At 44.4% G+C, this 1,153,433-nt stretch overlaps 1 pseudogene across 1 annotated transcript; it reads right to left on the reverse strand.

Annotated features, from left to right (window-relative positions):
• Nucleotides 1–700,993: 700,993 nt before the first annotated feature.
• Nucleotides 700,994–702,690, reverse strand: LOC144799714 (actin, cytoplasmic 1 pseudogene; annotated as a pseudogene). Its single transcript, XR_013603861.1, has one exon. The product of XR_013603861.1 is annotated as an actin, cytoplasmic 1 pseudogene (transcript).
• Between the last annotated feature and the right edge of the window lie 450,743 nt (nucleotides 702,691–1,153,433).

The following is a 1,153,433-nucleotide window of genomic DNA, read 5'->3' on the forward strand; positions in this document are numbered from 1 at the left end:
CTTGAACAGAGAGATCTGCTGCTTTCTTTCATCTGTATTGCTACTAATTGTCCTTTTTTAAAAAAAAATTCACACTGTTTTTGTGGCTGCGAGAGCATTGCTGTGTTACCCCAGTTGATATGAGAGGGTATGAAAGTGGTGCAATATACCTCTATGCTTGATTATTGTACGACAACATGGAAACTTGTGCATGTAACCCAAGTAGGTTCTGTACTGGCTGGGAATGTGCATTGGCTGTGTGATAAATACACTTAGAAAAAAAAGAAATGGCCTAGTTTGTGTTTGCTATGTGTAGTTGTCTGCAAGCCAAGTGTATTGTTTCTGATGTCTTGCTTTACAAGTGATGTTAGGAACTGATCAAGATATCAGTAGAGACTACTAATGAGAATGGGAGTCTTTGTTTAAATGTTTGATGCATTTGCCCTCCTACATGAATCAATCTGAGCACCGTAACGTCATTTTCAGCCTCCAATTACAAATGTCTTCACACTTAATGTTTGAAATATTTAAATAAAACATTTTGCTTCTTTATTTACATACATTTTATTTATCTGTTAATATTTATTTAGTTTTTGGAGTAGTTGCGGATCCCTTGAGTCGGTGTGGGTCCCCAGACCATAGGTACAGAACCACTTTTATAGATATCTCAAATTACATCATTGATGATGACACTGTGCACGGCGGGGGCATGAGTTATAATTACTTCAGTTAACTATAATTTGGTTTTAGAGCTGCTCATTTATAAATAACTGTTCAGTCCAAGGAACCTGTCATAATGCCATGCAAGCACTTTGCCATATTTTTTCATGCTTGTAGTGCGACTAGGAGGGGTAATAGTATCACCAAGCATTTTGTTAATGTCGTGGAGGGTTGTAGGGAGCATAGCAGCACTCAGCAACATTACAAAATACACAGTAAGTCTCCTAGGACACTCTGAGCTGGAACTGTATTTTCATTAGCTTGATTGCAGTTGCCACTTGTTGGTTCAATGGTTGCACTGAGTCATAGTTACTTTAGGGCACGAGTTAAAGTTACTTGACATATTTGTAACTGGTGAATTTCAGTGGTTTTGTTAATTGAAAACAGAATGTTTTAACTGACGTTTTCACCTAACTATAACGTCCCTTTATTTCATAGTCTATTTTGTAGGAAGCAAATATGTACTATTCTAACTTGATCACAAGTAGCGCTCTGACAATGTTTGCTCGCCTTTCAGCTAGACAGTTATTTTTTTTTAAAGTTTGATTTATTGAGAAGAAAAGAAGGGAAGGGGGGGAAGAGGAGAAGAGTTACAATAAATGGATGGAAGAAATAAACAATATAATAAAAATACACATTTCATAGAAGGTAAGCATTACAAGCATGAAAAAATATGAACACATCGAAAGAGGACTAATCCATTAGATAATACATAGGATAATGAGATATAGGAATTATAATAAGCAAAGAATAAGGTAAAAACAGGAATAAGAAAATCACGGAGGTTTGTGAACTTCAACTGTGTCAGGGTCAGGAGAAGAATGAACTGGGGCAGAGGAAGAGAGGTACGTTACTAAGGGGAGCCAAATCAGATCACGTTTAATAGCTAGGGAGACGGGAGATACATAATTGGTGTCTAAACGATGATTAAAATAGATTGCATTCCACCAAGACTGATATGAAATATTTGTAGCCTGTTTCCAGTTTGAAGTGACAATATGAAAGGCAACAGCAATGAAAAGGTCAAGTAAAGCTTAATGATTAGGAGAATGAGGAAGATGTGGTGAGAGGGAGCCAAGAAATACTAGAGATGGTGAGAAGGGGACCTGAAAATGGAAAATCTTTTGTATTTGCCGCCAAACCAACTGCCAAAACTGATAAGTTGGGGGGCATTCAAACAGCATGTGTTTAAGATCGGCAGAAAGGCAGGGACAGGACCAACATGTAGGGGGAGTGTTTGGTGAAAAGCGGGACATAGCAAGTGGTGTAAATAAAGTTCTGTGATAAATGAAAAACAAAGTTTGGGTGGTGTTAGCAGCTCTAGAGGTCTTATGAAGTTTAGTCCAAAGTTTATCCCAAAGAAGTACAGGCCAATCCTGAGAAAAGTCCAACTCCCACGCAAGTTCAACGCGAGATTTCAATCTGCTACTGATGAGACGGAAAGAATTATATAGAGTGGATGCAGAAGGAGAAGTTTCCAGCAAAAGGGATGTGGATTTGCGATCTATAGGAACATCATTAGAGGGTAGAAGAGAATGAAGATAGGAAATCAAGACTGGAGAAAGGGAATTGTATTGCGAACGGGCAGAGGTAGGTAAAGAGAAAAGAGATTGAAGATCTGTGAAAGGGAGAGGTGTACCCTGAGAATGTAATTGAGAAATCCAACAGATTCCTCGAGAATACCAAGTTTTCCAAAAAATGGTACGGTTACGGATTTTTAGAAGATTGTTATTCCAAATTGGCTGTTCGTGTACGGAGAGGAGTGACGGATAGGATGAAGTTAAGTAAGGAGAGAGAAGATTACGAGAATGTGAAAGAATAGGTGAACGAAAACGGGTTAGAGAAGATGTAAAGGATAAGAATTCACGGAAAGTAAAAGGAGAAATGAAGGAAGATTCCATGCTTAGCCAGACAGGTGGATAATGAGGTAAAATAGACGAAAACCAACGAGTCGATTGCTTCAAGGAGAAAGCGCGATGATACTGTTTGAAATCCGGAAAACGTACTCCAGAGTGAATTTTGTCTTTACGTAAAGAAGCAAGAGCTATTCGAGGACGCTTACCGTTCCAGAGGACCCTGAGTAATAAAGAGTCAATCTTTTTGAAGAAAGAGAGAGGGATATGTAAAGGAAGCATGGAAATAGTATAGAGAAGTAAGGGGGATAGCATCATTTTAATAGAATTGAGTCGACCCCACCAGGACAAAAAGAGCGGATGCCAGCGGGTAATAGCTGTGTCCATCCTCTTGTAAATATAGTCAAAGTTTAATTTGAGAGTATCAGATAGAAGAGGAGCAAACCAAACCCCATGGCATTTGATTTTAGACGGTTGCCATGAAAAACCTGTAGAAGAAAAAAGATGCTTCTGATAGAGATGATTCAAAGGTAAAATTTCACACTTGTCAGCGTTCAAGCGGTATCCAGAAACTGCAGAGAAGGAAGAGACCTGATGAAGAAAAGAAGGAATGGAGATGGCAGGATCGGAACAATAAAAAAGAATATCATCAGCGTAAACCGAAAGTTTGACCTGTTGAGGACCAAAATGGAAGCCAGAGATAGTGTCGTCTAAGCGTATTTTAGTAAGGAAAGGTTCTAAGGCTAAAACGAAAAGCAAAGGTGATAAGGGGCAACCTTGACGAACCCCTCTATACAAAGAAAAATAGTCAGAGGACATCCCATTAACAAAAATAGAAGCCTGAGGATTAGAGTAAAGCAAAGAAACAATGGAAATGAATTTAGGGGGAATACCAATCCAACGTAAAGCCTGAAACATGAAGTCCCACCCTATGCGATCAAAAGCCTTTTCCGCGTCTAGGGAAATAGCAGCAAAGGGAAAAGTTAAGGAAGAGGATTTGCTAAGAATATTAAGAAATACCCGAGAATTATCAGAGGAGAGACGCCCTTTGACAAAGCCGGATTGTTCTGGACCAATTAAATCAGGCAAAAGGGGATCCATACGAAGAGCTAATATTTTTGCTAGAATTTTGTAATCAGTGTTAACTAAAGATATTGGCCTATAATTTTTGCACAAAGAGTGATCCTTATCCTCCTTTGGAATTAGGCAAATTGAGGCTTGTTGAAAAGAACCGCTAGAGGAATCAGCATCAGAGAAAGATTGAAATAAGAGTAAGAGTTTAGGAAGAAGAAGAGAAGCAAAATGACTGTAAAATTCAACGGTAAACCCATCAGGGCCCGGAGATTTACAGTGACGAAGTTTGGATACAGCATGAGAAATTTCAGAAAGTGAAAAGTCTTGTTCCAAAGAGTGAAAGTCAACATGTGAAACCAAGGGAGATGGAAGAGATTGAAAGTAAGAAAGAAGATCATCAGACGATGGAACCTGTTCTGGGGTATAAAGAGAATCGTAGAATTTGGCAAATTCAGAAAGAATATCCTTATCTTTAAATGTGGATTCACCGGATGACGTTTTGATAGATTGAATTTTTGTACGTTCTTTACGGATCTTTAAATAATTGGCTAAAAGTTTCCCCATCTTGTTCTTACCCCCATAATATCTAGAATTACATTTTAGCAAAATGTTAGATGCAGCATCTGTCGTAAATTTGTTAAAAGAAATGTTGGCGTCAATAAGAGCTTTAAGGGAGGTGTCGGATTTAGAAGCATAATAAGCAAGCTCCAGAGCTTTAATGTCAGTCAAAATTTTCTCCGACTTGGCCTCTCGAAGTTTCTTTCGCCGGGTCACAAAATTAATAATAAAACCTCTAGAGGCTGCTTTAAATGAATCCCAAACCATAATAAAAGAGGAGTCAGGGGAGTGGTTTAAAAGAAAAAAATCTATGGCAAAGGAAGTGAATTCTGTACAAAAGGAAGGGTCCAAAAGTAAAGCATCATTAAATCGCCACCTGCCAGAATGAGGGGAGAATGGAAGTAGGTCAAGGTCTACAAAAACTGGGGCATGGTCAGAAAGTAAGATAGAACCAATTTCAGAGCGGATGGCATGTTGGGAAAGGGATTTGCTAAGAAAAAAGTGGTCGATGCGGGATTGGGACTGATGAGGAGGGGAAAAGAAACTGTACTCTCTAACATCTGGATTGCACAGTCTCCAAATATCTACTAAGGCATTATTTTGAAGAGAGTTCACAAACTGTGTGTGCATTCTAGAGGGAACAAAAGGAACTTTTGAGTGACGGTCAAGGAAGGGGTCAACAACCTGGTTGCAATCTCCTCCAAGTAGTATATAATCTCCAGGGAGGGAGGATAATTTGGAAGAGATAGCAGGCCAAAAGGATTTATCAATTCCAGTAGGAGCATACACGTTAAAGAGGGTGAGGGGAATGTTATCAATGAGTAAATTAACAATGAGCCAATGGCCATCAACATCACATTCATAAGTAATCGAGGAGACATTTAACTTTTTGTGTAACAGAAGAACAACACCATTCTTTCGAGAACCTGTAGGAGAACAAAAAACATGACCCACCCAGCAACGTTTAAGTTTCAAAGCTTCTGGTTCAGCAAGGTGAGTCTCTTGAAGAAGAGCAACGTCAGTTTTAAGTCTAGCTAAGTGTGAGAGAACCCTCTGTCTTTTAATGGGATTTGTTAATCCCTTAACATTCCATGTGGTTACACGGAACGAAACAATTCACAAAAACAACTGAGTGCAACATGCACAGTAATGCATAAAAAATACAATGGAGAAAAAATAAGAAAGATGAAAAGGATAAGAAAGAGAAGGAAGAGGAAAACAAAGAGAGAAAAGGAGAAGAAGGAGTAGATGTATGAGGAAGAAGTAGCGCATATGTTATAGAGAAAGTAATGGATATGAGAAAGAAGGAAAGAAAAAAGAAGAAGAGTCGAGGGAAAAGGTAAAGAAGAATGTAGGAATAAGAAAAAGAGAAAGAGGATAGAGACAAAGATGAACATAGAGACAGTACAAGTTCGAAACGAACGACTGAAAGATATACTTACGAAAATGGAAAAACCCAGACAGGAGTGGGGATGGTGGTTGCAGGAGATGACGACGACAACAACCAGAGCGAGTAACCAACCAGAGTTATGTAGGAATCCAGTGGGCACGACAGAAAACATGAGGAAGCATCAAGATGGGTTGACGAGGGAAGTATCTAAAGGAAGGAGGTATACATTACGGAATAATGTATGAAATCACAGTGAAAACACGACTTGACTAGGGATAATAATATATAAAACAGTAGGATAAATTAACAAAACAACCATAATAACAAGAAACGGGAACTAGAATAGAATATAATAAAACAACACCAAGGAAGAAAAGTAGAATCATAACCAGACGAGGTCAGGAGGAAATATCAGACAATGGACGACAAGGCTATTCAGCCAGGTTTGGAGATATCCATGACATCCGGATTCAGCTGACGGAGAAAGGCTTGCAGAGCCGCAGGATCTTCATATGTGGTTGTTTTGTCCTTATACGTAACCTTGAAAAGGCAAGGGTGTAGGAGACCATATCTAGCATTAATAGCTCTTAACTGAGGTCTCAAGTCTAAAAACTTTTTCCTTCGATCTGCTGTGGCCTTGGAGACATCCTGCGAAAGATAGAGACGGTGACCTTCCCACATGATTTGCTTCTTGAGCTTGGTGGCCGAGAGGACCTGCAGGAGATCAGTATACTGCAAGAACAGCATGATAACACCTCTAGGCTTGGTGGCAACCCTGGGGCCAAGACGGTGTGCTAGCTGAATATTAATGGAGGATAAGGCCGGAGCGTCCAGTATTTTCGCAAGGAAAGATTGGAAAAAGGTGGTAGGATTGGACCCTTCTGAAAGTTCCGGAAGGCCGTATAAGCGAAGGTTGTTCCTGCGATTCCTATTTTCCAAATCCTCAGTTTGACACCTGAGGAGAAGAATTTCAGCCTCTATTGAAGGAATGCGGGAGCAAGTAGAATTGAAAGAATCTGAGGATTGTTCCAAAGTCGTGACACGTGAGTCCAAAGATATCCACTTCTCTTGCATAGCCTGCATGTTTTTTGTGGTGGCTTCCATAAAGGGCTTGAAGGCACAGAGTTCTTCCAGAATGAGATCCATGGAAGAAGAAGAAGAGTTACTCCCAGGAGATGGCGGATCCTTCTTCAGACGCTTGGATGAAGTCAGGGAAGGTTGTGCCTTACCTCCAATTTGAGCTTTAGGAATAGCCCCATGGGCTGAATCAGACCTCGAGGGTTTGCCGTCCTCCATTTCTTGGGTAGGAGAATCAGAATCAGATCCAGGTGGTAATTTCGGCAGAGGAGTGAGCTTCAAAGTATGGAGTTTCCCCATAAAAGGCAGTCAAAAACCAAGGAGCAAATGAAAGATAGGAGAACTCCGTAACAGCAACTTTGTGATGAGCAGTAGCAACACTGCGTACGAGAAATAATCCACATAGATAAAATCAGCCAAGAACGCAGAACTGAAGGCAGTTGTTGAAATGAAGAAACCTGACAGAGTGTTTCATTGCATGGAAGAACAGAAGCGCCAATTAGTGAGAAACAACGCTGCAGGAATGTAGCGCATAGCAAAGTTCATGTAAGCAACGACCGTTGAGGTTGAAAGAAGGCACAATAAATCCGAAATAGCTCTCAAATGCGTCACTAGCAGAAGGAGGGCGCCACAGAGAAAGTCAGGAGAATATCACCATGAAGAGGGAATATTTGCGAGGAGTACAACTGAGCATGAGAGGAGAAGGGCACGCATATTGAGCAGCCGTTGTTGAGAAAAGCACTACTGACGCACAAAATGGTGGCTGAAGCGTGAAAATGAGACCTCATACAGCTTGCGCAGAAATTGGTGACTGAAGGTGAAATGTTGAGACCTTAACGTAGCTTGCAGTGAGGCTGAAAGACTTCCTGAGGAGGCATTGGAAGAAATAGCACAATAGAGGTGCAAATGAAAGTGTTGTGAGGCGCTGCTGCAGTAGGTTATGTAGCCTTAATAGTCTAAAAATGCCTCATAGAGTAGTAGAGACGAAGCTTGAGGAAAAGGGCGCTTCCATAAAGCCAGGTGCAAAGTCTAAAGGCTTACCAAGGAGAGTAGTGCTGGTGAAGTTGCCAGATGAGCAGGGGAACGCCTGTAGGGAGAAACGTGCAGAGGAGCCGGCCACCGCTAGAATCCGCGGCCGGCGCATAAAATGGCGGCAGAAGCCGCGAGATGAAACTCCTCAGCAGTTCCTTCGTGGACCCGCAAAAACGGAAACAGTGAGGGCACCGGGCTCTGCTCACGTTCCGATTTGCGGGACGGTGCTCATGGTGAGAAAATTCGCCGGTAAAGTGCCCTTTGTGAGGCGACGGGAACCGGTTGGTGACGGAGCGCTCGGTTTACGCCGCCATCTTGGCCGGCGTCCAAGCCACGCCCCCCTCAGCTAGACAGTTATGACAAAATGTATGTTGTTAAATGCTGGACAATTCAACTATCAGTTGGTTGGTAGTCCCTACTTGAGAAGGTATTGCTAGAGAATAATCTTCAGCCTTCTTTATTACACTGTGCACAAATGATATTCTCATTTTGGTCTTAACTGAAGGACCCTCTTGCAAGGTACTACCTCATTAATTGGGCCGTACAGTTGACCAAAGTTGACTTTTTATTCCCAGACTTTTAGTGCTCTGTAGTTCCTGAAAGGAAATGCTCCACACTTTATTCCGCCCAAAAAGAATAATTAAAAAAATACAATGCTGAAAAAAAGATTAGACCTGTTATGGAGCCTTTTATAAATCTAAATGATAAATCATTTTACAAGTTTATTAAAAGTGCCTTAAAGTAAAAAGGACCGAATAGTTTCACCATATTAACAAGATGAATCTGGTTGATGAAGCACAATACGATGGGCTGATACCACTGAAGCTCCTGACCTTAAATCTCAACATTTCAAAATTGAGTATATAAAGATCACTTATAATATTTATCTATACCCCTACGTACCTAACTGGTTTGGAGTTTACTTGCCCCTGAAGAAATTCTGGAAAGTACTTAGGGCCCGATGTAGGTAATCCCAGATTACCGATTCTTAAATACCGAATCATACCGATTCGGTATTTAAGAACTGGCAATCGGGATGTAGGTAATATTACCGAATTAATTACCGAATCGGTATGTTTCGGTAATTAATGAATCGGTATTTACCGATTCGGTAATTGCCATTGATTCCTATGGGCCTTGAGGCCCATAGGAATCAATGTCAGTTACCGAATCGGTAAATACCGATTCGGTAATTGGGGGAAACATTGAAGGGTGGCAGGGTGTCACTTTGACACCCTGTTGCACTCCTCAATTGTGCATGGCTGCACATGTTGCAGACATACATGCCCTTAGGGCATGTATGTCTGCAACATGGCACTGTTTAAAAAGCAAAAAAAATGCTTTTTAAAGGGTTTTCATAATTTACCACCAACTTCTAGTTGGTGGTAAATTAAGAATTCTTAAACCCCTGTAGCACTGATTACAGTGCTACCTACATGTCAAAATACTGATTCGGTAATTATGCCGAATCGGCAAAATACCGATTCGGTATAATTACCGAATCAGTATTTTAACATGCCCCTACATCCCAAACTCCAAATACCGGTCCGTAACGGACGAAATCGGCCGTTACCGGCCGGTATTTGGTGACCTACATCTGGCCCTTGTTCTTCTAAGTTAAGCAGGAAAAATGTTTTCTGTAAATTAAATGGGTATCTTCGTAGTCCAGACAATTCACCTAGAATAGTGAACCCTCTAACAATATTAAACGATAGAGAAACTGAGGGGCAGATGTATCAAAATACCTATTTGCGATTCTCAAATAGCGATTTTTTGAGAATCGCTATTTGAGAATTGCAAAATGGTATGTATATAAAAAAATCGCATTTTTTTTGCGATTTCTTAAAATTCTTTAATTGCGATTAGCAAATTGCTAATCGCAATGAAGGAATCATTTCCCATTCATTTCTCTGGGCCAGGAGGCCCATAGGAATGAATGTGAAGTTATTCTCAATTTGCGATTCGCAATTTGAGAATCGCAAATTGAGAATAATTTCAAGGGTGCAAGGGTGTCATAAGGACACCCTGATGCACTCCTGAAATTTACATGTGTGTGCATATGGCGCACATACATGCCCTAAGGGCATGTATGTGCGCCACATGGCACCTTCACAAATGGTAAAAAGTGCATTTGTGAAAGAAATCGCAAATTACCACCAATCTCAAGTTGGTGGTAATTTGCGATTTCTTAATTAGGAATCGCACAACTTGGGTGCTTCATACATAGCATTTAAGGAATCGCAATTTGTGATTCCTTAAATGCTGACGCCAAGTTAAGGAATCGCAAATTTTGCGATTCCTTAATTTTGCAATGCAATTTCAATAATGCATCGCATTTTCCGATTTTTTTGTCGCAAACGCTGCTATTTTGCGAATCGCAGCGTTTGCAACAAAAAAATCGTTTGATTCTTCTGCCCCTGAGAGATATTGTTGGTGAGTAAGCAGATTTGTTACCGTCCTAGAGCTTCAGGGGCTTCCTTTTATTCCTGCATCTCCTGTAATCTTCTAGGCTAGTTGTTCAATATGTAGTGGAAATATAAGGGGGAGATCACACAATCGTGTGATGCGCACCACACATCTTTTTAATACTGCTACCTATCTTACCTAGGAAAATTAGTTGAACCTGGCCCTTTCATATAGAGAACACATCAAGCTGGTAAACGGGGGAAAAAGCGCATTCTTTCTTCCATGGAATTCCAGGTTCACCAGGTTGAAAACATCAGCATCCAGGTATAAATGAGCTAGGGGATTTGCATTGTTGGGGCATAATCTATATTCCCAGCAAGATATAGTGCATTTGCAACAAGCCTACACCCAGGGATGAAACTTGTTTTGTCCTTCAAAACTAAACAAAGAACCACCTGTGCCAACCTAGTAACTTTGATTTTCATTTAAAACGTATAATGTGTATTTAGTATAAAACTTTATATTGGTGTTTCCAAAAACAAACCATCAACCACAGTCAGTGGCCAGCAGGGGGCTCTGATTTGCGGTATGTCATAGTATTGTTTCATCCTACAAACAATCCCCAACTTACCCAACCCTGTGCACCCCAGCCATCCATTCCTATGCATAAAAAGCAGCTTAGATCTTACAGCCCCGTATTTCAAGACCTTTAAGCTTAGACAACAGGGTTTGTGTCTCAATAAAATGTTCTACATGTGCCTTCTTTGTGACCCGGATCACCTTCACTATGAAGCATGACTATGTCACGATTCACTCCCTGTGCTCTCATTCCCACTACCAGGGGGCCGAATTGTGGGGCTTTCCAGTATTCTAATATGCTTTCATACACTCCCCTGTATGCATATCCTGACTTTAAGGAATGTGGACATCATTTAGGAATTGAGATCCATTCCTAATCCATGCGGGGTTTTGTGGAAGCCAGTCTGCTCTTGCTGGAAACTCCATTACCTATAATCCCCCACCCCTGCTGGCCAAGGATAGGTGAAGGAATTCAGCTCACCTGTGGCTGACTGCTGCTAGTCTGCTCACACCTGATGCACATGAGTAATCTGAGCTCTTTTAAGTACCAGTTCCTTTCAGCCCAGTGTTGGTCATTGTAGCTGTGTACCGGTGAGACCAATCCTGGTTTCTAGTGCTCCCTGAGCTTTTGATATTCCTTGATTCCTGAGCTATAGTTAATCCTTGCTCCTTGATTCCTAAGTTATAGCTATTCCTTGTGCTTGAATTAGCACTGCCTGCAGTGCTACCTTGTTTCCCGAGTTCCTGAGCTATAGCTATTCCTTGTGCCTGACCTTGGTTCCTGAGTTCCTGAGCTAAAGTTATTCTTTGTTCCTGTTCCTGGGCTTTAGCTATTTCTTGTTCCTGATTTGCACTGCTCTCTTGACTCCTTGTTTCCTGAGCTGTAGCTATTTCTTATTTCCTTGAACCAGTACTGCCTGCAGTGCTACCTTTACTGCTGACGTTTTAGTAATTCTGTCTTCCTGAACTAGCATTGCCTGAAGTGCTACCTTGACTCCTGAAGCTTTAGTAATTCCCTGTTCCTGAACCAGCACTGCATGCAGTGCTACCTTGACTCCTGAGCCTTAGCTCAATTCTTGTTCCTGCCCCAGCACTGCTATCTATGCTACTTTGCTTTCTTGATTCCTGGACCTGCACTATTCTAGTATACCCTTGTAGCCTCCCCGTCTGTATATCCTTTTCCAGTCCCTGCCTTTCTTTCCATTTCCTTGGTTCCAGTTCCTAGTTTGCTGTCTTTCTATTCTGCTGTCTTGCTTCTATTACCTTATATTTTGTTACTTGCTTTCTGCCAAGGGTGCTCTGTGATTTCCTTCCTTTCCTGTTAAGCACTATTCCTTGCTAGCTCCTTGTCCATTGTGCTTGTGTTTAGTTCTACCCCCTTGCTGTTACTGCCTTGCGTGTTCCTGTTTGCTCACCAGGATCCGTGGGCACAGCTGACTACCTAGGTGGTGTTTCTTGTTCACTGTGAGTATTGTCTTTGAGTTGCATTTACAACAACACCATAGGTATAAGCTCCACAGACCCTGCCTTTGCATGCATATTCTATATGTGGGTATTTGTAGTCAGTATCTGCAACAGCAATTGTGGGTGAGAAACTTACTGATCTTCAGTCTTACCGTGTGGAGCTCCTGAATGCTTTACCCCTCATTCCCTTTATTGTTAATGTTGTATTATATATATGTCTTGCACGTCCGTCCAGGGTGTAGTTAGTCTGAATGCTAAATTGCCTTTTGAGTGCCCTTTCTTTCTGAATCTTGTTCACTTGCACAGGCTTCCCCCTTTGTATCCCTTTTTCTCCTCCGACTCCCTGTGTGATCCTGGGCAGCGATGCACTACTCTTTCTGTGCACAGTCCATTTTCTACCCAGTCGCCAGTCCTTGCTCAATTCCCTGACTGTGTTCCCAACATAGTACCGTACAGTCCTTCACAGACTACCAGCTTCATTTAACAATATTCTAGGTAGAGAGACAGAACTCTGAGACATCTAGGTTGCCATATTTCACAGTATTCCTTAGAGAGGATAGGCATAAATAGGGCCCAGTCATTTTACATGTTTTGAAACGTTGTTCTATATGTAGTGTAATTTTCTCCATGTCTAGCGTGGTCCTCATTATATTAAGCCAGACATCATGCGTGTATGGAGACTGTGACTTCCACTTTGCCAGAATTGATTGGAATGCAACTGTGAGTGCCACAGTGAGTTGTTTACCCCTTAAAAATGTATATGATCTCTTCCCCGGGTGCGGCCTGCCCAGCAGAATCACTCCTGAGTTTTGTGGTATAGAAGTCAAAGGCCTCCTCCAGTTCACCCATAATTGTATCCCTATATCTTTTAAGCTGGGAGCTGTGCCGGAGGAGATGAGTCAAGAGTGCTCAAAGAACCACATCTCAGCCAGTTTCTCCTCTATTTTCTCGTGTACCATTCTGCTAATTTCTGTTGTCTCATATATGTCTCATCGGCATCCTGCGTGGACTACGTCCCATATTAAAATTCTTTGATGCTACAACCAGGCAACTTGTGGTCCAGGCAACGGTGATTTCTCGGCTCGACTATGCCAGCTCCCTTTTAGTGGGGCTAAATCAGGCCGAAATCACCCGCCTGCAGCGTGTACAGAATGCAGCGGCTAGAGCTGTTGTGGGCTTACCTAGATTCTGTCCCACATCCAATACTCTGCGTGCCTTGCATTGGCTACCGATTGCGCAGAGGATCCAGTTCAAGGTTCTTTGTGTAGCCTATAAGATTCTTAAGGGCTCCCCTGTCTTGATTCTTTCCAACCTCCTGTCCCGGTATGTTCCGGGCTGTGCCTTAAGATCTTCGGACCTAGAGCTTGCGGTCGTCCCCCGTTTCAAGCGCTGTCGGGCTGGCGGCCGCTCATTTCAAGTACGCGCTGCGGTTCTGTGGAACTCCCTTCCCCTAGAAATCCGTGCCCTCGGGGATTTGCTTTCTTTTCGGCGAGCTGTTAAAACTCTTCTGTTTCCTTAGATCCTTTTGAACACTCTGTCCTGTTGTGTTGTGTCGCTGCCTTGTCGGGCGCCAGGACGCTCCTTTGCTGGAGCATCTGTGCGCGTAATAAATGGTTTTAACATAACATAACATAACATATCAATATTGGAGGAATTTATAAAGTAGTTATAGTGTTTATCAAGCATGGACTTGTGAGATCGGTAGTCTCTGTTTGCCAGGAGCAATATGTCTGTTTTCCGCCATTCTTATTTTTTTGTTTACACACACATATATGTGTTTATTGGCGTTTGGAGCTAATTCATCGACTCTTTTGGTACTTTTATTTGGAGCGCCTGGAGAAGATATAATATCCTTGGGAGACTATTCACCTTAGAAATGGCCACTCTAACCCACAAGGAAAAGAGTTGTGTATTCTATTGCCTCAGATATGTTTTGATTTCTTTGATCAAAGTGGAACAGTTCAAATTGACTTCTTGGGCTACAGATGGGCATAGTTTCACCCCCAAATAGGTAAATAATTGGCAGGATCCCCTCAAGTTCTTGATGTTGATTCAGTAGGGGATGGGGCAATATTCCTTCCGACTTTTCTATGTTAATTTTCAACCCTGCCATTTGTGGAAACACAATGCTAATAGAACTGGTCCTACGGATTGTGTTAGGTTACGAAGCGTCACCATAATGTCCTCTGCAAATATTATTAAATGAATTCCTCCTGCCCAATTAATATTCCTTGTGTGTACCTTTCCTTAGAAGTCCCCTGGTGCCCCGATCACCAGGTGTTTCAAAGGCACAATCAGCGGGCATTTTTTAGGTATTTTTTCTTCTGGGACATTGGTTGTTATCATGCCAGTGGTGATGATCCAGTCAGGGAAAGCACTCCTGCAGCTGTCCACCTGTGGTGCTGAGCCAGTTACACGCCTTCAGAGGGCCTGGCTGGGGATCCTCAACTGTCTCCCGTGCTCCGTAATCCTCAACAACTAACATTGCGCACCATTGGTGCTCTTGATGATATGCTGCTATGCCGTTTTTTGGGTGCTATGAAGCAATCTCAAGCTTTTCCCCAGTCTTATGACACTTGTAACGCTGCGTCTCCCTGTGTTGAGACCCCATTTCAGTTGGGACTCTGTGACTCATGGGTAGCTGAGTTAATTACTTTCAGTTGATTGGATCTACTATAAGTTGCCTTCTCTGAATATGCTACACTAAAGTTGTGATGATGTACAGATGCACTACAAGGTGCTGCAAAAGTATAGTGCCCCAGAGTTTGTTTAGCGGCTTGCCAACATGGAGTCAGTTATGGTCACACCTCGTCCCCCAGGCATTTGCTGTTTCTCCCATTGCCTCAACTCCTGCCTTATTCAGCAATGGCTTTTTCCACTTAGCTTACAGTTTAGGGTATGCACCCTTCCACCTCTCATTCCCCCTGCGCTACTCCCACTTGTAGTGGTTCACCTGGCTCACTGTTGTCTAGGCACACTTAATTCTCCTCCTCTGGTCCGCTTTTCAGGAACGGCCCGCCAAGGACTCCCTTGTTCCCCAGTGAAGTCAAGTGCTGTCTCTGAATCGGTACACTGATTGGCACCCCGTCAGGCCCAGCAGGCCTGGCATCACACCCCTATTGTGCTCTTTAAAATGCATCCAGTGTTGCCAGGTATTATAGCCATCTCTATTTCTATCCATCTGTGGGAGCTCGCTTTCACTTGTCATGCCTTTCCTGCTCAGGGGGAGTTGCTTAGAATAGCTGTAGGGCGGGTTGTGAGCAGACCTCCTTGGTTACATGTCTGCCTCATCAACTAGCTGGCCTATAATTAACCTGTTCCATGCTCATGACAAGGTCAGCTCGTCATGCAGTTTACTGGACCTGTGCTTATGACGAGCTGACCTTGTCATGAACAATGGTAAATATCCATTTGCAGCACAGGAGAAAAATCTCCTGTAGCATTGAAGGTGTTGAGGCTCCCTGTTTCTGTTTTTACTGATTTATACAGATAAATACAGACAAAAAACATTCATTTTCTTGTCTGTATTTATTTTTAAATGTGGATAAAAACGGGAATTGGGTGCTTTTCGAGTAATTCTAAATACTTTCTGCCATAACTGCCAGGACAATAGATGTCTGGATTATTAGATAAGGGGGTTAAAAAAGAAAAGGAATTTTAGTATAGAGACTTTAACAGCAGTAGATTTGCACAAGGTTGATACTGAAATTTGCATATTTTCATATAAGTTCAGTGATTTATCTTCTTCAGGTGTTCACAGCACTGAAACTTGGCAGACATTCAAGCATGACTGCCTATTTATCGGTTAAATGAATGTGGAAATATACTAATTTCAGCTTAATTTTTTCACAAAATATATATGGATAAATACAGATAAAATAAGCAAAAAATAAATATGGATAAATACAGACGGAAATGAAAAAAAAAAGAACTACCATAAAATCGGGAGCCCTACCTATAATCTATATTTAATGTAGTAATAAGGCATTAGGAGGTGCCCCTTGTGTGGCCTTTCCATGGGATTCACATGAAGTGCCATGGATTTGTTAGACTTCATGTTGAAGTAGAAAAATATAAATTAAGATGTATTCCCATTAATGGGAAGATGCATTTGGGATCAAAGTTGAAAGAATTCCCCGTGGAACTTTCCAGTCAGTGGAAGGCCCCATATGCTGAAAGTTTGTTTACTACTGGTAATCCTGCAGCAGGTCATAGAGATCAAGGCCTATCAAGTTATATAACCTGTCTCTTTTAAAGTGCTCAGCCCCACATGGTTGGGAGGGAAGGCTGGTTTTAATACAGAACAAGCAATGGTCTCGCATTACTGATAGTTTGAGTTATTGGCGTTGCAAATAATAATGCAACGCCAATAGGTCATACTTTCAATAATGCGAGACCTATTGCATTGCAAATGCTTGCGAAGTGAGCCAGGAACCAGTATTATGTGTCTCGGTGCAGTACCACAAGCTGCTCCTAGAGGTCCCTAGTGAAAAGGCAACAGCATCGTATGTCTCGTTGCAGTACCACAAGCTGCTCCTAGAGGTCCCTAGTGAGCAAGACACCAGCACTGCATGCTCGGTGCAGTACCGCAAGCTGCTCCTACAGGTCCCTAGTGAGCTAGGCACCAGCAATGCATGGCTAGGTGCAGTACTGCAAGCTGCTCCTAGAGGTCCCTAGTGAGCAAGGCATCAGCACTGCATGTCTAGGTGCAGTACCGCAAGCTGCTCCTAGAGCAAGGCACTAGCACTGCATTTCTTGGTGCAATACTGCAAGTTGCTCCTAGAGGTCCCTAATGAACAAGGCACCAGCACTGTATGTCTAGATGCAGTACCGCAAACTGCTCCTAGAGGTAGCTACTGAGCAAGGCACCAGCACTGCAGACCTCTTTTGCTCACATATGGTACTGCACCCTGCAGAAGATATGGTAAATCCACCCTACCCGTAATGCATTGCATGCAAGACAGTACTATGAGTACATTCAAATAGCTATGTCCATATATACAATTAGTAGCTTTGAAATATGACAAAAGAATTATTACATTAATTTTGGATTTGTTTGTACACTGTGTGGAGCTGATAAAGGGAAATTTATACGGGGGGAAATTTATGGATGGTCTCATATAAATGTGAGATGTTCTAATGAGCGGAGTAACCCCTGCCAGCCAAGCTTAGGACCAAGTGAGTGTCTTACCTGAAGCCTTTTAACCACATCCACGCTGGTGACGGAACCACTCCGTCACCAGCCGCAGACATGCTGTGCTGGTGATGGAGCAGTTCCGTCACGGCCCGGCCGATGCGCCTGCGCTGCAGTGATTTTGCGCCTGCGCGGCGCGTTCTATTGAGTGGGCGGGGCCGTGACGGAACCCCTCCCTCACAAGCACAGCGCGCCCGTGGCTCGTGACGGAGTGGTTCCGTCATGAGCATGGTGGCGCTGCGCGGCCCCTCCTCCTCCCCAGTGCCACGGCCGAATTACCGCCGTGGCCAAGGGGTTAAGAAAAAAGTGTCTTGGGGCTGTAAATAAAACCTAGGTAGTAACAACACATGTAACTGGGTGTCCTCATGGGAGGGTACAAGAAGAGACAAGGCGAAACTAAGGAAGAACTAATAAGCTTATTGACTGATGAAAAGCCACCATTTACAAAAGATAGGGCCAAATCTGAGGATAGTTAGTGCTCCAGGATGAGCTAGGACACTACATTTTGTTAGTGGTTTCCTGAATAGGGTTTTGGTATGATAAACAGAGACCAGTACAGGATGATCTATGAGTACCTAAAGAAATTGTTTAATCCTAGCAGCATTATCACACCCAACTATATTCCGGCCATGTCCAATGTCATCCTTTTCACTGGGATTGATTGTCTGTGAGTTGTCAAATTAGGGCAGGACTGAATTATAGAAATAAAATATATTGCTCTGCCATTTAAAAAAAAATTTATTTCGTTTTTATTTTGAGATGCACATGGCAACACCATACAGCATTAACATCTATCTCATAGATACAATGTACAATTGTGTTTCTCTATTTTCGGCTGTACCGGTGGCAGCGTAATGCCAAAAACATGCAACACAGGTATAATATAAGGAAATTTGCACATCCATATTTTCTTTTTTCCGAATAACAGCAATACACTATCAATAAACACAGAACTGTTGTAAATAAAAAATCAAAAACTGTACAGCAATCAACTAAGCAGCATTCCTGTATATCCCCTGGTGTTAGGGACAGATGTGGTGTGAACAGTTTTTTTCGAGTCTCATCTTCCTCACAATAAATATACAATGTACTAGGTAATGAAATGCAATGTCAGGCCCCCATCCCCTAAACTCTGGTCGCGGAAAGAATAGAGCGAAGGAACTCTGGCGTCTTCGTGATGGAACTTATCATGGCTCCGGTTAAATACTGAAGTAAGCCAACTACTACTCGTGTTGACGTTTAGAAGGATAGAGACATACTTGGGGTGAAGTACACTTTAAGGGTTATAGAATCTAACAAGTGTTGGTAGACAGGGTGCTGACCATACTGGAAATCTGATACAAAAAAGGGGGGGCTGGGCTGTTCCTAGGTTCAAGGTACAGGTCAGTGGGGAGTGGATCTGTATAGGAGGTTAGATGATAACCTGCCTGTGGGTATCCATTTTGTTGGATATAACGGCCTCACACACCCTTGCAGGTGTCATGCTTCATCATCGGCAGTGCTCCTCGTTGGGTGGGTGGTGCAATACCCAATGGGCTACACCTCAAAGAGGGGCTCTTTGGCGGAGATCTTTTATCCAACTGCCCATGGGTGAAGTGTGGGTGAGGGGCCAGAATAGTAGTAGACGGTATGTGAAATATAAATAACGCCGGGGTACCAGAAGGAACTTTTATTCGGGTGGTCCCAAGCGCTAACTAAAAACAACAGTTAGTCTAGGAGGTCTGGAAAGTAATGTTTTCCCCACTCAAGACTATACTAGTAGGTGAGGATTGTGGTCGACATGTTTCTCGCTCAGGGCTTAGTTAGCCGCGATTCATCAGGACCTATAAAAATTGATAGTTGTCTACAGTCTTGCTGATCTATCTAAGTATCAGTGCTTACATATATGGTTAAGAAGAGGTGTACCTGCATATACATTGTTCCATGCCTGGGTTTAGGAAACACAAAGGAGAAGGTAGGAGGTTACAGCTCTCAAGCTGGTACAGTACATTATTCCACTTCTCACATGACCTGGTGCATTCAGTGACATGCTAGTGTGGTGACTACTAGCACGAGGTGAAAGTGAAACATCTCCAAATGGAGCAAAAATGTGTGACATGCTCGCATGTGTAGGCAAGGAAACGTTTCGTGTGACATTAAAAACTAGAAGAGTAGCAGCATTAAAACATAGCAGCATTAGAATTTAGAATTTAAGGAATAGCACTTCCGGTCTACATGGGTCCAATCTGACCCCACTCACCTAGAGGTCAATTGTTAAATGTAACAGCAGTGTCTGGCGGGATGGACATCGGTGAGTCAAGCCTCTGTAGCTAAGGCTAAAATGAAATAGTAATAGGCAGGGAAAGAAAGGGACAACATCCATTTTCAAAACGCACCACATTAAGTATTATTTAGTGACTTGACTAACTGCACTCGGCCTTAGTTGTGCAGGTGTCTGTTATAGATAGTATGGAGCTGTTGCCTCAGTTTGTTGTAAGGGTACTATTATTAAACTAGCCACTGCCGGTCTGGCGGTATATCAGGGCATCGAGTAAACCAGTGAATCAGGTATATGGAAACAGGTCTTAACCGTATTTGCCGTCACCCGACCTTACTCCCACTCGTGTAAGGGGGGCACTTCTATCAATGCCCTCGTTATGTGGCATGCCAAGTGTAACTGCCCCGGCGACCCTCCTCGGTCAGAATCAGAAGTAAGTGTCCTTTTCTCTTTCTTTGGGCGTGCAGCGGGCTGCTCTGGTGGCCGTAAAGACAAACAACCCCAGGGCGCTCAACACCATTACCTTCGCTACCCGGGCGTGCACTTACTTGAAGCTCCCGTGTCCTTCTCGTGTATCCTAACCCTCTCCGCCAGGACCGGATAGAACCGAGGGTCCGGCGGTCGCTGTATTTATTTTAGAAATGGGCGGGACTGGTTTGGAGCGATGTGATCGGCTGGATGCGTGTCATGTGATAAGTGCGGTTAGGGGAGCGGCCATTTTGCAGTGGTGTTGCGGAGCTCTTCTGTCTATAGATTACGCTTTTGGAATCGTGAAAACTCAACCGTCTTGTGTTTGGGTAGAAAAACAGATGTCATTGTCGCGTAGGTTAAAGCAACCGAAAGTTAGAAGTGGGCATGCTATATATAAGACTGGTTGGGTGAAGGCGATTGACCCAGTAACTGCGGGTCATGTGGTCTATTCGGGGGGGCGGCCATCTTGGAACGGTGTGGGGTGACTCAATTGGCTAAAGGTATTGCCTTACGCCGACGACACCCAGCTGATCCTCTCCCTCACCAGAGACCCCGACACCACCAGAACCTGCCTACACGAAGGGATGAAAGACGTCGCCGAGTGGATGAAGGACAGCCGCCTGAAACTGAACTTGGACAAGACGGAAGTCCTCATCCTGGGATCTTTGCCCTCCGCCTGGGACGACTCCTGGTGGCCCCCAGCCCTGGCCACCGCACCCAAGCCAACCGACCACGCACGCAACCTGGGCTTCATCCTGGACCCCTCCCTCTCGATGACCAGACAAGTCAACGCCGTCTCCTCATCGTGCTTCAACACCCTGCGTATGCTTCGCAAGATCTTCCGCTGGATCCCGACCGAGACCAGGAAGACTGTCACCCAGGCACTCGTCACCAGCCGACTGGACTACGGAAACGCCCTCTACGCCGGAACCACAGCCAAGCTACAGAAAAGACTCCAGCGCATCCAGAATGCCTCCGCCCGACTCATCCTGGATGTCCCCCGACGCAGCCACATCTCCAGCCACCTGAGGAACCTGCACTGGCTCCCCATCGACAAGAGGATCACGTTCCGGCTCCTCACCCACGCACACAAGTCTCTCCACGACCTGGGCCCCAAGTACCTCAACGACCGCCTGACCTTCTACACGCCCACCCGCTAGCTACGGTCCACCAGCCTCGCCCTCGCAGCCGTACCACGCATCCGAAGAGCCACCGCCGGAGGAAGATCCTTCTCTTACCTGGCTGCCAAGACTTGGAACTCCCTCCCCATCCACCTTCGGCTGACCCAGGACCATCTCGCCTTCAGGAAACAACTCAAGACCTGGCTGTTCGAGCAGTAGCATACCCCTCCCCCCAAGCGCCTTGAGACCCTCCCGGGTGAGTAGTGCGCTATACAAATGGCATGATTGATTGATTGATTGAGTAAGCTACTGGTCATGTGAACTAGTCCATTCGGAGGGGCGGCCATCTTTGAATGGTGTATGGTATCTCAATGGACTTTTGGTATAGCCTTATAGGGGTAACGCATCTCGTGCATCTCGTGTTGGGAGAAAATATTAACGATTCATAAGTGATGGTGTATGTATGACTACGGGTTTGAAGCATACCCAGTCGACTGGAGCGTGCAGAAAAGGTGACTGTCGATTAAAGGGAACTCCAGGGGATGTCCTCGTTTAACCCTTTCCTGTCTGTGGCCAGGCGATGGATCCATCTTTGCTCCCTGAAGAACAGGTTCTGTTTTGAGAGGCTCGCATTTGCTTCAATTATGAGCCATTTCAAAGAGTCTGCTGTGTGGTTTGTCTCCAAGTAATGCCTGCACATCTTTGTATTATTTTTCATGCATCGGAAGTTACTCCGATGCTCTGAGATTCGTTGTTTGATTGGCCTGGTGGTCATACCCACATATTGGAGCCCACAGGGGTATACTAATAAGTATACACAGTTTGGTGTGTTACAATTTGTGTGTCCCCTTAACTCCCACTTGAAAGAGTCTGTGAGCTGAACAGTTTTGTGTATTGCAGTGAAGGGACATGCGCTGCACGAGCCACAGGGGTAGTGTCCTTTCACTGGTGGTAGTTGCCACAGGGTCGTCTGGCCCGTTGTGTTTTGTTTTTTTGGTCTTGTGTTGATGAGTATGTCCTTCACATTTTTTGACCTCTTGAAGGCAAACCTCGGGGGTTCAAGGGAGAGTTCGCCTGTATTTAGGATTTTCCAGTGGCGCATGATGATCTTTCTCACTGCAGTAGAAGCTGGCGTGAAGGTGGTGACACATGTCATTGGTTCATCGATTTTGGGGGTCCGGTACCTGTGTTCTAGGAGCGCTCCTCTGTGATTATTTTGGTCTCTTTTCTGTGCTCTTGTTATCTCTCTACTTGGGTAACCCCTATCAGCTAGATTCCTTGAAAGAATGCTAGACTGAGTTCTGTACTCAGACAGGCTGCTACAGTTACGTCGCACTCTCAGGAATTGCCCAAAAGTTAGGTTGGCTCGCAATGCTTTTGGATGGTGGCTACTGTAATGGAGTAGGCTATTGCGGTTTGTTGATTTTCTGTACATGCTAGTACTTAATTGACCTTCCGTTAGTTTTATTGTCAAGTCGAAGAAGGACATTCTGCACGCTCCAGTCGACTGGGTATGCTTCAAACCCGTAGTCATACATACACCATCACTTATGAATCGTTAATATTTTCTCCCAACACGAGATGCACGAGATGCGTTACCCCTATAAGGCTATACCAAAAGTCCATTGAGATACCATACACCATTCAAAGATGGCCGCCCCTCCGAATGGACTAGTTCACATGACCAGCAGCTTACTGTAAGGCAATCCCTTTAGCCAATTGAGTCACCCCACACCGTTCCAAGATGGCCACCCCACCGAATAGACCACATGACCCGCAGTTACTGGGTCAATCGCTTTCACCCAACCGGTCTTATATATAACATGCCCACCTCTAACTTTCGGTCGCTTTAACCTACACGACAATGACATGTGTTTTTCTACCCAAACACAAGACGGTTGAGTTTTCACGATTCCAAAAGCGTAATCTATAGACAGAAGAGCTCCGCCACACCACTGCAAAATGGCCGCTCCCCTAACCGCACTTATCACATGACACGCATCCAGCCGATCACATCGCTCCAAACCGGTCCCGCCCATTTCTAAAATAAATACAGCGACCGCCGGACCCTCGGTTCTATCCGGTCCTGGCGGAGAGGGGTAGGATACACGAGAAGGACACGGGAGCTTCAAGTAAGTGCACGTCCGGGTAGCGAAGGTAATGGTGTTGAGCGCCCTGGGGTTGTTTGTCTTCACTGCCACCAGAGCAGCCCGCTGCATGCCCAAAGAAAGAGAAAAGGACACTTACTTCTGATTCTGACCGAGGAGGGCCGCCGGGGCAGTTACACTTGGCATGCCACATAACGAGGGCATTGATAGAAGTGCCCCCCTTACACGAGTGGGAGTAAGGTCGGGTGACGGCAAATACGGTTAAGACCTGTTTCCATATACCTGATTCACTGGCTTACTCGATGCCCTGATATACCGCCAGACCGGCAGTGGCTAGTTTATTAATAGTACCTTTACAACAAACCGAGGCAACAGCTCCATACTATCTATAACAGACACCTGCACAAATAAGGCCGAGTGCAGTTAGTCAAGTCACTAAATAATACTTAATGTGGTGCGTTTTGAAAATGGATGTTGTCCCTTTCTTTCCCTCCCTATTACTATTTCATTTTAGCCTTAGCTACAGAGGCTTGACTCACCGATGTCCATCCCGCCAGACAGTGCTGTTACATTTAACAATTGACCTCTAGGTGAGTGGGGTCAGATTGGACCCATGTAGACCGGAAGTGCTATTCCTTAAATTCTAAATTCTAATGCTGCTATGTTTTAATGCTGCTACTCTTCTAGTTTTTAATGTCACATGAAACGTTTCCTTGCCTACACATGTGAGCATGTCACACATTTTTGCTCCATTTGGAGATGTTTCACTTTCACCTCGTGCTAGTAGTCACCACACTAGCATGTCACTGAATGCACCAGGTCATGTGAGAAGTGGAATAATGTACTGTACCAGCTTGAGAGATGTAACCTCCTACCTTCTCCTTTGTGTTTCCTAAACCCAGGCATGAAACAATGTATATGCAGGTACACCTCTTCTTAACCATATATGTAAGCACTGATACTTAGATAGATCAGCAAGACTGTAGACAACTATCACTTTTTATAGGTCCTGATGAATCGCGGCTAACTAAGCCCTGAGCGAGAAACATGTCGACCACAATCCTCACCTACTAGTATAGTCTTGAGTGTGGAAAACATTACTTTCCAGACCTCCTAGACTAACTGTTGTTTTTAGTTAGCGCTTGGGACCACCCGAATAAAAGTTCCTTCTGGTACCCCGGCGTTATTTTAATTTCACACACCGTCTACTACTATTCTGGCCCCTCACCCACACTTCACCCATGGGCAGTTGGATAAAAGATCTCCGCCAAAGAGCCCCTCTTTGAGGTGTAGCCCGTTGGGTATTGCACCGCCCACCCAACGAGGAGCACTGCCGATGATGAAGCATGACACCTGCAAGGGTGTGTGAGGCCATTATATCCAAAAAAATGGATACCCACAGGCAGGTTATCATCTAACCTCCTATACAGATCCACTCCCCTCTGACCTGTACCTTGAACCTAGGAACAGCCCAGCCCCCCCCCTTGTTTGTATCAGTTACCTGAGGGCCTATGCTGCGGTTTGGACCTTCCACTTGTCTCGAGTGGTAATTTGGCCCTCTGGATCTACATAGATCCCCATTCCTCCCCCCTTTTGTATACATATTGGAAATCTGCCTTGAGGAAGCCCGCAGGGGGCGAAACGCATGTTGGCTGTGAAGCACTTTGTTTTAAAAAGAAATAAAATCTTAAACTTGTCTACACTACGAGACTCCATTGGATTGAGAAGAAGTGTCTGTGGAATTAACTGACGTTGAAAAATAGTGCGGAATGCACAAGGATTATAGTGACTGTAAATTATGTGCACTGGTGTTTTTGTTTCCCATTCCCTATGATATCCCCCTCTCCTGTTACTTTGAACACAGCGAAACTTAAAGTCAAAGTGGCATAGTTAAAAGAGGAAATTCTTTAGCACAGTTCCATTATGAAAACATGTTTTGAAGAAAGTAATAAGGTGGGGAAATTGCTCAGCTGGCAAGTAAGGTGTAGGAAGTTTCTCAAACTCAAGTGGTCAGTCCTAAAACTGGTCCAGTGTGTGAGCAGTCTGCGGTAGAGAAAATCTATTTAAACTTGCACACAAATCTATATCAAGAAAACTTAGGGTCCTCCTTGCTGGGTGCTGAAAAAATTCAGTTAGTTTAGTAGTCAAATTCAAGATTCAGAATCTGATAACCTAATAGTAGAATTATTGGAGACAGAAGTAAGGCAAACATTGTCCTCTCTTTCAGGTGGGAATGTGGCTGGGAGGGTTTTAAGGAGCACAGTCTACTGCTGGTCCACAAAATAGATGTCTGTTCAAATAAATCCTGAAGGATTTTATATGTTATTTATCATTTAAACAAGAGAACCTAGTAGTAATTAAATCTCATAGTGAAGGACAGCCCCATGTTTATTGTACAGATTCCACAGTACTGCACCTGCTGCACCAATAGTTTGTTTTTCCCCATTAAACATGAGCAGATGCTATTTTTGCAATTCAAGTTTGTAAGCTCATTTAAATTACAAAAAAAACTATATTCTATTATCTTAAACATAAAATTCTCATAATTTCAGGGAACAATGGATGTGTTTGTAAATGTTAGAAGTGAAACACTTATGCATTGCTTTTCACTTTTGTATTGAAACTTTCCATATTTGTACAGGGAAAGTTGCACCAAAAACACTGCTTGCCGGACTCGACAGTATTAGCCAGTACACCAAAGCCACTTTTCAGAGGCTGAATCCCTCTTGTTGTCATGTGGTGAATCATATACATTGATTACACTTCAGCTGAAACCTCCTGTCTTCTCCTGACCTCAAAGAACCAAAGAACAGGTTCTAAGGATGGTGTGTTCCAGGTTTTTTGATCTGTTTATTCCCATAGGAGTGCAACTTTAATTTGTGTTGCTTTTACTGCCTGATAATATATACCCCTTATCATGTTATCCATTTGTTGATGTTTTGGGTTTTATATGACCATTGTGAATAAATATTCTTTTGATATTTTGAAAGCGCTGTCTACTTTGGACCGATGATTCTAACAGCATGCTTTACAGCAGCAACTTTATCAAGGCCATACTCGCCTATAGCTGTTTGAACATTTCTTAAGTTGTCACTGATATGTTTTCAATATTGACCATGATTAAGTTTAATGATTGCAGATTCTTTCTGTAATGCTGTTTCCAATTTTAAAGTAGGAGATTTCTTTCTAAGTAGTTTAGGATATTTTTAGATGTCTTGCTTCTAATTGTGTGGTATCTAAGTAAATGTACAGTTAATTGGATTCCTTTAAAATTGCTTCCTCCTGCCTTTTCTCATTTGTTAGTTTTGTTCTGCCCTTTATGGGTCTTTGATACTCTTTCCTTGGCTCAATGTTACATTACCAATGTTTATTTTTTTTTAGTTCAGCCAAATGAGCACAATTGGATATTAATAGTATACATAATTTCGGATAATTCATGTTTTTCTTTCATTTGATAAATCTAAAGTGTGCATAGGAAGATCCTCTCTGCTTTTCTTCTTGAAGAGTCACAGTTTGTTACTGTGCATTTTTCAGTCTAGCCTACAGGCCTCTTCAGCTGTCTGATGTCGAAGACCTATGGTGTCCAATACAATAATGCCTAGAGTAGGGCCTGGGACAGCCCCTTGTTCATGATTAGATAGCTTTATTGCCTATCATAATTATTTGCCTCTTATTTGCTGGCTTCATTCCCTGTTCTTGTGGGGTTTTTTTTACACCCCCGAGTATTTTTCTTTGCCACCCTTTTGATTAATTACGTTGTATACTCCCAAGGCTGACATTGAGGAATCATTTTTTATTTGCCTTTTAAATCTCTTAGAGGGTATAGCTTTCCTCTTTTTTTCGCTTCGTGTTGTCATCACCACCCGCACTTATATGCTGCTTTTTGCACATTTTGTATCAACATTAATTGTGCAAAGGCCTGCCAGCTTCACACATACTGGGGTGCTCACTTCTGTTGCTTTGGGTGGTAGCATACATATATTGCTCTTCCTCATCCGCTCGCTCTCTCTCACATATCTGATGATACCCCTCTCAGCTTGTCCATATCTCCCCCAAACATTCCCTCTTCATTTATTTTAGTGTTCCTTAATTTTCATTTTCTTTTTGTTAAGTAACTAATTTTCCAATGCCCAGAAAATATATACTGCTAAGGGCCACTCACTTCTTTTTCTTTTGCACTTAGGCACAGCTTTTTTGTTAACTTATTCACCATTTTGACCAAATAAACATAATACCAAAAAGCCAAAATCTTCGTTGGTGTATAATGATGTGTATACAGCTGTCATTACATCACCACACATGCATACACACTGGTGGCCATCTTGGAATGCTCTTTATTGCTGAAAACCATTGGCAACATGGTCACCCATGTGTCTTTATGAGCAGTAGTCAAGCTTGGAGCTGGTTTTCTCAAACACAAATCAATCCAAAGCGACTTCCAGTGTGTGCATATGGCTCTGAGTCATGATTAAATGATGGCTAGTCTGAAATAATATGATTTTTTCTTTCTAAGCATTGCGTTGTAAACAAGCATTGGTAAAAACCAATAGCTTGGCACTCACAATATAAAAGGATGTTAACCTTTCCAATGCTTACATATATCGCCCTTCTGGGTTAACCTGCATCTAAGGGCTATTAACATAGGTAACGTAGGGAACTGAAACTCAAAGAGAACAGGAATTGATTGGCAAAACCTATAGGTCTGGCATTAATGTGCCAACGGATGTAAACATCAGCATTTGCAATTTTTTTTTACATTCATTGCATTCACAAATGCTTTTCAGGACAATAAAGCAGCCCTATTGGCTTTGCAACTGTAGGGAAAGACTAGAAAAAGATGATCGCTTTCTCTTTAGAATGTTTATAGGAGATAAAGAATTGAATATGAGAGTGCGATGATTAAGTGTACTCTACAGCAGTAACATTTTCAGGGGTGGGAGTAATTCACGTAATTCCGTGTAGCATAATCACGCAGAACTATTCTAACATTCTGCGGGATTATGCAGAAATACTTGAGAAAAGCAATTCTGCATTTAGCGCTATATTCTTAGTGCAAAAATGCCCTTCTGTGTCTAAAAGTGATGCATTTTGCACTAAGAAATAGCACTAAATGCAGTACAACATGAATAGCGAGTCAAGCAGCTGCTCGTGCTTGCTAAATGTGCGCTTGGGGTCAGATTTCCCCTAATTTACTCCCGGCATATAGCGCTAAATGCAATAGAACATGATTAGCAAGTGTGAGCAGCCTCTCTCATTTGCTAAATGTGCTCTTGCAGTAGGACTTTTCCCCCTCAAATTACTCTTAATTATGCGAGCAGGCATATTTGCTTTATAACAGGTAATTCCGGGTCAAACAGTATCATGGAATTAACAAAATTGCTCTGAAAACACTGGTGTAAATGAAATTCGATCAAGGCCTAAAAGTGAGTCCCTTCTGTATTCCAATAGAAGCACTTCATGAAAGCAGAATTAAACACCAAATAGAAATGGCACAAGGTAAAAAGGCACTTTACTGTGGGTTGTGTCAAAGTCAATTCCTTTATATTTTGCAGACGTGCTAACGATACATTGTGCAGACAGCTGCACTGTCAAGCAAGACACAGGAAGTGAACATAACTGTTTGATCCACAGCCAACAATTAAACCACACCTTCCGTCCTTTATATACTTTTTATTTAGTTCTGGCTTGGCACCACCATTGTCAAAAGTTCTTGTCGAAAAATAGATTTCTTTTTTTTAACAATCTTTATTACACATTTTTATTAACTTTACAATTAACCCACCCCCCCCACCCACCTCCCCCCACGAGATGAGGTAGCAATTTATACAGACATAAGTAGATACACATTACAGTTCAATCATTTTGTGAAAAAAAAGAAATAAATACAAAGAAAAAAAGAATAAAAAAGAAAGGGAGGAGAGAGAAATACATAAGCGAAAAATAAAAATAAAAGAGACCTCATAGATCTAACAAGATATTCCTATATCAAGTATCTCCCATTGTTCTCCCTAATCATTCTCTTCGATCCATTCGAGAAGGGGACCCCATATCTTCATTCCTCTTCTACGAGTCTTATACCCTTTATTCCTATAGATGGCAACTTCAAGGCTACATGTCGCCAGCAGTCTGGCCCTCCACTGTATATATGATGGTGGTATCGGATCAAGCCAAGCTGATGCAACACACAGCCGGAGCACCCCCATCGCGACAAAAATTAACCCTTGTATCTGTTTTGGCCTATCGCTGTTTGACACACCCAGCTTGACTTCTGCTGTTGTAATGTTTACCTCATAGTGAGCTATCTCTGTAAGAAAGCCTGATATTTCGGCGATTAAATTAGTTAGCGAGTCACAGGAGGCAAACATGTGGATAATATCCGCCGCTGGGAGTGCACACTCTGGGCAGGTTGTACCTTTCCCATTTCCCCATTTAGCTATTTTAGATGGAGTATAATACAATGAGAAAAAGGTCTTGTAGTATTGTGCTTGAAGCCTAATGGACATAAGGCATGAGAGTGACATTTCATATGAATATGCCATACTTCGGGTAGAGAGCCCAAGTTTAGTCTGCCATGCCACTATGTGTTTGTTCATGTCATCTGGTAGCAATGCATTCAGAGCCCCATAAATCTCAACGATTTTTAGGGGCATTTCCCTATTTATCTCTCACTTGAAGAAATTTAAAGAAGTCCCTATTAGGAATATTGAATTCTAGTTTTAATTCGTCAAATGATTTAAATCCATTATTCGAAAAAAAACAGCCAAGCTGAGTAATCCCCAGATCCTTCCATTTCTTTATACAGTTATCATGAAATATCTCTGGCAGATCTGAGTTCTGATTCACGGGAGTGTAGTAAGAATAGCGACCTAGTCCTAATAGCTTTTTAACATCTCCCCAGACTTTGCTAACATTATTGATGGTCTTAAATTTGACTTTTTTAAAATACCCGTCATTAACATGTCGCCATAGACATCCAGCGGCCCCTTCTCCCAGAATAAGTTCTTGTGGTGTTAATATATTGCCGCTTCCTGGGTTACCAGTTATAAGACTCAAGCTATACCTTAATACTGCGGCCCAATAATATAACTTGAAGTTGGGGAGAGCCCAACCTCCACTTTCTCTTGTGTTAGTGGGCCACCGCAATGCCCAACGCGGTCGATTATATCCCCAAACAAACCTAGTAAACAATGTATCTATATTTTTAAATACCTGTGGAGAAAATTCTAAACAAATAGCCTGAAAAAAATACAAAAACTTGGGTAAAAACAAGATCTTAACTACGTTAGTTCGACCACCAATAGTTAGGTGTAAATTGTTCAATCTGATCAATTCTTTTTTGGTGCGTTGTATAAGCGGATCTATATTCATACTGATGATAAGCTCTATAGTAGCACAGATGCTAACCCCTAAATATGTGGCCTTTTCAGTTACTCTAGAGTCACTCATCATAATCTTGCTATTCAACACAATCTATGTCTTGCTAGCATTCAATTTGTACCCAGAGGCTTTACCAAAGAGTAGTGCTTCGGCTTCTATCACACTTATAGCATTTATAGGGTCCCCTGTGACAATGGCGATGTCATCAGCATATCCTAGACATTTTGTATCCATATCACGCACTCGGATAGGAGGGATTAATACATTATTTTCCAGCCTCCGAATAAATGTATCTATATAGATAGCAAATAAGAGGGGTGAACAAGGACACCCTTGTCTTGTCCCCCTGGTAATAATAACATTTTCTGACAGAATCCCATTGATCAAGACACTGGCCCTAGGGTTTATATACAACTGTTGAATTGCAGTTATAAACTTCTCACCAATGCCACAATTTGCCATTGCCTCCCACAGGAACTTCCAGGAGACCCTATCAAATGCCTTCTCCGCATCTAGCAAGATGAGCGCCATAGGGTCTCCTGTAGTTCCCGTGTAGTCAAAGAGGGAAATAACTCTTTGTACATGGTCAATAGTAGACCTTCCTGGCACAAACCCATGTTGCCTCTCAGAGACTATTTTATGAATCATAGGTGCCAGCCGTGCTGCTAATAGCTTGGAATAGATTTTGGAATCCCCATTTATCAAGGTAATTGGTCGATGAGATCCCAATTCCTGTGGATTTTTCTTTTTCTTTGGAAAACCTATTATTTTAGCTAATGACCATGACCTTGATGGGTTCCCCCCTTGCCCAATGAATTGGAAAAGTTCTGAAATAATCCCCCTAATTTGTGGCACAAACTTTACATAGAACTCTGTGGGTATTCCATCTAAACCCATCGCCTTACCTTTAGGCATAGAGTTCACTGATAATAAGATTTCTTCCCACTGTATTGGGCTATCTAGTAAATCCCGATCATCTGTATCCAACTGATCTATGATAGTTAGACCCAGATATAACTCGGGTTTGCGGCCCGCATTATCAGTTTCATGATATAAGTTCTGATAGAACTTCTGAAAAGCTGTTCTAATATCTGAAGATTCTACTCTTAGGCCGACTGCAGCATCAATGATTTCTTTTATTAAAGTACTTGATGATTCTTCCCGGGTTCTGCCAGCTAATTGGTGACCTACCTGTTCGCTTAACTCGTACATTTTCTCTTTTTGGGAATTTGCCCTGCCAATCGCCTTTTCAATTAAAATTTCCGAGATGTAATTCTTTGCGATTGCTACCCTACTTACCACTGAATCTATTTCCCTGCCTTCATGTACTGCTTTAATCAAATCCTCCTCAGCGTTACATAAATTATGTTCAAGAGCTGTCATTTTTAACCTCCTTTCCTTATTAAGCTGGAAAGAAAAACGCATAGTTTCGCCCCTAATGCAGGCCTTCAGGGTATCCCACACTACGTCCACTGTTGCAGACCCCATATTTTCGGACAGGAAAACCGGAATCCATGTTATCATATGTTGACAATATCCTTCGTTATGCAAAAGTGCCTTTTCAAACGTCCATGTGTTTAACAAAGGTTTATCTGCGCCACACGTAAGGCTGAGCATTAATGGATTATGATCCGAGAGGATTCTTGGTAATTTTTCTATTTGACACCCTGATTTTAATGCATTAGACATAAACATATAATCCAGCCTTACGTGCCGAGAGTGCGGGTGAGAAAAATAGGTATACCCGGGATCCCCTGGATGTTTCGCTGTCCATCCATCTACTAAACCATGTATCCCACTCATATATTTTAGTGCTTGAAAAACTTTATGTTTCCACCCACGAAATTTAAACTCTGGACCCATAGACCAGTCGCTAGGTAAGTGAATATTTAAATCCCCACACACTATCAATGGAAGGGGCCAATGCACAAGTTCATCAGAAACAGTGATCAGCACGTCTGGATCGTCACTAATATTTCCATAAATGGTGCAAAGTGTTAGTTTATTCTTCCCGTTATTATATCCACACTCCGCTATAACATATCGTCCAGATTTGTCCGCAACTGATCTTGAAAACTGCAACCCTGCCCCTTTTGCTAAGATCGCCACCCCCTTGGTACGTGATCCTTGTGTAGTGGCGGAAATAAGCCGGTATCCGAGTGTTTGAAGTAGATGCTTTTGTGCCCCCTCGATATGTGTTTCTTGCAGACAAATAATATTGGCAGATGAAAGCTTGAGTCCCTCTGCCACTTTCTGCCTTTTCTTTACATCATTGAGGCCACATATATTCATTGAAAGTATTTTTAGTTTAGCCATACCAGTTGTTTATTATTACACAATGAATGTTTTATATATTGCGTTCTTAAGCGGGAACTGCCGCCCAATAATTTCTTTCTTTATGTTTCTCTGTGTGTATCTCAAACCCCCAATAAACACCTTTGGATCTGGTCTCACCCACCCTCCACCCTTCCCCCCCCCCCCTTTACCTCCCCTTGAGGCATCCTGGGTCCAGGAGGATCCAGGTGTGGGCGTCCATTTGGTCAGTACGCCTTCGTGCACTCTCCCCCGCCCCACGTAAGTTTTATAGTTACATAGGGAGAAAATCTATGAAAACGAGAGTTTAACTCTAGTTATTATTAGTCATGTATTATACCATATTTGATTAGTGATTGGTATTGTTCTCCCCATATTTTTCACAAGAAGATTCTTTATATATACCATATTTCATTAGTGATTGGTATTGTTCTCCCCATATTTTTCACAAGAAGATTCTTTATATAGTACATATGGTCCAATCCACATCATATCGAAAGATTTCTTTCTTGAACATTATTGATATTATTTTTTTGCGGTCTCTGAGATTTCTTTGAGGTCATTTTCAGCCTGTATTTCGCTAGTGAAGCTGCGGGTTGATCCCCTAAAAACTATTTTTAGTCGGGCAGGTTTCTGTAGAAATACTTTCGCACCAATCTCCTCGAAGGGAGTAAATAGCTGCCTCAACCTCCATCTCCTCTCGACGGTTGCGTGGGCAAAGTCTGGTCTAACAAAGAATATGGTGCCATTAAATTCTCTCTTACTTGTAGGACGAGCTATGTCATAGATAGTGTCCCGAAGTAAAACATTTCCCAAAAACACCAGCATTGCCCTTGGAAATTTAGATTGGTTCTGTGTTTGCTTAGACTGGGTAAGAGGGAAGCGGTGGGCTCGTTGAACCTCTCTCTCCAGTTCCCAGTTTTGCAGTTCTGGGAGGGCTGTTTTAAGAAGTCTAATTACATACCCCCTTGGGTCATTGCCTTCGATGCCTTCGGGAAGCCCCAGGAAGCGCAGGTTGTTTCGCCTTGATCTATTCTCCTGGTCCTCGACCTTGGTCAACAGGTCCTGTATAATTCCTTCTTGCGTTTTTCCTTGCTTTTGAAGGCAGGTGACATCCTTCTCTAGATGGTCAGTTCGTGTTTCAACTGACACCATCCTTTCTGATATCGCTAGACAAGAGCTTCCCACCTTGTTAACCGCACCTTGCAGCTTCTGGATGGCTATATGATGCTTTTGAGTGTCTATTTTAACATCTTTATGAAGTTTCCTTATGGAGCTTAGTATATCTTTCAGAGAAGGCTCGGTCGCTTCTCCTATTCCATCGTTTTGAGAGATGTCCCCAGTTGAGTCCTCCCCACTTTCTTGAGCCAGTGCTATTTCCTTTAATTTCTTAGGTTTTAGGTTTTTTCGAGTATTGATTCGCTCTGGATTGCTTCCCTGATCAGTGGTGTCTTCATAAATTGATTTGTTTAATTTTTTATTCCTTATTTTTCGTTTCTCAAGTTTTTTCCTAGGTGTAATTCCTTGCCCAGGATCACTCATTTTCCTAATATCCGAACCGCCTGATATTTCTGGGGTTGATACATCTTGGTCTTGGTCTTGGTCTTGGTCTTGGCCTTGGTTAACATCACTTGCCTCACTGGAAGTCGAGATGCCAGTTTCGTAAATATCTGCATCAGATTCATCTGAGTGTGAACTAATTTCCAGGGAGAGTCGCTGGCTAAGCACTTTCCTGCTCCTGAACCCTGCCCTGAGCCCTGCATGAAGATGACCTGCTGGTTCAGTTCGGTTCAATCGAGTTGCTGAGATATACTGAACTAAGACTGAATTGGGGTAAAAACTTTTATGGCACGAACTAAACTGAAAACTTTTTATGGCACAAGGAAGTGGTCTGTAAGATGATTTAAGCCTGGGCATATTTATGGTTTGAAAATCTGACATTTGAGGCACTACGGACACTACAGATAAAGGCAGATACCTGTGGACTCTGTGAGCACTCGTCGACGGCTGCCTTTCGCCCCCCCGCCTCTACTCCTGTCTCTTTTCTCCTCTCTTCACGCACTGGTGCTGCTATCCGTGGATTGCCCGTGGATTGCCCGTGGATTAACTACCTGCGAACGCCCTGGTGCCCTGGTGGAAGGTAAGATGCGACGCGATGGCGATGGCCTCAGAGCTCCGCTGGGGGTAATAACAGGACTGTAACAGTTATATGCGGCATTTCAGATCTAAGGTGCCTGGGCAGCGCTGAGAGATAGTCCGGGTTGTTGGAGTGTACCGCTTACCGTGGTGCTAACTGCTAACTGCGGAGTTTTACCAAAATATTACCCTTGTCCACAGCCGGGTTACAAGCTCTGCTGGGAAGGTTCTGATCTCGTCATCGCTCTGCTGCTAAACACTTGCTCGGTGGTTACAACGTCTGTTTTGAAGGCTTCGGAAAAAAAAAGCTGGGGGGAAAAAAAACGGACCCTAGTCTTAAAGCTACAGCTTACAATGCGAAGAGGGCCTCGGTGGAAACCTCAAAAGAGCTATTTTCGCTGCCTGAACATCTCCTCATGGAAGCGGCTGGTGGGGGTCAAAAACAAAATTTTTCTTTCATGTGCTACGAGTACTACAATTAGGTCTAAGGCGGCCATTAAGTGCATGCAACTTGACAAGCAGCTGGTAAAAAAAAACGAAAACCTGAATGTAGCACTATTAGATTGAATCAGCTCTGTCATTTAAACCGTAAAATACGCGCTTATGACCCATATATCATATTGAGCGCTTTAATTGCATTGAAAGTATGGAAACTGGCAAATGTAATTGAACAGAATGCAAGGCAAAAAGAGACAGAGACAGAGAAAATGAATGGCATGGATCAAAGCTTGGTATTTGACCAACCTATGCCACGATCTGAGAGCGTGGAAGACACAGGAGACCAATGCACTGAAGAAACTGAACTTAGTGAAAAGGTACAAGACGCACCGGAGGTGGATAATGCGCATACATCAAAGTCATTAAAGCCAACTCAGAGACGAGTAGAGACAAGAGGAGCAAAAGCAAAGGAAGTTAAAAATAAAGATCAAGATAAAGACAAAAATAAAGGGAAAGATAAAGAAATAGACAAGGATAAGGAGAAGGAGAGAGGTAACAAAAGGGGCTTAGAAAAGGAGAAAATAAAGACAAAGACAAAGTTAAATGCAAAAACATGAGCAGCTGCGAGCAACAAGGAGACTATGAAAAGTCTAAGAAGGATGAGAAGCGTGATAAAAATGTAGCTAAACCTAACGGCATGGATTTAGAGAAAAAGAAGGAAAAAGTCAAGGAGAGATCTAAGCAGAAAGAGAAGGACTCTGAAGATACCGAAGAGACGGAGCTAATGGTCAAAAAAGCAAAGCGGCTACAAACCATTAAGGATTTGAAAGCAAACGCAAAATTGACGGAGCAATCAACTACCTCGCAGCCTTGTATTTTAAATATCTTTAGCCCTATAATATCCAAAATACAGGGCCAAGTTATGATCCAGTGGGTCAGAACTCAACGACACAGAGTGGTGCAATCGGGGCAAGTTCAAAACTTGTTCCAGGGATTAACGATCATTCAATTCAGAATCCTCCCTTGGACAAACAACTCTCCCTGGAAATTAATTCACACTCAGAGGAAAAATAGATTTAATGAGCACTACTGGGAGAGAGGGGCTTTGGCTGTGCCCAAAAGTTGATTCTTTACAGCACAGGTTTTGAGTTGTCTGAAGTTGTGTGTTTCCACTGGAAATGAGTGCTTGTATTGCACATTAGTTTTTGCTTTGTGTCAAAGTCTATGCTCAGCACAGCAGCACTGGGTTAGTATTTTGAAAAAAGACAACAATGGAAGTAGGCTTGACTTAATTATTGTGAAAAGAGAGGATGGTTTGAGAATGTAGCCTAACAGTTAGGACGGTTGAACTCAGACCTGGGGAACCGGGTTCGAGTCTTGGCAACAACACTCAACATCCTGTGATTCTGGTCAAGTCACTTAATCTCCCTGTGCATAACAAAAATTAATGTGTCTTTATGTAACGCAACTGGTGCTCGTGTAAAGTGCCCTGATACCCGATGCCTTTGAGTCAAGTTCGCGCTATTAAAAACTCCGGGAAAAAAAAACATATGGTGAGCCCAAAAGGCCTACAAGGATGGGTTACCATTAAACTGTGCTAAAGCTTCTAGACTTTTTTTTGTTACAGTGAATCTTGCAAATTACCACTGATACATTTTCTGAAATGTACACAGAATACAGCCTGAGCTTTGGGTTCTGTATCTAGACCCTCTGGCAGCGCAGATTTAGAAAACATATTTCATGATATAAGTTCTGATAGAACTTCTGAAAAGCTGTTCTAATATCTGAAGATTCTACTCTTAGGCCGACTGCAGCATCAATGATTTCTTTTATTAAAGTACTTGATGATTCTTCCCGGGTTCTGCCAGCGAATTGGTGACCTACCTGTTCGCTTAACTCGTACATTTTCTCTTTTTGGGAATTTGCCCTGCCAATCGCCTTTTCAATTAAAATTTCCGAGATGTAATTCTTTGCGATTGCTACCCTACTTACCACTGAATCTATTTCCCTGCCTTCATGTACTGCTTTAATCAAATCCTCCTCAGCGTTACATAAATTATGTTCAAGAGCTGTCATTTTTAACCTCCTTTCCTTATTAAGCTGGAAAGAAAAACACATAGTTTCGCCCCTAATGCAGGCCTTCAGGGTATCCCACACTACGTCCACTGTTGCAGACCCCATATTTTCGGACAGGAAAACCGGAATCCATGTTCTCATATGTTGACAATATCCTTCGTTATGCAAAAGTGCCTTTTCAAACGTCCATGTGTTTAACAAAGGTTTATCTGCGCCACACGTAAGGCTGAGCATTAATGGATTATGATCCGAGAGGATTCTTGGTAATTTTTCTATTTGACACCCTGATTTTAATGCATTAGACATAAACATATAATCCAGCCTTACGTGCCGAGAGTGCGGGTGAGAAAAATAGGTATACCCGGGATCCCCTGGATGTTTCGCTGTCCATACATCTACTAAACCATGTATCCCACTCATATATTTTAGTGCTTGAAAAACTTTATGTTTCCACCCACGAAATTTAAACTCTGGACCCATAGACCAGTCGCTAGGTAAGTGAATATTTAAATCCCCACACACTATCAATGGAAGGGGCCAATGCACAAGTTCATCAGAAACAGTGATCAGCATGTCTGGATCGTCACTAATATTTCCATAAATGGTGCAAAGTGTTAGTTTATTCTTCCCGTTATTATATCCACACTCCGCTATAACATATCGTCCAGATTTGTCCGCAACTGATCTTGAAAACTGCAACCCTGCTCCTTTTGCTAAGATCGCCACCCCCTTGGTACGTGATCCTTGTGTAGTGGCGGAAATAAGCCGGTATCCGAGTGTTTGAAGTAGATGCTTTTGTGCCCCCTCGATATGTGTTTCTTGCAGACAAATAATATTGGCAGATGAAAGCTTGAGTCCCTCTGCCACTTTCTGCCTTTTCTTTACATCATTGAGGCCACATATATTCATTGAAAGTATTTTTAGTTTAGTCATACCAGTTGTTTATTATTACACAATGAATGTTTTATATATTGCGTTCTTAAGCGGGAACTGCCGCCCAATAATTTCTTTCTTTATGTTTCTCTGTGTGTATCTCAAACCCCCAATAAACACCTTTGGATCTGGTCTCACCCACCCTCCACCCTTCCCTCCCCCCCCTTTACCTCCCCTTGAGGCATCCTGGGTCCAGGAGGATCCAGGTGTGGGCGTCCATTTGGTCAGTACGCCTTCGTGCACTCCCCCCCGCCCCACGTAAGTTTTATAGTTACATAGGGAGAAAATCTATGAAAACGAGAGTTTAACTCTAGTTATTAATAGTCATGTATTATACCATATTTGATTAGTGATTGGTATTGTTCTCCCCATATTTTTCACAAGAAGATTCTTTATATATACCATATTTGATTAGTGATTGGTATTGTTCTCCCCATATTTTTCACAAGAAGATTCTTTATATAGTACATATGGTCCAATCCACATTATATCGAAAGATTTCTTTCTTGAACATTATTGATATTATTTTTTTGTGGTCTCTGAGATTTCTTTGAGGTCATTTTCAGCCTGTATTTCGCTAGTGAAGCTGCGGGTTGATCCCCTAAAAACTATTTTTAGTCGGGCAGGTTTCTGTAGAAATACTTTCGCACCAATCTCCTCGAAGGGAGTAAATAGCTGCCTCAACCTCCATCTCCTCTCGACGGTTGCGTGGGCAAAGTCTGGTCTAACAAAGAATATGGTGCCATTAAATTCTCTCTTACTTGTAGGACGAGCTATGTCATAGATAGTGTCCCGAAGTAAAACATTTCCCAAAAACACCAGCATTGCCCTTGGAAATTTAGATTGGTTCTGTGTTTGCTTAGACTGGGTAAGAGGGAAGCGGTGGGCTCGTTGAACCTCTCTCTCCAGTTCCCAGTTTTGCAGTTCTGGGAGGGCTGTTTTAAGAAGTCTAATTACATACCCCCTTGGGTCATTGCCTTCGATGCCTTCGGGAAGCCCCAGGAAGCGCAGGTTGTTTCGCCTTGATCTATTCTCCTGGTCCTCGACCTTGGTCAACAGGTCCTGTATAATTCCTTCTTGCGTTTTTCCTTGCTTTTGAAGGCAGGTGACATCCTTCTCTAGATGGTCAGTTCGTGTTTCAACTGACACCATCCTTTCTGATATCGCTAGACAAGAGCTTCCCACCTTGTTAACCACACCTTGCAGCTTCTGGATGGCTATATGATGCTTTTGAGTGTCTATTTTAACATCTTTATGAAGTTTCCTTATGGAGCTTAGTATATCTTTCAGAGACGGCTCGGTCGCTTCTCCTATTCCATCGTTTTGAGAGATGTCCCCAGTTGAGTCCTCCCCACTTTCTTGAGCCAGTGCTGTTTCCTTTAATTTCTTAGGTTTTAGGTTTTTTCGAGTATTGATTCGCTCTGGATTGCTTCCCTGATCAGTGGTGTCTTCATAAGTTGATTTGTTTAATTTTTTATTCCTTATTTTTCATTTCTCAAGTTTTTTCCTAGGTGTAATTCCTTGCCCAGGATCACTCATTTTCCTAATATCCGAACCGCCTGATATTTCTGGGGTTGATACATCTTGTTCTTGGTCTTGGTCTTGGCCTTGGTTAACATCACTTGCCTCACTGGAAGTCGAGATGCCAGTTTCGTAAATATCTGCATCAGATTCATCTGAGTGTGAACTAATTTCCAGGGAGAGTCGCTGGCTGAGCACTTTCCTGCTCCTGAACCCTGCCCTGAGCCCTGCATGAAGATGACCTGCTGGTTCAGTTCGGTTCAATCGAGTTGCTGAGATATACTGAACTGAGACTGAATTGGGGTAAAAACTTTTATGGCACGAACTAAACTGAAAACTTTTTATGGCACAAGGAAGTGGTCTGTAAGATGATTTAAGCCTGGGCATATTTATGGTTTGAAAATCTGACATTTGAGGCACTATGGACACCACAGATACAGGCAGATACCTGTGGACTCTGTGAGCACTCGTCGACGGCTGCCTTTCGCCCCCCCGCCTCTACTCCTGTCTCTTTTCTCCTCTCTTCACGCACTGGTGCTGCTATCCGTGGATTGCCCGTGGATTGCCCGTGGATTAACTACCTGCGAACGCCCTGGTGCCCTGGTGGAAGGTAAGATGCGACGCGGTGGCGATGGCCTCAGAGCTCCGCTGGGGGTAATAACAGGACTGTAACAGTTATATGCGGCATTTCAGATCTAAGGTGCCTGGGCAGCGCTGAGAGATAGTCCGGGTTGTTGGAGTGTACCGCTTACCGTGGTGCTAACTGCTAACTGCGGAGTTTTACCAAAATATTACCCTTGTCCACAGCCGGGTTACAAGCTCTGCTGGGAAGGTTCTGATCTCGTCATCGCTCTGCTGCTAAACACTTGCTCGGTGGTTACAACGTCTGTTTTGAAGGCTTCGGAAAAAAAAAGCGGGGGGGGAAAAAAACGGACCCTAGTCTTAAAGCTACAGCTTACAATGCGAAGAGGGCCTCGGTGGAAACCTCAAAAGAGCTATTTTCGCTGCCTGAACATCTCCTCATGGAAGCGGCTGGTGGGGGTCAAAAACAAATTTTTTCTTTCATGTGCTACGAGTAATACAATTAGGTCTAAGGCGGCCATTAAGTGCATGCAACTTGACAAGCAGCTGGTAAAAAAAAACGAAAACCTGAATGTAGCACTATTAGATTGAATCAGCTCTGTCATTTAAACCGTAAAATACGCGCTTATGACCTATATATCATATTGAGCGCTTTAATTGCATTGAAAGTATGGAAACTGGCAAATGTAATTGAACAGAATGCAAGGCAAAAAGAGACAGAGACAGAGAAAATGAATGGCATGGATCAAAGCTTGGTATTTGATCAACCTATGCCACGATCTGAGAGCGTGGAAGACACAGGAGACCAATGCACTGAAGAAACTGAACTTAGTGAAAAGGTACAAGACGCACCGGAGGTGGATAATGCGCATACATCAAAGTCATTAAAGCCAACTCAGAGACGAGTAGAGACAAGAGGAGCAAAAGCAAAGGAAGTTAAAAATAAAGATCAAGATAAAGACAAAAATAAAGGGAAAGATAAAGAAATAGACAAGGATAAGGAGAAGGAGAAGGAGAGAGGTAACAAAAGGGGCTTAGAAAAGGAGAAAAATAAAGACAAAGACAAAGTTAAATGCAAAAACATGAGCAGCTGCGAGCAACAAGGAGACTATGAAAAGTCTAAGAAGGATGAGAAGCGTGATAAAAATGTAGCTAAACCTAACGGCATGGATTTAGAGAAAAAGAAGGAAAAAGTCAAGGAGAGATCTAAGCAGAAAGAGAAGGACTCTGAAGATACCGAAGAGACGGAACTAATGGTCAAAAAAGCAAAGCGGCTACAAACCATTAAGGATTTGAAAGCAAACGCAAAATTGACGGAGCACTCAACTACCTCGCAGCCTTGTATTTTAAATATCTTTAGCCCTATATTATCCAAAATGGGGGCGAATACAGGGCCAAGTTATGATCCAGTGGGTCAGGACTCAACGACACAGAGTGGTGCAATCGGGGCAAGTTCAAAACTTGTTCCAGGGATTAACGATCATTCAATTCAGAATCCTCCCTTGGACAAACAACTCTCCCTGGAAATTAATTCACACTCAGAGGAAAAATAGATTTAATGAGCACTACTGGGAGAGAGGGGCTTTGGCTGTGCCCAAAAGTTGATTCTTTACAGCACAGGTTTTGAGTTGTCTGAAGTTGTGTGTTTCCACTGGAAATGAGTGCTTGTATTGCACATTAGTTTTTGCTTTGTGTCAAAGTCTATGCTCAGCACAGCAGCACTGGGTTAGTATTATGAAAAAAGACAACAATGGAAGTAGGCTTGACTTAATTATTGTGAAAAGAGAGGATGGTTTGAGAATGTAGCCTAACAGTTAGGACGGTTGAACTCAGACCTGGGGAACCGGGTTCGAGTCTTGGCAACAACACTCAACATCCTGTGATTCTGGTCAAGTCACTTAATCTCCCTGTGCATAACAAAAATTAATGTGTCTTTATGTAACGCAACTGGTGCTCGTGTAAAGTGCCCTGATACCCGATGCCTTTGAGTCAAGTTCGCGCTATTAAAAACTCAGGGAAAAAAAACATATGGTGAGCCCAAAAGGCCTACAAGGATGGGTTACCATTAAACTGTGCTAAAGCTTCTAGACTTTTTTTTGTTACAGTGAATCTTGCAAATTACCACTGATACATTTTCTGAAATGTACACAGAATACAGCCTGAGCTTTGGGTTCTGTATCTAGACCCTCTGGCAGCGCAGATTTAGAAAACATATTTCATGATATAAGTTCTGATAGAACTTCTGAAAAGCTGTTCTAATATCTGAAGATTCTACTCTTAGGCCGACTGCAGCATCAATGATTTCTTTTATTAAAGTACTTGATGATTCTTCCCGGGTTCTGCCAGCTAATTGGTGACCTACCTGTTCGCTTAACTCGTACATTTTCTCTTTTTGGGAATTTGCCCTGCCAATCGCCTTTTCAATTAAAATTTCCGAGATGTAATTCTTTGCGATTGCTACCCTACTTACCACTGAATCTATTTCCCTGCCTTCATGTACTGCTTTAATCAAATCCTCCTCAGCGTTACATAAATTATGTTCAAGAGCTGTCATTTTTAACCTCCTTTCCTTATTAAGCTGGAAAGAAAAACGCATAGTTTCGCCCCTAATGCAGGCCTTCAGGGTATCCCACACTACGTCCACTGTTGCAGACCCCATATTTTCGGACAGGAAAACCGGAATCCATGTTCTCATATGTTGACAATATCCTTCGTTATGCAAAAGTGCCTTTTCAAACGTCCATGTGTTTAACAAAGGTTTATCTGCGCCACACGTAAGGCTGAGCATTAATGGATTATGATCCGAGAGGATTCTTTGTAATTTTTCTATTTGACACCCTGATTTTAATGCATTAGACATAAACATATAATCCAGCCTTACGTGCCGAGAGTGCGGGTGAGAAAAATAGGTATACCCGGGATCCCCTGGATGTTTCGCTGTCCATACATCTACTAAACCATGTATCCCACTCATATATTTTAGTGCTTGAAAAACTTTATGTTTCTGTGGAAAAGTAAATTTTGCCATGTTCTGTGTCCCTACGCCTCATCCATCATATGTTATGTGTGCATGACCAATATGCATATGTTATTCCCCATGTCCGATTAATGACGCAATTACAGTTGTGTCCACCTCTAGTATGCTAGTTTCCAGTCCTCGTGAATACTACGAATATCAGGCCTATGTAAAGTTACGTTGTCACGTTTCTCAGTGTGCACGTTATTCCATTATAAAGTCCCCGTTTCTAGGCCTCAAAAGGGCCCGGACATCAGATTCAGCTCCTGTCTCCTGAAAGCCTCGCTGAGGAGCGATACAGCCCCCACCTGTATCCTCGACCCTTCACTTACTTCCTGCTTCGCAGTGCCCGGTGCAGCTTGGCTCTGCCTCTGAGTCTGCCAAAAGTATGTTATAGTTCCAGCTATCAGTTCAGTCCTCCTCTTCTGCATTCCTAAGCTACTGAACTGCATCAATAGTTTCCGTCATTGTCTAGCCTTCACGTCTCCACGTTAGAGAAATACTGTATTTAAATGGTCATTTAATATTCTTCATCACGCACTACATGTAGAATAATGCATGGTCCAGTCTTAGAGTCAAGTTAGCTTTTCCCCTCATGACTTCTAGTTTATATCAACATGTTCCCTAAACATCAGATACCAGATAGGGTTTAGGTACATGTCGCTCCGACCCTCCAGACTCTAGTCTCTGCTCCTAGCACAGAGTTCGTAGCCCCCAGCTTCTCCTAGTAACACGTCATTGCCAGTTTACGCGCACCATTAGGTTAGAGGTCCCGGCTCCTTAGGTAGCCCCCTCCAATGTTTCCGCCCATTCATGACATATTCTGTTACGTTTGCATCACATGTCTATGTATACTCCCAGTTACACCTACTTTTACTGTTATCTCTCGCGACTGCTACGCGTCACGCCTTCTGCTCCACCCACTGTTACGCCTACTGCAATGTAATGCTATGTGTTTGCGCTATGTATATAAGTTGATGTATTGTTATTAAAAGTTAGCGCGCTCATCCCAGACCAAGCCCCAGCAGCTGCTGGGTCATCCTATGCAGGTTGTCCTGATCCTGTCCTTATGCTGTAATAAACCTGCAGAAACTCCTACTACCTCGAATCTTGACTCTTATTTTATTGAGCTATCTGTTATTCATTCATTCATTCAAAAATAGATCCGGTATTATTTATTTATATACCACATAATGGCGCCCGAACAGGGACTTGCCCTTTCCCCACGCGTCGGTGAAGCCACGCCGACCCCCTGACCCTCTGCAGTCGTGACGGAACCATACCGTGCACTGGCAGATATTTCTGCTCCAAGTATCCCTCAGGCCCACGGAGGAGACGGAGGAGGCGGTCCAGCATCCGAACGAGACGGTGGAGGAACGCGGCGAGTCCCGACCAGAGCCCAAGCCGAGAGTCCAAGGTCCGAGGTATCCGGAGGCCCACCTGTAACTGAAGTCCGAAGTTCGTCGTCCGTCGTCCAGTCCAGTCCGAGGCCTTCCGTTCCGTGCTGCCCGGTGAGTACCATTGCTGGGGTAGTATCTAGACAGGACCAATCTAAATTGACTCCTGGTCCGTGGGTTGGTGGTGCCCAGACTCACAAACGAAGTGTTCACCTAGGTGGATACGGGTCTTGATGCGTCCCTTTATGGGACCGGTATGTTCCGTACTGTTACAGCAGTGCATCCAGTAACTCTAGTCTGTTCCGTTCTCAAGAAATCCTGTTCTGTTTCTGTTCTCAGTATTTCAGGTAATATTCTGTTCGAACTGTTATTTATAATGTTCTTTATGTATTTTACTGTTGTGGTATGAGTGCGACGTGATTTTGTGTTTTCATTGTGTATTGTATTGTGTCCAGATTACAGTTCAGTCATGCCGCTCTTTTCCAAGTTACGTCAGATAAAAACTAGAAAGGGTCTGTTAGAAGAAGCAGTTCCTGTCCCGCCTAGGGACAGTCCAGGTCATTTTATGTATCAGAAACATGGCATAAGCGCCATATTGTATCTAGATTTATGGGTAGAGTATACCAAACAGTTAGAAGGAAAGTATAGATGGCCCGTATCGGGTACATGGGATGCCGAATGTATCATGCGAGTAGAAGAAGCATTATGGAAAAAGAAAGCCAGACAGTCACAGAAAGATGCCATCGAGTTATGGCGTAAAGAAGCGCATAGAAGAACCGAAAAGGAAGTCAGAAAGTCGGAGTTAAGTAGAGAATCCCAGGAACGAGCCCAAGAAAGAGAATTAATCGAGATAGGTGAACACGTCAAAGCCGAACAGTCAGACAGACAGAGGCATGCCCTCATTAAGGGTATGTATCCTCTTCTTGCCGAAGGTTTGCCAAAAGCGACCCCAGAGGCATCAAGTAATTTCCCGCCACCATTAGTTCCGACCAAGCTACGTCATAAACCGACCGCAGCTGATATTTCTATTTCGTCCTATTTGGACGACACAGTCCCAGAATATGCAAATCCTGTTCGCGCTCCGCCAGTCCCTGTAAATCAGGCACTTCCCGCTCTTCCAGATACCGGAGTACCTGCTACGGTACCCCCGGTCCAGCCAGCATTTCAACTTCCCGCTCCGCCACGAAGAATGTCAGTCGACGATTCTAGTCTAGGGGCCGCAGGAGGAGGTCCTCCTCAAACCCCGCCGCCACACAAGCGTTTAACATTACTCGAATTACATGCTCAAGCGTTACAGCGCACGCCTAAACATCAGTCTGTTACAGAAATCAGGCAAACCCTTAACGAATGTGTCTATGATCCAGTTCCAGGCGAATATAATATGGTTTTATATTCCTTACGTGTAAGGAGAGTGACCGAGTATCTAGTCACCTTGCCGAATATGAAAGAAGATCTAGACAGAATATATCGTTTCATCCGTACAGGGGATGATCCAGAAAGTATTGGCGAGATTATGTCTCAAAGGAAAGCCGAGATCCAGCTCATGATATTAAAGTTCCTGATCAATTGCCTAATAAGAGAACAAGATTACCCGTCTAAAGATCCGGCCGAAATGAGAATCCTGACAAGGTGGAGTGATAATATAGCCGAGGGTAAGCACAAGACCGTCGGTGCTATGGAGAGTATGTACAAGAAAATCCGTAAAGAGATAGTAAAGATACACGAACAGCGTAAAGCAGCACAAGTAAGCGAGAAAGAAAGTATCTCTGATCCTGAAGAGGAAGAGAACGAGAATCCCGCCAGAATAGCGTATGTAGGAAAATCTAGATTTCCAGATCGCCATTTACGCCTAGAACGCAAGTCTATTTTCCATCATCAAGCGCCAGAACAAGGTTCTCTAGAACAAGTATTTCAAGCTACCGATCACATTCTGAAATCACGAGTCGGTTACAGTGAATTAAGTACTATGCATGAACAAGAACTAGCCCGATCAGCAGTCCGATGGATTACTGATTCTACCACTTTTCCAGACGAAATAGTGGCACAAATGTTTCTGAAATTGCCCCCAGCCGAGCAACGACTGGTGGGTATGTATATGATCCAGTACCTCATTACTCTGTATGAGGGTCAACATTCTGATCCAGGTCCGTTGCATGATATCCTGAACGAGTTACTCCAGTATAGATGGAGAGGTCTAGGTACCGATTTAATTAGTGTCATTCTAGAACAGCGCCACAAATATAGAACGTTTCTGAACCCGCATTTTGTTCATGTCTCACCCCCAGAAAGTAAATCATTCTATATAGACAGACAGAATCCGTTACGAGAAGTCCACCCAGTCCAAGGGGCGGGTGGCGTAATGCAACGAGTGTTTGTATACACTCCGATTTCAAAGATGGAACTCCTTGAAATGAAGAAATTAATTCCCTGTCATGACAAAGATCCAGCAGGGTTCCATAGAGAATTAAAAGACATGCTCCGTATGGGAGAATACACTTACCCAGATATCATTAAAATGTTAAAAGTCCTGTTACCCGCAGGGGTGTATGAAAAGTTAAAAGAAAAAGAATGGGAGGTGGGAGAGAAAAAGATCGATTGGACAGCTCTAGAAGCTGAAGACAAGGCACGAGTACCAGGTACCGGTCTTGGAGATAAATGTAGAGAATTACCAGAATTATTGATTCAAGTTTTACCCCGATTATTGACAACGAGAAAAGAAGACTGGGATGCAATCTCAGCCTGTAAACAGAAACAAGATGAAGATATTAGTGATTTTTATTCTAGATTTGAGAAATGTTTCAGTATCAACAGTGGTCTCAAGACAAGTAGTGAGTCATACCCTCACCTTTTTGTTACCAAATTAGTCGAGAATTCAAGTCCACAAATTAAAAATCGAGTTTTGAAAGTCGAAAGCACCTGGCAAGCAAATACCCCGTCCCAGATGCTCCAGATGCTCCAGTATCACCAGAATAGAATCAGAGAAGAACAAGAACACGAAAGAAAACGTATGAAAGACACGAAAATGAAAGTGCTAGTTGCACAATCTGTTCCTCAAGACAGTCAGAAGAGGGGTCCGAATCAAGCCAGTCATCCTGCAGCTCCCGTTAAAGGGAACTGCAATTATTGTAAACAGCCAGGTCATTTTATAAACGAGTGTGCAGTTCTGAAACACAACATAGCTACTGGTAAGACTAAAGAAAGACCACGTCCGCCGAGACAAGAACAAGTTTCACAGATTCCTCAGCCACAGAATGCACAACAGACAGTTCCCGCACCGCAGCCCATTGCTGCAACACAGCACGTTACATCGCAGATGTACCAGTATGCACAGTCTGAGTATCCAGAGTACCAGCAGTATTCATGAAACAGCCTAGAGAGGGAGGTAGGCTTGCCTCTCATCGAGATACCTGTAGATCAAGAAGGTCCCTATGTTCACAGTCAAGTATTAGGGAAAGACAGAAAGTTTTTGATCGATACAGGGGCAAGTAGGACCACAATTAGTCATGCTGAAGTTCCAGGGGCTCCGCTCTCAGGCTCAAGAAATGTTTCCCTTGGATTTTCAGGAAAGCCAATAGTTAATGAGATATCTAAGCCAGTTACTCTAGAAGTAGGTCCATTGTCCCGTACTACTGATCTGTTACTTACTAAGTCATGTCCAGAAAACCTATTAGGTATTAAGACACTGAAAGAGTTGGGTGCAGTCATATGCTGTTCCCCAGAGGGAATACGTCTGTTCCTACGTGACTTTAAGGGTCACTATGTATTACGAGATTTTGATTCCAGATTGTCTAATGTTCCACAGCATTTATGGGCGCAAGGTCCAACTGATGTAGGTTACATGCAAATCACACCCCATCGTGTGACTCTCAAACCAGGTGTAGTGTTACCCCGAATCAGACAGTACAGATTGCCACCTGAGGCTGTAGCAGCCTTATCCAAAATTATTGACGAGCTCATGGCTCAAGGAGTAGTTGTAGAAACTGACTCCAATGTATGCAATTCTCCGATCATTCCAGTCATGAAACGTACTGATCCAAATGCACCTCCAGTATATCGATTAGTGATTGATTTACGAGAGCTTAATAAATGTATTATTCCGCAGTACCCAGTTGTTCCAGACATTTCTTCCCTGTTAACAGCCATTGATTCCGAAGCCATGTTCTTCACTGTCATAGACCTCAAGAATGCATTTTTCAGTGTTCCAATTCATCCAGACAGCCAGTTTCTTTTCGGATTTTGTTTAAATGGAAGGAGCTATATGTTTACACGCGCTCCTCAAGGTTTCACAGAAAGCCCTAGTATTTACAGTCAAGCACTCAAGCGACAACTAGACAATATTCACATGCCAACTGACACTGCCCTGCTCCAGTATGTCGATGATCTCCTGATCACAGCCCGTTCTGAACGTACTTGCGAGCGAGCATCCCTTACAGTTCTGTATTTTCTAGCTGAGATGGGGCACAAGGTGTCACCTTCGAAGCTTCAATTCTGTGTCCAGCAAGTGGTATACTTAGGACACTTGCTGTCCAAGAGGGGTAGGCAGTTGACACCCGACCGTATCCAGTTAATAGCGAGTCTTCCCCAGCCCAGAACCCAGAAGGAGGTACGTGCCTTTATCGGCCTTACTTCTTATTGTAGACAATGGATTCCCCAGTATGCATTTCTAGCCAAGCCACTGATACAGTTAACGACACAGGAGGCAGCCGTATCGACTGTCCTCCCTTGGACATCTGACCATACACTTAGTTTCAACGAGTTAAAGAAAGCCCTATGTCAAGCTCCAGTTCTAGCTACACCGAACTACAGTAAGCCTTTTACACTTTTCGTTACTGAACGCGAAGGTACAGCATTATCTGTTCTCACACAAGATCAAGCAGGACAATACAAGCCCTGTGCTTATTTTTCGAGCACATTAGATCCAGTCGCCCAGGCGTTGCCTGCGTGCCTCAAGTCAGTTGCAGCCACAGCACTAGCTATCAGACAAAGTGATTCCATAGTTTTAGGACACTCCCTGACAGTACAAGTCCCACATTCAGTAGAAGTTCTTTTAAACCGGACACAAACTCAGCACTTGACAATTGCACGTTTAACAGGTTATGAATTGACACTGTTCCAGCCACACATAGAAATTAGACGCTGCAACGTCCTGAATCCTGCTACACTGTTACCATCAGTTAATTCAAAACCAGACCCACATGATTGTGTGGAAGTAGTTAATATTACGACAAAGCCAAGACAAGACCTGACAGACATTCCGTTACCAGATCCTGACCTGACACTTTATGTGGATGGTTCATGTATGAGAACTAGTACAGGAGAACTAGTCGCAGCATATGCAGTAACTACTGACACCGAAGTTATTGAGACACACCGTATTGATACCCTGTCCGCTCAAGCAGCAGAGCTAGTCGCTCTGACACAAGCCTGTATACACGCCAAGAACCTGAAAGTTAATGTTTACACAGATTCACGTTACGCATTCGGAGTTGTACACGACTTCGGAGTGCTCTGGCAGGAGAGAGGTTTCATGACTTCTCATGGAACCAAGATTCAGCATGGTCTCCTTATTCAAGCCCTGTTAGATGCCATACATTTACCGACATCTATTGCTATCATGAAGTGCAAAGCACATACGAAAGTTACAGACATTATTTCTCAAGGTAATGATCTAGCAGATCGCACAGCCAAGCTTACAGCACAGACTCCAGACATTCCAGTTAACATGACACATACTCCAGATCCGATTACATGCATGACAGTTAAGGACCCTACACAAGACGTCATAGATATCCAGTTACATGCTACTCCCGATGAAATCAAGAAATGGTATGAACAAGGAGGGGTCCAGACAGATCAAGGATGGTTAACGAAGGGTAGAGCCACATGGTTTCTCCCCGATTCTATGGTTCAAGTCATTATCAATACCGCACATAGTCCAGCACATTTAGGAGAAAAAGCTATGTTAGACAGTATCCAGAATATTTGGTTCAACAAGCATTTACGAGCTGCAGCCAAGCAGAAAGTCCGTACCTGTATGATATGTTGTCAGTTCAATCCAGGTAAAAGTGTCCCGGTGGAACAAGGTGGTTTCCAGCCCCCTGACCACCCTTTTGAGGTCCTCCAGATGGATTATATTCAGATGGAGCGATGTCGAGGTTTCAAGTATGTCCTTGTAGTTGTATGCGCTTTGTCCAGGTGGACAGAAGCATATCCAGTCCCAGATTACACAGCCGCGACCACTGCCAAGCAGTTGGTTCGTGAATTCTTCCCTAGATATGGACTCCCTAGAGTCGTATATTCTGATAACGGTCAGCCATTCTCATCTGAACTCATGAAGCACGTTTCCCTTTTGTTAGGGTACCAGTGGAAGTTCCATTGTGTACGCCATCCTGAAGCAGCCGGTCTCGTAGAGAGACATAATCAGACTCTGAAAATCCGAATTGCAAAAGTCTGTCAAGAAAAAGGTGTGGACTGGCTAGTAGCTCTGCCAGTCGCTTTGTTTTATATGCGCATGGTTGCACATTCCAGATCAGGTCTGTCCCCGTATGAGGTCGTATTCGGCCGCCCCCCTAACATGTGGGGTACTCCTAGACCCCGAAGTATTACCGATGTTTCATGTAATATGCTGACAGATTACCTAGCTTCCTTGATGTCTGCCCTCAACTCATGTCGTTCACAGGTTGCCGCCGCATTTCCAGACAATACCGAGGTGGCACCGCACGAGATCGTTCCAGGCTCCTTGGTGATGATCAGAAATTTTGACAGATCAAGTCCGCTGGAACCACGTTGGAAGGAGCCACGTCAGGTCCTCTTGACCACCCGTACTGCCGTCAAGTTGGAAGGCAGAAAAGGATGGATCCACCTTTCTCATGTTAAACTTTTTAAAGGATTGAAATCTGTCTCTAAAAACATTTCCAAGGATTCCCAGGATTCGAAGGACTGCCAAAATATTGCTCTTAAGGACTGTCCCGCACAAGACATTATTACAACCCCTCCCTTGTTAGAGAAAACTCCGCAGCAGGAGTATAAGTTAAAGCTCAGGTCTAGTAAAATAAGTCAGTCAGTTTGATTGTATAAGTCCTCCCCTAGGTGAAACGGTTAGACTGTTTCTGACATGTATAAAATAGACCCCCATAGTGAGAGAGTCAGTAATAACTCAATTCAATGTATCGTTTTTCTGAGTTTCGTATTATTCATCAGCATTTTGATTTCCTGTACCAGCTATGCATTCTATCTGTATTTTCCAGTTCCTCATGTAAATATGTCTGCTAATGCTACAGTAGAGCACACGTTTAGTGATCTGCCTCCTCACGAATATTCTTACCGCCTCGCTATGCGCAACAATTCTTTCATCCGTATGTTACATTACTCACACCAGACCAGCAATGCCACTAATTGTTGGGTGTGTGGTCGACTCCCCCCTTTCCAGACACCGAAGGGAGTTCTGCCACTCTTTCCTTATCCATTCTCACACAATGGTTCGTGTGGAGCATGGTCCACGCTAACGCCATCCTCAACAGATATGTCTTTTCTTAACAGTACATGTTTCCCAGACAAGCAAGGTTTCCCCCACAGAACAGGTTTAGATCTAGAAAATGAGGTGTATAATTTAGGTAATTATTCGTCGAATTTTATGGTCCTGAATGTTCAGTCTGATACTACTCCAGACTTACCTGCTATTTCAGTACTACCAGTCAAAGGTGAATTATGTGTCCGTAGTTATGGTTCCATACATGTAGGTCATAGTGAATGTACTACTGTTATCCAGTATAGTGATAGTGGGAAATCTGTTTTCAAAGCTTCACGTCATTCTTATTTTATTTGTGGTCAAACTGCATATGTCCGTCTGCCCCTCGATTGGGAGGGAACCTGTTACATTGCTTTCCTACTGCCACCTGTTTTCCTAGCCCCATCTGATTATCACAGAAACACACATCTAGTACACATTAGACATAGAAGGGAGTCCCCAATTGTCGATTATACTGAAACTACTCTAGAACAGTATACAGATTTCAATAAAGGTTTCTTCTTCTTTGTAGGACCTGTCCAGAATAGTAAACTGATCCGTAGGTTAACAAGAACCCTTGAAGCTGTAGTAAATGAGACTGCCTCTGCTCTAGGTAACTTAACCGAAGAACAATCTGCTATGAGATTTGTCGTTTTGCAAAATCGTCTCGTCCTTGACGTCATACTGGCCGATAGGGGCGGGGCCTGTAGAGTCATCGGATCTAGTTGCTGCATTTTCATTCCAAATAACGCGCCGTCTGTTTATTCAGCTATAACCAGACTCCATAAAATTGCCCATCTGTTACACCAAGATCCAGGCACCTGGACATGGTCCGGTTGGTTCTGGAATATAATTTCCGCATGGGGATGGAAAGTCCTGTCCTTTCTAGGTATTGCAGTAGCGATCATATTTAGCTGCTGCCTCTGTATACAATGTGGCCCTGCGATTTGCAGCATGTGTGCTACCTCTTGTATTCCTAGTCCCAAGCCCCGTTCTAAATCCCGTTCCAAGACAATTCGAGACGAGCAAATGGTACTGTATGAAATGATAGATGGTATCATGAAAATTGATGTTTCCTGATGGAAACGTAGTGACAAGGAGGGAATGTGGAAAAGTAAATTTTGCCATGTTCTGTGTCCCTACGCCTCATCCATCATATGTTATGTGTGCATGACCAATATGCATATGTTATTCCCCATGTCCGATTAATGACGCAATTACAGTTGTGTCCACCTCTAGTATGCTAGTTTCCAGTCCTCGTGAATACTACGAATATCAGGCCTATGTAAAGTTACGTTGTCACGTTTCTCAGTGTGCACGTTATTCCATTATAAAGTCCCCGTTTCTAGGCCTCAAAAGGGCCCGGACATCAGATTCAGCTCCTGTCTCCTGAAAGCCTCGCTGAGGAGCGATACAGCCCCCACCTGTATCCTCGACCCTTCACTTACTTCCTGCTTCGCAGTGCCCGGTGCAGCTTGGCTCTGCCTCTGAGTCTGCCAAAAGTATGTTATAGTTCCAGCTATCAGTTCAGTCCTCCTCTTCTGCATTCCTAAGCTACTGAACTGCATCAATAGTTTCCGTCATTGTCTAGCCTTCACGTCTCCACGTTAGAGAAATACTGTATTTAAATGGTCATTTAATATTCTTCATCACGCACTACATGTAGAATAATGCATGGTCCAGTCTTAGAGTCAAGTTAGCTTTTCCCCTCATGACTTCTAGTTTATATCAACATGTTCCCTAAACATCAGATACCAGATAGGGTTTAGGTACATGTCGCTCCGACCCTCCAGACTCTAGTCTCTGCTCCTAGCACAGAGTTCGTAGCCCCCAGCTTCTCCTAGTAACACGTCATTGCCAGTTTACGCGCACCATTAGGTTAGAGGTCCCGGCTCCTTAGGTAGCCCCCTCCAATGTTTCCGCCCATTCATGACATATTCTGTTACGTTTGCATCACATGTCTATGTATACTCCCAGTTACACCTACTTTTACTGTTATCTCTCGCGACTGCTACGCGTCACGCCTTCTGCTCCACCCACTGTTACGCCTACTGCAATGTAATGCTATGTGTTTGCGCTATGTATATAAGTTGATGTATTGTTATTAAAAGTTAGCGCGCTCATCCCAGACCAAGCCCCAGCAGCTGCTGGGTCATCCTATGCAGGTTGTCCTGATCCTGTCCTTATGCTGTAATAAACCTGCAGAAACTCCTACTACCTCGAATCTTGACTCTTATTTTATTGAGCTATCTGTTATTCATTCATTCATTCAAAAATAGATCCGGTATTATTTATTTATATACCACATTTCCACCCACGAAATTTAAACTCTGGACCCATAGACCAGTCGCTAGGTAAGTGAATATTTAAATCCCCACACACTATCAATGGAAGGGGCCAATGCACAAGTTCATCAGAAACAGTGATCAGCACGTCTGGATCGTCACTAATATTTCCATAAATGGTGCAAAGTGTTAGTTTATTCTTCCCGTTATTATATCCACACTCCGCTATAACATATCGTCCAGATTTGTCGGCAACTGATCTTGAAAACTGCAACCCTGCTCCTTTTGCTAAGATCGCCACCCCCTTGGTACGTGATCCTTGTGTAGTGGCGGAAATAAGCCGGTATCCGAGTGTTTGAAGTAGATGCTTTTGTGCCCCCTCGATATGTGTTTCTTGCAGACAAATAATATTGGCAGATGAAAGCTTGAGTCCCTCTGCCACTTTCTGCCTTTTCTTTACATCATTGAGGCCACATATATTCATTGAAAGTATTTTTAGTTTAGTCATACCAGTTGTTTATTATTACACAATGAATGTTTTATATATTGCGTTCTTAAGCGGAAACTGCCGCCCAATAATTTCTTTCTTTATGTTTCTCTGTGTGTATCTCAAACCCCCAATAAACACCTTTGGATCTGGTCTCATCCACCCTCCACCCTTCCCTCCCCCCCTTTACCTCCCCTTGAGGCATCCTGGGTCCAGGAGGATCCAGGTGTGGGTGTCCATTTGGTCAGTACGCCTTCGTGCACTCCCCCCCGCCCCACGTAAGTTTTATAGTTACATAGGGAGAAAATCTATGAAAACGAGAGTTTAACTCTAGTTATTAATAGTCATGTATTATACCATATTTGATTAGTGATTGGTATTGTTCTCCCCATATTTTTCACAAGAAGATTCTTTATATATACCATATTTGATTAGTGATTGGTATTGTTCTCCCCATATTTTTCACAAGAAGATTCTTTATATAGTACATATGGTCCAATCCACATCATATCGAAAGATTTCTTTCTTGAACATTATTGATATTATTTTTTTGCGGTCTCTGAGATTTCTTTGAGGTCATTTTCAGCCTGTATTTCGCTAGTGAAGCTGCGGGTTGATCCCCTAAAAACTATTTTTAGTCGGGCAGGTTTCTGTAGAAATACTTTCGCACCAATCTCCTCGAAGGGAGTAAATAGCTGCCTCAACCTCCATCTCCTCTCGACGGTTGCGTGGGCAAAGTCTGGTCTAACAAAGAATATGGTGCCATTAAATTCTCTCTTACTTGTAGGACGAGCTATGTCATAGATAGTGTCCCGAAGTAAAACATTTCCCAAAAACACCAGCATTGCCCTTGGAAATTTAGATTGGTTCTGTGTTTGCTTAGACTGGGTAAGAGGGAAGCGGTGGGCTCGTTGAACCTCTCTCTCCAGTTCCCAGTTTTGCAGTTCTGGGAGGGCTGTTTTAAGAAGTCTAATTACATACCCCCTTGGGTCATTGCCTTCGATGCCTTCGGGAAGCCCCAGGAAGCGCAGGTTGTTTCGCCTTGATCTATTCTCCTGGTCCTCGACCTTGGTCAACAGGTCCTGTATAATTCCTTCTTGCGTTTTTCCTTGCTTTTGAAGGCAGGTGACATCCTTCTCTAGATGGTCAGTTCGTGTTTCAACTGACACCATCCTTTCTGATATCGCTAGACAAGAGCTTCCCACCTTGTTAACCGCACCTTGCAGCTTCTGGATGGCTATATGATGCTTTTGAGTGTCTATTTTAACATCTTTATGAAGTTTCCTTATGGAGCTTAGTATATCTTTCAGAGACGGCTCGGTCGCTTCTCCTATTCCATCGTTTTGAGAGATGTCCCCAGTTGAGTCCTCCCCACTTTCTTGAGCCAGTGCTGTTTCCTTTAATTTCTTAGGTTTTAGGTTTTTTCGAGTATTGATTCGCTCTGGATTGCTTCCCTGATCAGTGGTGTCTTCATAAGTTGATTTGTTTAATTTTTTATTCCTTATTTTTCGTTTCTCAAGTTTTTTCCTAGGTGTAATTCCTTGCCCAGGATCACTCATTTTCCTAATATCCGAACCGCCTGATATTTCTGGGGTTGATACATCTTGTTCTTGGTCTTGGTCTTGGCCTTGGTTAACATCACTTGCCTCACTGGAAGTCGAGATGCCAGTTTCGTAAATATCTGCATCAGATTCATCTGAGTGTGAACTAATTTCCAGGGAGAGTCGCTGGCTGAGCACTTTCCTGCTCCTGAACCCTGCCCTGAGCCCTGCATGAAGATGACCTGCTGGTTCAGTTCGGTTCAATCGAGTTGCTGAGATATACTGAACTGAGACTGAATTGGGGTAAAAACTTTTATGGCACGAACTAAACTGAAAACTTTTTATGGCACAAGGAAGTGGTCTGTAAGATGATTTAAGCCTGGGCATATTTATGGTTTGAAAATCTGACATTTGAGGCACTACGGACACTACAGATACAGGCAGATACCTGTGGACTCTGTGAGCACTCGTCGACGGCTGCCTTTCGCCCCCCCGCCTCTACTCCTGTCTCTTTTCTCCTCTCTTCACGCACTGGTGCTGCTATCCGTGGATTGCCCGTGGATTGCCCGTGGATTAACTACCTGCGAACGCCCTGGTGCCCTGGTGGAAGGTAAGATGCGACGCGATGGCGATGGCCTCAGAGCTCCGCTGGGGGTAATAACAGGACTGTAACAGTTATATGCGGCATTTCAGATCTAAGGTGCCTGGGCAGCGCTGAGAGATAGTCCGGGTTGTTGGAGTGTACCGCTTACCGTGGTGCTAACTGCTAACTGCGGAGTTTTACCAAAATATTACCCTTGTCCACAGCCGGGTTACAAGCTCTGCTGGGAAGGTTCTGATCTCGTCATCGCTCTGCTGCTAAACACTTGCTCGGTGGTTACAACGTCTGTTTTGAAGGCTTCGGAAAAAAAAGCGGGGGGGGGAAAAAAACGGACCCTAGTCTTAAAGCTACAGCTTACAATGCGAAGAGGGCCTCGGTGGAAACCTCAAAAGAGCTATTTTCGCTGCCTGAACATCTCCTCATGGAAGCGGCTGGTGGGGGTCAAAAACAAATTTTTTCTTTCATGTGCTACGAGTACTACAATTAGGTCTAAGGCGGCCATTAAGTGCATGCAACTTGACAAGCAGCTGGTAAAAAAAAACGTAAACCTGAATGTAGCACTATTAGATTGAATCAGCTCTGTCATTTAAACCGTAAAATACGCGCTTATGACCCATATATCATATTGAGCGCTTTAATTGCATTGAAAGTATGGAAACTGGCAAATGTAATTGAACAGAATGCAAGGCAAAAAGAGACAGAGACAGAGAAAATGAATGGCATGGATCAAAGCTTGGTATTTGACCAACCTATGCCACGATCTGAGAGCGTGGAAGACACAGGAGACCAATGCACTGAAGAAACTGAACTTAGTGAAAAGGTACAAGACGCACCGGAGGTGGATAATGCGTATACATCAAAGTCATTAAAGCCAACTCAGAGACGAGTAGAGACAAGAGGAGCAAAAGCAAAGGAAGTTAAAAATAAAGATCAAGATAAAGACAAAAATAAAGGGAAAGATAAAGAAATAGACAAGGATAAGGAGAAGGAGAAGGAGAGAGGTAACAAAAGGGGCTTAGAAAAGGAGAAAAATAAAGACAAAGACAAAGTTAAATGCAAAAACATGAGCAGCTGCGAGCAACAAGGAGACTATGAAAAGTCTAAGAAGGATGAGAAGAGTGATAAAAATGTAGCTAAACCTAACGGCATGGATTTAGAGAAAAAGAAGGAAAAAGTCAAGGAGAGATCTAAGCAGAAAGAGAAGGACTCTGAAGATACCGAAGAGACGGAACTAATGGTCAAAAAAGCAAAGCGGCTACAAACCATTAAGGATTTGAAAGCAAACGCAAAATTGACGGGGCAATCAACTACCTCGCAGCCTTGTATTTTAAATATCTTTAGCCCTATAATATCCAAAATGGGGGCGAATACAGGGCCAAGTTATGATCCAGTGGGTCAGGACTCAACGACACAGAGTGGTGCAATCGGGGCAAGTTCAAAACTTGTTCCAGGGATTAACGATCATTCAATTCAGAATCCTCCCTTGGACAAACAACTCTCCCTGGAAATCAATTCACACTCAGAGGAAAAATAGATTTAATGAGCACTACTGGGAGAGAGGGGCTTTGGCTGTGCCCAAAAGTTGATTCTTTACAGCACAGGTTTTGAGTTGTCTGAAGTTGTGTGTTTCCACTGGAAATGAGTGCTTGTATTGCACATTAGTTTTTGCTTTGTGTCAAAGTCTATGCTCAGCACAGCAGCACTGGGTTAGTATTATGAAAAAAGACAACAATGGAAGTAGGCTTGACTTAATTATTGTGAAAAGAGAGGATGGTTTGAGAATGTAGCCTAACAGTTAGGACGGTTGAACTCAGACCTGGGGAACCGGGTTCGAGTCTTGGCAACAACACTCAACATCCTGTGATTCTGGTCAAGTCACTTAATCTCCCTGTGCATAACAAAAATTAATGTGTCTTTATGTAACGCAACTGGTGCTCGTGTAAAGTGCCCTGATACCCGATGCCTTTGAGTCAAGTTCGCGCTATTAAAAAATCCGGGAAAAAAAAACATATGGTGAGCCCAAAAGGCCTACAAGGATGGGTTACCATTAAACTGTGCTAAAGCTTCTAGACTTTTTTTTGTTACAGTGAATCTTGCAAATTACCACTGATACATTTTCTGAAATGTACACAGAATACAGCCTGAGCTTTGGGTTCTGTATCTAGACCCTCTGGCAGCGCAGATTTAGAAAACATATTGACTTGAGACTGAGAACCGGTGGACTGTAACCCACAAACCACCTGCACATTACATGAGGATGCTGCATTCTGGGCAACAGTCAAGCCTGTGAGACTCTCAGAAGTACTTTTTGCTAGTAGGTTCCAAACCTCCTTTCATCGTGAAGAGGCACAATCAAGACCACAAAACAATATACATTTGACTCTTATTAAAATATGAATCCCATTCAAGTGCATTTAATGTATGTAGTGGTGATTATAAAAACAAACACAATAGTGGCAGTAATTACAGCTAATAAACAGATTATTATAAAGAATTTCAACATTATAATTGCATTTTGTTTCCAGCATTTGGTCTCCAAACCCTCCCTTCTTGCTTCGAACAGAACTATTCTAGCACCAAAAGGAGCCTGTATGAGTGAGGGTCTTAGGTGGGCTTGACCTACACCCTCATTCCTTGCTGGAACAATGGAGATATTATTCCGTAGTTTCCCAACAAGCTTAGGAGGCTATCTGATACCTCTGAGGTCCCTGATTGTGGCTTTCAAGAAGGGGCTTTCAGCTCTTATCTGCTGGAGCCCAATGTCTCAGCTTTCAGCTGCCATCTCCATATAGATGTGAAGGTTCCTCTCTTCACACTTGAGTGATAGGTTTTGTTATGCCCTTTTTTAATGGGTTGTTATTTTACCAAGTGTAAGTGTAATTTTGTGAATATTTGACAAACACTGTAGGCTTGATTGCTTCATTGAGAAAACGTATGTCCGAAGACATACTTCTGATCTGTTTTTTTAAAGTTACAACGAAAGTAATAGACCTCACCAACTTTTTTCAAATTAATTTCTTAAAGCACATAGCGGGACACCTTAAGGATGGATTGGTAAAACACTTTATTGAGGGCTGTAGACTGATGTTTTGGTCCATGCAATCTCACAGATGAACTTAGTAAGTAAGAGTTGTGTTGTTGATTACCCTTACAGATAAAGCCTTAAGGAAGACGATTTGCCTAGTGAGAACACTTATTATGCTCTGTATAGTAGGCATGTAGATATAAAATGTTTTAGGCCTGGTTGGTTTGTTTGAGAAAATTGTCTGACATCATGGCACTGATTTGCTTATTCTGAAAAGTTATGACTAAGATGGGAGGCCTGAGTTATTTTGGGGAAAGCATATGTTAAAGCCAATGGACCTTTAAGGACGAATTGTAATTTAACTGAACTAAAGACTGCAGGCATGTGTTTTGTTACATTGAATCTCCGAGGTTACTGTAAAATGCCAGACCATTGGTGTTTGTTACCCCTGTGACAAAGCCTTGGGAAAGATTTGCAGTCTGAAATTCCTTTTTTTATTAAAAACCTCTTTTTATTAGTTATCACATATTGGATGCACATATTTTGCATATCATGTCAGACACATGCATGTGAATATCTGCTTCATGCATACAAAGAAGGAGAGATGTTGTTGAGGTTGTAGTGTCAAAGATAAACAAGAAACCATGGCACACTGGTCCTATCTTCATACTCATTGTGGATGGTGTTCCGACACTTCATAAGCAATTGGTGAGCTAAATAGGTGACTATACACAACCAACTTGGCTGGTACCCCTCTGGACTTAAGCGAGTTCATCTGCCCCAAAGCTCTCAATTCTCACCCTCTTGGTTACTCTCTGTGGGATTCGTGAGAGATTCACCATGGGTGCCTGACTGGTTAATCCAAAAACTATTGCAGCACCTCCTACCATAAATCAGATAAAGGCCTGCTGCGCACTCCTCATGCCTCTTCTCCTATGAGTGCTTCCTCTTCTGCCCTAGCCCAATAATATACCTAGGATTTCCATCTCAGGTATGTAGGCACGTGTTTGGATTTCCATGTTTTAGCAACCAATTTTCTAGCCAGGGGCAAAGGCAAGGTCCTGCAAATGCAAGGTCCTGCAGTTTATTGCAAGATTTCTTGGACTATGGTCTTTGGAAGCCCTCTAGCAAACAATTATCTGATGTCATCTAACTTTCCCTCCCCATGTACCCTCCTAGGTGTGTAACAATCTTCTGCTGGTAGGCCTGTAGGCTAGGGCCATATGCACGATGTTAGCAGATTGGGTAGAAAATCTGGGACAAAGTCTCAGGTCACTACCATATATGTCACCTATTTTCATGGGTATTCGATATGTTTGGTGTAGGAAATTAAACTGGGTATACTTCAATCTAGTGTTGTGGGACACCTTTTGTCTGTAGTTCAGTATCCTTTCCCGGTCCCCGCCTTCCAAAGCCTGATCAAAGTTTTCTTCCCATTCATGTCTCGCCTTCAAGGAGCTGCCCTCATCATTCAATTAAGTGCCCTGTACATCCATGTAATCATATTTCTCCCATTTCCCACCAACAAAAGCAGGTGTAGGACAGTGTGTTGCATGGTTTTCTCCCGTATTCAGGTCCAATAAGATCCATCAAGAACTGGCCAGGGACCAGTCTACAGTCCTGAATCAGATTTTCCAGGTTTAAGGCCACCCCATTCTGGTTCCCTGCCAGTGCTCTTGTAGTACTGGAGTGTTTCTCGCCTCCTGATGTACAGGCCATGCCAACAGCCTCCCGGCTCTGCCCTCCCCTTTGTGCACTCTATTGACATTGCCAGGATAATGGTGACAGCGAAATTTGTAAATAATCTCTGTATATTCAATCGTACTCTCCACAAGCTTCAGCTTGCCGTCTGGGTTGTCTGTCATTTCCAGCTCAAGCTCATGTATAGTCTTTTCTAGCTTAACTAGTTCAGCATCCAATTCCTTACAGATTCCGACTGTCTTGCCCAAAGATTGTCCCATCACTACCACCTTGGTGGCCTCCCATTCAATAAGTGAGAATGAAGCTGTTTGTTTATTAAGCTCACAATAGTCTAATATTGTCTGTAGCGATTTCTGAAAATAAGGGTCAGTCAAAGCACTAAGTTGTAGCCTCCATATGGGCATGGGGGACAGAGTCACCCCACCCAGCAGGTGAGTATAATAGACTTATGATCAGAGATTGTTCTCCCTAAATATTCAGACATAACCAGTGATGGTCCCCAATGACCTAAGCAAGATGAGTTTATGGGCCATAGGCTCAAAGTGGGGGTGGGTACATCTGCCTGTGATGCCTCTGAAAACCAGCAATTAATTGCTGGGGTCATGCCTAGCCCGATGACCCAGCAGGATGAGACCGAGCGCGAATTACCACCATACAGCAGGCACATCCCAGTGCAGGAAGGAATCTCAGTCATATCATGGCCTTGGCTCAGATGGATAGAGCTTTACCTGTCAAGGGTCTTGTCCTGTCAGTTGAGCTGGTAGTCGGAATCAAAGGTCATCCACCTGCCTGGCATAAAGGGGATGGCTGTCCATTGTCCTGGATGACGTTATGGATTTGGAGTGAGAACCTTTGTTCGGAAACCCTTATGCTTTCTTCTTCAGTCGCCTGTGCCTGATACTAGCGGCTGCACACACCGCGCCGGCTCTGCCTGTCTCCAGCTTTGTCTCGTAGACTTATGAGCACTTTTCTGGGCCAGATTGTTTCCCCATGTTTTGCCCTCCTAGGGAACAGATGTTTCGCTTACTGTTTTGTGGGCCCATCCGTACCATCCTTGTGCAGCTCCAACCAGCCCCAGGCTTCATTGGAGTCTGTGAAGATTAGGGATTCACCTTCAATCCTGACTTTGAGTGTCGCCGAGAACATTAAGGTGTATTGTAGGTTGCCCTCCCTGAGCACCCTTTTCACCTCGAGGAAGCAAGCCTTCTTATCTGCAATGCTAGTGTGTAGTCTGGGTAAAATAAGACCAAGCTATTTTCCGTAGTATATGAGCCTTGCTCCTGGCCTTTTGCAGCAGTATATCCCTGTCCTGGTAGTGCAGGAGTTTGGCCATCCTTTTTTGGAAGGCTTCCTGGGGGCGGAGGGGATTTCAGGCAGGCACCCGGTGTACTTGTTCAAGTGCAAAGAACTATCAGACCAGCACGTGCCACCTCAGATCGCACCGATATTTACAGGTGGGTGACAATATCTATGCCTTCCACAACCTCTGTTTGGCCAACTACACAGACATTGTTTCTCCTCTGTCACCCATATGCATCATCTGTTCTTCCTTCCAATTGAGATATGTGGTCAATGAGGATCCTGAGCTGCATCTGCATCACCTTACTTTCGGGCCTGAACTCATGGAGGCTATCTTCATTGGCGTTCACCTTCTCCACCAGTTTATGGTGATCCAATCTTAGTACCCACACCTCCACAGCTACTGTGTCGATTTTGGTCTTAAATGCTTGTCTGGAGGCATTGATGGTGGTCAGTACTTTGTCTAGGTGCAATTGCAGGTAGACCTTTAATATTTCTTGTACCGATGGGGTTAGTTCCCTAGACTTGGATGTGCCGGGCCCCTCTCTCACTGCTGCCTGGGGATCAGTGTCTCTTGGCTGATTTGGTGTCCCCACAATGTGGCTCGGCCATATGGTCGCTATGGCATGGCCAAGGCTCACCAGTCTGTGGCCTTGTGACATTATGCTCCCCTTTTTCTGGTTCCCAAATGGTCTCTGGGATCTATCAAAATGGTGCAGTGAGAATCCTAATGTTATAGCAAAATCCCTATGATCGCTGGTTTAAGGCAGCCTGCACACTCTCTTCCCTCGGCAAAGGTTTATGTTCCCTCCCACCCAGGGGTTCCCCCCAGCTTTTCCAGGCTCCGTTTCATGGGCTCTGTTCTTATTTTGGCAGAGAGGATGAGGGAGGCCCTCTCCCCAAGGCTGCCACTGCTCCCGGTGCTGCCTTTCACTGCCATTGCGGGTGTTCCCAGCAGGACCATCCTCACATTGCTTGCGTTTGGCCCTGAAAGGAAGCCGGGCTCCCATGCAGCAGTGATGTCTGCGAACAGTGCTGCCTCTCGCTCCTGTCCATGCCCACATTCTCTCCAAATGGGGTACTGACTGCACCACTGCGTGTCGCAAGCTCGCTCCGCTCTGGCTGGTTCCTCTTGGCTCTTCCTTCAGCAGTCCAGGCCCTCTGTGATTACCAGGCAGGCATGATCTGCTGCCACTGCCACCGCCACCATGATTGCCACCTTGTTGAAAATCTGCGACCTTTCTGCTCACTGCCTCAGAGCCTGTCCCGCCCCATACAGGACAAACTGAGCCGCTACCCGGAGGTGACCCCCCTTCTGTTGGAAGGTGCACTCAGTAAGTATATCTCGAGGATAATTGGGGGTTCAGGGATGCCTGACGCTGGAGCTCAAGCCCATGCCTATATCCACATGCGTGGTTGACCATGCTTCATCTTTGAAAATCTTTGTTATGCTATTTTAGGAGAAGTTGTATATTGTTTTACCAATTCTAATTTGATACATGTTTCTAATTGTATGATCATATACTTGATGGCTACTTTGTAGGAAACGTATGTTCAATATAGCATGCCTGAACTGATTTATGTGATGAACCAATGATAAAGGATATAGGGCCGATTGGTTCCTTAGGTAAAGTTTTGTCAGATGCAATAGGTGTATTATATGTACAACAAGGACAGTAGGCTTGACTTACTCATTGGTAAAATCTTATAGTAGGCCTTTAAAGGGGGACTGATAATACATTGTGTTAACAGCATGCGTGCGGCCGCTTTTCCCGCGGTATGCGGCATTTTAAAAATTACCGCGTTACATGACGAGCTCAGCTCATCATCAGCACACGGCAGGTAACGCTGATGACGAGCTGAGCTCGTCATCAGCATGGAAGGGGTTAATACCTGTAGCAGGCATTTTGTTACATGGAATCTAACAGATTATTGTAGTAAGAAAGAATTTTGGTGTTGTATACTTCCTTTGACAAACCTTGGGTGTAGAAGATTTGCATCATGAAAGTTCTTACTAGACCCTCTTAAGTGGGCCTTTGCAGGTGTAGTTATGGGTTAGCCTACATCTGTTTTTGGTTCTTGTGCCTTTTGAGCAATAGCATTCTGCCCGATCACATATGCATATATGTCTGAAAATGAGCATGGCTCAGTGTCTGTCTCCTTACTTGGACGCTCGCATGCCACTCATTTCACATGCAATATGCGACATCTTGTGCAGACGCTATTTCTCAACTTGGATGCCATCTTTGAATGCTATTGTCCTTAGTGTATCAATGTTTTACTTTTCAAAAATCCATTGTGCTTAGAACATATTTTGGCGACCTTGGATCATTAAAATAGAGATACACTATACACTTTAGCATTTGAAGATGGCCACCCAGTGCAATGTTTACTGTGTAGCATCCTGAAATGGTATTGTGCATAGTGATTCATTGTTTTCTCCACTCAAAGACGGCCCTCAAAATGTAGCAGCATTGTTGGAACATTGAAACGATAGACTATGTACAATGCCATTGCAAGATCGCTGCCTGTTGCTGTGTTTAATTTTATTTTTGTGTTGCAAAGATATGCCTGCCATGTTTAGTTGCTGCCATGTTTTGTTTCTACTTTCAGTCTTTTCCTTCCCGAAATGTTTACATGGAGATAAAGAAAGTACATGGCTGAGGCTGGCAGGGTCTATGTGGACATGGTGACAAGCCACACTTGATAGGTGAATTGCTGATGAGCCATTGTTTCTCATATCCTGGAAGGATTGGGGAAGAGTCAATCTGACATTTGAACAGTAATAATATTTAGTAGCATCAATTGTGTTTTTAAAGAGATCTACTCTCATTCTGATAATAATGTTATGCCGCACTCCAGTAACAAAATATGCAATTCATTTATTGAGCAGGACAATTGATCCAGCCCCATCCCTTCCAGCAGCACCAGAGTAACAGGTGTTAGTCTGATTTCCCAGTAGGCATGCTGTCTCTGTACCTTATGAGCACATGGCACAACAATAAAAGCATTGTTTGCATAACTCCCAGCTCATAATGCACCTTGCGGTTTATGAGAGTAAACAGTGGACACTAAGGGGGTCATTAGGATGGCGGATTTCCCGCATACTCCGGGCCGGCGGAAGCCACCGCCGGCCCGGAGTATGCGGGAAATCCGCCGAGGAGGCCTGAAAGACCCACCGCCAAATCAGGATGGCTGGTGGGTCTCACAATCCGTCCGCCGCTTTTCCGCCGCGGTCGGAAGGCGACCACGGCGGAAAAGCAATAACATGGCTGGCGGTGTCTATCAGACACCGCCAGCCATATTAGGATGCAGGGTGAGTCATGCTTTTCCGCGGCGGCTTTTCCGCCGTGGAAAAGCATACGGACAGTCACTTTGGGGGCCCGTTGCGGGCCCCCTGGGTGAAGGTTGCGTGGGGGGTGCACATGGGGGGTACCTATGGTACCCCCCTGCCCTTGCGTGCACGAAGCGGCAGGCACCGCGCGGTGCCTGCCGCTTTGTGCATGCAAATGCACACCTTTCGTTTTTTGCATTGCGGCAGATGCTGCTTCAAGCAGCATCCGCCGCAATGTAAAACATACAGGATGTGACCGCCAGGGTGGCGGTCACATCCTAATTGCTATGGAGGGACCGCCGCTGCCCATGCGGACGGTCCCTCCAACTCAGGGGTGGCGGACGGACGCAAGTCCGTCCGCCATCCTAATCGGCCCCTAAGAGCCTTCTACTAGCAACAATGCGGCACATTTACTGTATCTTGACATTGCAAACATTTTATTTCCCCCTATCCAAGTTGCATTCTATCTCTTCGAACCGGAAGTAATGACACCAGATTCTGCTCACACGCAAGTCACCTTCATGAAAAATTGGGCCTCATTCCGAGTTTCCTGGTAAATCCGTATATGGGGACAAACTTTGTTTGCACCTGTGAATGCAGATACAGAGTTGTGTACATTTTCATCTTGGACCCACTGTTAAATGTGACGATTAAAACCACACAGAGAAAGCACTTCAAGTAGTAGCACTAATATTTCCTATATGCACCTTTACCTCCTGATGATTCCGACCACATCCGAATAAGGCAGTAAGTCTCCACCACAAATGCATCCACAGAAAGACACAATAACACCTTCGCAGCAAAATACAGCATTACACCCATGGATGCTCTTTAAGCTCAACTGATTCGACTCAAAAGGAGGCTTACACCCTATATTGTAAGAACCACACACAAGGAACACACTCCAATGACTCCTCCCCACTCATGCAAGAAATAGTTCAAACCTTGTTCAATGACATGAACCTTGATGGCTTCAAACTTCAACTTTCCCTAAATGCTAACTCGCTTGTATTCACCTTGGGCACCAACCTCCCCTCATGGAACACATTGGATAACAAAAAACACCCAGATTACTTTCTAAATGGAGTTGAGCTGTTCTCTACCTGAGATGTCTTATGGCCAAGAGTCATGTGATGATTAATGAGGGTAGACTCAGGACTGATACAGAATGGTTTATTCATCTCCAATAGCCAACAGTGGTGAAATCCAAGCCAGCCAGCGCCCAAATTAAGTATGCAGAACCTACATTACAATTTGGACTGGTAGAGAACATGGGACAGAGAACCCAGCAATGTTCCACTGTTCCCTAACCGTTTGCATGCTGGTGACGGAACCACTCCGTCACCAGCCACGGACGCGCTGTGCTAATGACGGAGTGGTTCCGTCAAGGTCCGGCTGCCGCGCCTGCGCGGCATCAATTCCGCACCTGCGTTGAGCGTTCTATTGAGCGGGCGGGGTCACAAGCACAGCGCGCCCGTGGCTCGTGATGGAGTGGTTCCATCACGAGCATGGCGGCGCCGCGCGGCCCCACCTACCCCCCAGCGCCGCAGCAGAATTACCGCCGCGGCCAAGGGGTTAAAGATGTAGCACATTACAGGTGATTCATTGTTGACAATCCTGAGAACCTATGCGGCTAATGAATCCAAGGTAGAACTTATTTCAGTAACAAAAGCCTGCGGCAAGGTCCCTTCAACACCGCCCCCTCAGTTCTGTGTATGAGTAGACCATGTCCCACTTCAGGGTGGGTGAAAAGTATTTAAGCGAGGGTATTTAAGAAAGCAGCATAGCTCTGTCAGTTATTGTTTCTGTTGTAGAAATCTGTGCTCAGTTTATCAGGTTGCTAGTTCAATCAATTCCCAATAGGACGGGCTCTCCTTTTATATTTTATAGGTTGGCAAAACGAGTTTTATCTCTTTTGGTACTAATGGATATTTTGTAAACTTTGTAAAGTTCCCACATGCCTCAGAGCAGGCACGTATAGCATCTAGATGAAGCTAAAATGATATTATTATTAGTTTATTCTGGTGTTGCTAGAACGTATCGTGTACGAACACTCCGCTTCCAGGGCTTTTCAGAGCTTTCACAGCTTAATATAGATTGTTGAGTTGAGTGTATTAGAAACACATCTTTCATAAACCAGATTTTTGCAAAAACTCCAAAATATTTGGCTTCAAAATGCTGTTTTTTTAAACACGAACACAGCGATCAGAGCTGTCAGCACTAGTCCTTGACTCATATTGAATGGGAAGAGGTCATGATTTGGCTCACAGCTTTTTAATTTCTCTCATCCAGGACTTGGAAAGACTCCTACCAGAACCTGATCCTGACCTATTGGCGTCCATGTGGTGACTTTGAATCCTTTTTTTCTCTTTAAGGATTTCTGAGCCTAGTAGAGTTTTCCATGCCAGGAAGGATGAATGGTTGAAGCAAGTTTTAAATGACTTTCCCCGTGATTGATGGGAAGTCGACATATTCCTGGAATCTGTGGCACTCCTCTTAGAGGTTGCAGAGCTGTAACGCAAAAGATGGAGGCCCCCTGCAGAATGTAACGAAGAGCCCCTGAATCTTCTATATTTTAGAGATATCAACATTCCTTGAAGAGTTGGGGGCCCCTGGAGTGTTGAGGCCCCGTTGAGCCGCAGTGACAGAAGGGCCTGTGATGGGCCCCTTAGAAGTTGCTACCACTCAGCAGCACTAGTGGCGGCACCGCGTCGCTTAACTGCTTTCAAGCAGTGCGAAGTAGAAATATAAAATATCTCTGAGTTATTATCATTTTATGTTTGTGCTGCTTTGCGGGCTGGTGGGCGGGGCTGCTCTGGGAGCAGGGGAGAGGTTGTTTGGTCACTCCTAAGTACACAGTGACAATTTCAACGACCCTCTTGGGCCGCCCAAACCAGTCATGCGCACTTTCTTCATTCTCCACACAGGTTGAATTACAGTCTGCGTGGAGAACATGCCTAAGCCGCCAGTCCCTGGTTGAGAACTGACCCAGGGTGCTCAAAACCAATCACAATGCTGCATTGCAGCGTTGTGATTGGTCAGGGGAGCCTGGGTGCCTACCAATCACAACGCTATATTGCAGCGCTGTGATTGGTCAGTGGGGCCTGGCTGTGTTTCTAGTTCCTTGAGGAGAGAAGGAACAGAGACACCGGACCTGGCGGTAAGGTACGTTAATTTATGGCAAAAAAACTAAAATATATATATTAATATTATGCATACCCTCCCGCCACACCCCTGTGCAAACACCCTCCGCCACACCACCCGTGAGCCGTGCCGGTAGCCACTGGGCATCACAGAGCGTAGTCCAATGCGCACACAAGACCTGTGCAAAATATGTTCTTGCTCACCCAAAGATACACTCAACTACAATAGTATGTAGTCCCAACGGCAAGCTGCGCAGTTCTTAACCTAGCAATTGGGGCACACTACAAAGGGATTCTGGAAAAGGTAAGCTCTGGGTACATTGGAAAGTCATATGGAAGCTTTGCCAGATGATTAAATATCTCCAAGCATCTAGCAATGATCATTCTGCCTTTATCAGTGGTTAACCATATTTGATCCAGTCAACACCGTCTGCAGGTTTTTGTATTTACCTAGTAAAGGGATTTCTGTAGCGTTTAGGGTATATTTTGCACAGCTGTCTTATACATATGCATGCTCTTGGCCCAATGTGAGGGCCTGCATCCAACTGCGTAAATATTCATGAGCAATATTTTGTTGACTTTTTGGTGGATCTTTGGCCAGCTCTGAAAACTGGTTCTCTAAGATGAACATCTGCCGGCCAACCATTGTTCAGTCGGTGCTAGAATGTATGAATTTATTTTGCCAAATTAGGAGCAGTAGCATTTCGAACGAAATGTTATCAGTAAATATCAAAATATAGCTGTACGACTGAAGAGGTGAGACATTATATATCAACCGGGTTATAGATTTTTGATGTAGATGGAGGACGCTGTTGCATGCGTATTTACGGCAGGGACAGATGATCATCTAACTGCATAACTAAATCTCATTACACGCATTAGCATAGGTGCAGTTAAAATATGTGCAGAGTTACTGACTGCTTGTTAGCCATAGGAGATGGGTTGCTTTGGGCAAATTTGCACTCCTAGGGTGAAGGTGTTGTCCAATTGGCGGGTCATAATGAGTTCCAGTGAAGAGGCCAAAGTAGACTCAAGGACATTATCGTGAGGAAAGACGGTGGGGAAAGACAGTGGCACTAAGTGATGATGCTGCAGCCATCTATGCCCTTCTCTGTGCTGATGACCCCTGAGATGCTGCTGCAACATTGGCCAACTTCCAGAATCAGCGCTCGCAGCAGCAGCGGTGCGTCCATTGGGGCGTAGGGGCGGAGCCCCACCAGCCACCATGGACGCATCGCGGCCGCCGACCGTATCTTAAAAATTGCGCAGGGGCCAGGGGGGGTGGCCTGCTGCAGCTTGAGTGACAGTCCACACACTCAGGCTGCAGCAGACCGTAGTGCGCAGTCCCGCTGGGGAACTTACAGTACGCATGCTTGAGAAAGTTTTCAACTTTTTCAAGCATGCGCACTGTAAGTTCCCCAGTGGGACCCTGGGGTGCTTCACAGTGCTGCTGTAGCCCGGGTTTCCTAAGGGCGACAGGGCTGTAAAAAGTTCAATCGGGTCGGGGACAATCGATATTTGCCCGGCGGTATTGCCTCTGTGACCCTCTAGTTATTTAAATCAATGAAGAGGCAGGCGCTGGAGACTGGAAAGCAGGAAACAAGGTTTTTTTATTCTCTCCGGAGGAGAACACAACGAAACGGACAGAAGGTATCGTTCTGAGGTGCTCTAACTGTATTACTGAGGCCTGGCCTCTTATACCCACATTTATGACTTTATTGTAGATTACACATACATGTAAAAGCTTTGATGTACGGAAAAGACATTCTCGGAACTCCCCTTTGGGCCCGTTCCCACACACATTTACAGTTGAAGTCCCCACCCTAGTCACAACAGGTGATGAGCATCGCGCAGCTGGATAATCCGCCGATTCACAGAATGTGGGGAGTTTTGATCGGATCTCATGGGGTGGGGGCTTTGATCAACCCGGGGATTCTTTGATGGGGGAAGCTTTCTATTGTACGGGGAGGGGCAAGGATGGTATCGGCAGAGCTGGGTGTCGGCTTGGGAACGGGGAGGACAAAACGGGCACACGGGGAAAAAGGGGGTTTGCGTCTAAGGGCCGGAGATCATGAAAGGAAAGCAGGGAGGTGTCGCGCTGGGAACAGGATGAGGGCCTGGGGCAGAGCAGCGCCGAAGAGGGGTTTATGACTCAAGGCAGGTGCAAGCAGGGGGTGGTCAGCGTGCAGGCTTAGTGAAGGCAAAGGGCTATGTCAGGGGCCAGCGGCATGCAAAAGGGTTTGTTCTGATCGGGGCATCTTAAAATGGCGGGCGCGCACGACAAAAGTGTGGCATCAGGGGAAGAGGCAAGATGGCGCAGATAATGTTCACCAAAACGCACTAATTTTCCACAGTCCTCCCTTTAACATATTCAAGACATCTTGCTGGTTCATTTTCTATTCTGTTCTACTGTGGTGAGCATGAGAAAGAAAACGGTAGGAACCCTAGATGAAAAAGAGTTGTAAACAATACATTTTGAGGTTTCTAGCTTTTAGGAGGTGCACCTATTTGATAAACTTTGATAAATTTGTTCAGCAGGAAAGTCATAGGAATGAAATACAAAAACGGCGAGCAGCAAGTACATATCATAACGTGAACTGGCAGGTTAATACATATTTCAGATTCGGATTGGAGCAGGATCAATACAATGGCGGCTGGGAGAGAAATGAGGCATAAAAAAACGGTGATTGAGGATGTCAAATGTTCGAAGTTTTATGAGTTCTCATTGTTCTTTGTGGTCTTTCGTTGGCGCTGTTGAGCACCGGCGGTGGAGCTACAAGTCCAGCTCTGTTCTAAGTTCTGCGTTGCAGGGCACGACCCTTTCCTCGCGTTTCTGGTCGGAAAGGTCCTTTTCGCCCTGTGTCCTTTGAGGTGATTGTCAGAAAGTTCCGATGGAAGAAGAGCGTTCAAAACAGTCCATAGGGTAGGTCAGTGGAAAAAGGGGGATGGAGCAAGGCCAAATTGGGAACAAACTAGGGGAACGAGAGACTTCAAATAGGCGGGCGTGTGACGGAATTCAGAGAGCGAGGACTTGTCGACAGGCACTGGACGTCGAGCAGGGGCATCAGGTCGACCCTTTCTTTTCATGCTGTCGAAAACAGTGCCTCGTCCTGCAGCTCTTTTCAGTCGTGGTTTCGCCTTGGCTAATGTCGCAGGTGTTCCTTAGTCTGCAGTCGGGCCTCGTGCTCCCACATCCGGTCCTTCTCTCCTCCAACAGCAGTACCCTTAAACAAGTTTGAAAAGACAGTCTTTAGAAAATTTGCAGATGAAGATAATCAAAAAGTCTATTTCTCTCCCAGCTCCAGGCAAAGAATGAAAATGTCCGTTATATTTAATGTTCACAACTGGCATATGAATGACCGGTGGCGGACCTGTTGGATTTACTATGACTTTCCTTCATAATTATTTATTACAGGCATGACAGTTCATCTGATGGTAACCCACCTTCGGGAGACAAATCTGGCAAAGATATGCCGTTCTCTAGAGTTTTACATTTACAAAAGGGTACAGTGAGTCGTCAACATGGTACTACACAGGTATTTTGCTGAGAGACGAACATGGCTAAACATTTCCTTTCTACCGGTGCATCCTGTTTTTCAACTACTGCGGGGTTCATTTTGATGATTTCTTTACCTTGGTCTAGTCTGTTAACCTTGTAAAACATCATTCTGGGTCCTATGTAACCTTTTACAGCCCGGTTACTTAACTAGGAAGGACAGGGGTTTTATGGGAAACAACCAGGGACATAGACAGGGGAGGTAACGGGGGTGGTCACTTTTCCGGTTTTGGGTATTGCGACAATTCGGGGAGGGGAGGGTCGCGTATTCTGAGGTCCTTGTTTTATACTATAGGAGCCGTTTGACATGTAGTTCCCTTATTTCGGGTCAGATTAGGGAACCTCTGTCGTCTTACCTGTCCTTTCCCTTACGGTCCAACCTGGGTTCATTGACTTCTAGCGGAAAAGGAGAGGTAATGACGCGGCTTCAGGGTGATTGTATTAGAGACAAGTTTCTGTGCAAATACTGACGGTATTTGAAGCCAATTAGGTGGTGTGCTAGGGGTGGCAATCTGCCAATTTCGGGGCTAACCACTCGGAAGAGTGGGAGTGCAGAAATAGAGAGAGAGAGAGAGAGAGAGAGAGAGAGAGAGAGAGAGAGAGAGAGAGAGAGAGAGAGAGAGAGAGAGAGAGTGTAACGGCAGGCTAAATAGTACACGTGCAACAGAGAGGGTGGCAGTGTATTCAAGAAAGGCTATTTAGTGCATTACACAGTAAAGGGTATTCACGAGTCCGCGTTAGAATCTTGTAATCATGCAGTTTGAGCATTAGACAGGGTAGAGGGGACGTGCTTTGAGAAAAGGAAAGAAGGAAAAAAGGAGGTACCATTTTGTCGCATTTTCTCGCATTCTCGGTCCTTTGACCAGTTGGGTCAACGCCTCAGTCACACACACACATTCCCTCACAGTTTCGCATCATACGTGACATGGGTTCATTCGTCCGGTCTGGTTTAAGGGTGATCACTTTCTATCAAGTTGTGCTAATTTTCCGGGTCTGTTCGATACGTGAGTAGTTTGCAGGCGTGCTTAGACACCACCCTGCGGCGCTAGTCCGTTTCGTGTATTTAGACATGGCAAGGTCTCAGATCTTCGCCACACCTTGGCTGTAATCTCTGATGTAACCTGCAGAGGGAGGAAAAAAAGGGGGGGGTGGGGGAGACAGCATTCGCGCGCATTCAAATACATGGATTTCATAAGTCCTTTACTTACCTCTTACTCGTCTTTCCTCCTTGGGGCAGGGTCCCCGGGGATATGGTTTCCGGAGTCGAGGGGGGGGGTAGTGTGTTCATGTAGGGCGTGTGCGGGGAAACATAAAAAGGAAACCAGAGGTGCCTAGTGCGAGGTATCTAGTCAAAGGATATATCTCACTATCGGGATCCTTAAACCTCTTTCAACGCCGTGGCGTTCTAAAGTTCTTCGGTTCTTGGGTCCCTGCTACTTTGGAACGTTGTACTTTATAATATTTACATTATTTCATTTCACCCTCCTTTTACATTCCCTCATTTACACCATTCGTTTTACCCATCCTTGGAAGTCAAGGTCTTCCTCTACGCGAGAGTTCATGAGTCAGTCGCGTACTTTTGAAGGCGGGGTGTCGTGTTGTCGATCCGATCCGTCCTCCAGGGCTGGGCAACCATCTTCTTTTAACCTAAAAGAGAGAGCAGAGTAGGGTGCACAGAAAAGAACTTTCCCACCCATCCCATATTGTTTTAAAATAAAGCATGCAATACCCGTCCATAGTTTCAAAGACTTTATTTTGCAAAATCATTTCAGCATATGGATTATGAGGGTGCGGTCGTATTTGGTCGGTCGTGGCAATGGCTAAAGTGCGTACAGTGGGGGGTGTCGTTTGCAGCAATAAAAACATCGGAAAGTTTTACTCATTCATTTGTAAGAGACTAAAACGTCTATTAATTGGCTGGGGGTTCGGGGGCATATATTTTCATAATTTAGAAGCATAATCATAACAGTTGTAATCAGATTTCCTATATGCATACCGTACGTGTGCGTCGTAAATGGGGTTTACATCAGTTATAAAAATATAATACATTGTACATTCGTAATCAACATTTGTAACGGGGATCTTTTCACACTATTCGTCGAGTGAGTTCTCTTCGTCTTTTCTAGCCAAGTGTACAAAGGATCATATAAAATCTCAGAACATCAAGTTTATATTAGTGCGAAGGAACACCACGAGGTGTTCGTAAGTTCCGATTGATACCAGCGCCATTTTGGGCGGGGCCGGCACAGTCCGGAAGCAGCATCAGGGGGAAATGTTTCCATTACTGGCAGTTTGGACCAGAGTCCTTTTCGGCAGTTCTAGAATTCACGCTAACAGAAGGTGTGGCAATGTCATGTTTGTTTCGTTGGCGATCGAGGCAGCCGTCCCTTACCGGAAACCTGCAAAGGCCGAAGGTTCCGCCGGGGACCTTTGTATGATCTTCAAGGCTGCGGAGATGCTGTCGGAGATGGGGGCTCGTGCTCCATGGGACAAATGTTCGAGTTATACGGCTGGCCAAAGTTACTCTAGTGGCCGGGGCCCGCCTTCCAGCGGATCCAGACGCCATTTTGAGGCCCTACAGGGGCCACTCTCGTCGAGTTTGCAAGAATGGAAGAGACCCTTCGGAGTGAAAGGAAGAGGTCCCTGTATTGTGAGAGCGGGACGTTCAGCTGGGGTGCAGCTGTGATGCCCCCACCTGGGGGGGCGAGGGAGACTCGTTCACATCGTCTCCTTCTCCCGGTGCTCTTCATGCCGCTCCTTTTCATCGCCCCGCATGAAGGCCTCTCCACATCCGGTGTTCCCCAAGTGCCACCATTGTACGTTCGGTGCTGCGCAAATACTGGGGTGCCACCATGGTGTGTCCGGTGCTGTGGAAGTATGGGCACCATCGCCTGACTGGGGGTGTTCGGCGTCGGGCTGGGGGCTGGGAAACCTCCTACCGGTGGAGGTGGGAGAGGCTCGTCCGCGTCGCCTCTCCCTCCCAGCCCAACTTGGACAGATTGTTGTGGAGGTACGTGCAGGACATCCCGCCGTCCAGGACTGCTGCGGCTGTGACGGAAGAGAAAAGGAAGAGGTGCCTCGCTCTCCTCTTGGACATGTGGCGGGACTACCTTAGTCTTTCCAGGCCCGTTGCGGCCGGCCAAGGAGACATGTGGCGGGACTACCTGCAAATGCCCAGGCTGCGGGCTCCTGCCTCTCCTCCGGCTCCCCCATACGTTAAGATTTCCTGACCAAGAGTTGGCGGCGGGGCTCGCCTTATATGGGTTGCCGTTGGTTGGGCGTAGCCGTAACCCTGCCCTACTTTGGAAGGTTCCAGAATGGGGGGGGGGGCGAATGTTCTATTTGACTTTCATTTTCTACAGTTTATCGTTATTATTCCTTGTTTGTTGTGTTAAATTAAAAGTTCAAGTTTATTAATGGTCTACGGATTTTGTTTTACCATTTCTTTCTTTCCAGGTTGCTTTTATGCTAAGTTTCTGCTAACCGAGGTCGAGTAACACGGAAACACGTGTAGAGGGATGACGCAGATTTGTACATTACATACACACGAACTCAGACGGGGGACAGTACAAGTACGACATACAAAGACCCAAGACAAATATAAAAACAGTTATTGGTCATAATTATCTCTTTCCGTCTGTGAATTTTAAACGAGGCTGGGTTCCCGTCTTGACATTGCCCGACCTAGGAGAACTTGAGCATGCCGCTGAGATTTTCCTGGCGAAATCTGTGCCATCGGGCATAATCAAACGTGGTGGTTCTGTCTGGTCTGTCTATGTAAGTCGGGTTCTTCTCTGTCTCGCGCCTTTTCTCGTACTGTCGGTCTGTCGTTCTTGTCGGCCCTTTGCCTTTACTCACGCTCAGTAGAGTCGGGCATTGGGCTTTCCAGTGTCCGACATACCTACAAAAAGCGCATTGGTCTGACCCTAAGTCTGGTCGTCCTTTGCATAGTGTCGGGGGATAAGTTGTGGGTAGCGGTGTCCTGGGGTTGTCCTGTCGGTATATTTCCCTACTTGGTTTATCCTCGTCTTTTCTCTGTCGTTTCGTAGCCTCTCTGCGCCACATACCGAGACTGTCGAGCATAATTGGCGTCGTCTTATTATTTCGAAGGGCTATTTCTAACGTTTCTATTTTATCAAGGTCAAAGGATCCTGCCAGTGGCCACTGTTTGTCTTGGCTATCTTCGGTATACCTGTGCCATAATTTATTATAAGCTATGGTGACTAACCCATAGTTTATGAACATGTCCTTATTAGGGGTGCCTTCTAGTGGAGCTATATGGTCCACCTCTAACACCCGGTCCGGGCTAAACAGGCTATTTATCAGTGGGGAGAAGACAGACATGACGGCTCGTAACGAGGGACTAAAAAGTCAGCACTGCCTATCTTATCACTAGGTGCAAAGACTAGACAGAATATTTCTATTCTACGTTGTTTGCAGGTAGTGAATACCTCATGGATCAAAAAAAATATAAAACCAAACGACCAATAAATAACAATGGGGAGAATGAGTAGGTCCGCAAAGATCTGCGTTACCTACCCTTTTCACTATCTGCAAAAAGGGTGGTCTCTTCCCTGCTTGCAGACAGGGAATCTCCAGGAAACAATAGTTTTGTGAACAACAGTTCAGTTTCAAGCAATTATTGAGTGGGGGAGAAAAAGAACAAGCACGGCTGCTACCCTACCTATCCTCCACTGCTTGCAAAGGGAGAGAGAGCCTGTTGCTTCTCCGTTTGCAGACAGTGAATCTCCAAATAAAAATAAACAAAGCAATACTAGTATTTTGAACAATCAAGCAATCAAAACAAATTTTTTTCGCAACTTGTCGTGGCAACACGACCTTACCCGGACCATGTGGACAGTTTCTTGTCTTCCGAATCCAGCGCCCGATCGTCCTCTTTTTCTCGTATTTCTCACGGCACTCCTGATGGTTCCCAGTCAGGACCGTAGATCACTCGAGAGAGGTCTGTTCGGAACTAGTGAAGTTCGGATGATCGGCTGCCAGACGAGGGTCTATTGGGCAAGAGCTCTCCCGATCGTTGCAGTCGTTCACTCTGTCGTCGGGACCTCTCCCACTGGATCCACGAGTCGCTGATGGGCCCCACGCTTGGGACGCCAATTGTAAAAAGTTCAATCGGGTCGGGGACAATCGATATTTGCCCGGCGGTATTGCCTCTGTGACCCTCTAGTTATTTAAATCAATGAAGAGGCAGGCGCTGGAGACTGGAAAGCAGGAAACAAGGTTTTTTTATTCTCTCCGGAGGAGAACACAACGAAACGGACAGAAGGTATCGTTCTGAGGTGCTCTAACTGTATTACTGAGGCCTGGCCTCTTATACCCACATTTATGACTTTATTGTAGATTACACATACATGTAAAAGCTTTGATGTACGGAAAAGACATTCTCGGAACTCCCCTTTGGGCCCGTTCCCACACACATTTACAGTTGAAGTCCCCACCCTAGTCACAACAGGTGATGAGCATCGCGCAGCTGGATAATCCGCCGATTCACAGAATGTGGGGAGTTTTGATCGGATCTCATGGGGTGGGGGCTTTGATCAACCCGGGGATTCTTTGATGGGGGAAGCTTTCTATTGTACGGGGAGGGGCAAGGATGGTATCGGCAGAGCTGGGTGTCGGCTTGGGAACGGGGAGGACAAAACGGGCACACGGGGAAAAAGGGGGTTTGCGTCTAAGGGCCGGAGATCATGAAAGGAAAGCAGGGAGGTGTCGCGCTGGGAACAGGATGAGGGCCTGGGGCAGAGCAGCGCCGAAGAGGGGTTTATGACTCAAGGCAGGTGCAAGCAGGGGGTGGTCAGCGTGCAGGCTTAGTGAAGGCAAAGGGCTATGTCAGGGGCCAGCGGCATGCAAAAGGGTTTGTTCTGATCGGGGCATCTTAAAATGGCGGGCGCGCACGACAAAAGTGTGGCATCAGGGGAAGAGGCAAGATGGCGCAGATAATGTTCACCAAAACGCACTAATTTTCCACAGGGCGAGCAGCAAATGTGACCCCCTAGCCAATCCTGGCGCTGCTGCAGCGCCAGGATTGGCTGGTCCACCTGCGCAGCATCCCATTGGATGCCGCGCGTGGGGTTGGCCCGGCGGCAGCATTCGTCTCGCAAGCCAAGGAGGACTGGTCGTTGGCGCCGGCGGTGCCCGATTCTGGTTTTCACGAATCCACAGTGAGTGACTTTTTCAATTCATTTTAGCTCTCCACTCCCCCATGACACAGCTTACACACAGGGTTACCGGAGTTGCTTGGTAGATCTGTGCAGACCCCCAGACATCTGACGGGGTCAGACAAGTCTGACAGAGTTACTGTACCTGCTGCACAGAGACCTCTGTGCAAAATGCGGCCAAGTGGTTTCACGTACTCCTCGTGAGCCAGCTTACACGGTTACTGCACACGCTACAGAGACGCTACAAACCGACGGGCTGCAGGCGCCCTCCAAGCACAGCCGATCAGGGGTACAAATCATGTGCAACCGGGAGATTAAAGGCTCCATTCCCCGTGAGGCAGCTTAAGGGGTTACTGTAAACGCTGCTGGGGGGCGTTTGCAACCAGCGGGCAGCAGGCTAAGCACCAAGAAGGCCGCACCGGCAGCATACATACATGTGGATGCAACACGCAGATCGCAAGTTCGAATTCGACTAAAATAAGTTCTTAGACATGTGCGTGCACCCCACAGGCCCCAAGTACGGCGCGCAAACGCACCTGCCAACTTGATGTGTGTGTAACCTGCAGGTCACACCTCACTTAAGATAGCTCAGCGGGTTAACGCGGCTGGTTCAGAGGCACCCCCCGCCCTGAAAGCTCACTGCTGCCCTTGGCCTTTGCCTTGAAAGGATGCAAAGGAATGTATATCCGTTTCCTATCCGATTATTTCAAGCCCGCACAGGACTTAGCCCGAGACCGTAACAGGCACAAAAAGGCGGGTAACAAGAATGTCTCAGGCGGGCAGGAGAGATGGTGGGGTGGGTGAGACGGTGAATGTTACCATGGGTGACAGCGAATACTGCATCGGGGGAAAAAGTGAGTGTGAGATGAAGCATGTCACTACAGGCAATTTGCCAAGCAGCAACTATTGTAGAGTCAGTAGGGTTTACAGGAGGGCATTTTATGCGTTATCCATATGTCGTCCGTTGCCCGCCCTATAAAGGCCAGGGAAGGACACCCAGGAATAGTCCCGCAGTCTTTCCTCATAAATGACAAATCTGAGACCTGTACGAGAGCTCCCCTAGCACGGCTGAGCCCCCTCTCGGTGCAACAGTGCCACCCGACTGAGGGCCCTAGGACAAAGCATGCCACCTGTGGCTGGGTGAGGGCCCAGCGCCCCTAAAGTAAAACGAGTGGGTAATGTGGTAGGGCTGAACGGGACAGCACAAGTCAGCAGCATGTACTAAAGGCCATGGTTATCTGTCGCCCCGAAAGTACGTTTACTCAGTACAGTTAAAGGGGGGTCTCTAGATGTTCTTCACTCTTGCCTCCCCCAAAGAAAGAGTATGTCACTTCCGGTAGGAATGAATATCACAGTGGGTGAGGCGGAACATGTTACAGAATGTGAGATGGCAACTGACAGCGGCTGGGACGCCACTGTCACAGAGTGGGACTGGTGTAGTGAGTGAGACGGTGACTGTCACGGAGTGAGAGTGTGGCTGTCGTAGTGGGTAAGAGTGTGACTGTCATGGAGTGAGAGTGTGACTGTCGTAGTGGGTAAGAGTGTGACTGTCACAGGGAGTGAGAGTGTGACTATCGTAGTGGGGGAGTCGGTGACTGTCGTAGTGGGTCAGATGGCGAGTCTCGCAGCCGGTGAGGCGAAGAGTGTCACGGCTGGTGTCTGTCACAGTGATTGAGATGGCAACAGTCGCCGCTTGTGACCTGGCGACTGTCACAGTGGATGAGGTGCTATTACAGCGAGTGAGATTGAGACTGCCACAGTTGGGATGATGGGAACTGTCGCAGTGGGTGAGGTGGTGGAAGTGACTGAGAGCAAGACAGGACTGTCACAATGGGTGATTCGGTAACTGTCACAGCTGATATGACGGTGACTGTCTATGTCCAGCAGTGATACTGACTTAAAATTAGGTTGAAATCGATTTTATGTGATTCCTAACTCCCGAATATGTACTGAAATCAACACAGATGCTAGGAAAGATAAAAAGTACTTTTCTGGTCTGGCCTGTAGACAGCTTCCTACCTCACCAGCCATTTGTAAAACACATAAAATAAATAAGAAATGCACAGAGGTGCTCTGGGTCAGCTCCCTTCTTCTATTGGTCTGTTCAACTGTCATTCACATTTTGCTTCCGCCCACCACAGCACTCAGCAGGGCATTTTGGGTCAGTCCGCTTCAACCACGGACTGTCTTATGCAGTCATTGGCGGCATTAGTCTGATCACAGGTTTACACCACCCTAAAAAGGTGCACTTTAGTGCCAAGGCTGGTGTGTCAATACTTTACTTTGCCAGTCATTTTTTCTTTGCGTTTTTTTTTTAAACATTCTTGGCGTTCAAACGATATCTTCAAATCCTACTAATTCAAAACCAACAACACATTTACTTTGCATCTGCTAGCTCACCTATCCTTGTGAACTGCATTAAAACTAAAGCCAGTTACATTACCTGTTCTAAGTGTACTCGCCCGCTAAGAAGTTGTGATGTATTTTGTGTAAAAATACAATAAATATTGCACCAGCTTGCAACAGCACGTGCTATTGGCTTTACCAATGCCCGTTTGTTTTATTAGTGGGGAACGCATGCACCTGGGTCTACCACTTTATTGCCCAGAGCCACCTGGGGTCCTTACCAGTCACAAATACAAGGTGGTACGAGACATAAGCGGCCTATTTGTACAGTGCAACATTCACCCTTAGGTGATGGTGATTTCACTACCCAGATGAGGGCACATGCCAACAGGGGAAACACAGTACCGATGCATAAGGTAGATTCTGAAAAGAAAGAATGCTGAGATATCGACCTGCGGGTTTAAAGGCTCAATTATGACGTGTGAGTTACATGTTTATCTTACTGCAGTCATCAGAACATGCTGCACCCTAGCCTTTCAGGTGCCCCCTTCCCACGTTCTCCTAGGCCCCCATTACAGCCACAAGGCTGATTCCATTAGCTAATTCCCTTTTAGGTGAAAAAAACTTCCATTTGCGCCCAAAACAGAGTTCCCAAGCTGGCAATATTTGGTCATGTACAAACTATGTACTCTGCACTATTGCCTGAGCTAACTAGCAGGTCTATAGGTGACCGATACACACTCTCACTTGCAGAGACAGGCACTAATATATCCCGGGATTCTCTGCCTTCTTATTAAGTATATGAGCGTTATTAATACGCGCGTCAATAAGCTAAGGTGACATAGCCGCTGTTTAAAATAACCATGTCTTCAGCTTTTTCTGAAATGAAAGAAATGAGGTACACTTTCTCAGAGACTCAGGAACAGCGGTCCACAATTTGACTTTGACAAGGATGTTTTTAGGTCTTGTGGTACCCAAGACATTTTGATTTTCCTAAAATTGTATACAATATACTTACCTATTGGGGCTTTCAGCCAACCGAATTGGTCTGTTGTTGACCCATGTGCACCCTTGACTTGTGCCTGATTTCAAAGCCATGTACTTCAACATGGCTAATGTCCATCTCGGTGGCCATGTTTAGGTCACCAAATACTTCATAAGTACCTGAGTATGAGAAACAGTGGAGGATGTGGGGCTATTTAATACATGTCCTGGGGCCCAGTTCCACTTTTCAGGTATTGGGTGACCTGGGAACTGAGAGGTTAAATCACAGGAGGGGATGGGAAAGATTGGAAATCATGGGAAGGAAGGCGCATTTATCATGTGGAGGACAAAAGAAAAGTAACTGAGACCTCGAAACAATAAGGGAGTGGAAGGATGAAAAATAATGAAACAGGAAAAAAAAAAGAAAAACAAGCAGTGGCTCTGTGTTGAGTAATGTAGTCTTTTTAAACCATACTGCTCACGGTTCACAGGATATAAGCAATACACCGTGATACTGGTCCCCCCAGGGATCTGTAGTGGTGCTTAAAGTTTCAGTAAAAAACACTCTTGATTTCTGAATAATAAGTATAAAAGTGTTAAGGTAGCCATGTTGTTCTACTTACATTTCATATGCTTTACTTAATCTTGCATCCATATGAGGGTTTGCTTTTTCCAGGAAGGTACTTTTTTTCCAGGCAGCATATCACTCTTGTGCATAATTTAAATTGAGCCGCATCCAGGTATATGTAGCAGGGCACAATTGGGTTGTAGCTGAAGACAGTGTGGGTGTCTCAGTGGGATAGTATGGTGTTCATTGGGGGATGTGGCACTACGCCAGAGCTGCCGAATTTCATTCTGGGGAACCAGGTTCAGCCTTCATGAACAGTCCACCAGACCACCCTCCTGGATTCCTGGAGTGCCTCTGACTTCGTTCTGTTTCTTTACTTTTTGTGACTGTTGGTCCTGCTGGGAAACATTTTCAATTTATGTTGTCTTGTTTACTGGGGTAACTGCAAACACAACAATGATGGACAGAATGTGGATCAATGTCACACATTCACCCCAGTCCAAAGATCTGGGCCCAAATCCATCGTTTTTCCACTCCACACCACCCTGGGTTAGACAATGGCGATATGCAAATCAGCGCTGACCCTGTGCCCATGGGAACAGTCCAGTCCGAACTACAAAAGCCATGTCCTTCCCAGAACGGAAACAAGCATCCGAGGACCGGCCCGGTTTCGAGGTAACACCTCTCTTCAGCCCGGCTAGCTTGATTCCAGTGGTGTGGAGTGCCTGGGACTCACGTCTGAGCATCCCCAGTACACTTAGAGCGGTAACTGCAAACACAACAATGATGGACAGAATGTGGATCAATGTCACACATTCACCCCAGTCCAAAGATCTGGGCCCAAATCCATCGTTTTTCCACTCCACACCACCCTGGGTTAGACAATGGCGATATGCAAATCAGCGCTGACCCTGTGCCCATGGGAACAGTCCAGTCCGAACTACAAAAGCCATGTCCTTCCCAGAACGGAAACAAGCATCCGAGGACCGGCCCGGTTTCGAGGTAACACCTCTCTTCAGCCCGGCTAGCTTGATTCCAGTGGTGTGGAGTGCCTGGGACTCACGTCTGAGCATCCCCAGTACACTTAGAGCGGTAACTGCAAACACAACAATGATGGACAGAATGTGGATCAATGTCACACATTCACCCCAGTCCAAAGATCTGGGCCCAAATCCATCGTTTTTCCACTCCACACCACCCTGGGTTAGACAATGGCGATATGCAAATCAGCGCTGACCCTGTGCCCATGGGAACAGTCCAGTCCAAACTACAAAAGCCATGTCCTTCCCAGAACGGAAACAAGCATCCGAGGACCGGCCCGGTTTCGAGGTAACACCTCTCTTCAGCCCGGCTAGCTTGATTCCAGTGGTGTGGAGTGCCTCGGACTCACGTCTGAGCATCCCCAGTACACTTAGAGCGGTAACTGCAAACACAACAATGATGGACAGAATGTGGATCAATGTCACACATTCACCCCAGTCCAAAGATCTGGGCCCAAATCCATCGTTTTTCCACTCCACACCACCCTGGGTTAGACAATGGCGATATGCAAATCAGCGCTGACCCTGTGCCCATGGGAACAGTCCAATCCGAACTACAAAAGCCATGTCCTTCCCAGAACGGAAACAAGCATCCGAGGACCGGCCCGGTTTCGAGGTAACATGGATTTAGGCCCAGATCCTTGTACTGGGGTGAATGTATGACATTGTTCTACATTCTGTCCATCAACTGTGTTTTTTGCAATTTCACCCCGAGTGGGCTGGGGATGCTCAGACGTGAGTCCCAGGCTCTCCACACCACTGGAGTCAAGCTATCCAGGCTGAAGAAGGCTGATAGCCAGAAACCGGTCCTTGGATGCTTGATTCCGGTCTGGGAAAGACATGGCTTGGTAGTTCGGACTGGACTGTTCCCATGAGGCACAGGGTCAGAGCTGATTTGCATATAGCCAGTGTCTAACCCAGGGTGGTGTGGAGTGCAAAAAAACAATGGATTTAGGCCCAGATCCTTGTACTGGGGTGAATGTATGACATTGTTCTACATTCTGTCCATCAACTGTGTTTTTTGCAATTTCACCCCGAGTGGGCTGGGGATGCTCAGACGTGAGTCCCAGGCTCTCCACACCACTGGAGTCAAGCTATCCAGGCTGAAGAAGGCTGATAGCCAGAAACCGGTCCTTGGATGCTTGATTCCGGTCTGGGAAAGACATGGCTTGGTAGTTCGGACTGGACTGTTCCCATGAGGCACAGGGTCAGAGCTGATTTGCATATAGCCAGTGTCTAACCCAGGGTGGTGTGGAGTGCAAAAAAACGATGGATTTAGGCCCAGATCCTTGTACTGGGGTGAATGTATGACATTGTTCTACATTCTGTCCATCAACTGTGTTTTTTGCAATTTCACCCCGAGTGGGCTGGGGATGCTCAGACGTGAGTCCCAGGCTCTCCCCACCACTGGAGTCAAGCTATCCAGGCTGAAGAAGGCTGATAGCCAGAAACCGGTCCTTGGATGCTTGATTCCGGTCTGGGAAAGACATGGCTTGGTAGTTCGGACTGGACTGTTCCCATGAGGCACAGGGTCAGAGCTGATTTGCATATAGCCAGTGTCTAACCCAGGGTGGTGTGGAGTGCAAAAAAACGATGGATTTAGGCCCAGATCCTTGTACTGGGGTGAATGTATGACATTGTTCTACATTCTGTTCATCAACTGTGTTTTTTGCAATTTCACCCCGAGTGGGCTGGGGATGCTCAGACGTGAGTCCCAGGCTCTCCACACCACTGGAGTCAAGCTATCCAGGCTGAAGAAGGCTGATAGCCAGAAACCGGTCCTTGGATGCTTGATTCCGGTCTGGGAAAGACATGGCTTGGTAGTTCGGACTGGACTGTTCCCATGAGGCACAGGGTCAGAGCTGATTTGCATATAGCCAGTGTCTAACCCAGGGTGGTGTGGAGTGCAAAAAAACGATGGATTTAGGCCCAGATCCTTGTACTGGGGTGAATGTATGACATTGTTCTACATTCTGTCCATCAACTGTGTTTTTTGCAATTTCACCCCGAGTGGGCTGGGGATGCTCAGACGTGAGTCCCAGGCTCTCCACACCACTGGAGTCAAGCTATCCAGGGTGAAGAAGGCTGATAGCCAGAAACCGGTCCTTGGATGCTTGATTCCGGTCTGGGAAAGACATGGCTTGGTAGTTCGGACTGGACTGTTCCCATGAGGCACAGGGTCAGAGCTGATTTGCATATAGCCAGTGTCTAACCCAGGGTGGTGTGGAGTGCAAAAAAACGATGGATTTAGGCCCAGATCCTTGTACTGGGGTGAATGTATGACATTGTTCTACATTCTGTCCATCAACTGTGTTTTTTGCAATTTCACCCCGATTGGGCTGGGGATGCTCAGACGTGAGTCCCAGGCTCTCCACACCACTGGAGTCAAGCTATCCAGGCTGAAGAAGGCTGATAGCCAGAAACCGGTCCTTGGATGCTTGATTCCGGTCTGGGAAAGACATGGCTTGGTAGTTCGGACTGGACTGTTCCCATGAGGCACAGGGTCAGAGCTGATTTGCATATAGCCAGTGTCTAACCCAGGGTGGTGTGGAGTGCAAAAAAACGATGGATTTAGGCCCAGATCCTTGTACTGGGGTGAATGTATGACATTGTTCTACATTCTGTCCATCAACTGTGTTTTTTGCAATTTCACCCCGAGTGGGCTGGGGATGCTCAGACGTGAGTCCCAGGCTCTCCACACCACTGGAGTCAAGCTATCCAGGCTGAAGAAGGCTGATAGCCAGAAACCGGTCCTTGGATGCTTGATTCCGGTCTGGGAAAGACATGGCTTGGTAGTTCGGACTGGACTGTTCCCATGAGGCACAGGGTCAGAGCTGATTTGCATATAGCCAGTGTCTAACCCAGGGTGGTGTGGAGTGCAAAAAAACGATGGATTTAGGCCCAGATCCTTGTACTGGGGTGAATGTATGACATTGTTGTACATTCTGTCCATCAACTGTGTTTTTTGCAATTTCACCCCGAGTGGGCTGGGGATGCTCAGACGTGAGTCCCAGGCTCTCCACACCACTGGAGTCAAGCTATCCAGGCTGAAGAAGGCTGATAGCCAGAAACCGGTCCTTGGATGCTTGATTCCGGTCTGGGAAAGACATGGCTTGGTAGTTCGGACTGGACTGTTCCCATGAGGCACAGGGTCAGAGCTGATTTGCATATAGCCAGTGTCTAACCCAGGGTGGTGTGGAGTGCAAAAAAACGATGGATTTAGGCCCAGATCCTTGTACTGGGGTGAATGTATGACATTGTTCTACATTCTTTCCATCAACTGTGTTTTTTGCAATTTCACCCCGAGTGGGCTGGGGATGCTCAGACGTGAGTCCCAGGCTCTCCACACCACTGGAGTCAAGCTATCCAGGCTGAAGAAGGCTGATAGCCAGAAACCGGTCCTTGGATGCTTGATTCCGGTCTGGGAAAGACATGGCTTGGTAGTTCGGACTGGACTGTTCCCATGAGGCACAGGGTCAGAGCTGATTTGCATATAGCCAGTGTCTAACCCAGGGTGGTGTGGAGTGCAAAAAAACGATGGATTTAGGCCCAGATCCTTGTACTGGGGTGAATGTATGACATTGTTCTACATTCTGTCCATCAACTGTGTTTTTTGCAATTTCACCCCGAGTGGGCTGGGGATGCTCAGACGTGAGTCCCAGGCTCTCCACACCACTGGAGTCAAGCTATCCAGGCTGAAGAAGGCTGATAGCCAGAAACCGGTCCTTGGATGCTTGATTCCGGTCTGGGAAAGACATGGCTTGGTAGTTCGGACTGGACTGTTCCCATGAGGCACAGGGTCAGAGCTGATTTGCATATAGCCAGTGTCTAACCCAGGGTGGTGTGGAGTGCAAAAAAACGATGGATTTAGGCCCAGATCCTTGTACTGGGGTGAATGTATGACATTGTTCTACATTCTGTCCATCAACTGTGTTTTTTGCAATTTCACCCCGAGTGGGCTGGGGATGCTCAGACGTGAGTCCCAGGCTCTCCACACCACTGGAGTCAAGCTATCCAGGCTGAAGAAGGCTGATAGCCAGAAACCGGTCCTTGGATGCTTGATTCCGGTCTGGGAAAGACATGGCTTGGTAGTTCGGACTGGACTGTTCCCATGAGGCACAGGGTCAGAGCTGATTTGCATATAGCCAGTGTCTAACCCAGGGTGGTGTGGAGTGCAAAAAAACGATGGATTTAGGCCCAGATCCTTGTACTGGGGTGAATGTATGACATTGTTCTACATTCTGTCCATCAACTGTGTTTTTTGCAATTTCACCCCGAGTGGGCTGGGGATGCTCAGACGTGAGTCCCAGGCTCTCCACACCACTGGAGTCAAGCTATCCAGGCTGAAGAAGGCTGATAGCCAGAAACCGGTCCTTGGATGCTTGATTCCGGTCTGGGAAAGACATGGCTTGGTAGTTCGGACTGGACTGTTCCCATGAGGCACAGGGTCAGAGCTGATTTGCATATAGCCAGTGTCTAACCCAGGGTGGTGTGGAGTGCAAAAAAACGATGGATTTAGGCCCAGATCCTTGTACTGGGGTGAATGTATGACATTGTTCTACATTCTTTCCATCAACTGTGTTTTTTGCAATTTCACCCCGAGTGGGCTGGGGATGCTCAGACGTGAGTCCCAGGCTCTCCACACCACTGGAGTCAAGCTATCCAGGCTGAAGAAGGCTGATAGCCAGAAACCGGTCCTTGGATGCTTGATTCCGGTCTGGGAAAGACATGGCTTGGTAGTTCGGACTGGACTGTTCCCATGAGGCACAGGGTCAGAGCTGATTTGCATATAGCCAGTGTCTAACCCAGGGTGGTGTGGAGTGCAAAAAAACAATGGATTTAGGCCCAGATCCTTGTACTGGGGTGAATGTATGACATTGTTCTACATTCTGTCCATCAACTGTGTTTTTTGCAATTTCACCCCGAGTGGGCTGGGGATGCTCAGACGTGAGTCCCAGGCTCTCCACACCACTGGAGTCAAGCTATCCAGGCTGAAGAAGGCTGATAGCCAGAAACCGGTCCTTGGATGCTTGATTCCGGTCTGGGAAAGACATGGCTTGGTAGTTCGGACTGGACTGTTCCCATGAGGCACAGGGTCAGAGCTGATTTGCATATAGCCAGTGTCTAACCCAGGGTGGTGTGGAGTGCAAAAAAACGATGGATTTAGGCCCAGATCCTTGTACTGGGGTGAATGTATGACATTGTTCTACATTCTGTCCATCAACTGTGTTTTTTGCAATTTCACCCCGAGTGGGCTGGGGATGCTCAGACGTGAGTCCCAGGCTCTCCACACCACTGGAGTCAAGCTATCCAGGCTGAAGAAGGCTGATAGCCAGAAACCGGTCCTTGGATGCTTGATTCCGGTCTGGGAAAGACATGGCTTGGTAGTTCGGACTGGACTGTTCCCATGAGGCACAGGGTCAGAGCTGATTTGCATATAGCCAGTGTCTAACCCAGGGTGGTGTGGAGTGCAAAAAAACGATGGATTTAGGCCCAGATCCTTGTACTGGGGTGAATGTATGACATTGTTCTACATTCTTTCCATCAACTGTGTTTTTTGCAATTTCACCCCGAGTGGGCTGGGGATGCTCAGACGTGAGTCCCAGGCTCTCCACACCACTGGAGTCAAGCTATCCAGGCTGAAGAAGGCTGATAGCCAGAAACCGGTCCTTGGATGCTTGATTCCGGTCTGGGAAAGACATGGCTTGGTAGTTCGGACTGGACTGTTCCCATGAGGCACAGGGTCAGAGCTGATTTGCATATAGCCAGTGTCTAACCCAGGGTGGTGTGGAGTGCAAAAAAACGAGGGATTTAGGCCCAGATCCTTGTACTGGGGTGAATGTATGACATTGTTCTACATTCTGTCCATCAACTGTGTTTTTTGCAATTTCACCCCGAGTGGGCTGGGGATGCTCAGACGTGAGTCCCAGGCTCTCCACACCACTGGAGTCAAGCTATCCAGGCTGAAGAAGGCTGATAGCCAGAAACCGGTCCTTGGATGCTTGATTCCGGTCTGGGAAAGACATGGCTTGGTAGTTCGGACTGGACTGTTCCCATGAGGCACAGGGTCAGAGCTGATTTGCATATAGCCAGTGTCTAACCCAGGGTGGTGTGGAGTGCAAAAAAACGATGGATTTAGGCCCAGATCCTTGTACTGGGGTGAATGTATGACATTGTTCTACATTCTGTCCATCAACTGTGTTTTTTGCAATTTCACCCCGAGTGGGCTGGGGATGCTCAGACGTGAGTCCCAGGCTCTCCACACCACTGGAGTCAAGCTATCCAGGCTGAAGAAGGCTGATAGCCAGAAACCGGTCCTTGGATGCTTGATTCCGGTCTGGGAAAGACATGGCTTGGTAGTTCGGACTGGACTGTTCCCATGAGGCACAGGGTCAGAGCTGATTTGCATATAGCCAGTGTCTAACCCAGGGTGGTGTGGAGTGCAAAAAAACGATGGATTTAGGCCCAGATCCTTGTACTGGGGTGAATGTATGACATTGTTATACATTCTTTCCATCAACTGTGTTTTTTGCAATTTCACCCCGAGTGGGCTGGGGATGCTCAGACGTGAGTCCCAGGCTCTCCACACCACTGGAGTCAAGCTATCCAGGCTGAAGAAGGCTGATAGCCAGAAACCGGTCCTTGGATGCTTGATTCCGGTCTGGGAAAGACATGGCTTGGTAGTTCGGACTGGACTGTTCCCATGAGGCACAGGGTCAGAGCTGATTTGCATATAGCCAGTGTCTAACCCAGGGTGGTGTGGAGTGCAAAAAAACGATGGATTTAGGCCCAGATCCTTGTACTGGGGTGAATGTATGACATTGTTCTACATTCTGTCCATCAACTGTGTTTTTTGCAATTTCACCCCGAGTGGGCTGGGGATGCTCAGACGTGAGTCCCAGGCTCTCCACACCACTGGAGTCAAGCTATCCAGGCTGAAGAAGGCTGATAGCCAGAAACCGGTCCTTGGATGCTTGATTCCGGTCTGGGAAAGACATGGCTTGGTAGTTCGGACTGGACTGTTCCCATGAGGCACAGGGTCAGAGCTGATTTGCATATAGCCAGTGTCTAACCCAGGGTGGTGTGGAGTGCAAAAAAACGATGGATTTAGGCCCATATCCTTGTACTGGGGTGAATGTATGACATTGTTCTACATTCTGTCCATCAACTGTGTTTTTTGCAATTTCACCCCGAGTGGGCTGGGGATGCTCAGACGTGAGTCCCAGGCTCTCCACACCACTGGAGTCAAGCTATCCAGGCTGAAGAAGGCTGATAGCCAGAAACCGGTCCTTGGATGCTTGATTCCGGTCTGGGAAAGACATGGCTTGGTAGTTCGGACTGGACTGTTCCCATGAGGCACAGGGTCAGAGCTGATTTGCATATAGCCAGTGTCTAACCCAGGGTGGTGTGGAGTGCAAAAAAACGATGGATTTAGGCCCAGATCCTTGTACTGGGGTGAATGTATGACATTGTTCTACATTCTGTCCATCAACTGTGTTTTTTGCAATTTCACCCCGAGTGGGCTGGGGATGCTCAGACGTGAGTCCCAGGCTCTCCACACCACTGGAGTCAAGCTATCCAGGCTGAAGAAGGCTGATAGCCAGAAACCGGTCCTTGGATGCTTGATTTCGATCTGGAAAAGACATGGCTTGGTAGTTCGGACTGGACTGTTCCCATGAGGCACAGGGTCAGAGCTGATTTGCATATAGCCAGTGTCTAACCCAGGGTGGTGTGGAGTGCAAAAAAACGATGGATTTAGGCCCAGATCCTTGTACTGGGGTGAATGTATGACATTGTTCTACATTCTGTCCATCAACTGTGTTTTTTGCAATTTCACCCCGAGTGGGCTGGGGATGCTCAGACGTGAGTCCCAGGCTCTCCACACCACTGGAGTCAAGCTATCCAGGCTGAAGAAGGCTGATAGCCAGAAACCGGTCCTTGGATGCTTGATTCCGGTCTGGGAAAGACATGGCTTGGTAGTTCGGACTGGACTGTTCCCATGAGGCACAGGGTCAGAGCTGATTTGCATATAGCCAGTGTCTAACCCAGGGTGGTGTGGAGTGCAAAAAAACTATGGATTTAGGCCCAGATCCTTGTACTGGGGTGAATGTATGACATTGTTCTACATTCTGTCCATCAACTGTGTTTTTTGCAATTTCACCCCGAGTGGGCTGGGGATGCTCAGACGTGAGTCCCAGGCTCTCCACACCACTGGAGTCAAGCTATCCAGGCTGAAGAAGGCTGATAGCCAGAAACCGGTCCTTGGATGCTTGATTCCGGTCTGGGAAAGACATGGCTTGGTAGTTCGGACTGGACTGTTCCCATGAGGCACAGGGTCAGAGCTGATTTGCATATAGCCAGTGTCTAACCCAGGGTGGTGTGGAGTGCAAAAAAACGATGGATTTAGGCCCAGATCCTTGTACTGGGGTGAATGTATGACATTGTTCTACATTCTGTCCATCAACTGTGTTTTTTGCAATTTCACCCCGAGTGGGCTGGGGATGCTCAGACGTGAGTCCCAGGCTCTCCACACCACTGGAGTCAAGCTATCCAGGCTGAAGAAGGCTGATAGCCAGAAACCGGTCCTTGGATGCTTGATTCCGGTCTGGGAAAGACATGGCTTGGTAGTTCGGACTGGACTGTTCCCATGAGGCACAGGGTCAGAGCTGATTTGCATATAGCCAGTGTCTAACCCAGGGTGGTGTGGAGTGCAAAAAAACGATGGATTTAGGCCCAGATCCTTGTACTGGGGTGAATGTATGACATTGTTCTACATTCTGTCCATCAACTGTGTTTTTTGCAATTTCACCCCGAGTGGGCTGGGGATGCTCAGACGTGAGTCCCAGGCTCTCCACACCACTGGAGTCAAGCTATCCAGGCTGAAGAAGGCTGATAGCCAGAAACCGGTCCTTGGATGCTTGATTCCGGTCTGGGAAAGACATGGCTTGGTAGTTCGGACTGGACTGTTCCCATGAGGCACAGGGTCAGAGCTGATTTGCATATAGCCAGTGTCTAACCCAGGGTGGTGTGGAGTGCAAAAAAACGATGGATTTAGGCCCAGATCCTTGTACTGGGGTGAATGTATGACATTGTTCTACATTCTGTCCATCAACTGTGTTTTTTGCAATTTCACCCCGAGTGGGCTGGGGATGCTCAGACGTGAGTCCCAGGCTCTCCACACCACTGGAGTCAAGCTATCCAGGCTGAAGAAGGCTGATAGCCAGAAACCGGTCCTTGGATGCTTGATTTCGGTCTGGGAAAGACATGGCTTGGTAGTTCGGACTGGACTGTTCCCATGAGGCACAGGGTCAGAGCTGATTTGCATATAGCCAGTGTCTAACCCAGGGTGGTGTGGAGTGCAAAAAAACGATGGATTTAGGCCCAGATCCTTGTACTGGGGTGAATGTATGACATTGTTCTACATTCTGTCCATCAACTGTGTTTTTTGCAATTTCACCCCGAGTGGGCTGTGGATGCTCAGACGTGAGTCCCAGGCTCTCCACACCACTGGAGTCAAGCTATCCAGGCTGAAGAAGGCTGATAGCCAGAAACCGGTCCTTGGATGCTTGATTCCGGTCTGGGAAAGACATGGCTTGGTAGTTCGGACTGGACTGTTCCCATGAGGCACAGGGTCAGAGCTGATTTGCATATAGCCAGTGTCTAACCCAGGGTGGTGTGGAGTGCAAAAAAACGATGGATTTAGGCCCAGATCCTTGTACTGGGGTGAATGTATGACATTGTTCTACATTCTGTCCATCAACTGTGTTTTTTGCAATTTCACCCCGAGTGGGCTGGGGATGCTCAGACGTGAGTCCCAGGCTCTCCACACCACTGGAGTCAAGCTATCCAGGCTGAAGAAGGCTGATAGCCAGAAACCGGTCCTTGGATGCTTGATTCCGGTCTGGGAAAGACATGGCTTGGTAGTTCGGACTGGACTGTTCCCATGAGGCACAGGGTCAGAGCTGATTTGCATATAGCCAGTGTCTAACCCAGGGTGGTGTGGAGTGCAAAAAAACGATGGATTTAGGCCCAGATCCTTGTACTGGGGTGAATGTATGACATTGTTCTACATTCTTTCCATCAACTGTGTTTTTTGCAATTTCACCCCGAGTGGGCTGGGGATGCTCAGACGTGAATCCCAGGCTCTCCACACCACTGGAGTCAAGCTATCCAGGCTGAAGAAGGCTGATAGCCAGAAACCTGTCCTTGGATGCTTGATTCCGGTCTGGGAAAGACATGGCTTGGTAGTTCGGACTGGACTGTTCCCATGAGGCACAGGGTCAGAGCTGATTTGCATATAGCCAGTGTCTAACCCAGGGTGGTGTGGAGTGCAAAAAAACGATGGATTTAGGCCCAGATCCTTGTACTGGGGTGAATGTATGACATTGTTCTACATTCTGTCCATCAACTGTGTTTTTTGCAATTTCACCCCGAGTGGGCTGGGGATGCTCAGACGTGAGTCCCAGGCTCTCCACACCACTGGAGTCAAGCTATCCAGGCTGAAGAAGGCTGATAGCCAGAAACCGGTCCTTGGATGCTTGATTCCGGTCTGGGAAAGACATGGCTTGGTAGTTCGGACTGGACTGTTCCCATGAGGCACAGGGTCAGAGCTGATTTGCATATAGCCAGTGTCTAACCCAGGGTGGTGTGGAGTGCAAAAAAACGATGGATTTAGGCCCAGATCCTTGTACTGGGGTGAATGTATGACATTGTTCTACATTCTGTCCATCAACTGTGTTTTTTGCAATTTCACCCCGAGTGGGCTGGGGATGCTCAGACGTGAGTCCCAGGCTCTCCACACCACTGGAGTCAAGCTATCCAGGCTGAAGAAGGCTGATAGCCAGAAACCGGTCCTTGGATGCTTGATTCCGGTCTGGGAAAGACATGGCTTGGTAGTTCGGACTGGACTGTTCCCATGAGGCACAGGGTCAGAGCTGATTTGCATATAGCCAGTGTCTAACCCAGGGTGGTGTGGAGTGCAAAAAAACGATGGATTTAGGCCCAGATCCTTGTACTGGGGTGAATGTATGACATTGTTCTACATTCTGTCCATCAACTGTGTTTTTTGCAATTTCACCCCGAGTGGGCTGGGGATGCTCAGACGTGAGTCCCAGGCTCTCCACACCACTGGAGTCAAGCTATCCAGGCTGAAGAAGGCTGATAGCCAGAAACCGGTCCTTGGATGCTTAATTCCAGTCTGGGAAAGACATGGCTTGGTAGTTCGGACTGGACTGTTCCCATGAGGCACAGGGTCAGAGCTGATTTGCATATAGCCAGTGTCTAACCCAGGGTGGTGTGGAGTGCAAAAAAACGATGGATTTAGGCCCAGATCCTTGTACTGGGGTGAATGTATGACATTGTTCTACATTCTGTCCATCAACTGTATTTTTTGCAATTTCACCCCGAGTGGGCTGGGGATGCTCAGACGTGAGTCCCAGGCTCTCCACACCACTGGAGTCAAGCTATCCAGGCTGAAGAAGGCTGATAGCCAGAAACCGGTCCTTGGATGCTTGATTCCGGTCTGGGAAAGACATGGCTTGGTAGTTCGGACTGGACTGTTCCCATGAGGCACAGGGTCAGAGCTGATTTGCATATAGCCAGTGTCTAACCCAGGGTGGTGTGGAGTGCAAAAAAACGATGGATTTAGGCCCAGATCCTTGTACTGGGGTGAATGTATGACATTGTTCTACATTCTGTCCATCAACTGTGTTTTTTGCAATTTCACCCCGAGTGGGCTGGGGATGCTCAGACGTGAGTCCCAGGCTCTCCACACCACTGGAGTCAAGCTATCCAGGCTGAAGAAGGCTGATAGCCAGAAACCGGTCCTTGGATGCTTGATTCCGGTCTGGGAAAGACATGGCTTGGTAGTTCGGACTGGACTGTTCCCATGAGGCACAGGGTCAGAGCTGATTTGCATATAGCCAGTGTCTAACCCAGGGTGGTGTGGAGTGCAAAAAAACGATGGATTTAGGCCCAGATCCTTGTACTGGGGTGAATGTATGACATTGTTCTACATTCTGTCCATCAACTGTGTTTTTTGCAATTTCACCCCGAGTGGGCTGGGGATGCTCAGACGTGAGTCCCAGGCTCTCCACACCACTGGAGTCAAGCTATCCAGGCTGAAGAAGGCTGATAGCCAGAAACCGGTCCTTGGATGCTTGATTCCGGTCTGGGAAAGACATGGCTTGGTAGTTCGGACTGGACTGTTCCCATGAGGCACAGGGTCAGAGCTGATTTGCATATAGCCAGTGTCTAACCCAGGGTGGTGTGGAGTGCAAAAAAATGATGGATTTAGGCCCAGATCCTTGTACTGGGGTGAATGTATGACATTGTTCTACATTCTGTCCATCAACTGTGTTTTTTGCAATTTCACCCCGAGTGGGCTGGGGATGCTCAGACGTGAGTCCCAGGCTCTCCACACCACTGGAGTCAAGCTATCCAGGCTGAAGAAGGCTGATAGCCAGAAACCGGTCCTTGGATGCTTGATTCCGGTCTGGGAAAGACATGGCTTGGTAGTTCGGACTGGACTGTTCCCATGAGGCACAGGGTCAGAGCTGATTTGCATATAGCCAGTGTCTAACCCAGGGTGGTGTGGAGTGCAAAAAAACGATGGATATAGGCCCAGATCCTTGTACTGGGGTGAATGTATGACATTGTTCTACATTCTGTCCATCAACTGTGTTTTTTGCAATTTCACCCCGAGTGGGCTGGGGATGCTCAGACGTGAGTCCCAGGCTCTCCACACCACTGGAGTCAAGCTATCCAGGCTGAAGAAGGCTGATAGCCAGAAACCGGTCCTTGGATGCTTGATTCCGGTCTGGGAAAGACATGGCTTGGTAGTTCGGACTGGACTGTTCCCATGAGGCACAGGGTCAGAGCTGATTTGCATATAGCCAGTGTCTAACCCAGGGTGGTGTGGAGTGCAAAAAAACGATGGATTTAGGCCCAGATCCTTGTACTGGGGTGAATGTATGACATTGTTCTACATTCTGTCCATCAACTGTGTTTTTTGCAATTTCACCCCGAGTGGGCTGGGGATGCTCAGACGTGAGTCCCAGGCTCTCCACACCACTGGAGTCAAGCTATCCAGGCTGAAGAAGGCTGATAGCCAGAAACCGGTCCTTGGATGCTTGATTTCGGTCTGGGAAAGACATGGCTTGGTAGTTCGGACTGGACTGTTCCCATGAGGCACAGGGTTAGAGCTGATTTGCATATAGCCAGTGTCTAACCCAGGGTGGGGTGGTGTGGAGTGCAAAAAAACGATGGATTTAGGCCCAGATCCTTGTACTGGGGTGAATGTATGACATTGTTCTACATTCTGTCCATCAACTGTGTTTTTTGCAATTTCACCCCGAGTGGGCTGGGGATGCTCAGACGTGAGTCCCAGGCTCTCCACACCACTGGAGTCAAGCTATCCAGGCTGAAGAAGGCTGATAGCCAGAAACCGGTCCTTGGATGCTTGATTCCGGTCTGGGAAAGACATGGCTTGGTAGTTCGGACTGGACTGTTCCCATGAGGCACAGGGTCAGAGCTGATTTGCATATAGCCAGTGTCTAACCCAGGGTGGTGTGGAGTGCAAAAAAACGATGGATTTAGGCCCAGATCCTTGTACTGGGGTGAATGTATGACATTGTTCTACATTCTGTCCATCAACTGTGTTTTTTGCAATTTCACCCCGAGTGGGCTGGGGATGCTCAGACGTGAGTCCCAGGCTCTCCACACCACTGGAGTCAAGCTATCCAGGCTGAAGAAGGCTGATAGCCAGAAACCGGTCCTTGGATGCTTGATTCCGGTCTGGGAAAGACATGGCTTGGTAGTTCGGACTGGACTGTTCCCATGAGGCACAGGGTCAGAGCTGATTTGCATATAGCCAGTGTCTAACCCAGGGTGGTGTGGAGTGCAAAAAAACGATGGATTTAGGCCCAGATCCTTGTACTGGGGTGAATGTATGACATTGTTCTACATTCTTTCCATCAACTGTGTTTTTTGCAATTTCACCCCGAGTGGGCTGGGGATGCTCAGACGTGAGTCCCAGGCTCTCCACACCACTGGAGTCAAGCTATCCAGGCTGAAGAAGGCTGATAGCCAGAAACCGGTCCTTGGATGCTTGATTCCGGTCTGGGAAAGACATGGCTTGGTAGTTCGGACTGGACTGTTCCCATGAGGCACAGGGTCAGAGCTGATTTGCATATAGCCAGTGTCTAACCCAGGGTGGTGTGGAGTGCAAAAAAACGATGGATTTAGGCCCAGATCCTTGTACTGGGGTGAATGTATGACATTGTTCTACATTCTGTCCATCAACTGTGTTTTTTGCGTCTTGTTTACTGGGAGCATTGCTTTTATTTTCCTTTAGTGTAATAGGCTGGCTGGTGAAGTGCACTTCCCATAGTGTGCAGTCACTTCAATTTGCCTTTAGGTGACTACCTGGCTTGATGGTGGTTTTCTATTTGATTTCATGTAACTCCTTGTCTTGATGAGTGCATTGGTTTTAGTTTGTTTGAGGTAACTGCTTCACATGCTGGTTTCATCACACAGCTGACACCCACCCTGAGAAAGCCAGAGCTGCCCTGATATTGGTATCAACACCAGTGCGCTTAGGTTCCTTACAGTTCCTTCACTTGAAGTGGGTTACCACCTACTCCTTACTTTTTGTATCCTGCTCATACCAAGTCAGATCCAGACCCAGACCAGTCATTTTTCTTTCATTAAACTGTTTGACTTGCTTGGTGCTTTTATGTTGGTGCCTGCATGCTGAGGTGTACTCTTCTTCAGTTTAAATGTATGTGACTGGCCTGTTGACTAGCACCCTGCTTTCAAAGTGAAGGTTCACAGGTTCACACTTGCTTTAGTTTACTTTTGTATGGTTGACTGCATGCACTGTTTTGCTGGATGCATTGCTTTAAGTTACTACTTGATGCATTGCTTTCAGTTTGCTTTCAAGTAATTGCCTCTCATTTTCCTAATGCTTTGTGAAGGCTGTTTCCCAACTGCTGTGAAACTTCTTCTACTCTTAGAGCTGAGATTTTCATGAAAGTCTTATAGTCTGAATTCAGCACCTGAGCGTAAGAGCGTAATAGGACGGAATGAATGAAGCTCTGTGGTTATACTGAATAAGCAGCTACCTATGTTATGCCATCTATTAATGTAATAACTTCACTTTCACAATTGCTTTATTAACCTTCCTGCTTTCTCAAATTTGCTTGAAAATGCACGATTTTTCTTCTTTTTTTTCAAAATTTTCTTGGGGGGGGTAATCCCCCCAAACCCCCCTTTTGGGGTTCGGGCACGGTCGCTGCGCTCGCTCGCTACGGTGCTGTATGCAAATCACTTGGCTCCCCACCACTTTGAAATGTCACCCACCGCCCCTGGCTCGCAGTAGATGGTGCTGCAATGCTGGATAGAGAACTGGCCGTGCGCCTCTGCGGCCTCAGGAGATGGTGCTGCAATGCCTCTTTGAGGGCAGGTAATCTGGAAGCATAGCTGTGAGATTCAGAAGGAAAGCAGTGCACAGGTGGGTCAGTCTGTATATGGAGTGGTGGGCTGGCGATGCTGCTGGCTGGAACTCAGGGCCTCTAAATCGTCGCCAAACTGTAGAATAAGGAGGCAGGGAAAATCATGTATCCGATTTATTCGAGCCCCCAGCACAACCACTAGTAAGTTTAACAATGTAGAAAGCCACTTAAAGGATGCATATTTCAGACACAGAACAGAGAGGAAGAGGTGTAATGGCCAGAGTTGCCAACTTTGGTACTGGGGGACCAGTTTCGAGTGTCAGCGTCGGCTCAGCATCCTGGGATTCTGGGCAAATCACTTAGTCTCCCCATGCCTACCCAAGAAAATGAAGGTGTCCTTGTGTAATGTAACTGGGCTCCTGCAGAGCACTCCAATACCTTCAGGTCGAGTTCACCTATATAAAATTTCAAAAAAGAACAAAAAAAAACCAAAACAGACGAGGGCATGGGAAAGTGAGACAGCGGAGAGGTACAGACAGGGATGGCTAGTGACACGTGTAGTGATCGGCTGGTCACGGCCTAGTATTTCTAGAATATATGTTTCCACCAGCCACTCCTTGAGGGTAGGCTTCCACACTCACCCCACACCCATCCATCACAGATGTCCCCGGCCAGGTGACCCTGCCAGTAAAAGGGGCCTGGTGCACATGACCTGGGCCATTTCCAGAATGTATGCCACTGTGTCTGCGTGATTATTATAACTGAATGCTGTCCTAGGGCCCGACCCTTACACTGGTGATGAGTGGGTCGACCCCATGTGTGCTGCAGGCTGATGTTTGGCAAGGGGGAAGGGAAGCCTCTGTCGAAGGCTCCCCTGCCTACAGGCGACATGAGGTGGGCGAGGAAAGCAATTCCCACCGGCACAAAGCCTTATAACTGCCACTGGCAGTAAACCTGTGCCAGCGCACTGACTAGGAATGAGCCCATGTGGAGAGAGGCGACTGTCCCAGATGCCCGCAGTGAGGCGGACCCCCTACCTGCACCTGTGAGAGGCCGAAAGGAGATGGTGGTTGTGGAGAAGTGAGTCCTATGGCACCTGCAAATTAGGTATGCTGGTGCCTCACGATTAGCGTCCAGTCCGGTACTGCTTTGCAAGTGCGAGGCAGCTGCCCAGCGAGGAGCATGCCACAGCAGAAGAAAAGCAGTTGCAGCAGCCAGGTAACTTCCATGTCTGAGGAGAGACTGCTTGACCTGTGCGGAGTGGCATCTTCAGCTCCATCTAGCAGTAAATTGGTGCACCACGCCCTGTCCGAGGACAATAGGAGGTGGCTGATAGTGACAGTAGGAGAAGCAGGCAGCGAGGCACGCCGCCACTCCCAAAGTGCATCAGCACATGTTTATAGACTTAATGAGAAGGGGACTGACCCAAATGAACACCATACAAGCTGCCAGCCCACCCGTGTGGTTTATTTCTATCATTCCTGGTACTGCCCCAATGGTAGCAGAGCAATAGTGAGACCTTGCAACGGAGGCTACTTGGAACAGCCAGAGCAGGCGCTCAGGTTGGCTGCTGGACAATATTGCAAGGAGGGGAGAGACTGTGAACACCTGCACAGAGAGCCTGTTAAGAGGGCAGCACGACTTTGCTGGGCTGCAGAGTGGAAAGAGAAAGTAGGGACAGACTGTGCTCCCCAGGAGGGGGAGAGGTTCAAAGAGGGCCACACCAGGAAAGCTGCCAAGAATATGGTGACCCATGTAAATGCAGCAAGAGATGGGCAGTGTGCATGAGTGCAGAGGTCTTCCATCGGCAAGGAAAGTCCCCAGTGAAGCCCTAGTGGTGAACACACATTAACACAAGTCGGAAGCATGGGAGCGCAAGGTGCCAGTGGAGCGCGCCCATGAAGAGAAAGAAAGAGCATGAGGTCAGAGAGGCATCAAGGGCTATGTCTGGAGATCGGACAGCATCGGCATGAGCCCGGGAGTGAGAGCCCTGTGAGGAAGAGGACCAATGTCGTCATAGGGTGAGACAGAACCGACGAAGCCTGCCTGAGTGGGGGCAGGAGCGAGCACTACACCGTCGTAGCCTTGAGGCGCAAGGAGTGCATCCTCAAGTGAAGAGGAGACCTGTGAGAGGTCCACGAAGAGGAGAAAAGTGAGAGGTCCACGAAGAGGAGACCTGTGAGAGGTCTACAAAGAGGAGACCTGTGAGAGGTCTACAAAGAGGAGACCTGTGAGAGGTCCACAAAGAGGAGACCTGTGAGAGGTCCACAAAGAGGAGACCTGTGAGAGGTCCACAAAGAGGAGATCTGTGAGAGGTCCACAAAGAGGAGATCTGTGAGAGGTCCACAAAGAGGAGATCTGTGAGAGGTCCACAAAGAGGAGATCTGTGAGAGGTCCACAAAGAGGAGATCTGTGAGAGGTCCATGGAAAGAGTTGGGTCCTACAGAGAGGACAGGACATGACCAGGGAGGTCCCTGTGAAAAGAAGACCAAAGCGAGAGGCCTGGTCAGGGAAAAAAGAAGATTAGGGAGTTAGTTACAGGGTGTAGGATGTGACCACGAAGGCACAAGTGAAGTGCATGTTACATGGAGAAGTCTGCTCTGAAGTAACAGGAGAAAAAGGGAAGAGGAAGGAAAAGTGTAACACAAGGCCACATCACTAGACTGCAAAGAAGAAGAAAAAGAAGAAGAGGAGAATTGTGTGTAGTAGACACCTGGCACATATCAAATTACAGAATAAGAACTGTGAGTGTTATCACAATCAAGTGCATTGCGAAGAACATCTAATGAGCCCTGGACATCTAGAGTGGAGCCATGTGTCTACGAAAAACCCCAAGGTCAATGAGGCATATTTGGGGCTGTGGATGGATGGCTGCCTGTGCACCTATGAACCTGACTTCTGCTGGTGAGAGCACTCTCGACCACTGGACGATCCACCCTTGGGATTGCACGTGATGCTTGGACATGGTCCTGTTGGGAATTCTTCACTGACCCCTTGGCAATGCATATGAGAGGCCTGCACAGACCATGAAGTCCCATGGCAATCCAGGTGCTAGGGCCTCAAGGGATTACCGTGATAAGGGAGTCCAGCCAAGAGAGATGTCTGCAGCCGCTCCACGACAGGAAGCAAAAAAAGTGTGCATGGCGTCTGGGTCACCCCAAAGACTATACTGTAGATGCCTGTGCACCCAAGTCCGGATGGCAGGAGTACACTGACCCTGGAAGCAATTACCTGTGAGACGGACAAAGTGACTTGAAGGTGGGACTGGTGGTGACTCCTCCTTGGCCCTTTGGTGTGGCATGGGAGGGATACTGCGCAGTCGACACAGTCGTGTGGAAGCCCAGTGAAGAGGACCTCAGGGGATTACAGTGAGAGGGTAAACCTGATAAGAGAGGAAAGCCTGAAGTTGCTCCACCATCAGGCAGCTGGAAGCACTGCAACATCTTAGGGAAAATTCTTCAACAGTTACTGCGATGTCATCTGTCGTTCCAGGCTTGCTATCCATGCAGCCAGGGCGCCTTTGAAGACCTATCAGCAGCAGACTTCACTATTGCTCCAAATGCACCCTTCCAGCAAACATTGCAAATAGACTTCCACTCAGTGAGACTGCTTGGGACAGGACCACAGTGCCCAGGTAGACTGTGACAACTTGGATGGGCAAGTGAGAAATCTGGACTTCATCTACACTGCTATTTGGGCCCAGGGTAGTCTGGTTAAAATAACAGAGGCATGCTGTGATGCCTGGTGCTCCCAGCTGCATCTGTCCACTTATCCTGTCCTGCAAGCAACCTGAATAGACTCAGTGGAGTTTTTGTTTGTCATTTTGTTCCCTCCCCCAGGTTGGACTGGTTGTCCCATTTTTAATAAAGTTTGGGAGGGATGTAGTAACGGCTGGTCATGGTCTCTAGTGTTTCTAGAATATGTGTTTCCACCAGCCACTCTTTGAGGGCTGGCTTCCACACTCACCCCACACCCATCCATCACAGGGGTCACCGGTCAGGTGACCCCGTCAATAAAAGGGTCCGGACGCTCGTGCCCAGGGCCAGTTCCAGAATGTATGTCACTATGTTTGCATGATTATTATAACTGCCTGGGATCCTAGTGCCAGACCCTTACCACACAGACAGAAGAAAACAAGAGGATTTGAGTAGGCAAATACAACGATTAACATGATCAATGTAGCAACTACAAAACTTTAAGTATTTTTGAGTTTTTTTTCCGGATGCAAATATTTAAAAAACAAAATGTATTCAAGGAAATAGGTGTAAATGAGGATATAAAGTACAAGACCCAAGCCGTGCAAGATGAGGGATCTTACGGCCATCCAGTGACAAATAGTAAAGAAGGATGTATGACGTTACAACGCATACTTTTACCACGCATACCTTTACAACGCGGTTTTTACCACGCATACCATTACAACGCATAGCGCTTAGAGGTGCTGGATAGTGGTAAGTATAATTTTCTATTCCAACTCCAGTCCCCGTGGACACTAGGGAAGGTGTTGGATAGAAAATTAAACTTATTACTTACCCTAGAGCGCCCCCAGCGCAATGCGTTGTAATGGTATGCGTGGTAATACCTGCGTTGTAATAGTAGTGCGTTGTAAAGATTTCGTTGTAAACGTTGCATACCAGTAAAGAAACATACGAATCAGAAGATATTAAGAATCAAAAGGCACAAGCAGTGACAATGACACATATGCACAAGTCACAGTATCGACTTACCCAAGAGTCCTAGTTCTGGCACGTTCACCCATGGACATACTGGCAGAGAGGGAGTTTGGGAGAACTGTCTCCTCTGAGAAGAGTTCATGGACTCCCTGGACATGTAAATGGTATCAGCTGTTTTATCCAGAGTAGCATCACAAGCATCATCATCAGAAGGCACACTCTGACAGCAATGTGTCTTTTCCCCTGGTGCAGCACCTGCCTGAGAGCCTGTAAGAGCTTAAAAATGAGCTAGCCCTCTAATGTTACTTCACAACTCTGCTTTCTATTGACGGATGTATGTCATGACAACGCGGGCTTTACCCACGCTGCCATTACGACGCATCCATTACAACGCAAGTCGTTACAACGACTTGCGCTGTAGGCGCTGGATTGTGGAATAGTTTCATTTTCTATTCTAACTCCAGCCCACGTAACAGCAGGGAAGGTGTTGGAATAGAAAATTAAACTATTCCTTTCCCAAAAGCGCCCTCCAGCGCAAGTCATTGTAACGACATGCGTTGTGATGGCAGCGTCGTAATGGCAGCGCGGGGTAAAGCCCGCGTTGTCATGGCTGTTTACCCTATTAACTAGTGTGAAATCTTCACTGTTTCTCGGCACTATTGTTTTCCAATGATCCTTAAGTCTTGTTTCGTGCCAGAATGACTGCCTTACTTTCTTGCACGTTGCTCCAATTCTCTGGTACCCTTCCTGTGCTCCTCAGCACACATTCTTGTAAGTCCTTCACCCTTATATGACCGCTAGGAGCTATCTGCAGGACCTCCGGCCATTTAAAAGACAACACTCGAAGACTGGACATCTATGATTCCCAGCGACCAATCACCTTTTTAGGACCCCAGCGCGAGTTACCTCCTGTTTGAGATGTGCATACTGTCCTGTAGTGAAAGCTCTCATATGACATCTGTCCTACCTCCTGAGGGAAGAAGGCTGGGAACACATCTTCTATGAACCAGTATTTTCCTAGAATTCCAAAATATTTGGCTTCAAAATATCATTTTTTTTAAACACGAACATACTGATCAGAGCTGTCAGCACATGTCCTTGACAAACATTGAATGCAAAGAGGTCATGATTTGGCTCTCTGTTTTTATATTTCTTGCATCCAGGCCTTGGAAGGACTCCTACCAAAATCTATTCATGACCTATTGGCGTCCATAGGGAGACTTCAAATCCCTTTTTTCTTCAGTATCTTCGAGCCTTGTTGAGTTTTTCATGCCAGGAAAGATGGGTGGTTGGAGCACGTTTTAAATGACTTTCCTGTGTTTATTGGGAAATCAAAGTATTGCTGGAACTTGTGGCACTCCTCTCAGAAATTGGTGCCACTTGGCAGCTCAGAGACACAAGAAAAGTGGAAAATGTGTTCTTGGTTACCCAGTGACGTAGTCAAAGACAATAGTTTTTAGTCCAGCAGTACTAAACCTTGCAATCATATGTGTACAATTAGGACACATTACAAAAGTGAGCTTTGGAAGAGGCAAGCTATAGGTACATGAAAAAGCAATATGGATGCTTTGCTGGAGGATTAAAGACCTCCAAGCATCTTGTAATGATCATTCTGCCTGGATCAAATGTCAACCACATTTGACCCATCTCCCGTAGGTTTTTGTCCTTCTCCAACACAGGGGCTTCTATGTCACCCAGGGCATATGGCACACAACGTTCTTATAAATGTGCACGCTCTTAGCACACTGAGTTGGCCCTGCATCCAACTGCATAAATTTCCATGAACAAATATTATGTAGGATTTTTGACATATCTCTGGCCAGCACAGTTAAACACATCTGCAGAGGAATAGCTGCCGGCCCACCACTGTTCAGTCAGCACTTCAATTTATTAATTTACTAGCAGCCCGTCCCGACGTTGTCCGGGTAGGCTTTGCGAGGTGAAAGGTACTCACCAGCATTGCGCACCCCGGACACGGGCAGCTCCTTTCTCTCTCTTACCAATCACCCCTTTTTGCCCACTTCCCCTCAAACTACCTGGCCTTCTGTTCTGAGAGCCTCAGCTTCACCTGTCCCGGCCATCCACCTGCGCACCTACCCCCCCAAACCTCCTGAGCCCAGTCACCTCATCTTCACACCATCACTCGAGTACACTCACCTCAGACTTCCCTCATCTCAGCCCACTCCCATGTGTACCCCATCACCTCCTCAGCCTGTTACATTAACCCATGTCACCTCTTAATCTCTACACACTCCCAACCCGTCAGTTACACTTGACACCTCAGTCAGACCCCCCACCTCATCCCACCCATGTCCTTGCTTTCAGTCTCACGTCTTCAACCTACCAAAAGCATACCTTTCCTCACCCTACCAGGAACTCCCTTACCTCTCTTCAGTCCCCTTCACCCCTCCGTTCACTCCGTACCCTCTCACCATCATAGCCCGCGCCATCCTCGGGGGCCTTCTCAGACCCACGGCACCACTGTCGCCGCCGCTCTCTTCACCATGATGGTGGCGGACATTGCACTGAACCGGGTGTCCGTTCCGCGCTCCTCCCCGCGCTCCTGGCCGGACACCGAACGCCGCGTTACTTTTCCACCCCACGGCTCCACTGTCGCCGCCGCTCTCTTCACCATGATGGTGGCGGACATTGCGCTGAACCGGGTGTCGGTTCCGCACTCCTCCCCGCGCTCCTGTCCGGACGCCGTATGCCGCGTTTACGTAACGCCACGCCCATACACCATTGCACCTCTCACAAGCGTTGTATGCGCCCATGACGCCGAACGCCGCGTTCATATCACTGTATGCATACGCCCAAAGACTACTTTTCCCCTAACGTTCTTTCCCCCCTAATGTATATGGTGTGGTGCTGTATAGCCTATGTCCATCTCCTGGACCTCCCCTTTCCAACGCTGTATTGGATGTTGTGATTGGTAGTGTACTTCTGGAGTTTACCCGCCTCAAAGGACACAGTTCTCTCTTTATAATAGTAGTATAGATTTAGCAAAAGGAGGAGCAGTAACTTTATGAACTCAAACGTACAAAAGTAACAGTAAATGTCGACAACTAGCTGTGTGAGTGAAGAGGTGAGATATTGTTACATCAACAAGGTTATAGATTTTTGTTGTTGATGGAGTTAGAGGTTGCATGTTCATTGACGGCAGCGACAGACTATCATCTGACTGCACAACTAAGTCTAGTTTCATGCATTGGCGTATTTACAAAAAGTGCTGAGTGGCGTGAGATAAAAGGCTTGCTCGAGTAGCGGGTAGTAATGACTTCCATAGAAGAGGCCGAAGGAGTCTACAGGACTGGAACCTAGATGCAGCACATGTAGGTTGGAGACTAGTATGTTTTGACTCCTAGATCTTAGGTTTTTGGTTTGTGTAGTAAGTTAGTATATTGGAAGATGTTTGGGGGATATTGCATTGACTGTTTTCTAAATGAGCATCAGAAGTTTGTATAAGGTCCTGTGTTTTGTGGGTAGCCAGACAGTTTGCTTGTGATAGAATGAGGTAGGGCTGTGCGCAGAGAGGTTGAAAAGAGTTCTAGTGATAAAGTTTAACACCTGGTTCAGAGGGAAGAGCGAGTACACAAATACACTTTGGATGTTGCAGTTGCAGGAGTGGTATAAATAATGTCATCGACCTAGAGGAAATGGATAGAGCACTAAAGTTTCGGGTGAAAAGGTTCAAATTCTGGGTGTTGTAGTTGAGAGGGGATAGACTTAGTGTACAGTAATCAAGAATGGATTGAAGGATTCCCACACAAAGCATAGAATACACAAGAGCACAGTAGAGTGAGACACTGTGAGGAAGCATGTGGGCAGAAAGGGATGACTTAATATAGCAAGCAGCAACTACAACAAATCTCCCTTTCCAACATAAGCAAGACGAGGCCTACAATACAAAGTCCCTCAGATGTTTAGGTCTTCTAAGTCATCTCAAACCCTAACTTCTTAGCACAGAGGATCCCTTGAGGTCTTCAACATTGATATTCACTGGACTTTGGGGAAACACGCCATCACTTCGTTCTAGATTACTTGGAGAGTCTCTGTTCAGACCCCCCTTTTCTCAACACCCACCAACAAATTTACACATTGCAAAAACCTATCTTCATTATAACATTCTACCACCCTATTGAGACTCCGGCACCTGTCATCTTCCAGTTTCACAGAAGTCAATGGTTTGTAAATAACTTTTTTGGAGGTTCGAAAATTTCAAACAACCCTGACAAAATCTTACATTTTTATTTCAGCATCTTTAACACCCTTTTGCTTTCATACCATTCCTTCATCTTTCTCTGACTGAACCTAATGTTACAGCTTCTGTTATTGTAAATGTACTATGTATAGGTGTTATTGTAAATGTACTATGTCTAGGTGATACATTTGTATAGTATGAGTCTTCTCCTTGGGATATATAATTTCTTTCCTCTCACGCTTTCCTTGTCTTTTTTCCTTATTTTTCATTGTCTCAAATCTACCTATTTATGAGTAAGTAGGTTATCAAATTTACTTTAATTAAATCTAATCTTGTAGTGCCACATATCCTGTAGACTATGGCCACACTTAAATCCTTTGGTTTCACAGAAGAGGACGTTGCCTCTATGGTAGGATCTACAGTAGATTTTGATTCTAGGAATACTACCAACACTGAACAGAACAAAGACCTGATAAATTTGTCATTTCTTTAGAAAAAAGCTAAAAGAGTGGAGTTTCATGGCAGATTTATATTAGACTATTTAAAAGCCGGAGCGATTCCCCAAGGCCTTCAAATCAAAAACATCCCTGGTCTCTTTATACATCTTAAACATTTTTTGGAGCGATGGTCCCTCATCTCTAACAGATGTTCGAGGGACCACATGATGCTCATTGTGGAAACTGCTAGTGAAGTGTTAGAGCAACTTCTTAAAGAAATTTCTGAACTTGAAGATAAAATTAAATCATCCACTGTAATACCTGATATTAAAAAGAAGCTAGATGACATTGAAGCAGATCTTAACTCATACAGTGATTATCTATTTAAAAGAAAAACGGATAAATTACAAAAAGATCTGCGGTTCTTCAGTAAGGAAAAAGTATACCCATACTTAGCAGATAATTTCTATGCACAACCAGATCCACCTAATCAGGACAATGCATCTGATTACTCCAATCAGGCCCCCAAAAAATATACCACCTTTTCTAATTCCTCAGACTCTGGTAGCAATTCCAGTATGTCGCCATTCCAACCACGAGGTAATAGATTTAGGTCTAATCAAGGATATAGACCTTTTTTAGAAGGGCGTTACCGCAATCGAGGAAATTGGAGACCCAATTATCGACCTCGGTATCGGCCCCAATATCAACACCAACAAGGTCAATCTTACCAACCATCGGCCCAGTATCAACAAGATCAAATATATCAACCTCAAGCACAATTTCAACAACCGTAAGGGCAGTATCAACAACCTTACCAACCTCAGGGACAGTATCAACCCAATTTCCAGGACCATCAACAACTGAACCCAGAACGATACCTGGAAACACGAAATGCCAGGTACTGGCGACAATGAAAACCATCCCTATATTCAATTTAAGTAGCCATGAAGCCAGCAACTCCACCTATTCAGTCTTATCTAAGGGACTCTCTTTTGTTCCCCATTCTGTGTTGAACAAATTTGAATTATTCAACGACATGATGACCTTCTCCTGCAAAATCCAACTTAGAAGTTTCTTTTCCAATAGAGATAATGACAACTCAGAATTTAATAGATCAGGTTTGGCCCCGAAATCTATTTTTACCCCCACCTTGGAACAGGTTGCACCAGAGGTGGGCATTTTTGAAAAAATAGTCCTTAATAAACTTAAGAATGCCACCAAATTTGTACCATCTACTCCCTACAACATATCGTATGATGAACATCAGGCATTAATGGAACTGAAAGACTCTAGGACGGTAACTGTAAAAAGTTGTGATAAAGGTGGCGGGATCGCCATCTTAGACACAAATAAATACATCGAAAAGATAGAGAATATGTTAAGCAACACTAACTACTATATAAAAATCTCTAAAGATCCTACGTCTAAAATTAAAAATAAAATATCAAAACTGACTGCCAAAGCACTTGACAATGGTGATATTTGTGTAAAAGAACATCAATACATGAACATAGATAATCCCAAAAGGGCTAGCATTTATGGAATCCCAAAAGTTCATAAAAACGAATGAGATCCACCATTTCGCCCCATTGTTACAACTATTGGGAGTGTCACTGAGCCAATCTCTAAATATTTGGACGCAATTCTGCGTCCCTATGTGGAAAAGATACCAGGATACATTCAGGACACTCGTCATGTCATCAAAGAACTTGAAGGCACACGGTTCAATGCTCACCGTCAATGGATGGTGACACTGGACGTTGAGAGTCTTTACTCCAACATTCCATGTACAGGCGCCATAGATGCGACCAAGTGGTTTATAGAACTGCATGAAATAGATTGCAACATGAATTTCATCTTAGAATGTCTTAAGATCATTCTATTTGATAACATTTTTGAGTTCCGCGGCAGCCTGTATAGACAAATAAAGGGAGTTAGTATGGGCGCTTCTTGCGCCCCAACGATCGCTAACATCTATGTAGCACATTTTGAAAAGAAGCATATATATATTCAATGAGGTAGCTCAATTTTTTGAGTCAATATTTTACTGGTCAAGATATATTGACGACATTGTATTTATTTGGAATGACGATGAAGATATGTTGCAGGAATTTATGTCTTGGTTAAATGTCTGCGACCCTAACCTAAGGTTCACAGAAAAGAAAAGCAAAACAGAACTAGAATTTCTGACCATAAAACATGACGAAGGCCTACTTGTCATGGATCTTTTTGTGAAACCCAGTGCTCGCAATACTCTCCTCCATTACAGCAGTTTCCATCCTATGATGCAAAAGAACAGCATACCCTTTAGTCAATTTTTAAGACTTAGGAGAAATTGCACACGTTTGATGGACTTTGATGAGAGAGCTGCTGTAATGAAGGAGAAGTTCAAAGAACGAGGTTACCCACATAGGTTAATAAGGGAGTCATATAAAAGAGCCAGGTACTATGATAGGCAACATTTACTCAATAATACTAAACCTAAGAGAGATGCCAGTCTAGTATTTGTTACCAGACACTCTCAACTCAATAACCAAGTTCGTCAGATTTTATATTCTCATTGGCATATACTAAATGTAAATAAAACAACACAGGATTTGATACCCAAGCCCCTTTTTGCCTACCGTAAAAATAAAAATCTCAAACACCTAGTTGTGAGATCACGAATGACGGTGGCTAAAGGGAATCTATATAGAAATCCAATCACCGGGGCCCCAGTGATTGGTAATTTTAAATGTGGGTACTGTAAGATCTGCCCACAAACCATTGAGACAACTGATTTTCTATTTAATGGCGTCAAAATAAAGAACAATTATATGACGAATTGAAAAACTAAAAATATCATTTATTTACTGCTATGCCCCTGTAAAAAGGGTTATGTAGGTGAATCTTCCAGGTCTATGTACACCAGATTAACTGAACACAAATCAGCCATCCGAACAAGAAAAATGCATGCACCAATAGTGGCCCACTGTGTCGAAGCTAATCATAAACCAGAAGATATCCAGTGGATTATTTTGGAAAAAATTGTCCCTAAAGTGGGTTTATGTCCAGATAAGGTTCGACGTAAACGAGAAGTTTTTGGGATTTTTTCCTTAGAGACAGTAAAGTCGGGACTCAATTTAGAGATTCCGTGGGAACAAGCCATGATATAGCCATAAGACACTGACAATGGTAGTTCTCTCCTTATCTGGTATACAGTAAGCAATAATGGTATATAAATCACTGCTGGAACACATTGGACAAATCTGTGTATAAGACCTGTGTATATATGTGTTTTATCACTATATCGACCAACTGGGTAAATTTAGATTCCTCTATTGAGACATACACGTTCGCACCGAAGTTCGAGTCAAGAAAATATGGATAAACATACTACCTATGTGTGTTACCTTTGGTGTAACACTGAGTAATAATTAGGGTTTCCTAATAAATATGAGCCATTTGAGTTCATTAACATTGCTACCATCAAAACTCTGAGTAAATATCAAATTAATCTGATATTACAGCGATAGATCTATTACTTAGGTAACATAATAGCAGACTTAGCAATTGAATTTAGTCTGACAGTGAAGACGGCCATGAGGAATACATTTGTCCGTTTTTAGTGTCTGATCTTTGAAAATCTTATACATAACCGACGTGTTTTCGCATCTAGCGCCTAGCAGAGTCCATCGTTTGTCTTTCTTGAAAGAAGCTCATCATCATGATGTATTTCTTAAGCGCCGTGGGTCGTTACCCCAGCTGTTCTGAGTTTACACACACATGGCCGGTCGGCATTATTATATAAAGGAACACAACACTAACTAACGTTCTTTTTGAAAATTTGCCGTCGGATACGCGCGACGGGCTAGCAGAGAACCCCACAATACTACAAGTCCTTAGAGAATACAGGTACTTTTATAACGAATGTCTCTACCGTCAATAGAGAGTCGTATTGTGCACGTCTAGCCTTTTCTAGTCTTGCTATTTATCGCGCTTTCTCCCCTTGTTTTGTTAGAGACACAGAATATCATTGATCATTTGGAGTAAGGAAGTAGAAAAGGTTTTTTTCAAACCATGGCCGAAATATCATTTTGAACCAGTTGGAACAGAACCCCCAAGTCTTAGTGTGTTCACGTCTACTGAAGGTAATTAGATAATTACAGTCATAATATTTGGACCATGTTTTCGATGTTTGGCCATACATTAATATATCATCATAATGGCTGACTTCATCCTCGTTTGTGTCCTTAGTATTTATAACGCATCCGAGAGAAGTAATAATGAAGGCATGATAGGTTCTCTGCAATTAATGACTGCACCAAAAGTTGAAGTCGCCAAAACAAAGAACCCCACGCAATCGCGTTACCAATAAAAACTAAGGTAACTAAACAATAGCAGCTGCTACAATGAATTTACTCTACCTCTTGGCTTCATATCAGCAATATAACGAGAATTATACATTATATCTGTGTGCCATTTTTTAGTTATTTGACAACACATAACAGTATTATATAAAAGGAAAAAGGTATAAGAGTATGTCTTTAATCTATGACCTTCATGAAAAACGTATTGGTGTTTCTCTAGCAAAATTGTGTAAATTGACATCGATTGTCCGAACTAGCGAGTACAGATGCATGTTGTACTGGAAGTTGCGATTAAATAGGGTAATAAGATAATATATCATCAGCACCACTCGTTTTACTACGTATTATTTTAGGACAGAATGTGGAAAAAATTACACCTCAGCTATACTTTGCCCCATTAGGTTGAGTTCGCAAATCAAACCCTAAAAGGTTTTTTTCTCTACAGAATACAAATAGAGTCCTGTGTACCTCTCTAAAGAGTTAACAGTGAAGGAGCTAATACAGAAGTGAGATCTTGAGACTTATTGATCACATGAGGCATTTTATAAGTAAGTGATAATGCTTAATGATAATCACCCTCTGATTAATTGGCTGTCCATCTTCCAGGATGGACACAAAATGAATTGCTGATACTAAACTTTATACCCTTTTTCTTTTTTCTCTTTTCTTTTCTTTGGTTCTTTATTATCCTTCATCTTTTTGATTTCTGTCTTTTCTAGGGAAATGTCACTCTACCTGATAAACCAATAACTCTTTGTGTATTGAACAATATGCCGATAAACTGAGTTAGCTTGACTCTGGTTGAAAAAATCATGCAGTATAAAGAACTGTCTGTAAGATCAAAAACAGAATGTACCAGCTATGTTGCCTTTGAAATAAAATCAAGAATTATGATGTGCATGATGAATATATTAAGTACATAAGACATTAGATATAAGGAACCACAATAAGTGAGAGTCAATTTCAAGTAACTGGCTATAAAAGCCACTTGATATAGAGATATGAAATATGAATTACAGTCAGAAACGAGGAAAATAATTGCTGCTAGAAATGACCCAGGAGTTGATGTTATTGAAGAATAAAAAGATATCATGTAATCACCCATAGTATAGAAAAGTTAGAAGCTGTTATAGTCCAACAATGTAGAAGCTAGACTGACCCTGTCTGTCATGTACAGTAATAGATATAAAGTGATTGACGTTTTCATATATCTGCATAAAGCAATAACTGCTTCAAAGCATGGTTACCAAATGACTGATTTATTTTTCACTTTTTTACAGATCTTTATGCAAAATTGTTTTGTCTTACGAGTGTTTGTGTTGTATATGTAGGACGGTCACCTGATGAAGGCTACAGGCCGAAACGCGCGTTGTGTGATTTAACAGGATGTATGACGTTACCACGCATCCTTTTACAATGCCTACCTTTACCAAGCAATTTTTACAACGCAGTATCCATTACAACGAAGTACTATTACAACGCATTTTTTTACATCGCATATACCTTTACAACGCATCCCATTACAACGTAAGTATTGGTAAGTATATAATATATTTTTAAAAATGTAATTAATTAAAATTAATATAATTTATTTTATTTTAATTTTAATTTTAATTTATTTTTACCCTGTACCCCTTAATTAAAATTAATAAAATTTATTTTAATTTAAATTTAATTTTAATTTATTTTTACCCTGTACCCCTGTACCGCAAAACCCAAACCTAGCCCTGAAACCTTAAAAATACCCTTTTACCCAAAAACCCAAACCTAGCCCTAAACCCTAAAAATACCCCTTTACCCAAAAACCCAAACCTAGCCCTGAACCCTAAAAATACCCCTTTACCCAAAAACCCAAACCTAGCCCTGAACCCTAAAAATACCCCTTTACCCAAAAACCCAAGCCTAGCCCTGAACCCTAAAAATACCCCTTTACCCAAAAACCCAAACCTAGCCCTGAACCCTAAAAATACCCCTGTACCCAAAAACCCAAACCTAGCCCTGAACCCTAAAAATACCCCTTTACTCAAAAACCCAAACCTAGCCCTGAACCCTAAAAATACCCCTGTACCCAAAAACCCAAACCTAGCCCTGAACCCTAAAAATACCCCTGTACCCAAAAACCCAAACCTAGCCCTGAACCCTAAAAATACCCCTTTACTCAAAACCCAAACCTAGCCCTGAACCCTAAAAATACCCCTGTACCCAAAAACCCAAACCTAGCCCTGAACCCTAAAAATACCCCTTTACCCAAAAACCCAAACCTAGCCCTGAACCCTAAAAATACCCCTTTACTCAAAAACCCAAACCTAGCCCTGAACCCTAAAAATACCCCTGTACCCAAAAACCCCAACCTAGCCCTGAACCCTAAAAATACCCCTTTACCCAAAAACCCAAACCTAGCCCTGAACCCTAAAAATACCCCTTTAGTCAAAAACCCAAACCTAGTCCTGAACCCTAAAAATACCCTTTTACCCAAAAACTCAAACCTAGCCCTGAACCCTAAAAATACCCCTTTACCCAAAAACCCAAACCTAGCCCTGAACCCTAAAAATACCCCTTTACCCAAAAACCCAAACCTAGCCCTGAACCCTAAAAATACCCCTTTACCCAAAAACCCAAACCTAGCCCTTAACCCTTAAAATACCCCTGTACCCAAAAAATGCGTTGTAAAGTACATGCGTTGTAAAAGTATTTGCGTTGTAATAGTATCCGTTGTAAAAGTATGCGTTGTTAAAGTTTTTGCGTTGTAAAAAATGCGTGGTAATGGTATTGCGTTGTAAAAAATGCGTGGTAAAGGTTACATACCGATTTAACAACATATTGCCTACATCTGTAAATACATCGACCAAAATCACGTTTTGTATATGTCTTTTTGTATGTTTTTTGTTTACATAAAATGTGTGTGTCTTAAAATTTTTTTATGAAACACGAAAGAAATACAATTATGGATAAAATAATAATTTTCTAAAAAATATCAAAAATAAATTATATTTCAAACTCATATTGAACCTATCATGTACTTTGTTTGATTGTCATTTGTTATATGAAAGCTATACGTTGACCATTTTAGGGCAGTAGATATCCCATTGTTTGCTAATTATGTCCTTTACTTACCTGTTTGAACCTAATGTTATGACATGTTTTTTCATGATTGTCTTTACTGACCCTTCTGTTTTTGTAGTTGACCAGTCACTTTGCATTGATATAGACAGGGAAAGCAATTTCTTAAAAGTTCAGTGAAAACCCCATTGTGTAATGTTGAGTGCAATGACAAGGCCATCATTTCTATTGGATAAACTCTTTGATCTTCTTCATGTTAGCTATGGCAAATTGCAAACACTCACCGTTCTGTTGTCCCTTATCGCTAATCTATTAAACTTAGGTGCATAAAAGGGGGTACATTTGTGTTTAATATCAGTCTTTGATTACAAAGTCATTAATTCTTAGAGAAACAAAAATTTACACCATTATCTGTGGTCATTAAAACCGGAAAACTCTTTCTAATACAGCATTTTTTAAGAAACTCAAAACCAGGGGCGGCTCCACCGTAAGCGCAGAGGGCCATCGCCCCAATGGTCAGAGTCAGTCACAGAAAAATAAAGCGATATTAAAACAATATCATTTTAATTTTCTGTGATGGGCTCTGTGTGACCGTGCGTGCATCTGGGGCGGGCCGGACAATGACAGGCAGGAGTGATGGGCACAAAGAAGTGTGCATGTAAGTTTGGCTGGCAGTCTTAGGCTGGCCAAACAGTCATCACACTTCTATTTTTGTGTTAACAGCCAGGTTGGAGAAAAGCCCAGGCATACAGGGAGTGTCTAAGCAGCAGACCAGGCCACTCAGGCCAATTCTGGCCCTGCTGTCATAGCATGAGAGCAGCATCTGGATTGGGTGGGGAACCTGTGCCTTCCCAGAAACTACCAAAAGTGAAGCAGCGGGGTGGCCGTCGGAGTAAGGAGCAAGAGGTAATTAATTTTTTTATATATTATTTTTACTCTCAATTACCCATCCTTCCTCCACTTTCATTGTGCGTCAGCTGCCACTGTCTAAAACACTTTTGATGGGAGGGCCCCTAATGAATGTTCACTCTACTAGAATAGTAGTCAACCAAGGTAATAGCAACTGTTTTTCACTACCCAAGCAATTGATAAAGCCCCAGGAAATGAATTCCAAGCTGTTGCCATGGTATTTCAGAAAATGGGATAGGAATCAACAGAGCTTTGTGCATTTTATCACATTTAGCACACTCAACAGACTTAAGAAAACTCGAATCATATCATTCCTGTAAGGCCACACATACAGAGATCTGACTACCCTCTTGGTAGAGCACTTTCTCAAATATCCGTTGAGGGCAGCTTTAACAAATGTAGCCCCGAATCTCTCAGGTGGAACAAATTTGTCTTCCCAACCAGTACTCCGTCGAGTGATAATTCATCTCTAACTTTCCTAAAATCCATTGCTAACGACCCATCACAAGGCCATCTCTGAAGCATGAACTTGAGTTACTCTAACATTAGACTCCATGGGCCTTATTTATGAAGGCCTTGCGCCGGCGGTACGTCACTTTTTCCCATTTTAAAAGTGACGCACCGGCGGCGCAAGGCCTTCATAAATAAGGCCCCATATATTTTACTGAGTCCTCTTTGCTGATCTATTCTCAAATAGCTCACAAGACATCCCTAATCAAGACTAGTACACACTCTTCCAGAACACAATTTTCTTCACAATCGCCGCTGCTTCCCAGCCTGGAAAGGCAATCTGCCAGACCATTTTCCTCACCTACAATATACTTGATGTCAAAGTGAAATTCACACAGTTTGGATGAAATCCTAATCAATATGGGAACATTCTTACCAGTACCATTAATAGACTGCATACAAAGTATAATCATTCTTCATAAAGAAATCCATACCCCACAACAAACTTATGAAATGTTCCACCATCCAAGTACACCCCTGGGTCTTTTCTTTTTGCAGAGTTTTATATAGCGCGAACTAGACCCAAACCGAATCAGCACCAGTTACGTTACATGAGGACACACATTCAGTTAAAAATTGATTAAACGAAATATATAAACCTGTAAATATAATTTGAGAAATTGATTAGCTCCTCTTTCCTAAAAAATGGTTTCTTTTTTGCCCACAGAATTTAAAAAGCGACCAGTACCATCGGGGCAAAAAAAAAAAATAGGGCAGAACCCAACCCATAAGATATCAGTATGGCTTTGTGCTCCATATTATCTACCTGGATAATACGTATCAAGTATTAAAATACGAGGTAAACGTGAGTGGAATAGATTAGGAAAGAAGACAATAACATATGGTAACAAGCATTTGTGTAATCTCCCCATACTGTATTTATATTTTCACTCTAGATATACTGGGACGATAAATTGTATGATGGTATGAACAACCACTCCTGTTAACAGAAGAAACTATACTGGCACCACTGTAAAAAAAAAGGTAAAAAGAGAAATCCAACAGAGACAGGGATGTAGTAAATATTATGAGAAATGAAATGACACAAATTATTTGCTTCTATTATATTAGACAAGCAAAATGCATTTTGGGAATATCACCCCTCCCACAAGACCAACATGGAAGTCTATGCTTTATCAGACATCATTAGTTGTTTTAAGGTTAGTACATAGGAATACAATAAATGATGAAGTATGTATGTGGAGGGTATGAGTGTGAGTAGATAGAAGTATCTAAGTCTTTAGACTAAAATGTAACGCATAGAAAAGAGTTTGTACTTTGAACGGATCAACATATTACATATGTAAATGCAGAGAAGGAAATAATTATTGTCAACAGACTAATAAAATTGTGCCCTTGAAATGTGTATGTCTTTAAAAAATGTAAAAACCTAGAATGATCTTTAATGAAAGTGTCCGTAGGAAACAGTAAAGGCACAAACTGACTATGGGTAGTAAAGCAGCCAACTTCAATGGATGTTTCTCTAGTATGGTGTAAAGTCCTGTGATGTAGAAAACAACCCTGCAATGATCATCTCTAATATAAAGAAACAATGTTTTGAGGTCTGATAGTATGAAGAAAGTCATTTAGCTAAATGTTTTTTAATGTTTAAATATTTTTTGCATATACAGAAATGATCAATTCAATTGAAGGAAGTAACCCCTTAAGAAACTGTCCTGAAGAAGGTGGCACCACATCCAATGGTTTAAACCACTGAAACGCGTCGACGCCCATGCCAAAAAGAATCCAAAAAAAGCCTAGGAACCTGTAGATACACGGGAATTCCTGTATTGAGTGTCCCATATAAAAACATATAGGGCTATTGGATCAAATTAAGGATTATCAAAAGCATTAAATTGATTTAGTGAGAAGGGGTAACTACAGTGGTCTATAATTTTATGTCATGTTTTCTTGTTGAAATGTATATGTAGTATACATTTTTCTTGTTGATATGAAATGAAGTGTTTTTTTGAAAAATCTTTTAACTAGAAACTTTTTTATGTGTCTTTGCTCGGGAATATTTCTGAAATTTTAAGTCATGATAAAGAACGTTTTATACTAATAAAAAAAAATTGTAAGCGCTACATTTTAGTATGAATATATTGGGAATAGAAGTTGACTAAACAAGAGTCCGGGAAGTAAGAATGAGAGAGTGATGTGAGAACTTATATAGCTTGTTTCCAGGGATTTCCCCTTAGGCTTAATTTGTCTTGAGTACCCTGTTCCCTGGAACTAGTGGGGTCATCTCTCTTTCCTCTACACACATTCATTTTAGGCACGGGGAGATTAAGTGATTTGCCCAGAATCACAGGAGGTTTTGGCGACGTTACCGAGACTCGAACCCAGATCCCCAGGTCGTGCGCCCTAGCCGTTAGGCCAACTCCTCTCCCCGGTATGTACTCCTCTCTCTATGGTAAAGTACTCTTCAAGGTAATGGTTAATGCTATTGGCACAATGCACTATTGTTACGGCAACTACTCCTACGCCTCTGCATCAAGATTGCCCCCAAACCTATACCACTGGTGTCAACTGTGAAGAGGCATTCTTCTTCATGAAATGGTGCTAAAGCTTAGGAATTGATTATCCTTTTCTTTATAGCCTAGAAATCTTTGGTTATTTGCATTCCAATTTAGCATTATTTTTCATAAGAGTATAATCTCATGGAGGACATTTGCATAAAAAGTCCAGCTGCAAACATGTATGTGGTAATCTATGAAGTCATACCTCTGTTTCGCAATATTTTGAGCACCTTGTATAAAATTCATTATGCTCTGCAAGAGATTCTGCAAACACAAGGACATCATGCTGAAATGCAGCAATCCCATCTGTGCCCTAAACCAGGGTGTCCAGGACCCCCTTCAACCCAGAGGCAACTGATACCTGACAAAACGGCATGCAGAAATAGCACATCGCACTATCTGGAGTTATAGAGGCTGTTAAATGTTTACAACTATCAGTCATTTGATGATTGTTGATTCTCAATTATAAATTGGAAAAATATTTAATGTTTCACATGGAGCAAAACAAGTCCTAAATTTTGGGAGGGGATTTGTTTGCTTGATTTTCTTGTTTATCAACCTGTAAACAGAACACAGCCTCAAGTCACCTGATGTTTTGTTTCTGTACTCGAGATGCAAGAGTAATCCATTCCTATGATTCTACCAGTTTAATAGCTCCAACTTTGCATATGTCTTTTAGCACATTCAAAAGCAATCTATACCTAACAGAACTGGCATTTTCCTATACTTTGATGTCATGCTCTAACCCCTTTATCTTCACTAAACAATTGCAAAATACGTTCTTGTATTGAGAAAGAATGTGGTCAAAATATTACATAAGATCAAATATAACTCAATAACGTTCCCACAAAAATGAGGTTTTGATATCAGATTGCTGTAATTTTTTTGTTATGCCATCCTTCTTTTAAAAATATGAAAGTATATGGCAAACTCAACCAGTACTCCAATATACACTTTACCAATGAAAATATTGCAGACAGATGACACCCAGGGCTCTTCTAAATTCTGTGACCAAAACCCAGAGCAACTGAGTTCAAACTTGCATTGAGATCAGAAGACTGTGGAACATCAGCTATCCCAAGCATCATGGTAATTTAAGCATCCACATTAGCCTTTGAGATCTTAAAGCACATTGATTCTTCTTGTAGAACTGTTGGAAACATGAGAAAAGTGGTGCTTCTTTGGCATTTGAAGCATTCTTTTACAAAAGACGATAGGGTTTGCTATTAGCAAAAACTCTTTTTTTAAGCCTGCTTTCTTGGTTTTCTGCTGAAACTCTGCTTTTGATGGCAGAAAATGATTGGTCACCAAGTGTATATCTGCCAATTCCATAACTGAGTGTAGCAAGACCTCCACAGGTTTGAACATGTCAACTGTTTCTTAAAGTGTTGGGGTCTTGTCTAATTTGTTGTTTCTGGATCTTTTTTTTGAAACATTGTACTACTATCTGACCCTTAATACCTAGATCCAACGTGTCATCAAACTCACATTGTGACACAAGGGACGACCGTATTACAGTAAGTGCCCAGGGTGGCACAAGAGGCGTTTGTGCCTGCTTTGCGTGACCCTAGGGCACTTTGGTATTACAAAAGGGGGCGCAGATGCCTGTGCATCCCCTTCAGTAATACCGATAGTGCTGATGTACTTAAAGCACCAGCGCTACCTTCAGGGGGTGTTCCCTCATGTGCATAGGGGAGTGCCCTTTGCAAGTGAGGGAATTCCTCTGCCTCTGTGCACGCACAATATTACAGACACGGGCACAGAGGCAAAGAAGCTCTCAGGGGGTACACTCACAGTGCGCCATCTTCTAGGTGGCGCACTGTGAGCGCTCCCCCTGAGAGCTGCCTTTTGAAAGGGGGAAAGAGGGTCCAATGGACCTCCCAGACATCCCCTTGCAGACGGGTGCAGTCCCTGACTTCACCCGCCTGCAAGGGCATCTCTAATCCCCTGAAAAGGTGCAGCTGGGGGCAGCGCATTCACCGTAATAGGCTGTACTTTCATTGTTTGCACCGGCCACACCTTTTAATAGCTCCAGCATAGGAGTCAATTAGTTAATTAAGAAGTTGTATGTGAGTAACATTCTTCATTAAAATGAGCCTTAAATCGATCAGTGACTTTGGTGTATTGATCATAATCTCCCAGAACCCATTGCGATATGTGTGGGACATTTTCTAACACATTACATGATAGGGATGTCTTTCTATCTTTATCAAATCATTTACCATCCATGGCTATTGCATATGTTCAGTATAATTTGAACCATGCCTCCCACATCATGGCTGACTCACCAGGAACAAAGTAATAAGGCAACAAAATTCTCCACCTGTATTTAATCAATCAGTGCTTATACAGTCGCTTAGAATATACATCTCCCTCCCAGGAGAAAGTAGATCAACAGACCAACATGGGATGTAGGTACATGAATACGTTTTAATCAGTATTCATAGATAAACAATTAATAAGTTTCCATACATATGGTAACAAGGAAAACACAATGAAAAATACATAATAAACCCCCACGGAAAGTAGTCATTCACACAGTCATTCCAACTCATACTCATTCAATCACATACGTCCTGATCCTACAGGGATCCATTCATTCAATCGAGGTAAAAATCTAAAAATAACAAAAGGCGAAAACCTATAGATCTAAATAGGATGAAAAGCAAGAAACAAGGAATTCCTACTGGTTACAAAGATATTCCGTCTCAGTGATGAATAACCGTCCAAACAATACAAAAGAAACCAACAAAATATATATCATCACAAAAGTATATATTACAAAAATAGGCTCTGAGGGATTTCTTCCTCCAAGTGATGAGGCAAATGAGACGATAGGAAAACAAGCAGTTCAAATAGGTTTCGCCAAGTTATTATCGTGGTGCTCACCAGGAACATCAGACCTTGATGGTGGATTTCAATGCATTTTAAAGGTAACAGTCTGTAGCAACTGGTGGAGAGAAATACAGGGCCGCAGAGGTTCACCAATAATATGCACAAAGGAAAGTCAAATGGCCAACAGTGCACAAAAGGTGGTATAATGCTGAAAATGCTGGGGCAGATTTATGAAGGCCTTGCGCCGCCGGTGCGTCACTTTTTCCCATGTTAAAAGTGACGCACCAGCGGCGCAAGGCCTTCATAAATCTGCCCCGCTGTTTCTTAGATTGAGTGTCCTCCGGTAGACACAGCTCTCACATATGTACTCGATATGGCAACAATGCGAAAATTAGCCTACTCAATGTAGATAAACTGAAGAAAACCCACCCTAATAAAGTATTGAGGTAGGGCTGAACCACTGTAGATGGTGCAGACCTGGGGCTGAGACTGTGGAGGAAGAGACAGCGGCACCAAGGTATCACGCTGTAGCGCTCCAGCCACCTCTCTGTGTTGACTGCCTCTGAAATTATTCTGCAACAATGTCCATCTCTCAGAACCCAGTGGATGGTGCAGTAATGCTCCTTCCAGAGCAGGCAAGCTAAATCCATAGGTGCGAGATTCAGAAGAAAAGCGGCAGAGAACTGGGTCAGCTGTAACACGGTGTGGTGTGCCAGTGGTGTTGCACTGTTCTAGCATAAGTGAGTGGTGGATGGCACTCACGGACTTCATATTGTCACCAAAATGTAGAATAATCAAGGATGCAGGGACAGTCGTGAAGCTTTTTTATTCAAGCCTCTTGCATGAACCACTAGTAAGTTTAACCCCTTCGCCTAGGGGGTAATTCCCCCGCTGTGCTGGGGGAGGGAGGCGCGCACAGCTCCCCGGCGCTGATGACGAGCTTGGTTTCTCATGCAGCACGGTGGCGCTGTGCTCATGACGAGCTCAGCTCATCATGACCACACCCGTTTTCGTGGAATGTTCAGCACAGCAGGGGAATTATCCCCACGTGTGAGCGCCACGGCGGTCAAGACGAGCTCAGCTCGTCATGAGCACAGCGCAACCGTGGCTCATGACGAGCTGAGCTCGTCATGAGCATGGGAGGGGTTAATATAATGTCTATTTCAGATTTAGAACACACAAGGGCATGAGGGAGTGAGACACAGTGAGGAGGTGCAGAAAAGGAGGGCCAGTGACACTGACATAAAGAACAACAAAACATGAGTAGGCATGTACACATAATAACCTGAACATTGTAGCAACTACAGCAGTTAGTTAAGGAAATAGGTGTGAATAATGCTTGAAGTCTGTGTGAGTTTAGTGCAGATCCCTTCATGCACCCTTTTGGGGTAAGTATTCCTTTTCTAGGGATAATAAATGAGTCTTCCTGAATAAGTATGTAAGCATACATGAGTGTGTGCATGGTATGAATTTATATGAAATACTTCCCAAGTGGAAAGGCACTAGAACAATACTGTTTAGGGATAGTGACGGTCCTGAGGAAAGCCTATATACCCATAGGAGCTAATGATTTGACCATAACATGTAAACCAGACACACTAGGGTTATAGAAATTGCCAAGCATCCATTTGCGTAGAGAATCGTACCCATGTACCTTCTTAGAGTAAACCACAAAAAGGAAAACTTTCAAGGTTATGCCCTAGATCATTTGAATTCACTTTGATGCCTACAATATCTAAGAAATCCCTGATGCTAGGTTGAGCCCATCATGACCCTCCTTCAAAAAGCATCTCTACGGTGTCCTTGTCTCCCTCAAATCACTGCGACTTCCATATTTTCTTTTTCAGCACGGCTGCTGATGGTTTCTATATTCTTGCTTAATTTCTGGAAGCCGTTGTGTCGATTTCTCATGGGGACTTTCCCACCATATTCCAAGTTGTCGGCCAGTGTTGTGTATGTCTTTGCAGATGTTGTGAGTAGTGGTGCTGGAACAATTTTCAGAGTGGGGATGCTCACATTAATGTTACATCACTAAAGCCGTGGCTATTGTGAAAAATCCAACCATCATACCAAAAACAAGTGTAGCAAGTGTACCACGCTGATTCAGCAGGAGAGTGGTAAGGGTGTGGTATGTAGCTGGTGGTGCATTTCGGAACACTGATGTGGTTGAGCACTGTTACTTACAGACAGCACATTTTCTGTTGAAATGGGCACTACATTTGCAAAGACATGCAGGCTTACTAATAAAAATATATAGCAAAAAAAAGATAATGTACGGAAAGTGGGTTTCAGCAAATATTTATCATCTATGCATCACCAAGTAAACTGTATTGATTTGTTTTGAGCCTATTCAAATATTTGTGTGCATCACACTTCAGAATTACAAAAAAAAGTGCTTCGGTTGTCCTCTCCTAATTGCTGATTTATTTTGAAATATGTGCACAATTTATTTACATGTATTTAAACGTTGTGTAATGTAAATCCTACAGCTTTTCGTTTCAAAATCCTAGTTCCCCAGCAAGATTGTCACCTAGCTTACTTTTACAAAACGCTCTAATTTTTTAGTCTGAGAAATAAAAGTAAATATAAATTTCCAAATACGCAGCAATTTGTCCGAAGGCACAGCATGACATTTGACCTTTGTCTTTGAATGCACAGGAAAGGTGACGAGATAAACACAAAATCTAAAGGCATATTTATTGCTCATTCACCTTCTCAAACCCAACCTGGTTACTTTGGGTGGTGCTGCAGCACCCCCAGTACCCTTACTTCCAACACCTCTGGTAATTGTGAGGCAGCATAAATGGTTGTGGTCACAAGGCCGAGTCAGAGCAGCTTCCTGGTGCATCTCACTCCATTGTGCTACCATGTTAACCGGTTCTTAGACTGTGTTTTATGACAGATTAATTCAAAACACCGACTTGACAAACATCTAACAAACAGCTACTCTGCTCCCCATTTATGATGTCTTCTAGCAGGGGCGGCCTTAGGCATGTGCAAGCTGTGCACCTGCACAGTGCCACCAAACCCCAGGGGCCACCACGCCAATATATATCCTTAATATAATAATCCTCTGAGGATCTGGCAGGGATTTGGCGGCCTCCGGCTCTGTTCCACTTCCAAACACCCTGACCCAACCCCTCTTCACTGGCCTCTGCGTTCCTCCTGGTTGGCTTCTTTTTTTCCCTACCCACTGCTCGCCACATCGTGTGTCACAATACCCTCCTTCTCCTAAATTTTATCGTTCTGAGACGAATTCGGAAGGGTAGGAGCATCCGCAGGTACTGGTCATCTAATGCCTTTTCTGGACATTTTATTAAAACACCTTCCTGAGCTCCGGGGGGCTCCGCCCGCCCGGACCCCCTCTTCCGGGGCGCCCTACCTACGCTCCCTGCCCAGGGCCACCATGAGCCTAGAGTTGACCCTGCTTTTAGAGAAACAGCTGCACTGTAGCTTTTGAACTTAATACAAAACTAACAGGCAGGTACCCAGGATAATATTCCCTGTTGAGTTTACCAGAATGTTTTGAAAATCATTTACTTATATTTAAATTACGTTTGATTGGTCGAACCGAGAGAAGGGAGGAAATGTACATCATTCTTAAAGGGCCAATAAACTGACAGTAGTTAATGCACTACTCTGGTTGAATTTCACGAAAACCCTTTACAGTGCTTGCAGCACATTTAAACACCTTTTTGGGGGTCCTTCATTACTTCCCACCAAGTTTCTTTGCATTGTGCATCTTAAGCTCTTTATTCAGAGGTTGTGTTTTGGGGTCTATCGAGTTCCCTTAATATCCAATGTCGAGTTCCCTTAATATCCAAGCATGGCCATTCGCTTCTACCTAGGGTTAGATTGTGTTATTGTCCATTGTTAGAAAGCAGCTTAGGAGATACCTCAAACTTCGCAACAAATTTTAGGACCCCTCTGGCAATGAACATCTGTCTTTAAAATGACCATCTGGAAGTTTCCTCCATTATATTTATTACATCTGAAAGTTTCCTCATAACTATTAAAATAACTATTAGCTATGGCCCCCTTTGAATTTGGACTTAGAGCTCCGATGCAACTTGGACAGCAGAACTGCTGCTCAATAAATTTGCAATTCAGTCCAGGTTGGTGGACAACAATGTAATGGCAAAATAGCATAGTATGGTGCCTTGGCATTTATTTAGAAATGTTACTGAAGATGATATCATGAAAAAGATTTATGACCTTAAGAGCGAAGTAGAATTTTGTCCAAAATCAATATTATATTTCATATCTGTTCATTGCACTATTTTTTTTTTATTACAAATCAGTCTTTCAACTTTTGGCAAACCTGACCAAATAAGTCTACAAAAGCTAATCAACTTTGTTTGTGTGTGTGAAATAAAGAAGAGAAAGAGAGAATAAACAGGTAGCTGTGTAATATAGTTTAGTATTGCATCTAGGCTTTCGGGTGCCATCATATAACACTGGTGACATCATAAACCACAAGGCCGAAGGCACACTGGTTTGTAGATGTCACCAAAAGTCAGAGGACCAAATTAGACATGCTACTTGTGATATATATTGTATAATATTGTACATTTTGATATTATATGTTCATTTTAGGGTAGTTAGCTTGAAAATCTTTGTTCTTCAAATTGCAGTGAAGAAGTGGAAATGATTGGAATTAGAACCTTTAGGTTGTGCTTACCATTCATGAATAAATTGTTGATAAAAAATGCAAACTTTTGCAGCTATTAAATTTATGCAATTCTGTAGCTGCAATGTTTATAGCATAATAATGGATTTACTGCGTTTGCCACTAAATATGCCAACTAATTTGCAGTTTCCACGAAAACAAATTTTTAAGGGATGAAAATGTTGCTGCCAGAGACTATGTTGATCAATATGCCCTTTTTGAGTAGTTTAGATATCCATGCAGCATAATATGGTCGTCTATATTACCTCTGACAGTGGTTAACATCTGTAGAGTGTTTTTGGTGACTATCATCAGGTCAGTAATTCAGATATTTCACATATTTTACAGCTGCTTGTGAAACACGGGGTTTTTAACCACTAAAATGTGTGCAATTAGGATCCCAAACTTGTATTATATATGTCTACTAGCAGCCCGTCCCGACCTGTCCGGGAGCAATCAGGCTTCCCCGACCCCCGCCTCCCCCGACGTTGCCCAGCAGCCCGGCCCCCGGCCGCCCCGTTCCCCGCCTGCCCCGACATTGTCCCCCGGAGGTCTATTCCTTTCTGCCCAGCACCTACTTTCAAATACCTTTCCAGCTTTAGTAAAGCCGACCGCTGGTTTGCGCCCGTTTATTTCCCCTCAGCCTGACCTGCCTCGTTACCATGCTGATGAGAGGAATCGTCTTTATCCTCAAGTGCGCTTACTTCTGCATGTCCAACAGCCTTCACTGGCGAATAGCCTTGCCCACAGCAGCCTGTAACCCACCTTCAGTCTCCTTCCGCTTCCAGTCTAACTCCAGTCCACCTTTGGCCCGCCACCAGCCCTTCAAACATACCTCCAGTCTGCCTCTCCTTTCTAATACATTTTACTCCTCAGTTCGAGATTTACTCCTCAGTTCGAGACTGCAGGGATACTCCCCGTCCACCGCCTGGCCCGACACCCGCCTGCCCCGACATTGTCCCCAGAGCCTTACCTCAGCCGCCGCTCCTCAGTTCACCGGTCCTCACCGCTCTGCTCCTCACCGCCTGTCCGCCGCCGCCGCTCCACCCCCGCGCCATGTCCGCCGCTCCTCCCCGTGCTCCTGACGTGAGCACGCACATCGCGGCCGGCGCTACTTTGGAGGGACTACTTTTTAAAAAAATATAAATATTGTAAATAACGTTTATTTTTTTAATTTATATATCCTATAACCATCTACACACCCTGACGATTTCAACGGTGTATCGGGTGTGTAGATTGGCGCTGTGGTTTCCGAGTTTACCCGCCTCAAAGCCTGAAAGTTCTTACTTTATTATAGTAGTATAGATTATCAGCTGGTAATAGGCTTATAGTTAAGTTTAACATTAAACTGAAAGGAGATTTTGGCTTTGCTTGTAACTTTTGGTACTGTTTGAATCTGAAACCTTTGCAATCAAAGAGAGATTATGGTTGAGCTTCTAAATCTGACAATTACCATTTGGTGGCTTGTGACATTTGAAAGTGGTGGGGCGTAAACGCTGTTGATGAGTGTTACGTCGCAAACAAAGTGAGTAAGCCTGACTATCATAAGGCAGGTTTCTGGAGCCTTTTTTTTTTTAAGAGGGAGAAAATCATTGCTTTATAGTTTTATCAGTAATACTGCTTGATTGTGAAAATGTAGTGGCCATTCAAATGGAAATGTGCTGTCTGTTAATTGGCTGTGCGTTACTGCACCATCCTTTAGTAATATAATTGCGACAGTGTGCCCCAAAATGCATCACCTCCAGCTACATACACACCCTTACCACATTCCTGATAAACAGATGTAGCTCATTTGTGACACTGGTGCTTTGTGCTACCTTTTTATTTTTGTGCTTTGTGCCACCTTTTGATTTTTAGGTCTCGGGCCTAGCGTATACTACGCATGCAGTGTCGCGCAGCGCGAGTCCTTTTCTCAGCGTTTTGAAAATGGACCTAGGAATTCCACGTAGCTCGTGCGTGTTATTTCCTAGGGCCATTTTCATTGGCCTTAGTGTGAGTGTGTTTTTAAAAAAGAACACACAATAGGCCATGGGCTGTCGTGTAGCTCCGCCCATGGCCTATTGGTGTCTGTTACGAGCACCAGAGGCCATATGTTTTGAATTATCGCGGCTTGACAGCCACGATAATTCTAAACATATGCTTGCAGTGGCGCGCCACTTTTTTTTTTGTAGTTAGCGATTGCTTTCGATCGCTTTCATTTCTCCCAGAATCGTTGTGTTTTTTTTACCTCCGTAGTGATTACTGGTTCATAAAAACAGTGAAACGCCTGAGCAGCACGCATAAACTCACAAGTGTAATGTTATTTCTACTGCGCTGGAATTTTTTTTTTTTCGAAGCACTAGACAGTCACGAGCATTAAGTGGTGTAGGGACCTATTATGATTTATTTATTGACACCCACAAATAATCTCTTCAGGGTGGCAGTGTTTATTCTTAATCTGCCTCTAGGTGCTGTAAATACCCGGTTTACCGCGTAAAAGTGCTTAGCTTCCTGGTGCTACCAGTATTCCCGCACGTTTGTAGAGGACATTGTTAAATTAGTGGTAAGGGTCACAAGTGCACAAGGTATGAAGGCGAGCCCGCACATTAATGCACTGTGTGAAATAAAATACTTTTTGAATGCGAGAGAAAACTTTTAAACACAACCCTCCTCGGCGACCATATGCTTACTTGTCAATTACTTAACGCTGTTCTGTACAAACGCGCGTGGAGACGAGCAGCACCCTGAAGAAACGCATCCTTCGTGGATTGCCAAGGATTTACAGCACCTAGAGACAGAGTAGAAATATAGTGCTACAATCAGTTGCCCTTCTCACGGGAACCAGTGTCTCAGCCAGCATCAAGGCTTCCAAGGAGGGACCGAGGTAGTGGTGCCCTCCGATGGCACTGTGTGGTGCCAGGGTGCCGGCGCATTCTCAGCCGGAAGATTCCCGTGACCCTGCTGGCGGCTCGAGTCTGCATTCTTTTCATAGATGCCGTTCCCAGGGCTGGCACAGCCTGCCACAGCAGTGAACTTCACCCAGCAGTCTCCTCGGTTCACTGACCCATTAATCCGCCAGAAGTTCTTTCTGCCGCTGGTTGGTTTTTAAAAGTGCTTAATACGGAGTGTGCATCACGGTCCTTGGCTATGTTCAGTAGCTGTAATGTTATTTAATTCAAAGACCCGTCTTGTCCATTTTGGAAGGATGATAGACTGAGCCAGGTGGGGTTACCTTCATCATTCTCATCTCCTTTTTATAGCGCCTAATTACCATAAAGAGTTGTGAACCTAAGAGCCTCCGATTCTACTGTGATCGTTGTAGCAGGCGCACCAACTTACTTGACACAACCACACACACAACCACACACCACCAGCCGTCAGTGCACGCTTTCGCCAGGCACAAACACCACCAACCGTCAGTACACGCTTTCACCAGGTACAAACACCACCAGCCATCAGTGCACGCTTTCACTGGGCACAAACACCACCAGCCGTCGGTGCAGGCTTCCACCAGGCACACACCACCAGACGTCAGTGCACGCTTTCACCAAACACACACACACCACCAGTGCACACTTTCACCAGGCACACACAACACCAGCCGTCAGTGCACGCTTTCACCAGGCACACACCACCAGCCGTCAGTGCACGCTTTCACCAGGCACACACACCACCACCCTTCTGTGCACGCTTCCACCAGGCACACACACCTCCAGCCGGCAGTGCACGCTTCCACCAGGCACACACACCACCAGCCATCAGTGCACAATTTCTACAGGCACACACACCTCCAGCCATCAGTGCACACATCAATTCAAGAAAATCATTTCCTGAGTGCATTTAGGGACGTTATTCCCTTTTGGAATAACGCAACAGTGTTCAAATTTTACATTCCTCTACTCAGAAGGAAGTACTCAAATAGCACCAACATACTCACAAACAACTATAATAACATTTGTACCTACGTGTGATTGTTCTTCTTGTTTTCAATTCATTAGCACTTTACTTTTTTAACATATTCATCAAAAGCGCAGCATGCCACCATTGCTACAATTCCAATCCAACCCACATAATTCCACTACACAGCACATGCATACACTCCATAAAACATGGCTAAAAGACATTGTCATTTACAATGCCATTAGCTCTAACTCAAATAAATCCGAGACCTATTGCATTTCCAATGCTCGTTTATATCGCTATGATTTCAGTTATGCAACATTGATGGCAGCAGCCCGCCCTGACAATTGTTCCAGAACTACTGCAGCGTTTAATTATGGCACAGTAATCCTCTTTTGTAAGTGTACCTGGAACAATTTAGCTAGACCAGCAAAAACGCCCCAGCATCTAACTCTCCTGGTCAGCACTGGGACCATTGATGGTGCCCCACGTTATGAGATTTATTTGACGTTCTCTTTGGACTGCAAACCATTGATGCACAGAAATGATTGAAATCATCGGAACTGCTGGTAATTAATACTCTGAGCGCATTCCACACTCGTCATTTTTAGATCATCTGTTATAAATTACCTTTGTTCATTGTTTGCCCACATAGGAGAAATGTTTCATTGTTGAGAAACCCCTAAACCTCATCTCTTAAAAACTGTTGTATGTTTTGTTGGAGCCTTCTTACCGTATTTAGAGCCATATGTATCATAGTTCCGTTTTGCGAATTCTAAATAGCGATTTTTAAGGAATCGCTATTTAGAATTCGCAAAACGGTATGTATGTAAAAAATCGCTGTTTTTTAGCGATTCCTTAACATTTCTAATTTGCGATTAGCAAATTGCTAATCGCAAATTTCCCATTCATTTCTATGGGCCAGGAGGCCCATAGGAATGAAGGGGAAATTTGCGATTAGCAATTTGCTAATCGCAAATTAGGAATATTTTCAAGGGTGCAGGGGTGTCTCAAGAACACCCTGCTGCACCCCTGAAAATGACATGTGGGGGCATATGGCGCACATACATGCCCTAAGGGCATGTATGAGCGTCATATGGCAGCTTTGGTTTTTTTAAGAATTGCTTTTTTAAAAGAATTCGCAACTTACCACCAACTAGAAGTTGGTGGTAATTTGCGAATCCTTACGGGCATTTTTTTAATGATTTTTTCTTTGATACATTGCATTTAAGGAATCGCAAAATTTGCGATTCCTTAAATGCAATCGCAAAATAAGGAATAGCAAATTTTGCGATTCCTTATTTTGCAGCAAAAATGTTTTATACATACCATTTAGCAAATTAGCATTCGCAAAGGCCGAAATTCTTTGAATTTCGGCCTTTGCGAATGCTAATTCGCTTGATACATATGGCCCTTAATCACCTACTTTTACCTTTCTAGAAATAGATTTACGTGTGCTAATTCCGTGGGAATAAAAAGTGGAATGTTTGTGAATACTCACAAAATTGCGACTTTTCTGGGTGTTCAACCCTAAATTTAGGACTGTGGACAAACTGACCTCCATGCAGGATGCAAGGATTCGTCTGTCGCAAATTGTGGGTGCAAATTGCACGCAATTCTGATTTAAACACATATGAACCAGTAAAACTGCTACTCAGATACATAATTCCCGATTACGAAGTCGTAATGTAGAATCGGGCGGAAGTTACTCTTCATATACATAGGTCAGAAATTAGCAGGTGCGCATAATATACACCTGCAGTCTGCGCATGCCTTTTAATCAGGGCGATGTGAAATCCCACATCCACAGATTGTAATGAATCCGAATCTTTCATTTGCGGTCGCAAACCTATTTAGTCCAACAAGCGTCCAATTCAGACTGTTACAAGTCAAGATGGAAGTTTTCTGCTATTACCATGACCTTTCACACACAAGTGTAATATTGGCAAATCACACTTTATTGATAGAAACGGTTGCCTACTTTAAAGCGTGATTAGATACACACAGTTATATTATTATTTTTTAATACAAAAGGTCACACTGAACTTTTGCTTCTTTCCCATTATCAGCATACCGACAAAGTCCCGAAATTCTTAACAGATCTAATTTGTGCACCCAGGCATACCACGGATACCTCGCGGCTTCATCAGACCGGCTCCTGTACGTCTAGAAATGATATCAGACATTTTAAAAGGCATTAATATCTGTGGGCTGGCCGAGGTCATAATTGCTCGGCATTCATAGCTAACGAGAGGCAGCTGTGCACAATGAAAACAGCACTACCTTTCTCGCACATTGTCGGGGGCCATTGCAGAGAGTCACTGCTGAGCGGGCTGTAATTTGGGAATTTGAGGTGAGAAACACAACACGAAGTGTGTGTTCGGGCCCCACTGTGAACATTTCACAGGTCAGCAGAGGAGATGGGTTTTCATAAAGTCTGAAACTCAATCTGATGACCTGTAAGAAAGGTGAAGTATGTTCCCTATCCTGGAAAGATACTTTTCACCCTGTGCACAAAGTAGATATTGTAATAGAGATTGTAATAGAGGCGCAGAAATACATGCATTATCAGACTCGACGGCGAGCAATGGGTGACCTCATGAAAAGTCCTGGTGAGCACTCACCACTGCTTAGTACTGCCTCCAGTTAGGAGCATTGGGGTTCTATGAAATATAATTGCTGTTGAAAAAAATCCTTGGGTTCCAGTTGCGTTTTCGGACAAGTTATTAGAGGCCTAATGGTGTAGGTCAGGTTGAGAATATTCTTAACTAAGAGAATCTTGAAGAACACTTTAAACAGGTCAGCTGCAATTTCAACCACAATTTCACTTCATTACTCAACTAAGTAACTCCCTTGACTTTTGATGTTCTTGTCCATGTATTTATTGTTCTTTGAATTCTGATGATATTGTCCTTTACACCCTTTTTTTCCTTTTTGTATGAATATTTTACTGTTATCTGTTTTTGACTTCAAACCCCTGTAAAGCGCTCTGATACCTCTGGGTCTAGCCAGCGCTATATAAACTGTTTAAATAAATAAATAAAAAAACGAGATCCTTCAAGAACTCAGTGTTGGAGGGTCTACACTGTAACCACTAACTCTTGTCTGCACCTTGGGGGGATAGAGGGGGTGGGGGGCGTGCGGCACTATATGACTGATATCTTCATTACCCCTTCCCCTTGATCTCAGAGGTAACACCACCCTGAGCCCCCTCTAGGGCATTAATATTTAAGGGGTCTATCCAGTGTAGAGTGGTGGGCAGTCCAGTGTGTGGATAAGTGCAAAAGGTGGTGAACACAAACAAACATGCAAGTGAGCAAATGGCTCGTGCCAAGGATTACTATTCCCAGAAGCCTCCAGAGTTTCAACACCCCTCGTGAATTTCACAACCTTGCTTCCGAGGTACACGAATCCTCAGTGATAGGGTCTTAACACTATGACCTCTGCCCTCAGTCGGTGTCCATAGTGCTCTATACTGCCTTTCCTGGTGGCTAGGAAAAGGCAGAGTTGGCTTAAAATGGGATCAGATTCACACAACTTTGGAGGGAGCAATATTTTGTCAACACTGCAGGAGTACCGGCAAGGTGTGGAGCTGTGAGACAATATATATCGCTGGGCAAATACATCTAATGCTCTCCACTTACTGGCCTGGCTTCCTGTCCACTGCTGAGACAATACATGCGTTGCAAAATATCTTCTAGACCAAGTTGCTTTGCACTAAAATCTAGCACAGGCTTTATTCAACGAGTAGCTTGTGATCTACTGGTAGCTCTCCAGATACCTGTAAGCAGCTCTCCTATGTGCAGCCCAGTGAACTAAGGGGCAGATTAGGATACCGGTTTTTCCGTATCCTCCGGGCCGGCGGAAGCCTCCGCCGGCCCGGAGGATACGGAAAAACCGCAGGGGACCCACCAAAGACCCACCGCCACATTAGGATGGCTGGTGGGTCCAGGTTTACGTCCGCAGCTTTTCCGCCGCGGTTGGCTTACAACCACGGAGGAAAAGCCCTAATATGGTGGCGGTGTCTCTCAGACACCGCCAGCCATATTAGGATGCCCAAAAAGAAATGCTTTTCCACGGCGGGCTTTCCGCCGTGGAAAAGCATACAGAGCTTCACTGCAGGGGCCCGTTGCGGGCCCCCTGGGTGAAGGGGGGGTGGGGGGTGCACATGGGGAGTACCTATGGTACCCCCCTGCATTTGTATGCAGTAATCGGCAGGCACCGCGCAGTGCCTGCCGCTTTCTGTATACAAATGCAATGTATGCATTTTTAACATTGCGGCGGGTGCAGCTTGAAGCTGCACCCGCCGCAATGTTAAAAATAGAGGATGTGACCGCCAGGGTGGCGGTCACATCCTAATTGGAGAGGAGGGAACCCCGCAGGCCATGCGGAGGTTCCCTCCTCCTCGATGGTCGCGGACGGACTCAAGTCCGTCTGCGATCATAATGAGCCCCTAAGTTAGGACCTTTTGCTTGGTTCAAATCAAATATTTCTACAAAATTCAAAAGCATGGATTGAATCTAAAAAATGTGTGTTTCTCCAAAATTCATAAGCTGATGTTTGGGGAAAATGGTTGAATTTCCAAAATATATTTAGGCTGATATTTGAGTGATAACATTCAAACGATCTTGGGGAGACTATTATTAGTAACTCAGTCCTAGGGGCATTACAGTTACAGCTGTTCTACATTACCCATGTAGAAGCATTCCACATTGACAAAGTAGTTTTTACATTACTGTTGGCAGCCCTGCCTGTTGCTTTGAGGTGATTGCTGCTGATAATATTGCATATGGTAATGACTAATGTAATCTTCTCTGATGCAGTTACTGTTATATCTCTAAGAATATTGTTAGCTCAGGAGGATTTTTAGTAAGTACCTCTTATTACAGAAAAGGCTGAAGACCCCTGATCTAGCACACGCAGGGCACCTGTCAAAACTTTTCACAACAGTTCCCTCAACCATCCACAACTCCATAATAAAGCATTCTATTTCTTCACTTAGCTACACCATGGAAATGTTTCCCTATGTTGCCTGGTCTTTAAAGTAAAAAAGATACACAAATGCTCTGGAATGTAATATCCCATTGTTCCTTCTAATCTCTACTCCACATTTAACACTCTGCAAACCTTACTCGCTTGCTTAGTTCAAGCCGGTATCAGAAGCATTTCCACTGTTTCTTTTAAATCACAATCCAAGTCTGTACATCTCCTAATATCCTGTTCTGCTCTGTTCACGTCATCTTTTTTTTAATTAATTTACTAGCTCCTTTTTATGTATTTCATATGAAATACATTTTCTTCCTCAGATATATCTTTACAGCTTGCCAGAGAATAATAAACCCACTCGAAAGCCCTTTATTAACTTCTATAAATTTTACAATATATTATAGTCTAACTATTGATATTTTTTATTTTTCCCCAACGTGCTATCAGCTTTCATTAATGCAGTACAGAGTCAATATCATGATTTTTTCTTTTTCGGATTAGCTTGTAAACCAGTTTCTTTTAATCATGTTCAGTTAGAGGTCAATTTCCACTGCTAGTGATGTGTTAAATGCCATTGTTTGATCAACGAGGAACAAGTCCCTTCTGGGGCTGCATGTCCGCATTTTAGAACGGGAGGAGCACCTTGTAGATGGCTTCATCCCTTTCCTTATCCATTCCTCTAGTTTCAGTCACACAAGTTTTAATTGCTTCTCTCTTTATGATCACATTGTTTAGTGTTAACAATCCAGAGCCCAAAGTTCTCCACTAACCTAGGCAGCTGGGTGTAGCTCTCATTATCTTTGAGGCAAACCAGGAGGACCCCTGTTTAGTGTTTAGGAGAGGGCTCATTTTCAGCTACTATGTACCTGAGTGACTTTGGGATGTGGGCACATACCTCTTGCATACTGCCCACCATATATGGTGTTCTCTTTACTCTTTTAGATGTAGACAAACCCATCTGCTACACAGTAAAAAGTTCTGATTTGCTTCAGTAAACAAACCAGAAAAAAGTAATATATGGAAGGCTTGAGTTAATCTAATAATTACTCAATGCCGCATTAGAATCCAGCATTTTTTGCTGACTATGCCATTACAGACAGATAAACTATACGCATTTTTGGCCCAGATGATGCTCCAATGGAAATAGGAGAGCCAAACAACTAGCCCAAATCCCTCATCATAGAGCATGCGTTGCCATGTCAGAGCCACATTTTCACTGGTAGAGAGCAGTTTATCACTAGACCTGCCTAATCTAGTAACTTGTTCCCCACGTTCATCATGTATAAAGCTCATGATGCTTTCATTTTGACGTTAGCGTGGGATGTTGTCCATATAAAAATGGTACATAAAGCTTGGCCTCGCCTGCAGCTCAACGCATTGTCTATATAATTTCTCAAGTCACACGTTGAACGTTACTTGCCAGTAGCGTGGTCAGTGTGTCATGGGTCCTAGTGCAAGGAAAGAAGTAGGGCCCCCTAACTGCTGTTTTAATTGTAAAATAAAGCAATAATGAGAACTGAATGGGTCCCTCAGGACTCTGGGCACTGGTGCACTGCACCTGCTGCACCAATGGAAGCTACGCCCCTGTTATTAGCGCAGTGTATCCTACCACAGCACCCATCAGATTTTATGGTACCCTCAAGGTAATTTCTTTTTGAACCAAGCTTCCCTTTGATTGAAAATGATACAAAAAAGTGCAAGCAGGAATATTGGTTCCTTCTGGCCCTGAATGAAGAATGTGGCCTAGCAGGTAGGCACTGAAATATTTCTACTACAGGTAGAGTCAGTCTGATTTGCATATGGTTGGTCCTCCTGATCAGAAAGTGGTAGATATTGAATAAGTTTGAAGAAAACAAAGTTTGATAAATGGAGAAATTAGCATTGGGATTGCAAACATGAAAAGAGGATCTGAGATTAAGGTCCAGAAAAAGAGGCAGATTTTAACGCCCACCGTGCAGGGAACAGTAGAGAGAAATTTGATGCTACTGGGGACCCCGTTTAGTGATAAACGACTAAGCTGGTAACCCCTTAGGGAGGGAGTGCTTAACTTAACCTTCCCAAGGGGTGCTTCTTGAATCTCAAAGTCTGGCTCTACCACGCACAACTCATTAGGGAACCACCTGCAAAGTGCAGTGGCTTTCCTGGGTTGGGGTGATGCTGGGCAGTGGCAGCCTCCCTAAACAGGAGTAGAGAATGAGGTGAGAGGGTACTCACCTCTAGGAATTTAAGAATGTGCGCCAACACCAGGGGGGGTCTAGTCAATGTGAATACATTTCATGCTAAGTGCCTCAAATCTATCTGGATTTTGCAGTAATGTTGATGGTGCCTGACAGCATCCTCAATAGTAAACCTTAACAGCACAGCTAAACGTTTTAAACTTTCCTCTTGCCCCTTTTTCTTAGCCCACAATTCTGTGGACAGAAGCACCATATGCAAATGTATATAACCACAGCAACATGTATCAGCTCTGTAAATATAGGCAAATGACCCTGGTTGTATTAAGCATGGTAATACAAAGCATATAGTCAATAATTTATGTAGCATGTGTAGGGGCACTTGTTGCTATTTCTGTAATATTGGAGAAGATGGGGAAAGTAAAGATGGACTAGTCCTGTGGAAACTGTCCCCCTAGGCCTACATTTCCCTCTCTTGCTCATTTTCCGGCAGGTACTGTTATTAACCGTTACTGACCTGTAGCGGGCAAACCATGTTCACGCCCACCACTAGAGCACATGAGACTGAAGGGGAATCCACATACTGGCCCCCTTATGTCGAGTGCATGGCTCACTCCTAATGGAGGTGTAGCACCTCAGGTGGATAGGACCCTTATCCAGGAAACCTTCCTTCTCTGTAAGTATTATTTACTTCATAAGTAGTTTCTTTGTCATTCTGGAGCCCACTGTCCACTCCAGGGCTGGTATACTTGTTCAGTGGGGTTGATCAGACCAGGAGCACCAAAGACTGTGGAATGTCACAATGAAACCTGGTGAAGGGGAGTCACTTAGATACATCTGGAAACAGGAGGATCTGAGGGCCATTACCTCAGTACCAACACTGGGCAGGAGATCCAGGCAGATGTTCAAACAGAACTGGTCACTATATATTCCTTTAAATGTTCACTCAAAGCACATTACAGCAAATCAGTTCCTGGCAGGCAAGTCTATCCTGTGCACCTTGCACTTTAAGCCACCTTTCTGTGCTCTACAGATGCCTGTCTGAGCTCAGAGAAAATGGACATTTACAGTTTCTGCTTCTCAACCTTTACTCCTGTCAACAACACACTAACAGTCCTTCATAATGTGGCTTGAATAGGACTGGTATTCTAATTTGTGTTCCTATCCATTCTGAACTGTGGACAATCCTATTGGAGTATTTGTTGGAGCATCAGAAGATTCCATTGAGCGAGAACTTTGTACAACTGCAAGGGTAAGGGGTGCAGGAAAGCGCTGAACGAAGATCTGGTCCCCAATGACAGCATGGATTGAAGATAGTTTCAGCTGGAGGGATTGGCTCGCCCCATAAAATGTGAATTTCCTGGCTGTGCCAACTCCCCCAGGGTTTTAGGGCGGTCTAGCGGGCTTTTGTTCGTAGATCTGCCAGCACAAGCTACGGTAAAGCACATCTGCACACTATGTTTGATTGGGTTTGCACTTTTAGGAGCTTGCTGTAATCTTTAGTTAAGGTGCCATAATAAGCTATTTCTTCAGATCAATGTAATGCAGATTGCTCTTCCTAGGTACATGATCGCTATTATCGGAGGATGAGGGTACTAAGTGCTGCAACGTATGGCTTAGTAGGGGGAGCTGGTATCTTTGTTATGGACACTATGATCAAATGGGTTATTTGATAAATTTAGTGTAATTAAATGTGCTCTCAGTATATGAAGTATGAATTGAGGTAGTATTTACAGACTTGGAGGGAGGTGGTGTGAATGCTGGTGATTTATCCCATCTGTTTATTAAATTAGATATTCTGGGCATATATCTGTAGCCCATTGGGGGCTATATTGATAAGTACATTAATGTATCTGATGTGATCCAAATGAATTTCTTTTCTGCTTCGTATCTATGTAATCATGGCATGCTCCTTTTTGATAATAAAAAGTAAGAGGAGATTCCGTTGAGAGGGGCCTTGGAAATGGAGAGCTCTGCCCAGAAAGAGCTCACACACGGCTGGAGACTAGCTATAAGATGTAGGGAGGCCAAGCTGCAGGATCTGGTCAGCTGGACTTAGGTGAAATGCAGTGAGGTATCGAGTCACATACCTGGAAACACCTTTGTGAGTTCAGAAAAAATGATTGGATGTAGTGTACAATGCGTGCCCCATCAACACATCAAAGCTAGCCTGAATGTAAAAAACAAATCTATCACTCCCCATGGACTTGCAGAAGGATGAACGTTTTCAGCACTCCAATATTCCCCAACCAGTAACCGAATCAATTACACTTCTCTATGTATACTTTTCACCCTAAATAATCACATGGACAGCAATGCACTATTGTGAATCTACTCCTTCATGAAAAATCCTAAGCATCTTAGTGCTCCCAAGAGCTCACTGAGAACAAACACACTATATGCTGACAAGTAAAGAAATGGAGACAAAAATGTAATTGAACACAAAAAAGTCTTCATCCATGTGCATGACGGATCAGAAGGCTCTGTTGTTGCCGTATTGCCGTACTGCGTGACCCCGTGACCCCAACGTGTGCACGCTGGGAAGTGCGAGCGAGCGAGCTAGCGAGCGAAGCAGGAATTCAACTGGAATTGGAGCCGAGACACGACGCGAGAAATCGGGACGTGAGGCAACCCCCGTCTTCACCGCAGGGCGGGTCATTAAAATCATCGCCTTTCGTCGAGCATCCCCCCCAAGCAAGCCAAGTACAAACTTCCTGACCCCTGATTGAGCCCTACCTGAGCCTATCTGAGCCTACCTGAGTCTACCGGAGGCAAAGAGGAGCGGAAAGAGAGCCGGCATTGTTGCCAAGTTCAAAAGGGAGTGGTTTCTCTACACCTCCATACCTCCATTAAGCCTCCCAGGAGTTATAGCAAGGTGGGGAAAGAAAGAAAACCCCTGCTTTATGTTATTTAATCTAGGAGAACTTTATAAGGAGAAGCGGAGAAGGGCACGGGGCACGAGTGCAAGTACAAGCGGAAGGCACAACAGAGGTAAGTGGAAAAAATCATTGGCACCATTTGTATACCCCCCGTACCCCTTTTGTGAGGATTCTGTGTTGGGGTAATATTGGGTGGATACTTCACTGCAATAGACTACAATCTGAAGCGCTTGGGTGAAGTGCATAAGTACTTAAATGGCCCCTCGGAAAAACAAAAGCACATTAGGAATAACAAAGAAAGCAAAGGCCAATGGTGAAAATCAACAAACTGCTCAAGAGAGCCCGACGACCCTAGGGGCCATGCAAAAACCTAAACACACCCAAAAGAAAAAAGAGAAAACTTCCAAAGAGTTACACCAAGAAGGAAGTAAGGGAAGTATAGCTTCAAATACACTGAAGGATTTCGTGGGAAAGCACTTTAAAATGGTCTTTTCCCCTGCTAAAGCTCTGGCTACTGAAGAAGAGGAGGAATCATGGAAAGGGGGCTCCTTCTTAATCTTTGACGAATGTTTGGCAGACTCTGTAAACCTGGTCAATCGATCGGTACAGTCTTTGATAGGCCACAAGGGGATAATAATGTCACAGCGACTTTCATCTTCTCCGCGATTGTCACGACAGACGTCGGAAAAAGTAGATAGCCTGGTCTCAAGGCAAATTGAAGAAATAGCCCATAATCCAGTCGGAAGTTTAAATGGAACAGAAAGGCTGGCTCTACTGGGAGTCAATGGGCCGGTGTATATGGACAAAAACTGTGACATTAACGGCGAGACCAGGCGCAAGAGATACATTTAGAATCTTCAGAAACCCCAGCATCTTCTATTTTGGAATTGATGCTAATGGTGCAAAAATCTCGCCAAGGACTGTTAGAAGTAACAATGTTAAACCATGATATTTTGAAAAGTCAGAAAATGTACCTCTCTAAAATTGAGGGAGAACTACATGGTATTAGGGGGCAAATGCCATCAATGTTAAGACCTGTCTCAGATCCTGTGCTCATGGCCCCGATGGGGGGGGGAAGAGGAAGCCGGAATTATTGATCCCCCATTAGCTAGCTATGTTGCAGAAGTTCATTCTGAGGCTCAAGAAGTCTATGTGCCAAGATGTTTTAAACAAAGAAAGAGTGTCATATGGTTTGGCAAGACCACACGAAGGAGCAAAAGGATTGAAAAAACGGCCTCACTTAGGTCGGTTAGGAAAGCCCTCACTCACCACCTGGTGATGACATGCTTCATCATTGGGCTCCACTAAAGAGGCCGAGTGCCTCTTTAGTGTGCTTCGATGCCAGATCAACTGCGGAGCAGGTTTTTTGTGAGTTAAGGCGTGCAGTGAAAATAAACTAAATGGTAGTGAGGAGATTAAAAATGTCTTCAGTGTATGCAAAAATGATTTAATATGTGATCACTTAGGACATATTTATTAAAAATGATGTGTAGGAAAGTAGTCCACAATTAATTGTGTGGTTTTTTCCTAATCGTCAGTCAACATGTTTCTGCCTTTGAAACGGTGTAAAGTTACCAGGCATTCATCAGGACTCTATAAGTGTACTAAACCCTGGCAGTATGGACACGCTAAGGCCCACCCTTACCTAGGGACGTGCAAGTGAAAAAAAAGTGAAAAAAGTGCAAAAAGAAGGAAGAGAAATTGTCTTCCTAGTAACTCCTGGTTTAGGAGGCTTCCTGCATTAGGGTTTCTGTACCTGTAAAAAAAGAGTGACATAGACATACATATAGGACAAGACAGACAGTTAGTGGTTGGTCTTAATCACATTTGTAGATCTATGGTGCTCCAATCGTAGTGGAAAGACAGATGTGGCTCTATAACGGTATGTTTATCACCACCTCTGTCCCTGGGTTAATAAGCACTAATCACTGGGCAGTGCAGGGTGCTATAATGGAAGAAACAATATGGTGGTTGTGGGTTTATTAAAAAGGAAACACATGTTCCTAATAGCGATCAATATGTCTAGATTTGTCAGTCGATCGCTCAGAAATAAGATTAAAATGTCTCACTTTGATGGTGTAACAGGGGTACACCATGGGTCACGGGAGGGGGGTGGTAGCGTAATTGGCACACCCTTTGTAAAGGAGAGAAAACATACAACACGTCAGAAAAACGAAGAAACGGTACTTAGCTTCGTGATATGCCGCCACGATGTTCAGCGGCAACGTCCAGTGGTTTACTTATGCCCTCAACGCTAGGCACCCTCAGTATACCTGCGATACTCTCTGACCGGACCCCGACGATCAAGAACGGGGCCGGCGGAGCAGGATAGCAATTTTTTGTCAGCGAGATGTTGGTTGCATCCGGGGGCGGTACCCGCGTGGATGGGGGGCGGCGCCTTATCATGTGAGCCTATCAGGGCCTGTAACGTGGAATGACTAGGTGGGTCACATGAGCCCGCGTCATAGGGAAAAGCTGGGGAGGTAAACAAGGAGACCGTGTCTCGAGCGTTTCAAGGCTGGGAACTTTATTAGTTCTAAATGTTGGACACACGCAGGGGATATTTCAGGAATGCCCATAATAATGAGGGGTCCAGGTCAGGAGTTGCTGCGGGTCTGGTGAACAACAAGCAGATTACATGGCTTCGTTTAAATGTCATGTATCCAGAACACCGTGCAAGTAGTGCATAGTGTTAGACTGCAGTGTGACCTGAGATGATGAAATATCTAGCAGATTAATCAAGTGACAAGACTATGGTGGGGCAGTGATCACAGTGTACCGTTTCAAGTTGGGGTGGTTTTAAGATATTCTAGTGGCTATTTTTGAGAAATTATTTAAGTACAGTATTCCATGGAATTTCATCATTCAGTCCGAGTAGATGGGTCCCCAGTATATAGACCCACCTTTGCTCTTTTTGAAAAAGACGATTGGTTATATTACTGCCAGTATTCAGCTGCTCAATCACAGTCCACCGCATGTCGTTGGTGGTGTGATTGTTCTCAAGGAAATGTCTGCTCATTTTTGTAGTTGCTTTTTTGCACCTGATGTTAGATCGGTGTTCGCAGATCCTCTGTTTAACTCTCCTACTTGTCATACCCACATAGTGAAGATCGCATGGACAGGTGATTAGGTATATGACATTAGGAGAGTTACAATTGGTATGATCTCTCTGCGTCCAAATTTTCCCTGGTTCAAGTGTAAGGGACTTGGTATGCGTTGTGAGATGGCAAATGCTACAATTTCAGCAAGGGAAATGGCCCGTTATTCTTGGTAGGCCCCATGTATCAGTCACAGATCTTAATGTTGCTGGGGCAATTTCCTTGGGTCGCATATGGACCAGAGCATCTTTCAGGCTGCGTCCCTTCTTAAAGGAAAACAGAGGTTTTTCCCATGTTCTGTTGGTACTTGTTAGTATCTTCTAATTTTTATTGATGGACTTTTTCATAATGTTTGAGAGGGTGCTGTATGTAGTTACACAGGTAAGTGGGATCTCCTTGGGGTGGTCAGTCTTATCCTCAAGGAGTACTTCCCGCGGTTGGTTGCGCGCTCTTTTGTAGCCCTTATTCAGGGTTACCGCTGGGTAGCCTCTTGACTTCAGTTTCTCTGTTAGGTCGACTGATTGCGCCTTGGAATCTTGCACGTTGGTGCAGTTGCGTCTAATTCGTAGGTATTGACCATACGGTAGGTTTTAGTACAGGGTACAGGGTTTAGTACACTTATAGAGTCCTGATGAATGCCTGGTAACTTTACACCGTTTCAAGGGCAGAAACATGTTGACTGACGATTAGGAAAAAACCACACAATTAATTGTGGACTACTTTCCTACACATAATTTTTAATAAATATGTCCTAAGTGATCACATATTAAATCATTTTTGGATACACTGAAGACATTTTTAATCTCCTCACTACCATTTAGTTTATTTTCACTGCACGCCTTAACTCACAAAAAACCTGCTCTGCAGTAGATCTGGCGTCGAAGCACACTAAAGAGGCACTCGGCCTCTTTAGTGGAGCCCAATGATGAAGCATGTCATCACCAGGTGGTGAGTGAGGGCTTTCCTAACCGACATAAGTGAGGCCGTTTTTTCAATCCTTTTTGCTCCTTCGTGTGGTCTTGACAAACCATATGACACTCTTTCTTTGTTTAAAATATACTACCGGGGAATAAGAGTGTTGCTTACCTCTCCCTACCTCTCTCTTTGTTGACATATATGTGTCAAGATGGCCAATGCTGGTAAAAAGAAGAGGTGATTACATGAGCTACGGTTTATCAAAACGAGTGAGACTGGCAGGAAGGGATGCACAAAAAAAGAGTAACATAAGAGTGACGAAAAAGAGAAGAGAGAGGAAGGAGTCAATAGTAGTAGCCAAACAAGATCCCAAGCCTGAACCCGATAAAATAGTGAGGGAACCTAGACTAATTAGAATAAGATCGGAGAAATCGGGTAGGACGCTAGTAAAAAAGGAGAGCTGTAGGAAGAAGCAAAAACATCAGGAAAAGGTGTCAAAAAATATAAGTCACTTGGCCTCCAAGCAAGTGAGCGTAACTGCCCGTATGGCCCCCCTTAAAGATAAGGTGTACCGGGAAAGTAGCCCGAAGGATAGGCCTAGAATCAACTTACAATTACATCGAGGGGGTCCTAGGTTGGAAGAAGAGGTGGATAAAGGAAATAAGTGTCTTTATTTTGAACAAGTGAAAATGGGAAGGGGTGGGAAAAAATTAAAGAAGAGTTCTTAGCTAAATAGATCCCTCCTGCTTAATACATTTGCCCACTGTCCAAATCTAAAAGGAATAGGTACTGAAGATCTGCGACAGGTGGGATTTCAAGTAGCTGGTGATGTAAGGAGCTCACCAAGATATGGCTATACTCTGACCTGGTCACAACTGCAATAATAAACGCAGAGCAGGAGATACGTAAAGAAGGGATTAGACTAGTGCCTAAAGAAGAGCTAGCGCTAGTACATAAGGTTCCTCAGCAGAAATCCTTCTTACGGTACCATGCGGGGCTAGGAAAGAGACAAGTGAAACTACCTGGAAGGGAAGTGGATCAAGGGCGGGAAAACTTCAATATAGTAATAAACAACTCTGACCTGATGGAGGCATGGAAGAATTGGAGTAATAACCAAAGCCCTGCAGGACCCTCACATAGCTATTTGGAGGATTCTAACTTTATTGGGCAACTAAGCGATGTAGAATAGGTAATGGGGCAACTGCAGAGCACAAAAATGGTCTCTTGGAATATAAATGGGCTAGGAACTCACTTAAAAGAAGAAGTTTTGAAGGAACTTGCAAAAAACAATGAAATCATCTGTATACAAGAGACCTGGCTCTGTGGAGTGCCCCCGGTAGTGGAAGGGTTCCAACAAATCCACCGTCCGGCAGTAAAATCTAGCTCTGGCCGCCCTGCAGGTGGCTTGCTGACCATGGTATCAGCAAACTTAGGGTCTAAGGTCTCCCAATTATCTGTGACCTGTAAGTGGCTCTTGGGTTGTAGAATATTAACAACATTTGCTGATAAAAAATATGAAAATATGTAGATCCTAAATGTGTATATGCAATGGAGTTCACAGAAGGAATATGGGGTTGAATTGATACATTTTAAGAATGATATGGACTCACTATGTGATAAGTTTGGGAATGACTTGATTTTGTTATTGGGAGATTTTAACCGCAAATTAAATCCAAAATTGTCAGACCAGTGGTATACAGAAATTTTAGATTCATATGAAGTAAAAAAAGCTGAGTTTTCGGGAAGTAAAATACCGACAGATGTGGCTAAATTGGGTAATTACTTAGCTACAAAAAGTTTCTTTTGCCTAAATGGTAGGGTAGCTCAAGACCGTCCGGCAAAGAAAACCTTTAAATATGGGACCGAAAACTGCCCTATAGATTATGTTTTTATCTTAGCATGGAATTTTGAGCTAGTAAAAGACTTTAGGATTAGCCCCACGGAATGTAGTGACCATAAACTAATAAAATTGGAGTTGGTAATAGCCCAACACTTAGCTTGCGATAAAGCTGTTTTTTAAGAGATGGATTATCCAAAGCGGAAAACCACTCGGCTATCCGACGTATATATCGAAAGGTTAACTAGACTGCAACAAAAGGTGCAGTTAGGTTGCCTGAGTGGTCAAAACCTAGCCTGGTTTGAGGAGAAAATAAAACAAGTAGAAAAAAGTGTAAGTGTAGAACTAAGGTCTGATGTAAGCGCCCCTAAGAATAAAGGAAGGTTGCAGGCGAAGCAAGGAACTTGGTTTAACCAGGATTGCTTAATTAAGAAAAGAGAAGAGCGTAGTTTACGCAAAAAGTATGTCCAAGCGAGGGCTGATAATCTCGTAAAAATAAAGAGAGAATACATCTCTCTAATCCGCAATGCTAAAAGGACCCACAAAGAAACCTGTTGGGGTAAATTATTGGTAGAAATCGAATCTAAGAATATACGTCAGTTCTGGAAGCTAATCCAGTCAGCTACAGAACCTTCGTCTGCCCCAATGATTTGCGTAGTGGAAGAAGGGGCTTGGGTAGACTATATACAGAAATTATACGCCCCGGGGAGTGGAATTGAAAACGAGGTATCAAGGGACTGGAGAGGCTTAGTAGAGGTTTTAATACAAGACTGCTCAGCAGCTAATGTCCTTAGGACAATAAGGACTCTGAACTTAACAAGAGCTGCAGGCCCAGATAATCTACCAGCCCTGATATTAAATTCTAACCAGACCTGGTGGGCGGAATTCTTCTCTAAAATGTTTGCAATAATATTAGAACAAGGGAAGATCCCCTCGAATTGGAAGGGAGCAATAATAAGGCGGTTACATAAGAAAGGAGATCCTTACGCCCCTAAGAACTACAGGCTAATTAACCTATTAGATATAGGAGAAAAGATATTTGCGAAAATAGTACTAAGCAAGCTAAAGACTGGGTGGAACAGCTGTCAATTGTGCCAGTGGAACAGGGTGGTTTTAAAGAAGGCCACTCCACAATGGATCACTGTTTTGCCCTGTGGGCACTGGCCAGGAAATCGATAGAGCAAAATGGTAACTATTCTGCTGCTTTGTCAATTTCCGGGCGGCTTTTGATTCAGTGGACCGTAATAGCCTTTGGGAAGTGCTAGAAAAATATGGAATGCCGGACGGCATACTGAATATTTTAAAAGAGTTACATAGCGCAATTGGGCCCAGGTCATTAGAGATACAAAGGGATCACTAACCCATAAAATATCAGTAAAGAATGGCCTTAGGCAGGGGTGCATTCTGGCACCCTTGCTTTTTTCAATTTTTTTAGCAGATCTTACTGCAGCATTGGAAATTGAAAGAAGCGCGAGCCCGCGCATGAAAGGAAATAAAGTGTCATGCCTTTTATATGCTGATGATCTGTGATCCTTGACCAAACTGAAATGGGCAAAGGAAATTAAACGTGTTTAAAAATTACTGTGAAAAAAAGCTACTAACCGCGAACATGGAAAAAACAAAGATCCTATGTTTCGGGTAGAGGGTAAAACATTTTAATTGGTTGTTAGGTCAGGATAAACTAGATATAATAAGCGAATATAAATACTTAGGCCTCTGGTTCGACAGCGCTTTAAAGTGGAGTACTCATTTGGAGGCACAAACAGCAAAGGCTTTTTCATCGGTCTGTGGATTAAAAAAATGTAATAAATATTATGGCGATATGTCACACAGACCGATTTTAAAGGCATTTGAAGCTATGATCCCCCCGCAAGTCCTTTATGGTGCAGAAGTGCTCTATCTGAGCGGCAAAAGGGAGTGGGATCGTGAAGAAGGAAAGATCCTTAAAATGCTGCTGTCTTTATCAAATTGTACCATGGTTCAAGCAATTAGATTGGAGGTAGGGTTAATAGCATGGAACTTAAAGACTCAAATGTCCTTATTAAGATTCTGGAAACGCCAGGAGTCTGGTGGTGAACAGAAGGTCTCAATATGGTGCAGAAAGGAAATTCAAACAAGCAGCTTATGCTGGGCGCGGGACGTAAGGAAAACCCTCCGGACTGTAGCTGCGCACCTAAAATTGAGCCTATTGACGCCATCCCTGGTTGTAGTCTTTACTAAGAAAATGCTTAGGGACCTAGGGCTCCAATACTCAAGATCGCAAGACCTTGACTACCTGAGGGTTAAAAAATCAGTCAATTGGGTAAGGAGCGAATGGGAAAAGTAGGTTCGGTTCCCATATCTGGATTTTTTGCCCAACAAATGGCTAAGACACGAAATCTTAAAGGTTCGTGTGGGCATAAATCCATGGAAGATAGAAGGAAAAATAAAAGCAGCCTTGATCCATCTAGATGGTATTTGTAAATGTGGCTTAGGCGCAAGAAACGATATTTTACATATATTGCTTGACTGTACATTGGTTTTAGCTGTACGAAAAGTGTTTTTACGCCGAATATTTTTAAAATATAAGTTGAAGCCACGTGCTGACGCTGCTGGTCTTCTTACAGAAATGTCATTTTTAGATATTACAATTGCGCTTGGGAAGTTCTTGAAAGCAACAAGAGAATCTGTAATAGAGGCAACAAAGGAAGGTGGTAGATTTTAACATTTTTGAGAGCATTCCCAATACTGTGATTTTATGGTTTTATATCTTTGTAAATTGTGTTAAAATGAACTGTGCTTTAATTATATTATCACTATGTGGCTCCAAAGTTTTATGCATGGTTTATAGACTATGGTCTAAATAAACATCGTTTTATCATCATCAAGTCTTCATAAAATGCAGGTTCCTCATCTCTTTGGCGAAAGCCACCTTCTGCAACCCACCATCAGGAAAGCATTCAGAAGAAGTAAAGATGTATTCAAGGCAGTCCAAGGTATTGTCCTTCTAGTGTCAAACTGTCCAGCCACTCACTCCATGTACAAGTACAAGACCATTGTTAGAAATGGGGGTCTTTAGTTGGCATAGGCAGGTACCTTTGTCCAAGTAGGGATCCTTCTTCCTAGTCCGCGTAGGGGGATACACTTCTGAAATAACCCCTGCTCACCCCCTTAGTAGCTTGGCATGAGCAGACAGGCTTATCTCAGAGGCAGTGTGTAAAGCAATTGTGAACACATACAGTGAAAACACTACAAATGGACAACACACCAGTTTAGAAAAATAAGTAATCTTTATCTGAACCAAACAAGACCAGACGACAAAAATCCACAATAAAGTAATAAAAATGACTTTCAAAAGGTAGTAATAGTTCAGTTCAAAGCAAATTGCTGGTGCAACACTTTTCACAAAAATGACCTTGGATGCGTCGCACACACAAAAAAACGGCTGCAGGGAAGGTGATGTGTTGGTTCCTTACATTCAGGGAAGGGGATGCATCGGTTCCTTGCTCCGGGGGAGGTGATGCGTTGGCTCCTTAGGGGCGGAACTTGCCAGGGCTCAAGATGGCCGCAAAGTGAGTGAACTCCGCTAAGCCATCTAAACAATCCACCAGGTTTCCTGACATCCGTGAAGCACAACCCACCCGCCCGATGCCCTGAGGAGTGCTAGGAAGGCTCCGACTATTGATGTCCCCTTGGTGTTCCTCGAATGATCTGGAGGGCTTGAGACCGGAGCAGACTCACGGGGGCTGTTGCAGCCCGGCTGTGAAGCCTGACGCATACACGATTTAGAAAGGACGGCCAGCCGCGGCTCTCCATGTGGAGACCTGACCTGATCCTTGTGCTGAAGAGGTGAGCCCACTTTGGCGACTGACCGGGCAGTGAACTGAAACCCGCAGATCCCCTCTGTCGCAAGCATCGGGCGGGAGCATGAGATCCGGGCGGAGACTGGCGGCCTTGCATTTGTTCTGGATGGCTGACTGGAGCGCTGGTGCTGTCTTCCTGAGCCCGCGGTTGTGCGAGGCGGGACCGCCACCCTGCCTGTGATCCATGACTGGCGTGGCTCCTGGATGGTGGCCGGCAGCGCTAACTTCCTGGAAGCTCGCTGATAGCCGCACAGTGAGTCCTACATGCGTTGGGCTGCTGTAAGCTGTATGCTGTGGGAGCTGCCTTCTAGGAGACAACGGGCTGAGGCCTGCTGTGCTGGTGCTATTGGCAGGAACTGCAACACACTGCTTGATTGGGCGAGCCCCCCAGTAGGCCGGTGGGCGAGCGTCCTTGGAGTTGGGCAGAAGGGAAGAGAAATAATTAGAAGTAGATGTTTGGGGATAAGGGAAGAAGCGATCTCAGACACCCAGACTCCAGAGGGGAGGCTGAGACGCACTTCTGCTCTCCATTTGGCCGTGATTGCCCACTGCACCATATGGGAGATTTTTTGCTTGTGCCTCCCCCCTTCTGCATGCCCGCTTTAAAGATTTGTGCCTACCGAGAGAATCCGGCTTGGAGTCTCCCATCTGGGCCTGGTGTTGGCCCTGAGAAGTAGGGGAACATTTTTGCAGCCCACCAGCTCTTGAAGCCAGGCGACGAATCTGCTGGTGGCGACATTCTAGGAGGGGCTTGTCCGATGCTGCGACATGGGCAAAGCCGACAAGACGCAGTCCAGGCTACTGTTCGAGCAGCGAAAGTCAACACAGAGGGAGATTGGTGCTGAACAGATGCCCGAAAAACCAAATAATACATACGCCAGATCCTAACAGCGATGCAGAAAAACCTGTCCACTATAGATGGCAAAATTGACTTGCTAGCCTATCACATGGATCGAATGACTGAGCGAATTGACAAACATGCTGAGCGCCTGGATATGGCGGAAAGAAGGGTGTCAGAAGTCAAAGAGGCCAAGTCAGAGACAGATAATGCCCAGAAACAGATGGCGAGGCTCATAAGCGTACTACAGGATAAGGCAGAGGACTTGGAAGCTAGATCACGGAGAAGTAATATCCGCATCATGGGCCTTCAGGAAACAACTGTGACGGGGAATATGGAGGTATTTGTGGAGAAACTGTTGATATAGCTCCTGGGCCGTGATACTTTCTCTGCTATGTTTGTGGTAGAGCGCGCTCATCGCTCCCTTGGTCCCAGACCTCCGCTTGGTGCTCCAACGCGCCCTATTATAGCTAAACTGCTGAATTACAGGGATAGGGACATGGTGCTGAGGCTGGGCAGAGAGAAACGTGATCTGCAGTATGAAGGCTCCTTGATATCGCTTTTCCCAGAGTTCACCATGAAGGTACAGGAGGCAAGACGGCAGTTTGCTCCTTGGAAATGACGGCTACGAGAATACAATCTGGAGTATGCAATGCTATACCCGGACAGATTGAGGGTCATCATGATTGGAAAATCTAAGATGTTCACAGACCCTAAGACCCTGCAACCGGCCCTCAAGGAGTACACCAAAGCAGGAGGGCGAGGTAAAAACTCGGAGACACTGGATGGAGCGACCAGTGGCGACTTGGACGAACAGGAATAATATGGTGACTACCTGGTACTTTATCATTCCTCCGAAGGTGTCTGCTAAGTGGAGCATAGTCTCTACAGTTCTTTGCTTGGGACATACGTATGATTGTTGTTTGGAATTTAAAGAGATCTACTTATATGCAAGCTGGGGACTGAGGTGGGTGCTGAATATGAAGCTGCAGATTGACCAGGAGCTTAAGCTGATAGCCACTGAAAGTAATAGCCAGCTCTCATGAGTCTAGATAATTGCCAATTGATGGGTGTGCATTTTTGCTTAGATTGCAACATTTTGATGCAACCTCAGAGGGGTGGATTGCAGCGAGAAGGTAACATCCGCCCTTGTGTGTTACCCACTGTATGGCGCTATGCCAGAAATGTTCTTTAATTGGAATTATGATTTTTGTTAGATTAGCTTTCAATATGGGGAAGGGTGGTATATCATCTATGCCCAGTTGGGGATTGCATAGCTTAGATGGCTGGGTGCTTTACATTGTTTCTTTCTTCCTCTTATGTGATCACAATGTATATATGGTACTCTTATGACTTAAGAACGATTTTCCAATGCACGGGAGGGGAATGGGGTAATATGGCGGTTACACGCTGTGTAAACTCAGTCAAAGTAATCAGCTATGATACAAAGGCAGGGCAGTAGGCTACAACTTCTAACATGGAATATCCTAGGCCTAAATGATTTTAGGAAAATGAGAAAAATGTCTGCTTACCTCACTAGATATGAGATTAACATTGCGCTCCTGAGGAAACCCACTTGCCCACAGATAGTAAGATGCTGACAAGCAGACCGTTACATGCCCCCTTTCACGCGGCAGGGTTCACCACGCACGCCAAAGGGGTACTCACTTGGGTAAACCCCAGATCAGGGATAAGGCTGGAAGCAATAGGGACGGACCCTGGGGGCCGATTTGCCATTTCTAGATGCCGTGGGTGGGGACTGGATTTGATTACTGCTAATATCTATGGACTTAATTTTGACAACCCACAATTTTACCATGATTTGCTGGAGCGATTAGAGGGGGATATTGCACTGCCACAAATATGGGGGGAGACCTGAACTGTGTGTTGGATACGGCTTTGGACCGATCCGGTGGCGCAGCTCGACGCCCCTCAGCTGCCGCCAGGACCATGTTGGATGCGGCCGTTCAACTTGACATGTAAGATGTCTGGTGAACGCGCTCTCCTGAAGAGAGAGGTTTCACTCACTATTCTGCTCCGCATGACCTCCATACTAGAATTGACTATTGGTTTGTCTCTATACTCTCAGATTCGCGCTTGTGCGGTCCACCCCTGCTCTTACTCTGACCACTCCCCAATAGACTTGGACATTGAAAGCCCACAGAAGAGACCTGCCCTCACATGGCGGTTCCTACCATATTCGCTGTTAGACAGCGTCTTTAGGTCGGAGATGTCGGTGGCTATAGAAACTTTTATTGAAACAAATATTTGCTCCTTAAGCAAGTTCTCCACGGTGTGGGAGACTTTCAAGGTTTATATACACAGAATAGCCATGTCTAAACACTCTGGAGTCCTTAGCTCTCTTGGAAGGAGGCTGTCCTGTCTAGAGGAACGATTAAGTGAACTCGAACGTGATATCCTGGCTGGGTAAGAGACCAAGTCACAGAAGAATAAAAAAAAATGCTAGAGGAATATCACGACACTGCGGATGACGAAGTTAAACATATGGGGAAATATGCAGTCGTCCGTACATATGGTGAGGGAGAGAAGCCAAGATTAGTCTTGCCAGCTCTATTGAGAGACAGAAAAGGATCGGCGGGCGTGACCAAGCTACTCACTGAGGATGGCGTGCTCCTGAGGGATACAGCCGATATAGGCAATAAGGTCAAGCAGCATTATTCAGAACTGTACCGCTCTAGTGCAGCAGTGGATGAGACAGCGATTCAAGATAACCTAGAACACATCAAGTTGCCGTGGTTGTCCGATGAACACAGAGAATACTTAATGAGACTGCTAGACGCAAACAAAATACTTGTTGCGCTAAATGCAATGCGAGTGGGAAGCGACCCAGGGCAAGATGGCCTGATGGTCTCCTTTTATCAGGAGTGTAAGGAGCTACTTATCCCCCATTCAATTCCACTGTTTGAAGAGATGGGGGAGGAAAGTGGGATGCCCCCCACTAGGAGGGAAGCTTTGATAGGTACAATATTAAAGCCAGGGAAGTCCCCTAGCGAGTTCTCATCTTACAGGCCATTGTCTCTTCCTAATGTTGACACCAAGATATATGCAAATATTTTAGCTAACCGCCTGGCCCCTCTGGTGCTGCTGTTAGTTGGGCCTGAACAGGCAGGGTTCGGGCCAGGGCGTAACTTGACTTATAATCTCCAGACTGTGTTTGGAGCAATACCACATATCCAACCAGAGACTAAGGCTGCTGCAGTCTTTCTAGACGCAGAAAAGGCCTTTGATTCTGTCAAATGGGCCTACATGAGATTAGTGCTATGGTGGCTGGGACTGGGAGCCGTCTTCCTACAGGTGGATGTCCTATACAACTCCCCCACTGCCAGGGTCAGAGTGGGAGACATGGTCACGGCCCCTCTTAAGATCTCAAGAGGTACTCGGCAGGGATACCCATTATCACCTCTACTGTATGCACTGTTGGTGGAACCTCTGGCATGTGCACTCAGGGAGTATCATGGTCACAGGGGGGTACGCTTCCCAGGATGCAACCTCATCATATCAACCTATGCTGATGATAGGCTTTTATATATTAGAGATCAGGAGACCAACTTATCCCCTGTGCTTCGGGACGTAGTCAGATATGGGGAGCTCTCTGCACTTGGGGTTAGTTGGAATAAATCCATTATATTCCCACTCACTCCGGCTGTGGAACCCCTTGGGTTGGAATACCCGTTATTGTGGACTTCCGAGTCAGTACGCTACTTGAGCTTGAAAGTCCTCACAAACTCTGAGGTAGTCTTTAGTGAGAATTATGAGAAAGCGGTCAGTAAATTAGAAGACGATATAGAGCACTAGATCCGCTTACCCTTGTCCGTACTGGGGCGCATTTCCCTCATTAAGATGGTAGTACTGACAAGGTTCTTATTCCTATTTATCAATGTGCCGATGGTACTCCCTGTGCACTTTTTTAAAATTGTCAGGTCGTTATTGGTGAAGCTGGCCTGGTCTGTGAAGTACTCACACGCTAAGTGGGATACACTCACACTACCCTATTGTATAGGGGGGTCTATGAGCCCCGGAACTATCATTAGATTATAGATCTGCCTACAGCTCTCATGCTCATCACTGGGTCCATGGGCAAGCTGGCTTGCCGCATTTGCAGATTGAGAAGATGGTGGCGGCACCTTCCTCTTTCCTGACACTGCTGTTCCAGGCACCCACAAGATGGACTGACCCCGATTGAGTGGTGCCATTGGCTGCCAGTGCGCAAGGAAAAGGAAGTAATGCACGCACTAGCAACAATGAATATCAATAAAACTGGTGACTTGTTCTCAGAAGACAAAGCTAGGGGATGGACTGAGATTGAAGCTGAAGGGCACGATTGCACACCGCTCGCCCGCTTTCACTTCCTCAGAGTAAGGCATGCGCTCCGGGGGCGGGGGGGGGGGGGGTCTTGGGGAAGAGGTATTTGAGCCTCCAAAGGGGACTTCCGTCTCTTTTCTACTGCGTACTAACTCCCCCACTAGGACTGTATCCAACATATACAACATTATAAAGGATTACCACAGGAACCACTACACTAAGGCCAGGCTAGAGTGGCAGAGTGAGATGGGGGTGGCTTTAGATGATGCCACTTGGAGATACTGTTGTGAGGTAACGCAGCGAGTATCTTTGAATGGATGACACCATCTAATCCATTTCAAGTATCTCAATGGAATTTATTATAGGCCTGTGAGGTTACATCGATATGGTCTCTGTGATACTGCAGAATGTTAGCGATGCAGTGCCTTTCCAGCAGAGTTTCTCCACATTGCCTGGTTGTGTCCGGGGATTGCTAATTACTGGAGGCTAATATTCCATAAACTCAGCCAGATTACCGGACTGCCGCTGCTACCGGACCCTCAACTGGCTCTCTTGGGCCATTCAAAGCAGCTACCGAAAGAAGTTTGTTGTTTAATAGATATGGGGTTTATACTGGCAAAGCGTAGAGTTGCGATGCGGTGGGCCCGTGGACCTGTCCCTACTGTCGCTAATTGGTCCAAGGACTGTACTGTCACACACAATCAGAATTGTACAGTGATCTACTTCCACCCCAGAGCCGCCCTAAAAGCTTCTGGGACCTGTATCGAATTCATCTGGCTGGGACGGAGACGAACGAGCTAGGGTATGGGGGCCCGACTTGAAGAGGCTGTTCGAGTTTGGGGCCTGATTTAGGTGATTGAATTGCATAATATCATGTCTATTGAAGCACGTCATAGCTATGCTGCCATGGGGCCTATTGGAAGGCTGATTAAGCATTATTGACAGGATAAATGTATAGATATGGCTACTGTTGATATATGTGCTTCCCCCATGCACCAAATATGTATTTTGCTATCCGTACTAAGATTGTGATCTCTGCTCAACATTTATGTACCATTGTGATCAATTACGTTTATTTCATTTATGTATGTGGTCTTTTTTTTAATATCATTTCTTTGTTTATGTCAAACTTTCAATAAATAAAATATATATTTTTTGTATGCGTTTGCTCATTGCTGCTGCGCAGGGGAGGTGATGCGTCGGTTTCTTACTGTATCACCCAGCGATGCGACAGACCTGGTGGCTTGATGCGATGCGAGGATCTGGGACGATGCGTGAGTTCTTGCAGCCACACAGCAGGGCTTGCATCATTTTTCTAGCTCCCAACAGCCAGAACAAACTCCAGAGACCCTGAACAGCTATGGGCACATCTTGGCAGGTCAGAACTCCCAGCAAGGAACTTCAGGTAAGCTGGGGGTGAAGTCTTTGTGTCCCTGAGACTTCAGAAAAGGAGGCAAGCTCTTCTTCAAGCCCTTGGAGATCTTCCTCAAGCGGGGGACACAGCAAACAGCAAAGTCCTATTCTCTCTCCGTGGCAGAAAGTATCCACTGCAGGCCATCCCCAGACAGCAAACAGCGCTGGGGCAGCATTCTTCCTCAGTTTCTCCAGCTCTCCTTGGCAAAGGTTCCGCTTGATCTCCCATAAGTGACCTGTGAAGTATTTTCTATCCCTGAGACTTCCAACAGGAGGCAAGCTCTACTTCAAGCCCTTGGAGAAAACTCTAACAGTAGGATGATGAAAACACAGTCTAGTTCTTTCCCTGCCCAAGCAGAAGCAACCACTACAGACCAAACCCAACAGCACACAGCACAGGGACAGAACTCTTCCTCCAGCTTTCCTGGTTCTTCTTTCTGGCAGGTTCCTTAGTTCAAGAGTGATCAAAAAGTCTGGGGTCTTGGCCCCTCTTTTTATTCAGTACATCTTTGTTACCTCCTGGCCCAGGGCTCTGAGCCCAGTCCAAACCAGTTCTGGAGGGCACTTTGCAAGTGCACAACAACCTCCATTGTCAGTGTGAGCCCTGGCTCCAAACACTCCACAGGTGGGCAGAACCATCATTGTGGAAGGCAGACACAGCCCTATTCAGGTGCAGGTGCTACTCCTCCCACCACTCCAAATGCAGATCAGGCCTATTCAGTCTAGCACTGACTCATCGAGCCTCTCTGGAGCCACTGCACCTCCCCAGCCCCTCTCACACCAAAGCCAGACAGTCAATACACATCCTGGCAGAGACACACAGGATGGCTAACCAAGAAAAGGGCTACTTTCTAAAAGTGGTATTTCCAAACACAGAAAGTAAAAATCACCCTCACTAAAAGATGCACCTTAATATTCTGAGTTCAGGCATATCAAACTTTATTTTCCTATCTTTTTCCCAGGGGTAGTTATGTTTATAAAATGTTATAAGTAAACTCCCCATTCTATTATATGGGAATAGATAGCCTTTCAATAGTGAAAAACGAAATCAGCAGTATTTCACGATCAGGACATGCCACATACATCAGAGCATGTCCTACCTTTCACATACACAGCACCCTGCCCACAGGGGTACCTTGGGCCTACCTTAGGGATGACTAACGTAATAACAGGGAAGGGTAGGGCCTGGCAAGTGGGTGCACTTGCCAAGTTGACATGGCGGCCCTAGACTGCCACTGGCTCTCCAGGCCTGAGTTACATATACAGGCTGCTTATGTGGGTGGCACAATCAGTACTGCAAGCCCACCATCAGCATTTGATTTACAGGCCCTGGGCACACACAGTGCACTGTACTAGGGACTGACTAGTAAATCAAAATTGCCAATCATGGAAGCACCAATCCATAAACACAATTATTAGGTTGAGCATATGCACTTTAGCACTGATCAGCAGTGGTAAAGTGCCCAGGGTCATAAAACCACCAACAGGTTAGAAACAATATAGGAGGAAGGCAAAAAGTTCTGGGATGACCCTGCAAAAAGGGTCCAGTCTGACAACCATCAATTAATTACTTACAAAGATGAACAAGATCAGAACCCACACTAGCCTGCCTCAACTCGAACCACCCCCCAGCGGACGGAATATGCACTTCGACCTAACCAACAATTTCAACTTCGAGAATGCCATCTTCTATGAAGAATTCCTCATTCATCATAAAACTCCTCTGTGGTGATTATCTCACAACGTCCCTCAACTTGGTTAATGCCTCCCTTTAAGTCCCATTCCATCAAAGGAGGACACTTCTAAATCCTCCAGGATATCAAGGGAGGCACTTAGAGAGTCACAGGGTGTCAGGTAGAGCCCAGTCCATTTCAATTTGCCACTGATCAGATGGACAGTTTCAGGAAAGGCCTCTTTGAGCTTGCTGTATCCAAATAGTTTGAACAGACCTTATGACCCTTGGAGTCCAATTCTTTGTCCTGGGTACAAGAGAGAGAGCAGGTCCGGTCCTCCAGGGCTCTTCTCAGGATGTAGACAGTAGGTTTAGGCCTCTTCTTATTTTCTTCGGCTCCAGGAGTGTTTTGAAGTAGGTGACTGGTGATGCCACATTTATGCCTCACACAAGCTAGTGGGTGGGAATGACCCCTGGACACATTCTAACCAAGTGGGTAAAGTTTCCCAGGGCTAACCCTACCCACTTTGGTCATTTTCAATATGGTGGACATCTTCAGTTACGTAACCCTTGGGATCTGAGAGCGGGTGTGTGTGTGGGAAGTGCACTACGGTAATGCCAGTGTTCTCCCTCATCTGCAGCTTGAGGCAGCTATTGTACCCACATCAATATCAGAGGCAGACGTCTGACAGAACAAAGCTAAGTTTTCAGCAACCAGGCAGGAGATACACACACATTGTTTTGGAATCCCCTTTTCGACCTTTGAAGTGCGTCCTTAGCATTTTATATGAAAAACCCCAGCAGACCCATCAAGCAAGATGTTACATTTAAGCAGAATTTGACACTTTATTGTCAAAAAGGATCATCACAGTTCCACCCTGCATATCCTGTCACGCTCAGATGGGTCATCGCTGTCTATTAAGGCTGGGCTATTGTTTGATCTGGGACCAAGTTCATATCTCATTCTCACCTATCCAAATGCTAATTGCTGGCTAGCAGATGTGGGAAAGAAAAATGCAGATTTAGCTTACAAGGACTTAAGGCAGGGCAAAGTTAACTATTTAAAAGTCCCCTTACTAAATTGGGCTTGTAAATAATAGCTCAAAAAGGCCAACTATGAAACTTGTAGAGGTTTCCTAGCTGGAGATAGCATATGTTAAACTTAATATTACATCCCAGTGCTTTCCTGTGTAACAGCCGTCCCTGCTAAAGATAAAATAACATTTAGGGCTTTTTTACTGTAAGGACCTGTTTAACATATAAACATTTACATGTCTTACTTTTCAATACTGTGCACCCTCCCTTATGGGCAATACGGTCTACCTAGGGGAGACACATTACTATTTAAAAGAAAGGCTTAGGACTGTTTTAAGGCATTTATTTTTTACAAATGCATGGCCAGTCTACATTGGTAGACTAACAGATAGGTTTTACAGTGCTATGACAGTGGATAACACAGTGAGTCCTGCCGCCCACTGGTAACATTGAACTTACTGGCTCTTGGTTCACTTGGGATCATATACTAGTGACTTATAGGCAAATTAAATAAACCAATCAAGCTTATACCAAATGTACCATGTGGAGAGGAGAAGCAGAAGCACTTTACCTCTGGTTAGTAGGGATAAAATGCACAGAATTCCATTGCCAGCAAAAATAGAGTTGAGCAAAAAGTAAAAAACAATCTGTGGTGAATCTGCAGAAAGGGCAAATTTCCAACATTAACCATAAGTGGTTCAGAAGTCAGTCAGTCATAATAGCTTTATTTCGATAAAAAAAGCACATCTTAAAAGCTGCAAAACAGAAGTAAAAACGAAGCTATACTATGTTGAACCTTAAACGAAAAACCCTCGAGACGCCATTTTGTGTTGCCATGCTCTCGGCAACTTGATGAAGGCCCGTCTTCCACGTACCCGTTGAATCTTACACAAACCCTTGTTTCCTTATGTGTTCAAACCAATTCCCAGAAACTGCCTGTGTGCTTCACCACCCCAATGGTGTCAAAAGACTTAGCCACGTCCTGTGCATCGTTAGTGACTCAGCCAGTCACGAACCAACTGCCCCGTGACCACAAAGAGAAAGGGGAAGCATGAAACGATGCCTCATGATCACGTCGGATGAAGCAAGGTAGCACAAGGCCGTGCCACATGATCATGCCGAATGAAGCAAGGTAGCACGAGGCCACGCCACTTGATCACGCTGGTTGGGCAAGATAGCACGAGGCTGAGGACATTGTGTATACAGGGACAGATGTCCCCCGGCACGATCACACCATGCGAGACTGACGGAGAACATGTCAAAAGAGGAACTTAAAAGCAGAACTTGTACTGTATAAATGGGCGAGGCTAGCGCTATAAATATGTGTAATGCTGTGGAGTAAAGCAGCAGTCTCCGTAGAATTGTCTTTGTACCATTCTGGGACCTCTGTCCTTAGCTCGAGCTAATAAATTACTTGCTTCCCTCCACGGCTGGTTGTCCTGGTCTCTTTGGTAATATATGATTGATGCAAGAAGGACCCTTAGATTGAAGGCGTTCCCCTGCGCCACTGGCTTCGACTTCCCTAGTGGGGGGGGGGTCTCCAAAAAGCCAGTTCAACAACTATTAAAAACAGAGTAAATTTTAACAAATATTAGTTATGCCCCGATCATCTGATTAGCAAGATTCATCCAATACCTTATAATAAATAGTAAAAACTACTTTTTCAGTATTACAAATAGAGGAAAGTGCAATTTTGTAGAGGACAAGAAACACATAGCAGCAGAAACACTTAGGGATTAGTATTCAAGGTTCTTGACCTAATATTCCACGCCCATCTCAAGAATTTGGCCAAACCACACGCATAAAGGGCTCGTGCGTCAGATCTTAAAATACGCATCGCCACAAAGTGGCTACGAGTGCCCAAATCTCTGCAGAGGCGTTTGAGCCATCGTTTCCTTGGGGGTTTGTAGGGTGGACAAACGAACAAGACATGCGCAATTGACTCAGAATTAGCCTCACAATTCGGACAAGAAGATGGTGTTTGGTCGGGAGCCTTCCATTGCGCAACAGAGCCCTGTCATAAGGTTTTTGTATGACATCTAGGTATGGTTCATAACGAGTAAAATGCTTGTGTTGCATTAACTACTCTGTCAGCCTACCTATTTTAGGATCAAGAAAACCCTTGTTACTGACCCAGGACCAGTACGCCTTCTCGAGTTCTGCTTTTGGTGGAGCGGTTCTGTTTATCCATGCTTCTTTAAGATCAAGGTCATACAACAGTGTTTTTAGGTCCTTTAACTATTTAATTTTTTGCCACCCATTCATAGACATTATTTCGCTTAACCCCTCTGCATACTTTGATAGTTCTGGTGTCCGCCGCAAGCGGGTCCACAACAAGAGGGGGCGAAGTCTTGCTAAATCTCTAAGTGAGTGGCACCCTAGATCTTGCAATAAGGGCTTAGTAGGTGTCCTCTGGTGGAAGCATCATGAGGTCTTTTAAAAATGTATTTTCTGATCTCACAATTTGGTCTGAGTTGGTAAAACTCCAAAGTTCGGCGCTGTAAAGTGCCGAACTCACTCCTCTAGCCTTGTAGATATCGATAGCGGGGGCAATAGGGCTACTTGTTGAAGAGTGATGCTCTTTAAGTATTGCCCCGCTACCCTTTCATGGTTCAGGAGCATTTTTTGCATGTGAGCACTCCAGAGCATGGAATCGGAGATGCGAATACCCAGATAATCAAACACGGTGACCCTCTCTAATGGAACAGAATTTAATACAGGTGGAGTCCTAAGATTTTTGGGAGGATTCAGCACTAGATACTTTGTTTTCTCAGAGTTGATAACGAGCCCTCTATTAGTGCAAAATAACTGGAAGCTATCCAAAAGACTCTGCAGGCACCTCGGGGTCTTTGAGATGAGGAGGGTATCGTCAGCGAACAGGAGGGTGGGAATTTTTTCGTCCGCCAGGGCTGGAGCGTCAGATGGTATTCGCTGTAAATGTTCAACCACCCCATCCACATACAACGAGAATAGGGTGGGAGCTAAAACACAACCCTGGCGGACGCCCCTGTTCACTGGAATTCTGGCGGTTTTCTGCCCTTGGGAACCCCATCTCACTTGGGCATAATTGCCTTCATGGAGGCGCACCAGTATGTTTAAGATGTACAGAAGTGAAATATTTCACGTTAAGCAGAATGGTGGAGAGCAGGCCTCATGTTGCAAAGTGCACATACAAAAAATAAGAGAATAGTATTCTATAAATTCTGTGCATGAAAATCTAGAGCACATTCTAAGTAAATACTTTGATGTAGTTCAGCCCTAATTCAAACCTGGCCCTAAGTGAACATCTCAAAGACACAAACACGATTTGATCATGTTAATATATGTCAAGGACTGTAGAGTTTACTAACATCATAAAAATAATTAAAGGATTGCATGCATATCAATAACCATCTTCAACCTATACATGGATCGCTTGAGAACTCTACTCTCCAGCAGCAGTGTCAATATCTATTGATACACTAAAAGCACTCAATATCTTGTTCAGTGAAGCCTACCAGGTATACTTGAGTCACTTGAGACTTGCTTTAACCTCATCCGGAAGTGAAACCCAAACTCGTATTTGAAACTCAACTCTAGCAAATCAGAATTTCTCCTTTTGATTAACAACAACATGCAACCCCAGATTTCAAACTATATTTTTTTACCTTAACCTGGACAGCTTCTCTCGCAAGTTGACAGCTAATGCAAAATGACATTGTCCTGTGCTGAACACAGGCTCATCCTGTAAAAGGAAACATAACCAGGAAAATGGGTAGCCTGATATCATCTCTCATTATTGAAGAATGTGAAACCTGTCTTCCCTAAAGATGATTTCAGAATGGCGGTCCAATCCATGTTCCTCTCCAACTTGGCATGACTCATTATCTTGCTCTAAGGCTTCTCAGACATTACAGTGGATCCCGAAAGGCATCCAATGAGCTTCACCAAACTTTTCACACCTGGGTTCACTTCTTATCTGAACCCTGGTAAAACTAGACATGCTCTTTCTTGAAGACCTTATCCTGTTCAAGGCCAGTTGCATCACATACAAGTCTACCATAAAGAGTACGTTTGCATACCAGGCCTAGAAGTTAACTACTTCAAGTGGACAATGACACACTTGAAGCAAGACATCTCTAACTGGAACAAAATTACAAAAAAGAGGCGAATAGTAAACAGGCTTTCACTACACTCTCGGGCCCTGAAACAAAATCTCTGTCCAGTCAAAACTGCCCTGACTAATCCTGCTATTCAGAGAGAACATGAGTCCCACCTCTTCAGACAACACTGCATCACTACATTTTACCACCCATAAATGCTCTTTATCTGTTGGTTTCTAGCCATGATAATGCTTTAGAAATGCCCTTATATGCCAACAGGTATTTCATATGCTTTAAGATACAGATGAAGTTGGTTCTGTGCATTTGTGGCCACTGAAGTTCATATTAGCTCAAAACTTGCTATAAAGTCTACAGCAGTGATTGAGGTGCACCCATCCTATTAGGTGAATATGTACTAGTCTCTGAGGTATTTCGTCAAAGGGCTGAGGTTTCTCACTAATTATTGTAGGTGGTAGAAGGATCTTTTTGTCAGAACACCGCACCCATTTCGTATTCACAGAAGGCACTTACTCATTTTGGTATTCACAGAAGACACTTACTCATTTCGGTATTCACAGAAGTTAGGACTCCTAACTTTAGGACTCCTAAATGCCTTCTGTGAATACCAAAAGTCTTAAAATTAGGATTTTTCTCAATTCAGTAGTAGTAAAGTTAGGACTCCTAACTTTAGGACTCCTAAATGCCTTCTGTGAATACCAAAAGTCTTAAAATTAGGATTTTTGTCAGTTTAGTAGTAGTAAAGTTGAGATAAATCCTAATTTTAAGACTTTCGGTATTCACAGAAGGCATTTAGGAGTCCTAAAGTTAGGAGTCCTAACTTCTGTGAATACCGAAATGTGTCAGTGCTTTCTGTGAATACCAAAATGAGTAAGTGCCTTCTGTGAATACCAAAATGGTAGTAAGTTTAGGATTTTGTCTTAAGTTAGTTCTGTGAATCGGGCCCTAAATAATTTCTGCCTGCCTGATTGCAAGAGTATATGTATAGTTTCTGGATATTTGAATAACTTTATGGATGCCAAAACACTGATTTGATGACTGCCTGCTTAGTGGCTGGGTGATTCCATGAGTGCCTGAATGCTGTCTGACTGAATAAGAAAGTACCTTCATTGCTGTTAAATACTTAACAATTGCACCTTCTGTAAGTATCAAACTACCTGTTTTACTGTATACATTATTTTCTTCTGAGCTATGTGTCAGTGAAATCTAGACATTACATTTGATATATAATTGCATACATGGCCCTCTAGAAACATACATTGCTTTGTTACTGAGCGTGCACATGTATCAGTTAGTTTCTAAAACAGAAAACAACATTCTGAAATTTTTCAAAGCACAAAACCTTTTGCGAATGGCATACATACATCATTTCTTAAAACTTCTGCTTCTAAAACATATATTCAGCATATCTCAAACAAAAGTTACACTCAAAATGAAGCTGGCACTAGAACTCTTGGGGAATTCTGTACTACTTATCCTTCTCAAATTTAAACAAACCATCTTTAAAGAAAAACACTATTCTCACCATGTACATGACATTTTCATCAGCCTTACTACACAAATATCACCATGTAAACACATGTGTAATTTCTGAATAGATGTACACCTTCAAGCCATCTTTCTCAAAATATATACCTCTCTGCATCTTTAAGCAAACTCAAAAGTCCCACCGTATATATAGCTAGGTCCAGGCACAAAAAACATATCTCACCATCTAAGCATATGCAAAGTGGTCATATAGATAAAAAACACATTGACAAACACTTCCCAATGCATACCAAACAAGTGCTACTTCTTTCTAATTCGTATACACACAGATAACATGTTCCCATCTTTTATTTTAGGCGTGATGTGAGGTCAGTGAACCACTGGTCTCATCCTTATGTGCACACTTTAAGTTTTCCTATATTTTCAGGAATTCCAAACTTTTTCATCAATGGTTCTTTTTATTTTTCATTCACTTTTCATTTCATAAGTCAGTAATCATTTGCTACTGTTTACACATTTCCGCTCTTATTTTCAGAGCATAGCAATGTTCCTTGTTACAGATACATCAACATCCAATGCATTTCGGGGCTATTACGTGCCCCTTCATCAGGGATACTATGATAAAAAAGAAGAGAGAAGTACCGTGTAAGTGTAATGAATATCAGCTGGATGTGCAGGTCATGGGATTGAAGTCGGGGTGTGTGGTTATCGGGTCACCCTTGTTAACACCATATTGCCAGTGAAGTGTAAAAAAACGGGAAAAAGAGACCGTCTTACGTGTCTTTGAAAGTGGCGGTTGTGAATCTAAAGAGGAAAAAATGTGTAACACGGGTTAATTTCAAGTTGCGGCGGATAACACGTGCATGCTTACATGCGGTAATCCGTTTTCCGAGATTCTAACGTAAAACTAACCTGTAGTGGAGGTTCAAAGGTTCTGCCTGAGTGCATTCCGTTCTTCGACGCTGGTGCAGTCTAACTGCCGGCGTCGATGGTTATTTAAAGAGTCATGTGGTCTGTGTCTGGTGATCATAAAAAGTGAGGAAAGACTAGGTAGTGGGGTAACGGTGTCGGTGCTGATAGTCAGGCTGTGAGGTATATTATGAATGTAGTACATAGGGCCTGGGGAGATCGCGATGTATGGTGTTAAGCAATTAAATTAGAAATATGGCGACAGTTAAGCAAAACAAAATAAAAATATAAAGCAGCAGTTAAATAGAAAATACTAAGGCGATATTATGCACATATATCAACATGCTGATGTGTGGTTTATATGTCACAGTACATTACCACAGGAGAATTGTACTTGCTCAATCAAGCAATTTTTTAAAGGTAACAGGAAAGCTCTATTCTGTCATTAAGCCCAAATGGCTTCTAGGTGCAAAGTTTGTAGATCCAATTGTTCTCACATTGGAGAAGAAATTTGGTATTGTCCCGTCCCTCAGTTTTTGGTACTATTTCAAGAACGATGAATTTCAGTTGTGAGATATTATGGTTTGCTTCCAGAAAGTGCATGGCTACAGATGATTTTGCTGATTTCAATCGAATGTTTGATTTGTGCTCTATGAGTCTCGTTTTGATTTTTCGTTCGGTTTTACCGATATAGAGTTTCCCACAGGGGCACTTTAGAGCGTAGATCACATTATTTGAGTCGCATGTGGCATTTACCTTAAGCTTTATACTGTGGCCTTTCATGGGGTGGTTGATGACGTTACCTTTGATGATCGAATTGCAGTTGCCACAATTCATGCATGGTTTGGTCCCTGTAAATTTTAGTTTTTTGATAGGTTTGAATCGGATAAGTTCGCCCAGGTTTTGGGCCCTGGAGAAAGCGAATAGAGGGGGTTCTTTGAAAATTTGTCCAAAGTCTGGTTCTAAATTCAGCAGTGACCAGTGTTGGTTTATGATTTGTTTAAATCTTCTGGTGGCTGTAGAAAATTTAGAAACTACCACTGTCCTGGTTTGTTGTTTTTTCTCAGTTGTTGCAAGAAGTTTAGTTCGTTCAATTTTAGCAATTTTGTTTTTGGACTGCTCAATTATGTTTTGGGGGTATCCTCGTTGTGCGAATTTGGTGGCCACTTCCTCAATGCGTTCTTTTGATTTGATAGGGTCTGATGTAATCCTTTTGGCTCGTGCCATTTGGGAATATGGTAAGTGTTGCTTCAGGTTAGGTTCATGGAAACTCGTGTAGTGCAACATGTTATTCCGATCCGTCGGTTTGGTAAAAAGGTCGGTTTCAAATTTGTTTTGGCTCCTGGTAATCTTAACATCCAGAAAATTCACGGTGGTTTCTGAGATTTGCCATGTTAGTTTGGATCCTTTCATCGATCTGGTTGAATTTTTGCAGTTGGTGTTGTAGTTCATTCTCTGATGCTTTCCAGACAATAAAGATATCGTCAATATATCTGGTAAGGAGGAGTAGGTTTTTTGTCCATTCTTCATTAGCAAAAATGTGGGTTTCCTCATATTGCTGCATAAAGATATTAGCGTATACAGGCGCCGCTGAATTGCCCATTGCCATGCCTACAAGTTGTTGGTACCAACAGTCATTGTATTTGTAGTAACTCTGATATAGTACAAACATCATCAGTTCCATCAGGAATATTTGGAAGTCAGCTTCTAAATCTGTTTTAAGAAGCGCTTGCTCGATAGCTTCTAAGGAATGGGGTATAGAAGTATATAGGGCTCGGACATCAGCAGTACATAAAATTAGTTGATCCTGTGGTTCAATCCGAAGGTCATTAAGCTTTGAGATGAAATGTGTAGTATCTCTGGTATATGTCCGCATGGACTGTACCGTTGGTTGTAGGTATTTGTCCAGGAGTTGGCCAATCGGTTCATGTAGACTTCCACATGTGGAGACTATGGGTCTCATGGGGGGGTCTTTTAAATCTTTGTGGATTTTTGGTACCATCCTGAGTGTCGGGCTTTTGGGGTTGGTTGTGATCAGAAAGTTTTTCGTTCTGTCATTAATTGTGCCTGCTTCGTGCGCTCTATCCACAATGTTTTGCAAAGTTTTCATGTACTCTGTTGTTGGATTGTTATCCAGTTTCATATAGGTTGTCGCGTCCAGGATATGTTCCATGGTCTTCCGTTCATACATTTCTTTGTCCATGATGACTAGCGCACCCCCTTTGTCAGCACAAATCAAACATTCGATTGAAATCAGCAAAATCATCTGTAGCCATGCACTTTCTGGAAGCAAACCATAATATCTCACAACTGAAATTCATCGTTCTTGAAATAGTACCAAAAACTGAGGGACGGGACAATACCAAATTTCTTCTCCAATGTGAGAACAATTGGATCTACAAACTTTGCACCCAGAAGCCATTTGGGCTTAATGACAGAATAGAGCTTTCCTGTTACCTTTAAAAAATTGCTTGATTGAGCAAGTACAATTCTCCTGTGGTAATGTACTGTGACATATAAACCACACATCAGCATGTTGATATATGTGCATAATATCGCCTTAGTATTTTCTATTTAACTGCTGCTTTATATTTTTATTTTGTTTTGCTTAACTGTCGCCATATTTCTAATTTAATTGCTTAACACCATACATCGCGATCTCCCCAGGCCCTATGTACTACATTCATAATATACCTCACAGCCTGACTATCAGCACCGACACCGTTACCCCACTACCTAGTCTTTCCTCACTTTTTATGATCACCAGACACAGACCACATGACTCTTTAAATAACCATCGACGCCGGCAGTTAGACTGCACCAGCGTCGAAGAACGGAATGCACTCAGGCAGAACCTTTGAACCTCCACTACAGGTTAGTTTTACGTTAGAATCTCGGAAAACGGATTACCGCATGTAAGCATGCACGTGTTATCCGCCGCAACTTGAAATTAACCCGTGTTACACATTTTTTCCTCTTTAGATTCACAACCGCCACTTTCAAAGACACGTAAGACGGTCTCTTTTTTCCCGTTTTTTTACACTTCACTGGCAATATGGTGTTAACAAGGGTGACCCGATAACCACACACCCCGACTTCAATCCCATGACCTGCACATCCAGCTGATATTCATTACACTTACACGGTACTTCTCTCTTCTTTTTTATCATAGTATCCCTGATGAAGGGGCACGTAATAGCCCCGAAATGCATTGGATGTTGATGTATCTGTAACAAGGAACATTGCTATGCTCTGAAAATAAGAGCGGAAATGTGTAAACAGTAGCAAATGATTACTGACTTATGAAATGAAAAGTGAATGAAAAATAAAAAGAACCATTGATGAAAAAGTTTGGAATTCCTGAAAATATAGGAAAACTTAAAGTGTGCACATAAGGATGAGACCAGTGGTTCACTGACCTCACATCACGCCTATGATTATCTAACGCCGAGGGACACCTGACGTCACTTATGTGGCACCTGCAAATTTGATTAAACCCAGGTACAAACATTGCTGTGCACCCCAGTACATTACCTTCAGATTGTTCCCATCTTTTATTTCTCACTACACTATTCCTTTTTAGGTCTCGGCTAGTAACGCGCTGAAAGCGCGTTCTCGCCACAGAACTATAGTCGGCGTCTCAGCAGTCTGAGAACGCCGAAGTGAGACAAGACCTGGCCGCGCGCAGCGTTTTCCCATAGGATAACGTTGTGCGCACGGCCAGGTCTTGTCTCCAGAGCATTGTATGTGAGACCGGATCGCGTCGCGCGCCTCTCTGGAATGCAGGGGGAGTCTGCAGAGGGGCGCGCGGCACTGTTCACGAGGCGCGCGGCGCTCATAAACACGCTGGCTGCCTCTTCTCTCACCCGCCCTCCCACCTTCAGCCTCTCCCTCTTCAGTTGTTTTCGTAGCTTTGAAAACACGCCCTCATATTGACAAACCATAATGATGTTTCAACTTTTCAGGGTCCACACACAACATACCACGTAGTGTCACGATTCTTCACAGTTCAGAGAGAGACTGCCGCAAATCCGCGAGTTTGACTGACAGTTCTTTTGCTCGCTCCCATGAACAGTAACATCAGAGGAGCTAGTGGCAGACGGTGCATTTTAATACCAGATTGCTACAAATGGTTAAATGTGGTTGATACCGGTAGTGGCAATAGTATGTAAGGCCCCATCGACTTTCACGCGCTCGGCCTAACGTATGACGTCAGTGTGGCTTTAAGATGGACTTGATCAAACATCCGACATGTTAAGGATTGAGGAGAGGTCGCATACAGATAGATATCCTTCATAAACCGTGGACTGACGCTCAGCTCACACGGTGCAGTGAGTCTTCTCCAGGTGGGCCCGCACTCTGAAGCAAACCACAGCCGGTCTCGGTGGCAGAGACCACAGACTCGAGCGCCGCGAGTCACCCCTCCTCTGCCGCACGAACACTTCTTTCTGGCTTGTACACTTGGTATGCAGGAAGCGAGGCGCAGATAAGGTGAATCTCTTCCCTGTGTCAGCGATCCTGCCTTTATTGTCATGACAACGCACTTTCCATCAGTCTGACGGTGAGAAAAGGGGCGGACACCTCCCCCGGAGGTGCGCGGCCCGACCATGGCATTCTTTATCCACGTCCTCAGTCTCCCTCTTCCCACTCTTCTGTCTCTCACCCACCTTCCTATCTTTCCTCACTTCTATATTTCTTTCTGGTCCCTCTCTCTTCCTTTCTGGTTCCTCTCTCTCCCTTTACTCTAGCCCATTTTGCTCGTCCTTATCTCATTTCTCTTTCTCGTGCTACCTTATTTACTTCTCCCATGCTGTCACCTTTTCCTGCTCTACTCCCCGTTCTGTCACTTTATTGTTTTTCTTCCATCTCTTTCCTCTCTTCTTTACTCCTCCCGCCCACCCCAATGCACTGTGGGGCAGATTTACAAGCACCTTGTGCCACTTTTGCAACATTTTTTACATGGGGAAAGTGACGCAAAAGTGGCGCAAGGGGCTTGTAAATCTGCCCCTGTCTTTAAAAAAAATCCTAGGTAACAACTTCGGCTGGTACAGTCCATACTGAGCACCCTGGCCCTCGGTGCATTGCACCAGTGGCAGCTACGCCTCAGGCCACCCTGTGTAAGATGAGGGGATAAAGATGGGCCTTAATAATGAAAAGCTAAACCCACCCCTATGTAACGCTGGGACGCCGAATGTCACTTAGACAGCTGTGGTGACTTGTGGGCAATTAGCATAAGTTTTGAGGGCGTCAGTGAGATGGCATGTGCGGGTGGGGCTGGCGGAGGGCACGAAGGGATGCTGTGGACTCAGGATACGATGAACAGAGGTGGTGAAGGGCCAGAGACTCGACAGAGAGTCGCCAAAGGTGGCCGTGGGATGGAACCTGAACAGGGAGCCAAGTTTGCTGTGCAGTGGTGCAACCCTGATGCGTTTGTGGAGGGAGGGTATGCCTTGCAGTGCACCGGCTGGGGTGGAGGAGTTTATGGCTGAAGGTGAAGCCCTGTGACGCAACTAAACTCATTTTTATGTACATTGATTTGGACTTTTACATTGGCAACGAATATATCGGCCAACACAGTCCAAATATTATCCAGTCCATTATGTTGAAAAGTAAAAAGGCAATGTTATTGTGACAGGTTAGCTAACACGAGACCACCTCTCCTCCCTCTAGACATCATTGTTTAATTCGGTGCAGGCTTTAACAGGCTCCATCTAAACTGACTGTGATGCCACGCTTCGTTTCCAAAATGAACCCTTCTGCTGGAGGTGTGTGAGAGTGTGTTTGTTGTGCCTTGGTTGCTTGTAATTTTTCATTATTGATTTTTAATTTATACCTTTCACCTCATTTCTACACCTGCCTCGTACGGTGCATCAGTGAGACAAACTGAAAGACTAGCGGGTTCACTTATTTATTTTTATCCACCATTTTGTCCTGTTTACCCTCCCTTCATTTTGTCTTCCTCGTTGTTATATCACTCCCTTCGTCAGTCTCCTGAGGAAAACAAGACTCAGCCCTGTCTGTGGGTGTGTGATACCGTAAGAGCAGATATGACTCTCTCTATCCCTCTGTTACTGAGTGTCCTGAACAAGGCAGTAGTCAGTAAATTAAAATACCCCCACTTTGAACCTATTTGCGAAAGATTAAGCTATTGGCATTGTAAATGACAATTGCATTAATTTATATGTTTTAAAAACCAAAACATTAATAAAAATAATGTCATGAGCAATGCCAATAGCTCTAACTTTAACAATGCCGAGACCATTGCATTGTAAATGCTTGTTAATAATGTTAGAGTACTAGAACTCCCAGATTGCAAATGACAGATGTATCTATTCTGTACATGATGTTGAGACATTTAAAACATTCTTAGTTCTTCATTGCAACTTTCCACAAAACTATACTGTTTTTTTCAATAAAATACACAATGTGATAAACAGGCAGTAATTCATTTTTCTCTTACTTCCCAAAACATTCACCACTATCCTCTTAAACACATGCCCTCTAATAGATCCAATCCATCTCATATATTTTTTTCTCATCACTGTGATACTCCTTTTAATCAAACTCCCATGTACATCCTTATATCTAATGTACATTTTTAAAATAATTACAAAGTTATATACATACCACTGAATTCAGTTTGTAGAATATATTATTGTTTTAGATCTTTCTGCATAGTTTGGACACTGTTAAGATTTATAGAAACTAAGCACAAGAATGGCACACCACTCTCAAACAAAGCAAGTCTAAAATGGCAACCTCTTCAACTTTCCACTCTATCATCATGAGAAAGGCAGGAAATGAAATTGTTTCTTTAATTTTAGACTACACTATCTCCTCTTGTGAATGATTACTATCTGTTAACCCTTTCCCTCTCTTTCAAAAAGAGATTCCTATCTATGTGTTCGTAATGTTTTTGCAATCATTGTGGAGTAATAGCAAAAATAAATAGGCGTTTAAACCTATATCTAGCTTCATTATTCTGAAGCATTCCTGTTGGCATGTGTATTTGCAATTCATCTATCATTTTAAACTTAAATTTCTCAAAAACTACATAACTGATTTACACCAAATAAGCAAAAGGCACTTCCTTGAACCAACATCTACCTCCCTGCCAAATTTGGTTGAAGACCATTCATCGGTTTGGGCTGTAGCGGTGGCTAAAGGTTCCAATGTGAATTAACATTACAAACGCAACCAAAGTTTTGCCAATCAATAGTACCCACAGTGACACCATTTTTTTGCAAAATTTCATGCATATTGGTCAAACGACAGCAAAGTTATAGCCAAGTCAAAAAATGCTCTTTCTATGTAAACTAGGTCCTAACTATAACTAAGCACTGGCGACCATAGATACCAAGTGTTGGACTTGGCCTTTGTCCCCCAAAATTTTTCGCTTTTGACCCCCTAATTTGAATGTCTCCCCCATGGGATTAAACCTGTATAGGCCATGAGTGGTGTGAGACCCCTTTTGAAAAATGTAATTACCTGACATAATGTGAGCACTTGTAAAATCCCCCATTTTAAAACTGCACTCCCATTTTGGAAATGTACCTGACTGAAATGTATTGTTTTTAAAATGGATGCCATGGCCATGGGTTTTGCCACTGGACTGACATAGGTCAGCAGTCTAGATTATATTACCCAGCTACCCCTAGTTTTGGAGGGAAAGCCTGGCACCCAGGGTGCTCACCCCCTCCCCTAGAACCAGTTTAGGCTAGATGTGCCAACATTCTAGAAGGTCCTGGCACTGCCTGGGAGGAGGGTATAAAGAGGGTGAAGTGTCACCAGAGAGTCAGTCAGCGCTGGGACAAGGAAGGGAGGGGGACCTGCTGTGAGGTGCTACCGCCACATGGACCTGTGAGCTGGGCCCTGCACCCCTATAAACCCCCCCGCTGCTGTCCCCATGGGCCCCTGACAAGGGAGGACTCTTCATAGGTCCCTGACGCCGTGGGACCTTGGACTACGCCAGCGCTGAGGGAAAAAGGTACCCAGAAGAGGAGGAATGCTGTGGGCTTGAACCCCCCAGGAGGTGAGGAGTGTGCCCCTGGGACTGGCTGTGGAGCTGTTCGCCCCCCTCCGTGAGAAGCGCTATAATTTGGAAGCGCTGGGCTGTGAGGTGCCTATGGTGAAGGGCTGTGGACAGCTGACAGGCGTAAACTGCCGTATCACCCCATAAGCGCTGGATGTCTAAAGACTGTTGCTGCCTGTGGAGCTGCCTGGGGAGGATTGTGCCCCCAAGGGACTGTGCCCTGTGAATGATGTGGCCCCCGAAGTGCTGTTGGCCCTGAGGACTGTGTGGGCAGAGGAGGGAGTAGTGCGCTGTGAATGGCGCCATTCTCCTGAGGAGAATCACGCTGGAGGAGCCTACCCTCGGTTCAGCGCGCTGTCTGCCGCATCATTAATTAATTAAGAAGGGAGCCTACCCCTTGTCGCAGCCGGAGATCACCGTCGCAGCCCGGGTGCTGAGGAGACTGTGAAGGGACTTAATATCCAGAAAGGGAGCCTACCCCTTGTCCGGTCCTCGCGCTGTGTGGCAGCGCCGAAAATCACCGCTGCCGCCCGGCGCCGCCGTGAGGAGACCCCCCTGCTGGGGTGTGCATCGTCGCGACAGCCCCCGATGCCAGGAGGGGGCCGCCGAAGTAGAGTGAGGGCCGCGCTAGGCCTGGAAGCCGTCCAGGCCCGTGTCATGTGACGGGGGCGCCTGGTGGCGTCATTGGCCACGCCCCCGCCACGCCGCGCACGGATTGGCTGCGCGGCCGGGAAGGCCAGAAGGACCCGGGTGAAGAATCGTTGCAGAGCTCCGATCGGGAGTGACCGGAGCAGGAGCCTACCCTGCCGGTCTGCGCCCTGAGTGTGAAGCTGGGAGGATAGGCGGGGCCGGGGCATACTGTCGGTGCCAGCCCCGCCTCCCCAAACAAAGCCGGGAGAGAGGCCGGCGAAGGAGGCCAGCCGGAGCGGGTGCCCACACTGCCGGTGAGTCCCCCGCCCGGCTCGGGAGTAAGGAGAGGCCTGGGCGGAGGCAACGGAAAGGCTACGGGGCCCCCAGTGAGCTGAGAGGAGCCCCGCGACTGAGGGAACCGCATGCCTGTAGGTAGGCGCCAGAAGTCCACGCAAGGGGCCTGAAGGCCCGAAGATAGCAGGTAAAGCCCCGGGGAGGGCGGAGAACCGGCACAGAAACAGGGCCTTCCTGAAGCAAGTAGGGGGACCCAGAACTGCCCCTCCCCTCAGAAGGACTAGAGACTGGCCCCCTTAAGGTACCAGAACTGGGCCGGGTGCCTATTAAGGATTAACCCCGCGCTGGGGGTGCTGGTGATTGTAAATTCCTAAGGAAAGGTGCCTACTTACCTGATGTTTCCTGCCTGTTGGTTGATCCGTGACTATTGAAATGATGTGCAGGTGCTGGTTCCAGGAAATGCTAATTGAGCTCCTTTTTATTGCCTTTCTTGCAGGGGCGGGCTTGGTGGAATGTTTATGGTGAAGCTACCAGGGTCATAGACTTGCACCCCTGTGAAATGTTTTAATAGGGGAAGGTAGGGAGAGGTTGACTACCCCCCTTTGCTCCTGCGGTGGGAGGATTAGTAGACCAAGCTGCATTGTGATGAAATGCCCAGTGTTACGCCTAAGCTAGGGGATCGATGCCCAAGTGCAGTGGGATTCAAGCCTGGTTCAAATGTTATTAATGCCAATGCACTACCTGATGTTTGTGTTGCAGGTTGGGGGCTAAGGAGTCATGTTCCCCAGGTCTTTTCCCTAAGGCTATAGCACCGGGGTTCTGTATGCCCTGTAGAGCTTGCGAAAGTGGCTTAAGAGTCCTATGGTTATGCCCACCTGCTAGTGGATGCTGGTATGCCATGATGTCTTTCCTTACAGGGGTTATGCAGGATGCTGCCTGTTGTAATTACAGCCGCTACCGAGGATGAAGGCCTGAGTTGGCCCTGCCTGACGCATAGTTCCTTAGGTGGAGGGGGGGAAGAAACCTGATGTTTTATTACAGGTGTTCCTGCCTAATGTTAATGCCAGGTGATTCCTATTCTTTTTGCAGGAGTCGCCAATGCCAGCTATTTTGGGTTCTTACCCCTAATGTTTGATTGCATGTTTAATGGGCAAATACACCAAGTGCATTTTTCCCTTATATAGGTGTCACTGATGTTACATGCCAAATGCTAACCCTTTTATATTTCAGCTAGACACTATGGACTATGGACTAAACCCTTTTTGTCCCATGTAAATAATCCCCCACTGAAATACTTGGCTTGGGTGCCAGTTGGCGCCATGTTATGATTACCAGTGTATTTTTCCTTTTTACCTTGCAGGTTGGAGATAATACTAAAATTATTCTTTTCCAACTAAAGGTGGAGTTGCGTCTCTTTTGTAGTGTGCCTGGTGTGTCGTTCGTGGGTACTGCGTGAATGCTTCACATGTCCTCCAAGTTTGGCCTGCCCGCTTGATGCCATGCTACCCCCTTTGAGACTTGGGCAACCCCCATTTCCAACATTTGGTGGCAGAGCGGTGGGATAGGACTTGTGTTTGTGCAGTACCACAGCGGCCACGGGTTACACTGCAAATAGAGCTTTGGAGGTAATCCGAGCCTTGTTGTGGGGATTATTGTTGCTTCCTCCTGAAAGTGTTTGACAATTGTGTCCCCTTGTTCCACTGGGAGGGTGTGTCCCGGGTGTATCTCGCCACGATGGGGTTGATTTACCAGGAAGTGGAACTGATGGAGTACACCGAACAGGAGGTGATAGACTTCCTCCTGGAGAGAGGGATACCCCCAGTAGGGAACATTAGGAGGAATTTGTTTCTCTATGAGGCCCTCAAGAGGGGAGAGGCCTTAGAGGTTAATGGGGACTTGTCTGACTACCCCCCCGAAGTGTTGAAGGGTCAGTGGGTTAGAGACCAGAGTGAGGGCTCCCCATCCAGAACCCAGGGAGGTAGTTGCTCCGATGAGGAGGAGGAAGAGTCTAGCAGGGCAGAGACGCCAGTAGCTGTGGAGGACACCGGAGATAGGGAGTCTCGCACTGGGTCCAGTCCCGGGGGCACTGCCCCATCCCTTTCCCTGTCCCCAGAAGAGTGGGTAGATAGGAGGGAGAAAAGGGAGTATCAGCTGGCGCTGGCAAAGCTCAGGCATGCCGAGGGCTTAGCGCAGCTGAGGGTAGAAGAGCAGCGACTAGAGACTGAAAAAGTCCTAGCGCTGGAGAGGATGGCAGAGGCGGAGAGGGCCTTCGCCAGAGAGAGATCAGCTCAGGTGGGTAGGTTGTCCCCTGAGAGTGGTTTTAGGAGTCTGGATTCACCGAAGAGGGTGGGATCCAGTGGTGGCAGCGAGTGTAGGTCCAGTGCAAGGAGTCCCACTCCCGAAGCCCAAGAGACTGTGCCTGATTCCCCGGAAGAGGAGGACGGGTTAGTGTTTAGGGGCAGGGGAAAGCTGTCCCATCAGTCCTGGGAAGAGTTCGAGGAGGAGTGTTGGACTGTACTGGAGGATTGGGTGGTGAGGAGAGCAGTGGAGGATTGGGAAGGGCTGTGCCATGCCGTTATCCGGGAGCACATGCTGAGGAGTTGTTTCCCAAGACTGCGTCACCATCTGTTGCAGTGCGGGTTCTCAGACCCCAGGGAACTTGCACGGGAGGCAGACCTCTGGGTAAGTGCCAGAGCGTCTGGGAAGGCTGAGGGGAGTGATCCTGAAGGGAGTGAGGCGGGGAGGTGTCCCAAGGTACCCCAGCTGCGGCCACCAGGCCTGGAGTGTTCTTTAAGAGAACCCCAGCTTGGGAGGCTAGGCGGCCCCGATGTGTCATCCCGAGGGAGGGATCCCCTTATGTCAGGAGAACCCGGAGCATCATTAATCAGAGCTCCAGTGGTTCGGGGGACTGACCAGTCACAGGGTTTAGATCCTGGACTGGGGTTTCAGGTTCAGGGGTTGCCTGACCTGGAAGGTGGGGTTCCTGTAAAGCAGATCTCTACCAAATTGACTCCCAGGGGTACCACTTCCAGTGGGAGGGTGCGGAACTCTGGGAGGGGGTGCAGAGGGAGGAAGGTCTCCTCTCTGTCACCGGCTCAGCCACAGGGCATAGATCCCGGGTTGGGTGGCCAGGGACAGGGTTTGCCTGCTCTGGTGGGAGGGACCTCTGTAACCAGAGTCCCCCCGGAAGTGACTCCCAGGGGTACTACTCCAGTTGGGAGGGTGCGGAACTCTGGGAGGGGGTGCAGAGGGAGGAAGGTCTCTTCTCTGTCACCGGCTCAGCCACAGGGCGCAGATCCTGGGTTGGGTGGCCAGGGACAGGGTTTGCCTGCTCTGGTGGGAGGGACCTCTGTAACCAGAGTCCCCCCGGAAGTGACTCCCAGGGGTACTACTCCAGTTAGGAGGGTGCGGGACTCTGGGAGGGGGTGCAGGGAGAGGGAGGACTCGCCCCTGTCACCGGTTCAGCCTGTGGGTTTCGGCTCCAGGTTGGGGAGAGAGTTGTGTGAGGGTGTCCCCCAGCGTAGGAGATGGAGGAACCCTAGGAGGAGAAGTAGGGGGAGGAGAGCCTCGCCCCTAAGGGCTGGTCAGTCTGAGGGTGTAGACCCCAGATGGGTGGACCAGTGGCAGTTTGGAGAGAAGAGAGTGGTCCAAGGGAATTACAAGCCTGAGGCTAGAGCCTCCCACTCTAGGAAGGAGAGACATCCCACTAGGGAACACCAGTGGGGTGGTTATGTTGGTGAAAGGAGGGATGCGAAAAAGAACCATTGGGTTCCCGAGTGGAGGAGAGACTGCAGGTGCTCCTGTAGTTGCAGGCCTGCGTCCACCTTTTTCCGCCCCAAGCAGGGAAGCCCATCAAGGCATTGATATGTCTACCCTGGCTTTTGGCTGGGGGGGAGTCGTGTTGGACTTGGCCTTTGTCCCCCAAAATTTTTCGCTTTTGACCCCCTAATTTGAATGTCTCCCCCATGGGATTAAACCTGTATAGGCCATGAGTGGTGTGAGACCCCTTTTGAAAAATGTAATTACCTGACATAATGTGAGCACTTGTAAAATCCCCCATTTTAAAACTGCACTCCCATTTTGGAAATGTACCTGACTGAAATGTATTGTTTTTAAAATGGATGCCATGGCCATGGGTTTTGCCACTGGACTGACATAGGTCAGCAGTCTAGATTATATTACCCAGCTACCCCTAGTTTTGGAGGGAAAGCCTGGCACCCAGGGTGCTCACCCCCTCCCCTAGAACCAGTTTAGGCTAGATGTGCCAACATTCTAGAAGGTCCTGGCACTGCCTGGGAGGAGGGTATAAAGAGGGTGAAGTGTCACCAGAGAGTCAGTCAGCGCTGGGACAAGGAAGGGAGGGGGACCTGCTGTGAGGTGCTACCGCCACATGGACCTGTGAGCTGGGCCCTGCACCCCTATAAACCCCCCCGCTGCTGTCCCCATGGGCCCCTGACAAGGGAGGACTCTTCATAGGTCCCTGACGCCGTGGGACCTTGGACTACGCCAGCGCTGAGGGAAAAAGGTACCCAGAAGAGGAGGAATGCTGTGGGCTTGAACCCCCCAGGAGGTGAGGAGTGTGCCCCTGGGACTGGCTGTGGAGCTGTTCGCCCCCCTCCGTGAGAAGCGCTATAATTTGGAAGCGCTGGGCTGTGAGGTGCCTATGGTGAAGGGCTGTGGACAGCTGACAGGCGTAAACTGCCGTATCACCCCATAAGCGCTGGATGTCTAAAGACTGTTGCTGCCTGTGGAGCTGCCTGGGGAGGATTGTGCCCCCAAGGGACTGTGCCCTGTGAATGATGTGGCCCCCGAAGTGCTGTTGGCCCTGAGGACTGTGTGGGCAGAGGAGGGAGTAGTGCGCTGTGAATGGCGCCATTCTCCTGAGGAGAATCACGCTGGAGGAGCCTACCCTCGGTTCAGCGCGCTGTCTGCCGCATCATTAATTAATTAAGAAGGGAGCCTACCCCTTGTCGCAGCCGGAGATCACCGTCGCAGCCCGGGTGCTGAGGAGACTGTGAAGGGACTTAATATCCAGAAAGGGAGCCTACCCCTTGTCCGGTCCTCGCGCTGTGTGGCAGCGCCGAAAATCACCGCTGCCGCCCGGCGCCGCCGTGAGGAGACCCCCCTGCTGGGGTGTGCATCGTCGCGGCAGCCCCCGATGCCAGGAGGGGGCCGCCGAAGTAGAGTGAGGGCCGCGCTAGGCCTGGAAGCCGTCCAGGCCCGTGTCATGTGACGGGGGCGCCTGGTGGCGTCATTGGCCACGCCCCCGCCACGCCGCGCACGGATTGGCTGCGCGGCCGGGAAGGCCAGAAGGACCCGGGTGAAGAATCGTTGCAGAGCTCCGATCGGGAGTGACCGGAGCAGGAGCCTACCCTGCCGGTCTGCGCCCTGAGTGTGAAGCTGGGAGGATAGGCGGGGCCGGGGCATACTGTCGGTGCCAGCCCCGCCTCCCCAAACAAAGCCGGGAGAGAGGCCGGCGAAGGAGGCCAGCCGGAGCGGGTGCCCACACTGCCGGTGAGTCCCCCGCCCGGCTCGGGAGTAAGGAGAGGCCTGGGCGGAGGCAACGGAAAGGCTACGGGGCCCCCAGTGAGCTGAGAGGAGCCCCGCGACTGAGGGAACCGCATGCCTGTAGGTAGGCGCCAGAAGTCCACGCAAGGGGCCTGAAGGCCCGAAGATAGCAGGTAAAGCCCCGGGGAGGGCGGAGAACCGGCACAGAAACAGGGCCTTCCTGAAGCAAGTAGGGGGACCCAGAACTGCCCCTCCCCTCAGAAGGACTAGAGACTGGCCCCCTTAAGGTACCAGAACTGGGCCGGGTGCCTATTAAGGATTAACCCCGCGCTGGGGGTGCTGGTGATTGTAAATTCCTAAGGAAAGGTGCCTACTTACCTGATGTTTCCTGCCTGTTGGTTGATCCGTGACTATTGAAATGATGTGCAGGTGCTGGTTCCAGGAAATGCTAATTGAGCTCCTTTTTATTGCCTTTCTTGCAGGGGCGGGCTTGGTGGAATGTTTATGGTGAAGCTACCAGGGTCATAGACTTGCACCCCTGTGAAATGTTTTAATAGGGGAAGGTAGGGAGAGGTTGACTACCCCCCTTTGCTCCTGCGGTGGGAGGATTAGTAGACCAAGCTGCATTGTGATGAAATGCCCAGTGTTACGCCTAAGCTAGGGGATCGATGCCCAAGTGCAGTGGGATTCAAGCCTGGTTCAAATGTTATTAATGCCAATGCACTACCTGATGTTTGTGTTGCAGGTTGGGGGCTAAGGAGTCATGTTCCCCAGGTCTTTTCCCTAAGGCTATAGCACCGGGGTTCTGTATGCCCTGTAGAGCTTGCGAAAGTGGCTTAAGAGTCCTATGGTTATGCCCACCTGCTAGTGGATGCTGGTATGCCATGATGTCTTTCCTTACAGGGGTTATGCAGGATGCTGCCTGTTGTAATTACAGCCGCTACCGAGGATGAAGGCCTGAGTTGGCCCTGCCTGACGCATAGTTCCTTAGGTGGAGGGGGGGAAGAAACCTGATGTTTTATTACAGGTGTTCCTGCCTAATGTTAATGCCAGGTGATTCCTATTCTTTTTGCAGGAGTCGCCAATGCCAGCTATTTTGGGTTCTTACCCCTAATGTTTGATTGCATGTTTAATGGGCAAATACACCAAGTGCATTTTTCCCTTATATAGGTGTCACTGATGTTACATGCCAAATGCTAACCCTTTTATATTTCAGCTAGACACTATGGACTATGGACTAAACCCTTTTTGTCCCATGTAAATAATCCCCCACTGAAATACTTGGCTTGGGTGCCAGTTGGCGCCATGTTATGATTACCAGTGTATTTTTCCTTTTTACCTTGCAGGTTGGAGATAATACTAAAATTATTCTTTTCCAACTAAAGGTGGAGTTGCGTCTCTTTTGTAGTGTGCCTGGTGTGTCGTTCGTGGGTACTGCGTGAATGCTTCACATGTCCTCCAAGTTTGGCCTGCCCGCTTGATGCCATGCTACCCCCTTTGAGACTTGGGCAACCCCCATTTCCAACACCAAGTTTCCCAAAAACAAGGATGTATTCAACAGCAGTAGGACACTCCATGGTTTTTTGTTAGCAACACAGGCATTTGCAGTCAAATTACATTTTCTTGCATGACGCCTTTCGGTAAAGGGAGCAAACCCTGTGGAGGGTATAATTATTGCTCAGGACCCACAAGTCCCAGCATGTACAGAAAATGGACTCACCTGTGAGGCCCCACTAGGGGGCAATATCATTAAAAAGCATGCAGACAATGGTGCCTTAGCAAATTCTTGCAACGTTTCCCGGAGCCTGTGAACAATGACCAGCCGGTCCAAAACATGTTAGGCAAGAAAATTTCATCTGACTACAAATGCCTGTTTTGCCAATAAAGAACCCTGGAGAGTTCTACTGCTGTTGAGTGCATCTTTATTTTTGGGCAACTTGGTAGGAATATATCTATAGATATATATATATCCAACAAAGAGTTTGCCCCAAATGAGGATGTCCGCTACAACATCACCTCCCAAGTGAAGACTGCAACTGCTAATCATTCTGCTTAAAAACATATTGGCTCTACACGTTGCGAAAAGCATCATTGTTCACGAGCTCCTTCATTAAAAACATACAGCAACTGGAGTGTGGGTCACATACACTTTTATTGAACAGTCCTGCCCCAGTGGGCGTGTCTCTCACCAGGTGGGCGTGATACTGCAAATACCAGAATGCCACGAGGCGCACGCCCACTTGGTGTTTTTAAGCGGAACGATTAGCAGTTGCAGTCTTCACTTGGGAGGCGATGTTGTAGCAGACATCCTCATTTGGGGCAAACTCTTTGTTGGATATTAGCTGCAAGGATGACCCTCCGCTCATTCAGCGGACCTGTTGCATCAGGAGCCTCTGATACAACGTCACAACAACTATGCACAATGTGAGTGATTATGAAGGGACTTGTAGTGGACATCCTCATTTGGGGCAAACTCTTTCTTGAATATATATATATATATACACTCTCACTCCCTTCTCCTCTATGGTCTCGAGAAAGCAATTACAGGGGTCTTAGCATTTTCCAAGATCACTTTAATTCGTACGATCCACAGTTAACATGACGCATTTCGGCTTACGGCTTATGACCGACCTGGCTCACATGACACTAGTAATGTGCACAACAAAATATAATAGATGCTCTAACTAGGATCCTGTGTGCACAATGTACTGGGAAACGCTACGCACAAAAAACATGGACATATATGCCATAAATTAGAGAGGGACGTATGACGAACAATGCAGTGTATAAAAATGCAAAAACCTGTTTAAAATGTAAACATATGTCATTTAATATCTATCAATCGTATGAATGAAATATGGTGAAATAGGACATAAATGTATGAACACAATCAAATGTATAAACACAGTCAAAGATGGCGGCCATTAACAAATATGCATAGTCCTCTTTCTATGTAGATTCTAAGGCGTCTATGTAATGCACCAAGTCAATCACGCTCAATGTGTGAACAAGAGAGCCTCGTCTCTCGAAACGTGTTACGACATTGAAATAAAGACCTGCTGATCGTGAATATTCTACCGAGAGCTCGCCATTATTTACAGTTGGTTTATTTCACACAGGCACTCTACTGAAGACATAGGAAGCCACGAGTACCAGGCATGGTGGTGCTGAGGCGCACACACAGAGTTATATCAGCTGGTTAATACCAGGGAGCCCCCTCAGCACAGTAATTTCGCCTGAGAGTTCCTGACAAAATTAGGAGGGGGGCCCCTCCATGCATCTTGCAGGGGGGGCCCAAATTTCGTTACGCCACTGCTAAACACAGGGAATTATTCACTATCAGGAAAACTATTCAGAAACCAAAACAATTGTTTATTCTTTTCATAAGTAATGATTTGCTGAAAATATGTATAGCCCGATAAACAAAAGGTAGGGAATAAGTGTGAAATGTGCTCCCGGAGGAATACCACTATTTTTAGAGCGAGTAGTATTTTTGGATTCACACAGAATCTCTGCCGTTCTCCTGCAAAAACAAGCATTAGGAATGCATTAGGGCTCGGGTTTGTTTTAAGTTAGAGATAATGGCATTGTAAATGGCAATGTGTTTTAGGCACTCTGCACTACCACTCTGCACTCTGCACTACGCACTACCACTCTGCACTACCACTCTGCACTCTGCACTACGCACTACCACTCTGCACTACCACTCTGCACTCTGCACTACGCACTACCACTCTGCACTACCACTCTGCACTACGCACTACCACTCTGCACTACCACTCTGCACTCTGCACTACGCACTACCACTGTGCACTACCACTGTGCACTACCACTCTGCACTACCACTCTGCACTACCACTCTGCACTACCACTCTGCACTACCACTCTGCACTCTGCACTTCGCACTACGCACTACCACTCTGCACTCTGCACTCTGCACTACCACTCTGCACTCTGCACTCTGCACTACCACTCTGCACTCTGCACTCTGCACTACCACTCTGCACTACCACTCTGCACTACCACTCTGCACTACCACTCTGCACTACCACTACGCACTACGCACTACTACTCTGCACTACCACTCTGCACTACGCACTACCACTCTGCACTACCACTCTGCACTATGCACTACCACTCTGCACTACCACTCTGCACTACACACTACCACTCTGCACTACCACTCTGCACTACGCACTACCACTCTGCACTACCACTCTGCACTACGCACTACCACTCTGCACTACCACTCTGCACTACCACTCTGCACTACCACTCTGCACTACCACTCTGCACTACCACTCTGCACTACCACTCTGCACTACCACTCTGCACTCTGCACTACCACTCTGCACTACCACTCTGCACTCTGCACTACCACTCTGCACTACCACTCTGCACTACCACTCTGCACTCTGCACTACCACTCTGCACTACCACTCTGCACTCTGCACTACCACTCTGCACTACGCACTACCACTCTGCACTACCACTCTGCACTACGCACTACCACTCTGCACTACCACTCTGCACTACGCACTACCACTCTGCACTACCACTCTGCACTACGCACTACCACTCTGCACTACCACTCTGCACTCTGCACTACCACTCTGCACTACCACTCTGCACTCTGCACTACCACTCTGCACTACCACTCTGCACTACCACTCTGCACTACCACTCTGCACTACCACTCTGCACTACCACTCTGCACTACTACGCACTACCACTCTGCACTACCACTCTGCACTACGCACTACCACTCTGCACTACCACTCTGCACTCTGCACTACCACTCTGCACTACCACTCTGCACTACCACTCTGCACTCTGCACTCTGCACTACGCACTACCACTCTGCACTCTGCACTCTGCACTACCACTCTGCACTCTGCACTCTGCACTACCACTCTGCACTACCACTCTGCACTACCACTCTGCACTACCACTCTGCACTACCACTCTGCACTACGCACTACCATTCTGCACTACCACTCTGCACTACGCACTACCACTCTGCACTACCACTCTGCACTACGCACTACCACTCTGCACTACCACTCTGCACTACGCACTACCACTCTGCACTACGCACTACCACTCTGCACTACCACTCTGCACTACGCACTACCACTCTGCACTACCACTCTGCACTACCACTCTGCACTACCACTCTGCACTACCACTCTGCACTACCACTCTGCACTACCACTCTGCACTCTGCACTACCACTCTGCACTACCACTCTGCACTCTGCACTACCACTCTGCACTACCACTCTGCACTACGCACTACCACTCTGCACTACCACTCTGCACTACGCACTACCACTCTGCACTACCACTCTGCACTACGCACTACCACTCTGCACTACACACTACCACTCTGCACTACGCACTACCACTCTGCACTACGCACTACCACTCTGCACTACGTACTACCACTCTGCACTATGCACTACCACTCTGCACTACGCACTACCACTCTGCACTACACACTACCACTCTGCACTACGCACTACCACTCTGCACTACGCACTACCACTCTGCACTACGCACTACCACTCTGCACTACGTACTACCACTCTGCACTACGCACTACCACTCTGCACTACGCACTACCACTCTGCACTACGCACTACCACTCTGCACTACGCACTACCACTCTGCACTCCCTCTGCACTACGCACTACCACTCTGCACTACGCACTACCACTCTGCACTCCCACTCTGCACTACGCACTACCACTCTGCACTACGCACTACCACTCTGCACTATGCACTACCACTCTGCACTACGCACTACCACTCTGCACTACGCACTACCACTCTGCACTACGCACTACCACTCTGCCCTACGCACTACCATTTTGCACTATGCACTACCACTCTGCACTCTGCACTACCACTCTGCACTACGCACTACCACTCTGCACTATGCACTACCACTCTGCACTACGCACTACCACTCTGCACTACGCACTACCACTCTGCACTCTGCACTACGCACTACCACTCTGCACGACGCACTACCACTCTGCACTACCACTCTGCACTACGCACTACCACTCTGCACTACGCACTACCACTCTGCACTACGCACTACCACTCTGCACTACGCACTACCACTCTGCACTACGCACTACCACTCTGCACTACCACTCTGCACTCTGCACTACCACTCTGCACTACGCACTACCACTCTGCACTACGCACTACCACTCTGCACTACGCACTACCACTCTGCACTACGCACTAACACTCTGCACTACCACTCTGCACTACCCACTACCACTCTGCACTATGCACTACCACTCTGCACTACGCACTACCACTCTGCACTACGCACTACCACTCTGCACTACCACTCTGCACTACGCACTACCACTCTGCACTACGCACTACCACTCTGCACTACGCACTACCACTCTGCACTACGCACTACCACTCTGCACTACGCACAACCACTCTGCACTACGCACTACCACTCTGCACTATGCTCTACCACTCTGCACTACGCTCTACCACTCTGCACTACGCACTACCACTCTGCACTATGCACTACCACTCTGCACTACGCACTACCACTCTGCACTACGCACTACCACTCTGCACTACGCACTACCACTCTGCACTACGCACTACCACTCTGCACTCTGCACTACGCACTACCAATCTGCACTCTGCACTACGCACTACCACTCTGCACTACGCACTACCACTCTGCACTACGCACTACCACTCTGCACTCTGCACTACCACTCTGCACTCTGTACTACGCACTACCACTCTGCACTACGCACTACCACTCTGCACTACGCACTACCACTCTGCACTCTGCACTATGCACTACCACTCTGCACTACGCACTACCACTCTGCACTCTGCACTACGCACTACCACTCTGCACTACGCACTACCACTCTGCACTACGCACTACCACTCTGCACTCTGCACTTCGCACTACCACTCTGCACTACGCACTACCACTCTGCACTACGCACTACCACTCTGCACTACGCACTACCACTCTGCACTACGCACTACCACTCTGCACTACCACTCTGCACTACGCACTACCACTCTGCACTACCACTCTGCACTACCCACTACCACTCTGCACTACGCACTACCACTCTGCACTACGCACTACCACTCTGCACTACGCACTACCACTCTGCACTACGCACTACCACTCTGCACTACCACTACGCACTACCACTCTGCACTACGCACTACCACTCTGCACTACCACTCTGCACTACGCACTACCACTCTGCACTACCACTCTGCACTACGCACTACCACTCTGCACTCTGCACTATGCACTACAACTCTGCACTACGCACTACCACTCTGCACTACGCACTACCACTCTGCACTACGCACTACCACTCTGCACTACGCACTACCACTCTGCACTATGCACTACCACTCTGCACTACGCACTACCACTCTGCACTACCACTCTGCACTATGCACTACCACTCTGCACTACGCACTACCACTCTGCACTACGCACTACCACACTGCACTACGCACTACCACTCTGCACTACGCACTACCACTCTGCACTACGCACTACCACTCTGCACTACGCACTACCACTCTGCACTACGCACTACCACTCTGCACTCTGCACTACGAACTACCACTCTGCACTACGCACTACCACTCTGCACTCTGCACTACGCACTACCACTCTGCACTACGCACTACCACTCTGCACTCTGCACTACGCACTACCACTCTGCACTATGCACTACCACTCTGCACTACGCACTACCACTCTGCACTACGCACTACCACTCTGCACTACGCACTACCACTCTGCACTACGCACTACCACTCTGCACTACCACTCTGCACTCTGCACTACCACTCTGCACTACGCACTACCACTCTGCACTACGCACTACCACTCTGCACTACCACAATGCACTACGCACTACCACTCTGAACTACGCACTACCACTCTACACTACGCACTACCACTCTGCACTACGCACTACCACTCTGCACTACGCACTACCACTCTGCACTACGCACTACCACTCTGCACTCTGCACTACGCACTACCACTCTGCACTACGCACTACCACTCTGCACTACGCACTACCACTCTGCACTCTGCACTACGAACTACCACTCTGCACTACGCACTACCACTCTGCACTCTGCACTACGCACTACCACTCTGCACTACGCACTACCACTCTGCACTACGCACTACCACTCTGCACTACGCACTACCACTCTGCACTACGCACTACCACTCTGCACTACGCACTACCACTCTGCACTACGAACTACCACTCTGCACTATGCACTACGCACTACCACTCTGCACTACGCACTACCACTCTGCACTACGCACTACCACTCTGCACTACGCACTACCACTCTGCACTACGCACTACGCACTACCACTCTGCACTACGCACTACCACTCTGCACTACGCACTACCACTCTGCACTACGCACTACCACTCTGCACTACGCACTACCACTCTGCACTACGCACTACCACTCTGCACTACCACTACGCACTACCACTCTGCACTACGCACTACCACTCTGCACTACCACTCTGCACTACCACTCTGCACTCTGCACTATACACTACCACTCTGCACTATGCACTACCACTCTGCACTACGCACTACCACTCTGCACTACGCACTACCACTCTGCACTACACACTACCACTCTGCACTACGCACTACCACTCTGCACTACGCACTACCACTCTGCACTACCACTCTGCAATACGCACTACCACTCTGCACTACGCACTACCACTCTGCACTACGCACTACCACTCTGCACTACGCACTACCACTCTGCACTACCACTACGCACTACCACTCTGCACTACGCACTACCACTCTGCACTACCACTCTGCACTACCACTCTGCACTCTGCACTACGCACTACCACTCTGCACTACGCACTACCACTCTGCACTACGCGCTACCACTCTGCACTACGCACTACCACTCTGCACTACGCACTACCACTCTGCACTACGCACTACCACTCTGCACTACCACTCTGCACTGTGCACTACCACTCTGCACTACGCACTACCACTCTGCACTACGCACTACCACTCTGCACTACCACTCTGCACTACGCACTACCACTCTGCACTACGCACTACCACTCTGCACTACCACTCTGCACTACGCACTACCACTCTGCACTCTGCACTACCACTCTGCACTACGCACTACCACTCTGCACTACGCACTACCACTCTGCACTACGCACTACCACTCTGCACTCTGCACTATGCATTACCACTCTGCACTACGCACTACCACTCTGCACTACGCACTACCACTCTGCACTACGCACTACCACTCTGCACTACCACTCTGCACTACGCACTACCACTCTGCACTACGCACTACCACTCTGCACTATGCACTACCACTCTGCACTACGCACTACCACTCTGCACTACGCACTACCACTCTGCACTATGCACTACCACTCTGCACTACACACTACCACTCTGCACTACACACTACCACTCTGCACTACCACTCTGCACTATGCACTACCACTCTGCACTACGCACTACCACTCTGCACTACGCACTACCACTCTGCACTACGCACTACCACTCTGCACTACACACTACCACTCTGCACTACACACTACCACTCTGCACTACCACTCTGCACTATGCACTACCACTCTGCACTACGCACTACCACTCTGCACTACGCACTACCACTCTGCACTACGCACTACCACTCTGCACTACGCACTACCACTCTGCACTACGATCTACCACTCTGCACTACGCACTACCACTCTGCACTACGCACTACCACTCTGCACTATGCACTACCACTCTGCACTACGCACTACCACTCTGCACTCTGCACTACGTACTACCACTCTGCACTCTGCACTACGCACTACCACTCTGCACTACGCACTACCACTCTGCACTCTGCACTACCACTCTGCACTCTGCACTACGCACTACCACTCTGCACTACGCACTACCACTCTGCACTATGCACTACCACTCTGCACTCTGCACTCTGCACTACCACTCTGCACTACGCACTACCACTCTGCACTCTGCACTACGCACTACCACTCTGCACTACGCACTACCACTCTGCACTACGCACTACCACTCTGCACTCTGCACTCCGCACTACCACTCTGCACTACGCACTACCACTCTGCACTACGCACTACCACTCTGCACTACGCACTACCACTCTGCACTATGCACTACCACTCTGCACTACCACTCTGCACTACGCACTACCACTCTGCACTACCACTCTGCACTACGCACTACCACTCTGCACTATGCACTACCACTCTGCACTACGCACTACCACTCTGCACTACGCACTACCACTCTGCTCTACGCACTACCACTCTGCACTACGCACTACCACTCTGCACTACCACTACGCACTACCACTCTGCACTACGCACTACCACTCTGCACTACCACTCTGCACTACGCACTACCACTCTGCACTATGCACTACCACTCTGCACTCTGCACTATGCACTACAACTCTGCACTACACACTACCACTCTGCACTACGCACTACCACTCTGCACTACGCACTACCACTCTGCACTACGCACTACCACTCTGCACTACGCACTACCACTCTGCACTCTGTACTACCACTCTGCACTCTGCACTACTCACTACCACTCTGCACTACGCACTACCACTCTGCACTACGCACTACCACTCTGCACTACGCACTACCACTCTGCACTACGCACTACTACTACGCACTACCACTCTGCACTACGCACTACCACTCTGCACTACGCACTACCACTCTGCACTACGCACTACCACTCTGCACTACCACTACGCACTACCACTCTGCACTACGCACTACCACTCTGCACTACCACTCTGCACTACCACTCTGCACTCTGCACTATGCACTACCACTCTGCACTACGCACTACCACTCTGCACTACGCACTACCACTCTGCACTACGCACTACCACTCTGCACTACGCACTACCACTCTGCACTACGCACTACCACTCTGCACTACCACTCTGCACTACGCACTACCACTCTGCACTACGCACTACCACTCTGCACTACGCACTACCACTCTGCACTACGCACTACCACGCTGCACTATGCACTACCACTCTGCACTACGCACTACCACTCTGCACTACGCACTACCACTCTGCACTACGCACTACCACTCTGCACTACGCACTACCACTCTGCACTACGCACTACCACTCTGCACTACGCACTACCACTCTGCACTACGCACTACCACTCTGCACTACCACTCTGCACTCTGCACTACCACTCTGCACTACGCACTACCACTCTGCACTACGCACTACCACTCTGCACTACCACTCTGCACTACGCACTACCACTCTGCACTACGCACTACCACTCTGCATTACCACTCTGCACTACGCACTACCACTCTGCACTCTGCACTACCACTCTGCACTACGCACTACCACTCTGCACTACGCACTACCACTCTGCACTACGCACTACCACTCTGCACTCTGCACTATGCACTACCACCCTGCACTACGCACTACCACTCTGCACTATGCACTACCACTCTGCACTACCACTCTGCACTACCACTCTGCACTACGCACTACCACTCTGCACTACGCACTACCACTCTGCACTACGCACTACCACTCTGCACTACGCACTACCACTCTGCACTACCACTCTGCACTACGCACTACCACTCTGCACTATGCACTACCACTCTGCACTACACACTACCACTCTGCACTACACACTACCACTCTGCACTACCACTCTGCACTACGCACTACCACTCTGCACTACGCACTTCCACTCTGCACTACGCACTACCACTCTGCACTACGCACTACCACTCTGCACTCTGCACTACCACTCTGCACTACGCACTACCACTCTGCACTACGCACTACCACTCTGCACTACGCACTACCACTCTGCACTACCACTCTGCACTACCACTCTGCACTACGCACTACCACTCTGCACTACGCACTACCACTCTGCACTACCACTCTGCACTACGCACTACCACTCTGCACTACGCACTACCACTCTGCACTACGCACTACCACTCTGCACTCTGCACTATGCACTACCACTCTGCACTACGCACTACCACTCTGCACTACGCACTACCACTCTGCACTACCACTCTGCACTACCACTCTGCACTACGCACTACCACTCTGCACTACGCACTACCACTCTGCACTACGCACTACCACTCTGCACTACGCACTACCACTCTGCACTATGCACTACCACTCTGCACTACACACTACCACTCTGCACTACACACTACCACTCTGCACTACCACTCTGCACTACGCACTACCACTCTGCACTACGCACTACCACTCTGCACTACGCACTACCATTCTGCACTACGCACTACCACTCTGCACTCTGCACTACCACTCTGCACTACGCACTACCACTCTGCACTACGCACTACCACTCTGCACTACGCACTACCACTCTGCACTACCACTCTGCACTACCACTCTGCACTACGCACTACCACTCTGCACTACGCACTACCACTCTGCACTACGCACTACCACTCTGCACTACGCACTACCACTCTGCACTACGCACTACCACTCTGCACTACCACTCTGCACTACGCACTACCACTCTGCACTACGCACTACCACCCTGCACTACGCACTACCACTCTGCACTACGCACTACCACTCTGCACTATGCACTACCACTCTGCACTACTCACTACCACTCTGCACTAAGCACTACCACTCTGCACTACCACTCTGCACTACGCACTACCACTCTGCACTGCGCACTACCACTCTGCACTACGCACTACCACTCTGCACTACCACTCTGCACTACGCACTACCACTCTGCACTACGCACTACCACTCTGCATTACCACTCTGCACTATGCACTACCACTCTGCACTACGCACTACCACTCTGCACTACGCACTACCACTCTGCACTACCACTCTGCACTACCACTCTGCACTACGCACTACCACTCTGCACTACGCACTACCACTCTGCACTCTGCACTACCACTCTGCACTACGCACTACCACTCTGCACTACGCACTACCACTCTGCACTACCACTCTGCACTACGCACTACCACTCTGCACTACGCACTACCACTCTGCACTACGCACTACCACTCTGCACTACGCACTACCACTCTGCACTATGCACTACCACTCTGCACTACTCACTACCACTCTGCACTAAGCACTACCACTCTGCACTACCACTCTGCACTCTGCACTACCACTCTGCACTACGCACTACCACTCTGCACTACGCACTACCACTCTGCACTACCACTCTGCACTACGCACTACCACTCTGCACTACGCACTACCACTCTGCATTACCACTCTGCACTACGCACTACCACTCTGCACTCTGCACTACCACTCTGCACTACGCACTACCACTCTGCACTACGCACTACCACTCTGCACTACGCACTACCACTCTGCACTCTGCACTATGCACTACCACTCTGCACTACGCACTACCACTCTGCACTATGCACTACCACTCTGCACTACCACTCTGCACTACCACTCTGCACTACGCACTACCACTCTGCACTACGCACTACCACTCTGCACTACGCACTACCACTCTGCACTACGCACTACCACTCTGCACTACCACTCTGCACTACGCACTACCACTCTGCACTATGCACTACCACTCTGCACTACACACTACCACTCTGCACTACACACTACCACTCTGCACTACCACTCTGCACTACGCACTACCACTCTGCACTACGCACTTCCACTCTGCACTACGCACTACCACTCTGCACTACGCACTACCACTCTGCACTCTGCACTACCACTCTGCACTACGCACTACCACTCTGCACTACGCACTACCACTCTGCACTACGCACTACCACTCTGCACTACCACTCTGCACTACCACTCTGCACTACGCACTACCACTCTGCACTACGCACTACCACTCTGCACTACCACTCTGCACTACGCACTACCACTCTGCACTACGCACTACCACTCTGCACTACGCACTACCACTTTACACTCTGCACTATGCACTACCACTCTGCACTACGCACTACCACTCTGCACTACCACTCTGCACTACCACTCTGCACTACGCACTACCACTCTGCACTACGCACTACCACTCTGCACTACGCACTACCACTCTGCACTACGCACTACCACTCTGCACTACGCACTACCACTCTGCACTATGCACTACCACTCTGCACTACACACTACCACTCTGCACTACACACTACCACTCTGCACTACCACTCTGCACTACGCACTACCACTCTGCACTACGCACTACCACTCTGCACTACGCACTACCATTCTGCACTACGCACTACCACTCTGCACTCTGCACTACCACTCTGCACTACGCACTACCACTCTGCACTACGCACTACCACTCTGCACTACGCACTACCACTCTGCACTACCACTCTGCACTACCACTCTGCACTACGCACTACCACTCTGCACTACGCACTACCACTCTGCACTACGCACTACCACTCTGCACTACGCACTACCACTCTGCACTACGCACTACCACTCTGCACTACCACTCTGCACTACGCACTACCACTCTGCACTACGCACTACCACTCTGCACTACGCACTACCACTCTGCACTACGCACTACCACTCTGCACTATGCACTACCACTCTGCACTACTCACTACCACTCTGCACTAAGCACTACCACTCTGCACTACCACTCTGCACTACGCACTACCACTCTGCACTGCGCACTACCACTCTGCACTACGCACTACCACTCTGCACTACGCACTACCACTCTGCACTCTGCACTCTGCACTACCACTCTGCACTCTGCACTACCACTCTGCCCTACCACTCTGCACTACGCACTACCACTCTGCACTACGCACTACCACTCTGCACTACGCACTACCACTCTGCACTATGCACTACCACTCTGCACTACGCACTACCACTCTGCACTCTGCACTACGCACTACCACTCTGCACTCTGCACTACCACTCTTCACTACGCACTACCACTCTGCACTACGCACTACCACTCTGCACTACCACTCTGCACTACGCACTACCACTCTGCACTACGCACTACCACTCTGCACTACGCACTACCAAGACGAATCACTAGGCAGATGCCATTAAAAACAACGGAATGTGCCAGCCGGACCCCTTTCTGCATTTTTTCTTTGAACACATAAGAGCTCGGAAGCTCCGCCTCCACTTCGTGGAGGCTTAGGCCCGAGCCCTAAAAATGACTGTGTAGTCTTCCAAGTGTGAACCCATGCCGAATTTCTAGACCAAAATGTGACATTCTTGTACATTTGCACAGATCACTTTTTTTCCACCCACATTGAATGTAGAGAAGTTTCTTTCCAATCTCATCCCAGAAATGCACTTATTACAGCCTTTGACACTGGTAAAGGTAGAACGGTTTCCTCGGAGGGAAGTTATTTGTAAAGTTTACGCGAATAACTTCAAAAATTCCATGTTTGTTGGCGTTTTGCCTCTATTTGCAGGTAGGGCCTCCTGGAAAGGGGCACAAACGTTCTGTTGGCACTAAATGTGCGAATGTGAAAAATCCGGCAAGATATTGAAATTTCTAGATTCAGTAATACAGTTTGGGAGTGGAAAATTCTGCTAAACCAGATTGGGATATTCTCCTCACAATTCGATCTCATTGCACAACTGAGCTAAATGTAAGTGCTCAAATATCTTTGTAAATCAGGCCCAAAGTACACAAATACACATTCAGCAATGAATAATTTGAAGTATCATTTTATACCAAAGGAGCGCCGCGACTCCCAATAGGTAAAGCTCAAGGAAGCTATAAGAAGTGCATAGTGAACCGGCGCAGTGCTCTAGTAAATAAACATGTGCTGTGCAAGTGAACTAAACAACTTAGAGCATAAGGCGATAGCCACATCTGTCTTTGTTTTATATGGGGTCTTAGGCTGCAGAGAAAGGGCGGCCGTGAGTATTTCCCTAGATCAGTCATGGAATGACAGCCCAAGCTGTAAAGTTTGTTAACCTTTCAACCCCAGAGGAAAGGTCTTGTAAAGGGTCATCGCCAGGACATGGTCTTGGACAAAGGAGAAGGACTGCCCTTTGGGGGGGGAGGAAACCGATTCAATAGAAAGGGTTGATTCCAAGGAGGTGATTCAAGTCACTCAAACAATGGTGCACCAACTCACCAGCCTTCATCGGGCCAGGCAATGTGAGGGGTCAAAGGTCACAGGACACTGTATCTAAAAGGCGGTCTCAGAGCTGTGGGAGATGTTTTAATTAGAGTCTGCAGAAAGCAGGGAAGTAAAATCTTAAGAGGGAGCTGTGTGGACCTGCATCGCCTCATAGTTTGGCAAAGAATCCGGTGAGGCAGGTGTACACTGGGCCGACAGGCATTGACTGGCACTGCAATGAGGGTCAAATGATTAACTAAATTCTATAACATTGAAACCTTAGGTTGGTCAATAAGATAATCTATCAATCCATCTGATAACGTTCTGACGCTTTAAATATCATTCTATCTTGCTCAGCTTTCTCTGAACGCCACTACTCTAATTTGTTAATCCCCAGCTCAAATATATGTAGTAATCTTTTATAATCATTTATCTAATATTTTGCCACAGTTGCACTCCGTGATTTCCAATAAAATGCCTCTCAGAACATGCCATGTTGTTCATAGCAGATATTTCTACCAAATGAATCGCGATTTCCCAAATACGCTCTTCTCAAATTAGACCCATGCTTGACAAAAATTGGAGTGTAGTTGTGTTTCTTATTTATTCTGATGTCTAATGTTCTCTATGTTCAATGAAGTAGGTGATGTGCAGTACATCAAGCCTCTCCAATGTACTAATCTTCAAGGCATCTGCATATACCCCTACGCACCACCAAAGTTGATTCTAAATGTATGATTGCGGAACAGCAGATGCATCTTTACCTGTATCACACTACTGGGTGTCTGAAGCATATTGGCACAGAACACATGAATTACCTTTGCATGAATTGTCCCAGATAAATGCTCAAAGTGGTGAAAAACCTCACAGTAGCAATTGAGTGACCCCCACATGTTGGGAGACATCCCATCTCAGCCCACGAGGAAAAAACACTTGTGATTTTTGACTGATTTTCCTTAATCCCACAGATCAATGGCCTAGTTAAAAAAACAAACTTCTGATTGATAATTACTGGTATAAATTGGATATCACTAAGTACTCCCACTCCTCCATGCTGATAATGCTAATAACCTGGTTCACATTGCCAGTCACTGGTGCTCTCACGCTTTCTCTCCAGCTTCATCTCCCACCTTCACTCCTGGACTTCTTGACTTTTGCTTTGTCCTGACCGACACTTTGTTGCTGTTTTCGGACAATTTCTCTGGACTCTAGCCCTCCTCCCACTCCCTCGTCCTTTTACCCTTTTCCCCGTGGAGGATTCTCAAATGGTACCTACCTTTTCTGCCTCCCCTTCTTTCCATACCCTTCCATCCCTCCCACCCTCCCTTTGTGCTGTGACTGCATCCACACTTATGGAACTCTGCTCTTTGACTTATTGTAATAACTCTAATCAATGGTATTTGCTTGAGACCTTGCACCGTATACCATTCCTATGTGACTCTTAGAGTTTTTCCAGTCATATCCCGTCACCGAGTGTATATAGAGATAACTCTAATCACTAGTGTTTGCAGTAGACCTTTGTACTCTCTACCATTCTTATGTGACCATTAGAGTATATCCGGTCTTACCCCTTCCTATGTATATAGAGATAACTCTAATGACTAGTCTCCTATGTGACTTTTAGAGTATATCCATGTGTATCCCTTCCCTATGTATATAGAGATAACTCTAATCACTGGAACATGCAGTAGTCCGATTTGCTCTCTTCCATTCCTATGTGACTTTTAGAGTATATCCAGTCTTACCCCTTCCCTATGTATTTAGAGATAACTCTAATCACTAGTTTATGCAGGAGTCCGCTTTGCTCTCTACCATTCCTTTGTGACTCTTAGAGTATATCCATGTGTATCCCCTCCCTAAGTAGATAGAGATATCACTAGTATATGCCTAGATTTTATCCATTTGTATCTCCTCCTTGTGTGACCTTATCTCTTGTACATTTGCAATTTTTTCTGTTTGTACCTTTTTATAACGCATGTAATCCTAAGTCCGTATGTTTTTAACTGGTTCTTATGTAAGTCAAAAATTTTGCAAATTTGTTCTTCCGATTGTAACCTTCAGTCCTTATGGTTGTAACTGGGTCCTATGTAAAGCGCTCTGACACCTTCGGGTAAAGTTCGCGCTATATAAAATTGCATAAAATTGCATAAATAAATAAATAACAAATCTCTAGCGCAATATTGAAACCTCAAGAGTTAAACACTCGAAGCAAGAATATGGTTCAATCTCAAGCGAATACATTCTGCATAATCCTACAGGAGGCAAACAGATGACCCCCTCCATGAAACCACTGGTTGCTAGTGTAGCAGAGAATCAAATTCAAGATGCTTTAGACTCTCACCAACATACCGAGCAATAAAGCGATTGTACCGAGATCAGGGCCATTGGAATTATGCGACAGGGGAGGACCAAATTAAGTTTCAGGGTTGACTACAATAATTTAGTCATTCAACGATAAATTATGTGGGGAATGCAGCACATTTTGAGATATTACTTTATTATTTTGTCATTGTTACACATGTTAACAGAGTCTGGCAAAGAGTAAAGATGTATTCTAAGTATTAGAAGTTTTGGCACAGAAACAGAGCAATATGCAACAGAAAATTGTCCAGTCAATCTTAGCGAAACGCCTTCCACAGCACAGCAACACGTGTTGCTGAGTTTTCAGTAACATTTGATACGTTTGTGCTAGAAACTATGGGGCAGATTTATGAAGGCCTTGCGCCGCCGGTGCGTCACTTTTTCCCATGTTAAAAATGACGCACCGGCGCAAGGCCTTCAGGCCTTCATAAATCTGCCCCTATTTCTTTTTAGAACCTGCAGGGCATGGTTCAGATGATGAAAGTGGCAAATAAAGCAAATCCATAAATATGTGGAAAATGCAGCAAATGCAAAATTGCATAATTCTTTTGGACCTGACTGTAAAATTCCGCTTGTCTGTGCCTGCCCACGAGCATTAGTTTATGTATTATTTCCCCACATAGCAGACTCTTTCCATGCAGTTCTGCAGAATAGTATCAAGCTTCAACAAGTATATCCGGCAGCAGGGGAGGTGGAGCAGTGTAGGGTTCCTCCATGTGGAAGGATCCTCTGTAGTGTAGACTGGGTTTCCTGAAGCCGGCCCGTGATGTAGAGATTCTGGAAGTATCATGCCATTGCCCCCACACATACCGCAGAGATATAGACCAGCTATTTGTTCGTCCAATTTTCAGAGATGTGCCTCCTATCTCTATTTGTTTTGTTATATTGAATGCCTTTTGAAATTGGGATACAAATGGGTTGAGCTGTGTTAGCATTGGTCTTCAGGTAAACGTAACCATGCCAGCCCACTCACTGACAGAGATTTCTACCAGTGTGTTTTTTCCTCTCAAGGAAGCCACCACTGGAGACCATGAGCCACTGTATACAGGGTCGGACTGACCAGTCGGGCAATCAGGCAGTGCCCGGTGGGCTAGATTGACAAATCTGTTTGTGGGCTGTTTTTTTAGCAATTGGGGGCCTTTTTTATGATTTGGTTTGCTGACCTTTCCTGTTGATTTTCCTGATAGTACCATAAACATTGTCTGTAGTAAACACAAATGCATGTATTCACCCATTCCTAGCATAATAGCCACACAGTGTGTCTTTACAAGCTTAATAAAAATGGCCTATTTTACAAATGTCAACCACTTTTTTAGCTGCTTGGTTTGCTAATCTGAGCGCCACTTTTATATTGGCCCATATTTTTGTCCTAGTCTGACTCTGGCTGTACACTTATTAGGCTGCACTGCCTGGCACTGGTTAAACATCTTACTGGTTTCTAAAGGCCTGCCAAATATGTAATGAGCATGTATGATTTGATCTGAATTTATTACTTACTAGGCACACACCACAAACTCAACTTCCATTAAGCTCCAGAACTTAACAGACATTAAGGAGAACTCATGCTTCTCCCAGCATGGCGGCAGCCACAGATGGAAAGGCAAGGAACGAAGCAGGTTACTGAAATAGATTCGGCTTTAGGGCTTTCCTCAAGGAAGTATACAGTCAACCCTATGGATGTTTTGTGGTAACTTATTCCATAAAGCATGTCCGATATATGAGAAGGGTCACCCCTTCTTTCTTCTCATCTGAGATTTAGGAAGCACCAGAAGTTTGGGACTGATGGAATGCAAGAAGTGTGGATCTTCTTCCTAAGTAGAGTCAGATCAGTCCATGAATATATTCCAAAGTCATTGGATCTTGAAACAGGCCCCTTTCTCCAATGGCCATTAAGGATAATGGGGTGACCCAGTATCCCTAAGAACCTGGGAAATATAGTAGTATGCAAAATACAGTTGGTTCCATGAGGGAGGTTATACTTATGTCACCATGAGAATTATTGGCGAGTGATTAATTCTCATGTTGACATAAGTATAGCCTCCCCCAGGGAACCAACTGTTGTTGCATACTACATTTCTACAAAGGCAGCAAGTCCATCCGGACAATACATGCCTTTTGAAACTTCCCAAAGCATCCAGAATCAGTTGATCAGTGGAATTAAGGACAGCTTGGAGCCTAACTGTGTGGTAGGCTGGGAGCCCTATGCAGAACACATTATCACAGTAAACCCCTCATGTGACTAAGAGGCGTTAACAATTATTGATTAATTCATGTTTAAGGTACATATATGCATGTTACTTGAGCTCTACATTGTCAATAGTTTTGATTCTACAGGATGCTTTGTTCTTCCACCACCCTACAATTCCTGTCTCTTTACATCACTCATGCAGTTTCGTTTTCATCTCTGCTTTCTCACTATTTCCCATTCCTTCTCTTCCTGCTTCTTTCTCCCTTTTCTGCCTTTTCTCTTGTGAAGTCTGATGATAAAAAATAAGCCCCACTCTCCAAACATGAGTCCTGGTACCCACCCCTGACTACCACTTGCACAAATTATACATTTTTGTCCTGTATACTGCGGATTTACCCGGGGACTTTCTAACTGACGTGCTGTCGTTTCTGAATTTTTTGATAGAACTACGAATGATTCACGCTACATCATGCGACTCTGTTTGTAAACAATGCTTTGCTGTTTGTCGAAAAGACTAAAAAATAGCCTTGAGAAAGCCCTGGCTCCACTCGCCAAACAGGGCGAAACACGTGTCGGCTGTTCTGTACTTTGCTGTATGAATCAACTACTTAATGGATAAATGAAAAATGAGCATTAAAGGATGAAATCTTGAGTGAACACTAATAAAAAAGAAATTTGCTCACATCAATCAGTTGGTACTGTAGTATCTAAGGAAGATTTACCCATTGATGGGATTGGAATATAATAATTTGGGAAAGGAGGAATACACGCTTACAACCTTTGTAGTCTTTGTTCTTTAGAGGCTGGAGAGGTCCAGAGCCTTAAGCCAACTTTCCTCCAAGCAAAAACGGATTTGGGATTCACATCCAGTCTAGGGATTCCTAGACCTTTTCGTTCTCTTTCACTCACATTTTTGTCCTGTGCAGTGTTGTGTGTTTGTCATCGTAGTTGGAACATTAGGTTGGTTGTGTGGTATTAGTTTCATAATAAAAAATGACAAAAAAACAAGGAGATTGGAGTTCCAACCAATGTCCATATGGACGAGGTGCAATGTTTCTGGCACTGATTTTGCCACCTCTCAGTCCAGGGGTCTCAAATGCGGTTCCAGGGGTTGCAACGGGCAAGCTAGGGGTCACAACTGCGAACCCTAAATGATGTCCATGGCACTATGCTGTAGTGCGTCGTGGACAATCACATATGGCTAGCAAGGGCCACACAACCATTGTTTTTGCAACCTGATCACCGTAGCATAATGAAATCAGAGAATTATTAACTGGTGCAACCAACCAGCCACTAAGAAATAATAATAATAATAATGGAGCTTGTAATGCGCATAGCTGCTTCGTAACGCAGAGCCCAGTGATGCAGTCCAAGAACCCCTGTGTTACACACTCGCAGAAAGTAACAGATCAATTCTGTCTGAATAATAAAGTTTTAAATCATTTTCTAAAATGGAGTTTGGAAGGGCCCTGTCGGACAGAAATAGAGAGGAAAGTCCACCAATGAAATTGTGTGCTGCCCTGACCGATAAGTGTACATCGCGTATGAATACATTTTTACTTGGCTCTTCTCTCCCTGCTGTTTTTTGTTACTTTTGTTTATGTGCAGGTGCCCCTCCCCCAATAGAGGCAAAGACGCATTTAGTTGCACCATGGGCAGGATCTTGTGATAGGAGTCCGTTGTTTATGTCTACACTGATAGTGTAACCTCACCATACCGCGCCTTAGGTCAGGGGGCATTTAAGACAGTGTACACCAGGATCGGTCCTCTTTCCACTTCACTGCGTCTCACACCGGTTGTCGCGTTGCTCGTCCATTAGTGTTGTTTAGGTGAATCCTTTTGAAAAGTGGTGCAGGGCATGGTGGAGGGAACTGCCATTTGCGTAGCCTTTCCCTTTTTGCTATGCCTATTTTCTGTTGTGTGCATTTCCGTCTTTATCCTAGTGTATTTTCGCAACTCTGAGTGGGCGAGTCTCGCCTCTTGTGGCATGTTTTATGATTTGTTTTGCACGTCTCACCGGGAGCGGCTGTGGCATGTCTCATTGGGCAGGAGGTCTGCGGGCACCTGCCTCTGGGGAATCGGATGCTATCACTCATATCTCGTTGAAGAGCTTTGTGTGGCTTAGTGGTTAAGGTCGTAGACTCTCATTCGTAGGTTAAAAGTTTGAGTCTTGTGGTCTCAATAGTCATTTGCGTTTTCAAGTTCTGGGGCCTCGGCCTGGAGTTTTCTCTTCTAAACATTTAACCCCAGTTCGGGGGCAGTGTGGAGGATGATTTTCACTTGTAGATTCACAGATTTCGATCCCACCTCCCGCTGGTTCCTAATGTCCAGGATTCAGATATGGTTTACTACATGTCACAATATCTGGGGGTTTTCTTCCTGGTTACAAACTGTGGTATAATGTAACTGGTACCTTCAGGTCGAGCTCACGCTGTGAGTTGATGTTAAGGTGCCTGGAATGTTATTGAGGTGCTTGGGCCATGTCCCCAACCTTGCTCTGTTCTGATAAGTCAGTAGTGTGGGATTATGCAAGGTGGTGGCGCATCTTTGAACTTTTATTATTCAGTAGATTGAGAATTGGCAATAGTTGCTTAACCAAAGCATGGACAGGCATTGTCTTTTTTTTCCATGTCTACTACAGTTCGAGATGCGCTGGGAGGTAAACTACCATTACAATGCAGGCATCACAACATAATGCCATTACGTATCTGTTACAACACATATGGTATTACAACGCATGTTATTATGTTATTACAACGCATATGCTATTACCGGCACATGCTATTACAACGAGAATTAGGGTAAGTGCTTTAAGTAAGTGTTTTTGTTAAGGTATATATATATTTTTTTTTTAGATCAGTGTTGATTTTAAGATTCGTTTCTAGTAATTTAAATATATTTGAAATGAATACTTATGAGGATGTAATGCCCTTCTCTGGCACGGGATGCAAGGGAATTTGGGGTTGTGGGTGGGGGAGTGTATTGTAACTTAAGTATTAATTTTAATACCCAGGTATTGAACACTATTGATTTTAATATTTTTTAGAAATTAAAAAATATTTTAAAATTAATACTTAAGAGGATGTAACGCCCACTCTCTGGCAGATGATGCAAGGAAATTATGGGCGTTGGTTTGGAAAGTGTGTTAATACCCAGGAATTCATTTTAATTTATGGGTATTATTCATTATTGATTTTAATATTCATTTTTAGTTATTTTAAAATAATTCAAATTAACGCTTATGAGTGTATAGCGCCCATCCTCTGGCAGGGGATGCAAGGAAAGTAGGGAGTTTGGGTATGGGAGTGTATTAATACGCAGGTATTAATTTTAATACCTTAAATATTAATTACATTTTATAAATAATATTAATTATATAGGTATTCTAATATTTAAAAACAATAGTTGGGATGGTTTACCACTTATAATCTGCCACGGTCCACCACCACCAGCAACAGGCTGCACGAAGAAGCTGGAACAAGATCACAGCCGACCAACTCGCCGCATCCCTAAACCAGCACCCTCCCGCCAGCTCAGCGAACCCCAGCCAAGCCGCCGACAACCTCACGAAATGGATCTGCACCTGCGCGGACGAACTCGCCCCTCTGAGGACCCCGCCCAGCAGACCCGGAAGCAAGAAGGCCCCGTGGTTCACCGACGAACTCATGAGCTCCAAGAAGAACTGCCGTGCCCTCGAGAAAGCCTGGAGAAAAGACCCTACACCGGACAACATGACGACCCTCAAGCTCGCCACCCGAAAGCACCACCAACTGATCGACGCCACCAAGAAAACAGCATTCAAGGACCGGCTGGACAACAACGCACACAACAGCAAGGAACTCTTCAACATCGTGAGAGAGCTCTCCAACCCCAACGCCGGAACCAACGACATCACCCCATCGCAAGACCTCTGCAACTCCCTCGCCTCCTACTTCCACAACAAGATCGCTGACATACACAACAGCTTCAACACACAAACAACGCTCCCCACGACCACACCAACGCCCCCCACCACCACCCTCAACGCCTGGACACCGATCAACCTCGAAGACACCATCAGCACGATGAACTCCATCCACTCCGGATCTCCAACCGACCCCTGCCCTCACCACGTCTTCAACAAGGCCGACGCTGTCATCGCACCCCACCTGCGGGACATCATCAACACCTCCTTCGACACCGCCACCTTCCCTGAGAGCTGGAAGCACGCCGAACTCAGCGCTCTACTAAAGAAACCAACGGCGGACCCCACCGAACTCAAGAACTACCGCCCCATCTCGCTCCTCCCGTTTCCAGCCAAAGTCATCGAGAAGACCGTCAACAAGCAACTGGCAGCCTTCCTCGAGGCGACTGGATCCCTCGACCCATCTCAGTCAGGCTTCCGGGCCAACCACAGCACCGAGACCGCCCTCATCGCTGCCACTGACGACATCCGAACCCTACTGGACAACGGAGAAACAGCGGCCCTCATCCTCCTGGACCTCTCCGCGGCATTCGACACTGTCTGCCACCGCACCCTAGTACAGCGCCTCGGCAACGTCGGAATCAAGGAGAAGGCACTGGAATGGATCATCTCCTTCCTCGCCGGAAGGACACAGAGAGTCCGCCTCCCCCCGTTCAGATCAGAAGCCACGGAAGTCATCTGCGGCGTCCCTCAGGGCTCCTCGCTCAGCCCCACCCTCTTCAATGTCTACATGAGCCCCCTTGCGGCCATCGCACGCCAACACAACAAGAACATCATCTCCTACGCCGATGACACCCAGCTGATCCTCTCCCTGACCAACGACCCCGCCGCCGCCAGGGCCAACCTACACGAAGGGATGAAAGACGTGGCTGAGTGGATGACGACCAGCCGCCTGAAACTGAACACAGACAAGACGGAAGTCCTCATCCTGGGCTCCTCACCCTCCGCCTGGGACGACTCCTGGTGGCCCCCCGCCCTGGGCAACGCACCCAAACCGACAGACCACGCACGCAACCTGGGCTTCATCCTGGACTCCTCCCTCTCCATGACCAGACAAGTCAACGCCGTCTCCTCGTCCTGTTTCAACATCCTGCGCATGCTACGTAAGATCTTCCGGTGGATCCCCACCGAGACCAGGAAGACGGTCACCCAGGCCCTCGTCACCAGCCGTCTGGACTACGGCAACGCCCTCTACGCCGGAACCACCGCCAAGCTCCAGAAGAGACTCCAGCGTATCCAGAACGCCTCGGCGAGACTCATCCTCGACGTCCCCAGACAAAGCCACATCTCCAGACACCTGAGAGACCTGCACTGGCTCCCGATCAACAAAAGAATCACCTTCCGGCTCCTCACCCACGCACACAAAGCCCTACACAACCAAGGCCCGACTTACCTCAACAGCCGCCTCAACTTCTACGCTCCCAAACGCCATCTCCGCTCGACCAGTCACGCCCTCGCCGCCGTCCCCCGCATCCGAAGAGCGACAACAGGAGGAAGGTCCTTCTCCCACCTGGCCGCCAAGACCTGGAACTCCCTCCCGACCGACCTACGCTTGACCCAAGACCACCTCTCCTTCAGGAAGAAGCTCAAGACCTGGCTGTTCGAGCAGTAGCGGACCCCCCCCCCCCTAGCGCCTTGAGACCCTCCGGGTGAGTAGTGCGCGGTATAAATGCCTATGATTGATTGATTGATTGATGGGATGATAGAGAAATATGGATTTTGAGTTGGGGCTGTGTACTATTTTTTAAACCTTACTTATAAATATTTGTAATTATAAAATAAAGTATTAAAACACAAAAAACGAATTAAACATGGATATATGTACACTCATAAAAAATATAGAAATACAGTATATAAGATAATAAAAAATGAAATGTATGCATATATATTTTGTATTAAAATAATTAAATCGGACACATGAAAGTGAATAAAAAAACATTTATTTATTTGATAAAAGATATAACAATAAATTAAAATAAAAAAAGAAATTATACATAGGTTTAAATAAATATAATTTTTTCAAAATGTTAACTTTTCCAAAGTAGTTCATGTACATTGAACTCAAATTTTCACTTTTAGACATGATGTTCCCTTTGTGCGTCTGTTTCTACAGTCGGTGGAGCTTTGCGGTCAAGATAAGAAGCAAGGAAGAGCTACGGTCAAGTAAGACAAATAGTATTTATTGAAGAGAGAATGTGGGTGGCATAGTTTACCATAAGGAGAGAGGAGGGAGGTAGTTAGCTATATGTTAGTATTTAGGTGTATGTTTTAAATGTTTTAACCACCATTTAAATTTTTATGCAGGTAGCGGTTTTAGGGCCCACGTTGAGTTGATTGCTTTTCTAACACTTTTGGTTTAGTAAATATATTCACAGAGAAAGATTAAGATTTCTTTTAAACCAAAGTGTTAAGAAAGCAATATTCGTTATTCTTTTTGGTGCGTCACGTTTTTAAAACATAGTATAGTGTATTCGCAGTGGTTCGACCACGTGGAAGTTTGGAGAACACAGATTGCATTAATGACCAAATTGATGGTTTGTACAATTTGGACACTTTTGTAAAGGATTGTAAATTTATGCAGGATTTTTACTACATGTTAAAGTTTGGATTTTTTTGCTTTTGAACATTTGTTGCCAGATTATGGATGGATTAAAAACGTATGGATGGTGGATTGCAGCAATGGAATTCGTGTTGCGTATTTTGCTAACAATCCTTCATTTGTGGGGATTTTAGCTTATACAGTAGCTTATACAGTATATTTCGCAGCACTGTGTTAGCTGTAAAGCATTGCAATGTCAATCTGTGTCTCTTTAGGTAGTTTTGCATGGGATTTGGATTCCATTGTGGATTATGGTTTGATAATTTAGATATTTGGAGTGGTCCAGACTCTTGATGAACTGTGAAATCTTACAAAAGTCAATGGTTCACATTCATCAAAAAAAGCAATTGCGATTTTTAAAGAATCTCAATTAAAGAATCGCTACTGCATATGCATGTAGGCATCACAAAAAAATAGCGGTTCCTAAATATTCCTTAAATGCGACTCCCAAATTGCGAGTCACAATTAAGCAATTGCTACCCATTCATTGCTTTGGTCCTAGAGGCCCATAGGAATCAATGGAAATTGCATGCGCCATTTGCGAGTACCAAATGCAATTTCAAGGGTGCAAGGATGCCAAAAGGACACCCTGTTGCACCCCTGAAATTGCCTTGTGACCACGTTGCACACACACACATGCCCCAAGGGCATGTGTGTGTGTAACATGTAACTTTAAAAAATGCACTTCAGTGCATTTTTCAAAGTATTCACAAATTACCGTCCAGTTTCATTTGATGGTAATTGGCGACCACTAATAGCGAAATTAAATGAATTTGTTACATGCATTGCATTTAAGGAATCAGAATTTTTGATTCCTTAAATGTAATCGCAGTTTAAGTAATTGCAATTTTTGCGATTATTTACATTGTAATTTTTGCATCTCGGATGATGCATCCCAAATGCAAAGACACCGGTCGTAAAGGGGCAGAGTCTGCGAATCTGCCGTTTGTGACCGATCTTTGCTTTGATGCATCTGGCAAAGAGTGGAAGAGTGAAAGAAAGACGGCAACTGCAGGTAGCAAACACACTTTTTTTCAATTATGAAAAATGTTTTGAAAAATGTCAATTTAAATTTAAAAAATGAATTGCAAAGCAGGTAGGTAACAGGTGTTAGTGTTAGTTAGAAATGTAGCATGTGTGCAATATGGCCTAGGTAGTCTGAAGCCACCATCAATGAAAACTGTTGAATTTGTCCCAATAGTTGCTCGGACATTTCTTTTGTTTTTTTGAAACTCGTGGGTTACAGACTACCAGTTAATGATTGCGCTATTCAATTTTCTTCGAAACTTTGCTCCTTCTTCAAAATTTTCCAAAAAATATCAAAGTTTTGGTGAGATTTTCGATTGATTTGTTGAAGGAGTTGTGCCATCCCTTTATGGCATTATTAGTCTTTGACCCTGCCTCTAAGCAGGTCGTGTAACAGTTCCACCACTTCACAAAAAACCTTGGATTCCTCCTATGACCCGACCTGCTTAGATGGCTGATCCTGTGTCTTCAAAGTAATTTAGTAGCGCCTCCAATTTATCTTTGTTGGTAGTAAAATATTCTGATTCAGGAATTGATGTGTTGTATTCATTCACACAGTCAGTAGGAACAAAGCATAGGGCTGTTAGTTTTTTTTTTAACCCGAATTGCAGTTTACTTACTGAGATGGAATCATCAACTAAGGATGTTTTGGGAATTTTTCTCCAATATGCCTGTGAAAAGTGAAAAAAACTTCTTTCAATTTGGGTATCTGAATACATTTTGGTGATGGTGTTATTCATGGGTAATTCATAAAACGTCCGATCCATCATCCAAATATCACTAGTCTCCAATTTGACATGGTTATGGGGTGTGCTACAGATTAGTATCCTTTTCGAAGGGTTTTTGTTGTCGTGCAAAGAACGATTTCATTAGTAACCATAACAGTTAGTTCAGGAGAAATCTCAATATAAGAGACTGTTTGAGGTGTTATACTTGGGGGGTTACTTGCCTGTTTTTTGCTCTGGATAATTCTGCATACATTTGGAATTGTGGGCATAGAACTTGCTACATGCATAGGAAAGGTTTGGGATACTGCCTTCAAAACTGCACCACTGGGTTCATTGGAGGTGGATGCAAGTTTTTTCATTTGATTTATGTTTTCTCTAACCTCAATCTCCATTGCAGAGGCAGAGTGTTTATGCTCTGTGGTCCTTTCAACAGTGTCCCCCAGTGTAACCGCTCGCCTGTGCAATTGGATGAATAATATTGCACACACCTCCAATGACTCCTGGGCCCAGTTAATCTCTCCTTACAATAAAGGTAGCCACCATGCTTCAGGAGTCGGTTTCCTCATTGGGATTTCACATAATTAGCTGGTCTTGTTTATTGCCATTTTGGAAATGTCTGTAAAAGAAGGGAAAAAAAGAGTTTTTGAGCTCTATGTTTTTAAATGAACATTTAATCTGCAAAGAAAAATGTATTAGTTATACATGTTTGACCAGTGACATTTCAGAAAACATGTTTTCCAATATATTGCTGTTAATATGTTACTTTTTGAATTTGATATTATTTATTGTTTTGAACCTGCAAAAAAAACCTTTTTTATAGTTATTTAGTTCTCAATTGTGTTTTTGAAGAACATGTTCTTTGTTATAGTGTTTGATTTGGATTTTGCGAGCTAGATTTTTCGAATATGGTTTTGAGTTGATTCCTGTTATAAGAAAAGGAGGCATTTCATATAGTTACAGTTGTTTGCCTCATCTTAGTATGGTTCCTTGTTAGTCTTTATGCTGGTATAGAATTTTTTCTTCTGCTGTTTTTGTGGATTTCAGTTTTCTCGCTTCTGGATGATGTTGGGAAGTTCTAAAATAAATATTGCATTTTAAATGAGTGATGTCTGCTTAGCTTTTGGCTTTGTCAAAAGAAATATTTTTGTTAGTTTTTGTTGCAACATTAGGTTTTTCAACTATTTTACCTGTGAAAGGCCTTCTGGTTGTCGAACTACTGCTGGTGATGATGTTTTGCAGTCCAGATGATGGTTTTCTGTTTATGTAAACTGTGCAAAAAAGGATGATGACAATGCGCTATTTTTAATTTTTTACATTTATTAAAGCAAGAACTGACCAACACCTTCCCTGAGGCAAGCAATCAGCGGAGTTAGAATAGTTATGTTGCCCTCCACCACTGACCAGCACCTTCCTTAAGGCTAGCACCCGTCGTAGTTAGAATAGTAATTTTGCCCTCCACCACTGACCAGCATCTTCCCTGAGGCACGACCATAGGGAGTTCAAATAGTAATTTTGCTCTCCTGAACTGACCGCACTTTCTCTGAGGCAAGCACACAGGGGAGTTAGATTAGTCATTTAGCGATACACCACTTATCAGCACCTACCCTGAGGTGAACACCCTGCGGAGATACAATAGTAATTTTGCCCCACCCCACCAGTGACAAGCACCTTCTCTGAGGCAAGCACCCTGTAGAGTTAGAATAGTAATTTTGCCCAACAACAGTAACCATCACCTTCTCCAAGGCAAGCACCAGGTGGAGTTAGAATAGTAATTATACCCCACACCAGTGACCAGCACTTTCCCTGAGGTAAGCCTCCTGCGGAGTTAGAAGAGTAATTTTGCCCCACAGCAGTGACCATCACCTTCCCTGAGGCAAGCATACAGCTGATTTAGAATAGTAATTTTGCCCCCACCACTGACCAGCACCTTCACTGAGGCAAACACCTGGCAGAGCTATAATAGCAATTTTGCCCCCCAGCACATACTCTGATGCAAGCTCCCAGAGGAGTTAGAATAGTAATTTTGGCTCATAGTGCTTACCAGCACATTCCCCAAGAGAACTTGAAATATTAAAACTGGAAATATTATTTTCCTTGATTGTTGTATGTCTATGGTCAAAGTCTGGGGATGTTTTAAAAATAAACATATAGGGCCATATGTAGGTAAATTGCCAATACCGAATCCTTAATACCGATTCATACCGAATCGGTATTAAGAATGAGGTAAACGTGATGTAGGTAAAAAATCGTTAAACATTACCGAATCGTTGCAAATCGGTATTAAATACCGATTGTGAACTGATCGGTAATAAAAATACATACCGAAAGGCTATTACCGAATCGGTGTTACCGAATCCACACCCAAAATCGGAATTACCGAATCGGTAATTCAAAAAATAGCGTTTTGGGGAATCAGCCAATCCTGATACACCCATTTACTTCCCAAACAGGAAGTTGCCACACCCAGCCAGGTGCACAGGGCCTGGAGCACACTGTGAGGCAGGCAGGCAGGCAGGAGAGCTGAGGAGCCAGCAGCAACACAGCCAAGAAAAAAAAAAAAAAAAACACTGAACAAGCATTGCAATGGCAAGCCAGGACAAGGAGAAGGAGGCAGGTGAAAGAAAAAGAAAACTCAAGTTCAGCGACAAGGAGCTTGAGATCCTGATCGAGGATGTCACCCAAGAGTACCACAAGCTGTTTGGAGCCCAGTCCCAACAAGTGCCAGACGCACAGAAGAGGCAAATATGGAGTGGCATTCGGGACAAGATCAATGCCATAGGTGTGACCCTGCGCACCATAGAGGACATCAGAAAGAGGTGATACGACCTCAGAAAAACAGCAAAACAGAGGATGGCAGAGAGACATAGGCTGGCTGGGAAAACTGGAGGAGGAAAAAATCGAGCCCCAGTGCCAACACCACTGGAACAGATGGTAGAGTCCACCATCCAGCGGGAGAGTGTGAGTGGCATAGGAGACGCAGACAGCTCCGCCAGAGCAGCTAGAAAACAAGGTAAGAAGCATGCCCAGCATGCTGCCCTACCCCCTCCCCAACCCCAACCCCCATAGTGGTAAATGTGCTCCCACTCCACACCATGTCTTACTGCTTACCTGCAATGCATTCTGGGTGATGTAGTCAGTGTGAAATCATGATCAGGACTGTCAGGGCAGCTAACACAATAGCATGGTAATAGAATTGGATAGGTCAGGATAACCACTGTGCACTGTTGGCATGTACTTTAATGCAATGGCATTGCAGACAGAGCATTGAGAATATTTACATTTGTGTCATTTCAGGCGAGTCATCTCGCAGTGCAGCTGAGGGCAGCAGAGGCAGGTCAGCCAGGCCAGAGGGGAGTGAACAGGATGAAGACAGCATGCCTGCAGGGAACACCAGCTCTGCGCCATCGCAGCCAGCCAATCCTCCACCACAGCCATCACCACAGCGCCAGGGAGGTCCGCAATCCCCTCTCACTCAGTCACCACTGCGACGTTCACCAACACCACCCCCACCACCACCACCACCACAGTCAGGCAGGAGGCATGCCGTGAACACCCTCCAGCAGATGGAGGCGTCGGAGGAGGAGGGCAGCCAGCGCGCACAAAGTCCTATCGTTGAGAGATCCAACAGGGAGCGGGCTGGTTCTGCATCCGAGGGTGCGAACATCTCATCACGACGCCGCAGGGCAAGGCCAGACAGTCCAGTGGCAGTTGAGCAGGGTGACAGTGTGTTTGCTGGACTGGAAGGCAACATGCTGAAGGTCCAGCGCCTGCAATGGAGGGAGATGAAGTCATTACACAGGGAGGTGGCAAACATTAACAGACATATGCACAAGATGGAGAAGGGTATCAGTGCCATGGGGGAGAATATGTCTGCAGGGATGGAGAGGGTAGCAACCTCGGTGGACAACCTCTGCAGCCAGCTGGAGCAGGACCGTGTTGGCATGCGCCGGGAGAGACAGAGACTCCAGGACTATACCAAGTCGGTGAACCGGCTGGCCACTACGACATCACTGATGTGTCGCCGGTCCATCGCCATGCAGGAGGAGATGGCGCATTGCAGCAGGGATGTGGCCAGGGGGATGGTGTCCATGACCTCAGTGCTAGAGCTCATGCAGAATGCTAAGGCCTCAAATATGGAAGGGGGGGGGACAGTGAGGAGGCTACCAGCCGTGGTAGCATTACACCCTCACCCACCGAGTGCAGGAGGCGTAGTGGACGTAATGTCCCAGCACAGGAACGGTCCGACTCACAAGTCTGTGTCGATGGGGAACATGCACGTGCAGCACGGGGACGCAAGAAGTGAAGGACACTGGCTGTCCACATGCATGTGATGGGTGATGTAACCCATGTCCAATTGGACAATGCTCACAATGCTGGAGGTGTGCCAAATAAACACCTCTACATGTAATTTGAAATGCCTCAGTGTCGTTACTCACTCAGAAATAGTGTGATGTAATCTCTGCCCGTCTATGTCTCCCATCATGTTCAATAGCAGCACCAGCCGCGCTGGGCTCTGGCTGAGGGTTGTCCTCGTCCTCGTCCTCTGACTCAGTTAGTTCCACTGCTGTTCCTTTTTTAGTGGCCAGATTGTGTAGCATTGCACACGTAGCAATGATCTTGCAACATTTGATGGGGCTGTACAGACGCGCACCTCCTGTTTTGTGGAGGCAACGGAATCTGCTTTTGAGCAAACCAAAAGTGCGCTCCACCACGTTGCGTGTGCTCCTATGTGCCACATTGTATCTCCTCTCCCTTCGGGTGGTTGGGTTCAGATATGGTGTGAGGATAAAAGGCCGGAGGGCATATGCGCTGTCACCTATGATGAGAAGTAAGTGGCATTGATTGGTGTGACCAACAGCTTGTGCCAGGGTGTACATCAGGGTGTGTGACATTTACTTACCAAGTATGTATCCGTCGGCAAATTCACCAGCAAGCAGACGTGTATGTATGCCACTGTTCCTGAAGATGTAAGCATCGTGGGTACTCCCGGGGTATTTTGCCACGATGTCTGTTATTATGTGTTTGGCATTGCAGATCACCTGCACATTGATTGAGTGGGTGGATTTGCGGTTCCTGTAAATGTATTCACTTGCTGCAGGTGGGCAGATGGGAATGTGGGTCCCATCGATGCAGCCGATCACGTGGGGGAAGTGGGCAAGTTGATAGAACTCCAGCTTGGTTCTCTGCAGCTCCGCCTGCGTACTGGGGAAGGATATGTAATGTTCCATTCTGTCCATCATGGCGTCTAGGAAGGTGTCGAAGAACCGGGATAGGCAGCTCTGTGATACTCCACCCACTGCTGCTATCACACCCTGGAAACTTCCTGATGCAAGGAGGTGCAGGCAGCAGAGTACCTGGACATGGGTGGGGATTGCGTGGGCCCTTGGCGTCTGATGCTCCAGATAGGGTCTTAGGTCCCGTATTAGCTCCAGGATGGTTTGTGGGTGCAATCTGTATCTCTCGTGTATTTCTGCGTCTGTCAACTGGAACAGAGTGATGCGTACTCTGTACACCTGCTCCTCACGTCTCCAGATCCTCATTCCTGCTGCTCTCAGGCGTAGCCGCCTTGCTATGAGATAGAGGCCTGCCATTGTGTTCACACTGATGCATTTTGGGTCTGTTTATATAGACTCCTCCTGATTACCACATGCTCCTGAAACGTGGTATTTAACGAATCGTTATTACCGATTTTGGCCAAAATCGGTATCACCGGGGTTTGCTACATAGCATATTTGGGGTTATTACCGATTCGTTTATACCGATTCGGTATTCATTGTTTCGGTATTTCCTAGTCGGTAACTTATGGTTTTTACCGATTCGTTATTATCGACTCTATTCGGTATTACCTACATCTCACATGGCTAAATTTTTGTCGGTAACACCGAAAATGACCCTTTTTCGGTGTTACCGATCGGTATTTGGCCACCTACATATGGCCCTTAATGTATTACTTTTTTTTTACTTAAAGTTAAATCAGATTTATTTTAAACATTCATTTACTTTTGACAGATTATGGGAATTGTATTACAGGATCTGTTTTTCAAGTTCTGTGAAAATGTTAAAAATATTTTTAGGTTTGTCAATTAATTGTTTTCTATCTAAATGTGTTTTGTTTTCAACTTACACTTAATTCTGTCAATAGATGGTAGTGTTTAAAATCCAAACTGGCACTTTTTTCCTCTTACTCCAGATGCATGTGGTTACCAGGGAAGTCAGTGTACCACTGAGCACAAAATGGTAGTTGGCTTAATTTTGCTAGGGGTAAACAAAAATTTTAAAGAAAATGTTTCGAAAATTATTTTTCAGCAGAACCTGACAGAATGTATATTTATTATGTTGTGTGGGAAATCTTGATTATACGTTATGTTTCAGAATGGCAACCATTTTGAATAGATGATGGGTTGACTTCTGTAGTGGACATAGTGGAAGGACACCTGTATCTTCTGCTTTGTATGTGGTTGCTGCTTCTGTCAGTGAGTGTGGGGTTTTTGTGTAAGATGTGATATTTATCCCCAAAAAATTCTATATATCTATAAAAAATATGTTTTTTAATTGTGAGATAAAGCAATTTTTCAATTATTAAATATTATTTTCAATAATATTACTTATACTTTAAGATAGGTCATTAATATGCATTGTAATGGAATGCTTTGTATTACTATATGTAGTAATGGTATGCGTTGTAATTGCAGTTTCAATGTATCCCTATGAACATGCATTGTAATGGCTTGCATTGTCAAAACATGCGTTGTAAAGGTAGTCACGTTGTAAAATCTGTATTGTAAAAGTATGCGTTGTAATGGTATGCATTGTAACATCATATATTCGTGCTGGGATGGCACTAGCCAGGTTAATGGGTGATGGGCAGCCCTAAGAGGGAAGGAGGAGCATGAACTTCGACAGCGACACCAGGCTCTTAGAATATCCCGGATGCCTGCCGCAAACTGGAAGGTTGCAAAACTGAACTGTTATCTTCTGCAGCTTACACCCAACAAAGGACATTTCTTGTGTATTCCAAGACAACAATATGCCTCATTCCATCACGGTCTTGCGTTTCTAGGTCTGCCCACCTCGCCTCATCCCATAGAAAACACTATCAAAGTTGATTGTGTTTTCCTCCTCTTGGTCTTCTGACAGGCTCAAGATTTCTCAGTGGCAGAACTAGTAAGAAGCCCAAGTCTCATAGCGAAGTGCATTCAACACAATTGCACTTCTGGGAAGGCCAGTGCTTATGCTGGTGGGCTGCAGTAGATCACATGTGTCTGTGGTTAATAAGCACTCAGCGCACAGGCATCACAACATAGTGCCTCATGGTTAACATGTCCATTGTCCTTTGGGGGCAATAAGGAAATTGGTAGAATTGTGGAGAACTGTATAGAGTGTGCCCACTGTGACTAGTCTGCAGATAATGGGGATCTGTTATAATCTATCAGACCGTTAGAGAAAGGCAATATTTCAAAGAATTTAGGGCGCTATATGCAGTACTGATTGATACCCAGTTTTCCATGGTGGTCCTGATTCCTGACCCCTTGCTGGGTCTGAGGCTATCCGGTGCTGCTGCTTGGGCAGTCGGTCGGATCTGGGGTACTCTGATGGGGCATGCTCTGTCTGCCAAGGAGTTTTTTGTTATTCAACAAGTGGTTTGGCTTGGGTGTGCTGTTTGCTTACTGGTGGCTTTCCCTGTGCGAAGGAAGGCTGGGCATCTTACTGGCTTTTGTCAGGGAGTGTTGGTCCAAAAATGCTCCGGAGCCACCACAGCAGTTGGTGAGACAAAGAGGACTTTGATTGAGCATGCTGTGTTGGCCAATGAATCTTGGTTCTTTTAACAAGTGGATGGCTTTGGTGTGCAGGGTGCCCACTGGTGGTTTTGCCCTGGGCATGGAGAAGCTAAGCAACTTTCGATTTTGTCAGGTGAGAGTTGATGGGGGGAAGGGCGTGATCCCAGTGACCTTCTCGCTCTGTCATGGAGTGGCTGGCAGCAGAAAACCAGGGGATACCCAAGAATTGGACTCTTTCACTGGACTGACCCCTTAGCAGGGAGATGTTTTATGTGGGCACAGGGCAGGCAAGAGTGTGGACTGATCTGCTGGTAGTCCTGGACCCTTCTGCTCTACCCTGCAGTGTCTGGAGTGGAACGTTGCGGAATTCGTCTGTGGACAGGTACCCTGGCAGGGACGGTGTGTTATGTAGTGCCCTGGTGTATGTGTTCCAATGATACCTCTCTGGGATGGAGGGAATGTGGTGATGTTGCTACTGAAGTCTGCCCTAGGTAGAGGGCCTGGGAGATGTACCGGGATTGGGGCCTTCTGGCACAATGTATTCCGTATACTCTTCGGGCCAATGCAATATGAGCCGCTGCTAAATTAAATGTGTTATTTGTTTTTGATATTTCTATGAGTGTTCTTCTTTGTTGCATCTGCATTACTAGGATTTTTTTGACTGCCAAACAAGATCGAAATTTTCACTCTGATGCTGTATAACAAAAGGCTACGCCTTGGTTTGAGCCATCATAATTGCATTTTCCTCCCTGGAGTGGGGGATCATCTGTGGGGGGCAGCGACGTGCATGTTGTGGGCACACTAAACGTGGGCTACTGTGCAATATTTAAAAAGTATGGTTGATCTGCAGTGATAGTGTTTACGTAGTATGCCATCATTCAAAATAGGCAAAGTGAGGTGCTGCTTTGAGGCCAATGTGGATTGGCTAGCTCTGGTATCAGTCTTTCAGAGTCACAGTAGGCAGAGAATTGCAGTTGGTTTATTCACCAAGATGGTGCATCCAGAGTCTTCCGGTATTTCTGAGTCTGACCTTTGCCCGGTGCTAATGTGACGCAACACATGAAAATAGCATTTGTGGAACGCTTATTTACAATCTAAAAAACATAAATTACAATAACATACTTATGGCTCAATGTTTATGGCTCTACTGCGGTTTCAATGGTAAAACCCTTTTCAGGGGTATATATGTTTGACTTTATACCTCTATGAATAGAGAATACTACATGGACAGCAGTTAAATATCAAGATTTATTTCTCTCAAGGGTCTTTTCAGTCCTAAAACAAGAGACCGCCAAGCTCATACAGCTCAAGGAATCAGCCAATTTCAGTGAAGATCTTTTGGCAGACAGCTGCTACAACTCTGAAATTTTGCCAGAGCACATTTTAGGTCTCAGAAATCCCTTCCAATACACATAATGACGTCAGCAAACAGCCATCCACTCCCTTCCTTGGCACGGTCATGGCGTATCGATCACGGCAAATGCTGGTGCAAGATCATGTTGTGATCTTGGCGCTGCCGAAGCAATGAGATCTGGGAAGACAACAGTTGGCCTTGAGCCTTGTTCTGAAATGTCCCAGAAGGCGCTCTGTAAAGTAATCCTTAAACAAGAGATAAACAGCAAGGCTCTTGGCTCGCCCGGCAGCGTGGAGCAGCATTGTGATCCACAAGTCTGAAACCAAGACCCACTTCAAGCTTGTGGGCTACTCTGTGTTGTTGTTGGGGGAGTCTGGGAACAGGATGTGAAAGAAATAGAGAGGAATTTGTTTGTCTTTTTAAAATAATTTTCCTAATCATGCTGGTCCTTTGGAAGGCAAGGTCGAAGGAAGGGGCCTGAAAGTTTCATTGCAAAGAATGATGTAAGCAAGAGGAAACCCACATGTGTCTTAGGTTACACACCTTAATGCCAGTACACAGGTGCTCTTCAGAGATTTAGAGTGTTTGTGTGTCAAGCTCAACAGAATTGCTGGCTCTCGGTATACATTCTCCTTCACTGTCTCATCTTTTTCTCCCCTTTCTTCTCAGAGGAACCACAGAGAAATAAAAAATACTCCTCTGTATTGTAGAACTGTGCCCGTAGCAAACCATGTTCATAGTGCAATTCTTTCAGAGAAGGAATGCTACACCATGTAGAGTCCAACCAAAGTTCAATGAATTCCGCTATAACGCTTACATCACAGGTCTATGCAGTCCGTCAGGAATCAAATGGGTTCCAACATTTCTAACTCACAAGACACTACATTTCTCCCACTGTTAAATAAGAAATTAACCTTATTACAAAATATATAGATAGATATACACAATTAAATCTCTTCAATCAATCTTTTTGGCGCTTTAATTTTTCGCCCTGATATTGTTCTCGGAAACTGGGAATTGTCAACACTAATGTCCAGGATCCGTGTCAGCGGTGTAGAGGTAACATCAGTCACTGATGGTTGAGACCCAGTCTCCCGTTCAGCAGTTAGATCTGATGAACGATTAGTTAAATACCTAAAGTGAGAAGAGTCTTTGGTAATAAACTTCCCAAGACGCTGAGCAGTCACCATGTGTCCCTTGTCATGTGAATACTCAATCTCTTTTCCTAAAGATAATGTTCTTCGTACATCGTCTTTGGTCAGCATTTGTTTTCATCTCTTTTTTGTTCACCAAGTCTTTCTCATCATTTGCTTTCTCACCTCTCTTTCTCTGATTGGTCCATTTAAGCAACTTGGGCCCATATGTAGGTGGCCAAATACCGGTCGGTTACGGCCGATTTCGGCCGTTACCGACCGGTATTTTGATTTTCAGATGTAGGTGGCCAAAATATTACGGATTCTGTATATTTACCGAATCGGTATATTTACAGAATCTGTAAATTACCGATTCGGTAAATGTGCAGAATCGGTAATATGGGATGTAGGTGGCACTGGCCCTTAGGAATTCGTTATTTACCATGAAATATGATGGAATGTACACCTGTGCCATGTATGTGTGTCACATGACATACAAGCCAGAAACAGGGGTGCAACAGGGTGTCAAAGTGACACCCTGTCCCCCTTGTAAAATCGGTAATTTTACCGATTCGGTAATTACCGAATCGGTATTTGCTATTGAATCCTATGGGCTTCAAAGCCCATAGGAATCAATGGCAAATACCGATTCTGTCATTACCGAATCGGTAATTACCGATTCTTACCGATTCGGTAATTCTTACAGAATAATTACCTACATGGCATTTACTGAATTGTAAATACCGAATCGGTAAAATTGGCCCTTGGTGTTCACTGCTCTCCTGACATCCATGTCACAGGATTTTCACCTATGGTCAAGTGGGGTGTCGGATGAAAAACTCTCAATGTAGAATTCAACACCGTTTTCAAATCGAGCTTCTCAATATTAGCATGCTACACTACTTTCTTTATTGTACTCATAAACCGCTCAAAAAGTCAGTTGGCCTGTGGCCACAAAGGTGTGCTCTTCTGATGCTTTATATTAAAATGCTCCAAGAAATGTTTAAATTCTTGACTATTGAAAGCCAGGCCATTGTCAGGCTTCACTATGGCTGGAACACCCCATGTCACACAAAGATGCCATCTAGTCTTTTATTGACTCGTTTTTGTGTAGTAGATGAAAGATTTTTAATTAATGGAAATTATGAAGGCTCATACATAATCACCAGCAGGTGATGTTCATTGTCGAGTGTACTGAAAATGTCAATAGCTATTCTCTCCCATTCACGCTTTAGGAGTTCTGACATGTTCAAGGTGTTGTGAGTAGTTTTTGTAGTAAGGCAGTTGCACTGGACACAGGACTTTAATCCCTTTTCAATCCTGTCATTGAGATAAGGAAACCAGACATGGTCTCTGAAAACTCGTTTTATGGTAGCAATTCCATAATGTCCCTCACAGGCCACTTAATTTTTTTTCTGTCTCAGACTCTCCGGAATCAGAATTTTCAACCACTGTATCATAAATCCTTTCTGAGTTAAAGGCAATTCATCCTTGACATTTTTGTATTTTTGATATTCACAATCACTGGCGAGCTTTCGAGAGTCTTGGTTCCAAAACTGATGTGTCACTATCATGGCTCTTGGCAGTGATTATCTGGGCTAAGGAAATAGTAGCTGGTATGTTTGATTTTATAATAAAATTGATATAGGCACAGGGCCGGACTGGGGACCAAACCTGGCTTTGACAAAGAGCTCGGCTGGCCCCCCTGGGAGCCGCTGAGCTGTTTGCCAGGGCCGGTTTCCGCTGTTTTTGTTACAGGGGCCGATTTTGCAGCCATGCTGCAAAAATGGCCCTGTAACAGAAACGGCCCCCAGGGGCCCAAAATCGGCCCCTACCCTAGTGGTCCACCGGGGAAATGCCAGGTGGCCGCTATTGCCAGTCCGGCCCTGTAAAGGCATCAGCCCTCTCGTAGGGAGTACAGTGACTTTGTATAGGTACTTTGGAAAAGTAGTCAGCAGGGTTCTGATATTTACCTGGATGATGCAAAATGGTGAAATTATACTCTTGTAACTGTAGTCCTCATTGTTCAATGCCAGGAGTCAGGATAGCTTGACGATCCATTACTAGCACAAAAGGCTTTCAGTACAAGAAGACATAGAAATGTTCACAAGCCCATACCACAGCTAAGCTTTCTTTTTCAGGTTGTGAGTAAGCAAGTTCTGTTTGAGACACACTCCTACTTGCATGGGCCACAATATGCCTTTGAGCATTCGACTGTCCGCTGTGCTGTGCAAGAATAGATCCTAACCCAAAACAACCTCTGTATGAAGCTTAGGATTGAAATACAATGGTTACAACAAACAGGGGCGGCCTTACTTCCCAGAACCTGGCGCCAATAAACACTATTCGAGCAAAAATGGTTCAGAGAAAAAACTTTTTGGATCAAACTTTCTTCTTACAGCTCAACACATATAACAATAAATTAGGTACTGCGAAATAAGTGACCCACTATAATTATACGAAAAAACATTCATAATTGAAAAATACTCCAAAAACACAAAACATTTTTACAATATTCAACTGATGCTGAAAAAGTTAAACGAACCATGCATAATAGAAAACAGACGACAGTGTAAACAAAAAACACAAGCAATGGCAGAAAGAAGATAAAAAATAACACAGAAAAGTCAGTCAAATGACAGAACACAACACAATGTATGCTTCCTCTTAATTCACCAAAGGAAGGCATTGGCGCGTTTTGATCGCATGCAGTTCATTAGGTCATCTCCAGGATATAAATATTGGGAGCAACCCTCTGAATCAATAAAAAATTAAATGGAATCTGGTGTCCTTCTGACCTTATATATGAATGTATATATGTTTTGTGTTTCTGGAATATTTTTCAATTATAAATGTTTTTTTGTATAATTATTGTGGGTACCTTTTTTCACAGTTTCTAATTTATTTATACATTTTATGCTGTAAGAAGAACGTTTGTTAAAAAAAATTCCCCTGAACCTTTGTTGCTCGCATATTAGGATTGAAATACGCCATTTTTGTCACATTCCCAATCGCTTGTTTAATTCTTTAAAAGCTTTTCTCACATTCATGTGACCAATGAAATGAAGCATTCTTTTTTTATTAAATCTCTCAACGAAGCACTTGTAGTGGCTTGTCTTATAGTTATTTGGAACAGTAACTGGCCATGCCAAGAAATGAATGTGCCGTAGAAATATCTTATGGGGGTTCAGCACTTCACAGAGCTAGTAATTTAGCAGGATATGGTGTCATTTCCCATCAGAAAAGATATGGCCAAAAACGTTTGTCTTATAGAACTCACACTTGCATTGAATTTCAACCCTGCTTCTAAGCAAACAACATACTTTTGTAAGAGATTTATCATATTCTTTTTGTGTGTTCAGCCAGAGATGACACCAACATGCGTATGCTTTTCTGAGGTAAGCATTGACATGACACAAAGATTTGTATTACTTTCATTTGATACTGATATAGAAGTACTGTTTGACAATGACTTGGATGATGATCTACTTCGTTCAGTGTCGATTTGTTTCAACTGATGTAGTTTGGCCTTGTGGGTGTGAATCAAATGTTGCTTCTGAACCATTCTGGCAGCCCTTTTATCTTCATGCTGTGACCCACTTGGTTCTCCTTCCCACAGCCTTTGCATGTCTGTCCAAGAGTGGTACAATTACCTTTTTGTGGAAATGGCTTACTTTTCGCACTCAGGACGGGTTCATTCTGGGCATCTCCTGCCTCCATGTCAGCAGCTTGTCTATATGCATGCTCTTCATCTCTGGCAGCCACTTACACTTGCTTCAGACTAAGAGTTTTTCTCAGCATTCGTCGTCTTAACGAATCTGACAAGCATTTGTCAGTAGCTCTCAGATGCATAGCTTCTATGTCATTAAATTTATTGAAAAACAATGTCTGATGAGTGTGTCAATTCTCTCCACAAATTAATCAATGACCAACCTTCTGGCATTCTTGGTTGAAGATGTACCATTCATAATCAACATTTGGCAGTGGATTGAACTTGAGATACAACACTCCTTTAGTCTACTGATATGTGACGTCTTCATCAGTTTGCAGCATTTTCTTTCTAACTTCTTTCACACCATCACCCGCAAGATGTTTGAGATACTTGATAATCTTCTTGTTATCAGTTCCTTCAAATGCATCAATGAAATCATCAAATATCTCTATCCAAGCAGCCCATCTATCGCCACTATGTTGCTTTTTGACGGTATCGAACAGTGGTGTTGGTTTCAGGAAAGCAGCAGCATTGTAACCATTTCTTGGAGTGGTTGAAATTGAGGGTGAAGCTCTCTCCGATTACCTCAGCAGTTCATTTTGAATCTGTTTGTGTGAGCCAACTCTAAGGCCTTGGGATGTGCTGGCCTCTGGATCACCATTGACGATTTTTTAAAAGACCTCTATCTGTGCCTTGTTTGGAAAACAGTGTTTCACTGTTCCAAAGACTTTGGAGTCTTTGATGTTGTGCACCTGTGAAACACAACCTCTGTGCTTGGTCAGGGTTGCAGAGCCTGGCACTGATGGTATACTGGCTCTCTTTTCTCAGGTTTCTGTGAGTAAATAACAGTTTTATTCTTTGACTTCTCTTTGTCTGAACTTTTTTTCTTCACCACTTTCAACTTGTAACATTATATTGTAACTTGTGATTATCAATAGATGCTCTAGGAAAATCTGGTTGTAACTGCCTTTAGCATTAATGCTCTGGATTACATATAATTGTATATTGCGTAGCAGCGCAGTACCTTGACTAATGTTCTGACCATCCGGTTCTCAATCGCCTTCTTTACAGCTGCTGGAGTTGCACTTTGACTCCAAATGAATTAAGCGTTGGTTCCGTACTTCGACTGCAACAAACATGTCACACACAAGCAGTCTGCTTGGACCGCGGCAAACTCTCTGGGAGAGCACTGTCGATCTTCAGGATACTTATCACCTAACTCATCGCCAGTTGTAGTGTCCGTCCCAGCCTGGGCACCCGTCAATGACTACTCCAAAAATGGAGCTTAGTTTTACACGTCACGTCTTTATTAATCTGCGTGTAACTGCAAACTCAACATTCTAAACCAGCCTTCAGTGCATTCTGCTCTAACACTTACCTCACAGATCTACGGAATCATTCACATAATCAATCAGGGTTGGTAAAACTCAGCTACTCAGACGTTGAGGGAGGAGGATGGTGGCTTTGTTGAGTGCTTGGTTTATACGAAGAGCCAGGTCTTGGGATCCTTCCTGAACTGGGGCAATGTGGGAGCTGGAGTGGGAGGTCATTCCAGGCTTTGGCTGCAAGGTGGTTGAAGGACTTTCCTCCTGTTCTGGTCTTGTAGATGCGTGGGACGGTGGTCAGAGAGAGATCGGCTGATCGGAGGTGTTTTTGAGCACGTGGAAAGAGGGGTGGCTGTTCAGGTATGTGGGTCCGGTGTTGTGAAGATCCTTTTATGAGTGGTTGAGGAGTTTAAAAGTTATTCTTCTTTTGACTGGTAGCTAGTGGAGGTCGCAGAGGTGCTGGATAATATGACTGCGACAGGGATGTCGAGAGTCAGTCTGGCTTGGCGTTCTGGAAGGTCTGGAGTTTGTGAAGGAGTTTCTTGTTGATCCCGGCGTAGAGAGGATTGCTGTAGTCCAGTCTGCTGACAGTTTTTCTTGATTTGGATGGGATCCATCTGAACACCTTTCGAAGCATGGGGAGGGTATTGAAGCAGGTCAAGGATACGGTGTTTATCTGGCGGTTCATTGTGAGTGATGAGTCTAGTATGATGCTGAGGTTTCGTGCATGGTCAATCGGGTGGGGGGATTTCCATGGGCAGGGGGCCACCAGGAGGTGTCCCATGCGGAGGGGGTGGAGCCAAGGATGAGGACTTCTGTTTGGTGATGTTGGGTTTGTTTGTGTGGGAGAGGATCAGCTGGTTGTCGTCGGCGTAGGAGACCATGTTTAGCCTGTGATTCCTGACAATGGTTGTGAGGGGGGCCATGTAGAAGTTAAAGAGGATGGAGCTGAGGGAGGAGACTGGGCCACTCTACAGTTGATGTCTGTTGGTTCCAAGAGGTAGGGAGGAAGTCTGACCTGCTGAGTCTGCCGGTGAAGAAGGGGCAAATCCTGTTGAGGGCCTTGCCACGGATACCAGCATCATGGAGTCTGGTGGCGAGAATGTGGTGGGAGACGGTGTCGAAGCCAGCTGAGAGGTCCAGGAGGATGAGGGCTACCATTTCGCCCTAATGGAGGAGGGAGGGGATGTCATCTGGGGCGGCGAGTAGGGCGGTATTGGTGCTGTGGTTGCTGCAGAATCTGGGTTGGGAGATGTCCAGGACCTTGATAGCTTCGATGAAGTTTGAAAGCTGGGTGTTGACTGCCTTTTCGATGACCTTAGGTGTAAAAGGGAGCAGGGAGATAGGCCTGAAGTTCTTGAGGTCGATCAGGTCTGCGGAGGGTTTCTTCAGAAAGGGGATGACTTCGGCATGTTTCCAGTCATCGGGGAAGGTGGCGGTCTCTTAGGAGCAGTTGATCGTCCGATGGAGTTCGGGTGCAATGGCGGAGGCGGCTCTGTGGAAGTTGTGGTGTGGGCAGGGGTCTGAGGGTTCCCCAGAGTGGATGCTTTTCATGGTCTGCAAGATATCTTCTGTTGTGAGTGGGGTTCATTTGAGCAGGGTCTGAGTGGGTGGCGTTGCATGGAAGGGGGGCTGGAACAGTGAGGAGGTCTTGGTTGTCAAAGTTGTCGTAGATCATCTTAATCTTAAGGTGGAATCCCTTGTGAGCCAAAAGGATTCCATCATTTTTAACTCACAAGAAACTACACAACTCTATTCCATTATATCTCTAAGGGCATCAATGTATAGTCCAGGCTGCACTTTCAATATAAACTGATTGAATTCAATCCTAGCCTCCTTGGAGCCTGTCTCTACCATTGTATCATAAGTGCTCTGAGCCCCTTCATTTGGTTTAGTCCCAAATATCAAGCAAAACTGCTTTATGTTGTACTTGACATGCTCCTCCACCATTGTATGAAGTAATTTTAATTCTATCAGAGCCAACTTGATTGTGCAGTGAGAGGGGATTGTGGTAAGTCAGTAAGGCACTCTAGAAATCGCCAGCATTAGACATTGTCAGAATGCACTACCTTGAATTTTAGATCTAATGAGAACAATGAATGTTTCTCCGAATCCACAGCCAATCATGTACCATAGCAACATGTTGATTAGTAGCAGACCCAGGAAAGGGTAATGGGAAAAGAGAAAAAACCAAGACACTGGATATCTCCACTCTGCTCTGTCACTGTGCTTGGCACTGCCTTCTGCTCATAGTGGATATTTAAAGACATGATTGTTTTTTGGAGTACTTGATCTCTATACTGAGTCATCTATTGCTTACTACAGTAATGATATACCTTCGGATTATCTCTAGATGCAATCGACTGTTTTAGTGGAACACTGGAATTCCTGGAAGTAGAACATGAACAATTTCTATGTAATCAATATTATTTCAGCCATAAACGTAAAGCCACTCTCTTTACGGATTAAGATAACCACAGTGTGTTTGTGAGTCACCCCTCACTGTTTCGGACTTACATTCAAGGCTGTTTTTTCATGAAACTGTAAAATAGCAAACATTGGTCAGAATGATATAGTTTTCACTGAGAGCAATTAATCACTTTCAGCACCACCACTACCTCAAACAAATTCTTTTTGAATATTTCAACTGTCTTTAAATGAGAAGTGTATCCTTTCCATTTCCTCGCCTAATTGAAGATCCTACAATGTGTAATAAAAACAGTTTATACTCCATTACTGTACTTCAAACTATTACATTTGGTTCCAAACCATGACTCAGCTCCTTTAAATGTTTATCTGTATTCAGCTTCCAAGAACACGTTCAAAACAATCTTCTAGGTTTTCAAACATTCTTGGAACAATGCTTTGTTTTCAGCAGTGAAGTGTCTGTAATGCCTACCCAGGAAGTCCCATACCTAGAACATAGCCTTCTGGTACCTTGCACCAAAAACATGGAATAACCTCCCTCTACACCGAAGGGCCTCTACTCGCTTCTGGAATTCCGTAAGAAGCTGAAGACTTGACTCTTCGATTAAGATCCTGCAGATGACTTTCACACCTAGATCCTCATCGCTTGATTAGTCATGCTTTACAAATCCCTGTAATATAACATAACATAACATATTTGTAAATTCGAAATCGGTGCTGTCATTCCCAAACAATGTGAGAGTTCGGCGGACTCATAGGAAACCTAGTTTGAATTTGGGTTCCAACATCCAATGCATAGTGCATCCTTCAGAGGCATGGAGCTCCTTTCCAAGATCACTGACACCCATTTTTCCCATAATAAACCCAACACTAGTGAGCTCTGAGTACTCCTCTTGCATGTTTGCCAAGAACAGGAAGGTGAGCCCAAGCCCCCGGAACATGGCAAACATTCATAATATAGCTTTGAAAATTAATATTGTTCCATGGTTGTTTACAATGTCACGAAGTTGGAGGTATATTACCATAGCCTTTCCTCCACTGTCTCCTCGTTGTAACCCTATAAGGGAGACAGAGCACACAACCATTAACCTTGTCATACTGACATGCAGGAATAATAGTGTGCTACCAGAGTAGTGGTTAATGTCTACAATAGACCATAAGATGGAAATAGGAGAAGCCTCCTCAACCGCGAACAAGAAAGAAACTTATCTAGACGGGGCAAACAAAATATCTTTAAAAATTGGGGCCAAACACTAAAGTTAAACCATGCCGCAGGCAAAAGATCACTGAGACTTGAACTAAGTGGGGACATGCACTGGGAATCAAAACAAAATAATAATGAATGCAGGCTAAATATCCTAAATTCACATACACTCTAAGGATTCAATTGAAATGATGGCAGGGATGCACAAGGAACCCAAAGAATCTGCAGACAGACAATTAAAGCATCTTAATGTGCAATTTTATACAGGGGAAGAGAGATAGTACTGAACAATGCTTCCCATATTTTCACGAAAAGCAAGAAAAAAATGTAGCATACTAATCTTTAGTGAGGGCCAGGCAGAACTCCTACCCTGCATTCTCAGCGGTAAGGGTTGAGAAGGAGGTCTGCAGGAGCCTCAAGGACGGTTGTTTCATAAGAATATCACCACTCTTTGTTAGCTAAAGGGTGATAGGGTACACTTGGGCAGGTAAAATCAAATGGGGATTATAATGAATGCCAATGCATTAAGGACAAGCATTGAGGGATATATGTGGAGAAAGGGAGTCAAACTTGTGCCCTGGGCACATGCAAATAAACAATATTGAATTCTTGTTCCATGACTATTAGAGGTCCTTTTTCCCAAGTAATATAAGAATGGGCAATTATATAAAACAAAATAATATTTAATTGCTTTCCTGAACCGCGGAACTCTGAACTGCGGAACTCATCCTTATTGTTTCAGTATGTACACATATTCAGTATAAATCTGAAGTATAACATATCAACTTTCTATTGGATGCTGAATGATGTTCTTTCTCCCTGCTTATACATGTTTTGCACAATGGAATCCATTGACCATTTATAGGATAAGATTTTTTATTTGCTAGAGCATATTAACTGGGCTATCCATTGTAGAGAAAAGAAATTTCCATTAACTACAAAGTGGTGACTGCCACTTTTCCATAGGAAGAGTATTTTTATCATTAATAACTTTGACACCTTTTGGCAAATGTCCACAAAACTATCCCAAAAACAAAATGTATCCACCTCTGTCGCGTCGCAAGGATCAGGAACACACAGGAGACGGTAGGGTGGTCAGCTCGGTCTTTATTTGCATATGTACATCGGTATCTGTATGTCGCGCTCGTGGTCCCCTGACCTCTCACCCTGAGGTCCTGCAGGCGAGTGATCCCTGACCCCCGCCCCCTGACCGGATGTGGTGTCCTGTGTCCCTGTCCCCCTGACCCTGAGCCCCAGGGTCCTAGTGCCATCATGTGGGCACGACATCTCCCCCCTTGTTGCAAACAAAGTTTCTTGCCACTTGTCCTCGTGACTCATGATAGTGATCGTAGAGAGAGATAGAGAAGAGAGAGAGAGAGAGAGAGAGAGAGAGATATGTGTGTAGTGATAGTCCCCTCACATCTCTTCGGTCAGTCTCTTGGTCTTTTTACATTCTCGCCTAGGTCGCTGTTCTCCGAAAACGGGTGATGGATCTTCCTGCCAAATCTCTCTGGTCGGTTCCTTCTTTGGCGTGTCTCCTTCTTCTTCCATTTTCACCTCCTGAAAGTGGGAGCTGTTTATTGTGATCTGGTGTTGGCCGGCAGCGGCTGTGATCATGGGCCCGTTCACTTTCACCACCTTCAGCGGATCCTTTGCGAACGCGCTGTCTGACTTCCTCACCTGCCGCTGTTTCACGAGCACCATGTCCCCTTCCTCTAGCTTGTGAGGCGTTGCATGCCTTCTTTGATCGGCGTATTCTTTCATTTTTGCTTTCTGTCACTTGTCTCTGATGGCGACGTCTTTCTGTTCCGCTTTTTCTCCTTCCTTCATCTGCGGCAGTCTTGTTCTGCTCACTCGCCCTAGTACCAGTTCAGCGGGGCACTTCCCCGTGGAACTTTGTGGTGTGTTCCGATATTCCCTAAGTACCTGGCACAGGGCTTGTCCGATCGAAATTTGGGTCAGCTTTGCTCTTTGCACTGCCTTTTTGATGGTCCCCATGAACCGCTCAGCCATCCCATTTGCTTGTGGCCAAAGTGGCGGTATTCGTCTGTGAGGTATGCCTAGGTACGCCATGAACCTTTTGAATTCTTCGCCTGAGAATGGTGGGCCATTGTCTGTTTTCAATGTCTGTGGCGAGCCCCATGCTGCAAAAATGTCATCCAACACTGGTAGCGTAGCGTTTGCCGACGTTGATGACACTGGGTTTACTAGGGGGAATCTTGAGTACTCGTCTATCACAACCAGAAAATAGCTTCCTGTTTCTAGCGGCCCGTAGAAGTCTGCTGCCAGCTCGGTCCACACCGCCTGTGGTAGCGGGGACATTTGCAGGGGTTCTGGTTTTGAGGGTGGCCCTGTTATTTGACATACGTGGCACTTTGTCACCATCTCTTCCACCATGCTGTCAAGTCCCGGGAACCACACTTTTTCCCGCAGCATCTTTTTAGTGGCTACCATGCCCCGGTGTGACTCGTGTGCCAACTCCACTGTTCTTCTTCTTAGCGTTTGGGGCATCACTATTCTCGTGCCTCTCATTATTGTTCCATTTTCACATTCTGACAACTCCTCATTTATTCTTTTAAATGCCAGCAGTTCTTCTTTGTCTATTCCTCATCCTACGCACATGTGGTTATTTATGTGTCTCCATCGTTGCGCCCTGTTGATCCTCATTGCCTCCTGCATGGTGGCGTCCTGTTTCCTTTCTTGATTTAGTTCACTCTCTGTTATTGTCGTCGGTGTACTGAGTTTCAGTGCGAAGTTCAGGTACTCTTCTGCCATTGTGGTCGCTTGTGAGTTTTGTGGCAGGGGGTGCCTAGACACATAGTCTGCTGGGTTTTGCTCTTTTCCTGGCTTGTGAATAATTTTAAAGTTGTAGTCCATGAGCCTGATTCCCCACCTTTCTATTCTTGGCGGTATCTTTGCATTTGGGTTACCATAGATTGTTATCAAAGCCTGATGGTCAGTCACGATCATGAACGATTTTCCGTATACGAACATGTGGTAATGTTCACAGGCCCACACCACTGCCAGACTCTCTTTCTCGGGTTGTGAATATCCTTTCTCAACGTCTGTCAGACTCTTGCTCCCGTACGCAGCGATGTGTCTTGGGGAATCTCTCCCGGGCTGATGTTGTGCTAAAATTGCTCCAAGCCCCACGGGGCTTGCATCCACTGTCAGCTCTGTGCATAACTTCGGGTCGAAGTAGGCCAAATGATCCACTGCTGTCACTGCCCTTCTTATCTCTTCGAACCCTTTGTCACACTCGCTGGTCCACTGAAAATGTTGTCCTTGTTTCGTCAGCTCTCTCAGTGGCGCGCTGACAGTGGTGAAATCATTAATGTAGCGCGCGCAGTAACTTGCTAGCCCCAGAAACGATCTCACTTCTGCCACGTCTGTGGGCTTCTTTGCTTTTTCCAATGTTTCTTCCTTGCTGCGGTCTTGCCGCATTCCTTTTTTGGAAAAGATGTGACCGAAGAACACTAGCTCATTCCGCCCCAGTTCGCATTTTTCTTCATTTAGCGTTAGACCTGCTTCTTCTAGATGTGAGCATACCTCCCTTAAGGCCGTGCCATGTTCCTCGTCCGACTGCCGAACACCAGGATATCGTCACTGTAGTTCAGGCTGTTCTTGACTGGCCTGATGACGTGACGAATTGTCTCCTGAAAGATTTCTGCAGCCGATGAGATCCCGAAACTCAAACGTTTGTACCTAAATAGTCCGAGGTGGGTGGAGAACGTCGTGATGTATCGCGACTGAGGGTCTAGTTCAAGTTGGTGGTACCCTTTGCATAGATCCAGTTTCGAGAATCTTCTCGTGCCTGTGAGACAGCTAATCATGTCGTCTAGATGTGGGCCTGTGTGTCGCTCTCGTTCAATTGCCTTGTTCGGGATCCTCATGTCCACACATATTCTTATCTTTGATTTGTCCTTCTTTGGGACGGCCACGATGGGTGACACCCATGGTGTTGGCCCATCCGCTCATTCTATGATGTCCTGTTTTAGTAGGGCCTCCAGCTCTTCCTCGACTTGTGGCTGTAGGTGTACGGGCACCCTTCTGTGATGTTGCGCAACTGGTCTTATTGTTTCGTCTATGTGCAACGTTATCTGCCATCCTTTCAGCTTTCCTAACCCTTCTATCAGTTTGGGATATTCTTTTAGAATGTTTTTTTTTTCTGACATCTGATACGTCATTTCCATCAGCCCCATCACTTGTGCCGTGACGTTGCTCAACAAACATGGCGCTGGGATGTCTCCTTTGAGCACATGTATCTGCTCCGTTGGCCTTTGATCCTTGTATCATAATTCCTCTTTGAATTTTCCCAGGTTGATCACTGGTCGCTTTGACCCCCATGTGAATACTTTCACTCGGGATGGCTTCAGAGTCGGCTTCACTTTCATCTTCTCATATTCAGAGACGCACATGATATTGCACGTTGCGCCGCTGTCCAACACAAACGTGGTATCGTGTGGCCCCACTTTTATTGTTACGCACTCCGTTTTCTTTATTTTCTTCTTGTCCACCAGGCATATTATTTCGTCGCACTCTTCTTCATCTTCTTCTGAGTCGGTGTTAACCTCTGTCATGAGGTATAGCCGCTCCGTTTTCTCTTCTTCTTCCTCTTCCCCTGATTCTGCGGATGAACTCCTCACTCCTGTCTCGACGTGCCTGATGTGCCTGCGCGTCGGCATCCTTCCTCTACTTGTCCTTCCACGGTCATTCCTGAACTGTGCCCCTTGACATACACTTGCGTAATGGTCTCGTCCATTGCATTTTCGGCACGTCTGGCCAAATGCTGGGCATGGGCCTCGGTGTGGGAACTCGAGTCCGCATCTATAGCACGTTCCTTCTTGCTGCTTCCTCCCTGCCTCGCCGCCTCTGTCTTGTCTCCAGTTTCCTGTTTTGTTGTTGCTCGCCATCCGATTAATTTGTTCTCCACCTCTTCCTTTGCCACGTTCCATTTCTTTCGCGTGTGCTGTTGCTCGCGCTTCTGCCCTCCCTAGTGCGAGGATGTTCTCCAACGCTATCGGTTCTTTCAGTATTCTTGTTCGGAATTCTATGTCCCGACAGCCTGCGATGATTAGTAGCCTTATGGCCTGCTCGTTATCAAACTTGTCAAATTGACAGTGAGTCACTAGTTTCCTCAACTTCGTTGCGAAATCGTCTAGTGAATCCTCAACCTGTTGGAAGGCGATCATGAAACTATACCTCTCAAAATCGATATTTCTTTGCGGATCAAACTTGTCCGTCAGGCACCTTGTTAACTTGTCATAGGTGTCAATGTCCGCAGTTGGCAGTGTCACCAACAGATCCTCGACCTCATCGCCCACATAATTTAGGAACAGTCCTCGTTTCTCGGCCGCTGTGACATCTGTTGCGTCAGCATAGTTTTCAAAACGCCTGAGCCATTTCTCCCATCTTATCCCTGTTTGCGGTTCAGACCGGCTGAATGGCAGTGGTCTTCTGTATTGCGCATTTGGTTTCGGGTCTGCCATTGCTTCTTTTTTGTTCTTTGTGCCTTTATTCTCTTTTCTTTTGTCTCTTTCCTTGTTCTCCTTTTGTCTTCCCCTTGTTTATGCCCTTAATTCTCTTTCATTGGTGCCCCTTTATTTTCTCCTTGTTTTCCTTTGTTATGTTGCCTTTATTTTCTTTATTTCTTTCTTTGTGCCTTTATTCTCTTTTCTTTTGTCTCTTTCCTTGCTTTTGCCTGTGCTTGTTGTGCACTTCTGCCTTCCTGCCTTGAAAATCGGCACTTTCCTGGGCAGATCGATTTTTTCCTGGCCTTAAAATGGCCGCCGAGCCAATCTCACTTCTGATTGGCTTATTTGCCTGGTTTCAAGATGGCCTCCGATAGTCTTGCGGTACTTCGCATCCAATAGAAATGCTGCCTGACTCTAAAATGGCCGCCTAGCCTTTTTCGCTTGCTGATTGGCCCTCTCGCCTGACTCTAAGATGGCCGCCGAGACTCTGGCGAGAGCTCGCTGCAAATCTTTAACTTAAATCGTTAACTTTGCGCTTTCTTGCACAGCGCTTACCGGGGCAGGCAGTCTTTCCTCGCAGCGGCTCGGGTGGGCTCCCACGTCGCTGCGCTCCGTTTTCTGGCCAATTTCTCCTTCTGGGCACGCCGAGATCCTGGTCACCGGTCTCCTGGAGACGATCCTTTCCGCCGAGGTGCACAAGTCCACGCAGGTCGATGTCGCAGCCTTCATCGCCAGTTGTCGCGTCGCAAGGATCAGGAACACACAGGAGACGGTAGGGTGGTCAGCTCGGTCTTTATTTGCATATGTACATCGGTATCTGTATGTCGCGCTAGTGGTCCCCTGACCTCTCACCCTGAGGTCCTGCAGGCGAGTGATCCCTGACCCCCGCCCCCTGACCGGATGTGGTGTCCGGTGTCCCTGTCCCCCTGACCCTGAGCCCCAGGGTCCTAGTGCCATCATGTGGGCACGACAACCTTCTTCCTGGAAAGTTTTTTGAGTGGGCCATCAAGCATGAGCCAAGAAAAAGGGGATCCCAAAATGTTGACTTCCCCCTATTAGTTGCCGTCGGAAATTTTGGGAATGGATACAGAAAAAACTTCTGAAAGGAATCAAATCTGCCATCACTTACTATACCTAATTCTTGAGTCTCATTCTCACAAAAGACTCAATCTTCAGACACAGATAAATACCGCGGCCAGAAATGCCTGCTTTTAAATGCAGCTGCTCTAGGGGATACCTCCTTTAATTTCTGAACAAGATCTTAAGACTTCTGTTGAATCACCTGTGGTGTCAGCGATTGACATTTGTATTACTCTCCTGATCACTCTTCCAAAAGACAATCTGCTCCTCTGAAAGCAGTGCTCCATGCTGGAGCATGCTTCTTCAATGCCACCAAAAGACATGGCAACATTTCTCCAGTACTTCTAAGACTCAGATGGCTTGCAATTGAAGCTAGAGCTTTATACAAAATGTCCGCCATCATTCACAAGACCCTACACATGATGCCAGGCATCTAAGCAAAAGAAATCTGGCACAATCAGATTATCATGTAGTGCTGACTCTTTTTGAACACCCCACACCCCACTTTTTGGAAGGTACTTGCATTGACATAATCCTTTTCAGATAGTGCTACCAGAGTCTGCAACTCTTTTCCTTCATGCCTAAAAGCATTACCTCACTATGTGTACTCAAGACCGAAATGAAGGCCCTACTCTTCTAAATATATTTCAGCTAGGCCTTCCTCTCTTGATCACTCCTCAATCTAGTTTTTCCTGGACAAATTCTACTTGATACTTGTACATCTCGCTAAGGCTCGTTCTTGCATATGAGCCGTTTCTTTTCTCTTGTCTTCTGCCTACTCTATACCGCTTATTATACTACTCCACTATTCCAATGTGTCAGAACTTAGCTGATTACTCTAACATCCTAAGATCTTTATTGAGAGTCTGCAAAATTCACATAATTTGCTTTTATGTAATTATTCTTAATATACTACTCCACTATTCCAATGTGTCAGAACTTAGCTGATTACTCCAACATCCGAAGATCTTTATTGAGAGTGTGAAAAATTCACATAATTTGCTTTTATGTAATTATTCTTGATTGGCATTTGGCTCTATATTTTAGTGAAAAATGCATCCTCCTCTCTATTTTGGTAGCAAGGATGCATTAAATGGCAAAAAACAGTGTGAAAAAACACAAGTGGCATAAACATCAGCTTCTTTCTTTCGCATTGTTCACATGTGCAACATTTTTGCCAGTGAATGCTTATACAATGTGGCCTAGTTTCAAAGATTCTGTGTGACCAGTGCAATTCAAAGTTACCAAAACAACATGAGTTTATTTCAAAAGTTTTTATTTAGAAGGTTTTCCAACCGGCACAATGGAATTTTACCTGGGCGTAAATTCTATCACTCACTTTCTCCCATCCTGGGTATTCACTCTCTACCCAATCCTTTAATAAAGCTACTGAAGAATTATTGCTGTCTAGTGTAATACAGTGAGTCATGTTTTTGTTGCCTACCCTCTACACCACAGCCTACCAGACAGAGCACATGTGTGGTATGCAAAAGACATCTTGGGAAGTTTCAAAAAGGTGACTTGGGAATTCATTCTGCCCATTGCTTGTCATTGGCTTTGTGGTTTGTAACTCATAATTTCTGGCTTTCCATTTACAGGAGTCATTTGCTTTAGGCTGTACAGCTCGAGTTCGTACCTCCCCATGCCAGAACCATGTTTACAGTATTCTTCCACAAACTTGTTTTCTGTAATAAAGAGACCTGTAAATCGTGTTCTTATCTCGTCACATTTGGTGGGCATTCAAAGACTGAGGTCCAATATCAAACCGTGTTTTTCAGGGAGCCTGGTGTTTATTTTGCTTTGGGATGATTATAAAAAGAGAGAGTTTACGGGAAAGATAAAGGCAGCATATTTTCTCCATATAGCCTGCTTGTGCTCTTTTTTTCAAATTTTTATGTAGTCATCGCCAGCTCAAAAGGTATCTCGTTCTTCAGCTGCACAAAACATCTGTCTTTCATTCGTAAGGCATGAAGTTCACTATTGGCATTGTCAGGGTGGGTGGAAGCATGAGCGTTTCTAAAATAATGTTTGAAACTGTTACAAAAAAAGTTTGCACTGATTTAGACTGATGTACTAGTTACTTGCTTTCTTTCACGTTGATTAACTTGTAAATACATGCTTGCTTGTTTTCAATGGGGGGCAGCATGCAAAGTTCAGGATGGTGCTTGCGGACCTCACTGATTTAGTCTGATGTACTAGCACCACTAAAATAACACAGTTCTGCATGTGAATGAAATACATTTTTGGATTTTTTGTAAATAATTTTTCATAGTTAACACATTTTATGGTAAATTCGTCTTCTTTGGTGAGTCCATTTAATTTGTGAAACTGCCTTTTTAGGAACAAAGTATAAAACCGCATTTCAGTCTCAGCTTCCACCTAACATATGGTGATCATGGGCTATTTACATTGTTTATGGCCCATTCTCTGTCAAGCACAGGATAAGATCTTTTCACAGGAAGAGCCAGCCACATTGTAACACAATTTAACAATGCTTGCTTTTCACTTTGGTGTGTACAGCATATGCTTTACTTATGATATCTATATGCAACTAGTTTTGAAGAGTCGGAGAAGTTTAAAGGCACTTTATTTGAAAGCTTTTGTGTTGTTTTACACAATAATTATGTATTTCATCTGCAGCTGTGCCTTTTTCAGAACACACACATTACTGGATATATAAATATATTCCTAATTTGTCCGTGCAAGCACTAGGGCCATGATTTGAATGGTGCAGCAGGTGCAGTAACACAGGGTCCAAAAGCTTTAGGAAACTCAACGACTATTGCTATGTTTTACTACTGAACAAGCAGTCACAAGTGCAATTACCTTGCACACACTTGGGTTATGATTTGAATGGTGCAACAGGTGCAGTGGCACAGGGGCCACAAGGTCTTGGAAACTAACTGAATACCGATTATTGCTATATTTTACTACTATCCCCAACTCCTAGCCAGCTCTGGCCAATATCTTCCCACGTCCTACCAACCATCTGCCGTGCCGTATCAGTGCTCCCTGTGGCGCAGTGCAAGCTCCACCTCCTCCACCACTGCAGTTTGGCTTCTTGACCGCTCCTCTATCCCCTCACAGGCTTCCTCCCTCGTAGGCTTTCTTTTTTGCTCACCTAGGACACTGGAACACCTTAAAAGTGTACAGATCACCTTTTTTCACAGAATGTGCAGCTTTTATAAAAAACACTTAAAAGTTTTATAAAGTATTTCAGCACTTTATAAGAACACCAGCTATATTGCACAAAGACACATGTTTATGGCACTGGGGAGATTACATGATTTGGCTAGGATCACAGGCTATTATGCTAACGCGGAGACTCAAACTCAGTTCCTCAAGTCTGCAGCTCTTTCTATTATTTCACATCTTTATCACAGTCATCTTCAATATGTACAAAAAACTAAGACAATAGATTTTGCATAGATAAAAACTTGGTTTTGCCAATGCTTGTTCTTTATTATTGCATATAGTACGATGTTGAAATACATGCCTTCAGAATGTGCACTGTATGAAAACTTCTCCAACATTTGATTTACTAAAATGTTCACGTAGAAGAGCAACCTAGGCCATCCAAAAAGTGCACATAACTGACTTGCCTCTTAGTTCACTATTGGCATTGTCGGGATGGGTGGAAGCATGATGAAAGCATTACTGTCTCAAAATTCATGTTTGAAAACTATTACTTAACAAAAATGTGCATTGATTTAGCCTGATCTACTACCAGTACTAAGATAAAACAGTACTGCATAATAATTTTCTGAAATTTTTGAACTGACTGTTTCATATTTTACACGTTTGTTTTCTTTCACTTTGATTAACTTGTAAATAAATGCTTGCCCGTTTCGAAAAATGCAAAGAAAGGTCAGGAGTGCACTCGCGGCCCCCAGACTATAGATCTATAGGGACATTACAGTATAGATTATAGCACAGCGCTGGGTTCAATGCAGCATAGCTGCAAGTAAAAAAAAACCCGCTCTAACACAGTTAATGCTGGCTTTGTCATGAAGCTTTTTTTCTTTAATTTCAGCCATATGCAACATAGTCCAAAAAAATTCACATAGGCTTTGCCAATGCTCTTATGCTTAGAAAATGTTATGTAACGTTGTACTTGTATGTAACTTGTCACTACATATGTAATTCCTGTAGTACTTCTTATATGCATGCAACATGCTACATCTTATGTAAGGCGCTCTAATGCCTCTGGCAATGCCTGCGCTACATATATTGGAATAAATAAATACATCATGCAGCAAACAGGCTTTTCAATACAGACTACCACATGGTATATATCAGAGTATTCAATTTATGTTTGTCATTAATATTTCATATAATTTTTAGGAATTACTACCCATAATGCATTCTCAGGGTTCTGGTTGTATAAATAAACCGCTAAACATTTCCTCTTTGATTTGTAATGCCACCAGAACCCCTTAAAGGCATTATAAATTCATAATTCCTGCTATGAACCTGTGACGGATTATTTTCCATGTATGACTGTGCAAAGACCCTCTTCCTCACCCGCATAGACAATATTAATTGCTTATTCAGGATTTTGACACACGCTTCCAGCATTGTTACTACCCTAATATCATTTAATGGTTTAATGTATAATTTTATCACTGAATATTTCGTGCTTTGTAAAGTGCAGCTCCCTTGACAGTATGATGTGTAAGAAAAGAGCATCTGAATTGTGGTACGCACATGTCTAGCAGTAAGCCGGAGTAAAACCACTTATCTTTGGCCCAAACATTCTGTTCTAACCAAGAATGTAACTCCCAAAACAGAAGAGGAGACTATTCCATAGTTCTGCTGCAGTTCTGAATATGTTTGCTTAACTAGTATGCATAAACATCAAGATATGGGAAACAGTTTGCTCCAAAAGTGTCTGATTTATGTGCAACCCTCTTTCCAAACACATGCAAATCTGGGAACTTCAGGGAGGCAAAATCCGGCGGGGCAGTGACTCACTGCTACCCCTCTGTGTGCGAGAAGGGATGGATTCTTCAGATGGGGCAACAATTAGCATTTCAGACATTTATTCCTCATTTCAGTGTGTCTGATTAGCATTTTGGTACATATTTTGGATACCCTATTTCCACCACACGGATGTCCTCATATCATACTCCCAGCTTTAATGAAGCAATACATTGAAACATTACTTCTTTACCAGCTCACGAGTTCCAACATTCAGTAAATCTATTACCTATGTTTCTCTAATGTAGATGACCAGATTTCATTAAAGACTAACCACTTTTCGTGGCTTTCAGTAACTTATACTAGGTGTGACTAACTCATACTCCCTTTGAATTGTGTATATGGACAGTGAATTATTTTTTGATGTTGTGAGTAACTCATCTTCTGCAGTTTTCCCATGTTTATTCCTTGAGTTATACACAGTAGTTTTGAAGTGCCAATTGGCCTTGAACTTCTCTGGTTGATTAATTCATATTCACTAAGGGTCGATCCTACGACATGTGTGTTACTCATGGACTGAGATTTAAGCTGCTCGTACTTTTATAAGTTTAGGCTATTCTTTTGACCTGGGAGAGTCTTGCATTAAGGGTGAGCTTCTTTTATTGCCTTTACCTTCCTCATATTGGTAATGAACAACTGATATTGGAACTGAGTTACTTAGATGGGTGTTCAGTACGGTTTCCTGTGACACAATGTTCATATTAGATGCTAATTGGTGATATTGACTACAAGTTACTAATACTTTCTACAACTTACTATATAGTGTGAGTTACTCATATTGGCTTTGAATTAATCATGTTTCTCAGGATCTACTCACATGAGCAACTAATGTCTAGAGTGTTTAGAGTATACACACCATGTATAAGTGCTGTAATCGGTTAATCGAAGTCTGTGACTTGTCCGTGTTGTCTGTAAAATAACGATTTGCTTGGGTTGCTCGTATAGTCTGTGAGTTATCCATGTTTATTGTGCCTTGTATTGTACTGATTCACTATCTGTTTGGATGGACCTCACAGAGCTTGAATGACTATCATTGTGACAGATACCTGGGAAGATGTTTCTAGGACTGTTCCGATGCAACAGGCAGGATTCGGAAAAGGAGTACCACCTTTGATCTGGCTTCTTCTCTTAATTATCTTATGTACTAGACCCAGAGGGATTGAGGGAGAGGGCAGTCTTTCTACTGCTTTGTGGTGTTTTTTGCAGTGAATCTAGGCCTCTCCTTGGTTGAACCTGAAGTCATTGGGGTAGATCCAGGCTTACAGCACTCCACTGTTCCATTGAATAAGAGAGTTTGGATTCAGTACATCTCTATGGGCCAAAGTTCTCAATAAAATCCAAGTTTTTAAGGCTTTGAAGCAGCAATATGTATTCAATCATTTTCATGGTGGGTGTTTTCTTAGCTGGTCTGCATTTGATGCTTGCTAAAAGCTTTCCTCATAAGGTAGGCTCATCGTCATGGGGGGCATCATTGCATGCTCGCGATACAGTTCTATTAAGGAACACTCAAATAACAATAATACTAGCTTCAAGAAATAAATTACAAACATGAACAATATTGAACTGAAGACAAGTGACAGTGCCAGAGAGCTTGGGAAAATGAAGGTATTGTTTCTGGGCCAGGAAAGATTTAGAGCATCTTTGTTTCTTGTAGGAAAATAATGGATGTGGTAAAGGGATAACAATATATGGGCGTTACATTTACTTGTACGGATAAAAGTTGTTTATGGACGTCCAAGGTCTTTTGAAGTTTAACTTAAAATAGGACGCTATTGTTTGGGTCTGTTTCATTATTGGTACTTTGGAAAAGGGCTGGTGATGTTGACTGAAGGTGCTAATATTTGGGGGTCCTTTACACAGGGCCGTGTTTGTAAATATTGGTGATAGCAACCATCCCTTTGGCCTAACATTTGACGTTATGGATATGGTCAGTGAGCCATTTTCTGGATCAGTTCTTTGACACGCTCTTCAAAAACTATTTGGGACAGTGATGTCTAGTACACTCTACACAGAGGTTGAGAAAATATTATTGAGTTTGTTGCATGTATAATGAAGAGGCGTGTCTCACTGAGGCCGAATAATTCATGACAGTGCTATTGATTGTGAGCATTAATATACTGTATTGGGGAATTGATATACTGCACTCCTGGCCAGGTCGTACAGTAGCACAATTTACATGGGACAGAAGTATGTATATATATATATATATATATATATATATATATATATATATATATATATATATTTTTATATATATATTACCTACTGGCGGTCGCCAGTAGGTAGTTATAGTTAGGATTGATTTCCATAGGGAAATTGCAACATTCTATTTGGAATAACTTTGGCGCCGGTTGAGGAATCAGCCTGAATTTGTCAGCAACTTTCCCTCGCGGCTCTCCGCTCCTTCCCTGAAAGTTTGGGGGGGGATTCGTCAAGCGGGGGCCGAGGTAAAAGGGGGGTCCCAAAACATGTTTTCCCCATGTTAATTTCCATAGGGAGGTCTGTCGCACTTTTAGCTCGAACGGCTGAATGGATTTTCACCAAACTTGGCAAAATTATAGGGACTGGTAGCCCGATGTGCCTTTGCTATGTCTCAAGATATGTGCTCCAGAGGATTTTGAGTAATTTAGGTTCAAAAAAATTTATATATCTGTAAGCGCGCCCCGGTGCGCGTACCGGGGAGCGCTCCGGGCGCGCCACGCGACCTGCGCACGGGAAGCTGGTTGGCTCTCGGGTGTCTGTAAATGTTCGAAACAGTTCGCAGCGGCCGCCATCTTGTGTCTCGGTAGGATCGAGACACAAGAGGTGCCAAAAAACAAAGGGGGAAATGACCAAAAGGGGGCAGGGTACACCCCCCTGACCCCCTAGGTTTGATGTGGGGGATATAAAAGGGTCCCTCGGGTAAAAAAACATATTTTAATTTTTTTTCGATAATCGCGGGGGGAGCGCCCGGTACGCACACCGGGAAGCGTACCGGGGAGCGTACTTTGGTGAAAAATAGTGAAAATAATAGTGTAAAATAATCATTTTGAGTGATTACAGGTAGGGTAGCTCTGAAAAGAGCTTTTGGGTTCTGTGGCTGTTTTAGGTACCTACAAGTACGTCCCACACACACCCACATGCACACAACCCCACACCCCCACACCCACACACTCCCCACACACACCTCACACACGCACACCTCCACCCACACCCAAACACCCCACACCCCCACACCGACACCTTACACATCCACACCCACAACCACACATCCCACACACCCAGACACACACACACACCTCACCCCCCCAACACACACACACGCACACACAGATACCTCACAGACACACCTCACACATCCCACACACCTCCCCCCACACACACACACGCACACCTCACACACACACCTCACACACCCACACTTCCACCTACACCGAAACACCCCACACCCACACACACACTTTACACATCCACATCCCCACCCACACCCACATACCCCACACAGATATACACCTCATCCCCCCGACACACACACACACACATACACACCTCACAGACACACCCCGCACATCCCCCACACACACCTCCCCCACCCCCACACATGGGGAAAACTCAGTGAAACACTAAAATAATAATTTAAAGTGCTTAGAGGTAGGGTATCTCTGAATAGAGTTGTTGTGTTGTGTGGGTGATTTAAGTACCAACATGTAGGTACCAGTGCAGAGTCTTAAATTCAATGTACACCGTTTACTCTGTAGATAATTTGCATGTTGTTATAGAAGTTATTGTGGTATATGGAATCCATACCATAGTCTGTCAGGAAAACATAAAGAACATGGAGGCAGGAGATGAAAAAGAGATGTCAAATACACTTTGGAAATAATATAGTGGGAGAAAGGAAGTATCTATGAGCAAAATTACTATGTAAAACAAAAAAGTTGCACAGTATACTATAAGTTTGACTTTACACTATAATCAATTTGGTAGTAGTTTAAGATTTACATATAAAAATGAATAATGTCTCAAACAATTTTAGAATTATTAAATATACATTTATTTTTGAGATTCATTTTCAAAATTTGAAGGAACGTCTAACATTTGACTGTCCGAAATGTCCTCTTTTTGAGTGAACATAACTTCCAACATTTGACTATCAGAAACGTCCTCATATTGAATTAACAAATCCACAGATTCTACACATTGTAGAAGTTCATGGTCCCGTGATTCATCCATGAATTCCAAGTCATTGGGTTCAATGATTTCCTCATTGTTCATCTCTAGGACAATTTCAAAGGAAACGTTCTGTTCTCCTTCCATTTTTGTGCTGAAATTTGCATTAAAAAAAAATTTGTAGAAATATGGCACTGTTGGGTTTAAGTTCAGACAGGTAGTTTTGATTTTTTAACAGTGAAGTTAACTTTGGGCAATGTATGGTAACAGGCAGGAAGTAGAAATATAAAAAAGTGCCTGTGAAGAAGCGTAAATAAATTCATAATTATAGCAGAGAAGCCTAAGCCAATCCATAAATATAACAGAGGAGCCTATCTCTATCTATAACTATAGCAGAGGGACAGTAAATAATTATCAGAAAACGTTTTTAAAAAATAACTTAAAGTGCCCCTTACAAATTATCAACTTACTTTACAGAGGTGAAGAAGACAAAATGCGAAAATCCTTTCAGGATGTACCTCAGGTAGTTGTAGTCAAAATGGCCGTGTTTCCCTCTCATTTTTCATTTATATTCATGTACATAACCAATCAAATGTCAGGAAAAAAGAAATAGAAAATGAAAGTAACATTTTAATTAGTTGTCAATTCTAACACTTCAGATGTGTTTTTGTGTTATGAATTTACCTCATGGTATTTAGAGAGGTCTACAGGCTAAATGGCTCAATGGAATTCCATCGAATTTGGGAAAATGGTAGGGATTGGTATGTAGTATGAGCTATTCTATATTTGGTGAAAGTGTCTCCAGTGGTTTTTATGTAAATTAACTTTTAACATTTTTTTAGAGCGCTTCCCGGTGCGCGCCCCGGTACGCGTACCAGCAGCGCTACGGGAGTCCTCCATTTTGTGTTTCGGTAGATTTAAGACAGAAAATGGAGGACAAACAACGTTGGTAATGGGTATAAGGGGACATCGTAGGCACTCCTTGACCCTCTAGGTTTTCTGAGGGGGTCTTAGGAGGCCCAAATAGGCAAACAAAAAAATATATATATTTTTCGCGGGGGGAGCGCCCGGTACGCGCAACGGGAAGCGTATTATGGTGAAAAATAGTGAAAAAAGTTAGAAAAAGATAATCATTTGGAGTGATCAGAGATAGGGTAGCCCTGAAAAGGGCTTTTGGGTTCTGTGGCTGATTTAGGTACCTACAAGTAGGTACCAATGCACAGTCTTAAATTCAGGAGGAATATTCTATTCCCCTCATCTGAAAAGTGCACACCATCTTCCCTGTAGATATCTTGCATGTTGTAACACAAGTTATTATTGTATATTGAACCCATTCCATAGTCTCTCATGTAAGCAGAAACAGATTTATTCACATGTTTCCGTGGTTTCTCAAATTGTGGACAAAATTGATTGGACCACTTCTATTTCTGCCTTTGGAATATACCAAGGCAGTTTGAGGAAAAAGTGCCATCAATTGATCAAAGGTGTCCTTTATAAGCATTTCCAGACCTACCCCAGTCAAAGTGCCCAAGTCATTTCCTCCACAGTGCACAATTAAAAGGTCAGGGTGTGGCAAATGCAAAAAGGTTTTCACCAATGGTATCAATTGGTGACATTTCAATCCTCTGTGGCCAATCCATTTAATCTTCACATTTGGTAAGTCAAGGTTGTGGAAATTTCTGGTAGCTGCATACCTTTGAGCCCAGTGGATATAGCTATGTCCAATAATCCAGACAGAATACATGGTGAGAGGAGATTCTGATGCAGTCAGATGAAGTGTGGAAAAGAAATGGCAGTTGGAACAATAGGAGTTTGCAAAAAAAAAAACAGTGGAGTTTCAGTGCTCTTGAATCACAAGCAATGATTGGTAGAATGAGATAGTTGAAAACTGAAAGTTAGGGTGCATGGTTGTGTTCTGTGTAAGAAGTAATTTGAATGGTTAAAAAAAAGTCATTTAAAAAAACCTTGCACCAGAAAAGCTGGTGTATTCGCAGGTCAAACATCCTTGATGAGGTGATTTGCAACATTGTAGAATAAACTTTTAACCCTGGGAGCTCAGTGAGGAGGGAGTTGCTATGGTAACAGGTAGAAAGGGCTGAGGGGGGGGGAAGGGTGTTGGTTTGAAAATACAGAGGGAAGAGATTTGATTGGTTACCATGAGCAATATGTGTGTAGAATTAGAGGTTTTCTGTGCCTTTATGGTTTGCAGTGTCTGGAGAACATACCTTTTGCTCTGCTAAAGAAATATTGGTGTGTGTATCTGACACTGTTGTGAATCTCCTAAAGCATTTGTAAAGGTGAGTTATGATTCATTTAATATACATAGAGACTTGTATACTCTATGGAGAAGATTTGGAAGCAAATTGTGGTTTTTTAATGTTGCTTTGTGTCATGCTTTTTGTTAATGCTTGGTAAAAAGTTTTTACTGCATAGAGGAATTGTATTTTGTAAAATTGTGAAGTTTTAGTAGTGACATGGAATGCTTGTACATAGGACCTGTGCTGTGTTTTTTAAATGTGATGTCTTTCCTGGGGAGCCTAGGTGGTGAGGCTTGTATCTAAGTGTGCAGTGGACTAGGCTTCATGAAGCATATCCCTGTCTGCATTCTTAGACACAGGTGTCAATTTGACTCTTTACAATGATGTTAGCTGTGTTTTAAATCAGTGTAGGAAGCATATTGAGTTTGTTTGCATAGAGGAATTGTATTTTGTAAAATTGTGAAGCTCCATGTGAAAGCGTTTGCCTCAGTCTTATTCCTGTTGTGAGGCAGGTGCAAGATTTTGCCTCAGTCTTATCCTTGCTGTGAGGCAGATGATTGTAAATAGGATCTGTGCTGTGTTTCCTAAATGTGATGTCAAAAACTATTTTGGGGAAAATAAATGGTTTTTACATTTTTTGAGTATAATGTGGCGCAGAGGTTTAAAAAGTGACGCATCTACCTACATGCGTCAATTTTTAAATATGGGGCAAAAAGGTACTTGTTTGGGCTTTCCTGGGGAGCGTAGGTGGTGAGGCTTGTATCTAAGAGTGCAGTGGACTAGGCTTCATGAAGCATATACCTGTCTGCATTCTTAGACGCAGGTGTCAATTTGACTCTTTACAATGATGTTACCTGTGTTTTAAATCAGTGTAGGAAGCATATTGAGTTTGTTTGCATAGAGGAATTGTATTTTGTAAAATTGTGAAGCTGCATGTGAACGCGTTTGCCTCAGTCTTATTCTTGTTGTGAGGCAGGTGCAAGATTTTGCCTCAGTCTTATCTCTGCTGTGAGGCAGATGATTGTAAATAGGATCTGTGCTGTGTTTCCTAAATGTGATGTCAAAAACGATTTTGGGGAAAATAAATGGTTTTTACATTTTTGAGTATAATGTGGCGCAAAGGTTTAAAAAATGACGCATCTACCTACATGCGTCAATTTTTAAATATGGGGCAAAAAGGTACTTGTTTGGGCTTTCCTGGGGAGCGTAGGTGGTGAGGCTTGTGTCTAAGAGTGCAGTGGACTAGGCTTCATGAAGCCTATCTCTGCTGCATTCTTAGACACAGGTGTCAATTTGACTGTTTACAATGATGTTACCTGTGTTTTAACTCAGTGTAGGAAGCATATTGAGTTTGTTTGCATAGAGGAATTGTATTTTGTAAAATTGTGAAGCTCCATGTGAAAGCGTTTGCCTCAGTCTTATTCCTGTTGTGAGACAGGTGCAAGATTTTGCTTCAAAACACCTGTGTCTAAGAATTCAGACAGGGATATGCTTCATCAAGCCTAGTCCACTGCACTCTTAGACACAAGCCTCACCACCTACGCTCCCCAGGAAAGCCCAAACAAGTACCTTTTTGCCCCATATTTAAAAATTGACGCATGTAGGTAGATGCGGCACTTTTTAAACCTCTGCGCCACATTATGCTCAAAAATGTAAAAACCATTTATTTTCCCCAAAATAGTTTTTGACATCACATTTAGGAAACACAGCACAGATCCTATTTACAATCATCTGCCTCACAGCAGGGATAAGACTGAGGCAAAATCTTGCACCTGCCTCACAATAGGAATAAGACTGAGGCAAACGCTTTCACATGGAGCTTCACAATTTTATAAAATACAATTCTATATAACTATATAACTCAATACTTTCTCGGGAAGCATAGGTGGTGAAGCCTGTGTATAAGAGTGCAGTGGACTTAGACATAGGTCTCATCTTCTTTGTACTTGTGGACAGAGCTGTCTTCCACTATACTCTTCAATACAGGCCTCACCTTTTGTGCACCCCTGGAGAATCCTCACCTGATCTGTAACCCTGTATAGATCGTTTGCTTTTTGTCATTGCTTTGTTGTTTGGTAATAGTGGTCTATAATGTGCTACTTTTTTCTTTAACACAGATTGAAATCGTTATTTGAAGAGTAAGCAAAGATGCCCACAAGGGAAAGGACAAGAAAACAACGTAACCGGGAAAAATCAAAAACAGCAACGGAATTACAGCACTCTTCCACAACAAATACTTCAAAAAACAGGAACCAAGCTCCTGGTAAGACAACTAAGTCTTTTTTACGTAACATATGTACATCCCAAAAAAATGATGGACAGCATGTAGAAAAAGAAAATGAGAGAGTAAAATTGAAAAGGAAGGAGAGAACTTCACAGAATCCTACAACTGGAGCAGGAGAGAATAATATGTATAGGAATAGAAGGCAGAATCAGTTTAGAGACATTCGTAGACGAATGTTTCGCAATAGAGTGGTTTTAAATTTGTTAAAAAACATTAAGAAAGGTAAACAGAGAGCTGCTTTTTATAAGAAAAAGAAAAGTGTAGAGAAGATTGTTGATCAGGCTTTTGAAGTTAAGAAAAAATTATTTATTTTAATAATCAATAGAATTAGGACACTTAACAAGACAATTGATGTTTTCAAATCAAACAGTAGATGGAAAAGAGTAATTAATCGGACTAATTTTTGTAAAGCTTTTTCTGGAGAATGGATGCACAGTTCAAGTTGTGAGCCATTTTTTAATGAGGAGAGTTACTTCCAGGAGAATGATTTAGTGCATGCAGTTGACACCAGTGGTCGAGCGTATGAAGTGAAAGACGGTTGTCCGGTTGAAAAAGAGAAACTTGTGCCTAGAGAACTAGAAGAGGTGTTATCTGATGGAGTTTTAGGGAGAGGTACTAAGGGTCCAGTGTACACTTGGAAGTGTAGTAGTATTTGTAGTGTGCGACAGGAATCAATTGATTTGTTTTGTAATTTCTTACGTACATATAGTAAGAAAAGTATAAAGCAGAAAGTGAAGTTGTTGCAAGACTTAGATCCTTGCAGAGTGAGAGGAATCACAGGTTTGCAAGGCCATTCACTGGCTTGTCTTTCTAGAAAAGTCTGTCAGAGTGTTTTTCAGCATTTTAGGATGTTAGCAGTGCATCATACCAAAATGAGGAAATTAGTGAGAATGTTGTATTATGCAAAAAGTCCCGCACTTAAGCTTAAACAATTAAACAGTGCTCTTTTGCATGGAACTGAATTAGATGTGAAGAAGATTTGTGAAGAAATTGAGATTTGTTATTTTCGTGAAAAAGAGGACAGTGTAGAAATTGAGACAGCAATTCAAGGTAATGTGGAAGACAATGTACAGATTTTAAATACAGAAAAGTTTGAGAAGGAAATTACCAGGTTTAAGGTGAAATCAAGTGAAAGGCCGAATTTTACTTGTGTGTGTTGTCGACGGACTCATTATAAGATTCAGACTAGGTTAGTTGATTTATATGCAAAAAGTGAAAAGATGGATAATTATGAGTGGAAAGATTTAGCAACTTATTTGTGGGTGGAGAATTGTTTTGATTTGAGTTCTGATCAGCGTATTTGTAAATATTGTTATGATAACTTAAATCAAAACAGAATGCCTGCTAGAGCTGTTCATAATAATCTGGAGTTGGTAGACATTCCCCGTGAATTGATGGATTTAAATACATATGAGTCTATTTTGATTCAATGTGTCCATCCTTTTCAGGCAATTGTTCGCATGGAGCCTAAGATAGGGAAATTGCCTCCTACAGATTTGCAGAGAGGATTAAAGGGAAGAGTTGTTTATTTGCCCCTAGATTTGAAAAAAAATATTGATACAATTGGTATAGAAAAAGTAGAAGAGGAACCTTTAGTTATTCTAGTTAATGGGGTTCCAACAAAGAGTAAAAAAAATTGGCAAGATTTAGTGGATGTTAGGAAAGTCAAAAAGGCAACGTTGTATTTAGTCAAAAACAATGAGTACTACAGAGATGTATGTGTTGCAGCAGAGGAAAAAGCTGCAGATGAAGACAGTGATTGCTCAGGCGGACAAATTGAAAAAGTTGATGTGTCTAGAAGTGAAGAAATATATGAACATTATACTGTTCATCCTTTGCATTCCAAAGAAGTAATGGGGAATGCAATTGAATTGTTTCAAATGAAAACAGCAAAAGGAAGTCCCATTAGTGTATGGAAAGAAAGTTTGGAAGCTTGTTGTTTTCCACAGCTATTTCCAACAGGTTGAGGTGGACGATATGACGATCGACCACTTCAAATTCCTGCATCTGAATATCGAACTGTAAGATTATATGCTGAAGATGCAAGGTTTCGTCAATGCATTCCGTATTTGTTTCATCTACTGTATGAAAGTGACTTGTCTGGGCTTTCTTAAGCAGTAAACCATATTCTGAAAAGTGGAGCACATCTGCAAAATGTTTCGGCGAGGGACTTTATGGAGAAAGTGAATCTGCAGGATAATATTTTAGAATCTCATCTAATCAATCTCATGGCATGTCAGCGTGGTACAAATGAGTATTGGTACCGTCGCCATGGGGAATTGAAATGTATGCTAAGAAACTTAGGAACTCCTACATGGTTCCTCACTCTTAGCTGTGCCGAGTATGCATGGGAGGACTTACTTCAATTTCTACGAGAGGCCAATGCTAATATACAAAATATAGAATTCAAAACACCTGGAGAACTGTGTTCTTTGGATCCAGTGAATGTATGCAGATATTTCAATCATAGATTTGAAGCTAAGATGTCTTTTATTACCAACAAAAAAAATCCTCCCCTTGGAGAGGTTTTGGATTTCTTTTGGAGAAAGGAGTATCAAGCGAGAGGTGCTCCTCACATACATATGTTATTATGGATTAAAGATGCACCCAAATTTGGAACAGATTCAGATGAGACAGTGATGAGCTTCATTGAAAATTATTCAACATGTGCTGTTCCGAAAACTACCGAAGAAAACAATTTAAGGCAACAAGTTTTACGCTTTCAATCCCATCGTTGTGTAAAAAAAAGTCGTAGAAAATTCAGAAACAAGGACAAGTTCTACACAAAATGTCGTTTCGCTTTTCCACGACCAGTGATTTCTAAAGGAAGAGTAAATAATTTAATGTCTTCTCTGCGACATACTGTGACGAGAAAATCACCCAAAAATACATACAATTTAAAAAGAAACAAAGAGTCCAAGTACATCAATGACTACAACCCAGTGATTTTGTCCATGTGGAATGCTAACATGGATATTCATTTCGTTGCTGACAACTCTATTGCTGTAGCTCGATATGCGACGTCTTACATCACAAAAAAATAAAAGACAGAACTGAAGGAAATGTGGGAGGACATTTCACATGAAAAGAGCCTAAGCAAGAAATTGTACAGTTACAGTCTGAAGATGTTGTCGCATCGAGAAATTGGAGCATATGAATGTTCTGATCGATTGTCGTCAGCAAGTCTCTATGCCAAATCTAGAACCATCATTTGCGTGAGTCTAGGTCTTGCTGCAACACGAAATCGAGTTTTGAAATCTGTACAAGAGATAGAGTATTTGGCAAAGAAAGAACCAGAAAGTACAGATATTTTGAAGACAAACATGTTGGATACATACTATCCAAATAGAAGTCCTCACCTTGAGAACGTTTGTCTCTATGAAGTTCTGCAAAAATATATTTATGAAAGAAACATCAGAGAAGATATCAATAATGGAATATATGGAATCATTGGATGTGAAGGATGTCTAGTGAAACAGAAAAAAGCTCATTTGATTAATCATCGAAAATTGAGTTGTGAAAATCCAGACAAAAGAGAATTTTACTATTTGGCTATTTTGCAACTCTTTAAACCATGGCGAGAAGAAGAGGAACTACTTGGAGATTTTCTCTGTTATGAAGACTCTTTTAATGCTACGAAGGATACAATAGAATATCCTGTTTTTCCAAATTATCTGCAAATGTTGAATGAAGAAATAGAGCAAGAATCAACAATTGCTGCAGAGATTGCGAGAAATAGTTCTCAAGTCAGTCAGAGTTCTGCTTCATTGAGTCAGGATCCACTAGGAGGACCAATTATCCAAAATGAAGCTGCCACTGCCATGGATGAAGTGGAAAGAGCTATGGAGCAAGCTCAAGAGGATGTAATTCATTTAGAAGATTTGGTGAAACAATTAAACCTTGAGCAGAAACTGATATATGACGAAGTCACAGGACAGGTTGAACATGGATTGAGTCATGAGAAGAAAGAGTGCTCATGAACATCATTTAAGCCTGTCCAACTGTACGTGAGTGGAGAAGCGGGAACTGGAAAAAGTTTTCTGATTAAAGCAATTGCATCTTATCTGCAGAAAAGGACTGAATCACCGCTGTCTTGTGTTGTTACCGCTCCAACTGGGCTGGCAGCACATAATATTAAAGGGATTACTTTACATCGTTTACTGATGCTGCCAGTGGAGCATGATAACAAATTGCAATATCACAAGCTATCTGGAGATGCGTGTTCCGAAGTTTCGAGAGTCCTGAAGAAAATGAAACTTCTTATTATTGATGAAGTAAGCATGGTGTCAAATATAATGCTTGCTTTTGTGCATTTGAGAATGCAAGAAATTCTTAGAACAGACTATGATGTTTTATTTGGAGGAAAACATATTATTGTTTTTGGAGATCTTCTGCAGTTGACTCCAGTGAAAGGACAACCTGTGTTCAAAATGCTCACACATGAAGATACCAGGAAGTGCCTAGGAAGCATTGGAAACGTTAATATATGGTTAAACTTCAAATATGCAGAACTGCTTCAAAATATGCGGCAGGCAAAGGATGAAGATTATAAAAATATTTTACAAGATGTAAGAGTAGGAAAAATAAGTCAACAAGGGAAAGAAGCTTTACATGGACGGTTAATTTCTAATTTGTACCCAAATGAAAACATTCTTCCCGAGAATATTTTTAAGAAAATTAACGAGAAGAAATCTGCCATATGTTTGATGCCTACTCTGAAAGAATGTTCCATGTTCAACAACAAAATGCTGAAGTTAGAAAATGAAGAGATAGTGAAACTGGAAGCTATAGATAAAATAGAGCATATGGGAGCAACAATTATTTTGTCAGAAAATTTGAAATCAAAATTAGATTCATTGGAGAAGACTATATCTAAAACTGCTGGTTTTGAAAAGACTCTGAATGTGTGTTTAAATTCTCGTATTATTTTGAGAAGGAATTTAAATGTTGAAAGAGGTCTGGTAAATGGAGCAATGGGTCATGTTGTTGGTTTTGTGAATTACAAAAATAGAGATGGAATTGAAATTTTAAAAATTACATTTGATGGCATTGACGAAATAGAACAAATTTGTCGTTGTTCAGCTAGATTTTTGCTTGTGAAAGACTTATATGTTCGCCGAAAACAGTTTCCTGTTTGTTTGGCATATGCAGTGACAATTCATAAATCTCAAGGTTTAAGTGTAGATAGTGCTTTGGTGAACATTTGAAGTTCTGTGTTTAAAGAGGGTATGGCATATGTGGCATTATCACGAGTGAGAACTTTATCAGGATTGTACTTGATTGAGTGTGATGAAACAAAGATTTGAGCTTATCTAGATTGTGTTAAAGAATACAATAAGTTAAGAAGAGAGTATGCTCCACATTTGCCTCAATATCCTCTGATTGAAAAACGTGTGGTAGGCCGAAAAAGAAGAAATGAGAATAATTGCAGTAAGGTAGTAGCAAAAAGACAAAAAATAGATGAAACTGTAATTGTAAGCAGAAAGAAAAATGATTCTGTTGAAGATGTTGTTGGATTTCAGTTTGAAAACAGTTCTGGTGTCAACTGCTATGCTAATGTAGTAGTTAATGTTGTTTTTTTTCTTCAAAATTTACAAAAACAGATTGTCGAAAATCGGGAACAAACATTGTGCTGTTTATTGAATTCTGTGTTAGAGAAATGTAGTAGTGATAGAGGAAAAATAGAAAGTGTTTCAGAAATTAGGAATCTTGTAGACATACGTTCAGGTCAAAATCAATTGTCACAGATAATTCAGCAGGATGTCAGGAATTTTTAATGTATATGTTTGATGTATTGGAAGATGAAGGAGTAGATATAAAAAATCTTTTTAATCTTTCTTATCAATGGCAACATGACTGTGATAACTGTGCTTCATCAAGTACTACTAGAATAGACAGTGAAAGATTTATATATTTGACTTTACCAGACTGCAAATCAGTGCCTTTTAATAATCTAGTTAAAGCAGCTGATCACAATATGGTGTGTACCCAATGTAAGTCTACAATGCTGTCCACATTATTTCTACAAAATTATGGTCACTATGTCATTTTAATGTTCCAACGATGGAGACCTGATGGAACTAAATTGACAACTTCTATTAAAAATTTCGTGGCTTCTCAGTTATCAATATCAGGAAGAACCTTTGCAACTGTAGCTATTATTTTTCATGATGGTCCTTCTACGACATCAGGGCATTACACATGCTATTTAAAAACTTCTAAAAGTTGGACCCAATGTAACGACACTCATTTGACTTTCAAACAACGTTTGCCTTTTGGCTTTATAAATTCATACCTAGTGTTTTTACAGCCAAAATTTAGGTAAAAGTGCCCTCATCGCAGCCACCGACGACATCCGGACCCTGCTCGACAAGGGGGAAACAGTGGCCCTCTTCCTCCTGGACCTCTCCGCTGCGTTCGACACGGTCTGCCACTGCACCCTAGTCCAGCGCCTCAGCAACATCGGTATCCAAGAGAAGGCACTGGAGTGGATCATCTCGTTCCTCGCCGGAAGAACACAAAGAGTCCGCCTCCCCCCGTTTCGCTCCGAGGCCACCGAAGTCATCTGCGGCGTCCCGCAAGGATCTTCACTCAGCCCCACCCTCTTTAACATCTACATGAAACCTCTCGCAGACCCCGACACCGCCAGAACCTGCCTACACGAAGGGATGAAAGACGTCGCAGAGTGGATGAAGGACAGCCGCCTGAAACTGAACTCGGACAAGACGGAAGTCCTCATCCTTTTTTTAAATATTGCACATTCATTTTTACCTGTGCACGAGTACTGCCACTGTTCACAGACCTCTGCTGGTCCCCCACAGCCGATTCACGGGCTGACACGGGCCGGCATTGAAGGAACACACGCCATCTCTCCAGCTGCCTGGCCCCTCCCTCCCCCTGGTGAGTACTTAAACCACCACTTAACCCCCGCAGCGCTTAATACAGAAGACTCTGTCCTCTTGAGGCGAAAAGCCGGGAGGTGCAGAGCACGTTTGTTTTTTAAAAGTGTGTGTCTGGCTGAAGGTCGATGTAGGACTGAAAGCATTTTTAAATATTGCACATTCATTTTTACCTGTGCACGAGTGACTGCCACTGCCCACAGACCTCTGCTGGTCCCCCACAGCCGATTCACGAGCTGACACGGGCCGGCATTGAAGGAACACACGCCATCTTGGGGGTGGTGGAGGGGAGCGTTCCAGCTGCCTGGCCCCTCCCTCCCTTGTCTACTTCCGCTACAAATGCCTGACCTCCGCCGTAGGCGCAGCGGACGGGCGCAGCGGGCGCGCCGGAAGCGGGCCGAAGGCGCGCCAAAGGCAAGCCCATCTGTGCCCGTCCGTGACCGACCGGGGCCAGGGGCAGGAACCCCTGGGGGTCTTATGTTCCGGAAATACTATAGCTCCCGGGAACTTAGAAACCTGTGTCCTCCCACTGACAATATATGCCGGCATAGTATAAACATTAATCATGGAGACAAAACATGTGCTCATTGCTCTTTCATTCTCAACAGACAACTAGGATCGAGGCACAAGGCTAGAATATTAAATCTTGCCCTGCTCAACTGCCGGTCTCTAGGGAAACACAAGCTAGAATTATACGAGCATCTAACGGATCATCAGGTAGACGCACTATTCCTTACGGAGACGTGGCTACACTCAGCGTCTGCACCAGATATACTGACCGCGCTTCCACCAGGATATGATATCAAAAGAGTTGACAGGAGGAAGGGAAAAGGGGGGGGGTCGCGATTATACATAAGCATGAGCTGACTTGCACTCTAGAAGAGAGGTGCATTGGAAAAAGTGAGATAGGTTTCTTTTCTCTAGCAGTGCCCCATGGATATGGGTTCCAGGGATTTTTAATATATCGCCCACCGGGACCTGCAGCCAGCTTTCCCACGCAACTGATGGACACTCTCACATTCTCTGCTCTCACTCATGAGAGACTCCTCCTCTTAGGGGACTTAAACTACCATTTTGAGGACCCCCTAAACAACGTAGCGCAGGACCTCAGACAGGAATTAGAAGGCATACAGATGCTGCTAAAATCAGATGTGCCCACTCACTGCCAGGGCCATCTCTTGGACCCTATCTACGCCAACTGGAATACTCTGACCGTAGCACCCCCAACGCCTGTTATCTGGTCTGACCATTTTTTAGTCCCATTTCGGGTAGCGGTCCCGGAAAACGGACTTCAGAATGGGAAAACCACTACTAATAAACGCAGGAAATGGGCCAAATTTTGCCCAGAGGAATTTAATAAAATAATAAAATCAGAAGGCCCGATTGAGGTCGAGGAAATTGATTCTGCCTGCGAAATATTAGACCTACGAATCCAAAAAGCGCTAGATCACACAGCCCCATGGACTCGGAACGCGCCGGCAAGGAAATCTAAATCTGCCCCCTGGTTCGATACTGAACTGCGAGAACTAAAAGCCTCATGCAAAAATCTAGAGAGGAAATGGCGTAGGTCATATTCTGAGACAGACAGAGCCGAATATAGGAAAGGCTTAAAAGAATATCATGCCACCATCCGGAAAACGAAGAGAACCTATTACTGCACCAGAATTAAGAACGCAAACAATTCCATGAAGGAAATGTTCCTAGTATACAGGGAATTATCTGACCTTATCCCTCTGACAGCCCCGATAGTCGGATCAGTCAGAGCTTGCAATCAAATAGCAGAGTTTTTCGCTAGCAAAGTGGATAAAATCTATACGGCGTTTCCGGAGGCAGCTAGAGTAGGGGATGGGAGAACGGAAACCCCCCCTACTATACAAAACAACAACTGCCTCTCGGCATTTTTAGTGCCCTCACGGGAATCAATATGCCATATAGCAGGCAGCATTAAATCAGGATCACGTAATGACCCAGCCCCACCAAAAAAACTCCATGGTAGCTTACCCACTCTGGAGCCATACATCACTCAATTACTCACTCTCTCATTTGCATCAGGACAAGTACCTGCTGCCTGGAAGAAAGCAATAGTCCTCCCTTTGAGGAAAAAACCCAACATCAGTCTTGCAAAACTGGACAATTTGCGACCTATTTCCCTTCTCCCCTACTTTGCTAAAATTGCGGAGAAAGCAGTAAATCAACAACTGTCTGCATTCGCAGAGACCAATGGTCTGCTCCACCCCTCTCAGTCGGGTTTCCGTGCTTTCCACTCCACGGAGTCGGCCCTACTGGCCTCAACGGAAACTCTACGGAGCTACGTAGATGAAGGTCAGACAGCGGCACTCATTATGTTGGACCTCAGTGCCGCTTTCGACACTGTGGCGCATCACACACTGCTGCAGTGTCTCAGAAAGGGAGGAGTAAGAGGCAAAGCTTGGGAGTGGTTGGAATCATTCCTTACAGGCCGCAGTTTCCAGGTTGCACAAGGACAGTTTAGGTCCAATGAAATGATACTCAAGCAGGGAGTTCCACAAGGCTCCAGCCTCAGCCCCACCTTATTTAATTTGTATGTGGCCCCGATTGGAGCGATCACAGACAAATTCAGGGTTGAGACAGTGTCATACGCAGACGACACGCAATTGATCGTGTCGCTCACGCAACCAGAAGAACAATGCGCTGATAATTTTAAGAGCTGCATGCGTGAACTGGCCAAATGGATGACGGACAATTGTCTCCGTCTTAACGGAAATAAAACAGAGGTACTGATCATAGGCAAAACCCCATCAGTATGGACCTCAGCGTGGTGGCCAGACGAGCTGGGTGAACTACCCACACCCAGCAATCTAGTGAAAAACCTAGGAGTCTGGCTGGATAAAAATCTATCCTTCGACCACCAGACCAAACAAGTGGCAGGCACGTGCTTTGGCATATTACGGGTCCTTAGAAAAACATTGGACCTTATGCCTACGCCGGTGCGCCTAACCCTAGTCCATGCACTGATAACATCCAGGCTGGACTACGGAAACGTACTATATCTAGGAGCCAATGAAAAGTGCATCACTAGACTGCAGCGCATACAAAATGCGACGGCCCGCCTGATCCTTCAACTGCCCAGAATGGCATCTTCACAAAAGGCTCTAAAAACACTTCACTGGCTCCCTATTAGGGAACAGGTGAGGTTTAAGGCCCTCTGCACAGGACATCGTATCCTAAACGGAAAAGGCCCTAGGTACTTGCTCAACTATCTTAAGCGGTATGAACCCACACGCCAATTGAGATCATGGGGCACGGGACTGGTGCAGGTCCCAAAGGTAAAAAGAGTAAGAATGGGTGGAAAATCCTTTAGAGTCTCGACAGCTAAACTGTGGAACAAGCTGCCAGAGAAGATGCGACTGGAAAAATCTGAGCTGACTTTCCGCAAAGAACTAAAAACAATCCTGTTCCCCAACCCTTAAGGCCTCTTATAGGGCTTCGAGCCGCAACCAGAGTCCCACGACTAAGGAAACAAACAGTAGCTTCTAGCGCGGGGACACACCAGCAGGTGTAACCAAGCGCTTTATAAAATTTATAATAATAATAATAATAATCCTGGGATCTTCGCCCTCTGCCTGGGACGACTCCTGGTGGCCCCCAGCCCTGGGCACCACACCCAAGCCAACCGACCACGCACGCAACCTGGACTTCATCCTGGACCCCTCCCTCTCGATGACCAGACAAGTCAACGCCGTCTCCTCATCGTGCTTCAACACCCTGTGTATGCTTCCCAAGATCTTCCGCTGGATCCCGACCGAGACCAGGAAGACTGTCACCCAGGCACTCGTCACCAGCCGACTGGACTACGGAAACGCCCTCTACGCCGGAACCACAGCCAAGCTACAGAAAAGACTCCAGCGCATCCTGAACGCCTCCGCCCGACTCATCCTGGATGTCCCCCGACGCAGCCACATCTCCAGCCACCTGAGGAACCTGCACTGGCTCCCCGTCGACAAGAGGATCACGTTCCGGCTCCTCACCCACGCACACAAGTCTCTCCACGACCTGGGCCCCAAGTACCTCAACGACCGCCTGACCTTCTACACGCCCACCCGCCAGCTACGGTCCACCAGCCGCGCCCTCGCAGCCGTACCACGCATCCGAAGAGCCACCGCCAGAGGAAGATCCTTCTCTTACCTGGCTGCCAAGACTTGGAACTCCCTCCCCATCCACCTTCGGCTGACCCAGGACCATCTCGCCTTCAGGAAACAACTCAAGATCTGGCTGTTCGAGCAGTAGCATACCCCTCCCCCCAAGCGCCTTGAGACCCTCCCGGGTGAGTAGTGCGCTATACAAATGGCATGATTGATTGATTGATTGATTTTTACTCACTTATAATGTCTTTCTCTCACTCTCTGTAACCCCCGTTCCCTTACTCCACTTCTTTGACAATCCCTCATTTTCATTTCAACTGTGTGTATCCCGTCTCTCCCTTGCATAACTTTTCATTTTTCAGTCTTTCTGCTTTTCTTTTCTTTTCCGTATTTTCCTCCTTTGCTCTTTCAGTAATTCCTGTTTACTCACTCAGCAGTATTATTGCACTCTATCACTATAAATCACCCACTCTCCTTAGCTTATCTTTGTTTGCTCCTTACTTTTGACCTCTTCTCTCTGTTTTTCGTTCACTACTTCTATGTCCTCTGTGCCTCACTCTACTTGTGTTATGTTCACTTGTGTTTATATACCTTCTATCACTTCTTTTACAACAACTTCACTGCTCCTTTCTCATCGTTCTTCATCCCATTTCTTTTACTCTGGTTCCATTACTATCCTTCATTTCCTTTCTTTCAATGTCCTTCTCTTTACTTTCATCACCAAATTATTTTTTCTCAGTACCACTGTTTTAGTCGTCTTCTCCTCTCTTTCCTTCTTTTTCCTCACTTACTCATTTCCTTTTCTCACTCATTGTACTCCACCTCACTCAGTTTTTCTCTTAGTGTTTCTACCTTATAACTTCCTCAGTCCATTTCCTTCAATCGTTGTATATTATCCTGTCTCCCTTCATCCTTTCACTCTATGACTGTTCTTCAATTACTCTCAGTTATCTTCTTTTCCTCATTCTTCTAAATGCATCCTTAATTAGACTGTTTTCTGTCTCAGTCATTATCTTTTTACTTTCTTCTGTTTCCTGATTTAGTTTTGCTAACTCACATTGTTTTAGTATCTTTCTTACCTTCAGTTCGTTTCTCTGTTCTTCTCTCTCTTTTTCTCACTGAATCTATATGCCTTACTCTTTGTAATTTGCTCTCCTTCTATTTCTTTTTCCCTCTTTTTGTCCTTCTACCTTAGTTTATTTCCCTTTCTGTGTTCTTCACTCTAACTTTATTTCTAAATAGAGTGTTATGATTTTTAACCTCTTCATTTGTATCTTTTAATTTAAAATACATATTTTACTAATTATAACTTATTTTTGCTTCTCTCTTTCACAGATACCAACTGTAGTAAAAGAAATTAAAGTTACATTTATTATATGGTAAGTATGACTTAAAAAATGTAGTTTGTTATCACCCTTTGCTTTAAGGTCACTAAGATTTTCGCAATCTACCTCACTCCTGTGTTTTTATTCTGCTTCTCTCACTTATTCTTATTCTCCATGTTTACTCCCCTTTCCCTATTTACCCTCTCATATTCAACTTCTTTTGATCCATATTCTTTACTTCACTTACCCTCTGTTCCCTTCCTTTGCTTCTTCACTCATTCTCTTTTTCTTAATTATTTACCTTACTCCTACACATATACCTCATCCCCCTCCCAACACATACACACACCTGTAACATACACCCCACACACACACCACACACACACACCTCATACACACAATAAATCCTCCCACACACACTCCTCAAACACACACACATTCCATACACACACATACATCGAACACATATACACCCCACACTCATACACTTCTCACACATATTTCACACACCCTCATCTCTACCCACACCAAAACACTCCACACAACCACATCCACAGACACACCTTACACACCCACACTCCGACCTACACCCACTGACTCCCTGTAAGTCACACACACTGCATTACTTATCTTTTTTTGCTGTTTTACTCAAGCCCATTCAGGTACTGTTTCCTTTACTCTCTTTGTCCTCTCTCTTTGTCACTCCCCATGTGTTATCCTAATTCAATATTTCTCCCTCTTTCACCCCTCTTTACTTATACTATGGGTAGCGCACCGGGGAGCGTAACAAGGGGAAAACCAAGAGAAACAGTAAAATAATATTTTAGAGTGCTTTGAGGTAGGGTAGCTGTTGTGTTGTGTGGGTGATTTACTTACTGCACTCCTTCCACTCCTTTTCTCAGTCCCTCTGTTCTCACAGTTCCTCACACCCATTCACTCAGTCCGTCTCTCTTAATGTAATTGTCTCTGTCTCTTCACTCTTTCACTACTTGTTCATTATGCTTTCTCCCTGAAGTTCAAGCACACTACGTTATTTACATTTCTTTGCTGCTTCAATTATTCCCTTTCTGTTACTTCTTCTTTTCTTCTTTCAGTTTTTTCTCTCTGTCAATCCACATGTTTTAACTTTAGTCGATTTTATCCATCTTATTTCATCCCTCTTTAGTTATGCACACTACTTTTTTCTCTCTCTCCCTCACCAGTGTTATTTAAATCTGGTTCCGTTATTACCTTTTATTTGTACATCATTTTTTCTCTTTCCTTTTACTCTTTACAGTCACTCACATTCTTCATGTGCCTCTGCTTTAGTATTCTTCTTCTCTCTTTCTTTGTTTCACAGCCTTATATTTTTTTCATTTTCTCTCTTACACTTTCTTATATCTTTTACACTGTTTTACTATGTATTACACAGTACCTCTGTGTTGCTCCCTCTTGCTGTCTGTCTCTTAACATTACTCTCTCTTTCTCTTTCTCTTATGCTCTCCTTCTCTTGTTTTTTTTTTCTTGTTTTTTTTGATTGCGCTAACGGGGCGCTCACCGGTGCGCGCACCGGGAAGCGAACCCGTGAGAAAAATGAAGTCAAGAGTGCTAAAAATTTTAGTAATTTTTTTAAAATGGGAGGTAGTTTTGAAAATAACTTTTTTTTAATGTTTTTGTTGTTTTATATTTTTTTTATTTTTTTCTGAACATTTTTTTTTTTCGATTTTTTGAACACTTTTATAATTTTTTGGTGTTTTTTGGGGGGAACAACAAAAAAAGGAATTACAAATGGCTCAACAGGAGCAAAAAAAAAAAGATTTATTGCTTCTTCTTTTGGTTACATTGATGGTTTTCCACCGCATTGCTTATTAAGATCACGCTTAGTTCCCCATAGCACAGTGTCTTGCCACAGAAGACACATACAAATTTGAGACTGTCAAAATTTTTTTGAACATTGGGCACCATTTGCCGTCCTTCAGGTGCTGCATGTGATACTTTGGCAGAGGAGGTGCTGGGCTGTGGATTCTTCTGATTTCGCGCCATGGCACGAACCTCTGCTTGAGCAAGATTATTAGGATGCAACCTTTGCATGTGGCGCAACATAGTATAATTGCCGAATGAGTATTTCTTCTTGGAATTGCCCCTGGAAAGAATATCTCAGCAAATAAGGCACTTAACCTTAGGGGCATTCACTTTCTTCTGCCCAGGAGGGTGGGAGAAAAAGTCCCAAATAAAATGCACTTTTATGTGACTCTGTCTTGGCTCTTCAGGCAAAAATTGCCTGGGTTGTTCCTCCTCCTCCTGTTCTTCCTCCTCATCCTCTTCTTGTTCAGGGACAAGGAACTGGGATGGTGGTCCTTCCTTTCTAGGTGGTTGTGGTGGTGGAGGGGGTCCACCAGCTGCAGCTACTAATGATGCCATTGTCAGAATCAGATACAGGTCTTCCTCTCTCAAAGTAGAAAGTCAGAGTGAGGAAAAAGGTGGGGGCTTTCATCATTTGAAAAAAAAGTGTTCTGGACCAATGAAAAGTGTTATTTTCAAGTCACATGATCCAACCTTTCATCATTTGGAAACCAAAACTGATCTGCACCAATGAAAAGTGTTATTTTCAGATCACATGACCCGACGCGCTTACGCTACGCGCCCCGGGGCGTGCCCGTAGTCGCACTCCGGGGCGCGCCCCGGGACGCATCGCGTAAGCGCGTCATGATGTTGCGCGATCGTATGCGATCGCGTGATTCCGGGTGCGCTTACGCAGTGCGATCACGCGACTACGCGAAACGTCATGATGTTGTTTTCGTGCGCGGGAATAGCGCTCTCGGGACGCTCCCCGGTAAGCGCCCCGGGGCGCGCCGTAACATTGCGCTTACCCGTGCGTTCACCGGTACGTGTCTCGGGAGCGCTCCGGGGCGCGTACCAGGGCAAACAATAAAAAAAAAAAATATTTACACTATTTAAAATTTATTATAAAAATTATTACTTTCTTACCTATAGATATTTGCTATTAAAAAACCTATGAAATTCACTGAAAAAACCATAGGTTTCACCCCAGTTATAGTTAGGAATTAGCATTTAAAAAACCTATTAAATTCACTGAAAAAACCATAGGTTTTACACCAGTTATAGTTAGCTGGAAATTTTACTCGCATAAAACCATTGAAATTCCCACGTTATAGTTAGTTGGACTCACTATAACTTGCGCGTGCAATGCACTGCTGATGACGTCACATATTACATCACTCATGACATGGTCAGTGACATCACTCATGACATCACTGATGACACCATCCTTGTGACAGAGTGACAGACCTCCTTTCACTGTAATGTAACCCTTGAAACACATATTCAAAAATAGAAACTAAAATTTTCAAAAAAATGGAGATACCCATACCACTTACAACAACCAATTCAATAATTCCACCATCTATATATACATCCACTCATTCACCAAGAGTTCTATATAGCCACTCATACATATACTCACTCATCATATGTAGTGATACACCTATACATCCTGTTACACACTGACAGGCATCCAAAAGTTACTCACACACATACTCACACATGCAAATAAACTATTGAACATTCATTCATTAGCATATACAGTTATACACACACTACCACTTTACTTCTAAGGAAACTTACACATACTTACTCTCTTAAACAATCACTTATAGAAACACATACTAATTTAAACAGGAACTCTTAGAATCCCTCACTCTCACATATACTCACTTATATACATCAATATTCACATATACTAGATTAAAACATATGTAGTTACTGATAAAGACACTAGTGAGACAGTCATTCACTCACTAACACACACATATACACACTCATCCACCCATACAGTCCTGCACATATGCTGTCTTCAAAACACATACAAAGAGAGAGTCAGTCATTCATGCATCTATTTACAAAGTAACACCCCCACCAAACATATAGACAATCATATTGATATTAAAAAAAAAGTCTAATAACCCATATACCTACACATGTAGCTACTCACCAACCCATGCAGCCACTTATACACAAGGGTGTCGATTCCGATCCAATAAAATGCGCTCCGAATGGTCGTACGGAGAGTTTTTTCCCCGTACGAATCGTATCCGTAGACGTCCCGTACGTACGATGAAGTACGATCCGTACTAGGTGCCGAACTCCGTACGAGTCGTACAGGACTCCGTACGACTCAAATCTCCGTACGAATCTCACTCGGAACCCGCTGTACGCGACATCGCGGCACGTTTTTACGACCCAGCAAGTACGATTCGTGTCGGGTACGCGCCGTACGACCCTTTTCCTACGGGAGCCGAAAACAGTCGTAAACGCAGAGTTCACGCCGAAACAGGTACGGAACCCCCCCCCCGGGTATGGCACGTACCCCCTCATGATCGCAGGGGTATGCGCCGTACCCCTGTGGTCATGCGGGGTACGTGCCGTACACCCAGCGTACATGGGGTACGCACCGTACCCCATGTACAGTGGGTGTACGGCACGTACCCCATGTACGCTGGGTGTACGGCACGTACCCCGCATGACCACAGGGGTACGGCGCGTACCCCTGCGATCATGGGGGGTACGCGCCGTACGGTGTGTAGGTGATCGTGCGCTTTTCCATACGAATCGACGTGTACCGTACGAATCGCGTCCGGGTCGGCCGATCGGGATCGGAATCGTCCGGTCGTACGGCGTCTGTACGAGTCGTACGGGAACGGCTCCGGATACGATTCGTACGGACGGGGGTTTTACCGGATCGGAATCGACCCCAAAGTGTTACATTAATACATATATTTAAATATTTAAACATTACTCACTATTATTTATTTTTCAGAAAGACACACATTCACTGGATGGTGTCATCAGTGATGTCATGTCATGAGTGATGTCACTGACCATGTCATGAGTGATGTAATATGTGACGTCATCAGCAGTGCATTGCACGCGCAAATTATAGTGAGTCCAACTAACTATAACGTGGGAATATATATATATATACAAACATATACGTATATGAATATATATGTATACATATATGTATACATAGTACTGCACTAGAAAATATTATATATATATATATATTTTTGGATATATATATATATATTTATATATATATAAAATTTTTGTTCTTTTGAACTACATACACAAGGAGGCAAATAGATACCGTACTAGCCAACATTTGGACTAGATGAGGAGGATGTTTAGGGTAAAGTGAGAAAGAGGGTTTTAATAAGAGAGAAGTGGATAGATAAGTGGAAACACTTGAGGTGTTTAAAAGGTCATTAGACATGGGGGCTATTCTTGTCTGCAAAAGGCAATTACTCCAGATAATATGGCAAGACAAAGAACATTTGTTTTCTTATCTTGTCTATTCTTGTTTTGTGGGTCCGAGATGGAACTATGAAAGTTTCATCGGCACGACGGAAGCAGTGCTCGAGGTGGCAGCTTGAGATTGTAGCAGACTGGTGAGCATGCTGATGCACCACCCCACTTGGGAAATACTTGTTTTTATATAGTTGCACACTAAACCGGCTCACTCGAGTAATTTAAAAACTTTGCACTACCGGGACCAGAAGGCTACGTGAGTGGCCCCGCCCACTATGACGCCCAGGAGAAAATATAAGTGCAGGAAACACGGTTTGGTGTCTGACATGCTTTTGCCATTGAGGAAGGGAAATTGGCTTTCCCGAAACACGTCTGGCTGGCTGTGATAAGAATAGGTGCACGGACTTTGCTTTTGCCTGCTCGATAGCTGTCATCATTAAAGCATCGATAATCAACGTTGCTGTTGGCTGTTCTTCATTGGGGCTTTCCTGGTGTGATTAATATATATATATGTATGTATGTATATATATATATATTCACTGAAAAAACCATAGGTTATACACCATATATAGTTAGGAATTAGCATTTACAAAACCTTATTTTACTCACACAAAACCATTGAAATTCGCATATATATTTAGTTGCACTAACTATATATCACGCACCCGCAATCCACTGCTGATCATGTCACATATTACATCATTCATGACATTGTCAGTGACATCACTGATGACATCACTGATGACATCTCAAATGACATCACTGATGACATCTCAAATGACATCACTGATGACATCACTGATGACAACATCCAGTGACTGTATGTTTCTGTAAAGTTAAAATATGTCTTACATATTGAAGAATGAGTGGATGTATAAGTGTCTGGATGAAGGATTTAGTAGGTGCATGACTGACTGTATGAGTGAGTGATTAAATGTGTCTCACTGAGTGCATGGGTTAGTGACTAAACTGTCTTAATATGTGCATCATTATATCTGTTGTTCTGTAAACTGCTGCATGTGTTGATCAGTAGCTATATGAGTAACTATATGGGTTATTGATTGGTTGCCCATGTATTTGTATGGGAGACTGAGTGTGTGTGTGGGTGGCTGGGAGGTGTATGACTCTGTGCATAGATGTGTGAGCAGTTGATTCACTAGATGTATGGGTTCAAAAGTGCATGTGGAAACAGCTGTATGGGCGGTTGACTGTGTGCATGAGTGTATTGGTGAGTGAATGGATATCTCAGTGCTACATGTCAAAGTAAGTACATATGTAAAACACAGTACACGTGAGAGTTGACATATATAAATAACTGTGCATAAGAGCCAGTGAATGTGTGAGTGGCTGTATGGATCATTGTCAACTTGTATCCGGGATTGTATAAGAGAGTAAATATGTGTTAGTATATGTTTGAATAAGTAAGGTGTGTATAACTGTATAGTTGAGAAAATGGAGGTGTGATTGATTCTTTGCATGACTGACTAGGTGTGTGTGTAACTTCATGGATGAGTGACAGTCTGTGAGTGTCTGTTTACACTGAGTGTATCTAAGGTTATATTAGAGTCTGAAGAGGTTCATCGTATTATCACATGAATGATGTCATCAGTGATGTGATCAGTAATGTCAAATGAGATGTCATCAGTGATGTCATCAGTGATGTCATTTGAGATGTCATCAGTGATGTCATCAGTGATGTCATTTGAGATGTCATCAGTGATGTCACTGACCATGTCATGAATGATGTAATATGTGACATGATCAGCAGTGGATTGCGGGTGCGCGATATATAGTTAGTGCAACTAACTATATATGCGAATTTCAATGGTTTTGTGTGAGTAAAATAAGGTTTTGTAAATACTAATTCCTAACTATATATGGTATATAACCTATGGTTTATACAGTGAATTTTCAAGGTTTTGTAAATGCTAATTCCTAACTATATATGGTCTATAACCTATGGTTTTTTCAGTGAATTTCAATGGTTTTTTAATAGCAAATATCAAAAGCTTTAAAATGTATTCTTCTTTAAATCGAAAAATATATTTTATATGTTTTTAATACAATTTTTTTATGTATATATTTTTTTTAATTTTTTTGTTTGTTTCGCTACCGGTTCGCGCACCAGGTAGCTTCCCGTTAGCTCAATTTGGTGCCGCGACCCGGTCCGCGAACCGGTAAACGTTCCGTTTGCGCAACTGCCGCGTTAGAAAACAACATCGTGACGCGTCGCGTAAGCGCGACGTATCGCGTTGTCGCGTAATTCGTCTTATGACGCGCCGCGTTAGTGCACCCGGAAGTGCTCCGGAGCGCGAACCAAGGCGCGAAGCGCAGCACCCCGGAAGCGATCCAGGGCGCGGCGCGCAGCGCGTAACGTAAGCGTAACAGGTCATGTGACTTGTTAATAAAACTTTTCATTGGTTCATTTCACTTTTGGTTTCCTAATGATGTAAGGCTAGGTCATGTGACCTAAAAATAACACTTTTCATTGGTTTAGAATTTTTTTTTTTCCCAAATGATGAAACCCCCACCTTTTTTCTCACTCTGACTTTCAACTTTGTGAGAGGAAGACCTATTTTGATTGATAAGAAATGGCTTCATTAGTAGCTGCAGCTGGTGCACCCCCACCACCACCACCACCTCCTAGGAAGGAAGGACCACCTCCTCAGGTCATCCTTAATCAAGAGGAGGAAGAAGAGGAAGAAGAGGAAGAGGAGCAAGGGAGGAGACAGTTTTTGCCTGAAGAGCCAAGGAGGTCCCATGTGAAGGATAGCTATATCTGGCAATTCTATACATTTCCCCGGGGCCAAAAAAAAGTAAATGCCCGCTACGTCACATGTCTGATCTGTGACAAAGCTCTGTCCAGAGGGACTGATAAAAAGTACAGCTTTGGGAATTACACCATGCATCGGCACATGGAGAGGTGGCACCCTATAAATTATAGTGCTGCGCAGGTACGTGACCTGCAGGAAAACCCCCCTCCTGTGGCCAGTACATCAACAGAACAGGCAGTGATGGGACCAGAGGCGAGGGAGACGGTCCCAAACATTCAGATGAACTTCGGGATCGTGAAGCAAGTCTGTATTTTTTGCGGCAAATTAATTTGCTATAGGGAGAGTAGCATAACTCTAATCAACAGAGCTATTGAAAATCATAAATGTCAAAAACGCCCCAGAAAGTAAATTATCTTTTTTTTGTTGCTCCTGTTGAGCACTTTATAATGAATCATTTTCGTTTCCCCCCCAAAAAACAAAAAAAATATAAAACCGTTCAAAAAAATACAAAAAAAGTAAACAAATGTTCAGAAAAATAATTAAAAAAATATATACCAAACAAAAACAATAAAAAAAAGTTCTTTTCAGAACTACCTCCCATTTATAAAAAATTGCTAGAATGTTTAGCACTCTGGCAACCTCTATTTCTTTTGATTTGCTTCCCGGGTCGCGCGCCGGTACGCGAACCGGAAGCGAAACAAATAAAAAAAAATAAAAAAAGGAAGAGTGAGTATAAGGGAAGGAAACAAAGAGTAATGTTAAAAGAAAGACAACTAGAGGGAGTAACACAGAGATACTGTTTAATAGATCTATTTACCAAAGAAAAGATGTAAGGGTATAATTGAGAAAAACAAAATAGATAAGGAAGTGAAAGAAAAAAAGGAGAGTAGAAGAATAATAAACAAGAGTTTCTTAGAGAATGTGAGTGAATGTTCAAATTAAGAAGAAAAACAGTAAAGGATGTGGAATGAGAGGTAGGGATAGAACCGGACTAAAAGAACAACCCTGATGGAAAGTGTTAAGAAAACAGTGAGCGAAAGTAAATAGGAATAAAACAAGATGTATGAGAGTGACTAAGGTTAAAACATGTGGAATAACAGAGAGAAAAAACAGAAAGCAGAAAAGAAGAAGTGACAGAAAAGGAATAATTGAAACAACAAAGAAATGTAAATAACATAGTGTGCTTGAACTACAGGGAGAAAGCATAATGAACAAGTAGTGAAAGAGTGATGAGTCAGAGACAGTGAGAGTAATAGAGACGGAGTGAGTGAACAGGAGTGAGGAACTATGAGAACAGAGGGACTGAGAAAAGGAGTGGAAGGAGTAGAGTAAGTAAGTAATAGAAAAAGGAATGAGGGAAGTAGCAAAGGCAGGAAACTGAGGGTTAAAGAAATGAAGCAGTGGACATATCTCTCATGTCACCCAATCAAAACTCTTCCCTCACTTTTTTCAAATCAACACCCTTCCCCCCTCTGCCCTTTCTGCCTTTTTTCCATAGCAACCACCTCCTGAAAGACCTGTCATGTTTACAAGTTCACACAACAATGTTTCAATTGAACTCTGAACTCTCAGTACACCTGCATATCCAGTGCAATCTTTCATAAAATGATTTTTTCTTGACCATTCAAATTACATCTTTCAAAGAACTCATCCATGCACCCTAACTTTCTGTTTTCGGCAATCGAAATCCACCAATCACTGCTACTGAATCATTAGCACAGAAACTCCACAGTTTTTTTCCTTACAAACTCCTACTGTTTCAACTGCCATTTCATTCCCACACTTCATGTGACTGCAGCAGAACCTCCTCTCACCATGTTTTCTGTCTGGATTGTTGGACATAGTTACATCCACTGGGCTCAAAGGTATGCTGATAACAGAAATTTACACAACCTCAATTTACAAAATGTGGAAATCAACTGGATTGGCCACAGAGGATTAAGATGTCACCAATTGATACCATTGGTGAAAACCTTTTTGCATTTGCCAAAATCTGACCTGTTAATTGTGCACTGTGGAGGAAATGACTTGGGCACTTTGACTGGGGTAGGTCTGGAAATGCTTTTAAAGGACACCTTTGAGCAATTGATGGCACTTTTTCCTCAAACTGCCTTGGTATATTCAAATATATGCCAAAGACAGAAATGGAGGTGGTCCAAACAATTTTGTTCACAAATTGAGAAATCGAGGAAGCATGTAAATAGGTCTGTTTCAGCTTACATGAGAGACCATGGAATGGGCTCCATCTACAACAATAACTTGCATTACTACATGCAAGATATCTACAGAGGAGATGGAGTTCACTTCTCAGATGAAGGGAACAGAATTTTCATCCTGAATTTAAGACTATGTATTGGTACCTACTTATAAGTACCTAGAACTTACACAGAACCCAAAAGCTCTTTTCAGAGCTACCTTAACTATGATTACTCTTTAAAAATTTCAAATGTACCTTTTTTCACAAATTTTCACTTTTGTTCGCTTCCCGGTTCGCTACCCGGTTCGCGTACCGGCAGCTAACCTCGCGAAAAATTCATTTTTTTTCTTTTTCGACATATATGAGCCTCCTCAGCCACCCTCAGAAAACCTAGGGGGTCAGGATACGTCTCCCGTGCCCCCTTATACCCATTTCCCACATTGTTTTTCCTCCATCTTGTGATTAAATTCGACCGAAACACAAGATGGCGGACTCCCGTTACGCTACCGGTTAGCTACCCGGGGGATGCTGCGCAGTTAAGAGGCTTGAGGTAGCGCTGTGAAAGTGTTACAGTGCAGCATGAGTATCACAGACTTTTCCTCACCCACTGTGGATATATTTGTCAGAAATTGAAAGCAGCGCCTCGCAGCTCACTCGAGAAGGACTTCAACAGCACTACAGAGGCCAGCAGGCATTGCGCTTGTTAACTCCCACTGGGGCGGGCCTCATCAAGGATACCAGGTGCTGTATAAATGCGAGGCGCCGCCTAATGACTGGTTGCCCATGATTAAGTGCAGAGGTGCACGAAACGCGTTGGGCGTTTAGACTGTTGGAAGGGTCCTGATTTCATGTTGCAGTCTTTCCTAATAAAGCGGAGAATTACCTACCTCTTGCGTGTGGCTTCCTTAAAGAGGGCAACTTCTATTTTTGGATTTATGACGGCCATGCTCGGTCGTAAGGAAGCTCCGCCACAAGGTTGGTCTCGAGGCGGCGTCTGGGGATGCTGCGCAGTTAAGAGGCTTGAGGTAGCGCTGTGAAAGTGTTACAGTGCAGCATGAGTATCACAGACTTTTCCTCACCCACTGTGGATATATTTGTCAGAAATTGAAAGCAGCGCCTCGCAGCTCACTCGAGAAGGACTTCAACAGCACTACAGAGGCCAGCAGGCATTGCGCTTGTTAACTCCCACTGGGGCGGGCCTCATCAAGGATACCAGGTGCTGTATAAATGCGAGGCGCCGCCTAATGACTGTTTGCCCATGATTAAGTGCAGAGGTGCACGAAACGCGTCGGGCGTTTAGACTGTTGGAAGGGTCCTGATTTCATGTTGCAGTCTTTCCTAATAAAGCGGAGAATTACCTACCTCTTGCGTGTGGCTTCCTTAAAGAGGGCAACTTCTATTTTTGGATATATATATATATATATATATATATATATATATAACATTTTTGTTCTTTTGAACTACATACACAAGGAGGCAAATAGATACCGTACTAGCCAACATTTGGACTAGATGAGGAGGATGTTTAGGGTAAAGTGAGAAAGAGGGGTTTAATAAGAGAGAAGTGGATAGATAAGTGGAAACACTTGAGGAGTTTAAAAGGTCATTAGACATGGGGGCTAATCTTGTCTGCAAAAGGGAATTCCTCCAGATAATATGGCAAGACAAAGAACATTTGTGTTCTTATCTTGTCTATTCTTGTTTTTGAACCCTACATTACCACTGGCTTGCTTCAGAGATAACTTGGGTATCGATGGAGGAAAGGTTTTAGCCAAATAGTCTGGTTTGTTGGTGTGGATGCCCTGGGACATTGATAATGACTTCAGTTGAATATATGTTGCAATGGAGAGCCAGAGAGCTTCCTTTAGAGCAGGGAACATAGCCATATACATGTTGGCGGGTGATAAGACGAGCCATTGCCTTGAATGCAGCCATGACCGTGGTGAGGCTGGAGTCCAGAAGATCAGGCAGCAACTCCTTGCTGCTTCAGTGAGGGCAGAACACGAGAGATTGTGTTGGAGAATGGATGTCCGCTGATTGTAGATACTTTGTACGAGATCAGGTTCATTTTTCGTAAACTCTTTGTAGTGAGGACCTCGTTTGATGCAGAATCCCAGTAACAACCTTCTCAGCTGGATTTAAGGTAACCTGTTGGCTCCAATTACTGCATGTTATGCAGGAAATAACATAGGTGCCAGATGTCAGTTGTGTCTACACTCAGAGGTAGAATTCTTTGTTGTTTTGCATTTTGACATCAGGAAACGTTTTACTTGACTAGTAACACTTTTGCAGGTTCTATGAGCATATTAAATGGGAGTGAACAATAAAACTGCGCGATGCTACATGTGGCAGGGTGGGTGTATTTGAGTTCATATGAAATATTTACTTATCACCCCCGTGGGATGGCTAGATGCGTGCGTTCATTGGCTTAGATCTCATTTTTCACTTCTTTTAATGTCACATAATGACAAAAGTCCTCTATTCCCCGTCCCCTCACTTTGGAGAATCCTCTCACAAATTGGTTTTCTTTGCAACATCTGTTATCTGAAAAAAAAACATTCTAAATTAGTTAAATCCAAAAGAGAACAAATTAATTTCTTGTTGGCAGAGAAAGGCTAACACATAGACAGTTAGTGAAAATTATGAGACGAAGAGGTTTGCTATTTTCTGAATATAAAAGAAGAGATCAGCGCGGGAAGGGATCCAGTTGGTATCAGGGGTTGTGTATCTATTTGAGTGATGTGTTGGAAAGATCAAGATTGGCCAAAAAGGCATGACACCTTAAGGATGGGAGACCCCTCATGAGGTAGAAGGGCCTAAAAGAAATACAGTGAATGTATTTTTTCAGTATTTTAATAAATGAGACTTGTCATCAGTTGCAGATGAACAGCCTGATGCATTTTTTTTTAAGTGTGCGTGTGTTTGTAACCTGTATAACCCTCAAATTTTTGTTTATTTATTTTTGTACCGTTTTACAATTACTTGTGTAAAAAGCAGGAAAAGCCAATGTTGAAATGTATATAATATGATAGTGGATGGAATATTGCTCAGTTCTTCTTTGCCTCACATGACCTGAAGGTGTACCTCTATTGGAAAAAGGCTTCTCTGTGCACCTAAACCTCATATGCATTTTTAATATCTATAGGTTGTTTGCTTTTATCCAGTAAAACCTATCACACCACGCGGATTTCCTTTCCTATTCAGACTAGGTCATACACCTATAACGACATTCATTTATAAACATTTAAAGTTGAAAAGTAAATAGGTTGATGGCATAATAAGGCCTTTGAAAAATCTATCGTCAATCAGGTGGTTTATAAAGCGCGCTACTCACCCAAGAGGGTCTCAAAGCGCAAGGGTTCTTACAGCTTCTAACCACCATATATTGTTAAATATGGTTTAGTGCACGCAGAGAGCCTTTATACTTCTTGACTGGGAATAAACTGAAAATGAGCAATCCTTCTGGTAAGTAATCACTACCTATACAAATTTAGTTTCCATGGGCAGGGGAGATCCATCTAGCAAAATACCTCCACGGCCCTCTACTAAGACCTACTCAAATCCTTATTTGGCATGGATTTACTCCTAAATCATGATTACAGTGCAGTAACACCACACTTTACCCACACATTATTTCTCCAGGTACAACCTAGTTTCATAGGTGCTTTACAAATACTGTACATTCTGCGTTTTGCACCTTAGAATGGGGTAAATCAAGTGTATTACTGTATTATCCCTCATTACAAGGTGCGGTACTGGGTATGGGGGGGGGGGTAAATCTGCTCCCAGCGGCTTCATTACTTCTTGGATGCTGTATTACCACCTCAAATGCAGGCGTAAGCAGAATGAGGCTCCCTGTTCTTAATGCTGAACTGGACTCTCAAACATGCCTATCGATTTTCATTGTTTAAAATATCCAATGTGTTAAAGCAATGCATTTCCTTATCCAACTCTTGTGTAAGAACATGAAATGCACGGCTTCATTTTTTCACACTGAAGAAAGGCTTACACAACGAGTAAATGCACTAGACTCAAACAAATTCTAGAAGAAAAAAGGAACAGTGAGCAAGAAAAGTAAGGTATCTGAAATTGCTTGGAATAAAGAATCCCAAAATATATTCCCTAATAAACCTTAAATTGGCAGTGCTCACAAAACTGATCTATTTCACCAGAGGAATAAAAAAAATACACATTTTTACTATAACAAAAACCAGTGTAAACAATTATTCTTGCCGGAAAAAGTTCTTGAATTACCCACTCTTCGCGACAAGTATAATGTCAATAGAAATTGTGGGATTGGCGGAGGTGGAGTAGCATCGACTTCAAGAAAAGCATCAATCGTGTCATCATTACTATGCAACGTTAAGCACTACAAACTCTAGCACACAAAGAGGTTCTGACCACAGATAAAACATATTGAAGCCTTATCTTTCTTCTCTCCTTGACACAGGACTGCTGGTTAGATGTCCCAAACCAACCATTCCCAGGGAGGTCTATATTCAGACTGCATTACTCCTCTCTGAGACTTTTACATCATGGTTTCTGCATGCTTAGTATGGTTACCATCACCTGTATGCTTCTTTAATTGATCACCATACTGATGAGTCTCACCTCTAAAGCTCTGAGGCTACCAGTAGGGGTTTGTAGCGCTACGCAAAAATCTAAATAAAATAAAACTATACAGAGAAAGATGTATTAGGATTTTACCTTCTAGAACTGTTTAACATTTCAATTGAAGAATGCAGTACAATTGGGTCTCCTTCAAGATCGACCAGTGTCGCTCCAGCCCCTCAATTGTTGATCATCCAGGACTTGCACCTCCTCTTCCTGATGTACGCCAACAACACTCGACTGGTCCTGAAGTTCGGAAACATGGCTACTACATTAAGCGCTACCTACAAACCATTCAGGCCTCGATGCAACAAAACAGGTTAGTCCAATATGGGGCAAGTTGAAAATCTGTTGGAGATCCCCACACCTGCTGTTTGACTCTGGTGAATCTCTTTCCCTCTTAAAGACTGTGAGGAGCTTTGTGACCTGAAGTGTCCTTTGGCACTCAAACCAATAAAATCATCCAGGCCATTTCCTTTCAGGATTTTCAATAACATGGCCACTCTTCTCCCCATGAAATAGAGAGTGTCATTCCTAAGTGTTGACCATCCTGGCACACCTTGGGTGAGCGTTCAACGTTTACTCCTAAATTCCAGGAGGGCTATCAAAAGCTTCAGGCTGCCAAAATTATGTCTGCCAGACTAGTTTTCAAAATAAAGCCAAGAGAGGGCATTCAGCCAGCCTTTGGCTGCCTCCAAAGATAATTAATTATAGCAAATCAGAGCCCTGAAGAATAGAAATATTATTTGTCCTTCTCTGGCTCCAGGCTGAATCCAGTTTTCCACGCTACTGTATCCACATATCGTGATGTTTGAGGCATAAACAGTTATTCATAAGCAATACATAGTTTAAGGGCTAAAATCATATCTTGTTGGCATTTCATTTCGCTTGCATTTATTAAATAACAACAGTTTATGATTTTCACCAAGAGTGAAGCTTTGATAATTTTGTGTTAAGCATATGGAGCTCTGCAAATGAACCTTGGATTTAATGGTCTATAAAAGTTCTTTTATAGAAGCAGAAACTCTTTGAAGTTTTATATGTTCCTGGCAACAGTAAGAATGCAAGTGGGAGAAATTAATTCTTCGAAAACTTGCCTCACCGTGTAGTGAGGAAATTCTTCAAACAGTAAGAACTTCATAGCATTGTAATCTTAATCACCACCATATTTACATATGCAAAGGGCTTGCAAGGTCGTATAATGTTCATTAAAAAAAATACCATCTAAGCCAAGATGAACAGCTCTGCCCATCAGCACCTGGTAGGTCCAAAGCCATAAACTCCATGCAAGCCAGATAGAGGCTATTGAAGCCCATCCAATTTTCAGAAGCAAGCTGAAGGCTCTTCTGTTACCACAATGTTTTTCCATTGTAATAACATGTTTTCTGTATAACCTTTCACACATCTGCTGTTACCAAGTACTGTAAATAACAGGCGCTATTATTATCCAGTTTAATGGTGAGAGAGAGCCTTATTATTTTGAAATTTGTAGGGGTGCATTATAATCACTCGTAATCAGCACCCACCTATCTAGAGGACTTTTCACTAATGTAGTTTAGAATTGTAACGTTTGGGCCGGGGATCAGTGCAATAAGTAATGGAGTGTTAATTAATCAGAGATAAAATAGTGCCTTAACAATAATAGAAGTTTGCATAACGTAGAAAATGTAGTCACAGGTGAAATGTCGCCTTAATTGTAATCTGCCTTAGTAGAAAATACATATGCTTAATAATGAGTGAATTAACCTGGCGGTCACATCCTGGATATTTAACATTGCGGCGGGTGCTGCTTCAAGCAGCACCCGCTGCAATGTTAAAAGTGCATGTGTAACATTTACATGCACAAAGCGGCAGGCACCGCGCGGTGCCTGCCGCTTTGTGCATGTAAATGCTGGGGGGTACCATAGGTACCCCCCATGTGCACCCCCCACCCGCCTATGCCCTGGGGGCCCGCAACGGGCCCCCAAAAGCAAAAGTACACATGCTTTTCCACGGCGGAAAAACCGCCGCGGAAAAGCATTTTTACTAATGCTTCCTAATTTGGCTGGCGGTGTCTGATAGACACTGCCAGCCAAAGGACAGCTTTTCCGCCGCGGTTGTAATCCGACCGCGGCGGAAAAGCAGCGGACAGAATCCAAGACCCACCAGCCATCGTAATGCGGCGGTGGGTCTTTGGTGACTCCGCAGAGGATTTTCCGCCTCCTCCGGGCCGGCGGTGGCTTCCGCCGGCCCGGAGGAGGCGGAAAATCCTCTATCATAATCGGCCCCAAAGTATGGGCTTTGGGGAAGGCAGGATGTAGGTAGATTGTGAACTCAAGGCAGAGTAGGGTGTATGAAGGAGCATCTTAGAACAAGCTTGGTAGTTAGGGACTACTTATGGAAAAGAGAATGTACTTCTTAGGAAGTCCTCACTGCTGACACCTTTATTCTTGCCTGGGTACAATGCTAAGTAGGGATGTCACTTTAGAGTCAGTGTAGGGACAGCCTAACCAAAATTTCTTTCCCTTTTGTAAATGCAGTCTCGGACCCAAGTTGGGATTGTAATTCTTTACTTAATGATCTTTGAATTGATTTTCCTTTTCATCTTGAGTTGTCTGAGACTCCTGCGTAGGATCATGTATGTTTTAGTTCCGGTTTATTTCCTGAATCTTTTGCTGAGATGTTTGTACATCCAATTACTTTTGGCTATGTAATAAATTCTTAAAAATTCCACTTCGTAGCCAGTGGTTCTTCGAGTTTGGGTTAAATTTGGATTGCAATGTTGGTTAATGATATGATAACAAAGATCTTTCCTCTACGCTATTAAGATAGGGAAAAAGGTTCAGTCGACCTGACCTGGGATTCTAGATATTGGTAAGAAAATCTAGATGAGAATCCCAGCTTCTCCAGTGGAATTCAGCTTGCAGAGATCGAAGGGGGGAAATGCTTTGCTGGGATTTAACTTGTGACTTTCACATCAAAGCAAGTGTCAGTGAGGAGCACTTAATTTACTAAAGAACCGAGTGTCGCCCCCTCCTCTTGCTTCCTTTCTTCTTCTCACCGCAGTCTTGAATCCCATGCGCTCTGCAAAATCCATCCCGGTTGCATTCAGCGAACCATACAAACATAATAAATATCAATAACCAATAACACTGGACTAGCCACTAACTTTGGGTTCCAGAGCAGGGATCTCTCCGGCGTAAAGCACTTCAGCACTCCTTCATGGGTAGTAAGTGCTATATAAATATAATACAATACAAAATCCACTGTATCAGCACATACCAACCATAGTCAGGGCTTTAAAGTGGGATGCAAAGGGTAGGAGTTATTTAAGAGGCATTAGCCTATATAATTAAGGGCGTGGCTTAAGCAAACTATAGTGTATCACCTGACTGGTACTTTGGTGCAAGATTTAGTTAAACATGAAATATTCATTAGCCGTTTTGTTCCTGTTTATATCATGGCACTATAGATACTCTGTCGCGACGGAGTATCTATACCGCCAACATAATGGTCTGCCTGCCCGATGTGGGCGGACAGTAGGGTTAATCATGCTGGAGATTACTTTTGGCTATGTAATAAATTCTTAAAAATTCCACTTCGTAGCCAGTGGTTCTTCGAGTTTGGGTTAAATTTGGATTGCAATGTTGGTTAATGATATGATAACAAAGATCTTTCCTCTACGCTATTAAGATAGGGAAAAAGGTTCAGTCGACCTGACCTGGGATTCTAGATATTGGTAAGAAAATCTAGATGAGAATCCCAGCTTCTCCAGTGGAATTCAGCTTGCAGAGATCGAAGGGGGGAAATGCTTTGCTGGGATTTAACTTGTGACTTTCACATCAAAGCAAGTGTCAGTGAGGAGCACTTAATTTACTAAAGAACCGAGTGTCGCCCCCTCCTCTTGCTTCCTTTCTTCTTCTCACCGCAGTCTTGAATCCCATGCGCTCTGCAAAATCCATCCCGGTTGCATTCAGCGAACCATACAAACATAATAAATATCAATAACCAATAACACTGGACTAGCCACTAACTTTGGGTTCCAGAGCAGGGATCTCTCCGGCGTAAAGCACTTCAGCACTCCTTCATGGGTAGTAAGTGCTATATAAATATAATACAATACAAAATCCACTGTATCAGCACATACCAACCATAGTCAGGGCTTTAAAGTGGGATGCAAAGGGTAGGAGTTATTTAAGAGGCATTAGCCTATATAATTAAGGGAGTGGCTTAAGCAAACTATAGTGTATCACCTGACTGGTACTTTGGTGCAAGATTTAGTTAAACATGAAATATTAATTAGCCGCTTTGTTCCTGTTTATATCATGGCACTATAGATACTCTGTCGCGACGGAGTATCTATACCGCCAACATAATGGTCTGCCTGCCCGATGTGGGCGGACAGTAGGGTTAATCATGCTGGAGACTACTCTGTCTCCGCCATGATTAAACCCCTCCGATGGCTCTTTGGAGTAAGAGATGTGAGAGGCACACACGTAATTCCACATAACCTGATTTAGATGGGTGGAATTGGAGGTCAGTTTTAACTGTCAAAACCCTGATAGTAAGAGGCAGTGAAAACTACTGAATGTTCCCGTCAGAGGGGTGAGGGGAGCATTTTCTTTTTTCTTTTCAAAACCAGAATTCCATTTAGGGAGTTTCTTTTTAATAATAAAAAAGAAAACCATTTGGTGCAGGGCTTCGTTGTGTTGGAGTTGTGCACCAAACTGCAAAAGGCATTGCCAGGAACAACCATGATGGCAGTTCTTGCTAGTGCTTTATAAATGACCACCAGCTTGGTGAAGCTTACATCTTTATATTTATCTATTTATAAAGTACAACCGTCACACTACGTGGCAAGAGAGGGGAGACATACAAACCAACTGAAATTAACATTGGTAAAGCCAATGGAACTCCCATTTAAGCCCCATTGGTTTTGCCAGTGCTTTTAGCCTTGCTGCATAGCATTCACAATGCTATGTATCCTGGCTGAAACAGAGGAAAAAAACATGATGCAGACAGCTACCTCATTTTATAGATTCATGTTTCAAGCATGTTCCTCCTACAGAATAACCTGGGCGCATTTTTGTTTTTGTTCAATGTATTGATCAACAAAAAGAAAAAAGTGGTACAGGCAGGAGGGGAAAGCAATTTGGGAGAGAGAATGTGCCATAGAGGGGGCCGAATAACTGTGGGTGGGGTGTGGAAAAAGAGGCAGGCAGAGAAGAAAGGTAAAAGCAGCCTGGGCGCCGGTGAGGGGAGCAAACAGAGAAACATGGAGGGGAGACACAAATGGACAAAAAAAGTGCAACATGTAGCTTAAGCTGGGGGGGGGTAAAAGCACATTGGAGAGGAAACAAAGGGAAGGAGCAGTACACAAGGGCAAAAGTATCATGGAGGGGTTGCAGAGACAATCACATGAGCATAGAAAGAGCAACACAAGCACAGAAAAGGGTGCAAAGTAAACGAGGGACATGGCGGGAAAAGAAATGCACCTTTATGGAGTCCTTGTAAAAAAGAAAAAAAGTTATGCCAGAAAAGTAAGCAGTGGAAGGACACATGTAATGCATCCATGCTCCAGGGTAGGGACAAATGTATGAAAAGTCCATAAAAGCCAATGAATACGAAGCAAGCCAATGAGAGTGAAAATGTAGCCAGCCAATGGAAACCATTGGACTGGCTCTAAGCCTACTCTAAGCTGACAATACCGCTCACATTCAGGTAGCACATATTCTGTCTGATAGGCGAATGCTCAAAAGACACCAAAATTAGCATTAAAGGTGCATTTGCAACCCTGTATAAAAGTGCACAAGGCTGCAGAGTTACAACCAGGGGTGAGCAAAACTATTTAGCAAAACCTCAAATAGGTGAAATCTGCTCATTTTAGGTCTTGGCTAAAGGCAATCAAGCTGTCTGTTGGCTAAATTTGTTCTTTCCAATACATGACATATACGTAGAGTGGTCTTTGGGTCAGCCTCTTGTTCGTGATGGTATAGATTCATTGGCTTTTCTCCCTTATTCTTGTGTTTGTCCCACCCTGAAAACTTTTGTTCTCACTGTTTTCTGATTGGATGAGTTATATTCTTCCACTGCTGACTTGATGGGACTCTTGTTTTAGGTTTTGCCTGCAGAGATCTTTACCTATTGTTGAAAACAAAGGCTGCTATTTACAAGACATTTTGGAGTACATAAAGTAGTACTGCTTTAAAAAGCAATTCACAGATCTCTGGCCGGATCTTCTCCTTTGCCTCTCCTATGCTTTCTGTATGGAGCTCTTCGTCCAGATGCGGGGATCTCTGTACATGTTGGTATAAGTAGTAATAGTAAATGTGGAAGGGACATGGGTGAGTGGTGGGAAAATTGGGAATAATTACTACAAAATGAGTGGGTTCGGGGAAATTAATGGATGGTCATAGGGAAGGACATGCCAAAACAGAAGCACACCCACAAATAAGTAAGGTAATTCCTACTGACAAAATACACAAGTACATTTACTTCTGTAGTACATTTATCAAAACAGAGTTACATGCATTCCATCCCAGTAAGCTGAGCCTCATCAGTGGGCACCAATGAAACTGTAATACACTCCTATAAACATTAATTGTGGCAGGGTATAACATTAAAACATTGGAAAACACATAACATAAATTGAATACAATTTAAATGAAACTTTATTTAAATTCATTTTTATTTTATTAATATAATTTTTGTAAAATAATTGTAAACATGAGCTCTTTAGTATACTTATCATTTTGATAAACTAGATTGTAAATTATATCTTAGTTTTTTTTATTTGTATCACAAATAGAATAAAACATAACTTGCATCCTAGATTGTGACAGATTCAGCACAAATGACACCGTAATGCATGAAGTATTATTATTTAATTAAAAAATAATTCAAATAAAATAATAATGAAAGTTAAAATGTAATAAGATGTTACGTTTTATTGCAGGCGTATTGTTAATGTGGTAGTCCTAGTTGAATAGTAGTTTGAAAAATGATTTAATATTTTTATTTTTAAAATATATAATTGTTAGCTTAAAATAAACTTGTCTTAAAATTCCCTTTTACTTTCTATAGGGAGATATCCGCCCTGGTGGCAGAGATCTCCACAAACAGCTGGAAAGTTAAAAAAACAAACAAAAACTAAAAAGTAGCTCTACTGGGAGTCTCCACACACCCATTTAGGGCGGGGAGACTCGTAAGTGTGAATCAAAGCTGAGATCTCTGCACAAAAATGAATGAAGAGATCTGCAAGTAGCTGCAGAGCTCAATGTGCAGATTTCCCTGCATGTAAACTCACCTTTGTAAGTAGGGCTCTTATTGTCTTTAATACAATAAAATATGTGCATATGGGCAGATTTAGGTCAGTCCTTTGCTTTTGAATGAATAACTTTCTCATGTCTCTCATTTGCATGCTTCTCCATCAGTGGCATTTTTCCCTATTCTTTGTTTTTCCAACCTCTGGAGCATTTCATCTTTACTGTGTTCTGATTGGATGACTTCTGTACTTCCTCTGCTTTTATTCAATAAACTAACTTTTTTTTAATCATCTAACACTCCACAGGAGTGCATGTCTTTGTTTTCACTCACTCTTATATTCTTCTCCTTCCAAACCCTCCGGCTCTGTGTCATTTCCACACCTATAGTCCATTGCTTTCCACAATTTTAATAACAGAAATGTAACCCCCACTTCTCTACTCCTGCTACCCATCAGCATGAATGTGGTGCAGCGCAAACATTGTCCACCCTTTATACATCACAGACCCTTAAGCAACTTAGCACATGATTCATGTATGGTTTAATAAACTATTGTAAGTGTTGCACTTGGCATCATTAAAGAGAGCCTTTTCTATCAGATTAGAGAAATTACCAGCATAAATGTTTTACCGTCATTAAGTGATATCAATAAAGAATCATTTTCATTTAGTAAAACATGTACTCACTATAGAGTTGAAATGTGACTTTCCTAATGTGTGCGTTATTTTACCTACATAACATTTAACAAATTGAAACAGTGATCAGGCCCTTTCTCGTGTATGTAGAAAGTAATCCTACTAGAAATTATTTTGAAGTTATGTAGTGTGTTCATTTATATTCCATATATTTGATATATTTGTTTAATATTACATGTAGTATGAAACCTAATGCATTAGAAACGTATATTTGTTTATATTTAAAAGCGCACATGCATATTAAATGTGCACCTTTGAAGTTAATGTTTAACTTGTCCAAAGTAGCCCTGTATTTCACCATGCTGCACAAAGACAATTTAATTTTTTTCCTAACTCGACCTTTCTTGCAGGTATTCACGTGCATTGCTTGTTTAGAATAGATACCTTACTGTACTAGAGATAGGAGGACCAGGAGCCTGAGAAAAGGACCTCGACGAAGGTACACCGAGAGTCAGAGCGCTAACTGAATGAACTATTGTCAAAACGTTTGCCATCTATGTGTGTCTGGGGCAAAGATGTAATTCCCATGTTCAGTATGGGATAAACTAGCAACGTTGCAGTCTGTAACTTAATGATCTGAGGATGGATCCCTGATGTTGTGATTAAGGGGGTGTCGCCTAATGGACTTTGCACGTTATAATATATAGTTCCCTTGGATTTTTACTCCGACTCTGCTTTGAATTTTTCCTGATTTCTCAACAACCCCATTGCAGATGCTTTGCGGATCCCTTTTCCCAGCAGACACCTACCTTGAGTCATTGCTAGCTGAATGGACTTTGAGAGGATTCATTCTCAATGCTTCCTTTGATTCTTGCTTAACTGTGGCTTATGCTAACACTTATTCCTGACCATAGAAGATTCTTGACTGAGCTTCTGAGATGCTTGCACTTTCCTACTTGAATTCTTTTTGTTCTGACCTGATTTCCTTTATGCAGTTTCCCTGATTTGCTTGAGTTCTTTATCCTTAACCATTCTCTGGACTTTGACATTCTAGATTACTAATGTATAGGGGAGAGAGTCTTAGATTATTCTCTGAGCACCAGATTCTGATGTTGTTGTTTTGCTGTCACAGAATTGCTTGTTTGTTTGATACTAATTTGCCTTAATTTCTTCTGGTGCCTGGGAATCCCAGTTGTTATTCTGTACCTCTACGGCATGGTGTTGAGAGTAGTGTATTTGAATTTTATTATTAACTTGTAATAAATCTTTTGAACCCAAGCTACAGATTCCTGGTCCTCATTGTGTAGCCAAATGGGTTGCACTGTTAATTGAATTTTGATTGAGGTTAAAGCTAACTCCCATCACCTCTCAGGTGGATAAAAAAGGTCCACCGGAGGACCAATGGTAAGCAAGTGGGCCCAGAAAACACTGGATCAAATGTTTTTCCTCTGTCTGCTTCTCCGTTGCTCCCTCAGCCATCCCCATATTCATCATCTTTTTTTAATAAAAAATAAATTTATCATTTTGAAAGGGCTCAATCAGTTACAATGTGCTGCCTTGCTACTCCTTTCTTTTTCATGTGTATGGTTTTAATTTACTGCTCAAGAATTGGCATCAGCCATCTTGAAGCAGTAAATAAAAAAACAAAATAGCCACTATGTCATGACGTGTTAGTACATGTGGGATTTTTGGCCTCAGCCTCAGGTGAATCTAGTGTGTGCACAAAGGCCTGGGCCTGCTCCATGTTGTGAGCCTAGTCCTGGACCTGTACTGGACCTGGATGGGTGCACAAAGCACTCTCTCCGTAGGGAAAGGGGACTGTTTTCTCTGTCACTGGTTCAAACCTGTAGTGCAGGGGTGGCAGCATACCATGTTTTTGGTGATCCTAGTGTGATTAAAACTCTTGATCTGTGCACAGGACTGCTGGCCTGCTCGTCCATTTGTTTAAAGTTTTGCTGCCATAGGTCAATCCAGATCCCTGCACTGATATCTTGAGCGCATGTGCTTATGTATGTGCATGTGTAGTCTGGGTGTGTCACACATTGTGCATATCTGATTGAACCAGAGTGAAGGAGGCTTGTCTGTTCCATTTTGGAAGCTCCTGTGTGGTGGTGAGCCTCAGCAAGGCCTACCAGTGCAAGGGATTCACCCTTCTATGCACAGAGTCCTCAGACCAATAAGAAGAAGTTGACACAGAAACTGGAATAGAAAAGACAGAGTTTATTAAACCTCATGAGGTGGAACTACATTCACACAGCGCCCTTCGGTAATGTATGAAGTGGCACACTGAATGGAAGGAGCTTGGTCATTTTATACCCACACAGGGGCTGAAATGAAGGCGGTACAAGTACAAAATGCTGGTTTTAGGTATATATATGGTCATATAGAAAATGCACAGTCAACAAGTGGGAGGAGCTAACAGCGGCTGTTTTTGGCAAGCACATCCTGACAGTTACATTCAAGTGGCAGCTGCAAAGACAGCTGCAAGCTCAACTGAGTATGTGCGAAGGTGGAAGATGCTAAATATATCTAGTCTCTAGGCAGATTTCAAGAGCAGTTAACAGGAAGGTAGGACAGAGCACATGGCAAGCACATGGTAGCACATGGCAAACAAAATGGCTTACAGAAATACAAAATGGATTCCACAAAACGGACAAGATAGTCTCTAAATACAGGATGTCTTCTGCTAATGCTTAACCTAATTGCTGCCAAATTACAATAGACGTCCCTTTCAGCATTAGCTGAAGACATTCGTTCGTCTGGGGTAATCTAGATATGCATCCTGTACATTGATGCTCATAATCTCAGTGATCTCTTCGTTAAGCATTTGTTGTGCTTTCATTTCTGCAATATTTCTCTTGGCAGGTGTACAAGCAGTGATGCAAATGGAGCAAAGCATAGGACCACATACAAGCACAGCATGTAAATAATATCGCCAACAGTATACATAAAATAGTCAGTAATTTCCAGCCCCAAGTAGCAAATAGTGTCCAGAACCAGGTCGAAAAAGTCTTGTACCAGTCTCTGGGTGAATCTCTGCAGCAATCTTATGCAGTTTTGATATTGCGTCATATACTGAAGGTGAGTGATCTGGTATGAACACGAAAACAGCTGCTACCGATGATGCGACATGCACCACTTCGATCAGCCAAAATCACATCAAGCACCATTCTGTTTTGGAGTGCTACAATCCGTGCAATTTGCAGTTCCTCTGTAATGTTCCCAAGTGCCATTGCTGTCTGATTGGTAACGGCTTCCACAACACGAGTGAATCTCCTTATTTTCCTACCAGGGCGGTAGCTCAACCAGTCTTTTTCGGCAAAGCAGATTCTTTGCTTGGTCTTAGCTGATATCGGGATTCTCCAGCAATCGTGTGGTCCGGGAAGACCTCCGCAGATTCGTCAGGTTGAGATAGTTTGACCTTCCTCCGTCTCCAGAATCTCTCGATGGTCGGTCAACACAGCAGGTTCCACCAAGGCAGGCGACAGACGTTTGCAGTGTGTGCTATGGACCCAGTTCTTCTTGTTCATTACTCAAACTGCTGTCCTTGTTGCTAGGAGCACCGGTGCCGTTCCTCGCCACCTCGGTTCCAAACTGTTCGATCTGTAGAAGACCTTGACCATCACGTGATCGCCAGGACGGAGTTCATGGGCCTCACCTGTAGATCTGCCAGGAAGCGCTTCTCGAACCTGTTGATGAATAGAGATCAAACTGTTGGTTAACTGTGCCAAATAATCATTCATCAGAACACATGGAACATCATGTATCGGGCGTGGCTTAGGAACTCTCCCAATGTTCATTGGTCTCCAAAATACAATTTCATATGGGCTAAGGCCAGATCGTGAATGTGGCACCGATCTTATGGATAACAATGCCAGGGGTAGTGCATCTGGCCACTTCAAAGACGTGGAAGCAAGTATTTTCCCTAATTTCAATTTCAAAGTAGCGTTTACCTCTCCACTAATCCTGCTGATTGCGGGTGGAAAACTGCATGGAATTTCTGTTTGAGCCCTAATCCTTTCAGGACATGCTCAACAACTTGCCTAATAAAATGAGGTCCGTTGTCACTCCATAAAAGCTTACAAACACCATATCTAGGGAAAAACTCCTTTAGAAGCACCTTCGCTGTGGTGAGAGCAGTATTATCCTTTGTAGGGTATGCCTCTATCCATTTACTGAAGGCACATACCACCACTAGGACATATTGGAGATTATTGCAATGTTCAAGTTAGATGTAATCCATCTGCAAATGTTCAAAAGGTGCAGTTGGTGTAGCAAACCCTCCTGTAGGAGTTTGTGTCCCTTTTCCAGGATTATACTGCCAACAGATCAAACAGGACTGTACTACTCTTTTAGCTGTGCTGGCATTTCAGAATGCTCCCAAACTTGCGTAAGCAATTTAGTTATTGCTAGAGCTCCAACCTGTGCCAGCCCATGTGCCATTTGAACCATAGGTTGTAAATAGTGTGCAGGCAATTTCCATTTATCCATGTCTTTGTTGCGCCTACAACCCTCATCGTCCAATATTCCCTCTTTAGACCATTGCTCAAGTTCTTTCACAGACGCAGATCTCTGTATATCCAATACTTCCTCTCTAGCATCATGCCAATGCTCAGCTCGTGATTTCACTACGTACATGGATGTAGTGCTCGCTGCATCGCAGTCTCACGGGCTACGCGGTCAGCAAGGGCATTGCCTTGTCCTATTTTGTCAATGATTTTCTTGTGTGCACTACACTTCATAATAGCAATTCTTTTTGGGTATGTAAGTGCAGTCAAGAGATTATGTACTAATTCTCCATGCATTATCTGCATCCCGAGGTATGTAAGAAAGCCTCTTTCCTTCAAGAGTAGGCCAAAATCATGAACCACTCCAAAAGCATAGCGGCTATCCGTGTAGATGTTCACACACAAGTCAGTGCTAAGTTCACACGCTCGTGTCAAAGCTATTAGTTCAGCTGCTTGCGCCGACTTCTGTGGTATGCGAGCTGTTTCCACTACTGTCTGAAGTGTCGTAATAGCATATGCTGCTGAGGTCGTACCTTCTGGCAACTTCAAACAGGACCCATCAACCCACAGTTCCCCATCTACATCTGGAAGGGGCGTATCTTGCAAATCGATGCAACCCTTTGTCTGTTCCTCAGTAAGCAATATGCTCCTTTGACTGAGACTGAGTCGCAGGATATGGCAACAAAGTGGCTGGGTTCAGTGTCGCGCATCTCTTCAAGTTAATATGAGGTGCTAACAGTGTCAATTCATATCCTGTCAAGCGGGCACTAGTTAAGTGTTGTATCTTGGTCTGATTCAAAAGGGCATCTACTGCATGGGGTACTAGCACCAACAGTTTATGTGACAGAACTATCCCTTCACTCTGACGTATGGACACAGCTGTTGCTGCAACTGAACAAAAGCACCCAGGTAATGCACAAGCAACAGGATCAAGAACTGCAGAAAAATATGCACAGGGACGCTGCTTATCCCGTGTGTCTGTACTAAAACTGACAATGCACACCCATCTTTCTCATGTACATAGAGTGTAAAAGCCTTCATGTAATCTGGAGTGCCTAACACTGGTACAGAACAAAGAGCTTGACGTAACTGATGAAAAGCATTCTGACATTCATCTGTCCATGGAAGGGGCACTGGAGTGTCTTTAGTCAAAAGCGCTAGCAGGAGTTTAACAATTTGTGAGGAACTCAATATCCATTGCCTACAAAACGAAGTCAATCCAATAAATCCACGGACATCTTTCTGAGTAGAAGGTACTGGTGTGTCTAAAATTGCTTGAATGCGATCTGGTGTCAGTGCATGGCCCTCCTTAGACAGAAGGTGACCTAAGTAGGTTACCTTCGGTCTACAATATTGCAATTTCTTTCGTGACACTTTATGATAGTGTGTAGCAAGAAAAGAAAGCAAAGACAAAGTACACTCTTCACATAGTTCAGATGTATCGGCTGCCAACAAGATGTCATCAACATATTGAATGAGAGCCACCCCTTTAGGTAAGACGAAAGAATCAAGTTGTCTTTTCAGTGCTTGGCTATAGATACTAGGACTCTCAGTGTACCCTTCAGGAATTCTACAAAATCTGTATGATCGATTATTTAAAGTGAAACCGAACAAATATCAGCTATCAGGATGAATAGGAATTGAGAAGAAAGCATTCTTCAAATCAATTACAGAAAATGTAGTTGCTGTTAGAGGGACTAGGGTAAGTAATGTCGGTATGTCAGAAACCATGAGGTACTCTGGTACTACAATCTTATTAACTTCTCTCAAGTCAATGATGAATCTGTAAATCTTAGTGTCAGTTTTTTTCCAAAATGGGAAGAATCGGACTATTGCAAACATTGTAAGGTACTTCTTCCACAACCCTCACTTTAATCAAATCATGGACAATGCGAATGAGTGCTTCTTCACCTTCCAGAGAAATGTTATATTGAGGCAAGCGCGGCAATGAAGCGCCCTCCTTCACACTAATATGCACTGGTGGAATAACCATTAGTCCTACATCAGTGTCTGAAGTAGCCCACAAAGCACTAGGGAGTGAAGCTAATGCAGTATCTTCTTTAACCAAACAAGATCTCTTAGTCATGGGGTAGTTGTCATTCAAAATAACACGCACTCCTTCAGGAGAACATCGTATCGTAGCCCTGAAATACTTGAGCATTTCAAGTCCCACAATATTGTCTGGTGTGTTCGGAGAGAGCAAAAATGGACATGGAGCAGTAAACTTATCAACATGGAATGCAAGTGGTTGTGACAATGGGCTAAGGGAAGGTGTTCCATCGAACCCTATCAATGTAATGGTTGAGCCAGACAGGGGAGTTCTTGGAACCAATTGTATAGATAAGGCGCTACGCGTAGCTCGTGTATCAACCAGAAACTGATCAGTAGAACCCAAAACATATGCTGTAACATAGGGAGCCCTCTGATCTACTGGAACTTCAACTGATTCCTTATCCCATCCTAGGCAATCCTATGCATAAGCAGAATCTTGAAAATCAGACAGCACATAGTCGGACATTTGATATTGGTTCCTTCTATCAAAAGTTTTAAACCCATCCTGCCCACATGTATTAGCATCAAACCTAGCGCGATCATTCGTGCTTCCTCTAGGCCCTGAGTATCCTGAACGACTTCTCATTTGTCCCCGACCACGTGGACACTGCTGAGCACGCAGCACTGGTCAATCAGAAATCCAATGTCCAAATTTCTTGCAGTACGCACACTGGTCAACAGACAAATTTAAACGAGTATAGGAAGGAAAGGACAAACCATAAGATCCACGTCCACCTCTATCATTACCTCTAGAAGGCGACCATAAACCTGAGCCAACATAACCTTTGTTTTCAACTCTTTAGTCTTTTTTTCCTCATTACCCTTCTCTTTTAATTCCTGGCGTTCATAATACTGAGCCATAGTCAAAAGAGAAACCGGAGAAGAGGTGGTCCATGAACTCTCACTGGCCTTTAGGTGACTAGCTATTCCTGGCGTAAGGTTTGCGACATATTTATCGACAAACAGATGCCTACCCGTTTCATCTGTCAATGACTGGCCACTAAAATCGTGGATTGCCTCCTCAAAGCGTGTAAAAAAATCTGAAACCGATTCATCTGCCTTTTGCTTACAGGACGCTAATACAGTCAATCTATCTTTTTAGGGGGAATAAGCATCTTTAACTTAACTAATATAGCTGTAGGGAGATCTAAAATCAATTTACACGGTTTCTTTACAGGCTCCCGCACTACATCCATTTGTTTTAACTAAAGTTGCACGATCATCAACTTTACGCACAGTTCTCCACATGTCAGGCGGCAATATCAATCCAAAAAACAAATCAATATCAAGCAAAGTCATGGTACATGAGCTAATAGCACCCTCAACTTCCTCATAAAAAGCTGCTGGATTTTTGCGCGGATCAGGCAATGCATTTGTAAGGGCCATAACATCTGCTCTATTCCAAGGAGTGTAAACCCAATTATAAATAAAATATCCCTTTGCATCTGCAGAAGTCTTATCATCACTTGTACCCATTCCTTTAGGAGGAACATATAAAGGCGCGGCTTCCCGCATGGGTTTCACATTAATTACACCATTCTTATCTGTGTCAGGAGTAGAAGTTCGTGCCATGCTGATCTGGGATGTATGTGCAACTGCGTCTGCTGCCTTTTTCTCCTCTCGCAAACGGGCTGCTTCAACACTCAGTTTAACCAAACGTCTGATCGTGTCAGCCAACTGGGAATCATTTGCTACATCATCGGGCTCCATTTCTACCGAATATTTCCTAAACCGTTCAATAACCTCTGCAGCAAATACCTCAGTAAAATATATCTGCTCCCTTTCCTGCCAACTTTTTATACTATCTAGAAGTTCAGATGCAGAGGTAGTACTACGAACGGCTTTACGCGCAGCAGATCTAATGTCAGACGCACGCCCAGCAGATGACTTCAAACGAGTTCTCGAGCTTTGTCCTGGTCTGTAGGAGTGTCCTCATCCGACTCATAAGGAGCAGAAGGAAGAGTATACGGAGGTGGGCAACGATCTAATAAAAGAGAATCAACTTGAGGTTTATTAAGAATAGGATAAAGAGGTCTACGAACAGCGTATTGGCCATTTACCTGTAAATGACGCTCCATATCTTCCCTCTCTTTAATTTCTTTCATTTCCCTATTTTTCATTTCCAATGTTTTCGCACGAATGCTCTTTCGCTTTTCAATACAGGCTTGCTCATGCTTCATTCGCTCACGCACTTCTTTCTCCCACATTCACACACAGTCAAACATGTCTTGCCTAGCCTTTCACTTAAACATTCGTTGTTCCACATACTGAATCTTTCGTAAATCAAATGAGCCATGCATAGGCCAACACAACTCAGGATCCTTACGAGTGTATTTATTCCATAACGTGCTGTACATTATAGAAGAAATACCATACTTAATAAACATGTCCCTATTAGGCGTCCCCTCCGGGGGGGGTGCGGTTGTGCTTCATCGAGTTTCAAACAGGTACCTCAACAAAAGAAACACATCCTACGAAGTGTGCTGAAAACAGGCATGCTAAAAATAGATCAAAATATGCAGCATTATAATCAAAGTAGCGCTTAAGGTACTCTTCGTACGTTGCGCCGTTCAAACAAATTCAGACAGAGAAAAATCTCATCATTACCTGCCTATATAAATTGCAATTTATATATACATACATACTAATCAAAAGTTGCCAATGCAAATCTAAGCCACAGTAAGTGCTACTAAACTACCTTACCAATCCAAGGCATACAGCAAGTGCCGCAGAACGACTCTTACCAATCAAATGGTGTCCAGGTTCCAACTGCCAAGTTCTCAAATCGACCAATTGGTTACTGCACGGCGAATCAACAGAAGAGATCTCAGTCGAGGACCGGCACCACCTGGATGGTCAGATCAGAAAGATAGGAAAACGCCTTGGGTGCTAAGACTCTGGTCTCCTCAGGCAGCGATCACGTCTAAAGCGTGATTCCAATCCTTCGTCTCAACCAGTCCTTCGGGCATCCGAGTAGCCGATGAGCCCTGCGTTGGAAGCACCAATTTGTGGTGGTAAGCCTCAGCAAGGCCTACCAGTGCAAGGGATTCGCCCTTCTCTGCACAGAGTCCTCAGACCAATAGGAAGAAGTTGGCACAGAAACTGGAATAGAAAAGACAGAGTTTATCCACTCCGGATCTCCAACCGACCCCTGCCCTCACCACGTCTTCAACAAGGCCGACTGCGTCATCGCATCCCACCTACGGGACATCATCAACACCTCCTTCGACACAGCGACCTTCCCGGAGAGCTGGAAACATGCCGAACTCAGCGCTCTACTGAAGAAACCTTCAGCGGACCCCACCGAACTCAAAAACTACCGCCCCATCTCGCTCCTGCCGTTTCCGGCCAAAGTCATCGAGAAGACCGTCAACAAGCAGCTGGCCACCTTCCTCGAGACGAATGGATCCCTCGACCACTCGCAGTCCGGCTTCCGGGCCAACCACAGCACCGAGACCGCCCTCATCGCTGCCACTGATGACATCCGAGCCCTGCTCGACAACGGGGAAACAGCGGCCCTCATCCTCCTGGACCTTTCCGCGGCTTTCGACACTGTCTGCCACCGCACCCTAGAGCAGCGCCTCAGCAACGTCGGAATCCAAGAGAAGGCACTAGATTGGATCATCTCCTTCCTCGCCGGTAGGACTCAGAGAGTTCACCTCCCCCCTTCAGATCAGAAGCCACCGAAGTCATCTGCGGCGTTCCTCAAGGCTCCTCGCTCAGCCCCACCCTCTTCAATGTCTACATGAGCCCCCTTGCGGCCATCGCACGCCAACACAACCTCAACATCATCTCTTACGCCGATGACACCCAGCTGATCCTCTCCCTCACCAACGACCCCGCCACCGCCAGAGCCAGCCTACACGAGGGGATGAAAGACGTAGCCGAGTGGATGAAGAACAGCCGCCTGAAGCTGAACTCAGACAAGACGGAAGTCCTCATCCTGGGATCTTCGCCCTCCGCCTGGGACGACTCCTGGTGGCCCCCCGCCCTGGGCAGCGCACCCAAACCAACAGACCATGCACGCAATCTGGGCTTCATCCGGGACTCCTCCCTCTCCATGACCAGACAAGTCAACGCCGTCTCCTCGTCATGCTTCAACATCCTGCGCATGCTACGTAAGATCTTCCGGTGGATCCCCACCGAGACCAGGAAGACGGTCACCCAGGCCCTCGTCACCAGCCGACTGGACTACGGCAACTCCCTCTACGCCGGAACCACTGCCAGACTCCAGAAGAGACTCCAGCGAATCCAGAACGCCTCAGCAAGACTCATCCTAGACATCCCCCGACACAGCCACATCTCCGGACACCTGAGAGACCTGCACTGGCTCCCGGTCAACAAGAGAATCACGTTCCGACTCCTCACCCACGCACACAAAGCCCTACACAACCAAGGCCCAAGATACCTCAACAGCCGCCTCAACTTCTACACTCCCACACGCCAGCTTCGATCCACCAACCACGCCCTCGCCGCCGTCCCCCGCATCCGAAGAGCCACCACAGGAGGAAGATCCTTCTCCTACCTCGCCGCCAAGACGTGGAACTCCCTCCCGACTCACCTCCGCCTGACCCAAGACCACCTCGCCTTCAGGAAGCAGCTCAAGACCTGGCGGTTCGAACAGTAGCGGACCCCCCCCACCCCAAGCGCCTTGAGACCCTCCGGGTGAGTAGCGCGCTATATAAATGCTGTGATTGATTGATTGATTGATTAAACCTCATGAGGTGGAACTACATTCACACAGCACCCTTCGGTAATGTATGAAGTAGCACACTGAATGGAAGGAGCTTGGTCCTTTTATACCCACACAGGGGCTGAAATGAAAGCAGTACAAGTACAAAATGCTGGTTTTAGGTACATATATGGTCATACAGAAAATGCACAGTCAACAAGTGGGAGGAGCTAACAGTGGCTGTTTATGGCAAGCACATCCTAACAGATACATTCTAGTGGCAGCTGCAAAGAAAGCTGTAATCTCAACTGAGCATGTGCGAAGGTGGAAGATGCTAAATATATCTCGTCTCTAGGCATATTTCAAGAGCAGTTAACAGGAAGGTAGGACAGTGCACATGGCGAGCACATGGTAGCACATGGCAAACAAAATGGCTGACAGAAATACCAAATGGATTCCACAAAACGGACAAGATAGTCTCTAAATACAGGATGTCTTCTGCTAATGCTTAACCTAATTGCTGCCAAATTACAACACCTGGTCTGCTCATCAGCACAATATGGAGGTGAGGATCCTTTCCAAGGCGCCTGAAGTGTATTGTACACATTCCTTAGATTGAAAGTAGGGGACCTAGATAATCAAGTCAGGAAAGATGGGACAAGGTGCTGCAGAGAGCTATTGATTAGTCACCATAATTAATTTGTAAAAATGTAGGTACTAGGGCCCAAGGTATTTTGCAAGAATTAACTGCAGCTGGAACTACCCACAGCTCCCGCCACAGCTGCAGATTGCTAGTGTCAGCATTATCTTTCTAGCCACCACACTCTGTATCACATTTTGAACTTAATCCAGGCCAGCTCTATCAGTGAGGGTGGCATGGATGTGCTACTTTCAACATATTTTTAAAAGTTTATTGATATGTTTAATGTGTGGCTAATGTGCTCTGCTTAAAAATTAGCTTACACTGCACCACTATGTGGTGGACTCTGATTAAGAAGTGTAGGTGTTTAGTAATAGGTGCCAGTGCTGAGCATCAGCAAACGGCAACATAAATTAAGTATTGAATAGTTTCCCTAAATGCTGCCATTTGGTGGATGGGAGGGGTCAAGGGAGGTACTGCAGTTCCTGTTGACAGAGTGTGAAAGGTCCTTTAGTAAGAGGTCAGGTGTGGCAGTGATTGTCAGGGGCAGAATGCTTGCATTCGTGTGTCTGTGTTGTGGGTACTCCGACCTAGAGATGATCCTGGTGTGAGGAGCATCTCTCTAGACAAAAGCAGAGTCTGGAAGACAGTCTGAGATGGATATATGAAAGTGCTGTCTCAAACAGGTTTTGGAAATGAAGCCTGAGAATACATAGACCCCCATATGGTATACCAGTATGACTCAGAACTGTTTAGCCGCCGTTTGTTGTTTCAGTTTCTCTTTGTTAGGGGGTGCTCCTCAGAGTACCCGGAAGAGGCGTATGCAACCAGGGCTGGAGCCTGCCTAGTAGCTAGTCCCTCAGAGATGTTGGGAAAGTCCCTGGAGACAGACCTGAAAGAGGAGCCTGTAGGATCCTGCCTGGAAGAATCTGGAAAGAGTGAGCCAACCTTGCAATCAGAGCATAATATTAGCATAGGCAACAGCAGTTGACCCCAGTGCTGTGGGCCTATCTGACTGACTTCTGGAAGCATGATCCATGCATTCCATGCTCAGAACCAGTCATTTTCATGCTCAGAACGGGTCGCCAGGTGTGCCTGTACTGGCTTATCAGTAGCAGCTATAGCACTTGCCCCAAAGATGCCTGAACAGACTCGTACTATTACAAACCCTATGGAACTTGTCCAAAGTGTGCCCGCGGGGACTATGTTACTAGAATTAAGGTGCTGCCTTTAGGTACTTGTCATTGTGCAGCTCCTGAGATGCTGCCTGGAAGTGTGGCCGATTGAACCAAACTGCAGCTGTTACACAGAATCAACGTGAAGTGACTTAGTTGCTGTCCATGGACCTACAACTGCAAGTGGGCAACATTGCTGCTGTGGCCAAGGAAGGGCTAAGCCACAGAATCAAGGTCGCACCCAGTAAGCAGGAAGGAGCCGCAACTCCTGGGCCCATCCGCTGCCAATGCCCAGTGCGCCACCAAATAAAGACATCTGTAAGCCTGCCTGCAGGCACTGCTGGAAAGCTTATGTCTGCTTGGAAGCATTGGAGCAGCTGCTTGATGCTCCTGCAGCAAGCTGCACCTGTGCTGAAATCTACCCCAGTGTACTTTGGACTAAGATAGGTGGAATGGGGCAGAATGGGCATCCTCGCCAGGAGGCAGTAGCCCTACACCAGAGACTGAGTTTTGTGTAGTGTGGTTTATTGAGTTTTTTTGTGTATTACGGTATTGGCTGGACAATCACATTGCACTGCTGGATGTCTGTTGATTGCTGAGCACATTGTACCTCCCTTCACACTAGCATCCCTGCAAAGCCTGCAAATGTTTGCCACCGCTACCAATGAAGGTATTGTACTTTGTTCAGTTTTGCAGAGCCATAGTAGGACTGACCCTAGGACATCCAAGGCAAACAACCCCAGCCCCATGGCTGTGACCCAGTAGCCCATTAATTCCCCCGATGACTGAATCATTTCTGATGGTTGGGGATCCAGAAAACATATCTCTATGCCAGACCAATAAGCCTTCTATCAATCTCTCAAAGCCAGTGAGATTCATGCAAAAGCAGTTCTAAGAACCTGGCATTAGAGCTTTAGACCAAGTAAGGCCAACGTAACATATGTGAGGCTTCTTTTGCAGTGTTAGCACCATGATTCATAAACAAAGGCTTCGGGAGAAGACTGCAATTAAAGTGCAATACAGGAAAATTGAATAACACATGATCAAGACTTTGTATAACTTCATTACATAAATCACATAGTCTGTCCTCGATATTTAGCGTATTCCAAGTGCCTGTAACAATTTTAAGTGTAAAATATTTATATGGAAAGAAAATAAAAAGCGGCATGCTCCGTGTTCTAAATTCCATGTTTAGTAGGGTGGTGGGTTTACTTCAATACATGAGGATACTATAACATCTAGCTTCTTTTTTCCTTTACAAATCACAATGTCAGAAGTCATTGAACTTCTCCTAACTTAGGGGCCGATTAGGATTGCGTTTTTTCCGCATCCTCCGGGCCGGCGGAAGTGTCCGCCGGCCCGGAGGATGTGGAAAAACCGCTGCGGAGCCTTCAAAGACCCCCGCCAGATTAGGATGACTGGGGGGTCAGGAAGACCGCCCGCCGCTTTTCCGCCGTGGTCGCCTTACGACCGCGGTGGAAAAGCTCTAATATGGCTGGCAGTGTCTAACAGACACCGCCAGCCATATTAGGGTGGGGCAGAACACATGCCTTTCCGCGGCGGCTTCTCCGCCGTGGAAAGGCATACTGTGTTTTCTTTGTGGGCCCGTTGCGGGCCCCCAGGGTGAAGGGGGGTGGGGGGTCCAGGGTGGCGTTCACATCCTAATTGCACTGGAGGGAACGCTGCAGCCCCTGCGGACGTTCCCTCCACCTCGGGGGTCGCGGACGGACGCAGGTCCGTCTGCGATCCTAATCGGCGCCATACTGTGTTAAATGATTTTTACGTTGAGGAAGAGACATTCCTATTAGGTTAACTTTCTCAAATTAAAGTACTGAAGTGCATAGTTAGTTTTTACTGAAAGTATTAGTCTATTCTATTCTATGATTCTTATAGAGCGCATGGCTACCTATAGGACTCCCAGCGCTATTATCCTTCAAAATTATTTGAAAAAACTCCTAAACAAAGTAAACCTCTTAATGTATTTACCTTGCTATTGAGAATTTGTAGAATTGCAGCCAAATCCATTGTAAAAGTACTTGGTTATCCCATTTCAAGGCGAATTTCTGCGATCTGGGCCAGCGTAATTAAATTGCAAATTTTCAAAATATTTTACTCTCCATCCTGTGCATAAAGTTCCACTGCTCTATATTCATAACTTCAGTAGCATATGACAGTGTAGGAGGAATCTCTTCGACCCCTTTCCCATTAAATAGTCATAAGTGCATTTGTGTGAATCAGACTTTACTTGAGCGATGTAGAATAAGATCTTTATCTGATAAATTAGCTGAGAAGAGTTTCCGTAAATAAGGACATGTATTAACAACTTCTATCTCCTCACTTATTAAATGCTATTTATATTTTGTATTCTTTCTACATCTCCTATCCCGAAAGTCTTTAAGATTATGTTAAGCATATAGTACCAAAGCTATGTTTCGGTGCCCTGTAATAGGGACCTCCCCTCCTATGTCATTTAGCGCTTCTGGCAAATAAAAAATATAAAGTATAAATAATAAAGGGGCTAATAGTCACTCTTGTTTTAAAACATTTTTCATTAAAATTTGGGGTATAAACCACAGTCCCATCCAAGCAGAACATGAAGCTAGGTGGAAGAATAAACTGCAATAATAATTTTCAGTACGTTCTCAGGTATATTCATGTCTCTGGGTTTTCACCACAAGGCAAACCTATCCAAGCCGTCAAACACAGCTGAAACATCAATGTAAACCCCATAGACTGGCATACCCAGTGTCAACATATTTCTCTTAAATCATTTGCAATGCTGCAATATTGTTAAGAGTCTAAATATTTGCTTTGAGCTTGGCTTGCTCAATTGGAACAATAGTATCATCTGTCCACCTTTGCAGATGATATAGTATGCTCTTGGCAAATATTTTCTCGATAGTCAAGCAGCGTTATCTGCCTTTAATAACTAGGCTGAAGGGTGGAACTTTTTTTATGTAACAGAAGGATAATACTATCCCTACATGAGATTAGTACTTCTCCGAAGAGGTAGTAAAATCTGGCAATGTTCTGGGCCAAGGGCACTCGCAAACATTTTCCTAGGCACCACAAACTTTGGTCTCTGATGTGACTAGAGGCCGCGTTGTTGCCTGCAGGTGGCGCATTTTTGAGGTTTAGAGTTGGTGGCTGTAAGGTGGGTGTAGAGGAAGTGAAGCAATACATCTAGTGGCTGAATTGCACAATGAGAACCCAGAAAACCTGGAATCAATCCAATTTCCCTACTTTACCAAATTGTGGGCTTTTAGGCCATTGTTTTATTTCACTTTCCTACCTTTTTCTTCATTATCGAATATAAGATGATCCCAAAATACATGACTTCAGAATGTGTGCTGTACAAAACCTTCTCCTGTGTTTAATTTCATAAACTATAATATTGTTCATGTATAATAGGAACCCAGGCCACCCATAAAGTACACATAACATCTGACTTGCCTCTTAGTACACTATTGAAATTGTTGCCAGGGTGGTGGGGTAGAATTAATGTTTCTAAATTCATGTTGCAAACCATCACTTAAAAAAAACATACTTTTCAATGCATTAATATAATTTGATCTACTAAGGTAAAATGGTTCTGCATGTTGATAAAATAAACTTTTTGAATTTTGAAATTACCTTATCATATTTTTGCACTTTTGCACAAGATGTCTGTAAAAATTAAGGTGTTCCTATAGTTAAGCATTGCAGGACAACCTAGATACTTCCTTTCTTTAACTTCAATTATCCTTTAAATAAAAGCTTGCCTGTTTATTTAACATTTTTACTGTTAGAGCTAAGTCGAGTAAACAGCACCCCAGGGCTGCTGTTTACCAGGGGGCAGCATGTAAAAGTCAGGAGGGTCGCATGCAGCCCACAGGCCATACCTTGATTATCACTGTTCTGGGCAAATCACTTAATCTCCTGTGCCCCAAAATTAAAGGGGCCTCGTGTAATGTAACTAACTGGTGCTCGTGTAAAGTGCTCCAATAAGTTTGGGTCAAGTATATATAAAACTGGGGGGGGGAAAGAAATTCAAGTAAAGGTGCCGGGTAGCTTGACCACAGGTCTTCTTCCAGATTTATTATTATAATAGCTAATTGAGCAGATGCCCTAGCAGCTGAGGCTGTTTCTTGATTAATAATACCCTTGATCTTTGTCTTAGTTTGGCTATCCGAGCTAACTATCTCCATGGAGGAGGGATCAGGTGGAAGAAACACTTCATCCAATGAATTAAGTCCATGAAAGACTAGAAATTTATTTTGACCACTCCTTACTTATAATTAAGGCTCCCAGTTTACCGTTTTTACAGATTTTTACAGTTAAATACAGACAGAAAACAATGTGTTTCCCGTCTGTATTTATTTTTAAAAGCAGAAAAAATACCAAAAATTGTGCTTTTTGTGGGTGACTCTACATGCTGTTTTTGTGATTTCCAGGACAACAGCCGAGCAGATAGACAGCATGGGAAGTTAAAAACAGTTAAGATTTCCCTAAATGCAGTTGTGTGTTAACATATATTTGTATTAAAATGCTGACATTTACCTGTAGGTGTAGTGTTTTGCTATATTTGGGTGCTCAATTTGCTGCAATGTGACAGGCAGTAAAGTATGAACACATGTTTATCAGTTAAATACATGTGTAAATATACCATTTTACACAAAAGTAATACCAATAAGATGGCCAAAATATAAATATTGAGAAATACAGACGGAAATGTTACAAAAATAATTACCATAAAACCAGGAGCCCTACTTATAATTAGAACACATTTTAGGTTTTAAGCCACTCCAGATAGTCTTTTCTATAATCCTCCTGAAACTTCTAAAGAATTTATGGGTTACTGCCTCACAAAGTTATCTCCAGACCATATTAGCTTGTTTTTCTTTGGGAAGCTTGCCATCTTGTGCTTCTTCTTTCTAGGAGATTAATTATGTTCTTCCCTTCATTTGAAAAATATAAGTATCAACGTCTTTGTAATTTATTAGTGTATTCAAACTGCACTCACAAGAGTCTTTGGAAGTTCTTCTTTTTACCAGAGGATTTTCATGCAACAAAGGCCCCTTAACCATTTACTTCATAATGCTTGTTCAAATTTATTAAGGGGGGTTAGTCCCTGATCTGTTGTGCTTTTTATGGCATTTTTAGTGCTTCCTTTTAAGTTTTCATCATTGGATGAATTACAGTGCACCCTACCTTTGGATGCACTGCAGTGCACACTCTCACCGTTCATATTCAAGGAGGGGATACTCTCTGCGTTAACGTCAATTCTAAACAAAAAGATTTTATGATCACTTAAAGAATGCTTATATCGAATAGTCAGCCAAAGACAGGATAAACGTGATGATATAATCAATTATTGACCTACCCTTTATGCAACTATGAGTGGCATGTGCTAGAAAATCTTAATCAAGTCTTCAACTTACAATTAAATCTCCATTGTTCCTGCAAAATTCTAATAGGAGCATCCCTCTTTTGTTAGCTGTACATGATGACAATAAAATGGGAAGGGGGACTTTAGAGCTGCTACTCTTTCTCTGTCTATGAACATTCTTATAGCATGATGGGAGACCTTAGCGTCAATGTCTCCCAAAATGAATACGTTGTGTTGGTATTTTCTATTTCGGCAGCTTAATGTACGAAAAAAAACAGAGATTTGATGAGAGAATAACTTTTTAGCCTTAGTGGAATATAAATGTTAACAAGGAGAAAGGCATCTATTTCCGAACTCACGCCACCATTCCAATAAAACATTGTGCTAAATTTCAGGTATGTGAGAAGGTTTCATAAAACCAAGAATATTCGCTAGTCAGCAGTGTAGCCGTACCATACGAATGATGGTTTATTCAAATATTTCAGGGTGTCTATTTGTTGAAACTTAAATGTACAACCAGATAAATACCGGGATAATACTTAAATGTCCTTGTTAAATGGGCTGCATGATGTTGTAAGACCTATCTTGTTTATTTGCCGAGTATCACAGCCAACCAATTCCATTTAGATATGTTATTTTCTCTGTTGGCCGCAAAGGAGAACATATTTTGTCCTAAGAGTGTAAAGGATCGATTGTGTTGGGATTGTTGGGATTGTTGGGATCGTTTCATATTGGAAAGAGGGGTAAAAAAGTTCTTCACTCCAGCATAATGCACTAAAGCGTGCCAGACATGGGAAGTACATGTAACCATGTTGGGGTGTGGTGTTGGGCGCTTTTTAACCATGTTGGGGTGTGGTGTTGGGCGCTTTACATTCCTAGCGGGAAAGGAATTTGGTGAGGTTTTACCAGCCATATCTCGTTCAATGATGTAGGAAGGGAGGGTGAATCCTGGACATAGCCAATAAAAGTAATACTTGTCCTGAGTCACCAGAGAGTAGTAATCTATAGTAGGAATGGCCACACCTCTCTTGGAATAGGATTGTGTCCATGTGGTCCACCAGGCCAGTTTTTTTTAGGCTACTTAAGTCTAGGTTGTGTTCCACAATTTCAAGGTTTTGTTTTTAAATGCTGATCTACAATTCTGAAGGAGGAAGTTCAATGATAACAGTGTGAGTGGTTTTGACGCATTCAATATTTTTATTTTATGCTTGTTGTTGTGGTTTGCTGCCTTTGTTCTGCCATGTTGACATTTAGTTCTTCTGTTCATCATCAAAGTGATGGTGGATTTTTCTTAGAGATCATTGTCTCCTTTCTAAATTGTGGACAGTGGGGGAATACTTTAGTGTCCATTCCCGGGAGGGGTACTTGGAGACCTTAATTCTTTCTTGGTTTTCTGAGCTATAGTCAGTTAGAAGTCCTTCCACATAAATTCAAGAGGCTGTTCTCGTTACACACGGGATCTGATCCTCAAGGCGAGTTTGGAGAATAGATGCATACATGGAGGGTTAAAGAGGCCAGCGAGGGCGACTTTGAGTTGGTTGGAGAAAGATTCTATTAATGCTGTGTAGTTGGTAATTCTAGTCGATAGTGTACAGGGTGTGGAAGGATAGATTGTGTTCTGATGGGGAGGCGCTGTGTGAGAGGAGTGGGGGATAGAAGGGTTGACGTATAGGGAGTTAGCAGCTGTCGAATCGTACTGCATAGGTAACACAGTGGTTGTCATGTATGTGTCTAATGGGTGTGAATAGGTGGTTGCAAACTAGTGGTACTGCTTGAGTGTGGACAGGGGTGAATGAAATGAAGTTTGTGTTATATAGGAAGCAAAGGGGAGGATTATAAAAACCATTGTGGAAATGCCTAAATAATAAAGGATGAGTGGGAGGAGTGGCTTGTGGAGGGGGTTCTCATTGTCATTGAAGAGGGGTTTAATAGGGTGCTCTTATCTAGGGTTTATATGTGGGCGAGGTGTTGTGAGTGCTCGGTAGCTGGGAACGTCAGGTGTTGAGGTGGATGAATGCTGGGGTAGGAGGGATGCTGAGTTGTGTGCGGTGGAATGGTATAAGAGAGGAGGCTTAAAGCCATTGAGTGGTCATGTTGAGGGGTGTTGTGCATGAGTTTCCGAGTTATACTCCAACTGTTCCATGGTGAGCATGCAGCTGGTTTCAGGATGTCGGTAAGCCAAAGGGTGAATGGCTGATGGCTGTACAACTAAATACACTGCATGTCTTTCACCAGACCTATGCCTAAGTGGTTATGAGTCTTGAGAAAGCCATACCTTGACTATGGTAGGTAATGGCTTTCTTTTAGTTGTGAATTTAGGCACAGTCAGAAAACATCGCCTTAGCAACAAAGTTTAACCTGTAACCTTCTCAGTTCATGAAGCCCAAGGAGTTGCTGTATATTCACTAGAATAACCTCTTTTGTCATACCTTTGATGATATCACCTGACTTTTTTTTAAAAGGTGTCGCATGTTTGAGAATAATGAAATTTGTGTTTGAAACTTTGGTCGACACACTTATGATTGAATGTTTGCAGTTCCTTGTAGCTGTTGTATGCTGGCAGACTCCTCACAATGGGCTTCTTCACATCCTTTAATCTGTGGCGAGAGCTCTTGTACTACCTTGATGCCACTGGTTGAAACACATTTGCAGAATGAGGACCAACAGAGCTTCTTACTTGAGAATGGATGCTTCTTGTAGACAGAAGTATTTAAATGTTAGTCAACTCATCTCTGTTTTCTCTAATGATATTTATGCGTTCCCTACTTGGAAGAGGATTTTTCTGGCTTTTCTAATTACGTTTTGCAGTCTACTTTCTTATGAGCCTCTCTTTCCACCTTTAACCAACAGGAGGAATTCATATCTTATCTTAAGGTGAGCGAAGTAGCAGGATCTTCCTGTCTCTTGAACTTCTTGTATTTACCATGATTACTATTCGTAGTTTGCAAAGGTTTTCTGCTTGTGTATTTTTTGCATTAAACTGAGGGGTTTTACATCCTCTAAATGTTGTGGGAAAAAACACATTATCAAAACTCACCCAGTTTCAAAGTTGCTTGGAAATGTATTCAAAGTGAACTAGTGAGACAACTGCACATCCGTTGTCAGTGCTAACTAGAACTCATGTGGAAATACTGCTAATTTGTGTGAAAGACACCGGGGAGCAAGCACAGAAAGTTAAGTAAACTCTGCGAAATTGCAGTAGCCAATAATCGTGAACTACATGACACATAAATTGAATAATAATGAAAACTTTGCATATGACAGCCCCATTCAACAAATCTCATAGCATGATACAGACCTTAAGAATTTGAGGTCTGTTTTGTCAGCAACCATTAATTAGTATTGCACTCAATCATACTTTCCTCCCAGGCTATTCATCTGACTCTCTTGGGAAAACATTTGCGGAAAATCGTTGCCCATGAAATGACACCCCTGAACTATCCCTTTTTAGATCGAAGCCTACCAAAAAGCACAGCTGTCTGGCTTGCTAGAGACATCTTTGGGGCATTAAGAAAGCTTACCTAGGAATGTATTTTTCCTGTTGCTTACCATTGGCTTAGTAATTTGTAGGTCACATATTCTGGCTTTCTATTTGCTGGCTTTATTTGTTTAGGCTGTGCAGCTTGAGTTTGTCCCTCCTGTTGCCTAAACATTGTTTACTGTGTTTTTACACAAACTAGCTTTCTTAAACAGACCGGTTAATTGTGTTCTTGTCAAATTTATTGTGCATTCAAAGACAGGGGTCAAATGTCAAGCTCTCTCTTCTGAGGGAGTTTGGTGTTTACTTTTCTTTCTCTGACTACAAAGTGAGAGAATTTATGTAACAAGTCTGCTGAGTATCCCTGTAAGAGGAGAGAGCATAGGCTTTTTTTTCTAGCACAGAACAAAAACAATTAACTGCTGATGTTTCAGAATATATCAGAATGGTACAAATGAAGCACATTTTTTTGTAATTCTGAAGTGTGGTGGTAATAAATATTTAAATACGATCAAAACACATCAATGGGTGATGACATTTGCACACATTATCATTTATGTGCAGTAAAAAGATATTTTGGTGCAAATGTAATGTTCTTTTCAATTGAAATTGTGTTGTCTGTAACAGCAGTGCACTTCCACACCATGCATACTCCACACTACTCCACTCCACTCTATGCCACTCCATTCTACAACACTCAAGAATGACATTGCGCGCGCTGCAACCCATTCGGCGATGCAGCGCGTTGAATGTAATTTGTCTTATTTATTATGTACTTAACTCGGTTCAGCCGTATGCCGGAGTTTACTACCCCACACCCTGCCCCTCCCCGCCCTGTCCTGCAGCACTACCTCGAGGAGCCGCTACTGCTAACCCACTTCACCCCATTCCATCCCACTCCAATTAACCCTTCCCTACTTCACCCAAACAACCTACTCCAATCTGCCCCATCCAATCCGCCCAACTCAACTCCACTCCAATCCACTCTACTCAAATCTACCCCACCCTAACCCAATCTAGCCCACTCTAATCTACTCCACAGATCCCAATCTACCTCACTCAAATCTACCCCACTCCAAACTACCCCACTTCTATATATCTCCCTCCAATCTACCCCACTCCAACCTACCTCACTTTACTCCAATCTACTCTACCATAATCCGCCCAATCTACCTCACTCCAACCTACCCACTACACTCTATACCACTTCACCCAAATCTACCCTGCCCCACTCCAATCCACTCTTCTCCACTCCTATCTTCCCCACTCCACTCTTCCCCAATCCATTACACTAACTGCACTCCACTCTTTCCCAATCAACCCTACTCTACTCCAATTTACCCCAATATATCCTGCTTCATTCCAGTCTACCCCACTTCACTTAAATCTAACCTTCCATAATACACCCAATCTATCTCACTCCAACGTACCCACTCCACCCAAATCTACCCCACCCCACTCAAATCTACCCCACTCCACTCCAATCTACTCCTCTCCACTCAAATCTACCCCACTCCAATCAACCCCAATCCACTCCAATCTGCCCAAATATATCCCACTCCACCTCGATCTACCCAACACCAATCTTCCTCACTCCAATCTATCAAACTTCACCTCAAACTACTCCACATCACCTCAGTCTACCCAATTCAATACATTGCACTCCCCCGCTCCAATGTTTCCACTCCACCGCACTCTATCCCAATCTACCCTACTCCAATATACCCCACCCCATCCACATCTACCACACAACACACCAATCTACCCCACTCTCCCAATCTGCCCCACTCCAAAATTTCCCAATCTACCCCCACTCCATTCCAATCTACCCTATTATAATCCACCCCATCTACCCCACTTCACTCCACCCCAATCCATTCTTTCCCAATCTTCTGTACTCCAATCTACACCAACTTATCACACTCCACCTCAATTTACCCTGATCTACCCCACTCCTATCTACCCCAATCTACTCCACTCTACCCAAATCTACCCCATTCCATCCCAATCTACCCCACTCCAATCTACCACGCTAATTTAACCAACTCCAACCTACCCAATAGACCTCACTCCACCCCACTCCACTCTACACCAATCTACCCTATTCTACTCTACCCCACTCCAATCGACCCCACCCGCCCCTCTCCATGTCACTAACTTTTAACTGTGATAAACAGCAGCCACATTGGGGTACACAATGGCTAAACCACATTGCCAAAGCCAATTGCTCTTGCATTGGTGAGACCTATTGGCTTTGACAATGCTTGATCTTTTCAGTCCTTTATTTTCTATTTAGGTGGGTATGACTTTCAGACCACAGTGGTCCCAGCCCCTCGTGATATCATTGGTGTGGTCTCTTTTAGGTTTTAATGTACTTTTCTTCTAAGGTTGCTCTGTTGAGTGTTTGACAGCACCAAGAACCAATGCCTCTGTCACATTAAATAAATATGAACATACTTTCTTCCTCTTCTACTTATTTACTATCACTGGCAAAGCATATGATTTTGTATTTATGCACGTCAAACCCTTGAGGGCACCAAGGGCCCAGTACCGCCAACTGGAGCCCATTTCCGCTCAGCCTCAGCCCCAGACAACCAGTTAGCTTGCAGCAGCGGCCAGCAGCGCCTCTACCAGTTCTCGCAGCACACACAGCGATTGATTATGTGTAGCGCTATCGGATATGAAAAATAATTTACCTGATTAAAATCTGACACCAAGATATTCGGATTTTATTGGTTTTTGGAGGATTATTTGAGGGGGTTGTCCACCAAAATCCAGAGGTCCTGGTAAGTACCGCCCCTGTTTCACCTGTTAAATTTCGGGAGGTTTGACCTGACGAAACGCAACGAAGGGTGCACATTTGATTGCGCCTGGTACGTAATTACTTAGGGGCAGATTTACAAGCCCCTTGCCCCACTTTTACGTCACTTTTCCCATGTTAAAAGTGACGCAAAAGTGGCGCAAGAGGCTTGTAAATCTGACCCTAGTAGGTATGCTAAACCTCTCACCGCTCATAACTGCGGTTTCCAGCGGGTCTCGTTTATTGGCCGGCGCCCAGCGTCCATCAGGCCCAGACCCTTGTTCCTCAGCCGGCTCTTCCCATCAGCCAGGGCCCGCCTTCCCCCGGAGCCGCTGGCCGCCTGCGCCGCCTCCGTGTATATCATTAGAGCTGGCCGCCGCGCGGATGAGGATTGTTCTGGCGGATTAACTTTACTGTGAAAATGGGTTTAGCCGTAGCCGAGGGCCAAGGAAAACACAACCCTGGAGTGAGTGAAGGCACAGCCTGTTCCAAGAGAGATACAGGGTCCGGTCAGCTGGTCACACGAGGACAGCGAAGAGAGGAAGTGACCCCGCGGAGAGTCCAGACAGCTGTCAGATGTGTCTGGGCCTGTTCATGCATGCATCTTTTTCTCGTCCTATAGTAATCCTGAGAATAAAGAGTTGTTCCTAAAGCGCTGGCTAATGTAGATCTGCAGTACATGTTAAATACGTGCCATTAACACAATTCGATGTAACGGTGCTCAATTTATCAGCCCCAGAAGGATGAAGGGCTGCATTGGGATTTGGGGCTTGTGACCTGCAGGCTGCTCACAGAAGAGAATAGCAAGTGCTTAACTAACTTGGCTGTGTTTGCTCTTAGTGGGCAAAATCCATCCACACATAGACACGCCAATCAGACCTTCCTGATTGCGTCATGGTCCCCACCTTGCACACAATGGGCGTGTGCAACACCTAGTTGATCTCGCGACATTCTGCCAATGATGACTCGCTCTACCATAACACATTTTTAGACATCAACTTTCTGAAAATGAGAGGGGTCGCATGTCTGATGCTGAGAGACTAGAGAAAGGTAGGGGCGTAGCTTGGCGGGGCGGGTAGGACGGGTGTTTGGAGTGTTACACTCTGTAAAAATGTATTGTGTAGTAAGTAGTTGGGAACAGGTGCTTTCTTTTGGGTATGAAGACGTGTCTTTCGAATTGCACCTGGGATTTTCACATAAACACGCTGACCAAAAGAACACACACACTCACGTCATTGTTTTGAAGGCCCTAAAAACATGTTGATTAGTTGTTTGGGAATGTTGTTTTAAGTGCCCCCAACAACCCGCCCTCCTCTTTGTTTGCACTGCCTTTAAGCCCCCCTCACTTCCTACTTCTCATATAATGTGATTCCAGCCTGACAGTTGGAAAACCTGAAGCTCAAATTCCTCCCCACCACCATCTTAATTACTAAGCTACACCCCTGGGGAAAGGGTTTGCGTGCAAATATAGAAAGTTAAGGAGACTCTTGTTGCCCTGTGTACTTCCTGTAATGTCACCTTCATTTCCTGCTGATCTAACTCCCATTTTAATTTTAGTTCATTTATCTCTTTTATGGCGTGTTTTATCCACACCACTAAACATAAAGAATAACAATGCACAAGTAAAGAAATGACAATATTGGTTTGGCGCAACTTACAAAAGAATGCATTTTACAGCAGTAGGAGAGAGCTACTAAGGACAATAAAGGGCCTGAAAAATAGAATGGATTACATCTGTTTTTATGGCGCTTTCTCAACTGGGTCAAAGTGAGCAATAGCTTCATATGAGGTATAGGAGGGTCACAGGCGTCCAAAGAGAACATGTAACTTGGGGTTGTGCTTGGAGGTTGTAGAGCAGGCTTCTCCAACAAGTAGCTCGTGAGCTATTGGTAGCCCTCCAGTTACCTGCAAGTAGCTCTCCAGTTACCTGTAAGTAGCTCTCCAGTTACCTATAAGTAGCTCTCCTTTGTGCAGCCCGTCCAGCTAAATGAGAAATCTTACTGTTCTATCTGTATCAAAATCGAGAGTATGATTTGGATAAAAAAATTTGCGTCTTTTCAGAACTTTCAGGCTGGTGTTTGTAGAAAAAAACTTGAAATTTCCAAAATGTAGTTAAAGCTGACATTTGAACGATGCATCTTGTGGCATTTGGGAGATCCATTATTAATTATAATATCTTGGTACTAAAGGTAAAGCAGCTTTAGCTGTTTTGTATTTCCACATAGAGGCATTCCAAATTGACAAAGCCTAGTTTCACATTACTACTGGCCACCCTGCCTGATGCACAGAGGTGATCCTGCTGGTAACTTGCATATGGTGGCCACTAATGCAATCTTCACTTGGGAAAATTACAGAGGATAGTATCGAACCCATGGTTTTTATATAAACCATCTTCCCAAAAACTCACTTGTTTCATAATCATTGGACTTTAAATGTATTACAACCCATATCTAACTTGTGGATTCTTTCAACAGAGGAGACCCAATCTAAAAACGTTGGTGAATTGGGGGAAATCCAGTTTAGACAGATTTCCCTTCTTGCCAGAAGAATTCAAACAAACAGAAGTGAACCTTGGAGATTTGACAGTTTGGTATTAATACTGACTTCAGGTAAGATTCCAAAAATAATTAATACCAGGCTTACCTTAATTTCTTGGCCCATTACCTCTGAAATAGTCTTACCGACTTGCCTCCAGATGACCTGGATCTGAGGACACTGCATGAACATGTTCACATCACCTGCGCTCCTCAGGTGGCATTTCACACAGGACTTCTCTCCGCCTCCCAGCTTGGAAAGCCTCTTCGGGGTCCAATAAGCTCTGTGGAGTGTGAACAGATGATTTCCCCTCAATGGTGCAGCCTTGACAACCTTCCACAAAGTGCATATAGATACTTGCCAGTAAGATGTGATGTCGCTGGAAGGCAGTTCTCTTCTCCAGGGCTCCTCCATAGGCATCAGTGGCAGATCTCCTTTAATCAAAATCCAGTACCATTTCTTTGCTTTGGTGACATGGGACTAAAAACCTGCTCTCCAACTCCTCGTTTATAACTCCATTTTTGCCCTGATTCGTATCCCAGCGGGAGAGTTGATACAATTTGAATCTGGATAACCTTGAATCTGGATAATCTGGCGACCCTAGGAACACTTGAGGTGGACAGAGATCTACAGGGCTGCGTGTCCCCTCTGTCGGGACCAGGAGGGTGCCATGGTACTGCTTTAAGACCACTCACTTTATTTCTTTCATGAGGACAAAAAAAATAAAACGAATGCAATCTTCTCTGAAGTAGTTGCTATTACAACACTAATAATACTAGTAGCACATTTTGTGATTTTATACAGCATAGATAGGTTGCAAAGTGCATCAGAGCTTTTACATAAGAGTCCATAAGCGAAACAGCTATGTTTGGTTACCGAGACATCATAATAAAGAATAAAAAAGAGGAATGAGTAAAATAAATGGACCATAAAATTAATTATAACATATAAACAATGTCTGCGATTCTATCCAGAGATAAATCTAGAACCATGGTTGATTCATTATATTTATTTTATTTATTGAGCTTTTAAAGCGCAACAGCTACCCAAAAGGGTTTCCCGGCGCTGAGATAATGCAATGGTTATAAGTGGACACTGCATCTGTATCTAAACAGAGGGTTGTAAACAGAACTCCAAGACCATGCCAAAGTCATTGAGATGGAGCAGCAGTGGGAGATAGGGAGAGGTCGGAGAAGGACATAAGGCGAAGACGCATGGAATTGCCTTCTGGAAAGAAGCTGTGTTAAATATTTTTTAATACGGAGAAAGAAGGATTTATTCTGAGAGCTGTATAAATCTTGGCCCTCAGCCGTGCAAAGGTTGAACCAAAGTTTCATGTTTCTTAAAATCCAGGATTCCAGGAGGAGGTCTTGATGTTTCTAAGGGAAAGGAACCCACCCTATACATTTAGTGTTTGTGCTAAATAAGGGAGAGAGCTTAGAATGAGGGAGCTGTGGTACCTGGCACACAATATGAAGATAGGCCTCGCTTCTAGGTATGCTCTAGTCTACAGGGTCATGCGAGCAGAGGGGTTAAAGCAGTTCCTTCATTATACAAAATTGCCTGCTTCATGGACATCTGCTTTTAGGGGAGCAAGATGGGTGAGATATATCATAACAAAATGTTTGCAACAGTGCGGCTTACCTCTCCTTTCCCCATCGCAGGAAATCCTTCTATAGGATTGTTGGTGGAAGGAGAAGACGTGGTTTCTGTTTTCCGCAGAGTCTCACCGGAAAACACAGTTCGTTGCAGCAGATGTTCCGTCCATGTCCTGTAAAGTCAAACCAAGAATACGTTTGTTGGGTAGCTTTGCACTTCTATACAAATTGCAAAGTGAGTAGAAGCAGGAAGAGAGGTAGGCATTGGTCCATTAGAGAGGCTACGCAATATCGTATTCTTAGAGGAGTGCAGAGAATTATGCTAGGACTGGTGGTGAACCTGGGCCATAGGATGCTCCGATGAAATGAAATTAATTTTGGCCATTTGTAGGATTTTGGAATTCAATACATGAAGAAAGAATTGATGCCAGGTTACTACAGGACCTTGTGATGTCAGGGATGCTCTGCTTGTTTAAGTGTTGAGTTCTGAGATTTCTGAGTAGAAGACACACCTGACTGAAGTTGATCCTGTATGGTTGATTTGATTGCGTGTGTGAGGCAAAGGCTCTCTGCAGCAGTAGAAACTGCAGAGCAAACAGTTGTGTGCTTGCTGATCAGTTTTCTATTTCGGTGAGTTCTGGGAAACTACATTACTTTTAAATTTACACAGCCATCATTAACTAATGAAACAGCAGAGTAGGCTGTTGTGAATGACCTCTGTTGTGGGATCTGGGAACAATAAAAGTATATCACTATAGCCACATTCTTTTCCCTAACTGTGTATCTGTCCAGTCATTATTCTGGCATATCTGCCTGACTTGCAGTGTTGCTGTTTATTTAGAAGCACAGTTCATAAATCTTTGACGTTTTCTGGAAATATGTCCAAGGCATCTGAGAATAACATGTTAGTAAACGTCTGCCTATTCAGAGTTCATTCGTTTTAGAAAATTAGAAGTCAAGTAATCTTAGTAAGAGGGATTTCCCTGGCCAACGAGTCCATAGGCGCCTCATATGTTTCTCCTAGGTTGTCCTGATAGAGGGTTTATCCCAACAGCCTTTACCCTTAATGGACCAGCGGCTGTCCCTCTTTGGACCCTGCAGAGCATTTCCACTGCAAGCCAAGGGATGCTCAGCTGTGTACATGTAAGCACCTGTTTATTGCTCTAACTAACTGACAATCATTATGGCGACATCTATCCAATCCAATGGTTGTTCATCTGGCCGACCTGGTTGAACCCTCTAACACAGTTACTATTTGACTCCTTACATTGATTTGACGACTGCCCGCATTCAGTGCATGGCATGGGGTACACCGCTGTTCACTCCAGGATGGGGCGTATAAGGCATTTAAGCAGGATGCTGGTAACCAGTCCATAAAGTAAGTACCCTGGCCAGACTGGCCATTTATCAAACTGGGCATTTCACCACGGGGCCGGATCTATTGAAGGCCAGGGCTGCTGCTGCTGGACCCTGTTTTATTCTGCAGCTCACTGTCAGTAGTTGCAGTGGGCACAGTTGATGCTGCAGAAGACAGATCAGCAAGAGGAAGAGATAGCTAGCGAGCGAGTGATGGAAGGAGAGAAAGAGGGGAGCATGGCCAGTAGCGTAGCAAGTGTGACATGTGTGCTGGTGTAAGCCCGCAAAATGGTTCACGTGAATGTTGTTGGGGTAGTAAAATAAAGCAATAATCAAGGTTTAATGGGCCTCTGTGCAATGCACCTGCTGCACTGATGGTAACTACACCCCTGAGCAGAGTTGGTTTGGGATCAAAAATCGGCCCGGCCACACCAAAAAGTGGCCCACATTTGTGTATTGCCTTTCCGCAAAACACTGCTTCACAAAGTTTTATGAAAAGAAAGGGGGTGGGGGGCATGTTTTATTAACTTCACTTAGATAAAAAAAAATGCACAGATTAGTTCACACTGCTGAGCAACACATGAATGCAAGTGAGACCACTTCTGCTCAGGCCCCCTGCCCCCGCTCAATCAGCATACATTAATGGGCCGGCCTAGCGAGGGAAAGGGAGTGATGCCTCTTCACTCTTGTCGCCCCAGAATAGTAACTAGAAGAAGATTCACTATGATGACTCCTCCCCATGATGTCATTCAGATAGGTCCCTGTAAGAGAGTAGGGTCTGCTTTCCTATGGTCACCCCATTTGTTTGCTTTTTGCTTCACTGGTTTTCGACTTAATCTGGCTGTGGGCCTGCTAATCAGACCCACAGCCCTGCTGCTCTCTCTCTAAATTTCACACCATGTACTTTAGGTACATCACCAATTGGGATTTGGATCACTCTTATGAGTCCCTGTACAGTGTACTATAGGTACCCAGGGCATAGGTGCACCCAAGGCCTACCAGGGGCTGCAGCATATCCTTTGCCACCCCTGTCTGGCCATCCAAACTGACACAACTGGCTGATCACTCAGCTGGGGCAAGGTCGTGTAATCGCCCCTTGCTTAGATATAGTATACCTATGTCTAACCTTATAATCTGGACACATATACACCTATAAGTCACTCCTATGGCAGGCCTTAACAATCCTGGAGGCAGAGTACTTGGTTTTATGTGAGATGGTGCTCTAGCATGAGCTGAGCCTGTCTTCAGCTTTTGGAACCATGTCCTTATAGCTGTTCCAGGATATTGCCATACCATATACTCTTAAGTGCATTATGTACCTCGAGGTCAGATGCTAACTTTGGTTTGGCTTTATCAAAACATGTCATGTAAGGTGTCATATGCTTTGGAATACTACCCCCTCGCCAGTCCTGGTGACGGGGGTAGCATTCCACCCTTCTAGAGGGAGAAGACATGTTACTTTCCTTACATCCGGTTAAAGTTAACCAGAGCCTCAGCATCACAAAATGGATGCTGCTGCCACAGACACAAGTCTGACCTCCTGCTACTGGGAGTCCTTCCAACGAGGGAGGCTTGGACAATAGGTTTCCTGTCACAGGCAGGTGCTAGCACCACCCCAGACAGGAGATAGTGGATTGGGGCAGGGAGGGCTGAATGAACGAGACACTGCCTGGGGCACACAAGGTGTCCCATGCATAGGCCAGTTCAAACCGGTGCTGGGGCACTCCAGCCCCAGCTCTGGCGCGAAACTGGACAAAGGGAAAGGGGTGTAACCACCCCCTTCCTGGATCCCACCCATAGGAGGGACCTAGCAGGTAATCCAGCCCCTAGATTTGGTATATAGGTAGGAGCTGAGTCCCAAGACTTTAGATAATCCTGACTGAAACTCTGATACAAAACTCTGGACCCTTCGACATCCTACTCAATGTAGAAGACTGAAGAATCTCCCTTGTGGTCAAGGAGTAACCACCCTGTGTAAGCAGGCATCATCAAGCGCTCAACAGTTTGCTTTGTTGTTGCTCCAGCTAGAGCTCGAACAACAGAGCCTGACAAAACCCAGACTTCCAGACATCCAACAGCCCGATCCACAGCCACAGCAAAGCTGAGACCCATGGAGGTGACGAGAGACATGGGACCAGCCATCTTGGAAAGCCAGCAAAGTGCTTTCCGTGCAGCTTCTGAGGCACCCTGGAAGCTGTGCATTGGGAATTAAGAAGCTCCAGCCCTGAGCATCCTTTGTACTGAAGATCACTTCTCCACACTCACCGAGTGCTGTGTGGGGCCCTTTTGCATTTTCCAGCTTGACGCGTCTGTCCGGTCACTTGCCCGTTGGCTAGGGGCCTCTGTAACGACAAACCTTTGATTTTCTAATGCTAGGCTGGTTGCTCCAGATTGGCCCTTGCTCCCCTGAAAAGGAGCAGCCCATCAGACTTTGCTGGTCTGATCCAGAAGCCATCTTTGATTCCTGCATGGGTTGCATTTGCCAAGGCCTGTTGACTTCGATTCAAGAACCGACACCACCGACAGTGAGAGCCTTTCTGGGACAGTTCGTATCCAGCTCCTGATTGCCGTCGACACCTCCTGGTCCAAGTGGCTGCAGAGACAAGCTTCAACACATCACCTGATTGCTCCCCGACATCGCCTGGTTCCTTCCTGGTTCCTTCCTGGTCACTATCTAGTGACCCAAACTCTGTCCCCTCTGCTTTCAGGTACCATACATCTTCGATCCACCCTTGGATCCAACCGGACTCTTCTCTTCTGGTCGCCTGCAGCATCTTTTCTCCAAGGCTCCATAGAACTTCACGACGAAACCCGACACACTTTGATACCTATGCACCCACTACCTGTGGGTGAGGTAACGCGAGTACTGCGGTGCTCCTGTAGAGGTTTACACTCCTAGTGTCCTAATTTCAAGTGGTTAGTTTCTAGTCCAGTCGGAAGACTCCTAAAACCTTAACTTTCTAACTTTTACGCACCCATTGACTTCTATGTGTGCACGCGTGTGCATTTAGACACTGCACCCGCATCCTGTGGGCCTCCTGCTTCCTAACTGCTGGTAGTCCAGTGTAGCCCCAGCGATTCCCAAGGCCCTAGGCCTTACCATTGTTCGTGACGTGGTTCTTATACCACTAATTTAGTATATGGTTTACCGGGCCACCAGGGCCTATCCATATTTGTGCAACTTTTGTATGTTACATTAAGTTCCTTGTTATACGCTTGTGCTTCTGTGCTCATAAAGAGTACAGGGGATTTATTTATAAATAAATACATATATATTTTGAATATATAACCTGTGTGGTGTCCTTTCATTTGGTATTACAGGGTTTGCATATGGTAAAACAGCTGGCTTCACATGCCCTCTTTAGTTTAGCCTAAGACTGCTTTTGTCCATACTACTACTATGATAGCTGGTCTATACGGTTGACTTTACAACCATCACCATAAGGGTTGTTTGGACTGGTGCAAAGTGCTCACTAGAATAGTGAAAATCATATACCAGGCCAACTTCTCACAGTCCCGTTTTATTTTGGCATAGTACATGGAGCAAAACTGGCACAAAGTTTACTAAAGAGCTGATAGCAAATTGTTTAACACTTGAGTTTAATTAGAGGATCACATGGCTGGCCTATATCAAAAGCCTCCTAAAAGTGGGGGACGAAAATATTGCCTTATAGTAAGACGGAGTGAAAAGTTGTTCTAATGGGGAAGAGAGAGTCAAACAGGGACAAACACGAGAGCAAGGATTCCTCTGTACATAGCTATTGCTCAGGCCCCATAAAAGATGGAATTCAAAATGATCTGTGAACTGTGCCAAATATGCAACATAGATTTTATCTTACAAGATTACAGCTAGACACTTGGCACTTTATGCTTGCTTTTCCCACAATGGGGGCGTGGTCTCAGCTGCTTCCCAAATACCCATGTGATCGTAAATCTAATCAATCAACTATGCACTTTATCCTGTTTTGTTAATTTTATAAGGACTTAAGAAAGCAAGTTTTGCTACATTTGTTTGCTACTGGAAAATATATGAATCATCAGGAAGCTTTTAAATAAATTTGTACACTAGCTAATGTGGTTTAGTTATTCTGTTTCCACGTACATTACAATTGCCATTTCCAGAAGTTTGGAAACGCCAGCATTTAAGGCTGAGTTATGACAATAAAGCTGTTGGCCGCTTTACTGATATTATGCGGAACAAAGCCTGAGGACACTCTGCACTTTTTTGCAATTTTGGATATTGTACAGTAGCGGCCGGTGAGCAGTCAGACTGGAGGGGTGGGGAGAAGTTGGCGAAGACGGCTGAAGAAAAGAATAAAATAAGTACAAAAAAAAAAAAAAATAAGAACTTACCTGCTGTATCGCGCCCTCCAAAACGCTGCTCTTCTGTTTCTTCATCCTGCAGCACAGGCACTCAGCCACCCCTGCGGCCAATCCTGATGCTGCTCTCGTGCATGACAGCAATGTAAGGATTGACGATTTGCACTTACAGGAAGACTGGGAGCTTGTGACTGCTATCTGCAACCCAGCAATGCAGCTGGGATTGGAGGGAGCTTCACTGCACATAACGCTTTGGCCGGCCTGCCAAACTGTCATGCGCACTGAATAACAGTGCTAACCAATCTCCCTCCTGCCTTGCCCCATGATAGCCCCGCCCCCAAGCCTCATTCAATGGAAGAAAAATAAAACGATAAAAAAGCATGTTTTATTGTTTTATAATTTTTTTAATTTTGAGACTGCCGTGGGGGGTGACGCTCCTCCGCCATGTCAGAGGAGCTGCCCCTGATATTGTAGGGGGATTATCATACTTACTGTAATGAAGTGAGATGCTCCCTCTTTAGCCATATATGAGACGCATAAGAAATTTGTGAATGCTACCAAGGGGATTTCTAGGAGACTCGGGCACAGATGAATATTGGTCCACTTTTTAAATTCCTTTTTAACTTTGTATTGACTTACTGTGAAATGGAATTGAATTGTATGTCATCATTGTGTTTGACCTTATTTTAATCTTATGATTCTTTTATGGATATCATTTTTATCCGAATAAAGATGTGTGACTATGAATATTACAATACCCTATGGATGCCTGTGAACCCTTGACTTTATCTCCTGTAGGAGGCTTCAAGATAATTTTCCATATATGGCTGTATACAGACAGTCCTTGGGGGACACCTCTCTTGTTTCTCTTGGGGGTATATAGACTATTTCCCCTGACTTTTGCACCCAGCATATTCCATGGGCTACTCTGCTGTCTCCTCTGAGTGAATTCCATAGAGTCTTGGTGAATAATTTGTAACAGTCATTTAATGTAACATGCCTGCGTTCTGTCATTCCTCTTCCTGTCATTGCATCATTAAATGCTGGAACCTAAGAACAACTAGGCCCTTCACTCTGGTCTCTAATGCATGTATCCAAAGTGCTTCCTACCTAGGCCACAATGCAACTCAACACCCATGCACCCAAGCACTCTGCAACAGTGTACTGTGCCCACCCATCCCATAATGCACCTGAGCACCTTTACATGAGTATGAAACACTATGCAAATGCAATCAAAATACAATATTATACAACTGCACAGTTTAAAACGTATTACTAAGGCATCGTTTTGAGTACTTTGTCCATTTCTAAGGATGTATCTGGAATATTGTGTAGCTTTTGATGCTTCCCCTGGAGTACTGATACCACTTGCAGAGGCCACCACTGGCATATTGTGCTCATGTGTGCAGGGCTCATCTGTGGTATTCTATTTATGTTATTTATGTTACACAAAACATAGCAGAAATGCAGCTATCCTCCCAGTAGCTATAAACAAATCAATACCTAACTGATAATGCCTGGTAGATGATGATCTTTTTGAAAATACATGGTGGGTGGAGTGGAACATCATAGATTGGAGAGAAATTGAAAGTTAAACAAAGCTTTTAGCCTAAAAGAAGTGCATAGCTGGGAAAATCCACAAAACGTAAGCATACAAAATGTTAGATTGGAATGTCTGTAAAGTTATTCATAGAGCAGTGTGAACTCAATTATATGTGGAGCACTCAGCAGATGGCTAGATTTAGGAAACGCTTTCTTCATTGGATCTTGACCCTTCTAAGCGCCATGGTGATCCAACAGGAGCAGGGCACCTGATTTCACATAGCTCCTGCCTGTTCCACCTCTTGATGTTGTCTCACCTCTTGATGAGGGGGTTCGGGTCTGCTGAAGAGTGCTGGTCTCTGTGTTTTCCATGCTCGATGAAGATGCTATGGTCGTTTCCTGCCTCTTTGTGGATGGACTTGCAGGTGACCTGAAGCACAGCATTACTGGAGATCCCAGTATTGTGCCTTTTTCTCAATGTCTCACGTGGAACATTGGTACTAGTTTCAGAGACCGCTTGTGGGTATACCTCGACCTTGCATCTAGGTCTTGTTGGTCTTCTATAGAGTGTTGTGATCAGTTCTGGAGCCCCTTCTGGTTTATTGCCAGGTCCTACAGACACATCTTGCATGTTATGCATGTTGTGGCTGAATTTAGGGGTTACATTTGAATAGCTCTGTTCAGTACTGGGGGTGTTCTCTGGAAGGATGTGTCCAGTTCTGAACACACCAGCTGCAGCACTGATACTTATCAACCAGTTTCTAGAGGAATGAATTAATGAAAATGTATTGTTCAGTTAATAAAATCTTACAATTAAAACACCTTTGTACAGTTCTTCTTACATTTCATACATTAAGACCACATAATTAAAAGATACTTTTCACCAATTTATAAAACCAAGAATATATAAAACAATCCTCATTCCAAAGTTTCTCCTTGTAAACTGGCTATGACTGCATGTCAACATGTTTGTGTCATGTGACTATTAAAGCCTGACCGTAACAGCCTCAAACGTTTATCTATTAAAGCAGGGCAGCTACAGATGATATGGCAAATATCTTCTCTCTTATGGTTACTGAGGCGACACCTCCTCTCACTACTCAACATTTTCCATGCGGGGGCGTCTCCAAGAAATTGGCTATTTACAAAATCGTAGACTCATAAGCTTCAGCTTCGCCCTTTGGCTATTTGAGTCTCCTAGATAGCTTTGAGTTTTTAACATACCGTACAAAGCAATAACTGACCTCGCATGTGGTCTCTTTGCCAGTACTGATTTATCCCATAAAGACAACAATTCTTTACTGCACCCATTTATAACTTTGTTAAAAGCCACCTGTGAAAGGGGTAAGGCCCATAGTTGTTCCGCCTTGAACGTGTCTATCGCCAGTTTAAAATATTCATGAGCCTGCTTATGATTATTATCACATATTGCCTCCCAGACCACTGTCATAGGCGACAAATTATTATCCCTTCTAATTTTATGGCAGAATTTTAAATATGTTTCTAAACTATTTAAGTTCTGTCGTTTAAGTCCGAACTCTAGTCGAGAAAGATTAAACAGGCGTCTGTAGGTCACTGTCACTAGCTTATCTATGGTGTTGTCAGCACATCCTCTTAATGTCTCTACTCCATATGCGAGAGTTGGAACATGTTTAACTGACATAATTTGTAATAATGGATTAAGAGAAAGCCCTTTTAAGTTATTCTGGAGTATGGAAAATGCTGCAATTAATGAGTTATTTCTTCTCTGTAGTTCAGCGCACTGATTTTTGCCCATGCCCCTAGCATCTATTATAACTCCCAGATATCTATATTCAGTGACCGATTCTAAAACAGTTTCTAGAGGATGGGGTAGCGGAGCTGTGGTTTCACTTTATGAAAATGTGAAATATGGGGTTTACAAACCCTGTGCAACCTTACGGTGAAAGATCATCCATCCTTCATGTTTATTCTTTTTCGGCAGTCTATCCGCAGCAGTCAACTGTCCTCACATGTTCAAGTACAGTGCTTTGGTTACTGATGGAAAAGCAGCTTTAATTATACCAGCTGCTCATCTTGAATCTCAAATTTCAGAATAATTCTACCCCTAAAGTTGGTACTTTGAATATTTGTGGTTATTCCCTCAGAACCCTAGCAGTCAACATTTCAACATCACCTAAGACAATACAAATAAGCAATTAGGGCTGCAAGTCAAGTATAATATTAAAATCCCTGGCTGAACAGTCGGCATCTGTAAACAAAGTGGAATGAATGTGAGTGGCTGTCATAAGGGGTGTGGGGATGATCACGTGGATGTGTGTGTGGGCGATCTGAAGGTGGATGAATGTGTTTTGAAATGGTTGAAGGGATAGGTTCAAAGATGTGTAAAGAGATTTATGACTTGAAGTATGGGTGTGTATGTCAATGTGCACATGGATAAATGAATAGGTAGGGTGGATGTATGTGGATGAATGTTCTAGATGAATGAGTGTGTAATGGGTAAATGCATCAGGTGGCTGGTGAATTTTTGGGTAGATGGCGGATGAGTAATTGACTGGTGTGTGTGATTCTCAATGAGGATATGCATAGATGTATGGTAGAGTGAGTAGATGGATATTTGGAGTAGATTAATGAATGTGTATGAATGGATGTGTGATTAGCTGATGTAAGATTCAGTAGTTAGATCATTATATGGGTAGGGGAGGATCCACTCTCTGTTTTAAGATATTTTTAAAGAGAAGTTAAAGGAGCATCAGTATTACGGGGAATACTAGAAGTATATCTAAGTGAATCATCAAGATCCACTGCTTGTGACATAACTAGTAATATACCCACGCCTGATACACTCAATATCACCATTTACCTCTCTGTTGTTAAACAGATATAAAAAATAGAAAAGCTTTTGAGGCACCATGTTAAGCAAAGCAAGCCATCCCTTATTGTTGTGCAAAATAAATTATTCGATTGTTTTAATGTTTCCTTTAAAAACATTTTTTCATGATTACAATAGGTTTTTCCCAGAATTAATTTTATAGACAGTAAATCTTATTCCAGATCTAGGACTTTGCACTAATCAACACATATCCTCACAAAACATTTTTACACAATGTTTACACATCTACCTTTGCTCATGAAAAACAACATCCACCAACAGGTGTTTCACAACACAAATACCCATTTTTCAGGACTTAAAAGAAAAAGGAAAATCTGCCTATATAATATATATTAATACATACTCCGAGAAGGCTAACATATGCAGTACAATGTAAATCACAGAATTGCTCAGTGTTCGCTTTAGTTTGAAGTGTTATCATCCTCTATTGAAAAACATTCTAAACTTCAAGATCAACATGTAAATTTCTAATTCAATGACATGTGCAGTAGTCGCAAGCTTACATTGGTGCTTTAGAAGTAGAAACCTAGCTTTATATTTCATTGGCAATTAAGTAGTCTATAAGCTTAATGAAATGTAACATGCTACTTACATGTGACTATATACCAACATAAATAAGAGGTACATTAACACATTTGTCCAGAATTATGAATATTGGGTATTACTCTTCCCATAAATCCTATACTTGCACTTTGAGGGCTATTAATTAGATTTTTTTTGTGTTACTATATGCTTCATTGTAGGGATCATACCATGAAGTCTGCACCCAATTTAAATTACTCTTTTAAAGAAACTTTACTAGTATTTTTAAAAATATTTTCTGAGTGCGGTTTATTTTTCCTCTGATTTCGATAACTGAGGGATAACTATATCTGTGTTGTAAACAGGAATTCTGCTACTGTGCTGTGCAGTGGATTTACACCCAGTTAGAGCATCACCTTCTTTTTTTTTATGTTTGAAAGCTTTATTGAAATAAAAAAGACAATACAAGAAGGTAACATCAGCACAACCAAATGAGAGATGGGAAATTCATGGGAAGGATAGAACACAGGCCGCTGATGTCACAATGAAAAAACAAAGCATTTTACATTTTTTAAGGAGGGGAAGGGAAAAGAAGGGAAGGGAGGGGAATAAAAAACCATGTTAATACAATTGAAGAATAAAATAAAGAAAGCATAATGATTGGTGGCAATAAGGACAGTAAATGCACAAATATCTAGAAGATATGTGGAATAAGAACATTATAAAAACGTGAATAAGAAAAAACTACATTAGTGAAATCTAAAGCATGTAACAACAAGCAGGAGTACAAATGTTCAGGGAGGCTTGAAATTTTCCGAAGAGATTGGGGCATAAGTCTTTTGGGCGGATTGATCTAAATATAGGGTAAGAGGCAACCAATATAATTCAACATTGCGAGAAGGTTTGCAGGGGGACACAAAGGCCACATCCAATCTATGGGAATGACATAGTAGGTTCCACCAACAAGTTAAGGAGAGTTTGGATAAAGACTTCCAATTGGAAGCAATATGTTGGAGTGCAAGGGCTATCATAAGGTCGAAAATACCATGTGAATGTGGGGAAAGATCAAAAGATTCTGAAAGGCTACCCAAGAACACCAAAGAAGCAGAGAGAGGAGTAGATAAGTGAAAAATAAGAGAAATGCGAGACCAAATCTGTGTCCAGAAAACTCGGACTGAAGGACAGAGAAAGAACAGATGAAAGAGATCAGCATTGGGAGCATTACAGGTCCAGCAGTTGGCAGAATGAGAAGAAAGAAAACGAGAAAGAGAAAGGGGAGAAAGATAAAGTCTGTGATAAAAGAAGAATAAGGACTGAGTGAGAGATGCAGTACGGGAAGTCTTCAAAGATTTAGCCCAAAGTTTATCCCAAAGAGGAATTGGCCATGAGCAACCTAAATCTTTTTCCCAAGAGAGTTCTAGTTTTGATTTGGGACGAGCAGGGTCAGGAGTTGAGAAATATCGATAGATAAGAGAAGCCTTAGGAATAGTAGAGAGAATATTAATTAGGGAGGAAAAAGATGGAGGTGATACATCTGATGTGAGAGAGTAGTATCGATCCAGGATGGTTTCCATCAGGAGATAATATTTCTTCGCAAACGAAGTAGGACAGTGAAATTGGGATTGAAATTGGGGAAAGGAACAAGGAGTTGAACCATCAAAGAGATGGTGAACCCAAATAATCCCCTTCGATCTCCATGTAGTCCAGGCAATAGGTCTATTTCGTATTAGAATGAGAGAATTATACCAAATGGGCGACAATAGAAAGGATTCACGAGAAACAGAAACTGCGGATACCAGGGACCGTAAAAGAGAAGACGTGTGTTTAAATAGTGGAGGATTAAGACATGGAGCCTTAGCAGTAAAGTGAATTACATCCTGAAAAGAGTAAGGGAGTAATAAGTCATGCTCCACAGAGAGCCAAAGTGGAGAAAGAGGGGATATGTCCTGTGATAACCAGCGAGAAGCTTGACAGAGAGAAAAGGACTTATGATAAAGTCGGAAATCTGGAAAATTAACCCCCCCATTTGATTTAGAGTTGCGATGAGCTGAAAGAGATATACGTGCCTTCTTCTGCCTCCAGAGAAACTTAGACAAAACTGAATCAATACGGCGGAAATAAAGAACAGGAATATGGACCGGGAGCATGGATAATAAGTAAGTCAAGATCAGGGCAATCATCATCTTAACAGAGTCAAGACGACCCCACCAAGAAAGGTATAGGGGGTTCCAAGAAGAGAGAAGAGAATCAATTCTAGAGAGGACTGCATTCATGTTAAGTCGGACAGAAGATGAGATCGAGTTAGAAAAGAGAACACCAAGATATTTTATTTTCTTATTATTCCAAGCAAATCCAGTGGAAGTAAAGAAATGTGGAAGACAGAATTTAGTTATAGGAAGAATCTCCGTTTTATCTGAATTTATTTTGTATCCTGAAACCAGGGAGAATCTCTCAAACTCATCCAATAAGGAAGGAACAGAGGTAACTGGATCTGAAATGAATAGAAGGATGTCATCCGCATAGGCAGAAAGTTTAAGCTGGTGATCTCCATACGGAAAGCCAGAAATGGAGGAATTATTACGAATAGAGGATATAAAGGGTTCAAGTGCCAAAATACAGAGAAGAGGGGAAAGAGGACAACCCTGCCGGACTCCACGCCGAAGAGTAAAAGGGGAGGTAAGTTGACCATTGACGAGAACTGACGCTTTGGGCATAGAATAAATTAAAGAAATATAGGATATAAATTTAGGGCCAAAGCCATGCCATTTCAGTGAAGCCATCAAAAAGGACCAATCAACACGATCAAAAGCTTTTTCAGCATCAACCGATATAGCTGCAAGTGGAATAGAAAGAGAGGGGGCCTTGCTTAAAACATTGAGAAGAAGTCTGGAATTGTCTGATGTAAGACGACCCTTGACAAAACCACATTGCTCTTTCCCAATGAGATGGGGCATGAGTGGGTCGAGACGAAGAGCTAATAATTTTGCGAAGAGTTTATAATCTACATTAACTAGAGATATTGGCCGATAATTCTTACAGAATTTGGGATCCCGCCCCTCTTTAGGAATGAGGCAAATGGTCTCATCTTGAAATGAGCCTTGAGCCAGACCAGCGGAACAAAAGGACTGAAAGAGAGAGAGAAGTTTGGGTAAAAGAAGATCGGAAAAGTGTAAATAAAATTCAACTGGGAATCCATCAGGTCCTGGAGTCTTGCCCTTGGTTAGAGAAGACAAAGCAGTGGACAATTCAGAAAGGGTAAGGTCGGTATGAATGCTCGAGAAATTAAGTTGGGAAACATCTCGTTTAGGTAATTTCTCAAAATATGTTCGGAGGAGGTCTGGGGTAGGAGGGTTTTCAGGAGAATATAAGGACTCATAAAATGATTGAAATTGCTCCAAAATTTCTTTATCTGTGTGGAGAAGGACATTAGAAGGGGAATAGATGGAGTCTATGAGGGTACCTTCTTTACGCGATTTTAGATAATTAGCGAGTAGTTTGCCCGATTTGTTACGGCCCCCATAGAACCTTGCACTACCCCGAAGAAGAAAAGAAGATGCTGAATCTGTAGTGAGCTTATTAAATGCAATTTTGGCTTGGAGAAGTGCAGGGGACATATGGTTAGGAGAGGAAGTATAAAATTGATGTTCTAATGATTTAATATGTGCAAGAGCAACCTTACGTTTTTGAAGAAACTTTTTCTTTTTTTTTTAAATGAAATCGATAATAAACCCGCGGGCCGTGGCCTTAAAAGAACCCCAAAGAACATGAGGAGGAGTATCAGGAGTCGAGTTAAATTGAAAGAATTCAGCGATGGAAGAGAAAAGGGGGTCAGTAAGAAGAGAAGAATTAAAGCACCAGCGAGAAGATTTAGGAAGAGGAGGAAGAAGATCAAAATCAGTGATAATAGGAGCATGATCAGAGATGACAATAGGTTCAATAGAGGAAGATAAAAGAGTTTGAGATAAAGATGAAGAAAGAAAAATATAGTCTAAATGAGAGAAAGAAGCATGTGGGGGGAGAAAAAAGAAAAATCAACAGTGTCCGGATGGGTGAGCCTCCATGAATGCACGAGATGGACCTGTGTAATAGTGTCAAGAAATTGTTTATGGGGTTTGTGAGGGGAGAAACGAACCGAGGACTTACGATCCAAAAAGGGGTCAATAATTTGATTACAATCTCCGCCTAATAGGAAAGAATCATCTTTATGTTGGATACATTTAGCGGTAATTGAGGGCCAAAAAGAGGAGTCAAAACATGTAGGGCCATACACATTAAACAAAGTATTTGGGATGGCATTAATAAGTAGTTTGGCTAAAATCCAACGACCTTCAGCATCCTTTTCCTCAAGAATTACTTTACATTTGAGACGTTTATGGACCAAAATAGCAACACCATTCTTTTTATGAGATGCCGGAGAAAATAAAACAGTGCCAACCCATAATCTTTTAAGTTTCAAAGATTCAGCATCTGAAAGGTGAGTTTCCTGAATGAGAACAATATCAGGATTATAAGAGGCGAGGTGTGAAAGTACTCTCTGCCGCTTAATAGGATGGTTAAATCCTTTCACATTTCATGAAACAACTCTGAAGATCAAAACATATTAACTGTTCAAACTTGAAACGTGCAAAAACATACTGTACAAGCAATAAGCCAAACAGTAAAGCATTAGGAAATAAACCAACCATGAAAATAGTAGCAGGGAAAATGAGGGAGAAAAGAAGAGAAAAAGGAAAGGAAAGGAGAAAGAGTAAGGGAAAGGAAAGAGGGTCAGCAAAGGAAGGAGAAGAAAGAAAAGAAAAAATGCATAGAAGACAGTACAATTCCGTAAGGATGACTGTAAGAGACATACCTGAAGGGGGAGATACACAAAGGGAGGCGGGGAAGTGGTGATGCGTTACAAGACGGGTAGACTAGGAACAGAAGCATAACCGCACCGAGACCTCACAGATTACAAAGGGTGGAACATGATGATGAAGGGAACAACCGATACATATCTGCACAGGGGAAGAAAGAAAATAATTAATACACCATGGAACCTGTGACAAACATCATATAACGAAAGACAAGATAGAAATATACAAGAAATTAAAAATAAGAAGACCAGTTGAGAACATGTTGCGAGGAGATACAAGAAAAAGAAGAAGACCAAGGGACAACAAGTAACCTTGAGCAGGAACAAAAGAATGAAAACAATTAGAGATCATCACAAAAATACAACAATAACATTTCAGCCACTGCTTGAAGGAGAGTCCTCCATTCCCTCCTCATTCTGCAGAAGGATGAAGTTTCGTAATTCACCAGGGTCTTGAAATGACCATGTCTTATTCCTATGAGTAACTCGGAAGGTACAAGGATGGAACAAGCCATATCGTGCCCCAAGGGAGCGCAAAGAAGGGCGGAGAGCTAAAAACTCCTTACGCCTGGAGGCAGTAGCATTAGAAACATCTTTGTGATGTATTCCTATAGGTACTGTATCGATTCCCCTATTCCTGACCCTGGTCTGGTTAATAATTAACTAGCAGCCATCCAACGGTGCAAAAACCGTTATCTGATTAAGCCACACCACGGCACAGAAGCGCGTTATCTGATTAGGTCATAACGCATGCCATCTAATTAGACAAGCGATATTCCTCCAGCCCCTGATAAGGCATACGGAGTTCTCAAAACAAATCAAACCTACAGCGACCTGGGAAATTCCCATAGCCATTGTTTTGATGTCACAGAGAACTTCAGCAAAAGAATGTGCGAACGAGCCCGTTCATATGACATCCTTATTGACGTATATATGTCCATCCTTACGTCAATCTCGGCACCTTTCAGGTATAAATATTACCGACATTGCCTTAAGCAAACACATGCGGTGGTGACGAGATCGGAGCAGCGAGACGTGCTGAGGAGCCCAGCAGAGAGCGAAGCCCACAGGCACTGCCCCGCCTTCCTGACGCGCTGAGAACGAGACGCTGCCTTTCTCCTGCTGAGAAATCCAGCTCTGGCGCTTCCAAGCAGCCCTCACAGGCAGCTGGAATATCAAGACCTGGGATAAGAGATACCAGCCCTCCATCATTCTAGATCTCAGGTACAGAACTGAATAACCCCTTGCAGAGAATTCTCGAATCAGTCCCTTGGCAAACAAACTTAACTTAAACTGCTACTTATCTACTCCCGCCCACGTATTAGGCTTAGGTCAGGTACACTAGGGTAGGCGTGGTTAGAAGCACCAGTTGAGTATGATTAGTCAAATGTATATATGTATGTATCTATTTTATCCATTTTAAAGTATCATATGGCTTAGAAACCATATCAATGCTTTTACAGTATTATTTTATAATTCTGTCTTTACTGTATTCGCTTTACTTAACTATAAGTATTACAATCATAGCGATTCATTTCTCTTGTATGAGAAAGGAGACTGATCAATAAATAACATCTTTTATTGAACACGCCCGTCTTTTCCTTTTCTCTACAATCTGGTGAAACTAAGAATGCACTGAACTGACTGAGTAAAATAAGTTGTCTTTTGTTTTCACACGACTCTAGAGATACACTCTTGATTAGGGGAGAGCAAAGTTGTCATGTTCTATGGTTGTCAGAAACTAAATCCCTTCTTGTCTATCCAGGGAGGTTAAAATCCTCCTTGCCTATTCGAGAAAGTTTCTAGTGAACTCTGAGCTAGCTGGCAAACACAAAACTTTAAGTCTAATATCGTCGGTAGAAGACCTAGTTAACCTCTGCCCTAGGTCTATACTATTGAAGATATTATTCCAATGCGCAGAGCCTATTGGGATGATAGGAACTACACTACATGGCGCCCAACGTTTGGATAGGCGATAAAACTAACGCAAGACATTAGAGTAACTCAGTTGTGCTTTTTCACACAGAACCCCTTTTTTCCCATAATACTCCAAAGACGTCTGGAGTGGGTGAAAGGTCATATCCGCCAAACCTCGCAGGAGGAGACTCCTATGTATGGTTCTTGGTTTATTCAACGTTGAAGGATACACTGTTCCAAAACATTGTGCATCTAATCTTTGTTTCCATAGAAACCTGATCTGCAAACAAACAGAATAACCTTCCTGTCAGTAAAATGACAGAAAGTGAAGAAGAAAGGGAGACAGTTAGACTAGCAGCTGAACTCCTAGTAGCAGACAATACTCTGCTGGAAAATGACCCAGATGCAATACTCATCCCGGTCAACATAAGGAAATCTATAACCCTAAAACTTATAGAAAATGGACTGACACCAAGAGGTGGTACAGTCATATTCGTAATTGAGGCACACGAATATCGGCAGACAGAGGTATTCTATTCATGGATAAACTTTCCAGCAGCAAACGCTGTAACAAAGGACTTCCACTATTACAAAATAGAGGAACCTCCTAGTGAGTACACTCCTTTCGAGGAAGTGGAAATACCACTCAAATTCCAAGAGCACCTGCTCTTATTTCATGGCGCCCTAAAACATAATAATCACATCACCAGGCTCGGTCCACTAGGTAGACCAGGAGCAACGTGGCCGGTCCTAGCCGGATATACACCACACCCAGATATTGAAGAAATGCCTGCACCAGAGCTTTTAGCACAGCTAAAACAATTAATAAAAATACATAGACAATTAGTCCAATATGTAATGCGGACTTCAACAATCCAACCAGCAATTAAAATTCCACAGCTGACCACTCATCAGGGGAACACAAATAAAATTACACCTCAGAACATACAGTCCTGTCTAGGTAAAGTACCCGCAAAACGGGAACAAATTCCTTTCTGGCTAGCACAAAAAATCACTCAAATAGAGGCGGTGTTTCCAGATACCACCCCTGTTGAAAAACATAGGATTCTGACTATCTGTCTCCCAATGGGAATCGCACCACATGTGGAGGACTGTGACACTTGGGGAACAGTCTTTGCTTCCATTTACACAAAAACACATGGTGTACCATCCATGTCAGTATACCAGATGTGCTAAAACAGATTCAAGATGAATACGGTCCAGAACCCGCTTTAACTCTCGGTATGAAACTACTGAAAGATTTCAAGCAGGTCTCTGCAATATTATTAGCCAACATAAAGGGAGAAACAGCAAATGTGGCGATTCGCCAGAGGTTAAAAGAGACAAATATAGCAGACCAACCATCTGAAATTGCCAGAATCATAGAAAAATCCTATGAAGAACTAGGAAGAGATAGTTTGGGTGGAATACCAGTGAAACCTCAACTAGTTGAAAGTCCTGAAAAAGTATTTATAAAAAATAATTTAAACACTCAGAGCTGGGATGGAAATAAGCAATCCAATCCTAAAGAAAAAAGATTCCAGTCCAGAGGAAGGTCTCCTCGGCGGAGAGAAAGATCTCCTGATCAAGGATGCAAGTCTCCCCAAAGGGAGCCCTCTGTAAAAAAATACAACCTTAGAAATAGGGATAATATAAAAAAAACCTGATAGATATCAAGATATTGATACACGTCCCTCTCAATCTTTTCAGACTTCCTCGCAGAAATCGGAAAGAAGAGGACGATCAGAACACAGGGAAGAGCACGTCAAGTCCAAAGACAAAGAACCTGCTCATCAGAATAAAAAATTACAATTTCCAAAAAAGAAGGTAGCCAGTATTAAAGTAATTAACAATGCCGAGAATACTGAGGACACAGCTGAAAAACAGAGAGTGGGCTCAGACAATGCTAGACAGCGCAGCAGAAGTGAGCATAGCTCGCAAAGTCCTTATGAATCATCTGGAGACAGTGGACACGAATGAATACATTCAGGTGGAAACTGCAGATACCAGAGTTAGCAAACCTCATAAAATATATGAAATAACATTGTGTATAGAGGGGGATAAGACTAGAAAAATAAGGGGTCTATTTTGGGATAATCTCTCCAAGGGCTATGACATCCTTCTAGCTGAACGAGACTGGCCTCCAGAGTTTGTCAGGGAGTGCCCACATGGCGAAGAAATAATTATGCCTGCCTTCTCAAACCATATTCCAATTCATAAAAAATATACACTTGCAAGAAAGTGGGCAGTAGCTCAAGCCCCTGCCTTATATAAAAATCATGTGGGATGGGATGAGGACTCTCCTCCTCACAAAATCCAGTTAAAATCACAACCTACTTCACAGAGGCAGTACCCGATTAAGCAAGAAGCTAAAAAACAGGCAAAAGAGATCCTAGATCAACTTGAATACCAGGGGGTGATTGAAACTTGCACCTCACAAATGAACAACACTTTGTTTCCTGTCTCCAAACCAGACAATTCATATCGTCTTGTTTTGGACTACAGACACCTTAACTCATGTTGCAAAACATTTGCAGTGCAAAACTCGCATAGTGCTGCACTAATGAATAACATAGTGCGCAAAAAATACAAAACCACATTAGACATTTCTAATGGATTCTTTTGTCAAAATATAGCACCAGAGAGCAGATATTTGACGGCGTTCTCAATAAATGGCACGCAAAGAAATTTCTGTCGTTTGCCCCAGGGGTTCAAGAACAGCCCAGGATTATTCTCAGCGAGAGTAACTGAATTACTACAAACATATGATGACGAGGCATTATCTTATGTCGACGACATCTATCTAATAGATGATGACTTGGATACTCACTTGAAGAGAGTGAACACCATAATACTTGGGTTCGCAGCAGAGGGTTACAAATTCAACTTTAAAAAGTCAAGGATTGCCCATCTGACAGTCCTGTTTTTAGGATATGAACTATCAAGTGAAGGCAAAAGCCTGGCTGACAATTTCCTAGAGAAATGTGCAGTAATCCAAGCACCTAGAACACTGAAAAACTTACAATCAATTCTAGGCTTCCTACATTTCGGAAGAACTTACATTATAAATTATGCAGAAAGAATTAAACCTCTCTATGATCTAATAAAACCAGATTTTAAAAGAATCAACTGGACTCAAAAACACACAGAAATTTTGAGATCTTTACAAACAGATATGTTAATTAAACCAAAATTACAAACACGTGACAACACACGCAACCTCTCCATCCCAGGAAGATGTGGATTCACATACCTGACCTCTAATGAGGGAGAGAAGGTACCAATAGCATACAAATCACATTTGTACACAGAAGCTGAAAAAAGGTTCAGCATTAAGGAAAACATTGTTCATGCGGTTCAAACAGCTGTTGCAAAGGAAAATGCCAAGCAGACGGTAGACAGGTTACAGTCAGAACAGCAGAATCAGCTTTTGAGGCATTAACAACACCATGTAATTTACCGACAACTGCACTGAATCCAGAATGGATACAATGGGTAAATTCTGTTGCTACAGACAAAGTAAAATACTATTTTGACCCGGAAATGAAAGGATTAAAATTTCTAAAATATGAGAGAGAATACCCTCTGCCAATCGACATTCTGCCTTTACGACAATACGCCTGTGTAATATATACAGACGGACATGCTCAACCCTCAGTTTGGGGAGAGCTGGCTTACAACGCCACGTGCGAAATTGTAAAGGAAGTGTGGCGCGGAGGCAAATTAAGACCTCTACTTACAAAAACACACTCAGTGGAAAATAATTCAGAACAACAAACTGAAATAATAGCGTTAAAAATGGCGCTAGATAATGCCGATCGCGAATTCCCGACACTCATAATGTGCGATTCGTATTACTGCGTCAAATCATACAATAACGACTTACAGAAATGGACTCAGAACGGTTACAAAGATGACACAGGTGCCACAATAAAGCAGAAAGCGCTTTGGGAACAATTAGTTCTTTTAAAGAAAGAACTACCAAAAACTCACGTGATACATTCACTGAGTCATCAGCGTGATGGCGTTCACGTTGCAGGGAATTCATTGGCTGAGACAGCCACAGCGGAAGCAACAAAATCGGCTTCCGTAGCTACAAAAAAGCGTGCAGTAAAATACATTGACGGTGAAACTGTGCTGGCGGTGAAAACGCCATCAAAAGGCGACTGTTCAGCACTACCGATCAATTATCCACTCAATTATACATACATAATCGATGCAAACTCAGTCCCTTTTGCTCGAATCCCTGGAGTGGGGGATAGAGTAATTCCAAACACGGACAGGAGAGGCTTGTTAGTAGCAGACGCACATATGGGTGAGGGTCTCAGACACCTTAAGCTAAAAGATTCTCTGGAAGAATTACACTCAGTGTACTGGTGGCCAGGCATGAGCCTGCATCATCACATTTTTGTAAAAAACTGCCCAGACTGCAATAGAGATCGCAGTGGTGAGCGAGGAGGACTATTGCCATGGCACTTCGCTCCAGAAAAACAACAACAATAAGAAAGTACCCATCACGAAAAAGCGTTATATTAACATAAAAAGACTAATTTTCACTTATGATGTAGACCCCAGCGCTCGGCTGACGTCTGGACTGTTATACAAGGATTTGCAAGTCTATAATGGCATATACGCTAGAAGCATGCTACGTTTTGAATAATATATTCCCTTTAGCCCTCAGGCTTATAGGGAAGCATGGCCAAATGAGCATTGCATAGCGGGACTCTTCTCACTTCCTTCCTGAGGGATACGGGATGGTGTAAAGAAAAAACCAAGACATAAAGCAATCTATAACGGAAAAGGTATTAGGTTCGGGAGCTGGGTGGGTCAAACATTTAATAAGTGTCCAACGTAGTCTAAATAACCTGCCAAGGAATTCTCTGAAAGGGTTCAGTCCGTACGAACTATTGTTCGGGACTAGAATGATGATCCAAGATCTTGATAGTCAGACTTCAGTGGTTAAAGACAAAAGCTTTGATATCAAAGATCGTTTGGCTATTTTACAGGACTTAAATGAAACAAGAAAAGACCTGAGCAACATAAAGTTGAAACAACAGGCAACAACCACTGAAGAGAAACCACCTGTCCCAGCAAGGCCTGTCTGGATTCCAAAAGTCGGGGATCTAGTCAGAGAGAAGATCGCGGTAAAGAAGGAATTTGGGCCTTCTTACAGAAAAGCAGTTCCTGTCTTGTATGTCAACGGGACAAGGTCAGTAGTACTACCGCCCCTTGCTGGTAAAAAGGAGAACCGAGTTGTATCCATTGACCTGGTTAAACCACAATCATGTGGCCAATAACAAACAGTAGGCCAAGTGGACTCCCAAGAAGTAGCAGAACACCAATGTTTGCTACGAATACAGAGGCTCAAACTGGAAGACTGATCACATTTGGAAAATCTACAGTGAATCAACAAGGACTATGCAACAAAGCAATGGAACTTGAACCTCTTAAAACCCAAATCAAAGCTTTTCATCAAGAAACAACAACCTATGATGATGTGACTGCAGACTTTGCTAATGAAACAAAGCAAAATCCAAAAGCAATTGGAACAATTGACAGAACAGCATCCGGCTACTTCATCAACTTCGATGATTCATCTGAAGACCTGAGTGAAGCAAAGAAACAGCCATCAACAAAAACTTTTAAAGACAAAGCTAAGGAACTTTTTCAACAGCTGAAAGAAACCTATCTGATTTCTCCATGGATTGAATTTTGGGTGGCCTTAGGTGCATTTATCCTCATTCTTTGGCTCATCATGGTACTATGCTTGGGACATTTCATTGAAGGAAAATATGCTAAAATGGACACAGCAAGCCAGAAAATCAACTTGGTCCTTAAACCACACACATCTTCACACATCGAGAAAAGAGAACTTTCTTCAGTGAACTTCACAGCCAATCCTATACCAGGCGGTGTAGCATGGGACAAAACTGATTATGAAATCTATGGTCCGGTTGAAATCCTGAAGTATCCACACCAATTCAAGATCTCATTGAGTGACTTTGTAAAACCGAGCTCATTTGCTGATGATTGGGACTTTGAAAGTATTAATGATATGATGTCTGATCTTGTGATGTCTGCTAAATTTACAGAACATGATTATTTGCAGGGTTCGTCTAATTATGATCAGATGTTCTGCTACAACCACTATGGTAACCATTATCTACATAAATCTGCTCAACCTAGAAATGTTTTAAATTAGAACCAATGGGAACATTGTGCTACTCCTCCAAAAGACAGCTCGAAAACATTTTATGATAAATATTCATACTTTTCAGGGTTTAACACAAGTAATGCAGAAACATTTTATTTCAAATTGTCAAATAAGACAGGTATGAAGACCATGCTTACAAACACAAAATTGATATATTCCGATTCATTCTTTGAACAAATGAATACATTTGGGTTTGATTTCTGGAACAATAATATTGAAGCAAAAACTGTTTGGGGTACAAGAGATTGGCAAGTACAAGGTATAGAATCATTGTTTAGAGCCTGCATGATCCCAGAACAAATTATATTCTTAAATGACACTATTCAACAAACTACCTGTCTTGGCTTAGCCAAAATCAAAGATTTGAACAAACCGTCTATTCCAAAACCAACAGTGAACAGTAATAGCTCTATAGATGATGAGATAGACGTAAACCATATATTAAACCAAAACAGAACACATCCTGAATGGAAAAAATGGTTGATCTGGCCCGCAGATACAAATAACTGTCAAGACAGATTCCTGAACAAAAAACAGGGGTTCACATTGACTAGGCCAGACCCTAGATATTCCCAAAGACAACATCCAGGGATAGTAAGCACCTACAGCGTGGGCAAGCTCTGCCTTCAATGGCTACGAACGTCCACACTGGCTGAAATTAAGCAACACCTAACTTTACTTACAGAAGGTGCTGACTTGTGTGATTTCATATTGGGACCACGCAAACAACGTCAAAAACGTTTCATAGCGGCCTCTATATATGCAGCTTATAACGAAGTTTGGAAAGTAACTCAAATTGAGACAGCAGAAAAAATACGGGAAATTGACCGTATTAATTTGGAAAAATCACTTTCTGTGGTGGACAATGGGTTAATGACTCTGTCCTCCAGAATATATTCTCTGGACAGCATTGTGTCTTCAGCAATTGATATAATATCGCAAGACTTACTGATGTTACAACACGGTCAGTCCCAATTGCGTTCTATTGTACAGCTTGGCTGGACGTTACAGAATCTGCGTTCTGGCTATGTGCCTTGGCGTTTAATCAACACAACGTCATTATTTAATATCTTTAACCTTACTGATAAACAAATCAGTTTGGCGCAGAAGGGTGCTGACTATACAATTCTGAGCATTGAAAAACTTGAGAGATTACCATTAACAATGTCAGAACGACCTGTCATTGAATGGATAATACATGGAATAATAAATATTCCGATAACTACTTTCCAGTTTCAATTCTGCCAAAAATATATACAGGCAGGCCAGTATGAAAGGTTGGGTAAAGGGTACATTAAGTCAATATGGAACTTGCCCTATACACATGAATGTGTCAGTAATAAAGGCCAGAAAGTGTTTCTCAGTGGCAATAATTGTGCAAAATCACTAAGCGGTACACTTCTGTGTCAGGGTATTAGCTTGCATGGAGCCTGTGAAGGGACTTCAAATAACCTTTCATGTTACCAGCTAGGCACACCTGCAACACAAATAGAACCATTCTTTAGGAGACTCTCGAACGGGAGTTACATTCTAATAGTAGATCGCAGATGTTGTAGTTTGCTGCCCGGAAAACCTTATCTCATAACCGTGACTAAGAAGGTCATGTGCTGTGAATGAGTATTGTTCCCGAACGATTCTCCAGACAGGGAGGCAAGGTTATGGCCCGAATGGAAAAAATTGATTCTATTCGAATAGATACTTTAAGCAGAATGAAGACTGTGCTCCTACAGACGCCGACCAGGCTCACGTCATCAAAAGAAACGTATGATCTCCAAGTTGCAAGTACAACAGAAGAGATTCATTCATTATTATCAACTAATTCCCCCATACATTTTGCAGAAATACTGAACGAAATCCTAAATATTTCTGATACCACTGGTGTCTCCAGTGTATTTAAAGCAGTGTTTTCGGGTGCTTTAACTCCATTCAAAGCCATCCTGGGTATTTTTCCAGACTTTGTCCATTCCATTTTTTGCGGACTTCCACTCCTTTTGGGACTAGTAGCGGGTATTCTATTTTTGATCCTGTTATTTCGCTATGGCAAACCATGTCACAGACAAAACACCTGCGACAAGGGAAGAAATGATCCTAGCCATTGGCTACCGGGACCGGGTAACTAAAATCCTTGGACTATCCCGGCTTAGAGACCTGAACATGACTTGGTCTCTTTCATTTAGACCAATGTGGCAAAGTTGTGTTATGCCTGTATTAAGGTGCTTGCTATGCGGCGAAGAATGCGTGTTGGACACCTGTCTGCCACTACTATCGGATGTGCCAATGGACGCAGATACCTTGTTGGGTCCGGTAACGGCTCATGCATTGTGCTGTCCCCAGCGGCTACCAATCCTGATGACGGCATTCGTGGAGACTTCACCACTACGATTGAGGGGTAGTGAAGCACAAGATGAAAGCAGCATCGATCAGGTACGACCTTCAGTCAGCTATGCTGATCAAAACATCAATGGAGGCAATCATGCTCAGGCTCATGAATGCATGGTAACGACTTTTTCCGAATTAGTGGAACTTACGCAAGAAGCTGTTGACAGTTTTTTCAACAGTCTAAATGATATGATGTTTTCACCAGAGCAGCAGGAATAACTTTGAGCAAACTAGCACTTGGAGTTCCCTACATGCTGAATTTGGCCTTCAACTTCTAAAAAAGCGATATGAAAATATTTTTTCTCATCATTTTTTCAGACTGCAAGAGCTTTTTCCCCAATTCCAAAATATTTACGATTTTTTGGGACACTTATCTTCTGCTTAAAGTAGACATTATTCTTAGAGAACTAAATTTCTATTTTAGGTAGTCACAAGACATTCGCTATCCTCTAGCACTATTATACATAACTTTATGATTGTGATGGAATGGTCTCGCACTTTTTTTCTGTATTAAGAGCCATTTCATGTGTATTTTTCGCATTTTTTCATGATAAATTTAAAATATGCGTTATATGTTTAGCATTATTAGACTGCTTGTGCATATAGTACAAGTGATAGTACATGTGATTGTGTTTCGTATATTTCGTAGTTCCAATTTTTCAGGATACATATGAATGTATTTTGGGGTGGTACGGTATACACAAACGCTACTGGTTTCACTATGCCTAGATTTGTAAATATGGACATAGTCTACGTGGAGTGGGTGTGATGTATTCCTATAGGTACTGTATCGATTCCCCTATTCCTGACCCTGGTCTGGTTAATAATTAACTAGCAGCCATCCAACGGTGCAAAAAACGTTATCTGATTAAGCCACACCACGGCACAGAAGCGTGTTATCTGATTAGGTCATAACGCATGCCATCTAATTAGACAAGCGATATTCCTCCAGCCCCTGATAAGGCATACGGAGTTCTCAAAACAAATCAAACCTACAGCGACCTGGGAAATTCCCATAGCCATTGTTTTGATTTCACAGAGAACTTCAGCAAAAGAATGTGCGAACGAGCCCGTTCATATGACATCCTTATTGACGTATATATGCCCATCCTTACGTCAATCTCGGCACCTTTCATGTATAAATATTACCGACATTGCCTTAAGCAAACACATGCGGTGGTGACGAGATCGGAGCAGCGAGACGTGCTGAGGAGCCCAGCAGAGAGCGAGCCCACAGGCGCTGCCCCGCCTTCCTGACGCGCTGAGAACGAGACGCTGCCTTTCTCCTGCTGAGAAATCCAGCTCCGGCGCTTCCAAGCAGCCCTCGCAGGCAGCTGGAATATCAAGACCTGGGATAAGAGATACCAGCCCTCCATCATTCTAGATCTCAGGTAGAGAACTGAATAACCCCTTGCAGAGAATTCTCGAATCAGTCCCTTGGCAAACAAACTTAACTTAAACTGCTACTTATCTACTCCCGCCCACGTATTAGGCTTAGGTCAGGTACACTAGGGTAGGCGTGGTTAGAAGCACCAGTTGAGTATGATTAGTCAAATGTATATATGTATGTATCTATTTTATCCATTTTAAAGTATCATATGGCTTAGAAACCATATCAATGCTTTTACAGTATTATTTTATAATTCTGTCTTTACTGTATTCACTTTACTTAACTATAAGTATTACAATCATAGCGATTCATTTCTCTTGTATGAGAAAGGAGACTGATCAATAAATAACATCTTTTATTGAACACGCCCGTCTTTTCCTTTTCTCTACAATCTGGTGAAACTAAGAATGCACTGAACTGACTGAGTAAAATAAGTTGTCTTTTGTTTTCACACGACTCTAGAGATACACTCTTGATTAGGGGAGAGCAAAGTTGTCATGTTCTATGGTTGTCAGAAACTAAATCCCTTCTTGTCTATCCAGGGAGGTTAAAATCCTCCTTGCCTATTCGAGAAAGTTTCTAGTGAACTCTGAGCTAGCTGGCAAACACAAAACTTTAAGTCTAATATCGTCGGTAGAAGACCTAGTTAACCTCTGCCCTAGGTCTATACTATTGAAGATATTATTCCAATGCGCAGTGCCTATTGGGATGATAGGAACTACACTACATCTTGAGACAGGTAGACTCGTTGACCAAGCCAGGATATTTGTCTCTTGGCCCTTGCCGCCGAAAGAATTGAGAGAAGATCTGTGAACTTCAAAAAGAGGATAATAATACCACGAGGTTTTGTAGATGAAGTAGTTTGTGCTCCCAGTCTATGAGCTCTTTGAATACTGATGGATGTAGAAGGAGGCATATCTAGAAGTTTCGGGAGGAAGGAAGTAAAGAAATTCACTGGATCATCACCCTCAAGATTCTCTGGCAAACCATAAATACGAAGGTTATTTCTTCTGTTGCAATTTTCCAAATCTTCCGTGTGGTGCTGTAGAGAAAGTACAGTCTTTTCCAATGCCGTAATGCGTTGCGTGTTGGATTGAACTTCAGGGATCTGTTGTTCAACTGAGGATAGTCGGGCATCCATGGTCTCCCATTTATCTTTTAAAAGTTGCATATCCTTGCTTGTCTCCTCAATGAACGGACGCATTGCACGAATTTCTTCCAAGATTTGATCAATGGAGGATGAAGAAGAGGAGTTATCTGGTGTGGGAGAATCTTGTTTAGGTCGTTTGCTGGTTGTAGCAGGAGGTGAAGATCTATTGGACGACGAATGTCCCGAAGGGGAGCGTTGAGAAGAAGAAGTCGCCATCATGGGAGCTTGAACAGGTGTAGCTATACCCGTGGAAGAGCTCACAGGAGAAATGACAGAGGGAGTAAAAACAAACTTAGGTGTACATAACCTCACCATAGGAAGTGTGCACTCTAATGCATTGACAAATCACAATGCCCTGAGAAGTAATCAAAAATGCGTAGAAAACAAAAGCTGCAGTAATTAGAGTAAATGTGTCTCAGAATGTCATTCAAGAACAATTAGGCCAATATATTATACTATAAGATGCTCCAGAAACGTATCACACTTAAATAACCTTGACTAGCTCCAGCAAGAAAAAAAAAAAAAAAAAAGGTCAGCGTGTAAAACCTTCAATTGTTGAGAAATAAGAACATGAAGAAAGAAGTGAGGCTAGAACAAAGCGCAGGGCTTCACCAATCATGCGTTATAGAGTGGAATGCATGGGACCTCAGAGTTATATTGACTGTAGACACAGTATAAAGCCTCAATATTCAATGAGCTGTTGTATGCAGTAGCTTCTAAATAGGCTGTGACACTGGTAAAAAGGGGGGGCGGCAGTGCACGCAGATTGAAAAGAGCATGTTGAAGGCACAATACCCCTGGTCACATGGAAAGTGGCAATAGTATTCAGTTGCCCATCAGGAGTCTCTCGCAGGTACCCCCGAACATTTACGGTGTGCCACAGGGACTGTGCATCTCATGAAATCCGGCAGGGCATACATTAAACACAGAGAGCATCAAGGTGCAGCAACCTGAGATATCCAAGTGTGACAGGGATAATTATTCAGCAAGAATCTCCTGAAAAGGTGCACCAGAACAGCTCCAGTGGTCTGAATTAGTTGTGAGGTAGGCAAGCCAGCAGCGCTGAATAAGCAGAGCGCTCATAATGGGCAATAAAAAGGAAAAAACGTGACATAAGGTGCATTAGTTGTGGCACATGAGACTTGGCAGCTTCCAACATTTATTCATTAGGAGTGCATTGCAAGTGGCACCAAGCACTGCCAGTAAAGCAAAAGACTCACAAGCCAGGAAAGCTCGTAGCACTGAAGAAGAAAGAATTACACATGCGCAGGCGGCGCCATGACGCAGCTATCCAGCAGCGTTTCCTCTGAGCAACAGAAGTGTACAGGAAAAATGTCGAAAGTCCAGTTGCTCACCCCAAAGCTCTCCGGTGCAGGACAGGGCACTGTAGGATAAACGTATCCTGTCAGTGCAGTTCCGGGAAGTGGAGGCGGAGGTCCGACAGTGAGAAGCGCCGGCAATGGCGGTTCAGTCAGGCGCGACCTCCACGTCGCATAGTGAGACGCCGGCTGCACTCCAAAAGCCGCAAAACCGCTCCGCTTGTTCCCTTTGAGGTCCGGAGACCAAAACCAGCAAAGAGGCACAGGAACCGTCCCCTTCACATCGGGGAAGTCGTCTTGAAGTACTGAGGTGCGGCGGAGCTCAGCACCTAGCCGGCCATCTTGCGCGGCACCCAAGCCACGCCCCCCAGAGCATCACCTTCTAAATTAATGGAAATACAAAGTGCTGTCTATAGAATGAATTATGTGCAAAACATATCGAAAGAATGAAACTTTTTTTTAAAGCAAATGTTTAAAACGTCTTAAATATTTATTTAAAAAAATATTTTAAAAAATGATAGCTTTTCTTTTTTATGATGCCTCCAAAAAGTATTTCGTTGTTATATTTGAGTATATATTGGATATAGAGATGAATTAGGTTTGTTATTGTATTATTTAAATGAAAGGCACCATTTTAGAGTTTATTGAAGCAATAATGTGGCCATAGGCCTACTCGGTCACTGGGACTGCCGTCACTCCCTGGGACCCAGCGAACCATCGGCCATACACCACCAGGTCACTGAGACTACCTTCAATACCTATGCATTGAGGGTGGAATGACTATCATTGATTTTCCCTGTTCGTGTTTTCCAGGAGAGACATTTTGTTTTCTCTATACAAAAAAAGTTTGAAAAGCAGGCCTTTTAAGCATGGCATCCACTCAGCAGAGCTTCGTTTCTATAAAATGATCTTCCCTGGCAGTTTCTCCCTTCACAGCATGAAGATTTCCATCAGCCAGTCTGGGATGTCCAAATATGGCGGGTGGTCCTTCCCCAAAGGGGCGGGGGTCAGACCTGCCACCCCTCTGGCAGATAAGGGACCCTGTTGTTATCCAAAAAGGTACTCCTTCGAACCTGCTTTTCCTTCGCATTCAGAATATCTAAGTCCCCACTGAAACAGATGGAATCCTTTTTGCGCACATTGTTGGCCTGCCAGTAAACCGAAAACTCACTTCACAGTTTTCTCTCCTGTCATGAATCCGAATTGTTAACTTATTTTTAGCCTTTTATATAATTCAAGAACTATGTTTCACTAATACTTTGTAAATTTATACAAGATTTATATGTCATTTTCCTGCAATATCTTTCGCTTGAAATACTCTACCTCCTTCGATTGCATTTTCCCTTTATCTTTTTTACTTCTGCCATTGAATCATACACCTACATCTTATTTCTTGTTTGATCTCACTAAAATGCAGCTGTTTTACTCCTGCTATGAAAAGCGCTCAGACACCCAGTGGGCCTTGTCCGTGCAATATAAAATCTTACAAATAAAATTCAACTCATCGCATATTTGAGGTAAGGTGGCACAAGGTGACGCAAGGGCAACGGAAACCTTCAGTGAGATTTACTATGCAATGCAGGTGGCTCTGAGTGGCATAGTAAATCTGGAGAAACGCAACGCAGTACAAGCCGCTACATTGCATTACTGTGCCTTGGGAAGACATTCTATGGGTGGAGCATGGGTGTTCCCATTCATCCACCAATGGATTTTGGCGCATTCCTGGATTTCTTCCCAATAGTAATTCTGGGAATGCGTCCAAAGCTGCGCCTACCCACGGAAGGCGCAGTGAGGAGAAGTAACTTTACTTCTCTTTGTTTTCTCCTCTTTCTACATGATCTGCATTCTGAAGCACAGAAAGAGGAAAAAGCCTCCTAGGATTGTATTTTGAGGGACGAGCATATCTTTGTTGAAAAAACAAGACCCGTCTTTTAGCAGGAACATCTGCTAAAACGTGCTTATATTGTAGCATAATTTGGGAAAAATAACACCATCGCACCAATTGCACAATATCAGTCAATTGAAGAAATCATAATTACCCAGGGATACAGTAATATTCTAGCAGTTTCACCTTAAATAAGGTCTGTTTCAGTTGAGCCTAAAAAACTCTGTTTTAATTCTATCTGCCTTTCCCAACCCATAATTATTTTTATGAAGCACTCACTTTCCTCTATAGGTGATTTGTTTATGTATAGTACATACGAATAAAAACACGTAGAGCTGACATTATACACTAGCCCTGACAGAGCTTAGGGATCCTGTTACGAAGGATAACATCTGTTTTCTATGTGTATAAATATTTTTCTTAAATGCAGTCGTTACGAGGATACCGCGCGATCTGAGGGTGGGGCAAATAGTGGCGAAGCTTGACTAGAAAGGGGGGCAACAGCCCTAGAGCCTCTGGATGTTACTTCATCCTGGCCATTGGAGTGACAACCCATCCTTCATCTGATCGCATCTCCCCAGACTCCCTATTCTACACATTGTTATTCAGGTCTTAAGACACGTATCCATGGCAACTGGGCACGTTCTACAGCCTGGACCACACCCAGCAGATTGGTGTGTAAGATTTTCATTAGAGTGTGTCAGAATTTACCATGCCCTGAGCGATCTTCTGGTCCTTGCTGGATGCCGCTGTGCTTCTTTTAGCTGCAGGATGCTATCCAGTGTTTCTTCTTTGGCAGGTTGTTGCCTGTTAATATTGCAATTTTCTAAGTAGTCAGAGTTCAGTCAGCTTGTTTATTCTCAATGCAGGCAATTCATCTCAGACATCTGCGTGGGCTATGAAATTGCATTTACTGTTAAAAGTGCTACCACATGTTGATAACGCAGATAGGTCTGACCTTCTTATGAGTACCCCAGTATTTCGGATGGTAATACGGCACCCTGGATTTCCTCCCCACTCACAGTTCTGCACCTAAGAATAAAGGATAATGCCATATACTTACACTATTTCTCCCTTTGCGAGATGTAAAGCTTGGAAGTAAATATTACCCCACACACATTTTGCCAGGTTTTACTTGGTAAATTTCGTGTGGAGATCCCCACCCGGGGTTAAATCTGTGCAGCAGTTGTAATCCGGATTGAGGTGCAAACTCTCAAAAAGATTGCTATCGCAAGGTTGTTCTGTAGCTGCAAAGTGTATCCAAAGAAGTGGGGAATCAAACATGCAGGTTCTTCCTCAAGGGTTATGTGTTCAAACATTGCTCGTGGACTAGGCTAGTGTGCCCTAGTACTAAAAATTATTATTACACTAGAATATCACACTTCTCTATTGACTCATCTTGAGAGTCTATTTCTTTCCTAGCCTAGAATTTTCCCAGCTCAATGGAAGTATTTCTATTTGCTTTGGAAGGGACTATGGACAGAGTACCTTCTAGGATTCTGACCTCTGACCTTTAGATTAAGACATCCCTGCAAGAGGTGCATTTGACTGCTATCCTATCCAATACCTGGTTTCAGTTCTGCGTTGTGGACATTTTAGTCCATAGATGTTCAACACAGATCCTCTGTGACCAGACGTATGCCAGAGTTCCTGGAGAACACTGTGCACATATGCAAATGTATGCCATATGGATATTTGAAAATTTTTGAATGGATCGACTCTTAGAAACCAAACAGTCCAGACATTGGTTTCTTGATTAGAGCACATTCCTGAGACATGACCATCCTTGAATGGGCTTTTTAATAAAGTTCTTCTGCATTCTGTATCAACGATACTGGCTGCCTATCATGCAGCCGTATGTGCCAAAGCTTGTTGGCATTCGTTTTTAGGTAAACAAAGAAACCCAGAGAGAGAAAGGGTTCAGTGGAACTACTCCTAGTCCCCTTGAAATAGATACTTAAACAATGAAGGAGTCGTTCACCACTACAGAAAACAACCAAAATTACAAATGAAGTGAAAAGAAAAATATATATATCAAAGGACCCTCACTCACCAACCTAGTTGGTGACATGCTTCATCACAAGGTTCCCACCCAACAGCCGAATGCCACCCTGGTGTGATACGACACCTGATTACAGTGGAGTGGGATTTGTGTGAAAAGAGTGAATGTGAGTGAAAACAAATTGGAACAAAATGTCTTTATTGTCCCCTAAATTTTTATAATGGAACAAAAATGCACAAAAACAAACTTTGACCTCCTGGACAACCCATCGTTTCGGGCATAGGCTCACTGTTGGAACCCCTATTACGGTTCTGTGATTTCTTTTTGAAACCACTTGTGCAGAGTACTAGTACATATCTTAAGGACACTAAAAGCTTACTGAATCTTTAAAAAAAAGTCAATGTGGACAACAAGTCCATTCTTGTGTCCTTAGACATGGAAAGCTTGTACACAAGCCTCGCAAAGATGACACTGCGGAAGTGCTCAATAGAGCCCTGGCGGAGGCAGAGTGAGAGTACAGAACACCCAAGTACTTTGTGATTGACTATGCTAAGTTGGCACTAAAAGAAAACTTTTTTGAATACGAAGGTGACCTGTTCCTCCAAACAAATGGGTCTTCGATGGGGTGCACTTTCGCCCCTAGGGTAGCGGGGTTGTATGTTTATCATTTTGAACAGAAATAGATTCTATGTTGGGTGCACAGTATGGATGCCTAATACGCTCACCCACCTCCATAGTTGGGACAGCCAATTGCACGTCTTTGACGGTACGAAGGAAAACACGGTTGGTTTTGCACCAAATACAGTTGTGTAAACGGCAGTTACAGACTCACCTGTATGATTTGTTTTACAGATTTTGACTTTCACAGAATACTAAAAGGAAAACCATAAGTTTGCGGTATTATAGTGTCACAGAGACGGGTGCACCTTAGCATGTGAATACCCCTCGTGCCACCCTTGGTCCTGAAGAAAGCCTGGATAAATAGGCACTTTGAGGCTGAAACATGTAGACCGCGATTCACATCACTGCACACCCTGTTTGGATATCACGGGCCAATTTAACCCCTTACGATGTCCCCCATTGCTTTTAATCGTGCCTTATTCAGTCAGTCAGTCAAATACTTTATTGCGATAACTTAATATCATACAAAGACAATGGCAAATATATGAAACAAACAACACATACATTAAAAACAGTTAAAAAACAATTTAAGAATAGCAAGTTAAAAAGACCAACAATGAATTAAAAAGACCAACATACACAGTATTACATTTTAACATCGGCCTAACTAGTACAAAGTGCAAAGTGCTAAAGTGCAATAGTGCTAAAGTGCAATAAAGACTTAAAAAGTATTAAAAAAAATACTAAGGGGGTCCCCGGAAAAATAGTTAGGACTGGCAACTACTAACCCTGTTACAATGCTTCTAAGAATACAGACCCAAAAGGTCACCAGCCAACGTACTAGCTAGAATGTTAATCTATACTACAAAGGCAAGTAGGCACATTTTTAAGTCTGATATTCCTGCTTCTAATAGCTCTCACCAGGAAACTAGCCACATAAAACATAATCCTGGGAGTTTGTAGCATTTGTAGATAAATAAGAGCAGGTCTAACTAAAATAAATCCTGCTTCCTTGAGTATAGGTACAAGAAACAATTTCCGAGCTTCATTGTAGTGGCTGCAAAACATTATAAAGTGCATGGTACTTTGCTCGGAAAAATGGTCGCAAGAACAGGGTGGTGCCTTTTCTGAGCTACTCCAGACGGGATAAAACCCCAGGCTAAAATGTATCAAATTAAATCGAAAACGAGTTAAAATGAACCTGTGGTAGGGATGGGTCACCACGTTAAGATAACTGTCAGGACCGTTGGGTATAGCCAGCAGTACACTGGCCCTGACACAGGGTTTCTTCAACTCAATTTCTTCCCTCTCCAGAATTAGGAGCTCCTTCATTCCAGCTTTGATGTAAACTATATCTTTTGCCGTTAGAGTATCAATAGCAGTATAAAGTTCAGGCCTCCCCAGCTTCAAAAAAATTTCCTTAATGTACATCAACCACCTAATCCTATGTACATTATCTAAATTCAAACAGTCCCTCATTATGGTGTGATTAAGAGGAATTTCAGTGTTCAGCCACATCCTCAGCCAAGCAACTAAAGGTGCTATTCTAATCAGGTCTGAGATGTAGCCTTCCCCCAATTCCATATGAACTGTATAGGCCGGGGTTGACTGGGGGACACCCAAGACAGATCTAAAAAATTTGTTTTCCATTGTCTGTATGGGTTCCACTCCCCTATATCCCCACAGTGAGCCACCATATGATGCGACTGAAATACATTTAGCCTTGTATATTTTACTGATAGCTGCAAATGGCCTACCCCCCAGTTTTTTAGAAAACCCATGGAGGGCAGCAGATGTCCTGGCCAGCATAGATGCTCTGCTTGTAACATGAGGACCCCAGCTACCTTTGTCATCAAAGGTGAGCCCAAGGTAGGGAAAGGAGGAGACACGTGCGAGCTTTTCCTGCCCACAAAGAAAAGTTTTATGAAAGGGTCTCCTAGAGGCCCTGCCCATGAGCATAACCTGCGATTTTTTTGCATTTATTTTCAGGTCAAGTGAGCCCATAAAAGATTCAAAGGCATCCAGGAGTCGTTGAAGCCCCACCCCAGTGCGCGCAAGAAGAACAGCGTCATCCGCATAAAGGAGAACTGGTATCCCCTGCTCTCCTGCACGTGGAATGTCGCTTGTAACGCCCCTGAGGGCTGGCTCCAGCGCGTTCACATAAAGCGAAAATAGCAGTGGTGCCAAAATACATCCCTGTCTTACTTCCTTTTCGGACGCAAAAACATCTGTACACCTTCCATTCGTAGATACTCTAATTTTAGCAGTAAGGCCAGAGTGTAAGTCAGCTAGTAAATTAACTATGGGTCTATCCAGACCCATGTCGAGTAACTTTGACCAGAGCTTGGATCTATTGACCATATCAAACGCAGAGGAGAGGTCCATGAACCCAAGGTACATGGACCCATCCTTAGCCCTGGTATATTTCTCGATCAAGAGGTGGAGATTAAGACACTGATCCAGGGTACTTCTTTTAGATCTGAACCCATATTGCACATTACTCAAGATGTTGTTCTCGGTGGCCCATTCATTCAATCTCACTAATATGACTCTCCCCAAAATCTTAACCGAAGAATCAATCAGTGAAATTGGTCTGTAACATGCAGGATCCTGCCTATTTCCTTTTTTAAAAACAGGAATGATTATTGATGTTTTCCATGACTTTGGAATATTATCACGGTTTAAGGCATTAAAGACCCTGCAGAGCAATCTTGACCAGAAGTTAGGGAAGCATTTAAAGGCATCAGCGGGGACGCCATCTGGTCCTGGTGCCTTTTTTTTTAAAGTACAATCTATTGCAGATAATACTTCACCGACTTCAAAGTGCAAATGGTTCCCTAATAGAATAGTATTAACTTCCTGTTCCCTGGTATCAGCGTTATTATGAGCTGAATAGATGTCTCTAAAGTGCTTAATCCAACCCTCATCAGGGATGTTAGTCTCTAAAGGGGAGTTATCCTCCCCTGTGAGTAAGGGTTGGTTGACAATCCTCCAGAATTCTCCACTATTTTTTAAAATAGCTGGATCAGTAAGTTGTGTCCAGGCTTCATCTTTAAGCTGTTTTTTCCTTATTACAATGGCCTTTTTATAAAGTGCTCTTCTATTACTGATGAGGTCACGATCTTTTGGAACAGTTTTCAAAGCATTGAGCAATGCAGAGTGCGCTTTTGAACAACTGTGATCAAACCATCTTTTAAGAGGTTTCGGCTTAGGATTACTAGTCACAGAAAGCCTGCCATTTATTTTGTTACAAATACTGCTAAATGCAAAGATCACTTCCCCATCATTAGAGTCACTAGATAAACACACTCCTACCTCCTCCTCAGCCTCTAAAAGAACTTCTTGAATGAAGGGTTCTGGGATTATACTATCCCATTTCAGTTTCCTTCCCTGATCCTTAACTTTAAGCTTTCTTTCTTCATAACAAGGACCATGGTTTCGCCCTAAAAAATCAGACACTACGAGATCCATGGAGACTGGGTTATGATCACTAAAAGTGGAAACCACAGTTCTATACATTAAAACCTTGGATAAAAAACATGCAGAAATAAAAATATAATCAATAACAGAGTCATTGTCTGAGCCCTTAAAAGTAGGGGCTCTAGTCCCCCCCCTCCCCACAGCTGGATTCGTATAGGTTCCATCTTGCGAGGAAATTCTCTAAACAGCCCCCCTGTCTGTTATGTTCAAGATGGACCGGTGCACAATTTGGGGGGGATTCTGAGTCATCGCAAACACACGTAAGTGAACAAGGGTGTATATTAAAATCCCCCCAAAAAATAATTTCAAATGCATTAACATCTTCACTATAGACTGACAAAAAATAATCCAATTTCCCTAGACTATATGTTGTACAGTCGGCAGCATTGGAATTATAAAAATTAATAAACAAAATATTAGGAGATTCCACACGAGACAATTCAACAATAAGACATTGCTCAGATCCTGAGTCACATTTCTTAAGGCTACCTTTAATGTCTAGTTTGAAGAGGCTTAACAGTCCTCCCCTCGCTTTTCCCGCTGTGCTAGCCACAGCGGGGATACAAAAATAACTGTAACCATCAAGAGAGAAACAAGAATTTGTGTCCCAGGTTTCCTGCAGAGCAATGATATCATACCTAGTTATAAAAGCCAACCAAGTTGCATTACCTACTTTGGACTTTATGCCGGCTATATTCCAAGTAAGCATACTGAATACTGGCACGCTATTCTCTATCTGGCTAGAATGTTCTGACAAGAGTCAGTCATTATAATCCAAAAAGGATAAAGGTGCAAATCGATTAGACAATAAGAGGGGTTGAGCAAAAGGATTCTGATGTGCTAGGGGAGCGGATTGATTTACACTATTCCGCTGTTGTTCCCAGCCCCTTCTATAGTTTGAATCAGAATTAATATCCCATCCAAAGGCTGGTGTTTTAGGGTAGGTGACATTCTGCTGCTCACCATAAAAGAACTTCAGCGTTAATGGTACAACAGAGCCCTGCCTGCGTTGGGGTGGGAGTAAATTGATAAGGATGTTAGGCAACACGCCTGAATGTAAGAAGCTTACTGCCACGCAATCCCCCTTAAATTTTTTGGGGCGATTACCTAGCCATGAGACCCTTTTAGCAGTTTTAATCTCTTGAGCCAGCAGTTGACCCCCCCCTGGAGCTAACCTCATATTAGTAGAAAGCCACTGCAAGGCTTTGTTAGACAAAGAGGAAGGGGATTCTTCAGCACCGGCTTCTAAGGGTGGAACATTTGCCAATACTAAAACAACAGGGGAAGCTTCAACTATAAATTGAAGAGGGTCAGTTAACTGAGCGTGTACAGGGGGTATCTCAACCGTTAACAGGCCGTCCCCTCTATTAGTATTAGTATTGGGAGCAATAGGTTTTGGATCAGGAGGCTGAGATGGTGGATTATTTAATGCATCATCTATATTCTCCCCCTCCTGATCATCAACTTCTCTACTATTTTTGTCCAGGTTTGATACCAACATCGTAACATTAACAACTCCCTCTGTTAGTTTATTCAACTGCCCTCCCAACTTTTTGACTTCCGATTGTAATTTATCAATTTTAGAGAGTAATGGTTTGACAATGGATTTGATTTTACTATCTATTAAATCAGCGATTCTAACAAACAAGTCCTCATCATGGCTGACATTAATCTCAACACTTCCCCCTTCAGCTTCCTTTGGGTTTGCCTTTAGGATGTTTACCCTCTTCCTCCTAGCCCCCGATCTTAGTCCCCCCCGTCTCGGCGGGTTTTTGTTTTTCACAGAGGCTGATCGTGAAGTTTGTTCAGTGGTAGAAATATCTTCAACTGTGAGGTCAGCACGATTTTCCTGATCAACATCACTGTCAGAATTATTTCCATGCTCTACGATAAGAACCTCGGGACCAGACAACATATTGTCATTTAGGGGGCCGGATTCCTGTATGATAGGACAATTTGAAGAGGCATCAGAAAAAGTCTGGGGGGACACTAAATCCTCAGGTGAGGGGGATGAAGATGGGGACAAACAGTGTAAGTCAGGTGACAGACTCAGACCCAGCGATTCTCTCCTCTGTAGATTGATTTTTTTCACTGTTTGCACCAAATAGTTTTCCATTGTGTTGGCAGGTGGTGCAGGTGGTGCTGGTCCCTTTTTAGGCATACTGATGGTAAATAACAAGGAGCCAGTACCCCTCAAACCACAAGAGAATATGTATTACAAACAATACAGTCTTACTTGAACAGTAGAATGCCTCGCGAACCTTGCGCAGGGTTTCTGGCCCTGCCCTGCCTCCTCGTGCCGATGAGGGCCGTAGAGGGCCCGCCCTTTGCCCGGGCTTCGCCCCGGGCGTCCCGCTCGCGTCCCGCGACGCGGGGGTTTCCAAGCTTTATGGGCCCGCCTAGCGCTCTCTGGGCGCGAGCCGCGTCACTCAGACGTGCCGCCGCGAGGCCTGCCGGGATTTGTGGTCTCCCGGAGCGGCGGCGCGGAGTCCGATGCCTCTGGACTCTTGGCGGTGGCGGCGGTGTTCCCTGAAGCAAATTCCGCCCTCTGGATACAGTTACAGCCCTCGACTGACTCTCGGCGGTGGCGGCAAGGTAAGTGGTTTCCCCCCGCTCTGCCGAGGTTTCCAAGCTTTATGGGCCCGCCTAGCGCTCTCTGGGCGCGAGCCGCGTCACTCAGACGTGCCGCCGCGAGGCCTGCCGGGATTTGTGGTCTCCCGGAGCGGCGGTGCGGAGTCCGATGCCTCTGGACTCTTGGCGGTGGCGGCGGTGTTCCCTGAAGCAAATTCCGCCCTCTGGATACAGTTACAGCCCTCGACTGACTCTCGGCGGTGGCGGCAAGGTAAGTGGTTTCCCCGCCATTACCTGACCTGTGCCCTAACTCGTCGCGCTCGCATTTTGGCTTGCAGCCATCTTGTTGTTGTTGGGCCGACCCCCAGCCCGGCTCTCCGCCCCGCTCCCCGCCTCCAAGATCATCCTCCCTCGCCCCTCGCCCCTCCCACTATCCATATATGACAGATGCATTTACGCACAGCGTTCACGCGCAGCGGTCGCGCCGAAAGTGCGCCAAAGGTAAGCCCGTCTACGGCCGTTCGCGCCTGGACCGCGCCCAGCGCCAGACCCCCTGGCCCCCGCAACCCGCTCTCCACCCTCATAACATATGACGCCGCCACCCTCTTAGCCCTTAACCCCGGACGCACACCCCCATGTTGTGTAGCTGCCCCAGGACTCACCCATGGACCCTTCGCCTGCCACGCCTGCAAATTTACCAGCATCAAGACCCATACCACTACCACCAAACGCAGCTCCGACTACAACCACCTGAAGTGCATCCTGCTGAACACCCGCTCGGTCCACAGACACGCCACCGAACTCTGGGATCTACTCGACACTACATCACCGGACGTCGCCTTCCTTACTGAAACATGGATGAACGCATCATCAACACCCGACATCGCCATAGCCATACCGGACGCTTACAAGATTATCCGAAAAGACCGCACCAATCAAACAGGAGGAGGCCTCGCCATCGTCCACAGAAACACCATCAAAATCACAACCAGCTCCGACGACAATCTTGCAACCGCCGAACATCTCCACTTCCAGATCCACACCGACCCCAGGACCACACTTAGAGGCACCCTCATCTACAGGCCTCCAGGCACCCTCACTCAATTCTGCGATGACATCACGGACTTCGTCAGCCCACATGCCCTCGCCTCCGAGAACTACATTCTTTTAGGAGACCTCAACTACCACCTCGAAAACAAACACGATAGCAACACCACCACCCTTCTAGACAACCTGACCAACCTCGGACTCAAACAAATTGTTGACACCCCCACCCATGCTGCCGGACACGCACTCGACCCTATCTTCACTTCCAACAAGCATATCACCTTCGATCGCACCACAGCTCTCCATTGGACGGACCACAGCTGTGTTCACTTCAGCTACAAACCACCCTGAACAACAACCGCCCACAACCTATCCCTCGAAGAAACTGGAACAAAATCACCTCTGACCAACTCCTCACATCACTCAACCAAAACACCCCCACCCTCTCTCTGGACCCAAACCAAGTGGCCACCAATCTCAAGCAATGGATCACTCTCAGTGCGGACAAATTAGCACCCCTGAAAAAGCACCAGATCAAATCAGCCAACAAAAAGGCTCCCTGGTTCAACGATGACCTTAAAAAATCCAAGAAGCTATGCCGCACCCTGGAGAAAACATGGAGAAAAAACCCAACCACCGGCAATATGACCACCCTTAAGGCAGCCACCTGCAAACACCACCAACTGATTCGATCCGCCAAAAAATCAGCATTCAAGGATCATCTCGACAACAACTCTCACAACAGCAAGGAACTCTTCAACATCGTCAAAGAATTCACCAACCCCACCGCAGCAGCGAACGACATCACGCCCTCCCAAGACCTCTGCGATGCACTATCCTCCTTCTTCCACAACAAAATAGCCGACATCCACAACAGCTTCGAGAACACCCCCAGCGATCAGCCCTCCCCACTTCCCTCAGATCCTAATCCGCCAACTAACATCCTTAGCAATTGGAACCCAATCACCACTGAAGATACCACCCACCTAATGAACTCAATCCATTCTGGCTCGCCAACCGACCCCTGCCCCCACTACATCTTCAACAAAGCTTACTCCATCATCGCACCCCATCTCCGTGACGTCATCAACTGCTCGTTCAACTCTGCCACCTTTCCAGATAGCTGGAAACACGCCGAACTCAGCGCCCTCCTGAAGAAACCCACAGCAGACCCCTCGGAACTCAAAAACTACCGACCCATATCCCTCCTCCCATTCCCGGCCAAAGTCATTGAGAAAGCCGTCAATAGCCAACTCGCCGCATTCCTTGAATCCAACAACTCCCTCGATCCATCTCAATCTGGGTTTCGAGCCAAACACAGCACCGAAACCGCCCTCATCGCAGCGACTGACGACATCCGAACACTACTTGACAACGGAGAAACTGTGGCCCTAATTCTACTCGACCTCTCCGCCGCTTTCGACACAGTCTGCCACAGCACCCTTATACAACGCCTCAGCAACATCGGCATACAAGGAAAAGCCCTAGACTGGATCATCTCATTCCTCGCTGGAAGAACTCAAAGAGTTCGACTTCCCCCATTCAACTCAGAGGCCACTGAAGTCATCTGTGGCGTACCACAAGGATCTTCACTCAGTCCCACCCTCTTCAACGTTTACATGAGTCCTCTCGCCTCCATCGCGCGTTAACACAACCTCAACATCATCTCTTACGCCGACGACACCCAGTTAATCCTGTCCCTCACCAAAGACCCCAAAACAGCCAAAACCAATCTCCACGAAGGCATGAAAGAAGTAGCCGAATGGATGAAACATAGCCGCCTAAAACTCAACTCAGACAAAACAGAGGTGCTCATCCTAGGTTCTTCCCCCTCTGCCTGGGACGACTCTTGGTGGCCCTCCGCACTGGGCACAGCACCCATTCCCACAGACCATGCACGTAACCTTGGCTTCATCCTAGACTCCTCTCTCTCGATGTCCAGACAAGTCAACGCAGTCTCATCCGCATGCTTCAACGTACTTCGCATTCTCAAAAAGATCTTCCGCTGGATCCCCCTCGAGACAAGAAAGACTGTCACCCACGCACTGGTGACGAATCGACTGGATTATGGAAACACCCTCTACGCCGGAATCACAGCAAAATTACAGAAAAAACTCCAACGCATCCAAAACGCATCAGCGAGACTCATATTAGACGTCCCCCGCCAAGATCACATCTCCGGACACTTAAAAGACCTCCACTGGCTTCCCGTCAACAAAAGAATTACTTTCCGCCTTCTCACCCACGCACACAAAGCCCTCTACAATCTAGGACCCGAATGCCTCAACACCCGACTGTCATTCTACAAACCCACCCGCCAACTAAGATCGGCCAATCAAGCCCTCGCCGCAGTCCCGCGCATCCGAAGATCCACCATGGGTGGCAGATCATTCTCATTCCTTGCTGCCAAGACCTGGAACTCACTCCCCACTCACCTCCGCCTTACTCAAAACCACATCTCCTTCAGAAAAGAACTTAAAATATGGCTATTCGACAAATAATGATCCCCTCCCCAAGCGCCTTGAGACCCTCTGGGTGAGTAGTGCGCTATACAAATGCTTGAACTTGAACTTGAACTTGTCTTTGCTGTTCGGATGCTGCCAGCAGCCCAGTGAGAGCCTGAGTGGCCTTTCTGGAGGCAGACTGGCGTCCATTACCTCCTTTTTATCAACGGGCGGAGGTGTCACTCCATTTCTCTAACTGGGCCGGACCATTAATATATGCATACTGAGCGGGGGCAAGGGGCCTGAGCAGAAGTGGCCTCACTTGTTTTCAGGTGTGTTTCACTAGTGTGAACTAATCTGTGCATTTTTTTTATTTAACCTAAGTGAAGTTAATAAAACATGCCCCCCTTTCTTTTCATAAAGTTTAGCTGAAGCAGTGTTTTGCAGAAAGGCAATAAGCAAATGTGGGCCACTTTTTTTTTTGCGTGCCCGTGCCGATTTTTTATCCCAATCCAACCCTGCCTATGATTCCACCTTTTCACTCCATTACACTTGCACAGACCCATCGTGTATTGCTCTGAGTTGCAGCTGCCTGGCTGTGATATGCATAATTAGACTCGGAATATACAGTGCCCTGTAACCCGGTCCACCCACAGCCAATATTCTGGTATTTCGTGGCACCATTCTTATTGTGCGGGGCAGCAGTCGGCTGCCTTTGTACACGTCACCTAGCGCCATCTTTATTTCACTTGTTTACCCTTTCAGTTGTTAGATTGAGTGAGTGTGAAATGGTGAGCGCTGCCTCCTGAAGGGTCCCCTGGCAGTGCTGCGGTTTCCCTTGTAGGGAGAGGCACGCTGTAGATGCTTTACGTGTAGCACATAAACAGGATGACGTATGGAAGAATACGAGTGCCACTCTTATGGGCAACCTTTTTTTGTTGTTGCAGATTTCTATAGCGCGAACTCAACCCGAATTTACTGGGCATAAAGCGCAGAGATACTCCTGGCGGAGTGATTCTAGCGCTATACAAACTTATAAATAAATAAAATAAATAAAAAGGTATTGCAGCGCTTTACATGAGCACCAGTTGTTTGTTCCTGTTGTGCCCCTCTGTCTGGGTTGTGGAGCTGGTGACAATGATTACAGAGGAAATGTATTGCATGCTTTAAAGTTTCACATTCAAACAATCAAAGCTATGTATTTTCAAAGTAGAAGTCACCACCTCTATTTTCCAAATGGAAAAGCTTACCTTTCAAAATATAAATGCATTGCATTTCATTCTGTTTGAATCGTTTTTTCTGACAGTCACTTTTATTTTGTTGTGTCACCTTAGCTGTGCTGGGCCAGACAAGGTCAAGATCTGGGCCCTGGAGTGGCCATGCAGTCAAGGAATAAAATACAGCAGGAGCAATCTCTCTTCTGTGAGTTTACATGATTAAATAAATCTACTGCAGCAAAAAAACAGGAGAAGGAAGGCAGAACCCTTAATTTAGGAGTCAGGTAAATACCACCAATTAAGGTAAAATGCAGAGACTGTGCTGAGGGCAAATGAGTGAAGCGTGAGTGCAGGGGTGCCAGGGACTCGTCTGCATCTGCAATCTCAGAGGTCCTATGTTCAGGATTGAGGCATCTGGGCTTCATTTGCTGTTCACTTGATATATAACTTATAAATAGGGCTCCCGGATTTATGGTATTTATTTTTTTGCCATTTCCGTCTGTATTTATCCATATGTGTTTTGTTTTTTTGGGGAAAAAGTAAGCTGAAATTAGTATATTTCACATTTATTTAACCAGTAAATATGCACTAATGCTTGATTGTCTGCCAGATTTCAGTGCTGTGAACACCCACAGAAGCGAAATCAGTGCACTTATATGCAAATATGCAAATTTCAGTATCAACCTTGTGCATATCCACTGCTGTTATAGCCTCTTTACTAAAATTCCTTTCTTTTTTATCCCTTTTTCCTGCAATCCACACATCTATTGGCCTGGCAGTCATGACAGACAGTATTTACAATTACCCAAAAAGCAACCCAATTTCCGTTTTTATCCACATTTAAAAATAAATACAGACAAGCAAATGTATGTTTTCTGTCTGTATTTATCTGTAAAAAATCAGTAAAAACGGAAAACAGAGAGCCTTACTTATAAATACACCAGAAGTAAATGCATATAGCCAGCTGGCTTCAGTTTAAAGTCTACCTTGTGGCTTATTGTGTGAGGTGAGCAGTAACTGTAGGAAGGCACCCTACACTGATTACTGCCTCTAATATCTCTCTAATACATTAATGTTCATTGGAAGCCTGGGCCTCATGGTATGCCTGTAAACTACTGGATCTTTTAATGCCTCTCCTGGTAATCTGACTCTTCCTCAGTGCCGGCCGAAAGAAAGGGGGATGTGGGAAGGATAGCAGCTCATTGAATAAAGCACTAGCTGCTGAGCTGTGCAAAACAAATGTGTCCCAAACTCGAATCTCAACAGGGCCTACTTGACCTCTCACATGGATTATTATTTGGGGTGCATGACTACCCACCACAAGGAATGATCGCAACCCTGGTCAGAGTGAACCCTCAAAGTCACTAAATTAACCTGAGCGCAACCCCCTATTAGCTATAATACAGAGCAGACGGTCTTAGCTTATGGCAAAGTGTAAAGTCTTTATGCAGTACCAAAACAGTAATAAAGCGAAAACGCAAAAAGATACAAAACTGAATTACACAAATAGAGTACATTTTAATAAACAAAATGATGCCACAAATGTAATAAATAGCACCAAAAAGCACAAAGCCCCAATGTTAGTCAATGGTTGCCGTAGATTGTGTCCAAGGCACAATTTGAGGATGGCCGTGATGGAGCGTGGGTCAGATACATCAACCAGGTTCATCCTGGTCAAATATTTTACCTTCTGATACAGTCCTTCTGGTGCTAGTCCACTACAGGAGTACACTTCTAATTCCCTCCAGGGCCTTAGACACTTATTGGGCTCAGGTAGAGACAAACAGCAAGGATTAGTTCAGGTCCAGTTGCCACTGGCCAGCTGAGTACTTCCAAGAAAAGTCCTCTTGTAGTTTGTTGTATCATTGTAGCTTGAAACAGTAGTCAGCCTTTTGATCCTTGGAGTCCACTTCTTGGTCCTGGGTACAAGAGGGAGCAGCTCCAGTCCTTGAGGGCTCCTCTCAAGTTACAGGCAGCAGGTTTAGCCCTCTAGTCCTCTTCTGATCTTCAACATGCCCAAGAGGTGTTCTCCAGTGGGTGCCTGAGGGTGACATATTTATGCCTGGTATTAGCTAGTGGGTGGGAATGACTCCTGGCACGCCCCTAACCAATGGGATAAAAGTTCCCAGTGCCAACACTACCCACTTTGGGCATTTTCAAGATAATGAAAGTCTTCGGCCTCCCTGAGCTTGGGCTCGGACACCTGGAGGGGTGTGTTGCAAGTGTAGTAATGTAATCCTGGTATCCTCCCAATCTAGCACTAAATTCCAGTCTAAGACAACAACTATACCAACAATAAATTTAGATGCAGAAGTCTGGTAGGATAAAAAGAGTCCTTCAGCCACCAGACAGTGGATCCACAAGAATTGTCTTGGCATCCAGTTCTTTTCCCTTTTATGTATGCCCAAAGGGTTATATGTAAACCCAGCAGACCTGTCAAGCAGGAAATTACACTTACACAGCATTTGATACTGTAATATCAAAAAGGATGCTCACATCCCTTATACCCCATATTCTGCAGTGCTCCGAGAAGTCATCTCTGCCCAGTCAGGTAAGCTTAGAGTTTGCTCCTGAGAGGTATTTCACAGCTATTCAAACTTAATTCCTATGTGGAAGAGGATAGAGAGCAAAATACAAATTTACCACCAGGCACTTTGATTAGGGAAAATGTAACTTTCGAAAAGTTACTTTCCCTTAATATTAATTAAAAATCCAACTAGATCATTGAATTGTATTTTTAATATATATTAAAAAATAGTTGTTTAACTATTTTTCTAGCTGGCCCCTTTACCAAGGTATAGTATGATTTGTTTTAAGTGTACTGTGACATTCTAACATTCTATATGGAATACGTAGGCATATTACAGTGAAAATAGCTTTTGGATGGTAGTCACTGTAAGGACATGTTAACTTTAAATGACTACATGTCCTACATTAAATATCATGCACCCTAGCTTCTGGGCTACAAGGCTTCCTTGGGGGTGAGCTATTTAAAAGGAAGTTTTTTACCTGTTAAAAAAGTTTTATTGGGGGCGTGGCCAAGATGGCAGAGTGAGCGGACGTGTCTCGCCACAGCTCCTGCCAACGGCCCGAATTTTGCACCGGTTCCGGCGCCTTTCCCGACCGAAGTCGGTGTCCAGGGCTGCCGGAACCGTCCTCGCACCAGAGCGGACCCTGCTGGGGGTGTTGGCGGCGCCGCGAACGGAGGCGGCAGATCGTTACGGCCTAGGGACGCCCATCCCCCCTCTGGCCTGGAAGCGAGGCCGGCTGAACCTGCGGACGCAGCCGAGCGGAGCAGCCCTGGCGCGGCGCCTCTGCGGGGCCTGGGACCCGCGGCCCCAGCGGAGGGCGCCGTGAGCCCAACGGAGGACGAGACCCGGTAGGCCGGCCGGCGAGCACCACACGGGGGCCCCGTGAGGCGCGGAGGACAGCGGAGGACGTCAGCGAAAGGACGGGAGGTGAGAGCGGGCCCTGGGCACGGCAGGCGGCGCTTGACTGACTTTGGGCGGCAGTGAGGAACTTCTGGTAGCGAGCCTCTCGGCGGGCGCACCAGCCCGAGGCCTGCAGTGCCCTGCGTGCCCGCCTCCCTTTCATTGCCTGCGCCCGCGCTGAGGCCCCGGCGGGGGGGTGTCCCCTACCTCCCTCAGCAGAGACTGTAGCCGCTGGAGTTGACCGGGCCCTCCTCCCTCCCTGCGTGAGTGGCGGCATACGCGGAGAGACAGCGCCGGGGGGCCTGCTGAGGCACACCAGGGATCCACGTCTGGGGCTGTGGTCCCCCGCCCAGGTCCCGAGGAACTGACCGCGGCCGGCGTGGTCTCACTGAGTCTGACCGCGCCGCGTGGTTTCCCGCCCGAGCGGCCTGTGGTCCTATCTGACGGCACACCCTCCCAGGAATCAGCGGCCTACAGACCTCTGGTGTGCGGTGGCGGTGGTCCTCACCCCTCGCGGGCTTTCATCACTTCCTGAGGCCCCTGATTCTCGAAGCTTGGACACCGCGACAGGCGCACTACAGCTGATTGGACAGGGGGTGTGAGGGACGTGCCGCCATATTTGCCCAGAATCCGCGGAGGGCTCCCATTGAGAGAGAGGCCTGGTGGGGCCCCTCACACATTGGCGAACGCACTGCGACGTGGGGCCGGTAGTCCGCAAGGTGGTCGCGGGGGCGGGGGCGCTCGGACCGCCGGGACAGAGGGCTGTCCACGAGCAGGCCGCCCCGAGGCAAGACAGTGAAAGAAATGTTTGCCAAGACGCAATCCCCTCTACAGAAGGACAACATGGCCCCTGCGCCGAGAAAAGCGGACCGTGCCTCGGAGGAGGGCGCGGAACCCATAACGAAGGCCTTCTTGGAGTTCCTCTTTGCCTCCCTGCGTGATGATATCCAGACTTTCAAGACTGAGTTCACCAGTGAGCTCCGCGAAGTGCGGCGCAAAATGGACGGCATAGGCGAACGGGTGGCGGACCTGGAGGCCAAGGGCGATGAACGAGAGACGGAACTCTCAGCTCAACAACAGGAGATTGTTAGGAATAGGGTTCCAGTCCTCTCTCTTTGACCATGGTCGACCATCACATGATTTGCCTGGATGGGAATATAAGCAAGTCCTACCTTCCTTTCTTCGCTTGAAATTGCGAATGTGTGGGTTCCTGGTTCCAGTGATTTGGTTTCCTTGCAGTTTTCTCACAGGCTTGTGAGTGCTTCTATTCTCCTGGTCCTATCCCGTTTTTTGTTCCTGTCAGAATACTTTTGTGTTGTTTTTTGCCCTTCCCCTTCCCTGCTGGTCGCTTTTTATAGTTCAGCCTTAGTTCAGTTAGGCATCCCTTCCTTGGTTCCCGTTTTTTCCAGTGCCCGTTTTTTGTGCTGTTGGGGGGTCTTGGGGCTCCAATTCCCCCGCCTTGTAGGACTTAGTGGTCGCTCCACTTGGAGCAAGTTTAGAGCATAGAAAACGCGATAGGAAAACAAGTGTTTTCTTCGTTTTCTTCCGCGTTTTGTGCATCCGCTCCACATCGTTTTGGAAGCGGTAATGACGTTTTGGGTCATTCCGCGATGGAGCCTCTAGCCGAGTCGGCTTTCTTTTGCTTTGTGACGAGCCGAAGTCCTGTTTTATAAACTGATGCAATAGGGTTTTTTTTGTGCCCTACAAAGGCTTTTTCCCCCTTTATCCGCATTAAGACACCTTTATTCTTTAGAACACTGTGTTTTTTGTGTTCGTCCTGGTCTAGCTTCCAAGAGGTGTTATCTTGGATTTTGACTATTGCTTTCCCTACTGCCCAATTCGTCTCCACGAAGCCAAGCCTGCATACCTGCCTGGTAAGAGTAAACATTGTGTGGTGGGACATGGTCATTGAGACAGAAAAGGAAGGAGGGGCATTGGATTGAGTGGTTATTTATATTGTGTGTTTGTCCTTTAGGTGCAGAAGCGTGGAGGCTGGAGTAGTGATTCTATCGACAATTTTGGGTGGAAATAGACTTGGTGTCTTGGGATATTCCACCCCCTTTCCTGGGTCACCTGCATACTCATAGTTTGTTCTATTGTGAGTGGTAGTTGGGCTGGGGAAGAGGACTGGACCATACTCCGTTCCTGCAGTGTATGGGCTGAGTGGACAGAACTCAACAGAATTTCAAGCCCACGTTTTTATTACACTGCCCGGACGGGTATGGAGGACGAATCAGGGGAGGGGTCAGTAGGTGGGGCTACTAGCCTTCCGACTATGCAGGATGTAATGGGCGCATTGACGGCCTTACAAGCCCAGGTTCAGGACCTGTGACAGGAGAATGCAGGTCTCAAACAGGAATTAGGGGCGGTGAGGGCCAGAGAACAGTCACAACAGAGGGGACTGGGACCGGTATTACAACCTGCGACATTTCATTATGGAGGTAGTGGGTCAGGACAGAGTTCTAGTGTGGGTGGGGTCCCTCTAGCGGTAACGGTTAACACACCTCTTACTGTACCCTTGGCTCCCCCGGAGAGGTTTACAGGGGATAGTGAAAAGTTTAGCACGTTCATGAATCAGTGCCAATTACACTTTATGTGTAAGCCGGGTGCCTTTCCTGATGACTCGGCCAAAGTAGCTTTTACCATATCTTATTTGGCTGGTACCGCTGCCCAGTGGTCTATTCCCTTAGTCGATAGTGATGATCGAGTACTGTACAACTATTCGGCTTTCAAAGAATTGATGAGGGGACTGTTCGCTAAACATGCATTTATGCAGGCTAGTGATGCGGAACTTTTGAAGCTACGGCAGGGCAGGCAGGATCTGTTGGCTTATGTTTCTACGTTTAACAGATTGGTGTCCGAGACTAATTGGCCCATGGACAAGAGAACTTCCCTGTTCTATCAGGGCCTTTCTGAGGAACTTAAGGATGTGGTATCTCAGGTGGTGGATCCCCCTGATGATTGTGCGGCATTCATTGACCTGGTGGTTAAGTTGAACCATCGGCTGTCAGAGAGACGAGGGGAACGCAATCGGTTTCAGGTATCTCGGGGCAGCTATGTTAAATCTGAAGTCAAACCCCTTGGGGAACACAAGAGTGTGCCTGAACCTATGGAAATTGGTGGGGTGAGAGGGCCTTTAACCATGGAAGAAAAGAAGCGGAGGAGGGATTTGAATCTTTGTTTGTACTGTGGACAAGGAGGCCATTATGCAAGGGAATGCCCTGTGAAGCCTTCCGGAGTTGGGTATGGCAAGAAGGTGGCATGTACCCAGGGGAATGGTCGCCAGGTTGAGACAGAGGACTTGAAGGGAAAGTATGAAGTAATGGGGGTTCTGGATCAGGTGCCAAGGCATTTCATTATAACCGCTCATCTCTTGCTCTCTGTAAGTAACCGAGTGCCTGTGGCTGTTCTTTTGGACTCAGGTGCTACAGGTAACTTTATTGATATTACTCTGGCCGACAAATTGTTGATTCCTTGTCGAGAGAAAGAACAGCCAGAGCCGGTAAGGGCTATTGATGGGACAGAATTAACATCGGGTTATATTACTCGCCAGACTGAACCCCTAGGATTGTTGTGTGATAATGGACATTGTGAGACTGTGACCTTTGATCTGACAGACGCTCCTTCTTTTGGCTTGGTGTTGGGGGTACCTTGGTTACAGGAACACAATCCTAAGATCGATTGGGTTCAACGCTTGGTGACCTTGGACTCCCCTCATTGTCTTAAACACTGTTACAATGAGGCTAGTACTCAGAGACCCTCTTTATCATGTGCTGTGACCGAGACGTGTTCTGTTCCTTCGCAGTATTCTGCCTTTAAGGGAGTTTTCGATAAAGGTCAAGCTCAGGGTCTTCCTCCGCACCGGTCTTTCGACTGCAAGATAGACCTGGTGCGGGTGTTCCTTTGCCGTGCAGTCGTGTATATGCACTATCAGAACCTGAGGAGCAGCACCTCAAGGAATATATAGAGGAGATGTTGAGGATGGGTTACATTCGTCCCTCTTGTTCGCCGGTGTCTTCAGCGATCTTCTTTATACCGAAGAAGGAGGGGTCATTGAAGGCATGTGTGGACTATAGGGCCTTGAATAAAGCCACAGTGAAGAACAGGTATCCTCTTCCACTCATCCCCGTGCTGTTGGACCAGCTTCGCAAAGCCACGGTATTTACCAAATTGGATTTGCGGGTCGCTTACTATCTTATACGTGTCCGCCCCGGGGATGAGTGGAAGACGGCTTTTAAGACCAAGCACGGCTTGTTCGAGTACTGTGTGATGCCGTTTGGCTTATGTAATGCGCCTGCGACATTTCAATTCTTCATCAATGAGGTTCTCAGGGAGCATTTGGATAGGACTGTCATCGTCTATCTAGATGATATTCTCATCTTTTCTGAGACTGGCGCAGAACATCAAGACCACGTGACGCAAGTGCTACAGAAATTACAAGAACATCATCTGTATGCTAAGCTAGAAAAGTGTCAGTTCAGCACCTCTACGGTGGAGTTGTTGGGATTTATTATCTCTGCAACAGGTATTCAGATGGACCCTAAGAAGATACAGGCTATTGTCACCTGGCCGATACCTTCTACAGTTAAGCACATTCAAGTGCTCTTAGGATTCGCCAATTTTTATAGGCGATTTATTTCCCATTTCTCTGATATCGTAGCTCCTATGACACGCCTGTTGAGGAAAGGGGTTCCCTTTGTTTGGTCATCTGAGGTACAGGACGCCTTTCAATTGTTACTTGGGATATTTACATCAGCGCCAGTATTGGTGCATCCTGATCCTGCCCTGCCGTTCTTCGTGGAAACGGATGCCTCGTCGTGTGCAGTGGGTGGGGTGTTATCGCAAAGGGATGAGGGGACTGGCCATATGCATCCCATCGCCTTTTCTTTTTCTCCAAAACCTTGTTGCCAGCAGAACGCAACTATACTGTGGCAGAGAGGGAGTTATTGGCAGTGAAGTTGTCCTTTGAGGAATGGCATCATTATCTATGGGGTGCACGCCATACCATTACGATCTACACTGATCATAAGAACCTGGAGTTCTTTCGGTCTGCTCGTGCCTTGACACCACGCCAAATGCGGTGGGTCCTATTTTTTAACTAATATGATTTTGTTATAACATATAGGCCCGCGGCGCAGCAGATCAAGTCTGATGCTCTTTCCCGGATTCATGTGGATCTTAATGAAGTAAGTCCTATGCTAGAGGAGACGCCTATGGTTGATGGTGCAAGGATCATTGGAGTTACGACAGCTGATGACTTCCCCTCTCTACTGAAAGAGCGCTTGAGAGAGATGGATTTGTCGCCGTGGTTGACATTGCCTCAGGTTGTGACTCAGGGTGGGTTGTTGTACCACGAGAGCCGGTTGTTTGTTCCTCCTGTGTTGAGAGAGATGGTGTTGCAGTGGTGTCATTCTTCTGCTTTGGTGGGCCATCCTGGGATGCAGAAAACAAGGGAGTTGTGTTTGCGATGGTTTTGGTGGGAGTCCTTGGCAAATGATGTTCAGGGTTATGTAGCAGCTTGCCCTGTTTGTGCAATTAGTAAGCCCACTCACAGTAAGCCCTCTGGTCTTTTACAACCTTTAGAGGTCCCCCCGGTTCCTTGGCATACCATCAGCATGGATTTTGTGGCAGACCTTCCTTCCGTGTCTGGATTTACCGCCATTCTAGTGGTGGTGGATTCATTCACGAAGATGGCGCATTTTATCCCTTTAAGCAAGATCCCTACTGCCAAGAAAATGGCTTTGGTATTTATGACTTCCGTAGTGAGAATACATGGGTTGCCCTCGGTGATCATATCTGATAGGGGGGCTCAGTTTGTGTCCCATTTCTGGACAGAGCTGTGTTCAGTGTTGAAAATGGAAATAAGGCTGTCTTCAGCATATCATCCACAGTCTGATGGGCAGACTGAACGTGCCAACCAGACTATGGAGCAGTACTTGAGGTGTTTGGTGTCATCTTTGTCTTGCGATTGGGTAACGGTTCTTCCTATTGCAGAATTTGCGTATATCAACAGTCTGCATTCTGCTTTGGGTATGTCTCCGTTCTACTGTTCCTTGGGGTACCACCCTAGGGCGTTGGTGATTCAACCCACCATCAGCCATTGATGATGTGTGTAGGAGGCTGAGTGATATCTGGGGCTTGGCAAGGAAACAGCTGCTGGACGCTAAGGTGGCTATGAAGACTCAGGCCGATAAACATAGGGCCCCAGCCCCGGCATACAAGGAGGGTGACCTAGTTTGGTTGGCATCCCGTAACTTGAGACTACAGGGTTCCCGTGAATTGCAACCCCGGTTTGTGAGCCCTTTCCCTATCGTTCAGGTGGTCAATCCGGTGGCTATGAAGCTCAAGCTGCCAGATGACTATAGGGTACATCCTGTTTTTCATACATCTTTATTGAAACCCTATGTGCCTTCTGCCCTGGTGTTGCCACCCCCGCCTCCTCTGGTAGTCGATGGGCAGGAGGAGTTTGAGGTCCAGGCTATCCTTGATTCTAGACGTAGGAGGGGCCACCTCTTCTATCTGGTGGACTGGAAAGGCTACCCCCCTGAGGATAGAACATGGGAGCCGGCCGGTGGGGTGCATGCGCCTCGTTTGGTTCGGTTGTTCCATAGGCAACATCCCGGGAAACCCCGCCCGGTGGGGAGGGTTGTTGGGGGGGGTACTGTTAGGAATAGGGTTCCAGTCCTCTCTCTTTGACCATGGTCGACCATCACATGATTTGCCTGGATGGGAATATAAGCAAGTCCTACCTTCCTTTCTTCGCTTGAAATTGCGAATGTGTGGGTTACTGGTTCCAGTGATTTGGTTTCCTTGCAGTTTTCTCACAGGCTTGTGAGTGCTTCTATTCTCCTGGTCCTATCCCGTTTTTTGTTCCTGTCAGAATACTTTTGTGTTGTTTTTTGCCCTTCCCCTTCCCTGCTGGTCGCTTTTTATAGTTCAGCCTTAGTTCAGTTAGGCATCCCTTCCTTGGTTTCCCGTTTTTTCCAGTGCCCGTTTTTTGTGCTGTTGGGGGGTCTTGGGGCTCCAATTCCCCCGCCTTGTAGGACTTAGTGGTCGCTCCACTTGGAGCAAGTTTAGAGCATAGAAAACGCGATAGGAAAACGAGTGTTTTCTTCGTTTTCTTCCGCGTTTTGTGCATCCGCTCCACATCGTTTTGGAAGCGGTAATGACGTTTTGGGTCATTCCACGATGGAGCCTCTAGCCGAGTCGGCTTTGTTTTGCTTTGTGACGAGCCGAAGTCCTTTTTTATAAACTGATGCAATAGGGGTTTTTTTGTGCCCTACAAAGGCTTTTTCCCCCTTAATCCCGCATTAAGACACCTTTATTCTTTAGAACACTGTGTTTTTTGTGTTCGTCCTGGTCTAGCTTCCAAGAGGTGTTATCTTGGATTTTGACTATTGCTTTCCCTACTGCCCAATTCGTCTCCATGAAGCCAAGCCTGCATACCTGCCTGGTAAGAATAAACATTGTGTGGTGGGACATGGTCATTGAGACAGAAAAGGAAGGAGTGGCATTGGATTGAGTGGTTATTTATATTGTGTGTTTGTCCTTTAGGTGCAGAAGCGTGGAGGCTGGAGTAGTGATTCTATCGACAATTTTGGGTGGAAATAGACTTGGTGTCTTGGGATATTCCACCCCCTTTTCTGGGTCACCTGCATACTCATAGTTTGTTCTATTGTGAGTGGCAGTTGGGCTGGGGAAGAGGACTGGACCATACTCCGTTCCTGCAGTGTATGGGCTGAGTGGACAGAACTCAACAGAGATCATCCGCCTACACGATCAGCAGGTGGACTTGCAACTCCACCTGGAAGACCTGGAGAATCGCTCCAGGCGACACAACATCCGCATTCGCAATGTTGCCACGTCTGATGCCACTCAGGATGTGTTTCGCTATGCCAGGGAGCTCTTCAACCATGTGCTGGGGAGACCGTTGGACTCGCCCCTGCAGCTTGACAGGGCCAACAGGACGGATCCGCCCCGCGCGGCTACGGCCCCACCGCCCGACATCCTGGTGTGCGTTCAAGACTACCGGACCAAGGAGGACATACTACAGAGGGCGCACCAGAATCACCCGATAATGTTTCAGGGCACCTCGCCGCAGCTGTTTCAAGACCTGGCGGCACTCACGCTACACAAGCGCCGGCTCTTCAAGCCGGTCACCTCCTTCCTGCAGCAGAAGGGCATCCCGTACAGCTGGGGCCACCCCTTCTGCCTTGTCTTCAGAATGGCTCCGATCGGTCACTGAAGCCTGCTCTTTGCTTGGTATAGTGGCGCCGAAGGAGGAGGCGGAGGCCCAGGGGTCGGCGCCTGAGACCGAGGGACAGAGGCCACACTGGAGCCAACAGCGGCGGCGGAGGCGAGTCAAGAAGCCACAGGTGACGGAGATCGCGGCCGGGCAACGCGCCGCGGTGGACGCAGTGGCCGCAGACGGCGGCGCCGGCCCCACAGGATGATCGATTCATGACATTGCTTGGTTTGAACGTCCGCTCTGGCCTTTGGGCCGTTGGCGGGAGGATGACTCCCGAACCGACCAGTAAGACTACCTTACTTTACCTCCTATTCTCCTTTTCGTCCTTGGATGAGAGACAATGATACTTTCTGGGACACACATTGCCAGTTTGCAGTTGGGGGGGAGGGGGGTGGGGAGTTGGGTTGGGGGAGAGTTCAGGGGGGTTGAGTGGTGGGGGGGGTTCGTGGCCCATGGTCAGCGGGCGGTGTGCTGGGTTGGCTCCCCTGTGGGAGGAAGGGCGGCAACGCCGGGGGGTGGGTGAGTCTGCCAGTCGGGGCGCTGGGCAATGCACTAATGGCTGTCTGTCAGTCTCTCTCTTCTTGGATGGCGCTGGATGACATTGTTGTTCTCACTCTGAATGTGAGAGGCTTGAACAATCCGGTGAAACGCAAGGCAGTGCTCCTGTTCTTAGAACACTCCAGGGCAGACATCTGCCTATTGCAAGAGACGCACCTCCTAGCTAGGGATTGCCACCGCCTTCACTCTCCCAGGTTCCCGCAGCAATTCTTCTCCTCCTGTACAGAGAAAGGAGCCGGGGTGGCTATCCTGGTAGCACGCATATTCAAGGGCAAAGTACTGGGTAAGATGGCGGAAGTTAAGGGGCGGTTACTGGTTTACAGGTTCACACTGGGAGACCTACACTACACGATTGGCTCGATATACGGGCCGAACGAGGGTCAAGAGAAGTTCCTACACTCCGCACTTACGGAAGCGACTGCAACACTAGATCGTCACATTTTGCTGGGGGGGGGACTTGAATTTGGTTCTAGATAATTCGCTCGACCGCTCCTGCCTGCGTGTTAGTCAGGTGGGTGCTTTGTCAGCGTCAGGATTGGCTCGCTTGAAAGACCTAGGGCTTGTGGATGTTTGGCGCGAGCTTCACCCGGGTGAAACAGAATACACACACTTCTCAGCAGCGCGTAAAACATATGCACGCTTAGATTACCTGCTTGTCTCCACAGCGGCGCGCCCTCTTGTCACCAATGCAGAAATCGGCACGGCGTCCCTATCCGATCACGCCCCAGTAACGGTCACCCTAGCAGGGCCACGGGAACCGCGCTTAGGTAGAGTATGGCGGCTCCGAGACTCACTGCTCTACAAGAAGGATGCGGTTGCCAGCATTGAGAGAGCCATAAAAGATTACCTGTCCCATAACAGCAACGGAGACACCGCACTGGCTACTCAGTGGGCTGCGCTCAAGGCCATACTGAGGGGTGAATTTATATCGATTTCCGCCGCGGAAAACGCGGAACGCCAGGCCAAGAGGAACGAGCTCGCCAAAAAGACCAGGGAACTGGAGCACATTCACAGAAGGACAGGGGCCCAGAGGATTTGGCGTCAACTAAGAGCTGCCCGTCAACAGCTGGCAGCGCTGGACATTGACAGGGCGGAGTATGCAGCTTTACGGCTGAAACATGCCTACTACACTGGGGGGGACAGATGCGGGCGTCTTTTGGCGCATAAACTACGAACAGTTGCTCAAAAAAGGGAAGTTAAGGAATTGAAACGAAGCGACGGTACTAGCGTCACCGGTGATCGAGCAATAGCGGAGGCCTTTAGCGCCTTCTATGCTACTCTCTACGGAGCAGACCCGCCTGATCCAACGGCGGAATCGGCCTTTCTCGACGGAATCCCACTACCAGCCCTAACCCAGGAGCAAATGGATAATCTGGAGAGAGACATCCGCCCGGAGGAAGTCGTCTCGGCGATTTCTCGGCTCAAACTCGGGAAGGCGCCGGGGCCAGACGGCTTCCCGGCGTGCTTCTACAAAACCTTTTGTGTTCAGCTTGCGCCACTCCTGGCCAGACTCTTTACATCGTTTGCGGACGACGGAACGATTTCCCGGGAACTGCTTGAGGCCTCCATTGCGGTTATACCCAAGCCGGGCAAAGACCATACCGACTGCGGGGCATACAGGCCTATCTCCCTATTAAATGTTGACCTTAAGCTCTATACGGGGATCCTCGCCTCCAGACTGGGCCCCTACATGGGAGGTCTTATTCAACCGGACCAGTCGGGCTTCATCCCGGAGCGCCAGACCTCTGACAATACCAAACGGGCCCTCCACCTCATTGAGAAGGCAGCCCGCACACAGGGCGAATACATGATGCTGGCCATCGATGCAGAGAAGGCCTTTGATAGGGTTCACTGGCCCTATCTGGAGAAGGTCCTGCAGAAGGCAGGTATGGGACCCAAATTCCGGACCAGGGTACTGAACTGCTATAAATTTCCCTCGGCCTCGGTCAGGGTTAATGGCTTGTCCTCCCCACGTTTCCAGATTGAGAGGGTCACTAGGCAGGGGTGCCCGCTATCCCCTCTCCTGTTTGCCCTCTACATGGAATCGCTGGCACAGCTCATCCGAAATGACCCGGAAGTCAAAGGAATCAAATTTGGAGCGGACGTCCACGTCATCAGTCTCTACGCGGACGATGTCTTACTGTCGCTCGCCGACCCCCAGAGCTCTCTTCCCGCCTGCATGGCCGATCTTGACAGGTTTGGCAGTGTGTCGGGCTTTAAGGTCAACTTGACGAAATCGGTGGCCCTTGACCTATCCCTGGCTGTGGACACGCGCGCCAAGTTGCAGACCCAATTTCCTCTGCAGTGGGCTATGGAGACGGTTCCCTACCTGGGAATCAAACTGGCGGCCTCCCTTCAGACCACGGTGGACGTTAACTATGCCCACCTCCGGCAGAAAGTTCGACAGGAGTTAGGACAATGGAAACACTATCCGCTGTCCTGGTTAGGCAGGGTGGCGGCGATCAAGATGACGGTCCTACCCCAGATTCTCTACATTTTTCGCACTATACCTCTCGCCCCTCCCAAAGGATGGATTAAAGTGATGCAGTCGGAACTTTCTCGATTTGTCTGGAATGGGAGGAAGCCGCGTCTGAAAGCCCAGATCGCGATGCTCACGCCGGAACAGGGGGGGATCGGGATTCCGAATCTAGCCGCCTACTTCCAAGCGGCACAACTGCGCTTCATGGCGGAATGGGTCCAATGGGAGTCCGGGAAGCACTGGTTATTCCAGGACCAAGCGGTGGCAGGGCGCACTCTGCAAGAGATCCCATTTATACGCAAGATACACAGGCCCCGTAACCTGTATGCGTCCCACATTACTCGAGTCCCGCTTGAGATCTGGGATCCAGTTGGACTGGAGCTCGGTCTTACCACCACCATTTCACCTCTCACCCCCATCCTATATAACCCCGACGTCCAGCCGGGGCTAGATGGGAAGGCCTTCGAACGATGGAAAGCTGCCGGTTGTCGCTCCCTTTGCCACGTGTATGGTTCTGAAGGGATAATCCCCTTTCCACGATTACGCCAGGACTTCGGCCTTCCGGAGACCGAACGACTCCACTATTTCCAAATCAGGCACTGGGCCCTTAACAAGACAGTGAGAGCGGACGCGGATAGGCGACTAACGGATTTTGAGTATTGGTTGATCACCCGCAAATCGGACAAGCAGCTAATCTCGGACCTATACAAAATGCTCACACACAAACACGAGTACACCTATAGCGCGAGTAGGGCTCACTGGGAGAGGGAGATGGGGAGGTCCTTCACACATAAGGAGTGGGAAGGTGTGTATTACAGAGCACGGCACTCGGCGTATCATATGGGGCTCACTGACACTCTAACGAAGGTGGTGACCTACTGGTACTACACACCTGAACGACTATACGAAATGGACAGTAGCAAGGACCCCCTATGCTGGCGGGGCTGCGGACAACTAGGCACTCTCACACACACACTATGGGAATGTAGCCTTTTGCAGGATTACTGGGGTCGAGTTCTGGCGACGTGGATAAACACTTTGACACCGAAATCCCACGCTTCCCTTCCTACGTCATCCTGGGGCTCCCGAATGCGCTGACCTATCCATTACGATCACGAAGGGGCCGCTTGATAGCTATAGCTCTAGGTTCGGCGCTACAAAACATCGTAGCACACTGGCGCATGACCCACATACCTACGTATCAGGGATGGCTCCATCGCCTATGGATGGTCCTGGGTATGGAAAGGCTTTCTCTGTACAAGGCGGGGGAAGGGGCAAAGTATGCGGAGCTTTGGCAACCGTTTCTAGCCCTCTTGTCCTCGGAGTTCATAGAAGTCACCTGTCCGAGGTATCTCCGTTTGTTGAGGTTGACAGAGCCTGGCCCGGAGGGAGGGAACAGCGAACCCGGCCCCAAATCGGGGAAGTGACGCTGTATGACCAGCTAACATGAGACTGTGGACCATGGGGAGGGGGGATATGGGTGGGTAGGGGGGTTGGGTTTGTTGGGGTTGGGGTGTTGGGGCGGGGTGGTGTTGGGCATGGGGTGGGGCAGGCTGCTCCAGGCGAGGGTGGGTGGGGATGAAAGTTTCAGAGGGTGCTGGCGGCCTGCACATCCGAGCAATGGGGGCGAGCCATATTCTACATCAGCGAGGGTAGGGACGGACTGGCAGGAGGTATTGAGGCTGCCCTGAATAACATCGCAATGTTTGAACCGTGGCCGGCCCATGATGGGTTGTAGGCGGCTTGCTGTGTATAATCACTATTTTCTATATACTGCATATTCCTGACCCCTCTGCCGTAATCGAGCCCCAGCTCCGGTTGACTTGTATGACAAGAGCCCTTGATTGTTGATGCCTGTACTGTGTTAACTTACTCAATAAACATATTTAATACTAAAAAGGTTTTATTGTGACAGGTCACAGTGCATGTTTGTTCTGTTACAGTCAGACTACATTGGTAGGCCTGAAGCTATGTTTGCTCTCCCATTGTAATGAATGGAACAATAGGTGCTGCAGTTCACTTGCAGCATTTAACTTCCAGACCCTTGAGTATATTTTGTGACATATAGTCAAACAGGCTTCAATGAGTACCTTGGGAACTATTGGTAGCTCTCTAGGTACCTATAAGTAGCTATCCTTTTTGAAGCCCTTCCTACCAAATTAGAAATGTATTATTATGCCAGAATAAAGCTGGTAAATTATTAGCTAATTGTTTAAAGGTCAAACAAAATAAGCTTAATATTGAATCTATTGTTGGTCGCGACACTCAATTGAAATTTAAAGATGGAGATATTTTGGATGAATTTCTTCATTTTTATAAATTACTCTATACGTCTGAAACTTCATCCTCTGACCATGATATATCTCAATTTTTATCTCATATATAGAATACCCCACCCATTACTTCGGATCTCTCGCTTTTAGAAACTGATTTATCACGGAAGGAACTTCTAGATGCCTTGAAAACGCTCAAGAAGGACAAAACTCGTGGTCCAGATGGGTTCACAGTAGAGTTTTTCACTCACTTTTCACATCTACTTATCCCTAAATGATGTACCCTTCTTTCCACCTTTTTGCAGTCGGGTCAATCTTCTGGCTCCTTTGCTGACGCTCTCATCTGTCTTATACCGAAGGAGGGTAAAGATCCGCAACATTGTAAAAATTATCGCTCTATCTCTTTAGTCAATATTGATGATAAAATATTCTCAAAAGCTTTACCTTTACAGTTAGAATCTCATTTGCCTGATTTTTTAGGCGCAGAACAATCCGGTTTTGTTGAAGGTCACCTCATCACGGACAATACCCGTTTATTTTTTTATATTCTGTCTAAGGCCTCACACCTCTCTCATTCTTTGGCAGCCATAGCGTTGGACGCTGAAAAAGCATTCGACAGAGTTGAATGGCCTTATCTTTTTCGTGTCCTTCAATGGTTTTGTTTTGGCCCAAAGATTATTACTTTAATATATCTTCTATATTCCAGTCCTAGGGCAGCAGTATCAACAAATGGCGACGTCTCTTCTTACTTTCATCTACACAGAGGTGTTAGGCAAGGATGCCCACTTTCTCCTTTTCTTTTTAACCTTGTCTTGGAACCTTTTTTATCACAAATCAGTCAAAATGCTGATATCCATGGTTTCACTTTTAAGGACACCACTGTGAAGATGGCAGCATATGCTGATGACGTTCTCTTATTTTTATACCGTCCTCAGACTTCTCTTCCTGCTTTTTTAGCAGTAGTTCAATACTTTGCATCTGTCTCTCGTTATAAGTTAAATATGGATAAATGTGAGATTCTACCTCTTACCAAATATACTCTCAGTGCTGATTTTGTCTCTTCAGGTTTTACTTGGAGCCCTCAATACATTAAGTACTTAGGTTTACACTTGTCCCTGACCATTTCAGAGACAATCTCCCGTTGTATGGAAAATTGCATCCAAAAGTTATCATCTTTAACGATGAAGTGGCACCCTCTTTATTTATCGTGGTGGGGTCGCTTGGATATCATTAAAATGATGCTCTCACCCATAGTCTTGTATACAATTTCTAATATCCCATTATGCATTCCCTCCAAATATTTCAAGAAACTTACTTACATTCTATCCTCCTTTTTATGGAGCACCAAAAAAATCACGTATGTCTATTTAAAAACTGATTCGTTTCAAATCAGAGGGTGGGGTGAATTTTCCTGACCTTCCTGTTTACGACAAATCATTTCTTTTGCACCAAGCATCAAAATAGCTCTCTGATTCCTCTACATATCTCCCTAATTGGGCTATACTTCAAAAATCCTTCCTTTCACCTTTCTCATTTCAGGAATACCTCTCCTTTGCACGTATACCGCAATCCATTTTTACCCCTATACTCAAATATACTTCCAAGATAATACCGCCTGCCATTTTGACCTTATTTCTTACCTCATCCATCTGGCATAATACAAATACTTTGATCAAAAACCTTTTTTCTGAAATTCTTGGAGACAGCGTGGCATAATGTGGGCTCATCAACTTTATGACCGAGACCATATTATGTCTTTTGAGAGGGCTAGCTCTTTGTTCAATTTACCTTCTTCCTTTAAGTCCAAATATTCTCTTTTATCGGAAGCTATTCAAAATACTCACTCACAATTTATGTCGCTTCAGCCAACTGATTCACATGAACTTATGCATGCAGATAAGCTTAGAACTCTTGTTCTTAATGCTTCCAAGGCATCCTCTATTTACATGTTCTTACATACTCCATTTTGTCCAAGAGATAAAACTAAGACAGAATTGGCGTGGGAAACCGATTTGGAAGTTTCTTGGCCGACAGACTTTTGGGGCGAAATTTGGCTTAAAATTTGTAAATCCTCTAGGGCGGCTAATACCACACAAACACTCTTTTTTATTTATAACAGACTCTTACTTTCTCTATTTATACTTCATACAAGACATTCTCATATCCCGGATCTCTGTTGGTCTTGTTCGTCTCCACATGCTGGCTTATTTCACATGCTCTTTACATGTAATTTGGTCCAGAATTTTTGGAAAAAAGTATGGGTTCAAATAAACTCCATCTTTAACTCTTCTCATCCTTTTAACCCTGAACATATCTTTTTAGGTAGTTTGGCCCCCATTTGGGATAATTACGAGTCCAATGTTAAGATCATAGACTTAATGCTGGCGGTGGCCTTTCAGCAAATCATCAAGAACTGGAAGGACTTTACCAAGCTATCTTTTCAGGAACGGTGGTATGCGGTTTGTTATAATAACAGGCTAGAAACACCTTTTAGGTTTCCATTACACATGGCACCAAAGCGTTTAGATCTATGGTCACCTGTTACACTTTTCATTGACACAAGTGCAAAACGCTCTTCATGTCCGACTCCTTCACAACAGGAAGTTGCTAAACCCCCAAGACATTTTCCTGTTTAATATTGTACATTCACTTCATTTTCAATTTTGTTTTCTCTTTTGTACCTACATATTTCTTACATGATGCAAATTTGCTTGTATATTGATATTTGTTTCTTCATATATGATGTATTCTAGTATCCCTAACTTGAACCGTACTTGTTTAATGGTTATATAATTGATATGATGTATGTAACTTTTCTATTATACATTATCCTTATTCTATTTGTATGGCTGACATATTTATCTTAATAAACTTTCTTCTGAACTTAAAAAAGAAATGTATTATTATATGTATACCAAAATATTGAGATTGTGATTTGGATATAAAAATGTATGTCTTTTCATAACTTATAAACTGATGATTAAAGAAAAATGGCTGACTTTTCAAAGATAGTTAAAGCTGACATTTGAATGATAAAGCATTATGCAAATGCCTATGTGACGATGTATCCGGACAAAGTACCATGCATGTTGTTTTATTTTGTAAATTATACAATAAAGAGAGGAAAAGATGTTTAACACCTTTATTAAAGAAGGGCGGATGGAGACAATGCCGCCCCGCCTTTATTTATTTACAGATGCTTGAAAATTACTACTGCATAGGGTCAATGGTGGGATTCGTAAAGAATGCTGTGAGGACTAGAAAAGCAGTGAACTATTGAATCATGGAACACCTGCTCAGAGCTATAAGACAATTGGAAGAATGAAATTATTTTGATTTTAAGTCTGACTTGTTAAATATGATTGTTGCTTATAGCTTTCTACGTATAGAATGCAAATGTATTATCGGATTATGTGTATGCTTTTATGATTTTAAATAACTCTAAAATCGAATAAAGCTTATTTTGATTTGTTTTTGAATGATAAATCATGTAGCATTCAGGAGACCTATTACTAATATTATTACTTTGGTACCAGAGGGCATTACATCTATGGCTTTTTTGTATTGCCCACATAGAGGCATTCCAAAAGGATACACCCTTTTTAGGTCTTGCCTGATAAAGCCCATGTGCTATCGCTTACTTCAACTTTTTTTACAAAAAAAAACCTGAAAAGGGCTCAGTCCACCTTTTACTTACCATTGGTTGGCTTTATCGTCGCTCTCGTTCCTCGCTGCTCATTATTCAGTTGATGCCAGTTTCGCTTTCTCTCTTTGTATGTTTGTCCCTTTGATGGACCATGGACCAAATACTAAATGTCGTTATTAGTGTCCTTCCACCACTCATGCTCGGACTTAGGTACTTTTTAAGAGTTGCTTCCCCATTGTCATTGCTTCCTTGTCTTTGATGCTTATTTTTATTACATTTACAACCCTCCAATGTTTTTTTCTCGCTGTTGTGCTTCTTCCTCTAACATACTGTGTTGCAGCCTCTCTTTTGAGCGGCTCCACTGCACCCATGTTGCACATTCCCACGCCAAACCCCTGCTTCATTGTTTTCATGTTTTCTCCCACTTTACATGGTGCAAACGTGTCCTGAAGGTATTGGAGAGCTTTTCTGTGAGCACAGATGACACCACACAAGGTCTCACTCATTTATTTATTTTTTGACATAGGGAGATTAATTGATTTGACCAGAATCACAGGATGTTGAGTCAACACTGATATCCATACCTCGTTCCTCAGTTTCAAAGTCGGCAGCTCTGGCTGTAACACCACAGCCCTCCTATTGTTTACAGACGGTCTATGCCCAACCACAGCATGTGTAATTAGACTCATGGAAGACCTCAGCAATTAAAAGGAAGCACCCTGGCAGCAAACAATAACAAAATGTGGTAAACGGTTTAAAGAGTATTTTGTGAATTACAAGTGTGAGGCAAATGGGCAACTATTAAAGGAATGAACAACACCCACAAATAGGGTATACAGCATCTTCATGTTGATGACAATAAACAGAAGTTATTTGTATTTGCAACTAATACGTAGGCAGCTCTTGGCAAACTATATGGTGGAAAATGTGCTTCAATCAGAATATCCCTTTCTAGGTCTCGCCTGGAATAAGCATCCGAAGGATGCGTCCAGGCTGGAGACTTATAGCTGCCCGTCTCGGGGGAATGAGGGACAAGAGGGTGCCACGCGCTTCTCTTGTGCTGGATTTGACTGTGTGCACGCGCACCCACACTCACGCATGCGCACATACACAGCCACACGCATACACAGCCACACGCATACACAGGCATACACAGGCACACACACCCCCCCCCGTCGCCGCCGCACCTACACACACACTAGCGCACCTACACGCACACACAGAGACCCCCCCACACACACACACCAGCGCACCTACACACACGCACGCACACATACATACATACATACAAAGACCTGTCTCCCCCCTGCCGCCGCCGCCATCGCACACATACACACACACACACACACAAGCGCACCCCCCTCCCCCCTAGAACTAAGCCCCACTTACCGCCATTCGGGACTTCTGTAGACGGGGCTCTCCCGCGGGCATGGGAGCCCCGCTCAAAGGAACTGGCTCAAACGCGCATGCGCAGTGACCAGACGCTCTAGCAAAAGCAGCTCTGCGCCTCCTCGCACCTGGCCCATACAAAACTTGTTAAGAGTTGCTTCTCAGTCTATAACACTGACCATCTTAGTCCGCCATCTTACTTGGTTCCAACTCCTTCTCCTACCTGGCAGCAGAGACTTCGTGAGTCAGGCCAGTCTATGACTGAAGGCTGCACTTTTGCTCCCTGCCGAAAAGCGCCTCAGAGCCTCGTCATATATACTAAGCGCTATAAAACTGCCATTACAATGCTATAACACTCATTTATATCTATAGCTAGTTTCTTAGGGAACGCTTTTCCATGTGAGACGAGAATTCTTTCAAAATGTTTCTTTCAGAAAAATATTGACACTCCATTGATTCCAGATCGTGCGTTGATATCGGTCTATTGTGTAGAGCATGCGTGTCGCCTTCTGTCCCCTTTGCAGCACTTTGCCTAATTTCAGCATCTTCGTCTGCTTGGTTGGCAAACCCTTTACATTTCAAAGGTCGGATGTTATTCATGAGCAATACATTAATAGTTCTGAGGGAGCGCCCAGGTTGGCTCCAGTTGTATTTACTCTTATTGCATTAAAAATTGAATAAAGATGTGATTCTTTGTTAGCAATGACAGCAGAACCGTTCCCAGTAATGTCACATTAGAGGCCCGAGGGACTAAATCGGTGTGGTGTGAAATGTTGACTGGCGGTATTGTTACTGATGCACATGATCGACGATAAGTTAAGTGAAGAAGGCTTAATGTCTTACTAATGCATTCAGCTATTGAAGCATTAGCATTTGCATTTAATTCTCTAGTCATTTCCACTGGCGTAGCTAGAACCTTTGCCGCCCCGCGACGGCCGCAAGTAAAAGCCGTGGGGAGGTGGGGGGAGAGGATCTCTGCGTGTAAAGGCAGGGGGTGGGGGTGCAAAACTCGTGCCGCCTGGAGCAAACCGTAGCCCCATCCTCTCCCCCCGAGGCCACTGGTCATTTCCATGCAAAAACAATCCATAATCTTGGGTTTTCGTTCTTCGGTTTGTCAACAAGGCTCGTGCTCAGCATTAGAAAGGCTTTTTTTTAAAAATTTTTGCCACCCGTGGATTCTCATTATTGACATGTTTATGCATAGGCTGTTTTATTATTTTTTCCTGTCCATTGAATTCCTTATATAAACAATGAATGCTAAAAAATCAACCTCCAGTGCAAGGTGCGCGCTTCTGACTCAACAAATTGACAGTTAATGGTCAGAACCAAATGTCATGTCGGTAAAATAGCTCCGTGGAGAACTACATTCGTGATGGAGCTCTGTGGGTTACCCAAAGGTCACAGATCCATCAGTCGCACTCAACCTTTAGTCCTGCTGGTCAACAAAATGAGTCCTATTGAGCTAAGTAATTACTAATCACCTCTAATGATTTTGTGTCAGCACCTTGGTACCAGACACATAGGCGATTGTGCCATACATCTGTAGTACTTAATATGCCAATTATTATTATTATTGGTTTATAAATAGAGTTTTTGCTGATGGAGCTCAGTAGTTCACTTCTGCTGGTGCGGAGATCCTTGTATAGTTTGCACCTTCCAGGTTGAGTTCCCACTGCATCTGTGTTGCTTACCAGTATGGGCTCTGTTAGTCCTTGTAACAGTGCTTAATTTGAGCTGGTGGTTTCCAGTGCTCGGCACCGGCACTTAATTGCTGGAACCTGCACGTAAATACAACACATATTGCATTAGAAATGCTATAGGTGTCGCATTTGCGAAAGTTATAACTATTAGCATTGTAAATGACATAGCTATTAATGTAGCTATTTTCAAAAACAAAACATAAATAAAAAATTTGTCATTTACAATACCAATAGCTCAAACTTTCCTAATGCAAGACCTATTGCATTGTAAATGCTTGTTAATATTAGGATCACACACAATTCCATAGAGGATTTCATAATGAAACGGTTGGCACTGGTAAAATTAGGAACTGAAATGTTCATGCCTTTCCAAAATGTAAAATTGTTATGCGTCTTGCACCGGGATGACTAACACAGTGGCAACTGTTTTTAAATACTCACAAAAATAAGCACTGGCAAAGCCAATAGTTCTTATCAATATGTTTTAGCCATGTTGTACTGCAACACAGCTGCTGTGCAGCATGGATGAAAAGAAATAAAAAAGGCTCTATGATGCAGTCAATGCTGGCCATGTCATAGCGTTTTAAAAAACATTCAACCATATTTCGCAGCAGCTGTACAACATGACTAAAACAAAATTGACAAAACCAATAGATCTCCCATAAGCAAGACCTGTTGACATTGCGAATGCTTCTTTACATTACTGCTGGCAACTGTGCCTGATGATTTTCATTGAACCTAAGTAGCTCCTATTAAAGAAAAGGGTGGCGACCGATGTACTAGGGACTTATACGCAAGTTAAAAATACCAGATAGGCAAGTTAAAAATACCAGTTATGAATATGTAAATTCAGACATTTTTAAAGGGGAAGCACAGACACCTTACCACTGGTTAGCAGGATTAAAGTGCCCAGAGGTCTAAAACCAGAAAAAGGCAAAAGAATTCCCAAGTGACCATCCAGAAAAGGCGGATTTCCTACACACATTATTTTGTGGGTACTCCAGAGGGCTTTATTATATTTAAATGTGTATAGAGAAATATATTTTTCACAGTAATCTGAGTTAACAAATCGGCAGTAGTAAGTACCAGATATAAAAACACATTATTAAGAGGAGTGCGAATCATATGAGGAGAGAAAAAAGGATGATAAAGAGACGAAAAGAAGAGCAAGATGAGGTGGGAAACTTAGTAAAAATGGAAAACAGAAGGGTCTGATACCAGCAAGGACAATGAAGAGACAAATGAGGGTGGCTGATAGCAATGAGTAGAAGGAAGATGGTGATGAGGCAAGAGGTGTATAATAGGCGGGGCTATTGGAAGAAGGAAGAGTAAACAAGCACTGGAAATGCAATCGGTCTCGCATTCCCTTGAGTTAGAGCTCTTGAGATTGTAAAGTGCAATGTTTTTACCTCTTTGGATAACGAGAGGGGTTCTGATTTAAATACACTAGGCTCAATGCTAAACAGTTCCCAAGCAAGCCTCTGCAAAACAACATGTTATGAAATAACTTACATAAGGTAATGTAATGTGAATGCAGAGTCTGCACACTGTCCAGATGAAAAGAGGGGCTCCTGCACCCATTTGTGAGCTGTGCTGAATTAAGTTTGCTGGCGCTGAAAGTAATAGGACCGGCTGCACTGCCGGCGCGCTGGTGCTATTACCAACATTTTAAATACACTTTGAAAAAAAGAGAGATACCGCGCTGAGGTATAACTTACTCTGTGACTGAGTCTTCTTGAGAAGCGGCAATTGTACGACCTGGCCCACACCTCGCTGCAATGACTCCCTCCAGCAGCAAGCACCGGCCCGGCATGAGTGGATTGTGTGGCTCAGCAGCAGCTACACATGCGAGCTGAAGAAGATAAATACTCACGTAGGCCAACGGCTCCCTCACTAACTTTGTCAAATAAACAACTATGGCGTCTCTCCCCTGTGCCAGCAGCGAGGTAGCTGTCTTCGATTGTGACGTCACCTGGGTACGCCCACAACATTAAAGAGATTGACGATAGATTAAACTAATAAAGTAGCGGTGTAAGTGTGCGCTGTTGCAAAATCATTAATATCAGTGAAGTTATTTCCTTGTTATTGACTTTGCGTGCTGGATGTGAAGCATGTGTGGCACTGAGGAGGGGAAACATATGATGAAGAAAAGTAGTCCCCGCACAAAGACATAAACACGTAAAGCGTAAGGAAGTTGTACTTAGTCGGTGCTGCATGGAGAATCCGCAAATGAGAAGGAAGGACAAAGGTGGCAGATTGTCCATTGGAAAGCAAGTTTTATTAAGGGACACCAACCCAGACAAATAAAAAGCACAGGCAAGGAATGGGTGGAGTTCAACTCCGAAACCATACACAAGAGGTTGCTATGCTACAGCGCAAGCGCTGTACGCTCGACCTAAAAAGGGAAGAAAGATTTACCTCTCACAAAATATTTGCCATTGTATAATTTGTAAACATTAGAATGAGGTGAAATGTGGGCAACTTTTGGTTGACAAGATCAATGTGACATTTTTCAAGTGCAGGAATGAAGAATGGGTAGAAGAGTGTGATTGTACATTTTCCCTAATCATGTCTCTTTACCGGTAGCTGTCAAGTTCCCAATCAGTGCTGCATGCCCATTCCCTGTCATTGGCTCAATCGCTGTCACATTCTCAGTACTTTCCACCTGCCTGATCCCTAGAATCAATCAATCAGTAGATTTATAGAGCGCTATTTGTCACCCGTGAGGGTATCCAGGCACTGACAGGGTCTAGTTGATTAGCTGAATAGCCAGGTCTGCAGGGACTTTCTGAACTTTGAAAGAGATGGGAAGGTCCCCAGGTGAAAGGGTAGCTTGTTCCTTGTCTTCACTGCTAGGGAGGAGAAGGAATGACCTTCGCATCTGCTACGTCGGATGCAGGGGGTGATGGTTAGAGAAAGGGATGCAGAGTGGAGGTGTCTGGTGGGCCGATGGAAGTTGAAGTGGTGGTTTAAGTTGGCGAGTCCGCAGTTGTGTAGGGCCTTGTATGCATAGGTCAAGAGCTTGAACTGCCATCTTTTCTGAACAGGGAGCCAGTGGAGTTCCATGAGGTAGGAGGCGATTTGGGTATGTCTAGGGAGATCCTGGACAAGTCTGGCTGCTGCGCTCTGTATTGTCGTAGTCGTGGGAGGAGGTCAGCTGCAATACCTGCGTATAGAATATTGCAGTAGTCCACTTGGCTGAAGATGAGGGCCTGGGTGATGGTGTGCCTTGAGCTTTGGAGTAGCCTTTTGAATATCTCATGAAGCTTGTGGAGGATGAAAATCAAGAGCAGGAGAGGGAGTTCACCTGAGTTGTCATGGTCAGCTTGTTGTCCAGAATGATACCTAGGTACCTAGCGATGTCTGACATGCAAGTGTGGAAGCTGGTCTTGGTCGTGGTGGTGTCTTCGGATAGGGACAGGATGAGTTGTATTTCATCAGTATAAGATATGATCGTTGATGTAATTGTGGTCTTCAAGATGGAATTTGAAGTTGCTGAGTAAAATGTACTTATTTGAGACTACGGTGAAGGGGGCATGAAGTCGGCGATGTGGTTGCAGAAGGCTGTACATGGTCCTGGAGGCCAGTAGACGAGGGTTCACCTGATGGTGATTTTGCTGTCTGTTTGGAGTTGGAAGCTGTTCCATGGCTGGGTTGATGTCGTAATTTGTGGTGGTGCATTGGATAGATTCCAGTCCTTTCTTTGATCCCGGGCCTGTCACACTTTAAAACGCTGTTATCATTCAGTGCATATCATACTTAATTCCTGCCACACTAACACTGACACAATCCCAAACAAAGTCTCAATCTCAGTCCAAATGCTTCACATCATAATTTAAGGATTGAAGTACACTTGTATAGTTGTGAGTGGGTATGCACCTCAGTGCTAGATTACCAGCGCTGTAGCAGTTCAAACTTAATGTATATTGTCTGTGCTATGTGCGGGTGTCATTACCATTGATCAAGGGAGTGCTGCAGATTTTGAATAAGGGGCATTGGTATACTTCTCTGTGGGTGAGCCTAACAGTGTTATAATACCACCATTGCAGCAGTTCAGGATTGTGGTGCATTGGCTTTGAGGATGTGTGCTCCTCAATGCTAGAATACCAGGGTTGCAACAGTTCAGGACAGAAGTGCATTGCAGAGATATATTTCCACCGCAATACTGGAGAAACAGGAGTTACTGCCAGGATGCAGTGCACTTGTACCATGGAGATATTATAGTGAATGCAAATTTAAGTAGTAGAGAAGTGATGAAATAACTGGTGCCCTCTCCCCCCTCCCTGTTCAAGTGAGGCCCAGGTAGAAATTTCAGAAAATACAGTATGTGCTGTAATGGAGAAATCCCAACTTTAGGCTGAGACTCCTTTTGACGTTGAACTATACAGCAAACCTGGGTATGAAAGTATTGTCTGATCCAGCTCACTGGCTTAGACGAGGACTGCCATGAATTTCTGTGATCTGGATGCCCAAATAGATTGTAAAAGCATTTCCCTCTCAGCGACAGGTCTGTTTGTACTGTAGACCCAAATCCATAAAGAGATTGTTTATGTTTTGAAGCAACCTCCTCAGGCTCCAGAAGACCAGGGCTATCCACATCTTAATCTGACAGTGTAGGCATATATTATTACTGTAATTTGTACACCTCAAGGCTGTTTGTACTAAGAGACAGTAGTAGCATATGTTGGAGACACCCCAAGTTCTATAAATTAACCTCAGGGTAGGCATACATTATTAATGTACCATTGAAGCTACAAAGGTTTCAATGAGACCAGGGATCTCTATACTATAGGAACAAGTATCTGTGAGAGTCCCTCAAGTTCAGGAGACCGATTCACTCTGCATTATAACCCCAATGTGAGTAGCTAGTGTGGTATATTATGTCCACTTATGTAAGTGGGCACCTTGTACCAGTCCAGACAACCCTTATGGTGATTTAAGAGGTCTTAGACAACCGTAGAAAGCTCTCCAAGTGGTAGTTGTGGAGAGAAGACTTCAGGCTTAGTCCAGAAGGAGTGTAAAGCAGCTTGTTTTTTATCAGAATGCAATCTTATATGTATAGATTAAGTGAAAAAAAAACACACAAGGTATTTATAAAAATATGTAATTATTATATAATACTCTCTAACACATACAAATATCTCCTATCCGGAGATATGCACAATGAGCACAATACTTTGCAAAGAAATCAAGTAAATAGCACAGAATACACAGTGGACCCCAGAGGGGGACCAAACCATATACTAAGAAAGTGGTATAACCACTACTCGAGTCAGGATGATGTCGAGAGGATGTAGAAGTGCTGGGGACCCAAGGAATCACCCGAGGTGAGTGACTAGGAACCCCACGGAGAGCATTTGCAGTGTGGGAACACGACCACGTGCTCCGTTCTAATCAACGTGTAAGTCACAGTTGGAGTTTTAAAGATTAAGGACCCTTCCCAGTGGACCCTGAGGAAACCCCGTGGAAGAAAGAAGGTTGGAGTGCCACCCCCACCTGTGGATACCATAGTACTCACATTACCTACACCAGGGAAGCCGGGTGCATACCTGTCAAGTGGTGTCAGAAATAGCTGCCGATGTCAATGGAGCACATCAGGAAAGTGCCGCTGATAAAGAAGGAGAAAGTGTACGGTAGAATCCAAAGGTGGATTCTAGTTGAGAGGTACCTGCAAGCAGAGGAGACAGAGTCACGCGGGCATATTATCAAGGGGGTTTATCTCTGCTTTTTTGGCTTTAAAAGCCAAGAAAGCGGTGATAAAATGATCTACCTATTACCTAGCTGTCGCTAACACCAGTTAGTGACAGCTAGTAGGAGATAGCGACGATCTTGGGCCCCACTTTGCATGTCAGTGATATTTATCACTAATGACATGCAAAGTGGGCGTGCCAAGATGTTAGCGACTGGAAACAGTCGCTAACATCGCTATCTCCTATTACCAACTTTTGGAGATATTCGCGCTAAGCGTGAATATCTCCAAAAGCTAACACCTGCCCTGAGCAGTTCTTAGCCATGTCATCCAATCGGAGGTGGATAACATGGCTAAGAGCATTAGCTCGGTAATGCATGAATATCGCGGACTTTTCAGCGATATTCATGCATTGCGGCCGTTTTTTATCGCATTTGCGATAAACCTTGGTAATACCAAGGTTTATCTGCGATAATTTCTGGCGATGCTTAGCGTTAAAAAATTTGTTGCTAAGCATTGTTAGCGATAAATATCGCTTAACATTGGTAATATGCCCCTATGTCACCCAGGAGTGACCAGGAGATCTGGAAAACGAATGCCCATCAATGTCGAGAGTTGCAGGAGAGTTGGTGATGGCGAGTGCTGAGGGGTCAGTGTCCGGTAGGAGCACCAACAAGCCTTGGCAAGTGCAACCAATGCAGAAGAAGAAGATGCAATGTCAGGACCAGCAAGGTACATGGAACTTACCACAAGCAGGGGAGTCAGGGCAGGTCCCGATAAACCAGGGGAGCCCAAAAGAAACAAATGTGACCCTCAACAGGCCGGAGGCACTGGAGTCGCAAGAGGACCTCGAGTAGCTCACCAAAAGATGTAGGCCACGGTGCCAACGATGCGATGTGATGAGGACTTTGGTCATTGAAGGTGCTTGAGATTAGGGCTACTTGGAGCGCCCGAAGATCTTGGTGGAAGGAAGCCAACAAGCCTTTGCAACTGCAAGTTGGCGAGGTGCACAGGGTTTCAGTTATTGCAACCCCACGAGGGATACTGGCCTCATACTTGGTGAGAGGGCATGGCAGGCCTCGAGAGATAGGGAGAACCACCACCCGTGTTGTAGAACCTTTCGGACTCCTGAGGAGCTCAGGATCAGCAGACCGGTCAGCTTAGTTGTGGAGCCTGCGAATTCAGGGAAGTGACTCCTTCACTTCAAGGGAGATTCCTTCTGGTGTCTTTGATGCCCACAGGCCTTGGAAGGCTCCTGTATGGTGCAGAGGCAGAGAAGGGAGCCGAAGTTGAGCTCAAACAAATTCCAGCGTGCCCAGACTGTAGAAGAAGAAGTGGTGTCTGATCTGAATCTTGTCCCACGACAAATCTAGGGACTCACCCACAGGTAAGCCCTTAAGTACCCTAAAGAAAGGGTTGGGAAGATTCAGGGGACCCTTCCAAGGGAGGGTATGTACGGGGGGGGAGGTTACTCCCATGTCCTTTGTCCAGTTTCGCACCAGAGTGGGAGCCAACGGCTCCCAGAGCAAGTTTGAACTGGACTATGCAAGGCGGCACCAAATGTGCCCCTCATGCAGGCTGACTGGTGCTGGCAAGCGCACCCACCCAGTCCCAATGCATTAATTCCTGTATGCGAGGTGGCCACACCTCTCTAGGACGGGATTCCTATTGTTCTGCCTTCTCCTGCTCAAGCTTGGCTCAGCAGCAGTAAGGCAGAATCGTGTCTCTGGACAGCAGTAACCATTTTGTGCTGTCCGGGTCTAGAAGGCTTGCACCGGGAACACTGAGTGCCTAATGGAAAGCTCTCCCAGTGCTTGTAATCATACTTCCGACACCCTTTACGGTGTTTGGGTATGATTCCAACATGTTTGATACCAAACATGATAGGATTTGTTGCAGCCAGTTTCGAGATGGTCATCGCATAATTATGCGGTGCCCCTCTATATGGTATATGGCTGCTTCACTTACAACGTGGAGAATGGACTCCGTAGGCTGTAGGGGTGTACTACTCATGCAGGGGCACCCTCACACTTAGAAGCACGCACCCTGCCTTCCGGATTGCAAAGGCCTGCTATAGGGGTGACTTATAGGTTTTAAGTGCAGTGATCCTTAGATATAGGAAACCTATATCTTTAGTAAGTGGTGCTAGCACAGCGTTTACACCGGCTGCAATGGCAGGCCTGCAGTTCCATTTTGCGTGGTCTCCCATGAGTGGCATAATGCATGCCACAGCCCATGGGAGACCTCTGTGGTACCTATGACCTGGGTACCTTAGTACCATATACTAGGGACTGGTAAGGCTACCCAAGTATTCAATATGGAATGTACCTAAGTAATCAATATTTCAATTTAATGGAGAAACCTGAGAGACTAGGGTCCTAGTTATCAGTATCCCAGTTAGACTAGTCAAAAGAGCTTAGCACCAGGCAAAAAGTGGGGGTAACCATGCAGAAGGATCCTACCTTCCTACACTCAACGACAGAGGAAGATCATCACTGTATGTATGAGTCTCCCTCAGTTCAGGCATCACGTGTCTGTTAATATGACTAACTCCCACTGCACATTGACATGTATGCAGAAGGCTTCCTAGTGTTCTGGATACCTGGGGTGATTGGAGCAACAACAGTGGGCTCAAAGGTGACCCTGTCTTTCCATATTTCTTTCATTGGATCTGTGCATTGATTACGAAATGCTGGTGCCCGTTGATGTCTATTAGGCATAGCCATGACTAGCAGCAAAAAACCCTGACCTACCCTTTCGTATCCTTGGCACGCCCTTTGCTATTTCTGGTCTCCTGGGCACAAAGACAGTGAGAGTTACCAAAAGCAAACTGGGCTAATCAAGCCCATCACTAACTTTAAGTTCTGGATACTGAGCCAGTAATGTAATACAGTCTGTTATACTGTTGTAGCACTATATAGGTGGTAGCACTATACTTTTGATGACCACATTCACCTTGTTTGTTACTCTGCACACATTAGCTCATGCCCCCTGCTAAGCTCAAAGCACGTCTTTGCAAGTGTGCACCATAACTCATTCGCCTTGCCAAATTCAAAGCACATCTTTGCCAAAGGTGTCCTTAAAAATACAATTTTAAAAAAGTATTTCTGCCAGCAGTTATGGGTACGAGCTCTGTATTGCATACCATGCAAATGTAATTGTTTTTTAGGTTTTGTGCTTGCTTGACCATAACTAACCTTTAACTGAGTTTTTCCAGTTAATTTCTGCTTTTTAATGATATGACATTTTGCTATTGTTGGACTTGACTCTCTCTGAATTGTCAGCCCCAGACATTTTGTCTACATCCCTCTTGTTTTCCAAACTCATTGTGCACTTTACCACTGCTAACTAATACTAAAGTTCTTGTGCTCTCTCCCTAAAACATGGTAATTTTGGCTTATACCCAATTGGCACATTTAATTTACTTATAAGTTCATAGCAAGGTGGAGCTGCATGTACCCACAACCTGTGAATTAAATGCTACTACTGAACCTTCAGCTGTTATTATGCTACCCACTTAAGAAGCCTATTTAAAAATGTCTCAGGCCTGGCATTTGCAGCCAGTGTGCAGTTTTAAACTGCCAATTTGACTTAGCAAAATAAACCCTCTTGCCAGGCGTAAACCTTCCTTTTTAATAGATATGTCAATCCCACGGTAAGCCCTAAACTGCCCATAGGGTGGATTGTTTTTAAAAAGGTGGACATTTACCTTTAAGTTTTACATGTCCTGGTAATGAAAAATTCTTGAAACTTGTTTTTCAGTACTGTGAGGCATACTTCTCCCTTAGGATAACATTGGGTTACCTTATCACATTTAATAAGTAATAGCTTTGCTACATGTAAAAATTGTCATGTTCGTTCTATAAAAAATTATATAATTTAAAATCCTCTTTACTGATACAGGCGCCTATTAGGATGGCGGACGGACGCCACCCCTGAGATGGAGGGACCGTCCGCAGGGGCAGCGGTCCCTCCGGTGGAATTAGGATGTGATCGCCACCCTGGCGGTCACATCCCGTATATGTAACATTGCGGTGGGTGCTGCTTTAAGCAGCACCCGCCGCAAGGTTAAATATGCATGCTGTGCATTTGCATGCACAAAGCGGCAGGCACCGCGCGGTGCCTTCCACATTGTACATGCATATGCAGGGGGGTACCATAGGTACCCCCCATGTGCACCCCCTACCCCCCAACACCCTGGGGGCCCGCAAGGGCCCTCCAGAAGCTATTGTCCACATGCTTTTCCACGGCGGTAATCCGCCACGGAAAAGCATGTTTACAAACCCATCGTAATTTGGCTGGCGGTGTCTTGAAGACACCGTCACCAAATTGTGTCCAACACCCCGCGGATCAGCGGCGGACGGACAGATCATAATCTGGCGGTGGGTGTTTTGAAGGTCCGCAGCGGTGATTCTGCATCCTCCGGGCCGGCGGTGGCTTCCACCGGCCCTGAGGATGCGGAATCACCGCAATCATAACCGACCCCAAAGTTGGATTTTATCTCACATTTCTGAAAATGCAACTTTTAAAAAGTTGTCATTTTCTTTTGCTAACCATTCGAGGCCTACAGCCTGTATTCTGTGTCACATTTTTGGTGTAGTTGGCCTTTGTGTATTCCTCCCCGACAGTATTTTGTGAATGGGCAACAGTTCTCAAAATACATAGAAGAAACATTAGACCACATGCTCCGCAATGCAACATGCAATTCTTCACATACCAATCAGTAGTGATTGTTAGTGTGTTCGTTAGACACTAACGGATGTCAGGCACATTTTCTTAGTACCACCAAAGGGTTTAGGATCAATAGCCTGGCCCGTGCTATGTGCAGACACAACACTCTGGAGTGGTAACAACATACAGCATTGGGAAGTTGTACCTTGATTGACTTAAACATACCACGATGTCTCAAGTGAAACAACACTTGTCCCTTCTTTCTGATGATATGGGACTACATGACTTTTTACTGGGTCCTTGAAAACCATGTCAAAATCACTTTCTGTATGCTATATACAATGAAGTGTGGAAGGTTTCACATCAGGAAGCTACTGAGAGGCTGCTTGAAATTGACAGGGTAAATTTAGAAAGGGCTCTGGCAGTAGCTGACAATGGTATGACTGCTTTGCCCACTAGGATATACTCTCTGGGTAACATTGTGTCATCTGCAATCGACTTCATTCAGAGTGGCATATCTGCTTTACAACATTGGAAGTCACAGTTTAGATCTAACATGTTGCTAAGTTGGACTCTACAGACACTTTGTGCTTTTTGAGTTTAATGAAAACACCTTAATGCCACTAGCTTGTTTTTACCTTACAACCTTACAAAACAACAAACAATCATGGCCAAGGAGGACTTAACATAAACTATGTTACACATAGAGAAGTTAGAAAAATTACCATTCGCCATTGTAAAAATACCTTCAGCAGATTGGATTATCCATGGCTTTATTTTTCTGGAAATTTCAACTTTTCACTTCCAGTACTGCTTACAGCATCTTCAAGTGGGCTGATATAAATCACCAGAAGAGGGGGATAAACACAAGTCATGGATATTACGTTTCAAATACTGCTGTAGGAGTAAGACTGAGGTTTTCCTTAGCGGTACTGACTGCGAGAGTACCCTGGGACATCCCTAAGTTTGCAGGTAAGTTGCATTTAATGGCGCATGTGATATGTCTAAGGCAAACTTGTTGTGTTATCTGAAGGATTCTCCAGCTACTGTGATCCATTCGGCTTTTCGATTACTCTTTAATGGAAGCTATCTGATGTTGAATGATCAGGGCTGCTGTGGTATGAAACTGAAAATTGCCTATCTGGTGACGGTTTCTGCAGTCGTGACCTGTTGCACGCAAGTTCTGCTTCCACTTGCCCGTACAATCAGGAATGCAATGCTTTGGCCTTTGATGAAGTTTTTGAATATGCACTTTGATGCTTCAAACCTACTGAAAGCCTGATTGTTCCAGAAGGACGTGGCCTTAACATCTGAAAGGGAGACATTTGATCTTCAAGTTGCAAGGTCATCTTCTGAGATACAGTCGCTACTCCGCACTAATTTTCCACGTATTTCAGGAAGCTATTATGCCGCATTTTTAACATGTCTTTAAAACAATTGGCTTCGGGTTAGTTTGCACCTTCCAGATGGTCTTCGTAGTTATTCCACCATTCAAACACTCCGTGGCTGGAATCATCTTTGGAGGCTTACCGCGTGTCCCGTTCCTAGTTGTTGGGACTGTGTTTTTTTTTTCTGTTTCGCAATTGATGTCCCATCACAAGGCCATATGGGAATGGCACTACAGCACGTGCCTCTGTGTTGTGAACAAATTATATGCACCCTTGCTTCAGGAACTGAATGACCACTGGTTCTCGCCCCTTTCGGCATGACTGGCTAAACTGCTTGCAGCCCGTACTCCGCTGTCTGCTGTGCACTTTCGAGTGTGCCCTGGACAAGTGCCTGGGAATGCAAGTGGTTCAATCTACAAACATGAAACTTCTGGTGGGTCCCTTAAAGGCCCACCTGTACCATTGTCCTTCATGCTTGTCATTGCTTCTGAATGCATACTATGAGCCTTCCTGAGATGCCTCAGCCCCTGATGATCTGGATCCTGGCGTGTCCTCTGCGTATTCAGTACTGGCTGTTTCTCTCTTGGCGGATGCTGAGGGGGATGGACTGGGACATGTTTGCTCTATGGATCTGCTATGTTGGGAGCCTCTGGGAACATCACCTGCAGTTGCTGGGAATGACAATGTTTCATCTACTACTCGGAACACAGAAACAATCTGGCAGGTTTGAGTTGTAGGACTTTGTAATTCAGCCATTTTTTTATAATTCTAAATTGATTTTAAATTGTACCAGTTTTATTCGATTTTTATATTGATTTAAAAAATAATTTGGCATTCTCAATGCTTTAATTCTCAAAAGGGTGCAGTGCCTTTTAAGATTTTAGTTTTCTATACCACCATATATTTTTTGCATTGTTTTTAGGAAGCTTTTTAGTCACCTCACGTTCAAGAAGTGGGTGTCATGTGGTCACATTTTAGGCGTGAATAGGAACACTACCATTTTACATGCTCACGTTTTTAAGTTGCCTTCTTTTCTTAAACACAATGGCATTTGACACACATTTGCTTGTGTGCCTGTGCAGGATAATATTCTCTGAACTGCCTTTTCTTACATTTCCACTTTGTAGGCACAATATCAAATACCTTGAACATTCTGTACGAGGGCTAAGTTCACTATGCGTAATGTTGTTTTTTGTTATTATTCACTTGGTGACAGAACTATCACAATAGATTGAACAATAGCAGCCGGACTGTGACTTCGGCATGGGAACATGGATGTTGTTTATTATATAAACAACATCACTCCCTTGTTTAGTTGGAGGAGCGTTTCACTGGCACTTATTGGTTGCCCCAATCAATCAATCAGGGTTCTTATAGAGCGCAACTACTCACTGCTGAGTGGGGTGTGGATCTGTGGTTCAGTCGAAGAGCTAGTTCTTGAGGTACTTACTGAATTGCGGCAGCGATGGTGATTGCCTGAGGTGCATAGTTTCAGTTCCAGGTCTTTGCAGCGAGGTAGGAGAAGGATCTTACTCCAGCAGTGGTCTTACAGACCTGTGGGATGGTGGCCTGGGCAAGTTGGGCAGAGCGGAGATGTCTGGTGTGAATGTAGAAGGAGAAGCAGTGGTTGAGGTACGCAGGTCCTTTGTTGTGGAGGGCTTTTTAGGTGTACGTGAGGAGGTTGAAGGTAACTCTTTTGTTGATAGGTAGCCAGTGAAGGTCTCTCAGGTGGCCGGTGATGTGGCTGCATCATGAGATCTTCTTGATGAGTTTGGCAGAGGTGTTCTGGATGTTCTACAATTTCTTTAGGAGTTTCTGGGGGTTCTGGCATAAAGTGCGTTGCCGTAGTCAAGTCTGCGGCTGACGAGCAATGGGGGGCCATTTTCCTAGACTCATGGGGATCCATTTGAAGATCCTACAAGGTTGGAGGACGAAACGGCATTGATTTGGCAGTTCATTGAGAGCCAGGAGTCCAGGATGATGCAGAGGTTTTGTGCAAGGTCCCTGGAAGTTTGGGAGGGGGGTTTCGAGCACTGCGGGCCTCCCGGAATCATCTCAGGCAGAGGGGGTGGAGCACAGGATGAGGACTTCAGTCTTGTTTGAGTTAAGCTTGAGGCAGCTGTCATTCATTCAGGTGGTGACTGCCTTCATCCTGTTGTAGAAGTTGCTCTTGGCAGCTGTGGGCTTGTCATTGAGGCAGAGAATCAGCTGGGTGTCATCGGCATAGGAGACAATTTTGAGTCTATGGCTTCTGACGATGACTGCAAGCAGAGCCATGTAGATGTTGAAGAGGGAGGGGCTCTGGGAGGATCCCTGGGGAACTACGCAGCTGATCTCTGTGGGTTCTGCGTTGAACGGGGAAGTCTGGCTCTCTATGTTCTGTCGGGGATAAAGGAGCAGATCCATTCTAGTGCTTTGTCGGGGATGCCGGTGTCATGGAGTCTTGCACAGAGAGTGTGGTGGGAGACAGTGTTGAAGGCGACTGAGAGGTCCAGGAGGATGATGCAGCAGTTATGCCTCAGTCAAGGAGGGTATAGATGTCGTCTGCCAGAATTCCAGCCCAGCTGATTCATGCTTATCTCTTGTGAGAGATGCTGCCCAGGTCTCCACCAAGGGGGAAACCTGATGACACTTTCCCACAAGTAACGGGGAGTTAGATCACCCTGCAGGGAGTCTGGCAGATTTACCCAAACTAGGCACACTAGATAGGTAGCACTAAGTAGGAGTACAATATATTATAGTACTTGTATGCAAGCATATATTCTCTGTAACAGCAAAATGGTTGAACTGCTTATCTCCTTCACCATTCTCGTAATGCTAATCATGTTATTCTGTTTCCTTCTATTGATTATTGCAGTGCACATATTTTACTCAAGACTCACAATACTTCAATAAATAATAACAACGCATGTTGTGTATTACTTGTGTATCTCTTTGGGTATGCATAAATTACCAAACAAAAAGGTTCTAGATCTGTTACCATGATTTCCTTGGTGAGTCAGGGTAGTCATGTTCTGAGGTTGCATATTCCATTTGTTACCTTGCGGGCTATCAAGACTAAGGCCAACATATCCTGATAGTGTGGGTGGAGTCAGTCTTGCACAGTTCTGATGTTTATGTTGTCCAACAAACTAACAGTTTTTACTGAGAAAGTATAAGCCGTATGACATTTGGGAATTTTACTTACTAAAAAAAAGAGTAAACCATAAAGGCTGTGGTAGGAGGAGGATGCAATTTTGCAAGCTTGGGTTCGGTCATACAGGTCAGAGGTAAGCCAAGACTTATCCCTTTTCTGGATTCATGTAGATGGATCAACATTGAATCACGGGAGATGCTATTAAAAGCAGCAGAAAGATCAAGTAATATTTAAGCTGCTCTGCCTCTTTCATTGAGTGACCACCATATTTCTTCCAAAACTGCGAACAAGGCTGCGTCTATGCTATGCAGTGGCCTGAAGCCCAAATGAACATTGTCCAATATTAAATATGACCCAGAAGTGCTTTAACAACCTTACTAACATGCTTACCTAATGGGTACATAGATTAAATAAAATAGGTTAATAATTTATGTGAATAGTAGGATCTGCTGTGGCTGTTTTGTAGAGCACAAAAGGCAAGTAGAGAAACTTTGAAAAAGAAGATTAATACCAGACTGATCCTGGCAATTGCCATATGAAAGAAGTAGGCTGGACAGACATCCAGGGAAGATCCAGATTCGACAGCTAATGTCAGTATTTTTGTAGTTTCTGATGTAAGAAGGTCAAAGTTGCTGCATAGTAGCAGTGTCGGATTTTGTTGTTATGCACTGTGCTGAAGAGGTTCAATTGAGGGTGTGTCTGTGGCAGTTGCTGAGGCAGTGAAACACATCATGGCACTTTATCCAATTAAAAATTCTAAAAGTGACTGACATTGTCTACTGGGAGAGAGGTGCAGCTGAGATGAAGAACTGAATCCACTATTTAAATACCTCCTTAGAAGTATTTGGTGATAAGGAAATGTGTTTGTCTAGACATGCCACTTTGGCCATGTTTATGATGCTCTTGCATAGATGAATGCATGTTTTTTTTTTATCCGGGACTGTACTCATATCTCTATCCTTGTTTTTTAAATTCCCATCTGGCTTGTGCCAGTTCAGGAAAAAGCCACATTGCTGAGGGATGGGTACAGCGCAAAGCCATTTACTTGATTGGGGGAGTTAATACAGTGATTGTGTAGGCAAAGTATCTATACCTGAATTTAAAGTGCAGATGTCTGTTCTCTCAAAACCAGAGGATAATGTGTCTAATGCTTGGCAAAAAGCTTTTTGTGACACCTTTTACCATGATCTATTCGGCACTGTATTGTGCACCACTGTCTTGAAGTCTTGGGCACTATGTTCCACTCATATGGATGATTCGATGGTCCATCAAAATTATGTGAGTATATGAATCAATTTGATGGTGGATAAGGACGAACACACTAGATCTAGTGTATGGCTTTGTCATCTGCGCATGCTCCAAGATCATGGGTATCCAGGGGATCTAGATCAGTAGCAAATATATTGAATTCACCCAGAATGAAGCGATCTCTCCAGCATCATCAGGGGGATAAAGGAATTGAAAAAAGAACCGGCAAAACCTGGGGTTTGTACCGGGAGGACGATATGATAACATTCTGGTAAACATTCAAGAAGGAGAAAGTGTAAATCTACACCAAAGATGTTTTGGAGACATAAGTGTCTAAAGAAAAGGAAAGTGAAGAAAGAAAGAAATTATTTAAAGGCCTCCTCCTTGTTTAACATTTTGGTCTATTCAGAGAATTTTATACATTTCAGGGATGACAAACATGAGGTCTGGACCAGAATCATCATGTAGCCAAGTCGCTGTGAGAATGAAGATGTTGAACCTCTTGCTAACAACAAAAACATATGTTTCAAATTTATTTGGCCAGGGATTAGGCAATGTGCAGCATGTGTGTGTAATGGTGTCCCTAGTCCATCTGACTCATCTCAAACTTTCTGACTACTATGAACTCCAAAACAACCTTCTCAATCTTTCACCCCTCCTGTTTAGCCATGCCATCCACATATAAAGCACACACGACCACTCCTTACAAAACAAATCACTGCTTCCCTTTTCAAATCCACTCCTATCTTGCTTTTCCTACCCCATACCCCACTAAACACACAATAAATCAAGAGCACAATGCTAACACAACTAAAGGATAAGAACAAACAATAACAAATGTGCTAACCTACTATCAATCTTTGGTTCCAGAGTAGCATGCTACTCACAGGAAAATCACTTCAATGCGTCGTCAGAAGGCATAAGTGCTCTATAAATATATTTGCAATTATTTACGTTTGTCTTTGCTACTGCCGAAGGGAGGGTTTTGTATTCATTTCTCAAACATTTCCTTCTCGTTCTATTCAGCCATATCTGCATCTTTCTTGCTCCCTTCTCCCCTGTTTCTATATCCTTCTCCATCTCATCTCCCTTTTGTTCAAGTCTCGCCTTTTCTTTTTCACTGTGCCACCTACTCTTGTCTTTAATTTTCTCGCCCCACTTCTCTTGTCTCTTTTATTCTCACCCTACAGCATTACTGTTCCATTTGCATGCAAAGTATTTTGGGCTGCTCTGGTGTAAGATTTGCAGCAATCATAATGATGATGATGATACCCATGACACTCTCTCGGCCCCTCCCCATCCCTCGGGTTTGCCCCACCTTAGTAAACAAGTGTTCCTCTGTACCTCTCTTTGACATGGAAGTAGGGGGGGATAGCATGTTTCTGTCTGGGCCTTTAATCCTTTGTAGGGTGTTTAATGGGTGCTTTATGGTTGGCTTTTGAGTGCAACGCCCTCCCCGCCCTCTATTCCAAAGAATGGGCTTGCTGTTGGGGTCTCAGAAATATTTAGTATGAGTCAACGTTGGAGGAGAGGAAGCAGGAAGTATAGAGGGGACGTAGAAATGGTTTACCTGCTAGGGTAGATGTAAGGAGGTGCTAGCAGAGGTGGCTCCTCCATTATAGCAGAGGAGAGTTGCCCCACTAAAATACCCCTAAAGGCTAGATATAAAATGGTAATAAAGTTAATTCATTACCATTTTATTTCTCATCACTCTGTCCCGAACAAACTATCAGGACTGGGTTGGCCTGCTGAGTGGTAGCAGGAAAAAGTGGTGAGCAGAGGGCTATGTGTGCACTGATTAAAGTGTGCATGCCCCTTTGGCCAGCCATCTTGCAATGGCCACCCAGACATGCACACATTAAATCTCTCAACACAGCTGTCTTCAGACAGCTGAGTTGGGAGCAAGTGCAGGCCTCCAGTGCCCTTGGGAGCGCCAACAGAGGGTGCTCCGTCCAATACTGGTGCTTCTCTCATGCTGGGTAGCAGGTGAGAGAAGTGTTCTTAACAGCATAGGAGAAGTGCCAGGATTGGTCAAGGTAGTTGGCTGGGGCCCTGACATCACAGAGAAGAAGAGGACTGGAGCGCGGAGGATGGCTGATGCATGGTAAATAACTTTATATTTGATTCATTTATTTAATGTAATATCCCCGCCTCCTCACTCTCAGTAGTTGCCAGCTGCCACTGGGTGCCGGGAACTGTGGGAGAAATGAGAAGTGCGAATAAAAGTGTGGGGGTTGAGAGTCTATGAGGGTCCCTATCCCACCAACCTTAGGTGTCCTCATTTTACCTTAACTAGTGGTAATTAAAACACTTCTCCTGATGTATTCAGTCCTGTGCAAGGCTGGGTACACAGCAGACTGGGAAAAGTTAAAGCATCTTTGAACAGTTGAACGCCCTCTCTACAGTGTGAACCCCTATAACAGAGTAAGCATGTGCACAGCATGAGCCGCCTGTAATGTATATGGCCAGGTACAGCAGGCGCCCGCTGCAAATTATCAGCTGCTGTACAGTAGGAGGCCTTGCACAGCGAGAAAGGCAAGTAAAGTGTGAAATACCCATACAGTGAGCCCCCCTTGCACAGTTTGAGCAAAAATTGAGTTTGATTCCCTATTGTATGAAACCCACGCAGAGTATTAACTCACTGACAGTGTGATCTATTTTACAGTATGACCTGTAATATAAGTATCTGTACTACGCTGCCCAGTACAGCCCCCTAGTCTGCTAGTCTGATAGTCCCTCTTCTGTATATGCTCCTGTACAGTATGCCGCGTGTAAGGTGTACGACCCCCGTACAGTATGTCTTGTGTTATTTTATTCATTATTTCCAGAGAGCTCTCACACTGAATGGCTGTCATATAACTAAGGCTTTGAAAAGAACTCTTTCTTTGACGCACAGCCACTGGATGTGTGTAGGGTGATGTGGTCTCCTTGATGAGTAGCTGCTGCTGTGTATTTTACCAGTTGTAATCACCAGATGAGTTTATCTGGGAGACCCAGGTAACTGGAATTGCTGTAGCCAAGGCACACGTGTACTAACGCCATTGTGGCTGCAGTATGGTGTACAGTGTCAATATAAGGCAGGGGCTTCTTCAGTGCACCCCTTGAACACCATCCACAGCACACAACTCCCACTGCATGGTAAGGGTTTTCTGCACAGGGATCAGGTGCCCAGTAGTCTCACCCAGCTCCCCTTACCACAAGCTAGGGGGTGAGGTACCCTCTTCCACCGCTCCATGCCAGGTTGCCAACAGAGATGCTATTATCTAGGCATTCCAGGTGGCTGGTTGCCCACAGATTGCCGAGTTCCTCAGCCTGGATGGCTCTCCAATGGGACGCAGACAGACTGCACCAGACCTGGGACACTTGTTTATTGAGCACCTGGACTACCTGTGGGGCCAGCCGTTCACTCCCCCAGAAAAAACTGCTGGGGGTGCCCACCGGCAACTACCATCACAAATTAAGTGCTGTGGCTGTGTATACCTGTATATCAGTGTGCATTTGGTGTTTTATGGTTATTAATGTATGTATATTTTTTGGTGTGCAAGGCATGTTCCTGTGGTTTTGTGTTGGTGCTTTTTGCTTCATCTTTTACTATCTGGCTGCGCTTGATGCATTGACCTGTAATAAAGTGTGCGAGAGTACCAGAAAATGTACAGTTCCCCACTAGAGAACAGTGCCGCACCACTGCCAATTTTACAAATCGGTAAAAAGAGTTGCTTCCTAAAAAGTTCGCACAGAAACAGACCCTATTGCGCAACTCTTTTTACCGATATGTGAAATTGGCAGCAGTGCGGCGCTGTTCAAGCTATATGTTGAACCGACTGAAAGCTGAAAGGAATCATTAAAGAAAACATCGCCAGCATGGCGAAAATCATCAAACCAAAGTACAACGAGGGTTCCATTTAACCAACAGCAAGCATTCTTATACCCTTTGTAAAAACACCGCCCGTCCGACACATATTGTGCCATCCACATTTTAACCTGCCTCTTCTTGCCTGCAACGTGCAAATGTTTTTCTCTATTCAATCAGATAAACTAGTCCACACCCTGAAGAAAATCCCACTAACCAACTTAGGAATCAAAACCCGTCCACATTACCACAACACAGGGACTTTCGCTTTTATTTAAGTTTCCCCCAGTAGAAATGTTATTTGAATTGTCTTACTACTGAGCCTAATATTTCTCTTTCCCCATGGGTAGCAGCTCCTTGAATTTGTTACACAATGTGGATGCTAAAGGTTGTCCTATTAGCTGCTCCGTTTGTGAATTAAGATTGGTGTTATAATGTTTAGATAAATGTATCATGCTTCATGTATTGTTTGTTACATTATATTGTTTCATCACAAAGTTTGTATGTTTTTGTTTCATTTGTTGCCTTAATATGTATAATTTGTTCTTGATTGAAACGTATCCACACTTACTTGACCCATGATTAAATGTGGAGTAAAGTGCACAGAACGAAGTAGAAAATAAATGCTTATAGTCCACATTAATTGAATTCATGGCTTTTAGTCTGTAAATTGGTTTGGCAGCATTTGAATGTGATGGCTAGGACAAAACCCCTCTTTTTCTTAGGTAACCTATAATGGGCATTCTTACCACACACATAATAAATTCCAGGAAAAAACAGGATCTGTACCACCCTTCAAACCCCAACCTCCTGTAATTAGAAAGGTATGATCACATTCACTAGAACCAATTAAATACCTATTATATTCAGTCTTCTGTCTTAGTAAGAAAAGCTTCCCTCTATGATGCCAATCCAGGGTCATTGCAGCTTATGTCTCACCTTTTTTGTACTCTCCTTCTCTATGAGCCCAAGGAGGAATAGGACTCTTTTCCTCGGCATCTTTCCTCGGAAAGTTTTCTTTTCTATCTTCTACAACATTAATGAATTAAATTTCTTCACTCCGTATCCTACAGGTTAGGTTATTTCTATGGGCATATACAGTATCTATTGTCTTAGTAGTATGTAAAAATTCTCTGATATACTCTGCATTCTTTGCGCTACTCACTACATTCATATTCGTTTGAATATGAAGTTCTGAAAATACTAAATCTAGATTAGAATAATAATACTGAATCTGACCCTTTTCAAGAACAAAGTTGTTAGTACCCTACGCGAAATTCCATATTTTAAGGGAAGGTGGTGATAAGTCACCCCTTCTGACACAGAAGACTGTAATTGCATGCACACAAAACAATCTATAGCATCCATAGTGTTTACATACTTATAAAGAAGTTTAGTAAAGACATTTAACGAAAAATCATTAATAGAATTATCTTGATGTGAGTAATTGCCAGTTAATCTCCTAATGTTAGTGTGTGGGTCTTTTTTAAGAGTTTCTCCCACATTTGCCTTTATATTCACTAAATCATTAGTAGTATTACTCTTAATAGGAAACATAAAGTAAGGTACAACAACTATTAATATTTACCAAGCAATCATTATTAGTAAAACACATAGACAACAAACGTTAATACACTTACGCCTAGTTGATCCCTGATTCTGATTACCAGTATCCTGAATCCTAGCCATTTTGAGCTAGAAACATTTTTAAAAACTAAAAAAGTAGACTTGACAGAAATATGTGTATCCAAGCACTTTCAGGCCTTATTTTTTCTCAGCTTTTTTTCTCTCTGAAACCTTCCAAGACCTTCTTCAATCCATTCTTTTTTTCTTTTTTTTTCTTTGAGTCTCCTCAGCACAGTTTTATTTCAATTTCAGTTTCTTTTCTGTATTTTCAGAACATATTTTCAATCTTCTGCACCCAAATTTAACACAGTTCACTTAGAGTGGGTCATAGCAATTTCTGTGATTTGGCTCTATTTCTTCTCCACTTTTGTCTTTTCTATCATCTGTTTCAGTAACCAAGTATGTCCTTCAGGTGCTGTGTATTTCTTGCTTGGTACTCTTTCTCTTTTTGTTCTTTGAACTGTATCTTCTTCTGAATCACTTTGTTCAGATATTTCGATTATTGTATTTGGAACACTCTCATTCAAAGTGTATTTCAGTCTTTTCATTCCTCTTGGCCATAGATCTCCTTTTCTTCTTTTCTTCTTTTGAATGTATTTAGTTTTGTTTGGTTCAGAACTTGTCTCAATATTTCTTTTAAATGATTCCTTTTCCCCTTCACTTTTTAATTCTATAATCAATTTCTTCACTGTATCGAAATTGGCAGTCTCACGAGACCCAGTAGCTGATTCCCACTTCATTTGATTTTCAGTCTGTTCAGGTTCCTTCTGTTCTTTTTCTTTTCTCTTTTGTTGATTACCTTCAACTGACTCTTTACTTTCAGGTGGACTTGGGACTCTTTGTTTATGACTACCATGTATCCAGTTTGGCAAGCCACCACACTTTACTGCTGTCATTGTCACTAGTATCACTTGATATGGCCCATGCCATCGAGGTTCCAAACACGACTTTCTCACGTGCTTCTTGACAAGAACGCACTCTCCAGGATTCAAGTCATGTGCCTGTTCTTGCTGTGTTGTGGTTGCAACTTCTCCAACCTGATGAGACACAGAACAAACCACATCAGCCAATCCTTTGCAATAATTGACTACCAAATCATCAGTTATATTCATTAGTCAATTCGCTGGAACTACCGGCTGTCTCATTGCTCTGCCAATTATAATCTCATGCAGAGACAATCCAGTCTTTCTATCAGGAATATTTCTCAGACTCGTCAGAACTAATGGTAATGCATCTGCCCATTTCAGTACAGTGGAAGCCCACACCTTTGCAAGTCTTGATTTAATTGTTCCATTCACCTGCTCAACCATGCCTGATACCTCTGGTCGATAGGCACAATTAAATTTCCGTTCAATTTGTAATGCTGAACAAATCATCCAAATTATTTTATTATTGAAATGTGTTCCTCTATCAGATTCTAAAGAACCTGGAAATCCAAATCTTGGGATGATCTCTCTAAGAAGCAATTTAGCAACTGTTAAACTATCATTGAGTCTTGTTGGGTAGGCTTCCAACCACCGGGAAAACAAACAGACAATCGCCATAACATATTTTTGTCCATTACATCGTGGTAGTTCTATGAAATCAGCTTGTAATCAGCTAAAAGGATCTGCTGCTTTTCCAATTCGTCCCTAACAAACAACTGTCATCCTCAATGCATTTTGCTGCTGACATGTCACATACCTCTGGCAAAGACATTCTGCAATGACCCTGAACTTAGGGTTGCACCAGGATTCCGTAAAATATCCTAATCATATCATCTCTATCAATGTAGGTAAGACCATGATAAAACCTCGCCATTTGGGACAACTGACTATCTGGCATTAATGGTCTTCCGCCAGGATAGATCCACACCTCATCTTCTTCCCTATGTGAAGAACCTGCCTTGATCCAAATTGCTTTTTCTTCTGCACTTTATTCCTCTTCTAGCTGTCTAATTTCTTTCCACGTTTCAACAGATGAGAACATCAGATTGGGTTCTTTTTCATCAGATTACTGTATCTTTTTATTTATTGAAACCAAATTTAGAGCGCAAAAATACACCTTTGTCATCAGCATCCTTATTTCCAACCATGATATAATCACTGCCAGATCTGTGTGCTGAACATTTTACAAACCCAATTGCTTTGGGGAATTTTAGTGCCAACAGTACTTTTAATATTCTCTGTTTCGAATTGGTGAAGCTGATGAAGTCAAGGAACCACGTTGAGACCACAATTGCCCAAAGACATGGACAACCCCGAAGCCATACTGGCTATCAGTAAATATGGTTACTCTCCAGTTCTCTCCAAAATAGCATGCTTTCGCCAGCTCCGGAATTTAGGCAGATTTAATTCCTTTCAAGCATGAGGCTTCAATTACATTAGCCACTCTACACACTGCATAGGAAGCTCTCAAGGTACCTATTTCATCTTAAGCATGATCCATCCACAAAATATCACAGAATCTGATTGAGATAATGGAGTATCTTTTATATCCGGCTTGGCTTTGTACACAATTCAGTCACATCCAGACAATCATGATCTACTTCATCCACTACCATTTCACAATCTGGATTTGCAACAAAGTAGCTGGATTTAGATTAATACATCTTCTCACTGTTACATTCTCAGGTCCCAGTATCACTCGTTCATATCTTGTCAACAGCCTACTCGTAAGATGCTGTGTTCGAGTTTGTGTCAATAAAATCTCAACAGAATGCGGTACATACACCCTCAATAGATGTCCCATCACAATTGCTTCACTCAGTTGCAAACTCCCACATGTAGGAGCAACTGCTTTCAAAACACCCTGGTAAAGCTGCAGCAATACAATCAAGTGTTGCTGAAAAATATGCCACAGGATGACGTACTGTTCCATGCATTTGCATTAGAACTGAAAGTGCACAACCGTCTCTTTCGTAACAGAATAATGCAAAACCCTTGTTGAAAGCTGCCATTCCTAATGCTGGTGCATGTGAAGGCTGTTTCACAACTCAACAAATGCCTTTGTGCATTCTTCATTCACTAGAATCGGATCTGACACATCTTTGTGAGTCAGTTTCTGTAATGGCTTGGCTATCAATGAAAATCTATTGATCCACTGTCTGCAGTATCCAACCATACCCGAAAACATTCAAATTTCTTTCTGCGTCTTGGGAGGTTTAATTTGCAAGATCACATTTATTCGATCTTGTGACACTTTCCTGACTCCTTTTTCAATTTTGTGCCCCAAATAAAGAACTTGGCTATCCGGATGCAATGGTATTGAGAAAAAAGCTTGACACAAATCGATCACTGTGAACTATTCTGCGTCGCATGGAATTTGATAAAAAATTACTGCTGGGTTTGGCACTATTGGACAACAAGCTAGTACTATCTTATTCATTTTCCTCAAATCCTGGACAATCCTATGATTCCCACTCGATTTCTTAATTCCCAGAATAGGTAAATCACAAGGATTGCTTAGTATTTCTTTTAAAATACCTTGTTCGATCATCATTTCAATTACAGGCTTTACTCTTGCAATTATTTCAGGATTTATTTTGTAAGGTGGTGTTTTTGGAAATTCCGCACATTGTTCAACTGAAATTTTAAAAGGATCAACTCCCTTCATCAATCCAATGTCTTTCCCTTTAAAATCCCATACATCAATTAACACAGTTTCTCTCAATTCAACAGGCAAATCCTTTGCTATAAATAGAGGATACAAATCATTCACCTCTGTCCCTTGCCTTGCCATTTTTAAAAGAACATCCTCGTCCGTTGTATGGAATGCTATCCCATCTGGTGTACAGTAAATAGTACAATTCATCTTGCATAACAAGTCTCTACCGAAAAGGTTAACAGGAATTGTATCACACACTGCAAAATGATGCAAATCTCTGAAATCTCCAGTTTGCGCTTTCATTGGTTTTGTTATTGGAGTTTAGATCAATTGATTTGAAATGCCTACAATTTGGACATTATCTCCCGAGAGGGGTAGGTTAGGAATTTCCACTGTTCTTACAGTGGAACGGGTAGCACTAGTGTCTATAAGGAATGTAATCATATTACCTTCTACTTCTCCATCCACAAAAGGACCACACTGATCTACCTCTAGGGATGCACCATGCACACACTCCTCCTCCCCCTCAGGCACCGTCATAGAGATGTATCTGAATCACTCCCTTGGGACTGTAACCAATATTGTGAATCCACTTGTACATTTTGTTTTGCTGATTCATCCGTATGAAAACCCACATTCGCACAGTATCTCTGTACTTGACCACTCATATTCTGATTTGGCATATGAGTCTGAGGTATTTGAGGTTGAGATATTTGTAAACCTTGTCCTCTTCCATCTGGTATTATATTCTGATTTTGCATTTGATTTAACTGATTCTGATTGATATCATTTACACCTGTACCTCTACCTGTATTTGTAAAGAAACTCCTACACTCGCGTTTCCAATGTCCAAATTTACTGCAAGCATGACACGGATATTTCTTCTTCATATCCTCTTTATTATTTCTACCTCTTGCACCACCTCCTTTTGTACCAGTAGTATTCTGAGTATCTTGAACGACCTGATCTTTGCCCTGTAAACCTGATTGAGAAAAATCTACAAATCCACTTTTCTGTGGTGCTTTTATCTGAGCCCACATTAATTTCTCTTTCAACTCTCGTTTCAATATCTTCCCTGCAATATTTTGCATAACATAATATCTTGTCAACAGACTTACTTTGCAAACAGATTAAATGCTGTTGAATCATCATGCTAATCTCTGGTCTCAACCCAAACACAAACCCATATACAAAATGACTCATGTCTTTGTCAGTGATATTCTCAATGCCACTATACTGTTTAAACACTTGAAGAAGCCTTTCACAGTAAGCATGCACTGTTTCTTTTGTTTCTTGTGTAGTTCTGTCTATTTTAACCCAATGTGTCTCTTTTGGCGAAATATTCCCCTTCAAATAGGTAATGACCTGATTAAATTTTTTCATCACTTCATCAGATGGTGCTCCAGTTTTTGCATCTCTTGGATATTCTTCTTTTGGCCAACCTACTGCATTTTCACACTCAATCCATAAATCTGCTGGAACCACAATATCAAACAAACCATCTCAGTCTTTCCACAACTCCTTTATAACTTTCACAAATCTCTCTACTTGTTTGTACCACTCTATTGTTTTTTTCTCTCAATCTGGGAAATTCATTTGTAAAAGACAATGGGCCATATGTATCAAGCCTTTTGTGAATCGCAAAGGCCGAAATTCACAGAATTTCGGCCTTTGCGAATCGAAAACGGCCTTTTTGCATGTTTTGGGATGTATGAAATATTCCCAAAAAAAGGAATTGCAAAGTTGTGCGATTCCTTATTTTGCCATAGCATTTAGGGAATCGCAATTTTGCGATTCCTTAAATGCTATGTATGTAGCATTTTTGGCTAGCGAATTTTGGTTTGGAATTCGCAAATTACCACCAACTTGTAGTTGACGGTAACTTGCGAATTCTTCAAAAAATGCACAATTTGGCATTTTTGAAAGTGGCATGTGATGCACACACATGCCCATAGGTCATGTATGTGCGCCATATGCACGCACATGTACATTTCAGGGGTGCAGCAGAGTGTCTTTGAGACACCGCTGCACCCTTGAAATAATTCTCAAATTGTGATTAGCAAATTGCGAATTCGCAATTAGAGAATTATTTCGCAATCATTCCTATGGGCCTCCTGGCCCATAGGAATGCATTGGAAATTATTCCTTAATTGTGAATTTGCAAAATGCGAATTCGCAAATAAGGAAGATTAAGGAATCGCTAAAAAATAGCGATTTTCTTCATACATACCATTTTGCGATTCCTAAATAGCTATTCCTTAAAAATCGCTATTTAGGAATTGCAAAATAGTTTGTTGATACATATGGCCCAATATATCTTATCTTGACCACTGGACATGAACATATGCACCTCCTGGTACCTCTCTCATGGGATATATCATTTCAGTTACTTATGTACCTGTTTCTCTCACTGGAAACATTAGTAGAGCTCCTGTATTTTACAGCTGTTTCTTCCTTCTTTTTAGCCCATCTTCCTTTTTAATGATCTAACTCACTCCATCATCTCAATGTGTTAATCAACTCCTTAATCTGCAATCGTTTCCATGAAGCATGATTCAAACTCTAAAGATCTTTGTCATTGAAATCTAATCTGCATGTTTTCTGTAAAGCCTTTGACTTTTCTATATCCACTCCATACGGCTGTGCTACTTCAGCAAATTTCTCATGAAGATTTCTTGCTCTCATTGTGATATTTTTGCACAAGAATAACAACTCTTCTACCCAGGGCCGGACTGGGAGCCAAAACCGGCCCTGGCAAAGTGCTCGGCCGGCCCGCCATTCCCCCAGGGGGGGTTTGTGGGTGCCACTGAGCTCTTTGCCTGGGCCGGTTTTCGGCCGATTTTGTTACAAGGCCGATGCTGCATAAACAGCCCTGTAATAAAAACGGCCCCAGGTGCTCAAAACCGGCGCCCACCCGTGCGGCCAACCGGGGGATTGCCCGGTGCCTGCTACGGCCAGTCTGGCCCTGCTTCTACCTGATACCTACTCAATCTCTCTGGACAGATTGTACTAAATATCATTTCTTCCTAATCCGTTTTTAATCTACCTACATCCATTCTCACCTTGTTAGATGTCATCCCTCTAATCCACTCATCCAATTCCCATTCTTCTGGTGAAGGCCCTAAAGACCCGTCTGATGTAGATGTCCCTTCATATTCTGTAATAAGCTCCTTGGATCAATCTGTACACCACGTTTTGGAGTTTCTACTGATATTTCAGAAATAACAATCAATGGTTCTGATTCACTTTCCCCATTACTAGTTCTGTCATTTGCTACGGGAAATAAAGTCTTCTCTAGAACTGCAGGAACTGTTAAAGCATGCACCTGTGAAACACTGTTTATTATTAGATAACAGAATTATAGGACCAATAATCACAGGAACTGACGAAGCATCTGCTTTCAAACTCGACTGATTTATTCTTAGTCAAATCTCCTTTCGCCTGACTTACTACGCTTGTATTATTCCTTTGGGAATCTTCTATCTGAATCAATGGTCTCTCTTGTTCTTCCTGATACGGTGGAGGTCTATGCATTAATAAGTCATCCAACAACTCATCATCTACCTCATTTGGATCTGGTTCTGTTTCTGGAATCTTTTTCTTCTTTTCTTTACATTTTCCCCCTCCACTAGTACAACTGGATACTTTCCTTCACCCATTGCCACTACATCTCTCCTCCATTTTTTCATCTGTGTACTTCATTTTGCCTCTGAATATCTACTCACAGTTTTTCTGTATCTATTCCCAGTTCTATCCTTATCTCTTTTGTATGCCTCGTGTTCCCACTCTTCAAGCACTTCATACTGCATTGGTCTCGGACGTGGTTTCAGCTCATTCATCTGATATCTCAAATTTCCTAAAATCCTAGTGTTAAAAGTCCATGCTCTGGAAATGCCATAGTACCATCTCTCTGTATACTTCACCCAATTTTCCAACCATGTACATGTATGATAACCCCTTTCTAATGACATAAATGAAGCAGATGTACCCTCAGGATCTACAGGAATTCCCTTTTTTTTGGGTATAGATTAATCTTTTCTAAACAAGGGTTTCAGCAATTTTAATAACTTCATTTTTGTTTTGATCGATCGTTAAAACTCTATGCAAGAAATTCCTTCCGTATTTCTAACAAATCCAATTGGTTCTCGCTGTCCAATACCAGCACGATTCCCATAAATAACAGCATATTTCTCTTCATGACAATTCACACTAGTTAAGCAATAGCAGCGCGGTTCTCTGTGACGGCACACACTAGCTATCCAATTGACCGAACTTTTACAAAATTTTTTGGCAACTATTTACAAATTTCTTTTTAGATAAACCAGATTAGAACACATAGACTTCCAGCTTGTCTGTCCACTAAAAGAAAATAGATGTAAACTCTCCAAGAATTCTTTCTTTACTAGTAAGATCTCCGACCAGCGTGATTCTACTCTCATTCGAGTGAAGACTTTTGGGACTTCTCCAGATGCGCTTTGTAAAGATACCCAAATAAGTCTCTACTATACTAACTCCAAAGTTCCCTGTGCGATACTGACAATATGACTATTGCTCAATACTTGCATCAACAGCAGACAACGCAATTCTACTTAGTGTATGCCACGCTAAGACAAGCCCATGGGCTTATCCCGGGATCTTAGGCCAACTTCGGACCTGCTAACAAATTCCTTTAAATTCAAACCGGTACGACCACCACATGTAACAAAGAGTACGAAAGATTAATGACAAACAATAATTCTCATCTTAATCAATTGCCAATATAACCAATCTACACTAACCATCCTAATCCTGCTACCAAAAACTGCTATAGCGTGGCACAGCAGAGATTGTGTTTTGGCTAACTGAGGCAGAGTGTGTAATATTCACACCACGTGCTGAACAGTCTAAAAATCTCTATTTTATAAGACTGAATTCTGGACTATATTTATAACAGGTCATGCGACAGATCAGAGAGTTGACAGCAATTTGGTAAAAGATATCCCCCTCATGAGGACCTAGAATGAAGGGAATATTCTACAAACCACACTATATACAACTATATACTCATGACTAAGGTGTGTCTGCACTGAAACGCGTCGAGTATTTTTCTTGCCTGTAAGACCATGGAATAAATCTCCGTTTGCTGCACAGACTTCTGGTGTGTCCATTGCTGTCGTGTTTTTGCAAGGTTTAACACGATTGTGTTGGGATATATATATATATATATATATATATATATACCTTTATTTAGAAATCATCAATAACGGCAGACTTAGTCTTTTCCATTACTTTGCTTTTTGGTCAAACAAAGGTACAGTATCGAATCAGAATCATCACACAAAAGAACACAAATTCAGCAATTCACAATAACATCTCATTTAAGGAGCATGAGTTGAGTCGATAGAGTAAAGACAAAATTGCATTATAACAAGATCAAATGCAATGCAGGATTTCTTATGCACCTAAGAAAACTATAGCACGGCATGCTAAAAGCTGGAAAAGCTAACCCTCCGGCCGGAAGGAAAAGCTGGGGCAATCCTTACAAGGGTATGAGGAGCAAAGTTAAAGACTCAGTTTCAGACCGCATCAGCCAAAGAAGCTCAAAGAAACAGCTCACACGAACGCATCGTACAGAAGTCTCCCTCAAGACGTCTATTCTTCACAAGGAATCTAACACTAATAGTTATACCCAAAAAGTTAAAAGTCCATCAAGTCTCTATTCTTATTGGTCTAGAAGCATAGGGTGTTAAGTCACACCAATTCCGTCGCTCTTGTCTCTCAAAAGATCTTTGTTCAGATTCATGCTGTCATCATCCTTCAGCAAAGGAAACCAAAATCTTCTCCTTCTTCGACTCGTGCACAGAAGAACAAGAGTTGTAACATTTTACTAGCTCAGTTATCCACAAAACTAAACATTTCCTTGGACAATAGGACGTTCCACTGATACTCCGAACACGTAGCAGCCATCGACAAGAAAGAACACAATATTCATCTGTGAAGAATAAAACACATTTTTCTGCATTTCTACCTTTTAAAGCAAAATTAACCCTAATGTTAGCTGTGAGACCTTCTTTGTTAAGCGTGCAGTTTCTTCTAGGCGAAATAAACAGATTAAGTTATTTACTCAAAATAAAAGCTCCATTTCATTTTTCATTCTCAATCTTCCTTTAGTCTAATATGAGCGCAATCATTTTATACTATCATTCTATATCATTAATATTGCTTAATTAAACGATAAAACACATTTTCATTTCACATTTGCTCATGAAAATAACATTTTTCTCCTTCTTTTTTGTCTTTCGTGCAGGAATCGTTTATGGCCTACTTAAATCCATTGTCATTTTCCTGCACCTTTCATATTTTCTTTTCCAAAATTAAAGGTTAATCATACTTTCTTGGTTAATTTTCAAAATCTCTGTTAATGATTTTCACACAATGGGGGGTTTAATCTGAGCAGGTTTTATTGACGGAATACCCTGCTCCATCAATAGCATCTTGCATCCCCTTGTGAAACCCACCTGACTGTCTTCATATGGGCAGCTGTTCCTTTCTTCTTTGCTCCTCTATTTATAATTGAAGTGCCTCCCAGCTGTGGGCCACATGGGGGCCGCTCTATATTAGGATTGATCATCAACGTATCAACTTGTTATATAACTACACATAACAACTCAAAGTCATCTAGCCTCCCCAAAGACCACTCCATATCAAAACCCCAGCTGGAGTCCGTACATTCATAAATACATCCTGGTTTCTGAATTCATGTGTTGCACACATGGACAGCGGATGTTATCAACCAAATAGTTTACCTACAATCTGTTAGCCACATCAGAAATATACCAAGGTTGAGTAGCAAGAATCTTAACAAGATGGAAGGACACAACCAAATCCCTCAACACCTGCCCCACACTCTATTCTTATTTATGAAATAGACGAAGACACACCTCTTTAAAGAAAGCTACAGCACGAGGGAGACGTGGGTCACTTCCGGTATCTGGACCCAGCTACCCTTCAAACAACCAGTTGACTCTGTCTTTGACCCTAAGCAGCTGGGAAATGCCACATACCTCTTCACATTCAAGGAATTGCTCGAAGGTCATTTACTGTAGAAATGCCCATTTGGTGGTGGAATGTGCAATTTCTAGTCCCATCACAGGTTATTGAGAAATCTATGACCTGTCCATAAATAGCTCACTTCCATGTCATACAATGAAACGCCCACAAGAATTCAGACACTGGCCTCGACACGTTTCTACCTGAAAGCATTAGTTATGGGGCTTCATCACGAAAAGGGAGGGGTAGAGAGGTTTGGAGCATGTATTCTTTGCGGCGACACTAGACTATATATATGCATGTAAGCTGACTATAGTTTGTAATTTTGAGATAACATGCCTAATGGCATAAACATAGTGATGTTTGGAGCAGTGTGAAAAATGGGTCTGCACATTTTAATGCTCCCTACTACAGCATGGCCGTGAGTTAGCCCACTTAAGCCATTAGCTAACTACAGGAGGAGTAGCAGCATTCTGCTCTTTCAAAAGGAGCGCATCTGCACACAGTCACTCCCTCCAGTGCCAGGGACTTCTAAGGAAATGTGCACTTTCTCAGACCACAAAATATTTTTGCTTTTAGCCAATTTCTTTTTATATTGATGAGAGCCCGGCAGCTTACCCGACAGCAGTTTTTTCAACACAGATGACAAAAATAAACAAGCGTTGGCAAAGCCAAAAGACTGACTATGAATGCCAGAAATAATGACTTTGCGAATGCTTGTTTGACTTGCTTTTCTAGATGCAGCTTGGCTCTGGGCACTGAGGACAGGCTACATCCACTGGGAAGGAGGACGTCCATGGCTCTCACTGGGCTGGCCAGTTGCCTGAAAGTGCACTGCCTCCGCCAGTTTGTTTCAAGGTTGGGTGAGCAGCCCATTCAGCTCTGAAAGCAGCCCTCAACCTGTCAAACTAACAGGAAATTCCCCTATTTCCCAGTAGACCAGACCAGCCATGCCAGGGCTCTGGGCTGTGCTCCTAACCAGGAGGTTCATTTCTGCATTTACATGCGGTGGGAAAATACAGTTGTTTTTCCTAAAGCAGTCTGCATTCTCCAGCCACAAGGCTCCTCTCTACTATTTAAGGTTTATAAAGTCTTACAGCTACACACACACACAAGCACTAGTTATTGCCCTAAAGTATGTAAGGTCCTTTATTAGGCTTGTTGCCTACCACCCAGCATCTTTGCCAAATGCCGCTATATTTCCACTGAGTGGTGCCCCACATCTACACCGTCTGCAATTCTATAGAGCAGGAGGTACAAGAAGATCACAGAAAGTGAGGAGGCACCAATATCACACCTGGCTTGACCTTCCATGCTGCATGTACTGCCTCCGCAGTGTTGCTGCTGTTCTCTTGGTATGCACTGCTCCCTACACTGGCTAGGTCATGCACGTCAGCCAGAAGGTTGGATGAAGTTTTAAATGTCACCCTCGAAGCTTTGTGGGTTCTGTAGGGGACGGTGATCCTTAGCCACCTCAGGGCCAACAGACACTCGAGGGAGGTTGGTGGAATGGCTTTAGACTATCTGTCACCTCGCCAATTATCTCCAAACTGGGGGGAATGTAGTTGACACGTTTCAGCAGCAACCAGATGCTTCCTATTATGAGAGTTACAGGTCTTTTCAGATCCGTGCTGACAGGGATTGTGATCTGTGCTGCTGATAGAGCCACTGTCAGCACAGTGCTGACTGCTCTCACATTGAGAGAAGAATGTGTAGCTTTGGGCAGGGTGAGGAGTAGGTCTGAGCAGAGGGTGGTGTGGCAGGATGGCAAGACACCAGGGCCCATATTATAGAAAGTGCCCTGGGGGCACAACGGGTATGTGCACTGGCTTTGTGCACTTCCGGTGCACTTTGGAATTACAGAAGGGACCACAGACACTTGTGCGGTCCTTCTGTATTACAGATAGCTCTGGCACACATGTAGCGCCAGCTCTATTTCAAGAGGACGTTCTCTCATTTGCATGGGGGTGTGGCCCCATGCAAATGGAATGCCGCATGCAAATGAGAGAATAACTTTGCCTCCACACTCGTGCTGTAATATGGATGCGGGCACAGAGCCAAAATGCCTCTAGGAGGCGCATTGAAAGTGTGCCACAAAAAGGTGGCACATTGAAAGTGCTCCTCCTAAAAGCAGCCCTCTGTAGAGAAGAAAGGGGGACCTATGGACCCCACCCAGACATCCCCTTGAAGGCAGGTCCAGTCACTTACTAGACCCACCTGCAAGGGGATATTTCTCCCCTTATAAAAGTAAAGTGCGGGTGGGTTGCCGCTTGCACAGTGAAACACAGATCAGCTTAGACGCAGTCGCTCCTTGTTTCCCTTGAATGCGCTGCCCCTATGGCAGCACCAGTTTGCGGATGCCCCTATGGCAGCACCAGTTTGCGGCTGCCCCGGGGGTAGCGGATTTACTGTAATAAGGTGCACTGTCCCTGTTTTTGCAAAATGCACCATAGCACAAACTGGGAAAGTGTACTATATATGTAATACAGCAATAGGTAATGTTATATTTGGGAAGGGGTGATGTACTGCTGAATGGATGGGGAGGGTGGCAGGATGCTGGGTAGTTTCTGAACTTTGGACAGTGAGAGTGGGGCTGATAATGGAGAAGATTTTAACAGTATCTCCAAGAGAAGTTACTACCAGCTGCTCCAGTGCGCTAACTATGTTATTTTGAATTTTTGTATTTGGAACGGAGGAAGACCAGGGGAAGGTGGGTGTGAGTCACAGGACACCAGGTATATTTAATTTTGAAAATACAGTACACACTGAAGATGCATAGATAGGTAAGACCATGTGGTGCATGACTCTCACATGATACCTATCCTCCTGCACTGCTCAATTGATGCAGAGAACTGGAGGGGGGGCATACACAACATAAAAATTGTAGATGGCTCTTTGTCAATAAGGTTGAATTTTCTACTTCGGGTTAACACCATGCACAACTTGAGATTTGCTTTATCTGATGTCACTTTAAACTGCTTCTTGGAAAACCTCTCAGTTCTTGACTGCTACTCACTTTTAATTCTGTATTTCTTTGCTACTTGCTTGATGTTAAACAGAAAATTCATTAAAACAGAGCACATAAGAAAGGGACGTCAAGAAGATATCGCAATCACCAACGTCACTCCCTATGTTGGGTACTCTGTTACAACAATGAAATGGAATAGGCAGAAGAACATAATAACATTCCTAAACTTTTGTTATAGGGCCAGAATATTAAGACAACATTGCAATCCCACTGAGGATACAGTAAGGCTCACATAAGGTACTGCATAAATTACTTTTTTCCTTCAAGGTACAGATAGAACTTCACATTGGCTGTGAAAGGTCACTGGCAGACTATATTTCTTTAGCAAATATTCTCCTGCTAGTATTTATTTATTTGTTTCCACTTTTTTATAGTGTAAAACTGATCCACCAGGGAGGCGGACCACTTTACTTAGCAGCGTGAGGTTGAGGTTCCAGGAGATACATTGTAATTGTACAATAAAGAGCAGTATAAAGGTACATAACTGTATGCAGTGCAGGGATGAGAGCTCATATATATGATGAAGTTGGTATCCATGTAGGTGTCCTATAGTTTTAAACATTGCCTATAGCCCGGAGCATAGATGAAATACAGTGGTGAAAGACCTTTTTTAGGTCGAGCGTAGCGAAGGGACCTCATGTATACTTTAGTATACTGAATATGTGGACAGAGTCAGACGCGCGCATTTTCTATCTCGGATTTGACCTCGTGAGCGCGCATGTGTGCGAGCGCGACTCTGCCATGCGCTTTGGAAAACGAAACCTAAGAGCCGCGCGACGTGAGCTGTCTACGGTAGAAGCTCACGCACGCGGCTCTTAGGTTTCGTTTTGACTTGTTTGTTTCCATGTTGCTCATTATGCCGTTCTGTAATGGTTGTATCCGGGCAAAATGCTTGTTTAAAATAAAACACTTTTTCTATTTTAATTTAACATGTTGGCTATAGGAGTGTAGGCATGGCTCCTCATGACGACTGTAATCTCACAATGCCTTACTTGATGACCACAATTTTGCAAGATTGCATACGAGAACAGCCTCAAGCTCAAACCTATTACAACAGCTCTGTATCTAGTTATTGTTTCTTTTGCACTTTGAGCTTGTTTTAGATTAATTGATAAATTAACAGTATCCCTCGTTCTAAAACAGCTCAGCACTGCTCTCTTCCTGTTGTACCCTAAGTCTTCGGTTGTTTCGGTCAAGCAAAAATGTCTGTGTCTCAGCACTCTGAAATGACCCGAAAATCTTTCCTACCTTCTATTGTTATGTACAAGGAAAAATAGGTTGATCGTTCAGTGTACTGGGCTAGCGGTGAGGTTGACTTGCTCCATGCCTAACGCTCACTGGACACACACTGGTTTTGGTTGGAAACCCTGGCAGTAGAATGATTGATGAGCCCGCGATACATGCTTCCAATCTCGTTGGGATTGATTACCTGTGAAGGAGGGGTGGCTGTGGAGGGAAGATGTCGAAACTGCTGATGCCTACTGGCAGGAGACCATAAGCATCTTGTTTCCCCAGTCCTCCTCCTCCACCTGTTTAAAGTGTGAGTAGCCACGGTTTGCAGATCCACCTCTTAATAGCTTGCTTCGCTGCTCTGGGTTTTGTGTGAGTGGCTGTATTTCCGGAAGTCGGAACTAAGAGTTACATTGCTCACTGTGGAAACACGAGTCGATGTTAACTTTTTTGGTATCGTGTTTTATGTCTTATTGTGATGATAAATACCGAGAGTCGATATACCGTGTAACTTGTAAATGGGGTGAGTTTTCAAGTGTAGTAGTATCTTGAATCATACTGGTATGCCGCAGTGCCAGGTAAACATTCCATTGTCTAGTTTTGCAATTTAATATCAGTTTTATTCAGTTCTTCAGTGTGTATGCTTTATGACATGGTGTGTGCCAGTCACTATGCTTAGTCTCCATATGTTTATAGTCTGGTTATGTGGGCTTTCCCCATGGAACAATGGCTGAGGACATGCCATCTCCTCAAGGTGTGTGTAGTCTATGGGAGTGGGTGTAGACATTTTAAGTGGGTGAGCTTGTCAACAGGGGCTGGAAAATTCTTCTAGTGCCCCGAGGCATTATCACAACCCCAGAATGTAAAGACAATGCATTGCCTTGAGCTACCAATTCTAGGGTACCATGGTTCACGTTTTCTTAGGTGGGAACCCGTTGCCATGTCATATTGCTAATATATTTACATTTCAATAAAGGTCTTTTGAACATGATTGTAAATTCATGTTTATTTCTGCCACCTCTGTATGGTGACATTGAACAAGGTTACAGGCACAGTCAGCAATTGCCAGACAGGGCTGTCTTTGTATCGGTTGTCAGCAGAGAATGGCGCGGTAATGGCTAGTTTACATAAGAGCTCTGTTACATAATAGCTCTGTTCTGCCGTAATGCGAGCTTGTTATATATCATTTTAGACTATTCTCATAAGTGTGACCCGCTGTTCTGTCTTCACACTTTCATCCGATGAGCGTGTTATTTTAATGAAGTGTGTTTTTAGGTCTCGCGCCTAGCGCGATACACTGCGCAGCAAGAGTCAATCACACCTAACCACACACACAAACACACACACACAACTACGCACAAACCCACGCACAAACCCACACACAAACCCACGCACAAACCCACGCACAAACCCACGCACAAACCCACACACAAAACTACACACAACCACATCCACACAAAACCACACACATCCAACCACACACACCTACACAACCACACACACCCAACCACACACACCCAACCACACACACCCAACCACACACACCCAACGACACACACCCAACCACACACACCCAACCACACACACCCAGCCCCACACACACAACCACACACACACAACCACACACACACCCAGCCACAACCACACCCCCACAACCACACTCCCACAACCACACCCCCACACAACCACACACCCCCACACAACCACACACCCCCACAACCACACCCCCCCACAACCACCCCCCCCACAACCACACACACACACACAACCACACACACAACCACACACACACACAACCACACACGCAACCAAACACACACACAACCACACACAACCACACACCACACACACACCACACACACAACCACACACACAATCACACACACAACCACACACACAATCACACACACCACACACACAACCATACACACGACACACACAACCATACACACACCACCACACACACCACCACACACACCACCACCACCACAACCACACAGCATCAGTGCACCATTTCTACAGGCACACACACCACCAGCCATCAGTGCACACATCAATTGTTAACGCATCCACAATTAACTATTGTAGCAATCTCAGTATGGCGCACTTTACTTTTTAACATATTCATTTAAAGGGCAGCATGCCACCATTGCTACAAAAATAAATACACATTTTTTGGGCCTACAATTTATAGACTTTTGTTGCAATTTGTGTTGCAATATTTAGCAATGCCAATAGCTCAAACTTAATTAATGCGAGACCTATTGCATTGTAAATGTGGACAGAGTCAGACGCGCGCATTTTCCGTCTCGGATCTCAGATTTGACCTCGTGATCGCGCATGTGCGAGAGCGCGACTCTGACATGCGCTTTGGAAAACGAAACCTAAGAGCCGCGCGACGTGAGCTGTCTACGGTAGAAGCTCACGCGCGTGGCTCTTAGGTTTCGTTTTGACTTGTTTGTTTCCCTGCAGTCTCGATCTGCCGCTGAAGTTTCACCCGGCTGCACTCGGTGCACACTCCTCTCCCTTGCGGTCCCAAGTTCACCGGACGCAGCCTCGAGGAGACCGTCTCTTCTTCGCACTGGCTACGGCAGCCTCACCTTGGGCTGCCTGCTTCCCAGCTGCTGTATTTTTTTTCTACGGGGAGAGAGCTCCCAGTTCACTCCTTCACATCCCTCTGTGGACCGCGGCCCGCTGCAGATGCCGACCCAGGGACTCTGATGTCGGCCCCTCCCTGCTCAGTCGGATCGATTCACTCACCGCATCGTCCTCTCAGATCGACGCCGTTGTCCCTGAAAATGCTTCTTTCAGGTGGGTGTCCGGATTGCTGTTTACTTTTTGTAATGGCCGCTTGTTTGGTGATGGTGTGTAGTGAGAGCTTGAAAGTGCCAGTCTGTGTACCGCATAAAACAATGCATGGAGTTATTCTTTATTTATTTTTTGCAAATTATTCATCTCCGGTGGTGTTTTTTGCAATTTATGACTAGATGTTAAAAGCTGTTTGGTTACCATAGCAGTTAATAAGCTTTCAGCTTTAAGACGGCATTCCTTAAACTAGGGTTCGGTTCAGGTAGCCTGAGCACACGGATAAGGTTCCGCCACTGACTTTGGCATGACCTGTGTTGAAAAATGACAAGGACAACACCAAATTCAGGGGCTCTCTGTCGTCGAGAATGTTTGATTTGCGGTATTTTTGTCCTCTCGCGGTTTGTAAATACAAAACATATTGCATTACAAATGCTATAGGTATCACATTTGCGAAAGTTATAACTATTGGCATTGTAAATGACAAAGCTATTAATTTAGCTATTTAAAAAAAAAACATAAATAAAAACTTTGCCATTTACAATACCAATAGCTCAAACTTTCCTAATGCGAGACCTATTGCATTGCAAATGCTTGTTGCTAGTGTAACCAGTCTAGAATCCGTCTCAGTTTGGTAGAGATAAAGATAGAGTCCTGTAGTCAACTTTATCTCCCTTGGAACTCCCTTTGACATCTCCGGCCTTGATCATTATATTTGTTTTTTTTGTTTTTCAGTTTTATATAGTGCAAACTCGACCCGAAGGTATTGGAGCGTTTTACATGTACACCTGTTACGTTACACAAAGACACATTCATTTTTTGGTAGGCACGGAGAGATTAAGTGATTTGCCCAGAATCACAGGATGTTCAGCCAACGCCAAGACTCAAACCTTGTTCCCCTGCTCCAAAGTCGGCAGCTCTGGCCGTTACGCCACATCACCTGAAAGCTGTCACACTTCAGCCATATTTTGAAGCGATGGTTGTGAAGTAGTTCATCGAGATCATTTGTAAAGTTGTCATAGGTAGAGGTTTGTCCTAATAGCCAAAGGTATGGATTTCAATATTTCAGAGGTGAGCATTGCTGAGCTTTTTGGTAGTCCAGTGATGACCATACTAAGTCTGAATTGGTTGAACTCGGATGTGTGGGGGAAACGTCCTTTACAATGAAGGCTTAAAAATGAAAAGCCTTTACATCGAAGTCTGAATCTCGACTGAGGCATTACAACGCTGGTTTTTACAATGAATAAAGCATTACAATGAAAATCTTTACAACGCGAAAGAATTGGCCATTAAGACAGGTAGCATATCACCAATTAAAAAGTATTATGACACGCAACTCGTTATTGTGACGTTAGTCAAGTCGCACATGCATAAAAATGTGATTGATGGATGTTCGCTGCATTTAGAGTGTGATTAACAAAAATGCACTGGTAAATGCAACCATCTTTGAGTGTTGTTGATAGTGTACAGTAGGGTTCAGAGCTGGGGATGGGGCAGTTTTAGGGCTGAGGATGTGTGTCCCAGCTTTACAACCAAAAAGAAATGGCTGCAAAGAAAGGCAGAGGTGCCAAGAGCAGAATTGAGGCAAAGCTGCTTAACCCCTTGGGCGCTCATGACGAGCTCAGCTCGTCATGAGGCACAGTGGCGCTGTGCTCATGACGAGCTGAGCTTGTCATAACGGACGTGGAACGCCCTCGCAGGGATAATTCCCCTGCTGTGCTGGGCGTTCCATTAAACGGACATGGTCATGACGAGTTCAGCTCGTCATGAGCACAGCGCCACCGTGTTGCATGATGAGTCAAGCTCGTCACAAGCACTGCGGCGCCGCGCGTGGCCCCCCTCCCCTGGCGTTGCGGGGGAATTAGCCCTGCGGCGAAGGGGTTAAGATGTGGAGGTGTACTGGGGTTGTGCCTGGTGCAAGTCTTAGGCAGGGCTTTAAGTGGGATGAAAAAACTGGGGGGGGGTGTCTCTCAAAGGGGCGTGGCCAATGTAATTAAGGGCGTGTCTTAAAACACATAAGTTAAAAATCTGTGCTTAGCATAGTGTGCCGCCCGACTTGTATTTTGCTGTTTCTGTCATTGCATCCAGATATATGATACAGCAAGTAACATCATACCTACAGCAAGTCAGGACTATTGGCTTTGTCTATGGTTGTTAGTTGCATAAGATAAATAAGCAGCAACTATGGCTTGTATATAATATTGAAAAAGCTTCCACTTAAAGCCCTGGTGACACAATGACAATGTTGCTGCTCCTGAGTTTCAAAAAGAGAAGTGGCAATTTGCAGTGTGCGCTATTCAATAGGGTCCCCTCACTCGCAACAGCGCTCCATGTCTTGTGATTTAAAAAGCAGACACATGGGAGACGTAAGAAGCAAGGATTTCCTTTCCCCTACAATGTTAACCTGGCATGACGTCATGAGAAGTGAGCAGTGTGAGCACCCGAACTGCACTGCAGTCCGGAAAAAACAGACCGCCCGTGCCATGGCACAAAACAGAGCCCGATAGAGACCCCTTTCGAGGTCCCCTTTAAAAAACTGCCGGTGCTCAGACCCAGTGAGACCCGGTCCATTTAAAGCCCTGGTCTTAGTGCTCAGAGCTGGGGAAGTGGCAGATTTAGCACTAAGGGTGTGCTTTCCATAAAGTATTGAAGTTTCCCTCACAGAGAGAAAAGGCACACTGCAGCGCATAGCTTAAAACTTTCCACAAGCAGCAAAATGCTGTTAGGGCATTGCCGTTGTAACACAGGCGTTCTAAAAGCCTCCATAGTAAGGGCTTTCGATATTCTGTCACAGTTACATTTGTGGGGCAGTGGAGCAAATGATATAAGCGTATATGGTATGTCTATAGCGGGAACCTAGCCAAAACGCAGTGGAGAACTGTATATGGTCAAAGATGAGCACCAAGTCGGTGAGTAGTGGGAGAGGAAGATAGGTTGTGGATGGTTGATGCATTGGGCTGTACTGTTCTTTAAAGAGGTGAGTCTTCAACACATTCCTAACTTAGAGCAGCGTTGGGGGCGGGGTTATGGTCTTCATGGATTATGCGGATGGTTTCGCTAAAGATCCTGGTGCGTAGATGGAAAAGGCCTTCTGTCTTGTTTGTTTCTTTTATACATTTCTTTAGCTGTACTGTGATAGTGTGCCAAGAACCACCAGGGATGGTGAGGTGTGTCTGCAAGATAAGCGGGGTGCTGATTCTGACTTCTTTGTAAAAGATGCGCCTCATTTTGAAGATGTTGCGGATCGGCAAGGGGAGCCAATGGAGTACCATCAGGATGATGACAATGTATCTCTGCCAGACCTGTGTATTGGCATTAAACCATTGAGAGTCAGGTGTGTGAGGCTGGCTGCTTGTAATGAATTGCTTTGAATGGTATGCTTGCCCATTTCTCAGCAGGTGCAAGTGTGCAGTAGGTTCCTGTTGGATCAGTGCTTTTGGAATTCATGGTTACCAGGTAAATACAAATGGTCTGCTTTTATGCATGTTCAAAGTTCTGTCTAAATGTTTCTGTTGTGTGATAGTGTGTGGTGCCTTTTTGTGGACAGTGCTGTTGTTTTGAAAGAAGGCATAGATGTTATATTTTTCCATATCATTCCATCGAGTTTCAAATTCATTTGCTATTAGCTCTTTTATTCTTCCATTTTCAATGGGATAAACAAAGCTGCAAAGAGGCAGGGAGAAAGAAAACTCAGAAATGGATGGAATATGGAAACCGAGACCTCTACGAGGGATTAGCAAGATCTACTTCATGTCAAGACTTATAAATGAAATTGCGCCATTTGCTAACATAGCCTAATTAGATGTTAGAAGGTGCAGCGACAGAAGCAGGTTTACTTAAAGACAGATGACACGAATGGTGAAAAAAACAAGCTTCACCAGTTAATTTGCATGTGTAAGATAAGGCTAAGTAGTGCCCCTAAAAGAATATTGCATCGAAGCATTGTTTAAATCACTTGACAATCATCTTCATTACTCTGAGTCCTAGTCCTCCTCTGGAGAGGTTGGGAACATAGGAAAAAAACTGGGACAAGGAAGAAGGACGACTTGGTAATGACATTGCAAAGCTGTTCTCGCTATTAAGAGTGCTGGAAAGTAAGATAAACAATTTGCCCAGGCTTCTGGAACATCAAAGAGAGAGGCACGCTTGAATTATTATAGTGGAAAACATTGTTGATTGCCAACGTGAGAATTGGCATCTGCTAGACAGGATTTGGATGCAATACCTACATTTCTTAACGCCCCAGTGTATAAATAGATTAAGAATATTAAGTTAGGGCCTTTTCAGTTCAATATAACACAAACACATTCCAGAACAGTCAGAATGGAATTTCTTTTTTGTAGTATGGACAAATGACACTTAAGACAGTGTGTACTATACTATTCTTCATTTGATCATGTTCTATGTTGTTCCTATATATCTGGTGGACCTTATCTACAGCCATGCAGTTCCTGAGCTACACCACCGTGGAGTGCCCTTGCTCCTCCACACACTTCCTGCTCAGTCCCCAATGCTAGGAAGTAGTTTCCAATGTCCTCGCTGTAGATCTAGGAGAGATTCTGTGCTGCAGGATCCAATGTCCTCCTTATAACTTGAATTCTCCCGCCTTGGTAGAGACAGGCAACCTATGTTCCACATGACACTCAGGTCATCGGCAAGAAATAAGTGCTGCAAATCAGTATTGTCGGACATTGCTGTAGTGCACACAGCTCATAGAGGCAGAACATTCACTGGAACTGTTGCAAGCACTCCTTTATCTAACTATCGACAATCTTAGAAGGTGCATGTGGAGTGGGAAATGCATGGCTTAATGCATAAATGATGAAAAGACACCTCTGCCAGTTTATTGGCATGTGTAAGCCTCAGAAAGCTTGCTCCTGTGCCCCATGTGTTACAGCAAGGTTGCCAGATGACTCTGTCATTGGGAATTCAGTAACCCAGACAGTTTCCTTTCCATAAGCTTGTAACTTAGCTCCTAAGTTCAATTAGTTCAGTTGTAGGGAACCAGCATAATAAGTCCCAGGGCCCGTATTATTGAAAGGGCACACTGTCCCTGTTTGCGTCAGTGCCTACCTCAAAGGAGGTGTGCCAGGCACACACAAGGATAATGGCTCTATTATAAATAGTGTGCTACCCTCAGGGCTGGTGCAAGTTCTTGCAGCCCTCAGGGCAGGGGATTAGTGATTAGTGGACCAGCTGTTTAAAGCAGCCAGCCCGTCTTCCTCTGTGCGGATGCATCCACCAGCATTCAAAAAGGTGACAGAGATCGCCCTTTTGGGTGGGTGCAGTGAGTGACTGCACCTGCCAGCAGGGAGAGGCCTGGGCGGGGGAGTCCATGGGGCCCCATTTCACCCCTCCAGAGTGCTGCCCTCAAGGGGCACATTGACTGTGCATCACCTCTCTGTGGTTCAGTCAGTTCACCCAGTGCTGGACTGTGAACTGAAACCGCCCTGGAAAACTACTCGGCCGGCCCCAAGGGGGGTGTGGCCGAGCTGTGTGCTAGGGCCGGTTTCGGCCGATTTTGTGTCAGAGGGCCGATATTGTCAGCCCCAGGTAACAAAAGCGTCCCCCCAAGGGTCCAAAACCAGCCCCCACCCTGGCTGGCCACTGGAGAATCGCCCGTTGCCCACTATGGCCAGTCTGGCCCTGAGTTCACCTCATGACGACTTCTTTACCTCTATGTCCCTGCCCATAATGTGCCATGGGTGAAGAGGCAAAAGTAATGCCCTCATTTGCATAGCGCCGTACCCCATGCTAATGAGGGAATGCCTTTTTAGAATAGCACCAGCACTATATGTGCACTGGTGCTAATTGCATAATAGAAGTGGGTTCCATAAACGTTTGCAGCCATTTCTGTAATACTACAGTGCCCAGGGAGTGGAAAACCGGCACATAGGCCTTACTGCGGCCCCAGATTCTTAAGTGAAATCCAAGGACTCGAATTTTTCGCACATAACATTGATGGAGTCAATTACAACTCAATGAACTTTATTTCGGTTCATGGAACCATAAAAGCGCATTATGTAAAACATATACATTGTCCGTCAGCAAAACAGCCCAATGTGGGACAAGTCGAATAAAATAGAAGTTAAATACATCCAATAAAACAGTACATAAGTACAAGATAAAAAAAATAATAAAATGCAATGACCATCTACTCATTAAAATGTGTGTAGCAGCAATTGCATTCCCCTTAAGGGCTCATGTGCAGTTTTTGAGCCACTCCAGCCATCACGTCCCAAAGAGTCACATGATGTGCACATAACTAGGTCAAGCGCAAGAGAAGTCCATATGCATTTAAAATGGCACTCCTCCTTTTTTCCTGGTTATCAGATTGCATAGAGAAATTGGCTAATTCTGAAGACCACACCCTGAGTTGAGTCAGATCTCATGATACGATAGGCACTCGGTATTGTCTCACCCCCCATAGGATGCATAATGGTTTGATCAACTTCCGTCTAGACCTGTCGTTCTTTGGACAGAAGAATAGCACATGTTCAACTTCCTCACTAGCATATTTACAGAATTCACAAGCCATTGATGTGGGGTGGCGAGACTTTCATCCATTAATGAATTTATTGACTAGGAAGGTGCCAAGCCTAAATTATATATATAGTGTGCAGGCAATGGGTGATTGGATCTGATCAAGATACTCTTCTTTAGCTGGCGAGGTTTTACAGGTTAAGAATGCTTCAATCAAACCCCCAGATTTAGCTTTGTGAAGATGTTCATTAACTTTGTTTTATCCCAAAACACAGCTTTGACTCTACCTTTGGTGCCAGCCCCAATAGTGGAAGAGTTACTCCAGCACCCACCTAGGCCTAGATCGTTGAGATGGCATTTAACAAACTTGAACCAAGTGAGCAAGTGTACTTTGCTGTGGCTCAGGATTTCCTTCAACAGGAGCCTATAAGGGTGGAGCTCTGGGGTAGACCGCAATCTCACCCAGTACAGGAGGGTTTTTTAACATTACTAAGTCTCCCACCCTTTTTAGTCCCATATCAAAATATAGCAGTAGCGCTAGCGTACTCTGGGCAAATCTAAATAGAGTTCTCAGAAAGTTGTTTTCTTTAGCAACCAGGCCCTTTTCATTGGAAATTCTCCAGACTTCTGTGCCATAAAGCGCAGAAGCCTGCACTTTTGCCCAGGCAATCTCTAAGGCTGGGGAGGCAGATTTGTGGGTGGTTGTTCTATACCTCTTAACAATGGCTGAGGCAGAGTGTAAAAGCACCATTTTGCTTTTCTTTGTTTGCGATATCCATATCCTTGTCAATTCTAATCCCCAGGTTGTTGAATATACCCACCAACTGGAGGGGTTCCCCTTTTATTTAGAAATTTCCTCTGCATGATTTATGCAGGTTAAATATCATGATTTTAGTTTTGGTGGTATTCACCTCTAACCACCAAATATCACAGAACTCAGAGAATTTGTCAAGAATGTTTTGGAGCCCAGATAGAGATCTGAAGAGCAGGGGAGTATTGTCTGTGAAAATAAGTGGTGGGAAACAGTGACCAGCTAATTTAGGGAACTCATGAACACACCCAAAAATACAACCACGCCGTTTATATACAGTGAGAATAGAGTTGGCGGGAGCACTCATTCTTGCCGCATCCCTTGTTGAACCGATAAATGATCGGTTAAGTTGCCACCCAGCCCCCATATGACTTGCGCAGTAGTGTCATGAAATCTGATAAGGTGTCTATCAAAGTGTGATCCCACAGTGTTAAAGGTGGACCAAAGGTGCGGGCGTGGGACCAAATCAAAGGCTCTCTCAGGGCCACAAAGGCCAGGTATAAATGATCCCTGGAGAGCCTGAGATATTTTGACACAATGAGGTCGAAGCGAAAAATGTAATCAAATGTGCTCACACTAGGGTGGAACCCTGCTTGCAAAGGTGTCAAAATGGCGACCTCATCAATCCAATGATGTAATCTAGCCAAAATCTGATGGCAGAAAATCTTTTCCAAATTGTCAGTGAGGCTAATGTGCTGATAATTATTTGGGGTGCCTCTATCTCCCATTTTGTAGATCAGGACAATCTCAGCCTTTTTCCAGGATTTTGGCACTTGTCCTGCTGCCAATATATCATTTGAGAGTGCATTAATGTAGGGCTCCCAGACCAGTTGTTCAGTGATACCGGTCACCAGGGATTTTGTCAGGGCTCAGGGCCTTACGAGTGGTCATTACCTGGATGTCTCAAAGTGTTTCTTGGAATGCAAAATGAAGCAGAGTAGTTTTGTACCAAGCGGGGGACTTTGAGGGTGCAAGTTTTTTTTTTTACAGTTTTGGGCCTTGGTGTAGTGAAGCTTTAGGGCAGCAAACAGCACAGAGTGGTAGCCTGCTAGAAGGAAAGCCTCCCCAGGACGATCAGTAAGCAGCTGGAGGATTGTATTAAAATTATCATGGACACCAGCTAAGATGCCCATATCATAACCCAGCTTTGACCACTTAATCGATTTCCTGAGGCCGTTCAGGCTTAATGATAGTTTCCGATTTTTCGCCCGGAACTACATAGTACTGCAAGAGAGGGCTGCTCAACATAAGCCTCAGGACTTTGTGGTCACTGTCCGTCCACGTCAGGATTCAAAATCAGCTGCCAGATGCCATAAATTGAGGTCCAAAAAACATAATCAAATCTACTCTGGGTGGGACCTTGACCAAATGTGTAAACACCGTTGGTGTCAGACCGGAATCTCCCATTGCATACGTGGAGGCTACAATTCAAAGTCAGAGAAAGGAGTTGAGAGGTTACAACTGGCCAAGAGGGTAGCGATAGGGAGTGCCTTGAGCCTCCTCTTCCAGAGACTAGGCCATCCGGTAGCCTTAAGGAAGTATTAAATTCACCCGCAACTTTGGGAGGGGAACTAACTGCTCTTGTGGCAAGACGTTGGGCAAGTAGAAGGAAAATCAGAGAATCCTTGCTATGTGATACTGATCAATTATATGGATTGTATAGATCCATAGTGCAGCCTTTCTCCCCTCTCAGTAATAGTCCCAAGATATCATTGCTATGAATATCCAGCTTATTTATAGTTAAATCAAGTGAGTTTTCAACCCATATGATGAGGCCACCAGAGGGCGACCACCTTTAGATGGAATGGCTTAAATGCTGTAGTTGTAATACCCTAGTTTCCAGGGCTCATGGTTCCTGTAGAATAACTACGTGTGTAAGTTTATAAACGATCCCCAGTCTGGGTCCATCATTTTACCCTTTAGGCCTGCAATATTCCATGACAACAGTAAGAAAGAGTGTACAGGCTCCTTTGGGGCAACGCCAGGCTGTGCTGGAAGAGAGTCAATGGGAAGTGGATGAGAAGAGAAATTGGTGCACATGTCATGAAGGTCAATAGAAGTAGCTGGAATAGAATCAATGAGGTGTGGATGCGGGGGTGCAATGGTGCACAGGTCGTGAGGGTCAATAGCAATGTGAGTGGGAACAGAAAAGAATGAGTTGAACTCGGGTAACTTTGTAGTTGTCATTTGTTGGGCGCCTGCTCCACCCTTCCCATTGTTACTACACCCATGTATTTCCCGGGGTATCTCAACTTGAGGTGGCACTAGGTGGGGGTTCTTGACCCTCCAGCATCAATCTATGCTTTCGAGATTGGAAAGTGGCTGGAACCTATTACTCATTGGGACAGTGATTTTACCCCATTCCCCTGCCCTATTATGATTGTGTCCTCCAGGTAATGCTTTTGTGTGAGGTGGGATGTGATGTTTACTAGAAATAAAACAATGGGACAGTGCCTATACCTGTACTTGTTCCAACGCCCCCTTGTGAAGAGTGGTACCACAATTGATTAATTGTTCAGGAAGAGGTGGATTTCTGCAATTCACTATGAAACAATCACCACATATATTTTTTGGCAATTCATCCGCCCAGCAGACCCTTCTGATGAATAAAATGTTTCTAAACTCATTGGTCTTTAAGTCAGTGTTGCGAGATAACCAGTGACAAACTTTATTCTTCAGCTGGCCTATGAATTCCTTTTGGTTTAGGCTAAAGTGTGGGACCTTAGGCAATACGACCACATAAAGGCAACAGGCAGGTGGAAGGTCGAGATTGTCATGGTTAGGGCGAAGTTGTGGCTTCGATGGAACTTTGATTGGTTCAGCTGGTGCAGATTTGTGGCCCTCCGTAGTGGCCTCGCACAGGTGCCCCCTTGGCGTACCAGCAAGCCCCCCAATGTTGATCATAGAAGAGTGGGAGGGGTGGGGTTATTGCAAAATCCAGAAGGGCAAGAGGTGGATCGGTCAGCTTGTTGTTGACCTTGGGCTATAGCCTTAATAATAGCAGGGTGCACATTAGATGGAAGGGCGACCGCCCCAGCTGAGTCGGTGTGCTAGGGACCTGTGTTCGGTCATGCGGTCATATCATTTTAAACACTGGGTCACTGCCACTTCCCATTTGCTTAACCTATCCAGAATAGGGCATTGACTGACGGTCATTATTTCTTGAAATTTACCTAAAAGGAGAACCAAATTAATGTTAGGAACAGGGTCTGTACTTCCAAAAGCTAAAGGAATAGCAGGGTTGGGCAATGATGACTGGGTAAGGAGATTGACTGAGGCACTGTACTTTTTAGTGTTGGTGGCTACCCTAGATGGTCTAGAAGCCTTGAGCTGGCCTGATTGGCTCTCCTTGTTTTGTTTGTCAGGGGCCCTCCCTCGCTGATAGAATGTAATTCAGTTGTAGGTGCTACAATAGCAGAGGAAGTGGAGGTTTGCAGATTAGGAGCAACAACTCAATCATGGGGCTTAATGGTATAGGGGGGACCTCCATTTCACTCATCCCTCTGGGTGTTCCCTGAAACTTGAAAGGGTACTCACCCATTCCCCCCATCTCCAGGGATAGACACCATTCTACTAGAACAATGTCTTTATCACTGACCCCCACAGCAAATGCCAAAAAATAATAAAGAGTAGTGCCCCGTATTTTTTGAAGGCGACTTCTTTATCATCTTGGGTCTTAGGTTTACCATTTCCCATGTAGTGCCCACTTGGCGCTAAGTGATAAATACTCACCATTTTTAGATGAAAAAAACAGAGGGCAAGGGGGTGGCCCTGACCCACCTCTTTCTGTCGCTGACGGGTGCATAACGCGCCCACCTTTGCGGGGCACAAAGTGCGCTTTTGTAGAGCGTTAACAGGCTTCAAAGCAGCAGATGAGGCTTGTTGCAGGGCTCCTCCTTGCCCCTGTGAACACCGGTAACTGTAGTCCCTGGTGATCTGCAAGCTCTTCTCTCCATCGATGGAGTCATTTGGTAACCTTAGATTTAGATATTGGTTTTAGGCACTCCAAAGGAACAAATGTGAATTACTTAGAAAGGTAAGTGATCAGTTTCAGGTTCAAGTTCATGAGCAATGAAGAGTGAAAATCCACGAGTGGAGCAGAACATTAAAAGTTGGGTTAGGACTTTAGGGCTGCATGTCCTGGAGGTATGCTAGAAACATAATTTCTTTTTGTTGCAAAAAACAGGGGTTGTGCGGACCCATTTATGGGTTTCCACAATCTAGGCTTTAAATGGGGCAATGCACTTTTTTTCCTGAAAATTCAAACGGTGCGTTAGATTAATAATGGGCAAATGCTTTCACAGTACATCAGTTGGGAAAGTATTTCTCCTCAGGTACAGTATCCTTCGAGGTCGCATGCCAACGAAGTCTGACAAAATAATACCAAGTATAAATATTTCTTTGCAATCACCCTCACCACCAACTGATTACCTTAGCACACTAAAATTAAAGGCACACAGCATCATGTCACAATTAACTCATCCCCCTTTCACCACCATCCTCATGCGGTACTTCTCAGCATTACTTGACCAATTGCCTATTTTGGTACACTGTGTTGTGAATGTAGTCATCATGTGGGGAAGCCAGTTCTTGACTAATCTGAAGCTGAAATAGTTGTCAATGGATCTTATGTTTCTGGGTAGCGAGTTCTATAATTTGGCTGCTTGAACAGAGAAAGATGTTCCGCACATGTTTTTGTTTCTTGCATGAAGGAATTTGGCGGTGGTGGGCCATGTTTGAGCATAGGTTCCTTTGTTGCATGTATTTGTTGATTTTCTTCCTGATCAAGAGTAGGGATGGGCGGTAAACTCCGCTCCACTGGCTGAGTTCGCAGAGTTTTGTCCACTCCACCTGGAGTGTGGAGTTCTGTAAAAATTCCACTAACAGCCACATGGCAGGGTTTTTTTCTTGTGTGCAACTCACCAATGTTAAGTGGATGAGCATGAGCATGAAGAATTGAGCACTAGTATGAGTCTTGACATGATTTCCCAACATGTGCGGTCGTGGCAGGTCACTACTGTTTGAGTTGAGAATGCTGCCGCTCGACTAGAAAATCTACTTGAGCGACAGAAAGAATCTGCGCCCTCTGGCACAGAACGTTGTGCAGTTCATGCTGATTTTACCACGCAGAACAAGCTCCCAGTGCTAAAAGTCAGTGCAAGCAGCACAACATACCAAAATTCAACCACTTGCGGTTATGTAACTCTGCGAAATTCCACGGAGTAAAACTCTGCGAGTTTTGCCCACTTCTAATTAACAGTGACCTTTGCCATGTATTGCTTTGTGTGTGTTATAAAGCAGCTTCAAGGTGAAAAAGTGAATCTTACGGAATCCAGTGTAGTCCCTCAAGGGAGATGAGTGCTGGTGGCTTTACATGTAGGAGTAATCTGGTGGAAGCAATTTGAATTCTCTGTAATCTTCTCATAGTTGATAAAGGGTGATCAGTGATATAGACCATTACAAATTTTGATGAGACAAGAGAGAGATGGTTCCCTTGTTGGGAATCCTAGGTGGAGGAAGATGTGTTGAAGGGGTTTCATTGTGAGAAAACTTAATTTCGCTATGTTATTCACTTGAGCATTAATTTCCAGGTTGGCATCCATAATAATTCTGTGGTTGCTTACTTTCTTAAATATTTTTGGTGGCGGTCCTAGATCGTCTGGCCAGGCACAAAGAGAGTCATACGTTTTCCAGTCACCAAAGGTGAGTATTACAGTTCTGGATGCATTCAGTTTGAGGTGGCTCAATGTCATCTATTGATCAATGGCCTGGAGGAAACAGAAGATTTTTGATGTTCCAATGTTCTTTGGGCTTTCCAATTTCAGAAGTATCTGCTTATCACCTGCGTAGCTATAGCAAGTGAAGTCAAAACAATTGATCAGATTTGTAATGATTTCATTTAGATGTTAAAAAGCATGAGTGAGATGATTGAACCTTGAGTGTCTCCACCTTTAATACTGTATGGTTCAGAAAATAATGGAGGAATATGAATATTTGTTGTATTGTGTGGATACAGTGTGATCCAAGTGGGAGCTGTGCCCTCTATTCCAGCTTCCTTGAGTCTTTCAAATAGTGTGTCATGATCAACAATGTCAAAGGCTGCTGAAGAGTCAAAGAGAAGAAGGGCAGCAATGCCATCCTTGTCTACTGTGTTTTTTAATTTATCACAGATTGAGATTAGGACGAATTCCATGCTTCTTCCTGGATAGAATCCAGTTTGGAAGTCAGAAAGTATGGAATTGCCTTCAAGGAATTGGGACATCTGGGCAAAAGCTGCTTTTTCTATAGGTTTGCCCACAAATGGTCCATTTGCTATTGTTCTGTAATTGTTAAATGTCCAGGTTACATTTTCTTTTAAATAAAAGGCATATGTTTGCCTTTTAAAGTCTTCTTGGAAAACATCTGTTGTTAAGGAGTTGTTGAGTGTTCGGACTGGGATAGCAGCTGATGTTGATAGTAGAATGTTTTTGAAGAATTGTGCGCAGTTGTTAACTGCCATGTTGACTGAGTAGTACACCCACTTCCCAGGCCCTAACCTTCCCTTTTCTTACATGTCAGTCACCCCTAAGGTAGGCCCAAGGTACCCCTGTGGGCAGGGTGCAGTGTATGTGAAAGGTAGGATATGTACTGGTGTGTGTGACATGTCCTAATAGTGAAATACAGCCAATTTTGTTTTTCACTATTGAAAGGGTATCTTGCCCCATAGGACAGAACTGGGAATTCTTTGTAACATTTGACAAGCATATCTTCTCATCGGGATAAGATGGAAAAATAAAGTTTAGGCTCTCTGAACTCAGAATTCAATAACACATATTTTTACTAAAGATGGTTTTTAAATTGTGTTTGAAAATGCCACTTTTATAAAGTAGGCATTTTCTTGTTTAACCATTCTGTGTGCCTCTGCCTGTTTGTGTATTGACTGTCTGGTTTTGGAGTGACAGGGGCTGGGGAGGTGCATTCTCTCAGACAGCCACCGGGGGGAGTTGATGTGTGTCCTGCCTTTCCTGAATGAGTCAGCACTAGATTGAATAGGCCTGATCTACATTTGGAGCGGTGGGAGGAGTAGCAACTGTACCTGAATAGGGCTGCGCCTGCCTTCCACAATGCTTGCTCCACCCCCTGTGGAGTGTCTGGAGCCAAGGCTCACACTGACAATGAATGTTGTTGTGCACTTGCATTTTGGGGTATAAGTATTAGACCTAAAACCCCAGAACTTTAGACTACTTCAGGAATCAAGAGAAACCTTTGCTGAGGAGAAGAGCTGGAGAAACTGAGGAGAAGTACTGCCCTTGCTGTGTGTCTGGGGTTGGCCTGCAGTTGTTGTTTCTGCCAAAGAAAGGAGAAGGACTTTGCTGTGTGCTGTGTTCCTTGATTGAGGAAAGTCTCCAAGGGCTTGAGTAGAGCTTGCCTCCTGTTTTGAAGTCTCAGGAGCACAAAGACTTCGCCCCCAGCTGTTCTGAACTTCCTTGCTGGGAGTTCTGACCTGCCAGGTGGGCCTGTGACTGTGTGGGCCCTCTGGAGGTTGGTTCTGCTGCTGGGAGCTGGAAAGCAACGCAACACCAAAGAAATCAACACATCGCCCTTCTTGCGACAGTTTTTCTGACGCAACGCTGGGGTGTGAGAAGAATCTCCCCACTCCGCCGCGCCACTGCGGAAACCAACGCAGCGCCTGTCACTGCCGCAAGAATCTACCCATCAAGGGATCGCGGTTGAAAAAGGTTGAAGCTGTGCCACTCGCCGCCAAAGTATCGCTCGGTGACGCATCCAGGATTTCCAAGCATCGTCCCTGTACGAAAAGTTTGCCCCAACGCATCACGCGCAGATCGGAGTGTTCTCAGAATTGACACATCGCTTCCCCCTACAGACCGGACCCCACGCAACGATCCCCTGTGTACAGCGGAACAGTCGCATCGCATCCACAAGGTCTCAGGAACCAACGCATCTCTTTGCTTTTCAACGCTTCCCATCGCTGCAGCTGTTTGGCTTGGTGAATTATGTCACAACGACAGGTACTTTGCAAGAAATCACACATCCAAAGTTTTCTATGGACTCAGTTGCAAAAACCTTTTGAAAGTCATTTTTCTTAATGCTTGTATGTTGGATTTTTGTTGTTTTGGTCTTGTTAAGTTTAGATAAAGATACTTTATTTTCTAAACCGGTGTGGTGTCCATTTGTGGTGTTATCACTGTGTTACTGTGAGTGTTGGTACACATACTTTACACATTGTCCTTGGGATAAGCCTGTCTGCTCGTGCCAAGCTACCAAGGGGGTGAGCAGAGGTTATCTAAAGTGTGTATCCCCCTTACCCTGACTAGAAGCAAGGGTCCCTATTTGGACAATGGTACCTACCTCTGCCAACTAGAGACCCCCATTTCTAACAATCATCGAGTTCTTCCCTATCCCCTGACGATCAGGTGTGCTATGACCTTTTTCCTTGCAAGGCAGAACTTTTAAGGAAAAAGAGTGTAGGATCTATATGAAGTGATGGTTAAAATTTTCGGCTAAAGATGGTTAAAATTTCCTAGGGGGTGCCCTTTCCAGTGTTTGTTTATCCCAGGGTTGTCTGGCAAGATTAAAAACTGGGGAAGACAGGCTAAACGAAGGTACTACCACCACTTATCCCTAAATATGATCTACTCATTTTTGCCACGAACCCCAAATACAGTGGCTTTCATAGGGAACTGTGAGTCCATATTAATACCCTTTGGTAAGGGGTGGCTAATTATGTAGTGATCATTCATACCATGTCACACTCACACACACATGGTACAATACCGCAATACAGTTCACAGAAGTGGATTCACCTAGGATTAATAAAACAGTTGAGCAGTGGACTATGGGTATAATCCATAAACAATTATGGTGCAAATCCATAATTTAGCGTTATATTTTACCTCAAAATGTGTTCTCCCTTTAATTGTTCATTATTACTGTGCGCTCGCTGCAAATGTTGACCTTAATAGGTGAATAAATATATGTGTAGCTTAATGGCATAATTTTGGGAATTTCAACCAACATGAATTTCCCAAAATTACTCTGGCATAATTTAGTTTTCGCCTGTCCCTTATCTTTAACCGAAATAAGGTGCTTGCTACCCGGATCCGAATATAAAGGCGTGCAAAGGATCATTAATTTAGTGTAAATCAACCGCAGCATGTCTTCTTTGCACTGTACACCAGGAGTGCCGCCATTCTTAAGTATTTTGGCCTGTGAGCTTCACATATCCACTCTGGGAGTAAGGGCACCTGGGGAGAGGAAATGGGATTTAATAAATGACCATAGAACCAGGAGACCCAGATTCTCATGACAGCTTGTCTAATTCACACATTGTGTGTTCTTGACCCAAGCGGGTTGGGCACAAACCACACCAAAAAATGAGACTCTCTGAATACTTGTATTTATACCTATGTCTAACGGGATGTGCAGCTGTCAGCCAATTAACAAAACCCTGAGCCATACACGAGATCTCCACGTGCAAAAATACACCCATGACGCCTTTCAGAATCAAGTTCAAGGTCTGTCAGTTTCATCTCTGTCCTAAACATGCACTCTCACAAAGAGACGACCCATGATGATTAGACCCATCATAAAAACATATGTTTACATTTTCAAACTTCACCTCTTTGAAACCGCTCTGCTCGGGAGGAATGCTCTTTGTAGCTGTTGCATTTGCTGCCCCTCCCACACTGTGGAACATGTGCTTGACAGGGCGGTTTGTGGTTTCACACACATCACGGTGACCTCTGCTGCACAAACACTCTCTGGGACGATTTCCACATCTAGGCCGCTTTTGATCAGCTGAGTATCAGTTTATTTTATCGTATACGTTATGTAACGCAGGCATTGATTTTATGGCCGAGCCAAATAAATCCCTTTCTAGCTTTGTAAACAGAGAGAACCGTGGGCGGGAGGGCTGGCTCGTCCAGACGAGTGGGACACATTTATTTATATGCGGCTCTGCCTCCTCCTGAGGCTTGCAGAAAGTTTTACTACAAACTTAAAATTTACACTCAAGGCGCGGACAGAGCATTCATTTCTAAATCGAGAATAAACAGAGAATAGTCTTTCCTAAAAACATGGAGGGCGATTCACCAGATTGCCATTGGTATAGGCAGTGATGTGGGCACACTTTGACCCAAAATGACGTCACCGTTTTTTCATCTTGATGGACCTTGTCCCTCAATGTTCACATTTGCTGTTAAGGGATCAGATGATGTGGAATCTATAGTAAATAAAGAGTTTATTTATGTCTTTCATTTACAGGGCCACTGGAATTATGTGATTGTGCAGCCGCTGAGTTTTTCGCGTAAGTATAGATTTGCTGCATTTGCCACATAGTCCAAAACATTCTGATTAATCTTCAGAGTTTAACAAAAAAAATGTTTCTAGCTTTATTGGTTCAAAAGTGACACGTGCTGCTGCAGAGTGGAAGACGCTTTGCAAAGGTTGACTGGTCAACTATTGGTTGCTTAATGCTAAATTGTTAAACTGGTACTAATGAGGCACATCCAACGCTCAAACAGAGTAAACAAGTGTAAAAATGTCAAAGTAATGAAATAATACTATCACGAAATGTGCTGCCTTACGCCACATAATTTGAATTTTCATGCAGCATAATTTACTCAACCCTGTGACATAATTTGGCCCTCCTCTGCTGCATATTCCGGTGGCCCTGGTTGTTTATTAAGGTATTTATATAGTGCTGACCTGACCACATGGGCTTTATTTACTACCTTTATGGACCGTGAGGCGAACAGTAGTAAGGGCATTACAAGCTGCTGCATCAAAACGTATGTCCCTCTGAAAATATTTCTGAACTGCTGCTCGGTTGGTCAACATCCAGAATATTTGTTTATTTTATTAAATACCAAACAAGGAAGATCTGTTTTTCATCAATAAGCAACTTCCGAAGTCCTCTGTTTGTCAATGTTTCCCAGTTATGCTGGTAGAAATAGGTAGTTCATACTGTACAGATATAAAACTCAGGGCATAATGTTTTGCAATGTATTTGTTGAAGGATTAAAAGCCTTGTCCGCAATCTTGGGTTTCACAATTGAATTAAATAGTGTTTTAGGAATCCCGGATCAGTTTAAGAGCCTGGTGGATATCTTAGATGTTTGCCCTACTTTTGGAACGAAAGTTGTTCTAATGATTTTGTTGAAAACACAATACATTTGTGCTGATGGGTGCAGAGCAGAGATAAAGGCATAGGCTTGGGTCGAGTCCAGAAATGCTCCCACTCTTAGTTTTTTATTGAGCAATGAAGGCTTGAGACAGAATATTGCAGTGAGGAAAAGACAAGACACCAGAAGACCTTTTCTTGCTTGGCCACTAAAATCAGCAATTGTGTTTTCAACCAGATCAGGCAAGCCCCGTCACTTACTTTTCTATTACACGTGGTTGGTAGCTGCTAGTATCCTGCCTAGATTCCCCACCCCTTATTCCTCTTCTTTGCGTTGCCTGTTCTTTACCTCTAACTTTTTACAGTGCACTATTGCTATAGTGGTAGGTTGGAATATATAAATTCCCAACCATACATACAAATGCCTAGTTTCCAGTTTGTCACCTGAGATGGCCTAAAAATTGACAGATTGAGCTTGGGTTGGAGATGCTGAGGCATGGCCTCTTCCCGAAATCTAGAGGGGTAGTGGCAGAAGAGCATGATCAGCCTGAAAGAAGCAGCGGCACCCCAGGGAACCATGTTAGACCTGTGAAATAGGATTGTGTCTGCTCAAGGCACAACTCGGGTCCTAGAGCTGCTGGTCCGGGGAAGATGCACAGGATTCGCAGAGGTAGGTATGGACGCTGAGCAGAGGCAGTGGCTCAACCGAGTTAACTGGCTGTGAGCAGTTCGTGATCAGGCAGGGAAGAGCAAGTCTGGGGACCTTCATAGTGTGGGGAGGCATGGGGGACCCATTTGGTGCTCAATGAAATGTGTGAAAGAGCTTGGGACCTCTCAGGTGGGCTAAAGGGAATTTGGGCATGCTGGTACCTCAATCTTGTCCCCTGATAACCTGCAGGCACCATTGGCGGTGTATGCTTATACTGTTCCCACCACCACTTTTTTCATCTAACCTTGAGGGCCAGCCATATAATTTATCCCCTTGAGAGAGCGCAAATCAAGAAAAATATAGAAGTGCACCATATTTACAAGCACGTTGTGTTAGTTTAGTAAACATTTTATAAGAGTGTCGAATTTATAGAGTGAAAATATATAATAGTGTTTAATTAAAATAGAATACTTATATCAAGTGTGAAAAGCTAATGTAGATGTTTGTAGAGATGTTAGAATGATGTTGAAATCCCATGTTATGTGGCAGTGGTAGGGGAAAATGTAATGCTGCTAAACGTAGAAATGTGTAGGCCACATGGCAGTTCACATAGAGTACAAGATGCTGTTACACTCTTACACGATGGTGGATTTCAATGTTATTGTAATGCAAAGTATTATTGATCCTAGAACTGAAATATGTTTTATAAACGTTTCATATAATCATAGTGTGTAATAAGTTAGAATGCTGTTTAGAAGAATTAAATGTTTTACAGAGTGCACAGGCCCGTTCATGTAATTCTAGATAGGCCTGAATAGACAAAGTCATTTCGTTTGATCTGTATGTGCTCGTTAGAGAAAGGTCGTGTTAAGCACAAACTGTGGAGCCTGTTCGAATGGTTTACGACTTAAAGATATGGTGGAGGACGGAATTTGGGGCCCACAGTACAAGTGTCTGTTTGCAGGTGCGAGGAGGTTTTAATCAAGAGAGTGATGAATAGACTTTTGTTCAAGAGAGCCAGGCACAGGCCTGGAGGAGTCTTCAGGAATTTCCTGGGGGTACCGTCTTGCCGGAGAGGAGCCTGGGAAGCAAGGTCAACGCTAACGATGGGCCCAGAGGAGTACCAGCATGGAACATACCAGAACCAACACCACGTGAGGGGCGTCTCTAAGGGGTGTCTCCAAAGGGCGTTTCTATTGTAAATGTGATTTTGTATTAGGGACAGCACCCCTGGGTGGAGTTAAGGCAGATGATCTGAGGAACCTAAGAGAGCGGATGGGTAGGCAGATAGGGAACTGCGAGACATCGTTTTGAAACAAAGACTAAGGGAAGTGTGTGATCTTCTTTGGAAGTCACCACTGCTGACACCTTTTTAGGTTAAGATCTTGCTAAGTAGGGATGTCACTTAGTCTAGTGTAGGGACAGTCTAATCTGATTTCTTTCCTTTCTGTAAATGACTCATAAGCTACAGCTTGTGTCTATTCTTGCAACTTTGATGATTTTTGAATTGGTTTTGGTAATATTCTTTTGCCGACTAAGAGCATTTAGAAAATTCATGTTTGTATTGATACCCGTATATCTTTTGAACCTTATATTGAGATGTTTGTATCTCCAGTTAAGTTTGGCTTTGTAATAAACTTTTAAACTTTTAAGCTTCAGTGGTTCTTTAGAGTAAAGTAAGTCATTAACTGATTGACCTAGTAGTGGATTGCCTTTTACTCTATGACAGGTGTAGCATCGTCCCACCTGACCCTTGCTTGGTACAGGACAGGCAAGCAGGAAGAGGAAGGGACGTCACAGGAAGTTTGTAGTTTGTAAGCCAGTGTGAGGCTGGCAGGGAATAAAGAAGGAAGCAGATAGCCTACCTCTGTGTCGGTGTGTATTATTTCCAAGAGCGCTGCGACAATGGCGACGAGGGTGGGATGTCTATAAAGCCCACAAGCAGCACATCGCTCAGCCACCCAACGTGGCCGACCACCGAACCCTGCAGCGGAAACCAAAATCCGCCAAAGCCACGAAGCACCAAACTGCTGTCAGAGTGAAGCGCTCACCGCCGCTGCCCAGGAGAGAGAAGCGCGAAGAAGCCAGAGCGCGTGTGCCAGAACGGCACCCCAAGCACCCCAACTGCTGCCTAAGGAGAGAGAGGCGTGTGTGTCAGAGCGCGCTCACCGCATGCTCCCAGAAGTGAGCAGTCGGGCTTGCGCGGCACCGGAGAGCAGTGCCTGATCCCAAGCGCGAGCGAGGAGTGAGGAGCCAGAGCCGGATACGGCGCGTGGAGCGAGGGTGAGTCCAAGCCCTGCCGCTTCCCTCACGCGCACCGTCTACAGAGACACGAGGCATACTGTCCCGCGCGGCGGCCATTTTGGGATCAGGCGCCCGCCTACAAGCAAAGTCACGCACCCTCCATGGCGGCCATCTTAAAGTCAGGCGCCACTCGATTTTGGGGACATTATCAAAAATAAACAGCAGCCAAGACACATAGAAGCTCAAGGAGCTGCAAATAATAAATAAAATACTGCGTGAAGCCAGCAATACGTAAACAAAGCCTGGACAACGCTTCACAAAGCCAGTCAGAGCAAATCATTTGCAGATGTCCAATCAGGGCCCTGATAGCTCCTCAGGCACTGCTAGCACAGCTCCAAATACATCAGGCACGGCAAGTTCAGGAAGCCCAGCTCCCAGTACAGGAGGCCCAGCTCCTCCAACCAACGTGCCCACAATGGCAAATAACCCCATCGGAGCCTCATTCATGCGTCAACCACAGCCACTACCACTGACGCCGGGCAACAGTATGGGCCCATCGTGGAAAACTTGGAGTGAAGATTTTGAAGACTATATGGTCGGCTCCCTAGTGCAAGACAATAAGCAAAAACTTGTGGCTCTGAGAAACCTGATTGGTCCAGACATTGCACAAATCATCAAAGAACTGCCCAACGCAGCAACGGCTACCTATGACGAAACCAAAGCTGCCCTCGACAGACGTTTTCTCCACAAACGCAACATAGACTATGAGCGCCACACGTTCAACCTTGCCACGCAGGAGAAAGATGAATGCATGAGCGACTTCATCATGCGCATAAGAAGACTTGCACGATATTGCGACTTCGACAACTTCAAAACGGAAGATGCTCTGAGACTCCGCATCATTGACGGCTGCTTATCTGAAACCTTGCGCCGGAGACTCCTAAAAAAAACGTATACACTGGAAGAAATTGAAGAACTGACAAGAATTAATGATCAAGCGGAGGACAACGCGAAGCGGATGGGGACACAGAAATCATCTGATCACAAGGACCACGCTCTGCGTATTCAGGCACACAGGTCCTCCAAGAGTACCAAGTCCACATCTAAATCTCACAGGTCCCAACCCTCACGTCGAAGCTCGCGACACACGAGGTCTGTAAAAGCCGCACCCACCTGCTACAGATGCGGACAGGACTACCCGCACTCAGGACAATGCCCAGCAATCGGGCAACGATGTCACCGTTGTGGAAGAGACAACCATTTTGAGATTGCATGTCAAGCCAAACAACCAAGTCACAGATCATCGACCAAAGGACATGAGCCATGTCATCACGCCCGAGCCATAAACGAGAGGGGAAGAAGGTCTTCTAGCTCATCAAACTCCAGCACTCAGTCAGCATACTCACACCAATCAAGAGGTCGCTCCGGCAGTGGTCACCGCACCAGGCGTCAAGTGACAGAATCCTATCGGTCACGCAGAGACACCTCCAGTGAATCGCCATCGCGCACCCCCACATCACAAGACAGTGATGAATACATATGTATGGTAACAGCCCCAGACCGTGATGAGTACATATGCATGGTTGCAGACCCGGACCGACTGAAGCGATATCCAAAACTCGACATCCTGATAGGAGACCATCCAGCCAAATTTGTCCTGGACTCTGGAGCCTCTCTGAACTATATCTGTGCTTTAGAACATCAAAATATGAAACACAAACCCAAATTGGAACCGGCAGCCGTCCGCATATTTACGTGGATGTCACGCAAGCCACTACCTTGTCTAGGCCGCTTCCGCACCACTCTCACGTTCAAGGACCGGACAATTGATGCCTACATCCATGTAGTGGAAGGACCAGATCTGGCAGACTGTCTACTCAGTTTACCTACGGCGGAAAGACTCAAACTCGTAGAGCTCCTCTACATGACGGAGGACACTCCTGACATTGTGGCGAAATTCCCCAACTTATTCAAAGGACTCGGGAAGCTTAACCACTTCAAAGTAAAACTCCACATCAATGAAAATGTGACACCCATTGCTCAACATCATAGGAAGGTGCCATTTCATCTACAAAAAGCCGTCGATGACGAACTCCAAGATCTCCTTCGAACAGACATCATAGAACGCACGACGGGACCCACCCCATGGGTATCGCCAGTCGTGGTGGTCCCTAAAAAGGGGCAAGACAACAAAGTCAGGCTATGTGTCGACATGCGCGTGCCCAACACCGCCATCGAGCGAGAACGCCATCCTGGGCCGCATATCAGTGACATGATTACCAAACTCAATGGCGCCACAGTATTCTCCAAACTCGACCTAAACAAAGGTTACCACCAGCTGGAGCTCCACGACAAGTCGAGATATATCACGACCTTTACCACGCATCAAGGCTTATTCCGCTACAAACGCCTGAACTTTGGCATTTCCTCGGCCGCCGAGATTTTCCAGGAGGCCATCAGGCGAGTCATTCAAGGCATCCCAAATGCCTTCAACTACAGTGACGATCTGCTGGTATTTGGGAAAGACCAAACAGAACATGACACGGCCCTGGACAGAGTCTGTCATGCACTGATGACTGCAAACCTAACACTTAATGCCAGCAAGTGTGAATTCCACAAAGACACTTTAAAATTTTATGGACACATCTTCTCGAAGGAGGGCATGAGACCAGACCCCGAAAAAGTAGCGGCCCTGGCTGATACTCAGAAGCCCCGAGATGTCACTGACCTACGCTCCTTCCTTGGCATGGCAAGCTATTGCGCACGCTACATCCGCGACTACGCCACGATCAGCTACCCGCTGCGGGAACTTACTCGTCAAGGTCAGCCATTCGAATGGACGGATGCGTGCCAGCACGCATTCTCTGTGATCAAACATGCTGTGGGGTCAGCCATCAACTTGGCGTATTTCGACACGAAAAAGAAGACTGAAATCACGGTGGACGCCAGTCCGGTGGGCCTGGGTGCCATTCTAGCCCAATACCGCGAAGACTCAGACCAGCGGCACATCATCGCCTACGCAAGCCGCAGTCTCACGGATACCGAAAAAGCGTACTCCCAGCCGGAGAAAGAAAGCCTAGCTGTGGTGTGGGCGTGCGAACACTTCCACCTTTTTGTCTACGGCAAGCATTTTACGATCATCACGGACCATCAGGCACTCATTACAATTTTTGGAAACCCCAATGCAAAAATGCCACCACGCATTGAGCGGTGGGGCCTGCGCCTCCAAGACTACGTCTTCTCCATCGTCCACAAACCTGGGAAAGCTGAGAACCCAGCTGATTTCATGTCGAGGCATCCGCTGGCGGGTGCCCGTTCTGCACTTTCTGTGGCTGACGAATATCTCCACTTTGTTGTCGACGCAGCATGTCCTCCCACTGTTCCTGTTGAGGCCATCCAGGAGGCATCTGCACTTGACCCTCTCGTCCAGGCCGTAATGACCCGCATTCGCACAAACTCATGGAGAGACATGAAACAGTCCTCCTCTGACTCAGCTCAACTTCGACAAGATCTGGCCGCATTCCAACGGGTACGTGAGGAACTCTCCATCAGTGACAACGGTCTCCTTTTAAGAGGGGGGAGAATTGTAATTCCACTTAAACTACGCCAAGGGGTCATCAACCTGGCACATGAAGGACACAGAGGCATCAATGCAACCAAGAAAGCTCTGAGAGAACGAGTCTGGTTCCCCACCCTTGACTACATGGTAGAGACAACCCTGAAAGACTGTATCACATGCCAAGTGGTCAGCCGGGAAGAACCGCCAGCACCGTTACAAATGTCAGAGCTGCCGGAAGGAGTATGGCAACAAATTGCGGTCGACTTCTTTGGCCCACTACAATCAGGACAGTACATCATTGTTGCCATGGATGAATACTCCCGATTCCCATTCGCACAACTGATATCATCTACTCGAGCAACGACAGTGATCCCAGTGCTTGATGAGATATTTGCAGCCTGGGGCATCCCACTGCGAGTAAAGACAGACAACGGACCTCCCTTCAACGGCCATGAGTTCACAAACTTTGCAACCCATCTTAATTTCAAACACCAGAAAATCACTCCGCTGTGGCCACAGGCAAATGGCATGGTGGAGCGATTTATGGGGACACTAAAGAGGGCAATCCAGCAAGCAGAACTAACTCACCGAGACATCCAACAGACATTGAACGAAGTACTAAGAGCGTATCGAAACACGCCGCACAACACCACTGACCAGTGCCCAGCCACTGTAATGCTAGGAAGAACACCTCGGACAAGACTGCCCATGCTGAATGAAACTCCTCAACAACGAAATGTCATGGTTGATCACAACACCCTCGTGGAAATAGATCACAACAAAAAGCACAGAATGAAGACATATGCTGATCAACGCAGACACGCCAAAGACTCTGACATACAAGAAGGAGACTGGGTGATAGTGCGAGGTGATCGGCGAGCCAAGGCAGACAGTCGATATCTCGACACTCCCATGCAAGTCACTAAGAGGAAAGGAACCATGATCACAGCCAAAGCTGACCACAAGCAAATAACGAGAAACATCTCACACTTTAGAAAATGCAACCGGCGCAGCCGACATGAGACAGTGTCAAATCAACCCTCAAGTGACTCCTCCAATCAGAGTGATAACAGTGACCAAAGCCACCACAGTCCCATGCGAATGGTGGAAATCACAAACCGACGTGACAACAGCGAAAAGTCCCACCTAGTTTCTGCTGTTTAAGCAGTGACTCGATGTGTGAGTCAGGAGACCTTATGTCTCGAAGTACCCAGTAATTACCACGGGAATTTGCAATCTATACCAAAGGCAATATATAACATTAATAGTACACACATATATGCATTTCGTGAGGGGAGTTCTATGTGACGCACATAAGACCAGATATACGTTTCTTTTAAAAGGTTGTACAGTTTTTTATTTAATAAAAAAAAATTTTGGACCATAACACGATACACAATTATACACAATCAATAAAATACATTTTAAAATTTCATGATTAACTCATAGAAAAACCAAAAACAAAGTCGACGCGGCGTTTCGGTGCTTGTAAGTAGATACGACACCTTCTTCAGGACGGTTAATCTTATTAGCAAGCTAAAATTGTTCCAATCAGAGATCCCTGCATTTGACTTCAAGGTGGATGCTCGTAAGGCTTCCAATATATACGGATAAAATATGGCACCTGTTGTTAAAAATCAGGGCTTAACATGAAGCTGTATCGGGGTTGGCCACCGTTTCCTTTTTCTCATCGGTTGACAAATTACCCAGTTGGCATACCTCAGTTGTCACCGTTTTTTAGACATGGGGACTTCTATCATCAGAGGCTCTGCATTCAGTAATATCCCTTTTACTTGGTCGTCGTTGAGTTTCTTTTAAAAGCAGTAATCTTCTGCAAGAGTACCGGCCTCCCTGCCTCCTCCGTGATACAGCTTCCGGGTCCCGGGTGTACTATTAATGTTATATATTGCCTTTGGTATAGATTGCAAATTCCCGTGGTAATTACTGGGTACTTCGAGACATAAGGTCTCCTGACTCACACATCGAGTCACTGCTTAAACAGCAGAAACTAGGTGGGACTTTTCGCTGTTGTCACTTTGTAAAACCCCGTCCTAGATAGGATTGAGGGGGAACTCCCTGTTTTGTTTTTGGAAATCACAAACCACCACAGTCCAGCACCAAGACACAGAGAACGGCCGCAACGTCTAATAAGAAAACCTCGACGTCTGGTCGAAGAGATATAGAGGAAGTGAGACTTTGCAAAACAGGGGAGATGTAGCATCGTCCCGCCTGACCCTTGCTTGGTACAGGACAGGCAAGCAGGAAGAGGAAGGGACGTCACAGGAAGTTTGTAGTTTGTAAGCCAGTGTGAGGCTGGCAGGGAATGAAGAAGGAAGCAGATAGCCTACCTCTGTGTCGGTGTGTATTATTTCCAAGAGCACTGCGACAACAGGTACCAACGGTTCAGTCGACCGGAGTTGGGATCTAGATCTATAACAATAGATCAGAAATCCCGCGTTAACAGTTGGTAGCAGAGGATGGTTACCTTCTTGAGGAAGGTGATCTAGACTAGGTTAAGTTTACCCCAAGGTCCCTAGAGATCGAGAGGTGGCCCGCCGAAGAGGGTGCTGACGGTGCGAGAGAAAAGCAGCAGAATCGGACGAGAGTGAGTATAACAAGGGTCATGCGTGGACAGATTGCGGTGTTTTGTGTTGTATTTGTGTTGTAATGTCATGCGGAGTTGAATGCCTGTAGTGTGAATGAGCAGGGTTGTGAGCGCGCGCAACCTGGTAGACTGGTAAACTGGTAACCTGGGAAACGGGGAACCGGTGAACTGGTGAAAATCTTAAGTTCGGGGAAGAGCTTAAGTGGTTCGGGTGTATCGAACATCCAGAGAAGTTGTCGACCAGAGAAAAGGGGGTCATGAGGTACCATTGATCACCCGCAGGACCGAGATAGGGGGGATGCAAGAGTGAGTGTGTGGGTAACGGATGCAGGTCGAAAGTTACCGTGTGCAAGTAACCTATCAGAGAAGGCGATTGTCTGGACTAACGGAAAGACATTTCGTCAGTTGAGGTGACAATTACAGTTAGACTGTGGGCGTACAGTCAAGGAAAGTGATCGCTTGGTCGGAAGTAATCATTTTTCAGAGTATGAATGGGACGCATGCATGACCGGGAGACGAGCGGAGAAAGGAGGGGAACTGCTGCGAAAGGGGGACGAGTGATGCCAGTGAGAGCCGCGCTGAGATAGGTCGGTTGGTGTGAAGCCGCGCTGTGATAGGGCGGTTGGTGTGACGTCAGCAAAGAGCCGCGCAGAGATAGGCCAGTTAGCGAGAACCGCGCTGAGATTGGTGGATTGTCATCAGGAAGTAAACAAACGCGGAGAAAATAGAAATGTTGTAGATTTTGAACATGAAGTGTTTTAAATGTTTGAGAGGGATTTTTAAGAGAAAAAGAAGAGAATCTTATACCGGGGAAGAGGCACCGCCGGAGGGTACACCAGCTCACTATATGGCAACGAATGTTGGGTTGCATACTATACTGTGGCTTGGGACTTGGAGTAAGATTACAGAGGGGAATGAGGAACTGACTTTTCCAAAATACGGAACGTTTAGATTAGAAGTGTTACATCAGTTGAAAGCAGTTATGTCCTCATTGAGACCTTTGCCTAGACCAACACAGTTTGAGGCGCTTAATGCATGGATTAGGGCGGCGCACGACAGGAGTCAGAACAGACGCCAGGAAAGGGTACAGCGATCAGTGAGGGCAGTGCAAGATGCCAAATCGGATGCAGAAGCCAAGAAGTGGAGAGTACAGGTGATTGAGGTGGATAAGTTGTACCCCATGAGAGAGGTTACGGGTGGAAAGAGACCCATGGAAGAGGATGATGAGAGCGAGTCGGAGGACGGCCTCATAAATAGGTTGTTGATAGATAGACCACCTCCGGACAATAGGGAGACAGAAGGTACGGGGCTCCCAAAAGAAGGTAGGGTTGACATAGAAGAGAACAGGCCACTCCCTATAGCGGATTGGGTACCTACCAAAGGTGAGGACACACCTCAACATAGTCCTGTACAGAGAGTAGTCGGAAGGTTTGTGGTGCAGAAGACGCCAGCAACGGAAAGGGTTGAGTCTCATAGATTGCCAGAGGCTCTTCAAGTACCTGTTACCATAGGTCCTATATGGTCGATTTATAGCCCAGAAAAAGCGAGAGAGGAAAAACAGGTACAGCTAGACAGGGAAAGAGTTGAGATAGAAGGAAGGAATAACACGACCAATGCCTGGAGGCAATTGCCAGGACCAATAACGTGGAGCACCCCATTGGATTCAGCAGTGGGCCCCGTAACAGAGCAAGGGGGTCAGAGAGGACCGATGGATCGGAGGGGACCACGGCCGAAATCCTACAAAGAGTTGAGGGCTGACTTGAGAGAATGGGATGCGTCGACAGAAGCACAGAGCAACAGGTTAAGAGCAGAAATAGAATGGGGAAGTCGAGGCAATGGAACATTATCTCATTGCGGGGCTAGCGAAGGCAGTCAGGAGTGGGATGGTAAAAGTCAGGAGAGTAGAGGAGTTATACGTCATACAGACAGAGGAAATGAGCAGGAGCAAAGAGGCAGAAGTACGGAGTGTGGGGAGACATCTCGTTTTATTCAAAATGAGGGAGACCAAAGGGCCCAGGAGTACAGAGATAGGTTTAGGTGCACTCACCATGCACCCAGTGATAATGTACAGCACTGGAGTCGTGGGAGCATAGGGAACAGTGAAGGATCTTGCCATGTGCCGACTGATCAGAGACCACCGGCAAATGGTGAAGAGATGGGGAATAACAGGAGGTCTTACCATGCACCTGGAGAAACCAGGCAAAATGAGAAATATGTGATCATGGGAAACAGAGGAGTGTTTCACCATACACCCAGAGAGGATGGAACTGCATGGGACCTGGAGAGATGGGAGCAAGGGAGGACTCCCCATAACTCGCCTGAGCCTAGACGTAGGACTCAGAGCTGTGATGGGAGGGATGTAAATAGACTCTCTAGAGATGGCATATTGAAAGCTGTAATAAAAGCCAAAAGACTCGACGTGTCCAGTTTAAAATCTGACCTGGACGAGATAATAGATGGTACAGTGCCGATAGAAAGGATTGACATGTACGAACAAGATGAGCTGTTGTTTACAGCAAAGGACATCACTCGAAAAGCCAGAGCAACTCATGAGAAACTGTCTGAACTGGCAGACAAGTATATGGTAGATTTGTCCAGAACCAAGGCATTACAGGGTAACCACAGGTTGCATTATTCAGATCAGGACCTAGATGAGAGGAGGACAACTGGATTAAAAACACACATAAGGGAACTGATCACAGGAATAAGAGCATGGAGAGATCTGGACAAATGGGAAGAGAGGTGGTCGAAGAAGGGCACTGTTAGGCGGAGTGCGAATGTGATGTCTCCGGAGGGAAGATTAATGCAGATGGAGGCATTCTCTTTGCGAGAAATAGCGAATGGGAATTATGTACACGTACCCTGGAGTAGGGGAGATTTGGCTGCCTTTACCAACTAATTTCCGAAGTTAAGGGAGAACCCTGTAGAGTGGTACAAGCAAGTAGAGAGGTTTGTGAAGATCTCAAAAGTATTGTGGATTGATTTGAACACCTTGTTTGACATTGTGGTCCCAGGAGACTTGTGGATAGCATGCAAGGTTAGTATCGATTGGCCAACTGTAGAACCAGAAAGGGATCCTCGTACAAATGGACCGTCAGAAAGTGTAATGTTAAAATATGAAAGGGTGATTACATGGTTGAAGGATAAAGTGCCACCACAAGACATAGACTGGGTAAAAATAGACCGAACAAGACAGGAACCAAAGGAGACAGTCCATGAGTATTATGAGCGATTGCTGAAAGCATTCAAACAATACAGTGGACTAGATGTAATGGACCCCAAGGATATAGGACAGTTTGTATCAAAGTTTGTTTTGGGGTTGAGACCTGATATTTGTCTGATGATTCAGCAGCATTTAATTTGTTGGCAAAACAAACCATTGGATGAGATTCTGAGATACGCAAGATACTGCAGTGATGAGATAGAGTCCAAAGCAAAGAAATTAAAGGAGAAATTGATGATGGTGCTGTTGCAGTCAGCTGGAAAGGGAGGACAGCAGCAACAGGGAACAGGGACAATGGGACGGAAATCAAACAATCAGAATAAGGACAACGAGGAAAATCCGAGACCTAGAATAGACTTTGCTACATTGAAGAAAACGACAAAGTGTCATCAGTGTCACCAGGTGGGACATTGGAGACGCGAGTGTCCCTATAACCCTGAAAATGGAGAAATAGAAGTAGAGGAGGAAGTTCAGGAAGTTCCAGTTCAAAGGGTGACAGTGTCAAGAAGTAATGTGGCCAAAGGGGGGACTTCGGCTCCACGAGCTCAGTTCCCTCAGCCACCAAAGATTACGACAGGAGGAAAGGTCTATAGACAGATGCCTTTGTTCACAGGTAAAGAAGAGTGTTACTACGTTGATCCATTGACGGGACGACGTGTAAGTAGAGAGGAAGACCTTACCCTCGGGGCAGTTCTAGAAGTGGATCAAAGAGGACCGTTCATTGAGGCAGAAGTGGCAGGGTGTCCTACAACATTCTTGGCGGATACTGGAGCTACTCGATCCACTCTGAGATCGGCAGTGGTTCCAGATCTACCAATGTCGGGGGAAACGATTCAGGTGGTAGGAGTTGCAAATAAAAGAATGAATAGCCCTTTGACGGAACCAGTATCAGTGAAAATAGGAAACTACACGGATGAACATCAGTTTGTGGTATGTGATTCTAGTCCTGTGTGTCTGTTAGGAAGGGACTTATTGTGCAAACTGAACTGCACAATATACTGCACACCTCAGGGAGTAGAGGTACAGACTACAGATGATGACGCTACCTTCAAAGTTGTAAATTCAAGAACATGCATAGAACTGTATCCTACCCTGACAGTGGAGGGGCTCCCAGGGGATTTACGAGAGGCGGTGTCATCAGAGGTATGGGACTTCACTGGAGAAGAGATAGGACTGATCAAAGGAGTAGAACCAGTGAAGATTATGGTTAAATCAAATGCTGAATATCCAAGAACGCCCCAGTATAAACTGACCCCGGAGACGATTGCAGGAATAAAACCCGTAATCGACTCTATGATTCAACAGGGAATACTGAAGGAAATCGTGGGAAGTCCATGCAACTCCCCGATTATGGGTTTGCAGAAACCTAGTGGGAAATTTAGAATAGTGCAAGATCTTCGAAAAATTAACAACATAGTTGTTTCATGTTGTCCAGTGATACCGAATCCATCAGTGATATTGTTTCAGATACCATTCCAAGCTGAGTGGTTCACAGTGATAGATCTTTGTCAGGCTTTCTTTTCAATCCCATTGGATGAAGAGAGCCAGTACCTTTTCGCTTTTAAAATGGAAAATCGCGTTTTAACATGGTGTCATACCCCCCAAGGGTTTACAGATAGCCCATCAATTTTCAACCAGCTGTTGAAGAAAAATCTTGAAAGTCTGGTACTGCCCCAGAACTCGGTTCTGGTCCAGTACACAGACGACCTACTTGTTGCGTCAGAAACAGAAGAGGCTTGTAAGACAGATACCATTGCCTTGCTGAACCATTTAGCTGAAAATGGGCATAAGGTATCTCCGAACAAATTGCAGTACTGTCTGACAGAAGTACAGTACTTGGGTCACAGGATAGAAAAAGGAAAGCGCAAAGTGTCACCAGATAGGATAGAGGCGATAATGAAGATGAATGCGCCTACGACACAGAGAGAAGTCAGGATGTTCCTAGGAATGGTTGGTTATTGCCGACAGTGGATAGCTAACTTTTCACTGAAAGCAAAACCTTTACAAAAACTGACGCACAAGGAGGTGAGTGATCCGGTACCATGGGACAAGGATTGTTTGATGGCGTTCCTACAGCTGAGAGAAGACTTGTGCCGTGCTCCGGCTTTGGGAATGCCAGATTATGAGAAACCATTTTCACTTTTCTGTTGCGAAAGGGAAGTTTGTGCTTTGTCAGTTTTAGTGCAAATTCATGGAAATGCCCGTAGACCAGTTGCATACTTTTCGGCTACCTTAGATCCAGTAGCCGCAGCGTTACCCGGATGTCTCAAATCCGTTGCTGCAACAGGTGTCAGCATTGAGCAGTGTGAAAATATTGTAATGGGACACCAGTTAGTGGTGTATGTACCGCATTCTGTAGAATTGTTGATGACCAGGACCAAGACACAGCACATGACCAACAGTAGGCTCACGCGCTACGAGCAAGTTATACTTGCTGCGGAGAACGTGACCCTTAAGAGGTGCTCTGTTTTGAATCCTGCTACATTGATGCCACTTCCTAACGATATTGAAGGCGAGGAATGTGAAGATCACGACTGCCTTGATGTGACTGAACTATGCATGAAACCAAGACCAGATATCGTGGATGAGCCGTTGATCGACCCTGATGAAATTTTCTTTGTTGATGGCTCATGTTTAAGAGACGATACTGGTCGGTTGAGAGCAGCTTATGCTGTTTGCACCATTACTGGAGTTGTGGAAGCCGCTTGCCTGGAAGGAGTACACTCCGCACAGGTGGCAGAAATCATTGCATTGACACGTGCCTGTATAGCAGGAAACAAAATTAGAGTCACCATCTATACGGATAGCCAATATGGTTTCAGTGTAGTTCATGATTTTGGGCAGTTGTGGTCTCAGAGAGGTTACATGACCTCCTCTGGTTCGCCTATTCGAAATGGAGAATTTGTGCGACTGTTGTTAGAAGCATTACAAGGTCCAGCTGCAATTGCAATCGTCAAATGTGTAGCCCACACCAAAAATACAGATTTTGTGTCACAAGGTAATAGATATGCAGATGAAGTTGCCCGCTATTGCGCGGAGCAAGGATACTCTTTCACGGAGGTGGAAGTAGGTGGGGCTCAGGAAAAGACCGAATTAAATATGATGTTAGAAACAGTAGATACTTGGGAGGACTTAAAAAACATGCAAGAGAACGCACCTGATTCCGAGAAAAAGGCATGGGAAACAGCAGGATGTGTGAAAAGTGAAATGGATTTCTGGGTTTCAGCAGATGGAAGAGCAGTGTTACCTGAGGAATTAGTGAGTCCAATGGCACGACAGATACATGGTCCAGTACACTTAGGAAGGGATGCCATGCTGAGGGTATTCAGGTAGACTTGGTATTGCCCTAAGTTTAGGATTGCAGCAGAAGCAGTGTGTAGGAGATGCGTTACTTGTCAGCAACTGAACGTAGGGAAAAGAACACCGGTTACAATGAGTCACATAGGGAGGTCTGGGGGGCCTTTCAACAGAATGCAATTAGATTTCATTGAGATGCCAAAAAGCAACCACCTCAGGTATGTTCTGGTGGTTGTATGCATATTTTCCAGATGGGTCGAAGCATACCCTACACGCAGGTGCGATACACTCACAGTAGCAAAGTTGTTGCTTAGAGAGTTGATCCCGCGCTACGGGGTGCCAAACTCCCTGGAATCAGATCGAGGAACTCATTTCAACAGTGAAGTTGTGAAAATGCTTTGCTCTGCATTGAATATTGATCAGAAGTTGCACTGTAGCTATCGACCAGAGGCCTCAGGTATCGTGGAGCAGATCAATGGCACTTTGAAGTCCCGAATAGCCAAAGTATGTTCATCGACGTCCTTAAGTTGGCCTGATGCTCTGCCCTTGGTACTCATGAGTATGCGTAGCACACCAGACAGGAGGACAGGTCTCTCTCCACACGAAGTCTTAATGGGGAGGGCAATGAGACTTCCGTCTGTACCCACTACAGCTTTGTTGAATATTACGGATGACCTAATCCTGGATTACTGCAAGGGGCTGTCTGACGCCATCCATTCTGTGTCTCTTCAGGTGCAGGCTGCTGAAGTTCCATCTTCAAGAGATCTATGTCACGACTTGTGTCCAGGTGACTGGATCCTGCTGAAGAAGCATGTCCGGAAGAACTGCTTAGACGTGCGTTGGAAGGGGCCCTACCAAGTGATCCTGACGACGAATACCGCTGTGAAGTGTGGAGGGCTGCCAAACTGGATTCACGCTTCCCATACTCAAAGAGTTCCAGCACCCCTAGAAGAAACAGCTCCTCTCACAGATTAAAATTCAGCAGTGGAGGGAGAACCACTAGAGGGGACCAGTCAAGCTGTGGGGGTGTCGGAAGAAGTTGGGAGTGCTACAGAACAAGAAGAAGAAGGACAGGACGGCAGTGAAACTGAAGTTGCCACAGAAGGAGAAAGTTGCTGTGAATACTGCTCAGACCCAGATCAAGCCCAGAGTGATCAAGAACCGAGTGTGCGGACAAGATATAGGAGAGAGAGGCGTGGAGAAGCTAGTTGGCCAAGTGAAAGAAGAAAGAGGCCAAGCTTGAAGAATTTGGACGAAAGTACACAAGGACAGGAACAGGAAGGTCCGAGAAGATCGAGGAGGGTGCGAGTGCCTTGCAGAAGATACGCTACTCCTGAGTGGACCTACCTCGCTGCAGATGTCCAGTGTACAGGGAACTGGGAGGGTGAGGGAAGTGACCCTGATTAGCACTGATCCCATCATAACAGTGGAGATAGTGTTGTTGATACCGGGAGTGGAGGTCGAAGGGTTGCTCACACTCAATATCCCCTATCCTCCTTATCCGAGTGGAATAAGAGACTTGGTTTTAAACAGAATAGATTTCCCGACTTGTTGTCCAAGGAGGTCAATACTTGGGGAGGTCCTTCTTTGTTTGGAAATATTAGAAGCTGTGATTAGAGTCGCTGGAACACGTATAATTTCGGATTGCTAAAAAGACTGTGTGAAAGACTTTGCAAATAAACAAATTGAGAGATAACCTAGCGCCAAGTGGAAGAAGAAGAAACTAGGGACTTCCATTTAGTGGACGGAGAAGGGCTAGGGTTATCTGTTGCTATAGAAACAAAGACTGATCTTGCGGAGAAGATTATCAGCTTCCAGGTGTGGTTCGAAAAGAGACATTGTACAAAGGAAAGAGACATTGTGCTGAGAAAGAGAACTGGAACTACACTGTTTGAGAGCATGGAGGTTGGCAACCCGAACCGCAGGGCCAAATGTATAATAGGCACACTTTTAGTGGGAGTGATTTTTCTTATAGCTTTAGTGGTTACAATATCATATGTAGTGGGACATGAAAACGAAGAGAAAGCAACAACAAAACCAAAGATTACATCGACACAGAAACCTACTATTGCTGGTAAAAAGCGGGACAATACAGAGGAAGATAAAGCTTTACTAGCAGCTGAGACTCGTAGGTTACATGTAGATGAATCACAAGGGAACTTTAAATCGAATGCATATGCTAAATTGCTATACGAATATGTTGATGCTATGGAGGCTAAAAATTGTTATGTCTGCATGAAACTGCCAGCCTCTGTAGACGAAGGTATCAGATACCATCATCTTCCATTGACTTATGGAATCACATGTAGTTTGCTGCTGAGCATATTTTATGAACGAGATGCGTTCGAATATTATTTCTCAAACTTTGATTCAGTGTTACCAGAAGTTCCAAATTACAAGCATTTGAATAAATGGGATTATTACAAGAGTGAAGACAGATTACAGAAATTTTTCCTTCCCTGGAAAACATTAGATACTTCACATGCCCGAAGAAATAATTTGACTTGTAAAGTGTCAGAAAGTGAGAAAAGGTTTGTAGGGCAGGTGGATGATCGATACAGGAGACAGAAGATTCTGAAAGCTTCAGGTCAATGGAAGACAGATTGGACCGAGGTAGAAAGGGCACATCAAAGAAAGGGTAGCAATGGTCCAATAGCTTTAGACCGAGAGAAAAAGGGGAAATTGTGCATACATAGAAGTGAAACTTATTACGAGAATGTGTTTGTTGGAAAGGTGAGTTGTGAACATGCTTTCCAATTAGAATATTAGTCGAAAGATTTCTTGAAGGAAATGCAGGTGATCCCAAATGTATATTTTGTCTGTGGGAAAAATGCATACGTGAAATTACCAGATAATTGGTATGGATCATGTTATTTGGCAATTGTCTTTCCCAGAATATACCATGCTAAGGATTTGGAAATTATAGAGGGAGGAACTCAAGCTAGAGGAAGAAGGGATGTAAGCGCTGAGGAGGTAGTTGGAGACGTATTTGGTGCTATGTTTCCTATTTTAGGGATAGCATTAAATGATGTCAAGATTAGAAGATTGGCAACAGTTGTAGATAGGTTGTCCGCCAGTACTGCTAGATCATTAATGCTGGTGGAGGGAGAGATGCAATCGATAAGGGCAATGGTTCTTCAGAACCGACTTGCTCTAGATGTTCTGTTAGCCAAAGAGGGAGGAGTCTAAAGGCCCTAGAGACGATGAAACGAGGGGGTACTGAAACGACTTCAGTTTGACTCAGTCCATGCTTCAGGGATGGTGTTTTGAGGGTGATGACTACTGAAAGTCATCAAAGGGGGGATTGAGAGAGCGCAAATCAAGAAAAATATAGAAGTGCACCATATTTACAAGCACGTTGTGTTAGTTTAGTAAACATTTTATAAGAGTGTCGAATTTATAGAGTGAAAATATATAATAGTGTTTAATTAAAATAGAATACTTATATCAAGTGTGAAAAGCTAATGTAGATGTTTGTAGAGATGTTAGAATGATGTTGAAATCCCATGTTATGTGGCAGTGGTAGGGGAAAATGTAATGCTGCTAAACGTAGAAATGTGTAGGCCACATGGCAGTTCACATAGAGTACAAGATGCTGTTACACTCTTACACGATGGTGGATTTCAATGTTATTGTAATGCAAAGTATTATTGATCCTAGAACTGAAATATGTTTTATAAACGTTTCATATAATCATAGTGTGTAATAAATTAGAATGCTGTTTAGAAGAATTAAATGTTTTACAGAGTGCACAGGTCCGTTCATGTAATTCTAGATAGGCCTGAATAGACAAAGTCATTTCGTTTGATCTGTATGTGCTCGTTAGAGAAAGGTCGTGTTAAGCACAAACTGTGGAGCCTGTTCGAATGGTTTACGACTTAAAGATATGGTGGAGGACGGAATTTGGGGCCCACAGTACAAGTGTCTGTTTGCAGGTGCGAGGAGGTTTTAATCAAGAAAGTGATGAATAGACTTTTGTTCAAGAGAGCCAGGCACAGGCCTGGAGGAGTCTTCAGGAATTTCCTGGGGGTACCGTCTTGCCGGAGAGGAGCCTGGGAAGCAAGGTCAACGCTAACGATGGGCCCAGAGGAGTACCAGCATGGAACATACCAGAACCAACACCACGTGAGGGGCGTCTCTAAGGGGTGTCTCCAAAGGGCGTTTCTATTGTAAATGTGATTTTGTATTAGGGACAGCACCCCTGGGTGGAGTTAAGGCAGATGATCTGAGGAACCTAAGAGAGCGGATGGGTAGGCAGATAGGGAACTGCGAGACATCGTTTTGAAACAAAGACTAAGGGAAGTGTGTGATCTTCTTTGGAAGTCACCACTGCTGACACCTTTTTAGGTTAAGATCTTGCTAAGTAGGGATGTCACTTAGTCTAGTGTAGGGACAGTCTAATCTGATTTCTTTCCTTTCTGTAAATGACTCATAAGCTACAGCTTGTGTCTATTCTTGCAACTTTGATGATTTTTGAATTGGTTTTGGTAATATTCTTTTGCCGACTAAGAGCATTTAGAAAATTCATGTTTGTATTGATACCCGTATATCTTTTGAACCTTATATTGAGATGTTTGTATCTCCAGTTAAGTTTGGCTTTGTAATAAACTTTTAAACTTTTAAGCTTCAGTGGTTCTTTAGAGTAAAGTAAGTCATTAACTGATTGACCTAGTAGTGGATTGCCTTTTACTCTATGACAGGTACCAACGGTTCAGTCGACTGGAGTTGGGATCTAGATCTATAACAATATATCAGAAATCCCGCGTTAACACTACAGCATTTATGAAATGAGATGTGCACACCAGCAAATTAGTATCATAATGCCATTTCCTGCACTAGATCAGGACACTAAGTAGTCATCTGTGGTGTGGAGCACCCTAGACATATAACTGCCTGTTTTCTTTGTGAAACGATGGAGCTTTCACAACACAATGTGTGCTGGCTGGAAATAGAGGCTGTGAAATAAAGCCAGCACTGTTTGCGGAAGCTAAGAGGAAGTGCGGCACACACAAGACCGGCCCACAACAAAATGGCAAACAATGCAACATAAAGGACTATTTGAGATTGAACCCCTCCCAGTGCCTGCCAGTTGCACCGAGCAGGAGCATTGCATCAAAGAGTAATTGGTCTCTAACTGAAGAAAACCTGAATGCATGTCTTGCAGATTTGAAAACATACATTGACAAATTTATATACGAAAACATGTCCTCACTGCTAAATGAACTGTGAAAAAATATAACGGACATCAAGCTGGATATTCGGCTGTTCAATCGCGGAATGGAAGCTGCACAGCTACAAATTAAAACCTTCTCTAAAAGAGACCAGCTCACCACCACTACGATCTGTGGAATCGCAAATTGAAGGTATAGCCTCTAAACATGAGGACCTGACAAAAAGGTCCTGTAGGGACAACATCTGCATTATAAACTTGAGGAAGGCACAGAAGGAGCAAATGCCTCATCCTGCATCATGCACCAGTATCAGGCACACAGGGTCTCACCCAAAAGATGTTGTTATGAAATTGTCAAGTTACCCCGTAAAAGAAAAAAATCATGGCCAAGGCATGAATACACGAACCCTACCTGTTTCAAGGTAGTGATATCTCCATCTTTCAAGACTGAGCAGCCTCCTTACTGCAGCGCTGCAGGGATATCCAGGAAGTGACACAGGAGCTGAACAAAAAGCAGATCAAATCTAGATGGCTATTCCCAGAGGGCCTGCAATTTAAATAGAACTACTATGAAAAACAATTTTGATGCCAGCAGAGGGCATGAGAATGATTGTATCCAGAGAGGGAGGGGAAGAGACATCAAATGCAGAAGGGTGCAGTTTGTCGCAGGAAGAACCCGCCCCCCCCCCCCCCCCCCCCGATAAAATCCTGGCAAATACAGCTTTAGCGTTCTCAGAGATACAGGTTTTCCAAAAGAGACATGAAAAATAGACATCCACAGAAGTAATAGCACTGCAGTATGCAGTTTATAAAATTAATTGGGAAAGTCGAAATGGACACAAGGTGCTTGCCAGTGTCTGGCACACTTGGGGTGGCACTGTATGGACATGTACAAAGACCACCACTGCAAAGTTTGTTGTATGTAAGGCCTTAGGAGATTGAGTCTATTGAAGAGGTATCACGGTGCGGCAGCAGGAGGGAAAGGGAAGATATGCCATTTTGTCATTCTTGTGGTGCACCACAATGCCACTGAGTTTTGTGACAATTGCTCCTAGAACCCATACTGAGGTTTTGTACTTAGTACCTTGGCAACTCTGCAGGGCCTGGTGATTGGTAGCTCATGGGACGTCAACTATCTTATTCAAAGTTTTTCTGTTCAGTTCGTTTTGTTAAGTGGAATAACTTTTGGAAATCTTTAGACATATCCAGCTTGCGTTAATCGAGCAAAAATAGGTTTATTCACAGGGCACAATACTGAAAACGATTGATTGTTTAAGCTAGTGTCATTGAGCCCAACTTAGCAAATAAAAGGAATAAGGTCAGGCAATATCTCAGCATTCAAACCAGGGTATTATATTTTTCCAGGAAACCTACCTTCTCAAGGCAGATACAATCCACATGAGACACAAACTATATCCTCAAGAATGTGTGGCCTGGCGAAATTTTAATTGCTCTAGAGTAATCAGAGTAATTTCAGTAGTTTTGCATTACTCTTTGGATGCAGAATTACCGAAAATGACACTATTATGCCCTTTTGTGTAATTATGAGTAACTTGGCAGAAAAATCCTACCACTTGAGCAATGAACCTAGCACATGCAATAGGGTCTAGCGGCTGCTGTTTGTGTCTGTGCTCTGTCGCACGCGCAAGACGTACAACGTAGGGTTTTTTCATAGAAGAAGGACGGCGAGGAGCAGGAAGGAGAGCGGCCAGGCTGAGGAGGAGGCAGCCATGCAGGTAAGTGCCTTCTTTTTTAATTAATTTGGGAGGGTGGAGGTGCTGGCTAACTCCGCTCTGCCATGGAGGGGAGTTTTGCCTAAACTCCGCGTTTGCAATGGAGCGCGGAGTAGGCAAAAATCCGCAACCTCTGCTGGCGGAGTGGAGGTACCTGCCCGGGGTTACTTATTACAAGTGTCGGACTCACTTCTTTCCCATCTAATAAGCTATTTTTTTACAGTTAGCAATTTGAATTAAAGGATAGCCCAACTGCAACGCAGTGGTATTGCAGACTAGTTGTCCAGACATACAATGCCTTGCACTCAAAGTTTTGTGCAGGATTGAAGTACCTTTTTTGAAGGTGAATGGCGGAGTATCCCTGACAGGCCAGGACCTGGATCAATTAAATCTTTTTTTTTTTTTTTTTTTTTTAAGTTTAAGAAATTTTTATTAAATTTTTAAAGATAATAACAGTACATACGTTATGAGTTCATAGAAATCAGATAAAATAATAGGAGTACATAAGAAATACATAACATATGTAATAAACACTAAATAGTATGATAAGGGGGGTATAGAGGACAGAGAAAGAAAGAAAAAGGTAAAGAAACAGACAAGAATCAGAAAGAGAGAGGAAAGAGAAGAAAATAAAGAGAAAAAGAAAAGGAGAAAAGAATGTGGGAGTAGAACGAAAGCAGTCAAGAAGTTTAGATACATTAGATTTCTGTCACAATAAAAGATTTAATTGATCTGATTTAATTTTTAGGGGAATAGAAGAAGATGCAGCAATGAACATAGGATCTCTATTGCTGCATCTTCTTCTATTCCCCATAAAATTAAATCAGATCAATTAAATATTTTATTGTGAGAGAAATCTAATGTATCTAACTTTACTAGATGGCATGTGTGCCTATAATGAAGATCTGTTTTCAACTAGGAACCATCTCCAACATACTGTGCTAAGGGATGAGGCACAATCATTAGCTACATAGCTGCCTATTTATTGATAGAACCTTTCAAACAGAAGCATGTTTTTATCCTGTTCCCATCTTATTCATCTCCTATACAAGGCGGCATATGCAGGAGACAAAAGATTAAAAAGATGGTTTGAGTCGTAAGCAAGACTGCCGTCTGTATTAATATTGAGACAGCTTACGTGGCTGTACCACTAGATACATCAGATATCTATGAATACTGCTGCAGGTACTTATGGCACCTGGCAAAAATGTAAGAAGCATCCAATGGGCCCGGCTTTGTTTTGACTCCAGCCCTCACAATCACTTCTGACCTGCTACCTAGAAGTTGAAAGTTATTATTAACTTTTCAGAAGATGGGATATATGAAGTAATCACTCCGCTCTACTGACCTTTAAGCAGGCCACGAAAGGATACATACGTTTTGCAGAATCAAGGTATTTATTGTACTCTTGGAGAAAACACGAGAATTTCACCAAATCGGTTCCATAAACATTTCTTTCCAAGATTGCACTTTATTACAGACACAACCGTTACAAATTGTATCGTACACAATGGCGATCGTATATTTCGAATAGATTAAGTTTCTTTGTACAATTTTGCATTTTTATTGTGACGCACGTTTTATGAGTTTTTACTGGTCTTAAAGGAATTAAACTAAAATGCTGTTCCAAATTGAGCACTTCAGTACAAAACCTTACATTTGACATGTTTACCGATAATTTGGTATTTGAATGATATGAGTCCACTTGTGCTGAAGGTTACTCTTCCCATCCTAGTAGATAATTCCCTATTTTAGTGATTTAAAAATCTACTTACACTGGTGAACATTACAGGTACAAAAAATTGGGAAATAAACGTTTCTGGCAGATTTTATCTTGCTTATAATAATAGAGTGCTGTGCTGATCATATGCGCAGCTTTAATTACATCAAAACAATTAGTTTGACTTGGTGGAAACAACTAACTTCTTTCCTATGATTACTAAAACTTGCCATATGTTATGCCCTAATAACAGAAATGACAAGACGTGTTAATATTTTTCTGGTTATTTAAACAAAGTATAACATTTACATTGAAAAAGTGTTACCCTCAATGGAATATTTCGGTGATAGCTCAAAAAATGATGAACTACAACTAAATTTCCACTAAGGCGTTTCTGCTGTCGTCATCCCTTAATTTAGCAAATTCCTCTTCATCCTGTATTGAGTTTTTTGGCAGGGATGGTTGCATTCTGTGCTTCTGATCTGGACCAATAAATGTGCCCTACAATTTGTAGTTCTAAAAATCTGACTTTTCTTTAAGGGTAAACATATGTGTGAATTTCATTGCATGTCTGAGCATCTTAAAACTATAAATGAAACAGTTCATAAAAGTAAGACCCAGCCTGGGATGCTGGCTCGTGCTCTGATATCAAACTCTTATGCTGTACTTTATTAAGAGCGATGAGGGACAAAAGGGTGGGAGGCTCATGTCCTACCATTTACTGGTAGGGAGGGTTCTCGGAGAGGCGGCCCGACTATCTGAAGGAGATCACTGGCCTAACACTGACTTGTTGCATATACCTGTGAAGTAAGTGCATGTAGGGCAGCTATTTTAAATATATGGTTCACCCAAAAATCTTGATTCATACCTAGATGACTATATGCAAACTGGCCTTAAGGAAATTCTGAGGATATGCCATAAGACTTTAAACTCCGTTAGAACATAGAAAGCCCTACGCCACCCCCTGAGTCCAATCAATCTTTTAAGAGTGGCATTCTCTTGATGTTTCCCAACATGCTAGCACGCCTTTGATGGTGATGCGTATATTGTGGAGCAAGAGTCAGGCATGCAGAAATGAAGAAAACCGATGCCGGGAAAACATGTTGCTGCATCTCAGACCTGGTTTGCATTATAGATTTTTTTTTATTGGGTGTTCTAAAATTTATGGTAAGTAAGCATAACACCTTCACACATCTGGTATCCTACCCCCCATTTAGATTAATGAGTCAGATATTTTTGTTTTCAGGTTTGCAAAAGTAGACTCATTTACACATCCGTGCTGACATTTCCCTAGGAAGTGGGGCTACAGAGACAAGAGGGCAGGAGATTGACTAGGAAAGAAAGTATAAATGTTTATGTTAGTATTTATGTGCCTCAAACATAACAGGGAAGCAATAGGAAGCTGTGCAAATGAGATGAACACAAACCCAAACCTGCCAATGGGAATGGCAGGATGGGTTCTCTTGGAGTGTTGCCTATGTTTGCGGCCCGTATGGTTCTATTCATGTTGGACCTTAAGGAGAAAAGTTTTCAGCTCCTTTTCGAAGTGGAATGAGGGATCCAATCGGATCCGTGCTGTAGGTGTTTCAATAAAATATTGAGCCCAAAATACAGTGTGAACAAAATAACATGTTAAGAATATCGAGGATTAGAATATCGTGGACATAAGTTTCTATGGGTATGCAAAGTTTTACTATACTTAACTCCACATTTATGTACCTTGACTACATATAGATCTTCATTGTATGTAAATGTGGAGTGAAAAATAGTAAATCTATACTTACCTATTTGCTTTCATGCATGTAAGAAGTTGTCACGGGGACTAGATGGGTGACTGGGATTGGTGGAAGGGGGCTATTACCTTCATCTTGGAAGAACAGGCTCTGAATTCTGCTTTAGAAAGGTATGCCATTATTTGGCATAGAATGGGTAGTTGTGCCTGTTTTTATCGGTATTCTTGGCTATGGGTTTTAATGGATTAGCTGCTACTCTTCTAGAAATAAAGTGCCTTATTAATGCCCAGGAGCTAAGTTTTTAGGGTATCTACGTTTTATTTAACACTGTTGACATGGGGTTCTACTTCAGATAGATATTAAGTATGAAGACCTCTAATGATTCTAAGCCAGTCGTCAAGTCTGTTTATATTGCTATTTGTCAACAATTTTCAGGTAGAGCTGGGTCTTATCAGAGTACTGAAGTATTTTGAAGTTGTGATTAGCTGGGAGTGCACAGTCTGATTAGAAAGTTAGATGATGTCAGGGGATATGAAGTGCCTCAGTACAGTTTCACTGAAGCCCATGCATGTGGAAAGGGTGCTCAGGAAAGCTTGTTGGTTGGGTCCAAAAAAGCAGACAGATTAAGGAAGACTAGAAAACCTGTGTCGCTACTCATTGATGAGTGGGCTTTGGCTACGACCTGAATGGTTCTGCCGTGTGGTGCTACTCCTCCTTGGTAGTTGTGAAAGGTAGCGTTAGTGCTTAATTTCGTTTTTTAACCCCTTTACAGTGGCGATAATTTCGTCGCAGTGCGGGGGTTCTATTGTGTGGGCGGGGCTGCGTCGGCCAACGGACGTGTGCAGCACTACCAAGGTAGTGCTTGCGGTGGCCGTTGGCGACGGCAGCAACAAAGAGGTTAAGAGATGCTGACGTCTGTGGTAGGGGTGTGTAAGGACTGTAATTGGAGTGTTCTTCTAAACTGAAGTTACCTATTTTGCCGGGATGGGGTATATCCGTGCAGATTTCAGCATATCAGGAATATGATGGTGGGGGGGGCGTTACCTTGTAAAGGAGGGCTATGAGGGCATCGCCAAGAAGGGAACGTGGTAGAAGACTTCTGAAGACAAAAACTCAAATACCTCACACCTGTTCAGACACACTGAGGTTGAAACATAACACAGTGTTCCCTTTTTTACATTATATCCCTCTACTCAAACCATCATGAGAGGGGATATTAGGAAGCCCATGGCCTGCAGCCACGGCTGCTACAAGGTCATAGTGCTCTTCCTGTGTCTTCTTTTAACACTTCCCATTGCCACAAAGTAATAGTAGTGGAGATACTCGCCACTTATGGCCTCAGTTTAGTGGCAGCTCCTAGTGGTCTGGCCTACGCTCTCATGCCCCTTGACCCCTCTGCCTCACCTGCAGCTCACATCTAAGCCACTGAGAAGTAAGGCAGGTCTCAATTTCAAGTACTGCGTTACTGCGGGCATATATGCTCTTTGGGATAGAGAGATTCTCTATGTTTACTTTTTTTCTAATCTGGCTATACTGGCGGTTCTTAATCTTTTGACTTCCATGGGAACCCCTACCTAAGCAATTTCTTTGATTTGAACCTCAAAATGCTACATCCAACACATCTACAAAATCTGGAAATTATTTAATTCACAACCAATAGGATATCATTCGAAGATTTTATTTTAATGGAAAAGTTAGAGCTTTTCAAAATCTAGTTTTATTTCTAAAATACAAAGTGATATGTTGAACTCTAGCATATCCCTTTGTCTTTTTCGCTTTGAATGGGTGCTCTTTTTTTGTCGGCACATACCATTGCTGCTTCATTTGAGGACACCAATAGTCTATACTCGATTCAGTTTACTGTACTAGGGATGCTTCCCCAAATATTGATATTGATATCATCTTAATGTTTGGCTTCTAATTTAACATTCCTTCAAATATACAGAACGTTTGAAAAATTCTATTTTGTGTATATCTACTTTATTAATTTGCTTATATTATTTAATTTTATAAACAGCCTTGGACCCCCTGTATAGATGTTGCAGATTTGCAGTGGACTGCAGAACACAGGCTAAGAGCCATTAGTCTAGACAATTACCTAAGTGTCCAGTATCATTAAAGTCCATAGTGTTTCCGCTGCTTGCATAAGTTGATGCAGAATGGTGTAGTAGCTAGCGCCTCAACGCGTCTAGTCTGCTGCTCTGGACATGGTGATGAACACGTCCTCATCTAAGCCCATTGTAGTCTGCTTCAATAACCGGTTCATAAGAAAATTCTTTAACTTCATATACAGCCTATTCTAATCTCTATTGTCTTTAAATCAGACGCTTATTAAATTCAGGCCATCCTCCAAGCCCAAATAGCTGCAGCTCATAAAATAAATGTGTCCAATTGTAAAAGATTGGAAAGCGAGCAAGAAGTTAACCCAAACCTTAATCTTCTTTCATACCTCTCTCCTTCCCAAACCAAGGATTGTGTTATCAAATGTGGGTACTTCTACTTACATTGGATCCATTTCCTTCTCCCGTTCTTTCACTCCACCACATGTACGTGTATGTAGTCAGAAACCCCCTAGCAGATTGGATTAATTAGAATGTGGTTTGGCCAGATGTGGTCTGGCCAACATGAACTGGACATAGGTTTATGCCAATATGAGATCAAAACTTCCCTGTCCAACATCTACACAATACTTCAGCTGTAATTCTGATAGTAATATTAGATTACACTTAATGTACTAGTGTACATCTTCAGAAGAAAGTATTCACTTACATGTGTACTGTGTTACCATCTCAGTGGCAGCTGTGCGGAGATCAGTTTACTAATCTCTGGTCTGACATGATGTTAATCAGGGTTCCCAGAATTATATTCTTGCCTGTGAATCTTCTGAACTGAGGACATTGGGCTGAGGACCCCCCATCTACTCCCAAAAATAAGAAATTGCATCACTAGGACCATCATGATTTGGAACATCTGGTGTGAAAGGCTCGGTCTCTATTTGAAACACTCCTCAATTACATTTTAGAAAAAAGTTAATTAATTTTCAACATGGAAAGTTCATAGTCATAGGTTCATTGTCTGGAAAGATACAGGTCAATTGTCTGTGATGAGAAGGATGAGGATTGAGTGTTAGGAGTTTATTGGCAAACAGTAAAGTGGTGACACCTAAATGGAGATAGGAAAGGAACATCATCATGTGCTTACGCCAAGTGTGAGATTTTGGAAATTAGGAACTTTCTGTTCAGTGGATCTGATTAAAGAATGAGCATTAAAACAATGCCTCCTTATTTACATTGTGAACTAGTTCAAGTTCTAAAGCAGTTTTCGTACCTCCGGATAAGCTCTATCTTTTCTGCTGTGCTTTTTTGCGTAGACGTATTTCTTAACATACTGTGTTGCAGTTAATGAACACCATCTTGCTTCTAGATTCTCCTCCCAGTCGCCATCATTTTTATCCACCGCCTCATTTACCAGTGTCTCTTCTCCACTCTGCAACTTTAGTGTCTACACACATGTCAATAATGCCTGACATATAGACCCTCGTATCAACCCAATGAATCAATCCGGGGAATTGTAAGCTCGCTACTCACCCGTGAGGGTCTCAAGGTGCTGGGGGATGGGGACTACGCAGAGCTGCATCCAACCTCTTTAGCATCAACTCTTTTTTCTGCTGTGCCGTGCTTCGTACAGATGATTTTGGTCTTTACATCAACATCTTTTCTCCCCTGTTAATGCTCGCAACTGCTTTCCATCTATGATGACTCCACACCTCGACTGCTAAATAGCCCTGTTTGTAGTCATTACCGTACTACATTTTCATCTTCAAATCCTTTTGTCCACCATATTCCTCTTGGTGTACATCTATGCTGATTGTGCTCTTTTCGTCATATTGGCCCAGATCATGCAAATTGTATCCGTACAGGGCATTTTTCACCGGTACCAGGCAATATTGAACGGACAATTTTTTTTGTGACACTTGCACTAACAATCAGTGCAAAAAACATATTTTTACTAACTAGTGCAAATATGTCATTTTGTACCGTTAGGCTGGTGCAGAAGTTGGCTGACAATTGGTTCATTATTTTCACGCACCAGGGAAAAAGATCCTTGTACTAGTGAAAATGTGTCCAGCAGTAGATTAATTTACAGGATCTTGAGCCTTGGTCATTCTCGTCAAATCAAAATGTACCACTTTCCTCTACCACTCCACTATCCTGCTACAAGTGACAGAGAATATGATTGATTATTCCAATGCCATATGTGACCTTAATCTCTTCATCAACTTTAGCATTTCTGTATAACTTCGGCTCCATGTTCTTCCTCTTTTCTTGGCCTACATCTGATCCGATCTTTGATATAAAGCAGCACCGTGTCCTTTAGCGTGGCCACCTCACTCAAGGTCATTACAGGCACTGTTTCCAGTCCCATACTTTTGTGTGATAGCCTAGCACATTCTGAATGTTCTAGAATTGTTAACCTCCATTTAACTAATCCCTTCCTGGACTCTACATATGAATCATCCACAGAGTAATCTCTGAATGGGACCCGTCTGAATATTGTGATGTAAGTAAATGCTTACTTGGTCTTCTGTGTTCTTCGAACGTAATAACGTATAGTATAATACAGTGCCACTGTTGTTTATACTGTTTATTATATAAACCCCAAAACAAAGATATATAAAAGAAAATACTCTCCTAATCACCTTCTCACTCCCCCTTACACCTGTACAGCCTGTTCCTACACGCCATACTTTTCTTGGTACAGGCCCCATGTCTGTTTTAATCCTGCTTCAATAAAAATGGTCCCCAAATAGGGTTCTGCTGTACTTTGGAGCTGTGTTGTATTAAATACCCACAAAATAATTACTGTTCCCAAAAGTTTTACACCAACCAAGCGTTTATAATGTCTTCAGTTCTAACATCATACTTATTTAGTTATAAAAATATAATTGTTCCTAGCATGTTATCTGTGAAGGCTATTTGTATAAATCATTCAAATGTATGTCCTTTCGCATGTCTACCACTCCTTGGCAGGGCCGGCGCTAGGCATGGGCAGTATAGGCAGCTGCCCAGGGCCTCGCTGTCAGCCCACCAGCATGGGGCCCTGCCCCAGTGCAACACACAACCAAACGTCTTGTGCCCCTGCCGATCCCATTGAAGAAAGATGTCTGTTTGCAATTGGGCTTACAGGAGGGGACCCCCTCCCTGGGTCTGTCAGGGGTGGTGTGGGGTGGCTTAGGGGAGGGGGACACTTCATCTTGTGCCAGTTGCAAGGAGACGCATTTTGCAGGGTTATCCTGCAATTAAGCCTCCTGCCCAGCTGCCCATCGAGAGACACTGTGGGACACCCATTGCCAGCACTTTACAGTCTGCACAATTTTATATTTTTTTTTTAAATTTTATGCCTTTTTATATAGCGCGGACTTTACCCGAAGGTGTCAGAACGCTTCACAATAGGAACAGTAGTGAAACATGAGGAAAAATTCCAGGAGAGCATGTTACAAAAGCAAACGTTACGTTACCTAAGGCAATAGTGACAATTGTGCATGAATCAAGAGCAAACAAAATACAAGAGGTAGCAAACGATACGTTACAAGAGGAAAAAAAGTGACGTGTGTATGTTACAAAAGCGTACAAAGTACAAGATATGGAAGACAAATTTTAGCTCTCAGCCTCCAAGCTATTCTCACACCTTCAGCCCGATATGAGCTGTGAAAGAGGTGTTTTGTAGGTGGCAGAGAAGGGGAGTTGAGGCCCAGGAGCAGCCACAGCCCGTGGAGGGAGGTACAGTGGGGCAGGGAGGCGGGGAGGGGGAGGGGCAGGGTGGAGGGTGCTAAAAACCGGCATATGGATAATTGCAGGCAAGTAAACATTTTAATTAATAAAACAAATTTGGTAGTGCGCCTTGCATCGCAAAATGCGATGCAGTGCGCGCTACGAAATTCGTTTTATTAAATAAATTGTTTACTTGTCTGCAATTATCCATATGCCGGTTTTTAGCACCCTCCCCCTCCCCGCCTCCCTGCCCCACTGTACCTCCCTCCACGGGCCGCGGCTGGTTCTGGGGCAGTCGACACCGCGTGATCCGAAGCTTAGTCTTCTCCATATCACAGACTGTATTAAAATGACCCGGTGTGGATTTATGCCTCTCTGGATGGATCATACGTTAGCCAAAAGGGATAGTGCACCTCACTGGAAGGCAGAGACCTTACTGTCGGTGGGTTAGTCACGGACTGGTTTATGGTCAGAGAGCACCGGTTTATGAGATCAGGGGGTCCCCTCAAACATGGGAGCGTTTGGGGAGCATGGTCAGATTATAGGGGTATTGTTCTCACATGCAGGCGCTCCAATATCCAGTGTCTTGATAATGAACTTAGGACGTAGATTGGACTGGGGCTTCAGTCTAGACATGCTGAATGAATCCGCAGGTAGTGGTCAGGGAGTGGGGAGGTGGGGTTGGGGGTACAGCACTTCCATTGTTAAGTGTTTATGTTGTCATCCCATACCGAATCTAATAAAAAGAGTTATATAAAAAAATGTATGTCCTTTCTGAAGGCATGGCCGAGCACCGGCAAGGGTTATGCATCCATCGCTTTCGTACTACACCCAAGGCCAGTGGCCTTAATTAACCAGCTAGGGTCAAATGATGTGGCAAAGAAAAGGCAAACAGTGCACCACATTCCATGGCATTATCTAACTAATTGACATTTTTAAGAAAAACTGACACATAATCATTCATTGCTATAGAAAGTGCCTTGGGCTGTTAGGAAAGAAATCAATCCCCATTCAGAAGATCCAATTCAAATGTTATTCATCGAAAAATTATATTATTGCTGTCCTTTCCACCTTCAAGACTAAAACAATGTGTGTGAAACAGATAAAGTGCTGCAGTCAGCAGGAATCAAGCAGACATGCTCAGTTCAGCCTTTGTTCACACTGTAAGGCATCTGGAACCCATCTTCAAGCAAGAAACAGCCCTGCAGAACAGTATTGAACATTAAATATTTATTGTGTACTTGTCTCACCAGGCGACACTTTAAGGTTCAAGACAACATACTTTAAAATCAGGTGAAAAAAAATGTAGGGTATGTTTGAGAGAACTCCGTTGCATAAGAAAAAGTGATGGGTCCCCCTGAAGAATGTGAAGAGTGCCCCCTTTGTCTTACAGATCTCACAGGTAGTCATTGGCCTGAATAAGGGCTCCCTGAAGGTTTAGGGCGCGCTGAAAGGTTAGGCTCCCCCCCCTGCGCAGCGGGGGCTACAGAGGCTAGCCTTGAGCACGCTCATGCTGCTCTGAAAGCAGTGGAATAATAGTGAATTTGTGGGAATATTGAAACTAAATATTTTCATGGAAATAACAAATCATTTTGACTGCCCTGTTTAAGGTATGTTTAAAGATGCAGGGTTCCCGGCTACAGATACAATGCCACGCCCAGTGCATGAACTGGGGATGTTAACACAATCTAGGCAGCATGTTGATTTTTAAGTATGAATAATTACACAGCAATGTATGCTGATGGGTGGGTAGTTAACTGATGTCGGGCTCCAAAGTGCACCCTGTGTGCAGCATTTACAGTAATTTTTTATCTCTTTGAACTAGAAGCAAAATTGCAGCTGTAGAATTGTGCATTTCAGGTACTCCTTTTATACATTTCAACATGTATAGCTAGGTACAAGTTAAGCTGAATGGTAAAATAGAATGTCTGGAAACTGTGACGAGTTAGTGACCTCATAAACATTATACGACGTATGTAATTATAAACTAGTTTTGTTACGCAGAACATAATATTTATAATTATAAACCTCGTTTTGTTCACCAGATAGTACAATTTCTCAATAACCTATCAGTAGGGCGAACGGTCTTAAAGCCAATGTCTGGGTGCTATTGAATGCATAGAAGAGATTGACATTTTTTAATCCTATTTGAAATGAGTGTATGGTTTGATAACTACCGCTCCCAGCAATACTTTTTAGGTCTGCCAGAACTGTTATTACCACTTTTTTTAATGCCAAAACTTGTATTACCATTTTTTTTAAATGTACGTAGATTGTGCTATGGCACCGTCCAAAGATGTGTTTATCTCTCACCTCATGCTATTAGCAATTTGATGTATCATTACATCTGTTATGTAGTGCTTGCAATGTGTGGGACAATATTTTTCCTCTTAAACGTGCACTAAATTATCACACATAAAAGTGACTGTCTCATGATGCACATGTACAAACACAATTCTAATTAGTTTAGTGTTTGCAGCGTGACATGCTTTATAAAAACTATATATATTTTAACCAGCTCTCAAAATGCATGGTAGTATTATTTTATTATTATTACTATAATAATTGTTGGTTTTTATGAAGTTCATTATTCGCTCATGAAAAGGTCTCAATACACTAGAAAAAGAGAAAAGATTAGTGCACCTTAAGCCAAGTTTTAAGTAGATTGCGGAGTTTCACAGAATTTGATTCTTATCTGATAGATAATGTTTGTGAGGTCCACAGTTGAGGGCCAGGGAACTGAAGGAGTCTGCTACCCCATTTCTGGAACTTGAAATGAGGCACCAACAAGATGTGGGAAGTGGAGGATCACAGACGCTGGGGGAGGGTTGGGGAATATTTAATTAATTTCTTTATTAGAAAACCTGTTTATAGGCCATAAACTGCTTGGTGAATTATGCCAGCGGTCTCCATTGGATCCGCTTGCAATTAGGTAGCCAGTGAATGCCACAGGGACGTATAGCCGTATTGCCTTCTGCCTGCTGTCAGATGTGGTCCTTAAGTGGGTGGACAACGTTACCTACCTTGCGCGTTATATCTCAGACCATTCACCCCTGCTGGTTACGTTTCAATTGCATGTGCAGATCCCGGCGGTTCCACTATGGAGAATGAGCGTTGAGGTGTTAACGGACCAGGTGTTTGCGCATGAAGCGTCAAGGGTGCTGGATGGTTATTTTAGTGAAAATTGGGGCAGCGCTTCCACCGGGGCCATGGATTGGGATGCAATGAAGGTTGTATTAAAGAGGAGTGCCTGAAAATTACGTATGGGGTCAAACAGCAGCTTACTAAAGCATTAGATGGCCTCGAGAAACGCTTAAGTGCAATGGAAAAGGAATTAGTTGATAAGCCCCTCAGTCTGCATCCGTGGCAGGATTGTAAGAAGGGCTTGCTAGACACTTGGGACAGACTTGACAAGTTCAAATTAGAGGAAAAGGCTACATAGGGAGGGGGACAAGGTGGGCAGGATGCTTATTATTTGCGAGAAAAGAAACGCACCAATAGTGGGGCTCCGTAACTGCCAGAGTAGACCGGTATCCTTGCAACAGGATATTATGGAGGTATTTACTGAACACCTTCAAGAGGTGTACACGACTCCTGGATTCACGTGCCCTCAAGCAGCAGATTCATATCTTGCTACAATACAAATGCCAACGCTATCTGATGTGGAAAGGAACAATCTGGATGAACCCATCGCTAAAGATGAGATAATGGCTGCAATGAAAGAGTTGAAGATGGCTAAGTTCCCAGGCGGGGATGGTTTACCAGCCAAATTACATCACACTAGGCAGGGGGACCTGGCTGAGCGGCTGTTGAAAGTCTACGAAGATGCTTACACAAGGGGGTTGCTTCCAGAGTCTAAGAGGGAAGCAATAATAGTGATGCTGCCCAAGCCCGACAGGGACGGATCAGCGGTGTCCCACTACCACCATTTAGCTATGCTTGATGCCAATCTGAAAATCCGCAGTAAAGTTTTGGCCATGAAATTGATGGCCCACTTGCCTCAGTTAATAGTGGAGGACCAGTGTGGGTTCATACCGCTTTGGAACACTCTGTGCAACTTGCGAAGGCTGTCACTGGTGCTTCACTCTCCCACTTTGCAAGATGACTAGTATGTACTTTCGTTGCTGGACATTGAACAAGCTTTCGATTCTCTATCATGCAAATTTTTGTGAGAGGTGTTACGTAAAGTAGGAATCGGGGGAATCTATATAAAAAGGGTGCAATTGCTTTATAGAGGCCCCTCGTCTAGGATGCAAGTGGGTAGGACAGTACCGCAGAGTTTTGCGTTGAGTCGGGGGACACGCCAGAGGTGCCCCCTATCGACACTTCTTTTTACGTTGGCTATGGAGCCACTGGCCTGCCACCTTAGGGCAATGCTGCAGGGGTAGGGTTTCAAGATACCTCCCATGTGGTGTCCCTCTACACAGACAACGCATTGATATACCTACGTAGTCCTAGGTACTCTGTCCCCATCATGCTGGTGCTTCTGGCGGAATTTGGTGAACACACTGGGCTGCACATCAGCCGCACCAAGTCCAAACTGTTAACCCTCTATGTATTGGCAGGATGGACTGAACAGGACCTACCACCTCTTGCTCTCCTTTGGAAACCGAAGATGGCCAGGTATCTGGGGATTCAAATTACACACAGGGCTCAGGACTTTGAGGAGTCGAACATAGGTAGGGTAATGGATGGCTTCAAAAGCAATATAAAATTCCAGAACACCCTTCAACTGTCATTGATGGGTAAGATCGACCTAGTAAAGATGATAATACTTCCCAGGTGCTTATACCTTTTCCAAGGAACTCTCTTTGACAAACATACGCGGATCTTCACAGATCTGGACAAACTGATCGTGGACTTACTGTGGGACACTGGGAGGAAAAGGGTCAGCCTGGCGACATTAAAGCGTACATGGCTGGGTGGACTGGAAGTGCCGTGCTTAGAGCATTACAATCTGGCTGTGCAGCTCCAGCACACGGTCCACTGGTTGGACGAACACGATAATTGGGAACAAAGGCTACTGCGGGGCATGTGCGGTGAGTATTCATTACCTGAAATTCTGATGATGGGTTTGAGGGCACCGGCTGCTTGCCCAATGTGGTCCATATGCTCTGCGGGGCATGGAAGCTGGCGGTTAAGACAGTGCTGAAGAGGGCTAAGTTTGTTCCAGATACAAGTATATGGGCACTGCTCCCATTTAAAAATATTAAACGGTCCTTCTCCCTTCGCAAATGGCTGATCAATAATCAGTTTATTACTACGGCAGACGCCGTGGAGATGTTTGAACTTGGGATGGGGCAATCCCTACAATTTGCTAAAATAGCAAGAACTGCACGAGTGGTTTGGCTGATGTTCCCTGAGGTGCCACGGCCTTCCCGGACAATGGAAGCCATGCTGGTTATGGCTGGGGCACAAACAACAGTTGAAGGACAGAATGCAGAACAATGTCATACATTCACCCCAGTACAGAGATATGGGCCTAAATCCATCATTTTGTTGCTCACCATACCATTCCAGTTTGAACCCAGCCATATGCAAATCAATCCTGACCCTGTGTCCGATGGGAACAGTCCAGCCCGAACTGCCAAGTCAGGTCCTCCCTGGACTGGAAACAAGCATCCTAGGACCGGTTTGGGCTTTCAGCCCTCATCAGCCAGGATAGCTTGATTCCAGTGGCATGCAGAGCACGGGAATCACATCTGAGCATACCCGTCCCACTCGGGGTGACAAAAGCATAAACAACAGTTGATGGACAGAATGCAGAACAATGTCATACATTCACCCCAGAACAGAGATCTGGGCCTAAATCCATCGTTTTTTTGCTCACCATGCCATTTCAGTTTGAACCCAGCCATATGCAAATCAGTCTTGACCCTGTGCCCCATGGGAACTGTCCAGCCCGAACTGCCAAGCCAGGTCCTCCCTGGACTGGAAACAAGCATCCTAAGACCGGTTTCGGGCTTTCATCCCTCATCAACCAGGATAGCTTGATTCCAGTGGCATGGAGAGCACAGGACTCACGTCTGACCATACCCATCCCACTTTGGGTGACAAATGCAAAAACAACAGTTGATGGACAGAATGCAGAACAGTGTCATACATTCACCCTAGTACAGAGATCTGGGCCTAAATCCATCGTTTTTTTGCTCACCATGCCATTCTGGTTTGAACCCAGCCATATGCAAATCAGTCTTGACCCTGTGCCCCACTGGGAACAGTCCAGCCCGAACTGCCAAGCTAGGTCCTCCCTGGACTGGAAACAAGCATCCTAGGACCGGTCTTGGGCTTTCATCCCTCATCAGCCAGGATAGCTTGATTCCAGTGGCATGGAGAGCACAGGACTCACGTCTGAGCATACCTGTCCCACTCTGGGTGACAAATGCAAAAACAACAGTTGATGGACAGAATGCAGAACAATGTCATACATTCACCCCAGTACAAATATCTGGGCCTAAACCCATCTTTTTTTGTCACCATGCCATTCCAGTTTGAACCCAGCCATATGCAAATCAGTCTTGACCCTGTGCCCTATGGGAACAGTCCAGCCCAAACTGCCAAGCCAGGTCCTCCCTGGACTGGAAACACGCATTCTAGGACTGGTTTCGGGCTTTCAGCCCTCATCAGCCAGGATAGCTTGATTCCAGTGGCATGGAGAGCACAGGACCCATGTCTGAGCATACCCGTCCCACTCGGGGTGACAAATGCAAAAACAACAGTTGATGGACAGAATGCAGAACAGTGTCATACATTCACCCCAGTACAGAGATCTGGGCCTAAATCCATTTTTTTTGCTCACCATTCCATTCCAGTTTGAACCTAGCCATATGCAAATCAGTCTTGGCCCTGTGCCCCATGGGAACAGTCCAGCCCGAACTGCCAATCCAGGTCCTCCCTGGACAGGAAACAAGCATCCTAGGACCGGTTTCGGGCTTTCAGCCCTCATCAGCCAGGATAGCTTGATTCCAGTGGCATGGAGAGCACGGGACTCACGTCTAAGCATACCTGTCCCACTCGGGGTGACAAATGCAAAAACAACAGTTGATGGACAGAATGCAGAACAATGTCATACATTCACCCCGGTGCAGAGATCAGGGCCTAAATCCATTGTTTTTTTGCTCAACATACCATTCCAGTTTGAACCCAGCCATATGCAAATCAGTCTTGACCCTATTCCCCATGGGACCAGTCCAGCCCGAACTGCCAAGCTAGGTCCTCCCTGGACTGGAAACAAGCATCCTAGGACCGGTCTTGGGCTTTCATCCCTCATCAGCCAGGATAGCTTGATTCCAGTGGCATGGAGAGCACAGGACTCACGTCTGAGCATACCTGTCCCACTCTGGGTGACAAATGCAAAAACAACAGTTGATGGACAGAATGCAGAACAATGTCATACATTCACCCCAGTACAAATATCTGGGCCTAAACCCATCTTTTTTTGTCACCATGCCATTCCAGTTTGAACCCAGCCATATGCAAATCAGTCTTGACCCTGTGCCCTATGGGAACAGTCCAGCCCAAACTGCCAAGCCAGGTCCTCCCTGGACTGGAAACACGCATTCTAGGACTGGTTTCGGGCTTTCAGCCCTCATCAGCCAGGATAGCTTGATTCCAGTGGCATGGAGAGCACAGGACCCATGTCTGAGCATACCCGTCCCACTCGGGGTGACAAATGCAAAAACAACAGTTGATGGACAGAATGCAGAACAGTGTCATACATTCACCCCAGTACAGAGATCTGGGCCTAAATCCATTTTTTTTGCTCACCATTCCATTCCAGTTTGAACCTAGCCATATGCAAATCAGTCTTGGCCCTGTGCCCCATGGGAACAGTCCAGCCCGAACTGCCAATCCAGGTCCTCCCTGGACAGGAAACAAGCATCCTAGGACCGGTTTCGGGCTTTCAGCCCTCATCAGCCAGGATAGCTTGATTCCAGTGGCATGGAGAGCACGGGACTCACGTCTAAGCATACCTGTCCCACTCGGGGTGACAAATGCAAAAACAACAGTTGATGGACAGAATGCAGAACAATGTCATACATTCACCCCGGTGCAGAGATCAGGGCCTAAATCCATTGTTTTTTTGCTCAACATACCATTCCAGTTTGAACCCAGCCATATGCAAATCAGTCTTGACCCTATTCCCCATGGGACCAGTCCAGCCCGAACTGCCAAGCCAGGTCCTCCATGGACTGGAAACAAGCATCCTAAGACCGGTTATGGCTGGGGGGCAGGAAATTTATCTCACACATATGCAATGCCTTGAGGGAGGACGCTATCAGTGCAGAGTAGATGAGAGGTACACATCGAGATGCCCCTTACAATGAGTGCCTGGGGGACAATCCACGAGGGGGTAAAGACCACTACCACAATGCAAGGTTCAAACTGCTAACGTGATCCATCAGGTATATTTAGCTCCCAGTAGGCTGCAGGCCATGAACCCTGAGCAGTCGACGGATTGCCCCAGGTGTGGGGGACATATTATGGAGATGCCCCAATATAGATGGATTCTGGTAGTCCGTGATACTCACGCTCAACACAGCCACGGGGTAGGAGCTCCTCAGGGAGATGAGCCAGTGCCTGTTGGAACATAGCCCGTTTTGTAGGAAGAAGAAATTAAGCAGGAAATTGGATGTATGACGTTATAACGCATGCATTTACAACGCATGCCATCACAACGCAACTTTTACATCGCAGGTGCCATTACAACGCATGGCATTACAACGCAGGTATTTACAACACAGGGGCTATTACAACGCATGCCATTACAACGTAAGTATAGATAAGTATATAATTTAAATTACAAATGTAAATAATTCTAAATTAATTAATTTAATTTAATTTAATTAATTTAATATAAATGTAATTTTACTTTATTTTTACCCTGTACCCTTTTACCCAAAAACCCATAACTGACCCTGAACCCTAAAAATATCCCTTTACCCAAAAACTGAAAACTGACCCTGAACCCTAAAAATACCCCTTTACCCAAAAACCCAAAACTGACCCTGAACCCTAAAAATGCCCCTTTACCCAAAAACTGAAAACTGACCCTGAACCCTAAAAATACCCCTTTACCCATAAACTGAAAACTGACCCTGAACCCTAAAAATACCCCTTTACCCAAAAACTGAAAACTGACCCTGAACCCTAAAAATACCCCTTTACCCAAAAACTGAAAACTGAACCTGAACCCTAAAAATACCCCTTTACCCAAAAACTGAAAACTGACCCTGAACCCTAAAAATACCCCTTTACCCAAAAACTGAAAACTGACCCTGAACCCTAAAAATACCCCTTTACCCAAAAACTGAAAACTGACCCTGAACCCTAAAAATACCCCTTTACTCAAAAACTGAAAACTGACCCTGAACCCTAAAAATACCCCTTTACCCAAAAACTGAAAACTGACCATGAACCCTAAAAATACCCCTTTACCCAAAAACTGAAAACTGACCCTGAACCCTAAAAATACCCCTTTACCCAAAAACCCATAACTGACCCTGAACCCTAAAAATACCCCTTTACCAAAAAACCCAAAACTGACCCTTAACCCAAAAAATACCCCATAAAAAAAAAAACATTTAATAATTTAAATATAATTATATACTTACCAATACTTACGTTGTAATGGTATGCGTTGTAATAGCACCTGCGTTGTAAATACCTGCGTTGTAATGGTTTTTGCGTTGTAAAAGTTTCGTTGTAATGGTAGTGCGTTGTAAAAGTTGCGATGTAATGGTTGTTTCCCCAGGAAATTCCTTATCCTGGGGTTGATATTGGCAACACGCAGGATTGTGATAGGATGGTTGTCTTCTAGGCAACTAAAATTGAAGATTGTTTAAGAGACATGGCTGAATAGATAAACGTTGAGGGGTGTCACATGAAACAGATACGTAGAGATGAAAAGCTGGAGGATGATATGAGGGATTGGGCGGCAATGCTTGCAGAATTACTGACACCACCAGATAAGTTACCCTCATATATTAGAGGGGTGGTAAAATCTTGGGCAGACGATATGGGGGTCATTCGGGGGAAACGACTAACTCCGTTTATCTCCTTCAAGACTCATCATGAATGTAGATCATTGGTCCAATCTAACTGCCACTAATGTAATGTTATATGGAATTTGTTTTTATATGCGATGATCTGAGCCAAGGGGGTGGGGGTGATATATCATGTATTGCATACTAATACGTTGTGACACAGTACATTAGCTCCATGTTGTTACTATACGTTTTTGAAAAGCTAATAAAAATTATATTAAAAAAATTGGCAGCCAGAGAAACTGGTGTGGATAAGGAGTGACGTGATCAATTAAAAAAAAAAGTTGAATACAGGACTGGCAATGACATTTTATAGGCCTTGTAAACATTTAAATACTTTTTTGGGACGCTCAGGGAAACAGAGTTACAGAAGTCCAATCAGGGTTGCCCAAAGGTATTTTCCATAATCACTTTATGTAGAAACAATATAAATGAAAATGAAGTACATAGAATTTGGTGACAGTCAAAATATATATATCCATTCGAAGCCTGGTGTCCAAATGAACTTCTAATTAGCAAACCCAGGTAGTTTGGGGGAGGAGGCAAGTCCCTAGTTAGGAAGGCCATAAGGAGTTATCCCAAGTGTTGATTTAATTGTAGATTCGAATTGAGTTTGATGATGAACTTTCACTTGTCAAACTTTTTGGGAGCCAACAGACCAACTGTTGGTCAGCGCAGAGGTACGTTGTTATATTGGATTGACACAAAATGACAGCTAGCGGGGCAAGGCATAAATTGAATACAATAGGTGAAGCAATGGCCCCTTGAGGACCTCGCATAAAATGGGCTCTGGTTCTTATTGAAAGTGATATAACTGTATCATTGGAGAACCATTTGAAAGAAATTAGGATATCCAGTCTTGTATATTTCCTATTTAAAAGTTCATTAGGCGATTTATATGCAAAGAGTGGTCTATGGTGTCAAAGGCGGCGGTAAAGTCCAGAAGACTCAGGACTCCTCCATCACCTTTGGCAACCATCTCTCTCCAATCAATGGCTGAAATTATAACAAGCTCTAAACCACCGTTGGGTCTAAATACTGCTTGAATTTCCTGCAGGCAGTGATTGCTTTCCAAAAATTCCCCAGGTCTTGACACAACAAATTTTTCCATGAGGTTGTCCAAAATGATAATAAAGAAAAAGGCTCAAAATGTTTAAAAACTTTTGAGTCTAACATGGGTTTCTTCAAAAGAGGATGGAAATATCTTGTTTGTCATTGCATTTGAGGTAGAGTATAAAATCGAACTTAGGTTTAATGCAAAACAATCAATGCACAGCACAATCAAAAATAAAGAAATAAGTCTATTGCTGTTTAAATGGATCAGTACTTCGCCCTTTATCAGTGAAGTAGATAAAGCTAATATCCATACAATACTTACATATGTTTATACATATTCTCTCAATGCAAGCAAATAGGATCAAGACCACATGATAAAATAGAAAATCAAAGATAACGTGAGAAGTTTCTGACATTGTGATTGATACAAGTAAACTTAATTGCACCGGACTCCACCACCTTCTAAAATCTTTGCTTCATTGTGTCAATCTCAGAATGAGGCTATGCTTTGGTAACACAGTTCAGTAGATGTGCATTTTAAACCATGGAGTTACATGGTCACCGTACATTTAAAATGTGTGTACATGTGCAAGAATACTAAGAATGTTGTGGTCATCAAGGAGATATAAAAACGACATAGGAAATGATTAATAAAATGCACCATGTGCTCTAAGGCACACAGGAGCGTTAGCATTTTAATAGTAAACCTATATGCACTAAGGAGTGTATATGGGGTAAATTCACTTTCTCATCTCTTTGCTGAATGATGTATTAATACTGTCAGTAAAGTATTGCTCTGCTTTTTACAAATGGAGCTGTGTCTAGGATCCAATGGAGTCCCTGATGATCTGTCATTTCACATTGGTGTCTCAAAGTCATCTTTTGAGAAAACCCTGAGGGAATTTAATGAGTTTGATTTTGAATTCTAAGGCTGTGTGGGAAAAGTAGCACAGTAGAAGTTGAGATATTTTGCATCTGAAGGGCCTGCACAATTAAGTTGAATATTATGTTCGTATTTGATCTCATGGATAAAGAACTGGTTAAATTGTCTAAGGGCTGGGAGGAATTAATTTTACTACCCATAGCTAAAGGATACACAAATTAAAGAATTGTTTCAAATAACTTCCTACTTGAATTACACACAGATTACATTTTATTAGAGTTGAAAAACATCTTCACTGTGCTAATAAAGACATTCTATGTGTGCAGTTGCCAGCAGTGCACGATCTCATCGAAAGATTCACGTGATTTCCAGCACTCACCATCCAACTATCTCATATGTCTTTCCTAACTTTAGTGTAGGGATACAACACTTACAGGCAGCAAACCTTCAGTTCTGAACTTTAGTAGGTAGAGAGCACGTCTGCTCCAATGTACTGTCTATAAATTGTAGAATTCAATATTCATTACTGTGGGGTTCGACTTGGTCCATTATTTAAAAAAGGAAGGATAAACTTGCAATAAAATAGATAATGAAATACCTAATTCAGAATAAAATTTAAAAAATGATCCGACTCTAGCATTTATTTGATTGTTTTGCATTCAACAAAACCTTACATGGAGAATATGAGGTTTAATTGGTTACTTCCTTTATGAGTACGTCTATTTTCTTGTTGAGAAAGAGCAAAAGATCTCAAGGTCAAAATCAAATTTTGAGGAACAGTCTGCTGATTTTCTCCCCACACATTGAACACCAAGATAATTAGATGGGAGAATCGTATTTGAGCTTTTAAAGTAAGTTTATATAAGCAGGCAAAGGATTCACATGTGATGTTAGGGGGGACTTTATGCAAGGATACAGTTGTTTTTGTTTGGTTCTAAAAATAAAGTTTCTTCATTTGGGAACTGAGTAAGTTAGGACAGAGACTTCAAAATTGTCGATCTCGATAATGGCAACGCCTCTGCCACATCTACCTACGCTGCCTTGTCTAAGTAACCTAAAACCAGCTGGGCTAACTCATCAATTGGATTACAGTCAGCCAGGTGCCACATCTGTTGGCAATCTAATATCAGTCTATTGCTTAAGATCAGGTAATTATTCAGATTGTAGCTTTTAGCCATAGACCCTGCATTGCACAAAGCAACTTAATGCAGCTTGAGAACAAATTGCAATGGATTTTGCATTATGATTCGACTTTCAAAGTCAAGAGTTAACTTGTTTTAATGGCATATTTAATATCTAATATTCTCTTTGCAAGGAGGTGGCTGTGCTACTGTCTAGTGTGTAAGCGTCATTAAAAAGACCAATTATACACTCTCTGGTGAGCGTACTCGAGTTTGAGTGAGTCTATAATCAAAAGCAAAGAGAGGGGGGACTCGGAGCGAATAAAGGTTCAGTACCTGTGCTCCCAAATTACTATCAAGTCAAAAATAGGGGATACTGTCCCTTAAGGAAGGGAGATCTAGGTTCTAGACAGGACGTAAAGGGAAATCCTCAGGATTGTCTCTTGTTGCTCTAACACACCCCTTAGGGATGTCATGCTTCATCATCAGACGGGTGCTTCAATGCCCTACAGGTCCCCCGAAGGGTCATTTTAGTAGAGTTCTTTTTGTTTTTATCGCTATCTGGTGATTGCGAAGGTCCATGTCAGTACACCGACTTCCCCGTCTCCGAGAGGAGATGGACACATTACGTAACATCTCTCCCCGCCCCTTTAGCCAAAAGCTGTGGCCTACCTCTGCTTTAACTGGTGAGGCATTACCCAATCGATCCAAAGGGTAAGGCTAATTGAAATCTTTTGAATCACTAAAAAATTGGCCTATAAAAACTAACTCATGCTACCCAACTAGCATGCCTTGACCCATCCCTGCTGTGTATATAAATTTTTTGACTTGTTTGAGGGTGTCTACCTGCTTGAATGGGCAGCATTGCAGGGCAAAGACAGGCTTGTTTTGAGATACCTTCAGGGTGCTAGCGGCACATCCATGCGGTGGCACCATTTTATGCGTAATGGAAGAGTGGTGAAGATAGACTGGCTCTGGCCCCATTCAGGCAGCCAGACAGCTCACCATAGTGAAACTGGAGAAATAAACAAACCAGCAACCAAAAGAGCTAAATAGCAACCGAACAGAAAACAAATGAGGCCATGCAAGCTTGAGTAAAAGAAAAGTACTAAAAAATCAAATTAATATAACTAAAATACCATAGGGACTTGAGGTCCAGGCACACCTCTGGCTACAGGGAAACAAAAGGTTTACTCTAGTGTTCATAAACTGTAATTGCCATTTATTTTTTATTTTTAATATAAATAATAAAAGAATGTAATTCAATGATTTTTTGTTGATAAAAACCGAAAAACATGGAAATCAGTTTATTTTTTGTAACCACCCCCTCAATCCCAGTCTGTCTTCCAGGCCAGTGGGCTGTGCAGATTGACAGCAAGCAGAGTATAAGAAAAATGCCTGTAGCTTGGCTCTGCAGCCTTTGAACGACCATTTCCATGTATCTGTTGTCCCTGATATGCAACATCTCTCTTCTACGCAGATCAGGAATCTTGCTTTTTATATTCCTTATCAGTATTTCCTGTGATCCTATTAGAGTCTGGATAGATTTGGTGTCAGACTGGGGAATCAAAAGCAGTCCTGGCAAAAACGCTCAAACCAGCCCCTCTCCATTCGGCTCCTCACGCAATCGCTCTTTCTACCACCCAACCATCCGTCCATGATCCCTCTTCTCACTCTCTAATTGCTTTCATTCTACCTCCCCCCGCTCCTATCTATCTTTCATGATGCATACCTGGGCCTGCTGCAAAATAGCCTCAGGGAGTGGCTGAAAGTGACAGATCCACCAGGAACGACCCCGGGCTTTTAAAACTGGCCTCCAAGGGCTCCAGCCCACAAGGGAAATGCCCATTGGAATAGAAGGCCTGTCCGGCCCTGGATGGATTTGATAACCTTGCACAGAAATAACTTGCCTGCCTTTTTAACGCAAGAAAAGTGTAATATCCTGCATTTGTTAGAAAACGGTTCCCTGCAAAACAGTGAGCAAGGTGAGGCAGCTTGCACAAATATGGGGGACCACTATTGGCTCTCTTAAGCCAGTAGCATTCACTTAAGCCCAAATATTAGCAGCACATGGGTACTTTTAGATTTATGCGATAAATAATGTATTACAATGTGTGTAAAAAGCGTGGTCAAAAACGTATGCGGTGACATAATACAGTGTGACCAGTACTTAATTTGAGCTGGGAGCCACCCGCACTTATTTTTAGGTCTCGCCTGGCGTTGCAGCGCAAAAGCGCTGTCGCCAGCGAGACCTATTGTTGTTGTTTTGCCTCCCAAGGGAGACAGACCGGTGCACGAGCCGCTTAGGGTGTGTGGACGCGCTTCGCATGCACACACACACACAGCGTTACTGAGGCCGGCCGAAGGCACGCACACACACGCATACACACACAGACAGACGCACACACACACATGCGTGCACACACACGCGCACACACACAGACACACATACACACACACTGCTGCCGCCCCCCCACGCACACACACACACAGACGCACATGCCGCTGCCGCCCCCACCCCCACAAATAAGCCCCACTTACCGTATCAGTGGCCTCAGCTGCCACTCCTGACTTCTGCGGCCACCGCGGGGCTCTCCCTCAGGTATGGGAGCCCCGCTTCACCACTGCTCCTGGGCCATCCACTCCGTGGGCGCGGGCTTCTCGCAGAAGACAGAAGTCCCGCCCCACGACATGCGTGATGCTCCCGAACTTCCGGTTTCGGGATGTGCACGCTCACGGCTTGTTACACTGTGAGATCTTATCTGTGAGCATGGTTGGATCGCTTTCAATATGTTTGCCACGGTGAAACTGGTTGTGCTACAATCATGTTAGAAGAAAAGTGCTTAGACCCAGAGAGCGAGTCTCTTTGTCTGCCGCATGCGTGTCATCTGACGAATAACCCGTGTTTGGAACTCTCCATACATTTGCTTCTAAAGGGGTACATTAATAATACATATTTATATTTCCCAGACTGTTGCCTTGCACTGCGTCTTCAGCGAGAGAGCGAACAGCCAATTGGGTCGAGTTTCTCAACTCAATAAACTACATCTCCCAGCACACTCTTGTGACTTTAATCCTCACGTGACTTCTTTCTCGGTTGCGAAGACGGGCGCCCTTGAGTCGAGGACACTGTTTGGGTAAGTGGCAAGTGCCCCGGCTATTCATGCGTTTATTTAATTATTTTCAGCGCGCTACAGTGGCGAAGCTCTAGGAGAGTCAAACAGTATGACTGAACCTTCAACTCCGTTTGTGCGACTGACAACTGTAAAAGAGTGGTTTTAATTCGATGTTCCAGTTAATAATGTTTTATTGCTTGTTGCCGTCTTGGTGTGGCACTGAGGTGATCGTGTTGAAAGAAGCATTTCATGAAAGTCTCAGATCCGGAGCTATAATAAAAATATAAAGCGTCTGCGATGAGCGCTGCCGCTCGGGGTATGCACATTAAGACATAAGGATTAGGGCTGTCTACTTGCGATGAAGAGTGCGGTAGGACTGTCTGTACAGTGTTATTCTATAGCTAAATTGATTTATGTTGTATAGCGCAACCCTTCTGGCAAGCTTTCTATTGAGCTGGGACATTGTGTAATAAGTATTAGGGGCCCATATGCTCCGATTAATCCCTTCCATGCTCATGACGAGCTCAGCTCGTCATGCAGTACACTGCTCCTGTGCTCATGACGAGCTCAGCTCGTCATGAACAATGGGAATCTAGGTGCTGCAGCACAAAGGGGGAATTGCCTTAGCACTGATGTGGTTAAAGGTGCCCATGTACCCCCTCCACGCACTGGTATCTCTTGTGTCTCTTACAGTCTACGCAGTGTGCTTCCAGTTCCACTGCACAATATTACTACCGATGTGGCAGCAACTTTCATTTAGGACAGTGGTTCCCAATCTGTGCGCCTTGTAATGCTGGTGCGCCATTGAAACTAGCCCAGGACGCCACAAAGCAAGCACACAGTTTGGGAACCACAGACCAGTTCTAACTCAACAAAGGCCACTGTGGATAACTTCGGGCAGCACAGGAACAGCTAATGCACTCACTGCCCGACTGCCGGGGTACACTCCATCCTAGAGTGGTGCTGCTCCGCGCTCACCATCCTTGCCAGTGGAGGTGGGGGCGGGCAACACTCTCACCACCCTTCACACCGCAGCACATCATTTTCACAGTCCTTTCCGATACAGGTTATTCAGACACATGGATGGATGGATGAAAAAATTCTCCTCGTACACAACCTAACACACGGTCGCATTCACAAATACACACTAGTGCACAATTAAGCATACACAGATATTACACACACATGCACCGGCACACACTCTCAGACATACACAAAAACAAATACTTGCATATGTACGAAATCACACCCCCAAAAACAAAAATACACATAAACACGTACCCAGACACACACACACACTCTCACACACACACACACACACACACACACACATACCAATACATACAACTACCATCTACTACACACAGATACACACAAACGTCCTCACACTAACACACACATACAGTGATACACAAGATGAACTGCATCTGACAGGGCCATGTGAGCCGGGGCCTGAGCGGGGCAGATACAGTAAGGGTCGAGGTTGTTCTGTGTTTCTGACAGATATTCAAGAACTGATTAAGACTTTGAGCTATTGGCATTGTAAATGATGATGCCTTTTATTCATGTGTTAATTATCAAAACAGATTGATAAAAGGAATTGTCATTTACAATGCCAATAGCTTAAACTCTTGCTAATGCTATTGGCATTGTAAATGTGTTTTATTTATGTTTTAATAAACAAAAAGCAAAAATAAAAGACATTGTCATTTACAATACCAATAGCTCAAAATCTCACAATTGCGAGACCTATTGCATTGCAAATGCCTGTTATGACGTGGATATTTAGGACAGCAAGGAGGGAAAAGCACACTAACCACAAAGCATGAAAGCAGGAACCTGCAAGAGTGAGATAAAGGGGAAAGGGTTGTCTGGAAGTGGATTAAAGAGCCCGAAGGGGGATTTAAGACGAGGCGACCTTAGTTTTCAGTGAGCAACATTTAATAGCACTGGACTGCGGGCTTCTAAGCAGATCTTCGGGCAGCCGCACTCATTCTTTTACAAATTAGGCACAGACATGCCTGTCATTTTGGTATTGTTGCATGTGTGTTGTTTTTTATATAAATACAAGAAGAACTGCAACATTGTTTTTCCAGAATGAAAAATAAACGAGGATAATTACTAATAAAATGTTATAAAAGATGAGTAAATGCAAGTGGATGTATCAAATATATACTGGTAAACATGGAGCTTCAATTGCCACATAGTGGGGAAAATGCCCAAGATCTTTGCATGCTTGGGTGATGCTTGGATGCATAAGGCGTTATCTGCGCCTGAAAATGATGAATCCTGTTTCACAGTATGCAGATGTGTGCAGTTTTGCCAGTACATGTTGCACCAACTAGAGCAGCAAATCCCCTAGATGGAGACCTGCCAACTTATAAATTGATTTTACTGTGCGAGAAGGGCAGTGAGGCAGCAAGGAAGGGGTTAATAGCTTTTTCATTTACAATGCCAATAGTTATAACTTTCGCAAATGTGACACCTATAGCATTTGTAATGCAATATGTGTTGTATTTACATGACTTAAATGTATTGATATTACAAATAACAATGGCTTTTATTTTTTTAAATAATTAATACTTAAATAAAAGTTATTGTAATTTATAATGGCAATAGCTTAAACTTTTGCAAATAACTTTTGTGAAGATTATGTTCAGTGTATTTTATTGTGACGAAAATCAAAGAACAGAAGTGAAATATTAACCTCTTTTAGTGACATTTGTAATAAAGCTTGAAACATTGAGAGAACATATTTGAACCAGTTGTTGAATGGTTGCACAAATTGATGCTGTGGTGGCGCTGAGTGATGTTGTGGAGACGAGTGATGCGGTGGCGTTCAGTGATGCTGTGGTAGCGCATAGTGATGTTGTGGTGCCCTTTAGTGATGCTGTGGTGGTGCTGAGTGGTGCTGTGGTGATGCGATAGAGTGAGTGTGATAGATAGATAGAGTGGGGGTGATAGATAGATAGAGGGAGAGCGATAGATAGAGGGAGGGTGATAGATAGATAGAGTGAAGGCGATAGATAGATAGAGTAAGGGAGATAGATAGAGAGAGGGCGATAGATAGATAGGTAGATAGAGTGAAGGCGATAGATAGATAGCGTGAGGGCAATAGATATATAGAGTGAGGGCAATAGATAGAGTGAGGGCGATAGATATATAGAGAGATAGAGTGAGGGCGACAGATAGATAGATAGAGTGAGGGTGATAGATAGATAGATAGAGTGAGGGCGATAGATAGATAAGAGATAGAGTGAGGGCGACACATAGATAGATAGATAGAGTGAGGGCGATAGATAGAGTGAGGGCGATAGATAGAGTGAGGGCGATAGATATAGTGAGGGCGATAGATATAGTGAGGGTGATAGATACATAGATAGATAGAAAGATAGAGTGAGGGAGACAGATAGATAGATAGAGTGAGGGCAATAGATAGACAGTGAGGGCAATAGATAGATAGAGTGAGGGTGATAGCAAGATAGAGTGAGGGCGATAGATAGAGTGAGAGCGATAGATAGAGTGAGGGCGATAGATAGAGTGAAGGCGATAGACAGATAGATAGATAGATAGATATATAGATAGAAAGATAGATAGATAGATAGAGTGAGGGCGATAGATAGATAGATAGATAGAGTGAGGGCGATAGATAGATGAGAGATAGAGTGAGGGCGACAGATAGATAGATAGAATGAGGGCGATAGATAGAGTGAGGGCGATAGATATAGTGAGGGCGATAGATATAATGAGGGCGATAGATAGATAGATAGATAGATAGATAGATAGATAGATAGATAGATAGATAGATAGATAGATAGATAGATAGATAGATAGATAGATAGAGTGAGGGAGATAGATAGATAGATAGATAGAGTGAGGGTGATAGATAGACAGTGAGGGCAATAGATAGATAGGTAGAGTGAGGGCGATAGCAAGATAGAGTGAGGGCGATAGATAGAGTGATAGAGTGAGGCCGATAGACAGATAGATAGATAGATAGATAGATAGATAGATAGATAGATAGATAGATAGATAGAGTGAGGGTGATAGATAGATAGAAAGATAGATAGAGTGAGGGTGATAGAGTGAGGGCGATAGATAGAGTGAGGGCGATAGAGTGAAGGCGATAGACAGATAGATAGATAGATAGATAGAGTGAGGGCGATAGATAGATAGTGTGAGGGCGATAGATAGAGTGAGGGTGATAGCTAGACAGATAGAGTGAGGGCGATAGATAGATAGACAGATAGAGTGAGGGCAATAGATCGATAGACAGATAGAGTGAGGGTGATAGATCGATAGACAGATAGAGTGAGGGAGATAGATAGATAGATAGATAGATAGATAGATAGATAGATAGATAGATAGATAGATAGTTAGATGGATAGATAGATAGATGGTTGTATGTGTGGTTGTGTGTGTGGTTGTGGTTGTGTGTGTGGTGGTGTGTGTGTGGTTGTGTGTGTGTGTGTGTGGTTGTGTGTGGTTGTGTGTGTTATGCTTTGTTTTGCTATGCTGTGTTTTGTTATGCTATGCTATGCTATGCTATGTTTTGTTGTGTTTGGTATGCTATGATATGTTTTGCTAGGCTATGATATGTTTTGTTTTGTTATGCTATGTTTTGTTGTGTTTTGTTAAGCTATGCTATGTTTTGTTGTGTTTTGCTGTGTTTTGTTATGCTATGTGTTGTGTGTTATTATGCTATGTTATGTTTTGTTATGCTATGCAATGTTTTGTTTGCTATCCTATACTTTGTTTTGTTATGCTATGCTATGTTTCATTGCTATCCTATGCTTTGTTTTGTTATGCCATGAAATGATTTGTGTTTTGTTAAGCTATGCTATGTGTTGTTATGTTATGCTATGTTTTGGTATGCTATGCAATGTTTTGTTTTGCTGTCCTATGCTTTGTTTGGTTATGCTATGCTATGTTTTGTTATGTTTTGCTATGCTATGCTTTGTTTTTTCTATGTTATGTTTTTTATGCCATGCTATGCTATGTTTTGTTACGCTATGCTATGCTTTGTTATGCTATGTTTTGTTATGCTATGCTTTGTTTTGATATGCTATGTTTTGTTGTGTTTTGTTATGCTATGCTGTGTATTGCTATGCTATGATTTGTTTTGTGTTGTTATACTATGCTTTGCTATGCTATGTTTTGTTATGCTATGCTATGTTTTGTTGTGTTTTGTTATGCTATGCTATGTTTAGTTGTGTTTTGATATGTTTTGTTATGCTATGCTTTGTTTTATGTTATGCTTTGTTTTGTTATGTTATGCTGTTTTGTCCTGCTATGTTTTGTTGTGTTTTGTTATGCTATGCTATGTTTTGTCCTGCTATGTTTAGTTGTGTTTTGTTATGCTATGCTATGTTTTGTTATACTATGCTATGTTTTGTTTTGATAAGCTTTGTTTTGTTATGTTATGCTTTGTTTTGGTATGTTATGTTTTGTTATGCTATGTTTTGTTGTGTTTTGTTATGCTATGCTATGCTTTGTTGTGTTTTGCTATGCTATGTTTTGTTTGTATGCTATGCTTTGTTTTGCTATCCTATGCTTTGTTTTGTTATGCTATGCTATGTTGTTCTATCCTATGCTTTGTTTTGTTATGCTATGCTATTCTGTTATGTAACGCTATGCTATGTTTTGTTATGCTATGTTTTGCTGTGTTTTGCTATGCTATGTTTTTTTATGCTATGCTATGTTTTGTTGTTTTTCATTATGCTATGCTTTGTTTTGCTATGCTATGTTTTGTTATGCTATGCTATGTTTTGTTATGCTATGCTATGTTGTGTTATGCTATGCTAAGCTTTGTTGTGTTTTGTTATGCTATGCTATGTTTGGTTATGCTGTGCTATGCTTTGTTATGCTGTTCTGGTTTGTTGTGTTTTGTTATGCTATGCTTTGTTGTGTTTCTTATGCTATGCTATGTTTTGTTATGCTATGCTGTGTTTTTGTGTTTTGTTATGCTAGGCTATGTTTTGTTGTGTTTTGCTATGCTATGTTTTCTTTCGTTATGCTATGCTATGTGTTGTTGTGTTTTGTTATGCTATGTATTATGTTATGCTATGTTTTGTTTTGTTATGCTGTGCTTTGTTATGCTATGATGTGTGTGTGTGGGGGGGGTTGTGTGTGTGTGGGGGGGTTGTGTGTGTTGGGGGCGTTGTGTGTGTGTGTGGAGGGTTGTGTGTTTGGGGGGTTGTGTGTGTGGGGGGGTTGTGTGCGTGGGGGGTTGTGTATGTGTGTGGGGGGTTGTGTGTGTGGGGGGTTGTGTGTTTGTGGGGGGTTGTGTGTGTGGGAGGGTTGTGTGTGTGTGGGGGTTGTGTGTGTGGGGGTTGTGTGTGTGCGTGGGGGGTTGTGCGTGGGGGGTTGTGCATGGGGGGTTGTGTGTGGGGGGTTGTGTGTGGGGGTTGTGTGTGGGGGGTTGTGTGTGGGGGGTTGTGTGTGGGGGGTTGTGTGTGTGGAGGGGGTTGTGTGTGTGGGGGGTTGTGTGTGTGGGGGGTTGTGTGTGGGGGGTTGTGCGTGTGGGGGGTTGTGTGTGTGTGTGGGAGGTTGTGTGCGGGGTTGTGTGTGTGGGGGGTTGTGTGTGTGAGGGGGGTTGTGTGTGGGGTTGTAAGCTTTTAAATACTCCTCTTTCCCCCTCTCGACTGAGGCACAGGAAGCAAGGAGGAATGCACTCTTTAATTGCTCATCTAGAGTCAGTCAATATTTATGGTGTAATCAACACGCAACTCCAACGGGGAGGGCAGCAAAGATATAATTAGGGCCATTACATTTTCTGGACAGTAAGCAGTTCTTTGTAGGAAGTGAACTGTAGTGAAAACGTGATGTCTGTGACTGTTTATTTCAGGAATTTTGAAGCGGGACCACAAAATGTGGTGGTGAAGTGTTGGTGGTACCACATGGATGGTACAGCAAGTGGAGGAGGGTGAAGGACTGGGTGGGTGTGTTCAGCAGGGAGGCCGCAACGTGTGTGTACGTGTGTGTGTATGTGTGTGTACGTGTGCGTGTGTGTGTGCATGTGTGTGTGTGTGCGCATGTGCGTTTTTATGTAATTATGTGGGACGAGTCCAAGAATGGTAGAGGTCCAAGGGAACCGGAGTAATATAGGACTTTACAAAAAAGACAAGGTACTCAATGTAAGCTACAAGCCTGTGGGCAGAACGTGCACTGATTAGCATGAATAAGAGTGGAGAGAGGAAAGGGAATTATCACTACAGTAGAGGGGATTTCAAACGTCTGCTGGGTACGAGCACAGAGTTCACTCAAGTTAAGGTAAATTTTGACCAGGTGCATAAAGTAAGCGTTTGCTCAATCTAAAGGGTGGAAATTAGGCTCACTTAAAAAAGCACATTTATCACCAATGTTTGAAAGTTGAGTTAGAGTTAAGTTACAGTTCAGGCGATTATAAATGTCTGCTGGGTACGAGCACAGCGTGCGACATACTTTGAGCCTGAGGCTGCTCTGTGGTGGGGGAGAGGGAGGGGCAGGTGTGAGAGGCAGAAAAAGCAGATGGCCACAAAGGAATGCAGGAAAAGCAGATGGCCGCATGTGCAGCACAGCCTCTGGCATGTTACCCCCGAACTGCTCAAACTGTCAACTATCAGCTGCAACTTTTCCAAAATGACAGCAGGCACCATCATACCACAGCGTCTTGGAGTACGGGTTACAGAGCTAGGCTCCTTGCATTTCAAAACCACTATGCACATTTTGTACAGTACTCATTGAAACAGTTATAAACAAGCATTGGCCGTGAAAGAGACACGGCCACGCGGCTGTGAAAGTGAAAGCGCGGCCGTGAGACGCGCTCTGTGGTGGGGGAGGGGCAGGGGCCGATGTGAGAGGCGGACTCGTTTTTCCATGCACATTTAACGAGGCGCTTCTTTGCAGAAAGTGCAGAGAGAAAAAAAATGGTGAGTTTGGGAAAATAGAACAACCATCTGGAAACTGGGACACGAGGCACGGAGAAAGGTTAGGTAGATAAAGCTTAGTGATGGGGCACAAACCACAGAGAACCAAAGGCACAAAAAAACACAAAGAGGGCACGGAGTTCAGAGACAAGTTTTAATTTTTTTTTTTACAAAGTTTTATATAGCACGAACCAGACCCTGAGGGATATCAGAGCGCTTTACAAAAGGATGAAAGGGAGAGTACTACTCCAGTAAAAAATGCCAAACAGTTGTAATCACAAAAATCACGTACAAATGATACACCGCGAGAGTGAGTAAAATCCAAACACCAGTATCTTCCCCTCTGCTGTCCCACAACAGAATGACACCTGAACCAGAGAATAAACGAGGATTTGTTACCAAGAATACCACAGTACCCATACTGTGGAAAAGTTACCTCAAAAGTCAGGCAATTGTCACTTTCGGAAGCAACACTAAGCTTTTAAATACTCCTCTTTCCCCCTCTCGACTGAGGCACAGGAAGCAAGGAGGAATGCACTCTTTAATTGCTCATCTAGACTCAGTCAATATTTATGGTGTAGTCAACATGCGACTCCAACGGGGAGGGCAGCACAGATATAATCAGGGCCATTACATTTTCTGGACAATAGGCAGTTCATTGTAGGAAGTGACCTGTAGTGAAAACGTGATGTCTGTGACTGTTTATTTCAGGAATTTTGAAGCGGGACCACAAAATGTGGTGGTGAAGTGTTGGTGGTACCACATGGATGCAAGTGGAGGAGGGTGAAGGACTGAGTGGGTGTGAGGGCTAAAGAAGTAGCGAAGCCTTCGAAACAGTTAGCAGAGGAGGACTATTTTGAGTCATGTGGTGTACCTGTGTTCAGCAGGGAGGCCGCAACGTGTGTGTACGTGTGTGTGTGTACATGTGTGTGTGTGTGTACGTGTGTGTCTATGTGTGTGTGTGTGCGTGTGTGTGTGCGTGTGTGTGCTCGTGTGTGTGCGCATGTGCGTTTTTATGTAATTATATGGGATGAGTCCAAGAATGGTAGAGGTCCAAGGGAACCGGAGTAATACAGGACTTTACAAAAAATACAAGGTACTCAATGTAAGCTACAAGCCTGTGGGCAGAACATGCACTGATTCGCATGAGTAAGAGTGGAGAGAGGATGATAGTAAGGGAAAGGGAATTATCACTACAGTTGAGGGGATTTCAAACGTCTTCTGGGTACGAGCACAGCGTTCACTCAAGTTAAGTTAAATTTTGACCAGGTGCATAAAGTAAGCGTTTGCTCAATCTAAAGGGGGCACATTTATCACCAATGTTTGAAAGACGAGACCTAAAAAGCGAGGTGTAGCGAGCAAGTACGTTTGTTTAGGGAAAAAATTAAATTGGTTTGGCAGGACAGAGGAGAGTCAGACATAAAACAAGCTCACGGCATTGCTGTGGCGGGGGCGGCAGGGAGCGCATTCCTTTGAAGTCTGATGCCGAGGCACAGACAAATGGTGGTGCGTGATGTGCACGTGGGGGGCGGCAGCCTTTGAAGTCTGATGCCGAGGCACAGACAAATGGTGGAGTGTGACGTGGTTGGCATTATGTGTGCACGCGCATAGATCACATGAACTGTATGCGATCCGCAGCCAGTTTGGTAGACTGTTCTTTTCCGCTTACTATAATCTCGCAAGGAGCAATGAGCAAGCGCATTGGCTCAGGCGAGACCTAAAAAGGCTGCTGAGGCTGCTGCCCACATCGTGCTGTGTTTTCACACCCCTTAACGGGCATCTGCTGTTCAGAGCTTCCAAAGACAAGCTTACTGCAGTGATTTTCAGCTTGTTTTCTCTGCCACAGTCTTATTTCAGCTCCTCACCGAGTAACCGTGTGAAAGGAGCCAAAATCGTGTGACACAAGGTGGCACCATGTGTGTTGGCCGGTCTGCTATCTGGGAGCGTTTTAATGTTGTGCATGATCATCGGAGGTATGATTGCCATGCTATGGGATGCAACGCTTAGCGTTGTGATAGGTGACCAAGTTTGAGAATTGATACACAGTTTATTTTTTCTATAAGGTGGCTGCTTTGAACATCTGTACAGGTCCCTTTATGGCATTTCTTCTGATCCTAGACCACTTAGCTTGTGTGTATCTTTCAAACCTTTGTAATGCGTTTTGCCATCTTTCTTACCTAAACTATTCTTTTAAATTCTAAAACAAGTGTGTCAATGCAATGGTGCACTTACCATGGGGAAGTAATTGAGACAATGCCATTTTTGAGAATTTTGAGTGGAGACATTTCCCATGTTAAGAAAAAAGAAAACAGATGTACATTTACTTTAATCCTATTACTGTGAATTTCCACACAGTGGACAGACCATAAACCCAGAATTAAATCTGATAGAAGTAAGGCTGATTAATGTGCCTCTGCTTTCCACAGTGTAATAAATTCCATAATTTTGAGAAATGCTATTAAACTCCTGGGGGTGAGAGTACAATTTTTCATAGTTTCTTTTTTTATTGAGACTAAGCCAGAGTCCCCATTGTCTTTCCTCCAGAGACACTAGGGCCTCTTTAAAAGCACTATGACATTTTCAACTGCAGATACAAATGTACATTGGAGTTAATCTTTCATTTTTTGTCAAATTAAGGGTTAGCTCATTTGAAAAATTTATATTTTCGCACACACACAATGGGTGTGACGCATGGAAAACCATTCATCTTCTAGGAATGAGCATACATCTTGGGACCCAGTTGGAGTCAATGGATTAGAGGTGGGAGGGTGAAGTATGATAAAGCTGCAGACCCTCAGACCCCTCTGTAATCTTAGAGCTTTATTATATGCACGTTCTTAAAGTGAGTGAGCTCAAATCAGGCAAAGTGACATCTGGGTTTTAGATGACCTTCCACAGAGGAGGTTTACATTTTTCTTTCTCAATCTTGGGATTTTCAGGTGGAGAAGGTCTCTGCTGCAGAGACAGTGAGTAGCACCCGGAGGTGGTAAGTTCTTTGAGAGATAGTCCACCCCACCACCGAGGTGTACTGTTTTGTTGGCTTGGCCTGTACACTTACCGATTACAGTTCCCAGTATGTTGATCTTTCCCGAAAACAGTGGTTTAAGTGCATAAAAAAAGTGTGGGAACTGAACCTGAGTCCTCTGTGGGCTGGGTCAAAAAGGTAGTTAAAAAGAGCAAAATATTCTCTAGCTCTGCATAACATATCGCATACAGAGTAAATGAAAAATCTTTGTAGGTTAAACTAATCAATGGGAAAGTGCCTTCATATGCCATGGGCGACTATAAGTCTATAAGACTATAATGTCAGGGCCAGCATTTCGGAATGACTAGTCCCATCTTCTATGCCACAGTTGTCCTATCTTTTTTTGTTTGATCTGTTTATTGAGATTTTATAGATGTATTCATATTACAGTGTCAAGAGATAATAAATAACAAGGGTGTATACAGCTTAATTGGCAATAAAATGTGACACTTTTAGGATCACAGCATGACATGCTATGAGCACACATCCCACAAAGATCTGGATTCAGCTAGCGGGGACGGCTCTGCACAGCCATTTTACATCTATATTACAAAAATACATCTAACGTATTCATTCGGCACATTGGCCACAGTTGTCCTCCCTTATGACAAGAATTACTTCCAAAGTGCTACCAACATTTTTCCAGGATGCCCCATGCCAAGATTTAACTCTAGGAATGCCAGCACCTAATTACCTCTAGTATATAAGCACCAATATTTTGCCATTGGTGTCTCTATAAGCCAAAAATTACCTTTGTTATGCAACAGACAGAGGGAGACATGAAAGCATAACACCACATACTCGCGCTCACTTGCATTTATTTACCAGCACTCATCTCATTCTTACTCAGACTCATTCTCACTTATTCATCCACACTCACTTGCACTCATTAATTCTCACTCACACGCTTGCATTCACTTTTTACTCATTCTTGTTCTTTTGTACTCATTTCCAATCATTCTTACTATGACTCTCTCATGCTCACTCAAACTCACTCCTTCATACTCAGTGTGACTCATTCATTCACATTCACTCACCGTCTCACATTCAATTATACTCTCGCTCACTTATATTTACTCATTTACACTCTGTCTCACGTATTGTCATTCATTTTCCCTCGGTCATTCACATTCCCACTCATTCTATCTCACATTCTCTAACACTGCCTCACACCCATTCTCATTTACTGCCATCCACTCTTTCACTTGCTATCACTGTTACTCATTCTCATTCACTCGGACTCACCCATGCTCACTGATTGTCTCACTCATTACGTGTTACTTACTTTCACTCAAAGACATTCCTGCCCTTGCAGACTCTCACACATATGCACACTGTCTCTCTCTCTCACACACACAACATAAGTTACATTTTCTTTACTTTCCTCCACTGCCAATGAAAGTCTTGCACCAATAGTAAATAATAGACTGTTACCAGGGCCAATGGAACTAAATGACAGGGGAGGACCAAAATATGTGTCAGGTTTGACTATGTAATGCTGTAAAAAAAAAGTCAAACTAATGTTTGTAATGTGGCACCTTTTGTGATAATAGTACGTCAGTACTTTGTTATTTCTACTTATGTTAACACCATAAGGGCAACATATTTCACCTAATTAGTACCACTTTAACACCCAAACACATGAAGTAACAACTTAAAGGTGACCAGTCAACTGTTGAGAAGGGCATTCCACTTTCTGGCAACACTTTTTGCTTTGTTTTTAGTAACGTTTGACATATTAGAGCTAGAAACAATTTTTTGTTAAAAACAGCAGATTGTACAGCAGAGGAGGGAGTATGTGGCACATGCAGCAAATGCATAATTATACTGAAAACGCCTTGGCCCCAGAATTTTATAATTTCAGTGGCCATGACTGTTATTCACTAAAAGTACAATAGAAAATGGGCAGAAGAAATGGAGCTGAGGCCCCACAACCATAAGATTGAACCATTGATGGGGGCGTGGCCTAACAAGATGGCCGAGTAGCAGATCTACTGGTGTTCCTGTCGACAGCTCAGCAATTCACCCCTATCCTACAGTGTCTGGCCTACTCTACAGTGTGCCATGGTAGGGCAGTAACACCTGCTTCCCCCTGGTGCTATACAGACGCCTAACACTGCCATATACAAGGGGAACCCGTAACGAAGGAAGGCTCCGTCGGACTCGAGGTGCCATCTGAAACCCGATGGGTTCTGCAAAAGCGGAGACACTGTAAGGGGCAACACAGTGTTGGCATGAGAAGGAGCCGGACGAGACCGAGAGGGGCTCCCCCGTGCCTGCAGAACAAGAACGTGAAGCCCAGAGGTGAGGTTTCATAGCCCCTGACTGGCAGTAAGAGGGTGGCAGACGGAAGCCCTGAGGCCCAGTGGCACCTCTGGGAGAAGGGACCTTCAAGGACACAACCGGAGGTCTGCAGAGCTCGCCTTTGAGTCGGTTGGGGGGCCCCAGGGAAAAGCCTGTTGGCTTTAGAAACCATATTGGCCGATTTGGGACTAAACCCAGACCCCGGCCCGCACACGGCAAGAAGCAGGCCATACGGAGGAAGACAGAGGGCCGAGCTGTAGCTGACACTCCCAGATTGCGAAGGACAGGGGCGTGGGGGCCATTGTCAGTTTATTGAAGACCAGGGACGCTAGGGGCAGGAAAAGACTGACAAACTCTGCAAGGGGCCTGTGGGGGGCAGACCGCAAAAACAAATAAAATATTTCCATGACGGGGTCCAGCCTGACTGTCGCAGCTCCTATGAATGTTAACAAGCAACAGATTAAGTGGGCCAGTCACCCTGAATCTGCATCGTATACCTTGGTCACGCACTGGTGACTTGGGGCTGCAGATGCTCAAGAAAGAACACACTGGTCGCGAAGGCCACCCCCAATTCAAGATCAACAAGCAGCACAAAGAGGAAATACTATGTACAGACGGCCGGTGTCGGGCGAAAATAAATAGCAGAAGGACACTGTGCGATACCCTACAGGCGCTGTGGGGAGGCTGGGTGAGGTGGTTTAGCGACATTACGCCAAAATAGTGAAGGTGAAGTGCCTCCAAACTCAATCTAATAAAATCCTAAATCTGGCATAACCCCTACTTCAGGAACCAGATGCCAGGGAAGAGAATGTAACAAAGGGGCACGGTGCAACAACTCAGGGAACGGGGGACCCCCCCTCGGTGGCATATGTGATGCAGGCTACCAGGTATGACAGGTGCACAGAATCAACGCAGTAGCCATTGAACTGAATCTGCTCCATTGTGATCTCTGAAAGGTAGTTGAAAGGGTGACCACCACTGAGCAAAATGTGGATACGCTCAGAAGGTAGTACGCACCCTCAGAGATACTGCCATAGACCGTCAAAAGAGAGTGGTGAAATTAGACGAGAGAGTGGAGGACTCAGAAGGACGATCGGAAAAGAATAATCTGTGATTTGTTGGCTTTCCAGAAAAGTCAGAAGGACCCTCAGCTGAATTATTCCTGGAGTGCTGCCCCCCCCCCCCCCCCGCCACGACCAGGAGCACCCCGAGGGCCATTATCGCCAGGTTTTTCAATTATAGAGATCGAGATGCACCCGTACTAAAGGACCAACAGCCTTATTCATCAACGGGCCGTTTTGCGGGCCCCTAATAGCGATTCATAGCGAATCGCTATTAAGGACTCGCAAAACGGTATTCATGTAGGAATTGCTAAATAAATAGCGATTCCTACACATTCCTTATTTGCGAGTAGCAAATTGCTAATCGCAAATAAGGAAAAACTCCCCATTCATTCCTATGGGCCAAAAGGCCCATAGGAATGAATTGAATGGGGAGTATTCCTTATTTGCGATTAGCAATTAGCTAATCGCAAATAAGATAGCGATTTAAAGGGTGCCAGGGGTGTCCAAAGGACACCCTGTAGCACCCCTTAAATGCAAATTGAAACAGGTGTTGCGCACACACATGTCCAAAGGACATGTGTGTGTGCAACATGCAACTTAGAAAAATGCTTTTAAAAGCATTTTTCTAAGTTTTTGCTATTTACCGAGAGGTCTGACCTCTCGGTAAATAGCGGCCCAAAATTGCATTTTCGCAATTTTAAAATGCTTCATGAATTGCATTTAAGGAATCTCAAATAGAGATTCCTTAAATTCAATTCTTCGCAAATGTGCGAATTCTTAAATAGCGAATTTTGCATTTGGGATGATGAATCCCAAATGCAAAAATTGCACTCGCAAAAGGCAAGATTCTGAGAATCTTGCCCTTTGCGAGTGCAATTTAGCTTGATGAATCAGGCTGCAAGACTATTTGAGGGCCACCCCATATCAATATATCCGGACTACACCCAACGGGTGAAAGACCAAAGAGAAACGTTCCTGGTGGTCATGCGGATGCTGTGGGACCTCAACATGAAATGCAGTCTCCTGTTCCCTGCAAAACTACGGGTGGAGAATAGAGTGACTGGCTGGACTCCAGGGGAGGAAAGTCATTGGTGACATAGTGTGTACACAAAGGGCGATCATTAACACATTGGCTGGACACCTAGACGTGGAATACCGGAATAAACTTTCCCCACCCAAAGAAGCAATAAGAGCTTTTTTAGAAAATATAGATCTGCCAAGACTGGAACAAGAGACAGCAGATACTCTCGGGGCGCCAATCAAAAAGCAAGAAATAATAGATGCCATCAGAAGTTTTAAGCCAGCAAAGTGCCCCAGAAGTGATGGACTTCTGGCTTAATTTTACTAAAGGTTTGCCAGTTGCTAGATGACTGCCTATTAGAAGTCTATAATGAGGCACTAGAGAGACGTCCTTGCCAACATCCATGCAGGAGGCGGTAGTGACTATGATACTGAAGCTGGACAAGAACCCCCTACTACCGGGCTCCTACAGACCTACCTCACTTTTAAATTTAGACGCTAAGCTGCTGAGTGGGATATTGGCAGCCCGGATGTTGCTGCATGTGCCCCAGCTCATATACCCCGACCAAGACGGGTTTATGAAAGGCGGAACACTACTCATAATTTACGTAGACTGGCACATGTGTTGCACGTCCCCCACCTACTGACCGAAGACTGGGCACTGGCAATGCTTGATATCGAGCAAGTGCTCGATTCAGTGGAATGGGAGTATATTTGGTAGGTCTTGCCGAGGGTGGGTATGGGTGGGTATGGGACAGGGGTTCATTCAATGGGTTTAACTACTATTTACACATCCAACAGCCCGGATACGACTTTGGGAGATGGTGTTGGAAAAGTTCACACTAACAAGGGGCACCTGACAGGTTTGCCCCCTTTCCCCGCTCCTATTTGTGATGGCAATGGTTCCTTTGGCAGTCAAGATAAGAGAGAATATGAGCAGGTGGGGAATTCACGTGGGGGACACTAACCATGTGATCTCATTATAGGCAGAAGATATATTGATATGCCTCTGCCAGCAGGTAGGGTGGTGCTAGTGCTTCTCGGGGAGCTGGGGGAATTTCGAGCACTCTCTGGACTCCACATCAATCCAGGAAAATCTAAACTGATCCCGATGGGAAGACTGGCAGAGGTATCTGTGAATGACTTGCCGACTGTGGGACTGCCTTGGGTATCAGTAGGTGTAAAATACCTAGGAGTCTGGTTGATGCATACAACCCCAGTATACCTGGAGAATAACATAGGGAGGGTAATAGAGGGCATCCGAAATTCCATAGGATTTTGAAAAGAGTTACCCATGTCCCTGATGGGAAGGGTAGCGATCATAAAAATTATAATTTTGCCTCGCTGCCTTTACTCCGTTCAACACTCCTTCTACAGGATCCCAAACCAGTACTTTCTAACTTCAGACCGCCTCCTGGTAGAGCTCTTGGGGGGGAAACAAACGAAAGCACATAAAATTAGACACCCTCCAGAGAAAATGGGAAGATGGAGGAATGGAGGTACCTCGCTTAGAGATATACTGTAAGTCCTCACATCTCCAACATACAGTCCGCTGATTAGAGGAAAACGATAGCTGGGATTGACGGCTCTTAGGCACACATGATGGGGCAACTCTACCGGAGCTCCTAAAGCTTGGAGTGGGAGTCCCTAGGTTCTACCCATTACCCATACAATATACAGCCCGTGGCTGTGGTCTGGGAGACACAAGTCAAGAAGGGGATTAAGCATGCCCCAGATATGCCACTGTTGGCAGTTAAACCTTTAAGAGAATAGCAGACTCAATTTTCACCCGTAAATGGATAGACGGAGGATGTCTCACAATGGGAGACCTCTACTGCAATGAGCAGTTTATAACTCGGGAGGTGGCTGAGGTCATCTTTAATCTGGGGCTGGACTATTCTTACAATACGGGAAGATTACAGCAGTGGCCCACGAATTATGGCCCTCCTTCCTACAGCAGTACTAAAGACAATTCTCTACATGGTAGGGAGTCGATGATTGGTAGCACACATCTATAAAGGACTCCGAGATGACCTCCCTACAGAGACCCTATTGATACAGACAAGATGGGAGGAAGCAATAGATGAGGCCATTTCAGAAAGAGAGTGGTCGAAAATACACGAAGGAGCAAAGAGGGTAAACTCCAATGCTCAATTTAAACTGATACCATATAATACCATACACCAAGCATACCTAACACCGTCGATCCTAAGTAAAATATACCCAGGATCCACAAACACATGCTCCAGATGTGGTGAAACAGAGGTAAAATTCATATATATGATGTGGGAATTTCAAGCACTTCATCAGTACTGGGAGGACATACTGGCCCAATTTCACACAGTCACAGGGTGGATAATTCCCAAGACAATACGGTCTGTAATTTTGGGACTGCTACCCATGCCGAAATCCCAAAAACTAAGTAGGAGAGTCATGCATTTTGGTCTGGTATTGGCAAAGAGTCAGATTGCAATCTCGTGGTTAAGCACAATCCCCCGAAGATGGAGGGATGGCTGAAAGATATCTGTGAATGGGTAACAGCAGAATTAATTTGCATGAAGCAGGTTAGCAAAGACAATAAGATTGTGGAAGATACATGACAGCCATGATAGCGGATGCAAGAGATCCCCCATCCTGTTGGTAGAAGAGAATGGTAGGAGGGATTTAAGTGAAAGTGGAGAGGGCAATGGCAGATAATGAGTAGAGATGACAGGGAAACCATACCATACACAAGTGCCATAATCTCGTATGAAACACTCACCGATTATCAAGACCAAGGCAAGAACAGGGGGAAGGGGGATGGAAGTTGATATGGTTATGTTGGCATAAAACAAATGGCAAGGGTGAGGACACTGATAACGATGATGCAAATGGAAGATACTTTAAAGAGAAATGAACAAAGAAAGGGAAAATGGTGGGAGGGGGGAGTAATATGATGACACTGTGTGAATCCTGTATATAAGCCGTGTTGCTACAATGCAAAATGCCAAAAAGTTGTTTTAAAAAAAGAAAAACATGAGTGACTCATTTTTATGTTCTTGCACTGATTTTGCCACCTATGTAGCCAGGGGTCAGAAATGCAGTACCAAGGATCTCAAGTGCAAAGCCAGGGGTTTCACACCTTTACCAGTGCATGTGCATCCATAGCTTTTAATCACATGATTGTTGTGGATCCAAGAGGTGCATTCTCTCAGGGGATTGCAAAAGACTAAAATCAGGAATGGACTGGCAAATTTATGACCCCATTGTGGCTTGAGTGATCCCAAAATACCTCTCACCAAAGTTTGAGGCTGGCCAGAAGGAGGATTGGCCAGAAGGAGGATTGGCCTACAGGCTTCCCATGCTAATGACAATCCAGGATTATTCATATTGCAGGGCAGTGGTTGCGATGGATACAGTTGGCCTTGACTATGGGTCACTCTCCTAAATTAAGGCTTGTTGGGGTCAGTACTGTTGTAAGGACAATGTAGTCATTCATATGTGTTATAATTATGTTGCAACGATAACCAACATGTGACACATTGTATTTTCCATTCACCATTATTCTTAACTCTTGACGTTTTATCATTCCAAACTTTGCTTTTAATGTGTGTAAGCGCGAACCCAATTGCCAGGACTAAAAATTACTATTCTATGTGACTCCGTTTACGACTTTACAGAGGCCTTGTAAGCCACATGCCAAGATGTCATGGAACTGGAAGGCCACCTGGTTTCAACATTTGTTGGCCATCTGATGGGCTGCCAGATATTGCTCAGTGTTTCGCTACTCTTGGTAGTCCCCTGACTTCTGGTTCAGGTACGTTCTGTTGACATTACTGCTAGCCACAAACACCTTCTAAGGGCAGCAGTTCCTATTAAATGACTCAGCCAAAAACATCTCATCAACCCCTGTTCCTATTTCCAGATCCGGGTGCGGAAACCTTTGAATGTGCACTTGTTCCACACAGTACAGGAGATGGTAGCCGGAGACGCTGGTTTCCCACATCTGGCACAAAGGCTAACATTTGGATGGCCTGAAAGTGTGGCGTTTTGTGCCATCACATCAGCGTATGTGTAAATATTTATTTGCCAAGACTCTGAGAACAGATAATGACTTCATAGTTAGGGTGACCTTACGTCTTGGATTTGCCCAGACTGTCCCGGTTTTTGTAGGACTGTCCCGCCACCTTCGTCTAAAATAAAAACTCCATTTTTGTAAGGGAGGGTCATGTGAACCTGTACATTAATCGCATTGTTGTGCAGGCCCACATTTCAACTGGCCCTCTCAGAAACAATGTCCGAGGTTCACTATTTAGACTCTCCTGCCATGCTACTTATTCCAGCAACACTGCAGGAGTTAATGAGGTGTGAATCAGTGCTGCAGAGCCCATCTTCAGCAACAACTCCTCCGCTATGGCGGAGGAGCGTGCCCCCCTCTCCCCTGTCTGCCAGCGGCCTCCAAAATTTGAAAAATAAAACTATAATAAAACAGGTTTATTATCATTTTATTTGCCAAGTTCTGGGCTGGGCTGAGTCTTGGGGGGGCGGGACCATCGCGAGGGCAATCACCAGGAGGAGTGGTAGGTGCACGTCGGTTTGGTCAGCTGTCTCAGGACGGCCAAACCGAAATGCACGCTGAGCTGTCTCCAAACAAGCTGCGTTGCTGGGTTAGAGACAGCAAAGCACAGGCTCACAGTCTTCCTGTGGCATGAGAGCAGTGTCAGGATTGCAGCATTAGGATTGGCCGCAGGGGAGACTGGGAGCCTCTGCTGCCGTGAGGAGCAGAAGAGCAGCAATGCGGCGGGCAGCAGAGCAGGTAAGTTTTGTTTTTTTGTATTGTTGTCTGTGTTCCTTAACTGATGCCTGGCTAGTGGTATGCATTGGATGGTGCTCAGCTGGCGGCATGCGTTGAATAATGCTTGGCTGGTGATGTGTGTGCTGGTGGTGTGGCTGGTGGTGCTTGACTGGTGGTGTGCGTGGGTGGTGCTTGGCTGTCAGTGTGCATAGATGGCACTTGGCTGTCAGTGTGCGTGGACTGGTACTTGGCCAACGGTGTGTGGGGACTGTCATTCAGCTGGCAATGTCAGAAATGTCTGGGTTTGGTAGGTTTCCCTAGATGGGCCCCGATATCAGGACCAAAATGCAGGAGCCCCCTTTGCAAAAATGGGTTGTTTTTGATAGATAGGGGAGCACCTGCGTTTTTAGTCCCGGCCCGGAGGCCATCTAGTGAAATCTACCAAACCCAGACATTTCTGAAAACTAGACAACCGTGGAGCCCAAGGATGTGTGGCTTGCGTGGATCCCCCTGCATTTTCTTACCCAGAATCCCCTGCAAACCTCAAATTTAGCTAAAAATCATATTTGTCTCAAATTTCTGCATGAGGTCACCACACCAACACAAATTTTTTACCAGCCAGCGTTTCTTTCAGTCTCCAGAGTAAAATGATACCTTACTTGTGTGGGTAGGCCAAGGGCCTGCGACTGGGAAGGGCCAAAAACATAGAGATTGAGGGGATAGCACAGCGAGCTCTAAGCACTATATTTTTTTAATATATGTTTTCAGGCTGACTACATTGGACACTCATAAAAGTGAAGTATAATTTTTATCGAAAGACTTAGGGTAATGCTGGGTGGGTGGAAGTTTGTGGCTCCCTGCAGATTCCAGAACTTTCCATCACAGAAAGGTGAAAAAATGTGTTTTTTATGACAAAGTTTGAGGTTTGCAAGGCATTCTGGGTAATAGAACTTGGTGAGAGCTGCACATGTCACCTCATCCTGGATTCCCCTGTGTGTCTAGTTTTAAAAAATGTACAAGTTTGCTATATTTCCCAAGGTGCCGGCTGAGCTTGGGTCCAAATTCCACAGCTAGGCACATTGTGAAAAAGGGTCTGTTTTCCCTGGAAAAATGTGGTGTGTCTGTGTTGCAATTTGGGCCGTTTCCTGTTGCAGGCACTAGGCCTGCCCCTTAAGTGAGGTACCAATTTTATCGGGAGACTTGGAGGAATGCTGGCTGACCGGAAGTTTGTGGCTCCCCCCAGATTTCAGAACATTCTATCACAGAAATGAGATGAAAATGTGTTTTTTTTTACTGCAAAGTTTGAGGTTTGCAAGGGATTCTGGGTAGCCGAACCTGGTAAAAGCCACACAAGTCACCCTATCCAGGATTTCCCTGGGCACATACGGTAAAAAGCTTCAGTTTTCACAGCAAAACTGTATGTCCACGTTGTGTTTTGGACCGTTTCCAGTTGCGGACATTAGGCCTATCCACACAAGTGAGGTACCATTTTTACCAATTGACTTTCCATGGAATTCTGCCTTCCAAATGTAAGACAGTGTGTAAAAAAATGAGTCATTTTGAAAAAATGCCCTCTAATTCACATGCTAGTATGGGTACCCACAGATTCGGAGATGTGCAAGTAACCACTACTTATAACTCTATATGTTGTTCCCATTTTGGAAATATATAGGTTTCTTTGATACCTATTTTACACTGTTTATATTTTTCCAAATGAATTGCGGTATACCCGGTACACCATGATAAACCATCGCAAGGCACAGCTCAGTTATTGGCTCTGGGTAACTCGGGTTCTTGGTGAACCTACAAGGCCTACATATACCTGCAATCAAAAGGGTCCATAATTATGGATTTTGCCATGTTTTTCACATAATCCATTAGCTGCTGCATAATCTGTGGATTTTTGCAAAAAAAATGTTTATAGCTTAAAGAGATCAAAAATCAATAAAAGTATAAGGACAAATGTCCCCTGTGTAGTGGAGACATGTTAACACAAGTTGACTTGTCATCTTTTAACTGTTTTGCTTTAAATTGGCAGTAACAAGATGAAATATTTGCCCAGACAGTGTTACCATGTTTAAAAACAAGTGAAGCTGCACATGCGCTGCGTTCGCACGCGAGACCTAATGACAAAATAATGAAGTAATGCTGTCACAAAAGGTACAAAGCAAACACAAGGAGGTGATGGATGGAGCGCTGAAACTTTTCAGACACTCACCCACAGACACAGATCTAGGTTGAATCCATCATCATTCTTTAGCGCACTTCTCAATGGTTCTCCTCCTTCTTTCACAATCGCTCATAAAGGATAAAAATCAAATCCTTCACGCCTGACCTTCTCCCCGTCAAGAGAGGTGTCCCCCAAGGATCAGTACTCTCCCCTCAACTCTTCAATATATACATGGAACCCCTCACCACCATTCTAAAACAGGCCAACATCCCATTCCACCTATATGCTGATGACACCCAGATCTACTTGGAAACCTCCTCCATTAATGACATTCTAAGACTCAACAATCCTCTCAGGGAAATTCAACAATGGTTATCAACTAACCACCTTAAACTCAACCAGGAAAAAACGAAATCCTCCTAATCTCCAATAAAGAAGAAAATCCGCAAATCATAGAGTGGCTGAAAGCAATCGATGCTCTCAGCGGTAACCTCACCCTGGCAAACTCGGTAAAATCACTTGGAATCACCCTTGACCGAAAACTAACCATGAACAACCACATTAAGACCTCCGCAAAGAGTGCCTTCCTCAATCTGAAGCTTCTCAATAAAATCAAACCCTACATACCTCCCATGGACCTCAAACAAGCCACCCAATCACTGGTGTTGTCGAGACTGGACTATGGGAACGCAGTACTCTCCGGTACAGCTCTCTCCCACCTTGCACCACTCAAAACAACTCTCAATGCTGCTGCCAGAATGGTCACCAGAGTCAAAAAATATGACCACATATCTCCCGCTCTCAGAGAACTAAAATGTCTCCTAGTGGAAATGCGTGCTAACTTCAGAACTGCCTGCCTCACGCATAAAGCCCTGCACACAGGGAAACCAGAATACCTTGCCTCAAAACTTAAAAAAGCCGGCCAGTCGAGAAACCTCAGAAGTTCTAACTCCCTCTTACTCATCCCCTTGAAAACTTGCAAACAAAAAACTGCAGCACGTTCCTTCACAGGAAATGCACCCAAAATCTGGAACTCCATCCCTGTTGTTATCAAAACTACCCCCTCCTTCCCAAAATTCAAATCACTCCTAAAAGAACTCTACCTCAACCATGCCTTCCCGCACTGAAATCCGCAACTCACTAGCCTCCACTCTGCAGTCAACCAACAACGTTCCTCCACTCCCTACCTCATCCCCTCTCCCTAACCCCTTCCTTGTTCATCCCCGCTCGGAGGAAGACTTAGCCTAAGACTTTGGACCTCGCTACCTCATTGGCGCCCCTTAGACACACAGCACAATGGAACTTTGGAACTCTTATGAACATTTGTTTATTTTTATCTCCTTGACATGATCCTATCATCTCTGCTGTAAAGCGCTCCGATACCTTCGGGTCTGGCCTGCGCTATATAAAACCTCTTAAATAAATACATAAATAAAATAAAATACAACTCAGTCCTAGCCATGTGCCTCATGGGAACAGCCCAGCCCGAACTGCCAAGCCATGTCTTCCCTGGACCGGAAACAAGCATTTTTGCGTTTGTCACCCTGAGTGGGACAGGTATGCCAAGACGTGGATCCCATGCTCTCCATGCCACTGGTGTCAAGCTATCCTGGCTGATGAGGGGTGAAACCCTGAATCGGTCCTAGCATGCTTGTTTCCAGTCCAGTGAGGACCTGGCCTGGCAGTTCGGGCTGGACTGTTCCTATTGGGTGCAGGATCAAGACTGATTTGCATATGGCTGGGATCAAACTGGAATGGCAAGAGGAGCAACAAAACAATGCATTTACGCCCAGATCTCTTTACTGGGGGGACTGTATGATATTGTTCTGCATTCTGTCCATCAATTGTTGTTTTTGCATTTGTTACAAAATGTACTGCATTATGCTGCATAACTTGCCTTTTCTTGTCGCATAATTTAGTCAACCCTGCCGCATAATTTGGCCCGCTCTTACTGCATAAATGCAGTGTCCCTGGTCATGGGAGACTGCATGCACTGTGCTTGCTGCATGCACTGTTTGTGGTTATATCAAGGAAATCAACAGTAAACAAGCATTTGCAATGTAATATGTCTCACCTTTGGGACCTTATATGTATTCACCTACGCAGCACATTATTGTGGGTACAGTAACATTTACTGCTCTAATGCACACAAAGCAGGGAAAGGATGCAGTACCATAGGTTGTCACTTTCCTTGGGACCTCTTTTGGCCACATAAGGTACTGCACCCTTTTTACCAATTAACAAGATAAATCAATGCAGCGATCTCGGAGTTGGGGGAGGGCAAGCAGTGTGTACTTTCCATGTAGGTCTGTAGATTTTACATAATCCAGAAAAAGCTAATTTAAGAGCGTTTATAAAGAGTTAATGCACTTCTGTAAGGGCTTCCAATTGATTCTCTTAAATGTTGTATGATCCGTAGTTGAAATAATGAATCTCCTGCCTGCAGGCCGATGGCTGTCGAGTCTTAATTATTTGAAGCAGCCCTTTAATGAGCTGAACTGCAGCTCAAGATGACTTGCAATTCAGCAGCAGCCTGCTCCCTGCTTTGTGCGATTTTACTGTAAAATAATTGTTTATAGTAAATAAAAACACAACATGAGCATACTTACTACATCGCCAAACAGACCAATACGGTTTCCACTGTACATGTTTTAACAGCTGTATTCAACAGAGTTTTAATCTTAAGGATGGCACTTTAATCCATTCATGACCCAATCCTAGAGCTGGGAACATTTCTATGGATCAGGTGACCACCTGCTCGGGAGACAGCCATGACAACGCGGGCTTTACACCGCGCTGCCATTACGACGCTGCCATTACGACCCAAGTGGTTACAACGACTTGCGCTGGATGGCGCTAGAGACTAAGGAATAGTAGATTTACTATTCCAACACCTTCCCTACTGTTGCGTAGGCTGGAGTTGGAATAGTAAATCATACTATTCCAAAATCCAGCGCCTACAGCGCAAGTCGTTGTAACGACTTGAATTGTAATGTATGCGTCGTAATGGCAGCGCGGTGTAAAAGCCCGCGTTGTCATGACGTACATCCACCTGCTCAGTATACTGAAGCAGTGCAATGCCTCTGTCCCTTTTGGTACTCAGGATAACAGTGATAAATATCCTCTCATCGAACGGCTTGCAGGACAAATTGCTCAGTGTTGGGAAGGATAACCCACAATGATGGCTGCAGATTTGCTTTGATGGCGAGATAAATAATCCTAGTCCCCTCGCTCACTGCCAAAAGGCACTCCGGTTCACCAGGGATTTTCGAACATTGATCTGCCTTCTTAGCAGTGCGCTATAAAATGGCAGGCTTCCTGTGAATCAGAGGAAGGGATACCGACACTGTGTGATGACAGCAGCTGTTTCTTCCTGTAGTCCTCTCACTAAACGTCAATGTCTCTGAGGGGACGAGGCGGAATCCAGATGTGCTGCACAAAAATGCAGAAAAGAAAAAAATAGCCTCCACAGAACGTGAACTTAAAGGGAAGTTCGGGTCATGTTGTATAATTATCATTTGATGGGCACCAAACACGTGGCTTATACACAGTTAAGTTGTACAATAGACATGTGAATACCGTATGTTTAATCAGAGATGGTTTATCAACATACAATGTATTTGTACAAACTTTAAGGATTCTTTGACCTGTTTGCCAAAGAAGACGCAGTATTAAATGATGCATTTATTTTAATTCACTCTCGATTCCTGCTACTTAAACACAAAAGTGACCAGTAAACACACCAGACTCTTACCTGAAAAGCTGTCCTATTTCCGTAAATTGCCTGATGTGCGAAGGTGCGAAAATTAAATAGAACAGCCATGAAAAGTAAACTGTGCCCATTATAGTGTTGAGATTCTGCGCAGTTACAAGAGTTTCTTAAATAAGAGGCTTGCTCAGAACTAGCAGAGAGGAGCATGAGCAATAAATGAGTAGGCTGCTTTCCTCTGATTGGTTGTGTGGGCTGGACACACAGTCCCAGGGCCTACAGCAAGTCTTGTAATGTCCAGACGAGAGGAGGGGGCCATCATACGCCGTGATGTTCTCTTAGTGAAATCGCATGGGAGGAAACCAAACACACAAAGTAGGAACATTTGCAAAAATGCACCAATAAAAAGGAATCATTTAAGATGAGCACAATGAGAACAAATGATAATAGATGGGCGTGCTTACAGCCCGTAGAACTGAATACAGCATTTCTCGCAGACAGCGCAAGCGCTGCCTAGGCTCGACCTAAAAACGGCCCACCATTAAATAAAATAGGTCCACAAACAGCCAAAAAACGGCCCACACACTGACCTGTTAGTCCAATCCTTGTCAGATTGTCCTGTAGGCCAGTCCGACTGCTCAGAGCTTACAATACAGGTCAAACTTAATGTAAATAATCCAATTTTATTTTGTAAATCTGAGGCTTTTAATTGCAATATTAATCTCTTTTTTATAAAAAAATAAACAGTGCCAGGGAGACAATGCGTGGTGGAGTTAAGGAACGACAGATGATGATGATATAAATGTTAGTTATATAGTGCTAAATACTGAACATATGATGTTTCTAAGCATGGCATGATGACCAAGACTAAGAATAAGGTAAGCATGAGAAGAAAAGGAAAAGCAGTGACCAAGAAGGGTTCATGGCACACATGAATGATGACCCCGAGTGCAGAATAAGGTGAGGCTTTGCCATCCTTCATTGAGCAGGAGTCTGGAGGCCATCAGCTTAGGTATGGACAGTGCATAGGGCAGAAGAGCTAGGGATGGAAATGGTGCTTAATTTGAGCTGGTGCTTGTAGGTGGGATCCACTGGCACTCTTTTTTGGGAACGGGGTCTGGCTAAGAAGGATTGCAGCAGGTACCTTGTGGGTGCCTGGCATCAACGGAGGTGTGCCGACTTGCCACCACCCCCCTCCCGAGACCCATGGTGTGATTAGTTGTTACGCCGCATATTTATTTTTGGTTCTTTCAAATAGGAGGACCTCACAGGTAACAGTGAGTCACTGAACTAATTTTAACCTTTTTTACACTTTGACCTTTGGTTAGGGTAGGCCTTAGCGCGCCCATACCGCCGAGGTCCACACTTTGGTCCTGAAGAATGCCTGGCTATTAACACCATATAGGCAGAAGCATGTTGACCATGCACAGTGGGATGTAGCTGATCAATTTACCCAGCATACACATCCCTCGTTCTATTTTATTCATGTCAGATTGGCCACCTAGTAAAAAGCAATTTTGGACTCAATCTAAATAGTTTTAACCCACTACACTTAGCATTTTCACCAATCACACAAATAACAAAAAAAACCTGCTCTGCAGTATCCCTGAAATTGAAGCACACCAGGGGGGCATTCGGTCTTCCTGGTGGGGCCCGATGATGTCAACTAGGTTGGTGTGTGAGGGCTTTTTAAAGAATGCAGTGTGATTCCTTATTCTTTTCAAGGAATCCGGTTTGATTCTTCATGCTTGCTCTTCACTAGATAAGGCACATTCTTTCGTTGTTATGATTAATCTTATTTGGGAACCAGCCCTTATTTTTCATCTAAAGACTTTGATCCAGAGCACGAGAGTGGAAAGCAAGTAAAGGGGAAAGAAGGAGACGAGAACAATAGAAAAAATGTGACAAAGACATAAAGTAGTGATGAAAATGAACCTGCCAGAGTGAAATAAATTGTCAGGGAGTGTAACGTGGTGGATTAAAGAGAAATGAGGTGGACTAGAATAAGTCTGTCTCATGCCTTGGGATTCGGCACCCAGAACTTTGACAGCAACAGCCATAGCCTTCTCAACAAAACTAAGGCCACCAGCAATTATTCTTTTACAGATTAGGTACTAGATGGAGGTGAAGTTTGGCCTCTCTGGGCAACATCAGGGAATGGGAATATTGGTTGATGAAGGGAGAGCTAAACAGTAGAGGGGCCAGAACTTTGACAGCAACAGCCATAGCCTTCTCAACAAAACTAAGGCCACCAGCAATTATTCTTTTACAGATTAGGTACTAGATGGAGGTGAAGTTTGGCCTCTTTGGGCAACATCAAGGAATGGGAATATTGGTTGAAGAAGGAAGAGCCAAACAGTAGAGGGGGCAGTCTGCAAGGAGTCAATGGACGTGCCATTAACAGTGCTTGAGATCCTACATAGCATGGGCCTAATGTGATGGGAAGGTGACGGAGAGAGAGATGGATCCCCATCAACCCCAGGAAAACAGTTACTCAAGCCCTCCTCACCAGCCAGCTAGATTATCGAAACGCACTCTACACCGGGATCACACCCAACTCCTCAAGAGACTCCAGACCACACAGAACCCAGACGCCAGACTCATCCTCCTCATACGGACCTGCATCACACCCCACCTCAAGAAACTCCACTGGCTCCCTGTACAGAAGAGATGCAAGTTCAAGATGCTGACCCTCATCTACAAAGCCCTCCACGACCAGGGTCCAGCCTACATCAACCACCGCCTGAACTTCTACCACCCCATCAGACAACCTCAGTCTGCTAACCTTGCCCTCGGTCACATCCCGTGCATCCGCCGTAGCCACAACGGAGGATGTTTATTATCTTAACTTGCCACCAAGTCCTGGAACGACTCCCCACCCCCACGAGCAGCACCAACACTGGCTGACTTCAGAAAGGGACTCAAGAGCCTGCTGTACAACTAGAGACCAACGAGGCCTCAGCACCTGGATACCCCCAGGGGTGATTAGACGCACTCTATAAATGCTGTTTGATTGATTGATTGAAAGAGAGAAGCATGGCATGCATGAAATAGACAACAGATGGGGTCTGCAGGCTTCTCAGAAACTGAGCACGAGCCAACAAGATGGGTTCTTTGTGGCTAGGGTTCAGTCTGCAACCCCCTGTGCGGGAGGTCCCTGCACCCCCTCAAGCGTAGGCTAGACCAACAGCAGGGAAAGGCACACCTCCAAAAACAACCTGGTTCACGATACAGCTGTCTTTCACTGCTGCACTCTCTCCAAAGCGGTAGTAAATGTCCTGAACTTACACCTGGGCTGGAGAGTGCACTATTTTTTGTAATCAAGTGCACGGTGCTGGCCTGCTTCAGGTGCACTGAATAAGAAAGGGCACCTAGACAGTGCATCCATTTTTATTAAACCTCACCAGCAGTTCAATAAATCTCCATAAACGTGTTCTTACGCTAATGAAGGTGGCGTTTCAGGGTAAATTAGTTAGCAGAAAGAGAGCGGACACCATGGGTATCTTTTGTTATGTAAGAGTCAGTGTCATTCTGTCCAGTGGGCTGTGTCCTTCGTACTGTCGGCTAGCTATGGTAGGAGGCATTGTAGCTCACAACTAAACAGTAATAATAACTCATTAGGGTAGAGTAGTCATTCCATTTTTCAATTGCAAACGAGGAATTAAATCAAAACAAGAGTCTAATAAGGAAGGTATGTAATGATATTTACACTGTTGTTGTATTAGCGAGTGATTTTCTGACTTGAATGTGCTGTTGTCATAGGCGTGCTTTCACTGCATCTTAAATAGAGATCAAAAAGTCCGCTTTTCACTGTTACTTCATGGAATCCAGTCCCCCCCTGCTACTCTCTCCCCGGGCTCCCACTGCCAGCCCTGTTTTGGTACAGAAGTAAATTAAAAACCCATTCCACCCGTCGACGAAATCATTCATGGCCTCCGAGGGTGTCACGCGCTCTGAAAGAGAAACTCCAGGGAATGCCGCCTCTTTCAGCAGTGCGCTCACATTGCGTGCCGAAGCTCGCCGTGCGCGCGGACGCCGCGCGCCCTCCGGGCATGCTTAGCATCTCAGAAGTGGCCTCTGTGGAAACGGTTCAGGCTGTCAGTCAGTCTTGCTGTGTTTGACGCCCTTGACACGGTCAAGTCAGTGTTTAGGGCTTTCACGCGAGGGCGGTGGTGGGGGCGCGTGAACGCGGGGTGGGGGAGTTTTGAGGATTACTATCGCAGGCAGACTTTTGCTGAGGCCTAAACTGCTGATAATCAGTGATTTATTTATACATGTTTAAATTGCGTGAACCTGGCCACGTGGGTAGCGGAGCACTTTACAAACAACACGCACAGGGAAGAAGAAGGGCATACTATGCACAGACGGACAGGCAGAATAGACTTAAGCAGATGTGGCTGTTATAGCTGCCCAAAAATGGCTAGTGCCACTTTGGACATATTTAGCTCGTATACATATGTAAACACTCTAAACAAATCATCGCACCTCATCTATTGACCATACCTTTTGTATTTAATCATTACCAGAGGTAACTCAACAGTAAAGGAATTTTCTTGGGTATACCCCTATGTATTTTAATCTTTTTGACCTGAACTGGACCATTGAATTTGTCCTGAAATAAGATATATAAGAACTCCCAGGTCCACAGACCTCGGTTGAGTCTGCTGCAGCGGCATTGTTCCTAGCTCAGTGTGAGAGGTTGCTGATGATAAAGCATGCCACAATACGTCGTGGGTGAGATGACCTCTTAAATACCTTTTTATGACCCTATACTTAAGTGTGAAAAAGACAGAAGTGATCATAGCTTGGAGTACTCAAATATCTCGTGTGATAAATGCATAGATAGAAGGGGGACATACTTGAGTGTATACCTCTTTTCTTTCCTGCCGGGTTTGAAGCAAATGGTAGCTGCCATGCCCCAAGAAAATGTAACAAAAAGAATTGAAACTGGAGAGGTGAAGGAGCAATGGAGAAGCAGGTGGGCGAGAGAAGTCAATGCAGTGGGTTGTTTGTATGCAAGAAAAGCAAAGGAAAGTTGGAGGGGGAGCAGGGGGAGGGGTAAAAAGCAAAACAAAATGCCTGGGTGGACGACAGAATGGATGAACTGGGGTGTGTGGGAGGGGGGAACTACACAGAGTACAGTTGGGTGGATGAAGGGTATTCGGGGGGGGGGGGCAGCACATGAGTGAGAGACCAAGAAAACAAACACACTCTAATACAATGCTTGAAGAAAGATTAACCAAGTAGTCCCCTGAATGTGAGCAGTGGTAGGGTACAAGTTATCCTGTCAAAAAGATGGTAGAGAAGCCATGCTCTAGGGGAGGGACAAGCCCAAGAGTAGGAAGGAAAGGCTTCAAATAAAATGCAAGCAAATGAGAGTATCTCGAAAGCCAACCAATAGTAAGCAATGGGCTAGCTCTAGGCCCACTGTAAGTTTTTGGTATGGCCTACAAGAGGTCTTTCGACAAAAGCCTGCTAAAAGCTATCTGTAGACAAGAATCGATCTGATGAAACCACCCCCTTTTGCCAAATGTTTTTTCCATGAGTTTTAGCAACATTAATGAACTTTCTAAGTCCCTTAACTAACCCCCTAGTCCTTATCCAGAGGTTTTTGGTCATCTACACCTTGGCCTATGCTACATTCTTACTGATGTTCTGACACTTGGTTTTTCCTCCCTCCCCTATATTCCCGAACATGGATTTTATGACTGTTGGATCCCAACTGCCCTCACATTTTTAATTCAGTGATTGAGACCTACGGTTCACCCTCAGTCCTTACGTTCTTAGTCTCACTGATTGACATCTTTTGCTCTTCTCACCCCCTTTCAAGATATTCACATACCAGAGGTTGTGACCATGAGTTACTCCACCCCCCACAACCCTCCCCAAGATTCTTAATCTCAAAAATTGTGACCTTCAGCTCCTCGCTATCACACAAATTCCTAATCCCAGATGTTGTGACCACTGGCCCTTTGGCTCACGGACATTCTTAATCTCAGAAATTGAGACAATTGGCTTCTCAGCACCCCTATATTGATCCTTACTCTCATGGGTGGGACAAGGTAGCAAGATTGTTTTTTGAAGAGTAGTCCAGTTTTACAGTAGCGGCCGGTGGTGGGTGTGCTGCAGGGCGGTGGGGCGGGGTTGGAGCGGGATGGGGGGTTGTAAACGATGGAATAGGGCTGTACAGAGGTAAGTAAACAAATAAATAAATAAAACTAATTTTGTTGCGCGCGCTGCATCGCATTTGGCAATGCAGCGCACGCAATGAAATTCGTTTTATTTATTTATTTGTTTACTTACCTCTGTATGTCCGTATTCCATAGTTGACTACCCCCACCCTGCTCCACCCCCGCTCCGCACCACCGTCCCACAGCACTCCCACCACCCGGCGCTACTGCAGTTTTAGCAGTATTTATGAAACCTTTATCTTATTCTGTAAACATCAACAAATTCTAATGAGTGCTGTTAGTGCTGGCTGTCATATGCTAAACACGTCTTTGATTGCGCCAAGATGCCCTCGGGCATGAGTTTGCGCTCTATAAATTGCTTTTACATAACATTACTTGTAAAACACGATTGGCGTGGTGTCCTTATGATAAGAGTGCCTGGGAGACAATCCAGTTGCTACACTAGTGATCCTATTTGAATAATGCTGGTGTGTTCACTACTAAACCTGGCAATTCCAAGAATTGGGCGAGATGGGCTCATGCACGTAATGTGACATGCTTCATCATAGGCCACCTTGGCCCACCTTGGTAAGATGGTACTTCTACCAGGGTGGATTCAACCATGAGCTTGGCTACCCCAATGGAGTTCTTAGATATTTTTTTTTCTTCTGGATACTTTGGGTCCAGTTATTCCACTAAAAAAACCTCAGGGTATAGCACAAATGTATCCTTTTATTAGGGTGATACCCTTGGTATCATTGAAAAGTACGGTAAGCTATTCACAGGGTATGTAGGTGGATGCTATGATCCTTGCATACCCTTGGATTGAACCAGCATGTTTCTGCCCTTTTAAAGGCCTAAATGGTCTCAGGCATTCATCGTGTTTACTGTCTGGGGCCCTGACCTTGATTTAAAGTAAGGATAAGATATTTGCTAGTATAAACAGAGAGGACTACTTCTCTGAAGCTAAATACCTGGATATTATAATATCATGATATACATTATCATGTGCTCAGTCCAAGAAGGTAATCCGGGAACCTACAAATATACTGCAATAGGTCTCACATTTACAAGGATTTTAGCTATTGGCATGGTAAAAGGCAATGCCTTTTATTTATGTGTTGGTTTTTCAATCAATCAATCAGGGAATTGTAAGCGTGCTACTCACCCATGAGGGTCTCAAGGCGCTGGGGGGGTCCACAAATTTGTTTAGCCGAAGAGCCAGGTCTTGAGTGTCTTCCTGAAGGTGTTCAGGGAGGGGGCGTGTCTGATGTCTGCGGTTAGCCCATTCCAGGTCTTGGCTGCAATGTGAGAGAAGGATCTTCCGCCTGCTCTGGCTCTGTGGATGCCCGCGGTGGTAAACAACCTTTACAACGAAACTTTTACAACGCACTACCATTACAACGCGGTCATTACAACGCAAACTATTACAACGCATTGCGCTGGGGGGCGCTCTAGGATAGGGAATAGGTTAATTTACTATCCAATAACCTTCCCTAGTGTCCACGGGGACTGGAGTTGGAATAGTAAATTAAACTATTCACTATCCAACACCCAAAAGCACTATGCGTTGTAATGGATTGCGATGTAAAAACCGCGTTGTAAAGGCAGGCGTTGTAACAGCCTGCGTTGTAACGTCATACATCCGCCCGCAGTGTCGGCCAGTGCGAGGGTGGAAGATCAGAGGTTTCTTTTGGGTGCGTGGAAGTTGATTCTGTCGTTGAGGTATTTGGGTCCGTTGTTGTGTAGGCATTTGTAGGCGTGAGTGAGTATTTTGAAAGTGACGCTTTTCTCCACGGGGAGCCAGTGGAGACTTCGGATGGTGTTGGCTGATTTGTTCGTGTCGGGGGATGCTGAGGACGAGTCGGGAGGCGATGTTCTGTATTGTCTGGAGTTTGTGGAGTAGGGACTTATTGATGCCGGCATAGAGTGCGTTTCCACAGTTAAATTTGCTGATGCATGGGTCAGGGGGTATCCCCTTGAAGGTCTTGCGGAGGATGCAGAGGGTGTTGAAGCAAATGGAGGTGACGGCATTGACCTGTCGGTTCATGGTGAGTGATGAGTTGAGTACGATGCTGAGGTTCTTGGAGTGGTCTGAGGGAGTAGGTGGCTTCTGTGGGCGGTCAGCCACCAGGTGCTGTCCCATGCAGAAGGGGTGGTACCGAGGACAAGGACTTCTGTATTCTCGGCGTTGAGCTTCAGGCAGCTGTTGGTCATTCACACTGCGATGTCTTGCATTGCTTTCTGAAAGTTGAGTGTGGCAGTGATGGGGTCTTTGGTGGGAAAGAGGATGAGCTGGGTGTCGTCGGTGTGAGATATGATTTAAAGCCGTGTTGTCAGACGATGGCTGCGAGGGGGGCCATGTAGATGTTTAGGAGGGTGAGGCCCGGTGATGAACCCTGTGGGACTCCGCAGGTGATTTTCGTGGGGTCGAAGAGGAAGGGTGGGAGTCTGATCCTTTGCCTTCTTTCTGTGAGGAATGATTGGATCCAGTCTAGGGCTGTTCTTTGTATGCCTGCGTCATGTAGTTTGGCAACAAGTGTGCGGTGAGAGACGGTATTGAAGGCCGCTGACAGGTCGAGTAGGATGAGGGCTGCGGAGTGGCCTTGGTCCAGGAGGGTGCGAATGTCGTCTGTGGCGGCGAGTAGGGTGGTCTCTGTGCTGTGGTTGCTTCGGAATCCGGATTGGGACGGGTCGAGGACAGCGTTCTCTTCAATGAATCATGTCCGTTTCCTGTTGACTGTTTTCTCTGCAAATTAGGCTGCGAAGGGGAGGAGCGAAATGGGCCAATAGATCTTGAGGTCGGTGGGATCAGCTGTGGGCTTCTTGAAAGGGGTCTGACTTCTGCGCACTTTCAGTCGTCTGGAAGGTGCCTGTTTTGAAGGTGGTGTTGATGGTGCGTTGTAGTTCGGGTGCGATGGTGTCCACGGCTCTGTGGTGGATGTGAGGGGGCAGGGGTCGGTTGGGGCCAGAGTGGATGCTTTTCATGATCGAGGCGGCGTCTTCGGCCATGATCGGTGTCCAGTTGGAGATGGTGGGCTGGCTGGTGTTTCTGGGGGGCCGTCTGGTTTGCCTGGTGGATCGTCAATAAAGTTGTCATAAAGGTTTTTGATCTTGAGGTGGAAATAGGTTCCTAGCTTGTTGCAGAGGTCTTGGGATGGGGTGATGTCTGTGGCTTTGCTGTGCGGGTTGGTGAATTCTTGATTGACACTAAGAAGGTCCTTGGAGTTGGCCAGGATTTTGTTGTGGATGAAGTTCCTCTTGGCGGCTCTGATCTGGTTGTGGGAGTTCATCATTCGTACTTGTAGGTGGTGTGGTTTTCGGTTGTCTTGGTGTTTCTCCAGTTCTTCTCCAGGTGTCTGCAGGTGCGTCTGGCTTCTTGGAGATCAGTGGTTAACCAGGCGACTTTCCTGGGGCATTGTCTGTTGGGATTGTGTAGCGGGGCGAGCTTGTCTGCGCAGTTGGAGATCCAGGTGTGGAGTTCTCTGGCTGCATCATTTTAGTTGGGTGCCCAGATGTGGTAGTCTTGGGAGAGGGTGGAGGTAAGTTGCTCGTCGGTAACCTTGCTCCAGTTCCTTTGAGGTGGGCATGGGGCTAGATTGGGTGGCCCTGGGTTTGTTGATGGCAAAGTGTACGCATTGGTGGTCAGTCCATGGCGGCTACGTTGTGTGGCTGAATTGGACGCTGTTTCCTGCTGCGAAGATGGGGTTAGGGGTGTGTCCTCCTCTGTGGGTTGGTGTGTTGACGAGTTGTTTAAGTCCGATGCTGGAGAGGTTGTCACAAAAGATAGTGGAGTTGGGGTCGCTGGGGTTGTCGAGGTGGAAGGTCAGGTCTCCAATGAGTATGTAGTTTGTTGAGGCGAAGGTGTGGGGTGCGAATCACTGACAGAATATCGACGGACAAAATATCGTCCTACAGAAAAATCGACGCTGGTATATCGAAGGCAAGAATATTGACATCCTATCTACACATCAACTCAATGACTAAAGCAGCTAGATTCCACTTGAGCTATCTTTGGAAACTGAAACCATTCATGGAAGATGCTGACCTAAAAATGGCAGTGCAAGCACTAGTCATCTCCAGACTGGAATATGGATGCTCCACCCTCACTGGTCTACCCAAGATCTTCCGTGCACCCTTGAAAGCTTGCTCAACGCGGCTGCCAGACTACTCACCGGCACCAGGAAATTCGACCACATCTCTCCACATTTGAAAGCACTGAACTGGCTCCCCATAGAGGCCAGGATTCAGCTGAAACTGACATGCATCACTCATAAGGCTCTTTACTCAAACTACTCCCGGTTATCTGGCACAAAAACTAGTGATATCTGGAGGAAGCAGGAACTCCAGGTCCTCCAGAAACCCGCCCTCCACAAGAAAAAAAGAACCTATAATAGGGCATTCACTGGGGCAGCCCCTAGAACCTGGAACTCCTTAGCACCCAACATCAGAAGAATCCCCTCTCTCGCAGTTTTCAAGAAGGAGGCCAAAACCTTCCTCCTGGGTAAATTCCTCGTCTAATTGCCTGACATTCCTGATCATATGTCTGTTGCTCCTCAGACTAGTGCTTCTCCGTTAGACCTCCAACTCTTCTCGCAGAGAACATCCGGGTTCCTCATTTTTACTTTTACTGTTTACTATGTTATTCCTATTTTTTCTTTTTGCTGACTTTAGATATGATTGCATTTGTACTGTGTATCACTAGCATTGCCATGTTCCCTACACCCCGGCACATCGCCATCCCCCTGTACAATTCTGTATGTATCACATTGCACCTTAACGTTGTTTGTACTCCTCTGTATATCCTGTAAAGCGCTCTGATACCCTCACGGGTCAAGTTCGCGCTCTATAAAACAGTAAAAAAAAAGTACAAAATAAATAAATAAACAACATGGTAAGTACAAAAATATCGAAAAAAATATTGATGTTAAAAATATCGTAATTAAAAATATTGTTTCTTTTTTGTAATTAAAAAAGTGTAAAATAAAGTAAATAATACTTATAAACCAAATAAACATAGTTAAAAATATGTAATAATGTTTACAATTAATAAATAATACATATACAATAATATACCATTAATTAAATATATACATAAAATATATAAGCATGGGCGGATTTTGCGGATCCACGATCCGCGGATTTGCGGATTTGCGGATTTGCGGATTTGCGGATCGTGGATTTGGGCAGATGAATGAGTCACTGATTTTGAGCTACAACTAGTTCCAGCGACCATGTGTGTGTTATGCAATCGCCCCGAGGGGCGCAGGGGTTCCTTGGGTGAGCTGTCCATCATAGTGGGTCAATGGCGGGAAGACGGTGCACACCGAGAGTGTGTGGGCGGGGCTTCCATGCAAGTGCACATGGCTCTTGTATGTTTAAAAGGTCTGAGACCGATCAGAGCAGTAGATGAAGAGACAGAAGCTCCTGGTCATAGGAACAGTAAAGGGATTGCGCTCGTGAAAGTCAAGGATGCAAAGGCCTCTATCCAGCATCACAGCTGATTTCCGACGGTAGATTTGGGAAGAAGGCACACTGCCCAGCCTCGATGACGCGCACAACTGTTTTTGGACTGAGGAATGAGTCACTGAATTTGAGCTTCAACTTGTTCCAGCGACCATGTGTGTGTTACTATGCAATCGCCCCGAAGGGCGCAGGGGTCCCTTGGGTGAGCTGTCTATCATAGTGGGTCAATGGCAGGAAGACGGTGCACACCGCGAGTGTGTGGGCGGGGCTTCCATGCGAGTGCACATGCCTCTTGTGTGTTTAAAAGGTCTGAGACCGATCAGAGAGCAGTAGATGAAGAGACAGACCCTCCTAATCACAGGAACAGCAAAGGGATTGCGCTCGTGAAAGTCAAGGATGCAAAGGCCTCTATCCAGCATCACAGCTGATTTTCGACAGTAGATTTGGGAAGAAAAGAAAGCACACCAGCCTGGCCTGTTGTAACTATTTTACGATGGCGCCGGCAAGCTGCCAGCGCCATCCTAAAATAGTTACTAAATTAGCTTCAACAGGAAGCTCTAATAGATAAAATCGAGCACCTGCTTTATTTTATCTATTAGAGCTTTCTGTTGAAGCTAACTTAGTAACTATTTTAGGATGGCGCTGGCAGCTTGCCGGCGCCATCGTAAAATAGTTTCAACAGGCCAGGCTTCAACTTTTGCCCCCGGATCCGTCGCTCGCGGATTTGCGAATTCTCGGTAAATTCGCGGGAGTTCGCGGATCGCGAATTTGCCGCAAAATCCGCGAGCGGAACGGATTTTGCGCTCATACTTAAAAATATATAATATATACTTACTCAATAATACGTTTTAATAATTATTTTAATAACTCATAAATTATTAAAAAATTACAAATACCTCTAAACATAAAACAAAACATGAATAAAAAGTACATGGGGGGCGTGGCTAGGCGCGCAATGGCGGAGGTCGCAAACGGGTAGAGCTCCGAGCCGAGCTCCCCTTCCCCGGGCCGATTCTCCGCCAATTATCCTTGTAACCGCCTGAGATTGCAGGCGGACCATCACGACGCCATTCTCGGCATTCTGGCTGATTTTCGATTTTGGGACCCGACCATAACAGCACCGGACTTTCCTGTGGTCTGCAGACGGGACTCGCCGTCACCCAGGCGGCAAGCGAGACCACGAGTGACCGCGGCTTGGGCCTACCATATGGGCCCCACTGTGCGACGCACGGCCGGACCTACGCGACCTCCCCACTCACAGAGCCCGAGACCTGGGGGCTGCGTTGTCGCTCCGACCCTGGCCCCTCCCTGTCTCCGGAGACTGTCGGAGGCCTGAGCCGGGAAGGAACAGAGACCCGACCAGCGTAATTCGGCAGTGACACCGGCGGCGGCCCGAGCCGAGGGCGCCACTGATAGCAAATCTGCTCCTGCGCCCGGAGACGGCGGAACCCTGGGGTGCTGACGGCATCGCACAGGTGAGACCAGGGAGCAGGGCGAACGGATCCTACACCCTAGACATTGCTGAGCGGCCGGGCCGCCGGAAGAGACTCCCCTCCCACACTTGAGTGGAGATACTGGGAGAGGCAGGGACGGCTAAGGCCCTGAAGCACCTACCATAGCCCATGGGACGGCGGCGCTGGGACCTAACTGCAGCCCCCAACCCATCGAGTTCCTCACCCCGCTAGTGGGGGCGCTGCACGGCACTACTGAAGAGTCGACGAAGTCGGGAATACAAGTGGGGCAGTGCGGGGACTCTGGGCCTAGCGGACAGGGAAAGACCACGCCCGCACTAGGAGACATCGCGGTGCGGAACCTCACCATGGCAAGGGCCTGGCTACCCTGTGACATATGAAGACACATTGACACTGCCGTCCCATGTTCCTGGACCCTCCGACAACCACGCAGTGAAGATTGGCCTGCCCTACCCGCCCAGAGACCTCTGCGGATCTCAAAAACACGAGACATTTTGCTACCACGAAATCGGCTGCCTGCAGTGTGTGTGGAACCACTCGGTGCTGTTAGCGGACGCATGCCCCAACATACCACTGCGTAGTCCTGCCCCGCGGGCTAACACGGAGGACGTGCGGGAGGCCAACGGATCAGCCAAGAATATGCCGTCACAAGCGGTCACACGCCACAGACCGTGGGCACCACCAGAATCGCACGCCATTATCCGGCCACTAGAACTGAACTGTTGGCCGGGTCGCCTTGCACATGTCCGGAGGAGTGAGGATTCGCACTGGGACTGGAGGAGCCCTGCCGAAGGGAAAAACGGATAAATCACTACACAAGATGGCTGCTGATCAGGTGACCGCGAGGTTAGACAGCGTGTTAGCCGCCATGGAACGCATGGAACAGTCGCTCCAACTGACCAGAACATCCCTGGAGTCCAAAATAGACAGCGTCGCCATAGACCTAACCCACCTACGGGACGACCACAAGAAGCTGTCTGATCGGACTAAAACGCTGGAGGGAACGGTGACGGAACTTGGACCCAAAGTCACACAAACGGATAAACAGGTACAAGACCTTCTGAACAGAGTGGAGTTCCTTGAAGATCGCGCTGAGGACGCCGAAGGGAGGGCGAGACGCAACAACATCAGGCTCGTGGGGGTCCCGGAAAAATGGGAGGGCCCTCGTCCTACCCAACGAGTTGAGGACTGGCTGAGAGATCTGCTACCTGAAGACACGCTATCGCCCCATTTTGTAGTGGAACGAGCACATCGCGTACCCACGAGACCTCACACCACGGGCTCTAATCCGAGGCCACTACTCTTCAAGGTACTGAACTATCGGGACAGAGACGCGATCCTGAGAGAAACTAGAAGGCTCGGGGAAATTCGCATTGACAATGCTACAGTGATGTTTTTCCCGGACTACACCATTCAGGTGCAACGTCAGAGACACAACTTCTTGGACGTAAAACGATGTCTCCGCACCGCAGGCCTCAAGTATTCCCTACTTTTTCCTGCAAAACTAAGAGTGGTGGCACGGGGCAAGACCTACTTCTTTAGCACTCCTGAAGAGGTCAGCGAATGGCTCGATAGCAGCACAGACACAGCGCCCAGGCAGGCACAGAGCTACGAGACAAGACCACGGACACGCGGACCGCGCCGTCGCCGCAGGAACAGGGACCAAAGAGCCGGCCGCCCGGAGGAACCGCCGCGACACTCCCCACCGACGGACCAAATAATCCAGGAGCAACGCGATGCACTCCGCAGGGTCTCCCAATTGAGCGCCTCACCAACCTCAGACGTCGTTCAGGTCACCAGCCCACGGACGGTTCCCAGCGATGATGAAGCCATCTATGGGATACCGGACTCCCAGTTGTCCGTGGATCTACCAGATATCACGCCTCAAACGGCGGACATGCTCCATTGAAGCCGCACACATGTCACCCTATCGGACCCTGCCGGGGCGGCGGGGACGGAACCAGGGACCGGGTAGTTGCTGCGAAGCCGAACCTACAGGCCGTTGCCCGGGATGTCTACCGCCGCCCTGGAGATGCAGGGAGTGAACTTGTCGCAGTGAGTACCCGCCCAGCCTTATAGTCACTGACTGGGTGGATGGGAAGTGGGACCATGCTGCAGCGCTTCCCATTCTCTCCTCCATACCAGTCGCCCATATAGCCTGGGGACTTTCCCATACCAGAGACTGGGGGAAGAGGACATACCTGTCTCCCCTCTGCAGGATTAGGCAAACAAATGACCCCATAACACGCACCGGCGCTGCCTTCCTGGACGCTAACTTTGGCCACATGGCATTTGCAGCATATGGCCCAGGGGAAGGCCAATGATCCCCTTTCCTTCCTTGAATACATACACTGCCAAAACTGTAGCTAGCACATGTTCCCCCTAGACTTGAATATTGTTCTTTTGCCTCTTTGGTGCGTTTGGACGGCGGCATGTTGCGTGACCGACCTTTTGGTATCTATTACTGTTTTGCAATGTTTGGACATTTTGTTCTTCTTTTCACCCTCATTCTCGGGAACTTACCTACACCCTTTCCTTATATGCAACTGCCTGTGTCCGAATTGAGTGGGGGGGGGGCAGGGGCCTTGTGGAGGCTCTCGCCTGGGAGGTGGGTGGTAGGTGAGGCGGGTATTCCTTACCACAACAGTGAGTATGGCTGAGATCAGAATGTGCACATGGAATGTGAGAGGCATGCACACACCGTCAAGACGATACCAAATTTATTCTTACTTGAAACGACACAAATTTCATGTAGCATTGCTACAAGAAACACACTTAAGCAAAACAGAGGTACATGCACTGCGCCGTAGGTGGCGCGGACAACTTTACGCCACGGAGTATTCCTCCTATGCTCGAGGGACACTTATATGGATTCGGCCGGGCACCCCGCGGGCGGCCATAGACACATAGACTGACACAGAGGGTAGATATGTGATAGCCCGAGGTAGACTCGATGGACGCCCTGTAGTACTTGCCTCTTTATACTCCCCGAACACCAACCAGGGCAGCTTCTTCGATAGCCTATCCACGACGCTGGCGACCTGGCATGGCATCCCATGGATTCTTGGGGGTGGCTACAATTGCGTACTGGATGTGAACCTAGACAGATCTACCGCACCCCCGGCCAATGCCCAGACGCACAACACCACGAAAGCCCTCATCAACCTGGCCTTACAATGGGATCTCCAGGATGCATGGAGGACACGCAACCCCACGACACGCACATATTCCTACTGGTCAGGTGCGCATGCGCTACATGTACGCTTAGATAGATACATGGTCTCCACTGATCTTCTCCAGCTGGTAAAGGACACGCAATATATGGGCCGAACACATTCGGACCATAATCCCCACACGTTGGTCGTTGCCTGGGACAATCCACACCCACCTATTCCCACTTGGCGCCTCCAGCCTGACCTCTTGCTTGACGCGACCTTCCGCGACTCCCTTATCACACAGACGGCTCAATACTTTGAGTTCAACGCTGGTACGGCGTCCTCTCCCCAAACTGAATGGGATGCCTTCAAGGTGGTGGCCCGAGGGCATTGCTTGGGGACACAGGGGCACATACGACGACAGCTTGAAGACGACCTGACGCGACTAGAGGCCGAACTACTAGCCCTTGAACAGGCTGTGGGGGGCAATGCGAGCGCTCGACTGACAGAAGCCAAGGCAGAACATAGACCGTTTGCGCAACATCAATTTTGCGGCACACTCCGCCCGCGTCCATAGGCAGGGTGATAGACCTGGCAAACTGTTAACCTGGCTGATTGCACGGGAAGATCGCTCGGCCCCCATATCAGCTATACAGGCGGATGATGATAGTATACTCTACTCCCAACGTCAAATACACGAGGCATTCACGGTACACTACTCGAGGATGTATCGTTCCCGACTGCGTGTCCCGCAGGCTGCCATAACTGAATATCTCTCTGCGGTGCAACTGCCCACCCTAACGACTGGGCAACAGGTTGACCTCGGAGCACCGCTGGACTCCGAGGAGCTCCGTGACACCATCTTTAACCTCTCAAATGGCAAGTCTCCGGGACCGGATGGCTTGCCAGCTGAATTCTATAAGGCCGCCTCGGACATCCTTATTCCCCACCTGGTGAAGATGTACGCTGCGGCAACGGATGACTTCTCCTTGCCCCCGACGCTTAATGAAGCCACCCTTATATCACTACTCAAACCTGACAGGGATAGCGAACGGATGGATTCCTACCGCCCTTTGGCACTCCTCAACACAGACTATAAGATCCTTGCCTCCGCGCTGGCTCGCAGGTTGGCCCCCCTAGTTCCCGCACTGGTACATCACGACCAGAACGGGTTTGTACAGACGCGGCTCACGTCACACAACATCCGCCGCCTATTCCGCATACAAGAATACGCCACACGACAATGGCCACGCGCCGGGTGCCTGGTACTTGACCTGGAGAAGGCGTTTGACTCGGTGGAATGGCCTTACCTGCGAGCGGTCATGGACAAATTTGAGCTAGGGGACGACTACCAGACTATGGTTGGGCTCTTGTACCGCAGACCCATTGTTCGCGTTCGCACTGGGGCGCTGCTTTTTGACCCGGTCTGTGTACGGAGAGGCACCAGACAGGGCTGCCCCCTATCGCCCTTTCTGTTCTCCTTAGCTGTGGAGCCCCTGGCTGCGATGCTCAGGTCTCAGGGGGCGGAGTGGGGTATACCGATGGCGGATGGACTTCATGTGGTGTCATTGTACGCTGAAGATCTCCTTTTATATGTCAAAGACCTAAGTGACGTTCCGGCGTCCCTGACTGACATATTCAGAACCTTTGAGGAAATGTCGGGACTGAAGGTGAATTGGACCAAATCAGGGGCCTACTCCTTTAACCCAAATGTTCCCGAGAGTGAGATACACATCGGGGGTGAGAGATTACGGTGGTATCCCACGACGTTCAGATACCTCGGGATCCACATCTACCGTGACCCTGCGGATATTTTGGAAGGGAACCTGATGCGAGCGATCGCATCTACCAGATCACAGGCTGGGTTCTGGAAAACGCTGCCACTGAACGTTCCCAGCCGCATAGCCCTAACAAAGATGATAGTCCTGCCGCGACTACTGTACTATTTTGCCAATATTCCGACCTATGTCCCTGCCCGGGTGTTTCGTGATCTTGAGGTCCTACTACGTGACCTGATTTGGAATAAGGGCCGGCCACGGGTTGCGTTAACGAAACTTTATATGCCTACTGAAGCGGGAGGGCTAGCTGTTCCCAACATGGAGTTATACTATCTAGCGGCCCAAATGCAGTGGGTGTCGGGATGGCTAGGTGGCAATAACCTGGGAGACACAGCCACGCACACCGCTGTCTGGTCCCAGTTGCAGGTCCATGTGTTGTTTCATCCACTGACCCGGACTCCCCGTCCGCCACAACTACTGCTCGCAGTGGTGCGTAAATGCTTCCTCCGCTGTTTACGGCTGACCCGAGCGACAATACCATATGCTCCGATACTCCCAATATTGGGCGCCCCGACTACGACGGGGGCCTTAACGGCTATACAACTGGACAATTGGACCGCTGCGAGGGTGGAAACCCTAGGAGATCTATACTCTGATGGCACCCTCCTCCCTTTCGTCACTCTAGTGGACGAGACATCTCTTTCGGCTGGACAATTCCTCTTACATGCATCCCTCATCCATACGCTGACTGCCGCTTGGGGGGACATTTCCGACGAGTTGCCATCGCATCACTTTATACAATATCTGCATGTCATGTGCAATGGCACACACGTAATTCATTGGATAGCACAAGCACTACTTCTCCATACACATCCCACCACCGTGCAACTGAGAGAGAAATGGGCGACGGACAGAGGTAGGGGCTGGACGGACAAGGAGTGGGATATGATCCTGGCGGGCCCAGTGAACATCCCCCGTAACCCTCGCTTCAAAATTATACAGCTATACATACTGCACCGCGCATATCTCACCCCGGACAAGATCAACAGATATTTTTCAGTCACTGATACTGCTTACAGCCGCTGCTCCTTACTGGGAGCGGACCTCCTCCACATGCTCTGGCTCTGTCCTGCCCTCCAACAATACTGGGAAGGAGTGACCGCACTGCTCAAGCACTGCACCAAAGAACAGGTGCCGAGAACATGGGAGGCCTGCATACTGGGACTGTACAAGCGCACACGGCTGAACAAGGTTCAGGCCCGCTACTGGGATCTTGGGCTGATCACGGCCAAGAGACTGCTTACCAAGCGGTGGAAGGCTGATACACCCCCACATATCAAACACTGAAGCTTGTCAGTAGTGAACTGGGCACGGGCAGAGAGCACTGTCCTGCGGCGAGAAGAGACAGCGGGACTTCGGAAATTCCCAATCGCACAACACTGGGATGACATCCTACAATCCTTCCAGCAGAAATGCGTAGAACAGGGGATCACGTGAAGCAACATATGCTGCCCCCCTCCCAGTACTGGCCGCCACGAGGCATGCATGTAGCTCGGATCGCTGCCTGCACGGCCACCATGCCTTGCCCGACAAGTACTGAATACCTGGATATCGCGCAATAGCGAGTGCTTTACCACTCCCACGCCTACACCCCCACACGCACCACCGCAACGAGCGATCCTGCTGCCTACTGCCTCCCACGGGGCACTACACAGCCACAACTGACACGCCCCTATAGTGGCGATTCCCCCCTTGTGCACTTGGCATACAGGCGAACTCCCCTCCTACGGGCTCCTACCTACCCACCCACTGGACCGCTACCGACACCTTGGCACTACACTTCCCTCCTTGGACACATGGCTATATATACCCCCATCCCCCCCTGCCTCCCTTTTGTATTTCTGGTGTTAATGTTTGAAGTTTGTTGATATTCCGATCCTATCTCCCTTTGGATCAAGCCCTTGTAAGTTGATCATTGCACTCACTGCACCATGAGGCCTTCGGAAACAACAGCCATGGCCTAGGTGTCTCCACCTGAGGGCCGATACAGATAACAGACACACTCATCAGGGTGGATGAGCTACGTGGATACACGCTCACCAACACATTCGGACACTGAGCAGCCTCATCCTTAATCTATAATACTCCACGCCCGCTGACGGACGATTTCAACAGACACTCTTTCTTGCGGATCACACGTGTCATAGTAGGCTCTGCCACAACTGAAGACGCTGATGAGTACCAGCTTAGCGCTGTGACGTTGAGTTCACATACGGAATGAGAAATACAAAAGAAAAAAAACCCCACAGACCGGTACTTTTTACAGCACCGAATGATAGTATGATTGTGCGGTATTGTTGCAAATTGATATACGCTGCCGAACCCCAGGGTTGTCGGCCTTAAGGCTGTGTTCCTCTGATACACTTTATGCAATACTCATTACTCGCGGCTGGCCCGGCTGGGTTGTAAGCTGAATGCTGTGTAAAATTCATGTTGAATAATAAAGGTCTTTAAAAAAAAAAAATGAATAAAAAGTACATTATCATATTTAATACATAAAAAATTAAATATACTTTCAATATTTTTAAAATATTATTATACTACATTATCAAAAATAATTATAAATATATTACATAGCTAAATAAATAAAAGTACTATTCAAAGTCCCCAAAAAACTACAGTAATGATAACATTGGGTGCTACAGTAGGGAAAGCATTGGATAGCGTAGGGGTAAAAATTACTATATCAACTCCAGAGGGTGTAACAGCAGGGAAAGCGTTGGATATGCTAGGGCTAAAAATTACTATTCCAACTCCAGGGGGTGTAAAAGTAGGGAAAGCATTGGATAGCGTAGGGGTAAAAATTACTATTCCACCTCCAGAGGGTGTAACAGTAGGGGAAAGCGTTGGATAGCGTAGGGGTAAAAATTACTATTCCAACTCCAGAGAATGCTACAGTAGGGAAAACGTTGGATAGCGTACGGGTACAAATTACTATTCCAACTCCAGGGAGTGAAACAGTAAGGAAAACATTGGATAGCGTAGAATTTAAATATAACATACTTATAAATAATTTTTGTATTTAAAATAATAAATAATTTAATTTTAAATACATCTACATCATTTACAAACAATTAATAATTATTAAAAGCAATTACAATTGAATACTTAATTAACAATAATTTAACAATAAATACCAATAAATATTAATTAATAAATATTAGTCACCAAATAATAAATATTAAACAATAAAATATTTTTCAATACAAAAAATATGAATTATTTAAAATTAATTCACAATAAAAAATTATTAAACAATACAATTATTTTTCATACCAAATAATACTTTTTATGAAACATTGATTACCAATTAATTCAAAATAATTTCCAAATAATAAAAATTAATTACCAATTAAAAATATTAATTGCCAATTGACAACATTATTTACCAATTAAAAAATGAATTACCAATTAAAAAAAATTATCAATTAAAAACATTAATTGCCAATTAAAACAATTAAATAACGTTCAAAAACATGAATTACCTAATAAAAAATTAATAATCAATTAAAATAATTAATTGCCAATTCATAATTAATTATAAATAACATAATTAATTAATTACAATTAAGTTACTTCCCACCCAATTCCCCTATAAACCCACAACTTGCTACAGAAATCTAAACAAAAATTAATTACAATTAATTTATAATTCCTTAAAATTAATAATTAATTTAGTATATTTAAATTACTTACCACCCTATTCCCCTACAAACCCTACAACCCACTCCAGTACTAAAACATAAAATTTACTTAAAAATAACATTATTAATATATAAAAAGAGTACACATATAATTTAAAAAAATTAAAATACTTAACAAAAACATATTACACATACATAATAAAATACATAACAATAATACAAATATCGATATTAGTAACATCGAGATTAGTTACATCGATATATATGCTATCGATATTACTAACTTCGATATTATTTTTACATCGATATTAAAAAAATCGATATTACTTACCTTAGGGTCGATATTCTGTCCAACAATATTCTTGACCTCGATATTCTATACCTTCGATATTTCCAGCTCGATATTTTTGTAGGTCGATATATAAAACTTGATATTTAGACTGTGCGGGGTCTGTAGACGAGTGTGCCTCGGAGTGTGGCTTTGGGGTAGTCTGAATCTGGAAGTGCAGGTGTTCGGCGGAGGGGAAGGATTAGCTGGAGGTGGTGAGGCAGAGGGTGCTCTTGTGGGCAATGGCGAGGCCCCCTCCTGGGTGGTTGGGGCAGTCTTTCCTCTGGATCTTGTATCCGTCTAGAATGGCTGTGCTGATGTCGGGGGGGGAGGATGTGTTGGTCCAGGTGTCTGTGAAGAAGGCGATGTCGGGGGAGAGAGAGTCGAGTAGGTATTAGATTTCCATGGCGTGTTTGTGTACGGAGTGTACATTGAGGAGGATGCATTTTAGGGTGTCGCCGGTGCTAGCATCGGCGGTGTGGGAGGCTGTGGTGGCGGTGAGGGTCTGGCGGCAATGGAAGCAGGAGAACTGGCCGTGGGTCGTGTTTGGCGAGGCCTGTTGGCATTCTCTAAGTCTTCAAGGATTGAATGCGACGAGGGTGGTTGTGTCGTAGTGATGGGTAGTAGGAGGTCCAGGGCGGGTATTCCTTACCACAACAGTGAGTATGGCTGAGATCAGAATGTGCACATGGAATGTGAGAGGCATGCACACACCGTCAAGACGATACCAAATTTATTCTTACTTGAAACGACACAAATTTCATGTAGCATTGCTACAAGAAACACACTTAAGCAAAACAGAGGTACATGCACTGCGCCGTAGGTGGCGCGGACAACTTTACGCCACGGAGTATTCCTCCTATGCTCGAGGGACACTTATATGGATTCTGCCGGGCACCCCGCGGGCGGCCATAGACACATAGACTGACACAGAGGGTAGATATGTGATAGCCCGAGGTAGACTCGATGGACGCCCTGTAGTACTTGCCTCTTTATACTCCCCGAACACCAACCAGGGCAGCTTCTTCGATAGCCTATCCACGACGCTGGCGACCTGGCATGGCATCCCATGGATTCTTGGGGGTGGCTACAATTGCGTACTGGATGTGAACCTAGACAGATCTACCGCACCCCCGGCCAATGCCCAGACGCACAACACCACGAAAGCCCTCATCAACCTGGCCTTACAATGGGATCTCCAGGATGCATGGAGGACACGCAACCCCACGACACGCACATATTCCTACTGGTCAGGTGCGCATGCGCTACATGTACGCTTAGATAGATACATGGTCTCCACTGATCTTCTCCAGCTGGTAAAGGACACGCAATATATGGGCCGAACACATTCGGACCATAATCCCCACACGTTGGTCGTTGCCTGGGACAATCCACACCCACCTATTCCCACTTGGCGCCTCCAGCCTGACCTCTTGCTTGACGCGACCTTCCGCGACTCCCTTATCACACAGACGGCTCAATACTTTGAGTTCAACGCTGGTACGGCGTCCTCTCCCCAAACTGAATGGGATGCCTTCAAGGTGGTGGCCCGAGGGCATTGCTTGGGGACACAGGGGCACATACGACGACAGCTTGAAGACGACCTGACGCGACTAGAGGCCGAACTACTAGCCCTTGAACAGGCTGTGGGGGGCAATGCGAGCGCTCGACTGACAGAAGCCAAGGCAGAACATAGACCGTTTGCGCAACATCAATTTTGCGGCACACTCCGCCCGCGTCCATAGGCAGGGTGATAGACCTGGCAAACTGTTAACCTGGCTGATTGCACGGGAAGATCGCTCGGCCCCCATATCAGCTATACAGGCGGATGATGATAGTATACTCTACTCCCAACGTCAAATACACGAGGCATTCACGGTACACTACTCGAGGATGTATCGTTCCCGACTGCGTGTCCCGCAGGCTGCCATAACTGAATATCTCTCTGCGGTGCAACTGCCCACCCTAACGACTGGGCAACAGGTTGACCTCGGAGCACCGCTGGACTCCGAGGAGCTCCGCGACACCATCTTTAACCTCTCAAATGGCAAGTCTCCGGGACCGGATGGCTTGCCAGCTGAATTCTATAAGGCCGCCTCGGACATCCTTATTCCCCACCTGGTGAAGATGTACGCTGCGGCAACGGATGACTTCTCCTTGCCCCCGACGCTTAATGAAGCCACCCTTATATCACTACTCAAACCTGACAGGGATAGCGAACGGATGGATTCCTACCGCCCTTTGGCACTCCTCAACACAGACTATAAGATCCTTGCCTCCGCGCTGGCTCGCAGGTTGGCCCCCCTAGTTCCCGCACTGGTACATCACGACCAGAACGGGTTTGTACAGACGCGGCTCACGTCACACAACATCCGCCGCCTATTCCGCATACAAGAATACGCCACACGACAATGGCCACGCGCCGGGTGCCTGGTACTTGACCTGGAGAAGGCGTTTGACTCGGTGGAATGGCCTTACCTGCGAGCGGTCATGGACAAATTTGAGCTAGGGGACGACTACCAGACTATGGTTGGGCTCTTGTACCGCAGACCCATTGTTCGCGTTCGCACTGGGGCGCTGCTTTTTGACCCGGTCTGTGTACGGAGAGGCACCAGACAGGGCTGCCCCCTATCGCCCTTTCTGTTCTCCTTAGCTGTGGAGCCCCTGGCTGCGATGCTCAGGTCTCAGGGGGCGGAGTGGGGTATACCGATGGCGGATGGACTTCATGTGGTGTCATTGTACGCTGAAGATCTCCTTTTATATGTCAAAGACCTAAGTGACGTTCCGGCGTCCCTGACTGACATATTCAGAACCTTTGAGGAAATGTCGGGACTGAAGGTGAATTGGACCAAATCAGGGGCCTACTCCTTTAACCCAAATGTTCCCGAGAGTGAGATACACATCGGGGGTGAGAGATTACGGTGGTATCCCACGACGTTCAGATACCTCGGGATCCACATCTACCGTGACCCTGCGGATATTTTGGAAGGGAACCTGATGCGAGCGATCGCATCTACCAGATCACAGGCTGGGTTCTGGAAAACGCTGCCACTGAACGTTCCCAGCCGCATAGCCCTAACAAAGATGATAGTCCTGCCGCGACTACTGTACTATTTTGCCAATATTCCGACCTATGTCCCTGCCCGGGTGTTTCGTGATCTTGAGGTCCTACTACGTGACCTGATTTGGAATAAGGGCCGGCCACGGGTTGCGTTAACGAAACTTTATATGCCTACTGAAGCGGGAGGGCTAGCTGTTCCCAACATGGAGTTATACTATCTAGCGGCCCAAATGCAGTGGGTGTCGGGATGGCTAGGTGGCAATAACCTGGGAGACACAGCCACGGACACCGCTGTCTGGTCCCAGTTGCAGGTCCATGTGTTGTTTCATCCACTGACCCGGACTCCCCGTCCGCCACAACTACTGCTCGCAGTGGTGCGTAAATGCTTCCTCCGCTGTTTACGGCTGACCCGAGCGACAATACCATATGCTCCGATACTCCCAATATTGGGCGCCCCGACTACGACGGGGGCCTTAACGGCTATACAACTGGACAATTGGACCGCTGCGAGGGTGGAAACCCTAGGAGATCTATACTCTGATGGCACCCTCCTCCCTTTCGTCACTCTAGTGGACGAGACATCTCTTTCGGCTGGACAATTCCTCTTACATGCATCCCTCATCCATACGCTGACTGCCGCTTGGGGGGACATTTCCGACGAGTTGCCATCGCATCACTTTATACAATATCTGCATGTCATGTGCAATGGCACACACGTAATTCATTGGATAGCACAAGCACTACTTCTCCATACACATCCCACCACCGTGCAACTGAGAGAGAAATGGGCGACGGACAGAGGTAGGGGCTGGACGGACAAGGAGTGGGATATGATCCTGGCGGGCCCAGTGAACATCCCCCGTAACCCTCGCTTCAAAATTATACAGCTATACATACTGCACCGCGCATATCTCACCCCGGACAAGATCAACAGATATTTTTCAGTCACTGATACTGCTTACAGCCGCTGCTCCTTACTGGGAGCGGACCTCCTCCACATGCTCTGGCTCTGTCCTGCCCTCCAACAATACTGGGAAGGAGTGACCGCACTGCTCAAGCACTGCACCAAAGAACAGGTGCCGAGAACATGGGAGGCCTGCATACTGGGACTGTACAAGCGCACACGGCTGAACAAGGTTCAGGCCCGCTACTGGGATCTTGGGCTGATCACGGCCAAGAGACTGCTTACCAAGCGGTGGAAGGCTGATACACCCCCACATATCAAACACTGAAGCTTGTCAGTAGTGAACTGGGCACGGGCAGAGAGCACTGTCCTGCGGCGAGAAGAGACAGCGGGACTTCGGAAATTCCCAATCGCACAACACTGGGATGACATCCTACAATCCTTCCAGCAGAAATGCGTAGAACAGGGGATCACGTGAAGCAACATATGCTGCCCCCCTCCCAGTACTGGCCGCCACGAGGCATGCATGTAGCTCGGATCGCTGCCTGCACGGCCACCATGCCTTGCCCGACAAGTACTGAATACCTGGATATCGCGCAATAGCGAGTGCTTTACCACTCCCACGCCTACACCCCCACACGCACCACCGCAACGAGCGATCCTGCTGCCTACTGCCTCCCACGGGGCACTACACAGCCACAACTGACACGCCCCTATAGTGGCGATTCCCCCCTTGTGCACTTGGCATACAGGCGAACTCCCCTCCTACGGGCTCCTACCTACCCACCCACTGGACCGCTACCGACACCTTGGCACTACACTTCCCTCCTTGGACACATGGCTATATATACCCCCATCCCCCCCTGCCTCCCTTTTGTATTTCTGGTGTTAATGTTTGAAGTTTGTTGATATTCCGATCCTATCTCCCTTTGGATCAAGCCCTTGTAAGTTGATCATTGCACTCACTGCACCATGAGGCCTTCGGAAACAACAGCCATGGCCTGGTGTCTCCACCTGAGGGCCGATACAGATAACAGACACACTCATCAGGGTGGATGAGCTACGTGGATACACGCTCACCAACACATTCGGACACTGAGCAGCCTCATCCTTAATCTATAATACTCCACGCCCGCTGACGGACGATTTCAACAGACACTCTTTCTTGCGGATCACACGTGTCATAGTAGGCTCTGCCACAACTGAAGACGCTGATGAGTACCAGCTTAGCGCTGTGACGTTGAGTTCACATACGGAATGAGAAATACAAAAGAAAAAAAAACCCACAGACCGGTACTTTTTACAGCACCGAATGATAGTATGATTGTGCGGTATTGTTGCAAATTGATATACGCTGCCGAACCCCAGGGTTGTCGGCCTTAAGGCTGTGTTCCTCTGATACACTTTATGCAATACTCATTACTCGCGGCTGGCCCGGCTGGGTTGTAAGCTGAATGCTGTGTAAAATTCATGTTGAATAATAAAGGTCTTTAAAAAAAAAAATGAATAAAAAGTACATTATCATATTTAATACATAAAAAATTAAATATACTTTCAATATTTTTAAAATATTATTATACTACATTATCAAAAATAATTATAAATATATTACATAGCTAAATAAATAAAAGTACTATTCAAAGTCCCCAAAAAACTACAGTAATGATAACATTGGGTGCTACAGTAGGGAAAGCATTGGATAGCGTAGGGGTAAAAATTACTATATCAACTCCAGAGGGTGTAACAGCAGGGAAAGCGTTGGATATGCTAGGGCTAAAAATTACTATTCCAACTCCAGGGGGTGTAAAAGTAGGGAAAGCATTGGATAGCGTAGGGGTAAAAATTACTATTCCACCTCCAGAGGGTGTAACAGTAGGGGAAAGCGTTGGATAGCGTAGGGGTAAAAATTACTATTCCAACTCCAGAGAATGCTACAGTAGGGAAAACGTTGGATAGCGTACGGGTACAAATTACTATTCCAACTCCAGGGAGTGAAACAGTAAGGAAAACATTGGATAGCGTAGAATTTAAATATAACATACTTATAAATAATTTTTGTATTTAAAATAATAAATAATTTAATTTTAAATACATCTACATCATTTACAAACAATTAATAATTATTAAAAGCAATTACAATTGAATACTTAATTAACAATAATTTAACAATAAATACCAATAAATATTAATTAATAAATATTAGTCACCAAATAATAAATATTAAACAATAAAATATTTTTCAATACAAAAAATATGAATTATTTAAAATTAATTCACAATAAAAAATTATTAAACAATACAATTATTTTTCATACCAAATAATACTTTTTATGAAACATTGATTACCAATTAATTCAAAATAATTTCCAAATAATAAAAATTAATTACCAATTAAAAATATTAATTGCCAATTGACAACATTATTTACCAATTAAAAAATGAATTACCAATTAAAAAAAATTATCAATTAAAAACATTAATTGCCAATTAAAACAATTAAATAACGTTCAAAAACATGAATTACCTAATAAAAAATTAATAATCAATTAAAATAATTAATTGCCAATTCATAATTAATTATAAATAACATAATTAATTAATTACAATTAAGTTACTTCCCACCCAATTCCCCTATAAACCCACAACTTGCTACAGAAATCTAAACAAAAATTAATTACAATTAATTTATAATTCCTTAAAATTAATAATTAATTTAGTATATTTAAATTACTTACCACCCTATTCCCCTACAAACCCTACAACCCACTCCAGTACTAAAACATAAAATTTACTTAAAAATAACATTATTAATATATAAAAAGAGTACACATATAATTTAAAACAATTAAAATACTTAACAAAAACATATTACACATACATAATAAAATACATAACAATAATACAAATATCGATATTAGTAACATCGAGATTAGTTACATCGATATATATGCTATCGATATTACTAACTTCGATATTATTTTTACATCGATATTAAAAAAATCGATATTACTTACCTTAGGGTCGATATTCTGTCCAACAATATTCTTGACCTCGATATTCTATACCTTCGATATTTCCAGCTCGATATTTTTGTAGGTCGATATATAAAACTTGATATTTAGACTGTGCGGGGTCTGTAGACGAGTGTGCCTCGGAGTGTGGCTTTGGGGTAGTCTGAATCTGGAAGTGCAGGTGTTCGGCGGAGGGGAAGGATTAGCTGGAGGTGGTGAGGCAGAGGGTGCTCTTGTGGGCAATGGCGAGGCCCCCTCCTGGGTGGTTGGGGCAGTCTTTCCTCTGGATCTTGTATCCGTCTAGAATGGCTGTGCTGATGTCGGGGGGGGAGGATGTGTTGGTCCAGGTGTCTGTGAAGAAGGCGATGTCGGGGGAGAGAGAGTCGAGTAGGTATTAGATTTCCATGGCGTGTTTGTGTACGGAGTGTACATTGAGGAGGATGCATTTTAGGGTGTCGCCGGTGCTAGCATCGGCGGTGTGGGAGGCTGTGGTGGCGGTGAGGGTCTGGCGGCAATGGAAGCAGGAGAACTGGCCGTGGGTCGTGTTTGGCGAGGCCTGTTGGCATTCTCTAAGTCTTCAAGGATTGAATGCGACGAGGGTGGTTGTGTCGTAGTGATGGGTAGTAGGAGGTCCAGGGTTCCTGGCACGTGCCGCGGTCGTGTTGCGGACGAGCGCAGATAGGCTTGCCTTTGGCGCGCCAAAAGCGTGACCGCGCAGTGGCTGCCATTAAGTGGGGGAGGGGGAGGGAGGAGAGGCTGGGAGGCGGGGGTAGGGGAATTCCGGGTGGAATTCTGGGGGGAGGGGCCGCAGGGGAAGATGCGGCGAAAGTTGAAAGGAACTTGCAGGCACGATAAAATAAAAACAGTCAATCAATCAATCAATCATGCCATTTGTATAGCGCACTACTCACCCGGGAGGGTCTCAAGGCGCTTGGGGGGAGGGGTATGCTACTGCTCGAACAGCCAGGTCTTGAGTTGTTTCCTGAAGGCGAGATGGTCCTGGGTCAGCCGAAGGTGGATGGGGAGGGAGTTCCAAGTCTTGGCAGCCAGGTAAGAGAAGGATCTTCCTCCGGCGGTGGCTCTTCGGATGCGTGGTACGGCTGCGAGGGTGAGGCTGGTGAACCGTAGCTGGCGGGTGGGCGTGTAGAAGGTCAGGCGGTCGTTGAGGTACTTGGGGCCCAGGTCGTGGAGAGGCTTGTGTGCGTGGGTGAGGAGCCGGAACGTGATCCTCTTGTCGACGGGGAGCCAGTGCAGGTTCCTCAGGTGGCTGGAGATGTGGCTGCGTCGGGGGACATCCAGGATGAGTCGGGCGGAGGCGTTCTGGATGCGCTGGAGTCTTTTCTGTAGCTTGGCTGTGGTTCCGGCGTAGAGGGCGTTTCCGTAGTCCAGTCAGCTGGTGACGAGTGCCTGGGTGACAGTCTTCTTGGTCTCGGTCGGGATCCAGCGGAAGATCTTGCGAAGCATACGCAAGGTGTTGAAGCACGATGAGGAGACAGCGTTGACTTGTCTGGTCATCGAGAGGGAGGGGTCCAGGATGAAGCCCAGGTTGCGTGCGTGGTCGGTTGGCTTGGGTGCGGTGCCCAGGGCTGGGGGCCACCAGGAGTCGTCCCAGGCGGAGGGCGAAGATCCCAGGATGAGGACTTCCGTCTTGTCCGAGTTCAGTTTCAGGCAGCTGTCCTTCATCCACTCGGCGAAGTCTTTCATCCCTTCGTGTAGGCAGGTTCTGGCGGTGTCGGGGTCTCTGGTGAGGGAGAGGATCAGCTGGGTGTCGTCGGCGTAAGAGATGATGTTGAGGTTGTGCTGGCGAGCGATGGCTGCGAGAGGTTTCATGTAGATGTTGAAGAGGGTGGGGCTGAGTGAAGATCCTTGCGGGACGCCGCAGATGACTTCGGTGGCCTCGTAGCGAAACGGGGGGAGGCGGACTCTTTGTGTTCTTCCGGCGAGGAACGAGATGATCCACTCCAGTGCCTTCTCTTGGATACCGATGTTGCTGAGGCGCTGGACTAGGGTGCGGTGGCAGACCGTGTCGAACACAGCGGAGAGGTCCAGGAGGATGATGGCCACTGTTTCCCCCTTGTCGAGCAGGGTCCGGATGTCGTCGGTGGCTGCGATGAGGGCGGTCTCGGTGCTCTGGTTGGCTCTGAAGCCGGACTGCGAGGGGTCGAGGGATCCGTTCGTCTCGAGGAAGGCGGTCAGCTGTCTGTTGACGATCTTCTCGATGACTTTAGCAGGAAAAGGGAGGAGCGAGATGGGGCGGAAGTTTTTGAGATCGGTGGGGTCCGCTGTAGGTTTCTTCAGGAGGGCGCTGATCTCGGCGTGCTTCCAGCTCTCCGGGAAGGTGGCGGTGTTGAAGGAGGCGTTGATGATGTTCCGGAGTTGGGGTGCGATGGTGGAGTCGGCTTTGTTGAAGACGTGGTGTGGGCAGGGGTCGGTCGGTGATCCGGAGTGGATGGTGTTCATCGTGCGGGCTGTGTCTTCGGTGGTCACTGTGGTCCAGGTGCGAAGGGTGGCGGTGGGGGGCGTTGGTTCGACGGTTGGGTGCGTGGGTGGGGCGCAGAAGCTGTTGTGGATGTCGGCGATCTTGCGGTGGAAGAACGAGGCGAGGGAGTCGCAGAGGTCTTGTGACGGAGTGATGTCGTTGGTGCCGGTGCTGGGGTTGGAGAACTCCTTGACGATAGTGAAGAGCTCTTTGCTGTCGTGGGCGTTGTTGTCCAGTCGTTCCTTCAGGGATTTCTTCTTGGTGGTGCGGATGAGCTGGTGGTAGCGTGTTTGAGGGCGGTCATGTTGTCGGTGGTCCGGTCGAGGAGCCAGGCTTTCTCGAGGGTGCGGCAGGTCTTCTTGGAGTCCTTGAGGTCGTCGGTGAACCAGGATGCCTTCTTACTTCTGGGTCTGCTGGGAGGGTTCTTTAGTGGCGCGAGGTCATCGGCGCAGGCGGTCAGCCACTGTGTGAAGTTGCCGGCTGCTTCGTTGGGGTCCGTTGTGTTGGCGGGTGGGCTCTGGCTGAGGGAGGTGGTGAGCTGGTCTGCGGTGATCTTGCTCCAATTCCTGTGAGGTACCTGTTGCGGGTGGTGGTGAGTCGTGGATCTTTTGAAGCTGAAGTGGACGCAGCTGTGGTCGGTCCAGTGGAGTCCGGTGGCGTGGCTGAAGGTGATGTACTTGCTGGAAGAGAAGACGGGATCAAGCGTGTGGCCGGCGTAGTGGGTGGGGGTGTTGACCAGTTGCTTGAGTCCGAGGTTGGCGAGGTTTTCCAGCAGGGCGGTGATGTTGCGGTCCTTGTTGTTCTCCAGGTGGAAGTTGAGGTCCCCGAGGAGGATGTAGTCAGTGGAGGGGAGGGCGTGCGGGCTGATGAAGTCTGTGATGTCTTCGCTGAATTGTGTGTGTGGTCCCGGGGGTCTGTAGACGAGGGTGCCTCTGAGGGTCGTCTTAGGGTCGGTGTGAATGTGGAAGTGGAGATGTTCGGCTGCGGCGAAGGAGTCGTTGGCGTCGGTCGTGATGCGGATGGTGTTCCTGTGGACGATGGCGATGCCACCTCCGGTCTGGTTGATGCGTTCCCTCCTGATGATCTTGTACCCGTCCGGGATGGCGATGGCGATGTCGGGTGCAGACAGTGGTGGAATTAGAGCAAGACACAGATGGGCACACCACCAGTGGCACAACAGGGAAAAAGGTTACGGTGGTTGCAGGCAGTCTGGTCCCAGTTGGAGCTGGCAGCAGGTGCAGGACCGGGCAGCAGCCTCAAACCTCCCACGGAGGAGGTCGGGGTCTGGAGACAAGAGATGACACAGCAGAGCTGCGGGAAGAGAGTGGACCTAGACCGTTTTAAAACAGATAAATTAAAGACATTGTCATTTACAAAGCCAATAGCTTAAACTCTCGCAAATGTGAGACCTATTGCATTGCAAATGCATGTTTTAATTGTTAATGACAGCATTCAGCTGTGAGAGCGGAGGGCTAGTGAGGGTTCTGTGGAGTGGGTGTTCTGGAACATTGGGTTGGAGACCATTCTCAGCAGATCTAAACTCACAAAACGCGAAGGATAGAAGTTATTTTATTACAATTCCATTTAATTAAATTTAATTCTGTGGTGTTGTTGCCAAAGTACTGTCCAGAGCTACTTACTTTGGAACACACAAAAGTGATTATACAATTATACAGTAATCCACTTATAATTAAGATTTAGTGGATGAAATGAAAAATAAATTACATGATTCTGAGCAAAATTACAATAGAAACATATGGCAGAGGCAAGGCCAATAAACAAAGGCAGAACATTCCAGAAACATAGATGCAATCAAACAAGAGGAGCACGCGGCAAGTATAATCTAAATCCAAGTCCTGAGGGTGACTTATACCAGATCTCGATTTCCAGATAACTACACTAAGAATGCTGGAATATGTAGCTCTTTGGGGTCTCACAGGTGGCAACATTTCCAACATGCTTATTGGTCGAAGATACAAAATCTGAGAATTGCTGAAGGTCTTAGTTGCACATTGGATCCAGTTGACACATATGGAAGGGCACTAACACTGAGCACAGGGGACTGACGAGAGAACAACCCGACTTTAATGGCAGAGTGTAAAAAAAGATGTTGCTGACCCGGTCCATTTGTGGTCTTAAAACAGTGCATGGAAAAACATTGAAGACTAACGAGGAAAGGGAGACAAACAGGAGAGGACATCTCCGAATTGTAGAAGGAAGTGTGGAATGAAGATAGACAGCAAGTTTAAAAAAAAGGATGTTATCTTCATTAGTATACCACTTACTATACCATTCGTAGAGTTCCATTTTATATATTTCCTACAGTATTCCATCAAATGAGAAAATGAACACAAACAAATTCATCTTCCTAAATGATGAATGAATGAATGAACGTATAAAGTAAAATGTTTAGCAGTCACCCATAGGCATCTTGGCGTTAAAAAACAAACCTCACTAATGGGGGATTGTCCCACAGGTGATAAACAGAAAAAAAGGTTCATAGCTTTGGTTAACCTAGAATGGGATGCGAGGAAATGCATTTCAAGCCCAGAGCTTGTAAGTTCCAAAGCTGAGAAACAAGGACAGAGAGGGATCTACCGCCACTGCTGGTCTTTTAAACTTAAAGATGGATTTTTGCTAATTCACATTAACTAAAATAAAAATAGGAAGGTATGTCTAGTAGCTTCTGATCATTATTTCCTGCATATATGCAAGCTTCTGAACTCACAAATCAACTCGTGCCCATTTTAGGATTCTCCTAGACCGCGCATGCTCTGTCTCTGCGAGCCATGTTGTTTTGATAAGTTGGTTCGATACAGTTAGCCCAGAGCTTACCATTTGTTATCTTCAGCATCATTATAATTGTCTTTGTCCCTGTTTGTCACGGCATTCAAGCGTCCTCTTCATGTGTTTGGCCCTCGCTAGGAGAATGGACCAAGTACTAGTGTCCATCCACTGGTCCAGTTTTTGGAGCTACTTTTGTCTTTTATTTATTTATTTATTTATAAAGTTTTATATAGCGCGAACTTGATCCCGAAGGATATCAGAGCGCTTTACAATTTGAGGCAAAGGTAACAAATCAGAACTGTGTTGAAGCACTCCATATGAATGCTTGTGTTTTCAGTGGATGTCTCGTCAGTCTCTTACATCCCTGTTGCTTCTATTCCCTCCCATCTGTCCCCTTTCCATCTTGCTTCTTTTCCATCTCACCCCCTACCCTGTGCTCAACGGCTCTGCACTTTACACCCTTGCACCCTTCTCTGCACCATTGCCGCTACTCCACTGCATTCAACACTGCACTCTGCACCACTGAACTCTATGCCACTGTACTCTATACACTACACTTTATGCCTCTCTACTCAACTGTGCACCGCTCTTAGCCACTGTACTGTATACCACTCCACCACTCTATGCCACTGCACTCTACGCCACTCTACTCTGCCCCACTCGACAACACTGCACTTTATGCCACGGCACTTTACTCTAGGTCACTGTACTCAACTCTACCCTGCTCTACTCTTCACTCTTTTACTGCAATCTACACCACTACACTCTACTCTTTACCACTGCACTCTATGCCTCTCTACCCCACTCTGAGCCACTGCACTCTACACCACACCACTGTACGCTACTCTGCACCACTCTACACCACTGCATCCTACAACCCTGCGCTCTTCGCCACTGCACTGTATGCCACTATGCTCTATGCCACTCTAATTTGCACTACCTTATTATGTTGCTGATCTCTATGCCACTGCACTCTACACCACTGTGCTCTACGCAACTGCACTTAACACCACTGCACTCTGCTTTGCACCACTCTGCTCTCTGCCACTGCACTCTACGCCGCTGCACTTTACCCAGCTCAACTCTATGCCACTGCACTCTACCTCAGTGCACTATATGGAGGAGCCACCACTACATTCCATGCTATGCCATGCCACTTCTCTCCAATATACTCTACTCCATGCTGCTGTTCAAAAGGGCTAAAAGACATTGGCAAAGCAAATTTCTCTTGTGCAGGCGACACCTTTTGGCTTTGCTAATGCTTGTTTCTGAAGAGAATGCAATTTCTGGCCCAGTTTCTTGCCAATCTGCTCTTTCTAGATTTATAGGGCGGATTATTGCCCAGTGGGGCGGCATGGTGTGCATACCACAAAACTACAAATACATTTAAAAAAACAGTAAATATTGAGAAAACGTAAGGAAGTATTGTTCTGTGCAGCCATCCATGATTGTATTTTCATCTATTTTATTGTTGTTAATGAAGATTATTATGATTTAGCAGGAATATTTTGTGACCAGAGTTTGTTTTTATTTTCGGTCCTCAGCTTATTGTCTATCTAAGTCATTGTTGGGTAAAGCATGTGTTATGGATTTGTTTTTGTTTTTTATTTGACAACAAGGAAGTTTTATTTTGAGTGCATTTACACATTGTTTTGTACCCATAGGTTAAATACTGCTTGGGCAGTTTGAGAGGCACGCATTCAACCAGGACGTCCTTGAGAAATTGGTAGAAGGTGCACGATTAGGACTGAGTGCAACTCATTCCACCTACGCTCATTCATGAATGGTCAGAGGTAAGATCAACCGTTATTGATATCAAGTCTAATGACCAGTTATAGTTGGAGATTGTATAAATATGCTCAATATTGGCATTTTATATATTTGAAAATGCTTGGAGACATTGTAAACGTAGGCAAAAAAACACAGTGAAGTGCAAGCAATATAGATCATCCTATTTAGGTGGGAGCACTCTGTATTAAGGAGTATGCCGGGCAGTGAGCAAACCATATTGTCTCTGTGTACTTCATTCCTGTTGATGGTTGTAAGAACTAGGTGCTTGTTTGTTACAAGGTTACATCAAATAAGGCATAAGAAACAAGCTTGCTGTTTGCATGACCCGTTTTCTACCCTTAAGCTTTCTTAGTATGTCTAGTCTAAAATTCTCATACTATAATTTGCATGACATGTTGCCCTACTATCGTCTCTGAGGTACGATGCAATGGGGAGAGGATTGGTGGCATTCATGACCTATTCATGTTTATGGAGGGAGGGCCGAACATATATTCAAATAACTTTGTGATGTTCTGCGTCCTCTTCTGCGAACCTCTCTTTCCCGAACCTCTCTTCCCGCCTCTTTCAGGCCCACAAATAGTCCACATCCTCTTCCCACTGTTGCATATCCTCTTTTAAGATTTTGACTTGTGTGTTCAATATGTGGGCTTCAGCCTACCCATAGCGTTCCCCTTTGCTGGCTCCATCATTGCTCTCATATTCTTTTCCCCATTTGTCCATGGCAGGCATGCCTCTTCCTGTGCCTAGCCCTCCCCGAGAGCATGGACCAATTACTAATATCCATCCACTGCTCCCATTTTTGGACCTGTTTTAGGAACTACTTTTTTCTTTGTTTAAAATCACTGTATAGGCATGCTCTTGTTTTCACTCACTCCAAACTCTGTTTCAGTAAACAGGTAAATCTTGTTCTTATCTCGCCACATTTACTGTGCATTTAAAACTTAGGTCAAATGTCATACGCTGTTTTCTTAGGTGTTCTTGCTTCGAAAGGTATTTTGTAAGAACCACACAATTTTTCCCAAATAACAAAATATATATTTTTTTGTTTAGGGCTTTGCTCTAAACTAATGTCCTGTGCTGTGATTCATTGAATGGTTGCTAATTATAAAAACTGATATATTCACTTCTTTATAGCAATATTTGCTAAAAAATGATAAATCTTAAGGTAAATCAAGAGCGTATGGGAATTCAAAGGCATTTCCCACAAAGTAAACTGGTTATGAGTTCTTGAGTCCAGCTGGTAAACCAAAGCCAACTGCACAGAGTGGCTGGTATGTGGTATTGTCAAGGCACATTGGCATCCTAATGACAATTTTTCTAATTTTCATTCCAAACATAATCTAAACGAGTTGCACACTGTCAGACCATAAGATTTTCTTTTGGTAAGAACTGTAAAATGTGTTCATAAAAATCATATTGTAAACGTTTGCGTTCTGGGGTCTACCGTATTGACCCAATTCAGTGTTGGCTGCAATGAGGCACAGTGCACTACACGTACTAATGTGGACAATTACGTTTATTTACTATGCTGCCGACTTTCCTCTTATACGTGTTTCCGAGGGTTGGGTTCGTTTTTCATCGCCATTCTCTCCTAAGAACAATGAAAAAGTCACTCTGTGAGGTTTTTCTGTCAGCTTGCAATGCTCCAGTTCTCTATGATTTCAGGCACTCTTAAACCTCATGGGTCTCATTTATGAGGCCTTGCGTCAGTTTTGCGCTTCCGACGCATCGGCGGCGTAAAACATGCCTCCTGTTGCGCACTATTTACAAAGTGACGCATCTAAGCAGATGCGTCACTTTGTAAACCCCTGCGCTATATTATACCTGCGTCAAGTATAATGTATGCAGAGGGGGCGTTCCCCCGCAAAAAGCCTCGTAATAGTGATGCAGTGAAATCTATGAGATTTCACTGCGTCACTTTTAGGACGCTGTTGCGTCAAAATCTTGCGCCTGCCTCACAGCAGGCGTAAGACTGACGCAAGCCCTTTCACATGGGGCTTTCCCCATGTGAAAGGACGCATTGCTGGAGTTGCGTCACTTTTGTGACACACTCCAGCAATGCGTGACTTTTGCCATTACAGATACGTCAGAAATACTGACGTATCTGTAACTCGGTGCGCCATGATGCGTCATACTGTAAGGCCCCATGTTCACATGGATGTTAAGAAGGAGTCGAGCATTTTACAGCCTTTCCATCAGTTTTTAAACTCAGTTACTGTTCTTTTTCCCTAGGCTTGATTAAATTCACTGTTAAGTGAACAGAATCCAGCCCCTCTGTGCAAGTACATTTTAATTTTCAAAAGCATGATGTCCATCAGCACATACTATTGCATCTTTTTTCTTTGTTTAAGAGCACTTTACACCAGTGCTTATGTTTACACTCGCTCCAAACTCCGTTCCTGTAAATCCTCTTCTTATTTGCAGAGCATTCAAAGACCGAGGACACATGCCAGATGCTATTTTCTTAGGTGTTCTTGATACGAAAAAAGAACATTTGTAGGTATTTATTTAGTATGAACCACATGATTTTGCCTAAATAACAAAATATCTTTTTTTTGTTTAGAGCTTTGCGCTAACCCAATTTCCTGTGCTGCGATTCTTTGAATAGTTGCTAATTTTGAAAACTGACATGTTCACATCTTTATAGTGATATTTGCTAATAAATGAAAAATTAAGGTAAGTAAAGAGCGTATGGGAATTCAAAGGCATATTTCCCACAAAGTAAACTGAATATGAGTTCAACAGTGCAGCTGGTAAAACAATACCAGCTGCAACAGTATGGCTGGTATTGTTGGGTGCACATTGGCATCCTAATGTAAATTTTTCTCGTTTTCATCACAAGCATAGTTTAAAAAAGTTGCACACTGTCAGACCATAAACTTTTAATTTAGTCAGAACTGTAAAATGTATTTTTAAAAATCATATTGTAAACATTTGCATTCTGGGGTCTAACAAACTGAGACAATTTGGTCTCGACTGCAACAAGGCTGGTGACATTTCCACGTGAGTCTCAAAGAAGACGCTTCTTGCTTTTACAGATTGTGCATAATTGCAACTACTCAATGCAGCTGCCAAAGTGGATAATTATGTTTATTTACTATGCCGCCACCTTTCCTCTTAGATGTGTTTCCAAGCGGTTGTATGTTTTCGTCGCCTTTGGGGCCCATTGGGGAAAGGGAGGGGGGGGAAGGTAAGCACCGACCCGAGACTCAATGTAGGTGTGATAAAGGCCGCTTTATTGGAAGCAGGTGCATCCTATACAATAACATCCTTGGCCTGCGCCGCACAATCTAAACCTCATAAATATGTAATTTCCTGACTCACCCCCACCCCCTCCCCTAACTGATTCCCACAATCCACAAACAGTAACAATTAGCATAACGTCAATTTGCCTCTCCACCTGGCTAAATACTTTCTTGTGCTTGACCTACCCCCGATAATCCAAACAGTTCTCCTACTCTTCCCCCATATATTAGGAAGAACCGCCCCTACATGCAGAATGCACCCCACACCTGCTCCAGCGACATGCGAAACCCCCCACCCAATCATAAAACCCCCTTGCACCAGCCTCCAACAAAACATCGCCCAAGATGCCCCGGCAACCCCAAACTCCCCTGAAAAAGGACTCCCCCGAAAAGGAAAAATACCTGCCCTTGGGGCCCCACACTTTAACATGACCCGGGGAGGGTGGGAGGGAAAAAATTGTCCATCCGCCACCCCCGCCCGCCGGCCGAGACACCACACTTAAAATGGTGTCTCTGCCGCGTGCCCGGCCGGCTAACAAAACCCAGCCCAAAAGGAGCCCAACCAAGCCCCGCCCCCAGCCCAAAAACTACTAGAACACCTAAAACCCGTCCCCGGGCGGCGCCAGCTCCACCCCTTCCCCCCCTTTCCCCGGCCCCAAATTCCCCCGGGCGGGGCAGGCCTCCCTTTGGTCGGCCGCCCCCCCCAGGACCCCCATTGGGGAAAGGGAGGGGGGGAAGGTAAGCACCGACCCGAGACTCAATGTAGGTGTGATAAAGGCCGCTTTATTGGAAGCAGGTGCATCCTATACAATAACATCCTTGGCCTGCGCTGCACAATCTAAACCTCATAAATATGTAATTTCCTGACTCACCCCCACCCCCTCCCCTAACTGATTCCCACAATCCACAAACAGTAACAATTAGCATAACGTCAATTTGCCTCTCCACCTGGCTAAATACTTTCTTGTGCTTGACCTACCCCCGATAATCCAAACAGTTCTCCTACTCTTCCCCCATATATTAGGAAGAACCGCCACTCGAGGGACGTGCTAACGGTCCTCGACCCCCCCTAGGACTCCCCATCGCTTAAACCCGGGACGTGCCGCATGAACCAGCCGGCAGGACCACACCCCTAACCATATGGCGTGCCGCGGACCCCCCTTCGAACACAGTGCTGTCAGGTCAATGCCTTCGTACCGCCGGCAGGTCCTCCCCCCTAACCATAGGGCCATGTCCTCCGTCCCAATGTATAGGGCCATTCTCCGTCACCACGTATAGGGCCATGCCCTCCGTCACCACGTATAGGGCCATGCCCTCCGTCACCACGTACAGGGCCATGCCCTCTGTCACCAACGTATAGGGCCATGCCCTCCGTCACCAATATATAGGGCCATGCCCTCCGTCACCAGCGTATAGGGCCATGCCCTCCGTCACCAACGTATAGGGCCATGCCCTCTGTCACCAACGTAGAGGGCCATGCCCTCCATTCCTAATTCATAGGGCCATGCCCTCGTCACCAATGCATAGGGCCATGCCCTCGTTACCAACGCATAGGGCCATGCCCTCGTCACCAATGCCTAGGGCCATGCCCTCCGTCACCAATGCATAGGGCCCTGCCCTCCGTCACTAAATGTATAGGGCCATGCCCTCCATCACTAAATGTATAGGGCCATGCCCTCAGTCAACGTCACCCCCGGGGCGTGCTTCCAGGTCGCGGAATCGAGCTCCCTACGAAGTATGACCGCACTGATCCGGGGCCGTGCCCTCTCTCTGGCGCCCAGGGCCCCCCCCTGTCAACACAAGGCCTGGGAAGCCGCCCAGCACCTGCAGGCAGTCCGCCGAAACCGGACGTCCCACCAGAGAGAAGCCCTCCGGATGGTGCGTCCCACACCAGGGCCTGTCCGCCAGGAAAAAACCCCTGCCGCAGTGCCCCCAACACCCCCGTCACCTACCATACCCCGCTGCCCCCCACATGGCTGCGTCACCGTTCCGCGTCAGACCCCACCGCGCGTTGCGACCCCCTGTCCTCCGGCGGGCGTGCTCCCTGACCATGGAGTCGAGCTCACTACCGAGAATGACCACACCGAAATGGGACGTGCGTCCTCTCTGGCGCCCAGGGAGAAGTCCTCCACACAGTGCGTCACCCCCCAGAGCCTGTCCACCAGGAAGAAGCCCACTACAAAGAACGTACCTCTCACCCACGCACGACCCCCAAACGCCCTTGATATGCCCGCGGCCTAACCGAGACGCTTTCCCTGTTCACGCCTAACGCCCGTACCGTCCACTCAAACCCCCCCAAACCTGCACCTAGGCCGACACCCCAAAAGTAGTCAGCACCTAAAAAACGCCCCATGTTCACCATAACGGCAAGAAAGGATCGAGTACGCTCTGCCAAAAACCCCCGACCCTGCGAGACGGGTAGACTCCACCCTCTTCAGAACCCCAGGTCACCGACAAAGCTGCACCGGAGCCTGAATGACTCCCCTATAAATGCCCCCGTGTCCCTACATACAACTCCATTCCCCCCCCAGACCTTCACCCAGGCCGCCCCAAGCAACGTGTAGTCCTCCAAGACGCCCTAGCCCTCCCAGACACTCTAGAGAAACCTACCCCTGCACTTGGCTCACCCGTATAAATACCAATATGTGCTCAGCTTAACTGGTATTTTGCTGCTACTGGTATTGGCTCCACTTATAGTATACCAGTAACATCACACCTACAACAAGCCATGACTATTGGCTTTGTCAAAGGTTGTTTGTTGGATAATATAAATATCCACATGCATACATAACACCATGGCTTCGTTGTACATACTATTGAAAATGCTTTGGTTCTTGTGCGAGTGGTTGTGGCGTAATGGCTAGAGAGCTACCAACTTTGGAGCTCAGGAAGCAGGTTGGAGTCTCAGCATCAGCGCAAGGTACAGTGTTCCTGAGCAATTCAATTAATCGCCAGAGCCTACCATAATTAAATAAATATGTCTTTGTTGATGCCCAGGGAAGGCACTTCGAGTTCCACCCTACATAACTGCAAGCAAATAAAAGTGACGTCAAAACAGTATACTGCTGCAGGGGTAAGATTTCTTTCCATTCAGAGAGCGAGGCCGAAAGTGCCGAGCCCGACAGGGACCCGTCTCGGTACCTGCTTTGGGCTTGCGCGTGATTTAACTGTGCGTGACCGCGGCGAAACGCAGAAATCACAGGGACGCGGCAGAAAACACAGCCCGCTGTCAGGGCCGAAACACAGACATGGCGTGGCCACCCCACTTTTGCACCCTTGCGGCCCGCCCATAATGTCAGAGACGATAACAGCGCTAAAAACACTAGCCCACTGGTAATGGGGTATAGCTTCCATATGGACCACAATCGACGGATTCAATTCTATAATAAACGCGTCCTCAGATTTTTTTTTATTTTTTTTTATTTCTTTATTTCTTTATGTATTTATTTATTTTGATTTCTACATCTCCGCCCTAATCCTTCTGCGTGTCGCCATGGATTATACACCGACCTGAAGCAATAATCCGGCCCCTTCTGCAATTCCACAACTGTTGGTTGTATCTGCCTTTCAAATGTTTGGGCTGTGCTCAGAAAGGAAAGCGCTCGTCGTTTAGTCTACAGAAGGTGCACAGAGAAATGGAATAAAACTGAGTTTTCAATATCCTGAACTGTTCGGTCGTGCTGTTCTGCCGCCTTTCTTCTGCCAAGGTAACTCAGATCGTATACGCAACCGCCGACCTGAAATGCGGTCGAGCCGGGTGAAAAAGTCTTTAACAAAAAGACTATTTCCGTGAAGAAAAGGTTCCTCGGAGGCATGTATCAGTACGCCTCAACTACACCTCGCAGGCGATGCATAGCCGGAGTCGTGGTTAGTCTTTCAACGCGCCCCCCGGCAGGCCTCGTCAGGACAGTGGCGCGCGCCACGCTAGGCTGTGACCGTGCCCAAGAGCGCGAAACGTGTGCCCGTGGCAGTGGAGCGCCGCTCTTCTACCTCTGGCACGTGGCCGGCACACCCCGCACCCACAGAGCGGGCTGACAGCCCAGCGGCACTTCACGCACTGCCACCTATTTGCCCACCATGCGCTGTAGGAATCTGCACATGCGCTGTAGTAACGCACATGTCAGCAAACCCTCCCCCCCCCTGTCACGGGTGGCAAACCTCCCCCCCGTAACGCCCATTCCTCCCGTCTCTTCCCGCCCCCCATCCCCCTACACCACCAAGAAGTCCATACCCCCCGCGTACACTCCTAAAATTTTCCACCCCCCCCCAAGAAGTATTTATTTATGTATTAATTTACTTATGCCTTTCTATATAGCGCGGACTCCACCCGAAGGCACCAGAGCGCCTCACAACAGGAACAGAAATGAAACATAATGAGAAACATTACAAAAGAACACATTACACAGCATACGTCACGTTACATAAGGTAATAGTGACAATTGTGAGCAAACAAAATACCTGAGGCAGTAAATATTGTGAGCAACCAAAAGTCCATGAGGTAGGAAAGATAACTGTGACAATTGTGAGCAAACAAAATACACGAGGTAGTAAAATTTTCAAGCAACCAAAATTACATGAGGTAGTAAAAGTGCCCAAGAGGAAAAGGACAAGCGTGCAGTTACAGGAGAAAACAAAGTATAATTTTAGGCATAATACTGCAATAAGTGCTAGACACTCAGGCACAAGAACAAGTGTCTCTACTCCCTCACAACAGGAACAGAAATGAAACATAATGAGAAACATTACAAAAGAACATATTACACAGCATACGTCACGTCACATAAGGTAATAGTGACAATTGTGAGCAAACAAATTACATGAGGCAGTAAATATTGTGAGCAACCAAAAGTCCATGAGGTAGGAAAGAGAACAGCGACAATTGTGAGCAAACAAAATACACGAGGTAGTAAAATTTTCGAGCAACCAAAATTACAGGAGGTAGTAAAAAGTGCCCAAGAAGAAAAAGGGACAAGCGTGCAGCTAGACACTCAGGCACCAGAACAAGCGTCTCTACTCCCCTGCCCCAAAACGAAAACCCCGGCGGCCGTAGGGACCCTTCGGGTAGGGGCAGCTGGGACTCACCTAGTCCCACGTGGGAGCTCGACCGCCCGCACCAGGCAGAGCCGGCCCATCCGCTCGGCCGCGTGGAGCCGCATGCTGCTCTCCCGAGCTCCACCTACATCCAGCGATGTGTCCAGCATACCTCCTGCCTCGGCCAACGTCCCATTGTATCTCCACACAATCAGTAAGTCCATCCTTCCGCAGGCTATCCACTCGTGCCGTTCGTGACAATGGGTGATTTGAGAAAAAATTGTCCATCCGAAAAATTGTCCATCCGCCACCCCCGCCCGCCGGCCGAGACACCACACTTAAAATGGTGTCTCTGCCGCGTGCCCGGCCGGCTAACAAAACCCAGCCCAAAAGGAGCCCAACCAAGCCCCGCCCCCAGCCCAAAAACTACTAGAACACCTAAAACCCGTCCCCGGGCGGCGCCAGCTCCACCCCCCCCTTTCCCCGGCCCCAAATTCCCCCGGGCGGGGCAGGCCTCCCTTTGGTCGGCCGCCCCCCCCAGGACCCCCATTCTCTCCTAAGAACAATGAGATAGTTGCTGTGAAGTTTTTCAGTGAGGTTGCAATTTTCCAGTTCTCTGTCTGTGATTTCAGCCACTCGTAAACCTCACATTTAGCATTTTACAGCCTTTCCAAAAGTTGTCAACCCCGAGCTACTGTTCTGATTCCCTAGCCATGTTTAAATCCACTGTTAAGCGAACAGAATCCAGCCCCTCTGTGAGTGTACATTTAATTTTTCGAAAGCATGATGCAAATATTCACGTAGTACGGACTCTGTCCACCAACACATACTGTTGCATCTTGTCTAAGTTTACACATTTGCTTATGCAGAGCAAGAAATAGTAAGGTATGTTGTATTACATATAGTATCAGTTTAATGTTACCATCAAAGTGAGATACATCAATACAATCTGACTTCACAATGCTTTTTAGGTCTCGGGTAGACAGAGCATGCGCTGTCTCGAAGAGACTGTTGTATTCAATGTGTGGGCTATTCAAATGTCAGATGCTGTTTTCCGAGGGTCCCCGGTTATTTTTTTGTCTTTGAGTTCAAAGTGAGAGGATTTTTGAAAATGTATTTCTCTGTGTTGCTTGCCAGGCTCCACAACCTCCTCCTTCATCGCTGCTTGATCCATCCCCCACCGCTCCCTCATTGCTGCTTTCTGACACTCTTGTTGACGATCTTAATTATGTAAAATTTTACAATCTACAATGACCGCGATGTGTGTATTAGAAGCAGGGTTGCATCAATGAATACTCAGCCAGTCCGTCTTCCATTTTCATGGGCAAAGGAGCCTCCAGTCTGTTACTCAAGCTGCTGCATTCCCATTCCCGGCATTTGTTCAGCCCTGCTCTGCGTCTTCAGTTGCTTCTTGCATCGTTTCTTTGCCGGCAACTCCTGTCCCTTCTTGTGTTGCACCCCAATGCAGCTGCTGCTTTCTTGTAAATGGCAGAGGGTGTCCGGGTGTGTGTCCACGTGTTGTCATCATTAAGAAAATGGGGTATCACCCAACACAGTCAAAGGACCTGTGTATCAAATTATAAACATGAAAAATGGTCCTAGACCTATATTTTGTATTCAAAACAAATCAATTATTTGAAAGATACTGGTAAATAGGAATTAATCCTAAGCAAAGGAAGAAAAATGTTCTTGTCTATACATATATATACAAAGCACCCATCAAATGTTCCAAAAGATGTTCTTTGCGAACATCAACATTTATTTGAATATTTACAGTTGCATAAAAATACTTTATACATAAATCAAGAAAAAGTACTGCCAGGCGCAATAGCAAAGTGCAAGAAAAAGTGCTCGTGAAAAAGGAAAGATTGATGAAAGAATTAGATAATTCACATAAAAAAGTAAGGTACAATTCCTTATAACCAAAACCTGACCCAAACAATTAAATCAAAAAACAATTTCTTATTCCAGAGACAGAATACAATGAACAGGGGAGGGAAGGGAATGGATTCAGGTTTAAACAATTGGGGTGGAAGGATGTCGACGTTTCGACCCTGGCACATTGGTGGGTGGGTTAACACCTCAGATACGGGTCTTCATCAGGACAAAGACGGACAAGGGAACCTAAATCGTAAAAAAAGGCACCACTTCAGATGGATGAGCCACCAATCAATGATGTGCTCCACAAGTAAAAGATATCTACACTGGGTGACCTCAAGTCTATCAATGACGAGGTTTGTCTTGAAAGGAACTCAATTCAAAGAGCGCATGAGTGTATTAATTTGAAAGGCACTCGTAAGTTGATTGTGCAACAGGCAAAGCGAATCTCCCCGTCAGTTCTTATAGAATCGATCGAAGAGGCAGCACATAAATGAGGTAACCACAGATAGACAGCCGAAGTGTAAGGGGTTCTTGGCGAAGTACCTCATTAAACTCACTAAATATTCAGTAGGTGGGTTTCCTTTGTAATCACAAAGTGCCAAAGGTAGACAGCCGAAGTGTATGGGGTTCTTTTCGAGGTATCTCGTTAGGCTCTCTAGATATTCAGTTGGTGGTTGTCCTCGTATTCACAAAGCGCTATGCAAACAAAACCGCATCCGAGTGAAAACGTCTCCGGTGTTCTAACGAAATACCTTGAAAAGAACGCCATACACATCGGCTGTCTACCTTTGGCACTTTGTGAATACAAAGGAAACCCACCTACTGAATATTTAGAGAGCTTAACGAGGTACTTCGCCAAGAACCCCTTACACTTTGGCTGTCTATCTGTGGTTACCTCATTTATGTGCTGCCTCTGCGATCGATTCTATAAGAACTGACGGGGAGATTCGCTTTGCCTGTTGCACAATCAACTTACGAGTGCCTTTCAAATTAATACACTCATGCGCTCTTTGAATTGAGTTCCTTTCAAGACAAACCTCGTCATTGATAGACTTGAGGTCACCCAGTGTAGATATCTTTTACTTGTGGAGCACATCATTGATTGGTGGCTCGTCCATCTGAAGTGCTGCCTTTTTTTACGATTTAGGTTCCCTTGTCCGTCTTTGTCCTGATGAAGACCCGTAGCTGAGGTGTTAACCCACCCACCAATGCGCCAGGGTCGAAACGTCGACATCCTTCCACCCCAATTGTTTAAACCTGAATCCATTCCCTGCCCTCCCCTGTTCATTGTATTCTGTCTCTGGAATAAGAAATTGTTTTTTGATTTTATTGTTTGGGTCAGGTTTTGGTTATAAGGAATTGTACCTTACTTTTTTATGTGAATTATCTAATTCTTTCATCAATCTTTCCTTTTTCACGAGCACTTTTTCTTGCACTTTGCTATTGCGCCTGGCAGTACTTTTTCTTGATTTATGTATAAAGTATTTTTATGCAACTGTAAATATTCAAATAAATGTTGATGTTCGCAAAGAACATCTTTTGGAACATTTGATGGGTGCTTTGTGTATATATGTATAGACAAGAAAATTGTTCTTCCTTTGCTTAAGATTAATTCCTATTTACCAGTATCTTTCAAATAATTGATTTGTTTTGAATACAAAATATACGTCTAGGACCATTTTTCATGTTTATCACGTGTTGTCATCGGCACTTTTGCAAGAAAGCCTCCTACCCATGTAAAATCAGGAGGTGACACAGAAGTGACCACCTGCAGACATTTCTTATCATTCAACTCCAAGGCACATGTCAGTCTTGTTGGCTTCGCCTATACCTTCCAAAAAAGAAAGACATGCTCCCAGGATCTTGAATGGGATTACCTGCCCTGAAAACCATAATCGCTCTCCAAAACTGTTTACTCTTCATTGATTTTATAGGGAACACTCTCCAAAACCAATCTCACACTCATTGGATACTTCAAAGGTACTTTAGTCACTATATTCCTGCACTGCCCCCATTCAGGGATCTGACTGCATTTCACTGCTTTTAATTATACCTTTATCTACTTATGCTCTGATCCGGTGTCAAAGTTATGGTAGTTATGTTTTTGCATTTTTGCTTTTTCGCAATTATCTTGAGAGTCGGTTAAACATTTCACTTGATGACTTGGAATTTATATGAGCTATAGTATATTTGTCACCCTCTAGCATCCTCTTTAGGTCCAGACCGGTGTATATGGAAGAAAGTTACTTCTGTACCATACCAAAAACTTACTTACACATTTAAATTGTATGCTGTTTGATAAAATACATTCACATTGACAAAGCCAAAAGCTGTCACATTATCGATACCTTATGGCTTTACCAATACTGTTTAATTTATCTCCCTGCCATCTACATTTAAGTTAAGGAATCCTCAAATGTTGGCACGTATTGGATCTCAGTGCAGCGCTTAATACAGTGTTCCATGCTATTCTCTCAGAAAGACTGACCCAAATGGGTATCCATGGCATGGCCTTAACACGGCTCTCCTCCTTCCTGACAGACCCCACTTTCCAGGTCTTCTTAACTAATATAGCTTCGGAATCCCTCCCTCTGTCTTCTGGAGTTCCTCAGGGCTCCACCCTTTGCTTTCTAACATTTACGTCGGCACTTTGGCGAACCTGATGGAAAACTGTGGGCTGACTCTATTCTTGTACACAGACGACACCCAGATAATTTTCTCCTTTTCGTTAGGGCAAGAAGTCAACTTGGAGGATCTAAACTCCTGCCTCGGCCTGGTCTTCTCCTGGATGAACAGCAACTTCCTGAAGTTAAACGTCGACAAGACCGAGGTGATAGTATTGGCTTTGAACCACCTGCTCTGGGATCCCCAAAACTGACTGGCGGTGCGGTAACACCACCAACTCCCACCAATAAAGTAGAGAACCTCGTTTTTTTGCTTAACTCCACCCTGTCTATGAAAACGCAATCCATCAAAGTTGCCTTCACATGCTTTGCAACTATGAAATGGCTGAATAAGATACTGTGGCTACTTTCATTCTCTATGCAAAAACAGTTATCCAGTCCATGATATTATCTAGACTAGAGTATGGCAATGTTCTGTTCCTGGGGCAGATAAGTCTCCTGCAGGTTGTGCAAAACTCCACTTTCAGGCTTCTGTCCCATCTTCCAAATTTTTTTAACATCTGGTGTTCTTCGTCAACTCCACTCTCTCCAAGTGAATAAAATTGAAAGCACTGTGCTTCATGCACAAGGTTCGCTCTTGCTCAGGACCACGGTACTTGCAAAAACTAGTAAATTGACATTATATATGTGGCTCGCACTTTGTGCTCTAGCAGTGGTTTTTCTCTTCACGGTTCAGAGTTTCAAATACGCTCGCAGGGGCGAGAGATCTTTCTTCTTTCTAGGTCCTAGGCTATGGAACTCTCTTCCAGGGTCTTTAAGGTGCTGTGCGTCTCTTTCCACCTTTCGCAAGGAACTGAAAATCCTGGCTGTTTTGGCTCCTCCTAGGCTAATTTACCTGTTCTCCAAGCACTGGGAAACCCTGCCAAGGTAGCCATGTGCTATATAAGAACTGAATATTAATAATATTTTAGGACAATCCAATGGTTATTTGTGTAAGTTGAAAGTAATTTGATGCTTAAATTCTTGCTGAGTGATATTTATTTAGGAACTACCTGATAATTATTTGGGAAGTACCCGATGCTTATTTAACCGCTTCCGCGCTACCGCGAATTCCCGCTGTGCGCTGGAATTTCAAAAATGGCTTGTTTATGACAAAGCCAGCTCATCATCCGCGTAGTGCAGGTAACGCCCATGACGAGCTGGCTTTGTCATTAGCGCGGAAGGGGTTAAGAGCTCCCCAATGCATCTTCTGGAGCTCCCTGATTATCTTCTGGAGCTTCCCGATGCTTCTTTAGGAGCTCCCCAATGCTTCTTTAGGAGCTGCTATCCTACACTTATTTAGCTGCTATCCAACACTTAAGTTACAGTCTGACACTTATTTACCTGCTATCTGACACTTAGGGCCCTATTACGATGTTGGTCAGACAAGTGTCCGACCCACACAGGTGCAGGATGGAATCTGCCCGACTATTAGTTGGCGGTTCCACCCGCAGAATTAGAATGCGGCCGTCCTATAGGTGGTCGAAAACATACATTTTTCTATTGCAGCTTGTGAGGTGGCCGGAAATGGGCTGCAGCACAAGCTGCAATAGAAACATGCATGTTTTCAAACATCCCTGCACCGTGTGGGTGTCTGTCACACAATGCAGGAATGTTTAGGGGGGGCACCACAGAAGAGGCCCATGGGAAGGGGACCTCTGCTAGGGGCCCCCCCAAAGTCACTTCCGTTCTGCCCTTTAATGGCAGGCGGACCACCATGAAAGGGCAGGGGGAAAGCGGCATTGTGGCAGAGTCGAGGCTTGCTCCTACTGCCATTTTGGGATTACAACTCCGCCCACCACCTCGACGGGCTCCATGACCCCTTCGGAAGTGGAGTGGAATTCCTCTGTGGGTTTCCCTCTGACCGCCAGTATCATAATACACCGGTCTAGCTGAGATTATGATGTCGGAAGGAAAGCCTCTGACGAGCTGTCGGATAGCTTTCTGCCTGGCATCATAATGAGGGCCTTATTTAGCTGCTATCCAACACTTATTTAGCTTCTGTCTGTCACTTATTTAGCTTCTGTCTGTCACTTATTTAGCTGCTATCCAACACTTATTTTAGAAAGATTTGACCCCTATAGTGATGTTGAATGCTCATTTGGGAGCTAACGAAAGTTGAATTGAGAAAATCATGAGGCTTCTTCGGCACGTATCAGACACCTATTTTAGAACATTTGGATAATTATTTGAGGACACCGTTACTTTAAAGGAACGTCTGATGTTTCCTAAGCAATGTGGTCATTTGGGGCACATATTTTTAATGTGTAGCGTGTACATCGGAGCAACTGTCTTCCCTTTTGTTAATAGTATACTCTGATATTTCTTTTGGGACAATAATGCTTCTTTTGATGTCACAATGAGGATTATTTGGGAATAGTTTATGCCTATTTAATAGCGATCTTGTTTATGTTCTGCTGTTCTGATTATATTTTGTTTCTTTGTTTGGGTAGACCACCAGCTCTGTTGCCCGCAAGGTCTCAGAATTGAACACAACGGAGGGATTTCTGTTGGAGGAAATACTGTGAGGCAGGGAAGATGCTTTTCATTGACACGCTTAATATGACTTTCCAAAATGTCAGCTGCTTATTTGGGCGTGAAGCACTTATTTGCGACTTTTAAACATGCAGCATTACTAATGTAGGAAGTAACCACCGAACAAATGAGAATACTGCAAAACAGACCTGGACGCAGGAGGAGCTGCCAGAAAAACCTTGTTTGTTCTCTATGATTGTTATTTATGAGTCAATAGAAAGGCACATTCTTGATGCATTGTACATACCACAAGTTCCATAGTTGGCATAACCTGACATGTTTACTCAAAGAATATCTGATTCTTGTTTTGGTAAAATGCAGTGCCTCAATACATAAATAAACACGTCTAGGGAAGTAGGCATGAAGGAGGAGTCCTATTTAATTAACCACTAATTGGAGTAAAACAGTTATGCTAATTTGATGACGTTTTTGGCAACATCTGAAGTTCTTTTCGGGTGAAGCTTCCTTAAATGAGGACCTTCCTCTGTTGCTTATTGGGACAATCGTCTGCTGGCTTGGGAACACTGTAATGTTCATTTGGCAATCAGATACTTAATATAATGGGATGATCCTGTTCTTTTTTGGCATTATTTTTCTTTATTTAGGAAACAATTTAATGTGTTCACCAATATATGCTTACTAACATATTTATTTAAATATCAGTATTTTTATTTAGTTTTGTATTGCATCGTGTTAGTCCTAGCCAGTAGTTTGATTGTATTGAACAAGACCAGGTGTGCACATGCAGCAAGTAACAACTTATTGCACATATCAAGAAAACTGTCAACTTATTTAAGGCCATCATTTTTAGGTCTCGCCTAGTGTTGCTGCGCACTTGCACAGCTCGCTCGGTGAGATTTATTGTAAATGAGGAGTTTGAGAAAAGGGCTTACAGCCCCACCCCTTATTTCCATTGGCTTGCTTCACCGTTTCTGGGGTGCCTCTTTTTTGCTTTTTTGTCCTGCCCACCCAGACTGGCTCGCCTGCTTTCCGTGTGTCGCGAATGCTTTTCTTATCTTTACAAGGCGTCATGTGTACTGCACGCTCCAGGCTTCTTGCAACCACGCTGCCTTGCTTCCTTCATGCCTGGAGCACGTGCCAGTCGGCTCTGTCATTGGTTAGCGACTTTTGTTGTCCGTACGCTGTCTCCTCCTCTCCGCCCCTTAGCCTCGCCTCCTAGGGTTTCTTGGGACAAGGAGGAGGGCCAACTCACATGTCCAACTCGCCCTCCTTCACTTAAAATTCATTTGAGCCGCATGGTTCGCCAGTAAGGTTCGGAGTTTGCACAGTGGTTTGGGGGTCTCACAAGAATGTTTTGGGGATACATGCAAAATCCCCTCTCATGGAACGGCATTTGTAGGTGACTTTTTGCACACTGGGTACGCAGTACTCTTCGGGGTTCAGGCACAGCACAAGGCTCGCTCGCGGGTTCGCCATGAACTCTGGAACCAAGGTTTAGGATTCATGGCCATTCAGGCCAGGGGTTCACCCGCTGGGCCGGCCAACGCAAGTGATGCGGCCCGCAACCTTCTAGTGCCTAGAAGGCGGCAGCTTCCTTACTCAGATTCATCCTTTGTTCGTTGCGGTTCTGCCGCTCAGAGGATTCAGGCGTGTCCATGCCACGGGTTGGATAGTGCTGCCCCTGCGTTGAACAAGGACCAGGCAGGGTCCCGCTGAGCTATCCGCCTGCCGCCTAGCCAAGGACTTCACCGGGATCCGCACTGCTGCCCTGTATGCACTCACTTCAAGCGTGTGAGCACTGAACAAACAGGCAGTCGATGCAGTTAGTGCAAATGGTCCGCTCCCTGGCTGCTCGTAGGCTGTATGCATTCACAATATACGTGTGTGCACTGAACAAACAGGCAGCCGGTGCAGTTAGTGCAAACTGCCCGTTACGTGTCTGTGTGTCTCCGGATGCACACACTGGGTGTCCGCTACATGCCTCACTGAATGTGCTAAGTTCACTCATCGAATGCGCCCTGTGTGCATTTATTCACTCACTAGCTCTGTGCCTGACGCACTCACTGGATATGCGTGTGCACTGAACAATTAAGCAACACGTGCAATTGATGCAAATGGTCCGCTAAATGTCCGTGTGTGCTCTGCGTGCACTCACTGAATGTGCGGTGTATGCACTCACTGCATGTGCACTGTATTCACTCCCTGGATATGTGTGTGCAATGATCAAAGAGGAAACTAAGTGCCATGCCAATGGTCCATCCCTTGCCCTTTTTTCCTCCGCCGTCATTGGCTGAATGTGTATGTGCACTGCACAAACACGCACCAGCATGCAGTTCAATGGGCCTGCTCACTGCCTTTGTGTGTGCAGAATGCATTCACTGGTTATTTGTACTGCAAGGATTTAACTGTGTGTGCCCAAGGGTTAAGTTCCATGTTTGTGTGCTTTGTATCCACATACTGAATGCCAAACTGTGCAGTCCTGCCTGTGGGCGCAAAATACACAGCCACTGTCTGTTTGTCTGCACAAATAACTGCAGCGAATAATGGATCCGGGTGCGTGCGCTGCACGGATCGCTTGTGCACAGGTACAGTCAAGGACTAGTGAATGTACTGCCCTGAACGCATTACCGATGCGTATATACTACACACTTTGTGTGGGCAATATTCTCAGAGCCTAGTGTGCACACACTGGACCTGCAGCTTGTGTGTGCACTGTGCACACTACCTGTCCATACCCTGTGCACCCGGCCGGCGCGTGCACTGTATTTGCTGCCTACTTTAGACAGTGGGCTCCAGCCTGCAGACAGGAAGCGGCAGGCTTGGATTTAACAGCAACCCCGCACCCTCTGAAAGCCTCCGCCCCCATTGAATGGTTATCAATATCCTCCATGATTTGTATGTGTGCTGAAGATGGAGGGGTCTCAAGGCCCAAACGATGCGGTTGGAGGGACTGGGCCTGGAGGATGAGGAGAGGGAAAAAATCCATCTATTGTTAGTGATGTGACCTCTCCCGAGCAAAGAGCTCAAAGCCGGCACCTCGGCTGCAGTGGAGGGCGGACTGGGAGGTCCCCCACTCACACCAAAGGGGTCAAGAGCCCCGGTGCAAGCAAGTAGTAATCTATCTTCTATGTCTATTATATCACATGCTCCCATCATGTCATCCCATTCCCCATGGTAACAGAATGTTAATGTTTGAATATTCATTGACTGCTCTGTGTTGGCAGTTTCCTGGGAGCTGTTGAGATTAATGGTCATTAAAATACATCTGAACTGTTACTGGTTTATTGGTGGTGTTACTTCAAATTGGCGACGAGGACTGACCATTAGTCTATTAACCCATGTGTGCTGATGCTTCATCTATGTCTGGAATTTATTTGGGAGAAATTCTATTGTTTTATCACTGATGGGATCGTGGATCTCAGCGTTTAAGCGTTTAACAGAAACATTGTGAAGAATTGTGGTATTCAAGAGATATGAAGCAAGGGTTAAACTGGAAACTCGTTTAAAAAGTTGTCTGTATTGAATTTAATGGAAATTCAAGCATTGTATGACAATTCTACAAGCTGTTGGAAAAGCGCATGAACACTTGCAGGTCGATTCCGATTTGGGAAAAAAATCGTCCGTACGATTTGTTTCCCGAGCACTCTCCGTACGAATCGTACCCGTCCGTCCGAGTCGCGAAGTACGATGCGTATTCCGTGAATCCGTCTGAATTGTCGCGATCCGTACGTATTGCAAGGCTGAAACCGTGAACTGTATGACTCGTACACATACCGTACGACTCGTACACATGCCGTACGACCCGACGAGTACGATCCGGACCGGAGTATGAGGACGCGATTCGTACGGTCCACGTCAGGTAAGGGCGAGTCATACGGAAAAGCACACAAACACATACACACCGTACGGTCCGTACCCCCCATGATCGCAGGGGTATGCACTGTACCCCTGTGATCAAGGGGTGTACGAGCCGTACCCCCATTGTACGATCGTGTACGAGCCGCACCCCCATTGTACGATCGGTGTACGAGCCGTACCCCCATTGTACGATCGTGTACGAGCCGTACCCCCATTGTACGATCAGTGTACGAGCCGTACACCCATCGTACATGGGGTACGGCTCGTACACCGATCGTACAATGGGGGTACGGCTCGTAAACCGATCGTACAATGGGGGTACGGCTCGTACACCGATCGTACAATGGGGGTACGGCTCGTACACCAATCGTACAATGGGGGTACGGCTCGTACACCGATCGTACAATGGGGGTACGGCTCGTACACCCCATGATCACAGGGGTACGGTGCATACCCCTGCAATCATGGGGGGTACGCACTGTACCCGAGGGGGCTGTTCCGTACCTGTTTCGGCGCGAACTCTGCTTTTACGGCTGTTTTCAGCTCCCGTAGAAAAAGGGTCGTACGGTGCGTACCTAACACGTATCGTACTTGCTCGGTCGTAAAAACCAGCCACGAACCATACAGATGTCGCGTACAGCGGGTTCCGAGGGAGAATCGTACGGAGATTAGAGTCGTACGGTGTCTTGTACGACTTGTACGGAGTACGACTCCTGGTACGAATCGTACTTCGTCGTACGTACGGGGGACGTTGCAGGGTACGATTCGTACGGGAAAAACGCTCCGAACGGCTATTCGGAGCATTTTTTCCCGAATCGGAATCGACCCCCTAGTCTTAATTGGAGGGAAAGACGACTCATCATCAGATCTGCCATCGAACATGGTCTGTGAGTTATTTTTGGAGCGATTTTGGCTTCATTAACTTTAACTGTGTGTGGATAACTTACCTGTCTGTGCACACGAGCAAGCGTTTGCTCTCCGTTTATGAAGTTTACCACAGTGATGTTCAAGCTTGAATGATGACGCAATGGAATGCGCAGTCCGCTTGGTGATTGCGAGTGTCGTCATGTTCAGAATTCGAATAATGCGTATTTAAGATTCTAGCAGTGGAAGTCTTCAGCGTCACGCCGTCGGACCATCTTCAGCATAACGCTCTCACATCACGCCGTCGGATTGTCTGCAACGTCACGCTGTCACAGTCATATTGGTGTCCGGTTTCCATTTCCATGACCAGGAAGTATTTTCAGTAAGGGCAGGCATATAACGGAGTTCGAGTTGTCTGTTTCAAGTCCGGATTTGGAATAACTTGACACGAACAGTCTGCACTAACAGTCCGGATTTGGAATAAATTAACACGAACAGTCTGCACTAAGACTGTATCACCGGTGTTTGAACAGTGGTGAAATAGTTGGTGAAATGTTGCAACAAATATCGTGTTTATTTCGGCATAACATCTTTACCACTTACTGAAGATTGGAAGACAGAGTGGATGATATTTTCACGTCAATAATTGCAAGACACATTAAGCATTAGGTGTTTTTTGTAACTATAAGCCTGTGTTACGGTTGTGAATTTATTCAGCAGATGAACTGAACTGTAGTTAGTGTTTAAAACTTAGTCATCAGTATATAATATATATATATATATTTTTCTCTTTAAAAAAATGTTTTGGGTGAAACACAGCTTATTATTTAACTGCTTTACTCATAAGTGAAATTTATGTTATTTACTTTTACGACTGCAACATGGTCTAATAATATGTGCCTATAGTTTAGTGGTAAGAGCACATATATTTAACACGCCTGTGAGTGTTTTTTTTATATTCAAGGTCATTGGTAATTTATTTGTTTTTTTTATAGACAACATGCTGAATGTACAAGCACCTCCTCCATTTTTACAGCTCCCAGGTAATTTGGAAAGTGTGGTTTTATGCTTTTGAGAAATATTTGTGTGCAATTGGAGGTAGTAGTATTAGTGCCCAAAGGAAAAAGTTTATACTTGAACATAATTTGGGATTTGAGGGACAAGCAGTGCTTGAATATCTTCCTCCGATTGTAGTGAGGGAGGGGGAGGATGAGTTAGATGAATTTCAACAGGTTGTTCAGAGGTTACAAAAACAATTTGATGTTGAAATGAGTTTGATGGTGGCTAGACATACATTTTTACTAGAGAACAAGAGAAAGATGAGAGTATAGTTGCTTATGTTGCTGCACTACGTATACTTGCATCTGAGTGTGAGTTTGAACATTTCACATCACAACTTATTCGGGATCAGATAGTGGTTCATACCAATAACGGGAAAGTACAAGAAAAATTACTCACTCTTAAAAATCCATCATTGGATGAAACAATATCTATAGTTAAAAGTACTGAACTTTCTCAAAAGTCTAAGAGAGAATTAAAACCGGATAAGAACATGGTTAATGTTGTAAAAGAGAATGAAGAGAAAACTGTGATATCTCAAGCTCCATTAGTTAAGCCACGCACTGAAGTTAAAGGTTCAAAATATGTGCCCAACAAGCTTGAGAGAAAGAATGTTTTTCCGGAAAATATATGTACAAAGTGTGGGTTTGCAACTCATTTCCCAAATTCAAAGACATGTCCAGCAAAGAATGCCTCATGTCACAAATGTGGAAAACAGGGTCATTTTGCTCGAGTGTGTAATTACAAAGGGACTGTAAGTGTGGTTTGTGATGGGCAGGTTGAGAGTGAGACAGAGGTTATAAGTTCATTATCCGATTTGGTGGTTGTGGTGAAGGATGAATCCGAAGATTTCATTGATCCAATAGTTGAGATCTTAGTGGATAATAAACCCCTTAATTTGTTAGTTGATTCAGGGGCACGGATAACAATGATTACAGATGATCTATTTGAGAAAACTTGGGACAATAAAGCACTCAGTCCACCGGACAGAAGCCCAGTTTCCTATGAAGGAAGGATCATTGAATTATCTGGGTTCGTTGAGACTTCTCTGGTTTTTAGAAACAAACACATTCAAGGTAAGGTCTATGTAGCAAAGAAAGGACTTAATATATTAGGATGGTATCATCAAGGATTATTTAGCATGACGCTTAGACCAGGTACTAAAGAACAGGTTTCGGTGGTGGAAGATTCCAGTGTTGAGAGATCATCAGTATCATGGTTTTCTAAGTTTTCTAAAGTTTTTGGAAATGAGTTGAGATGTATCACTGGTTTTAAACATTTTATTAGATTGAAAAAGGGTGCTGTCCCTATTAAACATAAGTTGCATAAAGTACCGTTCAGTGTTAGGGATGATCTGTCAGCATAACTTACAAAAATGTGTGAATCAGGAGTGATTGAACCTATTGAATCTTCCCTCTGGTTGTCTCCCTTGGTAGTAAGACGCAGACAAGATGGCAGTCTTAGGGTCTGCATTGATCTTCGCAGTGCTAACGATGAAATTTGGGTAGATTTTCATCCCCTTCCCCATATTGATGACATCTTATCTAAGTTTGCTGGTGCTAAGGTTTTTTCAAGGATTGACTTGGCCTCAGCCTATCATCAAGTCCAGCTAGATCCATCATGTAAACATGTAACAGCATTTGTTTCACCCATTGGTACGTTTCCGTTTAGAAGGATGCCGTTTGGGTTGGCATCGGCGGCGTCTGTTTTTCAGCGTATAATGGAAAAGGTTTTGGAGTGTGTTGAGGATACAGTTGTATATCAAGATGACATTTTGGTTGCAGGTGACAATAAAGAATTGCATGATCGTAATTTGTCAAACGTGTTAAAGAGGTTGGAAACTAAGGGTATTGTGGCAAATAAACTTAAATGCATTTTTGGTGTACAGTCTATGGAATATTTGGGGCATCAAATCTCAGGTGAAGGAATAATACCTAGGGAAGGTCTGATTCAGGCAATTGTTGATGCTCTTAGTCCGACTTCTAAGGAAATGTTTTCGTCATTTTTAGGAATGTGTGAATTCTATTCAAAGTTCATTTCTAACTTTTCAATGAAGACTGTACATATGAGAGATTTAGTAAAAAAAAGCTATATTCAGGTGGGATGAAATTTGTGAAAAGGAATTCATTGATTTGAAAAACGATTTGGGATCATGCAAAATGCTTACACCATTTGATCCCAATTTAAAATGTACCTTGTCAGTAGATGCAAGTTTATATGGCTTGGGGGGTATGATTTCACAGTTCAAACAAGGGAAGAAACAAACTGTGGGCTTTGCATCATGAGCGTTACGTCCAAGTGAGAAGAATTATTCTGTAATAGAGCAAGAGTTACTCGCATGCTGTTGGGCCATTGAAAGATTTAAATGTTTTTTGTGAGGGAGAAGTTTTAACTTACTCACTGATCATAAACCTTTGGTTCCAATTCTTCAAGGGAAAGTAGTAAAAGACCACACGCCACGGATTGCAAGGCTCAGTGCTATGTTATTATAGTATAGTTTTCAGGTTGCACATATATCAGGTGGTAAAAACACGTGAGCTGATTTTTTGTCTGGATTTCCTATTCAGTTATCTGCTCATGATTTGAAAGAAGACATTGATGAAGAGTGTCTGATTGCTGCTGTTGATGCTTGTTCAATGGGATGTTTTACTGAACAGGAATGGTTCTCAGCCATGGAAGCGGATTCTATTCTTAAACTGCTCAAGAATTACATTGTCTCAGGATGGCCTAAAGAGAAACATCTTGAGAAAGATTTTCACCCTTTTTCAAAGAGTGCTGATGAACTCACTGTGGAGGAAGGAGGTATGATCATGAGAGGGGATAGGTTTGTCCCACCTGAGACTTTGAGGAATTCTATTATCATGTTTGGACATGAGGGATACCTGAGCCAAACAAATACCAAGTACCAAGAAGAGAATTAGAAATTTTTATTGGTAGCCTACAATGGATCGCCAAATCAATTCAGTAGTTGAAGATTGTTTAACTTGTAATGCTAGTGATAAGGTGATTAAAATTGTGTCTCCTCCTACACAAGAGGTTGCTCTGCCTGATGGTCCTTGGTTAAAGTTGGCAGTGGATTATGTGGGGCCATTTAACATTCTGCCTAGCAAATATAAATGTGCTCTTGTTGTTGCTGATTATTTCAGTAAGTGGTGGAAGGTTAATTTTATCCCTGATCCTAACTCTATGAAAGTTATAAAAAAATGTTAAAGTCTGTTTGCAAGAGAAGATTTTCCCAAGGAAATTGTTTCGGACAACGGAGTCCAGTTTACTTCCAGAGAAATGTCGGATTTTTTGTCTCAGTCAGGTATTATTCATAGAAGAGTGGCCTTATAACACCCACAGGCAAATGGTTTTATTGAGAGGACAAACCGCATTTTGGTAAAATGTGTTCAGTGGGCGGTTTCATCAAAGATTGATATCAAAGAGGCAGTCCAAAGCATGTTGTGGGCTCATCGCACCACACCAAATGTTATAACTGGTTCAAGTCCTTTTAGATTATTGAGAGGGAGAGAAGCATCATTTCACTTGTGTCCTGCATGAAAAAAATGGGTTATTTTATGCATGTGAAGGTTGCACAAGGAAGTGAATCAATTAGCCAATATGAATTTGTTAATAGAAGAGGGAGTGCAGTTGGAAAAGATCGTTTCAGTAATCAGCCTAAGTTGAATAATCTTAAGGTTTTTAATTCTAAAATCAAAGTAGGTGATTGGGTCAAAATTAAATCACCTCATAATGTGCCTAAAGGGTTATCCAAATTTGGATCTCCGGTGAAGGTTGATGCTGTGGCCAGATGTGTTGTGAGAGTCAATGGTAAAAACTGGTGGAACCTCTCACGTATTTACAAACTTCCTGAGAAGTTGGTGTCACAAATGGGTCTAAATCAATCCAATGATGAAATTGATGTAACAAGCAATTCTAATGGAAATGCAAATGATAATTTAAAATTAAATATGTTCCTCCAGGGAGGAGTAGTAGGATACGGGTTATACCTAAACGCATGGATCTTTGATTTTGATATTCACCATTTCCATGGTTCTTTGATTTTTATCTTCATTATTTCCATACTTTAGATATTATTTTACAGCTTTTAGGTTTTTATTTATATTATGTCATTTTAGTATAGAAGGGAGATGTTGTAGTAATCTATCTTCTATGTCTATTATATCACATGCTCCCATCATGTCATCCCCTTCCCCATAGTAACAGAATGTTAATGTTTGAATATTCATTGACTGCTCTGTGTTGGCAGTTTCCCGGGAGCTGATGAGATTAATCGTCATTAAAATAAATCTGACCTGTTACTGGTGTATTGGTGGTGTTAGTTCAGAGGTCCCCCACTCGCACCAAAGGGGTCAAGAGCCCCGGTGCAAGCAAGTAAAATACACCCCTGGCCTCTGTTTGTGTAGTGAAATAAAGACATTATAAGGGTTGAATGGGCTCTTTGGCCTCTGGGACTCTGCCACTGCAACTGCTGCATCGCTGATTGTTACGGCATCAATGACTGGAGTAGTTCTCACAACGTACAAGCGGAGACAGGTCCCAGGACACACACCACTCACAGGCAGAGACAGAGAGATCCTAAGACACACAGCTCACAGTTAGAGAGAGAGATCCCAAGGCACACACCACTCACAGGATGAAAGGGACAGAGATCCCAAGGCACACACCACTCACAGGCAGAGAGAGAGATCTCAAGGCACACACCACTCACAGGAAGAAAGAGAGAGAGAGATCCCAAGGCACACACCACTCACAGGAAGAGAAAGAGAGAGATCCCAAGGCACACACCACAAACAGGCAGAGAGAGAGAGAGATCCCAACGCACACACCACTCACAGGAAGAGAAAGAGAGAGATCCCAAGGCACACACCACTCACAGGCAGGGAGAGAGATTCAAAGGCACACACCACTCACAGGCAGAGAGAGAGAGAGATCCCAAGGCACACACCACAAGCAGGCAGAGAGAGAAATCCCAAGGCACACGCCACTCACAGGAAGAGAAAGAGAGAGATCCCAAGGCACACACCACAAACAGGCAGAGAGAGAGAGAGAGATCCCAAGGCACTCACCACTCACAGGAAGAGAAAGAGAGAGATCCCAAGGCACACACCACTCACAGACAGGGAGAGAGATTCCAAGGCACACACCACTCACAGGCAGAGAAAGAGAGATCCCAAGGCACACACCACAAGCAGGCAGAGAGAGAGAGAGATCCCAAGGCACACACCTCTCACAGGAAGAGAGAGAGATCCCAAGGCACACACCACACACAGGCAGAGAGAGGCAGAGAGAGAGAAAGATCCCAAGACACACACCACTCACAGGAAGAGAGAGAGGGAGAGAGTGGCTGTTCATAAGTCAATAGGCTTAGTGGTCCCACCTTAGTACCACCTCGTCTCATTTTGTAACCTCCCATAGCGACCCCCTGAAATGTGTGTTGTTTCTCTGTAGGCTTTAATTACTACCTCAGAGCACTATTTTCTCAAATAGCTTTGTCTTGCCTGCTGTTGCAGGCAGGACAACCTCTCTCCTAACACTTATTAATTTTCTTTAAAGTACAAACACATTTGCAATGCAGTAGGTCTCGCATTTGGAGGAGTTTAAGCTATTGGCATTGTAAATAGCAAATTCCAATGCCCTTTATTTATCTGTTTTAAAAGTAACACATAAATAAAAGGCATTATCATTTACAATGCCAACAGCTCAAATTCTCGTAAATGTGAGATCTATTGCATTGCAAATGTTTGTTTATATAGTCTTTATTAGCAGATTAGCATACAGTACCAACTGGAACAAGCATAACAGTTGTATGGCAAAACACCCCCAACCGCCCCCACCCGCTCTCTACCATAGCTTAGGCATGAATGTTCGTGGAGCAGAACATGTGTGAGAGTAGGCAACGCATTCTGCACCAACCCATCAGGAGCCTGAATCATCTTCAAGCAGCACAAGCCCATACACTCCCAAGGCACCAGCGTCCAGCATTCTTGGTTCCTAGTGGTCCTAACCTCCGATAGATCAACATTCCAACCATTAACGTGGCTAACTTGTCTTGGGTGGACTAGGGTCTGGGGGTTCAAGTAGATCAGAGAGCATGGCGGTCCAGTCCTGTAATTCATCAGTCAATTTATTATCCTCCAGCATTTACGTATTCGGCTCTCTTCCACTATACCCATTCACCATGTCCTTTACCCATGTGCGCGATTGTATGATGTTACAACGCATACTTTTACAATGCATACCTTTACAATGCATTTTTTACAACGCAACATCCATTACAACGCATTCCATTACAACGCATATTACAACGAATTTTTAAAAACTACCTTTACAACGCATCCCATTACAACGCATACTACTTTTACAACGCATACCATTCCAACGCATAACATTACATTGCATGTATGGTAAGTATTGGATAGTGTAGGGGTAAAAATTACTATTCTAACTCCAGGGGGTGCAACAGTAGGGTAAGTGTTGGATAGTGCAGGGGTAGACATTACTATTCTAACTCCAGGGGGTGCAGCAGTAGGGTAAGTGTTGGATGGTAATGGTATGCGTTGTACTGGTATGCGTTGTAATGACTGCGTTGTAATGAAGTGCGTTGTAGTGGTATGCGTTGTAGTGTCATGCGTTGTAATGGTTGCGTTGTAATGGCATGCGATGTAATGGATGTTGCGTTGTAAAAGTTTTGTTGTAATGGTAGTGCGTTGTAAAAGTTGCGTTGTAAAGGTTGTTTCCCATGTGCGCACCCCAGGAGAAGTTGGAGACGGTCAGTAAATGGCCACCCTGCTTTGACTAGGATTAACCCCAAAACCAGGAACCTCCCGCTCAGACCCTTCTTCTTACTGACTGGGAGTAAGTCTCAGAGGCATTGACTGGGATTCCATGGGACCTTCCAACCTGTGTCCATGTTTAACCGATCAACCACTGGCTGCTAAAAACTACTAAGTGTAAGAAGTCCGCATGCTCGACCAGATACGGGGACAGGCATACGCGCTCTATGGATAAATTGTGTATAATGTGCCCGGATTGAGATATAGTTGGTGGAGAACATTGCAGTGAAATAATTTGAACCTCACATTTGCTGTAGCAGTCTGTACCGCTTTGTGCATAATTTCCCACACCTTGTCGGTAAAGTGTACCCCTAGCACTTCCTGCCACCTACACTGTACCTGCAGCGTACACAGTGGGACATCGTCTAGGAACACCTTGTTTAGAAAGGAGATCAATCTGTGTCCACCAGCCATATCAAGCAGTGTGACCAGTGTAAAAGACTCCTTGGGGACTTCTGAGAAGGGGGGCCGTATCCCGCGAACTTTGGCCGCCATCCTTATTTAACGTCATCTTATTTTTTATTCTTGTTCAATTTCGATTTTTGTTTGTGAATAATAACATGCTTATTTGGAACAATACAATACTCATAGGAAATCAATCTGTTGCATTTGATCAATCTCAAGGTTGTTTTGTGGACAAATTCTTATTTTATGAAAGTCGTATGCTTATTATGGAACAATCTTACACCTATTTTTGAAGACATATGTGTTTTTTATGGACAGTTCCAAACCTAGTTGTCACAGTATAGTACTTGCTTTGAGTTACCTACTGTTTACGTTTTGACCAATTTCATGTTTGTTCTAAAGCATTATCCTCAATGTTTCTGAAAAGAAATATGCTATTTTGACAGTTTAACTATATTTGTGTAGAATATGCTCCCTTTTAAGGTTTGTTTTTATAAGTGCCATGTGAACCATTCATATACCAAATTTGTTGAGCTATGGGTGTAAGCTATTGAAATTATGGCTTTGCCCTGGTGGAGCAACAGATGTATGCAACTCAAACATTCAGGAGTGACATATTGACTCCAAGCCATATGCCTCTTATGGCATCTGCTGTTTTTATTGGTCTGGTGCTAGTAGAAACAAACTTCTGTCCTGTAGAAAAGGTAGGGCCGAATTCGACCAAGAACCCTTCAGTATTTGCCCGGCGTTAGCCGCCTCTCATACCATTCGAGATTACCAAACAAAGAGGCAGGCGCTGGAGACAGAAGGCAGGAAACAGGAGTTTATTCCGACGGAGCAGAACACGTCAAATCAGACACCAGGGTATCTTCTCGAGGTGCTCTAAACGCATCCTTGAGGCCTGGCCTCTTATACACAGGTTTATTGCTTTATTACATGAAACACATTCTTGTCAATACTTTGATGTACGGAAAGACATCCTCGGAATCCCCGCTTCACCCCCGTTCCCACACATATTTACAGTAGAGTTCCCACCTCAACCTCAGCATGTGGTGGTTGTCGCGCAGCTGGACATTCCGCTGGGAACGGGAAAGTGAGCGATCGGTCGGATCTGGAGGTGTGAGGGTATTGATTAACCACCGCCCCTTTGATGTGAGGCGAGGTCCTACTGTAGGGGGCAATAAACTGCATCTGTCGGGCTAGATGATGGCCTGGGATCAGGCTGGACAATCGCGCAGGGAAGAAGAGGTTATCTAAAGGGCCTGTTCTTTGAATGAGATGAAAGAGCGAGGGGGTTCAGCACGGGATGTGGCTCGGAGACAGGGTCGCGCTAGAGGTGCGCTTATGGCCCAAGCAGGAGAAACCGGGGGCTGTCGGGTGCGGGGGAATGCTTGCGAGGCTGGGGAGTGAGGGGGAGAGACGCGCAGGCTGTTGGCAGTGGGCAGAGAGGTCGTGACACACAAAATGGCTGCCACCTACGTTCGCGATGGGGCCTAAAAAGGGACAAGATGGCGTGGCTACTGTTTCACGATTGTCGCTTTACTTTCAACAGTGGCTGTGGTGAACATAAATGAACGCCGCTTATGTATACCGATTTTAGTCATTTTCCACAGTCCCCAGTTTTTATCATAAGTTAGTTCATTTCTGTTCATGTCTGAGGTAAGGACGTACAAGCTGACATCTAGTTATACTAATAAGGGAAGCATGTGGCTGGGCTGTCTATTGAGGTCTTTGGTAGCCCATATGCATTACGGGCAGATGGAAATAATCCTGCTATCAATGTTGACAGAATCGTACATAACCACATGTAGTCAATGCGATAGGCGAGGAGGCAGTGCATACAAAATTACATTAGCTGTGTCACATGTTAGACCTTGGAGACGGGGACATTATTTAGACGATGTAGGAAATTCGTTCGAATACAAACATGATGTCATACAAACATGTTCTGGCAGAATAAGGGCTATTATCACTTGAGGTCTGGACTCCATGGGGATCGAAACTAGACAGTATGCTCATGTGCATAACTGGTGTTCTACAATCATCATGATACAGAGTTAACGCTTTCTTAGTTATCAATGTACAGTTGAAAGTGACCGATGTAAGGTTTCGAGAACTCAATTGGGTGGTAATCAATACAAAAGCGGTTGGGAAAGAAATTCAACTTGATACAAGGGACAGTCGAGGGTGGCAATGTTCAAAAAGGGTTCGCCTTTCCAGTGTCTTTTTACAGCGAGCCATCACTGGTAGGCTCTCATTGTTTTTCTTCTTTCGTTGGCACTGTTGAGCACCGGCGGTGGAGCTATGCGTCCAGCTCTACTTCAGATCTCGCGTTGCAGGGTGTGGCCATTCTTTGCTCTTGGACCACAGTCCTGTGTTTGTCCTGTTCCCTGACTAATCTATCATAGGTACCTAAGGCGGGGTACCCGCATTCCGTTCTTCCTTCGTGACAAACCCTATTCTATCTTTTGTGCTGTCTTTCTTCTCAGAGTCAAGTTCAAAAATTCCATATGAAAAAAAGGGGGGTGATGGGGGCGTGCTTTGGGAGGCCGAGGGAAAAGAGGGTGGCGTGGGATCAGATCTGAGGCGGACCAAGGAGGGCAGAAATTTCAAGCACGTGGGCCCACCAATCGGGCACAATGGGCTGGGACTTTCGGCAAGAGCTCATCAACGTGCAGGGGCTTCTGGGCGGCCCTTCTTTCCTTCACTTTCCACGCTAAGAACGGTGCCTTGTCCCGCAACTCTTTGCTCTGTGGCTCCACCTTGGTCGAGGTCATAGATATTCCCCGATCTGCAGCCAGGCTGTGCGTCACATCCGGCCTCTCTCCTCCTGACGACTGCACGTTATCCTTGAATGAGTATAAAAAAACAATTTTTAGAGAATTGGCAGGGGAAGACGTTTACACACTAATTTCTCTCCCAACCCCAAGTAGTTGGGGAAACGTTCTTTGGTCACGATAGGGTGGATGCTTAGTAATCCTTACATCGGTGTATGTTGTTAACTCATGCATCATTGCTGTAGTGCAGGTCGGCAAGCATTTTTTATTTTCAAACAACATGTCTGTCTGGCGTTTTACTCTTGTTATATTTGCGAACGTGGCAAGAAGTCTGATATCTAAAAATTACATAGTTTATCGAATTCGAACCAGCTCCTTCAGTAGAGACTCGCGTTTCTCTAAAACAAATCCTGTTGAGCTATATGTTTCTTCAAGGTGTGTTAATTTATAAAAGGTGTGAAATGCTATTATCATGGGCTTATAGCTACAGTCTTTAAGATTTTCTGGGACGGCTGGTACAGAACTGGGACCATTCTGGAGAAACAGGGACGTGTCGGACATTCTATTTTTGTGCAATGGGCGGTGGTAATCCGAACGATGAGGGTGATGTTTACCAAAGTACTTAAAACAAAAGCCACTGACATATAGTTCCCTTTTAAGGGTCAGATTAGGGGACATCAGTCGTCTTACCTGTCCTTTCTTTCTCAGCCAATTAAGTTCCATCATTTTACAGAAAGGAGAGGGAGTAATATGGCTAAATATGATCGTTTTGTTTCTGTCAATTTGTTCAAACACTGTCATGTCTAAAGCCAATTATACCTGTACCGGCGAGGTACAGTGTCGTTATTTTTTTCACAAGGGAGCAAGGGAGCCCTCAGAGGGAGAGAGCGTTGTGCGTACCAAATAGGCTATTAGTACACGTACAACATAAAAAGAGAGAGAGAGAGACGTGTATAATAATAGGCTATTCAGTGCACACACATATAGATCAGTACGGGTCAGTTTCACGTAAAAAACACAAACTGAGGGAAAACATAAATTCATAGTTTACGTATACACAAATACCAGATAGGGTGCGACAGTACATACATCAAGTACGAAAACTTAAGATAAAACAGAGGGCTATTTTTGGCGAAAGAGCCTTTTCATGCGTGTTGCATATTTTCAGTACTCCATTTAATTCATTTGGGGGTCGAGCTCTTCGTTCTCCTTCCTTCCTAATAGCAGACAATTTCTGTTGGTAACCTCGGCTTCAATAAATACTTACTCCTTTTAATTGGTCGGACACTGGTCCAGTCGGGTTTATACTCACGATGGGGTCTTCCAACATCTAACAAATGACGATCCAAGTTGAGGTAAAGGAGGGGTGTCTGTCGGACGTGCGATGGTGCAATTCTGACTTTTCTATGAGGGTGGAAGAAGAGGGGGTAAATCTAAAACATGACAATATCCCTAATTTCTGGGCTGTGGGGGGATTTTGGATGAACCCCAACCCAGGGTATCCTTAACTTTTCTCATCTAGTCAGCACGTAAATTGACTCACTGGTGCGCATTATTTTGGGTGTACATTTGGGATATCGGTTCGGGTCCGAGGTACTACAATAACCCTTCAAGTTTCTGGTGTAGGCCACTCTCCCATTCACTAGCTCCAGAGAGGGAGAGAGTCGTTCCTAGGTAAGGTAAGTGCTATATCTTTATTCGTTTTTCACATGCAGGTACCATGTTCGGGCTTAATTTTCCTATCCCATTGACCGTTCGATCAACACCTTGGTCATACAAAAAGCATTCGTTCGTCAACCCAGATGTGCGCCACACATAAGCATTCATACGACACAAATCGGGGCCCACGCGCACATTCACACTATACAATTCTTCTTCTTTCTGCGTGGAACACGGTGCATTCTGAGTCTTCTCCATACTTCAGCTGAAATTCCGATATTAACCTGAAGGGAAAGAAAAAAGGGGGGGGGCGACAGCGTTCAAAGCACATCAGCGCGCAAAAACATGAAAATGTTTTTACCTACCACGTACCTAACTTATCTTCTTTGGGATGCAGTACCTTGCCTCTCGGCCTTGAAGCCCAGAGGAACTGGTCTATTGTCCTATTCATAGATATATCTAAATATCAGGATCTTTTACCTATTGTTTATGCTGCAGAAATGTAAAACACGACAGATCCTGACTATTCCTTTCGCATTATTTCTATGTACCATGTCTTTCTAATTTTTCATGACCAAAATTGCTTCATTTATCTTGTCCCTTTCTTTATTCGAGAACCTACCAATCTAAGTGACTGTTATGAGGCTAGTTCCATATATTTATTTGTGAGGATGTCAGCATTCAAATACGGGTCTCCAACCATGTAGGCCGGCCACGGGGCAGACGGGAAACGCATGAGGTAAGGAGACATTACACTGTAGTATAGAAGTAAGCAAAGGGAAGAGCCATTTAATTGAAAAACTAAACGCGACTAACGGTTGCAGGACCGGTGGAGGTTTATTTTATAGTTGGAAATATAACAGGATCAGTTACAATAAAATCGTCCATACGTACACCAAGGGCATGTATCATCAGTAACATCATTTCGGAGCTTTAATAATACATAAATGACAAAGAAAACACATCGATAGGGTTGTTCGTATGTTCAGTCCGCACCCTTTCCCGCCCGCCACGTGTACAAAGACCGCATACATATCCCATAACATCAAGGTTTAGGCAACTAGAATGTCATAAGGAATTGCGAGTCCCGCCCATACTTGCGCCATTTTGGTCGAGGCCGGGCGGGCCCAGAGCATAGTCCAAATGCCTCCAATAACAAGTGGTCGGACCAGAATCCCTTTCGGTAGTTCAAAAGATTCTGTTAGTGCCAGCAGAGAGGGCAGGCGGCGTGGACTGCGGCTTAAAGGCGAGGACGGCAAAATCTTCCCTACCGGGTCACGCTGAGGTCCCACCGGAGCTGATCGAGTTGGCAGTCTACAGTGTCTCTTAGTAATTCGGACAAAGACCGGTGTCAGCATGAGAGCACCATCCTCTCGCGGCCACGTCGCGGCCACTCCGGAGAGCGGGACAGCAGGTGTATCCCTCCACAGATACGTTGAATCAGTCTTTCCTTCGACACCAGATGTGGATAAGGTGGTGGTCGCCCGGGGCAGGGGCATATCCATGGGAGATAGTCGAGCAACAGTGGCGGTGGCCCCCACCGGAAGCCCGCGGGAGTCGAGGGCCAACGACTCTCGTAGAATCTTTAAAGCTTGGACAATGTCTTCAAGAGTGTGGCTCATGCCCGAGCAGGCAAGCATTCGAGTTCCAGAGTAGTCCAGAGCCGTTCTAATGGACCAGGCCCAAATCCGGGGTGTCGGCCGCCATTTTGAGCGTTCCGCAGCAGCAGCCGCTCTTCACCCCGGCCACCGGAGCGGGTCCCTCGGCCATGCAACCGAGTGGAACGCCAATGGCAGTCCTGGTGCAACCGTCCGGCAGGTGAAACGTTAAGGGTCGCCCCACTGCAGCTGGCCGGCGAGTGAAACGCTAAAGGTCGCCCCACTGCAGCTGGCCGGCGAGTGAAACGCTAAGGGTCGCCCCACTGCAGCTGGCCGGTGAGTGAAATGCTAAGGGTCGCCCTGCTGCAGCTGAGGAACCTCCCCCCTGGGGAGGTGGGGGGGGCCCGTTCGCATTGCCTCCCCCCAGGGCACCCCACGCCATCTCTTGGCGCAGCATTATAGGATGGCTGGACCAGGCCTTGGCGCGTTGGGTAGCCTCCGGCCTATTCGCTCAACGGGCCGCCACCGACGCTACCTCGCCGGCTGATGGCTCTTGTAGACTTTTTTATAGCCCAAAGCCTACTAAAAAGTAGCTCAAAGTAGCCCAACATTGAAGGCGGGACAGGAACAGCGTTAAGCAGACGGCGAATGCATTTGGGTTTGTTGTTGCAGCCGCTGCCATGTAAATAGTTGTTTAATAAAAAGTTTTAAATAGTTGTTTAATAAAAAGTTTTAACATGTTACTTTGCTGGAGTGTTGAATATATTTATAATATTTGCATTGGGTTTGTCGTTATTTGGGCGGGGTGGGCGGTGGAGCCGAGCTGTCTTGCAGCCATCATGGCGTCGAGCTCGATTCTTCTCCCTAGTTTCATATTTCTCATGAGGGGTTGTTCCTAATGTTTCTATTTTAGCGAGGTCAAAAAGAGATCCCATCAGTGGCCTACTGATTTTGCTCGATTCCTTTTGTTTTTCCCAACGATTTTTATGTTATTGTTTGCTAGCACGATACAGCAGCTAATCCGCTTTTTTTTTTATTTATGTCCTTTTTATTAGGGGCGTCTTCCGGTGGAGCCGGATGATCTACCTCTAATAAACGGTCCGGGCTCAACCAACTACCAACAAACGGGGCAAAGATAGGCATGACGGGTTACAAAGGGGACAAAAGTCTGCACTACCTATCCTTCACTATCCGCAAAGACTAAACAGAGTATTGCGACCCTGTGCTTATTTGTGAATAGAGAATAACCCAAAGAGAACCAATTCCGAACGATCAATGTTCGGATAAACAATCAATCAAATGACGGATAAAAATAGGCACGACGGATTACAATGGGGGCAAAAGCCAGCGTTACCTATCCTTCACTATTCACAAGGACTAAACAGAGTATTGCGACTCTGTGCTTATTTGTAAATAGAGAATGATCCAAAGAGAACCAATTCTGAACGGTCAATGTTCGGTCAAACAATCAATCAAATGAGGGATAAAAATAGGCACGACGGATTACAATGGGGGCAAAAGCCTGCGTTACCTATCCTTCACTATCTGCAAAGACTAAACAGAGTATTGCGACTCTGTGCTTGTTTGCAAATAGAGAATGATCCAAAGAGAACCAATTCCAAAACAGTAAATGCTTGGATAACAATCAATCAAATGGAGAGGGAAGTAGGCACGATGGATTACAAAGGGGGCAAAGGCCTGCGTTACCTACCCTTCACTATCTGCAAAGACTAAACAGAGTATGGCGACTCTGTGCTTGTTTGCAAATAGAGAATCTCTCGGAAACAATCAAATGAGTAATACTAGTATTTTCAAACAATCAAACAATCAATTCGCAATTCGTCGTGTTTACACGACCTTACCCGGACCGCATGGACAGTTTCTCGCCTTCCGCTTCCAGCACCTGATCGTCCTCTATTCTCCGTAATTGCTGTGGCACTCCTGATGGTTCCCAGTCAGGACCGTAGATCACTCGAGAGAGGTCTGCTCGGAACCAGTGAAGTTCGGATGATCGGCTGCCAGACGAGGGTCTATCGGGCAGGTGCACTTCCCGATCGTTGCAGTCGTTCACTCTGTCGTTGGGACCTCTCCCACTGGATCCACGTGTCGCTGATGGGCCCCACGCTGGGCGCCAATTGTAGAAAAGGTAGGGCCGAATTCAACCAAGAACCCTTCAGTATTTGCCCGGCGTTAGCCGCCTCTCATACCATTCGAGATTACCAAACAAAGAGGCAGGCGCTAGAGACAGAAGGCAGGAAACAGGAGTTTATTCCGACGGAGCAGAACACGTCAAATCAGACAACAGGGTATCTTCTCGAGGTGCTCTAAATGCATCCTTGAGGCCTGGCCTCTTATACACAGGTTTATTGCTTTATTACATGAAACACATTCTTGTCAATACTTTGATGTACGGAAAGACATCCTCGGAATCCCCTCTTCACCCCCGTTCCCACACATATTTACAGTAGAGTTCCCACCTCAACCTCAGCATGTGGTGGTTGTCGCGCAGCTGGACATTCCGCTGGGAACGGGAAAGTGAGCGATCGGTCGGATCTGGAGGTGTGAGAGTATTGATTAACCACCGCCCCTTTGATGTGAGGCGAGGTCCTACTGTAGGGGGCAATAAACTGCATCTGTCGGGCTAGGTGATGGCCTGGGATCAGGCTAGACAATCGCACAGGGAAGAAGAGGTTATCTAAAGGGCCTGTTCTTTGAATGAGATGAAAGAGCGAGGGGGTTCAGCACGGGATGTGGCTCGGAGACAGGGTCGCGCTAGAGGTGCGCTAATGGCCCATGCAGGAGAAACCGGGGGCTGTCGGGGCGCGGGGGAATGCTTGCGAGGCTGGGGAGTGAGGGGGAGAGACGCGCAGGTTGTTGGCAGTGGGCAGAGAGGGCGTGACACACAAAATGGCTGCCACCTACGTTCGCGATGGGGCCTAAAAAGGGACAAGATGGCGTGGCTACTGTTTCACGATTGTCGCTTTACTTTCAACAGTGGCTGTGGTGAACATAAATGAACGCCGCTTATGTATACCGATTTTAGTCATTTTCCACAGTCCTGGCAAAACAATATACTTGGACTGATGATTGTAAAAATCTTCTCCCATTCCCTATAGTAAATTATGAAGATTCATTGTATGCAACCCATAATCACCTATGACTGTAAAGGAACGTAGTCTAAAGAAAATGCCTGATAGCAAGGCATAGTAAATTGTTTTGAATGGTTCACACACTATTATGATACAAACAAAACACATAGCAGCAGAAAAAAACAAATTAAGCAGATTTAGATAGTCATTTAACAAACCAGAGCATTCTGAGAGTTGTCTTACTTTGCCTTATTTGACCAAGCAGACAGAATTGAAAACATGGGACTCCATAAGTGTTCTAAGACTACTACATGAGGTGTATAGGCACTCAACGTCTGTCCTACTAATAAAAGATTATAGTAACAATCCAAGGATGTGGGCATGCAATGGACACTGCATTCAAAGAAGTAAAGGATGGAATGGGTATGCAGCCTGAATTATATTGTTTTCCACAAGTCATCAGTCCAAAGAGGGTAAGTGTTCAGTCGCCCTGGAGACTGATGTCTTCAATCACCCAGTGCAATTGATTTTTCCTCGGAGAGTTAGAAGACTGAATGAGGGTTACACTCCATTACTTTCTCAACCTTCAAGGTGAGTTGACTTTCAAGGTAAGCTTCTCTGTAGAGGAATTGAATATTATGTGGAAATCAACTTTGAATTTTCCTGGCTTCATTTAACCATCTGTCCATCTGCCTTCCTGTCCCTCTAGTTCTGCTTGTATATTTGTTTCTTTAAAGGTTGAGTGAACTCATAGAAGTATATAATGTGATTGCAGATAAAGACAGTTCTTCATTATATATTGGAACTCCAGGCACATTGCGGTATCACTTGTTGTAGAATCCTGAATGTTTTATAATATAGGCATAGATGCATCGAGCGAAATTGTGATCGCAATCGCTGCGAAATAGCGATTGCGATTGCAATTCCCACTTCCGCTATGCATCAAGTACAAAAGCAGAAAATTGCGAATTCGCAAAACAAAGAATCGCTAAACCATTTGGAAACCCCCATTGCGATTCCTTAAAAGTGATTTCCCACTTATTCTGCGAAAGCAATAGCGAATTCGCTATGAAATAGCGAATTCGCAAACAAATCGCTATTCCCATTTATCATCTATCGCAAATACCGAAAATACCATAAATCCCTAAATGCGAGTCGCAATTTAAGGAGAAGCAAAACCAGGTGGAAACCATAAAGTCAAAATGGAGAAAAAAAAAATCTGCAAACAACAAACAGGTGTTGGGTAAATCAAACAGACTTAATGAGACTGAGTAGGAGCATGAGGAAAGTCACAATGGCAGGTCTCTACATCGTGGCAAGGTGGCTGAGGCTCCAGGCTGCAGCCCAGAACCGACGCAGGATCCAGGAGCGCATCTTGCGGCTGCGGATTACACTCCTGGGACAGACTGAAGAGGAGATCTAATCCAAATGCAGGCTCAATGGGGCAATGATTAAGAAGTTCATCAGAGACCTTGACCCCCTGATGTTGCACCCAACACGGAGGATCAATGCCGTGCCCACCTATGTCCAGGTCCTGGGCTGCCTGCACCTCCTGGCCTCCGGCGGCTTCCAGGGGATAGTCGCATATGCTGGGGGTATATCCCAGAGTACACTGTCACACTGCCTACAGAGTTTCCTGGACGCCATGCTGAGCCGGATACATCACTACATCACCTTCCCAACAACCCAACAGGATTTAATTCAAACAAAACTGGACTTCTATCACACCGCCCATTTCCCCCATGTAATTGGCTGTATCGACTGCCCCACATTCACATCTGTCCACCCGCAGAGACCGATTACATGTACCGGAACCGCAAATCATACCACTCCCTCAACATTCAGATGATCTGCAATGCGAAGACCATCATTACAGACATTGTGGCACAATACCCAGGGAGCACGCATGATTCCTTTATCTTCTGGCACAGCGGCATACACACCCGCTTGGTTAGGAGTGAACTTTGCGAGGGACATCTCCTAGGTAAGTACACATGCCCACATACAGTATGTTAAGAACATGTTGCCGCGCAAAACAGGCACTGACCCTCTGCTCCTCCCTTCAGGTGACAGCGCCTACGCCCTCTGTGAATACCTCCTCACCCCATACCTCAACCCAGCAACACCACAGGAACGGAGGTACAATGATGTGCATATATACTCACCAGAAATGTGATAGAGCGAACATTTGGCATGTTAAAGAGTCAATCCAGCATCCTCCACAAGACTGGCGGGGCCCTCAAATACCGGCCAGAGATCTGCTGCTGCATCGTTGCCGTGTGCGCCATGCTGCACAATATTGCCACCAAGCGGAGGATACCTGTTGAGGTGTCTGGTAGTGAGTCAGAGGGGGACGACCTGCCACCTGCACATGTGCATCATGCACATGGGGAGAATCCTGCTGAGGGTCACAGGCGCTGCGCCAACATCACATAGAACTATTTCTAGTGCACCCATACCCCTCTCACAACACTGCACTCATGCAAGCAACATCAATGATTGACATGAGGAAGATTTGTTTTCAAAATAAAGCTTTTGTTTAATTCACAAGCTCTCGGTGTGCTTTCATCAGCAAAAAATAGTGGTACTGTATTCAGACATCCAAGCTCATTTAACCTGAGCTGGCGTGCATGGTTAACTCACCACGGCACTGCCGGAAATGTCAAGGAACTAGCGCCTCCTGCCAGACGCACCCTGTCGCCCCTCACCCTCCATGTCAGCCTGGTTTTGTCGTGATGCAGTGTTAGCCTGGGAACTGCGCCGCCTTTCTGTTTGCACCGGCACAGACAGGCTGCTGAGGCTAGATGTGCCTTCACTGGCATCATCCCCCCCCTCGCATTGCCATGGTCTCCTGCCTGTTGGTGCACCACAGCGTTGGTGACCTGCTCCAGGGCCCTTGCAACATCAGCACAGCATTGGACCATCTGGATTTGCATGGCCAATGATCTGCGCGACAGCTGAAAAGTGGCGTTTTCAATCAGGTGATTGGAACGTGTGTGGGCTGATAGCCGTGTGAGCAGCTGCCTGTGGCATCTGCGGGTGATGTCCTGCTGCGCTTCCATCAGCTGGTTGCTCTCCTTCACCGCTGTGGTCAGTTCCTGTACACTTTCAGTGAGGAGACTAATGTTGCGTGAAGTTTTATATAGCTGCAGCTGCATTGCTGCCATGTGCTGTGCCTGTTTACAGTGCACAGCAAGCATCGGAGCCTCAATGCCCCTCCCAAAGTTGTGTGCATGTTGCTCCGTGTCTGCTGTGGTGGGCACGGAGCACTGCTGCCGTAACGTGCTGCTGGCGTGGGCACGCACACTTGCTGGGCGTCGTGTCTGCCTCCTGGGTGGGGATGGGATCTGCTCCACTGCCATGCGTGTCGAGTTGTGAGGGTGTGCTCCACCTGTGGCTGCAGGGGTGTCCCTGGGTCTCGGTGCAGGTGCAGGTGCAGCTGCAGGTCCAGGTCCAGGTGCAGGTGCAGGTGTAGGTGCTGGCTGGCTCTCCTCCTCCGTCTCTTCAGGTGTCTCCGCAATGTGGAGAATCTCACTGTCAGACGTGTCAGCATCCGCAACACCTGTGATGTGGATGAGTGCATGAATAATGATATGATTCAGGCACCTGGGATGTAGCAACATGCATGCAGGCTCGCTATTGCTTGATGTCTGCATTCCATGACTGGCTTTAGGGGTCTGTGTTACTTGACTATTCTGACTGTGTGTGGCTATCAGGGCAAATTGACACACTACAAGTTCCACAATGCATTTGGGCATTTGGGAGGAGCAGGGACTACTGGGGTTACAAATATGGATTGCACTGGGGGCATGGGCATTTTTAGGGTACGGGGTTGCAGTAGCATGGCTCTTACCTTGAGATTGGTCTGTGGTGCCGGAGGTGTCCAGTTGAGTGACACCCACGCAGGCTGCAGGGTGGATGGTGTCCTCCACTAGGTCCTCCATGGGTGTGTTTTCAGGGACTGTGGAGTGTCCTCCTCCCGTAGCTAGTCTCTCCCACAGTCTCTCAGCAATGCGCTCCTTGGCACGGCCTCTGAGGTCGTACCACCTCTTTTCTATGTCATTGATGGAGCGGTGCGAGACTCCTACAGCGTTTACCTTAGCCTTGATGCTCACTCAGATGCGCCTCTTGGTAGCCTTGGGCACCTTCCGGGACAACTTCCCAAACAGTTGGTCATGGTCCCTGCTGACTCCTTCTATCAGGTACTCCAGTTCTATTTCACTACATTTTATTTTTCGCTGCCTGGGTTTGTCACTTGGTCCTGCAGCTTCCTGGGACATTGTGATATTTTTTTAAATCCTGTATTGGCAGTGCAGGGTGTGTCTCTTGGAGCTCAGTGCTCTGCCTCCTCCTGTATCCAGCTCTGTGATCCAAATGATGCATGGAGTAGGCTACATCCTGGTAGTGATGTCATCATTGTGCTCAAGATGCGACTTCACGTTTTTGCGATCTCGCAATTAGCGAGATCACTATTTGCCATTTCGGTAATTGCGGATTCGCAATTAAGGGGTTGGGAACAGCCGACTCTGCGATTTAGTGGGGATTTTTGCAGATTCGCATTTGTCGATTGCTGGCGGTTGCGATTCGCAGATATTTAGCGATTTGGATGATGCATACCATTCTGCGAATTCTAATTAGCGATTCGTTATTTTTCGCTATTTGGGATTCGCAGAATGGGTGCTTGATGCATCTAGGGGATAGTTCCTGTTATGATATACTTTTATTCCCGAGGCTATATTAGTGGATTAGAGAAGAGATGGAGACCTGGCAATGAGGCCAGAGAGGTTCCCTGTCTCTGGAAAAGCTTCACGGATGTGGTGATGGGGCCGGGTACTCCTTTCCGATTTTCTGTAGAACCCTTGGCTGATAGACCGCTGGTGTCTGGTTGGTAGTGTAGAGAAGAGAAATACTTTTCATAACAGGTTCAAGAACACAATGATTCAGGACTCAGAAGAATCACAGACTACAGGTTCTAAGTTTAGGGGTTTATTACAAAGCCAAAAATAACTGGACATACAAACATCTCAAGACGAGGTTGTAGAAATATATTGGAACTAATACAAAACCAACCCCATGAGTGAAGTTGAACCTCTGGAGCATGAAAAGAATGACAAATTCCAGAACCAGGATGCAATAAGTGCCCACCATCTAGATCAGTCTTTATTAGAGGTTTCTAAGTAAAAAGCATTAGTCTGTCCCTACACTACTGCTAACGTGACATCCCTACTTAGCATTCCCCAGGCAAGTCAGGAAAAGGTGTCAGCGCGTGAAGACTTCCTAAGAATTACACTCACGTTGTATGGGTCAAGTCACCAGGGCTACGGAGCTCATTCTAAGATGCTCCTTTCCTCACCATTATTCTCCTCTCTTCTCCTTCCCTCAGCCCCGGGGCACTGTCCCTAATTCAAACACCAAAATCACTAATCACACCCACTGCTTGTCTTCCGATAACCTGATCCTGCTGGGCACTCCTCATAAGTTATTTTCCATTTAGTTTCGGTACTCCCAGCCTCTGGTTCAATGACCTTTATTCCCAGGCCTTCTCCAGTGATAAAGAACACCTTTCCACGTTATCAGCTGTTCTTGTGTGAATGTATTCTTTCCTCCCCTGAGCCTAAATCCTAAAACAAAAGCGTTATTCTAACTAAAAAGACAGGTTTCTCCACCTGCAACAGAAACGTGAGAAAGGAAGGAATCCAACATGCACATGGAATTCAACTATTAAATCTAAAAATGCCAGAGCATCAGGGAGACTACATTTCAGGTCTACAGAAATCGGCCAACATAAGAGAATAGTACATAGCCCTGACAAATTTATATGTAAATTAACTCTTTTAGCGTTTCTAGATCAACACGTTACAGGGCACATCATGTACGTGACTAAAAATAAGAATCTGACACAATTCTACATGTTAATGTTTTTAGCTAAACACGCACGTTTTGCAACTTTAAATCCTCCACGTTCACATGAAAAATATATCTCTGACATTTCACATTATAATTTCTACTGTCACATGTTAACACGACTAAAGAATAAAAGTAGGTGCGAACTACTCATGATTATAATGCACCCCTACAAATGAAAGAGATCCATCCCACTTTATCAGTGGTAAAGTCATTTTGACGCCCGTCCCCCCAACCTTGCTTCTCTCTTGCTTGACTCTTTCCAATGTGTCCTTGTTTATGGTCATGTCTTCTAGGATTACACCTTTGCTGGCACATATCCCCTCTTCTAATATATTTATATCCCTCACATATTTAAATATCTTGTATATCTCCCCTCTTTCTGTTTACATGCAGAATATCGAGGCCTTGATCCTTGCATGCTACATAAGAATTCTGACTTTGACTGTCACCCGGGTGGCTGAGACAGGCCATAGATGGCACTCCACTCAATGCCCATGATGTGGACTCGGACATAGATGTTCCTCACAGTCAAAGTTGCCTTGGACTCCTTAGAGATGACCAGGAAATCAGAAGAGAGTACTGCTTCAACCAAGAGTGACTCAGGTGTACAAAAGCAGGCCTAAATATGAGTGTGTTTTCACTGAATGAGTGTGTCCTGTTCTATGTGACCCAGCTACCTCGATGGCCTTTGTGCCTCTCTCTGTAGAACTGTTTGATTTGAATAATATCAAGTGAGCCCGGGGGAAGGTCTGTGATGGACTCACGTCATAGCATGCCATAGTTTATATACTAGTGGAGGCTGCGGCATGGCAAAGGGCATAAGAATGGATAGAGTTCATTCATTGAGGTATGTAGACTTACTGGATTTGATGAGCCAAGATAAAGTGCATATATAAATAACAATAAATTGTGAAGTTGTTGAGCAGACCACCAGGCACAGCGTTGTAAGCAGACAAACAGCACGGCAACACTACTACTCTTCCCCTCTTTATGACAGTGACAATCAGCGGCACATCTATGCACATCATTGGTGGGTGTTTAATAATGAGCAGCAAATAACTACAAGCTTTATTAATAGGTTTGGTAAAGTACCCACCTGCCTATACCTGTTGCATTTCAACAAAAGTTTACAGTGGATGTTTAGTTACGATATGTTAAACCTGCAGGTGAGCAATTGGTTTAGTGAGCAATGTGATATTTGTGTCTTCATGTGAATTGTAGAAAGACTGGCTTTAGAAGATTTCTTATCCCAAATACTATGGTAAAACCTAAATAAGTGTCATCCTCCACGCCACAAGGATATTTCTTAATATGCAAACTGCTTAAGGTTTGGATATAGCTCTTCAATTGCACCACAGTACTCTTCTCATACTTGACAAAATAATCATAGAGGTGGTTCCAAGTTCACCCACTAATTGCTCACCCTTTGTCATCGACAATGAGCACAGAATGAGCTGCTGTTTCCTCTCATTGAAGTTGCAAAGACACATGGGGAGATCATATACTAGCCAAGTTAAAGCCGTACAGTTGACAAACTCCTCTATACTCTTCTCTAACTCTCAAGAACAACTTTTCTCCAACTAGCGACCACATTTAACAAAGTTGTCGGTGCTTCTGCCTTCTCTGGTCTCCCTGTGGAAGGCCGTGTTACTGCACTGCCTAACTCATCTCATGATTAACAACGGACATTCACAGAACTCTCCCATTCCAGTAATGGATGTTAATTATATTTAGCCTGGGGCAGCAGCATGTCACCATGACTTGCATTTCTGTACCCCTGCACGTCCATATTGTGAATACCTTTCAAAAATAACCATCCACGATTTTAGCCTTCTGCCATCGTTCTTTACCCAGTTTCCTACTTCTTATTTGCAGTTAGATGCATCCAATTCCCTTTTGTCTCTGCTATTTTTCTTGTTTCTTTTTTACATCCTTGCTGATTTTGTTTCATCTTTCTGATCTCTCAAGTAAAGATTGCTATCTGTTTACTGTTGAAGCTTTTTGTACATCATATAGGCCATATATTCTGCTCTTCCACTCTTTTTTGCGCCCTTTAGTCTATTGGTTTAATTCTGTGTTGATATATATGGCCTGGTGTAGATGTTTCTAGCATCAATAAGCTTTCCATTTATCTTTGTCTATGTTTGAGCGAATTCTATCCGTAGTCCTTTCTTGCATATTAGTTTCTGTGTGAAGGACATGTTCAGATCATATCTAACAAACTGCTGCAAAAATAGGAATAAAACATCCTAAAAGGAAAAAGGATGGCATTACAACATTCTCTTATCTAGATATAAAGGAGTATGCATTTTTATAATGTCTCAGGTACAAAAACAGCAGTGCTAAATTTAAAAAGTGAGAATTGAAAATATTATCAGAAACGTGCATGAGTACCCAGCGTTGTGTCCCAGTTGGTAAACATATCTGCAACTTACAAACGTAATTAAAAATAAAATAAAAATGATATATATTTTATCCAAGAGTTTTTATAAATCATTAAATTATGGTTGCTCTTAAAAATATTTGTCTATCTTCCATGATACATGGCGTGGCGAATAATGGACAAGTTGACACCTTTGGTTGCAAAAAATGTGAAAAAAACTTGTGGTAAATATATTTATAATAGAGATGCAGGAATAAAACAGTGGTAAACCTGTAGCACGGTAAAAACATATTGAAGATGATCGCAGTCTGAAGCCATTCCTGTAGATAATGTTCGTGTATATATTAAAATTACCCAAATGCTTGGAAAGTTAAGTGTGTTCGAGAATGACGTGAAGTAGAGCACTTGGCAGTCGTTGACGTAATTTCAACCGAGTTTGTTTAGTCTTCTAAGCTATTCCAAATGTACATACGATTTAAAATAACATTGAAAATGCAAAGAATTGCATCTATTCGTCACGCCTTCCTATTGTATATTTGCTCGAAGCGTTACATCAGAAACCCCCTTTATTATGATGCTCGCCAAATCTTTTTCGTGCAGGTAGAACAACATGTGATTTTGTAATAGTAACAAAGCACTTTGCAAGTTCAGTGGATACAACACGACTTGCTTTGCAACAACATCACCAAATGTCAGTGTTGATTTAATAGTACATAGCCAATTCCCAAAGCATGTTTACCTCGAGTGCTTTTCCCAAGATCAGGAAATAGGCGGCAAGTAACCCGCGCATGCACAGGATTCTCATAGGTTTGAATAAAAAGGTCAAAGGATTGAGGGCCTTATTTAGGAGGCCGTGCGTCATTTTTACGCACCAGCTGCGTAAAAAATGTGCCTTGTTGCACCATATTTACAAAGTGGCGCTTCTAGGTAGATGCGTCACTTTGTAAACCCCTGTGCCACATTATACCTGCGCCAGGTATAATGTATGCAGGGGGGCGTTCCGATGCAAGATTTCGCTGCGCCACTTCTAGGATGCAAATGCGTCAATATCTTACACCTGCCTCACAGCAGGCGTAAGACTGATGCAGGCCCTTTCACATGGGGCTTGCCCCATGTGAAAGGACACATTGCTGGAGTTGCGTCACTTTTTGACACACTCCAGCAATGCGTCACTTTTGTGCCATACAGATACGTCAGAAATACTGACGTATCTATAACTCCTTGCGACATGATGCGTTATACAGTAAATATGACACATCAATCATGTCGCAAGGAGGGCACCCTGAGAAGTGGCGCATTGCTGCTTTCACTCAGCGATGCGTCTCATAAATGAGGCCCTGGGTTTCTTAGGGGTTCCTATTGTTAACTGAACCTGAGCTTCTCTGTGAGGGGAAATCTAGATTACAAAGTACCGAATCTTTTTTAGATTATTGTATTGGGTGTTTGTTATGCTACATTTGCAAGTTCTCCTATGCAGCTTTATACATTTGCAAGTTCTCCTATTCGGCTTTATCAGAATTAAGCCTAGGTGTTTTGTCGCCCTAGGCGAGAATTGAAAAATGCTGCCCCCTCCCTTTTACTACCATAACTCTCACCCCCGTCATCCAGGCTAGTAGAATTAATGCATCAGATATAAAAGCTATCCAGGGGACCGACAACACTGTCACCAAAACATTAAGCCACTCTACGGTTGTCTGTGCTATGGATTGTGGTCACATCTCCAGACCAGCCAGCAGCCCTGCCTCTGTATACTTATCTGTTCTATGGCCTGTGGTCACAACACCAGGATAGCCACTGTATGCTTGTTTGTGCTGTGGTCACAACAGTAGGCTGGGTAAAAGCACGAAAAGTCCTCATACCAAGAGGACACGGTTGTATATACAAACAGCTACAAATTCCCCAGGGCTCAAATTAAAACTGCAATCATTCAAAATACTTACACCCATTCAAAACAACCACTGCTAAATACCACAGCAATTTGAAAAATACAACAGAAAGTAGAAAAAGACATGATTTTTAATATCGTTAATTAAAAATTATAATTTAGAATAACATATATATATATATATATATATATATATATATCAAAAACAACAGGTTGCCCTCTTGGAGATGCCACACACTGAGGGGATTTAGCACACGATGCCACAGGCGGTTGCAGTGTTACCGCTGTCTCTCGCCTTCTGATATGCAGCCAAACGCGTTTCAGATTTCTCCTTGATCACTGGCTTATGCATCACACAAACGAACCCCTTTGTGTGTGGCTTTCTCTTGGGGGCAACCTTGTTTTTTGGATATATATATATATATATATATATTTTCAATGAGAATCCCCAGACCTCCACACCAACGGCGTGGCGAAAGAAGGGGACAGACCCCACGGCTTCAGGCAAGATGTTGCTTTTATTTAAAACCTTCCTGGCGACGCGTTTCGAGTAACTTGTACTCTTGATCACACACCATAAAATAAGTCAGCCTGTTATTTTTAAATGCTTGCTTTCCCTGACCCCTCCTATGGGCCACACCTCTTAAAGTGCATCACCCGATTGTTTTTAAACATAGGCGTGGAAAAGGTGTATATATATGCCTGGGGCAGTGCAGACTTATACTTTCTTGCCTGGGGGAAGGGAAGAGCTCAGGGGGGACGGGGACCTCTTCTTCTCCATTTTGTAATTTGGTGAAGGAAATGATAGCCTAAGACTTTTGAATAACATGCTTTTTCCGTTCACATATAAGTATGCAGAATTTGCTGTGTTCCACAGCAGACCAGAGGGTGCCTCTTAAAGAAGGATGAATATTATTGGCACATCATCCGCTGAGGGACCTGCTTCCTGTTTCAGCTAGGAAGAATTAGAATGAATTCTGATGGAAATAGGTTAAATCAACAATAAAAGCTATATGCAGAGGCAGCAAGCCACAGAGATCATGTGAATGAAGACTTTCAATCCGGGGGAATCATTCATTAAAATTGTTTGCTGATCTACCAAAATAGTATTTGTGAAATATCAAAATAATGTATTTTTTATAATTTATTCCTAATTCAAGAACTCACCACAATGGGGCATGGCCGGGTTACTGATCATGATGAACGGGCTCCAATTGTGATCTATCCATAGTCCGAATTATCCTACATAATCCTCCTAAATCTTTTAATTTTTCCCACGGAAGGGCTGGCTGTGGTGAAATGCTGTGGCAATGGCGCTCCGCTCTCTTGACACCAGGCCCTGACAGTTCCGAGCACTGTTGGACTGCGAGCAGCTCAAGGGAAGGGGGACCTCAGACTTTAAGGCAGTGAAAAGCACACACTCTTCACAGCCTTCCTTGACCCCCTCTCCTGTGTCCTGACCTCCACCCAGCCTCACCCACATGCACAGTGGTGACAGGATTCTATCACCTCACCAACTGGAGGCCTGCCGCCTGGACATGGGGCCGCGGCTATAGAAACACATACTGAACAGTCTCCCACTCTACACTTCCAGTGATCAGTAGGTCTGAGCCCCCTGGCTTAGCGAGAGGCCTGAGAAATGTTCAGTGCAGGTTTAAAAGGTTTTACCTACTGTGACTGCAGCTGTAGCTGAGCTTAAGGCAGGCTTTTGGTGTTTTGTAAGGGGGCCATGGATTGACCACCAACCAAGTATAAGCAGAGACACTGTGGCCAGACCAATATCATTAGAGAGAGAGAGAGAGAGAGAGAGAGAGAGAGAGAGAGAGAGAGAGTGTGTGTGTGTAAGTGTGTGTGACCTCCAAACAGGGTGGCATGAGAGCCAGCGAGATTCAGATACAGAGATGGAGAGGGAAGGTGTCAGAGAGACTGTAAGGGGGTATTCACAGAGAGTTTCACTTGAGCAGCCACCGGTCTTTGAGGCGTTTGAACACAAACTCCCTCCTGACTTAGAGTGCTGCGCAGAGTGTTAGTGGACCCATGGACATCCAAGCGGAGACTGCACCATTTGCAGGATTCTGTGACGCCAGGTGCCAAGCACAGTCTGACCATTACTACCACTACAATCCCACCTCAGCTTCTGCCACCATGTGTTATTGAAATAAAAAATAAATAGTAATAAATACCGTGATATCTGTCACTTATCCTCTCTTTAACCTCATTCATACTGTAAAAGACAAACACTGAGAAACATCATTGCATCAAATCAGTACCTTGGTGCAAAAAAGGGCATGCTGAATTTATTTCCCAAAAATATGGATCCTTCATTATAGAAATGTAATGCAGAGATAATAATACAGTACTGTTGAAGTAACATAGGAGAGAGTCCTTGGAAGATGATTAGCAGGTGATTGAGTACCTCAAGACCCCACCCTCCACCACTGCTGCCTGATCATAAAGGTGCATCTTTCAATGCCAGCCATCTTATGATCTTTGGATTAGGGCCTGCTGCTGCAACAAACAAATGAAACCCACGCCAACATTCATATCCCTCACAGTTGTGCGCTCATCTCTGGGGCAGTGAGGACCGAGATGGCCTCAGAGACTCAGACTCACAGGCCTCTTTTACAATTACAAGTAACTCAACTATAAGTACATTACAAATATTTTGCATGTTCGCAGCAGGCCTGCACGATGATGTTCATAATAGCTTGAGCTTCGCTGAGACTGCGCGGTAACTTACTCACCTGTGCTCGGGTGAAACAAAGTCACGTCCACGCACTCCGCCCTAGCGGTACAGACCCCAAGATCGGCTGTGCAGTTTGCAGGCTCCGAGGCTCGTGCACTGCTGGCCTCAGTCAGATGCTCCACGCCACCACCGGCACTACTACTGTGAGACTCGCTCTGGGGTCTCAAGCGGGAGCCGAGGACTCGGAGTAGACAGACGCCGGCCGGGACAGGTCTGTGTTATTATGGGGCACTGGCAGCAATCAACAGGTCAGGCCTGGGCCTGTCAGTCAATTCACTACTATCGAAGCAGCGCCACACACACAGTCTGGCCGTCTCCCGCGCACTGAGAGCGAGAGGGTGGTGCGCGTCATGCTGTCACAGTCAGTGGATCACTGAAATATTATCGACGGTCACATTATCGACTTGATAAAATATCGTTGAAAAATTATCGACGACAAAAATATCGACTTTGTATACTTATTACACCAACTACAAAAATATTGAGTCAAAAATATCGACTCTTTAGAATATTGAGTACATAAATATCGCCTTAATAAATATCGACTACAAATATATCGTTTTTCATGAAATTACCCCTAACACTACAAAAATATCGACTACTAAAATATAGAGTACAAAAATATCGTTTCAAATAAAATATCGAGTTAATTGGAATTAATATACTTTAATTTAATTTAATTTAATTTAATTTAATTTAATTTAATTTAATTTAATTTATTTATTTTAAATTTAATTTAATTAATTTAATGTAAATTTAATTTTATTTTATTTTTACCCTGTACCCCTGTACCCCAAAAACCCAAAACTGACACTGAACCCTAAAGATACCCCTGTACCCCAAAAACCCAAAACTGACCCTGAACCCGAAAAATACCCCTGTACCCCAAAAACCCAAAACTGACCCTGAACCCGAAAAATACCCCTTTACCCAAAAACCCAAAACTGACCCTGAACCCTAACAATACCCCTTTACCCAAAAACCCAAAACTGACCCTGAACCCTTAAAATACCCCTTTACCCAAAAACTGAAAACTGACCCTGAACCCTAAAAATACCCCTTTACCCAAAAACCCAAAACTGACCCTGAACCCTAAAAATACCCCTTTACCCAAAAACTGAAAACTGACCCTGAACCCTAAAAATACCCCTTTACCCAAAAACTGAAAACTGACCCTGAACCCTCAAAATACCCCTTTACCCTAGAAACTGAAAACTGACCCTGAACCCTAAAAATACCCCTTTACCCTAGAAACTGAAAACTGACCCTGAACCCTAAAAATACCCCTTTACTCAAAAACTGAAAACTGACCCTGAACCCTAAAAATACCCCTTTACCCAAAAACTGAAAACTGACCCTGAACCCTAAAAATACTCCTTTACCCAAAATTAATTAATAATATTTAATTACCAATTAATTATTAATTAACAATAACAAAGAAGTTACTATATTAGCACATTAGCTGTAATTAATTTAATGTAATAATTAATATTATTTTTTCCCAAATAATTATTTAACAATAACAACATATTATATATATAAAAATTACTCTATTTAATGTAATTAACTAATTAATAATAATTAATTACCAATTAATTACTAATAAAAAATATGTACAAAATTATATTAATTAATTAACTAATTAATATTAATTATTTACCAATTAATTAATAATTAAATATATTTACAAACATATATTAATTAATTATTAATTTTAAATTACTCCCCACCCTTATCCCCTATTAACCCAACATCCCGCTCCTAAACATTAACTACAATTTATAACAATAACAAAGAAGTTAATATATTAGCACATTAGCTGTAATTAATTTAATGTAATAATTAATATTATTTTTTCCCAATTAATTAATTAACAATAACAAAATATTATATAAAAAAATTACTCTAATTAATGTAATTAACTAATTAATATTAATTAATTACCAATTAATTACTAATAAAAAATATGTACAAAATTATATTAATTAATTAACTATTTAATATTAATTATTTACCAATTAATTAATAATTAAAAATATTTACAAACATATATTAATTAATTATTTATTTTAAATTACTCCCCACCCTTATCCCCTATTAACCCAACATCCCGCTCCTAAACATTAACTACAATTTATATTACTATTAATAAATGTTATTTTTTTTAACCTTTTTTCTACATATTATCGATATTTTTTACTTTGACTATTTATCGATATTTTGTCTTGTCGATTTTTTTGAGTCGATATTTTTGTACTCGATATTTTTTTATCATTATTTTAATCGATATTTTTCCCAACGATATTTTTGTTGTCGATATTTTATTATTGTCGATATTTTCAACTCGATATTTTGTCCATTCGATATTGTGGAGTCGATATTATGTCTAGTTACCCAGTCAGTGGCTGCTGAAGCACCGCTCGGGGATTGGCCGAAATTATGATGCCCAGGGCCATCATTGGTAGCGCTATGCCGTGCTACAAGATTGACGGCCTTGGGGAGGGACCCGCACATACACTGGTAGTGTGTACCGCCGGCCCGCTCCGCTCCACACACACCACTATCCACCACTAAGCTAGGGTGCGCTCGGCGCTGCGCAGTAATGTACAAGCATAAAGCAGGTGCGCTTCCACTCTACTTACAGGTACTGCTGCCCACACGTTTTTTGCCGCCCTCCACAATTCGCCGCCCTAGGCGGCCGCCTAGTCTTGCCTAATGGCAGAAACGGCCCTGGGGGAAATACATCAACACACTTCAATTAGTAATGATGAAGTGCACCGTCATCAGTATGGTGCTCACTGCAGGCAGAGCACTTGTTAAGTTCGGAAAGACCTTATTATTACATGTCCAATACAAACAAATCATTCTTTTCACGCTTTGCGGCAACTCTAGGATATTTAAGAAACTCCTATAACCTTCAATCTAGTCTACGCTTTCGTCTAATTTCATCTACCATGCTTTCTACCTTACCTATCACAAATGAGTCTGGTGTTGTGTAGTAGTTTACATTCTGTGTGGCTAATGTTTCTCCCCTTCTCTATTTTCCTAATTCATGGAGGCGTGTTGTCCAATGGCAATAACATCTTTTTCAGGTGAATCTTGAGCCCTTTATTGTGGTTCCACGTTTCCCTCCTGTTTAGCAAGTCTATTTCTTGTAAATCTACAGAACTCCAACCATTTAGGATTCTTGCTAAGTTTGCAAACACAGGACCAGTGCTAGAATTCCACAACAATGCTATTCTTCTACCCATAAGCATCATTAACAGAGTGGGAAACTCAAACTCTTGTTAAGGTTCCTTTCTAAATAGCTCTTCCATGGAAAGTGTTAAAATGGGTCCATTACTGCCAGTACAGATGTATATCTTTAGTTTTGTTGAAGTCTTGTATGACTTAGTGGTACTAGTTTTACTCTCGCCACAGTTTTAAATGGACTGGTTTCCAATGTTTTTTCCATTCCCATTCTCAGGATGGGATTTAAGGTATGCAGGGTTTGAGCTGGGACTTTTACTTTGGTATTACTATAATTAAATGTTTAGTGGGTGATGTATAAATCATGTGCTTCAGTCAATCAATCAATCAAGGTATTATAAAGTGCGGCAAATCACCATGTTGCAATCTGTTTCACGGTTATCTATACATTCGAACAGCCAGATGTTGAGTCCTGAATGGCCAGAGCGATGAGGCGGCCCAGAGGTGCGGTCGTTCCAAGCTTTGGCTGCCAGGTGTGAGAGGAAGTGTCCTCCACAGTTGTCTTGGCGGATCAAGAGGGGGTCTGTGAGGAATAGAGAGGTAGATCATAGGTGTCTAATTGGTTGGTGGAAGGTCATACATTTGTTGATATAGGCTGGTCCTTTGTTGGGCAGGGCTTTATATGTGTGGGCCATCATCTTGAACTAGCATCTCTTCTGGATCGGGAGCCCCTGTAGCTTCTCATGGTGGGGTGTGATGTGGGTCCACCTGGGGAGGTCGAGGATGAGTCTTGCTGCTGAGTTTTGTTTTGTCTATAGTCTCTTCAGGAGGCGTTCGGTGATTCGTACGTAGAGTGCATTTCTGTAGTCCAGCCTGCTGGTGACCAGGGCCTTCATGGCAGTCGTTCTGGTGTTGACTGGGAGCCACTTGAAGGTCTTGAGGAGAATGCATAGAGTGTGGAAGCAGGTACATGAGACTGCATTTACCTGGTTCTTCATAGATAGCTTGCTTTCTAAGATGATGATGATGAGATTGGAGCCATGGTCTGTTGGGGCGTGGGATGGGCTGAGTTCAGCAGGTCACCATGGGTCGTTCCATGGCAAGGTGTTGTTCTGAAAGATGAGGACCTCCTTCTTGTCCATTATGAGCTTGAGACAGTTGCCCTTCATCCAGTCGGCGAGGTGAACATGTATCTGGAGAATATGGCTCTAGTGGTGGAGGGCAGCCGCGGCCCGTGGAAGGAGTTGTGATGGGGCAGAGAGGCGGGGGTGCTAAAAACCGGCATATGGATAATTGGAGGTAAGTAAACAATTTATTAAATAAAACGAATCTCATAGCGTGCCCTGCATCGCAAAATGGGATGCAGCGCACGCTACGAAATTCGTTTTAGCACCCCTTACCCTGCCCCTCCCCCGCCCCGCCTCTCTGCCCCACCGCAACTCCTTCCACGCGCCGCGGCTAATGGAGGGATCTTCTGACAGTGAGAGGATGAGCTGGGTCTTGTCGGCATAGAAGATGGTGTTGAATCAGTGTGATCTGACAATGTTGGCTGGGGGGATCATTTATGTTTCGAAGAGGGTGCAAATGGTTGCACCGCAAATGACTTTCTTGGGTTCCAAGGTGAATGGTGGGAGACGGATTCTCTGGTTTCTTCTGGTGAGGTATGAGGCAATCCATTTGAGGGAGCCTCCCTGGTTTCCGATATGGTGGATTCTGTTGGTTAAGATGTGATTGGAGACGGTGTCAAAGGCAGTGAATAGGTCCAGGAGGGTGAGAGCTGCAGTTCCGCCCCAGTCTAGGAGGGCCCTGATGTTGCTGGTAGCTGTAATCAGGGCTGTCTCAGTACAGTGGATGGCTCGGAATCCAGATTGAGAGGGGTCCAGGAGGTTGTTGTGTTCCAGGTGTGTGCAAGTTGCTGGTTGTTTGCCTTCTCGAGAACCTTTGCTAGAAAGGGGAGCAGGGAGATGGGTTGGTAGTTCGTCGGTTTTTCTGGGTTGACAAATGGTTTCTTTAAGAGGGGCTTTACCTCAGCGTTTTTCCAGTTCTCACCGATGGAGGCCAGGTTGGTGGAGGTGTTCAGTACTTTCTTGAGCTCGTTTCTAATCGTCTTGCTCCCGAGGTTGAATATGTGGTGGGGGCAGGGGTGCTTGGGTGCTCCGGAGTGCACTGAGTTCATAATGGAGATTGTGGCTTCAGTTGTGAGAGAGTACCAATTGATGAGCAGGTTTTTAGGGTATGTGTTCGTGGGTGTGAACAGACGGATGCTGTTGGCGGTAGGCGGGTTGGGGCATGAGGTCTTTGTAAATTGCTGAGATCTTGTCATGGAAGAAGTCTGCCCGGGATGTCACATAGTTTTTTTTTTGGGGGGGGGGGGGTGAAGTCTTTCTCGGTAGCTGCGAGGTTGGAAAACTCCTTCACGATGGCGAAGAGCTCCTTGCTGCAGTTTATAGTGGCTTCCAAGAGGTCTGCTAGGGCATCCTTCTTTGATTCTTTCAGGAGGGGCTGGTAATGGTTGAGAGCTGTCTTGAAGGTGGTATGATCTCCTGTCTCTTTGCTGGTGAGCCACTTCTTTTCAGTAGTACGCCACGGACGGTTGACCACCAGGATCCCTGGGGCTCCACCAGGTCAGATCTTGTTGCCCTCACACACCTGGTTTCAATTCCGCCTATCTACGGCTTTCCCATTTACGAGGAACTACTCCCCCTGATATACTTGATACCACATTGGCAATCCCCCACATTGATGGGGCTTTACACTCTACACTAAAAAGTCGCTACAGGACAGCACACTCCCATTTTAAAAAGCGCTCCAACAAATAAATACAGGATTAGTTTAAGAATGTACTGGACCTCCCTACATAAAAATGTATAGTTTACCTTAATTAATTCTGTGCTTAGATTATTGACTATTAGTATTGCAATTGTGCATTACTGATGGGGATGGAAACAGTGACACTTGGAAGTACCACAGGAGTAAACAGTCAAAACTACCTATATTAGGTTAATAAAAACAATAAAAGAGTATGCGACATCAGACCATTAATTCACGGTGCACCATAACAATTTGATTGTAAAAAACACAAAAGATGTTTAAAACCCTCGAAAAATAAACATTCCTTATCAAGATTTAGGCTAAAAAGTGACTTGTTTAATAGACAAATACAGATGCTAAATCTAATAAGCACATCAAGGGCTAAAACAACTCGAATAACTACATCCCTGTTATAAACATTACATCCCCATTGTAATCCTCAGCATTTATATCAACCAATATAAACTATAGAAATGTATTCAAGTATATTCATTTTATCATGGTTTCAAATAAGGTTTCATAAGTATTATCAGCAATTCATTAACCTTCACAGAAATTAGTTCATAAAATAACATTATGACAAACAGATCCTGGATTAAAAACAACATAAAAACATACCACCTCATTTCAAACATTACTTCCCTACCATAGTGTTTAGTCTTACGGCAGCCGAGATAAATTTATGGACCATTGTGCAAAGATACTCAGTTTGCAACAGCGGCAAATAAAGTAAGGCTGAGCTACAGCTTTTAATGTTCAGAAACCTAAGTAATGGGAACAAGAACTGTTTCCTTGGTACAACATACAATTTAGAATAAAAGAGCAGATGTCACAAGGACATGAATTCACGTGGATAAGAGACCAGGAAGTGGGCTATATTAAATCTGAACCTAAGAAAATAAAATCTCTGAAACTGATGGGGCAAGGAATAAAGATAAGACTCCATACTATCTGTAGTTGCTAACAAGTGGCAGACAGCCACTCTTTTCTTTTTCAACTCTTGAAGTTCCCTACGCCGACCCCAAAGGGAAAGGGATTGTATCTTAAGTTGCCTTTTAGAGAAGGTGGTAACCTCCTGTGGGGTGAGGAAATAGTCTGGTCTCCCTAATGAGGCAAATTGTTCTTTAACATTCCTCAGCCATTGAATCTGAGACACATAATCAAGTCGCAAACAATCGGTGATGATATCCTGATTAAAGAGAGTTTCTTGCTTGGACCAAATAGAATGCGACAACATAAGTGGGGCTAATTTAATACGGTCCTCCACATGCGACAAGCCCAAATCCATATGATAAAGATACATTGTTGGGGATAGACAAGAGCCTTTTCAAAAACACATTCTCACAAACTTGTAAATAAGATGTGTCACAATAACCTCAAATACCAGCACCATATATCATAATAGAACATCACCGTACTTTATAGATGTTAACTATCACACCAGGGGGGTTGGAGCCTAACTTCGCAGCAAACCTAAAAGTGCCTCCTGTTTATTCAAATTAGGATTTCCTAACCTGCATTAGGGACACCCAGGTGCCTTTGCAATCAAACGGAACCCCCACGTATGTGAAAGTTGGAACTGATAAGAGTTTGTTGCTGTTAATAAAATGAGATCTCAAATTAGAGGGAGTAATTACAGGCATCTGTAAAAAATGCATATAGGAGAAAATTAATTTTCGTGCACTTAACAGCTAAGCAAACAGCATTGGAGTGACATTAACTACTGGGCTTTAAATATACATGGCCCCCTACATACTTGACTGCCTTTTAAGGAACGTCACATAACCAAAGCATCATGCTTCAGAAGATGGTTGTGGGTTTTACCCATTGAGATCTGCTCAGACTTGACCTTATAACATAGTAAACTGCATAAGTGAATGGAAGTGTTTCAAATCGGGCCTATAACTCTGGGCATGCCTTTGATTGCCTGTATGGCGTGCTTTAAGGCTATTGTACAGTTTGTGGTAGAAGGTCTATGGACTGTTTCATTTACAGCTTTCTGCACTTAAGGGGTTGAATGTTGTAACAAAGAAATAAGCTTTGATTTGTTGCTGCAGAAGGCAATGTTCACACTGCTGTTTCTCAAATGTGGTGTTTACTCATTCTACTATGTAGATAACCTCAGTGCTGAAATCTGGATGCAGTTAGAGCTTGGACATTATTAAATATTTTGAGGTTACATTAGCTCTTTCTGAATTATTTCCCTTCTTTGAAGTCTTTGCATACTTCCTGGAAGCGTGTTCCTTTGTTTAATGTGACACAAATGTGTGATAGTGCGTGGGAAAGTTACATTTGATATTTCTAACATTTGGGCTTTCTTGAGGATTTGTGATGTGTTAATTAAGTCAGAATACTGTCAGCAGTTCTACACTCCTCTGAGCTTAAGCCATATATTGCTGCCTGATTGCAGTTTTCATACCTTTGGAATATGTTTAGCTCCCTGGTAATTTTTCTTGAAAAATAATTAGTACCTTCTGTGCATTCATTCTACTTTTTACTAAATAAAATGAAAGGTAATCTGTCAGTATATGGGTTCGAATGTGTGTGCTTTCAAATAGAACCTATTTCAATGCAATCAAGGTAACAAACAATAGAAAATTAATTTCAAGCTTATAAGCATAGGTCAAATAAACACAACAATTAGAAAAACTATAATTCTGTGTTTAATTTTATTGCTTGCTTGAAAGAGAAGGAAGAAAGTGTTCGGAGCTCAAGTTATCATCACACGTGGATGAAGTTCAAGTATGAGATGTGTATATGTACAGAGTCTGATAATGGACCATACAAACTCAAGAATAATGAGAACATTTTTTCTTGGGTCCAATTGTCAATTTCATCCACAGCGTTTGACCCATATTTCCCTAAAGGGTCATCATTAGGGCAAAGGGTTATGGAGCCAAGTTGGGGACAAACCACCAAGTAGTCAGAGGAACTTTTAAGGATTTCATATCATAATATTTTCTTAATGTAAGGCCCTTTGTAAATCTGGGTAGTGGATACACTAGTAAATGAACGTTGAAAACCTCAGTATGATGACAGACTGTGTACCCCACCAGAGTAGATCTGGATCTGCTAGGCACTAAGTATTGGAGGAACCCGGGGAGCAGCACAGCTCAAGTCCACTGTCAGAGGATGGCTAAGCCCTGCCAAAGTTTGTTTCATTGAGTATATTGCAAATATTCCAATTTATACTGTGAGGAACCACTCTATGTGTTTCGAATGTACAACTCAAGTTCTAGAAGGGTACTCTGGGACGGCCTGATATTTTCATTTAGTACTCCGTTATAGATTACCCTGAGAAATTAATTTTTTATGGATAGGTCCTTCCAGAAACGTTCATAGGTCCATCCAAGAGCACAGAATAATGTCATAATGAGAGGCTGTGGATTTGAATAATTAATGTGTTATCGCTGTGCACTCTTTTCTCCGTGTTTTTCCTTTGCTTTTCAGACTAGTTTATTGGTGTGCTACTCTATCGATGGCGCTGGGTCTGTCAGTGCTGAAAAACGTACAGTATCCAGAGTGCAAGGTTTGGAAGACCAATCCCTAGCAGATGGATGCAGTTAGCGTTGAAACGTCTGTTTCTCTTCCAGTTATGTATCTATCTTCCAATTTCTTACAAAACTTTAATCTTGTTCCATGTATTTAAATCTTGAATTTAATACATCTTTTTATGTTTCATACTTCCATTACTCAGATTGTGTTATTAAATGCAATCTCTCAATGTGCCCAATGCATTTCGGGTCGAAAATGACTCTTCATCAGGGGTCTCTGAAAACAAAATAGAAAAAGGCGCCAGTTTAGTCCTGACTGTTTCATTCAGTATGCTAATAAGTCATAATTCTCCTCTGAAAATGGGTCCCTTAGAAAAGTGATGAATTAACTTTACATCCCAGATCATGAATCCCAACGCGCCACGAAGCTTAAAGCCATCATACCGTTGCGTGTGAGACATTAGTATACAAAACAACAACCATCGTGCTGTTACATGTGTAACATTCAGAGCATAATATTCATGCGAACCGAGAACAATGGGCCATGTTAGCCTATGTATTGTCAGCAAAATACATTGCCACCTGAATTCACCAGTACTGGTAGCTGCTTGAAACAGATTCTCTCTCTCCAGTGGGCCCGCAAACACAAAATCAGTGTGTCCAGAACTAATCTTGGGGTGAGTTAATTACAACTTGAGGGTGCAGGCTACATTCCTATATGGGACCAAACTAAAAGGGATCCACCTTGGGAGGATTACGTCTTCCCAGACTTTCTGATCATGGATCATAACATTCCTCCTCTGGAATACATAGCATAACCGCTCAGGTAGCCCAGTGCTTGAATCTAGCACAAAAGATGAGTCCTGCATGATGCTTAACTTCACTGGGCTGTTTCCCCAGGATTCCTATGCTACCCTATCTCTTACTCCATGCAACATCCCTAAATCTGTATGCCTTGAGCAGTTGGGAGAAGTGAGGAACAGTCTAGCATGGAAAGGAAGTGCATTTCTTTGGATTACTTTGAGTGATGCACTCCTTTCGGTGCCCCTTCCAGAGAATCAACATAGGAAATAGGCAACTTATGAGAACCAAACCTCAATGGGGCAATACTGGTCCATGACAAGAGGGAAAGGACTAAACCATGCCCACCCACAGGGTTGGAGACTAGAATGCTAAAAAGCATGCCTGGTCCAGTTACTTTTCTAATTGCATGATCCTCCCATCAATGTTGATTGCCACGTCTAGGACCATTGCATCCTAAGGTATGTCAAAGGGGATTAGGCCGTAAAGACAGATGACATGCCTATGAAGCAGCAGAAGCAGGGGCAGGATTTACCACTAATAGCCAATTTCAATAACCACCTGTCTTTTCCCCGCATATAGTTAAATTTGGCCCATACTCATAACAACTGAGTCTCCAATGGATCTTTGGAGAGTTGTTAGGGACTGACAAATTGTCAAAAGGGATATTATTCCCCTCATGAGGACCTACAATAAGTAGAATATTCTACAACAAGCTAAAATTTACCATGTACAAATTACATTAATATTATTCATCAATAATGACAGACTCTGATTACTTATTTGCTTCTATCTATTTCTTAAGCACATGAATGGTCTCTCAAACAATACCGCATCAAAACACAGTTCATCACACAAGAGAAAATAAGCAATTCATAATAACATCTCATTTAACGAGCATGAGTGAGTGGCTAGGAGAAGAGACAAAAAAGTAATCATACAAACCTAGAGAAAACTATAGCACAGTGTGCTAATAGTCTGAAAAGCTAACCCTCTGGCTGGAAGGGAAAGCTGGGCAACCTCTCAAAGGTATGAGGAGCAAAGTTAAAGAATCAGGTTCAGACAACAGCAGCCAGCCAGATAGAGTAGCAACATGACTCTCTCCTTGATCACCGTCAACACCGTGCACTATCTTCCTACTAATAGAATTCTAACACTAGTAGTTATACCCTAATTTGTTAAAGACCATCCCTATTTTTGTAGCAAAGTCCAAGTATTTCACAATTCTCATTGTTTCAGGAGCATAGGATGTTCAGTCACACCACTTCCATCGCACCTAACTTTCAAAAGTTCTTTGTTTGGAGCCAGGTTGTCATCATCATCCTTCAGCAGAGGAAATCACAATATCCTCCTTCTGAAGCCCACACACATTTTATAAGTCCTTGCAACATTTTACAAGAACAGTTATCCACAAAACCAAACATTTCCCCGGACAGTGAGGAGGTTCCACTATTATCTCTACCACATAGCCGTCGACAAGGAAAAATAACACCACAATCATTAAGATGTACAAAAACAATTCTTTTTGGAGCCTACGTTAAAAAGAAAAGAAATTTAACCCTAACAGTGGTTTGAGGCCTTCTCTGTAAAGCGTGCCATTTTCTAGGGAAAATAAATAGGTTTTAGATTATTTGGTCGCATACATGCTTCATTAAACTTATTCTTGCAAATATTCTCAAACATATATTCATGCATCAATATCACTCACGTAAAGCTCTTTTCTTATCGCAGTTTATTTACTTTGCACTAACATTATTTCTCTGCTACCTTTTGTGCAGAAATGCATTTGTGGCCTACAGAAATCATTTGTCGTTTTCTCCGGCAGATTTGACAATCTTTACATATTTTTCTCAGTTAATTTCACAACTCTTGTTAATAACTTCACACAAAGGAGGTTTAATCTGAGCAGGTTTATTTTGCGAAAATCCTGCTGCATCACCTATGACTAAGGCTGGGGTTAGTATCCACCAGATCAACTCTTGGGATTAATTCACCCCAGGTCCTATCACCCTGGGAGGGACTACTTCCACGTATGCACCCTGCAGGAATGGATTAAGTAAGCCCAGCAAGCGAGTCTGACCATCACATGTTTGAGGGAGGTCTTCAAAACATTATTGGCAAACATGGGCCAAAACATGGCAGGATGTACATGACAATCCTACAGTGCACCACTATCCCCGATGATAGTTGGAATACTCCAGTTTCCTGGTGTCCGGGACAGGATCCTCGCTGTCTCTGCTGGTGTCATGCAGATGTAGGAGGGAGGAGCTCTGTCAATCTGTTGGAGTCAGGAAGAATGGTTTAATTTATGCGGGTGTCAGTGAGACGGGCTCACTCAAACTGTGGTCACTCGGTCTCTGCTGGTGTGACCTAGGGATAGATGCTCTTCAATATTTCCTGTTATGAGGAAGGCCCCCCTTAATATCCTCTGTTGTTATTGAGTAGAGCTCCATTGAACTTTGCTAGTGCCAGAAATGGAGAATAGCCTCTTCTGTCTGTGCTTGAGCAGGCATGGAGAGCAACTCTTAATTTAGTCTATGGTTAGTCTTAGTTTTGTGTTCATCTTGGGGTGAAAGAAAGGAAAAACCAAAGGGACATGTTTAGGGGAAGAGTGGGGGGACATCCTAAATCAACATAATGAGATTCCTATTCTGAACTTAATAGTTTTATCATAGAATGCATTTTTTTTGTTATTTGAGCTACCCCCACATGTGCCACTCAGACTACTTCAAACCTCTTTTATGAGGGTGGAAAGAATTTCAGTCCCCTTCAAGGGACGCTCTGGCTTCAATCATTTCTGGGCATCTGAAAGTCTTTTCAATAAAACTTAACTTTCATCTAGCTTTGCATGATTTTTTTTATTTCTGCTATTCTGTTCAATTCGTCAGATTATATTTCAAATATTTTTTTATTTATAATTTATTTATATTTTTATTTATAATTGTGTTGAGTCTCTTTCCAAGCATTCAGTGGCAGGCCTCACTGGTAACAGTGTTGCAAATTATTAAGGAGGGAGCAGAAACTCTTGTAGTTCAAGGAGTGATATATATCATAGTGTTGCAGTTCTCATAGAATACAAATAATGTCATGAAATGCACTTTTGTGAGCAGTGGCACTTCTTGCTAAGCATTGAAATTTATTTAAAGTAACTAGAAGCTTGAATATTTCTTTAACAACATTACGTTTTCTAAGATAATATATTGCAATTTGCCTATATCCAGACAAAAGTCTAGTATTCCAAAGCAATAGACTGTAATCATGGAAACTGGACTGATGTGACATTTGAAGAACACTGTATGCAGTAGGATTGACTCCATTTTTAATCATATAAAGGCATATTGTGTGACATTATGCTAGACATTATATGGTCTATTACTTCATTATTATGTTATTTAACACATATTCAATACTGAATGGATTAATTTAATGTAATTAGTACAAGCTTAATACCTGGTTACAGCAATTAGCAACTGGAAGGTGATGGGAAAATGTGCGACAATTATTTTTGGAACTTTGGATCCATTTGAGCTAGATCTTTTTTGTTGAAATCCACAAAATATGCAAAAGGTACTGGATAAAATGGAACGTGCAGTATATTCTTTATAATGCGGAAGTCGTCATTTCAGAGGAATTGATTAATTACAGTGCACTGCCTATAATCAAATTGATAACATTAACAGCTCTCTCAGACACCTCAGCTCCTAACCCTCTTTGTTCCACTTTAGCACCACCCATCTCCATCTAATTGTTAACTAGGCTCCAATCACATCACTCCATTTAGCATTCAGCATGTGTCAGGTAGAAAACTAAGAACAATCGATTTGATTGTTAGAGTCTCAATTGATGAATAAAGAATATTTGAAATATAATATGAGTTCAAAACTGTGATGTGAATGGAAGGAGAGAAGAGATCGAGGGACAGACAGGGAAAGGAGAAGAGCCAGTGCTTAATTTGAGCTGGTGATTTCCAGTGCTCAGCACTGACACTAAATTGTCAACACCATGGCTTTTACTAGTCGGCCGCATGGTGGTGCTGCTACAAATGACTATTGACTGCCGCCCAAGCCATTCTTGCAGTTTTGGGGGCCTAGAGTAGGCTGAATTGTCACTCTTGTAAGAGTGTGATGATTAGTAATTATGTTGGTACTGCTATTGGCAGCACTGGCAGGGCAAAGGGTGGTGAAAGCTGCATTGCCTCCCGACGAGAGCCCTGGCTCTAAAGGCCAGATGTACGACGAGCATTAGCTTGCTAAAATGGGTTTGCGACGCGTGTGCGCATGCTAATTCTGATAGGGCCATGTACAAACACTATTTTGCTAGTTGCAAATTTGTGTTTTCGACTCGCTATTAGGAAGGGGCGTTCCCTTCCTAATAGCGAGTCACAAGCCATGTACCAATGTTTTGCGACCACAATTATCGTAGCAAAACACTTGCAAATGGCCACCCTCTTCAAGAGGATGGTAGCGCAGTCATAAATGGAAAGGAGTCCCCAGGGGACCCCTTCCCCTTTGTGACTGGCTCTGATTTTTTTTAAAGGCCAGGCAGTGGTCCCAGGGACCACTACCTGCCCTCAAAAAAATTAAACGAAAATATTTAATTTTATTTCTTTTAAATGCATCCCGTTTCCCTGTAAGAAAAACGGACTGCATTTTTTAAAAAAAACTGCTTTATTGACAAACAGTCCCAGACATGGAGGTCTGCTGAGCCAATGAGGCCACCATCCTCTGGGAGGGCCGGCCGTTCCCAATGGGGTCACAAATTGCGAGTGGCTCATTAATGTTCATGAGCCTCACATTTTGCGACCCCATTGAGAATCGCAATCAGTGTCTCTGACATTGTTGTGCATTCCAAATTGCGACTCGCAATTTGCGACTTGCAATTGGGTGCAAATTGCGACTTGCAATTTGAAATGGTCATACATCCAGCCGTTTTTGTTTTACAAATTAAGCACTGGGGGGACATATTACCAAGCAATAGCGATAATTATCGCTATTGCTTGGTTAGAGACAAAATTTTACCGCTGTGCTGCGGCGATTTTTATCGCAGATAAACCTTGGTATTACCAAGGTTTATCGCAAATGCGATAAAAAACGGCCGCAATGCATGAATATCGCTGAAAAGTCAGCGATATTCATGCATTACCGAGCTAATGCTCTTAGCCATGTTATCCACCTCCCATTGGATAACATGGCTAAGAACTGCTCAGGGCAGGTGTTAGCTTTAAGCGCGAATATCTCCAAAAGTTGGTAATAGGAGATAGCGATGTTACCGACAGTTTCCAGTCGCTAACATCTTGGCACGCCCACTTTGCATGTCATTAGTGATAAATATCACTGACATGCAAAGTGGGGCCCAAGATGGTCGCTATCTTCTTCTAGCTGTCACTAACTGGTGTTAGCGACAGCTAGGTAATAGGGAGATAATTTTATCTCCGCTTTCTTGACTTTTAAAGCCAAAAAAGCGGAGATAGACCCCCTTGATAATATGCCCCTAAATTCTTCTATTCACTGTACGTAGTTGCAATTGAATGGTAAATCCTGGCTGATGAACTGAGAAAGTCAGACTTCCCAGCAGAACACAAGGAAAACAAGCACATCTACATAACACTGTCGCACTTTTGTCTTTCAAAGTGTCAGTTCAGCCCTAACACACCGAATGGTTCCACAGCTGTAACTGGTTCTTAAGTGTTCAAATCCAAGGAGGAGAAAACGTTTAAATGCTGCGGCAAAGGGAGTGGGCAAGACTCTCAAGTTGCAATGACCAGACCCCCTGCAACTGGAGAAGTACTTTGGTAAAGACAAATGTGGCCCCACCTTTTTATTCTTTACTTTTAGTAACATTCCGTAAATATTACAGATCTATCTTTATTAAACGAAACTAAATCTTAAATTTGAACTGCCTCTCTTAACATGTGTTTTACGACAGCATATGCCAAATTAGTAACTTCAAGAAGTCAGGCAAATTTATATTTACTCCTGTTTTTTCTTTTTCTTGGAAAATTGAAGTGAATATCCCAAACAATAATAATTAGTTCGCAAAAGAAAAAGACACAATAATAAGAGCAGACTGAAAGGGTAAAAGGAGAAAATGTCAGATACATCGTAATGGGAATATGCATTATTTCAGTTAATTATCATTTACATAATATTCTTATCAATTGTTGGGCAGAATCGGGTAAACGTAGGCAGTCAGTAGTCTCAATATAAATAGAAAAGTGAACTAAAAACCTATCATCTGCAAAGTGCTTCACTCTTGTATGATATGGTTTTTCAATCACTTATCTATTCATGTTGAGACGGCTTAATATTTCTAGGAATCAACCTAAAAATGGATGCACACCATTATTAGGTTTTACCTACAGCACTCATGTGCTGCCAGTGAAAGCTATTACAATAAAAAAAAAGCTTCAGTACGTTCTTAGAGCCCTCCCATTATTTACCAATACTTACTATTGGTTGGCTTTCACTTCCTTCTGATTTTCTTGCTTCTTACCGGTCACGCCCCCTGCTTCCTGCCAGCTGCTCACCTTCTCCTGCAGTCTTCTCCGGGTTTCTGCCCATGCCTTGGAGCATAGATTTATTACACCTTCCTGTTTGTGGCCATTGTCCTTTGTCTCTTTTATCACGCACTGCATTTACTATGGAGCAATTGAATGCTGGGATGTGAGACAGTGAGCTCTTACCCGCCTTATGATTGTATAGTACAAGGTTTTCAATAGCTGAGCTATTGTATATGTTTCCAAACCTTCAGGCGCAGGTGCCAGACCAATCTTTTAGTTCACTTACATCTTTAACATTTTGCTCAGATTTTTAATTTAAGCACGATACAGGCCCCCCTGCTCTGCTATCCATTCGCATAGGCCTTAAACACTCTGCATTTCCTCCTAGGATGGCCATGTGTGTTATAAATCTATTGGTGTACCTACCTATCCCCATAACCTTTTGCTCTCAGCCAAAGACTGTGCTATGTGCCCCTTGGTTGTCAGTTTAAATTGTCAGTCCAACATTGCCTGGCAGCTCTCTATCACCTCTTCTTCACAGGCCACGTCTTCTATGGTTGCTTTTCATTAGTACAGCCCATCAGTAATAGTGGAGAATTTTTCTTTCTCCTTTATTACCTTTGTTCCTTCATCTCTTTGCTAATGCTACCACCCATTCTTGTCCCACATAGAATGTTCTCACATCCCTTTCAGCTGTAGATTTCCAGCTCGTTCTCCTTCCTCCCATTTCTTTGAACAGTTTCCTTTCATCTTCACATGTCTCCTCCTTCAGTTTTCCTTGTCTCTAACTACTGTTCTTGTTTACATCTCTCTCACTCCTCGCATCTCTCCTCCTAGAGCTCTGAACAGGAACAGAAAGGCAATGTGTAGTAAGCAAATCCATGATCCCATATAAGTCCCTCTGACTATCACAAAAATATAGTCACTTGTGGCTGTAGTGCTTAACCTTACTCGAAAATACTGAACTCCTGAGTTAAACACCTTCTAGCGTCCCTCCTTGTCTCCTGTACTCATTGTATTTATTGAGTGCGATTGTGCGTTGTGTAATGTTCCTAGAAGAATGTCAAACCCTCGAAACTGGCAGAATGGCATGCTTTATCATCAAGCTTGCTACTTGTGGGAATATAACATAATATATCAAATATCAAAATGTCTGTGAAAATGGACATAGAAGCTAGTCATATGATCAGTGTTTAATTTGTAAAATAATGAGTGCCTGTGCCCAAAGCTCTGCCCAAAAGCCAGCAGCAGGCGCTATTAATGTTTCACGTGCAAATACCAAGACTGGGTAGTCTTGATTCCACCTCATGTCTCTTTAATCCACTATCAGACACTCACTGTCTCTTTATCTTGCTCTTGCAGGTTCCTGTTTTCCCCTTCGGTGACGTTGTTCACGTCTGTCTCATTCTTTACCCTTTCTGTGTGTATTCTCTTTACATGCTCCTGGTAAATGTCGGATGATTAAAAATAAGTGCCTGTCCCCAAAAATGAGTGCTGATGGGCCCCGCTGGCTACCATTGGCCCAAATTAAGCACTGCTGTGATTGTCATGAAAAGGGTGTCTATGCGCCATAACGCCTCTTGGAACCAGCTATTCCCTAGTGCCACAGTCTATGTATCCCTTGCCACCTGGATGTAGGCATCCTGCTCCTGACTGCAGTGAACTACTCCAAAACCTAATCTGTAAAATTGTGCATTGTGACTTTAGTCAACACAGTTGAGAGAGCGCCAAACAGAAGTAAAATGTTGTAGGGCTGTACCATATGTACAAGTAGTTAACACCCGCATATATAGAGGACTTTCTAATAGTATTGAAACTGTAATGTAGGGTTGAGGACTAATGTATTCAGTGTTAGAAATACATGTAGAGCTGATGATAAGAGTTTTGAAAATCAATAATGTTACTCTAACATAGAAATGTTGTTTGACGTGAAGCCTTTCATTAAAAAGAGGTGTTTTAGTAAGATCACCATTATGTATTTAGTTCTGCTTTATTAAAGTTCATGGTGTACCTTTTTACGTTATGCAAGTGCTTGAAGAAAAATGTATTTGCTTAAAGATGGAGGCCTAAGAAACGAACGAGATGCTCATGTTAGGATGTTGGGCCTATAAAACGTGCAGAGGCCCAGTCTATGGAAATTGTGTAGGCCTGATCGACAATGTTTGCTTAGCATTAAATCGTAAAGACGTTTATGAAGAAAGCTGTTTTTAGCTAAAGTTAATTGCAACATTTAAGAATTGTGAGCCGATTCACATGCATTCCTTTGCAGGTGCCGGATCAAGTAGACAGTAAAGTAGAAGGGCCCATTGTGTACGAGTGTTAGCATGCTAGACTCAGACATGGAGGAGTAGCCGAGGAATTCATGGAAGCAACTTGAAGCGAAGGAGAGTCTGGGACCCAAGGACGTCTTAACGAACAAAGATGGAGATGTGCCATGATGGAAAACATCTGAAAAACCAAAACTTTGAGAGGGGCGTACCTGAAGGCGTGTCGTCCGCATTGTGGGGTTTGTATTAGGGACAGCACCCCGAGGGTGGAAGCAGAGCAGATGGGCTGAGGTGTGAGAGGGAGCAGTGGGTTGACAGAGAGCTTAGCTAGGACTGAAGAGTCCCTAGACTAAGAGAGAGAAAGTGAGTGAACTTCTTTGGAAGTCACCACTGCTGACACCTTTATTAGGTTGGGCTATTGCTGAGCAGGGATGTCACTTAGTATAGTGTAGGGACAGATTAACCTGATTTATACTCTTTCCAATGCATACTAAAACTCAGGTTATAGCAATTCTTGTTAGCCTGATGATTCTTGAATTGATTCTTGTATTGTTCCTAAGCCGTCTGAGACTTTTCCGTAGGATTATGTTTGTATTAGTGCCTGTTTATCTCCTGAATCTTTTGCTGAGGTGTTTATACCTTCAGTTGTTTTTGGCTTTGTAATAAATCTTCAAATTTAGTCCCTAGTCGGTGGTTCTTTGGGGAAACAATGGGAATCGTCGAAAGTTGATTGGCTACTGGTGGATAGATTGCCTAATTCATTCTATGACAGGTAAAAAGGTCCAGTCGACCTGTAACGGGATTCTGGAGGATGGTAAGCAAACTCTAGAAGGAAAATCCCGCCCTTTCAGTTGGTAGCAGAGTAGGATGGTTTATCTTCTGGAGTGAGGGCAATCTAGAGTAGGTTGAGATTTCCCCGAGGCCCATAGAGAACCAATGGCGAGTGTCCAGAGAGTTGCGGACGGAGGATGGCGTTCCCTGGAAACTGACGGAGAGTGACGGTGCGGCAGAAAACAGCAGGTCGGAAAGAGAGTGAGTATGAAAAAGGGTCATGCGTTGTTAGATTGCGGTGTTATGTTGTATTGTTGTGTGGTATTGTCTTGCGGAGTTGAGTGCCTGTGGTGTGTAAGGGATGTCAGGTTGTGAGCGCGCGCAACCAGTGAAAATCTTAGATTCAAGGGGAGTTTAAGTGGTTCGGGTGTATCGAACACCCATAGTAATTGTCGACCATTGTTAAGGGGGTCATGAGGTAACATTGATCGCCCGCAGGACCGAGTTAGGGGGAACGAATGTGTGAGTGCGTGGGTAACGGACTGTGGGTCGGAAGTTGCAGTGTGTTTGTAACCTATCAGAGAAGCAATTGTCCGGTCGTTCGCGGACAGACAATTTGCCAAGTTCGATGACAATTACAGTCAGACTGTGGACGTACAGTCAAGGAGGTGGTTGCTTGGTCGGAAGTGATCATTTCCAGTGTATGAGTGGAACGCATGCGTGACCGGGAGACGAGCGGAGAGAGGAGGGGAACTGCTGCGAAACGGAGGCGAGTGATGTCAGACGGAGCCGCGCTGGGATAGGGCGGTTAGTGTGGAGCCGCGCTGGGATTGGTGGATTGTCGTCAGGGAACAGAATAGCGCTGTAAACAAAGAAACGTTGCGGTTTTCAACATGAAATGCTTAAAAGTGTTGCGAAATTGTTTTAAAGGTGAAAAGAAGTTAGAACCTCGGGGTGGGGAAGAGGCTCCACCCGAGGATACCCCAGCCCATTATATGGCTACAAATGTCGGGTTGCATACCATATTGTGGCTTGAGAATTGGTGTAAGATGACTGATGGGAGCGAGGAATTGACTTTTCCTAAATATGGAACATTCAGATTAGAGGTGTTGTATCAGCTAAAAGCGATTATGGCTGCGTTGCGACCTTTGCCTAGACCAACACAGTTTGAAGCGCTAAATGCGTGGATCAGGGCAGCCCATGAAAGAAACAGAGATAGGAGACAAGAAAGGGTGAAACGATCCATTAGGGCGGTGCAAGATGCGAGATGGGATGCACTGGCCAAGAGGTGGAGAGTGCAGACCATCGAAGGGGACAGGTTGTACCCGTTGTTGGTCAACACAGGGGATGCGCAGAGAAGGAGTACTGAAGATGAGGACAGTGAGACAGACGACAGCCTGATAGAGAGACTGTTGTCGGAGAGACCACCTCCATATAATCCTGAGGTGGGGGGAACGCCAACGTCAGCAATGAGCAGGGAAGCTTCTGTCGGGGACGGTGGCGTCCCAACGGAGAGCGGCTTGAGCCCTTTAGGGGATAGGTGCGGCTCGGTAGAGGGAGAAAGGGCACCTCCACCTTCCCCAACGACGAGAGTAGTGGGAAGATTCACGGTACAAAAAGTACAGGTCGAAGAGGGGTTTGACTCCCGGAGATTGCCAGACGCTCTTACGGTACCTGTTACCATAGGTCCCATAGTATCAGTGTACAATCCAGAACAGACACAAGGCAAGGGTCCGCCACCAATAGAGAGAGAGAGAAGTGTCAGTGGAGAAAGGAGAAAGGAGTAATGGGGAGGACAGGTGGAGCCAACTACCAAGGCCTGTAGAAAGGAGCATCCCTTTGGCAGCATCGGCAGACTCGTCTGAGGAGCAGGGGTTGTTTGAGAGGACCGATGGACTTGCGAGGACCACGGCCAAGGTCAATTAGAGAATTAAGGACTGATTTGACAACGTGGGAAACGATTGTGGATACCCAGAGCAACAGGTCGAGGAATGATTTTGACAGTGGAAACCAGGAAAGCAGGGGGGTGTCTCACTGCGCGCCTAGCGAAAGTAGACAGGAATGGGATCGTGGGAGTGTGGAAAGTAGGGGGGTGTCCCATTACGCGCCTAGGGATCATAGACAGGAGTGGGACCGCAAAAGTTGGGAAAATCAAAGGGTTCGCCATAACACACCCGAAGAGGACAGACGAATGAGTCAGGACTGTGGCGGGAGGGACTCGAATGGAACCTCTAGTCAAGGTACATTGAGGGCGGCGATAAAGGCAAGGAGGATTGATGTACTGAGACTCATATCAGAAGTGGAGGAAATAGTGGAAGGCACACTGCCACTAGAGAGAATCGAACTTTATGAACCAGATGAACTATTGTTTGTAGCGAAAGATGTTACTCGAAGGGCTAAGACAGCTCATGAGAAACTGTCTGAGTTAGCGAATAAGTATGCTCTGGATTTGACAAGGACGAAAGCATTACAGGGTGGCCATAGGTTGCAGTACTCGGACCAAGATCTAGAAGAGAAGAGGGTGATCGGATTAAAAACCCACATCAGGGAACTGGTGGTGGGACTCCGAACATGGACCCAATTAGACAAATGGGAGGAAAGGTGGTCAAAGAAAAATAGTGTTAGGAGAAGCACTATTGAGACATCCCCGGGAGGAGGGTTGATGCATGCAGAGGCGTACCCCTTGCGAGAGGTGGCTCATGGGGGATATGTACATGTACCCTGGAGTAGGGGGGATTTGGCTGCCTTTACGAACTCGTTTCCGAAGTTGCGCGAGAATCCAGTGGAATGGTACAAACAGGTAGAGAGGTTTGTCAAGATCTCAAAGGTACTGTGGATTGATCTAAACACACTGTTTGACATTGTGGTTCCAGGAGACCTGTGGATAGCGTGTAAGGTCAGTGTTGAATGGCCCACAGTGGAGCCAGACCGAGATGCTACCACGAATGGACCCTCACCCAGGGTGATGGTAAAGTATGAGCAGGCAATCACGTGGTTGAAGACTAAGGTACCACCACAGGACATTGATTGGGTGAAGATAGATTGGACTAGGCAGGAACCCAAGGAGACAGTTCACGAGTTTTATGAGAGATTATTGCAGATATTTAAGCAGTACAGCGGATTGGATGTGATGGACCCAAAGGACATGGGACAGTTCGTGTCCAAGTTTGTTCTGGGACTGAGACCTGATATTTGTCTCATGATACAACAACATTTAATTTGTTGGCAGAACAAGCCTCTGGACGAGGTCTTGAGGTATGCGAGGTATTGCAGCGATGAGATAGATTCTAAGACAAAGAAGCTTAAGGATAAACTAATGTTAGTCCAGATGCAATCGGGAGGACAGGGTCAGCCAGGAAACGGAACCTTAGCGAGAAGACAAGGGGGACAGATGCAAAGGGACAAGGGGGAAGGGATGCAAAGGGACAACTAGGAAGGCCCAAGACCAAGGATAGACCTGGCTACTCTGAAAAAGACGACCAAGTGTCATCAGTGTCACGAGGTCGGACATTGGAGACGCGAGTGTCCCCATAACCCAGAAAATCAAATACAGGAAGAAGAGGAGGAGGAGGTACAAGCCCCTCCAGTATAAAAAGTAACAGTAACCAAGTACAAGACGGTTAAAGGGGGGACTTCAGCCCCTAGGGCCACGGTTCCCCAGCCACTGAGGATTTCAACAGGGAACAAGGTCTACAAGCAGATGCCTCTCATAATTGAAGGGGACGAGTACTATTACTTTGACCCAGTCACGGGACGGTGCCTGAGTGGGGAGGAAGACTGTACCCTCGGGGCAGATTTGGAGGTAGATCAGAGGGGACCATTCGTAGAGGCTGATGTAGTTGGACATCCAACCACCTTTTTGGTTGATACTGGTGCTTCCCGTTCTACTGTACGGTCGGCAGTAGTCCCCAACTTGCCCCTTTCAGGACAGACTATCCAAGTTGTAGGCGTCGCAAACAGAAGAATGACAAACCAACTGACTGAACCAGTCCCATTGAAGATCGGGAGTTTCAGGGATAACCACAAATTCGTAGTGTGTGATTCCAGTCCTGTGTGTCTGTTAGGGAGAGATCTCCTGTGTAAACTCAATTGTACCATCTACTGTACCCCGAGAGGAGTGGAGTTGCAGACAAATGACGATGATGCTGCCTTCAAGGTTGCAAATACCCATGTGTGCATAGAATTGTACCCTGCTTTAACTGTGGAGGAACTCCCTTGGGATTTGAGGGACTCAGTCTCACCGGAAGTGTGGGACTTTACAGGAGAGGAGATCGGTTTGATTAGAGGAGTGGAGCCAGTTAAGATTCAAGTGAGGCCGAATGCTGAGTTCCCAAGAACGCCCCAATACAAGTTGACTCCGGAGACGTTTGTAGGGATAAGACCTGTGATCGAATCCATGATTAGACAGGGAATTCTAAAGGAAGTCATGGGCAGTCCATGCAACTCCCCGATCATGGGTTTGCAGAAGCCTAGCGGGAAGTTCAGGATTGTGCAGGATCTGCGAAAGGTGAAAAACATAGTTGTTCCATGTTGTCCAGTGGTACCGAATCCGTCAGTGATACTGTTTCAGATACCATTCCAAGCCGAATGGTTTTCTGTGATAGATTTGTGTCAGGCTTTCTTTTTGATCCCCTTGCATGAGGAGAGCCAATTTCTTTTTGCGTTCAAAATAGAGGACCGTGTTCTAACATGGTGTCGTATCCCTCAAGGGTACACGGAGAGCCCATCGATCTTTAATCAGTTGCTGAAAAAGAACCTAGAGAGTCTGGTACTGCCGCAGAACTCCGTTCTCGTACAGTACATAGACAACCTCCTTGTTGCGTCAGAGACAGAAGATGCTTGCAGGATTGACACCATTGCCTTGTTGAACCATTTAGCAGAGAATGGACACAAGGTATCTGTTGTATATTTATCTTTCTTCCATTTCCATGCCCTACTATAGTTCCTACCTATGTCACTCATTCCAGAATGTACATGGCTCTGTCTCCTTCTAGTGTTCTAGTTGGTGACAGTTTGTGCCTGGCCAGCTTGTGTTGTGGTTGCTTCTTTCTGCTTCTCTGCAATAAACCCTTATTGCTACAACTGTGGTCTCCACCTATTTACTACAATTTTGGCGACGTTACCTGCTGGCCAGTACCATTGAAGACCTCATCTTGATGCCTGGATTCAAGATTTGTAATAGAAAGCAGATTTTGGCGGAGCTTCCTCAACGTGAAACGAACCTACGGCGTGTTGGCCTCGTCAATGTCCTTTGGTCTACTTCCGTTTCGAAAAGAAGACGCCTATCTGGGGTAATTTCCTTAATTTGAGCTGGTTTGAAGAATGCAGCTCGAGCGCAACCAGTGCTGACGTCATCTGAAGTCAACAGAGCGAGCCCGGCACGTGACAGACTGGTGAGTCAGCCACGAGAGTTATTGTGTTGTCACCGGGAGCCCTGACGTCGGCGGAGTCTGCGCGTCAGCCAGCGGAGCTCGAGCACAGTGCTGTTGCCTGGTTACCAGCGAGACGCCGAGACGCTCCAACCAGTTACCGCGGAGACGCCGAGACGCACCAGCGGAGTCAGCGCGTGAGTCAGTGAGCCCGAGCGCAGTATTGTTGCCTGGCGTTACCAAGGAGACACTCCTTTGTGCGTTTCAAGCCTCGTTTTCGAGCACCTCTAGCCTCGTTTTCAGCGGCGGCCATCTTATCCTCTGTTTGCCATCCAAGCCTCGTTTTCACCACAATTCAGCCGGTTTGAAAAAAAAAATTCAAAAAAAAAAAAAAATTTGCCGTTTCAAGCCAAACTCCTGCCTTTCACCGCAATTCAGCCGTTTTGGGTTATCGTAAAGCGGAATTGTTGCTATTTCAAGTAAAAATCCTGCCTGATCCTGCTGTACATCCCCAGTATCGTTTTGGACACTTTTGAATAGGAAGAGGTATGTTGCTATAATTCAATACTGTGTTCTGTTGTGCAAAAGCAGTGTTTATTTTATTTTCAATCTGCATAATTAAGTGAACATGGCACAACAATTCGTAGTAACTTTGCCTCCTCAGTTTTTACCTGAACCCGGTGTACCTGAGATACCTTGGGAGGACTGGTACATTATGTTTGACAATTACTTGGAAGCGCTTGATGGACAGGAGTTTTCACCCAAAAGGAAAAAGGCTATCCTTTTGAGCACTCTGGGCAAGGAAGGGCAGAGAGTTTTTAGGTTCCTACCTATCACACTTGGAGCTAGTGGACATGACATTGATGAGTTTAAGGAGGCGGTTGATCGTTTGGAGATCAGATTTGCAAAAGAGGAGAATCTAATTATGAACCGCTATAAGTTTTACACACAACGTCAAAAGGAGTCAGAAACGATAGATGACTTCGTGGCAAGACTTAGGGAACTTTCCATAAAGTGTAAGTTCGGTTCTATGAACGACGAGCTCATAAGAGATCAATTAGTTGTCCAGTGCTCAAGTAAGAAAATCCAAGAGAGGCTATGGGCAGCTAAGAACCCGACCTTGAAGGATGCAATTGATCTGGCCAAAGTAATTGAAGAGTCTAGTAAGTGCATGAAGGCCCTAGATTCACACAAATCTACTCCACATCAAGAAGTTTCTGTGGTCACTGACAAAGGTGGTAGTACGGAATGTGAACACTGTTCTGGAGATAATGTTGCTGTAGTAAAAAACAGACCCAGACCCTTTGTCAAGAAATCCTCAGTAAGCAAAGTTTGCAACAGGTGTGGCAGTAGTAGTCACTCTTCCGACGCGATGTTTTGCTTTGCCTCTAACAAAGAGTGTTTGAAGTGTGGGAAAGTTGGACATTTTTCCAAAATGTGCAAGGCGAAAACCAGACAGAGAGTGAATATTGTTGATGACTACGTTGATGACTCTGCAGTTGAACCTGATAGACTTCTAGTCATTGACGATGTTGATGTCATCTGTGACGATCCAAGGCAAACCAGACCCAAAGCCATATTCAAGATTGACTCCCACGAGGTGTTGTTGATGGTGGACACCGGTTCTCGCCACACCATCATACCCAAGTCTACTTTCGATGCCTTTTGGGAGGGGGTGAATTTACAACGAAGTGACATTTCCCCTAAGGGTTTCAATGGTCAGAAAATTGAAATCCTTGGTTTCTTTGAAACTGAGATCACATTTGAGAAGAGGTCTATTTTTGGGAAAGTTTATGTTTCCATTGATGGTCCGCCTATTCTAGGGTGGGTACATCAATATGACCTCTATATCGTCATCAATCCTAGAGCAAAGAACCAAATCATGGTGGTTGATGATGACTCCATTGAGTTTATCCTGTCTGAATTTGGGTCTGTGTTCAGGGAGGAGTTGGGTGAGCTTCGGGGTTATGCCCACCTTATAAAGTTGAAGAAGGGAAGTTTGCCTGTGCAACATCGTGTAAGGAGAATTCCCATCTCCATCCGCAGTGAGGTAAAACTTTTAATTGAAGAGATGCTCCAGTCTGGTGTAATTGAGCCTACAGAAGCATCGGCATGGGTTTCGCCCGTCGTGATTTCCAAGAAATCAGACGGAAAATTGAGATTTTGTGTGGACCTCAGGTCCCTAAACAAGTGTGTCGTTGCGGACACCTTCCCTTTACCCAATATTACGGAGATGGTTTCCACTCTTCAGGGCGCGAGATATTTCTCCAAACTCGATCTGAAGAGTGCCTACCATCAGGTTAAGATCCATGAGTCATCGAAGCATCTTACCGCCTTCATCACCCCAGAGGGGATCTTTCAATTTACTCGTCTTCCCTTTGGGTTGATTTCGGCGGCGAGTGTCTTCCAGAGGTTGGTCAGCGAAATCTTTAAGGGACTCAAAAATGTGGTATTCTTTCAGGATGACATCTTGGTCTTTGGAGAGTCTGTGGCTGATCACAACCTTGTCCTCAGGAATGTTCTACATAGAATATGGGACACCGGCCTTACATTACGTAGGGAGAAGTGTTCCTTTCTCGTAGAGAACATCGAATACTTGGGACATGAAATTTCGGTCAATGGAGTCAGACCCAAGAAGAATCTTCTTGATGCAATACGCTTAGCTCCTTGCCCGTCTGACAAGGACCAGTTGCGGTCATTCATGGGCTTGATCGAATACTACTCCAAGTTTGTGGAGAGATTCTCAGAGAAGACTTTGCCTCTGAGGACCTTGTTGAAGAAGGGTTGTAAGTTCTCATGGGGATCTGAAATGGAAGCTTGCTTCAATAGCATTAAGGAGGCTATATGTAATGCTAAGGTTCTGGCACCCTTTGATACTGCCAAGTCCTCCACTTTATTGGTAGATGCCAGTGCCTGTGGTCTTGGTGCGGTCTTGCTTCAGTCCCACAAGGACGGTGACAGGCCGGTTGCTTTTGCCTCACGCACTCTTTCAAAATGCGAACAGAACTATTCTGTTATCGAGAAAGAGGCTTTGGCTGCTGCGTGGGGTGCTCATCATTTTCGACCCTACCTATGGGGCACCCGCTTCAACCTTAAGACTGACCATAAACCCCTCATTCGCATCCTCTCTCCTGGTGGAGGAGCATTTGGTTCTCCAAGGTTGGCAAGGTTGGCCTCGAAACTCCAGGAGTACCATTTTGACATTTCCCACATTTCTGGGTGGAGGAACTTCCAGGCTGACTGTCTGTCTAGGTTAGCTGTTCCGTCTGGTGCAGATGTTGGTTTCAGTCTGGAGGGTCATGATGAGAATGTTGCCTGGATCGATGATGTTCTTCTACTATCTGAAAGTTCTTTTTCTCGTTCTGAGTGGGTGGATGCCATGTCCAGGGATAGTGTGTTACAGGAAGTTATCCAGCTCATCAAGTTGGGTTCCCGCAGGGAGGGCTGTCTCCATGTCTCTGTCCGTCCTTTTCTTAAAGTCATTGATGACTTGTCTGTTTGCGATGACAACGTCATAATGCGTGGTGACAAATTTGTACCTCCCGCTGACTTGAGACCAAAGCTCATTTCTTTAGCACACGAGGGTCACCTTGGCCAAACCCTGACGCAACAGCGTCTCAAGTTGAACTTCTGGTGGCCCGGAATGGACTCCATGGTGTCCTCATGGGTTGAGGATTGTCATACCTGCAAGGTGGGTGAGAAGAGGCTTAAGGTTTCTGTGGGGTCTGAGATGGGTGCGCTGCAGTTTCCCGAAATTCCGTGGCACACCATCTGTTTGGATTTCATAGGCCCCATGGCTGAACTACCTCTTCCTCAGAGATTTGCTGTTGTCATTGTCGACTGCCATTCCAAGTGGTTGTCTGTGGAGTTTCTTAAGGATATTACTACGGCCACTACCATTAGTCATCTGAAGTCTTTGTTTTTTAGAGAGGGTTTCCCTAGTGTTCTTATAACTGACAATGGTACACAGTTGGTTTCGCATGATATGCAAACCTTTTTGTCTGATTGTGGCATTTCCCACCATAGGACCTCCCTCTACAACCCCCAGGGTAACGGCCTTTGTGAGCGCCTTAATAGATTGGTGAAAGGTACCGTTCAAATGGCTCTCTCCAGTGGTTCTTCTGTCTCTTCCCTTGTTAGTGAAATGGTTTATGCGTACTGTACCACCCTTCATGGTTCCCACACCACTTCCCCTTTTGAGATGATGAGGGGTAGAGTTCCCAGCACCAAACTCATTCCCTCTTGGCTCAAGGACCTGGTCTGTCAGTCTCTTTTGGGTGATGCCTCCAGGGTGGCTCCTAAGTCTTCGAGTAAGGGCACAGTGGGTTCGCCTGGAAAGTATCCTTTGAGTAGGAGTTCTGTAGGTCTGTCTTCTAAGGTTCCTTCTCGCAAACCCCTTGTAGGCTGTAAGTCCTCTGGTCAGGTTGTTGCTAGTAAACTTGCTAAAGGTGACCTGGTCAAGGTAAAATCTGGTCGTGTCTCAGGTGGTTTGTCCAAGTTCCGTGGCCCTTTCCTCGTCAAGATGGTCTATCCTCACTATGTTGTCCTCTCTAATGGGGAAAAATGGAATTTAAGGAGGATTGCTCTCTACCAGAAAGCTGGTCCTGTTGTTGGTCCCGGTCCTACCCTTTCTCCTGCTCCTGTCCAAGACCTTCCCTCTTCGGGGTTCATGTTTGTTCCTTCTCAGGATCCTCCTCATGTGGTTCCTGCTTCTGTGAGTGTCTTGACTAGGGGTGATGGTGGGGGGGATGCTCCTGACCCCGTTGTGCCTGTTCCCGATCCTATTGCCATCCCTGATTCTAACCCAAGTTCCTCTTTGCCTGCAACTAGACCTCAAAGGTGCCACCGACCTCCTGCCTACTTGAGAGAATTTTGTTGCGGTTAAGTTTTTTAGAGGGGTGACGTGTGTCCCTTTCAATGCTTATTTATTCTATGATGTTTTCAACTTTTATCCTTACTTCAGGAGTTCAACTTTTATCTTTACTTCAGGAGCTCTCTTCTAGTCTTGTGTTAAGTTTCCTTTCCATGACATGATTACCTTTGTGTTAAGTTTCCTTTTACTTCTTTTGTTTTAATTCTACGAGAGGAGATGTGTTGTATATTTATCTTTCTTCCATTTCCATGCCCTACTATAGTTCCTACCTATGTCACTCATTCCAGAATGTACATGGCTCTGTCTCCTTCTAGTGTTCTAGTTGGTGACAGTTTGTGCCTGGCCAGCTTGTGTTGTGGTTGCTTCTTTCTGCTTCTCTGCAATAAACCCTTATTGCTACAACTGTGGTCTCCACCTATTTACTACAGTATCCCCTAGCAAGCAACAGTACTGTTTATCTGAAGTACAGTATCTGGGTCACAGAATAGAGAAGGGAAAGAGGAAAGTGTCGCCTGACAGGATTGAGGCGATCATGAGGATGATGGTGCCTTCGACCCAGAGAGAGGTTAGGATGTTCTTGGGTATGGTTGGTTACTGTCGCCAGTGGATTGCCAACTTTTCCCTGAAGGCGAAACCTTTGCAGAAACTGACGCACAAGGACGTAAGTGATCCGGTACCATGGGACAAAGACTGTATGATGGCTTTCCTTGAGCTGCGAGAGGACTTGTGTCGCGCTCCGGCGTTGGGAATGCCTGATTACGCCAAACCATTTTCATTGTTCTGTTGTGAGAGAGAGGGGTGTGCTTTGGCAGTCTTAGCACAAGATCATGGAGGAGTCCGTAGACCAGTTGCTTACTTCTCGGCTACCTTAGATCCAGTAGCCGCAGCGTTGCCCGGATGTCTCAAATCCGTTGCTGCAACAGGTGTCAGCATTGAAAGGTGTGAAAGCATTGTGATGGGTCATCCACTGACTGTACATGTTCCTCACTCGGTGGAGCTGTTGATGACCAGGACCAAGACGCAGCACTTGACAAATAATAGGCTCACACACTACGAGCAGGTTATACTTGCTGCGGAGAATGTGACCCTTAGGAGGTGCTCGGTCTTGAATCCTGCTACTTTGATGCCATTACCAAATGATTTAGATGATGATTGGGAAGACCACCATTGCCTTGATGTGACTGAACTATGCACCAAACCCCGACCAGATATTGTCGATGAGTCACTAGTAGGCCCTGATGAAATTTTCTTTGTTGATGGCTCATGCGTAAGGGACAATACTGGTCAGTTGAGAGCGGCGTTTGCTGTATGTACCATTACTGGAATAGTCGAGGCGGCCTGCCTGGAAGGAGTAAACTCCGCTCAGGTGGCTGAGATAATTGCGTTGACGCGTGCCTGCCTGGCAGCCAACAAAATTCGGATCACCATATTTACTGACAGCCAATATGGGTTCGGTGTGGTGCATGACTTCGGTCAGTTGTGGTCTCAAAGGGGATACATGACATCATCAGGTTCCCCTATCAGAAATGGACAATTTATCAGATTGCTGTTGGAGGCTTTGCAGGGTCCAGCAGAGATAGCCGTTGTGAAATGCACAGCACATACAAAGGGTACTAACTTTGTGTCCCAGGGAAATCGTTATGCTGATGAAGTCGCACGTTACTGTGCCGAGCAGGGATACTCATTTACTGAACAAACTGTTGATGGGGCACAGGGAAGGACTGAGTTAAGCATGATGTTTGAGGTGGCAGATACCTGGGAAGAATTGAAGAGCATGCAGGAGCAGGCGTCAGATTACGAGAAAAGGGTGTGGGAGATGGCTGGTTGTGTCAAAGGAGATTTGGACTTGTGGGTTTCGGCCGATGGGAGAGCGGTCTTGCCGAATGAACTGGTGAGTCCGATGGCACGACAGATACATGGTCCTGTACATTTGGGGAGAGATGCGATGATGCGTGTGTTCAGACAGACTTGTTACAACCCGAAATTCCGAACGGCTGCGGAAGCAGTATGTCAGAGGTGTGTTACATGTCAACAAATGAACGTTGGGAAAAGAGCATCAGTTACAATGGGTCACATTGGAAGGTCCGGCGGACCTTTCTATAGGATGCAACTGGATTCCATTGAGATGCCGAGGTGTAATCGCCTCAGGTATGTCTTGGTGATCGTGTGTGTGTTTTCCAGGTGGGTTGAGGCATACCCAACTCGTAGGTGCGACACACTCACAGTAGCAAAGTTATTGTTGAGGGAGCTAGTGCCACGTTTCGGGGTGCCAACCTCTTTGGAATCGGACAGAGGGACGCATTTTAATAGCGAAGTTGTGAAGATGCTCTGTTCTGCGCTGAACATTGACCAGAGACTGCATTGCAGTTACCGACCAGAGGCTTCTGGCATAGTGGAGCAAATAAATGGAAATCTCAAGGCTCGAATGGCGAAAGTGTGCTCATCTACGTCCCTGAAATGGCCAGATGCATTACCGTTGGTGTTAATGAGCATGCGTAGTACGCCAGACAGGAGGACAGGACTCTCACCTCACGAAGTATTGATGGGGAGGGCTATGAGACTGCCATCTATTCCTACAACGGCCCTGATAAATATCACAGATGATCTGATTCTTGATTATTGCAAAGGACTTTCTGATGTCATCCATTCTGTGTCCCTTCAAGTGCAGGCTGCTGAAATTCCGGCATCTAGAGACCTTTGTCACGACCTGTGTCCGGGTGACTGGGTCCTGGTGCGGAAGCACGTAAGGAAGAGCTGCCTGGATGTGCGCTGGAGAGGACCATTTCAAGTTATCTTGGTGACGAACACTGCCGTGAAGTGTGGAGGATTGCCAAACTGGGTCCATGCTTCTCACACCCGGCGAGTTCCAGCACCTCTGGAAGAAACAGCTCCCCTTGTAGATGAAATTCCAGCTGTGGAGGAAGATCCAGTAGAGAGGACAAGTCAAGCTGTGGAGGTGTCTGAAGAGGCTGGTAACTCAGCTGAAGGAAATCACGACAACAGTGACTCTGAATGGGGAAGTGGCTGTGAAGGCGATTTGAGCGCAGAGCAAGCTGAAAGTAGTGATGAGCAGGGCGTACCAAGAAGAAACAGAAAGGTGAGAAGTGCAGAGGCTCATTGGCCTGAGAGATGGAGACGACTGAACGTAAGACTGGTTTCAGAAAGAAATCTTGCCCCTGTATCTGAAGAATCAGACCAAGAAGAGGGAGAACAAGAACCAGAGCAAGGAGGTCCGAGAAGGTCGAGGAGGATGAGAGTACCTTGTCGGAGATACGCCACTCCTGAGTGGACCTACACTTTGACAAATGCCCAGTGTACTGAGATCAGGGAGGGTGAGGGCGGTGTCGGTGACCAGCACGACCCCAAATGTTAAGTTGGAAGTGGTGCTGTTGGTACCAGGACTTGAGATCGAAGGCGTACTGACACTCACCATTCCTAATCCCCCTTACCTAAGCAAGATACGTGATTTAATCCTAGATAGACTGATTTTTCCTACATTTGGTCCCGAAATACCATTTTACGAATCGGTTGTGCTTCGCATGGAACTTCTGGATTATGTGCTAATGGCAGTTGGAGCAAATATTATCATTGACTATTAAAGACTTTGTAAATAGCGGTTGAACTAACCTAGGGCCGAGTGGAAGAAGAAGAAATTTAGGGACTTTCTACAGAGGACGGAGAAGGGTTAGGTTTGTTTGTTGCTGATGCTAGCGAAGAGCAAAAGACAGGGGATTTCCGCTTTCCGAGGTGTGGTTCGAGAGACTCAAATAACCAAGAAAGAGACTTTGGGTTGTTGCTGAAATCGAACTGCATTGTTCTGAGACCATGGAGGCTGGAAACCCGACTCGTAGGGCTAAGTGCATTGTAGGCACCCTTATAGGAGGAGTGATATTCCTTATTTCCTTAGTAGTTATAGTTTCCTATTTTGCACCACATGAGCAGGCAGTGAAGGTTGAGGGAACACCGACACATTCCACTTCTAGCAAGAAAGACATCAGGGTAGGAGCAGAAAAGGCTTTGCTAGAAGAAGAGAGTCGTAGGTTACACACCGACCTGTCTAAAGGCAATTTTGGGCAAAATGCGTATGCAAAGCTATTGTATGAATACATTGATGCGATGGATGCGAAAGACTGCTATGTGTGTATGCAATTGCCGGCTTCAGTAGATGAGGGTATTAGATACCATCACCTTCCATTGACATATGGAATTTCATGTAGTTTGCTGCTTAGCATATTTTATGGGAGAAACCATTTTGAATATTTCTTTTCGAATTATGATGCTGTGCTACCAGAAGTCCCTGCTTATAAACACCTGAATAAGTTTGATTATTATAAGTCAGAGGATAGACTTGGGTATTTTTTCATTCCGACACAAGAGTTAGACACCTCATATGCACACCGACACAATTTGACATGTTTATTATCAGAGACAGAGAAAAAGTTCATAGAACAAGTTGAGGACAGGTACAAAAGGCAAAAACAGTTGCAAGATTCAGGGCAAGGTAAAGTTGATTGGACGGATGAGGAGAAGCAGCACAAGTCAAGAGGGAGTTATGGTCCGATAGCTCTAGATGAAGTGCAGAAGGGGAAGTTGTGTATTCACAGACCACAGACGTATTATGAGAATGTGTATGTGGGTCATACTACATGTGAACACACTTTCACACTGGAGTATTACACGAAAGATTTCTTGAAGAGTGTGGTGCAGGTGATTCCTACGGTTTACTTTGTCTGCGGAAGGAATGCGTATGTAAGGTTGCCGGAGAAATGGTACGGAAAGTGTTACCTAGCGATCATTTTTCCCAAGATATACAATACTGAGGAGTTTGCTCTCTTGGAGGGAGGACGGCAGACGAGGGTAAAAAGAGGTGAAAGCGCTGGTGCAATTGTTGGAGATGTGTTTGGAGCAGTAATACCTATGTTGGGAGTGATTCTGAATGACGTGAAGATACGGCGGTTGGCAACTGTGGTGGATGAACTGTCAATGAGTACAGCTAAGTCATTAGTGTTGGTTGAGGGTGAGATGTTGTTGATAAGGACAATGGTTTTACAGAACCGTCTTGCTTTAGACGTCCTTCTAGCAAAAGAGGGAAGAGTCTGTAAACTTTTGAAGGTTCAGGAATGTTGCACGTATATTCCAGACCATTCCAAGGATCTGAAGAAGTATATAAGTAACATTACTGCCATTCATTATGAAATTGAGGATTTGACGCAAGAGAACGTGTGGGAGAAGGTTGGCAAGGGAGTTGGAAATGTTGGAAACTGGTTTGCAAATTTGGGAAGAAGTTTCCTGGGGGTTGTACTGAAACCCCTCATCATACTTGTGGCATGTGTGATTTGATTGTGGGGTTTGGTAAGAATGTACAAGTGGTATAGGTCAAGGAGATTGGAAAGATCGATGAGAGTACAAGAGCGAAGGATGGAGAACTTGCAGGACAGTCAATATCGGAGCTTGAGAGCCTTGGAGATGCTCAAGAGAGGGAAAATGGCGACAAGCTCTGTTTAACTCAGTTCTTACTCTTAGAGATAGTGTGATGATGGTGATGACACAGGTCATCAAAGGGGGGAACTGAGAGAGCGCCAAACAGAAGTAAAATGTTGTAGGGGTGTACCATATGTACAAGTAGTTAACACCCGCATATATAGAGGACTTTCTAATAGTATTCAAACTGTATTGTAGGGTTGAGGACTAATGTATTCGGTGTTAGAAATACATGTAGAGCTGATGATAAGAGTTTTGAAAATCAATAATGTTACTCTAACATAGAAATGTCGTTTGACGTGAAGCCTTTCACTAAAAAGAGGTGTTTTAGTAAGATCACCATTATGTATTTAGTTCTGCTTTATTAAAGTTCATAGTGTACCTTTTTACGTTATGCAAGTGCTTGAAGAAAAATGTATTTGCTTAAATATGGAGGCCTAAGAAACGAAAGAGATGCTCATGTTAGGATGTTGGGCCTATAAAACGTGCAGAGGCCCAGTCTATGGAAATTGTGTAGGCCTGATCGACAATGTTTGCTTAGCATTAAATCGTAAAGACGTTTATGAAGAAAGCTGTTTTTAGCTAAAGTCAATTGCAACATTTAAGAATTGTGAGCCGATTCACATGCATTCCTTTGCAGGTGCCGGATCAAGTAGACAGTAAAGTAGAAGGGCCCATTGTGTACGAGTGTTAGCATGCTAGACTCAGACATGGAGGAGTAGCCGAGGAATTCATGGAAGCAACTTGAAGCGAAGGAGAGTCTGGGACCCAAGGACGTCTTAACGAACAAAGATGGAGATGTGCCATGATGGAAAACTTCTGAAAAACCAAAACTTTGAGAGGGGCGTACCTGAAGGCGTGTCGTCCGCATTGTGGGGTTTGTATTAGGGACAGCACCCCGAGGGTGGAAGCAGAGCAGATGGGCTGAGGTGTGAGAGGGAGCAGTGGGTTGACAGAGAGCTTAGCTAGGACTGAAGAGTCCCTAGACTAAGAGAGAGAAAGTGAGTGAACTTCTTTGGAAGTCACCACTGCTGACACCTTTATTAGGTTGGGCTATTGCTGAGCAGGCATGTCACTTAGTATAGTGTAGGGACAGATTAACCTGATTTATACTCTTTCCAATGCATACTAAAACTCAGGTTATAGCAATTCTTGTTAGCCTGATGATTCTTGAATTGATTCTTGTATTGTTCCTAAGCCGTCTGAGACTTTTCCGTAGGATTATGTTTGTATTAGTGCCTGTTTATCTCCTGAATCTTTTGCTGAGGTGTTTATACCTTCAGTTGTTTCTGGCTTTGTAATAAATCTTCAAATGTAGTCCCTAGTCAGTGGTTCTTTGGGGAAACAATGGGAATCGTTGAAAGTTGATTGGCTACTGGTTGATAGATTGCCTAATTCATTCTATGACAGGTAAAAAGGTCCAGTCGACCTGTAACGGGATTCTGGAGGATGGTAAGCAAACTCTAGAAGGAAAATCCCGCCTTTTCACAGTTAAAAACAACCCATGAGCAATCAGTATGTATGCTTGCAGTATCAGGGACTCAAGGGCACAGCCTGGCCCACATTCTGCCCCCTGCCTCTACCAACACCGTACATTTTTTAAAAAAAAAGACATCTTTTTATTATTGCCTTTCCAATGAAACAAGACAGTGGAATAATATACAAACACGTGCCATAAGTCTGTATGTCTCTCCTCTGAGTACCAATATAACCATTCACAATATACATGTTGATATAATGTCTTCTACACCTTCCCTCCACCGGCTGCAGTTTGGCATCGTAGTTCAGGCTCACCGCATTGTGACAGATGACTGGATTCAGGGTTCCCAGATCTTAACATATTTCTTAAGGGCCCCACGAGCTTTGAATACATGTCTCTCCATTGCAGCACATGGATTCATCCCATTGACCCTTTCTGCCACAGTGGGAGCACGGGCATCTCGCCAGTGATGGGTGATATCTCTCTTCACCACCAAGTATCCCCTGATGACCGGTGCTAAAGTGCTCTGTGGTCCCCCAAAATTATCCATGATGTCCAGCAGAGTGACTTAGGGGTCAAATAGAAGTCCACTGTCAACAATTCTGTTTAAGGCTCTGTTGAAGGCTGATCAGTAAGTATGGGTGATTGGGTGTTCCCAGATCATGTGATAGAAAGTGCCTGGCAAAACCCTACGTCAGAGGCAGGCAGTGCTACTGGTGCGACCCATTCACCACAGATGGGATGGTGCATAGTAGAATGTTTGGAATAATTTGAACTGGATAAAGCAAAACAACATCACTATGGCCAGCCCCCGGGTGCCATCTTTGCTTCGACTTAATCATCATCCTCCAAGACACCCACATCCACCTCCCAACTGGCCTGAGCTCCACCAGTGGATCGAGTGCGTTGTTGATCAGCACTTTATATATCTGAGAGGTTCCACCTTTGCCCATGGTGTCTAGTATTAGTTGGCATTCGATCGGATTGTGCTCCTGGACCGCCGTGAGAATGTGTCTATAGGTGTCATGGGCGTGTCTTAATTGTAGGTATCTATAGAATTGAGAGGAGTGGAGTTGAAACTCTGTGGCAAGCTCTTGAATGGACCGAATCTCACCACTCGTCCAGATATCTCCCAGGGTGGACATGTCTATTACATCCCAGCTCACGAACCGACAGAGCTTTGCTGTCTTGGACAGCCATGTGCCCTGCCACAATAATGTTGCTGCTGTGATTTTGTTATTCCATTTGATGTGTCTTAAGGCAGTGTGCCAGTAGAGGATGGGAAGGCATGAAACAGGGGTCTGGGAGTGCAGTGCAGTCTTGCTGTACAGCAGATGGAAGATGCCATGAGCCTGAATGAGAGCAACCAGCTAATAGGCAAGACCTCCCCGCATGCCATCTAATGAGGTTGCGGGGCCTATCAGTGGATCTGCCCCAGGGCCATGGTGATGTGGCAGATATGCGGCCTCTGAGTCACCTCCCTCGTGGGCCATGAGGTAGTGTCTTCCCGGGATGGGGGTTCTAAATAGAGTGGTCCATGTCTTCCTCCTCTGGTGCCTGATATTGCTCACTCTTAGGCACTGGTCCCCAAATGCAGTCATGAGGCAGAGTACAGTTACTGCCTGCAGGCGGGCCCAGCCCTCACCTCTCTGCGCCATCCCTATGCTGGGCAGCCTCGTGAGATGGTAGCCTGAACTCTGGCTTCCCAGCCCAGCACATCCCTCCAGCGCTTGACTCCTCCCTTACTTGTGCCCCGATGCCCTTGGCGCAGCTGCTGCATCGGGCATGTTTGTGGCTGGCGTGCAGTCCAGTTGAGCTTTACCATTGCTGCCTCCTCGTTGGCTATGCCTGCATCACAGGGTTGAGGTGTGCAGCTGGAGTCTGCAGCAAAGGGTCGATTCAGGAGTCCCTGGGTCCCAAGGGAGGGCAGAGCAAGTACTTGGTCGACTCTACCCTATGGTAGGCGAAATTGTAGGCCAATGTCACAATTTGTGCTGGATGGTGAGGGCCTGCAGGGTGGAGCTCAATCGCGAGTGTTCTACCTCTTCGCTTGCTAGTCACAGTCCCCCCACTGCACATTATGTAATTTAGAAGTGTTCATGAAAACTCACATTTTGTGTTCTTATGGACACTGCCTGTGCTCAGGTCAACTACAGAGTGTTGTTTACAAGCACAGCACTCTTTAGGTGGATGTCTACATTGCAGATGTTAGGGGTATAGTTCAACTATACTCCCTTCACTTACGCACAATAATTTTATTTAGCAGACCTACTGTGTATTTATAAGGCAGAACAGTATATCTGCTAAAAAGTGATTGTCAGGGTGCACATCACCAATGTGAAACCGCACACAGCAGTAGGGGAAGGAACGCCAGCACTGTCCCAGCTTCTTATAGGGCTGAGATTCCAGTTCTATCATGAAGCTGTGAGCGGGATTGAGGGGCGTCATCCCCTTTTCACACCTGGCCTTGTTGCACTGTCTTGCTCCTTGTTGGGAAATGTGGATTTGGTGGTTCCAATGTCCAGCACCAGATTCCTGCTCTGCTGCTATGGAACCTCCGAGTTTCCACCAAAGGATGCAAGGTAAGAAAACAAAAAGTTGTTTTTCTGTGCATTTGTGTTCGTGAGCGAATGAGATTGAGTGAAAGTGTGTGGTTGTTTGAGAGTGTCAATGAGAGTGAAAGTGAATGAGGATCTCAGTTTGAGGGGGGCATGCATGAATAAGTGAAAATGATTGTACGGGACTGAGCGAAGGAGTGTGAATTTGTTAGGAGTGAGTGATTGGAGTTTGTGAGAGGGAGTGGAAGTGGAAGAAAGTCAGGTGCGTAGAGCTATCAGTGGCACAGCAGGTGCAGTTGTACAAGAGCCCATAATCAGTGAGTGTGAAAGGATGAGAGTGTTAAGTGTGTTTGTAAGTAAAAGCAAGACCCGTGAGTTTGAGTACAGTTGTGTGTGAGTAATAGTGAAGTGGGAGTGAGAATGAGGAAGTGAGAGAGTGTGAGTTAGGGTGAATGTGAGAGTGTGAGTAAATAAGAGTGTATGTTTTTATTCTGGGTCTGCGTCACCCAAGGTAACATGCTGCCACTGGCATCTTGGAAATCATTCTTGGCATAATGAAGGGCACTTGTGGCAAACTGCAGGCCCTGGCATATTAGTAGAAAATCTTGGAGGCAAAGGTGATGGAGCAAGGATTCGCATATTACGCGACTTGCTTGAAGTCATGAACCTCGAGTAATATGTAACAAAGTAATCCAACCTGTTTTGTCTTACTAATTTCCTTTTATTTTGACATTGTGAACGCCCTAGAGACGCTTGCCTATGTGTTTACTAACTCAATAACGCTTGTCCCTAAAATGGCCGCTGCTTGGCGGGTTTTCTTCTGCGCATGCGTTAGTCACACTCACGTGACGTGACGTATTTGCAGTTCTGGTGGGAATCTTTGCGCTTGCGCAATTGAATTAAGATGGCCGCTTGGTGTCCTCACATGGTGAAGCTTGCGCTGATGTTTTCGTGTTGTAGTTTATTTGCACTAAACCTTAATGCCAATAGTTTATATAAAGTAAGGGGTATAGAGTAGCTATTCATGGTATACAGTGTAATAATTTATTTCTGTGTTTTAATTTGTTTTCGCTTACTTTTCATGTACCGCGATTTTGAGGGTCTGAGAGACACTCGTGAATCCATATTGAGCTACCTTTCTGCGCATGACAGTCTTCTGCCGGTGGCATTGAATCTCTGCCAACCAAAGGTCCTAGCCAAGATGTGCCTGGGAAGATGCACCTTCACCCAGCAGAAGAAGCTAAATTGTCCTGCAAGAGTTACATTTGTATAGTTTTATTGTATTCCGTAGAGTATGTCATGGGAACCCCAACATCAATAGGCGGTCCCGGAATATGTTAATATAGGCTTGTAGAATTGAAATGTGATTGGTGTGTTGACCTATCCTACTTGGGGACCAATCGAAATTGGGGATGCTGACACTTGCAACATTTGGGGGGTGGTACACTGACCCGAAAACAGTATAACTATTAACTAGCCTAGGTTTAGCTAGATAAATTGTCCGACTTGTCTGAATAGCTGACCTGTCACTAACCCAACGCACTCAATAGGTGACTTGATACAGAGGGCTGCGGAGCACTCTGTTAGAAATTTCCATAGACTCGAGAGGTTTTAAACCTTAAGTGCTGGCGGAGCACTTTACTGGGGAAATCGATAACCCAATCGGGGTTCTGACCGATAGCTGCAGAGAGGGTGGAGCGCAGGCGTTTCTTCCAAACTGCGGGTGCTGGTCTTGCCTTGGTGGTCCTGTCCTGATCCTAATCTGGGTTTCCTGTCCTGTCCTGGGGTGTCCATTCTGCACCTGCTGTCCTACTGATGACTGGTTTCCTTTGGGGTCCCTCCTGTTCTTAACTGACCTGTGGCCAGGGTTGGTCTTCACACCATTCTAGGTAAATATAGTGCTGAAACTCTATACTGCACCTTTCTATTTTTCTGTCTTTTGCTTCAATAAAGACATATCTTTGCATATATTTATTTTCCATGCTTTTTCGCAAACCACTGAATGAAAAGCTCATACGTTATTGTTGTTATCTAGCATGTTCCTATTTTTCCTTTTTTCCTTAAGTACATTTTCTCGATACCATTCATGAAATATAGATGTGTCTGATTTTTTACCTTTAGGCTGACTCAATGATGGTTCTGAAATTCTAATATGTTCCACTTTTTCCCCTCCCATAAGTATATGTTATTTTAGAGCTCTAGTAATTCAAATTCAAAGATTCTTTCATATTTCCATTTATCCCAGGTATAGTTTTTTTTTTACTTGTGACATTATAGTGTGTTCTAAAATCTTTCCCATATTTAGTATTTCCCTGTTAAAGACTAGCTCTGAGATTTCCGATTAAGCAGTTTCCCTGTTCTTAATTTATCCCTAGACTCATAAATGATCAGCTTGATATATTTCCTTTATGGATATGTACTCTTCATTATCTTGGTTATTGATTGTTTACTTGTTATAAATCTCATGCTTTCCGAATCTGAAATCTAGATAAAATCTTTAAAATGTCCCCGGAGTCTGTGGTCTTTATGAAATACAGAAGGATATAAAGTTGGTATTGTGTTGTTTGCCTTTTCTTCACAGCTAGCTCCCTGATTCATCGTGGTCATTAGGTACCCGTGACGGTGGATTGGTAAGTCGGGTACAATAGAAATATATAGGAAGGAACTGGGTTACTGGTAGTAGAGTGTATGGTCACCCGATTAATAAATAATGGTGTATTGAAATATATGGGCCCGATACGTGTATGGTAAATTTGTTGGTTGGGTGACCTGCGCGCTCTATCAGTAATGTTCTGGTAGCCACAGGATGGTTAGGGACTAGTTAAAGAGATGGTTAGGGACTAGTTAAAGTAGGTAGGACTAGTTAAGATAAGTAGGTAGGTCGGATGCTGCTATAAAGATTTGCTGCTAAACTGTGAACATTTTTACTGTTGAAATTGAAATCACGTGAAATGTTTTTGCTTTGAAAATTATGAAATGTTTTAAATTGGTTTTCTTGCTGTTATATTGATAAATGTACTAACCTACTCGTTAGTGAATGTTATATGTTGAATGGAATCCCCGGGAAATTGAATAACGGGTGGTGAGGAGAATCCACGCCGTACTGAGGTCACTGACTTGAGGAAAATTGGTGCAGGTGAGGCAGAACTGGAAGCACTAATTAGGGTTTTTCTGAATGTATGTTTGAATAAATGATAGCAACGAGTTCGCTAATGAAACTTCAGTTGTGACATAACCTAGTAAGGGTCACACGAGAAAGGAGTAGTAGGTTCGTCTGAGCTTGGGTGATAGCAAAGGGGTTCGCTGGTGAAACTGTAGACTTAGTATATATCCCGAAAAGAAGTGGATGAGTCGAAGAAGTAGCAGGTTCCTTAGCGCTTGAGTGAAGGGTAGGCAGAAGGGTTCTACTCGTAGTAATTGAAAGGTAAATGGAAGTAGTTTACTTGTAGTGAAAGTATCTTTTCTTTCTAGACACTCGAGTACAGTGGCGAATGTGTTCACGTTGTTAAATAACTAAAGCACTTGCACTTTAAGAAAGAAATAAAAGTTTCCGTTACCTTGTGAGGTAGGGAGTCAGTTGCGGAGCTGCTCTGACGTCACTCTGTGCCGCGCTGGTATTGGTCGAAACAGTGAGGTGTGTAGCGGAGCTGGAATTGTAAAGGAGGGGTGAGCACCGAAGCGTGAGAACCTGTCTCGCGAAAAAGCCACGCACCCATTGGTCGAGATTATTTGAAACGTGCCTTTGATTGGGTGCACGAAAATAAAAGCCGCATTTGGATTGGGAGTTATTTTGTAAACAAAGTCGCTTGCAGAAAATTTGTATGTGGCACACGTATATGCCAGAGACCAGACTTGATCCAAGATATCTAGGGTTTGGAAAGGATCATTGGAACGGGTATAATACCAGCATTATATACGGAAATAAGAGAAAATTGTCCCTTGTAAATAAAGTGAAGAATTATTTCAAAAAGGACAAACCTATCAAAACCAGAGAAGGTGTTGTCATACTGCCACCTAATACTCCCGCATCTTTCATGATGTTTGATAAGGGGTATCATTTGTGTGTATGGTTGGAAAACTGGGCGGAGTACACAAAAGATGATGGAATTTTGGCTTTCCCATTGGAAGGTACCTTTAATGGCAGGATCCTTTTTAATTTGAGAACGCGAATGAATGATTTACATCCCAGACCTAGATTGACACAGTACGAAGCATTAGAGGAGTGGGAGATAGATGCTTTTGAAAGAGATAAGCCCCGAATGGATAAAGGGTTAACCAAATGGTATCCGAAATTGAAGCAAGAGACCCGAGATAAAAAGATGAAACAGTGGAGACAGAATATGATTGTAGAAGGACTGTATCCAATGATGGCAATGGGTGGTCCTGTGGGAGAGAAAAAGACAGAAAAGACCAAGCATTGGGTGTCCAGTGGGGATTCAGATGACGATTTATTGGATGACATGTTTATGAAAAATCCGCCTCCTTATAATGAAGGACCCAGATCTTCTAGTGTAGGGGATGCTTCCCAACGACCCCCGTGTCAGGAAGGAAATAGATCTGTAAACGCAAGAGACAGCTGTCAAATACCTTCCTATAACGAGGGCTTAGGACCCATAGGTGCCAGAGACACCTGTCTAAGACCACCATTTAGTGGAGAATCAAGATATTCAGGTGAAAGAGACTTTTGTCCAAGACCTCCTTATGAGGAAGGACCGAGATCCTTAAACACAGGAAGCCTGTTCCCAAAACCTAATTATGGTGAAGGACCAAGTATGACGCATCCAACTGCCCCAACATTGACTCCGCAAATAGTACCTGAAATAAGCCTGGAAAGAATACTGCAGGAAAGAGAGCGAGAGGCTCTAGCCAAACAAAGAACCGAAATAATTCAGAAAATCTCCCAGTTAAATACAAGCCCCGAAGCCTTGACAATCCCAGTAACTATTGCACCAGTTGTTCCTTTGTATGGGGATAGACAATGGAGTCCAAAGGCTCCGATCATTACCCCAACTGCAGTGCAGCCAAGAAAAGAGCCCTTAATTGTAGAAGATCAGACGAGTGAATGTGAATCTGAAGTTTCTTTAATGGATTTGCCGATTAGGGACCCAGGAAGGAGTTTGCAGAAGAGATATAATCCTTTCAATACGAGAGAGATTCAAATGGAATCGACTTCAGGTACCAAAAGTGTCACATTGGTGACTCCTGAAGAAATTGAGAGATGGAGTCGAGAACTAGAGAGGCAAACTCCTCAGACAAAACCATTAGATATTTACAAATTAAGAATAGAAATGGAAGAACTGAGGGCTGGAAATGTGGGGTTAGACAGATTAAATACTTATTCTGAAGAAGAGCTGCTGTTTATCTGCAAGAGTCTTACCCGTAATACCAGAGTCCTCCATGAGAAATTAACAGACACTGCAGCTAGTATGGGAATAGATATTTCGAAATCAAAGCCATTACAAAAACCCTATAGAGCTGAGTTCACAGAGAAAGATCTGGAAAATATGAATGTGTCAGGGAAAAAGGTGCAGATCAAAGAATTGTTGACCGTGTTGCAAAACTGGGGAGACGTAGAAAAGTGGAAAGCCAGGTGGGCAAAGAAAAAGGAAGTGGTTAGATCCAAACAGACGACTTCTGAGTTTGTTTTAAAGGAAGCAGACAAGCCAGAACAGTTATACCCCATGCGAGAAGTGCCAGGTGGGAAGTATGTGCACGTTCCATGGTCCAGACAGGATATTGTGTACTTTACTAATGACTTTCCAAAACTACGAGAGAAACCAGTGGATTGATACAGGCAGGTAGAAAGGTTTGTGAAAGTACAAAAATGCCTGTGGAAAGATCTGGATGGGTTTTTCGATATAGTTGTTCCCGTAGATTTGTGGACAGAATGTAAAATTGCCGTTGGTTGACCTAGTGAGGAATACCCGAGGGACTCTAATACGGGAGCGCCTTCTGATGAGATAATGAAAAAATAAGATCAGGTAATATTACACCTGAAAGGAAAGGTGCCTGCGAAAGAAACTGATTGGACCAGACTAGATAGAACTACACAGGAAAGAGATGAGACTGTGCATTCCTTGTATGAAAGATTGCTACAGGTGTTCAAAACATATAGTGGCATAGATAACATTGAGATGAAGGATATGACCCACTTCATTTACAGGTTTATAAACGGTTTAAGACCTGAAATTTGTCAATGGATCAAAGACAATAAAATCTGTTGGCAGTCTAAGAAAATAGATGAAGTCTTGCGATACGCAAAGTATTGCGAAGCAAGATGGCTGATAAGCGAAAGGCGTTGAAGGAAAAGGATATGTGGGCACAAGTCAAACTAGCTGAACAACAAGAAAAACAATTGGGTAAAATGAATAGTAATTCCAAAAATCAAGGTTCTGGGGTGGAGGGAAGCCCAGAGTAAAAATTAGTCGAGAAGAAGTCAAAAAGAAATTCCCCTGTCACGGGTGCGGACAGATAGGGCACTGGAGAGACGAGTGTCCATACGCACAAGGTAATAACCCTCAAACCCCTGATTTAAATCCACAGACGCAGAATGAAAAACCAAGAAAGAACCAGCAACAGGTAAAAGCGAGTCAGTTGCCTCGTGCGACTAGACCGAATTTTAAAGGAAAGACACCGCAAGGTGAAGACATAGAAATTTGGGGAGGAAAGGAGGATAGAAATGCAGCAACTTCGCAATTTCTGTTGAATGACACTTTCCTCTGTGATGAACCTTACTGGCGGTGCCTGAGGGGGGAGGACAAGGAGTGTGTACTTGGCGCCTCCTTGCCGGTAGACCAGTCAGGGCCATACATTGAAGGAAAGGTTGAAGGCAATGATGTCACCTTTCTGTTGGACACTGGAGCTACCCGGTCTACTGTAAGAACAGCAGATGTTCCAAACCTACCCCTCTCTGGAGAAGCAATCCAAGTAGTAGGTGTATCTAATCAATTGATTAGTACCCCAGGTACTGAACCCATGGAGATTACAATAGGGAATTTCAAAGAAATGCATGGATTTGTTGTCTGTGATACCAGTCCTGTAAACTTATTAGGACGTGATTTGTTGTGCAAAATGAACTGCACCATCTTTTGCACACCAAAAGGCGTCGAAATTCAAACCCCAGACGAAGATGGAATATACAAATTAATGTTAATCAGACCTGACTCAGAAATTAAACGACTGACAATACAAGACTTACCTGAAGAACTCCAACAGACCGTGAAACCAGAAGTATGGGACTTCACTGGAAAGGATGTAGGATTAATGGCAAATGTAGACCCAATTAAAATAGCCATAAAAGAAGATGCAGTTTACTCCAATAATAAGTCATACAAAATGAGTGCAGAAGTAAGGGCAGGAGTGGCCATTGAAATAAAAAGATTGCTAGAAGCCAACATCATACAAGAAGTGATGAGTATCCCATGTAATTCCCCGATAATTGGCATCAAGAAACCTAGTGGTAAGTACAGGGTAGTACAGGACCTGAGAAAGGTAAACAAAATTGTTGTTCCTTGCTGTCCTATTGTTCCGAACCCTGCAGTGATCCTGTATCAAATTCCCTGGGATGCTGAGTGGTTCACCGTGATTGACCTATGTCACGCATTCTTTTCGATCCCATTGCATCCAGACAGCAAATTTCTTTTCTCATTTGCATTCACGTCCCCCAGGGGTACACAGAAAGCCCCTCAATCTTTAATCAGATTCTGAAAAAGTGCCTTGAATCCCTAGTCTTACCTGGAAATTCAGTTTTGGTGCAATATATAGACGACCTCTTGGTGGCGTCTAAAAGTCAGAAAGATTGTGTTGTTGACACTATTGCCTTACTGAACCATTTAGGTGAAGGAGGACACAAAGTATCACCTGACAAACTACAGTTCTGTACCAATTCAGTAAAATATCTGGGGCACCAGATAGAGAAAGGTATCTGAAAAATTACTTCAGAAAGAATTGGGATAATTCGAAACATGCAGTTACCTAATACTCAGAAAGAAATCAGAATGTTCCTTGGAGTTGTAGGATACTGCAGGCAATGGATTGTGGGATTTGCAGTCCTAGCAAAACCATTGATAAAAATGACAAAGAAAGGAGCAAAAGACCCAGTAGAATGGGACGAGGAAAGCCTGACAGCATTCACAAGATTACGAGAATGCCTATGTAGAGCCCCTGCTTTAGGAATGCCTGATTATTCGAAAGAATTTGCACTGTTTTGTGATACGAGAGATAATTGTGCATTGTCAGTCTTAACTCAAGAGCATGGTTTAACTAGACGTCCAGTAGCATATTTCTCTGCTACTTTGGATCCAGTGGCTGCTGGGTTACCTGGATGTCTGAAAGCAGTAGCTGCAACTTGCATGAGTCTTGAACAGAGTGAATCCATTGTTATGGGACATCATGTAACTGTGTATGTTCCACATGCAGTTGTAATACTACTGACCAGAACTAAGACCCAGTATCTCACACCTAGTCGGCTGACTAAGTATGAGAGGATTCTTGTAGGTGCTGCAAATGTAGTCATTACTCGGTGTAACATATTGAATCCAGCAACATTATTACCTGAGTCACTGATTGCAGAAGCAAAGGGAGAGGTCGAGCATGACTGCATTGACCTGACTGAATTTAGTACCAAACCACGTCCAGATATCAAGGAAATGCCCCTGCCTGTAGAAGATTACGAGCTGTTTGTTGATGGCTCATGTCTGAGACATGAAACTGTAGGCCTAAGTGCTGCTTATGCTGTAGTCACGGTATCAGGCACTATAGAAGCATCCTGTCTATTTGGAGTAAAGTCTGCACAAGTAGCCAAATTAGTTGCATTAACAAGAGCATGTAAAATTGGGAAAAATAAAAGAGTAACCATATATACTGACAGTCAGTATGGGTACGGGGTTGTGCATGACTTCGGCCAATTGTGGCTACAAAGAGAGTTTCTGACTTCTTCAGGTACTCCTATCAGAAATGGAAAAGTGGTACAGGAATTACTGGACGCCATCCAGTTACCAAAAGAATTGGCAGTGGTCAAGTGTACTGCTCACAAATCAGGTGACGACCATGTGACAGTAGGTAATCGATATGCTGACCAAGTAGCCCAACATTGTGCCAGACATCGAATGTCTGTCAATATCAAATTGGGGGGATATGGAAACAGCTGCCAGCTTATGGTGTTTGAGGATGTGCCTACATGGGAAGAATTGAAAGATTTACAGAATGCAGTGACACCAAAGGAAAAGGGACGATGGAGAAAATGTAGTTGTCGCCAGAGAAGCGAGGATGGTGTCATTGTTGGCCCTGATGGTATGCCTGTGTTGCCTGACAGCCTGCTTGCTTCTGTGGCCAGATTGATACATGGAGATACACACATTGGTAGGGATGCCATGATTCGTGTTTTCCAACAGACATGGTACAGCTCGAAGTTCAGGAAAGTAGCAGAGTCTCTCTGCCAGAGGTGCTTGACATGTCAACAGTTCAACGCTGGGAAGAAAACAGTAGTTGAGATGGGAAAAATTGGAAAGTCAGGAGGTCCTATTGTAAGATTACAAATCGACTTCATCCAGTTACCCATTTGCAAAGGAATGAGATATGTTCTTGTCATTGTCTGCCTATTTTCAAAATGGGTAGAAGCTTACCCAGCCAAGAAGAATGATGCCATCACTGTAGCCAAGTTGTTACTACGAGAACTAATACCTAGGTACGGGGTTCCGGTCACAATTGAATCAGATAGAGGTGGGCATTTCCAGAATGAAATAATTGACCAGCTCTGTAAAGCCTTCAAGATTACACAAAAGCTGCACTGTGCATATCGTCCAGAGGCTTCTGGAGTGGTGGAACAAGTAAATGGCACTATCAAGTCGAGATTAGGGAAAATGTGTGAATCTACTGGCATGAACTGGATAGAGGCTTTACCTCTTGTTCTGATGGGAATCCGAAGTATTCCAGACCGAAATACAGGCCTGAGTCCCCATGAGATCCTAATGGGAAGAGTGATGAGACAAGCATGGTTACCAGGACACAAACTGATAAGCATTTCTGATGATTTGGTACTTGAGTACTGCAAGCAACTGGGTGACCAAGTGCGTTCTATCTCTCGCCAGATTGGGGAAGACGCCGTCGCCAGTCCAGCAATCCAGTCCATAAATTGATTCCAGGCGATTGGGTGGTACTTAAGAAGCACACCCGTCGAATTGCTTTGCACCGAAGTGGGGAAAGCCAAGACAGGTGATCCTGGTGACCACGACAGCGGTGAAGTGTGCCGGTGTGCGGAAGTGGATCCATGCCAGCCACACCAAGAAGGTGACCGAAGACGAGAAAACTGACGCTGAAGGTTGTCCAGCTGAGGGGTCTCCAGACGTTGGTCCTGAAGTAGCTGATGACGAACAACCGAGCACCAGTCGAGATGAGTGGATATCCATAATAGACCGGACAGATGATCCCATAAGAACAAGAAGTCAAACCTACTCAGACAGAGAGTGGAATAGTGAGGAAGAGACAGGAATAGGAGGAGACAATCAGATTATTGAAATCCATGTCAAATCTGATGAAGAAAAAGATCAGATAGGGACAGAACAGGTGATCGACACACCTCCAAGAACTCCTGAAATTGAAAAAGGACAGACAGATATTAGGGCGAAAGTTCAAGCGGAAAAAAATCAAAGGTTCGAAGTGCTTGAACAGGATCAGATAGAAATAGATGAATGTGTTCAGGATACAGAAATTGAAACGCTCAAAAGTCAAACTCAGTCTACACCTGAACAAGACCAGCTTAGTGACCAGGCAGAAGAAACAGATATAAGACCTGGGACTAGTCAGACAGGAAGGGAAGAAGCGGAAGCAGAAGTGCCACAACTGAACGGAAAAAAAAGAGCATTAGACGAAAGCCCAACCACAGTGCCAGTTAAAAGACTCAAGAAGAAAAATACAGAACCAAGGTACATCAAAAGACTGAGACTAAGAATGAAAACTGTAGAGGAGAAGCTTCAGCAAAGGAAACAAGCTTCCAGTAAACCAGAGCCACCTGAAGGAAGCAGTAAGCGAAGAAGTGCCCAAATAAAAAGACAGAACGAAAAGTATCAGGATCCTGAATGGACTTTCCTGGTGTTGGAGGAATTTGAGGATCTTGAGATAAGTGACGAAAGTGACGAAGAACAGACTACTGACCAGTCTGCCGAAGAAGACGAACCAACCTGAGATTGCCCAGTGTAAGCTACCTGTGCAAAGTTACAAAGAGGGGTTGTGAAAAGCTTCTTTTGAGCAGAAATGTCTGATTCAAATGTGAATGGAAGACCTAGACGTAATTGCTGTAAAACATGCTGTAAAGTATGTATATGTAGTGTAGCCTTAGTGTTAATATTATGGATAGGACTAACAATTACTATTCCTTATATGATGAGTAAAGGTACTGATAGTGACTCTACAAAGACTGTCACAAAAGGCACTGACGGACTGACACCACAAAGTGTAGATGGACAAGAGAAAGCACTTAGTGTTAAACAAACAAAAATGGACTTAGAAGCACCAGATGAGGAAGGACTACATTATCATGGAATTAAGAACAGGACTCATTTAAACGTATTCGCTAACCTTTTAGTGCATTATGTAGAAACCATGGAAATAGAAGACTGTTATGTTTGCATGAAGCTACCTACTTCTGTAGCTGAGGGAGTGACATACCATCACTTGCCATTAACATATGGAATTTCTTGTAGTATTTTAGCTAGCTTATTTTACAAAAGAGGACCGTTACAGAACTATTACTCTAACTCAGACGTGATATTTTCTGAACTTCCTATACGTGGAAATCTGAACCCTGTACATACAAAAAGTGACGTGACACATTATATGGGAGAATACTTTCTGACTATAGGAACCATAGATTTAGGTGAAGCACATAGAGATAACTTGACCTGTTCATTACATGAACAAGAGAAAATGTTTCTAAACATGGCAGAGAAAAGGAGAGAAAGTTTCCAAAGAAAGGCGAATGATAAAAAGCAGAGAATTCCTAAGTGGGCTGAAAACATGGGGAGCACCTCAAATGGTGGGGCTAGTCCTGCTTTGTTGCTGGATTTCGAGAGAAAAGGGAAGCTTTGTCTTCACCGAGAAAAGACTAGTTATTATAATAATATTTTCATTGGTTCCAGTCAATGTGAACACAATTACAAGGTAATTGGAGGTTGGGGTTTCAAAAATGGGTCAGGACCTGTGTTTCCCGGAATTTATTACATATGTGGAAACAAGGCTTATTTCAAATTGCCGGATCACTGGTATGGAAGCTGCTATTTTGGAATTGTCTTCCCGAAAATATACCATGTGAATGAAATTGCTGGAAGCAATGAAAACACTAACAGTTTAGTGCGTAGTAGAAGAGAAAGTGTAGGTGAAATAATGGGTAGTATATTGAGTGCATTGATACCTGCAGTGGGAGTGGTTCTGAACACACACAGAATTTGCAAATTGTCAACTATAGTGGATCGGTTGTCTACTGACACTGCTAGTGGATTTCTGATGGTCAATACCGAAATGGTTGCGATCAGATCTATGGTTTTGCAGAACAGACTTGCTCTTGACACCTTATTAGCAAAGGAGGGCGGAGTCTGCCGAATGCTGAAAGCGCAACATTGTTGCACTTACATACCAGACAAAAGTGTGCAACTCAAAAGGTATGTAAGGAACATTACAAATTTGGAAAAGGAAATCAAACCACTGGAGGTTGATAGTGCCTGGAAGAGACTCACTGATGGTCTCTCCGCTGTAAGTCATTGGTTTTCTAATTTAGGTAAAGGTTTTTTATTAAAGGTACTGATGCCAATTGCAGGAATAGGTTTTGTCCTATTTCTCATATTTATCTGTTGCAAATGTCGCAAACACCAAAAGAAGTATACTGTGAACAACAGAGGCGTGAAACGGAGTGTGGATGAACTTGAATTGGAGGAACTGAATAATCAGATTTATAAAAGGGTGAAGAATTCACACCCTAACAAAGACACGAAAGAGAAATTGAATCGAATGTTAGAAGAAATTGAAATGAACAAAGTGTGAGAAAAAAGTTGGCATCTGATTCCATTGGTTTTGTGATGATAGTAAGTATCATCAAAGAGGGGATTGATGGAGCAAGGATTCGCATATTACGCGACTTGCTTGAAGTCATGAACCTCGAGTAATATGTAGCAAAGTAATCCAACCTGTTTTGTCTTACTAATTTCCTTTTATTTTGACATTGGGAACGCCCTAGAGACGCTTGCCCATGTGTTTACTAACTCAATAACGCTTGTCCCTAAAATGGCCGCTGCTTGGCGGGTTTTCTTCTGCGCATGCGTTAGTCACACTCACGTGACGTGACGTATTTGCAGTTCTGGTGGGAATCTTTGCGCTTGCGCAATTGCATTAAGATGGCCGCTTGGTGTCCTCACATGGTGAAGCTTGCGCTGATGTTTTCGTGTTGTAGTTTATTTGCACTAAACCTTAATGCCAATAGTTTATATAAAGTAAGGGGTATAGAGTAGCTATTCATGGTATACAGTGTAATCATTTATTTCTGTGTTTTAATTTGTTTTCGCTTACTTTTCATGTACCGCGATTTTGAGGGTCTGAGAGACACTCGTGAATCCATATTGAGCTACCTTTCTGCACATGCCAGTCTTCTGCCGGTGGCATTGAATCCCTGCCAACCAAAGGTCCTAGCCAAGATGTGCCTGGGAAGATGCACCTTCACCCAGCAGAAGAAGCTAAATTGTCCTGCAAGAGTTACATTTGTATAGTTTTATTGTATTCCGTAGAGTATGTCATGGGAACCCCAACATCAATAGGCGGTCCCGGAATATGTTATTATAGGCTTGTAGAATTGAAATGTGATTGGTGTGTTGACCTATCCTACTTGGGGACCAATCGACATTGGGGATTCTGACACTTGCAACATTTGGGGGGTGGTACACTGACCCGAAAACAGTATAACTAGCCTAGGTTTAGCTAGAGAAATTGTCCGACTTGTCTGAATAGCTGACCTGTCACTGACCCAACGCACTCAATAGGTGACTTGATACAGAGGACTGCGGAGCACTCTGTTCGAAATTTCCATAGACTCGAGAGGTTTTAAACCTTAAGTGCTGGCGGAGCACTTTACTGGGGAAATCGATAACCCAATCGGGGTTCTGGCCGATAGCTGCAGAGAGGGTGGAGCGCAGGCGTTTCTTCCAAACTGCGGGTGCTGGTCTTGCCTTGGTGGTCCTGTCCTGATCCTAATCTGGGTTTCCTGTCCTGTCCTGGGGTGTCCATTCTGCACCTGCTGTCCTACTGATGACTGGTTTCCTTTGGGGTCCCTCCTGTTCTTAACTGACCTGTGGCCAGGGTTGGTCTTCACACCATTCTAGGTAAATATAGTGCTGAAACTCTATACTGCACCTTTCTATTTTTCTGTCTTTTGCTTCAATAAAGACATATCTTTGCATATATTGATTTTCCATGCTTTTTCGCAAATCACTGAATGAAAAGCTCATACGTTATTGTTGTTATCTAGCATGTTACTATTTTTCCTTTTTTCCTTAAGTTCATTTTCTCGATACCATTCATGAAATATAGATGTGTCTGATTTTTTACCTTTAGGCTGACTCAATGATGGTTCTGAAATTCTAATATGTTCCACTTTTTCCCCTCCCATAAGTATATGTTATTTTAGAGCTCTAGTAATTCAAATTCTAAGATTCTTTCATATTTCCATTTATCCCAGGTATAGTTTTTTTTTTTACTTGTGACATTATAGTGTGTTCTAAAATCTTTCCCATATTTAGTATTTCCCTGTTAAAGACTAGCTCTGAGATTTCTGATTAAGCAGTTTCCCTGTTCTTAATTTATCCCTAGACTCATAAATGATCAGCTTGATATATTTCCTTTATGGATATGTACTCTTCATTATCTTGGTTATTGATTGTTTACTTGTTATAAATCTCATGCTTTCCGAATCTGAAATCTAGATAAAATCTTTAAAACTTCCCCGGAGTCTGTAGTCTTTATGAAATACAGAAGGATATAAAGTTGGTATTGTGTTGTTTGCCTTTTCTTCACAGCTAGCTCCCTGATTCATCGTGGTCATTAGGTACCCGTGACGGTGGATTGGTAAGTCGGGTACAATAGAAATATATAGGAAGGAACTGAGTTACTGGTAGTAGAGTGTATGGTCGCCCGATTAATAAATAATGGTGTATTGAAATATATGGGCCCGATACGTGTATGGTAAATTTGTTGGTTGGGTGACCTGCGCGCTCTATCAAAGGGACCCCTGTGAAAAAATGCTGCCACTTACATACTGGAGGAAATGACTGCAATGGGGGCACTCATGGCAGAATGCTGGTGCTGGGACATTGCAAATAACGTTTGGCTTACGGGAGGGCACTCAAGGCAACATGAAGACCGTAAAATACTGGAAGTAATACTTGACATAAGGGGAGACCCTTGAGGAAATGCTGCAGCTGGCATACTGAAGGCAACTCTTTGCCCTGGAGTGGGCAGCCATAGCAAAATGGGGCTGAGAGGGGTTGGGGAAGCAAACCATGTTAAAATGGTGGCTCTGAAATACTGCAGGTAATTTGTGACGTATGGGCCACCTAACATATATGGGCAGTATTAATAGCAACATTCTGGTACTGGAATATTGTATGTAATTAATTTCATAAAGGGGTACACATCCCAACATACTGGCACAAAGAAGGTCATTCTTAACATATGGAGAGCTCCCAAGGCAAATTTTGAAAAAAACAAATGGGGTGAAGTTCTGCTATGATTTATTTCCCCCCTACCACTTTCGAAGAGCGCCAACCGCCACTGGTGAATACAGAGAAAATCTAAACTGGAGAAATCAGTTTGCATGACCTCTTTCCACTGAACTGGTTTCCATTTCCTTTTCACCTTGAAAAGCATTGAGCAGGCTGACAAAACAAACAGAAGGAATGCCCTTCTTGGCACATTTTTGTTTCCCAGATGTGTTTCTCCAAGATTCCACACAATTTCTACTCATAACAGTGGGGAATCTCTACCCCTGAGTCTGTTTTTTTTCTTGCCTCGCTCACACTCTTCTTTTTGCACATTTGCCCCCTTTTTTCTTCGAGTGTGATCTACATACCACCCCACCATCTTTTCCATTCCTGTTTAATTTCCTTTGATTGGGGTGTGGATTTCTACTTACTTCGATCCAACCCCTTAATTGTGCTTTACTCCCCCTTGTGCATGCTTCTTCCCTCTTCATTGTTATTTCCTTAATTTGTTTGTGCTGTCTTTCCATCTCCTCGCTCCACCACCAAAAGAATCGTATTCCACCTCTGACCCGGAACCACAGTTTCATTTATTTTTAATTACATTTCTTTAGCACATTGTCAGACCCCATTCAGGTGGCCACAGAGCAAGCAGGGTCAACTGTGCCACAACTGTGGAATTTGAAGCCTTTTATCATTGCAGTCCCGATGTTTACCCCACTCTGGCTCTGCAAACTGGGCCAGGTACAAACCTTTTTTCACTTGACTCTCAATAGCAGTGAGAGTGAGCAGTCCCTCTCAGGTAGTTTAGTATGGGGTTAACGCAGGCTCAAAAAATTAGAACCACACCACAGCCGCGCAATAAGATCAATCCCCAGCTCAGTGCTTCTTTTTGTAGAAAAGACGAGAACTTTGTTACACAGAAAAAATAGAATTCCACTACACACTCAACAATGCACAAACACCCACTCCAAGGGTGGGAGTATGTATGTGACGTCTAGGCATTCACCTGTTTTTAGCAGGTCCCCCGTCCCCTGAGTTACCCCTTTTCAGATTCGGAGTTTGAGGTAAGTCTATGGGAGCAGCTCTCTTTCCCCCCTGTCCATCTCCCATGGGGTTTGGATTAGCACTCAGTCTCTCCAGTCAAGGCCCATTCCATCTCTCACCAATGCCTCATTCAATCCTCCTGCAGAAGTATGATCTCCTTTGCAGAAGGAAGTCTCCAAGTGGCAGGCAGCAGTCTTCCGCGTAGCTGCGTGGCAACCAGCTATGCAGCAAGTTGCTGGAGGGGTATTGGTAGAAGCAAAGGCTTCTGTCAGGGTCTTCTTCTGTGTGGTGGGCTGCAGATGGCAGCTCAGTTTTGTTTTTGTCTCAAGGTGTAGTTCACTCCGCTACTAGGTGAGTCGTTTGTGCTTCTTCTTGAGAGAGATTTCTGCACGCCTGCAGATGATGATTCTTCGGTGCGGCAGATGCCACATTCTATCTGGCTGAAGACGGCTGATAGCCAGAAACCGGTCCTAGGATGCTTGGTTCTTGTCCAGGAAAGACATGGCTTGGCAGTTCGGGCTGGACTGTTCCCATGAGGCACAGGGTCAAGGCTGATTTGCATATGGCCATGTCTGAACTGGGGTAATGTGGAGTGCAAAAAAACGATGGATTTAGGCCCAGATCTCTGTACCGGGGTGAATGTATGACATTGTTCTCCATTCTGTCCAACAACTGTTGTTTTTGCATTTGTCACCCCGAGTGGGATGGGTATGCTCAGACGTGAGTCCCATGCTCTCCACACCACTGGAGTCAAGCTATCCTGGCTGAAGACGGTTGATAGCCAGAAACCGGTCCTAGGATGCTTTATTCCGTTCCAGGAAATACATGGCTTGGCAGTTTGGGCTGGACTGTTCCCTTGAGGCACAGGGTCAAGGCTGATTTGCATATGGCCATGTCTGAATTGGGGTGGTGTGGAGTGCAAAAAAATGATGGATTTAGGCCCAGATCTCTGTACTGGAGTGAATGTATGACATTGTTCTGCATTCTGTCCATCAACTGTTGTTTTTACATTCTATCTTTGGCACTCATGCACCCAAGGGAACCTCTTGGGATCACATAATCTCCAGGACTTTTCTAGACCAAACAACACGCTAGGCCATGCGGCAGTCACTCAGTCCACTTGTGCAGTACTTATGCTGCCAACAGGCATGTCTCACAGTTTCAATTGGGCCTACCACGCCGGCACACTACTCCAACAGGAATAATGGATGAAGGTTGCACTGCATGACCTGGCAGTCCTGCAAGACATTTAGCGCAATTGCTTAGCAAGCCTCTGTTGGACGAACCCTACACAAGGGTCAATTACAGTAATTCGTTAAACAATCCACTCTTACTGCAGGGTTAGCACTTCCTTCCCCACTCTCAGGGAGGATATCTTTTCATTCAGGACAGTCCTGTAATTCCTACTTTAGATCGGACTTCAGGCAATGCTCCCTATCCTCTGGGGGACTTGGTTATCAGTGTGACACCAACCCTTGACTGTGTATTAGTCCCTGAATACTCTGAGGAGTACCCTCTCCTTGGTAGAAGACATCACAGCAAGAAACAATGATAGAGCTTGGTTCCCCATTTCTTTTAACCAATTTTGCAGACGACGGGTGCACTTCCTTGGAACCGGTTTGGGGTGACTCCCATTTCATATGTTCCTACTAGGCCACCACCAGGCCAGACCTCTGCCTGCAAAGAAGCTTTACCCAGCAGGACATTCTCTGGGTGGCATGCCCACTACAGAAGTACAAAGAGGTGAGAGCAGGCTGCACCCAGCTATGTTTGACCCCTCCTCAGAAGGATCAGGAAGACAGACAAGAATCTGTGTCCCTTTAAAGGACTCCTTTCCAAAACAGAAGATACTGCTGAGCTCACCCTGTACCTGCCTCCCATTTACCTAATGATAGCTGCTGCCAGAGTCTTTTACAGCCCAATGTATCAGAAGGGCCCTGGTATTTCTAAGGATACCCTTTCTCCTCTTTTCCCACCATGTTGCTCCACCCTCCCATGTAGGAGATGTCAGCAATACACATATGCTGTCTGGAGAAGCTAACCTCTCATCTTGTACTGTGGTCCAGGCTGTGGGATTCCCAAAATGGAAGCAGCAGCCCTTGGTCACTCGTGCATGGCACACTATCACTTCTAAAATACACGCACACTTATAACACACCGGATGTCTCGTCCAGGATTCCAGGTTCATCATGAGCAGAGGAACTTTGGATGAATGGGCCTCTGAGCACACATTCATGTCTCAAAGATAAAAAGTATTTCAATAGAATTTATTAACACGGTGTGCTGCCACCAACGTAATCCACGCATAAAACCAGCAAAAGGGACAGTAGTTCCCTATCACTATGAGTGTGCTTGGTGAGCCGCTCCCGGTTCAGGACTAGCTCCAGACCTGTAATTTCCAAATGAACGGGCCTAGGTCAATGCACATACAAAGAACTAGTGAGTAGCATGACCAAAAATAAAAAAAATCAGGATCAACAGGTATTCAATCGGGCACAAAGGGCAGGGGCCACAACTGTACATCATGCACGGGGCATTCTCATCCCAGCACCATTTGTTCATAGCATTTAAGGTCGTCTTCAGAATTATAGATGAATACATTGTGTTCTGTATTGAACAGAGCGGACAGGCTCTTAAAAAGAACAGTTCCCATTACTGTTGAACCTCAGTCTCAAATAAGCAGAAGAATGAACGTTTTCATATGTAAAATATGTCAACTTAAATTATTTCCACATAAGACTTCGCTTTTTCTCTTTTTTTTGTAATAAATAAGTATATATATAAATATATAAATAAATACACATGTTACATACAGTGGATACGACCAATAACAGGAGGCAGTATTTACAAATAGAGGCGAAATTAAATAAACCATTGGGATCATAAACGAGACCAGCCCACAATATGAACTATAAGGCACCACACCTGGACTTCCTCCACCTAGCCACTGGTGCCCATATCCGTAGCCCCATTTCTCTAGATTGAATTCCTTTGAGGGCATACAGTTCTGGCTCAATATTGTGGATCCCTAACAGCCTACAAATCCACATTTGAAAGGTTGGGGGCTCGACATCCTTCCATGCGGCAGCAACTAGTATCCTAAGAACGGCTGTCGATATAAAAACCAGCGCCTCTATCTCTGTGCTCAAACCCAGCTTAGCATCACAACCAAGTATTAAAAGAGTAGGGGATAGGTCTATTCTGACAGCTAGCAACCCCTCTAAAAACTTTTCAATTTCCTTTTTAATGGGTCCCAGATTTCCACAACTACAAAACATATGCAATACATCTGCTGGCCCATTACCACACCTGGGACAGTTATGATCTAATCTCTTACCCCATTTAAACAATTTAGCTGGTGTGTAATATAGGTTAAAAAGGGTCTTATAATGCTGTGCTCTTAGATTTGATGATCGCAGGAACCTTTTATCCATTGCGATTGCTCTATCGAGATCGATGTCTGGATCATGCAATTTAGAGGCCCATCTTTCCTCTGTCTTGATCAAGTCATCGGGGAGACTCTCCAAAAATAACCCGTAAAATTCCTTGATTCTACGACCACCACCTTTCATATAATCTAGTAGAGCACATCCTTTGGATATATTCAAGCGCGGTCTTTTTGATTTAATTATGTTAACCAGCTGCATATACTTGAACTCTTGACCACCTAATAATGAAAACCGTGTCCTCAACAATTCGAGGGGCCTACAAACATCTTTTATCATTACTTGGCCAAGTGTAGTAATACCCTGCCTTTCCCAATGTTTCCATGGACCATCATCACTTAAATGCGGGAATAGATCTGAGTTCCATAGTAAGGTATGCTGGTTATATCTTGGGATATTCTGATTTTTATATATAGAGGACCATATCCCCCAGATATCTTCTAGTACCTTGTAGCCAAATGCCTTAAAGAAACGCTTGTCGTGATTCCTCGACAGTATCCCGTATACTTCCCTCCCAAGTGCCAGTTGATAGATAGAGGAGATGTCTCCCTGACTGTATCTAATGTCCTCTGGGAAGAAGAGTACCGACATTCCTGTAGACCTAAATTTATATAGAATCTTGGGGAAGATAGACATTTTTATGACATTAACCCTTCCTATAATTGATAGGTGGAGCTTGTCTATTCTTCTTAGGTCCTGTTTGATCTTTACCAGTAATGGCTCAAAGTTATCTTTAATAATGTTCCTTGGCTGGGCATTGATTGAGATACCTAAGTAAACTACTGAGTCTGTATATCTATTATCCATTTTAATTATATTGCTGGTACATAATACCTGCGTCTTGGCTACATTCAAGCGATATCCGGATAATCTGCCAAATTCAGAAGTGATTTTAACTATTTCCCTCAATGCACTATCGGGATCCGTAGTTATTATGGCAACGTCGTCCGCATAGGCGAGAACTTTAGTATGGAATCCATTGGTAACAACTGGCTTGATTTTGCTATTCATTAAAAGAGTTATTAAAGGATCTATATACAATGCGAAGAGAATGGGCGAGCACGGGCACCCTTGTCGCGTGCCTCTTGATATGTGGATCTCCCCCGAGTGCTCGCCCATAAGATGAATGCTAGCAGTTGGATTAAAATACATAGCCCGAATTGCCTGCAAGAATCTAGGGCCGAAACCTCTATCTCCCATCACTTTCCACAGAAAGCTCCACCTGACACGGTCGAAAGCTTTTTCTGCGTCAAGGAGGGTCATCGCGACCCTCCCCCCCTTGGCAGCGTGTATATCAAATAGTGTGATGGCTCTCCTTATGTGATCGGTCGTGCCTCTACCTGGGACGAAACCATGTTGCCAGGGGGAGACCAGGGTCCCGATAATCCTACCCAGCCGCGTCGCCATGATTTTCGCATACAATTTATTGTCGCTATTAATTAGCGATATTGGCCTATACGAACCGGGGCTTTCTTTAGGTTTCCCCTTCTTATGGAAGACCACAATATTTGTTTCGGTCCAAGATTCTGGGATAACCCCGGTGTTCATGACCCCGTTAAATAAATCCAGAAGCAGAGGTGTTGTTTCTTCACTTAAACATCTATAAACCTCCAGGGGTATAGCATCAGGGCCTGCTGCCTTACCAGTTGCTAAATCCTGTAGTGCCTTGGATAGTTCTTCTGTAGTTATGCTTCGTTCCAATATTTCTCTCTCACTGGGAGTAAGTTTAGTGCCCATTTCCGGCCAGCTTATACCCAACTCATCCATATCCGAATCTTCCTTATATAAATCTTGATAGAATCTCCTAAAAACATCAAGAATTTCATCTGGCTTCTTATAAGTTTGGTCTCCTTCCTTTATTTCAGTTATAATATTCCTTGATACGGCCTGTCTTATCCTCAGGGCTAGGACCCTACCTGCACTTTCCCCTGTTTCATACATTCCAGCCCTATGGGTTTGATATACTGCTGCAGCTTTTTTTGCCAACTGTCTCTGGATTTCAGCCTTAATACTATTCAGCCGTTCTAAACTTGTGTTACCCTGAGTCCCCTGACATACATCTTTCCTGTGTTGTTCCTCTGCCTCGGCCAGTTTACCCAACAAACGTTCTCTCTCTATCTTGGTACTATTCCACATTCGGCCAGTGTAGCTAATTGTCTCCCCTCTCAGACCTGCTTTAAAACTATCCCAAACAGAAATGCGGGAAGCACTATATCTATTTGCGTCAAAGAATGATTGAGACCAAACTTTCAAGTGCGATATGTAGTTATTGTCCACTAAAAGCTTCCTATCGAAAGTCCAGGGTCTAACTTCTTTCCCTTGTTTATTGATCGCAATTGTTAGGACTAGGGGATTATGGTCCGATATTAACTTAGGTAACCTTGCTATTTCCACATTAGAAAGATAATTAGCTGTTATCATGAAATAGTCCAATTTAATATATTTATTGAAAGGATGTGAAAAATAAGTGAACCCCGGGTTATCCCTCTTTAAATTTCCCCAGACATCTATCAACCCATGAGATTGTATGACAGAGGATACTGCTTTGAATACCCGTGGCTTACGACCTGTATATACATTACCATTTGTAAAATCTGCTGAGATATTTAAATCTCCGCAGATCACTATTGGTGCTGGCCAGTTAATTAATTCCTGCTCTAAATAGTCCATCACTGCTGGGTCGTCAAGGTTGGAACCATATATTGAGCATATAGTGATGCCTATGTTCATTTCACATATTGCCCATCTTCCAGATATATCGGCCTTACATCTTTTAGCCCCCCCCAGCCCTACCCTACCAATAATTGCTACCCCTTTTATCATTGATGTTTGTGAGGAGCAAGATAAAATTTCATACCCCCTTAAATTTAACCAGTGTCTTTTTTTCCAAGGTAGGTGGGTTTCCTGTAGGCATAAGATATCGGCCCTTATTATTTTAATATACTCCTCCAACCTGCCCTTTTTTTTCCCAATTATTCAAACCGCCTATATTAAGGCTTACAACATTTAACTTAGACATACCCCTGCAAGAAACATAGCCATTGGTCTATCCGATCAATTATTCTCCAGGACAAATCATGTAAGTAAGGCACCTTTGTCATTATTTCATTTATACCAATATACACTTTAACTGCGTGAGCTTTCTTTTTTTTTGCTTTCAACCCCCCCTTTCCCGCCCTCCCACCCCACACCACTCCCCCCCCTGAACCCACCCCTAACCCTGACCCCCACCCTGAAGGAATGCGCAGACTAGGTCTGTGCGTGTGATGGGTGCAGCGTAGCAGTGGGCTCCTTATCCAAGCAAAGAAATTAATTTGGAAACCCCCTTCCCCTCCCCTGAAATCTGCAAGAAACAAACAGAAAACAGGAGCCAACTAGTTAGACTGTTTAACCCGTGAAACAAACGAAAGCTCAGACCTTTGGAAATCATATATTGCCCTCAGTAACCCTTATCAATCGCTATTCTACCTCCCCAGGACTTACTAGATTTAAGGGTCACTCCTTAAACGTTGACCAATACTATACTGAATCTAAATAGTCCCGAGCTTTAATTTCTGATGAGAAATATATAGTCTTTCCCTGATGGATTACTTTGAGCTGAGCAGGGTTGATGAGGTACACCTGCATCTTTTTGTCCTGAAAAGGTTTGATTAACTGTCTTAATCTCCACCGCCGTTCCACGGTAGTGTGGCAGAAGTCTGGCCTTACGAAGAAAAGCCCCCCCTCGAAAGCCCTCTTAGAGTCTGGTCTTGCTTTTTCTGCAATAGATTGACGGAGCAGGAAGTTCCCTATGTATATTAGGATTGCTCTAGGCTTATCATCTGCTCTGGCGTTCTGCCTCAGCTTGAATGGTATTCGGTGTACTCTCTGGATTTCGGTAGTCCAATTCCACAAAGCTTTCTCGAAGATTTTAACGATGAAGGCCTTGGCATCTTGCCCCTCACATCCTTCCGGGATCCCTAGGACTCTAAGGTTGTTCCTTCTTAGTCTATTTTCTAAGTCCTCCAGTTTCCACTGGACATCCTGTGCTTGTGTACCTAGGGATTCCACTTTCCTTGTTGCTGTTGCCACCTCTGCTTCAGTGGCGACTACCCTCTCTTCCAGGTTTAAGACCCTATCTCCTACATTCTCACAGGCTTTCGAGAGCTTTCTGACCACTCCTTTCATTTTCCTCATAGTGGCTTGGGCCTTGAGACTGTCTGATCTGGTTTCCTCACGATGTGCTGTAATGCCTTGATGAATTGATTTCATCATTGTCATCATTGAAATCATTGAGATTTGTGTAGTATCCTGTGTTGGCTGTAAGGCATCCTGATCCTGCACGGAGCACGCCGCCTGATTTAAATTACCTTGTAGCAAAGTAGTAGGGGAATGATCCCATGTTAAATCAGCTTGACCTTTTTGACCTTTTTGAGAAAACATTGTTTTAACGGTCGTTGGTGGTTCCCCTTCTGGATCACTTTCTGATTCTACGTTGCTGCCATCAATATCAGAGCTGTAGAGCTCATCCTCCTCATCGACTGACCAGTCGGCCTCCTCGTGACAGAGAAAAAACACTCGCTGGGGGTCTTCTCTTTCTCTTTCTCTTTCTCCTTCTCCTTCTCCTTCTCCTTATCCCCATCAGTTATGCCGCTCTGAGTGTTGTCTACTACCCTCTGATCTTGGCCTTGACTTTGATCCCCCGGGAGAAAAGCCACAGCATTCTCCACCATTGGCTCGCCTGTGGCCGAGGGGGGAGAATCCTCTGATCCCGCTTGATGATCGCTCAAGCAGCTGATATCTGCAGCATGGAAGAGGACTTCAAGTTCAAGTTCGACTGGCTGCTCCATCACCCCTACTGAGGCCATTGCTGTCATCTCGGTAGCTGCCATAGGTGTATTAATCACATTACCTACTGCTTTATCAGGATCCCCTGTCGTTGGTTTAGAGCATACCAAGGGACTCGTTTCCCCTTGAGCCCTGTTATCAGCATCCTCAACAGCCAAGTCCTGACGAGGTTCTTGCACAAGCTCCACATTCACATCGGTAGGTAGAGGTGTCAATACTGCTACGGGAGCCATCTCAATGTTCTTGAGTTTCAGTTTTTTGGCTTTCTCTTTACGATTCATTAGCTCGACTACGCTCACCATAGCAGTGGCGGCGGCTGTGGCAGCAGCTTGTCTTGTCCTAACTACTGGGGGCCTCATCCCCTTGGGGGTGCCCACCACTGGTAACAGTTGTTTCACCGGGGCCCCCAGAGTTGATTCCACAGCGTTTTTATCACTGTCTATGATTCCTTCTGCGGTGGCGATTATAGTGCTTGTAGCGCTTGTAGCTATGTCGGCATTAGCGTTTTTCCTCTTTGAGGACGGCTTACCTCCGGTATTAGTCTTTGGAGCCATCCACGGGGGGAACTGCTGCTCCGTCCCTCTCTGCCGGTAACGCTGTCGGCTGTCTCCGCACCTCTTGGTTATCGCGCTGCCGCTTCCGCTACTGCCACTGCCGCCTCCAACCCTGCTTGGCTCCGCCTGACCGGTATTGGCACGCCCACTGACTCCGGGAGCACTGCGGGCTCTGCAGGCGTCTCTACCAACCAGCCCGATCCTCAGGAGTAGTGCAGCGGCAGCCCTCAGAGCTCCGGGTGAGAGCGCTTTTCGGTAAGATAAGATCAGAGGCATCTAGCTCTCCCGCCGTATTAACTCTAGGCGTTACGTTGTTGTGGAGCGGTAGGGACTCTCACTCTTTTTACCCCCCCTGGGCTCCGTTCGCTTGATAGGGTATCAGCTCATCTTGACACTCTTCTTGACTTTTGTGATGAAAGGAGCCTCAGTGAGCGTAACGGACTTGAGCAAATGATTTCACGGGGGTGGTTTCCGAGAATAATCTTGACTGAGCCATCACTGCTAGCGCTGCAACTCAGCCGTGGGTCACGGCCGCCATCTTGCCAACCAACAGTCAGACTTCGCTTTTTCTCAATGATTTTATTTGAATTTTTTAGAATGACTATGGATGTCAAATCTACCTTACAGTTTATGAAGAGCATTTTCTGTGGCTAAGATGTCAACATTTCGAAAACTCATTATGGATATACCTACCAGATATAGTTCATATCTAGTGGCAGGCGTTATAGTTGCCACAGAACTATTGATGGACACTTTAAAGAGGGGTGTAGCATGAGGCCTTGTCTCAGCCTCTTGTTTTTTCAATGCATTTAGAACAGTTACCAGTGGTACCACATCTGCTTGGAGCAGAATTCCAAGAGTGCAGGAACAGGGTTGGGGGTCTGTGCCACAACATAAAATGGTAATACATTTTGGTTATTACCATTTTATGTTTCTTTCTGCATTGCGGGTGGGCGGAGCTGCCGGCAGGGCAGGAGTGGTTTGCTCACTCCTGAATACGCATGACTGGTTTGGTCAAACCAGTTGCGCACTCTGCGCTTCTACATGGAGAACATGCAATTCCCTACAGCCCCTGGCTGAGCGGCAACCTGACCAATCACAACGCTGCCTTGGAGCGGAGGGAGGCTGTCTTCCTCCGGAGGCAGGAAAGCAGGAGCAGATTGAGCAGTGAAGAAGAGGAACCCGGCCGGCAGAAAGGTAGTTTTTTTTTAACCCCCCTCCCTACCCGCACGACCCGCCCTTCCCTCGCGATCCCTCGCCCGTCCCCCACCCTGTGCGACCCCGCAAATGAGTCATGCCAGCAGCAACTGCACGCTCTCCAAACCACTCTCCCTAAAGGTAAAGACCTGCCTGAATCCTCCCCACTGGAGGGCAGGGTTCTAGACGATTATATGCCACACAATGTGACCTCCCTCACATGCTGCAAATTGACAAACAACACCTCAGACACCCTCATACAGCTGCCAGTAAAATGGGACTTTGATATAGGTGGAATAGAGGATGACGAATGGGCAGAGGCACTTGCCTCCGCTAGGGAAACAGAGATCAGGGCTGGGTTCCGCCTGCTGCGACTTAAAATCCTACACAAAGCCTTCTTCACTTGTACAACTTTAGACAAAATGAGTAAAGTGCAGAGCAACACTTGTTGTAGAGCTGTGGCCAAAAGGGGACCTTCTTCCATACCATCTGGGAATGCCCTGTCATACTCCCCTATTGGGAGGCAATTGTAAATTGCATGAATACCCTGTGTGGGGCCACTATTCCACTTAATGCTAAACGGTGTCTTTTTAATATCTGGGAAGAAACCAACCTTAACCACATGGACCAGGTCTGGATGATGCTAGAATTGGCAATAGCAAAGCGCAATATAACCTGCTGCTGGGGAGCGGAGAGGGCAATGAGTTTGAGATACTGGAAGGGCAATATGGACCTAAGTATGGTAGCTGAAAAAGTGGTTTACGAAAACAGAGGCTGTCCCAAAAAATGGGGGAAAGTATGGGGCTAATGGAGTGAATGTCGTGGAGGGACTATGTGTATCTTCCTTGCAGGATACAGCAGCCTGACTCCGCCGTTGGGTGTGCCTGTTTCCCTTCTAAGGTTGGAGGGGGGTGGGAAAAGGGTAGAGATTCGTCAGATATGCAATATCACCATGGAAACGTAATGATGTGCCACAATAACGAAATGTGGTGCCTTCTCTTATTTTTTGTTTCAATAAAAACGTTTTTAAAAAGGAGAGTGCAGAAGCATATCGGTTTCACAAGATTTTGTGCAAATTTGACCTAAGACCCGAGGTCCAAAAAGGCCATTCAAAACATAGCTTTTTAGTTCTATGTGTTTCATTATGGCTAACCATAGTTAAAGCTTTATCTCTTTGGCCGTCTTGAAAATTTGAATCCAATTTGAGACACCTCAATTAATCCATTGGAGCCTTCCTGACCTTCATGTGAGATTAACAAAGTGTTTGGAGCTGCCCACTCTTTCAGTTTATTTGCAATAAATTATTTCAGGATAATGTCTGATCCAGGTACATTCCTTTTTTTCTAACAGACCAATACAACACGAATTAAAAGAAGTGAAAAGAACACTTAACACCAGAGTTCTATGTGTCCTTTATTTATTGCTAGATGATTACTTACTTTAGCTTTATTCGAACATTAACAGATGATAATAGAAGCACAGAAATTACAAACATCACCTGATAGAATAAAACATATACAAGAACACAGTGGACGCTCACAACCCATTGCAATGTCAAGGTGAATCAAAGTCGTTCAGATTCCCTCGCCCAACAGCAGCATCAATTCATCACCCCCTTAATATCAAAAAGTCAGAGCATTTCTGACATATAAAGCATTAAAAATATTTTTAAAAAACAAGCATTCAAACAGTTTCTGAGTTACTCAGCTTTTACAAATATAATATTGGCAATTTACATTTTTTAACCTAATCCTCTTAAAATAGGTATTAAAAATCGACTGGTAAAAGAGAATTAAAAGCCACCAAAAAAACGATGTTCAGCAAACTCCCTGGGGAAATTTGGATTATGATATAATCCTTGATCTGGCCTTTAGTGAATTCTGATAACTCTCTCTCCCTTCTCCATAGTACCAGAAAGGATTTTTTTGCACATACCTTTTTACCTTTTTAGAGACCCATCTGGTTTAAAAAGATAGATGATTTACCCAGGGCAATACATGTCGTCCTGCGTTAGTGGAGCCCGGTGCAACAATGTTTGTTGCTGCCCCCATTGACCACCTCTGCCACAGATTCCCTCACTACCACCCTTTAACAGTGCCCCCCAAGTCTCCATACCCACTGTCTCTCTCGATTATTGTTGTTCCTTTGTTACTTAGGATATTAGTCCTATAATATAGAAATATAAACTGAACTTGCACTGTTATAATGGATGAGTAATACCGCCCACGAAATAGTGAGATTGTATGTAAACATAATGCAATATGTGGACATCACTGATTGTATAGGGCTTATAAGATCCTAAACTGTATATGTATGTCCTTTGTACCTGATGCTGTGGAAGCAGTTTAATAAAAACAAGTAAAAAAACACTCTCTCTCTCATGCATTTAACTAGTTTTATAGTGCCACTCATACCAGTGTAGGGTGTCCGAGCTCCTAACATCACACACACATTACACAGACACACATTACACGGAGACAATCAATCATATGTGTGTAAATCAGTGTAAAGGAAATGCTGCATAAGAGAGAGGATGGAAACGTGTAGGAGTCACAGGGCTTCTATACTGGTAGGCAGTATAGTTTTAGTGCTTAGTCTGGAGAAGGACAAACTCAGAATTTAAAATGTGACGCTATTATTGGAGGCTCTCTTTCATAATAAGAATTGTTTTGTACACTAATGGACCATTTTTGCAACATTAGAGAAAAGAAAGACTGAGAAAAAATTGTAACGCTCTAATCAATTACCTTGCAATTTGCAAGAAGCTCTTTAATGGCAGTTAATAGCTCACTAAGCTATATTAAAATGTTAACTTATAAAGTGCAAATAAAAAAGGATCTCTCTGGCAGAAGCCGTAACCCACTGAGTTTTGTTACATTATATGCACTTTGTGATCTGCATGGGACACATTCTTTGCGGCAGGCATATTAACTATCTGTGATATGTTATGATGAGTCTAAACTCCACTAGACGAAACATCTTGACATTTTTATTGTTGCAGAAGATTGCTGAAGGCAAGGAAAATGGCAGCAGGTGTTTTTAAAAATATGATATACTTGCAAACACAGCAATTCCCCCTCCCGTCCCCCGAAGTCAGTGCCCTGTGGCACCAGTCGCACCGCCGAAGAGCCGGCTTTGAGAACACCACAGCATCAGCGATACAAGGTCTATGAAGCCTTCTGCATTCTCAAGCCCAAGTTCCTTATGCAGAGTGTAGGAAGGGGAACTGGCCGGAAGACAAGCAATCTTCTACAACTCTTTTCTCTTCTATCTCAGACTATGATCCTATATATATCCCCAAAGGCCATTTCCATATGTCAAGACTGGAATACACTTCCGTCGATACACTTCTAAAACGGGGCGATTGGTTTCTTGCCTATGGTAATGTCTATATTGGCCAGAGGCGCAACTAGAGCCAAATTTCGAGGGGGTAGGGGCAAGGGGGGAGGTTGGGGCGGGATTTAAGAAAAAATTTCAGGGGGGGCTGAAACTTTAAGCAATAGGCAGAGTGGAGCTGCAGGGGCTCTTAGAAGGGGTGAAACAACACTAAAGCCTCATTAACATGCAAAAGGTATTTTAAAGACCTGTGAAGTGCTCGGGTGCAGCTGTGTGTGCGCCCGGGAAACTGTCTCATCCCGGGCTGCCACACACGTCAGGGGGAGGGGCTGAAGCCCTTTTAGTCAACGGGTGTTGCGCGCCTGATATTGGCCAAGGACCCCACACTACACAGAAAACTATTTCTGATCGTAGTAATACATGGAGACCAGGTACCAGCTGAATCAAAAGTTACCCCCAAATAGGAGAAATCATGAACTCTGAAAATGGGGTTCTGACCAACTGAGAGTTGCCTCATTTTTACAGTCCCTGGGCCACACGTCATAACTAAGGTTTTGTTGGCATTAACCTCCGATTTTAAATTAAACATAAAATCTGCTACAGGGTTAGAAGCGTCAAGTTGAGAATCATGCTAAGGTTCAGAAACATCTATACACTAACACACCATCTGAAATATTAGAATCTGTAAAGGGTTATTGTATCTGATATAAATGGTGACTTGTTGCCAACATTCTCCTGTGTTATTTTTGGTCATTGTTTGACATAGTTAATTCCAACTGTTTTCTTTGTATTGCTTCTTTCTAAAAGTGGCAGGGCCGGCCTTAGGCATGTGCAAGCTGTGCACCTGCACAGGGCCGTAAAACCCCAGGGGCCGCCATGCCAATATATATCCTCAGATACATATTGGCAGGGATTTGGCGGCCTCGGGCCCCCTACCTACGTTCCCTGCCCGGTTCCGCCATGAGCCTAAAGCCGCCCCTAAAAGTGGTTATGATCCTATTTTCTTTTCTGTATACTTGATAGGAGAATGTTCTTGTTATTCATATTCTTAACCACATCCAACAAGAGTTGCTTTGCCATTTACACTCCTTACAAACCAGCACCGGGAGATTGCTCCTCCATTTTCCTAGCTGGTTTGGATAGCTTGCTCGCCAGCATACCCGTCAGTGAATCAACATGAATCAAAAATGATCTGAAACCCCTCTTTTCTAGCTTCTCAAAGTCAGAGTAAACAGTATTTTACTTATTAGTATGTGAGTCTTGCTTACCAGTAGTCGGTTCACTTTGAGGCATTTAGGAATGATGATGCCAGCTGAGCAACCTATTTAATTAATTGCATCTTTGCTGGGTTTTGCAGGTGGCATACTGATGGTTGGTAAAAAAAAGTCTGCAATAATCAGATTATGCGTGCTCTCCAGTCTAGGTGTTACAGCACATTGATTAATAAGAGCCCTGTCTTCATTGTGACAAAAGGTAAAATCTGATCTCAATGACCTATCCCTCTTTCAAAGATGTACTTGGCATCAATGTCATTAGCAATCCTATCCTTTAATGCTCTTTAACAGCTACGAGTTACAGAAGTTGTGTCAGTTGTTTACCAACTGAGTGGGCTCTTGTTGATGTACTAAGTTTTGGGACCTAGACACCCAACTGAAGGCCGGTGATGTTGCTGGGGAGGAGATAAACATCTTCAAGTAAGCAATTAAAATCACCTGCTAGTGGATTAACTTTGTTAGGGCCTGATTTAGAATTTGGAAGAAGGGTACGCTATCACAAACATGATGGATATCCAATACGCCTTATTACAAGTGCATTAGATTCTAATGAATAGCTGTAAGGAATGGAATGATGGACTGCAATCTTGCATGCATGGGAATACCTATCTGAGTACTTGCCTTTTGAGAGTAACTAGAATTTCTGTTGTTGTCATCAGTATCGGAATGTTATTTGTAGTTGACACCCTCAGAGATATCAAATTGAGACTCCTGGGCTCAAAAATGGTTGTTCAGCCAATTAAGATGGACAACCTCTTAAAGCGGGGTTTCCGTTACACAGTAAAATATTTGTGATACATCTAGACCCATTGTAGACGTTGTCCTTCTCCTGTGAGTGAATCAAACAATGCAGAAACCTCTTAATTTGGATAAAAATTATGTGGGGAAAACAGGATCTTTAACTCCAAGTTCAGAAGACCATTTGCTAATGTATGCTTATTTTGATTAGGCTATAGTTCCAATAATTTGGAAATTGAAACAATGAACTGATTCGTGTAACTTTATTTGGTGGTTTTTTACAATAGCAGAGCATCTGGTAATCAATGGATAACTTTGTTAATGAATTGTGAGTTTTTGAAATAGTAGGAACCTTTTCTAAAAAATACAATGTAATCTAGGACATGGTCATGAGGAGCAACGTATAATTTGGCATTTTTGTTAATTGACATAATTCTTTGCCTTACTTCACAGCCAATGGACACAGGGACTCCATCTAGGGTTTCCATCACGTTAATATGTGGTTCTGGACCATGCAATATCCTAACCTCCCCTTGTGTGAGGTACCGAAAAAGTATTGATAATAAATGAGTCAGTGGGTGTAGCCAAAACTATTAGCCTGGAGCAGGGGGCTCGAATGTTGGTTCCGGAGGGCCGAGTCTATGCAAAATATTTAGCATATCAATATTTAGATACATTTAGTTATCTTAAAAATCTGGCATGGATCAGCCATCTGGACTGACATTGGGGTACCCTGGCCTAGATTCCTCCCCTATCTGAGTTTGGGATAGCTCTGGTATAGGGCATTTATTAGTTTAAAATTGGACATGTTGTTGTGATAACTAGCATTTCAAAATTAGCTTATTTTGAACTTGACACAGATCACTTGCCATATTATATAAACTTAATAAGGGCACCCCTTGACTAGGAATACACCTGGAACCTTGTGCCTTCATATGCACGTTTGGGCTAGTTCCCGTGAGTAAAAAAAAACACCTACCTGAAACTGCCACCGCCCTCCTTCATCATCCGTTCCCCCGACATCTTCTTTGCAAGTCTGGCAAGCAGCAGGAAGCACCCGCTCTCCCACACACCCCATAGCCAATCACCACGCTGCAAATGTAACGTGGTGATTGGTCTGAGCGATGTGGATCGGCGCTCAGACGGCAACCGGGAGGGTTTGCATGTTCTTTTCTCTGCTGTGTAATGCAGCGTGGTGGGGTAGATGCAAAGTGCACAGCACAGTTTGGCCGGTCCAAGAGGACAGAACTTCAGGAGTGAAAACTACTCCTCTCCGTACTTCACTAGCCCTGCCCAAGAGCGACTGAAGAATATAGGAAAAATAAAATGATAATAGCAATAGTTATCATTTTATTTTTAATTTTGTTCATTTGGGCAATGCTCCTCTGCCTTAGCGAAGCAGCCACCACAGCCCCTGAGTAAATCATCAATAGGCCAGATTTAAGCTCACTTAAGGCTGATTAATGCAGGAACTTGTTGGTCATTGCGTGTACAAGTCAAATCCAGGATTTCTCTGGGACCATTTGGCTACAAAAAGGTTGGAGATTATTAGCTCTTGACCCATTCCTAGATCGACCAATTCCTGGCTGAAATCCGGGTTTGAGATTCAGGCCATAGCAGTGAGAAGGAGCCTGAAATGTTTAATCTGGGTATAGATCCCCGTAGCAGTCTCTTTCTTGACCCATAATCTCTCAGTATACAGAAAGGATGCATACAAGGATGAGTAGAGATGGGGAGTATAGTCACCAGGTTTGAGCTCTGGGGAGTCAGTTCTGATAATATCTGCATGTGGCCCAGTTGAAGTTATATAGCCCTTGCAACAGCCTTAACATCATACAGGGGCGGTGACGACAGGCCCTCACTGTGAGTAGGTTGGCTGTTAGCATTCCAGGCCTCTGCTATGCTTTGGAGATGTGTGGCTCAATGGTTAGAGCGGCAGACCCTGATGCAGAGGTCTGGCCTGGTGCAGGGTTCAATTCCCGCCTCGGCTGGTCTTGGTCTCAATTTCCCCGGACCTGATAATTCTAACCTCGGTACCTATTCTAAGCATGGGTCCCACTCTGCAACTCTGGGCAATAGCTTGCTTAATCTCCACAACGGCCTCAACAGCGCTAGGATGCCTGGCCTCACCTTGGGGGTGCCCAGGAGTGGGCACTTCACAGGGAAAGGCCAGGAAGGGTTCCACAGCGGTATGTGTACAGCGCCTTGAGACCCCTTTGGGGGTGATACGTGCGCTATATAAGCACTACATTTATGCTTTGCTCTTTGTAGGCAGCTTTTTTCTTTTATATATCATCGGTTAGAGGTTTTTGCATCTTGCTTTGCACACAATAAATGGCAAATTTCAGTTTTGTTTTCAGTGACCGACCTTTAAGCTTATTTTTTCAGTGGATTGCAAGGTTTATTTTTATAATGTACCACATTCACCTATTGTGTACCTATTTTGCGCTGTGTATGGGCTTTGACCAGGCTCTGCACCCAATCCCCTTCGTCCATGCACATTGTTGAGGGCCTACCTGGCCTTTCAGTGAACTTAATTTGCTAGCTGCAAAATATAATGTTGAGTCCTCGTTCATCACTAAAATTATTAATGAATGAAACTGTTATTGTCCCATTTTTGTTTGACCCCCATAATCAATTTGCTTAAAAATTACGATAACCAACAGAATACTAAACTGCTAAATGTCTGCCTGGTTCTGTGCACATTCATCAAATGGGCCGTTTTGTTTTTAGCAGATGAACACTTCATTGTCCCACCATGCCCTTGAATCAGCTCGATAGTTAATCAACTGAAAATCAGATTGCCTCCTTTAGCTTTCACCCCCACTCTATGAATTGCCATCAACTTGGCTTACTAATAGAAATTAATTCTTCCAGCCTCTGCCAAATGTTGTGTAGATTCATCACAAAGTCCCAAATTTATTAGCAAATAAACCACAAACAATTTATAGTGTTTTTACAGCAACACTAGCCTCAGTTAATTTCAATAGGACATGCTTTAGTTTTGAGGTGAAGCAAATAGAAGTGTTAAAAATGAACTCGTGCTGTTTCTCAGTAAAAAATACAATTTGAATAAACAAGGAAAACCCGAATGAACTAATTTTATGAATTTTGTTGAACCTCTATCCAGGGAGAACCTAATGGACCAAAATGCACCACTGGGGCACAATCAATGATAAATTTGTCTGCAGTCTATGGGGAAAACCTAAGGTGTACTGATCAGTGCTTCATTTTAGCCGGTGGTTTCTGGTGCTGGGCACCGGCACTTATTTATCTACACCATCACTTATTACCGACTGCCCCATGGTGGCACATTTTCTCTCATTTAGAGATGAGCACGACAGTTGTTTATTAATTCAAATAGGTTTGGGGGTCTGGAATAGTCCGAATTATCACACTTGTAGGAGTGTGATGGTTATTATTTGTTTTTGTACAATCATTGCCAGAGCTGGCAGGGGCAATGGGTGGTATATCTCCTGATGAAGGTTATGGCACTTTTTTTTGTTACAAATTAAGAACTGATCCAGATGCTGCAAGAGCACAATGCCCGTGTTTCAAAGTGGCATTCATATTGTAAAAGAGAGTGGAGATATAACATCTGTATGTAATTCATTATTGATCTGCTTTACATATGCTTGAAATATATATAATTATTGGCAAATGCTTTGCACATGTATTTAGTCATTTACTATTCCTGTGTATTCGAAAATCTATTTAATTTTTTTGCTTAAATTACTGAAAAAGTGAAATCGATAGTGATACCAGCTTCTCCTGAGACGCATATTACATTGGATTGGGGTCGCGGTAAAGGGTTGTGAGCTTCAGGGGCTGCAGGGAGCCTTCGTTACTCCCCCTTCTGGTTATCCATGTATCATAGCTCAACATGTTGTCTTCTAGGTCCTTTACGCTGGCATGCTGCACAGTACTGACCGGGGTCCACAGGATGAGCCAGTGCTTAATTTGAGCTGCTGGTTCCACGGTGCCCAGCACCAGCAGTTAATTTGGTTTCCGGTGCTTGGCGCCAGCACTTAATTGTCATCACCACACTTATGACAGTCTGCCCCATGGTGGTGCTGTTCACCCAATTTAGAGAGGAGCCTAACAGCGGTTGTTTATGAATACAATACACATAAAAAAATTACTAATACCTGCCACCCCAGCCAATACTTTAGCTTTGGGGACCTGGAGATAATATTAACTGTCGCACTTGCAGGTGAGAGAGATGGTTAGTAGTTGTTTTGGTACCGCCATTGGCAGCGACGACAGGGCCAGGTCAGGGTCCTGGAACTTTTTATTTTATAAACTAAGCACTATGGTGAATAGAAAGAGGGGAAATAGTGCACCTGATCCAATGCAGACTCGTATGACTGCACTTCCAAGCAAGTTCTGGTGCTGATGAAAAATGTCATACGTCATAAATGCCAGCTGTTATTAGCCAGTGGCTGATGAATGTCAGCTAATCAATAGTTAACTGACACAGCAGCTAATGGCTGAGGGGGGAGGGTGACCCTTTCCCCCTCTGTGTGTGGAGATTAAGCCATTCTGCCATGAGCAGACAAGCACAATTAAGTCAAAACTATTAATTATGGCAATCTAGACGAGAGGTCAGAAAGGACTGACCTTTCGCCACCCTACCTCCAACTAAAGGGAAAAATGGTAGTTATTCACAATTTTAGCAAAGGCTGTGTTCAAGCTTTGCTTCCTTAGTTACCACAGAAAAACATAAAAGCGGTGCAGATTAATACTTTGTCTGCCAGGAAATGACCTCTCTAGGGCGATATCAATTCATCAACTCACAGGGAAAGTGGAAGTGACATCACACATCATGTTGACAGTAATGGCCGAGCAACTTTGTTTTTTTGGCCATATTGTTGAAAACCCAGAGATGCAGTACATTTGTAAATGGAGATAGGTAAATGGCACAGAGATCAGTGCGTTTAAATCGGCCAAATCTAAGGCCTTCCTAACGTGTAAATATCCCCAGTCATATTTCATTAAATCACAGAGGCTGCAAAGCAGTCCACGGGGGTTGGAAACGATAATTATCCCCAACTGAAGTCTCTGGATCTCTGAAAGATGTTCAACGTTCACAGATGTTTTGCATCCTGTGACTTATTAAAGGGATGCTACTGACATGTGTTCACGTCAATGAAACTCGAGGGGGCTAATCTGAAACAGTGCAATTGTGTTGCAGAGTAAAAGGTCGTGTGTTAAAAAAGTATTCATTTTAATGTGCAGATGCAAAAGAAATGTAGGAACATTCCTATAGATTCCCCTTAGTGGTTCTATGCAAGAATTTGTTTCTCACTCTGAAATCAGGAAACAAAGACATAGCTCTGGTATGTAATGTGCGTGAAGTGCATTGTGCAGTTAGTTATGTTATTTCATAGTTTTTCGTACTTCTTTGTTTCCCTCGAAGACGTCGCACCCAGAGACACCAAATGTTGTGACTGACACTGTTGTGTTACTCTCTAGTTGCTTCTGGATGGGGGCCTGCTCAGAGCCCCCCCCCCCCCATTTTACCTCAACAGAGAGAGGGAAGCATAGTAGCGCTTGGTTGTGAAATTCATTTGGTTCCCCACCATGGATCCTTCACCCCTAGAATGCATGGTGTGGGTTCCTTACATCTGATGAAATGTGTGGCTGAAGCTCTGCTCAAAGTGCAACTGATAAACCCATGGACTCGGCATGGCTGCAGCCTGGTGCAGGGCTCCGGTGCATGGTGGATGGCAAAATCCATGAATGGTACTTGCATGAATAGCACAGAATGCATGGACAAATTGTCATTTCCAATGTAAAAGCCAGTCTCTGTGGACGGGACCTTCCTAGGTAGCAGGCCCTGCTTGCTTTCCTAGAAGAGCATTTTGTTTTCTCGCCAGTGTCCTGCTTCGATGCCCAAAAGAGGCAATTTGGACAATTTTCTCTGCATCTTTTCACCACCAGTGTGGAAATCCCTGGAAGAATCTCATAGGAAGCAACTTCCTTTTCTCCTATTAAAAAAACCCATTGAAGCCAGTATCTCGTACTCATTTAGTTACTTCATTAGAAGATTCAGCTGCTCAACGGACAGACACGTTGTGCCCAGAAGGACTCTGTGCTGCTGGTCCCCTCAAGGCAAAATTTAAGTCAATGGATCTGAGGACAAGTAGCTGTTGATGTGCTCTTGCAGGAAAAAGGATCTGCTATTCTTTGAGTGGAAACTGTCCTTGACCTGAGGACAAAAGGCAAATGTCGTCAACCTACATAGACGACCATCTCAAGGAGAGCGAATTCTTTAACTATACAGTTCCTGAGCGCCACTGACCAGTACTAGACATCCTGCAAAGAAGCTTGACCTAAGTTATGGGAGGCCCAGTGATGTGACGTGCCTGTGCATTCTTCACTTCTGAGGAGCAGCTGCTCCTGTACTGTACACCGAGCATCCCTGAACATCTTCTCTATCACCTCGAATTGAGCTTGAACATCTGGCTAAGTGTGTGTGCAAGAGTTGTGCCCGATTCCAGACTCCCGTAAGACACCACCAATACCCCTGAAATTTAGTGCAACTCCTTTGACTATTCCGGGTCCTTGAGCTTAACCGTTGTCAACAGAGGAGGGACACTAGTCTGCACCCTCTATTTGATTTTGTTTTGGGCAATAATGCCTGATTTGATACTGGAACACTTTGACCAGCTGTATGTCACTAACAGTAGGATGGTCAAAGATTTGGTCCCACGGTCACCCTATACCAGAATCCACACCAGTCAGGAGAGCGCCAACTGTCCCCTGGATTCCCCCAATACTAGAAAATATATCGACCACAGCCCAGTAAATAAAAATGGGCAGAAATGTACATTTTTTTCGTAAATCTGTTTATTGGTTTTACACATAAGAACATGAAGAAAAACAGTGACATATACAGAGGAACACTCAGAATGGACCCTGAAACGGGGCGATTCAAATCCGTAGAGCATTGCAATTCAAATACAGTAAGCGCGAATAACTAATGAAATTTATAGTGAGTTGCGGATACCGATTCTAGTGTAAATACCTCTGTACATCACATTTATATGCATACAGTGCAAGATTATTGTTCAACACATACTAAACAAGGGGAGTGGGGTACAACAAAATGAGGACAAAGAAAGCAAAGGATAGGGTTAACTGTAAGTGTTATGCCGCCGGACAGATTTGTACATATTATCATCATACCTAACCACCGGAATTTAAATGTATATGTAAGAACATTTACGGAGGACGCCAATACAATGAAGGTTGTTGTTAAATGATGGGTTTTTTTCCACAACATATTTTATTGGAATTTGATACAATACAAACCGGGTATATCCGGGCATGGTACTACTTTTACCGCCATTAAAAAGTACATCTACATCATCTGTGTGCCCACCAGCTCCAATTGCAGTCTGCAATGATAAGGTACAAATCCAAAGAAAGTCATATTGGTACAAAACTATAACATAAATCTATATGCATCCGTACACCACGCATTCCCTCCCGCTACCGCCCGCTGTCCCCTTAAGTAGGAGTTGTGTTCCACACTGCATCTGCCTGATCTTGTCGATATGGTGTTGTCTCATTGTCTAAGCATTGGTGGGGATAATTAAGCAATTCCAATGACAAGCCTCTGTAATCTGCCCATCTTTGCCAAATGTTGGTGTGTTTCTGGGGTCAAACAAGTGCTGTAAATACTGGGTGTTCTTGTCCCATATTGAAATCCATGCCAGGTTCCTGGTTCCTATACGGGGCGGTGTATCCACTTTCCATTGTCTGGCAATGTCTTGCTTAACCAGAGTGAGACCAAGAATAAAAAATGTGTTTTTTATCTGCTCCCTCCTATTCCCTCTGCGCAATGTAGTATATAAGCTTTGGGGATCTAGGAAGGTCCTATGCCAGTGCCTCTGTTAGGCAATCTAGCACTCCGTGCCAAAAGCGGTCTAGTGAGGTACAAGACCACGTTTTATGTAGGAATGTTTATTCATCCCATTTGCAGCTCTCCCAACGTTGGTAGGTATAAGGTTGGAAGTTGATAATTCTGAGGACTAAACATTGGATGAATGTGGGAGTATGAATGGACAAATTTTTTTCAGAGATTTCAGAGATTATACATTGTAGAAATAATTTGCTCTAAGCGATTTAGTACAGACAAAGATGTGTTAATATGTATTTATTGCTGATTAACTAAAGAAAGAAAAAAATATATATGTTTTGTATTCAATTTTTTTTTATATGAACAAGGATCTGGGTTTATATACAATGTTGGATGACTAAGTGATTCAACAGGTTCAGTGTTTTTTCTTGCAAACGTTCTTTATACCCTGACTTAGGAACAAACCTTATTTTCAGGGGCACCCCCCCTTTTCCTTACAATTATTAGACCCCTTTACAACAGAACCAGACTATGTTAAACATTTATTTTCCTTTTTAGGTACATGGAGATTAAGTTATTTACCAAGCATTATATTATGTTTAGCCGGGTCTGGGATACAAACATGGCTGTCCATATTCCACAGTTGACAGTTATAGGTACAAGGCCACTTCTACATCCAGTTTGTGGTTGATTTGTGAACCCAGTGCTTAATTTATCTATAAAGAGACCTACGGCCTAAGTACGAGTGCTCACGCAATGAAAATGCTGGTGATGGGGAAACTAAGGGGGGCCCTACAGGGCCCCCTGTTTCCTCAGGCCCTGAAGATGCATACAAGGGGAACATGTTGTTCCCCACCTGTATGCATGCACCCCCTTTCCTGCACAGCATGGACTGCACAGTCCATGCCATGCAGGAACGGGCTTTGGTGCTCCCATTGTGGTGCCTTTCAAATAGGCACCGCCAAAGGGCTACCTGCCAGACCACGAGGAAACTCATAATCTGGTGAGCGTTCTGTGTTGGTGTTTGGTGTTTGGCTCCCACACTGCCAGACACGTAACGTGGCCCTTCGGTTTTATAACTATTGGTACCTGTTGGGAATTGGCAAGTTCAGCTGTGAGAGAGAACGTCCACAGTCTTGCGATCATGGGATGTACGGACCGTATGGTGTGTATGTGATTGTGTGCTTTTCCGTACAAATCGTCCTTACCTGATGTGGACCATACGAATCGCGTCCTCATACCCCGGTCGGGATCGTACTCGTCGGGTCGCACGGCATGTTTACGATTCGAACGGAGAGGGCTCCGGATACGAATCGTACGGACGTTTTTTCCCAGGATCGGAATCGACCCCGTAGTGTTTGTTGGTTGTCCAGAAAATGTGACACCCAGAGTCAACAACTGAGCAGCAGCTTTTTATTTATTTTTCATTGGGTACCAACCATGCAGCGATTCATATGGCCTAATGAATAAAAAATGGGTTTATTATAACCTGTGCATTTTTGAAATGTGGACAAGATATTGAGTTTACAAACAGTATTTATTTGTACAACTCAGAATGTGAGGTTACCCATACTATGTTGTGATTTAGAGGACATTTTGCATAACATGTTATTTCACGTGCATTGTCTTAAGTTTGGAAGACAAAAATGAGGAAAAATTCAATTGATAATATCAAATGTTCTAGAATTCTATTGTGGTCCAACACTAAGCCTGCTGAAAATGGTACCACACTTTTGTGGGTGAGCCTATCATCAACAGGCAAGGTGTCAAAACACAACATGGAGTCATCAAATTTCCATATTGAAAAATGACCCATTTTCGTGATGTGGGTAGTGTCCACCACCCCATCCTTTCCTGGTGAAATTGACTCATCCATTTTCAAATCCGGAAATATCCTCACCCAAGCCTCTGAAACCCACCTCAACCTCTTTGAGAACCATTTCAGTACCTTGACCTACCAACTCTCTCATCCAATTCTAAACCCTTCTTCAACCCAACTGCCTGACACCCTAATGTTGTCTCCCACCCCATCGGGTCTGTCCCATCCTCCCCTACATGTCACAACTGCACACGCCGTCCTGCCAACTCTCACTCCTTCCAATGACCAACCCCTTCAACCCCTCTCCTTTCCCCTAACCCCATTCCTACTTCCTTGCCTCCACAACATAAATGTCCTACTTTACCCCATTCCCCAATCTCTCCCTCTCGTATCTGCATCCCTCACCCTCAGCACCCAAACACTATACCACCACATTCGCCAATCTCTCCCTCTCCTAACTGCATTCCGCACCCTCAACACCTGAACATTTTCCCGACTTCCCCCTCTGGCCTCTCTCCCCCGCTGCTCATCAGTCGTCCCTCACCAACCAATACAATACCCACTTCACCCCCCATTGCTACTGAGCTCCCCCTCAATCTTCTAACTCAGACACTTACAAACATTGAACGTAATCTCTCAACCTTGACAACTGAACTTGCACCACTTAGAGAGGATTACAATGCCCTTAAATCCATGTCCATCCTTAATCACACTGATTACCCCTGTTCTTTCTCCCAAAACTTCTCCCGATTTAACCGATGGAGAACTACACCCTTATGCAACCGTTCACATAGGCCTCTCCGCGCAGTGAATTGTCTATCCACTTCTGACCTCATTGACCTGTGCCACTCCTACCTTCCAAAACCCTTGATTTCAGATCTTCCCCTCCCATACGCCCATATCCCAGTGATTGTAGGTACTAACAGAATCCCCTCCTCACCAAATCTCCCCAAGACCCCCAGCCCAACTTACCACCATCCACCCTTTCAATCCTACCAAAGACAACCCTAACCTCCTCTCATGCATGCTTGTGAATTGCCGATCGGCTGTCTGACATGCGACTGAAATATCAGAAACCACCCTCAGCGAAGATATTGACATCGCCTTCCTTATGTAAACCTGGATCAACAACTCTTCTTGACTTACCCCCCAGCTTCTCTATCATTAGGAAAGACAGACCAGTCAGAAAAGGGGGTGGTCTAGCTATAATCTATAAAAACGAACTTCAACTCTCCCTTCTAAAGGACTTTGACTACTTAACCTTTGAGTACCTTGGTGCCGAACTCACTGCCCAGGACTCTCTGCCCCGATCCGACTACATACTATCTACCACCCTCCGGTGATCCTCTTCGCTGATGAATTCTTCGACTTTCTTACACAATCCTTACTTTCTGACTCAAAAATCTCTTCTTAGGAGATTTTAAGATTCATTGAAATAATGTTGAGGACCCCACAGTCACGCGCCTCATTCACCTCCTTGAGATTAACCACTTTAAACAATTATGTCAAAATCCAACCCATCTCAAAGGAGCCACTCTCAACGCCATCATTACCAACAATGATTTGATCTCCCTTTCCAACATCATACCCATCGATTGGTCGGACCACCATCTCATTCTGGTCAAGAATGTAACCAATTCGCCCCCCCCCTCACACACAAATTACCAAACCCCTGAAATGGACCAGAAATCTTAGTCATATCCCCCCTGGTGTAATTGAGTCTAAACTCCAAGTCAAACTCCTTACCCCTCTCTCCCAAAATGCAAATGAGCTCACAGAGCATTTCAATAAGACCGTTAAGGATGTCTTGGACCAATTAGCCCCTCCTAAACTAAAAAAACTAAGAAATATTCCACCCAAATCTTGGTTCAACTTAGATCTTAATAATGAAAGATGTTCACTTAGACTAACCAAACGAACATGGAGACAACATCCCTCTCCCTCCCATCACACCCTCTTCAGAGCCACCCAATCAAATTACAAGAAACACATCTTCAATGAAAAGGCAACTTTCTTTTGAACAAAACTTGATCGTGCCGAAATTAGGCCCAGAGAACTGTTTAATATTGTAAGAAAACAAACATCTTACACTCCCCCTGAGCAAATAGCCTCAACAGAAAGATGGGAGTAAAATTGCCAACTTAATCTCGGATAAATTCACCAAATTTGATCAATCATTTCAGCTAATTCAAGCCCCTCCCTCCCAACTTGCTGTTGACATTTCCATTGATTTACCTCCCTTGTTGACCCGCCCCTACCTCCCAAACCTTCAATTCACTGACCCGTTTCTACTTCTCCTGAATCCAGCCTTTCCAACGTACATCTGAAAAACAATGCCTCCTGGCATAATTTCCACCCTGTGACTGAATATGAAGTCAGTAACATCATTTCCTTTACTCAAGCAGACATGAAATGAAATCAAATATAGGTTTTTATAGAGCGCATGTAAGCAGTGGGCGTCTCAGCACTTGCTACCATGGAGGGCAACTGGGAATTCAATCAGCCAGTTAGGTACGAGTGAATAACCAGGTTTTGAGTTCTTTCCTGATCTGTAGCAGATTATTTTGGTTTCTAAGATGCAGGGGCAGGGAATTCCATAGCCTGGGCGCTAGATGTCAGAAACTTCTACCGCCCCACTTCAACGTCTTTACCCTTGGTACTACGAGCAGAGACGCCAATCCCAAGTGGAGGCTTCTCTGTGGGGTATAGCACTTAATGTGTTGGCTGATCTGGGCAGGTCCTGCCCCATGCAGGGTCTTGTGTACAATGCACATAGATTTATACGGGATCCTCACTCGAATGGGCAGCCAATGCAGTTGTTCCTGGATGACTTGACTTATAGGACTGAATTTAGGGAGATTTAGTAATAGCCGGGTGGCAGCATTTTGCAGAGTCTGCAGCTTATGTATCACACTCTTTTTGGCTCCAAGGTAGAGTGAACTGCAGTAGTAGATTTTTGATAAAATCAAGGTAGTAACAACCGTTTTCCTGAGGGCCATTGGAATAAAAGCCAGGATCTTCCAAAGGATTTTTAAAGTGTAAAAGCACGAAAAGGTGATGCTGTTCACCTGGTCTGACAGTGAAAGATGCTCGTCGATCAGGATTCCAAGGTTTATTACCTTCTTTACGGGCTGGGGGCAGGGCCCTGCTGTCCCCGGCCACCAAGCAGAATTCCAAAGGGAGGTGTCCCTTCCAAACATAACCACTTCAGTCTTCCTGGTGTTCAATTTTAAGCAGTTATCATGCATCCAGCTGATGATATGGCTCATGCAAAGGTTAAAACATGCTGCCCCATCTCTAGTTTTTAGGCTAGGCAGACAGCAATTTGTGTGTCGTCAGCGTAGCAAATGGCAGTGAAGCTGAGGGAGCGTAAAAGTTTGGCCAATGGGGTAACATATACATTAAACAGGGTCAGGGAAAGTGATGATCCCTGAGGTACCCCACATGGCATAGCATAGAGGAGTGATTTATGCTCGACAAGCATTACAGATTTTTCTCTGTTAATTAAATATGACCGAAGGATATCTGCGGCTTTATCAACAATCCCTATTCTGGCCCGCCTCTGAAGAAGTATACGGTGGTCCACCATATCGAACGCGGCTGATAAGACGAGCAAAATGAGTATGCCCTTCCCTTCCTGTTCTAATTGGACATGTAGATTTTCAGTAGCTGCGATCAATGCAGATTCAGTACTGTGCCGCAGCCTAAATCCATGTTGTGCTTGATCAAGTTTGTTATTTGTTTCTATAAAAGACAACAGTTCCTCGTTTAGTGCTTTTTCTAGAATTTTTGATGGAAATTTGAAGCAGGTGATGAGATGGTAATTAGCAACTTCCGAGGGGTCAAGAGTCGGCTTTTTTAAGAAATGTCTTACCAGGGACTTTTTCCACTCAACAGGGAAATGTCCTAAATTGAGGATGTTATTCAGAAGAGCTTTCAGGTAATTAGCGACAGTATTGGGGGCCATATTGAGGACCATGGCCAGGCAGGGGTCCAAAGGAGAACCTGACTTAGTTGCCATAATAATCTTTTCGATTCTATCGTGTGTTAGGGGACTAAACTCTTGTAAGTGGACTTGCGTGTTTGATCTGTCCTTTTTATGCTCGTCTGGTCTGAGTCCATTGGTGTTCTTAGAAAACTCATCGTATACTTTGACCACCTTATCGTGAAAGAACTTAGCAAGTTTGTTGCAGAATTGTCTGGTGGAATTGAACGGTTTGAAATTGCCAAAGGTGGCTAATTTGGAGACTGTCTTAAATAGTTCTCTGGCTATATTTTTAGAGGCCATGATTTTCTCAGTAAAGAAGGTGGATTTTGCAGCAATTATAGCTTCTTTGCACTTTACTAACGCCTCACTATACTGTTTTTTGCCTGACTCTGAGTAATCCTTCCTCCAGAGTTGTTCTTTGGCTCTGCAAATTTTCTTTAGCTCTACTTTGCCATGGGTTGTGTCCCCAACTCTCTCCAGCTTGGACAAATCACCCCCATTCTTAAAAACATCTCTGCTGACGCCAACGACTCCTACAATCTCCTCCCTATCTCAAACCTCCCTCTTCTATCTAAAGACCTTGAAAACTGTGCTCCTCGACAATTGGATAAGTACATATGCAATTTCAAACTACTTGACTCCGTGCAATCCGGCTTCAGAAAAGGATGCAGCACAGAAACTGCCATGCTAAACATTGTTGATGACCTCCACTGGTCCCTCGAAAATGGTGAGTCCTTCTTACTTATTCTCCTTGACCTCTCCGCTGCCTTTGATACAGTTAACCATTTTCCTTACTCAACTCACTCAAATCTCGCTTTGGCCTTAATGGTCTGGTCCTCAAATGGTTATCTTCTTATCTCCAACACAGAGCACAGCAAATCAAAATCAAAGACTGTCTCTCTAACCCCACACCTGTCCCCCCAAGGCATCCCTCAGGGCTCTTTTCTCTCCCCCTCTCTCTTCAACTGCTTTATGGAACCCCTTACCCTTATTCTGTAACAGGCAGGAATCAACTACCACCACTATGCTGATGACACCCAACTTTACTACAAGATTAGACCCCACTCTGATGTTCTTCACCTTAACAATTCCTTGATGGTTCTTCTCCAACCACCTCAAACTTAACCTAAAAAAACCTGAAATCATTCTCTTCTCTCCTAAAAACAACCAGCTCCCCATCAAAGCCTGGCTCTCTGACCTTAAAGCCCTGAACTGCTCGCTCTCCTCATCAAACTCAGTTAACTCACTTGGTTTCACTATTGACAACAAACTATCTCTTAACGATCACATATAAAACTTTCCTAAAGGAGCTCTCTTCACTCTCCGACATCTGAAAAAAAATCAAACCCTTCATTCCATCTGACGACTTTAAATGGGTTGTCCAATCACTTGTTCAGTCCAAAATTGACTATGGTAACGCTATCTTCTCCAGAACCCTCAAAGTACACCTTGCCCCCCTTAGATCTGTGCTCAACCTAGCGGCCAGGCTAATCACTGATTGTAAACATTTCAACCACATATCCCCAGCACTCAAAGCCCTCAAATGGTTTCCCGTTGAAGGAAAATCCTCCTACAAGACTGCATGCATAACACACAAAGCCCTTCACCGACAAACCCAGTTGTACCTTACAATCAAACTCAGTAAAGCGGGCTGCTCCTGACCGATGAGAAGCACTAATGCGCTACTCCTTGTCCCCCTTGTAAAAAAAGAAAACCACACAATTTCATTCCTTCTCCGGGAATACCTGATCATCTAGAATGCTCTCCCAAAAGACTTACGCTGTAACCCCTCCTACCTCAGCTTTAAAAAATACCTCAAACTTCACTGCCTCAACAAATATTGGGGTCCATAACCTTGCCCTGACCCTTGATTCAACTTCCTCCGCTTTGGTTCCACTCTTCCTTCTTCCTGACACTTCCCCCTCCCCCCTCCTTTTGATTTATCACCCTCTAACCCCATCTTTGACCCCCACCTCAGCTCCTCCTTGATTCTCCCTCTGACATTTCTACCTTTCTCCCCAACTTGTTCCCTCCCATCTACTTTAATCAATTTGTTTCTTCTCTCACCAACTAGCGATGTACTTTAGTTTCCCCCTTCAACTCAACAAGGTGCTGTACATTGTGTTCTTGTCATCGTATAATTAAGGGAGTTTCCGGATAGCCCCATCTCACGTAAATAGCCTTTTTGCCCTTTTGCTAATTTAATATTGTTTTTATATATAATAGCCTGTTTGAGACCCTCTCCTCATGTAAATAGCTTTTCGCCTAAGTGTCAATTTAAAAATGTTTTTTATCTTGCCTGTACGTGTCCTTATCCTATTGAACAACTGTTTTGACTGTAACAATCAATGCTCATTTAAAGCCCTCTGATACCCCTGGGTCGAGGCAGCACTATATAAAACCTTTCAAATAAATAAATCCAACAAATAAGTGGTTGCATTTGGGCCTATGTTCTGCCATCACCCAGGGAATCCTATCAAACTCCGATCTTTCTGAAAACTAGACCATGGGAGTCAAGCGTGGTATGACATGAGAGGAACTCACTACCTTTCCTTATCCAAAATGCAGGATAACATCAAGCTTTTGCAAAAATCAGACATCTTCCTCACATTCCGGAATGCTCCCTTACAGAAATCTGGAAGGTGCCACAACATTTCTACTGCCCATTGTTCTCACACTTCTCCTGATATAAATGGTACTCCACTTGTGCAGCTAGGCAAAGTGTCCACCAAAGCAATGGATGAAAACTGTGACCATACAAAGTCAATGTGGTTTTTGCATGGTTCCTGGTTTGTTGCATAAACTAGAACTTTGGTGTCGTTCAAAAGGTTTGCATTCTCATACCTGAGTAACACATGTGAGCTCTGTTCAATGCACCAGCACTGACTGTGGAAGACAGGTTATTGTAGCCATGCAACACCCTATCCAATACATTGCTGAAATAGAGTATTTGCTTTTGGGTTACTAACACTCCCTATAAAGAGATCAGTGGCACAATGGTAACAGAAACAAACATACTTCATGGTTCACTGTATCACACACACTGCACTAAGAAGAATAGACACTTTAAATAAGTGTTTATTATGACAGGAATAACCTGTTTCTCAGTACACCTAAAGCAGCTACATAGGATATCATAAAACTGCAAGAAGGCATGTGCTGACCATTGAAAATAAAATGACCACTTACTTGATTAAAATGTCATCTCAAACCTAACACCCTAAAATGTGGTTCTCTGCGCTACACTACGGGAGCATAGAAAGCAGAGCAAATTGCAGTCTAGAGTTTCTTAGAGAGAAGTGGCGCACTACATACCTTGGTGACAGAAAAGGCTGTCATTCTCAGTGGAGGCGTGAGGGCAGTGTTTCTTCTGAAGGTTGCACATGCACTGCAGTTGCAGACTTCCTCTAGGGCTTGTCTTTATGAGCACTGAGTGAGACTGTCTTCTGGCAGAATCTAGGGTGTTAATCTGGGCAAAGGACCTCTCACATAAGTGGTCAAATGGCAGTCCTTATATACTAAATCTTATCAGAGATTGGTATTTCTGGCATTAGAGAACATTAATTCAGACTACTCTATTTTGACTATGTTTCAGTAGTTGTTCTTATTTGACGTAAACATGACAATGACCCAGATTAATGTTGCATCTATGTAATCAGTTGAATGTCCTGGGACTTTGGATGTATTAAAGCTTTTTGTATTTCTTAATGGGCCAAATCTCAATTTCTGCCCATTGAGAAATGCAAAACAATCTTTTCGTATGTACAATGGCCAAAAAACTGTTGAAATGTGTGATTGCTACCTGGAAGAAATCACAAATTGCGTCTGCGATTTAGGAAACGCAAATAGGGATTACCTATTTATGATTCCTATAGCACATGTACAAAGCATTTCCTAATTACAAATTGGGAATTGAGGAAATGCTATTACCACCAACTCAAAGTCGATGGTACCATGTGCAAAATAAAAAAATACATCTAAAATTGCATTTTGTAATTTGACATGAAGTGCTCATATGCCCCTAGGGCATATGTTCACTTACATGTGCACTACACATTCCGGTGGCCCTCCAGGGTGGCCTTAGGCCCAGATGCAGCCTTGGGTTTGGACTTCCGAAATTGCAATTTCCTATTAGGAATCACAAGGTAGGAAATGCAAATCATTTGTTATTTGGCCCATGTAATAGCCTTTTCTATTTGCAATTTCCTAATAGCTATTCCTACTAAGTAGGAATCGCTATTAGGAAAATGCTATTTTTGTACATACCATTTTGCATTTCCTAACTAGCGATTCCTATGGATATCTGGGTTTCTCTTGTTCAGCCATAGGAAACAAAATTGAAGTCAGTGTTGTCACAGTCCATATGTTAGGGAAATTCTGGCACCCTCCCAAGAGCAAATGAATAAAACTCACCAGACATAGCTGGTTGCTCAGAAACAGAGTAACATGTATTTATTGATACCAAATGCTTGCATCATTGCTGATCAGCAAAGAAGCAGTCAGGTCTCCTGCCTTAGGGGCTCTCAGACTACTTCTTCACAGAGTGACTGGTTTCTCGGTGTTATATGCATTTTAGTAATGCCATGTCAGCGAACCTAGAATAAGGCACAAAGCCAAATTTGGCTAACAGGGATGTGCAAGATCTGCACCATGCCAATTCTAAACAGCTAGATATGGGTAGACCAAGAAAGGCTGGCTCAGCCCTGTGTAAGCAAATTGCACAACCATATAAGGAAATTATCATGATGTCAGGACAAGCAAAGTGACCTCTAAGGTGGTTCAGAATAGCTGTTGAAGCATGTCCAGGCAAGGTCAGATAGGAGCTCCAGCCCTCATGTTAGTGTGATATAGCTAAGCATGATATCTTTAAAGTGCATACACATGAATTTATATGGACATAAATAGATATATTTTTCAACATCTTATCCAGAAGATACAATCTATATTCCTATAACAAATGGTAATATCACTGGAGAATGGATTGTTATTGTAGATGTACTTCTCCTAGGATTCTTCCATCTTAATCTTTGCTACATAGGTGCAAAAGAACATCCCATGGTAGTGCCCACGACTTGTAGGTAAAACTCATCACTAAATAGAAGGCCATTTTTGGTAATGGCAAACTAAGTGAGAGAGAGAGGATGAACTCAGTAGACACCTGTTCGGATCTGTCTGTTCTTCCAAGGTATAACTGTATTTCCTCTAGGGTTTAATTCTGGGGGATATTGGCATACAGTGAAACCACATCCAATATAACCAGAATTTTTTGTATTAATGGCAAATGGAATCTCCTCAACTTAGCTAAGGAAGTCAGAAGTGTCCTGAATGTAAGATTTTGGGGGCTGGAGAATGGTTGCTGGCAGAAATCTTCATACTTTGATAGTTCTTTCAGTATAGAGCAATGGACGGAGACAATCACTCTCCCTGGAGGTTTTACAGGATCTCTATGTACTTTTGCCAGAAGATAAAAAACTAATGTTCTTGGAGTTGTATTTTTCAAGTATTCCACTTTTTGAACCATTAAACCTTGTGTTGGTCCTTCAGCGAGCAATTTTTTATGTCTTCCATCAGGTGATATGTTGGGTCATTCCTAGTTTGCAATAGTACTGTTTATCTGATACTTGCCAACATCTCTCATTTATGTAATGTATTTTATTGAGTTCCACAATACCACCATCCTTATTGGCAGGTTTTATTACTACATCTGTGTTGTCCCTTAAATTAAAAATTACTCACAATTGAGGTCTTGATGGATTACGTTTTTAATATTCTGACATCTTTTCTAGATGGTCAATAGCTGAGATAAACATTTTTTCTAAGGTAATAACTTCTTGCTTATGACATCTCTAAAGTGGGTGGTACAAAGGTGGATACTTTTTCAGAGTCCAGTGACTTAATTGTTCAAATAGTAATTTATTTATTGGAAGCATACATAAGGAACCTGATTCTGCTGAAGAAGTAGGTAACTTATGTTTAAATGTACTGATTAAGCTTCAGTTAATCTGCTGGCCCCCTACAAAAAAAGGAAAGACATTTTAGCAGAGTTGCAATTTGGTCTCTGGCCTGGAGAAGTTAGATAAATTGTGGACTGGGCTACTGTTATATCTTGTATATTTGTCATCTTGTCCTCATTTTTCGTCAATGGTTTTGATCTACTTCTGTCTAAAAAAAGGCTTCAAAGTGTTTAGCTTGCTATTGTCAGCATTGGCTATACCTTCACCTGGATCCTGTTCAATGCTGGATTCTGAAAAACAGATTTCTGAAAATGTAATGAAACTCTGTTTGATTATCCTCTGAAGTGTTGACTATTCGGGTCTTGAGTGGAAGTCTTCTTTTAAATATAAATGTACTACTACTATTTTGAGATTCTTCCTGGCTTTCTCTAGTTTTGTTACTTTATGGTCTTGCATAAATTCTCTGAATTCTTCGACTTTTTTCAGGTATTACTAATGATTATTTTCCTTCAGCCAGAGCCGTACTGCTTCTAAGTTCTCTGACAAGCTTTTGAATTTCTGGAAGTTGTTTTTGGCACATTGTGTAAAAATATTTTTCAACATGTAGGCTGAATTTAATAGTTCCTATTCTAGGGTATTAAAAGAGAACATGGATCTAAAGCTCAATACAAATGTTTATTTTTCATCTTAATAATTTGGTAGACACTTTCAAAGATTAAAAAAAAGAAAGGGCTTGCCAAATGTTTCTGTATATGTTCTTAAGAGTGAAAGAGGGTCTCTTTTTCTGACACTGTTTCAATATTTGTTGAATGGTGCCAATTGAGTGTAGGTCAGGATGGCCTATCTTATTTATGAAGTTGCTATATACCACTCATATGAGGGAGCCCACTCTCAAAAATCTAGCGGTCTAAAAAATGCAAAAGCATTCTTACAAAGTTTCCCAGTGGAATGGATTAACTGAATTGCACATGCCTCACCACACACTGCCCATATGCCTTCTGAAATGCAAAGTTCTCCCAGCAAAGTGCACCAGTGACACACACTTTCATTTAAAGTTTTCAGACTACATAAATGTTTCCTCTAAGTTTGAGGGGACCTGCCTATGGCCAATCTGATTCAAAACTGCCTGCTAAGAGGCCAGCAACAGTCTCCGAATAGTATCATAATAGTATCACATACACATCAGGTATATTTAAGTCAATCTGCTGCAGTGATCTATGATTCTTTATTTGTGTACAATAAGCTTATTCATCTACAGGATTTAAAAAGTCATTTTGAATTAAAGGACCTGTTTTGTCCAGTATAGAACTGATGTTTCATGAATTCCTCAATAGTAAGTACCTGTGCATGAGAGATTCTATGTTGATCGCCAAAAACATGGTAACTCTGTGGCATTTTCTGACCTCAACCCACCCAGTCTTCTTTTTTTCTAATCCTTCATTGGAAACTTGTCCTTTCTCCAGGGTCGCCCCGGATTTATTTCTCCCTCTTGTTGAACCCTATTTATGCAGGCAATAGAACACTGTGCACTTTAACCCATAGTTGAAGTGTTTCCATGGGGTTCATTTCTGTTGTGTGTGTCCGAGGTAAGTGAGCAAAAGAGGCACACAGGTAAATTAGTGCTTGTGTCACAGTTTCTCAGATACACAGGTTATGTGTGTAATAGTCTATTTCGATTATATATATATATATATATATTCATGACCCACAATTACCACCCAAGGCTTGCTTCATCATCGGACCCTCTCCCAAACACTGAGCGTGAATGGGTGGGCTCAACTCGTTTGTCAGCGGAGCTCTTTTAAAAGTGAGTGTAGGCCCCCCAAACCGGTGTGCTAATAATTGACGGGTCTTCCGGGGAGATGGGAGCTGTTAGAGGTTACAAAGATCTACTCCTAGCAGCAGGAGATATTATTTCAGATAAGTTTTACTCCCTCACCGAGGAGTCACTATCAGGTGTAACCGATTCAGACCACAGTGAGCTCGTCGACAGCTTGTCTTCGTCAGGCTCCAGAACTTTGGAAGCACCGGAAACAGCACTGAAGCAACTGAAATCCTGGACGAATCCTAAGGGGGACAAAGGCCACATTGAGACCCAGAAAAATAAAGGAAGGCGTTCAGGCGGTCCTGGCATGAAGTGGGACTATTCACACGAATAACCGGCCCAATGGTTTCGACAACTGAACAGTCGGTATCTCCCACTGGTGCACCTCAGGCAAAGGGAATAACAGATATGAATTCTGCATTGAGTATGATATTGAATACTATAAAAGGACATCGTGCTGAAACCCGGGCTGACAGAAAAAAAGCAAGGCAGGCTTCTAAAAAACTGGAGGGGGCAATATGGAAAGTCAGAAAAACCTGTGCAGAGTTCGGGGAGCGGATGAACTTTTTGGAAGAGAGAACAACAGTGGTCGAAAAGGAGCTGTCTGACATTAAAGAGGATACCAAAACCCATGATGCACAGCTCACTGAGGCTATCTGGAAGCTGGAGGACATGAAAAATTGAATGAAGGGAGGAATAACCTCCGCTTCTTAGGGATAAAGGAGGGCTTGGAAGGGGAGGACATTTGTTCCTTCATTGTAAATCTGCTTAAAGATTCCTTTCCTGAGCTTACAGGGTGGGAATGGGAGCGGGAAGTCCGGAGGGTCCACAGGTTCCCTTTCAACAGACATATAAACTCTTGTACAGACACAACCCAACCAAGAGCCATATTAGTTTTATTTGGTAATTACATACTTAGGGAGGCTATCTTTGAACAAGCCCAACCCGAGGCCGGACGGCAATATAAAAAGTCCTCTTTTTTGTACGCCCAGATTTTTGTCATGTCACTGTGGAGCATAGATGGCGACTTCGGCAAATGATTAAGCCTTTTCAGGATGCTGGGTTTGAGGCTTTTTACTCTCCCCTACTAGGCTGAAGATGATTGTAAGAGGAGCAGTTAAGTTTTTCACCTCTGAAATTCAGGCTAGAGAGTATCTAGAGCAAAGCCGGTCAGATAAAATAAATGTCTGAGGTATCAATGTAACTGAGGGGTTAATTTAAATAGAATGTCCTCTTTTTCTCTTTCTCTTTTTTTATGTCAGTAAAAGGTCTTATATGCATCTTTCTTACTATGTGTTCTTTATTCCTCCCCTTTGTTTTTTCTCTTTCTTTCTTCTCTATTTCTTATTGACGCTTTTGGTTTGATAAAGAGCGGAGAGAACTTAGGGGTTGGGAGTGCTGTGATGTTCTTTCCTGTCTCCATCACGCAGACCTTTTGTGGTCTGGCTGCCTCTAAGGGAAGGGGAGGGAGGAGTGGAGAGGGGGTGTCGGGGGAAGGGCCAGGGGGGGAAGGCGGCTACGAGAAGTGTAAATTTTAGCAGAAGCAAGAAGCTTATTATGGGTATTATCTTACATGGTTACTAACAGTTAGAGAGCAGCTTGGAAGAAAGATTGTACAAATCGGCTCGCAGGATCAATACAGTATTAATTCAGATATGGTAGCACAGCTGGAAACAATATTTTTGGGAAACTATGGCTAAATTTCGGATTGCAACTATAAATATATGTGGGCTCAACGATGGGGCTAAGAGGAGGAGGATACAGGAAGACCTCAAGGTGTTAAAGGCACATATCTATTGCCTGCAGGAGACCCACATTGCCAGGAATGATAGCAACCTACTTAATTCCCTCGGGCTGAAGGTAGCTGCCTACACTATACAAGATGTGAAGACTAAGGGTGTTGCAGTCCTCATTAAAGGTAGCTTCATAAAACCTGGTAGGAAAGCTATCGATTGGAATGGTAGATGCGTATTATTGGAATGTAGCCATACAACTGGTTCTTTTAGACTATGTACAGTCTACGCCCCTGTTCTAGATGATCCAAGGCTATTTTTTTTCTTGGCCAATGAATTACCATCTTGGCCAGCCCCGTTTGTGGTGTGCGGGGATATGAATCTCAATGGGTCTAGAGACAATCCGGGAGAGACTCCGGGAATAGGAGGGACGTTTAGTAAAGGCCGGAAGCCACATTTGATGAGGTTTGGTAGATGTTTGGTCTAAACTTAGAGCTCCTGAGCCGGGCTATACTTTTTATTCAGCCCCATATGACACGTTTACCAGACTGGACTACTCTTTAACCTCGCCGTGTATACTTCAAGAGGCACAAATAGAGCTCTTCCCCAGAGTCAAAACCGATCACAACCCGGTAGTCCTAGAGGTCTCCGTAAAAGGCATAAGAAAGGAAAATTCTAGATGGACTTTTGAGAGGCCTCTGCTGTCAGATCAAAAATGTATTGAATATATGAAGGACTGGATCAAGGAGTTCTTTGATAATAATAGTGGCAGTGCCCCTCCAGGTATGGTATGGGATGCTTTTAAATCGACAGCAAGGGGCAAGATCTTGCAATATTGCTTGAATGAGCGAAAAAAAGAAGTAGAACAGATTAAACATTTTTATCAAAAACTTGCCCGACTAGAAACAGAATTGATTAGTACCGTGTCACGTGGTGGGGAGGTGGTAAAAATTGTATGGTCTATTAACATTACCAAAGCTTGTCTGGAGGATTTTATTACTGAGAGACTCACGGGTAAATACTTAGCTAAGAAGCAGGATTGCTATGAATATAGCTAGACGGTGGGCAGATTGCTGGCAATCACAGCTAGACAACAGGTTGCTGCAGGATATATAGACTGAATTAGAAATTTGCAGGGTAAAGTCGTGACAGTACCTACTGAGATTAGAGAGGCTTTCAGAGAATTTTATGAAGACCTGTATTCAGCTCCATCTGGTGATGGCTCAAATTTGGAAGTACAGGAGTTTGAACCGATTGGAAGGGTCCCACAGGAGGAGGTTTCCCGGCTTGGGGCAGAAATTACACAGGAGGAGCTATTTAATGCTTTACAAGCCCTTCCAGCGGGCAAGGCATCTGGAACTGACTGCATTCCTATAGAGTTTTACAAAGTTTTCGTCAGCGAGATATATCGCCATATACTTTTTAAAAAATGGGTAAAGATCCAACAAACTTAGGCTCATATAGGCCTATAATGCTGTTAAACAGTGATGCTGAACTTTATTCTAAGATCTTTGCTACACGTCTGAATTCTGTGATGCATCATCTTGTCTCAGTATGGCAGTATGGTTTCATACAAGGAAGAGGAACGGTAGATCATGTTAGGGGGTTAATTACCCTCTTTGATGCTACAGAGGGCGCTGCTAAACCAATGGGGATAGCCTTTTTAGACGTGGAGAAGGCCTTCAAAAGAGTGTCATGGAATTTCTTATGGCAGACCCTTAAGACTTACGGCCTAGGGGAACCATTTGTGAAAGCAATTCAGGTCTTATATGCCAACCCTGTAGCAAGATTATGAATTATGGGGGAAGAGACGGCTCTTTTCTCAATTTGCAGGGGAACACGACAGGGCTGCCCTGCTTCTCCCTTACTGTTTGCCCTTTATCTAGACCCCCTCCTTAGGGGTCTGGAGGCCTCTACAGAAATTATTCTGGTCTGTCTGCAAGGCGGAGACACCAAGCTACTGGCTTACACTGACGACGTGGCTATCATCTCATCTGATCCAGCCTGTGCAGTGACAGCGGTTGAAAGCATTGCTGAAGACTTTGGGACCCAATCGGCTTTTTATTAAATAAAACTAAAATGCAGATTGTGACAAATAGATTTGTCACAGGTATGGAAAATAGAACTGTTGAAAAAGCGGTCTATTTAGGCATCACTATCACGGCTAAGGTGGATGAAATAGTAGACCTTAAAATAGGGAAAATTTAAAAAGACCTCCAACGCTGGGATAATCTGAAATGGTCAATAGTTGGGAGATGTAATCTCATCAAAATGATGATCCTGCCAAAACATTTGTATATTTTTCGTTCGATTCCTATAGAAATTCATAATTCTTGGTTTAAGCAAATAGAGAAGGAGGTGGCTAGGTTTATTTGGTGCTATCTGTGGACTAGGAGAGTGAATATATACCTCACCCTTCCCAGTGATAGAGGAGGTTCGGGCTCCCGTATTTTAAATTATATTATTTAGCCGCTTCATTCCAATACAAGGAAAAGGAAAGGGCGGATTCTGGTCAAGTACCAACAATATATGAACTGTTGATAGGCACTTGGGCTAATAGGTGTCTTTTGAAATTCTATGAAGCAAGTTATTTTCAGAAAACGTGCTTCAAGGTATTGATCACTACCTTCCGTAATTGGGTAGAAAAAGGAAGAAACTCTGGATTTGTAGATATAATCGTTACTCTCCTATAATCGGGAATGACCAATGGCCCAGGGCACTGCAAGATACATGTCTGGTAAGGTGGGGTAAGAGTGGTGTATACAGGATAGGGGATCTATTAGCTGGGGATCACATAACATCATTTGAAGCTATTAGAGAAAGGTTTGATGTCGGATCCCGGTATTTCTTTCAATTTTTACAGCTGAGAGATTTTCTGTTTAAAAAGGCAGACGGTGCGGCAGGGTTTGGACAAGTACCCCTGCTGGAATTACTAACTAGCAATACAAGACCCTCAATTACACAAATATATAGGTGTTTGCAGAAAGGTGTGCCGGATGACTTGAATAAGCAAGGGCTAAATTAGCAGGAGAGGTTGGGAGTTGAGGATTCTTACTTTATGGGATCATTAGAACTGTGGGACACTGCACCGTGCTCTGCCAATCTGCGGGCTCAGCATTTTAAGACTTTATTTGATTTATATATTACACCTGCGAAAACTGTGAAATGGGGTGGTTCTGAGGGGACCTCTTGTTTCAGATGCTCAACATTTGGAGCTGACCTAGTGCATATTTTTGCAACTTGTCTCTGTATAGAATCTACAGGTCGCGAAATTACAAGTTTCTTACAACAGATTCTCAATGCTGATGTTCCTTTGACACCACAGCTGATGTTGTTAGGGGTATATGATACAGCTGGCAATGAAGGGGAAGAGCTTATTTTTATATCTATGTCAGTTCTTAGGGTATGTGTTGCCTCAGCTTGGCTCGACCCACAACCCCCAACCTTCCAGAAGTGGAAGGGACTATTTTTACATGTATATAATTCGGAAACGGTACCCTCTGAAAGGAGAGGCAGAAAAGGCAGAATTAAAGGGAACAGAATCTGGGGCCCTTTTTCCACCTGGATTACTTCCTTTTTATGAATGGAAACTCCTTCCTTAAGTATTAGATTGCTCTCTAACCAATGATCATTTGGTTATTGTGCTTAATGTATTACTCTTTTGTTTTTTGATGATAAAATGAAAATTGGTAATTTATGTTTGGAATATGTGTACAGGTAAACACTGCTGCTATTAAACGGCTTTCTTTATACAATAAGAATAAAATATATATTTTTTTAAAGTGAGGGTATGCAGGGAGTATGGGTGGATTCAAAATTTCTCTAAATCCTAATTCATTGATTTTAATTTAAAGGGTATAGGGCAAGATTAAAAATAATGTGATGCTCTTAGGATGTAATGCTCCTGAGCCTCTAGACATATATCAGTCATAGTGCTGCCCTTGTAGAGTCATTCGGCTTTCTTCAGGACCTAAATATGACCCTGCTTTGGTAGGTTATGTATAAAATTTTTTTATTGTGCAATCAATTTTTTAATAAACAAGCATGCAACAATACAGACCATACTTGTGGGACCTTTTTCTGATATTGCCATTAATGTGTTGTTTTTCAAGAGACATCATAGGGAATGCTAGGGGAGGACGGTCCCTATAGTCAAACATTCATAAATGCTACACGTCTGCTCACACCTATGGTGTGTCCCTGTATCCCTGATACATTCGTAAACTTGCTGTGCAGTTTTAAAACTGCAAATGTAACCTGTCAAAATAACCTGTTTTGACAGGAGTAAACACCTTGCTTTCCAATATTAATAAGTTATCCCTCTATAGGTCTTATTTCCCATAAGCCAGGGTGCATGGTTTTTAAAAGTAGGACATGTAAGCGTTTACTGTGGATCAGGGTTCGATCCCCGGCTCCGGCGGCAGGTTAGCCCAGCACCATGCGACTCTGGGCAATAGCTTGCTTAATCTTCCCAACGGCCCCCAGCGCCTAGAGACCCTAACGGGTGATTGTGCGCTATACAAATGTGGATTATTATTATTATTATGTCCTTACAGTGAAAAGCCCTAAAAGCTAGTTTCACTTTACTAGGGTTGGCTATCTCATAGGAAAGCATTAGGATACAATATTAAGTTCAATAACTGTTATCTTGGGTAGGAAACAACTTTAAATTTCATTTTATTACGTTTTGAAATATTTATTGCACACTCAATTCTCTGGTAAAGTCAATTTTTTTTTTTTTCTCCTTTAACATGTGCTCTTTATTTGAATGTCTTCAATTAAGTGTACAGGTAAACCCTCCCTCCCCACATAATGGCACCACATCTTACTGATGTCAGAAGAAAGTTTGTAAACCTTCAAACAGCTAATTGGGGATTGTCCATACGGACTAGAGGAACAAAATTGACGATACGGACCAAGTGTTTTAAGGCGAAAGATACAAAAGACTTGTTGGGTAACATAACTTCACATACAAGCAATACTATCACCAATATATGATTCCCGTACACGCCCCATGGAACTGGGCAGCCTTCACAGAGGCAAGTAACGTCCTGTAACAATGCATTTGAACAATTTGGAATGACAAAGTACAATCAAGTCCTCCATGCATTGTAGAACATGGGAATGTTTGCTCCACAATACTGCCATCTTCCTTTGTTCCAGTTTTCAATCCTGAGTCAAGCGCCAAAAACAAAGTAAAAAAGCCATGCCTCGTCTTGGTTCTTTTTTGCGAAGTTACATTTGTCAAGCTGTATTGAGCGACAGTCATTTAGAAGCATTTGCGGTGGACAATTGAAGGCCCAGATTCATCGTACTCCTGCTTGCTGATCCACATCTGCTGGAAGGTGGACAGGGAGGCCAGGATGGAGCCACCAATCCAGACAGAGTACTTGCGCTCAGGTGGGGCAATGATCTTAATTTTCATTGTGCTTGGTGCTAGAGCTGTGATTTCTTTCTGCATTCTGTCTGCAATACCGGGGTACATTGTGGTACAACCAGACAACACTGTGTTGGCATACACGTCTTTTCGGATATCAACATCACACTTCATGATAGAGTTGTAAGTGGTTTCATGAATACCACATGATTCCATACCAAGGAAGGACGGCTGGAAGAGAGCCTCCGGGCACCTGAACCTCTCATTGCCAATGGTGATCACCTGACCGTCAGGCAATTCATAACTCTTTTCCAGGGAGGATGAAGACGCAGCAGTGGCCATTTCCTGCTCAAAGTCCAGGGCAACATAGCAGAGCTTCCCCTTGATGTCACACACAATTTCTCTTTCGGCTGTAGTTGTGAAGCTGTAGCCTCTCTCTGTCAGGATCTTCATGAGGTAGTCTGTCAGGTCACGACCAGCCAAGTCAAGACGCAGAATGGCGTGAGGCAGGGCATAACCTTCATAGATGGGCACAGTGTGGGTGACACCATCACCAGAATCCATCACAATACCAGTGGTACGACCAGAGGCATACAGGGACAGCACAGCCTGGATAGCCACATACATGGCTGGGGTGTTGAAGGTCTCAAACATGATCTGTGTCATCTTTTCTCTGTTGGCCTTGGGGTTGAGTGGAGCTTCAGTTAGAAGTACAGGATGTTCCTCTGGGGCAACACAGAGCTCGTTGTAGAAGGTGTGATGCCAGATCTTTTCCATATCATCCCAGTTGGTAACAATACCGTGTTCAATGGGGTACTTCAGGGTCAGGATACCACGCTTGCTCTGAGCTTCATCACCAACGTAGCTGTCTTTCTGGCCCATGCCAACCATCACACCCTGATGTCTTGGGCGCCCCACGATGGATGGGAAGACAGCACGTGGAGCATCATCTCCTGCGAAGCCGGCCTTGCACATACCGGATCCATTGTCAACAACGAGTGCGGCAATATCATCCTCCATTTTGATCTTAAGGTGGGCGGTTCCGGGGAGATGAGCGACAGGTCCTTAGGCACGAGAGTGGTGAGGAAGCTCAGAGCGACTGCCAGGTAAAGTCAAATTTGGTAACTTTCCAAAAGATCCCTTTGCAAAATATGTATTACAAATTTGGTAAAGTCAAATTTGTAATACATATTTTGCAAAGGGATCTTTTGGAAAGTTACCTTTGCCCTGCCTAAATTCCCTGGAAGTTAATTCTTCATTTGGCTCTCCTTTTTCCTCCAGCGAGAAATGAGCATTTACATGGGTGTGAATAAGGTGTGAACTTGCACAGTAGACTAAAATGAATGGGCAGCAATGACCAGTCTGAACCTGACAGAATATACAGGGTGTGGCTGTGGAGATCTTTTTTGACATTAAAGTGTTAAATCCTGCTTGAATGCCATATGCTGCTTGACAGGTCGGCTGGGGCTTTTGATAACACTCGGGAAACACCTCAAACAGGTATCCCCTGTTCCAGGCAATTTGAGCTAACACTGGGGCAGGGCCCTTCTTTTGCCCCCCACCCACCCCTCACCCCTCAGCAGGTCCCAATTGCAGTGGGCCACTTTTGACATCACAGTTTAAATCCTGCTTGACAGGTCTGCTGGGTTTTCATATAACATTTGGGTGCACTTTAAAGGAGGGAAAAAGGATGCCAACAATTTGTGTGCATTCACTGTCTAGTTGCTGACAACTCAGCTTGTGCTGTACCAGACTTTTTTCAAACTGAGGTTGTTGTGGGTACAGGACCTGCCTCAACCTGGATTTCAGTGTTAGTTGTGGAAATACCCCATCCCTCAGCCCCCACGTTTAGTGTGGCTGAAGACGTAAGCCATCTTGTAAATGCCAAACGTGTGTAGAATTTTACCCTGGGAACTTTTACTACATTTGTTAGGGTGCACACACTCACAGGCTTATGGCAGGAATAAATGTGGCATCTCCAGGCACCCAGTTCAGAACACTCTTGTACCTGTGGAAGATCAAAAGAGGAGTGAACCTGCTGTCTCGGACCTAAGGAGAGACTAGAAAACTATACTTGCACTCCCTCTTTTACCAAGGATAAACAAGTGTACTCCAAGGGTCATAGCCTTTTTTGCTCAAGGTTTTTAACCTCAAGTTAAAGCTACTGAGGAACAACAAGCTACAAGATGCCTTTTCCTGCAATTGCCCGGCACACTCATGTCAAGTGGACATGACTGGACCCTCCCGTGGGCCTCTGCCAGCCATTCTGTGAGTCTCTAACCCCCACATGCATCAAGCATCCATTTTGCGACTCCTTAGTAGCGAAAAATAAGGATTCACTCATAAGGAATATCAAAATGCTATGCATGAAGAAATCGCTAAAATAATTGCGATTTCTTAATATTCCTTAATTGTGACTCGCAAATTGCGACTCGCAATTAAGGAATACCTCCCCATTCATTCCTATGGGCCTAGAGGCCCATAGGAATGAATGGGAAGACATTCTCAATTTGCAATTAGCAATTAGCGAATCGCAAGTTGAGAATGCAATTTCTAGGGTGCAGGGGTGTCCATAGGACACCCTGTTGCACCCCTGAAATTAATCTGTGCACACATATGCCCTAAGGGCATGTGTGTGCGCAACATGAAATTTTGAAAAATGCACAAAAGTGCATTTTTCAACGATTTTGCAAATTACCATGAAGTTCAACTTCATGGTAATTTGCTCCCACTATTAGCGAAATCGCTAATACTTTTACTTTGTTGCATTGCATTTAAGGAATCTCAATTTGGGATTCCTTAAATGCAATCGCAATTTAAGGAATCTCAATATAGAGATTCCTTAAACTGCGATTTTTGCATTTGGGATGATGCATCAACACTACCTTTCAAACTACTCTTCCTGCATCAACCCTCCCTTTCGATGGCCTCCGAAACGCATCCAGCAAAGAGTTGTGACCAGAGGAACCTTTAGATCCCATCCCTGGAACCTGTTATAAGTAGCCAGGGGACTCTATAGTGAGAGCTTGCGAAAAACAAACTTTGCCACATTTTTTGAATTTTCAGACTAGTGTTACAAGCTGGGTTTATATGAATTTTTTTTACCAAAAAAAAGTGGCATTGATACTTTTAAGGTTTTAAAAGCATTTCACAGAAACATTCTTGTAACTCAGTCTGGCACATTTTTTTCTTGTTAATGACTGCCTCTCCCCTTCTGCCTTTGCACTGTTAATTATAAAAATAATTTTGTGTTTGATAGGATTTAGAATGGATGTTACAAATTGTAATAAATTAATACTAATAAATTGGTCTGGAAATAAAATAAAACTTGCACACCTCAATGCTCCCTGTCTTAATCATATAAAGAGCGTGGTGTGACAAACATGCGAGTATTTGTTGTGAATGTTTCTCTTGATATAAGTTGATACTACCATGTGGATTTAAAATAAGTTAATAATCAAGTGAAGAAAGTACAGTCTGTGCTCCAGTATAACCGCTGGGCCCAATCTCCCCACTTTTTAGGACCCTCCCCCTCCACGTCCGGCCCCAGTTAAGCATCCCAGTCTTTATGTGAGCTTCCACAATGCCCAAAGGTAAATTATTTGTTAAGGCAGAAATTTGGCTCACCAGTGGCAGCTTGGCTCATACTGCAATAAACTCCTTTGAGAAAAGGGATGTGGTATTTGTGCAACAACCAGCCAAACTACAGTACAGTTCTGAAATAAAGAACATGAAAGCCCAAGCTAAGTTAGAAAAAAGTTGAAAATTTAACAAGAAATATCACAAAAATAATTGTAATGCATATATGAGAAAATTGACAGTGTCCTGAAAGTAGTTTGACTGGCACCTAATCCTGTAGCTGACTTGCAAGTGAAGTTGACTGGATACAAGTTAGTATTGCTTGAATCCAGTGGCAAAGTGAGCAAGGGACTCACGTCTGAGCATACCCTGCCACACTTATGGCGGCCAAAGCGGTACACTGGATTCAAGCAAGCCGGGCTGAAGACGGCTGTAATGCCAGAAACCGGTCTACGGAAGCTTGTTTCCGGTCCAGGGAAGGCATGGCTTGGCAGTTCGGGATGGACTGTTCCCATGAGGCACACGGTCAGACTGATTTGCATATAGCCATGTCAGAACTGGGGTGGCAGAGTGGGCTAAAGAACGGTGATGGATTAAACCCAGATCTTTTGACTGGGTGTGAGTGTTTGATTGGTTCCGATGCTCCGTCCATCACCACTCCCTTTTGCACCACTTTTGGCTGCCATAAGTGTGGCAGGGTATGCTCAGACGTGAGTCCCTTGCTCACTTTGCCACTGGATTCAAGCAAGCGGGGCTGAAGACGGCTGTAATGCCAGAACCCGGTCCTCGGAAGCTTGTTTCCGGTCCAGGGAAATCATGGCTTGGCAGTTCAGGCTGGACTGTTCCCATGAGGCACAGGGTCAGACTGATTTGCATATAGCCATGTCTGAACTGGGGTGGCAGAGTGGGCTAAAGAACGGTGATGGATTAAACCCAGATCTTTTGACTGGGTGTGAGTGTTTGATTGGTTCAGATGCTCCGTCCATCACCACCCCCTTTTGTACCGTTTGATAGACAAGGCTCCTTTAAACAACACATGGAGCGAATGATGCTGAAAGCTAACTCCCTCACAGCAGCCTTAAATTGCCTAACATCTGTAATTGCAACATCGACGTACACACCTTCATTGAAAGTGGTACCAACTATAGCCTACAGCAGTGAAGCACTGAGAGGCAGAGATGCCTCTCCCTTGGAGAAACTCATCCCCAGGGCTCTTTAAGTCAGTATACTTACTACTACGTCACTCCTCTCCTGCCCATTTGTGAGGAGAATTTGATCTCAGTAATCAAGTTCTGTTGAGGAAGGGAGCATTCACTAAACTATCCCTTAAATTAAAGAATGCTGACACCAGCAGACTGAATTGTCATCTTTTAGACGAAATCAGTAGCAGAGACTATCACACCCCCACATCTCCCGGTTAGGTGCTATCTTTTTTTTTCCCTTTAACTACCCTTGGCCTAAACCAAGATTGGGACTCAATAGCCAACTATTTCCTAGTCAAGGCCACTGTAAACAGAAGAATCAAGTGCCCCTCCTTACTGGCTGACAAGGAGGTATTTTCGAAGCGACAACATGCTTGGTTCACAATAGGTGCCTTTGAAAAGCTAGTACCTCAAACGTGTCTGGGAGCAAGCATCAAAGCCCATACCCAAAAAAGAACTTTATTGAAATATTGCCCGGGCTGTTGACCTTCACTTCTACATTTGCCACCTTGGAAACTCCCTGCCTACATTGAGGCGTGTAGACTTTGTGGACATCCCCAGAAACTATAGTACTCCAAATCTGAATAGGCAAATCAAACTTGGAAAGCTATAGTAATATCAGCATTTACCTCAAGCGGGCTGCGACGGTGCAGGCAGGTCATTATAACCTGTTTTAATGCCTCGGACATTCAGTTAAACTGTAGACTGGTGAATACCTGAGAAGACTGCGACTCAAAATTAACCCTTTAACAGACAGTACAGTATTTAGTTGGAATCAGGTATCTTGAATTCTTTTCTGTGCACAACTTTCCGACTGAATTAAAGACGTACTCTGTCCCCCTCTGTACTAGACCCTGTTGCACTGCTACTTTATGGCAACCCAGCACAGCACAGCAGGGCCACGCTACACACTTAAGAGGATTATCTGCTTTTGAGTGATTGATTGGGCAGCTTTTGCACGTCCTATTAGCACGTAAAACAATTATCAGGATGTGGGCTTCACGTCATGACCACCCACCTCGCACAAAGATTTCGCCCGCACTGTCCCTTTTTTTTTACAAGACCTGCACTGAAAGCAGCCATCTAGCAGGCAAAAATTTACCTGGACTGGATCTGGCATCCTGCCCTCCTTGTTGCACAAGACACTGATTTCATCTGCATTGATGTGAACGCTAGCACACTCAAGCACCAACCCGTTATGGACTTTAAACTGATCAATGGCTTTGTATGGGGCAACCGCCTTACAGCTGACTAGTGTAGCATCCTCCCCAGCCTGGGTACATGTAAATGATCATGCCACACACGAAGCTCGGTATTACATGTCTTTATTCTTCAGAGTGTAACCGTTAACTGTCCGTACTATATCACAAACTTTCTGAACCACATCCCATTACTTATGCCACTATTCTACAGAGTCCGCCAGGGACCAGAGAGGTCCTGGTATCTCTAACACACATGACACTACATCTCCTCCTTGTTAAATAAAAAGTACACAAAAATCGCAATTACATCATAACTCCTCAATGAGTTGTTGAGGTGCTCAAATCACTTTTTCAGATCTCATTGCATGAGGTTGAGGAGACATAGGAGAGGCATCCGTGGCAGGACAAGTGACACAGACACAAGTGCAGTCTTGGAGCTCTCCTGACTCCCATATTGAAGGTTCTCACACTGAACTTATGGAGTCAGCGGACCTCGAGAAAGGTGATTGAAAAAAGAAGACTCTCTTGTGATGGACTTCTCAGAGTGATACGCATTCCTTTGCTGGTCACAACCTTCAGTGGGTCAGCAACAAAAGCAGTATCAGACTTGCGTTTCTGCTTCTGGCTGACAATGACTTGGTCTCCTCTTTTGAACAAAGTACTCTGAGCACAGTGGCATCTATCTGCTTAGGTCCTCATTTTGTGTTTGTGAGATGAATCAGTAGTACAAAGTTTATCAATGTCAATAGATTTTTCAGAGGTCCATTGTGGCAGTTTGGTTTCCATGGCTCTACCAACCGTGAAGGCTGTAGGGCTTTCACCTGTGGTAGATTGGGGAGTTGACCTGTATGCACGAAGAGTAGAGTGAAGAACTTGTTTGAGTGCAAGTCTTTCTAGAGCAGTGCACTGAATTGCCTTCTTTAGGGTGGTCATTAATCGCTTGATGACAACATTCGCCTAGGGCCATAAAGGTGTGCTTTTCTGATGCTTGACATTTAGGTGAATGAGAAAATCTTGACATTCTTGGCTATTGAAAGGCAGGTCTTTGTCAGATTTCAAAATTGAAGGAACTCCCCATGTTGCAAAGATACTTTCTAATCTCTCAGTGACACTGTTGTGAGTGGTTGATGACAGATCCCCCACAAGGGGAAAATGGGAGTATTCATCAACAATTACTAGTAGATGGTGTCCATTGTGAAGTGGGCCAAAGAATCAATTGCAATCTTCTCCCATGCATGCTTTGTTAAACGGATGCAGGGTTGTTTTCGATGACAAGCAGTTGCACAAATGACATGACCTTAATTCTTTTTTAACTCTTTCATCAAGCCGAGGGAACCATACTCAGTCCCTTAGAGCTCATTTAATAGCAACAACTCCATGGTGTCCCACATGTGCCAATTCAATGACTTGTTGTCTCAGACTCTCAGATATAACAATTCTCGACACTCGTAATTAAGTCTAGGCGGTGCAGAGTCTATGCATTACGTGGAGCTCGTAGAGTTCTCGGAGCTGAGTTTTTTTTCAACATCAAGTTGGCGAGCGCAAGCGAGGAAAATCCACCTCCCGCCTGATTTTTCCTCATTCGAGCTCATCAACGTCAAGTTGGCGATCGCGAGTGAGGGAAATTAGCCACCAGGTGAGATTCTCAACGCAGGCGGTACGATTTCTCAATTCGAGGGGCTGCGTATGCTCCCCACCGCTCGCGTTGAGAAACTGTTTGTTCTCATTGAGAAATCTGCCGCTCGGATAGAAAATCTACTCAAGCAGCAGAAAGGAAGCAGTGCCCGCTTGTGCTATGCATGGTGCTGTTCTCAATAATTTCATGGTACAAAAGGGGGTGGTGATGGACAGAGCATCTGAACCAATCAAACATTCACACCCAGTCAACAGGTCTGGGTTCAATCCATCACCGTTCTTTAGGCCACTCTGCCACTCCAGTTCAGACATGGCCATATGCAAATCAGTCTGACCCTGTGCCTCATGGGAACAGTCCAGCCCGAACTGCCAAGCCATGCCTTCCCTGGACCGGAAACAAGCTTCCGAGGACCGGTTTCTGGCATTTCAGCCGTCTTCAGCCCGGCTTGCTTGAGTCCAGTGGCAAAGTGAGCAAGGGACTCACGTCTGAGCATACCCTGCCAACTTATGGCGAACAAAGCGGTACAACAGGGGGTGGCACTGGATTCAAGCAAGCCTGGCTGAAGACGGCTGAAATGCCAGAAACCGGTTCTTGGAAGCTTGTTTCCGGTTCAGGGAAGCGATACCAAAGGGAACAGTCCAGTCCGTACTGCCAAGCCATGCCTTCCCTGAATGTAATATGCACAGCTTAGACAGTAGTCAACACTGACATCACACACCCATCTTCCTCACTATCGGTTGACTATGACAAACAATTAGAAAAGGAATTTGACGACAGTAGACGTTGTTCAGTTTCTATTTGCCTCAACTGATGTTGCTTCTTGCCCTTTTGGATGTGGTTGGAACGTAGCTGGAACTTTCTGTCATCCATTTTGTTCTCTGGACGTGACACACTTGTTCCTTCCTTTGCTTTGTAAACTGTTTCAAAATGGTTCTCTTTTCTGTAGCCTTTGTATATCTGTCCAATGGCGAGGCATTTACCTTCATGTGGAAAGGAAAAGCCACATTGAAAACACAACTTGTTTTTCTTTGGAGACATTACTATTGTAGCCTTCCACCTTGTGTTTTGGCTTAATTTTCACACTCAGTGCTGATTTCTTTTGGGCCGTTTGGGCTTCCATGTTAGTGGCTTGTCTATCAGCTCTTCATTCTGCTCTAGCAGTCATGAGTACTCGCTTCAAGCTGAGGGTATCTTTCGGCATTTGTCATCTGTGTGACTTGGAGAGACAACCATCTATTATTCTGAGAGACATGGCTTCTTCATAGCTGAACTCATTGAACTTGCAATGCTTGATGAGCAAATCAATTATTGCTATGAACTCCTACATTGTTTCACCAGCTTTTTACCATTCTTGGCTGAAAATGTATCTTTCATAATCAACATTTGGCATTGGATTGAAATTGGTGTTGAACACCTCTTTAATTTGACGGTACATTATTTCATCACCATGTGGTATTTTCTTTATCACTTCTTTTACTCCTTCACCCACCAAATTCTTTAGATACTTAATGATTTTTTTTTACATTTGTTTCTTCCAGCACATTAATAAAACCATCGAAAGATTCAAATCTAGGCAGTTCATCATTGCCGATATTCTAGTTTTTAGCAATATCGAAGGGATGGTGTGGTTTTAAGAATGCCGCAGCATCATAACCTGTGGAACTTTCTGCTGTAGAGAGGGGATCCCGCTCCGACAGCGTCTGCTGCCCACTTGTACTGGCAACCTAGTTAAGCACTAGCGGTGTGCTAATATTTGGGTTGTTGAGACCACTCTCTGGTTGTGAGGCGCCATCTACTTCTTTGGTGGTGAGTAGTGGTTTTCTTGCACTGGATATTCCCCACTCTCACCTCTTTGCATTGTATCTGGTTTCTACTGTCTTTTAGCATTTCTTTGCTTCAGAAATGTTTCCGCTCTTCACACGTCCTTGCACTCTGCAATCACTGCCTTTGGACCTTCTATGTACCTGGTTGTCACTGCCTTTAGCGTTGTCGTACTGTATGAATCGCAGCTATGTGTTAGGATGTGGCATAGTATCTCTCATCTCATTTCTACCAAACACTTTGTAGCCATCAATGAACAAACTTTCAGTAAGACCTTCACTTTCTTTACAGGGCGTGCAATGGTCGGAGTAGTGCTTTGACTCCAGGTATGCAAACCATTTTTTTAAATTTCTTTTTACTTTGACTGGGGGACCCGTGGCAGGCACAGCAGTTTGCTGGTTCATAAAAACTCTCCGGGAGGGCACTCTCTGTTTTTTGAGTTGCGGAATTTATGCAATACCCTATCTCCTCGCCAATTGTAGAGTCCTCCCCAGTCTGGGTACATGTAAATGATCACGCCACACACGGTGCTCGGTATTGCATGTTTTTATTCTTCAGAGTGTAACCGTTTAGTGTCCGTACTATGGGGCCGATTATAATGGCGGACGGACCTGAGTCCGTCTGCCACCATAGAGTAGGAGGGACCGTCCGCAGGGGCAGCAGCGGTCCCTCCGTGCAAATTAGGATGTGACCCCCACCCAGGCGGTCACATCCTGTATTTTTAACATTGCGGCGGGTGCTGCTCGAAGCAGCACCCGCCGCAATGTTAAAAATGAAAGTTGTGCATTTGCATGCACAAAGCGGCAGGCACCGCGCGGTGCCTGCTGCTTTGTTCACGCAAATGCAGGGGGGTACCATAGGTTCCCCCCATGTGCATCCCCCACCCCCCCTTCACCCAGGGGGCCCGCAACAGGCCCCCGAAGTGAAGGTCTGTATGCTTTTCCACGGCGAAAAAGCCGCCTCGGAAAAGCATACATCTTACACCATCCTAATATGGCTGGCGGTGTCTGATAGACACCGCCAGCCATGTTAAAGCTTCTCCGCCACGGTCGGAAGGCGACCGCAGCGGAAAAGCTGCGGACAGATTTTAAGACCCACCGCCTTCCTAATATGGCGGTGGGTCTTTTGAGGCTCCGCAGAGGATTTTCCGCATCCTCCGGGCCGGCGGTGGCTTCCGCCGGCCCGGAGGATGCAGAAAATCCTCCATCATAATCTGCCCCTATGTCATGAACTTTCTTAGCTACACCCCATCCCTCACGTCACTAATCTATGGAGTCCGTCAGGGACCAGAGGATTCCTGCTATCTCTAACACATTCAACACTTCAACTAGTCCATCAGAATAGAAATTAGGCACAGAGCTTCATGCTGAGTAATTTTAAGTACTGAACCTGTAACAATCAGAATTTCTGTATTTTATTGTTTTATAAACAGCACTACACATTTAAGCCATTTTATCTTGTATCTAATCATCGTATCCAAATGCATCTTTTTGTAAGTACCCTAAATATTTGCACACATGCCAAAACACTGGATTAAAGTATGAGATTCATGATTTTTAAAGCCAAAAATGTATTTATTTGAGTTTTCTCCCCCTAACATTGCCTCCACTTCAATACATGTCAATGGGTGTCAGACCCTGTTTGGGAGATCACAGGGCAGATAGGCTACAGGTCCCTAACTGGGGTTGTTGGGGTATTTTGGTGTCCTGTGGTTCTTCCTACTATAGCTCTACAAACGGGGTCAAGTACTGCCCTTTTCACTCTTGACTCTAACAGTAATGAAAGCTAGAAGGCAAAGTCTACTCAGGGAAGAAGTGGGGGGATGAAGTGAGAACATAATAACCAACCAACAGTTATAATAATGTATTGTCCATCATAGAACTTATCTTTTAGTTAACATGAAATAAAATAAAACGTATTACTGCACAATTCAATTTGAATTGCGATTACAATGTCATAATATCAGTTCAGATATCAGTTAAGAAAGTAAGGCATTACACTCCCACTTCTGTTACTCCCTCTCCCTACCATTGAAGAGTTCTAATGACAATAGCACACATTATTCTTTCAGCATAGGCATTGATTAGGCATCGGGGCAGATTATTTCCAGTTAGCCTACTGATGAAATGTGCAATTCACCTCACCTCTTTTACCTCATCTGTTCACTCAGGCAAAAAGTCTTAAGTCCATGCAACAGACTTCTCTGCACCTTGAGGTCTCTTGTTCCAGCTGCTGGGTTAGTGTTCTGTAGGTGTGGTAGGTGCAGTTCACATTCCAGACCTCGCAGCAGCGGCTTAACTTCTGCTGGGTCAGTCAGTCAGTCAAAATACACTTTATTCGATTTTTGTTAAAATCATAAAAGGACAAGATACAGATTCTGTTGGGGTCACTGCGGCAACCTAGCATTGGATCAGGGTCCTCCGAACTCAGTTACCAAGGCAGGCCTGCACAGTGGCATTTGTCATCGGCAATTGCCGGCTCTTGGCGGAGTCATTCTTATTGGTGAGTTGTACTTACTGACATCAGCAATGGCAGTTCCAGTCTCTCTGGCTCACAGTGGATTGTAGGACTACATTGTGGTTCTTGTTCTTCAAACATGTTGTGCAGTTCGCACGGGAACTGCCAAGGGAGGCTGAGAGTCCCCTTCACAGCAGTGGTGACTGTGGTAGTCAGGTTGGTCTTGGTGAACCTCATTCTGCAAATACACTGTGCTTTACTTCCTGGGCAGTTATTTTCTTGCAAGGCCAAGCAACTTCTTCCATCTCTCAGCAAGCAGGCAGGTTTGTAGGAACTTGGCAGACACTCAACTCCTCCAGCAGAAAGTAGAGACTTAAAGTGATGCCTCATCATTTCTGGCAGACTTGTCAAGGCCGTGTCAAGGCGGCGGGCATAGGAGGCTCAGCCCTTATCTGGCTTTCGTCCTTTCTGAGGGACCGGACCCAGGCGGTTCATCTTGGGGAGTTTTCAGCTACCCCCTGCCAGGTCCAGTGCGGTGTTCCCCAGGGTTCTTCTCTCTCTCTCCTTTACTGTTCAATCTTTATATCGCGCCTCTTATCTTTGCCCTACAGCAGCTGGAGGTCACGGTATATAACTATGCCGATGACCTCCAGCTCATCTTTAACCTGTCCTCTACCCCTGACTCCATCTCTAACTTCCAATCTATTCTATCTTTCATCAGGGACTGGATGAACTTCAACCACCTGAAACTCAATCCCGATAAGACGGAACTTGTGGTGACGGGTGGTTGCTCCAGTCCCTGGAATTCTCTATTTTGGCCCCCCTCCTTTGGTTCTCCTCCTACCCCTGTCCCTTCTGTTAAGACTCTTGGCATTAAGCTAAATGATAAACTCTCTATGCACTCCCAGATTGGTTCGGTGGTTTCTTCCTGCTTTCTTACTCTACGCACTATCCGCTCTATCTCTCGCTTCTTTTCTTTCTCTGCACTTAAACTAATTATGTCCGCACTGGTCCTGTCCCGCCTGGACTACGGGAACATCCTGTTCAATGGCATCCCTCAGTACAGCCTGCGTAAACTGCAACTGGTGCAGAACCAGGCGGCCCGCCTTGCCTTCGGTCTCCCCAAATTTCATCATACCTCTCCCCTCTTGAAGACCATCCACTGGCTCCCCGTGCGGGAACGCGCCTTGTTCAAATTAGGCTGCATGGCGTTTCAGGCCAGGATGGGCCTGGCCCCTCTCTTCATATCTTCAGCCATCAAAGCTTATGTCCCTGGCAGAGACCTCCGCTCCTCGGCACAACTTCTTCTAGCAGTTCCTCGTTACCGGAAAAAAAAACAGGGTGGCTCGAAATTTTCCACTCTTGCCCCCATGTTCTGGAATTCTCTCCCCTTCCATCTTAGGTCCCTCACCCAGTATTCCAGCTTCCGCAAAGCTTTGAAGACTTTTTTATTCACTCAGGCTCTCCTTTCGTAAGCTCTGCTCGCCTTTTCAGTCTATGTCTTAGCGACTGATCTTGCCCAGTTGGCTGCCTGCTATTTTAGCGCCAAGAAACCGCCCAGGTGTATGTTGCGCTTGATAAATATTTTAAAAAACAAACAAACAAACAAACAAACAAACAGACTTGCAATCAGGTAGACACCAGTCCAGGTCAGAGAGCAGGTCTCCTTGGTGAGGCAGAATTTGGAACTGTAATAAAGCAGAGTTCTTTGGATTCTACTTGTATACACATTTTCAAGACTGGGTATATGAATCCACTGTCTAAGGTTTGACTTGGGTTGACTCTATCAATTGAAATTTTCTATCTGTGCCTTAAATGCAGCCTTTTTGCCGGGTGAGGGCTGTCACAGCAGTCAGCCATAGGGCTGACTCAGAGCAAGAGTATCCAAAACACAGGCACACTGAAGCATGGGATGTCTGCACTTGGCTGCCAACAGCCTTCCTGAAGTAGCAATCGGATGAAGTCAAAATGACAATCCCTGCCTAGAAACATCCTCACCTTGAACCACAGAAGCTGCAATCGAAGACCTCACCACTTTGATCTAGTAAATAGCAGTTCTAAGAAAGCACTAAACAGCAATCCTGTGCGTTCAAGAGCCTAATTGAATTTCTAAATGATGTCCTATCTTCCACCTCCTTCACTTAAGTATCTTTATCTCCCGCCACAGGAATGCAGACAATGCACTCCCAATGTCTGGGGAAGGTGTCCTCATCCACCACCTTGTGTTATGCTAAACTAGGGACATTCAAAATGGCGCTCAGTGGTTCTAATACACAAACACACACCATGCATGAGTCCTTCTACCATACATGTGCCACACACACGCACAGTACACACACGCACTCGATATGCACATGCTGGCTACTCCATCCTTCAAACGCAAGAAGTACGGAGGACTAACAGGCACATGCATCAAGCGATTTAGAAGTCGCTAAAATTGGGAATCGCAAAAAAATCGCAATTGCGATCGCAATTTCAAGAGTTGAAATGCATCAACCTTATTGTTGCGAAAATGTGTAAATTTTCGCAAAAATAAGGAATCGCAAAAATATTCTGCGAAAACCATTGCGATTTCTCATTTGCGAATCACAAATAAAGAATCGCAAATAAGGAATCGCAATAGAAATGCATGAAAAATCGCAATTAGCAATTTTCATGAAAATCGCAAAATTGCAATCGCAATTTAAAAAGGGACACAACCAGGTGGTAAAAATGAGTGCAAATCAGAAACAGCTGAAGACCAACCGAAACTGATATAAACACACCCACAATGAGGTCCCACATTTCAAAATGGCTGGTCTGTACCTGATGGCGAGGAGGATGAGGCTGCAAGCTGCTCGACAGAGAGGGAGGCAAATCAATGAGCGCATCTTCAGAGTCTGCATAACTTTGCTAGGACAGGAGGAGGATGAAATATATGATAAGTATAGGCTGAATGGCCAAATGATACATGATCTAATTAATGAATTGGACCCCATCCTGCAACGACAGACTCATAGGACCAATGCAATTCCAACGCATGTCAAGATATTATGTTGCCTACATCTACTGGCGTCAGGCACTTTTCAGGGAGTCATTGCAGTAGCAGGAGGTGTGTCGCAAAGTGCAATGTCACGAATATTGGCAGCTTTCCTTGATGCCATGATGGTCCGGATTCACACACACATAAGTTTCCCTACCACAGCCCATGACATTGCTAAGACCAAGCAGGAGTTTTACAAAATTGCTGGCTTCCCCCAAGTACTGGGTTGTATTGATTGCACCCATGTGGTGATATGTCCCCCTGCAGCTCAGGAATATATGTATCGGAATAGGAAAAGTTATCATTCCCTGAATATTCATGTTGTGTGTAATGCAAAAAACATCATTACGGACATTGTGTCACAATTTCCAGACAGTGCACATGATTCGTATATCTTCAGGCAAAGTGGCATTCAGACCCGTCTAGCAAGGGGAGAGTTTGGAGAGGGACATTTGCTAGGTAATTAAGTGCAATACATCATTCCATTCCTTGTACAAATGTTAAAGTCAAACAACCACTGACAGCCTTTCATCCCTCACATGTAGGTGACAGCGCATACGCCTTGCGAAATTACCTGATGACACCATATCTCAATCCAGCCACTGCCGCACAAAGGAGATACAATGCAGCACATATCTCAACTAGGAATGTGATAGAGCGTACATTTGGGCTGCTGAAGAGCCGATTTAGACGCCTTCTTAAGGCCGGAGGAGCAATGAAGTACAGTCCCGTCAAATGCTGCAAGATAGTGGCAGAGTGTGCCATGCTGCACAACATAGCCACAAAGGGAGGATTGGAAATGGAGCTGACTGACAGTGACTCGGAGGATGGAAACCAACAAGTGCAACACCACCCTGCTCTACAAGGCACAGGCACAGCAGAAGGGTGCAGGCGCAGATTGGAGATTACACAGAATTACTTCTAAGGTGAGTAATGATGCCACTAACACATTATATGCAATGAAAAGTATACTTTATGTAAATGATTTGTGACCAGGGAACAGAAGCAAACTGCCAAAGTGACTAATGTCAGAAGACTCATTGGCATAAAACAATAACTCCAAAAGGAAAATGAAATGTACTTGAGAGTCAGTGATGAGGTCACAGCGAAGCAATGGTTAAGTCACCATTTAAAGCCAAATTACAGGATGGGAGCCTAGCGTTTTTTCCCTCAAACACCCAGACGTCTGTCTGCGGCAGCATCTTCTTGCCTTTCGTTGGTAGTGGATGGGGTGGCGCTGCGAGTATTGCGTCTTACTGCACTTGCAACAGGCATTGTTGTACTGCTCAGGCTTGAGGCACACTCACTACTTTCATCCTGTGCAGTCATGTTTACTCGGCTACTAGGTGCATTCATCATCTCTACTGCATTTGTAACTTGATGTAGTGCTTTGGCAACATCTCCTCTCCAATGACACATTTCGGTCTGCATAGTCACAGATCTACGCGCCAGCAGTGTTGTTGCCGTGGCCAGTCTATTGTTCGACTGTCCTTGATGTTTGAGCTGCTGCATCAGTTGGCGGTGCTGTCTGTTGCGCAATGCATGCCCCTCCTGTATGACCTTTGTCAGCTCCTGGACACTACTGGCCAGTACTGCAATGTTGCCTGACATCTTAGCTATTTCCTCCTTCACTAATCGAGTGTTCTTGTCCTGCAGGCGATGAGAACGGAGCATCTGTCCCTCCAAGCCACCCCAGACCAGATTTCTCGCCTCCACCTGCTGTGATCTGCGTGCTCTGCGTCTTCTCCGTAGCGATCTACAATTGCCTCTCCGGATCTGTGTTGGTGTGGGTGTGGCACTACATCTTTGCCGTACACTGACTGCAGGTGCAGCACTGACCTCATCATCAGACGCCATGGGACGCAGTGTTGGGACAGGTGACCTACGGGAATGAGGCACACGTGACTGGGTAGTTGTCTGAGCTGGTGTGTCCTCATGTTTTGAAGTGCTGCTGTGGTGCATTTCCAGACCATCACTGTCCCCGGCCTCATTACGTTCTGCATCTGTGAGGTTAAACAGTGCAAAACAGCATCAATGTATGCTTGTGAGGTTATGTCACAGTTCACAATTAATAAATGTCATGTTCTTTTGGACATCTGCTACACTATTTCAAACCGTTTTTGGCATGTCTGTGTGTGTGTGGCATTGTAAGTACTTGGCCTGACTACAACTCCCATGATGCACTTCCCTTAGTAATGTAATAGTAGTAAATGCTTTACAGTGTGCGCTTACGCTGTGCTGAGCTGACATCCTGACTTCTGTACTTGGGACAATTTAAACATGCATTCCTCTTACCTTCAGACGTGTGTGCAGCTCCGGAGGTGTCAAGCTGCGTGACTCCAATAACAGCTTCTGGCTGGATTGTTGACTCCACCAATTCCTCCATGGGAGTGTTTCCAGTGTCTGGTGGTGTGCCCCCTCCTGTCTTCTGTGCCTCCTTCAAACGGTCTGCAATGCATGCCTTGGCACGACTGCGCAGATCGTACCATCGCTTTTTCAGTTCCTCTGTGGTACGGTGAGTCACCCCAATGGCATTTACTCGGTTCTGAATCCTGATCCATATCTTCCTTTTTTCCTGCTCAGGTACCTTCAGTGAGGCTTTTCCAAACAACTTGTCATTGCTGTGCACTACACCCTCAATTAGAGTTTCTAATTCTTTTTCTGAAAATGTAATTTTTCTCTTCCTTGAACTTTGGCTTTTCTCTGCTGGATTTTCAGGTTCCATTTTGCAGTTCTTTGCAGGTGTACTCAGTCTCTCTCCCTCTCACTCTCCTCTGCTCCCAGAACCAGCTCCCTCCTCCCCCTGAGCCTCAGTAATGGAAATGAGGCTTGGACAGCACACTTCCTGGTGCTGATGTCATCAACATGCATCAATGTACGACCTCGCAATTTGCGAATTCACAAATTGCGATTTCGCAATTTGCGATTACGCAAAAACAAGAAATCGCTATATATTCTGTGATTTTTACCGATTTCTTTAAAAAATCGCTAAATTCGTGATGCATATCGTTTTGCGATTCCTTAATTGCGATTCCTTAAAAATCGCAATTAAGGAATCGCAAACTCATTCAATGATGCATGTACCTGTAAGATTCAAGGTCTTGGCCCTACAATTTTGGAACTCACTTCCTGTGGAGCTGAGGTCGTTGACCTCTTATGCACAGTTTAGGAAACAGCTTAAGACCTGGCTGCTCTCCCAGGCGTATGACTACGTTAATTCTCTCGTTGTTGCAGCCTCCCCTCTGACTCCAGCGCCATGAAACCGTTTGGTGTACGTGCACTAAATAAGTGCCTTTTAACATAACATAACATAACATGCACATGGAATGCCAGTGTGAGGTTTTGGGGTTCTCATAACAATGGAAATGTACATGAGCGGGGTTGATAAACCCTAATGTCTGTAACACAGAAGAAAATCTTTGGTTTGACAAATGATCCAGAAAAACTTTGCACAATGCCTCTTCTGCTTTATATGGCTCACTCGCGTATGGACAGGATTCTATTCCACTGTGAGGGCATGTTTTGTGTGACTGTTGTTTACCAAGAATGGGACTTTCCCGTCTCAATAATGGGGTAAATACATTCCTTTGATTTAAATTCCAAAATGTCCCCTTTCCTGCTTCTAAATGTTAGCATGTGTGCCTATGGCATGGATCTAATCTTCCTACGCTGAACATCCTTTTGCAATCCAGAAAAAAAGCGTTTGTTCGAAGTTATTGTTGAAAAGACATGATCAGAGGATTTATGAAGTAAAATATGTCATAAAGTTTTGCAGTAATGCTCTTCTAAATCTGCATTAACCGGAGCACTGGGCTGCCGTGTTGCTTTGCAAGGGATCGAGGGGGGAAAGAATTTTGGAATGAGGTAGAATCAGTGGCAATCACACTACACTTCTGCAATGGACTGACTCCTTGTTACACGAGTTGACAGGTATTATGAGAAACAACTGAAATGCTGTGTTCGCTTTGTCAAAATAGATGGATTCTGCAATGCGAGGAATGCTGGGGCGCGCACCTGTTTGATGAGGGTAATCGCTTGTCAGTCTGATGTGGCACATGCATTGAATACCTGCAAACGTGATGACGGTAAACGCCACATATTCCTTCTTGGAATATGGGTGGGTTTGATGACTCACTCTATCGGTGCATCACGTGACCAAAGGAATACCTGAAAGGGGGCGCCAAGTCTTGCAGTGAATGGGCTACGCGTCCATGTTGGCCTCCACTGGACAGCCAATGAGGAGCGAGGAACAGTGCATTCCAAGGTGTCTCCACACTCGGCTATGGAATGCGTTTTTGTGTACGACCTATCTAAGCATTATTCGTCAATACTCATGCGTTTTTTCAAAGCAGTCTGATTTTCTTAAAAGAAATAGGGTTGCCTTAAAAACGTTTTTTTTTGTAAAAAAAAGGAACAGAAGGTCAACAATTACCTGATGAGGGCAATACACTTTTGTAAAATAAAGGCATTTAGCAGGACAGTAGTTTTCAGTACATAATAAAACGAAACAAATGAAAAAAATCTCATAAAAAAAAAAAGTTTTGCGATGCAGCATTATTGTGAAAGAAAAACAAGCATTGGCAAAGCGAATAGGACTGGCCTTAGCAAGCTGGTTAGATTTTCAGTTTTTTAATACAGTTTAAGTCATAAAAAGAAAAAAAAGACATACTGCATCAGGTGACGCCTAATGCTTGCAATAGCATTTTAAAAAATAACTATAGCCCACAGTTTTAAAAGAACAGCTGGGTTTCATTCTAACAGGCAAGTCTTCTTAAAATAGATATAGAAACAATTTGCAGTTTCAGTGTGTCATAGAAAAATATTATTCTTACATGTGTAAAGAAAAGGTACTATTGGCCCTGACTTACTGTTACCGAAAGACACAGGGCCTTATTTAGAGTTTGGCTGATGAGATACTTTGTCACAAATGTGGGCGATAGCCTCCCCGCCATACTAAAAGTGTGTGTTACCCTATAGCACTTGTAATATGTAATAAATGGAAAAGTAAAGTATTAGCTCACCCTGCCTGGCACTGATTCGTGCTTCTTTCTAGGTGGATGTACACATGTGGTCAGGCAAAATACCCCCACTTACACTGCATGGCAGCCAATGAATGAAGACGGCTCATTCCTTGCTCCATGCTGTACGCTGAGTGGGCAGAAGCAAAATGTGAATGAGTGTTGAATAGACCAATGGATGAAGAGATCTGACCGAGGTCCTTCTATTGTAGGTATGTCTGTGTTTGTTTTGTCTATATTACATGAAGGTGGCGAAACAGCTTAAACCACACCTAATGATGTCTTTGAAGAAAACAATCACCTCTGTGCCTCACAGATTTGAAAGTTCCTTGTAAGTGATCATAAATCAAAACTTGCCTCAACATTATTCTCTGGAGGCGAGCCACTGAGGATCGTTCCTGCACCAGTCCAATACTAACTTTGACACATATCTGTGTCGTTGTTTTAAACCTTTCCTCCCTCACGTGAATTTGAGGGAGAAGTCCGGGAAAACTGCTCATGTTCTACTCAAATTTAACACTTTTGACACATACCTGTGTATACTACCGTGGTTCCAGAATATGCGCAACCTTAGATTCAGATTACCTCACAGATTGGGCAAGTTCCCATACATCCAAAGTTATAGACCGGTCGGGTTGGAATTATCACCGGCATCTCGATTACGCCGCCTTGCTTACATCAGCACAGCCCTGAAGAGTCGGGGGTCTACCTTGCCCTGACAAAACACGTGTCGGCTGGTTGTTCTATGCTGATTGATTGACAACATAAAGAAAATTAAATGAAATAAGAAACAACTCCTCTGCAACTTGAATTTAATGGATTTTTTCCATGGACTTACAACTAGTGAATTGATTTAATTACTCCTGTATGTGAGTGCCCAAGACTTGGTAGCACACCTAATGATGTGCTTGAAGAAAACAGTCACCTCTGCGCCACACAGATGTGATAGTTCCTTGCAAGTTAACATGAATCAAACTTTGCTAACAATGATAATGAGTAAATCAAACCGATAGCAAAGGTCATACTCAGTATTTGGTCTATTTGGACCAGGGACATGATCTCCATTGTTTTAAATCTCTTTTTCTAGGACTCTCACTGTGATTTATCAAAACATTTTCTCTTTGAGTGGTGGTCTGACTTCAGTTACATGAATTATTATGATGTCAGCAGGATCAAGGTCACATGCCAACACTTCCAGATAGTCACATCCAAGGGTTATAAAATGACACTTCCTGCGATGCGATCGCTGTCAAAAGGTGGGTGATGCCCCTTCCTGTACTACTGGCATTTGGTGAATTAACATCCATGGCCTGAGGATGGTGCAGTGTGCATCATAGCCCCTTCCTTGTAAACTATAAACTATGTCTGTGATGATGTAGAGATGACAATCTGTTGCATTGACAGGTTAGCCTCATGATGAGCACTTGGTCAATCAGCACAATCTGCACCAGTGTCACAACACACTTATTTGCATCGAGATCACAAAAGACAGGTGTTTCAGAGGACAACATAGAAAACCCAATCTCCTATCTGATGATCTACTGGCTCAGCAACAGAAAGGTTGCTTTCCTCCATCTCTCCTCTCCGTTGCCACATCCTTCCTGTTGCTTGCCCAACCCTTGCCTCCATACCCACTTCCTTCACATTGCTCTCATCCTCCTACCATCCTGTTGTTACCTGCCATCTTCTACTGTCCCTGTTGTTGCTTGCCTCTTCCAATTTCTGTTGTTGCTTGGCCCCACCCACTCTTTGTGTTGTTGCCTGCCCCTTCCCATCCTCCTCCCTCTGTCCCTGTTGCTGCTTGTCCCCACCTTCCCGCTTGCCCCTGTTGTTACTTGTCCCAATTGTTGTTGCTTGCCCCCACCCTCCCGCCTGCCCCGGTTGCTGCTGGCCCCTACCTTCCGCCAGCCCCTGTTGTTGCCTGCCCCCAACTGTTGTTGCTTGCCCCCACCCTCCTGCCAGCCCCTGCTGTTGCTTGCCCCCACCCTCCCGCCTGCCCCTGCTGTTGCTTGCACCCAACTGTTGTTACTTACCTGCCCCTTTTTTTGCTTGCCCCCACCCTCCCCCCGCCCCTTTAGTTGTGTGCAGCCCCTGTTGTTGCTTGCCCCCACCCTCCCACCCACCCGTTGTTGCTTCCTCCCACCCTCCCACCCACTCCAGTTGTCGCTTTCCCCACCCTACCACCCACCCCAGTTGTTGCTTCCCCCACCCTACCACCCACCCCAGTTGTTGCTTCCCCAACCCTCCCACCTGCCCCAGTTGTTCTTTCTCTCACCCTCCCACCCATACCAGTTGTTGCTTCCCCCAGCCTCCCACCCGTCCCAGTTGTTGCTTCCCCCACCCTCCCACCCGTCCCAGTTGTTGCTTCCCCAACCCTCCCACCCGTCCCAGTTGTTGATTCCCCCACCCTCCTACCCACCCCAGTTGTTGCTACCCCCAACCCTCCCACCCACCCCGATGTTGCTTACACCCACCCCAGTTGTTGCTTCCCCCAACCCTCCCACCCACCCCAGTTGTTGCTTCCACCTGCCCCAGTTGTTGCTACCCCCACCCTCCCACCTGCCCCAGTTGTTGCTTCCCCCACCCTCCCACCCGCCCCAGTTGTTGCTTCCCCCACCCTACCACCCACCCCAGTTGTTGCTTCCCCCACCCTCCCACAAGCCCCAGTTGTTGCTTCCCCCAGTTATTGCTTCCCCCAACCCTCCCACCCACCCCGATGTTGCTTACACCCACCACAGTTGTTGCTTCCCCCACCCTCCCACCCACCCCAGTTGTTGCTTCCACCTGCCCCAGTTGTTGCTACCCCCACCCTCCCACCTGCCCCAGTTGTTGCTTCCCACACCCACCCACCCGTCCCAGTTGTTGCTTCCCCAACCCTCCCACCCGTCCCAGTTGTTGATTCCCTCACCCTCCTACCCACCCCAGTTGTTGCTTCCCCAACCCTCCCACCCGCCCCAGTTGTTGCTTCCCCCACCCTCCCACAAGCCCCAGTTGTTGCTTCCCCCAGTTGTTGCTTCCCCCCACCCTCCTACCTGCCCCAGTTGTTGCTTGCCCCCACCCTCCTGCCTGGCCTAGGTATTGCTTGCCGCATCCCGCCCCTGTTGTTGCTTGCCCCCGCCCACCCCTGTTGTTGCTTGCCAAGCCCAATGTTTTTGCTTTCCCCCACTCTCCCACCCTCCCTTGTTGTCGCTCACTCCAACCCTCCCACCTGCTCTTGTTGTCGCTTGCTCCCACCCTCTCACCTGCCTTTGTTGTCACTTGCCCCCACCCGCCCTTGATGTTGCTTGCCCCCTCCCTCCCACCGGCCCTTGTTGTTGCTTGCCCCCTCCCTCCCACCGGCCCTTGTTGTTGCTTGCCCTCACCCTCTGAACTGCCCTTGTTGTTGCTTGCCCTCATTTGTGTTCACTTGCCTCCACCCTCCCACCCACCCTTGTTGTCGCTTGCCCCCACCCTCCTACCCATCCTTGTTGTCGCTTTCCCCCAGCCATCCCCCCACCCTTGTTGTTGCTTGCCCCCAACCTGCCACCTGTCCTTGTTGTTGCTTGTCCCCACCCTCCCACCTGAACCTCCCACCCAACCTTGTTGTCGCTTGCCCCCACCCTCCCACCCGCCCTTGTTGTCGCTTGCCTTCACACTCCCACCCACTCTTGTTGTCGCTTGCCCCCACCCTCCCACACGCTGTTGTTGTCACTTACCCCCACCTGCCCTTGTTGTCGCTAGCCTCCACCCTCATACCCGCCCTTGTTGCCATTACCTCCAACCCTCCCACCCGCCCTCGTTGTTGCTTTCCTAAACCCTCTCAACCGCCCTTGTTGTCGCTTGCCACACCCTCCCACACACCCTTGTTGTTGCTTGCTCCCATTTGTTGTTGCTTGCCTTCACCCTCCCATCCACCCTTGTTGTCGCTTGCCCCCACCCACCATTGTTGTTGCTTGCCTCCAAATGTTGTCGCTTGCCCCAATAGTTGCTTGCCCCAATTGTTGCTTGCCCCCACTTTTTGTTGATTGCTCCATCTTCCCACCTGCCCTTGCTGTTGCTTGACCCCCAGCCCCCATCCCACCACCCACCCTGTTGTTGCTTAAGTCTAAATCCCCACCGGTCCTGTTGTTGCTTAACCTCACCCACCCTGTTGTTGATTGACCCCACCAGCCCTGTTTTTGCTTGAACCCCTATCCTCACTTGCCCTGTTGTTACCTGACCCCACCCAACCTGTTGCTGCTTGCCAATTTGTTGTTGCTTTCAACCCACCATCCCACCTGCCCTGTTGCTGTTTGACCCCTCCCTCTAACCCGCCCTGTTGCTGCTTGACTCCTCCCTCCCTCTGGCCCTGTTGAGGCTTGACCCTTCTCTCCCTCCCACCCGCCCTGTTGAGGCTTGACCCTTCCCTCCCACCCGTTCATTTGCTGCTTGCCCCTTATGTTGCTGCTTTCCCCTTCCCCCCCACTTGACCTGTTGCTGCATGCTCCTTCTCTCCCACCCGCCCTGTTGCTGTTTGCCCCCTCCCTCCCACCCGCCCTGTTGCTGCTTGCCCCCTCCCTCCCACCCACCCAGTTGCTGCTTGCCCCCTCCATCCCACCTGCCCTTTTGCTGCTTGACCCCTCCCTCTAACCTGCCCTGTTACTGCTTGACTCCTCCCTCCCTCCGGCCCTGTTGAGGCTTGACCCTTCTTTCCCTCCCACCCGCCCTGTTGAGGCTTGACCCTTCCCTCCCACCCGTTCATTTGCTGCGTGCCCCTTATATTGCTGCTTGCCCCTTCCCTCCCACTTGATCTGTTGCTGCGTGCTCCTTCTCTCCCACCCGCCCTGTTGCTGTTTGCCCCCTCCCTCCCACCCACCCTGTTGCTGCTTGCCCCCTCCCTCCCACCCACCCTGTTGCTGCTTGCCCCCTCCCTCCCACCCGCCCTGTTGCTGCTTGCCCCCTCCCTCCCACCCGCCCTGTTGCTGCTTGCCCCCTCCCTCCCACCCGCCCTGTTGCTGCTTGCCCCCTTCTTTCCCAACTGCCTTGTTGCTGCTTGCCCCCTCCCTCCCACTGCCCTGTTGCTGCTTGCCCCCGCCCTCCCACCACCCTGTTGCTGCTTACCCCCTCCCTCCACCAGCCCTATTGCAGCTTGCCCCCTCCCTCCTACCCACCCTGTTACTACTTGCCCCCTCCCGCCCCCCATGTTGCTGCTTGCCCTCTCCCTCCCACTCACCCTATCGCTGCTTCTCCCTTATGTTGCTTGTTCCCTCCCACCGCCCTGTTGTTGCTTGTCAACAAAGTTCCCACCCACCCAGGTTTTGCTCGATCCCGATCTCCTACCCACCCTGTTGTTGCTAGTCCCCTCCCTATCACCTGCACTGTTGTTGCTTGTCTCCTCCCTCCCACCCACCCTGGTGTTGCTTGCCCTCTCCCTCCCACCCTAGTGCTGCTTGCCCTCTCCCTCCCTTCCACCTCACCCTGGTGTTGCTTGCCCTCTCCCTCCCTTCCACCCCACACTGGTGTTGCTTGCCCCCTCCCACCCACCCACCCACCCTGTTGTAGCTTGCCCTTTCCCTCCCACCTGGTGTGTTTGGCTTGCTCCTCACTCCCATCCTGCATGTTATGGCTTGCCCCTTCCCTCCCACCCGCCCAGATGTGACACCAATTTAAAAGTAACAGGCGATTCAGAAATGTCCTTATCTTCTTCACACCACCAGGAGTCAATTATGTCACTACTCTAGTGCATCAGCAACATAACTTCATTTTCTCAACGCATCGAACTAAGACTGCAATTCTCAACCTTGAACATCTTGCCATCATGGTGCATGATGAACAGAAAGACTCTTTTGATTATTGTTTCCCCACATTCCCTGACAAGTTCTTCCCTCCAGGCCTCTCTATCAGCAGTCAAATACTGACAATAAGCTTTCATCTAACTAATGAAAATCATGATAATAAACCTGAAAGAATATCACACAGAGTACATCCAAATGTATGTGAAAGAAGGGAAGGAAAACTAGAAGTTGTGCAATGTCAGAAGAGCTGTGAGGGAAGAAAGAGAAAGGAGGAGAATTTCCCTTCAGGACGAAAACCCTCACTCACCGTTAGGTAACATGCTTCATTATATGGGTCCCCTCCTCACACAGAGGTGTGGGCTACAACTCCCCGAGGGGGGGAGGTGAGGTGTTTTCTCAAGATGAGCATTTGGTAAGAGGTGAATGAAGGGCAGAGTGCAAAAAAGAGTAGTGATTTAAAAATGCCTCTATGGGTCCATTAAATCTTTATTGGGTAGCCTCAAGGACACCGTTAAAAACAAGAGGACTAGGGATTAAAACAATATATCCCTAAATGTAGGTCAACATGTTTCTGCCATGAACTGGCCCCCTAAAGAGATCCATTGGCATCCATCAGGAACTTTGTTAAGTGGTCACTCTGCATAAGTGCAAAACATTTGTTTGAATATGCTGGCCACCACAGGAACAGGGCGGTCAGGTTTTCAACGACCCAAGTAACTTCAAAGGGGTTTGTCTCTTCTGAAAGCCAAATAAAAAACAATCATGACTTCATATTTTGACATTACCAAAAAGCAGCTTGACATAATTAGTATTTGTTTTGCTTACCTAAAAAGTGTTATACCAAACCAACTCTCCAAGCTCTAGGTATGCCACATTGTGCCCAACTATAATGTCGGGACCCCACAAGTAAGAGGTCGTGAAGGAAGATACAATATACCTGAACTGTAGGCATGTGACTGGTCATTGGTTCTTCCGAGGGTACAGTTCTTGGATGTCAACCTTGGAGACAGTAGAAAGGTGACATGCCTATGGGATTGTGTTTGTTGTTATAGGTATACTCTACTATCCACAGCACTTCTGACCATTCCCTTTACACGGACAGAAGTAAGCAACAGAAGTACTGTTCATTGATTTGATTTGTTCTCTCCGCCTGCCCGTCAGTTTGGGGGTGGTAAGACGAGGACAGGCGCACTTCCATTTCCATAGCATTGCATACTTCGTTCCAGAACCTGGGTATGAACTGGGAGCCCCTGTCCGTGATCTACCCAGATGGTATTCCGTGTAATCGTACCATGTTGTACATGAAGATGACCGCCAGTTCAACCGCCGATGGTAGTTTCTTTAACGGCACGAAGTGTGCCATTTTGGTCCGGTGGTCCACAATGGTGAGGACTGTGGTGTGACCTGCTTTGGTCTTGGGCAGTTCGACAACAACATCCATTGAGATAGTGTGCCAAGGATATGGAGGCACTGGGATAGGGTGCAATAGCCCTAGTGTGGGTTGGGATGTAATTTTTCCTTGTGACAGATGACACAACGAGCTATGTATGCGTGTAAATTGGTGTCCATGGATGGCCATCAGAAATGTCTGAGTAGCAGGTCCATGCTTTTATGGTATCCTGGATGGTGAATAAGAGATGGGCATGACAAATGTATAGCGCCTGCTGTTGGTGGTCAACCAAAGGGAGGTAGTAACGATCTCCTTTGTGCAGGAATCCATCTTGTACTGTACTCCCTAGGAGCTCACCGATCCATCTCACTGGATCCTTTAGTTTGATGTCACTGTGTAGCCCGGATAGGAAGGTAGAGGGAAAGGATTATCCCCTGAAAATAATGTTCCGGAATAACGGACACCGGTTCTGCTGTGGTTGTTTCTTCTTCAGTTTCTTCTAGTCGGGACAAGGCCAATATGTAATCTGGAAGTTGTATCAATTGAAAAACAGGGTCCATCATAGCTGCCTCGAAGTGAGAGCCCTGACTGAGCGGAGGAATTGCAGATTTCTATTTATCTCTACTAATATAATAAAGAGAGAGCCCAAACCTTTGAGGCGGGTAATCTCAGGAACCACAGCATCAATCACAACACCCAATACAGCGTTGGAAAGGGCAGTTGCAGCAAAAGGACATAGGATATGCAGACGCCCACCATATACATTTAAAAGGTAAAAGAACCGTGCCAGCAAAGTAGTCCCTTGTGGGCGTGTCTGCGTTTTGCTGTGGGCTTGACAAGCGCTGGGGGCGTGTGGTACGTTCCGCCCTTCATGCCATGTCTCAAATCGTGTGCTAATCCCACCCTGCTTCCTTTAAATACCCCTGCACCCCATAATCATAACCCACCCTTAGTCCTTAAAATACCCCAACACCCTTAAACACTAACCCATCTTAACCCTATAAATATACCCTGTACCCCAAAACCCAAACCTATCCCTAAACCCTAAAAATAACCTTGTACCCCAAAACCCAAACCTAGCCATGAACCCTATAAAACCCCTGTACCTCAAAACCCAAACCTACCCCTGAACCCTAAAAATACCCCTGTACCCCAAAACCCAAACCTAGCCCTGAACCCTAAAAATACCACTGTACCCCAAAACCACCCCTGAACCCTAAAATACCCCTGTACCCCAAAACCCAAACCTAGCCATGAACCCTTAAAATACCCCTGTACCCCAAAACCCAAACCTACCCCTGAACCCTAAAAATGCCCCTGTACCCCAAAACCCAAACCTAGCCCTGAACCCTAAAAATAACCATGTACCCCAAAACCCAAACCTACCCCTGAACCCTAAAATGCCCCTGTACCCTAAAACCCAAACCTAGCCCTGAACCCTAAAAATACCCCTCTACCCCAAAACCCAAACCTAGCCCTGAACCCTTAAAATACCCTTGTACCCCAAAACCCAAACCTACGCCTGAACCCTAAAAATACCCACATACCCCAAAACCCAAACCTAGCCCTGAACCCTAAAAATACCCCTGTACCCCAAACCCATACCTATCCCTAAGCCCTAAAACTACCCCTGTACCCAATAACCCAAAACTATATCTGAACCCGTAAAATACCCAAACACCCCAAAACATACACCTCAGTACCCCAAAACATATACCCCTATACCCATACTTACCTATCCAAACATTAAAAAAAAACATGCTTTTACCATTCATGCATTTACAACGAATTTCGTTGTAAATGTATGCGTGGTAAAAGCATATAAAATGTAATGCCATGCGTTATAATGGCATTGCGGAGTCGTGGTACTTTCGTAATGAAAGTATGCGGAGTGATGGTATGCGGAAAGAAAGTTGCGGAATAATGGGTGTTTACCCTCCCCCGGTAAGTACATTTGTGGCACGGCGGCCCACATCTCCAGCAACATACTCATATTTTTTCACCACCCATTTGAAAAATGCACAGGTCTCTCTCATTGATGGCCAGCACCGACATACACTTTTAGACACACCTCCCGCCAAAAGTTCTAGAATTGCGAACTTTAGAGCTGGGGAGCTATGTTCGAATCTCGGCATCAGCTCAACATCCTGTGATTCCAGGCAAATCGCGTTGTCTCCCCGTGCCTACCACAAATGAATGTGTTCTTCTGTAATGTAAATTGTGCTCATGCCATGTTGTTGAGTTCGCGCTATATAATATTGCAAGGAAAAATAAAGTAGGGAAACTCGAGTTCACACACTACTGAACGCGCACTCTTAAGTGCATCAGCAGTGCACTGTGAATCGGAGCATTTCACAGGCCTGTCACAGATAAGAAATGCTATCAAAACGAAATCCTACAAAACAATATACTACTGGCCGGCAGCAATTCATACCCGGACAACGTCGGGACGGGCTGCTAGTATATTTTATATTTAGGTCTGTGTAGATGTTCACTGAATGTTTTGCATCCTTTAGGTAATGGTGCCATTCTTAAGAGGCTGCCTTAATGGCTAGGAGTTTTCAATCTGATATTGTGTAAATGCGTTCAGCTGGCTGTAGTGTCCTGGAATAAAAAGCCACGGGGTGTAACAGGCCCATTTAGGTGTCCCTTTGGGACAATACACCTCCCAGGGCGTTCTGTTCAGGGTTGGGGTGTATCAAACTGGGGGCAGTGGTGAACCTTGATTTCAGTTCCTGAAAGGCGTTTTCGGCCCTGAGGTCATGCCGTTGCGTAGTATACTCATGATGGGAGTGACAATCCTCGAGAAACCTGTGATGAAGCGACAATAGTAATTAGCGAATCCCAAGAACTGTTGAACTTCTTTCATGGAACAAGGGGACGGCCATTGTAATATGGTTTCAACCTTTCCGGTATCCATTTCAAGCCCTGCAGAGGTTAGAATATGACCCAGGAATTCGACCGTAGTGGTGTGAAATATGCTTTTCTCTAACTTGACATACAGACCGTGTTGTAGTCATTAAAGGATGGTACGAACATGTAGAATACGTTCTGGAAGGTCCTTAGAAAAGATCAGGATATCTTCAATGTAGACGATTGAGAATAGATTAATGAATTCTCTCAGTACTTCATCGATAAAATACTGGAAGGCAGCAGGGGCATTACAGAGTCCGAAAAACATGACCTGATACTCAAACAGACCATATTTTGTTTGGAAGGAGGTCTTCCATTAGTCTCTCTTCCGGACCCTGACGAGGTGATAGGCTCCGTGTAAATCCAGCTTGGTGTAAATGGCTGCATCTTCTACCTGATCTAACAGGTTGGAGATCAAGGGTAAAGGGTATCGGTTTTTGATTGTTATGGCATTCATGACGGTGAAGTCGATACACATTCTCAGGTCCCCCTCCTTCTTAGCCATGAAAAAGATTTGAGATGAAAAAGGTGATTTGAAATGGTGTATGAATCCATTTTGCAGATACTCATCCAGGTAGGTGCGTAGATGGTTGTTTTCTTTTTCCGTGAGAAAGTAGAGACGGGTACAGGGAAGCGTGGATCCCTGGAGCAGGTCTATATTGCAGTCGAAATAGCGATGAGGAGGCAGCGTGTTAGCTCCTTTTTTATCAAACACTGTCGCTAGGTCCAGGTATGCCTCGGGTTCGTCCCCCTGAGTAACTGTAGCCATCCCAGTCAGGGGTAGCGTCCTATCATCGGAGGATTCTATCTGCGGGTAATAAGGGTGATTACAGTGAGCTGAATCCAATGTCATAATCCTGGATATCCAATTGATCTGTGGGTTGTGGGTTACTAACCACGGGAGGCCTAGAATTAATCTGAACTGGGGTGCGTCGATAACATCAAAGGTGATGGACTACGTGTGCTTGCTCCCAAAAGTCATCTCCATGACCTCTGTTTGGAGATGGATAGGTACAGAAGTTAAATCTGTGCGGTCCACTGCTTTTACGGTTTCTGATTTTTCTTTGTCCACTGTAGCCATACCCAGGTCCACCATGTACTGGGTATCGATAAAGTTGCAGGTGGCTCCAGAATCGATGAGGGCTTAGCCTGCCATAATTGGCCTGTCTGTAACCGTGACGACACAGCCACACCCACATGTTGGTTGTTGCCATAGAAGGCCGGGGTTGGTGTCTTGATGGACGAAGAACCCAGTACATAGACCCCATTTCCTACTGGAATTCACTGTTTCCCAACCCCTCTCCTCGGGATATCCTGAGAGCAAACAGCTTCATCCCACCTGGGTTGACTGGTTTTACTGGACATTCCCTGATGAAGTGTCCACTTTTGCTGCAGTACAAGCACTGGTTCTGTCTTCTCCTTTTTTTCCATCCTTGGTTAGCAGACCACGGATACCGCTTTTTCTTCATTTGTTCTGGAGCGTCATGGGATCTTACTGACTCGTCTCTGGGGTTTTCTCTGTATGCCAGGAATCGGGAATCGCTGTCCTTGATTTTTTCGGTTTTCCGTTCCTGTACCCTTTATTTCAGCTTGACCACCAGATCGATGAATGGTCCGATCTCTTCTGGAGTTTCTGGCACCTGGGAGTTGAGGTCTTTCAGCTCATCACGTAGGCCCATGTAGAAGACAGACACTTTTTTAGACTCGAGCCATCGTGCTTCTGTCAAATCCACATCCGCTTCCTGGATTCTGTATGATGCACAAAGGGGTCCACCTCCCGACGTCCCCAACTCTGGACGTGACACAGAGTAATGAGGCAATCAGGTGAGGGAAAAAAGGGTGTAGGGAAGGAGCCGCTGGGAGAGGGAGACCTGTAACAAAAAGAACACAGTGTAAATACAACACACTAATCCTTCTACTCTCGTAAGGTCTCACTAGAGCTGAACTAGTATCTGGGATGTAGCTGCTGAACACCTTGCTCCCCAGGATACCAACTTGTGGTCATCAACAGAGATACTTCTTTCCAAATACACGATGTATCTACAACAGAAAGGCATGAGAGATTATTCTCCCTTTCACACCCACAAGCAGACAATAATCTCCTGTGTTGCATTCATATATACCCACAACAGGGCACTCTCTAGCCACCTGGAAAGTTCCACAAAACTCAGGAAGCCACCCCACACAGCAGGATAGGGACAGCAATCAAACAATATCCGAATAAGGAGCCCAGCATCCAATAGACCAGACTGGGATTAGTTCCTGGAATCCAAATGATGAACAAACAAAATAATAAACCCAAAGTCAATAGGAAGACAGCTTCCTTACATAGCATTTAAGTCAATGGATTCCCCAAGGGTCAGTGCTTACCTCAGCGCGAATCCACAACAAGAAATGGTATCTCCCTGGCGCTTACGTCAGCGCGAAAAGCAAAAGTTTTCCCTTGCGCTATCCAGAGCGCGGACTATACACAAAGCATAGTTACACCCCAGCGCTTACGTCAGCGCGGGAAGCGAGAGTCTATCTAGCGCTATCCAGAGCGCGGACTATACACAAAGTACAGTTTCTCCCCAGCGCTTACGTCAGCGCGGGAAGAATCGATCTTTCTGAGCGCCGAGCAAGTGCTAACGTGACTCAGTCTAAGAATCCCCGGCGCTTACCTCAGCGCGAGATGACCAAGCACATTCCAAACAGGCAGCGCTGATCAAACAGAAGGACCAGCCGGGCGGCGACGAAGGAGAGCAGCGCGGCTCTCGGCAGAGAACAGGAATCCAGACAGGAACAAAGAGATTGCACCAGCAACCATCAGTACTACGAACAGGGCAGATAGGAATCAAACAAGCCAGCTTGACTCCACGGTAGGGACAGGATTACGCGCACTTCCTGTGCACTCTTGCTGACCTATATAAGATAAGGTCCTCCCCTATTTCCTAAGCATGCTGGGAGACATAGTCCGCACACAGAACATAGTGTAGGCGCATCAAATCAACTCCTGACAGTACGCCCACCTCCCAAACGCCTCCTAGAACCAGGCTTCTCCGGGTGTCGGGTGTGGAAGTCCCGCACAGCCCTGGGAGCTTGAACGTTCGCGGAGGGTTCCCAGGAGTTGTCCTCCGCCGAATAGCCCTTCCAGGCGATGAGGTACCACAACCGCCCACGACGGACTCTGGAGTCCAACACCTTCCGCACCTCATACTCCAGCTGACCGTCCCGGACCAACGGCGGAACCGCCACCCTCCTGGCTCTTCCTGCGGGCTTCAACAAGCTACAGTGAAACACCGGATGAATACGCAGGGAAGCTGGCAACTTCAACCTGTAAGCCACAGATCTGACCGGACGAATCACCACAAAAGGCCCAATGAACCTGGGATGAAAGATGCTCCGGTAGCGGAAGCGGATGTTCCTGGTGGACAACCACACCTGATCTCCCGCTGCATAAGTGGGTCCGTCTTGACGATGACGATCCGCCCAGGTTTTGTACTGAGACTTAGCCTTCAATAAACTACTCCGAATCTTCCGGTGCATCTCCTGGAGAACCACTATCTGAGACGCCACCGTAGGCTGATCCACCACATCACCAGGTATCGACAAGGGTAGGAATTTTGCATGGAAACCATGGTTGGCCCTGAAAGGCGACTCATTGATTGAACTGTGCCAGGCATTGTTATACGACAGCTCCGCCAACCATAACAAGGAAACCCAGGAGTCACTTGCTTCCTTTGCATAACATCGCAAATAGGTCTTTAGGGTTTGATTCAGACGTTCCGTCTTACCATCCGTCTGCGGATGTAAACTGGTTGATGTAGCCGCCTCGATCTGAAGAGTCTTACACCACATCTTCCAGAACCGCGCGATGAACTGCGGTCCCCGATCCGAGATGATGACTCTTGGGAGTCCATGTAGCTTGATCACATGGGTCAGCAGCAGTTGGGCGTTCTGCCCTGCAGTGGGAAGATTCTTACACGGTATAAAATGGCCCATCTTCGTGAGACTGTCAACCACCTCCATGATGGCATCACAACCCTGGTCCAAAGGTAGACCCAGAACAAAGTCCATGCTTATGGTGTGCCACGGCTGAGAGGGAGTCGGCATGGTAACCAACTTGCCTTTTGCTTTGGATTGTTCGTTTTTGGCTCGTGCACAGACGTCGCATTGTTGCACCCAAAGACAGACATCCTTATTCATGTGTTCCCACCCGAACTGTCTTTGCATCAAACGGAGCGTTTTGTTACATCCTGAATGACCGGCTAGTACAGAGTCATGACACCAATTGAACGCCTTTAGGCGAAGCTCCAAGGATGGCAGATACAGACTGTTTTGATAGAAAGGGATTCCATGCTTGAGGGTCCTGTGAGATACCTGATTCGCCCATGTTCTCCACCACTCTGGATCCTTATGCGTTTGGACTTCTTCCAGAAAGTTTTCTATCATAATGGTACACAACACCTTCTCAGGAGAGATGATGGCTTCAGATGTGACAGGCCGAGTCTCATGATCTTCTTCCTGCCTTGACAGGGCATCAGCCTTCCTGTTCTCAGACCCTGGACTGAACGTGACTACGAAGTCAAACTCTGCAAAAACAGCATCCACCTCATCTGTCGTTGGGTGAGGTGCCTAGCTGTTTTCATGTATTGTAAAATCCGATGATCGGTGTATACTGTTACTGGATGACTTGCTCCCCAGAGATACTGCTTCCACTCTTGGAAAGCCTTCTTGATGGTCAACAGTTCTTTTTCTGCCACTGTATAATTGAGTTCGGCAGGACACAGTTTTTTGGAGAGGAAGGCTAAAGGATGTAGCTGTCCAGTCAGTCGGTCCCGTTAAGATAGAACAGCCCCCACTGCAATGTTGGATGCATCTGCCTCTACTACGTACGGCACATCACTCTGTGGATGTCGCAGAATAGGTGCTGATGTAAAGGCTCGTTTAAGGTAAGTAAAGGCGTGCATGGCCTCTGTAGTCCAACAAAAAGGATTCCCCTTCCTCAGTAGACGTGTTAAAGGGGAAACCAGCTGGGAGAAGTGTGAGATGAACCTCCTGTAATAATTGGAGAACCCCAGAAAACATTGCACGTCTCTCACATTTTTGGGGATAGGCCATTCCTGCACCGCCAACACCTTTCTTTCCGACATACTCAACCCTGATGGACTCAGAATCACTCCCAGGAATTCCACCTCATGCACGTGAAACACACACTTGGTCAATTTGCAAAACAGTTCATGTTCTAACAACCGCTGCAATATGAGAGACACGTGACGGACATGCAGTTCCTGATTGTTCACGTAAATCAGTATGTCGTCTATGTAGAAACCACAAATTTGTCTACATATTCTTTCAGAGCATCATTCAAAAAGAACTGAAACGCCGCGGGGGCATTACACAGCCCGAAGGGCATCACAAGATACTCGAACAACCCATAGCGTGTCTTAAAAGCCGTCTTCCACTCATCCCCCTCTCTCATCCTTACCAGGTGGTAGGCCCCTCTCAAATCAAGTCGGGTGTAAATGACTGCCTCCCTAACCTGGTCCAGCAAGACAGGGATGAGTGGAAGAGGGTAGCGATTCCGGACTGTATTCCGGTTCAGCACCCTAAAGTCAATGCACGTCCTCAATTCCCCATTGGCCTTCTTTATGAAAAATAAAGGCGAGGCCGCAGGTGATCGGGATGGCCGTATGAACCCTATCTTTACGTAATGTTCTAGGTACTCTCTAAGGTGTTGCGTTTCGGGTTCTGATAGCGCATAAACCCGACATGAGGGCAGTACAGCCCCGGGTACCAGATCTATTTGACAATCATAACTACGGTGAGGCGGAAGTATCTCCGCCTTACTCTCACTGAACACCTCTGTGAACTGGGCGTACTCAGGTGGAACTTCCATTTCTTTTTCTGCAGCTGTGGCTACCTGATAACTATGTGACAGAGCCAGTAAATGTGTGCTAGATGAGTGATTGCAGGAAGTGCGACATTGCTCAGACTCAAAGACCACAACTTTCTCAGTCCAGTCTACTGTAGGGTTATGGTACCACAACCAAGGCATACCTAGGATTATCTCATATTGTGGTGCCTCTATGATGTTTAATGTAATCTTTTCAACATGATTCATGAATTCCCCAGGCTTTACCAACTCCAATTCCTCTGTCACCTCCGTGATAGGACCAGATTTCAGGGGTTTCCCATCTACCGCCAACACCAGTTCTGGTGTCTCTCTCGGTATACGCTTTAGTTCTAAACGTTGGACCAAACCGCTGTCTATAAAATTCCCGGTGGCACCGGAATCCACCATTACCCCTACTTGATGCGTCTGTTGGTGGTCCGTTAGAAACATAGGGAGCACAATGTGCGACACTGAAGATGCATCGTTGACTCCGGCCAAAGAAGGCAGCTGCAGCCCCTGAGAAAGGGCTCGGCCTTCGTTCTCTACAGTCTCTTCAGTGCTTGGACTAGAAACGGGAACAGTGGTAACAGCCACCTTTTTGGGAAAGCCAAACTTGCCTGTTCTCTTAGGCTTAATGGGACAGTCCTTAACAAAATGGCCCTTTTTCCCACAATACATACAAAGACCCAACATCCTACGATTCTCCCTCTCCGTCCTGGATAAAGGAGCACGTATTGCTCCCACCTCCATGGGCTCTGACTGTTGTTCTGAGGAAGTGTATGCATTTCTGTTCCCTTTCTCGGTCTTTTCCGTAGGGGCATAAGACCTTTCCCCCCTCCTTTCGGCTAACCTATGGTCCAAACGTAGAGTTAGATTCATAAGATCAGTATAAGTTGTGGGCTGCGGGTCTATCTGGGCCAGCACGTCTTTCATGTAGTCTCTTAAGCCCTGATAATACAGAGACATCCTCTTGTCTTCCGGCCACGCCGTTTCAGCTATCAAACGGTTGAATTTGGTCAAATACGAAATCAAATCCTATTTCCCCTGCCTAAGCTCCAACAACTCACGATCAGCAGATAAGGTCGTAGCTCTCCTATCGAAAACCCTCTCGAATTCCCTTCGAAAAGAGTCCCAATCGGTAAGGAGGGAGTCGTCATATTTGACCAGCGGAACAGCCCAATTGGCTGCATCACCTGTCATATATGAAATAGCAAACGCCACCCTGGAATGATTGGTGGGAAAAGAGGCGGGTTTACAAGAGAAGTGAAGCATGATCTGTGTCAAAAATGTTTGGACCTTTAAGGGATCCCCTGAAAACCTCTCAGGACTAGCCAGTGGAATTGGAGGAGGTACATTCACTTGTATTTGAGACGTTGCCTGTGAAGCATCAAACGGGTTCCTAGTCTGTCGGTCTACCCTTTCCCTAAGAGCGGCTGTTTCTGCCTTAGATGCTGCCAATTCCTGTTGCACCAACACTAAAGCTTGTAAGACATCATCTAAGGACGCCATTCTTACGCCTCATACAGAATGGAGGAAGCGGGATATCGTGGGCGCGTAATTCTGTCAGATCCACATCCGCTTCCTGGATTCAGTATGATGCACAAGAGGTCCACCTCCCAACGTCCCCAACTCTGGACGTGACACAGAGTAATGAGGCAATCAGGTGAGGGAAAAAAGGGTGTAGGGAAGGAGCCGCTCGGAGAGGGAGACCTGTAACAAAAAGAAAACAGTGTAAATACAACACACTAATCCTTCTACTCTCGTAAGGTCTCACTAGAGCTGAACTAGTACCTGGGATCTAGCTGCTGAACACCTTGCTCCCCAGGATACCAACTTGTGGTCATCAACAGAGATACTTCTTTCCAAATACACGATGTATCTACAACAGAAAGGCATGAGAGATTATTCTCCCTTTCACACCCACAAGCAGCCAATAATCTCCTGTGTTGCATTCATACATACCCACAACAGGGCACTCTCTAGCCACCTGGAAAGTTCCACAAAACTCAGGAAGCCACCCCACACAGCAGGATAGGGACAGCAATCAAACAATATCCGAATAAGGAGCCCAGCATCCAATAGACCGGACTGGGATTAGTTCCTGGAATCCAAATGATGAACAAACAAAATAATAAACCCAAAGTCAATAGGAAGACGGCTTCCTTACATAACATTTAAGTCAATGGATTCCCCAAGGGTCAGCGCTTACCTCAGCGCGAATCCACAATGAGAAATGGTATCTCCCTGGCGCTTACGTCAGCGCAAAAAGCAAAAGTTTTCCCTTGCGCTATCCAGAGCGCGGACTATACACAAAGCAAAGTTACTCCCCAGCGCTTACGTCAGCGCAGGAAGCGATAGTCTTCCTAGCGCTATTCAGAGCGCGGACTATACACAAAGTACAGTTTCTCCCCAGCGCTTACGTCAGCGCGGGAAGAATCGATCTTTCTGAGCGCCGAGCAAGCGCTAACGTGACTCAGTCTAAGAATCCCCAGCGCTTACCTCAGCGCGAGACGACCAAGCACATTCCAGACAGGCAGCGCTGATCAAACAGAAGAACCAGCCGGGCGGCGATGAAGGAGAGCAGCGCGGCTCTCGGCAGAGAACAAGAATCCAGATAGGAAGAAAGAGATTGCACCAGCAACCATCAGTACTACGAACAGGGCAGATAGGAATCAAACAAGCCAGCTTGACTCCACGGTAGGGACAGGATTACGCGCACTTCCTGTGCACTCTTGCTGACCTATATGAGATAAGCTCCTCCCCTATTTCCTAAGCATGCTGGGAGACGTAGTCCGCACACAGAACATAGTGTTGGCGCATCAGATCAACTCCTGACAGCTTCGATCACTAGTCTATTGAATGTGGTAATGTAGTGTAACATCAGCGTTGCCCTGTTTAAGTTTAAGGAGCTTGTTGTCCGCGGCTTCTACAAATGTGTGATGGGCAAACATTCTTTGCATGGTCTCCTTGAAGACCCAAAGACTGTACAACATGGGATCATCATTCTCCACCAGGGATGTGGACCACTGGGCAGCGTCTCCTCCCAGAAAGGAAAGGATGAAAGCAACCTTGGGAACATCATCGAGGAAGGCAGATGATCGAGCCATGAAATGCAGATGGCATTGTTCGAGAAAGATATTGTATTTGGAACTGTCACCATAAAAGTGCTCTGGAGCAGCTAACTGTACGGAGTGTGGGGCTATCACTGTAATGGGAAGAGTAGGGAATGAAGAAGAGGAAGATCCCCAGGGATTGAACAAAGGAGGCCTCAGCAATCCCTCCTGTCTAACCCTGGAAGTTGAAGACGGACCCCAAGGCCCCGTCAGGCTAGTGGTCACCTGGCCTTATGAGGCTGTTACATCCTGACGTCAACTGAGGTTTTATGCCTGCATGCTGGTAAGCACGGCTGCTATGTCCTGCAAGGTGATCTCGGGATTGCTCATGTCGCCAGGGTGAGATAAACAACTTGGGCTTCAGATTCTGTCGGGACCCCACAAATCTTACCTTCTGCTTGCGAAGTAATCTCGCAGGGATGACATGACCAACCACTACCGTCTCCCACCTTAAACTAGAAAGGGCTAAAGCACTGACCAGGATGAAGATGGGGACCAAGGGAGGATGCTCTAGAGGTATGGAAGAACCCTTCCGAAAACCTGAAAGGTACGCCTACTGGTGGTCACAGAACCCCTCTAGGAAACACCGTCTGGAAGGAGAGACATAAGGGTAACACTATCACCACTTATACAGACTCAAACACAATAGCCCACAGTGTTCAGAGTATTGTATAGTCACCTGATGCGTGGCACCATAAGCACGGAAAGGAGGTGTCTTTACCAGGGATAGAAAAGAAATGAGTGCTCCTGCGTGTACTGCCAGGCTAATGAACCAAGTAAGCGCTCCTGCGCATGCTGCGAAGAGAACTAGGTTAAGCGCTCTTGCATGTGCTGCCAAAATGACACGGTTAAGCATGCTTGCGCGTGCTGCAAAAGAACAAAGATAAGTGCTCCTGCGCCTGCCTCTAAGGAATATGAACAAGTGCTCCTCAACGTCAAAGATTACCTGCAATGGGCTTCCCAAGTGCTGAATGCATGGACAAAGCAAGGCAAAGTCGTGAATCTGAAGCGCTTCCCGGGCAGGCACTGCAGCTGTTATATGGTCTCCTCTGGAAGTGCTACATCAGCTGTTCGGGGGATTGCTACAGCTAGACCTCCAACTGGCTTGTCACGTCCTGCCGCCACCAAGCACCATAGGATTGAGCAAGTGGGCGGGCACCACACACAACTCGCCAGGCAGCCTGCTAGACGAGGAACCATAACAAGCATTTGCAATGCAATAGGTCCCGCATTTTTTAAAGTTAAAGCTGTTGGCTTTGAATATGACTATTTTTTTACTTTTGCTGAGTATAACGTTTTTTTTAAGAATCTGGAGTAGAATGGGGGAGAATGAGAGATGCACTGGAGATGAATGGGGGAGAAAGACACTGATGGCAGGTGAGGTAAAATCAAACAAAGTTATAATGGACACAGGAAAAAAGAAAAGCTAAGAAGAAAGAGAAAAAGAGGCTGTGGAACGAAACTGGGCAACTAAGGACAAAGATACCCGCCTCTCTAGAAAAGAAATAGGGTGTTATGAGAGGAGCAATGAGAGGAATAAGAAAGGAGAGAGAGGGTGCACTGAGCGGAGAAGTTAGAAAGAGAGAGAGCAAAAGAAATTGGAACTAGAAACACCTTCTGTGGCGAGCTAGTGAAGGAAAAGAGACTTAAAATACAGTGGATGTGTAGTTGAAGTCAATTTAAATTATGAGCATTTTCTGCAATATAGAAACTTTTTGATATTGCTAGAATGATTCGACAATTAAATTGGAATAACAGGTGTAACCAAAATTAAACAGTGCCACTCATACGTATAGTCACACGATGTGGCAAGGTCACACCTAGCAACACGGAAGGTATGGAAATGAGAGAGCGCCAAGTAAAGTGAATTTTGTAGAGGTGCAAAATATGTACAAGTAGTCAGCACCCAGATATATAGAGGACCTTTAATCATGTTTAGATGCGATATATGACAAGGCATTTGAATGAATTGACATCTGAAATGTATAGAACTAGCGTTACAAGGTGCAATTCCATGCTTATTGCAATGTAGAAGTGTTTTGAAATGAAAGCTTTCATTTAGTGATAGAAGTGTTTAATAGATTAATAACGTGCCTTTGGATGAACTATCGCGAAATGTATAATCATACTTTATGTACTAGATAATTAGTTTAAGTTAGAGACAATGCTTTTGTTGTTAAGGTTGGAGGTCTAAGTGAACCAAGAAGTTCTAATGTAAAGCGTGGGGCCTATAACCAGCAGAGGCCTAGTAAATGGAAATGGCGCAGGCCGTATGAAAATGTCTTGCTTAAACACATAAACGATAGAAATGCTTATGAAAGACATTTTAGAATTGTTGCAACATTTGTAGACTGTGAGTTATGTGCGTATTTCTTTGCAGGCGCCTCATCAAGCAGATAGTAGAGTAGAAGGGCCCATTGTGTATGAGCGTTAGGATGCTAGACTCAGACATGGAGGAGTAGACTAGGAATTTACAGAAGCAACTTGAAAGGATGAAGAGCCTGAGACCCAAGGACGTCTGAACGGGCAAGGATGGACTTGTGCCACGTGGAAAATTACAGAACTCAACACCTTTTTGAGGGGCGTCCCAGGAGGCGTGACATTAACATTGTGGGGTTTGGTATTAGGAACAGTGCCCCGAGGGTGGAGGCAGAGCAGACGAGCTGAGGAGCTAGAGAGAGCGGTCAGATGGGCAAAGGGCATAGATGCAAGTCAAGAATGATAGTCTAAGAGAATGTGGGCGAGCTTCACTTGGAAGTCACCACGGCTGACACCTTTTGAGATAGGACGGGTGGTTGTTGAGTAGGGATGTCATCTAGTATAGAGTAGGGACAGACTAACTTGAATTTATGTCTATTATCCTGATGAGTACCAGAACTCAAGTGATAGCAATTTTGTTTAGCCTGATGGTCCTGGAATTAATTCTCGTTCTGTTCATTAGCCGATTGAGACTTTTCCGTAGGATTATGTTTGTATTAGTACCTGTTTATCTTTTGAACCTCTTGCTGAGGTGCCTGTATCTTCAGTTATTTTTGGTTATGTAATAAACCTTCTAAATTCAGTATTTAGTCAGTGGTTCTTTGGGGAAAGCAATTGGGTATTTTGAATTTGATCTGTTTAGTGTCAACTAGGTTGCCTTATTCACTCCATGACAGGTAAAAAGGTCCAGTCGACCTGTGATGGGATTCTAGAGAATGAGAAGCAGACTCTAGAGGAGAAATCCCGCCGTATCAATTGGTAGCAGAGGATGGTTGAGGGTATCCGATACCATCACCTTCCATTGACATATGGGATATCCTGTAGTTTGCTGATTAGTATCCTGTATGGGCGAAATCATTTTGAATACTTCTTTTCGAATTATGATGCTGTGTTACCAGAAGTCCCGAATTACAAGTATTTGAACCAGTGGGACTATTATAAGTCTGAGGACAGACTTGGATATTTTTTCATTCCCACTCAAGAGCTAGACACTCCATATGCACACCGACACAACTTGACCTGTTCACTATCCGAGGTAGAGAAGAAGTTCATTGAGCAAGTGGAAGATAGATACACGAAGCAAAAGAAGTTGCGAGATTCGGGTCAAGGCAAGGTAGATTGGACCGAAGAGGAGAAACAGCATAAGTCAAGGGGGAGTTATGGTCCAATAGCTCTAGATGTAGTACAGAAAGGAAGGTTATGTCTTCATCGACCACAGACGTATTATGAAAATGTGTACGTGGGTCAGACCACGTGTGACCACACCTTCACATTAGAGTATTATACGAAGGACTTCCTGAAGAGTGTGATTCAGGTGATTCCTACTGTGTATTTTGTCTGTGGAAGGAATGCGTATGTGAGATTGCCAGAGAAGTGGTATGGAACGTGTTACCTGGCAATTATCTTTCCCCAAATTTACCACACTGAGGATTTTGCTCTCTTAGAGGGATGGTCTCAGAAGAGGGTGAAGCGGGGGGAGAGTGCTGGAGCCATAATTGGAGACGTGTTTGGGGCAGCGATACCCATGTTAGGTGTCATTTTAAATGACATCAAGATAAGGCGGTTAGCAACTGTCGTGGATGAACTGTCAATGAGTACAGCCAAGTCATTGGTGCTGGTTGAGGGTGAGATGTTGTAGATAAGGACAATGGTTTTACAGAACCGTCTTGCTCTTGACGTCATCCTAGCAAAAGAGGGCGGGGTCTGTAAACGTTTGAAGGTCCAAGAATGTTGCACTTATATACCAGACAACTCTAAGGATCTGGAGAAATATACCAATGAGGATTTGACCCAAGAGAATACATGGGAGACCGTGGGCAAGGGATTTGGAAAGGTTGGAAACTGGTTTGCTAACCTAGGGAAGGGATTCCTGGGATTTGTACTGAAACCTCTCATTATAGCAGTGGCATGTGTGATCGCTTTGTGGGGGCTAGTGAGGTTGTACAAATGGTACAAATCAACACGATTGGTGAGATCAATGAGAGCGCAAGAGATGCGAATGGAAAGGATGCAAGACAGTCAATACCGCAGTTTGAGAGCATTGGAGATGCTCAAGCGAGGGAACGTGGCCACAAGTTCCGTTTAGTTCAGTTCTTACCCTGAGTATGATGTGAGAGTGGTGATGACACAGGTCATCAAAGGGGGGAACTGAGAGAGCGCCAGTAAAGTGAATTTTGTAGAGGTGCACCATATGTACAAGTAGTCAGCACCTGGATATATAGAGGACCTTTAATCATGTTTAGATGCGATATATGACAAGGCATTTGAATGAATTGACATCTGAAATGTATAGAACTAGCGTTACAAGGTGCAATTCCATGCTTATTGCAATGTAGAAGTGTTTTGAAATGAAAGCTTTCATTTAGTGATAGAAGTGTTTAATAGATTAATAACGTGCCTTTGGATGAACTATCGCGAAATGTATATTCATACTTTATGTACTAGATAATTAGTTTAAGTTAGAGACAATGCTTTTGTTGTTAAGGTTGGAGGTCTAAGTGAACCAAGAAGTTCTAATGTAAAGCGTGGGGCCTATAACCAGCAGAGACCTAGTAAATGGAAATGGCGCAGGCCGTATGAAAATGTCTTGCTTAAACACATAAACGATAGAAATGCTTATGAAAGACATTTTAGAATTGTTGCAACATTTGTAGACTGTGAGTTATGTGCGTATTTCTTTGCAGGCGCCTCATCAAGCAGATAGTAGAGTAGAAGGGCCCATTGTGTATGAGCGTTAGGATGCTAGACTCAGACATGGAGGAGTAGACTAGGAATTTACAGAAGCAACTTGAAAGGATGAAGAGCCTGAGACCCAAGGACGTCTGAACGGGCAAGGATGGACTTGTGCCACGTGGAAAATTACAGAACTCAACACCTTTTTGAGGGGCGTCCCAGGAGGCGTGACATTAACATTGTGGGGTTTGGTATTAGGGACAGTGCCCCGAGGGTGGAGGCAGAGCAGACGAGCTGAGGAGCTAGAGAGAGCGGTCATATGGGCAAAGGGCATAGATGCAAGTCAAGAATGATAGTCTAAGAGAATGTGGGCGAGCTTCACTTGGAAGTCACCACGGCTGACACCTTTTGGGATAGGACGGGTGGTTGTTGAGTAGGGATGTCATCTAGTATAGAGTAGGGACAGACTAACTTGAATTTATGTCTATTATCCTGATGAGTACCAGAACTCAAGTGATAGCAATTTTGTTTAGCCTGATGGTCCTGGAATTAATTCACGTTCTGTTCATTAGCCGATTGAGACTTTTCCGCAGGATTATGTTTGTATTAGTACCTGTTTATCTTTTGAACCTCTTGCTGAGGTGCCTGTATCTTCAGTTATTTTTGGTTATGTAATAAACCTTCTAAATTCAGTATTTAGTCAGTGGTTCTTTGGGGAAAGCAATTGGGTATTTTGAATTTGATCTGTTTAGTGTCAACTAGGTTGCCTTATTCACTCCATGACAGGTAAAAAGGTCCAGTCGACCTGTGATGGGATTCTAGAGAATGAGAAGCAGACTCTAGAGGAGAAATCCCGCCGTATCAGAAATGTCACACATAAGTGAAATGATAAAAATGCCTTGTCATTTTATGCTGAGCTGAAAATACACTTGACACAGTCGGACAAATATATTATGTGTTGTCTGTTTTTCCTAAATTAACATTTAGTCACGCTTTCAGACCCCTTTCCTTTGCTTAAAAATGTACGAAAAGACGAAAACCAACCTTAAACAAATACTGAAGGAGAAGAAAACAAAATGAAGTTTCTCTCTTCTTCCAGTTTAAGGTTTTTTTTTTAACCCAGGAGAGGCCAGTTTGTCTGCATGTTTTTTGGATGTGAGGAATGTTTTAAGATGTGTGTGCTCGTGGGCAGCCAGCCCCTTGGTGGTCCGCAGGCTTGTCAATGACCTTTGCTGCCTTCTCACGAGGTTACTGCCAGCAGCTACAAACAAACGCATACACACACATGCACACACATACACACAGGTGGGTGTGCAAACACACAAGGTAACATGCCCGCAGGCACACACCAGAAGCTCAAACATATGCAGAAATCATGCACACACACACAACAGAAGCCAGGAAGGTTTAGAAGGTAGGACCCAGAGCAGGGAGAATGGACCGAGCAGAACAGTCGGCCTGAGGGAGGAATAAAAACAAAAGCAGCCTCTTGCGAGTGGTGTGCGGCCATCATTGTAAAATGGGAAGCGCGTGGTATGCTACAAAACAAAAAGGTGGTGTGAGGTGGTGTGGGGGGTTCACCACACCAGGCCGTGTTACAACACCAGTAAACCAGACAGTGCTGTCTGAACTTGAGGACACATACACTTGTTGTGTCATAAGTTGTAACGTAAAAAAGGGCAGGGCGGCAGCTACCTTACCATTCTTATCCATGGTGCTGCTGGTGTACAGTTTGCTGCTGAGACTGGATTACGCCTAGGATTTATGCTGCTTGAGGCGCAGGGCAGAAGCAAGAAAGAGGAAGAGAGGTGCCAGAGGGGTCATTTGGAAGAGGTGGGTGCATACGGGGCAGAAAGGCACTCGAGGACTGGAGTTCATAGTCACCCTGGGAGCCGGGCCGGACCCGGCAGCGGAAAAGGGCAGGACGCTGCCGGGGTCCCACTGAATGCCACCCTGCTCTTGATCAAAGGCAGCGCAACCAAAACACGTGCTCTGCTATAATCCTCTGTGTGGCGCGAGGTGCAGCAGAAATGTGTGGCCACCATATTTAAGGAATAGCCGTGGCGTGCCATGGTGTAACAATTAGGGGAGGTGGATCAGGAGAAGTGCACAGTAGCAAAGATCGGCCTCCCTATTTAAGGAATAAAGCGCGGCTTGCAGCGGTGCAGCAATTACAACAAGCGCTGCCCACCCCTCGCTCACACCGGCACTGGTTGGTGAGCCGTTTAAAAGTAAAGCAAGGAGCGGCCTCCCCATTTAAGGAATAAAGCGCAGCTTGTAGTGGTGCAGCAATTACAACAAGCAGCATGCGCTGCTCGCCCCTTGCACACACCGGTTCTGGTGAACAGCGGTGGAAAAGTAGTCCCGACATGAATAGATAAGGACGAGCAGCTGAACGAAACTGTAGTTGGTCAGTGCTGCTTCCTGCAAATCGGAAGCAGCAACAGAAGTGACGTATCGGATCACAAGCCAACGATAAGCATGGTAACCAAATAAATGCCAAAATAAACAAATGGCAAGTGGCAATAGAAACTACCGGCAAGAGGCGGAGTTTCACACAACACATACAGATTACTTGATGCCTCGTAGAGGCAGCGCATGCACTGCCTATGCGAGACCTAAAAACAGATCACAGTGTCTATTTTATGTACACTTGTATCTATATACCCAACTTTTTATCAACTGCAAATTATTTAGTTAGGAAACCTTCCAGTACCTCATATTATCATACACTGTCTTGCTTCAGTTGCAACATTTTCAAACCCAATGAAGTCAGGGAACCTAACTTTGAATCGAAAAGAAAAGCAAGATGCGCGCTATCATTGTAAAAAGTGCTGCACTCGTCTGAATAAGACTGAATCAAGTGAGAGCAGGTCAACTATAGCTGCCTACATGCCCAAAATCTCATACTGCAATGTAATGGAAGGTAGCGCTTGGGTCTGCTTACCTCATTCGTATAGTGCACAAACCGTGTGGACCTCCAGGTGAGAGTGAGGCTCCAGCCGCCTGGATGTTCTAAGTAGGAAAAACAAAGCCTGTGTGTGATGCTAGTCACGTGGTTCGGAAGATCTGCTAAGGATTCTGGGACCCGTAGTACAAGTTTTGTAAGGAAGGAGGACATTAGATGTCTCAATGTCTACACAGCAGCTGATACAAAGTTGGGAGCCTGTAGTGAATAAAAGACAGTCCAGTTCCAAGTAGTTTCTTCATGTAGATTTATTTGGGATAAGATATTACAGCGTAGAGCCCTACCAGGAGCAGCTTCCTGCTGCGCAGCCCATCCACCAACTGACTCACACACTCACCAACATTCCACTCGCCAACATTCTTTCCCCACAGTCACACTGGCTGAGCAGCAGGTGTAACAGAGCCCTGACTCCATTTACTTTAAAACTGCTGTAACTAAAGCATGACATTGCATGATAATACGAGGTACAGATAGGTTTCTTCACTAATTAATTTGGCAGCTGTATACACAAAAGCAATCTCTAGTGCTGTGTGAAAGATACTGGTGTGTGCAAGATATGGGTCAATTAATGTCTGAAGACCCGACACAAGATGTGGATTTCTTGGTCTGATTGCATAGATACATGGTTTTAATTTTTTTCTAGATGGAGTATAGAATGTATGTAGATACAAGTGTACATAAAATAGACACTGTGATCTGTTTTTTTATAGTTGGGCACAATGTGGCGTACCTAGAGCTTGGAGAGTTGGTTTGGTACATCACTTTATAGCTAAGCGAAACAAACACAAATTATGTCAATCTTCTTTTTGGTAATGTCAGAATATGAAGTCATGATTGTTTTTTATTTGGCTTTCAGAAGAGACGAACCCCTTTGAAGTTACTTGGGTCATTGAAAACCTGACCGCCCTGTTCCTGTGGTAGCCAGTATATTTAAAACCATTGTTTGCACTTATGCAGAGTGACTACTTAACAAAGGTCCTGATGAATGCCACTGGATCTCTTTAGGGGACCAATTCATGTCAGAAACATGTTGACCACTTCCAGCGTTTATCGGCACGCAGAGATTATCGGCACAACAGAAGAGTATTTTAAAGGCCACGTTTTGAACTCCAACTCCATGGGGAAACCTTTCTATGAATGCTAATCAAGAACGAGCCAATGCATTCATTTATCTAACAGAAGGTCTTATTTGTTTATAGGACTGACTATTAAGCAGTACCTTATTACTTTTAATCTTTTTATGCCTAGTGTGGTGAAGTTGGATAAAATGTAATCCTTACGGACTCATAAAATGAAGGGGTTCATATTGATGACCGGCCTACCCAATCTCTATTTGGAAAAAATAAAGGGAGATTTTAGAAATACTTGATGATTTACATGATCAACGGTTCCTATTATGATAAAAGGGACGATTCATCAAGCATCCAAGTGTGAACGATCCACCTAAGTGAAAGTCACTTTGATGTTAGAGGTTGCTCATAAGAAAAGAGGGGTAGTTTATACATTGTCCTGAAGAAAGTGGTCTTATTCTGTTTTGATATCACCGAACGCGTAAACGCTTATTCTTGTGTGGTTACAATCGAGGAACAAACGAATTGACTGTAAAAAATGTAAATATTGTTAATACTGCTATTGATTCTTTCGGAATAAGCAGTCCCAATGACAAATGCTCATGTCTGTTGTTTTTATCTCTCTTTGATGTTCTCTTTTTAATATGTTGAATCATTGTATGACAAATTATTTGATACATTTTCATTATTATTGAAATGTACATTCTGATGATGGTTTAATTCAATTAAATTTATTGTATACATACATATCCTTTGGTTTTTCCTTTCCTAGACTGTTGATGTAGTATGGTGTGATTGTTTGAACATATTGATTGATTATTGCCTTGCCAAGAGTAGCTGTTTTTGAATAGAAACATGTTCACCTACATTTAGAGATATATTGGTTTAATCCCTAGTCCTCTTGTTTTTAACAGTGTCCTTGAGGCCACCCAATAAAGATTTAGTGGGCCCATAGAGACATTTTTAAATTGTAATGTATTGTAATTGCATTTATATAGCGCTTACTACCCCTGATGAGGCGTCAAAGTGCTTTTTCACCGAGTAGCACTCTACTCTGGAACCCATAAAGGATTAGTGTTGAATTAGTATAGTGCAGGCTTTCAAGGAAGGGGAGATGTGGTCTCTCGGTTTGATGTGCAGGAGTAGTCTGGCAGCCAAGTTCTGAACCCGTAGTAGTCTTTTGATAGTCATTAAAGGTGAACCGTGGTAGAGGCGATTGGCCTAATCAAGATTGGACAGAACAAGGGAGATAGTAGCTTGGACCTTGTGTGGAAATCCCAAATGGGGGAAGATTTGTCGCAGAGTTTTTATAGTAAAAATGCTTGATCTTGTTAGTTTGTCCACTTGGGCATTCATCGATAGCTTGCAGTCCATGGAAATTCTGCGGTTTCTTACTTCCGTCGATACTTTTAGGCGGTGATCCTAGTTCATCAGGCCAGGCGGCAAGTGGGTCATAATGTTTCCAATCGTCATACTTGAGTATTTCCGTTTAGGAAGGATTCAATTTGAGATGACTCCAAGTCATCCATTGATCCAAATCACTGCTCTTGTTTGCACTCTGCCCGTCATTCACCTCTTTCCAAACGCTCATCTTGAGAAAACACCTCAGCTCCGCCTCTCAGGGAGATGTAGCCCACACCTCGGTGTGAGGAGGGAACACATATGATGAAGCATGTCACCTAACGGTGAGTGAGGGTTCTCCTCCTGAACGGAAATTCTCCTCCTTTCTCTTTCTTCCCACACATCACTTCTGACATTACACAACTTTTAGCTTTCAAATACAGCAGACGTACTCTGTGTGATATTCAGTAATTTGTAAGGATTAGTACCCCCTGGCTTTCATTGATCCCCGATGATCCCTTGTGTGCAGAACAAAAAACCTGCAAGGAAATGAGGAAATATGCTGGCAAAACAAAATGCAATTGAACTGAGGCCTGTAATCAGGATAATAAACTAAGCATCCAATGTGCACTTTGAATACATGGTTGTACATACACAAATGCAACTTTAGGAATAAATATAGAACGTGAGCAAAAGAGTACAGTGTACATATGCAAATATAAGTGTAAGAGTAGAATGTGAATAAGAATTCATGCTTTCATATTTAAACTGAACGTTAGCGCACACATATATAAATCTCTAGTTTCTACAATAAGTACATTTCATTAATATATTTAAATGTTTCCCACATGGTAATAAAATTAAGGCACACACATAGTATAATGTCAAATGCACGTATATCATAGTATTTCAGGGATGTGTATGGGTGGAGTTTAAATTGCGCTGCTCAACACTCACCCATTTACACTTTCTATAGCAGCTGCCTGGAAAGGTGTTTCTAGAACCCACACTGCAGCAAAATAGATTTACTCTCCCAACTCCTACAGGTATTAAGAATGCCCAATTTAGAGTTCAGGAAAGTGTATAATTTAAAGTGTATTAGTGGATTTTGTTTCAGGTATTGGGGAAAGGCTGTGTTTGAGGTGGATGCATGTATGCATTGCAGGTCATGGCTCAGGAACTATTTTTTTTAATTCTGTAAGAGCACTTCACACAAGTGTTTAGTTTTCCTTGATCAGCACACTCCCACTTCATGCCACTGCGCTTCATCCTTCAGCATGACGGGCACTTCAGGAGTCTGTGCGCCTTTCTGCACCGCGCCTGCTTTTTTAAAATTGTACCTTAAAGCTGATAAATATGCGCCTTACTATCAGCTCCTGTTATGTAAATATTTTGTAACTACTCATTTGCGTTATGTGGTGTTGGGTTTGTTTTGGGCTTCTTTTAGCAACACGAGCTGGTGTCAGGCTTGTTTTAAAGCGACATAGCTTGTGTTTGATACATCAGACCTGGCAATCCAGCCCCTGCGGCGATCCTGAGTCATATCCTCTAACATGTCGATCAGCATCACCCACAAAGCTTGACAGGGGTGCCCACTATTGTGTTCTGAGTGCTGGGCCCCCTCAGGCCTCGGTAGAGTTGGCACGCTTGCGTGGGGGCAGATCGCGCACAGCGAAAGCACTCAGACCGACACCAGTGTCTTGGTCGGAAGTGACGTGCACGAACGCCCGTCCTCCTTTTATTTAACCCCGCAGGCCACTCCTGGCCTGCGGATGTGGGGATGCGTGTACGTGCGGCAACTAGACCGCTAATAGTATTACATCCCTATCCAACCATATAAATTTTTCACAGCGACTGAAAATTAGTTCTATCTTGAAAAATGGTTCAGACAAAATGCCTCAGTACTTGCATGTCCCTTGATGACAGCTTCAGGGTCTCAGCAGGCAGACATAGTCCTTTAACTTCTGACTCGGTGGTGGATAGGGCCGCAGATTGTATCTCCGGGTGTTGCCCCGGCCACCTTCAATACCTTGATAAGCGTCTCCGATTGCATCCGACTGTGTTTGAGACACCAACGCCGGCTCAGATCTCTCCGTCTGGCTTTCTGAGGGTGAATTACCTTCCTCTCCGGGCGTTGCGGCTGCGTGTGGTTCATTGTCCTCTTCCGCTGCCTCCGAGCATTGTCTAGGCTCTGGTGGTATCGCCTTGAACCAGGAGGTATTACGTGACACTTCCTCTTCACCTTTTCTTGCGGTGACCATGGTGCCTTTTGTGGACGTTACTGTCCAGATACCCGGCTCATATCGAGTTTGGAATTTTCCCCCAGGGCGTCTGTTTCGTATGATCACTCGGGTCCCCTGGCTTAAGTGTCTTGGAGTGGCTCTCCGGCATCGGCTAGCGCGCTCATTCCCTTGTCGTCTCCGTTCCTGTGCTTCATCTGTGTTGGCCGAGTCCGGTGTCCACCCCGGGACAGTGGGAAGGAGGTCTCTTCGTTGTCCTTGGAACATGAGGGTCCATGGGCTACGTTGCGTGGTGCAGTGAGGGGTGCCCCGGTACTCCCGTAGGAATTTGTGTAGTCTCTGTTCGGGATCGGCTTGTTCCACCACCGCTATCCGGAACACCTTGTTGAGGGTCCGCATGAATCTCTCAACATCCCCATTTGCCTGGGGCCATTGAGGCGTGATGCGACGATGTAGAATGCCCCTTGCCTTGAGGAACGTGGCAAACTCAACCCCGTGGAACGGCGGTCCATTGTCACTCCGTATTTCAGCTGGGTATCCAAACATGGAGAATATTTTTTCCAATGCCGGTCCTACATGCGTGAATGCAGTGGAGACAACCCTCTCCACTAGCGGGTATTTAGAATAGGAGTCGATAGCCACTAGCGTGTGTCCTTCCCCCGGGAAGCTTCCAAAATCTATGCTGACCTTGGTCAAGGGGGATGTGCAGGCTTCTTCCGTGATTACCGGTGCGGGTCACTCAGGGTCGCTCGTCAGCTGGCAGGACATGCAGTTTCTCACGTATTCCTCCACCATGGTTTCCAGCTCCGGGAACCACACCTTTTCCCTCATACGCGCCTTCATTTTCGTCGTGCCTTGGTGACCCCCGTGGGCGAGTTGTGTTGCCCGGTGTCTTAGGCTCTGTGGTATCACCAGTCGTGACCCTCTTAGTAACACTCCTTCTTCCATGGCACTTATCTCATGCCGGACGCGCCAGATCTTCGTTGGGTGGGCGTAGGTAGTCGGCCCACGATCCTTCTTGAACTGCCTGAAGCGACCTCATGTAGATGTTGTCAGCGGCAGCTTCTTCCTTGATATCTTCTATCGTCATGCACTGTGGACATGAGGTAAGGGCCACCCACTGGGCGTATTCCTCGCAGTCGTCGCCCACTGATTCTGGCTCCTGTTGTGAGGGATGGCGCGACAGATAATCTGCAGGATTCTTGGCACCCGGGCGGTATATCACCTCCATCTCGTATGACTGTAGTTGAATTACCCATCGTTCGATGCGAGGTGGTGGATGTGGGGCAGTTCCCTTGAAGAGGGGCACTAGCGGTTGGTGGTCAGTGACCATGACGAAAGAATGTCCTTGTAGATATAAGTGGAAATGGCTACAGGCCCATTTGATAGCGAGAGCCTCCCTTTCGATCTGTGCGTATTTGGTTTCAGTTGGAGTTAGGGCCTTACTGGCAAAAGCTAATGCCGTCCACTGGCCGGGTTCATGTTCTTGGGTCAGGACAGCGCCGAGGCCTACCGGACTGGCATCGAGGATCACCTCCGTACGTTTCGTGGGGTCAAAGTAGGAGAGGGTGGCTTTCTCCAGGAGGGCATCCTTGATTCCCTGGAATGCTTCATCTTCCTTCGGGCCCCACTGCCACATGGCATCCGCCTTGGTCAGTGCTCGTAGCGGCTCGCTTCGAGTGGCTAGGCCCGGTATGAACCGGCCACAGTAGGTGGCCATCCCGAGAAAACTTCTCACTTCCGTCGGGGACTTCGGTGCTAGGGCATCCTTTATGGCCTTGGACTTCCTCGGGTCAATCTGGATTCCCTCCTGGTTAAAGACATAACCAAAGAACTCAATAGAGGGCTGAAAAAACTGACATTTTTCTCTGTGGAGTGTCGCTCCATAGGTGCTCAGTCTTTTTAGGACATCCCGAAGGTGCTTGTGGTGTTCTGACGCGGTGGCAGAGTGTATTAAAATGTCGTCACTGACATTTATTACCCCCGGCAATCCAGATAGGAGTTCTCTGATAGTGTCCTGGAACACCTCCGCCGCCGATGAGATACCGAAGTTTAAACGCTTGTAGCTCCGGAGGCCAAATGGGTACTAAAAGTGGTAATGAATCGGCTTTCCTCCGCTAGTGGTAGTTGATGGTATCCAGCGTTGAGGTCGATTTTCGAAAATCACTTTGATCCGTTCACATCAGCCACAATGTCATCCATAGTGGGGGTCAGGTGTCTCTCCCTCCGGAAAGCTGCATTTGGTAGCTGCATGTCGATGCATAGGCGAATTTCGCCTGGTTGCTTAGGCTTTTCCACAATGACCATTGGCGAGACCCACGGGGTGGGCCCCGTGACTTTTTCTATGACGCCTAGGCTCTCCAGTTTTTCAAGTTCCTTTTCCACCAACGGGCGAAGGTGAAAAGGTATCCGGCGGTGACGCAAGGCGGTGGGAGCGACAGATCTGTCAATGTGAAGTGTGATAGGTTCACATTTTATGCATCCCAGGCCTCTGAATAGTTCAGGGAACCGTCCCAACAGTTCATCTACTTGATGTGCTCTAATGCGATTAGCAAATGCTATTAGTTTCAGGTTCTCAGCTGTGTGACTACTTATTAGAGTGTCTGCCTCTCGGTTGATTATGTGAACTGTCGCCATTACCTCTGACTCATCAGCCTGAATAGGTATTGTGAGTTTTTCCTTGAGGGGCAGCTGTGTGTCCGCTCCGTAGGCGAATATCCTTGTCTTGGATGGCAGTACCTGGGGCCGTGGGCGTAGTTTGTTGAATTGTTGCAGGCCCATCACATTGACGGTGGCACCAGTGTCAATAATGGCCTTGACCTCGTTTCCCCCCATCTGCACAATGCACGTTGGTTGTGGCCGCCGTCGTTGCTTGAGCTCCCGTGCGAACGAGACAATGTAGGCCTCTTCATCCTCCTACTCCGAATCGTCGTACACCGTGGGTAGGTGTCTCTCTGCCTTCGCTAGCGGTGGGTCGGCCAGCGACAGCTGACGAACGGCCTTTGTAGGCGTCCGTGATTTCTTGAAGTTCTTTGATGTGTTCTTTCTGCGGCAAACAGATGCGAAGTGGTTTGGGATTCCACAATTTGCACATGTCTTTCCCTGGGCCGGGCAGTCCTTGGCCGCGTGGGGCTCATGACCGCAATACCCACACCGGGCTCGGGGCGGGTCTCTCCGATATTCCTTCTGTGGTGGTCCACATGGTTGAGACCGTACTGCATCGGCCCGTTCAACCTTGATAGTTTCAGTTTTGATCTGGGGTTTGTGTATGCCTGTTCCATGGCGGTGGCTCTGACGTTTGAGAGTTCGTGAGATCTGGCCAGAATTAGGATATCTTCCAGTGAGATCCCTGGTTTGCGTAGAATCGACCCTCTCAGTGTCTTGTCTCGACACCCTTGAATAATCTGCCTCCTTATGGCTTTTGGTTGGTCCTCGTCGGTGGAGCTGGCTAGCTCCCTGACGCGAGTATGGAATTGGTCCATCGTCTCACCCTCCCGCTGACGTGCCTGTCCCAACTTGAATACTTCGAAGTCCACGTTCAGTTGGGGGTCAAAATGGCCGTTGAGAGCAGCAACTGCCGCGTCGTAGCTGTCCGCTGCTCCCGTATTAGGTAAATGTTTGAACAGTCTGAATATCTCATCCCCCGCATAGTGTAGTAAGAGTGACCTTTTTACAGCTTTGTCTGTCTCTCTCGTGACCACAAAATAATTTTCCAGTCTTTCAAGCCATATTTTCCACCTTGGTGAGGCTGTGGACGGGTCTTCTGCTTCGCTGAACTGCGGTAGCACCCCCGCTGCGGCGTGCTGAAACGGGATGTTGATAGTGGCTGCTGGTGGATCTTCGTCCCCCATGGTGCAGTGCGACTGTACTTGTATGGACTGTTCTGGGCTTTCCTCTTGCCCCCTCTTGTGCTGAGACGACGTGTGGTCTTGGTGGCTATCCTACCCTAGGGCGCAGTTTTTGCGACGCCACGTGGTAGCTGCGCGGCTCACCTCGGTTCCACCACGAGTTCAGTGGGCCTCCGGGGGCGTGAGGGTGTCGTGGTCCCTTCCGGGGTCTTCCTCCAACACTAGGTCGCCGTCTGTTCCCCTCTGGGGTGCAGCAGGGAGCCCCCTGGCCGTTCCCCCGACACACGCGCAATGCGTGAGCAATTGCAGGGCGTTTCCGCGTCTCACGCGCAATGCATGAGCATTGGTAGGGTGTTGCACCGGCCCGCGACTCACGAGAGATGCGTGAGGAACAGCATCCCGTCACGTCTGCGGACCGGCCGTGACAGCTGCAACGTTGCATCTCCCCCCTGCAGCGGCAGGGAATGCTCCACGGCCCAGGCGAGGAAACAGGGACAGGTAAGCAGGCCCAGGGCAGGCAAACGCCGCAGCCGGCGAGCACGCGGTAGGCACCGCGGAAGGGAGCGGACAGCTCCGGGCAGGTTTCCGGTGTACGGGCGAGGGTTGGGCCCCCTCCGCTCGTCGCCAATGTTGTGTTCTGAGTGCTGGGCCCCCTCAGGCCTCGGTAGGGTTGGCACGCTTGCGCGGGGGCAGATCGCGCACAGCGAAAGCACTCAGACCGACACCAGTGTCTTGGTCGGAAGTGACGTGCACGAGCGCCCGTCCTCCTTTTATTTAACCCCGCAGGCCACGCCTGACCTGCGGATGTGGGGATGCGTGTACGTGCGGCAACTAGACCGCTAATAGTATTACATCCACATCGGCTATTGTAACTGTTTCCATCCATTTACACGACTCTGTTACGGATGTAAGATCCCATACTCGGGAGATTTACTGTGCTCAGCTTGGAGAAACGGGACGACCAATTATAGACGGATTTAAAAGGTTGTCACCCGCCTCTATTTTGACTCGAGACTCTAGGATATTAGAAGAAATACAAATGGTGCGTGTCCAAGGGTAATCACAAACCTAAGTGTGACATGATTAGGAAGACTTTGCCCTGAAGAAGTCAAATGTCTGATTTGACTAGACGAAACACGTGTTGGCTGCGTTGAATTGTTTAACAGATTGGATTGAAGACAACTACTTTGAAATTAAATTTGGAAGAAACATATCCAAGACTGAATATTATTTCCGAGTGCTCGGAGGATTATGTAATGTTGAATAAACCACATTGTGGTTTACTGTCGGAGGTGTGGTAACCATCCCCGCTCTTCCTGAGCACCACCGAACGAACTATTATTGAACTTTATGACCAGTATTTGCTGTGCGCTCTGTGTAGAACTGTTACCATTCTTAGTATATGGCTATTGTAACTGATCTGAGGGTGTACCTCTCCCGTTTATTCTTTTTGCACTACCTTTAGCTTTTAGGACAATGTAACGGGATGCCGGTCTTAAGATCATTTGATACGTTCTAATCATGCATGTAATGTGTGGAATGCTCAGCTTTCTAATAAATTCAGAACCACTTAAATGTTACATTTCCCCTTTTACAGCTGTGCAGTCCAGAATTGCTTATTTTAACGTTTTTGTACTTAGAAAACGTGCCAGTTGTCAGCGATACTTTTTTCTGTATCTGTACCCATGGCTTTAAGCTGTATTTTAACATCTTGCTATTAGATTTGCACTTGAGCGTTTGCAAGTAGTCAACTATTCTTTGTCCTACTTCAACAGTTAGTTCTTTTAACAAAAGTCAGTTGATGTCCTTGTTGTTGCAGTACTGCTACTAAGTCCTCGTCATGACTGATGACATTGACTTCACCACAGGAGGTACTGGGATTCCAACACTTTCCCAATGCATTGCACTGCACTGTGCAAAAATGGGTTTGCGGCACTGAAGGGACGTTCCTGCAAGATCATTGAAATCCCAAATTCCAAAACTGCCAAGCAAGGTAAGCTGTAATATGTGCAATAAAATGTTGCTCTTGTAAGCAGTGGTAATGTAATTTGTGGCACGTTCTGGCGAAGAGTCGCTATATATTTCACATGTAGTGTTTCCTTGCATATCTTCTTTAACACTGATTGTTGTGTGAACCATAGCTCTCTCCTGTGAGATTTAATGTGCCTGTTACATGTTTTTTTTGGCCCTCATTAAACACTCTGTTATCGTATGTTGGCTTCTGTCAAAGGTTGGGAAACCAGGCCTGTCACCACCACTCTTGTGTTTTGGTTCCTGCTCTTGGCTTGAAAGACGGTGTTTATTCATTTTGGATAGAGTTTAAGGTGATTTCCGCATAGCCAGGTGTTTTGAAGGCTTTAGATGTAAAATTGTGGAGAACGGATGTACAAGCCGAATTACTGAAGTGATGTGCATGCACAAGAATACAGTTAATCTGACTCCAAAACCTGTAAGTTGCCAATACCAAATATGTAGGTGGGGCACCTGGTGTGTTTGTTGGAATACACCAAGCTTTCTTTCTTCATGAGGAAGCAGCAATGTAGGGGGTATGTGCATCATTTATTCTGTCATATTTGTGTTTTCCTTTTTTGCTACCTATACGTAAGAAACTAAATTTTTTGTCACTTAAGTACTGAAGTACTGGGTCCCTTGTGAACTTCCAAATGTTGAGTGGAGACATTACCTTTCATTTGTATAGTTCATCAAAGGTAGGATTTACTTACATATTAACCCTTTGCTGCAGCCATTTGGTTATGAGCTCTGTGAATCTAGACCTTTCCAAAAGCAAATTTTCCCAGAAAGGTTAGTTGAAAGCTGCGTTGGTGCTGGCGACTAACCCACATCATGTTGATTTGGCTTTTTGCTCATTGATGTTGGTTACCAAATGCTTTGTGAACATTTTGAGATGATCATCCCAGATATACGTTTGGCTTGTTTGTGTTAGGGTTGAGTAATGCTTGCGTTTAGCTGTTGACCTCGCTTCTAGAGTTGTTTATTTTCTCACCGAAGAACATAAGACAGAAATGGTTGCAGTTATAAATACTATGTTTTCTGAAGGCTACCGTCCTAAAATCTGGAAAAGCGCCTCAATATTGCCTCTGCTCAAGAAATCTACTCTGGACCCTAAAGATCCAAATAACTTTAGACCGATTTCAAGGCTCCCTCTCCCTGCGAAAGTGGCAGAGAAACTCATGAACACACAACTTAGTATGTTCTTGCTAGAATCGCAGGTGCTGGATCCCTCCCAACAGTACAGAGTGAGGCGCTGGATCCCTCCCCACAGTACAGAGTCAGCTCTTATTAAGTCCACAGAAGAGATCAGGACCCTACTTGATCTAGGAGGCAACGCAGTGATGTTCATGCTGGATCTCTCTGAGGCCTTTGATATGGTCCATCGCGTTCTATTGATGGACCGTTTGCGGGAGATTGGATTCCAGGGCACCGCCTGGAAATTACTTGAATCCTTTCTCTGTAATAGATTTCAAACTGTCGCACTAGGGGAATTCTCTTCCAAACCATTTTCTTTGCCGTGTGGAGTCCCTCAGGGTTCTTCCCTGAGCCCGACACTTTTTAATGCTTATGTCCCGCTGCTACTGCAAACATTGGCGCTTTAAGGGTCGAAACGTCGACATCTATTCACAGGCCGCATAAACTTGGAGCCCCAACAAACTTGAAAGAAATCATAGGGTTCCCAGATTGTACTAGTTGAAGGCCTTTATGAAATAATACTCTGTACATAAGTGTATAGTTTTTCTATATTTTGAGTTCATTAAATTTGGATGTATTTTGCTTATCACAGGTTCACTATTCACTAATGTCACAATCTCTTGCACTATATTTGATATATTGACAGCTATTGTATATAATGTACAGAAATGATTTTTTTGTATAAAGAGATTACAAAGTAACATGCAAGATTTCCTTTTTCATTCATTGTAAGGAATTGTCTCAATATTTCAGAGGTGGGTTGTTGGTTCTATTAGGAGCAAAACTGTTTGGATAAATCACTGTTGTTTGAACCCGACAGAACCAATTTTTTCTCAATTACCTATTACCCAGGTTCTGAGGGACACAGGGTCAACCCCGTTGTTTTTTATAAATATGTCTCATCACTGGCTCCACTTATTGAATCAAACGGTTTCTCTCTAACCTACTACATAGATGACACCCAAATTGTGGTATCGTTGTTGCCAGGGTCTATGATGGGAACAGCATCACTTCTCCAAGATTGCATGTCAGCCGTGGGTGGTTGGATGGCTCAGAACTGTCTTAAACTTAACTCCGCAAAAACGAAAAGTGGTGTTGTTTGGTAAACTTGCCTTTTCTCTACTTAAAGTACGTGGATAGTCTCTCTCCCTTAAGCCACTATAGGACTTCACACAGCGCCAGGACACCCTTGGGTAACAGTTGGCTCTTAAATTGCAATAACATTAACAAAGGATGGGGATGTTAACGGTTTGATTCAGAAGAGGAGCTATTTTCTCCCTTTTGATGTGTGAAACGTTTATTTAAAATATATCAATCTTTGCAATACACATTAAAATCAATAAAAACAGACTTTATGCAAATCCACCTTTATAAACAAGTATTCCATTTAGAGCGGAACTGAAAATCATTACTAACCAAAGTATAAATTAAAATTTCCTGGATCTTTTCAATCTGAAGTTTTCTTTTAAAAAAAAGTACAATTTCTGATGATTTCAAGTAATGCTTCACGGAATACCACATGCACGAACAATTACTGGGAGACACCAATTGCAACATTAGGTCTATCAGTTTCTTCAGCCTATTTCACCAAGTTAAGGGACAAGAAGTTAACATCACTTCTCTAGACAGATTCAGCCTCTTTTGCTAGTTTTGACTTGTTTATTGGAAACATAATCACAGGATGTGATTGTCACTTTATTGCAGACAGAACTAATCCATCTTTTTAGGTCTAAGGCTACGGTAAGGACATCTTGGGGACATTCAGAAAGCTTCCCTGGGAATTCATTCTCCCCATTATTTACCATTGGCTTTGTTTTTTGTAATTCACATTTATTTGCTTTCCTTATGCTGGCTCTATTCGTTTTAGGCTGTCCAGCTCGAATTTGTACTTTCACTTGCCCAAACCCTATTTACTGTATTTGTCCACCAGTGTTGGATTTCTGTAAACAGGCCTTTAAATCTTGTTATCTTGCCACATTTGATGTGCATTCAGACTGATGTCAAATGTCAGGCTCTCTTCCAGAGAGCTTGTTGTTTACTTTTCTTTGACCTCAAAGTGGGAGGATTTATGTGACAATCATACTGGCTCCGGGGAGTGCTTGAGGAAGGCTGTAAATGTGATTTTTCCTCTTTTTTTCCTAGCACACAACTATTTATATTTCTAAAATACCTGTTCAGATATTTCAGAATTATAAAAGGCTAAGGGCCAGATGTAGGTGGCCAATTACCAGTCGGTAACGGCCGAATTCGGCCGTTACTGACCGGTAATTGGATTTTGAGATGTAGGGCATGCATTTACAGAATCGGTATTTTACCGATTCTGTATTTACCGATTCGGTAAAATTACCGAATCGGTAAATACAGACTCGGTAAAATACCGATTCTGTAAATGCAGATGTAGCTGGCACATGTCAGAGTGCCACAGGGCTTTAAGAATCGGTATTTTACCACCCAATCCAATTGGGTGGTAAAATACCGAATCCAGGTGTGCATGCACATGTGTGCATGCACACCTGTGCCATGTGGCACACAGACATGCCCTTAGGGCATGTCTGTGTGCCACATGGCGCACATGCCTATTTTTGGGGTGCCAGAGGCTGTCAAAGTGACACCCCCTGTACCCTTGCTAAAATCGGTATTTACCGATTCTGTAATTACAGAATCGGTATTGCCCATTGATTCCTATGGGCCGCAAGGCCCATAGGAATCAATGGGCAATACCGATTCGGTATTTACAGAATCGGTAAATACCGAATCTTAATGATTCGGTATTTACCGAACCTGAAATACCTACATCTCCCCCACTCTATTTTACCACCTCTCGGTATGAATCGGTATTTAAGGGGTGGTAAATTAAAATTACCTACATCTGGCCCTGAATGATGCACATTTTTGGTAATTCAGTGTAGTGGAATCAAATTTGAAAAAGATCAAAACAAATCACTACCTAGGCGATGACATTTCCAAACTAAGGGGCTGATTACGATGGAGGATTTTCCGCATCCTCCGGCCCGGCGGAAGCCACCGCCGGCCCGGAGGATGCGGAAAATCCTCTGCGGACCCACCAAAGACCCACCGCCACATTAGGATGGCTGGTGGGTCCTGGTTTCAGTCCGCCGCTTTTCCACCGCGGTTGGCTTACAACCGCAGCGGAAAAGGCCTAATATGGTGGCGGTGTCTCTAAGACACCACCAGACATATTAGGATGGCTGTGAAAACATGCTTTTCTGCGTCGGATTCTCCGCCGAGGACAAGCATGCGGATCTTCACCTCGGGGGCCCATAGTGGGCCCCCTGGGTGAAGGGGGGTGGGGGGTGCACATGGGGGGTACCTATGGTACCCCCCTGTATTTCTATGCAGAAATCGGCAGGCACTGCGCGGTGCCTGCCGCTTTCTGCAAACAAATGCAATGTATGCATTTGGAACATTGCGGCGGGTGCAGCTTGAAGCCGCACCCGCCGTAATGTTACAAATGGAGGATGTGACCGCCAGGGTGGCGGTCACATCCTAATTGGACAGGAGGGAACTCCGCATGCCCATGCGGAGGTTCCCTTCTCCTCGGTGATCGCGGACGGACTCAAGTCCGTCCGCGATCATAATGGGCCCCATAGTTTGTGCACTGCATACCAGTGAAACTCTGTTTGTGCAAATGTAATAGCAATTTCATTTGAAGATGTGTAGTCTGTAAAGGAAGTGCCTTAACACATGGTGCATATTTCAGTCTATGCCTCTGCACTCTTCTCTGAATCTCTGCACTTTGCATCATGCCAGTACACTCTACTCCACTCTGCACTACTCCATTCTATGCCAATGCACTCTATGCCACTCTGTACCTCTCTACTCCAATGCACTCTACGCCACTCTACACCACTGCACTCTTTAGTACTCCAGGGCAAGCCACTCCACCCTGCACAACTCCATTCTACGATACTACTCAGGAATGCACCATGCCATTTTGCTCCACTGAATTGTACACCGCAGAATTCTATTCCACTGCACTCCACACCACTTTACTCTGTGAAACTCTGCAGCAATGTATTCTACACAGTCTACTCTATGCCACTCCACTGTACACCATGCTATGTGACTCCACTCTATACTACTCCAATACACAGCACTCCATGCCACTGCTACGCTGGTGTACAACACGGTTAAAACACAGTGGCAAAGCCAATTGTTCCTGCACAGGTGAAACCTGTTGGTTTTGTTAAGACTTGTTACTTGAAACTCAAGTGGAAAAGGAAAATGTTTACTTCTGGTGTCCATAAACTTGGGGTTAAGGTGTGGTGGAAGAAAGGGGGTGTAGTAATAAGGGGCATGGTCAGAAGAAGCAGAGTCTGACAAGCAACTTATACTTTTGTGTGTTTTTTTTAAATTTCTGCCCTAAGGAAATGGGCAACAAATATGACCCTAAATCTGCCTGGCTTCACCCCTTGATGAGAAGAAACACATAGTTCCCTTTACCAAGTGTATTCTAGAATGTTGCTTTGTATGATGCAGTCTCATGGGGTTTGAACTCTGTTGTGACATCATGCACCTGATGACCCTTTAAAATGTCATACAGGTTTAAGGCATATGCTACAGAGGTCTTTTTAAAAACCAAAGGAGGTCTTTTTAGACATAGCAATTTCCAGTGTATAATAACAGTAAAATATATCTGGTGGTTAATGCACTTCCTCGTGAGATATTTAAGTGGTCTAGTCGCAGGTTTGACTCATAATAAAAAAGGTCAGTGTTAATGTGCCTGCAGCAAAGCATAAAGGGCCAGATGTAGGAAGGCCTTTACCGGTCGGTAACGGCCGAAAATCGGTATTTTCGGCCGTTACCGACCGGTATTTAGCTTTCGGCATGTAGGAGATCGAAAATCATCCAAATCGGTAAATTTACCGATTCGGTAAAGTTACCGAATCGATAAAATACCGAATCGGAAATATTACCGAATCTGTAAATTTACCGAATCGCAAAGGTTTGCGATTCGGTAAATTTACCGAATCGGTAAATTACCGAATCGGTAAATAAAAAGTGGTAAAAATGGATATTGAGATGTAGGGAAGCTCTGAAATACCGAATTTGCATGACATTCGGTATTTAAGAGTCGGTATTTACCATGGATTGGAATCAGGTGGTAAACAGGTGCAACCTATAAAAATGGACCCAAAATGCAATTCTTCTTGCACAATGGCGGCATTTTATGTGATTGCAAGACGGCTAAGGCTACAGGAGGAAGGGGAGAGGGAATGGCAGAGAGAGGAGCAGGTCTACAGACAGAGGATAACCCTGTTCATGCTCACAGAGGCAGAGATACTCCAGAGGTACAGGTTGGCCCCAGACACCATCACTGACCTCATCAGTGACCTCCACCCACTGTTGGAGCACACTACCCGAAGGGCACAAGCTATTCCTCCCCATGTGCAGGTGCTGTGCAGCCTACACCTGCTTGCCTCTGGGAGCTACCAGAGTGTGGTTGCTGCGGTAGGTGGGGTGACCCAGAGCAGCCTGTCAAGGTTTTTCCACAAATTCCTTGACGCAATGTTACAGAGGATGGAGCATTACATATCATTTCCTGCAACCCATGCTGAACTGGTCCAAACAAAATCAGACTTCTACCAGATGGCACGTTTCCCCAATATCATTGGCTGCATTGATGTCACGCACATTCCCATTTGTCCCCCTGCTGCCACAGAATACATCTACAGGAATAGGAAGTCCACCCACACCATCAATGTGCAGGTGATCTGCAATGCAAAGTTCGCCATTACTGACCTTGTGGCAAAATTCCCTTGGAGTACCCATGACGCCTATATATTTCAAAACAGTGGCATCTATGCACGGCTGACTGCAGGTGAATTTGGTGAAGGATACCTCCTAGGTAAGACACAGTTGTGCGACCCCTATAAGACCTATTGCAGTAAGCAGTACAAGTATGCATGTGATTAAATCATACCCATTTTCTTTTAGGAGACAGTGCATATGCCCTCCACTCCTTTATACTCACCCCCTACCTCAACCCCTCAACACCCAGCCAAAGGAGATATAACCGGGCACACAAGAGCACACGCAATGTTGTTGAGAGAACATTTGGCATCTGGAAAAGCAGGTTCAGATGCTTGCACAAGAGCGGAGGTGCAAGGCAGTATACCCCCATCACCTGCTGTAAGATCATTGCTGCCTGTGCCATGTTGCACAATCTTGCTGTGAAGAGGGGGACTGAGGTGGAGTTGTCAGACTATGAGGATCATGACGACGACATTGCTGTGCCTGAAACACAACCTGCTGGAGTGTCAACACCAAGTGATGGCAGATACAGACGTGAGGAAATAACACGCAACTATTTCTGAGTGAGTGATGACACTGAAACCTATATTGAAAGCACAAGCTTTTGTTTAATTTAGTATATTTCCAGGTATGTTAAAGAACAAAAGTGCAACAGTAAGCATTTCACAGCAATGCTCACCGTGAGCAAACACACACACACAGGTGTTGAATCCACCCACCATAGTTGTATATTGTCACTAGGCAGGTTTAAATGGCACAAATGTGCAACTTTAACTTTTTGAACCATGATTAGAATGTCCAATGGCAGTAGGCCATATTATCAACTGTTCATTTACGGCCAAGCTTTGCACTAGCAGGTGTTTGTGGCTCAACCTGTTCACTGGGCGTTTGGCCTGTAGCCTCACCCTGTCACCTGCTGTTCCTCCTTGTCTCTACGACATGGGGGATTGCCGTGCTGCTCCTACTGGTGCTACCTTCAGTGTCCGGCACGTCAATGGCAGCAGTTTGTGCACTCTGGGCATTGAGTAGAGCCTCCAGCGCACCGGTCATTCCGGCTATGCCCCTTGTGAGCTGATTGCTGTTATTAGTCAGGACTTCCTGACTATTCATGCTACGTCTGCATAGCAGGGATGTGGCTGTTGCCAGGCGGTGTATAGATTTCTCAGTTCTCACTGCACGCTGCTTCTCCCTGCGCCTTGAAGTAATTTCAGAGTCCAGTTGTGTGCACAGTTGCTGTATGCCTGTTGCCATGCTCTTGTTCACTTCCACTAGCTCCCTGATGCCCTTGCCAATTTCCTGCATGTTGATGTTGAGGTTTCGCATTTGTCTTTGACAGGCCATGATGCCCTTGCCCTGCATCCTCTGAATCCTGACCATGGATCCCTCCAGGCCTTGGAAGACACTGGACCCCTCCCCACGTGCACCTACGCTCCTTCCTTGTACTGTGCGCCGTCTAGTGGTACTTGGTACAGGCTCTGTGCTGGGCTGTAGTGTGACAGAGATGGCAGCTTCAGCCAAGTTGTGTGAGTCTTCACCCACCATTTCACCAGCAGCTGTCTCCATTTCCAGCAGTGGGGAAACAACATGCCTCCTGCTAGGGTGTGCAGCAGGTGTTTCTACCTCCAGGGATGCTGGCATTTCAGGTGATGAAAGCAATAGTGGGGACTGTGTTAGTACTGGGGAGGCCGGCATTTCCTCACTGACGTCAGGTTCTTGGGAAGGTGCCTGCCCACTCGGAACACCTGTGTCCTGTGATGCACTGGGACCTGGCTCATGACTGTCATCCCTCTCGGGTGCCGTGCCTTCTGCCTCCTCAGACTGCCTTCTGGATGTGTGACCTGTGGATATATGAGCACATATCAGCTAGGTGCAAATGTCTCACTGCCACTACAATTAAACATATGTAATTGCACTTAGTACATGCTGCCTGCCCTTCATTATGTATGCATTCAGTTGAATAACTTGGTGGTTACAGTGCTGTGTGACATGCTCTTTCATTAACTGACTACGTGTACCATGATGCATTGCTACAGTTTGGCACAGACACCCTGGGACTGGGGTAACTTAGCTGCAAGGGGTGAGGGATGGATGAGGGTGTGAGGGGGATTGCTGTGCATGCATCTTACCTTTTTTTGATGCAGCTTTCGCCGAACTGTCCACTTCTCCCAGTCTATGGACACTTTCAGGCTCCAGGGTTGTGGCTACCATCTCCTCCAGGTCGGTGAGGGGGGGTGCAGTGTTCTTTCCACCACCGGTTTGGGAGGCCTGTTTGTGGTGGTCAGCCAATTTCTTTTTTGTGAGGCTCCTTAGGTCATATAACCTCTTTTTTAAATCTTCAGTGACTCTGGTGGTCACTCCCACTGCATTTACTTTCTCCAGGATTTCCAGCCAAATCTTCCTTTTTGCTGATTCTGGAACTGTAAGGGACTGCTTCCCAAAAAGTCTGTGGTGAACCTTAACCACCTCCTCAACAAGGACCTGTAGCTCCATGCTGCTGAATTTGAGCTTTCTTTTCCTTTCAGCCTGCTCTGTGTCCTTGCTGCTTGCCATGTTTTAATTTGAAAGTGCACAAACTCTGTCTGCTGCTGCTCCCAGTCTCTCTGCTCCAACTGCCTCTCCAGAACCTTCTAATCACTTGCAGCTGCCTGTGTAGCCACTTCCTGGTAGGAAGGGGGAGGGTGGTTGCACCTGATTGGCTGTTGTGTTAAGTTTCACTTTTGCTTGCTGTCCGATTCGGTATTTACCGAATCGGTATTTACCGAATCGGTATTTCCAATGCATTCCTATGGGCCAAAAGGCCCATAGGAATGCATTGGGAATACCGATTCGGTAAATACCGATTCGGTAAATACCGATTCGGTAATTTCCGATACCGAATTTTACCGATTCGGTAAAAAATCCCGATTTTTCCCCTACATCTCATTTACCGATTTTTGAATACCGAATCGGTAAAATTCGGTATTTAAGAATCGGTAAAATCAGATTACCTACATCTAGCCCAAAGTGTAGTATGCAGGTCACTGATTTATATTTTATTCTATTAGCTCAGTGGTTTACTGCCTTTGTTGCTGACATCTTTGTTTTACCTGCAAGTATACATCAGTACATTTTGAACTGCCATTAAGGAGCTGTGTGTAAACTGAACACACCGTATTGCTTTTTTCTCACTCTTTTGTTAACCTAAGGTTGCTAAAAAGGGTTTCTTTAGGTAATAACAAAAACTCATTTCAGGCAACCCTAATTTACTGGATCTGTAGACTACGCACATGTTTTTCACAAAAAATTTGATTCAAGATGGCTCCGCAATGTAGGGCCTCACACTTGGGATCACTTTATAATGAATATCTCTGCTTTATCCGGTCTCTGAAGCCCTACCGCACCGGCTACATTTGTACTTGCCTCTCTGGAGATGCTGTGAAGTTCCGATGCCCAAACAGTACCGGAATCAATTTCCGATTCATGGTGGATCCTTGCCGTGGTTTGAACAATGAGGAGTGGTGGATCCCACTGGAGATATGCAACTCTTGCCAGATTATGAAGTCATGCATCGCCCGGATCAGTGGATCTGACGGTGTGGACTCCACTGTATCTCTCACAACGCACCCCCACTGCGCCCCTGATATACGTGTGTCTTGGTGGTCTGAGACGGCCATCTTGACGGTAGTTGATGAGGTGATCCCCATCCCTTCTACGTCTTGATGCCGGTCTCCGCCCGTGCCTCGTTGAGTCTTCTGGTCCCTGATGGTCATCATCTTCTGCCATCCAGAGACTCCCAACATGATTCCTGTGAATGTTTTTGGAGTCTATTTACCGGGGCTACTCTAGGGTCGTGTGGCACCGTTAAGCCCTGAATCCACGGATGCCTGTCGATTCCTTGTGGAGCCCCTGCCTCTTTCTACGAGGTGGCTGTGTCACCTCTCGCCTGGAGTTCTCGGTTGTGCAGTGGAGGTGGTGAGTTTTTCCCTGCTTCCTCGACTTGCTAGCAAGCTGCAATCTGTTGGGCCTGCTTGGGGTCAGCGGGTGCCTCCAGGCGTGTGGAGCCTTGGGGCACTGCGCAATGTGCTTTACCCCAATCTGCAGGGGCTCTTGACTAGCGGGTCTCATGGTTTGTCCGGCGGTCTGCCTTTGAGTGTCGTGGCTCATATGCACCGGACAATTGTTCCGCTCCCCACTCCATGCATACTTCTCTTAACCCCCATATCATCTGCTTGATGCAAGAGGGGGGGCTTGAGACTGCTGTGCCCGATGGGAAATTGTTTTGTTGCCAAATTTATTTATATTGATTTGCCTGACTTTTTTTGACTGCGCTCGTCCATTTTGGGGAAATGTCTATCTTCACCCTCCACATGAAATCTCTTCCTCTAGATGGAGGCCGAGTAGTTTAATGAAAATAAACATGCTCCACACGATAAATCATCCCCCAGGTGAAAATCTGCCATTCTTCGAACAAATAATGGAGCCCATTGCCACAAACACTGACCAACACCACAACCGTATCTTCCTTGGGGCTTTTAACTTACACTGAAACTACACAAATGATCCCTTATTGTGCTCCTTCAAGGCTATCCTCTCCTCTCCGAACTATACTTCATCCAGGCCTGTAATGGACCTACTCTTGATCTAATCATAGCTAAATATAACATCATACAACTTGATAACATATCACCTTGTGACTGGTCAGATCATTACCAAATCCATTTTCACATCCCGGAAAAGGTACTGGTCAGACAAGGCCAACCTCACAAAAGCAACCAGTGGTCTTGAAATCTGAGAGACAGCAACATAAATTATCTAATCTCCATTATTAATAATCTACTTCCTCCACCCCCTAACATGACTAACCTTGATGACCTTACTGATCATTACATCCACACCATGACAAATATGTTTGACACAATTGCACCGAAGCAACTCAGAAGGATGCTGATCAAACAGTCCAAATCCTGGTTAAATTGCTTACTAAACGAGTAATGACACAAACTAAGGCTTACAGAGAGATTATGGAGAAACCCACCTTCCACTTCAAACAGTTGAGGATAACTAGAAGTTCATATAACAAACATATCCGAAGTGTGAAAACTTTTCACCCTAGGGCACAGCATTACAATGCCAAAAACAGACTCAAAAAACTATTTAGAATCATCAAATAACAACAAGCTAACCACTCAACCAACCAACACTCTGCACCCAAGATCGCTTGCCCCAATGGGGAGGATTTCTCAGCACACTTCATTGAAAAGGCAAGAGAAATTAAACTTGAACTGCAACTCTCTTCACCAAATGTGCAGCTTCAGACCCTGTCTAAACCATGATCTTGGCCTACCGCAGCAAAAACCCCTACTTACTACTCCATAGATTATTCTCCAAAAAACAATGCATCATGGAACTCCTTTTTACTACCAGACGGTGCCAAGGTGCTCAAATCTATAACTTCTATAAAAAAAAACAATCACTTTAACGATCCGCTACCCCCCAAGTTTTTCAATGAACTCAAATCTGCCATTCTCCCAATCTGGTCCTTGATGATCCATGAATCTTTTGTGCAGGGTAGAATTCCTGATTGCCTCAAGATGGGACAAGTCACCCCATCCCAAAAAAGACAAATGCAGACTTAGTGATCCTAACAACATCTGCCCAATTATCAATATCAGGACTTTGCCCAAACTGCTTGAGAAATGTGATCATACACAGCTCTGGAACCATATTAGGAAGTTTCAGCTCCTTGACCAATATCAGTGAGGTTTCAGAGCGGTTCACAATAATGAAACGCTCTAACACCCATTGTTGATGACGACTTGAGATCTCTTGACCAGAACATCCCCTGCCTACTGATCCTTCTTGATCTATCATCTGCGTTTGACACGGTCAAACATGAACACCTGATTGTTCTTCTTCAAAAATTGGTTTGCCTCATTCCTACAAAACAGAACACAAAGAATTAAAGTTAACCACTCCTGTGCAACCAGTTCCCCGATCTCAATTGAAGTGCCTCAAGGTTCCACACACTTGCCCACGCTTTTCAACCTTTTCATGGAACCACTCTCCTAAATTCTGAACCACTCTAACATTCAACACCACATGTATGCCGATGACACTCAATTGTACTTAAAAATTTCTTCTCCAGATGACATCAAAAATCTAAACTGTGCGCTGCTGAAAACTCAAGAATGGTTAAATCACAATCATCTTTTGCTAAATACTCTCAAGACAGAATTCCTCCTGATCGCCCCCCACAATCATTCTGCACCCATTCAAGACTGGCTCAAAGAACTTACAGCTCTCAACTGCACACCCCATGTTGTTGTCTCTGCGAGATCTTTAGGCATAACTCCGGACGAATACCTGAATATGCAAGATCACATCAGTGCTACTAAAATTACAAGGGGAGCCAATCATCAGCTCAACACATTAAGGAAAATCATGCCATTGTTGCCTTCTGAGGACATTCAGTCTGCAGTCCAATCCCTAGTTTTCTCACTCTCAGAGTATGGAATGGTGACACTAGCAGGGCTACCCAAAGCTAGATTGCCACTTCTAAGAGCCACTTTAAACTCTGCGACCAGACTCATCACTGGTTCTAGAAAACATTATCACATCACTCCGGACCTAATTCAACTCATGTGATTATCTATCAAAGCAAGGATGTATGATAGTTCAACGTGATCATTTTGATCGCGGTACTTTACATCGCGGATTTTACAACGCAAGTCGTTACAACGACTTGCGTTGGAGGGCGCGGATTGAGGATTATTATGATTTTCTATTCCAACTCCAGCCCACGTAACAGTAGGGAAGGTGTTGGAATAGAAAATCACAATATTCCTTAACCAAGAGTGCCACCCAGAGCAAGTCGTAGTAATGACTTGCGTTGTAATGGCAGCGTGGTAAAGTCGTTGTAAACGACGTTTACCACCCTGCCTGATGCACAAAGCTATTCACTACAACACCCCTGTTTGCCTGGGGAAAAAAACTTTGACTAACTGGTTTGAATCAGACTCTAAGAAGCTCTAACTCCCTTCTGTTGCAATCTCCCAAATTTAAAAAGAAAAGAATCTACAATTGTGCCTTTTCTGGTCTTGCACCAAGAATATGGAACACTCTTCCTCCTGAGGTCAGATCTAACCACTCTACCTCCTCATTCAAATAGCAAGTCAAAAGGTTACTCCTGAATAACCATCTACAGCAATAGTCCCGAAGTCACCATAACTAACTTTTATTTCATGTTGATACTCTTTGATATTTCTTCAACATTGCAATTTTTGTGTGTCTACATACTCCATAAGATTGGTTGCTCTTTTGTTACTTTACATGTCCCACCAGATGGGTTGATGCTCTTGTTTGGTACGTGTGCTTGTTAAGGTTCTTTATGGTGTTGTATTGATGAATTTACCTCCTTTTCGCTTCTGCTCCTTTGTACAGCACTCTGATACCCTTATGGGTCATGTTTGTGCTTTCTAACACTTTTCAAATAATGACTGTTTCTCCAGAACTAGTGCTCTTAATATGTCATGCTTATCAGTCAATGAATGAATTATTCAGTAGATTTGTAAAATGCTTCTTATCACCTACGAGAGTATACAGGTGTTGGGTGAGTCCTAAATCTTGTAACCCTCATTGTCTTATGTAACATTTATAATGACGTATGCATTTGTATGATTCATTGCCTTAGTATAATATCGTTTTCATGTAAAGGTCTTTGACATCCTACATTGTAATGAGTAGCATCATAAAAGAAGTAAAATAAAAATTAACCAGTATGTGCTGTATAATTGGTTATTACAATAATTACGCATACAAACATATACATATGACAGTGCATACATACCCCTACATACATGGGTAGAAGAAATTAAAAACCTTCCTCCAAGACATAGATTGTCTCTTAAGCACTTGCAAATTCACAACAGGCTGAGTATCTTTGTTTCCTTCCTCAGCACTGACATCAATGTGTTCGACTCCAGCTACCTACCTGCCTGGTGGAACAAAAGGAATGCTAGGTGGCACTTTGAGGGAGGCATTTGTGTTGGGCCCAGCCTAAAGTAAAATGAGAAGTCTCCCTCACCCCCAGCATGTTGCTGCTGTGAACGCACAAAGCAGAAGGTGTGTTTGCCACTGAAATGTATCTTGTATCTTCAAATTAAACCAGAACAAGGACATCATATTCGCTGGAGCACGCCCAGATCTGGCTCAGTGATAGCAGCCTGAACTGGGCTCAACAAGGAACCTCGTCATTTCACCCACTGCCTTGGAAGAGGGTATTTTGGGAGGTTTATGGTGGACGATCGGTCACAGAGATAGGTGGGTGCTGGAGATGTGGTAAGCTACCAAGTTTTTTTCCAGCTACAACAAGCATTCGTAGCAGTACCAATAACAAGGTACAAAGCAAGAGATAATTCCACTGGGCCAACTGAAGGCACCAGCATAAAGGATGTCAAGCTAATGTGGAAGGTGACATCTGTCTCAGCCTGTTCTGGAACCAGTAGAAAAAGGATTGTGATTAAGTATCTGTATTTATGTTTGTCCATTTTAGTCAATAATTTGATCCACCTACATCTATAGAAGTGACCTTTATATATTTACTGTTAGAAGGATTTCTCTGTACCCAAAGTCCACGGAGCACATTTTTGCTTTGCATCTCTATCTCCTGTGGTCTCCTTCCATTCCTCTGATGTTGGCCAGGAATTCAGACAGGGTTTACATCCCTCAAAGACTGCTTTCAAACTGGAAGCCAAAAGATTCCTTATGGACAAATTCCTACCTTAATCTGGGCGAGGTCCATTGGCTCGAAATCATCGCTCCTAAAATCTCTGGTCCATTATGTGACTCTGCTCTTCTTTACAGCATTGCGTACCCCCCTTCGTAGCTCGCTATATACCTGATTTTTGTATTATTTTCCTTTGTGTCATCTGTATGTGAATCATGTGATTATTCATGTTTTGTATTATTACTTGATGTTGATATTGGGTTCTGCCCTTCCTTCCACCCTTTTGTAAAGCGCTCTGATATCCTTCGGGATCTGGTTCGCTCTATATAAAACTTTATAAATAAATACATATATTTTGCTTTGAACCACATACATTTTTTTGCCATTGGGATGCATTTTGGCAACATGTGAAGACGATGACAGCTAAGTATGTGCCTTTCCCTTCATTCTTGTTGACATATTACAGTGGTGTGCTTGTTTTGGGATTGAGAGATATATCTTCGAGTGATTGAAAAGATATAGCATCAGAATGAGGGCCTCTCTTTACTAAAGGGTGTGCCAGGGCCTCTCCCTTCGAATTTTCCCATTGTCTTATGCGGATCCCTGAATTGGGTTGGTTAATGTTTTTGTTTTAGATATTAGTAATTTTTTGGGGTGGCGGCGGAACAGTTGCAGGATCGGGGGGGATAGTAAATGTTTGATCCCTGTTGCTGTCATTCAGTGGGGAAAATGTGTTGATAATTCCGATACATGCACAATTTGGTCTAGAAAACTTTGAATCTGCCTTTATTTACACATTTGTTTGGGGAACACTCAGAATATGGTGTTTACTGCACCCCACTTTTCTGGAGTGAAAAGGACTAGGATGGAAAAAACAATCTGCAGATTTTGTCTGTTCTTCAGTTAAACATGTTTATTAGTTTTAAGTACAATACCTAGTGAAGACAGTACAAAAAATATTAACGTAACTAAGGTATAAAATATGAGAGCAATTACATGCAAAATGTGTGAACATCAACTTATATCAATATAGTGAACCATATCTGTCATCAAATAGAAAGTAAAGTAATATACTTTTTATAATGAGTTGCATGCATTAATATGATGCCAACGTACATCCTACAGTAGACCTAATAACAGAGCAGTCTTTACGAGTATGTGTTAATAAGGATTGTCCACGTCTCAGGTAAAAATATCCATTACCACCAACTATTAACCAATAATAGTTTTGCATCCTTCCAATTTGTAGTAATTGATTTAATCGCAGTAGAGATAAGAACATCAACATGTTTACAATCTTCAGGAGATAATACACTTTTCAAAGAATAATATTTGTAGATAAATGCCTGTTCTGATATTCTCTCTGCATAGAATGTGCACTTCCTGAAGATATAATAAGTGGTCTCTGCCCTAGCAATGATCAACCGTGCACCTCAGATAGCTCCCGGAAGTCATGCCGCCGTGTTGATTCATGTGCAACAGAGTCATGGTATTGTCCATTCTTACCTTGACTGGATTTTCCATTATCTTGATTATAAAGGGATACAGGTTTGCACATAAGGCTAATTGCACTTTCCAGTGCAAGGACTTTGCTTCCTGTGACACCGTTCATTTGCAGTGGATTAAGGCATAGGCCAAGGCTGCATCCAAAGCCACAAATCTGGCACTGGTCATGAGAATTTGGGGTACAGTCAAATCAAAATCCACTCCCTGCTCTAGAATGGAGCACACAGGCACTAATAAAGGTGCTGGTTCAGAGAGTACGTCATTTCAAACAGTGGCCTGTAATCCAGAGATTCTGGTGGGACAGGTGAACTACCAAGGGTTTTAGGTTGTACTTTGCCCAGGGAACTACAAAGACACCTTAGGCAATGTCCCCCTCTTGAGCCAGAGATGTGTGGCCACCTATGTGAGAGCTAGGAGATTCCGCAGATAGGTCAAGTGGCGGGATGATCTCTCACACCCTAATGATGAAGTATGCTATCAGAGAAGCCAACCTTTGACAAATGTCAGGGCTGACTAACTCGAGCTACTCAGCCACCCAAACTATTGCAGAAACAAGCATACCACATCAGTGGGCCTCAGAGACTGAGGGGTAGAGTTCAGATCCAACCTTCTCCAGATCAGGGTGATGTAACAGGCTTCTACTGTCTAACAGTCCCACCAAGGAGTGCAGAGCTTTGGAGAAGTGTCCCGGTGATGATTTATTTCTGAATAGGAAGGTTGAAACTCATCATCTGGAAATTCAGTCCTCTGCACCGGCAGTTGTAATCCCGAATGCCCCTGCTTTTATGCCAGACCTTGGCCAGCATAGGGAGCATGGAAGGGGAATATGATGAGGGGACAGCACCAGAGTGGGAAGAGGGAGAGCCTCAACTGCAGAAAGAGGGGGTTCCTAGGCTAAACAGTAGCCAGGTCTGCACCTCCCCACAACCTCAAACCACCAGTAGTGATCATGGACAGGCAGGTGGAGCTCTGAATATACACTCGCATCTACCTTCCTTACATGTGTCATGAGTACACTACAGTGAAAGGGAAATGAACACAAACTCTTGCTGCCTTGTGAACTATTGCTGACTCACTCCTTTAGGCTTGCAACGGGTTTAAAGGTTAGGAGTTATGGACACTATGTTGCGAGGGAGAAAAGAGAGGATTACTATAACCTCTTTGTAGATTCGGATGACTGCATAATAGGATAGCTGCTGTCCCCGCTCAGCATACTGACACCAATGGTGAGTGTGCTAGCAGCTTTTGGTCACTTCTCTCACTAAATTTTCACTGGGACCATACTTGCCATTCACTTTTTGACCTTTCTTCACCATGAAGCGGGGGAAGTACATAAAACTGCACAACCCTCATATGAGATCTATCTGTGGTGTCTGAGTGCCTTTACCCCATAAGATATATTAAAACACACCTTTTTTCCCAATTAAGACAGAGCAGGGGCCGAATTATGCTTTGTGATTTTCAGTGACTGCACCCGGCTGCAAAGGGATGTCTGGGGGGGTCCCGCTGCAGAGGACTGCTCTCAGGAGGTGCACTGACAGTGCGCCACCTTTTAAATGGTGCACTGTCAGTTCGCCTCCTGAGGGCTGCTTTGACTCTGCGCCCACATCTGTAATATGGGGCGGGTGCAGAGTCAAAGGAATTCCCTCATTTGCATAGGGTATGCCCCTATGCAAATTATGGAACACCCACGAAGGTAGCGCTTGCACTTTAGGTGTGCCAGTGCTCTTGGTAATATAAAAGGGATGCACAAGCATCTGCACCCCCGTCTATATTACCAAAGTGCCGCGGGGGGACGCAAGGCATGCGCAAATGCCCATTGCGCCCTCAATCAATCAATCAAAGTACTTGTAAAGCGCACTTCTTACCCGTGAGGGTCTCAAGGTGCTGAGGGAAGGGGGGCTGCTACTGCTCGAAGAGCCAGGTCTTGAGGCCCCTTCTGAAGGTGAGTAGGTCTTGGGTCTGCCGTAGGTGGGTTGGGAGGGTGTTCCAGGTCTTGGCGGCGAGGTAGGAGAAAGATCTGCCACCGAAAGTCTTTCGTTGGATGCGGGGGACAGCGGCGGTGGCGAGGCTGGCGGAGCGGAGCTGGCGGGTGGGGGTGTAAAAGCTGACTTTGCTGTTCAGGCAGGCTGGTTCGGCGTTGTGGAGTGCTTTGTGTGCGTGGGTGAGGAGCTTAAAGGTGATCCTCTTGTCGAAGGGGAGCCAGTGTAGGTCTCTTAGGTGGGGGGTGATGTGGCTGCGGCGGGGGACATTGAGGATCCGTCGGGCGGAGGCGTTTTGGATGTGCAGATGTTTGGCTGGGATTTCTACGTAGAGGGCGTTGCGGTAGTCTAGCCTGCTGCTGACGAGGGCCTGTGTCACTGTTCTTCTTGTTTTGGTCGATATCCACTTGTCGATCCTGCGGAGCATGCGGAGGGTGGTGTAGCAGGAGGAGACGGTGCTGACCTGCTTTGACATGGAGAGGGAGGAGTCGAGCATGAAACCTAGGTTGCGTGCGTGGTCGGTGGCTGTCGGTGCTGGTCCCAGCATGGTCGGCCACCAGGTGTCGTTCCAGGCTGAGGGGGTGGGTCCGAGGATGAGGACCTCTGTCTTGTCCGAGTTCAGCTTCAGACGGCTGTTCCTCATCTCTGCTTATTGTAATACTTCCCCTGATGTACTGTCAGGTTTATCATTTTGCCAATATCTTTGCAGCAGAATTAAAAATAAAAATAAATGTATGAGTTGACTGTCAGACTTTGGATTTCATGACTCCACCCTTTGTGGCTCCACCTCCTTTCATTTCCCCCACCTTGAACCTCAGTTTATGGGTTCTAGGAATACTTGAGTTCTGCTTCCTGCTCTGTTTACAGCAGACACTGACCTGGGAACTGGAGTCCCCTGGAAGTGCTGGAGGAGATTCATCACATATTGATCTTTTGACTGGGGAGGCTGGAGCTGTTTCGCAGCTTTCAGCAGCGTGCTGCTTTCTGCTGTGCTCTATGACTGCAGCTGTGCTGAGAGGTGATTCTTTGGGACGAGCTCAAAGAGTCACACTATTGAACTCTTACTGGAAATCATAGAATTGTGCAATTTCTGCTACTATTGCATGGACATGGAAAAGCAAAATTCTTCTTGGTGTAAGGTTGTCCGGCAGCTGGTAAAACTGTGAACTTGAAAAGAACATTGTTTTTTTATTTTACTATCTGTTCATTCTTCTGCTGATTTCTACTGTAGGTTAAAAAATTTAAATAATGTTGGATTTTCAAAGGCCAGTGTTTTCAACTAAACAGGGATGCGTATGAAACCCCACTCCTTTTATAGTAAGACCATCACAACCAGGCCAATATCATTGCTGCCCTTTTTTTCCAAGGCTCTGGAAAAATATGTAAATTTAGTCACCACTGACTTTGTGGAGTCTAACCATCTGCTCCACAATAATCAGTCAGGTTTTCCAGCCAACTTCAGTACAGAAACAGCTGTACTGGAAGTTTCTGAAACTATCAAGGAGACTCTCGACAAAGGGGGAAAGGCGGTGTTGATACGGTTAGATCTCTTAGCGGCCTTTGATACAGTGCCCCATAGCCTGCTCCTACTGAGACTCCGTGAGTATGGCTTTGGTGGCACGGTACTCAGGTGATTTTCCTCTTTCTTAAGAGACCGACAGCAAACGATCTGGTCCCCCCTTTTTGTGGCACCTATCCCCCCAATGGAGTTAGGGGTCCCACAGGGCTCACTTTTGAGCCCAACAATTTTTAACATTTATATGGCTCCTCTGGCACTCCTCACGGAGACACACAGCACGATGTTACACAACTGCAGTTCACGTGCAACAAGGGCTCTGAGTTCAGTGGAGATAAGATCAATGTGTGCCTGATGAATGTGTTCTCCTGGCTCAGACAGAATCAACTAAAGCGTAATGCAGAGAAATCTGAAATTATATTCTTTGGCTCTGCACCACACGATGCATGGCACCAGTGGTGGCCCCAGAACATGTCCCCCTCCCCGCTATGCCTGTTAGCTCTGTAAAGAATTTAGGGGTCAAGTTTGACCACGTGTTGTCCATGCAGGCTTACATCCAATCAGTGGCAGGTACCTGTTTTGGTCTACTAAAATTTTTTTTAAACGTCCTCCAACTAATGCCGGTATCTCACAGGAAAATTGTAGTCCAGGCCCTGATTGTATCAAGACTGGACTATGTGAACGTCTTGTACCTGGGAATGCCAGACTATCTGTTAAATCGCCTTCAAGTGGTGCAGAATGCGGCGACCAGAGCCATTCTCATGGTGAGCTCTAGAGCACGAATGTCACCCCACCTAAAGTCCCTGCGTTGGTTATCGGTCGAAAAAGGATACAATTCAAGGCATTGGTCCTAGCTTTTAAAGCGTCCAGGGCATTGGAGCTCTGTTCTTTAGGAAGAGGATTCAGCACTATGCACCTCGTCGGACCTTGAGGTCCTCTTCGCAGCTCAGACTGTCTAACCTTAAGTTCTTTTGCTCCCATTTAGTGGGCCGCTCCTTTCAAGCGCTGGTCCCCCGCTTATGGAATGGTCTGCCACTAACAATCAGGCAGGCGCCGGATCTTCTTAGTTTTAGGAAGGAGTTAAAAACCTGGCTACTCCAGCAATAGTCTCTGCCCTTCCCACCTCTGTATGGTGCCTTGCTGTCTATCTTGCTGTCTATCTTGGAGTAGCCGCGTGCTTTATAAGTACCTATTAACATAACATAACATAACAATGGAAAATATTTTCAGGGAGCGAACTTGTGGTGATGGCTTAGAGCCCACACACCCCAATTGAGTAAAAACCACAGAATGGCAGTGGAGGCTGTGGCTGTGGAGAAGGGGATTGTAATGCTGAAAACACAGGCATTTAAATCACTCACAGGCACTAGTTCCATCATGGTTAAGGGGGCTACAGCCATGATCCATGCCCGATCATCCTAATTATAAATTCTTATGCAGTCACCTGCGTATCAAATGAAGAGTCTTCCCTTCAGTTAGAAAATCCTTATACCTCTTAAAGTAATATTAAAGTTATTGTATGTATGAGCGCAGAAGTAAATATAGTTTTTCAAACCGCAAAGTATCCAGCCACATCAAATTAATACATTTGAATGGTTCACACAGATGTACAATTCTGCGGCCTTGTGCACAGTACATGGGGAATGCTTAAGAGAAGCCAGTTAAAATGAAGAATGTCTCCTTTTTTCAACAAACAGGTATGTACGACAAACCAGTGGATACAGGCCTCAACACCTCGGACAGATCAACAACCAAAAGCTCAGATCAGATCCTTGAACATTCCTTGCTCCATGTCTGTCTATATTTCCTCTATAAACCTATATTAAAAACAGTTAAACCAAACCATTAGTTCATACCATCAGTCTCAGTAGAAATATAACAATGTGAGGCTCCCAAAAAGAAGGAAAGAACCTCCCATGAATAAGTTGGCAAATAATTCAATGCAAGGGCATACTCAGTTGAATTCAATTTGATTTCAATTTGAATACCATCAAAAAGTCACAAACTCGGCAAGGCTGATGCCAAACACCGACCTCCTTCCCTGGTCTAGCTCTGAATGCCAAACAAATTATTCCCCAAATCATCTTTTTAGGTTGAGCCTAGACAGCGATTGTGCTGTCTGGAAGATCTGTTGTATGTACTTTGTGGTATTAGGAGATCAGAGCTAGGACTTGTCTGCTTCCGCCTTTGCTTAGGAACTTTTCTTTTCTTTTCAACTGCCTCTATTTAACTGTCCTGATAGAAACCGATCAGTAGAGGTCAATACATACCAGAATTGCTTTCTGCTTGTTCAACTGCCTCTAATTAACTGTCATGATATAAAACAACCAGTAAAGGTCAGTGAAATACCAGAATTGCTTTCTAATTAGTGACTTTTTTTTGTTGTTTTCTGGCAACTGCCTCTATTTAACTTCCTTGATAGAAAACGACCAGCAGAGGTCAGTAAAATATCAGTATCACTTTAGCATTCCCTAGAGTCCGGGCCATATAAACTTGTATTCAACGAGCACCCATAGACAATGATATTTTTTTCAAATCTTGCACATTAAGTGGTATGACCACCGAAGGGGCTGATTTTATGTTAAAAAACTGAGCTTTGGACAATACAATTACCCACTGATAGGCAGTATTTCTCTCCATGTGTTCCCATACCTGGCGTGTCACGCAGGATGGTGCTTACTTTCCCTCCATGTTAAAGAACAGTAGATGTTTCAGCACCCAGGCTAATGTGCTGCATAGCTAAATTCAATTCAATACTTAATTTTCGGTCTTTTTAGATCATAAAAGTGCATAAAATATTACATCACATTAATATCAAAATCACTTCAATAATACAACCTTGACAATATTAAGCCAAATAACAGAGATGGGGTCAGAGTTTCCACAGTTCATCTTCATTCAACAGATAAAAACATTTAGTTGTAAAAACATTTATTTATAAATCCAGTAAATATGAATATAAATATAAGTAAAAAACTGTTAAAAAGAGTTTAAAAAAAGAGGGGTTGCTCTTAAAAAGTCAGACATTTCATCAGAATTAACAATATTGCTATTAGGTCAGATCTCTGAAAGTTAGTTGTCCACAAGTTTTTCCAGAGTTAAAAAACAATCATTATTTGAAATTAAATTGGATAGGCTGGTTATGTCCGTTGATTACTAGAGTAACATACTACAGCAGTTACAGTTTCAAACCATTTTTGGCTCAAAAATACATTACATTGCAGAGGAATCTTGACACACAAAAAAACACCAATCGTGTGGTGTCAGATTGTAGGATCCGCTCTGCCTGGCTACAATGTCTTAATTTAAGGTTATTACATAAAAGTTTAATCCATCTTTCCCTTGGATGTTGGTATGCAGGACATAGCTAAATAAATATAAGGTCCCAAAGGCGAGACCGATTGCATTGCAAATGCTTGTTTTTTAGTGGAGCCTTGACAGCAGAATGTTCGCTCAAAGGGCTACTTGATAGCATTCAGCATGACATTTGAGATTCAAAGAAAGTTAAAGAATCTTCTGTTCAAAGTCTGTAGGGCTCCCTTGATGAACTGAAAAAGAAGATGGATTCTTTACCCTCTACATCAGACCTAATGGAGGAAAGCCATTCAGACAAAGAACTATCATCATCACTTTAGAAGGACACAATCTCTTGAAAAAAAGTGTTTTCATAGTACACACCCAAGTAAAAGGACCTGCAAAAAAAGGCCAAGCATTAATATCTATTATTTGTAGGCATCCCAGAGAAACTGTACAAATCATACTCTGACATTGATGTGGTTGAGCACCTAATGAAAGATCATGTCCTGCCAGATACCTGAGATTTATCATGAATGCCCACCGAGTGCCAATTGGTTTCCGCTGGCAATATGAAACTTCTGCATACAATTCTCCTTAATTGATGATTTCTGAATAAAAAAGCAAGGTTTGAACTTTTGTAACTGCTAAAGATTTTCCTTTCCAAAGTTACTTTTAGCATGACTCATGAAACTTCTAAACGCCATCAAGAATTTAAGCTCTTAATTAAAGAATTCAAAACTGCTGGTTCTCAAGCATACTTATTTTAGCAAGCCAAATTAGAAACAATCTTTTACCAGGAATGCAAAATTTTCTCAGAAGAATAAAAAGGCAGAGCATGTTTTAAACATCCTGCAAGATGCAAGGGGAATTAGCATTTTCCTTTTTTCTGCTGAGTGAGAGTCTTAAGACCTTGATCTTTAGGCCACAAGTGACTCATTACTCTGTGAGACAATAAACAAACAAGCTAAAATGGCAGTGTCACGCTATCTTCCCTGCTGGGACCACTGGCAACAATGTACTTCTAGTGTGACGCTGCACTCAAACTCTAACTGCTACTCTCAGTAAAAGTGGGACCACAGTCCCCTCACACCGCCATCTTGTAACAGTGCCACAAATACCTCCCTGCTAAAGAAGTTCAAAAGCGTGCAGTGGCAGCAATATTTACTACACCCCAAAACAGCAAAAAGCCACTCTCCTCTCAAGCCTTAAACACTCAGGGGCAGCTTTACAAGGACTGGCGCATCCCTACATATCAGCAGGGATGGGCCAGGTAAGATGCGTCACGCAAGTTTACCCTTGCGCCACCACAGATGCGTCGCATTTACAATGCGGCACATCATAGCGCAAGGATAAACCAATGTGTGACACATCTGATGGCGTATGGGCGGCGCATTTCTGGAGCTGTGTCGCAAGCATGACGCAACTCCAGCAATGCTCAGGGGCTGCCCATACCTAACATGCTGCGTCATGCCTTACGCCTGCTTCAAGCAGACGCAGGGTTTTGACGCAGCGGCGTCGGAAAAGTGACTCAGTGAAATCTTGTAGATTTCACTGCGTCACTTTTCCGAGGGCTATTTCCAACGGAACGCCCACTCTGCATACATTAAACTTGATTCAGGTTTAATGTGGTGCAGGGCTTTACAATGTGACGTATCTCCCTAGATGCGTTACATTGTAAATTCTGCGCAACATGGCGCATGGTTTACGCCACTGCTGCGTCACAGAAGTGACGCAACGGCGGAGTAAATGTGTCACAAGGGGCTTGTTAATCTGCCCCTCAATTCTAACAGCAACACGTGCACAAACTTATCTGAGCAGCAAGAAAAGAGGTGACGTTCATGGGGTCTGCCTTATTGATACCATGAACTTAATTGTTTCATTGATTGTCATTTCCTGTTTAGGAGAACAGGATTCTGGAAATGGAAGTTCTTTATATGACTGTGCAAATAAACAGTAAGAAAAGAGACTGCACAATATGAGCCTCTGTCTTGTACTACAACTTATCCCCCTTTACCGATCTCTTTGCTTCTCATCTCTTATGCAATTAAAAGGCACAATTATTATTGGAGGGGGTTTCAGCTTTGTTTAGAATGCAATCTTAGATACTTCCAGCCCGAAGAAAGAGAAACAAACCCAAATCATCAAAACATATTTTGATACCTGATATATTTTGATCTGATCAATCCCTGGAGATGTGAATATCCTGAAAAAAACAGAATACGTTTGTGCATCCAGTAGGCATAATTCCGCAACCTGTTTAGACTTTTCTTTTTACCTTCATCCACTAAAGAATTTACATAACACTTTTTGCACTCTTACTGGCCACTCTGCAATAGAATTATACATCCAAATTCCAATGAAACTTCAACCGAAGATGGAGGAAACAACCAGTTACATGAAACAGTACTTTGTCAGAAATGCAGTCGCTGCCTATTTTTCTATAGTCTAGAATGCCCTTTTGACTATTTTGGGGGGAAAAAAAATTGCTTATGATTCAGCAGGTTTAAAAGCTCAGATGTGTCCTTAGTATGCACAATGGGTTTCTGGTAACACTTCACAAAATGGAGCAATACTGGGGAGAAAGCAAAGTGGGATCTACAGGATTATTACTAAAACAAAACATTTCTGGTTGAGAAAGCATAGTTTCAAAAATGGAAATTTCAGTCAGGAAGTAGCACACGAGGGTGAGAACAAAAAACACATGCACACACGGAGCACTGAATGAAAAGTAAAAAGTATATCCCTGTGATGTAAAGTCCTGAGGTCAAGCTACATTGGGGTCGACATAGTGCATGAGCTCGCTTGTGAGACACTATTTTTTCCATAAAGGTCTTGCAGCCCGCCCATTGCTTACCATTTGTTGGCTTCAATTTGAATCTTCGTTGCTGCCTCCGAATTGGCCTGTGCAGGCCAAACGTCACGTCTCTGTGGAGCAGGTACCAAGAACAGATTAATCAAATGTAACCTCTTCCATGCTCATGACGGCTCCCGGCTGTCATGAGTCACGATGGGCGTGTGCTGATGACGGCCGGGAGCCGTCATGACCATGCCTGAGATTGGAATCTCAGCACTGCGGCGGAATTCGCGCCGCAGCGATGAGGTTAATCAGTGCCCGTCTGCTGCTCCCGACGTCATTGAGGTGATAATATTTCTACACCCTGAGATGGGGGCTTAAAATGACCAAGACGCACTTGTGACTCTGCACCCTTCCCTTCTGTTAATGGAATTCATTTTGTTACACCTAGGTTTTGATCTTATGTGACTGCCAAGCGAGAAAAACAGCTAGAGTTTTGCTATAGTTTTAAATATCTAACATCATGCGTAAGCCTGAGAACATCAGTTTTGTGGTCAGTCAGTGAGATGCTCAATTAGCCTTGTTACAGCCAGACTGCGATTCTAAAATGGCGTTTGACACCCCCCAATTGGACAATTAACCTTATGGATTTGGCGAAATGACACGCTAGCTGGGGATGCCATGCCAGTGCCTATGTGATGCGGGTGGCAGTCATACTTGGGTCTGTCTTTTAAGCATTGTGACACCAGGAGAAAGTGGTGAAAAGATTTCACTTTCTAGCACGTTGTCACAGCAAATAGTGGCAAAGGCGACTGAGTTTCTTTCACTGGGAGCTTCTTAGAATCAGTGCATGAAATTAAAAAATAGAAGTGCAAGTACTCTGTACCAGAATACCTGCTCGTTTCTGAGAAGTGCCCGAACTCTTTATTTAAAAGTATTCCGTTTGTCCTGAGAAGTACAGGTACGCTTCCTCTCCAAATAAACAAGCATTTACAATGCAATCGGTCTCGCCTTTGGGACCTTATATGTATTTAGCTATGAAGCACATTAGCCTGGGTGCTGAAACATCTACTGTTCTTTAATATGGAGGCAAAGTAAGCACCAAACTGAGTGACACGCCAGGTATGGGAACACATGGAGAGAAATATTGCCTTTCAGTGGGAAATGGTATAGGCCAAAGCTCTGTTTTTAATATAAAATCAGGGCCTTTGGTGGTCATATCACTGAAAGTAGAAGATTTGAAAAAATATTATTGTCTATCAGTGCTCGTGGAAGACAATATCTATGGACTGGACTCTAGAGAATGCTAAAATGATTTTGGTATTTTACTGACCTCTGCTTGTCATTTTCTATCAAGGAAGTTAAATAGAGGCAGTTGCCAGAAAAATGTAAAAAAGAAAGTCTCTCAGCAGAAAGCAATTCTGGTATTTTACTGACCTCTGCTGGTCATTTTCTATCAAGACAGTTAAATAGAGGCAGATGAACAGAAAACAAAGTCCCTAAGCGGAAGCAGACAAGCTAGGGCTGATCTCCAGAGCCCACAAAGTACATACACATGTAAGTATATAATAAGTATATACTTAAGTATATACAAGAGGTCTCGAATGCTTGACCTAAAAAGTGCCCATACACATTTAAATCACTGCTTAGAATTTTAACAAGACTGTTCATATTCTTTGCACACTTTCAGCTGCTGAGGGCTGCTTTGCTGTGGCTGCAAGATCCCTGCAAGGCTGGAGGGGGGAGCACGGTCAAAATACTCTGCTGGGAACCGAAAGGAAGGGAAAAAAATAAAACAAATACCCCTGCATGAGCCCCCATGATTTCTATGTTTTAATGTCAGCAGACAGGGCGCCAAATGTGTTTAAGCGATAGCGCAAAGAGCACCATGTGAATGTGGCTGTTAGGATGCAATGGGAAATGTACTGCCCATTTTGGCTCTGTGAGTTGATTCAAATGTTACAGGTAATGGTAGGAGGCAAAGGCTGCCTTTCACATGCTATGTCTATTACTGACAAATAGCAAAAATGCCTTTACTTTTAAACCAAGGTTCATACAGAGGGGCCATGTACCTTGGCATTTGAAGTTTGTCGACTTGCACCATCATGAACCGGTGTTGCATCTGTTCGGGTTGCTAGGCTTCCTCCAGCGCTACTTATGCTAACTTAGATGGGGAAAATGCCCCAGTCACTCTGAGCTCACCCCTTCCCACAAAGGTGAGTGTGAATTTAGGATAATCATGATCTCCTTGATTCACCTATTTACAGAGTTTGTTTGGTCTTTGGCAAAGCACTGGGTTAACAGCTCTCAAATTGAAATAGCTTACAAACATGTTGAATACAGGTATTAAGTGATATAAATAACTTATCACAATAATCAGATAGTATAACATTTATTTTGTGGATAAGTCTCCGGCCTCATTGCGCACCCAGTACAGTGGTATTGTTATTAATTTGGTGACAGTCGACCCACTATACCTAAGAAAGTCTTTCTGTCTTGAACAAATTGTGTGATCCTGGTGTAATGATTACAGGTTTCCCCTGTAGTATATGTGCCTCACTTGCCAGTTCCTGTGAATGGTCTAAATGCTGATAATACTCAAGGTACAACAACTGCACAGGACACCTTAAACACTTGAAACGTGGGCTTCCAGACCCCTTCCTAGACAATGATGACTAGTTGGTAGGGTGTTTTCCAAGGGGCTGAGCTTTAACACTTACATATCCAATTGCATGATCTTTGCCAACTCACTATCGCCCATCTTCCTTCCACCAAATATTGTGACCGCTGCTCCTACATATCTGAACATTGGGGACATTTAGAAATACACCAATTCTTGATAGGGAGGACTATAAACAAATCACTGCATAGGAGTCCCAGTACCTTGAACAATTCCTGACTGTGAACATTCCCTAGCCACTTTGCTGTCCCTGCTCCATATTTTATGTAATGAGCCCTGAGTTGACATTGGTGCCCTTTATAGTCCTCTCCCACTAAACAGCGCAAGTGCTGCCTGTTGCAAAACATATTGTGGGTTTGCCATGAACAACCTGGGGCTTGGGGCCCACCCATTGCCTATATTGGTTAGCTTTCCTGTCAGTGTCTTATGCCTGTTTCTTATTCGTGTCCGGCTTGTCAATTTTATGTTTGTCCCTCCCATGAAGCATAGCCTCTTTACCATCTCTTTTAATTGCCTGGCTTCTACGCTTCCATTGCTTGCTTTTTAAGGACAACTTTTTCCTTTTGTATTAAGGCAGTGCATGAGAGTACATGTGTTTTCCAACTGTCTTCATCGTCTCCTTCTCTCCCCCTGCATTCTGTGTTGCTCTCTGGTGCACATGTGCTTCTTCCCACTCCCTATATTTTGCTCTCTCTCATGTAGTCCCCATGTTGCTTTTTCACCAGTGTGCTTCTCCCACTCCTGCTTCATGTTGCTGTCTCATCTGTTGCTTCACCTCTCCACTACTACCCTCTGTGTTGCTCCTTCAATCCACAATCGCCTTTACTTTCACCCATTGCTTTTTCTCTCCACCCACTCTCTAAGATGTTTCCCCAACCCTTCTTTCTTGCCTGTTGCTTCTCCTCCCCACCCCGCCCTTAGCATTGCTTCCTCCCACCTGTGCCCTCCTTTGCTGTTGCCCATTGCTGCTTTTCTCCACACCTGCTCTCCTTGTTGCTTTCTCCTACTCTGGTCTATTTAACTTTTTTTTTTATTGTATGCTCATTTTGAAGAAATGATGAGAAGTGGTGAATGCAGCTACAAAGGACATGGCCACACATGCATTCTAGTGCCTTCCTTTTTTTGTAGTTTATTTTACTTGGCCACACTGAACAGCATTGGGAATGATGAACAGCATGTCTATACACCATTGTCCCAAAGGCGGGACCTATTGGCTTTACCATTGCTTGGTTTTAAGCAGGCACCAAATCCAATTTAGGTAATGAATGGTGCCATTTGGTCAATATTAGGTAATGGGACTCGCCATTTTCCTCAATTTATGCAGAATCACTGTCATATCTGCCATTGACACAGATGTTGTCTGACCTTATTTTTCTAAGAACCGTGCAAGTGTCAAGTCATTTGGCTAATGACATAGATATAACACCTGATGCAAAATCAGTCTGGGACAAGTGTCTGCTTATCACTGATAAAGGTCAAATAAGAGCAAATACAGACATATAACCAAAATAGTGATGTCTGAATTGACATCCTTGCAATGTATATGTTCTCAAGAAAACATCTGGGATGCACACCTTGATGCACATAATCTATGTCAGACATTCCTAAACTTATGTCAGGTATTCCAACTTCTGATAAGATTAAGTATATAAGACCACCACTTGATATCTTGTTGGGAGAGGCCCTATGTTTAGATTATCGCACTAGATGCTGCCAGAGATGGTCTCACCTACTGCCAGCGCACTTCGAAGATGCTACATTTCGCCTACTACTGATAAAGCTGAGTCCCAAAGGAAGGGAGTGAGTGTTTTCCCTTCACAGAGAATACCGCCTTCACGCCTCGGCTGATAACGACAGCTCTTGCGTTCAACAAGGTATGCAGTGCATCTCTTCTCCTGAAGAAACTCTAGACTGCAAGTTGTACTACTTTCCATGCTCTTAGTGTAACACATAGAAGTAGATTTGGGAGTGTAAGATTTCAAATGACATTGTAAATATGTTTAAAAAGTTCACTTTTTTTCTCGTTGCTCGCAACATACCTTCTTGTTGTTTTTATGATATCCTGTGTATCTGTTTTAGATGTGCTGAGAAACAGGTTCACCCTGTTGTAATACACACATTCAGTTAAGTGTCTATTCTTCTTAGTGAGGTCTGTGGGTGATATTGTGAATAACAAAATATGTTTGTTTCTATTACCACTGTGCTCCTAATCCCGTTGCAGGGATTGTTAGTAACCCAAAAGCAATAACTCTACTCCAGTAAGGAATTGGGTGAGGTTCTGCTGGATTAAAATAACATTTCTTTCACATTCATCGCTTCTGCATTGAAATGAGTTAGCCTGTGTCACCCGTGAGTAGGAAAGCAAACCTTGTAGAACTAATCCAGAGTCATAGTTTGTGCAACACCTGAATGTGAGGAATAGCTGTCTACTGGTTATCCAATCAAAAGGATTGCCAGGAAGCTATGGTCCAGGGAGGGACAAACACAAGAAATGGAAAGAAAACATTTGAAAAAGAATCTAGCAAATGACAGTGTACCATCTCATAACACACACTACATATTGTATTGTCCACAACAGGTCTTCTACAGTCAGCTTTTAGCTGTCAGTTGTTGGTTAAACCTAATCCGATTTCCACACATATATGTAGCCCTCCGAATAGGCACCAATAAGTACGAAAGGAGATAAATACGTGACAATAATACCTAAGATTTGTCTACTACAACACAAAAGGCAGTGATTTTTTGGTTGGAATTGTATCCATTAAATGAAAATATAGCATACTTAAATGTAAAGTTAAAACATAGGATAATGTTAACCTTTTATTTATTAGACAATTTAAATTAATATATCTTAGTAGTTTGAAAGGTAACTTTTTCCCACACTTTAGGATTCAGAGAAACAGGATTGATTTTTACTTTCTATCCTGCAAATATATTTACAAAGTTTAGTTTGGAAAGCAAGCAAAATCTTTAACCTAAATTCAATTTGCATTAAAAAGCTCTCAAAATTCCTTAATCTTCTTCTTACACAGTCTGCTGTATCACAGCAAGAGTGTCACTCGGTTCAAGTGACATAATTGCAATAGAAAAACGTAAGTAAACTAAAAAAACTAAAACCTTGGAAGTAGTTTGTCAGAGAAAATAAATGCCGTTCAGAAATGTGTTTGAAAACACTTCAAATGCTGATAGAAGAAAAACATGACGGGACTCCTTACTGGCTAGTCTCCATTTCATTTTAACTTCATTCATCAGATTTTCTAGGGTGCTGCTGCACCCACTCCCCGCAGCTCTGCTTCCAGCTCCACTGCTTGCCCTTATTTTCACCAGAAGCAAAGTTTCCTTTCAGGACAAGTCTTTAAACTGTCTCTTGGAACACAAAACAGAGGTTTAAACGATGGGCTGAACTGTCAAACAACTTTCACTAACCAGAGGTAAGGTCATCTCTCTTCACAGAATGAAAACACAGCTGACAAGGACTGTTTCAGATGAAAAGGGGGACTTCGAGGGCAATGCAGTGATATATGATGACAGGAGGTCATGTAAAATGCTGTCAAGCAAACCTACAATTATGTAATGGTATGGTCCACTTCATCAAAGACAAGGAAATTATGCTACCTTTCTAGGATTAGTGGGCGTAACCAAGGTGATAAAAATACCGTGCTTCCTTTGAAGCAGCATAATTTTCTCTCATTGTACTCTTTTAATATCTATGGGGTGGGAGGATACGATTTTCTAGTTGGTCATGAGTGTATTTGCTGCCTCTACAGAGGGAACATGTGAGTGACAGGTGCTCTGGGCGCACATGGATTATTACAAGTAATAGCACGTGCAGGTTCTGCGATTGTGCATCAAAGAACTTTGAATACATATTGTGAAGGTTCATATTATTGCAAAGGATACTTAATTATAAGCCACACACTCTGGTAGAGGATCAGATTTGCATAACAAATAGGGCCTCTTGCAGCTTCCAAAATTTGAGACCCTCTGTCCATTGGGACTCCTGCTTTTTAGGTCTCACCTGGGCAGCGCAAGTGTTGTCTCTCAAGGCATACTTTATCTACAGTATGGGCTTTCAGCACGCCCATCTGTTTCGATTTGTTCCTGCAGGTGCCTTTCGTAATTCCTTTTGTTTTTGTTGGTAAATAATGCACATTGGTCCCTACTTTTGCTCTTTTGGTCATGCCCTGGAAACTGGCTCTGTTACATGGATCACTTCACTATCGTCCATATAAGTTAGTTTCAAACCCTACTTTTTCTTTTGCCTGGGCTTGTTTTGCCTTTCTGAATGCGCTCAGCTGAGGGCTGCAAATCATGTCCTTATCTTGTTTTCCACTGTCTTTGGTTTCAGGAGCTATTTTTCAGCCACAGGCTATGTAGTTTTTTATTCTACAGCATGTTGGTTTCATTAGCTCAAATGTCCAAATTTAACATAATATACTCACTTAATCGAAGCGAAGTTTAAGAAGACAGCCAACAGAAGGCTCAAACTATTTACTTTGTGCTTTTGACAGTGGGAATATTTGGATACGGTTAAAGAGGTAAAAATGCTGTTATTGCTCCGTGTTATGAAAATGGAAGCAACTTTAAGTTGCGAAGTTTCAACTTTTGATGCATTCTTTTAGTTTTCAATTGTTGGTGAAATAAAACAAATATGAAGGGATGCCTCCTCGTGCTCTCCAAACCGGCATATAATGTGAGGCTACTTAACAATATACCCGGCAAGTAGAAATGCAACACCACTACAGCACCACCTCAGCATGAGCACAGCACCACTTCAGCACCAGTCAGCATCACTCAGCACTACTTTAGCAGCACCACCTGAGCATCATTTAGCACTACCTGAACACCACCACAACACCAGCACAGCACCACCTCAGCATCACTCAGCCCAAGCACAGTACTACCTCGGCCCCAGTGCAACACCACCTCGGCACCAGTGCTGCACCACCACACCACCACCTCGACATCAGCACAACACCACCTCAGCACCAGTCAGCATCACTCAGAACCATTTTAACAGCACCACCACAGCACCACCTGAGATTCAGTGGCAACTGAGTACCACCACAACACCAGCACAGCCCGACCACAGCATCACTCAGCCCCAGCGCAGCACCACCTCAGCACCAGTGCAGCACCACCTCGGCACCAGTGCAGCACCTCCACGCCTCCACCTCTGCACCAGTTCGGCACCATGTCACTACCAGCGTAGCACTACCTCAGGATTAGTGCAGCATCACCACCTCAGCATCAGCGTAGCACCACTCAGTTCCACCACAGAATCACTCAGCACCACCTTAGTACCAGAGCAGCTCCAAGATAGCATCAGCACAGCACCACCTCAGCACCAGTGCAGCAAGACCTTAGCAGCAACTCAGCATCACCTCAGCACCAGTGCAGCAAGACCTTAGCAGCAACTCAGCATCACCTCAGCATCAGTAGAACATCACCTGAGCAACACCAAAGCATCACTAAGCACCACCTCAGCATTACTCAGCACCACCTCATATTACTCAGCAACACCTCTGCACAAGCGCACCACCACCTCAGTATCACTCAGCACCACCTAACCACCAGCAAAGCATCAGCACAGCACCAACTTAGCATCACTCAGCACTACCTGAGCACCAAATGAAATCAAATAATATTTATTCGGTTTCAAATATTAAAACCATAAAAGCACATATTAAATATAAAATACAATTGTATGTCTGGTAAAAAAACAATCCTCACAGGGATCAACCGACAAATTAAAATAACTCGTACCAATGGGGATGGAAGAAGATCAATTACTCCAATTTCATACATGCACCAATAAAAAACAATTCAGCTGGGGTCAATACAGTAAATAGAAGAGAGAGCAGACTGGTTAATCAGAACCGGATCTAAGTCTGATAGCGGATTTTAAAAATTACATAAAACACAGTGCTACCTGTCAGCATTTGTACATAGATGAAAGCTGGGCGCACTTGCCTTAAATTTGCCTTTTTTAGAATTTGAATTATAAAGGACTTCCTGGAAATTTCACAATAACTACAAAACATCATAAAATGGGCCGTGTCCTGTGGAGGTTCACCATTGCAGCCACAGGACAGCAAAGTTTGGCCCTTACTATAGCCCCTAGGGTGAGCAAGAAGGAGGAGAAAAAGGTCAAACCGAAACCTCGTTAGCAAGAATCTGTCAGACGTGATTATGAATCCCAATAAGTAAGGCTCTACCGTCTTGGCGGTTTTTAACATGGCCATAACCCTCTGCTACAAGAAACTCACCTTTATAAGGTTCAGGCCTCTCTTAGTTATCCGGTCTGGCTCACCCCAAGCTTGTTAAGGTCACTTCAATATACTTGAGCCTATATACTTGGGGCGTATTCAAGGGCCAGACAATCAATGAGTTTATTTAATGTTGTCCCCTTACCGGCCCATATTTTTAATCATAACGAGACAGGACATAGTGCTATCAGATCGGTTAAAAATTTCATAGCAAGCTCCTCATGTATTGTGAAAGAGGGGGTGCCTTGAGGAACAGATAGAAGCCATCTCAGAAACGTATTTGGCACAATTTGGAGGTCCTCTGTGTTGGTGTACCCCAAACATTTCACTGCCATATAATGCCTTGGAAAGACACATAGCGCTGTAGAGCTTTAATAAGGCTCCCACTGGTCTTTTCCACCGGTCTAGTTGTAAAATTAAATATGGCTGCGGTCTCTCCAGAAAAATAGTTTCTCTTGCAAGTGAGTTGAGTCCCCCATTTCACTGTCTCGTCCAATAAAAGTCCAAGGTAAGAAAAGACGCTCGTCCTTGGAACGGTAGTGGACCCTACCATAAAGGTGTATGGCCTGCTAGGATTTGCCCCTGTTTGCATAATAAAGGACTTGAGGTTCTTAACCATGAGGTCCTGTCCCCCCCATAAACTGGACAAAAGAATATATTAACGTTTATAATCCCCACGTTCCGTCCTGGCCATTAAAATGGTGTCGTCTGCATACAGCAGAACAGGAAGACCACGTAGTCCTAGCTGCGGACAATCCACCTTGGTCTCTATAATGGACCTCTCCAGGCTGTTGATATAAACATTAAATAAAAAAGAGGCCAGGATACAACCCTGTCTTACCCCTCTCCTGATGTGGAAGAAGTGTGAGGCCTTCATGTTTCCAGAATAAAGCATGGCCGCCCTAGTGTCTTGGTGGAGATCCTGCAGGAAAAGGACTATATCCCTGTCCACCCCCAAAAGAGAGCAGGGTATGTCACAGCCTGCTTCTATTCATACAATCGAATGCGGAAGAAAGGTCCATAAAGGCCAGGAAAATAGTGCCAGTGCGGGCAACCGTGTACTTGTTCTTCCTTAGGAAGCAGTTCGGACATTGCGCTATAGCTGAGCGACCGGAACGAAACCCATATTGGGAGTCTGACAGAATGTTGTTCTCTGCGGCCCAGATATATAGCCTATCCAACAGGATACATCCAATTACTTTGAACACAGAGTCCAGCATGGAAATGGGCCTATTACAGTGTGTACTCTCTCTATTTCCCTTTTTTAAACAGGAACAATAGTGGAGGCCAGCAACCAGCCTGACAGCAGCATTATTGACAGCAGTAAGCACCGAGCTCTAAACTCTGTGTTGGACATGTAAAGGTTGAGCTGGATACCCTCAAGGACAGATGCCTTGTTTCGCATCATGCCCGCTATTCCCCACCTCACTTCTTCCTCCGAAACTGCTAGTACGGACTTTTCATTTGCTCCCCTACTGAATGATATCTGGGCAGTAATATCCCCTAACATATCCTCGAAGTGGCTGACCCAATCGTTTTCCGTGATGTGCGCATCAAGAGCGCTTTCGGTCTCTACTCCCAGGACTGGGCTATTAATAATACTCCAGAACTTAGTGCTGCTCCTAATAGTGCTGGGCTCCATCAACTTTCCCCAGACCTCCTCCTTCAGAGCTTCTTTGTGTTTTTTAATGGCCGTTTTGTATTTTGTTCTACAGGTCCTGCCTAAACCTCTGTCTCTAGGGACAGCATGCAGTGCTGCCTTGAGCGACCTACCCACGTATGAACATGTTGTGTCGAACCATCTCGGGCCCCTTTCTGGTTGGTTGTTCAAGGCAGGAATCGTCAGTAAGTCAGCAATGGAGCAGGAGAGGGATTTGAAAGCTTAACAACTAACAAATCCGAGTGCCGCTGGGCGGCCAGACAAACCTGGATTTCCTCTTGGCAATTGGCTAAAAAGGACTTGTGAAAAGGCCGGGGTGATCTGTGCCCATGTGAGCCTCCTACCCCCATCTGTGGCCTGGAGGGTGCCTCCACCCCTACTCCCCTTCTTGAGAGCAAGTGCAAGCCATCTGATTTTAAGGCACAGAGGGTTGTGGTTGCTGTTGATACTTGCCTTCACTGAAAAATCTGATATTAGATGGAAAAGAGGGGTGGAAACTAGAATGAAATCAATAAACGAGTCACTACCTTGCCCTTTGAAAGTGGGCGTAACGACGCTCTGGGCAGGGTCCAATTTACCCATCACTGATTGTAGGTCAACATCACATACTAGAGCGTTAAAGGAATCCCCCTGCCCATGATGATGAGAGAGCGCAAATTAAGAAAACTGTAGAAGTGCACCATATTTACAAGCACGTTGTATTAGTTTAGTAAACATTATATAAGAGTGTCGAAATTATAGAGTGAAAGTACATAATAGTGTTTAATTAGAATAGAATACTTATATAGGGTGTGAAATGCTAAATGTAGATGTTGTTGGAGATATTAGAATGATGTTGAAATCTCATGTTATGTGGCTGTTGTAAGGGAAAATGTAATTCTGCTAAGCGTAGAAATGTGTAGGCCACATGGCAGTTCACAAAGAGTACAAGAAGTTGATGTATTTCCACATAATCTGGATTTTAATGTTATTATGATTCAAGTATTACTGAACCTAGGACTAATATATGTGTTTAATAGACGTTTATATAATCATTGTGTGTAATAAGTTAGAATATTGTTTAAACTAAAGAAATTAAATGTTTTGTAGAAGTGCATAGGCCCGTTTCATGGAATCCTATCAGGCCTGAATAGATAAGTCATTTCGTTTGATCTGCATGTGCTCGTTAGAGAAAAGTCGTGTTAGGCACAGGACGCAGAGCCTGTTACATGGTTTACGACTTAAAGATATGGTGGAGGCCGGAATTTGGGGCCCACAGAGAAAGTGTCTCTTGCAGGTGCGAGGGGGTTTAATCAGGAAAGTGATGAATAGACTTTTGTTCAAGAGAGCCTGGCACAGGCCTGGAGGAGTCTTCAGGAATTTCCTGGGGGTACCGTCTTGCCGGAGAGGAGCCTGGGAAGCAAGGTCAACGCTAACGATGGGCCTAGAAGGAGTACCAGCATGGAAGTTGCCGCCAGAACCAACACCACGTGAGGGGCGTCTTTGGGGGCGTTTCTAATGTAAATGTGATTTTGTATTAGGGACAGCACCCCTGGGTGGAGGCAAGGCAGATGATCTGAGGAACCTAAGAGAGCGGATGGGTAGGCAGATAGGGAACTGCAAGACATCGACTTTGAAACAAAGACTAAGGGAAGTGCGTGATCTTCTTTGGAAGTCACCACTGCTGACACCTTTTTTAGGTTAAGATCTTGCTAAGTAGGGATGTCACTTAGTCTAGTGTAGGGACAGACTAATCTGATTTCTTTCCTTTCTGTAAATGACTCATAAGCTACAGCTTGTGTTTATCCTCGTAACTTTGATAATTCTAGAATTTGTTTTGGTGATATTCTTCTGCCGACTAAGAGCATTTAGAAAATTCATGTTTGTATTGATACCCGTATATCTTTTGAATCTTATTTTGAGATGTCTATATCTCCAGTTAAGTTTGGCTTTATAATAAACTTTTAAAACTTTTAAGCTTCAGTGGTTCTTTAGAGTGGAGTAAATCTTTAACTGATTAACCTAGTAGTGGATTTGCCTTTTACTCAATGACAGGTACCAACGGTTCAGTCGACCTGAGTTGGGATATAGATCTATAACGATAGACCAGAAATCCCGCGTTAACAGTTGGTAGCAGAGTGAGGATGGTTACCTTCTTGAGGAAGGTGATCTAGACTAGGTTAAGTTTACCCCAAGGTCCCTAGATCGAGAGGTGGCCTGCCGAAGAAGGTGCTGACGGCGCGAGAGAAAAGCAGCAGAATCGGACGAGAGTGAGTATAACAAGGGTCATGCGTGGACAGATTGCGGTGTTTTGTGTTGTATTTGTATTGTAATGTCATGCGGAGTTGAATGCCTGTAGTGTGATTGTGAGAAGGTTGTGAGCGCGCGCAACCTGGTAAAATCTTAAGTTCGGGGTAGAGCTTAAGTGGTTCGGGTGTATCGAACATCCAGAGTAGTTGTCGACCAGAGTAAGGAGGTCATGAGGTACCATTGACCGCCGCAGGACCGAGATAGGGGGAATGCAAGAGTGAGTGTGTGGGTAACGGACGCAGGTCGAAAGTTACCGTGTGCAAGTAACCTATCAGAGAAGGCGATTGTCTGGACGTACACGGAAAGACATTTCGTCAGTTAAGGTGACAATTACAGTTAGACTGTGGACGTACAGTCAGAGAAAGGTGATCGCTTGGTCGGAAGTAATCATTTTTCAGAGTATGAATGGGACGCATGCATGACCGGGAGACGAGCGGAGAAAGGAGGGGAACTGCTGCAAAGGGGGACGGGTGACGTCAGCGAAGAGCCGCGCAGTGATAGGCCAGTTAGCGAGAACCGCGCTGAGATTGGTGGATTGTCATCAGGAAGTAAACGAATGCGGAGAAAATAGAAATTCGTAGATTTTGAACATGAAGTGTTTTAAATGTTTGAGAGAGATTTTTAAGAGAAAGAGAAGAGAATCCTATTGTGGAGAAGAGGCACCGCCGGAGGGTACACCAGCTCACTATATGGCAACGAATGTTGGGTTGCATACCATACTGTGGCTTGGGACTTGAAGTAAGATTACAGAAGGGAATGAGGAATTGACCTTTCCGAAATACGGAACGTTTAGACTAGAGGTGTTGCATCAGTTGAAAGCAGTCATGTCCTCACTGAGACCTTTGCCTAGACCAACACAGTTTGAGGCCCTTAATGCGTGGATTAGGGCGGCGCACGACAGGAGTCAGAACAGACGCCAAGAAAGGGTAAGGCGATCAGTAAGGGCAGTGCAAGATGCTAAATGGGATGAAGAAGCCAAGAAGTGGAGGGTACAGGTGATTGAGGTAGATAAGTTGTACCCCTTGAGAGAGGTTACAGGTGGAAAAAAGCCCATGGAAGAGGATGAGGAGAGCGAGTCGGAGGACGGCCTCATAAATAGGTTGTTGATAGATAGACCACCTCCGGACAATATGGAGACAGAAGGTACGGGGCTCCCAAAAGAAGACAGGGTTGGCATAGAAGGGTATAGGCCACTCCCTTTAGCGGATTGGGTACCAACCAAAGATGAAGGGACACTTCAACATAGTCCTGTACAGAGAGTAGTCGGAAGGTTTGTGGTGCAGAAGACGCCAGCAACAGAGAGGGCTGAGTCTCATGGATTGCCAGAGGCTCTTCAAGTACCTGTTACCATAGGTCCTATACGGTCGATTTATAGCCCAGAGAAAGTGAGAGAGGAAAACCAGGTACAGCTGGACAGGGAAAGAGTTGAGATAGAAGGAAGGAATAACACGACCAATGCCTGGAGGCAATTGCCAGGACCAATAACGTGGAGCACCCCATTGGATTCAGTGGGCCCCGTAACAGAACAAGGGGGTCAGAGAGGACCGATGGATCTGAGGGGACCACGGCCGAAATCCTACAAAGAGCTGAGGGCTGACTTGAGAGAATGGGATGCGTCGACAGAAGCACAGAGCAACAGGTCAAGAGCAGAAGCAGAATGGGGAAGTCGAGGCAATGGAACATTATCTCACTGTGGGGCTAGCGAAAGCAGTCAGGAGTGGGATGGTAAAAGTCAGGAGAGTAGAGGAGTTATACGTCATACAGACAGAGGAAATGAGCAGGAGCAAAGAGGCAGAAGTACGGAGTGTGGGGAGACATATCGTTTCACTCAAAATGAGGGAGGACTAAAGACCCAAGAGTACAGAGATAGATTTAGGTGCACTCACCATGCACCCAGTGATAACGTACAGCACTGGGGTCGTGGGAGCATAGGGAACAGTGAAGGATCTTGTCAGGTGCCGACTGATCAGAGACCACCGGCAAATGGTGAAGAGATGGGGAATAACGGAATGTCTTACCATGCACCTAGAGAAGCCAGACAAAATGGGAAATGTGGAACTATGGGGAATAGGGGAGTGTTTCACTACCCACCTAGAGAGGATGGAACTGCATGGGACCTGGAGAGATGGGAGCATGGGAGGACTCCCCATAACACGCCTGAGCCCAGACGTAGGACTCAGAGCTGTGATGGGAGAGATACAATTGGACTCTCTAAAGATAGTATACTAAAAGCTGTGATAAAAGCCACAAGACTCGATGTGACCAGCTTAAGATCTGATCTGAACGATATAATAGATGGTACATTGTCTTTAGAAAGGATCGACATGTACGAACAAGATGAGCTACTGTTTATAGCAAAGGACATCACTCGAAAAGCCAGAGCAACTCATGAGAAACTGTCTGAACTGGCAGACAAGTATATGGTAGATTTGTCCAGAACCAAGGCATTACAGGGTAATCACAGGTTGCAGTATTCAGATCAGGACTTAGATGAGAGGAGGACAACTGGACTAAAAACACACATAAGGGAACTGATCACAGGAATAAGAACATGGAGAGATCTGGACAAATGGGAAGAGAGGTGGTCCAAGAAGGGAACAGTCAGACGGAGTGCGAATGTGATGTCTCCAGAGGGAAGGCTAATGCAGATGGAGGCTTTCCCTTTGCGGGAAATATCGAATGGGAATTATGTACATGTGCCCTGGAGTAGGGGAGATTTGGCTGCATTTACCAACTCATTTCCGAAGTTAAGGGAGAATCCTGTAGAGTGGTACAAGCAGGTAGAGAGGTTTGTCAAGATTTCAAAGGTGTTGTGGATTGATTTGAACACCTTGTTTGATATTGTGGTTCCAGGAGACTTGTGGATAGCATGCAAGGTTAGTGTCGATTGGCCAACTGTAGAACCAGAAAGGGATCCTCGTACTAATGGACCGTCAGAAAGTGTAATGTTAAAATATGAAAGGGTGATTACATGGTTGAAGGATAAAGTGCCACCACAGGACATAGACTGGGTAAAAATAGACCGAACAAGACAGGAACCAAAGGAGACAGTTCACGAGTATTATGAGTGATTGCTGAAAGCATTCAAACAATACAGTGGACTAGATGTAATGGACCCCAAAGATATAGGACAGTTTGTATCAAAGTTTGTTTTGGGGTTGAGACCTGATATTTGTCTGATGATTCAGCAGCATTTAATTTGTTGGCAAAACAAACCATTGGATGAGATTTTGAGATACGCAAGATACTGCAGTGATGAGATAGAGTCCAAAGCAAAGAAATTAAAGGAAAAATTGATGGTGGTGCAGATGCAGTCAGCTGCAAAGGGAGGACAGCAGCAACAGGGAACAGGGACCATAGGACGGAAATCAAACAGTCAGAATAGGGACAAAGAGGAAAACCCTAGACCTAGGATAGATCTTGCTACATTGAAAAAAACGACAAAGTGCCACCAGTGTCACCAGGTGGGACATTGGAGACGCGAGTGTCCCTATAACCCTGAAAATGGAGAAATAGAAGTAGAGGAGGAAGTTCAGGAAGTTCCAGTTCAAAGGGTGACAGTGTCAAGAAGTAATGTGGCCAAAGGGGGGACTTCGGCTCCACGAGCTCAGTTCCCTCAGCCACCAAAGATTACGACAGGAGGAAAGGTCTATAGACAAATGCCTTTGTTCACAGGTAAAGAAGAGTGTTACTACGTTGATCCATTGACGGGACGACGTGTAAGTAGAGAGGAGGACTGTACCCTCGGGGCAGTTCTAGAAGTGGATCAACGAGGACCGTTTGTTGAGGCTGAAGTGGCAGGGTGTCCTACAACATTCTTGGTGGATACTGGAGCTACTCGGTCAACTTTGAGATTGGCAGTGGTTCCAGATCTACCAATGTCGGGGGAAACGATTCAGGTGGTAGGAGTTGCAAATAAGAGAATGAATAGCCCTTTGACGGAACCAGTGTCAGTGAAAATAGGAAACTACACGGATGAACATCAGTTTGTGGTATGTGATTCTAGTCCTGTGTGTTTGTTAGGAAGGGACTTATTGTGCAAACTGAACTGCACGATATACTGCACACCTCAGGGAGTAGAGGTACAGACTACAGACGATGATGCTACCTTCAAAGTTGTAAATTCGAGAACATGCATAGAACTGTACCCTACCCTGACAGTGGAGGAGCTCCCATGGGATTTACGAGATGCAGTGTCATCCGAGGTATGGGATTTTACTGGGAAAGAGATAGGACTGATCAAAGGAGTAGAACCAGTGAAGATTATGGTTAAACCAAATGCTGAATATCCAAGAACGCCCCAGTACAAACTGACCCCGGAGACGATTGCAGGAATAAAACCCGTAATCGATTCTATGATACAACAGGGAATACTGAAGGAAATCGTGGGACGTCCATGCAACTCCCCGATTATGGGTTTGCAGAAACCTAGTGGGAAATTTAGAATAGTGCAGGATCTTCGAAAGATTAACAACATAGTTGTTTCATGTTGTCCAGTGGTACCGAATCCATCAGTGATATTGTTTCAGATACCATTCCAAGCTGAGTGGTTCACAGTGATAGATCTTTGTCAGGCTTTCTTTTCAATCCCACTGGATGAAGAGAGCCAGTACCTTTTTGCTTTTAAAATGGAAAATCGCGTTTTAACATGGTGTCGAATCCCCCAAGGGTTTACAGACAGCCCATCAATATTCAATCAGCTGTTGAAGAAAAATCTTGAAAGTCTGGTACTGCCCCAGAACTCGGTTCTGGTCCAGTACATAGACGACCTACTTGTTGCGTCAGAAACAGAAGAAGCTTGTAAGACAGATACCATTGCCTTGTTGAACCATTTAGCTGAAAATGGACACAGGGTATCTCCGAGCAAGTTGCAGTACTGTCTGACAGAAGTACAGTACTTGGGACACCGGATAGAAAAAGGAAAGCGCAAGGTGTCACCAGATAGGATAGAGGCGATAATGAAAATGAACGCGCCTACGACACAGAGAGAAGTCAGGATGTTCCTAGGAATGGTTGGTTATTGCCGACAGTGGATAGCTAACTTTTCACTGAAAGCAAAACCCTTACAAAAACTGACGCACAAGGAGGTGAGTGATCCGGTACCATGGGACAATGATTGTTTGATGGCGTTCCTCCAGCTGAGAGAAGACTTGTGTCGTGCTCCGGCTTTGGGAATGCCAGATTATGAGAAACCATTTGCACTTTTCTGCTGTGAAAGAGAAGGCTGTGCTTTGTCAGTCTTGGTACAAATTCATGGAAATGCCCGTAGACCAGTTGCTTACTTTTCGGCTACCTTAGATCCAGTAGCCGCAGCGTTGCCCGGATGTCTCAAATCCGTTGCTGCAACAGGTGTCAGCATTGAGCAGTGTGAAAATATTGTAATGGGACACCAGTTAGTGGTGTATGTACCGCATTCTGTAGAATTGTTGATGACCAGGACCAAGACACAGCACATGACCAACAGCAGGCTCACGCGCTACGAGCAAGTTATTCTTGCTGCAGAGAACGTGACCCTTAAGAGGTGCTCTGTTTTGAATCCTGCTACTCTGATGCCACTTCCTAACGATATAGAAGGCGAGGAATGTGAAGATCACGATTGCCTTGATGTGACTGAACTATGCACGAAGCCAAGACCAGATATCGTGGATGAGCCGTTGATCGACCCTGATGAAATTTTCTTTGTTGATGGCTCATGTTTAAGAGACGATACTGGTCGGTTGAGAGCAGCTTATGCTGTTTGCACCATTACTGGAGTTGTGGAAGCCGCTTGCCTGGAAGGAGTACACTCCGCTCAGGTAGCAGAAATCATTGCATTGACACGTGCCTGTATAGCAGGAAACAAAATTAGAGTCACCATCTATACGGATAGCCAATATGGCTTCGGTGTAGTTCATGATTTTGGGCAGTTGTGGTCTCAGAGAGGTTACATGACCTCCTCTGGATCGCCTATTCGAAATGGAGAATTTGTGCGATTACTGTTAGAAGCATTACAAGGTCCAGCTGAAATAGCAATCGTCAAATGTGTAGCCCACACCAAAAATACCGATTTTGTGTCACAAGGTAATAGATATGCAGATGAAGTTGCCCACTATTGTGCGGAGCAAGGATATTCTTTCACGGAGGTGGAAGTAGGTGGGGCTCAGGAAAAGACCGAATTAAACATGATGTTAGAAACAGTAGATACTTGGGAGGATTTGAAAAACATGCAAGAAAATGCACCTGATTCTGAGAAAAAGGCATGGGAAACAGCAGGTTGTGTGAGAAGTGAAATGGATTTTTCGGTTTCGGCAGATGGAAGAGCAGTATTACCTGAGGAATTAGTGAGTCCAATGGCACGACAGATACATGGTCCAGTACACCTAGGAAGAGATGCCATGCTGAGGGTATTCAGGCAAACTTGGTATTGCCCTAAGTTTAGGATTGCAGCAGAAGCAGTGTGTAGGAGATGTGTCACATGTCAGCAACTAAACGTAGGGAAAAGAACACCAGTTACAATGAGTCACATTGGCAGGTCTGGGGGGCCTTTCAACAGAATGTAATTAGATTTTATTGAAATGCCAAAAAGCAACCACCTCAGGTATGTTCTGGTGGTTGTATGCATATTTTCCAGATGGGTCGAAGCATACCCTACACGCAGGTGCGATACACTCACAGTAGCAAAGTTGTTGCTTAGAGAGTTGATCCCGCGCTACGGGGTGCCAAACTCCCTGGAATCAGATCGAGGAACTCATTTTAACAGTGAAGTTGTGAAGATGCTTTGCTCTGCATTGAACATTGATCAGAAGTTGCACTGTAGCTATCGACCAGAGGCTTCAGGTATCGTGGAGCAGATTAACAGCACGCTGAAGTCCCGAATAGCCAAAGTATGTTCATCGACTTCCTTAAGTTGGCCTGATGCTCTGCCCTTGGTACTCATGAGTATGGGTAGCACACCAGACAGGAGGACAGGTCTCTCTCCGCATGAGATCCTGATGGGGAGGGCAATGAGACTTCCAACTGTCCCAACCACTGCTTTGTTGAACATTACAGATGACCTAATCCTGGATTACTGCAAGGGACTGTCTGACGCCATTCATTCTGTGTCCTTCCAGGTGCAGGCTGCTGAGGTTCCATCTTCCAGAGACTTGTGTCATGATCTGTGCCCAGGGGATTGGGTTTTACTGAAAAAACATGTCTGGAAGAACTGTCTAGACGTGCGCTGGAAGGGGCCCTACCAGGTCATCCTTACCACGAATACCACTGTGAAGTGCGGAGGGTTGCCGAATTGGATCCATGCTTCCCATACTCGAAGAGTTCCAGCACCCCTAGAAGAAACAGCTCCTCTCGCAGATGAAGATTCAGTTGTGGACGGTGAGCCATTAGAGGGGAACAGTCAAGCTGTGGGGGTGTCTGAAGAAGTTGGGAGCGCTACAGATCCAGAAGAAGAAAGACAGAACGGCAGTGAAACTGAAGTTGCCACAGAAGGAGAAAGCTGCTGTGAAAACAACTCATTGAAGAATGGGGGAGTCAGGTCCAGGGACGTGGGGCTAGCTGGACCATTAATATAAATTCTAAGTACACAAATTGCCGGCCACACACTTACTCAAATCCTCTATTTTTGAGGGAACAAACCATAAGAGACTTCCTGGTTCGTTCGGGTATATCACTCAAACCCTTTTATTATTTGTTTGTTTTTTGTCTTTTTTTTAAAGTATTGATGTATGAAAGGGACACCTTATCGTTTTGTACACCTTATATACAATTATTTACAATTCGCGATTATTTACAACACAAAAACATACACATACACATAACTAGTTGTATTATACAAAGTGAATTGCTCTGAAATATATACACTCAAATATTCATACTATGAAGAAAAAATCATCCGTAATTCCATAAAGACCAGAGTCAAAAGTATAAACTTGATGACAATCATAAATCAATGAACTACAGTTGAATGTAGACAGTTCAAATAAGGAAAAATAGACTCCAAATTAATTCATTCAGTCCATTCAGCCAATAAATGGCTAATCTTTTTACGCCAACGCGTTTCGAATCCGGTATGTCAACTCTACGGATTCTCATCAGGGCTCTGTCTTAATACGGGATATCTGTTGAACCAGCAGCCGCCGGTCAAGGGTAAGGTATTAGTTCTGACTGAGTTTCTTTTCTTTTCGGGATCTTACTGGATCATGCTCGTGATCCTACGTTTCCACCAAATGGGAGTTAATTTTCAGTCTTGTATTACAGCCTGCTCTGAGGGATTCCTCGCTTGGGCTGTTCGTGTGCTAATCGGTTGCAGCGGTAAACGCTTTCTGACCATGTGGGCACCGCTTTCCTCAATCCTTATTATTTGCGCTCGCTTTCCTTGAAAAAGCTGTGACTCGGCATCTAGCTCTCATTCACTTAGTTTGGCAGCCATCACAGCTTTTTCAAGGAAAGCGAGCGCAAATAATAAGGATTGAGGAAAGCGGTGCCCACATGGTCAGAAAGCGTTTACCGCTGCAACCGATTAGCACACGAACAGCCCAAGCGAGGAATCCCTCAGAGCAGGCTGTAATACAAGACTGAAAATTAACTCCCATTTGGTGGAAACGTAGGATCACGAGCATGATCCAGTAAGATCCCGAAAAGAAAAGAAACTCAGTCAGAACTAATACCTTACCCTTGACCGGCGGCTGCTGGTTCAACAGATATCCCGTATTAAGACAGAGCCCTGATGAGAATCCGTAGAGTTGACATACCGGATTCGAAACGCGTTGGCGTAAAAAGATTAGCCATTTATTGGTTGAATGGACTGAATGAATTAATTTAGAGTCTATTTTTCCTTATTTGAACTGTCTACATTCAACTGTAGTTCATTGATTTATGATTGTCATCAAGTTTATACTTTTGACTCTGGTCTTTATGGAATTACGGATGATTCTTTCTTCATAGTATGAATATTTGAGTGTATATATTTCAGAGCAATTCACTTTGTATAATACAACTAGTTATGTGTATGTGTATGTTTTTGTGTTGTAAATAATCGCGAATTGTAAATAATTGTATATAAGGTGTACAAAACGATAAGGTGTCCCTTTCATACATCAATACTTTAAAAAAAAGACAAAAAACAAACAAATAATAAAAGGGTTTGAGTGATATACCCGAACGAACCAGGAAGTCTCTTATGGTTTGTTCCCTCAAAAATAGAGGATTTGAGTAAGTGTGTGGCCGGCAATTTGTGTACTTAGAAGTGAAAACAACTCAGACACAGATCAAGTCCAGAGTGATCCAGAACAGAGTGAAAGGACAAGAAATAGGAGGACAAGGCGTGGAGCAGCTACTTGGCCTGAAAGAAAAAAGAGGTCAAGCTTGAAGCCAGCTCGAGAGGAAACTCTTGCTCCTATATCCGAAGACTCGGATCTGGACGAAGGTGTACAAGAGTAGGAACAGGAAGGTCCAAGGAGATCAAGGAGGGTGCGAGTGCCTTGCAGAAGATACTCTACTCCTGAGTGGACCTACCTCGCTGCAGATGTCAGAAGCACGCAGAACTGGGAGGGTGAGGCAAGTGACCCTGACCAGAATCGACCCCATCATAACAGTGGAAATAGAGTTGCTGATACCAGGATTGGAGGTCGAAGGATTGCTGACTCTCAATATTGTCTATCCTCCTCTCCTGAGTGGAATAAGAGACTTGGTCTTAAACACAGTAGAATTTCCGGTCTGTTGTTCAAGAAGTCCAATACTCGAGGAGCTCCTTCTTCGTTTAGAAATACTAGAAGGTGTGATGAGAGTCGTTGGAACACGTATAATTCCAGATTGCTAAAGACTTTGTAAATAAATTAATGAAGAGATAACTTAGCGCCGAGTGGAAGAAGAAACCAGGGGCTTCCATTTAGTGGACGGAGAAGGGCTAGGGTTGTCTGTTGCTATAGAACACAAAGACTGATCTTGCGAAGAAGATTATCAGCTTCCAGGTGTGGTTCGACAAGAGACATTGTGCGGTGAAAGAAATTTGGAACTACACTGTTTGAGATCATGGAGGCTGGCAACCCGAACCGCAGGGCCAAATGTATAATAGGCACACTTTTAGTGGGAGTGATTTTTCTTATAGCTTTAGTGGTTACAATATCATATGTAGTGGGACATGAAAACAAAGAGAAAGCAACAACAAAACCAAAGATTACATCGACACAGAAACCTACTATTGCTAGTAAAAAGGGGGACAATACAGAGAAAGACAAAGCTTTACTAGCAGTTGAGACTCGTAGGTTACATGTAGATGAATCAGAGGGGAACTTTAAATCGAATGCATATGCTAAATTGCTATACGAATATGTTGATGCTATGGAGGCTAAAAATTGTTATGTCTGTATGAAACTGCCAGCCTCTGTAGACGAAGGTATCAGATACCATCATCTTCCATTGACTTATGGAATCACGTGTAGTTTGTTGCTGAGCATATTTTATGAACGGGATGGGTTCGAATACTATTTTTCGAACTTTGATTCAGTGTTACCAGAAGTGCCGAATTACAAACATTTAAATAAATGGGATTATTATAAGAGTGAGGACAGATTACAGAAATGTTTCCTTCCTTGGAAAACATTAGATACTTCACATGCCCGAAGAAATAATTTGACTCGTAAAGTCTCAGAAATTGAGAAAAAGTTTGTAGGGCAGGTGGATGATCGATACAGGAGACAAAAGATTTTAAAATCTTCAGGTCAATGGAAAACAGATTGGACCGAGGAAGAAAGGGCACACCAAAGAAAGGGTAGCAATGGTCCAATAGCTCTAGATAGAGAGGAAAGGGGGAAACTGTGCATACACAGAAGTGAAACTTATTACGAGAATGTGTTTGTGGGAAAAGTAAGTTGTGAACATGCTTTCCAATTAGAGTACTATTTTAAAGATTTCTTGAAGGAAATGCAGGTGATCCCAAATGTATATTTTGTCTGTGGGAGAAATGCATACGTGAAACTACCAGATAATTGGTATGGATCATGTTATTTGGCAATTGTCTTCCCCAAAATATACCATGCTAAGGATTTAGAAATCATAGAGGGGAAAACCCAAGCTAGAGGAAGAAGGGATGTAAGCGCTGAGGAGGTAGTTGGAGACGTATTTGGTGCTATGTTTCCTATTCTAGGGATAGCACTAAATGATGTCAAGATTAGAAGATTGGCAACAGTTGTAGATAGGTTGTCCGCCAGTACTGCTAGATCACTAATGCTGGTGGAAGGAGAAATGCAATCGATAAGGGCAATGGTTCTTCAGAACCGACTTGCTTTAGATGTTCTGTTAGCCAAAGAGGGAGGAGTCTGTAAGGCTTTGACAGTCCAGGAATGTTGCACTTACATTCGAGACAATTCAAAACCGTTAGAGAAGTACATTCGAAACATTACTGAAATACACAAGGAAATTGAGGATTTGACAAAGGTAACAGTGTGGGGAAAAGTAGGTCAAGGAATGGGTAAAGTTGGAGGTTGGTTTGCCAACCTAGGAAAGAATATCATTTGGTACATACTGAAACCTATTATCATAATAGTGATTTGTATAATCACTCTGTGGGGATTGGTGCGGCTGTATCAATGGTATAGATCAAACAAGTTGCAAAGAACCATGAGAAGGCAAGAGAGGAGATTGACTGCGATGCAGGATAATCAGTACAGGAGTCTAAAGGCTCTAGAGACGATGAAACGAGGGGGTACTGAAATGACTTCAGTTTGACTCAGTCCATACCTCAGGGATGGCGTTTTGGGGTGATGACTACTGAAAGTCATCAAAGGGGGGATTGAGAGAGCGCAAATTAAGAAAACTGTAGAAGTGCACCATATTTACAAGCACGTTGTATTAGTTTAGTAAACATTATATAAGAGTGTCGAAATTATAGAGTGAAAGTACATAATAGTGTTTAATTAGAATAGAATACTTATATAGGGTGTGAAAGGCTAAATGTAGATGTTGTTGGAGATGTTAGAATGATGTTGAAATCTCATGTTATGTGGCTGTTGTAAGGGAAAATGTAATTCTGCTAAGCGTAGAAATGTGTAGGCCACATGGCAGTTCACAAAGAGTACAAGAAGTTGATGTATTTCCACATAATCTGGATTTTAATGTTATTATGATTCAAGTATTACTGAACCTAGGACTAATATATGTGTTTAATAGACGTTTATATAATCATTGTGTGTAATAAGTTAGAATATTGTTTAAACTAAAGAAATTAAATGTTTTGTAGAAGTGCATAGGCCCGTTTCATGGAATCCTATCAGGCCTGAATAGATAAGTCATTTCGTTTGATCTGCATGTTGAGGGTGAGTGTCTTGAGTTTGAGGGTGAGTGTCTTGAGTCTTTCCTGGCGAGTTTAAATTTATTTGAATTTGCCCAAAGTAGGAACGATCCCAGAGCTCCAACCTTCGTGGGGAAAGACGCTAATACTATTATAGACTTCATTTTTGTTTCATCTGGGGTACTAGCCAAGGCACGCGAGTACATGGTGGTCACTGCTAGTTTCAGTGATCACAATCCTGTCCTCCTGATGCTGGACCTAGACTGTTTCCGGACCCATAATCCATCAGATGTGGCAGCCCCAAGGGACTTGATAACTAAAGACCAGGGAAGGCGCCTAAAATGGGAACAAATAGTCCCTGAACATTTCTTCCATTCACTTGCCCAAGAGTCAGAGGCGGATATGGCAGTATGTCTGGACCCAACTGCTCGAGGCCCGGATGTAGTAGTCGCATACGAGGAGATATGCGGAAGGATTGCTAAGAACTTGGAGCTAAGGTCTATCGGGCTAAGGAGTAAGAAACCCCAGAAATGGTTCAATAAAGAATGTTCCCAGAAACATAGTGCTCTGATGAAAGCTCTAAAACAAAAACCTAGGGACAGGACGTTGGTGGCCAATTTAAGGAAGGATTACAAAACTGCAGTTTTTAAACGTAAATCTGGAATCAAGGAAGAAGCTTGAGAGAGCCTTTTATCTACGGATGTACAGAGAGACAGCAAAAAGTTTTGGGCCATTGTGAACCAACCCTTCTTTTCTAATGAAGGGAAGACCGACATGGACTGTGTAATAGAAGATGATAGATGGGTAGCCCACTTCGAAAAGATCTACGAATCCACAGCACCTGGTCTAACCGATGATGTCCACAAATCCCCTAACCTGGTTATGGAATTTAGTAGTTTGGAGGTTGAAAGGGCGATTAGAGACACAAGCAAACACAAAGCCCCGGGCCCTGATGGGGTTCCTGCAGATCTCTACATCCAATACCCCCAATTCTGGTCGAAGATATTAATGAACGTTTTTAACGCAATACCTACAGCTGGTTTTCCTTCCTCTTGGTCCACCTCTATCATTGTGCCCATATTTAAGAAAGGGAACAGGGGGGACCCGGCTTGCTACAGGCCAATCTCCCTGCTGGACTCTGCCGTCAAGATCTTGGGCAGGGTCATTTTGCAGAGGCTTGAGGATTGGCTTGGAGAGAGCAGGATCCTCTCGGAGTTACAGTATGGCTTCAGAGCACACAGAGGGACCATGGACCAGTGTCTCAACCTCCACTTAATTATCAGCAAGTACACAGTGGTGAAGGGGGGACTCCTTTATTTGGGTTTTATGGACTTATCATCCGCTTTTGATTTGGTCAATCGCTCAAAACTGTGGTCTATTTTGGGTAATATGGGTTTGGACATAACTTTGGTTAATTTTCTGCACGACCTTCATTTAAATTTATTTGCATCTGTTAGGGTGAACAGGGAGGGAAGGTGCACAGCAAAGTTTAAGTCTGGAAGAGGTGTCAGACAAGGCTGCATTCTGGCACCTCTCCTTTTCACACTGTACATCAACTCCCTAGGTAATTCTTTGAACTCAGTCACCCCAGATATTCCGCGTATGGGGGGGGTTCCCATTCCGGTCCTCCTATACGCGGACGACGCCGTCCTCTTAGCTCGGACTGGCACAGGCCTTCAAAAACTCTTAGATCACTTTGGCCTCTTCATGGAAGCTCTCGATCTTAAAATCAACTCGACCAAATCCCATGTTATGGTTTCAGGCTCACGGAAAAAACACACGAAGATCAGATCTTTTAGCTGTAATAGTTCACCAATTTCCAGGGTCCCTTTCTTTTGCTATCTGGGCGTCACCTTCGATGAGAAAGGAACATGGGGTGCACAAATGAGATTAAAACAGAATGGAGTTACTAGATCCACTACAGCCCTCCTGCACTTCTCTAAAAAACTGGGATCAAAACCTATGGAAGCTATGACCCGCATCTATAAAGCTAAATGTTTGGCAATTGCCTCTTATGGGGCTGCCATATGGGGCTATGTTTCATGCCCAGGCATTCAGATCGCAGAAAATAATTTTTTGCGAGCCTTATTATCACTACCTAAATCTTCCCCTATACACACAATTCATAACGAATTAGGCTTGGGCCACGTTACTGACCTCTTAAAAATGGCCCCAGTGATATATTGGGTTAAAACGTGGACAAATGAGGAAATCAGTTTAAATCATTGCATCCTCAAAGATTGTCTGTCTCTGGATAAAGCCAATAACATCCCGTGGCTGGCGTATGTTAGAGCGGCATGCGCGAGACTTGGGCGTCCAGAAATGTACTCTTTACCCCACAATTTAAAAAAAGAGGATGTAAAGTGGGTCAAGCTGCATTTCCAAAACCTGTTGGAGGCTGAAAGGGAAACGGTAGAATTAGGTAAACCAATGGTACGATCACTTTTTCAACTCTCCTCAACTTTAGCCATGGAACCTTACTTGAAATATGTTACTAAGCCTTACCATCGCTTTTTACTCATAAGGTTCAGGTTTAATCTAATACACCTTGTGCTTGGCTCACAATCAAAGTGGGGCTCACCAGAGAACTTACCCCCCTGTACCTGCGACTGTTTTTCCATACAGGACACCCTCCACTTAGTTATGCTTTGTGAACATTATTTGGTGGCTCGCAAAAAATTCCTGGTACCTATTCTGAAAAAATTGAACTTTGTCCAGGTACGGCCAGCATTATTACATTTACAGATGCTGAACTCGGTACAGACAACATATGGGGTAGCTTGTTTTCTGGCAGCAGCTGCCAGACAAAATAAACTAAGAATGGCTGCTATTTCTAACAACCAAATTTTGACACTTGTATAACTTTTGTTGGACACCATGTAAATTTGCTCTTACAGTCATCTATTTTTAATAATATTCGGTTTTTTGTGCTTTTTATGAAAGTGTAGTAATGTCTTTTTATATAAGTTTAATTGAATTTTAAACTTGTTTTGTATACCATGTCTTGCTTTTATGGTTTTAAATAACCGAATAAAGTTTCTTTGACTGACTGACTGACTGATCTGCATGTGCTCGTTAGAGTAAAGTCGTGTTAGGCACAGGACGCAGAGCCTGTTACATGGTTTACGACTTAAAGATATGGTGGAGGCCGGAATTTGGGGCCCACAGAGAAAGTGTCTCTTGCAGGTGCGAGGGGGTTTAATCAGGAAAGTGATGAATAGACTTTTGTTCAAGAGAGCCTGGCACAGGCCTGGAGGAGTCTTCAGGAATTTCCTGGGGGTACCGTCTTGCCGGAGAGGAGCCTGGGAAGCAAGGTCAACGCTAACGATGGGCCTAGAAGGAGTACCAGCATGGAAGTTGCCGCCAGAACCAACACCACGTGAGGGGCGTCTTTGGGGGCGTTTCTAATGTAAATGTGATTTTGTATTAGGGACAGCACCCCTGGGTGGAGGCAAGGCAGATGATCTGAGGAACCTAAGAGAGCGGATGGGTAGGCAGATAGGGAACTGCGAGACATCGACTTTGAAACAAAGACTAAGGGAAGTGCGTGATCTTCTTTGGAAGTCACCACTGCTGACACCTTTTTTAGGTTAAGATCTTGCTAAGTAGGGATGTCACTTAGTCTAGTGTAGGGACAGACTAATCTGATTTCTTTCCTTTCTGTAAATGACTCATAAGCTACAGCTTGTGTTTATCCTCGTAACTTTGATAATTCTAGAATTTGTTTTGGTGATATTCTTCTGCCGACTAAGAGCATTTAGAAAATTCATGTTTGTATTGATACCCGTATATCTTTTGAATCTTATTTTGAGATGTCTGTATCTCCAGTTAAGTTTGGCTTTGTAATAAACTTTTAAAACTTTTAAGCTTCAGTGGTTCTTTAGAGTGGAGTAAATCTTTAACTGATTAACCTAGTAGTGGATTTGCCTTTTACTCAATGACAGGTACCAACGGTTCAGTCGACCTCAGTTGGGATATAGATCTATAACGATAGACCAGAAATCCCGCGTTAACAATGTTTAAAATGCATGCTCGAATGGCGGGGACAGACAGAAACCCCTAAACCCTGGATTCTTGGCCCCAAATGGGCAACATTAAAATCATCTACCAAAACAATGTTGGGGGTGTAACTTGCAGAAGCGCTAAAGCTATCCAAAAATTTACACAAACGAGCTATATTGCATACCTCAGGGAGGGAAGAAACAGCATTATTAAAATTCAGGATCAACAAACTACTAGACCCTCGAGAAAAGAGCAAGGCCTGCAGGCAGTGAGTATCTGTTTTAAATTCTGCAATACCACTTTCCAGCCTGAGCGACGCATAGACCACAAATCTCCCCTTAGTTTGACCAGTTCTAGATGGGCTCCCAGGGACAAAGAAGGATTTATACCCTTCCAGCAAAAAAGAATTGTCCACAGCCCAGGTCTCCTGCAAACAGATGATGTCAAACGTCTGATTGAAGCTACGCCATTCTGAGACTGGGAACCTGCTTGCCAGCCCGGCTATATTCCAGGAAATAAGAGACAGGTATGTTGCATCACTGGGATAGAACCCCAAGATGTCTACTTCCACTTGGTTCATGCATTCCTGTCGTGGAGAAGATGCCACGGGGAGCTTTGACACAGATCCTTCCAGGCAATCACATTTATCAAGGAGCCCCAAAGGAGCAATGGCTTTGAAGACTGAAACAGGGGAAGGGGCCTGATGCCACTCGTAGGATGCTGTACTCATGAGTCTCCTCGGGAACTGTGGATTTTGTATTGGTACCCGAAACATGGATCTGTAGAAAAAGCCCAAGGGAAGGGCCGTAATAAAAGTGACTGGACCTATAGAGGTGGGAGAATTCTCTCTACTAGGTGGTGCTGATCAAAGTTAATTATCACACAATCCCCATCATTGGTCTTTTTAAACCCTCCAATCCTGGCCACCCTCCGTACCATGATGATGTTTCTCTCCACTCTATATCCCAGAGTTGTGTTGCTATTTAGCCAGTGCAGGACTTTATTTTTTAGTCGGTAAAAGTCTTCGGTGGAACCTGGCTTCAGCACTGGTACATTTTCCAGAACTATGATGTAAGGTGTTGCTTCAGGAGGTAAGTGGATATGATTTGGGCCTACTCGCTGAATACCTGGCTCCCCTAATGCTGAAGTAGAGGCCTCATGTCCAGCTGTTTCCCTCTGTGTGTCCATATTACTGCCACAGCTTCCCTCTCTCCTTGTAGGCTCCACCTGTGGTCCTTCTTTCGGGGAGGAGGCAGGCAAGGCCAGGGGTTGGAGGGAGTAGGTTGGGTGACACTCCTGCGCAGGAGATTACTAACTGCGTCAACTGTAACAACCTCCCCCAATGCTGCCTTCAAGATAGTGTGACCCTGGGCCATGTTTCCACCACTTACTGGAAGGACCATTTGGGCAGTGCTGGCTATATTAGTATCTCTGTTGTTCTGTTGGAACCAAGACGAGAGTTCCCTCTCGATTGTAGCAAGACGTTGCTTAATGGGTTCCGACTTGGAATTCAGACCATCCAGAAAGGTACCCACACAGGCTTCCAGCATTGTTGCCAGCTCGTCTTGTGACGGGGCTACTGTTCCCAGGAAGTTTGGGGTTAAAGAATCGACCTTAAGATGTTTTGACTTGGCCCCTGCCTACGAATAGTTCTCCGGGAGTTGTCTGATCAGTCTATGTTTGAAGTGTTTCTTTGCTTTACTAGAGAGGTTGGGGGAGGAAAGTGATAGCGAAGGAGTTCGGACCATGGGGAGTCAGGTAGTTTGGTGTTCGCGGGGCAGCAGCCAATTGCGAGTCCGGCGGAATTTTTCTGTGTTGTGAGGGAGGCGGATTCTCTCCAGTGTGTAATAGGATGGAATGTCGTGCGGAGGAGAGAGTGCTGTCTGTTCAGGAAGGGAGGGTTGAGGAGTCAGGGGTATTGCCTCTCGGGAGGGGGAGCAATGGGGAAGGAGGTGTGCGGAGAAGGGCTTCTCTGGGCCCGGGTTTGGGAGTTGGTGTTGGCCTGATTTCCTGGTAAGGGGGCTTGTGTCGTTAGAGGTATTCTCAATAGGTGACAGGGATACCTCTGATTAGCTGTGGTCGTGGATCAGAGAATTAGTTCCCGGGTAGGCATTGTGAGGGCGCTGCACTCCCCACCACTATACTCAACCCCAATGCACTCTTCACCAGTCCAGTCTACTCTGTCACTCTACTGTATGCACTCTAAACAAACTCCACTCTATGCCACTCCAATGCACAACATTCTCTGCCACTCTACCCTATAGCACTCCATGCCACTCTGCTCTATGCCACTAACGTTTAGCCATGCTGAACAGCAGCCAATCTAAAATACACTGGCAAAGCCAATAGTTCTTTCATAAGCCAGAGCTATTGGCTTTGCCAATGCTTAGTTTATTTAATTGTTTCATACCACTACTTATCCTAGTGGAGGGTATCAAAGCACTTTATATCACACATAGAGATGCAGTAAATCATACAATTGTGTAAATCATTGTATAGGAAATGTTAAACAAGACAATGAGGGTTATAAGGTGTAGGAATCACATATTGGCCATACTAGTAGATATATGTTAAGAGTGAATGGATGGGAGAAACACAAATTCGGGATATAAAACATGACACAGTGACTGTGATTGTCTGTGATAACAAGTTTTTAATAGGTCCCAAAGGAACTCTTCCTTGGAATCTAAGAACACTAACAGATTGATAATAAACACAGTCAGGATCTATCTAACCCAATGACTTACAATTTGCATGCAGCTCCTTGATGTCAACAAATAAATCAGTGTGCTATTTTAGAAGGCTTGCAACTTATGAATTGGGAGTAACAAAATGCCTGGGTCAAAGTCAATAGCCCTCTTCCCTACCTACATAAAATTCAAATCTGTGATTTGCGTGTTACACAGTGTGCTTTGCAGCAGCCACATTAACCCTCTATGCTACTTTGAGTCAAAACTGTGACTGAACAAAATGCAGAATCCCAAAACTACACTAACCACTAGAGTTAACTTGCCACTATTATAATTGATTTAAAATAGCTGAGCAGACAAAGACCTCTGCAGCAGGTGTCTTAACCCTGTAAGATCTTTTGCATTTGTAGCCTTTTTGTGACTAATTAAGTAAGCTAGGACAGTTTACGTGTCCATTTTGCAAATTTCTTTGCAGTAGATTAAAAAAAATGTATAAATTGACTGTTAGACTCTGCTTTTCACGCTCCATCCCTCATGACTCCAACCCCTTTCATTTGGCCACGTAGACTCCCAGGGGCAGATTTACAAGCCCCTTGCGCCACTTTTGCGTCATTTTTAACATGGAAAAAATGACGCAAAAGTGGCGCAAAGGGCTTGTAAATCTGGCACCCAATCTTTTGGGTTCATGGAGTAAACTGTTCCCTGGTCCAGCACTGCTCGTGGACAGCTTCATACTGTGCTTTTGCAGCGCAGTTGGATCTGGTATGTTAGCCCAATCAAATAGTTTAATTGATTTGCACCAAGACTAAAACTCCCAGAACACCTATAGATAATCCAGAATCTGGAGTGCTGAGTTCATGCGACATGGAGCCACCTGAACAGTCAGTCTAATGAGGAACCACATTTTTATAACAATAACATAATTGAGATATCTCTTTTATCTAATTTACTCCCAGAAGTTTGTGTCTGTGCGTTTAAACCTATCGTGCTCCATCGAATGTTTTAGTTTTTTTCCTGACGTGCTCCCTTTTCCATCCTTGTCAATGCTATAACAGAGACCAGACGTGAATAAACGAATTGTGAGATAACAACCATTTAATGAGCAGGTGCCCATGTAAATCAAAGCCAGGAACATCTGGAGAACATGTAGCGCAACTTGCAGGATTAAGGTTGTCTTTGCAGGCAGACCAGCCAATAGAAGAGTGGGAAGGTTTCCTTGCGGCTCTCTAGTGCAAGGGCAGCCAATCGCATGACAGGCCAGCAGACATCAACTTCCTGATTGGGTGCTTTCCTGGCAGATATTGTCTGCTGCTGAACTATAATGTGAGTTTTCCAACAAATGCAGTGGTTCACAAATGGAGGGAGGAGGGGGGGGTTGAGGGAATGGCCATTGGTTTATTATTGAAAACGGACATACATTCCATGCAGTATCTGGAAAGATTTTTTTTCTTTTACTTACCGCCCTGTTTTTCTTCCTTTGAAGTCTTATAATCATTCTGGTTTGAATCAAAGCATCTACGTCACTCTCTAGTGGAGTTTAAAATATTTCTTCAGGAAGCATATGTGATTTTTGTGTCTCTGTTGGACGCGGGAATAAAAAATGAAGCGCTGGTTGACTTGCATGAAGAGCATCAAAGGAATTGTGTGACTCCTGGTTGACATAAAAATAGCCCATCTTTGGAATGTCCCACTCTTGCAGCTAACCCTTTCCAGCCTCCTGCGCTATCGTCCAAGGTACCAGGGGCCTCATATGAAAAGTGACGCATCGCTGCGTGAAAGCAGCGATGCGTCACTTCTCAGTGCGCACTCCTTGCGATATTCCTGATGCGTCATATTTAATGTATGACGCATCATGTCGCAAGGAGTTACAGATACGTCAGTATTTCTGACGTATCTGTAAGCGCAAAAGTGACGCATTGCTGGAGTGTGTCACAAAAGTGACGCAACTCCAGCAATGCGTCCTTTCACATGGGGCAAGCCCCATGTGAAAGGGCCTGCGTCAGTCTTACGCCTGCTGTGAGGCAGGCGCAAGATTTTGACGCAACGGCGTCCTAAAAGTGAGGCAATGAAATCTCATAGATTTCACTGCGTCACTTCTACGACCCTTGCTTGCGTCAATACGCCCCCCTTGCATACATTATACCTGGCGCAGGTATAATGTGGCGCAGGGGTTTACAAAGTGACGCATCTACCTAGATGCGTCACTTTGTAAATATGGCGGAACAAGTTGCATTTTTTACGCCACTGGTGCGTCTCAAAAAGTGTTGCACCGGCGGCGTAAAAGTGCCGCACAGCCTCATAAATGAGGCCCCAGGCTTTGCAGTTGGAGATTAATTGTGAGAGTCTAGAATATGGATCCAGGGAGCATTTGCAAAGCTCCTAACTGTATTTCCCGGATCATTGCAATAGGGCAACGTTTTCTGGGGCAGATCTTGAGGTGCATGTGATGGACCCCAACCCAAATCAGCCCTTGCAAAAACTTCAAACCAACCCCTCTACAGGAGGCTTCATCTAGGGGGCATGTTTTAGGTCAGTCCAGCCTACCCTGCTCTGAAAGCAACCCCCTAGCCTGCAGCCTACCAGGGAAATGCCAGGTTGGTTGAATGGCGAGTCCCGCCCTGGAAGGAGAGACACTGTCCATGCCAGCTGGTACACAAAAGTTCTCAGCAGTCACAATGTGATGTGCGCTCGATGCCAGAGGGATTGAGGATCGCGTGAATGATTCTTTTCCAGCTCAATTTTAAAATACTTGTAATACGTTCTCTGTTCTTTCCTACACTAGCCACACTTCTTTGTTCTCATCCTTGTCATTGACATCATATTGATGAGTTTCGAACCGTGTCAAGTATGTCTGTCATTGTTGAATAGTTTTAAAACTACCATGTAGACGTCTGTGGTGGATTGAGTTGCCTAGCCATTGGGAATCTGTCTTGCCCAGAGGGTGCTAGTCAGGAAGCACCTTTTCACTTGTGTCCAGGCACCTGAATACACTAAGCCGGGAGGCTAGAATACACCAGGTATTTAAAAAAAGATATATAACGCTTTAATTATCAAAGTCTCAAATAATTTCCAGGATACAGGCCATTTATTTGATACTATTATGTAGAACTGCACAAAAATCAAATAATTTCGGGTCGAAGGAGGATGTGGACCCTCGGGACCAAGATTGCAGGGCCTATGGACCACCTTGTTGTCACACAAGAGATTGTGGTGCAGGATATCTTTCAAAAGCAGAGTTTGTAGCGCGGGACACTTTATTGGTCCTTCTTCTGTCAATGTCAGCACACAGACCAATAACATGGAAGTCAGGGGTCTGCTCGAGAAAATCCCCACTCGTCTAGTCCACAGAGAGGTCAAAGAGTTAAGAATCGCCCCACATATTCCGAAAGTTCGGGTAAATGTTCACACTTTTGATAGCCTTTGGTAGACCTGTTCTAGAAGAAAATTGGTTATTATTATGCACCTCTCCAGTCTACCATTCACATGGATCCTAAAGGAAACAAGCACTGGCGAAGCCATTAGTCCTTGTCAAGCTGGTGTGATGATAAATTTGACTTTTTATTCCACGCAGATGTCATAAAAATAAGGAAAACCATGCTGCCACATACGGATGTATGACATTACAACGCATACTATTACAATGCATGCATTTACAGCGCATTTTTTACCACGCAAGTAACTTTACAACGCATAACTTTACAACGCATACCATTAAAACGCGAAATAGTAAAATAAATAGAAAAGCACCATTACAACGAAAACACATCTTTCGCATACCCTTACAACGCATAAAATAAACGAAAATATATATATATTTTTTGTAAAATAAAACCTGGCACGGGATGCAGGGAAAATAGGGGTTTGGGTGGGGAAGTGTATTAAAATATGGTAATTAACTGAACGTAAATTTTACGAAAAACACAGCACTATAAAAAAATGAATACTCGAGTAATAATATTAATACTCGAGTATTAAAAAAATACTCGATTACTGAAATATATAATTTTTCAACCCAAATAAGTGCAACTTAAAAATAACAATTTAAAAAATAGAAAGAGAAATAAACATAACTATACGAAATAAGCAACAAATAAGAAACACATAGCAGCCATTTCAAATAATACATTTGAAAAAATAGTCCTGCAACACTTTTCATGAACGTAACACCAAAACAATGAAAACAAAATGGATGCCAAAACGGAATTAGAAACTTAAACAACACTTTTTAAAGCGATTTCTTAAATTACATGTTTACACAGCAAACAAAAGGATTTTAAAAGCATTTTACAACGCCGGTTTTCACTAAAATTAAGAACACACTCAGCCAAACCTATAAATACGAGCAAGACACCATTTTGAAAGCAGTTGAATATCAACTACCAGAGTGAGCATACGCCATGATCTAACCCTCTGACCTTTTAACACAGCGACGAGCCAGAGTCATTGAAAAACAGATATTTTCACACGTACAAGTAAGGTTATAAAGAAGTAGTAGTATAAAAGGGTTTATCCTTAAAACCTAAGTAATAATACAAAATTATATTGTAATTTAAATTACAGATGTACCATAAATTGCTGATTTGAAAAGCAATTTTTTCAGGATAAATCAAATTTTAGACTGATATCTAAGTACCTATAAATATTAATGTTAAGTTTTCAAAATAAGAAGTATAGCAGCAAAACTCAAATTGTTTAAATGTGGTAATAAATAACAATTAATTGAAATGCCACAATGCTTATTATTTCAAATTAATGAAAACAAGTTTGGTAAATGTCAAGGAACACAGTATTAGATATTTTCAGCAGTATTAGAAATATATTTTAAAAGGATTTTAAATGGATTAATTATATTTAAAAAAAAAAAACAATGACAAATTAAATTTTTCGACAGCAGAAGATTTAAATTTGAGAAAGCCATTCCATACCTAAAAACAGCGTTTTCAAAAAGAAGCCATACAACCCTATCAACAATATCGAAAAGGTACTAATTTTCGAATTTTTTAAAACATTAATTGAATTTTAAAAGGTAAAGTACTTTTTCACAACACAATGAAAATTATTACCATTTTTACACAGATAAATAACAAAAGAAAAATAGGAGAACTTGCTTGATTGAAAATACCAAGAACGATATTTAAAAAGGTAAAATTTACAAATAAAGTGTAGGAATAACATTTACTATTCTAACTCCAGAAAGGTGCAGCAGTAGGGAAAGTGAGAAATAGTGCAGGGATATAATTTAATATTCTAAAACCATGAAGGAACAGCAGAAAGGAAAGTGAGGGATAGTTTAGGGGTGCAATTTACTATTCTAACTCCTGGAAGGTGCAGCAGTAGGGAAAGTGAGGGACAGTGTAGGGATGTAATTTACTATTCTAACTCCTGGAAGGTGCAGCAGTAGAGAAAGTGAGGGACAGTGTATGGGGTGTAATTTGCTATTCTAACTCCTGAAAGGTGCAGCAGTAGGGAAAGTGAGGGACAGTGTAGGGGTGTAATTTACTATTCTAAATCCAGGAAGGTGCAGCAGTAGGGAAAGTGAGGGACAATGTAGGGGTGTAATTTACTACTCTAACTCCTGGAAGGTGCAGCAGTAGGGAAAGTGAGGGATAGTGTAGAGGTGTAATATACTATTCTAACTCCAGGAAGGAGCAGCATTAGGGAAAGTGAGGGATAGTGTAGGGGTGTAATTTACTATTCTAACTCCAGGAAGGAGCAGCAGTAGGGAAAGTGAGGTATAGTGTACGGGTGTAATTTACTATTCTTACTCCATTAAGGCTCAGCAGCAATGAAAAGAGAAACATCCTTTAAAATGAAAGCGATGGATAATGTAGGAGTGTAAAATACTATTGTAACTCCTGTAAGTTGAATCTGTAGGGCAAGTGATAAATAGTGCAGAAGAATAAAGTTTTCTAAACTTTTTAAAAGAATAAAAACATTCTATAACATTTTTTCTTTTCAATCTTTACAGATTCACAAATACCTTCCATTGAAAACCAAAGCAAAGCCAATACAAAGAAAACAATTTACAGAGAAAGGCAACACCGTAAAATAAAAAGGTAAAACAGATCATAAAGCAACCGTATAAAACTAAACATAGAGCAATACTTTAGTATTGTAACTCCAAGACGGTGCTGCAGTAGGGAAAGTGAGGGATAGCGTAGGGGTGTAATTTACTATTCTAACTCCTGGAAGGTGCAGCGGTAGGGAAAGAGAGGGACAATGAAGGGGTGTAATTTACTATTCTTACTCCAGGAAGGTGCAGCAGTAGGGAAAGTGTGGGATAGTGTAGGGGTGTAATTTACTATTCTAACTCCAGGAAGGTGCAGCAGTAGGGAAAGAGAGGGATAATGAAGGGGTGTAATTTACTATTCTAACTCCTGGTAGGTGCAGCAGTATGGAAAGTGAGGGATAGTGTATTGGTGTAATTTACTAATCTAACTCCAGAAAGGTGCTGCAGTAGAGAAAGTGTGGGATAGTGTAGGGGTGTATTTTACTATTCTAACTCCTGAAGGTGGAGCACTAGGCAAAGTAAGGCACAGTGTAGGGTTATAATTTACTATTCTAACTCCAGGAAGGTGCAGCAGTAAGGAAAGTGAGGGACAATGAAGGGGTGTAATTTACTAGTCTAGCTCCTGGTAGGTGCAGCAGTAGGGAAAGGTGAAACATCCTTTACAATTAAAGTGGTAGATAGTTTTTGGAGTGTTAAATATTATTTTAAATACTGTAAGTTGAATCTGTAGGGAAAGGGTTAAATAGTGCACACGAATTCACTCATCTAAACTTTATTAAAGAATAAAAACATCCTATAACATTTTTTCTTTTCAATCTTTACAGATTCTCAAATACCATCCATTGAAATCCAAAGCAAAGCCAATACAAAGAAAACAATTTACAGAAAAAGGAAACACCGTAAACTAAAAAGGTAAAACAGATCCAAAAGCAACAGTAAAAAACTAAACATAGAGCAATATTTTAGTGTTGTAACTCAAAAAAAGTGCAGCAGTAGAGTAAGTGAGTGATAGTGTAGGTGTGTAATATACTAATGTAACTCCAGGACGGTGCAGCAGTAGGTAAAGTGAGGGATAGTGTAAGGGATGTAATTTGCTATTCTTACTCCAGGAAGGTGCAGCAGTAGAGAAAGTGAGGGATAGTGTAAGGGTGTAATTTACTAAACTAACTCCAGGAAGGTGCAGCAGTAGAGAAATTGTGGGATAGTGTAGGGGTGTAATTTACTTTTTTAACTCCAGGAAGGTCCAGCAGTAGAGAAAGTGGGGGACACTGTAGGGGTGTAATTTATTATTCTTACTCCAGGAAGGTGCAGCAGTAGGGAAAGTGAGGGATAGAGTAGGGGTGCATTTTACTAATCTAACTTCAGGAAGGTGCAGCATTAAAGAAAGTGTGGGATAGTGTAGGGGTGTAATTTACTATTCGAACTCCAAGAAGGTGCAGAAGTAGGGAAAGTGAGGAACACTGTAGGAGTGTAAATAACTATTCTTACTCCAGGAAGGTGCAACAGTTGGGAAAGTGAGGGACAGTGGAGGGGTGTAATTTACTATTCTAACTCCTGGAAGGTGCAGCAGTAGGGAAAGTGTGTGATAGTTTAAAAATAACATTTATAAAATCACATTTTAAAATGTTTTTTTCTATTTTTTTAACAGATAATGTCAACTCAAGAAACTGCATCCCACATTAAATCTAAAAAGGGAAACCGCTTGTTAAAACATGCTAGATATATATATATATTTTAAAGAAAGGATAAGTGAACCACGTAGACATTGGAGGTGTGTGCAATATTATTCATCCCATTGCAGTGGCAGAGCGGTTACCCTTGGTGAAACCATTATAAGAACAACAAATCATAACCACTCTGCCTCTGCAATGGAGATAGAAGTAAGGGATACAATAAATGAAATGAAAGAAATTGCATGCACCTCCAATGACACTACTGGTTCAATTTTAAGAGAGGTTGCACAGCATGTCCCCAGTCATGTTGCTAGTAGTATGCCTATTATTCCCAATTTGCGAAGAATTATTCAAAGACAAAAGCAGGCAAGTAACACACATACTACAACTCCTCATACCTTTTCTGACATTCAAATTCCTGATCAACTCACTATTTCTTTTTCTAATATACCTTTCCTCCTGCATGACAACCAAAACCCTCATAAACGTATCCTTATCTTTAGTACACCCCGCAACCTTGTTAAATTAGAGAACAGTGAAATTTGGATGATGGATGGGATGTTTAAAAGTACACCCCATCCTTTCACCCAAATTTACACTATTCACGCAAAGATTAATCACAATGTAATTCCCTTAGTTTATAGTTTGCTACCTGATAAGCAATCTGCAACCTACACTGAGTTTTTATCAGTGATTAAAAACAAAACATCAAATAAAAGTCCTAGGAAGATAATTGTTGATTTTGAATTGACTATGATTAATGTAATCACTAAAACGTACATGGATACCCAAATTCAGGGATGTTTTTTTCATTTTTCCCAGGCATTCTGGCGTAAACTACAAAAAACATCCCTGGTTACAGATTACTCAACTGATAGCAAACTACAATTCAAATTAAAAAAAATAACAGCTCTTTGTTTTGTTCCTCCTGAAAGTGTAGACGAGTACTACACTGCAATTACAGAATCAGAATTTTTTAACGAAAATGAAGAAAAATTAGCACCCTTACTAAATTATTTTGAGGACACATGGATTGGGCATCTAAGCAGATCGGGTCGCAGGAGGAAGACACGTTTCCATGTGGAGTGGTGGAACTGCTACACGAGCTGTTTAGAAGGAGAAGCAAAAACAAACAATGCCATAGAGGGATGGCATAACTCCTTCAACCATACAATTGGCAAACGACACCCTAACTTCTATTCATTTTTGGAAACTTTGAAGAAGGAGCAAAGTTTTCAAGAAATGAGAATCTCTCAAACATTAACTGGTAACCTAAACCCATGCATTTCAAAAAAATCAAAAGAAATGTCTGAGAGACTATTGGCTATTCTACAACAGTTTACGTTGTGTGTGGCTTTAGACTACCTTGATAATGTTGCTAACATTCTACATTTCTAAAACTAATTTTCACCTTACTTCCCTGCTTTTACCTAAATTATTTTTTCTTCTCAATTTAATTGACATTGACATTTTTCTAAATTATTTTTAAAAAAATTAATTTCGGGTCAGCTTACCTGTAGTTGTCTTCTTTCGTTTTCTTCTTTTTTTTCCCAAAAAAAATCCATTTTGTGGCAAAATTCTATAATCCAAGCAATTCAAGGATGTCAAATAATTTTCCTTTTTTTAAAAAAAAAAATTCTATGACCTTTTTATAATTTTTTATATTTTAAATCCATTGTTTAAAAATTGTAAAATGCATTTATTTTCAAAAAAAATATATCTTCTTGAATCGAATACTACATATTCCCAAAAAATTCTTCTTTTTTAATCCTTTCTTTTATCTTCTTCTGTCAAAGTCAAAATTGAAACCCATTTGTAATTCAATGTCTCAAAAGTTATTATTATTTCTCGAAAATTCACCTTCCTTTTTCCATAGTTTGTATTCTGTTATCCAATGTCCAGGAAATCCAATTACTTTCAAAGTACATCCTAAAAGTAATCCAAAGTCCACATAATCCAAAATTTTTCAAACTCCATTCTAAAATTTTTTGTTAATCCACGAAATCCATGTTCTTTCTCAGTCAAATTCTAAAGGTACCCAAAGTCTATATCCATCCTGAAAGTAATTAAAAGTCCACGAAAGCCATGTTTTTTTCAAAGCCATCAGCAAAGTTTTCCAAAGTCCATGTACATCCTGATAGTATTCCATAGTCCACGAAATCCCAAAATTTTCCAACTGCTTCCTGAAAGTAGTTCATTGTCCCCGTAATCAGTCATTTTTCAAAGTCCATTTTTAAAGTTTTCCAAAGTCTTTATGCATTTTGAAAGTAATCCAAAGTTATCGAAATCCTTTTTTTTACAAAATCTATCTTGAAAGGTTGCCAATGTCCATTTGCATCCTAATTGTAATTTTAAGGTCTCGAAATCCACGGTTTTTCCTTCTCCATCCTGAAAATATTTGTAAGTTCTCGGAAAACATGTTTTTTACAAGTCTATTTTTACAGATTTTCATAGTCCATATGAATCCATATGAATCCATAATGTAATCCAAAGTCCTAGAAATACATGTTTTTTCAAGTCCATCTTGATAAGGTGCCAAATTCCATGAGCATCCTGAAAGTTTAAAAACGTGTACCAAATCCAAAAACTTTATAACTCCATCCTAAAAATACTACTAAGTCCTAGAAATGCATGTTCTTACTATTTCTTTCTTGCAATGTTTCTAAACTACCCTATAGCCAATATTTTCTATATTCCAAAACGCCATAAAATCCACATTTTTATAAACAAAATTATTTTCTTCAATATTAACCCTAAAATCCACACTCTACAAAACCATTTGTGTTTCAATTTTGATCTCTAAAATATTTCAATTTACATGTATTCGAATTTCTTTAAAATCTTTTTTTTTCAATCCATTTCAAAATAAAACTTTCATAAAAACAATAAATACTCAGACATCCTTAATTAACATTACATTTCTCCTTTTCTTTTCCAAATACATCCATAAATATCATTAACCTATTTTTTATTGCGACCCGACAAAGGCATACTCTACTAACATGATCGGCGACATCCTGAAATTACATCAAAAACATTACAATTTACATATGCAACCTCTCCTTATCCTTTCTTTTCAATATATATTTAGTAATTAACATTACAATGTTTATAAATAAAGTTTAAAGTGTTGCCTACCTGAGCGCAGATCAGCTTCCTGCTTCTTCCACCATCGACGCTCTTCAAAATGGCCGCTTGCATGGACGTTTACGCGTTGACGTCATCAAGAGCTTCAAAAAAGAAAAAGGACTATTATTTTTTTTTATCATTTAAACATATTAAATATTTTTTTTAATTATGTTTCTTTACATTTCAAATATTGAAAAAATAAAGAATAATTATTTTTAAATTAATGAAATACTATATCAATTTTTTAAATAAAATATCCAAAAGGAAAACTATTGTGTCTTTGTTTTTAATAATGTATTTCTTTTAATTAACAAATTATTATTGAATTTTTAACATATTTATTAATGATAAATAGTACTTACCTCTATGCTTATTCCATTTCCCTCCAAAACTTCGCTTTTCTTCCTTTTATTCAGCTTACTAAATAGTTCCGCGGGATTCGTACCTTTTACTCTAGAAATAAATGAAGGACCAAACTATCCATTGGATGCAATACAAAAGCGTGGGAAAATAACATAAAAAGTCTACTTAATGTTTGATAATAAAACTTTTTAATTTATAAATAATATTTTAATGCTACAATTGTTATTTTTTTTTTTAATAAATAAATAATACCCTCAGTTATTTTTTATCAAAATAAAATAAATTTACTCTTTAATATTTTTTTTGTAAATGGTACTTGAGTTTTATTTTTATACAAATAATTTTAAAAAAACCTCAGTTAATTATAATTAATTGAGAATTAAAATTACATATAAATAATAAATAAATTAAATTAATATACTTATTAAATTTTTTAATTACATTTTACATGAGTATTAATTTAATTTAAATGAATAATATGTACCATCAATCATATTTTAACAAAATAAAGTACATTTACACTTTTTCTTTTTTTTTAAATGGTACTTGAGTATTTAAAAAAAACCTAAGTAAATTATAATGACTTGAGTATTAAATTTAAATTATATAAATATATTAAACCAAATCAAATAAAAGTACTTATATTTCTTTTTAATTTTTTACATGAGTATTAATTTAATTAATACTCATAAATAAATAAATAAAAAATACCATCAGTTATTTTTAATTACTTGAGTATAACAGTATTAATTCATTAATATGTTACATTAATATTAATTCTTTTAAAAAATGTAATGTTAATAATATAAAATAAATAAAATAAAATGTAATATATAAAAATTATTAAATAATTCTAAATTATTTAAAAATTAGAAAAAAAGAAATATAAAAAAAACCACAATACTTACGTTGTAAAGACTTGCGTTGTAATGATATCTGCGTTGTAATGGCACGCGTTGTAAAGTCATGCGTTGTAAAAGTACATGCGTTGCAAAAGTTGCGTTGAAATAGTATTGCGTTGAAAAAGTTGCATTGAAAAGGATGTTCCCCGCCACATGCATGTGGTGGCCATATATTTGCAATAAATATTTTAAATAAAACAAAAACGACCTATAATTTTAATAAAACAGTACAGATGCATTCTAGTTGCCAGGTGTAGAAATCACTTTTAGTTTTAATACACAACCTAGGATACTTATATTGTTATTGATGCAAAGAAAATATAGTATTTGCTTTCAATTACTGCGATCTGAAGACAAGTTCAAACATACAAGAATGGCTGGAATGCACAGGATAAGGCAGGGAAATGAAGGGGGTACCAACCCTGGCACGGAAGTGTGCTTCTTTCTAGGCAGATGTTCACAAGTGATCAGGCATAATGCTGCCACTCACAGTGCAAGAGAGCTAGTGGCTGAAATTCATTGACCAGGTGCCCACACTGTATGGTTTGAAAGGCAGAAAGTCAAAATTTGAATGGCAGCCAAACTGACCAGTGGATGAAGTGAACTGATCCAAAACCCCTTTACGCATGTTTATGTTTTTATGTGGATGCATTTTTATGTATATATTTATATATAAACTTGGGGACTACCCAGAGTTCTGTTTTTATTTTTTGCATATATATATATATATATATATATATATATATATATATATATATATATATATATATATATATATATATATATATATATATATATATATATATATATATATATATATGGTGTACATGGGGTACACCTCGTACACCTATCGTACATGGGGTACGGCTCGTACACCCATCGTACATGGGGTACGGCTCGTACACCCATCGTACATGGGGTACGGTACGGTTCGTACACCCATCGTACATGGGGTACGGCTCGTACACCCATCGTACATGGGGTACGGCTCGTACACCCATCATACATGGGGTACGGCTCGTACACCCATCGTACATGGGGTACGGTACGGTTCGTACACCCATCGTTCATGGGGTACGACTCGTACACCCATCGTACATGGGGTACGGCTCGTACACATATCGTACATGGGGTACGGCTCGTACACCCATCGTACATGGGGTACGGCTCGTACACCCATCGTACATGGGGTACGGCTCATACACCCCATGATCGCAGGGGTACGGTGCGTACGCCTGCGATCATGGGGGGTACAGACCATACGGTGTGTATGTGTTTGTGTGCTTTTCCGTACGACTCGCCCTTACCTGACGTGGACCTTACGAATCGCGTCCTCATACCCCAGTCCGGATCGTACTCGTCGGGTCGTACGGCCTGTGTATGAGTCGTATGGCATGTGTACGAGTCGTACGCATGTGTACGAGTCGTACGGCATGTGTTCGAGTCGTACGGCATGTGTACGAGTCGTACGGTTCACGGTTTCAACCTTGCAATACGTAGGGATCGCGACGATTCGGACGGATTCACGGAATATGGATCGTACTACGCGACTCGGACGGACGGGTACGATCCGTACGGAGAGGGCTCTGGATACAAATTGTACGGACGATTTTTTTCCCGAATCGGAATCGACCCCTTGATGTCAGTAAGTGAGTATGAGTGAGCTAGAGATAGTGAAAATGAATGAATGAATCAATCAATCAGGTGACTTGTAAAGTGTAACTACTCACCCATAAGGGTCTCAAGGTGCTGGGGGAGTGGGGTGAGGGGGGCTGATGATACGTCCAAGGCACTGTGGTTCAATCAAAGAGCCAGGTCTTGAGGTCCTTCCTGAATTGAGGCAGGGACGGTGATTGCCTGAGATGGAGATGCAGGGCGTTCAAGGTCTTTGCTACGAGGTAGGAGAAGGACCTTCCCCCAGGTGTGGTCTTGCGGATACGTGAGACAGTGGCCAAGGCAAGATGGATACAGCGGAAGTCTCTGGTGGGTATGTGGAATGAGAGGCGGTGGTTAAGATACACAGGTCCCGCATTGTGTAGGGATTTGTAGGCGTGTGTGAGGAACTTGAAGGTGATTCTTTTGTTGACTGGGAGGCAGTTGAGGTCTCGCAGGTGGCTGGTGATGTGGCTGAGGTGGGAGATATTGAGGAGGAGTCTGGGGGAGGCGTTCTGAATGTTCCAGTTTCTTGAGGAGTTTGTGGGTGACGCCAGTGTAGAATGCGTTGCCGTATTCAAGTCTGCTGCTGATGAGTACATTTGTCACTGTCTTTCTGGACTTGGTGGGGATCCACTTGAAGATCTTTCAGAGCAGACGTAACGCGTGGAAGCAGGATGATGAGACAGAGTTGATCTGGCGGTTCATTGTGAACGTGGAGTCCAGGATTATTCCAAGGTTTCGCGATTGGTCTGTGGATGTGGGGGGATCAAAGATCTGCAGGCCACCATGAGTCGTCCCAGGAGGAGGGGGTGGAGCCCAGGATGAGGACTTCAGTCTTCTCGGAGTTGGGTTTGAGGCAGCTGTCCTTCATACAGGCAGCAACAACCTTCAAACTATCGTGGAAGTTGTTCTTGGCGACTGTGGGTTCTTTGGTGAGGGAGAGGATCACCTGGGCATCGTCGCCGTAGGAGATGATGTTGAGGCCATGGTTTGATGGCTTCAAGTGGGGCCATAAAGATGTTGAAGAGGGCACAGGGATGAACCCTGAGGCACTCCGCAGCTGATCTCTGTGGTTTCAGAGAGAAACGTAGGTAGTCCGACTCTCTGTGTTCGATGGGTAAGGAAGGAGTGGATTCATTCAAGGGCTTTGTCGCGGATGCCGGATTTGTGGAGTTTTGTGCATAGGGTGCAGGGGGAGACTTTGTCGAAGGCGGCTGAGCGGTCCAGGAGGATGAGAGCTGCAGTTTTGCCTCAGTCGAGGAGGGTGTGGACGTCATCTTTGGTGGCTAAGATGGCTGTCTCTGTGCTGTGGTTGCTTCGGAAGCCAGATTGGGAAAGGTCCAGGATGTGGTTTGCTTCAATGAACTCGGAAAGTTGGGCGTTGATGGCCTTCTCAATGACCTTGGCTGGTAAGTGAAGAAAGGAGATGGGTCTGTGGGTTAGAGTGACTGAGTGTGTGAATGAGAATGAATGAGTAAGAATAAGTGTGAGAAAGTGTAAAAATGTAGCTGAGAATAAGTGAGGGTGACAGCGAGCGAGTGTAACTGAGTGAGAATGAGTGAGTCAGAGTGAGGATTATTGAGAATACAAGGGTAGGAGCAAGTTCAAGTGTGTGTGATTGAGTGAGAAAGTATGATTGAGAGCAAAAATGAATGTGATTGAGAGTACGTATGAATGAATGAGTCAAAGTAAGAATGAGTGAGTGTGTGAGAATTAGAAAGTGAGTGTGAATGAGAAAGTGTGAGAGTAAGAATGAGTGAGTGTGACTGAGTGAAAATTGTTGAGTGAGAGTAAAAGTGCATGAGAGGAATTGAGAATGAGTGTTAGTGAGTAAATGTAAGTGCGCATGAGTAAGAATGTGGTGTTGAGCTTGCAAGTCTGCCTTTAGCCCTAGCATACTGAAGGTAATTCTTGGTGTTTAGAAGTACAAATAGCAAAAATACTGGAACTGCCACACTGGAGGAAATTCCTAGTATGAGAGCCACTTGTGGCAACATTATTTGCGTTGGCGTATTGGAGCTACTTTTTCATCTGGTTTGCAGAACCTGTCTGTGCAAATAAGTGTTATGAGTTCATCTCTGGATGTAATTGTAGAACATACCCTCAGATTCATCATTGTAATGTTTTGCGAGTCCTTAATAGCGATTATTATGGAATCGCTATTAAAGACTCGCTAAAGGCCCATAGGAATGAATGGGGAGTCATTCCTTATTTGCGATTAGCAATTTGCTAATCGCAAATAAGGATGCGATTTCAAGGGTGCCAGGGGTGTCCAAAGAACACCCTGTAGCACCCCTGAAATGTAAATGTACACTGATGTTGCGCACACACATGTCCAAAGGACATGTGTGTGTGTAACATACAACTTAGAAAAATTCACTAAAGTGCATTTTTCTAAGTTTTCGCTATTTACCACGAAGTCAGACTTCGCGGTAAATAGCAGCCAAAAATAGCAATTTCGCAATTCAAAAATGGTTCATGAATTGCATTTAAGGAACCTCAAATAGAGATTCCTTAAATGCAATAACTCGCAATTTAGCGATTTCGCAATTTGCGATTTTTGCATTTGGGGTGATGAATCCCAAATGCAAAAATTGCGCTCGCAAAGGGCCAGATTCTCAGAATCTGGCCCTTTGCGAGCCAAATTTACTTTGATGAATCCAGCTGATAGTTACTATCAGAGTTGACTTTTTTAACGATACCGTGTTGGTAGCCTCTGGTCCCTGGGTGTCTGGGTTGTGGTGTATTTTAATACCGGCCAGTCTCTTTTTCCAATGTGTGGTCTCTCAGGGCCCTGTTACAAATAAATGAGTACATCTAATCATCTGTGAGCTATATATACAATCATGCAAATAGTTGCAGGCATGCTCCTTTTACTCCTAGTCATACTACAGCGGATTGCCTGAGTTATGGTTGCACAAATGTGCCTCCTTACTCTAAACCTCCTTGAAAATGAGGTTTTATAGCATTTTAGCACCTCACAAGTACAGTTTTTACAACCTTTTTATTATTAAACTAGCACCTAAATGTATTGTGGTAGAAAGCATTGAAAATGTGTGTGAATACCCCCAAAATGTGACTTAACAGGTGTTCCTGACATATGCAGAGGCCATCCGTTCTGACAATCCCTAAGACCACACATTTTTCTACCAGTTTCTGCTACTACAGTAAGTCAGATACGTGGTAGATTTTGCTCAGTGTAAGTGTGCCCTGTTGTTCAGAAGTGTTACCCATAAACACGAATTACAGATACTGACCCTGAGAATCAGGCTCTATGGATGTTATGGGCAGAGATTACACTATTTTCTAGGCACTTTAGTATCACTAAAGATCTCACAGCTTTCGTTCATAGGGCCGTTGGTCTTTATTTGATGAGAATGTGCCTGTGGTGCATGGTTCAGACTGAGCCAGATATTCCCCAAACCTTAATAAATCATGGAAGGGTTTACAGCATTGTAGCGTGTTGAATTACTAAAGATGTGTCACCAGTGGCGGCTGGTGACATGCATAAGTGGTGAGCAAGCAACATGCATAAGTGGTGAGCAAGCAAATAAGCCATTTCGACCGGAGGAGGCGAGCCAGTGGGTAAGTACACATTTTATTTTTAATTTTATGACCCACTGACAGGCACTGTGAGAAACCAGCAAGGCCTTTTGGGTGAACATAAAAGTTCTCAACCAGGGCTCATCATAAACAGTGTTTATAACGGGCCACGACTGAGAGCTCTGGAGTTGAGGCTGAAGGCGGTGTGATTTTCTCACAGTGCCTGTCAGTGGGTCATAAAATTAGAAATAAAATGTGTACTTATTGACTGGCTTGCCTGCTCCCGTCCTTGGTGTGCTTCCAGTCCATCGGAGCATGTGGTTTCAGAGCCTACTCCTCTTACAAATCCAGACGCTGCTCTTATGCTGTTGATAATGTTAAGCAGTATGAGAGAAGCATCATGATTGGCTAGAGCAGGCTGACTCGATGCCTCCTCAGGCACTGGGTGCCTGTGCCTGCTCTCCACCCAGCTGTCTAAGACACCTTGGTTTGCAGAGATTTAAAGAGCACATGCCACGTGAGCCTTCGCAAGACTACCATCCAAAGTGATAAGCACAACTTAAAGTGGAGTGGGCACCACTCCTCCCCTGCTGGCAGTCAGCAGTAATGGCCCTGCCACTCTCTGGCACTTGGCTCAGGTTTCGAGCAGTGAAAAGGGTAATAAATTCATTTTATTACCATTTTATTTTTCCACTTTGCTGTGCTCTTATCAGTGGAGCGGCGCTCCACCGCCCTAATGGAGGAGCCGTGTCTGGGTGTCTCCCAAAACTGTGCCTAATTTCTAGGCTGTGTTAGGTTCCTGAGATACACATTGAGTTGCAAGTAATGCCTCTTAAGTGGCACAGTTGTTGGGGTGGTCTTAGGGATCGAAACAAAGCTCTGATGTCTGAAGGGCCTGGTGTCTCAGAAGAGGTCTGGGCGATGTGCAAAGGTGGGTTTGATTTATGAGTGTAATGGAGCTTGTACCCCAGGCGCGTAGCTTCATGGTGGGTGTTTGGGGTGTTACACTTCCCTAAAAAATGTATTCTGTAGTAAATAGTTGGGTACAAGTGCTATCAGTCCGGTATGGTGAAGTGTCTGTCAGATTTCATCTGGGATTTTTACATGTCCACACTATCAAAAAACACACAAACACGCACACACACACTATCTCTCGTCTGTTTTGAAGGGCTTAAAAAATGTTGATTTGATTGAAAAATTTGTTTTAAGTGCCCCTAACAATAGACCCTCGTCTCGCTTTCCACTGCCCCTTAAGCCCCCTTCATGACCTGCTTCTCATATATAGTGTTTTAGCAAGCTATCCCAGCAACATTGTTGGGTAATCTGATGCATGTCCCTCCCAATCTTATTCACCAAGCTACCCCCTTGTTGTTTCCATTTGAGAGAATGGTGTTGTCTTAAGGGAATGGACTGGTCGTACAGGGCATTAGGCATTATCCTGTTGGGCTGGCTGGGTGAGGGCTGGTTTTAATGCTGATGGGGCTGTTTTTTTGCTGCGGGCTGGGCCGCAAAGTTTCTTGCCTGCAGCTCGTCAGCGATTTACAAACAATGGAAAACAAATAGTGTTAAAGCCTGGCGATCAGATCACACTCACATGAAAACCACTTGTCTTTGAATGTGGGTGACTCCTGCATTTTATAGGGTCATCAGGAGCAGTATTGGCCGTCAGTGGGGAACGGGGTGAGGGGTCATCTGTTGCTTGGCTCAGAGTGGAGTTCATATTTGATAAAGACTTCAATTCAAACAGTGTATTTCTTTATTGAGTGTGAGTTGCAACACATTTCAGTTTCCTCTGTTAAAGTCTCCCAATTCATTGAGTGACAATTGTTAGAAGAGATTTCAATCATGAACTTAGAAACATTCATGTCCCCTCTGCTACTGCCCTGACAATGATGCTACTAGTGAACCAATAAGAAATTCACTTGTCTTTTGGCCCTAATGTGTTTGTTATGTTGTGTTGTAACTATGTTCTCGGCAGGGACCTTTGATTCTGATTCGGTTCTAGGTCTTGGGTCGGTGCTGTGCTATCTGTGGGCAGTTGGAGGCTGGAGATGGGCTTAATTGGATGCTATCTGGTGGTGCCGCTATTTGTACTAATAAACTAGGTTTTGCACCATTTCTGGACTACCAGCATTACTTAACCCATTAACCGCGGCCGTTTTTTCACGGCAGTGCGGCCGTTTTAAAGAGCGGGCGGGGCTGCGTCGGCCGTTGATCGTGCGCAGCACCAGCCAGGTAGTGCTCCGAACGTTCTACGGCCCACGGCAGCACTTAACGGGTTAATAGTGTTACTATAATTTGAGTGTTTTGATTCTATGCAGCACCAGCCCTGAACAGGTGTATTTCTAGGTGTCCCTGAACCAGTGTATTTCAGGGTGCTCTAATGTGATAGTGAAAGAAAAGGAGACATTGTGAAACAAGTAATTGCATAGGATCACACAATATGGTCAAGTGAAAGGGTTTGATGTAATGCTTCCTGGTTTCAAGTTGGGTAATTTGGCCTCTACATGGTTATCTCTTTCTTTATTCCACTTTAGATCAAAGATTAATGCTTTGTATTTAATTCTTCGAGGTGCAAAATCAACTCACTTTGTTAAATACATCCAGGCTATGAATATTTCACAAGGATTGCTGGTGATAATGTTTGGGAAGGGTGATGTTTTAATGCAGAAATCCATATGAAAACCAGACCACTTACCCTCTTCGTCAGTGGATTGCGACCATTTGTGCCACATAGATAAATTAATTTTGATTAATTCTTGAATGAATTCTTCTACCCTCTCCTCAACCAGCCAACTTTTCATTCATTCATTCATTTATTCATTCTTTGGTACCATGTCTCAAATCTCCTTCCATTCAATGATTGGACAAGATTCTATAATGAAAAATGTGTTGTGAAACGTACCATATTTCCATGTTCTTACAAAATCTTCTTGGGGGGAGAACCCATTCCTCCAAACCCACTCTGCAGTGGTGGTCAGGCTCGCAATATACAGCACGAGAGCGGGTCTGACAAAACCAACCGTGGTGTCGCCCTTTCCCATAGAGCAGGTAGTCAATGGCTCATTGCAGCAGAAAGGTTTTCTGGTCCTTCTTAAATGAGCAGTGGCTTGACTGGGATCCTGCTTCCGGGTATTACTGTTCTAGAATGCCTTTTTCGCTCGGTGCTTCTCTTTTTGATTCTTCGTGGCTGGAGGAGAGGTTTCTGATGGCTGTTTGAATAGGTACAAGAGTTTGCAGGTACTGCCAATGCCCTCAGAATAAATTGTTGTGGTGCAAGCATTTTCCAGTGGCGGCTCTGCTCCACTGAGAGCAAATAAGATCCTTTAGAAAATATGGGCCTAAATAGATTGTTGCTGCCAGTTCGAGTCGAATACATATTTTTCCCTTTTTATTTTTATTGGTGGTTCTGTTTTTATTGTTGCTCATGGATGACTTTCGTTTTCTTATTCATTTCAGACACACTAATACCCAATAAATGCCTAAGTGGTTAGCTTGCGTACTGTGGAGCCAAGGGACCTGGATATTAATTCAGGGCTTTGCACTTGACCACGTGTGTGATCTTTGTCAAATCAATTTATGTCCCTTTTCCTCGGGTTCCTTATCTACTGAAACTGAGAGGGCTTACAAAGCCCTGCTTTCAAAACTGAATATACCCATAAATAACATTTTTCAATCTGTTTAAAGGCCTCAGGATCTGCAGCTGAGGGTTAACGCGCCCTCTCTCGGTCCACATTTTTAAGTACTGTCAACAAAGCTGGCTGTTTTAATTTACATGTGCCTCTTTTTCAGAGGCCTTAGGTCTAGTAAAGATGATGTCATGACATGTGAACCTGTGACATGTATGACTGCTGTGAACTCTTCCTTAAAGGTTGACCTGCATTCTGCCTGAGCCAAGTCATAAATATTCCAGCCCCGGGCTCACACACTGACATTGCAGAGACTTTTTAAGACCTGTCCCTCCCCCCTTCTCCCACCAGCCACATAGAGCCAGCTCTGTTATGCAAAGTCTCGCCCTGATGACCACGAATAATTCTTAAACACATTGTTTTAAATACAATTTTCCTTAAATGTATTTTTAAAGTGGGTGAAGTGTGAGAGTCCATTACAGACAATTTGCAGATAAATGTTGTGTTTGTTTCATGCAACATCCATTAAGAAGTTCTTATAGACCAAAACAGGACCTCACCTATGAGAAATGGGAGGCTGTAACAGAGATTACTTGCAGTAATATTAGTGAGCTGCTGCTGTGTTACAGTATTGGAAACACACAACAACCCTATCCCTGAATATTAGATGTTAACACATTTAGAATTTGGAAGAGTGTGACTGTGCTCTGTCTAACAGGGGCCCCCAAAATACGTTTGGCCCAGGGCCCCTAAAATCCTTAAGATGTCCCTGGGACATCGATAGGGTTTTGTAGCGCTCCAGGTGGTTTAGGGTTAATCCTGCTCTGTTAGAAGAGGGATATCTGAGAAGAGATGTAATTAGGATAATGAAAGTTTTATTATGAGGAAGAGGCCTCTGCTTCCCAGGGCTGCCACAATTGGAGGGCACCTAGGCCCCACCCTTTCAAGGACCTCTCTCTTCTTCCTGCTTGAAAAAATAATGCCTTATATCAATTCTTGCTTCCTCAGTCATGGTGAAGCAGTTCACACAAACTTGTCACTAGGTGGCGACAAAGAGTCTTTTTTTCTTTATAGCAGGATAATAATTTCCATTTACCAATTGAAAGCCAGTGGGCCCTGTGACATTAGTAGAAAGTACAGAACCTTTTAACGGAGCAGGTTATGTCCTCAAGAGCTGAGTGACCATTTTTGAAGAGAGGTTCTCACTCCAAACCCTTACCAATAGCAGATCTCCAGTTGGGCAAGCCTCAAATGAATCATTCCTAATCTGTCAAAAGACTTGTCCCATTGAATGGCAGGATGATGGACAGAACAAGAATGATCAAGCCGGTCCTATATTGCCCACCACCCTTAACGCTTCATAAAAATCCAGACCGGCATTTAACACCAAGTTCAAGTTCAGTAATTTGTATAGCGCACTACTCACCCAGAGGGTCTCAAGGCGCTTGAGGGAGGGTGGGTGTATTACTTATCGAATAGCCAGGTTTTCAGCTGCTTTCTGAAGGAGAGGTGGTTTTGTGTAAGGCGGAGGTGGGTGGGGAGAGAATTCCATGTTTTGGCCGCTAAGTAGGAGAAAGATCTTCCTCCCATGGTGGATCTATTGATGCGCGGGTTTGCGGCGAGGGCTTGATTGGATGAACGTAGTTGGCGGGTGGGTGTGTAGAAGGACAGTCGTTTGTTGAGACATTCGGGTCCTAGGTCGTAGAGGGCCTTGTGTGCGTGGGTGAGGAGACGGAATGTTATTCTCTTGTTGACGGGAAGCCAGTGGAGATCTTTCAGGTGACCGGAAATGTGAGCTTGACGGGGGATGTCCAGTATGAGTCTGGCTGAGGCGTTTTGGATGCGTTGGAGTTTTTTTTGTAGTTTGGCTGTGGTTCTGGCGTAAAGGGTGTTTCCATAGTCTAGTCGGCTAGTGACTAGTGCGTGAGTGACTGTCTTTCTTGTTTCGGTGGGGATCCAGTGGAAGATTTTTTTGAGCATGCGTAGGATGTTGAAGCATGATGATGAGACGGCGTTGACTTGTCTGGTCATTGAGAGGGAGGAGTCTAGGATGAAGCCCAGATTAGGTGCGTGATCTGTAGGTATGGGTGCTGTGCCCAGAGCTGGTGGCCGCCATGAGTCGTCCCATGCAGAGGGGGATGGTCCTAAGATGAGGACTTCCGTTTTGTCTGAGTTTAGTTTTAGGCGGCTGTTCTTCATCCATTCGACTACTTCTTTCATTCCTTCGTGTACACCCCAAATGTTCTAAGAGTTTGCAGCATGTAAATGAGGCAGAATGCTCCTTACCTCCTTGACCGTCCTTCTTGGGTTGCCATCATCCAACCCAAAAAGCTCCTATGGTCCTTTTCTAGCTGTAGCCTCTCTACCAGTTCTACTTGACCCACTGACTCAAAACAACCTCTTTACACAAAACTTGTTCTTCTTGGCCAGAAAAGCAAGCCACCTGAGACCAGGTGGTGCAGTGCTTGAGTATGCACATACTGAAAGATCATTTTTGTGATGTTCCTCATGAAGGTCGACAGGCATGCAGTAAAAGCAAGATGAGCCTTTAATGTAGACACCTCATCCAACAGCTGATTTCTGCTAACTCATTGCCAACAGCCTCCACATTCTAATTCCATTACATAACATTATTCCAACATGGAATGATGTATTCATTCTATTATGCCTCACATCTTCCTCCCACAATGAAGAGTAATAAAAATATGGATCCCAACCAACACTAGAAAGACTGTCGCTCAGGCCTTCGTCACTAGCCACATGACCTACTGCATTGCCCTCTACACCGGTATCTCCATCTATCTCCTCAGAAGACTCCAGACCATATAGAACGCTGCAGCCAGACTCCTCCTGGACCTCCCCAAACTGACCCAATTCGCACCCCACCTGATAGACCTCCACTGGCTTTCCATCAAGGAAAGATGCTGCTTCAAGATCCTCACGCTCTCCTATACAGTCCTCTAAGTCCTAGGACCTGCCTACCTCATCCATCAACTGAACTTCCACGAACCCGCTAGACACCTACTCTCCTCTTCACTCGCCACCGCACTCCGCCCATGCATCCACTGCACCCGCAGTGGTGTCCACTCCTTCTCCTACATCGCAGCCAAGACCTGGAACGACCTCCTCCTCCAGCTCCATATGGCCCCCTCGCTGATAGACTTAAGAAAGAGACTCAAGACCTGTCTCTTCGACAGAGACACAGCACCCAGATACCCCTAGGGGTGATAGAGTGCGCTTTAGGAATGCTGATTGATTGACTGATTGATTGAATGAGCATTGGTTCTTATCAGTACGGCCTGTGTGGCTTCACTGTGTACAGCCCGTTTTCTGCTGTCTATTGTGCACTTTCAAGTGTGCCTTGGATTTGTGCCTGAGATTGCAACTGGTTGAGCCTTTGGACATAAATGTACTGATAGACCCCTTAAAGGTCCATATGTGTAGCGTTCCACCGCATATTCTGTTGCTCCTAGCTGCATTCTACGCACCTTCCTGGAATGCATCGGCTCCTGGTGAATTGTATCTTTTCTCTGGTTCGGCCGGAACACCCATGGATGTAGTCACTCTTGGGTGACTGCTGTTTGGGTCGGATGAGAACACATTTGCTCAATAAACCTGCTCCCAGATGTGCCTCTGGGATCATCGTCTGTGGATGCTAGGAACAGAAATGTTTTGTCTACGGTTCGGAACACATAAACATTTGTCAATTCCATTTGGTGGGAACTTTAAATTCGCCCTGGTTTTAACATTCTAAATTGTTTTAAAAAAAATTAAATTTCAACTTTTACTCCAAACTGCTTTCTTAGTGCTTTTGGCTTCTAAATTGCATGATTGCCTTTTTTAAAGCCTAATTTTATGCTTTTAGCCTAATTTTATGATTCCATTTTACATTTATTGCGTACCTTAGTAGTCAACTTACATTTGCGGAGTGGGTGTCAAGTGTCCCAGTTAGGACTTGAGGAAAACACTGCCATTTTACATACACACAGATTTTTTCATAAGCTGCCTTCACTCTCACACAATGACTTCTGACAAAACATTTGCGACCATGACAGTGCTGATTAGTTTCCATGAAATTATACTTGCTTACAAAATCAACTTCTCAAGAACATTGTCATGGTACCTTGAACATCACGTACAACGTTTAGGCATACATTGTGCAAATGGGATTGTTTGTTTTCGTCCATGTGGCAACACACCTATCTATAGCACATAAACAATGGCGGCCTAACTAGAGTCTCGGCGATAGGCAAGGACGCTTTCTGTTATAAATAAACAAGCATTTCTGTGTTTTAGGAAGAGGAGCACTGACTGTCATTTGTGAGGTTGATACATGCTGAAACCTCAGCCCAGATGTTTGCTGATCCCTCGACGAGGGATCTTCAACTTGTAACCACGACGGGGATCTACATTCTTTCCCGTCAGGTAATGTTTTTGGATCATCCAATGGTGGATTCCTGGCAGAACACTTACATACACCGTAGGCAGCTAGGTTAGGGAATGCATCGTAGGAGTGTGCTATATATACATATATATATATATATAATATATATATATATACACATATTGTTTTATATGCCTGCTTTAGCAAGATGGTGAAACTTTTCATCTTGTCCACTGTCCTGATATTGCTAATAACTTTCATCTGCTTCTGTCTATTGATCATTGCAGCACATATATTCTAAACAAGAATCACTTTGGTTCAATAAATATTGAAAGTGTCCCACTGTATATTCATTGTATAATTCTCTGAGAGAACGAGATCACGAGTGACCAAGCGAAAGCGTTCTAGATCTGTTAACATGGTCTCTGGGGAGGCTCAGGGTTGTCAAGTTCTGTGGTTGCCAAAACCATTTGCTACCTGCCTGATGTTAAGGATGCATATGGTGGAACTGTGGGCTAGCTGGTCTCTAGGACATTTACACATTTACATTTACACATTTACGTTTACATTTAGGACAACATATCCTGCTTGGGTGCACAGAATCAGTCTGGCACCATCCCTACATTTATGTTTCCCAACAAACGTGCAGTTCCTAGTGGAAAGTGGGGAGCTACATGTCAGGTTTGCTACCCAGTGAATTTATATTTATTCCACTGTATTTGAACCAATCAGACTGCAGGTGTTAATGCCACTATCAGGAGTGGGATGTATTATTATTATGACAGTATTCATACCGTGAAGTCAGCTTAATTAGTTACGCAGATACTAGATCATACAGCAGATGTGAACGCATGTATTAGGTATCTCTGGTTTTTCCAGATGCCCTGAGTACAGTGCCTATCTTGCATGCTTGCGGTCTCTGACTAATTTCAGGCATCATTTGAGAGGCTGCAGTGTGGATACAATCTGTACGTGCCCCTGATTTCTTCTTTCTGCTGTCAGCTGTTGCACTACAACCAAGGGCAGAGCACAGTCAGGTAAAGAGTAAGTCTGCCTTAGACTGTGCTATCCACCAAGATGGCCTCAGCACCTCAGGGCCTATTAAGTAGTATATGACATCATAAGGTCATCAGTGGCACAGGAACTTGGGTGAACTTGGCGTAGAGTCCCCTCCCAATAGACTAGGTTCTCCTCTACTTATAGAATGACTAAGAGCCCACATGTCAATTAGGGGTAAAGCAGTGGTAGCAGTTGCTAGCTTAGATTACATTTGCTATTCCTTCACCTACCCTTGCTACTCGTGGTTTTGGATGTCAACGACAGGACAAGTGGTCATCAGGAGTCAAACAGTGTATGAAGTCACAGGAAGTGAGTAATGGGAGCTTTCAGCTGTGGTTCCTTAGCTATGGCAGAGGAGTGTTTGCCCTCGTGCCAGCAGCCAAAAAAAGGACAAATAAAATGATAATAAACACAGCTCCGTAGCGTTATGTTTAACCCTTTGAATGTGGGCGGAATTTCCCCCGCGATGTGGTAAAATGTTACGCGTGCGCAGATCGACTGCTCCCGGCTGTCCGACAGCCGGGGGCCGTCCAGCGCATCCAAAGGGTTAAGGGGTGGGCCATGAGGATGACAGGTAGAGGGGGAGTGATAGGTGCACTGTTGTCTGACGGTTTGGCCGGCCATCTCAGGCTGATCAAACAGTCATGCACACTGAAGCTGTCTCCAACCCGAGCTGCGTTGCTGGGTTGGAGACAACAAGCACAGGCTCCAAGTCTACCTGGAAGTGCAAATTTAGAGCGTTCCGGCCAATCCTGACACTGCAAGGACTACGTCCTTTACTGGGAGCTTTATCTTGCCACATGAAATCAGCACCTACTTAATGTGCAAAGTAAAGGCATGATTGATAGCACGAGCATGGTTTTTCAGCTGCTCACTGGCTGACTTACTATCTTGTAAAGAAATGCATTCATTGAACATGCATTTTATATACTTATATAGGAAACTGTCTGCGTGTCTGTGGCTTTAGAGAGAACTCATAGTCATAATTCCTGCCCAGTCAAAACTGTAAAAAAGAAATGAGGCCCGTGAGTCTTTGAAGTTCCTGGGCAAATCTGAACATTCAATTGAAACGCACTGGATTGAACCGATGTAATATTTTATACAGTCTTTTTACCAAGGGAAATATTTTTACATATCCTATGCGTACATCTCAATTTCCTGAATGCATTAATGTGATTTATAAAGTATGTATATACAGTGCCGGAATTGGAATCCAAAAGCGGCCCTGTCAAAAATGCTGAAACCTGCTCTGCTCCCTTCATTTCCTTGCACTGTCTCCCTTTCCATCCATATGTTATATCTCTCTCCTTCTCCCTCCTTTCTCTTCTCCCTCACAGATCACTTCTTCTCTATATTGCCCCCTCCGTCCGCCTCCCGCATTCTCTCTATCGAAGCCTCTCCAGGTCTGCTGCAATTAACCTCGGAAACCTTGGCATAGTGACAGGGACACCCACCAGGAGCGGCCCTGGGCTTTCAAAACCGGCCTCCTCAGGCTCCAGCATGCCGGGGAAATGCCCAGTGGAATAAAAGGCCTGTCCAGCCAAGTGTATGTAACTTATATGGAACAAATCGACCTATAAACTAAAGGAGTGCCGAACAGGAGGAGTAATGTTTACAGTGCATGAAATATGAGAGTGCAGGTAGCAAGAAGGGAGGGGAGGAGATTGAGAGGTTCTCAGTAGCCAAATGGGCGAAGGCTAGTGGGCGAGTGTGACAGGGGCAAGAATGATTGGGTATGAGAGAGGGCCTAATGGGGAAGGACTACTCCTCGTGGAAAGTGGCAGTGTGAAATATGATGCGATGAGTTGCTCCTTAAAAAGATAAGCAACGCAGGACGGATGTATGACGTTACTCCGCATACCGTTACAACTACCTACCATTACAACGCGACCATTACAACGCATACCATTACAACGCATAGCGCTTTGGGGTGCTGGATAGTGGTAAGTATAATTTACTATTCTAACTCCAGTCCCCGTGGACCCTAGGGAAGGTGTTGGATAGTAAATTATACCATTCCCTATCCTATAGCGCCCCCCAGCGCAATGCGTTGTAATGGTATGCGTTATAAAAGTCGCGTTGTAATGGTAGTGCGGAGTAACGAATGCGTTGTAACAGGTGCATACCACGCAGGACAGGCCTTTTATTTCATCTGGCGTTTTCCCAGTTGGTTGGAGCTATTGGAAACCAAGTTTGAAAGCTGCTGCCTCCGCCAATTTTCTCAGCACCCTGAGATTAACTACCGCATGGACAGGAGGAATGAAGACAGAGAGAAAAGGGAGGAAGGGAGGGATGGAGATAGAATCAGCTATCAGAGAGGGAGAAGAGAAGGAGCGAGAGAATGGATGGATGGGAAGACGTGAAGAGGGAGCAGCGCTGGTTTGAACGTTTCTGTCAGGACTACTCATCCAGGCCCATAAGATGAGTCTTCAGGGCCTTCCAGAACTGGAGCAGAGATGAGGCCTGACTGGACAAGGAGGGTAATAAATATTCTGGACACTTAGCTGGAGAAAGCATGGCATCTAACGATTGCTTGTGTTTCTTAATTTCAGCATTGAAATGCTACGTTTGCTGGTTGTCTGCTTTCTTCTCAGTTCTTGATCTTGGTTGTAAGGCATCAAGCAATGTTCTTGATGGCTTTGAAAATAAATATGCTGATCTTGAATACTATGTGTGTAGGGAGAGAGAGCTGTTTTAGGATGCTTTGGCCAGATATCCAAAGGCCTTTGAGAATGGCTGCTGCCTGTTGACTGCTGTTCACTGGTGTCAAGTGGGTTTCCAGGACACTGGCCAAAAAGGCACTGCCTCCAAGGTAGGTTAAGGGCGCTGCCTGTACAGATGTTGTGAAGTCAGTTTCTGGAAGGAACACATTCATTTAATCGGACAATAGGGGCATATTTACAAGCAAGTGGCGGAGCGTTGGTTCGCTCAAAAATTACTAACGCTGTGCTCCGTCACTTTAGGAATGCTGGGATGTGCCATATTTGCAATAATATGATGCACCCCTGCGTTTCTCCTTGCGCTGGCACTAAATTAAGCTGCCTAGCACCAATACAGGCCCCCTTGACCATAGTGTGGGAATGATTGTTTATGTGCAAAAAGGTGTCCCTTTCTGCACATAAACAATCCAGAATGTTGATTTATAACTTCTATGTGTGCTGCATTGTGCAGCACACATAGAAGTAGCAAATCGTCATTTTTTAATGATTGTTTATGTACAGGAAGATGTCCCTTCCTGCACATAAACAATCATTCATGGCAATTTGCACAATGCAGCACACATAGAAACAGCAAAAACAAGGAGAAATAATGCATTTCTCTTCATTTCGTCATGTTAAGACCAGGTTTTTAAGTTAAGCCTGACTGCTCCGTGCCAGGCTACCAGAGGATGAGCATAGGTTAATTTAGCTTGTGTATCTCACTTACCATGACTAGGATTGTGGTCCCTACTTGGACAAGGTACAAACCTCTGCCAACTAGAAATCCAATTCCAAACAGCCCTGTTAACCAGTCCGACCCTGAAGCTGCTGTACCCATCACTTCCAACATCCAGATGACCAATTTGACCACCTGGCCCACCATCACCACTCAAGAAACTTCAGTGAACTGGTCTAAACATTCTGGAGCACCCTTAGAACCCTGCAACCATCACATCATCACTAAAAGACTGGACCTAGTCAGAACTGCTCTCACCCCGATACTGAACAAATCAATCAACACATCCACTTTCCTGGATGTCTTGAAACATGCCACGGTTCCTCTTCTCTTCAAAAAACCCTAAGCGGACCCAAAGACACTAGCCAACTAGTGAACCAGATTCCTGCTACTCTTCTTAGTGAAGTCATGGAGAAAATCTTGAACAAATATCTAGCCATCCACCTAAACAACAACCACCCCTTTGACACCACTCAATTCGTATTCAGGTCCAACCACAACACTGAAACTGCACTCATCGCCACCATGGACAGAGGAGACACCACTGCCCCTGCCTCCACGCACTAATCATTATTTCAAGAAGATTTTCAAGTGGCTTCTTCTAAGCACTCACAGGACTGTCACTTAGGCCTCGTCACCAGCTAGCTAGACTACTGGCAACGCACTCGAAGTAGGTATCAGTATACAACTTACCAGAAGACTCCAGAATATACAGACCTCCGCTGCCAAACTCACACAGACTACCCCCTCTGCACCCACGTCACCCTACACCTCAAAGACCTCCACTGGCTTCCCACCCACAAACAGGTATTTTATAAACTCCTCACACACACATAAAAAGCTTTGCACAACATTGGCTCAACATACGTCAACAATTGTATCAAGTACCACAAACATACCAGTCACCATCGCTCAAATGGACTCTTACTTGTTCACATCTCCCACATACCAAGAACCAGATCCAGTAGTCGTGCCTTCTACTTCACTCCCAAAGCCTGGAAAGACCTATCTCTTCACATCAGAGCCACCTCTTCAGTTCTTGAATTATGCAAGAAACTGAGGCCCTGACTATTTGATTTGACTTGGCCCAGGCTCGGTCCACGCAACTCCGAGCATAGAAGATCACTTTTGAGGGGATAGTCAAAGCACCCTCTGTATCTGGTTTCTATGTGCCCCAGGTGAGCCAGCCTCATCTTCGTGGCGAAACATTATGAAGATATCTACCCCTCACCACCAGGTAGGATTGCTGCCTGGAGATGTACAATTGCAGAATTTAGTCCACAACAAAGGATGTTGTGACTGTACTTGCTGCAGGATCTTAATGGGAAAGTACACACGGTGAATACAAGTTTGAGATTTATTAAACCAATTATAAATGGAAGGTAACCCAGACAATGGAACTTATTCAGATCCTCTGATGGTGTAAGGTTCCTCCCAAGCCTTCCCAATATCGACATAAGCAGAGATTGAGTTTGTATGTCAGTCAATTCATGTTAATTCTTGGACCAAATGTTATAAGTGAATAGAAATGTATTGATCCATTCTGTTCTCACATGCAGCTTTTTGATAATTGAACGCACTAAGCAAAAACCTTAATTTCACTTCATCAGGGCAGACAAAGTTATAGCATGTTGCTCAAAACGGTAGATGTCCAAATTAAGGTTGCTTGGTGTCTGGTAATTGGCAGGTATATGGAATGAGTGAGGCAAGGTACCTTACTGCATATTAGTAAGGAATTCATGATACCTCGAGGCGTGATAACCTCCACATAGAGAGATGCGCCATGTCCAAATCACTGCCACTCGACATCTATCTATGTGGAGATTATCACGCCTCAGGGAATTGTGAATTCATTAATTATATGCAGTAACGCATTATAACCAAGAAAAACCTCTGTTATTCCATATGCCTGTCAATCACCAGACACCAAGTGACCTTTCAATCATCAAACAGAATGGAACAAATAAATGCATTTCTATTCACTACTACACCAACTTTTGTCCAAGAATTTACTTTGACAATACATACAAACTTTTCTGAGCCTTTCACTTAAAGTCTGGTATTGTCCGAGCACATTTACCCATATGCAAAGTTGATGTCCTTATATGGTAACCCTTATGGCATCTATCGTGCCATGTCCGCATCTAGATCTAGGATATCCCAGTCTATTAAACAATTGAAGGACAGATCACCCCAGAGAACCTTCACCCAGCACTCACGATAAACCTACCACTCGTCTGTATAACTCTTGGACTGTGCCTACAACCTGCACAGCCATGGTTGATGCTTTCCTTTCGAAGACCCCCACCCAGTTGAAAACTAACTCTCTCCGCCCGCGGAGTGTGCGGAGATTTGCCTACTCCACGTTCCGTGGAGAACGCTGAGTAGGCAAATCTCTGTACTCTCCGGAGCGGAGTTGACTAGCCCCCGCCTCCACCCCCCTATTAATTATGAATTAAAACTACATTAAAAGTAAAATAATAAATACTTACATTAACTGCAGCGCCCCCGGGATGCCCTCCTCCTCTTCATCGCCGTCTCAGGGTAATCTGTGCATGTGCACACGCCCACGCATATCTTGCAAGAAATGCGCATGCGCGGGCGCGCGTGCATGCACACATCACCCTGAGACGGTGATGAAGAGGAGGATGGCAGCCCGGGGAAGCCGCAGTCAAGGTAAGTCTTTATTCTCTTACTTTTAATGTAGTTTAATTCATTATTAATAGGGGGTGGAGGCGGTTGGCAGAGCGGAGCGGAGTTCCACGGAGTTTGTCCCCAACTCCGTGGACCTCCACGTAGTCTCGCTCCGCCAGCTCAGCCCAGGGTTATTGAAAACATCCCGAAGGGTGCTTAATTTCATGTCAAGACTGGAGGCTAGCATTATGCATAAGTCTTTTATTGCAACTCCAGAACTAGAACGAGAACACCACAGTCCATATAAGCGGAGCACAGCAGCCATCTTCCTCTTTTCATAGCTGCTCCGTTACAGTTAAGCATCTCTTGCATTACTTTTTGTGAAATTTTTTGATGAACTATATGTGTAATGTATGTGGTTTTCATTTGAATGTATTATGTTAACATGTAAATCTAGGAAATTATGTTATTCAACGTATAGTTTCCAGTTTTAAGCTGTGCTGTTTATTTCCTAGTCCTTTACATCTTTTTGCAAATAAGTCTCCTTCATTTTAGGCTTCATTGGTCCAGCCGGCCCTGTTTAATTTTCTTTTAAGCCTTGGGCTGCCTTAGTAACACTTTTGGCTAAATGTTTGCTACAACTCGGTTTGGACTGGGCAGCCTGGTTTGGTTTTCAACTTATTTGTGTGCGTGTGCTCCCATTTTTATTACTGGCAAAAGTCTATTATGAACCATATCGACACTGGTTGGTTGAAGCATAAAGTGGAGGTAACACTTTATGGGGCGTTGAGTTTATAAACAAATAGGCTATTTTGATGTTGTTACAATATTTTTAGTTAAAGATATATATAAAAAAGACAACACAGGCTGATTTTAAGAATATCTGAATAGGCAGGAATTTTGGATATTAATGTTCGAAAGGATATAATCAGAAATATCATTGGGAGAAGGAGGTTAGATCCTCAGCAAATGATGGATTCATTTTTTGGTAAAAAGAAAGAAGGGAATGTCCGAAGCTAATGAAGAAGTACAATCCCTAGATGAGGGAGATGAAAAAGAGTGTCCAGAGGAAAGTGGAGGGAGAAAGATGCAGAAGAAAAATCTTTGAAGACATGTTGATGAGGATTTATCCTCTTTGAAGAGGAGTAGTGTGAGCGCAATGGAACAGAAAGGTGTATGTTGCTGCATTCAGGAAGGTGCCCCTAGTGGCACAAAAGAGGTTCAGGCTCTACATGAAGACTAATATGGTTCATCAAATTTTGATGACTATGTATTTGATATTTGCTATGAGGTTGATTATTGGGACTTGAAGAGTGATAAAAGGGAAAGCTGGGATACGGAAATAGGAAAGATTATGGATCCTTAGGGTGAGGTTATGGTTTTACCGGATATGATTAGGCACCATAAGAATGCAGACTAGTGGCCTCTGACCATGTGGCAGAGTTCATTACCTGATGGATTCGTAGATCCCTGGAGAGGGAGACTAGGGTGGTGATGAGTGTGGAAAGGGGACATTTCTCTGGCTGAGGATATAATAAATCCCATTATCAAACAAGGAAGTGGACGTTTTAGAGCTTTTCAGTCTAAACCTGGATTTTTCCTGTAGAGAGGAAGATCTGGGAGAAGTCAATACCTTCTGGTTCTTTCCCTTAAAATATGGATGGTCAATTAAGAGATTTTTGGAAAGTGAGGAATTCCTTGACAAATGACCAATGGGTGCTTCATGTGGTAAAGGGTTATGAAATTGATTAAAAATACCCCTTTTTCAAGCATTAGAACCACCAAGGGATATTGTTTTTTCAAAGGCTCAAGTTCTCTTGGTGAAACAAGAAATCCAGGAGAAGTTGAAGAAGAGTCCAATAGACCTAGTACATAAGAACAAAAAAGATTTGTTTGTACCTTTTTTTAGATGGAAAAGAAGAACTGGAGTTGTCATCCTGTGATAAATGTAAGGGATCTAAATTGGTTAGTAGAGAACAGGCATTTCTAGATGGAGGAAATCCATCTTGTGATAGACATGCTGGAAGAAAAAGATAGGCTAATGAATCTGGATCTAAAAGGTGCTTATTTAACTATTCCAATGTTGAATGAAAGTCAGAAGTATCTACAATTTTGATGGGCTGGTGCACTATATCAGTTTACGTGCCTTCTTTTCAAGTTAGCATTGAGGCCTTGCTGTTCCATGAAGATTTTACGACTGGTTGTGTCTTATATCAGGGAGAGGGAAATTTGCTTGATTATGTATTTGGACAATTTTCTCAGGATAGGTAGGAATTAAGATCTCATTTGCAGATGGTGATAGATCTATTGAAAAGTTTGGGATTTCTGATAAATGTAGAGAAATCTGTTTTATAGTTCACTTGGATTCGGAAGATTTTAGGCTTTCAAGTGGTCATTTTGAAAGTGGTGTTGAGTCTACCATGAAAGAAAATATCAAAAATAAAGTCAGAAGTAAGACATATTTTGAACAAACAGATGAGTTATTTGATGACTTTAGCAAGAGATATAGGTCTTCTTTCATCATCAATTCAGGTAGTTTTTCCAGGCCTTTTCCGCTACAGGGTGTTACAGAGGTTGCAAGCCAACAGTTTAAGGAGAGGATAATGGTATGGTGGTCAGATTATTGTATCTAAAGAGGCGAGAAAGGAGTTAATTTGGTGATTGGATAATTTAGAAGCATGCAATTGTTGATCAATTTTTGGAATATCCCCAGATACTGTCTTAGAGACAGATGCAAGTCTATTTGCTTGTAGGGCTTGGTTGGATCATTTGGAGATGGGGCAGAGGGTCTCAGCTCATGAGAAGAGGTTATCTCATATCAAAAGTTTAGAAATTAAGGTAAGTTTTGTTTGCACTAAAAAGTTTCTAGGGTTGGTTAAGAAATTGCTCTGTTTTGTTAAAAATGGATATATCAACAGTTTAGGTGGGAGCAAGCCAAAATTAGCCACGATGATTTGGCAGTTTGTTTGGAAAACAAGATAGGGTTGAAAGCAATATATTTTCCTGCTCACAGTAATGTTTTTGCCCACTGAAGCTCTAGATAGTTGAAGGATTACAGCGACTGAAGTCTCTATCAGAAGGTTTCTCTGAGGTTGTTGGAGATTTGAGGACAGTTTGAGCTGGATCATTTGGCCTCAAGGCTGACAAAGCAGTTGGTAAGATATTTCAGTTCAAGACCCGATCCGGAGGATGGCGCAGTTAATGCATTTCAACAGATTTGGACGATATTGAAGGGTTATGCCTTTCCCTCATTTGCAATGATTCAGAGAGTTTTACTTTTGGTGAGGAAACAGTGGTGTCAGATAGTGTTAGTGACTCTATTTTAGTCAGCTCAAACTTGGTTTTCAGGGGTAGTGGAGTTGGCAGTGGAGGAACACTTTTTGAAGTCAGTGTCACCAAGTTTATTGAGAAATATTTAGTGGATGAAGAGCATCCTTTGGTGTTGAGTGAATGATGAACCTTCTTGTTTGGAGAATTTCAGGAGAGGAGGACATTTCGAGGGCCTTTCAGTTGAGTCTCAAGAGTTACTAAGGTAATCCTGGGCTTTAGGATATAGGAACCAGTACGTCGGAGCTTTGAAGTTTGGGGTTTGTTGGTGCTTGGAGAAAAGTCTGCACACTGTGAAGGCTTCTACAATTCATTTAAGTTATTGTTTGTTTACGTTACATGATAAAGGCTTGAGTTACAGAACAATAAATTGTTATAGGTGTGCAGAAGCGGCATATCATGATTTTGTTGAAGGAAAAACTATATGCAGAGATGCAGGAGGTTGTAGATTTATAAAGATTCAAGTTACATAGGCCTCCGAGGCCTAAGTGTAATTTGATGTTGGGCATTAATTTGGTTTTGGAAAAGTTAGATTTTTAGGGCATCAGATAAATATCTGACTTAAAATCAGTAGACATGTAAATTGGCTTCTTTGCTTTGCTTGATTTCATTTGGATATTTTGGATATTTGGAGGGGTATTTATAAAGCGCGGCGTTCGCTCCGGAAGGAGCATCATGGCGCTGTAAATCCTTGAGACCAGATCACAGAGTAATGGGAGGGGGGAGGCTAGATAACGGCTTTTGTCCAGTCGTCGGAGAGATTAAAAATCCAGGTTTTGAGGAGTTTCCTAAAAGGTTTCTCAAGAGTCTGAAGTCTGAGATGTCTTGGCATGCTGTTCCAGGCTCTAATGGCCAGGGTACTGAGGGTTTTACCACCTTTAGACTTCAGGTTGAACTTGGTGGAGGTCATGAAGTTTTCTTGTGAGGATCGAAGGGAACGACTCGGATTATAGTGAGGGAAACGTCTGGTAAGATAAACTGGACCTGTTTTGTTGAAGGCTCGGAAAGCAACAGTGAGAATCTTAAAGAGTATTCTCTTGTGCAAGGGGAGCCAATGTAAGGTCTTGAGGGCTGTGGAGATTGATGATTTGCGTGGGAGTTTTAGAACAAGGCGGGCGGCGGTGTGTAAAACACTTTGAAGTTTCGAGAGAGTGGACTTTTTAGTCCCTGCCAGAAGGCCATTACAGTAGTCCACTCGTGAGAGTATAAGGGCTACTGTAACTGTCTTTCTAGAGTCAAAGGGGAGAAAATCAAAGAACTTTCTCAAAGATTTAATTATGCCGAAGCATTTTCCTGCTACGGACGTGACGTGGTGATCGAATGAGAGGTCAGAATCAAAAATGACCCCGAGGTTTCTGGCAGAGGTGACCGTCTGAGGGGGGGCTACAGAGTTGTCAGGCCACCACAGGGCAGGGCAGAACGAGGCATTCTTTCCAATGGGGAGGATCTCAGTTTTATTTGAGTTGCAGCGAAGATGGTTAGCGTCCATCCATTGGAAAACTGCCGTTAGGCAGTGTTTGAGATTGAGCTCTGCTTTGTTGGAGTTGTCGTCTAGGGGGATGATCAACTGAGTATCATCGGCATAGGAAGTTACGGTTATGCCGAATGATTCTATCAGGGTGAGAAGAGGAATGAGATAAATGTTGAAGAGGAGGGGGCTTAGGATGGATCCTTGGGGGACTCCGGAGGACACCTTTTTCTCATTGGATTGAAAGGAGCCAAGGGTGACAGTTTGGGACCTATCGCTGAGAAAGGATCTAATCCATGATAAGGCTGAGTTGGTGATGCCGATGTCAGTAAGTCTATTAATAAGGATGGAGTGGGATATGGTATCGAAAGCTGCCGTGAGGTCAAGAAGGATTAGAATAGCCTTCTTCCTTTGATCTTGTAGGGATTTAATAGTATCGGTCAGTTCGATTAAGGCGGTTTCAGTTGAATGTTACGACCGGAACCCGGATTGCTGGGGATGAAGTAAATTATGGGAGTCTAGAAAGGTCTTGAGCTCTTTGTGCACTAGCTGTTCTGTTATTTTACCCAGAGCGGGTAGCAGGGTGATGGGACGGAGGTTGGTCAAGTCCGTTGGGGATTTGTTTGCCTTTTTCATAAGTGGCTTCATTCAGAAGAGTTGCTGATGTTAAGATGTTGGAGGTAAGTAACTGATTTTATAATCCAGACGGTGTTTTGTTTCAAATCATTAAGAGAACTAAGACAACGTCTTCTTCGGTGTTTTACCCTAAGGTTGATGATCAACCTCAGTTATGTGTTGTAACGTGTTTGAAAGACTATGAATTTAGAATGAGTGGGTTCAGAAGAGATGATGGAAATCAGTTGCTTTTGTCTTATGGTTAACTGTATGAAGCTGTAACATCTATAACTATTTACAGATGGGTGAGAGTGTTCATGAATGAATAAATGAATGACTGTGTGAATTTGTGAAGTGCACAGCTACTACTAGAGTGTCCCGGCGCTAGGCATAGGGCTGAGCAGGACGAAGGCCAGTTTAATCTTTGAACAGGTTTGTTTTCAGTTGTTTTGGGATGTACTTTTTGTTGGGGGTGCATCTAAGGGACAAAGGGAGTTCATTCCAGTGTTTGTCTGCCAGAACTGATCATGTAGAGTTGCCCCATTTCTTAAGTCTGGTGAAATGGAAAGACAAGGCTGAGGATGCCACTGTCAGGCCTTTAAATATGGCTCTTTTCTTCACTGGGTGCCAGTGCCCTTGGCGGCGGTACTGAGATATCAAGGCATGTTTATGAAGGTTAAACAGGAGGTGGATGCCATGTTTTGGACTTTTCGAAGTTTCTGCATGAGGCAACCTGAGATACCTGGATATAAGTTGTTCGCAAAATTGAGTCTAAATAGAATCAGAACCTGTAAAACAGTTTTCTGGCTTTCGAAGGCAACAGTTTAAGAAATGTCTTTTGCATCATGAGAATCAAACATGCGGTTTTTTCCACCGCAGCGATTTTGCGCTTGGGGAATAAATTAGTATCCATAAGAACACCCAGGTTCCTTGCCACTTTTGATTGGAGGAAGAGGTGCCGTGCAGTTGAGAGGCCAGGTCCCAGGTCAGCCAGGTAAGGGGTTGTTGCCAAACAGCAGGACCTCTATTTTGTCAGGATTACATTGCAAGGATTAGCTCTCCGCCTACCCATCACTGCTGTTATGCAGGCGCAAAATGTGCTTTTGTATCAGGATCATTGTTGCTGTAAGTCAGCAGAAATTGTACGTCGTCCTCATACAAGACAACATGGATGTCAAATGTATTAATGAGATATGCCAGTGGTGTCATATATATATTAAAAAGAATGGGACTCAGGCCTGATCCCTGATGCACACCATATATGAGTTTTCTGGCTCCCGAGTAATAGGGTTTAAGCCAAATTACCTGCTCTATATCTTCAGGAAAGGATTTTAACCATGCCAAGGCCTTCCCTTCCTCCCCGATGAGGGTGAAGCAAGATCTCATGTGACCTCATGTAAAGCGCAGCTGAGAGAGCCAATAAGATCAATGCAGCATTTCCATCAAAAGTGGACTCCATGGTGTGGAGGACCCTAATGCGTGATAGTGAGGTGTGCAAGAGATTATTAGTATCCAGAAATTGCATAATTTGAGAATTAATGTATTTCACGGTAAGCTTAGAGGCCCCTTGGGAGCAAAGAGATAGGTCTGAAGTTTGATAGGGTAGTAGGATCCGCATTGGGTGTTTTTTAGCAAGGGGATGCTGTTTGTCTGTTTCCAGGAACTGGGCATTCCTGAGTGTTGAGAAGTGGCAGAGAGTTCATGGAAGGTGGGTCCAAAGCATTCCCCTAAAAGGTTCATGATTTGATACGGGATTGGGTCCAGGGGCGAACCTGATTTACTTTTAGAGATAAGATCTACCAACTCCACAAGTGTTGGAGGTTAGAATTGAGTGAGTTTATCCTGGGCCTGCAGCATTGAATGGTATATAAATGTAATGACTCTTGAGGTTGTATTTCCATGAGTTTGTCCTGGATTTTCTGAATCTTGGCTTCAAAGAAAACACTTAAGTGGGAGCATAAGATCTCACTAGCGTCAATGGGGGGTGCAGTGTTTTTAGGATCTGTAAAATTAGATACCATTTTAAATATTTATTTTGAATAATTGGTTGGTTTATTAATAGTATTAGTATAGAAGGTATGGTGTGCTAACTTTACATTCATATAATAGGTGCTAAGTGCCAGTTTATAATGGCTTTTTTTAAGGCATTGTAGTGTTTCCTCCAGGCTCAATCTAACAGTTTACAGCACTTTCTCTTCTCCATTATATTTCTGGTGAACCAAGGAGTCGAAGACTTCCTTCTGGGGGTCTTATTAGTTACTGGGAGAGCTGCTATAAAGGCTACTTCTGACAACCAGTTGTTGACCATGATTTAATCAGATACATTGTCCCCTATAAACCTGTGTTTGGTAGCTGCAAAGGACTCCTTCAGTAAAGGCATGTCAACTTTATTCCATGCACAATTTGAGGAGACCTCGCACAGAAGGGTACGACGAAATGGTAAGCCCGTGGGAATTCTTTGGACCTATTTAGTTCAAGTGAGATATTGGAGAAAATGGCATCAATAGTGTGACTTGCTTTGTGAGTAGGTCCTATTAGAGAAGTAGAAAAGTCGACCTCAGCTAATACCTCAGTGAGTTTCCCTGCAACATTATCAGAAATGCTACCAAGATGAATATTAAAATCACCCAAAATTGTGAAATAAGTGTAGTGGATGATTTTGTGGTCCAGTGCTTGAGTGATGGAGTCAGTGAAGTCTCCTGCATAACCTGGGGGACAATATAATAAAACTCCTGAAAAAGAGCTTTAGGCAGAGGGCAAAATGATGAGGAATCTGGAGTAATAATAATAATAATAATCCACATTTGTATAGCGCACAATCACCCCTTAGGGTCTCTAGGCGCTGGGGGCCGTCGGGAAGATTAAGCAAGCTATTGCCCAGAGTCGCATGGTGCTGGGCTAACCTGCCGCCGGAGCCGGGGATCGAACCCTGATCCCCAGATTCCAGCGTCAGTCGCCCTGGCCGCAGCGCCACACCTCTCCCACGAGTAGATTTTCTAAAATTTGCAGGGCATTCTGTACAGAGATCAATGGCAAGAAAAGTGTTTTTCTTAGGGGGTTGCATGAAAGAGATTCTAAAAATGGCTGAATGATCAAACACTGTTTTTTGTTTGTAGGTTCTACTGGTAAAACATGTATCTTCTGTAGCTATTTAGAGTTTTGAACATGCATAATGCTAGTCTTTGGCCTTGACATGAAATGTAGATTCTCCAAGTTTAAATGTTAGGAGAATTTTGATTTCATTAAAGACATGGAGGCTAGCATTATTCTGCTAATCCAACCTGTGACGTGTTTTGTTAGTGAAAGTAAAATATGTATTCATATTTATTTAAAATACTGATAAACTGTTGATTAAATAATTAGCGGATTGCTTCATAATATTTAATTTGCTATGCCAGGATATTCTTGATTGTACGCTGATGAAAGTTATTGTTCTGATGCAAATTAATACATTTACATTTATTTGGTATAGTTTCCTTTTTAACAGCAAATCTTTGAGAAGGGAATCTGGAGTAGATTTACTGGTTCATTTTGGAGGAATCTTGATGCCCAGAGCAAGTATAAAGAGGCAGATGGCTTTTGTGCTCTGGCTTAAATGGACCATGATGTTCTAATTCCAGGCCTGGAGTTCCAATAAACGACATGCATAATGTTAGCTTCTGTGTCAATGAAATTCACATTCCTCTAACATTCAAACTTGGATAATCTACAGTAATTCACTGAGCTAATGCTGTCACATACATCCAGGTTCGGACCGGGACAGAAAATGGGCCTAGGTGCCAAAATAAAAGTGGACCCATGTGAATTAGAAAGCTAAAAAAAACGGCCTTTTTTTAAATTGAGTCTGTTTTGAACTTTGCTGTATAAGCCGTTTAACAAGGTAAGGAAGACCAAGTATTTGAACTTGCATTAGGCAATGTTTGTTTTAGTACCAAGGAAGTCCACAGTAAAAACTGGTCTAGCAGACCATAAGACAGACACACTTGTAGCCAAAAAAAGTGGCCCAAACACTGACCTTTTAGACCAGCCCCTCTGGCAATGCCGTGTAGGCCAGAGATACCCTGATAACATTAGAACATTCTCTGCTCCGACAGCATACTTCATCTGCTCAGCCAATCAGCCAGTAGTACTTTTACATCATGCTTATTGACATTCAGGTACCCAAGGCCTGTTATGCTGCCAATCAACTCTCTTGTTGCAGGGGAAACTTACAGATATGTCACCCCTTCCATGCCTTTTATAACACTGTCACCATACCTGATCAATAGACGCATGCATGCATGAAGGGCAGTGGTTCTTAACCTTTTGACTTCTATGGACACCCCAGTTAGTCATTACTGGAATCTAGGGAACCCTACTGAATCATTATTGGAATCGAGGAAACCTCACTGAGTCATTACTATAAGCCGGGGACCCCGGCTTAAGAAATTTCGATAATTAGAACCCCAAAACAATATACAAAAATACTGAAACAACCATTAAACAAAAAATATACAAATACAAACATTGTGAAGTATATTATTTAATTTACAAATCTAAAAAAAACAAAACAAACATTTTTCATTCTAATGTAAAGGTTGGGGCATTTCTAAAGTCAACAGAAGCCACCCATTGTCCATACTATATTCTATTTGATGCCTTTACACTGCTCCCCAAAATCATTCTGAGGCTAGCCTACAATTACAGATTTCTTCACATTTACTCAACATTTACTTTTTTTACATTTTACACTTGCTTCTTTATTTAAATACACTTTATTAATCTGTTGATATTATCTCATTTTCTAAGCAAACGTGGACCTGCGAAGTAGCCACCGAGGACCCACAAAGGCCCCGGGACTACAGGTAAAGAACAACGCATATAGGGCATTATCACTCTTCTGATTAGGAGACATCCTTGGATCGAGGTCCACTCATATGTCCATTTAGCCAGCCACTCTACAAGGAGGAACCCTTACAATAACTTAACCAACACTTGTGATGTTGAGGACTTTTGAAGTGCAGATACAATTATATATTTCCATTTGGGCACTCCCTTTACCGTAGCAACAAGGCCTTCCTTTTATAAGGGCACTATTTCTAGTTCTGTGTGCCCTCTTGTTGATATTTGTAGTGCCACTAACCGAACCTGGTATTTTGACTTTGTTTATGTGAGAATCAGTTACATTCCAAGGTTTAAAAATGTGAATTTAACACAGAGTCCCTTGAGTTTCTGGGATGTGTTGTGCCCGGAAACACTGCTATGAGTAAGTCTACGGTTAAATCGGGCACGATTGGTTGCGCTATAAAATGCTCAAAATAGACGCAAAAAACATTTTTTTTTATCATTTGATCATTTTTGTAGGTTTGTGTGAAACAGTTTGGCGACTCTATTGAGATAACTAAAAACGTTCTTCCACAGTCAAGTACTGAGAGTATTTTGGATATTAAAGAAACCTTTGGCTTTCATTCTCCAGCAATAAATAACAAGGAAAATCTGGGGAGATTTAGTAACCAAGCTATCACCAATACATGTGGATAAAATCCTGCTCCTATGCTGCTTTTTCTCTTAGCTATTCAGAGCTTTTTTTTGGGTAGTGTTATACAGCGTGAACTTGATCCGAAGGTATCGGGCATCAGAGGCTTTGCATGAGCAGCAGTTGCGTTAAACAAGGGCACATTCAGGGACATATTATTAAGCCCATATCGCCACCACAATGTCACTTTTTGTGACGATGTGGTGGCGATAGGGTCAGCGCCCTATTATCAAGGCTTAAGCCACGGGCTTAAAGCCACGTTGGGTGGCCCAAAGCTGCCTTGATAATTGGGCCCCTTTCACGCTAAATTAAGCGTGAAAGGGGGTGTGCAGTGGGTGTTGCAGTAGGCGTTCCACCGCAATACCCATTGAAGTCGACCCTGCCACCTATTATCAAGTTTGGCAATAATAGGTGGCAGCGCCGAACTTAAGACCAGAAAAATCCTGGTCTTAAGGTGGCGAAACGAGAAGAAATGCTTTATTTCTCCTCGTTTTTGCTTTTTCCATGTGTGCTGCATTGTGCAGCACACATGGAAAAAGCAAAATACCATGGTTTGTTCATGTACAGGAAGGTGTCCCTTCCCGTACATGTATGAACAAACCGTTTTTCAAAATGCCATTTTGTAACTTCCTTGTGTGCTACACGAAGCAGCACATATGAAAGTACAAAATGGCATTTTAGGTTTGTTTATGTGCAGGAAGGAACTCCTTCTTACACATAAACAAACCTCCCTGCTCGCAGACACCCTTGCAAGGGTGCCTGTGCTGGCACTAAGTTGTGTAACTTAGCGCCATCGCAGGGGGAAAAGTCAGGCTGCACCATATCCTTGTTAACATGGTGCAGCCTGGTGTTTCCGAAGTGGTGGGGAGAGGCGTTAAGCCAAGACGGCTAACGCCTCTCTCCGCCACTTCCTTGGTAATTTGACCCATTATTTTTTTGTAGGGGGAATTTAATTAAGTGATTTGCCCAGAATCACAGGATGTTGAGCGTCATTTCCAAGACTCGAACCCTGTTTCCCAGATTACAATCCACCCCTTAGCCATTAGGCTACATCCTCTCCCCTAGAGTTGTGCACTTTGGGAGGATGGAGCTCAAAATGGAAGCCTCTGCAAAAAAAAAAGTATTAGCCTAAATAGAGAGCCACCTTCCAAAGAGGGGAGCCATGGTCGGCATGCTGCGGCCTTTGAAGGGGTACCAGTCCTGACATCTGACTGACTGTCAATCAGACTTTCCTGGCCTTTAGCAGCCCTTCAACCTGCCCTGAGTAACTTTTCTTAAGTTCTACAAGCGTGGTAGAGACTAGAGACACTAATACACTGATTATTGTGACCCATATATTTATTATATGCGTTTTTATATAGCGCGAACTTTAACCGAAGGTGTCAGAGCGCTTTACTAATAGAACCAGTTATATATTACATAAGGACTTCAGCGTACACGAATTACATAAAAGATACAAACAGATAAACCCAGCCGGCAGCACTTTGCAGTGGAACCGATTCTGGCTTGACTGACTGCCCCAGTCCGTCCTTACCCCAGGGGGCTCAGCGAACGCAGCGCTCAAAGTGCTCAAGAAAAGATGCCTGCCAAGGAAATTGTGGGGCACCCTCTTTTTTTTTAACAAAACTAAACAGAAGGAATAACACAGTTTAAGGAAATGACTCTAACTTTACGAGAAATCACAATCGCCCAAGGATTGTAATGTTATGCTTTTTTTTCGGCAGGGAGTTGGCCGCGTGCCGCATCTGAGCCCATCGAGAGCTAATGATCAGCGTGAAACCAGTTAATGTCGTTCCAGTTTTTTTGTGACTTTTTCTTAATCCAGGAATAGCCCCCCCAACAGCCGCGGCTCTTTGTTACTCAAACTAAAATTGCAAGTTAGACTAGTCCGCAAAGCATGCCCCTGAGGGCTGGGGCACTGTTAAGCATCGGAGCAGATGCGCCACGCATTCCTGCATTTGATAGGCCCGCGAGACGAGGTCTGTGTCCAATGCCTGTGGTTGTCCATCAGAACTTTGTTGGAAATGTTTCCCTCCTTGTTTTTCGTTTTGTTTCTGTTCGACTCATTGCCAAGCATAGAAGAAAAATGCCAACCTACACTTATCATGGCTCATGGCGATCATATTTTTACGACCCCATTGTGGGAGAGTTTGCACACTGTTAGGGAAAACCCAGGGCAGGGGTGAGGACTGCATTGGGGTATTGGCTATTCATCTTGGGGACTATTTACCCTTAGGAGAATGGGGGCTTTGCACCCTAAAATGTTCTCAGCGTTCTTTCAGTGTTGGAACATCTGCATTGTATTGTAGTTGCATTTATATAGCGCTTCATGCCCTTTGTGAAGCGCTGGGGTCCTTTGGTAGATTGGTAGCATGCTACCCCGTAAATTGTGCATGCTTGGCTAGAGTGTTGGCTTGCAGTGTCCTATGTGGGAAGGGTTTTGGTGTCCTCCATGACTAACAGAGTATTCTTTGAGTAGGTTTGAAGATGGCCATGTGAGTAGTATGGAGTACCTTGAAAGAGGACCGTCTGCCCATTTTTCACTATTGAGGTGCTTAGAACACTGGGTGATGTGGTTACGCAGATGTCATAGTCATCGAGCTATTGCTTTTTGGATTCTCTAGAGTTTTCGGAGCAAGTCGAGTGATGCTCTCAAAGTCCGTTTGAATAGTCCATTCATGATAGGCCTAAGGCGGTGGTAGCATGGAGCTTTTGTGGAAATCTAGGTGTGGGAAGATATCCGTGGGCTCTTGTGGTGTAAAATATGCTTTTTGGGACTTGATTCACTTGAGGGGCAAGTGATAAGCCCAAATTCAAGAACACAGTTCCAGGTTTTCAGCAGGTGTTGCTGAAACAAGGCTGAGTTCCTGGGGCCAGGTGGCCTTAGGTTGATAGTTTTTCCATTCCATGCAGGTGATGGACCATTTCGGATTAGTTAAGTTTTAGGTGGCTCAACATCATCCATTTGGAGAGGGTTTGAAGGCAATCGTCTTGCCCTGAAGTGTGCAGGTCAGCTGGATTATCTAGATTCATTATGATCTGTGTGCCATACACATAGTCCTATAATTACAAGTTGAAGAACTTGTTGAGGCCAGATAACAAGCTGATGGAGGCACTGAGTCGGAGTGCAGCCGTAAAAGCTCCTTGAGCACCCCATAGTTGATGTGGTCAAAAAACTGATATGAAAAGTGGATAAGATATGATGCTTGATAAGCCAGAAAGCTAGGAGTAGAACCAGTCAAGAATGATCGCCTGGATGCAATGGTTCTCCTTTCTCAATGGAAGTGAGGGTTGGTAGACTTTGTCAAAGGGAACAGAGAGGTCTGGGAGCAGCAGCTCTATTTCGGTCGATAGTGGATTGTGAGTCGTCTTAAATGGAGATCATGAAAGAATCAATGAATCTACTAGAGCAGACGGCAGATTGGTGATCGAAGGGTAGGTTGCTTTCTTCCATGAATTTGGAGACCTTCTTGATTGCTGTTCTCTTAATCATTATTCCTTCAAATGAAACAACAGTGGTCAGTCAATAACTGGTTGGGTGGGTCAGTGTTGTTCTTAATGACTGGTTTTATGTACGAGGAAAGAGGAGTTATTATCTTTGATTGTGCTGTGTACCCTGCTAGCTGTTACTACAGCTAGGCACCAATATCCACTAACCCGACTACACCCTTTTGAGTTTCTAGGCAGGCTAGCTGGTTTGTGGATACAAAACACATGATTTGGATACATTTCAACAAACTAGAATTAATAACTCTTCGGTGAGTTTTTGGTGTTAATGCCCTTCTTCTCGGTTCCCATTACATTGTAGGCCTTGTAGTTCTGGGCACTGCATTTCAGCAGCTATATCACATCAGCATCCAAACCTTAGCTTGATAGCCCATATTCTTAATGCAATACTTTGGTACAACTGTAATTATTTAGGTGGTAATACATTTCCTAAAACTTTGGGGCATATTATCAAGGAACAGCGTTAAAATTATCGCTGCCTTAGCGGCTGGAAACTGCTGCTAAAACTGCGATAATGGGCTTGATAATATGCCCTGGAGAATTCCAATAGAAGCCCAGGTTAACGCCAGAAAATGGGCTTCTATTGGAATTCTCAAGGGCATATTATCAAACCCATTATCGCTGTCTAGTGGCAGTTTCCTGCCATTAAAGCGGCGATAATTTTAACGCTGTTCCTTGATAATATGCCCCTTGGTTTCAACACAACTCCTGATGATCATTTTACTATATTTGGAGCTCTGCAGAAGAGTGCTGCTAAGCAAGTTTGACAGAAGTTGCATTTTCAAATATAGTTCCTCTGTACTTCTACAGTGCTGTTAAACTCCCTAATCGCCGTAAAACTCTCTTGTCCACACTTCTCACTCCAGAGCACCACTGATACCAATACTACAAGCCCTCTCAAAACCCAATAGTGCACATTTATGCAATGCCAGCCATTTCTCATACAATTCCTTTTAGCTATATTTCCCGTCGAATAAATTCCAAAACACTATATATGTGTTCAACATTTGACAAAACCTACACTTCCTCTACACAGACATTTAAAACCTTTTCTGTTTTAGTCCCAAATCTGGGACAACAACATATTCTAAAAACAAGTATATTTTGCTAACTCTTCACATTAGGCCAAAACCATCCTAATAGACCACTAATTCAAAATACATTCGAATATCAGTACAATGCTAAAAAGCTACAAAAAATGTACGAATGTTAAAGCAGGTAAAAAAGCAGGCAATTTCATTTTCTCCATTATTTAATAGTGCGTGTGGTTCGTCTACAGTGAAAATATCAAATCGAATAAGTAACAGCTTTAAAAACTTTAAACTGACATACGTGAATATGGACACACAAAAACAAAAAGATCAAAACCCTGAATTCCCTGGAGACATAGATTACATATTCTTTCATTTCTATTAATTCTCTCCCAAGCCTGTTTGACTTCTTAGTGGCAACATTTGAAATCTGCTAAGAAGAATCAATTATCGGACTTCCTGTTGTATATTCTATTAGAAGTATGGTTGCACACACTTCCCCCAGACTGAAGTAATCAGGAAAGATTGCCACGAATGTATTTGCTGCTACCAAACACATTATTTTGTAAATCTGCTACTCTCACAGATATTCCCTACGATTCAGTGACATTTAATCCTTTATTTTCTTTTAATAACTCTATTTACATTTTTTGAAAGCACAGAAATTGAAAATTAAACAAATCTTGTTTGTGATTATTGCATTATATCAGGCAAAGCAATCTAGCGAATTCATCACTACAGCTCTTCAAACTCCATTTTAATAGGAAAGCATAGCTTATATTAGAAGTAAGATTATTTAGGGTCATACGGCAGCTTTATCACATTTCATGGTTTAATTAGGTAGGTACCACTGCATCATTTGGATCCCTGGGAGGAGAGAGGGAGTTCTTACATCTGTGAGCGATGAAGTGCATTCAACAATACAGCAGGGTCTCTTCCCAGAACCTGAGTTCCCTTCGTTTGGGTTATAAACAGGATCCATACCATTTCAAATTTATGAACTCTGTCATAATTAAAGAGGGGTTTTCTGTAGCAAATATGGACCCCGCCTTTCTCCAACACACATTAATTGGTAGGCTGTGGGCAGTTTTCAGATCTGGGCATTAAATAACCTGGGGACACGAAGCACATGAGATTAATTTTCACAACAATGTGGTCAAAGGGAAATTATTTTGTGCTTTGACTGATACCCAAGAGGTTTGGAAAGGTCATCTGCCTTCCTGTTATGTTATTGAGGTTTTGTAGAGCACACTTTCAACAACAGGTTTCTTGGCGCTGATATATTTTCTTATTCCATCCTTGGAGACACGGCTAAGAGAAGGCCAAGTCTAACTGTTAGCTTGCGGGAAAAAGCCAGGTATTCAGCTTTTTCATGAAACACAGATGGCCAGTTTCTGTTCTCAATGACATGGGCAGGGCGTTTGAGAACTTGTCTCCCTGAATGGAGAACCTCAATCCTCCCATGCGTTTGCGTCTGAACCCCGGTACCACCAGTAGATTCACGTCCTTGGATCTTAAATTGCGCGTTGAGGAATACCTGTGAATTTTTGAGGAAATGTACTTTAGGCCAGTACCATTAATGGCTTCGAACAGGATGCATCCTGTTTCAAACATGGAACGCTGCTCCACTGGAAGCCAGTGCCGCTCCTTCAGCAGTGGTTTAACATGACAGTGTCTGCCTTGTTGAAAGATAATTCTTGCAGCCTGATTTTGTATCAGCTGCAGACGGTGTATCTGGTTACACTGGAGGCCTATGTTAGATTGCATTTTAGATAGGATCAAGGCAATGATGATTTGAATGCTGACCTCCCTGCTGAAAAACCTTCTGATTTTGTGCAGTTTCCTAAATTGGAAGAAACAAGCTGAAGTAACAGCCCCAATCTGCAAGTTCATGGTGAGCTCAGAGTCAATATGAATGCCTAGGCTCCTAATCGAGTTCTTCGGGGAAGGTGCCGGTCCTAGTTCTGCGAGCCAATGAGTCGGGGTCCAATGCTGAAGTTTATTGTTAGGGATAATGATTTCAGTTTTATCTGAATTTAATTTTAGCTGATTTTTATTCATCCAGTTCCTGATAAACAGCGTAGTGTTCCTAAGAAACTCCTTGGAATTTATGCAATCATCTATGGAGAAAGTCAGATGCATGTCAGCGTAGTTTTAAATCTGTGCTCCCTTCTGACGCCGCGTGAATATGAGGGGTTGGATATATACGTTGAAAAGGTGTGGAGACAGTGAGGAACCCTGCGGTACTCCACAATTGAGGTTGCTTGTGCCGGATTTGTAAGGCGAGAGACACACTGATTGTCTCCAGTCTACTAAGAAGGATTGAAACCACTTTAGAGCAGCTCCTCTGAGACCTGCTGCAGCGATGCGTTCCATCAAGATGTCATGATTGACAGTGTCGAACCCGCCGACAGGTCCAGGAGGATCAGGGCTTGAAGTGCAGTCGACATCAGCTTTTTATTTTAGATCACCCATGACTGATAGAATGACAGATTCCGTAGAGTGGGATGACCGGAAACCTGCCTGATGTGGGTCTAAACATGTAGTGGCTTCTATAAAGGCGCCTAAGAGTTTTGCTACATGTGTCTCTAATACCTTAGCCAGGAATGGCAGAAGTGAAATAAGCCTATAGTTGTCCAACCTCTGCGGGTCAACATCTTGTTTTTTTCTGTAGAGGAATATCACTGCTTCTTTGAAGGCTTGTAGAACTGTCCCATGGCTAAGGGATAGGTTCAGTAGGGCGAGGATATTCTCTGGAAATACTGAAAATATGGCTTTTTGTATGTAAGGGGGACCGGTATCATTAGTGGAACCTGATTTTACTTTGTTAAGAAGTTCCAGGAACTGTTACTGCTCAGATATGAGAGAGTAGCCATGGAGAGGGTGTTAGTGATTCCAGGCGGTTCAATGACGTCCCTGTTGTTGGAGTCTATAGAATCCAGAATTTTCTTAATTTTATATGAAAAAAAAGAATTCAGATCATAGCTTCTGTATGGCAGGGATGGAGGGTGTCACACGATCTGAGTTAGATAGCTCCCTTACTGTGTTGAAGATATATTTTGTTTTGTTGTTAGAGTTTAGTACTTTGTTGGAGAAAAACATCTTTTTTGCCTCCAAGATGGCTTATTTGTAGGCCATAAAATTTGTGTTGTAATGTTCTCTGGATTCTATCAAATAGGTGTTTCACCATTTCCTTTCTGCCTGTTGTGTTCTTAGTTTGGCTGACCTTTAGTCAGCAGTGAACCATTTGGATGCTTCATGCCGCCTGACGTGAGAGGATTGGCTCTGTAGAGGAGCATGAATGTTAAAAGCGTTCAATTGCCAGTTGGTGATTTCTTTCTCCAATTTATCTACATTGTCCCGGCTTGCTGGTAATTTATGGTTCAGTGTCTTGCATAAGGAAGTTGAGGCGATTCCATTTTCTGGATAGTTGCTTTTGGAGGGACGTAGTATTGGGCAGAGTGATATCACACATAGTAAAACCTACTGTGTATGTATGTCAGCTAGGAGTGTGGTGTTATGAAGATTCCAGGGGTGCCAGCTGGAGTGTGGTGCTGAAGCTTCCCTATTCGGCTGGATGTTCAACTTTCCCTTAAATCTTCAAGACACTTACCACATCTTGTGTTGTTCCTGGAGTGACCATCATTTTATTGGGGATGAGCTGCCTTAGAGACAGTCATCCAAGATCGCTAACTTCTCCTAAACTCACAAAACAGTTTCTTTATGCTGCAGTCTGAGAGAAGTTGTTGATTGTGTCTGGGGAACATCTGCTGTATCTGACGATATTATGAAGTTTGGCGTTACAACAACTTTAATTTTGGGGCTGTTTCTGGGTCACTGTAGTTTTGATAGTATTCAGCGGCACACCGTGTGACACAGCAATTGAGTCTGAATTACCATTTTGGTTCGGTATCGTGTCACTGACAACAACATCTGTGCGGTCAAGTCAGCAGCAGCGCCCAATGTCAGAAGGCATCTTGATTTGGGCAATCGTGTTGTTAGGAATGCACAACATTCACTGCCATTTTGCCTTGGAAATCGTGTTGTGAGTGACGCGCAACGTTGACTGCCATTTTGGCTTGGATATTGTGTTGTGAGTGATGTGCAACTTTCGCCGCCATTTTTATCAGGGAATCAAGGGGATGTGATGCACAACGTTAAATTCATAATCTTTTCAATATATCCATCAGGAACAATGCACATCTATTTGTGCCACTGATTTTTTTTTGTTTTGGAGGAATTTAGTCAGTCAAGCAGATTTTCAACATTGCTCATAGTGTTGGCACGCTTCTTTTTTCTACTTTACAACATAATCTGGTGGCTATATGTAGGTATTTCTGCATAACTAATTTCTTGAATCTTCATACTTGTACTTTCTACATTTTTCTGTTAACTGTCCAATGGCTGTGGCTAACATGACTCCACCTACAGTTTTCTTATCTGATAGTCGAAACCACTGCTACTTTGGAAGAAATGGAAAAAACTTTTTGATTCGTACCTCATAGCAATTGGTGGTGAAAACATTTCTGGAGCTAGGAAGCAAGGTGTACTGTTACACAATTTGGGAGTGGAAGGCCGTAATATTTATGATTGCCTGAAGATGATACTCTTAGGAAATGCTGAGGGTGAACCAAGGGACATCTTTGATTTGTCAGTATTGATGCCTGAAATTTATTTTTGATACTGTGATCAATGTTGTGATAGTTTTTCTTGTGAGTACAAAGGAAAAATGAGTGTTGGGAACTAAGTAGCATGTTTAAGAACACTTGCACAAACTTGTGACTTTTATCTCTTAACAGAATCCTTAATTAGAGATCAGTTAGTACGGTGTACTAACAATTTAGGAGTACAAGAAAAATTGTTGACAAAAAATCCTGACCTTAGGAGGCAATTGCTATTGTTGAAAGTGGGAAGACCACAAATTCTTTGGTGAGTGACATGTTTGATGTTCCACTCTCCTTGCATAAGGATCTTGCTGTGGTGGTGACTAGTGAGAATGGAAGATGAAACGAAGATCAGGTTTTAGGGGGGAAGTCTGAAGGGAAAACATTTATTAGTAATAGGGAAACCAGAAATGTTAAGACAAAGTATTACTGATGTTGTAATCCTGGTCATTCTGCAAATAGTACCCTATAGTATGCCAAGAAGATTGTATGCAGAAAGTGTGGGAAAAGAGATCATTATGCTTGAGTCTGCAAGTTGGACATGGATCAAGGTGTTAATGTAGGAACTGAAGATCTGTCTAAAAGAGTTTTAAACATCATAATCTGAGTAATGTAGATGTGGGCTGGATTATCATGCCTGAGTGTAAAGTTAGACTTCATGGTAAGGAGAATATTGTATTGGCGTACACTAGATCGCCCTATACCATGGTAGGAGATAAGATACAGGAAAAGGTGTTTGACAGTGAGCATATTTTTCTTCTGAATCCTGACATAAATCTATTAAGTTATAGAAGATCGAAGATAGATTTTTTTAGGTCATAACATCATGCAAATTGAGTACAACGATAGGCAAGGTATATGCAGTCAAGCTTGGAGACAACTTGCATTGTAGCAAGTTATATCGGTGTCAGGGGATGGTGGACATGAAGAAACTGATGCAGTGTTCAGGCGTTTTCAGTGGGAGGCTAGGTATCCTTAAGGATTTCCCACACAATATAGTTTTAATAGTCAATGAAGCTCCTTGGGTACACAAAGGAAGGTTCCCAATCTCATGCTAGAACCTTTCAAAAATTAGATCTAGAGGTTGACAGCCTTAGGTTTAATAAAATAAATTGAATCTTCAGAGGGGCTTACTCTGGTAGAGTGGGCACCCAAAGAAAGTGGCAAGCAAATCATGATGTGTGTTGATGTCAGTGACTTGAGCAAACATGTATGGGATGACTGTCAACCTCTTGCAAACATTTCTATAGAATTGACTTTGCTTGGTGGTGCGAGCCTGTACAGTGTAATGAATCTTTCATTAGTGTGTCATCAAGTCAGATTACATGATGATTCAAGACATCCTATCTGTCATTTGTGACCCTGCTGGGTGCTTATCTTTTTGTAAGGATGCTGTTTGAATTGGCATCATCAACGGTATGTTTTCAGATGGTAATAAAACATTTTTAGAAGGGTTATCTCAGGTCCTTTTCTTTTAGGATATCATCTTTGTTAATGGGAAAAACTTGGTTGAACATGAGAAGTTAGTACGGTACATTTTGAAAGCTCCTGCGCCACAAGATAACAATCAAGTCAGGTATTTCATTGGGTTCACTGAGTTATACTCCAAATTTGTACCAAATATCTTGAGTGTGGCTTAACCTATCAGGTCCTTACATACAAAGGGTCTCAAGTTTGATTGGGCTAACAAGGGTGATTAGGCTTTTGTGACCATTAAAAATAGAATTGGCAGTATTCCCACATTGGAACATTTTTGGTGCTAGGAAGAAAACTATTTTGACCACTAACACCAGTCTCAAGGGTCAGGGGGGTGCTGTTTTGTCGCAGGTTGTGGAGGGTGAAGGAAAAGTGGTGGCATTTGCCTCACGTTCACTCGGAGGTTTGGAGGAATGTTGTTCAGTAATTGAGAGGCATGCTTTGGCATGTGTATAGGCAATCAAGCACTTTAAGTTTTATTTGTGGGAAATGTGTTTTGTGGTTAAAACTAATCACAGACCATTGGTTCAAGATTTTCTTTATCAGGAAAGATGATGAAGTCACCCCAAGGTTCAAGAGGTGCATGGAAGGGTTGTATGAATACACGTTTCAGGTAGAGCATATTGTTGGTATAAAAAATAGATTTTCAGATTGCTTGTCTAGGTAAACCATAAATAGTGATGATGAAGTGTCAGATCAATTGGATTCAGGCGAGTGTAAACCAAAAAGACAAGTGGAAAATAGCCAGAGAGGATCACACTGAGGCCAAAAATTTCAGGGAATTTATTATGAAATGATGGCTAGAGTATATAGATGATCCAGAAAATGTAAAGGGTTTTAGGAATGTGAAGAATGAGTTGAATTGGATACTTTTTGAGCTATTCAGGGGGACAAGAGTTCTTCTATCTAAAACTCTGAGAGTCAAAGTGGTAAATGTGGTGCATGAGGGTCATCATGGGAGGAGTCTCACCAAAGCAAGGGTAAGAGAGCTGTACTGGTGGCAGGGGTTAGATAGTCAAGTTGGGAATACTGGGTTTAGATTTTGCTGGTCCTTTTCATCTTTTGCTTATGAGTGAACGTTATGTGGTACTGATGACTGACTATGGTCCCGATTACAAGTTATGTGGTACTGGAGGGGGCCACCACACCATCGCCCGCTTCAAGACCACCAAACAGGCCCACCAGATTACGATTTAAATCGTGGTCTGGTGGACGGTGGTGTGCGGTTCTGCAGCAGTGCCTTTCTAAGGCTCCTATAGGAGCCTTAGAAAGGCAGCACCAAGGCACCGCCGCCGCACATTCCAGCATTACTGGGACTGTGACGTCCATGCCATGCTGGAACTGGGGGTGCATACACACAGGGGGGCACAGCATGTGCCCCCTTGCATGCACCAACTTGCATCGGAGACCCTGTATGTCCCCCTTTGTTTCCTGATTGCCAGCAGGTGCATGGTGTTAGACCCTACATGCCACAGATGACGATCAGGAAACTTGTAAAATGCATGGCAGTGCTGCACTGGCACCAACTGAAAATTGTGAGGCCCTGATCGCCACGCCACTCCGTTCCCTGGTGGCTGCAGTGGTGAAATGGTGGTCTGACTGCCAAAGTTGTGATAGGGCGGTCGGACCGCCGGTGTAGTGCCACCTTGAGTTTGGCAGTCCACGGAACACCAAGCTCATAATTAAGCCCTTTATGTCTAATGATTGTTATGAAATGTGTGACTTCCATTGATACCCGAGTGGTGATGGATAAGATTTATTTTTTATTTTATAGAGGCTTTTGTAGCGCGCTCTGTTACTAAATAGTATAGTATCCTGGCGCGGAAGAGAAGGGGACAAATCACAGTAAATGCAAAAAGAGAAACAGCCATTAGGCAGTGATGTTAAAAAGGTGGGTTTTTAAGCCTTTCCTAAATGCCATGATGGAGGGGGCTGTCCTCAGCTGCAGAGGCAGGGTATTCCAAGCTCTCGCTGCTCTAACAGAAATGGATTGTCCACCAAGATGAAGGAGGAATTTTTCTGGGGAGGGATTCCTAATTACATTCTGACAGACAATGGAGTCCAGTTCATTTCACAAGTGATGCAAGAGTTTTTAACAACCCTCTCTTTTGTTCTTCTAAAAACTGGGATGTATTTCCCACAGACAAATGGACTGGCTGAGCGTATGAATAGGTTAGTTAAGTCATGTTTGCAAAAAGTTGTTGACTTGAGGGTGCCTTTGCCAAATGTTTTGAGTGAGTTATGGTGGGCACACCATACACTGTAACACTCAGAATTCGTTAACTTTCACATCACCTTTCTTTTCTGTGAGAGGAAGGGTGTGAAATATCATGTTAAATCCTGCTTTGATGAATGTGGACATCAATGATTTTGAATGATTGTATGATGAAGTGGACTTGAGTGCATCAATAATTTTGCTGCAAATGTTGCAGTGATATTATCAATGATGTCATAGAAGATGTAATGTCTGATGTAATATGTGGGGTAATTAGCAGTGAGTGGTGAGGGTTCGAGTTATAGTTACCTTAGGGCACTAGTTATAGTTTCTTTAGATAACTATAACTACTGAATTTTTATGGTTTTATCTGTGTAAAATCTAATCCAAACTATAACGCCCTGGTAGCCTTTGAGTTTTTTGTGAATTTCTTTGTTTTCTATTGCTATTTCCTAACTATAATGTTCTTGTAACCTTTGTTTTTTTCAGTGATTTTTAATTACTGTACGTTAATACAACCACCGCTGCATACGACCTTTGGCTGTGCATGGCAGGGAGTGGCAACAAGGCCTGGTGCATTTTTTAGGGCGAGGGGGCACGTGGCCTCCCTCCCCAGGCTGCTTTTGGCCCCAGGTACCCCATTCCCCGGGCCCAGCAACATTTTTCAGACGGAGGGGGCACACAGCCCCCCTCCAAAGGCTAATTTAAGACCCAGGGACTCCATCCCCCTAGGGACATATTTATTGGGGGGGGGGCATACGACCCCCCTCTTGGAGCTGGTTTTGGTTCGGGGGGCCCCATCCCATGGAGTTCAGCAGAATATAGAAAGGAGAGGGGGGTACCCTGCCCGATTTCGGTCCCTGGGCCCCGTAATCCGGGGACCGGCCAATTTTTTTAAAGGAGGAGGGCACTCCACAACAATGCTCTTTACACCACTTTACTCAAAACCAGTACACTCTGTAACGACACTCTATACCAAACAACTCTGCATCACTGCAATATACACCACTATACTCTACTCTGACGCTGTACTCTACGCCACTGTACACCATTGCATGCTGTCACTTCAGTCTGTACCACTCTACGCCACTGCACTCTACACCAGTGCACTCTATTCCGCTCTACTCTACACCAATGCACTCTAGGACACTCTACTTTAAAGGAATGCACTCTCTGCCACTGAACTATATGCCATATTAATCTGCACCACTTTACTCTACACCACTCTACTGCACTATATGCAAATGCACTCCACGCCACTCAAGTCTAGGCCACTCCACTCTGCACCCCTCCACACCAGTCTACAACACTTCACTCTAAGCCACTACTCTATACCACTTCAGCCTAACCTGCGCCACTCCACTCTACACTACTTTACTCTACTCTGAAGCAATCTACTCTATAGAAATATACTCTATGCATCTACGTTCTATGCCACTGCACTCTAGGCCACTCTACTCTGTGCCACTCCACTCTTCCCGATTGCAATCAATGCTGTGCCACTCTACTCTACGCCACACTACTCTGTGCCACTGCACTCTTCTTTGCACCACTATACTATACCCTACACAACTCCAATCTACTCTATATCACTGTACTCAACACTTGTGTACTTAACTACACAGCAATCTACACTATGCCACTGTACTCTAAACCACTGCATTCTATGCCAATGCACTCAACGCCACTTTACTCAATACCACTTGACTTAAAACTAATGCTCCCTATGCCAACTACTTTGCACCACTGCACTTTATGCTACTATACTCTCCAGCATTCTAGTCTCTGCCACTGCAAGCTCATGCACTATAAACCACTGAACTCTTCACCACTATATTCTACTCTGCACCACTGTACTCTACGTGACTCCTCTCTGCGCCACTCTACTCTGCAACACTCTACAAACCTGCACCCTACAACCCTGCACACACTCTGATACTCTATAAGACTGCACTCTATGCCACTGCACTGTACTGCATTACTCAACTCTAGACACTACACCCCTGCCCAGTATGCCACTGTACTCTACCCTGCCCAACCCCACTGTATGCCAAATCACTCTATGTGACTCTGTGCCACTCTACTTTACATCACTCCATTCTACGCATTGCACTCTATGCCACACAATCTACTCTGCACCGCTCTACTCTGTGCCACTGCACTTTACGCTATTCTTCATCACTGAAATCTATGTCAATGCACTCTACACCTATTTAACCAAAACCAATGCACTCTAGTCACTCAGCCACTCTCTTACCCATACATGTACTCACATACATACAACCTCTCATACACCCACTCACACACCCAACCCTTCACATCCCCACTCACACAACTCGCTCACCCACACAATCACTCAAACACCAACAAAACCATTAACACAGCTGCTCACAGACCCATACAAACACTTACACAACCTCTCATGCACCCACACAACCACTCATACACCCTATCCAACACCCATACAACCACTCACATAGCCACTCACACACCTATAAAACAGTTGCAGACCAATGCACAGACCTATACCATCAGTTACACACCCACTGACTGAGCAATACACCTATTCACACACCCATACAGCCACTCACAAACCCACTTATTCACCCATACATCCACTCACACACTTACACATCCAAATATTCACTCAGACACCCACTCACACATAAATACACACAGTCACTCACATAATATATGCTAGAAATAATATCATTCATTGGTAGTACACAAAGTAAAGTAATTTAACTTTTGTGGTACATTGGCATATGTTTAACACTAATAAACTTTTACAAAATGCTCACACTCACTGGATGATGCCATCAGTGATGTCATCAATGTTGTCACTGAACATGTCATTAAGGATGTAATATGTGAGGTCATAAGCAGTGCATAGTGGGGGCGTACATTATAGTTAGCTCAGGTAACTATAACTGCAGAATTTTTATGGTTTTGTACAAGTGAAATCTGAACCTAACTGCAATGTTCCAGTAATATTTGTTTTTCTTCTGTGAATTTTTTAGTTTTTTTAATGTTGTTTCCTAACTATGATGTCTCTGCAACCTTTGCTTTTCTAAAATAAAAAAATATCTATCTATCTATGTATCTATATCTATCTATCTATCTATCTATCTATCTATCTATCTATCTATCTATCTATCTATCTATCTATCTATCTATCTATCTATCTATCTATCTATCTATCTATCTATCTATCTATCTATCTATCTATCTATATCTCTCTCTCTCTCTCTCTCTCTCTATATATATATATATATATATATATATATCCCACCGCAAGCACAGAACAAGAAGATTTTTTGGTGGCAGATGCAAAAAGTCTGCAAATTGCTTATGAACTGTCACATCAAATGGAAGAAACTGAACAAACCAATACTCAGATAATATCTCAAATGGGGAATCTGATAGGTTTGCATCCAAAAACGAATCTCAAGAACAAATCAAAATGTTGTCCTGTTTTACACCCAGGCAACCGGATAGATGTTTCTCATGACCTGGTTGTGGCAGAACTGGAGATCATGAAGAACACCACTAACGGAAAAGAAAATGTGACCAAGAAGGAACGTATAGCATTAAAAGCCCTCCAGACAAAGGCTACTATAGAAATAAAACCAGCAGACAAAGGGGGCAATATCGTCATTCAAAATAAAACTGACTATGTGGAAGAAGTCAATCGCCAATTAAACAATGCAACTAATTACAAACTGCTACAACAAAATCCAACTATTGAAATGACAAAAACCTTACACAAACTAATTGACGTATGGCAAGAAAAGGGATTAATCAGCAATGAAGAGAAAAATTATTTGACTGTGTTACATCCCATAATCCCAACAATCTATTTTCTGCCAAAAATTCATAAGACCTTGAATAAGCCACCCGCACGTCCAATAATATCCAGCTGTGGATCATTGTGTGAGAATGTTGCATCTTATGTCGACTATTTTTTGGCCCCAATTGTTCCAACACTCAGTTCATTTATCAAAGACACTGGTGACTTTCTTAGAATCATCATGGAAATGGAATGGCGACCTGAGTATTGGCTAGCCACAATAGATGTGGTATCTCTGTATACATCAATACAACATGATGTAGGTCTAACAGGAATAAAATACTTCTTGAAACAAAGCTAACATCTTGGATCCCACGCAAAATGGATTTCGTACAGGCCACAGCACAGAGACTGCCTTGTTATACATGGTCGAACATCTGCGCTCTGTGCTGGATACCGGACGAACAGCGGCACTCCTGTTGTTAGATCTGAGTGCCGCCTTCGATACGGTATCCCACGAGACCTTGTTGCGGCGGTTAGAGGATGCTGGGGTCAGGGGTTTGGCTCTAGGGTGGTTCCGCTCCTTCCTTTCCAACAGATCTTTTCAGGTTGCGATACCACCTGGTAAATCCACCTCTCACCCGCTCACTTTGGGAGTTCCACAGGGATCATCTCTGAGCCCCACTCTTTTTAACCTATATGTGAGTCCACTGGCTGCGGTAGTCAAACGCTGGGGCCTGACAATGGTGTCCTATGCGGACGACACGCAGCTGGCGGTCACACTAAGTGAGGACTCAGCTGTGGACGCCCTTAACTTTTGTGAGGGGCTACGTCCGGTGGCCAATTGGATGAACCAAAATTGTCTCCAATTGAACACAAAGAAGACCGAGGTGATGGTGGTTGGGAAGCAACCTGGATGGTGGAACGACAACTGGTGGCCCCCCGAACTAGGAATGATTCCATCTCCCGCTATGGAGATAAAAAATCTCGGAGTATGGTTGGACACCACACTGAGTTTTACCTGCCAAACTAAGAGGGTGGCTGCCTCCTGTTTCGGCATAATCAGGGGTCTCAGGCCGGTGCTTAAATTCTTCGATGCCCCTACTAGACAGCTCGTGGTTCAGGCCTCTGTGCTGTCTAGGATAGATTATGCCAGTGCCCTATTAGCAGGTACGAACCAGGCAGAACTCATGCGGCTGCAACGAGTGCAGAATGCCGCCGCAAGAGCGGTACTAGGGTTGCCCAAACGCTGCTCAGTGTCCAGAGCATTGCAATCGCTCCATTGGTTGCCTGTTGCTCGTCGGATCGAGTTTAAGGTGCTTTGCCTAGCTTTTAAAATTTTGAAAGGTACGGCTCCACCTATTCTGATGAACTTACTGACCCCATATGTTCCCTCTCGATCCTTGAGATCGATGGGTCAGAATTTGTCTGTTGTCCCACGCTTTCTGCTGAGCAGGATGGGTGGCCGCTCCTTTCGAGTAGTGGCGGCCAAATTGTGGAACTCTCTTCCCAGTGAAATTCGAGCTATGGAGGATCTATTTCTATTCAGACGCGCCATTAAAACCTTTCTTTTTAATTAATACTTCTTGATTCAGTTGCGCTCTGTGATGTTGTGTATACCTTTCCTGGCGCCAGGACGCCCCTTTGCTGGGGCAGCTGTGCGCGGTACAAAAACCAAAAACATAACATAACATAACAAAGGCCACTATCAGAGTTATGACACAAATATGCTACTGGATATGATAACCTTTTGCCTAATGAACAACGTTTTCCTTTTTAACAAAAATATCTACACTCAAATATGCGGCTGTGCCATGGGCGTTTCGTTCTCTCCGAGCTATGCTAATCTCACCATGGGATGGTGGGAGAAAAGCTTAGCTTGGAGAGAGGAAAATGAACCATACACCACGGATGTGGTTTTATGGCTCCGGTTCATTGATGACCTTTTTCTCTTATGGAAGGGTCCGAAACAGAAATTAATCAAGTACATAGAAATTCTGAACGAAAATGATGTGGGACTAAAATTTACCTTCAACATCCAGAAAAAAGAAATAGATTTTTTGGCTACAAAAATCTATGTAAAAAAATAATAAAATGGAAACTACAGTGTTCAGAAAAAAAACGTCCACAAACAGTGTACTTCATGGAACGAGCTTCCACCCAGTCTCACTAAAGCAAAGTATCCCATATGGTGAATTTTTTCGTATGAAACGTAACTGCTCTGAAGAAAAAGAAATGGAAAGCAAATTTAAAGAAACAAAGGCTCGCTTTTCAAAACGTGGGTACAAGCACGCAGACATCATACGAGGTGAACAGAGAGCAAGAACTAAGTCAAGAGCAGAAACATTGATACCTAGGAATAAAAAGGAAATCAATCCAGTTGATGACAAACCACGATTGATCCTCACCTATTCAAAGGAAAGCTTCAAGATACGACAAATATTAATGAAATACTGGAATGTATTGAAAAAAGATACAGAAATAGGCTCGATCATTGGAGGCAGGCCCCTGATATCTTTTCGTAAAGCCCCTTCAATTAAGGACACCTTAGTCAATAGCCACTTTAAAAGAGAGAAACCAATAACGTGGCTAGACAAACGGCAACAAGGGTTTACTAAATGTCTATCCTGTAAAGCGTGCAAAATTGGTCAAAATGTCAAGTCCATTAAGGACCCCAAGGGCAGAAACTTTGAAATAAAGGACAAAATAACTTGTGAATCCCAATTCGTGGTGTACCAAATACAATGTTTCTGCAGGAAGAAATACATTGGATCTACAATCTGTCCTCTTAAAAAGAGAATATTAGAGCATGCAAGAGTGATCCAAAACAATGATTTCAGCTATGCAACAGCGAAACATTTGAAAACCCATCCTGGAAAGACCTGGAAAGATATCAAATATGCTGGAATTGCTATGGTGAGTGAAAAAGAAAGAGGAGACCATACCAAAAAACTGAGACGCCTTGAATCGAAATTAATAATACGATTCAAAACCAGGAGCCGTGGGGACTTAATGCGGACGAGGAGTTACATGTCCACCTGTGATGTCCTAGACAATTCGAACGTACTTTTACTGTAAACAATGACACTCAAATTCCGGAATGAAATGTATGATTTCTGCTATATTATTATCATTTTAAAATTATCAAATGAAAATGTGGCTGAGACTTGAATAATGAAATACATGTGATTTAGATACTGTTTTTAATGAATATTTGTTATCTTGTATTAGAAATCTGTGGTGACAGCACAAACGACACAATTGGAACTGAGTCGACTAAAGGCACTCAGCCATAAATGACTCATTGACACTCAGTCCCTTATATAATTTGCGCCTGGTTTTCTGATTTCGCAAATATTGCGACAAGGACTTTCAACAAATTGATTGTCTTTTCCTTGCGCATAACATAAACCTAAATCATGGTATAAAATATAATACCCAATTGTATCGCAGACTGTTGTAAACCGGCTTTACACAACACCAGGATAAGCCATAAAGCAAGCCTAGAACTACTAAGCCCATAATGCATCATTAAGAGCCATATGGTGACTTAAGTATAAATACCAAACACAAATGATGGACAATTGTTTGTAACCGTGACCAGGGACAGTGTATGTCCGAAACGCGTAGGTGGGGAACCTACAGGAAATAAACAACTAAGATAAATCTTTGAAGTGGTGTGCGGCGTCTTCTTGATTGAAGGTCCTTTGCTAAAGCATATATATATATATATATATATATATATATATATATATATATATATATATATATATATATATATATATATATATATCGATCCCTGACACTTTGTAGAAAGGATCCCGCAGCACTCCGGTAGATGTTTTTAATATGCTTATTTATTTAAGCAGAGGCAAAAACGGCAATGCGTTTCAATGCTTACAAGGCTTCTTGGTCACGACGCCGACCATGTTGGCACAAGCTCTTTTTATAGTAGACATTGCAGATGTACTTCTTGCATGGATTTTACCGTGGCAGCCATCTTGGAGTGAAAAATATATGGTACTCTCAATAGGCTTTAAACAATATAGCAGTTCCCATTCCTCTGTGCAAGTCTGTATTTCAAACATTCTTAATTCATATTTAACTGTATTTTTACCCCAACAATATAAATCACGTTATCAAATTCATCTGTGCAACAAAAATGTAAACTAATCTAACTCATCGATATGGTTATAATTGGGTTCACATTTCATTGCCATAACAAAATATAAATCTCTTCACGTCAAATAATTTGTAATCAAATATATATATATATATATATATAAATATATATTCGCTCCGTGGCACCAGTAACGCGATGCACTCACCGGCGGGTGCTTCACATACGGGGGTGCTCCCGTATCACAAATACTGCTCAACTCTCCTCACACAAGACTTCCGTCTGGAAGAAAGAAGCACTCTGAGGAGCTGTTCACCGATATTTACTCACAGCAAACTTGCACGAGAAAACAAAACAGACGCGTTTAGGTCTGTTTCCTGGGCATGATTGTATTACACATGGAGGGCCCATCTGTGGGCGTGATTCACACTATGTACTTATTGTTTTGGAGTAGTATATTTTAGACACTCCAATATGGCGCCTATTGTAGGTGTGTAGGGACGGATTGAGTAGTCCCTTTTTCGTTTCAATGTTGAAACCCTTTGCTTAAATAGTTAAAGTTTACGGCGCTTCGGTAGACATAGAAGAAGGTCTATACCGAAATGCGTATGTTTTGTTTTGTTCGTGCAAGTTTGATGTGAATAAATATTGGTGAACAGCCCCTGAGAGTGCTTCTTTCTTCCAGACGGAAGTCTTGTGGGAGGAGAGTTGAGCGGTATATATATATATATATATATATATATATATATATGTCCAAAACACTGTTGCTTCTGCTGCAACGCTGTGACCCGTTGAAAAGTGGCGTACACTCCGGCGAAGCAGCCGGAAACTCTAGTATCCCATAATCATGTCAACGTACAGTACGCTCTCAGGAACCACAAACCATCCAGAAGTAAGTTTAAATCTTCAGTTTAATCACACAACGCGTTTCGGCGACTTGCCTTGATCACGTGTGATGAAAGTGTGTGAGTGAGTGTGCCATTATGAATAAAGTTACACAATCAAAAGTGAGGTAGGACTACATACAATACATATTATACACAAGTGCAAAATGGTGTCGGCCATCTTGTAACGATGTTATCAACCTGAATAACGTAAGTAATACAACATACAATCCATCAAAAGTATATACGTTAGGTTAATAAAACATTGTACCTGGAGGAGTGTTAAAAACTTACTCCACATAGAGCCTACTGACAAGTCAGTGCCATAAGGTTTCTTCTATGCGTTAAAATAACCATAGAACAAATAGTCATTGACATAGTGTCCAAGGTAACATCAAACCTGTGTGACATCATTACATGCAAATATATGAATTATCTTTCCCATGTTCTAGACCAGTGTCATACAATTGCATCCTAAGTCACACCAATGTCTGTGCTACTCATGTCAGTTTGTTTCTTGAATTATAGCAAAACATATAAACTGTATGCACCAGGAAAATCCCCTGTTCGTATACACAGGACCAATTATGGCCACCAAAACATAGGCAATTCAGACCTCCAAGAATTCATCATATAAAAGGTCCCATAGATGAAAACTGCCAGTGAGACAATTCATGGCCTTGGTTATGCCGACACTTGCATCGTCCCGACCATAAAGATTTTGTGTCAAAAGTGAAAAAGATTAACTGACCGTGAATCTAAGTGACTAGAAAATAGAACAGGATCAAGTGCCAGAAACAGGGAAAGATGCCCCAAATTGTAGAATCCATTCTTACTAGAAGACCCTGCCTGTACACCTGTAGTAAAATACACAAAAAACATATATAAGAGTCAATTAAAAATACAAGCACACATGCAGACATGTACTTAGAAGCAAATAGAAAACATAGCAAAATCATGTTCAAGGCAATCAATATACATCAGATCCAAGTACGGGTGACATGTACACTAGAGGATACACAGGTCCCTATGTTTTACCCCTCAAGTGTACTGCTAGCTCTTCATCCCAGTTAAGGCCACCCGGATATTTACTCTGAAAATTAATGATATGTCTGTATTCGTGTTGTCTGAGGGAAAGTAGTCTGTCCCCACCCCTCGGACTACCTTGTACTTGTTCAATGAGCATATAGCTCAGCAAATTAGCATCAGAGAAATGATATTCTCTAAAGTGGCGTGCCACCGGGTATTTGGGGTCCTGGTTGGTAATTGCCCTGCGGTGTTCTAGAACTCTTTTTTTCGCACTACATTTGGTGCTACCTATGTACCACAGGTGACAAGGACATTCAATAATGTACACAACATAACTGGTACTACATGTGAGAAATTGTGTTATTTTTCTCTTAACCCCATTGTATTCCAGATCACTCTTAAAGGTACTGTTACTGCAGGCTTTACAATGGCTGCAAGGAAAAAAGCCCTGCAGACCGTGTTCATTGTTGTCTTTGTATATAGTAACATCATTCCTAGTAACCAGATCCCTGATGTTGCGATTACGTCTGTAAGTTATACTAGGTCTTTCTTGAACCTGGTTACCTATGATGTTGTCATGTTTCAAAATCTGCCAATTTTTTGCAACAACTTTTTTAACCCTTGCAGATTCCGCATTAAAAGTGAGTATTAATCTGGTGGTGTCATGTGTCTCCTCCGATACAGGCTCTACATTCTCCAAAGTTTCTTTTCTGTCAACCCTCTCAGCTCTTGTCACAGCTCGCTTAATGACCCAGTTGGGATACCCTCTTTCCCTGAATCTCTCAACTATGATGTCTCTCTCCCTTTCAAATAATTCCGTAGAATTACAATTACGTTTTGCCCTTAGCAGCTCTCCATAAGGTATGCTCCATTTGAGCACCTCCGGATGACTGCTAAGGGCATGCAGTACACTATTGCCTGCTGTGTCCTTTCGGAATAAGGAAGTGCAGATTTGGTTGTTCTTTATCTCCAATCTAACATCCAGGTACTCAACAGTGGTGTTACTAATGGCTCCTGACAGTTTGATATTGTATCTGTTGGTATTCAGATTGTCTACAAAGGTTTCAGCTTGTTCCTTACTCCCCTTGTAGACAATAAACAAATCATCTATATAGCGGAGCCACACCACTACTCTCAGAAAGTCTTCCTTGAGGGTGGTACTGCCATGGATCTCCTGCTCCCAGTATCCCATGAATAAATTAGCGAAACTAGGAGCTAAGCAAGAACCCATGGCAGTACCATTGATCTGCCTGTAGAGGGCGCCATCAAAAGAATTATTGAATGTCCTTGTCACCTGTGGTACATAGGTAGCACCAAATGTAGTGCGAAAAAAAGATTTCTAGAACACCGCAGGGCAATTACCAACCAGGACCCCAAATACCCGGTGGCACGCCACTTTAGAGAATATCATTTCTCTGATGCTAATTTGCTGAGCTATATGCTCATTGAACAAGTACAAGGTAGTCCGAGGGGTGGGGACAGACTACTTTCCCTCAGACAACACGAATCCAGACATATCATTAATTTTCAGAGTAAATATCCGGGTGGTCTTAACTGGGATGAAGAGCTAGCAGTACACTTGAGGGGTAATACATAGGGACCTGTGTATCCTCTAGTGTACATGTCACCCGTACTTGGATCTGATGTATATTGATTGCCTTGAACATGATTTTGCTATGTTTTCTATTTGCTTCTAAGTACATGTCTGCATGTGTGCTTGTATTTTTAATTGACTCTTATATATGTTTTTTGTGTATTTTACTACAGGTGTACAGGCAGGGTCTTCTAGTAAGAATGGATTCTACAATTTGGGGCATCTTTCCCTGTTTCTGGCACTTGATCCTGTTCTATTTTCTAGTCACTTAGATTCACGGTCAGTTAATCTTTTTCACATTTGACACAAAATCTTTATGGTCGGGACGATGCAAGTGTCGGCATAACCAAGGCCATGAATTGTCTCACTGGCAGTTTTCATCTATGGGACCTTTTATATGATGAATTCTTGGAGGTCTGAATTGCCTATGTTTTGGTGGCCATAATTGGTCCTGTGTATACGAACAGGGGATTTTCCTGGTGCATACAGTTTATATGTTTTGCTATAATTCAAGAAACAAACTGACATGAGTAGCACAGACATTGGTGTGACTTAGGATGCAATTGTATGACACTGGTCTAGAACATGGGAAAGATAATTCATATATTTGCATGTAATGATGTCACACAGGTTTGATGTTACCTTGGACACTATGTCAATGACTATTTGTTCTATGGTTATTTTAACGCATAGAAGAAACCTTATGGCACTGACTTGTCAGTAGGCTCTATGTGGAGTAAGTTTTTAACACTCCTCCAGGTACAATGTTTTATTAACCTAACGTATATACTTTTGATGGATTGTATGTTGTATTACTTACGTTATTCAGGTTGATAACATTGTTACAAGATGGCCGACACCATTTTGCACTTGTGTATAATATGTATTGTATGTAGTCCTACCTCACTTTTGATTGTGTAACTTTATTCATAATGGCACACTCACTCACACACTTTCATCACACGTGATCAAGGCAAGTCGCCGAAACGCGTTGTGTGATTAAACTGAAGATTTAAACTTACTTCTGGATGGTTTGTGGTTCCTGAGAGCGTACTGTACATGATTATGGGATATATATATATATATATATATATATATATATATATATATATATATATATATATATATATATATATATATATATATATATATATATATATACTAATAATGACACTGATTAACAACTTCATGTATGTTTGAAAAAATCTTTAGAAATTCACGTACCTACCAGTTGGAGTTCAGCTAGGGTTGTGAATTAAAACTGGAAAACCACTGAAATTCACAACTAATGGTAAGCACCTCATCCCGCAATTTGCCTACCAAATGTAATGCTCAGAACCTCACCCTGATGTAACAGATGCAATTCGAAATATAAAAGATCTGATACATGAAATTGCATAACACATTCCCATTAACTGTATGAAAGAGATGACTATGAATGTATTGTTTAGAGTGATGTTTGAATATGCCGTTTAACTGTGGTTTTTTTTGTGAGTTACTAAGGATCTTTTTAAACATGCTTTAATGTGTTATAAACAAACCTTCTCTTCTCACAAAAGGAATCCCCCGGAATATAATTTGATGTTCGGGAAAGGGGGATAACAACAGTAATCAATAATAACACTTCCTGCTTAACTTATCTTCATTTGTGGTTGAAATTAATCCATATTTCAAGACAAATTTACTTACAGGGTTTTTCATTTTACATGACTTAATCTTTAGCAACGTTTCTTATTTACATTTTGACATAGACTTTCTCATAAATACAGTTCTTAAAACTGATGCATAGATTCACAACCAGTACTGCAGTAAGTGCAAATGTTCCCACAGTGCAATGTGCAGCAAAAAGCAATTGAATCCCCAGCACTCACTAATCACTATATGTCACTCACAAAACACTCGCATGCAATCCATATACACCCATCCTTCACACTCCGAAAGCAAGAATCTTGAAATGAAAGCTTAAGTGACCATTCTTCTTTAGCCTTCCTTAGTGCGAAATGACCTGGATACATTCGAAAAATTGGTCAATGCATGTTTCGGTGGTACACATAAACATTTGGCCATCTTTTTCAGGACCTGACTCTCTTTGGAGTTTTTTGATGTAGCCAATCTGACTAACGTGGCAATCTAGTCATCGAGGTCATATATATTATATAAACTAAATCCAAATTACTAGTAATTCTAAATAATTCATACATAGTCCAATAAGGCCTGCTTGGGGTGAACAGAGCATATCCACTTAGCTGATCAACTTCCCCATCATCTGGTGCTTAAAATAAATCCATGTGGGTGGCAGAGTTCAAACAGCAATCACCCTGATTGGGGTAGATCAAACACACACGTTGAGGAGTACCTTCTGTTCTTGTATGGCGTCTCTGGCTCACGGCCTCGAGGTCAGTGATATAAAACTAAGGTAGATAGGTTAAGCAGGAAGTAATATTTTTGATTATAAACAATGTTAATGTTTTAAACAAAAAAACCACAGGAATTCAGAAGATATAGTTAGTAGCACTTACTATAACTTGTGCCCTGCTATGCACTGCTTATCACCTCACATATGACATCACTCATGGCATTTTCTATATCATGATTTATGACACCATTGATAGCACCATTACCATTGACATCACTGATGACATCATCCAAGCTTCTTTTCTACACATCGCTCAAAAAATGTGCTACTGATAACATGGTAACGTATAGTTTATACGATGTTCAATCTGTAGATAATTGTTCAGGGAAAACCAAGTTCCTCCAGATACTCAAGCCATGTTACTTAACTAATGCCATAGTACGGACAGTATTTACCTGTATCAAACCCCTGACAGTCACTGAACCTCAATTAAGAAATGAAGTAGATATGAGTTGAAAAGTGGGGACTGTTAAGACTGCTTACTCTATGGAGAGAGTTTACTATGTACCACACTGTTTGCAGATAGTCAAACTCTCATGAGAAATACAGCACAGAATATTGAAAAGTATCCACTAAGAACAGTGTATACTCTAAGCAGCACTTGGCAAACATACACCATTCACTTAAAATAACCAAGGCCTGAAGGTGCTTAAGATCATTCTACTTGCAGCCTTCATACTGTGGTGAAAACTTTACAGATACTCCATCCTCTGAAGCAAAACAAGCACATGTATATAGGTCAGTACCTGGTGCACACAGTCTTCTATGTTAAGTAGAAATAGTTGTGCTGAGACCATTCTGTCCAATAACTTAAGGCTGCTTACAATACTTAGTATGTAGTAGGTAGAATATTTGCCCTTCTGAAATCTTTTTCTACAGTATCAAAAACCTTGAGTGGAACAAAATGACCACAAGTGAACTGTCACATGCCGACAGAGTTACTCTTCAATGCAAACATTTATAAAGTGTTCAATACCTCTACACACCTATGGTGTATCAGGAGCACATGCATTTTGTAAATACTTATACCGATTAGCCGAACACAGGCTGCACATAATTAGGAAGAAAAGCAATATGGTAGTTACCAGCTGCTATGTAAACTGTAAAACTGACACTCTTATTGGATGATATCATTTGAGATGCGATCAATGATGTCATAAATGGTGGCATAGAACATGTCATGATCACTGTCATATGTGAGGTCATAGGCAGTGCATGGTGGGATCCAAATTATAGTTGATGATACTAACTGAAGCTTCTGAATTTCTGTGTTTTTTTTTAGTTTAAAACATTAACGTTGTCACTGAGAAATTGACCTAACTATAACGTTACTTTAACCTTTGTTAATTTCAATGTATTTCTAGTTTTGAGAAAAAACAAAAACAGATGTTTTTATTACACTTAACTATAACGTTACTTTAACCTTTGTTGTTTTCAGTGAATTTCTAGGTTTAAAAAACATAAGGAAATAAATAATTTTTTGAGTGTATGTATGGTAGAATAACTGAAGAATATATCCTTTGTGTGAATGTTTTTTGAAAGGGAATATCTTTGTATCGTAACATTACAGGTGTGCATAGTAGGGTGTGGGGATGGACTGGCCTTTCCTTTAAGACCCCTTTCTCAAATGATGGGCATGCATAGTGGAGTGTGGGGGGGAGGCTGGCCTCTCTTTTCAGACCCCTCTCTCAGGTAGTAGGTTGTGGATAGGAGCTGGCCTGTGCTCTCAGACCTCTCTCTTGGATGGCAGATGTGTGTTGCAGGGTGTGGGGAGGGACTGAATTCTCCTTTCATACCTCTCTCTCAGATGATGAGTGTGCATAGTAGGGTGTTATTGTTATTGTTAATGTTATTTGTATAGCGCATGGCTACCCAGAAGCATCCCAGCGCTGTGTGGATACCAGTGGGAGGAGGAAGGGCTCTAGATGAACAGCCAGGTCTTCAGTTGGTTATGGAATTTAGATGCAGTGGGAGGGCATTCCATAGTCTGGAGGCGTTCAGTGAGAAGAGCCTGACACCGCTTCTGGCCTTCTTAGTCCTGGGTATAGTCGCTAGATGAGTTCATTCTAGCGGAGTGCCCTATTTGCTCTGTACGGTGGAATCATCGCCCTGTTGATTGGTGGCCCATGATCGTTGATGGACTTGTGTGGTATGCAAAGGGCTTTGAAATGTACTCTCTGCTGTACAGGGAGCCAGTGGAGCGAGCAAAGTGCCGGGTTTGCTGAGCAACGAGTGGTGGTATCAGTGAGCAACCTTGCAGCACAGTTCTGTATGACCTGCAGTTTTGAGATTACCTCTTTAGGTGCTCCTAAGTAGAGGCATTGCCATAGTCCAATCTGGATAGGATGAGGGCCTGGGTGACTAATCTTTTAGCGAGAGGGGGTAAGAGAGGGAGGACCTTCCGAATAATTCTGAGAAGGCCATAGCACACAGCAGACGTCTTTCTTACCTGGGTTTTAAAGGTGAGGTTCTGGTCTAGCCATATTCCTAGACTTTTTATTTCTGTTTTGGGGAGGGCAATGATTCCATCGGAGATGGCCAGAGGGTATTTAGACAGAGGCTCGAATGGTCACCCAGGATTATGAGTCCTGTCTTCTCCCCGTTGAGTTTCAGGTGGGAGAGACTCATCCACTTTACTACTTCCTACAGGCAGGGCCGGAGGCCCTTAGGTTGTTGGCAGGGGTGGCTCAGCACTACGACCAACTGAGTATCATATGCGTGGGTCACCAAGTGTATTCCAAATGGAGATACTATATTCGCTAATGGAGCCAAATAGGCGTTAAAAAGGGTGGGACTCAGCGAGGAGCCCTGTGGGACTCCGCACCCTAATGGCATGGTTTGTGAAGTGAGGTTGCTTTAGAAGACCTGAAAAGATCTACCTTCTAAAAAGGATTGCAGCCATGTTAGCGCTGTTCCGGACACTCCTGCCCCCCTAAGACGGTGGATCAGGACATGGTGGTTAACCGTGTCGAAAGCTGCGCTTAGGTCTAGGAGGATGATTGCGGCTGTACCTCCTGCATCCAGGATTTTCCTGGTTTCCTCCACTACTGATAGTATGGCGGTTTCTGTCCCCTGACCGGGACGGAAGCCCGTTTGAGAGCGGTGAAGGGCTCCACTACCTTCGAGGAAGACCGAAAGTGCCCGGTTGGCATGTTTTTCTGCTATTTTACTTATGCCCGGCAGAAGTGAAATGGGTCGGTAGTTGCCTAGATCCATGGGATCTAGGTTAGGTTTTTTTAGCAGGGCGCGGACCATTGCCCTTTTCCACTCGGGGGTACCGTGCCAGAGTCGAAGGAGGTATTGATTAGTTGAGTGGCCATAGGAGCAATGGTAGGTCCGACTAATGCTAGGATATTGGGTGGTGCGGGATCTGAGGGGGAGCCACTTTTTAATGATGACTGAGAGGAGAGGAAGGATTCCTGCGTGAGAGGTGGGAAAATCCTCAATTCCGGTCTGCCCGTTTGTGAGCCGTCATATATGTTTATGCTTGGAGTGTTTGTGTCCGTGTTATCTTGAGGAAAGTGTTTGAGGATGTTCTGGATTTTAGTAGAGAAAAAGTTAGCCAATTCATTGCAACGGTGACTGGAGGTGTCAGAGTGGGGCAAGGTACCAGGATTCTTCATTAGTTTAGTAGCAATATGGAAAATTTCTCTGGGGGAGTTACTGGCTGCTAAGATTTTTCCTTCGTAGAAGGAGACCTGGGCCGCTCTAATTTCAGTTTTATAATGGCCTATGGATGCCCTATGCTCTAGCTTTTTTGTGGGGGAGATGTCTGTCCTCCATCTTCTCTCTGTTTTTTTGCACTGTTGCCTTAGAGTGCGAATGTTGGGGGATGTACCATTGGGTGCGTGTGGGGCCCTTTTTCTCATGGGTCGAGACTTTTGGGAGCGCCAGGTTGGGAAACCCCTCGATTCAATCATGAAAGATCTTGCTGTTGATCACAGGGTCCGTAGCAGGGCTAGGTTGAGATTTATTCAGTTCCGATGTCCATCTCTCTATGGAAAGTTTGGACCAGGGTCGGGTGTGTGGAGGGGTGACCTGTCTGCAGAGATCTCTCTCTGTAATGATGGATGTGCATAGTAGGGTGTAGGGAGGGGCTGGGCTCTTCTCTCAGACCTCTCTCTCAGATGACTTAGTGCATAGTATGGTGTGGTGAGGGAATAGCCTCTCCTTTCAGACCTCTATCTCAAATAATGGGTGTGTGTAGTAGGGTGTGTGTGGGTGAGCCTTAACTCTACTCGCAACTCTTTCCTTGCCAATGGGAATAAATAGTAGACTTTGATGAACCCTATCTCCAGGACGTCTCCTTCTTACAATAACAAGTGTGCATAGGAGAGTGTATTCAAACATCACCTATTCCTTCCTATTTTTCACGATCCGGCATGCATCTCACTCTATATATTTATGATATATATATCATGCAAATGAAAATTCGGGACCTGTAAGTTTTTCCAAAGTTTTAGGGGGAGAGCTACTGGCTGGAACATCAGAAGAATGAGGCCACTATTACTCGATATTATTACTGGACATTGGAACATGGTCCCTATGCCCTGAAAATATTTAAAGTACTTTTTAAGGGACAGAGTAGTGGGGGGTTACCGCTTTCCTATGGGCCTTCAATAGGACTGGGACAATGAACTGCAAGAAAAGAAATGTGTGGTGGTAGTCCATGGGGAGTTGGCTGTTCGTGGGCACTTGGGCACAGGACCCTGACCGCAGTCCATGCCCTGCGCCCATCCCCACAGCATGCATAGCCTTCAGCCATGGGTAGTGTGGGGTTGGACAGCAACAGAGGGCTTGGGTTTAGAGCTTGGCTCCAGGCCAGGCTCTGCACTGAGCCCCAAGCTGCGCATAGATGAATGATGGAGGTTTGGCCGCCCAGATGGTGTTGAGTATGGTAATAAAATCTTACTTTACATTTAAAAATTAGAAATTCACTGAAAAATACAAAGTTTGAAGTTACATAATAGTAAGTGAAAATGTCAGTTAAAACATAACAATTTAAACAAAATTAAACACTGAAATTCACCAGCTATCATCTGCTGAGCTAACTCGAACTTGCGCCCCCACCTCTCTCTACCTATGATCACATATGGCAACTCTCATGATTTGTTCAATGACATCATTGATGACAATGACTACATTGACGATAACACTTCTGTTTCACAGTACCTGTCCAGTTTCTAATGTACACGACACAAGAGCACAGCATTTTGAAATGTTATCTGCAATGTTTTTGTTCTTTGAAAGCTAGCCATCTCCACTCTTGTCTGCAGTACATTTCACAACAGAAACTTTCATTGGTAACGGTAGCGCATTTGACAGGTCCAGAATTAGTGGTTCTTTTTTTAATTGGAGTGCCAGTGGATGCCATAAAACCCCTCTGCGAGCACAGCTGTCCGAAATCATGGACCACTCCAAAACAATACTAACTACCCATATAGATTCTAGCACTCAATCTGTTGGCTACCAACATGATCCTGTTAATGGCAAGCAACTCTGCTACTTGAGCTGAAGTTACATTACACAAGTATAATGCTTTCACAATGTATGCCATTGTTCTAGCATATACTGCATGAAGAGTTCCATAGTTGTCACCCATACAAGAACCATTAATAAACTAAAACAGTCAAATTGAGTGGCATAGCTTGAATGTCGGATTTTGGCTTGCGGCATAATTGCGGCATGATTCTATCACATCAGTGTAATGTCTCAACAAGCCAAGGTCACAATCCTCAATATCGTTATCAACTTCTTTTGTTTCTTTCTTTGGCAATGACAAGAGTGTAACCAGAATGAGAGTTTTTCAACATTTAATCAAAATATTTACTACTGCTAAAATAATTTTCTCTTACCTAGCCAGCTACTCGTGAGATGCTGAGTGCATGTTCGTGTCAGCATTGGTTCGACTGAATGTAGAACCAACACAGTCAGGGCGTACCCAATTACATTTGTCTCACTCTATTCAATTGCCAAAGACATTGCTGCAATATTTTTCATGCAACCGGGAGAACACCGGTTACAGGATCCCAAAAAATATGCAATTTGCCTTAGGCGGCTTTATGCTGTTGAGTAAGAACAGAAACTTTGCACCTTTTTTTTTTCATGACAGAATGAATAAAAATCTTTCTTGTAATTAGGAATTCCTGTACTGGGCTTGGTACACCAATCCTGTTTGAGCAAGGCTTCCATACACTCATCGTCCCAAGGCACTGGATCTCAAACATCAATGCATGCAAGTGTCCGCACAACCTTCAAAATCAAGGAAAGTCTGGTATCCATCCTCCTCTCTCTTTGTGTAGCTGAGGGATTCATTCTCAGAATCACAGAAATGTGCTCTTTGGACACTTTCCTCATTCCATTCTCAATCTGGTGTCCCAAATAAATGACTTCTTTTTTTTCAGCACTGCATTCTAATAGGGAACACTTTATGCCCATTGTCGGCCAAATGATTTTAGAAAGCAATCATGTCCAACTCATAGCTCTCTTTTGTTTTGACTACAGTAATCAGATCAATATCCTGCATCAGTACTGGCTCACAAGCATATTGAAACTTTCTAAATCTTTCTCTGTATAGCTCCAGTGCTGTGCATACCCCTCGGTGCCTTTACCTAAGTATGTAAAAGCACAGAGGGGGTTTCACTCCAGCGCTTATCCCTCGGTGCACTCAAATACTTCTTTTAGGGCACTGAGGGGTATGCAGTGCACTCCATGGCAGCACATACCCCTCAGTGCCCTTACATACCTATGCAAGGGCACTAAGGGGTACGCAGTACACTCCAGTGCAGTGCATACCCCACAAATCCCTTACATACATTTTTAAGGACATCAAGGAAAATCCAATTCAGTGCATATCCCTCAGGGCTCTTACATACATATGTGAGGGTTCTGAGGGATATACAGTGCACTCCAGTTCAGTGCATACTCCTCAATGCTCTTACAGGAGTAAGTAAGGGCACATAGGGGTATCCAGTCAAGTACATACTCCTTGGTGCCCTTACAAAATTCTGCAATGGCACCGAGGGGTATGCACTGGAGTGGATGTAGTACAGTGCATACCCCTAGGTAGCCTTACATACTTATGAAAGGTCAAAGGGGGGTTTGCGCTGCACTGTAATGCAGCTCATACCCCTGAGGTTCTTAACGTAAATATGTAAGGGTACCGAGGGTTCTTACGTAAATATGTAAGGGTACCGAGGGGTTCCCACTCCAGTGCATACCCCTCGGTGCCCTTACATACTTCAATGGGTATGCATTGCACTGTAATTATACTTTACAAGGCTATAAGAGGAAGCAGTCTCTATGTTTAAAAAACACTTTAGATTAAACTATAATCTGCAGTGATTTTTAAACATAGAGGGACTATTCCCTCTTGCAGCCCTGGTTACAACTATTACAGTGCTGATTTAATTCTGCCAGTAGAACGGCAGAATTAATGAGTAATTCCACATTACACGAGTAATGGAAAATTTCTAAAATATACCAATTCTGTCAGTTGAATTACCACCCCTTATTTAAAACATAAATCCTTAAACGTTCCCCATAAATCCAAAACCTAAAACGTGTACATAAAAAATACATAAAAATCACCAAATCTCTTAATCAAAATACAATCTACAAAGCTTAGAAATGTGTGCAACACATTACAATACAATGCAATACAGCTTTAAAATATAAATGTGTGTGCATAATACAATGCCATTGACATAACGGGAAAACATTAACAAAATAGCCAAATCACAGCACACAATTGTGAAACACACATTTCAGAAAGCCCTAGTAATACTCCTGACAATATCTACAGTCACTCCAGCAATTATCCAAATGATTCCAGGATTCTCTAAATTTCCACCATTAAATAGTTCACTAATTAAGTTAATTTATGTTAATTAGATTATTAGGCAATTCTGTTATGCCAAGTGTTCTTCACTAAAAATCTTTCGACGGTCTAATACAATTAAGAGGGTTGATTTGTAGGATCGGTACCATCTGTGCCTTTATAAGACCTAGTATACCTTCATAGGACTAAGTCCCGGTGCCAATCAAATAAAATCTCCACAAGACAAGAAATAAGGTCAAAATCATATAGGTTTATTTAAAATTAAGATCATTACAGAAATCAAAAAATGTGTTGGTCAAATCATTCGGAAATTAGCATTTCTGATATTTTCAAAATTAAATAACACAGGAGGATTAACATAAGGCTTATCTCCAAAGTAGAGGAGCGTTTTTCGTCCCCGCGAGTCCATCGAGGTAGGAGCAACGCCGGGAAGGGCAGAAATTGAAACCCCCGTTTTTGCATCTAATACTTTGAGTAAAGTGGAAATAGCACCCTCTACGGTTTCATACTATGGAATCGCCAAGTCAGATGGCTTAACACACGCAGCTGATCATCATTGGGTTGCTTCACAAGATTGGAATTGAGAAAGGAGCAATTATTGTCATCATTGAGCACGCATTAATTAACGAGGCCACAGTCGGTGGCACAAGTTGCTGCCACACCGACAGAGCTGATTCCCTCAGTTTCCTCACCACCAGATGCCCGGCTGGGCATAAAGGTTGAAGGCTGTTTCCCCCGTCCCACACAGTCCTGAGGAAGACCCGCCTTGACGCACCAATTGCGCTCTCAGAGGGTCGAAACGTCGACGTACAATTTATTGGACCTATTACGGCAAAATCCTGTATTGAATATTGACAAAGGCAGTATACAGTTGAATATTGGAGTGTATAGGCCAGGATAAATCCTCTTTTTATGTCCCACTTGTAAATAATACCTGTACATTGTGTTGGTCACACTTGCGCCGTCAGCACTGAGCACTAAATGTAACGAATTGCACTCATTGTTCACTTTTCAGCCTTTTTGTAAATAATGAATATTTGAAGCATACATGAATGAGTACAATTCATAAAACGTTATATGGAGATATAGATGGTTTGGATTCTGTTTTTTACAAAGTGTCTTTTAGAAAGAATTTGTGTTGAAAATCCTTGATTCAGTAAAGTGACAACAGAATGCTACATATATTTTTGATATAGTGAAAGAAATACGTTGCACCCGTATGAACGAACTGTTGATAATATTTATCTCCAAAGTAAGCAAACAGCCAGAACCAAAATATAGTTCAGCAAGAGAACTAACATAGAGTCTTCCTCTTTGGAATGCACAAAAAGACTAAGTATAAATCAAATGACAGACTAGCGCGGAGTCTGTTCATTTTAAAAAGCACAGAAAGTCTAAGTCAAATAAACTGACAAGCAGAGAGTCTGCTCACTAAGCAAGTCAGCAACAATTGTGGCACATTTCCCAAAAACATCTTTTATAGGCTTTTAGGCTGAAAAGCCACACACTTGACATGGTATGAATTGACATGATAGGGTTGGATAAACAAAGATAAATGTAAGTGAACCAATGGCTTTTCGAATTCATCAAATAATTCAAATAAGTTACATCTAGTAAACACCTACTTTTATGCATATTAAGATATTTTGCATACATGTGAAGGAAATGTCATTGTGTTTGTGTATCGTAACAAACAATAGCACTCTCTCAGACGAGCCTAGGCACAAAAACTTAAATATTGCAACATACATGAACATCCTGGTTATGGCTTTCTTCTGAGATGAAAAAACGGTGGAGCGCTGATTGCGTCCCAATCCCAGTCGCACAACGATTTCCATGTATCTCCAAAAATACTCAATTTCAATCTTGTCCTCTATGTTTTAGCCATTTTATTCCAATTCATGCAAATTTGATGTTATTTTTTCATCAGCCACTTGTAAGGTTACATGCTTTTCGATTGCCTCAAATGCTAGAGATATGCCAATCCAGGCCTTTTTCTCAAGCACGCACGGTTATGCATCGTTCATCCAAGGCAGTCAGTATCCACCAAATGCATTTCAGGCTGAACTAGCCCTTCTGCAGGGGTTACTATAAATATGAAAAGACCAATGGTACTTATTGTTATCCCTATTGACATGTGAAATAATCTGCCATTTTCTCATTATGTAATATCAGATCTCATAAGCATACATTTTGAAGGGCTTCCCCTCGTATTCCAATGTTTTTTTAAGTGATAACTTGAACCCACGACAACTTGATTGCTCTCCAGAGTTGTGTAACCAGATTGCCAACTTCTTTGCTTCAAAGCTATCTAAAATATACGATTCCTTTCCTGATGAGGCTCGTAATGGCAATTTTTCTCAATCGGAGAGAACTTCTGTACTTGGGGCCAACTACCTCTCAGAGTTTTTGCCCCCTTCGCTGGAAGATTTAAAAGGTATAGCTCTAAGTATCAAATGTGGTTCTCCAATGGACCCAGGTTAGCCTAAAATCATTAGGGAAGGGCTAGACATAATACTATCTTATGTACAGCAACTTCTGGAGTTATCCTTCCATTGTGGTGAGGTCCCAAGCAAGTGGAAGCAAGCAATTTTCCTCCCCTTAAAGAAAAAAACATCTGCAGATCCGGGTTTGTTGGATACCTTGCATACTATTTCACTCCTGCCTTACTTCCCTAAAATAGCAGAGAAGGTGGTGAACACGCAATCGGTTGCACATATTAACTGGCACAACCTATTCCCCCCATACAATCAGGCTTTAGAGTCATGTACTCTACGGAGTCAGTGTTACTCCTCGCTAGGGAGACACTACGGAGGTGTGCGGATGATGGTCAGACTGTAGCTTTAGTCCTGCTGGACCTCAGTGCAGCTTTTAACACGATATCCCACAAACTGCTCCAGCAGCGACCTTGGTCAGGTAGGCTGGAGGGAGCAGCTCTAAAGTGGATGATTTCCTTCCTACAGGATCGAAGTTTTCAAGTTGCACACCATCCGCATATGTCCAAAAGCCTTCCACTCTCACAAGGGGTCCCACAGGGCTCAATTTTGAGCCCAACTCTTTTTAATCTGTACATCGAAACTCCTGGCGGAGATTGTGGACAAACGCAATGTCACCATTGTGTCCTATGCAGATGACATGCAGCTTGTTGTCACTTTTTCCCACAACTCAAGAGATGCAGCCCTCCAGTTCCCTTTCTGGCTGAGGGACCTTGCTTCCTGGATGTCAAATAATTGCCTTAAGCTGAACAGTAGTAAAACAGAGGTCTTGGTCGTAGGGAAGTCCCCTTCCATCTGGTGCTCAGGGTGGTGTCCCCAGACCCTGGGTCCCACACCCATCCCTAAGTAGGAAGTTAAAATTCTAGGAGTTTGGCTGGACCCTAAGGTCCCCTTCGAGACTCACACAAGGAAGGTTACAGGGAAATGTTCTGGAACCCTCAAAATGTTGAGGAAAACTCTGGACATCCTCCCCATCTCAGCCAGGAAAACCCTGGTCGATACTCTTGTAACATCCCAGTTGGACTATGGAAATGGCCTCTATCTTGGAGCGCCAAAAAAATGTCTCCATAGGCTACAACACAATCAGAATGCAGCTGCACGCCTAGTTCTCAACTTACCTAGGAGAGCTTCCTCTGTGAAAGCCTTTGACTGCCTGCACTGGCTGCCTGTCAATAAAAGAATTATTTTTAAAGCCCAGTGCTTTTGCCACCAGAGTCTGCAGGGCAAAGGACTTGGCTATCTCCATGATCTTCTTGTCCCCCATAATCCGACGCATCACCTTAGGTCAACAAGTGCTCACTTGGTTAAAGTCCCTAAAATCCAAAGACCTAGAATGGGTGTGCGTTCATTTGGTTATTTGGCAGCCAATAACTGGAATGCATTACCTCTTTTTCTTCAAGTAGAGCCATCGGAGAACATTTTCCTAAAAAGATTGAAAACTTGGCTCTCGCAGCTCTGAGGTCTTATGTTCATATTGCCCCGGTTTCAGTGCTTTCTGGTTTTCTCAGCCCTCATTACATATAGTTCCTAGCGCTGGCACACACCAGTGTAACCAGACGCTTTATAAAAAAGGGTTTTTAAAAAAAGTTAATGTTAAAATAGTGTAAGTGTAGGTGTTCCATTTATCATTATTAGGCATTTTGCAATAATTGATGCTCCTGGGTACCACTGCATCACCTGCATGTGTGTGTTCATTTTGTGCAGCAATAGTTTCCTGTTTAAAAAAGAATAAACCTGCTGCCATCTTTCTAGAAAAACTAAAACAGTGATAGGTGGGAAACTTGAATTATTCTCAGTCACTGGTAATTACTTGGGCCACATTCCAGTCCATCGTTTTTTCCGAGCTTCACCACTCCAGACAGCGACCAGCCATACGCAAAGAGCGGACTTTGCCCTTCTTCAATAAGGACAGTCCAGCATGAACTGGCCGGCGAGAGTCCCTCCAGATGGAAACACAAGTATCCCCGGGCCACTTTTGTCCTCATAAGTGAGGTGCAGCTTGAGTCCTGTGGCACAGTGAGCATTCCAGCCATCACCTTTTGTGTCTTAGCACAAGTGTTCCATGGGCATTCAATGCAGGCACTGTTTAGATATTTATATTTCAATAAATATGATGTTGAAGGTTGTAAATTCTCTTAGCACCGACCCAACCCTCCCTATTGTCACTTGCGCAGTTCCACTGTGGAACCACGACTGGAGTGACCTCTGCATGTGCAGGCTACCCTCTTCCCATGCATTAGCAATCACCACCAGAAGGTCGGGGTGAGTAAACAAGGGGTTTCGTGCAGGGCTGGACTGGCCATACCGGGCATCAGGCGTTTCCCCGGGAGGCTGGACGGGTGGGGGCAGGTTTTGCAGCGATAGGGGGTGGTTTTGCAGCAGTGCTACAATATCGGTTCCCAGCAACAAAAGCAGCAGTAAGCGTTTATTGTCTCTGGGGCTAAGATGTACTTCACCTGGAGCTGCTCCGAGAAAAGTGCCAGGGCTGCTTTGGGATCCCAGTTTATGTGCCGGGCTCGAGTCGGGGTACCACGCGGGTGGACGGCGTCCCCCACTTATTTTACCGGGAGCTCGACAACGAGCAAATGGAGCCACACATTCACTCTTTGGCCTCTCTGGGGCGAGATCGGAGCTCATTCGGAACTCTGCTCCTGCGCTGGCTTCTCTGATTCAATCGCATCTAAGGGGTGAGCGAGGGGAGGCAATGAGTCTGATGGTGCAAGTCACCTTTCGTGATGTCACTTCCGGTCGTGAAATCAGCGTCCCCGCACTTCTTTTTTAGGGGTTGTGCCCTGGTTATGTGCGTATAAGTTGTAAGTTAGTTTTGAATCGCAGAAGGGCAAACTCTTGAGTTTCATCCTTCTCATGTCGATATAATGAGTATCACTGTGATAGGTAATACATTATTTGTCGGTCATCTATAAAACACTTATGCGGTTAGATACATCTGCTTCAAACCGCATAAAAGAGAATAGCAGCAGGAGGCAATTTAGAGGGTGGTATGGTCTGTATAAATGGCTGACTCCAGGAATGCGTCCTGTCAGATCTGAAGAAGGACCTGCCTCTTTAGTGTGGCGAGAACTATCTCAAACCTTTGCTGCTGGAGTCAGAACACTAAACTGGGTCCAGAGTGTGCAGACAGCGCATGGAAGGGGAATTCTTTGCTGGGAAACCAAGTTGGAGCGGCCGTGTTCTTGTTGGCAGCCGGGACCCAACCGTACTGGAAGCTGGAAAGAGGAAAGACAGGCGCGTCCAAGAGAAACTGAGCCCCGCGCCAGTGCTTTCATTGGGCTTCAAAGACGTCCGCGACGTCCAAGCGCGGAAGAGTTGGGGCGGGAGAATGGAAATGTGTTATTACTCGCTCCCTCGCTATTCTTGCTGTCAGGTGCCCGGGTGCCAGGCAGGCACGGATCCGATATGAGCTGTGAAGAATTTATTTTAACCATATTGACAATGTTTTATTGCTTCAATATGAAATTGTTTATTTTGAAGAAAAACAAACCTTAAGTAAGAAAGACTGGTTTGCCGAGCGTGCCCAAGTGCTGGGTTTTATTTCATTGCTCTGCGGTGTTAGTGAATCCCTCAGCAGTATTCAGCAGTACCTGGGCTGAGCCCAAGAGGTCCGATTACATTAGTCGTTCATTCCCACGCTACAAAATGGAGCAGGGACCGGTTCTCACTCTTTGCTGCATCCCGACTGGGTGGTGGGATGTGGCGAGGGGATGCTTCGATTAGATACCTGGAATTTGCATTTCAAATTATGATCTTCTTTGCACCAATGGATAGCAATTAGGGAAAATGCAAACACAAGGAGACTGGGGGTGAGTGTCTGAAAAGTGTCAGCGAGCCGTCCATCATCTCCTTGTGTTTGCTTTGTTTGCCCTAAGTTGGCAGAATATGCCCAGATGTGGGTCCCTTGCGCACTTTGCCACTGGATTCAAGCTCGCCTGGCTGATGAGGGGTGTTACCCCAAAACCAGTCCCAGGATGCTTTTTTCTGGTCCACATAAGACCTGGCTTGGCAGTTCGAGCTGTATTGTTCCCATGAGGCACAGGGTCAAGACTGATTTGCATATAGATGGGTCTGAACTGGGGTGGTGAAGTGAGCTAAAAAACAATGATGTATTCAACCCAGATCTGTTACTGGGGTGAGTGTCTGAAAAGTTTCAGCGCTCCGTCTATCATCTCCTTGTATTTGCTAACATTTAGGGGTAGCCAAAGGTAGCAATTGCTACCCCTGAGTTGGCCTTTGGCACCCTTGCTATTGCCCTGCTGTCCTTGGCCACAAGGTCATGCAGGCAGCTGCAGGATGTCTGTTTACGTTCGGTATTTTCTACTCCCTTTGCAAGCCTCTGGGGAGCAACTAGGATCCAGCTGAGGGTGGGGCATGGGTTCAACTCGAACACGTCATCTGAGGTCAAAGGGTGGATGATGTCACTTCAACTGGCCCTGGAAGTTTTATGACTTTTGGCCCAAGATTACTCCTAACTTTGCATTTACTCAACAATGTCCTTGCTTGTGAAGAATTGTAGTGTAGTTCCTATATTCCCAATAGGCTCTGCGCATTGGAATAATATATCCTATAGATTTGACGTAGGACTTATGTCTACTAGGTCTCTATCAAAAATACAAAACTTAATTGTGAGTGCCAGCTAGCTCAGAGGTCACTAGAAACTTTCTCGAATTCACAAGAAGGGATTAGTTTCTGACAACCGCATAAACATGACAACTTTGTTTCCCAAGAATAAGAAATATATCTCTAGAGTCGTGGAAAAAATAGATAAGTATTTCACTCAGTCAATCGTGCATGCTTTGTTTCAACAGAGGTGCAGAGAAATAGATAGACATGCGTTTTCAATAAAAGGGTTTATTGAACAGTCTTCTTTCTCATGCAAGTAAAGTGAACTGCTACAATCGTAATGCAGGCTGCAAAGTATAATGCGTACAGCGAGAATAGAATCGTAAAATAATACTGTAAAAGCATCAAATGGTTTCTAAGCCATATAAAAGTACATACATAAATAACAATGACTAAAAGTACTCAACTGGTGCTTCTAAAATACGCCTACCCCAATGTACCTAACCTAAGTCTAGAACGCGGTAGGGAGTAAGTATTTGTGTAGCATAGGTTTGGTTCTCTTTGCCAAGAATCTATCCAAGATTTCTCTTAGGGTCTAATCAGCTCCATACCTTAGTTTAGAATGAAGGAGGTCTGGTATCTCTGTCTCGGGACTCGATTTCACAACACCCCGCAAGGGGAGCTTGGAAACACTGGAGCTGGATTCTCAGCGAGAGAAAGAACAGCTTCTCGATCAGTGCATCAGCTGGAGGGTCGGCTTCCTTCGGTACTTGCTGTAGCGAGCTGCGTTGGGCAAGTAGATAGTCGAACTGCTCCGAACCACCGTGTCTTGCTAGAGCAAGTGAAGGCATATTTATACCTTGAAGGTACCTAGTTTGACGTAAAGTCGGCCATAATTACGTCAGTAAAGAACCCCAAGTGAATAGTAGTTCTTCGTAAACTCCATGAGTTCTTGGACAAATCAATATTCAAGCACGGAGAGGTGCCTGACTGCTTAAGCCGATTTTCCAAGAAATCGCTGTGACGTTTTGGTACTGGTGGAAGTAGCCATGCCTGTATTTGGACTGCATGGGCTATGTCTAAATAAGGGAATGGTTTCTATGCCTATATTAGGGCAATGTGAATTGTACCTATATAAGGGCACGAATCGGGAACATTCGCTCGGATCCTAAAACGCCATACAACAGAATGTCCTCCTTGGTCAAAGGACCATTTGGTCTTCTTATTGCTAAAAACAAATAAAAATAAATAAGACAGCTGCCTCCATCCTACTACACAAAACAAAAAAATGATGGATGGAATACCGTAATCTCAGCACTGTTAATTCTCAGCTCCCTATTTTAGTTTGTTGCGTCTTTGCCCTCTGTGCCGCTCTAGACCAGCCATATGCAAGTCAGATTTGGTGGTACTCCAATAGGAAAAGTCCAGCTCAAACTGCCTGTCCGTGTCATTAACTGCAACTTCTTAGGCCTGGTCAGTTTAGGTGCAGGTTGAGTCTGCTACACACACATCCACAAGCAATTGAGGAACAATTCTCTCTTTTCTATCAGGGTCTTTATAGTGAGCCTGAAGCATTTGACTGAACAGGGTTTTGCCTGATACCTTCTGGGCTGCAGTTTGCCTATTCTTGTTTGTTCAAAGGATACAGGTTTCCTGAAACTGAACCGTGTAGTCCGCCACTTTGTTTTTTAACGCAATACAGGTTGGCCGGTATTATAAAATTTTTTTTGCATATGCCTCAACCTTGTATTTTTTATATTGCACCCACAGTTACACCTTAACTTTAATTTGAGCACTGTTGCACTCACCACATCCCGCTCCGCTGTAAATCAGGCGTTGTAGCACGCTGGGGAGGCACTCGGCCACCCCAGCGGGGACCCAATGATGAAGCATGTCACCAAATAGTGGTGAGTGAGGGTCCTTTTACAAAAAGACATGAATTTGCCTTCCCCCTGGAAATCACATAAGGAACATTGTTTCCCCTTGTGAATACTGTTCACCAAAGGGGTTTTCTTAGTTTTTGAGGGGAGTAGTAAGAGGAACATATATAAAGAAAAAGACATCACAAACCCTTTTTTTGATTTAATTTTTTTGCACCTAGACACTCCTTATTTGTTGTTTAAATATTCTTGGTAAGATACATACCTCTGCTCTCCAGGAAGATATCACCTGTAATGAAATGATTGCAGCTTTATCTGCACTACCCTCTGGCAAAGCGGCAGGCAAAGACGCAATACCAGTGGAATTTTATAAAACATTTGAGTAAATTATCGTTCCTCTTTTGGTTAAAGTTATCAAGATACTCAGGCTAGAGGGGAAATGCCCTCCTCTTGGAATGTGACTAATATAGCCATTTAAAAAAAAAGGTTAAGTCACCGGAGGAGGGGGGTTCATATCGCCCCAATATCTCAACGTGGATGCAAAAAACATTTGCAAAGATTCTGGCAGCCCAGCTTGCTCCCCTTAAGTCTGGGATACAAGATAGGGAAAAAACAAAACAGAAAGAAAATAGAAGTGCAGGTTGAGTCATACAGCACAGAGTACAAGTCCCATGTCTGGGCATACCGATCGCACTTACAGGATATCACTTAGAAAAACAAAAAAGGGATGGTTGTAATGCTTGAATTAATCTCCACCACTGGTAATTATTTGGGCCACATTCCAGTTAATCATATTTTGCCTATTATTCCACTGCAGAGTACCGTCATCATCAAATCAGTATTTCGGCTGATCCAGACAGGAACAGTGCAGACAGGATTGCAAGTTAATTTCTACTCTAGATGGGAACCCCAGCAATGCCAGACCTGTTCCGGTCTTGGTGACCTCAATCTTGAGGCGCAGCTTGAGTTCTGGGGCATGGTGAACATGGTACCCATCTCTGGCCATGCCTGTCACACAGCATCTCATGTAGAAAATAAAAATGTGATGGGAGAATGCTTGAACTAAACTAAGTCACTGGGCTGTAGTCTTGTCCACAAATTGTTTTGCATTATACTTCTCCACAAAGAACCAAGCCAATCGTGTTCCTTCTCCAATAGGAGGTGTCTAGCCTGAGCCGTCAGTCCAAGGCCCCTCTGTACGGTAACGCAATCAACCGCAGATTGATTTTTTTGTCATGGTCCAGTTACATGGTCTGTTCAATATGTCACATGCATTGAAATTATTTCCACTTTTCACTATTGATTTGGGTCATACAGTATTACATCAGTTCAGGTACTCACACATATGTGCCCAGACCAGGGCCTAAATTAGAATGCCTATTTCATCAAAATACTGCTGTGGTGTATGGATGGATCTCTATTAGCAGGAGAAGGCTTAGGAACTTCTTTACGGCTTCAGATCATATCAGGTACTGGATTGGTGCATGTTTTGTGCGCGTCCACCCACCTCCAGTGCCCTCACCTGAACTTAGCTAAGGGAAAGGTGGGGGGGGGGACATCTTCCTGCCATCACTATCGCTGGTAATGCACCTATGGCTGGTGGAGCATGAACTCTGGTCTGCCTTGGGTTAGGGGCCAAAGCTATCTGGTGTCCCCCCAGTTTGCACTGATGGCAGGTGGAGGTGAGGATCCAAAAGTGATGAGACCTCCTCTCTACTTCCTGGCGCCTATCTAAACCTATGGTACCGGAACAGGCATTGGTAGAGCGTGGGAATGGTTTACACCCACACGATCGAGCCTCTGTTCTATGCAGCATTCCCCGTGACTGAGTATATTGTGAGGACACCTTCAGAATTCAGCACCAACGTATTCCACTCCACCTGCTAAGACAGCGAAGCACCTGGTAGTTATCAGTTGCCCTTGCCCGGGGCATTCACTGGTATGGGAAGGACGTTTAGGAGGATGGAGTTTAAATAAACAAATTTTGCCCAGATCTTGTAACCCACTGGAGCAAACAATTGTGGGAAGGAGGAGAGAGGTCCAGGCAATGGAACAGACAAGGGGACAAAAGGTACAGGCTTACATTAAAAATACCTAGAGCCAGATTTATCATAGTATTGCATTGCCCTTACGTTATGCATGGTGTTGCGAGGGCAATACAGCACTAAAGTCAGATTTACCAGCAACCTAAAGCCCTGCATTGGCCGGTAAATGTGGAGTAACTCAAGGCAGCGTAAGTTGCTGCCTTGCATTACTCTGCCCTGGGAAGGCGATCCATGTATGGTGCGTAGGTGTTCCCATGCATCCACCCATGGATTTTGGTGCATTCCCAGATTAACGAGGAGTGGGCTGTGCAGGTAAGACTGGTAGGGCAGAGTGGGGGGACTCAACAGATGATGATGAGGGGAAATTAAATAAATAATTAATTTCCCCTCATCGTCGTCTTTTGAGTCCTCACACCGCCCCACCACTCTTACCTGCACTGGCCACTCCTGAGATTAACCAAAACTGGTATTCTGGTAATGCATCAAAATGCTATGCCTTCCCAGGGAATGCGCACCAATGAGAAATATCTATATTTCTTCTCGTTGTTTCCTCTTTCTAAGTGTACTGCATTCTGCAGCACACTTAAGAGGGAAGGGAAATCCTCAGAGGGTTTTTTTTTGTGCAGGAAGTTGTCCCTTCCCGCACAAAAACAATCCTGCCCGCACCATGGCAAAAGGGTACCAGTGTTGGTGCTCAGGAGAAAATTGTGCACCAGCGCAGGCAGAGTCCAGGAATGCACCATATAATGGTAAATACTGCACATTCCTGCCCTGTCCCTTTCACACAGGCAGTGATGCAAGCTGTGTAGCTGCGTTGTGTAAAAGATCGATAAATCTGGCCCCTGGGCTCTTAGTACGACTCATCTTCAGGGGCCAAAGGAATCACAATTAGAAGCCAGAAGCCCTATATTCCTTCCTTTTATGGCTGCAAGACATTAAAACCTAGAAAATATGTGTCAGATAAAAAACTGTGTCCACACAGAGAGCTTAATTTACCAGATGTGACTTATCAGAGAGAGGAGAGAGTATTTTGCAGTGACAGAGAAAACATAGTAAATGAATCTTTTAAATGTAGAGGGAGAGCTGCTGCTATTCATTTCAGGCTTGTAGCTTTTTGTAGTATATTTGGAGAGACAGTCATGGTGGGTCTATTTTATTATTTATTTTGGCTCACACCCGCTTGTCTTTCTCTTTCCTTCGCGTGTTTGCCTTTATGTAGAGAAATATTGCTTCATTTTGTGGTGTAATTACAATTGTATTCGTATGCCCTGCGCTGTGAGCGTCATAAATCAGAGCTAAAAACGTATATAAATCTTGTTTTTCTGCTGAATCCTTTTCTCTTAGCTGTAATCGAAGACCTCGCAGAGAAGGAATTGCACAATTTTTTTCCACTTGGTCGCCACTCATGAAACTCAGGACACAGAATAACATCGAAACCACTAATCCGAGGCCTCTAAATGTTCTTTAAAAAGCCCCCAAGTCATTTTCCGAAGTCAATATATCAAAACAAGGTAGGAGCTGAGATGAGAAATTGCCTTGCTGACAATAAGGAAAAGGCTTCCTCCTTTTAAAGGGGTTCCTTGGTCGGTGAATCCCAGATTCTCATGTGTTTCATGCGTTTCATGCGGTATCTCACATCACACGCAAAGTTTGGTGTCCAACACAGAATAAGACATGCCATCAAGTCCGGGTTGGTGCCGGATGTTTGGAACTGAGCCAAAGAGACATTGGACGAGACTTCGATGGCCAAGTGCTTTGGAACATGGTTACAATAGAGCTTCTGTGATTCCTGTTCATAGTGTCTTGTATGGGGCAGTAGCAGTGCTTAGTTTGAGCCGGTCGTTTCCGATGCTCAGCATCATCATTTAATCAACACCGGCATTTTTCATGAGCACCAGTTAAGCAGACATTAATTTATGGGAGAATAAGTGATTTGACCTGAATCACAGGATGTTGAGCCAACGCTGGCACTAGAACCTAGTTCCCCAGCTCCGAGATCGGCAGCTCTGGTCATTACGCCACATCATCTCCCCACTTTCATGGTAAGTAGTTGGTTATGTTTTAGGCGGCGCTTACAGGAGAAATGGACTGGTGCAAGCTGCCTCCTGATGAGAGCCCGGCCCTTATTTTTTTACATATTAACCACTGGGCAATAGTGACCCAAGTTTGGTATGGACATTGCTTCCGGGATAGTAAATGTGTGAGGATCGAGGTCAAAGTTGTGGAACTGCGATAAAATAGTCTATTTCTTCCTCTCCTTGTATGTCGCATAGTGGCTGCAGTTGCAATCACACATTTTTTTTCAACTTCAAATCCTTCAGGCTAAACTTGGTCATTCTTTGTTATCAAAGAAGACCTTATTTCGTCCACCTATGTTCTCAACCATTCCCGGTCATTGTCCAGCCATCTGTCCTGATGTCCAATAGTGACCTCACATCCCCCCCTTGCATTTGTTGAAACAATCCCTGTTAATAGCAATATAACACCCAGCTTTCTCCATGTTTTGTATTAGCATTACTTTCCCCTGAGATGATAGTACGTGAGTTATATGTGTAAAAATACATAGTTGATTATCAATTATGATACTGTTTTTAACTTTGCACTTGCACTTTTTTTGAAACCATTATTTTTATTGCTGTTGTTAACCCAAGCTATATAACCCCACTACATTCCAAGATGGCCACCATAGTGATTATAGAATGGGTAGTCCACTTTTACTTACTAGTAGTAAGGTGGAGCAATGTTGCGTGTTATAATGGTTTCCTTAGCACACACTCGTCGACACTGACGAAGCCGAAAGGTGAAACGCGTCTGTTGAAGGGGGTCTGCCAATAAACAAACTTTGAAATACGACCGGAGTGCTGTCTGATTGCGTTGGATGTATACGGAATTGTTGTTAGAATTTAACCGTGGCTCACCACCGCAAGATACTAGCACCCAGGAGCGGCGGCGGTGACGTGGACTGTGATGTAAGCTAATTTGGCCGCCCGCCCCAAGACACAGAGAAGATTACGTTTGGAATCCAGATTGGTGGGAACCGACGGAGACGCGAAAAAAGGAAACTCACTACGCTGAAGCCGGTACTTGGAGAGCCAGGGACGTCGTTGTGAGACTGCGGACCGCGGAGCTCGAGTCCGGGTGAGTGCTGCATGCACGAGTACCTAGAATGCTATCTTTGAAATAAATTGTGCCTCAGTCCCGACTCTCGGTCAAACAGTGGCAGACCCCCGTGAACTTTTGCCCCAGAAGTAAGACTAAATTACATCAGAGTGTGCACTTCGGCCCGACCTTGTCTTCTGAACATGTCCAGCATGGACGAGAGAGAGAGGGTGGTGGCTGATATATTCAAAAGCACCACAGAAAGAACGGTGAGAACGGAGGGAACAGTGATTGCTACTGCACCCTCAAGTAATTTAAACATCTTATTCCAACAACTTGAGAAAGTCCAAGAACGCGAAATTCGGAAATGGTGGGAAGCTACCTCCCTCCAGTGTTACGTGGAATGTAATAGAGTGCCAAGAGGGCTCCGTATATTTACAGTACCCTCACATGAAAATCAGGACCCTCAAATTACTAATAGACTGGGCAGCCTACACAGCGGAGTCTGCCAAAGGGATGTTACTAATGCTTATCAAATATGCCTGGAGCGACAGGGAGAAAGCCATGGCAGAAATTCAAAGACTGGAGGACAACATCAATAAAGACAAGGATATCAAAACCAGCGAAGATTTACGCAATGAAATGAAAAAACGTTTGAAGGATTATGAGTCCGGGATTAAGAAGAGAAAACAAACTAAATTTCAAAGAGATGAACAAGACTATCTGTCCAGACGAATATTGACATTCGCACGGAAATTTGATGCCACAAAAAAACTACTGGCACAAGGTACCCAAAATCCTGCAAGCAGGGGGACATCAGAATCGAAGGCAGAGGCCTCAGAAGAAGAATCAACCAATAGCAAGGAGAAGCGAAAGGGCGCAGAAAGACCACCCGCGGTTCCTTATTTAGACGAATTTCGAGTAATGAAGGAAACACGACAGCGGTCCCAAACCAAGCCACAACAACCTCAAAAACCAACACAAAAAAGAGGAGGAAAACAAGGCGAGGCAGGAGAGGGAAGCGCAAAAGCAGCAACTGCAATGGTGACTCGCAGCAAAGGCAGGAGGGGAAGGTGGTAGAAAGAGAAAAGACAATCATAAATCTATCATCAAGAAAACTTACACCAGAGGAAGAAACGGTACTTAAAAGAGGCTTGACTTTTTGCCCAACAGCAAAATTTGATCATGTACAAACTCTTTAAGTTTGTTCGGAAATTGAAATTACAAAAAAAAATTTGCACTCAAATTCACAACTGAAACTAGAACTATCCCGGAATCAATTGAAAATCTGGAGACTGGATTACAGGACAACGATCTGGAAACACTTATGACGGCGCATAATCTGGCTGGCATAGAGGACATCCCCAGCTCTATTGAAACATTGAGGACAGAAGAAATAAATCAAGAAAGGGATCCGAGCAACTTAAAAAGGAAATCTCGGGTCCTCCCACATTCCACACATGATGCTGTGGACGTCTTCAATGATGCAGTACTCTTAGATCTGCAAAAGATGGCAACAAAAACGACGGAATTGACCAGAACAAATTCGAACATTTCAAGGAAAGAATGGGAGGCTATTAAATCACTAAAGACAAATACCAATATCGAAATCAAACCCTCCGACAAGGGTGGAAATATAGTGATTTTTAGCAAGGACAAGTACAAACAAGAAGCGATGAAACAACTGCAAAATAAAGACTGCTATGAAATAATCAACAGGACTGACTATGTGACATGTACCCTAGAGTATCAAAGTCTGTTGGAGGGATGGAAAGATGAGGGTATGATAAATAAGAATGAATTTGAATATCTACAGTGTGAAAACCCAGTCATCCCCACTTTCTATCACCTGCCTAAGGTACACAATGACATCAGGAACCCCCCGGGGAGACCAATAGTGTCCTCAATAGGCAGTCTTTTGGAGAAAACATCCAGATTTATCGACACGTACTTGGCACCCTTCGTGAAAGACCTGTCATCATACGTGAGGGACACCCAAGATTTCCTCAGGTTAATTGATGGCATAAGATGGGAATCAGACATGCTTCTGATTACCATCGATGTCACAAATTTGTATACCTGTATTGGCCACGAGGATGGCATCTCGGCAGTAAAATGGTTCCGTGGCAGAAAACCACTAAAATTCCATCAACACAACCGCATGCTCCTAAAAATGACGGAATTCTGTCTTAATAACAACATTTTTCTTTTTGCAGGCACCCTGTATAGGCAGACGAGGGGGACGGCGATGGGCACGTGCTTCGCCCCCAGCTACGCGAACTTGTTCGTGGGCTGGTGGGAGAAGCACGTGGCCTGGGATGGGTCCAATGAGGAGTGGCTAGATCAAATTATGATCTGGGCCAGATACATCGATGATCTTTTCATTGTTTGGCGCGGCGACAGGGCCTCGGCTGAGGAGTATGTGGCCGCACTGAACAACAATGATTTAAACCTAAGATTTACCAGTACCATCAGTAACATCTCGGTGTACTATCTGGACCTTGAGGGATATGTAGAAGAAAATACACTACATACCAAACTCTACAGGAAGCCGACGGCGGGCAATACCGTGCTACACGCGGCAAGCCACCATCCCAAAAGCATGATCCGAAATATTCCATTTGGAGAAATGCTTTGTTTGAAACGAAACTGCTCAGATAAGAAAGATTTTGTGCAAGCGAGGGATGCCGCCACATTAAGATTCGAAGAAAGAGGCTATTCCAAAGTGCTATTAGCAAATACAGCAAGTAGAGTAGATCTAATTGACAGAAAGGAACTTCTAAGAGAGAAACAGAAAATCGATTCAGAAGAGGTTACACGGATGATTACGAACTTTAACATGAGATCTGGGACATTAGTACAGATTTTCAATCAAAATTGGCATTTCTTAAAAACTGATGCTACTTTGAGAAACATTATATCCCCACACCCGTCTATAACCTACAGACGCTGTCAGTCACTCAATGATCACTTGATTAAGAGCCACTTCGAGGACCCACCTAAAACATCTAGGATGAAACCCGTCAAAGGCTTCTTCCCCTACATGCACTGCAAAGCCTGCAAATACAGCAGTAAAAGAACAAAGTATGAAAGGAGACCAAATGATCCAAGACCCACAAGAGAAATTATCAAGTTTCTCAATTGTAATTCAGACTTTGCTATTTACTGTCTAGAATGCCCATGCCCGAAGAGATATATCGAAAGCACAATTAAACCAGCGAAGAAACACGTATTAGAGCACATGCGTGCAATAACGAACCGGGATAAAAACTACCCAGTAGCACACCATTTCGAAACCCACCATAATAGCAATCGAGATCTGCTCACATTTTTCTGCCTAGAACAGGTAGATAGGAAAGAGAGAGGTGGGGACCGAATTAAATCTCTAAGGGTGCTTGAATCCAAATACATAATTGACCTGCAAAGCAAACACCCAATAGGGTTAAACAACGATGAGGAATTATGGGTCCATTTGGAATAAAAACACAAGACGGAAGAACGTAGAAGTAGGAAGCAGGAAAAAAGTATATGGAGTAACAAGATACTGAGATACCAATGGGGGAATTGGCCTTCCAGTGGGATCACATGGAAAAACAATTCATGATAGGATAGAATAATATCAACTATCCTACAGTCACCGTAATTGAAATAAATAAATGAAATAAATAGGCATAATAGAGATTAAAAACAACAATCTATCAGGATGCTTTTTGAGTCAACCAGCCAGCCGATTCCACTCTCTAAATTAATTTTTAAGTTGGGAATGTAGGGTATTGGCCCATACAGGGCCAAAACACAAAAATAACAAAAAAAGTAACAACTAATATAGACAAAGTCGAGCTGGCCCATTCAGGGCAACATATGAGAACACACGCAAACCACACTCAAGGGGACAAAGAAAGTAATTACCCAAAATTATGCAATCAATACAAACCAGGTAGTAACCATATCTCTAAGACTGCATTTGGGAGAAATATCATTGTATTTATACATGTGGATTTACATAACGTGGAGACCCAAATTTCAATAGAACAGGTTGTGTGTCTTTAAACAATCCCTGTTAATAGCAATATAACACCCTGCTTTCTCCATGTTTTGTATTAGCATTACTTTCCCCTGAGATGATATTACGTGAGTTTTATGTGTAAAAATACATAGTTGATTATCAATAATGATACTGTTTTTAACTTTGCACTTGGACTTTTTTTTAAACCATTATTTTTATTGCTGTTGTTAACCCAAGCTATACAACCCCACTACATTCCAAGATGGCCACCATAGTTATTATAGAATGGGTAGTCCACTTTTACTTACTAGTAGTAAGGTGGAGCAATGTTGGGTGTTATAATGGTTTCCTTAGCACACACTCGTCGACACTGACGAAGCCGAAAGGTGAAACGCGTTTGTTGAAGGGGGCAGGGGGTCTGCCAATAAACGAACTTTGAAATACGACCGGAGTGCTGTCTGATTTCGTTGGAGGTATACAGAATTGTTGTTAGAATATATATATATATCGTGTGGCTCTATATTCAAATGGAGTTCCTGTGTTGTTGGATTTAATGCGGCTTTCCGGTCGCGAATTCGAGCCCACCGCTGCTTTGCGGTTCTGTGACAGCATCGAAGGAACGCTGCCATGCTGAGAACGAGGGCGAACTGGAGCCTTTGCAGGGGGGAGCCAGTTCGAAGGCTCCGGTCGGCAGTACACAAAGCGGGGCAGGTCCCGCCATGGACATTTGCAATTTAAAAAGACTTGAAGTGTAAGGTGGTTTGAGGCGCGCCCACTGGGGAGAACGGATTGACATTACATCACCCACAATTCCTTGTAAGAGGCCACGCCTAATGGGCGGGTGATTCAATTACCTGTGTTTGTTCATAAGCGCTCTAAACCACCTCAGCCCGAAAACGCCACTGAAGAAAGGATCATTCCTGAAACGCGTCTGGCGTCACCTATTGACTAATGCTGTTCCTGTTGGTACCTGCTGGCAGGCTGCCTTCCAATAAAAGCGGGTCTTATACATACCTTCGTGTGGCTCTATATTCAAATGGAGTTCCTGTGTTGTTGGATTTAATGCGGCTTTCCGGTCGCGAATTCGAGCCCACCGCTGCTTTGCGGTTCTGTGACAGCATCGAAGGAACGCTGCCATGCTGAGAACGAGGGCGAACTGGAGCCTTTGCAGGGGGGAGCCAGTTCGAAGGCTCCGGTCGGCAGTACACAAAGCGGGGCAGGTCCCGCCATGGACATTTGCAATTTAAAAAGACTTGAAGTGTAAGGTGGTTTGAGGCGCGCCCACTGGGGAGAACGGATTGACATTACATCACCCACAATTCCTTGTAAGAGGCCACGCCTAATGGGCGGGTGATTCAATTACCTGTGTTTGTTCATAAGCGCTCTAAACCACCTCAGCCCGAAAATGCCACTGAAGAAAGGATCATTCCTGAAACGCGTCTGGCGTCAACTATTGACTAATGCTGTTCCTGTTGGTACCTGCTGGCAGGCTGCCTTCCAATAAAAGCGGGTCTTATACATACCTTCGTGTGGCTCTATATTCAAATGGAGTTCCTGTGTTGTTGGATTTAATGCGGCTTTCCGGTCGCGAATTCGAGCCCACCGCTGCTTTGCGGTTCTGTGACAGCATCGAAGGAACGCTGCCATGCTGAGAACGAGGGCGAACTGGAGCCTTTGCAGGGGGGAGCCAGTTCGAAGGCTCCGGTCGGCAGTACACAAAGCGGGGCAGGTCCCGCCATGGACATTTGCAATTTAAAAAGACTTGAAGTGTAAGGTGGTTTGAGACGCGCCCACTGGGGAGAACGGATTGACATTACATCACCCACAATTCCTTGTAAGAGGCCACGCCTAATGGGCGGGTGATTCAATTACCTGTGTTTGTTCATAAGCGCTCTAAACCACCTCAGCCCGAAAACGCCACTGAAGAAAGGATCATTCCTGAAACGCGTCTGGCGTCAACTATTGACTAATGCTGTTCCTGTTGGTACCTGCTGGCAGGCTGCCTTCCAATAAAAGCGGGTCTTATACATACCTTCGTGTGGCTCTATATTCAAATGGAGTTCCTGTGTTGTTGGATATATATATATATATATATATATATATATATATATATATATAAAAACAAAACCCTTTCAGGCGTAGAGTGGCGCATAAATTATGCAAAAAAGAAGGAGAGAACTCTGGGTAGGTCTCAGTTTAGGTGGAAAGCAGCTCCTGTTAGAGCACTCTCAACACCAGCGACACTCTAGATCTGTTCACCTCAAATGTCTGTTTTTCTATCAAAGTTTTTAAGCATAGGATTAGCACAGTGCTATCCACGCCGAGATAGAAAATGACAAAGTCTTTTGCCATTTAAACAGCAAAGTCTTTAAGCATAGGACTAGTACAGTGCAGTCCTTGCCGAACTGTAAAATAACAAAAGCCATTTATCACTCCAGGCACAATATTACAGCTTTGAATTGGTAAAATACCAACTCAAGCCAACCTGAAATGAGTAAAAGCAACCCCTGACACAGTGTTTCGCTCATTATTTTGCTCCTGTCCTTAAATGCATATTTGATTAATATGCGCATCATTACCGTCGAGCTTTCCTTCGAGTTATCTGCCCACTCTTCGAGCATCTCCGGATCCGGGTCTTCGTACGTTGGAATTGTATATAGGCGAAGCCCCCTCGGGACCCGGCCCACGTCGATGTATTTCTGAAGAGACTCAGCTTCCCACCATTTGGCGAGTTCCTTTCTATGCAGTTTCTCCAGTTTCTCAAATATTGATAGTATTTTCACTTCATTGGTCTCCAGGGTTTGTACACTGCCCTCTTGTGCACTTACAGCAGTTTCCATACTTTGTGTGAAAAACAGTCTATTGGAAGCTTCTTTTCTTTTGCTTTCCCAATTGTTTGCCATTTGTGGTAACAAATATAACATGGTGCTCTAAACACGTTGTTCGTGTTCTGTATCTCGGTTCAGCCTTAGCTCTCCCTTAATTCGGATGGCGTGGGTTGATCTGTTCCCCCTACAGCGATCTTCCAGTGCTTTTCCTGATAATACGGTAGTCAAGTTGATACAGTGTAGCTGGCACTACGTAGCTTTGCTCGGTCTAGAAAGCCGATGGCGCCGCTTACTGTATTTTGAAACCGCTACTCGATGGTCTCTATTTGCGGTCCGCACTGGATCTCCCCCATACTGTGGCGTTTGACGATTAAAATCACTATAAAACAATCAGATAAAGGCGGCAATGTGGTGGTGTGGGGGGCACAGGACTACATCAGAGAAGGAGAACGCCAACTATCAGATGACACATGCTACAAAACAGTAGAGAAGGGAATTATGGAAACGGCACATAGGAAGTATGATGCAATGTTGGAGGATTGGAAGGATAAGGGATTGTTAACTTGGGAGGAATATGGTAGCCTAAGGTGTAGGCATGCTAAGACACCTCTACTATATTTACTCCCCAAGTTGCATAAGGACCCTAAGAATCCCCCGGGGAGACCCATCGTTTCGTCGATGGGATCCAAGCTGGAAATGACATCAAAATACATTGATTTTTTCCTCAGGCCCTTTGTTATAGCCCTACCGGCATACCTTAGGGACACTATGCACTTCTTGAATATGATTGATGGAATACACTGGGAATCTGATTTTTTGATGATTACTCTAGATGTTACGAGCTTATATACATCCATAAAGCATGATGCAGGGATTCGGGCAGTCAGACATTTTTTGAAAGCAAGATCCATCTCATTGTTAATGCATACTGAAATGTTGATTGATATGATTTCATTCTGTTTGTCGAATAACTATTTTTACTTTGATGATCAACTTTATGTACAGTTACAAGGGACAGCGATGGGCACTTGCTTTGCCCCAAGTTACGCCAACCTATTCATGGGTTGGTGGGAGGAGCAAGTGTCCAACTGCTTAGAACAGTTCAATGACCAGGTTGTCATGTGGACCCGGTTCATTGATGATATTTTTGTGATCTGGAGGGGAGATCATAAGAGTGCTATAGAATTCATCAAGCAGTTGAATGATAATGATTTGAACATCCAACTAACATCACAGATAAGCAGGAACTCTTTAGTATTTTTGGATGTAGAGGTACAGGTGCAGGGGGATCATCTTAAAACCACACTGCATAGAAAGTCTACTGCCGGGAATAGCCTACTAAGTGCCTCGAGTTCCCACCCATTTAGTCTCATACAAAGTATTCCCTATGGGGAACTAATCCGGGCAAAAAGGAACTGCAGTAATAATGAGGAATTTGAGAGAGAAAAGAACACCATGTGCGAAAGATTTACAGAAAGAGGCTACTCTAATAAAGTGATCAAAAGGGCAGTGAACAAAGTTAATGAACTAGAGAGAACAGCACTACTCAATCCTAGAGTAAGAAATGATGATAACGAAAATAAGATCAGATTTATTACTACATATTCCAGCCAGGCCTTCCAGGTGCGCAAGATTCTCAATAATAACTGGCACATATTAAAAACTGATGCCACACTGGATAAATGTTTACATGAATCCCCCCAGATTACATTCAGGAGAGGAAAGTCACTGAGGGATGATGTAATATGTGACATCATCAGCAGTAGATTGCGGGCGCGTGACTTACCTCCAGTAAGCGCCACAGAGCTGCGTTGCAGAGAAGTGCAAAAAGGGGCGTGGCCTCAGAACACTTCTCTGCAACGCAGCCCCCTGGCACATTCTGGAGGTACCTGGTGGGCTAGTTGGCCCCAGGGACCCCAGTATTCAAGGGGAATTTGTTCCCCCTCTGCAAATGCGCCAGGGGTGCCTCCGGCCGCGTGGCCTCCGGCCGCGATCCCGTTTTTCAAAATATTTTTTTTGAAGAAGGGGGGCTGTGTAGCCCCCCTTCGTTTTCAAATTTTTTGGCCCTGGGGACCCCATCCCCCAGGGCCTGCCCCCAATTTCTTTATTTTTAATTTAATCATTTGGAAGGGGGCCCCATGGCCCCCCTCCTGAGGCCATAGTCTGCCCTGGGGACCCCATCCCCTGGCGCATGGGCCTTTTTTTATTAGTAGGGGGGCTCCCTTGCCCCCTCCCGGGCCACTAACAGCCCCAAGGACCCAATCCCCCAGGGCTGTCCCTCACTGTTGGGGACCGTGGGGGGGGGTCCCCAATCCTCCCACGGGCCCACCGGCTCCCCGCCTCCTGCGGGAGCCGGCATTGCTTTTCCATTTGGGGAGCAGCTAACATGCTGCTCCCCATATGGAAAAACAATCTGCTTTGCTTCATTGAAGCGAGAGCAGGTTTCCCTGCTCTCGCTTCAATGAAGCAAAGCAGTTTGAAATTGCAGGGTGGGAGCCACGAGGCTCCCGCCCTGCCATTGCAAACAGCAGTGTCCCGGGAGTGGGCACCCCGGGACACTGCAGGAGCCGGCCCTGGGGGGTGGCAGTCCCCAGGGCCCTCGAAGGCTCCAGGAGGGGGGCCGCGCGGCCTCCCTCCGACATTCTTCAGAAGCCCCGGGTGGTGGTGGTCCCTGGAGCTGGGGGCCTCAGAGACCCCCCTTTTTCTTATGTCTTTAAGCCCCGGGGGTGGCGGTCCCCGGGCTGGGGGGCCTGAGAGCCCCCCCACCCATTTCAAAGTAGCCCTGGGGGGTGGCAGTCCCCGGGGCTGCGGAAGGGCCCCTTGAGCCCCCCGCATACATTAAATTCAATCCCCGGGGGGTGGCGGTCCCCGGGGATGGGGGGGCATGAGAAACCCCCACATACATTAAATTTGAGCCCTGGGGTGGCGGTCCCTGGGGCTGGGGAGCCTCAGAAGCCCCCAGCTAATATTTTAAAGTCCCGGGGGGTGGCGGTCCCCGGGGCTGCGGAAGGGCCCCGTGAGCCCCCGGCATACATTAAATTCAAGCCCCGGGGGGTGGCGGTCCCCGGGGCTGGGGGGGGCATGAAAACCCCCCACATACATTAAATTTGAGCCCTGGGGGTTGCGGTTCCCGGGGCTGGGGAGCCTCAGAAGCCCCCAGCTAATATTTTAAAGCCCCGGGGGGGGTGGCGGTCCCCGGGCTGGGGGGGCATGAGAACCCCCCACATACATTAAATTTGAGCCCTGGGGGTGGCGGTCCCCGGGGCTGGGGAGCCTCAGAAGCCCCCAGCTAATATTTTAAAGCCCCTGGGGGTGGCGGTACGCGGACCCTCCGAGCCCATAGATATATAAATGACTTTAACTGTCATTTTCTCAGGAATTACTGAACGGATTTACACCAAATAAGCAAAAGGCACAAGTCTAAACCAAGGACTACCTCTTTGCCAAATTTGGTGTAATTCCATTCAGCAGTTCGGTCTGTAGCTGCGGCTTAAGGTCCTATGGAAAACTGCATTGGGAAACGCGTTTTGGGACCCCCTTTTTTCTCGGCCCCCGCTTGATGAATCATCGTCAAACTTTCAGGATAGGAATGGATCAGAGCTGGCCAAAAGTTTGGAAAATTTCACGCAGATTAGTCAATCGGCGCTAAAGCTCTTCCAAATAGAATGTTGCGGATTTCCTTTGGGTAATAGGTCCTAACTATAACTATCTACTGGCGACCGCCAGTAGATAATATATATATATATATATTAGTTTCTGACAGTCAGTTATTCCACCTAGCTAAATAAGATCTTCAGTTATTTTGTTTGTACACCCGCAGGGACTGACAGTCTGGAAGAGATAGACCGAGGCTTGTCCACCACATCATCCAACTGATGTAGGAAATTCAACGGGTGGATCCTCGTTCAGATTTAGTAACTTATTTTTAAGAATGATGAGGGGGAGGTTGACTTTCCGTTATCACATGCCTCAAAATCAAAATCCTAGGCTACAGGCCTACAAACAAATCAAGATAATTAGCGTTAGCCAGTATGGGGCATATTAGCAAGGGCCATATCGCCGCTTTAGCTGCACTTTTTGCAACTAAAGCGGCAATATTTTTATTGCCCTATTAGCAATCTGTCGCTAACAGCAGTTAGCGACAGCTTTTAGGCGAAAGCGACCGGTTTGGGGCCCGCTTGGCATGTCAGCGATATTTATCGCTAATGACATGCAAAGTGGGAATACCCAAACTGTTAGCGACTGAAAGCAGTCGCTAACACAGCTATCGCCTATTAGCAAGGCAGGCATAGCGATAAAAAAATTGTGCTAAGCGCGATTATCACTATAATCTAACGCCTGCTAAAAACATGACTTACCTGTTTATCCAATGGGAGGTGGATTTTCAGGTTAAGTCCCCATTGGCGTTAATACGTGAATATCGCTGGATTTCCAGCGATATTCACGCATTTCGCCACTATCGATGGATATTTTAGCACAATGGAGAAAAACGTTGCTAATCGCATGTTTTCTCCGCTAACATATCCAGCGATACGTAGCGATAAAAAAAATGCACTAAGCGCATTAAGCGATAAATATTGCTATTTCTTGCTAATATGCCCCTATGTTCTTCCCTAGATGCAGACTAGAGAAATAGCACCATCTCTAGCTCCTCATTTCTCCATCTCTCAGTCAACCTCCTACCAGAGCTATAATCCTCTCTCCATCCTTGGCTTTACCATTCACTTTACCCTCTCTCCATTTGCTGTTACTCTCCTCTTCAGTTTTGCTTCCCTTCCTTCGCTTTTCGCTCTGCCTACACCCAGCTCCTTTCACTCCCTTTGTCACATTCGCTTTTTCTCCTCTTCTGTTTTCTATTGTTCCTCTTTCCCATCTTCCCCCTCATTTATTTTCCATTTCTGTAACATGCTTCTTTTCTTCCTTCATTCCAGCCTCACCTCTAAATGCCTTTCTGGCCCTATTCATTGCTTTTCTTTAACTCTCCTTTCTCCTGTTGTCTTGCCCACTCTCTCACCCTTCATCCCCCTTTTTGTCTCCACACTGAATGTCCTTTCTCATCTCCCTCTTTTCTTTTGCTACTATTTACATCTCTCCTTCACTCCCTCTTATGTCCCCTCTCTCCACACCCCCTCTTCCTCTTTCTTATTTTATCCCTCAAACCTCCCTTCTCCCTACTCCATCCCTTCTTACTCTCTCTCTCTCTCCTCCACTATTTCTGATGTATCCTGTTAATCTTTGATGTCCCTGCTTCTTTTATAGTAAAAAGCCCTCTACCATTTAATTTTTAAATGTCAAGGAGCCCTTATTTGTGGTACCTTGTGCTAGTTTTGACTTTTTAACCAAGATCCCGTTGCTTTTAGGCACACCTGAATTCAGGAGCTAGAGTTAAAATGATCAAAGCTATAAGTGATGGGGATGCTGCAACATGCTTAAGGTGGCAAGCATGAAACAGTGATTTGATAGCAATGACAACCAAAGTAGCTCACGTGGTATTGCGAGAGAGCACAATTGAGCCTCAACCCCCACTCTAAGCTGGAGTCATGGTGAGTCTGCAGCATCTGGGATCTGCTGAAAAGGCGGACGGTGCTGCGGCGGCTCCGTCACCACTGCTCTGAGAGCAGTAGTTAAAGAAAAACTAAAATGATGATATCCGTTATTATAATTTTCGTTTTCTATTTTCTGGTGCGGTGCAGGGCTGCTCTGCTGACAGAGAACTGGCCAGGGGGTGGAGTGGTTTGCCAACTTAATGTTCCCAGGGATGTTTGGACGGCCGTATCAGGCTGGCCAAACATTCATGAACACTTTGCATGTTCTCCATCCAGGCTGCATTACAGCCTGGGTGGAGAACATGCCCAGGCTCCCAGTCCCCATCTGAGCGCTGATCCACAATGCTCAGACCAATCACAACACTGCATTGCTATGTTGTAATCGGTATAGGGGAGCCTGGGAGCCCGGGTGCTTCCTGCTGCCGGACTCCAGACAGGAAGAAGATTATAAGAGAACAGAGAAGAGCGGTGGCCTGCCGTAGCCGGGTATGTGTTTTTTTGTTTTCCTTTTCATTCCCTCCACGACTTCCCCCCCCCCCCATCCTGTAGAAGCTGCTCCTGTGACAATGACAGATTAGCAGTGATAACTCGCTTGGAGGTGAATATAAAGCCAGCTACTGGGCTGCCAATGCTATATCTATGGTCTGAGAATTGGGAGTGGGAGGTCAGCAGCTGAGCAGGAAATGTATTCAACACTTTGTCCCCAACAGAGACACTGTGCAGCATTGAATGCACATATGTAGTCAGAGGACCAGCTTCAAAGCACTGCGAGAGGAAGACCATAGTCTCAGAGAGTGAGAGCAGAGGCGTAAACCCTGGCAGCGCTGAGGATCCTTGGAGCCAGTGGAGACCTCACTGCAGGCTGTCCAGACATGGGAAGGGAAATACGCTGTAGGGTTTAGATTGGCTTGGATCCCAGTGACCTTTCACACCATCACAGTGACAATAAGTGAAAAGGGAGAAGGGAAGATTGGATAGTAAGAACTGTAGAGGATGTTGTCCTCCAAGATGAGATAGAAATATTCCTGACCGGCATGTGCAGAGAATATTTGACGGTGTACAGAGGAGACTGCGAGATGTAGGGAGATCATTTCCACTTCCTGCATCCAGGGTTGGTTCGGGCCACAATTTGGCTCAGTCAATCCAAAGAAAAGTGGCCCACATTCGCAGACCATAACCTTTCGCAATACACTGCTTAGTTAGGATAATGGAGCTAAATGATGACAAAGATTTGCGGTAGTAAAAGTATATATTTTAGAAGCACAGAATTATCAAAAATACAAGGAACTCACATTTAATTGGTTTTTTTTATCCATACGTTTGGTGTGGATGTTTTGATTAATGTTTACTGGGGAACATGATAGGGCACAGACCTAAACTGCCTTTTACACTCACTTTTTTATGATATTCATTTGAACTTTTTGCAGTACTTAAGAGAGGCCCTCCAATGTTCAGAGACTGGTGAAAGGTGCATCTGTGTTTTTTGTTTTACTTGCGGCTAGCATCACATGTAAGTTCTGAGAAAGGGAATGATGCTAGTGTGTAAGTGCAAAAAGAAACAAACAATAGTGTCACTTTCCTTACATGCACTTTTTTATAGCATGAACTAGGCCCAGAGGCATTGGAGCGCTTTACGTGAGCACCAGATAACATGACAGAGGGTCATATTATTTATTTGTAGGTACATGTAGATTAAGTGATTTGCCCAGAATGACAGGATGTCGAACTGACACTGGGACTTGAACCTGGTTTCCCAAAAGTCAACTAAGGCTGCATCCTGTCCCTGTTGACTGCAGTAATTGTTATCTGGCAGACAAAGGAGAAGAGCAGAGACTGATTTATCTCGCTGCTTGCATGGAGTGGAGGAGGATACAAATAAACTGAGGAGCTCCCTCGCTGGCCCTCACAAAACCCCCACCACCCGATGTTCCAGCTCTCTCCCCTGCTGCAGTTACCTGAAAAGTAACTTCTAATGGCTTTCCATCAGCAGCTCCTTTCACACTCTGTCACACTTGGAGGGAGGGAGCAGCCACAGCCGGCAGTGGGAGTACCTGCAGGGCGGTGACGTGGGGAGGGGGAGGGGCAGGGTGGGGGGTAGTAATGTATGGATTACGGAGTTTTACAGGTAAGTAAACATTTAAATAAATAAAACGAATTTCGTTGCGCGCACTGCTTTGCATTTGGGGATGCAGTGCACTCAACGAAATTCATTTTATTCATTTAAATGTTTACTTACCTGGGAAGCTCCATAATCCATACATTACTACCCCCCACTCTGCCCCTCCCCCTCCCCTCGTCACCGCCCTGCAGGTACTCCCACTGCCGGCCGCGGCTGGGACGGAGGCAAGCACACTTCATGCTGTGACAGTCAGACGGAGAAGCCCATTGTCATTCTGCCTCCAACACTATCCTGACTTCATGTGCATGGGATCATGTTTGTAAAGGCTGGAGGAACAGCCTTGCACACACTGCACCAAGGGTGGAGTCCTTACTAGACTATGAAATCGGGCCACCAACTGGCCGCAGCCAGAGGCCCACCACTGATGCCCGAGTGCCCACCTTGCCAATCTGAGGCTGCCTGCAACGCACTTTGGAACTTAATATTTTGCAAAGTATTGTCAAACGTTATGGTTAGCACTAATGAGGCTCGCCTGTTTACATGATATATACAAATAGCAGAAATGCAAAACTTGTTTGCACAGATGGCATGATGCAGTTTTCCTTGGAGTGCAAGCACGGCTGGAATTGGAAAAAAAAATACTAGGTGAAACCCATAAATTGGGGATCAAGGTGTGGCAGAGGAAAGGAGGTGCAGTCAGGAGGGACAGAGCTTGAAAAACAGAATGACAGTCAACTTATACATTTTTAAACAAAAAATATTCTGCAAAACAATTGGCAACAAGGATGGTTTTGACAGTAAAGCTGTTCTAGCTTACATAATTGGTCACAAAGAGGATGCACTTTAAAATATCTTACAGGGTTAAGACACCTGCTCCAGACACAGGGGCTGGAAGTAGGGATGCAGGGGTGCTACAGCATACTGAAAATAACCATGTTGGACTCCAGAAAGTGAACAAGCAATACAGATGCCTTTTCATGTTATGTTTATCTTGTCACATTTGCTCTAGTCTAAGACAGAGGTCAAATGTCAGGTTATTTTTTCTCACAAATTGCTGTCTATTCTTTTAACATGGAGACTGGTGTTTACTTTTCGGTCTTTTACCACAATAAAGATGATTTACTTGGTGATGACCCAACTATATAAATTCACTGCAACCCCATAGGTTATCTGTTGAGTGTGCCCTATGACATTTTTCAGTAAAACTGCATGCCTGTGAAAATGTTGCGGTCATTCCAATTTGAAAATGTGCTGTCTATAAATGACAGGCAGTACCACACCATGCTTTAGTAATATATTAGGGACAGTGTGCTCCAACATGCACCACCAGCTACATACCTCACCGATGCCACTCTTTAGCTGAATTGGCGTGACTTATTTGCCACCCTCGTTCTTTTGTGTTATACTTGGATCTTTCACCATCCCTATGACTTCAGTGATGTAGCATTGATGGCAGCACCCCACTCTGAAAATTGTTCCGGCACCAATGGCTGCAGAGCAATTTTGAGGTTTAATATGCTAACGATAAGTTAACTCTGGTGGCGAATGCAGTTCTGGGAGAGTTCTATGTTATGTCCAATCACAGCTTTAATTTATAAAGTAGCATAGAAGGTTAATGTGCCTGCTGCAAAGCACATAGTGTAACATGCAGATCACAGATTTGTTTTTTTATGTAATCAGGTAAGTGGGCTACTGCTTTTGCCACTGAGATAATTTTTTTACTTACAGTTCATAAGCTGCAAGCGTTTTCGTATAGTACAGTGAACTATTTATCGGCGTCAAGAAGCTGCATGCTAACTGTAAAATGGATTTCGATCCCTAGTGTTCGTTTCTCAATCTGTTGTTATTATAAGATTGAACAGATTGGCTCTTCTGGGAATTAATAAAGTCATGATAGTACAGACAACCCCAAACAGTTTGTTACGTTTTATATTCTGACTTTGTGTGTGTTTCTCCAGAATTTTCACTCTTAACTTATAATATTTACAAGTAAGGACGACTTGTGATTCCAATACCGTATAATCCTTATTTTCATAAGTAAAATTTACTGTACAATAGTTTACATGCTTGTATGATGTATTGTATCTTTGTGTCTGATGTAAAGCACTCTGACACTGTACACTGGGACAAAAGTGCTATGACCAAATTATATTTAAAAAAATCAATAGCTGACATTTAAATCATTATTAGTATAATTGCTGATGTAAACACATAATTCTTACATTTTTCCATTGAAGGTAAATTTCATACGTTGGGCGGGGGCAAAGTCAAAAACCTGCGCCCAAGGCATAGTGTCCTTAAGTACTTCTGAAGTGATAAGCTATGTGCCTTTTGTTCCCTTCCACTGCAGTGGCATCTAAGTGTTCGGCTTCATGGGCCGTATTACACACAGTGCCCTGGGGGCACAATGGGTGTTTGCGCCTGCTTTGCGTGCCCCGGGGTACTTTGGTAGTACAGAAGGGGCCGCAGACAATACAGACGTGGGAACGGAGGCAAAGAAGCTCTCAGGAGGTGCACAGTCAGTGCGTCCCCTGAAAGCAGCCCTCTAGAGAGGAGGGGGAAAGGGGTCCTATGGACCCCCTCCAGACATCCCCTTTCAGGCTGGTGCAGTCACTGACTGCACCCACCTGCAAAGGGATCTCTAATCCCCCTTCAAAGTGCAGGCAGGTTGCGGCCTGCATTATGAAACACGGAGCAGCTTCAAAGCAGCCACTCCATTTTTTAATGAATTCGCTGCCCCAGAGAAGTATGAGTTTAGCAGGGTAGCACATTCATCATAATTTTAAAAGGTGCGCCCAGCGCAATGAAGTAAAGTGCGCCATATGTATAGTGCGGCCCCAGATAGCTCTCAGCCAGGATGATACTTGAACAAAAGAAGGGTTGATGATCCTTTGAATCAACACTTTCTTTGTGCCCTGCTGGAAGTGGAACTGAGATAGCTCCCTTGCTGCCTGCAGGTTGTTGCTCCAAACAAGATGAAGACAACATGCGGGCACTGCTGAATTGTATCCCAGCCCCGGGGAAAAAATTAAGCAAATTTCCTTGAGTATGCCAGATCCCAGATCTGGCCCAAAAATGCCTGCCGTACCGGGGATCCTTCTGGAATCCCATATTTACCAGCAATAGGTGCAATAATAATAACACGCTCACTGCTTAGTCACAGTCTAGACCTGGCGGTCCAAAGGTGAAGGCTTTGCTAACTTCTTGGTGGTCTGAAAATACAGGTCTCCATAGAGACTGAGTTGTCTGTAGCAACCCCAATCACGGTCTGGGGGCGGCCATCGATAGTTCTGGAATAGTTCAGTATTCTTTTAGATCCGTGCCAGGAGAAGCACACGGGTGCTGGTGGTATGACACTCAACTCCATTGCAACAGCCAGCTCCTGGGCTCATGTAATGAGAGCCAAGTGCGGCTTTGATGATGTGTCCTTAGTCAATCATATTTTTGCCGAAATCCCGCCTGTCACTTCCTATTGGCCCCTGTTGTGTAACCAGTCATTGCTGAGTCGAGACTCCGCAGGACACAGCTCAGCACTCAGCTTTATTTGATCTGCCCAGGCCTGGCAAGTTGCATGATGATCTCTTGTTTTGCAGTAATGTGGACATTTTACCGAAAATGTGTTATTCTAAGAGGAGAGATGATTGGCAGTAAGGCCTAGAGTATTTCACAACAGGGCAGCTCTCTGTCTCGGTTTGGAAGTCGAGAGTATTGGGCAGCAGAACACAGCAGGCCTTCCAAGAAATCTTGCTGAGACCATTAAAAAACCCAGAGATCCGTTCACAATTAAAAAATATTCTCGTCATCGAGGTTCTTTCTAAAGATGGTGTACTATACCTTCTCCATATGATGTGCAGTGTGAGTTCCTGTCTGGGTTGAAATTCCTTGGTAGGGTTTGGAAGATAATGATTAGGTTTCTACCCTAAGAGCTCATTGTGCACCAATGCAGGCATTTCATGAGCGTTGGCCAGTCTGGGGAGGATTAGGTACTTGCATCCCATCTCCTGAAGGGGTTTTCCTTATACCGTCCTATGCCTCATTCTATAACCTTTCCTTGAGATTTACCTCTGGTCTTAAAATCTCTACGGGTCTTTCCCCGTTAAAGGCTATACCTCTGTGGTTGTCAAATTTGCCACTATGATGGTTGTTTTCCTTACAGCATTTACTTCATCCTGTTGTATTGTTTGATGGGGGCTTAATTTTGTAGACCTCCTTTACTCAAGAATATTGAGGAAGGCATTGCTTTTCAACCTAATTTTAATTTGTTTTCTAAATTAACTACTCTAGTTACTCTGCTTGGATCAAAATGGTTTTTCCTGACTTTTGTTACTTCTCCTTGACCAAAGAAACAATTTTTACAATCGCTAGATGTAAAGAGCGTGATCTTAATTTATATTCATAATTATAACAGCACCTTCTTCTCATCATAATTTTGTTACTTTTGGAGTAGAAGTGCAGGAGAGAAGGCCTTCTGGTTATTGCATTTGTTCTACAATTGTTTTAGCATACTCTTTAGCCTGGATTTCTCTCAGAGATTTCTGGGTAAACTTTCAAGTAGTTACTTCACCTGAAATTCATTAGACGCGGCTACTTGGACTTCACCTCATATTCTTCTATACATTATTGATTTTTAAATCTTAAATCTTTTGGGCAGCGTATACTCAGTTTGATCCTGTCTTGGATCTTTTGTGTGCAGTCACTAATAGAATCACATGGTGTTAATACATTAATGGCTTACAGTGTTTGTGTTTTTTAAAGAGGTTACTGATGGGTTTGATACACCTCGTAAGTAACTGGGATGTGGTACAAATGACCTGGTTGCCTTCATTGCTCTTAATCCTAACCACCCTCATCACAGTCCTTGCGACTAGGGCCAGACTGGGGAACCAAAAGCAGCCCTGGTAAAAATGCTCAATCCAGCCGTGTCCTTGTTTTCCCTGTCTTTCCATACATTCATTCTCTAACGCCTTCCCTTTTCTCTCCCTCTTTGATCTCTTGCTTTCTAGGTCTCTGCTCTATTGTAGCCCCTGTGCCTACTGCAATTAATCTCTGGGAGCTAGGGAAAGTGGCAGAGGCACTAGCACCAGCCCTTGGCTTTCAAAAGTGGTCTCAGCACTCCAGGGAAATGCCAGATGGAATAAAAGACCAGTAGAGCCCTGCTGGTGACAGCCCACCCGCCCTTTAGACAATTCCTGGAGCGGTGGGCGCTTATCTCCAACCGCTGCTCCAGGGACTACATGATGCTTATTGTGGAAACCGCCAGGGAAGTGCTGGCAGCCCTGGATAAGGAAATATCGGAACTGGAGAGTAAGCTTAAAGATACCCATGCGGTTGACCTCGGTAAAAGCAAACTTGAGGAAATACATCAGGAGCTAGACTCCTTTACGGAGTACCTACTTAAGAGGAAAACCGACAAACTCCGTAAAGATATTCGAATGTACTCCCAGGAGCGTGCCTACCCATATCTATCCTCTGGTTATTACACCATCCAGGAGGAGGGCAACTCCCGTGCCCCTGCACAAGGCTGGGGCAACAAAAGGGTCACCACCTTTTCGGACACCACGGACTCAGAAGGGGAGAATCAAGAACAGTACAACCCCAACTATGACCAGGGCTATAACACCAATAGATCAAACCGGACTGGAGGATATGAGCGCGGCAATACCCCGAATCTTTTTTTAGGGAACCGCCGGGGCAATCAACGCCTGCCGCCGGGGGCCCAACAAGCGAGGAATTACCGTCCGGGTCGGGTACAACCACAAATGTATGTCCAAACTCGCAGCCATCAATATTGGAAAACATAAAAGGTATCCCTGTGTTTAACCTCACTAAGAAGGATGTGAACCCGATGGCCATAGACTTACTGACCCGTGGACTCTCATTTGTACCTGCTGCCAACTTTGACAAATTCGAATTCACTAAAGATCTACACATTTTCTTTAGAAAAATCCACCTTAAGAAGTATTTTCAGGACAGACCCCACTACACGGGACAAGAGAACAGATCAGGATTGAAACCTCCATCTTCATTCACCCCCTCTCTTGACATGCCGGGTCCAGAGGTCGACATCTTTGAAAAAGCTGTAATCTCGAAGGTGGAGAAGATGATTAAATATGTCCCCATGCCAGAATCCAACCTCCTCAGAGATGAGGAGGCTATCCTCAAAACCCTGAAGGATGACAACAATATTACCATCAAGCCATGCGACAAGGGCGGGGGCATGAGACTTCCAACTACATAGACAAAATGAATGACCTCCTTTCCCTCTCTGGACATTACCAAAATGTTATCCAAAACCCTGAACCGGCCCTTAAACGAGAGATCCTAAATAGGGTGACCAAAGCTGTGGATTATAACTGGATTTGCGAAGCAGAGGCAGAATTTCTTACGCCCACTAACACCAGGATACCTATTATTTATGGGGTCCCTAAAACACACAAAAACTGTGTAGACCCCCCTCTACGACCCATAGTATCCACCATTGGGTCGGCGACTGAGCCACTGTCTAAATACATAGACAAATTCCTCCAACCGTTGGTTATAGAACTCGAATCCTATGTCAAAGACACGGGACACTTCATCAGTCTTGTGGAAGGAACCCCCTATTTTGCCAACCGAGAGTTATTGGTAACTCTTGATGTTGAATCACTTTATTCTAATATTCCTCAGAGAGGAGCATACGACACCATAGAAAACATCTTGAGTACCAAATCCGATATTACCAACACTGAATTCATTCTACAATGTCTCGAATTAGTTCTACATGAGAACTACTTTGAATTCGACAACTCTCTGTTCAAACAGACTACAGGGGTCAGCATGGGGGCCAGCTGTGCCCCTAGTATAGCCTGTCTATACATGGGAGAGTTTGAACGTATGAACATATTCAATGAAGTGGCCCCCTTCTATGAGAATGTGCGGGGATGGCGTCGATTTATCGACGACATCTTCCTAATCTGGAAGGGGGACCACTTATCCCAGGAGGAATTCATCAAGTGGTTAAATGCTGCTGACCCTAACCTACGCTTTACCAGCCACTACAGTGCGCAGCGGATAGAGTTTCTGGACCTATGGGTCGAACATCATGACAACCTCTTAAAGGTATCGTTATACACCAAACCAACTGCTAGAAACACACTGCTACAATATTCTAGTTTCCATCCCAGAAACCAACGAGATAGCATTCCGTACAGCCAGTTTCTTTGTATCAGAAGAAACTGCACGGATATAAGTGACTATCTATTCCAGGCGGATATCTTGAAAGAAAAATTAACCCACCGCGGCTACCCATAAAAACTCATAAAAGAGTCATTCAAAAGAGCCAGATACGCCAACCGAGATGTGATGTTCGAACCTAAGGGATCGGACCCGCTGGAACAACTAGTCTATGTCACACGTCATACCAACATGAACCACAAAATACGACAGATCGTTAACTCGAACTGGCATTTACTTAATCTGGAAAAGGACCACATCCCCCTCAGTCGACCGATATTTGCTTTCAAAAGTAATAAAAACCTGAAAAACCATCTTGTCAGGGAAAAGACATCGCAGAACTCTACCAGTATCCAAAAAGCTATTACCAACACTGAACCCATTTATGGCAATCATAGATGCGGCACATGCCAAGCATGCCCACATGCCATAGTAGGAGAATCTATCAGTACCACTGAGCGAACTATCTCGATAGCCCGAAACAAAAGAATGACCAACTGCAGGACGGCCAATGTCATTTATATCATCCTCTGTCCATGTCATCTCCCATATGTCGGAGAAACTGGACGGGAGTGCCGCCTGAGAATTGGGGAACACAAGTCCAATATTCGCAATAAGAAAATTTCTGCCCCATTGGTCGCCCACTGGCTAGAAAAAGACCATACGGAAAAAGATCTCCGATGGTTTATCCTAGAGAAAATTGTGGCTCTGCCAGGAGTTGATCCCGTCAATCTCCGTAAAAAAAGAGAGGTATTCTGGATGTTTATGTTTAACTCTGTGACTAAGGGACATAACGAGGAATGTCTATGGCAAAATGCTCTCTTATGAGGCACCCGTAGTCTACCTCTGAATTTTCTTGTCCCTCCTTGAACTAGTCATGTAGAAATCGGTTTCGTCCATATCCTACAGTAGCAACTACATTGCTCCTTTCTGAATAAAGACCCCGTTTCTGAAATTTTCCCCCCACTTATAGATGGCCGCCGTATTTACCTCCCAGGATTACTAGCCTGCGCCGTTTGGCCACTATTGTTGTCCCATTCTAAAATGGCCGCCATCCCATTTCGCGGACCGGTCCAGTCCGTCGGCACTGTCTACACACACTGACCCACCTGAGATCCATTTCTAAATTACACACGCTATGTATAAATAACTTTCCGGCACCTTTTTCCATCTGCTATCCCGGCACCCTGAGAAGACGCCGCATCGCGGCCCGCCCTCACCCGATTGGAACCAGGTAACCAGCGCCCGCGCTTAAAGCATAACTTTGCTGTGACCTTATCCACCCGATGGGCCCCACTTACGCTAAACATGAAGTCATTTTATACATTGCAGGACCCTTCATGATACCCGCCTAGCTCTGACTGCATTCATCAGAACAGAGGACACTGCGCAGCGGTCCATGCATTGCATCTCTAATTGAGGTAATCAGATTGTTTACCGTCATACGACTCATTAGTTTTTACCTGTTCCATTTGCGCTAACCGGAGGACCATTGTTTGGTTTACAGGCCCGTCCGGGATATCAACCAGCTCTTAGGTGGACCGATTATAGCAGAGCACGCTGTCCCGCTGTCTGCGCCTATCATTTTAAATAAGGTAATCTGATTCCCCATGTTGAGGTATAACTCTGAGGTGGCGCTTTATGAATCAATTGTTCAGTCGGAGCCAACCGGAGGCTGTTTTATGCATTGCAGGATCGTTTGTGATTTTAGCCCATTTTGGAGCGTAACCACTAGAACTGAGGACGTCGCTTCGCGGTGTATATTTACCATCTCCAAACAAGGTTACAAGAGAACTCGAACCGAGCCTTGATCTCTTTTGTAGTTCATCTCTTTACCACATGCCACATTAGCGACTATATGAGATTAAGTCTTACCTTGCAGAACCTGCCGGGATTCGGTCGTTGTTTTTCCTGTATTTATCAGAACTGAGGACGCTGCCCTGCCATTCTCGTCCTTCCCTATCAGGTATTTAGATATCTTGTGCTCTGAAGTGACCCTGGTGTGGATCGCGTCGAACCACCCCTATAGGTTACCCTAACAGGAGAATTTGTCTATTCTTATTGTGATAGGACCGCATGGGGCACCTATCATCAGTTGACCTGTAATCGGATGAGAGACTATCTGTGCCACCCAATTTAAGGTAAAATCATCCGTTGACCATATATTGGTGTGGTCTGTCACCTTATTACATCTCTTTAAGACGTTGTTTAATCATTTTTTCCTGTCCCCCCCCTATACCTTATCTGAAATGTAGTCCATCTTGTCCATCATAGGATTATACCCCGGATTGAGGATCTGTCCTATATCATTACAGCGACCCCCTTGAAATAGAATCGGATTACCCCTGGACCCTGATTTAACGTCCTGTACCTACCCATTGTGAAAAGAGGTAATTCTCCTAAACAATGTAATGAGATGTACCCTCCTGTGGCTAATCCGAGACCTGTTCTATGTCATAAGGAATCTTCTAGTCTCCCCTTGTAAAGGAGCTTAAATCTTGGGCTCCCCTTTTATATAGATAGATACCCCTGTATGTCTGAAATAGTTGTCTGAATATCTGATTAAGCTTGTGAGCACACGTCCCTAGAGGAATTGTCTAATACAATGAGTGACGCCTACCTATTAGAGTGGTGACCTAGACCTAGACTAATTTGTCTGACATAAGAAACGAGCGTTCTTCAACAATTTTTGTCCATACCGTATATAAATTGTGTATTTTAAATTTTTTTGATGAATCATAATCAATTATGAGAAATGCTCGTAAATGTTTTAAAATAACTATGTTGAAGAATGTTATATGATTAATGTATATGAACCTGTGTCCTTAACTAAATCCTCTCTTATCCGCAGTGTTCTTGTCCTGCCCTCTCCCATGGCCCTCCTCGCCCTGACGAAGATGCAGCCTAAATAGGCACCGCATCGAAACGCGCGTCGGCGTGACCTACTTTGATGGCATTTTGTGTAGTGCAAGCTTCTCCATCCCATCTATTGTGCCCTGCCTCCATGTTATAGTTTCAGTCCGAGTGGCCATTGAAAAACTCCTTCCCGGACTGCCATGCATCCCTTCTATGGTCTCTGTATGAATGTGTAAATATTGTGCTGATTGAGGTTATGAATGAGAATACATGTTTTGGATGACTGCGGGAGAAAGTGGGATATGAAGAAATGTTTTTGATTTATAAACTCTTGTGACTTATTGTATATCTAGAATCTATTTTCGATCAATCACAAATAAAATATATCTATTTTTTCTAGAGAATTGTTTGGACCTTGTGTCATTCTATGTCTGCTCTGATACGGTAACCTTTGTCACCTTTCATTTAATATGAGGATTCTCCAGTAGGACCTTAAAATTAACCCTGGCAGGGTCCTTCCTTTTTCTATTTTGCAGCCCACCCGCCCTACCTCTACTGTGTCTTTCAATTTGCCTTGGATAAGTCAGAAAGTATGCCTGGAAATCCATCCATCTGTAGTACTCAGCTTTTTTAAGCATGCTTCGGGGTTTCTTCTTGTCTTAAGGTAGGGTTACTGCATAATGAATGACTGTGACAAGGGTGAGTAGGACTAAAGGTAATCGAAATTACCGGTAAGTGTTCAAGTCATCTTTTGCAAACTGAGTTCCCTCTTCCTAAACTTCTTCAGCACAATTTCCAGGTGTGTGCAAGGTTGCTTTGAGGTTTAGAGGAGTGTGGCCTGGTGTAGATGAAGTAGGATGCAATCCACTTGACGCCCGGTGGGCTGCTGTTACCTGGTTGCATCCTGTTGACATATTTGTGTCTCCCACCCCAAGATTTGCACAGGAAAATACATGACATCAGCACGACAAGCGCAAATTGATGTGAGGGGTCATCAACTCTCTGTCTAAGTGTTATTTTGCATCCAGGAGTGGAGTCACCCACTGGAGAGATTCAAAATGGAGGCCTCTGCTTATTGAATGGTGGAGTTGTTTGGTGGGAAGTTATTGGACTTGGCCCTCTCTGCAGTGTCACCCCAAAAATTTTGCCTTCTCCCCTTCTGTTTTCTGAACCTATTTTTGTTGTTTTTTAGGACGCTGTGCTCTGTACCACTGCACATTTTACCACTGCTAACCAGTGCTAAGGTGCTTGTGCTTACTCCCTAACACATGGTAACATTGGCTTACACCTGATTGCATATTTAATTTACTTACAAGTCCCTAGTAAAGTGGTATCATATATATCTAGGATCTGTAAATTGAATTGGTAATAGTGGGCCCTGCAGCACCTAATGTGCCACCCACCTAAGTAGCCCTTGAATACATGTCTCAGACCTGCCATTGCAGTCTGCTTGCAGTTTTAAACTGCCAATTTGACTTGGCAAGCTAATAACCTTTACCAAGCCCAAAACATCCTTTTTCTACAATTAGGTCAACTCTTGGGCATACCATAAACAGCTGATAGCGAAGGATGGCTTGTATTTAAAAAGTTGGACATGCACGTTCAAATTTTACATGTCCTGTTAGTAAAAAACTCTTACATTTGTATTTCGCTACAGTAAGGCCTACCGCTACCATAGGACCGCCACCATAGAAGCCCAGGTTAATACCAGAACCTGGGCTTCTATGGGAATTCACAAGGGCATATTATCAAGCCCATTATCGCCGCTTTAGCGGCAGTTTCCTGCTGATAAAAGCGGCGATAATGTATCGCCCTTTCTTGATAATATGGCCCTAGATACGCACAATAATCCTAAACAATAGATGAAAGTGCTTCACAACATCGAGTGTGAATTATGGGAGACTGCACGGTTCTGAAGTGGTGTTTACCTTTGTATTGTGCATAATTACTGACTGTTGATCCAAGTCTAACAAAGTAGTACTGTGTACATACTTGATGTCACTTACATGAGTATTACCTGAAGAAATCATAAAAATAATTATTGCTTTGCAAAAAAAAATAGTTTGCTCCGAGGCTCCGCCACCATGAGAACAGAATCAGCGGGGCTCGTGACCATCCTGCCCAAACGACAAGTTTCATTACACTGCAGGAAAAGAATTTATCAAAAAACACCAAACCGTAAATATTTCCTGTGCGTAATAGCTCTGTGGCTTCTGTTTCCATGTGCGGTCGGCCTGTATTTCACTTTTCCCTATATTGGTTTTATTTTATCTCAGCCAGTCTATTACTGGAAGGCTTCTCTGGGCAAACTTAATTACAGCTCAGATGGGAACAGGCCTGAAGAGGTTTCCCCTTTGTTATTAAATGTCTCTCCCGCCCCCTTTCTCTCAGCCACCTCATAGCCCTGGTATGGCTGGGTGCTGATACTGCATATTTTTGGGATGTCGTGAGATTTCCCTAAAACTTTGAGGTCTACAGCTCAGCTCCTGCTTGAGTTTCAGCAATAAATCAAGCCCAGTTAATTGTGGAAAGCAGGGAGGTGCAAGTCTGTGCTTTTTATGGCCCAATCTTTGGTGATGTGGGGAGAGAATGAAATGTCTGCCCTGCTCAATAAATTACAGTGTTCTAGTTCGACAACTGTTTACTGTCAAGTAATAGTGAATGAAAATTAAATGCATAAATAGAATGGAATTGCGTGACAGCATCAGTCATACATTTTCAGTGCTTTTTCAGAAGTTTTTTTTTCAAAAACGGGTTGAAGCCGGGTCTGGCCTGAGTTTTAAAATAGTTCTTAAAATTAGAGTTTATCTTGTTAAAAACAGTCGAAACAATGGGGAAGTTGTAGGGTGGATAGAAATGTCCCTTTTCTACAGAACGGATAAAGTGGACTGAGGTCGAGGTAATGATTTGCACAATCCTTTGCATGTTGCTCCTTCCCTCTGTCAGCAAGGAGGTATGCTTCAGGACAGGCACACAGCTGCCTCAGCAAGAGGTACAGACTTAAGGTGATGTCCCCTCATCTTCTCGGAAACTGGATGTCAGGCAGGCACCAGCCCTGGTAGCAGGCTTCGGACTATTCGGCACACACCTCCCCATCTTGATTATGGAGGACTTGGAGCTTGAACAAAGGGGATAGTTTTGATCCAAAATGGATCCCACTGGACTCCATTGCTCTGGGTCACTCACACACATAATGCATGAGCTACACGTACCGGCCAACTCTTGTAAAGTTCCGCTTCTGTGCAAGTGGAACTTTATACGAGCGATCCAAATAAAAAGGTCTGGTCCCACTACTGAACCTTATGGGAATGTTGCCACCACCGCTCTATGTACTGAACCCATAGACAAGGACAGCAGTCCTCTATCACAATTGTTGGCATGCTTAATGCGCTCCTTTAGGCCAGAGGACAAGACTAGACTTTTCGTAGGGACTAGTTGAGGCTTAGGGTAACGGACCCCAGGATCAATGTAAAAGGGCAAGATACCGGACACATGCTGTCTTGCGTTCAGGGTTGGGAAAACAACTGTTGACCATTTGGGCTTGCAGTTTCCGACTGCTTAGTTCCAACCAGTCGAAAACTGCAAGCCGGATTTTTCAGCCGAGGGAGATCGAATTGTGACAGGGCATTTGAAAGCTGCCGAATTGAAGATTTTATCGGGACCACAGGTGACAGTTTTGCACTTGGAGCCCAGGACTGTCGTGCACTTATCGTCTTGATAAAGAACCGCCGCGACCAACAAGTTGGCGCAAGATAGGGTCGAAACGTCGACACTTCCTACAGGCCCCCTAACTCTAGGACTCCAAGAAAATAAAAGAAATCTAAAGGGTTCAAGAAGTTGTACAACAGTGGATGGCCTTTGTGAAACTAGACTTTTGTATTTGTATAGATTGTTGACTTGAATGTATTGATGATGTATATATTGTCTTTTATGTTATTGTTTTTTGTGTGGTGAACACTATTCATTGTTTCACTTTCTTTGCACTATATTTATGATATTGACAGTCTTTGTATAGACGAGAATACGATTCATTTAAGATAAAGATAATATAAAGTTGACTGCAGGCTATTGTTTCATTGATTGTATGAAGCCTCACTCTTTTTCTTTCAGAGGTGGGATCAGCCATTAAGTTATTTAGATGGTTTTGTATTCAGGATTATACGACTATTTCAAAATCAAACGATAACGCTGAAATTAAGTGTTGTGCATTCTTATAGGTTTGGCAGCCTGAAATAGTCCAGATTGACACACTTGTAAAGGGTTTGATGTTAGTAGTTGTGTTGTTAAAAGCATTGGCAATGCTGGCAGGGGCAATCTGTATGGCAAACTACAGTAGCCTCCTGACGAGTGCCCTATCACTTAATTTTTTACAAATGGAATCCCTGGCATTTTTTTTTACAAATTAAGCACTGCCCTAAACCCGGCCCTCCTCCCCCACCCTCTTTTGCTCGTGCTCCAGTCTGTGTTTGTTCGCCCTCTAGTCAATAAAGAAATAAACATGCTTCACCACAGAGAGGCAGTTAAATAATTTAGGCAGAGGATAAAGAGTTGATCAATAAAAGTGCAGCAGCTTGTGCCCCGGGATGAGCTCTGGATTGGAAGAAGTGGAGCAGGCGCAAGCTCAGCTCTGACAGAACGCAGGTAAATGGAGGCAAACATATGCGGCACCTGCCTCTGTAACTCACGTCCCACAGCGCCTCGGCACCTCTCCCTAGCACGGCGAAACACGCTGCTGCTTTATTAGAACTCGTGAGGGCTCTGTTCACGCAATGGTCCTCATCAGGTGGGCGGCCCGTTATGTGTGCGTGCCCGGATTTACCATTATTCATAGTACCCATGATTCCATTCTGTTCAAGGCTCGGACGCTTTAGCCTCATAATACACCACAGGCTGTATAATCAGCAGCTCTTCTAAACAAGCGAACACCACTGAATACCTACCACTCCTGTCAGCCGCTTTACAAACTCTGCGGAATCCAGACCGGGTTTTCCTAGTGGGCTTCTTCGTTGGGAAGCAGCGCTGCATTTCTTACATTACACGCATTCGAATGGACTACAATAAACAAGCGCCTGCCCACCATGCTGCCCGCCCGAGAAGAGCTACCGGGAGGCGTCCAAGGCGGGTGAGTAACGGCACTGCCGTGCGATAAACAGAGAAGGGGCACGGCAGTGCAGTGTCATTGCCGTGTGCTTAAACGCTGTTTGTGTTCCCTGTGTTCCACTGTCTCACCCGCATTTAAAACAAGTGTAGAAGAGATGCACGTAGTTGGACTTTAACCCCTTCGGCGCTGATGACAAAGCCAGCTCGTCATCAACGTTACCTGCGCTGCGCGGATGACGAGCTGTCTTTGTCATAAACAAGCCATTTTTAAAATCTTAGCGCACAGCGGGAAAACGCGGTAGCGCGGTAGGGGTTAATAAGGGACATGTTAGAAATAGACGACAGGAGCCCAAACTGCGCACATAAAAAAACGAACCATCACAAACCAAATTAAATACGTAAATACACTGTGCGCACAAAAAAGAAACATGAGTAAGTAAAATAAAGACATGAATCGATACAGCAAACATATACACAATCCAGCAAAGCTGTGTTTGATACGGAGACATGGACATGAGAGCAACGCGTGCGCAGTAACATCGCAGTGTCTCATCTCCTGTCAGCCGCGCGCCTCTCTGCAGACTCCCCCTGCATTCCACAGAGGCGCGCGTCGCGATCCGGTATGCAATGCCATGCTGTGGAGACAAGACCTGGCCGCGCGCACAACGTTATCCTATGGGAAAACACTGCGCACTGCCAGGTCTTGTCTCACTTCGTAGTCTTCAAACTGCTGAGATGCCGACTATAGTTCTCTGGCGAGAACGCGCTTTCAGCGCGTTTCTAGCCGAGACCTAAAGACAGTTCTGTCCTTTCTGGTCCAGCAACACTCCAGGGAGTGGAGACCGCTTTGTGAAAGGCAGCCACAGCCTATTTAAGTGTTTAGTGACAACTCCTCCCACCACTTAAACCCAGGAAGACTTTCTAAAAGTGGTATTTTCAAACACACAATTTAAAAACCATCTTCACCAAAAGATGTATTTTTACATCCTGAGTTCAGGAAACCTAAACTCTAAATTGTTATCCCTTACCAATTAAAAATGTTACAAGGCAGCTCCAATGATAACCTATGGGAGAGACAGCCTTTCAACAGTGAAAAACCAAATTGGCAGTATTTCACTATCAGGACATGTAAAACACACTACTATATCTCCTAACTTTTACATACACTGCACCCTACCCATGGGTCTAACTTGGGCCTACCTTAGGGGTGACTTACATGTAAGAAAAGGGAAGGTTAGGGCCTGGCAAGTGAGCAAACTTGCCAGGTTGACATGGTAATTAAAAACTGCGCAAGCAGACACTGCAGTGGCAATCCTGAGATGTATTTAAAAAGCTACTTGTGTGGGTGGCACAACCAGTGCTGCAGGCCCACGAGTAGCATTTGATTAGCAGGCCCTGGGTACACACAGCGTGCTTTACTAGGGGCATACCAGTAAATCTAATATACCAATCATGGGAAACCAATCCTAAATAGGAGCACTTGCACTTTAGCACTGGATAGCAGTGAAAAAGTGTGCAGAGGCACTAAACCAGCAAAACCAAGTCCAGCATACCATAAAAAACAGGAGACCATAAAGCTAAACAAGCATTTGCAATGCAATAGGTCTCGCATTATTAAAGTTTAAGCTATTGGCATTGCTAAATAATGCAATACCAATAGCTCAAACTTTAATAATGCGAGACCTGTTGCATTGTAAATGCTTGTTTTAAAATTAGTTTTGTGATACTGTTTGGTTAGTCTTATCGGACTCTCCAAGTGTCTCAAAAATAGAGCTATCCCAGACAGACCAGCTGCACGCATGACCAGGGTCCCTGAAAAATGCTCTGGAAACCACCAGTGCAACTGGCTGCACATGCAATAGCATCATTCGGGATGGATGGATGAATGCATGGATCTGTCAGTGAGTGGATAGATGGATGGATCCGTGAGTGGAAGGATGGATCCGTGAGTGTATAGATGCATGGACGGATGGATGGATAAGTGAGTGGATGGATGGATGGATCCGTGAGTGGTTGAATGGGTCCCTGAGTAGATGGATGGATCCCTGAGTAGATGGATGGATCCGTGAGTGGATGGATGGATCAGTAAGTGGATGGATGGATGGATCATTGAGTGGATGGATGTATGGACGGATGGATGGTTCAGCGAGTGGATGGATGGATCTGTGAGTGGATGAATGGATTAGTGAGGGGATGGATGGATGGATGGATCCGTGAGTGGATGGATGTGTGGGTGAATGGATGGATGGATCAGTGAGTGGATGGATGGATCAGTGACTGGATAGATGGATCAGTCAGTGGATGGAAGGATGAATGGATCTATCAGTGAGTGGATGGATGATGAATGGATGGATCAGTGAGTAGATGGATGCATGGAGGAATGGATGGATGGATGGACAGTCAGATGGATGGGTGGGCAGAGGAATGGATGGATGGAAGGCTCAGTGAGTGGATGGATGGGTGGTAGGAAGAATGGATGCATGGATGAGTGAGTGGATGCACAAATGGATGTATAGATGAATGGTATTCACTGAGATAACTCGGAGCACAAAGTATGCAATCAGTGCCTGCGTCTATGCTAGCCTCACGCACACCTGCGATTATGCAGGATCTGGGTTCTGCCATTATGCTCTATGCAGGGCTCAGCCGCCCGGCGCTCCCGGCTCCCTCCCGGCTCCCTCCCCTCCATGCAGCGGGAGCAGCTGTGCGAATAAATAAGCCTTGGATGAAGGCACTTTATGTCGCCCCCGCCGCCACGAGTCTGTTGAAGTGGCCGAAATCGGCCTCCGTACAATGTAAGCCGCTCCGGCGTCTCTGCTCCTCTGTGCCAGGCAGCGGAGCGCGAGCCACGGACGGAAAGCAGAATTGGTGGGTGTAAGGGAGGGCACGTGCCAGCCCTTCCTCTAACCTGCTATTCGTGGAGGGTGTATAAAGAGCCAGAGCAGCGCCGGGACGCCAAGGGTCATTACAATACTTTGAAGACACCACGGCACTCGGCTGTTACAGGCGCAGGATGGAAAATGATGAAGAGAAGAAGTCCAAACGGTTTCCCAAAAACAAACCTTTGCCCTCATGCTGTCAGCAAGCGATTGAACTAGAGAAAAGGCAACTTGGGAGTCCCGCCGGTTCAAGGATAACCTGGGCACACATTATAGCAGGACTGCAATCTCAGCGCCGGTAGTACAAATTAAAACAAGCGGCACCGAAAAAACAAAAAAAAACGCCCGTGAGTGGTGCGCGCATGCGCGCCACTGCGAGCCATATGTCTTCAATTCTCGCGCCCGTGTCTGGGCACGATAATTGAAGACACATGGGGATAGAAAGGCAGGCAGATAATGATTTAGTGTAATAGAAAAGTTAAGAGCCAAAATGCAGACGGAAGTATAAATATACAGCAACCAATGTCTGCTTCATTAATATGTTTGTAAGAGGTTCTATTTCCAGCAAGTACATCATCTCTGTCTGTGAGTATGGGGGTATCTCGGAAAGGCATTTCCTGCACCCTCTGTCTGTGAGTATGGGGGTATCTCAGAAGGGCATTTCCTGCGCCCTCTGTCTCCAGCTCCAATGCCTGACTCAAGAGCGGACGCACCATGTTTTCTTGGTGCTCACAGCTGCTTGGAAACTTTAATACGCCGAACAGGGAGAAGCTCTCCGCATCCCTGCCTTTAATTCTCTCCCAGCCTCTCCATTATCCTATTAGCCGCTGATGAATCCTCGGCGGCGCCGGGCTTTGGTAACCTTTCACGATCCTCCTATTAGAGGCTTCAAACGACACCAGATGCAGACACTCTGCTTTTGATTGGAGTTACTTAAGTTTGGAATCTGCATAATTCCGAGGAAGTAGGTGAGAACGTGACCTTTCCCGGCAAAGGCGACATCTTCATCAATCAAGGTTACCTTGTACCGTGGCAAATCTATCTCTGCGCGCAGAAAGTGCGGGGGATCACATGGCGCCGTGGTGAGCGAGCGGGGAACACTTGCGGACAGAGGGTGTGCAACGATTCCGTGACCGAGAGGCGGGAGGAGGGGATACTGCGGCATGGGCCACGCTGCAAGTACTCAGGCTGTGGAACAAACAGCGCCGTAAAGATCCAGGAGCGAGGCATTATTATAGCACTGCGAGGACTGAGGCAGCAGGCATGAACAGCGCTGTAAAGAGACCTAGGCTGTGGAATAAACAGCGCTCAAAAGACCCAGGCGCGAGGCATCATAGCGATGCGAGGACCCAGGCAGCAGGCATCAACAGCACTGAAAAGACCCAGGCTGTGGAATAAACATCGCTGAGAGGACTTAGGCTGTGAAATAACCAGCACTGCGAGGGCCCAGGTGCAAGGCCTGAATAGCGCTTTGAGGACCCGGGCAGGAGGCATGAGCAGCGCCGCGAGGACATTGAGGGTTTATGACTAACATATTTTCAAACATTTAATCTTCTATCTTCAGTTTGCGGAGACTCCAATAAAACATTGCTTCCTTTGCTGATGCGTTTCTGGCATTAACATAAAAAGGGTTAAAATATTCTTCTTTGAGGTACGAAAGCTGAATAAACGAAAATAATATGAATAAACCCCGAGTCTCGACCCCTTCATTATAAAAGGTGCAGATACGTTCCTTGTTTTCCCGCCTCTCCCACACCCCTGTCACGTGCCTGGAGCCAAGCGCGTGCAGTTCTAGCGTCCAGGGCCCACTGCAAAAAAAAAAAACGCCCGCGAGTGGTACGCGTGCGCACGCCACTGCGAGCCATATCTCTTCAATTATCGTGTCTGGGCACGATAATTGAAGACATATGGGCTTTGGGGCGCGTAATAGACACCAATAGGCCATGGGCGGAGCAACGTGACTGCCTATGGCATATTGTGTGTTATGTTACAAAAAAACACGCACTCCAAGCCCAATCAGAGAAGACCATAGGAAAAACACACGCGCAAGCGTGTTCAATTCCAGGGTTCATTTCTGAACCCCGGACAAAAGGACTGTTGCCTGTGCTGAGACTGCTGCGCTGTGCGACGCAGGTCGCAAAACCTAAAAACTGGGGAAACGTGGCAAAAGAAACCAGGTCATATAGCGCCTGAAAGACCAGATGACTCCTGGCACAGTACCAACCTGTGAAATAAATCAACAATCCGAACATGGTGCGTAGAACAAGCCAAATTAAGAAATCATGTCAAACAGACAAGACTTTTTTCTCCAGTGCAGGAGGCTAAGATTGGTGCAGCAGGGCAATACACTACATAAAAGCCCACCACAGGCTCTAAGCATGTAGTTCCACCCCCTTTGCACTTTCTTTCCCAATGTTCTGGCTCAAGGATGGGCACAGCTTTTTCCCTTGTAGATAAATACAGCATCTCTGAGTGCTGGGGTGTTAGAGATGGGAGGCTAAGCAAGCTCCAAAGAAGCATTAATGACTGGCTTAAGGAGCAGCTCTCATTGGCTAACAAGGGACCTGGACAGTGGAAGAAAAGGCAGGAGCTTTGGGGCCTTTCCACAGGGGTCAGAGACTGAATAGGGACATAAATAGGACATAAACAATCTGGGTGTAAAAGAATACTGCATGCTGGACCCAGGAATGATACAAGATGCTACGTCTTGGGTACTGAGGAACAACTTATAAAATCCCTGAGAAGTCTACATGTCTGGTGAATGGCAGGTCTCTTTGGGCTGAGGTTGTAATATCTTTCAGCCCTCATTGGATGTGGAGGAAAGCAAAACACTCCTTCTTTACCAGAATCTGATAGCAGCATGCCTCTTCTAGCGCAGGGTCAGCAAGTAAGGAATTGCTGATCATTTTCCAGGAAATTGGGAATGAAGAAGCATAGGGACATGGAGAAATGTACTGCTAGAGAGGCACATACTCCCAGGAGCAACCCTCAAGTCATCTAGGTCATTGCACACAGCAATGGCCAGGTCATGAGGCTTAAAGGCTTGAAGGTGCAGCAGCAATTTTCTTTGCATAACGTGAGGTCTACTTCAGCTAGGGTGACCACCTCACTCCGGGTCGCTATAGACACTATCGCTACAAATCATTGATTTCATGTGTGTTTGCCTAATTAGATCAATGAAAGTAAAACCAGACTATCCCTCCCAGAATGTGATAGGCTCTCACACAAAAGTCCAGAACAAAAAACCAGGGGCAGCTCCTCCGCTAAGGCAGAGAAGCTTGTGCAAAAAAAAAGAAAATGAGGCTGGGTTAGGGCTGGGCGGGGCTGGATTGCACAGGAGGAGGAGTGGTTTGTACTCTCCAAAAGCACATGACTGTTTGGCCGGCCGTTTTGGCCCGGCCAAACAGTCATGTGCACTTTGCATGTTCCCCAACAAGCTGCATTACACAGCCTAGTGGGGAACATGCTGAGGACCCCATTCCCCATCTGCGCATTGCAGCGTTGTGATTGGCTATGAGGAACCTGAGTGTTTCCTGGTTCCGGGACAGCAGGAAAAGAGGAGGAGAGAATAGGCCCACAGAAGAGGTAAGTGTTTTTTTTTTTTTAAAGAAGTTTTGTCACCCACACTCCACCACCACCTTCCCTCACCTCCTCCTCCACCCTCATTCCCTGCCAGCCGCTACTGCTTAAAACTGTGTCCATATTGACCTGAAGTGTGGTGATCACCCTACATTCAGTGTCTAGGAACCCACCAACACAGCTGAAAAGGAAAGGTGGTTCCCCTATCACCAATGTGTATGGTGGTGGTAAAAAGAGGGAGAAGGTCAACACGGAAATTATAAATGGGACAAATTACCCACTGATTTACATTATAAGGATATTGCAAGTAATTGTGGAGTTCCATGACCATATACCAGTTCCACGACCATGTACAGGAATGAGGCCAAAGGCAGAGTTCTTTTATAAGTTTATGGAACTCTGAGGTAACTTGAGATATCCTTATAATGTACCAAAGATGGTACTTTATTCCTTATAATACTTTGTCACACCGTTACCTTTTTCACAAACCAGCTAACCCCTTGTCGTGTAGCTCTTTCTTATGAAACAGACAGCATGCTTTCAAAGATGAAAAATAAAAATAGAATCTCTAGTGCAAAAATAAACACATCAATAAAGCTGTTAGATATTTATTGCAAAACAATATTAGAATCAGTTAGTCCGTTTAAAAAAAAGGTGCTGTAGCTCGGAACACACAGAAAGATTCTAATTTTTCTATAATTACAGAAGGAGTGCAAATTACATCTTGGAATAAATATCTCCTTTCTGCCTGTCAATGTACAGCTAGGAAAACAGAGCAGAAGAAAGAAATGCAACATTTCCATTTCATTATGATCAGTCACGGGGACGGAGCTTGCCTGACCTGAAGATGGCCACCATTTATGCAAGCTCCTTCAGCTGCATTCCCTGTCCTGCAACATCCTCATGCTTTAACAAATTTAGGACCCACCGCAGCCACCGGATGCCTCCTTCACATGCGGTGCAGCTGCTGTGCTAAAAATCACCTCCTGCCGGGATGCCAGGAGGTGGTAACCTTTCCCAGCTGTGTTGCTCGTGGTGGCAAGGGCCACGGGGCCTACCTGCGGTGCGGAGGCGTCTGATGGGTCTTGGCACTTATCAGTCTCCTGGGGCTTGAGACATTCTCTGACATGTTTGTTGTGGAGTGCGCTCATCGTACCCTAGCACTGCGTCTGGTGCCGGAGGCGAGTCCTCACCTGATCATCGCAAGGTTACTGACCTACAGAGACCGGGTTGCAGCGCTCTCTCAGTCCTGTGAATGTCTGGTACTCCGCCATGATGGCACTGACGTTTCCTTCTTCCTGGACTTCATGCAGCAAGTCCAAGAGGCGTAGAGGCAGTTTCTTCCTGTTAAGTGCACATTGCAAGAACTGCACATGGAATATACTATGCTTTACCCTGCACACCTGTGGGTGATGGTGGATGGGAAATCGAAGATCTTCAGTGACCAGATATTGTTACAAATGTTCCTCAAGCAGCATGCATCTGACGTGACTTGGAGGCGCTCACCGCACTCTGAGGAGGGAGAAACTGTGGCATCTAAGCACTTGGAGAAGCAGGACTAATACTCTTTACACCCTCTTATTTGGTTAACATTGGGGTTTGTTGTATGACTCTGAGACCCTTGTTCGTCTGACCGGACCTTTACTTTTTTTGGTCTTGTGGGTGCGTGGTGTTTGTGTTCTAATTGGTTGCTGTTCGTGGATGGCAAAGGTGAAGGCTTTGGGATATGGTTGCAAATGTTATACTATGATTTCATTTGTGTCCACATAGTGTTATGCCTGGTTGTGCAACTTGTCCCTCAGCTGGCGTTAAATGGGTTCCATAAAGTTTCGATTGGGATTATGTTGACTTGGTAAAGGTTGGGTATGGGGTGGGATGCACATCACTGTGTAGTTTGCTGGGAATCACAGTGCGGGGGCACATGTTTAATTCAAACATTTACGGTGGTCCACTCAAGATTTGGTTCTAGCAGATGGCTGATGGTGGGTGACCGTCTGAATGCCAGAGGTTATTTGCTGTTAAGATTCCTAACTTGGAATGTCAGGGGGCTGTATAACTGTAGAAAAGGGGTTAAGGTGGTGGCATACTCACAGCGACACCATGTAGATGTTGCAATACTGCAGGAAATGAGCTTTGTCCCGGTAGTGGGCTCCTTACGCAGCGCCGCATGGGGGGCATGTGCTGTGCACCAGGTTTCACTGCGCATGCCAGGGGCATGCTGATTTTGGTTTGATGGAGCTCTGGCGTTAGGATTCTGGAAGTGTGCACAGATCAGGGTAACCGCTAAGTTGCAGTGCACTATCATGAAGATAATTTAGCTGCCCTTCTGATGAGGGTATATGATCACAACTATGATGACCCGCAGTTCTATCATGCACTTCGCGCTCGCCTTGTACACTGCGGTGATCTACCTTAGTAGTGGGCTGATGATTTTAACTGTGTCTTGTGCCCTGCTTGTGAATGCTCCTGGGGTTCACCTCAGAGGCCCTCGGCAGTAGCACACACCCTCAATGCTATAGTGGAGCAATGTGGATTACAGGATGCTTGGCAGCACAGGTTCCTCACGGATGAAGGCTATACTCATTATTCAGTGGATCATGATATACACTCGTGCATTGAGTACTGATTGATGTCCCGAAGCTTGGTATCTCATGTTCATCAGTAAGAGAATGTGCCACGCACGTATTTTGATCACTTTGTGGTACTCCTAGTTCTTGCGTTGGATGGGCAGAGACCCCTGCATTTTCTTGGGGCTTTCCACAGTATTCCCTTCTGGATGCTGTGGAACTCGCACAGGCAATTGATGAATATTCCACAACTAACATAGGGACTGTGGAGAAGTTTGCTATGGTCTGGGATGCCTTTCAGGCCTTTAGCAGGGGGGTCACCATATCCAAGCAGGGCAGCGTGCTCTGTTCAAATCATGGTCGATTGTCACGGCTGGAGGTGGATTTAGTGGAACTACAATGGGCGCATAAAGAAATGGCTGCTCAGAGTCTGTTGGGTGACATCAGGGCCCGATTGAAGGAATATCTTGAGGTAGCCCTAAGTGAAGTCACTCATCTAGGAAACTATGTGACTGAATGGGTGTAAGGTGAGGTCGAACGTCCAGGTGCTACGTTGGCAGTGCTTGTGCAACTGCGACATGAGGATAGTGTAGTTCTGGCGGTGTGGGATGAGCAGGGAGCACTTCTTTGCTCCGCTGACCAGGTTGCGGATCAGTGCTGTTGTTACTACCCGTATCTTTATGCTTCACGCCAACCGCATGATGAGCAGGCCACAGCGCATTATCTAGCCTACATTGCAATGAATGGACTCATGGTTGCACAAAGGGAGCACCTTATGGCGCCGCTCTGCTCTGTGGAGATTGTGACAGTGCTGAAAGACATGCCGTGTGGAAAGGTGCCGGGCAGGGTTTGGCTGATTGTGACATTTTATAAGGCGTATCAGGATAGATTTGTCCTGCAGTTACTCACCTTGTCCGAGGAAATGGTGTGGGCGGGGCGTATACCTCCTACAATGCACAAGGCTGTATTGGTCACCCTGTTAAAACTGGGTAAGCCAGCTGACTCTTGTTCATCCTATAGATCGCTGTCTCAACTGAACACGGACACAAAAATCTGTGGGAAAATCCTAGCTAACCACCTGGCACCTCTACTTTAGGACCTTGTGGGCCTGGAGCAGATAATTCATATAGATCAGAACTTTCGGGCTACTGATGTCCTTCTGGAGGCTGAAAAAGCATTTGATTTGGTTGAGTTGGGTGTTCATGTTGGCTGTGTTGCATTGTATGGATGTAGGAGATTCTTCCTGCAATTGGTCAACATGCTTTATCCTGAGCCGACCACTCGAGTCCACGTTAACTGGATAGTTTCAAGTCCAATGGACATCACAAGGGGTACAAGGCAAGGTTTCCCCCGGCACCACTATTATATGCATTGCTGGCTGAACTGTTAGCCTGTGCACTGCGTGAATATCATGCACATGGCGGAATCCGCTTCCCACACTATAATTTAATCGTGTCTGCTTATGTAGGTGATTCGCTTCTTTACGTACGAAATCCGGAAAACAAATTGTCCTCGGTTCTTCGTGAGGTCGTCTTGGCCAGTGGGCATTCCACTCTGCACATAAACTGGGACAACTCCCTTATATTTCCCCTTACTGCAGCTACCTCACCAGTACTGATGGAGCATCCGCTGCTGTGGACAATGTACTCGATATAGCATTTAGACACACAGGTGCATACAGATCCCACAGTGGTATTGTTGAAAAATTATGGTAGAGTGGTACAGCCGCTCACAGAGGCTTTTGAGCACAGGATCTGGCTTCCCCTGTCATTGTGCGGCTACATTGACACTATAAAGATGGTAGCGTTGCCTCATTTGTTTGTTATTGTTTTGATATATCTCGATTCTTTTGCCTTGTGTGGTATTCAGCAACTTACGCTCCTTGTTGGTGTTCTTAGCCTGGGCCGGGAAGCAGCTGTACGTGAGCTGAGATACACTAACTCTCCCCTATGCAATGGGTGGGCTGAATGCTCCAGACCTTGAGGCCTACTATAGAGCCGTACAATATATGTTTGCCCACTATTGCTTAAATGGCTCAGGTGCAATCCCTCATTTGTGGCTCTGGCGCGAAGCAGATTACACTCCTGAAGGCTCTGTTTGCTTACCCAACACAACATTATAATACAGTGGTCTTGTTGTGCATCACACTATATGCATGGCAACTCATGGCTGCGTCATTCATTTCGAGTATCTCAAGAGAGTGTAGTACACACCTGCTCCACTGTTTCGCTATGCTTTACGAGAAAGTTCTTGCTGCTTCCGCTGCAGGGTTGAGGATGCACTGTTTGCCCAAAAAGCTTGGTTCTGCCATGGCATACAGCACTTTTGGACTGAGTTTTGGGGTAGTTATGGGAGATCACTAGTGAGAACATTTAGGGCATCATTAGGATGGCAGGCGGATTTTGTCCGCCCGCCATCCTCATGGTAAAAGGGACCGCCCGCCATAAGGGCGGGGGTCCGGTGGGGCCAATTAGGATGCGCCCGCCACAGTGGCGGGCGCATCACGTATTTTTAATATTGCGGCGGGTGGCCGCTAAAAATATATGTTGTGCTTCTCAAAGCACAACGTGACAGGCACCGCGCGGTTGTTCTTTGAAAGGCAGGGGGGTACCATAGGTACCCATGTGCGCCCCACACCACCCCGGAGTCCATGGGGGCCCGCAATAGGCCCCCCCAAGCAGATTCTGCATCCACAAAATATGGCTGACGGTGGACCCCCCAGCCATAATAATATGGCAGGGGGTCTTTTCTACAGGGATGGCGGGCGGATTTCCCCTGCCGGGCCGGCGGTGACTACAGCCGGCCCGGCGGGGGCAATCCGCCCGCCATCCTGATGGGGCCCTTAGTCTTCCCCCTTGCTAGCGCTTTTGGGTTATGATAAAGATATCTTAAAAAACCGGCACTTGATCACCCTGGGATGGCTGCTCACGAAGCGCAGAATAGTGATGCGATGGGCCAAGGGACCGCATCCGGAATTGACAGAATGACATGCGGACATGGCGTATTGCAACACTAGTCTGATGCCTATTATGACCTAATCCCAGTTCGTAGCCGACCAAAAGCTATATGGGGCCCTATCAGGCATTTCACGCACATGCGTCTGATGATGAAGCTGTGGCCGCGGGGAGGGAGATGATGAATCTGTGCTATAGGGTTAGTTTTTATTGGCACGGTAACTCTAAATGTTGGGTTGTGTGCATTATTTGTCATGTGAAGTGGTGCTTGGGTGTAGTGGGAACCCTTGTGTGTGCTCTAGACTGGTGATGACTGTGATGAAGGCCATTGACTGTCCCCTTGGGCTGGGAGTTCAGCCATTGAGCAAATGCGCTGATGGTTCCGCCACTTTGTCTTATGTTGCTTCCTAAACTTACAACTGTTCCCTTGCCTGCTTGACTTAACATTGCCTTGTCTTTGCTTGCAAAATTTGGAGTGTTTCTAGCTCACCACTGTTTATCGTTCCATAATCTACTGTATGGTTGAGGAAAATGCAAATAAAGTTGAAAAAAAATATGTGATCAGTTACCTTACCTGACTTTCCCCTGAGCTGCGAGCTCTGGCAGCAGGCATTGTGAGTCACAACTCAACTGTAATAAGTTATTACCGTTGAGCTGCTACGCCAGTTCTTTATGATAAGTGGCTCGTTGTGTCACATGTTGCTTATTATAAATAAATTAGAGGCAGGGTTTTATACATGGATTGTCGGATCCGATATATTATTTTGTATTTTATACTTGCATTTGTATAGTGTGAACCTCATAACACAGGGTCATCAATGTGCTGCAGAAAGGACTTTAGACAAAGCAAAAGTATTACAAATAAACAGCAACGAACAGCTGTGTTGGATCACCAAGCACACTTTGATAATGTCCCGTAATTCCTGAAGAAATGCCTACTCTTACATTCCTTAGACCAATACAGTGTATTTCGACGGTCCTCGAACCTGGCTCCCCAATCCCAAAGTCGGCAGCTCTAGCTGTTAGGCTATATCTCCTCCTGCCTAAGTTCCACAAATGTCAGCCCGTCAAAGGCACTGAAATGAATATGATTTTGTAACAATACCATCACTCATAAAGGAAAATATTCTTGAGTTACTTGCTTTTACACGAATTTACGGTATTCAATCGGTATTCATTTAACAGTTGTTTATTTTGTTTTTTGGGCAGGTGTTGCGTGCCTGACAAGTGGGTCTGAACTTTGGTGAGTAACGTTTTCACCTTCTTCTATTTTCTTAATTGAAGCAAACTGTCCAAAGTGCTCCAAGTGTCTGTTGCCCATTCTCTCAGAACATCACCTTTTCTCTGCGGTAAATCTCTGATCACAACAGAAAAAAACTAAAATGAATGGACTTCTAGGCGTCCAGAATAATTAAAAATGATTCCGATTATATTAAGTATCTCCATCCAACAGTCTGCCTGCTGTCTAAAGTGAGTCTCCTTAAGTCAGAAGGGTAAGCCCTGAAGAAGGCCCAATGCTTTCTGGGTCACAGGACTCCAGCTGCATCTCTCTACTGAGGAGGCCCAACAAAGCCGAAACGTGTCTGTGGTTGCTTGTGTTTCCTGTCCAAAGGGTATATGCATCATCGGTTTGAAATGACGAGCACGGCTAAGGCTGATATACACGTGGGTCATTTGGTAATGAGAATCATGAAGCCTAATGCAAACTAGGAAAATGAGCCCCTTCCACCTGATGCCACAGTTGGAGTGAAGTGGGCCCTGCAGACCATGGGCCATTTTGCCACTGCATAAGCTATCCCATTCATACCTAGACCCCTGTTGATTGGTCATTGTCTGTAATGACACAAACAAGCGAAAAACCCACGTGTTGGAATCCAGCCATAGCCAGGGGTTCTGATTAGTTCAAAATTTACTATCATGAATTTTTTTCGCGCCACACTTTTATGGAGTTATTCGTCAAAGCTTTAAAGAAGCACTTATACTGATACCAATGCAGCGAATGTCTGTAGATTGTGCTCTGCCATTACATTTTACAATTTACAATGAACTGCCTGGACATCTGTTCATCACAATGCCAGTGGTAGTGGAAATGATATCATGTTTGCTTCAATCTCTGATGACATCATAGAATTAACTACTGACCTCAGCCAAAAGCCTTCAGCAACCTTCTGTTAACTTCTGTGGGTCTGTGATTAAAGACTACATGAAGTATGCCTGGCTGTTGGTGTCCTGCATACGTTTTGTTCCTTCCACTGCCTTTATGACCCCCCGAGGTTTGGGGTAGCAAGGGCAGTGGCAGGGGTACAACAGTGGCGTAACAAAACTTGAGGGATCCCCCGTGCAAGGTACATGGAGGGGCCGCCCTCAGGACTCAATCAGGAGCTCTCAGGCCAGGGTACTGTGCTGAGGGGGCCCCCAGGAGCTCGGGCCCTCACCACTGGGGCTGCGGGGGCCTATGTTACACCATTGGGGTACAAAAGGGTAAAGAGTAGTAGTCGCCATGACTCTTTACCACCTCTAACTGATTACAAAGCTTCAGCACTTACATTTGTCGTGATGAGCTTGTGTAGTATTGGTTCTGTAGTAGGGATAGCGAGTTAATTGTCGACATTGCTAAGTTAGCATGAGCTTCACTGCCATTAGGATGCTTTTACGCACAACACCACATACATATATTTTGAAAGACTTTGTGTCCTTTTCAGATGAGAACTGTCTGCTTTTCGTGTTCTCTGCTGTGACCTGGGGTTTAGTCTGCATACGATGTACAAAGTCGATAAACAATGCCCCTTGTTATTCTGTTCTGGTCAGTCCCTTGCACCTAGACATAACAAGACAGACAGCTGCATTACTGAAAATCGTGTGCTTTAATATTGCAAGCTAAGCATGTTGTTCAGGCACTTGGAGAAAGACCTTTCCAGAGAGAAGAGCTGTGCTTGTCCTGATTTGTAAACCTTTCATCTAAGCCCTGAGGTATAGGGTCTGCTGACAAAGCCCAGAGGTCTTCTTTTTCATAATAAACTATATCTTAGCAAGGGGGGGTGGTTAGGCGTTGTAGCCCTTTTCCACTGACTTTATAAAATGATATCCCTGTCGTATTCTATGGAATTGTGACAATGTTGACAGTATTGTTTCTATGCATTTTGCTGCTAGTAATGGCACGTGTACTGTACCATTAGTTAGTAAATAAGCATTTTAAACTATATTTTGACTCTAAATACTCTTAATATGGACAAGTGTGAGTGAGTGAGCGAAAAGTTGTCTTGCTTCTGTGATTCCTGGGTGAGAAAGGGAGTGCCGTGTTCTGGGTTGTCTAATCATTGGTAGCTTCGCTGTTAGTCGGAGAAGGAATGAGTCACTACTGCTAGTCCGTTTTTGGGATTTTGGGTTCTGAGGCGATAGATTGGTACACCACTATCTACTGAGGTCCCGGTTTCCTGCGCACAGTTCTGTATATGTTCAGAATCCCCGCAACAGTTCATTCATATTTGGTCAAAGCTTCTCAGAATTTAGATTTCCAGTCAGCCACTGCTGAAACGCTGTTAGTGTTTCAAGTTTACTCGGATGTCCTGCTGCTTTAATTGCCATGTTCATGGCTCAGTGTATAATTTTGTCATACTAAATTCCAATTATTTTTAAACAGCAACATTTATTGAAATCAAGAAGTACATTTTCCTTTGTGTCATCAAAGACAAATTAATATTTAAAAAAAAAACTTTTGTGATGATGTTGCATTATATGTTTACGGTTCTACTGGATAGGTCTAAACTTTAGCAAAAGGTGTCACCTTAAAAAGTTTGAAAAATACAGTATCTCATCATTGGTACAGACAAACCTCTTTTACATTTAGGGTTTCACAAGTGTTCATATGTTTGAGAAAAAATCTATAAAATGATTAATGTTTGAGAGCAGTCTGATCTTCTCTATATGCAAATGCTGCACAACGAATCAAAGACACAGGTATTGATAGCCCTGTACACATACCACACACATTTAAAAAACTGTGACACTCTAAAAAAAGACCACTTAAGGTTAGTGCCAGTCCAAAATTTTATTTTTTGCAGTGAAATAAATAGCTATCATGCCCTAATGCTTTATGTAAAACATGAGTTTTAGTAGATTGAAACCGAATGATTGATGTAAATGCATGCTCTCAGCAAAACTAGACCCACTGCTTGTGCAACGCTAACGTTTTGGATAGTCCTGGTTTGTGTCCTGAATTGTTTAATGCAGTTTGCTGTCATTTATTTATTTATGGTTTTTGTAGAGCGCGACACTCATCGCATGGGATATCACGGCGCTAATACCATGAGAGCACTACTGGAAAACTGAGGCAATGGGGCCCTAATGAGCACCGCTGACAACTGAGGCAATGGGCCCTAACGATAAATGGGAAAGAGGTGGGTCTTCAGCTTTTTCCGAAACAAAAGATAGTTTGTGTTGTGTCTAAGGTCGTCCGGAAGCTCATTCCACCTCCTGGCTGCCAGATAAGAAAAGCAGCGGCCACCTGTTCTGACTTTATAGATGCGTTTCATCCTGGCTAATGCTGATTGGACTGATCGTAGGTTCCTAGTGGGGACGTAGAATTCAATCTTCCCTGAGAGAATGGTGGGGCCCGTCTTATGCAGGACCCTGTGGGCATGGCAGAGTAGTTTAAAGGCAGCCCTCTGACGCATTGGAAGCCAATGAAGGGTATTCAGACATTCCGATGCCGAGTCTCGTCTGCCCTTGTCACAAATCTTGTCTTGCCGCCGAGTTCTGCAATACCTGTAGTCGAGAGAATAGGTGTTCATTCATCCCCACAAATAGCGCATTGCCGTAGTCCAGGCGGCTGACCAGTAGGGCCTGTGTTACTGGGCGCCTACAGTCCAGGGGTATCCAAGGAAAAAGCCTAGCCAACAACTTCAAAATGGTGAAGCCCTTGCCACAGAGGGATCGCACATGATCTTTCATGGATAAATCATCGTCCATGATAATCCCTAAGTTCCTAGCGTGTTGTTTAGGGATCGTTGTTTGTACAAAATAATATGATGTTTATTTATACACATTAGTAAGATGTTTACAAGTGAATGAAAAGTGAAACAGAGGATGTATATTATGAAATCTGAAGCATACTTCATAATCTCTATTGTGTGTCTGGGTAAAATGTAAATTAGGCTGGTGTTATTTGCATAATTTTGTGCATTTCATATTACGCGTTGTTAAACAAAATTCAGACAATTACACCCCTTCGCGTAATTACGTGCCATTCGCATCAAAAAGTTACTCCAAACGCTCAGGAACAACAGAACATGAGCGTCTGTTGTTTGAGGCACTTTTGTCTTATTGTGCTCCATATTGTTTGCGCAAATGCATCCTGGTGTCAGATTGACGCAAGGCCGCCTTTCATGTGAAAATATATTGGAAAATTACAGATTGGCATTTCTTGTAATAACATGTAATTTTACGTACTATTCCCAAAATTATACAAATTTCTTCCACCCTTACTTCATAGGCAGTTGTCTCCAGTACAATATATTCCTTATAGAAAAATGACACTTTTCTCTGTTTGTTCACTCAAACATTGTTGCAGTAAGGTAATGAATTATCTTGGAGCCCTAGGAGGGTGTTAGCTTGACACACACTGATATCCTACAGTTTGTTCTATTGGTGGATAAAACTTGTTACATTTAAGCAGAAAAGGCCTTCATAGAAGCTAGTGGCATGCGTATCTGCTTAAAACAGTCTATCATATGCCTAGTACCATCGCATGACTGATGTATTGGACAACAGAAGGAGGGCAGAATACGTTGTCCGAATACATTCATATTGTTTTTAATCTTTAGCATTGTGGGCGACATGCTCCCCGTTATCATCTACCCATCCCCTAACAGTATTATTTTCACTTTGCCACTTTGTCTAATACTTTACATTTTTTCACTGATGAATGTTGGCTGGAACCTCTGTACATACACTAGATTGTGTCAGTAGCGTATAAGATTATTTCCTGGTACTTTCGCAAATGTTGTGTGATGTTCTTATTGGTGGAGGTACTTTTTTCCCTCCATATCTTCTTTCAGTCTTGCTTATACCACATATGCCACTGTTATTAGCTTCATATATTTTCCATTCAGGCATCCCCTTTCTGCGTTCTACATGTTGAATGAATGAATTCATTAATTTATTCAGATATACATGTTTACATACAAACAAACAGTTGCCAATATTGCGTTAATATGTATTTCAGTGTAATGTGATAATTCAGCTGCTTCAATATATTGTTTAGTGATTGTTCAAACATAGCCAGTTATCTTGCTTTTCTATTAATTATTTCTAAATAGTCAGCAAGTTTTCATAGAGTCAGATAGCTTAATTTCTCAGTTTTACTTTGTAAAAAATAAACATTGTTTCGCAGAACATAAGCAAATGAAAGGCGACAAGGGGCTTTTATATTGGTTGTTTATTTCAAAAATATTTAACTAACTTGAATCAAAGTTTATAAACTGCATTGAAGCATTGTTAGCTAGAAAGGAACTTCAATCCAGGGATTGCAGGTTGAGGTTTTCACAGATGAGTGCTTTAGATGTAAACATTATTTCTTGCTAAAGGTTGTAGAAGAGGCACATTGAGTCTTCCAGTAGGCTTATCTGTCTGTCTGAGGACAACAAAGCTGCTGTGGTGCGGGGAAGGAACCACCACTTTCCCTCAACTAATCTCTGCTTCTGTTGTCCTAAAACGTTATGTAGATGTGAGCAAAGACATTTTAAACTCACAATACGCGCCTTCTTGATCAACTTAGGCAATGGAAGGTAAGGGGTGAGAAACCAATCCAGAGAATTCCTAAATTAACATTGTGGTGTTGCAATATTTCCTATTGTTCTTCTTATTGATAAATATGATTGTCACTATCTTGTTTATTTTTATAGTAACCACTGTTTATATTGTGCGCACTTGAATAGGTGTTAGGTTTTTAATTTTAATAAAACATGAAAACACATTCCTGGTGTGAATGCTTGAGCGTGCCTATTCATGATGAAAGCGGGCTTCGGCTACACTAACAACTACTACTTCTCTGACTCCCACTGGACTGATCATTAGCTAATACAAAACTTACTCTGTGGGTTGCGGGAGGTTCCAATCCACCATGTTCTCTTGTATCATGTTGGTGCATTGACCAAGTCTTTAGTGCCAGAGGGTGTAGAGAACCATTTCCGAGGCTGTGTTCTGGAGAAAATTCCAGAAAATATATCACCCTATTTTAAATGGTGCTTAGTTTATAAGATGAAATCAAAAGGGGTCAAACATAAGCATTGCATGGTTTCAGAGACCCCTTCGCTTATTTCATCTTAAAGTATTTCCCCCTACATCACACAGACTAGCTCCAAACGAGGTGAAATGTGGCTGTTTGTGCTGAACACCTTTCAGTGATACCTTTGACTACGAATCTCACCTTTTAATCAACACACATCTTTCAGCCATATTTTGGACTAAGAAACTGCCTTTAAATGTACTGCTTTATCCAGAGGTTTTGTTGGGAGGCCATACAACTTTTAAAAGGACCCTCTTCTAACGTGCCCAGCCAGAGCTCCACCTCTTTCTTGAGTCCTGATTAAAATACCCTAATAAATATCTGCAGGGGGACTCTGTGGTGTGGAAATGATTATTGAGAATGATTCTTTTGTTAACACCGAGGGCCCATTGGAACATATGCATCTAGTTTAGAATGTGCTGTAATAATCCTCAAGAAACTTGTGTACTTCTGTGGCTTGTAATTATTTTGCAATTCCAGCTGCGTTTTACTCAACTGTGCATTTATGAGTGTTACATTATATTGCAACTGGGTATTATAAATGGCACACTGTACAAGATCAAGCAAAATAAGAAAATACTTTTGACAGAAAAAAAAACGTAATCTTAATTTTGTATCCCTCAAAAAGGCAACGAGCCATAAGAGAAATGCACCCAAAAATCTTTTTGACTGTTGCCCTGAGCGGGAGTATCAGGCATACAAATGACAAATACTTTAGGTAGGCAAAAAAGGGGAAGCTTGGATAAGTAAAGACACTGGAGGTCATTTCGGGTTTGGTTCCCCCTCACTCAACCTCACAGTTCTCCCTCCTCATTTAGAGGTGAGGGAGCCATGAAATTTTCAAGGTCAGGGCCACAGCCTCAGAAACCTCTGACCAATGGCTCATCTGTAAGCAGCCTAAAACTGTCTAACTGATGATCTTTTCACTTAGAAAATACACACATTCGACCTAGGTGGGAAACAACCTTTACAACGCAGTCATTACATCGCAATACCTTTACATAGCAGTTATTATATCGCAACAACCTTTACATAGCATGTCATTACAACGCAGCCATTACATTGCATGTCACTACAGCGCATGTCATTACAAAGCATGTCACTACAACGCAGGCGTTACATCGCAAGTCATTACAATGCATACCATTACAATGCCTAGTACCCTTACAATATCCAAAACTTACACTACTGTTGCACTCACTGGAGTTAGAATATTAATTTTTACCCCTACACTATCCAACATTTACCCTACTGTTGCACTCACTGGAGATAGAATAGTAATTATTACCCCTAAACTATCCAACACTTAGCTTAAATGAGATATAATGGTATGCATTCTAAAGGCAGTTTCTGAAAATGTGCTGTAATGGCATGCAAAGTAAATGAATATGTTGTAAAGGATGTTGCGATGTAAAAACTGCGTTGTAAAGGTGTTGCATTGTAAATGTATGCATTGTAACGTCATACTTTCGACCTAGGTAGTTCATAAATTTCATATTGCATCATTATGAATTTGCCTATAATAGTTGTAGTTACCAGAGGGCATTCTGGGCAGTAATGAGGGGACTAATTGTACTTCATTGTATTGTAGTAGCGTTTCTATAGTGCCTCGTACTCTTGAAAAGGCCCCAAAGTGTTTCCAGGTGGTCAGATAAGAGACTACTCCATTAGTTGTGCTTGGTTCTATGGGCATGGGTTTATAGGGTGGTTTATGTTGTAAGTGTCTTGGTATCATTAATGAGGTGCTACAAATGTGTTGCAGGAAATCCCTTTTTCCAAAATCTAAAAATAAATGCACAAAATCGTTCAGAGGTCTTCCATTATTTCATACTGACTATTATATTTTGGAGTTTTGCCCATTTAAAATCACCCCATTTATACCACATACCAGGTCTAGAAGCAGTCTTTAATGTTTATCAGCCAATTAGTTTGCTGGCATAAAGAAGTCAGGGGTGTTCCAAGAATTATCTAATTCCTTATTTTTATGGGCGTTGAGTGCACCATAACACATTTTCACGTAAAATCACCCAATATAATAATCTGAAAATTCCCTTCCAACTCTAAAATTGTTTCAATCAATCTGAATATTTCTATTAAAAGAGAATTATAATGGAGTCCGGGGTAATGTAGATGTTGAATAAAAGTTGTATATCTGCTTATTAATGGGTTGATGTTGGAAGTTTGAACTTAAAGCACTGAAGATCACTACAAGGGAGTGGCAGTACTTGAGAATTCCATTGCAACTCTAGAGGAGAATAGTAAGACCACCTCTTGCTCCCTCATCTCATCTAAAAACCCTTTATTGGCTTGCCCTCATGTGTCTGTATTATCTGGTGTGGAAGCACTCCCATCTGCTGCTAATCATTAGTCTTTGTCTTCTCTCCATCAAGAGGTGCAGCGCCGGTGTTCTGGTCAACATCTATTCTCATGCAGATCTAGGTCTTTGTCTGAAGTTTAATACTTGGCTTGTTGTGTACTGCTATTAGCTTTGTAAACATTTGTTAAATTGAGCCAGCAGTGGCAAAAACACTGGCAGCAACCAGCCATCCTGCCATCCAGCCAAACATTAAAGACTGCTTCTAGACCTGGTATGTGGTATAAATGAGGTGATTTTAAATGGGAGAGTAGTTAGGGATATCCCGGCATCATATCCAAAAAAGTGTGCCATTACGATCTTCTATCATTGATTACATCATTGCCAGTTAAAATTTGTTAGATACATTTTCATCATTCCAAGCGGAATTTGGTCAATGCAGTAACCATGCAATAATTTATTTAAAACTTGATATATCTCACCAGCTAACCTTACCCTGGTCGTTAAAGAAGGAAACCGCATAACATCAGTAGCTTTGAAGCATGGTCGAATTATTTGAAATTATTCCACAACAGCTACATTGAATAAGTCAGTTATTTACTTTTAGCATCAAAACTTATCAGAGAAAGGAAAACCTATCCAAGTTTTTGAAGTCATAATGTCCGATACTTTACATAAGATTCAAAGAGCAACTAAGCCTTCAAAGAAGAAGGCATCTTTGACTAAAGATCTAAAGAGGCGGAACTTTCTCATAAATGAATATGCTCACTCGTCAACAGTTTATCAAACCGTCTGTCTCTAGGGGATAAGAAATGCAGGCATTACATAATTAAATGAGAAATATTCGTTTTGTGTTTAACAGAAACTAGCCGATCAACATTGGCTAGATGTTCACCAAGCATCACAGCTGAAAAAGTATAAAACTTTTTGGTAGCTTACCATAAAGTTATCAATCGCAATCAAGCCCCCTCAGCATTTCCTATATCTCCTTCTGATTGGATCGAGTATTTTTCTAAACTTTATGCAAAAAACTCAGACATAATACAATATGAGATGCCCTTAATACCATCAATGAAATTTATTTCATGCAATTGGCAAATAAATTCTCCAAAGGCAAAACAGATTGAGACTCCTATAAACAAAGCAAGATCTTTATAGGATTCAAATAAAGTGATAATGAATGACCCGGAAACCTGAAGTGAATTCCTCGCCCCTCTACTCACATTGTGTTATGCTATGGGGCAAATTCCATATCATGGACAGGGAGTACTATTGTCCCAGTACATAAAAATCATTTGCAATGCAATATGTCTCGCATTTACGCAAGTTTAAGCTATTGGCATTGTAAATAACAATGCGTTTTATTGATGTTTTGAAAACCAAAACATAAATAAAAGGCGTGGTTTACAATGCCAATAGCTCAAACTCGCGTTAATGCAAGACCTATTGCATTGCAAATCGTAGGCATCACTGACAACAGGAGGGATGGGGGAAGAAAGCATGGACAACAGGAGGGAGGGGGTAAAAAACGCACAGACTACAGGAGGGAGGGCAGGGGGTGTTAAAGAAGGCACGGCAACAGGAGGGAGGGTGGGGCGTAAAGAAGGCACGGACAATGGGAGGAAGGGGCATAAAGAAGGCATGGTGGCGGGTAAAGAAAGCACTGACAACGGGAGGGAGGGCGGGTTATAAAGAAGGCCCCAAAGCATGTCGTGTCCGCAGGAAGGGAAACTCGATAATGAAAATAGTGGTTAAAGACTAAATAACAGGTACTGTGTAACAACCGAAGTAAAAGGGCCAGTCGCCTTGGGAGGTGACAAATGAAGACGAGGCAGTACTAAGGAGGGACTAACAAGCCTTTTTAAGAATCAGAAGCCAGCATTTAGGAAGGACAATGATACAAGCCAATGACAAATATGGGTGGAGAGTGGGCAGGGCTTCTATTCCCTACTCCACTACAATAAGTCTTGTAGAGCAGCGCATGCAGTCTGACTCTAGGCTTGACCTAAAAAAAGGGTTCATGCTCTTTACCTACCAACTATTTGCAAATTGCTTTGTTAGATGCCATGGGGAAGATCTTTGATTCGAGTGTTCAGGAGCATCTTGGGGAGTGGGCATATTCGGCTGGGGTAATTCCACATGTTCAGGCAGGCTTTAGACCAAATTTCTCGGTGACAGATAGTATTGCAATAGTTCAGACACATTTCAACCAAATATGTGGTGACTAAATCCTTAATCTTATATTCTGTATTTGTCGACTTCTCAACACCCTTTGACATAGTTGATAGACCAACCCTTGGTAAGAAATTAAATAGATTGGGGATACCCTGTAATTTACAAAGATTAATTATAGCATATTATTTGTCCACTTGGTGTAAAGTTTTAATGGGGGGGGGCTAATGTTTGTCACCAAAGATTCTAACACAGAATAGTCTGAAGCAGGACTTTCTTCTGCCCCCTCTTTTCTTTTTAATTTATCTATGTGATCTGCCTATCCTCTTCGTTAATCTTAAGAATGCTCGAATTGCTCACCAAGATCTGCAAGTCTTATTGTATACTGATATAGTTATTTTGTATCTCAAGCCAAGTGACCTTCAGTGAAATTTAGATGGTCTATTTAAATATGCAACGGACAATTTTCTGAAGATCAATATTACTAAGGCAAATGTGATGCCTTGCAGAGGAAAGAAGCAGCGCCACTTTTTTAACTGGAATTTAGGTGGAACCTCTTTAGAAACTGTAAATATGCACATATATCTCGGCAGAATCTTTTCTCAGTCTTAGGAAAATAGGTCACATCTATATCATGTAGGTGTTAAGGCACATAATGGCGCTTTATACAAGTTTTATAGTTCTTCTGGAAAGCACCATTTTAAAGTTCTTCTTGAAATCTGCCAAGTAAAGACTCCTCCCATTTTGTCTTATGCTCTTGAGTACATCCCACTTCATAACTGGTCACTTTTTAATCTGTATGAAGGAAATCTTCTTCGGAAGCTATCGTCTTTAAGTCAGGCAATTCCCGCGCAGGTTTTATGGCTGGAATGTGTCCTTATCAGTACATATTCCATATTGTTGGCAAATATAATTAGATAGGCCTACAATTTTCTACATGCTTCTGTTGGCACCCACAGAGTTTATTCAAAACAGGAGACGCTTAACGGAAAAGCACATACCTACACCTTTAATTATAATATCAGGTTTACCTTCACTCAATTGCAATGTACAATTGACCACTTACCAAGGTGGACACCAGCACAACGTAAGTGATTTTTTTTTTAAATGCTGTCATTAGACTAAGCTATACTAGCGACATTACTCATTGTGTGCCTTTAAAAACATATAAGGCCTATTGTGATAGTATGTCTTTTAAGCAAATCCAAAGCTTTTTTTTGTTTTCTTTGGAACATTAATGTTAAACAACTAATATTCATGTTAATATTGGGTATTTTACCCTTAAATAATGATAAAGATGCTAGTCCAGTATAGAAAACGTGTCTGGAATATGTGATAGCCGTAATGGGAGGGAGGTTCAAGATCTAAAACATGTACTCTTTGTGTGCCAAAGTGCAATGGTGGTAGAAGCCAGAAAACGATTTGTAAAACCTTTGTATTTTAAATGTAAATTTTTTTAAACTGACAAATTGATTAGTTTGTTAAAGTCTTCTCCTTTAATATTTTTAAATTCTTTAAATTGTTTAAAAAAATTTAATAATCGTGATTGTAATTGGTAGTCATTAAATGTTTCTCTCTTTTCTGGTATAATCTTTTGACTGTAAATATTGTTAATCTCAGATGAAATCTAAATCAATGAATATTTTTTTATTTTAAAATTTCCTGACAAGTGTGCCAAAAAGGGTGCAAAACAACAATGATGTGGGTTGCAGGTGAGCTGGAAGAACTATATGAAAGTTGAGTGCTAATACAACAAATCAATGCCGGGCAAGTAGATCAGAATGCAAGCTCTATCAAAAGTGATTCAGGTATTTACTTGCCATTCTGGCACTTTCCACCCATGTGGTGGTTAGGGTGGTTAGCGGTGTAGCTTTCTCATTCACCATTGCCCAGAGTCTCCAATCATTTCCCTGTCTTAATCAGATGATTCGAATGTTAACACCAGCAACAACAGATTTAGGACTTGACTCCTTCCTCAGCTCGCATTGGCTGAATTCTTAACGCATTGGCTAAGCAGGACCAATAGGCTTTGCCAGTGCTTGTAAAAGTGTTCTACTGCTTTATTTCAAATACATGTGTTGTTCAAGGCTTTTTGCTTTTGTCATGGAAAAAATGTTAATGTGTACCCCCTCACGGACCCTTAACCCCAGCAATCCAAAGTTTGTTTGCTTTCCAGCAGCTTTATTTTGCTGAAAAGGACAAAAGAGACCCTTCGTTTTAGGTGAAAGAGTGAGAAACGTTGTACATATCAAATCATTCCACATTTAGCACCCACCTTACCTTTAGGAATGCGATAAAGACTTTTCTCTTTAATGAGTAAATACTCCCTGACAATTTCGGGTCTCACTGTTGCAACTCAAGTTGCTTTTTTTACACTTTTTTTTCTGTGAAACATGGTGCGTACCGACAACAGTTTTTTAATTGACCTATTGAATAAATGTATAAATCAATAAGTCTGCTCAGGCCTGTAATGTTTTCTGTCTGGAATGTAAGTTTGCAGCTAGAGATCTCAACTTGTCCCATGCTGTGTTTGACTTATTTATCCAGTCAAGTGTTTTCTTTCCATTATTGGTTTTGGCTACAGCACGCAAGCGCTGTCAGCAAAATCCATTGTGGACAAAAAGAAGCTTAAAAACAGGCTCAGAGCCCAACCCCATACGTACCATAATTTACCATTGGTTGACTACCACATTACTCTCATTTGCTTACTTCTCTTTGGCTAAGGCCTTCTCCTACTTCCACTTTCTCTTCTTCCTCTTTGGTTGTCCATGGATGTTGGGTGACGTACAGTTTCCTGTCTCAGCGGCCAGCGACCTTCCACTGGCCGCTGCTGGTAGAAGTACTTTTCTAATATTTTAAATCTAGCACTCCTTTAGAGTGCATGTATTTTTCAGGCCCACTCTCCCACCCTCATTGTTTTCCCTGTCTCTCCCACTCCTTTCTGCTTTGTTGTTGCTATGTATTTTGTTTTGCAGGTTTTTTTTTTAATATAGTGCAAACTCAACCTGGATGCATTGGAGCTCTGCATTGCTCTTTTTCACCCACTTACATCGCCACCATTGTCTTCCACCATCCTCCCTCGCGTTGCAATTTTAATTTTTTTTATTTTCAGAACATTTATATAGCACACACTGGATCCATAGGTATTGGAGCGCTTTGTACTACCAAAATTTTCTTTACGCAAGGACGCGTTCATTTTAATTTTTGGGCAGTGGGAGTTTCAGTAAATTGCCCTGAATATCTGAATGTTGTTTCAACTCAGAGGCTCAAATCTGGTTGTCCAGTTCTGGAGGTAGCGGTTCAAGCGGTAACGCCACATTCCATTTAAAAATCATTAACAAAGCCAAATAGCTTGAGCAGAGCTATTTGGCTTTGTTAATATTTTATAAAGACACTGCATGGCAGCCCTGAATGCTGTGCAACATAACTGAAAATAAAAACTAAACAATGCTTTATGACACAGTCAACGCTTGCTTCACCATAGCACTTCTTTTTAGTTACTTCCAATCATGTTGCAAAGTCGCTTGCACTGCTCTGCAATATCTTTTAAAAAAAACAATGGCAACTCCAATAGGTCTCACAGAGGTGAAACCTATTGACCTTGCCAGTGCTTGTTGGTAGTAGTAGTAGTTTCACTTTTTTACAGGAAAAAAATAAAAACTACTAGCACCGGAATGCAGCGCAAAAAGAAAACTGCGTGAGCTGCTCACACACGACACAGGCAAACTTGAGGTTTCTGTTTTGAGGATGGAGTATATTGGCGATAATTTTTGTCATCAGTAGCATCAACACGAGAAGAATATTTCCTAAAAACAAAATCAGTCCTTGGGTGTCTAGAGTCATAACATGCAGTTCCTTGGTAGGACCTGTGTTAATTTAGGGCATCTAATAAACTAAGCGCTTCTTGTTTCAGTAAGTGGTGGAACTGTAATCTCAGATATCATTTTAAGAGACAGTTCAGGTATTTGCTTCGTTTCCAGGAATTTACAAAGTGATGGTTTTTCATTTGAGGTCTGTTAGTGTCCCGGAATCCCTGGGGTGGTCTATTTGACATCCTTTCCCACTTGGGGGCTGGTTTATAAATCCTGTGCAGGAAACAACCCCCTCGTGCAAGCTAGTAGGGAACATTCTGTGGTTTAATGGACCACTTTGTGGTCAGAGTAGTTTCTTTTGGTTGTGCCTTCTCTACTTTAAGGGAAATTGAATAAGTGGAGAATGCCAGTGGTAAATGCTAACAAATGTCTGTGCAAGGGTGAGTGATTTACTGCAGCTTCGTTAGATACTACCCTATAGGTTACAAAGGACCTTTCCTTAGTAGAATGATTTGTTTGCCCAGTTTAACACTCCAGATGACCTTCCAATGCAAGATAGCATGAAAAAATGTGATCCTGAAGGAATTTAAAGATTTGTATAAAGCCAGATTTCCTCGTTTTCTGCAAAAAGATATCTTCTTGAGCAGTACTAGGACAAGTTTCCTCAGATGCAAAACGTAAAAACCATTCTAGCTAGCACGAAATCTCCATTGTCTTTAGCTTCAGAGTAGGCACCACTTCCTGGTGCAGATGGCAAACATTTAGAGGCTTAAATTTGTGCTGAATTATGTGATCTACATCCTAAACCCTGTCTTTGTGCCCACTGCTGCACACATGAATCAGTAAGATAGTTTCGTGAGTTCAGCTCTCGTTGGAGAAATGATTGCAACATGCAGGTCACGTTTACAAATACCTCACAGTTGACTCCACATCTGATCCTTGTGAGGCTTATGCCAGGTTTTGCCTGTATAGGATCTGTGCTTACCTAGCACTTAAAGGTCTCTCTGACAGTTCAGTTTGAGGTTAGTGCTACCTTTGAGCACAGCCTAAAACTCTCTGTATTTCCCTTAGTATGCAACAGGCCATTTACGTTATGCTTCCAATCCCTAAGCTGGTCAGTTGTCCGTGTTGGTGTGGTGGACTAGTGGGACCCAAGCAGTGGACCCACTCCTCACCTGATTCTAGTGCCTATCAACAGCAACTAATGAATCACTGTAATTGCATACAAAGTATTTGGTTTCTTTCTACAACCTAAGATTCTCGAATTGCATGCTATCTTAAAAAGCATTCTCTATTTTTCTAAATCTGGCATGCAGAACTGATCTTTACATAAAACGTCTCATGGTCGCCTCTACTTTTTTCTTTCAAATAGCCCGCTCCTTCCCTTTCAATTTCTGCATGCCTTTTCCATTTGAGCACAACCTTCTCAAAGGCAAATCCATGTTTGCCTTAATCTCTATGGTTCTATTTCTGAAAATTGCCCACAAGTCGCAACAAAGATCACAACCTCTCCTTCCTTGAGTCATAACTCTGCAACCTAACGATACCTAATCTCCTCAAGTTCATGTACTAACCCACCAAGCATCTGGAAGATCTCACATACACCTACCTACCCCACTAATTACCTCCCCAACTCCTATTCATTTAATCCACCAGAAGGAAACTGGAGTAAATGCATGGAATGGGTTCCTTGAGTGCACAAGACTAATCCTAATAGCCAGCAACAATGAATAATATTGCACTAGCCATTAACCTTGGGTTTCTGGAGCCGCTTTCTTCCCAATGTAAAGCACTTCATCTGGGGTGGGAAGTAAGCACTATACAAATGCAAGTACAACTACCTATGGGTATATGGGTTTATGCCTTAAATAAAGATATGAAAGAGGGTGGTCTGCACACCATATTAGTCCCAATATAATCCATTCTACACTTCAGAAAGTTGCGTGCGAGACTGGGATTGTGCATCGCCCTAGCTGCAACATAATAACAACATGTTGTGGGGAGCGCTACAATCGCGCTCCGCTCCCAGCTGCACTGCTGCGTGGGGTACTCAACCCATGGCCATTTACCATTTCGAGGTATGTAAATGCAAAAACCGCTTATTTCCATTTTAAACAACATTTTTTCTTTTCTTTTTCAGCGATTGTAGCGCTCCCCACAACATGTTAAATAAAGATATGACTATGTATAATGTGTACGATTTTGTGTGTGTGTGTGTGTATATATATATATATATGAGTGTAAATAAAACCCTTCCACGAAGAAAAAGGTAAGAGGCCACATTGGGGATTCGAGGAAACCTTTAATGAAGTACAGCGTAGGCATGATGCATTTCGGCGTTATAGCCTTCCTCAGACGCCGCTGTTACCTGGATTAACCAGTTTCCTGCCTTTAAATGTCCTGCTGAATGTACCGCCCCCGAAGCACGTGGCCACACTGCCACTGCGGTCCACTTCCAACTACAAGTCCCAGGAGGTAGTGTTCCTGTTCAAGTGTTGAAAGGGGAAGGCTGCAGGGAAAAGGCACGTTGTATTGAGAAGGGCAAATCAGGTAGATGTGATGTCCACAGGCTCCCTTGGGTCCCCTTGAGGCTCGAACCCCCGACACAACAGATTCCGCTGGGCTGTGAGTCACAGTGACAGTGCACTCGGCTCCTCGTGCAGTCACAAGCCATTTCGGGCAGCATCCATGGCGTTGTCTGAACCGGAGGTGGGCAGGAGTTAATCCGATAACTCAGAGACAGAGAAAGCTGCAGCAGCTGTTGCCAGCATACCTCCCTCCACTTGGCAGAGCGGGACCTCTTTCACGCCACTGGCCGGCGTGCGGAAAATCCATAAACAAAACCCTTCTACGAAGAAAAAGGTAAGAGGCCACATTGGGGATTCGAGGAAACCTTTAATGAAGTACAGCATAGGCATGATGCATTTCGACGTTATAGCCTTCTTCAGACACCGCTGTTACCTGGATTAACCAGTTTCCTGCCTTTAAATGTCCTGTTGAATGTACCGCCCCTGAAGCACGTGGCCACACTGCCACTGCGGTCCACTTCCAACTACAAGTCCCAGGAGGTAGTGTTTTTGCCAAGTGTTGCAAGGGGAAGGCTGCAGGGAAAAGGCACGTTGTATTGAGAAGGGCAAATCAGGTAGATGTGATGTCCACAGGCTCCCTTGGGTCCCCTTGAGGCTCGAACCCCCGACACAACAGATTCCGCTGGGCTGTGAGTCACAGTGACAGTGCACTCGGCTCCTCGTGCAGTCAGGAGCCATTTCGGGCAGCATCCATGGCGCTGTCTGAACCGGAGGTGGGCAGGAGTTAATCCGATAACTCGGAGACAGAGAAAGCTGCAGCAGCTGTTGCCAGCATACCTCCCGCCACTTGGCAGAGTAGGGCCTTTTTCACGCCACTGGCCGGCGTGCTGAAAATCCATAAACAAAACCATTCCATGAAGAAAAAGGTAAGAGGCCACATTGGGGATTCGAGGAAACCTTTCATGAAGTACAGCATAGGCATGATGCATTTCGGCGTTATAGCCTTCTTCAGATGCCGCTGTTACCTGGATTAACCAGTTTCCTGCCTTTAAATGTCCTGCTGAATGTACCGCCCCCGAAGCACGTGGCCACATTGCCACTGCGGTCCACTTCCAATTACAAGTCCCAGGAGGTAGATTTTCTGTCCAAGTGTTGCAAGTGGAAGGCTGCCGGGAAAAGGCACGTTGTATTGAGAAGGGCAAATCAGGTAGATGTGATGTCCAGAGGCTCCCTTGGGTCCCCTTGACGCTCGAACCCCCAACACAACAGATTCCGCTGGGCTGTGAGTCACAGTGACAGTGCACTCGGCTCCTCGTGCAGTCATGAGCCATTTCGGGCAGCATCCATGGCGATGTCTGAACCGGAGGTGGGCAGGAGTTAATCCGATAACTCGGAGAGAGAGAAAGCTGCAGCAGCTGTTGCCAGCATACCTCCCGCCACTTGGCAGAGCGGGGCCTCTTTCACTCCACTGGCCGGCGTGCGGAAAATCCATAAACAAAACCCTTCCACGAAGAAAAAGTTCAGAGGCCACATTGGGGATTTGAGGAAACCTTTAATGAAGTACAGCATAGGCATGATGCATTTCGGCATTATAGCTTTCCTCAGACGCCTCTGTTACCTGGATTAACCAGTTTCCTGCCTTTAAATGTCCTGCTGAATGTACCGCCCCCGAAGCACGTGGCCACACTGCCACTGCGTTCCACTTCCAACTACAAGTCCCAGGAGGCAGTGTTTCTGTCCAAGTGTTGCAAGGGGAAGGCTGCAGAGAAAAGGCACGTTGTATTGAGAAGGGCAAATCAGGTAGATGTGATGTCCACAGGCTCCCTTGGGTCCCCTTGACGCTCGAATCCCCGACACAACAGATTCCGCTGGGCTGTGAGTCACAGTGACAGTGCACTCGGCTCCTCGTGCAGTCACGCGCCATTTCGGCCAGCATCCATGGCGTTGTCTGAACCGGAGGTGGGCAGGAGTTAATCCGATAACTCGGAGACAGAGAAAGCTGCAGCAGCTGTTGCCAGCATACCTCCCGCCACTTGGCAGAGCGGGGCCTCTTTCACGCCACTGGCCGGCGTGTGGAAAATCCTCAAACAAAACCCTTCCACGAAGAAAAAGGTAAGAGGCCACATTGGGGATTCGAGGAAACCTTTAATGAAGTACAGCATACGCATGATGCATTTCGGCGTTATAGCCTTCCTCAGACGCCGCTGTTACCTGGATTAACCAGTTTCCTGCCTTTAAATGTCCTGCTGAAAGTACCGCCCCCGAAGCACGTGGCCACACTGCCACTGCGATCCACTTCCAACTACAAGTCCCAGGAGGTAGTGTTTCTGTCCAAGTGTTGCAAGGGGAAGGCTGCAGGGAAAAGGCAAGTTGTATTGAGAAGGGCAAATCAGGTAGATGTGATGTCCACAGGCTCCCTTGGGTCCCCTTGACGCTCGAACCCCCGTCACAACAGATTCCGCTGGGCTGTGAGTCACAGTGACAAAGCACTCGGCTCCTCGTGCAGTCACGAGCCATTTCGGGCAGCATCCATGGCGTTGTCTGAACCGGAGGTGGGCAGGAGTTAATCCGATAACTCGGAGACAGAGAAAGCTGCAGCAGCTGTTGCCAGCATACCTCCCGCCACTTGGCAGAGCGGGGCCTCTTTCACGCCACTGGCCGGCGTGCGGAAAATCCATAAACAAAACCCTTCCACGAAGAAAAAGGTAAGAGGCCACATTGGGGATTCGAGGAAACCTTTAATGAAGTACAGCATAGGCATGATGCATTTAGGCGTTATAGCCTTCCTCAGAGGGAAACAACCTTTACAACGCAACTTTTACAACGAACTACCATTACAACGAAATTTTTACAACGCAAAAACTTTTACAACGCATACCATTACAACGCAGGATTTTACAACGCTAGTACTTTTACAACGCATACCATTACAACGTAAGTATTGGTAAGTAAATAATTATTTTTAAAATATTATATGTTTGTGTTTTTGGGTATGGGGTATTTTTAGGGTTCAGGGTAAGTTTTGGGTTTTTGGGTAAAGGGGTATTTTTAGGGTTCAGGGTCAGTTTTCAGTTTTTGGGTAAAGGGGTATTTTTAGGGTTCAGGGTCAGTTTTCAGTTTTTGGGGTAAAGGGGTATTTTTAGGGTTCAGGGTCAGTTTTCAGTTTTTGGGTAAAGGGGTATTTTTAGGGTTCAGGGTCAGTTTTCAGTTTTTGGGGTACAGGGTTAATTTGTAAAAATAAATTACAGTTATTTTTAAATTAAATTAATTAAATAAAATTACATTACATTTAATTATATTTTAATAAGTTAAATTAATTTATATTAAAAAAAATTATATACTTACCAATATTTACGTTGTAATGGTATGCGTTGTAAAGGTACTTGCGTTGTAAAATCCTGCGTTGTAATTGTATGCGTTGTAAAAGTGTTTGCGTTGTAAAAAATGCGTTGTAATGGTAGTCGTTGTAAAAGTATGCGTTGTAACATCATACATCCTTCCTCAGACGCCGCTGTTACCTGGATTAACCAGTTTCCTGCCTTTAAATGTCCTGCTGAATGTACCGCCCCCGAAGCACGTGGCCACACTGCCACTGCTGTCCACTTCCAACTACAAGTCCCAGGAGGTAGTGTTTCAGTCCAAGTGTTGCAAGGGGAAGGCTGCAGGGAAAAGGCACGTTGTATTGAGAAGGGCAAATCAGGTAGATGTGATGTTCATAGGCTCCCTTGGGTCCCCTTGACGCTCGAACCCCCGTCACAACAGATTCCGCTGGGCTGTGAGTCACAGTGACAATGCACTCGGCTCCTCGTGCAGTCACGAGCCATTTCGGGCAGCATCCATGGCGTTGTCTGAACCGGAGGTGGGCAGGAGTTAATCCGATAACTCGGAGAGAGAGAAAGCTGCAGCAGCTGTTGCCAGCATACCTCCCGCCACTTGGCAGAGCGGGGCCTCTTTCACGCCACTGGCCGGCGTGCGGCATATCCATAAACAAAACCCTTCCACGAAGAAAAAGGTAAGAGGCCACATTGGGGATTCGAGGAAACCTTTAATGAAGTACAGCAGAGGCATGATGCATTTAGGCGTTATAGCCTTCCTCAGACGCCGCTGTTACCTGGATTAACCAGTTTCCTGCCTTTAAATGTCCTGCTGAATGTACCGCCCCCAAAGCACGTGGCCACACTGCCACTGCGGTTCACTTCCAACTACAAGTCCCAGGAGGTAGTGTTTCTGTCCAAGTGTTGCAAGGGGAAGGCTGCAGGGAAAAGGCACGTTGTATTGAGAAGGGCAAATCAGGTAGATGTGATGTCCACAGGCTCCCTTGGGTCCCCTTGACGCTCGAACCCCCGTCACAACAGATTCCGCTGGGCTGTGAGTCACAGTGACAAAGCACTCGGCTCCTCGTGCAGTCACGAGCCATTTCGGGCAGCATCCATGGCGTTTTCTGAACCGGAGGTGGGCAGGAGTTAATCCGATAACTCGGAGACAGAGAAAGCTGCAGCAGCTGTTGCCAGCATACCTCCCGCCACTTGGCAGAGCGGGGCCTCTTTCACGCCACTGGCCGGCGTGCGGAAAATCCATAAACAAAACCCTTCCACGAAGAAAAAGGTAAGAGGCCACATTGGGGATTCGAGGAAACCTTTAATGAAGTACAGCATAGGCATGATGCATTTAGGCGTTATAGCCTTCCTCAGACGCCGCTGTTACCTGGATTAACCAGTTTCCTGCCTTTAAATGTCCTGCTGAATGTACCGCCCCCGAAGCACGTGGCCACACTGCCACTGCGGTCCACTTCCAACTACAAGTCCCAGGAGGTAGTGTTTCTGTCCAAGTGTTGCAAGGGGAAGGCTGCAGGGAAAAGGCACGTTGTATTGAGAAGGGCAAATCAGGTAGATGTGATGTTCATAGGCTCCCTTGGGTCCCCTTGACGCTCGAACCCCCGTCACAACAGATTCCGCTGGGCTGTGAGTCACAGTGACAATGCACTCGGCTCCTCGTGCAGTCACGAGCCATTTCGGGCAGCATCCATGGCGTTGTCTGAACCGGAGGTGGGCAGGAGTTAATCCGATAACTCGGAGAGAGAGAAAGCTGCAGCAGCTGTTGCCAGCATACCTCCCGCCACTTGGCAGAGCGGGGCCTCTTTCACGCCACTGGCCGGCGTGCGGAATATCCATAAACAAAACCCTTCCACGAAGAAAAAGGTAAGAGGCCACATTGGGGATTCGAGGAAACCTTTAATGAAGTACAGCAGAGGCATGATGCATTTAGGCGTTATAGCCTTCCTCAGACGCCGCTGTTACCTGGATTAACCAGTTTCCTGCCTTTAAATGTCCTGCTGAATGTACTGCCCCCAAAGCACGTGGCCACACTGCCACTGCGGTCCACTTCCAACTACAAGTCCCAGGAGGTAGTGTTTCTGTCCAAGTGTTGCAAGGGGAAGGCTGCAGGGAAAAGGCACGTTGTATTGAGAAGGGCAAATCAGGTAGATGTGATGTTCATAGGCTCCCTTGGGTCCCCTTGACGCTCGAACCCCCGTCACAACAGATTCCGCTGGGCTGTGAGTCACAGTGACAATGCACTCGGCTCCTCGTGCAGTCACGAGCCATTTCGGGCAGCATCCATGGCGTTGTCTGAACCGGAGGTGGGCAGGAGTTAATCCGATAACTCGGAGAGAGAGAAAGCTGCAGCAGCTGTTGCCAGCATACCTCCCGCCACTTGGCAGAGCGGGGCCTCTTTCACGCCACTGGCCGGCGTGCGGAATATCCATAAACAAAACCCTTCCACGAAGAAAAAGGTAAGAGGCCACATTGGGGATTCGAGGAAACCTTTAATGAAGTACAGCAGAGGCATGATGCATTTAGGCGTTATAGCCTTCCTCAGACGCCGCTGTTACCTGGATTAACCAGTTTCCTGCCTTTAAATGTCCTGCTGAATGTACCGCCCCCGAAGCACGTGGCCACACTGCCACTGCGGTCCACTTCCAACTACAAGTCCCAGGAGGTAGTGTTTCTGTCCAAGTGTTGCAAGGGGAAGGCTGCAGGGAAAAGGCACGTTGTATTGAGAAAGGCAAATCAGATATATATGAGTATATCTATCTATCTATCTATCTATCTATCTATCTATCTATCTATCTATCGATAGATAGATAGATAGATAGATAGATAGATAGATAGACAGATAGATAGATAGATAGATAGATAGATAGATAGATAGATAGATAGATAGATACAAAGGTTAAAGTAATGCTATAATTAGGTGAATTTCTCAGTGTGAACATTAATCCTTTGAACCCAAAAAAACACAGAAATTCACCAGTTTATAGTTAGCAGTGCTAAGTATAACTTGCACCCCAGCCATGCACTGCTTATGACCTCACATATGACATCACGCAGGACATGTTCTATGACTTCACTGATGATAGCTCAAATGACATAATTGATAATATCACTGAGTACCTCATCCAATGAATGTGCTAGTTTTTTTTGTAGTTTACATAGTGACGGGTAGCTGTCATATTACTTTTCTACCTAATTTTGTACAGTTTGGATTCTGCTAATGCGTGTATATGTTTACAAAATGCAAGTACTCCTAAAGCATCATACCTGTGTAGTGGTATTGAATACGTTATACCTTTTTTAATTCAATAGTAACTCTGTGTGCAGGTAACAGATGACTTGTGTTCATTATGCTTCAGGTTGTTTTTTCAGTTCTATAGAAAAAGTTTCATGTAGGAGAAAGATTCTTCCTAGTAGATACTAACTTTTGTAAGCAGCCTTGAGTTGCTGGAGAGAATCTTGTCAGCATGACAATTTATACTTAACATAGAAGATTGTGTGTACCATGAACTAAGATTTGCGCTTGGGCTAGTTTTGCTACAATAGATGAGCTATCTGTAAAGCTTTCATCACAGTGTGAAGGGTGCAGCTATTATGTTCTTTAGCACCTTCAGATTGTGGTTATTTTTTAGAAAATTGTCTTTTTTATTTTTTACAACTATTGCATAGAGTGTACACTGTTCTTAGTAGATTTGTAAAAAAAATACTCTGTGGTGCATTTCTCATGAGAGTTTCACTTTCTGCAAACAGTGTGATACAGAGTAATCTTGTTACATAGAGATAAATGTATTTACAGTACCTACTTTTCAGCTCATATCAAATTCACTTCTAACACATAGGTTTTGTGCGGGTCAAGAGTTTATACAGAGAAAAGCTGTCCATAGTAGGGTATTTCTTTTTTAACTGAAATTCTCTATGTTTGCTTTTTATCAACAACTCTATAGATGTTGAACACTGCAGTCTATGAGTGTTTCTCATATATCTGTGGTTGATTGTTAATTTGATCTATGCTACCTGTAAAGTGTGTGCAATACACTCAATGTTGCATATAATGCTAGTTTTCATCATCCGAGTTGTCTGTGTGCAGTAGTAATGGGTAATTTTCACCTGAGCTAATTTTGTACTTACTGGTGGGCCTCTATTGTCATACTAAATTTTAGAGCAATATGTTTGAAAGTGAAGCTTGCATGATGCCATCAGTGATGTGATCAGTGATGTCATTTAAGATGTCATGAGTGATGCCATAAATGATGTAATTGAAAATGTCATGAATGATGTTTTATCTGAGATCATAAGATGTGCATGGTGGGGGTGAAATTTATAGTTAGCGGTGCTAAATATAACTGGTGAATTTCTGTTTTTTAGTTCACAGCGTTAATGTTCATACGGACAAATTCACCGAACTACAACATTACTTTAATCTTTTTATTTTTCAGTGAATTTCTAAGTTTTTGTTTGTTTTAAATGAAAACAGATATTTTATTACACCTAACTATAACTTTACTTCAACCTTTGTTTTTTTCAGAGATTTTGTTTTAAGTAAATTAATTATTTTTGTGCATTTATGTATGGTAGAATGACTTTATAATGTATGTTATGTTCTGACATTTTTATGGTAACAAAACAGGATATAGTTCACAGTTCTTTGTAAAATGTGTGCGAGTATTAAATAGATAAACATTCAATATAAATTGTTTATTTGGTCAGTTATCTTAACTCTTATATCAAGACCTGTTACCGCCAATCTTTTTTTGAGGTGTGATTGCTCTCGTAATGAAGAGTCTGCATAGTGAGGTGTGTAGGGGTACTGGCTTCTCTGCTGAGACCACTCTTCATAATGATGGATATGTGCAGTAGGGTGTGGGGAGGGACTGCCCTCTTTTTTTAGACCTCTCTCAGATGACAGATGTGCATAGTAGGGTGTGTGGAGGAACTGTCCTCTGCTGAGACCTCTCTGTAATGATGGTGTGTGTGGTAGGGTTTGGGCAAGGACTGGGCTCTTCTTTCAGAACTCTCTCAGATGATGGGTGTGCGTAGTATGGTATGTGGGTAGACTGGCCTCTCCTTTCAGAGCTCTCTCTCAGATGTGAAAAGCAGGACGTGTGGAGGGATTGACCCCTTTGCATGAGACCTCTCTCTACAATAATGGGTGTGCATAGTAGAGTGTGGGGATGGACTGCCGTCTCCTTTCTGACCTCTCTCTCAGATGATGGGTGTGCGTAGTATGGTATGTGGGCAGACTGGCCTTTCCTTTCAGAGCTCTCTCTCAGATGTGAAAAGCAGGACGTGTGGAGGGATTGACTCCTTTGCTGAGACCTCTCTCTGCAATAATGGGTGTGCATAGTAGAGTGTGGGAATGGACTGCCGTCTCCTTTCTGACCTCTCTCTCAGGTGATGGGCATGCATGGTATGGTGTGTGGAGGGACTGGCCTCTCCTTTCAGACCTCTATCCAATGACAGGGGTGCGTAGAAGGATATGTGGAGGAACTCGCCTCTATAGTTAGACCTCTCGCTGTCATAATGGGTGTGCAGAGTAGAGTGTGGTGAAGGCCTGCCCTCTCCTCTCAGACCTCTCTCTCAGATGACTGGTGTGCGTAGTAAGGTGTGTGGAGGGACTGGCTTCTCTGCTGAGACCTTTCTCTGTAATGATGGATGTGCCTAGAAGGGTGTGGGGAGGGACTGCACTCTCCTCTCAGACCTCTCTCTCTCAGATGACTGGTGTGCGTAATTGGGTGTGTGGAGGTCTGGTCTCTCTGCTGAGACCTATCTTTGTAATGACGCGTGTGCATAGAGGGTGTGGGGAGGGACTGAGCTCTCCTTTCCGACCTCTTTCTCAGAAGATGAGACGGCAAAGCCATCTCTCGGGGTACACAGATGTTAATACAGGCTTCAACTCATGCCTGAAAGTTGTCCCAGATCTTATATATTTTATGCTCAGCAAGCAATCCATCAGTTTTTAGAAAACGAATATTGTATGCTCAGTCCTCAGGGATTTCTCTCAGTTTACAGACATTGTACATGCTGCCCCATTTCTTATGCAGATTCTCATGCTTTTGACAACACTCCTATCCCTTGGGTACCAGACATCACGGTTTATGGTGTTGGATAGAAAGAGCATCCATCAAGGTATAGATCTCTCACTAGCTCATGTCTCTCATAGCTGTGCTATCTTCAAAGCTACAACACTCTTACAAACTCCGACATTAGACAGGAATGATATCTCTGACGTTATACAAATCAGGTAAGTTAACATCTCTGAGAGCAGAGCTATCCTTCGAGTTATAGAGATCTTACAGACAGATGCCTGAAAGCAAGGTAGTTCCTCCGACTACACTCCTCTTACAGGTTCCGAACTGTAACCACAGAAATATACATTTGTGTTGCAGCCTCAGAGTGTAGCTAGCAAACCTGTCCCTCAGGTTACACGGATCTTACAGGCTCTGGATTCTGACAGCAGCACTATCATCCAGTTTAGAGGCTTCTTTTAGGCTAAGGGTTTTACAGTCATGATACCTTTCACGATACGCAGATTTTACCATCTCAGATTTATGACAACTGAGCTATCCAGAGATTAGAGATCTTACAGACACAGGCATCTAACAAAAACTGCCTCTCTGGTTATGCAGATCTTAAAGGAACAGGCCTCAGACAGCAAACCTATCACTCAATGTATATAAGTTTCACAACCTATGGTCACATTTAGAACAATTATCTATCAGGTTACTTAGATCTTAGAGGCCAAGACCTCAAGATGGCAAAGACATATTTGTGTTATGATTATGTTCCAATAACAGGCCGTCAACCAGAGACATTCAAGGCATGCCGCAGTAAACTTTGACTAAGGGCCCTAGCCTTATAGTGGCCCTTCAGATGTCTCCTTCTGCCCTGTACAGTGAATGGGCTGAGTACTAATGAAGCTTTATGAACTGTCCCCTGTACTCTGCAACTTCTGTGTGACTATCATACACTACTGTGCCCCAATTTATATGCAAGATGTTATTTACTTAAAAGGTTTGCCCTGCCTTATGTTGTCTCTTTTATCCAAAGCAATGTCTGTTGTACAACCTGCTAATGCCGGAAGGTTTCTGTGGTAGATGAATCTACCAATTATAAAAGCAAATTATTCCACTGTGAACATCCATTTTTTCTCTTATTTGTTGCAATTGGTTATGGCTGTAAAATCAGTTGTCATGTGAAACATTGTTCGTCTTTGAAACTCCTGAAACAAAAATATTTCATCAACCTGTCTACCTCCCTCCTGTGCTGCCAATAATTGCACCAGGTGCTCGAAAGAACAAATCCTGCTTCCAATGAGTGAAATAACACCCTGCTCTTGTTGACTATTTACAGTGAGGTTGTGCACCACACCATGCAGAGGTACAGCTGATATCTCTCAGTGCCCTCCAGAGCTCAGCAGGATGCTAACCCACAATACCAAGTGCACAGTTGTACTGTCTGAGGATCCCTCCGGCCCTCACATAATTAAACACCCAGGTGCATATGTACAAGCACCTATCGCCACCACAACGTTACTTTTACCAATGCTGTGGTGGAGATAGGGGCATTTGTCACTTTCATGTGTGCTGCATGAAGCAGCACACATGAAGGTGACAGAATGGCATTTTATCATTGTTTATGTGCAGGAAGGGACACCTTCCTACACATAAACAATCCTCCCCTGCACGGAGACAAGGGTGCCAGCGTTGGTGCTAAATTGCTAAACTTGGCACCATCGCAGGTGGAAACGCAAGGCTGCACCACAATCTTGTAAACATGGTGCAGCCTTGCGTTTCAGAAATGGTGGAGCGTGGCGTTAATCCAAGGAGGCTAACACCGCGCTCCGCCACTCAGTGCCGTAGCAAGGTCAGGTGGTACCCAGTGCGGAAAATTTCTTGTCACCCCCCCGGCTTGACAAAATGGCTATAATATGTGTTTAAAACACATATTTTGCCATTTTGTCACCCCCCCCTCAGTAATGACACACGAGGCGGCCCACACCCACCGCACCCCCCTCCCTACACCACTACCGCCATTTTCTTGTACATATCCCCCCAATTCTTAGTATATGCAGGGTGCTGGTGGCACCCGTACACCCCATGACCTCCTCCTCAGATTCTCTCACTACCACCAGACAAAAGTGCCACTCAGCTCTCCAGTCATAAGTTATTGCTAAACACAGCGCCCCCCTGAGGTCAGTTCCCTCTCCATAGGTCAGTGCCCAGTGCAGCCACACCAGTCTCACTGCCCTAAAGCTGACCCTGACTATATGACACAATCCATCCCACCATGCATGCATGCCATGGCGTGAAACAGATCAATCAATCAATCAATCAATCATTGGCACTTATAGAGCGCGCTACCTACCCGTAGGGTCTCAAGGCGCTGGGGGGGGGGGGGGTGCCGCTACTGCTCGAACAGCCAGGTCTTCAGCTTCTTCCTGAAGGAGAGGTGGTCTTGGGTCAGGCGCAGGTCGGTCGGGAGGGAGTTCCAGGTCTTGGCGGCCAGGTAGGAGAAGGACCTTCCTCCTGTAGTCGCTCTTCGGATGCGGGGGACGGCGGCGAGGGCGTGGTTGGCTGATCGGAGGTGGCGTTTGGGAGCGTAGAAGTTGACTCGGCTGTTGAGGTAGCTCGGGCCTTGGTCGTGTAGGGCTTTGTGTGCGTGGGTGAGGAGGCGGAAGGTGATTCTTTTGTTGACGGGGAGCCAGTGAAGGTCTCTCAGATGTCCGGAGATGTGGCTGGTTCGTGGGATGTCGAGGATGAGTCTGGCTGAGGCGTTCTGGATCCGCTGGAGTCTCTTCTGGAGCTTGGCGGTGGTCCCGGCGTAGAGGGCGTTGCTGTAGTCCAGTCGGCTGGTGACGAGGGCCTGGGTGACGGTCTTCCTGGTCTCGGTGGGGATCCACCAGAAGATCTTCCGTAGCATGCGTAGGATGTTGAAGCACGCCGAGGAGACGTTGTTGACTTGCCTGGTCATGGAGAGGGAGGAGTCCAGGATGAAGCCCAGGTTGCGTGCATGGTCTGTCGGTTTGGGTGCGGTGCCCAGGGCGGGGGGCCACCAGGAGTCGTCCCAGGCGGAGGGCGAGGAGCCCAGGATGAGGACCTCCGTCTTGTCTGAGTTCAGTTTCAGGCGGCTGGTCGTCATCCACTCGGCTACCTCTTTCATCCCTTCGTGCAGGTTGGCTCTGGCGGCGGCGGGGTCGTTCGTCAGGGAGAGGATCAGCTGGGTATCGTCGGCGTAGGAGATTATGCTGAGGTTGTGTTTGCGTACGATGGCCGCGAGGGGGCTCATGTAGACGTTGAAGAGGGTGGGGCTCAGAGATGATCCTTGGGGGACGCCGCAGATGACTTCGGAGGCCTCTGACTTGTACGGTGGTAGGCGGACTCTCTGTGTTCTTCCGTCGAGGAAGGAGATGATCCATTCCAGTGCCTTCCCCTGGATTCCGGCGTTGTTGAGACGCTGCACTAGGGTGCGGTGGCAGACCGTGTCGAAAGCCGCGGAGAGGTCTAGGAGGATGAGGGCCGCTGTTTCTCCATTGTCCATCAGGGTTCGGATGTCATCGGTGGCGGCGATGAGGGCGGTCTCGGTGCTGTGATTGGCTCGGAAGCCGGACTGTGAGGGGTCGAGGGATCCGTTCGTCTCGAGGAAGGCGGCCATCTGCTTGTTGACGGTCTTCTCGATGACTTTGGCTGGAAACGGGAGGAGCGAGATGGGGCGGTAATTCTTGAGGTCGGTGGGGTCCGCTGTTGGTTTCTTGAGTAGAGCGCTGAGTTCGGCGTGCTTCCAGCTCTCCGGGAAGATGGTGGTGTCGAAGGATGTGTTGATGATGTCTCGCAGGTGGGGTGACAAGGCTGGAGTGCCATGAGGCCACACAAGTGGCAACTGCGAGCCAACAAGCGACAAATAACAATCATATTACTCGGCTGTCTTTCCAGCTTCAGGACTGGCTTTAATCGCTCATGTTTACATGACAGGTAAAATGGCCGCCCATCACGTCCCATCTGCGCACAGTATTTTCTTTCCCATATGGCATTTAGTTGCTAAATCCAGGTTTCCATAGGTCAGGTTTGCAGTCTGTTCCATAATTATTCTGAAATTCTACCCCAGAATCTCCTGTGCAATACCTCCAGATTGAAAACATTAAAATAAATAAATAGAGCGTTCCGTGCGGGCCTTCCCGTCAGTGTCCCTTTATTGCTGGCCGTGCCCGGCACGCGTAATGCTGGCAGACAGCTCGGGCGCTTAGAAGCCGTCATTCTCGCTGCCTTGGCAGCAGAAACCAGCAATGTTTCTCCAAGTCACCGAGAGCGGGCTGACAGGCGAGCACCTGTCCCTCTTTACGACTGAGCCAGGAAAATGCCAGCTGCAGCCGCACCTGAGGCGTGGAACAAGGGGAGAGATTACTGTACATTGAAGCGCGCGAGTCTCAGGGGAGAGGGGATTATGTGATGACAAGCTGCAAGCACTTCAGTTTTACAATAATAACATAGCACTTTGATTGAATTATTAGTCTTCTCTGCTGCTTCCACGTGAAGCCATTTGTCATTTTTTTTGCAAGCTCGCGGGTTTCTAATGCATTCATACTGAACTAGTAAACTGCTTAACCAATACTGGAGGGGTGTTCTGGGAGCTCTGGAACTTTGTCAAAATGCACCTAGAGATAATTTAATTTATTAGGCGCCAAGATGCAATTTATTTTGCATTGTGCGCCAAATAAATCAAAAAAGTGCCATTTACCTCTAACAAGTCACACGTGCAATGAATGGTGGATGTGCTGCAGCCCCCGTGATCTGTTAAAGTTACAGTAATCTAATCTCCATTCTAATGTGCGGAGTGAAACTCGAGGAGCGGCGATCCCGGTGGAATCTGCAAAGCCACTATAAATAGACATGGTTTATAGGGACCTGGAGAGGAGACATGCACGGCTGGTCCATTTGGGTGGAGGGGCCACTCACCTCCACCTTTTGCCACGTAGGAACAGTGTCTGTCAGGCTGAACAAAGGTCAGCCTGCCAGACACTGTTCAACTTTGAATTCAAGCAGCCAGGAGCCAGACATGCGCATTTAGCACTGACTTCTGGCGTCCTGAACTGAACTTTGCTGGGCTGAGAAAGTCACAGCTCCAGTGGGCACTGACGTAATGAAAAGTGAGGTGCCCTCCCTGCACGGTACTTAGGGGGGTCCCCTCTGGGCTCAATCAGGAGCTCTCTGGTCAGAGTTTAGTGCTGAGGGGCCCCTTGGAGCTAGGGCCCCCCCGCACCGCGTGGGCTGCGGGGGCCTGTGTTACGCCCCTGCCAGTGGGCGTGACGTCCTCAGCTCAGCAAAGGTCCCTGAGGCCCTCTCCTCAGTGACGAAGGGTAGCGTCACTGATTGCCTCGCACCTGGGCGCTTCAGTTTTAAGCCCTGAAGCGCCCAGGCTCGAGTGTCAATCACTGACACTATATCACAAAAGTGGGGTGGGGTCAGTAGTCTCACTGACCCCATCCCACTCTGTGATGACGTTGGGACTGCTGCCTTCCCTCACTGGCTGACCTTGGGTCAGCCAATGAGGGAAGGCAGCAGTCCCAAACCTTCTAGAACTGCCGAGGCATGCATAGCTGGCTGAAGGTAAGTGTGTTTTGTTTCCTTTTTTAAATTGTTTGGTGTGTGCGTGCATGTATGAATGTTTGAGAAAGAGTGTTATGAATGAATGTGTTTGTGCGTGTGTGCACATGTGTGTGAATGTATGGTTGTGAGTGCTATGTGTGTCCCGTCCGCCCCCCCTCCCTTCAAAACTTACCACCCGCCACTGAGAGGAGGGTGTTGTTATATGGTCCAAGCAACCGGAGCCGAGAGGACAATTCTACTCATGGCCTTTTCCTATTATAGATGGCAACTCAGTGGCGCTTCCTCCATGGGAGCAGAGGAGCACCAGCGCCCCCGCCCCCACACACACACAGCTGCACAAAGCTAGAAAAATAAAATGATAATAAAAGGATTTTATTACCAATTTAGTTTTCTGGCTTTCTGCTGAATGGAGAGGACAGGGCAGGGCCAGTGTGTTATTGCTGCTGATTGGCAGCAATGACGAGTGGCCCTTTCAATGTGAAATGCGCATGTTGGTTTGGCCGGCTACATTATTACGGCCAAACAGACATGCTTAATTCAACCTCTCCAACCCGGCTGTCATAGACAGCTAGGTGCTGGGTTGGAGAGCAGGCACAGCCCCTTCAGTGCTCTTCTGAGCACTGAAGCAGCCTTCTCTAGCCAATCCAGACACCACTCTCATGCAGCACGAGAGCAGTGTCTGGATTGGATAAGGAGCTGCGAGCCCTGAGCTGGAGGAGTCGGGAGAAGGCAGTAGAATATTGAGGACGTGCTGCAGCCTAAAAAGGTAAATTAAACTTTTTTTCCCATTTAAAAATGTAAATGTTTATCCGTATCTTGTTTCATTTTATTAATGTGGAGTCACCATTTTTGTGGGTTCCCAACCGCCACTGCTCATCTAACAACATAAGAGTGGGAGGATATTTCGAGGTGACCCTTAATCCTAGAAACGGCAGATCTCTTGCTTCATACCAAACGCAAATGCTTCACCCCAACCGTCTATGACACAAGGCCTCAGGATCTACAGTTGGTCAACACTTAGTGGACTCAGCGTGAGGGAGATAAAGTCCATACATTCTACTCACATGTCCACAAGTCCCACGCAAAAATTGATTATAAATTTGTCGCCTCCTCTGTACACTCTTCAGCTGATTCCTCAGAGATTGGGACTGGGACATGGGCCGCTCAGAGCATGACCGGTATACGTTATGCTCCTGTGGCTGTATTACATTAAAGGCGCATTTTCATTGGTTGTGCCGGAAGCACCTTTTAGGATGTCTGTCCGGCGCAAGCAATGAAAATGCACTGTATTAACATGAATGCGCTGCCCCCAGGGCAGCCTTGAACTTGTGCTGCTCCAGGGCAGCACATTCCTGTGAAAAACGGAGTGGCTGCTTTGAAGCCGCTCCATGTTTTCACAGCGCATGCAGCAACCCGCCTGCAAGAGGTTGTCTGGGGGGTCCATAGGACCCCATTTCCTCCCTACAGGGGTCTGCTCTCAGGGGGCTACTGACAGCGCACCACCTTTTAGGTGGAACACTGTCAGTGTGCCTCTTGATAGACTCTTTGCCTCTGTCCCCACGTCTGTAATGCGGGAACGCCCTCTGAAGATAGCACTGGTGGTTTATGTGCACCAGCGCTATCAGTATTACAGAAGGTTCTGCACAAGTGTCTGCGGCCCCTTCTGTAACACCAAAGTACCCAGGGAATGTGCAAAGTGGGCGCAAATGCCCGTTGCGACCCTGGGACACTTTCATAATACGGCCCCTGAGGTTCTGTGAATTCTGAACCCGTTTTATAAATGGCATGGTTTTGTTACAAATTTGATAATAGCAAACCGTAACTAGTGAGTTCGGCAAGTACGAGTGATCTCGTCACGCTAGACTTACAGATTCACTACGTTTGTGGAGATTTTGTTCTGAACCGTGGGTTCCATTTTATGTATGGCAGACATTTTGTGGTTGCCCTCACATAGGCCGATGACTGTGGTTGAACTAGTCTTTTAAGGACATGTACACCTTAGCTCGAGTTTGTGCTGACTCCTGTTTGACCTGAGTGAACTGACCCTGTTGCCTGAAGCTGACCTTGTTAAACCAGTTCCTGCCCTTTAGCTGATCAAGATTAAGGATCAGAGCACAGGACATCATAAAGTTTTACTGCACACAAATATGCCTTATCCTACTCTCACCTGTTTCTGCTCCTGTCTTTATGGTCTATTTATAATTGGGTTGTGGCCTTTTTTATTATGGGTTCGCTCGACCGGTCTAAAGAAGAATGTTGGGTTTGACCGATGATTGATCATGGGCTGGGCAACTGAAAAGTGGGTTTTACCGTCATGAGATACCTCTGGTGTGGATACATGTGATTGGACAGTTTGTATATGTTAGGTATTTGTCTGGAATGTGATTTTTGGCATAAAAAGGGATGACTTGCTTTGTAAAATTGAGCAGTCTCCTGAGAACTCATACCGTGATGATTTCTAGGACTTCTGTTACTGGCTGCAGCCAATAAATTTGATCTTTGACGCCACTCAGAAGTATCCCGTGTCTCTGTATTCTAAGACAGGTGAACCCGAAGCCTTTGGGCGTGCCCCTGGCGCCGCTGGGTTCTAAAACCCGGTTCTTCAGTTGGCGCCCAACGTGGGGCGACTTCAGCGGTACCGGTCAAAGCCTGGAGATCGTGAGGAGCTTCGTGAGGAAATTCTGGAGGACGGCCACCACTTCATCGACCCCGGCATGTCGATCGTGTACTGAAGGTCTTTTCTGCGAGGCTTCCCGCTTTCCTGACGGCTACGAAGGACTGCTGCCCTGACTGTCACCCTGTCTTGGACCCATTTGTGATGCTTTGTATGGCGAGACGATAGACGGGTCTTCTGGTGGCGTGACTTATACCTCAGTTAAGTATGAGTGGGTCGCTCCCAGTCCTTAGTTTTTGGTCCTTTGGTTCTTAGTTTGTTTGGTCCTTAGTTTTGATTTGAAAATTGCAATTTCCAAAGCCGAGGGTCTTGTATATTTACGAGTGTATCGGTAGAGATAATCCCTTGAAGTTTGAAGCTCGATTAGTGAGCGAAGATGCCTAATCGTAGCAAATTTGGTACTTGGTTTGGTTGTGGTTGCAACAGGGATTCCCGATTGGAGGATTCGTGTCCGATACCTCCGGTTGGAACTCCGACTTATGAGCTCTATTCTAAACACGGCGTGGGCCCCATTACGTTCAATGAAGTATGGGTCCACTACACTAGAAAAGATGGTGTCTTACAATGGCCCCAACATGGTAGCTTTAATACCTTTGGCGTAAAGAAGCAAGACAACGAGAAATTAAACAAGCTAAAAGAGATAAAAGAGAAAAGGATGTATCAATAATGCAAGTTGCTAGGCAGTTTAAAGAAAACGAAGAAGATAAAGCAATTGAGGTGTCAGATAGGCAACGTTGCATGGCCATAGATAAATGTTATCCGGCCTTGCCGTCTCCTCCTCCGAAAGCGATTGAAGATCTTGAAAAAGATTCTTTGATCTCTCATTTACTGAGATTGCCACCTCCTTATGTGCAGGGTGCTACTGTGCCTCCATTACCACTGGTTGTTCCACCCTTGGTTGTTCAACCTCCTGCTGTTGTTCAGCCACCCGGTGCTCCACAGATGGTTTTACCTTCTCCTGTGCAACCCGCTCTAGGGTCGCCATCTTTGCTACCAGCTTTGCCTCAAACTCCTTTGCCTTCTACTTCTGCTTCTTCGACTCCGACTGTTCTTATGCCTACATCTTCTTTGCCTCAGAATACTTATTCTCCTGTTCTTATGTCTGCTTCTTCTCCTTCTGCGCGAAAATGAATGACCGAGACTATTGTTAATCTGTTGTCTCCATTGTTTGGGTCATTGAATATGACCCCTGTTTCGGGACGTAAGCAGAGTCGTAGTCAGCTTCCTAGTTCCGAGGAACGGACAGTGTTGGATTTGTTGGCTTGTAGATGGATTTTGAATGCTTCAAGGTATAATTTGCCAGCGGTTATGGATGTTTTCTTTCAGTGGGAACCGCCTAAGCAAAGGTATGTTTTCGATGTGATGTGTACTTACCTGATCCTCGTAAGAATCCTGCTGGTTACTACAAAGAGTTGTCTAAGACAGTAGATGTGTGTATAATGAATTTAGCCGACGTTGACATGTTGATGGGCAATGTAGTTCCGCAACCTTTGTGGGCGAAGATTCGTCATGAGAATCATGCAGCAGAGTTAGGTGATACTTAGGCGAATATTGTTGCTGCAGATGGTAGACAAGTAGGAGGTGCTAAACCTGAACCCTTAGTTGCAGAATTACCTGGTAGAATTATTACTTTGATGAAGACGATGATGCCTGCTTTACGAGTGAATTGGGATAAGTTAGCAGCATGCAAGCAGAAGAAAGATGAGAGTGTGTCTGACTTCTTCACTAGGTTTGAAGAGACGTTTATCGATCACAGTGGTCAGGATATGAGTACGGAAGGTGGTCAAAGGTTGTTCATGGATAAATTTGTCTTTAATTTGCTTCCCGAACTTTCTAATAAGTTGAAGGACTCTGAGAGTTCATGGGCCGTTTCTTCGTCGGCCCAGATATCGGCTACTGCTCAATATTACGAGAATAGGGATAAAGATGAGAAGGATAAAGTAGAGAAGAAAACGAAGGATTTAAAGACGAAAGTTCTTTTGCAGCAAGCTTATCCGCCTCGTCAGAATCAGCCTCAGTTTCAGCAACCTCCACAATTTCAGAGATTGTTACAGAAGCCTGGCCCGAATCAGTGTGCTTACTGTAGAGAGGAAGGTCATTTCAAGAATAATTGTCCGACTTTGTTACAGCGTGCGAATGGTGCACCTGGTCAGAGAGGTCGTGGTGGTTTTCAGCAAGCGCCTAGAGGAAGAGGTCGTGGTGTGATCCCCCAGAATGAGCGTTCCTCTTCCCTACAGAATTCTGTAAATTATTTTGATAGACAGAGTGTTCCGAGTGGTCAGTCTCCTCAGTACTATGTTGAGCATTACTATGTTGAAGGTGAGAGTGTTGGTTATAATGATAACTAGGACAGCCATGGACAAAGTAAGGGAGTAGTGTCAGTTCCAGTAGATCAGAGTGGACCGTATGTTGAAGTGATTACATCAGGTGTAGTAGAACCTTTTCTTTTGGATACTGGTGCGACAAAGAGTTCTATTATGCATTCTAAACTCCCTGGCGCACCTTTGTCTGGCTTGACCAATGTTTCCGTAGGATTTTCAGGTGCCCCAGTTCGTAATCCGGTTTCTTGTCCTTTGTCCCTTTCTATTGGCCCTTGTGAATTGGAAGCTCCACTTATTCTAACGACTGGTTGTGGTGAGAATTTGTTAGGATTGGACTTGCTGAAAAGATTGTATGCAACATTACATTATTCTCCTTCGGGAGTACAACTTACTCTTGGTAAGAAAGTGATTTCTCCAATGTATTTGTCTAAAGATTGTTTGCCACTGGAATTACGTTCGCTTCCTGAAACGCTTTGGGCTACAGGTTAAATGATGTTGGTCTTTTGCAGATTCCACCGTATGTTGTTACGCTAAAGTCGAATGTTAAGTTGCCTCGTATACCACAATACAAGATCTCGAGTGATGGTGAGAGAGCTCTTTTAGCGATTGTCTATGATCTGGTTGAGAAGGGTGTGGTTGAGGAAACGAGAGGTAACGTGTGCAATAGCCCCGTTTTGCCTGTTCTTAAGCATACAGATGCTTCTCAGCCACCTGTTTACCGGTTTGTGATCGACCTTCGAGAGGTCAACAAGATTGTCGTGCCACAGTTTCCCGTGGTACCTGATATTACTGCATTATTGACTCCCGATTCCTGCTTCGGCAGTTTGGTTTTCTGTCATCGACTTGAAGAATGCTTTCTTCAGTATTCCTATTGCTGAGGAGAGTAGGGATATTTTTGGCTTCTCATTAGGAGGACGAAGCTTCCAATTTAAGAGAGCTCCCCAAGGCTATTGTGAAAGTCCCTCAATTTATAGTCAAGCGTTGAAAACTCAGCTTGACGGGTTTGTGTTACCAGTTGGTTCTACTCTTCTTCAGTATGTCGATGATTTGTTAATTACTGCTGATGACGAAGAGATTTGTAAAGAGGCTACTCTTTCGTTGTTGCGATATTTGTCTGACCTTCATCATAAAGTGTCGCCTTCGAAGTTGCAATATTGCCACCAAGAGGTAACCTACGAAGGTCGTCTCTTGTCGAAGGAGGGAAGGAAATTGACCCAGAAAGAATTCAAGCGATTGCGCAAATGAGTGTGCCATCGACACAGAGAGAAGTTCGTGCCTTTTTGGGTATTACATCATATTGTAGACATTGGATCCCCAATTTTTCACTGTTGGCGAAACCTCTGTTAGCATTGACTCTGAAAGATACTCCGTATCCTCTTCCTTGGTCTGATGAATGCCAGAAAAGTTTTTCTGAATTACGTAATGCATTATGTTCGGCTCCTGTGTTGGGTACTCCAGACTATAGCAAGCCTTTTACGTTGTATGTGCACAAGAGAGAAGGATGTGCGTTGTCAGTGTTGACACAATCTTTGGGGACAAGCAGCGTCCATGTGCGTATTTCTCAGCAATGTTAGACCCAGTTGCTAAAGCATTGCCGAGTTGTTTGAGAGCTACAGCCGCAGCTGCCGTTTCTATTCGACAGTCTGCTGGTTTGGTATTGGATAATACGTGATTGTGATGGTTCCGCATGCAGTGGATACTTTATTAAATAGGACTAAGACACGGCCCCTTACTAGTGCACGTCTTTCCGGTTACGAGTTGACACTGTTGGCTAGCCATGTTCACATTAAAAGATGTAATGTGTTGAATCCAGCTACGTTGTTGCCGATCTCTACAGAGACGGATGCTCAAGAACAGCATGATTGTTTTCTTCGTACAGAGAAAGAAACAAAAGCTAGAGTGGATCTTAAGGACACTCCTTTTGAGAATGTTGATGGTACGCTGTGGGTTGATGGTTCGTGTTTTAAGCTTTCGAATGGTGAAACGACCGCAGCGTATGCTATCACAACTTTAAATACAGTTGTTGAGACAGCACGCATACCACAGATTTCTGCGCAAGCAGCAGAGTTGATTGCACTGACTAGAGCGTGTGTGTTGTCAGAAGGAAAGCGAGTGAATGTTTATACCGATAGTTAGTATGCGTTTGGTGTTGCGCACAGTTTTGGACGTTTGTGGAGAGAGCGTGTGTTCCTTACTTCCCATGGAACTAAAATTCAGCATGGGCAGTTAGTGAATGAACTTTTGGAATCTCTCACTCTCCCAAAGCAGATTGCAATTGTGAAATGTAGTGCGCATAAGAAAGTTGTGGATGATGTTGGTCGAGGGAATGTGTTTGCGGATAAAGTTGCGAAGGAAACAGCGAAGGACATGATGAGCCGTATGTATGTTGCAGGACCAGCAAGATGGGTTATGGCTGGTGGAATGTGTGAAGACACGATAGAAAGTGTGAAGATGATTCAGGCTGAAGCTACAGAAAAGGAAATGAATGTTTGGAGAGAGAGTACGGGTATGTTGGATTCTACAGGTTGTTGGATTGAGTTGTCGAAACACCAGCGATGGTTGTTGCCAGACGCGTATGTGCTCCCAGTGGTTACAATGGCTCATGGATTGGCTCATATAAGTTCGAAAGGGATATGCAAGTTGTTGGCCCCAGTTTGGCAGAATGCTGGAATCCCAAAATGTGCAGAGAACGTGGTGAAACATTGTATGATTTGTCTGCAATATAATCCTGGTAAGGGAACTCCAACTCCAGCTGGTCATTTTGCTCCTCCGACGTATCCGTTTGAGGTGATACAGTTAGACTATATTCACATGGAGAGATGCAACAATCTGAAATATGTTCTTGTGGTTGTTTTCGCCTTTTCTAGATGGATAGAGGCTTACCCCCTAAAAGATAATACTGCCTTGTCTACAGCCAAGGTTTTGTTGAGAGAGTATTTCCCTAGGTATGGATTGCGAAGAATTGTATGGTCAGACAATGGGAGTGAATTTGTGGGTCAAATCATGAAGAAAGTATGCTCTGGATTGGGAATCAATCAGAAGTTCCACGCAGCGAATCACCCCCAGTCTGCTGGACTTGTTGAATGTTACAATGGTACGCTTAAGCTGAAATTAGCTAAGGTACAAGCGAGCACTGGTCTTACATGGCCAGATGCCTTGCCGTTGGCTCTTTCGTCAACAAGGATGACTGTGCATTCTCGAGTGGGACTTAGTCCGTATGAGATTGTGTTTGGTCGTCCAGCGAATGTTTGGGGAGTGCCTCGTCCGAAAGAATACAGCAGTATTGAATACCCTATGTTGGTGGATTACTTACATGACTTGACTGCTAAATTACGTGTTCTCCACCAACAGGTCTATGACAGTTTGCCGACAGCTACTACAGATCCAGGCCACGTACTTGAACCTGGACAGTACGTTCTTGTGAAGAATTTTCAGCGTACCAAGAACTTGCAACCTAGATGGACCGGCCCCTATTTGATTTTGTTGGTTACTAGAACCGCTGTTAGAGTAGCAGGCAAAAAGAACTGGGTGCATGCCACCCACTGTAAAAAAGTGCCTTTGCCTTTACCATATGATCAGTGGGTAAGGGATGGTATCGCCGATTCTGATTGTGAGAAGGTCCCTAGATTCGTTCCATTTAGTGATGCTCATTTGACATGGACACAGTCTGAACGTGAGGATGATGATGTTCTACAAGCTGCTGTGCCTCCTCATCTGAAGATTGACACCACCAATCCGGATCTTCTATTCAAAGATCAGACTGTGCCTGACAAAGAACGCTACGATTTGAGACCAAGAAAGATTGTACATATGGACAAATAAATATTTTCTTTTTTATGTAGTGAATTTACACTTTGGCAGATCAAGAAACTTTTTTGTCTTTTTCTTTTTCGAACCACCATCCGGGTTCAGCTGTAGGGTCGCGGTATAAAGACTTGGGATGCAAGCCATGTAGACACAAGGTCAACGGTTCTGGTTGGTCCAAGGGCGTTCCCTAGACTGACAGGCGCATTCCTTAGCGGAAGAGAACCAACTGCCGCGAACAGCACGGTTAGAGGATGGAGTTTTTTTACGCTGCCCAGAATGTTAGGAAAATGGACTCTAAAATCCGAATATGTATATTGGTTCGTAGCAAATGTTTTTTAATAATGTGTTTTTTAATGCTTTTGAATATTGCATTAGCTTGTGTGGGTTTGGTTTTCTATGCCACAGAACAGCCGTTTGCACCTACTTCCCAACCTATGTCTTTTCCTACTACTGTTTCTTTACATTCTTTTCATATTTTACCTGAACACGAGCAAATTAGAAGGTCGGAATTTGTGAATAATTCCTTTGTGCAACTTCTCCATCAACACCAGTTAGTAGTGAACACCACTAATTGTTGGGTGTGTGGGCTTATGCCACATACTATGGATAAAGGTATTCCTTATCTGGTTCTGCCATTCAGTTACAATGGGTCCGTATGGGCATATCAGACGATGTTGAATCCACCATAAATGAAACTGCCGGTGCCCTTGGTAATCTGACCGCTGAGCTTCAAGCGGATCGCCTTATGACATTACAGAATCGAATGGTTTTGGACGTCATACTTGCGGACCGAGGTGGGGTATGTAAAGTGATCCAATCGAGTTGCTGCGTTTTCATACCAGACAATGCTCCTACAGTATACCAGGCCATTTCTAAGTTACATAAGATCTCTGAGTCTATAAATGTGGATAAAGGAGATTGGTCGTTGATTGGATGGTTTTGGGAACTGTTATCGCCCTGGGGATGGAAGATTCTGATGATCATTGGGATGGTTTTAGCGATTCTCTTCTCATGTTGTCTCTGCCATGTGTGGCCATTGTACTACTACGTGTGTGAGAAGACCTGTCTCGAGAGAAGTCCTGAGTAATAGGATGATGCTCCAGCAGCATCTTGATGATCTGATGAATATTGACATCGACTCAGACGCAGACTGAGTGATTGCCTATGTAAGGGCAAAAGGAGGTCTGAGGTTCTGTGAATTCTGAACCCGTTTTATAAATGGCATGGTTCTGTTACGAATTTGATAATAGCAAACCGTAACTAGTGAGTTCGGCAAGTACGAGTGATCTCGTTACGCTAGACTACAGATTCACTACGTTTGTGGAAATTTCGTTCGGAACGGTGGGTTCCATTTTATGTATGGCAGCCATTTTGTGGTTGCCCTCACATAGGCCGATGACTGTGGTTGAACTAGTCTTTTAAGGACATGTACACCTTAGCTCGAGTTTGTGCTGACTCCTGTTTGACCTGAGTGAACTGACCCTGTTGCCTGAAGCTGACCTTGTTAAACCAGTTACTGCCCTTTAGCTGATCAAGATTAAGGATCAGAGCACAGGACATCATAAAGTTTTACTGCACATAAAAATGCCTCATCCTACTCTCACCTGTTTCTGCTCCTTTCTTTATGGTCTATTTATGATTGGGTTGTGGCCTTTTTTATTATGGGTTCGTTCGACCTGTCTAAAGAAGAATGTTGGGTTTGACCGATGATTGATCATGGGCTGGGCAACTGAAAAGTGGTTTTACTGTCATGCGATACCTCTGGTGTGGGTAAATGTGATTGGACAGTTTGTAAATGTTGAGTATTTGTCTGGAATGTGATTTTTGGCATAAAAAGGGATGACTTGCTTTGTAAAATTGAGCAGTCTCCTGAGAACTCATACCGTGATGATTTTTAGGACTTCTGTTACTGGCTGCAGCCAATAAATTTGATCTTTGACGCCACTCAGAAGTATCCTGTGTCTCTATATTCTAAGACAGGTGAACCCGAAGACTTTGGGCGTGCCCCTGGCGCCGCTGGGTTCTAGAACCCGGTTCTTCACCCCAGGCGGTCCCCCAGTATCTACTCCCCTTATGACAATATAGCTTTCTGAGTCTGAAATACAAAAACTCGAGCAAGAACTTAAACACACATTCATCAGGAGGACACATATGGGCACAGCTAGAGGGGAAATGGAAGCTGTTTCAGGCAAGAATGTTGCACACAAACTCCTGGAAGCGAAAGAGTTGTACTGATAGGGGGATGACAAGACTGACAAGCTTTTAGCCCATAGATTGCACACAGAGAGGTCTAGAAACCAAAGAGCTTCCATAAGAGATATCAAAGGGCAATGCCACTCCAGTACCCAAGAAATACTAATGGTTTTCTCTGCAAGTTACTTAGCCCTGCACAGGGGTGTAGCAAGTCCCTACAGGACGGAATACCCTGCCGAGGTACATTTCCCGGAAATTGATGCCGCACTGTAAGAACGAAGCAGATTTTCCACAGATATCCTCAAGCACTGCTTGGCGTTAGTCGCCTCTAGTTCAATCATATTTATCAAATAAAGAGGCGGGCGCTGGATTGGAAAGCAGGAAACAGATTTATTCTTCGAAGGAAAACACGTCAGGACCGACGGACAGGCCGTCGTTTCGAGGTGCTCTAACTACATCTCTGTGGCCTGCCCTTTTATATACATTTGTAGCATTTCATTGCAGTGTAACACATTCCTGGCATTACTTTGATGCATTGTAAACCATCTTTGGAATCCCCGCTTCAGGCCCGTTCCCACACATATCAACAGTACTGTATCCCACCCCGATCTCAGTGGGTGATTTCTATCGCGCAGCTGGGCATTCCGGCAGGGGCTGAAATACGCGCAGTCGGTCGGATCTCATGGGGTTGGGGCATTGATTAATTCCGGCTCCTTTGATGAGAGGCGGAATCCTACTGTACGGGGCAATAAACTGTATCCGCATGGGTAGGTTATGGCCTGGGATCGGATCGAACAGCCAGGTGCAGGGGAGGAGATTGTCGAAGGGCCTGTTCGGGCACGAGGGATGAAAGGGTATGTGGGCTCGGCACGGGAAGTGGCTCCGGGGCAGGGTCGGGCTGAGGATGCTTTATGACTCTAGCATGTGTGCTTGGGGGCTGCCAGCGCGTGGGGGATGATCGCGGGGTCGGGGAGACGCGCAGGCGATCGGCAATGTTACATGACTGGCCACAATGGCTGCTGCTTACGTGCTCGCAAAAGGCCTAAGTAGGACAAGATGGCGTTGGTAATGTTCACATCATAATCTAATATTTAACAGTCCTCCTTTTGAACATTCCCAAGACATCTTACTAGTCTATTTCTGTCGGTGTCTACAGTCTTAGGTGCGCAAAGGACACAAGGGCGGTGCATAATTGGTTTGTCTATTGCAGTCTTTTGGTGGCCTATTTGTACTACGGGCAGATGAAATCAATCCTGTTATCAGTAAAGACAGTGTTGTCGATAATCTTATACAATTGATATGACAGGCGAGGAGGCAGTACATACAAAGTGACATTTGTCATATCATACATTTAGACCTGCAGATGCATATATTTCTGTAGACTAAGCAGAAAGTTCATTCACATACAAACATGTTATCGTACGAATTTGGTAAGGTAGGGTAAGGATCACTACGTAGATTATTGTGAGGTACTTGTGTGGACAACTGGTGTTCGAAAATTTTACTCATTCATATACAGTAAAAGTGACCGATGCGGGGAGGAGCTACGCAAGCAGTCAAGATGGCCGCATAAGCTCCCGGCTCCGTCGACCTCCGTCGCTGGCGGACTTATCCTGAACTTCATCCTGACCTCCCGCCAGACTCCCGTGTGTCTGAATCGTGGCTGAGCCCAGGGGGGCAATCCCGAAGTTTTTATCGCCTTTATTAACGAAGTTACACCGTCTTTCATTTTTGGGCCTCCTCCAGTGTGTAAGCCGGGGCCTCGAGTACTGACCCAGCCGGGTTTCAGTTGAACAACAATGGCCGCGGGCGCCCGGCAGAGTCCGGTCTCATCGGAGTGGAACATATTATCTATCCTGGTGGTGGTCTTTGGTCCCTGCGAATACTGGACGAACGGCGACGAGACGTGGTTGCCGCGGTGGGTGGGGGGCCAGGTCCTAGGACCCTGCTGTAGCCCTCGGGGTCCGCGGGTGGGGCCCCCGCTCTCGGCAGTGGTGTAAAGGTTGCCAAACCTGTGAGTCGCCAGTCGCCTCAGTCCACTCCGCGCCTGTTGGTTCCCCCGGAGTAGCCGGCCTCCGGGGTTGAAGATCTGCTTTGTTATCGTTCACGCGGAGATGGATCGGACGGTGTGTGGACCGACCCTGGGGACCGTAATGGCCGCCATCGGGGCTCTTCGCCTGCAAATGGAGGCTGCTCTCCACAATTTGACTGCGCGCCTCGAGACTGTTTGTTTGAGACCGGACTCCAGCCTTGTGTCAGACCTGCAACATACGGTTACCCCCGCGAAGCTTGATCTACCTCGAGAGGAGAACCCCGAATATGTTCTGAAACCGGTGCCAATTGTGCCCGCACGATTACAGCGGTACGTTACTGGAGCCCCTGAACACCTAGCAAGATCGGCGAAGTCATCGCCCGCACAGGACTCACTTCTTCCTTCTCTTCTGGAGACCTCCACTAATAATTTTTGGATTGACTTTCGTGTATCCGATAGACTTCGAGACTTAACCTTTTTGACTCTTTCAGGCTATATTGATCTCCTTTTTCACCAACGCTTTGACTCTTTTGCTACTATATTGGTTCTACTGGATGGGGTTTGTGCAATGGATCGTAAGGGCCAGGGCTGAATTTGACTTGAATTCGGTACAGTGACTTTCTTTTGGCTCTGCTGGGTTGTATCTGTGGGAGTGCGGGCCAGATGGAATTCTTATTGTCTGGGTTTGGTGTGACTGCTACGATCGAAAAGGGATTTGCTGCCTCTGTGGTACCAGGGGCTGGGCGGGACGGTCTCTTCTCTGTCGGTGGCTCCCCTATTGGTTTGCTTATTAGTCTGTTATAACTTGCTTCATACCATGGTAGGGGATGTCTGCTTTTGGCGGGGGGAGGGGAGTCCGGGAGCCCGTATCGCCCTGTAATACATCTCCTCCTCCATCTATTCCCTTCCTTGGGGTGTAGTTTAGGGGGCGACAGGCATGCTGCTAGTGGGGTTAGGTCGTAGCCATCTGCAGGGGTGCAGGGTGGGGGGTTAAGGAGGGTTTTTTTATTTTTCCTTTATTTTGTTCTATGACCTTTCTATTCCCTTTTCCCTTTTTCACAAGAGATGTGGCATATTCTCCTGATCTTTTTGTCCCTCATATCCGGGTGTCGAGTGTCCAATCTGCGTATCCTGTATTCCTGGTGGGCGGGTTCTGATAAGGTTTGCTTATGGTTATCTGTATCGTATTGTTTTGCCTCAGCTCTAAGCTGGTATTGATATTTTTCAGATGCCTATACTTGTAATGTATTTCCTCAATTCCTTCGCCCGTTCACCGCTGTAATATGTCCCACCAAATGACACCCGTTATGTACATTTTAACTCTTGTGTTATAATCAATAAAAATATATATAAAAAAAAAAAATTTAAAACAAGTGACCGATGCAAGGTTTTAAGGGAGAATCTTTCTTTTGTCCAATTGGGGCATGATCGATACAAAGTGATTGGGAGAGAAATTCTTTTTATTACAAAGGATAGTCTGGAGGTGGAAATGTTCGTTCAAAGGGTTTCTCTTTCTAGTGTCTTTCTACTGCGAGCCATCACTGGTAGGCTCTTGTTGTTCATCTTCTTTCGTTAGCGCTGTTGAGCACCGGCGATGGAGCCATGCGTCTGGCTCGGGTTCTGAGTTCATGTTGCAGGGCGCGGTCATTCTGTGCTCTCGGACCACTGTCCTTCTTGCCCTGTTCCCTAACTAATCTATCTTAGGTATCTGGGAGGTGATACCTGCGTTTTATTCTTTCTCCATGAAGTCCATCCCTGCTACTCTATCTGTGTGCTGTGTTTCTTCATTAAGTCAATTCCAAAACTCCATATGAAAAAGGTGGGGGTGCTTCGAAAGGTCGAGGGAAGGGAGGGCGGAGTGGGGTCAGATCTGAAATGGACCAAGAGGGGCAGAAATTTCACGCAAGTGGGCCCATCAATTAGGCTCAATGGGCAGGGACTTCTGGCACGTCGGATCAACGGGCTGGGGGCTTCTGGACAGCCCTTCTTTTTTTCATTTTCCATGTTGGGAATGGTGCCTCGTCCAGCGTTTCTTTGTTCTGCGGCTCCACCTTGGTCGAGGTCATGGGTGTTCTACGATCTGCAGCCAGGCTGTGCGTCACGTCCGGCCCCTCTCCTCCGACGACTGCATGATATCTTTAAACAAGTACAAAACAATTTTTAGAGAACTGGCAGGGTAACACGTTTATATAATTCAATTTCTCTCCCAAACCCACGTAACTGGGAAACGTTTATCTGTTACTCAAATGGCGATAGGGCCGATACTTTTTAGTCCTCACGTCGGTCACTACTAACTTTACGAATCATTACTGTGGTGCAGGTCTGCAAGTATTTTTTTACAAATTTCCATTATAAGTTCTATCTTTTGTGTCTATTTCCTTTTTCATTCACGATTGAGGCAAGAAATCTAATATCAATCAAAGACTTGGTCTGTTAAATTCACACCGGCTCCTCCGGCAGAGACTTGTCGTTCTAAACTACATCCTGCTGTGCTATATTTTTCTTCAAGGTCTGTTTTACAAAAAGTGTGAAGTGCTGTTATCATGGCCATACAGATACTCTTCCTAGCCATCATTTACCATACAGTACATAGGCTAAGCGTTGTTCCATCCTATCGATGCTCTCTTCCGTCAACTAAACGTTTTGGTTTCAGTACTCGTTCAGCGAGGTTGAACACAACTTTCCTTTCACTTGGGTACGAATCACTTATATAAACATTTTTCTCATTACTGCATCATCTTCAGGTCAGGCAAATTCCTTGATCAGTGTGGTACTTGCGATGTCTATACATCTTATATCTAGGGCGATCAGAATCTTAAAGTAAAAAACAACTAGGGACATTTCACAAATTGGGAGAAGGACTACAGTCTTACTTCGAGCTACGAGTGTGTTCCTTAGCAGAGGGCTACAGAACGGTCTGTAAGGACTTTCATAAATTGCGAATTTGTAAATCTGGCAGTTTGTTTGTCAATCAAATCGTTCCTGAAAACAACAGCTGACTCCTATCAGACTTACTCAATTTATCTTTAAAAACTGGTGCATGAGCTATATTTCTTAGGATTTTCTGCGACAGCTGGTACAAAACTGGGACCATTCTGGAGAAACGGGGACGTTTGGTCACTCTATTTATATGCAATGGGCGGGATAATATGAACAGTGAGGGTCGCGTTACTAAGGCTCCTAAACAAAGGCCACTGACATATAGTTCCCTTTTAAGGGCCAGATTAGGGGACATCAGTCGTCTCACCTGTCCTTTCTTTCTCAGCCAATTAAGTTTCATCAATTTACAGAAAGGAGAGGTAGTAATATGGCGAAATACGATATTTTGTTTCTGTCAATTTGTTCAAACACTGTCGTGTTTAAAGCCAATTGGGCGCGTACCGGTGAGGTACAGTTTGTCATTCATTGAAAAGCAAGCTCTCAGAGAGAGAAAGCGACGTGCACAACAATAGGCTATTCAGTACGCGTACAACATAGAGAGAGAAAGAGAGAGAGAGCGGGTACAAGAATAGGCTATTCAGTGCATATACAACATAGAACAGTACAGGTTGGTTTACATATAAAACACACAAGTCAAGAGAAAACATAAATGCATCGTTTACGTAAACACAAATATCGAATAGGGCGCGACAGTACATGCATTAAGTACAAACACGAAGACAAAGCACAGAGCTATCTTGGACAATAAGAACCTTTTTATGTACATGGCGCATTCTCAGTACTCTACTTATTCATTCGGTGGTCAAGCTCCTTCTTTCCTTCTTTCTTAATAGCCGACAGTTCCAGCCGGAGGCCTATTTTGAAAATACTTACTCCCTTTTGAATTGGTTGGATACTTATCCAAGCCGTACTTATACTCACGGTGGGGTCCCCTCAACATCCAGCAACGGTGTTCCAGGTCGAGGTAAAGGAGGGATGCCAAATGGACGTGTGACGGTACTTTTCTTATCTTTCTAAGAGGATGGACGAAGAAGGGGTGAATCTAAAACATGACAATCTCTCTAACTTCTGTGTGGAGGAGGGTTCGGATGAGCTCCAACTCGGTGGACTCTTTGCTTCTCCAGCCAGCCAGCTCACAGGTGTGCATTTCCTTGGTCATACACTTGCGACATCGGTTGGAGTTAGGCTCAACGTACCGTGATAAACCTTCAAGTTCCCGATGTAGGCTACCCTCTCATTTGCTAGCTTTAGATAGAGACTCGTTTTTAAGTAAAGAATGTGCTATATTTAAGAAAAAGCGCTTAATCATTTTCCGCATGTAGATACCATGCTCGGGCCTATTTTTCTCATTCCGTTAACCATTCAATCCACACTTTAGTCACACCAAAAGGAACATTCTCTTATCGACCCAGGCGTAGACAACACATACTCATTCATACCATACAAAATCGGGACGTGCGCACGCATTCATACCCAGACGTATTCGACACATAAGCAGTCATACCATGCAATTTTTCAAATTCCCAGAGGTAGCCTCTGCATGCGACGTACCATCTCGCAGTACTAGTCTATTTTTCGCGTGGAACATGGTCAGTTTTTAGGCCTTTTCCATTTTTCAGTTGAAATTCCGATGTAACCTACAGAATAAAAGAAGAAGGGGGGGGCAGCATTTCAAAGCACATCAGTGCGGATTGTAACAAAAATATTTTTACTTACCATGCACCAGACTTATCTTAGGATGTATTCCTTGGCATCTTAGCATTGAAGCCCAGATGAACTGTTAATGCGGCAAAGATAACCAATGGTAGGATGCTCACTACATCGACTGTTTTGAGTGCGTCATTACGGACCGCGTGTAGGAAAGGGTCTGAGGTACTCAGTATAAGGGGAGGGGAGGGCAAACGATGAAGGTTCTTATCGAAGAAAAACGAGCTACAGTGGTTAGAGCCGTTCCTATTCGTGGAGTGTGGAAGCTATAGGTGGTAGCGAGTTTTTCCAGATGCATTCGCGCTTTCAATGGTATGCATTTTTACTACAGGGCAAAAACCACTGACAGATTGGTCTGATGTGTGTATGGAGATCAATTTCGTGGGCGGGTGGAGGACACAGGGCAGTTCTAGTTTCGATAACATGGGAGCATAGTTGTGCCAGAAAATCACGGGTTTGAATTTGCTAAGGCTGGCAGACTTATTCATGGGGTCCATAAGTACGGACTAGGCCAGGCCTGGAATAATGGTGCAAGGCGTGCTAATCTACTACAGATAAGAGAAACTGTGCCTTTCTAAAAAACGATAACATGCATTTGTGCCTGACTGTTAAAATACTGTGTCTAGAAATGCCTTTCATATATAATGTAAACGGATAATAGTTGCGTTTTAGGGGCGGGTTACGAGAGGTTAAAACAGAGCAGGACTGTCCTAAAAATATTCGTTCTAATCATATGACTTGTGCAAGGACATCGGATGCTAACATTTAAAACGAGCTTTCCTGTGATGTTTTTCGAGCTCTGGCTATGGTCATGGGGCAAATATGTTTTTAGAGGACATTTTGCTCTCCTCATTACTTGTTACTTTTATAACTTACTGCTGCCTACTGTTAGACTGGGTGGCATTCCTTGGGTGAGGCTTTAGGGGCATTTGAAAAACTCCTCTGAAGCACGTGGTGTGTAAAACAAGGGTTACAATGTTTTAGGACTCCAAGGACCAGAATGCACTTGGCGTTCACAGCTAACATATTTGGGGCTAATGTTCTTCAGCTTCCTTCCTATCGACTAAGGTCGATGCCGGTCCGTTCAGTTTTGCTCAAACGGGGAATTCTCACCGGTTCTTTTTCTTTTGCATCAATTCTTTCTAAGGTGTCTGTGGTCGAGGTGTTTAGTACGAGAGGCTCGGTCGGCACGGAGGTCGTGGGTACCGAGGCCCTGGCACTACCTTCAGTTAAGTTCTGGGTTTTCTTTCCTTCACTTCCTCTTCCAACTTTTTATCAGCTAAGTGAGTTGCTTTTCGTACTTCTTTATTGATCTATGCTTCGTCTCTCTTGTTACGTTATGTTGCTTCTTACTAAGCATGGTCGGCGTGGTTCTATTTTTTTTTTTCTTCGAAGGGCTATTTCTAGCGCTTCAATTTTTAGCAAGGTTAAAAGATCCCATCAGCGGCTTACTGACTTATTTGATTTTATGTTGTAGTTTTGCTAAAAGCTACAGCGACTAGTCCATATTTTATATTCCTGTCCTTTTTATTAGGGGTGCCCTCTGGTGGAGCCGAATGACACCTCTAATAAATGTTCCGGGTCGAACCAATTTCCAATCAGTGGGGAGAAGATAGGCATGACGTATATCGGACAAGTGAAGATCTCAAATAATGTTGGACAAAGGTCCGCACTACCTATTCTTCACTACCTGCAAAGACTAGACAGGATATTTCTATTCTTCGTTGTTTGCAAACAGAGAATATCTCAAAGAGAACCAATATGTCGAGTAGCAACGAAGGCTAAACGAACCAATAAATAACCAAATGCGCCGAGTAGCAACGAAGGCTAAACGAACCAATAAATATGTGGAATACTAGTATTTTTCCAAAACAATCAATCAATCAATCAACCAATCAAAAACAGTCGTGCTGCACAACGTTACACGGACCGTATGGACTGTTTCTCGTCTTCCACTTCCAGCGCCCGATCGTCCTCTATTCTCCGTTGTTGCCGCGGCACTCCTGTGGGATCCCAGTCAGGACCGTAGATCACTCGAGAGAGGTCCGTTCAGAATCAGTGAAGGTTGGATGATCGGCTGCCAGACAAGGGTCTATCGGGCAGGAGCTCTCCCGATCGTTGCGGTTGTTCACTCCGTCGTTAGGACCTCTCTCACTTGGGACGCCAATTGCAAGAACGAAGCAGATTGTCCCCAGATATCCTCAAGCACTGCTTGGCGTTAGTCGCCTCTAGTTCAATCATATTTATCAAATAAAGAGGCGGGCGCTGGAAATTGGAAAGCAAACGGATTTATTCTTCGAAAGAAAATACGTCAGGACCGACGGACAGGCCATTGTTTCGAGGTGCTCTAACTACATCTCTGTGGCCTGTCCTTTTATATACATTTGTAGCATTTTATTGCAGTGTAACACATTCCTGGCATTACTTTGATGCATTGCAAACCATCTTTGGAATCCCCGCTTCAGGCCCGTTCCCACACATATCAACAGTACGGTATCCCACCCCAGATCTCAGTGGGTGATTGCTATCGCGCAGCTGGGCATTCCGGCAGGGGCTGAAATACGAGCAGTCAGTCGGATCGCATGGGGTTGGGGCATTGATTAATTCCAGCTCCTTAGATGAGAGGCGGAATCCTACTGTACGGGGCAATAAACTTTATCTGCAGGGGTAGGTTAAGGCCTGGGATCGGATCGAACAGACAGGTGCAGGGGAGGAGATTGTCGAAGGGCCTGTTCGTGCGTGAGGGATGAAAGGGTATGTGGGCTCGGCACAGGAAGTGGCTCCGGGGCAGGGTCGCGCTGAGGATGCTTTATGACTCTAGCATGTGTGCTTGGGGGCTGCCAGCACGTGGGGGATGATCGCGGGGTCGGGGAGACGTGCAGGCGATCGGCAATGTTACATAACTGGCCACAGTGTCTAAAATGGCTGCTGCTTACGTGCTCGCAAAAGGCCTAAGTGGGACAAGATGGCGTCGGTAATGTTCACATCATAATCTAATATTTAACAGCACTTCAGGAGGACCTAGATTTTCCAGTACTGGAAGAGGAGGCCATACAAACCTTAAAAACGCTTCCCAATAACAAGGCTCTGGGTCTAGATAGATATCCTAATTCCTTTTATAAAGCATTTGCTTGAATCATGTCCTCATACCTGACCAAGACCTTTAAATATTTCCTGGGCATGTATGAAGTTACACATTCCATGATAGAATCCCTGTTAACTTTAATAGCGAAGCCGGTTAAAGACCTGCAGGAACAAGGGTCCCATCGCCCGATAGCCCTCTTCAAAAGCGATGTCAAGATTTACACAGAAATACTGACCTAAATGTTAAAGTGAGTGTGGACAAGCCTGATATCCCCATATCAGCTGGAGTTCATCATAAACCACTAAAGAGTAGATAATATTAGGGTGGAAGTTAATGCAATAGGCAAGGCAGTAGCCACAAACATGCAAGTTCTCCTTTTCTCACTTGATGTGAAGAAGGCGTTTGACTGCATTGATTGGACCTTCTTTACAAAACATCCTAGATAAAATTATGCTATGATCTCAGATCAAGACCATCATACTGGCAGGCTGCATGAGACCCTCCACTAGATTTCACATACAATGAAACCTCTCAAATCCTATAGGCCTGACCCGAGGGACACGCCAGGGTTGCCCCCTTTCACCTTAGAATATTTGCTCCAACATTAGAACTGTTGTTCCATCTTATTCAGGTTAACCCGACAATTGTGGGTTTAGAGACTGGAAATGGGCAGGTGAAAATGGCACTCTTTGCGATGACATCTTATGCTTTCTGAGAAACACTGCCACCGCGATCCCAGCATTAATTGAAGATTTAGACCATTTCCACTAGGTGACTGGCTTTAAGATAAATCACCATAAATCTATAGTGATGGGAGTAGTGAAGAATCAAGAGGATAGTGAAAAGGTTGCCTCTAGTTACAGACAACAAATTGCATCAACAGGAATTGAGTCACTTGGGGGTGACTATCTGTAGCAAGGTGGAACTGTTATGTGGTATGGCTGGGGAGCCTTAAAATGTAATAATAACTCAATACCCAAAAGTAGACCTCTGATTCACACTAGTAATCCCTAGCTCAGTCCTGGTAGAGTGGCAAAGAGCGGTCAGGCTTACTTAGAGGAACATGTGTTAAGCATTTCAGAGAACTAACATGGACGATAAGCAATTGACACTACTCGAAAGAAATCCGGCACCAATTTGTAAAAATAGACCTTATTTTAATATAAATTTAGGCATCAAAATGAAATCAATACAAGGCGCATAACCTGAGTAATAGATTGTAAAGTCAAACTTTACCATTACTGTCAATGGAGAAATCACTAAGTGACACTCGGTGACCTGCAGGGTGAGTTCCCTGGAACCCACTTGGAGTTAATGTCTTGCGGGTCCACACACCAAGCCTTGACAGTCAGAAAGATGTTACCTTGCGCAGGGTGTCCGGGTGCAGAGATGACATGGCTGTCCTTGGTGCTGAATGGAGAGCCGCCGTAGCTGTCAAAAAGACACCTGTGACACTTGGTCACTTGCAGGTTGAGTTCAGGGGAGCCACTTGGAAGTAAAGCTTGGAGGGGTCCCAGGACCAGGAATCACCAGGCAGAGCGGCTCTACCCAGCTCGGGTGCGTTGGTGTACCTGGCTGTCCAGGGTGCTGAAAGGAAGCTGCAGGGGCTGTCTTTACCAGGCGTGCCAACGCAGGCAGGTTTGAGATGCAAATACTCAACAACTGCACCTCAGAAGTTGAGGGTGGATGATGCAGTATGTCTCTCTCTTCTTAGACCATCGAGTAAAGCATTCGGTAGTCAGTGAGACCACCAACAAACCTTGGCCATGGCAAATGCAGCGATGCAGCAAATCTTCTACCAGATGTCCTGGGAATGCTGTAGAGGGCTGACACTTGGTGAGGTTCACAACTACACTTTCCAGAAGGCATCTGCATAGTTATATTTGATCTGGTCCTTGATGGAGCCCAACAGAAGTCCTTCTTTGTTGTTGGAAGTGCAGGTGGTGCCTGCCGGATGCAGGGGACTAGTACCTCTGGTCCTAGGGAGTTCTGGTGAAGTCTCTCAGTTACAGAGGTGTTCATCTTCCTTTTGGAACAGGTCGCTGGTCCAGGATGATTCATGGACCCATTGGATGCAGGGGGGCTGCCACAGGTGCAGAACTTTTTTAAATATTATTTTTATTGCAGAAACACAGAAAATACCAGCCTTCAAAGAGCACTTCAGCTTAACCGCATGAAGGATCGTCGGAACATTTGTATAGTGTCACATGGCCATTCAGCCCACACCCCGGAGGTGGGGCGGCAAGTGTCAACCATATGCTGAAGCTATACTTTCAAGAACCAGCGTAGGCATTCAAAATCCTGTAAATCCTCTGCGTTTTACTTTTAACCCCTTCCCCCCCCCCCCAACTTTTCATAGTAACTGAAAGCAGTTCTACAAGCATGGAATTAGCCACATCATACACTTCTGGCTACATTTGTGTACATTGCTAACTACACAGGCATGATAACGTGCAGCCCCTTTCCCCCCATCCCCTCACCACCCAGCACGAAACTTTATGTCTTCCATTTCATATTTCCCCGTGTTTCACCTCAACACTCCAATGTTCTCATTCGAGGCTGTATCAACTGTCCAATTCCAGCCTACAGGTCGGTAGCGGTCCCGATCCCCTCCCTCCCCGGAAGTCCCGCCTCATTGCCCCCCCTCCAATCCATGGTATTGCCTCCATTTGGTCCACACTTTTTGGAACTTTTTGGGGCAACCTCTTGCTTTATAGGTCACTCTTTCTGCAGCCATGTATAGGTCTAAGCCCCGTCTCCATTCCTCAATGTCTGGTGTCTCTGGGGCCCCCCAGTATTTCGCGAGGTCCCTTTTAGCGACCACAAGTGCTAGCACTAGGAAAGTAAGTAGTGGGCGTGGCAGTTCCACCTCGTTCGTCATGCCCAGTTGGGCCAGTTTAGGCTCCTGTAATAGTTCCGCCCCTAGGACTTCCCCGAGCTCAGTGAAAATGTGTGTCCAATAGGTTTGTATTCTGTCGCAGGCCCATATGGTGTGGTAGAAATCCCCTTGTTGTTGACGACACCTAAGGCACGCCGGGTCGTCTATTTTCCGCATTTTAAGGAGTCGCACCCTATCGAAATAAGTTCTGTGGAGTACATTTAACTGAATGAGGCGTAGCCTTGACTTGATTGCCACGTCCCGGGGATGCATTAGGACGATTTCCCAGTCCAGATCTTCCATTTCCCCCACTTCCGCTTCCCACACGCCCCTAAGTTTCGTTAAGTTGCCTAGTATGTTATTAGTCAGAGTTTTGTATGTGAGGGAAACCGCCTGACCCACTATCTGTTCCTGGAGGAGTCTGCCTTCCAGTGGCGCATATTCCAGTATCTCTGTTAGTATGATATTTTCGGCCCTCCAAGCATGTCTCAATTGTGTGTGTTTGAAGATTTGTGATTGGTGTAGCCCAAACTCTGTCTGGAGTGCCTGGAAGGACATCAATTCTCCCCTGGCGATCACGTCCCCAATGTTTGATATACCTATGTCATCCCACCTTTGGAAACTCCGCAACTTATTGAGTTCTTTTAACCATCGACAGTGCCATAGCGGTGTCTGTCTGGTGGGTCTCCCCTCCCATCCCATACGTTTAGTGGCTGTGGTCCAGGCCCTCAGTGTGATTACCGTCGCCGGTAGGAGCGACGCCCCCGCCGTACCACCATAGAGAAAGTACAGTATGTTTTTGGGTGACATTTTGTACCTTTCTAGCGCGTAGGTCGGGTGGTCCGCCGGGGCGTGGATCCAGTCGTTTACCGGAGTCAGGTGTTCCGCCCAATAGTAGGCCTCCAGGTTGGGAAGCGAAATCCCCCCGCTGTATTGGTGGCGTTGGAGCGTCTGCAAGGCTATCCGCGGTTGTTTACCTAACCATAGGAAGGTACGGAGGTCTGCATGGATTTTAGGGATAGTCGTAGCCGGGAGTGGGTAGTATTCATTTTGTAGCGCATATAGGAATTTTGGGAGGGTAATCATTTTGTACATTGCCGCCCGGCCCAGTAGGGTGAGCGGCAGTTGGTTCCACCTATTCATATCCATCACCGCCTCCTCCCTTATCCGCTCTAAGTTTTTACTGAATGAGAGTTTCCTGTCTAGGGTAATATAAATACCCAGGTACTGAAATCCTTCCAAAGTGTTGACCAGTTGCTCAGGCAAGTTCCCCCATCTCTCCATCCCCTGTGGATCATAAATAACAGACTTATGCCAATTTATGGTGTGGCCCGCCCTTGCCCCAAAATTGTCCAATTCCCTAAACAACTCCGGTATCGTAGTTTCGGGTTTAGTGATGTAGGGAAGCACATCATCGGCATAAAGTGATATTTTTTCATGCGCCGCATCTGAGGCCTCTCGTGAGAACCCAGAAATATCTGGATTCTGCCTTATCTTTGCTGCCAGGATTTCGATGGTTAGAGTGAATAGAAGTGGGGATAGCGGGCACCCCTGGCACGTTCCTCTTTCGACTCGGAACTCGCGGGACAGTCTCCCATTCACCCGCCCTCACGCCCTCGGTGCAGTGTATAGGAGCTGTATCCACCCCTGGAACTTTGGGCCGAGGCCAAACCTTTGTAGCGCTGCCATGTGAAAGGGCCAGTGCACCGCGTCAAACGCTTTTTCTGCGTCTAAGGAAAGAAACCAGTGTGGTTCCCTTCTTCCCTTGACTTCTTGCAGCCAATTGTGCGTGCGTCTGAGATTTAACTTGGTTGCTCTATCTGGCAGGAACCCTGACTGATCCATGTGGACGAGGTCTGGGATTACCGATTTCAGGCGGTTAGCTAGGATAGTCACTATAATCTTCACCTCCATATTAAGGAGGGAGATGGGGCAGTAGGAGGCACAGTCATCCTTTGGTTTGCCCTCCTTATAAATCGGTACAATGGTGGCCATTGCGAGGTCTGGTGGCAGGATCCCTTCCTGATATGATTCGGTGAAGAGGGTTTTAAGATGTCTCGTCAGGAGATCGGTTGTTCGTTTAAAGAATTCCGCTGGGAACCCGTTTGGTCCCGGCGTCTTACCCGTTTTTAGTTTGGTTATAGCTTCGGATATCTCGTCTAACGTGATATCTGCTTCCAGAGCTGTGCACGTTTCAGAGGGCAGAGTGGGTAACTTCGTCAGTCCCATATATTGCAGCGCCACCTCGGTGTTCCCCAAGTCTTTGGCTGCATAGAAGCGTTCGTAATGTGACGCAAACGCCTCCGCTATCTCATCGTCAGTATTCACCAATCCCCCTTCCACCGATCTGATTTGTTCCACCCACCTTGCCGCCCTTTCTTTCCTACTCAGCCACGCCAGGAGCCTACCGGACTTATCCCCCACATCGTATAGACGGTGTAGGGTTGCCAGTGATTGTGTCCGCGCCTCGTTAGAAACTACTTCTCTGTATTGCCTTTGAGTATCAAGCAGTTGTCGCAGAATCTCTGCGTCTTTGCGTGCCTGGTATTCCGCTTCCAAGTTCAGAATTGTGGCTTCCAGGTCCGCTACCTCGGCTTGTTTTTCCCGTCGCTCCTCCCCCAGCCTCGTCTGTATTCTGTCCCGTAGGACTGGTTTCATTGCCTCCCAGAAGGTAGACCCCGAGGCGACTGTTCCTTCATTCTCGGCTATGTACACCTTAATGTCTGCCCTAATGCCACGTGCAATCTCTGGAGTCTGGAGATCCCAGGCTGCCAAACGCCATTCCGCACCCCCCCTCCCCCTCACCCCTCCCACCTTTGCGTATAGGGGCGAGTGGTCCGAGATTCCCCTCGCTTTGTATTCCACCACATGACCAGCCGTTAGGTGTTGCCTCGCTATGAATATATAATCAAGCCTCGAAAAGACCTTATGTGCTCCGGAATAGAATGAGTAGGCAGTCTGTGTAGGGTGTCGCCACCGCCATATGTCAGTGAGTCCTATATTTGTCATCTGCTGTGACAGTGATGTCTGTGTCCCCCCTCTACGTGTGTGCCCTGTACGGTCCAGCTCTTCTGACATTACATCATTGAAGTCGCCCCCCACTATTTGTATAGTGTCCGCCGTATCCATCAGTATGGACGCAATTGCCTTGAGTGTACGGGCCTGGAGTTTTGGGGATGCATAGACCGAGAATATAGTGTACCTACGTCTTCTCCACATCCCCTGCACTCCCACATATGTTCCCTGGGGGTCACTCCATGTGCGTGTGGTGCAGAACGGGGATGATTTTTGAATCAGGATCGCTACCCCTCTGGAGTCCGACGTGTACCCTGCATGTGCCAAGACCTTATAATGACCTCTCGCTATGAATGCACATTTATCCCCTCTAAGGTGCGTCTCTTGTAGTAGTATGACATCTGGCGCTGCTCTCTTAACAGGTGCAGAACTTTGCTCCTTGTCTTTGTGGAATCCTGTCTTTTGCAGACTCAGCTCTCTTCTTTGTCCTTTTCTTCTTCAGAGCAGATCTAGAGATCTTGTGTCAGAGATGCCCATTAATCCATGGATTTAGGGGGTGTTTTCGGATGTTAGGGTCAGTAGCCAATGGTCTACTGATCCTGCGGTTATTTCGCTCCTGAGGTGACCACATCCTGGGGGTGTATGTCACCAAACTACTCAGAACCAACTATTTCTGGGACTTTTCAAGATGGAACAAGTCATCCTCTGCTGTACAGACTAGCCAGTCCACCCTAGAGGTGTGACTAGCCTTTGGAGGTTGTACTCCTTCTGACTATCTACTTTCCTGTCTGTTCAAAAACACAAGTGCCTGGTGCCAGAGGGGTCTTTGTCTCTGCTGGGAGACGAGTCACTTGCATATCAGAGGCAGTGGGGCCTTTGAGGCTCACTGCCGTGATGTTATTCACTAGCCACCCTGGGAGGGTAAAGGTGTGACCTCCATCCTGTACAGGCCATTTTTCTCCATCCTCTGGGAGTGATAGAACTTCCTAGTAGGAGGTCAGACTTCTGTCTTGGCAGCAATCATCTCAAAAAGCCCACCAAGGCATGAGAAGACTGAGGTATCTCGGAGGCAACCTCTAAGGATGCCACCTGAGTACATGCCAGTTCACCTCCAGCACAAGAATTGTGTCAGCGGTAAAAAAGCACAGTGTTTGATACTAAATACCACAGAATTCCATGGTACCATACTGGAGCTGGCTATCTCGGGGTCCCTCGGTAGACAGTCCCTGTTAACCTAAGGTCTGCAGTTCACTTACAGTATTCTTGGATGGCAAGATTACTGTGGAGACATGTGTGCTTACACATATATGTCTGCACCATAATTATACTGCACCATGCCTCCTGGGCTATAGGAGGCCTACCATAGGGGTGGCTTATGTATATTACTGGCAGTGAGGGGACCCTGTCACACATGCTGTGTGCTGAGTCAATCTTGAGCAGGGAAGTTGCTTGTGCAGGCTGCAGAGGCAGACCTGCAGACCTTACTTTTACTCGGGTCACTCAGGGTAGCACAAATAGTCTTGCAGCAGTTCTGGTGACCCCTTTAACACCCTTGCTCTGGGTACCACTGGTACCATCTGTTAGGGTCTTATAAGGGGGTTAAAGCATCTTGCCAATTGGGTGTACCAATTCACTTGACCTTTGAGGGAAGATCACTGAACCTGGTAAGCAGGTCTCAGTGAACTTTCAAACTTATCACCACAGCATCCAGAGCAAAAGGTGTGTGGGTAGGGGGGGAGGGGGAGCTGGCCATCCAAAAAGGGCACTTTCCTACACTATCGTTCCCAAAACTAGTGAGAATTATCACAGCAATGTACCGCCCCTCCTGGTTACCCTATTTAAAAATCTCTACTGGTGGGGTTGGCTGGAGATAACATGGATGGGCAGGATTAACTGCATCAAAATGAACTTTATGGCATGATTACTTTATCTCTGCCATTGGCTACCGGTGAAGATTCCCCCGGACATCTTAAAATCTATTCAAGTGTGGGCCTTTAGTTTGAATAAACAAAACACCTCGTATAGACAAAGCTCTTTAGGTTAGGAGTCCAGCGGAGGGAGGAATGGAAGGCCCACACCTGGAATTTTACATACTGGCAGCACAGCTTACCCAAGCCCTCACTTGGTGCTCTTCTGATGAAGAAAACCCTGGTACTACTTGAAGCAGAAAGTCTCATGTATGTCTCCCTCTGCACCAGTTGATGTGGTTATCCCCACAAGCACACTGCTCTTTGGGGAATGTGTCCTGGGTGATAGAGGTGATATTGCAGTATTGTAACAAAGGGCTCCAAACCAGACAAGTAACCACTCACCCTTCCACATTGACCCCAGTGCTGGAGGATATGATTTATTTATTTATTTATGCGTTTTTATATAGCGCGGACTTTACCCGAAGGTGTCAGAGCGCTTCACAAAAGGAACAGAACTGATACATGAGAACATTACAAGTGAGCAAAAAACAAAAGCAAACGTTACATTAAATGAAGCAAAAATGACAATCGTGAGCCAGCAAAATACAAGAAGTAGCAAACGGTGCATTACAAAAGTGACAATCGCGAGCCAACAAAATACAAGAGGTAGCAAACGGTGCATTACAAAAGTGACAGATGGGGATACTAACAAAGCACTCTTGCGTCTTTACAGCGCCTTAGACAGATCCACCTTCATAGCACAATTAGCTAACATGAGTAAATGGTTAACAGACCTCCCCCTCACATTGACTGAGGCTGACTGGATACAAATCTTGGGCAGAGGGGCGAAGTCCTCCCTATGCCTCCAACGCAGGTCAAATGCATTCAAATTAATGTTACGGTTATACCTGACCCCAGTCTGTCTGAAAGTGATGTAAAATGCTCCTGACAGTGCTGGAGGAGTTGTGATTCTTGGGGGACTTATATCCACATTCCCAAAAATCCAGCAATTTTGGGGCCAATTTTGGGAACTCATAAAGAGAATCACGAACATTGAGCTACCTCAATTGCCTCAAATAACTCCTTTGGGCCATCTATCTTGAGCTGAGGAAAATAAGTAGCCCCACTCCTAATAGCAGCCCATCTAGTGATAACCCAGTTATGGCGGAACTCTTTTTTTTATCAACGATAGACCAGTGGTGGGTGAAGGTATGGACAATAAATGCAATAGAGCAACTCACATTCACCCCGCGAGATACATTGACCAAATTCGACAAGATATGGGTCCCGTTCCACAACTACATAAAAAAGGACAGAGGAATACCCCGACCCCCAGCATTGGTGCTATTAGCTGGGGTTGAGGCTTTAGAAAATAATACTCTACGGGACTCAGACTAAAGAACTGACTGGGTTCAACTGTAATATTGACATCCCACTGTTCTATTTGCCCTCCTGTGCATATGAGTGTAACCCTGATGCAACATAATTGATATACTGTAATTTCCACTAAAAATGGTTTAAATAAAGTTTAAAAAAGCTACATAAATCTGTGCGTATATGTTCTGTGCGGCAAGTGCTAAATGTGTTGCAGATATTTGTCTGATTGTATTTTTGTATCGGTGTCTTACGTGACTGTCAACAAGCATGAGGGCCAATGAAGAATACCCTATTCCCTGTTAGATCAAGCTTCTATATCCAACATTTATAACCTAGTGGAACAATGGAACTCAATCCGCATGTCTTTCATGGATAAATAAGCCCCTAAATGTTCATCCAGCAAAAACCACATTCAAGCACTCATTACGAGTTGGCTGGTTAATCAATGTGGGAGTATCACACGTGGTATAACTGATACCACAGGGAGACACTGGTGCACCCATGACCCAAAATTGCAGGCGCGCTGTGAGCTCAATCCTCACATGCGTTACTTCCAACCTGTAGACCCCGGTTTAAGGTGTTTTGGTTGAATATGAAGTGGATTTCCAGTGTGTGAAGCTTGTATCTGCGGTCTGCTGATGTTTTGCTCCAGTTCTATTTGCTAGGGACTAAGGTTTTGTCGATTGCAGCTTCTAGTCTGGTGACTCAATGGAACGTGGGCTAGCCTGAGGAGAGGAGGTGTGCATTGTTCCTCCCTTGGTTTTTCTTAATGGTGCTGCTTTTTACATGCTTTGCAGTTAATAAAGGCATACTGTGTACATTTTTACAGTGGAGAATCTTAAGGCTCTTTTTTCATTAAAGCTTTTGGTCAGTTGACTATTCTTCAAAGCAGTGTATGGAAATAGCTACCAGTTTTGAGTTGGATAAGATCTAGCCATAGAAATGAAGGATGGTGAAGGGAAATGTCCAATGTTCACATCGTTATAGGCCCGGGGTATGCACCCTGGGAGCCTATTCCAAGTGACCATGAAAGCGTGGTACGAATGGTTGGACAAAGGGAAGTGAATGCAACTGGAATGTTTTTGGAGCATGTATGCAAGAGGGTAAAACCGACACCAAGGTGATGAGGACAATTTAGCATTTAGTTTCCAATTTAACAGTGGGATTTCCTAACAAGTTTAAAATATGTTCACTTCAGAAATGAAAGTTACCTCCTGCTAAGTCTAAAATGATTGAGCCACAAGAAGACTATTGGTAACAATTCTGGAAGAAGTTCAAGCAATTCGTAATAACACTGATGCTATTTGTTCAGATGTTAAACATATTCAAAGAGACTTAGCAGGTTTAACAACTAAAGTATCTGATAATAACATCAAGATTTGCAGTAATAAAGATTAATTTGCTTGGTTGGCACCTCAAGTTACACCCATTGTGCCTATGAAGCAGATGCTATCGGATTTAGAGAATAGAACTCGTCAAAGTAACTTGCACATCTTTAATTTGCCTGAGAATATTGAGGGTCAGACCTGCAGAGCCTTTTTAGAAAATCTATTGCCATCCTTATTTAAATTGAAACTCTAAGAGCAGTTTCAAATAGATAAAGCTCATCACATACCCTCACACCATCAACCTGACCAGTCTAAATCGCGACAAGCCTTATTTAAAGTTTTGTGTTTTCACCACCTTATAATAATACGTAAAGCTCTCTTGGAATTCCATCCGTAGTGGTGGAAGTCAATAAAATATATATACATCAAGACTCTGCTAAGGAAACTGTGGCATTACGTTAGCAATTTTCTGATCTCTGTCCTCAGCTTCATGATGTAGGATACAAATATGGATTGTTTGATCCATCAGGCATGAGAATATGGAAAAATTATATAGCTAAATCTTTCTCTTCACCTGCAGACCTGGTTGCTTATTTGGATCTTCATGTTCCAGTTGAAATGTGTTCTCAAGGTTCCATACTTGACACACGAGGTTCAGCCATATCGCTTTTGTAACCTTTTCCTTTTCTTCAGCAAGTACTATAGCACTCTATTTCCAACTTGGATTGTAACTTCACTGTCTCCTTGTTTCAATCACTGTTTCCTTACCTAAGGGTTATATCTGTTCTGTATGTCTTGCCCGTTTTGTGTGTTGTTTTATATGGGCTACATCATCTATCCATTCTTTCTATTCGATTCCAGTTTTCTAATCTTTCTACCCTTTCCTTTCACTATGGCACCTACTTTAAAAATTGCATCTTTAAATGTTAAAGATCTTCATCATCTAATAAAGAGAACAAACATATTTGACTATTCCATAAATGTAAAGTGGACAAATGATTTCTACAAGAAACTCACATTGATGGTTATGATCTTGCCTATATGACATAATCGTGGGCTGGTAATATATTTTTACCACTAGCATTGGGATGTAAACGTGTTGTAGCTATGTTTTTCTCACATGAGCTACAAGTTACCATTTTAAATGCAAGCATGATTCTGATGATCGATATGTGTATGTTCAAACATAAATTGGACAAATGGTCTGCCCTCAATTTATCATGGGGGGAAAGATGCAATCAAAATTATAATAGCTCCAAAAGTTATATAGCTACTTAGGGGTGGGCGATAAATTCCGCTTTGATGGCGAAGTTGGCAGAGTTTTGGCTACTTGTAATGGAGAGTTCCAGCCAAATTCCCCCAACTTCTGCTTAGCGGTGTTTTTTCTCACTTGTGCTTTGCCAATGGTAAGTTAGCAAGCATATGTGAGAATTTGCATCCCCTAGCACGATTTTCAGGTGCTTGGAGGGCAGGCGGTGAGATTATTCCAATGTGGGTGGTCGCGGGGAGTCGTGACTATTCATGGTGAGAAAATTCACTCGAGTGGCTGCTAATATGCATTACCGAATCCCAATAGAAGCCCAGGTTAAATGTCCTGCACATATAACCTGGGCTTCTATTGGAATTTTATAACGCATATTAGCAAGCCCATTATCGCCGTTTTAGCGGCAGTTTCCTGCCGCTACAACGGCGATAATTTTAACGAGGTTCTTGCTAATATGCCCCAAAGTTCTGCATTGCTGGAGTTACCCTGAATTTATTTAGGAGCTGCAATAAGCAGTGATACACCTCAAGTTATACTTGGTTTTTGTTTCTATGTGGTATTTGTTTCTTGAGAGAGAACCCTCCTTCTGACAGAACTGCTATACCTAGTTACTCTTGAACCATACATCAGAGCTAATTCAAATGGTCAATCAATATACAGATGAATGTTATGCACAAGAAAAAAATTGAGTGGGCTCGAATGCAGCAGACCTTAAAAGTCTACCTGCTGAAAACAAAAGCACTGATTAGGTAGTTCAGTCTCAACATTGGGCTCCTCCGCTAAGATGGAGGAGTGTCGCCACACTGCTCTGCAAGCAGTTTAAGAAGGAAAACAAAAATGATAATAACCAATGTTATTATCATTTTAGTTTTCCGTTTCCTGCTTAGGTGCAGGGCAGGGCTGGCCAGAGTAGGGGAAAGGGGGAGGAGTGGTGAGCACACTCTAAAGTATGCATGATGGTTTGGCTGGCCATCTTGGGCCGGCCAAACAGTCATGCGCACTGTGCATGTTCTCCACCGGTTTTAATGCACAGTCTGCGTGGAGGACATCCACAGGCTCTCACTCCCTTTCTGAGCGCCGAACCACGGTGCTCAGACCAATCACAACGCTGCTGTAAGGCAGCGCCGTGTTTGGCTAGGTGATTCTGGGAGCCTGTGCGCTTCCTGGTTCCTGCTGTCGAAGAGCAGAAGAGGACTGAGAGGCGTCAGCTTGCCGGCCTGCGGTAAGTGTTTAAAAAAAATCATTTACCCTAACACCCTTCCGCCCCGCCACCCCGTTAAATAGTAGCCATCACTGTTCAGTCTCATATCTGTGTGTAGCTTGTGGAATCTAGTTACAGTGTGTGTATGTATGTCTGTGGTATTTGTATAGCATGAAGCTGTCCAAAAGGCAGCGACGTGTAATGCAGAGTACAAGATAAGCATACAGTCAATGAATAATAGGAGAGGAGAGGATTCTGGAAGGAGTACCTTTTTGTGCTGAAATAAATGCTTTGCAATAATGAAAGTTAGTTCTCAAGCTAATTTAAGGAAACTAGACCTCTGACTCCATTTTTTCTGTGAAGTTTCATTGTACCACGTGAATAGACTTGCATTTTCATGTTTCACTAGAATTAAAATTAAGTGTGTCCCACAGAGAAGGACGAAGTATTTCACAGAGTGTTCTGATTTACTGTTCTGAATAACGTTTACACATTCAAAGTTAAACCTAACTGTCCCAAGGAGAATCACATCATGTAACCTTTTCTGTTCCTTATGTAGTCTACAGCTCATGAGAAGGTCTATATAGTGGAATTATAACAATAATGTTGAATGCATTTAGTTGTAAATGATTCTATTTTGCTTTATTCTGATTGGTTAGGAGCCTGTGAGCCATGTACTACTGTACTGAATGTATGAAATCCTTTGTTTAGAGCCCTACAAAAGAGTGTTATTTCTTGTTGTGGTGTTGAGCCCCTTTCCACTTGCTTTAGTAGGCTGGATTTCTTCCCCATTTTAATATTTTGGTGATCTGAACTTCTCAATTGATTCTGTACTTTAATCGAGCTTTGCAATCTGATTTATTGACTATTTTGAATTAACTCCTGTACGCCAACAATCCCTGAATAAAACATTTAAGGTTGAGACTCCATTGTCTGTCATTCTTGTAGGACCAAATGCACTCTACATTTCTGTTATTTGAAATTGTCACCTGCGGCTTCTTCTGATTTCAGCGGGGAGCACCAAAATCTGTCTAGGGACTACGCTGCTCCTGATCCATCAAGGCATACTTTGGGGCAAGATTGAATGGGTTTTGCACACCATCACTGTGACTTCATTGTGATGTAGTGTTGTTTAAGACATGGGTCTTTAACACTTTCCTACAATGGAGCAACATTGGGGCAATCCTGATGGATATGGGAATGTTGTTACAATTCCTGTGTGTATAGGTGGAAAAGGCCTTCTGCCTATTTTTTCTTTTTTACACTTCTTAGTTTGGTGGTGTCATGGCTGCTAGTCTCCTGAGAGAGACCAGAGTTAGTGAGCTTATCTGCAGGATAAGCTGGAGTGCTGGTTGTGATGGCTTTGGATTGTATGACATTACCATGCGTGGTTTTACCACCCCCGTCATTACATTGCATATTTAACCATGCATACCATGACCACTCTTGTACATCTGTTAACATTAAATGTACCCTCACCATGCAAACAACTTGCATGAAGACTTTTGCCATGCATACCATTACTTTGGTTTCTTTTCATTTGACTTTTACGTGTAATTTTAACATTGTGTATTGTTGATTAGAACATACATGCTTGTAAACAGTATGTGTTAAACGTTTTTATTTACATATTGTACTTACAAAATGACACCAGCAAGATGGCAGTTCTTGTACACAAGGTAGGTTAGAATAAAAGCCCTTAGCTTAAATTCGATGTTAAGGCATAGTTTTAAGGAGAAGATTTTTTTTAATACATATTTTATTTTATAAAGTAGTTATACCCCACCTACAACTTTAAAGTCTCCCGTTCTCTATTATGTGTGTAATGCAGTGGTCAGAAAGTAAGTGCTTTTGGTGCGATGCTAGTGCAGGAGGGTAGTATGACAGAGGTACGCATGGCTAAACTACACATGCCTCTACTATGCTGCCTAAACCACGAATGCATCTGAACAACGCATGCCTTTACCATGCATGCTTTTACCACATATTTTTGTGGTAAAGGCATGACTGGTAGAGGGATGTGTGTTAAAGATCACACCCTATGCCATCTGCCATTACCCCTAACAACTACTCTGACCCCCCCAAGCCGTAAAAAGAACCCCGATCCCACCCTGAGCCTTTAAAACAAATCCGACCCACCAAGCCCTATAAACTTCTCTGAACCCCGCATCCCCTAAAAATGACCCTGACCGCCCCAAAAACTACCCCCTCCATGAGCCCTAAAAGCAACCCCACTCCCAGCCCTAAAAACAACCTGCTCCCCTAGCTTTAACCCTGAGCCCTAAAAAGTACCCCCAACCCCCCCCCCCCCCCCCCCCCCCCCCAAACCCGGCCTCAGCCACACCGCGTCCTCTCCTGATCCTTCCTGTTCCTGGCCCCGCGCATCTCAGAATCTAGACCCCGTATTGCCTTAACCACGCATAAACGTGGTTAAGGCAACTGTGTGGTTAAGGCAAGCGTGGTTGCACTTGCTTTGGAGCGTCACACATTGCTCTGCCCGCGTTGTTGAGACAGTTTCCCCTGCAGAGGTCACAGTATTGAACTTTGGGTGTGCATTGCTTCAGTAGGGAGGTCCTCTGATGTTGGAAATGTAATTCCTTTTCTATAACGCTTCATAGTTTGTGTCTGCTGTCTATGAACTGTGTGTGACAGCCATCACCCTTTCCTGCATTAATGGTACCCTATGCACCATGTTGGAAGAACAAAAGTAGAGTCAGGCTTTCCGAGACTTGAACCCTAGCCCGCAGGCCACATGTGATGTAGGTGGAGAGAGATTGGGAGTACGAAAGACACTGCAGGGGCTCGCTTGAGCAAGCCGCTCTGGTCTCTGGCAACTGTTAATTAACTAATTTTCAAATTAATCCCCACCCACATCCCCTAAACAGACTGGAGGAGGCACCACTGTAAGGTCTCATTGCTCAAGCATTTACCACAAAGTGATTTGCCATGTTTAGGTTTGAGGTCCCTTTTATTAGTTCACGTTTTGCTGTTTTTCACTTTTGACTGTGTAGAAAGCATACTATGGGGCATATTAACAAGGGCTTTATCTCCGCTTTTTTGGCTTCAAAACCAAAGAAGCGGAGATAAAAAGTATCGCCCTATCAACAACAGGGTGCTAACATGCAAAATTGCATGTTAGCACCCTTTTCACTACGCTTCCCTTTGCATCTCTATTGAGATGCAAAGTGGGCGTTCTAGTGCAAAATAATAGGAGAAATGTCGCTAAGCGACATTTCTCCTATTATCAAGCTTCACGCTAACTCTGTTAGACACAAAAAAAGCAGCGCTAACCACGGTTAATGCTGCTTTTTTACGTCTGCTAATTTTCAGACTTAGCCATGTAATCCAATGGGAGGTGGATTACATGGCTAAATCCACCATGGGCTATCAACAAGGATATCCCTATCCTTGTAGTTTTATCGCTGCATTACCAGCGATAACCTCCCAAAATGCCGCTATCACTGTATTTTTTATCGCCTAGGCGGTTAGTGTTGTTAATAACCCGATAACCAGTCGATATTATCCAGCGATAGCGAGCGTTAAAAAAATTAACGCTAAGCGCCATTAGCGTTAATTTTCCCTGTTCCTTGTTAATATGCCCCAAGGGTCTTTCACCACCCCATGTGTTGCTGTCAAAGTGGGAACATTTCCTTAATATATTCTTATGGAGACATCCACATGTTTAGCAAAGATTAGTGCTATGGAACATACCATTTTGTCTTGTATGTCCCATTTATCTGAGCGAAGTAGCACTACAAAGATTTCTTTGGAGGGCAAGCAAAGCATCACTGAGTTCTGAAGAAGTGACACCAAATAAATGCTTCAAGATGCAATTCAGTTTGTAGTGTTTGCACTAAAAGTGTTCACAACTGTTTTTTGCAGCCAGGGTGAATCCTGCTTGCCAGAAAGTTGTCAGGGAGCATGGGAGGCTGCATTTATGGTCTAATCTCCTCTAACATTTTTTACACAAAGACTTTAAAGTTTGATGAACAGAGGGAACATAGTCAGCATTCTCTGACTTTCCATTTGGCAGCTAAATATGAAAGCTTAGCTTTACTATGTTTAAATCTTTTTGTTTAGATCTGCGTGACTGACAGGTCAGGGCCATTGTAACTGAAGCCATACGCCTTTCTTGTATGCATGTGACCAATATTGTTCATCCATAAGGTCAACTCTTGTTACAGTGTGCTGTGCTGAATTTGTAAAAAATTAAGTGCCAGGGCCCTCTTGAAAGGCCACTGCAGCCTCCACCATGCATTGCCCATGACAGTACCAACATAACACCTAACCATTGCACTCCTACAAGGGGGACAATTCAGACTATTTCAGGCCACACAAAGCTATCATAATGGCGTGAGACGCTGGTATGATTCATTTTCAATGCCATTGGACTTGATAAACACGTTGTTGTGCACATCTCAGACAGCTCCACCATGTGGTGGATGGTCACTAGAGCCTGTGCTGACAATTAAGTGCTGGTGCCGAGTACCGGAAACCATCAGCTCAAATTAAGCACTGACAGTGTGTCATTTCATTTCATTATTACAGGAATAGAACCAATCAGAGGCAACCTGTAAATTCTGCTTAGCAGGGCTCTCTATGGGCCAAAGCAGCACTTGCTGCTACTTTGTTGCTAATGACAACCCCTGTGGATTCTTTGCAGTTCCTGACACGTAAAGAATGTGGCTACTGATCTCATAAAGCTACATACACTTTCACCTTGATTTGCTAACTTTAACGTGGTTGTGGTTGTACCGATTATGACTCATTAATTGCTAACTTGCTGATTTAAGATTTGAATAAGGATTGCTAAAACCTTCAAATGTTCATCGTGAGAGTCAATGGATGTGTGATGTCACTTCCTGTGATGTGATTGAGTGTCAAAGGTTACATGATTCCATTTCCCATACTACTATGATTTTTGGTGAAAGTACAAATCTGCAGATATGTTTTACATACTTAAAAAGATGGCACAATGGGTCATGCACTATTATTGGTGCTGAAGGAGCCTCAGGGATTAGCATCATGAAGGTGGGGAAATCTAGCCGTGGACATAGTCCCATATTGTTATACAAGGTAAATCACTTTGGGAAACTCACAGACTAGGAAATTACTGTGCTTTTCCCTAGTGAAGTGATCTGTGTCTTCCGCTAAGAATCATCACTATTTTTGTTATAAGATTTTTGGGGCATTGATTTGCTGTTGAAGTTTGTGGAATTTCTTTAATCCTAAATGAATATGTCAAATGTTGATGGTGATATCATTTTTAGGTTTCGCCTGCAGTGCTTATGAAATCTCTTGCATTTAATATATCTTTAAAGCCGGCTCTTATCAGTTCCCAAGGCCGAATTACTGTGTTTGTTCGCTTTAGTGTGGAACTTTTTTTTTGTTAACTACCCCTGGCTGCACATATGTACGATACTCTACTAAAACCTTTCACTCTGTTTAAGCCCTATTCACTTTCAAGGCAAGATCTCTTCCCACGGAAAAGGCAGACAGCTTCTTACAGTATGCTGGAATGCTTGCTTTATATTACTTAGTTGTATAAAGCAGATGCTTTAGCCTTAGAACATTTGTGGCATTTCCTATTTATGCCTCAGTACCTTTCTTTGCACTTTGTAGGCATTAGCGGATTGTTTTTTTCAACTAAATCTAGTTGGTGATAATGATCAAATTCTAAATGTTGCAATAAACATTGCACATTAAAAATAAAGTTAATATGTTATGTTATGTTAATTTATTTTTATAATGCGCACAGCTACCCAAGAAGGGTTTCCCAGCGCAGACCCAGAAAGAAACTCTGAAAACCTTGATTAGAATCATTGATTGAATAGACAAGTTTTTAGTTGTTTACGAAAATTAGAGTACAGTGTTTCTTTACGCATCAAATCGGGAAGAGAGTTACACAAGATTGGACCTGGGTAGGAGAAGGAGCGGCCGACCATTCTCACAAATTTGATCCTAGGAATTTCACATTTTTCTTCAGTAGAAGAATGTAACAGACGAGAGGGTTGATAGGGGCATACCAAGTCTTGTAAGTATTTGGGTGCAGTGCCGTTCCTGATTCTTTGAATTTTGTTCGATTTTCCACCCTGAGCCAATGCAACTCTCTCAGTACATTAGAAACGGAGGGCATTCTTGGAATTCTACAAAGCAATCTTGCTGCAGAATTCTGTACCACCTGGAGCTTGTACAGCACATCCCTGTTTGCACCCAAAAAAAGGATGTTTCCATAATCCAGGTGAGATGTTACAAGTGCCTGGACTACCGTCCTTTGGGTAGCAAATAGGAGCATCCAAATGATTTTCTTTAACCATTTGAGGATGGTAAAACAGGTGGCTGCAGTTTGTACTGCATGTTGTTTCATTGACAATTTATTGTCAATGATAAAACCTAGATTGCGGACCTGAGAGGAGGGCAGAGCTAAAGGCCCCATTTCAACGGGCCAATGTTGAGGACCCCAGGGATCTATATTTTTCCCAAAAATGAGGACTTCCGTTTTTTCCCCATTGAGCTTGAGCAAGTTGGACTGCATCCAAGATGCAATATTACGCAAGCCCAATTGCAGGGTGGAAGGACCAGATTTCTTGTCAGCCGATAAGGAAAAGATGATCTGAGTGTCATAACAGCGAAGTGATCAGACCAACATAAAGGAAGGGCAGGTGGGCAATTAATATGGGACAAATTAAAAAAAGATTGGGTCCAATAAATGACCAGCTATATGTGTAGGGCCTTTATTGCAGAGAGGTTAATGCATTGCAGAAAAATCTGCAGTCAATGCCCTGCTTGCAGTACATTCATTATTTTCTAAATGAAGATTTAAATCCCCTAAAACTGTAAAATTAGCATTTTTGAGTAGCCAAGGAGCTATAAAATCTGGGAGTAAGGACACCCAAGAACCTGGTGGATGGTAGATCAGTACCCTCGATAGGGTGAACTGTGGAGTAAGGGTGAGTTTAAAAGAGGCAGCCTCACAGTCGACCAGAGGAAAATCCTCAAATTTGCATGCATAGCCTCTTTTCAAAATGATCGCAATTCCTCCTCCTTTCCTAAGGATTCTATCTCTCCTTACTATGGTATAATTATCAGGAAGGGCAGTCGCCACGTCCGGACCTGAGCTAGTATTTAACCATGTTTCAGTCGAGAAAATATCATCAGGTTCTTTGCTGTTCAACAAGTTAAAAATGTCCTCCTTATGTTTAGGGAGGGAACGACAATTGATGTTCCAAAAATTAGACGTTTTATTTTTACTTGGGGGGTATTCAGGAATTTCCTGGTCGCTAGAACCATCTGTAATGGAACTATTACACATATTTAAAATATGAGTGTTAAAACAGTAGTTGCAACCACTACATAAGGAATTAGCCTCTAAAGGACAGAGTAAATGGCAATCAGTGTCCTCCTTACCACGCAAACTGAGCAGTTGGTCTACAAGAACTATGTTATATTTTACCACTAAAAAGGAAGCCACAAGTGCAGTTCCTTTGCAGTTAAAAGGGACTTGATTTGAATAGTGCAGAAGTGCAGTGGCACCAGGGCCAAAAGTCCTTAGAGCGCCTCTACTATTACTACTATATTACTATTTTTTACTACTAAACAAGCAGTCACAAGTGCAGTTACTTTGCAGACAACAGGGTCATTATTTAAATGGTGTAGCAGGTGCAGTGACACCAGTACCAAATCTCTAGGCACCCCATTAAACACCTAAAATTGCTATATTTTACAACTAAACAGGCAGTTACAAGTGTAGTTATCTAGCAAGTGCTAGGGTCATGATTTCAGTGGTGCTGCAGGTGCAGTGGCACTAGGGCCAAAAGTTGTTAGAACGTCTCTAAACACCCAATATTGCTATATTTAACTACAAGATAGGCAGTCACAAGTGCACTAGGGCTATGATTTTAATGGTGCAGTTAATGCAGTGATGGGGCCCAAATCTCTAAGAACCCCTCTAAAGACCAAATATTGCAATGTTTACCACTAAACAGAGAAACATCACCTCTTTTTTCCACCTCTAATCCCGGTAAGGAGTTTCCGAGCAGAGGGGGAGCTGGTACAGGAGTGTTGGATCTGGAGCTGGTGGAGGTTGATTCAGCAAGTCCCTCGTGCGGAGAGGGGGAAAAAAGTATAGTAGCACCCATCGTATCGGTTATTACACCGGTTATTACACTATTTTCAGGAAGAAAGGAGATCTCACGACCAGCCTTGGTATCTAAGGTGGGTACCGGCAAAGAACCTATAATACCTACATCAGGCCAATCGAGTCAGTTACCCTTATCATCCTCCAAGAAAAACAGAAACAGGTACCAACTTAGATCCCAGCAGGAGTTGAGGTCTAAGGGAGTGTTGGATCGTTTGGAGGGGGTAGGACCGACACCTTTAACCCCATATAAAAGAAAGTAAAAACCTGGAGACATAAAAAAATTAAAAGGCCCTATGGTAATTCAACCCTCTCAAAAGAGTACTCCCTCTCTTAAAACATATTTTAAAATAATGGAGCAGGTCGTGGGTCCTGGCACAGGATCTGTCAGTGGAGCAGATAGGGCTTTACCTGTTCAGGAGCACAGCCCCCCACCCCTGGCACTTGAAAATCGTTATGCACCGCTAGGAAGCTTGGCAGACCCAGGGGTTTCTGAAAGCACAGAGAAGGGACATGAGGGGCACGAGGTCTCCACTGTACCCACTGTGAGTCCATCAAGGGATTTTTCAGCGCTCAATCAGGCCGGTTGTCCTATTGGGGGGCTTCCGCCTTCCCTCAGCCCCCACACGGAGAGCCGCCTACAGGTCCTCAGGGGTGCAGACTCTGCTAATAAAACCAGTGATAACGACAGTCTAAGTTTCCTGCTGCAGACATTAAGGGGTGACCTTATGTCCAAATTTGAGATTTCAGAAGTAAATCAGAAGGGCATTCATGATAAGTTTGACGCCCTGGAAGTTAAATTGGAGGACATATGTGCACGCACGAGCTCACATCACTAACGGAATCGATCCAAAGCAATTCCAAGGATATTGACTCTCTAAAAAAATCAGAATTGGTCCCTGCACATGGATATCGAGAGGTTGGAAATACACGCCCGCAGGAACACCCTCAGGATACTTAAGATACCAGAGGGAGTTGAGACTGAGGACATTAAGGGTTTCGTATGCAAGCTGTTACGTGAAGGAGTCCTTAAGGATCGACCAGACATAGATTTAAAGTCCGAGATACAAAGAGTCCATAGGGACCCTTTCAGACTGCATCCTGATAGAAAGGCCCCTCGGAAAATATTAGTAAACACCAGACCTATAATATTAAAGAACTAATCCTGGGGGGATGCTTAACCCGGGCCACTCTCCACTATCAGGCCACCTCATACCAAATCCGCTCGGACATCGGAGGGAGAACAGCGCAAAGGCAATGGGAGTTAGGCTCCAGAATGCCCAAACTGAGATCACTTGGAGCGCAGGTTCAAATGAAATTTCCGGCATTATTGAAGATAATGTGGAAAAATAAAATGCATCATTGCAGTCAGCCCGACGATGTCGATGATCTTCTGTCTCAGATGAGAGGGTAGATGATACACAGGGCAGCAAACTTCATAAAGGGCGGAAGACAAGGTAGGAATAACGGAGATGGGTGGCAGGTGATATGCTTTGTCCTGATTGGGCATGTCAATAGGATTAAAATAGAGGTGAGAAAGGGAGAAAGTATAAAGGTTCAGGGGAAGGTTTAAGGAGAAACAGAGTGGGGGGTGGGAAGAGAAAAAAGGGAAGAAAGAAAAAAGAAAAATTTGTTTATATATACAGACACGGGTTGGAAAGGAGAAAGGAGAAAAAAAAGAAAAAAAAAGGGGGAACAAGTTTTTGGGTTTTTTTAAAAGGGAGAAAATGGGGAAAAAAGAGAAAGAGAAAATAAATTAAGACAGGAAATGGGAAAAAGGGAAGGAAAAAGGGAAGGAAAAAGGAAAAAAAAAAGAAAAAAAACATTTACACACACACAACAAAACTATAGTAATATGTGGTACTGGTTAGACGTGTGTTTTTCTTTCTATACATCTTTCCTCTTATTCAAGGAGAGGAGGTGCTGTGCTGCTTGAGGAGGGTTCCCAAAAGGCGGTCACAACGCCTAAACTAAGGGTGGGTTCCTCGAGGGAGGGAGGAGGGATGGGTGTGGGAGGGGGGGTAAAATTTGGAAAATTGTCCTCATACAAGATAAAAGAAGGCCTTTTTTGTCTGTCTAGCTCTAGATGGAAGATATATATGGTAAGGACATGTTTTACTAGGAAATGAGTGGGTCACTTAGTACAAGATTCCTCTCCTGGAACGTTGATGGATTGGGCGGAAGCAAGACGCTATCCCGGGTTTGTGATTTTTTGCGGAGCAGTGATGCACATCTCATGTTGTTACAAGAAACTCATCTTGAAGCTACTGAGTGTAAACTAGCTTTCAGTAGAATAAGCTGGGTGCAGGAGGTTGTATGCTCCAGGCAGAGAGGGTGTACGAGAGGGGTTGCAATAGTGGTAAGGGCAAATAAGGGGATTAAGATAGAGAAATATGATATCGATCAGTCAGGCAGATGGTTGGTGGCAACCGTATCTGTGGGTGGTTCCCTGATCACCTGTGCTGTGTATTACGGGCCTAACGAAGATAACTCGGGCCCGCTCCTGAAACTCCAGACTAGTCTGCTGCACACCTCAGCCCCAGTTATATTGGGTGGAGATTTTAATCTACTACTTGATAAACAATTAGATCGGACCTCTAAAACAAGATATATCGTCCCAACTAGAACATTTCCAGTGCTTAAAAATATTATGAAGGAATATAACCTGTCGGACATCTGGAGAATAAAAAATAATTTGGGTAGAGAATTTTCTTTTTATAGTGAAAAGTATAAACAGTTCTCCAGGATTGATTATTTTTTAATAGATCAGGGTCTGGCTACAGTAGTAGGGTCCGTCAGTCATATCCCAGCAATTATTTCAGACCACTCCGCTGTTGAGTTGGTTCTTAGTCTGGGGTTAAAAAACACAGAGAAAAGGTGGACATTGGAAAGGACCTTGATGTTAGATGAAAAGGTCAAGGTGGAGTTGAATGAAAGAGCAGCCGATTTTTTTTAGCTTTAATATCGGTACCTCCAAAGAGCAAATGGTCTGGGAAACCTTTAAAGCTTACTTAAGGGGGGTGCTGAGCTCCATGATGATTTATAAAAGGAAGGCCAGTAAGGAATTAGAACTAGAGACCCTCAAGAATATCAAGGACAAGGTGACTGAATTGCAATCAGCGGTTTTATCGGCTACGGGGCTTATCCCTCAGCTGGAGAAGGAGTTGGTAAGTTTACAGGCGCAGTTTAATGCCAGGACAGATAAGATTATGCATGATAAGTGGGAGGCAAGCAAACTACAGAACTTTGCCTATGGAGAGAAATGCGGTTCCCTCCTGGCCTGGAAATCAAGATCAGAAAGGATAAGGAATAAAATCAAGAGTCTGACACAGAGGGGGTCAGCGGTTTTGTTACCTGAGGATGACAAAATCAGAGAAGAGGCAAGGTCTTTTATGCAGGATCTTTATCAAGATGATACTACCCACAGACAGGGTGAAGTCAGGGCTTGGCTGGATAGCAAAGATCTACCTCAATTGTCCGACCCGGACAAGGTTTACTAAGCCTCCGACATATCCGAAGGGGAGATTAGGGACCAGCTCAGGAAAATGAGCAGGGGTAAAGCCGCCGGACCAGACGGTCTACCAATAGAGGTCTATTTTAGTTTCGTAGAGAAGGTGGCGCCTGTACTGAAAAAACTTTTTAATAACCTACTCATACAAGGCGAAAGTATTCCTCCATCCTGGTCAGAAGCGACAGTAACACTTATACAAAAACAAAATAAGGACCCTCAAAGAATAGAATCTTACAGGCCAATTTCGCTTTTAAATTCAAACCTGAAGACCTTCTCGGGGATACTGGCCACCAGGATGGCCAAAATTATCAAAACAATTATTCACCCTGACCAGAAGGGGTTTATAGGGAGGCAGCTCAATGAGCTCACCTTTTAGGTGATCGGTGCAATTGATTTCGTGGAGGATAGGAAGCTGCCACTTACTATCATCGCCATTGACGCCCCTAAGGCATTTGATCAGGTCAATTGGGATTATCTATGGGCTACTATGAACAAGTTTGGCTTCCCATTACATTTTATAGGAGCCGTTAAATCTTTGTACCAGAACCCACGGGCGAAAGTTTTAGTTAATGGGGCCCTGACTGGGTGGTTTAATATACACAGAGGTACTAGGCAGGGCTGCCCTCTCTCTCCCCTATTGTTCAATGTTTATATTGAACCTTTTGTGCGCTCACTTAGAATAGATGAACTCATTTCACCTTTTAAAATGGCAGATCTGGGTTTAAAAACAGCATTATACGCAGATGATCGTCTCCTTTACACCTCTAACCACATCACGGCAATCCCACGGCTATTTGAATTAGCCGAGGAATTTGGCAGAATATCAGGCTATAGGATTAACAAAGAAAAAACTGAGGTAATGGGGTGGAATAACACCAATGCCATACATGGAGCTAAAGATCAGATGAGGTATTTAGGGATTCATATAACCCAGAAACTGACTGATCTACCAAAGGTTAGCTGGCAGAAAGTCTTGAAGGAAGTGTGCAAGTTATTATTAAAATGGGGGAGCCTGCCATTGAACATCTATGGGAGAGTCAATCTTATAAAAATGACGATACTCCCAAAAATAACCTTTTTGTTCAACACAATACCACTATCCTTCAATGCCAAAGATATTGCCAATCTTCAAGGGAAGATAGGATCTTTTATATGGGCAACAAAAACACCCAGGATAGCATGGAAGAAGCTAAGGAGAGGGCTGAAGATTGGAGGTTTAGCCTTACCCGACCTACTTTCCTATTGTTACGCCTTCCATTTTAAGAATTTCAGACTCCTGGCAAATAAGCTAGATTCATCCACGCTGGGCATGCTATTTAGAGCAATGCTACAGGACATACCACAGGGGCAGGAATTTTTCCTCTATAAGTTTGGGGATCCCAAATTCTATAAAAAAAAGTCCGGTTGAAGATTTTGTTGACTGCTCTCAAAAACTGGGGACATATCAGGAGAATACTGGGGATTCAATATTACACCCTACAGGGTCCGATTTGGGATTCCCCGGGGACCCCTGATTGTCTGCTAGATCAACTCTCCCAGCCACTTAGGTTAGCAGGTATTAAACTGTGGGGAGATTTAAGCCAAGGTCCACAGCTTATGAGCTGGGAGTCCCTTTTTAATCTTACAAATGGGACTTTAACAAGGTTTAAATTCTATCAGCTCACTGGTTGGTGGGCGACACAATCATGAGGAAGTGTAGAAGACACCAGGTTTTCTGATTCTATCTCCAGAGTGGGCCCATGGAAACGGGAGTTGTCCTTCTGGTATAAAGCTTTCAGAGAAGTAGGGGCCTGTCTAGTCTCTGAGCTGGAGAATCTTTGGTGCCAAGCCCTGACAGAAGACGGGGAGGATACTCCGAAAATCTGGTGTGACTCCTATACCCTGTCCCAGACAGTGATTAAGCCAGCAAACCTCAGGAGGAATCACCTGTATACCACTTACAGAGTCTATTGGGCGCCGGGGAAACTATCCAAGATAAGTACAGTGCCATACCATTGCCCTAGATGTAAAGAACTGGCTGCGGACGACCATCACATGTTTTTGGGTTGCCCAAAGATTGTTCCGTATTGGGCCAGGGTATGTGGCTTCCTAGAGGAGGTTCTATTAAGACCAATTGAATTTACTACTACCCTGGTCTTCTTTGGCCTCACACCAGATTACTGTATAAATTCTCCTGCCACAAAACTGCTATTCTATGTGATAGTTATTGCCAGGAGGGAAATCTGCAGGGCATGGAAATCAGAGACCCCACCAACATTTACGGAATGCCTGAGAAATATTATTTTGATAAGTCAGTCCGATATGACCTGTGATGAATCTAGTCGAGATAAGGTCTGGGCAGCTTCGGAGACCTGGAGGATAAAATAATCTTAGTCCTATGATTATGCCAGAGGTTCGTTGTCCGGTCCTCCCTAGTAACTTGCTTTCTATCTAGTCAAGAAAACGGGAGTGGGCCTTTCCTCTGGGCGAACTCTGTTTGCCAGGCACAGACATACCCAGGGCGGCCATCATTTTTGTCAGTGCAGAAGGCATGGCGGGACCCCATCTAGAGTTTATCAAATCTGATGGCATGTATGAGGACAAAAAAACAGATATATAAAAAAAAAATAAAAAAAAATAAAGAGGTTGTCACAAATACAGTTACCTTACAGGAAATAGAGTCATGACATGATTTGAATAGTGCAGCAGGTGCAGTGGCACCATGGTCAAAAGTTTTCATAACTCCTCTAAACACCAAATATTACTATATTTTACTACTAAACAGGCAGTCACAAATGCAGTTATCTTGCAGAACCTAGGGGCATGATTTCAATGGTGCTGCAGGTGCATTGGCACCAGGCCCAATAGTTGTCAGTACTCCTCTTAACACGTAGTATTGCTATTACATTAATGAATTCTATCATTTCCCTCTTTCATTTAATTTTTCAAAATGTTGCTATTACAATACTTACCCGCATTATACCACTAGTAACAGAACAACATATTGCCTTTTTTTACATAAACAAGTTATAACACTTTCACAGACTTTCTGTAATTTATATTGTACAACTACTCAGCAACCTGCAATTTACAAAAAAAATAAAATTATTATTAATCACATAGGCGAAACCTAATGCGTTTAACAATTCTTGTTGCTTCTTTTACGCATCAGTGGAGAAGCTTGTTTTTTGGATCCACCAGATGTGAATCTGTGTTGCTATGTGGATCATTTGTGAATTATGGCTCCCAAGTGCATGGGATTAAAATCAAGGTTGCCCCCTATACATGAGATGCAAATAGTGATTCATGAAAGCAATGTGAATTGGTGTCCTTGTATATGTTATATGTGATTTATATTGAAAATATCCAATATGTACACATCGTAACTCTTGTATGGTTCAAACGTGAGTCTTATTTCCTGTATGCATCGGATGACATATTCTGTAAATAGGGCACAGTTCAGTTTAACACAGGGAGACTCTCTTTGGGTTTACCAAGCGCACTCTATGTGCCCTGTTACATGAGTTATGTGATTATGTGGCTAAAGCACTTTCCACATGACTATGGACTAAACACACGTGCCACATATTTCACCAACTGCTGTGTTATTTACATCGTTCAACAAATAGAACTTCGGGGCATATTACCAAGGAGTGCGTTAGTAAACGCACAACGCACATCCTGATATCGCCGGCTATCACCGGATTTCATCTCAGTTTTAGCGCGCAATTACCAATGCGCGCCACGTAGGCGAATTGAAATCCGGCGATAGTCGGCGATGTGGCACATTAGCGCATGAAAACAAACGTTGTTTTCATGCGCTAATGTGTGTCTTGATAATATGGGGGGTGGATTCAGCGTTATGATCCACTCCCCCATGTTATCAATGCCCTAACACCTGGTCAGAGCAGGAGTTGGGAGACCTGCGATAAACGAGTTTATCGCAGGTCTCCCTCTCCCAACGCCTGCCTAGGTAATAGGGTGTTCCCACCTCCAACCACATTTTACATGTGGTTGGACGTGGGAACGCCCACTTTGCATGTCATTAGCGATGTTAATCGCTGACATGCAAAGTGGGCTTGCGCCAGGCTTTAAAATGCCCTTGTTAATAGTGCTCTAGCAGTATCGCTGCTTTCTCGGCACAATTCGCCGAAAAAGAGGCGATACTTGCCCTTGGTAATATGCCCCTTCGTTTCTAGCTCAAATAGTTCAAAAGTTACTAAAAGAACCGTGGCACTCGTTGATAAGTAGTTCACTTTTCAGTCTTTGATTACTGCATTCCAGAATTAAGCTGCTGCTAATGAGGTGCACATCTTGCCCAGACTGTATCAATGTGCCGAATTCATCGCCTGGAAAGAAATTCTGTACGCTTGCTGTGCATGGTACTTTTCACATGCTGATTACGAATTGTAGTCCCTGTATAGACAGGTGTGAGGGGCTACTATTAGCTTTGCTTAATTTGAGCCGGTGATTTCCAGTGCTTGGCACCAGCACTTAATTATCAACACTGGCACTTATGACAGTCTGCCACTTGGTGGCACTATCTGTCTAATTAAGAGATGAGCACAACAACAGTTATTTATTAATTCAGTAAACATTAAAAAAATGACTACTACGTGCCACTCAGGCCATTCTTATTGACTATGGGGTGTGGAATAATCTGAATTGTCACACCTGCAGGTGTGTGATGGTTAGTAGTTGCGGAGGTGTGGTTATTGACATCACCGGCAGGGGGAATGGCATCGTGGAGGCTGCAGTAGCCTCTTGACGAGAGCCCTGGCACTTAATTTCTTTTACAAATTAAGCATGATATTAGACGCATCAGATATGCAATACAGTTCATTCCATGCATGGATCCAATGCGAATTTTGATTCAAATGTGGGATCTACATAAAGCAGATTTGAATCCTAAACTTATAAGAAGAAAATCCTGTCTCTAGGACCTCAGTTGTGAATTGCGATTCATCTTTGCACCAGATGTGCATCGTGGTTTCCATATGCATCACACGTGGGGTGTGTTTCACAAATGCATCGTGCTTGTATTGGACAGCTGAAATGTAAATTGTGGTTTATGTATACATCAGATGTTACCATTGGCTCGAAAGCGAACTGAACTGAGGCCTCTGTTTCCTTGAGAAATGAACCATGAATCGTGGAAACATTTCCCTGCCTGAGTGATATGCAATAAGTTATCTAACAAAGCGCAAATATTTACTTTTCCTGTGATATAGTTGAATCTTTATTACAGTCAGCGCCATTTGTAGCAAAGGTGCTGTTACTAATTGCAGAGGGTTCTGCTGCCAGCTCTTCTAATTAACTTACTGGCTCATTAAACGTTTCCTCTCATTATCTCATTACTTTCCCCGCTCCTGAGAGGGGGGTTTGTGCTGGGGCTGCCAAGTGCCAGCTTTACTAGAAAGAACCCACTGTGCCCTATAAACGGGGGATGCTCGGGCGTCTTAAGGGGGCGCTACAGAAGCACAGCAGAGCTCTTCAGTGTCTAATGCGTGTGCCAAAGAACCTATCTCACTTTATGATATGAAGCTTTTTAGAGTAAAGCTTCACAAAAGGAAGAGGTGTGGCGCAGCGGCCAGGGCGCCTGACTCCGGACTCTCGGATTCACGGTTCGATCCCTGGCCTCGGTGGCAGGTTAGCCCAGCACCATGTGCATCTGGGCAATAACTTGCTTAATCTTCCTGACAGCACCCAGCGCCTTGACACCCTGGGTAATTGTGCGCTTTACAAGTACTGGATTTCATTTTCATATCATGAAATGGACTTTAAAAATACTGTGCCCCTAAACTAGACAACTTTGTGTGTTCCACAACTCCTACCTAAGGCTGGGAGTTCCCTAAATGCGTTTCCTTTCTTTTGTGAATTTCTGTGCCTGTAATGCAGTGGCCCTATAAACGGTATTTTTCGGGGGTGGGGGGGGGGGGATTGGCGGTGGCTCCGCCACAGATAAAACTAACGGGGAAACCTCCCAGGTGCAATAACTGACTGTCACTGAGAAAAATGTGTACTGAATTCGGCATGAACTCCACAGCTCTCAGTCGTGGCCCACCCACAACCTTAACTCACACAGCTGCATAGGAGCAACTCTTGTTCACATTAAGCACTACACATGAGAAAACTGCTCTCAGAGACAGCATAGTAAGCCAAATGTCACAGGAAACTTGAAGAACATTGTTGTTCCCAAGGCACAAGTCCTAAAAAAAAAATAGGGGGGGACTAACCTAGTTAATCAGTATGCAAGTGACATCACGGTGCGTGTCATCATGGCGTGTGACATCACAGGAAGTGGCATCATAAGAGTGACATCAGATCTTAAGTCCTCGCATATATGTTTAACATGTCTATCATGAGAACATTGGAGCACATTTCGAGTATACATGCAAACACTCCTGATTTAGGGTGAAGATTCACATTCTTTTAAGCTACACATAAAACAATGTTGCCTTTTGCAGCGTAAACTGGATGTATGACGTTACAACGCATGACTATTACAACGCATGCCTTTACGACGCAAGTCTTTACGACTTGCGTTGGGGGGCGCAGGATAGTGAATAGTTTAATTTACTATTCCAACTCCAGTCCCCGTGGATAGTAGGGAAGGTGTTGGAAAATATTCCCTATCCTAGAGCGCCCCCCAGCGCAAGTCGTTGTAAAAGTTGCGTTGTAATGGTTACGTCGTAAAGGTACTTCGTTGTAACAGTTGCGTCGTAACGGATGTTCCCTGCGTAAACTTCCTCCACCCATAGGCTTTTACAAGAAAAAATAGTGATATTTAAATTATTACAACGCCTCCACAGGGGTACTAAGCGCTATATAAATGCAATTTTTTTGTATCAATACTGGGAAAGACCATCGCATCTGACATTCTTACAGTGCATGCATATCTCCTAAACAGAGCCTGAACAAAGTGAAAAGCTGCATCTCTTAAGTATGTGTGAAGTGCTAACAAGGTGTGAGCCTTTGTGTCCCCTCTGCTGCATTTGCATCAGGTGTGAGGCTCTTGATTGCAGCCAACCAGGAGGCTCGAACAAAAGGAGGCCTAATGACCCCTTCGATTCGGCCTTTGTTGTGGGCCCAGCAGGAGGTTGAACTAAGAAAACCCCCTCCCTGCCTGCACATTGTTGTGGATCGAAAGCAGACAACAATGTGCAGGCGCTGTTGAATGTGTCCCGGTGTTTAAAAATTACAGCAGGACGAATTCAGCATATTTTTCAGTGTGGCCCAACTTCTTTGCAGGGTGGACGGCGTCCACTCTGTGAAAATAGTGGGTTGATGCCGCCCACCCGCGTGTACCCCGACTCATGCCCTGGTTGTTCCTGGCCGAGAGGAAGATGTCTCTTTTTGCTGGCTGCATCTGTCCCCGATGGTGGGGCACAAGGTGGAATGATTACAGGACATTTACAGAAGGGGGCACTGGCCCGACCAGGCCCCACCGGTGCTGCCACTACGGTAACCCCTTTTGTACTGCTTTTGGCCGCCATAAGTGTGGCAGGGTATGCTCAGACGCGAGTCCCTTGCTCACTTTGCCACTGGATTCAAGCAAGCCGGGCTGAAGGCGGCTGGAATGCCAGAAACCGGTCCTCGGAAGCTTGTTTCCGGTCCAGGGAAGGCATGGCTTGGCAGTTCGGGCTGGACTGTTCCCATGAGGCACAGGGTCAGACTGATTTGCATATAGCCATGTCTGAACTGGGGTGGCAGAGTGGGCTAAAGAACGGTGATGGATTAAACCCAGATCTTTTGACTGGGTGTGAGTGTTTGATTGATTCGGATGCCCCGTCCATCATCACCCCCTTTTGTACTGCTTTTGGCCGCCATAAGTGTGGCAGGGTATGCTCAGACGTGAGTCCCTTGCTCACTTTGCCTCTGGATTCAAGCAAGCCGGGCTGAAGACGGCTGGAATGCCAGAAACCGGTCCTCGGAAGCTTGTTTCCGGTCCAGGGAACGCATGGCTTGGCAGTTCGGGCTGGACTGTTCCCATTAGGCACAGGGTCAGACTGATTTGCATATAGCCATGTCTGAACTGGGGTGGTAGAGTGGGCTAAAGAACGGTGATGGATTAAACCCAGATCTTTTGACTGGGTGTGAGTGTTTGATTGATTCAGATACTCCGTCCTTCACCACCCCCTTTTGTACTGCCACTATGGTAATAGCACAGACATTTGTAGCTGCTGAGGGTCAAGCAGTATGCAGCACTATTTTTGTAAGAGATGTGAGCTTACCGCCCTTGGTCCTGATAAAAGTTATTTACCTCCCTCAGGCCTTCTGGACATATTCTAAATATCTTTTCATAAAGGGTCAGTTTTCCCGGGCTAGATGAAGCGGGGACTGGGCACCCAGATTACTCTCAGGAATGTCAATGAGGGCGGGGTATCAGGCCCATATGTCTCAGCCGTCTCAGTTAATACTCTTTGGGGCATATATAGGTAATTCACATTTTGCGATTCTCAAATAGCGATTTTTAAGGAATCGCTATTTGAGAATTGCAAAATGGAATGTAGGTAAAAAATCGCAATATTTTTGCGAATCTCTAAAATTCCTTAATTGCGATTTGCAAACTGCGAATCGCAATTAAGGAATGAGTGTCCAATTCATTCCTATGGGCCAAGAGGCCCATAGGAATGAATGGGGATACATTCTCAAATTGCGATTTTCTATGAGAAAATCGCAATTTGAGAATCGCAATTCCAAGGGTGCCAGGGTGTCCAAAGGACACCTGTTGCACCCCTGGAAGGTGCCTGTAAGTACATGTGGCGCACAGACATGCCCTAAGGGCATGTCTGTGCACCACATGGCACTTTTAATTTAAAAAAAAATGCATTTTGACAGGAAATCGCAAAATACCATCTACTTGAAGTAGGTGGTATTTTGCGATTCCTTAAGCCAAAATCGCAATTTTAAAGGCACCCCTACATAGCATTTAAGGAATCGCAAAATTGCGATTCCTTAAATGCTTAGCAAAATAAGGAATCGCAATTTTTACGATTGCTTATTTTGCTAAGTGGCACCTACATACCAAAGGGCCGTTTGCGATTCGCAAATGCAGGAATTAAGCCTTCCTACATATGCCCCTTTGTCCCTGCCTACTGCCAAGTTCAAGAAGAAGTGATGATTTCCAGCAAAAACCTGGAACTTCAGTCATAGACACAAACTTTCAGCAGGTAAGTAAGAAAGCATTGCGTTTTGATATTTGTGTCATCACTTCTATCAGTAAGATCAGAACGGACTCATGCTGAGGCAGCGGTGCAGGTTGGAGGACAGTGTCAAGTCAAGGATTGAATACAGAGGAATAACATAAGCATCAAGGAAAATACATGTTTAATTGGGTCCTTCAGGCTTGGGCAAAAAACAAATAAGACCCACTCATTTTGGAGCAAAATTCATAACAAATGTATGTGGAATATCTGAGTGATCACAGGCATAGCTCATTCGATGAAACTTCCAACCGCTGATATTTCCCAGATGAATTTGCTTTAGGCATACTTAATTCTTGGACCGTAGGAGTGCTAGAAGCAACCATTAGGTGTCATCGAATTTCCCCATTGACACAGAAATCGTAAAACTCATTGATACATCTGCATTGCTTAATTTGAGCCTGTGGTTCCAGGGCTGGCACCAGCACTTATTTATCAACACTGGCAATTATGACAGTCTGCCACATGGTGGTGCTGTTTGTCTGCTTTCGAGATGAAAACAATAGTTGTTTATTCAGTCAGTATACATTAAAAGTGACTAATACTTTCCACCCAGGCCATTCTTATAGCTTTGGGGGCCTACAATAGTTTGAATTGTCACACTTGTAGGAGTGTGATAGTTAGTAATTGTGTTGGTTCTGTCATACAAATATAAGCGTTATTGGCAGTGTTAGCAGGGCAATGGGTTGTGCAAGCTGCAGTGGCCCCCTGGATGAGGGCCTTGGCACTTATTTTATTTAGAATTAAGCACTGCATCTGGCCCTTTGTGTGGCACAATTACTCAGTGCACAAATACACGTTAATTGATATCTGTAGGAAGCAGTAGGAGGAGCAGTTCAGAGCAAGGCAAATTCGCTCTGGGGTTGGCAAGGCCCTCAATGAAGAGAGGGAATATTTGCACACACCCTATTTTGCCGAGAGTGGTGGAAAAGATGTATGTCCGGATCACAGGATTAGCAGAATCAGTGCTTAATTTGTAATAGAATATGTGGCAGGGCCCTCGCTGGTTGGCCACTGCAGCTTTAACCATGCATTGCCTTGCCAGCACTGCCAACCACAATAACTAGGCAGCTACCAACTATAGCACTCCTACAAGTGTATTCAGACTATTCCAGAAACCCAAAGCTATAACAATGGCTTGGGTGTCAGGAATTAATAGTTTGTGATGTATATTAAATTGACAAACAGCTGTTGTTGTGCTAATCTCTAAATTACACAGACAGTGCCACCGTGTGGCAGATTGTCATAGTGCAGGTGTTCACAAATAAGAGCCGGGACGGAGTACCGGAAACCACCAGGTCAAATTAAGCACTGAGCGGAAGGTTTTGAATATTTTCTTGGTTTGAAAAGCCTGAGGCCAAAATTGTGGTTTCTTAGAGAAATACCTGAATTGTACCCCAGGAGCAGCAGTGACACTTCGAACTAAAACATTGTAACTAGTCCTACAAGAAGGTCTTGTTCACATGCTCAAATCCTGGCAAAGCCAGCACAGTAGTTGACCAATAAGAGATCAACAACAGGTTTCCTTTCAATATGGAGTGAGCTACGTATACGATTCACAATGGCTCAGCGCTAGGGTTGGGGTACAAAAAGCCTCTCCATTTCAGGAGACTGAACTAAAGTGTGTTTTGCTCAAAAAATCCTAGCTAGTGTTAGCGATGTAACCTTGTGTCTTTTGTTCTTTGTCACATGGGATTCTTTCTCCCCACGAAGAAACGGCAAGGGTAACAAACATTTCTACAGTCAAAGGGGGTATTTTGCCTCCACTCAGCAGCAAGGGGATTTACTGGCCTTAAGAGGGGGGCACATATTAAAGTAACATGACACATTCATTCCTTGCATGCTAGCTTTTATCCCCTGGGTTCCTTTATTTTCAGGGAAGAGCCTTCGTGTAAACCAAATGTATGTTGATTTTTCAAATACTTTTCGGAAAGGTTTATGGACTCCAAAGAAATCTCACCTTCAGGCTTTGGCAGTGCATTAATGATTTAATTTCTTTAAATCTAAGAAATGTCTTTTGCATTGACTACAATACTGACACTCCATCAGAATGCTTGCACATTACCACAAGGGGCAAATTTATGGGACAATAGGCACTCAAGAGGAACACCTCCCACTGTCGAAGAATCTCCTAGAAGGCGTACGTCTCCTATCAAAGAATAGCCCTGGAGCAAATTTCTGGTCAGCAGCCAACACTCCACCAGCCTTCAGTGACTGGAAACCCCGAAAACGACATGGAAGGTCCCTACGCATTAAAGATATTCATCTCTGTGTCATTTGTTGTATTCAGATCGACAGCCTCCTGAGTTTAACCCTGGACCATCTATTAAGGAGGACGAGCCTGACCAGCTAATCCAGCACAATGCTCTCAATCCAATATTGTCGATGTCAATACCAGCAGTACCACAACAATGTGCGACCTCGAACAGGGAAGGTGATAGCAAACACAAACAAGGGGATAGTGGGGAAGCAAAACCTAGTGAATCTCAGCTCAGCTTAGGGGTTGGTTAGTCTGGAGGGTCAAATGGTTTACAGGAATCTGGGCCACTCATTGGGTTGATCAACGTGGAGACTGCTCTACGCCAATCAACCACTACAACGACCCCAACAAAAGTATCTCCCTGCTGTTAGTGCTGGGTAACCGGTTTGTCCATTTACATAACAAAACAGTAGGAGACGTCGCCTAGCTTATCACAGCTATAATTTGGCTATCCATCTGCCCAACATTTTCTTGCCAACTGTCCGGTTTCATCACAGGGTAAAGGCTCAGAAACCCTAGTAGCTTGGGATAAGAGGGAAGTTAATGTTTGGTTTGTAAGAAAAACTACCAACCTGATGATTACAAGACTTGGCCATTCCTTCCACCTGTCTAGGGAGTGTTGTGGTTAGAGAAGCGTCTGCTGGCAATTCAACAGGGAAACTGTTATATCGTTGTAAAGAGTTCCAGAAGACTTGGATAGGTTACAGATGATATGTTTATTCTTCTTAGATGGTAAGATAGGTTTTTCCAGTATATATAATCAAAACCCCACCAGGAGCATCCTCTCTGCTGCTCAGCCGAGGATCCAACTGACAGTCCCACTCACAGCATACCAAACATTCCAATGACATCACATTCACACTAACATTCTATACTCACTGGCTGAACAGCATAGGCAGAGAAACAGGGAAGATGTAAGATAGAAACCTTAGATATAACACACCTTTAATCTTTATAAAATGAACAAAGAGAAAGCAAATGTAAATAGCAACATTGCAGTAACATCACAGTATAATCAATAAAAATTTCAGTAGAAGAATAGCAAATGCACATAAATATGAAAAACATACTAAAAATAAGCAAGGTGAAATATGATGTAAAAATAAGCAATAAAGGAAAAGAAAGCATGTAATATAGTACAAAGTGAGAAGAGTATGACAAATAATACAGCACGAAAGGAATATAAATATAGAAAAGACACACGTCTCTTTCCTTAGTGGAGAAAATTGAAGAAAAAAGTTTGAAACGGGAGGAAATAGTAAAGGAACAGAATAGCAATCAGAGAAATACCACAAAAACTAACAAAGAAATAGTGCATCAGTGAAACCACCCCAACTACACCAAATGGCCATGTAGAAGTGGTCGGAGTCTAATATTTACAGAGTACTAAATATCTCAGAAAATAAAGATTATTTCAAAAACAACTTCACTTGCATATAGTCCATGAATGTCACTCAGAATAAGGACGGTTAGGACATCCAGTGCATATTTGTTTATTGCACTTCTCAAAAAGATTCAATGACTTGAACATATACATATGCAGAACATTAGAATTGAAAACATTCCAATTACTTCATTAGTAGAAAGGTTCAATTGGCATAAACATAGTGAAAATAAGTAAATACATTCAAGTATATCAACGCGCTCACAGTGCACAGAGAGGAAAGTGTTTAGAGGGGATGGGTGTGTTGGAGTAGAAGTGGGGACCGGGTAAAGGTGGTGTGACTACGTAATAATCACAGTGAGAGTCAAAATGTAGCCTCTACAGTCTATAGGTAGATCAATAGGTTCCGAATAACTCTTAAGCACAGGATCCGTAATCATCCATTATTTAGTCCTATGCTTAGAGAGATACAAAATGTTGGTTGTCAACGTTTCGACCCCTGAAGAGAAGGGTTGTTCATAACCTCAGGCTGGGGTCTTCATCAGGACACGTAGAAAAGCGGGAGCGCCTATAAGTAATACAGTAACAATGAATGGATCTGTCACTAGTGGAAAAAATTCGTGCACTAGGAAGAAGGTAACAAATTTGTACATACTTAGTGAAGGACCCGGTGTGGGCCTTCAGATTGGGACCTTCCAGGGTTCCTGTGTTGTTTACTGTGGCCTGTGAACGTTTAAAGGAATTGTGGTTACATTGGGCTGTCCAAATCGCGGACAGGTCACCAGTGTACAGCTATGCATTAAAGGTAAGCAGGGGAGCACTTACTGGGAAGTTCCGATTCAGTATATTCCAGTCTGGTTTGGTGTACTTCAAGTCTGTGGCCAGCTGCAGGTGCCGGTCCGTGGAAGAATCCGTTATTTACTGGAAATGAAATGGATTACAAATATCAGTCTGAAGTCAGGAGAGATTTAATTTGGGTGCTAGGCACGTCCGTGCCCAAGGACACGGATACGGAAAAGTGGACCAGGGACACTGGTGTAGAGCCCCCGTCCATGGGTCGATATTATGCAGTGCTGCGCGGGGCTAAGAATGGGCCAGAGCGCGGTAGCATTAAGGCAAACAGTGCAGTTCTTCAAGATAACCAAAGCGGCACAAAATTGGGCTGACACAATCGAAGTCGCGCTCAATTTAAAGGATGGAGAGTGAAAAAGTCTCCGTAGTGCTTAAGATAGTAAACGAAGGGGAAGGGCAGCTTGTGTCATACCGAGTTCCCACGTTCACTATGGCAGCATCATAAAATTGGTGCGTGGCTTACCTAAACGCCGGCAGGGCCGCCGGTGTGTAAAGCCCAGGTTGAATAAACGGGCCAAAGCTGCGATGGCAGCTCATTTGCTCGAGAGGGGGTGACAAAGTCCCCGAAATAATTCGGAAAGGGGAAGACGCTGCTTTAAAGTTAGTGCCGGCAGGTCTGCCGGTATGTAGAGGCCAAATTGAATAGACGGGCCAAAGTTACAGTTAAGCTCAATTGCTCGACAAGGGGTGACAAAGTCCCCGAAGTAGTTCAATTGGGAAAGGGAAAGACGCTGCTTCATGGTAACTGTCTCGTGTAGCCAGACACGCGGTATTACAATAGCGTGATGTCTTACCTTTTGAATGGCAGGACAAGCCTGCGGCACCTCGCTCCTCCGGCTGTCAGTAACAGTCTGACTTGCCTCGAGGTGCCGGCGCTGAGTGCAGCTCGGGGGCTCGACTGTAACCAGCCAATCGGAGCACAGCCGGCTCAGGGAGCAACAGGAAAGATCGCTCCCTTAACGCGTGTAGGGGAGAGGGGAAAAGAGTCCAAAATTTGGTAATTGCGAATGGACTAGCTTGTAGCCCGTTGTGAGATACTTCCACCATTCTTGCGTAAACCTTGTGGTCGAGTACTGTTAAATGTAGGAGGTACTCCCATGTGCCTTCTTTTGGGACAGTTCCCCAATCTGTGACACTAATTGGTTTAGGATGTGGGCAATAACATTCTATGCTGTTGTGGCGCAATCCATGATGGAGTTGTACGGTAGGCTCGCCAAATTCTGATGTTCTGCTAAAAACCAACATTATTGCAACAATGACCCAGCAGTACAACTGTTGACTCATATACCTTGACCCCTGGTTAAATCAATAAAAGGACGATAACGTTTCTAAAATACATAATTACACACAACCCATGTTCCCAAAATAATGTGAGAGATATCATAAGCAAAAGCAACTAATGAACACAGTTAGTTATACACTTGAACCATAATCGTGCATAGTTGCGCCTCACATTTTACTTCTAAGGGTTGGGTGGAACTACAGATAAATAACATTATGAATTGCTCCCCGTTCGGTCATATAATGTTGGTTTTTAGCAGAACATCAGAATTTGGCGAGCCTACCGTACAACTCCACCATGGATTGCGCCACAACAGCATAGAATGTTATTGCCCACATCCTAAACCAATTAGTGTCACAGATTGGGGAACTGTCCCAAAAGAAGGCACATGGGAGTACCTCCTACATTTAACAGTACTCGACCACAAGGTTTACGCAAGAATGGTGGAAGTATCTCCCAACGGGCTACAAGCTAGTCCATTCGCAATTACCAAATTTTGGTCTCTTTTCCCCTCTCCCCTACACGCGTTAAGGGAGCGATCTTTCCTGTTGCTCCCTGAGCCGGCCGCGCTCCGATTGGCTGGTTACAGTCGAGCCCCCGAGCTGCACTCAGTGCCGGCACCTCGAGGCAAGTCAGACTGTTACTGACAGCCGGAGGAGCGAGGTGCCGCAGGCTTGTCCTGCCATTCAAAAGGTAAGACATCACGCTATTGTAATACCGCGTGTTCACAATCTTGCGTATTGCATTACTTTTGCTGCTCCTTTTATTGATTTAACCAGGGGTCAAGGTATATGAGTCAACAGTTGTACTGCTGGGTCATTGTTGCAATAATGTTGGTTTTTAGCAGAACATCAGAATTTGGCGAGCCTACCGTACAACTCCATCATGGATTGCGCCACAACAGCATAGAATGTTATTGCCCACATCCTAAACCAATTAGTGTCACAGATTGGGGAACTGTCCCAAAAGAAGGCACATGGGAGTACCTCCTACATTTAACAGTACTCGACCACAAGGTTTACGCAAGAATGGTGGAAGTATCTCACAACGGGCTACAAGCTAGTCCATTCGCAATTACCAAATTTTGGACTCTTTTCCCCTCTCCCCTACACGCGTTAAGGGAGCGATCTTTCCTGTTGCTCCCTGAGCCGGCTGCGCTCCGATTGGCTGGTTACAGTCGAGCCCCCGAGCTGCACTCAGCGCCGGCACCTCGAGGCAAGTCAGACTGTTACTGACAGCCGGAGGAGCGAGGTGCCGCAGGCTTGTCCTGCCATTCAAAAGGTAAGACATCACGCTATTGTAATACCGCGTGTCTGGCTACACGAGACAGTTACCATGAAGCAGCGTCTTTCCCTTTCCCAATTGAACTACTTCGGGGACTTTGTCACCCCTTGTCGAGCAATTGAGCTTAACTGTAACTTTGGCCCGTCTATTCAATTTGGCCTCTACATACCGGCAGACCTGCCGGCACTAACTTTAAAGCAGCGTCTTCCCCTTTCTGAATTATTTCGGGGACTTTGTCACCCCCTCTCGAGCAAATGAGCTGCCATCGCAGCTTTGGCCCGTTTATTCAACCTGGGCTTTACACACCGGCGGCCCTGCCGGCGTTTAGGTAAGCCACGCACCAATTTTATGATGCTGCCATAGTGAACGTGGGAACTCGGTATGACACAAGCTGCCCTTCCCCTTCGTTTACTATCTTAAGCACTACGGAGACTTTGTCACTCTCCATCCTTTAAATTGAGCGCGACTTCGATTGTGTCAGCCCAATTTTGTGCCGCTTTGGTTATCTTGAAGAACTGCACTGTTTGCCTTAATGCTACCACGCTCTGGCCCATTCTTAGCCCCGCGCAGCACTGCATAATATCGACCCATGGACGGGGGCTCTACACCAGTGTCCCTGGTCCACTTTTCCGTATCCGTGTCCTTGGGCACGGACGTGCCTAGCACCCAAATTAAATCTCTCCTGACTTCAGACTGATATTTGTAATCCATTTCATTTCCAGTAAATAACGGATTCTTCCACGGACCGGCACCTGCAGCTGGCCACAGACTTGAAGTACACCAAACCAGACTGGAATATACTGAATCGGAACCTCCCAGTAAGTGCTCCCCTGCTTACCTTTAATGCATAGCTGTACACTGGTGACCTGTCCGCGATTTGGACAGCCCAATGTAACCACAATTCCTTTAAACGTTCACAGGCCACAGTAAACAACACAGGAACCCTGGAAGGTCCCAATCTGAAGGCCCACACCGGGTCCTTCACTAAGTATGTACAAATTTGTTTCCTTCTTCCTAGTGCACAAATGTTTTCCACTAGTGACAGATCCATTCATTGTTACTGTATTACTAAAAGGCGCTCCCGCTTTTCTACGTGTCCTGATGAAGACCCCAGCCTGAGGTTATGAACAACCCTTCTCTTCAGGGGTCGAAACGTTGACAACCAACATTTTGTATCTCTCTAAGCATAGGACTAAATAATGGATGATTACGGATCCTGTGCTTAAGAGTTATTCAGAACCTATTGATCTACCTATAGACTGTAGAGGCTACATTTTGACTCTCACTGTGATTATTACGTAGTCACACCACCTTTACCCGGTCCCCACTTCTACTCCAACACACCCATCCCCTCTAAACACTTTCCTCTCTGTGCACTGTGAGCGCGTTGATATACTTGAATGTATTTACTTATTTTCACTATGTTTATGCCAATTGAACCTTTCTACTAATGAAGTAATTGGAATGTTTTCAATTCTAATGTTCTGCATATGTATATGTTCAAGTCATTGAATCTTTTTGAGAAGTGCAATAAACAAATATGCACTGGATGTCCTAACCGTCCTTATTCTGAGTGACATTCATGGACTATATGCAAGTGAAGTTGTTTTTGAAATAATCTTTATTTTCTGAGATATTTAGTACTCTGTAAATATTAGACTCCGACCACTTCTACATGTACCTGATTGACTGACCCAGGTCAGAGAGTTCTTAGGGTCCACCCCGTTGTAACTCACTACTCTATGTGCAAGAGCTGTCTTGCGAGGGTTTTTCTACAAGTATACTTGCATTTATGCACAACACATAATTGAGGGCTCTATCATGCTTCAGTCCGAAACCCTCTCTTACACTGAGGATCACATTAGAGAACTAATGGGGGGAGACACAGGGACAGCTTTCCTATCAACCAACATCTCAACGGTTGATTTCTCACTCAATGAGAAGATTAACAAACTCGAACGTCTGGAGAAGAAGCTAGTACGCACCAAACTACATGGCCATCTCCTAACTGGCTACCTCAGGGCTAACGTCATACCAACGGGATTACAGGTCCGCAACGAGCCAGCAATCTTCGTGGATAGTCCCAAATTCAAGGAGGGCTTTAGCTTTGTGGCAAATAACTGTTCCCGTCATTGGATGGTCCTAGGGGTGGAGACTGCACGAGAACAGGTGGAACAACTAAGCAAAGAAATAGAAGAACTAAAGGAAGAAATTGCTAGCCATTCAGCTTTCGCAAGTGCCAAAGACACCCTTGATCGTCTTAACAAAACACTAAAAGACTTTGATATTGAAACTCAAAACAAATAATTGGAGAAACTAGTAAAGGACATTCAATATTACAACAAGAAAAAAACCTACCCTTACCTGGCTGAGGACTACTTTAAGCAGGACAACCAGGGTCGGTTTTTCTACCGAGGCAGAGGAGGCTATAGGGGTGGCCAACGAGGGGGAAGAAGGTATACCAACTTTTCAGATTCTTCGTACAGTGGAGGTAGTGATAACGAAGCTGCTGGACCAAGTAACTACCAAAATCAAGAACAATGGTATCAACCAGCACAGGAGCCTGCCAGCAGACAACAACAGCCTTTTTTAGAGGACAGTACATGGAGACCCCCCCGGGGGAGAGGCGGTGGTTGGAACCGACGACCAACCAGAGGCCACAATCCCCAGAACTGGGACGATTCACGACAGCAAGGCTACAACAGCAAACAGGTTAGATTCCAGCAGGCCAACCACGGGGAAATCAGCACACGGAAGAAGACTTACCGCTGGTAACCAGAGTGAGTCCCATCATGAACCTGTCCAACCAGACATTATCCCCAGATGAGATTGGAGTCCTGAGTAAGGGCCTATCTTTCGTCCCGACTTCAGAGGGTAATCTATTTAACATCAAAACAGAACTGGCGAAATTCTTCCGGAAGATTCGTCTGCGGAGTTTCTTCCTACATAAACCGTTTACCCCGCCCAGAGCTTTTACCAATCTACGACCACCTTCTACCTTCACACCCCATACTGCCATGACCAACCACCGAATCCTTACCTATGAAAGCCTCGTAACTAATGACATACTTAAGTTGTGGGAGACACGTCCATATGTAAGACACAACATTTCAAAGAGTGAAAGAACTGCTCTCGATGGCTTAAAGAACAACAAATCACTGGTCATCAAGCCAGCCGACAAAGGTGGAGCAATAGTGATCATGGGGATGGATGATTACAAACAAGAGATATATTCGCAGCTGAGGGATAATGTGAGCTACAGGCCGATAGCAACTAATCCGACTAATGAGATCAGAGGTCAGATTCTCGCCATCACAGCTAAAGCGAAGGAAGCAGGGTTCCTCTCTGAGAAGGAACATTCATATCTCAATGTTGATCAACCACGTACCCCGACGATCTATGTACTACCGAAAGTCCACAAGAACCCCACCAAACCCCCTGGACGACCAATAATATCGGGGTGTGGGTCCCTCCTGGAGCCCATTTGTAAATACATTGACGTTTTTCTGAAGCCATTAGCTGAAGCTACCCCCACCTACCTGAGGGACACCATGCAGGTGATCAACCTGATAGACCAACGCCCATTTGACAAAGACAAACAACTACTGGTAACCATGGACATCGTGTCTTTGTACACGAGCATCCCTCAAGAACCAGCTCTGGTAACAATACGAAGAGCACTGGATTCAAGACCACAACCTGCAGACGTCCCAACGGAATTCCTCATTGACCTTTTGGAGATCGCGATGACCAAAAATGTCTTCATATTTCAAGACAACTTCTTCATGCAGATGAAAGGCGTAGCCATGGGGGCGGCCTTTGCCCCAGACCTGGCCATCCTTTATATGAGTGAGTTTGAACAACATCTAATTCTCGCTCCTATCAACCCATATCATGACAAGATCCTGGAATACCGTCGCTACATCGACGACATACTGATCATATGGGCAGGTGATAAACAAGAATTGGAGGCTTTCACACACTGGCTCAATACTCAATCTTGTGACATTCAGTTTACTAGTACCTGCAATAACGAAACCATTGACTTTCTAGACATCACCATCAAAGTCAGAGAAGGGTTGCTATATACCTCTCTATATAGGAAACCATCCGAAAGAAATACGTTGCTACAGTACTCCAGCCACCACACACGGGCCCTACGCGACAACCTACCGTTCGGACAGTTCCTCAGGATACGGAGGAATTGTACCCAGAAAGAGGATTACTTCCACGAATCAGATGAACTCATCCACCGACTAGTAGAGAGAGGATATCCGAGAAGGTTGGTCAAAAAAGCCCGGAAGAGGGCATGGTTCAGCAACAGAGACTCCTTGCTGGTACCGAAGGACCGTCAACCCTTGGAGGATAGGATGATCTGTGTGACCACATATTGCAGCAAAAGTAATGCAATACGCAAGATTGTGAACAAACACTGGGACATCGTGTCAGATACCCTCGAAATGCAGCATCCACCCATGCATGCTTTTAAAAAAGCCAAGAGTATTCGAGACATTGTAGTTTGTTCTCTGTTGGACAGGCCAGTAGCCCCGACCATTCAATCAATGTGGAACTTACCAACCACCCTGGGAAACCACAAATGCGGCAACTGTAAAGCCTGCTCACTATGCCTGGAAACAAAAACGGTGACACACAACAATTTGACTGTAACTTTGAAATCTTTCACGAACTGTAACACCCATGGAGTCATCTACGCAATCTTCTGTCCCTGCGGAATGATCTATATCGGCCAAACCAAACAGAAAATCAAGAACCGGGTTCTGCAGCACTGCAGCAGGATAAGATGCAAGACACCAGGGGCCCCCCTGGTAGATCATTTTCAAGAACATACACACACACCAGAATCCTTGAAGTGGGTGGTCATTGAAAAAATCACACTGGGCCCACGAGGCGGGAATCTGAATTCCATCCTTAATGTGAGGGAGTGTAAATGGATGAAATCTTTTAATTCGGTTCAGCATGGCTTGAATGAACTGGAAACCACATTTTCCCAGATGGCACTTCTAGATCCTGATTGAACAGCTTACCGGATCATGCCCCGGTCTCAACCGAACGGGGAGCAATTCATAATGTTATTTATCTGTAGTTCCACCCAACCCTTAGAAGTAAAATGTGAGGCGCAACTATGCACGATTATGGTTCAAGTGTATAACTAACTGTGTTCATTAGTTGCTTTTGCTTATGATATCTCTCACATTATTTTGGGAACATGGGTTGTGTGTAATTATGTATTTTAGAAACGTTATCGTCCTTTTATTGATTTAACCAGGGGTCAAGGTATATGAGTCAACAGTTGTACTGCTGGGTCATTGTTGCAATAATGTTGGTTTTTAGCAGAACATCAGAATTTGGCGAGCCTACCGTACAACTCCATCATGGATTGCGCCACAACAGCATAGAATGTTATTGCCCACATCCTAAACCAATTAGTGTCACAGATTGGGGAACTGTCCCAAAAGAAGGCACATGGGAGTACCTCCTACATTTAACAGTACTCGACCACAAGGTTTACGCAAGAATGGTGGAAGTATCTCCCAACGGGCTACAAGCTAGTCCATTCGCAATTACCAAATTTTGGACTCTTTTCCCCTCTCCCCTACACGCGTTAAGGGAGCGATCTTTCCTGTTGCTCCCTGAGCCGGCCGCGCTCCGATTGGCTGGTTACAGTCGAGCCCCCGAGCTGCACTCAGCGCCGGCACCTCGAGGCAAGTCAGACTGTTACTGACAGCCGGAGGAGCGAGGTGCCGCAGGCTTGTCCTGCCATTCAAAAGGTAAGACATCACGCTATTGTAATACCGCGTGTCTGGCTACACGAGACAGTTACCATGAAGCAGCGTCTTTCCCTTTCCCAATTGAACTACTTCGGGGACTTTGTCACCCCTTGTCGAGCAATTGAGCTTAACTGTAACTTTGGCCCGTCTATTCAATTTGGCCTCTACATACCGGCAGACCTGCCGGCACTAACTTTAAAGCAGCGTCTTCCCCTTTCCGAATTATTTTGGGGACTTTGTCACCCCCTCTCGAGCAAATGAGCTGCCATCGCAGCTTTGGCCCGTTTATTCAACCTGGGCTTTACACACCGGCGGCCCTGCCGGCGTTTAGGTAAGCCACGCACCAATTTTATGATGCTGCCATAGTGAACGTGGGAACTCGGTATGACACAAGCTGCCCTTCCCCTTCGTTTACTATCTTAAGCACTACGGAGACTTTGTCACTCTCCATCCTTTAAATTGAGCGCGACTTCGATTGTGTCAGCCCAATTTTGTGCCGCTTTGGTTATCTTGAAGAACTGCACTGTTTGCCTTAATGCTACCGCGCTCTGGCCCATTCTTAGCCCCGCGCAGCACTGCATAATATCGACCCATGGACGGGGGCTCTACACCAGTGTCCCTGGTCCACTTTTCCGTATCCGTGTCCTTGGGCACGGACGTGCCTAGCACCCAAATTAAATCTCTCCTAACTTCAGACTGATATTTGTAATCCATTTCATTTCCAGTAAATAACGGATTCTTCCACGGACCGGCACCTGCAGCTGGCCACAGACTTGAAGTACACCAAACCAGACTGGAATATACTGAATCGGAACCTCCCAGTAAGTGCTCCCCTGCTTACCTTTAATGCATAGCTGTACACTGGTGACCTGTCCGCGATTTGGACAGCCCAATGTAACCACAATTCCTTTAAACGTTCACAGGCCACAGTAAACAACACAGGAACCCTGGAAGGTCCCAATCTGAAGGCCCACACCGGGTCCTTCACTAAGTATGTACAAATTTGTTACCTTCTTCCTAGTGCACGAATTTTTTCCACTAGTGACAGATCCATTCATTGTTACTGTATTACTTATAGGCGCTCCCGCTTTTCTACGTGTCCTGATGAAGACCCCAGCCTGAGGTTATGAACAACCCTTCTCTTCAGGGGTCGAAACGTTGACAACCAACATTTTGTATCTCTCTAAGCATAGGACTAAATAATGGATGATTACGGATCCTGTGCTTAAGAGTTATTCGGAACCTATTGATCTACCTATAGACTGTAGAGGCTACATTTTGACTCTCACTGTGATTATTACGTAGTCACACCACCTTTACCCGGTCCCCACTTCTACTCCAACACACCCATCCCCTCTAAACACTTTCCTCTCTGTGCACTGTGAGCGCGTTGATATACTTGAATGTATTTACTTATTTTCACTATGTTTATGCCAATTGAACCTTTCTACTAATGAAGTAATTGGAATGTTTTCAATTCTAATGTTCTGCATATGTATATGTTCAAGTCATTGAATCTTTTTGAGAAGTGCAATAAACAAATATGCACTGGATGTCCTAACCGTCCTTATTCTGAGTGACATTCATGGACTATATGCAAGTGAAGTTGTTTTTGAAATAATCTTTATTTTCTGAGATATTTAGTACTCTGTAAATATTAGACTCCGACCACTTCTACATGTACCTGATTGACTGACCCAGGTCAGAGAGTTCTTAGGGTCCACCCCGTTGTAACTCACTACACCAAATGGCCAGGCTGGAGAAAAGTATGGACCAACTAAACACAGCAACAGGAAGAAGGAAAAAAATGAAAGCAAAAACAGTAAAGAAAGAAACAGGTGACATGCACCTAACACATCAACCAAAAGGAAGACATGTACAGAAAGTCAGATGGTAAAAACCCATTACAGAGAATCACCAAAATTAAATGTAAGGAAAATGTGATCTGTGTAAACTGTACCACAACGAAGATAAGAGTACAGTCACACCTAAAATTGGACCACACAGGAAAAATGCAGGGAAAGTGCGATCTGGGAAAATGAACTACAAAGCAACGAAAATTCAGTAACACCTCAAATTAGACCACATTAGTAAACTTGCGCACAATATGAGAATTCAACTGTAAATACACATGTAAAGATTAAGAGGAACAAAGAAAATGCTCCAGGAAAATGCGATCTGGGTAAACTGAACTACACAGTAGAGAAATTCAGTCACGCCTCAAGTTAGACCACATATGAAAACCTGCACACAAACTGAAAAATGCACTGTAAGCATCATCATGAAAAATCAGAGGTACAAGGAAAAGTGCTTCAGGAAAAGTGCGATCTGAGTGAACTGAACTACACAGCAAAGAAAATTCAGACACGCCTCAAGTTAGACCACATACAAAACCTGCGCACAATATAATAAAGGCACTGTAAAAAATCATGTAAAGAACCGAGTAAAAAGGAGAAATACTCCACATCAAAATACAGACAGCAAAACATAAGAAAACCTGCATGGCAAGCAAAAATACATTACTAATCCAGTTGCATGTAAAGAAATATGATAAAGTTACATCCAAAATAAACCAAAAGAGATACATAAGTAAACAATAAGCATGGCGACATAGCACAAATCAATGTAGGTATGTAGGCAATATGGCAGTAAAATAGGTAACACAGTATTAGTTACAGAAATAAATGAGAAAGTTGATGTAAGTTTCAAAACAATGAATTTAAACAAATAAAGTAGTCACCGTGGTTATTAGGAAGCTGGATGAACCAAAGAATCAGTCTGTAGATAGGAAGCAGGTCCACATGATGTATTCAAGGAAACGTGGTCGGAAGTGGTAGCCTGCACACGAAATAGCAAGTAGAACTGTGCACCAAAAAAAAATTAACTAAAAAAAATAAAGTATACACCGTAGTCAGAAGTGGTAGTCTGTAATTACTTAATGCAGACTGAAGACCACGATGCAGAACAAGGGAATCCGAAGAGTAGAAGAACGCGTGGTAGTCTGTAATTACTTGATGCAGACTGAAGAACACGATGCAGAACGAGGGAATCCGAAGAGTAGAAGAATGCTGCTGAGTGATCAAAGTTGTTAATGGTAAACAAGAAGGGATGCCGCAAACTTCAGAATGCGCGTAACAAAATAGAAGACATAGCGCATCTAAAGAAACCGACGAGATTGGCAACTTGACGCGCATCGATGGTTCCAACTTCAAGATGGCGGCACGTTCGGTTACGCCATGCCGAGTGGCTCCAGGCATCACAATGCATTAAAACTTGGCAGAAAGCAGGAAGACTCTGCACGTCACAGTTGGAGGAAAGACGAGTTGGGAGGGCGCCGAAGGCCGGTAGGTCTGCGCGCGTTGAGTGTATGCGCGCGGTGAGGCACGTGAGGCAATTGAATGACAGCAGTTAAACCGTCAAAGTGTAACGGTTCTCAAGTAAGTGTCCAAATAAGCAAAATAAAGTACCCCCACTCACTGGAATTCGCAGGGCATGGTGCTACTTCATAATATACGTGCGACCGGTCATAAAAGATTGTGCTCCGCACACGTTGCAGGGAAATACTGTTCATCACATAAGACAGTCTCCCAAAGAGGTTTCACTGCTGAAGATAAAGCCAGGATGCACAAGTTTGCTTAGCATAGGCAAACTTTCCTCATAAAGCAAAGGGCTTGCTAAACTTCAGTTCAAATCATAGCCCAATCAGTGGGTTATTAGATGTAGTGCCAAATTTTATGGATGCTGCGTCCACACTTCTAAAAGATGCAGGGAGTCAAAACAGCAAGAAAAATGGCAGCATGTAACAAAGGTCCTGTCAGAAGCAGGTAGCAGGAATCCGACTGTAGAAATAAGGCAGAAAGTTGCAGGTAGCAGGAAGCATATGCCTTGTTTGAAGTATGCAGCAGGAATTAGGTAGTAAACATCAGGCAGAAAGTAGCAAGTAGCAAGGAGCATTTGCCTTGATTGAAGCAGGTAACAGGAATTAGGCAGAAAGAAGCAGGAAACAGGAAACTTACACCTTGTCCATGGGCTGTCCGGTGAAATATGGACACTGGTGGGGCGGGAGGGCATAAAATTCTTAAGTAGGTTCGTTTTGAGTAAAATCTTGAATAAAAGTACCTTTAAGAAACTTGAAGAAGGTCCTTTAGAAGCTTGAAGAAGGTCCTCACGCGTAATTTTAATCCACCTCATCGCCAATTTATGTTATATCCTTGTAAAGAGTTCCAGAAGACTTGGATAGGTAACAGATGATAAGTTTATTCTTCTTAGATGGTAAGATAGGGTTTCCAGTATATATAATCAAAACCCCACCAGGAGCATCCTCTCTGCTGCTCAGCCCAGGATCCAACTGAGAGTCCCACTCAGAGTATACCAAACATTCCAATGACATCACATTCACACTAACATTCTATACTCACAGGCAGAACAGCAGAGGCAGAGAAACAGGGAAGATGTAAGGTAGAAACCTTAGATATAACAGAAACCTTTTGCAAAGATACCTCTTGCAAATTTATTCCACAGGCTCCTGCTCTGTGCAAGGGCACACACAAGTCAAGTGCTTTAAAAAGCACGAAAAACCAAGGTTTTAGCGAGGCCACAGTCTGGAAGCACCATCTCTCATCTGGTTACTCGTGCTGGCTCAGCTACTAGGGAGATATCATAATGTGAGCTCACATGGCCCTTGAGTCAGACCACTTCCCTTACTGCAATCCATGACATGCTACTTGAGCCCTAGTCAGCAGACACACTCTGCAGACTCCGTCATCATGTTGCAAACGAGCGCACTGAATTTCACTTCTGGGCTCTACCTCTGCAGCTGACAATGTTTGTGGTCAAAGTAGTCTGTTTCATTGTGTTGTCTTGGGGCGGCATGCTGCAGACTGTGGTGAGGGGCCTGACAATGTTTGTGGACTAAGCAGTCTGTTTCGTTGTGCTGTTTGGGGCCCCCACTGCAGACTGTGGGGAGAGGCCCTAGTCTACTATATTTTACAGATTTTCATTGGCCTAGGGCTGAATGAGCCCCCCCACCCTGAAGGTTTGGGTGGGGCGCCTGAAGAGTTGGGGACCCCTAAACCGCACGGACTGCAGAGGCCTACGATGCGCCGCTTGTCTTACTGCCGGCCACAGTGCCAAGAGGCCGGTCTACATTAATAAATACGGTATGACACCGCTGCTTCACGCAGGCAATTGATAAAAGGCTTTCACTAGTTACACGAAGCAGTACCCCTTACTCCTCCTGACAGTTACCCTTCCTGGAAGTTAAAGTGCGCACCAATTCCTCAGAAGAAAGCGTGAACCTGTATAAATTTACTGGAAATCGTTTTCGACGGGGGAGCATGACAAAACGTGCGGAGCTGGTACACAATCATACTAGTGTTCGTCATTACCTCAGTTTTTCTGTTGTTTTAATGTATTTTCTCTCTTGGCGGCTAGCGTGTAGCCCTGGGCTTTTGTTTCCTGTGTTTTTGTTTGACAAACACCAATCTGCATGTGATTAAAGTTTTTAAAATGTCAGGAGATGTTAATGTTTCAATCTCATTCCAAGCTGGGAGCTGCCACCCCGCCTCGTCTCAAGTGGGGCACTTCCGGTGTAGTCAAACACATGTGGGGAGAACTTTGCCCTGAGTTCCGCTTCTGGCCTCCCCCTCCGCCTCCACTTGACTTCGTCAATAGCCATCGCATACAATATTAGAGTGCACATCAACACGTGTTCTTTCGGTAAATTCGAATACGTTTTCTTCTCTCAAACAATGGAGCACAAAGATTTTAGCAGGGTGGGAAAGTTTAGAGCATAACTCCAGCCTCTTTGCTCTTCTCCCTATCAGTCCTTAATTTGAAAAGAAAAAAAAAGTTCAGATGCCCAAAGCTTTTTTTAAGCCCCACCAAAGAGCTGCTACCAAACGCCAGGGTGAAGTAGTTAATTTGTAAAAAACGTAAGTGCCAGGGCTTTGGTCAGGAGGCAGCTTGCAGTTGCACCAGCCCATTTATCCTGTTAGCGCCACCTAAAACAGAACCATGAAAGTGGGGAGAGGATGTTATGTAATGGCAAGAGCTGCCATCTGCGGAGTGGGGCAATGAGGTTCAAGTCTCTGCGACGGCTCAACATCTTTTGATTCTTGGCAAATAGCTTAATTTCCCTCCCCGTGCCTGCCATAAATTAATGTGTCCTTAACTGGTGCTCAGGAAAAGTGCTGGTGTTGATGAATAAGTGCCGTTGCTGAGTCCAGGAAGCCACCGGCTCAAATTAAGCTAAACATCAAGGGTGCCAGGCCTTGATTCAACCACAGGGGCTGCTCCTCCGCTAAGGCAGAGGAGTGTCAACCCAGTGCTCTTTGAGCAGGAAAAATGAAATGATAATACCATAGTTATTTTCATTTTAGTTTTTGCAGGTTCGGGGCTGGGTTATGGCAAGGCAGGGCTGGAGGCACAGGGGGAGCAGTGGTTTGTACACTTCAAGTGTACATGACTGCTTGGCCAGCCGTCTCGGGCCAGCCAATCATTCATGGGCACTTTGCCTGTTCCCCACCAGGCCGCATTACACAGCCTGGTGCAGAACATTGCAGCGTTGTGATTGGCTATGGGAAGCCTGGGCGCGTCCTGGTTCCGAACTTGCCGACAAGCAGATAAGAGACCGGACGGCAGAAGAGGCAAGTGTTAAAAAAATTCAATGTGCGCCCTCCCCGCCACCCCTCCACCTCTCGTCCATCCACCCTTATTCCCTATCAGCCGCTACTGTTCAACTGCATACCTGTTTCTTCCACCTCCCTACAGTTCCTGTCTCTCTACCTCATACTTGCAGGCTCTTTTTCATCCATGTTTTCTCTCAATCCCACAGTTCAAATAACCTTTTACTCCCTCTTACTCCCTGTTCTGCCTTTCTCTCTCTCTTTCTCTGGGGCCCATTCAGTGGTCGAAGTGGGGGTCATAAGGGCACGGCGTGTCCATAGTGTTTTAATTTACAAAAAACAATTCCCCTATTTTGTATGAAAAGACAACTGTCCCGGGTCGTTTAATTCCCACAGCTGAAATGCTTCAGCTGAAGGTAAGGCAGGGAGTTTCCTGTGCTGTGAAACCGAGGGAGAGGCAGACAGATAAACAAGCCTTCTTGCCAGGGTGCCTGCTGCCTGATAGAAATGTAAATGTTCATACTGGTCACTCTGTAAATATAAAGGGTGCTTGGAAGCCCGTATTGGCGTTAATTGATTAAATCATTTGAAGCTCCTTGATGACACACATTTATCCTTCTGAGAAGTATTGTAAGGGAACAACCAGTTAAACCGTGAAGGTGGTGCTTTTAAAAGACAGGTATAAGAAAAATGTGCTTCCTGATGACACACATTTATTCTTTTTGAGGGGTATTGTCAGTAGTGTAGCTAGACGTACTGCCACCCGGAATGGCACCTAGGTTTGCTGACGGCCAACTGGGGGTTGGCGGCTGACGGTAGAGGGCTGGGGAGATGGTGGTAGTCGACACACACGACTACCGCCGCCCCCAAAAACAGTGTCGCCCAGGGTGGACCGCCACCCTCCATAATTTCATCACTGGGTATTGTGAGAGAGCTGCCAGCTAAGCTGTGAAGTGAGTGCTTTTGAAAGACAGTTGTAAAAAGACTGCACTATGCACGATCTGCAAAAATTCTATATTTTGGAAACATTTGTTATCTTAAAACATTTTGCACATTTTGTAGTAGCCTATCTTATAACGTGTGTAAGGCAAGTTTAAACTAATAACGTACATATTCACAATGCTTTCTGTCATAGACTGGGATCTTGTAGCACAAAACAAGGATTCAGTTCTATGGCTCAATGGTGCAGGGCATGAACTAATTGACATTTCATGATGTACGATAGTGCATTCCACACTGAATAACAGAACTTGTATTTAATTTTCATCTAAGTGGTGCATTATTTTATATGTAGTTACAGGAAGATGAAAACCGAAAAAAGTAACAAAATAGTTTTCTTTTCAGCCATAGCTTTGACCACGCCCAGATGCTAACTCACCCCTCCCCCTGGCACTCAGCATCACTGTTGCCATACTTTTTGAAAATGCATTTCAACCACTGGCCATAATATGATTGTGGGTAGCAACACTCATTTTTTAGGTCCCAGCGTCCTTGGCGCTAAACAAGTGAGTGCCATTGTCTACTACCTGAAACTACATTCACACTCTGGGTCCCCTGTTTCTTCCACAGTGACATGAAGTAGGCTAGCAGCATGCTTTCATGCCAGCACCAGCAACCATTGCAATCTCTCCACTTTGTACCAATTGTTGCATTGCAAACACCATTAGCACAAAAGTCAGTCCACTGGCATTGTGCCGCTTTGAGCACAACACTCACTTTTCTACACGTCTTCACACCTTTGCATGCATTCCTCGCTTTGCCCATGTGCTGAATCCTATATAGTGCACCCCTCTTCAAACAAAGCTAACCCAATGGCAACCTAATGTTCTACAAATCTAATTTTCTCACTACTCCAAGCAAACCTGAAAGAGGGTGAAGATGTGGCGTAATTCCAGAGGAGCAGCCGACTTAAGGACCTGGGAGCCACGTTCGAGTCTTGTCATCTGCTCAACATCAGGGTTGGATTGTGATGCAAAATAAGCCCAGGCACCCTAAAAAAAAGTGGCCCACATATGCAGATTGCACCTTTTCGCAAAACACTGCTTCTGTGTTATTATAAAAAGGAGTGGGGGGGGGGGCACTAAAAGAGGCATGTATTTTTAACTACACTGAGATTAAAAAAATGCAAATGCTGCCTGGACTTTCTGTGCATGGATTAGTTAATGGTAAACTACACCTAAATATAAGGGAGACCACTTCTGCTCAGGTCCCCTGGCCCTGCTCAATCTGCATACATTAATGGGCAGGCCCAGCCAGAGACTGGGAAACACACCTCTGCCTAATTCTTCAAAAGGTGGTAATAAAGGCCCATTTGCATCTGGAAAGGCCACTTAGTACCCCACTGGACTGCTGGCGGCGTCTGAACAGCACAGACACAGCCTCAATAAGCCACCATGCTGCCCAGAAAAGTGGCCAAAGTTGCAACTCAGATACCAGCCCATCGCCCATTGCCCGAGTGCCCACATTACCAATCCAACCCTGCTCAACATCCTGTGATTATGGGCAAATCACTGAATCTCCCTGTGCCGACCAAAAATGAATTGTGCTCATGTAAATCGCTCAAATACCTTCGAGTTGAGTTCATGCTATATAAAAATGCCCCCAAACAAACCACAAAAAAAACCTGGCATCTACCCTAACACACTTGGATGGGAATACACCCTGCATGGTGCCTTGCACACAGCCTGTTCATCACGACTACAGGCTCCCACCATTATTATTGAACAAGGGGGTAGGCTAAGTTTTTTCTTACCAGAAATATTGTGAAGTTCTGATCTTTTTTTCCTTGACTAAAGTTGTGAAAATTCCCAATTTACCGTTACTAAACCAACATTTTCCGACTAATTTGAGATAATCTTTACCACATAGCAAGATAATTTTCACTATAATTTTTGACAGAGCCAAGTTTAATCATGTATGCAGAATATATATCTGCAAGGTTGCCGTTTGAAGTGTTTTTCTTTTCAGAATGGCAAATATTTGCAGAGTTTTTTTTCTCCTCATGTTTCCTTATTATGAACTTTTCAATGGACAGGTTGCAAAGTAAGAAAGCATTACACCCTTTGCACAATGTTTTCCATAGAACTTCGAAACTTTGCAAAATAAAAATATGTGCAACGTAACACACTCCTACACTGGACCGTCCATCATAAAGTCCGCACATTGAACAAGCACACACGATGCTGCAAGCATGTATAACTCAACACCTGGCACTGGACCCCTTATTACACCCCTGATCAACTACAGTAAATGGAAAAGCCCTCGAAAACACTCATAATGTATACATAAACACACAGCTACACACAAATCATATATACAACACCACTATCACAGCATCAACACCCATCTAACGTCTAAGGCCACATCCTTATTTTCTGAAATGTAATTGTAATTATATAGTGCATACTACCCCTAATGAGGCATTGAAGCGCTTTTGCGGCGAGTAGCACGCTATCCCAAAACCCAGAAAGGATTAGTGGTGAATTAGTATAGGGAAATATGAAATTAGTTTGAGCGGAGGACATGTTAGTCTGTTATTTGGATTGAAAAGGATAGTGGAGGGATAGACAAGGGAAGGGTGTGCATTTATAGAGCACTCGCTACCCCTGATGAGGTGCTGGAGTGCTTTCCAGCGAGTAGCATGCTACTCCGGAACCCATAACGGATTAGACCTGAATTAGTATTGGGAAATATGAAATTAATTTGAGCGGTGGACATGTTAGTCTGTTATTTGTATTGAAAAGCATAGTGGAGGGAATAGTTTGCATTTATGTAGTGCTTGCTACCCCTAATGAGGTGTTGAAGGGCTTTTCGGCAGGTAACAAGCTACTCCGGAACTAAACAAGATTAGTGGGGTATTAGTATAGGGGACTATGAAATTAATTTTAGTGGTGGACATGTGAGTTTGTTATTTGTATTGAAAAAGGATAGTGGAGGGGGGTGTGGCTTGGATGGCAACGTAGGCAGACGCCTGAATCCAGAGCTCCGCAACTCCGGGAAAGAAACGGCGAGCCAAGCAGCGAAACAGACCCCGATCCCGCCAACTAAGGGTTTGAACGAAGCATGAACCCCGAGAGAGCAGACTGCTGCCATAAAATCGAGCAGAAGCGGAAGGTCTGCGAGTGAGAAGCCTGCAAGCCCCACGAAGATGAGGTGAAGTAAAGACCCAAGATGGCGGAGTGAGCCAGAAGAGCAACAAGCGGTGGAAAGCGGCGAGAGGGAGAAAACCCACCATACGGACAGCGGGTAGACAGTGAGTTGCAGGAAAACAGAGAGGTGCAGCGGAACCGCGGAACAGAACAATAGGAAGCGGGACACACAAGCAAGGTACGCTGCACAGCCAGCACAACAATGCGAAAGCGAAACCGAAACTGATGTAGCTGTGGAACACGGGCGGCCATCTTGGGGACACGGAAGACGGCGAACAAGGTGGAACAGCGGCAGTGGTGCGCCCTCCGCCGTGACACGGCAACCAGGGGAGAACTTGTGCATGCCGGTAAGAGCAGCGCGAGAGGCAAAGAAGCGAGCAGGAAGCAAAGCGGAAAGCGGAAGGTGGTGTACATACCATCACTAAGCGGTAGCCATCTTGGATGGGGAAACCGCAAACATAGCACAGGCACTTTCTGCGAGCTAGGAGGACGAAGCAGCAGAAGCGGACACAGAGGGAACCAACAGACAGCGAGTACAGGCCAGAAAAAGAGAGCGGCGCTAAGCGCACAGACAGAAGGAAGAGAAGGAAGGGCTAAGGTGAGGGTGTGTTTACCAGCACGGAACGGTGGCCATCTTGGTAAAGGCTACCGTCAATAGGATGCACAACTCGGAAACCACGCCCACCCTGCAGCCCAATGGAAGTGCGTGATCAACAGAGCACAAGAGACATAGTCAGGCACTCGGACGCGCACATAGCTCGCCAAGGCCCGTAAGCTAAACCTGCACACAGAAGAGCTACAAGCAACCACAAGGAGCCAGACAACAACGAGCCTGACATTCTGGCAGGGGGGCACACTAGGGCCAAGAAGAACAAAGGGACACGGCAAAGACGAGAAGTAGAACAGTAGCACAACGATAGCGAAACAAACCAGAACCAATCCCTAAAATACCAGCCAACCGTACAACGCGCGGAACCAGGGAGCACAGGCGGCACAAGGCAATTGCCGCACAACGTAAACAGAGTCCTGGCGTCCAGTAAAACACGAACAAGAACAATAAGGTGGCCCAGCAGGTTCTCTTTCAACGAGGGGCCAAAGGTAAAAAACACCACACCCACGGGAGGTAGTGAACCACCTCAAACAAGCCTGCAAACTGATCAAGAGAAGAAAGACAGGCTATCCATATACCTAGAAAGGAGAGGTTTCGACAGAATGACGGGCAGAGACGACAAAATAGCCAACGATAGCAAAAAAATAAGGAAAGAGGTATCGGAATCACCAATCAAAATTAAAAGCTCCGCCTCGAACGAAGCAGCAATGGAAACCCTGCTCAAAAAGATCACAGAAGCCAACGATCTAGCCAAAGCTACCAAAATCTCCATGGACAATGTCCAGCTGGAGCTCACGGCCATAAGGGCGGACCAAAACAGAATTGTCAATAGATTGGGAGAAGCAGAGAACAGACTAGGTGACGTTGAAGACAGAACAACGAAAAACGAGCGAGAAATTCACCAGGTCACCAGAATAACCAACGACCTACAGAGAATGTTCGCGGACCAAGAGGACAGAAACAGGAAATGCAACATCAGGATCCTGGGAGAACCAGAGGACGAGGAACAGACTGTAGGGTCGTGCGCAGCAATGCTGGAAATCTTAATTCCGAAAATGACAGGTCTCAAATTCGACAGACCCTTTGAGATTGACAAGGCCTACAGAGTCCCAGCAATGAAGCAACAGCATGCAAAAGGGCCGAGACCAATCATATGCAAACCAACGCGGTCCGGGCACACCGAGGCCATTTTTGCATTCGCCAGGAAAGGCCAAACGGTGAGATGGAATGGCCAAAAGATAATACTAACACAAGACTTCTCAAAGGGAACGGTAGAAACAAGAAAGGGCTTCCTAGCCCTAAGAGAGAAGCTTAAGAGAGCAAACATCACGTTTAGTTTTGCAGGGCCAGCCAAAATGCGCATAACGGACAGAAGGGGAACGCACATTTTTGACGAACCGTCCGACCTACGCAGATACCTCCAAGAACCAGAACAAGAGGAAATGGAAGCCCTAAGTCCATGGACGGCGAAGAGGAAGACGTCCTCGGACAGCTCGGAAGCAGGTGCGGCAGGAGGTCACTAAGGAGAGAACAACTTCAATCATAGGAAAGAGAACACAATGAAGCAGACCAGACAACATATCCACCTCGAACAATTAGACCAGACCGCGGTGTCACCTTAACACTTTAACTACCTCATGTACATCATCTACCTCAGCCACCGCGGGCATGGCAAACAACCTAAAACACAAACTGTACTACCATCTCAGTATTATAACCTCAGGAACTAGAGAATGCACAGGACTGCGGCACAACAGAAATATCCTTTAACAGACGTGAACTATAAGAGTCAAGGGAAAGGGGTAACAGGGACTCGGGGGGGCGGAGGGCGGGGAGGAATGTTGCCATCGCATGTTTACTGTACTTTGGCAGGGGGGAGGAGGGAGGAGAGGGAGGGCGGGGGGGGCACGTGGAGGGGGAACGAACTACACAAACATTAGCAAATCCGTGGAGACACTCTTTCTCTTTCTTCTTTTTGCTCTATCACCATTCCCAAGCACCCACTAAGACCCCGGGGGCGGGGGGGGCAAGTCCACACACAAACCAGTAGACATGGTTGCAGGTCACGCCGAGAGCCAGGGGAACATCGCGGAACAAGCGCAGGCGTAAGCGAGGCACACACCACACCATGACTACACAACCTAAACACGCGCAGCCACAACTAACCTCAGACATCAAGATTGTGTCCATGAACGTCAAGGGCCTAAACCACCCTATAAAGCGCCGGAAGACACTAGAACACCCAAACAAACTCAAATGAGATATTTTCATCCTCCAAGAGACTAGAGTGAGCGAGGAGGACGCAAAACGACTTAAGGCACGGTGGATAAGTGAGGTGGTCTGCTCTCCGGCAGTAAACAAAAAAGGGGGAGTTATCACTATCATTAGCAAGAAAGCAAAACTTAAATTACAGGACTGCCGTGCAGACACAGAAGGTAGGAGGCTAATCACAAGTATGAAGAGAGGTGATGACACCATACACGTAGCTAATCTCTACGGCCCAACCTCAGCAAACAAACAATTTTTGGAGGAGGTAGAGTGCGAACTCAGCGACATCCCCTTGGGTGAGATGCTAATAGTAGCGGGAGACATGAACTTAGCGATGGACAACGCCACAGATAGACATCCACACAGAGCCAGCCATACGACACTAGAACAAACAACCCTCAAAAACCTCTGCGCCAAACTAACACTGTCAGACCCATGGAGACTACAACACCCCAGCACAAGGGAATACACCTTCTACTCACACCCACACAACTCATATAGCAGAATCGACTACATACTCATGTCCTCCACACACATGCACCTCACACAGGCAACAGAAATTGGGCCCATAACAATATCAGACCACGCACACATCACCCTCTCCCTAAGCGGGAAACACAATGTGAGGCCCACCCGCAACTGGCGCCTTAAGAGTGACATTCTAGAGATCCCCTCGAACATAACGGAAATAGAAGAGGCAATTAGAGAGTACCTCTCCTTCAATGACAACCCAGATACTGACATCTTTACCCTATGGGAGGCACTAAAGGCCACGGTAAGAGGGAAACTCCTGAGCATCAAGGGCAGGATGAACCGCAGCAGGAACAAAAAAATACAAGAGCTAGAGGACCAGATCAAAGAACTAGAAAGGAACCACTGTGCAAACCTAATAGACAGGAACACACTCACCGCACTAACAAAGAAAATATACGAACTGAATAGGACACTAAGCGAGAGGGCCGGTAATTGGATCAACAAATACAAGTCCATCAATCTCTGCTTGGCCAACAAAGCGGGCAAAGCACTAGCAGGGTACCTCAAAGCCAAACAGAGGCAATACTCAGTCGCAGCAATTACAGACAACAAAGGCAGAACACACACGGGCAATAAATCAATCCTGGAAACCTTCAGGGGTTTCTACAAGGGACTATACGCGGCCGACAACTCGCTGGCCGCTGATGGAGGCATCAGCCTTCTGGACAAACTAGACTTGCCCAGCCTAACAGATGAACAGAAAATATCATTAGAGCAGGACATATCCGGGGCCGAGGTGGAGATGGCCATAATCTCCCTGAAACAGAACAAAGCGCCGGGGCCGGACGGCTTCACGGCGGCTTTCTACAAGAAGTTCCAGCCCCTCCTAAAAGATACCATGGTCAAGGTCTTCCAAACATATGCAGCCAGGGGGTGCATGACGAACTCTATGGCAGAGGCGAACATCATTGTCATCCCCAAAGAAGGGAAAGATCCACAATTCGCTCGGAACTACAGGCCTATCTCACTAATAAACGTGGACTGCAAGATCTACGCCAGAGTGATGGTGGCAAGGCTAAACACACACCTCCCTCACCTAATACACAGATCACAGGTAGGGTACCTTAAAACAGACTTTCACAAGACAACACCAGATTTTTCTGTCACCTCATAAACCGCACAGCCAACAGCACAGAAAAGGCAGTAATGATAGCACATGACGCCGAAAAGGCTTTTGATAGAGTCTCATGACCATTCCTCAACGAATGCATGCGCCAGTTCGGTTTAGGCGACAAATACAGAGGGATGATCATGTCGCTCTATCAAAACCCCCGAGCACGCGTGGTAGTCAACACATCCACGTCGGCGCTGCTCACCCTAGAAAGAGGGACAAGAAAGGGATGCCCTCTCTCGCCAGGACTATTCCTACTAGCATTAGAACCACTCCTCCATATGATCAGAACCAACCCACTAATAACTGGAGTTCGCGTAGGGAAGCAGGCATTCAAACTGGCAGCGTACGCGGACGACATCCTGAGCACCACCCACAACCCAGAATCATCAATCGAAGCCCTAATGACCACCATTGAGGAATATGCCCACGTCTCCGGTTACAAACTGAACCGGGACAAATCCGAATGCAAACCGATGAACTGCCACACGACAAGGGAGGTGCTAGGCGTCTCCGGTCTGGCGTGGCAGACCAAACCCATGAAATACCTAGGCCTCCTTTTCGGCAGAGACCAAAGGACAACGCTAGACCACAATGAGGAGGCAATGCTAAAGAAAATAAAGGGCAAACTGGAGGAGTGGAGCCCGAGATACATTAGCTGGTGGGGTCGGATCGAAACGATCAAAATGATGGTGACGCCTATGCTAAACTATCTGCTAAGCATGCTACCGCTAACACTAACGTCGGATTTCCACAATAAATTAGACAAAGCGCTCAACATATTCCTATGGGAGGGGAAAAGAGCCAGAATCAGCCTCTCAAAACTCAGACTGAAGAAAGACCTAGGAGGGCTCAACCTAACTAACTACAAGGCATTCCAAATGGCATGTCTGGCGAAACAGGGCATACACTGGATCTCCCCCACACCGGACTATACGCCAGTGTGGTTGGATGTGGAAAGGAACATCCTAGGGGGGGCAGACCCACTGATGGCACTAACAGCAAGCAGACACCCAGAAGCGAAAAATGCAATAATCAGGAACACCAAGACAGCCATGCTCAGGGTGGACAAAGAACTGGAGGTCAGCATCAAAAACTCCAAATGGGAATCCTTGTGGCACAACCCCAGAATAACATACAAAGGAGACACACTAGTGAATGTGGGGTGGTGTAGCACAGGCATCACAGTACCGGCCCAACTGGAGCTAAACAACAACCCACTCACATTCGAGCAAGCTACATAACAGAGACTTTTACACCTTCCTCAGCATCAAAGCAGCAATCACTAGAGCCAACTTATCAAAACAGAGGCCCTCAATAATACAATACACACAGAACCTAAACAAAGTGGGACACCAAACAGCGAAAATGTATAAACTTATCACCCCCCGCACCACAACGCTCAACAACAAGACACTAGCATTCTGGGAGGGGGCATACCAGAAACCACTGAACGAGCCAGCAAAAGCCAAACTATGGAATTCGGCGTCAGAAAACAAAGTTACACCCCAGCTAGCCCAAACAAAATACTGGCTACTGCATAGACTACACTGGACACCAGCCAAACTAGAGACAGTGGGAGCCAGAGACAGTGACACCTGCTGGAACTGCCAAAAGGCTAGGGGGGATCTAGCACACGTTATATACGAATGCCCCAAGGTTAAGGTCTTTTGGCGCAGGGTACACGAATTCATAGACACACTCACAGGCTGCCAAACCACACGCGGCCTACCAGGCATCACCATGGCCTTCATTGACTCATCGCTTGACTCAAAAGGAAACAGTGACCTAGTGGATGTCCTGCTCACAGCTGCAGCCAAAACGATCTTGGGGAACTGGAAGGACACTGGGAAAGCCACTTTCAAACGTTGGTTTAACTGGGTGACCTTCCTGCGGGGGGCAGACAACATCACCGCAAACCACCAACCGGCCAACCTTACAGCAAGAAAGGAGATGTGGGCAGCCCTAGACGCTCATCTGGAACAATACCCCCCCCTCTTTCTTCTTTCTCTTTCTTCTCCACCTAAAACCAAACAGCCAGTAAATGTTTCAAACTGTATTGTATTGTATATGCAAAATTGTATTTTCAATAAAATACTTTGAAATAAGAAAAAGGATAGTGGAGGTTTAGAAGAGTGCAGGGTTTGCATTTAAATAGCTCTTGCTACCCCTGATGAGGTGTTGAAGTGCTTTTCGGCAGGTAGCACACTACTCTCGAACACAAACAGGGAATAGTGTGGAGTTACCAAAGGGAAATATGAAATTAGTTTGAGTGGTGGACATGTTAGTCTGTTATTTGGATTGAAGAGGAATAGTGGAAGGATATAAGAGAGAAGGGTCTAGAACTTTTTTTTCTCTTTTTTTTGGGCTTCATAGCAGTAGGACGATGCAAGGAGAGGTAGAGGGGGGAAGAGTCTAGAAAGGGTTATTTTGGGGATCATAGTAGTAGAATGGGTTTGGGATGAGTGGGAGAGTGGAGGTAGAGGATATATTGAGAGAGGCATAGTGTGAGAAATAGGGTAGTGTATTGGAAAGAATAGTAGAATGAGGTTTGAGATGAGTCAGAGAGTTCAGGTAGAGGATATATTGAGAGAGGTACAGTGTGAGAAATAGGGCAGTGCATTTAAGAAAGTAGTAGAATGAGGTTGAATTGTTGCACTTCATGAAGCGGATCCAAAACCTCAGCTTTGTCTAGGTATGGATGATATATTGATTTTCCTTGGATCTTTCAGAAGGTGGCACATTGCTCAGAGGGTGGTGCAGATTCTAGTGTAGGGTATCCCACCTAGATCCAGGAGGGTTGGATTCATGGCATGTCTTTAGGATAACTATTACTTATGTAAATGGTTTTTATTTAGATGCATTGTGTATAAATGTATCTTATATGGCCACCTTGTGAATCTGGCACGGATCCAGCCCTCTTTTAATTGGATTAGCTTGGTCTAGTGATTACTTTGCCAGGTTCTCTGTATTATTTGATGACTCTGCCTTAGATAATGTATTCCTGTATTCTTGTGCAATATTCTTGCACTTATGATTTTATGTCTTGGTGTGTTGTCCCACAAGCAGCTAGAGTAAAACAAGAGGTATTTTCCTTACTTCATCTCTTATTTGAACATCGGAATGTGGAGCTCTCCTTTGAATACAACGGAATGTTCTGGGATTCTACGGGCCGGTAGAAACCCACAGAGCAACATTCCAATGATGTTTTTGTTCACAGCTACTGCTGTGAACATAGGCCTCTTGGAGCCCGAGGGGATATAAGCTCCCTCTGGCTCTGAGAGGCCTTTGTTTCTAGTATTTAGAACATTCTGCCCTCTAGGGTTGGATTTTTCTAATAGCTAGTGGGTTCTACCGGCCATTAAATGCCGCTCCCTTGTTAAAGGCCCTTGCCTTCGGCTCGGGCTTTTAATGCTGGAGCGCGACTTTAATGGCTGGTAGAGCCAGCTAGGTCAGCGTCTAAGGCTATATTAGAACACTGGAATGTTGAGCGCTCCATTGAAGTCAATGGAGTGCTCTGGGCTTCTAATACCTGGTAGAACCCAAGAGCATCAACATTCCAATGTTTGTTCACAGCTGTGGCAGTGAACAAAGGCCTCAGGCTCCATGAGGCCTTTGTTTTACAAAACAGAAATTTTCCGTCTAGGGCCGGAATGTTCTAATAGCCTTAGAGCCCTCCGTAGTCAGCTCTACCGGCCATTAAAGGCCTGCTTCCTTATAAAAGGCCCTCGCCGAATGCTGGAGCGGGCCTTTAATTGCCAGTAGAGCCCTCTGCGGTGGACTCTAAGGCTATATTACACTCCAGAATCAGTTGGAAAATTCATTATCCTAAATCATAAACGGACACTTTTCTAAATGAGACAACCCCTCCCTCACCGTTGAAAGACATCAAATTGCTTAATTTTTTACAGTCTGTAGCCTCCTAGGTCAGGAGTGTCCAAAGTAAGTCCTGGAGTACTATGTCTGTGTTAGATTTTTTGGGATAAACACTGACTATGTAAATGTTTTCAATTTTCATTCTTGTGCATAAATGTTGTCAAGTATGTAGTAGTAGCTCAAAATGTGAACTGGATCCAGCAGTCTTGGCTGATGTTTCACCACACCTCACTGTGGTCAAATTATAGTACTGTTTTTAATAACAATGCAAGGAAATGCCAATATCACTGACATGCTAATGCCTGGACACCTGCATTTAGTGACCTGGCATTTTTAGGTCTGAAATTAAAGACAGATATGGATGTCTCTCCAGACTATTGTTTTTCCCCCAAAAAATATGTACCAAGTATACATAGATGGACGTTTGGTTTGAGGACTTTAATGTTCTGGTAAATTGTCATTCACATTTTGCTTCCACCCACCATAACATACAGCACTTTCTCTATTGGATACCTCCACTTTGAGTATCTGCACAAAGTTTGTGCAGATTGTTTATATCTGCCTTAAACGAGTTCCTTTTTGTTCTGGAACAAAGCTAGCTCAAAGTGTGCCTTTTATTTTTTCTATTTTTTCTATTAGTTTTAAATACCAGCAGTGTATTTTGTCTTTACATTGGGTGCCCAGTTAGATTGCGATTTATTTGCCTCATTTAATATCCTCCTCGTTTTTAAAGTTATGAAGGTGTTTAAGTAACATTGTAGCTGCTTGTGATTTGAGTGACTGGTAAAGTGGTGCTTTTTATCGTATTTCCTTCACAAATAATGACAATAAAATCTCTAACATAAAACATCACTAATGAAACAAACATATCAATAAAAACATTTTCAATGTTAAAATTTTAATGCAGGCATATCGCGTTTAGGTGGCAGTATGTTTTCTATTTTTTATGGCATGTGCTTGAATAAAAATTCAAATTTACAATCACACTACCTGCCAAGCCCAGACTGATTTCCTTTGCCAATTATGACTGAATATAGTGTCAGTCATAAATTAACCACCCACTCACACCTTGAATCATCTCGAGCTCTGCCAGAATGTATCAATAGAGCAAGTAAAAAGACAACATACAATTGATGGGGCAGGAATTAGAAGAATGTAAAAATCTTGGGTAAAATAATGGAGAATGAGTGAAAGAAGACAGAGCTGAAGATAAACAAAAGCTACACCCACACTTGGGCAAACTCACTGGCAATCTTCATAGGAGGATATGCCTCAGGGCACTAAATACCATTAAAAAAGTCCCACTACTCCAAAACTTTCAATGAGGCGTTGAATCACACAAAGGAGCACTGTATCATTTTCTGAGAAATTCCCGATCCTGAAGTGCTGAACAGAGTATGCTGGCAACAGTGTGGAATTTTAGATCGTGAACTAAACATCATCTGCGCCATCTTGTCCACTCCTCAGACTCACGTATGAACATACACGACAGCCATTTTAGGTACCATAATCTCCCTGTTCACGATCGATCACCAGCGCACTTCCCTGACCCTGCAAGCCTCCCCCATGCACTTTGGCTGACCCCGCATCCACATGCGTAAGTCATGAATCCTCCTCTTCCACATGACTCTGTCTCTAGGAATCACGCCCCGCGCCTGACCAACACCTCCTTCCGATTATCCACACTGGTCACACTGATCCTTTCCTTCCATGAATACCTCTCCTTTGATGACCCCTTCCTCCGAGCCCGGTTGTCTGTACGAACCGCTGGTCATCCCTTGGCCTGAGGATACAGTTTATTGCCCACTACTGTATGCACTCGACCCTTTTCAAAGAAGCTACTATTGATCATGGCCTCCCCACCCCTTGTGATTCGATCAGGCACACACATTCCAAAGGAATCGGCGAAACACTCAGCTGCGTGATAGCCCCCTCCTGTTGCATGGGGGGTGAGGACCTCTACTGTAGCCACATGTTGGAATGAGCCGGAACTGGGGGGGGGGGTACCGGGGATGTCATCTTTCACTACTTCACAATGTCTTTATTGTAATAAAGAATGGTCTCATTCATAAACCAGTGTATAAAAGATCAGGCCTCAGAGAGGCTTACAGAGAGCACCTCGAGACGATACCTTGTTGTCCGATCTGATGTGTTCTGCTCCGTCGGAATAAAACGTGTTTCCTGTCTTCCTGTCTCCAGCGCCTGCCTCTTTATTTTGATAAATCTTCATAAGGTATTAGAGGCGTTTAACGCCGGGCAAAATTACTTAAGAAACATCGACTAAATCACCTGACCATTTTTGCTGACTTTCAACAATTGGCGTCCCAACGTGTGGGGCCCATCAGCGACACGTGGATCCGGTGGGAGAGGTCCCAACGACAGAGTGAACGACTGCAACGATCGGAAGAGCTCCTGTCCAATAGACCCTCGTCTGACAGCCGATCATCTGAACTTCACTGGTTCCGAGCAGACCTCTCCCCGAGTGATCTTCGGTCCTGACTGGGAACCATCAGGAGTGCCACGGTAGCAGCAGAGAGTAGAGGACGATCGGGCGCTGGAAGCGGAAGACAAGAAACTGTCCATGCGTTCCGGGTAAGGTCGTGTAACACGACAAACTAAGAAATATTTGATTGTTTGATTGAAAATACTAGTATTACTCTCCGAATTGTTGGTTCTCTTGGAGATTCTCTGTCTGCAAACTAAGAGGGATAAAAGTATTCTCTCTTCCTTTGCATGCAGCGAAGGGTAGGTAACGCAGGCTTTTGCCCCCGTTGTAATCCGTCGTGCCTATCTTTTCTCCCCCACTGATTGATTGTTTGCCCGAACATTGTTTGTTCGAGAATTGTTTTTCTCGAGAATTCTCTGTCTACAAACGGGGAAGGGTAAAAAGTATTCTGTCCTCCTTTGCAGATAGTGAAGAATAGGTAGTGCAGGCTTTTGCCCCCGTTGTAACCCGTCGCGCCTATTTCTTTCTCGCCATTGATTGTTTGATTGAACGAACATTAATTGTTCGATATTGGTTCTCTCTTTGGGTATTCCCTATTTGCGAATACTGCAGAATAAAAATATTCTGTCTAGTCTTCACGAAGTAGTGAAAGATAGGTAGTGCAGACTTTTGTCCCCGTTGTAACCCGTCATGCCTATCTTCTCCCCATTGGTCAGTAGTTGGATCAACCCGGACCGCTTATTAGAGATGAACCATCAGGCTCCATTGGAAGGCACCCCTAATAAGGAAATGTTCACTAAACAAGGACTAGTCGCCATAGCTTATAGTAAACTATGGCATAAATATACGAAAAGGGACCCCAAAAATCAGTGGCCACTGATAGGTTCTTTTGATGATCATAAAATAAAAGCGCTAGAAGCAGCTGTTAGAATAAATAAGGCAACACCCACTATGCTCGATAGTATCGGCATGTGGCGCAAAGAAGCAGAGCAACGAAGGAAAAGAGAAGAAACAAAAATAGGGAAAGAATTGCGAAAGGCAGCCCACCTGGCAGCGAAGGAACTAGATGAAGAGATAAAAAGGAGAGAGGAAGTTAGACAATTGCAAGAATCAGGGTCGACAGGCCAATGCCCTGTTAGGACCCCCTCTACGCTCTACCCAGAGATGCCCTCCAAACAACGGGCAAATGACGAGTTACTGCTAGGTCCTCCGATCATCTACATGCCCCCTCCTTATGCCCCCTGCCAGCCACTGGCACAGCACCTACCAGTCCTGAGCACGGGCGAGGGTGACCCTAGCGCTAGTGCCCCGGCCCTTACGGCCTTCGCACCAGCCACATCGGTAACAACGTCAAATGAACTTGAGACTAGCAAGCAACTAACGGCCAGACCAAATAGGTTGAGGAAAGACGAACGGGATGGGATTGATAAGATAGCAAAGACACTGGTAGAATGGAAAGAGAGCGAAGAATATGCGATGGATATGTGCAATTCACATGCCGGCAGCCACAAACGGCATTTCATTTTACGGTTCAGCTTCCACACCCTGAACGCATATGAGGATAGGTATCAAACTAAGGGTCCTGCTAAGCTGACGACTCTATATAGAAAGATCGATGTTGGAGATGGGACTGAGCATGACGTGACGGACCTCTTCATGCAAACGCTTGAGGTCTTCCGCCACATCACTGAACAGAAATCAGAGGTTAAGCTTACTGTCTCAGTCCCGGATGAGCCCCCGTTAGAAGTAGCCAACGCTATGATGCCTATCAGAGAAGCCGCCCCCTACTGGGTTCCCCCAAGAGGTCAGGGAACAAACGACGATATTAACCACGCAGATGCAAAAGGGAGGGTTGTGTACAACTGGGTTTATCAACCATGGGATCGACAAGATATTTTAACCTTTAGGCAAACCCTGCCCGATTTAAGAAAGAACCCGACAGCCTTTTATACCGAACTAATTACAGCCTTGGGCTCAACCATAATGACTCTAGCGGACATTGATTTGTTTTTTGGGTTATGTCTGCCGGCTGACGTGTGGAAGCAAATCCGGAAGGCCAACCACACAGATCTGTTTGGACATACCTGGAATCAACTCGGTGAACTAGATAGGCAGCGAGAGCCCGGTAGGAAACCTGTAAAAGACATACTGGAACTCCCGGACAAAATAGTGCAGAAGTTAAAGACATTGATCACAGAGAGAAAGGTAGACTGGTCGATAGTCACGGCTTGCCGTCAGAAACCCCAGGAAGATGTATCAGAATATTTCTCCCGATTTGAGACAGTGTTCTCCGACTACAGTGGCCAAGACATGACCACCGCAACCGGACAACACCTATTCGTGCAAAACTACGTAAAGGGGCTATTACAAGAGGTCTCCCAGAAGTTACAGACAAGCGAGAGTAGTTGGGGGGCCTCAAAACCTGCAGCTATCCTTCAGATGGCTCAGTATTACGAACACCAAAAGAACGAGAACGAGAGGGCAACAGAGAAAAAGAAAAAGGACTTAAAAGAACGAGTGATGATTGCCCAATTACAGGGAGTGACTCGAGGAAGGGAACAGTATAGGGGAAACTACCAGTCGAATGCCCCTAGGAATTCACGCCCTAGAGACCGCACACCCACACCTGGCGCTCCATGAACAGACCTCGATGAGAACCAGTGTGCGTTTTGCAAAGGATTTGGCCACTGGAAATCTCAATGCCCGGTCCTCCGAGAAATGCTTAAGAATAACGAGACAAGGGACATGACAAATGGCCCCAGGACTAGAGGGCAGGGACGAGGGCACACCCACGACACCAACAGCAACCAACCTGACAGACCGAACACATTTGACCGCCCCCGACAGAATCAGTGCCAACAGTCCGGCTGCGACAATGCTCACGACTTTGCATAGGACTGCCAAGGGCGAGGGAGGGATCCAGTCGAGCTCTGTGTTGACCAGCAAGGTCCTTACGTCACCGCTAAGGTCTTGGGTACAAAGTCTCGACTGATTCCAAGGGCACCCTTGTCTGGCTCACACATTACATCGATAGGTTTCGATGGAACGCCCTCCACCAATCCCCTGTCTGTACCTATCTCCTTTGACCTAGGAAACAACCCCACGGACACAACATTTCTGCTCTCCTCCAACTCCCCTGACGCCATTATGGGTATTGACTTGCTAAAACATTTCCGAGCTACTATTAGATGTTCCCCAGATGGAGTCCGAGTCATCCTGTACGACAACCCGAGCATGTCCAGATCCTGCCCCGCACGACATATGTACTCTATCACTGATACTGACCTAACCTTGCTCGACACCCTACCCCTGTATCTATGGGCCAGAAACGATTCGGATGTAGGACGAATGATGATCGACCCTGTGCACATAACTTTTCGACCAGACGCAATACTCCCGAAACTCCCACAATACCGGATATCGCCCGAAGGCGAGAAGGCATTGGTAGCGATTATTCAGTCCCTGGTAGATGCAGGAGTGGTAGAGGAGGTGGTTAGTAATGTTTGCAACAGCCCTATCCTACCCATTGTTAAGAAGCAAGGTGAGGGAGATGAGAAAGCGTACCGCTTCATCATCGACCTGCGAGAAGTCAACAAAGTGGTGGTACCACAGTACCCCGTAGTCTCAGACATCACCACCATTCTGACCCTCATCCCGTCCACTGCCACCACCTTCACCGTTATCGATCTCAAGAATGCATTTTTCTCTATCCCCATCCATCCAGACAGCCGTTATCTCTTCGGCTTCACATTAAAAAACCGTTCGTACCGATTTTGTAGAGCTCCTCAGGGCTACACTGAAAGTCCCAGCATTTACAGCCAGGCCCTCAAAAGACAGCTGCACGCCGTCCAGCTACCAGATGGAGTGGTGTTGATCCAATATGTCGATGATATCCTTTTGGCGGCCGACACCACTCCTCTTGCAATCACGGCCACTATCCAACTCTTGCACTTTCTTGCGGAGAATGGCCACAAAGTCTCCAAGAAGAAACTGCAGTTCTGCCAACCTCAAGTAACCTACCTAGGCCATCTCCTGTCCAAAGAAGGGAGGAAACTTACACCCGACCGAATCCAAACCATCCTAGACACCCCCATCCCAAAAACACAGAAGCAAGTCCGTTCATTGGTGGTCCTTACCTCTTTTTGCCGACAATGGTTACCAAATTTCAGTCTCATTATAAAGCCCCTACTTTCCCTGTTGGCCAAAGATGTACCCTTCCCACTCCCTTGGACCCCCGAATGCCAAGCGTCCTTTAAGGAGTTGCGAGATGCCCTTTGCTCGGCACCCGTCCTAGGAACACCAGATTACTCCAAGCCCTTCTCTCTCTTCACTCACGAAAGGGAGGGATGCGCATTGTCTGTTCTAACTCAGCCCATCGGCTCCAAACAACGCCCTTGTGCCTACTTCTCTGCCACTCTCGACCCAGTCGCCAGAGCTTTACCTGCCTGCCTTCGAGCAGTAGCCGCCGCTGCTGTCTCTATCCGTCAGAGTGAGGGAATTGTACTTTCAAACTCTCTCACGGTGTTAGTACCCCATGCAGTTGACACCCTTTTGAACCAGACCAAGACCCAACACCTGACTAGTGCACGACTGACGGGGTACGAATTGACTCTACTTGCACCCCACATCACTCTGAAGAGATGCACGACTTTGAATCCTGCCACACTGTTGCCCTTGCCTGAAAATGACCCCGATGTGCCCCCTATACACGACTGTGTGACCCTCACGGACGAACAGACCAGAAGTAGAATTGACCTTAGAGACACTGCCTTTACAGACCCTGATGGAGAACTATGGGTAGACGGCTCTTGTATCAAACTCCCAGATGGCACCACTTCAGCTGCCTATGCGGTGACGACAGCCCGAACAGTAGTTGAAACCGCCCGCATCACACAACGATCCGCACAGGCGGCCGAGCTAATTGCCCTCACACGAGCATGTATCATAGCGGCAGGAACCACAGCGAACATTTACACGGACAGCCAGTATGCCTTCGGGGTGGTTCATCATTTTGGGCTCTTATGGAGGGAAAGGGGATTCCTGACGTCCCATGGCACACCCATTCTCCACGGAGATCTAGTCTCCGCCCTGATTGAAGCAGTTCTCCTCCCCGAACGATTAGCAGTGATCAAATGCCAGGCACACAAGAAGGTGACGGACTTAGTTGGACAGGGAAACGCACTGGCCGACATCACTGCCCGAACCACAGCTGAGAATAGGACAACGACACGCATGTATGTGACCAGGTCACAAGCAGAAAAATGGACTGACGCTAGGGAAACGATTAGGGACATCCAGTCGGCCAGCACACCTCACGAACTGACTGAGTGGGCACGGGTGGATTTGAAGGACGACGAAGGTTGCTGGCGGACAAAAGACACAAACAAATGGTTGCTGCCTGACTCATACTTGATCCCCATACTGACTATGGCACACTCCCCTGCACACATAGGTTCTGCCCCCATGATTGAACTCATTTCCAAAGTCTGGCACAACAACAAAATCTCCGACTCAGCCAAACGCCTGGTCCAGCAGTGCCTTATCTGCCTACAACACAACCCCGGGAAAGGAACTGTGGTACCCCGGGGAGGGTTTGGGACCCCCGACCACCCCTTTGAAGTCCTTCAGATGGATTACATTCAGCTGGAGAGATGCCAAGGCTTGAAGTATGTACTAGTCATTGTATGCGCCTTCAGCAAATGGGTGGAAGCCTATCCAACCCGTGATAACACAGCCATGACTACTGCCAAAGTACTACTGAAAGAGTTTTTCCCTCGCTACGGCCTTTGTCGAATTTTATGGAGCGACAATGGCCCCCACTTCATAGCTGAAGTTATCCAACTAATCCTGAAGGGGCTGGGGGTAAAACAAAGGTTTCATGCGGTCTTCCACCCCCAATCCGCTGGCCTAGTTGAGCGACACAATGCTACACTGAAGCTGAAACTGTCAAAAATAGTGGCCACCACAGGGCTTAAGTGGCCAGATGCCCTCCCACTGGCATTGCTATCGATGCGCTCCACTCCCACTAAGCACCACTTGACCCCCTACGAGGTGGTGTTTGGACGACCAATGAACCTCTGGACCGCCCCCAAACCAACCTCCATTCACGACGTCCCCGACGTCCTGCTGTCAGATTATTTGTGCAAATTAACTAAAACGTTGTCTGTCATTCATCAACAGGTGCAGCAGGCCATCCCCGATGCTTCCAGGGGCCCCGGTCACGATATCCAACCGGGAGATTATGTTCTAGTCCGGAACTTTCAACGAGCTAAGAGTCTGGAACCCCGGTGGACGGGCCCCTGGCAAGTACTGATCACCACTCGGACGGCTCTTCGAGTGGAGGGAAAGAGGCACTGGCTGCACGGCCATCACTGCAAGAAGGTCTCCTCGACCCTGGCCACGACAGAAAACGTCGACACCCAAGAAGAGCTCCTGAACAAAGACCGACCATCACTGAACTGCTATCCTGATACAGAGGCACTTGAACTTGCAAAATTCTCTGATCCCACTGTGCCATCCCGGGAAGGGTATTTCCTGCGTCGAAAGGAGGGAGCTTCGGCTAAGTAGGCCACTGACTAAGTTAAAATCTCAGAACGGTGACCTAAAACAACCAAGGGTCACCCGGAGAGAAGCTAAACAAAGTCTGTGGTTCTGCCCACTACCGAGCACCTTGAAGATGAAGATGATGGAAGCGCCAGATCAGAAGATGATGGAAGCGCCAGATAAGAAGATAATGAAAGCAACAGGAAATACCCACTACAGGAACCCAAAGACTGACAATTTGCACAAATCAAAGACAATCGCCTTCTTCATTGTCTTCCTCTTCTGCCTCCTCCTCATGACTTCCTTCTGGATCTTGGAGGACAGCTCACCTGCTCACCAGACATTGCTGGCCACTCTACAGCCAACCATCATGAGAGAGCATCATTTGATCCCCCTTTCACCTCAGCTCCGAGAGAGGCGTAGGGAGTTCTGGAACAATTCCTTCGTGCAACTGCTGCACCAGCACAACCATGCTACAAATGCCACGAACTGCTGGATCTGCGGGTTGCTCCCGCATGCCACTGAACACTCTATACCTTTCATCCCTTCTCCTTTCTCAGTTCATGGCTCCTGCCTCGCCTGGTTGATCCTCTTGCAGGAGAGCAACAAGGACAACGCCGCTTCCGGTCAGACAGTGTCACACTTCTACTATGGGTTCTGGCTGAACAAAACAGGAAGAACGTCTGCCCCCATTTGTCCTGCGGTCTCAGGTTCCGCCTTCCTTATGAACATTCCTGCTAAAGAAAGAGTCGAAGTGCAAGTACTCCACAATCCAGCCAGACCCACCTTCTCCCACCTGCGGAAGCAAACAGCTGCCACCCTGACCGTGGCTCTGTCTGTCATCAATGTCACAGGACTTGTGTGTCTCGAAGGCCAGGGAACGCAGCTGGTGGGACACAGTTCCTGCCGCATCACCAGAACATTGGTCTCAGCTGATCCTCCTTCCTTTGTTGCTTCTCCAAATATGTACTTTGTTTGTGGTACCAAAGCTTACACCTGGCTCCCGAGAGGTTGGAGGGGTACGTGCTATATCGCCTTCATTCTTCCTCCCACGTATGTGGCCTCAGCCTATCATCACCGGCAAAAGCGCGCCGGAGACATTGAACAAGCCGACTCCACCGGAGCACAGTTCCTGGATGCAGCAAAGGGACTTGTTCCTCTGTGGGGACCAATGGCAAACAGCCGCGCTATCCGACACCTAACTCAGGCAATAGAAACAACCATTAACATCACGGCTGGCGTCCTTGCTAACAACACGGCTGAGCTTCAGGCAGTCCGCCTGGTGGCTCTCCAAAACCGCCTTGTCCTAGATGTGATTCTGGCCGACCGTGGAGGAGCATGCCGCATCATCGGCTCCAGCTGTTGCACCTACGTGCCAGATAACTCGCCTTCAGTCTACAAAGCAATTGAACACCTCCACAGACTATCCTCAGAGGTTCACCAAGAGCAAGAAGGATGGTCGCTTGGAAGCTGGTTTTGGGACACTTTGAAGGACTGGGGATGGAGATTGTTTACATTTATACTGATACCATTTGTAGTACTGTGTGGGTGCTGCTTAGGTATTCAATGTTTGCCACCTTTGTGTTCACTCATTTCTAACTGTATGTGCCCTAAGACTTTGGACTTCAGAACTGAGCACATGAGTCCCCTCTATGAGATAGAAATACGTGGTCTTATGGGGATAGATCCGAATTGACAAACTGGCGAGACATGTTAAAAGGGAGGACTGTGGAATTTTAGATCGTGAACTAAACATCATCTGCGCCATCTTGTCCACTCCTCAGACTCACGTATGAACATACACGACAGCCATTTTAGGTACCATAATCTCCCTGTTCACGATCGATCACCAGCGCACTTCCCTGACCCTGCAAGCCTCCCCCATGCACTTTGGCTGACCCCGCATCCACATGCGTAAGTCATGAATCCTCCTCTTCCACATGACTCTGTCTCTAGGAATCACGCCCCGCGCCTGACCAACACCTCCTTCCGATTATCCACACTGGTCACACTGATCCTTTCCTTCCATGAATACCTCTCCTTTGATGACCCCTTCCTCCGAGCCCGATTGTCTGTACGAACCGCTGGTCATCCCTTGGCCTGAGGATACAGTTTATTGCCCACTACTGTATGCACTCGACCCTTTTCAAAGAAGCTACTATTGATCATGGCCTCCCCACCCCTTGTGATTCGATCAGGCACACACATTCCAAAGGAATCGGCGAAACACTCAGCTGCGTGATAGCCCCCTCCTGTTGCATGGGGGGTGAGGACCTCTACTGTAGCCACATGTTGGAATGAGCCGGAACTGGGGGGGGGGGTACCGGGGATGTCATCTTTCACTACTTCACAATGTCTTTATTGTAATAAAGAACAGTCTCATTCATAAACCAGTGTATAAAAGATCAGGCCTCAGAGAGGCTTACAGAGAGCACCTCGAGACGATACCTTGTTGTCCGATCTGATGTGTTCTGCTCCGTCGGAATAAAACGTGTTTCCTGTCTTCCTGTCTCCAGCGCCTGCCTCTTTATTTTGATAAATCTTCATAAGGTATTAGAGGCGTTTAACGCCGGGCAAAATTACTTAAGAAACATCGACTAAATCGCCTGACCATTTTTGCTGACCTTCAACAACAGTGTGAAGATCTGATGGACTTCTCGGAGACTAGAAGGGTCATTTAGATTTTGATAAAGGGTCTGCAAAACAACGGGGCATATTATCAAGAACGGCGTTAAAATTATCGCCGGTTTAGCAGCAGAAAACCGCCGCTAAAGCGGTGATAATGGGATTGATAATATGCCCTGGAGAATTCCAATAGAAGCCCATGTTCACACCAGAACATAGACAGGTTAGTGATGTATGGTGCCCACAAGTTGGGGTGTATGAGTCACCTTTCAAATCAACCGCTAGGGAGAGTTTTTCCATCCCCAAGATGAACCATAGTTTAGGGAACCATGCTGTGTAGCCAGGGACCCTACCGGAACCCCATGCAAAGAGAATGTGTTGGTGGGCAGACCCTAGGGCACGGGCTATTTGTCTGCCCCTCAATGAGTGCAAGGGGTAGGTTAAAGGGTTGGGAAGCCCCAGGATAGTGTAGGCCAAAAATCTCGGGATCGTGGTATTGAATGCTGTGTCAATGTCATCTAGAATATATGGGCAGTGCCAGAGAAGGTGGACCAGGGTGCCAGTAGCCCCACATCCCATCCAGCAATCTTTCAGGCACCCTGGGCTCCACGCTTGTAGCTGCGCAGGTGTTAAGTATCAGTAATAGTCTATTTTATATTGCATCTCTGCACTTTTAAAATTCATGGTCAGTGTGGCAGGCCCAGTAGTAGATGTCCTCCAACTCTTTGATGGATAGGGCTCTGCCTCCCACCTTTTCTGTCCTGCGTTCTTGGCCGGTTGTGCGATCGCTCCCATTAATGCATAGGTCTTCGTAATAAGACATTTGTTGGTCTTCTTGAGAAAAACCCATTTTTCAGAAGGCATTAGGGGTCGTTCTGCGTAGGGTCTAATAGTGGGCTGTAGAACTACAGGTGCCAAATTTGTATATAATGAATGTTGTCTGTCTCTTCTAGGTCATAATTGGCCTTCAAATGGGATTATCACTTGTGTATCGAACAGGCAGCCTACGCGCTTGCAGACTCCCACCTGACAGTGTCAAAACCCTTCTTGGTGCATCCCTGGGGTAAAGCCAGGGTTAGCTAACATTGGCTTCATAGGGGAAGGGAACAAGGTCACTCTGTTCCTGGTTGCCACAGCATCCCGACCCTGAATGCAAAACCAGTGACTGGGGAACAATAGAGACCTCACGCTTGATGTTTACGGGGGAGCCAGGGATCTTTCCATATGTGGGAGCCCACCATAGCCTGATCCATAAAGCACCAGTGCTTCTCAGAAGCCGGTTGGCTGCATTGTACCAGAAAGCGTAGTTGAGAGGCTTGATGATAACGTACAATAATGAGTACTGCGAGTCCACCCTCTTGTATTGTGCGATAGAGTAATTGCCTGTGGAGATGCAGGTTCTTCCAATCCCATACAAAATTGTTGATCCCTAGCTCAGGGACCGAAGTGTGTGTGCTGGTGGAGTCAGTGGAAGGGCCTGAAAGATGTAGATGATCCGAGGGAGGGCTGTCATGAGCAGTAGAACTTTCGATGATCATGTACTGGGTTTTGTTGTCTTGTCTTGGCGGTTGAATTGACACTCTTTATCTTTTAAACTTACAAAACCCCAAAACTGGGCTTGTTTCTTTGAAGTAAAATAGCAATGGCCCTAAAAAACTGGTATTTCTTTTGCCAGTGCACGTGAGTCAATGCTTCTTTTTTTTCTGCAAATGACCATCATGTCTTGTTTGAGAAAATCAGCATTGGAAGGTGTGCTCTACTTAAGCCACATAACCCACATATCTTCCACAGCAGGAAGCGTGGCCCTTAAGCCCTTCAGGGCTCCTGCAGCATGGGAGTCATCGCGACAGAGGAGGGGCAGGACTCGCAGCCCCAGTAATCACTGCGGCTATGCCTTAGGAACCCACGCACCTTCACGCCAGGAGGCGCTGGCCCTTAAGTCCTTCAGGGCTACTGCAGAGCGGGACGCATTCGGGATGCACTAGGGCACATGCCTGGGCGAACAGCGGGCCCGTCCGCGGCTGGTTGCGGCTGGGCTGGGCCACCCTCTTGGCTTCGAACTTCTACCTTGTAAGTCACAGTAAGAAGATACCACCACACTCATTATCAAGTATTATAGTCTCTGTAAGTGGTTTAATCCATAGTTATGGGAAAATGTAAACTTGCGGCCGCCCCTTTGAGCAGTAGAAATAAAAGAATAAGAATAAACACCCCTGTAACCAGCTATTTAAACACTGCAATGGGATTAATCAACAACGAAATTGTCAACGCAGAGGAGCACATATCCACCACAAAGACAGTCCTAAATGCAGCTGTGAAAGAAATCAGGTCTGATATAGCTGCCCTGGATCCTGAATCAAACATTAACATCTCTCCAAAAGGTACAACGCCGCCCGACACAATACAAATAAACACCATGCGTATTGACTTTGCCACTGGAGATATCAGTTTTAACAAATAGCACTGACCTGATATCTCCACCGGCCAAAAAGAGTAAACAACCACGAAAACTATGACAAATTAACCCCCTATACAGACTACACAGTATACAAAGTCACACCCTAAAACATTGCATAGAGATACAGTGGGCGTACCAACTTTTAATTACTCACAAAATCTGGAAACCCTATTTAAGAAATTACATGGGAAAATCAACACTATTGAAAGGAAATTACTGTCAGAAATCACTAAAATCAAAAGTGACATAGCCCAAATTGCAAAACTGGTTACAGAGACACTATTGCCTGAGACCTCCCCTGGCTTTACCCACCCAAAGGCCCAAACTTGTGGCATAGTTGCGTGACATAGTCAACATACAGGTGCCAATATCATTTCACCAGACCCAGCAGCCTCCTGCAGAGCAAAAGAGACTATTGACTGGTGCAAATGGCCTTCCACTTTTCCGTCTTCCGACAAGGTTAACATAACAGCAACTAACAATAGACATACGGTTGAACACTCCTGTATTCTCCGACCAACAACAAACTGCCATAGACCCTTGCATTTACCACCCCAGGCAGCCCCTACACATTTGTCTTGAAAAACGTGCCAGAGCAACCAAATAGGACTAAGGAGCAATGGGGACCTGAAGAACAAGGTTGTGCACTGGTTCACCAAAAATTGTTACAACGATTCAAACTCTCTCTTTCTGAGCATTAATATGGTAAGAAGAGTAAACTAGGTTGGGAAATCTCTAAAATCCAGCCAAGGGGATTGCATTGTCGTAACTTTATGTGAGATAGAGTAGTCTCACCTCAAATGCAATGTCCATAAATGGACACAGTACTTCCGGTGAGGTTTCTAGAACTAGATAGAATGTTCCAGATGTTCTGTTTAGACAAAACAGAATACTGCAGATAAGGTGTCTTAGAATTATATTGCATACTTCAAATGTGACATGAAAATTGATTCAATTCCGCAAGTGTTGTCTCCACAGTAGGCCTGGGCGGTAAATTCCGTTCCGCTCGCGTAATTTGCGTAATTTGGGTAATTTGGGTAATTTTGCGTTCTGCGGAGATCGCAAAATTTCCCAAAATTCTGTGTTCCGCGACTTTGCGAAATTTTTTGCTTGTTTGCGTTCTCAAATGCGTGTTCGCGAGATATTTCCCCCGAGCACGCAAACAGCGATTGCGAGCAGTAAAAAAGCATCGCGAACAAGCAATTCCGTGTGTTCGTGGAATTTCTGCTTGTTCATGGAGATTTTTTACTGTTTCGCGGAGATTCGCGTAACGCGATTACGCAAATTCTGCCCACCCCTACTCCACAGCCGGATGCACTGCTCCTTTTGAGGCCTTTAGGGTTGAACACTACTCCTGATGAGATACAGAACTGAACACAATATTCCTGATGTAGTCGCCAGAGATATGCACAATACTCCAGGTGAAGCCCAGAGAAAAGCCTACACTGCTCAGGTGAAGCCTCCAGAGCTCAAAAGGCTCAGCCTGAGCTCCAGAACTGAACGCAAACTCGAGATGTGGCCTCTGTGTGTTCAGGGGAAGCACAACTTTCTCTGTTCTGCTGGGTAATCATTCTTTCCCACACCCTTGTCAAACTGTTTTGCGATTTGGGGGTCACCCGGTTAGATAACCCCAAGTTCTGTTTCCTGTCTGGTGTCATGCATGCCTGTCTCCCACTCTGGACTGCTTCCACGATTTACTACCCACTGGATCGATGGCTTTGTACTTAACTGCACTGAATCTTGGTGTCCATGCCCCCGGACACTTTTCAGTTTATATAACTCACTCCCCTTAAGCTCACTCCTTTAAGATACTGGCCTTATGACCCTGCCAGTGTAGTTTACATCCTTTCAAAGCACTTAAAACACTTGAAAATAGCAGCGTGGAATTGAAGATTTCCAACCCAATTGGTATGTTCTAACTCCCAAGAAAACACATAGAAAAAAGTTTATTTCTTTATTGTATATAGTTGCATTTAAATCGTGCACCGCGACATGAGCTGATAACTATGCCAGTAATGGCCACAGTCTGTTCGTGCCACAACAATATGCTCAGCCAATCAGGACTGACCTATGCCTCAAGCCCCTCTCCTCTCTCTGCCTCCTGCCCCTCTCCTCCCTCTGCCTCCTGCCCCCTCCCCCAGACTTACACGACTTTGCAGAGTGGTGGATGGAGCTGTTGTAGCCAGCATGAGAATTGAAAGCATGAACATTAGGCTGGCCATGCAGAGAAAATCACAATCTACCAGCAAAGTATAGTCATAATCAGCAAGACTATCACTCACACTTCCTCCTCCAATAACACTAAGTACTGGCAATATAAGAACACCTCTGGGGTCACTCACATAAGTCCATAGAAATGCATACACTGCTTCGGGTGCTCTACCACATGAAGGGGCAGGTTTATATATTGGCTGTTGCAACGGCGAAGTAGTATCCTTACCACCAACATACTGCTCTGCCCGCTCAAATTATATGGGGGCAGATCTTCGGTGTAACCACTGAGGAGACTACTTTATCTCCATCATGGTAATTGCCCACCGACGAAAAGGGCTGTCGGAGGTTCGCTCTATGTCTGCCCACCTAATTTAGATGGGCGGACATGCAAGTCAGTTTTCACTGCTCGTCACCACCAGGAAAACCCTGGAGGTACATGGACAGTACGTCTTATGGTGAGGGGGACATATTTTTTTTATTTTCAAAAAAGAAAATCTCAAATGTAAAAAAAAAAAAGTTCGACGGACGGCTAAGTCATGTTGACAGACCTGTGCATCAAACTTAAAAAGCATTGACGGGAACCGCCATGAGGGTTCAGAAATGATCACCGGCTAGGCAATCATTCTAAATTTCGTGGGCATGAGCTCCATCGGGACAACACAGTCATTTAATCCATCTCTTTAATGTACTTCGTCACCCTGATGGACTTCCCGTTGCCCGCAAAATTATAAATCAACACCAAAGTGAGCACGGGGAGTCCTAATTTAAGACAAACTGCTATATCACATAAAGTAAACTCTAGGAATGCTAAGCAAAGGCAAACTGCTGTATCACATAAAGTGAGTATTGGGAGCACTAAATTGAGACACTGTTTCTTCCACAGTTTTGGCCTGATTCATGTCTTAAGCGGATGAAGATCCGGAGAAGCACTATTTTACCACTGTGAACAGTGATAAATAGTCATTTGTCACAGGAATAATTAAGTATGTGCTTATCGTCGCTGTTAATGTAGCATCATTTGTTGATATATCTAAAGTAAACAACAGAACATATCCTAATTGCATACACAAAGCAATATAACATAATTAAAACATAATGGGTACATCACTGTAAAAGAGTAAAAACAGAACGCAAAACGAGAACCTCAGTACAACAAAATCATGTGGCAATAATGAAGCACAATACACAGCAGCACTAAAATCAATAGAACAGATCATCACCACCACAGCAAAATGACACACAACAAATATGTAAAAATGTTGTTATCACACACTACCAGAATCCTGTTTTCATAGTACGATGGTAAAGCATATTTGGCATAAGCATTTCCTAACTTAGTACCTAGGACATGAAATGGTGCCAGCCAAAAATATTTTGTGATCTGGTCCTAAATCACTTTCCACTTAGGGTCACAACAGGAATCCCTAAATGAAATATGACACACAAGAAATACAAATTAGAATTTGTATCTGCCCACTCAAAGGCCTGGTGCTGAGGCATCCAGGATTTTACCTATCGGGAGCCAGAAAAAACTGTGTTGTGGCTCTCTTATATGTCTCCAAAAGGGGAAAATATTAGGAGTTAAATATTTTTTGTTCATATACGGCAAGCAGGTGCCTGTCTCCAGGGGTGGGTCATCCCCATAGATAAACACTGAACCAAGGAAATGGAAGAAGTCACGAAGGACATGGGCACTAAGATAGAATCCTGAGGTACCCCATAATCTTTAAGTATTGTAGAGGATGTGGAAGGGCTTATATATGTAAAGAGATGAAACCTAGAGACAGATGTTTTAAGAATAGATTTTCAAAAAGCTGCCAAAAAATGATGACTAACTTTTTATTAATTGATTCTAATTTTACGAATCAACCTATGTACTGATAGGTTGGTTTTCAAAATTTCCATTCGGAGTGGGTCACAATCCGATCTACCTCATGCATATTAATGAGGTAGATTGTAAATTGGCACAAACTCCATTTAGAGAGCACTACAGGGATGGTGGATTGCTAGGGTTAGCAGAACCCCATAGCTGTAATCTCCTTTAAAAAAATATTCCTTAAATGGCATTGTTGTATAACTCCTATATATCCCTATATCGTGTTAAGTTAGCATAGGTACGTTTGAGATTTAAACGCCATTTTTCCTTTCTTGCAACTTCTGCACACGACCCTCATTTGTTGACTTAGCTTTCAACCTAGTAGTTTGCCGTGGTGAATGTGAGAATAATATGTTATTGCTCTGATATCTGCTTTGTTTAATAAAACATGTCTGCACGGAGAGTGCTGAAGTTTCAGAAGCAACACGATATGGAATTGTTATGAGGTCTGATCTCCACGCCTTCATAGTCATAACACAAGTGCAGCCTTTGCCAACTTGGGCTTGAGGCGGGATTGATATTGCTTTGCACGAGAATTGTTAACACACTTGATGCGGTGCACATGCAGAGAGAGCTGGTGTATGCTGATGTGATTCCTTCATGCTAGGACACTAAGGTATGGGCCCGCCCTAAAACAACCCAAAGAGACCTTCTTAGATAATAATATAATATATGTGTTAGGGAGGGTGAGATATAAGTGTTGTTAACTCTTATTCATTACAGCATGTTAACATGCTGTCACCATTCGCTTTTTATGTCTTAGTAACTATGCTGATAATTTTGCTACTGATAATAAGTATACTTGTATTATCAAAGATACTGCGCCTGAGAAGACGGCATTAGTAAATAAACATTTCAAATGCACATGTGTCTTCTTTACTCCATGTTCTGGTTTGTAATGATAATATAACGAAAGAGTGTTCATGAGTCCCACGTACCCTGAGGTACTGTAAGTTCATGTTCTGGTTTGTCTAAACATTGGGTGTTTGATATGTCCAATGAGACACTGTAGCTAGCTCGGTAAGGGGTGAGTTGGTTGCTAAGGTAAGTTTTGGGACATCCTAATTTGCCGAGGTTCCACTCCTCTGTGCACAGTTCTGTGTGAGTACAGAAACCCTGCAACATGGCGCCCAACGGTTTCGGTGGTCTTATATCATGACACTCGAGTAGTTTATCGTTCATGCCTTAACCCCTTCACGTCCGTTTCCGGAAAACGGGGTGTCGGTGAAACCTACCTATTTTTTGAAATAGGTCTTTATTCAAGCTTGATTCTTTCTTAAACGGTTTCTTTGAATTACTACCCAGTTGTGCTACAAAGTATTCTTTGTGTTTTCTTATTTCCAATTCTGTAATGGCGGCAGCGGTGGCTATTGCGCAGCATAGTCGCGTAGCGGTACGCAACCATCTTCAGACGTACCAAGTCCCAGTAGATGGGATGGCTGTGATTTTCGTGGTATGTGCAGATCCGGCGTTTCCTTACGAGTTGTTTTACTCTTGGGTTACGTTTCCGGCTGTGGACGCTAATTCTGGTTTGTTCCACTCCTACACCGCCTCGGATGTCCCGGCTGAATATACGCCGTACAGGGCATTGGAAATACCTATTGATCATTGGCAGCATCGAGTTTGGTTTGATGGCGCCCTCCCCCACTCTATGTCCCCTGCGAGGTTAGGCCCACTCTCAATTCCAGGTACTAATTGGCCTGCGTTGGGTGGCTTTACCCCGCACCCGAATCACGGGGCTTGCACCCTGGCAGAAATTCGCAGGCTGCATGTAGTTTCCATTTCCGTGATTCGTGCTTTAGTGCAATACATCGGTCGACATCTTCCTGGTGGTCCCCAGGGGGGTGCGGCCGCTCCCCTGGAACGAGGCGGAATGCGTCTCAATCCAGTGATGGTAAATTCGGTTTTTGGTGCGCGTCCGGTTGACAACGATGACTTCCCATTCTGGCTAGCAGAGAAGTTTGATCAACTGGAGGCGGTTTTTCCGAATTCTACTCCTGCTGATAAACATAGAATGTTGACGATTACTCTACCGAAGGATATTACTCCTGAACTTGCTGACTGTGACAGCTGGGGAAAAACATTTGCGGCAGTTTATACAAGGTGCTTCGGCACCCCGTCTATGACTGCCCTGCCTGAAATCGTTAGACGTGTTCAGAATGATCACGGTCCAGAGGCAGCGGTTGAATTGGGTATGCGCCTGTGTGGTTCTTTTGAGATTGTAAGTGATCTCATTCTCTCCAATGTTAAAGGAGATGCAGTTAACTTTCAGGTGTCGAATGCTTTGGCTGCTCTGCCCGATGCCGACAAACCCCGCCAGTTAGCAAAAATTGTGGTGGCCGCTTATAAAACGATTGGCCGCACAAGTAGAGGTCTGAAATATTTTCCAGTGAAAGAGAAAAAACAACCACAGGGACAATCTGCAGTGACAGATGCCCAGCCCAAGTCCAAGAAACAAAATTGGCCTAAAAAACAGACACAGGGGAAGCAGACAACGCAGACTCAGGGTACTTTTCCTGCAATACAAGCTCCTGCGCCACCCGAAAAAGTTTATGATTTGCGCGACCGCGCGATGATTAAATCGCCTGATCGTTTTCAGGGTTCTGATCAACGCTCTCCTCGTTCCTTTCAGGACACATCGGCCCCGAAGACCGGTGGAGGAGGAGGGGGTGGACGTGGACGTGGTGGCCAACAAGGACGTGGCCAGTCCCGCCAGACGGACGGCGCGGTGAAGCAGGAGGATTCTACGCCTAGGCGTCCGCAGTTTGCGAAAAAGAAAGTCGCAGCCTTAACAGCGCATCGATATGCCACAGATAGTGAGAACGCGGCTTCGGAATCTGACGTGGGCTCTGACCTTGCTGGACAGCGCGGCGGAGATAACCATAGTCAGAGAGGCGCTGCGTCCACTACTGAGGGTGACAGCGACTGATGTCTACGTTGTGATAGAAACAGCGGATACGAGACTTGCTCCCCCTGAAAGACTATATGAAATTGTCCTGTTAATTGAAGGTGACATACAGCGTACCGTTAAAGGTGTATTTTGGGAGAATCTGTCTTCTACATATGATATTTTACTTTCGGAGGCTGACTGGCCCCCACCTTTTGTGCTCGCGGCGCCGCGAGGGGAGGAGGTAATCCTACCCAGTTTCGCGAAGACTGTCTCGAAAGAGCATGCGCAGCATTTTGCAGAAGAGTGGGCTCGGGCTCTCGCGCCGGCTCTGTACCGTAACCAATGTGGTTGGGATAAATTGTCGCCTTGCCACGAAATTCCGTTGCGGTCTCAGCCGCAGCCTCAACCTCAATATCCCATTCGGCGTGAAGCAAAATCTTCCGTCGCGGAAATCCTTGAACAATTGGAATATCAGGGAGTTATTGAAACGTGTGTGTCACCGATGAATAATCCCCTTTTTACTGTGAATAAACCTGACGGATCATATCGTTTGGTTTTGGATTACCGGCATTTGAACTCGCATTGCCGTAACTGTGCAGTACAGAATACCCACGGCTCTGCCCTAGTGGATAGTCTCGTGCGTAAGCGTTTCAAGACAACGCTTGACATATCCAATGGTTTTTATGCCCACAGATTGGACAGCTTTAGCTCCCAATGGACCAGTTTTACAAGCGCTGGAGTCCAAAAGCAATTCCGGCGTCTTCCAATGGGCTACAAGAATAGTCCTGGTGTATTTACCGCTCGAATTGTCTCTATTCTGGAGGCACTCGACCCTGATGCTTTTTCGTATGTGGATGACATATATCTCACAGACGACGATATTTGGGAGCATCTGTGTCGTGTAAATTCTCTTGTTTGCAACTTCGCAGACATGGGTTACAAATTCAACTTTGCAAAATCGCACATTGCTGAACACACAGTGTTGTTTTTGGGCTATGAGCTCAACAATGAAGGTAGAGGTTTGGCTCCTCACTTCTTGGAGAAGTGCGCACAATTGCGCGCACCAACAACTCTGAAAAAATTACAATCCTTACTGGGCTTTTTGAATTTCGGCAGAACTTACATTCCGGAATATGCCCAGCGTATCAAGCCTTTGTATGCTTTGATACAACCAACTTTCTCAAAATCATGCTGGCTGCCTGAGCATTCAGCCATTTTGCAATCCTTGCAGGCTGATCTGCTCGCTTCTAAATATTTACTGACTCGTGATAACCACACCAACCTGGTCATAAGAATAATTCCTGGGACGGTGGGTTTCACCTACCTCACTTTTAATGAAGGTGACACAGTACCTATTGCTTACAAGTCACACTTGTACACCTCGGCTGAGATGCGGTTTCCCACCATAGAAAAGGTTTTAACTGCTGTACAGATGGCAATTCTAAAAGAACGTGCTCTGTCACAGGGGAAGCGCATGCTAGTGGTAACACCCTGTCCTCATTTAGAGGCAGTCACGAAAGCCAGTGTACCAAATTCAAAGGCTTTGCACCCTCGGTGGATTCAGTGGGCTGCGTCATTGTCATCCGCAGATGTCATGTTTATTTTTGACGCTTCCTTACGGTCGCAGGAGTACTTGCAGTATGAATTCGTTCACCCTGCTCCTCTGGCGATGCGACCTTTGGAGGACTTCCATTGCATCATTTACACTGATGGGTCGGCGCAGGTTGCGCATGGCTCTAAACATGCCTACGTTTCCGCATGCGCCATTGTGGTCGGTGCTATGTTGAATGATGAGTTCATTTCCAGGGAGGTACACACGTTGCCCCTGGGCGATTGCACCGCACAATTGGCAGAGCTTCGTGCTCTCTTACTAGCTTTGGAGTATGCAGATCCAAGTGTTACTACTCTAATTGTAAGTGATTCTTACTACTGTGTCCAGTCTTACAATGAAAACTTGTTCTTTTGGATTCAAAATGATTTTCATGATTCCAAGGGTAGCACAATAAAACATAAAATGATCTGGGTTCGAGTGGCAGAGCTTAAGGCTATGTTGCCACTCGTTTATGTGATTCATACTCTCGGTCATCAGCGCGTGGGAGTTCACGCTGTTGGCAACTCGCTTGCTGATGAAGCAGCGAAATCAGCAGTATCTACATACTTAGTTGCAGCAGTTACTAGGTCTAAAACCAAGATTGATAGCGACATCTTGGCAGCGATTGCTGCCTCTGAGAAGGGAAGTAAACATCCTTCGGGATTCCCTTCGAAGTATAAATACCACTTAAGTCCCGAAAAGGTTCCTTTTGTGACAATTCCTGATGTTGGGGAACGGCTGATTCCCAACTCGGATCGCAGAACAGACTTGATTACAGCGGCTCATGAAGGTGTGGCGTCTGCGCATGCGGGCGTCTCAGCCACTGTAACGCAACTACAACATCGTTTCTGGTGGCGGGGACTGTACAAACAGACGCGTGATTATGTCCTTCTTTGTGACATATGCCAGCAGATTAAACCTTCAACTGCTACGCGTCCGCCTCAGACTCAGTTGTACATTTCTAATAAACCACTAGGCTGTGTTTATTTAGATCACTGCGGTCCATTTTCATCTGATACTGCGTATAAATACATCTTAGTAGCAGTTGACTCATGCACACGCTTTGTGTGGTTATGGCCACATCGCAGCGCTGATTCCCGGACTGTCATCAGAGATTTGCGTATCTTTATAGGGATTTTTGCCTGTGGTACCTTCCATTCGGATCAGGGTCCGGCTTTCGCCTCTAAGGCGTATAAGGATGCCATGACTTCGATGGGGGTCCAAGTCAAGTTTTCGTCACCCTACAGACCCGAGGGTAATAGTGTAGTTGAACGAATGAACCGTGATTTAAAGCAATCTTTGACAGCCCGAGTTATAGGCACTGGCAGAAATTGGCTGGCTCACCTCTATGGCGTGCAGCGTGCTCTTAATAATCTCCCTAGAAGGTCTCTGGGTGGGCGGACCCCATACGAAATGCTCTTTGGCATCAAGATGTTCGTCCCTGACCTTGACGGTCTAGACTCGGTGGTTCGCGCCACTTCCTTTGACGCAGATGAACATTGCAATGTTTTACAGAATCTACAAAAGACGAGAGACAATCTTGCAAAGGAACATTTGCCCTCCACGTCGGATGATGCGTTGCAGATCCCGGTAGTTGGCTGGCTACCCCAAGTTGGAGAACTGGTTCGAGAGAAGATCGACAACAAGAAAGAGTTTGGTCCTTCCTATCGAGCTCCGGTCCCAGTGCTTGGAGTGAAGGGCACAAGAACAGTCATTTTACCACCACTTCCAGGTCGTAAGGAAAACAGGTTTATTTCTATTGACAATGTCAAGATACACAGAGTGGCCGATTCTTCTTAGCATGACACCGGCTGTTTCCTGTCCTTCCATTGTGAGAAATTCAATTATGCCCACTGATTCTAATAATGAACCTGAGGTGGCCATCGAATTACCTGCTGTTTCCACTCCATTATTGAATAATTTACCAGGAACTAACCTTGATGAGACAGACTATACATACCCCACTGATTTGTCCATGCCTGACCTGCAAGCTCGTTTAGCCACGGAATCCAGATTTTCATTTGACTCTGCTTCCCTTGCCTCGAAAAAACCCTCTAAAATTGCAGTATATGCTAGCCTGTTTAAAAAACATTTTTTGATACCTCCTTGGATATACATTTGGCTGGTCCTTTTTTCACTGTACCTTTTTATGTCAATTGGTTTTGTGTTTTATTTTTTCCGGATTATGAATGGACACTATGTCGAGGAGAGAACTTGCATTACTCATTTAAATGGAACTTTGGCCCCACTTTCCTCTTCACATTCTACACATAGATTAAAAAGAGACTTGACTTTGGTTAACATCACAGCGTGGCCTGTTCTGGATGGAATCGCGTGGGATGCAGTTCGTTTTCAGATTCATGGCCCAACGGAAGTCGTTAATGTCCCTAACGTACTAAGAGTTAATATGGGGGATGTGGTGAAACAAAACATTCGTTCTGATGATTGGGATGTTAATGCTGTGGAAAGTTTGTTTTCTGATTTGAAATATTATGCTGCTTTTGATGCTGAGGATTTATATTTAGAATCTGCTAATTATGGTGAATTGTTCTGTTACCAACATTATGGCAATCACTTCTTACACAAGACATCTTCCCGAAGGGATGCGGTTAATTTTACTCAGTGGGAACATTGCCCAGCACCTACACAAGGGAGTTCAGAAACGTTTCTTAAAAAGTATACTTATTTCACTGACTTTAATCAGTCCAATCCCGAGTCCTTTTATTTTAAATTTCACAAACAGCCACTGTCCAAGGTTCGACTTACAAATACAAAATTGTTATATTCAAAGGCCTTCCTGGATCAATTAGTTACTGGAGGGTATGAGTTATGGAAGGATACCATAGACCTTAAATCAGTTTGGGGCTCAAGGGCCTGGCAGGTACAAGGCACTGAGGCTTTGCACCGTGCATGTCTCATCCCAAATCATATGTGGTTTTTAAATGAAACCATTTCCCAGACCACATGCTTTGGATTGGCTACATCTAAAAGGTTAAACACCCCGTCTTTCCCGGAGTTGGAGGAATATGAGAATTGGAGTAATTTTACTGAATTGTCCATTAGAGAAATACAGGCTCTGCTTCTGAATTCCTCCTTTAACATTTCCAGTATGAATCCCAAGGGTTGGCTGCTTTGGCACCGTAGTGCTGATTCTTGCCAAAAAAGATTTTTAAATATAACTGACGGTTTTAAGACTGTTAGATCTGATCCCCGTTTTGATTTGAGTCATACTGTCACCTCTTACTCTGTGGGCAAGTTGTGTCAAGCTTGGCTGAAACATTCAACTTTACCTGCGGTTAAGTATCACCTTTCCAAACTGAATGCAGACGTGGATTTGAATGATTTCATTAAGGGCCCAGCTAGTGGCAGGTCGAAACGCTGGTTATATGGTGTTTACAATGAAATTTGGAAACTCTCACAGATTGAGGCTGCTTCACGCCTTAGGGCTATTGATCAGGCAAATCTTGAGAAAGTGCTTGCAGTGGTTGACAATAGCATTAACGTGCTTTCCTCTAGAATTTACACATTAGATAATATTGTGTCGTCTGTTGTTGATATTGTGCATGACGAAGTGTCTGTATTATACCATGGTCAAAATCAATTACGTTCAATCATGCAGTTTGCATGGACACTACAGACTCTAAAAATGGGTAAAGTTCCCTGGGGATACATGAACGTTTCCTCTTTATTTGCACCATTTAATTTGACAGACAAACAACGCTTGCTTTCAATGCGTGATGCTTCCTTTTCTATGCTCCATATTGAAAGATTGGAATCTTTACCTTTTTCTGTGGCAGAGACCACTGCTGCTACGTGGCTTATCCACGGTTTAATAACGCTGCCTTTTGCTTTATATAAGTTTTCAAATTGTATGAAATATGTGCCAATAGGTCGTTTTGAACCCTTAGGTAGCGGTTTTCTTCATGAGGTCTGGTCACTCCCATACACATACAGATGTTTCAAGGATGAACAAGAAGTTTATCTAACAGGGGATGAGTGTACTGAGACGCCAGATCATTCTTTAATGTGTAGACACATACAGTTACACGGTTCATGTAACAGGGACAGACCGAATATGGCTTGCGTTTTACAGGGCACGCCAGTTCCTGCTATCATCCCCACGTTTAAATTGTTAGAGAATGGTAGTTATTTAATGCTCAATAATGAAAACTGCTGTGGTTTAATTAAAGGTATAGCTTTCATAGTAACGGTTAGTGAGCGAGTTATTTGCTGCAGAAATGTTCTTTATCCTCCCACACGTGAACATAGGGAGTCTTCCATTTGGCCACAGATACCGACCTTGGGAGCAGAATTCAGCGGCATGGCTAGAATAAGAGCTCTATTGTCCCAGAAAGAGGTGGCCTTGAGCTCGGCCCGTGAAACTTTCGTGCTTCACATTGCTAACACCCGCACGGAGGTCCAGGCTCTTTTAAACACTGATTTGCCCTTGCATTTCGGAGCCATGGTCCGTTCAATCTTTAACGCATCCTCCACAACGGGCCTAGCACATTTTTTTAAAGTTGTTAGCGGTGGTCTCGTGACTTCCTTTGAGAAGATTTTTGGAGTCATCCCTGCTTTCTTCCATTCTATTTTTTCATCCTTGTTTGGAGGGTTCCCGTTTTTGCTTGCATTAGCGGCTGGCGCATTGGTGGTTTTCTGCCTTTTTAAATATGGATGCCCTTCCTGTGCAAGACCACGCACAGCTACTACTGACGCGGTTTCGCGACCGCATGCTTGATTACTATGGCACACTGCCGTTAGCGACTCTAAGCACGGCGTTTGGATTATCTTTTCGGTTCTCCTATTTCACCTGTGTCCAGCCTGTATTTCGCTGTCTGACCTGTGATTTCCTTTGGGCCATTGATTTGTGTCTCTGCGGACCAGCATCTTCTGACGTCGATTTTGATCAACTGATGAGTCCTATCATTGCTCACGAGTTGGTTTGTTCTGACGAAAGGATTATGGCCTTGGCGGTGGCACATGGACTAATGGGTCCCTGGGATGTGTTGTCGGCAGCGCAAAATTTCTTGGAACAAAGTTTTCTTGAAAACCCACCGAGCTGTCCTCTGATGGTTATAGAGGATCCGGTGCTGGAAGATCACGTATGTTCCTTTCATCTTTTAAACTGGATGGCTGAACTGTTTTCGGATGAGGACAGTGACTTCCTCCTTGAGGCTGTTGCAGCTTACTTTTCATATACGGTCTTATCATAGACACTGCCTCAAATTGACATGCTGATTGATAGCATTTCCTTGATTTTATTGACTTTTGGTCAAGAGATTTTATTTTTTGCTTGCCTATTGGCTTGAGCCACAGTATATTTGTGGGCTATTTTTTTTAGAATTAATTTTTATATTCATGCTCGTTTATAAATGGATTCTGCTCTCATGTGATGGCACTTCTGTTACCTTATTTAGTCCGTTCTCGGATCATGGGGGGGTGTTGTATAACTCCTATATATCCCTATATCGTGTTAAGTTAGCATAGGTACGTTTGAGATTTAAACGCCATTTTTCCTTTCTTGCAACTTCTGCACACGACCCTCATTTGTTGACTTAGCTTTCAACCTAGTAGTTTGCCGTGGTGAATGTGAGAATAATATGTTATTGCTCTGATATCTGCTTTGTTTAATAAAACATGTCTGCACGGAGAGTGCTGAAGTTTCAGAAGCAACACGATATGGAATTGTTATGAGGTCTGATCTCCACGCCTTCATAGTCATAACACAAGTGCAGCCTTTGCCAACTTGGGCTTGAGGCGGGATTGATATTGCTTTGCACGAGAATTGTTAACACACTTGATGCGGTGCACATGCAGAGAGAGCTGGTGTATGCTGATGTGATTCCTTCATGCTAGGACACTAAGGTATGGGCCCGCCCTAAAACAACCCAAAGAGACCTTCTTAGATAATAATATAATATATGTGTTAGGGAGGGTGAGATATAAGTGTTGTTAACTCTTATTCATTACAGCATGTTAACATGCTGTCACCATTCGCTTTTTATGTCTTAGTAACTATGCTGATAATTTTGCTACTGATAATAAGTATACTTGTATTATCAAAGATACTGCGCCTGAGAAGACGGCATTAGTAAATAAACATTTCAAATGCACATGTGTCTTCTTTACTCCATGTTCTGGTTTGTAATGATAATATAACGAAAGAGTGTTCATGAGTCCCACGTACCCTGAGGTACTGTAAGTTCATGTTCTGGTTTGTCTAAACATTGGGTGTTTGATATGTCCAATGAGACACTGTAGCTAGCTCGGTAAGGGGTGAGTTGGTTGCTAAGGTAAGTTTTGGGACATCCTAATTTGCCGAGGTTCCACTCCTCTGTGCACAGTTCTGTGTGAGTACAGAAACCCTGCAACAGCATCTGTTTTCCCTTAAAGGAAACAGGGTTGGGTTTAACAAGAAATGTTTATTTTGTTTTAAAACATCCCCACCAAACTTTTTTTTTAATTTACAATGGCAAGCAGTTCCCAGTGGACCTCTTCCCTTTTGCAAATGAGTTGATATCTTCTTAGAGGTGTCTGTAACTTTTCAATGGTTCTCAACCGGAAATGCGGTCCAAAACTATTGATACATCAGATACTGAATTACAGTGTGGAAGGGATGCCCTAGATGCACACCTTGCAAATTGTGATTTGCTATCCATTTCTAAATCAATTTTGCAATTTGGTAAGCCTTTACGGACTTATGAAATGTGTAGTATCTTCATGTTGTGTTATTATGTTCTGTGTTATCTTGTTCCTAGCTGCTCAGCCAGTGTGAGTGTTCTGTGTAGAATGTCAGTGTCTGGGCCATGAGTGGAATGCTTGAGTCTCTCTTACTGAAAAGTGGAGCAAGTAAAAAATGTTAAGTCATACAAAGAAAAACAGACTTACCTTCTCTACTTTTTTGGGGGGGAAACTGTTTTTTGTGTCAGTGTCATCTTCGTGGACAGTGACCTATTTTCAAAAGTGATACACATCTTTATGTTTTTGAACATTGTTTCTTGTCACATGTGAGATGTTATTTTTGAATATCATAATTTATGCTGTGTAGCGTAATTCTAAGTCTCAGGGGCATTGTGACTTTATCCAATTCTGAATTATTTATAAAGGTAATACTATCTTTTGCTTTTGGTGCATGTTAAATTATATGCATAGCATGTGGTTTTTAAAAAAGTGACATGATTTAGTTGTTTGCCAGCTGTTTTGGGTTAGCTGATTTCGTTTTGTTGGGTGCTCGGTTTGTTGGGTGCACTTACTCTTACAAGAGGAGGTTGTCTGTTTCTTTATAGTTGGTTTCATGCATGGAATGGGATTTAGTCCCATATCCACACTTTATGACACTGGACTATTACTTGATGGTTGGGTTAAGGGGTTTGTTTCCCTTTCATGCAAGAATGGGTTTAAGTCCCATTTTTCTCACTGTAAGCCATGATGCCCTTACATGAGGGTTGGCTAAAGGGATTGTTTCCCTTTCATGCTAGGAATGGGTTTTAGTCCCATTTCCTCATTGTAAGCCGTGGTACCCCTACATGAGGGTTGGCTTAAGGGGTTTGTTCTCTTTAACGCTAGGAATGGGTTTTAGTCCCATGTCCTCACTGTACGCCACTGTACCCTTACATGAGGGTTGTACTTGTTATAAGGTTTTTGTTCCTTGTGTGCAAAAGCCACCATGTGCTGCATGTTCGTTTTGTGGTAGTGGATGTTTTCACTACTTTTCTTTTGGGTTTTGGTCCCATATTTAGGGGCAGGAATTTGGGTCTCAGTCCCTTTTTCCATATTTTTACATGGTCTATCCATATTGTGTTGGTAAATTCTTTTCTTTATTAAAGGAGGGGGATGGGTATTTTGTATGTATCTTTCCTTCTTGTGTGGTTCTTTTCCATCTCGTGATGTAGTTTCTTCTGTTGATTTCTGGGTTATGGACCATTGATTTCTGTTGTACTTTGTTGTTTATAGTTTGTAATGTTTGGTTTCATTATTCTTCTATTTTATAGGAAGGAGATAATGTAGTATCTTCATGTTGTGTTATTATGTTCTGTGTTATCTTGCTCCTAGCTGCTCAGCTAGTGTGAGTGTTCTGTGTGGAACGTTGGTGTGTGGGCCATGAGTGGAATGCTTGAGTTGGTCGAAGGGCTGAGTAGCTAGCAGGCTGCTCCTGGTGGGGCTGCTCTACAGACTGTAACTAACCTCTGTACAGGACCTAAGCTACATGTTAGTCTATTTGAATAGACCTACTTAAACTACATGCTACCAGTGTGGACTACGTTACTACAAAATTAGTTTAGTAAATACTAAAAAGCCATTTTACAATCGCAAACAGTAACCGGGTTTGCAGCAGCAAAATGACTTAGTACAGCTTCTCCCAAGTCCTGGACCTTCCTCCCCCAATTCTTCATTGGTCAACCAAATCCACATTCCTGTAGGAGATGCAGTACCACAAACAAAACAGCACCCCACCATTCAACACATAGAGTGCTTGACAACCATCTGAATGGAAGCACAAACAGCTCCACACTAAGGACAGAAAACAGATGAAGAAGGAGGTGAGTGCAAAGGTAATGACAACACTAAAGAAAACTGAACCTAAAAAGGGAAGAAAGTGTGGAATCAACAATTAGATATTTCTATAAGGTCCAGGGACGCTTTTTATTTTTTTAAGCGACAGCAAAATCTCTTTGAGATGTGGGAAGATAGTCTTGAGTCACTGATTCACGTCACATAAACACCAGATGTTAGAAATCCGAGTGGGACATACGGAAGAGTAATCCATAATATACAGGATCACATGGACACATTCACACATATATGGTCACCATATCTGGAGGACCCAGTCATGGTAGCTTGACCTATGCAACACCACAAATCTAATGCCCCATATGGGAGGATCATGACCCCTGGCCATGAATTATATAGTTGTCCACTCAGCTATGACGGATCTGACCAGAGGGGCCATCACTCAAACTCTGGGGGCGGAGATACTTGATATGACCCCGTATTGGGCCTACATGTTCAGCAAACCCATGTATATAAAATACAATTTCATCTGCCATCCAGAATCCACCTCCAGCACTTCCTTTCCTTCCATTTTGTTAAGATGTAACGCACTCTCTCTATAAGTAGAACATGACCACCGGCTGCCGGCGATCACCATCCTCCACTACCAGCCTCCCATCTTTCTCTGGTATTTCATACCCCTGACCCTTCAAAGACCCCTCCCATCTCATAGGTTTAATCCGCTCCACGTCCCGTTCCCTCCCCATTTCCATCACTTCCTTTTAGGGCCCCCTATATTTCTTTCACAATGATTATTCCAAATTTCTTTTACAGCAGCTCTTCTGCTTTCCCAGTGCTTATTTTGATTGAAGAAATATGTCCCTTCGGACTGCTGTTTCTTACTTTAATTTTTTTTCTTGTTATCATATATAATTAGTTTTGCACCTCTTTTGGTGACAATCGTTTCTATGGATGATGTCTTTTGTTTTTTCTGAGTTACGGCAGGCTGTATCACCCAGAATAAAGGAATTCTGGGTCCTTTGCTTAGCACTGCTCCTACCCGGATGACGTACACTTCATATTTCCCAATTTTAGACCCCGAGATGTGGTCACTTTCATTTGTAACCTTACGGGGTATGGACACTTAGTAACCTTGCAGATAATGTTAATGTTTAGGCTTCAATCTGTATGATTGACACATCTGTTCATTCCCATACCGGGACTTGCTTACGATCTCTATAGTCTTTCTTTTATTGACCATGCAATATGAGATATTCTGATTTTTCACAATTTCATCCTTGCTCTTTGTAACCTGCCATAATGTATTCTGTATTATGTATCAGGGTTTTCCTTCCCCCCTTTTTCTTTAACACCTACTCTTCCCCCCTTCTGTTTTATATTATAATAAGAAATTGCAGCTCAAACAGGGAAAAAAAATCTGAGTGGGGGATACAGTTGGTTGGACGATAGTATTTCGCTAATGCTTTTGTGTTACAGTTGTGTTTCGTTTCGGCACAAACAGTAGCTAAGCCAGTCTGCATTGTAGGCAAAAAATTCTGTGAGTCAGCAATGACATAAGAGGAAGAGAACACTAGCAATTAATATGTAAGTGACATAGCTCAATGAACATGTTACCTTAAATAATAAAAAATTTGAAAACAAATAAATCTTTAATCTTAGGTATTGTATCTAGAGATGATCAACATAGACAAAGGGGGTGATTAGGATGGCGTTTCGCCCGCCATCGCAACCCGATCTACCCCCGCCATATTATATTGACGGGGGTATCGCGGCGGACCCAAAGTGCGTCCGCCGCTTTTCCGCCGGTTGGCAATCATTCTGATTGCCGGCCGGGCAGACTTGGGCCTAGCAGGCACCGCCATCCATATTAGGAATTGCTTTGAGGGCCTGTTGCAGGCCCCGGGGAGGTGGGGGTGGAGGTGGGTGATGCACTTGGGGGGTACATATGGTATTCTCCTACATTGCCATGCACAAGGTGGCAGGCACCGCGTGGTGCCTGCCACGTTGTGCATGGCAATGCACAACATGGCACTTTGGCATTGCAGCGGGTGCTGCTTACAGCAGCACCCGCCGCAATGTCAAAAATGTGGAATGCGACCGCCAGGGTGGCGGTCGTATCCTAAATAGTGGTGCGGTACAACCGTACATCTGGCGGCTGGTCCCAGCACCGCTAGGGCCATCCTAATAACCCCCAAAGAGTTTAGAATTTGAGAAGAGTCAATACGTCCAGTGAGTGGATGAGACTTATCCTGGATAATTTAGATTTTTTCACACATGGGTGGGATGTCAACTGGGCAATGAGTACTGACTTGAGTGCCGGAGGGTCTGCTTCTTATGTCTAATGTTGAGTAGCAGAAAATAGAAAGATTAAACAGAGTGAGAATTTTCATGAGAGGAAAAGAGTATCAACAGCATTGGTAGCAATCAAAGGAAAAAAATGTTGAGTTGATCAAGAGAATGAAGTCTGGAAGCAATGGAGAAAACAACAATAAAGGCAAAAGGTAATAAGATGTGGTAGATTATGAAGGCAAAGTAAGGTAACTGGTAGAAGAAGTTTGGAGAGGGAAACATTTATAGTAAATCAACTAAGAAAGTGGCCAGCCGCTCAACAGAGAGAAATCCTCAATGACTTCTTCATCAAGAGTTTTATTCAGATTATTAGTAGGACAGGTCACTAACTGAACCAGAGAGAGAGACCATCAATTAAAGAGGGGAATAGCAAAATTAATATTACAATTATTATTAGTAGAATTGATTTTATTGTATTATTATTAGTATTGTTGTTGTTGTTATTATTAGCAGCAGTAGTATTTTATTCTAATCCTTAAAGGCCCTCAAGTATGCAACTAGTGTATCTTAAGAACTATTCCTTGGAATTTTGAAATCCTCCAATGCACTTTGTTAATATGGAGGGCCTAGAGACCCTAAAGCTCGAATGGCTACTCAAAAAGTGAACGGCTTCCAGGACAGACATTGTCCCAGAGTTAAGAATGGTCAATAGTGGTCGGGGAAAGAAAGAGAATTGCAGTCAAACGTTCATATTTACAAGAAATAGTTGTTTCCTAGACCAACTGTGAAAGAGTCACCAAAAGTAATGACCAGCCTTCTCACGTTTATTATGAGATGATTGGCCCTGTAAGTTGAACATCCTTGGGGAAGAAGAGTAGTGAGATTGGGGGCCCTCACAGGATTGAACCGCATTTCACTAAGAAAGCAAAATTAAAAGCTATTGGTAATGTCATGAAGCACAATGGTATTCAATAGCAGAACAACAGTTTAGGAGCATATACGATATGGTTCTTTGAAAGGAAATACGGATAAGTCATGGCAGTGAGTCTCATCTAGTGTATTGGGGATCGTAGGAAGGGGTCGGCAGTGGCGGCTCCTATGCTAAGGCGAAGTAATATTGCCCAACTGCGCAAAAGGCAAAATACAATTACAATAGCATATCTTTATTATCAATTTATTTTTCCTATTGCATGCAGTCAGTGGCCTTGTTCAATGTGGGGCGAGGCAGGGCTGGCTAGAGCAGAGGAGGAGGGGTTTGCACTCCCTAAGTGCACATGAACTGTTTGGGCTGACCAAACAGTTCATGCACACTTTGCATGTTCCACACTAGGCTGCATAACACAGCTTGGTGAGGAACATGCACAGGCTTCGTGTTCCTGTCTGAGCACCAAACCATGGTGCTCAGACCAATCACAAAGCTTTATTGCAGCATTGTGATTAGCTCAGGGGAGCCTGTGTGCCGGGTAATTCCTGTTGCCAGCCGGACTGAAGAAAGGAAGAAGGAACAGGAAGCAGGGGAGGAGTCGGCCGCCATTCCAAGGTAACTGTTTTTTTCCCCTTAATTAACCGCCCCCTCCTCACCCCTCACCCCCGTTCAGTAGCAGCCTCTACTGGGGGTAGGGAAACCTTAGGTTGCATAGAGGTTGTGTGAAGGCACAACCCATTAAAGAAGCTCTAATAAATGACACACACTAGATCAATGTCTTTGCCCATCCTTGGAGATTTCCCAACAGGTTTGTGTAAGGAACTGGATTGTTATTTTGGGGGGTGACTCCCTGCTCAAGGAATAATCACAACCTTTGCCAGGTTGAACCCTCAAAGTCACGAAATTAACCTGAGCTGACCTCCCTGGTACCTATGGCACAGAGCAGACAGGCTTAACGTAGGGAAATATGTAAAATATGTATGCATTACCAAAACAGTAATAAAGTCAAAATGCAACACAATAAAAATCCCAATTCAAATTATAAAAATAGAATAAAATTAAATAAACAAACTTCTACGAAAATGTCAAAAATCTAATAAGAGACACTGTAAATATGATTTTAAAAAGCTTTAAGTAGGAATAACCAAGACGCACAAAGTGCCAATAATAGTCAATGGTCACTGCAGCCGGAACCTGTGTGCAATTTGATGCTGACCATGATGGAGCACAGGACCGACAAGCTTCGTCTTGGTCAAAGATTTTATCTTCTGACTTTAGCCCTTTAAGACCCAATCCACCATTGTAGTATACGTCTAAAGCCTGCCATCACTTCAGGTGAGGCATTTAGAAACGTAAAGGGTGTCAGGCAGAAGCCAAACTGTCAGGGTTTAGGTCAAAGGCGCCTGCCTTATGATATAAAAACTACACTTCCCATGAGGAAGTGGGACGGGAGGACAATACATTAGGAAGTGGTGCACAGTGACGTTGTGCATGATTCAGTGAGTTCCGGTTTCTCTCTCTCGGCGAGGGAGAGTTCACTGCAGGCTTGTCGTATGCGGGAGTTACGGACCTTTGGAGTATTCCCGATCTGGTTCGGAGCAGTGCAGTGCGATCAGAGGTGAGCTGTGGGCTCAGCGGAGAGGCATCCGCGACCACCTAAACATTTGGTTGGTTTCAGGCGGCACCTGTATATTGGTTTCTTGGATTATTTGTGAGAGCGGAATGCAGTGGCAGAATTCACTATGCATTATCGTTACGAAATTCCCTTATCTTTGTTTCTTGGCGTATTAGTGAGAGCGGAGTGTGGTGGTTGTTCACCACGCATTACCGTTACGAACATCACCAGGGTTTTCTCGGATAGCTGTTGTTTTTGGCACCATTTGGACTACAAATACCAAAGCGGGAAGCAGTAGTTATCTGCTACGCTTTACCGTGTTTGGGGGATTTGATCAATATATATTTTCAGGACAATTGTTAAAGAGAACAAAGAGACAGTGGTGCGTTAACCACATCTTATAGTGTCTCATGGATGTTTGAACCATATTTCAAGGAACAGCATATTATGTATGAACCATTCAGGAAATGATTCCCAGTTCATTTCTTGTGTTGCTTTAAAGGAACCTTGGGTATGTAGTTTCTATTAGCAACATTTAGAGGGGAGTGGTCACCTAGGAGTACATGGTAATCAATGTATGCTCTATCTTATAGAGATTGTGACGGACCAGACAAACACCCTGTTGAGCTTTAGATGTCAGAAGACTCATGGTGGTCATCCAGGTACATACAAAAAGCTAAAGAGAATGTATAAGAGTAGCATGTGTATGTGAATTAGTAATAACCCACAGGTTCCTTCCCTGCTGTTCCCTTCCCTAGCCTGACCACTCGAGTACTCTGTATATTATTATCAGGGTGTTTGTGAGGTCAGGAGGTGGACCCTTCTTGCTGCAGCTGGATTCTGCGGAGTGCATCCTGACACAAAAAGCAGGGTCCAGTCAAGGTCTAATTGCCACGAGTCAGCTGGGTCTAGGGAAAAGGATTCTTGTAGCTTGTGTTGTCCTTTAGCTTTAACAGGAGATCTGCCTTAGGACTTTTGGAGCCCCCTTCTTTTGCCTAGGTACAAAAGAGAGGAGGTCCACTTCCCCAGCTCTCTTCTTAGTTCTCAGAGAGCAGGTGTAGCCCTCTTCTAATCTTCCTCAGATCCAGGAGTGTTCTGAAGTGGGTGTGTGGAAATGCCACATGTCTAGAATGAGCTAGTCAGTGGGAATGACATCAGGGCACACCCTGACCAATGGGGTAAAAGTTATTGGGCTCAGCCCTACCCTCTTGGGAATTTTCAGGATGGCAGAAGTCTTAAGCCACACTAACCTAGGGCTCTGGGAGTTGGAAGTGTGTGGGGAGTGTACTATCATAATCCTAGTGTCCTTCAACATATAACACTAAAATCCAGGTTTAGGCAGTTACTGTGCACCCAATAAACCAAAAGACGGACAGCTGGTAGAACAAAGCAGGGTTTTCCAGCAACCAGACAGTGGTTGTACAAACATTGCTTTGCGTCCTGTTCTTGCCCCTTGAAGTGCACCCCAAGTATATCCTGGAACCCGTTTTCCATTCCTTTTGGGCTGCCTAACTCAGGCTACCTACTCCACTACAAGGGAAGTGAGCTGACCAAGCCGTAAGTGTCAAAGGGTCAAGACTGTTAACCGCATAATGCTGTTATTCACTCTTCTGGAAGGAAGAGACACATCACTGGGGGCAGATAACCACAAATAGCTTATATTCTACAAAAGGAATACAGCAACACCAGTACAAAGGCACACTGCGGAAACTGACAAGTAAGTCTGGGTGGAGTTGAACTCCGCAAAGTGCAAAAAAACTCTGTTGTGCTACGTGGAGCTCCGCAAGCGGCGGAGTGTGTTGAATAAATGCTGTTCCCAGTGATTTGTAGTGCCTGGTGCTTGTCTGCACTGTGCAATCATCGTGAATGGCACCATGCACAGCACAAGTGGGCGCTGCTTCCTTTCTGCCACTCGAGTAGATTTATACTCGAGCAGCAGCTTTCTCAACGCGAGCAGACTGTTTCTCAACGCGAGCGGTCGTGGGAATACGTGACCACTCGCAATGAGAAATCTAACCGCCTGGGTCGAGAAATCTCGCAGGGATGTTGATTTTCCACGCTCATGCTCGCCAACATGATGTTGGCGATCGCGAACGAGTAAAACTCTTGTCAGGAGGTGGATTTTCCTCGCTTGCGCTTGCCAACTTGATGTTGACGAACACGAACAAGGGAAAAAACTCTGCTCCGGTACTCACAGTGGAGTTTTTCGGAACTCTGCGAGCTTTGCGTGGACGAATTGGCTCCTTAGTTTACAAACAGTGCTTTTTTCAAAGGTGGGTGGGTGTACCTCATTTTTTAGGGGGTTCAAATGTGGAAGATTAAAAATGCCTTCAGATGTTCCAAAATAATGTTTATTAAGAGAGAGGGGTATTAAAAACAACGTAAATAGGGGGATGTTAGAGATAGCTATTGTTCCCGCATCACACTGCTTAACATTTTTCTGCCAAGTTATTTGACCTGTCCGGGTTTCACGGCTTTCTTCAGGACCTGTATCCCAATGTATATATACTATGTGGTGAGGCAGATGTCTCCAAAAACAAATAGAAGGCAACGTCCAGCATTGGCTAGTGCTATCCGTATAAGAAAAGAAATAATGTCACTACATTGAGAGCATTTTTCCCAGACCTCCTCTGGATTGTCCTAGCTTCTCACTTCTTATTGCTTTGGAAACTCAAGATGGATACTTGCAGACGTACAATATGTAAAGGAAAAATGGAATAGCAAGTTCCAGAATGCAAAGTGGTGTGTTGCTATTGGAAGGGCGAGATTTTGATCGATACCTTATCACTATTGATCTAAACCCCGATCTGGTCGACTGAACCTTTGTTGCCTGTCTTTGAGGAAGAAAGTGCCTCTCTCCCCAAGCTAGTTCACCCAATAAAGGACCCCGCTCCAAAAGATCACAAACAACTTCTAGCTTTCAAAAGTTTATTGTAAAGATATGATAAGCTGCAAATACAGGCATCTCAGAATGAGATTCACGAGATACACAGGTCCAACTACATACATGTGCTCTCTGAAAGCCCTCAGACGAGCCACGGAAATTACTAACACAAGTTCTAAGAATAATAAAGCTATCAGCATTGACGCATATCTCTCCTTCATTTAAGTTGGAGGAAAACACACAGGTTAGGCTGTCCCTACCCTGCTCTAGATGGTATCCCTACTTAACCAAATCCCAACCTAACAAAGGTGTCAGCAGTGAATGACCCCAAGGGAAGTCACTCACTCTAAGTCTCTTGGTGAAAACCTATAGTTCTCCAGTCATGACCCCTCTCTGCCTACCCATCCGCTCTCTAAAGGGTCCTCAGGTATCTGCTCTAACTCCACCCAGGGGTGCTGTCCCTAATACAAAACAGTCAACAACATTTGAGACGCCCCTCATGAGACGCCCCTCACGTGGTGTAGCTTCTGGCTTTTTCCATGCTGCTTTGTATTGGGCCTCATACGTTGGAGTTGACCTTGCTTCTCAGACTCTTCTCCGGCCCGCTGATACCCCTTAAACATTCCAGAACCCTCCTCCATGTCTGGGCCGTCTACTGAACAGACCTCTATTCATATTATTTATAATCGGATCCTCCCTTTCTCTTGCAGACAGACATCTGCAGCCAAGAACCCAACTCTCATAGACTTCCAAAAAGGTTTGCAACATTTCTCGGCCCAGACATGTACGTGTAAATCAATGTTAAAACAATTCAGGCCTACAATATTTCTCATAATGATTATAGCATTCAACTTCTTCATTAATTAAAGCATGTTAATACTCTTATTCTATTATTCAGTAAACACATCTATAAATCATGGCCCATTAATGCAATGACCAAAACATTAGTTCATTCATGTCGTGAAAAGAAACACCTTCTAGCTCTGGCCCTGAGGCCTACCACATTCTGCGTTTAACCACATGCCATCTTACATTTTAGCAGCTACACGACATGAATTCAGGAATAATCACATCTAATAAAATCATATAGTGTCACACATTTCTGTATTAGTTCCACTTCTACTTAAATCTCTACATTAGCTATACATTCAGAATATAATTGCAGATACTACTAGCACTCATGGCATTTCTCCTCATGATTTGTGCTTACTACAGGTAAGTGTGATGCACTCATACATTTAGATCAGTTTGCGCTCTCTCACTATTCCTGACAACAGGGTCCTGTTGACAGCCCGAAGTAAGCTCTTCTTTCAACGAATATATCATGCTGATCTGCTTTGCTTCTTTCTTTTTTTTACTTTGCATATTTTTTGCAGTCCTCATTTATAATGGGGAAAACGAAGCGAAGTAACAGAGTGCAAAGTTATAGCCAGGACTGGATGAGCTATTCTCAATTCACACAAGGCAACTGTTAGAGCTCGATTTTTTAAAGAGTTTATTTTGAATACCCAGCCGTATTCTTTCCCACCAAAAAAATTAAGTTATGAAGTTGGAAAAGACATCACAGAGCACCAAGGTGCTGACAGGTCTGGAATTCACGAAGGGGGTCACTGCTGCAAGTTCCAGCACCATCTCCTGAGGGAGCTCATTGGAGCCCACGTCTGTCAGTCAAGGGGGGCAGCGGAACAATCAGGAAAGCCCAGTGTTTTTATTGGCCAGAGCAGACAAATCCACCGCACGTTCAGTGTGGATGTGTTTATTCGCGTAGTGTAGGACAAATCAAGCCGTCATCACGTCGAGCTCTTTTCCAGGGTCCTGTAATCACCCTCACTCAAAACAGAGGAGACTTTGAACGGGTTCCTTTGAAGCTCAGGCAGCTTAGAAATGATCGAGTTTTTCTGAATGTTTGTTGCCCAGAAGAAGCTGTTCGACGATCAGTTTTCTTCTCCATAGTACTGTCTCGGATGTATGTCTTTACCTGATGTCTATGCCCTCTAGTAAATGAGCTAGTGGTCAGGGCAGTAAAATAAAACAAGCATTGAAAATGCAATAGGTCTCGCCTTTGATTAGCTTTGCTAATTGTATTGTATAGCAAAACAAATGGCTTTAACTTAATGAAAGGTGAGACCTATTGCATTTTTAATGCTTGTTTATTTGATGTTAAACAGGAATAGGAGAATACAAGCAAATCGTATCTCACCGTGGCGAACCTGAGCAGAATCGTGTGGGCTCTTACCTGTTGCCCTTCATCTTTCGCGGAGCCTGCTGTTTGACCTGCCGCGTTAGGCCGCCTCCCGCTGCTGCACTCCAACTACATCTCCTGTGCAGCCGTAGTGTGGAGGGGGGGCCCGGGGCACAAGAGAACTACTGAGACCAGCAGCCTTTGCGGCCGGAAGCCGCACCTGGCACAACCGTGCCAAGAGGCGCTTAAATCATTGCCTCATCTCCCGCGTCGTCGGACCGCGTGCGGGCGGCCGCCGGGCTGAGCCCGGGCTGAGGGCGGGCCGTCTGTGGCCGTCCGAGGACGATCGAGGCAGGGCTGGGCCCACTTTCTTTCCTCTCATGGTCGGGACTGGTCGAACATTAACCCAGTAAGCTGTTACCTTTCTACTATTGACTTTGGTATCCCCTGTAATCGTTGCACGAGTCGCTTTACTGCTTTATATGACCTATTTAGCTGCTTAATTTGGTTAGACTTGAACTCTTGAACATTACGCCTCATGGCCTCGTGCTTGTCTAAAGGTAGATCTTCTTCAATAGGAGGGTCTATCAGAGGAACTCTAGACATTGTCATCACTAGGGCCACCTCAGTACTAGAAAAAGAAATTGTATTGGCTGAGCGGCGCTTGTCCGCTGAACTTCTCAAAAACAAGCGTTCATCTCTGGGTTCAATACAACTAGTTACTTCACCATACACCAGTAAGCAAACAGGAAATGAGGGCCATGACATATCTAGTGATGATAGTACTCCACTACTCCTGCAAGATAGAACTCCTCCAAATGACATATATAGCGAGTTAAATACAAAGGCTTCAGCCTCTTTTTCTAACTCGTTATTAGAGGCGGAAACGCCAGTAGAGAAGCTCCCACCCTTAGTAGAGACCCCCAAAAAGAGCCCAAGCTCCCTAAGAATAACATACGAGTCCAAGGACCACCGCTGAAAAGAAGAAGAAAGGGTGGGAGCGGACCTTAAAATATTCATAATAACCAAAACAATCATGGCAAATCTGCTAAAGGCCTCTTAAATAATGCAATTATGACTCCTAGCTTAGTTACACCACAACAACATCTAACAAAAGAAACACCTAGTAACGATCAATTGGAAAATATCGAACAATTACTTGGATCACTCTTATTGCCTCTTATTGAGAGAATGAAGAGAATAGCGCAGCAACTGGGGACCTTGGAATCAGCAATTGAAAAAAATACTGGGTTAATTAAAGATTTAACAAAGACCTGTGCAGTGCCCCTAATTACCGCACCACCATTACAATGGACTGTACATAAGGAACCAAAAACAAAGAAGTCAATTAACCCACAACCAAATAAACCTCCTTCTCCAAAAACACTGAGGCAGAAAGAACATACTGAAATAAGGACTAAGGAGGCGCAGGTGGGAGTGTATCCCAATGCCCGAGGAAATCCCTTGAAATTTCCAGCTTGTGAAAATCTAGTTGGGGTAACAAACTTTAAGATGTTACAAGTAGACTTACCACCAGAAGCGGTCTCATTCGTGGTGGTACTCACGGGAGTCCCAGTTTTAGAGGACGGGAAAATAGAAGGTTACTATCAGTTAAAAAACAAAGTCATATATTGGCTGCGACAGAACCGACCGCTTCCCCCAAATATGAATGGGGAAATCCTACATGTACGGCGACTCCCCTGGGTGGGCCATAGACCGAAAGAAATTCAGGGTGACATTATCATCATTAATTTTAGAGATCACAGGGCAGTTACATACATCACAGATTGGCTCTCAGAAACTGGAAGTAGTGGCATAATTCCATACGACCTGACCTACTTCTATCCCCGACCCCTGTTGACAAATATAACAAATTCCTGGGCTCCACCCCGAAATTAAAATGAACGACCTAATTTCTCTATCCCTGTCCACAATCGCCTTGCCGTTTTCTCGGGCATGGAGGGTGTGGATTGACTTCATTTTTCGAGCTCAGTGAAGGGGATTGTGGACAGAAAACAAAGTGAACTACTCACGAGTAGTGATTTAAATCCATGTTCCAACCTTTCTGAAACACTTCCCCACCCTATACAGGCCCAAGTTATAGGCATAGAGTCTCTGGATAAGACCATCGGGATTAATTTGGTCCACCCTCTCTCCGGGCCACCAGAGGATTTGAATCCCAAATTAACTGCCAAATCCGCTATAGGCACAACTGGATGTACGAGGAATGGAGGCAAACCCCATATCACCGCTTTATTTTGGAATATAGCAGGCCAACGTGCAAAGTTAACAAATGATGTATTGAATGGTTTTATTCATAAGTTTGAAATATTATGCTTTCAGGAGACTTGGTCTCCTGACGAGATTCATATAGAAGGGTACACAACTTATTTTTCACCTGTCCAACCTTCAACATCAGGCAGAGCTAAGGGAGGACTAACTACTTATATATCAAACCTAGTTATTGTAAACAAAATGATCCCAATTAAACTGGAGGCCAATTTTCAGGTTCTTAGTTTAACTTTAAACAAAAGGGATACCTTCCTTATAGTAAACTTCTATAATAATCTCCCGGATGGAGATGCAGTGACCCTGGTATCCCTGATTCGTTCCATATTAATATCTAAAACAAGGAAGTCAGCTAAAGAGGTGACTATTATTTGGGGGGATTTTAACTTGGCCCCATGCGCAGTTAGCAATCGTAACACCTGCGGTATCCTCGATGAGGGAGATAACCCCATTCCACATTTTAGACACTCAACCTTAGGTAGTTCCCTAAATGAAATTATGTTTGAATTAGGCCCGGTACATGCAAACAAATTGGACAACATAGATATACCAATGGCTCCCACATTTCATGGGAGAGGGCTTCAAACCACCATAGACTATATCCTTGTCTCCAACGGAGAAAGGGCTATAGAAATATTATTTACCATACACGCAATTGCACTGAGTGACCACTATCCACTCAGCATTACGTTGCCCCAGTCCCATAATCCTAAAAGTAGTCTCGGTACTATCTGGGCACAAAACAACATGTCACTTAATAGGCTAAATGGATATGCGTTAAAGTGGGGTAAAGTAGACCGTATGGCAATCACTAAATCAGTGATATTAAAGGCCCTCCCCTCTATTTTGAACTATCTAGCACCAGATACACCAGATGCAGAAGTCATTTCAAATTTTGGTATGATAATAAACGCTATTAATAAAGCCCTCTGGGTAGAAGTCAAACACAAATCAAAGAAGAGGAAGGGATGGTTTAACCATGAGTGTACGGTTGCCTACTCAAACTTAAAATCTGCTTTAAGGAAAACAGTTAGGATCCCCCACCAGATAATAAGTCTAAGGAAAATATATAACACTGCACTAAAGGTTAGGAAAACAGAGTTAAAGCAAAAACTCTGGGACCAACTCCACGAAAGCTGCACTCACAAAAACAGTGCAGCTTTCTGGCTAGTGGTCAAGTCCCCTTTTCTAGTTGATAATACTAACTCCCCAAAATTAGAGGTGGCAATAGATGAAAAGGACCGGGTCCACCACTTTACTAGGATTTTTGTGAATGATATAGGGGACGTTAACATACAGGAACCTGATGCTGAAGTTCAGTTAGACACCCCCTATCCCATTGACCTAGAGTTCTCAATGGACCAGGTAGCTCTCGCTTTGAGAGCAAGTAAAAATGGGAAGGCACCGGGTCCAGACGGTGTGCCCATTGATCTTTTTAAAGCCCGGATGGATCTCTGGACCCCCCTCCTAACTAGAGTCCTGAACGCTTCATGTGCAACAGGCCTCATGGAGTCATGGTCCAAATCCATACTGGTCCCTATTTTTAAAAAAGGGGATCGGGGGTCGGTAACCTGTTATCGTCCAATCTCCCTACTAGACTCTCTTGGTAAAGTGGCGGGTCGGGTCATTCTTGAGTGTCTGCAGGATTGGGCGGACGATGGTAGGATTATTTCTGACCTCCAGGACGGGTTCCGAAAGGGATTAGGGACCATTGACCAAGCCTTAAACTTGTCACTTTTGATAGATAAGTACGTCCACATCAAAAAAGGAGACCTTTACATGGTATACGTGGACTTATTGTCCGCGTTTGATTGTGTGTCCCATTCCAAACTTTGGTCCCTTTTGTTGGACATGGGGGTACCATTGAACCTGGTCAAGTTCTTGAGGGAACTCTATTCAAACGCAAGAGCAAGGGTGCGTTTCGGGCTGGGAGGAGAGTTAACAGCGGAGTTTGCAGTAGAGAAAGGGGTTAGGCATCCTGGCCCCCTTCCTCTTTACATTGTATACTAATGGATTGGAGAGGGAGATGATTAAGGGGTGCCAGGACCTTCCAGCAGTAAACAAACCCCCAATTCCCGTGTTACTCTACGCAGACGACACAGTAATACTAGCCCGTACCCCCCTTGAACTTCAAAAGGGATTGAAAAGATATTCCACATTTATGGCAGGCCTTGACCTCAATATTAATATTAGTAAAACCTTTGTTATGAGGGCAGGCACTGGTAATAAAAGTAAAATGAGGGGTATTTTTTTGAAGCAGGAAAAACTTGCGTCCACACAGAAATATCCATATCTGGGCATAATGATAGACTATAAACTATCCTGGAAACCGGCCATAGAAACTAGGAAACTCCTCTTTATAAGAACCACTATAGCCCTCGCTAACTTTTCCAGGAGGTTGGGTAAGAGAGCCCCCCCAGAACTTATTAAGATTTACAAAGCAAAATGCCTCTCTGTGGCATTGTATGGGGCGGGTCTTTGGGGTTTTGCGGCCACGGATAGCATACAGAGGGTGGAAAACACCTTTTTGAGGTACCTTCTCTCAGTCCCGAAGAGCACGAGCACTTTTCCTGTCACATGGAGCTGGACTTTCACATGTGACGGATATAGTAAAGGCTGAACCTCTCTTACTGTGGCGTCGAATTTGGACATCGGAAAAAGCAACCTTTACACAGTCAATAATCTCTGATTGCATAGCCATGGAGAATGCTCATAATTCCAGGTGGCTGTCCTATGTGAAAAGGTTCTTTCACGATCTAGGCTGGGAAAAATTTTATTATGACCCCCCTTAATCCGTGAGGTTCCAAGGAAGGTTCTACAGGCGAAATGTCTTGCATACCTCGAAGAACTGAGACTGATGAGTGAGGTCACGAAACCATCAGTTATACACAGCTTGTTGACCCAAACGATAGTCGCCATCCAGCCTTACCTTACCTATAACACCACTAGTTATGATCGTTTTCTTTTGGTTAGGTTTAGGATGAACCTTTTTCACCGAATGGTTGCATTCCCAATTCGAAATAACTGGGCTAAAGAACTCCCGTACTGTCCATGTGACGACACCTCTACACAGTCCACTCTGCATACCATCCTCTTTTGCAAGTTTTATAAAGATTTTAGGAAAAAATGTCTCATTCCACTGTTAAAGCAAACAGGCCACAGAACCTGTCGCCCGGCCTTTCTTTTCTTATCTCTCCTGGAGGGTGAACGGCTAGTTATTACAATAGCTAATTTCTTGAAGTGTATTGTCCGACATTGAATGAACTTAGATTGAATTTCCCCACTAAGGGGACATTACAATTTTAATCATAAAAGGCTGACTTGACTTGTTAAACAGGAAGATTGTGGAGATGACAAGGGTTTGCTTTCCAGGAAATATGTTCAATTTAAATTGTTAATAGGTGAAGATGTTTAAACATTTAAACAAAGGACATGCTAAAAAGCTGTACTACCCTGAACAGTGTGACCCACATCCCCGCCTGACAGGTTTTACTGCCACTCTCTAGCCACACTGGTTAAGATTCAGAGCAGCACATGCCGATCGCTGTGTCCTGGTGAAAAGAGATGCTGTTCTGGTGCTCTTGTGCCAGCTCAGCCCAGGCTTCCACTATGATTGGATCAGTCCATAACGTGTTGAAGGTGCTGCTGAGGTGTGACTTAATTAACAGAACGCCATTGGTATCGAAGCCAGGCACCTAAGTGAAAAAGAGCCGGTAGACAGTACCAGTGGCGATTGGCCCTTTTAAAGCACTGAGAGTAACACAATCATATTACATATTTGGTGTGCAGATGAAGTTCCACCTACGCAATGTGCATGGATTTTGCCTGCTGAGTCTGTAGACATATCCCCTGGTTGAATTATGGTTGTTTCTACTCTATGATAAATAAATTGCTAAAGAAGGCAGTCTGCCCACCAGTAGGTAAGGAAAGTCCTATGAAATTAGAACGTGGTTCATTTTTTGTTTCTCCTGAACCAATCTGAACCAAGAGCTACAATGGCATCCATTTAGATTTTCACTTCGGTGGTCTTCAAGTGAAAAGTAAAAAAAAAAGGAGAACTTAAAAAAAAAACATCAAGAAAAAGAGAGTATCTTGGGCAAGTGCAACAGAAACCTTATCACATTCGACCATACACGTGAGCCCTTAGGGTAGGAGGAGATTAGTTCTGGAGCGCACATGGTTGCCTTTCATGCAGGAAGTCATCCCCATAAATCTAGAAGAGGACTCGAAAAACTATCTTGGGAACCCTCTTCCCCTTTCCTAATCAGGAGACTCTCACACCCTAAGCCTCAAGAAAGGCTGAAAGAATACTGAAAATGAAAACGAACTGTTTGGGTAATGCTGACTCAGGTGCAAATCGAATTTTGCACATAAATCGAGATTACAAGTTGTACACAACTTTATCACTATCATGACATTCATTAACACAAATTTCGACTTACAGACTTAACCCATGTTCCACCATCTATAGTGTTTCAAAACGAATGAAGTAATTCACTATCACACTACTGAAAAAAACAGGGTTGCCACCAGCTGTTAGTGGTGGTAAGTATGCAGAAATTTAGAAAACTAATGTGAATAGTATTTTAGAAGATATTCCCCATCTCTGGACCGCATCCCGAGTGGCACGATGTTTGAGGAGGTAATACCGCACCTAAAAAATACAGGCAACTCATGATACAGTATTTCTCATGTATTACACTGCCTCCCATTGCAAGATCTGCCCATCAGTATTGAGAAAAACTTGGTAATAATGAGACGCTACGTGGAAAAAATGCTAATTCAGAGGCAAGACAAGCATTCCAGGTGCAGTAACGTAATTATTGCATGGATAGTATTATCATGGGTTTAGCATGCACCATAATTGATGGTCACACAGGGATTAGTGAAAGGCAAAGATAGAAAATGCTTTATTGTATCAATTCTGGATATATGAGCATCACTTATTAGACCATCTCCTGACAGATCCAGTCCCTGAATCACTTTGGCTGTAATTCCTGTTACAGAACCATCCCTGTGATGGAAACATCTCTGCACTAACGCAACTCATGCCTCCCTATGGAAGTAATTGCTGTAATAAGAATCGTTACAATAAGCAAATATTTTGGCAGGCAGTGCTCTGACATTTGCGCAGACAGAATGCTCACCCCGGGAGCTTCTCCAGCAGATCTGGTCTTTACTGCTGATCTAAAAAGAGACGTTCTGGGAAGTGACGCAGAAAGGCCTGCAAATGGCCGGTATTTCCAGCCAGCTTCATAAACACCAGCAGGGCATTTATTCTTGATATGTATCCGAGCTATCACTCACAAGGGCACAAAATTAAAGGGAGCGAGGCACATGGGTCGGAGGACACTGCATGATACCTCCCAATAGAAAACAAGCAGCTTTTTATTAATCCGACTTCCCTACAGACGAAGGAGAACAAGCATGGTCCGCTTTCAATTTCGTCCGTCGTGAAAGCTTTCTTCTATTTATGGGGCCATGTGTTTCAAACACATGGCCCCATAAAGATAAGAAAGCTTTAATGACGGGAGGAAGGCAATATGCTAAGAAGGAAAGAGTCCCAATATTGGCCACCTAGATGGACAAATATTAGCCTCTGTGTCCCAGTGACGCATCGAGGATGCCCTGGGCCCTATTGCAACCATGGAAAAGGACCCTGACTGCTATTTGGGTGCTAAAGTATATAAATAATCAGTGTTTACCGGGCCCCGGTGCCACTGCACCTGCTGCACCATTGACATCTGCAATCCTGCTGAGGCCTCGATTGCAAGACTGGAGGATAATGCAAATCTCCAGCGAAAATAGGAGTTTTCTGCTAATTTCCACAAAACCCAATCAATTTCCGCAGGTCAAACCTGTCAAAAACTTCCATGTGGAAATTTGCAGGAAGCACTCTTACTTGTGGAAATTGGCTCCATAACCGCATCGTTTCCACAAGATTCTGCATCTTCTCCTGGCAAACTCTGAAGCAGAGGTGTTTACTAAACCCTGTAGGTACCTTGCCCCAGGGAAAAGTAATTATCTAGCTGTGGTAAATACTAATGAGTTCCACAACATTTGCACTTGGGGCCTAAGAGTTCTGCATTCAGTGGGGCTCTTGCAAGAGAGTGACCCTCACACGGTCATAGAGTGCGGTGGATCCGTATGCATCTTGATTTATAGTGTGCAAAGTAACTTGTAAAGCAGTACAGCACTGTACAGAAGAGGGGTGGATGCAATAACAGATTGGGAGAGTGCACCACTATGAAATGAACAAGTTCATATAGATAATCATTGCTCAGTGAAGCGCAGAATGAGATACTTTCTTCTTTGTTTTTTCATTCTTAAAAAGCAACAGCCAACGCGTTTCGTCCTCCAGCATAGGACTTCCACAGGGCCTTCATCAGTATGAGTCGACCGGAAGAACAAGAGGACGATCGAGTGAGTAAGATCTACAAGTTTGTAATTTTGTTTTGTGCATGACCATCACATGGAAGCAATTTTCAGATTTCTTTGAACCAATGTATGGATCAAACTCGACAAAATGGGGCACAAATCACTACGCAGAGGACTATCATCTCCGCAATGTTGTGTTCATCAAAAAGCTACCTGACTAATCTTCCTGCCGTCCATTGGCTTCTACATGCCCTACCTGTCCAAGAGATGATGGCGAAGAGAATGGTGTTTCTGAAACCAAAATGACAGTAACAAGCCACTGATTCTGGTCCAAGGGAGACCGTCTATATGGTAGCACTGTGTCTTACCAAAACACCAGTCTTGAGTTTGTCATTCTTGGTCCGATGTCTCCTGCAGTCACACCATGTTCTGTCCAAGAGGCACAATAATGTCATACCCTGAACATCCCCATCCAAGAGGCGACAACAACTCATATATAGTTGGAGAGGGGTATCATGTCCATCACCTGTTTGCCTCCCTCATTGTATATGCCGGATGATAGCTTCTTCTCCTCCCCCAGGTGTATGCCCATCAATCTCTACCTTCTTATTTCCTGATTTCTCCAGAATGGGTAGTGGAACCCGCAAACTGGATTGGATTTCATCGCTTATATGAGGTCAAATAGAGGTAATTTATGGTAGTGAGACAAAATATCGAAATTAAAATATCGATATACAATAATATCGATGTTTTAATTTCGATGGTATAGAATATCGATGTCCAAAATATCGACAGACAGAATATCGTTTTTTTAAGGTATGTATGTTAATAATATCAAGAATATCGAAATTTAGTAATATCTAAAATTTGTTTAGTGTTATGTATTTTATTATTTTGTTTATATGTTTGTTAAATATGTTTTGTAATGTATGTTTGAAAATTAGTAAATTTGTTTACATTTTGCGTTTTAGTATCAGAGCGGGTTGTGGGTTTATAGGGGAATAGGGTGGGAAGTAATTTAATAATAATTAATTAATTAATATATTTTTGTAAATATTAATAATTAATAATTAATTGGTAATTAATTTATATTAATTAGTTAATTACATTAATTAGAGTTAATGTTTTAATATATATACATTTTTGTTATTGTTAATTAATTAATTGGTAATTAAATAATGTTAATTAGTACAATAAATTAATTAGAGTTAATGTGCTAATATATTTAATTTATTGTTATTGTTAATTAATAATTAATTGGTAATTAAATATTATTAATTATTTAATTAAATTAATTAGAGTTAATGTGCTAATATATTTATTGTTTTTGTTATTGTTAATTAATAATTAATTGGTAATTAATAATTATTAAGTGATTAAATGATATGATTTATTTATGTGTAGTGGGTTGTGTGTTATAGGTGGATAGGGTGTGATATAATTAAATTTAATACATTAAAGCGATTGTATTTATTTGTTGGTATTTATTGTTAATTAATTAGTAATTAATATGTGTTAATTAGTTCATTTATAATTACATCAATTTAGTAATATTAATTATTATTAATTGATTAATTGAAATTTATATTAATTGTCTTTTTTATATGTGTAGTGTGTTGTGTGTTAAAGTAGGAGTAGTGTGGGAATTAATTTTTACCCCCATGCTATCCAACGCTTTCCCTACTGTTGCACCCTCTGGAGTGTGAATAGTAATTTTTACCCCTACGCTATCCACCGGGGAAACAACCTTTACAACGCAACTTTTACAACGCACTACCATTACAACGAAATTTTTACAACGCAAAAACCATTACAACGCATGTGTTTACAACGCATGTTTTTACAACGCAGGTACCTTTACAACGCATACCATTACAACGTAAGTATAGGTAAGTATATAATAATATTTTAAATTTTATATGTTTTAGTTTTTTTAAGGGGTATTTTTAGGGTTCAGGGTCAGTTTTCAGTTTTTGGGTAAAAGGGTATTTTTAGTGTTCAGGGTCAGTTTTCAGTTTTTGGGTAAAGGGGTATTTTTAGGGTTCAGGGTCAGTTTTCAGTTTTTGGGTAAAGGAGTATTTTTAGGGTTCAGGGTCAGTTTTCAGTTCTTGGGTAAAGGGGTATTTTTTAGGTTCAGGGTCAGTTTTCAGTCTTTGGGTAAAGGGGTATTTTTAGGGTTCAGGGTCAGTTTTCAGTTTTTGGGTAAAGGGGTATTTTTTGGGTTCAGGGTCAGTTTTCAGTTTTTGGGTAAAGGGGTATTTTTAGGGTTCAGGGTCAGTTTTCAGTTTTTGGGTAAAGGGGTATTTTTAGGGTTCAGGGTCAGTTTTCAGTTTTTGGGTAAAGGGGTATTTTTTGGGTTCAGGGTCAGTTTTCAGTTTTTGGGTAAAGGGGTATTTTTAGGGTTCAGGGTCAGTTTTCAGTTTTTGGGTAAAGGGGTATTTTTAGGGTTCAGGGTCAGTTTTTAGTTCTTGGGTAAAGGGGTATTTTTAGGGTTCAGGGTCAGTTTTGGGTTTTGGGGTAAAGGGGTATTTTTAGGGTTCAGGGTCAGTTTTGGGTTTTTGGGTAAAAGGGTATTTTTAGGGTTCAGGGTCAGTTTTGGGTTTTTGGGTAAAGGGGTATTTTTAGGGTTCAGGGTCAGTTTGGGGTTTTTGGGTACAGGGGTATTTTTAGGGTTCAGGGTCAGTTTTGGGTTTTTGGGTAAAAGGGTATTTTTAGGGTTCAGGGTCAGTTTTGGGTTTTTGGGTAAAGGGGTATTTTTAGGGTTCAGGGTCAGTTTTGGGTTTTTGAGGTACAGGCGTGCAGGGTAAAAATAAAATAAATTTATATTTAAATTAAATCAATTAAATGAAATTAAAAAAAATAAAATTACATTAAAATATTACGTTTTTAATTTATTTTAAATGTATATGTATTAGTTTTAATTTTTGTATTATGTTTTAATGTTTTTATTTAATATTTGTAAATGTATATGTATTTTAAAATTATTTTTACATTATTATTAATATATTTTAAAAAACGATATTTTTATTTTCGATATTTTTGTACTACGATATTAATTTTTCGATATTTTTGTACTTACCTTTATGAAAATAGGACTCTGATATTTTTGATTTCGATATTTTTGTGTCGATATTTTTGTATGTAGATATTCTGTCTGTCGATATTATGTCATAGATTCGTAATTTATTTCTCCCTTTTCACTGAAGTGTACCTGCCAAGAGGGCTTTTAGTCCAATACTTTAATCTGTAGATGCCCTCATTGGTGCCATTGATTTGTTCCTTTTTTGGATTCTATTTATATTCTCACCAATCATTAACCCCTTGAGTGCTTGTGACGAGCTCAGCTCGTCATGAGGCACAGTGCAGCTGCACTCATGACGAGCTGAGCTCGTCACGGCCGTTGGAACGTTCGCACGCAGGGATAATTTCCCCGCTGTGCTGAACGTTCCAAAACGGGTGTGGCTGTGACGAGCTCAGTTCGTCATGAGTGCAGCTCCACTGTGCCTCATGACGAGCTGAGCTCATCACAAACACAGCAGCTCCGCGCGCGGCCCCCCTCCCCCCTGCACAGCGGGGGGAAAACACCCCGCAGTGAAGGGGTTAACAGATCATTCCTCATCTACATACCTTGATATTAGTTATGCTATTTCAGCAGGACAATATTTAAAGCTCGGTATTGTGGTAGTGAATGCAAATGATGTAATGTGACATAATTTATCCTGTTAAACTCATCTATGTATTTTGACAAAATATGCAGCCTCAAGGTGCTTAGATGTAGAGTGCATGATTAGTAAATCTATACGTACCTATATATGTGCCTTCACAATATTGTGGTAGTTTATATTCTGGGTGAGAGGGGGGTGAGAGGGGGGGTGAGTGAGGGGTGAGTGAGGGGTGTGTGAGGGGTGAGTGAGGGGTGTGTGAGGGGTGAGTGAGGGGTGAGTGAGGGATGTGTGAGGGGTGTGTGAGGGTGAGAGGGTGTGTTTGAGGGTGCGAGGGTGTGTGTGAGGGTGCGAGGGTGTGTGTGAGGAAGAGAGGGTGTGTGTGAGGGAGAGAGGGTGTGTGAGGGTGAGAGAGGGTGTGTGAGGGTGAGAGAGGGTGTGTGAGGGTGAGAGAGGGTGTGTGAGGGTGAGAGAGGGTGAGAGAGGGTGTGTGAGGGTAAGAGAGGGTGTGTGAGGGTGAGAGAGGGTGTGTGAGGGTGAGAAGGTGTGTGAGGGTGAGAGAGGGTGTGTGAGGGTGAGAGAGGGTGTGTGAGGGTGAGAGAGGGTGTGTGAGGGTGAGAGAGGGAAAAAGAGCAATCCCTAATCTGTAAAACACTCCACCTGTTGGATCTTATTCTTTTGACTCTTCACCCTGCAGACATTGATTGTTTGATATTTAGCAACCTCACTATGGAGATGTGTAGCTACAGGTAATACGATGTTTGGAAGACTCTGGTAGGGACTCAAAGTAGAGGTAAAACTAGGTACTGAACTGAGCTTGTAATAATTATAGGCAAATCTTTAACAGGATCAGAATAGTCTGGAGCTTGTGTAATTCAGAATGGGCTAGGGTCTGGGATTCGGACGGAGATGGTATTCACACTCTTGTGGACACTCAGCCTTTTGTATGGTGTACTCCGTTATCATGGAAGTCATGTGGGATAGTGGAAGATAAGTATGAAAATACTCACGTAGGGAAGGTTTAGATAACTTAAAAGGTAGATCTATTACTGCAGCAAACATGCTTTAAAACAGGAGCAGTGCTGACTGCGAAGTGGTTAAATTAGGTCACAAATGTTGAAGGAAACAAATTGGGAGAACAGCATTGGGAAGGGACAGTAAAGTTTAAAAGGGTAATTCTTACATTATGGGATGTGCTAAATCGCTTTCATCCACACAAATAAAACTGGACTTTTTTTGAATTATTATATTATGAAAATGAAACCGCGTTCACAACTACAAATTTCAAAACCGGTACATGTGATGTATGATCAGCTAAATAGTATTTATTGGAGGCAAAGCAGTATTTGAATACTGTAATCAACTGAATGAGGTACTGAATGAGGTACTGAATGAGGTACTGATTGAGGGAGGGGAGTGGATATATTTGTGCATAGTTCGAGTGTAAACCAAGAAATTGGCAAACCTCAGCAGCAAACAGAAAAACTAAACTCTACAGGTCTCTTGATTGGAATCAGACAAGAAACGGTGTCTGAAGTTGAAAGGGAACATACGCATCATGGCTGTGCCGGGCCGCCGCGCTGCCCGCGACGACCCGGAAGCGGTTGGGAAGCCGGCCAATCCCAGCGCGGCCCCAACCGGAAGTCCCGCCCCATCGCGGCGAGAGACAGAGAGAGCTGCCCGAGGAGCCACGAAGGCTCCGCATTGAGTCCCGGTCCCGAGATGGGGGACCGGGTGAAGAGCGGCCGGACGCATGGGGAAGGCGGGGCTCTCATGTGGTGAGAGAGCCCCGCAAAGCGCTACCACCGCCCGAAATGCAGATCCGCCGCCGAGCACCGCCAGAACAGGTAAGTGTGTTGAGTGAGAGGAGGGGTGAGTGGGGGTGGGGTGTATGCGCGTGTGTCTGTTTCAGTGTGTTTGTGCGTGCGTCTGTCTGTCTGTGTGCGCTGTGTGTCTGATTAAGGGGGGGTGCGTGTGTGTATATGCAGTGTGTATGGCTTTCTTTGTGCGCATGCGTGAGTGACGACGTGCGCGCTCACGAGGTACAATCTCGGAAAGAGAAAGCGCGTCCAACATTGCTGTCCTCATTCTCCTGAAAGTAACAACATAAGTCGTCTCGCCCTAGACAGCAAAGCTTCGCTTTGCTTTCGTCTAGGCGAGACCTAAATATGGGTGGTAAAAAATGCATGGTAAAGGCACAACATCATAAAAACCTCGTTGTAAAGACTGTTTCCCGTTAGCTTCAGCACTGCTCTCATATGCTTTTCTCCCATTTGTAACAGCATGCAGGCATCATGTCCTCTTCTTGTATTTGGCCTTCCCGTGGAGCATGGAGCAAGTACTTGCGCCCATCCACTGCTCCTGTTTTTGGAGCTACTTTTCATTTTTGCTCAAGCACTCCATATGCACGCTTGTGTTTTCAGTCTGTCTCCCATATCCCAATCTATGTAGCTTCTATTCTTTTCCTCCTGCCCCCTTCCTTGTTGCTTCTTTTAGGCTGTACTCTACAGCACTGTACTCTACACCACTGCACTCTACGCACATCACTCTACTCTACAGATATGCACTCTACTCCATGCCACTGCACTCTATGCCACTGCACTCTACTCTGCACCACTCTACTCTATGCCACAGCATTCTACACCACTATACTCTGCACCATATGATATCCTATTCATTTGTAACGCTTAATTTAAATTCATAGTCGCTGCTGAAGTTTTAGAACTGAGGAGTGATACTTATTACTTGGTGGTAAACATGGCTGCTTTTCTGAGCGTAGGAGTGTGTGCAATTCATGTAATTTGCTTTTGCATGCTGATGTGAAATTTTGGTTGAACTACATGACATGTTGCATAATTATGCAAAATGCAAATCCACCATTTAGCGCCGTAATATTGTATGAAATGCATCCTAGCATCAATGTTTGATGTTAGGATGCATTTCAAGCTAAAAGGATAGCTTGAAAAATACATTTACTGCAAGTTACATCCGCTCGTAGGATGTTTGTGTTGACCCCAAGGGCTTTCAGTAAATCTTTGCCACAAATGCTGCATAATTATGCAATACGGCATAATTTCGTCAATTTTGTATAACAGGCATAATGCGAAACTGCCGAAATTATATGAATTACACTGATGAAATGTGAATTTCACCCAGGACCACTTTGAAGTTGACAATATTGAAACTGTTTCTATTTCCTTATCTGCTCTTTCACCATATTTTTCAGTCACTTCTGCCTGTTGCAACAACCCTTTGATGAATCTTGGTATCAACTGCTACCAATCATACCCTACCTAGCAACTCCTATTTAATGTAATTTCTCAATTTACCTAATTTGTTACCCACACTGACCATAATTTCTTAGTCACAGTTACTCCAATCCAGCCATCTACAATCCAGTATTTTTTCTCCAAACTTACCATATACTGCTCCCCCAGGTGTGTGCCTCTCTCCCTGATGAGCGTCCACTAGCAGGAAAGGGAAGGACTTCCTTCCTGCTCCTTAGACACCAATATAACCAATCCTGGAGCTGCTCTAATGAGAGCAGCTCTAGGATTGGGAGCAGGCTAACCCAGTGCTCATTTTGAGGCTGGGAGCCTGTGCCAGCCTTCACAACCAGGGGATTGCTGGTTTTACAGTGCGCATGTCAGGATGGCCGTTGAAATAGAGCTGGCCAACCCGCCATGCGCTCTGCAGGGGCAGCTCTAATCCTACAATTGTAGGATTCAGCCCTGCCCCCTGATCTCGCGCTGCTACGTTTAAGTAAAATGGCATTTCCATGCCATTTTTCTTATTCATATGTGCCTGCTGCAAGCTGCTGGGCGACACTCCTCCACTCAAACAGGAGCAGCCCCTGTCCACTTCACGTGTGAAACACTGAGCTGCCCCTGCTCAGTTTAGAACCTGCGGTGACAAAGATGTTGCAAAAGTTTTCTTAACCCTTAGACCTATACACCAATGTTAACAAGGGGGTTACTTTAGTACAGAAGGTATAATATGGGCAGCAAATCACAGTCAGATATTCAGGGAACAAGTGGCCCGGCATGGAAACAGCCTCTTGGCGCTCAGTCCGCTGGCTTCAGCTTGAAAAGACATTTATTTCTGCTTCAATGGGTTAAATGTTTTAAGGTCGTGGATTTTAAGTGTACTATGTAAAAAACAGATAAACAGCACTGTCTGGTGAACTTCCTTTTGTAAAACAGTACCCACAGGTGTGATTAGGTGTTAACAAGCTTGTAAAAGCAAGAAAATCCGAGCACGAGTCGAAAGGAAGTGATAAAACCCTCTTTACAAATGATCCATGTAATGGTCTATTCCATAAGCGCACACAGCAATTTATACAAGATTAATTGGTGCACTGTCATTAATGTTGCCTCTGGAGATTAACATATGACGAATTAATGTGTTAGTTAATGTGACAGTTAACTAAAGCGAGAACAGCAATAGTTAGTCAGTATCCTGAAATGACGAAAAAATAAATGCAAATACTTGAGAAAGATTTTTGGCCGCAATTTTGGCATGAAGAAATATTCCATAGGAAGCTTTTTGAATCTTTAACCCAGTTCTTATAAGTGATTCAGATAGACTCCAGCACATTTCCTGGCAAGTAAATGAAAAACACTTTTAAAGGAATCTCAGTATTTCTTCTTTGACAAAAACCTATTTTGAGCTCACACCGTCCTGTAATTTGATAACTGTCAAGGACACGATTTCCTTTTTTTATTATTTTATTGTCTTTTTTGGTCGCCTTTACTTTATAGCAGGTGAGTCAGTTAACTTCATGCTTTTGCTTATTTATAACCTTACATGATCTTTCACAGAAGATCACAGGGCTCTTTTATTTATCCCATCCCGATCTTTTCCATCCCGTAACAATTTGTTACCTCATCCTATTCTGTCCAGTCCCGTTACCCTAACCTGTTATTACTTTGCTTTCTCCCACCTCTGCTTCTTTCCCACTAGAATTCCGAATTTCAGAGAAAAACGCACAATTTTAACTTCTCATAAATCCTTTAAAAATGTATTTATTTATTATTTATTTTATTGAAAGAGTTTTATATAGCACTGGCTAGACCCGGAGGCATCAGAGTGCTTTACATGAGTACCAGTGAGTTATAGGTTACAAATTACATCAGTCACAGGAGCACAGTAAAATAGGGAAAAGAAAACGTGTTACACAGAAAACGTGTGGTACTAGCGCATAGAATGACAACGACACATAAAATACACGACAGACGGTCAAATGAGTAAATAGAGAATAGAACAACAAAGACGCATGTCCTATGGGGCATAGAAGGTAAGGGGGAAAGAAAAGGGATAATGAATGCAGAACGGGTCAGGCAGACCAGCAGGGGGAAAGTACTTTAGGGGCACTAAAACAGTCAAAGTGTAAGACAAACAAATCATAGCGGAGAGACGAGGTGAAAAGAATAACAGATGAGTCATTTTGCCCCCTTTTCCGTGTTACATATTAACACAGATTTGAGTACTGAAGCTTGATATGAGAGTTAAAAATGCAGTGGAAGAAATATCCCTAAAAGATATACATGTCACCATCCAACATCATACTCTCTGTGGCCCGTCACTACTAATTAATTACCAGTTCCAAGCACATCCTGAGGTTATATTGTGTTTTTCATAAGAAGGCATTTTCCTGCTCATTGTTCTCTTTTTTGCTTTATAATCTCCTGGTCATCTTTGTGTCAGTGATTGTAGATTTATCAAACGGAGCTCTTCCGTAGCGGGAGGAGGAGCATTCAGTCTTTCTCAGACCGAGTAAGTGTGGGTGATGTGGTTTGAAGGAAAAGGTTTCAAAGATATCGAGACAAAGATCAATAATGTGGTAACCCAAACATAGTGCCACTTCAAACACAATTTTGCCAGCCTCAGGGCTTGATTTAGATCTTGACGGGACTACCTCTGTCCCACCGAGGCGGTGGTTCCAAGTATGCTGTCAAGCTGAAGGTGGTCCGCCCGACGTATTTAGATGTTGCAGCAATAGACAGAAGACCGCCGCTGTGGCAGTCTTCTCTACTGGCTGATAATGCTCTATCACATTCAGACCAGCAGGTTCACTCCGAGCCTATTTAGATGTTCCCATTGTGCGGGCGGAGTCCTGGTGGCAGTTTGCTGACAGAGTGAGTTCCTGGTGGAGTGGAGACTGGTAAGTACAACTTATTAATGCGCGAATAAACATAAGTCCTGTTTACATGTAATACATATGTAGGCAATGTGTTATGTCTGTTTGTGTTTCATATTGCATGCCACATACACAACATAAACACACTATTAAATGCCCACCCACAGGCACCACTAGCACAACACCCCGAAGCATCAAAATAACAACAACAAAAATGTAAGTATCAAAACAGGTGTGTTCAATTTACCTTGATGAGTAGGTAAACTGACAAAATTGCATTACATCGAAAAAGAAATTGCTTGTAAGAACAATGCAGACATACAAGACACTACAGGAATAGTCAACACGTGATACATAGGGCACTTGTACAAGTAGCTTACCTTAGATCTCGATGACAACGGAGTCGTTTGGCATCATGTTGGAGTCGGAACAGCACAAGACGGAACCGGACGTTGGGGTACAAGACAGAAGCAGAAGCGGAAAGCAGGAAAAAGGTTAGGCTTTACCTCATTTCCTTTGATCCACCAACACGAAGTAGGCGGGCTTCCCATCGCAGTTGCTTTGGTGTAAAGCCACACTGTAATCAGCTTGGTTGAAATCGTGGCTGGAGTCCGGTCGCCAGCCGCTTCTGCCTCTGATGCTGTCAATGTGGGTGAGAATTCCTGGCGTAGGAAGAGGCACTCTGACGGTCTTTCATCCATGGACCCGCCAACATCTTAAATCAGGTGGATGGACCGCCAAGTCGGTGGGTGGGAATGCTGTTGAAAAAGTGATGGCGGGACCTGATCTGCCAAGATCTAAATCAGGCCCTTAGTCAGTATTTCAAAGTCAGACTCCATAAGATTAGACCCCTTCTGTGCATGCACCCATTTTGTTGTCAAGACAATTCCCATCTAGCTGAAGGCGCTCTGCTTCGGAGACGGGCTAAGCCTGAGCACTCTGACAGCATCCTCAGAGAACACAGCTGGAGTAGGAGGCGCATTTCAGCGTTCTCATATCTTAGACCTAGCATGCCTCTGAGGCATTGCATTGTCAGCTAGGAGGTTGTTGTCAGAACACATCAGACTAAAAGAGTCTTAGAGCCAGGATCTTCAGAATAGAAATGTCCTTCAGACAAGCTCCCATACTTGATGGTCTCAAGGGCACCACCTCTAGGAATAGAACTGTTTCAGAAGTAGAACCATCAGGCTAAGATGGTCCCTGTGTGGGACTCTTCAGATCAGGAGGAACCTTGTCACAACATCACTCAGAATAGGATGGTCCTAGAGTTGGGACCTTTGGAGTCGGAAGGGTCTTGTTTCAGCCTACCTCAAATTACAAGGGTCTCAGCATTAGAGCCCATCTAAATAAAGCAGTTCCAGAGCATAACTCTCAGCCAAAGAGAATCTCAGTGTGGAGACCTTGAGATTAAATGAACTCTGCATCAGCCTTCTTTAAGTCAGGTGGGTCTAAGAGTTATAGCCTTCAGCATCCATGGGATTCAGTCTCCCTTAAATTACAAGAGTGTTGGAGTCAACACCCATGAGAACAGAGCCACCAGAGAGGCTGAACCCTCACTCTAGATTAGTGCCTGTGTGGGACTCCTCATTTAATGGGTAACCTTATCTCAGTCTCCTTAAATCGGAGGTTCTTCTATTCAGAGCCTTTCAGACTTGGAAGGTCCTAGAGTCAGAACTGTATTGTATTGTATTGTATTGTAATTGCATTTATATAGCGCTTACTACCCCTGACGAGGCGGCGAAGCGCTTTTTCGGTGAGTAGCACGCTACTCCAGGACCCATAGAGGATTAGTGTTGAACTAGTATAGTGAAACATGCAAGTACATTTTAAGTGGTGGATAGGTTAGTAGTTATTTGGATTTGGAAAGATAGAGGAGGACAAAGGTTTGTATTTATATAGCGCTTGTTGACGCATGCTATTCAGGAAGCCTACAAAGGATCAGTGGTGCCTCGCTGTCACTGTCCACTTGAGCCTCAGTGCCAGAACTCCTCGTAGTATAAGAGGGCATGAATCAGAGCCTTCAATCTGGGCAAGTGCTCGAGATAGAGTCCCTTGGACTGGTACATACTGAAGAAGACATGCGGACCCAGGCAAGAGTAGCGCAAAAGCGCCTTCTGCACAGAGAACCAGTGACACATTCTCAGCATTACATTCATTTGTAAGACTAATACCCTAGAAATTGCAATGCTGCAAAACACACTGCAAATTCTGAGAAATACAATAAACATGTTTCTAAAAGCTTTTGAAATTCTCCCTAATTTAATTAATGCATTAGTCAGGTTTCTTAATGCTAACTTGAACTAAACTAAACTTCCGTTTATGCCGCAATTTTACATTTTAAAACGTTTAGCGGTTTTAATGCCGTATCAGTTTTATTGGTGGGAGTGTGACTCTTCGTCATCAACATAAACTTCATTCTGACCTTTATTCAAAGTGCAAACACATTTCAGCAAGATATCTTTTACTAAAGTGTACCGATTTTTGTACAGTCAGCACTTAATGTGGAGAAACAGGCATTAAGTTAGAATAATGGAAGCACAGATAGTAATAATTGATAGGATTTGAGAGATTGATAAATTTCAGATTAAAATAATTTATTAATCAAAACATTATGTGTAAAATCATGGACTTGACGTGGTTGAAACGATGGAGTCATGCATGAAATAGAGAAATTACCAGGAGATAGCCCATCAATACCAGATGAAATTGGTCCATAAAAGTCAGAATGTTAAACTACTCTGCAGTTCTCCCTCTTTCAGTAACAAAGTATCACTTACAAAGACAAAGTGTAAGCACCACGGTGGTCGGTCACAAAAATCACACAGTTAAATACTGTTTGTGTGCAGAATGGTGTCAATTTAAACATCTGATGACAAGGTTTGCACCATGCAATGTGGGAGAAAAATTTACCAAAACAACTTTGATATTGATTTTTTTAAATTGAAATCTGGGGACCCCACTGAATCATTACAGGAAGCCGGGGACCCCGGCCTAAAATTTTCGATGATTTGAACCACAAAATAATACACAAAAAATACAGAAATAAGCATTCATCAAACAAATACGGATATAATGAAACATTTTATTTAATTTTCAAAGAAATATGAAAAGAAATGAACATTTTAATTGTATAGGATGGTTGGAGAGTTTCTAAATTCAATTGAGGCCACTCATCTCCCTACTATATTCTGTCTGATGCACTTGCAAAGCTCCCACGAATCAAACGCAGGATATTAAATTCATTTTTGGACTCCAATTTCAAATTCCTTCACATTTTCAGAACATTTTAAAATGTTAATTTTTACATTTTGCTTCAATATTTATAAGCACTTTATTAATCTTTTAATATCATTTAATTTTCTAAGCGGATCCCTAGTGGTCCATATTAAGAACCACTGCTCTAAGTGAATTAATTAAATAAAATGTATGAAGTGCACTACTACCCAAGCCAGGCATCTTGTCGCTGAGGTCTGACCACCAGCAAAATACACGGAAGTAGAGACTTGGACAGAAATACGTTTTCAGCTCCTTTTTGTGCTCTCTCAAAGCCAACAATTTGGGGAGTCATTTATGTGAAGGAAGGACTGTTGCAGGTGAATCAATTGTCTGATCTTTATTTACTTTTCTCATTGCTGTTGCAATGATTTCTGTGTCAGGGGGAGCTTCTCTCCACCCATGTAATCACTGCAGTGCTCCATCCCCGACTCGCCTTTTTTTTCCCCTTTCCATGCTTTTGCATGAGTTCACAACCAGGAAGTGGTGGGCAGTGATCAGACTGATCGGATGGTGCCCCTCAGGGTCCTAGTGTCCTTTTACTGCTGATATTGTCCTCGACATGACACTACCCACACACAGCAGTTCATGTTCTGTGGACAATAATGTAGTTTTCTATTTGGAAAGCTTTAAGGTTGATACTGGTGCTGACCAATAGGATGGTGTTCTTTTTATCTCTATCCTTTTACTAGTGTTGGTCAAGCGAGAGACTCTACTAGTTAGTGGCTAGTGTGGTGGGAGCCTGTAAAGAGCCTCTTAGTTCGTCAGAAGGTGCTTACCTTAGAAAACAGAATTTCCTTTACCGCTGAATACACTCACCCACATCATCTCACATATAAGGTGGAGAACCCTGTACAAACTCTCCTGGAAACACTTTTCATTTTATGACTTCAACTCATCTAATCTTTGGTCACACACACCTTGCTGGGATGTCACCATGAGATGGTGACTGAGAACAGCCTGTTGATAGCTAAGCCCACTTTGTGGTTGTCAATTGTCATTCAAATCTAAAGTCATGCTGAGGGACAAAGACACAACTCTTTCCCAAAGCCCTTCCTTCTTCTGCTGATTGAAGGTAAGCAAACTCCCCATCATACGACCAGAGCATGTAAGGCACGGTGCCCCTTATAATAAAGGTGTGAAGCCAGGTTTGGTCACCAAGCTTTCTCGTCTCATTAGCAGTGGTCCCTTGGAGTATCTCTGGCATGCTGGAAGACTCAAGTGGCCTGGTACATTCATGCCTGAATTCAGTGTTTAATTCGTAAAAATGAAGTGCCCAGTGCCCAAAGTATTTCACAGAGTTCCACTGCACTTGGAACACCCCACATTTCACTTTAAACTGTAGGTTTGAGCCCTAGTTTCAGCATTTTTTAACGATATAATAAATAGTTAAGTGCTCTACTAAGGAAGACTGCTACAAAATACAAACATAATTCCACCTGGTGGTGGATTCTCATCAATACGTGCTATGATGAGCACCAGCAAACACCAGCATAAATTAAGCACCACTGGAATTTCTCTACCCATAGCTCTTCACCCATCTCTCCCTGTGCATGAGAGAGCATCCAAAAAACTAATAGGAAAGACTCTACAATGGCTTGCTTACTTTGCCACTTGATCAAGCTAGACGGACTGATGAGGGGAGTTACCCCAAAACTAGTCCCAGGATGTTTGTTTCCAGTCCAGAGAAGACCTGGCTTGGCAGTTCGGGCTGGACTGTTCCTAAGAGGAATAAGGTCAAGACTGATTTGCATATGGCTGGATCTGAACTAGGGTGGGGAAGTGAGCTAAAGAACGATGATGGATTCAACTCAGATCTTTGACTGGGGGTGAGTGTCTGAAAAGTTTCAGCGCTCTGCCCATCATCTCCTTGTGTTTGCTCTGCTCTAAAAAGTGGCCAGTAAAAGCGACCGATCCCTGTTCACGGTTAAAGCATTAACCTCTGTGTCCCTTGGATTATCATCCTAATGGAGTGGTGTAGCAGGTGTTTGGTGCTTGGTGGTAAACATGATAGTTATCAGGACTTCCTGCTTGTTGGGCCCATTTGGCCCAGTGAGGAGAAGGAGATGTGAGTCCTGAATAGGAAAGCTGATATAAGTGATAAGTACCTGAAGTTAAATGTTTGCTGGGTTCCCTGAGCGGTGACTGGATGCATTTCCTTAATGTTTGAGGGCACTAAAATAAATGTTATTAAATTGAGGGTATTCAAAAATCCTCTAAGACAGTATTGATGTATATGTAATAACTTTCAATTTATTTATCAATTTGTTCAATTTCTTAATCATTCTTGTGAATATATCAATTTATTTTTCAGTCAGTTCAGTTTCGCAATCAGTCTCATGGATATATGAATGTATTTACAAATCTGATCAATTTCTTAGTCAGACATGTGAATGTATCTTTTCCTTGCTGTTCATTAGGTTTTGTTACAATGAAAATGTCATTGGGCAGCACGTGTTTTGTGATTTTTATAAACACTTCTTCAGGACCAAAGAGGCATTCAGCACAAGTTCAAAAAAATAATCATTGGTTCACCTCTATATAGTTGAAAGTCCTTAATTCGAAAACTCATTCCCTTTTTGTTTTGCCAGTGTTTCTAAAATTTCTAATTTCTTAGTTTTGAAGTTCTCAGTTATATTATCTCACCTCGATCCATGGGAAAATCAAAGACCGGATGTGTGTGGCTTGAATGGACCTCGCTGCACTTTACCTCTGTGAAAGTGGTGGTGAGATCTGGACCAGGTGAGGCACATATATTTGGGGAAATGGATAAAATCCTAACTATACCAAACACCTGAAGTAGAATTTTAAACAACCCCCTCTTTATTTCTTGGTCCTAGGTTCGCCAGCATGCACTAACTTTATAGTGTCACAACAGGGCTTAATAAGCACAGTCCTACACAGGAGTACACTCCATCCTAAATGATGAAGTATCCTGGAGCACAGGTTGGGCTTTTGGTGAAAGTTGCTGCATTCTGTTAGGCTGGGATGATGGTTTGGCTTTGAGTTCATGTGACTTTCGACAAGTTCAAAGACATGGTGCAGGTGGGGTAAATAAAGGGAGGTACAGTGGTTGCTCCTAGTGATGAGGAAGCAGCCTGGGCTCCAGTCTCAGAGTGGGCAGCCAAATTCGGGGGACCAGAAATGGGATTAGGAACAAACTGGAAAACACTGGTTGGAGGAAGGAGTCTGGTTGATTGACCCCTGCAGCAAGCAATGTAGAATCAAGCTTAGAAGTCAGAAATGTAGAGACCTTCAGAATAAAACTCTAGGGAAACACAACAGTTTGGGAGTTTCAAGGGTTTTAGGATCCATTCTAGGGTGGGTGAACTGTTCCCTTGTGAGCAATGATGATAGGGATTTTCCTAGAGGCAACCATGGCACAGAAAAATGAAAATTGGAAGCGTCATTTCAGTTTCTGGAGGATCTGTAGCTGAATGCACGAACGTCTTCATGGCAGCATTAGTCACATGTATGAAAACAATGATGATGAATAGAAAGTGGAAGAAAGCGGGTCTGAGTCCTACATGACCAGAGTACAGTCTCCTCAAATTTGAGAACAAACTTTGTCACAAGGGTCTATTATCCATTTCTGTCCCTAGAATGACTGCCAAGGTGCGCAGCCTATCACTGAGGACAGGGAAGCTGATGTACACTAGGCATCCATCACCAGCTGACACTAGGCATCCATCACCAGCTGAAGAAGCTGCAGCAGCAGTCATCCCATTAAAAACCCAGGGACGTCTTTTGCTTCTTATGCAGCTTTCAGGCTTCTACCTGGCAGCAGCTGGGAGGCCTTCAGAGGAGCAGAGCAGGAATACACCCTACCCTGGGCCTGACTGTTTAGAAGTTTCCAGGTGATGTCAGGATGGTCAGCTTACATCAAATACTAATCTCTTCCAGTTTTGTGTCAATGTCTCTGTGATTGAGGTTTACACTCAATCTAAGCCTTTCTCAGACTAGAGACTCAGATGGAAGTCCAACACACCCAGGGAGCTACCCTGGCAGCTCACTGTGAAAATTCCTCTGTGGAAATTGACTGGGGTAATACTGCTGGAGCTACACCAGACCGTCTCTGGTTTGTAGATTTTCTCTGGGTCCCTCTGACCTAGAGTATGCCGAGGAGTGAGGATCCTGCTCCTTCAAAAGCTCTTGGGTCAGCGCAGCTGCAATCTCTGATGGTGATTATTGACCTGTAGATGACCATAAGACAGGTCAGTTTGGTGCTCCTTGGAAACAAGTATGTTGTTCCCGAATGAAAGAGCTACGGTCATTGCTAGGGATGAGCAAGGTTTGTCCCTTGAAAGGATAGAAAACTACCGTGCCTAAAAGCTGCTTCTTACAGGGCACTCTCTTATAGAGGCACATAAGAGACTAGCCACCCAAGTGAAAGAAGAAAACAATGGGTGCTTTAGTATTCTTTTGTATGTAAAAGGTTTCTGATAATCTCAGCGGTTTATAGATATTTGATGGGTCCTGAAAGCAGCAGTATGTTCCCTGGAACATTACAAATAAATTGTCTTTCTATCTATGTTGCCGCTGGTCTTAAATGTTCATCTGGGAATGAAATAACCCAACGTTGCTTGCCTACCACCACCAACTAATGGCTTTGATTATGTCCTGGAGGCCATCTTGGAATGGAAAAAGATTTCTTGCAGATCTGCCATGCTGCTGTGGCTCACGTGTACAGTAGAGAAGTTCTGGATGAAACCTCCCTTGAGGTATCTTCTGTAACAGTGGCGGCTTCTCTGCTAAAGCAGAGGAGCGTCGCCCCACTGCTTTTCAGCAGTGGAAAAAGGGAAAAATAAAATGATAATAACATGTTATTAAAATTAAATTTTTCCTTACTGAGGAAGTTTTATGGAGCAGGGGGAGTGGGTCATGCACTTAAGTGCGCATGACGGTTTAGCCCGCCATCTTCGGCAGTCGGCAAAACAGTCATACCCACTTAGCGTGTTCTCCACAGGGCTGTATTGCGCAACCTATGGCTCCCAGTCCCCGGCTGACCGCTGAGCCACGGTGCTCAGACCAATTACGACACTTCTGTCAGCATCGTGATTGGCTTAGGGGAGAGTGTGTGCTTTCTTCTTCTGGAGGAGAGACGATGCCAGAGGAGAGATGGCAACCATGTAGAGGAAGTAAATGGGTTTTTAATTTTTTTCTTTCACCTCCCCCAAACCTCCTGCCCCGCCCTGGCCTGTCACACACCATTCTGTACCAGCCACCACTGTTCTGTAAGAACTATATCCTGATTTTGTTTACTCAGTAAGATCACGCAGATTATTGTAAGAACACCTCTGAACAAGCATATGCAAAGGATTTTGGGTCCTTGAATTCCACCCACTACAAGATTGGTAAACAGCAGGAGACTACCAGATTGTTTTTGGAAACCCTGTGAGCAAGCATACAGAGGAATTCTGCCAAAACTAGTCTGATCTTCACGGAAAAATCAGGAAAAAGATTGACATGCTTGGATCTGAAAAGAACGTTTCTAGAAGCGACCCATGGCCGTATCCAATTCCCATACAAAAAAGGAGAAAAGGCAGGATTTTTAACGAGGATGTATGCTATCAAAGAAGTTACTGAATTAAAGAGTACACTCTCATTTCCTTTACAGAGCCAAACAGGGTACATTTCTTTCCACTGCTGAGCACAGCTATGTCTCTTACTTGTTATTATTGAATGAAACATAAGAAAAGATTGGGCCACACTGCTCCTGGTCTTGAGGAGCTACTGTTATTTCACAGGAAGCCATTACACCATCCATAATAAGCAAGGACACCCACCAACTTAAAACACATTAAAACCAAACTAAACAAAGGCATCTGTATGGCTCTTTCCCAGTGCACCAGAAATCAACTCATAAAAATCCAAATGGAACATAAATATTGCATACTTTTCCGAGTGTTACTGCTGGCCGCATCACAGGCATCTATTTATTTATCTTTGACCCCAATGACATGACAAGAAATTAAGAGACAGATGTATACAACCATAAATTGCGGTCGCAAGCGGGCAATCGGCCCGCTTGCGACCGCAATTTAGGGCATGGACATGTACAAACTTCATCTTGCGAATCGGTAAATTTTACAAATTCGCAAAATGAGGTTTGCGACTCGCTATTAGGAAGGGGTGTGCCAAGGGCTTCCCTTCCTAATAGCTACTCGCATTTGTACGTATGAATTTTTTGCAATTGCGGTCGAAAAACACTTGCAATTTACCACCTTCTTCAAGTAGGTGGTAAACCATTCGCAAACGGGTAGGAGTCGCTTCGTGAATGGATCAAAAATATTTTGTAAGGGAAGGTAGTGGTCCCAGGGATCCCTGCCTGCCCTTAAAAAATGAAACTGAAAAAGTTTATTTTTCTGTTTCTAAATGCATACCGTTTTCTTTTAAGGAAAAAGGACTGCATTTTTTTTAACTGCTTTATTTGAAAGCAGTCACAGACATCCCTGTGAGTGCTAGCCATTCCTAATGGGGTCGTAAATTGCACCTGCCTCATCAATATTAATGAGACATGCAATTTTCGACTCCATTAGGAATCACAAACAGTGTCTGAGACACTGTTATACATCCCAATTTGCCAACACAAATTGTGAGTCGCAAATGCAACACAATTTGCGTGTCTCAAATTGGTGGGACGTACATCTGGCCGTAAGTCACTTGACCTTCGACCATTTTTGAATTACCGAAAGTAATTTCACTTAAGTTAATAAAAAACGTACACAAGTGATAACGAAAAGGATACTAAAGTAGTTAAAAGAGTATGTTGGATTTCAACCAAATACCAAGAAAGCTGCTGTTATGGTATGGCAAATGTGAAATCAAGAAAAGCTGAGGTGGAGTCGGTGGAGTGGCAAGGAGTCTGAGGAGTGACGTGAGGGCCGGGAGTTGGGCAGCCCTGGAGATAACTGGACTACCCTTAGGTTCCATCTTCAGCGGTGCAGTAGACCGTGGAAGGCCTAGGTGAGTCTACACGCCCAACCCTCTGCAGAGTGGTACCTCAAGAGCCGGCTTTTGGGCAGTGCAAGCGGTGCCACCGCATCGGCTGCCAAGGTCAGGGGCAGCATTTGCGCTCTATAATCATTTCTAGTCACATTTCCGAAAAACCTGCACTTTTCAACACTGTTGTCTCTCTTTCTTTTCCACGATGTTAATCTTCATAGAAATAGAAGAGATATAACAGTGTTAAACAGATTACGATGCAAGCTTATGCCCGCCCATATGCAGTTTTGCCACCACCTGAGGATACAAACTAGTTTGTTTGGGTCCCAGGGCCGTCAAGTTGGTAGCTCGCAAAAGAACTACCTGCAAACATTGTCTAGAGCCCGACCCTTGGCAGTGAAAGTCGTGCTGAGTCGGGTGCTGTGGAGTTCGAGAGCAGAGGAATGAGGAGTGTCAAGGCAAAGGCTGGTCGGACTATTCAGCAGCCCTCTTATGTTGCGCGTGAAATCCCTAGGTGCCCAGCAAGTTTTGGATGGTAATATTAGTGGTTTGAAGTGTCCACTTCTCCTGCTCTGCCACTGTCAGCTGCCTCTCTCTTTCTCTTTTTCCATCTCTTCCGTTCTCTCTCTCGCTGCTCCTCACTTGCTGAGAACCGTGACTTCAATAAACGTCTCTTTCCCTCTCTTTACTCTACTGTCCATTTGTTCCCCTGTGAAATGGATCCAAACAAGAAAGAAACACTTTTGCTGCCAATACATATAGCTTCAAATTCCCTGCCACAGTCTTAAATGCCCAAGCAGAGCCATAATTTGTAAACATAGCCATTATTTGCCTCGGTCAAGTGCAATATGTCTATATATTGCCTTTAATATACATTAATAGCCGCCAAATCCGAGAGAGAATCTCCACACGCAAAGACAAAACCAATACATGCCTAGGCATAAACCCATATGATAAGTGCTGTTCCAGAAGAGCAAAATTTATTTATTTATTTATAAAGTTTTAGAAAGCGCGAACTTAATCCCGAAGGATATCAGAGCGCTTTACACTTGAGGGAGTGAGGTAACATAACAGTAGAAGAGTCAAATTGGGAATACGGGCTGACCTTGGCTAATATACATGTGTAGGATCTCCTTATCAAACTCAATCTGCACACAGACACTCCACAGATCCAACTCTGGGTGCAAAAATGTTCACCAAAAAATGCAAACACTTATTTCGCATTTTCAAAACATATTCCTGTTGTCACTATTGCCTACATACACTGGAAACAGGTGTGCTTATTCTGTTGAGAGCACGTTTAGTTTAAGACCTGATTGGTGTGAAATCTACTTAACCTATTAATGCTATAATCATTTGTTTTATTTATACACTAAGACTGCTCAACATAGGTCCTGGAGGGCCTGATTTCAAACAAATGTTCAGTATAAACATTGACTGTTAATATGCTCCATTTATATTAATTCAATGCACATGTATTTTATGTGACTGCCATAAAAATCTGGCATGGATTCTGCCTTCCTGAACCTGTGTTGGACACCCTTGTTCTACACCAATTCTGTTAGCCATGTATGGTGAGCAAGTCACAATCTGAATTGGGGTTTCCTACTTTAATAATAGTTGCCACTTAACAGCATACATTTGTTATTTTAAACTTGTATGCACTTAGCCAAGACTCACATGTGTTCACCTGTACAATTTTTGCTTATGTGCACCTAGCACTCTGATATCTGATTACTGTAAACCACATATCACTCACCATCACCCTCTATCCTCCACCTTTCCTATAACGTGAGTCTTGGTTAAGTTACGCTCTAATATCTTATATTATTGTGTCAAGATCACATCTTTCTTTCCCTAGCATTTATTGTTAATTGAAATCCTAATTGATGTAGCAATGTAAAAATGTTTTGATGCTCTGTCCTCATGTAAAGCGCTCTGATACCTTCGGGTCTAGCCTATACCCTGTTCCTAACCTCACACCAGGACTTTTATTCGATGAACTCCTCTTGAACAATTGAGACCTAGCTATTTTGACTGATGCCCGGTGGAGCTACCCCGCTAGCTATAGGGGAGATGGGCCATGGATTCCCTCCTCGGCCGTCACCTACCCAGCCGGTCTTTGGGCAAACTCTCCTTTGTCTCGCCTGATTTTATCTCCCTCTTCCCCAGCACCCTACCCCAATCCGCTCTACTCTTCTCTTGCTTCCCAGCTCTTGTCCTCTCTGTGAACTTTCCCTCATCTGTAGAGACCTAGCTATCTGACCGATACCCGATGGAGCTACTCTGATAGCTATAGGGGAGACGGGCTGTAGATTCCCTCCTCGGCCGTCACATACCCAGTCGGTCATTGAGCAGACTTCTCTTCGTCTCTCCTACAGTCTTTTCACTCATCTTCTCCCTTTACACCTGCACCTTCCCCCTCCTGCTCTATTTGTTTCACCTTTCTTTTTTCTTTTACGGTGTTGTATATTTTGATGTAATGTGTAATTTTTCATTATGTTTCTGTAACATTATGTGACCCAACGCAAAGCGATCTGACACCTACGGGTCTAGCCTACCCAGACGGACTTTGAGCAGACTCTCCCTCGTCTAGCCTTCGCATTCTCCCTCCCACCCCTTTACCTTATCCTCTTTTCCCCTCTATGCTCCATTTTCTTGTCCCCTTCCTAATTTTATTAAGTTGAGACCTAGCTATTTGGGCGATGTCCGGTGGAGCTACCTGATAGCTATAGAGGAGATGGGCTATGGACTTCCCCCTCGGCTGTCACCTACCCAGCTGGACTTTTGGCAGACTCACACTCGTCTCTCTATCCTATTTCCCTTCTATCTCTTTACCCTACCCCCTCTCCCTTCTTAGCTCCTTTCTATTTCATCTTTACACTCTTGAAATATTTTTCTAGTAACTGATGTAATTGGTAACGGATATCATTTTGTAACTTTGTGGAACCTTATGTAAAATGCTCTGATACCTCCGGGTCTAGCCAGCGCTATATAACACTCAAATAAATAAAAAATAAATAAAAATCACTATTGTATTTGTACTGCCTCCTTTTCATGTGTGTGCCCATTTCTTATACTTGCACCCTGTGAACCTAGCCTCATCTCACCTATGTGTGCCTAGATCCCTCTCACTTGTATGTAGCTACTCATGTCATCTGCATCCATCCAACACTACTCTCCGGTCTGCACTAAGAATTTCCTCACCTATACATGCCTAGCATTTATCACTGTAACTTACTTACTCACCCCTGTGTGGACCTAGCCTCATTTAATCTGTGTGCCTATCTTTCTCTCTTCCTATGTGTAACTACTCGTGTCATCAGCATCCGCCTAACAGGGATTAGATGGTACAGTCCTAAGATGGTTTGGTTCATTCTTAGAGGACAGATCGCAAAAATTCGTAGTCAACCAAACATTAGCAGCGTCATCCAGTAATGCGATCGGAGTTCCTCAGGGTTCAACTCTATCCCCAGCGTTATTCAATCTGTACGTAGAGCCACTCGCAAAAACCTTACAACATGCAGACATCTCATTCCACATGTACGCAGATGACACACAGCTGTACATCGAGATCACATTGCCAGAAGAGATAGGTATCATGAACCAGGCATTAAAGGGAACCATCCACAGGTTAACCAGTAATCACCTGAAGCTCAAGCCACATAAAACCGAATTCCTGTTGATTTCCCCCCAGAAAAGCGCTACGAACATCCTAGAATAGACCAATCAGATCACTGCACTAAACTGTACACCGAGGGGTGGGCGAAATTTGCGTAATCGCATTACGCAAATCTCCGCGAAATGGTAAAAAATCTCGCAGAATTGCTTGTTTGCGATGCTTTTTTACTGTTCGCAATCGCTTTTTGCGTGCTCGGGGGGAAATATCTCGCGAACAAGCATTTTGAAAACGCGAACAAGCAAAAAATTTTGCGAAGCCGCGGAGCGCAGAATTTTGGGCAATTTCGTGTTCTCCGCGGAACGCGAAATGACCCAAATTCCGCAAATTCCTCGAGCGGAACGGAATTTCCAACCCTGGCCTACCGAGGATTGTTAACTCCACCAAATCCTTGGGAATTGTTCTAGACAAAAATATGAACATGTTATCACATATCAACATGATGGCAAAAAATGCCCAGTTCCTTTTACGTTAACTCAGAAAACTAAAACCTTTCTTAAACAACTCAGACCTGAAAACAGCAGTCCAGGCACTAGTACTTTCAAGGATCGAGTATGGTTGCACAACTCTAGCTGGTCTCTCCAAGATCTCAAGAGCCCCTCTGAAAGCCTGTCTCAATGCCGACACAAGACAAGACTTATAACCAGCTCCAGAAAATTTGCCATCTGAAGGCGCTTAATTGGCTGCCCTACGAAGCAAGAATACATCTAAAAATAGCATGTATCATTCACAAAGCGATACATTACAACAGACCAGTGTACCTAGCCCAGAAAATCAAACTATCAGGAGGATGCCGCATCTCCCCGAGTCATGAAGACCTACTATTGAAACCGGCCCGGTTCCGTAAGAAAAGAACTCATGACCGAGCTTTCTCAGGAGCAGCCCCTAGAATTTGGAACTCTCTTCCCGCGAACATTAGGAGAATTTCGTCCATCTCCTTTTTCAATCAGGAAGCCAAATCTTTTTATATGAGTAAATATCTCCCTTAATCTCAACAGTCATTTTCATTCATCCGCCAAGATCCTACAAATGCGAATTCATAGCCAACCTTATCCTAGTTGTGGATCGTACATATGTATATTAAGCCTTAATGTTGTGTGTTGTGGAAAGTACATATGTATATTATGCCTTAATGTTTTTCTCAAAAACAATAGACAACTACAGATTTTTGATGACTTGACTGGTAACTCAACTGTTTATTGATAGGTAAATGTAAAGCGCTCTGATACCCTACTCTGGGTTATGTCTGCGCTATATAAAACACTAAATAAATAAATAAATAAAATATGTCTCCACATAGAATTCCCTCACCTAAACGTGCCTGGCCCATACAGAGGTTTCCTGCGTTCTCTGCTTTGTGTGCACCTAGCCCTTTTCGTGCATTGAGCCACGCCTCAACCAACTGAGGAATACATTGGACATACTGAGTTTTTAAGGTCACCTAGTCTCTCTCGCCTAGTCCCGTCTATCTCGTGTGCACTTACCCCTTCTGACCTGCATCTCACCCATGCGAACCTGTAAGCACCAGTCACTCTGTGGGCATTTGCACCTAGCCTCCGTCATCAATGTGTGTTAGACCTGTCTGCCCTTGGGTAGCCCCTCCTATTAATTATTTATTTTGTCCCCTTTGTGGCCCCTCAAACCTTTCTTTTTGTCTTTTTGGGTCCGCTGGATTTTATTTTTGGCGGTGTTGGCTAGGGGTTAGATGCTCTTTGTCCCTTGTAGTCCTTTTCCCTGAGGCCTAGGTGCTTCTTCTGACTAGATTTGTAAGACCCACAAAATGGTCGCCTTCAACTGCCATAACTGAAATTCCGGGCACCAGGCCCATAGGATTATATAGGAAAGGTCTAGAACCTTCTGGTCAGTTCCAGTGGTCTTGGACCTGCCTATAAAAGGGCCAGGGGGTGAGCGGCCGTTTTAGAGTGATCGGAGGAGCTGGGGTTAAGCCTGGTGAGGAGTAAAGCAGCAGTGTAGGGAGGAAGGCGCACGGTTAAGGATTAGATCGGCTCGTGGGCCGACTGTGCTACCGTGTTAGAGGGTCCCCCCCTAACTGATGACTGAGCCCTACCAACACTGGGTCTGATCTAGCTCCAAACATCGGGCTGTGTTCCAGTGAGGAAACGGGACTGGTATTGTCTCCCACCCTTTCGGGACCCAGCTTGAACTGTCTCCAGACTCTCCGGAAGCGTGGGGTCGAGTAGCCTGAGCACCCCCAGCCTTAGGAATTTGTCTTACCTCACGGAGGTCAGGGTGGCCGATTTCCCTGCCACGGGGTTACTGTCCCTCCTTCTTTGAGGCCGTTAGTGAGGTTTATGGTGAAGGACCGCTTTGAGTCAGCTGGCGATCTTGCCTTAAGGAGCCTACGCGACGGCCAGGGAGGCAGGGAAGTGTTAACCCGGAAGGAAGGGGCGGAGAGCAAGGAAGGCCGGACTGCGTTCGCTCCCTCCCCTTTCTGACGCCAGAGGAGTGGGCGGGACGCAGTGCCGACTGCATCACGGAAGGAGTCGCGGTGTGGCTTCGATCCAGTCAGCGGTGCGTAACCAACATCGCCTCATCCGAAGACACCCCCGAGCCTTGGTATCGTGGTGAGAAGTGAGAGAGAGGCTGCGTAGCCTGACTGGGGCGAGTCTGCAGAGCACCCGGTAAGACTGTGTCAGTGAGGCGCGTAGCGACAACACCTGTGGGGAGGGGGAAGGCCTCGCTGTTATTGACCAGAGCAAGGCGAGGGAAACCTGTTCCCTTTCAGGATTGCAGTGAGAGTCGGACTAAGTGAACCATCGGCGGTGGGCAACCATCGGAACTGGGGAATCCAGTAGACTGACTCTGTGCATGTGGGCAGAAAAAGGAATAAGAGACGTGGTGGAGGAAGTACCCGAGAAATCCCCCTGAAAAACTCCCCTCCCTCTGACATTCTGAACCGGCCACATCCATTTAGCATGGTATAGAAAGGTCATGTGGGTGGATCTGATCCTGGTGGTTCTGTGAAGTAATTGGTACCAACAAGAGAGGGGTTGTCAAGGGAATAGATCTATTCTCACAGAAGTCTAGTAGCCTGCTGGTTTCTAACTCAATCCCTAGGGTTGCTAAATCTTTATATCCAAGAGGAAAGACTGGGTAAAGATTGGTAGAATCCTTAAGATTCTCTAGTGAAGGAGACAAGGAGATTTTGAAGTATAAAGTGCCTTTGGTTTACTCCTGAAAGAAGTGAAGTCGATGCTGTTTATGTGAAAAGTACTCAGTGCAGTTGTTACTGAGGTTTCTTGAAAACTAAAGGGGATTATTGAATTGATGCATGCAGGGTATTGTTGAAAACCGAAATAATGCAAAGAACCTTATGGTGGATATGTGATGTGTTTAGTGACAAAGTAAACTGATGTAGTAAAAGAACAAAGAAGTATTATTTTATAAAACGACCGTATTTTTCTAAACTGGTGTATTGTCCTTATTTTTGGAGTGGATGGACGTTATGTTACTGAAGGGTGTGACGCAAATTTAACACATGTTCTTTGGAGTTAGGTCTGCCCACTTAGTGCCAAGCTACCCTATGTGACTTTGGTGTTCCCTAGGTCCAACATAATTGGTGTCCAGCGGTGGGATGACAACTGTGTTTGCGTCTACTCTGAAGTAACAAAGCGTACTCCACGGGCCTACACCTGGAGTTTTCTCCTGGCGGACTTCCCAATTACTACTTTTGCTTTTTCTAAATTTATTCCTGGTGGTGGGTGGAGGTAGCTTCAAATTGCCCCTTTTAAATTCATTCTTTCTGTGTGGTTGTCCCTACATTGCTCATCAGAAAAATGGAATTTGCTCTGGAAGAACTGGAAACTTATTCTGCAGCCCAGCTTAGAGACTTTTGCCAAAAGATGGGAGTGTTTTTTAAGCGTGGTGCCAAGAAGGGGGAACTCCAGAACAGTTTGAGGGCTTGGGTGGCAGCACATGGGGAAGAGAAGGAGGAGGAAGAGGGGACGGACCGGGACACAGTCAAAGGGGTAGAGGGATTGTTCCATCCTGAGATGGGAAACCTACTTCCAGTACCGATGACCTACTCAAGGAAGGGTAGTAGTGTCTCCGGAGGAAGCTTGACCGAAGCTGAACTAATGGACAGGAGGGAGAAAAGACAATTAAAGTTGGAATTAGCCAAGTTGGAACAGGGGAGAGAGGAACAGAGGATGGCTCAGGAGTTAAAACTGAGAGAGCTAGAACTCAAGTCCCTACAGTTAGGGCCCTCCAATTCTCTGAATGGTGGCAGCGAAACCAAAGAATTAACCAGGGAATCCAGACCCTACCTACCTAAAGACATAGTTGCCAGCTACAGCCAAGGGGACGATATAGCCAAGTGGCTGGCTGCCTATGAGGTCTCTTTAAGAGCCCATGGGATCCAGGAGAAACACTGGGGGGTGGTCTATACAACTATATGCCTCCTACTGGTCGGGACACATTATTGGCCCTAGAGCAGGATAAGCAGACCCACTACCCCACCATGAAAGTGGCGCTGATTAAAAAGTTTGGGCTGACCCCAGAGAAGTACAGGGAAAAGTTCAGGGGGAGTCACAAATTAAGCACCCAACACTGGGTGGATTTCCTGGACTATGCAAGGAAGGCATTGGAGGGCTGGATACAAGGCAGCGAGGTGAGGGACTATGAGGGGTTATACGACCTTTTTCTCAAAGAGCATCTACTCGAGAAATGTTTTCCCGAGCTGCGTCAACACCTGGTGGACAGCAAGCTGACCAACCCCAGAAAGCTTGCAGAGGAGGCGGGCATCTAGGCAAGTACCCGAGTGTCCTCAAAGGGGACTGGAGGGGATTCCCAAAGGGCCAGACAGGGCACCCCCCAGAAGAAAGAGGGGGGAGATAAAAAGAGGGAGTTCTCAAAAGGTCCCCAAAACAGTTTCTTCGGAAAGGGGACAGGTTTCACCCCTAAGGCTAACCCGCCCAGAAACCCTCATCCTGGCCAAAGCCAGCAGCCAAGGGTTGTCCACTGCTTTGAGTGTGGTGGTGTTGGACATTATAAGGGAGATGTCAAGTGCCCAAAGAGACCACCCCCTCCCACCGGAGGAAAAGCCCCGGGAGTAGCTAGTGTAGTGCTCGGGGAGGAGTTGCCCTTAAATAAGGGGGGTGAGTGGGCGGGTATCACCTTAGTGTCCCTGGGAGATCGGGAGATGGTTCCTAAGATCCAGGTGCCCTCAAATACTGTAAAGTATGGTCAATGGGTCACCATCAATGGCCAAAGAGGGGAGGCTCTGAGAGACACAGGAGCCAGTATGACTATGGTAAGGAGTCAACTGGTGTCTCCAGAGCAGGTGATTCCTCATGTACTCCACCCCGCCGCGATGGCTGACGGCAGAATGGGCCACTATCCTGTGGCCGAGGTTCCATTTGAGTGGGAAGGGGTTGCAGGTTCACTTCGAGTTGCCGTAAGCCCTGCCGTGCCAGTCGATTGTCTGCTGGGGAATGACATGGAGCACAATGCTTGGAGAGAGGTGGAATACCGGACTCATTCGGAGATGCTGGGCACACCTGACTGGGCCTGTGTAAGCACAAGGTCTGCGACTGCCCAGAGAGGGAGTTCGCCTGGGCTGAAGCCTGGAACAATGGCCCAGCCCGCTGCTGAAAAGGGACAGACCCGAAGACAGGAGAAGCCTGCCTAGGCTTCCACGCCCCATGAGACAGATCGGCCACCTGCGGTGGTGGGCCAGGAGTCCGTGGAGGGGGAAGTAGTCTCCCTGGAGGACCTACCCATCCCTGCTGAGTGGCATGTGGAGGGAGGGCCTACCAGAGAGGAGTTCTGTAAGGGCCAGAAGGAGTGCCCTACCCTTGAGGGACTGAGGCGACAGGCCGAAGCCCAGGCAGCAGGGAACGTTGCAGGGCACTACCACATTTACTGGGAGGACGGACTCCTCTACAGTGAACCTAAGGAACCTTTGTCCGGTTCATCCCGGGCCTTGGTAGTCCCTCAACGGTACCGAGCCTTTCTTCTAGAATTGGCTCATGAGATTCCCTTGGCAGGACACTTAGGTCAGGACAAGACCTTTGCCCGGCTTGTCCCCCACTTTTACTGGCCTCAGATGAAAGTAGCATCTAACACATATTGTCGGACGTGTGTATCCTGCCAAGCAAGTGGGAAAACAGGGGTGAAGCTAAAAGCTCCCCTGGAACCACTACCTGTCGTTAGCACCCCCTTTGAAAGGGTGGGCATCGACATTGTGGGGCCATTGGATCCACCAACTACAGCTGGTCACAGGTTTATCCTGGTTCTGGTGGATCACGCCACGCTGTACCCAGAGGCAATTCCTCTGAGGACTGTCACTGCACCTGTTGTGGCTAGGGCCCTGATGGGGATCTTTACCAGAGTGGGTTTCCCCAAGGAAGTTGTGTCTGACAGGGGGACCAACTTCATGTCAGCTTATATGCGGGCAATGTGGAAAGAGTGTGGAGTGACCTACCGGTTCACCACTCCCTACCACCCCCAGTCAAATGGACTGGTAGAAAGGTTCAACAAGACCTTGAAAGGCATGATCAGAAGTCTGCCTGAGAGCCTGCGGAGGAAATGGGACGTCCTCCTACCCTGTTTGCTATTCTCCTACAGGGAAGTGCCGCAGAAGGGGGTGGGCTTCAGCCCCTTTGAGCTTCTGTATGGGCACCCTGTACGTGGACCTCTCAGCCTGGTGAAGGATGGATGGGAAAAGTCTCCCAGAAAGCCTCCCCAGGATGTGGTGAGCTACATGCTGGCCTTCCGGAGCCAAATGGCAAAGTTGTGGAAGGAAGCTTCTGACAACTTGGAAGCCAGCCAAGCAGTAATGAAGGAGTGGTATGACCACAACGCTCACCCGGTGGAATTGGAGCCTGGCCAGAAAGTGTGGGTGATGGAGCCTGGAGAGCTAAGTGTCCTCCAGGATTGCTGGGCAGGCCCCTTTGAGGTGTTAGAGAAGAAGGGTAAGGCCACATACCCGGTGGACCTTAAGACCCCTCGACAGCCCCTACGGGTACTGCATGCTAATCGCCTCAAACCCCACCATGAGAGGCCCGAGGTCATCTTGATGATGGTGACTGATGGAGGAGAGGAAGCGGAAAGTGAGCCTCTCCTGGACTTGTTTTCGTCTCAGGAAAAGGATGGGTCGGTGGAGGGAGTGATTCTCTCCCCATCCCTAACTCCTGAACAGCGGGAGGACTGTCGCCAGATATTGGAGCAGTACTCTACGCTGTTCTCCCTTGTCCCGGGAAGGACCCACCTGTGTACCCATGATGTGGACACAGGAGACAGCCCACCAGTGAAGTCAAAGACCTACCGGCTGTCAGACAAGGTGAAGGCCAGCATCCACGGTGAGGTTACCAAGATGCTGGAGCTAGGAGTTATTGAACCTTCCAGTAGCCCATGGTCAAGTCCGGTGGTTCTTGTGCCAAATGCAGCTCCCCCAGGCACCACTCCAGAACTGAGGTTCTGTGTTGATTACCGGGGACTGAACTCAGTGACCAAGACTGATGCTCATCCGATCCCTAGGGCGGATGAATTGATTGACCGGCTGGGAGCTGCCCAATATCTGAGTACCTTTGACCTCACTTCAGGGTACTGGCAGATCTCCCTTACAGATGGAGCAAAAGAAAGGTCAGCTTTCTCCACGCCTGAGGGACACTTCCAGTTCTGCGTGCTGCCCTTTGGGCTCAAGAACGCCCCTGCCACTTTTCAGCGGTTGGTGAACCAGGTCCTCTCCGGAATGGAGGCTGCTTACCTGGATGACATTGCCGTCTTCAGCAGCAGTTGGGAGGACCATTTGCATCACTTGCAAGCAGTTCTCCAGGCCCTGAAAAAAGCTGGCTTGACAATTAAAGCCAGCAAATGTCAGATTGGGCAGGGGTCGGTTGTGTACCTAGGCCACTTGGTGGGAAGGGGAACAGTGCAGCCCCACCAGGCAAAGATTGAGGCAATCATGGCCTGGGAACACCTCAAGACCCAGACTGAGGTCCGAGCTTTCCTGGGCCTCACAGGTTACTACCGACGCTTTGTGAAGGGGTATGGCACTATTGTAGCACCCCTCACAGAGCTCACGTCCAGGAAACAACCTCGACGGGTAGTCTGGACAGAGGCTTGTCAGCAGGCCTTTGTGAAATTGAAGCAGGCAATGTGTGCAGCACCGGTCCTGAGGGCCCCAGACTTCTCCAAGGAGTTCATTGTCCAGACAGACGCATCGGAGCATGGCATTGGGGCAGTGTTATCGCAACTCAATGAAGAGGGTCTGGATCAGCCTGTAGTCTTCCTATCCAGGAGACTGCTTCCCTGGGAACAGAAGTGGAGTGCGATTGAGCGGGAAGCTTTTGCGGTGGTGTGGGCTCTGAAGAAGTTGCGGGCATACCTGTTTGGCTCGCACTTCCTGGTTCAGACTGACCACCGACCCCTCCGTTGGCTGATGCAAATGAAGGGGGAGAATCCCAAGTTGCTGAGATGGTCCATCTCCCTACAGGGAATGGACTTCCGGGTGGAACATCGGCCTGGAGTGGACCACGCCAATGCAGACGGTCTCTCTAGGTATTTCCGCCTTAGTGATGAGGACTCCCAAGGGGTTGGGTAGCTCTCCCAACTTTCAGCTGGGGGGGACGCGTGTTAGACCTGTCTGCCCTTGGGTAGCCCCTCCTATTAATTATTTATTTTGTCCCCTTTCTGGCCCCTCAAACCTTTCTTTTTGTCTTCTTGGGTCCGCTGGATTTTTTTTTTGCGGTGTTGGCTAGGGGTTAGATGCTCTTTGGCCCTTGTAGTCCTTTTCCCTGAGGCCTAGGTGCCTCTTCTGACTAGATTTGTAAGACCCACAAAATGGTCGCCTTCAACTGCCATAACTGAAATTCCAAGCACCAGGCCCATAGGATTATATAGGAAAGGTCTAGAACCTTCTGGTCAGTTCCAGAGGTCTTGGACCTGCC

Source organism: Lissotriton helveticus, chromosome 12 (genome assembly GCF_964261635.1).
Source record: "Lissotriton helveticus chromosome 12, aLisHel1.1, whole genome shotgun sequence".
Taxonomy (NCBI): domain Eukaryota; kingdom Metazoa; phylum Chordata; class Amphibia; order Caudata; family Salamandridae; genus Lissotriton; species Lissotriton helveticus.